This window comes from Pholcus phalangioides, unplaced genomic scaffold (assembly GCF_987345545.1).
Source record: "Pholcus phalangioides strain wild (caught in Gottingen) unplaced genomic scaffold, Ppha-v1.0 ptg000004l_1, whole genome shotgun sequence".
In the NCBI taxonomy this organism is placed as follows: Eukaryota; Metazoa; Arthropoda; class Arachnida; order Araneae; family Pholcidae; genus Pholcus; species Pholcus phalangioides.
In genome coordinates this window covers 38,231,836-39,385,268 of record NW_028301597.1, presented here as the reverse complement: position 1 = coordinate 39,385,268, position 1,153,433 = coordinate 38,231,836, and the positions used below count along the sequence as shown (strand labels likewise).

General features: G+C 37.0%; 11 protein-coding genes and 3 non-coding genes across 20 annotated transcripts; 5 read left to right on the top strand and 9 right to left on the bottom strand.

Moving 5' to 3' along the window:
• Positions 1 to 77,857: 77,857 nt before the first annotated feature.
• On the bottom strand, positions 77,858 to 93,647 carry LOC149087399 (protein spaetzle 3-like). Its single transcript, XM_089231481.1, has 5 exons — positions 93,401 to 93,647; positions 90,795 to 90,928; positions 86,080 to 86,283; positions 83,271 to 83,396; positions 77,858 to 78,994 (listed from the first exon to the last, which is right to left on the bottom strand). Exons 1-5 carry the CDS (start codon positions 93,419 to 93,421, stop codon positions 78,826 to 78,828), a joined length of 654 nt encoding a protein of 217 aa, XP_089087607.1. The 5' UTR covers positions 93,422 to 93,647; the 3' UTR covers positions 77,858 to 78,825.
• Positions 93,648 to 119,044: 25,397 nt separating this feature from the next.
• On the bottom strand, positions 119,045 to 149,313 carry LOC149087398 (uncharacterized). Its single transcript, XM_089231480.1, has 4 exons — positions 149,021 to 149,313; positions 139,166 to 140,706; positions 128,793 to 128,915; positions 119,045 to 122,003 (listed from the first exon to the last, which is right to left on the bottom strand). Exons 2-4 carry the CDS (start codon positions 140,690 to 140,692, stop codon positions 120,369 to 120,371), a joined length of 3,285 nt encoding a protein of 1,094 aa, XP_089087606.1. The 5' UTR covers positions 140,693 to 140,706; positions 149,021 to 149,313; the 3' UTR covers positions 119,045 to 120,368.
• Positions 149,314 to 192,528: 43,215 nt separating this feature from the next.
• Positions 192,529 to 204,406, bottom strand: RpS24 (ribosomal protein S24). 2 transcript variants are annotated; one of them, XR_016192528.1, is made up of 6 exons: positions 204,324 to 204,406; positions 202,249 to 202,317; positions 201,184 to 201,393; positions 200,909 to 201,025; positions 192,696 to 192,768; positions 192,529 to 192,583 (listed from the first exon to the last, which is right to left on the bottom strand). XR_016192528.1 is itself a non-coding variant. In XM_089231479.1 (5 exons), exons 1-5 carry the CDS (start codon positions 204,324 to 204,326, stop codon positions 192,575 to 192,577), a joined length of 408 nt encoding a protein of 135 aa, XP_089087605.1. In that variant the 5' UTR covers positions 204,327 to 204,406; the 3' UTR covers positions 192,529 to 192,574. The 2 variants fall into 2 exon arrangements, 1 of the variants encoding a protein (XP_089087605.1); XM_089231479.1 differs by lacking the exon at positions 192,696 to 192,768.
• A 111,549-nt stretch (positions 204,407 to 315,955) lies between these two features.
• LOC149087395 (uncharacterized) lies at positions 315,956 to 398,055 on the top strand. Of its 2 annotated transcripts, none has more exons than XM_089231478.1 (8): positions 315,956 to 316,401; positions 369,568 to 369,600; positions 379,182 to 379,322; positions 386,457 to 386,600; positions 386,708 to 386,822; positions 388,213 to 388,403; positions 390,889 to 391,139; positions 393,250 to 398,055. In XM_089231478.1, the coding sequence occupies exons 1-8, from the start codon at positions 316,332 to 316,334 to the stop codon at positions 393,301 to 393,303; spliced, it is 999 nt and encodes a 332-aa protein (XP_089087604.1). In that variant the 5' UTR covers positions 315,956 to 316,331; the 3' UTR covers positions 393,304 to 398,055. The 2 variants fall into 2 exon arrangements, with proteins under 2 accessions (XP_089087604.1, XP_089087602.1); XM_089231476.1 differs by having other exon boundaries at positions 388,213 to 388,424.
• On the bottom strand, positions 380,349 to 384,230 carry LOC149087396 (G protein-coupled receptor moody-like). Its single transcript, XM_089231475.1, has one exon. It carries the CDS (start codon positions 383,887 to 383,889, stop codon positions 382,705 to 382,707), a length of 1,185 nt encoding a protein of 394 aa, XP_089087601.1. The 5' UTR covers positions 383,890 to 384,230; the 3' UTR covers positions 380,349 to 382,704.
• Positions 398,056 to 416,079: 18,024 nt separating the features above from the next.
• On the top strand, positions 416,080 to 416,161 carry TRNAS-CGA (transfer RNA serine (anticodon CGA)). Its single transcript has one exon. It is a non-coding gene; the product is annotated as a tRNA-Ser (tRNA).
• A 3,991-nt stretch (positions 416,162 to 420,152) lies between these two features.
• On the bottom strand, positions 420,153 to 420,234 carry TRNAS-CGA (transfer RNA serine (anticodon CGA)). Its single transcript has one exon. It is a non-coding gene; the product is annotated as a tRNA-Ser (tRNA).
• Positions 420,235 to 422,071: 1,837 nt separating this feature from the next.
• On the top strand, positions 422,072 to 445,424 carry LOC149087392 (uncharacterized). Its single transcript, XM_089231844.1, has 2 exons — positions 422,072 to 422,696; positions 445,087 to 445,424. Exons 1-2 carry the CDS (start codon positions 422,174 to 422,176, stop codon positions 445,392 to 445,394), a joined length of 831 nt encoding a protein of 276 aa, XP_089087970.1. The 5' UTR covers positions 422,072 to 422,173; the 3' UTR covers positions 445,395 to 445,424.
• An 11,550-nt stretch (positions 445,425 to 456,974) lies between these two features.
• Positions 456,975 to 486,124, bottom strand: LOC149087391 (protein adenylyltransferase SelO, mitochondrial-like). The gene is made up of 14 exons (XM_089231474.1): positions 485,588 to 486,124; positions 483,433 to 483,571; positions 479,475 to 479,620; positions 477,110 to 477,233; positions 474,776 to 474,891; positions 474,548 to 474,651; positions 474,227 to 474,396; positions 473,389 to 473,420; positions 470,816 to 471,019; positions 467,494 to 467,611; positions 466,644 to 466,807; positions 463,483 to 463,652; positions 460,133 to 460,244; positions 456,975 to 457,304 (listed from the first exon to the last, which is right to left on the bottom strand). The coding sequence occupies exons 1-13, from the start codon at positions 486,004 to 486,006 to the stop codon at positions 460,162 to 460,164; spliced, it is 1,989 nt and encodes a 662-aa protein (XP_089087600.1). The 5' UTR covers positions 486,007 to 486,124; the 3' UTR covers positions 456,975 to 457,304; positions 460,133 to 460,161.
• Positions 486,125 to 488,303: 2,179 nt separating this feature from the next.
• On the top strand, positions 488,304 to 492,796 carry LOC149087390 (speckle-type POZ protein-like). Its single transcript, XM_089231472.1, has one exon. It carries the CDS (start codon positions 488,442 to 488,444, stop codon positions 489,501 to 489,503), a length of 1,062 nt encoding a protein of 353 aa, XP_089087598.1. The 5' UTR covers positions 488,304 to 488,441; the 3' UTR covers positions 489,504 to 492,796.
• A 22,441-nt stretch (positions 492,797 to 515,237) lies between these two features.
• Positions 515,238 to 516,413, bottom strand: LOC149087389 (F-box/LRR-repeat protein 6-like). Its single transcript, XM_089231915.1, has one exon. It carries the CDS (start codon positions 516,411 to 516,413, stop codon positions 515,238 to 515,240), a length of 1,176 nt encoding a protein of 391 aa, XP_089088041.1.
• A 63,211-nt stretch (positions 516,414 to 579,624) lies between these two features.
• Positions 579,625 to 1,015,191, top strand: LOC149087388 (atrial natriuretic peptide receptor 1-like). 4 transcript variants are annotated; one of them, XM_089231469.1, is made up of 22 exons: positions 579,625 to 580,605; positions 835,732 to 835,846; positions 884,898 to 885,090; positions 889,998 to 890,133; positions 891,764 to 891,855; positions 897,088 to 897,220; positions 899,212 to 899,290; positions 930,646 to 930,775; positions 931,799 to 931,873; positions 941,171 to 941,248; positions 952,137 to 952,241; positions 956,570 to 956,641; positions 957,991 to 958,159; positions 963,147 to 963,305; positions 988,009 to 988,177; positions 998,444 to 998,593; positions 1,001,030 to 1,001,153; positions 1,005,004 to 1,005,072; positions 1,005,261 to 1,005,435; positions 1,006,837 to 1,006,935; positions 1,010,616 to 1,010,707; positions 1,014,355 to 1,015,191. In XM_089231469.1, exons 1-22 carry the CDS (start codon positions 579,870 to 579,872, stop codon positions 1,014,451 to 1,014,453), a joined length of 3,249 nt encoding a protein of 1,082 aa, XP_089087595.1. In that variant the 5' UTR covers positions 579,625 to 579,869; the 3' UTR covers positions 1,014,454 to 1,015,191. The 4 variants fall into 4 exon arrangements, with proteins under 4 accessions (XP_089087595.1, XP_089087594.1, XP_089087597.1 ...); XM_089231468.1 differs by having other exon boundaries at positions 579,743 to 580,605; positions 1,005,004 to 1,005,076; positions 1,005,265 to 1,005,435; positions 1,014,355 to 1,014,601; XM_089231471.1 differs by lacking the exon at positions 579,625 to 580,605 and adding an exon at positions 616,412 to 617,180 and having other exon boundaries at positions 1,014,355 to 1,014,601.
• A 292-nt stretch (positions 1,015,192 to 1,015,483) lies between these two features.
• LOC149087387 (atrial natriuretic peptide receptor 1-like) lies at positions 1,015,484 to 1,139,391 on the bottom strand. Of its 2 annotated transcripts, none has more exons than XM_089231467.1 (22): positions 1,136,214 to 1,137,150; positions 1,078,245 to 1,078,359; positions 1,070,346 to 1,070,538; positions 1,068,831 to 1,068,966; positions 1,068,645 to 1,068,736; positions 1,065,357 to 1,065,492; positions 1,058,301 to 1,058,385; positions 1,055,981 to 1,056,095; positions 1,051,759 to 1,051,830; positions 1,044,571 to 1,044,648; positions 1,043,880 to 1,043,984; positions 1,043,689 to 1,043,760; positions 1,043,394 to 1,043,559; positions 1,042,471 to 1,042,623; positions 1,040,946 to 1,041,114; positions 1,034,397 to 1,034,546; positions 1,032,937 to 1,033,060; positions 1,032,729 to 1,032,797; positions 1,021,574 to 1,021,748; positions 1,021,372 to 1,021,470; positions 1,018,842 to 1,018,933; positions 1,015,484 to 1,015,823 (listed from the first exon to the last, which is right to left on the bottom strand). In XM_089231467.1, the coding sequence occupies exons 1-22, from the start codon at positions 1,136,893 to 1,136,895 to the stop codon at positions 1,015,722 to 1,015,724; spliced, it is 3,180 nt and encodes a 1,059-aa protein (XP_089087593.1). In that variant the 5' UTR covers positions 1,136,896 to 1,137,150; the 3' UTR covers positions 1,015,484 to 1,015,721. The 2 variants fall into 2 exon arrangements, with proteins under 2 accessions (XP_089087593.1, XP_089087592.1); XM_089231466.1 differs by lacking the exon at positions 1,136,214 to 1,137,150 and adding an exon at positions 1,138,601 to 1,139,391 and having other exon boundaries at positions 1,015,645 to 1,015,823.
• An 8,141-nt stretch (positions 1,139,392 to 1,147,532) lies between these two features.
• TRNAL-AAG (transfer RNA leucine (anticodon AAG)) lies at positions 1,147,533 to 1,147,614 on the bottom strand. Its single transcript has one exon. It is a non-coding gene; the product is annotated as a tRNA-Leu (tRNA).
• Between the last annotated feature and the right edge of the window lie 5,819 nt (positions 1,147,615 to 1,153,433).

Sequence of the window (1,153,433 nt, the reverse complement as noted above, 5' to 3'; positions counted from 1 at the left end):
ATAAAATTCCACAATGAAACTTAATAAATTTATTCTGAAACATTTTAATGTATCCCACTACGTTTAAAAGGCCACTTTTGAAGAAAATATATATTTTTTTCATTTTTTAATATATACCTATTTCTTATTTTTCCTAAAACAGGCTTCGTTTTGTTTATACGACGCTTAGAACCGAAGTTACGCCCACTTTAATATTGCGTTTAGAAGTAATCCGTCGATAAAAATTTTGAACGTGTTTTATACGAAGAATGTTTTTTTTTCACATTTTACTTTAGTACCAAACATGATTTCTGTAAATCTATTGATAGTATAATAAAAAAAATTTCAATATGATATTCTGTCCTATGTTGTTCAGGTTATGAATTAAAACCTAAGGTCAGTCACATCTATCCCATGTAGTTGGCTAATTACAGTGTTGTTTTACACAATAGGTTGAGTAAAATTTCAAAAAAATCAACAGCATATCAACAGATTTGAGTATAGCTTCTGAGCATACCATACAATCTTTTAAATTTTGATTCATAGTCTGCTCCATTATTAGTTGAATGTGCTGTGGAAATAATAAGACATTCCATTTATAGAATCGGTTGCAACAGAGTTTCGAATATTACACGAATTTTGCCGAAAATTTAACTTAAAAATGGCTTTTTCATAGAAAATGACATAGGTAGTTCAAAATTTATTATTGTTTTTAACATTTTGAGACACTTTCCATCAAAACATGTCATTAAAGTTCATTCCAGAACCATTTAGTCGAAAAATTACTAGAAAATATAGTCGGATACTTTAAAATGTATTTGAACTGAAGCATTTCAAATATACCGATAATAACAGGTAATCTTCGATAAATTAATAGGTAATTAATACACAGTACACATTAATTAAATTAATACATACATTACATTAATAATTAATTTTTGAAAGTTTAATACGTACAAGTAAAATATTTCAAATGTAAACAGAAAAATCTTAAAATGAGTAAATTCTCGGATCAACCCTGAATTTTCCTAATGGAATATTTTAATTTAGAAATATCTTGAGTATATTTTTCCCGACTTTTTTCACACTAACTTAAACACGACTTTAAATAGCTTAAAAGGCAAAGGTTACAGTTAGTTCTGGAGGGGAAGAAAACAAAACAAATTACGCAATGCTGTGTTTTAAACTTTCCCGATAGACAACTTAAAGTGTAAAATAAATTTTGGCTTTTAAACAAGCATTGCACTAATGTAATTTGTTATTCAAAATATATGATCGAGCTTTAGCTTTTTATTTGGGGAAATAAAAAAAAATGGTAATAAATACACACAAACCACTCTCGGAGTTTCAAGAGGGAGTTCAAACTCGAAGCATTTGCTTAATATAAAACGGCCATTTTTGTCTTTTCAGTCACTCTCGCCGTTTAAAGAACTTTACTCTTTTCAACTACAACCTAATAAACGTGAAACTAAATTTTTATGCGTTTTATCTTTATTTATTTTCTCCGCTTTTTTACCGAGAGTGTCGCACTTTACGCTCTCTCTCTCTCTCTCTTTATTCTCTTGACACATACCGCTCACTTAAAATTTCAGTTTAAAATTCCTTCACGCCCTCGTCTCTTCCTCTTTTTTTACTAGTGTTTCTTCATGCTATATATACGCGCTGGATCACCGCGTTTAATTTGCATATTACCAAGTTTTCTTCACATTTTCAAGAAAACTCTTATCTCTTCTATTTTTTTTTAGTTTCGTCTTCCTGACAGTGACACACTGAGAGTAAACACGGATAAGGCATTACTTTCTCAAAAGAGTGAGTTTTCAGGAGAGTGACTTATATTGGGATTTTCGAACCGGAATAGCTGTGTTTTTTTCTGGGCTGGTTGGTCGTTGGCTGAGGGAGGCAATTTATCTTTGATAATTTATGGCATAATTGCTGGATTAAAATAATATAATTTAATTTCAATTTTAGATAGAATGTTTGGCACGCATGACGTGGCACGAATTGGCGTTTCGCGATCATTTATTTCTCTTCCACGCGCCCACGCATACATACACTGATTATCCGTTACGGCACAGCTTGGTCGGTATTGGTGTATGCAAGAGGTGGTCAACGGTGCGAAAATGATTCAATATGAACAAAAATTATCACTGGAGCCCGGAAGTTTAGGCACTGAAAATGGTCAAAATAGGAAGCCAAGGGCACTAAAAATGTCTAAAATATGCAATAGAAAAAAGGGCATAATTATTGAAAAATACTGAAAAAACAATGATATTAAGGATCCAAAAACTGGCTAAAAAATTTGTTGCTCTGACTCAATCTACTGTTTCAATTTTCGATTATAATAACTAATATTAGCCAAGTTAATTTGATATCATGCCAGATCAAGATTAGGTCGAGTTTGATTTAATCCATTACTTAATATGAAATTATCTGCAGAATATAAATGCCAGCTGAAATTGAAAGACAATTATATCAAAACTATAAAGTTTCCATGAGAAGTTATTTCACAAATATTTTCTCAATAATGACATATTTTTCTCAAAATTCTCAAATATTAATCATTATATTCAGTGAGTATGTATCGAGTTTTAAAAAAATTCCCCAATTTCGTGGAGATGATCTTTATATAGCTAAAATATCTGGCCATGATTGTTTTTGCTGTGCGTTTATTCTTAGTGTAAAAAAGCAAAATAACATGGGTCCCAGGGCTAGAACTCTGTCAACTACCTCCTACCCCACCCTGTTGGATCTATGACGTCAACTGATGGAATGTGGGACAGCTCTTTGGACAGTCACCGGTGAGTTAGTAATCCATCTGCAATGTGTATGCCAGACATGTTTATGTGAAGCTTGTGGGGAGAGACAACCTTCTAATTTATTTTCAGCTTTTCTAATGCATGGGTTTCATTTGTCTGAAACAAAAAATATTCATATCCCATCTGGCCAAGTTCGACATCACAGTCGATTCATTAGTGAGTAATTTTAATTAAAACTGTAATTATGTTTGTTTTAACAGAAGCCCTCTCACAATTTTGATGCGAATTCGACGGTATGAGCATTGTAATCGGAAAAATATGTATAGCAGAGATGAAAAGTCTTTGTCACTTCCATGCCCAACACCAATTTTCGTATCTCTCGGTCACTTATGCATGTTTGGGTTTGAATGGGTCTGGGAGGAGGGTTTCTTTCTGATACGAATATAAGAAGGAAGATTAAAAAAACAGCGATATATATGCTTTTGGGTATTAAACGATGCTTATAACCAAGGCCGCAACTAGATGCTTGGTCATCCGGGGCAAGCGCGCATTTTGCCGCCCCCTTATAATGTTGAAGGAGAGTTTTCAGAATGAACTTAGCGTCCCCTCGTGTCTAGCACCCGGGGCAAGAGACCCGCCTGCTCTCCCCTAGTTGCGGCCCAGGGTATCTTCAGTTGTTTTCATGCATGAACTCTCTATTCATGAGCAGGGTCGGTTCTGGACATTTTTCAAGTGTAAGCGAATGATGTTTTGGTGATAAAAAATCCCTCCTTTCAGTTGGCGCCTTTTGCGGCCGCGTAGTTCGCAGGATTCAAGATCCGACTCTGTTCATGAAACAAAATATCTCTATTGTTGGTACTGTACTTGGTGAATAATTAGATTGAGAAAAAAAATCAGAGAGAAACGTCTTACTTTTTTTTCGGAAGTTCAATAGCACAAATTATCAAACTTTAGAATTTATATCATGTATGTCCGTCTTCCGGAATATCTGAACTGTCATGACAGTTCAGAGGTTCTCCAGGAAGGCATGCATTTAACACTCTGAACGACAGTCGATGTTGCCTCGCCCCGGGGCAATTGTCATCTAGAGATACCCATGCTACAGTCTACTACGGAACATCAATAGTGGAAGCATCGCCGAAATCTAACTACAAACATTCACCTTGTGCGTACTATTAGTACCTCCAGACCAGATGGTAACTCCAACAAGAGAGGAGGTTATTAAGGAGAAGAAATTGCTAGGTATCTTTTCTGGTTTCCATTTTCGTTTGATGTTCTAAGCATGTTTTTTTTTTTTTTTTTGGTTAATATAGCCCTGTTATTCTTTAATGGCTTTTTTAAGGGATAAAGAATGCGACCACCTGCATAACATACACTCTTTTTTCTTTTAGAAATAAGCTACTGCACTGCCATACCTAATAACGCTAAAAATAATATTGCTGGGGCTTTAAACTGAAAGCCCCCCCCCCCAAGTCCGGTCCTGATCGGAGACAAGTTAGGAAAGAACAGCATAAATGAGGGAAAGAGGTGTTGTCCCTTAATTCACGTATTATCCGGATTTTACGAGTGTTGATTACTCTCCACCCTACTTCTGGATCCACGGCTGGTCTTAGATTAGTTACTTCTGAAATACAAAGTTTCATTCAATGTTTTTTTTTTATTGATAGATTCAACATTGTGTCAAATATAGTATGGGGGGGGGGGGAACAAAATCATTTAATGGGCTTAGGGCCTTCAAACATCTTAATCCGGCCCTGCGCGGAGGCCTTCTGCTATAGATGGTGTTGGTAGAACACGCTCACACGAAGGAACTCCCGACGTAGATCAGGGAGACATCTGTATCAGGGAGAACACATCGGAAATATCATGGAGATTATTTTCGACGGCGTGAACCGTGAAAATCGAAGTGCTTATGAGACCAAGAAAAAATGGAAAATGTCCCCTAGTGTTTTCATATTTGAAGTTGTACTTTAACAGTAATTTCATTTTCTGTGAAACGTCGAAATACGACACATAAATTCTGAAAGTTATTTGCAGTTTTTAAAATGATTATCAACGCGAAAGAGTTGAATTTTCAAAATTCCAGTCAGCCAATGGTAAATGACCAATTCACAAACATCGATCTCCTTACTACGAAAGCAAAGTTTCGGAGCGGGGAGAATAATCACCGTCATTTTCACGATTTATTCAAGAAAAAACACAGAAACAACAACTTTTACGCAAAAAGCGGAGAAAAAGTTGTTTGTTTTTGTTGCATTTCCTTCAAAAAATGCTCAAGAGATGCACCCATTGTTGCGAGATTCATTATTCGGAACCATTGTTGAATCAGCTTAAAACATGGAATTCGACAAAGCATTTGTTCAGTGTGTTCCAACAAGCATCCATCCCTCTTTCAACCGGACGGACGCCCAATTGACGATCGAGGAGGAATCATCCGAAGAAAAAAGGTCTGTTTCCCATTTCGATTTACCATTACATAATTATTTTAAATAACATTTAACTTAATTCTAACAGGTTCTCCAACCCCATCTTGTCTTCTTTATTCATTAAAATAATTCTGACTCCCTGATTATTAGAGATTATATGTTATTTAAATCCCCGTAAGGGATCTCTTATTAAATTATTCAACCATAAGAAGAGACAAAGAGAGAGAGCGCGTAGTCTCACAATTTCAATATGAAGTCCACCGAATAGCATTAAGAGCTATCAGTAAATAATTATTATAATGAAATCTAGATAATATAGTCGAGCAATTTTGATTGCATAAAAAATAATAATCCGTAGAGGGGGGGGGGGGAGTCAATTATTGGGTTCAACTTGAAATCTTCACGTGATGATTGAGGAAATTAACTATATTTGAAGCGGGCTAGTTCATGGTTTATACTCGTTACCATGTCTTGAGTCTCCACATTCTAAAGCCTGTGCCCTCTGTAGAAAAAGATTTTTCACGGGATTATGAAGAGTGGGAGAGTTTTTCGGGGCGTTCTTAGGAAAGGATATTTCACAGCCCCCCCCCCCCCCATAAAGACCGGGAATGTCACGGGCCTCCCCAGGAAAGAATGAAAAGCGGCTTCCATAAAGGCCGGGAGTTTTGCGGGGCATTCTCAGTAAAGAATTCTTCACGAGCCCACGATGGCCGGGAATTTTTCGATCATCGGGCTTCTAGGCTAGAGCCCTACCAACCAGAAGAGCTGACATGAAGGAATCATTGGGGGAGAGCTCAAGGTTGTCAGTCTTCCCGTATATACGGGACTCAATATCACATGCAGGAGAAGGGAGTGGGGTGTATAGCCAGTAGTTATTTGGGGGCTGTGCTCCCTCATAGAATTCGTCGGGAGCTCAGACAGCCTGAGCTCCGAGGTTTTGGAACTCATGCTATCAACCTCGAATTCGGGGGGTTATCATGGTCTCTTCTTGCAACCATTAGTAGGCACTGGCATCAAGTTCTCTTTGAGACGAGGTGGCCATGAGGAAAAACTATGGTCCAAACAGGAGCTACGGACTATGCTACATCCTAGGGGATAACAAATTTCTAGCCAATTTTCAGGCCAAATTTATGGTTGAAAGAGTCTTAAGGGAATAATAGCTAAAAAAAGGGTTAGAAACATCAGTACCATACAAAGCCATAATACAATTATAATAAGACCTCAGTACAACGTCGATCACTTTTAACGTCACCCTGCTTATAACGTCATTTTTTAAAGGTCCTTGCAGAATGATTAACAAATCTGGTTTATATAGTCGTTATTTAAAATCTTTTTTTTTAATCCGTTCCCAAAAGGATGGCGTTATACCGAGGTCTGACTATACAACGGAGTAGAACCTCGCGATAACGGATCACCACGGGAAGGGGGGGGGGGGGAGTTGTAATCGACATCGTAAAAAACATTAAATACACATTGGGTATCTAGTAAACAGAATAAATACAGTGGATACTTCCAATAAAGGACATTTCCGTTTACAGACACCTCTGTTACACGTCCGTTGACTGACATATTTTTCCGAGTACCGTGTGATAGGACTTTAGTATTTCAGTTCTTACCAGCGGACACTACCCGTTAACGAACAGGGTAGTGTTAACGGACAATTTCGGTCGTATGGATGTCCGTTATCGTGAGGTTATGGTGCCTTTTTCCTTTTCGGCACTCCCTAAACTAATAGTAATAATCAAACAATCACTTGCGACAAACTGATAACCACTATCAGGACTTCCAGGATAGTCCTGCACAGGAGAGTAGCGAACGAAAAAAGGGACAGTGGCAGACTCACTTACTTGGCGTAGTGTGAAATTTTACTTGTTTTACATATTAGATCGTTATTACACTCGGACACACCGGAATGTCATATTAAGCCTTATAAGCCGAGGTCGAGTGAACGTCGCTCATTGCGTAAATCTTCTCGGAGTAGTCCGCAAAACTCGAAGTAGCCACCATTATGGGTTCGACTATCGCTGCAGCGGTACCGCCCGGTGGTTATCTCTGTCCTGTGCGGGATGTTTTCTGTACGGGATGTCAAGGGGAGTAGCGGACGAAAGGGTCAAGTTGCAGACTCACTTACTTGGCGTAGTTCCATGGAAATTGGCAGGGCATTAATTCGTCACTCTATGGTCACACCCGGACAAGTCTTAAACACTTTATAAGCCGAGGTCGAGTGAACGTCGACAGTACGTAAAACTTCCCAGAGTAGTTCGCGAAACCCAGAGTCATCATCACCAACACAACACGCATGTCACATGTAACATGATACGGTAAAACCTGTCCAAGTTGGACACCTACAGTTCCATTCAAAGTCTGTCCAAGTTAGAGAGGTATCAGCAAAAGATATAGAGCAGCGTTTCCCGAAGTGGATAATATATCGCCCCCCCCCCTCCTTGGGATGGTGGAGTGGTTCCGGGGGCGATGGAATGGTCCAGTGGGAGTAGAGGCAATGGTTATAATACAGGATCCTATAGGTTGTGTCTCGAGTTCAGGAATAAAGAACAGGGCCGGAAATGGGTGCGAAGGTAATTTTTAGGCTATACCAACGAGATAAAAATTTCATTTCATTGAGTTACATTTGGACTCCGTAACTTAAAATTCTACACAAGACAGGGAAGCACAGGTCCAGGTTTGACAGAACCCCTTAATCAATATTTCACGCGCATTTGGTGCCCCGGGCGCTGAACCAGATAGAGCGTTGGGTCCTACCATTAATGAAGTATTTAAAACTACATGGGGAGGGGGGGGGGTGATTAACAAAATGCGTGCTTGGATCGGCTGAAAGAGTGCTCAGTTGCATCTCTGGGTAGCACTGATAGTTCTGCCATGGTGGCATGATGTTGTAGACATGGCCCCGCGAATCTTGCAGAAGGGCTCTTTGGTGAGCCCCCAAGACAAACTTTTCATGGGCCGCTGGCTGTGATATTTGGTAGACCCCAACATTGTCATTCGTTATAATGACGGTTACACTCAAAACAGTTCAACATAGGGAGGTGTCCAAGTTGACAGTTTTTACTGTAACACACGTCAGAAGACATCAGGTGGGTCTAGCTTTTCAATGTGGACTCTCTAGGAAGTGGGGGGAGGGGGAGTACATTAATTATTATTTTCCTTAATAATTTTCTCAATTTTCTGAATTACGTATTATTTCAGTGGGAACAGGCAAAAGCTCTTTAAATTTGAGAGCCTACGTAATTTATTAGCTAAAACTTAAACTATATGCATGCAAATAATAATTACTTCAAGATAATTTTTCTAATTATGCATTATTAATGCAAATATAGCAATTAAATAGTAGTAGGAATTGTCTTATATAGAAAGTAGTTGAATTAATCAATGCATTTCAAGAGTTTGGATTTTTCTCTCAACATTTTCTTATTCCCTTTCTTTCTATGCACCTGGCTTGCGGGAAACTCCGAGGAGACAATCTGGAGGACCTACCACATCGAAGAGGAGTCCATCATCCTGAACACTGGAGGCCCCTATCCCAGAAACTAGGCGATAATCCGCGGTTGATTGCGACTCTCCGGTACAGCAGTACAGCAGCAGCAGTGATTCTTATTTGGCCTCATCCTTGTCGATGGTAAGCAGTGGAATGTAGCCTACCGTGGGAGGAACAATTTGTTCGCGAAGTGTGTATAGCGACAGGAGTATCACAATAAATTGTGATGTACTTTTTGACGTATTTGAGTGCTTTTATTATTTACACTTTCATTTAGTACTTATGTATATGTATGTATATATACAATACCTTGATCGTTCATGTTGCGATTTTTGAACATTATATAAGTAAGAATATTAAAACGCACTATTTATAGCTAATAATCATGCCCCCTCTCTATTTTTTTTGGGACTCTAGCCTGGGAACCTAGGACAATTTTTTTTATCGTAACACTATAAAAATTCATTGCAGAGGACCAGTGAAAAAAATACCTTACCTGGAAGCTTAATAAAGATTTCCGGCTAGGTGCTCGGCTCACGGGTGTGGGGTGTGGGCATGGTAATTATACTAGGCATATAAAATGAAATCTATTTAATACTTAAACCAGGGTTCTTCAACCCTTCAGGCACAGCGGGCCACCAACTAATATTGAGCTAGTGAAATCTGCCTAAGTTGGAAGCCCATGGTTCCATTAAAATCTGTCCAAGTTAGAGACGTGGCAAAGATGTAGAGGTACAATATTACGAACATTCAGTATTATAAAATTAGGTTCACACGGAATCTTTTCCCCCGACATTTCACCTCCGACATTTCGTCCCCGACATCTCGCCCCTATACCTTGAATATATTTTTTCTATCCCATTCAAAGCCGTCCAACGTAGGGAGGTGTCCAAGATACAGGGCCGCAACTAGATGCTTGCTCACCCAGGGCACCCATTTCGGTACCCCCTTGTAATGTTGAAGTTAAGGTTTGAGAATGAAATTTGCGCCCCTCTGGTCCAGCGCCCGGGGCACGAAACCCACCTGCCCCCCCCCTAGTTGCGGCCCTGCTTATAACTATCCGAGTTCTTCTGAATATGGCCTCTAAAATTCACGAATAAACATTAAAAAAATGTCAAAATTGGCATTTATGGCAGGAAAAATTCAAAATGTGCATTTTGCAAAAAAAAAGTTTGAAAATAGGCAAAAAAACTCATTTAAGCATTTCGCTTACGGGCTCTAATGATCACTACGTTAACAACGAAGTTAATTACAAAAAATGATACGCTATGCTCTCACCATAATCCGTTTCGAGCACTCAACCTGCGCTTTCAGATTGGAATGGGAATTTTTTTTTTTCAATTATTTTCCTCAAGTGTCAATGCATGTTGTCAGTTGTGGCCTCCGTATCTGAATGCAAATCTGGTCACTGTGACGAAGCTTTCTAGAAGTAAATATCAACTCTCCAAAACTCCGCACCTCCAAATTTCAACCGACTAGGCTACGTAGATCCTAATGACTCCAAAGGGTAAGAATGTATCTGATTTGACAGTTGAGTGTTCATATTGTGCTTGTACAGTCCTTGTTAAGCAAGGGAGTTCCGGACACGATATTATTTCCACCGAAAACAGTGATGCATTTGCTTCTAAATTTTCACATGGCACACACACAAGTTGGTAATATTCAAAGCTGCACCAGACAGGGACACTTCTTGAAACCAAATCACTGACATTCTGCTTAAAGAAGGTAGCTTGCGTAATTAGAAGACATGTATCGCAAATCTTATGGATGTACAAGACCCCAGGTAATGGTCCAGCACATTTTTTCCTATTTACAAATAGTGGTTCATCTTATCTTGGTACCATCACGTATTCACCCATTCTGATGGTCAACACTATCCATGCAACTGGCTTTTGACACTCTTTCCATCCCGATAATGAAACTGCTCTCGAAGTCTACAGGTGCGTAAATCGATACGTCTATTCGACCTGTTCGGCCGCATGAGTTGCCGCTATAGAAGGGGTGTCAAATCAGGGATAAGTAGAAAAACTAATTGCAGAAAAATTTGGATAACATGTTTTATCTGTAGAATTCAAACTATAGACATATTGCATGGAACAATTTACAGAAGAAACTGTATAATTTCTGACACATTGTAAACACAACCAGATAAAGCATGAATATATGTATTTTTTTATGAAGAAAAAACTGGAGGAATTCAAGAAGCTCAGAGCAAAAGTTTAATAACTATATTGACAGTGTTTCATCATATTACTTATGGCGTAAACAAATCTGTAAGTTTTCCGGGTCATTTTATTAGCGTATTTTATTATCTTATACACCTGAGTGTTGCCCTTATTGCAACCCACGACGTTGCAACTGACCATCGTGTTGGCCCTCGAACAGAGAAAAGTTGGTCACCCCTGGCGTAGACGACACCACATCCCGTTAATACGAGTATGAAAATGTATCAGGAAGAAAATACTTTTCCAGTGTAAGTGCATTTCATGCTTTCTGGCCGTGACCGCTGAACGTTATATAGAGCACCGCGAGCTGAAAAGAGCTCGATTCTCCTTCATTTTGAAGTAACACGATGTTACATTATCATAACATATGGCATGAAATGATTTGGGGGGGGGGGGTAAAGATGAAGAAAATAACATTTTCTTGCAGAAAGTTGTCTTATCCACCAGTTCATCAGATATTTCATGTCTTTATACGTAAAACATTGTCTTGAAAGATGAACTAATGAATATTTACAATATATATATATATATATATATACACAAGCTCACACACATTTTTCAAAATTCGGGCACATATTTCGCATGTTTTTGGCCTGTTTAAGAAACTCACGAGCGTCATAGTTGGCGACTTCTCTTTCTTGTTTCGAGCTAGTTTGTTGGTGTGGGAATGCATGGACGACACCTTTATATCTTTGTGCAGATCGGTGAGGCGGGAAAATTTTGGTGCTCCAATGAAAAGTGCCGGAGAACGCGATTCTGAAATCCTTGTAATTTGTACATGTTGCTCTTAGATGCGAAAGCCCAAGCTGGGGCACTATGTGTTAACACTGCGGGAATTATTTGTTCGTACATCAAAGCTTTGTTCCTCAAGCTGAGTTTGGACTTGGGATAATAGATTCTCCAATAGGATCTAAGCCTTTTTGATTTTGTTCTTTGCATGGCTTCCGAAGTTGAGGCTTTCATCCAGGGTGACTCGATGACATGATATCTTGTCGCTCTATGATGAGCTTCGTGTTTGATGGTATATCTCGATTGTGAGCCATATCAGCACACGTTTGTTCACATTCATCTTGGCGCTGTTGTATGCATTCCATGTGTCGACATTTATGATCAGCTCCTGGAAGTTACTCAGCGCCTGCAAGGGCTTTCTGCCGGTTGAAATTAATATAACATTGTCAGCGTATAAGCCCTGGATGCCCTTTGGTACCTTAGGATAATTCATGAAAATATTGTGGATTACGGGCTCAAGTTGGAACCTTAGTTAATTCCTGTGGTTATACGTCGTTTTTCTGATAATAAGTTTCTTGGCCTGAAAGATCCGAAAAGATAAATATGAACTCAAACAAATTTATCAAATGCAATAATCTTTTTTCTTATAGTAAATTTTGTCAATCATCAATTTATCAAATTTATTTCACGTACCTGTACGAAAAAACAAATGTTACTCTAAGAGGCACACGGTGATTGTACAACTTATACGTATTCGGGAAAATGAATGTGTGCTTTTTTTTTCTCCTAAAACGTGATTTTTTTTTATTTTTCTTTTTGCTAGAGTAATGCATGACTGAATTGTCCCGATGGACACGAAAAGATTAAGTGCACTTCTTGCACACGTGTCAACCTCGTAATAATCCGGAAAAGTTTGCCCCGATGGCTGAGATGGACATATTTCATTATCATTAGGTGAGTGTGTGCTGTGCGTCACGATTGGCCCATTCTTTACGCGAAAGCATTATTTTTATACTCCGTCTGGACATTTCTAAGGATACTCGTACATCTATATTATCAGTCATAAAAATCACAAAAAATTACTCTGATATATCTGTGGCTATTATCAGAGTTATTTTAAAACAATTTTTAATCTTTTATACTAAGAAACATATCAAATAATAATTTTTACTTTCGACATTAATGTAAATTTATTTTCAAGTAAATGAAATTTCTAGAGTAAAAAAATTACTAATTCATATGATGCATTACAGGGTGTCCGATGAATACTGGAATTTAGTGAACAAAACAAAATTTTATCTAATATAATTATCAGATGCTCAGAAGTAGTATCAAATGATTCCTAATGGTATAGTAGGGATTGTATTGATGTTCTGTAAATTCTAATAACCATTTGAAACTTTCCACTCTGTTTTATCTCTGTCTGATATATTTGTCAAATATTCAAAAGTTACATCAAATAATTCTGATGATATTATACAAATACAAATACAACGCCACAACAGGCAAACTGCCCAACGAGGTGGCTGACTTAAGACCATCATGGATCCCCGAGCCATTTTTTGGAGGCCCTACCTACTACTGCTACACCACACATCCACCCCCCCGGAACCCCCAACTGGAATGTGCGTGTGCGTGTAGTGAAACCTGACGTGAAGTTTTTTTTTTGTTTCTCTGTAATGCTTGTTATGTGTAGTGCTGCCATCTGCCACCAGTTTTTCTAACTATGAGTGAAGTGTTATGATTGAATGATTTATCGTTGTAGGACTGTTGCTCTCTGTGGCGAGACTTTTTAACGGGGAGATCGGCTCGCATTTGCGCCTTGAAGTTGGGAACCACAGAAAACCAACTTCAGCCGACCACCACTGTGGGGTTCGAACCCGGATCCTCGCATCGCGAGTCCGTCACTATAACCACTCGACCACCACAGCGGCAGACTTGAACCCGTGTACACTGAACTCTTCCCATCTCTAACTCTGTATCTTACCCACCCACCACTATATTGTGAGGTGAGTTTTCGTATATATGCATTTCAACTTTGTCTGAATTGAAATACACTGTAAAAGATGCTGTAAACTTATATTATAAAAGACGTGATAGTTTTCGCAAATTTTGGCAAAGTAAATCATTTTAGTGATATTGGATTATTTAATATTGCTGATGATGTGGAGGATATTTGTAATCTTCGAGATTTACATATTTGAAAATATGTGTAAACTGATGCGGTAAAACATGTTATAACTTCTGCAAATTGCGACAATACAAATCACTATTCTGATATTGTATTGTAGTAGTGAGAATATTTTATGTAAATAAATTTATTCACTGAAATGGTTATTGTAAAGTATTGAATATATTATATACACATGTAATATAATATAAATGCACTGAAAATTCTTTTTGTAACCTTGTACCATAGTTTATTTTTTGCATAATATAATTTTTGTCAATTATTTATGTTATAAAGTTTTTACTCAGGCTCAGGACTTTTACGTATTTTATTTTTGTTAGATTTTTCCCTTTACTCGAAGTTTTCTTCCTCTAATTCGCAGTTTTCGGAAATGAGAGAAATTTTTTAAAAAAATAGCATTTAGCAGTAGAATTTAGCATTTACCAATGGAATTCAGCATTTTACTCATTAAAGACGACTTTTAAAAAAAAAAAAAAAAAACCACTGGGAGGACCGCACTCTCATTTATTGGAAAAGAAAAAAATTAAAATTTTGAATGGCAAATTTTTCTACCAACCGGCGTCAATGGGTTAATAGCATGATTATTTGGCAACAGGATTTAGTATTTAGCAAAGGAATTATTCAGCAACGGTATTTAGCAATAGAAGTTTACAGACTCATTTTTTCTGCTTGGAAAAAAGTTAATGACTTTCTCTCGAAAGAAGAACAAAACATAGAACGAGGCAGTCTATAGAATAACCTTGCATACACTTTATTTATAATTCGTTTCATTCACACGAGTATCATGCATGCGTCCATTCCCGCAATACAGAGTATGTACGTCTAGTTTATTTACGAATATTTCCCATTCAACAATTAAATAGGATTAAATTAGTATAACTTATCTTCTCTTGAATTTCTTCATCTCCAGTAGTTTGACATATATTTTATATATTAATACGATATTCGTAGATAGGCTGTTATTTTAATACATCTTTCTTTTTCCCCATTCTTAAATGGGAATTTCCGATAAGTCGAACTAACGATAACTCGAAGTTTTTCGTCGGCCGCTGCACGTCCGACTTATCGAGATTTGACTGTATTCTCTAACTGTGTCATCTCACATAATTCGAATATTCTATTGATAATAATCATATAGATAACACAGAATATATTTATATATGTTACCGGCAAAGTATGAAATCCGGCATTCTATACGTTTGCCAAAGGGAAACGTTTCCGGAAAAAAATGACGAAAATTCTGTGAAATTTTAATTTGACGAAATTGTAATATTTTATACGCCCTTCAACAGATCCGTTCTCACGACAGCGAAAAGGAAATTTTTTTGGAGAAAAAACTTGTCATTTTCATCAGAAATCTATTAAAATTTATAATTCAACAAGAATCTCTTATTTTATTTGGCGCATTTGGCATCCTGCTGCTTAAAAAATGAAAATTTTGTCAATGTTTGTTTTACAGATGAAGAATTTCACAGAATGACTAGTCATTCTATAGAATGCCTAGGCAAAGAATAGAATAAAACCGGTATTTCATACTTTGCCTGAAACGACCAGGCATTGTATAGAATGCCTGGATTTCATACTTTGCCGGTAACATATATACATTACATGAAAAATTACATTTCTGGAAATACATTTCTCCTCAACATTTCTTTTTTTGTTGCAAAGTAATTTATATCGTCTAAATTTTGTTTCCTTTCCTTCTAGGTACTAGTAGCAGTGGCCTTAATGTGATCAACTTCTGAGAGTACACACGGGAAAAAAAAATACACTGTCCTGTTTTTTCCTCTTCCTAATCTGTACCGACTTATACCAAAACAAGGCTGAAAATAGAAGAGGGGAAAAGAAAGAAAATATAAGGGTAAATAAAAGTAGAGGAGTCTAAATGAAGCATTAGAAGAACGAGCGATCTTTCTACCTTATTAAGGAGGCTGCGGTTGCGCTTTATGAGATCACGTTGCTTCAAAGGAGGTTAAGCGTTGATTCGCCTCATCTGCTGAAAAATTCACGAACAAGAAACTTGTCTTTTTCTTATTTCTCCTTTTTACTTAGAATAAAAACAAACATCTACGAATACGACGTTTTTTCCCGCTCCTGTATACGCGTGTTTTTTTCTCCTACTAATTTGTTTGTTTTCCTAGAAATTCCCCTCGATTCAGAAAGGAAAAGAAGCCAGAATACACCTCTAATTTTCATTATAAAAATTGCGCGTATCTTCTTCACTATGATTAAAATTTTATATCTAGAAAAGTTATAATATTTAAAACAGTGTAATTCTCCACCATTTTTTGAGTTTTCTGTTTGTTGGAATTATAATAAAGTTGAAGAAACTTAAATTGTTTTGTCAAGTAATTTATATAGCCATTTAGATTGCCTTATCTAGTTTATGCTCCAAATATTTTACGGATGTATTGAAATTATTTATATGCATTTAAATTATTTTGCATGTTTTAAATTATGAGATTATAATAAAAAGATTATTATATAAAATAATTATATTTTCTGTTTTCATATTGAACTGAACGACATAAATCTATCATTCAGAACCTAATTATTCATTATTTTTCAATATTTAAACTATTAGTTAATCAATATTATAACTATTAGTGCAGAACTATTAGAGATTATAGAACATTATAAACTGGAATCATTCAATATCAGCAATTTCTTGACTGAAAATTATTTACGATATTTATTTATTTACACAATTATCTATTTCGAAATAAATTATATTTTACTATGATATTTTGTAATATTATTACTATAAATAATATAATTAATAATCCAGCCCATTGGAATGTGCCTGATTCTATTAGCATACATAGAATCCTTAAAAGATACCACTTATAAGGTTCTCACTTGGAACGTTTCCCGTTTAGTACGACTTATTTTCGCTGTCCCAACTCTTACTAATAATCATCGAGATTTCCCTTTTGAAGAGTTTGCCCGCTTTACAACGTTTTTATGACGGTGTTTTGAGAAACGTTATGACTTATGAGCGGGATTCACTGTAGATGCATAGAATACAATCTACCCGTTGCGTCAACTATTTTTCGTGGTCTGTTTCAGAGCTCCTTAAAAGGGCGATATCGCCCATTTTGGGAAATACTACTGAGATCAACAATGTATCATTTTTCTTTTGTTTTTGAATTCTTTTGAATTTTTTCTCTTGTTTTTCGTTTTGAATTTTAAAATTTTGTTCATTAGTTTGTTTTAATTCTTCTTAATGATTGTACCTGTACATTCCAATTTATTTCTTTTAAATTTAAATTCAAGATCTTAATATGTTCAAAAATATATGAAGTTCATAAAATATGTATATGAAATTATTATAAACATGAAAATTTTATGAAAAATGTGGTCAATTCAGTTATTATGCATAATTACCGACAATTTTGGTAAGTTTGATAAATTTCACCAAATTTATCACTTTTGCCGGTGATTATTCATAGTGGCCAAGCCTCGTTAGTAAATTTTGGTGTGAGAATGCTGAATAAATTTTTACTTCTTACTTGTTTACCGGCGATTATGCTTAATACTCAAGCGTCGTTGGTAAACATGATAAAATCGTACTAAATTTATCAATCATCAAAATTGCCAGTAATTATGCATAATCACCATTTCGTGTTAGTGAATATGATAAATTCGTCCCATTGCTATGATAAGACTTATTGTTTAGATCATGGTATCCCAACCTTTTTTTCCCCATCGCCCCCTTCTTCAAAAATTTTTTCTCCCATCGCCCCCAACGCAATCTAACCCATGTTATACCCGTAGCTTATGTTCAACCCGTTCAACTTCTATGTTATACCCGTAGCTTCTGCCGCCCCTCCTGGAAGTTTGCATCACCCCCAAGGGGGCGTTAACGCCCGTGTTGGGAATCGCTGGTTTAGATGATCATACTCGTGCCCCAGAGCCTGAACCAGATATAATGAACTATGATTTAACGAATTTTTCCGAACATCCGGAAATATCAAAATTAATTCCCATTTGACGAATTCAGAAGTCCAACCTCGATATAATAAATTCCTGTGTTTCACAAACTTTAAGATTTTACCCCGATATTACAAATTCTGATTTAACAAATTCTTTGGTTTAATGTTTTTTTAATGACGAAATCATAATTTTAATCGTTAAATATTAATTTAAATGGGTGTTAGTTAAATCGGGGTTCAACTGTATTTATCAAAAATACCAGCTCATTTAGGAGAATTTATCATATTTATCAAATTCAGCAATCACACTCGGGCATTATGCATCTTTCAGAAAAATCATTTCCAATTATAGAAGTCCATAAAAAGAAAAGATAGATACTTTAATAAATTATGCATTATCACCGGTAAAAGCGATAAAAATGTCAAGTATTTATAAACTTTACTAGGTACGCTTAGGTATCATGCAAAATCACCGGTAAAAGTGATAGAGTGTTTTATCATTTATAAAATTTACCAACACGGTTATTGATTATCCATAATAACCGGTAATTATGCATAACTGATTTAACATAATATCTTTTATAAAACATATATTTTTCACAATTGAGGAAAATACACATTTTTACACGAATAAAATACAGAAATAAAATCATGTTCCCACAATAACTACATTCAACTAACCTCAAATACGCCCAAAACAAAACTCAGATTTCTATACAATATTCCATTAAAATTAACCTCAATTCACCCCAAAAAGTTAATATCCCGAAAAACACATTCAAATTAAAAATAATAATAATTCCAAGTCAAAAAATCTTCAATTTTTACCATTTCACACATCTTTCTGAAAAATCGTTTCCAATTACAGAAGTCCATAAAAAGAAAAGAAAGATAGATACTTCAATAAATTTCTCAAAAAAACAAAAACCTCAAAGAAGAGACCCCCCATTTCCATAATTCTGACGGAAGAAAACAATTAACTCGAAATGTGCTAAATTCATTTTGATCTATACCATTCCATCATTTACGAGTTTAGTTCTCTTCCCATTTTTATATTGAACTCGAGTCGTTAAACGTAAATGCCTTTCGGGTATAACCTTTACTTTATGATCCTCTCGCTAAATTTGTTCTCGAAACGAGTCTGGAGATGACATAAAAAAACGTAGTTTTTTTTTAGTTTTCTTGTATATACGCGTAATTCTTTTTCGTTCAAGAAATGCAATTAAAAAAAAAAGGAGATCGAAGAGAGTTTGCTCGAAGGGAATAGAAGACCTAAGGTAAAACTAGGCATAGACTTCTCTCTAGTACGTACTCTTTCAAACTAACTCCTTGTTTTCCACCAGACACGATCGACGACAAGAGGGAAGAACAGATAAAAAGCCATTTTTATTAATAGCTTCGCTTATTCCAGCTATTTCTTTTTTGAGTTTTACCCTCTGGCAAATTATACTTTCTCCCGTATTGCCTGCCTAAGGCCCTTCCGCGTAAAGTAAACCCTTCCTTATTTTTTTTTTTATTTTTAAGAAAAAATGTTTTTCCGGTTTCTTTTCCTATCCCGTCTTATATCCTCTTCGGCTATGACTTAGCTTTAAGCTCCTGAAAATAGACTCCGGTAAGAGATTGGGAGAGGGAAAGATAATGTAATAGATACTCAGTTTGTTTTTTTTTAATTTTTCCTATATTTTAAGGAATTAAATGTTTAGGTTTTGGATATATTTAAAAATGTTAGAAAGTTTTGTTGCCAAGTGTCAGAAGCTGGAGTGGATCCTGAAGAGGGGCACGGAAGCACGATTCCTTCCTTAAGAAAATTTCAAGTCGTTATTTCAATTCTTCAAACGGATTTTATCGGGATGCAAATGGGCTCACCGACTTGGGAATTCTGTCATCTATCAAATAACAAAGATACAACTGTTGCGATTCTTCCACTGAAATTGAGGTGACCGGTTTTTGATTAATGCTCCGCATTGAAAAAATCAATACAGCATGATATTGGTTAATGATTTTTGAGCAATAATAATAGTTAAATTGTCAAGGTTGTTTCGAAATTTTAGCAGTTGATATTTCTATATGATAAATTATTATTTGTAAAATGAGCAGTAATAATTTTATTAAAATTCTAACTTGTGCTAAAAAATTTGCAGACAGCCTCAGTTTTGGACCAGACCTCAGCTGATTCTTGACGTATCCTCATTTGGAGAGAGCGTGGACCCGATACCATCCTTCCCACATCAGGCAAATGAACCACTATAGAAATGGAGGTGTTATGGTGGTCCAGGGCGGTAAATAGAGGGGGCAACTGCCCCGTTCGAAAACATTTAAGAGGTGGCAGTTTTAGGTGGGAACAAAGAACACCGTTATAGAATGATCGAATTTTAAAGTTGTAGGGGCGGCAAAAATCCTAGTTACGGCCCTGTGTTGGATGGCCGCACACCTCTCCATGTGTTGGCAGAGGTTCCCCCCTGACTGCTAGGAGACCTTAGCTCCCTGTGTTCGACTTTTCTGGAGCATAGTTGGCCCTCGGTTCCTGTTCATGAACGACAACGCCAGTCCACATCGGGCTCACCTCGTCAACGATTATCTGGAAAGTGAGAATATCCGGCGTATGGATTGGCCAGCCAGATCTCCTGACCTAAATCCTGTAGAGCATGTCTGGGACGCTTTCGGGAGGGCAACTGCATCTCGCGATCCCCCTCCGAGAACCATGCCTTAGCTGAAAACTGCGTTGCTGCAGGAGTGGGACCGATTGCCTCAGGGACTCCTCAACTGCCTCGTGTGCAGTATGCCGTCGCGCTGAGCGACCCGTCTGACTGTGAGAGGGAACCATACCCCAATATTAGACTCATTTTCGGTTCGATCTCGCAACGTGGGTTTTGGACATTCCTACGATAATGAGCTTTACTGACAATCATGTGTGCGTACTATCAACATCACCTATAGAACAAGGCCTCCGCACGAAGCTTGTGACGTCAATGAAGAAGGTCATTTCTCCTATCACCATTGGATATACTGCAGAACAGGTAAAAGATATCGCGTGCATCGGCTTGCTATAGTCAAGTGAAACAAGCACGGTCATAACAACAACCTTTTCTGGTAGCAACTTGATGTATTTTTGTGACCTTCATATCTCTCTCTCCGCATTGAAAGAGAATTTATGCGTATCAAGCAAATAGTTTTTACTTACCTTTGAATGAATGGGCTGGGTGAGACACTTTTGTGAACTTCCAAAAATTCCTATTCTACAAGTCGAAAACAAAAACACTGATAAAGACCTGTAAGCAACTGGTTAGGATGAAAATGTGTGAAAAGGCATCATTCAAAGTCTTCGCTTTGCAATGAAAAAATTGATGCCTCTATTGGTTGGTTCAGGAACTTGGCAGGGCGCAAAAAAACAACGTCTTTTTCAAAAACTGGCAAAGTTGTCCTTGTCTATGGTAGGTACGAGTATATAGGCTCAGTATGTATACAAGGCGATTCTTTAATTCCCTTTCCTGTGTGCATTTTAATGGCAAACCGTTGATACTAAAGGCATGCTTCTAATTAGAATAAGTATCTAATAGCGTGTAGACCTCAAATAGATCATTCCGGTTGCAAAGGATTGTATAGTTATCAAATTTAAAAAAAAAAATTTACGGACACCCTATCCGAAAAAAACCCAACTGGAAAGTTATTATCCAATCTCTGCAGAGCCCAACAGAAAATTTTCATGTTTCAAGTGCTATATTCACCGAGATATTTGAATGCAAAAATGGGAAAAAGTGAGAATAGAGCAGCATAATGAGCTTGTCCGTTACTTTATGAGTTTCTCTCCTACATTTCCTGCGATTTTTGTATTGTTAACATCTCAGCAAATATTGCACTTAGAACGTGGATGTTATTTTTGGCCTCTGGAGACACATAGCAACAACTTTCTAATTAGATATCTGAACGTATCTGAGGTTCCACACGTTACTTGGGTGCACTTTCTAATCAAAACTATGTTTCTATGACCGAATGATCCAAAGAACAAACAATATATATTAGGACGAGCAAACGACTTCCGTCATAACATGCATAAATTTCTAATCATTTCAGATTCGAAAACGTCACTTGAAATTTCTATTCAGAAGAAAAAAAAATCATCTCCATGAAAAAAAATTATATCTTCCATTGGGGATGCATTACATTACGCATTCTTTAGCGGACATGAATACCCATTTTTGAACGTATTATTTTCCAGTTCCTCGAATAAAACTTTAAAAATTGGTAAAAAGTCGTGATTCCGCTCAATTTCACATCAAAAAATCCTCTCCCAAAAAAAAAATATAACGTGTATTAAATTCCATCTCGTAGCAACCTGGTTACTTTTCCCATTCCTTCCTCTTAAACTTTCAACTAAAAATACTTCTCAGACAATTCTAAAAAAAAAGACAGAAATAGAGAAGTACCATTATATATATATAAGACACCGAACATGTATAGGCAGTTACTAAAGTGAAACTAAATCCCAAAGCGACCTAACATACGATACTCTATCAATAACGTATAGTATTCTTTGGACTAAATCTAGAGGAAAAAAAAATAAGAAAATTCGGAATCCGTGTTTCCGGGTATTCACTTCGAAAATATTCACTGACATTTTATTTTTATTTTTTATACTTAAAAAAAGGGAAAAAAATGACGTCTAGATGCAAAAATGTGATCTTTTCTTCTCTTTTCAACATTCCAAGGAGAAAAAAATAAATAAAATGATGGGTACAAGTCACATAGGAGAAGAGAAAGGCTGTTTTCTTGAACATGCGTAAATAGGATTTACTGCAAAGACGGTCGGACAGTGCAAGCCTAAATTTCTATATGTATATATATATATATTTCCCGGCATTCATAGCATTCCAAAGAGAAAAAAAAATTCCATGAAAAACAACGTACATGGCTGTTCAAAATCTAAAAGTTAAATCATCGGTCTTCCACGGTTTTTTTTTCCCCTACTAGAACAAAGCTTTTGCCTAAAAACACAAATACAAAAGAAAAAATTATATATATATATATATATATATATTTTTCCAACTGAATATAAATTATGCATGAAGGAAGGCATAAGGGCAAAATCTTCCAGTTTTCTACTCTTTTATTTGAAAATGGAAAATATAAGGGTGGATGGAGAGTAAAACTATTCCGAATAAAACACACACACACAAGAAAAATATTATATAAACGGTACAGGGTTCGAAGGAAAAAAGCATAGATCTTTCTGGAAAATATGGAAAATATTACAACTGTGGTGGGGGGATATATGTAGATAAAATAAATACTATGTGTGTGTACATAAATATATATTGTGTGTGTACATAAAATCGGGGATGGTTTTTTCAAACACGTATCGTCCATCCGTAACCTGAAGCAGCTATCTATGTGCACTGGAGAATGTCCGTATGGACTATAAGGATTCGAGAGTATTGTTACTTTTTTGTGTGTGTGTGTATGTTTGTATGGACAGATCCCTATTGTATGATTGCTTTTGTGGAAGGCGGGAAGGTAGTTTGGTCAAGGAGTACGCGACGAATATTGTCTTTCAAGATGCTATTGTGTTCCCGGTAAGAAGGGTTTGGTTCTGAGTGAATTTAAAACTTTAAAATTGTATTACGGTCTAGGGTTATGGTTCGTGGTTCGTAGATATGATTTCTGTAGATTTTATTTTAACCTCTTTACATACACGTGTTTGGCAAGAAATTTGGATTATCTCTATTTAACAAATCCGCGGTAAATATGGTAACCTTGTCCTAACCTAACCACGCGTTAGAAAAACGAAGAAGGGAGAAAGAAAAAATATAAAATAAAAAAGTATAATGGATAAGAGGTAGATAAGAACTTTTTTTAGAGTCCTCTTCTCACGCTAACCTTACGTGTTCTCTTCTGCTCGTATACATACGTAGTAGAAAGATACATTATATGTGTGGGAAAAAAATTTCCCGTAGATTATAGGATTGCTACAGACCTTCGCGATAGTAAAGAGAAAGGAAAAAAACACACAGAACTTTCTTGAATTTATTCTACTGGAGTTTGGACGTAATATTACGCCCGTAATCGTAAAGAGGTTAATGGCTCACCCCCGCCCCTCTTATTCATGAATAAACAAAAACAGGGCGGGTAAAGTCACCCAATTATGCCGAGTGCCTTTGCCCATCACCTGATTTGTGTATATAATAAAGCTGTGAGTGAATTTAGGGTAATGTGACCAACACGAGTTGTCAAAAAAACCGCAATGACAACAAAACAAAGGCAAAACAATGCAGAGAAGTTTTATTTTTAAAACATATGTGTCTAAATTATAACACTTTCCACGAAACATTACGATAAATTAGAAAAGTACACGTTAAAGTTGAAATTGGATAAATTATGTACATTAAAAATTAAGTTGTTATTATAAGGACGTAAGCTTTCTACCAAAAAGTGAATTGCAAATTTGAATTTCGAAGAGAACGATGGAGAAATAAGATTATAAAAAATCGACTATACCGATGTTTTCACTGCAATATGAGTAGATATACACAAAAAACAACTTAACATACGTAGTTAGCACGTAAAGCTCCAAACACGTATCTTTAGAAAATATGTTAAATCTATAATTTTCAAAAAGTTAAAAAGAGAAATCCGGAATCGAAAGGAAAACATATAACAAAGGAAAAGGCAGTAAAAGTTACAGTTTAATGGTTCCCACAGAGATTTTATGAATCCGCCCTGGAACAAATCATGTATAAAGTCAAGCTGTTTTCTTTGTTTATTGGTTCTTATGAGAGAGAATCTCGTGTTTGAAATAAACTTGTTTCTTTAAAGATTCTGAATAGTTGCGATTCATATTTACGTTATAAGCTTTTATTCGTTAAGACAAAATGACAATTAGAAAGTGAGCAGATTGACTCCGGATTTCCTGTGGAGAACCTGGGGTGGCATTGCCCACTAAAATAAAAATCTTTTGGTAAGGTACAAAACCAAGACTCCAACTAATTGCTTTAAAATCTTCATTACGAAGTAGAAAAGCCTGGATAACCAAGTTCGGGAAAAAAATTTACATTCCTTTGTGGGAAATCGAACAATAAACTTCTCACAATCCGGGCGAGTGTTCCGCCATTGAATTACAGACGACAGATATTTTCTATATATGTTCTACGGAAAAACTATCTGTCCTCTTCAGCTCAATGGTAGAGCACTCATCCAGACAGTCAGAGGTTGTTGGTTCGATTCCCCACAGTGGAATGTGAAGTTCCTTTCCGAACTTCATCTTCATCTGCGCTTGCTTATCCGGGCTTTCGTAATAACAATAACTGATGAGACTCGCCTGGTTATCAGAAAGGCGGTACAAACAAAAGTTTGAGGTTTTCAATTTTTTTTTTATCTCGTCAAAAAACCTGCTTATTGGTGATATCACTTATCCTTATACGCCCCCAAACCTCAGGCCTTCTCATTTACATGTAAAGCGAACGCCTTGACGACTGCAGCACCACAAACGATCAACTAGGTAAGTTTTACATCCGAAAAAAAAAATTTTAATTGGATAAAATCACCACAGATGACGGTACCGTATTCCAGAACCACACTTTTACCGAGTAGTGGCACCTGCATGGAAGACACCTTCAGCTTCGCAAGCGCAAGCGCGCCTTGTACAAGCCACGCGTAATCAAAAAGTCATTCAATATTCAAGCCACTTGTGAAATCAAAAAATGCTGGCGCGAAATTCTCTTACAGATGCTTAAGCATGCCTGTACAAAAATATTTAACACGCGTGCTTGTTAAGCTTGCGCTCACGCTTTTAGGCCTTGAAGTAAAATTCTCTACCAATGCCTGAAATCGCGTCTTTTCTAAAATTGATATTTCTCTGGAGGAAACCTGAATTGTAAAAATTATGGGGAACTAAACTATCACAGAGGAATCTTCATGGCTTTGTGTTAGGATATATGATTGGGAATAACATTAATGAGCTCAATTACCATGATTAGTATCATTATTCAATGTGATGTCTTCCGAGAGTTGAAGAATTAGAAGAAAACACGAGAAGAAATCCATAATTCATTTCGAACGGTGTTCTCGTGAAAAGTGGATATGATAATTGAATCCTGATGAATGAACTCCCTCTCATCATTATTTTTTGATCGAGATAGTAATGAAAAGTACTAATTATTTAAATTCTAAATCATTGTTGAATACCGATAATTATTCATTAACTCAAAATACAAATTTTTTGATATAACCTCAGTTTGGACAGCAATAATCCACCTAATCTCTAAGTAATGTTCCTCAAACACAAAAGCAGATATTTCCCTTTGCGATGCCTCGAGGTCATGGGATTTTTCCTAATCCAGAAATCGCAAAATTCCCATTTCCCATACATGAACGACATCTTTCCAGAGGCAAAAATACAATTATCGATTTATGTATATCAGATGTAACCCTGTACATTCTCTCTAGGGAAAAGTGTAGAGAAATTAGAATTGAAGCTACAAATTGGACTTTCAAATGATTCATGATCATTTCGGTGTAACCTAGGATTCTCTCGTCCGCATCAAAAATTCATTAAAGCGAAACTTATTTGAATTGATTCAGAACAGTCCTGTAGGGGATTAGGATTTAGTATATTGTTTCGGTTTGAATCGCATAAAATTGTATCGAACGTTTTAATGTCATTTTCTCTCGTCGGTAATTACACTGGTGTTCAAAATGAAGCGGGAAAACGAATATTTTTAGGATTTCTCGAAAAATATGAACCCTTAAGGTTGCAAGAGACGACGCATGTCACCAACAAATTGAGGGGAACAGTTCCAACGAACTGAATCCATGTCCAGTAAACCTTTCTACCGCTCACCTACTCTGGTCATATCGCCATACGGCCATTTACTACTGATCGAGGAGTGTAGCAAAACGTGCGCATAGAGATAAACAAGTCGTGCGCATTTGTCTGTATTCGCAAGGCTGATCTTATTGCGCAGAAAGTACGAGAACGTCATCCACTACAGACGATTCTGAGCGAGCGGCGCCAGCAGACGAACGAGAGATCGAGATGGAGCCGCCTAAATTGGGATTTTCAGTCTTGTATTATATGCGCATGCGCCGTACTGGTTGTTTGCATTTTCCACGCCCTCTCACTCCACTCTTTCTTTCCTTCTTCTGTCTCTCTTTCTCTCTCCGTGTAGAAGAGTATCCCTCCCTTCTTTCCCCGCATGAGCATGAAAGCTGAAAATTTGATAACTGCCGTTCATGGAGTGTGATAGATTAAATGATATTATTCATTTATTAACAGCACGAACGTCTTCTCTGAGTTTGCGTCAGATCCCTCATTATGTATGGACTCGATAAATACGGATGCTCTAAAAAAATTCAGTTTTCAGTATTTTCTCAATATTATTAACGAACGCACTCATAGAGCAAAACACCAAAATCGTGGGACTTCCTAATTCGAGATCAGTATGACTCAATGCTTGTGTTCGAATTCCGTTTGTCAGCTTAAGAATCTAGCACTGTTTTCTCAAATCTTATCATTGAGCAGGGTCATCCGAACAGCAGCAATGGCTTCCAGGTAAAGTGACGTTATGGGAGCCACCAATTAGGATAGAAGTATCGGTAAACCAAACATGAATCCGTATCCATAGACTCCTGAGCAACGTTCACCAATACGCACTTAGATGTGTGTGATTCACGCACAAAAATTCAATTTTACTTCCCCAAATTTCGTTCAGAAGTGAAAATACTCCTTTAAATTTTATGTAATTTTTTTAACAGAGTTGATCCCAAAGTTTGGAAATCTTAGATTTACATCATGCTCGACCCATGACCAGTGAGCCAAATTTGGCATTTGAAGTCTTCTGATGCTGCCCATGAAGATAAATCTAATACTGTATTACACTGAACAATAAACTTTAACAAAGTTCCTGCGTCCGGAGAAGAAAAAGGACTAATTTCTTATATAATTCGGTTACTGAACACGAATCGGACCATAAAAAAAACGGGATGGGTCTCGCTATTCTCTGAAACTGTACATTCAGTACGTATGTAATAACACTGAATAACATTGAAACACAACATGACTTTTTACGAGACAAGAGCGCTTTCTCTGCTCCTGCAAAATAGTGTTCGGCTGTCTTCTTATTTTCATAAAAATGGTCGGTTTGTCATTATTTTTGAATCATAAATTCGATTATCGCAATACAGATTGTGGATGTACATGCGAAGGTCTGTCGTTGAGGGAAGCGAATTAACTTTCATAATTTAAGACACATTGTTGAATTAAAATAACATATATTTTATGTAATATTTTATATAATTTATATTTTGGTATAATATTGGCAAGTGGTAGTCGGACGTTCACACGACTTGACGTCTCGCGGTCGACTGTTTTTTTTTCCTCGCGCACGTGAATGGTCCGTGACGTCGCAGCTCTCTATTGGTGTAGGCCAGTGTTTCCCAAACTTTTGAAGTGCGACCCTCTTTTGACCAAAATAGTTATCGGTGACTCCCTACATGGGCTGAACATAGGTTTTTCGGGACATTCCAATTTTTTGCCAGTAAATCTAACCATCCCGTGTAAGGAACCATCCTTAGGAATAATAACGTGGGGGCGCATCTGGTTTTTCTTGCTCGAAGCACTATTTCAGCTATGCTTCGAGATGGTCGAAGGAACAAAGCTTACCCTCCGAGAGTTTTGGAAAAATCATTTCAACTCGTGCACTGCATCAAGATCATCAATATAGCCTGGGGTGGGGTGGATCACCATGAGAACTCTTAATTCTGCTTGGAGAAAACCACTGCCCCAATGGCATTATTGAAAGGTTCGTTCTTCGGGAAGACCATAGGACCGAAAGTGAATGAGGACGATATTCAAGAACTAGTGGAAGAACATAGCCAGGGTTGACCACAGGCGAAATGATGAATCTCTATTGCGTGTAAGTGTTTATGGACAGATTCTCGTCTGAGGAAGAGAGAAATATTAGGAGTTCCTCACTTCAAATGAGATTAGAGAGATGAGGAAGGCGAGAAAATTTTGTACAAAAGAACCGCCCAGGTAAAGTTGTAGCGGTGTGGGAGCAATTTGAATTTGTCAACTAATGCAATTTCTCATTTCCGCAAAATCCTCAAAAGGAGTCAAAGCAATCGTCATTGCATTGGTTCCTTTTCAAATTCGCACAAAAAGATTGCTGAATCTGCAGAATACAAAGAGTCTCAAAAGATAGTCCTCTCTCTCTCTCTCTCTCTCTCTCTCTCTCTCTCTCTCTCTCTCTGGTAATTTAGAATAGGTGAATTTGAAAAATTATTGTTTTTTATGTTTATTTTACAGTGTTATTGCATTATATATTAAATTATTATTGTATTGCGTTATTGATGAAATGCTGTTTTTTCTTAGTCATTTTTATGTGAATGAATAATTGTGTGGAAGAATCATCCTAGTTAACATTATTTTCTATGAGGAATTTTGATTCGTTTTACGAATGATTCGATTAACGAGCACGTTTACTTAACAAATTATGCTCGTTAACTGAAGTTCGACTGTATTAATTTTTTTTATGTATTTAGTGTTCCTTATGGAAAATGGAAGTGTAGCGAGGCGTATAGTCCTTGATTTTCGTATAGTTGGTTACTAAGAAACAATCGTCTGATTTGAAAAAATGATTCTACAATTGGAATTTCTATTAACAGAAATTTTTCATAAAACGTAGACACATTTTCCGCCTTATATTCATAGATATTACTTATCACTTGATCTCGGAAATTTGGGAACTAAAAACTGTCAAAAGGAACAGGCAAAAAGACACCAAAAATGTCTAAAATAGACATAAAATAAATGTTTACAATTAATGGAAAAAATTAGAAATTTCTAAAAACTGTGATATTAAGGGGTCAGCTTTTTTCAATGATTATAATAATTGGTACGGGATTAGGAGAAAAAGTATAGAAAGTATATGTAGAAAAATAATATACACAAATATAGAAATTCCATGTCACGATGGAAATGGTAAAGGAAATTTGCAATTAGTTCCACAATCCGAGCCGTATAATAATCTCGAGACAAATAATAAACAATAAACGTAGATCCGGATTGTGATGTTTTTCAGAAAAAATAATCCATGAAAAAACGTTGTAAGCGAGAAAACGATTAAACGGGAAATTTCGATGAATGTTAGTGAAAGTATAAAAAAATTTAAAATATTTTAGGGGCATGTCGGACAATTTGTTTAGCCGCGTTTTCTAAATTCAATATAAACTCTAGAAATTCATTACTCAAAGGAAAGGGCATCAAGCTTTTTAACATTATTTTAATGGTTAGTTCAGGCTCATGAAAGCAGAAGAAACATTGTATTAACCGATATTTCATTGTATCCGAGTAATTTATAAGTGGGCAAAACTTTTCCAAGTAATAAATTATTTCAGAAATTAGTAAGAAATTGATTTCTCAGATAAAAAATGTGATAGAATCTGAAAAAACAGAACCAAAATTTGTTCAAAACTGGAAGGTAATATTTTCCAAACATAGATGACGCCCAAAAATGAGACTAATTTATTCACGCGTGTATAAAATCGAAACCTAAACTGATTCGAAATGAAACAAAATTTGTTCTGCGATCTTTATAAAGTAAAACTTCGATCAACCGATATTTGACTACATCAAATTTCTCTGTAATTGAATTCAACTCTAATAATTTTTATTTAAAAAGTAACTTAAAACACAAATTTTTCCAAAAAATACAATAACTATATAATGTTTGTTAATTCAAAAATTAATGTTTTAATTCAACAGCAGATGACGCTAATGAGAACTTTTTTTTTTTGGCAGCAGAATAAACACATTTTCCTGAAAGCTCTTTCAGTTTCTTAACCAAATTGCGCATAATTTTTACATATAATTACTAGTTACTTAAATGGCATGTTTAAGAAGTTTCAAAATCCTCCCCATTCCATCACCTACAATGAATACAATCAGACTGGTGGCAATAGACTTGGTGCGGGAATGCTTTCAAAATTTAAACCCTTCCATCTGGAGGGAAATCGACCGAGTCCCTTAATACTAAGGGTTGAGAATAAAAAAAAAATTTCTTTAAAATTCTCAATGCTAAACCCATTTAAGTTCTATACATTAAGTTATGGCCTCTAAAATTCACGAATAAACATATAGCAATACCGAAATATAAATTTACGGCGGGAAAAATTCAAAGAAGGCATTTTTACAAAAAACATTTCAAATTAGGCAAAAAAAAATTATAGCATTTTGCCTAAATTTCCGTCCTCTGCTTATCACATTCTGTGGTTTCAATTTTTAAGAAGCATACAATTTTGAAATCGGGTGATTCTCTCTGGGTCACCCTGTTAATGTATTAGCTTCATATACAGGGTCTTTAAAGTTCCACTTTGAAATGGCCATAAAAGGAAAGCTGGGCAAAATGTTACCAAACTTGGTAATAGTTTACAGGAAGTCTCATGGGATTCGCTTTTCCGGAAAAAAATAGTTCAAAAATTCACCGCCAGTGGGGAATGGCACTGCATGCAATATTGTTAAACGAAATAAGGCATAAAGACATCGGTTTAAAATGTTTTTATTCATTTCTAAAACGTGTTATAAAGCATGTTCAATGTGGGGTCCACCATTTTCTGAAAGCAAGTTAAATCGCATTACTGCTTTCTCAACAGTAGGCTCTTAGCATACCAGGAGGAATATTACGGACATGTCGGTAGCCTGTATCGCATTTTTCAGTTCCGCCAAATTGTTTGTTATCACCATAAACAAAAAAAAAAAAAAAAAAAAAAAAAGCCACTGTTGTCTTTGAGGTAACCCCTTTGACAGATTTCGTTTACCAGTATTGCATACAGTGCCATTTCCCGCTGGTGGTGAGTTGTTTTTTTTGCGGAAAATTGAATCCCGTGACCTGCTGTAAACTATTACCAAGTTTGATAACATTTTATCCATTAGTTTTCTTCCTTTTTATGGGTATTTCAAAGTGGAACTTTAATTATAAAGACCCTCTATATTGGTTATTGTACAAGTAGAGTTCAATAAAATTATTGCTGTAAATCATTGTGTGTGTATTGATTGCATGACATGGTAATTAGCTCAGCTTAGTAAAAACATTTTTTAGTTTTGACTTATTTTCAAAACAAAATGAATTATTCATTTGGACGTTTTATTTTGGCGAATCTCTCGCTACTCTCCCCACGGTTCATTGACGTGACACACACTTTGGGAAGCACTGGTCTAGGCGGCACCGCAATTCCCCCCCTTCTCAGTGTTCTTGATTACGTTAAAGCACAAAGTCTACAAACTTGACTTTGCGACCGGACCGCGTCTTTCGAATGTCCTTCACTGGTGGGTCTTCTGGTGAATCACTGATGCGTACTTTTCGGCTTGACGGTGGGTCTTCAGCATCTTGAGGTTTAAAAAGCGGGCTTGGTTCGATCGATGCGTATGACGAACTGCTTTCTGTTCTTTAGGATCTTCGTAGAGAGTTCGTCTACAGTTTGTGGAAACAAACTGCACTGGATCCATATCTAGTAGAACTGGACAAGGACTACGATAGCCAATAAATATCTGTACTTGGCAGTTTGAGAGGGTTATATAATTGCACAGCTCTCGCGAGCTCTGCTGTAACTTTCGAGGGTTATTGTTTCTCGAAGGCTTCATAAGAGAAGGCTCTCTGCCAGGACGCCCATTGTTTGCATTTCACTCTCTCACAGAAGCTTCTTGCAAGGTGCATGCAGAGACAAACCAACTTTTACCCAACTTCACTAGGCGTAAGTTCAACGACGAGTATAGATTCAATCTAGACACTAATTCTTGACGTATCCTGATCTCAATAGACCCTGACTCTTGTTACCATTCCTCCCCATCAGGTTGTCAGCAAAAGGTCATGGTGTATACCAGGGGTGGCTAAACCCGTACCACAAGTGGCACGCCATGATATCACGAGAGGCACTTAGTATGGTAGGCACTACTAAAGTAATAGCTGTGTGATAATTTTCTATTTCATGCTTTTCTCTTCGGTTTTTCTTCTTTGGGCAGGCTAAGCCTTCCTACAAAGCTTATTGGGGAGCAGCAGAGTCCTCAAGTTCCGGTGTCTATGCCCAACGTGGTGATTGATAAGATGAACTTCCACCGAAATGCTATACGTACATACACAATCTGCATGGCGATAATCGAATTTAAAATAATAATAGGCGATAATTGACTTAAAAATTAAAAACAATTTAGAATTCAAGAGAGTAAAGATCTGAACATTTTCCCGAAAATAAGAGGACAGCGGAACATTTTGCAGGAACGGAAGGAATGCTCGTGTCATGTTAAACGGGACATATGGTCTAGGTATTGAACTTCGTAGAGTGTCACTCTCATCGAAAATAATCATGACTGTGACCCGGCTTGGAAAAAGGTTAGCCACCCCTGTTATAGCGAGATATCTTGTTAGATACCCGCATACCAGTCCATGAGTTTGGCAGATGCTTTCTGACTGCTCAGGTGTTTCTTAAAGCTCTAAAATTAGAAATTTAAGGAGAGCGCAGTTGGCTCTCAATTTCTTTTTATGGGTCGCAGCACTGGTCCACATGTGACTGAACTAGTAGACGAATATCTTCCAAGTGAAGGTACGGAGGCTCTGGATAGTCCGGCTATGCGCTAATCCGGACATGTTCGTCAACACCCCCCCCCCCATGAACGGCCACTTCCCCCAAACGTGATATGTATAGTTAATTTCATCTGACCGGTTCTGACCGGTTGAAATAATTTAGGCCCGACCACGTCTTCTGAGACAATGAACTTATATCGTGCAAGCGACAGAGCCTGGTCGTGCTCGGTTCAATTTGTAATCCACCTCCACGAGCATTACACACAATCATGAGTGCGTTCTTCCACTTTTGTACGCTTTAAATTTCTGTCTCTTTGTTACTAACCAAAAATATCAAATTTTCTTCATACAGAAAACCTGCTAGAATAGATGAATGCGCCATCTATCGATCATAAATTCGTATAAAATTCGATTCATCACAGTAATAGGTTGTTGCGGAGTCTGCGGAACTCAGGAATGAGAAATTCTCACGTATATGGCCCCCCTACAAAGAAATCCGATAAGAATAAATAAAGGGGAAAGAAACCTATTTTTTTTTATGAGAATGAGTGTTTTTCCTCGAGATTTTCTCCTTGTGGCTTCAACTCTTTTTCCCGTTTTCTTTACCTTTTCGTTCGTATGTTTTGGTGGCTTTCGTTTCGACAGGAGGGAAAAGACGATGATCTTCTTTATGTGTATGTGTCGTATGAGAAACTTTAGACTCTTTGCTAGAAAGCCCAAAATAAAAGAAAAGCATAGAAAGTATTTGGACTTCCTTCATTTCATCGAGCAGCACGTTTCCTTTCCTTTTTTAAAGGAACGACGAAAAGAAGCCCAAGAACCGATTTTATGGCGATCGAGTGCATGAATAAAACACAAGAACTGAACTTTATGACCATTTTGTGAATCCTTTCGACTGTTCCTTGAATATTTAGATGCCACCACATTTTCCTTTTTTCTCTCTAGGATTTTTTCCAAAAGAGGAACTTTTTCGAGCGGCTGTACGAAAGCTGAAAAAAATTTAGAGTTAAAAACGATGGATACGTGGAATTTCTCCTGTTATGTTCGAAAATTATATAACCGGAATCACACATGTTCGTGTGCTTTTTTCAAATTACCTTCAGGGTATTTGCAAATTCATTCATTTTCATGCCTCATTCCCAGTTTCCTACTGTTTCTGTGTCGTTTTGAAACCCCCTTCCCTTTATAAATGTCATTTTACAGTCCTCTTATTCACTTGCATAGTGTCTATTGCATATTCCCCAAACTGTTCTCATTTTAGATCCTCTCTACTTACATGTTATTTTAGATTCTCCTCTCCCTCATGTGTCTGTCTCTTCATATTCATTAGCCTTTTTAGAATCCTTTAATTTCCTTCTCTCATTCCGAGTTCTCTCGTGTTCATGTATCGCGCTCCTGGGAGTTTTTGACATGAATTAGATCCCCTCATTCATGCGTCATTTTATGTTCTCCTCCTCACTGTCGTGTGTCAGTTTAGGCTCCCCTAACTCTCATGTATGTCATTTTAGGTTTTCCTCCTCACTCTGTGTCATTTTAGGTTCTTCTCCGCCTCACTCTGTCATTTTAGGTTCTCCTCCTCACTCTCGTGTGCCATTTAGGTTCTCCTCCTCACTCTCGTGTGCCATTTAGGTTCTCCTCCTCACTCTCGTGTGCCATTTAGGTTCTCCTCCTCACTCTCGTGTGCCATTTAGGTTCTCCTCCTCACTCTCGTGTGCCATTTAGGTTCTCCTCCTCACTCTCGTGTGCCATTTAGGTTCTCCTCCTCACTCTCGTGTGCCATTTAGGTTCTCCTCCTCACTCTCGTGTGCCATTTCAGATTCTATTCACTCTCATGTGCCATTTCAGATTCTATTCACTCTCATGCGTAATTTTAGATTCTTTTCACACTCGTGTGTCATTTTAGATTGTTCTCACTCTCAGGTTTAATTTTAGATTGTTCTCACTCTCAGGTTTAATTTTAGATTGTTCTCACTCTCAGGTTTAATTTTAGATTGTTCTCACTCTCAGGTTTAATTTTAGATTGTTCTCACTCTCAGGTTTAATTTTAGATTGTTCTCACTCTCAGGTTTAATTTTAGATTGTTCTCACTCTCAGGTTTAATTTTAGATTGTTGTTATCTTCACTTTCATTTGGGTTCAGATTCTCTAATACTCATTGGTCTTTTAGAGTACCTTAATTGTCATTCCTCGGACTGGTGAATAACCTTCTCCCCCGTGTCTTCGATACCTTATTTTGCAGTGTTTCAAATGCAAGCATTCTCATGGGTGTTTTCCATTTTCTTCATGCATTGTTTCAAATTTTTCTCATTCTCATGTGCGGTTTTCAAGCTCTCTCTTGCTCCCATATTTTTTTTAAATTTTCCCATTACCCTGCGTCAGTTCTAATCAAATCTTCAAATAAATTTTCTATGTGCTTCTACGGACTACCGCTACTATTACACGCGCTTTCATATTCCCCTCGGCGAAAGTTCTTACGAATTGGTACATTTTGGTGTGGCGTATGCAAATTCGCCGTGCTGTGACGTGCACATCTGGCGCTGCAGTCCACCCATATATAAACCGGAATCAACCTGCAAGCACTGCTGCCCTTTACCTCACTCTGTCACTTGCCACCACATCCACGCTGGTTACGTTGATGATCTAAATTCTCAATTTTATATAATTATGTCCTAATGTTTAATTGTTAATAGTTTAATAAATAGTTGTTAACCCCTTCAAGATGGTATATTCAATATGGAGTCATACACCACACCACCAGAAATATTGACCCGAACGTGATTTGAACACGCAAACCATCTGGGGCTGAGTGAACAGATATTCGAGTGATCGGAGTTCAACTAATCGTGAACTTACTGCACATTTTTTACTTGTAATTAATTTATCATGGAATAACAATAACCTAAATCGAAGTTGTAAATGTTAATCACAACGATAAAATAGAAAAATTACAAAAAACACACGAATTCTGATGAGCTCATTAAAAGTAAATAGAAGAATTATGCAAATAGACACGTATTTTTATCCTCCGTACACACCTTATATAATTTTTCGACAAAATTGCATACCAAAAACGAATAATCAACCATAAAAAACACGCGTATTTTGTCCTCTAATTTAGCTGAAATTCACCGACGCTAAATTCCTTTCATTTTTAATGAAACTAATGAAAGCGACTAAAGAAAGTGAAAAAAAAAACACAAATACATAAAATGAGATAATATTTTCTAACATATAAAAATCCTTCGTATTTACATTATTTCTTTCTTAGAAAAAGGTCCGGGAAAAACTCATTCCAGGGAAACATCCCAATTCAGAAATACATGTAATTACTTCTCCTAGACGACGAAAAAAAAAAAATGAACCAAAAACGGGTAAAAAAGGAATGTTATTTTTGATGCCATCTTTTCCTCTAATAAGGTAGAAACATTATTTTTTGTACGTATTATTATTATTAAAGCCATTTTTACAGCTTTCATCACTGAGGGAGGAGAGACCAAAGGAAAAAAAAAATTGGCTTCCTGTGGCAAATGGACTCAAGCAGGTTTAATTAGGACGCTCTTTATTCATATTAAAAAAAAATCTTCTCTCTTTCTTCTTGTAATGGATTACATTTTATTTTTACAACAAGAAAAAAAATTATTATTAATAAATTCATGAAATAATATTTCTTCCCCCGCGTGTCTTTTTTAATTAGCTAATTTGAAAATGGCTTTTATCGAATATTGAATGGTTATTTTATTTATTTATTTCTGCTATTTAGTCCATTCAGCAAAAAAGTAAAAGGCTTTCCACATTAGGTTGTTTCATGAATAATGTATATTTTATTACAGACGGATATTTGTTTCGAGAAATTAGAACGTCTCAGCAGTTCTGGGATTTTCATCATTTCTGGAATTATTTCTATTAAAGATTCTGAGTTTAAATCAATTTTGTCATTTAATATTTGTCAATTTAAATTTATTTTTAAAAAAATTCTGAATTTTCATAAATTTTGGACATATATTTCACCAAAATTCTGAAACTACTTCTAGTTCCTAATTATTTCTCTCAGCATGTATCCCCTCAAAATGAGTGGATAGCAACCTCAGAGTTCCAATGGAAAAACTGTTTGTCTTGATGTGTACTACAGTTGAATGTCTTCAACGGGAAAGCCAAGATTCCGCCGAAATGTTTCACGTTTACCGAATTTCATGTTACCCGATAAGCATGGCAGAAAAATAATTTTTGACATTCCATTAGCGTTGGTCTGAAATTTAATACAGTGTAAATTTATATAAATACGATACACTGGATTGACGAAGTTTCGAAACGCTCTTTTTTTCACAATTTTTAAAACAAAAAAATCGCATACCAGCAGCATTCAATCGTTTTTGAAACAGCGGGTTGTTGAAAAACAAACAGTTTCAAAAATGTTTCAATTTCTTCCGAATATTTCAGAGTGGAGTCATTCTCTTGGTCCATTAAGAAGTTGCTAAGTGTTTTCAAAGCTCCAGAAGTTTGATTTCCCGAAACATTTGGTTGAAAGTCGGCTTCTTCTTCATCACCTGATTCACTTGGATCTTGGTCTTGGTTATATGCATAATATCATCGTCTGGCTGAATATCAATACAGTTTCCATCGACTTCGACCTATTTATTCTTCAAATTCATCTGCCGTCAGTGTTCAGTTTCTTTAAAGATGGTTCTTGTACTTCGGTTTCGTTTCAACAGCGTGTTTTCACACCATCTTGAAAGCGGTTCTTGATTGTCGCAGAAGTGTCAGAACTCCTTGCACTTCTAAGCAATGTCATCACTTCTAACAAATTCGCTAAAAAGGTGGTTCTGCTGTCAATATAATTTTCTGCACGATTCTTCTTTGGTAGGGTAACTTCAAACTTCGGATGATCCCCCTGATCGCAAGGGTGAAATTTTGCCGACATCAAACATTTCATTAACGACATTCACCCAACCCTTACCTTCGCTGAATTTTTCTACACGGCATATTTTTTATTCAGGTTGACAAATTGTTTTAAATCTTTCATTTAAAAAGTTCATGTTAAATGTATGTTTTAACATTATATCGCCATAGAGAATGAAGATACCAAGAATTATGTTCTCGTTAACCGAAGTTTCATGTTAAGTGGGTTCACGTTAACGAGGTTCGACTGTAGCACCCCCCCCCCCTCTCATTTTGAAGGTAAAGTTCTGGAACACATTGTATATATACCGAAATATATTCCCTTAAATATCTATCGGTACCCCCAGACCTGCCTCATGGCAAACACCGTTCGAGACTCGCTGCTCTAAGCAAGCATTTCTCAACCATTATTTAGTGGATCCCTAGGGTTTCTGCAAAAGAATATCAATGAATACCAGTAGGAAATTGTAGGAACCCCACCTTATCATAGTGGTGGTTGGCTGAAGTTAGTTTCCTGTGGTTTCCAACTTCGAGGCGTGAATGCGAGCTTATCTCCCCGTTAAAAAGTCTCGCCGCAGAGAGCAACAGACCTACAACAATACAATTATTCAATCATTACACTTCACTTAGAAAAATTGATGGCAGCTGGAAGTACTACACGCAATAAGAATTACACAGAAACAAACTTCACGTCAGGTTCACTACACACACACACACTCCAACATGTACCAATTCGTTAGAAATTCCACAGAGGGATATGGACGAGGTGCGTGTGTGGTTCAGTAGTAGTAGGAAATAGGAAATTGTATACCGATGTGACATTTAAACCAATATACTTATCGGTTACATTCGAGTGAATGCAACCGATAAGGGGTCATTCAAGTATTACGTCAGCATCGAGGGGGGAAGGGGTTTCGAATTTGCTGACTTTTAATGACAAGGAGGGGAAGGGAGGTTTGAAGGTTGCTTACGTCGTCAACAACCCCTTTTTGAAGATATGAAATATCCTAAGCTGCTGACAAAATTTTGCTGAAGGGGGTCAAAAATTTCTGAAAATCTGCTTACGTAATACTTGAATGGCCCTAAGATTATTGGTTGCATTTTTCACCTTTTGTAAAAGAGCTTTCATAAAACTTTTACATAGTAAATGTAATACCGGCATTAGATATATTAGTATGCTATCTAATTTCTCAGGAAATTAATGAACCTTTTTTTAAACAAAGAATCTTATTTTTATGTACGAGAGTTGGCCTCTTGCCTCGTTCCATTTTAAGAATCAAGCTTCGTGGAAAATAACCAGCCGAAATATTCAAGAAGCTCCCATAAATGATGCCTTGTCATAAGGATAAGCAAATAAAGCAAGTGAGGTAAGAGAGGATCTTATAGTTTTTTCTTCCAATAGCATTACATTGTATATAAATCAGGGAAAAAATATTTACTGACAAAGTATTGTAAATTGTTTGAATAAGTTTTCAAGATATATATACATATATGCAACTAAAGATAAGAACAAAAAGAGAGAAATATAAGGAAAAATGAGGAGGTCATTCTCTCTCAAAGGGGAACCCCCGACATTGTTCCAGACAAGAAAAAATGTTTCTGATGATCGCAAGCCATAGAATAGCTAAAACTACCATCCGTTCCCCCGACATTTTTGCAATAACAAGCTTTGGAAGTCAAAATATATGAGAAAGAGAAAAGCAAATTTGAGAAAATACAAAAATCAAAATTGAAAATCACTAGACAGACGCGAAAAAAGAGTGAGTGGCAACTGATATCCATCTTCCTTTATGGGTTTCAAACTTCACCCACGTTTTTTGACTTGTTAGTTAACGCCATTTGGCTTTAAATTTTATGACACCCCAATGAAGTTGAATTTAAGGTAGGAATTTTTTGTAATTTTTTAATTTCTTTTCATAAATTATTTTGTAACACACTTGTATGGTGGTGTCCATTAATTAATTAATTTTTTTTTTATTTTATTACTGATGCATTTTTCGTGCATATCTAGTGATTTTCAATTTTGATTTTTGTATTTTCTCAAATTTGCTTTTCTCTTTCTCATGTACTTTGACTTCCAAACCTTTGTTATTGCAAAAATATCGGGGGAACGGGTTTTAGCTATTTTATGGCTTGCCATCATCAGAAACATTTTTCATTGTCTGGAACAATGTCGGGGGGTTCTCCCTTGAGAACGACGACCTCCTCATCGTTCCTTACGTTTTCTCTTTTTTTCTTATCTTTATTTGTATAATTTCCAGTTATGTGTATACAGCTGCCTTGGACGCTATATTCGGGCTTCTGGAAAAAAAGAAAATTTTATTTCCAGTTTTTTTATATATATATATATATATATACATATATATAACGTGACGATGACCCCGAATCAGAGGGATCTATATAGGGATGTATAGGGATCGTTATATGGGGCCGGCAAAAGCCCAAATTGCGGACATTAGCCGGATCAACTGCGCTGTTCCCGTCACGAATTGGCACCTTCGGGCTTTGGCAGTGACATATATATATACTTCCCTTCGTGTAGTCATCATCTCTGAAAAAATATTTGAAAAAATTTTGATGGTTACTTTTTATTCTCAATCTCCTGGCCCTGTAATTTCTCCCGCCAGTGTATAAGTTTTCTGTCGAATATGGATGCTACTTCAAGGGCTATCTCAGGTCAAATAAAATAAAATTTTATAATTTCAGATAGTGGATAGTGTTTAAAAGTTTGTCAAGACTTTCGGGAGAGTAAATAAGACTTACTTTTTCAGTCAACGAGTGTTTTACAGTTTTCGATAAGACTAATGTTTGGGATGAACATTCAGTTTCCGCACATGTTTAGATCATCCAAGGCTATGCTTGAGTTTGTTCTGAACTCAGCCTGTATAGTAGGGGTGCAAAGTATAAACAACGTAAGGCTAATCAACCAGATGTATGTCGGACTTTCTGTAGATTGTGAAATTAAAGTAGTCAACACAAGGGTAGTTTTATTACTTTTACGTAAACAGTTGTAGGCATGATTAAAAATTTTGAATTCATCTGTTTTTATATTTGAAAACTATTCGAAAATATCACAAGTGTAAGAATTACTCTAAAACTTTTGTCTAAGCTATTCTCTCTAACCTTCGTAAACCCCACGGCTCCTCTTTGTAATTCATTTCACTGCTAGCTAGCGTTTGGGCTGACCATATTTGATCAAGAAAAATAAGGGAAAATAGGGATTGTAGAAAAACATTGACACACTTAGTCTATTTTCTACAAAAATGTTGCCATAAGGGGACAAAATCGTTAATTTTTGTTTAAATGGCTGAAAAATTATTGGTGAGTGGAAAGTGAAAGGCTACTATAACTCACAGTTAGTCGATATATAATTGAAATGTGCCAACTGCCGATTGTAGTGAATTAAAATATATATCCCAATGAAAAAAAAACATGACAAATGATAAAAATTTGCTTTTATAATTATCGTGATACTCGTATATCAGGGGTGAAATGTCAGGGACGGAAACGCTGAGGAGAAATGTCTGGAGGGGAATGTCAAGGATGAAGTGTCGGTGGTGAAACGTTCGAAGAAAAATGTCAGGGGGAAACATCGTGGGCGAAATTTTCGGGTTGGAACATTACAGTGAAATGTCGGGATTGAAACATTACAGTGAAATGTTTTGGTGAATATATATATATATATATATATATATATATATACTGCAGATCCTAAAGAAGATTGCTAAGATTTCGGGTGAAACATCGTGGGCGAAATGTCGGAATTGAAACATTGCAGTGAAATGTTTGGGTCTAATATACTGCAGATTCCAAAGAAGATTGCTAAGATTTCGGGTGAAACATCGTGGGTGAAATGTCGGGGTGAAACATCGTTTGCGAAATTTCGGGGTTGAAGCATTACAGTGAAAATGTTTGGGGTGAATACTGCAGGATCCAAAGAAGATTGCTAAGATTTCGGGGTGAAACATCGTGGGCGAAATGTCGGGGTGAAACATTATTGATGAAATGCCAGTTTTGAAATATCCTGAGTAAAATGTTCGAGGTGAACTCTGTAGATCCGGGAAAAGATTATTGTGTTAAAAAATCACAGCACACTTCCTAAAAAGCACAAAATTTCGATTTAAAGACTTGTCAAAAAGGAAGTAAAAATCATGGTTGAAATCAAATGAAAATGATGGATAGTGATAGTTAATTTCCACATTTTTGATCATAATGGCGATAAGGCTTTCAAGCTTGGCCCTTTCATATTCGAAAATCCTGACGAGGGAAAAGCCCCAACAGAAAAATGAAAAAAAAAATCTTTTGAGGCTTCGGCATTAGACGTTGTTATGCTTCTACGATGGAGAAAAGCTTCAGATCGCACCTAATTAATGGTTTTCTGTGTGTAAAATGGCGTTACCACCAACACACATACACACAGGAACACAAAGATCCAACTGTAATTACGCCAGCGAGAAAATTACCGCTAGGAAACCCCTTTTGTGTCGCAAAACTTTTCGGCCTCTGGCCCGTTGTATCATTAACGGGGGCGGCAAGTAAGTTTTGTTATATTTGTATGTATGATGTTCGTTTTACGATCCAGAGAGAACAGGAAAAATCCGTATACATGCGTACATACATACATTTTCAAAAACCTTGTTCCCAAATATGATTCCCTCCAGCAGCCGAGACAATGAACGCGCGGCGAATGATGTGAATAGCTGTGATAATCACTTTTTCCGTGATCGATACTGTGTGCAGTATGTATTTGTGCTCACAATTTGGATGCCTCGGAGGTTAAAACATAAATTGATTAACAAAATTTCCACAAAAATATGTATTCTTATGAGCATAGAAATGGAGGGAGGGGGTTTCCTCCCGAAACTTTTGTGTTCGAATATTGAAGTTTTCCCCTTTATACATGTTACGTTATTGTAGTTCTGATGTCCCTTTGTTTTGTTAAAGCTGAAATAATTAATTGATACGCACCGATTTAAGGTTTTTTTGTGTGTGTGCCTGACTTATTCAAATATTTTATGAATATATTGGGAGAGTAATTAAAATTACATCACCGGTTGTGGTGTATAAGCCAATACCAACAGCTAGCTTTTGTTAATCCAACTAAATAAAACTGAATTTAATTTCTCCCGTCGATTCTTAGCCTAATGAGGCTATCTAGCGACTTAACAGTTGAATTTATGTGGCCTGTGGAAGAGGAACAACAACTTTATGCGGTCTAGTGTGGTATATGACGGATTTCTTAACCAATGGGTCGATACCCAAATTTGGGTCACAAGAGCTTCTGAAACGGATTGTATAAATCCACTTACAACCAGTGATTCTTGAGCTATGGGCCACGACTAGGGATTCCGGGGTACGAATTCCTCACGTTCCCGTGAATTTTACACGAATCTCCGTTCCCGGGAAATCGGGAAAAGTATAATACAATACAGTAATGCTTACAATGGAACATAAAAAAAAATTCAAAAAAATCAGTGGGAAATATTTGTTGAAAAATTAAGTAATTTTCTATAGCATTGCTTAGAAAAGAAATAGGGGTGAGATAGGGGCGCGGTAGCCCAGGTCGAGAGATGAAATACTCGCCCAAAGTACCAAAGGACGTTTAGAAATGCCGCGAGTTCCATACCCGGTTCGTCCTCGTCAGAAACTTGCCTGACACGGGAGGTACAACAGAAACGGTGACATGACACAGAAAAAAAAAATTGCTACCGTAGAGAGTCCCACACCGAGGGGGTTAACGCACCAACCTCTCGGTGAGTATAAAATATAAGACTGTGCCGTTCGGAATCGGCAATAAGTTGTAGGTCCCGATCTAATTAGCCCTCGCGTGCAGAAAATCACAGTGTTGCGACAAATATGATCAATGATTGAGATAACATAGGTACTAATTTTCTTCCACACTATTTTACTTTCACAAAAAATGCTCAAAATATTTTTAATTCTTGATCATTTCGAGTAAGGGGCATTCCCCCCCCCCCGCTCCCCTTGCGTACTACTCTGGGTGACACTCTGAATTGTAAAACACATAAGCGGATGTTAATCTCTTTAAAGAGAGAAATAATAACTTAAAGTGCATATATAGTGAACAACGGAGGCGCTCACCCACTTCCGCCTGTACCTGCCTATAATAACACACTGATTTTGAATAACAGTCACATAAGGCCATAACAGACAAAATGCCCAACCAGGTGGCTAAAAAAAGATGCCCATAAAAATATGGATGTTGAATATATGTCTAAACTGTATCAAAAATACAGAAACTCAATAAGAGCAATAAAAAAAACCAATAATTATATGATAAAATATGCATCTACTGCCCATAAAACATTATCTCATCTAAATATTTCATCTAGCTTTTGGATTTATCCCAATATGTTTACCGTAATTCTTTTCAAACGTGTCGATTGTGTTGGAATTCACGAACCCGGAGGTAAGCTACTCCATTTATTGACAACCCTATTAGAGAAAAACTCCCTGCGACACCACAACCTACAATCGTCTCTTACCGATCGACACTAGTGTCCCCTTGTACAAACAGTTGATTGACGATGCATTAATTACTCATGTTTCATTTTATCCATCCCGTTGAAAATTTGAAACTCTTCAAACACCACGACATCTGCGCTCTCCTAATGTAATCATTTTCGAAAAAATCAAGAGTACGCGTGGCTCTTCGCTACACCCCCCCCCCTCCTCGACCAAGTCAATGTCCGGAAACCCCCTTGCAGGCTGCATTTTGACCCGCGGGCTGTAGGTTGTGCACTCCTTCTGCCGATGTTGGAGTGCTTGATTTTAATTTCTTTCATTCATTCAAACCGAGCACAACTCAGGTCTATTGCCATGGACAAGTAAATACCTAGTTAGTTGTGCCGGAAGTGTGCGCACCTAACAGTCTGAGCGTGTATATAGTGATGTGTCTCATTTTTTTCTGTGCTGCCATCTATATTTCAGGAGTGAAGTGTAATGATTGAATATTTGTACGCCTTTTATGCCTGTCGCTCTCTGTTTCGAGACTTTTTAATCGGGAAATAGGCTCACATTCGCGGCTCAAAGCTGGGAACCACAGAAAGACCAACTTCAGCTGACCACCACTGGGGTGTTCGAACCCGGGACCTAGCGATGCGAGCCCATTACGCGCTACAGTGACTTTCTTTCTTTCCGAGCGCAACTAAGGTCTATCACCATCTATGGGCAAATTACTACCTAGTGAGTTGTGCCGGAAGTGTAACTGTGTGTGTGTACCTAACAAATCTGAGTGCATATGTACTGTTGTGTTTGATTTTTTAGTGCTGGCGCCATCTATATTTCAGAAGGGAAGGGAATGGTGTTATGATTGAATTACATTTGTACTGTTTGTAGCTCTGTGGCGAGACTTTTTAAAGGAGAGATCGGCTGTCATTCGCACCTTGAAGTTAGGAACCACAGAAACCAACTTCAGCCGACCACCACTACGACTACGGTGGGGTTCGAGCCCGGGTACCGGCTGGAATCACTGCTGACATAACCACGTCCTTCGGGACACTGTGCTAAAATTACCGGTGAATTTAGTGCCTTGTTGTGTTCCGCTTATGTTGTAGATATTTTATTATTTTTGTTACGATTTGCGTTCAGTGCCGTCGTAAGGCATGGGCCCACCCGAGCACGGCCCGGGGAGTCTCAAGCGAAGAAGGGGCCCCCCCACAAAAATGAGATCTGGTTGAAATCTTCTAGAATTTGTTTGGTAGGGCCTCAGAAAAATCAATTGGTCCGGGGGGTCCATGATACTCTTAAGACGGCCCCGTTTGTTACGCAAAACTACCACGTTTCAATAAAGGTTTTAAGGGATCCGTAAACTTGAGTTAGAAAACAATAAACTTATTGTTTTTGCTAAATAATATTCCGCAAAGGTAAGGGCTTGCTCCTCATTGGTTTGGGCCCTGAGCAAAAGTGAATTTTTTGGGCCTCTTATGTGCAGTCTAAGTCCTAGACGTTCACAGGGGAAGGGAGCAGCATGTCGGCCGTGTCTAAAATTCAAAAAGCAGCTAATTTTTGGGCCTCTTTGGGGGCCCCAATTGCCCACGCAAAAAAACAGGCACTGTGTAAAACGCCTGTGGCCTTCATCTCATCAGCTGGGGGGGGGGGGGTCAATCCCAGCCATAACGAAGAGGTGGCCACCGAAAGATGATGTCCCACATTTTGCTATCGCAGGAAGTCCTCCGTCCATAAAAAAGAGGGATTGAAAGTTTGGTCATGTGGATGAGTCTCGCCACAGAGAGCACCAAACCCACAACACATGTATGTGTTTAAATACAGTACATGCCGATTTGGAAGACTGATGACTAAAACACGCATATTGCTATATACACAGTGCTGTAGGTACATCAAATAATTCTGTCACAACCACAGCCACCCTTAGGGGGTGTGCTACAGGTGCAGTCGCACTGGGCTCCGCGTTTTGGGCGGGACCCGCATTTACGGTATAACAACAATTTCTTTCATAAATTCTGTATTATCATCAGCTCTGGATTTCTGAATTTTTACCAATTCTGAAACTACGTATTTCTTTCATTTATTCTGAATTTTCATCAATTCTGAAGTTATTTTTGCACACATTCTGAATTTTCATGGGTGGAATTTTTCCTTGCATTTATTATGAATTTTCGTGATTTTGCACATAAAGACGGCTACACACGTAACTTCAAGCTTGATAAGCATGCATGTTCAATCTTTTTGCGCAAGCATGAACAACTTCCCCTTCACCTCCACACGCTACTAGCATGCTTTCACAAGCACCTGTACAATGGCTCACGCAGCTGTGCAAGCACACAGGGCACTGAAACAATTTACAGAAAATTCACCGACAAACAATTCGGCACGTGTGAGTGACACAGTCAGTGATCAAGTAAACAAATGAATGAATGAATGAACATGTCAACGAGAAAGTCAATATGCAATTGAGCAAATGAGTGAGTGAGCTACTCACTTGGTAACTAATTTGCTGAGTTCAACACTCATTTCCTCACTTGAATACTCATTTGCTCACTTGAACATTCATTTGCTCACTTGAACATTCATTTGCTCACTTGAACATTCATTTGCTCACTTGGCCTCTAATTTGCTCACTTGGCTTCTAATTTGCTCACTTGGCCTCTAATTTGCTCACTTGGCCTCTAATTTGCTCACTTGAACATTCATTTGCTCACTTGAACATTCATTTGCTCACTTGGCCTCTAATTTGCTCACTTGAACATTCATTTGCTCACTTGGCCTCTAATTTGCTCACTTGAACATTCATTTGCTCACTTGAACATTCATTTGCTCACTTGAACATTCATTTGCTCACTTGAACATTCATTTGCTCACTTGAACATTCATTTGCTCACTTGGCCTCTAATTTTCTCACTTGAACATTCATTTGCTCACTTGAACATTCATTTGCTCACTTGAACATTCATTTGCTCACTTGAACATTCATTTGCTCACTTGAACATTCATTTGCTCACTTGAACATTCATTTGCTCACTTGAACATTCATTTGCTCACTTGAACATTCATTTGCTCACTTGAACATTCATTTGTTCGATCACTCCATCATTTGTTCATTCACTCCATCATTTGTTCATTCACTCCATCATTTGTTCATTCACTCCATCATTTGTTCATTCACTCCATCATTTGTTCATTCACTCCATCATTTGTTCATTCACTCCATCATTTGTTCATTCACTCATTCACTTGCTCACTGACTTAGTCAATCGCTCACTTGGCCACTGACTTACTCAATCGCTCACTTGGCCACTCATTCACTTATTCACTTGCTCATTCACTTATTCACTTGCTCATTCACTAATTCACTTGCTCATTCACTTATTCACTTGCTCATTCACTTATTCATTTGCTCACTGACTCACTCAATCGCTCACTTGGCCACTCATTCGCCTCACTTACTCAGTGGCTTGCTCAGTTTCTCATTCGCTCATTCACAAGCAATGCTCGCTCATGCTGATACGGATACCCGCATGGCTATGCTTGCGCAAACGCGGGTCTTGAACAAGCATGCATTACAAAATTCTTTCAAGCCTCAAGCAGCTCGTACAGTCACGATGCTTGCGAAAAATTCTCATACACATACTCAAGCATGCTTGTACAAATAGTATGCGCATGCATGCTTGTCGAGCTCGCATTTACGTGTGTAGGCACCTTTAGTCTCGCGCTATCTCAGCCTAAAAGACAAAGGCCAGATCCGAAGAAAATAAGCTGAACAAACTTCTTTTTCTTGGAGAAACCGGGAAAAGTTTTTTCTTTCACGTGAAAAATCACTTTTTACGGGAAACAAGAAATAAGTTAGAAAAAGAGTAAGAAGAAGATCGCTCTGCGTGATATATAGTCATGTAAGATATTCATACTCGAAGAGAATAAAAAAGGAAAACATCTCATTTCTTATGTTCTCTAGAAACTTTACGCGAGTCGCATTTTCCTCATACATATTTTAAAAAATGACTGAGATTTTCTTACGACGAAATGCATCTTCTTACGAGGAAAATCGTAGTTTATACAGTATTTACTTTTTACTCCCCTTCCCCTTGATGGCGGAGAAAATTCATGTATTTTAACGTTATGGTCACTCGCTACGGACTTTTGATCGGTCATTGAGGATTCCTCCGAGATCCGCGGAAAACAAAGAACTAAACATAACATTATACTATATTTTATGTGTTTCCAGTAAAAAAAAGGGGAACATTCATTTTATAAATTCTGGATATTCCGGAAATTTTTCTTTACGGAAATATCTCTGCTGCAAGAATTTTCTGTTGTATCTCCTTTGGAAGATTGAGAACATATTTATACACATACACGTGTATGTGTTTTTGTTTTTCAGGAACGGGAAAAAAAAACGGGACATTGCGAATTCGATCGACTATAAAGTAAGTTTTGATACCTTGAAATGGATGACGTGACATAACGTCATAAATAAAAATGAATGCTTGTTATTTTTTGCCCGTTTATCTTTCAAAATACGAAATCTCGTTTAATATTTATACGTAGAATTTTTAAAGGGGAAAACAAAGTGTAGGTGCTGACGGTCCAGTTTCGTATATGGATTGGAACCTACACTATATTTCGATATATCATTTTGAATTGTGCTGGATTTCCTTGAAATTTCGTTGTCAATGAAATCCTGGTTGTGAAGTCCGCTGTGAAGAAGACCTGGGACCGAGGAGAGACCGAGTGATAAAGCCGAGTACTGTTCCAAAGGCTGAGCGTTTCGATTCGGCATAGGGATAAAATGGAAAATCTCCATATGCATACTACTACGAAAAAATATATATAGATGGCGCCTGCTGCATTGTAAAATAGGGGAGAAAGGTCTTAGGCTGCGCTCATAGTGCAGCGAAGAAGTATAAAAAATTGCGACTAGGAAGAAAAAAATACTTAGAGGAGGAGGAAGAGATGTCCGCACATAGTAAAAGAGAAAGCGATGCCCGCACATAGTAAAAGAGAAAGATGTCCGCACATAGTAAAAGAGAAAGAGATGTCCGCACATAGTAAAAGAGAAAGAGATGTCCGCATGCATAGTAAAAGAGAAAGAGGATAGAGAAAATGGCTGGAGAGGGTTTGTGTGAAATAAGGATAAGTGTGTGATGATGATGATGATCCTTCCGATGATCATCATAATGAAAAAAGGGAGAAACGGATCAATCAAGTAGATAGCGAAAATCAGCATATTGAGGTGAAAACAAACAGGTTTGTTCAAATTGCGCACCTCGTTTAGCAGCCTATTTATGTTTTTCACCTCGCTTCTTGGGTACGTGTAGTATAGGCCAATAAAATACAATTGTTTTTCGTCGCTAGTCTCTATTATACACTCCCGGACCTCTTGATCGCCACACTATGTGCACGGCTTCGGTCTTCGACATACTCCAAAGTCCCTTTTCCCACACATTTTGAATATATATAATATAGTCTAGCTCTATAAAAGGAGAATAGACACAACTCGTACTCAGCAGGGATCCACGGATTCATAACGTTAGAAGGCCCCACGCCCACGTCCCGCTAAAGCAATTAAAAATAAAAAGTAAGAGTCGTACAAAAGTAGTTTTGCAATTAAAAATAAAAAGTACTCAGTTATATATATATATATACCAAAGAGATTTTTTTTCCAAACCGAGCACAACTCAAGTCTATCGCCATAGGCAATTTACTACCTAGTGAGTTGTGACGGAATTGTAAGTATGTGTACCTAACAGTCTGAGTGCGTATCTAGTGTTGTGTATGATTTTTCAAAGAGATTGGTAATAATTTATTTTTGTTTACAAAAAGATTGTTTGCAGGTGAATAATGTATTTTTGTAATGTATGATTGGCTGTTACCCGTGGCCCCGCTTTCGCGGATTTGGTAATTTGAAAATTGCTCGGCAGTGGTTTCCTATACAACATTCGAATCTCATGTTATCTACGGGGTCGAATTTTCAGAAATCCCGTCTTAATGAGTCTATATTATAAAATATAATACTGACTAAATTTCATATTTATAACTTCAGCGGTTTCAGCTCCGCGTCATTTCTGTATAACCTTCAATCACCCCTGTCATGAGCTTCAGTGGTTTTGGCTCGGCGATAGCGAATCAGTTAGGGCATGTAATTTTATATATAGATTCCACCCATTTTCTTCGATTTGAAATCCTGTGGTTTTTGTATAAATATAATTAAGGTTTTGTAAATTCCCTGATGAAGTAATTCAGCTTTTAAATTGAATACATTTTTGTGTTTTTACCGTACCAAGCAAGTGATTTTTTTTTTCATACGTTCACAAAAAAAGAAATTTAACTTTCATGGAAATTCAAAGAAGAAATTCAACTATCATGGGCATTTCAAAAAGAAATTCAGCTTTCGTGGGGGAATCGAAGAAGAAAATTCAGCTTTGGGGACATTCAAAGAATAAATTTAGCTTTAGTAATCATTCGAAAGGAAATTTACCTTCCATGAGTATTCAAAGAAGAAATAAAGCTTTTACAGGCGTTCAAAAAAAAAATTCACAGAAGAAATTTGGCTTCCAATATCGATTAAAAAAAAAAGGAAATTTAGCTTCCGTGGTGGTCACTCAAAGAAGAAAATTCAGCTTACTTGAGCGTTCAAAGAAGTTCAGCGTTTATATGGGGAAAATAATTCATCGCTTTTATTCGATCGTCGAATAAATTGGACGCTGGAGAAGTAGTCCAGAGTTTGTTCGGCCTGCAAAACTATACCTGGGACTAAATATGAAATATATCTTTTCGGAAATAAAGTTTATGAATTGATGATTCTATCACTTGACCTGCTGAAGGAGAGCTTTCCTTCATCTAAACTGAAGGAACTGCGAAAAACACTAACGGGGGGATTGGGGATTAATCGGACCGCAAGACATACAAACAAGGCCTAAAATAGCAGAAGCTCACCAAAAAAAAGGAAAATATGTATCATTTTATATCATTCCGTGAATTATTTTCGCTTCCTTAATTTTATAAAATAGTTTTATAAGTTGCAAAAAAGAAGTTTTGAAATTATTCAGTTATCTACCGCTTATACGTTTCTCTCAGTTGTAAGACGATTTTCTGCAATCCTGGCTGAAGATATAAGAGGGGATAATGATATTTATTATTCCTTTATGACTTTTTCATTCATGCGACTCATTTTGTGCCGTAATTCCCAGTTATTGATCAAAACAAATTCTGATTATTTTTCAGAAAGTCTTTTACAAAAAGAGTAAAAAGATCATCAATGAATAAGCTAATATGAATAATTGCATTTGTTATATATTTGTGCTTAAGAGCGTATTCATTCTCTTCTTTCGTAAGACATATACATCGTTGTTTATGACCGACTGAATATCAATCAGAGTGGGATTCCCTTTGGAGGTTCTTTTGCACTCCGTACACCTCACTGTGGGATTCTTGTATCTATCATCACTCTGCTCAGTGAAACTAATCCGTATCGAAAAAACATGCTGCTACACAGGTGCTAGGAATTTAAAATGAAGGAGTTAGTTGAATTGATGTGATCAGGGATTGGTGGTAGAGATAAGAAGTTGCAACCAATGTCAAGTTATTTAGAAAGATGGCACATTTTCGCTACAGACCGCATTTTGAGTTTATCTAGTCATTCTGGACTATATTAGTTTTTCTATATGCTTCAAAATGGTAAGTGAAACCAATTATCAATTTCATTGGAAATGAACAAACGAATTTTTAATGATAAGTTGTTTATGAGAACTACAAAATATTGGACGGTAATGCACGATTGCAATAATGAAGAGATGGATTCAATTCATGTACATATCCTTTGCATTAATCTCAGAGAAATATCTGGACTTTTTTATCGTAACAAAAATTACATGAACAAAAAAGGTTTTTCAATGCTTTATCATTCACATGTCCAATCTCACATTAAATATTGTATATCTGAGTGGGGTAACCCTAATTACAGTTGTTTTGATCGTTTTCGCAGAATCAAGCGCCGAAACTCTTCAGAATCACGATCTCATAACCAAAATAATCACCCTAGCACAAGTGAAACTAATCTTCTGGTCGTGGATAGCTTTTATGTCATGAAGATATGTATATTAATGTTTCAACAAACTAAAATAAACAGATGTTATGATATCATCATATGCAACAAATCTCATTATAACTACGTCATAAGGAATCATAATATACTTATCCTACTCCAAATCAAAACCGAATATATGAGATGCAGTCTAAATTTTGTTGGTCCGGTGATGTGGAACAAACTCCCCAACAGTCTCAAATCTTAATAGTCTTTCAATTTTCAGGAAACGTTTAAAAACATGGTTACTCAATGGAAACGCTCTTACAAATTAATATAGATATCGCAAAACACGTTCAATATCTATTTTGGATCTTCTAATCATTTTTATGCTTTTTTTTCCTCGTCTAGAATGAAGTCATGAATAATGAATGCTGTAGATTGAGAAAAAATCTAGCCTTTGGCTAAATTAATTTATAACATTTTAAGACCTCTTAATCCTGGAGTTCATTGTTGCCAAACATGACAGTGGGAACCAGTCAGGGCATATAATTGCCCTTTTTTCCCCTCTGCCAGCTCAACCACACTCACATAATAATAATCATGATCAAGCCTTTTTTTTTCAGTAACATTGGTTTATTGTGAATTGCCCACTCGCCTCCATGAATCTGGCTTTTTCTTTTGTCTTTGCCTAATTAATTAATGATTTTGTCTGTATTGTATGTATAACATGAATGCTGGGTATCAATTTTTTATTCACCTGTATTGTTATGCAAATAAATCTATCTACCTATCTAATTTAAAAAAAAAATTCCAAATTTATCCATTACAAATTTGCAAAAGCTTTAGGAGCTAAAAACTCTTCATGATTACAAAAAACTTCGCGAACTGGTGTGACTTTCTTCCTATAATACGAACTTGAACAAAAAATAGTTTTCTCTCCGGAATAGACGGCAACAAAAGCAGTCTTCAACTAAAGGTAGTTTAATAAATTGCAAATTTAATAATGTCATAGTATTATAATCACACAGGATGTTTTTCATGTTCATCAGAATTCGATGAAGAAACGGTATGTTTCCTACATTTTAAGAATGAAGTCAATGCCATAATTTCACTTAAGCACTTATAAAAATCCATTTTCACATGTTATGTATTTAAGTGAATTTTTCCCCCTCATTTTCACTCATACGCCTATATGAGTTGTTTTTTTCCCCTGTTCTGTTGCACCGACGCATGAGTGAGACATTACTGTATAGCAGCGGTTCTCAACCTTTTTTGACTCGCGGAGCCCTTTCTGGTATATAATTCCTGTGGAGGAGCCCCGTAGGCTTATTTTTCATACATTCATCAAAGTTAATGATATAATATTGTTATTCAAAAATACTTGTAATTATTTTTTCCGAATTTACTGTTTTTTGTATTTTTCTCGAGCTGCCGCGGAGCCCCTTGGGAGTTCACACGGAACCCCGGTTGAGAACCACTACTGTATAGCATAGTTTCCCAAACATTTTGTGTGTTCCATCGCCCATTTCTTCAGAAACTGTTCTTTCTTTCATCGCCCCCGACTCAAGTGAACCCATAGGATCCTATATTATACTCGTGGCTTCTATCGCCCCCTTGGACCATTCCATCGAACACCGGGGACGATATTGCCCACTTTGGGAAACACTGGCAGCATAATAATGCTATTCACTGCCTTCTTTACTTATGCGTCTTTTTTCCCTTGCACGGACGTATAAGTGAGAGATCACTGAACATCACTGATACACAAGAACTACATATCTCAGATGGACGAAAGCAAATCCAAGGAGATTATTCTACAGATGAATCTCATTCTCTTTCCAAAATAGAAGAAAGAGGAACGTAATATTCTTATCCGCGATTAGAGACAAACACCAGCAGAAAAAAAAAAGTGGAGCCACGTTATTATGTTGCAGATGCGAATGCTTGATTCTTGACATGGTCGGATGAGAATCCGGAGAAGCATACGAATGCTGTGTTTTCCCGTCGATTATTTCTGATAACCGAAGAATGAAAGAAATGGAGAAACAAGATATAATAATAAAAACGAAGAATGATGGAATTTCGAGGGCAATTACCTGCGCCGTCGACAGTGAAATATTTCCCACTCAATTTAATTAACTAAAAATCCTTTTTTCCTTTAAGGCAATGGCGAAATAATTTTTCGAGATGGTTTCGACTGTTCCATAATTACTCATATCAGTATCTAGAAATATTTCTAAATGCTTTCTATCTAATAAAATGGACACAAACACTCGCTTTTCCTTTTCTTTAGTTTTCTCCTTGAATGGACGTTTGGTATTAGGACCATTCATTTATCTCATGTTTTCCGATTTGTGCATCTTTCTCACTTCTGTTTTTCCTAATTTCTGAATTAGGCATCTTTATCCTAATGCTCGCGAGCAGCGAGCGCCACGAACACAAGAGAGCTTTAGCCTGATTTTGGGCTGGAAGTCGAAAAGTGACAAATGGACTCTATGGACTCTAATCCAGAAAAGGGTAATTCTTAGGATCGCTTCAATATATTGTCATGCTTTTTGTTAACCGAATCTTTGAAATATCGGAAGAGCGCAGTGGGGGAGGGGGGGGGGGTATATGTTTTGCTAACCTGGCTCTTCAACCATCCCCTTTCAATTTGCATTCTAAGCTTGTCTGACTTTAAGCATGTGTGTGAGAGGCAGGGCCACAACTCGGGAAAGGCAGGGAAGCGGGGCCTAGTGAGCTGGCCGCTAGATCACGAAGACCGTCTTAAAAACTCAAAATGTTTACAAGTTTACTTTTGATTGTTTTCGATGTGTAAGTTTGTAGTTGAAAGTGTTTTATGTAAAGTATCAGAAAAAAGAATGAGAACTATAAAATTAATGTAAAATCCGAGAAATGATCAATAAAAAGGACAGAAATTGAGCTTTGATCGTTTCAATCACGTAAAATGAAAAAAAGAAGGAGGATATAAATATTTTGAACCCGGTGTACTATCATTAGAGCCCAGAGGTTCAGTCAAAACGCCTTAAATGCATTTTTTTGCCTATTTTCAAACTTTTTTTTTGTAAAAATGCCTTTTTTTGAATTTTTCTTGGGGTGAATGTCTATTTCGATATTATTTTCTGTTTATTCGTAACTTTTAGAGGTCATATTCTGCAAAACGTCTGTATAATTTTAACATTGAGAACTTCAAAAGAATTTTTATTTTCAAAATCCTCAAAAGTGTTACTTCTTAGCAAGACCCGCTCTCTCTCTCTCTCTCTCTCTCCCTCTTGCCTCATTTAAACAGAAATAGGCTAAGTGCCTGAGAGACAGGAAAATTCGTGTTAGTCATAGAAGTGACAAAGACATCTCAACTAAGCTTTCAGATAGCAATCGACATAACCTTGATATTGTAGCTTTTAGTTACTTTTCCTTTTTTCCATTAATTATAAATGCTTTTTCTAGTACCTACTTTACGCATTTTTAGTGACTTTTTCATCGTTTTTGGTGCTTAAATTTTGCTTTCACTTTCAAGACCCCCCTCTGCACATTATATAAAGTCTTTGTGTTTCCAGATTTCTATCTTACAATAATAATTATTGCACTATAACTTGGCTTTATGGCCCGTGGGCTTCATGGGAAGTTTAAATTTGGCCTGTGATGTTTGAAAGGTTGAAGAAAAGAAATAAAGATAATGTCTGTAATTACCAAGTTATAGTAATCCTATATACAGGGTGCATCGCAAACTAGCGGTATGGCATTATACTGGCGACCGTTGATCGTAGAAGTATACTTCCAGTTAGAAAAAGTTTCCAGACATATAGTACTCAGATATGCCCCCCTATGTTGCAAGAGATTGTATAATTATTGAAATAAAAAAATAGCTTTTTGTACAGTCTCCAGAGTTAATGCTTAATTACAGAGTTAAATGCTTGCAAAACGGTTTTTCTGCATTTAACGCTGTTCTTTCCCGAATTTCCTTCGTTTTTCGAATTCGAATATCTCAGTGAATATTGCACTTGGACACGTGAAATTTTTTTTGCTGGCATCAAGAGATATACTGCAACAACTTTCTAATTGGGTTTCGGGACACACGGGGCCTGCATAAAGAGTTAATTTTTTTTTAAATTTCAATAACTATACATCCCTTTGAAACAATAATGACATTTCTGAGGTTTACACGTTATTTGGATACTTTTTCTAATGGAAAACATGCTTTTCGGATCAATGGTTCGCGAGTTATTAAAGGTTAAAAAAAGGTCACTTTTCCTATGCACCTGTACTGATAATTTTTTATAAAAAACGACATTAGTGTTTTTGGTTCAACACATTTCATATATTATTGGTATATTCCATCTAAAACGATAAATCCTGTAAAACGAATTTTTTTTTTTTTTTTTTTTGGTCTATTGAGTATCTGCATTTTACTAGACTAATAAGTTCATCTTTAGCAGCAGTGGGGGGACAACGCTGTCAGGCAGCAGTTAAAGTCAGCTCAGCATTCACTTAGTTCAGCAGGCCTTCGTATGGAGCATGGAAACATCTGTGAATGCCCATTCTGAAAATTACAATGCAGTCGACGCTGCTCAATGCTCACCAGAACTCGGGTTTTTTTTAAAAGCAATAGCCAAGTGATAACAAAATCTTAAATTAATCCCAGTCACAAGAACAATGACAATAGTTCCTGTTTTGCCAGACGGGTCGTATGGTCATCCTACTTGATATCGGAAAAAGAGACAACTCATTCTTCCCCATATAACTCGTTGCAAAATGTTCAATCATTCCGTATTTTTTAAAGCTAAAATATCCTGCATTTTTTTTTATCCAGTCACTGTCAGTAGTTAGAATGGAATTGTCTAATGTGTATCACGGAATACGATACTTTCTATAATGTACGGTACGTTCCATAGATCTCGAGAAAGTATTTCAGGCGAAAACTGTGAATCTGAACAACTGGAAGAAACTGACCAAGAACTGAAGAGAAAATAACATTTTTCTTTTAATCATACATTTGCTTCACTATAAGAAGGCCAAGGCAGCTTCATGCCTATATGGATCATAACGATAACTACGGCCGATTACGACATTAAGTACGGAAATGCTTATATCGACAGCAGGGAGAAGAGAACACTCTTTCTAGTCTCGTACATAGCTTTGCAGGCTGATAACGATAACTTGCAGGGGAAGTTTGGTAAAACCTTTGCTTCGAAATGCGCGAAAACATTTCCGACAGGGGAAAAAATTATAACATAAACCGAAGTCCTTATAACTATAAACGAATTTTTCCCCCATGTTACGGTATTAGTTTGTTTCGTTCTTCACAAAAACGATAGCAATGCTAGAATGATAACATCATCCGTGATTATGATAAGCAACATCGAGAGAGTGTATTATGGACTATCGGGTAGAGCTCATTGATCTAAAATAAGAGATAATAATACTTTGTACCTACAGATTTAAGAAATAATTTCCCGATATCAAACTAAATAAATTTATGCAATTCTATATGAATGGATAACGCACACAAATACGGGAAATCTAAAACTTTTATGTACTAATAATATCGAGAAGAAGCCTTTCTATCCTAATCAGAATTAATCTCTCGAACTTTCCTTTCTAACCACCACCATCTTCTCTCTCTGTGTTCATGATCTCACGTCTGTTCTTGGCATCACGTTCACAAACGTCTAAGCTTTACCGAACAGCCATTAGAAAATGAAACTTTCCCTTTGGTTTTTCCAGAATGAAACTAATTTTAACGAACAAAAGTTTCCTCTCTCTCTCTCTCGAAAGTTTTTCCACTTCTTTCTCTTTCGAGTTCTTTGGCTCTCCGCCAAACGAAAACCTGCAAATGAACAAACTTTTACCACATTAATTCGCTTATACTCCGAAACAGGAGAAAGCTGGAATGTTTTTTGTTCTTTTATATATTATTTTTCACGTTTTCTGGTGCCTCACAAATAAGTTCTGAAAGTACTTGAAAATGCAGAGGAAGAGAAGAGAGTATATCGGGATCTCAAGAAGTTTTAGAATTAGGTGCATAAATAATTTTCTCTTCGGTATTTTTATGTGTGTCTGGGTAATACAGCATCGAACGTATGGATTTGCTAAATCTATTTGGTTATAACCGATGGGATCGTGCATTGAGTTAGAAATCAATAATGTTTTCAGTGAATCAATTTCAAACAAATGTATAAGATTTATTCACGATACCTTTTAAAATCATGAATGTAATGTGGCATCGTGTAAACGATTTTTATTCCCTGGTAACACCACATTGTTGGGTATTTTGCCTGTTGTGGGCTTGTATTTGTAACCAGCCTCATTTCCCAATGACTTACGAATAAAAAGTGCAAGAAATCGCAATTTTGTGTTCCAGTAACTTTGCTTTTCTAACTAGAGAGAGTGATTTTCTGTTACTTTGGAAGTCAAATACTTGAAAAGCAAAAATATGTGAATTGTAGCGAAGTTTACGGAAATATTATATTGATTAATGGCAGTTTTTTTTCCTAGAGTTGCCAGCTGCCATCCCATAAATTTGGATGTCAAAAACTCACTATATTTCATTGAAACTAAATCAGGAGATAACGCCAATCATCGCCAATCATCAAAAGGGCCCAATTGCTTTCCGTTACCAAAACCAAAGTTACGTTAAACAAAAAAAATAGCTGGTTTGGAATTAAAAATTGCATATCCAGCGATATAATCACACAAACAGTCACAGCAAATCTTTTTCAATTTCATCAGAATTCTTCTTAATTCTTGATATGACACCTGAGCTCAAGAAATTCCATACTCTATGGAAATTTCAATTCGAGTTTTTTTCAAATTTTTGCTTTTTTATTGCTTTCAAAACACTAACTTGTTGCACAAACTCAAGTTCCTTTTTTCGTGTAAATTTTTTGTAAATTTCAAGACATTGCATGAAACCATAGCTTTCGTGATAATTTTTTGACATTTTTACTTTTATCGAGTAAAAAAAGTTAACATCCTCTATTGGCTCAACAGAGAGGAAAAATAAAGTAAATTCATTAAAACATTTTTATTGTAATTTAAACATTTGTAATAAAATTTTTGTAAATAAACATTTTAATGGAACTTGTAAACATTTACACATTTCATGCACTGAAAAGACTGCTTACAAGGTAAGAGTCCTAAGGTGACGTCTTCAAAAAGTTCTGAAAAACTTACCACGGATTCCACTCATATAAATATGCATAAAAGTACAAAAAAATCCGGCGGATTTATTATGGGGTCACTCAAAATAATTGTAAATATTAATGAACGGCAATAGAGGCTAAGAATGAATTAAAAAATTCCGCAACCCTAGAGTGACGTCAATCAATCAATACATGATCAGGTATAGCACAGGAAAAACTGAAAGAAAAAAAAATTGAAATAACTAGTTTCTGAAACAGAAAAGCTGGAGGAAAGAAGAAGAAAGGAAAAGATAGAGAGAAAATACGTTTTTTGTAGATGTCGCCAAGAAGCGTGAGAGGCGATGAGTAACAGACTGTTATCGTAGTAATAATTTTTTGCATCTTAACAATTCTGCAGCTAATTTTTTTTTTTTTAAGCTATTTCTTGGTGATAAGAATGTACTTAATTGTTTTCATAATTTTTTGAGGACGACATCTTGGGACACTTTCCTGAAGTCTGAACTTTTTATAAGTCTGAACTGGTGACATATTTGTCATGATTTCCAAATGTTTTATCTAATAGAAATATTTTGTATGTAATGGTTGATATGTATTCATATTTCTCGTATAAATGGTAATATTTGATTAAGCGGGGGGGGGGAGGAATTATTGAAATATTTGATATAATAATAATATTATTATTATTAATAATATATATGTATAATATTTAGAGCCCGGAAGTTTAGGCACTAAAAATGCATGAAATAGGCACTAAAGGCGTTTATAATTAATGGAAAAAAAGGAAAAGTAACTAAAAGTAACTAATATTAAAGTTATGTTGATTCCTATCTGAAAGCTATGTATAGCTGAGATGTCATACAGAAGTTTACAGAATATGACTTCTAAAAGTCACGAATAAAAAAGGCATTTAAGGTGTTTTGACTGAACTTCTGGACTCTAATGATAATACTCCGGGTTCAAAATATTTATATCCTTCTTCATTTTTTAATTTTACGTGATTGAAACGATGAAAGCTCAATTTCTGTTCTTTTTATTAATCATTTCTCGGATTTTACATTAATTTTATAGTTCTCATTCTTTTCTGATACTCTTCGTAAAACATCAAGTATCCAACTACATACTTACATGTATGAGAAACCATTAAAAAGTGAACTTGTAAACATTTTCAGTTTCCAACATAATAACAATAAAGACTCAGAGCTCGTATCAAAAACCAACAACAAAAAATTAAGACGCTCCATTTAATAACGACTTCATAAAAATTATTTCACTTCGCTTCTTCTAAAATGCCGGGTTTCACAAAACTAACAAATATATACATATATTTTTAAATGTTTATTTACTTATATATATATATGTTTTTTTTAACCTATTACATTTATTTATCTCGTTCCATGTTCTCGATTTTCCACGTATTCGCGTGAAACTAATTAAGTTTTTTTCTTTAAAAAAAAAAAAAAATTTTTGTTCAGAGATAATTGCTTATCTTCAAAAGGAGCAGCAATTCCCTTCGTGAATTTCCTTGCCTCATATTTCATTAAGCAGTTAAGTGGAAGGTTTTTCCCGTAATTGTACAAAACGCATAAAACTCACAAGTTTTTAAGGGAAAAAAATATCATATCATACTTTTTTTTGTTGTTGTTGTTTAAATATATGTATCAAAGAAACAACAATAACAATGATAATAATAATAATAAGAGATAAACTACGTGCGGAGCAAGACAAATTATTTATTCCTCGTGTGAATGTGAAGTAACATGCTGTAAATATTAGAAATTTTTCGTGTGATTATTCCTTTTTTTGATATTATTTATTATCTTAGGGGTTTCTCTGTGAGTAATTCGGTTCACAAAGATAAGAATATAATACTTATAGTTATATAATTCTTTTTTTAACAAAAATAAGTAAATCGTGAAGATGAATGTTACAAAGCATAATAAATACTCGATTTTAATTTCTCGTGGATGGATAATTACCCCCATTTAGGTTTGGAATTACCCCGTCATGGGTAGTTCGTTCCGTAATCCTGTAATTGAAATTCGAAGATATAGGCTTGTTATCTGTAAACAGTAAAATAATTACGATTGCCCCCGTCCTGAAAGTATTTTGAGATATCCAATCTAATTATAGAAGATTTATTCGTGGGATATTCGTTCTTAATTTATTTTGTTCATTTTTTTATTATTATTATTCCTATTTTAATTATAAATTTTGGGATGTTCTGGGATTACTCGCGAGCGTTTCAATTGATTACCAAGTTTATGTGCGTAATGAAATATTTACTCTTGAGGATTTATGGCCAATAGTTTTCCTGAGACGGAGGATTTTTTGATTGGAATTTCTAATAAGTCTTAGGTTACTAAAAAGATGGCGAGAAAGCGTGTGTGTTTATAGCGTCGTTTATTGTTAGAAAGTCGAGTTATTGTATCGTGGTCTTTAATTAATGCAATTTTCAAGGTAATGCTTATTGAGTGATAAAATATCAATATCTAAAATTCATTCAAATTTAATAAAGTAAAACATGCAGTAAAATCTGATTTTTGACGTAATTTATAATTTCCCAGATAGATACATCCCTATTCACAAACACATTATACATAGTACTACAGCATATATGCTCAACCCATGACCCGAGAGCCAAATGTGGCCCTCGGGGTCATCTGATATAGCCCGTGACCTCAAACCTTAATTTATAAAAATAAATTGAACAGATCTCTTGAGATAAGACCATTGCAAATTTTGTAGAGCGCTTAAGTGACCCGTGGTTAGTTTTGTAAAACTCTTACTCCTGGCACATTTACAGGGCCGTGGCAAGCATGCATTTTGATGCAGCCTTGTAATGTTGAAGGTGAGGATGAAGGGTGAAATTTGATAACCCCTCCCCCTCTAGTCCAGCGTCTGATGAACCAGACCCACCCACCCCACTCCCCTTCCCAGTTGCGGCCCTCGCAGCGATTCATGGGTCAAGAAACCCAGGCTGTTAGTCGATTCGAAGGAGTCATGTCGGAAGCCGCCTCTCAAGTTTGGATCGTGGCCCATAGCTCAAGAATTCTCTGGAAGTGAAAGAATTTCTACGACCCATCTCGGAAGCCGTGACGACCCCTTATAGGTCAAGGTAGGGTTTTTTAACCATTTTTCAGCCGTGACCCAAAATCAACAAAATGATCAGCTTCACAACCCATACAACTGGTTTTTTTTCGGGGTTTTTTTTCGAAATTACTGGAAATATATAATAGGACCAAGTGGATTTGTACGACCCATCTCAAAGACCCTTGCGAATCAGTTTAAGATCGTAACTCATAGCTCAGAAATCCCTGGCCATATATGAATTTTCACGACCTATCTCAGAAGCTCTACGAATCAAATTTGTGTAGAGACCCAAGAGTGTGGGGTCATAACACAATAGCTTCTTGCTGTAAGTGCATTTGTATTTGTACGACCTATCTCCGAAGACTTTGAGCACCAAACTTGTGTAGCGACCCTTAGATCAAGAATCCCTGACTGTAAGTGGATTTGTACGAACCATGTCGGAAAAAAAAGCCCATACAACTCAAGTTTGCGTTACCCATAGCCAAACAATCCCTGGCTGTAAATGGATTCGCACTACCCTTCCCAGAAAACCTAGCAAGTCAAGTTTGGGTCGTGAACCTCTTCCCCAGTACGAGAGACCCTGGGTGTTAGTAGATTTGAATGACCCATCTCAGAAGACCTTACGACTCAAGTTTGGGTCGCGACTCAGGTTAAGAACCCTTGGAATAAGAAAAGCTTGGCGTAATATATTGAAGTTCATCTCTGATTTATCTGAGTTTCGCGCGAAATCGAACAGTAAGCTGCAAGATTTTCACTGGAAACACGATATCTTCAGTTTGCTCCTTCATGCTTTTCCATCCCCTGTGAGGAACGTCCCATTTTCCCAACGCTGAGTTGGTTGGCCAGCCCCCCCCCCCCCCCGTTTGTCACAGTGCAGCTGGTCTACATGTCGCAACTCCCGAGCGGGACGGTCGACTGGCAAGAACACAGGGCAGAGGAAGCAGCCGATGTCAAAAGCTTCTTTCCACCGTTAGGCCGAGCCGTATAACTTTAACTGGGTCCGGGGCTCGCATGGGTAAAAGGCTTATATCCCGGGAGGGACAGAGCCTGGGTCCTGTCTGGTCTGCCGGAGCCCGGCCGAAACGTGTTGTACAGGCGGGGCCTCTACCAGAGCACTCAACCAACTTGCGGTTGCTGCTTTGTTGCCCGTCGAAGGAAGATCTTCGATCGGATGCGCAGGATGAAGACAGAAATAAGTCTCACACCATACCTCTGGGTGGTGTGGAAAAAATGTTGCATATTTTTCTTTTCCTATTCTTTTCTCAGCTTGGCGGGTATTCTTTGCATTAAAAGACACCCATACCAACACCATCTATAGCGGAAGGCCTTCACGTGAAACTCGTGACGTCACTGAAGAAAGCCATCTCACCTATAGCCGTTGGATATAACAGGCCTATGCATGCGCCATCTTTACCCTTTTTTGTAATATATCCAATTGCTAAAGGTGAGTTGACTTTCTCCAGTGACGTCACGAGCTTCGCGCAGACGCCTTCTGCTATATATGATTTTGTCTATACCCAGGGCTGTATAGTAAAGGCTGTTTTGTCTCTTCGATGTTGCACTTGCCGCCTTGGATCAGTGGGCGTCTTCTCGGAGCCGCCGTGTGACGCGTCACGGTCGTGCTATTTTTTTATATTTTTTTTTTCTCAGACGACATCTCTTCAATACATATACAGTATTTTGTAAGCTGGATTTATTTTAAATCTCAGTCGCTTATTTTACTGTTTTTAAGAGAGTGATCTCTCGTTCCTGTGAGGCGTTGTTTTAGTATCACTGAAGGTTGGTATTTATAACATTTTTTTTTGTGATTCTCTCGAATGAATCAGTGACAAACGAATATGAGTTATTCTGCGATTGCAAACTGCAAGAGCAATTCTCGGAAAAATTTTCTCTCGGATAAATACTTTATCCCCTGGTGGATTAACAGTGCCGTCGGAGACATGGAGAAAAGAACGGTTGATAGCTTCGAGAGAACGAGTTTTTAAATCTCTCCATGGTGAGCGCGAGACATTCAACCATAGAAAACGTGCTATTAAAGAGCTGAAAGAGAGACTCGCGAAGGAGTTCCGAGATTACAGGCCCCACAAGCTACACATTTATTCAAGGATAGGGAATTTTATATCAGAATTAAAAGTTTGAATGAAGACAAAAACTGCATTCGGAAAGAGAGGAAAAAGCAAATAAATGTTTGAAATAAAAGAAATAGTTGGTAAAGAGAGAAATTAATGTGTTTTGATATTTAACATTCAAAATAATAATAACTTCAAACATTTTAGAATAAGATTTTTTTTAATATATATTTGCTTCCCATGTATTTATGTTGCAGTTGTGTTGGTGTTAGTGAATTATTAAGTTAGTTTAAAAGATAATTAAATTTTCGTTTTTGAATTTTCTGTCAATCAACTTAATAAAACCGCACGTGCATTCAACTGAAATAGATCCGAGCAAAATATTCTCAGTGGAGGTCAAAGTCTAATTTTTCGGTCACTGGGTGTATGCTCCAGTTTGACAGAAATTTATAAGTCGCGAATAGCATTAATTTCGAAGAACGGAAATTTGTCGTGTTTGTGCGCATTAACTGAATCGAATCTGTATTCGAGTCCGAAAAACCGTGACAAAAATTCTCCGCGGGCTACTTAAGGGATCTGGAAATGTGTCGCAGATCGCTGAACTGAGATAGATATGTGGGCGAGAACTGATCAACTGATCTTTTAAACGTGTCGAAAAATGTGCCGCGGACTACTTAATTGATGTGAGAATATTCCGGAGACCCCCGCAGTCTACTTGTTTGATCTTTTAAACGTGCCGAGTGTCACTTAAGTTGCCAGGGAATGCACCGCAGACTACTTAATTTAAATTAAAACATGCCGTAGACTACTTAAGCTATCTGTGAATGTTCCGCGGGACTCAAGTGATCTGTAACAGCTCCTCAGTAAAATGATGCAAAACTGCACCGTGTACGTCACTCAAGTGATTTGGTAATGCTCCGCTTGGTTCATTTTTTACAAATTTAGATTTTAGGTCGTGGGTCATATCAGATGATTCTGAGGGCCACATTAGACCCGCGGGCTATGGATTGAGCACGTATGATTTACTATATGAACATCAAAGAACATTATCCCCAGAAAATTCTTCAAGACTGTACTCAAGCTCGTGTCTAAAAACGTAACGAATTAAAAAATTTCCTTAAATTCATATAAAACTCTCCATTTTTTTCCATAGAAAATATATTCATCTTCTTCAGAAAAATAATCAAAACTTAGTACAGCAAAGAAAAACACGAAGAAATATACATATATAATATATAAGCACCGTGGTATGTGTGAATTAATCAATCTGCGAAGGAAAAGTTTGATCAGGTAAAAACTCTGGGAAAGAATTTTCTTTTTAGTTATTATATTTTCCCAGGAAATCGACCGAAGAGGGAAAAATTCCGAGAAATACGCCACTGCCTCAAGATTAAAATGAATGATTTCCCAGGAAAAATTCCCGGCTAATGTTTCCCAAGAAAAACCCTTTTTTTTTTAATGTTTGTTTTTCTATTTTTGTTTTTAAGAGTTTCTCGGTACGATATTAAGAATATGAAGGAAATATTTAGTCTGGCCGCAAAATGGCGGGTGGAAATTTTCACCGTTAGGAGAGGAAAAAGGTCCGTAATGATACATGCCTGGGCAAATAACACCATAGTGATGAATGGAAAGTTTTTTTTTTTTTGGTGGTTTTTTTTTTTTAAGAAAGAGGTAAACCGCAGCTGAGAAGAAAAATCAATCATTACCAAAAAAAAAAATAATAATAAAAAATTTTCCATGCAAAGTGTTCCCACAGTAGTGAAATTCCCAGATAGCACTGGCAGAAAAAGAGATAGGAAGAGAACTCCGTAGAGTAGGAGGATAGATCGAAAACATGGGCGCCGTGTGGAAAAATCTGCATTTTTTTTTCACCAAAAATGTAAAAATACAAAAAAAATTTACCACCGACCCTATTTTTCGTCAGATATACTTCCTTATCTGCAAAAACGCTGGGGAAAAAAAATCTATTTTCATGAAAAAAAAAATTTTTTTTTCTTTCATCTTTTTCATTCACCACATGTGCAAAAGCCTTGTTCATGTGAAAAAAAGTGTAAAAAAAAAATTCTATTCAAAAAGTGAAGGAAAAACTATTTTTTTATTATTTTTTTTAGCAACTTACCTAGATGCAGCAGCAGTTCTTCTAGTCAAAAGGAAACCGGATATTAAAATGCGGAAAGGGTGGAAAACAGTTTGATATTCAACTTCTTTTTTCATCTTCTTTTCTTCAAACAGCTTGGCGAAGAGATCGTTGTATCTCATTAACATTGGGATGGATCCTTAAAGAAAACCCGTCTTTTTTCTTTTTTTTCTTGCTTAAGAAATAACGTTCTTTCTCCTTTGGAGAAGAAACATTCTCGCTAGAAACTTCTGTCGTAGAAGAAAAGGAGCGAGAGTGAAATTTCCAAATATATCTCGCATTAGATGTTTACTTTGAAAAAATATATACATAGAGAGAGAGGAGAGATACGTTTCTTATATTCCGGTCACGAATTACGTGATGCTTATGTCAGGTCCGAAGCGTCGAGGATCGTATGTATACGCCCCTGTATTTGAGCAAGAACGGATAAATGAGCAACGCGCACACGTTCAGGAACGTGTTTGCATGTGGTTTTCATATATCCCGGAATGTGACTTAGGAAGTAGAGAAAACGTGCGCGGCGTGTGTTTCTTTGAAATAAGTGAATTTTTATTGGGAGAGAATGATTATGTTTTAACCCTATATATCGTCCGGTGTGTACAGGGGTGATTCCATAATTCCGCTTGGCACATTTACTTGAGATAAGGATGCATTTGAAATTCGTATTCATATGAAAAAAATTGAGAAGTAAAATAAACAAAATTGAGCAATCAAGCAGTAGTTAACGCAGTGTTTTTCAGCACAGAAACAGCGCTGAAGCGACGTGAACGGTGGATATCCAAATGTCTAACCAGAGAAAGTTTCCTCGGGGGGGGGGGGGCACGAAGCTCCTATGCCCCCCCCCCCACGCGTACGTCTCTGATTCCAACAATATGCGTTAGGATGCGGGGGGGGGGGGCAGAGCCGATGACGAAATTTTGCTGATAAGGCGGGTTCAAAAATGGCAAAAAAATTGCTGACGTAATACATGTACAGCCCCATATTAATTTTCATAAATCATGATTGCTCCCTTGAAAAAAACAAATTGGCCCTCCTCATCATCCCGTGAGAAATCCCACGTTAGGAATCACGACGGTTCCATCATCCTTTATTTTCATCACTTAATCGTCATCAATACATTTTCATCGGAATACAAGGCCATAAAGGCCCCATTGGCTCACTTGACTTTCTTGATAACTTCATGGCAATGACGTGCGAATGAAAGGCATTTGTCAAAGATTTCTCAAAAAAATATCTGGATATGTCATAATTATGTTAGCATTGACAGGTGAGTTCAAATTCCATTCGCTTTCCAGGTCCGAAATTTGTCAAAAGAAGAGGAAATACGTATGAATATTATATGAAACTGCGAATATATATATATATCTTTGCACTTGGGACCCCAGCTGCTTCCTATCGAATGTCACCCAAATTATTTGTTACTAATTTATAAACTCAAATCGATTGTTGTTTCAAACCGCGGTGCAGCATGAAAATAAATAATATGCGATACCATTGTTTAATGTCATGCTGCACAGTAGCGTGAATATCATGGTCCAAAGTACCGGGGTCTTTTTTGTTTTCATGCTTTTCGCAGCAGTGCTTGCAAAAGCCGCTGTGGAGCAACAGGCCTACAATAGTAAAATTATTCGATCATTATACAAATACAAATACAAATACAAATACAACGCCACAACAGGCAAATTGCCCAACGAGGCGGCTGACTTAAGAGCATCATGGATCCCCGAGCCATTTTTTGGAGGCCCTACCTACTACTGCTACACCACACATGCACCCTCCCCCCGCGGAACCCCCCAACGAATCAGTACATGCGGGACTGTGTGCGTGTACGTGTAGTGCAACCTGACGTAAAGTTTGTTTTCTGTGTAATGTTTGTTATGTGTAGTGCTGCCATCTGCCACCAGTTTTTCTAACTATGAGTGAAGTGTAATGATTGAATAATTAATCGTTGTAGGCCTGTTGCTCTCAGTGGCGAGACTTTTTAATGGGGGAGATCGGCTCGCATTTGCGTCTTGAAGTTGGGAACCACAGAAAACCAACTTCAGCCGACCACCACTGTGGGGTTCGAACCCGAATCCTCGCATCGCGAGTCCGTCACTATACTCGCTCTCATTACACTTCACTCATAGTTAGAAAAATTGATGGCAGGTGGCAGCACACTACACATTACCGCTATGGTGGTCGAGTGATCATAGTGACGGATTCGCGTCGCGAAGTCCCGGGTTCGAACCCCACCGTCACCACAGTGGGGGGTCGGCTGAAGTTGGTTTTCTGTTTCTCAACTTCAAGGCGCGAATGCGAGCCGATCTCCCCTTTAAAAAGTCTCACCACAGAGAGCAACAAACCTACAAGCGTAATTCAATCATAAGACGCCACTCATTTCACTTCTGAAATATAGATGGCAGCACTGAAAAATAAAACATAACACTACATACGCACACAGTTACACTTCCGGCACAACTCACTAGGTAGAAAATCGCCCATAGATGGTAATAGACGTGAGTTGTGCTCGATTTGAAAGACAAGAAAACACACTAAAAATAACAAGCATTAATCACACACTAACTTCACGTTTCGTTCACTACACGCACATTCGAGGATGTACCAATTCGTTAGAAATTCCGTAGAGGAATGTATACGAGAGGCATGTTCGGTTAAGTAGTTGTAGTAGTGCTAGTGCTTACAAAAATTACCGATATTTTGGCGCATAATATTTATACTGGTGAGGAGCAGAAAGATGAACAATATATATTGTATTATATAACATATATTGTTAATTTTTATGCTCCAAACAATATAAAACCAACAGCAGATTTCATTCAAAGAATTACGACTGCTAATTCTGTGTTTATTCGATAGCTGGCAGCAAGAGTCCCAACTCAGTGATGTTTCTAGTATGTGTGATAGTAGATTTTGAAACTGAATTTGAATTGAATTTGATTTTGAAATTTTAGTTTTGAAATTTTTTTTATTATTCTTTTTTTGCCGGTTCTGAAAGTATTTCTCCCATCGATGCCGGTCCACGAAATTAATCACTTAATTCAACCAGTTAACAAATAGAAAAATACTGAAGAACACTAGATTTAACTACTGTAATAACAATCGTTTCCGTGGACTGAAACTCAAGAAAATAATCGATTTTTTTTTTCATCGATTGTAGCTCATCACCTGCAGAATTATTTAAATTTGCTGCATTAATAAATCTAAAGTTTCTAGTTGACCATTTCTTTTAAATCAATTTATGGCCTAAACTTTTCTCGGTAAGGCACGTGCCTTCGGGACCTCTCCGGGAGACACCCGTACTACTACAACTACTTAACCGTACATGCACCTCGTATACATTCTTCTACGGAATTTCTAACGAATTGGTATATGCCGGAATATGCATGTAAGTGTTGTAGACCCCCAGTGAAGTTTGTTTCTGTCTGTTATGTATAATATGCTACTAAACCAGACGGGCACCTCGTCCATATTCCTCTGCGGAACTTCTAACGAATTGGTACATGTTGAAATATGTGTGTACGTATAGTGAACCTTCTGTGAAGTTTGTTTCTGTGTAATGCTTGTTTTACTTAGTGCTGCCATCTGCAATCAATTTTTTTAACTATGATTTTTTGTCTCAACTCATAGTGATTGAAGTCTAATGAATGGATAATTATACCGTTGTAGGCCTGTTGCTCGCTGCGGCGATACTTTTTGATGGGGAGATCGGCTCGCATTCGCGCCTCGAAGTTGGAATGTATATTGTGCTGCCATCTACCATCAAGTTGTCCACGACCTTCGGGACAATGTGCTTAAATCACCCAAGTGATAGAGCCTGGACGAGTATGGTATCTCTTGCCATCTATCATCAGTTCTTCTAACTACGAGTGATGCGTAATCATTGAACAATTGTACCGTTGTAGGCCTCTTGCTCTCAGTGGCGAGATTTTTTTTTAAACGGGGAGATCGGCTCGCATATAAGCGCCTCGAAGTTTTGAACCACATAGAACCATCTTCAGCTGGGGAGCCAGCCATGCTAATTGAGCTAATCAGCACAGCAAATGAACCAAACACGCCACGTCGCAATCACGAGAGTGTTATTTACTGGAGCGAGATCAAGTGAACTGTAACCGCATAATAAGATTGACATCAATGATATAACCGCTCAGGATATTCAATGAAAAGACTCTCTATTCATACGGATGGAAATGGTTATATCGTTACGGGGGCAAGAGGCGATGAATCAATCTCTACAATACATACGTACGTGGTTACGGATTCCACGTAATAAAATCCTTCTAGTATATGTGGTCTTTATGTCTTCCTTTTTTGCTCCTTACATTATCCTCTCATCTTGAACTCAATCCACGTACGAGTTGGCAATATATCCCTTAATAGCCGAAAGTTGATCGACGAGGGAACGGGGCCATTGATATCATACCTTACCATACGGGAGAGAGAGAGAGAGAAAGGCGGATAAAAAAAACAGGAACGGGATTATCAGCGGAAACTCTATTTTGCTGTGCTCTCGAGGTCTATCACACGATGGTAACGATAACGGGAGAGAGAAAAAAAATGTACGAACTAAATAAATGAAAGGTCTATGGATGCTTCATTTCCGCCATAACCAGAAGAAGAAGAAAAAAACATCCAGAAAATTCGGTTGCTTGCCTTTGCTTTCTATGGAATCATGATGATCATCTTCTTCATATGCTCATCGAGAGAAGAGATGATATCTTTCCTGTATATATATATGCTGTAGTATGTGGAAGATTTATTATCGCCGAGATTTCGATAGCGTTTTTCTGTCTGTCGACAACGAGAGAAAGAGGCATCTTATTTGTTAGTTGAGAACGATATATCGCGTAATTTCTTCTCTATGTTACTTATATCTGGATTTGCTCTATCACTCTATTACATGGATAAATGAGGTGCGAAATTGTCCCCCAAATACGAGGGGTGTTTCATGACGCGCTGGAGCAACACCATCTATAGTGGAAGATCTCCGTGCGAAGCGAGTGACGTCAAGGAAGAAGTTCGTCTCACCTACAGCCATTGGATGTACTACAAAAATGGTAAAGATGGCGCATGCGGTCCCCCTGCCATATACAATGGCTATAGGTATAATGACCTTCTTCAGTGATGTCAGGAGCTTTGCGCGGAGGCCTTCTGCTATGGATCAGTTTTTCTCAACCGCCAGGCCGCGGCACGGTACCGGGCCCTGGCATCAGTCAAACCAGGCCGTGAGTGATTCATCGTTTAATTTTTCCCCATTTATTTCCCATTAGTCGTGTTTATGACTATGGCCATAAACTCGAAAAAAAATACTCAACCGGGTGGGTTCCAAAGGTTGAGAACCACTGCTATAGATGGAGATGGATGGAGTCGGTAACCACTGATGTCGCGCATTCCCCAGCAGAACCAAGTACGCCTGCTTTGCTACCTTGTTAATTACGGTAGTTTGTACAATCGTTGTGCTATTGCCCATTTTACCATTTTACTGAATTCTCTCCAAAATTACCTTTTCGATTATTGTCATTAGTTTGTATATTTATTGGATTGTTCATTCAACCACTTAAAGCATTTCAAATAAGAAGTTTTGCATTTGCTTATGGATAAGAATACTTTCTTCGGATTCATTTTAGTTGAATCACGTACGTTCATTTCTATTATGTTGATTAAAAGCCAACTTGAGACAGATAATTTCAATTATTTTTTTAACTTTTGTAGGATTTTAATTATCTGTTTTTTTTTTCATTTACAGTAAGTGTAGATAGATAGATAGATAGATAGAATAGAAGTGTAGCTTTATATAAGAAGTGATGACTTCGTTATTACCAATGCAACTACTATTACTTAACCGTACATGCACCTCGTACAAATTCCTCTACGGAATGTGTGTGTGTAGTGAACCTTCTATGAAGTTTGTTTCTGTGTAATGTGTTTTTTATGTGTAGTGCTGCAATCTGCCATCAATTTTTCTAACTATGCATGAAGTGCAATGATTGACTAGTATACCGTTGTAGGCCTGTTGTAGAAAAAAAAATAAAGATTTTTTTTGTTGACATTTATGTTTTTAATTTATTTTTTGAGCATCAAAAATGTGCCGTCGCGACAGGGATTTTGAACTATTCTTGTTGTTGGGGAGACCGATTTTCTTGTATATGGCTCATCTAATTGATCTGCATCATTCGACTTCTACCCCCCTATGTTTTCCCATACAAAATACTTATTGGACTTGAACTGCGTAAAATGTAAATGATATTAAAAAAAAGTCTCTTGTGATCTGAAATTGTGTTCACATAAATATTTCCAATTTTCCCCATTTAACTCTGATGCACTGAGTAGAAACAGAACTTTTCTACCATTTCTTTTTGATGCTCTTGCTGGGGGTTTTTTGCGTCACGATCCCCCAAGTGATGTTTTCCCCCTTTTCCACTTTGAACAGATGTTGCTGACTGAAGACGTGTGACCTGCTTCTATGGTAGTGGTGGCTTTTGCCTGTTCGATCATGACTATTTTGATCTATTTTGACCAGTTCTTTTAACATTCACTACACTTACATACCGCACTTATCTATCTACAAACATTACCACATTTTACTCTTCATAGGCCTTCTTGGCCAGTTTTTATGCCGGCAGTTGACCCCATGGGCTAGAAGCGATGTGGCCGGAGTCAATGTGTGGTGAAGTAACATTAAAAACTAACGGGTAACGCTCTTTTTTTTTCTCATTTATACTAATCTTTCCCAACTCTTTTCCGATTTGCGGTTAAAAACATGGCATTTTTTTGTTGGGCTCAGAACAGATAGGACAACAACATTCGCAATGTTCTTCCTAAGATGAGCGAGTGCGCGGAGGAGCATGGTGAAAGGGGTCCCACACACGCAATATCACAAAATTTACCGTTGGTGAATATGGCTTGATTTCTTGCTGCAAACAAAGGAAACAGTTCCGCGCACGTAAAATAAAAATCAGAGGGAACGTTGAACACAAGGGAGCCGGATGGCCCCACGTTGAGAACCATATCTCTAGAACTACGGATATTCATTTTCATGGCTTCCACCTTAATCTTGGTTTTCTCTCATGGCCCCTTTAGACCCCCCCCCCCCCCAAGGGGATCATATGGCTCCAAGTTGAGGACCAATCGGCTGGTGTACAGTCCTCAAGTGTGTAGAGAGCATAGCTGCTTCGAGGGGTGTGCGGCAGGTGCGGTCGTACCGGGCCCCGCGGTTTGTGAGGCCCCGCACTCACGGTAAATAATGGATGCTTTCACCAATTCTTAAATTATTTGTTTCATTAATTCTGAGTTACAATTCTGGAATCCCCCCCAGCCCATTGATTCTGAGCTTTCATCTATTCTGAGAAATTGATGAAATATTTCATCCATTTTTTTTTCTTTCAATTATTTTTACTTCATCAATTCTAAAATTTCCATTTGTTTAGGGAATTGTTTCTGTCTCATTTCTTTAAAATTACCTCTCCATGATCTTACTTCGCTGATTTTTCATCAATTTTTGTGTTGATTTACACAATTTAAAATTTTTTGTATGGACGTTTCTCAGCATTCCTGAATATTATAAAATATATAACAGATTTCCCCCAAACACAAAATACGTGAAACCAGGGCGAAAATGTTGGTCTTAAACACGTTTTAAAAGGACGGCCCCGGTGGGACTATATCATCCCCAACATGAAAATTTACCAAGTCCATTAATAATTTTTAATCATTTTTCTGGAAAATAAAAAATACTTATTGTTAATATGTTTAGAAAACTTTTAATTGAATAAACTTATCCAAAATGATATTTCATTTAAATATTTCAAATTTGCACACTATTATAGAAATATACAATATCAAAATATTTTTAGTTTTATCGAATCTGAAATAGAATAAACGCGCAAATGTTATCTTCCTAACTGTTTAGTAGATGGCAGCACAATACTCCACGGGAAACTACCGTGCTGCTATCTAGCGATAAATAAAATAAATAGTCTCAATTTATTATGCTGTTCTGTTTTTTTTTTAACACAATTTCACCTCAAATTCAAGTAAAAATGCAAACTTGTAAAGAAAAATATCGAAATGGTTGAATCCGAAATTAATTTTGTAATTTATATGAATAAATTACATGCTCAATATGATAAATTTGTTATCCTTTAGATCAGCGGTTCTCAACCTTTTTTCACTCGCGGAGCTCTTCTCAGTATATAGTTCTATGGAGGAGCCCTGTTTGACTCGAGGAGCCCTTTTTTGTACATGTTTTTTATGGCAGAACCGTGTAGGCCTCTCTTATTTACTTATCTATCAAATCTACTGATTCATTTTACTTTCCTCGAGTCGCTGCGGAGCTCCTGGGAGGTGTACATGGAGCCCTTGGGGCTCCGCGAAGCACCGGTTGAGAACCGCTGCTTTAGGTAATTAATTAATCAAGCCTTAAAAATTAAAAATGCACTGCAAAAAGTTTAGATCAAAGTGGAGATACGGGCACCCCCCTTCCCCTCCCAGCGTCAAAGGGAAAGCCGACTGATCTAATGTATTAGCGTGTATATATGAATTGGCATAATCATCATCATGCCCCCCCCCCCCAGACTTTCAAGTCTATCTCCGCCTATGAGCCACGTTCGGCTCTCGGTGCTGTTAGTTCTGGTCCGCCGATCATATTTAGATGATTGAAAACATTGAAAGACGATTAGTTCCAAAATTAGTGAGAGAAATAATTCCGTGATTTGTGATAGGTATTCCACAACAAAAAAAAGGGAATAATTGAATAATTACTAAAAAGAAATCATATCGATATAATGTGTATTGAGAAAGAAATAACTTCATAATTATTGAAATAAATAACTAAGGAACCATTTAAAATGATTTCTGATTTAAATTAATCATCTTCTATTTAATTAATCAAAAACGTTTCCAGAATTGGTGAAAAAGTTATTTCACAACTAATCAAAATTGAAATAATAAAAAAATAATTCCAGAATAAATAAATGTCTTCAATTATTTTTGGCCCAATACACTTCAGTGCCCTATTGACCTCCTTCTAGCAAGCTTCACTGTAAAGTACATGTGAAGCCCTTGTAAATCTGTGTGGATTCTTCTTTGGCTGCAGGTATCTTCAACCCGTTGCTCACGAGCACCACTGTGCTCTCCGAAGCACCCGGAGTGCTCGATGCTCGTGCCCGATTTCGTGCTCGCAAGCACTTGGTCAACTTTCTAACTAAGCACCTTGTACAAATGGCATTCAAGGCTTGAAATCATCCTGATTTCATGCATTCGCATGTCTTACTTTCTGTAAGAGGGTGCTCTTCTTTTGATATTAAGTACAGACAGTGCTCGCAATTAGAAAAAGGTTGAAGACCTCTGTTTTACAGTTATACTCAGTATGAGTTGGTGGCCAGCGAGCTTCGTGGGTAATTTCAATCTGGCCCGCGGTGTCTGCAAAGTTGAAGACCCCTGCTTAAGATAGCCCCCAGAGAAATAAGCTAATTGGTCGAAACTCATTGGTAAAAACACTAATCTTCATATAGTTTTTGGAATGATTTTAATGACGGCATGCATCCAAATGAGGGGGAAATATTAGCTATAGTGATGTGATAATATTCGAAAAAAGTTCCTTTGAAACACAGTTCGTAATATTATCATACCCTGGGGCCTTCTTAACTGTAAGTCTTTTGATATGCTGCACAATCAACATTAGCAGCAAACATAAATGCACGGGTAACAGTTATATTCTCAAATTTTAATAATTTATAATTAAAATGCATAATTAATCTTAGCCGCTACATTATTCCACTGTTTTAAAATCAGCAGCACTCAAAATTTCTTGACCATGCTAAAAGCCTGGTTTACGGAAACAGTTCGTGGTGTCATCAGTTACGAAACTGTGTCCCATTTAGTGCTTATCATTCTTATGCTATCAAGGAAATATACTTACATCAACGTATTACACAATCTGTACTTTCCGATACTTTCCATACTCTTGATGACGGAAAGAAGATTCAGATTTTGAATATAGTACACCTTAATCTATAGGTGTACTATCCGAAAAGCATAATCGGGGTATCAAGAATTTTCAAACTTTTATTGGTCTAAAATTTATTCTTTAGCAACTTGACCGAGAAAAGCAAATTCTAGACTAACTAATTTGCTCATACGAAATTTGTGATTTTTCGCCTTTAACTTTGAATTAATATAACAAATTTTAAGATTAAATTAGATACTTTGAAGAAACAGCAAAATCCAACTTCAACAGACCAACGCTGTTTCGGGTTGCGGGTTCGAATCCAGATCATCGCGATGAGAGTCCAGCACGATTCCTACACCGACGGACAGCGGCTCTCGAATGCTGGTGATTTCAACCACACTCATAGTTCAAAAACAGATGGCAGCACTATAACAAGCATTACACAGTATAACACACTTCACGTTAGGTTCACAACGCGTATACGCAAATTCCAACATGTACCAATTCGTTAGAGGTTCCGCAGAGGAATGTGGACGAGGTGCTTGCGTGGTTTAGTGGTGGCGATTTCTGCCATCACCACGTTAATGGGTAAAAAAAACTTCTACCCTAAGATAGGAAGAGGCAGGAAAATGGTGATCACGCCAGAGACTAGATCACACCTGGTCAGCCCAGAACATTATCATATTCAATCAATCCTGCAGCCACGTTCACCAACCATTATTCATCTGCATCCATTATAAAAACCTCACTCATCAACAAAACAGGAAATCACGTTTGTTAAAGCAATTTTTATTCGGTAGGAACTAAAATACAGCTGCAGAAGAGAAAAAAAATGACTGAAGATATGTATACAGGGTGTCCTGTAAGTGCTAATGCGGGCTTTATCTCATGAACGGCTCATCATAAAAATATGATTCCAGTTTTAAAAATGCTCTAAATGCGTTCAAAAATCTTCCTGAACTACTTTTGGGAGTGGAAATACAGTGTGTCACAAAATAAAAAAATTTAAACTTCATACGGTTCTCCACCCTGTTCTGTAACTTCAAATTAAAAGGTTGTTGTTCTGACTCTTCTGAGCCCAACAAAAAAAAAAATCCATGTTGCTAAGCGCAATATTCGCTGAGCTATTTGAGTTCAAAAATCGGAGAGAAGGCATGTGTGTGTGTGGGGGGGGGGGAATAGCAGAAATTAACAGACATCGCTTCTTTCCCTCATTTATGCTACTTTGCCAATTTTTCTTCGATATTTGAATACATATATTTGAGTGAATATTGCACTTAAAAACATAGGATTTTTTTTTTGTTGTGCCCAGAAAAGGCGCAGGGCAATAATTTTCTAATTAGAAGTTAGATGATAGGGGGACCGTATAGGAATTTAGATTTTTTCTTTTGTGACACTGTATTCTCACTCTCAAAACTGGTACAGGGCAATTTTTTAACGCCTTTTGAGCATTTTTTAAACTGAAACCTTACCTCTACGACGAATGGTTGATGAGATAAAGGCCGCATTTGCACTTACAGGACACCCTGTATATACAGCGCATCTCATTGACTGAATTTTTCCGACTGGAAATAGCATAAGACGTCGTGGAAATATTCAACGATATGCTGCTGCCACATAACAGAGTGGCTTCGTGTATTCTGAAATTCGTCCAAACTGCAATTTCTTCATGACGTCTGCTCCAGCATTGATTCGTGTGAGCTGTCTTTCCTCTTCTGTCTGAAGTTTGAACAAATACTAGTGTTTCATTGGTGCATTGCATCGACAAACGCAGCACGAAGGGAACAAGAACCAATCCATGAATATCCCTCGGCAGTCATCGTCCGGATCGTACGCCAAAAGCCGATGCCATTTGTATTTCTGTTCGCATGTACAGTCATTCGTGCATTTCTTTGTTTGAGTCGCCCTGTGGAAACATGAGTAGAATTGACAATAATTTTTTTTTTTTTTTTTTTTTTGAAGCCGGTGCCACACTCGCATCACTGCGCCACTCAGAGCAGCGCAAAAACCGGTTCTTGGCGTAAAATCGGTTACAGAAAATCCTCTGTCAAAAATTCACCGACGAGAAAAATTTTCCATTCAGAAAATTCACCGACAACTGTTTCTAATCAGTGAATGAGTTGGGCAAGTAACTGAGCAAGTGCGTGAGTGAATTACCGAATGAGTGGTGAAAGCTAGAGGGTGATTGAGTGACCTATTGTATGGGTGAGTAACTGCATTAATAACGGAGTACGTCAACTATGATCACCGAGTGAGTGACAGTATGAGGGATCAGCGTCCGAGTGGCGTGGTGGAAAGATGCGCGTGTACCACCATCAAGGTTACCGTCACGGTCCGTGGTTCAAACCCAAAGGAGAATATAGATATTTCCCTAACGCGTTGAAGCGACCACCGATAGATGGTGCCTTCGTTTCCAACTCATTAATGTCAGTAAATGATGATATGGCCAGAGTTAGTGTTTGGAGAAGTAGAATGAATGATCGAGAGAGTCGGTTAGTTACCTAGTGACTGACCGTATAAATGATTGAGTGAGTGACCGTATGAGTAATCAAATATGTAAAAGAGTGAATGATTGGGAGAGCCAGTGAGTAAGCAATTGAGCGAGTAAGTGGCCGTATGAGTGATTGCCCAAGTGAGTTACTGAGGTGAATGTGTGGCTCTTTCACTGCTCACTCACCTGCTTATTTACTCGCTACTCACTTGTTCATCCACTCACTCACTTTTTGTCGGTGAATTTTCCCTGGGTAAATTTTCCTTTAGGCGAATTGCGTGGCGGTGAACTGTTGTCGATGAATTTCCCGTACACTGTCAAAATCACCTGAGCCACACTTCTAAACCCGGTTTTTGAGCTGCTTGGAGTGGCGTAGCTGTGCGTTTGTCGAACCGACGTAATATGTACATGATATATAAAACGCAAATTATATCAGCTTCTACCCCTACCACCATAGACAATTAGTTATCAGTCAAAATAAATTAAACATGAGATTTTTCATGATGAATTTATCAATGAAGTAATATATTTATGTTCGAAAATGAAAGATGGCGACTACCACAGAAAAACACTATATATATATTTGAAGGCCATGTAACTCATTAATAAACAAGTGGGTATGATTGAAATTCTAGTCAGTCTCATTATTAGAAATATTAGTTTTGTTTTCTAATGAACCTTGATTAATTTTCATTTTCTTGAGGCCGATACAATTTATTTATTTTTTCAAATAGCCAATTCGTTAGGTCCATAAATCTGTCAATAGCCAGGCGTATATAAGAGTTCAAGGTGCGATCGATCTTTTCCTCATAACTAAGCCCCGGATGTTGTTGCCCTAAAAATCTTGAAAAATAACTAAAAAAATGACATAAAAACGTGAAAAAATGTCCTAAAAATTGTGAAAAAATGCCATTAAAATGAACAATAAAATAAAGTTCTCTTGAAAAAACCAACTATGTTCGAGTGTCGAAAGAAAAATCTTTGACAGCATTAAAATCTTATGTAAATTTTTTTCTCACCCAAAATAACATTTTTTTTCTAATAAATGAATTATAATTCATGAATTGGACAGGAACACAGGCGTTATGCCACCTCCCATACACAACGCTGCGGCTGACGGAGCTTTGGGGGCCCTGTGACGATTCTTATCATTTTTTTGTTTTTTCACAAGAAATTCACTATTGGGAGGCCCTTGAAGAATCTGACCGGAGGGCCCTGTTGCTAGATGTAGTGGGGCCATGACTGGCGTACTGGTGGGGGGGAAGAGAAATAGGATTTTTTGCAGTAAAAAACGAAAAATGAACCACCCCCCCCCCCCTGAGAAAATCCCGTGTATGCCTATGGTTAGGGAAGCCAAAAAAAACATCTTTTATTCTAGTGCTTCAGAAGAAGTGCCCATAAGAATATTTTTTCTTAAGTGCTCACACACAATGCGATTCAATATTCATATAATTTTTTCTATCTTTTCCATTATCAAAAAATTTAAAAAATTAAAATTTACCGTGAAAAGTCCAAAACAAGCTCAAAACTAAAAAAAAAGTGTCCTAACAGTGAAAAAGAAGCAGAAAAATGCAAAAGATACAAAAAAAATGCAAATGTCAACAACATCCGGGCCCCGCTCGTAACCATTTCTACAACGTAAATTTCAACACCGATTGAATTCATGTGGGAGGTATGTTCACAGATAAAATTGACGTAGATGCATATCGGCTCCCCAGAGGATGTGAGCGACGCGTTTCCAACACATTTTAAAATTTGCTGTCTATTGCGAAAAAAAATAGTTACTTAACATTGGAAGGTAAACCCCTCTCGCCGGCAGCGACGAGATATCTCGCCAACTCAGATGCTTTAAATTTAAACGTTGGCGAGATATCTCGCGTATCGAAAAGCCTCTTATTTCGGCAAAATGATGAGCTCAAATATTTTGTAAAGGCTAACTTGTTGCCTGCGTCTAGCGCTGGTTTTCACTGTGCCGATCACTTGTCAATGCATAAAAATGTCTTCATGTGAATTTTTCGAAATTTGGTTGCTCTAACGGTCACCACGCGAGACAGCTAGGTTTTTGTTTCTCTTCTCATTCTCGAAACACCTATGTCTCCAATTTAATTTGCATTCGTCGATTTTTGAGCCTGTTAAAGGCTCGTATATCGTCAGTTATTTTAATGGCCATTATATATATGTTACTGCCAAAGCCCGAAATTGGCCGGAGAGTTCGTGAAGTGGTCGGTGATCCTGGGTTAAAGCCTGATAATAAAAGACATGATTCGGGATCATCGTATTTTCGCGATAATTACAGTATGTGCAGTGCATGTAAGGTATGGCAACTAATCAGACCGGAGTCACGATGCGGTAATCATTTTTTTCTTCGAAATTTTGGAGAAAAACTATGTTTATATATTTTTTTGTCCATCCCTCTTTCAATTTCCCTTTTTTTCCCCTCTCTTCACATCGAGCCAATCCAATACAGCTGCTATATACCAGTCGTTCTGCTAATGGACCGACAAACTCAGACGGTTGTAAGTAAACAACAAGAGGAACAAAAACTGCAATGGAACATGGTGTCGCAAACCACGTTGGAAGGGTGAAAATCGCGAAAAACGCGTGCAGGTTTCGACGTCACGCTGGAACGAAAAAAAGTACAATAATAACTACAAAAAGATTTATTTGATTAATTATTACAAGAGTTGTTGGAAGTGGCGGCCGCCGACGTCATTGCACAGCCGTGCTGGGTGGAAGGTCCCCGTCACCCATAGTAGTCGATCGATCGTGTGGCGAAGGTAGTATGGTGCGGAAAACGCACCATCGGATATTGCTGTTGGTACATCCGTTGTTCTACGCACCCATTGCCATCTGCTTGACCGTAAATCAGATGCATATCAGCGTATTCCTCGTGTAGTCAGCCATCACGATTCTCATTGAAACAGACAACTAACTGGTACACGTGCTTACTACCGCAATAGCGCTAATTTACGTCGTCCGTAGCGCGTGATCCTACGCCAGCGCATGCGTTTCGTTGCGCTGCTTACGTCAGATATGGTGAGCGAACCCACGAACGCAATCAGTGATCCACTGATATCCCCCCTTCGTCTCCTCTGGACTCGAGCCTCTGCATTCGTTTTTCGCGATTTTTGCTCTTTCAACGTGGTTTGGGACACCGTATCCATTGCAATTTTTGTTCCTCTTGATGCCTACTAACAACCCTCTGAGTTTGTCGGCCCATTAACAGAACACCCTGTATAGACATGTATCACACGTTGGCGATTAAATAATGGATTTGTCTCCTGCCGGAAAGTCTTACATCAGCACATCGAGCATTGGCCAGAGATCTCCGGCCACTTCGCGAAATAGCCAGCCAAAGTCCGAATCATTTCTGCAATTCGGACTTTGGTCAAAACTCTTGGCCAGTTCGTGAATTGTTCGTATTTCGGGCTTTGGCAGTAACATATACTGTACCTACTAACTGCCGAAAATCATAGTAACATATCTCATAATATAGACTCCTGATGGATATGATGATGGATATCCTGATGGATATCCTCAGGCAATCTCGGGGATGAGCCAACATGTTAAGATGGCCCTAGTTCTAAGAGCAGTTCCGCTGGATTATGAAAAATTAGTCACTTTTTTTCCACCATATTTCGTTCGAAAGCATCCAGTTCTATTATTCAATGTCTAGATAAGCAATACTCACTGACAGACTTCCTGGTGAATAGCCTGTTGCAAGTGCCTAGTGTTTACGACAGCCCTGATCTTGCCAGCGCTATTAGATGCCCAATAGGGGGTGACAATTTCCACCGCAGACTCGCAAGCATCGATTCTATGAGCGAGAAACAAATAAATTAGCATTGAAATGACAAACTTCGCAAAAAAATAGTATATTACATAAAGACCAGAGTGTTCTTCAACCGTTTATTGCTTGTGGACTGGTGAAATTATTTGAACAATTTTACGGACCGGCGTAAATGGAAGAATAATGAATAATTTGGAAACCTGCGAAGAAAAAAATCATTAGAGAAAAATTTCTTATCCTTCTGACGTATTCCATATTTGTACACTATTATTAAAAATACAGTATAAGAGAAAGCTTTAAGCTTGGACTATTACTGCCACCTATGAGATAAAGATAAAACTATCTGTATAAATCTTGAAATAAAATTGGTTGTTGGTTTCATACCAGTATATAGCACAAAATGAACAATATGTGTTCATATATAACAATGTATTATTTAATTTTACGCTGCATGCTGTTGTAATTTTATGCACCATATTACCGATTACTATATCTTTAAACTATTAAAAAAAATAATTAAGTGGCAATTTAATTTGTATTGGTTGATCTCAAATCGCTGAAGTAGGAATACGTTAATTTCGTAATTACGGAATAACCGCGATAAATGCGAAAATTTGAATTTCTTACTACTTATATTTTCCTAAGAAATCTCGATAATTCTTCCGCGTGTTTTTAAGCTATAATTGACACCTAAAAGAATACGAAAATAAAGAATCTATTATCAGACTCCGCGCGTTACATGACTGCGTGCTTCAAATTATTAAAAACACTTCTTGGTGACAAAATTTTGCACTATCAATGCAGGGTGCATAAAGTGAATCTCGTGGGTGACGCATTCATTAAAAAATTTAATACTGTTGTATCCAAGACGAAGATAACTTTTTTGCACTCAAGAAAAATGAGCAGTGCGTATATCTAAGCTACCAAAAAGAAAAAAAAGTGTCACTGTCATGTACATAGTCGGGGTTCAAAGGTGTAATTCATCTGAGCGAATATCGTATAACTGCTGCTTTTCTCAAAAAATATGAAAACGATTACTCCAGCATACGTTTCTTAAAAATAAGTTTTGACAATGAAATTCTAACTCCTAAAATACGGGTTCAGTTGACTTTTGTTTCCGAGTTCTGTAGGAAAATTATGCTAATCGGCAATTTGAAAGGATCAAACTTTCCATTCGCACATGTTTTGTAAGTTAGAAGATTTGAGATCTTTTGTGCTCAAATTTCAAGAGCATTTTTACGAGAAAAAAAAATTGACAAATGAGTGCAGAGTAGAGTCTCGCTTATCTGACATAAACGGGCCGGTAGAACGTCGGATAATACGGAGGTGTTAAGGAAAAGCTTATTGAACGTCAGACTATGTTATCATTTTGCACATTACGAACCTAATAATCATGTTTACAGCAAAACAAGAGAAAAAAATTAAGTGAGAAAATGAACTTGTAGTTACAGAATATTTTGAAGTTAAATACAGTACTTAAAAAAGTTCAGTCCTGTGATGATTTAAAAATTTTTTTGATCGTAGTCTGCTTTCCTGACGAGTGCCGTTTCTTCGCTTTTCATTTTTCCTCATTAATTTTCCGTTAGTCTTGTGTTTGACTGGGCTTTCTACTCACAAAAATGAATGAAACCGGGCCGCGGGCTTGCCAAGGTTGAGAATCACTGATATAGACCGTCCAGTTTTATCGTTGCCAAATACCGAATTCCTCAGAAGAAAGCCAATTAGCCTGAAATTTTAGATCAGGAAATAATGTTCCTGGTGTTGTTGTCTAACTATAGTTATCACACTAGAAGCTATTTGAAGTTTAAAAAAATTGTAATGAAATTAAAATTTCTACCCCTCCCTCAAGTTCTTTAAGTTATACAAAATTTTAAAAAAAAACTGCATATACACTGAGTTATCAAACAAGTTTATCCTTAATTTTACAACTAAAACTGACCACGGAACAGCTAATTGAATTCGAGCCTTTTTTAATGAGAAATTGGGATCATACTCAAAATAATTCCCAATTCAAATAGTTTTCGTTAACTTAATATTTTTCATAAGAAATACCCCCCCCCCTCCCTCACCCATTACTTTATATCATTGAATGAAATCAAAAATGTATTATTTATCAAATAGAAATTTTTATACCGCACCTCAAAGCATGAATGCATATTTGGGGGCATGGGGGCCATCCCAGAGTCCATTACGGAGCCGGTACATACATGTATATATGAACTGGCTTTCTCATCATCACATACCTCACCCCAGCTTTCATTAACTTCTCTCCCCCCCCCCCCCCCCGTCTTTCATGTCTTTCTCCATCTATGCCTTAAAGTTTGGCCAGAATGGTGCTTTTTCTGATGAAGAATGTACGAAAATAAATCTCAACGACCCATTTCTCTTTAATACTATTGCATGACCATTAATTTACTAGACATAACTTTTGGGTGATCCTCACATACACCGGTTTTATCCGAACAAGAATACCGGCCGTCTTTTTTCCATAGGTCGTTCCGTGGTAAACTGAAAAAAGATTAGGACCCTTTTACAAAGGACCGATTTTTACTGTCCGGCGGTGCTGATGCAACCGGCCCAACAACTAACAATAGCTGATATAAGATAACGACTGGAGGGATGAACCGCACGGCATTTTCCCGTCCGGACGAAACCGGCGTGTGTGAAAGGGGGCCATACGACTGAGGAAACAGACAAATATTGACTTCACTTGTTCGAAGATACAGTCGATGTAGCGCTGCTGTAAGTCGCGCGGCTTCCTGTCGCTCGTTCCGAACGCACGTGCAATTTACGTCCGTCGTACGTCTCGAACTGATCTTGAGGAATGTCACCGTCGTCCGGAGTAGTAGTGTAGTCTCCGAACATTCGTTTGATCAGGGCTTTGTTCTCGTCGATGAACATTTCGATTTTCTCGCTGGAAAAAAAGAAAATTAACATAGAATTTTTGGAACAACAGACAAAAAAATACAGAAAAATTATATCCTGAACTTCACTAATATCGACGTTACAAATCAAAATATATGAAGCAAAGTAATTTTATGTCTTGCATAAGAATGCTATGGCCACATTTTTTTTTCTTTTTTTTATTCAAGCATAAAAAGTACATATACAATTGAAGTAGTTATACCCAAGGAGCCAGGAACGGCTCATACTGGATATTTAATACATAGACAAATCGTCTAACAAAGTGAAAATGATACACAATAGAATAATTATAGGAAAGAAAAAAAAAAGGGGGGGGGATTAACAAGATATATAATTGAACAGTGACAACCATGGTGGTGGTGTTTTGAGTGATTAACATGGAGGAAAAATTTACAAGGTAAAAAAAAAAGAAAAGTGCTGAGGACGTGTAAGCTCAAGGTGAAGAGAAAAAAAATATATATGCACATATATACACACAAATAAGTTCAGAGGAAGAAAAAAACAAATTAAATATATATACACCATAGTACTTACACTCTACCACTAATACACAAAACAATAGCTAGAAAACACTTTACATATATTATTCCAAAGTTCTGTAATTCACCTCGTTTAAATTTCGATACATTCTGTTGGGATTCCCAAGACTTGGTCTACGTAAACTACTTCCAGAAGAGTTTGACAATAATTGAAGAACGTTATGCCGTACTTCTGAAAAATTTGAAAGAGCAACTGCAAATGAAACGACCAAGAACAAAAAAAGCCCTATCTCACCAATGCTTCATCTTACGGCAAGGCTCTTTTGATGTATCATAGACTGAACACGATATTTTTGCTATTTAATGTATTACTTTTTTTTATAACATAATTTTCTTTTAAGTATTTCTTTTTCGATATAAAATATATTAGCTTCAAATCACACACCACTCGTTAATTGAGCATTCTGCTCCTTTATTGAGAGTCAAAGCCTCATCTCGCGCAGTCTTCGTACTTGGCGACTGTTGACCACAGTCATTGGTGAGCACCAGCCGCAATCTCATACACTATTTTTTTTTTTTCGAGTTTACACAGATCATAAGGTGAAACAAAGAACACTCTCTGGTGAAATTACAAATAAAATAGAAAATCCAAAATTGAATAACCGGCGTAGAAAAGAATAATCATTTTTTGAGCCGTAAAAAGCTCAATGAAGAAGGTAGGCCAATATGGAGGTATGGCCGCCTATGCTGGATGCACAAGCTCTACAAGGTCTTCAACCTTTTTTCAAGTCGCGAGCACTGCCTGTACCCATCATAAAAAGAAGAGCACACTTACGGCAAATTTGACATACGAATGCATAAAATCAAGATTGATTTCAATCCTTGAATGCAATTTGTACAAGGTGTTTATTTTAAACGTTCATGAAACAAGTACCGAGCACTCTGGATAGTTCGGGGAGCACCGCGATTCTCGCGAGCAACGAGTTGAAGATGCCTGTTCTACAACGTCGATTCATACTAGCAACAATAAGATTATCAATGCGTTTTGCGGTATCAGGGTTCATTTACGCGAAAGACTTGTTCGCAGCTCGCCGAGGCTTTGGGAAGGGTCACGGACAGCAGTTGAATGTTTTCCATAGATGTCTAATACATTGTAGGATTCAAGTCAAAAGAAATGAGTGGTTAGTCTATACGAGTCCGTGTTTTAGATTGAACGTAACGCTCGGCAACACAAATTGTGTTTTGCATTATTGTCCACAAACATGCATCACGTCCCGTGACAGAAAGAAATGGTGTGAGCATATTGTGCAAGGATGTCAACTCGATAGTGCACTACCGTCTCTAAACTTCTAGTGAAGACATGAAGGTCGATGCGGGTGCCAATAGCAATTTCTGTCCAGATCATCATACCGTTACAATGGAGAATTATCATTTCGTTGCTTAACTTTTGAGCGTGAGTGTAGATACGCCATTGCAGTGGTCAAATTGCATCCACAAAACTCTTCGGATTTGGCTTCACGTGATTTTTTTCTGCCCGCCCCCTCCAAATATTAAAAGTTTCGCTTGTTGGAAAGAAATTGTTCATCCTCAATTTTCATAGCCTCAAACGAAGACGCCATTGCAACGGTAAATGGCTTTTTTGTAGAGTTAGAGAAAATGTAATTTTACGGGATTTTGAGCTTCACTGAAAAAAGCGGGAAACTTGAAGTGGACTATTTTGAAAAATGAAATAAAATTTTACCAAAAAAAAAAGGTGAACACCATTTTGTGCATTTCTTATCCCAAACGACCCTCGTATGTTTAAGTTAAGTGTCATCTAAGTGCAGGCATCATCTTCAACCCGTTGCTCACGAGCACCACGGTGCTCCCTGATGCACCCAGAGTGATTGATGTTCGTGTCTGATTTCGCACGCGCGAGCACTTGATCAACGTTCCGATTGAACACCTCGTACGAATTACATTCAAGGACCGAAATCATCCTGATTTTATCCATTCGCATGTCAAACTTGGCGTAAGAGTGCTCTTCTCTTGATGATCGGTACAGACAGTGCTCGCGACTAGGAAAAGTTTGAAGACCTCTGTCTAAGTGGCTTCCGTAATCATTTACATTAACAAATGATTTTCCCGCTGGAAGTATTTTAAAGAGAAAAATATAGAGGATACGAAATATATATATGTGCTGTGCAGTAAGTTGGTGAATATGTTTAGAGTTGTGGTTAACAGTTAAAACATTATGAGTAATATGGCCAGGCTAAGCTTGAGTAATTTTTGCTGAGTATGACAACTATCAATTATCAATATTATTTTTGATAAATTCTGGAAAACAGCTAATGTTTAAAAAAATTATTCAGCTAAGCAAACTTTTAATTGAAAATTAATTACAAAAAGAAATATACTTCGTCCAGAAATAAATGTAATATAGGCTTTACTAAATTTTTTGAAATAATGAATAAAATATTGAAAATTTTTAACCTCGAATTAAGAAAGACATCTTTCGGACAGATAAATCTTCGTGAATAGAAATTGTGGAGGGTGGCGCTAAAGACTTGATCGCATGAAATTTCTGACGAAATTTGACACTCGCACATGCGCAGTGAATAGAGCGTATACTTGGGTAAAAAAAGAGAGCGACAGAGAGTCAAAAATGGCTACAATTGTTGACAGAAAACAATCTTTATAATTCGTTTCATTTGTTCGAGTATCACGTATGCGTTCATTTCCATAATACAGTATGTATGTCTAGTTTGTTTCTAAATATTCTCATTCAATAATTAAATTTGATTAAATTAGACTAATTTTTTTCGAATTTCTCCATCTCCAGTAGCTTGACATGCTTTCCTATTACGACATTCGTAATTCGCGCTATGATTTTAATAAATCTTTTTTTTTTTGCCCCATTCGGGAATCGGAATTTCCGATAAGTCGAACCAACGGTAACTAGAAGTTTTTCGTCGGCCGCTGCACATTCGACTTATCGAGATTTGACTAAATAGAAAATTAGCCACATTACCATCAGACACCTTACATGGAGAATATCTCATTTCTTGAAATAAGCGCCGCATGGGCATATGTCCCGCACATTTATTTCATCTAATATACAAACTATATACTAACGGAATGAAGCTGCAATTGAATTGTTCCCCCGAATAATCGAATATACCGTTTAATCCGGGCATTGTGTGCTGAAACCGTTGATATCCGCTTAACCGGGGCCGAATGCAACTTGTGGTTTCAAGACAAGAATAACAATTCATTGCATTTTGCGGTTTCCGAGTTCAGTCGTCATTGTTTCACGTAACAGTTAATTTTTTCGAATCAATCACGAACTATTTTATAGTTGCTAGGTCTTTGATACTGTGGTCTTCATGGTTGGACAATTTTCGTGTGAGTAAGCGTAATAGACTTACCTAATATTTTTCCCTGCAAACCACATAATTTCTTCAAAAGTTGCAACAGCTTTTCATCAGAAATAATCCGTGATAAAGTGGAAATTTCTCCGGATTTTTATCCACATATATATATCACATTGTCAAATTATACATGAATGTAATATTTCTACATGTGTGGATTCTACTTAGATTGAACAGCGACTCCCAAACTGCGTCAAGCCACTAGAAATCATAGGGATGAATGCCTAATGGAATTATTAATAGTTCTGTAAATTTTTTAATTGTAGAAATCGAACAGGAGTAATGCGCAACGTATAAGATAATTCCTACCTTACCTTCAGTTGTGCTGTCTCTCATTGCTTGTGTATTTAATTCATTTTTCCTGTCACATTCATGACAAAAAAACACCACCATCAACGCAAACTCAGTGTTTGGGGGAACTATTTTCAGGAATGACCAAGAGGACATCGCAAATCCTTCTACCATAATGTTAAGATTTGATTTGATTTTTTCCAAATATTATTTGGAATAGCAAATTAATTTTTTTTTTAATTACGATGAGATGACTTCCAGTTCTCCTAATGCGTCTGGATAAAACAAGACTTGACTTTTAAAATACGCTAAATACTCACGTCGGATAGTTCTGTCCAGGCGTTGGGCAGTACAACTGGTTCAGCCTACGAATGCAGTTATAGCCTCGACTTATCTCCGAATTGGCCTTTTGAAAACTTGATATCGTTACGTAGAGCATGAGAATCAGATAATTCTGCGGGAAAAGAGAAACGCATACATGCAAAAAAAAAATACTATATGTTACTGTAAAAGCCCAAACATTTATAAATTGTACTATTTGCCATAGCAATGTGTTAAAAAAAAATTCTCTGAAATTCAAAAGACAAGATACCAGGGTAAACGATGGTGATTTTAAAGAATTTTTGAACACCATTGAGTAATAATTTTCAGACAGTTCAAGTAAGATGTACGCTGAAACAAAGTTCCTCACCCGCGGACCGGTCCCGTCCATGTGAATTTCCTGCCGGTCCGCGTAACATTTCGCCAAATTTTAAAAACCTTTTAGCGTGGTTATAAGATTGGTTTAGAAATTTATATTTGTTTGACAAAAAACTACAGCCGCGTCAGTAGTATAAACCAAATGGAGAGAAATAAAATATAGAAATTAGTGCACGGTGCTTTATATTACAGAAACAGCACTGAAGCCACGTAAGCCCCTTTGTCTTACTTGGCTTCCGCGATAACTTCAGAACGTGAATGAATGAACGCAAGAACTTATCCACTGGACTTATCCCGTTGTCAAGATCTCTCCCAGCCCAGCTTCGCGGCAGTGTCCAGAACAGTTTATTTTGAGTCAAAAAAGAAGGGAAAAAAATAACAGACATACACAATTTTTCCCCAAACATATTTTCCCCGGACAATTAGGTACTGTCGCGATAACATATATTAGAATGAAGGTACATTTTATATGGAACCAATTGGAGGAGAGGCCAATGCCATCTCATCTGTTATCTTACACTTGCCATATTACATACATGGGATACAACAAACAACACGAAAATCTTATTGTGTAATATAAAATAACTTGAGAGCAGTGATGTGCGAATGAAATACGTTTGTCAAAGATTTCTCCAAAAGATCTGAGTATCAGAATGATAAATTATGTTGCCTTCAGCACTGAAGAAGTTCAAATTCTCTATTTGTACATATTTTGTAATATTTTTGTATAGAAGATATTTTGCGCATAAAAATGTCGCTTAAAATAGAGAAACTTTATGCTATGACTTCTGCTGCCATCTATCAAATAGAACAAAAACTATTTGTTATTAATTTTGCAACTACAATTTTTTAATGTTTTAAACCAGTGTGCAGCATGAAAATTAATACTTACTGTATATGAAATAATATGTATATATTTTTTTCTGCATAGTCATGTATTAAAATACAGGTTGGTTTTTTTTTCTGATTTTGAAACAAATTTAAAAACATAGTAACCGATATATGACACATAAAATTTACACTAATGTGCAGTATAAAATAAAAAATATAGTATAATGCAACATATTTTTCATTTTTGTTTTTCATTACCTACATACTGGTTTAAAACCAGCAGCCAATTTCATTTGAGAAATTATAACGGACAGTTCTATTTTTATTTTATAGATGACAGCATAAAACCTAGCTCAATGATGTACAAGTCGGTTTTTTGAATATCCTCCAATTTATATTTATAATACAAATATTATATTATAATATTTATATTATATTATAATATTTATATTGAAATAAAAAAAATTCCCATTGGGCATGAAGTAGGAAAGAAATTGGAATATTTTCCTTTTTTTTTTTTCTCGCTGCTTCTCAAATAATTTCTCCTCTGCATTTTTGGCGGTCCTCGAGAAATTTTTCATTTAATTTCACCGGTCCGTAAGTAAGAAGATGGTCGAAGAGCTCTGTGTTTAGCATGTAGGAGACGCCATTCTTGCATCAATTGTGCAAACTATTCTACAAAAACCAACTGCGGGGGAAAAGGTTTGTTCGCTCTGAGTGTGTCATTCTCTCTCAGAGAAACGAAAGACGTGCGAAGAGACAAACGTGTTAAAATATTCTGAAGAAGTTTGAAAAAGAAATTAGGCTTTTATGTTTGGTGGGTTCCTTAGGTCAGATTTTTTCACGGATTTATCATTTATCGAGTTTTTTTTTATTTACCGTTTTATCGAGTCGCAAACTCTTCTAGAGTGTCCTTGTACTTCACGTACTGTATTTCCAAAATTTTTGGGAGTATTACCCACTCGCCATGATAGAACTTGATTGTACAGGGTGGTTACAAGTGAATTTGAAATTTCCAAACGCTGTAAAATACAAATTCCTAGTCAAAATGATTTGAAAATTTGCGTGAATACTCCTGAAACAATGCAGTAATTACGTTTGGCGGAATAAAAAGAAATACTCAGAAAATTACCGATAAGTGACACTGTACTCATGAAACACGAAGAAATTTGCTTGAATGTGGATGTTAGAATGGATAGGCTGAACTTATGTATCAACAACTTGGTAATATGTCTTTCATTACTGGAAATTTCAGAAAGAATTTTCGAGCATGGGCGGAAGCACCGCATGCCTTAAAAACAAAAAAGATGTAAATGCCACGGCACTTCTAGAAATTATATTAATTTGAGATCTCGGTGAATATATCGTATAGTAGTAACAATAATAATGGATTTACCTCTAATCTCATGCTGCTCATTTGTGAGTTTCCAACTCCAGTTACAGAAAGGAAAACGAACAAAGAAGATCCAAATTTGGTGAGCACGTGGAAAATCCAGTTCCGATGGGGTCAGAGTGTACCAAGTGACTCTGTCACTATGTTGATACCGGTAGTAATAGTAGCAGCAGCAGCTTCGAGGCAAGACATGTTGCGAACTGAGTAAAAATCACTAGTGCTTACCATTACTTACATCCAGAATGAAATCACTCGATTCAAGAAAACATGATTCCTGAAGAAGAAAAAAGAAAGAGAAAGAATATATGAGGAAAGAAAAGGAAAAAAAAAGCGGTTATTTATGGTTCCCGAGTCATCGCGAATTGATGCGATCGATTATATTGCGGTTTTTACTTTCTTTGGTTGAAGAAAGAAAACTCTGTGGGCTGTCCATTAACTAATAAAGAAAGCAATGTTTGAGTCCTAATGAATACGAAAGACATGAAAAAGTGGAGGAGGAGGAAGCTTTTTCCGGTTTCTTTGAAAACCTTGATGGCATCGGCAAGATATATTCAATTATGCAGTATTCGTGAATTTTAAAAAAAAAAGTGAAACGAATGGCTTCCTATAGGGAGCGATGATTTGCGCGCTACTGTTCGTATTTCCGTATAATGTTTTCCGTCTATTTTCATTTTTGAAGTTTGAAATTAATGAACTGAACTATTTCGGATTTAAGTATCCGCAATTACCATTTACTTTTGTATGTATATATATATATTCATTTAGAAAAGATGAATATTTAGTAGATTAGTAAAATACTTTGACACTATCATCTATTTTAGCACATCGCAAGCGGAGAAGATTTCAGGCCAATCTCGTTAGACTTGAATTTAAAACTCGTTCTTCAGCTGCAGAAAGCTGCCGAATGTGGAATCGTTTGTCACATTTTTGAAACGGGGGTGAAAGAAATGGTGTTCGAATTAAGATCTTTTTTGTCCTCTCCTTCCCCTCGTCTGGTGACAAGAGAGAGAAACAGCAAGATAGCACGCCAGTGTTGCGCCTAAAAGAAACGATAAAACACTTTTTACCATCGTAGATGAAAATCGCCTGCGTAATTACTAGTGTTAAGTTCACATATAAAATAATTAGATGTAGGGGTTATTATTATTTTTTTATCCTTGTGATAAATTTGTCCTACATAAACTTCCCGATGAGATAAAATTTACCTTCAATGGTTCAGATGGTTAGAACTGCGGTGGGTCACGTTTCAAAAGTTTTCAAAAAACCGTCATGAGACAAGTGTTAAGGGCTTTAAACTGGAAATCTTATCGAGAATTAGTTTTATTTGAGACCACGAAAATAAGTCGTTCCAAGTGGGAGCGTTATAATTGGAATCGACTGTACCAGGGCCGCAACTAGGGGGGAGCAGGCGGAGCTCGTGCCCCGGGCGCTAGACCCGAGAGGGTGCAAATTTCACTCTGAAACCCCTCCTTCAACATTACAAGAGGGTGTCAAAATGCGAGCTTGTCCCGGGTGGCCAAGCATCTAGTTGCGGCTCTGAGTATTACTAGCACGATTTAAGACTAGAACCTTATACATAGAATGAAGGAGCAAGCATCTTTTATGGTAAGGAGAGGCTTTGCATTCAATAGAATGAAATACTTTCTTTCAAAAATGAAAACAAAGTGTATCAAGATGTTTCAAAAACCATATTATACTTTTGGCAAAGTTTAGTGGGATTTGTTTAAGTATTTCAGCAGGGAACAAATTATTAATCACTGGTCTGTCTCTACGAATCTTGAACCACCGTAAAGTTGGTATGGAATCACGAGTACTTATAGTCCTCATCCCTAATTCAATGGAAAGTTTCAGGAAAATCTTACCACTGGGTTTATACTCAAAGGGTGAATGTATGTCGCAACCTTAGAGGAAATATATTATATATACACCTCCTCTAAGGTCGGGATCCATATATTAAGGACTTTTGCGTCAATTGGTAAAAAAGCAGCTTATAAAAAATTTCCTGAATTCTGAGATGCCACCCTTAGCTTTCAATGAGCAATATCTCGGTCCCAATTTAACTGAGGATATATATTCGCCAAACGATACAAATGAAATATCTATAATAGGCACGTCATATGAATACTTAATCTCGTTGAAAGTATGTCTCTAAAATCATTATTTCAAAAGTTAAATTAGAGTATAAGAACTTTTCTATTCACCCTGTTTAATTCTGAAGAGTTTCTTTCTCATCATCATCAATGCATTTTGCCAGTCAGTTGATTAACAAGCGTATGAATGTTCAGCTCGTCATTGGTAATGCTCGAAATCTCTTTCAGTTTATTAACCCTTTAAGTGGCACAACAGAAATCACCAAACTCCCCTTATAAAATGTCATATATTTTTCAATTAAGTAGGCTTTCCTCCCGATTTTCATCAAGGGTAAGTAAGGTTTACAAAATGTCCGGGCTTGTCAATGTTTGAATAAGTGGTCTTTAAGGGAGCCAGATACCCCGTCAATGCCGGTTAAAGGGTTAAACCCTCGAGTTCATGAAAAAATCTCATTGTGCATAATTTATTATGAACAAAACAAATAATTTATTCCATGCATCAAGATACGCATTAATATAATTTCGAGATTATTCATCTCAAAAAGAGACATCATCATCATATCGTTTCTTTTGTTTCGATACGTTTAAGTACACAATATCACCTCAGTGCGTTGACTATGGACTTCATTAGAACCAAACGCATCGTAAAAGTAAAAATAATAATAATACTTCTAACATATAAAATCTTTAGTGAAAGGACATCTTATCTCATTAATCACGCATGAGAAAACATGTTCTAATCGTTCAAGGGCATGTAACGTACGATATTTCCTTTGTCTTATTCTTCTTCTTTGTTTCGTCCTCTATCCGCTAACCCCTCATAAATTAAGATTTGGTTGTGACCTCTTTGGCAACAGAGGTTCAAAATCACACAGCATTCCATCGCTTTAAGGCATCCGCGCGCGCGCGTGTTCAAGGCCGAAACAGTCGACGTTTTCCTTCCGAAAGAGTTGGTAAAGGCAGATCCAAAACAGCTCTTAACACAACTAAAAACCATACGCTTCCAAGTTACTTCCATCTTGGTCCAATTAATTATTATGCTTGGCTCGTTCCTAAAGGGTTATGAGAAAGTCGGAATGGCGGTTCTGACATTGAATGAATCAAGTTCGTCCGCCAAGAACACTTGAAATAATCATGAAAAAACAAATTCTGACAGTGTTGGCAGAAGCTTCATGTGAGATACTCAAATAACCTTGAGAATGTGAGCACTATAGTTTAAGAGGAAAAATTCATGCATCACTCCACTGTTACCGATGACAGCAACGAGTCCATATTTCTTTACTTATTATACGAACAGATTGGCTACGTTGACGTTAAACTTGATTTTAAATGATAAACATAGTTATTTGGCAGAGATACATACTCTTAACAGTTGTAGCAATCTATTACATGGTTTAATCTACATAAAAAAAAACATTTTGAATAAGTATATTGGGCATTTATTCAATCGATATTATTTATCATCGTTTTCAGGGTGCGGCAGGCATCGGAAGTAATGAATCTTTGCGAATAGTAAGTAACATGACGAATAGATGATTTTATTTTGTGCTTCCGTCATAGATTCTGGATGTTTACGTATGGATTCGCGACGATTGAAATTATCACTTTTCAAGCAAACTGTAGGTTTCCATCTCGTAAAAGCAAAAAATATATATATTTCTTTGAAATATATCCACAATTTTGTGACAATAACTTCTGATATCTTGATTGGGTATCGCCAAAGATATTTTCCATCCAGTCTCAATGTATCATGCGTGAACCGTCTTAAGAACATCATGGGCTCTCGGGCCAAGTATTTATTCTGAGGCCCTACCTCGTAAATTCTACAAAATTTCAACCGGATCTCATTTTTGTGAGCCCCCCCCCCCCTGGCCGTGCTCGGGCAACCACCTAAATAATGTGTAATTTAGGTGGTCGTGGCTCGGGTGGGCCCATGCGTTACGACAGCACTGGTGTGAACATGTCAGACATTCCGATCAATGGATGTGAAAGTCCATTAAATTGGATATAAATAATAACTTCAAAATGACGAAAAATTTCCGGAAATAACTGTTTTCTTTCCCATTCTTCTTCCCTCCTTCATTTCTTTCTTCTTTTTTTTCGTTTGCTTTTCTTTTCTTTCTAATTGTTTCTTATTTCTTATTATAAGCCAATATTCTATTTCTCCTGTTAATTTTTATTTTCTTTCCTATCCTATTTCTTTTCCTTTTTTTCTTACAATTTCGCTTCTATTTTTTTCGTCTACGTCAATTTTATCCCATTTTTCTTTTTTCCTATTCTAGTTTTATTTCTTTTTTCACACTCCTTATTTTTTTTTCCCCCTTTGCTGTCTTGCTCTTTCCTATTTTATTTCTTCTTCTCCTCATATTTTTTCCTCTTTTTTTCCTCATGATTTTTCCTTTTCTTACCTATTATTCTTTGTTTTTCTGACTATTTCTTTTTTCTTCCTTTCATACTTTTTTCCATATTCTTTTATTCACATTTTCTTCTTCCCTATTCTACTTCTGTTTCATTCCCTCCTTCTTTTTTTTCTTTTTTTCAGGGTATTAGTTTTTATTTATTTATTTCCTGGGTGTTTTTTTCTAACGTGCGTTATTCTTTTCGCTTCTACTCCCATTATTCTATTTTGTTTCTCTTCTTTCCTCTCTCACTCTCTTTTTTCTCCCATTCTTCTTGTTTCTGATCTCATTCTTCTCCTTTGTTCCTCTTCTTTCCTCTTTCTCCCATCCTACTCACATTCTTCTTTTTTACTTCTCTGCCCTTGTTTCATTATTTCTCACCTCTTCTCTTGTTTTCTTCTCTTTTGCTTCTTTTTTTTTATTCCCATTCTTTTCGCTTCTGCTCTCATTCTCCTTCTTTTCTTCTAGAGCTTTTCATTCTTTAGCTTCTCTTTTTTTTTCTTTCTTCCGTTCTTTTCGCTTCTGCTCTCATTCTCATTCTTCTACTTATCTTTTGTTTTTCATTTTTCTCCCGTTTCCAGATTTTTTTTTATTGTTCTTTTTTTATGCCCTCATCTTCTTTATACATCAGGGATTTCATCATTTGTGTATACCATTTCTAGTGTATTTATAAAAGTCGGAGGGGGGCAATCATCCCCGTTACCCCCCCCCCCAAATGACGGGCCTGGATTTCATGTTATGGATCATGTCTAATTGTTGATAGACCTAATTAGCTTCGCAAGAAACAATGGAACAGTGTGATGTAATAACGGGTTCAGTTCAGCTTATACTTTTTTTGTATAAGGGTTCTTGACCCTTTATGTTCCGTGGACCATTCGCCCCAATAAGACGAAAGCCGGGGTCCCACCCCACCCACCTACCTCGACAATAAGATGAAGACCGCGCAGCTGTTCAAAGTATAATATTCAGCATTAATAGTATAAAAATAGAAAGTGTTAATAGTTTATTTATTCAAGATCACGGACTCTCTAAAACCTCCCCAAGGAACCTCAAGGGGTCCGCGAGCCTTCGATTAAAAACCACTGTCATACTGTGGGTACCACCAGAGTTCCCTCTGAAAGGAAATCAATTTACCAAATAATGAAATTTTTTGCTAAAATATCTGGTGTGAGGACCGAACCATTTCAAAGTGAGCAGACTAACTATTTTATCAAATGTTTTTCGTAGCAATAGAGATTTCGAACGAAATCTGATGCTTTCAGTTAAGCCTGCTTTTAGATCAGCGGTCTTGAACCTGTGCTTCTCGGAGCTCTTGGGACTCCGTGTGCACTTCTCAGGGTCTCCGCGGCCGCTCAATAGAAATAAAATTAAAAGTAATAAAGCCTGCGGTGCTCCACACGCATAGAAATAGGTACTATTCACCAAAAAAAGCTCCGCGAGTCAAAAAGAAGGTTGAGAACGGCAGTATCACACAAAGGTGTTCTTATGTTAACTGTTTCGTAACAAACAGGTTTTCATGCATTGTTTGTTGGCAAGAAAATCTTTTCCACAGGAGCTTGCAAGAATTTTCCCTCGTTTTGTGTGAGTGTTGAGTTGGGAAGCCGGTGCTTTCGGGCGCTGCAATGTTGCCAAAACTTTTAGGACCTAAATACTCAGCGTGAGTCAGCAGAGAAAGAAGCTAGCCGTACTTTTGAATAATGGCTCGTGAAGACTGGAGAAAAGATGCGCTGCACGCTCATCATTGCTGTATCGGCAGGGCCGGAAGAGAAGCGAGTCTAACACCGAAACCTGTATCTATCCTTGGAATCCCGCGAGACCGAACGGAATGTCGGAAATCACTGGATTTGAAGCAATCGATAGTTACCGATTGCCATCACACGTACAAACTGAAATCTGACGAGGTAAGAAATTCATGAGACTTTTTATATATATATTGTACATTATTTACACTTCTCACAAGTATTTCTTTTGACTTCAATAAACTTCACCATAAAAACTCAATCATGCTAAAAAAAAATTGAGTTTCCCATCATATTTGAACAATATAGCAGGGTTTAGGAGGATTCACGTTTGAAATACAGGTTGTCCGGATTAAAAGTATCCAAAAGTAACGGCTTATAGAGAGAGAACTGCTGCAGACACTGCCTGTTTCAAATCATGTGTTGAAGTTTCACAGTTCGCGAATACGTTATGACGTCACTGATGGAATTCAGCTAGCCTAAATAAAACCCAACCTAAATAAATTTAGGTTGCATTAAATGGGACAACCCTTTACTATATTTGCAGGCTAATCAAGTTCAATGTACGCACCACTCAGTGACTATGCAGATGTCTAAACGGTATTCGATCTTTTAAGTGTTTGATAGCATTTGAAGTGTTATTAAATCATTAAATCAACTGCTTCAGACTATCATGATCACATCTCCCCCCCCCCCACAAATATATTCAGAAAGCACATATATACACCAGGAAACTACACTTCTAGTTTCTTTCTTTTTCTGGCTTAGGAATTGTTACGACTCACTCTTATTTTTATATAAGAAAGAGCGGTACGACGCAATCACATCTCTCTCTCAACATTTGCAGACAAGGAACATCACGCCTAGATTTCCGACCCAACTCGATTGGTAGTAAATTGCTGTAAAACAAGAACCAATGAAACGATCGTACTCAACCAATGGGGAGAGTTTTCAGCCGATGTTGAGTTAGCACTGGCTGTGCTTTTTGGCAGAGAGAGAGAATAGGGCCGCTTAGGGGAAGTCGCGTAAAATGCTAGTAACACGCTCTCTCTCACCCAGAAAGGTGATCCCCAATGATTACTAGTAGGCGAAACATATTATCCATCTAATTGAACCCGGCATAGGAGGTGATGAGAGGTGAATGACTATCTTTTGTTTTTGTTATGCAATGTGAGAGTAGCCAAATGGTTAATTTACGTAATATAATAATCTTAAGAAGTAAACCTGAAATATATATATATATATAAATGTATAGAATATTATTTATTTCTTGTTGATTGCAATGTCTTGTAGGTTTATATATTTTTATGTCTGTGTGTGAAGGCGGCCAGCGACAAGACGCTGCCTGTTTCAAACTGTGTTCAAACTGTGGAAAGTTTCACAGTTCGTGAACACGTTATGGCGTCACTGATTGAATTCAGCTAGTCTAAGCGCACAATAAATCTCATGTTACGACCCACATGCGTCTCGTAAACATTCCTCCGAGAAGATTTCAACAAATGTGTGCATGCCGGAATATGTGCCGTGTATGTGTTGTGTACCAATGTGTGGCGGGAAGTGCTGTAGTGCTAAGATGTTCGTCTACCGCCACGAAGGATGCCATCAAGACATAAATAAGTTCTTTCTTTAGCGGACCTGAAGCGATCACTGATAGAAGGTGCCCACTCTCTCTCAATATGCCTTCGCTAAGTCTCTCCCACGTTCAAGACGAGTACGGAAGTTTATCTTGACTTTCTCTACAGAGAAAGATTTCCAACCCAACTCGATTGGGGGAAAATGTCTGCATGACAAATATGACCGTAGTTGTAATGCCGTGAAGTAGTAGCTGTATACTTTGCTTGCATCATGTACTGTGCGTGACTTTCTAATGCTGTAGATCGCTTTCTGCGGAGAGCCTTTTTTCTTTTTTTTTGAATGGGAGATCGACTCGCATTTGCACCAGATTGGGGAAACACGTGAAACCATTTGCAGCCGACTACGGCATCCCAATGCTGACAGTCAGCACAACTGCTGCAAAAAGCGTCTCAAAGAAGCTATCGACAATGCGCATGCTTGTTCTTTGTACAAAACCTTTGAATAAAAAACCTCGAGTGATTCCTTCTCTTGACTCAGCATGTTCATAACAAACCATGTGCAGTTCTCTCTATATAAGCCATTATTTTTGGCCCGGATGACCTGTAGTTGTAAAATTGTGAAAAAATTAAGGGTACATTGGAAAGTACTGAAAGTCTAAGAACACATATTCTCGTGGTTATAAGATCCATGACACTACCACGCGAAGAATTGGCAAACGTGTCAAAATATCTGTATATCACGGAAATACGTGAAGTACGATGGAGGTCATTTTCTCGTATCCCAGATCGTGACGACTGGTCACGATCCGAAACAGTCGAACTTTAAATTGACCGGGAGGTTAGAATCAAGTAAATAAAGAGGAAAGTCATTCTGCTGTCATGTCAATAAATAAGCATGGATTGACGAACTATAGGCAATTTGTCCATGGCTGAATAACCCCCCCTTTCCGCCTGTGGGAGAAAGAAATTTTTGCCACCTTTCTCCCATTCTAGTGTAATTTTTTTGACTACTCATCCCTAAAATCAGCCCTATTGGCCCCATCCATGTCATCAAATCACTGTTTTGGTCATTCATATGCTTGCACACTTCCTTGGTCACTGACCTAGTCCCATGAACTATAAGTCATTCCCGTGATTATACATCATATTGGTCACTCAAACATTTTCAATCTTTTGGTCTGTCACTAAAATGATCCCTAGCTCTTTAAGTCATTCTTTCGGTCACCCCCATGGTGCGAATGCGAGCCGATCTCCCCGTTAAACAGTCTCGCCACAGAGAGCAACAGGTCTACAACGGTACAATTTTCAGTCATTACATTTAACTCATAGCTCGAAATATAGATGGCAGCACTACATCAACAAACATTACACAGAAACAAACTTCACGTTAGGTTCACAACACATACACTCACAGCTTCCAGCATGGCCCCAGGTCTTCGACCAACTGCTTCAATTGAGACAGAGCGGCGGGCCATGATCTGGTTAGGAGGAGGTCACTCACATGCTGGCATACGCTCTAGGTCATCCTTGGTCACTATCATGCTTAACCAGTCACTAACGTGCTCGCTCTCACCGTTCTCTAGGTTACGCCTTTGGTCATTCACATGATTTCGCACTGTTTCAAACACTCCACATGTTCGCACACACACACACTCTGGATCACTTTTTTGTCGCTCACTAACCTGGACTCTTGCTCTCTAGGTCACTTTGTTAATAGCTTTCTGGGTCTTTTTCTCTTTAGGTCACTGTTTTGGTCGCTCACATACTTGCAAACTCTATAGTTCACTCAGCGACCAGTCCCTCGTCTCTTAGACACTCTTTTGGTCATTCATATGACTGCATGATTGTTTCGATCACTCACATGCTTGCACTTACTAGGCCACCCTTTGGGTCGCTCACTGACCTAGTCTCTTGCTCTCTAGGTCACTCTTTTGGTTGTTTACATGATTGCACACTGTTTTGAACACTCACTGACCCTCTACCACACTCTTGCTCCCTAAATGATTACTCTGTACTCTGGTCACTCACATTCTTGCAAACTAACTCATTTTGGCCTGGTACCTCATGTCTAGGTCACTCTTTTGGTAATTCACATGATTGCAAAATATTTTGGTTTTACCGCCTGTTGGCCTAACGCAGAGATTAATCGATGTGAAATCGAGGGAAGAAATTGATATGAAAATGGGGGGGGGGGGTAGAAATTGACGTCAAAATAGAAATCGATATGAAATTAAAGATAAAATAAAATAAAAAATTTTGATATGAAGTTGGGGATAGAAATTCATATGAAATTGCGGATAGAAATTGTATAAAATTAGGGATAGGATATATATAAATTTTTCTATGAATCTGTACATGTACATTGGACACAAAAGGCAAAATGTAACAAGAGCGGACATGAAGGACACAGGGCGATAGAGGGAGTATGAGTCATATTTCGACCCTGGGGCCAGCTAAGCCCTCTGTAAACACGCCTCTGCCAATGAACTCTTGTCTTGATGACTCTCTTTTTTTTCTTTGCAGCTTGGTTCGGGCGAGGTGTCATCCGTACCACCGTGTACTTCGTGTTTGCGCCGAATTTGTCCAAGATGCGGATGTAACGCCGCGGTCGACATCGAGTTGCTGTACAGTCCTTGCCAGTGCTGCGACTACAACGACTGTAGAAACAGGTGCGGTTCCAAGTGCGCCAAAATCTTCAGCACCAACTACAGACACGGACGGGGATGAGTGAAAAGTGCTCAAGGACGGGTATTTGCAGAAGGGAAATAAATTGCTCGGAACAGTATCAAAGAGTAGTACGTTCTTAAAAAAAAACATTTATACCTGAGCTAAAGGCATCGTTTGGCACCCTTTTCGTGCTGTGATACGATATTTAATATTAGCCTTTTCATCCCACCTTTCATAAGTATTTTTGCGATTTTCACCGACTAAACGTGGTGTGCGATAAAATGTTCTATGACAATTTTTGTTCCTCTCGATGCCTAATATAACCCCCTCTGAGTGTCACACCTCACGGCAAACCCTGTATAGTAGCAAGATACATTATACGTGGGGAAAAAAATCTTCCGTAGATTATAGAATTACTATGAAGATTCGTGATTATGAAGAGAGAGCAAGCGCGGATTCAGAAGTGGGGGGGGGGGGCTATCGCCCCTCGAATGAGCCGAATAATATGTAAAAAATTTACCGGTCTCATAAAATACGGGATGATGCGATGCACCTACACAATAAGTCGCTTCTCCGACACATCGCCCTGAATGCGCCAGACTCCGCTCCATTCGGAGCTGAAGATGTCTGCCATTAAACATTCTGTCCGTGGAGAAAATCACCAGACATACACGAACGTACTCTCTAGTAGTAGCAGCTGCATCTGCTATCGGCAGAAGCTAATGAAGTCATCCAAGATCCGTTAAAACACCACCTGCAACGGGAAGACAAAAACCAGTGTGTGGAACTAATAAGCAAATCATTGCTTCTTAGAGCCGAAGCAGAGAAGTTCAATGTCTTTTATTGTAATTTTTTTAATGTTTACATGTAGGCTACATGTTATATTTTGAAAAAAGGTCAGTAAAGAAAAAATATGACCAAAAGATAGCTGGGAATTCTGAGAAAAAAGACATTTTGCAAATGACATCTGAATCACACTTCGAATTATCCAAAACATTCGAAAAAAATCGAATTAAACAAATAGTTTTAACATTTCGTTGAATAGGAATTTCAAAGGGAATTCCTAATATTTGAATTACCCAAGTTCACCTGTATATATGGTGCTTCAGAGTTTCCCAAACTTTTTGTTCCATCGCCCCTCTTTTCAGAATTTTTTTTCTCATCTGCCCCCTTCCCCCAATTCAAACCAACCCATTGGACCCTATATTATACCGAAAGCTTCTACTTTGGGAAACACTGTGCTGGATGAAATGTCATAGAATGATGCATCAATCAGTGGATGAAAGTCATATAGAATTCATCTTCATTTAGTGTAAGCCCATACTGATGGAAATGGAATGTAGAGAAACACCACAAACACACAAAAAAAATTAAGTCACAAAACCAAAATTACATAAAAAAATTTTTACTGTTTTTCTGCACACATACATTTTTTTTTTATTATTTCATTTAGGCATCACACAAAAGAGAAAAAAAAAAGATGGCAAGCAACATATGGCACATGGTTATGAAAGAAGAAAAAGTCAAATCGCAAAGGGTTAATGACAACTCCATGAATTGGCAGTACATTTACACGCACAAAGATATATGTAGGCATACAGTATTTATGACATGAGTGTACCAGCTATCAATGGCTACCATGGAGAAATATACAAAAAAAAAAAGGAAACACAGATCACATTTTCCAGGAAAATGCATGAGTATCAACGATGATTCGGGGCAGGAAAAGAGACATGAAAATACCTTACCAACCATCTTCATGGTTTTAAGGGATAAATAAGTTACACGCAATAAGATGAATATGAAAATATATAATATATACATAAATAAATGCTGTAATTTCTTAAAAGAAATGAAATACTCAAGATCCTAATAATAAATACAAAGCTGCCGTTGTTGTTTGTGCATAGATACAGACAGTGCAGGAATTATTCTTAGATAAAATAACTAAAATTTTTTGCTAGCATTCAAACATGTGGTAGATAGATAATTATTGAGAGCGTACAAAAAAAAAAGAAAATGAATGAAATTCATGGAACTGCAAAATGCAACTAATTGTAGCTCTGATTCAGAAGAATAGACCAAAATAATCATCATGATTATCATTTACTCATTTTTAATAAAGCGTTTCAACGAAAACCTGTGACTGCAACTGAAGTAGAGATAACTGTAAACAATTTTTAAAGGACCTCAAACAGTTTTAAAAAATTGCCAGAGAGACGTGAAGCATGCATTGAACAAGATTGAATTTTGAAATATTTCTAATTAGAAATCTGTATAATATTTGAAATAAAAGTTTTATTGGATTCAAAGAACTTTGATTTTTTTGTTTGAAAGCCTGTACAAATTTGCAACTATCAACCAATATCCATATTAAAACTATATGTTTAAATCATAAATGTTTAAATCATTTTCTTAAATTTTCTTAATTTTGCTTTTTTAGCAGTTCTGTTTCAGATGGGAGAAATAATTATTGGAGTACAGTGGCGCCATCTGTAGTTAAAATAAAGAACAGTGGCGTTATCAAGAACGTGCAAGCGGACGTCTTATTTTCTCAGTTCTAGAATCTGGTAACCCTAGACGAGCATCACTGTGCTTATTCATAAGATACTGGAAATATGCAAACTCAAATGTGTCCGATTCCGTTTTAATTGCTCAAGAATGTCAGTCACTAAGGTGCTAATGAAAACTGTAATGCTTGTAATTATGCAAAAATATTAATAGTTAGCAAGTCAAAATTTTAGTCATCAACGAAATCATCTCCTGATTACATAAAACATGCAGCTTATCAGCCTTTAACCGTAAATTATTCAACCTTTGGAAGAAAACAGATCTCCTTTAGTCAAAATGGAGAACTTGAAGCCTTATCGCATGATGAAAATAATGAGTGTAAAATGTTGAAAAAAAATATTTGAGACATATGAAGATGGTTGGTATAAATTTCATATAATCAAAAGGTGGGGGGGGGGGCAAAAATAATCGGAGCAATTTTTTGTTTAAATTATTGCTAATAACACTCACTATGAATGAAATTATTCACATAATGAAAACTTGAATGCAAAAAAAGGAAACCTTATAATTAAACACGTGTGCTACCTAAATGCACAAATAACTATATACCATACAATCACACGTATATCATCTGTAAAAAGTAGTGGAGACCGAAAAGAAAAAAAGAAAAAAATTACAAAAATGCACTGGTGAAAAATTACATCGAAGTTTATGCTAAACTCACGACCGAACGTGAACTTTTTTTTTTGTTCCTCTTGCAAAAAAAATACAATTTGTCAAATATTACAACTCTCTGAAAAGCCTCGCTCCGCTCCGAAGGCTCTCTCTTGTCTCCTCTAGCTACAGTTGTTCAACAAGTCTGTATTCAGTTTATATATATATATTTATTTATTTATATTTATGCTAGCTAAAATAGTATATAATATAGAACAAGTTCAAGGCTCAGAAACATTGAACGCTACAAAGGGTATGTATGCATAGTTTTTATACCTGGTCATCATCTATACGATTATTTTTTTCTCCAGTTTTCTTTACTACTCCTTCTTTATTAAAAAATACACACGACCTATTCCACAATAAGGTCACTTGTTTCGTTCGAAAAGTCAAAAAAGCATTTATACTGAAAAATAGATGCTAACCACATACACACACACACACACGTCTTGGTTAGGCGATCATTAGTGGTTTTTCCCCCCTCTGAAGAAGGAAGGAGAAGGATAAAATATGATGTAGTGTAATCATTATTTTGCGTTTGCATAATTTACACAATGTATGTTCGCGGCTCATCTGATTGCCTGAACATATTCCACGAAGTTGTGTTTTCATACACACACACACACAAATATATACAGCCATAAAAAAACATCTGATGAAAAAACTTTGGTTCATATACAAATTTTATCGATCATATTTTTCCTTTAAAAAAAATTATACCTCGTAGGGCTTTTGTTGATAGATTAGTCATAGGTTCTGAAAAATCCATGGGCGAATGAATAATTCCCAAGCTGAGGAAACATGGCATATTTTGAGAGATTCTACTCCAGATATTTCACTCATAACTGCACCAAAATTAGTCAATGCCGACAAGGGAGAGCAATTAGCAATTCAGTGAGCTCCTAAGCAATTCTAATTCCAGCCAAGGGAACAAAAAAATCACATCTTTGTTCCATCCTACACCAAAGATGTTTGCCACAGCAGGGAATGAAATATGTGTTATAGAACTTTTACAAAAGACCATGACTTTCTCAGCCTGGAAAACATCTACAATAAAACCAGCGTCATTAAAGCATACGTTCTTCAAATGTCTGTGATTATCAATTTTTATGCTGAACTAAAAACTTTTTATCACTTTGGATGTATGTATAAAAAAAGAACTTCAAATTCACATCATTTATCATAAAAAAAAGTAGTAAAACTAAAGTAGAATAGAGCGATAACAGACTATTTCATCAGAAGTTCTAAAAAAACATGAATTCATGCATGAATACAAAAGTTATTACGTCTCACTAAAAAGCATTGAGCACAATTTTTCAATGAATTTTCATTCTAAATACCAAGCACACACACGCACAGAAAAAAATGTGAAATCAAAGTCATTAACATAAAATTTGGCTTGAGCATGACCATTAAAAAAAAACATTTAAAATCACATTAATGTTTACATGATACAAAACATGAGCTGCCCCATAAACCTTGATGGACACAACAGCAGCTAATCACACTGGTCTACAATTAATTAAGGAAGAAACTGGCATTCAAAATGTTACGTAAACTCAAGATAAAGTCTGTAGATGGTAATGGCAAATGTACGAACATTGAAATTTTTGGAACCTTTCATTATGAGACAAGACCTTTTTTGAGGGGAGAAAAACTGAGATTCAACTACAAATGCCATCAGCGAAAACAGTATTTGATGAAAATAAGGAGGGAAAACTTTACAAATGCTCTTGATAAAAATGATAATTATCTTATAATAGCACAAATTGATTTCTTTACATTAAATCAAAACTAGAACCAAACACAGAAACATTTTTTGAAACATACAGTCAAACTCTCTTATAACGACACCTCGGGTATAACATCAATAATTGGTCGTCCGGGCTGATTCCTACAACGAATAACATCAATGAAAAGGAACCACCTCTGATATAACCACAAATTTTTTTGGCTCTTTCACTTCTGTTTCGACATTTTTCTAAGAAATTCCTATGATCAGAGCTAATCACATTTAGAGAATGTTCGTCTGCCATTCTATTTATGCCGAATATTGGAAAAAATATTTATTACATGTTTGATGCTCTGACTTACTCATTGACATGACCACTATACAAAACATTCCTACATATTTTGCCCTCTTTGTGATTATTTCTTTAAAAAAAAAAACCCACTTTTTTCCAACAAAGCTCACTTTAATTCTTAATCTCTGCTGGAATCGGGAACGAAAGTAATATGCATAATTTATAAATTGTATCACGCTGAATATCATCTCATTTGTTTGTATGTTAAATTTTTCCCAGTGAAATCATGAGATACGGGGGGCACCCCCTTCCCTAAGCATCAAAAGGTGGAGTCGACTGATCTATAATGTATATATGAATTGACATCATCATCATGCCCCCAGCAATAATGAACGTGCCCTCCTCAGACTTCCAGGTCTATCTCCGCCTATGCATGAAATATATTTTAGCAGACTTGCTGTAGCTTTGTATTTCTAACCAAGGGTTATTTATAAACAAATATTACACAATTTTGACACTTGACAACATGTGTGGTGGCAATTAGCAATGTCACAAATTAATTTTACCCCAATTTCCAGTATTTTTCTCAATCAAATATATGGTCACCATAATCACAATGAAATAAAATCTCCTGCACGGTATATAACTTCACCTGATTATGTTTTGCATCAAAAGGTCTTTAAAACATCAATCTTGGTTGCAATGACATCTTGGTTATAACAATGAAATTTTGTGGAATCTCCAATCTTCGTTATAACTGAGTTTGACTGTATCTTTAATTCAAAGACTTGCTACTTCTTAATGACTTTTTATACAATTTCAGAATGATCAAATAAAATGCAAAAATTTAGTTAATTCTTAATCTTGAAAATCAGATGGCAATAAACCAATTGTCACATATGTCAAACATTCACTTTCTTGTCGAAAACACACACATAATACAAACCCCTAGAGAAATAGTAAAAATTACTCTCAGGAGTAACAAAAAAAATACACAAAACCATTCACAGATCAATTTTCATGACTAAATTCATTTTGGCCGAATTAATTTCTAACATATAAAATGACAATCACATAAAATACAAATTAACTTGAAAAGATTAATTTTAAAAAAAAACATGAGTGTTGTGTGTGCTGCTACTGCTCGATATGCAACCCAAATAAACTGAAACAGATTACCACATGATAAACCTTTGACACAAGGGAAGAATAAAAGACGAACATAAAACAATAAATAAATATAAATGGGGGAAATTACAACTATTACGACAAAGAATACTAAAAAAAAAATTAACTGAAATCAAAATTGTGTCATGCATAATGCGCAAAGGTACACTTCCATTTAGAAAGATTTGAACGTTATCGTGTGCTACATGACTAAATTTCCACGATTTACATTATCAGTTTCAGATTTGAAACAGCAAAAGCATATTTTAATGGCTCGTTGCTAATCTAGCATGAGTCTCTCTCTCTCTCTGTCTGTGTACCACACCTATACATAATTAAGTACTTAAAAAAATCACAGTTTTAGAGATTTAAAGCATCAAATACACATATCACAGAACACGTAGATCTAACTAAATTACACATGCATAAAATAAAATTAAGGGGGAGCATGCAAAAAAAAGTGGAAAAGATGGGGGAATGGGTCTAACAAAACAATACTCAAAATGTGCTTTTGCAAGAAGCACGAAGAACTGATATGCATTTTGTGTATTTCCCCAATTATTCACTAAGAGACCACAGTGTTCGTCAAAAGTGATTCAGATTACACGACTAGCATGACACGCAGAATTTGGCCATATATATATAAATGATAATAGAACTACATAAATAATAAAACCAGGTGTTGTACTATGAGAGAAAATTTCAACAATAACAAAAAAAAAAACAATACTTAACATTAGTATAATTTCCACTAGATTGTTGTTTACATCTATTGTATTGATTTTTCACAATGCTTTAACAGCTGAATTTTAAAAAAAATGTCCGAGACAAGGATAGACCAACTCAGAAACATGGCAGTACACATCAAGCAGTTCTCAAAATTTTGTCACCTGCCATTTTCTTGCCCTACTTATCATCATGGGTCCTTCCCCCTCCCCCTACCCGTTTAGAAATACCTGCCTACCAGTTGTTACTTATTACCAGAAGATCACATTATTATGAGCCCCTTACTTCCACCAGACTGTGACTGGTTGGGCCCATCCCTTACTGCTCATCATTTTCCAACGAACTGTATAGAGAAAAACCGTTTAGAAAAGTACTGAATGACACACAGAAATACTGTGACACACACACACAATGTGTTTATTAATAATGTTTTGCGTCATTGATAACGGAGACATTTTATCATCACATGATTTCAACCAAATTAAAAAAAAGGAAATCAATATTGAAACCAAGTAGTGTACAAGAACTCAAACTAATCAAATTAGACTCTCAAAACTAATGCTGTCACTTTTTTTAGCCCCATTCTCATGCAATTGTCAATTTTGCAGCCGTTACTATACTCATTAAGATTGCATCTAATACTAGAAAAACAAACTGATTTATTCTTGAGATCATGTTGGGACATTTAGAAAATATTACACGAAAATAGAGCAAAGAAAAGAGGCAAAAATGTAATTGAATTTCTCAACAGTGCAAAGGACTGACATAGACACATATATACACACACATGCACATGATATTTGGTGTAATATGCACATAAAGCACTGCTCACAAATTCTGATTCATCATTGTGTTTATATTTTATTGCCTTCCGCTTCTCTCAAAAATTTGGTATTTGCATAGTTTACTATCACAATCATCGGCTATATATTAAAAAAGAAAAAACTTGTGTCTCTTTGAGAATTTACCATGAATTGTTGATGTAGTGATTAAAAATATATCCATCCAAGCAATTTGTTTTTCTTTGTGAACGATTATTCTCCATATAAAAAGGACGGAAGGACTAAATAAGAGATAGTAGATGATTATGTATACTGTCCAGACAAGAGAACAAAAAAGAAAAGCTGCGAGATTCGTTTAAAATATAAATTTCTCCTAGAAGATGTGTATAAAAGTTTGTTTTTTTTTGTTTGTTTTGTACTGTAAGGTAAAATCGTGTATTTCCATTTGAAATGAAATCTTGTATCACTTCAGCTCAGCTGCAAGTTTTCCGTAAAAATATTATAAAGATGAGGTTCTAAATACGATACAGGATATGGCACTATCAGCAAAACATTTGTAGTATTGAACTAAGAATCAACAAAATAATTAAATATAGCAAATTAAAAACACAGCTGACATCACTGTACACATAGATTGTATCTTAAATCATCGTATAAACTGTATTTTAAACTACCAGATTTGTCGTTAAAAATTTCTACCCAATCTAACAAAACTCTACGATGTACGGTAATATATAATCATCATTCGATTCACTGATTGAGCTGGAATCAGAGTTTTTGATTTTAATTAGCCTTATATAACTAGGGAAAATCCTTTAAAAAAATTATATCATAACTTACTTGCCTTAAATAAAAACTGTTTGTGTATAAAACCATCAAAAATCAGTACAAAACATGGAGAAAAGTCTACATCCAAGTTTGACAAATTAAAATTTCAGAAGTATGAAGATTTTTGTTGTGAAAGAAAATGAAGATTTTCCTTATATAACAATGCATGTGCATCACACAAGGTCTTTCTTTTTAAACAAACTCAGTAAGAGGTTTAAGGGTAAGAATGCACAAGCATATACATAATATTGTAAAAGATATTCACACAGAGAGCGTGTAAAACATCAAAGATAATGCTATAAACTTGGGCAGCTGTCAAGATAAGTGATGACATTCACATTAAAGGAGTGCAGAGGTGTGTAAACGGTGAACATAAGAAGCTTGTGCCTCCTCCCTTCAAGCTGGCAAAAAATTTGAACAAATTTCAAATACTTTCACAAAAAAAATCAAAATACCTTTTATATGCTATTTTCTGCTTTTTTATAAAGAAGGTAAGATTTTCGAATCCGTACATTGTAGAGATTTGCGCATTCACACCTTTATAAATTTGTTTACTGAAATCACATTAATGGTATTCATTGCAAAATGCAGATGCAATTTAAAAGATGTAAATTTTGTATAATAACTGATAAATGTGTTTCAATAAATTGTGATTTTATGTTTCTACATTGCAATATCATTAACTAAACCTTATAAGTACTGAATAGCATTTTTAGTAATGAAAATAAATGCTCCTTCAAATTATATAATTGTTTCATCATCATCTCAATTCACCCATTGTCACTATGACCATTTATTTGCTAGAGCAGGGACCTTCAACCAGTTGCTCATGATTTGTATGTGAGAATGCTAGATGGTTGTCAGATTTTGTACTTATTGATGTAAAAAAAACACTTTCCCATTACATGCACTGTATTCCCCCCCCCCCATTTGTCGGCATGCTGTGAAAATTGGGAGAGGGGCACTAGCTTCTCATGTATTGGAGTCTCATCCATTCCTGGCAGACAAAAGTGAAGCTCAATAAGGATCACTTGATACATTCATAAGTTTTCACTGTAGAAACATGTTTTGTCCAGAAATTTGATAATGATAATGAAAATTGAGCATTTACTAATTGCTCTAACCTAATTATCGCCAGCCTTTAAGAAGCAGCAGATTCTCGCTAATCCAACAGTGTACTAGTCCAGCTCATATATAATCTAATGTTTTGAGGCGGATTTTATTTTAGAATAGAAGAGGAAAACATGCCATTGCATTAGCGAGAGAGAGGTGATTTAGATTTTTCTCAGCCCAATGTATGAAGGAAAGACTTTTTCTGGATATTATGCAGAGGCGAACTCTGAAAGAGTTTGGTGGGGACCAGTAGACTATTCTTTCTGAGTTTGCCTCGGCATAATATCCAGATAAGAGTCTTTCCGTCATGCAACTTCATGTCTGTGTGCAGATGTTTACATTATTGAAATGAGCTTCTATAACTAACTTCCAGTAATCCTGATATTTTGATAATCCGGTACACCCTGGTCTAATATGTGCCAGATTAGTGAAAGTTTACTGTATTGCATCTCTTCTTTTTTTTTTTTTCATGTTCAAATTGAAGAAATATGCTGTCCCTTTTGTGCGACAAACGTCTTGTTTTGCACTGCGATTCTTCAATTATTATTTTTTTTTTTTTTGCTCTGCTTACTCATATCTTGAACACATGTTCAAAGAATAAAAAAATACTTTGTAGCCTAATAATTCAAGTCCCACAAATTCAAGGTGCTGGAATTTTTCGAAATTCCTTCTCAAAGAATCTCTTTCTTTGTTTTTTGCCAAAAAACACGTTTCATTTTTCTAAGGTATGCCAGTAGTTTTAGTATAAAGAAGACTTGCCCCCATATCTCCATTCACAACTAAAGGGGATCTTGATCCCTACGCTGGGATCTTTGATGGGACCTCAGGCCAGAATTTTTCACAGTCTTTATAGTAAATTTATAGTATAAAAAATCATATTTTCACACCAGTTCCCCATGGCTGGAGCCCCTGTTCTAAAGACATGGATCTTTTGAGTCATCTAATGAATTAAGCCCATGAATCAAGAATTAAAATAGTAAAAGTACAAATATGTACGCGAAAGTTCTTTTCTGTTGTTTTTTGGATAATCAGAGTTTTCAGTATAATCCAAGGTAGTCTCGGACCTGTTCAATTCGGATTACCATCGGGACTCTACTGAAGTTTTTCTCATTTAGCTCATCTAGTGTATGAGAACGAATATGCAATGTGAGTCAATGATGGTCCAACATCTGCAATAAATCAAGATTTACTGTAGCAAAAATGAACATAAAGCTTGAACTTGATGCAGTTTGTAAAATACACAAAGGATCCTAAAATGCTGGGAACAGACAAAGTTCAAATCAGCCAATCCAATTAGTTGTTTGAGTCCAGGTATTCAAGAATTTTCCAGAGTATGTGACTCGAATTTCTCAGAATGCTAACTAGCAGATTCAAATTCTGTATAAAAATAAATGTAAAAGGGATTTTTGATAAACAATGTAGTGAATTTTCACAAATAAAAGTAAAAATGTAAGAATTTTTCCACTTTGTAAAAACATGAGATTGCGCAACCTATCGCCGATAAGTGTGAAATCACTAATCATTGCCACCCAGTAGGTAAAATTAGCTGCCATTTACTTCTCTCAAATCAAATCACACTGACAAAAAAATTGGCACTGGGACCTGAAACAGGACATACAGACTAAAAAGAACAAATGGTCAATCATTGATCATTTTTGTCGCACCACAATAATTTTCTGCTCACGAGGGCTACTTCAGCTGGGACCTACAATTTATTGCCAATTCTGAACGGCAGGCTGGTTTTTTTAATACTCATTGAGAGGTTGGTGCGCTAACCTCTTGATGGGGGGACTCCCTGCAGTAGCAATTTTTTCTGCGGTCATGTCACCATTTCTGTTGTACCCATGTGTCAGGAAAGTTTTTTCTGACAAAGATGAACCGGGTATCGAACTCACGACACCTCTAAACATCCTTTGGAACTTTAGGCAAGTATCTTACCGACCTGGGATAACGTGCCCCACAAATGGTTAAAGTAGATACAAGTCATCATGCCAATTTCGGATGTCAAGAGGCGGAATTGATGCTGACTATTTGACAAAGTCTGTCTTTGTCCCGGAAAATGAAATACTTTTTTGTTACTTGGAGCAATGATGACAATTTGCATAATGCTTGCGATGTCATTTCAGGGGTTAAAAACGAAAGCAACAGTCTTTTTACAGATAAATTCTTTAGGAATAATTTTTTCTCCCAAAACACCAAAGATTTTTCACAATCAAAATTGTGATGTAAGGATTTTTTTGGCAATGTAAGAATTTTGTTTGGAGTCCGGATAATTTAGTAGAAATCTGGGAGAATTAGCAGCTATGGAATACGGTAAGAATTAGCAATATGGTGATTTGAGTTTAAGCATATGCTAGAGTCAACATATGATGATAAGCATAGACTGGCAAAAAGGTTGAAAACCCCGTGCTCTAGAGATACATTTCTCAGAATTTTCTCTTTGAAATCCATCATTTGATCATTTACATGGAAAAATATATATATTTACAGCTACAATAAAGAAACATCATATCTAAAGTATTGCTTACACAGTATTGCTTATTGCTGTTCAACATCAGACACGCAAAAATCAATAAATCTGAGAAATTAAAAAACGTGCATAAGTTATTCAGGAAATTTCTTAATCAGAGACTCTTCAAGTGCCTGTATCAAATAATGTCATAACAATTAAGAAAAAACAGCTTGTGGCAAGGAGGTTAAGGCACTCTGCATTTTCTATCGTTCGAATCCTACATAATCGAATTGTACTCTCAACCTACAAAGGAGATATCCTGCATAGACTGACGTTTATAGTGCCTTCCACTCAAACAAAGTCTCTTTTTTCCTTTGAATAAAATACTAAAATATTACAGAATCAAATGTTTTCTATAGATTGTCCCTTTCTGTAGAAAAAAATATCATTATTATTACTGTTACGTGAAGGCCTCGTTCGCTCTCATTATCTGCACATGTGCAAATATGATTGCTATAAACTTTTCTCCCCTTACAAACTATTGCAAGTAGTTTTACTCTCATTCCCCCCTCATTCTCCCAATAAATAACTTATCCCATTAAGATTGCATAATTATCATGCATACTTTCTTGCCTAAAAACTATTTTATATAATGAAATGTGCATCTTGGAAGGATTCTTTTAAATAGATTTTATTTGTTGTCCACGAGGTTCGGATAGGATATTGGGGCTAGATTTGTGTATTTCAATAAATTATACAACTATATTTGGCAGCATTTAGATCAGGCCTCGACGAATCAAAAAATAATTTAAGCGCCAGACAAATAGCCAAGCATTTTTCATCTCCAGAAAACTGCAAAAAAAGGGATCCAGAAATTTTGCCTGCTATATTTTGTCCCGGACATTTTGCATGCCCTGACAAAGTGAGAGCATTGTGTGAGTGACCAAGTGATTAATTGAATGACCATATAAGTGGTGAGTGATGCATGAGTGGCTGCATGAATAAGTGAGTGTGACTGTGTGAGTGACTATATGAATGATTAAGTGAGTGACTATGGATGATCAGGTGAATCATGCAGTTGGTCACTTATCTGGTCACTAACTTGATCACTACACAGTCACTCACGCACTTGGTAACTCATACATGCATTCACTTTGTCATTTGTGGTCACTCACCTAGTCATACATGTGATCATACACTTGATCACTCACATGATCAACGCAGGCAAAATTTCCGAGGACAGAAACATGCCAGGGACGAAATGTCAGAAGTGAAATCTTCATATAAACCAGAAAAATAATGTTTTTCCCTTACTTTTTGGGCACTTTGTGTGTTTACAAACATGAAGGAGGGTCAAAAAACCTTAATTTTTAAAAAATTTAGAATTGTCTTCAGACTCCAATTTAATAACCACACACAAAGTTTTAGTCACTGATGCCAAATTTTTAGTCATACGCGAAGATACAGGGGTGGCCCCCATCCCCCAGCATCAATGACAGACCGACTTATGTATGCATATATATGAATTGGCATCGTCATTTCCTTCCCCAGACTTACAAGTCTATCTCCGCCTATGTTTTTAGTCATCGTGGCGACCAGGCGCCTAGGATTTGTCAAGCTCTGATTTAGCATACCAGTCATAAAGCATCTCTATAGCAATTGATTTTAATAAGAATTTCAGGGGGTGCAAAATTAAAATCTGACTTGAGAGGAATACTGTATCGAGAGATATCTACTATTTTGCAAACAAACTACCCAATAAAAGACGGACTCTATATTCGTTTTAAATACAAAATTAACTAAAGAATCATATTTTGGATGTGATGATATGCCATAGATCAATATCTTGTAAAAAATATACCTAAGAGAGTAAATGATTAATTTTCTTTCAATGTACTGCATAAAAGTTATATGTTCTCCAGAGATCTGGAATCCACTTAATGTTTAATCATCGCAAAAAATAATTTCTGAGTATTATATTTATGATTTGCAAGTGCATTGCTACAAGCAACTTACACAGGAACTACAATGATTAATTTGTAATGCAAAGGCAATATATATATATATTCTAGTAATTGCACTAAGCATATGCATTTAGAGAGCATTGTACTTTGGAACACACTATCCCATTAGGTTCAGACGGAAAAAATATCCATATTACAGTTTTATATCATATCAGACGTGTATAACGTCTTGAATTTTTGGCACTATTTCAAACCGTGAGAGAACAAAATAATTATTCCCTGTGACTTTTTTTTACATTCCACCCATTATTGTAGAAATAATCCCCCCCCCCCCCACCCAGCATGGTGATTTGATTACAGATTCAGGCTGAATACATCATCAGGAAAGGAAAAACTAATAACTTAACTTACAAGGAAAAGGTCCCAAGGTGGTCTTCAAAAGGTTTGAAAAAATTACTGATTCTACTGAATTGAACGTGCAGAAAAATACAAAAAATTCTGGCGTAATTATTATGGGCTGCTAAAAAAAACAAATATTGATATTTTGAATAGCAATAGAGGCCATGAATGAATTAAAAAAATCCAGCACCTATAGATTCCAATTCCCAGACTAGAAAAATCTATAGTTTGTCACGTGACGGAGCATTTGGTTGCAGAAGAAAACGTATCATACACATAAAAGGAGGAAATTGGGGTTTTCTCAGGATGGCCCGTTTCTGGGACACACATTCACATATTTTCCTGTAATTTTGACTCAATGAAGCCTTCTTGAATTTCTATTCTACACTGAAATAAAGCTGATTATTCGTCTTATATATTTGTCGTGTTAATTCTTTTTCTGTGAAATTCATTTTAATCTGATTTGCAAAAGCACTTCATAAAATTTTTTATTTTTTTGTAGATTTTAGCAATAATTGGAAATTTTGCTCAGTTTTGGTATCATATTTGGCAACAATTGGCAATTTTCCCATATTCTTTCAGAGAAAACACTATCACTTTGATATTACAAGTACTGAAGGATTATCTTTAGGCATTTCATAATTTTTGCAAAGCAACAATTTGAGGACTTTTCAGGTATTTTTCTATAAAGATGGGGGGAAATCAAAAGAATCTGATGTCCTTACAGAAGATTTTTATAAGGCTAAAAAATCGGAAGGCTTCCTGATGAATCAGAAGCATTGGAGCCTATGCGCAACCCTAGAGTGTTAGAGTGACGTTATTTAAACAAGGAAGGTATCAGTACAGCATCAAGGGGAAAAAGAGAGAAATAGCTAGTTTCTAGAATGAAGAATGTGGAGGAAATAAAGGAAAAAAAGTTTTTTATAGGCATCATCAAGAAGCGCGAGAGGCAATGAGTATCCAACATTTATCATTTTAATATTTATTGACTGCATTCCGCTGCTAATTTTGTTTTCATTTGTTTACCTAACTTTAGCATACCAAAATTTTTTAATAACTTTTTTGAGGACGACACCATAGGCCTTTTCCTTGTTAGCCATATATATTACATATCACTATTATAGGTCTCAAAGAAACCTAACAAAATATATATACCATCAATGTCTAAACATTTCAGTAAATAAAGTAAATATAAATGACATAGTGATGATGAAGTATTTGCAAAAAATGCAGAAAAATAACAAAGTCCGCAAAATTTAAATAATATGGCAACACCAAGAAACAATCATTATGATCAAGTTAATATTTAAAAAAAACATATTGAGCTTATTTTTTTTCCTCGCTTAAATGATCGATTCCTGCATACAGATTCTTTGCTGCTTGAAGTTGCGACAGAAACTTTTTGATGTGAAGGAGAATTTCAATCAAAATTATGATTTGGTTACAATTAACATAGAAAAAAAATAAATCGAAGACTGAAAAATATAAATAACATGCAGTGAGGTAGGTTTAAAAAAAATTGCTCGAATCAAAAAAAAAAGAAAATCATGTAAAAACTGATGATTCTTTAAAATAAACTACAGAAAGTGCAAGAAAAAATTGATGAATGATAATTTTCTTCTCGACGATCGCAAGTTTCAGAACCACTTGCACACGATTCACTACAAAATGGTTTTTTTTTTCATGAAAACTTTCACAAGCAATGAATTCACATCAAAAATATCATAGTCTTCAGACTTTAAAAAAATTTCAGTACTTATCATTGTTCTCACAACTCCAAGAAAAGAAAAAAAAAGTGCCTGTAAGGACAGTAAAAGGCGAGCTACATAGAATTAGGCATGGATGCACTGGATGGACTTGCTGATGACTGTTGTTGCTCTGGCTGCGATTCGCCATCGTTATCTATGGGAGTGCTTGATCCACTCCCTTCGAGTTTCACTGATGTCTTCAAGTGCTCCCACCAGCTGGATTCCGGCTGACTTGGCATACTACGACTCGCATCGGAAGTAGGAATAGGATTCAAGGCAGTGGTGGAGGCAGGTGACTGCGCGAGTGTAGTGAACAGGCCACCAAGAGAAACAGCATCTAATCCACAGAACTCTTCACTACGACCACTATCTATGAGTTGGCCTCCACCCATCCAAGGTGCAGAGCTTTGTGGTGATTGATTAGCATAAGAAATCTTCAGTTGAGGACCCAGTGTTGGTGCCGTGGTTATCACAGAATGGCCCGAACTGAAGAGTGAAGTGATAGCTGGAAGAGTAACTGGAGAGCCAGATGAGAAAGGTGGATTGACGTTAAAGGAATTGATAATATTTGAATATGTATTCATAGATGTGGTCGTATTCAATAAAAAATTCTCACTTTCTGTAGATTCATTGGAGACAGCGGCAGAACTCTGTTCGTCAGAATTAGAGTTGCTTGAAGGAGGTGGGTTCGCAGCATTTGATGGCGGCCTATCATTTCTCTGTTGATCGAGTGGCATCGGTGAAGGCAACTGCTCCCTGGTCATGGGCGAATTAGAGGGAGAAAAAACAGACGAATTGGCACCAGCAGGTGTAGGAGTGTATGAAGCCCTCGGAGATGCCGACTGATTCGGGTATTGGTTATTGGGAGGCACCCCATTGTTATGATAATACTGGTCCTGATAAAGCGGTGGCTGAGGTGTTTGAGATTTATGTGGTGTTGTAGAACCACCACCACCAGAGTATGCATTTGGCTGTTGATTATCGTATGAAGGATCCATCAAAGATCCATTCACAACTTCTCTGGGATTGCCAGGATCAAAGAAACCCCTATATGAATATCCATTCACGGGATCCTGGCCCACATCAGTATATACTTTACTGCCTTTTGGCGATCTTTGGTACTTTTTCTTGTCATCCATATCATCCTTCCCTTGATCATTGGGCTTGACCCACTGTGCTGAAATATCAGAATTTGGGGCAGGAGGAGTGAGATTCTTCAGTGGTTCGTAGGTTGGCGACAGTTGCTCATCTCCGGAAGGTCTCACATTATTATTATTATTATTAATACCAGACGGTGCAGGTGGCGGACAATACTTCTGGTCACTTTCAACTGACTGAGATCTGGGTGGACTCGTTTGATTCAGAGGCTGCGGCTCGGCATATATTGGAGTGGGTTCCGAGTTTGGTATGTAACCTTGATGATGAGCCTGACCCTTCAGATTCTTGCGGTTGTTTATGAGGTTTTTCAGTCGTGTGTTAGTGACCTGATGCATTGTGGCCCCGTAATCCATCATGGGATCTTCAGGAAGAGCATTTGAATCTATGGGCATCAAATGACCATTGAAAGGAAGCATTGGAGGCTGTGGTGGGAAATTATACTGAGAGTTGAGGTCGAACACATTATTCATACTCCCAGGCATTCCACCTTGCATCTGAGGTGGTAAAGGTTTGTTTTGTGCAGGAATTCCATAATCATTCTGCGGAGGACCCTACAAATAGATAACTAGATTAGAAAAGATGGGATAAAAAAAGTCCAGAGAAAATTAAAAGAAACATCATGTTCTATAATTAGTCATATAAACTAAAAATAAGGAATGTTTTTGATGGAAAATTGCTCCTGAAGACACTGCTTTGAGCTCTAATTGCTCAACCAAACTATCTTATGCAGGGCCGTAACTAGGATTTTTTCCACCAAGGTAAACGCTATTTTGTCACCCCCACAACTTTAAAATTTAATAATTTGGTGGGAGTTATGACAGTTTTCTTTGTTCCCACCTAAAATTGCTGTCCCCTAAATTTTGCCGATTGGGACAGTTGCCCCCCCCCCCCCCTCTAGTTACAGCCCTGTCTTATGCATCATAAAACAGGGGTTGACAAATTGGGGAGAAAAGTTTTTTAGGAGAACATTTTCAAGCTCGAAAGCTTTAAAATTCTTCAATACTCAATTATCCAGAACTTTCGAAGCAGCTTCTTCTCATAAACTGAATACAATTCTGATCTATCGCTAATTGGGGCAATTTTCCAGCTCCCAAAGCAGAATGTATGGCACTGTTCTGTAACAAGCCCACCAGATACTGAAAATGTTCTGCAGTAAAAATTTCCATTATAGTTTTATCTATGGAAAGTTCTTTTTCTTTGTTTTCTTAAAGAAATTTCCCGAAATTGTTCAGCAATATTCATGAGTTTTTGGTACAGTCAACACTCATTTTTACGAACAGATATGAACTTGATATAGTTAGTTCGCAAAATTGAAATTTCATAAATGGGAGAGATGAAAAAAATGTGGGAATTACAACATTAATTACAGTTATAATCATTCACCTTTTTATTGATGATCATCTCCATGAAAACCACTTACTTTTATTTGCTTCATTGCAACATTTTGGTAAATATAAGATTCTATAGAATTGCTATAGGATAATATTTTATGCAAATCTCACTTTTCTGGAATATTTTCAGGATGGTGGAAAGCTGCTGGAACCACTTGCCATAGAAATGATCTTTCACTGATCTTTGACCGGCACTTTGTGGCAATTTCTGTCTATGTATTAGTTTACACATTAATTTCTTTCAAAATATTTTTTTTCATCCACTGTCAAGCACAATCGTTTTGTTGTGTTGACATTGCTAAGAGGAAAGTGACAGAACAGCAGTTGGCTGAAATAGTTTGATCGACTCTCGACTTAGAAATGGCCTATCAATAATGAATCATGCCATTTCTGAAACCACTAGGTTATCCAATCATAATGCACAAAAAATGAATTATGCTGTCAATGCTCTTCAATTCATGGTCACTCCGGCCAACAATCAAACCCTTCTTCCTGGGATGTGTTTACAAAACACATGCATGTAAGTGATAACAAATTGGTGAACTCTATATATATATATATATGTACCTCCCCTCTCTTCCTCTATTTTATCCTCGAAGTTTACTTTTGATTACAATGAACTCGGAGGCTGCTGGAAGAATAAAATAACAGGGAGAAAAATAGCAAAAGGAAAACAAAGTTTGTAAAATAAAGAGTTGATAGAAATGAGAGTTCATAAAATAGATTGGATTCTAACATTAGCTCAATCGCATGTTGTTCGGGACGCAGAAGGAAAACAAAGTTCCAGGAAACAAACTTTCCTAGTTCATAAAAAGAACTAGTTCATAAAAAAGAACTAGTTCGTAAAAAAGAATGTGTTCGTAAATTGGAGGTTCGTAAAATCTAGCACCAACTGTATATTCTGCTTTGGAGTGGAAAGTGTGCCTGTACCTAACAGTCTTTGTAAGTGTCTAGTTGTGTGTGAAGTTAGTGCTACCATCTACATTTCAAATTGTGAGTGAAGTATAATGATTGAATATCTGTATGGGTGTAAGGTTTGTTCCCCTCTGTAGCAGACTTTTTAATGGAAGATTGACTTGCATTCACACCTTGTGAAGTTGCATCTCCTCCTTCCACTAGTAGACACATGAACATAAATTTGGGATTGTCCTCAAAAGCTCCAATTTAACAACCACACATAGAAAATTTCATGCCAAATACCAATTTTGTAGTTTTAATGAAACCTGGCTTCCCCGCCTATGCCTTTTTTGTTTGATGGAGGGAGCTGTATCTGCCCACGGTAACTGGAATGAATAAAGCGATTTTCCCCAAAATGTTATAAGGAACCTATGGGAAATTTTTGTTCCAGCTAACAAATGTGATTCTAAGGAAAATTACTTTCTTTAGCAAAGGCACCATTGTACCTAACCCTGCTAATTAATTTTTTTACATGGAAAAAATAAATGGAATCTACATTGATTAGTCAGGTTTTAGTTTTGTTCATTTTTTTCTCATCAAGGTCATTTTCTGCACACGAGGGCTAATTAGACAAGAACCTGCAATTTATTGCCGATTCCTAGCAGCAGCCTTTTTTTTTATACTTATCAAGGGGTTGGTGTGCTAATCCCTCAATGTGGGACTCTTTGTGGTAAAAAAAAATTTTCTGCGGTCATGTCACCGTTTCTGTTGTACCCTGTGTCAGGAAAATTTCTGATAAGGATGAGCCGGGTATCGAACTCGCGACACCTCTAAACATCCTTTGATATGTTAGTCGAAAATTTTATTGACCTGGGCTACCGTGCCCTAGTATATGAGTAAAAGTCTATCATCTTTAACATCACCCTAATTTCATGACATCAGTTTTCATGTCCCTGTAAGGATAATAAGTAGTTGCAGACCTCCTGTAGTGGAAGCAAATGTTCAGCAGACCCCCTTTAAAATAGAATGCTTCCTGTAGTGTCAGAAGGCAAATTTTGGCACCCACTCTCCCATAAAATGCTAATGTATTTTTTTTTATAATTTGAACATCATAAAAATTAAATAAATTACAATTTCATAGTACAAAATGTGTCATTCATTGCAATGACAGTAAATGGAAATGAACCTGTGGAAACCCCCTTACAAAGTACTCATGAACGCCTTAAGGGTTTATGGATCACAGGTTGGGAAAAACTGCTTTAGAGCATATATGTGTGCAGGAATAGGACTGCGCATGGGCAGCCTCCTAACTCAGTTAATAGCTATTAATGACACTGCTGCTTCTGCTTAACCGTAAATGCAACTCATACACATTCCTCTTTGGAATTTCTAATGAATCGGCACATGCCGGAGAATGTGTGTTCTGAGTGAATGTGTGACCCTGACATATCAATGTTGTAGATCGTGTTGTAGGTCTGCCTGCTCCACAAAGCAGAATGTTTAGCACTGTTCTGCGACAGGCCCTCAGCTGACTGGAAATGTTCTGCGGTAAAAAACCCCTATACATGTAAGGGTTTTTTGCACTTTTTCTTAAATTTCTTCCAAATTGTTCTGCAGTAGTGCTAATTGTTGTACGACGTACGTCACAGATTTTGGCACATTCTGCTTTGGGGTGCCTGCTCTCTGACTTTTTAAATGGGGGAGCGACTCACATTCGCGCCTTGAAGCTGGAAAATTGTGTCTTAATGACACTAGCACCCCTCACCCCTCCAGATAGTGATACGATTCCCCACACAGGCATATAAATTTTCTTTCCGAGATTCATCTTCATCCTTACTTGGCAACTAGTACTTCAAACTTTGAGTGACCAGCAAAGAGTGACAGTTTCTCTCAACAATTTTCTAATTGAAAATTAGAAGATGAAGTATATAAATTAAATTTTGTACCATTGTACATATATGGCCAATAGTCAGGGCCTGTCTCTCGCATGGACGGATGGGACACATGCCCCACAAATTTTCAGGGCCCTGCAATTGGCTGCCTTTTGTATTACAGCCACCGGCCTCTCTTCCCTGGTGGTCGAGTGGTCATAATGACGGACTCGCATCGCGGGGATCCGGGTTCGAACCCCACCGTCACTGCAGTGGTGGTCGGCTGAAGTTGATTTCCTGTGGTTCCCAACTTCGAGGCGCAAATGCGAGCCAATCTCCCCATTAAAAAGTCTCGCCACAGAGAGCAACACGCCTACAACGATAAATTATTCAATCATTACACTTCACTCACAGTTAAGAAAACTGGTGGCAGAGGGCAGCACGACACATAACAAGCATTGCACAAAAACAAACTTCACGTCAGGTTTCACTACACGTACACACACATTCCAGCTTGTACCAATTCGTTAGAGGTTCCGCAGAGGAATATGGACGAGGTGCATGCGTGGTTTAGTAGTAGCAGTAGTGGCCTCTCTTCCCTTTGCCTAAAAGACTACTATATAAAAGGGGACCCAAAAAATTCATATTTGCCCAGGGGGGGCCTGAACATATGAGAAACAGGCCAAGGTAAAAAAAATTACATACCTACCTGAAATTGGCACATTATTTGAATAATTTTTCCAATTAGAAATATGTTTCTATACTCAACGGTTTCCCAAATTATTTGAGCTGAAACAGACTTAAGTTTACATCCAGTTTACACATACATAGAAGTAAATATAATTGAAGTTTCCTTGTTTTGAGCTGTCCGTGGTTCATAGGCATATGCAGGATTTTCTCAGCAGGGGGAGTTCAATTCTTTTTCTTCTGAGGGGAGGGTTGTGTTTTTTTCTGCAAAAAATAACACCATAGCTGCCAACTTTTGAAAATGAAAATTCGGGAGATTTTTGTATTTTATGCTTAAACCACTCCCTAATAAATGCAATAGGGATTTTTCAAACAAAAGTTAAAGCATAGGGAATAAAATCCCTACTCAAAAACTGAAGTCAAATTAAAATAGGGATTTTACACACATGGAAGTTAAACCCTTGGGAATAAAATTCCTATGCAAAAAATAAGTGAAATTGGAGGCCAAAACTTCAATGATATAAAAATAAATATTTTGTTCAATCAGAAACGCTGTGAACAAACATTCCGCGCGAATGACCCCAAAATCATCGGAAGATGAAGGAAAACACCGTCAATTTTTTAAGAACACTGACTTTTTGTGACACTTGCTTGATGTTTTTTTTTTAATTTCACGAGTGATGATGATAGTATTTCCATGCCCGATGTTTATGTCCGTAACACAACTTGTACAAAAAGGAAAAGTCTGCCCTCTTCTGGAACGTTTGATGAAAGGAAATTCATCGGAATAAGTATCTTTAAAATTGATGAAATACGTTTTTGCTTATCAGTATTCATGCTTTGTTATATCGTACGTACGTAACTTCAACAAAAGAAATTTTGACCATATGCGCGTCACTATAATCTTCGATTATTATTCAGGACTATTGGCTGCTAAGCCATTTCCCTGCACGATAAGACAAACTTTCTTGTTACCATCAGAGAGTTTGTAAAACTTCCTTAAAAAGGGAATTTCCCCATTTACGACGTGTGACGTCATTTCGAAAGGGATAAAAAGGACTTCATGCCCCACAAGAAATTCCTTAGGGATTGTTTTCATAAGCGGGGATTTTTTTAAATTAAGTAGGCAATTTTTAGGGACAATTAGGGATTTTTGTGATTTTCGTAAAAATTCGGGAGATTTAAGAACTTTTCGGGAGGTTGAGCGATGAAGCTAAAATTCGGGAGACTTGGCAGCTATGTAACACTATAATCTCAGCTGTGGTTTGGGGGGGGGGGGTTCTCACTTTCAGTATGCCAATGTGGAGCTATAACCATCTCTCATAAGGTAATGAAGCCCTTTCGAAGACACTGAACATCTCTGTAAATCTTTTTTTAAGCACAAAATCACTTTGTTTCCTGAACAGTTTCATCAGCACAACATGATCATGTAAACTGAATGTTATATTTGAAGTAAAGTGAATAAATGAGAATAAGAACGATTCGGGTGGAGATGTTTAGGTACCCTACCATAAAGATTGAGCAAGTCAGTCACATTTTTGCAAAAATTAGCACGCCAGCAATGATTCACACAAGAAAACACCCTCTCGTGCACAGGTTTCCAACTGGGGTTCCATGACAGCTTCTCTGGGATTCCACATGATCAAAGGCCAGGGAACCCTTAAAAATCCCAGAACCCAGAGAGCTTTCAAATAAGAAAACTTCCTCGTTACGGATACTCACAAAGCTGTTATTTATGTTAAATTTTAAGGAGACAGTGTCATTTAAAAGAAATCAGACCACTTGGATGACTAAATAACTTAGAAACAGTAGCGCTCGTTTTTTTCACATCAAAGTTTTTGAACCAGAAGCTCCACAGAAGTTCATGAATGTCATTTTCTGTTTCATCAGGAAATTATAAGTTGTAAAAACATTGATTTTTTGAAAAAATTTTCATCCACTAGCAGAGAAGCTTCTTGAATTGCAGAATTTGCAGGATATACAGGGCCATCTTGACACGAGTCCCACCCAGGCATGGAACGAGAACCTCATTGGCCAAGAGGCTTCCACGATAAGATGTGGCACAATGATTTATGATGATAAATATTTAAACTAAGATGTGGTGAATAAGCCTTCTTTCATTTTTGCCCAGGGGCAACGATGATGCTGTTCGAACGGCAGTAGGGACACATTTTTTTGGATAGACATTCAAAAATTTAATTGAAAGAACAGTAGAACAGCCTTATTTTATCATCAAAAGTTCTGAGAAGAACTTTACGTTGGGAACATTTGCTCTAGTGGTAATTGTCAGGATTTTTTGTGCTATCTATTCCATCATTAAGATGTTGTCAAAAAAGCGGTCTCGCTTAAAACCAAAAGACTTTTTTTAACTTTCAAATGAATACAGAAGGATGTATACAGCTTGGAACAGGACAGGACAACTTTTAATAATGTACATTCTGTATTCAAAAATTAACATTCAACATACACACATAGATGAACCTAATTTACTTACAGGCTGTGATCTAGAACGGTGAACAGGCTCATTATCAGATGGATGTGAACTGGATCGGCCATTCATGTTTTGTTCATTATCACTATCAACATACACTAGTCCGGCCGCTTTTGCTGCTGCAGCCTGTAAACACAGAAAAATGAAATTATTCTTCAAGAGATATCACCAAGATTAAAGTTCAGGGATGCAAGTCATGCTACATACGCATTATACCAGGGATTGACAAATTCCAGGCACCGGGTTGCCATGGGAACTAAAAAAATTGGTATTGGCGTCAAAAAGTTTCTATGTGTGATGGCGAAATTTGACTCTGAAGGAAAATAGAAAACCTTTAGAATTTTTATCAGCACATCTACGAACATGAACATAACAAAAATTGAAATAAACATTTTTGGACCTGTTCTACTTGAAGGAAAAAAAAAGTTTGGCTTCTAAAAACAATTTCCTGGTGCCTAGACTTTGTTTTTCAAATTTGCCAAGCCCCTGCACAGACTTTGATTTAAAAATCACTTTGATCGTGAGCACAAATGACAATTGCTCTTTCTTCTATTGAGAGGAATTTTTGAAAAATTCCTCTCAATACTTTTGGGACGAGCCTTGTACCACCTATAAAATATGCACTTATGCAAGTCATTCTCACAAAATTATACAAAAATTTTTTTTTTTAAATATCAAAAATAAATGTCAAATTTATTATATTAGTCCTGTACATGAGTATATTCTCTGGAAGGGATATTATAAACTCTTCTGCAAAAATAATGAAGCAGCTCTAAAAAATAATCAATAATCTCAAATTTTTGCATGCAAATTTGTTTAGACCATAGTTTTAGACCAAGTAAGCAAATGATTACATTTTCAAGGCCGATGACTGTCAACTTCGGTTATGGCGTGAGTTTCTACTGCACAATTAGCATTGCATAAAACAGGTAGCAATTGTGGATGGGCGTCATCTTCAGAGGATAAGAATATCACGCTGACCGAATATCCCATTTGGATTGATTACCAAATCTTCAATCTTGGTTGCTCAGAGGAGCGAAAAACTACACGTCTGTCCAAGTCAAAAGCTGTGGCAAGAATGAAGCGAAGTTCCTGCAAGTCATTTGCAACAACCTGATTGGCTGCTTGCGAAATGGAGTTATCTGATTGGTCTATTCAATTTTTTTTTTAAACTCAACACCACCGATCACGCAGTGCCATGCCTTAAATTCATTATGAGCAGGAATTTAAAGAAAATTCAAACAGACCAATCAGATAGCTCCATTTCACAAGCAGCCAATCAGGTTGTTTCAAATTACTTACATGCAGGAGGTTATCTTCATTCTTATTATGACGTTTGACTTGGACAGATGTATAGTTTTTTTCGCTCTGCTGAACAACTGAGATTGAAGATTTGGTAATCAATTCAAGGGGAGTACTCTGTCAGCGCGATATTCTTATCCTCTGAAAATGACACCCATAGTGTATCAAAATGCATAAGGAATTTTTTTAGTATTTCCTGGTATTTGCCTTATTCGTTTTAGTACTACATAACATGCATACCTTTTTCTATCACACTCACAGAAAAACACTTTTTAAGTGTCGTCTTAATACATGGGCCCAAACAAGCATGACCCGGGGGCCTCAGAAAAATTAGAACTGGTTCAAATTTCCGAGAATTCGCCACGTAGGGCCTCAGAAAAATCACTTGGCCAGAGGGCCCATGATGCTCTTAAGACCGACTTGTAGGGATCCAGGGGTATGCAGTACAGGTGTAGCTACATGAATGGCTGATCAAGTTTTACATTCTTATTTCTTGATATATCTGTTTTTAGACTCATTGATGCCACAATAACGAGAAACCGCAGCAATGAAGCTAGCCTTTGTTAATATTTCAAATTTCCCATGCAAGTCTTTCACTTTTAAAAACATTTAAACAACAGTCTTGTATGAACATTTTCAGGAGCACCAGAAAAACCATTAAGAGGGATTTTTTTTTATGTTTATTTAACATGAACTTATATTTTGATACAGAAATTATTACAGTGTTTTTCAAAACAACAGAGAGAGAGACCACAAATGCAAAAACTGTTAATATGAAATCTGTGAATACAAAGGGCAGATTGTATTCTTATTATTCTCAATGAGAATATTCTCGTTATTTATTACAGTCCTTCTAGAGAAGATTCACAAGAATATTTATGATAATGTATATTATAATAAATATTCTTTATAACTTGAGAACATTCTTATTATTCTTGATGAGAATATTCTCCAGTTATTTTTATAGATGTAAAATTATATGTAATAATATTTTGAAAGATTCTCAAGAATATTCTTGAAGTTACAATAAATAACTTCGGCTTACTTTTACTTGGTAATGAATGTCTCCAAATTTAAAAAATTATATATATGCTTATAATATGCTACACTTTTATGAATAATCAATATATATATTAGAGATGTAAAATTCTTGAGAATAATCTTTTGGAGAATATTCTCATCAAGCAGAATATTCCAGAATATTCTCTTGATGAGATTATTCTACCTAGAATATTCTACCAGAGAATATTCTAGAATATTCTCTGGTAGGACTACTATTATAAATAATTTGAGAATATTCTTATCCTGTTATTTATAATGTAGATACACATGTATACATACATATCCTTGACAATATTCTCTGGAAGGACTACTTTCATAAATTATTAGGGAATATTATAGAAAACAATAAGAATTATTCTGAAGTTATTAATAATAGTCCTTCCAGGATTAATATTAGGGAATATTATAGAAAACAATGAGAATTATTCTGAAGTTATTAATAATAGTCCTTCCAGAGAATATTCTCCTCGATGAGAATATTCATTTACAGAAATCTTTCCAGAGAGTATTATCAAGAATATATGTAATAACATGTATTATAATAAATGATCTCAATAAATAACTTGAGAATAATTATTATTTTCGATAAGAATATTCTCTAGCAATTTATAATAGTAGTCCTTTGAGAGAATATTCTCAAGAATATTCTAAGTTCCCATCTCTCTTCCCGTCAAGATGATGGGAATATTGAAGTTTGTAGACCACAATATTAAAGTTTGAAAGCAAGAAAATTAAGCCAACAGGGCTCAATTGCACAAATTTTAAAGAAATGTGAGTGATACAGAATTTAAGTGTATGTGCATTGAAGAAAACAGTTCTGTATCTTAGAATGAAGGTTATTATATAAGAATAGCTTCCTTTATCAATTCAACTTTCGTTTATTTCTTTTGTTTGAACTTATTTCTGAAAATTTATCTTATTTTAAAATATTTTTTTAAGGTTTTAATCTAGAGGTTATACTAAAAAATCTCCATAACCAAAATTTTAAAACCTCTCATCACATTGGCGACCCCCCTTGAGACAAGATTATAGTGTTATTTTGCAGGGAAAAAAAGTAACCCCCCCCCCAGAAGGAAAAAAAATATGAAACACCCCCCCCCCCACTCGAGAAAATTCTGCGTACGCCTATGTTTCATCATGACCTGGAGAATATGCTAAGAATATTCTCGAACTAAAAGTTGCCATTGGGGGTGATTATACCAAAAATTGTTTTGTTGTAAATGTTTCAGGTAATGAAAACTGATTTACATTTCACAATATAAACACAAAATTAGTAAAAAATTTAAATTATTTAAAAGAAAAATTAATATTCTCGATTATTCTCCAATTTTTACATCAAGGAGAATACTCTCACACCTCGCATCTCTAATATATATATATGTAATAGCAAATAATGGTAAATCAATTACATTTACATTTGTGAGAGAGAAAGGGGTACTTTTTTTATTATTCTCAGAGGATACAAAACTGTTCAAAATGGGCTTTAGGACTAATTATTCGCAATAGCTTGAAATTGAATAGAGTGAAGAAAAAGCAATGATAAAGGGACAAACGATGAGAAAAGTCTTGGATTCCTGTTAAGTTTGTTCATAACAAATTAGTTAACCTGGTACTTCAAAGTACCATGAGTAGATGAAGGGTTAAGCAAAGATGAGCCTGGATCAGAATTTATTCACCATTTGGCAACCTCAGAAGGTATGTCACGAGAGGCAATTCTTCTATAAAACTATCCAAATACCCAGAAAATAGGACTTTCTGGAAAGATGAATGTTATAGGAACTCTGCAGAAAAGTTTGTTGCCGTTATGTGGTGGAAAAAAACATGCATTGGAATGAGTTTGGCAGAAGTTGCATTCTAAAATTTCTGCAAGAGCTTTCAGAACCTCACACATACAGCATAAAAGGGTTGTCAATAGAAAGGGGGGGGGGGGGAATTAAAGTTTGCAGCTCACAATATTACTTTTAAAGCAAGAAAATGTAAACAGCATGGATGAATTGAACAACTTGCAAAGAAATACGAATGATAAAATATTTGACCCTCAACTGGGGTGTTGGCGTCTTTTGACCCCACGCATTGCTCAACATGCCACTCCCTTGAGAAAGAAATGCATCAGGTGCATCCTGTTATCAGTACCTTTCAAGCAGGTTGTTTATAGGTTCTTGACAAATATATGAGGTTGTTCTGTTTCTTCATTCTGTTGTTTCATTCGTCAATGTTTCTGCAGCAACACCTCACCATTTGCGTAACACATTTTTTGTCTGATGGTGTAAGAGCTCCAGTTTTCTCGATAATGGTTTCAAATTAATGGTGAAACATCAGATATCTGAGGTGAGCATGAGGATAGTGTTGATTGTACATAAGATATGCGTGATCAATATGTCATGCTGTTGTTTACAAAAGTACTATGCTACCGACTTCGAATAAGACTAAAATTTTGGTATTTGTGAAAGTATAGTAAATATTATTTTAATTTGAAATATACTCAAAAAATAAAATTTACAATCATATCTACAAATTTTTAATCATGAAAATTACGTTCTCAAAAAATTTAATAAATAATTTAAAAAATAATTCAAAAGTCATGTATATCTCCATTTTTTCCAAATGTGTCTTAATAAAAGAAAATTTTTGAGAAAATAATTAAAGAAATTTGAAAATTTATTTAATGAATTAATTGACAGATGAATGAAGTCATGTAAAAAACCCATTGCTTTTATGAAGACTCTTTTTGTTGATTTTTAAAATGCATTAATACTTGATGGGATCAATAACGCTAGTTACACACATAATCTTCACAGGTTGCCAGTTAAGGGTTAAGTGTATGTTCATTGAGTTTATTGCAAAAAATTACATGCAGTTCTCTATCTTCTTTGGAATGAAGATGATCATAAGAGTAGATTCCTTTGTCAATCAACTTTGGTTTAATTTTTTGCTTTGAACTTATTTCTGAAAATTTATCTAATTTTGAAAGATATTTTTTAATCTTTAAAGGTTTCCAAAATCTTGATAACAAAAACTTATTGCTCTAAATGTTTCAGGCAATGAAAACTGAATTATATTTCATAACATAAACAAAATTAATAAAAAAAAAATTCATTATTCAAAAGAAAAAAGAATATTCTCGATTATTCTCCAATTTTTACATCCAAGAGAACATTCTCACTTCACATCTTTAATTCTTATTATTCTTGATGAGAATATTCTCCAGTTACTTATAACCGTAATAGTCCTTCCAAAGAATATTCTCAAGGATATTTATTATAATGTATAATACAATAAATATCTCTGCAAATAACTTGAGAATATTCTCATAGAGGAGAGTATTCCAGAATATTCTCTGTAAGGACTATTATATATAACTTGAGAGAATAATTCTTATTATTTTCGATAAGAATATTTTATTCTCCAGAATTTATAATAGTAGCTAGCCCTTCCAGAGAATATTCTCGATAAATTAAACATACAATAAGACAACATAAAACAACAAAAAAATCTAGATAATTCAACAATATGCTTTCTCCCCATCAAGAAGCCTAAAAAATTAAAGTTCGTAGCCACAATATTACAGTTTAAAAGCAAGAAAATGAAACGAACATGGCTGAATTACACAGAAATATGAGTGATACAAAATTTAAGTGTATGTACATTGAAGAAAATAATGGTTCTGTATCTTCTTAGAATGAAGGTGATTATATAAGAATATCTTTCTTTGTCAATCAGCTTTGGTTTAATTTTTTGTTTTGAACATATTTCTGAAAAATTATCTAATTTTAAAAAGAAATTTTTCCATCTTTAAAGGTTTCCAAAATGTTGGTAACAAAAACTTTTAAAAACTCTTACCATAACCGAGAATATTCTTAGAATATTCTGCAAATATTTCAGAATATTCTCAAACTAAAAGCTGTCGTTATGAGGTGATTACGCCAAAAAAAATGTTCTAAATTTTTCAAGCAATGAAAACTGAATTATATTTCATAATATAAACAAAATTAGTAAACATTTTTCATTACTTAGAAGAAAAAATAATATTCTGGATCCAAGGAAACAGTTATTTTCTGAGGTGAACTCGGAAAGAAAAGTCCCCAGTGGTGTAGATGGTAGCATGCTTGCCGGGTACGCAGGGTTTAAGCTAGATAAAAAATTCCTTTAGCAAAAAAGCGAAAATGGCGAGAAAAGCTTTAGCAAAATGTTACAATGCCAATGATTGATGGTTGAATGTCTACTAGTTTCGTACCTCCTGTACGCATTTTTGCACAAGTGGCTACTACTTCTTTCGCATTCTAAGATTTCCATTCGCATTTTGCAAAAAATGTGACCGTAGCTTAAACCCTGCGGGTAAGGGAGGTGGCGGATGAATGGGACACTCAGCTGTTTTGTTTCACTTTAGTTTCTTTTTTCACCAATAGATTACATTAGTGTAGCTTCACTCACAACAGCCATCATGGCTGTTGAATTTGTTGCTCTCTAGCTCAAAAATTAATATCAACATCAAAAAGTAAATTTCTGCACATTTCTTATTTTTTTAATTTTATAAGTACTGCTATAAGCCAGTAATCCATACTTTGCTGTTTATGTATCATATGTTAGTTATAGACATATATAGTTTATTTTACTGTCTCATGATAGCATGTTTTACAAAATGTTTGCAAATGAAGAGTTATAGCATGGGGATGGAAGGGACAGTAACACATGGGGATGATTGGGACTGTCCCATTGCATTAAAGTAAGGTAGGGTTTATTTTTAAGGTGTTTTTTTAAATTGATATCTTTATTTTTTAGATCCAAAATGAGGTTTTCAAATTGGGTTTTTGAAATTCTTACTCTATTAATTTTTAAAAGGATCATCGTAAGGAACTATCTATCATTAGATCTCTGGAAGTGATGAATATGAATATAACTAGCAGTTTTAATTCAACAAATGTAGTCCTTACACTTTTTTCCCATTGTAGTCATCAGCTACAACCATTAGATGTATCTATGTATGGATCTTTTATGACAAGATTTAGACCAATTCAAGATGACTCTGGTTAACAAGCACACAATCCTAATAAACACATAACAATACATGAAGTTGCTGCTTTAGCAAGGAAAGTATTCCTTCATACCTTTGCTCCCTCTAACATAAGTTGGTTTAAAAAATCAGAATTTCCCCCCTAAATAAATTCTAAAATTTTCACTAAAAAATTTCCCAATAAATTACAGATAATGATTTCCTTCCAGCTTCCATAACACATAAGCCAATTCTGACTAGGCTAATGAAGACAGCTTCATTGAAATAAGTTTTAAATATGTGTTCCCTCTGTATCTTTTGTTAATCTGGTAAGTCTATATTTAAGTTGGGGCCAAAACTCCTAAGCAAATTTGCCCATTTCCAAAAGCTGATAGAACAGACTACCAAAGAGAAGAAAAGCTCCATCTTAATTAACACTCCAGAAAAAGAACAGCTTAAATTAGAGTACAGTCAGAAAAAGAAAGCCATGAAAGGCCTAAAATTCGAAAAATTCCAGCCAAGAAAATATACTAACACCAGTTTTACTGAAGAAAATTTTATGGAAAAAGATTTAGATAATTCTCTCATACAAGATGAAGATTTCATATTAACAAAAAACTATGATTAAAAACAAAATATTGTATATTTCTATTGCAAGAGTTTTATGTGTGTTCATGGTGATAATGAGAGTTTTAAGGTTTAATTTTTAAGTTAAAAAATTGACAGCTATGGGTGTTTTATGCAGAGAAAAGTGAAATATGAGGCATTTTAAAATCTGATATTGTGTCCAACTTGCCAAAACCACAAAGCTAAGGGGTTGCAGAAAGAGTAAAAGCATTTATGACATTTCAGTTTGATTTTATCAGCATCAATATTAAGTGAACCTCATTTGATGCGAAGTTGAATAATGAGAAGTTGAAATGTTATATTGCTGTCCTATTCATCCCTATCTTGGGGGATGGATGGGACAATTTGGACTTTTTCATGAAACATGATTTTTTTTCTACATATGTATAATTGTTTAACCAAAGAATGTTTAAATTGAAGCTTGGTAACATAAATGCTATATTATACATAAAACTTGCTTTTCCGATTGTATGTTGCGAAGAAATAAATATTTTAACGAAAAATGTCCCCTTCGTCCCCCTCCCCTATGCAAGAGGGCCTGGGTTCTAGTCCCAGTGGAAACAAGATGACTTATCTTTCTGAGTTCACCTCAGCATAATATTTAGAAAATAATTTTCCTTCATATCTTGGGTTGAGAGAAAAAGCCATCTATCTCTCCTAATATTCTGGATTATTCTACAATTTTTACATTCAGGAGTCGCATCTCTACAGGAATATAAATAGAAAGTGATGGAAAAAAAAATTCTTTGTCAAATACATTAAAAATGAACTGTTGGGAACACAATTTAGGCCAATTTCATGAGAATCACCCATGTGCTATAAAGAAATAAGTGGCAAGGAGAATGGAGTTGATAGATTTAAAAAAAATTAGCATTTAGCGACATCAAGTTAGAATATTACATTACAATATCAAATGGATATAATTTAAATTCTCTTGAGTTAACAGCCATGATTTTAACTTTCCTTTATTCAAGTTCTTCATGCATTTCATGTCCACAACACACATGCGTACTCATATTGTCGTATTCACATGTTGCTCACCGAATAAGGTGCTAAGCAAGATGCCACGGGTGATCCCCTAATTGTATATATTCCCCCACACAATACTTATATTTTGTATATGTTCATTAAATCCACCGGACTGATGCTGGCTTCTAGTCCGCAAGTTATCAAACCCATTTGCTCACCAATAAGGTGTTAAGCGAGATGACTCGCTCCGATATATGTGTGTTTTTTTCTTATTTCACAATAAGACTCTCATTTCTTTTTGTATCCTGTGTATATAATATGGCAAGTGTAATATAACAGATGAGATGGCATGGGAGTGGGGGGGGGGGCTCAATTGTTTTTTAAAACATACCTCCGTCCGAATATGTGTACATTCATCTTAACTAAACCCAGAAATTTCTCCAACTCCTAATCCCATCTCGTCTGTAATCACCACAAAATATGTTAATCGCGACAGTACCCAATTGTCCGGGGAAAATATGTTGTAAAAGTTTTGTATTTTTTTTTCTTTTTTTTTGACACAAAATAAAGTGTTCCAGATTCTGCCACGAAGCTGGGCTGGAAGAGATCTCAACAGCGGGATAAGTCCAGTGGCAAAGTTCTGGCGTTCATTCATTCCTTCATTCAGCCATGATTTTAAATTCATAAAAAAGATGTACATGAATTGAGGAAGTAAATAAAATATTTTGGGAACTAAATGAAGGAAAAATTTTTGGAAACAAGTTCTATTTGGGCTTGGTACCTGTACAGTATGGTGTCTGAATTGCAGCTATTCCAGATTTATGTAACTTCAGAATGAGATGGCTACTTATTTTATAAAACATTTTTAAATGTACAAATGTTGTAGAGGGAGTATCTTTAACCGATTGAAAAGTGGAAATGTATGTAGAATCTATTTTTACTCAGAATGATACAGATAAAAGACTTGTGTGTGGAGGAAAGTGTACAAAGATTGCTGATCTAAATTCTACTAATGTAAAATAAAGCAGTTTTGAAAGGGATTGGGAACAATTATTTTATTTGACATGAATGTCGCTCTCCACTTGTTAATACAAGATATACGGAAGACTGGATGTTGTGAAGATATTTATTATTTCAGATGTTTATTTTTTAAGGAAGGAAAAAACTCATCTCTGCCTCCACCGGGAGTCGAATCGAGGGACCCGGGTTCGACTCCCGGTGGAGGCAGAGATGAGTTTTTTCCTTCCTTAAAAAATAAACATCTGAAATAATAAATATCTTCACAACATCCAGTCTTCCGTATATCTTGAATTATTTTATTCCTGATAAAATAAAAATTTCCTAATTTTGTGATTTAATTCTACACTCAAATAGTAAAAAAATATGTTTTGCAATTTAGATAAGACTTAGATAATTATCAACTTGCCTTCTCTTTTTTTGTCTTCAGTTGCTCGCATTTCCTCATCTTGCAAATCTGATGACTTCGAACACTTCTGCAGGGTCCACATTGGCCGCAATTCTCTTTGGTATGACATCCCGGACATTCCCCGCATCGCTTCCGCTTCTTGCGTGGCACTTTCTCGTTTTCCTGCACAGGAGGGGGTGGAGCTGCAGGAGGCGCAGCAGGTGGGTGATTAGGAACCTGAGGCTGATTGACATGATGGTCCCACTGTTCCATATGTGGCTGAGGTGGCGGGAGATGAGCAATAGATGGGCGAGTAGTGGAAGACACCGAAGGCACTTGAAATGTGTTCTCTGTTGCTCCCCTCATGTCCAGATCAGTTACATCTGCATCCAATGGCATGTGATTATTGTCAGTGAATCCCATCACCATCTGAGCTCTGTGCTGGTAAGGCAACTGGACACTATTGTGCGGCATCAGAGGTGCAACCCCAGGATAATGTGGCTGCAATGCTGCATTCACTTGCATATTTATGTTAGTCAACCGTTGAGCAGCAGCAGACACATTCGAGGAATTGAAACTTTGGTTCAGCGTTGCAACTTGTACAACTCTGTGTACATTATCTTGTTCCATGTGATCTTCTTGTAGCATAGGGTCGTGCATCTCAGCTGGTGAAGGAGCAGAGGAAATAGAAGATGCAGGTCTCCCTGGTGTTTCTACAGATCTAGGAGGCTGGAGTTGGTCAGCACTGGGCGAAACATAATTTTTGTTCTTGTAATGCCTCCTATTATCGTTGTCTTGTGGCATCATGGCACTTGAAGAATGCTTTTCCACTGGGGCACTTGGTGGTCTCTGTAGCGGTACAGATTCTGGGCGCATGTCTGGCATAGACTGTGGAGTGGATGGCTGACTGTGAGAGGTGAACTCTTGACCACCTCCGGCTCCTATTTGTTCCCAAGGTCTATAACCTACATTACCGGCTGGAGTCCCGTCCCGAGAAGGAGGCGTTGGTGTTGGACCACTTCGCGGGGGAGCTGCAGAACTTGGACTCTTGGACATCAACCGAGCTGAAAGTCCTTCTGCTTGAGAATCTTGATTTGGCACAGGGGTTAAACTACCTTCTCCCAAAGTCCGGTTCATTCCATCATTCATGGGAATACTGTTTGGAAACGTAGAGGCATTCTGATAAACAGGATGAGCAGCTGCAAATGATGCAGGGAATCCTGGTCCTGGAGAGACTGCTTTGGCAAATAACGTTCCCTGCGGACGAATGTCAATTACAGAATTATGCACAAAACTAGGAGGTGGACCAGACGAATTGAAACCAGATGTAAAAAAACCAGGTCTAATGCCATCTGCAATAGCAAACTCAGGCGGAGCACTCAGTACTCCATATGGAGGTCCCAAGTGAGATTGGGGAGGACCAGCCATCCAAGTTTCTTGCGCAATCAACCCTCTTGGTGCATGTGCAGAACCTACGGAAGTTATGGGAAGCGCAGGTGAGTAACCTACAGGCAAAGCTGTCGTAGCTTGCCTCTCACTATCATTCATTATAGTCAGCACATCTGTAACAGACAAAAAAATTATTATTAAAACTTTCAAACAGGTAGAAATGACAAAATCAGAAACTGCTTTTGTCAAATTTTTATTTGAATAAACTTTAGAGGGTGAAAAGAAAAATAAGCAGAAATTAACGTCTATTAACACCCAACATTATGACCCATTGCTGTACTGAGAAACCTGTCTCGCCTTCTTCGAAACATATTGCGATCAGACCTTGAACTGCGCCTGTTTATAGAAGGTCAGCATCTTAGTTTTCTTCCCTTTCAGACAGAAAAATAGCAACATGTGTATGAGGGTTGCGCATGGCCTCTAAGCAAAAATTCCCCCCCCCAAGCTACACTTTTTAGGAGCCCTTCTATAGTTAATTTATAACATGGAAATAAATAAATAATGGCAATTGTGCCAGGCCCCAGGAACTCTGTCAGTCCGCACCTTTGCAAGAGCCATGGGGTTGGTTCTCCTTGATACCAGTGGAACAAACAAAAGCTAGGTCTTCCAAAATTTTTCACAGGCTCCTGTTTCTTTAAGAACCAAGCAATCTATATAATAATTTCCGAAATTGTGGAAAGATTGGTCCTGAACAGCCCTCTTTCACACACCCAGAATTTTATGAAGATTCCATTTTCAGATCCATAATTTTTATGGTCTATTTTTCACTGACCTGAATAGTATTAAATATCTAAACCAATGATTCCCAACTTTTTTTAGGCAATGCCCACCAATGGATCTCAGAAATCTTGATGCCCCCCTCCATCAGGGCAGCAGCTAGAAACTTTTCCCCAGAAAGGTATTCACACCCCTCCTGGTGAAATTTTGTAAATCCATAATAATTTTTTGTTATGCGAAAACCATTGTTTTGCATCATCAAATTTCGCCAACTGGGGAGCTTAGCTTGCTCCACCCAATTTTTAAGTTAACTCCCCTTGTTCTGTCCCTTTACCCCATTACTTGACATTGTTGTTATTCAAAAAGTAAATTCCTATTCATGTTGAGGGAGCCAAAAAGGTCATTTACTTAGTCAAAAGCAGTGGTTCTTAACCAGATGTCATTTTAGGGCAGAGGTCTTCAACCTTTTTCTTGTCGCAAGCACTGCCTGTACCAAAGCTCAAAAGAAGAGCACCCTTACGACAAGTTTGACATACAAATTCATTTCAATCCTTGAATGCAATTGCAAAGTTTATCAAGTGCTCTCAAGCATGAAACTGAACACGAGCATCAGCACTCTTGAGTGTTTCAGGGAGCACTGTGGTGCTCGCAAGCAACAGGTTGAAGATGTTTGTTTTAGAGACTTCAGGAGGCCTGTGAGCTTGGATGAGAAAACAATTTTCTCATTGTTTTTAAATATATAGGTATATACAGAATATTTTTTGTGAAGATGGGCCAGGGGCTGCTTTTGGTCTATGCAACCTGCGTGGCCGCAAGGGGTACTGCAGAGATATAACCTACTTGATTATTATTTAATAACTGCTATCAAGGATTCTTTTTCAGTTGATCAGAAAATCACATTTAGGTTAAAACCATGGGGATTTTTAAAAGCTTAAGAGCACAAGCAACTTATTCCTTTAGATGCATCGGAGCTACATCACCAAAGCATGTGACGTTTATTTGCACAGATTTTAGACTTTTTTTTTAAATGGACTAGCCTCAAAATAGAATGTTTTGGGTTGTTCTGCAATGAGCCCTCAGCTGACTGGAAATGCATTGTATCAATAATTCCCTTTTTCTTTATTTGGCAAAAACAGATACCAAAGACAAAAAAAAACTACATATAAATACAGAGTTGACAACTGCTACGGATTGTCCGTAGTTTCGATGGATGATGGCCGCAATGAACCACGGAGCTACAGGAGACACTCTCCATATTACAGAAATTGGTTTAAAAGAATCGGGTCTTTGTGGTGTTTTACTTATTTTTATTATTATTTTTATAAAACTGCATCAATCTTTACCACAACGATGAATTCGTATAAGCATGTGAGAAAGTTCCAGAGAAGACAAACTCAGGGGCAAATCTGTTTTGTCTGTGCGCAAAAAGCAAAAAGTAATCTGTAAAGTCCTATCTAAACCCGCCGCTCTACCAACACCTTTTACAGCCGAAAGCCCCCGTGCAAAGCTCATTACATCACTGAAGTCGTCCATTTCACATATAGTCATTGTGTGCATATACTGCAAAAAGAGGTAAAAATTTCACATACGTCAGCGTGATTTATCCAATGGCTGCAGGTGAAGTAGATGACTTCGGTGAGGTCAAAGCTTCATGCGAAAGGCTTTCTGCTATAAAAGGCATTGGCTCTACTAGATGAAAGAGATTTTAAAAAATTTTACCCACACACGCAAAAAACCAGTTTTTCGTCAAAACCGCCTCACGATGTGGGCTAAAAACAGCTTTTTGAATTGTTCAGTGCGGGGGTTCAGACCCGGCTTCATTTGCATAGTGCATGGTCGAGCTTGCGGAACTTGTCAGAAAGAATGTCACATCGTAGGTGCCATAGAAGCTCTTATACGAAGAAAACAGGGGTTGGGGGGTCTAGGGTTGTTAGACGTCCGTACATATGGCCCACAAGAAAGTACTCCCTTGTGGGCCAACCATATGCAGGTTGGAATTGCATTGAACATCCAAAAATTATTAAGAGATTTGCAACGTTGGAAAGTTGTTTCGGGAGGTGGGGGTCACTTGGTCAGACCCCTCTACAACATACATCAGTTTGTCATTTCTGGGATAGACTGGACTACAGTCACAAGGCAAACTAAATTTTATGAAGCCGTTGTTGTGGAAAGAAAAAGCTTTTTTTCCACTCAATAAATGTTTTTTTTCATGGAGCACTGCAGTTTTGATTGAAAATTTTAACAAGAGTTTTACCAGGGTTTCCAGAAGATCATTTCTCAACAAAAAGGACATTACAATTTCGGCTTTGGCAGAATCATTAATTGCAATCTACTATATTTGTATTGTTTTTATTATTATTGCAATATATATCACAATGATTCCGTTTTCAATTAAAATCAACTACATAAATTTTGGTGATAGGATTTGGTAAAAAAAAGTAGGAAAAGTGAGACAAAAACTAGAGAACAAATAAAAAAACTATTAAACAAAAAGTTTGAAAAGTGTGACAAGTGGGAACCCCTTCTTTTATTCTTAGCGCTAAGTGAGAATAACTAAGTTTGACTATGATATGGTATATTTATTAGCATTTATAATGCAATGTTTTTCCTAGTAGAAGCTGTGTCTAAACATGCAAAACAATGCTTCAAGTATCAAGTCCTGCCAGCTCTGCTTTGGTTGAAAATACTCTTTAAAACTCTGGATTTATACAACCTGAGCAAAAAAAAAAAAATTTAGGTAAGAATAAATGAGTTTAATTGGTGTATTCTATTAACAGATGCTGTGCAAGAACTTTCAACATGGAATAAAATTTTGGATAGATATGAAAGTTTAAAACATCAAAATAAATACTTTTTCTCACTAATTATAATTCAAAATATAAAATACTTTAATCTATATCAGAGTTAGATGATCCCGCTTATAAAAGGTTTAGATAGAGATGTAAAATTCTCGAAAATAATCTTTTGGAGAATAATCTTTCCGAGAATATTCTCATCAAGGATATGATCTCATCAAGGATATATTCTCCTGTAATAATATTCTCCTCGAGAATATTATTACAGGAGAATATTCGAGAATATTCTCTGGTAGGACTACTATTATAAATAACTTGAGAATATTCTTATAAGTTCTTGATGAGAATATTCTCCTGATATTTATAATATATAATATAGTTACATATAAATATCCTTGAGAATATTCTCTGGAAGGACTACTTTCATAAATTACTAGGGAATATTCTTATAGAAAATAATAAGAATTATTCTGAAGTTATTAATAATAGTCCTTCCAGAGAATATTCTTCAGTTACCGAAATCTTTTCAGGGAATATTATGAAGAATATATGTAATAACATGTATTATAATAAATAATCTCGATAAATAACTTGAGAATAATAATTATTTTTTAAGAATATAAGAATATTCTCTAATAATTTATAATAGTATAGTCCTTTGAGAGAATATATTCTCTGCCCCATCTCTCTTCTCGTCAAGAAGATGGGAATATTGAAGTTTGTAGACCACAATATTAAAGTTTGAAAGCAAGAAAATTAAACCAACATGGTTGATTTTCACAACTTTTAAAGAAATGTGAGTGATACAGAATTTAAGTGTATGTGCATTGAAGAAAACATCAGTTCTGTATCTTAGAATGAAGGTGATTGGATAAGAATAGCTTCCTTTATCAACCAACTTTGGTTTAGCTCTAATTTCTTTTGTTGTGAACTAATTTCTGAAAATTTACCTAATTTTAAAATAAGTTTTTAAGGTTTTAATGTAAAGGATTCTAAAATCTTCATATAACCAAACTTTTAAAACCTCTCATCGTGACCTGGGGAATATTCTCCAACTAAAAGTTATCATTGGGGGTAATTATACCAAAAATTGTTTTGTTGTAAATGTTTCAGGCAGTGAAAATTGATTTATATTTCACAATATAAACAAAATTAGTAAAAAAACTTAAATTATTTAAAAGAAAAATGAATATTCTCGATTATTCTCCAATTTTTATATCCAGGAGAATATTCTCGTTCTCCGAGTCGCAAAAACTTATGACTCACTTAATAACTTAAAACTTGACTAATTATTAAAAAATGACGAAAATAAGTCGTACTAAGCGAGAGAACATTCTAAACTTAGAGAGGTGATGGGAGAATATTCTCACCTCACATCTCTAGGTTTAGAACGTTCTCTCGCTTAGTACGACTTACTTTCGTGGTCCAAAAAGTAATTCTCATTAATATTATTTCCGCTTAAAACAAAGCATTTTCCTGCTTGCAATGTTTTTTTTTTTTTTGTTTAAAAACATTATAAGCAGGATCTAATGTATATTACCTGTTGTAGACTCTTTGTATGTCGAAAAATAAAATTTATTATACAAGCACATGGACATATAGAAAAATTGTAGTTTTTAAGAGACCCATTGAAATCCCAGCCAAAGGAATCCCCCTTCAGTCCCTGGAAATGTTTATTTCAAACCGAAAATTCGAGTTCGTAGGGAAAATTAAACAAAACCAGCCAAAGGAATCCCCCTTCAGTCCCTGGAAATGTTTATTTCAAACCGAAAATTCGAGTTCGTAGGGAAAATTAAACAAAACCTGTTTTAGGCGAGAAACAGAAAAAGCGCGGTTTTTCCAAGAAGGAATTTTAAAAAATTTCAGGAAACTTGGATTAAAATTCCACCCCGAAAGCAGAATAGGCTCAACAAGAGCCAGAACAATCTGGAAACATTTTAAGAAAACACTGTTATAAGAACTTTCGCTGCAGAACATTTCCACTCAACCAAGGGCTTGTTGCAGAACAATGCAAAACATTCTGCTTCTGGGACTTGCACTTTTGATACTCTACTCATCTACTGCAGCGTTAAATGTATGGAGTGGGGAAAATTTGTGTCCAGTGATCATGAAAAATGTGCTTCCATTGCAACTAAGATAAATTTAGAGTACAAAACAGTTTTTAGTTTGCATGTTTTAATTTCATTTGAATAAAAATTGTGCATTCATTTTTGATCACACTGGAAAACAATGTAACTGTGTCTGACATGAAAATACACAAAATCCTTTTGTGACCTGCAGAACACGAATATCACCCTAAAAAAGCTATATCGGCTCGTTTTGAAAATATCACCACATTAACAGCTAAGAAGTGCCTTACGAGAGCTATTGTAGGGTGAAAAAGTGGTAAGGCCAATAGAACAGTACAGAGAAAATAGTGAGCCTTCATCATGCTCGGTGACTACTGTTGGACAATTGTAGGACATGCTCCTCAAGTCCAGTACAAGCGCATCGCAAAACAAATTATGTGTCAGATGCTGTTAAATGAACTATTGTGCTGTAATACATTTGAATTGTGTTTTTATGTACATTAATATTGTTGTACCTTCATGTATTGGTGAGGTTTTTATACACACGTGTTGTTTTTTTCCTGTACATTTATTTTATTTTCTATAAAAAATGATACTTCGGCTAATGAAGATAATTTGTTTTGGAATCACATCCGTAAGCTGAAATGTGATTTCCTATAAGTTTCTATGGAAAATACATTTGTTTGATTCATTCCATGTTCCGCCCAAAATTTGAAGATAAGTTTTTTTTATAAAAGAGGCTGTTCAAGTATTATGTAAGCAGATTTTTAGCCATTTTTGACCCCTCCCCACCCCCGTTTGCAAAATTCAGCAAGACACTGATACCCCCCCCCCCTCCCAGCAAAATTTCGTCATCAGCTCAGCCCATCTGAATCCTAACTCATATTTTCATAAAGGGTGGCTGATGACGTAAGCATTATCCAAACCCCCTTGTCATCCAAAAGTCAGCAAATCGGAAAGCCCCTCCCCCCCATCTATGATGACGTAATACTTGAACGGCCCCAAACACAGAACGCTCTAAAACTGACGAGGCTAAAATAAACTGCTTCGAAATTGGATAAATGAGAATCTACAGGAAGATGAAAGATGCTGAAGATCACATTACACTATGCACACAATCAACACCAGCTTTACTGTCTGCTACACCAAAACAGAAGCCGAAATCTGTGATGTAACACAAAAAAATATGTCAAAAAATTTGTAAGCCAAGGTATCGCTGTATTTATGATGTGTTTCAATGTGCATTGTACACACATGTATCGTGTTGTTAAATGTGCAAGTTCAGAGAAAATCCAATCCAGCTTTTTATATGGTGAGATTCGTGTTCAGCACACCAAATTACAAAAGAAATTACTACTTTTGTTTCGACGCAGTCGAAATTTCACCAAAATTGGTTTTCCAGAGTTACGGAAAACCAATTTTCCTTTTTTCTTGTACATGGTTACTATGGTTTTAGCAATTAGAAAATATATTTATTTTATTCTATATACTCAGCTAAATAAATAAAATTAAATTCAGTTTGAAGTTTACGTGTTTTTAAAAAAATAGTTGAAAGGGTGAAATTTCACCCATAATAATGTGGGGGGGGGGGGGTCCTACTAAAGTGTGATAGCACTACCAGGTTTTAAAAAACACACATTGATGTACACAACCACAAAATTTTTCATAAAGCTCATCCACACACGCCATGATCATCCACAAAACACTGGTCTTGATAACCATTACCAACCTCGAACGCATCAAGTCCCGACACAAAAATATCCAATATCCATTCATTTTTTTCCAAATCCTTGACACACAAATTGCAAGCTCAAAACCATCTTTTAAAAAAAAGAAAAAACCCACATTTACACGAAGAATTTAAAAAAAAAAAAATCCAATCAATAATCAAAATCAATAACATAATCACCACAAAAACGCCGATAACCAAATTCGCCAATCACGCATCACGGTCCAAAAATAATCAACCAATAATATCTACTCGATATATAATAATAACAACAACATCCTCCGCCATTTTTCGGGAAGATTCAACAATACTACACTCATTCAACAACAATAACAATCAAAAAAAAAAAACAACGCCAATAACAAAAAATAAAATCCGTTAAATATGAATGTTAAAATATCCATTCGGAAGAATCGAGACCACGTAGAAATGAAAGAAAGGAGAGAGATCACCAAGAGCATTAAAGGAGAAGAAAAAAGAATATTTACCGTTGCATGGGATAAAAATAATAAGAAAATAATGGAAAAAAAAAAAAAGGAAGAGAATCGTGAGAAATCGCCCGAAGCATTTTTTTCCGTAAAAAAGAAAAAGAGATAAAATAATAATAATAATAAAAGCCTACTTGCAACTCTTAAAGAAAGCTGTCATGGCTGTCATTGCGCAGCTTTTGTATCGGCGGCGGCAGTAGTGTTAAAAACGCTCCGAGGGAAGAAGAAAGAGAGATCGGGACTCACACACACACACTGGCAACAATCACGAACAACAATATTCCTCCGGACTCGTCCATAAAACACTAACATAATAATACAATCTTCGAAAAAATATCCACGAGGCTTAATACAATCCTAAAAATAAAAATACAAATATTTATAACTGTATTTTTTCTTTTGGCTATTGCTCACCACAGTCACTCACAACGTGACTCAGAGCCGCGGATATAATAATAATAATAAAAAAATACAACCGATTAAATGCACGCAGTCCTGAAAATAGTCCAACGAAACCATAGATTGTTTATTTCCCCCCTCAATCTATATATGGTTTGTTTTTGGATGAATTTCTTCCTTAAAAAACAAATATTAATATATTATTTTTGATTATTTTTAACGGTACTTACTGGTGTTGGATGAAATAATAATAACAATAATCCCGGTTTATCCATTGGAAGAAGAAAGAGAAGAAGAACGGCCGAGAGCAGAGTTCTCTTTGTCCTCCATCATCTCGTTTTTCGCGCATCGATCCCTAGGGCTGGCTTCTTTTCTCCTCGGGCTCGCTCGCTTTTCTCTCGCTCTCTCGCTGCGAGCACGATGGCTCTGCTCTTCTTCCCTACGCAAATTGGTCCGTTCCCATGGTCACGTGACCCGGCTCTCTCTCTCTCGCGTTCTCCTCTCTTCCCCTCTTCTACCTCCTCTGGAGGTTCTCTCTGATGAAGCATCGAGGTTCGTTTCCGGTTCTTCACCTATTTGGTAGTTAAAGCTTCAAAATAAAAATCCCCTTTTTTTGCGTAAAATGTTCTTGAATGTTTCTAATATTTTTCCGAGACTTTTAAAATTTTTCTGTTTTTTGAATATTCGCGAATTTATGGAGGGAAAAATTTCTCAATAAAATTTTAAAAGATTTGAAAGGAAAATCTTATTTTTTCAGTAAAATGTTCTTGAATATTTCTAGTATTTTTCAGACGTGAAATTTCTGTGATTTATATATATATTTTTAATATTCCCAAAATAACGGAAAATTTTTTAATATAAAAACTTAAAAAATGATATCTTCAAAATTATTTTTTTTTTTTCCAGTAAAATGTTCTTGAATGTTTTTAATATTTTTCTGAGACTTAACATTTCTCTGATTTTTCTTCTTTTTTTTTTAAGGTTCATGAATTGATGGGGAAAAAATTCAAAATTAAATTTTTTTCAGTAAAATTTTCTTCACAATTTCTTTTTTTTCAGAGGCATTTGACCGCTCTCTTTCTTTGAATATTCCCAAATTAATAGGGAAAAAAATTCATTAAAATTTTCTGAGAAATTTCATAAATATCAAAAATCTTCAAAATAATTTTTTTCCAATAAAATGTTCTCGAATATTTTTAATATATTTCAGAGACTTAACAAATCTCTCTCTCTCTCTGATTTTTCTTCTACACTGAATATCCCCCGAATTGACGAGAAAAAATTGCAATAAAAGTGTTTAAAAACTTCAAAATATTAATCTTATTCCTTTAGTTAGAATGTTTCTAATATATTTCATAGTCTTATTTCTGTTTTTTTTTTTTTTAATATTCCCCTATTAAGAAAAAATTTCTAATAAATATTCAAAATTAAACTCTTTTTTTCAGTAAAATGTTCTCGAAAATGTTTCCAATATTTTTCAGAGACATTTAAAGTTTTCTGATTTTTTTTGAATATTCCCGAATTTATTAGAGATCATTTGATCATTTTTGTCTGACCACGGTCATTTTTTGCACGCGAGGGCTAATCAGACCGGGACCTACAATTAATGGCCGAATTATTAAAACATTATTCCAATCAAAGGTGTAAAACGTCAGAATAGAACAATAGGAATTCTTTCTTCACGTAAAATATTCCTTTCGAATATTAATGTTTCCGTAATATTCTTCTCAAAGAGACTTTTCTCTAATTTTTTATTATTTCAATTCTCACGATATTTAAATGAAATTAAGAAAAATCAGACAATAATTCCTGAATAAAATTCGAAAAACTTCGAAATAAAAATATTTTTTATTTAAAGTGTGTTCAAATATTTCTATAACGTTATTCAAAAACTTTCAAAATTTCTCTGATTTTTCTTCGTTTGAAAATTCCCGATAAGTTAACTATTGGAAAAAAAATTTAATACGAATTCAATAAATGTTGAAAATCTCAATATATATTTTTAAAAAACAACCGTAAAATTTTCTTCCCGTATATTTTTATAATACATTATTTTTGAAGAGACGAATATTGAAATTAATTAAAGGTAAAACAATAACAATTTTGCGATAAAAGTTCAGCCAATAAATGAAATTAAAAATGAATAACAATTAATATAAATATAATCAGAGGCGCCGACAAGAATACATTGGAGGGGGCTTAAAGTTGTTGGTCGTCCCGTATATACGGGACTCAAGCACGTACGCGGGAGGAGGAAGGGGCATTACATTTTTTTTTCAGAAAATACTGGGGGGGGGGGAGCTTAGCCCCCTTATAAAATGTATTGGGGGGTTCAAATGGCCTCTGCCCCTAGGTTCCGGTGCCTGTGATGGTAATCAATAAGCCTAATATTATATATTTTATCTGATAGGTATTTACAGAAGTTACTCCCCCTTTTAAAAGTTTAAGTCTCATTCATAATTAATTAAAAGTATTTCCATATTTATTGAAACAAATCGTCTCAGAATCAATGAAAGTTCATATTTGATGCAAATATTATTTCAAAATTAATAATAAATTCGAACATTGTGAATAAAATATTTCAGAGGAAATGAATTTTTGTTGAAATAAATCTCAGAATACAAAAAAAAACTCGAATAACGTAGTGCACCCCTGTTCGAATTGACGTCTTAGGCCCCGTTGGGCCTATCCGTTAAGACGCCGCTGTGTGAACCTAGATACCGCAACATGACTTGTTTGCCAGTGCCTTCTTAACGCATGGGCCCACCCGGGCAGGGGCCTGAAGAGAATAGGAAAGCCTCACAAAAATGAGAACTGGTTGAAATTTTTGGGAATTTTCTAGGTAAGGCCCTGACATATTTACATATTTTCATTCGTAAATCATAGTACCAGGTCTCATCATGAACGTCTGGCCTCTCGTGAGTTCTCCCCCCCCCCCTCCAGGTCATGTCTGGATGGGCCCGAGAGCAAGGCCGCAACTATATATTTTGTCAGCCGGGGCAAGCAAGCATCGTGGCACACCCCCCCCCCCCGTGTAATGTTGAAGGAGCAGTTAAATAAGAGTGAATTAGGTGCCACCACTAGAGTCCAGTACCCAGAGCACCAGACCCACCTTCTTCTCCCTAGTTGCAGCCCTTCCAGGAGTTAAGATGGTCTTGATTCTACTGGAAAGTCTACTGGATTTTCTGCAAGTAATCACTCTTTTTCTTCCACCATATTTCATCCAGAAGCGTTGTTTCTGACATCTGATTTTTCTATTCACAGTTCTCAGTGGCCTCCTTCAGAACCTATCATGTCTCCCCTAACAATTGATTTTTTTTCCTTTTGAAAATCACTTGACCCGGGGGCCCATGATGCTCTTAAAACATGATTCTCTACTCGTTGGGCCCTCAGGTTTCGTGCAAATTTTTATTTGGCCCACAGCTCTAGGAGCGTTGAGGACCCATGTCCTAATGGATCCACTTAACAATGTTGGGTCTCTGGTTTTTATTAATCTTTTCCAGACCAAACAGGACCCAACTTGAACGATATGGTGCTTCGATTTTCAAACAATGCCAAAAGTAAGAAAACGTAAAAATATAGGCTTGCATAGGGCAGACAGAAAACCCATTTCTTATACTGTACATAGAATAATTACTCAAACAATGCAGAGACACTTTTGCCACCAGCGGCTCCTTTGATTTAGTCATTGTTTATACGCCGTTCTAGAATAGTCTAGAAATTTCATGGCGTTGAATAGGAACACGTAAATATGGACAGCTCATTGCAAGGCCCCCTAGAAGCCGCGACGCATAATTTGAGAAACAAAGTTTTAATGAATGGTTTTTTTTTTAACGCTTTCAACGCCTTATATACGGTGGATCCCCTCTTAAAACGTCCCCACTTTGAACGTTTCCTCTCTCTCAGTACGACTCATTTACGTGGTCCCACTCTTACTAATACTCGTCAAGATTTCCCATTTAGAGCGTTTTCACGCTTACAATGCAGTTTTTCATGGCAGTTTTCTTGAAAAACGTTATAATGCACAGGATCGACTGTATTTTCCAACCCAGAAAGAAAACCCGACCAACGCCGGATATTTCCACGGTTCGTGAATAAAACTTAAAAAAAAAAACTACATCAACAAAATTTGACGCAAAAATTAAATACAGTGGATCCCGCTTATAACGTTTTTCAAAAAATCGTCATGAAAAAACGTTGTAAGCGAGAAAACGCTCTGAACGGGAGATCGTAATGAGAATTCGTTAAGAGTTAGGACCACGAAAATAAGTCGTACTAAGCGTGAAAACGTTATAAGCGGGACCGACTGTAAATAACATCGAGAAAAATCCTTTCAAAAAATTTTTAAATTCCAAAAGAAAAGGAAAGACGCTGCCGGGTCTTTGCCCATAAGCCAAGCATTTTTTGGTGATTTTCTGGAAAAAAAAAGAACGCGGGGTTTCTTTCTTTCGTTCTCTCTTTCCTCAATATATAAAAATCTCTTCTTTCTTTCTTTCTTTCTTCCTTCATCTTCTTCTTTTTCTGTTGTTGTTCTCAAGCAAAAGGAAAGGAAAAAAAAAAAAAAGCCGAAGAAAAGCCAGAAAATAAAATATATGAAGGAAAAAAAAAAGGGCCTGTGGCAACCTCTGTGCTTCCGGCCTGACCTTTCCACGGCCCCTTATTTTCCGGAGCGTTCGACAGCTGGCGGCGATTACGTCACGATCCAGTTTTGTCGAACCAACAACATCGTCGACCAATCACGAATAAAAATGCATCATCCATATACGAAAAAAAAACGTACAAAATGGAAGTATTTTTCGAGATGTATTTCGAAGGGAAAAAATATAATGTATAAAATAATATTTCTCTCTTGCTTTTTTTTTCAATTATCATCTGTCTGTAACTAGACAAACTAGACCGTTTTTAAACACCAGGTAATCAAGGGCGCGCACACACACATATATATCCAATATGGAGGAGGACTGAAAAAGTTTTCAGTGAAACAGATGGTTCAGACAAGACTTCTTTTTTGTGTGTGTGTGTGTGTGTGTGTGTGTATGTATATATACTCTCACAACAGCATCTGTTACCAGCTTTACCAGCAGGATAGGTCACCATTATATAGAATGGATAGGATATATAACGTAATGTAAAAAGAAGGCCTTGACAATATAGGGCTCGGGCCTTACGCGTATTGTGCGTACGCTCAGGTCCATATTAAAATCGGTTTCGTAGGTGGGTTTATTCGAGAATTTTTATGTAATTCTGGGTGAGGGGCTGTAAATTTATATTACGGAGGAGGAGGAGGAGTTGGTTTTCTTCTAGCCTGGAGTTGCAGGGACCCGTGTACGAGGGCCCCTACTACGAATTGTTGAAGATTTTAATGCCTTATTAATTTTCAGTAATTACTTTAGTTTGAGTATATTTTTGTTTTGGCACCCATAAGGGTAAGGGTGATGGTTCTTCAGTCTGGTGGCCCGGGACGGTTCTTATCTTTTTTTGTGTTTTCACACTGTAAATTCATTATGGGGGGGGGGGGTGAAATATCTTGCGCGAGCCTCCCAAAGATCCCAGCCTAGGGACCCTTCTGCCGGATGTGGGGGGGAGACATGATTTTCGGACTGTTTGAGTCCCGTATATACGGGACGAGCGGGGCCGCAACTTAGACGTTTGGGCACCCGGGGCAAGTGCGCATTTTGGGGACCCCTTTGTAATTTTGAAGGAGAGTGTGAGAATAAAATTTGCGCCCTTCTGGTCCAGCGCCAGGGGCACGAGACCCGCCTGCTCCCCCCCCCCCAGTTGCGGCCATGGGGACGAATGACGATTTTCAGCCCCCCTCAATGTTTTTTTTGTGACGGCGACTCTCTTCGTAGTTGAAAAGACCTCGATAAGAAATGTATTCCACAATTGATGGAAGAGGTAATTTCAAATTTATTTTTAGGGAACTAATGAGAGAAGTAATTTGAATATTAATAAGAAATAATCCATAATTAATGAAAAGTAATTTCATAACTATTGAAAAGAATAAAAATTTAAAATTATTATTATTTTAAAGTTGGGGGGAACGATTTCATAATTACTGAAAGAAATGATTTCAGAATTGGTAGGAAAAGTTTATTTCACAATTCATGAAAATTCGTAATTAATGAAAAATATTTTCATGATTAACGAAAGAAATATTCTCATAATTATTGAAAGAATTTTTTTTTGATAATTAATAGAAAATAATAATTGATGAAAAAATTAACTTTATAATTGATGAAATTCATATTTAATGAGAAAATAATTTCACGGAATTAATACATATTCATATTCACTGAAAAACAAATTAAATAACTGATGACAGTAATTTGGTAATAAAGGTATTGAGATGAAAAATGAATTCGTAATTAATGAAATTCATATTTACTGAAAAATAATTTCAGAATTAATAAAAATTCATGTTTGATGAGAAAAAATACTCTCAGAATAAATAATATTCTCATTTAATATAGGATCTCCCCCCCCCCTCCGTCTGACTAAGCCTTGGGGGCCCCCCGTTGTACCTACCAGTGCTGTAGCGTGCCTTCTCGGGGCCTAGGGGCAGACTTTTTCTTGGGGCCCCATTGAAAAAGTTGTTATTATTACCCAAAATAAGTGCGTATTTTTTATGGGGTGGGGGGGGGGGGTCCTCAATTCTGTCCTGGGCCCTGGTTCAGTGCTTCGGTTGCCTAACGTAGTCACGAGTGTGCTGCTACTGACCCGTTAAGACTCAAGGGTGTGAATCTAAATATCGTGGTATGACTAGCCGGCTCTTAAGCTTCATAGAAAAAACTTTTTCTGGCCCGCAACATAGGCGTAAAGTTATTAGAAATAGTGGGATGGCGGGCTCAAACCATATATTTCTCTAGATTCTATAGAGATGATGGCAAATGTTGCAGGATGATCTCGAGGCCCCATGGACAAGATACAAGTTTACATCTATGGCCCGCAATGTCCGAAAGGTTGAATATCTCTCCCCCCCCCTCCCCCCCCACTCCCGTCTCCAGGTATTTCTGAGAATTTCTGTACATTACGATTGGGTCTTTTTGGGTGCTGATTTTTTTCCCCCCTTTGGGGAGTATATAATAAAATCAGAGCTCATTGGGCCTAAAGAATATTTCTCGAGCTCGAAATTAATTCAATTGAGACCCTCACAAGAGTGCCGCTGACAGGGCCCGAGATTTTTTATCATTTTTTTTCTTTCGCACTGTAAATTCACTATTCCCGCTTCCCATCTCCTGAAGCGGGGTGCGTCCGGTCCTTCCATGTTCAATGTAAATTCACTATGGGCGCCCCCCCCCCCCGTAAAAAATCCAGCTAGGGGACCTAACGAAGATCCCGGCCTAAACACCCTGCTGCAGTATGAGGTGGGCCATGACTTTGAGAAATTTATTCTTTATCTTTGAAAGACTAAAATTCAATTATCAAATAATGTATGTGTGTATTTTCTGAAAATTTAGTGGGCTGTGAGCTCCTCAGATCCCCCGTCTTACAAAGAAGGATTTACAGATTGTAAGGGCATGTCTCCCCCTCCCACATTCTGGAGAAGGGCCCTCAGACCAGACTTTCCCCGGCTTCCTCTACCTTTAATTTATAGCGTGGAAAATTAAAAAAAAAGAATTTTCTCGAGTCCCAGGGCTGGAACCCTGTAAGCCCTACCCTTAAAAAATCAATGCAAGAATAAACACTCTCGCTGGTGGACGACGTGGTGGTGGTGGTGGGGGGGGGGGGATAAGACAAACGGCCAAAAAAGGTCAAGAAACACAGGCCACCTACACCAATGTTTGCTAAACTTCCTCAGCCCATGGCCTCTTTTGCAAATATTTTCGTCTCGTAATCCCCGATCTCATCCAGGGTCTCTGGAGGAGCGAGGCCCTTTCTACTAATTTAATGGGTTTTTAAACTAATTTATAGTGATCGAAACTTATACAAATAAAATTTATCTCTGCACTCCTGGAGTTAGAAGAGTTCAGTGAGCGCTTCGGGGATGTATGCAGGAACTTTTCAACACCATGAGGACCTCAGGCAAAGTGATGTTCTGGGCCACGTAGGCTTACTAAGCTGTAACAGAGTAACACAGCTTACGTATTTCATCATAGTTCCAGATTTCATCATGTAGGCCAAAGCTGGACAAATGGCAAAAAAATCTAGGTGACAGAACAACATTATTATAGACGCCAAAAATTCTTTACCGAATTAGAAGGTTTAATATATATATAATGCTTCTTTTGGTTTTTTTTCAAGCATAGTGTTTCTCTCTCTTTCATGTTGGCAGATATGCTACTGTAAATTCAAAACATTTTGATGCGCTCTCAGCCTGCAATTCACTAACCATACAAAGAAAATTTTAGGCACAATACCAATTTTCTAGTCGCCTTGGTGACCTGGTGCCTGGGATTTGTCCAGCTCTGTTGTGGGCCCTGCATGGACGTGAAGCCTCAAGGGCATACTTGAATGAGCCCATACACAGTGCCGTTACTATCAAAAAAGTATATACAAATTAGTGTTAGCCCATAGGAGCTTCTACGGCCCAGAAACGCACAATTCACTACTACTTACATGAATAATTTTTTTAGCCATTCCTGTGCCCTGTGCAAGAATTTGCATTTAGGCCCCTTCTGCCCCCCCCCTTCTCCAAGTGGGTCCTGTGCGGCTGCATCTGTTGCACCTGCTTAGTTACAACACTGCCCATACTCAGTGCCATCTTTACGCATGGGCTCACTCGGGCCCGACCCGGGAGCCTCAAAGTAGTTGAATTTTTCGAGAATTGGTCAGACAGGGCCTCGGAAAAATCACTTCACTCAAGGACCAATGATGCTCTTAAGACGGCCCGGCCCATACGTTTACGATGACTCTAGTTGTATGATTGTATCCATTATCTGCTTGATTCTGAAAATAGTCACAATTGTCCCACCATATTTCACATGTTTTTCCACTTGTTTGAAAAAAGCTGTGTTTTTTTAAACAAGTTCTAACAGGTTAATAAAAACAAAAAAATGAAGACATATCTTATATGTATTTAAATCATTTATCTATAAGGATGACTCCTTTATAACGATACCCTTTCCGATCCGTTATATTAGGCATTTCACACTGCCTTTTACGTTCACGTCTGAATTTTTTTTTTCATCGCTCTCACATCGTTTACATTTTATTTTTAGCTGTTGCCCCCTTAACCATAGGCGCCGGAACCTAGAGGCTGTGGTACATTGAGCCCACCCAATAAATTGGACAGGGGGAAGGGGCTGAACCTCCCCAATTATTTCTGAAAAAAAAAACAACGTAATGCACTTTCCCTCTCTTGCGTACGTGCTTGAGTCCCGTATATACGGGACGACCCACAACTTCCAGCCCCCCCCCCGCCGCGCCCCAATGGTTCTTCATGTCAGCGCCTCTGCCCTTAACCCATCCCAGAACTGCAAGGGTGTCATGTGGCCCCCATTTTGAGGAATACTGGCCTACAATACCGGCTAGCGTTATCGGATCAAATTGTCAGAATTGATTTTTTCCCCATAGGAAAAGTAGAGACACTCTCAATTCGATGCCCACTTTTCTTTCATAAAATTTATGTGTGTGTGTGAGAGAGATAGTCTGGACCGTGAACACTTGGTTTAATGGCTGGCAATTCAGTCGTTACGTGCCTCGAAACCATAAAGGAAAATTAACCGCAATTCGAGAAACGAAATTCGTGATTAACTGGAAACAAAATAAAATAATGGTGATGAGCTGTGGTTTTTTTTCTTTTTGAAACACAGACGATATGGAACATTCATGAAAATTAAATCAGTTCCCTAAATATGCTGGTACAGTGCGGTTACGGTGCTCCAGTGCAAACATCTGGTAACATAAGAAATATGACAAAGGTGCATAATTGCAAACGAAGAAATAGCGAAGTCTCACGAATTTCAGAAATTACTTCGCAGCTGGGTGTTATCAATCAATTTTTATGGTAATTATTAACATGGGAAATCGTTTCGTGACTCTGGAACAACAACAGTAACATAGTCTTCCAGCATGTGGCCGGCATTAACGGTTATCCGGCATCTGTAACACGTGGGAAGAAGAGAAAATCTCTACGGGCCCACACAAAATTACGAGAAATGCTATCATTGATCGAGTCATTGAAGCTTCCATTCAAGATTCACGTTAACGTACAGGGTGTTTATAATTAAACTGACTCTACTCAGACCTACTGTATGTAGAACTCGTTCTGATTGGCGAATTTCGTTGAAACTTACTGTATACGTTATATGGACGGGGGGGGGGGGGGATTCGATAAAAAAAACAACAATAGTTCAAATTTTGACCAGCAGGTGGAAAAAATGGCTCATAAAGAACAAAAACAAAATTTGGAAGCATAAAACTTCATTTAATCACAGCATTTTTTCAATATGCTTTGTTAATTTGCGTCATTCCCCTCCTCAATGCAAATGCAAGTCAACGCAATGCCTTTCCTTCTTGTGGCCCCTGTCTTATAAAGGGCTTCCTGCCCTCATACCAGAACGAGACCCTTTCTACTTATTGAATTTAATTTCTAAAAATTGAATTTTATCCAAACTAAATTTATAATGGACAAAAATTTTATAAATGAGACCGATGATCTCTGGGAACCCTGGACCACGCACGAATCCAGAAAGTTGGTGATCATCACTCTCGAGAGCGGAATTGAATGGCACAAATAGGACTGTGTAAAATATGGGACAATCCAACGAAAACCTACAATCAATCCTCCCCACATCACCCTGGGTCCACACCTACCCTGGGCTGGGGAAACTGGAGAAACCGTAAGACACCCAGGCTCTGTCGCAAGAAGCAACGTAAGCACTTCGGCCCCGGGGGGCATCTCAAGTAAACCCTGGATTAGAGTTTTGTGAGCTCCCGCCTTGTGGAATTTTATGCATAGCCGTCTCAACATCATTGAGTCCCCGGGTAAGGGGTGCCGCCACCCCCCCCCCATACTTCGCTGAAAGTAACAACTTATATATTTGCATACGGATATTTGAAAATCTTAGTATCAGATTTCATCATCTAGGCCCTCTGTGGATATCAGATCCCGGGCCATGTGGGTTCAGATGGCCAAGGTTCTATAGACAGCTTTGCTGGATTCTAAAAGTAGTAACATTTTCCCGCACCAAATTTCACTTGAGAGCTCTAATTCTTCATAGCTCTCCGTTGGCCCCTTCAACACTCGTTAAGCTCCGATTTCATCTGATTTTCACCTGTGCCCCCCCCCCCCCGCACCCCCAGACTATCCTAGTACCGCAAGAGAGCCACATGGCTCCGAGTTAAGAAGCACTGAACTTAATGAAAAAGATGCCCCTACTCATGGGGAGACAATAGGTCCTCTCACCTGCATTTTCTTAACAATTCGCGGTGTTCGGATTAACGGGGTTCATTAATGCACGGGTTTCCAACTACTGTTCCACGGAACCCTGATTCCGGGAAAGTTTTTTGGGGGATTCCACATGATCAAACACCACGGAACCCTTAAAAATCTCGGAACCCAGAAAACTTTCAAAGAAGGAAACTTTCTTGTTACTGATGCTCGCAAACCCGTTCTCTTCCAGATTCTGCCACGAAGCTGGGCTGGAAGAGATCTCGGCAACGAGATAAGTCCAGTGGCAAAGTTCTGGCGTTCATTCATTCATTCGCAAAGCTGTTTTTTGTTTTGAGTTTTAACGCTATACTGTCGTTAAAAAAAGGCCAGGTCACCTTGATCCACCTAAGGAGTGTGTAAGCTTGTGAGTGACCAAAACAATGAGCAAGTATGTGAGTGAGTGTGAACGCATGTGAACGACCAAAAGCGTGGCTAGACACAGAGGTATGTTTAGAGTGTGGGAGGGAAGAGGGGTAAGCAGGCTTTAGTCCAATGCGGCTTATTCGGAGGAATGAGTAGTCAAGAAAACTAGACTAGAATGAGTGAAGGACCGCAAAATTTGTATAGTCTACAAGCGAAAAACCAATATGGGGGGGCCATGACTCCGGTGGGGGCCTTGGGGAAAGCCCTCATCGAAGGGCCCTAAAATTATGTGGCCCTTGTCAATTGCTCGAATTTTCGCGTGGGAAAAATACATTTGCCCAAGTGTCACCTGCTATTTATCGTAGCACCTGATCCCATTATCGTGAAGTGCCCCTATGCACCCGAGAAGGCCCTGCGTTAGTGCGTCACCCGGTTAATACGTCACTACGCTTACCGGATCAGTTTTTGGAAGTCCCAATTATCCTCAAGCAGCAATTGGCACAGCTATGGCTTACTCCGTTTAACGAGTAACTCCGCTTATCAAGTCATATTTTTGCTCTCCCAAGAGTGACTCATTAACGAGGTTTGACTGTATAACATTACCCCCCCCCCCCCCGTTGAATAGCACCGTTATAAAATGTATAAATATCAAAAACGTTTTTTTTTTGGTTGGAAAAGAATTTATTGTTGGTGTAGTTGCGCCATCTGTTATAAACTATATAAGAAGCACAGCCAAATATGTGTGAGCATGCGTCCTCGGGTCCAAGTTGAGGAATTTCTGGTAAGTGTACTTTTTTTCAATGCTTTTCTCGCATATTTAGGACGTAAATAATATATCCGTTACAGACACATATTATAACCTCCTGCTGTAATCTATGAAATATAAAAATACTAAACATCAGTCTGCTTAAAAAAATCCACTGAGCTGAATAAAAATTTTTATTTCCGCGATAACAAGGATCCTTTTTTACCAGGTAGACATAAAAGGCGCATTCTCCTTTATTTCACCTGCACAGTCCTGTTGTTTCTCGGCGCACAGAATTTCGATATCTGGACGGAATGACAAATTAAAATGTTTGCTACCTTATACACTATAGGGAATTTTTTTTCTGCATAGCAGGGAAACTTATCTACTGTAACAAATTGATGCCTTTCTTAGATATTTCAGTCTTATAACCAATAAAAAATTTTTTTTTTCTCAATATTTCTCAATATTTGAAAATTTATTTGTTTCCAAAGTTAAAAATACATGAAACAGTGAAATCTCAATATTTGTTGTCAAGAGGCCTGAGCCTGTACAGAGCAACTAATTAAAGATAAAGACGAAAAAAACAAAAAAATAACACAAAACTTATAATAATAATAAAAAAAAAATAGTTTAAAATTGAAATTTAGCAAAAAGATTTTACACGCAAAAATATGCCTGCTAGAAAATATGTATTAAGAATATCTAGCAGTGTACTGTTATCCTAAATCCTAAATATGACATAGTGGCCTGTGGGTTACGACTGAAATTGGCAAACAGTGCATACCCCTGAGTCATTTGTTAGCCATCCTGGACTAGTAGTGCGATTTTCGCCATGGTTCATAGGCGGAGATTGACTTGGAAGTCTGGGGGGGGGGGGGGGGGCACGATGATGATGATGATGTCAGCTCATATATACATTAGATCAGTCGACTCCACCTTTGACGCTGGGGGGGGGGGCAATGCCCCTCCCATGCCATGGTTGTATGTTTCAATATTTTTTAAACTACTTAGAGTTTAATATTACCCATATTGGGTTATTATCTAGGGGGAAAAGAAAGCTTAAGTAGGCTGGAGGAGAAATAGAAAGCAGAAAGTGTCACTCAACAGGGCAGTGACAGAATGTCACTTCATCAGCCTGTTAGGACGTCATTAAGTTATAATTAATGCTATTCTTTAAACATTAATCATTCATCATAATGCATATATTACCTACTCTCATTTTTATGTTGAGCGTCAAGTATAGATCATATTAATAAATGCGATTATATGTTATTAAATGCAGTTAATTATGATTAGTTGATTAAATATATATTATCTACAAAATTTGATATTTTGCAGTTGGTCTAATTATTTACACTATATATAGTTGCTTATATACATTTTTCACAATCCCGGTACCTCCGGTCTTTTCATAACCAGAAAGTTTTTGGGTCTGGAAAAAGCTGATATCTGATCTTTTGGGTAAGTGGATATTTCCCTAAGATGTTGGTAATATGACTCTTCAAGAGTTTGGAAGAGATTATTAAGGCTTGTAGGGTGGGCATTCCTATATTGTTTCTTATACTTTTATTCCTGATGAACCAATTGGCTGCCAGCATAGCTCTTATTGCTTTGTTTTGATATTGTTCTAATTTAACCATGTGTTGATTGCTCGAGTACAGCCTTAATAATATTAATGTTGAGGGTTTTACTGATATTATTTTACAACAAACAAACGTCAACTGTTAAAGTTTTTCAGCAAACTTAATAATTTAATTTGTATTATGGCTCAAGAAATATTTATTAATATCATATACTGTTTTTTTATGTTGCAAATTAATTAAAAATCAGTCGGGAATTTCAATCGAAGAATTATAAACAGTTTTGTTTTTTATTTGATAAGTGACAGCAAGATTCCCAGTTTAATAATGTTTCTACATAAATGTATAATATAATACTGTACTGCATGGTTATTTTTAATACTTTCCAGAAGGCATATTTTTGCGTATAAAATTTTATTTTTACTTTTTTGTTGGTTATAAGACAAAAGTATCTAAGAAAGGCATCATTTTTTTATTTTATATAAGTTTACAAAATATGGACGTTTAGAGTCTCAGAATGTGTCCGTGTGCATAGAGTTTTCCTGCTACGCAGAAAAAAATTCCCTATATCGCATGAGGTAGCAAGCATGTTATTTCATTATTTTGCACAGATACCGAAATTCTGTGCTTCGAGAAACAACAGGTCTGTGCAGGCGAAATAAAGGAGAATGTGCCACTACCCTCCCCCATGTGGAAAATGAGTTAGAGGGCACATTTATGTAGGAATAACATTTTTTCCTTTGTCCGTGAGCATCTCATCATCATGCACCTCCCCCTCCAATTTTGGAAAAAGCCCCCCCCCCCCGAGATATTTGGTGAGGTTTCCTTTATATTTAATTTATAGCGTAAAAAAAATTGAAATTTGTCCAAGACCCCCGTGGTATATAGAGCCCTTGCCAACCCTTGTAGGGGTCACAGAGCTCACTTAAACCATTAACAATAGATGTTTCATTTCGTATTCAGGAGATATTTACCGACTAAGATGAATACCTTATGATTCAATGATTAGAATCATGATTATTTTAGTTAAGGCACATTTTGTGAGAGTTCTCGTACGGGAGCTTTTCTTCTGGGGATGGTTGTAATTTTGATTCGTGAATATGCCTCCCAATAAGTTTACAACCTCGTGAATCCCAACCATGAGTTCAACCGGCCACGGCACGGAGACCCGTGGTTTCACATCTCACAGTAGGACCTCTAGGCTTAGATCTTTTATAGGCCCCAGGTCTGTTCACGGGCTTTATATTATGAATTTATAGTGTGAGAAACAATGATGAGAACCACACACATCTCGGGTCCCCCTGGCTGAAGCACTGGCAACCAAACCCCCTTGTGGGGGGTCGGGTCAGTTTAATAGTGACCTCAATTAGGGGCTTCCACGATAAGATATGGTAAAATGTGTGATTTTATGACGATAAATGTGTACATTAAGGGTTAGTGACGAAGCCCTCTTTCATTTTTTGTCGGGCTATGACGCTGTTGGGACGTCAGTAGAGGCACACTTTTTTTTTGGATAAAATTCAAAAATCTGTTTGAGTTCCTTAGAACAGCCTCATTACCATCAAGTGTTCTACGAGAAAATTTACGTTGGAAACCACGGCGTTAGTGTATTCATTTTCACTAGGTAGTATCAGCGCTATCTGAATGTATCTGCCCACCTGGGTACGGCTTGGAGAGAGACCCTCCAGTTGCATTGGGAGCCCCAGAGGATACTATGGTACTCTGATTTTTCGAGAATAAGTATGAAAATTAGTAGGCCGGTACATTTAACGAGGTAGAGGGGGAAGGGGATTTCAAAACCTGGGATTATTAGCCTCCCCCTCCCCTCTTGAAGTCCTTAGTTACTCCAGAGGCGTGTACTAAATAAACTTCCAAAAAGTCTGAATCTACGTCCCGAAAGTTCCAGGGCCCTCGAGGAAGCATCACTCTGATGTCAAATGGGGGATTCTATTTATGGTGATCCATCACAATCACGGTATCTTCATCCATAAAAAACAGAATTGTGTGTCGTCACGGGACCCCCATCAAGTAACGTAGAAGCTTCTCCAAGGGGATAGAGAAGTCAAGATTGACTTCTCGAAGATTCACCTGAGGAATTCCCACGCAACAATCGACTCCTACAGGCATTCCACCCTCCCTTCACTTCCATAACACAAGTGTGATGTTTAGGGTTCATAAAACGGCACTTCAGGGTGAGTAGTAGGGGGAAGCTAGGTAACCTTTCCGATATGGGTTCCCGTTTCTCTCCAGACTAAAGAGGAGTCAACCAACCCCCGGGGCTGAAGGAAAAACCCTCTCTGACATACTCAGACACACACACAAAAATGGGCATACACATGATGAGATGGCGGGGTCCCTCCCTTACTACCGGAATTCCACGTGGTTTTTTTATGGTGTACGTACATATATTCCCGTGCCTGAGGTAAACAGTGGCACGTGGCCCCCTCACACAGGGGTGTACTACCGCTGCCGGCAACAACTTATATACACACTTTTAAATGTGTCTGTCCCCAGTGGCACCACCCTCTATTTAGCAGAAGAGCCCCGGAGTCAGAAAAAGGGTCCTTTTCTCCTATTTCCCCCACACGTTGTTGAGATGGTGGATCCCGACCAAGGGTAAAAATGCCGAAGGGGGAGAGAAGGAACCTATGATCTCTCTCTCTCTCTCTCTCCTCTCAATTCTCCTAAACACCAAACCTCACTACAGGTATCACCACCAACTACCACAACACGGGAGTTGCGTATATAAATGTAGGGGGAGACACAACACAGTGGTGTTGTGAGTACTTACCAATGTACAGACACAGGGTACTTTTTTTATTCTTTTTACTCTCGCTCCCTTCACTTCTCACTTTCGTGCTAATCTCCCCTTTAACAAGCGGGCGGTTAAATATCTGGGCAGGGAGAAGAAGATCTTCACACACTTTTAACACTTGGGGACTGACTTGCGGGAATCTCCTCCTGCGGGGCACACACACACAAAAAAGTGCCCTACAACTGTTGTAATTCATATCTTTTTTTGTGGCCACTGTTCTATTACTTCCCCTTCTCCCCTTGTGTGGACAGAATGCATGGGAGACAAACCCCATTGAATGGTGGGTAACGCCCTTTCCATTCTGACCTAAGCACCTTCAATCAACTCCCTAAATTGACTCTACGTAAATGGAGTATGGAAAGGGTTATGAAATAACGATTGTCACTCTCCCAAGGCAAAAGCGGTCTTCGTGGGTCCATTTCCGCACGTGTTGAGAATGGAAATACTACGTGTGGATTTAGGGCCGTCTTTTAAAGCATCGCACACTCCCTTTGATCAGTGTTTTTCGAACTGTGGTCCGCGGACCCCTGAGTACTTCGTAAGGGGTTCCCGCGGGATCATTATCATTTACTATAGCATGGATTGCACACATTTTGTGCTGTGATATTGTAATTTATTCAATTGTTTTATGATATGCAAATTATTTTTAAAAAAACCAGAATATTTTGAATTTTATGGTTGGGGGCTGGATTATCCAAATTGGCCTTCCGACGTTACGGGAGAGTGGGGGAGTCACGTGGAGCATTGGCCTTCATTATAGGGAGTCCGAGATATTAAAAATATTGGGAAACACTGCTCAAGGTCACTCCCTATCTCACACCATGGCATACTGACAGGGCTCCAGCATGGACGGATACACGGCGGGAGGCGGGGGCCGGGGAGCATCCTCCCCAGTGTCAAAAGCAGTGAGAACTGATCTAATGTATACGTGTGTATATGAACTAACATCGTCACCCTCGTGCTCCCTCCCAGAATTTCCAGTCCATCTATTTATATGTGACTCGTGGTACATGTACAGATTACTTGAGTGGTTGACGGCACATTTCCAGATCACTCGGGTCAGTGTGGCCTAACCCTTCCGGGGTACAGCGCCCATGGGAGAGAGCCTGGGCCATGCCTAGTTTTATAAATCACTCGAGTTATTCGCAGCACACTTGCAGATCACTTAAGCGGCTCGCTGCATTTTTATAGATCACTCAAGTGGCTCTTGTTGGATCATTCGAGTTACTCGAATTGCATTTCCAGGCCCCTTAAATTGCCCGCGGCACATTTCCAGACCATCTGAGTGACGTGAATATATTTCCAGATAACTCAATAACTCAAGTGGCTCGTGAAAAATTTGCAAACCAATGAAGTGGCTCGCAATCTCCTAAAGGCTGAACACCCTTGTCTTAGCGCATAGGCCAACGGGTCTAAAGTGCATAGTGGTAATCGTCCTCATGGTAATTGACACGGTGAAACCTCTCAATAAGAGACATCCATGAAAAGACCTCAGGACATTCGACCCTTAAATAGGGGCATCCCTTATTCGAGGTGTGACTTGAATGGAATGTACCTTGACTGTGTATATAAAATTGCGTTATAGAAATGAACAAAATTAAATCTTGACGATTTCTGAAAGAGCAAGTTGAGAGTTTTTCAAGGCCTACATTATTTAGTGTGGGGGGGGGGGGCATAGGTGGAACAAAATTCATATTCACTGACCAGGGCCGTCTTAAGAGCATCGTGGGCCCCCGGGCCAAGTAGTTTTTCTGAGGCCCTACCAGGTAAATTCTAGAAAATTTCAACCAAATCTCATTTTTGTGAGGCCTCTTTTCTCTTGAGGCTCCCGGGCCGTGACCGGGTGGGCCTATGCGTTAAGACGGCACTGTCACTGACAAAGAGACGTAAATTTATTGGAAATATTATTAACGCTCAATAAATATTCAGGGAGGCCTAGGTATTATTTAAAGGGTGACAAACATATTGATATGGGGGGGGGGGACTTGGGGCCCACGGCCACAGTACAACTTTACACTTATGTTCACTGACTCACTAAACATTTTTCAAACCATTTTATAGCACCACCCCTCTCCCAAGGAGGAGGCCGGAAAGGAAATATTGGATTGTCCACCAGACAGTCACAGGTGTTAGATATGGGTTCGTATCGGGGAAGCTGACAGGTATCCAGCCCGGAACCCCCACTATCTTTCAAGTGTATGGATCGTAATCCGTAAGAACGTGTGTAGTAGGCTGTAGGCAGGCACTTTCGCTTATGTATGGGGGGCTTAACATTACTTTGCCAAGAGAGCTCTGTTGAGATAGCCATTACAGAGCTCAATAGAAACTATAAATGCAGTCGATTATCTTAAGGAAGAGTTATCAAGTGTTATCTTATCTTTTTCGATTTGCCCAAGAAACGTGACCGTTTGTCACGTTACTTAAATATTAGAATGTGCTTGTGGTGTTTGCGCACATCTTTTGGCAGTTTCTCCACTGCAATGGGTAAGAAAAAGAAAAATGGCGTAGGTATTCTACGATATATATATATATTAAGGAATATAAGAGTCAAGGCCGATCTTAATCGTGGAAAAAAGTTTGGCCTTTGGCCACTGGTATAATATAAAATTTCGGTTGCAAAAGACACTTTCAAGATAACAACATATAGACAATTACACACACACACAACTCTCGATACCTGAATTGTTGGAATGGCAATTGCAATATCTGCATCTGTGATCTTCAACCGCTCCGGTGCTGGTCCGTGGGAATTTCCTACCGGTCCGAGGAAACACTTTAACCTTTAATATAAACCGCTTACATAATTTAAAATTTAATTTGAATACTATACCCACAAATGGGGTTGACAGGGGCTCGCTCTAGCCCTGAGGCCCTTGAAAATTATCACAATTTCTTTGTTTTTTCATTCTGTAAAATCACTATAAAAAGGACCGTGAAAAGTCTGGTTTGGGGCTCGCCAAAGATCCAGCCTAGGGTCCAACGGGTCTCCCATTTATTTATTTTCTGACGGAGTTCTCAAATTTTTTGCCAGTTTGCAAATTATTTCTCCCATTTATTCATATTTTGCCGGTTCCCAAATTTTCCTTCTTCCATTCATTCGTTATTTGCTGGTCCAAAAATTATTTCTCCTATTTGTTTTCTCTCCTGCTTATTTTTTGCTGGTCCACCCCAACGCTTTCTCCCATTTATTCATTTTTTTCTGGTCTGCAAATTAATTTACCAATTTATTTATTTTCGCCGGGTCTGAGAAATTGTTCAATTACTTTCAGCGGTTGGGGGGAAGAAGATCTAAGCCGTACATGTTCAACCCATGGCCCTCGTAGTTATATGATGTGCCTCGCGTACTCTCTAACCGAAGATTTGTAAAAATGAACTAAGCGACGCATTACCAGATCATTTAAGTGCACTGCGGTGCAATTCCATATTACTTAAGTGATCTGCGGTACACTTCTAGATCACTGAATGATCCCTGCGGCCCATTTACTGATCACTCAAGTGGCCCGTTTTCAAACCAATAAAGTGGCCCACTCTCTCCGAAAAAGTTGACAACCCTTTGTCTAAACCAGTGTTTCCCAAAGTGGGCGATATCGCTCCCGACGGGCGATGGAATTGTCCAGGGTTCCGGGGATAGAAGCTACGGGTGTATACATAGGATCCTATAGGTAAGCTTGAGTTCGGGGGCGATGAGAGGAAAAAATTTCTGAAGAAGCGGCGAGAGAACAAAAAGTTTGGGAGACTATAGTTTAGAGTCTAAACTATAGTCTCCCAAACTTTTTGTTTCATTGCCCTCTTCTTTAGAAAATTTTTATTCCCATCGCCCCTGCTCAAGTCAGCCCATAGGATCGTATGCTAAAGCCAAAGCTTCTACTGCTCCCTTTGGAACATTCCATCAACCCTTGGGGGGCAATATCTCTCACTTTAGGAACCACTGGTCTAAACGGACTATAGCACTACCTCCTTTACTCTCCTACATTCTTTCTATATTCTAAGAATATAGGAGGTAGAGGCTATAGTCGCATGAGTGACAGATTTGGATAATGGGTATTAAAGGAGCTAACATTTTAACGAAAGAAGTTCGGCAAAACCCTAAAAATCCACGACGACGTGGTAGGAGGGGCAAAGTGCGTGAGTGAGTTAGTTTGATCGGCCCGTATTTTACGGGACATAAAATTTTCCCATATTATTTGGCTCTTGGGAGTAGCGATCGTTCCCATAGCCCCCCCCCCCCTCCGGATCTACGCCCCAGCGAAGGCAAACATCTTCAGCTGCGAATGAAGCCGAGTTAAGGGTACGAACATAGTACATGGTTTCTGATTCTGAAAGTCGTTGCCATTACGGATTGGTTAAAAACTTGAATTTCAGGTTTTTGCACTTTGAAACTTGGAATTTACTTTGTTGGCCTCAGGAGAGACAGGGCAACAACTTTGTAACTGTAAGTTAGAAGACAGGGATAAAAACTTAAATTTTTTACTTTGTTACACTCTGTATTTTTACTCTCAAAACTGGTACAGAGTAATTTTTGAACGTCTTTTGATCATTTTTTAAATCGGAATCATACCTCTACGACGAATGATTGAGATAAAGGCCGCATTAAGCACTTACAGGACACCCTGTATATATGGAAATATACATATTTGTATAGGCACCGGAACCTAGGGGACGAGACCATTTAAGTCCCTCCAATAAATTTTGAAAATAGACTGAGCCCCCCCCCCCAGTAATTTCTGAAGAACAATGCAGTGCTCCCCTTTCCCATCCTACGTACGCGCTTGAGTTCTGTATATACGGGACGACCAGCACCTTTCAGCCCCCCGCCAATGTTTTCTTCATGTCGGCACATGTGCATATATGGAGTGAAATATATACGGGACGTGTACCAAAGCCCCCGACATCAAGATAACTTTGAGGGCTGAAAGTTGCCAGTCGCCTAGAATATACGGGATTGTGTGTGTGTGTGTGTGTGTGTGTGTGTGTGTGTGTGTGTGTGTGTGTGTGTGTGTGTGTGTGAATTGCATATTCATTTATTATTGGGGGAGGGGGAGGCCTCAACTTGCCTCAGCTCCCCCAGGTTTTGACGCCTATGGACGTGTACTGACCGATGTTGTGTGTTGACCGATTAGAAGACAAGAGAAGGCAATTCTATACACTATCAGGGCCGTGCCCCCCACACTCCCGATCGAAGTAATTCTGAGGCCATACCAGGCAAATTTACATGCTTACTCTCGAACATTTCAATTTTGTTGGGGGGGGGGGGCACACTCTTGAGGTCCGTACGTTAAGACGGCACGTTACCCGTAACGAAATCTTTCCTATTTGTTTTGGGCGCCGGATAACTTTTGGAAATGTACGCGTCAAACATTCGCCTGCCACTGTCTAAATACCATGGCGCACACCACAGGTTATAGATAAGTCCTCGTTATGCTGGATCCTATCCAAGAATCCATCAAAGAAATTTTCGAATCGCATGGTGCCCGGAGGGACCGTCGAATGGATTCTCTGGTATGAAATCCGAAGACCTCACGGATTCCTCTCTCTCTCAACGAAAAAAGAATTAATAGAAGTATTTCAAAATGTTTTCAGTGACGATTGCACTCACGGCTACGAATGCTTATAAATAATGCCTAATTCTTGCGCATCAGGTGCTCTACGGTCTCATTGTTCGCAGGGAAGTGACGATTGAGAAGAGGCGCCGACATATGAAGAAAACCCTGGGGTGGGGGCTGAAAGTTACCAGTTATGTCCCGTATATACGGGATTTTAGCCCTTATGTGAGGAGGTGGTTCGTTGCAATTTATGTTCGTTATTGGGAGGGGACTCGTAAAATTTATTTTCGTTGGGGAAGGATCAAGCAGCTTCAGGCCCCCCCCCCAGGTTTTCGTGCCTCTGTTCTTGGGCAGTGTGACCCGTGCGGGATTCCGCTCTCTCGGAAGGGGGGGGGGGTGACACACCTGAAAAGAAACGGCGTGAAAAGAATTTTATTGACTAAAAACATATTAAGAGAAATGATAACTGTGTCCACTCCAGGAGGGGCGCCAAATTCGAGGTGAAAAGCAGAGAAAAGGATTTTTGTTTGTTAGAAATTGTTAGGATGGGGAGGGGGTAAATTAGTATGGGGTGGGGGGTGGAAAATATACCCCCCCCCCCCCCGGGTAGAAATTTTCTCCCGAGCCGATTGTTCGCATATATTTCTGATGTCTCGGACTGCTCATTCAATCATGGTCCGCAACGATACTGTACCAATAGCCCGCACCAGGAGGGGGGAATGACAGGGCTTCAGCCCGGGGGGTTCGTAACGATTATATATAACATTTAAAGATCACTTGAGTGGCCCGCAGCACAGATCACTTAAGTGAGGCATATTTACAGTTCACTTAAGTGGCCCGTGACACAGTTCCAGATCATTCAAGTGACCCACCGCATGTTTGCAAATCACTCAAGTGTCCCAGCGTTACATTTACTGATAACTTAATTGACCCGCGTCAACGTTTTGAAGCACTTGAGCGGCCCTGCGGTACATTTACAAATCACTTGTGCGATCCGCAGCACATTCCCAGATCATTTGAGTGACCCGTGGCATATTAACAGTTCACTTAAGTGACCCGTGACACAGTTCCAGATCATTCAAGCGACCCACCGCATGTTCGTAATTAACTCAAGTGGCCCGCGTCAAAGTTGTAAAGCAATTGAGCGGTCCGCGGTTCAGTTCCACATCACTTCAATGACCCTGCGGTGCTGTTCTAGATCACGTAAGTGGCCCGGGATACGTTTTCAAACCAACGAAGCTGGGAACTCAAACGACCTGGAAATGTGCTGCGGATCACACAAGTGATTCGTAAATGTACCGCAGGCCGCTCAAATGCTTTAAAACTCTGACGCGGGTCAATTAAGTTATCAGTATATGTGATGCGGGCCACTTGAGAGATTTGCAAACATGCGGTGGGTCGCTTGAATGATCTGAACTGTGTCGCGGGTCACTGTTAAGTGAACTGTTAATATGCCGCGGGTCACTCAAACGATCTGGGAATGTGCTGCGGATCACACAAATGATTTGTACACGTACCGTGGGACACTTGAGGGATCTAGAACTGTGTCACGGGTCACTTAAGTGAACTGTAAATATGCCTCGTGTCAATTAAGTGATCCGTGCTGTGGGCCACTCAAGTTATCTTTGAATGTGCCACGGAGTCACTTAAGTGATCTGTAAATGTGCCGTGGGCCACTTGAGTGATTTGCAAACATGCGGTGGATCGCTTTAATGATCTGGAACTGTGTCACGGGTCACTTAAGTGAACTGTAAATATGCACGCAGTCTTCTTAAAGTTGAACACCCAGGCATTAAATAATATTTTCGTAGCTACGCGCGCGCGTGTCCTCGAAAAGAACAGAATCTATGAATTACAATTACCGCACACCTTATACTCCTCCGAGAAGTCTTTTACGTTATTCCTCTACTTCCTTTTGAGGCTGCGCATAAAGTATTATATTCAGAACTGAAAGTCTTTTTCTTTCCTGCTCTTATTTTTCTTCCTTCTCTTTTTGTGGGTAGAACATTCGAGAAATCCAATATCATTCTAATAATAAGCCTCGTGGATTATAATTAGTGGATCATGGTCTGAATCTAAGAGAAGATTTTCGTTTCAAACTTGAGAAGTCTCTTTTCAATGTGTTTCCACGTGAAAAATGGTACAGTTATATCAAGGGGGTGCTCAACCTTTTGGGGAGTTCGGGATACTTCATTCGCTTGGAAACGTGTCGTGGGCCGCTTAATTGATTGGTAAGTGTACCGCGGATCACTTAAGTTATCTGGGAATGTACCGCGAGCTTAAGAGATCTTTGAATGTAACGCGGACCACACTCAAGTGTTCTTCAACAGTGTTCCGGGTCACCTAAGTCAACTAGGATTTTTGCCAGCACGGGTCAAACATGATTTTTGCCATCCCTACCACTTCAAAAATTCGATGACTTTATAACGGGGTTCTTTGTTCCATCTGGAATTTGTAGCAGGGACGGTTGCGACCCGCGCACCCCCTCTAGTTCCGGCCCTGCCGAAGTGATCTGCAAATTTACCTCAGGTCACTAAAGTGATGTGTAAACGTGTGGTAGGTCACTTTAGTGATCTGTAAATGTTTCACGAGGGCCACTTTGGTGGTCTGGAAAAGTGCCCCAAGGTCACCTAAGTGATCTGAAAATGTGCAGCTTAGTTAAATTTTATAAACTTAAGTTTCAGGGCACGGACCACATCAGATGACTTCGAGGGCCACAACTAGCCAGAAGGCCATGGGTTGAGCATGTATGTGCTATATGCAGGGTTGGATTAAGACATTTTGGGGGACCCTAACCCCCTTCACTGTGATGCTGGTGTGTGTTCCCCCCCCCCCCATAACTATATCTTACGGAATATTTAATCGATGAAGAAAACAAATCGAATAAACTTCAGATAAATACAATTTGATAATTTTCTGTGGAGTCCCTTTTCTGCTGCTGCTGATTCCCCTAAGCACGTGCTTAATTTGCTTAATGGCGGCCCTGGTAAAAATGTATGATTCTGATGTCTCTGATCAGGATGATCTCAATAAGGTCAAACTGAGATATCTATTGACACCAATTCAACTTACATGTCACTAGGTTCCACCAAATGTCACCTATTTACGAGTATGATCCTATTGTTTCACTGCAAGGTTGCTCAATCTTTTGGAAAGTGCGGACCACTTGAGTTACGTCCTGCTAACAAGATGTCATGCCCGCCTATCTGTCGCAATGAAGAGATTTTAATAGGCGGTCGAAGAAAACCTGGGCCATGCTGGAAGCTGTGGGTGTGTGTGTGTTGTGAACAGTAAGTTTGTTTCCATGCAATGCTTGTTATAGTGCTGCTATTTGCCATCTATGTTTCGAACTATGAGTGACGTGTAATGACTGAATATTTTTGACTGTTGTAGGTCTGCTGCTCTCTTCTCTGTGGCGAGACTTTTCAACGGGGAGATCGGCTCGCATGAGCGCCTCCAAGTTGGGAAACACAGAGAACCAATTTCAACCGACCACCACTGTGGCACAATGGGGGATCGAACCCGGGTTCTCGCGATGAGCGTCAGTCACTATGGCCAGTCGACCGCCGCAGTGGCACTTGAGTTGCCTGGAAATGTGCCTCCATCCATTCAGGTCATCTGAAAATGTGTCGTGAGCCACTCAGGTGATCTGAAAATGTGTCGTGAGCCACTCAGGTGATCTGAAAATGTGTCATGTGCCACTCAGGTGATCTGAAATTGTCCCACGAGGTACTCGAGTTATCTAAAAATGTGCCGCGAGTCACATTTAAGTTATCTGAAAATGCACTTCGAATCACTTAAATTATATTTAAATGTGCCAAGAGCCACTAAAGTAATCTATAAAAATGTCGCAGGCCGCTTAAGTGAGCTGTAAATATGGCGCTGGCAGCTAGAGTGATCAGTAAGCTAGCTACGAGCTGCTCAAGTGATCTGGAAGCGTGCCCGGCACCACTCGAGCAGGCTCGCGACTAGAAATGAAAATTTACTTGCTCTCTCAGGATCGTATATATATATATATATCCATTTTGACGTTCTTCTCTCCGTTATTTTGAACGGAAAAAAAGTAAACTCGGCACCCTTCCTGATACAGCGCTCGGGCACCAAAATCCCTCTGCCCTTCCCTAGTTGCAGCCCTACACTCGAGTGATCTGGAAATATGCATTTGCGGATGTACTCGAGCCGCTTTCAGAAACCTACGGTGAGAGTTATTGAAGAGTAGCAGTAGCAGATTTTCGTGCGCAATCAACGGAGGTCAGTGATGACCTCGACGAGCAAAAAATATCCCTCAAAAAAAAAAATTTTCAACTAAACTTTTCGATAAAAATGTAAAATTAATGTGTTGTTATCTTTCGGTAAAAACATTCAGTCAAGTATTTAGTTGGAAAATAGCAAACTAGTAAAGTATTCGAGGATGACGTCACTCTCCGCTACCATACGAAGGCTTTTTAACAACTGGCTGTTGCGAAGATATATTTTGGAAAGAGAGAAAATTCAACTGCCCCTGCGGGGAATCGAACCTACGTCCTTTCACTTTCCGGGTAAACGCACTAGACTACAGAGGCACCGAATCTCTCAATCTTTCCTTGGAGCTCGTGTACACTGAAAGGTGGTCCGGCCGTACGTGTACGGTCCCTTTCAATCGGTCCCTTCCCGATTTTCGCAACGTTGTTTGCGACACCATGTTCCTATTGCAATTTTTGTTCCTCTTGATGCCTACTAACAACCCTCTGAGTTTATCGGTCCATTAACAGAACACCCTGTATATGTTGAAAGGCAAAGCAAATTGTCGTTTAAAAATAATTCTAGTAGATTTGTAGAAGTAAAGCTGACGTAAGGGAAGGATTCCAAGACTGTGAAAAAGTTGTTTTGACGGGGTTAAAAAGTTATCTGTGATGAGTTTTATTGCTCTTTTGTTTTTGGAGTTTCATTATTGGTGTAAGATTTGAAAAGAGGTCCCCAAACCATAAATAGTAGGGAATGAAATAATGAGTAATAAAGAGTTAACATGAACGAGTGATCTATGTATGGTTTAAGGTAATATACAGTAGTTTGTAAATCTAGCGAAGTTTATTTTGCAATTATTTTACATGAGTTTTTCATCCAAAGTCATGATCAGTATTAATACCTAGGTGTTTAATCGTGGAAACCTGTTCGAGACTCTGGCAGTTACAAGTAGGAATATTTTGGTAATTATTATTAATAATTATTATTGGGGAATACCACATTATGCTTGGAGTTTATATTAGCTATAGAAGAGAAGTACATAAACTTAGTTTTTGTTACATTTATCTGTAAGTCGTTACTGATATGAACCAATTACGAATTATCAATAAATCTGTGTTTATCAGACTTGCTAGTGAATGATCGTCATCAGTTGAATAAAGTAGTACTGCAAATGTGATGATTTTACCAGTTAATTCAATGTTGCGAAGATCATTTATGAATGTATTAAATAACAATGGTCCCAGAACAGAGCCCTAAGGTACTCCTTTGATCAAAGCCATAGCGGAGGGGGGGGGGGCTTGGGGGTTCTAGTCCCCCACCGAAATGTGAGAAAATGACCGAAAAAAAGGGAAGAAAATGACCAAATCTATTGTTCTACCACTTTGGTTCCCCCCGAAATGAAAGTGGTTCCCACCACGAACGAAATTTCTGGTTACGGGCCTGCTTTTCATTGTTTCCAATTTGTTTCTGAGATTATTTCCAACTTTGAGATCTATGACTAAGATAAGAAGCAATTAATTTATGTGAGTTACCTCTGATTCCGAAAATATGTAATTTATTGAGTGAGATTCGGCGTTCGACACTCTCAAATGCTTTTGTTATGTCCGGGGAAATGGCAGTAGTTGTGGCAATAATATGGAAATGGAAATGAATATCTGCAATGTGGAATTGAAAAAAAGATGAGACTATATTAACATAAATCTGGCGATGAATTCCGTTCTTGTGACAAACACGAAAATGAATTTTTGCATAAAATAACAAGAATAATAATGATGATCGAAAATAATCATGACCATATCGATTGAGGGAAACATGGCCGCTGCAGCCGCTTCTGGAACGAAATGAAATAATAATAATAGTAATATTGATAATCGATTAACTATTTCTCTCTCTCCGGGGTCATAGTCATATGTGATCGAATTTTTCCATTCCAAATAATCCGGAAAAGCCAATTCCCTAATCGGGAAATGGCACTGGGACGACATCTATGCTCGAATTTGATTGGCCGGTCGGATGTTGTTGCTGCTGATGATGTTATAGGAAATCGTTATGCAAATGTATTTTTCAAGATGAAATTTTCTCCCGAACATTTTTAGAAGCATTTTATATTTCCACCACATACCGGTGTTCTTCAACCATTTTATAGCTGCGGACCAGTGGAAGTAGTTGGACAATTTCGAGCACCGGCGGAAAAATGGCAGAAGTAATTTGCGGAAAAAACAAGTAGGAGTAGCAATTTGCGGACCAGCGTAAAATGAATGAATGGGAGGAAAAAAGTTCGAAAACACAAAAAGGATAAGTAAATGGGAAAAAATATTGATGGGCTTGCAAAAAATAAACAGGGAAAAAAAAGGCAAATGGGAGAAATATATAATTTGCGGACCAGCGGGAAAATTTAACAAAAAATTCGTAAACGATTAAAAAATGCATGAATGGAAGAAAAAAAAATTGATAATCGGCACAAAATAAATGAATGGAAGAAATAATTTGCAGACCGGCAAAAAATAAATAAAGGAGGAGAAAATATTTGGTAGACCAGCAAAAAATAAACAGGACGAAAAAAAATAGGAGAAATATATAATTTGAGGACCAGTGTGAGTGGAAAATATATAAATTGGAAATTAAAATTTGTAAATCAGTAAAAAATAAATAAATTGGAGAAAAATAACTTGCGGAACAGCAAAAAATATATATAAATAAATTAGAGAAATAATTTGAGGACTGGCCAAAAATAAATGGTTGAAATAATTTACGGACCTCCTAACCAGATCATGGCCCACTGCTCTATCTCAAATAATTTACAGACAGGTGAAAAATAAATGAATTGGAGAAATAACTTGCGGACCAGCGAAAAAGATCTATAAATGGGAGATCAAATCTCTCCCACTTCAACCTGCCAGCTTCTTTTTCTTCTTTCTTGTCCACAAGTCTTTTCCCTCTTCTTTTGAAATCCCAGGCTGCGGTCTCCGGCCCTTATGTGCCACTGGGCGCACGTGCAACTTTTCTCCCTAGTCATTGGATTCAGTCACCCATTTTAGTCAAATGGCTTGTACGTTGCATCGAGTTGATGGCTGTCTTCATGGGGAGAACGACGCGAGTAATTCGAAACTTGCGAGCACGGGGCAAGGGGAGCCGCCACTGTAAATCTTTGCTAACTTTTCCGACACAACTCTGCCTCTTTTGAGGTAACGGAAGTAAGGTGCTTTGCATCAGTCCGGGGCTGTGAGCGGTTCTATCTATCTATAAATGGGAGAAAGAATTTGAGAACCAGCAAAAAATAAATAAATGGAGAAAAATAATTTGCAGACCGGCAAAAAATTAATAAATGAGGAGAAAATATTTAGTAGACCAGCAAAAAATAAACAGGACGAAAAAAAATAGGAGAAATATATAATTTGAGGACCAGTGTGTGTGTGTGAAAAATATATAAATTGGAAATTAAAATTTGTGAACCATTCATTACATTTCATTCCGTGCACCGCCCAGGCTCTATCGACCATTGTGTGAACCATTAAAAAATAAATGAATTGGAGAAATAACTTGCGGACCAGCAAAAAAGATCTATAAATGGGAGAAATAATTTGCAGGCTGATAAAAAAAACATGAATGAATGGGAGGAAGAATTTGAGAACCAGCAAAAAATAAATAAATGGAGAGAAATGATTTGCGGACCAGCAAAAAATAAATAAACTAGAAGAAAATATTGGCAGGCCAGCAAAAAAATAACAGGACGAAAGAACAAATACGAGAAATATATATAATTTGCGGACCAGCGGAAAATAAATAAATTGGGAAATAAAATTTGTGAACCAGTAAAAAATAAATGAATGGGAGAAAAATAATTTGCGGACCTGCATATAAAATAAATTAGGGATGTAATTTGCGGACTGGCGAAAAATATATGAGTGAAATAATTTACGGACCAGATCATGGTCCGCTGCTCTGTCTCTAATAATTTACGGACCGTTGAAAAATAAATGAATGGGGGATATAATTTGCGGACTGCTGAGAATAAATGAATCATAGAAAAACTTTGATAATCGGCAAAAAATAACTGCCGAAATTATTCATTCCCGAATGAAAACTCTTATTAAAATAATAAATTTTCATGCTTAATTTTTTTTTCATGGACAAAATACAGTCAAACCTCGTTAATGAATCATTCTGAAGAGAGCAAAAATATGACTTAGTAAGCGGAGTGACTCGTTAAACGGAGTAAGCCGTAGCTGTGCCAATTCCTGCCTGAGGACAATTGGGACTTCCCAAAAGTGACCCGGTAAGCGGAGTGGCGTGTTAACCGGGTGACGTACTAAGGAGGTTTGACTGTATTGAAATTAAAATTCCAATGGAAAAATTGGAAAAATTCCTGGTTAAAAAAAAACAAAATTTACGAAGAACACCCGGGATGTACATTGAACAAATTCTGGACAGAAGCTTGTGGTGGGAGTGTGTGGATGGAAACCATGCTTTTCTTCAGAGTGAGGGGAGGGGTAGAATGTGGTTTTCAAGGTCACGTGACAGGACTGTACATTAGTATTTTGCCTATGGACATTCCCCCCCCCCTTCCCGCACGTTTACCGATCGCCTTTCCTTGCCAAAATGCCAAAAAAAAAGAAAGATTAACGGTCAGTTGAATTTTGGACGTGGAAAGAAAAGGCATGAACACTCCTCAATGTGTACAGCACATGCATATCCACCAGTACTGACCTCTCTCCTCCACCCCAACAACCAACAAGAGAAAAAGGGGGGCATTTGGTGAATTTTCTATGCTGCTGGTCATTAGTTTCTGGCCGTATCTCATTTTTGAACGGAAGGGGAGATCGGGTTTGTGCTATCTTGGGGGAGATGGGCTCGACGTGGATCCCCTGAAGGATGGATCGGAAAACAACTTCCACCCCTTTAACACGGAACACGTATTTTTTGTGTGCGATGTAATTTTTCTTGGGGATCCCCGTCTTCAGGAGTTCAAGGATGAAGCGAAATGGGGGGGGGGGGGCTTCTCAATTCTTATACATAACGATTTCTTTTAACAATGATTGTAATTACTAATAATAACAAGATAATTGAAGTTAATAATACAATCGATCCCGCTTATAACGTTCCCACTTAACGTTTTCTCGCTTAGTACGATTCATTTTCGTAGTCCCAACTATAACTGTGTGTGTGTGTGATTCTCATTAGCATTTCCCGTATAAAGCGTTTCCTGCTTACAGCGTTTTTTCAGGACGGTTTTTTTTTGTTAAACGTTATAAACGGGATTCACTGTAATAATTTATGGGAAATAAATTCGGAACGAATGAAAATTTTCCAATGATTTTAATGCCCTTTTTTTTGACTAAGGCTCATGGCCCTTCACATCCTGCAGCAGTCAAGGCCCTCCTACGACGGAATGACCAAAAAAAAAAATGACATAGAGCATGTGTATACGTCCAAACAGTGCCGTCTTAAGAGCATCATGGGCCCCCGGGCCAAGTGATTTTTCTGAGGCCCCACCTGGTTAATTCTAGAAAATTTCAACCAGATCTAATTTTTGTGGGGCCCCTCTTCTCTTGAGGCGTCCCGGGCCGTGCCCGAGTTGGCCCATGCGTTAAGATGGCACTGTGTCCAAATTATCAAAAAGTGTGACCTACAAAGCAAGGAACCATGTCAGTGAGTCACCAAAAGATTCACCCAGAGCGTGTGCAAGTATGTGAGTAACCGAAACATGGTGCAAGCATGTGCATGACCAAAAGAGTGACTTTTAGGAATGGGAATAAATTCGTGTAGCCCACACAGGCGACGAAACCGTAAATGCGCGTCTGCTTACTTACATGCGTATTTGTCAAACATATACCCCTTTTTTGGTGAATTACATTTTTGTCCATCATGACTTGCAGTAGCCTTCCTTCTATTCCCTGGGGTTCGTGATTTTTTAGTAATTTTAGCAATAAATAGCAACGTACTTGCCAATTTGACAATTTTTTGGTTGTAATTGGAAACTTTATTTGCATTTGACATTTTTTTTTTCTTTTTTTGGTGGTAATTAGTGATGTCGCCCGGAGGTCCTGATTTCCCACATTTTTACGAAGGAAATATGGGAGTTTAGGCATTTATCATGTTGTGCGTATTGATATTTTTCTACCGGAACACCTTTTGCGGGCCAGATGGAACCCTGTCGCGGGCTACGTCTGGCCCTTGGGTCGAAGTTGCACACCTTTGCTCCACTACAATTACGTTTGATCAGAATCAGTTTAAGATGATCGAATCATCTTCACACAGATGCGAATTTATGGTTTTGCCGCCCTTTCCACATGGTACTATAACCCACTTGGTCCCCACTCCTGTAAATACGCTTCTGTCTCTTGGTCACTCCTTTTTTATATACACTCATCCATCGGGAACACTTCGATATCTCTCCGAAATGGGAAGCGGGGTGTTTCCAGTCGTCAAAAGTCACTCTTTTTGTCACTCACAAGCTTGTGTACTCTCTTTGTTACTCATATCCTTGCGTACCCTCTTGGTCATTCTCATGCTCACAGACGCTCTAGGGCAGGCATCTTCAACCCGTTGCTTGCGAGCACCACGGTGCTCTCTGAACTACCCAGAGAGCTCGATGCTCACATCCGATTTCGTGCTCGCGAGCACTTGATCAACGTTCCAATTAAACGCCTTGCACAAATTGTGCATTCAAGGATTCAAATCATCCCGATTTCATGCATCTTGCCGTACAGGGGGTGCTGTTCTTTCGAGGGTGGGATACAGTCAGTGCTCACGACTGGGAAAAGGTTGGAGACCTCCGCTCTAGGGTCACTCTTTTACTCTTTTGCCATCCACATGCTTGCACACGATCTAGGTCATTCTTTTGGTCATTCACATACTTACACGCACTCTAGGCCATTCTTTTGCTCATTTATGTGCTTGCCACGGGCGGAGATACGGGGGTGGGGGGAGAGGGGGCATTGACCTCCCAACATCATAGGTGGAGTCGACTGATCTAATGTATATATGTATATGTTAACTGACATCATCATCGTGGCCCCCCCCCCCAGACTTCCAAGTCTATCTCCGCCTATGGTGCTTGCACTCTATTTTGTTCTCTCCCATGCTTGCAAACTCTATAAGTCACTCGTTTGATCATTCACTGACCTGGTTCCTCACTAAACGGAGGTGAAGTTATGGTTTTGACAACATTCCTCCATTTCAACAATTTTCCCGGCCACTCTTTTCTCAAACTTGCCCCCCCGCAAGGGCGTAGCCAGGGGGGGGGGGGGGACTTGGGGGTCTGGTCCCCCAAAATGACCGAAAAAAAGAAAAAAGATGGCCAAATCCATTGTTCTGTCAGTTTGGTCCCCCCCCCCCGAAATGAAAGTGGACCCCCCCCCCCCGAACGAAATTTCTGGCTACGCCCCTGCCCCCCCGCAAAGCACCCCCCCCCCTCGTGAATACGCCACTATCTCCACATCCACTGGTCATGAATAAAATTCGATTACTCATAAAAAATTCAGATCTATTCATTGACGAACGTCTCGAAATCCCTGAACAAGTCAAAATCATCGCCACAATATCATAAACTGAAAATCCTGATGAAACGTCATTGAAAAAACACTCTCTCTCTCTTTTCGCATAAAACACACATAAAAATATCAATTTAAAACTGATCCAGCAACTTCAATCTTAAACACAGACCAGAGTTTTCTTTCACTATAACCAGTGTGTGGCATCGATACACAGGATTGTATGTAGGTTGCAGCAGGTATCGAAAAACCAGTTTGTTTTTTTTTCTCTCTCCGTTTGCTATCGGGTATTTGTATGGTCTTCATTGAAGACCAATGGCTATTGACAAGGTTGCTTTTGTGGAATTCAGATTCTTTCTTTATAGCCTTGGGGTGGATAAAAAAAAAAAAAAGAGAGGAAAATATAAAGAAGAAGAGCCCTACGTCAAAAATAGTAGAAAAGAAAAGATCTTTTTACCTGTTTTCGTGATAAACAAGCCATGGCCAAAGTTCGCAGGAAAAAAAAAAAGGAGCTTCTTTTTAACCATAAATAAGAAGACTTCCTTTATAAAAAGGACCCTCCCTTGTAACAAAAATCCCCTGGGCACACAAAAGCCTAACTTATTTCGCACTTTTATTCAGAGAGAGAGAGTCTGTCACATTTTCTTCTCTGGGGACATCGAGTTGTGAAGAAACCCCTCATGAGATGATGTAATTTGAAAGAATTGAGACACTTTTTACGGCCCCAAAAATTATTTGTTCTTATGGAAAGTGGGGGTGGGGGGGGGGGCGTCCCCATGGCTCCCACATCCTGGAGCAGTGCCCCTGGGCTGGGACCCTCCCCCCTTCCGACGAGACTTTCACGTGCTCATTTATTGATGAATTTATAGCGTGAGAAAGTAAAAAAATTGTGAAAATCGTCCCGGGCCCCAGGGCTGGAACCTTGTCAGCCCACCTTTTGTGAGGGCCATGGGGATTCCATTCAGTCCCGATTTGGGAGTTTTTTTTAGTGCGTGGTGTGGGCGGATATGACGCATGCACGTGTTAATTGGGGGAATCTGCATAAAAGTTAAATAATACCTGTACGGAAATAACGTGCACACTAAATACGAATTTATGAAGAATTAATGAGAAGAGAAATAATTTCAGAATTCCTGAATATTCGGAATAAATGGAAGAAATGATTTCAGAACCAATGAAAAAGTTGAGAATCGATGCAAGAAATGATTATAATATTACATAATTTTATAATAATGGTTTATAATGAGTATTGGCCGAGATATTCAAATCAGAAATCACTGAAAATGAAAGAACAGTATATGAATATAGTATATACAAGGGGTGACTATCATCTGGCCCGCGACAAGATGAGAAAACTACAGTCAAATCTCGATAAGTCGAATGTGCACCCAAAAACTTCGAGTTATCGTTAGTTCGACTTATGGAAAATTGATTTGAGAGTGGGAAAAAGAAAAAAATATTAAAATAACAGCATTAGTATCGCATTAGTAAAACATGCCATACTACTTGACATGAAGAAATTCGAAAACACAAATTACTTTAATTTAATCATATCTAATTATTGAATGAAAATATTAACAGAGAAATAAACTAGACGTACATACTGCATTATGGACACCGACGCCTACATGATACCGTATAAATGAAACGAACTGCATAAATAAAGTGTATACAAGATTATTTTCTGTCAAAAAAAATGCACTGACTGCATATCTCTTCTTTCGTGAGAAAGTTATTCGCATTTTGCAAGCAGACAAATGAATCTGCTAAACTCTATTGCTAAATGCTAAACTCTATTGCTAAATGCTAAACTCTACTGCTAAATGCTAAACTCTACTGCTAAATGCTAAACTCTATTGCTAAATGCTAAACTCTATTTCTAAATGCTAAAATATTCTATTGCAAAATGCTATAGATTAATGAAATTGCGTTTCGATTAACGAAATTAAGGTTAATGTAGGAAAAAATTTGTTTCTGATTTGACAAAAACAATTTGTATTTTCAGCACACAAATAAAAAAAAAACCTCTTTAAATACACAGATCACACGATCGATTTCACAAACCTGCTGTGGGATAGCTGTGGAAGTAACAGTAGCAGATTTTCTTCGATGATTTTCGCAATCATCCGTGGTCAGTGATGGTCATAGATATAATATGATACACAGGCATAAGATATGTCCATGTGTTACGTCTATGGCGATTTTAACCTTGACGAGCAAAAAATTTTCCTTCTAAGCAAGTAAAACTAAAAAGAAATTTCCACGAGGCACACAAAAAATGTTTTGTGGCTGAGCTGCGAGCAACTGACTACATCAACTCCGGGGGTAAAAAATACCCAACCAGAAAAATCTCAGGAAAAGATCAAGTTCACCACACGTTTGAAAAATCAGAGAAAAGATGCACCAACACCACATTTCTATCGCGAAGTGCTTGAGAAAAGTTTCGCAACCACGAAGAAAGTAAAGTCCACAATCCGGGGAAATTTTTCTGAGGCCGCACATTTAGTGCCGCAACGAGGGGGGAGCAGGCAGGTCTGGTGTCCCGGGCGCTGAACCAGAAGGGGCCGCCGAATTCACCTTTTAACTGCTTCCTCTACGAGCAAGGGGCTCTAAACTTGCCTCGGACGAAATATCTAGTTGCGGCCCTGCGCACATCCTACTGACTCCGCTGAATCTAATGAGTTCCCCAGGAAATCAGATATGTGTCAACCCAAAAATATTTTCCAAATCCAGTTTCGTGCAGTGATCTCCCGACTTTGACAAATACTCTGGAAAAATTCTATCCAGTGAAGAGAAGGAAGCTGCCCCGGTCTTCTTTACTTACTGACGTACATTAAATACACCTTCCTGGACTGTTTACTAGTCCTTCTGTAACCGCGCCATCAGGTTTCAGAGCTGGTCATGGGGCTAATCATTTGAATCTGGTCTGATGAAAAATTGTAGTCCACACTGCAGCTATTTTACGCAATTTCCTTCTGCTCTGATTTCACTGCCTATGAGAGAGTATACGGGGGTGTCCTGTAATCGCTAATGCGGCTTTCATCTTATCAACCGTTTTAGGTATAGTTTCAATTTAAAAAAATGCTTACAGTGTGTTCAAAATTTAATCTGTACCAATGATGAAAATACAGTGTGAGGAGGCAAAATAAAAAAAATCTAAATTTTTTACACGGTCCCCTTGTCCTCTAACTTCCAGTTAGAAAGTTGTTGCCCCGTCTCTCCCGAAGCTAACAAAAAAAAAATTCCATGTTTCTAATATTTCATCATATTCGAATTCGAAAAACAGGAAATTTGGGAAGGGACAGCATAAACAAGGGAAAGAAGCGTAGTCCGCGTTAGTTTTTGCTGTTCTTTCCCAACTTTTCTCTGATATTTGAATTCAAATATCTCTCTGAATATTGCAATTAAAAAAAACATGGGATTTTTTTTTCTGTTGGCCCCAGGAGAGACGGGACAACAACTTTCTACTTGAAACTTAGAGGAAAGGGGGGATCGTATAAAAATTTAGATTTTTTTTTATTTTGTCCCACGCTGTACTCTCATTCTTAAACTCGTACAGGGTAATTTTTGAACATCTTTTCATCATGTTTTTCAAATTGAAATCACGCGTCTAAGGCAGGAGCACTCACAGAACACCCTGTATAAATACCCTTTTCAAAAAAAATCAAGAGTTCAGTTACTAATTCATTAATAATTGCTTACAATTAGTATTTCATTAAATGAAGGGTTTAGTTAATCAGTTAATAAATCCCGTCAAATGTTTTTAGCCCGTGATACCATAGCAAACAATTGTACTGGTTGCGTCTTATGTGCCGGAGTCCCCCCCCCCCCCTTGTGCATGTGGCTCATGTACCGCAGTTTTGTTCCTGGTGCGGCCCGCGACACTGCGTCTGACCATTATGTTCACCCTCGAACGGAAAGAAGTTGGCCAGCCTTGGTATATACAGTGTGAATCCATAATTATCTTTGCCGCATTTTCTCCTCTAATTTTTGAATTCAACTATCTCAGCGAGTATTGCACTTAAAAACGTGGGAGTTTTTCCGTTGGCCAGTGCCGTCTTAAGGCATGGGCCTACCCGGGGACGGCCCGGGGGCCTCACAAAAATGAGACCTGGTTGAAATTTTCGAGAATTTGTTTGGTAGGGCCTCAGCAAAATCAATTGGCCCGGGCGCCCATGATGCTCTTAAGACTGCCCTGCCGTTGGACTCAGGAAGAAAAAAAAAGACGGGGCAACAACTTTCTCATTGGGTTATTGGGAACACAACGCAATGTACTAACTACCAGACTACTTTACAGCACACCAATTTCGGTCATATATCGCCATACGGCAATTTCTAACCAGTGGAGTTGGGGGCAAAATGGAGGAGTGTTATCAATCGGTGGTCGCCCCAGTTTCGGTAGGTAAATTTAAAAAAAAAAAAAAATTCTGACGTTCTTGCCCGGATTCGGACCCGTGGACTTCGACGGCATCCTTGACGGTGGATGACGAGCAACACTGGGGGGAGGGGCATCTTACTTTTTGAGGACAGGGTTCCGTTAGTTTTTTTCATTTTATTAATTATACAACCCCTTCCAACATGAATGACGTATCTGAGGTTCACACGTTTTCTGGATACTTTTTTCTAATTGGAAGTATATCTGCCTCTAGGATCAATGATTCGCCAGTAAAATGCGGCAAGGGGAATTAAGCAGGGGCGTAGCCAGAAATTTCGTTCGGGGGGGGGGGAACCACTTTCATTTCGGGGGGGGACCAAAGTGACAGAACAATGGATTTGGCCATCTTTTTCCCTTTTTTCGGTCATTTTCTCACATTTCGGGGGGGGGGACCAGACCCCCAAGTCCCCCCCCCCTGGCTACGCCCTTGGAATTAAGTAATAACCCTGTACATGTACATGCTTATTAAATGTCCCTATAATATGTAAAAAAAAAAATTTCTGAAACCAGTCAGGGGATGTCGGAACGGGTGGGCCAGCGAGGCCCGAGCCCGTTTGATCAGCGCCCAAGAAACTATCGAAAGTTTTTTTTTCTATCTCTACAATTTATTTATTTCAGAATTTCTATCAGAATCCTGAAATTGTTTCTTTTCTGATTTCGGTTTTATTTTAATCAATATTCTGGATTTCTTTCATTGTTTTTCAATTATTTTATTCATTAATTCCGGAAATGTTTTCATTACTCGTGGAATTTTTTCACTTCTTATGGGAAATACGCATTTCTTTCATTAATTTCAAAGCCTCGTCAACCGTGAACCTTCATTAATTTTTGTGTTTAGGGTAGGGTTACCGGGCGTTCTCCTTAGGAGGACATGTCCTCTGTTTTTGATGTCCTTTCAAGCGTCCTCTCACGTTTCGCGTCCTTTGTCCTCCTTTTTTTCAGGTTTCCGCGATTATATTTCTTTTCTTTTTTTCTCAGAAATTTTTATCCCACTTTGAAACATATGGGCCATCTTCATTACCATGAGTGTTTTTTTCCATTTACCGATAGCTGTCGAAAATTCCTAGAATTTTTTTTTTTTTTTTTTCGCGTTCTGTTTTTGTCCGGAAAAATTATTACTGCCGCCGGTTTTATCGGTCAGAATAGTGGCGTCACCTGTTGTCAAAATTAGGGAAAGTAACGTCACTATGGATGCACGTGCCGACGTCCTCCTTTCTGTCTTCGAATCTGGTAATTGGAAGTATATGTGAAGTATAATTAATGGCGCATTCATATAAACATGAAGTGTCCATATTTATGGACAAATATTTTTCAGCATTCTTGTGCAATTACTGCCTTATTGAATGCCAACTTCCCCCCCCCCCAACTTCTAAAAAACTGTATCAAAGTTAGGCTGACCATATTTCTTCGAGAGAAATACGCCAAATTGGAATTCCAAATACCGGAAAATACGGGACATCGATAATTATCGCCATGAACAACGCCAAAAGTGTAAAAAGTTGCCAAATATTGCTGAAATCACGGAAAAATCGTAATGGCCGGAAACGAAGCGTTACTGCAAATTGCAGTGGATTAAAATGAATTCTTCGTATTAAAACGTTCAACAAGACAAATGTGGGAGATGAATGTTCTTATTTGTAGTTGTAATTATCATAATATAATTTATGAGATTTAAAAAAATTGCAATCTTTGACTTCAATAAAGAATAAAAATTCAAGAAGGTGTCAAATTCAAATACGGGACGTATTTCCCGGTCACCTTTGATTTGGTCACCCTAATCAAAGCCCTCTTATTGAGGGGGGGGGGGAATGTCACAGCCCAGACTGTCGTTAAGACACCTTGAAATTGGTGGCACAACAAATGGATTCATTACAGGATTTACTGTACATGAAGTTGAATGACGCTCAAGTTCCTGCGACCAAGAGGCAAAGAAATTCTAGTTAAACAGTTATAGAAATGAAGCACTGATGCGAAAAAAAAAAAACTCAATAAGACTGGTGACCATATGTCCCGTATTTCATGGGATATTTCCGTATTTTCACTATTCCGACTTTTTTTGGAAAACTGTCTCGGTTTTTCAATGAAACCTTGAATTTCACTTCTTTATTGAAATGAACGATTGAAATTATTTTTCAACTCAGAAATTACATTATCATACTCAGAGCCGCAACTAATCAGAGTGTGTGTATTTTGCGGTGTAAATACATTCCGAGCACAAAGTGAAACTGTAAATAATATATGAAAATGATCTGGTAGCAGAGTCTGTTTTTCCTTCACTCGAGGGAAAAGATTGGGTGGGGGGAATCGAAAAAATAAATTTGAATCGATTAATGAGAAACAAAATATTCGGAATTCTCGAATCACCACAAACGAACTCATTCTGAAAATCTTTTCAAACTTTAGGAATCGGAAACCGCTATTTTAGAAAATTTTGGTTAGTTTTTGCGCCATAATTGGTAATTTTTTGGCGACAACCAGCAATGTCCCGTATTTTCGAATCAAATTTCCCATAATTTTCTGGAGGAAATATGGTTATTTTGAAATGCCTCCCATAATTTACTTTATTTTTTAACACTGAACTATAAGTAATTGCATAGGTTGGAGAGAAAAAAAAAATCTCTTCAAATTTAAATACTGGGACAAAGGTTTGCATTGTAAATTATTTCATAGCAAACATATATGTGCTCTTGTGAATTGAGATTTTAATATTCCAAATTATGCTCTGTGGACCTGTTTGTAAATTGTTTATATAAAAACTTATACGTGTACATTGATGTCTAATGTTTGAAAAAAAATATTAAAAACTTTTTTTTTCTCTCCAATTTTCATCTCATTTCTTGCATTGAAAGTTGTTTTTTCAGCAGTTAATTCGCGGAAATATTCACTGCTACGAATTTTCGAAGTGGAAGCTTTCAATAAAATGCTAAACATAATGTTAGAAATGTATGTCGTTTTTTATAAAAAAAAATAAGTCGTTATTTTTCTTGTACGAAATGTTGTGTTCATTTTCATAAAAAAAATTTAAGATAAAGAATGCATAATTATTGGCCGAAAAGTGAAAAAAAAAACGTAATTTACAGGTCTCGTATTTGGAATTGTCCCATTGCATTAACAGTCAGGAAATGTTTTGCCTATCTCGCTCCAGAAGGGTGTGATGCGGTCGCGTAGTCTCCTCACTCCACTTTCCTTATAGCTCAGTGTTTTTTAAAGCTTGTTTGAATTTTTATTCTCCACTGAAAAATCGGAAGAATTTACAAATTATATCTTTTTCTTTCTCCTTCATGAACATACGTCCCGTATTTTCATGTAATTTTATCCTTCCCAACTTTTTTTGTGAGAATGGCCCGGCATTTTTCATAGAGCATAAATTATAATTTATTAGAGCATAAGTATAATTTTTATTCTTTATTGAATTTATATTTTTCAACTTCTTTTCTCTCATTGGTATTGTTAATTATTATGTTATCTAATTCTGAATCAAAATCCTTACAACTAATGTCTAGAAAAAAATAAATGTGATTGCTAGTAGGAGCCCCGTCTCGGCTTCTTAGCAATTTTTTCCCACTTATATTGTTCTGTATTTTCTGTGTTTATGAATAAAATTGAATTGAAAAACTCATAGTATGTTAGGATAAAAAATATAAATAAGAATAGTCACCTCTCATTTTTGAGATGGAAACGGTTTCATTTCATGGAATTGATTTTAATACAGGCGCGCGCGCGAATCCCGTAACGAACTCCAAGAGACCGGAGAAATCACTAAGTTATAACGAGAGATTATGTTATAAAGGAATTCCAGGTTTTTGGCATTGTTCTTATGTAAACCTACCTCAGGGATTAGAAAAGTGTTCGTTAAAACGAGATTTTCGCTATAACGGTATTCGACTGTATAATTGAAAAAAAAAATCTTTTCATGACATTCGGAAAACATTGGTTCAAGTCCTACAATACCAGTTTAAATGTATAAATTTTGTGGTTGGGAGAAGAATGTAGCCATCACTTGAACCTCCTTTTAAATCAATTAGAATTGTAAATTAATTCATAAATCAGATTTATTAAGGGAAAAAGAGACGAGTGTTTTTATTAAATGCCCTTCTGCTGGCTATTTTTATTTTCACTTTGCCACACGTTTCAGTTCAGAGACGTCTATTATTTCTGAAAAGCACGCTTTCAACATAGTTTTTGATCAGTGGTGCAGAACATGTAAAAATATCTTTATCCTGTCATAAGGTAATCAGAAGGTTTGATCATAAGCTAGGGAAGGGTGGAAATTAAAAATAAATAATTCAATTTGCTTGGTTGCAACATCAAGCTGCAGTAATGTTTCATCTAGACTATTTTTGAGAATGCAACTCGTGCTCTAGTAAAACAGACAAATTAAAAATGTCGCCCCCTATAAAACTGACAAAAGAGCCAAAAACACAAGTAACAAAAACAAATTAAAAGATTATTCAGAGTATCAGTGGTTGTCCAAGATGAAAATGATCCACCTAAATAGATGGTACAAGTTACGAATGTTAAGCGTAAATATTAAGTTGGGTGCTTAAACGGGCAAAACGCATCATCTGATTTGTTTATCTCTTAACAGTTAAATTTAAATTAATTTTTTTTCATCATGAATTTTTTAACAAATTTCACATTGCTGACTATATTTTATTTATTAGAAGGTAAAACAAAGTGTGAGTGAGTAAGGTCTGGCCGTCCATGTATGGTCCCTTTCAGTGCATACAAGCTCCAAGGAAAGATTGAGAGATTTGTTGCTTTTGTAGTCTAGTTAGTGCATTCACCTGGAAAGTGGAAGGACGTGGGTTCAATTCCCCGCAAAGGCAGTTGAATTTTTTCTCTTTCCAAAATTCACCTGCGTAACACTCAGTTTTTAAAAACCTTCATAAAACAAAGTGTACCTAAAGAATTTTTTGTTGCTGTTTTTTTAATTATGACTTTTTCATTTTTTGTCCTATTTAATGATGTTTCTTGAATTCAATGTTTCTTGAAATTGTTTGTAGAACTGAGAAGACGAGAAATTTTGCTACATAAAAGACATGTGACCAAATATTCCGAAACTGAATAAGTTGAATCATTATGATGGAAATTCAAAGAAAACATTTCTTTGACACTGATTTTAATTTGAAAGAAGAAATGAGAGATAAAACATTGATATAAAGTGACAGACTTTATTATCCAGATATCATACAAATGGACACTGTTACGTTGCCTGCAAAGAAAAGAAAAAAAGAAAATTAGGGCTCATTATAAAATGTAATAGCATATTAATGACAGCGAAAGTGATCACACACGCATCCATGCATAAATTCGTAAAATTTTACCCAAGACACATGAAAACAGATAATGGCTGCAAGCTAAGCAGCAGCGAAAGACTCCTCATTTGCCCTAATGTCTCTGAAAGAAATAAAGCCAAGAAAAATAGTGAGCGAGAGACACCACGACTTAGTTCGACTGTTAGTGGGGAGTTGCAAACTTCATCCAATAACCACACTTTCAAACCATGCTTGGGAAGGAAATTGGACGCCAATGCCCTCAAGCATCAGGCATCTTCATTAGCTGAGAATACCTCCCAGACAAGATACACTAATAGGTGGTTGTATATCAACACTTAACACATTGGTATTAGTAGTAGTTAGAAATTCATGCGCAAAACATCAGTGAACAAACACCTGCTTCATATACATAGTCATGTGAACACATTTAGTTGAATTTAACATAATTTACAGACTGTATCAGTGCAGTTTTCCTACATCAAGTAAACAAGCGTGCACAGACTGTATTTATTGGCAATAATACATAGTCCGTATTTCCCCCCACAATGCATCCATAGCATTTCACTAATGGAACAGCCAATAGCTGTTGACAGTAGTCAACTGCAATCAGAATACTGAAAAATAGGCGTAGCAGATTTTTTTTGGCGCACACACATTGAAATATAGGAAATCGATAACGGGAAGAGAAGAACTGCAATCTTCATTTTGTGACTTCCGTGGGGACATCATAACTTTTCTGCATATATAGATATACTGCAATAACATTGATCTGGAACAAATGCATTCAACATTTACATCATACATGCTCAATCCATGACCGCAAAACCCAAATCCACGTGTCAAACGTGACCCAGGGTTTCAACCAAATGCTTTGTCAGCCTGGGCAACCGCACATTTTTATGCCCGTGTTGGGAGGAACAGTTAAAGTATGAATTCTGCATCCTCTCTAGTTCAGTGACCCAGGCCTCCCATCCCAGTAACAGCCCCGTGCACAACCTCCAGTTCACTCAAGTGGCACGTGGTACATTTACAGGTTGCCATAGCAAACTAAAATTTGTGATAGGGCATATAACTTTTTTGCATGCGAATAGTTTAGGAAATTAGAAATTCTCAGGGACCCTTGTCTAAAAAAATTTACAGGCTCATAATTTTTTTCTTCTCCCAATTTGTCCAGCCCTGATTTTAATATTAGTCTGCCCATAAGTCAGGGCTGGACAAGGGACAGGTGACTAAAAAATTAGTTTCAGAGCCTAAAATTTTCTGTTTGTGGTTACTAAATTGGAATCTGAGGACAATAAAATTTTTTTGGAATTTACATTAGCATTTCTATCAATAATGGAGACTGTAGTTATGTAATGGAAAAGTCGAAAGAAATATTTTTTGACCTGGGAAAAAAAATTGTTCTGGCACCTCGATTTTTTTGCAAATTTGTCAAGCTGACCACATCTCTGTGAATCAAAAATAGAAAAGAACCAACGAAAGCCCTTGTTACAAGGGATTACACTTTATAACCATTTCACACATGAAGCTTTCATAGAACATAATTTTTAATCCCTACCACAGCGTCACAACCCAAGGGATCAAAATAAAAAGGACTTTCAAAAGAAAATATGCAGGCACTGTACGTTGGGAAGCATTATAACCACGGTCAGACTGTAAAAACATTAACACAATTATTGTATGTTGATTTGACTCCCATTACTAAGATACTGCAATGAGAAACGCCTTCAACACTTTGATGTAGCACTTATCAGGATAATCCCGAAAGAAATAATTCTTTGAGATTGGACATAAAAGTGCAAAAGACCAACCCATAGATATAGTGTTTTCACAATTATTCATACAAGCCATAACATATCTAGAGTTTTTGAAGTGTGAAATGAACAAATACACATTTCAATACCATCTCAACCATTTCCTATCAAATTTTTCTGCTATTCGCGTACCTCAAAGCGGAATGTTTTGCTTCATTCTGTGGCAAAAATTCCCCATAAATAATGGTTTCCAAGCAAAAAGGGTACTTCCCTCCCCACCTTTCGTACAATTCTTCTAGTGATTATTTTGGTACTTTCTGCTTTGGGGTGTGCATGCTCTTATTCATTTTCAAAATGGAGAAAGATATTAAATTACATTTAATTATCCCAAGAGTCAAAAAAAAAAAATATGTAAAAGCAACTTCACAGGATTTTGATTTCTTTTTGATAAAATAAAACCGGCTTTGGGACCAAGCCTCTCAGTAGTCTCCTGTCGTCAATGTTTGCCAATGGGAGAGGAGGTAGGGGCTAATTTTCCCCTCATGACTATTTTAAAAATCGAAATCTATTTTATTTTCTCCAACCCGATCATATCAGGCATTAACCTGGCTCCGATGAACACTTAGTCGTATTCTGTTTGATTTTGGGCCCGTTTGCCAGGAACATTCATGAAATCAATGAGGCTATCAGACTACTCCGTCAACTCTACATCCCTCTGCTTTCTTTGCAGAAACTTATCCAGGAAAGATGTTATGAAGAAACTCGACAAATTATTAAAAGAAATTCTGCTTATTCATTTCCCCCTTTTCAATTCAACAAATTCAAATGTTTTCAGTATGAGGGCCCACCTGCGGATAGTCAAAACAAACCTTTACATTGATTATTATCAACAAGGTTGTTTCACTTCATTTTAAACCTAGCTCAATATTCTTTGAAGATGCAGTTTTTAGAGTGCAGAACGGAAACTAAGGGAGGGAGCTTCTGCAAACAAAAAAAACAGTTGTAGAATTATCAAATTTAAAATCGGGAAGGGGGGGGCACAAAAATCTTAGTTAGGGCCCTGTTTGACATCATTTTATACTCAATAGGATAATAGAATTCAGAGATACCCCCCAATGAAAAGCAAATACTTTTGGGAAAAAAAAAGACTGTTTTTTTGCGATTCACCATATTTTATAGTAGAAATCTGTAGAAACTACAGACATTCCAAAGTAGTTAGCAATTATGTTAATGTATGTTGATTTGACTCCCATCGCTAAGATACTGCAATGAGAAACGCCTTCAACACTTTGATGTAGCACTTACCAGGATAATCCCGAAAGAAATAATTCTTTGAGATTGGACATAAAAGTGCAAAACACCACCAGAGCAAGCATCAAAACATATATGGGAAAAAATATTGAACCCCAAAGTGCTCAACGACAAAACTTATATGAATTCTAAGGCATTTGAGAATTTTCTCAGGAAACGCAATGGTTGTCTTATTATACTGCTGCTTGGAGGTGTCCATTGTATTCAAATGGACAGGACTAGTAAAATGTGATTTATAAATGTCAGACATGCATCAAATACAAAAAATTTTGGGGGAAGAACACAATTAGATTTTCTACCTAACCATGTGGTTTTGAAGTTTATTTAAATTTTGGTTAAGCAACTTTTACTCATCACAAAGATAGAAGCTTCAAATGTAGGCAGAGCGTGAAATTGATCATTGAGGTGCTTAAAATAACACTTTGAAAAAGCATCATCCCAATAACTTCACAAAAATGCAAGGAATAGTCAATAAGATTGGCCAACCAGCTATTTCATCTATCAATTTTTCGACAGAAACCATGTGAAAAATACCAACTCAACATAGAATTATATGAATTGATGATTTCTTTAAATTTTATTTTGTGACTTTTCAAAGATCTTGAAAATTGTGACGCACAGAAATGTAAAATTCTCAAAAATAATCTTTAGCAGAAGATTCTCATCAAGGATATATAATATATATTTGATAATATTAAAGACTACTATTATAAATAACTTGAGAATATTATTATTCTTGATAAGAATATTTTCCTGTTATTTATAATATAGTTATACCCTTGAGAATAATCTCTGGAAGGACTACTTTTATAAATTAATGGGAAATGTTCTAATCGAAAATGATTATATATTCTTAAGTTATTTATAATAGTAGTCCTTACAAGAGTATTCTCAAGAACATTTGTAATAGCATGTGTGATAAAAAGAATATCCTCTGTCCTTGTCTCTCTTCCCGTCAAGAAAACGAGAGAAAAAGTTTATAGCTCACAATATTAAAAGCTTAACAGCAAGGAAATGAAACCAACAAGGCAGAATTGCACAACTTGTAAAGAAATAGGAGTGATACAGAATTTAAGTGTATGTGCATTGAAGAAAACAACAATTTTGTATCTTAGAATGAAAGTGATTATAGAAGAATAGCTTCCTTTATAAATTTTGTTTGTTTTGAACTTATTTCTGAAAATTTATCTAATTTTAAAATAAAGGTTTTAATCTAAAGGTTTCTAAAAAATTTCAAAACCTCCCATGATTAATAGAATATTCTTATGATTCTTATTCTCTTAGGGGGGGGGGGGGGGGGGAAGAGGAAGATTGATTATGCCAAAAATTGTTTTTTTTTTGTTTCAGGCTATAATATATGAAAACTGATTTATATTTCATAATATAAACAAGATTAGTAAAAAAAATTTCATTATTTAAAAGAAAAATTAACGTTCTCAATTATTCTTCAATTTCTACATCCAGGAGAATGTTCTCACCTCACATCTCTAGGGATGCAGTAGTAAAGAGTATTGCAGCATTTGGCAATAAAATTGAACTGGAAGAAAGGTCAACAAAATGAGACTTCCCCCACACTACAACTGCACGCACATGACCAGTGTTTCCTTTTTTTCTATTTACCTAGTATATCCCTTTTTCTTCTTATTGACCTACAGTTACAGTGCACTCGTTTTTATAATCATTGTGGCAACAAATTCTTTTTTGTTACTAACACAAAATCAAGTTGCAGCCTTCAGCACACATTCAAATATGATTTTTTATTATTTTAGAGAAAATAGTGATGACTTATTACTTTGCCAAACAAAAACATGGTGATATCGGGGGGTGGGAAGTGACAAAGTCTATTTTGGAGCAGCAAAATATAGGATTCGGAGCAGATACTTATAAATTGGACAGCGAAATTAACAAGAATATTTTCATTAACCCTCACCCCTTTTCAAAATAAAACTGCACTATATTTTATTATCAAATATATTTTCATCAGCTTTCTTTTTTTTGGTGTTTCAGGCTTTTGACACCTTGTTTGAAAGAGCGAATGTCAATTTTTTACACCAGTCTATTTAAAATGATTTTTGCTTACTCAGGGCACTATTTGCTGTCTGGGCTAAAAATTTTCTATTGAGTTTTCAATTTTTTTATACCTTGAAAGAAATTGTTGCAAAATGGGAGAGAATTTCGGAAGAATCAACACAATGTTTGACGATTCAGCACTCATTATTCGACAAAAAGTTTCTAAATACCATTTGTAATTTGGCGGACATGCTCTTTTTACTCCCGGAATGAAAATTTTTGTCATGAAACATCAGGATTTGACACAATGACGATTGACTATAGTAATTTCTGCTGCTTCCAGTGGAGACTTTTTTTTTTAAAAAACGGAAACTGATTCACATTTGTGATTTAAAGCTGAAAGACCATTGCAAACCACCTTCAGTTGTACGATCACAGATATTATCTGGGTTTAGCGATGAAAAGCCCAATGAGGGGCCAATAGTTTTAAACAAGGCGATAGTTTAAGCACAGTGGAATAAAACACTCTCTTCTCTTGGAAGAAATCATTTCACAGCAAGCAGGAACAAAACATTTTTGCCATCCTTTCCGAAATCCCAGTCATACTAAAACACAACTCGTTATTTGTTGCAGAAATATACAAAATTACACTACTGGAGCAGGATGGCGCAAGATGTTAATTTTGGCACAGTGCGGCGCAGAGTTCCCACCCGTGATATCCGATTACTAAAACCAGGGCCAAAACTAAAGAGGGCAACTGGTCCAGGCAGCAAATTTTAGAAGAAAAAAAAAAACAAACACACCATTATAAAATTATCAAATTTTATGGTGGAAACTATGTTTGCCCCACCCACTAAATTTTTTTTTTACAACAGTGACAAATTCCGTAAAAAGTTAACATTTTGTACGAGATGTCTGGAAAACTAATTGGAGAAAAAAATTCTAAACATCAACTTCATTCATGTATGCTGATTTGACTCCCATCGCTAAGATACTGCAATGAGAAACGCCTACAACACTTTGATGTAGCACTCATCAGGAAAATCCCAAAAGAAATAATTCTCAGAGATTGGACATTAAAAGTGCAAAAGACATGCATTAACGAAACACTTTCTTTTTTAAAATCCACACACTTCACAGAGCATCAAAACGTGCAAATGAAATGAGAAATTGAATTTTCTTTCCAAATACCAGTTTCGCCATAACATCCATAAAATTCAATTTCTCAATATATTTCAGGCTGAAAAAATCTCTTCGTGCAAATGAAATGTTAATGACAAATTTTTACAGAAAATTAGGATATCTCACACACAAAAATATTTCATTCATGTACAATTTTTTGTGAAGTTAATATTTCCCTCACATTAGAGAACAAAAATGCTTTAAAATAATTACAGTTGCAAATAAGAGTATATTCTGCACAATAAGAATTGGAGGAAAGTATCATTAAAAGGATTGAGCACCACGAATGCAGGTCAATCACATAAACAAGGACAAAAGACTCTACAGTAACATTTGATTATATACAAGTCTTCTAAACTATTGTTTCATTATCCCTTCTTACTTTGCTAATCAAACTTGAAGGATTTGTGTCAACATACTTAGCGCAGAACCCAGCAAATTCCGGGCACCACCCCACGACACTTAGAAATAATAATCTTCGTATGACAAGAATCTGTTCTCTCGGACTGTTTCACAGATATTGGGGAAAAAAAGAACTGCACATCAATTTGTGAGAATTATGCTTGAGACCACATGACATAAAAATGGAAAGTGTAAGGATTTCCCCCTTTTAATTCCACGCAAATCACGAGCATGAATTCAAGATATTTTTATTCCTTTTTTTTTTGTTGCCACTCTTCGTGCTTATTATTTCAGCAGGATATCAAGGTGAACGCACACAACGAGTGTTTTTAAGTGAATTTTATCATTTAATTCACATATTTCAGCATAAATTTCATTATGTGTAATGTTTCCTGCATAACAGCTCAGCGAAATGATGGAAATGTACCCGAATTCCCGAAGAATAATTAAAATTATGTGCCTTCCCCGCCTTTGATTACTTTAATACATAATTTTTGCAGTGGCCAGTTAAAATTATTCGGTTCCTGGAATGTGATATTACTCAACCACCCATTGTGATTGACAGCAGTCAACTCTTTCGAGGATTCAACGAATCATGCCTCATCTCATTTTTTTCTTCCGACTATCAGCAGCAAATTTATAACTTTTTCATGCAAGTAAATTTTAATATGCGAATCCAAAACTCAGTTTGATAAATCGTGAAACGCGGAATGAGTTCCATATTTGGCAAGCAAAAACGTCATTCAGTCATTCATTTTGCAAGAAAAATTACTTTTCAGATAATAAAATAAAAGTATTGCATGTTTTTTTGTGACCATATTGTGATTTTTTAAAAATAAATATAAGAAAAATTTTCACAAGCCAATGCAATCGTGAGTGTTACATATTGTAATCTGAGTCTCAGTAAGTGGTTCTCCCCACTCCTTGTCACACGGAACAAACACGATGCGTGTTCATGCTTCAAACTGGTACCAAAATTTCCCTTCCCACAGAACAGTACAGATTGACTATCTCTCGGATTATTCTTTACAAGCATCAGGAGATGGTAGCCCTCCCCCTAGATTGACTAGGAAAATCAATATTGACATAAATCACGGGTGCTCCACTTTTAAGGGAGCGCAGTTTGGCGCAGCTCTTGCATCCCTGCACATTCTGCTTTGGGGTGAGGTAATATGGTCCTTTCCATGCCCCTCTTCCTGCTTCAAAGAGTGTCATACACAAGGGCCCCAAAAAGTTGTATTTATCCAGGGTCTGAACATATGAGGAGTAGACCTAGCTAAGAAGTGCATTCCCTTTAAGGATTTTCTTTCAAGAAAAACATATTTTGTGGATTTCTAATAATTTTTCTATGAAGTGGCAGAATATCTGAAAAATCTGGTTTCAAACCGGAATATTTTAATAAGGCTTCCGAGTAAATAGAAGCATTGACACTTATGAATACAGGATCCCGTGAATTTTTCTTTGGAAAAAACAATGAAACCTGGACAAGGAACCTTTGCTTTTTTTGGGCAAGGAAACAAGTTCAGAAAACATTTGTTGAAGAACAATATTAAAGCTTCGTCGAGAAACATAAATTTCATTTAATGACAAAGATTAACTTACCTTTTTGCCACTGGCAGCACCAACTTTGGCTTTCTTTGTTCCCCTGACCTTCTTCATCCTGTTCTTCCTTTCCTTTCGCTGCTTCCTCCCTGTCCTAATCCTCTCACCAAAGCCATTCTAAAACAAAGTAAAAAAAGTTATACAATGTATGAAACAGAAGTTTACCGATAACCAGAATTTTCAGAAAGCTAGCTGTCAATTTTGCTACTGACAACACCAAATAAGCTTTCAAAGCAATTTTAGAAATATATGTCAAATTATAATCAGTTACTAACCCTGATTAAACGATGCTTAGGTTCGAACTTCTTGGCAAAGTCTAATGTGTCATAGATGAGTGCGAACCCTGACGTTTTTCCACCGCCAAACTTAGTTCTGAACCCAAAGCAGAACACAACATCCGACGTTGTTTTGTAGATCTTTGCCAACTTATCCCTTATTTCAGTTTTTGGTACAGAGCCTCGGCCTGGATGTATAACATCGACAGCCTATAAGAAAACAAAACTTAAATTAAAATACTATATACAGATATGTCAACATTAGCAGAACAGCTTCGGTATAAGGGACACACCAACTTGCCGACTTTTTCCCCCCGACCATAAGCCGCCAGTGCCGGAGCACTGAGGTGCCGTTACCTATTTTCTATTGTTGCTAACGAGTCTTTTAAAATGCCCAACTGCCATTTTCAAACGTGTCTTCATTCTTTCTTTTTCTTCCAAATCACATCACCTTATAGCCGCGTGTTTTAAATGATTTGAAAAATTGTTGGAGGCTAGTTCATTTTCTCTTCCTTCCGTATATATAATGTAGGGTGTGGGTTGGATTATTGGATATTTCTTTCCTCAGGTTGTACCTTTAATATTTTCCAATATTTATTCTTTTCTACATACAGGATGAACCTGTATCCCTTTTATTTATTTTATTTAAAAGAATCTGGATTCCCGGGAATAAAGTCTGGGTTTTAATTTATTTTTATTATTATAATTATGGTTGGTTTTAGCATGTTTATGCTTGCTTGAGCGTCAATATCGTCCCACAGCATCACATCATATTCATTAACCCAGAAATCATATTTATAATCCAGATCTTATTTGTTTTAATTTCTCTTGTGTTTCATATTTTTCACACAGTTTTCATTATTTTCTAAGCTGGAGATTTTTTTTTCCGACGCCTGTAATGTGTCTAACGGCCTTGGCGACTTTAGATGGGGTCATCTGACATGTTTGGCACCAAAAGAAAAAAAAAAAAGTTGCTGAAAATCATCAACCTGTCCCTTATACCTAAGCTGTTCCTCTTAAACAAAGGAAACTTATTCAAACTTAATATTTCTAGAGAAAACTCACCATCTGCTTCCGGCACAAAAGCCGATTAGACATGAATTTCTTCGTCCTCAATGTGACTGTGTTCTCACCCTGCAATCGAAGAGAAATAAAATCATCAGAATCAAAACAAAATATACATACCATTGCCAAACAATGATAGTATTATGCGAAACCCCTCTCAAACTACTGTCAGTTTCTCCAGGGTAGATAAATTTTCCCCACCGTGTTATAGAATTTCTTTTCATTTCATTGGAAGAAATCTTTACTGAAAAGGAAGCGGGGAGCAATGAAACAAACAAGTTCAGAAGACTAGCATAGCATACATCAACTTGTTGCATACGAAGTAATGACTTCAGAGGCACATTTACACTGGAGGCTTAGGCCGGGATTACATAAAATTTTTATAAAAGGTCTTTTATAAATAAATCTTGAAAAATACAACGGATAAGTGCATTGGTTACATCCAAGCAAATGTAAACAATGTAATGGGTTTTTTCCAAGTTTTGTAAAAGATCTTTTATCAAACATTTATAGCGTAATCCAGGCATTAGCAACCTATAGCCCAAAGCAAAAAGTTCATAGGGGGTAGCAGTAGTAAAAACCATAAATCAGCTTGCCCATATCAAACGAGGAACAAGGTCAGTGAGTGACCAACAACAGGTGCAAGCATGTGCGTGACGTAAAAATTATGAGAGCATGCTTCTTTTTCTGTGGGAAATTATTTCTAGTACGTTGGCTATTTCCTCTGGCTTGTGTGGCATTGCCATCTCCTCTCCATTATACTGTTGGTCTTATCATGTTGAGGTGAAGTGTGCAAGAATGTGAATGACCAGAAAAGTGAGCGACCAAAAGAGCAATCTATTGAGCAAGGGACTATTATCAGTAAGCAACCGAGAAAAACCTAAAGTGTAATGTAAGCATGCGAGTGAACAAAACAGTGTTCAACCATCACCTCCTAGAGATAGAAGGCCTCGGTACTCTGCCTGTGACATCAGTAAGTAGTCTATTTTCCCTCAGAATATTCAGGGGAAAAAATTCCCTGCTCGTGCCAGTATCAATGTTGTGAGGAAAAGAAATGATCGAGCTCAGAATTGGTGATTTCTATGCCCCACATCCAATCACTAGGCGGCTTTTATGAGGCAATCAGGAAGATTCAACGCCAAAATAAAAAGAAACTAAATACGATGCTGTGTGGCAAGCTTGCTAGGTAGAATGACATTTATAGCAAACACTGCAGAGGCCTTCTATCTCTAGGAGGTGATGGATCAACCCCCATGTGGCAAAAGTGGCAAAGAAAGTGTGTAAGCATATCAGTAACTTGGAGCCAGAGGTATATTTGGGAGAGGGTCAAGTGGACTATATCCCAGGACAGCAAATTCAAGGAACGAGTGGTCAAGAAAATCAAACTAGGCCGGGAGAAGGCAAAATTTCTGAAACGCACTGGCGTCCGAACAATAAACCTGCCTCAGAGTACAAAATTCAAACCTTTCAACAGACTTGACAATTTAGGTACCCACCAAATATTTTAGGAGCCAAGCATATTTCTCCTGCAAGAGATAGCAATCACGTGTGGATAATTAGCCCCCCCCCCCCAATGCAACTTTTTCAGTCGCCACGGCGACCTGATGCCTAGGATTTGTCAAACCTTAGTAAATCATAAACCTAATATCAATAGCTATTGGCCCAATAAACAACATCTAAAACTTGGCATTTAGTGATCATAAGCGTACCGAGATTTGTACGACTCATAAACTACGTAACTTAACACACATATTACATACAGCATAGCTATACACAAGCACGGAGGTCCTAATTTACACATTGAAATACGTAAATTAATCATCTGTAAAGCATATAATGACCATCATTTGAATCAAATTCCGCAATATCGCATATAAAGCTCAATAGGGAGCTATTCAAAAATCCATTATACCCAACGATAACCTAACTTACCAAAACCCGCCATAACTATATTTCTTCCCTCAAAGATCTAGAAATAATTTATGACTCGAATAGTAAACAACATGAAAATATCATAAAGCGATTATAAATTCGCAATAAATAAATTAAATCTTTGATTATTTCAGATGACTTACCATTGTGATTAGGGTACCCCAAAACAAATTTACACTCGAGACTTTGTATACTCGGCAGTGGCACGGAGATGAAACGAGGTCCTTCCGCCTCTGTGGGTGAAAAAAAAAACAACTGTTTCTACTTTTTTTTTACAAAATGACTCAAAAACTTTATGTAGCCTTCAAACATTATATAATTGTTTCTAAACATTCCTTATTTTTAGAATTTTTAGAGCAATTGTTGCAATTTTTCATTTATCAAAAATACACACAAATCATGTAGTGATGACCATATCACGCATATAATTCGCGGGATGTTCTTAATCATGACATATAGCCGGGTTTTCCTAGGAGGTTTCCTGTGCCGCACGCAACGTGATCCGCCCAGCGTGACACGCCGCCCACTCACCAATAAGAAAAGCAGCATGACTGTTTTCCTACAAAGCGTAATACGCCTCACGACAGCGCTTTACGTCGAGCGTGGTTGACCGACTGCTTCTGGAGGAGTAAAATGCGTCGTGCGCCGCGCGTTTTGCCGATATTCTCTTCACTCTTGTGTGTTTTCTTCCCCTTCCCTTCAAACCGGAGCATGCAGACGACACAGTAGCTGATGCCAAGGCCACACACACACATATACTATAATATAGCCGTCCTAATATGATGCGCCCCGCTAGGAAAACACAAACGCGTAGCGTAATTATGTAACACGTTTCTGCCGGCGCGAAATGGTCTAATTCGATTCACGCGGCGCTAAAAATCTATTCCTAGGAAAACCCGGCTTTAGCGACAATTGACGATTCCCTCACATACAGTTGGCTCTCGGTCTACAAACACCTCGGTTTACGTATGATTTGGTTAACGAACAATTTAATTTCCAAACAAAAAAATTAATTCAGTTTGCGTACGATTCGGTTTACGAGTTTTGATTTACAGACATTTCAAACCGGAAAAAAATTAAACGATCCCATAAGATCAATAGAAACATTGAGAGGTATATATATATATATATGACGATTTTTTTTTTAGTTTTTTCAACAAACATAATTTCTCCTATCCAGCTCATGGATCAGCAGGTCACCGAATTCAAACTTTGAGAAGGTTTACATCAGAGCTTGATACATCCCAGGTCAACTAAAATAGATTAATATATACAACCTTTTCTTTGTGTGATGATCAGCGCTGGAAAAAAATACACCTGGCTCCTAAAATACTGTATTCGCGGTTGATGCCTAGATTTTTTTTAATTTATCAAGCCCTGGTTTGAGAAATGTTTTAGGTGTCTTTTGCAAAATAATCTCTGACACAGAATCACCACTCACTGACTTCTGGAAATATTTCATCATCTTGCATTGCACATTGAAAAAGCTTGGTAACAAATTATTTACAGGCCATGAATTCAATTTATAACGAAACCGCCCTTAGGGGGGGTGTCCGACAGGTGCGGTCGCAACGGGTCCCACCCCCATTAGCACAACGATATTGTAAACCAGGTTTTCCTAGGAGTAGGTTACTACAGTGCGTGCAGCGTAAAAACTGATTGGTTAAAAAAACCTGAATTTCAGGCCTTTAACCAATCAGCATTTTCACGCTGCACACGGCGCAGAAATTCTAGTCCTAGGAAAACCCGGCCTTAGGGTATCGTATCGATACTAGTCCGACCTAGGAACGTTGAATGAATATCGAACGTCGGAAATGTTATCTCATAAGGTTGGAATTGTTCCTCTCCAGGGGCAGTGTCAGTATGATGATTTTAATTGGTTTTTCACATTATGCAACTATAAAGCATAAACCAGCATTGAAATTGACACTGGTAATTTTCGGAGCCCTAAGAGCGAACAAATTCATTTTACATCTGTTCCTATGGGAAAAATAATTTTGGTGTGTGAACAATTAGATTTACGAACAGATTGCAGGGACAAATTAAGTTCATGAACCAAGGGTTGACTGTATCGGGATCCGGAATTCCTGTATTCTCGAGAAAATATGATCAACTGACAAATGACTGGGAAAATGTTACTGGATCTGACAAATGTTATGGGACTTCACACTGAATTGGTGTATTGGCTTATTTCTTATCACATCCCTTGTTAATAAAAAATAACAAATTTATTACGTTACACTTGAGTACTAAACAGGAGGAATAAATTCGGAGGAAATTTTTGCAGAGCTCCAAAATAAAGTGCCAAGTGGTAGGATTGAAACAACCACAAAAAAATTTCATGAATCTTAAAAATTAATTGGTCAGAAATTCAAGCAAATACTTTTGGAAGAAAAAATATGCTTTTACTGTGTTTGTGAACAAAAGTTTTATTTTAAAATTGAAATAAATTACTAAATGAAGCAAACAAAGAATATAACAAAATAACAAACAATGAAATGCTTTCAATAAGTCAACATGGCTATACATAGAAAATAGTAATGACACAATAATAATAACGATGATACTCATAAGAAGTCTGAACTTGATGTGATGCAATAAATAATAGTTCAAGTTTGAAAACACAACACAAAAAGATCAAGTTGCAAACAAAACAGATTCTTGTTCTAAATTTTTGTGTATGTTACAGCCATAGGTGGATGCAGGAAAGAAGGGGAGGGGGTGTTCAGTGAAAAAGTTGTATAACTGGCATAGAGGTAGACATTGCCCCCTCCTTTCCCCATTTGAGAGGTATGTATATAACATCACAAATTGACAAGCCAACGCCCAAATGATTTGGTTTATATGTAAAGTTTATGGATGCTTCGCTGACTGGCCAGAATTAAGACATTCGCTGTGACATATGCAACCTCAAAGATAATATGCTTGTTGAAAAATGCTTGTAGATTATAGTACTTGTGTAGAAAACAATATTGTAAACATATCCGGTAAAAGGTAATCTTTGGTAGGGCACATCTAATCTGTGAGAGATGAAGTACCTATTTTTGCTTCGTGCAAAAGAGAGCGAGGTTCACAGAGGAGTGTGGCATCTAGTAGATTCCTTACTCCCACCACTCACACAAGGGTATCATGGTTTCTTCTTCAGAGCACTGTTGGTCTCTGTGAGAAACACATTAATCTGGTAGATGCGTTACACCTGATTACATGCATATTTTTAATTTCAGATTTTCAAAATTTTCTATTGATATACCTGTAAGAATTCATGTACTTATGTTCTAGTCCATTAATACATCGTTATCTGAATAAGAAATTATAACATTGTTTATTTCTTATAGGCCTATACTCTGTGAAATGAATTTCGCCTGATCGTGTCCTCGAAAAAAATATGAGGAAGTTTTGTAATTGAAAATTCCAAAGAAATATTAATAAAAAGTGATTTAAAATACAAATATAACCTTGTTTGATTAGAGAGAGTTCCCCCAAAAGCCTAAGCGAAAATTTAATTTATAATCTCACAGATGAGTTGTACCCGAACACGTTAGGATTTGTATTGTGCCTGACCAAAGGCTAAATATGTTCCCTCATATTCATACACTGTATATATATTAGTTACTGCCAAAGCCCAAAGTTGGTCACTTCGCGAATAAGTTGGCCCAGTTGAAGCAGCAACTGTCTTAAATTCAGGCTTTCACCGGCCCCTATATATCGATCGCTATGATTTGGGGGTCATCCTAACGTTGGCATATTTTTTTGTGATAATTATGGCTATTTAAAATTAGCCATAGCTAACCATAATTACTATGGTCAGCCATGGCAATCCTAATTATCATGGGGATCCAATATCTATTTTAGTGATCCATATATAGGGATCAGCATTTTGGGGCCACCAAAAGCTGGAAATTCTGACAATGGCCGGCAAGTTCGCGAACTGGCCAACTTCGAGTTTTGGCAGTAACATATACACGAGAAAAATAAGAATTCCTTTTCCACATTGCAACAGATCTCAGTACAAGATACATGAAGCAATATGAAATTTCCTATTAAATGCAGATGGTTCTTTGATTTGGTTTTTTGTCATGCTATGGATACGCATCTGGAGCCAGATGTTTATTCGGTGTATGACGGAACAATAAGTGATGTGACTTCTGTGTGTCTAATCTGAGAGCGCATGTTCAAGAATTGAATTAAATTAGAATCCTGCCTAGCATACGCTGTTACCCCAGTGGGTAAAAGGTGCAACTGGCAGTGAGAAGGTTCTTTGTTCTAAAATCTTGCACCCAACGCTAGATTCTTTACCCCCCTCTAACTTAAATCTTTGATTTTTTGGATGATAACCGATTAATTTTCCTTTTTTTAAATTTGCATTCAAAGCTGATATTAGACGTTTAGTCATCCCAGGACGTCTCCCATAAGCAAAGGGTGGGCCTGGCATTGCCAGAACAACTTACATAATGCCACAAACTTACTATAGAGGTGCCTACTAATGGTCCCAAACTAGGAGCCCTGCTGCCGGTTGCTGGGGGAGGGGGACTCCAGCCTTCATGACAACTGATTCATTTTTAATGGCATATATTCGGAAGTGAAGGATCATGATGCGCAGCAAAGCATTCATAACCAGCCCCATCACGTCAGCCTTCATTATCAAATGAAAGTGGAATTGAATGCAGCCCTTGTAGTATGGATGCCATATAATTATTTGTTATTTCCTACTGAAAGCCTGTACACATAAAATAAGCCCAGGATTATATCAAATCTGCCATACATCAGATAACCATCAAGTGCGTCTCTGAAAGTTTCAGCGAGGAAGGTGACGTCACTGCAAGTCTTCCGCCATACACTGAATGTCTGGCTCCACATCATCTGCCTTTATGATGAAACACTTTTACAAATACCAAAACACTGAAGCAACAATTCACAGTTTTTAGGCAGATATGATAGAAAATTTTTACCTATCAATGTTTTGGTTGCACAAGTGGCAAACATTCTCAAGAAAACACATTATCTTGAAAATGTTCACCACTAGTGCAAACGAGATGTCGGAAGGTAAGAACTTACAATCACATCAGCCTAAAAACCGAAAAAATATAAATTTTACATTGCATAACTAATGGCCACAACAGTCTTGTCTGTTCGTACAAAACACATTATTTTCATTTTAAAGTCACAGTTCAAATTGAGGAAAAGACCACACTGTCACCTTTAGGCCATTCCATTAATAATTTCAGTTAATGACAGCTTTGAGTTGGACAATCATTTCAAAATAACAAGAACCGTTTCATTTAAAGCGAAGAATCGTTTCAACTTCTTCAAGATTTCTGAAAGTTTGCGGGACTCTTCGGCATAATTTCCATGTAACGGAGATGTGACAAGGTGGAAAAGTCATGGCACACTTTTCCCCCTCTTTTGAAATATGACAGTGTTTTTGTAATCGAGAGTTATTCATATCGTATTTATGTGTCATATTTTTGTGTCAAATAGTAGATATGTGTCATGTGTTGTAAGAAAATTAGTTTGTTGTCCTTTTTCAGTTGGGAAAACGAGTAGGTTGCACACCTATTTTTTGTACACACGGTATGTGTTTTCAAAATTTTTGATTTTCCACACGATCTCGATATCGTGGACTTTGACCGATTATTCTAAATTAATCCCCTGGAAATTTTGCTCCTTGGTGTCAACAGTGAACCGATTTTGAGGCATCTTCGTTGGAAAAATTAAGAGTTTGTAAAAATTTAAATTTGTTCCAGGATAGTAAGGCAGGAGGCAGTGCCGTCTTAAGAGCATCATGGGCCCCCGGGCCAAGTGGTTTTTTTGAGGCCCTACCTTGTAAATTCTAGTAAATTTTAATCAGATCTGATTTCTGTGAGGCCCCTTCACTCTTGAGGCCCCCGGGCCGTGCCCGGGTGAGCCCATGCGTTAAGACGGCACTGGCAGGAGATGGCCATTTTTCGAACTTTCGTTTCCGATCACGAAGGTGACGTGAAGAGAATATTTTTTCTGTTTGTTTGTTTATTTTTGCAGAGGGAAACACACAAAATTACCGCTTTTCGTGTTTGAAACTTTTTGCAACGTCATCAGAATTTTTCTGGAGGATGAGACATACATGCTGATCTATTTTGTGGAGTCATTAATTAAGTAATTCATTAATAATTTCTTTTTTTTTTTTTTAAATGGAAACTTACACACGTGCCGTTGATATTTGTTAACGTTGAATTTGGATAATAATTCTGATTGGAAAATATTTAGATAATTCAAGAAAGTGTATTCTATGTGTCATCTTGAATTTAAAATCATGTGTTAATTAATTTTTTTAATTTTCTTTGTCATATGACGAAATTCTTCCTTTATCATTAATTATGCGTCGAAGTATGTCATGTGACCTATCATTGGAACGCGGAAGTAATTTCCCGTCTAATGGTCAAATTTGATTTGTATTTTTTTAATGATGTGTGTGCATAATTAAGCGTTTTCCTTTTTGTATAACATTTAGTGCATTGTCCTTGGGATCAGAAGAGTCGCCCCGTAGGAAGAAAGTTTCGTTCAGGGCGTTATTTTGTCCGGATTTTAGACTTGCCCGTTCACCTTAATTGGTCAAAATTGATGTCGTAAAAATTTACGCCACGAATCAAAGTGTGCGCATTATCGAAGCCACGCCCACTTGTCATTTTACTTATACCCTCGAAACGTCGGTGGGTTGGTCATTTCTGTAGTCAGTTTTTGGTTAGTCGTTGGTCAGTCTTGGTTCAGTCTTCCGTGTTTTCTCTCGTCGAGAAAAACGCGGTAAATTTGATGTTAGTAATGTGAAATCGTTCTCGCGAGATGTTGCTTTCGCTACCGCAGTAGTTTCTCCATTTTGTTGCCGAGGCAATCCTGAAGCCTGTCACCATGTCCAGAGCAGAGCCTGAGAGCGTCTTATGCCAGCTGAGAAGGATCCGGAGAGTTTTGTCCTATCTTGGATAGGCCGCTTGTTTCCCGATGCCCCTAGAACTTGATTCGAGATCCAAGAACTGTGGCAGGAACGCTGACCCCTGGGTGGCAGAACGTCGAGTCACTCGGAATTTGTGAGTATGTGAGGTATTTCCTCTTTGTTTCTCTCTCTCATTCACCTGTTATTTTGAGTTCATGGCGATGATCTGGAAATTTGTAAAGTTTTTGTTAATATCATGATTTCTTTGAGGTTAGATCAAACTCCCCCCCGTTGAATATTTCAGTTAAGTAGAAATTTCTTTAATGTGTCTTAATTCTAATGATCGCTATGACAATGCACATTTTCGGGATTATTCTGTTTGTTTCGTTGCTTAAAGTAAAGTTTTGTTAAATATTGATGTTGGAAAAGTATTTATTTTCTGCTATAAGAGACTTTTGAATTTGCTCAATGTCAGTTCTGAAGTATTTTAAATGATGCTGCTGTATTGTTAAAATATCTCATTGAGGAAGAAAAGTAATTAAAATTTAATTATCTTAACTATTATAAATGTGTATGTGTGACTTGGTTCTTTTTTTTTACTTGTTTTCATGTGGTAAATGTTAATTAAGATGGAGCACTAGCACTCCCCGTTGATAAGGGTTATTTTGTGGTCAAGGTAACCACGCTCGGTATGCCCTATTCGAATCACTGGCCAAAGTGTTGAACGATATTCATATAAGGAGTAAAATGATCATAGTTCTCATAAATAAAATTGTTATGGTAAAATATATCTTTTGGGGAGAACACCATAACAGATGTTGGCACTTCCGTATGAATGATTTCAAAAAGCTCAAATTGACAGCATCACCTTCAACTTTCAACAACTCTATCTTCGGATACGGATTGCGGAAAGAAAAATTTTTGAGCACGCTCGTCACGCTGCATTCAAATCTCTTGAGGCACAGCTCCAACAATGAGTGCTTCCACTTGTCCACAGCTTCTTTCACAGATTCCAGATCCTTATCCAGATTATCAACACATGGATGGATGTTCAGAACTTTGAGTTTATCTGACGGAATTTTCGCAATGTCATCGAGCACCAATTTTTGGTTATATTTCAATACCAATTGTTGGAGATTCGTTGAGTTATTCAACAAACCATACAAGTCCAGTTTACGAGAAAAAACATGGCGAAGCTTGAATATTTTCATGTCTTTGAATCCAACACAATCACTCGTGCCGCTATCCGCCAAACAACAATTCTTCAAGTTCAGCTCCTACAGTCTCTGGCACTCACTTCTGAGTTTGAACAATGGAAGTTGACAGTTGCTATGATATTGGATGTGCATCATGGACGACATGGAGCAGTGAAAGCGAAACTGTTCCAGTAACGGGCAGTTATCAGCGATCTCCGTTACCATGTTCCTGATTTCGACAGAGTAGCGAACTCTCAGGTCGATCTCCCTCAATTTCTGGCCGCAAACTGTGAGAAACACTTCCAGTTTGTGACGCATCTCGTACCTTATCGGTCTATCGGTAACACTCCCCGCATCACCAAACGCTCCAAATCAGGACAGTGTTCGGCAACTTTGAGGTTGGTGATCTTATTGAGGGCGTTGGTGTCTAGCATGCGGAGAACTTTGAGTTTGCGGATGTGGCCCAGAACATCCGAAAGATTGTGCATTTCTTCTATGTAAAACTGCGTTATTTCCAGTCTCTGAGTTTGATAGAGTAGTCCTCTCCTAGAGAATCTCTTCAAAGAGGACCACGGTACTCCCTTGACGCTCCTCCAAAGACGAGGCGTTGACGAAAGTTCCTTCCAGAATCTGCACACTTTTGAGACATTTTTTAGGGAGCGCACTTGATATAGTGTGAAAAAATCTCCACCAACAACTCCGTTGGCAAATCCTCTATGGTCGTCATCAGTGGTATCCGGAAATATAATCTTTAAGGGTAATTTCACTCCTGCCAATATTTCAAGGGGCATTTTCTGGAAAGTGGGAGGGGGGGGGGGTATGTTTTTACCTGAAATTTGAGGGAGTATTTTCACTCCTCAAAAAAATTTGAAGGAGTAAAACTGAATTTTGATGCGTATTAGCGGCCACTGGTCGTCATGACGACTGGAAATGAACGTTCGGATTTACTCACACTTCTCCCATCCACGTGCATGAAACTCTCAATCTTGTTTACATTTGAGTATACTCTGCACAGTTAAATAGATGAAGAAACAGTGATGGTAACTTCTCTCCCAGTTAAATTTCCCTCAAAAAATTACCTTTTGACTAAATTCCCCCCCCCCACGCATTTTGAAAATGTGCTGCCATCTAGCGGGGAAAATACAACCAAGTATTTTACAATAGGAAAGTATATTGCACTGCATTAATTTGTTTATTTTTTTCAAAAAATTCTTTTGTTTGATGAACTCTCAAAATCAACTCTTTCCACAAATGCCAAGAAATTTCCACCTTGGTCAAATTTTGGCCAATTTTTCCCACGAATATAGGGAATTTTCCACGAGTTACCATCATTGTGAAGAAACAAAGCAGAGTTACCAGAATCCTTAAAAAATTTCCAGTCAAAATCAGTGGCAGTGATGGTAACCTCGTCAAGCAAAAAATTTCCCTTTTGTGACTAAATTTTTCCCACACATTCCGCAATTTGTGCTGTCATCTATAGATGGCAGCATAAATATCTGGAAATATGTAATCAATTATTTACACTAGAAAAGCATTTGTGTGTGTGTTTTGCACTTATTTTTTTCAACAAAAATCTCTTGTTTGATGACCACTCAAAATTTCCCACAAAGGCCAAGAAATTTCCCATCTGGACGAATTTTGGCCAATTTTTCCCAGGAGTTACCATCGCTAATCACAGGTGCTGGTCAAAATCCGTCGGAAGTTGCCAGAAATTATTATGACTTGTACTGCCATCTAAGAAACAACACACGAACTATAGCTTAACGTTAATCTGACATGTTGGATTGCCATACGTCCTTCTTTTAGGAGGACTGTTATTTGGTGTCATTTCAGGTGTCCTCCTTTAGGTTTTTGAAAATTCACCCTTTCGTACTCCTCTTGAGGTTTCCGGTGTTATTTTCTATTTTTTCCTTAGGATTTTTTCCCACTCTGAAACATATTTATCTCTTCATTGACATGAGTGTGTGTTTGTGCTTTTTTCCCCAACAAATTTTTACACGCTTTGACTACAGTACTAACAGGAAGCTTTCAGAAATGCCAATGTAACCTTCTTCGTTAGGGGTCATTCAAGTATTACGTCAGCATTGATGGAGGGGGAGGGGTTTCCGATTTGCTGATTTTTGATGACGCGGGGGGGGGGGGGGTGTTGGATAATGCTTATGTCATCAACCCACCCTTCATGAAAATATGAAATATTCTTAATGACATCTTATACTCGATGCTCCAGAAAGGAAAAAAAACTTTCAATAGTTTGTAGGCACCTGAAGTAACATTTACCCTATTGATAAGTCCCCTACGGAGCAACTTTAGTGATCTCTAAATATTTCGGATCCAATTGGATCCGAAGGGGTGCTATCCGGGCAGCTTAAGTGCTCTGCAACTGTGTGTCCCGCATCACTCAAGTGATCCGTAATTAGGGGGGGGGGAGCAGGCAGATCTCGTGCCCCAAGCGGGGAGCGCAAATTCTATTCTAAAACCTCTCCTTTAACATTACAAGGGGGTGCCAAAATGCGCACTTGACCCGGGTGACCAAACATCTAGTTGCGGCCCTGCCGCGGATCACTTAAGTAATCTGGGGATGGGCCGCGGGTAACTTGAGTGATGTAGAATCGCACTGGGTGCCACTTAAGCATGCTGCGGAGATACGGCTCCCCCTCCCAGCGTCAAAGGGGGGAGTCGACTGACCTAATGTATATGTGTATATATTAATTGACATCATCGTACCCCCCAGCAATAATGACCATACCCCCCACCCCAGACTTTCAAGTCTATCGATAGACATGAAAGTTTGGGGGGGTCACCGCCTATGCGCTTAGTGCTCTAAAACTGTGCCACATGTCACTAAAGAGATGTGCCACGGATCGTTTAAAAGTGTTCTGGAACTGTGTCACGGGTCAGTTGAGTGATCTGTGAATGTGCGACAGGCATAGGCGGAGATAGACTTGGAAGTCTGGGGGGGGCACGGCCATTATTGCTGGGGGGGCAAGATGATGATGATGATGACAATTCATATATGCATGTATACATTAGATCAGTCGACTCCACCTTTGACGCTGGGGGGGGGGTTCCCCCCCCCCCGTATCTGCGCCCATGGCGACAGGCCTTGAAAGAGTGCCACTGGCCACTTAAATGCTCTGGAATTGTGCCACGGGTCACTTAACAGATCTGTAAATGCGCCGCTCAGGTCATTTCTATTAAATTAGGTTTGGGGGGCAGGCCACATCAGATAATCCCCGGGGTCACATTTGGTCCTCGGGCTAAGAGTTAAACCATATATGGCTTAGAAGGTGGGTCGCAATGAATTTCTTAACGAGAAATTTGGAGTTCTTAGCCTTCAAATAGCATTGAAATTTACAGAAATTGATTATGATAGCATATAAAGGTATTTTCTTCCGAAACTTTTATTATGCATTATTTTGCTTTTTGCATTAAAGCATTAAAAAATAAACTTTTTATCGTCGGCCCCCCCCCCCCCCGACGTCTCTGATCCTACCAATATGCGGTTAGGAGGCAGACGATGATGACGAAATATTGGTGAGGGGCGGAGGGGGGCAACAAGGACTAAAAATTTGCTGACGTAATACTTGAACGGCCGCTTTAGGAAAACCTCTTGTCATTGTCCAGGTAGAACAATAAAACTGATCAGACGGTGGGAACAAGGCATTTTTAGCGGAGGGAGATGAATCGTCGTTTGATTTTTTTAACGGCTGCGTTTAACTTAGGATAAATATTGTATTAGCCTTAGGTTGACCATACGTCACGTATTTCCCGGGACAGTCCCGGTTTCTTTTTTTTTTGGCCATACCGACTTTTTACCGAAAGTGTCCCGGTTTTTCCCGTTTTTTACACGAAGCTTACCTGAATTTTTATTCATTATTGAAGTCAAAAAATAATGAAAATCATCCCAGGCCCCAGGGCTGGAGCCTTGCCAGCCCACCCCTTGTGGGGGCCATGATTATCGTAATCTAATTTATGAGTAGGAAAATAATTTGATTCGTTTTTTCACGCTACAAATCCATCATAAAGGGGCCCGTGAAAGACTCTAGGGCGTAGCGAGGGGGGGGGGGAGACTTGGGGGTCTGGTCCCCCCCCGAAATGTGAGAAAATGACCGAAAAAAGGGGAAAAGATGGCCAAATCCATTGTTCTGTCACTTTGGCCCCCCCTCCCGAACGAAATTTTGAGGCTACGCCCCTGGAAAGACTGGTCGGGGGCCCGCAATAGATCCCAGCTAGGGGCCCTACTCCAAGTTGTGGGGGCCATGATGATAATTACAATTATAAATAAGAATATTAATCTCTCACATTTGTCTTGGTGAACGTTTTATTTCGTGGAATTTATTTAAATCCACTGCAATTCGCAATAATGCTTTATTTCCCCGCCATTTTGATTTTTACGTAATTTCACCAATATTTGGCAACTTTGTTTACTTTTAGCGATAATTGGCGAGGTCCAGTATTTTCCCGTATTTGGAATCTCAATTTCCGTATTTCTTTCGAAGAAATATGGTCAGCCTAAGTAGTCGTGTTTTTAAATCAAGTCAGTATAGTGACGCCATCTGTGGTGGAAATCGGGTAAAGTGACGTTACAAAGTGGATGTTCGCGCGCAGGCGTCGTCTTTTCTCAGTTGTCGATCCTGGTAACCCTAGGCTTAAGAAGCAGTGGTTTGTATGTTACCGATAAAGCTCGAAAGCCGTTAATATGCACATTACCTAGCTAATCTGCAGATTAACTGATCTGATACCTAGATAATCTGTAGAATAACTGATTTTTCTGCACTTTAGCGACAACATGTATATTTCTTATAGTCAGCGCCCACCCTCTCTTCCCCAAAAAGGGGGGGGGGAACTATTTTTCTACTGATTCACAATTCTTCGTGGCCAGTTTTTATGATAACAGTCGGCCGTGCCTGAGGGCAGGGAATCGGCTTGAACCAAAGCTTGTTAAAGAGTCTTTAACCTTTGAACTTAATTCTGGTCTGTGTGAGGTTTTTCTACTGAATAAATAGATTTCTGGGGAAAGTTGTGGAAGTGTTACTACGCCACTCCTATTGGCCATGGGCGGAGATACGGGAGGCCCAGCGTCAAGGGTGAAGTTGTCTGATCTAATGCATATATGCATATATGAATTGGGATATTTCAATTGTTTGTGAGTAAACGTGCTGCCACGAACTTTTCGGAACGCTTGTTTCGATTTTAATTATGTGATATTGACTTCAAATCACCTAATTAACTTCGAAAGATATTCAATTTTTTTTAAATATATCGTATAAATATTTACTTTGTTTTTTGATGTACTTAGTGTTCTTTATGTAAGATGGAAGTGTAGCGACGTGTATGGTCCTTGAGTTTCGTATACAGGGTGATTAAGAAAGAATCTTCCGACTTAAAAATGATTCTACACTTGAAATCGACAATTAAAAATTTTTTTTTCATGAAACGTATACGCATTTCTCCCCGTATATTTACGTATTACTTATCCTTCTGTGTTCTGCGTTTTTAATTTTTAAGAAATATACAATTTTGAAATCGGGTGATTTTCTCCAAGTTACCTTGTAAAAGTACTAACTGGATATCGTCCACCGCATGCACGAGGCACGAATGTACGAATTTTCCTTTTTTTTTATCAGCTGTTTAGATACATTGTTTTGCTATCGAAGTTTTGCTTTGAACGCGAAGGCATAGGTGGAGATAGACTTGGAAGTCCGTGGGGGGGGGGGGGAGCCTGTGATGATGTTAATTCATATATGGATATATACATTAGATTAGTCGACTCCACCTTTGAAACTGTGGGCTCCCCCGATCTCCGCCCATGAAAAATGGAGAAGGGGGTGTAATGAAAATAAACTGCTGGCCACCGTAAATGCAACACCCTGAAGGAAGCATGCAAATAATATGAAATTTACAACATGCATTAGCGGAGGTGAGATATGCAAATGATTAGAATTTCAGCGCAGACGCACATCACGCGCGCCTGTGGCGCCACTTCAAAGCGCTATTTAAGGCTTGGAGATTTCGACGATTCGAAGTACGGCAATTGTGTTTTTCTTGTGGTTTTTTCAAAAAAACGATCAATTATGCCTCGTAGAAAACAGCGATCATCTTTTGATCAAGTATCCGAGTTCGATAGAGGAAGGATAGTGGCCTACCGAGATTGTGGATTATCTTTTAGGGAAATCGGTAGTCGTGTTGGACGAAACCAAACAACTGTAATGCGGATATGTGATCGTTGGATGCAGGAGGGTACGACGGACCGACGTGTTCGATCGCATCCACCTCAGTGCACCACTTCACGTGATGACAGGCGTATTGTGCGTATGGCAGTGACGGATCGCTCAGCCACATCACGAACCATAGCACAGCACATTCAGTCTGTACCGCATCATCCGGTGTCTGCGCGTACCATTCGACGCCGTTTACAGCAGAGTGGTCTGTCCGCAAGACGTCCATTGCTTCGTCTACCCTTGACGCAGAACCACAGACGTCTCCGCCGCTAATGGTGCGATGAAAGAAGGATGTGGACGGCACAATGGAATGAAATTGTCTTTACTGACGAGTCACGCTTCTGTCTGCAACACCACGATGGTCGGATTCGAGCCTGGCGACACCGTGGAGAGAGGATGCTGAACAGCTGCGTTATGCACCGCCACACTGGTCCTGCACCGGGTATTATGGTATGGGGCGGTATTGGATATCACTCTCGCACTCCTCTAGTACGCATTGCCGGTACTTTAAAAAGCCAGCGCTACATCTCCGAGGTGTTGGAGCCAGTTGTCCTTCCTTACCTTCAGGGCTTGCCCACAGCCATATTTCAACAGTATAATACGCGACCACACGTGGCACGCGTTGTCCAAAGGTTCTTCGTCAATCGCCAGATTGAATTGCTTCCCTGACCAGCTCGCTCTCCGGATCTTTCGCCGATAGAAAACATGTGGTTCATTGTTGCTCAACGATTGACCCAGATTACATCCCCAGCTACCACACCAGATCAACTTTGGCAACGCGTGGAAGCTGCTTGGTCTGCTGTACCCCAAGAACACATCCAAAGTCTCTTTGAATCAATGCCGAGGCGTGTGGCAGCGGTGATCTCCAACAATGGCGGCTACTCTGGCTACTGATTTTGGCAGGAACCACACCTCACAGAAGTCTATAAATTTAATCATTTGATGCTTGGTCAACATGTTATCTACAAAATAAATATTGTTGCGATATCTCTTGTCTTTCTTGGTGTTGCAATTTGGATGGCCAGCAGTGTATTTGAAGAATAGAGAAAAAACTATAACGAGAGGAGAAAGAAATGGAAGAGGAAAGAAGGGATTATATAATGAGAAACTATTTGAAGAGCAGAGAGGGGAAATAAAAACAACCCCCTTTTTTAAATGCATTGCTTTGTATATTTGCATAAGGTCCTTTAAACTTCCATTATTGCAGCCAGTTTGAAGATGAAAATTCAGAATCAACATTGAACAGGGAAATATTCAGATCTGAAAACAAAAGAAGAGAAAGAAAGGGGGAAAAATTTAAAAATATAGAAATAAAGAGAAAACATGGGAAGAATAATGGGAGGGGGGCAATTTAATATTCAAAAAATATTTCCATTTATACATTATGACTTAATTGAAACCAACGTGGAACACCAAATCCGATTTCGAACATTCCCCGTTAACATTTAAATTCATTGAAATGAGAATCGTGTTTTCAAACTCGCGAAAGTTTCGTTCAAAAGCGATTCTCATTTAATGAGTTTCCTCGATCACGCCGCATGGGACGAACCAGAGACTGTTTTCCATAGCTCGCTGTAATAGGTTTTGACGGTTCTTAGTTAATGAATTACGAGCCATACTTCTCCCACGCAGAATTTCCGGAAAATCAGTTGAAATGGGAGTAAAAATTGCGATACATTCGAAAAATCGAAAACTTTCTGCTGTTATAGCTTAGCTCATTGAATTCAACGAACTTTACGTTTCACTTCTCAAATTTTACATTCTTGTTAACTGAAGCTTCCTTGTCCAGATTAACATTGTTCAAAATTGACACAGAAAGGTTTCTTAAATAAAACACTAGCGTCGTGGAATGGGTATAAAATTACTGTGAAGCCAAGTTTTCTAGCGCGAAGTATGATGGAATTTTTAGTCACTAAAGCGTGTTTTTTTTTAGAAAAATATGTATTGAATTTTATTGTATCGGAAACTTGGAAAATATCTACAGTATTCGAAAATTTAGATGAACGTTTTATCATATGATAATTTTAACGACTATTTATCTATACATAATATTGTTTTCTTCCACCTTTTTACATGTGCGGACCAGTGAAAATGGTTGAAAAATTTCACAGATCTGCAGAAAGGGGAGAAATCATTTAGGGACCGCAAACAAAAGAAAAAAAAAAGCATAAATAGGAGAAATAATTTGTGGGCCGGCAGAATGTACGTAAGTAGGAAAGATGACACCGGTCAACAATTTTTAACTTTTATTTTTCCTAACGTGAGTGAAATAAATTTTTTTAGACTAATTTTTTGGGGTGCTGCATTCAAATATGAACGTAAAAATCTCCAACGCGTACAGTTTTCTCTATATGCATGATGGTCATTTCTGTGAAAAGTCACACATCTTGAAAATGGAGAAAATTGGCATATTCTTAATAACAAACTATAATACACTTATCACGGTACTTATTTTATCATATTCATACATCGTTATTATGAAAAATAGCAAAAAAAAAAAAAATTTTCCCTCGTACACATACATAGAGTGCACATGCACAAACACGAAACGAAATTTATGCTAATTTTTCCAGTACTTTATAAAAAAACATTTTTTTCTCTTATTTATCGTATTATGTACTTTCTACAAAAACCAACAGTAATCACTCATAATTGAAGGGTCCTACCTACCTTGATTCCCTAAACCCCCCTATTTAAGGACTTACAAATACCATCTTTTTCAGTTTGTCTCATTCAATTTCGTGAAAAATTTTCTTTTAGGTGCGAAAACCTGGGCCAGATTTGTCCGTAGCCTTCATAATGTTTTCCATCAGCACCGGGGGCGTACGCAGGATTGACCCAGGAGGGACCACAAAAGGTTGGTGGGACTTCACGAAGTTTTTCTTCCAGATAAATTATTAATTATTAGACCCCGGAAGAGTTTAGGCACTAAAAATGGTCGAATTAGGCAGGCAAAAAGGCACTAAAAATGCCTAAATATGCATTTATAATTTTTGGAAGGAAGAAAAAATAACTGAAAACAAAGGTAGTAAGGGTCCAAAAACTAGCTGAAAAATCGGTTGCATTTGATCCGTCTGTTGTTTTAATTATCTGTATATATAAAATTGATTTTCTGTCTGTCTGTCTGTGTGTGTGTGTGTGTATGTTCTCTATACAAATCTACAATATTAGATCGATCGTCACCAAATTTTGCATATATACCAAATGGGACCCGACTTGAACGATAGGCTACTTTAAAATTTCGTCAGAGCAGGGCAAGTGCCCCAAATGGGCAAAAAAAATGTCGGGCAACAATGGTTTTTGGGCCTCAACAATCACTTTCCGAACGTTTACTTTGGTTACCGTGGTTCCCTAGCAATGCGTTTCAGACGTGTATATGCCTTTACAACGGTTTGTCACTTCTTTAATCCAGTAAGTATATGTTTATGTATAATAGTTTATGCCTTTATAATGGTTTGCCACATTTTCAATACTCTCAGTAATGAGGCTTTTTGAATAGACGTCATAATCATCATCAGCATCTGTTTGAGGGTCAGGAAAAGGGTGATCCTCATAGAAATCAGTGTTAAAATTGCCGATTTTATTGTAGAAATGCGGAAATTTGGCGGGTTTTCCGCCACACAATAATTTTAAAATTTTTTATTGAATTCTAGATTTTTGAAATATTGAGTTCGCTTAGAGATATACGAAGCCCAAGAGATTAAACATGAAGTAATTAGCCGGACCTACTTTTGAGTTGATATCCACGCAATAACATTGATTTCAACTTTTTATTTATATCTTCTCAAGAATGAAAATTAATGTCTCCTTATTGTCTAACTGCATAAATTCACATATAGTTTAGATTGTTTTAAAATTAATTATGGGCTCATAAAGTACATCGAAGGAATTCCACAGTTTTAATATTTTTTGAAGCAGAACCCGGCAGATGAATAACTAGAACTTCAGTGGGGGGGGGGGGGGATTCGAAATACTTGGCACCCGTTGAAAAAGAAAAAATATATATATTCATTTCTACGTTTCTTTAAATCTAAATTTGTTTATTTCATGAATCGCGCAGTAAGTCACCATATTGGTTCAACTTGAAAACAGTTTGTATGTCCCTCAAAGAAAGAGGGAGATATCACGTGATCCGAAAAGCTTCATTGAAGAAAACCCGGGCAACGCCGGGTATTATAGCTAGTAGTTTATAATACTGCATTATTATCAAAGTAAAATTGATTTCAAGTCCAAAATAAAATGTTACTAGGCCCTCAGGATTAGGTCAATTCGAGGGCCACCATTACCAGACGCGGAGTCGGTAGAGAAAATGATATGTGGGGCTCTTTCGAGTTGCGAATAATTTTCGTTTATTTGTTGTATTATTTGGAATAATCATTATCATTTCTATAGTTGAAACATGGCTATCTTGTTCTATTTTTGTGAAAAAGAAAAATTAATTTTTTTATTATATTACCGCATTCGCGGGATTTCTTCAAGCACCTGGCCCTGTGTGGCCACATCTGTCACACACCCTTGAGAGCGGTTCTTGTCAATTTAATCGAATACCAAATATGTATGTTTAATAAATAGCCATGGTTGCTTGCAGTGCATTTACGGTGCAAAGAAAAAAAAATCAAAACGACATGGGCCCCAGAGCCCTGTCTGCTTCTACTCCGCCTTGTGTGAGCCATGACATCAATTCAAGACCTCTTGGGACAAACCGACGGTCCACATGGGGGGACCGTCGGACCGTCACAACACAGTCCAATACCTGAGCGAGACATATTATGTGAAGCCTGTGGGGAAACAAATTTCTAATTTCCCTCTGCTTTTCTAACACGGGCTGCGTTCATCTGAAACAAAATCATTCACGTCTAACATCATCCGGTCAAAGCAAAGTTAATTTCATAATCTCTCAGATCACTTGGCTGCGTCTAAATGGGGTTGGAAGGCAAGAGAGTGGGCTTTCTCATAATATAATTAATACTGAGTGTTGGAAAATTTTAAAAAGAGCAATTCTTTTGAAGTCTCTGAAGTTTTACAGATTCAGTCTCTGAAATTCACTAATAAACTTAAAACTGTTAAAATAGGCGAATTTGATTATGTACTAGCTTTAATACCCGGCGTTGCCCGGGTTTTTTTCAATGACGCGTTTTTGGATCACGTGATACCTCCGTCGTTCTTTGAGGGAATTGCAAACCGTGTCCAAGTTCACCAATATGGCGACTTCCCACGCGACTCATGAAAGAAACAAATCTAGATTTAAAGAAACGTAAAAATAAACATATATTTTTTTCTTTTTTGAAAGGGTGCTATGTATTTCGATTCCCCCCTTTGAACTTCAAGTTATTCATCTCTGCCAGTTTCTGCTTCAAAAAACGCTTAATTAAAGCTGTGGAATTTCTTCGATGCACTTTATGGGCCCATAATTAATTTTAAAACAACCTAAACTATATGAATTTATGCAGTTGAATATCAAAAGACAATTCGCGGAGACATTAATTTTCATGCTTGAGAAGATATAAATAAAAAGTTGAAATCAATGTTATTGCATGGATATCCGGCTCGAAAGTAGGTCCGGGGCTAATTACTTCATATTTAATCGTATATCTATCTCTAAGCGAACTCAATATTTCAAAAATCGAGTATTTAATGCAATTTTTAAAATGATTGATGTGACAGAAAAAACCCCACCGAATTTCCGCATTTCTACATTAAAATCGGCATTTTAACACTGATTTCTATGGAGGATCATCCTTTGCCTTACCCTCAAAGTGATGCTGATGATGGTGTCTATTCAAAAAGCTCTCATAACTGGGAGGATTGAATAAAGTGGCAAACCATTATAAAAGCATAAATGTTATACATATACTGACAGCGTTGAAGAAATGACAAACCATTGTAAAGGCATAAAACACGTCTTAAACGCATTGCTAGGGAACCACGGTAACGAAATTAAACGTTCGGAAAGTGATTGTTGCCGAGAAAGCATTGTTGCCCGACAGTTTTCTGCCCATTTGGGGCACTTGCCCTGCTCTGACGAAATTTTAAAGTAGTCTATCGTTCAAGTCCGGTCCCATTTGGTATATATGCAAAATTTGGCGACGATCGATCTAAAATTGTAGATTTGTGTAGAGAACATACATACAGAAAATCAATTTTATATATGACATGAATGTCGCTTTCTACTTTTTAATACAAGATATACAGAAGACTGGATGTTGTGAAGATATTTATTATTTAAGATGTTAATTTTTTAAGTAAGGAGAAAACTCATCTCTGCCTCTACCGGGAGTCGAACCCAGGTCCCTCGATACTCTTCCTTAAAAAATTAACATCTCAAATAATAAATATCTTCACAACATCCAGTCTTCTGTATATCTTGTATTGAATTATATATATATAGATTTATATGGGACGAAAATAAATTTTCTTGCCATAAATCCATATAAATAAAAAAAATTATTGATTTTTTATTTATGGCACGAAAATTTCAAAAAAGGCATTTTAACCAAAAAAGTTGAAAATAGGCAAAAGCCCCCCCTCCCAAGAAGTCTCCCCTCCCCCTTTGCCTACACTTCTGATCAGCCCTAATATTTAATGTAAAGTGGTGGATGTAAAACTCTTATTTGGAACATTAACGCATCTGCGACATTGACGTATCTGTATTTTTTTACTGAAGGGTTTATACATAATCAAAAAGCGTGTGTTTCTTTTTCAATTAAAAAAGCGGAGAATCCGGTTGTAATTAGAGATAAAATCAGTGTTGTCATTATACAAGTTTCGTAAGATGGCAAGTTTTGTTCAGATGAGCAAAATATATAAAATATGATTTCTAGTATCATTTCACAAGTATATAGCCTAAATATGTAAATTTCGAAAGCTATTCAAAATTAAATGCCATATAACAAAAAAACAAAAAAAAAACTAGACGTGATGGCAATTTTCTAAGATCAGATCTGGAACCGGCACCCAAAAATGAATGAAAAGCAGCTAAATTTTTCCATGTTTTAGGAAAACCTTGTAGACTAGTGTAATTCGTGGAGCGGGGAAATATACGGAAAAATAAGAAAATAACTTGCAGACCGACAAAAAATACGTAAATAGGAGAAATAATTTACGGGCCGCGAAAAATTTACGTAAATGTTGCCAGGGTTGTTCTTGTATCGTGTCATGCTGATACCGCTATCTGTCTTCCACATTTCGAAGTGAAGATGTTAGATGCTTGAATTTTCATGCCATGTCAGTATCGTGTTGAATAAATGTCTGTTCAACACTCATAGCCGTCTTAAGAACATCATGGGGCCCCCGGGCCAAGTGACTTTTCTGACGCCCTACTAGGCGAATTCTCGAAAAATTCAACTACTTCTCATTTTTCTGAGGCCCCTCTTCTCTTGAGGCCCACGGACCGTCCCCAGGTGGGCCCATGCGTTAAGACGGCACTGCTCACACTGCGGAATGATTTTTTTCCCCCAAAAGAAACATTATATTGCATAGATTGTGTTTCATTTATCAAATCCAAAATTATGTATATTGGCTGCATTGATTGGTGAAATGGTTCACAAACCGGCAGGAAATTCCCACGTACCCGCGATTGAAGAATTCTTTTCTCTCCTTACATCTGTTGAACCTCAGATGTGCAACTCGTAAATGTCCCGCCAGGGAACGTCTAACGAATCTGTGCATGCCGGAATGTGTCATGTTTGTGTTCTGTACCTAACGTAGAGTTTTCTTCTAAATGGCTTTATATATATATATATATATACACACACACGGGCCACTTGAGAGTTTTCTGGAAATGTGCCTCGATCCAGGTGATTTTAAAGTGTGTTGCGGATCGCTTCAGTGATCTGAAAACACACTTCAGGTCCCTTAAAGGATCTGGAAAGGTGCCAAGAGCCATAAAACAATCTATAAAAATGTCGCGGGCCACTTAAGTGAGCCGTGAGTGTGCTGTAAGCCACTAAAGTTATCTGAAAGAATGTCACAAGCCACTCGAGTGATTTGGAAATGTGCAGCCAACCACTCAAGTGATCTGCAAATGATCTCCAAGTGTACCACGAGCCAATTAAGTGAACTGCAGGTGTACCGCGGGCCGCTTAAGATTGGGATACCCGCCGTTGGCAGCTTAAATGATCTGGAAATGTGCCGCGCACCATTGAAGTAGTCGTTATACGGGCGTGTGGCATTACCATGGATTTGTATCGCGAGATCTAGGTTCGAACCTCAGTGACGGCATCGTGATGGCCGGCTGAAATTAGTTTTCTGTGGTTTCCCAACTTAGAGGCGTGAATGTGAGCAGGCTTCCCATTTAAAAGAGTTCCTCCACAGACAGAGAGAGATGGAGATAGATAGATAAAGAGAGAGAGAAATCAGGCTAATACGACATTCAAAAAAAGTTCACTCATGACACAAGCAAAAATTAACCAGCCAATTGTCTGCTTCCGAATTGGGAAACCAGGTGGCAGTACTTGATAAGCAACACATAAACAAGCATTCCACAGAAACAAACTTTCCACAGAAACTATTAGTTTCATAAGACATACACGTGCATTCCGACGTGTACCCATTCGTTAGAGTTTCCGTTGAGGAATATGAACAAGGTGCGTTTGTGCGGTGTATCAGTAGTAACCACTGAAGTAATCTGTAGTGCCAGACATGACGCAAGCTCTGTCAAATGGGGGGTGGGGACAGAGCGGGGGCCATGTTTGGTGTTATGTATGTATGTCCCATGGGGGAATATAAGCGCATTATCCCGAGGGGTCGGGCCACGCTGGAGAACTGAAGTAATTTGGAAATATGTCACGGGCCACTTAAGTGATTCGATAATTTTTCGTGGGGGGCCACTTGAGTGGTTTGGTTATTCGTCGCGGGGCTTGAGTAGATATGATTTAGTATTTATAATGTCAATAATGTCACCATTATTGGAATCGCGTCGGAAAAAAACAAACGAGACCGACGATACAAAAGATCCAATTCCGATAGATAATTTTATATGACGGCGTTGATATAGATATAAAAGAAATATTTCTCGTAGAACACTTCAATAGGCGGAGAAAGAAATCCAATCACGTGTTTCCTCTGGTTATTTTATTGAATTATGGGTAAAAGCACATGTAGGAACGTGACCAATCCACGAATGAAGTCGAAGGAAACGTGATAAAGATGTCCTCGGTTCGAGTATCCCCTTATTGTTCCATCATGTCTCGAGTATTTTCAATGGAGAATAGAAATGATAGATTGTTGAGAGATGTCGATAGCATGGAATCCATTCTTTGGAATTCAGTACATGCCTTGGTTGTGTCGAAACTTATTCTAAATTCTCTTGACAAACACAAGATAAATTGAACTGATTATCCACCAATATTACATCCAAAATACCTCTTATCAATAGAAGATTAGAAAAATAAAATGTACAGTCGAATCCCGTTTTAACGAATACCGTTATAGCGAAAATCTCGTTTTAACGAACACTTTAACGATCCCCCAAATAAGTTTACATAGGAGCAATGCTATGTAATCTGGAATTTCTCTGCAACGAAATTTCGTTTTATCGAAGTGATTCATTCGGTCTCTTGGCTTTCGTTATAACGGGATTCGACTGTATTATATGGGCTGGTGTGTTATCCGAAAATATAATTTTGGAGAGTATAATTTCACTCCTCCCCAATGTTATAAAGGGACATTTTTTTTAACAGTGAGTAATAACGCTATTTAAAAACATTATCTACAATTTGAAGGAGTACTTTCACTCCTCAACAAAATTTGGAATTTTGATGCTTGAATCACGCATCTGGATGCGTATTGGCGAACACTCATTCCATGTATTTCATCAGTAAGCTTAATTGGGACTCACCAAGTGGAAGCATGACAAACATAACGACAAAAATGTTTGAAATTTGACGAGGGCCATGTACTGACATGGCCTTGGATGAAGCCACAATTTCCTGAAAGAGAATTTGAATCCTTGCTAATACGGTTTAACCATAGTTCCCGAAGTTTTTGATCAATTGCCCCCCCCCCCAACTCAAGCGAACCAATAGGATCCTATGTTATATCCGTAGCTTCTATCGCCCCTCAGAAGGCGATATTGTCCATTTTTAGAAAAACTGATTTACACGATCAATTATCGCAACGAAAAGCTGCATAATATGATTACAAATAAAATATCATAGACAAAATCTATGATTGATATACTGTATAACATAAGGAACTTCTTTTCAAACCGAGCAAAACTCCGGTCATATATCGCCATACGGAAATTTCCAACCAGTGGAGTTGGGAGGGAAATGAAGGCTCGGTATGTAAGGAACTTGCTCCTGACGTTCTATGCCCAGATTCGAACCCATGGACCTTGATGATAACCTTCATAGCAGAAGACGAGCATCTTGCCGCCGCGTTACTCGGCGGTGAGAAAGCGGCACAAGATGATGATCGAAAATTGAAGTTTTTTTTTTTTTTGAATTTTGTTCCAATCTGTTTTTGTGAATTTGATACTCTTTTCGAAGGTTAAAAACTCGAAATTTCTTTGTAGAGATTCTCTCTGCACTATTCTGAAACCTTAAAATAGCCTCTATGTGCTCTCCTCCCCTCAGAATCCACGTGGAGGAAGACAAAAATCTGGAAAGCCATATAACCTGGCCTAAAGAAAACATCAGTTTTCACTCTTTAAGACAGTGTGAGAGGCTAAAAAAAATATTCCATGAAGCCCAATCGCCATTGGCCAAGTCATACTGTTGTATCTTGATTCTCGCAGTAGCGTCTTAACGGGTAAACCTGAGACGGTGCCTAGGGATTCGAGTCAATAGGGAGCCCTAAATTATTGAAGAATTTTACTTATTCTGAAATCATTTATGCATTAAATATGAATTTTCTCTCTCTCTCTCATTGACACTTAAATAATTTCCTCATTAAGTATGACATTCACTAATTTGTGGATATGAATTTATTTTTAATTCGGAAATTATTCTTTCATAAAATATGGATTTTCATTAATTCTGAAAAATTAGTTTTTCATGAAATATATGAATTTTCATAAATTATTATTGCTCCGTTACAAAATCAAATTGCCCCTCTTAAAAATCATATTGTTCCCCCCCCCCATAGGGCGTGTACCCCACGTTGGGAATCGCGGGCATAAACAAAAGTGAGTTTAATGCATGTACATTTTAGTGCCTTTTCTCTCATGAGAAGTGTAATTTAGATGGACCTGGAGTTTTTAGATATTACTGGGGGTCATGGCCGTTGGCATGAGAGAGAGCTAAATTTTCGAAACGCTCATTCGGTGGTGGATCAGTGATGGTTTGCGTAGGTTTTGCAGTCCAAGGAAAAACTCCAATCGCGTTCATAAGCTGTAAAGTCCACTCAGAAGCGTATCAAGACATTCTGGCGGAAAATCTACTTCCTGAAACACCTCTTATAATTTCTAGCCGGCATTTGTTTCAACCGGACAATGTAGATGTTTCAAAGTGTACAAAGTCTTGGTTTGAAGCCAATTCGGTGGGAGCCCTGATCTGAATCCTGTAGAGAACTGACGGGGCACTTTGACATGAGAAATGTATTGAAATGGCACGCAGTACGAAAACAAATATGACCTTATGACAGCAATTAAACAGGCTTGGAAGAAGATTCCACAGCAAGTTATTTATGACGTATCTCGATCGATAATATCTAGAATGATAACGATTATGGGGAAAAAAGGGGGTGATTTGTTTTCTTGGTTTATTAAAATAATTTTCCAGTTTCTTTATAATTTTTTCCACGTTTTGATCTTTACTAAAAATTCAACAATTTTTTTCTGGTAAAGGGCACTCACCAATTTTTTCACTAATGAATACATTTTTAGTCCTACTTATAAATATAATTATCTCTCTAAAATTTTCACATGTTTATTTATTCATCATTTTAGTTATGGTTAGGTTATTTTCATCATTATCTCAAAATCCACAGGTTTTTGAGACGTGGTTATTTTTCGGTTGAACTTAAACTTTTTTTTCCACCACCTTGTTGATAATTAAATCTATTCATTTATAACACGTTTTTCGCGGAAAAATATTTAAATCAGGAGAAGACCGGTATTCTGCATTCATGAGAAGAAATCCATGTCTTTCCTTGAAAAAGCCAGAACACCTACACAAACAAAGAAAAAATGAAAGGGAACGAGATACTATATATATATATATATATATATATATATATATATAGTATCTCGTTCCCTTTCATTTTTTCTGTGTTTTATATATATATATATATATATATACATACCATTATTATGAAAATCTAGTCCCCCTTCCACTTGAATAGGTCACTACAATAACTGAGTAAATAGTTACACGTTTACATTTACCCCGATGGCCCAGGGGTAAATGTGAATACGACATAGCAGAAGATATTATTCTCTTCCTAAAACTATTTAATTTTTATCTGAAATCTCAAGGTGATCTCAAAGAGAAAAGTGTGGCATTTACATACAAATTTGAATATTAAAAAATAATTTTTGGGAAACATCAGAAGTGAAACAACCGCTCCCCATTTACCCCAGTTAACCCTGTCTGGTTACCTACACCCACAGAGTAATAATAATATATCTTTAGTCTATGCCTACACCTAGTACGAATAGTGGAGGGAGTGACATTATCTCTATAAAAATACATCGTAATTTATATATATATGAGACAACAATTTTGACTCTTCTTGATATTTTGTATTTGAATTACTATTTCTGTACTATTTATTATACTCTTCAATAGTTTGACGGCAAGTATTACTATTTGAAATTTATCGAGTCCCTAGTTGATATGTTATTGAAAAATATTCGAATATTATTAATCGAAAACACTTGGACTATCCCCTCCTCGCTATGTTAAAAATAGAACGCAAACATGTTGAATTGAAGTAGCATGAATTTAGCTTTAACACGGAGAAAAAAAAAATTCATATCTAAGATGAAAATTTGTTGCGGTTGTTCATCTTTTCGATTCAAATTACTAACTTCTCGAATTCGATGCCTGAATCGAGAAGAAATGCGAGACTGATATCGCTCGGGAATCCGGATTGTTTTCCAGATAAATGAAAAATGATTGGAATGAGATCAAAATATGAGAACATATTTCATCTCAAAATCAGATTACAGCGATGCTTCTTTTGTTTTCTGTGAAAAAACTTTTTTGATGTGAAAATCGATTTTTCTCATTTTTCCTCCATTTATCGAACTTGATATGTTTTGAAAATGTACATATTTCATCCTATTAACAAGTCATTGTTACTTGAATTTACTGATTCGAATAGCGAAAGAATCTTTCGATGACGTCCGCGAATAATGTGTTAAGTCTTTATTCAGGGTGGTTCAAATTGTTTGTGTCCGTAGGACAATCTTTGTAACCGTTGACTTTAGAATTATATTTCCAATTACAAAAAGTTTTTAAAAAACTTGCGGTTTTTTAAAATGTCATAATTTTTTGGAGGTGCTGAATACATAAAAAAAGTGAAGAAAATAACTTTTTATACAGTCCCCGTGAGCCAAAATATCCAATTGGTGAAATTCGATGGGGGAAAAAAAATAGTGTGCAATATACAGTCGAATCTCGTTTTAACGAATACCGTTATAGCGAAAATCTCGTTTTAACGGACACTTTTCTAATCCCCCAAATAAGCTTACACAGGAACAATGCTAGATAACCTGGAATTCCTTTATAACGAAATTTCGTTATAACGAAGTGATTCCTCCGGTCTCTGGGCATTCGTAAAAACGGGATTCGACTGTAATTATCGAGGTATTAAAGTTGAAAAATTACTATTACTTGTTGCATTAGCTGTAAGTTTTCATTAGCTGTAAAATCTTTATTTTCAGGAATTGTACACAAATGGAATGATACCAATTATTGGTTATTTTATTTAGATTATTTTATTGTGTACAGTGGAACATCGTTTGTACGACGTTCAAGAATCCGAGTCAAAACTTCGTATGAATGTGTTAAGTCGAATAACTGAGACTTCTTTTAAAAAATGACTTCTTTCATACCCCCCCCCCTCCCCCCCGAGACAAATTCAATCATACCTTGAAGGGGAAAAAATTTAATCGCATTTACCTTTGGGACTCGGCATTCTGTACAATTGGGTACAAAATTCCAACAAAATCTCCTCGACTTGGAAAAATTCCCCCATCTTGGACTCTCATCTTTATGGCAGTAGATGATTTGCAACCAGTGGCTTTTGGCCTTTGATTTTCATTCATTTATTCTCATTTATTCATTCATTCATTCCTTGGCTTTTGATTTTGTTTTTCTGCTTCAGAATTGTTTTCAAAGTTGACGCAGGGACATTCAACTGTTTTGAAGATCAACTGTGTTCGTCATTAATTTTAAATTCTAATCGAATTTTTTCAAAAATTTTCGATTTTTTTAGAGGAAGCGTTTTTTTTGTTTTGTCGACATTACGAATAGGAGATTCTTCACAGCCAGCGCGCAAAGCACCACAGTGAAAGAAAATTCAATAGGAAATGACCGAAAGAACTTATAGCGTATGTGTACCGTATGTGCCTCTTATTGGCAGACCTGTATCCTCCAAATGCTTACAATCTGTGGAATTACTCACCCTCTGAGTATACCGCTGAAAACACTGGGAGGAAAAAATTCTAAAAGGACATATATGATCGTCAAAGCAATTGAGACCCGTTTCTGTTTGGGGTTCACCGCACCTGTGTATTATCAAAAACAAACAATAAAAAAATTACTTAAGTTTCCACCCTAAATGACCATCAGACAGCTCACTGGCTATTTTCGTATACGTCAGCAATTCCCCCTAAAATTTATGACTTTTGCAGTGGCAATATGCAAGAAAAACTCTTGCAGCAACGCGTTTTAACTGCATACAAAAATTATAATGGATATAAATGACGTTTTTACAAAAGATTAGCATTTCTAGTCGAAGAGAAAACGTCGAATAATTGAGGGTTTCCGTTGAATAAATGGATGATTTTAACAATAAAATGTATAGAAACCAACTGCGACTGAAGCCAAACGGCGTATAAACGTAAAAGTCGTATAACTGGGCGACGTAATAACGAGGTTCCACTGTATTTCAAGATGAATGCTTTTCATCGCTGACTGTGTCTTGCTACTTTTCACCCTTCTCACTTCAAGCAACATAAGAACCGCAAACGAGAAGGTGGTTTCGATGTGAAACCACTTGACTGGGAAGGATTTATTGACCCTTTCGCATACAAGCTGTTGGTGATAAATTTGAATGATCTATAGTAGACGTATGGGCGATAAATTTGGTAGCCTTGTTACACGTTAAAAAAAAAAGAAATTAAACGAAAGAAAGAAAAGAAATAAGGGGGGGGGGGAGAAGAAAGAAGAATAGTATATACAGAGATAATTGTACAGTGCCTTGCTTTTTCCCCTCATCTATAAACTTGTTTTTGTAGTTTTTACTTGTTCTATTTCTTATTTCTATGTACATTATATAATAGAAGGGTTAGTCCTGAGAAAGATACATTATATGGTTCTGTGTGTAGGGGGGGGGGGAATGCCGTGGAGAACGACGAGGGGGAAAAAGCTGAGGAGAACCACACCACCATAGTTATCTCAGTTGCTCGTTATCTCGTTGAGATATCACGATGGTGTGGGAGAACGGGGGGAGGGGGCAAACACACACACACACACACACACACACACACACACACACACACACACACACACACACACACACACACACACACACACAACTTCGTTTCATAGGGTTACAATAAATCTTGGCGATGAGGAATTGAGGGGTTGAAGAGGCAGTCGGGTAGATTGAATTTATTCCATTGGCGTTTGGGCACAATATTACGTCCCTGATCGTAAGGGGTATTAAAGAGTGTCACACTATTTTTATCTTTTTTAGTCACAATGACAATTACATTTTTTACAGAATTTTTTACATTTTGAATTTAATTTTGATTTGAATTCAGTTATTTCATTTTAATTAAAACTTCAAAGTCAAATATATCTCTATGAATATTGCATTTAAAAATATGAAATTCTTTGCAAATGACTTTTTAAAGCAAGTTCCACATTTCACTAATTGTTATTTTTAATAAGCTAGTTTTAGCACGCGCGAGTGCATAAAAGTTAGTTTATTTTCTTAGGTGTAACGACCCTTTAAAAATTTTCATGACATTTTAAAAAATCGCATGTCATATAAAAACTTTCTGTAACTGTGGAATATAAGTCTAAAATCTACGGTTGCCGAGAGTCCTGTGGAGTGACCATACATCCCGTATTTCCCGGGACAGTCCCGGTATTTTCTGTTTTTTGGCCATCCCGACTTTTTAGCAAAAGTGTCCCAGTTTTTCCCGTATTTTACACGAAGCCCACTTGAATTTTTATACTTTATTGAAGAAGATTGAAATTATTTTTCAACTCATAAATCATATTATGATAATTACAATTATAAATAAGAATATTAATCTCCCACATTTGTCTTGGAGAACGTTTTGTTTTTCGTGGAATTCATTTTAATCCACTGCAATTTGCAGTAATGCTTCATTTCCCGCCATTGTGATTTTTCCGTTATTTCAACAATATTTAGCGACTTTGTTCAGATTTAGCGTCATTTTTGGCGATAATTGGCGATGTCCCGCATTTTCCCGTATTTGGAATCTGAATTTCCCGTATTTCTCTCGAGGAAATATGGTCAGCCTACTGTGGATAGAAAAATTGATTCAGCCCATGTACAGGGTAGGTGAAAAGTTCTGGACACATTTTAAAAATTAATGATAAATTGACATATATTAAGATACGGTTTACACTAAAATACTTATCATTGCCTAGAGTTTTTTTGGTTTTTTTTGATAAGTTAAAGAAAAGTTCAAATTGCAGTCACAGGTGGCACTGCAAAACGAAAAACTTGACATAGCATATAAAATTCAACAAAAAGTGTGTAATTAATGTTTATGACAATTTGCGTTGCAGAAAACTATCACATTTCAATATGAGCGCGCTTTTCAGCTCATACTACATCTACTCGGATGAAAGGGTGCGCTCATGTGGAAATATGGTAGATTTATGTTACGCAAATTATTGCAGTGCCGTATGAATATTAGTTATGCACACTGTCTGTGTTGCATTTTGTATATTATGAAGAGGTTTTCGTTTTACAGCGCCACCTGCGAGTGAACTTTTTGTTTTTCATAAAAAAAAACCCCTATAGACCATGATAAGTATTTTAGTGCAAACCGCACCTGTAAATGTCAATTGGCTGATTTGCTATTAATTTTTAAAAAGTGTTAAGTGCCTCAAAATACGGGACTTCTCGTCCACCCAGTATTTTGCAGTGTTTATTTAAAACCAACCGTGAAAACCTTCTTAGCAGTTGAAATTCTAGATAATGGTAAACATTTGGTGGGTGGAGATCATCCTCTCCCATCGGACAATTTCATTTTTTCCGGTTATACAGAAGAAAATTGCATCCCCCCAACTCGTGAAACGAGATCCCGAAGACAAACATGACCGCTTGTCGAGATAATGGAGAAACCACAGATAGGCGAGGAAACTCCTGGAATGGATGGTGTGAGTGATATTGTCAGTGAATTCCGGACAGCAGTGAGAAAAAAGCTTACTAACAAATTCTATTAATCTCGATAATTTTCATGTGATACTCGAATTAAAGCGTGTACTCGAAAAATATATACGCATTGTTTTGTAAGAGTGAATGCAATTATTTCTTGCTTAAAAATTTTCAGTTGTGATGCAATGACACGGCACTTGCATGAAATGAAAATTCAGGCATTTGCCATTTTCACTTCGTAACATGGACAAACACAAACCCCGTGTTTCTTAGCTACATCAGTCCGAATATGTACAAATGGCGTATTCTTAAAGACAATAATATTTCGATGTATTAATGCTATAGTCGAACTTGGTTATAGCGATGCACCAATATTTGGTGTTCCGGACTGATTCCCATGAGAGAGTATTGTTAATCAATCTTCTTTATAACGTCGATGCAAAAGCAATCACCTCAGATATAACGACAAAATTTGGGCCACTTTTGCTTCCGTTTAAATCATAGTTTCCCAACTTTTTTATCCCATCTCTCGTCCCCTTCAGAAAGTTTTTCTCCCATCGCCCCCAACGCAATCTAACCCATAGGATTCTATGTTATACCCGTAGCTTCTATTGCCCCCCTGGAATATTCTATCGTCCCCAGGGGGCGTTAACGCCCACGTTGCGAATAATTGATTAAAATGATGTTTTGTCCAAGAAATTTCTATGATTGCGGCTGATCACATCTAAGGAAAATTTTCGTTTTCTTCTGTATTGACGTTGAAAAAAAAAACCAAAATGATTTGTTGTATGTTTAACTTACTTAACCCCTTCGCGTACAAGCTGTTGGTGATAAATTCGAATGGTCTGTATTAGACGTATAGGTGATAAATGTGGTAGCACCTTGTTCTACATTGAAATGGAAAAAGGGAAAGAAATATAGTACAGCTGTTTTGCTAATAAGTGGATAAGAAAGTAATATTAGTACAGTGTCTAGCTTTTTCGCCCTCTCCTACAAACTTGTTTTGCAGGTTCTTTTATTTGTTCCTCTTTCTCACATCTATGTGCAGTATATAATAGAAGGATTATTCTGAGAAAGATACATTATATATGCGTCTGTGTGTGTGTGGGGGGGGGGGCACCGTGGAGGAGGGGAAAAAATGAGGAGAACCACTACCACCGTTATCTCAGTTGCTCGTTATCTGGTGGGCATAACGATGGTGGTGGGAGAACAGAAAGGAAGAAAACACACGCACACACACAAACAAACTTTGTTTCATAGAGTTACACTAAGCCTTCTCGATGAGGAAAAAGAAAGTTGAAAAAACAATCAGCTGTATTGAATTTATTCTACTGGCGTTTGGATGAAATATTACTTCCCTGATCGTAAAATGGTCAAACCGATCCGACTCGCTCATAAACATGCCCTCTATACAAACATTTCCGTATTTTGCTCTTCCCATGGGCGGAGATACGGGGGGGGGGGTGTCAAAGGTTGAGTCCACTGATCTAATGTATATATGTATATATGAATTGACATCATCATCTTGCCCCCCCCCAGCAATAATGATCGTGCCCCCCCCCCCAGACTTCCAAATCTATCTCCGCAAATATATGGCTCTCTTCCCCACTATTTTCTTTTTATAAAAATGTCCTGTTTTTTTTCAACGAAGCTCGCTTTAATTCCCAATCGTTACTAGAAGACCAGAAATGAAGGTATTTTGTGTAATTGGCTACTATGAATACAGTAAAACCTCGGTAAGTCGTCACCCTAACAATAAGTTGTGGCTCCGGTTAAGTCGTCATTATAGTTCGGTCTCTCATCTGGCTTCCATAGATAATAACGCTATTAAACCCTCGGTTACTCGTCGCTAATTTCGATCAACTCGTCACTATAGAAAAGTTTGAAAGAGAGCAACAGAAGATTTCTATGGCTTCCTTTGAAGAAGAAATTTGATAACACAACACTGCTGTTGTTCAAAAGTGACCATAAAAGTCTTATAGATCAAAACAGAACAGATTGAACAAAGAAAATGACACAGTGGAAGTCTATTTTTCGACTAAGACAGAAATTCTTAAACCGTTCGAGCTGGAAAACCAGACATTTTTTCCAGTTGAGGAGGCTCTCTAATGTCTGTTTTGTGCTGCCCAGAGACCCCCCCCCCCCAAGTCAAAATTTGTGTTCGAAATTACTTCGTATTTGTACTGATAAGAAATTCAAATCACTAAAATTAAATGTGTCATGCACTTATAAAATTAATATGCATTAAACTGTGTTGTGCAGAAATGTTAACTATTCTAACATTTGCTCCGTGCAAATTAAAAAAAAATACTCTGTAATAAATTTACCAGTGAAAAATATGAAAATGATTAAATAATAAATTTATTAGTAATGGTGTATTATTTTTTAATTTATAAACATGGAAACTGATGGCACTTCGTTTAAGTCGTCACTCCTCTTAAGCCGTCATAATTTCCCGATAACTTGAGTGACGACTTATCCAGGTTTTACTGTACTCATCAACATATTTGCGAAGTTTAATTTCTTTTTAAGTTTAATTTTTCCGTGTATATTGTATTAACGAAGGAGAGAGGATGTCTTTCTCTACATATATGTCACCTCATCCTCTAGTGGCCTGATGCCACCTGTGAGCTATAAGCGGAATGTTGTCACCGTTCGTTCATCGCACGGAGCCATTCCGAATATACAGGGTGTCTCCTGTAAGTGCTAGCATCGCCTTTATCTCATCAACCGCCTGTCGTAGAGGTATGATTTCAATTTAAAAAATGCGCAGCAGGCGTCCAAAAATTACCCTGTGCCAGTTTTGAGAATGAAAATACAGTGTGCCACAAAGTAAAAAAATATTCATTTTTATACGTTTCCCCTTTTCCTCTAACTTCCAATTAGAAAGTTGTTGCTCTGTCTTTCCTGAGGCCAAAAAAAAAAAAAAATCCATGTTTCTAAGCACAATATTCACAGAGATATTCTCGAATTCGAAAAACGGCTCCAAGAGCGGAAAAACAGTTTTTATATAACGCTGTTCTTTCCCCAAGTTCCTCCGTTTTTCGAATTCGAATAACTCGGCTAATATTGCACTTAGAAACCGTGTAATTTTTTTTTGTTTTCATCAGGAGATATAGGACATCAACTTTTTAATTGGAAGTTAGAGCACAGGGTGATCGTACAAAAATTTAGATTTTTTTTATTTTGCTACGCACTGTGTTTTCAGTCTCAAAACTGGTACAGATTAATTTTTGGACTCCGTTTGAGCATTTGTTAAATTGGAATCATACCTCCATGACGGACGGTTGGGGAAATAAAGGCCGTGCTTGCGCTTACAGGGGCACTCTGTACATACGCTCCAAGGAAGGAATATTCTACCCCCTTTTCATAGCTTAGGGGCTTAGGGGCCGTTCAAGTATTACGTCACATCGATGGGGGGGGGGGTTTCCGATTTGCTGACTTTTGATGACAAGGGGGAAAGGGGGGGGTTTGGATAATGCTTACGTAATCAACCACCCTTTATGAAAATATGAAATATTTTTAATGACACCTTACTCGGTGCGCCAAAAACGAGAAAAACCTTTCGATAGTTTGTGGGCATTTGAAGTAACATGCCCCGTATTGATAAGTGCCCTGCAGAGCCACTTTAGTGATCTCTAAATGTTTCGCCGATCAAAGTATTCTGGAAATGTGTCCGGGCCGCTTAAGCGCTCTAGAACTATGCCACGCATCGCTTAAATAATCTGAGAATGCGCCGCGGGTAACTTGAGTGATGTAGAACCGCACTGAGGGCCACTTAAGTGCTCTAAAACTACGTCACATGTCACTCAAGGGATCTCTAAATGTGTCACGGATCGCTTACGTGCTCTGGAACTTTGTCTCGGGTCATTTAAGTGATATGAAAATATGCCACGGGCCGCTTAAATGTTCTGGAATTGTACCACGGGACACTTAAGGGATCTGTAAATGCACTGCTTAGTTCATTTTTACAAAATTACGTTTGAGGAGGGCAGACAGCATCAGATAACCCCCAGGGCCATATTTGATCCGCGAGCCAAGGGCCTTTATGCTATTTATCCTTATATGGCATATAAAGGGTGGGTCGCAATGAATTTATTAAAGATGGATTTTCAGTTCTTTCCCCCTCCCCCCCCATCCTGTGTACGTCTCTGATCCCACCAATATGCGTTAGGATTCAGAGGGGCAGAGCTGATGGCGAAATTTTGCTGACAAGGGGGGGGGGGAAGGGAGTCAAAAATGGCAAAAAATTTGCTTACGTAACACTTGAACTGCCCCTTACAAGTAGATCCCTTGGTCTGGCATACGAATGAGCAGGGTTGGGGTTCTTGCGAGGGCAGAATCGAATTTTCATTTCTTAAAACATCGATATATCTTCCACGCAGTCAGTTTTCCGTATGTATTATAAAAACTTCACGCAAAGAATTTGTTTCCCTCTGATTATATTTATTATCAAAGAAAGTCTTGAAAACGTCAGCCTTGGTTGCAATGACACCTCGGTTATAACGAGCTCGATGTTGTTATAACCAAGTTTGACCTTATTTGGGGTGACCTTTATAAATTTCGTATGTATTATTTGTAGCAGAAATCTCGAAGGCAAGTGGAGGAGGAGGGGGGATTGAGGGGGTATAATAAACTAATCCACTTTTAAACAATAACTTTGTCCGGGAGCTTTAATGAAATGCACGATATATTTTTCATAGCTCCCATAACGTTCCCTCTCCTCATGGTTGATGTTTTCACTTCACCTACGCCGGCATTTGCGTCATTTCCAGGCTGATTTCCTGGCGCAACTCCAGTAAAACGCCCGGAATTCCATCATAAATTTGCTGCTGAGAAAGTTTTTCTGCCAGAGGAGGGAAAAAAACCAACCAAAACAGGAAATTTGGCCGATGTTTGGAAGCGCATCCGGAAATGATTAAACAACACACAATAATAACCGAAATATGGTTTTCAATGTATTTTTTCTGCAATAAACATTAAATAAATCGCGACTTCATTTCTTTGTCGTCTATATTAATCACGATTATGTCAAGTAAATACATTGCATTTAATTTCTTGTTCCTTGTTATACAGTCGTCGGATCCCGTTTTAACGAATACCGTTATTGCGGAAATCTCGTTTTAACGAACACTTTTCTAAACCCCCAAAAAGGTTTACATCACAGAGTAATAATACTCTTATATTATAGTCTATATATCTTAAGTCTATGGTTTACATAGGGACAATGCAAATACGTGGAATTCCTTTGTAACGAAATTTTTCGTAACAGCGATGTGATTTCTCCGGTCTCTTGGAATTCGTTATAACGGGATTCCACTGCATTGCAAGTTCATCCCAATGTAAATTTGTATGAAAGAGAAAAATTAAAAATACGCGAAAGAAGAAAATCGATTGAAAAACTGAAAATCTGAGGTTTGATATTTTTTTAGTATACAGTCGAATCCCGTTATAACGAACTCCAAGAGACTGGAGAAATCACTTCGTTATAGCGAAATTTCGTTGTAAAGGAATTACAAGTTTCGCATTGTTCCTATGTAAACTTATATGGAATGAGTAGAAAAGTGTTCTTTAAAACGGGGTTTTCGCTATAACGGTATTCGTTAAAACGGGATTCGACTGTATTATGCTTACACGCACATACTGCTTATTTACTTCGGTATTCCCTGAGAGAACGCCGTCTACTCAGTCAAAATATGTTTCCCATCTTATTAGAAATCCCCTAGAAATTGAACCGAGCCATCAGATAGTTAGTCTACTCAGTCAAAATTTCAATCATTAAATTTCACTAATAAACCGGAAAATAGACGGTAGATGGCAGCACTACAAGCATTAGACGGGAACAAACCTTTGGTTAGGTTCATAACACGCACATTCCAACCTTTTTCGGACCACTTCATTGATTTCGAAATGTGTTGCGGGCCACTTTAAAGTTATCTGAAAATATGCTAAAATCCAATCAGATGATCTGAAAATTTGCCACGGGCCACTTGAGACACCTGGAAGTGTGCGACGAGTCACTCAGATAATCTGAAAGTGTGCCGTGGGCCGCTTAAGTGATACGGAAATGCGACGCGGGCGATTTCCGGGCGTGGTGCGAAAATGCCTCAAGACATACTCTGGTGATCTGAAAATGTGGCACGGGTCATTTGAGACACCTGAGAGTGTGCCGTAAGCCGCTTGAGTGATCCGGAAATATGTCATGGGCAATTTATAGTGGTCTGGAAATGTCGCGTGCAATTTAAGTGGTCGGGAAATATCCCACGAGCCACGAGCAACTTCAGATGACTAGTGGGAGGGAGGAAGGGGACAAATTTGACTCGCGTGCCATTTGGGTTGATAATATTTTCTTTTAGAGAACTTTGAAAGATTACAACCCTATTACTGCCATCCTACGCGTAAAAGGCACTGTATCTCAAAAAACTGTAATTTTTGGCTATGAGCAGCTTAGTAAATGTTTAAACCGCACTTAGTTTTTTGAGATACGACTTAATTCTTTGGTGTTTTTTTACTATTTCTAAATAAGATGCGGCCTCCATGCTCAGGATTAATGTCAGGTATCGCACACCAATTAAGCTGTAAAAATGGGGGGGGGGGGGGGGAATGAGATACTTTAAGCTAAGGAGGGCAGTAGTCCTAAACCACCCTTACGGTTATGCGATTAGTGCCGGCATTGCTTGGAAAAAGGCTAACCACCTCTGCCCTAATGTATGTTCGAATTAGATTTGTTTCGTGTTCTTCTGGTGGTGCTGCCATCTGTCTCCCATGTTGTCAAGTGGAAATGGCCAATGCCTGAATTTTCATGTTTAGTAAATATCGTGTTGAAGGTCTGAGTGCAGAGAGATTTTTTTTTTGCAAATGGGAGACCGTCTGTGCTGTCAGCAGTCTCTCGGAGCGATGAGATCCGAAAGCTGTCTTCCCAAAAATGAGGACACACGCTTATGACGTATTACTTATCCCTGTTCACAACAGATGGCTCCACTGAAGTGGAAACACTCGTGATAATTTTCCTATACACACAAAGCTACTAGAATTTTATTTTTTCGGACTTTGACCCAGGCTTGCCGGATTCCGAAACTTAGAAATAAGGAGCACTGACTCTCGGCAACGTCACTTGCGTATTTTCACAACAGATGGCGTTTGTATACCAACAGACACCAACAATAATTGTTTTCCAACTAAAACAGAGGTGCATTAAAAATGTATACAGTATATATTTTTTTCCGGGAGGGGATGTAAAGGGTAAATAAAAGGCTCCGAGTTTCAAAGAGTGCAAATATGTGTGGGAAAAAAGTCTAATAAACACAAACTACGGAAAATAGGGAAAAAATTTCGGAACCCTGAAAAAAATAAGGGAAAAAGGGAGAAATTTTAAAATTCAAAAACGTACAGGGAGTCCTACAAAGGACTCCCTGATTTTAAAATGAAATAACTCGGAAACGGCGATCGATAAAATGAAACAAGTCGGAGGTTCATTTTGAAGGACATCGAAATCTGACACAGAAGTTTCAAAATTAGTCACAAATGTTGCAAGCTGTGGTCGCAGTCTGGTGTCCGAGAAAGAGGCTATAAAATTTCAGTCTCATCCCTTTGAAGTTACTCTTGCCGCCTAAGTTCTGTGGACGTGGTCTTAAATCAGGTACGTGACGCCACAGCTCCAATACTTTTTAACTAAAGCGTGACCTTGCGGTAGCCAATGACAATCAATGGTTTTGTCAGGGCGATGACGTCAGAGACAGTCATCGTCTGTTTTTATCATTTAAAAATGAATAAAAAACGGAAAAATAACCGAAATAAAAAACGGTTGGCAGGGTTAGCATCGTTAGCTCACGAAGTTTTTTTAAGACGGGAGGAAAACCCCTCAAAATCAGCCGATAGGTGGCGCTGACGCACAGAAGTCAAGGAAAAGACACGCAAATAACGAACAGAATGCCTCCAAATCGTTTACTACAGCAGGGGATAACACATTACAGGCGAGTCACAAATCCAGCAACGGCAGAGTGCAGCAGGTCCACATATTCGGTTTACAACGGTGAACTGGTTGTGGATTAGGAGTGCGCAAGTTCTTATAACCTTCGAATTTGCATATTTCCACCGAAGACGCTTGTACCAGTGCCATCTATTGGCTCTTTTCGGGTTATTTTTTTCTCCTGTAAAAAAATTCCAGTGACCAAGCGATGCTAACCCGTTTTTTATTTCAGTTATTTTTCCGGTTTTTATTAATTTTTAGTTTCTACGGTCTTACCCACCCTGTATTTCATTCACATAGCATCAATGTATGCATTTTCATTATCCCATGTTTTTAATTTAGTTCCCGAAGAGGTGGGCCTAGTATCTCCCGGAGTTGAAATGTAGCCTACTTCCAGCCAGAATTCTCATTTCTTAACTTTCGCTGTGGTTGTTATGGTGTGAGATGACTGCTAGATTGTCATCATCCCTTATCTTTTTTATACAAACCATGGCTTCAATGCACTACTGCAATTAATTAGAGTAAAGCAAGGATGGGAAGGCAGGGCTACCCTTATCAGACCCCGGGCGAAAATTATTTCGGGGCCCTTGATATTCATGATTTTACATACATATTTTGTCGGGGAGAAGAATTGAGCATTCAAAGAAATTCATACATAATCACAGAATATATTACACAAATGCTGAAAAATATCTTCTCACCAATGAGAATTCCGAATTAATGAGAGAAAAAAATCCGGGATCTGATGAAAATTCGGAATTAATGAGAGCAAAAACTCCAGAATTGATAGAAATTCAGAATTAATGGGAAAAATAATTCCAGCATTCATGCATGAAATGACATGAAGAATGAGGTCGTCTGGTAACCCTTAGGTAAAAACCTACATAAAAAATAAAACACGCATTGAATATGGCTGATGGTGATCATATTCGTTTCAATATTTTGATGACACCCGTCATTCGTTAGCATTGATGCCTATATTATCCACAAGGAGTTTGCTTTTCCTTGTTCTCAGTTGTTCGAGCGAATTTCCGATAAAAGTTTTTCATTTTCTTCATAATAATCATCTCTCCTATCGTTAAATTCACCATAACCATTAGTTTTGGGGGGATTTTCGAGAAGCGACAGCATATAATATCGCCCGTGAGGGGAAGAAATCCAAATGATAACATTTCTTCCCGTCCAAAAAAAAAAGCAATTATACTGTAATTATAGTCGACGCTAATGGCGTGTAATTTAGTTTTCCCCGTTCCTCGACGGGGAAAGTATTAATGCGGGAATTTCTACTTGTTCCTCCGGACATAATTTAAATGTTTTAAATTCCGGGTATGAACGATAGGAATTTGCGCTTCTTTTCCTGTTGCGTGTATTGCGAATGCACATAATTTATTGTTGGACTCGTGTTAAATCTTCGCGCATTACACAACCGTGTCAACGGAAAATCCTTAATGGCGGAGCCGCCCTTCGGGGGGGGGGGGGTGTGACAGGTGTTGTAGGGCCCCCCCTCCCGCACTGACGGTAAATTGCTGGAGGCTCTCATCAATTCTGAAATGATTTCTCGCATTATATAATTCTCGGTTTTGATTTAATTCTGGAATTATCTTTCCTTCCATTAATTCTGGGATTATCTTTCCTTCCATCAGTTCTGGGATTATCTTTCCTTCCATTAATTCTGGTATTATCTTTCCTTCCATTAATTCTGGTATTATCTTTCCTTCCATTAATTCTGGAATTATCTTTCCTACCACCACACAATTCTGGATTTTATCTTCCCTTCTTGATTATCTTTCCTTCAATAAATTCTGGGATTATCTTTCCTTCCATTAGTTCTGGAATTATCTTTCCTTCCATTAATTCTGGAATTATCTTTCCTACCACCACACAATTCTGGATTTTATCTTCCCTTCTTGATTATCTTTCCTTCCATTAATTCTGGGATTATCTTTCCTTCCATTAGTTCTGGAATTATCTTTCCTTCCATTAATTCTGGAATTATCTTTCCTACCACCACACAATTCTGGATTTTATCTTCCCTTCTTGATTATCTTTCCTTCAATAAATTCTGGGATTATCTTTCCTTCCATTAGTTCTGGAATTATCTTTCCTTCCATTAATTCTGGAATTATCTTTCCTACCACCACACAATTCTGGATTTTATCTTCCCTTCTTGATTATCTTTCCTTCCATTAATTCTGGGATTATCTTTCCTTCCATTAGTTCTGGAATTATCTTTCCTTCCATTAATTCTGGAATTATCTTTCCTACCACCACACAACTCTGGATTTTATCTTCCCTTCTTGATTATCTTTCCTTCCATTAATTCTGAAATTTTCTTTCCTTCAATCAATTCTGGAATTTTCTTTCCCTCCATTAATTCTGGAATTTTTTTTCGTCCTTAAATTTTGAATTTCCGTCTATTCTTAAATCATTTTTTGCAATAATTTTCAGTTTTCATCATATCAGAGGTCTTCAACCTTTTTCTAGTCGCGAGCACTGCCTGTACCCATCATCAGAAGGAGAGCACCCCCTTACGCCAAGTTCGACATACCCATGCATGAAATCAGGAATGAATCGGATTGAATCCTTCAATCCGATTTGTATGAGGTATTTACTTGGGATATCGATCAAGAGTGCTCGCGCGAGCACGAAATCGGACACGTGCATCGAGCACTCCGGGTGCTTCAGAGAGCATCGTGGTGCTCGTGAGTAATGGGTTGAAGATGCCGCTGCTATATTCTAAAATTATATGTGTCGATTCTTCTCCTCAGAAAATACAGGGTGCTTCATAGATTCGTCATTGGTTTAAAAATTCATAAAAAAAAAAAAAATGAAGGAATTGGTGCACATTTGAACGCCCGGGTGGCAAAAAAGTTATTTTCACGAAGGTGGATTTTCTTTTGGAACAGGAAAAAAAAAAAAGAAGCATATCACAGGATTCTGGACCTGAACGTTTTTTCAATCCATTCTGTGTCCGAAACGTTCGAAAAGCTTCAGCTGGCAGAGGTTTCGCTGTATTTTGAATGCTCCTGTCTTTTTCATCGAGATGAAGATGGAAGGAAATAGCCGTAAGGGGCCGTTCAAGTATTACGTCATCATCGATAAGGGGGGGGGTTTCCGATTTGCTGACTTTTGATGACAAGGGGGGGGGTTTAGATAATGCTTACGTCATCAACTACCCTTTATGAAAATACGAGTTAGGATTCAGAGGGGCAGAGCTGATGACAAGGGGGGGGGGTCAAAAATGGCTAAAAATTTGCTCACGTAATACTTGAACGGCCCCTAACCGAAAAGTTCTTTGATGGTAGAAAAGTTATTATTTTTTTGGGAAAGGAAAAGATCCAGCACAGAAATATATACGTGAAGGCACTTGGATGTTCCCGTCAATCTACCCAAAAAGAATGTCATCCATCATCATCAACCCCCCCCCTATACGAAGTCTTTCCGTTTTTTTATTTGTGCTATTGGTCGGTCGCCCACGCCGGATTGTCGAGGCAACGGGATTCCAAGACGGAAGAAGAAAGACCAAAGAGAGAGAAGTTTTCCCGAAAAGCCAAGGAAAAGGAAGGAAACAGGCGATGATGTCGCACACCATTTACCTCTTCGACGCGGGTGTGTGTGTGATAAAAATGGCTTTTTCACCGTCGAAAGCCATCGAATACCGGCTAAAGAAAGCATTCTTTGGACTTGAAATATGTAGTTGACTGAGTTTTATTTTTTTTGAATGTGTTTTTAATGTTTTTATGGGTTTACACGTAAAAAAAAAACCCCATTGAAATATCGGAATAAAACGTGTTTTAATCAATGTAAGTTTCGATCAGATTCTGTCAATTTAAATGTAATTTTTTTTTTAAAAGGTTAGTGCTTATTGGGGTCATTCAAGTATTACGTTAGCATCGAGAGGGGGGGGGGGGTTTCGGATTTGCTGACTTGAGGGGGGGAGGGGGTGGGGTTTTAAGGTTGCTTACGTCATCAGCCACCCTTTTTGAAGATATGAAATATTCTAAGTTGCTGACGAAATTTTGCTGACAAGGGGGGAGGGGAGGGGAGGGGGTCAAAAATGGCTAAAAGTCTGCTTACGTAATACTTGAACGGCCCCTTTACTCCAAAGGCGTGTCCTGGAAAATTCCCCGACATGAGTTAATGAATGATCAAGTGAGTGAGAGAGTGAATATGAGAGTGAATGAGCGATTGAGTGAGTGAATGAACGAGTGAAACCGGTTTGTCACTAGAGATAGTTTGCTCTCGCTCACTAGGTCGCTCATTATATCACTCACTTGCTCACCAGGCCACTCACTCCCTATGTCATTCACTTGCTCACCAGGCCACTCACTTCATAGACCACTCACTCAATGCCGTTCACTATGTCACTCGATCACTTTCTCAGTAGGCCGGTCACTCACTTGATGTCTAGGCCACTCATTTACTCTCCTGGGTCATTTACTCCACCTACTCACTAGATCGCTCACTTTGTCATTCACTCATTAGGTCACCCATTCTATCATCAATTCACTAGGTTGCTCACTCTGTTATACACTCAATCACCTAGTCACTCATCCTGTCACTAACTAGGTCGCTCACGCTGTCACACGTAATCAACCACCAGGTCATGCGCTTACTCACTAAGTCACTCACGTACTCAACCACCAGGTCATGCGCTTACTCACTAAGTCACTGACGTACTCAACCACCAGGTCATGCGCTTACTCACTAAGTCACTCACGTACTCAACCACCAGGTCACGCGCTTACTCACTAAGTCACTCATTCTGCCACTCACTCATTCACTCACTAGATCCCTTAGTCTACCACTGAGTACGTCCATCTCACCAAATATTTAGATACCAGGACGTAAGTCACGTATGTCGCCCCTTTAATTGTAATGTCTGAGTGTACAGGGGGTGATTGTAATTAAAGTTCCCGTACTCTGAGTAGTTTTCTCTCAAATACTGCTTATCAGAATACAGCTAAATGTTTAGGATATCTTAATGAAGACCATGGGAGAAAGACATGAAATTAAAAAAAATTCAATTTTTTTGAAAACACACACACAACACGTGCGCGCACACGCACTATACCCCAACCAATAAACCCCAAATCCAATCCAAGTCTAAATTAATATTGACCCGAGGCACAGTTCCAGAGCTCCCAAGTGATCTGAAAATATGCCTTGGACTGCTTAACTGACCTGTGTGGCACATTTTACGATCATCTAAGTGACCCACGGTACATTTCCAGAACACTCAAGCAGCCTGCGGCTCATTTCCAGATCACTTGAGTGACACGCGACGGCGCTGTTCCAGATGACTTAGTGACCCGGGACACGCTTTCATACCAGTAAAGGGGGCCCGTCATTTGGGAAAGATTGATCACCCTCGATGCATGGAGTACTGCTATATCGACATAATTCTCAGTAGCAATAACAGTTACAGCTCAGTTGCAATAACAGCAGCAATCGCACGGGCATCGTTGAAAAATATCCTACACGCGATACAGCACAATTTGAATTATGCACGTAAAAGATCTTTTAATGTCAATTCCTGTAAACGGCTTTCGATTGAAGACCAATCAATTGATGGTAAAGTGCTTAAATATCTGTGATTTGAGAGGAAGCGGGACAATGTGATGATAGTACCTTTCGTACGAACAAGAAGACCGACCGCTCCCAAGGCTGTTTAATCTCTAACAGAAAAGTGACGTCGAGTTTTAGATGCAAATTACTTTTCGAGATTTAATTGAAAAGGATTCTAAAACGCTTCTTATTCGAAGAGATAGTGGAATTTACACACATAAAAGTGTTTTAAAGCAAATCCCTTTCTTGGGAAGATTGTCTAAATTTAGATTGCTCCACATTGATCGCGAGAAACTGCGAAAATGATTAATATTTTTTCCTGGAGCGAGCGAATAATGACTCTCGCAGCCATGTTAATGGCTTATTTGGTAACGACTATAACAACTTCTAGAGAAGCTTATGACAATTCTCTGAACATTAAGTGTGCTCTGATATCAGATGGAGTTCGCCTTTCTCTTTTGGGACAGCGACTGAATATTCCTTGCACTTATCTTATAAAATGATGTCAATTTCCTCCGCAGCATTAGTGGTTGGTTAATGACCTAAAAGAACAAAGAAACCATTAAAAATGAATGAATTTAAATCCAATTTTGCTGAAACACGCCAAAGTCCTTGAACGCGTATTTATGGTCAAACTTTATGAAAATTTTTTATGCGTCTTTATTTGCTCAGAATTTTACGTTTTTTGATTTGGCCGGAGAAACATCTACATACATATATTTTTTAGACTTGGGGCGCTCAACCCTTTGGAGAATGCGGGCCACACTGCATTGATTTGAAGATGTGCCGCGTTCAGTTCAAGTGATCTTGTAAGTGATATGCGGGAAGGGTCACTTAAATGATCTGGAAATGTGGTAAGAGCGAGCGCCGCTAAATGAATCTATAAAAATTGCCGTGGGCTGCTTAAGTGATCTGAAAGAGTATTCTCTGGAAGCGTACCATGGGTGCCACTCCAGTGATTTACTACTTCACCGCACATAAACTCTGGTCGTGCCATCATACGAAAATTTTCAACAAATTCAGTTGGTAAGAATGAAGAAGCCCTCTATCGGTGGTCGCCTCAGGTTCACTTTGTAACGAACTTGTTTTCGATGTCCTTTCTCTTGGATCGAACCCGTGGGCCCTGACGGTAACCTTCGTGGTGGAAGGAGAACATCTTGCCACTCACTGAACCACCCGGGAACGCGAGTGATCTAGAAATGTGCCGCCATACACACATAAGTTATCTGCAAATATACCACGACCCACTTGAGAGAACTGGTGGTGGTGTGCCGCGGGTCTCTCAAGTGATTTGGAAATTTGTCTCAAGTCACATCAGATGACTCCGAGGGTCACATTGAGCATGTATGGATTACAGTTATCGACATAATTCTTAGTGTCAATAAATAACCGTATCAATCTCACGGGACATGATTGAAAAGTATCCTACAAATGATACAACACAATTTTAATTATGCGTGAACGTAAAAGCTTTTAATGCCAATTCTCCTGTAAAAGGCTTTCGATCGAAGACCACTCTATTGACGGTGAAGTGCTTGCCTGACTATTTGGGATTTGCGAAGAAGCGGGACAATGATGATACCTTCCATAAAAACAAGAAGACCGTCGAGTTAGATGCAAATTACTTTTAGAGATTTAATTGAAAAGGATTCTAAAACGCTTCTTATTCGAAGAGAGATAGGGGAATTTACACACATAAAAGTGTTTTAAAGCAAATCCCTTTCTCGGAAAGATTGTCTAAATTTAGATTGCTCCGCATTGATCGCGAGAGACTGCGAAAATGATTAATATTTTTTCCTGGAGCGAGCGAATAATGACTCTCGCAGCCATGTTAATGGCTTATTTGGTAACGACTATTACAACTTCTAGAGAAGCTTATGGCAATTCTCAGAATATTAAGTGTGTTCTGATATCAGCTAGAGTTCGCCTTTTCCTTCTTTTTTTGGGGACAACGACAGAATATTCCTGTACTTATCTTTCAAAATGATCTCAATTACTTCCGAAGCGTTAGTGGTTGGTTAATGACCTAAAACAATATCAAAAGAAAAATTTAAATACAATTTTGCCGGAACACACCGAAGTCATTTGGTGCCTTATAAAAAAAAATTTATGTAATTTTTTTCACTTTTATTAATTTATTCAGAATTTTACGTTTTTTATTTAGGCCTCTTAACCCATGAGTACAGCTCGACGCGAAGAACTGTCCTCATTTCTCATTTGAATGCAGCTTAATAAGAAAACCTACGTATTGTAAATTCTTTTGTAAAGAAAATACTCGTGGGCTCACACACAAATGGGTTGAACATCTACGTATCAACATTTTGGAAAGTGGGGGCCAAGTAAGTGATCTCTGTGAATGTGCCGCGGTCACGAAGGGATTTGGAACTGTGCCGCGCGGCTCTCAAGTGATCTGGGAATGCACCGCTGACCACTTGATTGACATGAGAATGTGTCCCAGGTCACTCGAGTGATCCGAGAATGTGCCGCTTAGTTCATTTTCACAAAACTACATTTGAGATCACGGACCCCATCAGTTGACTACAATAGCCGTATTTAGCCAGTGCTGATTTAGTCCTCGGGTAATGAGTTGAGCATACATGCTTCAACAGAAACATATGCAAATATATGAAAACAAACAATTGAAAACATGTTTTAGACAGAGCTCTTGAGAATTTTATACAGAACACCAGAATTTTTTATATGAAATCATTTATTTGTTGTAGAATTAATTCAAAATCTGGTTTGCACACACACCATTTTGTAATATATATATTGGGCATCTAAAAAATAACTGTATATTTCACAATAATACTAATTACAGTTTGACAACAAAAGTAAGGTCGTGGAACTCCCATGTATAAAATAACATGATTCACATTTTGAAGACTTCGTAAAACAAGGGTGAGATAACCTTTTGAGAGTGGAGAACCACTTAATTGGTTTGGAAACGTGTCGCGGGCCATTTGAGTCATCTGGAAATTCTGGAAATGTGCCTCGAGTCGGTCAAGGAAAGTGTGGCGTCCGCTGCTTGAGTAATCTGCAAATGTTTCGATGAAACTAAACTGATCCGCGGAGGTTAGTCACGGGCAGTTTAAGTGATCTGCAAAAGTGCCAAGAGCCCCTCTTGAGCGATCTATAAAAATACAACTTGCGCTTTGACATTTAAATGTGCCGCGGGCCACTCGAGTGATCTGCAAATGTATCACGTGCAATCTAATTGAGCTGGAGGTGTGCCGTGGGTTGCTCAAGTAATTTAGAAATTTTCTTGAGGCGGTTCAAGTGATCTGAATATGCATCGCTGGCAGCTTAAATGATCTGCAAATGTGCCGCGATCCACTGAAGTAATCTGGAAATGTGCCACGGGCCACTCAAGTGATTTGGAAAAGCTCTTGAAGTCACTAAAGTGATCTGGATAAGCAACGCTAACAGCTTAAATGACCTGCAAATGCGCACGAGCGTAACCCTCGAAAACTGAGAGAAACCCTCTCAGTTTTCGAGGGTTACGGCACGAGCCGCTAAAGTGTTTTGATAATCTTTCCAGGGCCACTGGAAAGATTAACAGAACACTTCAGGGTGTAAACACACCACTCTCGGGTTTGGTTATTTGTCGCGGGTGACATCAGATGACTCCGAGGGCGATATTTTGCCAGCGGGCCGAGGGTTGAGCATTTACGCCGCGAAATACCAAGCCAAAAATATCGCATTCTCAAATATATTTCCCCACTCAAAATATTTTCCAAAATTAGATACGCTTTTAATAAAAATATTTCTAACATTACTTTTCTTAGAAAGACGACCGTAAGTATACACTTCCTTCTGTCCGACGACATTAGCGTGGAGAAGCAATTTTTAATGTTAACAAAAAAGCCTTAAATTATGGATCATGTGTCTTCTTCTTCTTCTCCCCCTTTCTCTGTTACAGCGAAAGATGAAATTATTAATGAGAATTTGATGACTTGAAAGTTTTTAATACTTTACTCGAAGAATTTCTCTTTCTCTTGATGAAAATAATAATTTTTTTTTTTAAATTTATGTATTATTATCAATTTCATTTTCGTCCTTTTTTGCGTCATTTGTGTAAAATGATTCCATTTCATTTTTTTTCCTACACGTACGCGATGTCAAATGCATCAGGTTTTCTCCAATGGCGTTAATGGCCGGTCTCTTTCTTCGGTTTCGGGGAATAATTTACGTGCGATCCGGTCTCTTTTGTTATTTCTAGAATCGTTTTTTTTTTAAAATATTCATTTCAATATGTTCAAACGATTTGAATTGTACGATGATTACGGAGTTGCCAACTTTCCGGATTTAGCTCGGCGATGTCAGATTTCACGACATTCTCGGTGCTTCCGGATTATGAATGGGAATTTGCCGGTTTTCAATTATTGCCATCTCATTAAAAGTAATAGAAACTTGAGAAAAGGAAGAAATATATATCGAGTTTGCTGCTACAGTTTTAATTTTTGGAAAGCGACTTCCATCCCCATTACATGAGGAGGCTCTTGCGACATCGCACCACCTACACTCGAGGTGCGGTAAGGGGTACAATGAAGGGGAATATAACAAACATGGCGGCCCGTTCACGACGTTAAAAACGTTTTTCTATGCATGTGTTTAATCGTAAATTTCTGGTAGATGATCCAATAGCAATATTTTCTCTATGCATTGCTACGTTGACCATATTTCATAGCGGAAATTACAAAAAATATCGGGAACTTTATACCGGAAAATACGGGACATCACCAAGTGTGGGCAAAGCTCTTAATTTATTGCTGAAAATTATCAATGAGTGGGAAATTGAGGGCTTCTACAGCTATAATGATTTCACGAAAAAAAAAAAAAAGTTCGACATAGCGAAAATATGCAGTAAATATCAGAAATTTATGGAAGCGTCGTTAAAAAAACTGGACATTTCTTCAAAAATAATCAGGCACCTTATGATAACGACAAATATGGTTATGTTTCGTAATATATGGGTAATATGGTTCCCCTTAGGTATTACTACTTAATTCAATTCTTATTATGTCCATAAAAAATGTTGAACGTTCAAAGATACGTTCGCCGGATTTTTTACCTACTGGAGGTTGGCAGGTCTGTGATTACGTTCAACGTAGAGGTAGTTTCAGAAATGGTATGGCCACAGTGGGCTGATAGACGCAGAGCCGTCCTTAGGGATGTACGACAAGTGCGGTTCCACCGAGCCCCGCTCTTCATAGGGGGGGGGGGGGGCGGCGGCTCACTTTCACAGTAAACCGAAGGGTAAAAGTGGTAAATTCTGTAAGTGCTTAAAGAGAAAATGTTGGGAAACCACACTAAAAAACTTGAAAACTCTTTCAGCCAATACAGTGACACTTTGGCTTTCGTTACGGAATCACGTTCGTTAACGGAAATTTCCAATAGGTTTCTATGGAAAATCGTTTAATTCATTCAAGAAACGGCCCAAAATTTGGAGATGAATTTTTTTTTTAAAACATCAAGTGCTGTAAAAAAGAAAAAAAAAACTGACCGAAGGCTAAAATGAACAGCTTCAAACTTGGATAAATGAATGTACAGGAACATGAGAGATACTGTACATCTTTTTTGTTTTACACTAACGTAGACAACCAACACCGGCTTTAGTCTGCTGAATCTGGTGTTGACACAACCCAGCCGAGTTCGTAGGTGTCTTCATCCATTTGCGATTTGGTCAGCTCATTTCTGTCTGAAACATGCAGATTGAAAAACATAAGCTCTTAGAATGTGTCCAGGCTGTTCAGTGTGATGCTAAGAGTCTGAAAACATAGGCTCCTTTTCCTTTAATACATTTTCTATTAGCTGAATCTTTCATTCTACATGAGTTAATAGGGCTCGAGTGGCGGTAATTCTGATAATGATTAACGCTAAAATTTTCACCTCACGACGCGGCTGCTTTATGTTAGCGCGTGCATACATATCAACGAAAATGTTCATTAGCCGAGGTAGAAAAATCTTCGTCAGCCGAAAAATTCGTAAGTCGAGATGTTCGTTAGCCGAGGTATCACTGCATACAGATAAATTTATTCTTCAAGAAAAAAAAGAGTAAGCAAAATGTCGAAACTCTGTTTGGTCAAAAGAAAACTTCTCTTTCCGATACACGTTTTTTTTAGAAACTTCGGCTTAAAATATGCAAGAAATTTGAATATTTCAGGCAGCAAAAACTACATCTCAGGACTTTTTCCCCTATTGTTAGAGATTTTCTTTTCTCCTTATTGTTTGAAGATATTCGAATTCTCTTAAGGTCCTTTTCTTCATCCCCCGAACTGTGCACATCTGGGACCTGAAACAGCAGTAGCAGCACGTGGCCTGGTTCCAAGAACCCTGATGTATCAAGAGCGGATCAATGATTTCTCCTCCGGGTAAAAGAGTTCAGCAGCAGCTCGTCTCCTATATAAGACGCGAGCCTTTTTATTTAGTTTTACCTTTTTTTGGGAATAAGGATAAGAAACAAACTCTCAAAAAAAAAAAACCTCGATTTGTCTTTTCCTTTTTTCTTGAATCTTTTTGTTTCTCCTTTATCCTGTGACGCCACCTGGTGCAAAAGGTCCATTTTCCGACTTGCTGCTTACAGTATGGATCTTAAGAGCGAATACAATACTTTTTCATTATCATGTTACGCAGCAGCATTTCTCAACCAATGGTCCGCAACAATGTCGCAGGTGGCCCGCAGGCATATTTGATGAACTAATTCCGTTTTGATTGACATAATATTCAATTATTATAACTGATATTAGCAATACCTTATGTCATTTCCCTATTAATGAAAAATAATTAGACCTTCATACTTAGGGTGACCATATTTGATCGAAGAACAAATACGGGAAATTTTTTGTGATCCTAAATACTAATTGGTGCCACAAATTGCATTTTTCGAAAATTTGCAAATTATTGCTGAAATTGCTAAAGTACGGGGAAATTAAGGCATAAAAAAAATTGTATTTACCGAGAAAACTTATGAATTAACTAATCATGACAACGTAACAGCATTTCAGTGTAGAAAAATATCGAAAGTTGGGAATCTTAACTACGCAAAAAAAAAAACAAAAAAAAAACACGGGACATCGCCAATTATCAAAAATAACGTTTCCATAACCCGAAAGAAAAAAAAAACACCAATTTTTGCTGAACTTTCTGAAAAATTACCGATTTTGAGAAATTAAGGGCTGCTGGAAATTTCAGTGAATCGAAATGTGGTTCAGGGAAAAATATTGAGTGATACAAATAATAATTATGTGATGAGGATGTATACATTATAGCCATATTTGTTATATAATTTTATAAGTTATGAAAATTATTTCCATTCACGATTTAAGTGAAGATTATAAATTTAAATGAACTTCGTTTGAAAAAAGTGGGAGAATTGCATAAAGGAAGTAAAACTGACAGAAATACAAGAATTTTACGGGGCATATGGTCACTCAACTCAACTCAACTCAACTCTTTCGGTAAATAAGTGGTCCATCGAATTCTTCCAGTGGTCCTTCGGAGCTGAAAGGTTGAGAAACGTTGGCATTCTACTAATACTACTACTTAGACGTACATGCACCTCGTACACATTCCTCTACGTAATTTCTAACGAACTGGTACATTCCGAAATGTGTGTTCTGAGTGTATGTATCACCCTAACGTATTTATATAATAGTTTCACAACTGGCCATTTTATAAGAAATTTTAACTGGTGGTCCACTCGGAGAAAAGGGGCACTGAAAGACAGATGCATCCTCAGGGAGGGGTGAGGAGGGTAAAGCATTGCTCCCACATCCCGATGCAGGGTCACTGGGCTGGGACCTTCTGCGGCCCCCCCCCCCCAGACCAAACTTCCACGGGTCCCTTTATGATAGAATTTACTGTGCGAAAACAAAAGAATGATGGTAATTGTGTCCCGGGGCCCCCCCAGGGCTGGGGCCCTGTCAGCTCCATTCGTGTGGGGGACCATGGGTGGAAGCTCTCCATCCCCCAAACCAATAAAAAAAATTTATTTTTTTTAAACATTTTTGTAAATAAAAAATCAAATATATCTAAATAAAATACCCTTTAACTACTAGCTGTTCCCCCTTTCGCGTGAGTTTTGTAATCTGAAAATTATTCTCTGCGACAATTCGACAATATAACATTTGAACGCCTCATCACTCCCTTGAAGGTTGAATTTTCAGAAATTCCATCTCAGTGGGTATCTACATCATATAAAACATAATACTGACCAAATTACATATTTATAACTTCAGCGATTTTGGCTCGATGATGACTGCTCAAAATAACCTTTGAACCCTCTTTAGAGGGTGGAATTTCGATAAACCCCTTTGTAGTGAGTCTTTATGTCATGAATTGAAACTTCTGGTCAAATTCCATATTTGTAGCTTCAGAGGTTTTGGCTCGACGTGATTTCTCTATATAACCTTTGTGACCCTCTTGAGGGCGCGAATTTTGAAAAAGAAAACCCTTCTAGTGAGTCTTTACGTCATGAAATAAAACTGCTGACGAAATTTCACGTTTATAGCTTCAACGATTTCGACTCGGCGATGATAAGTGAATCGGTCAGGACATGGCGTTTTACTGGCTAACCGTTGATCCTACAGAGGCATACTTTAGTATTATTAGGTAAATTTGGGTGAATTAGGTGTAACTATTGTGTTAAACTGGGGCTCAGTCGTTGCCCTTAAGATGACGTGTTCCTGCAACAACTGCCGTCAGTCTGATTTTTGTTATCGCAGGTGACAGGTTGCGAGGGCGGATTTGAAATTTACCGAACATATTATTTGAGAAATCATGAAATCCTGTGCAATTTGATTAGGAATTCAAAGAGCGATTATAAATGTGTTCATGCGCAACGATAGAAAATGTTTTTTACTAGCGTCATCTGCTGTTCATTTAAATCACTAATTTCTGAATTGATGAGTATTTATGCATTTATTTTAATCTCTTTTTTTAGAGAAAAACTAAATTTCAAGTTATAATTATTATTCAATTTTTTGCAACTAACTTTAATTAGAATAAAATTCAATACCATCAAATATCGATTAAAATAATTTTTATTTGTTTTATTCTCGAATACCTGAATCATTGTGTTTTGGTTTCTATAATTATGCGTTCCAATCAAAATTGGTTTCGGTTTCATTAGCGGCATCTACTGTCAAGTACAGATGATATTTTTTGTGTTATTCCCCCGTGAACGATATTTTTCCTTTTTATTTTCTTTGGGAAAACAATTTATTTTTTGAAGTATGTGCTGTGTGATTTTTATAATATTTAAGAAAATTGAACCCACTGACCACAAAATAAGTAAATCCAATTAAGTAACATCTGCCATGTTAAGAAATATCGGTTAATACGATTTTCTCTTGCAACTTGGTGAACCTCAAGCCATGATACGAGCCAAGATGACTTGGTTTTGTTTTGCAGTGTCATCTATCTTTGAATGACAATTTCTGATTTTACATATATGAATTTTGGTAATATATTTTTACTTTTTTTTCCTAACGTTTCTTTTATCCGAAAAACTTATCTCTCAAACATTTACAGAATACTTGATTATTTTGGTAAGTCACGCCCACTTATAAAATACAGTCGAATCCCGTTATAACGAACTCCAAGAGACTGGAGAAATTGCGCCAACAATTACAACGAAATTTCGTTATAAAGGAAATTCCAGGTTTTTGCACTTTGTTCTTACGTAAACTTATCTGGGGGGATTAGAAACATGTTCGTTAAAACAAGATTTTCGCTGTAACGGTATTCGTTAAAACGAGATTGAATCGGTCAATACGGTGTCTCCTCTACGATTAATCTCCGATGAAGCGTTCATCACTTTGTACCTTTACCAACTGTCGCATATTATAATAGAAAAATTGTAATCGGGCTGTAATAATTTAAATAAACGATTTACCTGCCAGAAATTAGGGGGAGTTGAGGGCAAAAACGATCTGTTTTTTCACTAATTGAGTGAGGGCAATCGACTCATTTTTTTTTCTCCCAAATGATTCATCATGACGAAAACCGACTTACCAGCCTCCCTCTCGGGGGGGGGGGGGGCTTTCCGAACCGGAAAAAGTACTCACTTTGGGAGGATACTGGAACTTACCAAAGGAGTGGTAGAAGTTACTAATACAATAAAGCAGCGTTTCTCAACATAGGTCCATATGGGTCCTTGCGGTCCTGGAATATTCTGTTCAAACCTCTTTAGTGAGTAATTTTTTCTAGAGCAAAAATATGATCTGCGGTTTTTCAACTTCGAAGCGCGAATGCGACGAGCCGACCCCGTCGTCAAAACGTCTCGTCAAAGAAATCAACAGACCACCCTACATCAGTATAAATATTCAACCATTATCAACCATTAGGCTGAGGGTATACTCGGAGAAAAACTGCTCTGTGTGAAAACAGCTGCGTTAAAAAATATTGTTACGCACTACAGACGATAGATGGCGCAGTCCTTTAGTACAATCTTCTGTTGGCAATGGAGTTGATACCGGTTTCGGTTAAGCGCACGGATTCGCGATTGGTGGAGAACTGGCGGAGGGCGTGTAGAGAAAATTCCAGAAAGTCCCGCCCCACCAGACAGTCCGTACGGTGAGGTCGCCAACTTGGAATCTGTAAAATAGAATTTGGTAGAACATTCTATTTCCCGAAGTTTCTGCCAGGGTTATAAATAGTCTGGCGCTCACAAGATGGCAGGCTCCAGGAGATTTTAGAGAGATTCGATGAACAATCAGTTGTGTTTAAACGTTGAGAGAAAGTTGTTAGCTCTCTGATTAGCTTGTAAATACGTGTATAAATTGCTGTTCTGTAAATAAATCTGTGTTTGTCCGCCGGAACGCTTCTTGTTTTGCAATCTCTAAGTCTTGTGAAAAATTATCCGGAGCAATATTCCCCTTTTTTTTCAGTTTTCCTTTTTGCAAAAGATAGCATCAAACTCAGACGCTTCATAGATCCAGCTATAAATCTCGAAATTTATGTCTGTTTACATTTACATAATTTTGGCCCTCGCCGGTTCTTGACCCGTGTGCTGTTTTCCAGCTACGGGCTTACGACACCAGGTGCCAGATCATGGCTGAATATAGGTTTGATGGGGCCCAAGGCCATAGGCTCTATCATGTCTAGCCCATAGGGAAATCCGGCGCTGTTCCAGATGAAGGATTATTAATTAATTCAGTGACGAATTATGAGCAAAAATCACCCCGGAATGTGCATGCTGCATGAAGGCGTATCAGGACCACCCTTAGCAGACGTGGGACCCAGTGCGGAAAGAATTTCGGGGCTTCCAAAAAACTCTATCGTATATATTTATTTTGCAAAGGGACATCCTAAAATTCATATATTATTACCGAACATACGATAATTCCATTGGGTTCTCGTATTTGATTCGCATGCAGAAAAGGGTCTCTTCCCACCGCGGGGATCCACAAGATGCGCCATTTCACTTCCAATAGATATTTTTCAGAATATAATAATAATATACAAAGCAGAAATTCAAACAAATGTGTTAAAAAAAAGTTAAAACAATAAAAAAAAACACCCTAGAACACATATGCTATCGCCATCTATATGCACTTTTACAAACTACATGTTGAAAGGGAAAAAATCCAGATCATCCTTGGATAATTGCAGCAGGTTGAGGGTTAAACTTCACTAACAATTTCATCAGCATGTAAGGATTTTTTTTCAACGGGGGTCCCCCAAACTCAGAATTTGACGATGGCGGCGGGCCAACGATTGGCATTTAATACACGCGTTATGCAATACAGCACCGTAGTTATTTATTTCACTCAACAGATAAGAAGAAATACGTGTCCAAAATATTTCTAAAAATTTACCTTTTCTAGAAGATCATCGCGATCTAATTGAAATTCATTCCAGCAGCGCATAAAACATTACAGTAAAAAAATAAAAAAACCCTCTACATCCGCACAAATATTCATCAAGCAATACTATAACTCCAACATTTCTCCAATGTTCCCAAAAAATAAATAAATGGAAATGAAAAGTATAGATGGCATGGTAACAAAATTCCTAAGCCAAGGATTTTTTTTCCATCAGCATAATATTTCCGCTGTAAGGACGATAGAAAAAAAAAACACTTTTGTCGGGGGAACTCATCAGTTTTCTAAAAGCATATTCAGATGTAATACATATTTTTATCATGGGGCCCAGGAATACATTTCGCATGCGGAAGAATGAAGGATACGAGTCTCAAGGAATGCAAATTGCATAAAAGAATTCATGGTCTCTCATACCCTCAGAGACACGAGTTTTTATACATTGTACGCCTGAGAGAAATCACGAAAGGAAAAAAAAAATAATATCCAGACATATGCAAATTTTTTTTACGCAAAGACCAGAAGCTAAAAAAGAAATGCTAATAAGATGCGGGATTTTTTTGAAGTGATACGGAAAAGGTTCAAAGATCCTCGAAAATGCCTGTATTATCATACATCAAATCCCCATGGTATAGAAATCATGGACAGAAAATACTTTTTTACGTGTTCAACTGAAATATGGAGAATATTACTTGAATGTACAGTCAAACTCGGCTACATCGACATCGATTAAGTTGGATTTTGTCGTTATAACCGAGATGTCGTTACAACCGAGGTAGACATTTTCTAGATCTTCTAAATAAGACAAATGATCGGATGCGATCAAATACTACTCATGAGGTTGAAATTAATTACGTAATCATATTCATGGCCGAATTTTATGAGAACAACAGAGAAATATCGATCATAAACATAGGACATCATGAATTCTTGCTCGCAACTCGATAACCAATCATTGCTAATAAGCAATAATAAGGTGCTACAAAGTAAATCTGCAGTGAATTAAAACGTATTCCTGAGGGGGGGGGGATGTTGAACATGGCAATATATGAATAGTGTGATAATAATGTTAACATTCCTTGAATGTGATCAGCTCTAATTTCAGAAATTTCTTGGGTTGGGGAGGGGGAAACGTCACAAAACGGAAGCGAATCCACCGAAAAATATGTCGTTATATCCGATGCCGTTGCGTTTCGATCAACGTTATGAGCAAGGTTCTTTAGCTATATTCTTTGTGCAAATCAGCTGAGGCAGAGAATTACTGACGTTATAACCGAGATCGCTATAACTAAAGACGTAGTGTGAAATAAAAAAATATTCAGTGTTTTTCACATCTCTTCAAGTTTTCCTTTATTCAATTGCGAAGTTGTTTTTCTCAGCCTTTAGTCAGTATTCGTGTTTTTTTACAGTGCATCATAGTGTTTTATGAAAGTTGCTTTGAAATTTTGGGCAGTTCCTAGAACGAATTAAACTATTTCTCCATAGAAACCTATATAAAATCAGGTTTTGACAAATGAATGTGATTCTGGAACGAATTCACTTATTATAATACTAGGCCGAGTTGAATATTAATTCATGTTTCACTGTATTAAGCTACTGGAAAATGAAAAAAAAGCACACACATCTAAAGAGAAAAAACAATACGAGTCGTAAATTTTTTGATACGTAACTAGTTGAGAGTAAATAATGGTTCACATTTTTTTAATTAGAATTTTTATGTTATAACAGTATGTGAAAAAAAGACTCATATCTACAGCCTATTTGCTCTATTCGAAACAGATGTTTCAAAACTTTTTGCATGCTCGCTCTCAAATCCCAACTTACAGAATTTTAAATCTACTCCCCATAGGACATAACGTCATCTACCGAATCATACTTTACATATTTCGTAATAAATCAATATTCACACAAAGGGAGTCCATATCATGGAGAAGATCAAAGGGAATTTATTCCATACCCTCATTTAGAAAAGAAATACTTCGCAAACATTTTTACTACCTTGTTCCTAAACTATTTCAATGCTTTACCTTTGATATAACAGAATTTAGCTAAGTTTGCATCATTAAAAAAAACACTTTTTGGATTTGCTATAACTAGGGCTTAGATTTTTATTCCCCGAAAACGTCTAAAAAATTCTCTATAAAAAATGCATTTATGCCCTTAAAAAAAATGTAAATATGCCCTACAAAACGAAAAGTATGTCCTAAAAAAATTTTAATTCCTATCTCAGATAACACTAGCTTATGCAAAATTATATGATAATGAGAAGTGTTGATGCACAGTCGAAACTATTTTAAGCCATTACTTATTGTATGAACAAAAATTCTTCGTTTTCTAACCACTACGAGTATGATAGTTTTTTTCTACAGTTAATGTACCAAACGCACACACAGAAATTTCTTAATGTAAAAACAGAAAAAAAAAACACGATTTTTTATCGTCGCCTAGTCATCGAATTTATGTTTTTTTCGTTGTTGATGTGCCGCAAAAACTTTAGTATCGCACAGTTTGCAAAACAATGTTCTGTGCAGAACCTTTTTTTTCACCATATTCAGAAACGAATGTTTTCCGTTTCTGTGAAGTCCTTTGCATCACTTTTGGTACGGTGAAAATTCGATTTCCCAATATACGAATCATTCACAATCGATATAAAAATTATAAGGAGTTACTATAAAGGAAACTTCGTTAAAATTTGAAAATATTGAGGCCCTACGGCTTTTATCTGGGACTCTGCTCGAACTTGATCAGATGCAGTCATGGTAATCTCATCCGGCCAAAATTTCCCTCAGGGGCCGTTCAAGTATTACGTCAGCATCGATGGGGCGGAGGGGGGTTTTGCTGACTTTTGATGACAAGGGGGGGGGGGTTTGGACAATGCTTACGTCATCAACCACCCTTTATGAAAATATGAAATATTTTTAATGGCATCTTACTCGGTGTGCCAAAAACGAGAAAAACCTTTCGATAGTTTGTTGAAACTTGAAGTAACATTGCCCCCTATTGATAAGTGCCCTACAAAACCACTTTAGTGATCTCTAAATGTTTCGCGGATCAAAGTGCTCTGGAACTGTGCCTCGCATCACTCAAGTGATCCGTAATTATACGCCGCGGATCACTTAAATAATTTGAGAATGTGCCGTGGGTAATTTGAGTGATGCAGAACCGCACTGGGGGGCCACTTAAATGCTCTAAAACTACGTCACATGTCACTCAAGGGATCTCTAAATGTGTCACGGAGCACTTAAGTGTTCTGGAACTGTGTCCCGGGTCATTTAAGTAATCTGAAAATGTGCCTCGGGCCGCTTGAATACTATGGAATTGTACCACGGGACAATTAAGTGATCTGTAAATGTGCCGCTTAGTTCATATTTACAAAATTAGGTTTGAGGAGGACAGGCCGCATCAGATAACCCAGGGCCACATTTGGTCCACGGGCCAAGTGCCTTTATGCGATTTATCATTATATGGCTTAGAGGGTAGGTCGCAATGAATTTATTAAAGATAAATTTTGAGTTCATAGCCTTTAAATAATATTGAAATTAACAGAAATTAATTATAACGACATATAAAGGTATTTTCTTCCGAAATTTCAATTAAAAAAAAATACCTTTTGCATTAAAAAAATAAATTTTTGATCGTCGGGGATAGCACGAGCCCTCCATGGCCCCCCCGGTACGTCTCTGATCCCACCAATATGCGTTAGGATTCAGAGGGGTAGAGCTGATGACGAAGTTGTGCTGACAAGCGGGGAGGGGGTCAAAAATGGCTAAAAATTTGCTTACGTAATACTTGAACGGCCCCTCAGAAAATTTCCCCCTTCTAAGTAAGTTTTTTCTTTCACAAATTCAGAATTAATGTGCTGTCATCTATAGGTGAAAATATCTAGCCGAGTATTTAGCATTAGAAAAGCATTGCACACACACACACAAAATTTAAAAAAAAAAAAATCTTTAATAATTCTTTTTATTTGATAAAAAAACCTCAAAATTTCGTCAAAAAATTTTCCACAAGGACCAATTTTTCCCACGAGTTACCATAACCGATTCAGATGATTAATCTATTTACAGTCGCACACCAGTGTCGCCGAAGGGCTAGTATTTTTGTGCTATAAAAATTGAATGCCGTTGCAGATTGGTTCAAAAAGCTGAATTTCAATATTTTTTACCAATCAGCAACAACGTTTCGCTTGTAGTGCATAAAAATCATAGCCCTAGAGCTCTCGTTAGAGGCGGAATTGAAATAGCGGGGAAAAAATTTACTCTTTATATCGAAAGTTATAAAATATGCAAAAATATTCTCTCTATCACGTAAAAACAGCGAAATATGCGAAAAAATAAGGAAATATGCAAAGACATAGGAATCCGAGCCCTACTAATAACAATAGATGATATATTTATTTATCATCATTCCTACAGAAAAATCCAGTTACAGTTGGAGGGGGAAAAAATGAACACATTTACATCAAACAAAATAAGTAGTAACAAATAAATCTGAAAAATGAATGAATGACATGAATAAAAACAACGCCCCGTTAGTCTTAAAAAGGTAATTTCTAAAATTCATTGAAGTGGAATCAAAAATATCTAGATTCCCTGTTCGACAATTATACAGCTGAGTCTATAAATAGGATCAAAATTACATAAATTTGTTCTGTATTTGTTAATAAATTATAAGATCTCGTTCGGTACATTGGAACATTGATATTAAATTCCTGTAAAATTTGCGTATAATCAATCTTATTATGGAACAACTTATGGGATATAAAAATAAAATAAAAAATCTCTACGATCACTTAGACTATAGTTTTCCAACCTTCTTGTACCATCGCCCCCTCCTTCAGAATTTTTTTTTGCTGTCATCGCCCCCCAACGCAATGTAACCCATAGGATCCTATGTTATACCCGCAGTTTCTACCGCCTTTCTGGAACATTCCATCTCCTCCAAAGGGGCGTTAACGCCCACGTTGGGAATCACTGACTTAGACCAACAACATGAAATAACGAGTGTAAAAACGTACCAGTAAGAATATCACGATTAACACCGAACTTTTTGAAAAACAAATGTTTGAGAAATCCGTATCGGACTGACTCCAGTAATTTTATTTGGTAATCATTGAACTGGGTTCCAAATAATGCAAGAATATTCAAGTTTGAATCGAATAAAAAGGTTAAACAGCTCAGTTAAAACTTTAGTATCTTTAAAATCTTTGGCAATATTCTCATAATGTAGCCCAGTTTTTTGTAAGATCCAAACACAATATTATTAATGTGTTTTGAGAAAGTAAAATCCGAAGAATATAGGACACCAAGATTAGTCATAGAGTCAGTTCTTGACAAAGGAATATTATTTACATGGTATGAATGAATTATAGCTGAAACTTTGCGACCATATTAAAGTGTGATTACAAAGCACACATTTACCAATATTCAGATACAAATTATTTCTATCACACCATTGGGATAGATTTAAATCTTGTTGTAGTCTATTGTGCGATTCCACATAGATACATATTTTCTAATATAGAAGCGAATTACCTTATTATCAATATGCCCGTAGTTGCCTCGTATCAATTTTTTTTGTATTAAATATTACTATAATGCGAACATGTATTTCAATATAATTATTACAAAAATTTATCCAAAATTATTATTTCATTTTTTTATTATAACCTTTGTGTTAGCTATTTTTATTTTTGTCTATATTATTAATTAGTCGATCTGTACAGCCCTTGACCTCTAGACGACGGACATTGAAATTTGACTGTTTTCGGATATCGTGTTACTAATTTTGGAAATAAATTTGAATTTGAAAGAAAAAAAATTGATTCTTTAGATAGAATATTAACATATCATCGTAAAATTTGATTGTCAGTATCATTGGCAATAAAAATCTTTCAATCGCATAACTATGATTTCAGTCATTTGATATCTTCAATAATTCTATTTTCAATTAAAAACACCAATTTCATTTACAATTGTAATGGATTTTAAGAAAATTGATATGCAGCCAAAACATTAACTGACTAGTCGGCCAACTCACTATTCGTCCCATCCCTAGTTATAATTGAGTTCGACTCGATTGAACATACAGGTATAGTAGAAGAAAACTTGAGATCATTAACAGAAAGAAGTTATACTGTAAAGCGTGTTTCAAAAGGGATAATGTGTTTCCAGGAGCGTTTTCCCGAAAGTATTTAAAGAGCGGAATTTTCATATGGAAATTTGGGTCTTAAACTATCCCGAGTGTAGTTTTAGTCGACGTTTTCGGTGGGAAGCTAATTACTTTTCACAGGTCTCCTTTTCCTTCCCCAGGAGTGATCATTACCAAGTTTCTATTGATTTTGGCTCAACTGAGGTAGTAGTATCCCTAACGCTTGAAAATTTTATGGTTCATACTCGAGAAGTTCCTACCGTGAAGAAGACTCCGTTAACTCGATCGATCATTTTGTGTTGAAGATTGTTATAAGATCAAAACTGTGTCAAAGGAGCCAGGAATTACATCCGCTTAGACATGATGAAATGTGTTTACGAAACTTTCACAATGTTAATTTTTTTTGTCCCGGCTAATAAGATGTAAGCATCCCAATCTTCCGAAATTATGTTTCAAATATGTAAACCCTACGAGACTTTAAAATTATGTTCCTAAGATCACAAACCTCACACACACATCTCTTAGAATTCAAAGATGTAAGCGTCACATGCCTCTCAAAGATGAATAATCCTCCTATAAGCATCATAATCTTTTGAAATACTATGTCAAAGGTATAAGCATAAAAATAAAAGTATTTTCCTCGGCAATTACATTTCAAACATGTAAAACACTCCACCAGACTCTAAAATTACATTTCAAAGGTATAAGCATCACAAGCCTCTAAAATTTCAAAGATGAAGCATCATAATCCTCTGGAATTACATTTCAAACACGTAAGCCCCACTAGCCTCTGTAATTATATTCCAAAGATGTAAGTATCACAAACCTCTTAAATTTCAAAAATGTAATACATCACAAGCTTTTAAAAGATATAAACATCACCAGCTAACTAAATTCCAAAGATATAAGCATCATATAATCCTTTTGGAATTATATTTCAAACACGTAAACTCCACGAAGATTCTAAAATTACATTTAAAAGATGCAAGCGCGCATCATAAGCCTTCTAAAATTACATTGCTCACAAAACTCTAAAATCCCTTCTGACAGATGCAAGTGCCATAAGCGTTTAAGATCACATTTTCCCATAAAAACTGAAAAGATTCTGAAAGAAAGCCTCTAGAATCACATTCTTGAAGACATACGAGCAATCATCATCCATAAATATATTTCCCGAAACGCAAATGTGTTTGTAGCCTCTAAAATTGAATTTTCAAGGCAAACGACCACGAGCCCGTAACAATTTTCAAAGCATATAAGAAACCGTGAAACTCCACAAATATTTTCCAGAAACATGATTTTTGCAGGCCCGCAACGTTTACATGTTCAAAGACATAAACGAAAAAATACGTTCACAGATTAACATATTGAAGAATAAGACGCTTCTCTGTGTTCCCCCATGTTAAACAAATATAATTCCCTAACGACGAATGTTTCATCTTCTTCATAAATGCTACATATTAGTTACGATGTTCCAAATAATCAATCAAACAACAAGTCAAACTTATTATTATTATCGCAGTGCACTCGAGTAAATTGGGTGGTGATGATGACGTAGAAAATCATAAAGAGTCGAACATTCATCAATCACTTTTATTGGATTCCGTTCTCCAGGTAATATCGAGTCGCGTTTTTATCGCGATCCATTGCAACATCCGAGAAAAATCATGTTTATATCAGAATATTTTTCAAGAAAAAACTTACCATCAGATCTCATCTTACGATAATATGCGTAACTTCAGATACTTCTACCTAGATATCTTTTTTATGTGACGTTATATGAATCGTAAAATTTCGCCAAGAATTTACGACTTGAGTAAAATATTGTATGAAACATGCACGTTGGTGCCCAACCTTTAGGAGAATGTAGACCATATTCATCGGTTAGACAACGTGTCGCGGCCACTTAAGTGATCTGGAAATGTGCTGCGGATCAAAAAAAGTTATCTGTGAATGTGCCTCTAGTAACTGAAGTGATCTGGAAATGTGCGTCTAGTCACTGAAGTGATCTGGAAATGTGCGTCTAGTCACTGAAGTGATCTGGAAATGTGCGTCTAGTCACTGAAGTGATCTGGAAATGTGTCGCAGTTACTTAAATGATTTGTAAATGCGATGCTGTTCATTTAAGTAATCTGCAAATGTACCGTTGGTCACTTAAATGATCTGGAAATATGCCATGGGTTATTTAAGTGATCTGTAAATGTGCCCCGGGTCATTTAAGTGATATGAAAATATGCAACGGGTCATTTAAGTGGTCTGAAAATGTACCGCTGGTCATTTAAGTGGTCTGAAAATGCACCGCTGGTCACTTAAATGATCTGGAAATATGTCATGGGTTATTTAAGTGATCAGTCAATACACCGCGGGCCATTCAAGTTATCTGGAAATGTGCCGCTGGTCACTCAAGTCATCAGGCAACATGCCGTGGTTTACCCAAGGGATCTGTAATTGTGTCTCGGTACAATTGAGTGATGTGGAACTGCACCTCAGATCCCTCAAGTGGCCTGGTGAATGTGCCGTAGGTGACTTAAGTGATCTGAAACTGCATGGCGGCCAGTTTTGGAACTGTGCCGCACATTGTTCAACTGGTATGTAAATATTCCGCGGAATCTAGGAATGTGCCGCTTAGTTCATTTAAAAAGAAAAAATCAGGTTTGATGACACGGACCCCGTTTGACCTGCGGGCCATGAACTGAAGTGTAAAATATCGTTGATATAGCGGTCTCCAAAAATAATATTTCCATTTATTATGATTAATTAATTTCTACAATTAACAAATGAAATGATTAGAATTATTGACTAAAAAAATATAATCAATAAATATTTGAATAATATTTTCCATCTTAAAGACAAGATGTTAGTTCAAGGAAAAAGAAGACATTTAATGAGAAGTCGAATCTAGATATTATCTCAATTAATTTGTAACAGAAATATTTTAATTTTAAAATCCAAAAGTAGGTAAATTTTTAAAAATGTTTATTTAGAGAATCGATTACTTTCCTACAAATACGAACAAGTCTATAAAAAACTTTTTTGCAAATTTTTCTAATTAGTGAAGTATTCCTTTTATTTTTTGTTATATTTAATTAATGTTTTAATTTGACATTAATTTATATTTAATTGGTGTTTTTTATATTTAATTAATTATTTCTTGCGAATGTTGTAAAGTTTATTTTAAAATTATGGTAATTATGTATTTAGCATATAAACCGATCTTAATTTTATTTCCTCAATGGCAGGTTTTTTTTTTGAAGTTCTAAAAATTTTGTTAATTAAGTATATGTTATAATTTGTCATTTTCTGTAATTATTAGAAGTGATTGAAGAACGAAAATTATGAGATCGGTTCATGTTGTGCATACAACAACTATAAATTAAATATAAATCAATTATAAATTAAACTTTATAACATTTGCAAGAAATAATTAAAACATTAATTTAATGCCGAAAATATTAATTAATAAATATGATTCAAAATTAGGAAACATTGCTGTAAATTAAAAAAACAGATTAAGAAAGAGGTAAAAATGAATAAAAACTAAAAAAAAATGGAAATGAATACGTAAGAAAATGATGTATGTGAGAGAGAATATGAGAAAAATATGATCAAATGGAAAAGATTAAGGGGGTGAATTTAATTTTAAAACTCAAATATTTAATACATAAAATAAGATTTAATGTGTACGATGAGAAAACAGTATAACAATGGGTGATAACAGTGAGAAATAAAATATGATAGAAACGTAGACATAGAATAGTAGTAGTTCTTGTACTAACTCTATGGATAGAAATAAAAATTATTGCTTGCCGGTAAATTGACTAAAAAGACAAAACTGACGGAAAAAAAATGAAGACAAGTTGAAGACTTGTTCATTTTCATATACTCATTATCCCCATTATTATAATTATATTAATAATACTCATTATTCATTTTCATTTTTTAAAGAAAAAGAATAATGAGGAAAATATAGATGAAGTGAGGAAAAAAAAGTATAAAAAAATAAAACTTTCCACAATACATAAAAATAAATAAATTAGTTGAATGTGATAAAATTAAAAATAATTAATTAAAAAAACTCTTAAGAAAATAATGAAAATAAGAGAAATATGTGATTATAAACGAAATGAAGTGAAATAAAATAATTTTTTTTTTCAGTGGAAAATAAAGCAATATGATGACGAATATACAAGACAACGAAAAGCAATGAATTTGGGATGATAATGAATAAAAATTTATAAAATTGATAATATTTTGGCAAAAGTAGAGTAAAAATGTGGCAATATGTGGCAAATATGTGGGCAATTTAATCTGTAATAGAATCTATCAAATGATCCATGATGAAAGAAGTGTAATTAAACACGAGTAGAGTACGACAGAAATGAATATGATACGATATAATGGATGAAAATTTTGGAAACTCATAAAAATGAGAAAATTTAATAAAAAATGATTAAGTTTTATAAAAAAAAAGATAAAATTTAATAAAAAATGATTAAGTTTTATAAAAAAAAAGATAAAATTTAATAAAAAATGATTAAGTTTTATAAAAAAAAGATAAAATTTAATTTAAAAAAAGATAAAATTTAATTTAAAAAAAGATAAAATTTAATTTAAAAAAAGATAAAATTGAACAAAAAAAACCCAGTGAAATTATGAAATTGAGTAGAAAGGAAAAATAATAAATGGAAATGACATTAAAAATGACAAAATGGGAAAAAATGATAAAAATTAATTAAAAAAGAGTAAAAAAACAGAAAAATGGACAAACATGTAAGAAAAATAAGTGAAAAACGATCAAAATAGGGTTTTATACCAAGGTTTCTGACCTCTATTCTCTGGCTGATGCGGAAAATATATTTAGGAAAGAGAGAAAATTCAATTGCCCTCTTTGCGGGGAATCGAACCCACGTCCTTTCATTTTCCGGGTGAACGCCCTAGATCACCACTAGACTACAGAGGCAACGAATATCTCAATCTTTCCTTGGAGCTCGTGTGCACTGAACGGGTTCGTACATGGATGGTCGGACCTAACTCAGGCCAAAGCTCACAATTGCTCCTAAATATATCTTCGCATCAGCCAGCTCTTAAAAACCTTCGTCTATGGATAGCGGAGAGTTACATCATCCCCTCGGATGCTGGCTGATGCGCAGATACATTTGGATCATCCTCGGATAAGTCGCCATCTAGTGGTAGTGTCATTAATAATGTGAGTTTTGGCCTTAGTTAGGTCCGACCGTCCAAGAACGGTCCCATTCAGTGCCCGCGAGCTCCAAGAAAAGATTGAGATATTCGTTGCCTTTGTAGTCTAGTGGTGGTCTAGGGCGTTTACCCGGAAAGTGAAAGGACGTGGGTTCGATTCCCTCAAGAGGGCAGTTGAATTTTCTCTCTTTCCTAAATGTGTCTTCGCATCAGCCACCACCAGACCTTCCACTTGATGTTAAGCACTTGCTGTCATTTCTGTTCAGTGCTTGCATGTGCCATGTATGTATGTTTTCTTTCAGGTGGCAAAGGAGCTGAAGCGAGTGATTGGCAACTGAGATCCCACGGGTGCATCTGCGGATGCATTGGTGGAGACGGAGTGCGGTGGTGGCATGGACGGGTGCGGGCTGCCGGAGGGGGAACGGACGTTTGGTTCTGTTCTGTTGCTCCTTTGGGCGATGAGTGGCGGACGGGGGTGTTCTTTCGTGGACTAGTGGAGTCGAGGGCCGGCGGAATGTTTTTGCTGGTTCGGAGATCTAGCGGGCGGTCCACCTGTGCTCCTTCTTGACCATCGGTGGTTTCCGGAAGCTTCTCGGAGTGTGGCTGCTTGGGATGGAGTGGGGTCCCGGCAGGACGGACCCGGTGGCTTGCGAGTCGGGGGATGTTCGCCGGGCCTGGATGTGTGTCAGGAGAGTTCTTCCAGCATGTCCCAGCCGCAAGGTAATCCGCTTATATCCCGCAAGGGACAGAGCGGGGGCCATGTTCGGTGTTATAGCCACCACCAGACCAACCGTGAACTCCGTTCTGTCCCCCAGGGGATATAAGCTGGTTCGTCTTAAAAGACGTGGGCCACGGTGGAAAAAAATCAAACGACATCTAAGACCAGCAAACTCCCACACCAGGCCTCACAAGCCAACCAGCAGCAGGACCCAGCCCACACTTCCCTTTGTTATACATGAAATGGTATATCAATACAAAGATAAGAGGGAACTTGTACAGGTGCACACACAGGCGCACATCGCCTGTAGGCCATGAGTAGGGCCCACGAAAACTAGTTATACAAGTTATATGTATACATACACACATAGACAACAATGCAATTATGAAAAGATACAAAAGAATTGCGAATGATACATGATGATGAATGATACATAGATGCAACAAAAGACTCAGTATACAAAATTCGGTCTAAAATTCGAGAATTACATTTACTGCGTGATCACATTCAAATCACTTTCCAATAAAACTTTGGCAAACTTCTTCGCATCAGCCAGCTGTTAAAAATGGATGGATAGCGACATCATCCTCGGATAGTATTTTTATCAGTGAAATAAATCTCGACGTATTCTAAATATACAGTTTCAAGGAATAAAGACAAAAAGAAATAGAAATTATATACTGCTGGTTTTAAAAATTGAGATAAAATGCGAAAAAACAATTTCAGCGAAAAAGAATAAGGGGGAGATTCAGTCGTGATATAGTGACACCTTTTTTTTATAAAATGATGACCGTAGGAACTATGAAATTTTCATTTCCGTTCAGCTCCAAAATGTGAATTAGTAAAAATCTGGAACTTTCCGTATTTTACTGAAAGATATTGAACTCGTGGCATTTTCTGATGAAAATCCGCAATTTAAAATTCTTGAAAATCAGAGATATCGGTAATTTAAATTCTTGATTTTTTGCCACTTTCCGCGTTTTTGAAAACGGGAAAATATGTTGTTCCAAGTCTCCAAAAATAATATTAGTCGAAATATTTAATTTCAAAGCCACTGAGAGAGAGCGAAATGAGGGGAAAAGAACATCATATAAAGCATATAACAAGCTCGTCTCTTAATACATATATGATGTTTTTCTTCTCTTTTTCAGCGATTATTCAGCTCAATATCTCGGCTAAATAAATACAACATATTTGATAAATATGTTTTACAAAATTAATTTTAAATCTCCCCGGTATGTTGAAAATGAAAAAAATCGATTTGATTACACTTACATATGTGAACTTTTTTTGTCGGGCTCGGAAGACATGAATAAGGTAAGTACTTCCTAATTGAAAGTCAGAAACCAAGAGGGCCGTACAAAAAATTACGTTTCGAATCTCGATACACATACTACTACTACTTGAACCAGACATGCATCTCGTCCATATTCCTCTGCGGAACTTCTAACGAGTTGGTACATGTTGGAATGTGTGTGTGTGTGTGTGTGTGTGTGTGTGTGTGTGTGTGTGTGTGTGTGTGTGTGTATGTATAGTGAACCTTTCGTGAAGTTTGTTTCTGCGTAATGCTTGTTATGTGTCGTGCTGCCATCTGCAATCAGTTTTTTTAACTATGAGTTTTCTTTTCTCAACTCATAGTGAGTGAAATGTAATGAATGTACAATTGTAATGTTGTAGGCCTGCTGTGCTCTCTGCGGCTAGACTTTTTAACGGGGAGATCAGTTCTTCGCATTCGCGCCTCGAAGTTGGGAACCGCAGAAAACCAACTTCAGCCGACCAACACTGCGGCGATGGTGGGGTTTGAACCCGGATCCTCGTGATACACATACTGCCAACAGTAAAAGAAATGACATCTGAAATGGGTACGTTATTAAAACTACTTTTTACAATTGAAAGTATGTATAGACAATAGTTCACTAACTATTTGGGGGTGAAACAGACCTAAGGTTTCACCCTGTATATTTATCATGGTAAATGAGGTAAATCGGTGATTATCCATAATCACCAATAGTCTAGGTAAATTAGATAAATTTCCTTACATCCATCACTTTTACCGGTGATTGTGCATAATTCTCGAATGAAGCTGGCAAGTATAATAAATATGTGAGAAATCATTAGGAGATATCACTTAAATTCAACCACTTATCAGTTTCTCTCGTACGTGATGGGTGCATTACGCATATTATAAGGACTAAAAACGTAAATTGTTATCAGTCTTGTGATGCTAACTTTTTTCATACTTGTATCAACATTTTTTCACATGTATCAACATCACCGATCGAATCCATCATCTTAGACAAGGGTTCTTAACCGGTTACGCGGCAAAGCATTTTTTGGGTTCGAGAGAGAAAAAAACCATAAGATGTTGGCTCTGATTATTTAAAAAAATTGAAATGATAAGAAAATGAGAAAAATTCAATTTTTCAATGAATATGAATCACACAGACAGACACATACATTTTGACACCTTGCTTTTCATACTTTCGCTTTGATTGAGGAAAAATGCCATTAACACCCAAAATATTTTGCGGTTTGTTTACATTTGTACGGGTTTCCTCGAGTTATTAGCATGCTCGTGATTCAAGATAAATTTAAAAAATAACTTACTCCAATGCCAAACAACAAATGTATTGTAATTTTTTACTTTAACTATTAAGTGAAGAACAATTCGGTCGAGTCTTTTTCTCTAGAATTTTGAGATTTCTTGAAAAATATTAATTTTTCTAATCGAGTTTTTAGATGAATTTAAAAAATAAATAAATAAATAAATAAACAACCCAATAACCTTATCAACCATAGCCAAAAAAAGGGAATTTAATAATATGTAAAATGTTGTATAAAATTAATTAATGTAATTAATTGATGTAATTGATTGTAGAAAACTGAATTTTCTAACAAATAGGAAACACATTATCCAAAGGACTGCGGTAAGGTAAATCGTATTGAATTAGGGGGTGCGGGATGGGAAAAAAAGGTCAAGAACTACTGTCCTCTAGACTGAGGTTTGAGTAAATGTCTGGCAAATGTAACCCTTACAGCGGCTATCCCGGGATATCTCGTCCAAGTTGATCCGCTTTATTTTGGAAATCTCGAAATATCTCGGGTTCTTAAAACTTACTTATTTCGGCATTGATGAGCTTAGAGATACCGGTTTAAGTTTTCTTCTCTGATAACATGTTTTCCCTCCTCCCCCCTCCAACCTGTTGATCAACTACCAGAGGGCGGAGTCAGCTTTCGTTTAAATTCTGATAACAGATAGGGGGAGAGAAAGGTTGTTTTCCCTTCCCTGTCGAGGTATTTATACGATTAAGTGTACAGCATAAAAATAACAGAAAATTATAGTTTTTCTCTTCCTTTTTATTATTTGGTATTTGGTGGGGGGGGGGGAGCATTTGTAGGTGTCGCTGTGAATATTATGTCGATGTGACGTCACCGCTAGTATTGTATAAAATGGGTTGACGACTCGTCAGATGAGTAAATTAAATAATTGTTATCACCATGTGGTTCTAAATAAGTTTCTTGAGGCCACATCCATGGTGGTACACATTTATTATGCTATCGGCAATCGGAAAATAAATCTTCTAGAAAATTTAGAACCACTACTAAATCTGCGGCAGTTATCATGCGAATCAGGAAAATGTTAAAACCACTTAAAGGGTTGAGTTATTCATTGATGATTTATCTCTCTCTCATATTGCTAATAAGAGCGGGGATTATACTTACTTACCTGTAAATGTGATAAATTCACAAAACTTATCAAACTTACCAAAATGATTGGTGATTATGCATAATCACCGAATTTATCAAACTTACCAAAAATTATTGGTGATTATGCATAATCACTGAATTTATCAAACTTACCAAAAATTATTGGTGATTATGCATAATCACCGAATTTATCACATTTACCTAAGTTTCTGGCCCGCGAGTGGTAGGAATACCGAATATCTAGCCTGTGGTTGTACTACCTAAAGCAAATCACACTATATTCGAAGTACTAATGCATTTCATCCGATACATCGAAATTTAAATTCTACTCTTCCATTCGTAAAACGATTTCCAAATCAACTCATCGTCGTCGTCGGTGGCATTAGATATATCGTAAATTTCCACGAGATTAAGCACCGCAAATCCTTAGATCACTGATAAAGTTTGATCGCATCTTGTAAAGAAGAAGCAAGACATAAATAAAATGAAATTGGAACCATTTTGTTCTCGAAACCACGTCTCCAAATAACAAAAGAGAGAGAGAGAGAAAAAAAAAAGTCGCAAACGAGTGACACATAAAAGATCCCTCCTATTGCGAGAAAACTGTAGCCATTGACTGAGACATTTTCTCAGTCCTTATCTCGCGGACGGGAAACAGTGTAAAGGCGAAAAACGAAACCAACTAGGGCACTTCCAAAGATTCTCCTACAATGCATTTTGGAGGTGTGCCCAGAATTATATTATTATTATTTTTTTTTTTCGTAGTGTTATCCTTGACCCGCAACCAAAATATCGATCCCGTTGAAAATTTTCTATTATTATTATTATTATTTTCTTTTTATATCTTTCGTTACCCAAACAAACCTTATCGAATGCGTAACACACACACACACACACACACACGAAAAGATGGAGAATCATACGATAATGCTTTTTCAGTAGGAGCTCATATGCGCATTCGAGCGCACGCTCACGTCTCTCTCCGTTAAGTACGTTTATTTCTTGGACTCAATTTTTTTTACGAACTATACTGCTTTTTTTTCTTTGAGAGTGGAGAATCCGGACGATTCTGAGGCGAACAAATGGCACGAAATCTATATCTATATATATATATATATATATATGGATAAGAATTTACGACTTTTGGATTTGATTTTATTTCTGCATGGAAAGTTCTCAAAAACCATAAAACATTTCTTTCGTCTCAGGGTAATATCGAGCCAGCTGTTACGAGGGTTTTTTTGTGTGTGCCGAGGTGGGGGAGAAGCGACTTCGAGATATTCCGATGTACAAAAGAGAATCTATGAACCGGGACATGATTTATGCAGTAACAAAAGTCAAGAAAGTTCGCTGGATTATGGGAAAACTATATCGAGGGGGGGAGGCTTTTAAATTTTTGTTGGTTTCGGTTTATCTACGGCAAGGTTTTACGTTGAAAGTCGAGACTTTCAACGAGTTCTCGGCGGATAACTTATTTGTTTTTTAAATCTTTAGTATTTGAGGGTATGACACTGAGTGGTTCGCCACTTTAGTACGACTACTACACCAGACATGCACCTCGTCCATATTCCTCTGCGGAATCTCTAACGAACTGCTACATGTTGGAATGTGCGTTTAATGAAACCTGGTGTGAAGTTTGCTTCTGTGTAATGCTGGTTATATGTAGTGCTGCCATCTGCCACCAGTTTTTCTAACTATGAGTGAAGTTTTATGATTGAATGATTTATCGTTGTAGGCCTGTTGCTCTCTGTGGCGAGACTTTTTAATAGGGAGATCGGCTCGCATTTGCGCCTCGAAGTTGGGAACCACAGGAAACCCAAGTGGGAACGGTGGGGTTCGAAGGCACTTTAGTACTACTACATTACAACCCGGATTCTCGCCATGCGAGTCCGTCACTATGACCACTCGACCACCACAGCGGCACTTTAGTACGACTACCGAAGAGGCTTTTGCGACTTCCGTAGCTCATTCAATGTCATGTAAGGCAACTAGTGTGTTCAAAGATCCTTTTAGACCAGGCATCTTCAACCCGTTGCTCGCTAGCACCACAGTGCTCCCTGAAGCACCCAGAGTGTTCGATGCTCGTGTTCGATTTCATGCTCGCGAGCACTTGATCAACTTTACAATCGCATTCAAGGATTGAAATTATTCTGATTTCATGAATTCGTATGTCAAACTTGTCGTAAGGGTGCTCTTCTTTTGAGGTTGGATACCTCAAAGAAAAAGGTTGACCTTTGTTTTAGACCATACGTGCTTAACCCATGGCATGCGGGCAAAATGTGACCCTCCGAGTCATCTGATGTGGCACGTGACGTCAAATCGAACTTTGTAAAAATGAACCGAGTGGCGCATTTCTAGATCAACTTACTGACCCGCTCTGCGTTTCCAGATCACTTGAGTGGCCCGTTTAATATTTTCAGATCACGTAAGTGATCCACGACGAAGGTACAGGTCACTTAAATACTTGAATGACCCGCGGCACAGTTCAAGAACACTCAAGAGGCTCGCCGCGCATTTTTAGATCACATAAGTGACCAGCGGCATATATTTATAATAGTATATATAATATATTTTTTGGCTTTACAAAATGCAGAGAATCGCAAGAAAATATAAAATGCGGTAATCGTGTTATTAAATCATTTTAAAATTACCGAAAATTCTATTATTATTCATTCATACTTCTCAGCATGTGTGTGTGGATCTACGTTTTTTACGTGAATCAAAAGAATTTTCAAAAAAAATGTGCATTAGTTTTTGAGAAAATCGTTTTGCCCAGCTGAATTCGCTATATGGACCACGACGCGCCATGTCTGAAAGGTTGTTGAAGACCCTTTTACAAAAAGACATATTTTTTTTTTGCTGTCTGGATTTCCCTTTACCGTAAAGGTAAAGATGAGCAATCGCAAGAGAAGGGTTTCATTAAGACATAACAACTAGTCTTTGATTATGGTTCCCGGAGGATATATTCCAGAGGAATAAAGTGGGTTCTTTTGATAAAGAGCAAGTAGATCTTTTAATTCTTTTTCCATTCCTTTCTCCTACCTCAGGGACAATCTCATGGGAGAAACAACTCTAGGGCTTCTCTTCCATCTTTATCTTTTAACTAGACGTTTAGGGGGAAGAGACTTTTTTTTACCTCAGAGAAGAAAGGTAATGGTGAAGACGGAGTGAAATGTATGCAATGGAGTTCACGAAGAGGTACTTGATGAGAATAGAGGGGGGAAAAATCTCTTTTATATATTAAATCGATTATTTTCTTGTTGTCCATGAAATAAGAATTCGTGCTCTAAATGAATCCTTTTCAAAGGAACGAGATTCTTACATGAGCTGAATAAGAGATTGATCTCTTTTTTTTCGTTATTTCGAATAAATATTATTTAGATTAACTTCTGTTATTCCGAGATATTCAAATGAAACAGCTCGATCGGAATGAAAGTTGATTTTTTGAAATCAATTTGTACAGGGTGGTCATAAATAAACTTAAGCGATACAAGATCCCCTAGCGGCCATAAAAATCAACGAATGCTAATGAAATTGTAGATATAGGTGTTTCAAAGTATGCGACCAAGAATGTAGAGAAAAACAAAATCCTAGCTTTCGCGGTTACGGTCAAAGCAACGAAATTCCGAAACATTCAAATAGCAACACTCGATTTCATGCATTGCAAAGTGATTGTAGCAATGAATACCCACGAATGGCGTTGGAACGGTAGCTGTAGCACCATAAACGCTGGTGCAGAACCCGGACACAGATCTCACCAAGGGTTTGGTGCGCTAACACCTCGGAGGGGAACTACCGGAGGCATATTCACAGATTGGACCGATCACTACCAGACTCTGTCACTTGCGCGTTATAAGTAATGGAGACCGTGGTCGAGCTGGACTTATTTCCGGCCAGGGAACAGGTCAGAATAAAAAAAAAAACTGTACAGGGAAAGGGAGCCTCAGTTGGAGTATAATAACGGCCTTAGTGACAAGCATGTGTGGTTACAGAAAACTTACGACTTACTCTGCGAGCATAACTGAACAAACGTGAGTCACTATCGATCCGAACAATATGCATATAAGTGAATGTATGTGTACAGCATAACGATATCAATATTACGTGCACAAAAATCACTACATGACTAGGTATTTTGTTTATCAAAGCAAATTTGAAATTGAAACAAAAAAATTATATAGGCCTGTATATATATATATATACTCCATTTTTTTTCGACACCCATAGTGTGTCGAAATGCATGAGGATTTTTCGTAACTTCCTTTTATCTGTTTTTTTCGTTGGTGACCTATTCCCGAGTATACTCTGAAATACCTATATCTCGAATTTCATTCGCATTCGTTGATTTTTACATCCGCTAGGGCTCTCGTATATCGGCAAAGTTGTTTTATGACTATCCTGTACTTAATATTATAATAGTCATGCCATGGTTATTTTCTGAAGATAATCTCGCTCTCCGCTCTATTTATGCAAAGGTTTTCAACGGATGAATACGTCTTCGCATCCGCCCCGGCGGTTGAAAAAGCCTTTGCATGATTATTTTAATTTACGTAATTCAAAGGAAATTGATATTCTGAATAGAAAAATTAGTTCTTTTTTTAATCTTTATACTTTATTTCTTTTAACGCGTATTATTTGTGTTTTTCTTTAGAGAAAAGTTTCAGATAAAATTTCGTGCTTAAATTACACATTGGTAGTATGGCATCTATGAGAAGAGATTTAACCCCACCTACTCAAGAGGTGAGATTTACTACGATTCAAATATCATCTTTTCTCGATTTGAAGCGTCGCCAAATTTGCAGGGTAAATTTGATAATAGAAAAAATTTCCTTACAGTCATCGCTATCTTGGCTCGACAATAGCTCGCGTTAACCAACGTGATAACAAGATAGAAAAGCCAAAACAATAATCCGATGAGACAACACACGCTCCGAAATTATGGTTACCGGACGTTGGCGTTTGGTGGGAGCAGTCGAAGGCCCCATTTCTGTTCAGACCGCAAATATACGTTGTTTTTCACCAAACCGCATACATTAATCTATTTCGAATGATTGATAGAATAAACATTACGTTAATTCAAACGAGAACATTGTATGGTAGAAAGCAAGAGAAAAAGAGGCAGGCTGTGGCATTCGCAATACCTACATTTTCCATACATCCCGTTCAGTACTGAATTACCGATCTTTCCCTTTGTGTAATTTCATCTTGAGTATGAACAGTAATATAACCTATTGGTTCTCAGCCTGGAGCTATACTTCGAGGCGCGAATGCGAGCTGATCTCCCCGTTAAAAAGTCTCGCCACAGAGAGCAACAGGCCTACAACAATACAATTATTCAATCATTACAAATACATACAAATACAACGCCACAACAGGCTGGCGGAGAAAAATTCTCCACTTCACCCATAGTTGAAAAAAAAACTGATGGCAGATGGCAGCACACTACACATAACAAGCATTACACAAAAACAAATTTCACGTCATGTTCACTACAAATACACATGCATTCCAACATGCACCATTTCGTTAGAAGTTCCGCAGAGGAATATGAACAAGGTGCATGTCTGGCTCAGTAGCAGTAGCCTGGAGCTATATGGCTCTGGTTAGTGGGGTGCCTCTTGAGCCGTGCGTACGGTCTCAAGGGACGCCGCTCTAGTAGGGCGTCAAATCCAAGCTGAAAGGCGAAAAAAAAAATTATGGAAAATGATTTCCGGCCAATATAAGAAAAGCGCCAAAAGGAAATTGCAAAAATTATTTTTAAAAAAAACAACATTTTTTTGTAATTCTTGGGATTGGGAAAAATTTGAGGCCCCAAAGACAGGTCCTACACGGGCACAGATTTTGTTTCGAGTCACTCCTGTCGGTGGTCCTGTTAAATTCTATACGGGCCACGGAGTAAAATGAAATCTTCAAGGGGAGCAGGTGTTTGAATTGGGCACCAGAAAGTTGTAAAGAACAGTTCAGCTGTGAAGAAATGAAGGTTTTGAGTAAAGTGTGGTGGAAAAACCAGCAAAACTCCACCCAGAAGAGGGGTTATCTCTTAACGCATGGGCCTTACAAGCTACGCCGGAAATCCCATCTCAATATGGAGAGACTTCATGGTACTACGGTTTTTCGAATGTAAGTATGTAGATGAGTAAGTTCGGGGCCTTCGTGATTTTCTTCCGTTCTCAAGAAATTTTGTGGGAGACTTGCGTACTCTCTTGGGATCGCTTCGAAACTATACGTATCCGTTCAAGTACTTAGAAGACGTCCGTAATCCCTAAGACAGCTTCGGAAGTGTGCGTATATATCTCTTGAAATGCGTTGGAGACTTTCGTACTCCATCGGATTTCTTCATAAGAATACTATGCATTTTTTCTATTGTTCAGAAGCCAAATGGTGATTATTGGCTGGGTATTTTTTGTCAGCTTCTAAAAGAGAAAATACGGTCCGTACCGAAACTGGATTCAGTCTAATAAGATCTTAACAGAGAAAACTTGTTACGATCAACACTCGGCAAATATTTTACTGTTAATTGCACAATTATAATAGTACAATTCTACAGTAACTCAAGTTTCTTAAGTTTCAAAATATAAAATAAATGATAAAAATATGTCTTTTTTTTCTCATAATAAAAAGGTCTATTTACACAAAAATCGTAATTACATTGAAAATAATTCATCGAAAAAATTCGTAATTTTTCTGATCTTAATTAGTGCAGTTTTAATTACTTTTTTTTTGATCAAAGTAATTAGTAAATCCATTCATTATAAAAGGATAAATAAAATGTTATTAATCTAAATATTTTTCAAAAGACTTTCTTAAGAAGATTGGAAAAGATTATCCGAAGCGGAAAAGGGAATTCCCTTAAAAAGAAATTTTAATCATTAATTTATCATTTAGCTTGTCTTGAATAAGCATATCTGCCTAATTAGTCGAGACGATGGGTATATACAATTACAAAAAATAAATAAATTATTCTTTTTATAAATAACACTTCTTTTTTTGTGTCTGAATCACAAAAAACAGTCTTTCCGAGGGGGCATTAAAAATATTCTTTAATTATATATTGTTATAGATTGCATTCATTGACATGAAATGCTAATGTCAATTATTTTTACGCAAAAAAGAGGACAAGTTATGATGCTAATTCTCATATACAACTGGCTGTTATTCCTCTGAGGAATTTTTAAAGAATTTGTGTGTGCCGGAAAGCATGACAATGGAATTTCCCTTATCTTTGTCATCATTGTTCTTCAACCCTTTTACAGCTGCGGACCGGTTGAAGGTAGTCAAAAAATTTATTTCTTTGTCGACAAACAATCATTTCACAAGATTCTTCTCAAATTAGGACTCGTGTCTAATCTTTCCACGTGGATGTTGGAGAGAATTCCGAAGAAATGGAATCCATTGACATAGAAGATTTAGCTGGTCACTTGCGGTATATAGTCATATCTAAGGATGATGTCACTCTCCGCTATCCATACAAAGGTTTTTTTTAACAGCTGGTTGATGCGAAGATATATTTTGGAAAGAGAAAAAATTCAATTCAACTGCCTTTGCGGGGAATCGAACCCACGTCCTTTCACTTTCCGGGTGAACGCCCTAGACTACAGAGGCAACGAATACCTCACTCTTTCCTTCGAGCTCGTGTGCACTGAACGGGATCGTACGTGAACGGTCGTACCTAACTCTCACAAGAGATATCAAAGATATCAAAATCTAACTCTCAAAGATCACAATTGCTGACAATGCCACCAGATGGCGACTCGCACGAGCAGGGATTTTTTTCCCTGAATATTCTGAGGGAAAATGGACTACTGCGGAGGCCTTCTATCTCTAGGAAGTGCTGCCTAGATCCGCTCCTGACGGCACCGGTCCACGGACCGGCGATTGAAGTAAACTGGTTTGTTTACACGACTGACTGTCTAAGCGCTATACATGCTACCATGGCTTGCGACCTAAAACCTAATTTTGTAAAAAATTAACTGAGTGGCAAAATTTACAAATCACTTAAATGACCCGCGGGGCAGCAATTCCGTCATCACATGAGGGTTTCACGGCGCAGTTCCAGAGAACTTCAGGTATTTTTAGATCACATAAAAACGGCCAGCGGCAAATTTTGAACATCACTCAAGTGAGCCACGGCACATTCACAGATCACTCAAGTAACCCGCTTTGCAACTTCACTTAAGTGGCCCGCAGCACATTCCCACATCACTTAAGTAACCCGCGGCACATTCACAGATCATCTAAGTGATCTAGAGTGCAATTCCAGGTCACTGAAGTTGTACGTGGCACATTCTTACTTCGAATAAAGTGGTCCGCACCAGTTACCCAAATCACTTATGTGGCCCGTGACATGTTTTCAAACCAATGAAGTGTTCCAACTCTCCCAAAGGTTGAGCACCCTTGGTCTAAACGTCTAAGACACGGATGTCAATTGCTTTACGCAGCTTGCAAAATATATTTCAGTAGCCCAGTGGTTCTCAACTTGGGACCATATGGCTTCCTTGCGGTCTTAGGGCATTCTAAGGGGATAACGTGTCAAATTCAGATGAAAGGGGAGCCATGACAAGTGATGAAGGGGACCACTGATAGATGTGAAGAAATATATTTTAAACTGAAATATGTTAGAACAAAATATTGTGACTATACTTTCAAAATACAACAGAGCTGTCCACGGAGCCGGCACCATCTAAACCTATGTGGGCATGGCTTTGGGTCATCATGTTCATAGCGGCCCTTCATAATGACATCTGGCACTATGATGTTTAAGTGTAAGTATGTAAGCGGTTGCAGTTACTTCCTGCTAAGTATGGGGCCATCACTTTATCTAAGGACCCATGATGGTGAGACGGAAAGGATTAGAATCCCCAAAAGTAAAAAGTACACTGAACTCTAGCCCAGCTTAGGTGAGAACCCATAGTGATGCGTCAAGAAGGGTGATTTATTGTATAGGTTCGTTAGATCGTCCAGTGTTTCACACACAGACGTATTATTCCCATATGATTCGTTTCTTGAAGAATGACATTCCTTCTGAATGACCGCCTTCCCCTGGTTTTGGGTGAGTGTCTGGCCCAGGGTAACAGAGATCGATCTTATTTATAAAATTTTTGTTCATTGTAAATTTAGTTTTGACTAAATTCAATTCAGTAATGGAAAGGGTTTCGTTCCTTCACGAGGTTAGGGGGCACTGGGTAAGACGGGATGGGGGCGCACAAGGAGAAAATATAGTTGAAAGGGGGCCATGGACTGTAAAAGGTTGAGAACCACTGCGGTAGACAATTTATCAATCAATGATCGTAATTTCTTTTTGAGATCATCTCTTAATATTTTCAGAAACCCCCACTTTTATCTATAGAATAATATCTGTAATTATTCTGTACGAAAATATCTGTGGAATGAAAATGAAAGAATAAACTTATTTTAAAATAATAAAATCCTCCAAAAATGTAATTATACTCTTACGTTTTTTAGTTACAAAAGTTAAAAAGTTAATTATTTTTTTAATCATTATTTAAATTGAAACCAAGAGTGACAAAAAAAGACAAAATTAAATTATTTCTTTTTTGCAATTTCACAAAAAATGGCTCCCGATTGCTTTTCCTCTTAAACGTCCGAGTAAATGATTTTAAGAGAATTATTGGTTTGATTATTGGTTCTGTTTTTAAAGAAATATGTCGTAGCGTCTTTTTTGGAAACGCGAGTGACATTATTGAAATCGGAATCCGATATCGATTCTTTTTTTTCTATCGTTTTTAAAAGAAGATTTATTCCCACTAGTGATTTCGTATTCTTCTTTCTTTCTGGTTTCAAATATGTCCCCAGAAATTTTATTGGTCCCTTTTGTGAATTTTTCTGATGCTTTTACATGAGACGCGGAGGCTTACGGCAGCGGTTCCCAAACTTTTTTAAGTCACGGAGCAATTTTTAGGTAGAAGTTTGCCACGGGGCACGAACGTTCACAGCCGTAAGTCGCTCTCGGCGAGGCCTATATTTTTATATAAGCCATGACCATACGCACAGTGGTCCAAATCGCGAAATTAGCTGGAAAAAAAATTTCGTATTGGGGGAAACCGTATAGTGTGTAGAGCTAGAAATGTCTGGTGCATGTTGAGGTTTTGTTTAATTTGTGAGATATTTGTTTACATCGGGAAGCACCGAAGTGTCAAACTAGAATAACTCACTCATTTTTGCTGAAATGTGACGGAAAAACGAGATTTGACTGTTTTATGTGTGTGTTAAACTTTGGAAACAAATAAATAAATTCGAAAAAAAACAACTTAAATTTCTTAGTTTATTGCTCGGTTGTGTTTGAGTAAAACCACAAAATTATTTTTGTCATTCGTTTTTGGGTTTCTTTTCTTTTCGATTGTTTGTTTTTCAAGCTCCGTGTAGAATAAATTGTTTTAAAAAATGGTGTTTGAAGTTTTGCTTCTTTTTGAGCAGTTTCAAGTATGAAAAGTGACTTACGAAGAAAGTTCATCTTTGTCTTTGAAACTTCTTTTCAGATATTTTACATATTGCGGATGAACGCGTTGTACGATGCATTGCTGCCCTTAGTGTAGTAAGGTAACCTTTTACAAAGTAAAAGTAACCTTTTCTTGTAATAAATTTTTACGGATAAAAATTTATAATAAAAATTACCTTACGGATGACTCGCATAGTGCTAGTGGTGGATTGGGCTTGATTTTTAGAAAGTCAACAAATCTCTTGATAAAATACATTGATTGAAAGTTCACACATACACAAAATTTAAACATTGCCTTAAACTTAGAGGCATTAAATTATTAAATTTCGCCTGAATCATGAAACATTTCATCCGTCACCTTTTAGAAAATCATGCAATAAAACCCTGTCGTATCCCCTCGAAAGGAATTCCTCGTGATTACAAGGAGAAAAAAAACGATGAACCATGGAAAATACTCCGACAAAAATCAGGGCAGAACTCGGAGAATTTTCCAACACAGCTTGAAGAGCATAAACCCAAAAGCTTGGGTTTCTAACTGGTGTTCAGCGGAACCCTGGGGTTCCGTGACAACTGTTTCGGGGTTCCGCATGATCAAACGCCACGGACCCCTTAAAAAACCCGCAACCCGTAGAGCTTTAAAAAAAAGGAAAAATTTCCTTGTTATTAATACTCGCTGTTCTTTATTTTGAGTTTTAACGAGTCGTCTTAAAAAAATCAGCAGATTTAAAGAACACCATAAATCAGGGAAGGGAGCATTGTCCGTTAGTTTATGCTGTTTTTCCCCCCCCCCACCTTTCCCTCGATTTTTGAATTTAAATGTCTCTGCGAATATTGCATTTACAAACGTGGATTTTTTTAGCCTCAGCAGAAACGGGGTAACAAGTTTCTAATTGGATTTTTGAGAACAAGGGTGCTAGTATAAAACGTTGATTTTTTTAAATTTGTTTTGATAACCATATAACCTCTTGCAACATGAACGACGTATCTGAGTTCTACACATTATTTGGATACTTTATCTAATTGGAAGTATGACTCGAGAATAAACGGTTTGCCAGTAAAATGCGGCATAGGGGGTATTGATTAATCAATCATCCTGAATATATATTATATGTAAGAAACAGCATTATATAAACTAGAACTACTGCTGTCACCTATCAAATAAAAAATACAACTTTAGTGATTGAAATGCAACTTCTTCGATTGAAATTGAGATGACCGATTTTTGATTAGCCGCATAGAAAAAAATCAATATAACACAATATTGATAAATATTTTTTAAATAATATTTGTTGAATTGTGAAATTTGCTTAAAAATTATAACTTGATGGTTGTGTGTGGTAAATTAATACTAGTATTATAGGATACCAGTACAATTTGTTCTTAAACTAAAAAAGCTTCTGGTCATGATGAAATTTCAAATCTCGCTCTTAAAAATCTTCCTCTTTCTATCCTCAAATCATTCACTAATATATTTAATAGCATGCTTCAGACAAGCTATTTTCCTAATGTCTGGAAACTTTCTATTGTCAAACCTCTTCATAAATCTGGAACTGACCCACTTTTCTCTCAAAACTTCAGACCTATCAGCTTACTCAGTAACATTTCTAAAGTCTTTGAACGTATCTATATTTCACGTCTTGACGCTTTCCTGTCCTTCAACAGCATTCTTCGAAGTGAGCAGCACGGATTCAGGCGGGGGCATTCTTGCGTCACTCAGCTGCACAGAGTTACCGAGTTCGTGATGACTGCGTTCAACTACAAGGAACATGTCTGTGCTCTCTGTCTGGATATATGTAAGGCCTTCGACAAAACGAATCACACGACCTTATTATCCAAACTAATTGACCTGGGTTTGCCTGACTATTTCATCATCTTTTTAAACAGTTACCTTTCCAATCGAAGATTCCAAGTCAAAAATGGCAACTGTCTCTCAACTGTTAGACCAATAAGAGCGTCTGTCCCGCAGGGTTCTTGTTTGGGACCACTGCTCTTTGCGCTATACATCAATGACTTCCCAGCTCCTCAGCGCGGAATGCTTGGTCTATTTGCTGACGATGCCATCCTGTTGACCAATCACAAAAAAGGGAAAAAATGTATTGAAAATTTACAAGAATCAACTGAAGACGTTGAGGACTGGTGCCAAGACAACGATATAAAGTTGAATCATCAAAAATGTCAATATATTCTCTTCACAAGACGGTACATGTTTCCAAGAACTCCCATATACATCGGCAATACGGTGTTGACAAGAAAACTCCAAGTCAAGTATCTAGGTTGTATACTAGATAAGTCGCTCTCATTTTCTCCTCAGGTGATGTACGTAAGAAATAAGGCCTCACAAGCAGTTGGGATGCTATCCAGAATCACATTCCCACAGGCCAGGCTAACGTTGAGGAATAAAGTAATTCTTTTTAAAACTATTATTCGTCCTATTCTGACATATGCTGCCCCAGTGTGGGCTCATGCCAGTCTTGCAAATATGAAACGTTTACAGACACAGCAGAACATCATTCTTCGTCAGTTTACCAGAGCCCCCTGGTATGTGAGAGGAAAAAACATCCGTAAAGATCTTGACTTACCACTAATCTTGGACTATATCAAGGAGCTTGCCAATGCTCATTTTGACAGGCTACGATCTTCTGAACACCCGCATCTTAGAGAAATTGTCTATTATGACCCTAGAATACCCACAGTACACTCTAGGCCAATGGACTTGCTGAGCATGGATTGGGTGACGAATTGATGTAATTTGCAGAACATTTTCATGATTTTGATTTTTTTTTTTTTTCAAAACAATTTATCAATCTAATGTCAGTTTTGTTTGATATTGCGGATGCTGTGATCGCAATTCAGAGGCACTTATATGTTGTTGTTTTTTTCGCAATTAATAATTTTTCTCATTTATTCATAATTTGCGCTTGCATAAAATGGTGCATTGGGTTCGTGTCGTGTTGAAACTGATGTTATTACAATACAGAGATGGTATGTGTCATGTCTTCATTATAACTTTTTCTTTGACGTTCTTGATTATGGTTATATGACTGATGACGGTTCAACAGTACCTCAAACATCTCTGGTTAGTGTCTCTCGATTATGTAAATATTTATAATGTTGGGGTTTTTGGGTAGCATATCATCAGCTACTTCCCTTAAGACATTTCCCCGTTGTTCTTCGATTGTGTTGTGTTTTATCTCGATGAGCATTCATTTCGCGAAGATTTGTAAACAATACTCTCCTGGCTCATTCATTCTCTACACACACACATACACTACATACCTTACACACATGCACAAACTTGTCTTTTTCCTTCTCATACCACCCCTGGTGATCTGTAAGTCGCCAGACAGCCTGCAAAGGCTGGGCAGCGACGGAAACGTTCAATTCTGGTCTGGTCTGGACAATTTGTTCTGCTCTCTTAAAGTTTATACATGAACTGAGGTGAACTTCGAAGAGAGCGGATGTGCGTGGGCAGTGCTGTCAACTTAAGTGCCGAGTTGTATACATCGCAAGAAGCAGAGGTCAAGCTTGCGTGGGGACTAAGAGATTGTAACGGTGAAAAGTGTTTGCGCGGGAAGGTCTTAACGAGACCAACGTATTTCTGCAAATTTTGATACTTTGGATTCCACGTCCGAGACATTTAGTGCCTATTGGATATATATCGGCTAGATGAATGGATAACTGTATTAGCGGCGACAAAATGGTAAGTGCTGCTTCTGTTGTCATTTTCTTTTTGGCCGAGTTTCATCTGTGAATAGTAGTGCAAATGTCGCGGACCATGGTTGGTAAAAATAAGATGATGGTATGCTTTGCGCATAGTGTATTGCTAAATAATGATAAGTTAAATGTTAGTAACATAATTGATAAGATCAAAGAAACTGTAGATGATGAAAAGCTACCTCTTCAGGACACTTTAGAGTTTATTTTTTATGAACTGGATCCAATTATTCAAGAGTTCATAAATCATAATAAGTTCAGTGAATGGCTATGTGAAATTGATAGTGAATGTGAAACTAATGGTATCTTACGTACCATTATAAAATTAGTTGGAGACTACGAAAATTCAAAAGATGCTGCGTCTGATAAAATAATTAGTACCGAAATTCTCTGTAGTATGAAAAAATTATACAATTGTGATTTCCAGAAATGTGGATTGTATTTAAGTAAGGATAGGGATGACAAAAAATATCCGATAGGGACGCGAAGTAAAAAGAAAACTAAAGTAACTCATGGCATTATTGTCAACGATAAGGTAATTGTTGAAAAGGAAACTCGGACTGCGGATGAATCCCAGGCTTCCCAAAACAATCAACAAGAAAAAACAAAAATCATAGCAGATGATCAGGTGGCTGGCCCATCTAAGCAACCTGATAATTGTTTGCCCAATAGGGCTAATGGAAAGTCAATAAGTAAAAATGTTGAAAAAGAAAATACAAATGATCCAGATCCCACTAACACAAATGAGTGGCAGTTGGTTGAAAAAAAGAAGAAAAAAGTCAGAATACCCCCATTAAATCTGACAAAATACAAGAACTGGAAAGAACTCTCAGTTAAAATTAGGGGTGTTTGCGAATCAAATTTTGATGCCAAAAAAACTGGCACAACATTGCAATTACACGTAACAACAGAAAATGATCATAGAGCTGTGACTAAAATGCTTGAAAAAGAGGGAGTAAATTTTAGCACATTCACACTAAAGTCAGACAAAAACATAAGAGTGGTTATTAGGGATTTGGATACAACAACATCTTGCGATGAGATCAAAGAATCTCTCGAGGAGTTGGGTTACACAATTATTAGTGTGGTACAGCTAAAGAGCCCCCGTCATAAAGATGGTGAAAAGATTATGGTCCCAATACCATTATGGCTCATTGATTTGCCAAGAACAGATAAAAGCAAGGAAATATATCAAATATCTTCATTAAATTACTTAAAGATAAGGGTTGAAACATACAAAAGAAGGAAGGGGTACACGCAGTGCTACAACTGTCAAGCCTGGAATGGGCACACAGCCCGAAATTGTTATAACGAAGCCCGCTGTGTCAAATGTCCAGAAAAACATCACACATCACAGTGTGATAAGGTAAAGGGTAAGGACTTACCAGTGTGTATAAACTGTTCCTTAAATCATCCGGCGAGTTTCCGAGGATGTAAAAGGTACCCGGGGAACCTTAAAAAATCTGGTCCTAAAGCAATTACTGGGTCACAAAAACTTAGACCACCAAAGCCCAGGCTTTTTTCCGTCACAAGTTCAAGTGACGATGAAATTGAGAAAATAGACATTGAAGCTGAGGAATTACCTCAACAGCAAAAACCAACAGAAGTAAATAATAGACCTACAAGAAGGCATAAGACATAAGCAAAAGCTGCAAATGCCCACGAAGAGGTGGAAAATAACAAAATAGAAACTAACAAAAACACAATGACATCAAAAGATGTTAACATGACTGAAACAAACAATAATGTATACTCTGTACCAGAAATTATACCCACATCAACTATTGCAGTTGAACGTAGGGAAAGTGTAAATAATGAGGTAACCGCAAAGATCCCTCCCAACAGGATAGATGGGGAGGTGTCCCAGATTGTGAATACCGGTAATAATGAGATATCATTCCCCTTACAGGAGTTAATGGGTCTAATGAGAAAATGTTTTAATAACATATTACAAGCTAAGACATATCAAGAAAAATACTCAGTATTTATTGATAGCTTTACTGAAATATCTATGAAACTATTATCGGTAAACTTCACCAATGTTCAATAATAGTTCACAACAAATAAAATATCTCAAGATCATGGCGTGGAACGCCAGAGGTATTATTCGTGATCTCCAAGAATTAAGAGAAATTGTTGCAGATGAAGATTTTGATCTGATGTTAATTTGCGAAACATTTTTAAAACCATGTTATACAGCTAAGATAGCAAATTATGATTGTATAAGGAAAGATAGAACGCACGAAAGAGGAGGGGGAGTAGCCTTATATATCAAAAGGCATTTAAATTATGACATTGTTGACCTCCCACATTCCCGAGATTGCGAAGCGTTGGCAGTGGATTTGCACCTCACTAGCACTAGAAAAATCCGAATTTGTGTTTTATACAAACCACCAAATAATCAATTTGATATCTCTCTGTTAAATCATATATTTGACTGCAATTATGCAACAATTCTTAGCGGTGATTTAAATTCTAAATCACCAATTTGGAATTCAAATAATTACAATGCAGCAGGACGTATATTAGAGCAGTATTGCAGAAATAAAAATATTATTACATACGGGCCAAGTGCTGCGACACACTATCCGGATGACAGCAACCGAACACCAGACGTCCTAGATATTACACTGGTCAAAAACCTCAGTGTTCCTTTAGCAGTAGAGGTAATATCAGCACTTACATCAGATCACATTCCAACAATTATTGATGTTGATTTCGAAATTCCCATACAACAAAAAATCAAAAAAGTTACAAACTGGCCACTATATAGGCAAGTGCTTACAGGAATTGAAACACCAGATAATGCTAGTGAGTGTACCATAGATATAGAAAATGAAATAAACTCATTAACACAAAAATTGCAGGACACTGTTAATAATTCCACTCGGGAAAGGTCAAACGAAAACAACCCATTAGCACTCCCCAGATATCTGAGGGAAATGATAAGAGAAAAGAATAGAGCTAGAAGAAGGTGGCAAAGAACCAGAGATGCTACACATAGACTCAGATATACAACATTACGAAACAATACACGTCGAGAAATCAGGGAATTTACAAGTGAACGATTTCTAAGGTTCCTAGAAGATGCTAATTGTGAGGATGGGTCGTTCTATAAAATTTATAGAGCACAAAAACCCCGTAGCCAAAGACTTACATCTATACATGGCCCGCATGGACTGGTATATACAGATGAAGATAAGGTAGAAGTATTTGCAGATACCTTTGAACTGCAATTCTCACCAAACACTAATACTTCAAATGTTCAGGTCGAGAGAGTGCTTAGAACTATTAATGAATATTTTGATAATCCTCCACCTGAAACACAAACAGCTCTCACTCCAACAGATATCAATGAATTAAAAACAATAATAAAACATTTGAAAATTCGGAAAGCATCTGGGCATGACCTAATTTCAAATATGGCACTGAAGAATTTGCCCAATAATATTTTAGAATATATTGTCAAAATTTTTAATAGATTGCTGGAGCTCAAATATTTCCCATCTAACTGGAAAACAGCAATTGTTAAAATTATACCAAAAGCTGGCCAAGATTTGCACTTTCCAAGCAATTGGAGACCCATCTCATTGCTTAGTAATTTTGGAAAGTTATTCGAGAGAGTTGTGGTAACACGTATCAACACTTACGAAAAGTCTCATCCAACAATTGGGCCCGAACAACATGGATTTAGAGACGGTCATTCTACAACCACACAATTATTAAGAGTTATAGAAACACTCCAAGAAGCTAGAATTTATCATGATACAGCTGCAGTTGCACTGTTGGATTTAAGTAAGTCATTTGACAAAGTGTGGCATGAGGGGTTGCTCTATAAAATGGTTAGAATGGCCCTACCCTTTAGCATAATTAAAATTGTACGTCATTATCTTGCAGCAAGAACTTTTTATGTAAAAATCAATGACACAATATCTACAACTAGACGAATTAGATCATCTATAGTGCAAGGCAGTGTTATAGGACCTTGCCTCCACAATTATCACATGAATGATTTTCCAGTGGCAATTAAGGGTATTACTGCGCTGTACGCAGACGATTCAATGATAATTTGTACAGATAGAAAACCACAGAAGGCATTAAGTAATTTACAAGAATTAATTGATCAAGTCGAAACATGGTGCGAAAACAGCAGAGTTAAACTTAATGCAGACAAGACAGTATTTATGTGGATCACAGGAAAACTAGATCTACCCCCAGATACCGGAATAGTGGTTGGGGGGAAATTCATTGAACCTGTTATAAGTACTAAATACCTGGGAATAATAATTGACAAACGATTGACATTTGTGCAACAACGCAATTATGTAATACGAAGAGCAGACGTAGCAAAACACACTTTAAAACGCATACTTGCAAGCAGATCAACATTGACAATCAACAACAAATTAAATGTATACAAAATGGCTATCAGATCCATACTTTTATATGCTGCACCAGTGTGGCTCTACTCGAGCAATCAACACATGGTTAAATTAGAACAATATCAAAACAAAACAATAAGAGCTATGCTGGGAGCCAATTGGTTCATCAGGAATAGAAGTATAAGAAACGATATAGGAATGCCAACCATACACGCCTTTGCTCAAAAGCTGGCTAATAATCTCTTCCAAACTCTTGAAGAGTCAGAATACCAACATCTTAGGGAAATATCCACTTACCCAAAAGATCAGATATCAGCTTTTTCCAGACCCAAAAACTTTCTGGTTATGAAAAGACCGGAGGTACCGGGATTGTGAAAAGTGTATATAAGCAACTATATATAGTGTAAATAATTAGACCAACTGCAAAATATCAAATTTGTAGATAATATATATTTAATCAAATAATCATAATTAACTGCATTTAATAACATATAATCGCATTTATTATATGATCTATAGTTGACGCTGAACATAAAAATGAGAGTAGGTAATATATGCATTATGATGAATGATTAATGTTAAAAGAATAGCATTAATTATAACTTAATGACGTCCTAACAGGCTGATGAAGTGACATTCTGCCACTGCCCTGTTGAGTGACACTTTCTGCTTTCTATTTCTCCTCCAGCCTACTTAAGCTTTCTTTTCCCCCTAGATTAATAACCCAATATGGGTAATATTAAACTCTAAGTAGTTTAAAAAATAAAACATATACAACCATGGCGAAAATAGCACTACTAGTCCAGGATGGCTAAGAAATGACTCAGAGGTATGCACTGATTGCCAATTTCAGTCGGAACCCACAGGCCACTATGTCATATTTAGGATTAGGACAATTTGTTCATTCTTTCTTAACTAATATTAGTATAGATAATTGATATGCTGACTCTCTGAGTACAGCGTAGACTGTTACATTTTTTAATCTTTTTAATGACATACCTAATTATCACATACAGTTTGTTAACTTCATGCAGCTCGTACGGAGCAGCATCGAACAGGTAAGTTTATGAGAGTCTCGGTACGCCCTGAAAAAACGTATCCACCTCAGTCAGTCAGTAATTATATTCGTAAGATAAAATACTCGCAAGAAGTGTCAGAGAAATGGCAACGCCATTGGCAAATATGCACAACAAAGGTCTTCGACGTGATACCAAAAGTGGGTAAAATGAAAGAAGCCTTCGTGAGATACGAGGATGACGTAGTAACCCAGAAGTGGAAGCAGAGGATATTGACAGGGTGCACGATTTTCCAGGCGGAGCTCTTCGCTCTAAGAGAAGCGGTAAGCAGCTTGGAAAACACAACGACCCAGTCCAAAGTATACACAGACAGCCGATCCAGCCTGGAAGCCATAAGAGACCCCCTCACGAGGACGCCAGGACCGTCCGCAGGGCTCTATTGAAAAATCCAAACATCCAATTGAACTGGGTTCGTGGCCATGTCGGAGAAAAAGGGAACGAGGAGGCGGACCGATTGGCCAAGGCAGCAACCTTGAGCCGTACGATCCTCCTGGAAAAGAAGATTCCAGCAGCGACTGCAAAAAGGATAATAAAGATTCACATCCTTGGAGAGTGGCAGAAATTCTGGGACCACCCCGCCACACATGGGAAGTTAATCCATAGGGTCCTGCCCAAAATACAGTGGAGAGAGAGATCTTGGAGCAGAGAGAAGACGATATTCTTCTCGGGCCACGGGCCGTTCCCCACCCACTTCCTCCACTCCGGGATCTCAAACAATGACAAGTGCCTGTGTGGAGGAGTCGGAAGCCCATTGCATTACGCAACAGAGTGCGAAAAGACCTCAGATTTCCACCTGGTTAAGCCGCTCCCTCAGTTGGAGCATGAATGGTTCAAAAGGATGGAGAGAGATGGAAAAGCAATGGAAACCATCAAGGACCTGGTTAAATTCCTAGAGGCCAACCAGGAACATCTCCACACCAAGAGGGATGAGACCATCCAGACTCCACATGAAAAGCAACAACTGAGGAGGAGCGAAAGACTGAGAGCAAGGGCAGAAGCCGAAGACAGCGTCGATAGGGTACTCTCCCAGGAAATAGAAGAATTAGAAGACGAAGAATACGACACAGAGGGAGAGCAATCGGAGAGAGAAGAAGCGGTCGAAATATGGGAAGACTCTGACTTCAAATAGAATGATCCAGTGAAAGAGTAATCAAGAAACAAAGTCCCAATGATCAGTGTTTAAACTGTGAAGCACCCAACCAAAAGCTGAGGAGCTTTTGAATCGAACAACCCCCTCCCCTCATGCTGAAGGACCTGGCACCTGGTTGGACCAATGTGACACGAAGGGCTCACACTAGCCACAAAGCCAACGAGGGAAGACATGGGTCCAGGACCTGGCGCTTGGCCACAGAGAGGAACGGGGGCTCGGGATCAATAAAGCTGGAAAGGACATCAGAACAGCTCATCGGAATAAATTTTATAATAGAAATATTTAAATCTGTATATACATTTTTTTTTTTTTTTAATAATGTGTTTTTATATTCAATGTTCATGTATTTTATATTTTATATGCATAATAAAGCACCCGACATCGCCCAGTCCCTCATCCGGGCAATGGCTAAAATTGACAATGGTCGATAGAACCTGGGCGGTGCACGGAATGAAATGTCCCTCACAGACCCCCACGGTCCATTCGGTGAATACATGCAAAGGTTCCAAATTTTTACTGATAATATTATATTTTTACCAGTTTATAGGTTATGGACAAAAGTAACAAAGAGAGGCACCATTTTTTCATGGGTGAATAAGTTTGCAATGTGTGGACGTTTTGAGTCTGACAGTGACTGAGAATGCTTCACTATACTTACAGTTGTTTTTTAAACACCGAAAAATTCCCTCTGTTGTATGAGGTAGCATTTCGTCATATGGCGCAGATATTGATATATCAAAATTCTGTGAGCCGAGAAACAACAGGTCTGTGCAGGTGAAATAAAAAGAATGCTGTCACCACAGTAGAACCTCTCGATAACGGACACTCGTGGGACCAAAACTTTTGTCCGCTAACGGGGAGTGCCCGCTATTGGGAAGGTATGACATACAGTATAACCTCGTTTATACGATTTTCACATTTATACGACGTTTCGCATCAGTCGCAATTGGTTCCTATATGTTACTGTGCGTAAAAATGGTGCACTGGTGGTTATGCATAATAATCAATTTTCTCGATAAAGAGAGTTTTATTAAATTTCACTACATTTATCCCTTTTATCGGCGATTATGCATAATTCCCAAATAAATTTGAGTCTGGTAAATATAGAAAAATTTATAACCTTTCTTTTCTTCATTGAACCAATTAATTATTTTTTCCCGTGCATGATACGTACACTACACATATTTTGCAATAAAAATTTAAATAAGTGTGAAGAAGAAGGGGGGGGGGAGAAAAATAAACGTTCATAACATTATCAGTTATATTAGCTTTCTTCACAAGTATCAACATGTGGAAACAAAACTAAGATTACCATTAGGAATCAGCATCCTGGACAATAGTTACGTTCAGTTTATCAAGTAATTAACTGATAGATTGTCATATTTACCAATACGAGCTTGGGATTGAAAGAAAAATCGGAAATTAATCATACTCAACTGTGTGTGATTACGGTGTAATGATGCGGAATACTGACGAACTTTTTATACGAGATGCATAGCCTACTTCCAATTAGAAAAAAGTGTCCAAATAAGCTGTAGACCTCAGATACGCCATCTATGTTGCAAAGAGTTGTATAGTTATCAAAATATAAACTGAAGAGCCAAAAAAACTGCTACAGGCATGCGTATGCAAATAAAGAGATATGGAACCAATCAGAGTACGGCGCTGCGGTCGGCAACGCCTATATAACACAAGTGTCTGGCGTAGTTTTTAGATCTGTTACTGCTGCTACAATGGCAGGTTATCGAGATTTAAGTGAGTTTGAACGTGGTGTTATAGTCGGCGCACGAGAGATGGGACATAGCATCTCCGAGGTAGCGATGAAATTTGGATTCTCACGTACGACCATTTCACGAGTGTATCGGGAATCCGGTAAAAAATTAGATCTACGACATCGCTGCGGCCGGAAAAAGATCATGCAAGAACGGGACCAACGACGATTGACGAGAATCATTAAACGTGACAGACGTGCAACCCTTCCGCAAATTGCTGCAGATTTCAATGCTGGGCCATCAACAAGTGTCAGCGTGCGAACCATTCAACAAAACATCATCGATATGGACTTTCGGAGCCGAAGCCCCACTCGTGTGCACGACACAAAGCTTTACGCCTCGCCTGGGCCCGACAACACCGACATTGGACTGTTGAGGGCTGGAAACACGTTGCCTGGTCTGACAAGTCTCGGTTCCAATTGCTTCGAGCTGATGGACGTGTACGGGTATGGAGACAACCTCATGAATTCATGGATATGAATACATGTCAACAAGCTGGTGGAGGCTCTGTGATGGTATAGGGCGTGTCCAGTTGGCGTGATATGGGACCCTTGATACGTCTAGATACGACTCTGACAGGTACGTAAGCATACTGTCTGATCACCTGCGTCCATTCATGTTCATTGTGCATTCCGACTTGGACAATTTCAGCAGGACAATGCGACACCCCACACGTCCAGAATTGCTACAAAGTGGCTCCAGAAACACTCTTCTGACTTTAGACACTTCCGCTGGCCACCAAAATCCACAGACATGAACATTATTGAACATATCTGGGATGACTTGCAACGTGCTGTTCAGAAGAGATCTCCACCCCCTCTTACTCCTACGGATTTATGGACACCCTGCAGGATTCATGGTGTCAATTACCTCCAGCACAACTTCAGACATTAGTCGAGTCCATGCCACGTCGTGTTGTGGCACTTCTGCGTGCTCGCGGGGGCCCTACACGATATTAGGCAGGTGTACCAGTTTTTTTGGCTCTTCAGTGTAAGAACATAACTTTTTATATGGACACCCTGCTCTCAAAAACTCAGTAAAAATGTTGGCGCCCCGTCTCTCCTGACGCCAACAAAAATACTTCCACTTTCCAAGTGATACATTCGTAGAGATCTTTGAATTCAGAAAATGGAGGAAAGTTGGGAGAGAAAAACTAACTAACGGACAACTCTCTTCTTTTCCTCGTTTTTTTTATTTCCGTTCTTTCCCTACTTTCCTCCGTTTTTGAATTCAAATATCTCAGCAAATATTGAAATTAGAAACATAGAAATTTTTTTGTTTGCCTAAGGAGAGACAGGACAGCAACGTTCTTGGGTTTTTGAGGATGTCCGCATAAAAAGATAATTTTTATATTTTAAAGAGAATTAAGGAATCATCAAATATATATACCGTATATACATACTGAAGATGCATACTATGTACGGTAAGAGATTTGCGGCGCAATTGGTGTCGTTCGATAGGAATTCTTGAGACACATCTAATGACATTATTCCGGTTTTAATATATCTTCCGGACTGGGAACCAGGCTCGCGGTCCTCTTCCGTAACGAAGCAAATAGACAACATTGGTATCGTCTATCAGCTATTCTAAAGATAAGTCCGATGATAAACATGTTGGGGTAAATCGAGAAGCTATCCATACATAGAATAAGACAACCATAAATACATTATGGGCATTGTATAATATTTTATCATGTGTATATATTGTTTTTAATTGGATTTTTAATTGGGTTGGTGTATTTTTGAAAAATATGACATCCATATTTGTTATGGGCATCTTTTTCTCAGCCACCTCGTTGTGCATTTTGCTTGTTGTGGCGTTGTATTTATATTTGTATATATACTTTATTAGACGTACCATATTTTACACTTGGGTTTCTTTTGCATAATCTCCGGTGAAAGTGATAAATTTCGAAAACTTTGTCAAACTTATTATGCATAACAACCGGATTTATCATATTTACCGTAGGAAATATATATACCTAGCTACAACGAATTACGTCAACCAGAACGATCTCTACGGATGTCAGAGTAGGGTCAGATTTATTGTAATCACCCTGTAATACGGGCATCTCTCTTACTTCATATAAGAACGGTACCGACTGGAACTTGAAAGTACGTATTTCTGGTAGCCCTATTTTCATGCCCTCCGAATACCGGCGCTGTTTTTAGCGGTACACCTCAGTGGAACTAACACTTTGAGGGGGAATATACACGTTCAGACATATACCAGAGAATATTTAATATAACCACAATTTTCACCGAAAAACTTCTTGAATACTTGATGCGTAAATCCTTTTTTCCCCTTTCCCCCCAGTGAAGTTTTTGTTGAAAAGGCTTTGAATAAAGTTGAAAACAACTTCGAGATTATCATTACTCCAAACTTATAAACTATTCAGACGCCAGTTGGGTTATTACGTATACAGAGCCGGTATCCAGTATACGTATTTTATTATTTCTACTCTATATTTCTCTTTTTTTTTCTCGCACCACGTCGGGACTAAACTCGTACCTAATTAGCAAAAGGAGAAAATTACATTCCACGTCCCGTTTAATTATGCATTAGTAATGAGTGTAGAAAACCTTATTAAGCTGGAAATCTAATCTTGTTTCTCATTGTGAGAAACTCGCACGGTAAACATCTCCGAGCGACGAACAATGAAAGAGAGAAATATTCGGGAGTTACTTTTTTTTTTTTTTGCTCCTTTCCCTGTGTATGGTCTCTTTTCTTATAAGACTGCTGCGTACTTTTATCGCGTTATTTGCTGAGTCAACGCCAATCGAATCACCGAATACACTAACCTAGCGCTGAAACGAATATCAAGTGATTTGCCCGGTTAAGAAGCAAAATTGATTCAAGTCGCTCTCGAGGCACTTCTTTTATGAGGAACAATGAATGTTTGTACGTTCTTTGTTAGCATTAGAATTCCTTTTTCTTGCTTTTTTTTCGATTTCGATCGATTAGTTACCATCACTGCCAGTGTCGTAACTGAACAGTGGTGGTCGGAAAATATTGAAGAAATAAAACTGAAAATAACCTTACTGATGTGATTAGCCTTTTCCAGTTTTATAGTCGGATATATTGTATTTATTCGGGGTTGGAATGTAGATCGGAATGCTGCCGAAAGTCGCCAAATATCACCATTAAAAAGCTTTAATCCCTTCACGTAGAGGCAACAAATTTGGACGATCTATATTTGAAGTATCGGCAATAACTCTAAAAAAAATGGTTTCCATGTCCTCATGTTAGAAAAAAGAAGAAGAGAGGAAAAGAAAGAAAGGGAGGAAAAGAGTAGAGTAGATTTCTCTTTCGTTCTCACCTTCTCATACATTATATGGGGGGGGGATCACTAAACAGGTGTATAGAAAGAACGGGGAAGGAAAAAAAGCAACTTCCACTCATAGGGTAACAATGAAGCTTTGAGATGATGAGAAAAGCGATGCAAAAAAAAAAAAAAAACACAGAGAGAGAGAGAGTGAAATGAATGGACGAGATATCTTGTCCGCGATCGTTAAAGGGTCAAGTGCGTGGTGGAATCCATTCGATGAGAAAAAAAAGATCGAAAGAAGCATATGCAGTTTCAATATTCTTTGAAATTTTGTGGGCGACTTGCGGATCACTCCGTAACAGTACTCATCTTTCTTTTTCTTTCCTTTTTTTGAAATTCATTGGGAATTGTTTACCCCCCCTCCCCTCAGGACTATTTCAAAACGTATCCTTCGTAATATAACGTGTAGACAACTTACGAACTCTCTAGGCCCGCTTCGAAAGCGTATGCATCCTTTGAAATGATTAGAAGATACCACTAACTTCCTGGGATCCCTTCGAAATGGCTCGTATTCCTTGAAATTCATAGGAGACTTGCGTACTTTCTGGGGCCGATTTGAAAGACTGCATATATACTTTGAAAGACAGAATTAGAAAGTGTGCATATCTCCAGAAATGCCTTGAGGCACTTACGTAATCCTTAGAATCACTTCGCGTACCCCTCATACGCAAAAGTGTGCGTATATTTTGCGTACCCCTCCGGACAACTTCAAAAGTTTGCGTATTCTTTGAAATTAGTAGGAGACTTGCATACCCTCTTAGGACCGCGTCAAAAGTGGACGCATTCTATGAAATGCATTGGAGACTTGCGTAGTACCTAGGTACACTTCGAAAGTGTACATATCCCTTGAAATGCTTCGAAGACTTGCATACTCTCTATGATCGCTGGGTAAGTCTGCTTAACTGCAAAATGCGTATAAGAAGTGATTAACCTGAGATACGTATGCTTGAAAGATGTACGTAGTATTAGAAATGCGTAGCCCCCCCCCCACTCTCACTGGTATGTTATTCTATTTTTTTTTTGTTTTTCCCTCTTTTTTTCCTGTTACTTCGCTCGTTCTTCCGACCATTGCTGATTATTTTTCGCGTGCCTTTGAATGACGCTTCTCGTACCCCTCAGGTGTACACGTGCCACGTAGAGGATCGAATTAGATTGGATTTTGGTCTTATCGGCACAAGGATCAATTTGGTCAAACTGCTATAACAAATGGCCAAATGAGACGAAGTTTGTTTGTCATGTCAGGAAGAAGAAAGTATACGATGAAAAATATAATGATGACACAGAATATATAAAATACTGTAACTTGCCATAAAATGGCTATGATTAGTTTAAAAATGCGTCGAGATGCGTCGCAGTGGTGAATTGAAATGTTTCAAAGCGAGAGATGACTATGAACAAAGTACCACGTAGCGAGAAAACCACTTTTATATACCTTTGCAAAAAATACACGGCGTTTCATGATTTCATTAGTACATATGTAGGGTGTCTTGCAAATGCTAATGTGGCTTTTGTCTCATCAGCCGTTTGTCTTAGAGGCAGGACCGTAGCTAGCCATTCCTGTGCCATGTGCAAGTATTTGAATTTAAACCCATTCTCTGGGCGTACCTTCCAAGTGGGCCCTGTGCGGGTGCACTTGTTGCATCTGCCTAGTTACGGCTCTGCTTAGAAGCATGATTTCAATTTTAAAAAAAATGCTAAAAATGTGCTCAAAAATTACCCTGTATCAGATTTGAGAGTGAAAATACTGTGTCACAAAATGAAAAAAAAAAATCTAAAATTTTATACGGTCCCCTTGTGCTCTAACTTCCAATTAGAAAGTTGTTTCCCTATCTCTCCTGACGTCAACAAAAAGAATTACAAGTTCCTGAGCGTAATATTCGCTGAGATATTCGAATTTGAAAACCGAAGAAAAGTTGGGAAAAGAACTTTTTTTTTTATTTTGGTCCTTTAGAAACAACTACTCGTGTTCCACAGAGTATGCTACGAGGCTAGAAAGGAACATTGCCTGTTAGTTTTTGCTGTTCTTTCATAACTTTTCTCCGATTTTTGAATTCAAGTATCTCAATGGATATTGCACTTAGAAACACGGAATTTTTTTTCTGTTGTCCTCAAGCGACACAGGGCAAAAAACTATCTAGTTGGAAATTAAAGCACAGGGGGATCGTACGAAAATTTAGATTTCTTTATTTTGCGACACACAGTATTTTCACTCTCGACTCTGGTACAGGGTAATTTTTGAACGCCTATTCAGCATTTTTTTAAACTGAAACTATACACCTACTATAGTTTCAGTTTATATATACTACGACAGGCGGTCGGTGAGATAAAGGCAAACTTACAGGGCACCCTGTACACGACCGAAGGCAATGATTTCTATCGAGTCCGCCATCTGTCCATCACCACTAATTGTATTGCTTTATTTCCTTGGCGTTGTTCATTTGGATTTATGTTCGGTGAGATTTTCTGTTAGTAGACAATTTATTTGCGGAGCGAGAAAACGCATTTCTTTCCTCGGAGACGGTAAGATGGCTTTTATTGGACTCAACAGACCGTTTGTTCCCGAAAGGCAATTTAATCCTGTTCCTAAAAGTGAACAGACGCCGCAAAACGCAAAGGTGATGGTGACGTCACCACACATAATCATTTGTTTCTTCTCGGTTATGATTGCATTCCCGGAAGAGAGAGATTAATACTAACTACTTGTGTGTATATAAATATAGCATCTTTTATCAGTTCCACCAGCAAAAGCGAAGGCCAAACATTGCTTATCCCTGGCATTCACGACATCTCTCGCCCCCTCTTATAAGATTTTGATTATAGCATAGACACAAGCCCAGATATTTTGAAAAGATGTTTTTTTTTTTACTAGAAAAACTTTTCCCGATACCTATTGATGGTAACTCGTGGGAAATTTTATTTGTGGGAGAAATTGGCCTAAATTTGTCCCAATGCGAAATTTTGTGCGAAATTTTGAGAGTTCGTGAAACATAAGAGATTTTTTTTAGAAGGGGGAAAAAATGCCGTGTAATGCTTTCCGAAGGTAAAATACTTAATTACGTATTTCCCACGGTAGATGGAAGTCGATTTTTTTGGAATGCGCGGGGAAAATTTATTCAAAAGGGAAGTTTTTGAGGGAAATTTTGCTTGACGTGGTTGCCATCACTGCCGATACCCTTAGTTTGCACATTCAGAAAATCGGAAGAAGGCCTACTTCATTAAAAGAAAAAGTAAAGAAAAAGATTTAGTGATTTCTGCTGTGCCGATTAAAAGGTAAAAACAGGAGTCTTCAACATTTCAGACACATTGCGAGCCAAATTAAAATTTTCCATGAAACCCGTGGGCGACAAAGTCAAAAGTGTGGTATCATGGCCCCCACATGCGTAGGGCTGACAGGGCCCTAAAATGATTCTCATCATTTTTTGTATTTTCTCTCCCCATAAATTCACTACAGAAAGTCCCTTAAAAAGTCTGGCCAGGGATCCACCCCCAAAGATCCCAGTCTGCAGGATGTGGGGTCATGCCTGGTATTTCACAGCACCTCCTAGAGATAGGCCTCCACACGCTGCTTGTGACGTCAGTAAGTAGTCCATTTTCCCTCAGAATATGCAGAGAAAAAAATTCCCTGCTCGTGCCAGTACCATCGTTGTGCGGAAAAGAAATGATCGGGCTCAGAATTGGCGATTTCTGTGCCCCACATCCACTCACTATGAGGAATTTGTGCGCCAATCGGAAAGATTCCACGCCAAAATAAGAAGAAACGAAATAGGGTGCTGCGTTTCAAAATGTGGCAAACTTTGCTAGGTAGTCTGAATGCGTTTATGGCAATCCGTGCTGGCTGGATACAGTGGCATCTTAACGGATAGGTCAGTGGGTCCTAAGTTAAACGGGGGGGGGGGGGGAGGCAATTTATTGAAAACTGTTTTAAAGAAGAATTTGTTTTGAAAATATTTCTTTCATATTAAACATGTGTTTTCGATTTTTCTGAAATGGTTCTTTCTCTGACAGTTATTCTGATTCACCAATTATAATTCTTTCTCCTTATATTCAATGATTCTAAAAGTTCTTTCGCGAATTAGGAAATTGCTGCTCTCAATAAGAATGATATTATTTATGTAATTAATTGTAAATTTTAATGAGTTATGAATAAAAAAAACAATAATTCTGTGCAATTGTTTCTTTCTCAGTAATGCTGGGAGAGAGGGAGTTATTTCATTTTTTCAATCGTCTTGAAATAATTTTTTACATCAATTCTGAAGGGAAGTTATTTGTAAAAATAATTCTCGTATTATTTCTAAAAGTAATTTTAAAAGTATGTCTAAGGCCGAGATTACACTATAAAATTTTGATAAAAGATCTTTTATAGTGTAAACCCGGCTTAAAAAGTGAGTCTGAAATTTTTTTTAAAAGTAATTATGAGTTCATTTGTAAAGCTAATTAATTTATTTTTGTAAATATAATTATTAATTTATTTTTGTAAATCTAATTATTAATTTATTTTTGTAAATCTAATTATTAATTTATTTTTGTAAATCTAATTATTAATTTATTTGTAAAGGTAATTATGAAATTATTTCCAATCCTGTCCGCAGACAACCTGTCCCATCTTTGCGGACCATAAGTTGTGAGACGCTGTTTGGAGTGGATTCATTTCATGAACCCAATTTTGACTGACGTTGCATTTGCGCAATGCTTTATTAAAAAAAAAAAAATTTCAAGTAATTTTTTTTCATGAAAATTTTGACATTTTTGACATTTTGACAAAAATGAGACATTTTTGAAAATTAAAATACATAATGAGAGAGAGAGAGTGGAGTAGTTTCTTGTTTCTTAAATTTATAAAGAAATTTTATTTTTACAATTTCTCAAAAATGAAATTTTCAGAAATTATGTCCTGATTTTCGCGATCTGGATTTTTTTTATCAAGGCCATGAACTGAATCAATTTCTTTTTTCAATACAGTAGACTCTGGATAAACCGACAGGGCAATTGGTCCTGCAAATTCAAAAATCCGGCGTTTTTTCAGGAGAGTTGTTTTTAGAATAGAAGAAAACGTGTCACCGTATGTCTATGCGTAGAATTTTATATCATTTTAAATCGTCTTTTTCAATTTATTTATTTATTTACAAAAACACCAGAAAGCATGTAATGCACTTACACTGGAAAAGAATAATGATATAAAATAATAATGAATAAATAATAAAAATAAGGAGAAATAATTAGTCAGAAGGGGGAAAAGCACTTCACATACGGAACCAGGTCGAAATCCTCAATAGCGGAACCAAATCTTGCGTAGGAGACGCATACAACTTCTCTGATGGCGGACTGTTCCCATATTCTCGCCACACGGAATCTATATCCGTGAAAAAAAGCAATCTCTTCTGTCCATTGGTTATTTATTGGAAACGATGGTCTTATTTGGAAGCGATGTCTCTGTAGGTTAACTCGTCTGTCCATGATCTCGAAGAAAGGTTCTCTTCTCCCGATGATGGATAAAGCATTTGGTGGATTAGTTTGTAGCATATCTTCAGATCTGCAGCGATTCTACGCCATTCCGGTGAGTGCAAACCCAGAAGTTGAAGCCTCTCGCAATAAGACCAGCCGCTCATGCCTGCTATTCGTTTTGAAGCACCCGAGTGGCAAGATGCTCGTCTACCACCGTGAAGGTTGCCGTCCCAGATTCAAACCCGGGGAAGAAAGAATATAGATATTTTCCCTAACGAGCTTGAGGTGACCACCGATAGATGGCACCTTCATTCACAACCCAACTCATTAATGGCAGTGAATTGCAACATAGAGATATGGCCAGAGTTTGGTGAAGTAGTCGCTATTCGTTTGGTAAAGGATATCTGTGGCTTTTCGAGAAGCATTATATCCTTAATTTTGTTAGGGCTCCATACTTGCGAACAGAACTCCAGTGTTGGACGAACGTACAGAGAGAAAGCATACATGACAACGTATTCGCATCACACTTGCGGTATGCCGTATATAACATGTATGAAATTCTGTTAGTCTCGCAGACTATGCCATGATAATGTTCAGTAAAATCCAGGATGCGGCTCATTGCAATACCTAAATCCATACATGTATCTAATTTTTGTAACGATCATTGTCAGGTGATCTAAAAGACGTATTCACGTCAAAACTGAGCAATTTGGTCATGAACTGGAAGAGTGGTCATAAAGGAGTTATAAACTTGAGTAATTGCTATGTATCGGTTATTACGAACATCGGATATAACCAACGTTTTCACGTTCTCGTACGACTTCATTACATTCAGGATTGGCTGTATAACAAAACATCATATGCATTCACCCATACCACCATTTCAATTGATTTAAGTATTTATTGATTATTAAATTCAATGTATTTCGATATTCAAAAAGCAATGGGAAAACCATCTCAAGAGAATAAAATTTCATTCCCTTTAAATTTTAGGAATCTTTAAAATAAGCAACGGAAATTGTGCCCTAATTTGTACATCATTAAAATATTTTGAAAACAGGGAAAAACAAAATTTCTAGAAACTCTTCACGTCAAAAGTTATATTAAAAACGTGAATTTTCAAGGAAAAAAAAAATTCTTTTCCAGATTATTTTTAGACTTTTATACCGTATTTTTTGTTTGTCTCCCGAAATAGAACGTTTGTGTAGGTTTACCTATTCCTCTATAGAATGTGTTTTCCTGGAACTATTGGGAAACAGTTCTTCCCCCCTTCCCCCCCCCCACTCTTTTTTAATCCTTCCTTTCCCTTTTAAGGAATTCAATAGGCGAACTTCTTTCTCCGGTTCTAGAATATATTTTTCCTGGTTTTTTTTTCTTTCCTATCGTATTTCCGGAATTTGAGGAGTATCCTTTCTTTTTCTCCCCTTTCTACATCCTGGTCTTTTTTTCCTGTTTGATGCCGCCTCTGGCATTTCGAGAAGTACAGAAGAGAAAGGTCTTGTGCGTGCATATACAAGATCGACAATCGCCCCCTTGGGCTTTATCTGAAGGTGAACGATGGTGATTTAAGAGGCGTCAAAGAGTATTGAAAATACAGAATCATTGAGTGTACATAGAATTTGCATAGACAAATACCTAAGTGTTTATATATACTTAGTCACTTCAAGTGTATCATATTTTACAGGATTTCGCGCTTGAATCACTGTGTATCTACAGTATTCCAATTCGGATTTTTTGTACGCACATTTTGTTTTTTAAATTACAGCACTCCAGAAACTTGCAAACGCAGTTAATGAAATGTTAAAGTTAGAAAGCACACATTTTTTTATACAGTACAACTTTGAATTCGCGTTTTATTCTGTATGAGTTTCTGTATACAGCTTATCCGTGTTAAAACCCTTGCATAAAGGAAATATATCGCTCCATCATGCCAGAGATATGTACAAATGCAAACACAAAGGACGTAACGGGCAAGTTGCCAAGAGAGGTGGCTGAAAAAAGGATGACCATAAAAAATATGTATGTCAATGATATGTATGTCAAATATAATAAAAATACAGCAACCCAATATACAATCATATATAACCGAGTTCGATCATCACCTCCTAGAGATAGAAGGCCTCTGCACTGTTTGCTATAAACGTCATTCAGACTACCTAGCAAGTTTGCCACATTTTGAAACACAGCATCCTATTTCGTTTCTTCTTATTGTGGCGTAGAATCTTCTTGATTGGCTCACAAATACCGCATAGTGATTGGATGTGGGTCATAGAAATTGCCAATTCTGAACCCGAAATCATTTCTTTTCCTCACAACGGTGATACTGGCGCGAGCAGGGAATTTTTTTCCCTGAATATTCTGAGGGAAAATGAACTGCTTACTGACGTCATAAGCTGAGTGCGGAGGCCTTCTATCTCTAGGAGGTTCTGGTTCGATACCCGGTTCGTCCGGTTCGTTCAGAAACTTCCCAGACACAAGGGTACAAGAGAAACGGTGACATGACCATGAAAGAAGATTGCTACCATAGCGAGTCCCACATTGAGGTGTTGGCGCACCGACCTCTCGGTGAATACAAAAAAAAGGCTGCCGTTCGGAATCGGCAATAAATTTTACGTCCCGGTCTAATTAGCCCTTGCGTGTAGAAAATGACCGTGATGTGCGTTAAAAATGATCAAACAAGCATATGTCACCAAATAATAATAACAATTAACAACATATAATAAGCTGCCTATAAAAAAGATTCTCATTGACTCATTCTAAGTATGGATAGCTTTTCGATTTATCCCACCACGTTTATCGTACTTGTTTTTAAACGTATCAATTGTGTTAGAATTCACGACCCCCACGGAGGTAAGACATTCCATTCATTCACAACCGTATTAAAGGAAAAATTACCTGCGTCACCATAACCTGGAATTGTCCCTTACTGAACGATACCGCTACTAAACCAGACATGTGCACCTCGTCTATATTCCTCTGCGGAACTAGTAACGACTTTGGTGCATGTTGGAATGTGTGCGTGTAGTGAAGTTTGTTTCTGTGTAATGTTTAATATGTGTAGTGCTGCCATCTGTCATCAATTTTTCTAACTATGCATGAAGTTTAACGATTGAATAGCGTACCGTTACTCTCTGCGGCGAGAATAGTAAACGATACCACTAAACCACACATGCACCTCGTCCATATTCCTCTGCGGAACTTCCAACAAATTGTTGTATGTTGAAATGTGCGTTGTCCATGTTGTGAACCTAAACTTATTTCAGTGTAATACTTGTTATGTGTAGTGTGCTGCCATCTGGCATCAAATTTTCTAACTATGAGGGAGGTGTACCGTCTAAAGACTTTTCCGTTGTAGGCCTATATATAACGTATATATAGTAAACGATACTTTCTGCTCTTTCTTTCAAACCGAGTACAACTCAAGTCTATCACCATCTATGGGTGATTTATTACCTAGTGTGTTGTACCGGAAGTGTAACCGTGTGTGTACCTAACAGTCTGAGTGCGTATGCAGTGTTGTGTTTGATTTTTCAGTGTCGCATCTATATTTCAGAAGTGAAGTGAGTGATGCGTTATGATTGAATTACATTTGTATTGTTTGTAGGTCTGTTGCTCTCAGTGGCAAGAATTTTTTTAAAAGGGGAGATCGGCTCGCATTCGCGCCTTGAAGTTGGGAACCGCAGAAAACCAACTTCAGCCGACCACCACTGTGGCGACGGTGGGGTTCGGACGCGAGCCCGTCACTATGACCACTCCACCACCACAGCTGCACTAAACGATACTAGTGTCCCCTATCCGAAGCAGTTGATTGACGGTGTATCAATAACTCATGTGGACCATCCTATCCATCTCGTTGAAAATTTTGAACGCTTCGATCATGTCCCCCCCCCCCCCCGACACCCGCGTTCCTGCAATGCAAACATATTCAAGAAATCAAGTCTTTCTCCATAGCTCAAGCCTTGTGTGCCAATACCAATCATTTATTCAAATAAAATATATTATGTTAAGACCTAGTTCTCTCTCCACGAGCAATTTCACATCTTTTGCTAAATATTTGAATATTTGTAAAAGAAAATAGATAAACCGCGTTCCCCGTGCGCGAGGAAATCGATACTTTCAATTAAATCCGGAGGAACTCTTGTTTCCGAGACGGATCTCGGCGAAAAACGGAACCAAATCGCTCCAATCGCCATCTCACCCAATCTAATGAAGTGTGCGAGCGGAAACCAAATTATTATACATAATAAAATGCGGAAATTTCCTCGCATCGATCCGTTGCTTTTGGCAAGGCTGACTTTATATCCGAGGTAATAATGGATAAAACTTCCGGTTGAATTCGTTTCGCTGAATCAATGGAGCTTCAACTGGATCCCGGGAGAACGGCTTGACGTGAAAAGCATTAATTAGGTTCCCAAGATGATAATGATGAATAGGGTCCTCCAAACCGTTGTTTCACGCTCCATCATTTTCAAAAATGCGTCTTCAATAAATGACAGGGAAGGATATATATATATATATATATATGGTTGCCGAAAATCGGGGGAGAGAACTTCAGAATTTCTTAGATTATCTAAAATTCAAATATGGCCAAACTCAAAAGAGATTTTAATTTGATAAAAGCGGAGTTTTCTTTTGAGGAGCTAGAAATAAAGGAGCAAGATAATATGAGGAGCTAGGTTTAAAATTTCAGGAAGGAATCTATCATCTCGAAGTGATGGATGAAAAGTGCCAAGGGATATACTTATTACACATGTACCCAATTATACAGGGTGCTTCAGAGAGGAGTTTCTTAATTTTGAAACGACAGGACTTGGAAACAGCGAAAGATAAAAAAAAAAACGAAACAAGTACAGGGTGTACCATAAGTTCATGAATAGTTTAAAAATTCATAAAAAGTGGAGAAATCTGTATGTTTCATCCACTTTTCACGTAAGGTTTCGGCATGAAATTTAGACTATCTCTATTAAACGAATAGGCGATAAATCTGGTAACCTTGTCCTAACAAAGGGATGGACAACTTCTTTCTGGTCGCGGGCCAACATTATCGGACTTTCTCCAAGGATCACCGGCCACTTCGCGAATTGGCCAATTTCGGGCTTTGGAATTTCGTCTTTATTTAAAATTTTCTATTTCGGTATATCATTGATAAAAATATAATTAGAAATACTCATTATATTTACTGCCTAGTAATATCTGCATTTTTTTCCCTTTGTAATTTTGCCCTGATTCAAGGTATAGCATCACATGTTTCAAAGTACAAGACTTATGTGATACCTTGGAACACATTTTTGCTTCTCTAACAATCCATATTTCTCAATTATAGTAAAATTTTATATAACACAGGTCTACAAAAAATACCTTTTGGAAACTTTTTGACGACTGATTCTTGTTATTTTCAGTGCCGATTCCAAAAATAAGATTTTTTTTTTTTTTCTATCACGTACGATTTTTTTCACAAAATGATCTCGTATTTTGAGGGAAATGATTCAAATCAAAATATTTTGATATATTTTTTATATTTTACCACGTCATATAAACAGATCCTTTACATTTATATCTGTCATTATAATGATAGGCCCTAAAACAACCCCTAAACTCACTGAAATATCTTCGGCTATGATATTTAACATTATTATTTAAAACGCACAGTTTTTCAATGTGATATGTACACTGCTCATGTGTTACTATTGAGAAATTAAATTTCCACTTTATCTCAAAAACTAGAGCCAATCTGGCAAAACAAATACCAGATTTGAAATCAGAGCCCTAATGTCACCTCAAAATATTACTGAAAGATCTTCGACAATAAAATCAATATTGCGCAGTGATCAATTTAAGATTCTCACAACACTCTTTTAAATGAACGGAATGCCTAACAGGTACAGAATCATATCTACTTCCATTATGTAATGGCACTGCTTTTAGACTTATTTTCGATGAATCAATAATTATAATACTCTATCTAATTTAATAATAACTATAAATTTTTAATAATAATTATTATTTAAAACCTATAAAGATGTTTATGATAAGTTTTAATACAAATAATATTACATCACTCTTGAAGTGACGCAATATTAGTCTAGTAACTCCAGACCTGTGATTTGTGATAAAACTGCACGTGATGGAATTTTTTTAAATTATTTTTTAAGTAATTAGCATCCAAAAAACTATTAAAAAATCTAATTATTTTTAAGAAAACTTTTTTAATAAAAGGGAATTTGAGAACGTGAATCGAACCGCCTGGCAGTCGAGTAATTAGGGAATTAGCCACTGACTGAGTAGGTCTGGGTTCGAATCCTGGTTTAGGCATGGATGTATGGATATCTACTATATCTGCTGACACTAACAAATTACCAAGACGGATCACACGGATCTCTTACGGAGATCCGTATGATCGGATCAAGATTAAATCCAAGATTAATCCTTGAATAAAAAGCGGTCAATTCTGTACAAAAATTGGCGTCTTAGTAAAAGAGACAAATGTGAAAATATGAAACTTTTCAATCAAACCACGCATGCGTTAAAATGAATAAAAAACAGTGGTATTAGCGGATTCTCGACGTAATCGGGTCAACGTCATTATGCTAAATAATTATGAAGCCTTTACAGAAGGCTGTTCAGACCATTTTGTGAAAATGTTCTTTATTTTTTGGAAAATTATTCATAATTTCGTGAAAGTAATTCCTAATTTCGTGAACGGAAGTAAGGTGCTTTGCATCAGTCCGGGGTTGTGAGCGGTTCTTTATATCTATCCTAATTTCGTGAAAATAATTCATAACTTTTTTTTGAAAATTATTCATAACTTTTTTTTGAAAATTATTCATAACTTTTTTTTGAAAATTATTCATAACTTTTTTTTGAAAATTATTCATAACTTATTTGAAAACGATCCATAACTTTTTAAAGCAAATTATGTTGCAAGAAGTGAAACAATTTAGTTAATTTTGCACAAAAGAAATGAAATTTCGAACTTATGGTTTTGTTAATTTGTATTTTCTGAAGAACGACGACAGATTGATATGATAATTCACGACAGATCATACCGATACGTGGGGATCAAGTTATTTAAAAAAAAGAATTTTAATGAAAATTTTACGGTGTGAAAAAGTTTGAAAAATAATGTTTCAAGGTAATAACAAGTCTCCTCTCTACTAAATACATTCTGGATAAATATCTTCGCAAAATCATAGTCATTATTTCCGAATGATTTCGCAGTTTAGAATAAATTTCAGCGTTATATATACGCTATGCAGTGAATAAGTGCTCGGATTGGAGGAGGGCGGCAACGACAACATACGGTAGATGCCGTAACTAAAAAAAAACTAAAACGTCTTCTCACAACCTATGTATGCATGTATCCGGGTTATGATCAGCACCAGGTGGCGTGAAGTTCATTCCAGCTTTTTAACAAAAGAACGAATCCTGGGGGGATGGTGTCCAAGTGAGGGAAGACCGAGAGCACACACACACACATACAGGAGCGCCAGCCAGCATCATCAGAAGCAGCATCCCATAACGCGAGGTGGAACCTAGAGGAGTCTCCGAGAGCGGATCGTCGACAACATTGATCCATCGTTTCACCCACCAACACTATACTACTGCTGCTGCTACCACCAGAGACCATACTGTACAGTTGCGAGGAAAAGCCGGCGATTTTCTCGTGACTCCTCCCGAGAACACAATACACGTGCCAACCAATAAGAAGAAAACCCTTTCTTTTTCTTGTCAAGCGAGATATATAACTACACAGTGGCGTAATGAATAAGTATAATAATAATAACAACACATAAGAAAGCTTTACAATATAAAATTATGAGCAGTTGAAATTCAAGAAAATGTTTAAGACGCGAAAATATCCGAGGAACGTTCGTGATACTGGAAATAAAATGCGTAAAAGAAGAGACGGTGAGTTTGTTTTTTTTAAAGTATTTTTCTGGAAGTATTTATGGTCTTAACCCTTTAAGCGACTATAGCACTAATTATTATATCCCAATTTAAAAAAATGCCATAATTTTTTCTTTAACTAGGTAAGAGCATTCTTCAGATTTCCAGCAGGTGTAAAGTAAGGGGTATAGAGGGAAAAGTGTTCCGTTTTGAGAAGTCAACTTGACCTGGTCGATGCTAAAAATAAGAGGCCTTCAATGCGGCGAGATATCTCGTCGAAGCCGCTTAAAGGGTTGATGTTGATGACATTTTTGTTGATGTGATGTTAGTATAGCTCTCGCGTTCGTAGGAAAAGATTAATCCTTGAATAAAAAGCGGTCAGTTCTGTACAAAAATTGGCATCTCAAGCAATTGGCAAGGGACAAATTTTGTGAAAACATGAAACTTTTCAATCAAACCGGTTAAAAAGTTATTAGCGGATTCTCGACGTAATTGCGTCAATGTCATTATGCTAAATAGTTATGCTTTACAGAGGGCTGTTCAGACCATTTTGTAAAAAAGTTCTTTATTTTTTAAAAATGATTCATAATTTCGTGAAAATGATTCATAATTTTATGGAAATGATTCATAATTTTATGGAAATGATTCGTAATTTTTCTGAATTCATAATTTTATGAAAACGATTCATAATTTTATGAAAATGATTCATAATTTATTTGAAAATGATCCATAATTTTTTAAAGTAAATGATGTTGTGAGAAGTGAAACAATCTAGTTAATTTTGCACAAAAGAAATGAAATTTCGAATTTATGGTTTTGTTAATTTGTATTTTCCGAAGTGTCCGTTTTCCCGATTCAGAAAGTTTTGTAGGGTCCGGAAAGTGGGACCCAAATTGTGACCAGACCTTGCTCTATGTTCATAATCATTGTATGAGTCTTTTATTTCGATGATTTAGATCAAGCTTTGGCTTGCCGAATCTCCGATATCCTCAAAGATTTACTATCCATTACCTTTCGGAAGACGCAATTTTCTAAACGAATAATTGTCTATTTTTTTATGATGTCTTGAACTGGAATTCGCTGTAAAGTTCGAATTACGGCTGTGTGCGAGACGGTCATTCAATGGATTTGACGTCATTGGCTTCAAACCAAAGTTTAGCTGACGTCGAAAATGAAAGTTTATTATTCATATTCGAATATTCAGTCTCTTGAAATTATCAGAGAAGCAACTGGAAATAAATTTTTCCTCAAACAATGTCTTGATCAATAGGTCGGTTCATTCATTTGTATGTATGAAAATTATGAGAGTTATTTCGTGTGAAAGAGAGCCATAATCATCGCAAAGCAACTTCCGCATTGTCGTTTTGACAACGGAGAAGACATTCTCTCCCTCCGAAAACTTTCCGGACAAAATAAGAGAGTTGGTGTCTAGGTAGCCGCATGACTTCACAAACTATTGACATGACCCACGGGTGATTATGGGTGTTCCGCGTCGTGTCCGCAAAATTCATCGAAAGCAATTCACCGACGGAAAATTCACGGACAATTCATCGAATGGAAAATTCATCGCTGGGAAAATTTACCGGCGAACAATTCACCGACAACACTTCGACATGAGTGAGTGAGTGAATGAATGAATGAGCTCACAAAATCACTCACCAGGTTACTCACTCCATCACTAGGTAGCTGATTCTATCATTCACTCATTGTCTCACTCACTTGCTCGCTCACTCTGTCTCGCTGATTCTATCATTCACTCATTGTCTCACTCACTTGCTCGCTCACTCTGTCTCGCTGATTCTATCATTCATTCATTGTCTCACTCACTTGCTCGCTCACTCTGTCTCACTCATTCAATAGATCACTCATTGCACCACTCACTTACTAGGTCACTTACATGCTCCTTAGGTCGCTCATTATATCACTCACTCACTATGTCACTCACTCACTCCCTAAGTCACTCACTAACTCCGTAAGTCACTCACTTGCTCACAAGGTCATTCACTTCATAGGTCACTCGATCACAATATCACTCCATGTCACTCGATGGCTCTCTCAATCGGTCGATCACTTATTCCTAGGTCACTGACTTACTCACTAGATCGCTCACTTTGTCATTAGCTCACTAGGTCGCTCATTGTGTTATCAACTCACTAGGTCACTCATTCTGTCACCAAATTACTAATTCGCTCATTCTGTCACCGAATCACTAGTTCGCTCATTCTGTTATCAACTCACTAGGTTGATCACTATGGTATCACTTGGTTGCTCACTGGATCGCTCACTGTGTCACTCTCTCACATACTCAATCACGTATGACTTAGGTCATGCACTTACTCACTAAGTCGCTCATTCTGTCACTCGCCTATTCACTAGATTACTCAGTCTACCACTGCGTCGCTCATTATGACAATCATTCACTCACTAGGTCACTTACTCTATCTCTAAAAGTCATTCACTCAATAACGACTGCATCATTTACTGACTCACTCGATCATTCCTGGCTAACTTACTGGCTCACTGACTCCTGTCGAACTGTTTATGAATTTTCCTAGCGGTTAATTTTCCGTAAACCGTTGCGCGTCGCAAAAGCGGTCCAAACTATTTTGCAGACCCACCTTTGATATAACTGCTTACGGCTTTCCACTTATGGCTTTCTTTTGTGGTAAAATAGATATTCATCGTTCAAAATATTTGAATCGGTATTTTTTATTTTCATTATAATTGTATTTAGTGCCGACGAAACTTTCAAGTATAAAAACCCCTTTTAACGGACACCCCCAGAAGCGGTTACCTCTCTATTTCACAGTAAAGCCACATATAATAATTTCCCTATGATGCATTTACCCTTAGTTAGCGGGTCAACTCCCTCTTTTACGGAGAAAGTTTTTAGTCCCAACGCTGACCGCAAAAGAGAGGTTATACAATACGAAGTTAATTAATTCATTGTGTACGAAATAATTAAAAATATATATATATATATTTCTTTTAGACTTCAATTGGAACATAAAATTTAAATTTCATTGTGACGCAGTTTCACCAAATTGGTCCTTTCGTCAATAAAATTAAAAATCCAATTTCTTAATTTTTAAATTATATTGTAGTTTTGAAAGGGTTAAAAAGTGCCACTTTCTTTTTGACCCCGCAACATTTCTTACTACGTTGTTAGGCGTTGGTACTATGAATTATTAGCGAGGAGGCACACGAACCACATCACCTTACGGCGATAGCGGTCATTGCCCTTGCTGACGTGGGTGCTTCTGGAATACCTTTTATTCAATAAATATTCAAATATATATAAAAAATAAATTAAATTGTCAAAATTATGTAAGATGGCGATTTGATCAAATATGAATACTTGTAAAACGAATAATTCATTGAAATCACGTCAATTGGCTCACCGAATTTCCACGATAGCAAAGCGTCCTGTCATGCTGATTGAATCGTTAATTTACTAATTCAAAATCATCTACTGGAACTGTCAGAGATTATTCAAAATCAAAATCTGTCAGGAATCATTAGAATGCAGCTTTAAGAAAAATCATATATCTAAGCTACTACTGCTACTAACCAGACATGGACCTCGTCCATATTCCTCTGCGAAACTTCTAACGAATTGGTACATGTTGGAGTGTGTGTGTGTATGCGTGTGGTGAACTTTGTGAAGTTTGTTTCTGTATAATGTTTTTTATGTGTAGTGCTGCCATCTGCCATAAATTTTTATAACTATGTATGAAGTGTAATGATTTAAGATCTAAGCTAGATAAAAACGGCGTTGTTCTACATTTCTTTCCACTAGCTTTTCTTATCCACTCCAACTCATGATCGCAGTCTTCTGGACCTTGACCGTGTCATGGGCGGGGATGCAGGAATCATCTTCGGTGGTGCCGTAGATGCTCGGGATCGCGTACGTGGTGGCGAGTGGTCTGGGTCTACATGTGAGCTGAGAGGGAGGGCATTTGCGCACCATCTTTTCTCGTTGTCAAGTGCGTGGAGATTTTTCTCTACATACCTGATGAGGTCTTTCAACATTTTTGTGTTTATTTGGCTTCTTAACGAACGTTGTTTCCACAAGAATGGGCAGAAATACAGATGTTGCGTTTTTGGACACCCTGTTGCATAATGGAGAAGTGAACCTTTAGCTCCACAAAGGCACCGATGCATTCTCTTATGGAATCTGAACAGATATTCCGGAAAAGGCCCGTGCTCTGTTAAAACTATAATCATCTTTCTTTGCCAAACCTCATTTCTCCAGCGAACTCTTCTCTGGATCTCGTATGCTTTCTTTGCGGTATTCAGATCCCGAGTGCCGCGGTGGTAAGATGCTCGTCTACCACCGGGAAGATTGCCGTCACGGTCCCAGGTTCAAACCCGAAAGAGGATATAGATAAGATATTTTCCCTAACGAGCTTGAGGCAACCACCGATAGATAGCGCGTTCATTTCCAACCCATCTCATTAATGGCAGTAAATTGCAATATAGTTAGCGATATGGCAAGAGTTGGTGTCAGGTGAAGTAGTAATATTCAGATCCCAGCTTGCCTGCCAAATCGATATCAAATTGGCTTTAATAATTTGCTTCCCAAAGCTACGTGGCAGTGGTAGTTCTAGCCTCTGCGGAAGTAACACTGCCGCTTTTGCCAATGTGTCAGCCTGTTCGTTATCGTAAATTCCTGCATGTGCCTTCATCCATTTGAGTTGTACTTGACTGTTGGCACGCAAGGCTAAGCGGATGTGACGTACATATTGATGCGAGGAGCGTTGGTTCAATACAAGCTAGAGAGAGACTGCCCGTGAAAATTTCAGTTTGTTTCCTGAATTCCACAGCATAAATGATAGCATTATGCAGCGCAAAAACCTCGGCTTGAAATATGGAGTTGCTGTCCCCCAACCTTCTACTCCAAGTATAAAGGCTGTATAACCACTTCACGATTACCAGATGACAGCACAAATGCGGCACAACTGTTTTTTTGAATATGACGTAGAGGATTTATTTTCATCGGCGCCATTGCCACTTATTGTTGCAACTTTACTGAGGGAATAGTTAAGGGGCCGTTCAAGTATTACGTAAGCAAATTTTTAGCCATTTTTGACCCCCCCCCCCCTGTCAGCAAAAGTAAGCAAAACTTTGACCCCTCCTCCCCTAAGTCAGCTAAATTTCGTCAGCACTGCCCCCTACCTCCTAACGCATATTGATGGGATCAGAATCGTACGCCGCGGGAGGGGGGCATAGGGAGCTCGTGCACCTCCCCCCTCCCAGACGAAAAAAAATTTAATGTAAAAAACATTTAAAAAATAATAATTCGAAAGAAAATGTACCATACAACATATTATAATTATAATAAATTTCTGCAATGTTATTTGAAGGGTAAGAGCTTAAAATTTCTCTTTGAGAAATTCATTGCGACGCACCCTTTAAGCCATATGTTGTAAACCCTTGACCCGCGGACCAAATGTGGCCCTGAATGTTAGCTGATGTGGCTTGTCACCAAAACACAATTTTGTAAAAATGAACTAAGTGGCACATTTTTACAGACCACTTAAATGAACCGTGACACAATTCCAGAGCATTAAAGTGGCCCGTGGAGCATTTTCAGATCACTGAAGTAGGCCCGTGGCACATTCAAAGATCGCTTAAGTAACCCGCGACACAGTTCCAGAACACTTAAATGATTCGTGGCACATTTAGAGATCCCTTGAGTGACATGTGGCACAATTTTAGAGCACTTAAGCGGCCCTCCCCAGTGCGGTTCTACATCACTCAAGTTACCCGCGGAACGTTCCCAGATTACTCAAATGATCCGTGGCATAATTACGGATCATTTGAGTGATGCTTTGCGCATTTCCAGAGAACTTAAATGGCCCGGAAACATTTCCATAGCACTTAAGCAGCCCGAAAACATTTCCTGAGCACTTGAAGGATCCGCGAAACATTTAGAGGACGCTGAAGTGGCTCTGCAAGGGATGTATCATTAGGGGGAATGTTAGTTCACACAGGCGCCCACAAACTAACGTAAGATTTTTCTCATTTTTGGCTCACTGAGTAACATGCCCTTAAGAATAGTTCATATCTTCAAAAAGGGTGGTTGATGACGTAAGCATCATCCAAACCCCCTTTCCTCCCCCCCTGTCATCAAAAGTCAGCAAATCGGAACGCCCCCCCCCATCGATGCTGACGTAATACTTGAAGGACCCCTAAGGTAAAAAAAAAAAATAAACGCATAATATATTTCCCCTTATTTATCCACAAAGCTTAAATCTATCCACAAAAATTTGGGTTCAGTCAGCATTTTTATTAAGTAATACCTATGTTTCTCATATACCAATCGAATTTGAATTTGTGACTGGTACTTGTAAGTACCGTCGGTACATTGAAAGGTGTAGATAGTATCTACTTATATAAACAATGATGAACTGCAAACCACCAAATTTACGCTGTACTTGACATATTTTTCAAAATCCACGATGTCAGTGTAACACCGTCGCTAACGACCTACTGACCTGCTCTCTCACTTTGTGGGTAACTCTTTAGTTCATTCACGTACTCGCAAACTATCTAGGTCACTCACTGACCACTAAGCCGGAAATACGCCACTGCATACTACACCCCATAAACTGTTCCCTAAAGAATGTATGAAACAAATTATGTATTTTTTTCAGGTAAAATGAATAATATTCACGCAATTGCATTATTCGACATCAATTAAACATGAATCAATATTTTTTTTTTGTAAGCGTACAACTAGAACGACCTACCAAAAAGTTAACATGATAATTACTTCATTTTTGCATAATAACGGGTTAAACTGAAATGGTTGTGGCACATATTTAGTTGTTCCTCTATCTATCATTTTTAATAATTAGTTCATCTTTTGTCTTTCCTACAATGTGGAAGACTTGTTCAGTGTTGCCTGTCTTCAAAACTGGTAATAAATCTGATGTTTTAAATTATCGGCCTACACATAGGCGGAGATAGACTTGGAAGTCTGTGGGGGCAATGTCATCATTGCTGAGGGGCACGATGATGATGTCAATTCATATACACATATATATACATTAGATCAGTTAACTCCACCTTTGATCCGCCCCCCGTTTTCTCCGCCCATGGTACTACAGTTCAAATGAATTCTATTTGTAAGGTATTTGAACTTATCATACATGAAAGAATTTATAGCCATGTTAGTTCCTGGTTTTTTAGCTGTCAGCATGATTTTACTGCTGAGAGATCTTCGTTAACTAATCTGTTAGAATTTTCTGGAGTTATAGCACAAACTATAAATAACACGTAGCAAATTGATGTTGTTTATACTGATTTCTCCAAGGATTTCGATTCAAATACACTCAAACTTGTATTTGTGCGGTCTTTTTTTGTGACAAATTTCAATCAAATTAGAACATAACTGACGAAGTTATCAATAAAAAAAATTAGTAGGTTTGATCGGCCATTTAGCTTTTTCGATTTTTGATATTTCATCACATCGTTACGCTAGCACATGGCATCGGCGGAAGTTTTAATACTTTCAGTGAAAATGATCTTGTCGAAATGATTCAGGATGAAACCGTAAGGGATGATGACATTATAAATTACGTAACAGATGTTACTGATGGGCAAGAAGAACCCGATTATATGACAGCAGATAAAATCTATGCAGGACTCCAACTTTGCAGTAAATTAGAAGGTCATTTTCTTGCAATCGATGCCAATTCTGAAAGAACTTAAAAATTCCAAAAGGAGCTTCAATCTTGTATATCTGGCTACCGAAGCATATACAAGCGTCTAGTGAAACAACAGTCGTCGCAAAAACTGATCACCGACTATTGGGTAACTGAAAAAAAGTCAACTCTAAACGAGTGCGAGGTAGTATCTTCAAGTGATTTTGAACCAGTTGACCACAAGAAAATTCGCGTATTGTCAGACTACGAAGGATAATGGTTATACATTTTGAACAGTTTTGTATGTGTAAAATAAGTACATATGTAAATAAAATATTTAAAAATGTTCGCGTGTGTATTTTCTAAATCAGATTCCAAAGGGTTTGGCGAGGTTCCAAGTAGCTGCCCAGCCTCGTGTCTTGATTTCGTTTAAAAAAACAATTTCTAGTTATTTCTTAAGATTTTGAGTTATTTTCTACGTGAGACTTTTTTTATGCGGTCCCTATCCATCGCACAAAAACAGGTTTGAGTGTAATCATATTATTCTTCTTCAGAAGATCGGGGGGTTGAGGCTTTTCTGGACGTCTGTTCAAGTGCATTGAATGAGTCTTACCTTACTGGAAAATATTAGACAGTAATTTTTAATGGTTGTAAATCCATCCTCTTGTTATCCATGTTATTCTGGTGCTTCCCCAAGAGTCGATATTGGGGGGGGGGGGGTTCCCTTGCTATTTATTTATTCATAAATGATTTACATGATTGTATTGATACTAAATGCCTAATGTTTGCTGATGATGTAAAAAAAATTTAATTTTATTAATAATGTCGATGACGATGCTAAAAAAATTACAACAATCTTATAACAAACTTAATTTATAGTTGCACTTAAACATTGATAAGTGTATATTTATTACCCATAGTAGGAGGCATTCTCCACTCATATGTGATTACAGTATTGATGGTCAATTGCTTCAAAGGGTTGAAGTAAGTGTGTCAAAGATTTAGGTGTAATACAGGGTGCTTCAAAAAGAATCACCCGATTTGAAATGCGTATATTACGAAAAATATTGAACACATATAGACACTTAAGATTAATTTTATATTTTCTGTGGACTACGTGCGAAAATCTGTCGGACGCGCTCCACATTTTCATCTGATGTGCGGGGACGACCAGGGATTTCCCTTTACATAGACAACCCGTGTCTCGGAATTGTTTATACCATCGCCTAATGCTGTGAGCGGTAGGAAGTTCAACAGCAGGGTATTGTCGACGAAAAGCACAATGAACAGTTGTTACGGACTCGTACTTAGCGAAGCTTAGAACACAAAACGATTTCTGTTGCGCAGTCGCCATCTTTTCAAACACTGGAGTGGCGGCCGAAGGAAGAGCGTTAGCGCTACCTGTCGGCAACTGCATGAAACTTGAGATTTTCCTCTTTCTACCCATACATTATTCGATCAAAACGGCTGAATAGTTATGATTTTTTTTAATCTGAGGATTCTTTTTGAAACACCCTGTATTTCGCAGTTCTTTTTCGTTTAGCCAACCTATCAAATATTGTGTCTAAAACATGAAGAAATCTTGGTTTTATAATTCGTAATAGTAAGCTTTTTCACAATGTTGAAACAATGTAGTTTCTTTGCAATTCCTATGTTCGATATGTTTTGGAATACTGTAGCATCATTTGGAATCCGTGTTACTTATTTAATATATTTGAAATTGAACATGTTCAAAACAGGTATTTACGCTATGTGTATTATCACATCAACGAACGTCAGTCATATATAATCATTACTTATCAAACGAAATACTTCACTCATAGTTCAGTTATGATTCACTTGAAATTCGCCCCGTCCCAGGGCCCTTACCAGATTTTTTGCAAAATTCTTTGATGCACCTGATATTCTTAACCTCATTACATTTTATTGCCTACGAATCAACCTTAGAAGTCGTTATCTCTTTTTGTGTTCCTCCGTATCAATCAAATGTATTGAAAAATTCTCCATTGTTCCGATTGCTAATATGCAATAATAATGATGATGTATATTTTTAAATGTCTACCTTATTTTTATTTTATATATGTTTTTATTTTTATCTTGTGTTCATATTTGCAAACTTTAACTGGGTTTTAGTGAATAGTTTGTATTTTTAAATAAATAAGAAGTCGTCACAACATAGTACTGAAAGTATAGATATTGAATTTGTTCATGGTGCTTGTTATGAATATCTGGATGGGTATCTTACAAATATAAAATCCGTATTCGAGGTTGAAATCTCGTCGTAGTTTCTCTAATGAGCTTTATTATAGTTTCAATGAAGATGGAGGAATATTATATATCACGGCCAATCAAATATTTTACGTTTTTCTTATATATAGTTTCTGTCGGGCAAAAGTTCAGCACTACTGGATACTACTCGAACCAATTGAATGAGCCGTGGCTTTTCAATACGATTTTCGTGCTTTGTATTGTTTGAAATTGATTTAACAGTGATCCCTGACAACAATAGCTTTTCTCAACAATAAATTTGACCATAATTATTTTTAAAAACAATACTTTTCACCTTTTTTTACAACTATACTTTTATAACATTAATTTTCACAATATTTTTTACAAACAATATTTTATACACCAAGCCTTTTTTTTTTTATAAAGGATAGTTTAGACAGCAAGACTTTTTTTTTTTTACAAACAAATATTTCAACAATAGTATTATTTTTCCAATCAACAGTTTTCACAACAATGATTTTTCTCTTGACAATAGTTTTAACAACAATGATTTTTCTCTTGACAATAGTTTTAACAACAATGATTTTTCTCTTGACAATAGTTTTAACAACAATGATTTTTCTCTTGACAATAGTTTTAACAACAATGATTTTTCTCTTGACAATAGTTTTAACAACAATAGTTTTTATAAACAATAGTTTTCGCAATAAAACTTTTTCTTCAAACAATCACATTTGGCTACAGGAGCTTTTTATTTGATCAACAAAATAATTTCGGGAAAAGACTCTGTTCAGAAAAGCTACCTAAAATAAAACAATTTTTTAGTACTGAAAAAGTAAATTCATAATATTTGAAAATAACCACACAATTAATTAATTACTTGATACAAAACAACGTTTTATTTCCAGCATAAATCAAAGCAGCAAATGTGAAGAATGTAACATTTGAATGTAACACGAGAGTCTGTCTGTCTGCCAGTAGTTATATGTTGGGTAAAGGAACCTCGTTAGGCACTAAACTTTACACTATTTAGCACTTGCTTCTTACCCCCCTCCCATATACAGTAGGCTACAGTATTTCTTGGGGGAAGTTGGCATGACATTATTACAACCATGCGCAGGAATGCTAAAAGTTATCTATATAAATATATAAAGACTTTAAACAAACATTAATTGAAATTCAATCACGATGAGAATTTGAGATTAGATAAAAAATCTAATTTTCTAGAATTGATGAAAAAAGTTCAGTGATTAATGGAAAATCATTGAAAATTAATGGGAGAAATAGTCCTACAGTTAATGAAAATTCAGAATTTATGAAACCGTTCAATAATTTTGGGCCCTGTTTTATTCTGAGGCCCTCAGTTCAGACCTTTTTAGACACCACGAACCTGTCACTATTTTCGGTAACTAAACATTTCGTTAATCTATATACCGTATATACTCGTGTATAAGCCGACCCCCCCCCCCCCCCACTTCAGGACCACCAAAACCGCAATAAATTGAAAACCCGTGTATAAGCCGACCCCCAAAAAATCCGTGCATTTTAGAGAAAATTTTTTTTTATATTTTCATGCAAAAGGAATATCTTACGGAAATTTACAACAGAAAATGATTCAAACTTTTTAATCCGTTTCTTTTGAGTCTCCAAGCTCATCGTAATCGATCAGATCATCATAAGGTGCGGCATCTTCGTTTTTATCCTCATCTGGGCTGTCATTGCCATTGTCACTTTCAAAGAGGATATCATCTTCAGTTCCGTGCAACACTTTTTGAAGGATCGGATGATAATTTCGGCGGAAACAGAATTCTACGCCTCATGTACCCATTGTCACACTAGGCCAATGTAAAGTTTCTTCAAGGCACCACTTTTTATATCATCGGAACTCATCCATTCGATCCACAAATTTCTCAAATAGTCTTTGAGGGGCTTGTTCATGCTCACATCTAAAGGCTGTACAATCGACGTTAGCCCACCTGGTATTAAGGCCAATGATATTTTCGATTTCTTTGCCTCGGCTTTGACATTATTGGTTCTGTGGGGTTTGAACATATCTCGTACCAATAATGCCGCCTACAAAAATGATTACTGATTGCAAGGGTCGATATTTTGTCATCAAAAACTGACCCGAGTATAAGCCGACCCCCCGACTTGAGGAACGAGTTTTTCCACAAAAAAACTCGGCTTATACACGAGTATATACGGTATATAATTGATTTTCTGTCTGAGTGTGTGTGTTTTCTATACAAATCTACAATTTTAGACAGATCGTTGTCAAATTTTGCATATTCGCAGGGTGGGCAAAGAGTCTGTAGAAACTTTAAAAATTCATAAAAATCTGAAAAATAACCGAAATAAAAAACGGTTTGCAGGGTTAGCATCACTAAGGTCACGGGATTTTTTTTGAATGGAAAAAAACTAAAAAAGCCGATAGATGGTGCTGACATACACACAAGTCAAAGAAAAGATATGCAAATAACGAACAGAATGCCTCCAAATCGTTTATTACAGCAGCATGTGTTTCACATGACCACCACCACAGTGGATAACACATTGCAGGCGAGTTACAAATCCAGCAACGGCAGAGTGCAGCAGGTCCACATACACGGTTTACAACGGTGAACTGCTTGTGGATTAGGAGCGCAAGCTCTTATGACCGTCTCATTCGCATATTTCCACCGAAGTCGCTCGCACCAGTGCCACCAATCGGCTGTTTTTGAGTTATTTTTTTCCTGTCTTAAAAATAGTCCCGTGACCTAGCGATGTTGACCTTGCAAATCGTTTTTTATTTCGGTTTTTCCCGGTTTTTATTCATTTTTAAAGTTTCTACGGACTTTTTGCCCACCCTGTGCATATATATACACCAAATTTTGAATTTGGTATATATTGACTTAATAATAAAAATTTACCAGACTTGAACGATAGGCTACTTTAAAGGTTTGTCAGAGCTGGAAAATGCCCGAAATGGGCGAAAATCTGTCCGGCAACAATGGTTTCTCGGCCTCAACTATCACTTTCGAATGTTTATTATGGTTGCAAGTGATGCGTTCTGCAGAAAGGTTTATTCCATATGGTTTGACACTTCTCTTCAATGCTTCCAGTGCACAGAGTGTCCTGTACGTGCTAATGCTGCCTTTATCTCATAGAGGTATAGTTTCAATTTGAAAACCGTATAAAAATTTAAATTTTTTTTCATTTTGTATACACACTGTATTTCCACTCTCAAAACTGGAACAGGGAAATTTTTGAACGCCTTTTGAGCATTTTCTAAATTGGAATCGTACCTCTACGAAGGATGGTTGATGAGATAAAGGTCGCATTAGCAGTTACTGAGAACCCCCCACACACTATCACGTTGACATTCCAACAGGAACCTCTAACGTATAGGGAGCATGTAAGAAAGAAGTCAAACCTCCCACGGCGGCTTAGAGCATCCCATTAAGCCGGGTTTTCCTAGGAGTTGAATTTCCGCGTCGTGTGCAGCGTGAAAACGCTGATTGGTTAAAAACCTGAAATTAGATTTTCTGACAAATCGGCGATTTCACGCTGCACGCGCTGTAGAAACTCGCTCCTATTAAAACCTGGCTTTAGCAATACCTTCTAGACCAGAAGGTATTGGCTTTAGGCACAGAAACCCAACACATTCTCCCATCGCATCCGCCACAAATCTTACCCGAAAAAAGCACGAGAAGGGAAGAGTTCCCAGATGTATAACAATTAGGGCAATAACTGAAGGTACTGAACTTGCATCTCGCAGACCCTTTCCGGAATAATAGAAGGATATAAAACATCGATATGCAAAATAATATATTATATGCATTAGCAGTTAGAGGACACCCTGTACACAGAAAACCGGGGACAGCGACGGGTATTATAACCAGTCAGAAATAAAAATAAAAATGCAACCGATGCGTCGCGGAATTGATCCGGACATTGATATTGGGTAGCGGCAGGAAGAGGTTTAAAACCCATGCTTTATCACACATATAGCAGTGTTTTCTTTTTATCAGTTTTATAATCAGATTAAGTTTCAATCCACGTTAGATGACGCCACTGGTAGAGTCCTAAAAGAAATGTGTCTCGATCCTTTTATAAGCCATTGCATAACGAAGTTAAAGCGATGTGAAGAAAATATAAATAAATAAACCATCCGCCCTCAGACTAATTGGTCTTACGTTTAAGGACATCCTTGAAAAATTTAAGGAAAGAATGGAAATTCCCCTTTCCACTAAAAACATTATTATTATTACATTTTTTTTTTCTACTTCGGTTGCTCGATATCGAGAGAATTTTGTGTTCAAAATCGAAAAAGCACGAACTCTGGTGTGTTTTTTTTTTTAAAGCTCTTTTTTTTCTCCCGCTTCGACTCATTTAATGAGCTTCTCAAACATTTAATTAGCTTAACGGCCGCCGATTCAAAAGCATCCGAAGGTTTTCATACCTAATTAATTTTTGTGAAATTTTATTCCCTCAGCTCAGTTATACATATACACACACACACACGTACTCAGCCATATTAAGACATAACGATAACTTTTTTTTTTTTTAAATAAAAAATTTTATTTCCCACCTCCTTCAAAAATACGCGAACTAATTAAATTTTCTCACGGGATATAGCGTCGTTGAGTTTTCCTCGAGAGCTTTCTAAAGCTAATGGCGGGGGGCGATGCCGCCGTCGTCGTCGGCAAATTTCCGGCTTTTTAGCTCAAGTTGAAAATTAAACACGTTGGCTGTATTAATGGGATTAGTTGTGTTTTATTTGACGGAGGAGATAGAGAGGGGGGGGGGAAGAAAATCTATCTCTCGTAACAACATCCCTTACCGGCTATTTGAATGCAATTTTGACGCGAGAAATTGTTCGAGCCGCGGTTCATTTATAAATATCGCCAAAAGAGCGGTAAAGGAAGCATTGTAGCTACTTGAAAAGTTTTGCGTAGTGTGTCTGGATCGGGTGTTGTTCTCAGAAGAGGTCTCTTTTACCAAATTAAGTTTGATGAAAATAAGGCGGCAAGTGTGCATGCCCGGTGAATTTGAAGAATGAGTGTGTGTGTGTGTGTGGTCAAGAAAATTGCAGCAGAACGGGAGAAGGGCTGCAAAACCATAAATTCGCCTCTGCCTAGAGAGCAGGGGTGTGTGAGTGATCAAAAGAATGACCTATGGGGTAAACAAAAAAATATAAGCGACCAAAACAGTCTGCAAGCATGAGTGACAAAAGCAGTGTGAAAGTATGTGAATGACAAAACAGTGCGAAAGCATGCGAGTGACAAAAGTGACAAAAACAGTGTAAAAGCACCTGAAAGATGTGAGTGACAAAAACAGTGTGGAAGCACGTAAGTGACCGAAGAAGGAGCCAGATCCGTAAGTGATAAGAAGAGTGAATTAAAGAGCGTGCAAGCATGTGAGCAACAAAGAGAGTGGCCTAGAGAGTGAGGGACTAGGTCAATCTGTGGCCAAAAGAGCCACCCAGAGACTGTACAAGCATTTAGATGAACGAAACAGTGTGGAAAACAAATCTCACAAATCTCGGTGATGCGGCAAAAATGACCGTATACATTCAAACAGGTACTAAATTTGGTGACACCCGGTCCGGCTCCCAGGAGATCAACCTGCCCGTGAAAAGTAACATCAGCGATACAAAATTAACATGTCCTTGATTTTATAGGTGGGTGATTGGCACTGAATCTCACAGTTCTGCACTCACAAAAATTATTACATAGCGAGGCCCTGAGAATGACAGTCGAGAATCCCAATCAAGTGGAAGAGCGATTCTCATTTAGATTGTTAATTAGTGCGTGCCACCCACTGAAGATTTCTGACGCCGCTTGAGACAAAACGTCTGGTTCCTGCTCTAAACTTCAGACTACGCCACGGATTAATGGCCCAGAATAGCCTTCGAATTAGTCAGAAGTACTTCGTATATTCCTCAAATTGCATCGAAACAACTCACCCATACATAGCCCCAATCGAAACGATCTAACATTCTTTATTCTCAATTGAAAGAGGTATTTATAGACACGTCTGCGAGACAAAAGCATAAAGACATCACCTCCAAACATTCCTCGGTAATGAATCCAGTTATTCGACATTGGGTAGAAACATACTTCGTCATTCTACTCCAGACAATCGATCACTCGTCCCCAACACACTTCGAGGATGTGGGTGGTCATTATAGAAATCTATGCGACGAGCTGTTAAAGGCTTCTGTCCTAATCCCAGCAATAGAGAAATACCCTTTAGGAATGATCGAGAGAGTCCGGGGGTTTAGAACCTATTCTTCTCCAACACCGTCTGTGCTTAACATTAATTACCTAGAGGAACAATTCGAACCGATGGACTCACAATTGATTACGAGACTCTCATTCAGACTATACCACGGAGAGTTGGGAAATATAATTCCGCCTTAAATTACGGTACAATGCATTAGCTCCGAAAAGAACAAACAAGATTAAGGGATTATCTACATCAATATCCCGGGTACACAATACAAGAGCATCGTATAACTTAGTACCGAAGTAAAAAAAAAGTATCATCAATCAGGACATTTGTTAAAGGCGATTTAAACAAAACTAATGATTACATTGGGGTCTTCCATCCTGATAAGAACTAAAGACAACACCAGCCCTCGACCACCAATGCACTAGTCTGAATAAAAAGATGCAACAACGACCAATAACTCAGAGCCTTAACTTTACTCCTCGTCTCTCTCTGTGGCTGTTCTTGTACTTTATTTCTTTAGACGCGTGCCGTTATCCATTGCTAAGCCATTAGCGAGTAAAATTCCTAATGGCTGGAATTGAGATTAATCGCCAAGTTTTTATTATTTTCCGCCATCCACTTTGTTTTGGTTAGGACGGGAAACATTGCTCAAGAAGCGAATTGAAAGAATCGAGATGTGTGGAAGAAAGTACGGGGATAAGTTTCGAAAGGAAAAAATACGCGCATGCGTGACACTACTACTTTACCTTCCCGCACGCAAAACTCCGGTCACATTGCCACTCAGCAATTTACTAGCGATCGAGTTGGAAATCTTTCTCTCTGAAGTCATGGCATACTGAATTACCTGAAGCATGGAGGGGACTTTTCGAAGACATATTGAGAAGTCACCATGCATCGGTGGTCGTGTCAGGTCCGGTAGGAAAAGAACTTATTTATGGTCCTTCCTCCGTATCGAACACGTGGTCAAGACTTCATGGTGGCTGACGAGCATCTTACCACTGCGCCTTTCTGGATTCAGTTATTGAAAACCTACGTATGAATACCAGAGAGTCACGGTGACATAACATCATATTCAGATATCATAAGAGCCCAAAAAGTATAAAAGAATAAGATTACTACTACGCGCTGTCATTTGCCTTCCGAATTCGGAAGCAGACAACTTGGTTGGATAAATTTTTTGCTTGTCGTGGTATGCATGCATTTTTAAATGTTGTGGTCTTGATTCTTCCCCCGTGGCGAGATTTTCTAACGTGCAGATCGGCTCGCATTAAAAAAAAAAAAAACGACGCCAAGGAACGAAAAATCACCGCTGTTCGGTCGCGTGACCATAGTGACGGACTCGCATCGGGAGGACAAGAGTCCGAAATCCACCGATGGCACATTGGCGGTCGGCTGAAGTTGGTTTTCTGTTGTTTTCCTGCGTGTCGATTGCCTCCCCGTTGAAAATTTAAGAGGGAAACCAACCCTACAACACATTAAAATATTCAATCATTACACTTGACCCAGAATTTGAAATATAGATAGCAGCATCACGTTAAATACGGACATAGGCTGTGTTAGGTACACACACACACACACACACACACACACACTTCCGGCACAACTTACTTAAATCCGAAAAAGGTGGTATAACAGTAATAAATTGTTTGTTCAGTGGCGATGAGAATCGAAGTCGTGCTCAGTTTTGAAGAAGAAGTGGGGAATGTATCGATCCAAATATCCCCCTGCAATCCGGTCGGCTGCGCTTGACCAGTATATTCCAGTGTTCTTCAACCTTTTCCTACTTGCGGACTCTTCGAGAATTTCGCGGTCTGGCAGAAATATTTTGCCAACCGGCGGCAAGAAAAATAACAGGAGGAGAAAAAAAAATTTCTAGCTTATTATATTTCATATCATGTGAGAAACAGTTGATATGAGACTTCTGCTGCTACCTACCAAATAAAAACAAAGTAATTGTTATAATTCTTCAAGTATAATTGGTTGTCGGTTTTAAATCGGCGTGTAGCAGGAAAAGGAATATTATATAGGTATGATACCATATAGTTTTTTGCTTTCAAACTACACATTAGCTTAAATTTTATGCTCCATAATACCAGTTGTAATGTTTTTACGTGAAAAATGATTTTGCTGTGAACGTACAAATATACTAGCCGGTATTATGGCACACGAGATTTACATCGGTATGCATCACACAAAGATGAATATTATATGGAAGCCACGATCTCCTGGGGGAGGGATGTGTTTAGGATGTGCGGACAAAATATTTTTTTTTTTTAAATTTAAACTACTGAGTATGCTGTACATGGTTTTCATCAGCAGACTTTTCGTCCACTATTGCGGCGGACATCATCGGCGCAGGTGACGGCAAACGATCTACTAACGCCTCGGCTGAAGACGCTGAAGAATTTGTATCGTCGTTGTAACGTGGGACAATTGACTTGTCGATGGCACCGATAGTGAACGGTCTTCCGAGGAGGTCGTTTCGGCTTCTTGTTTGCGTCTCCTACACCGATGATGTCCGCCGGAGTAGTGGACGAAACGTGTCTGCTGATAAAAAGCCTTGAATACAGCATAACATCCCGAAAAGTATGGATATTCATAAACTCCAGCCGTAAACGTCAACCTACCATATTCAATGCGTTAATGTTGTTTTCTTATCCAAGCCCAGAGACACCCTGAAGTCTCCAAGGACCCCTGGTTACGAACCACTGATTTTAACTAAGTAAATGACATTTTTGGGTCTCTAGTGAATAGGATTTTACTTTTCGAATAACAAGAATTACAGGTAATACGGCAAAGAGAAAGAAGTGGGGAGGGGGTTAATTGATATATTATCAATTTAATAATATATGCTTAGCCGTGCTACTTATTATTCATGAACTCACTCACTAGTAAAAAGTTAATCTCACAAATAAAAAATTGGATAGTACAGGGTGTCTGGAAAAGAAAACACCCCTCCCCTCCACTTAAAATTGAAAATCTTAAAAGAATAAATGAAAAAGAAAAATCATTCATTTTAGATGCTTGTGCCGACAGCCCTGGGAACAGCGGTACAAACCATCAATTATTAAACTTAACTCATAATTCGAAAAATAGATGGCAGCACTAAATAACAAGCGTTACACATAGACAAACTTCACATCAGGTTCAGAACACGTACACACATTCCAACGTGCACCTTGTGCGTTGGAAATTCTGCGGAAGAATGTGGATGAGATGCGTGTGTGTTTCAGTAGTAGTAGTAGTAGACAGGCCTTTTAATTAAAATGTTTGACGAATTTTGATGATAGAAATCCTTGGTATCAATGAACTTTCATTGTTTGTCAAACACAGGTTGATGTATCCGCAAAATGTAGGCAACACACGTACAAGCACGAGCACTGGCGTATCTCAATCAGAGTGTCGGTATTTTAAAGAAAACCTCGAAAAATGCAGAGTTGATTATGTACATTTAGTTTCCGTGTAGCGCCGTCTATCGATTAAGTTTTAACTGAAGTTTGACAAAAGATGGGATGGGGCGCTGTCAATAAAATTCTTGTTGAGAGTGGAGGGTCGAGCTTCAAAAGGTTTGGGAACCACTGATAAATGGTGTCATTCCCATATTGTTAATTTTCATGCTACTAAATCAGACATACACCTCTCGTCCATATTCCTCTGCAGAACTTCTAACGAATTGGTACATGTTGGAATGTGTGTGTGTGTGTATTTATAGTGAACCTTCCGTGAAGTTTGTTTCTGTGTAATGCTTGTTATGTGTCATGCTGCCATCTGCAATCAATTTTTTTAACTATGAGTTTTTCTTTTCTCAACTCATAGTGAGTGAAGTGTAATGAATGTATAATTGTAATGTTGTAGGCCCGCTGTGCTCACTGCGGCGAGACTTTTTAACGGGGAGATCTGTTCACATTCAGGCCTCGATGTTGAGAACCGCAGAAAACCAACTTCTGCCGACAAAAACTGAGGCGACGGTGGGGTTTGAAGCCGGATCCGAGTCCGTCACTATGACCACTCGACCACCGCAGTAGCTCATTTTCATGCTGCATACCGGTAAAAAGCCAGCAGTCAATTATAGTTGGAGAATTATTGCAAAATTTGTTCTTATTTGATAGGTGGCACCAGGGTCTTCAGCGCAAAGTTTTTTTTTTTAAATGAGAATTTCTCTTCCACACAGAAATATCGGAACGGGAGAGCCGAAAACGAAAAGAATTCGAACTCCTTCATCAATATATTCTAGGAAACAAATTCTATCTCATTCTGGCAATAGCATTTTATTCATATAACATCAATATTTGCTCACACGTGACTACAATCCGCATCTGTGCCTGGCATCGTCTTAAAGGGAAATTTTTTTAAAGTCGGTGCAATTTATTTTTGTTTTTAGGCTCGTCGATTTCTCGATGGAAAACTCTCAAAAGAACGTATTTCGTCATCATTTTTGTCTAATATTACTTATGTAATAAAGGGTTAATCGGGTTACAGATTGCGACACATTTCTGTAGTCTTTTGTGAACGATCCGTGTGCACTGAACTGCGTTGATTTAATCTATGGAGAACAGAGAAGGGTTGCGCATTCAAGGAGATGGGAACGAGAGTGAAGACCTATTATACTAGATATTAACTGTATTGTCCTTGACAACGGTGGTCGTAATTGAGTCCGTCTTGGTGGAAACGTCTACCTCGCTTCGCTGGTGACGCTCTCGTCGTATTCGCTTTGAAGCATGCCGAAGCGCGTGTAGATTATGATTCTGGTATATTCAGTGAGCGCTATCTAAATTGCTCTCACCTCTCTAAACTGCAATGGGTTACTTGTTGCTTCGTGTTGGATTATGGGACCACCAGCTGGCAGGCCATGTAAGTGTAAACTTGCTGATGAATTTTAGTCCAGGGGCACTAGTGAAAATGAGAAGTGGTAAAGATTTAACGCCTTTCCCTAAAGATGATGTGATTGTGGTTGCTTGAATAATGGTTCCATTAACAAGTAAGATAGTGCCATTTGTAGAATGCAGATGTTCCAGTGTGTGAAAACATCTTATCTATACTTTCCTCTGAACCTGACCGTGACAGCAACCTTGACGGTGGTAGACAAGAATCTTACCACCACGCCACTGGGGTGTTAAAAAGCAGCAGGGTAATGGCACAGGCATTTGAAGCACAATCTGATAAATTCCAATTAACCCTTTAAGCGGATAATACTTTCTCTCCCAACACCGATAATAATAATAAAAAAAAGGAAGGGAAATACTTTTTGACTTTTTCTATTTTATTAATACTATATGAATATTCCTATACTACCGTACTTCAAACGGAAGGGGAAAATACCGTCTCTCTCCTTCTTTTATCAAACTTTGAACATAAGCTGACTTCACCCACTAGAAGTTGATCCGACATTTCGGGGTGACAAAAAAATATTCACGATAGCAGCCTGCTTTACAGAGCATCTGAACTTAGCATTGCGGAAATACGAGAATTTTAAGGAGGCGAGATATCTCGTAATTATCAAAATGCAAGGCTTCAAATAAAACGGGATGTCTTGTCGTTACCTCTGTAAGGGTAAATAAAATTTGCATTCATTTTAAATTATAATTTACAAATGAAAGAAATAGTCTACCTTCAAGAATATACAGGGTGGGCAAAAAGTCCGTAGAAACTTTAAAAATTCATAAAAACGGAAAAATAACCGAAATAAAAAAACGATTTTCAGGGTTAGCATCGCTAGGTCACGGGAATTTTTTTGACAGGAAAAAAATAACTAAAAATAGCCGATAGATGGAGCTGTCATACACAAGTCAAAGAAAAGATACGCAAATAACGAAACAGAATGATTCCAAATTACAGCAGCATGTGCTCCGCATGACTACCACCACAGGAGACAACACATTGCAGGCGAGTCACAAGTCCAGCAACGGCAGAGCGCAGCAGGTCCACATACACGGTTTACAATGGTGAATTGGTTGTGGATTTGGAGCACAGGTTCTTATAACCGTGTCATTTGCATATTTCCACCGAAGTCGCTCTTACTACGCCACCTATCGGCTGTTTTTTTTTCCTGTCTTAAAAAACTTAATCACCAAGCGATGCTAACCCTGCAAACATTTTTTATTTTGGTTATTTTTCCGGTTTTTATGAATTTTAAAATTTTTTTAAAAATTTTAAAATTTTTTAAAAAATTTTAAAATTTTTCTACTGACTTTTTGCCCATCCTATATAATTTTAATTTTGTATGTTACAATATATATCTTTTGGTATATGAAAAAATTCAACGATTTCTGGTGTACGTAGAATTGCTCTTGTACTGACTGTGAAGTCGTGTGGGTATGAAGCCTCACTCTCATCGTAGAGATTCAGGTCCAACTCACCGCAATCGGAAGAGCCCCTATTCGAAAAAGACTCTCCTCAGGTAGCAGAGCAGTCAGGCCTTCAACACGATATTCACACATCATCATTGAGGCATTTGCCACTTTCACAACGAAATATAAAAGAAAGATGACAACACACCAGTATAACACGAAACAAGCGTAACTCTGACAACATAAATACTTAAAAGATACGCATACGTGCACACATGCAAATCGTTTTGTAATAATGTAATCAATTCATTAGAAATTCCCCAAAAGAATGTTCAAAGAGGTGTATGGGATGAGTAGTAATAGTAGTAGTTATTGCGATGCTGTAATGCTTTACATTTTTAACAGACTCAACCAAACCACGGGTTATGATGAAGATGCGTTTTTTTTTTAAAGCAAAAGGAACAGGATTTTATGTGGCTCCATCGATGGCTTTCTTCAGTCGCGTATCACGTTGCTGAAGGAAAGGTTAAACGCTATGCAATATCGCTGAGAACCGAAGAGTAATGTGCTGCGCATATGTAAATAACTAGTAAAAAAGTTTATATTTATAAAACTCCATCATTTTCGAGGGTCGGCCGAGCAGCGATGGAGTGGTCAGAGAGCGTTCGCCGAGTTTCCCCCTGTCAATTCAGAAATGCGATGCCGACGTTGCTATAGTTACGGACTATCGGAGTACTTACTTGTGTAGCATTATATTCGAATTCAGTAAAGAAAAAGACTACAGTGTATGCGATACTGTTTTTTAAACTCAAAGAGACCAAGGATTGGTTATTTCTCTCTATTTTAAAAACAGGCGAAAGTCTCACTAGATGACGAAGCAATTCTGTAGAAATCTTACTGAGAACCGTAATTTTTTTCTTATTTCCGATCGAAAAAATACTTGCCTATTTATTTTTCACTCAAAGTCCACTGTTATCTCGCACGGAAGAAAACAATTCTCTATTAAGAATCGAGCTAAGAAGTGGCGTCACCCGATTCTTAACTAAGGAAGGAACACGATTTGAAAGTGGTAGCAAAACTGCCTCTCGATTCATAACTAAAGATCAAATCAGTAGTTAAGAATTGGATTCTTATTTAAGAATCAGAAGTCGGTACACACGCCCCCCCCCCAGCTTCTATAGAGACCGGCACTTGTAGCAGTGTAATAAAGGGTGTTGAGATGATCTAATAGGGCGCATTAGTGTGACGTCGCGACCAGCAGAGCTGATTGATCAATGCGATAAAGTGGTAAAAAGCAACAACACACACACACAACAACAAAGTATTAAAGTATTATATATATATATATATATATAGTCTTGATTTTTCTTTTCCAATTAATTGGAATTCATGTAAAATTGGTTGAATAAAATAATACTAAAAGAAAAATCAGAATTTATTTTTTGTATAACGTGACGCCTAGGAACCAAATAAAAATCACGTTCCATCGAATCAAGTTTTCAAAAAAGAAACGTCGTACGCTATGCTCATGCAATCACATTTCAAAAAATGTATTTGCAGCATCTTATGCTATTTTCAGCAACATAAGCGTCATATGCTCTGCTTATCAAATCACGTTTCCATTAACATAAGTGCCGGATGCTATGCTTATACACTCGAATCCCGTTATAACGAACTCCAAGAGACCGGAGAAATCACTTCGTTATAAAGGAATTTCAAGTTTCTGCATTGTTCCTATGTGTAAACTTATCTGGGGGATTGGAAAAGTATTCGTTAACTATATAACGGAATTCGTTAAAACGGTATTCGACTGTATCAAAATGACATTTTCAAAAACGTAAGTTCTATTTACTGTGCTTATTAAATCGCAATCAGTCGCCTACCCCTAGTAGATCCTAACACAATTGACACGTTTAAAAAAAAGAAATACGATAAACACGTTGTGGGTAAAGCGAGAAGCTATTCATGCTTAGAATAAGACAACCGTAAATATTTATTATGGGCATTGTAATATATCTTATCATGTGAGCATTGGATAGTCTTTAGTTTTTATAATTGCATTTTTAATTGGGGGGGGGGGGTGCTGTAGTAGCTCAGCCATTTCATTGGGAATTTTGCCTATTGTGACCACGTATTTGTATTCAAAAATATAATCGCCGTATGCTATGCTTATGCGTTAGCATACGGCGCACGCACTATAATGCGTTCTCTAAAACATGTTATATATATTATATACGGGGTGATTATAAAAAAACTATCCCGACATATGGGCCCCTAACTATCATACCATTCACAGAAACTGAATGAAATTTTGGCATAAGGTATTTTGAGGTATGCGCTCAAGAATGATATGGAAAACAACAGTGTCACTCTAACAGTTACGGTTACAGTGAGAAAATTTCGAAAATATCAAATGGCAACACCAAGTTTTTTGTATTGGAATGCGATCTCCATTGTGAAAAACCCTAAATAGCGTTCGAACGGCAACTGTAGCATGAAAATCACCGGCGGTAGATAGGCTAAAAGTGAGGACAACCAATAAGGACAGAGAAGCAGCATAAAATAAAGCATTTTATTGTGTTTCACAAATTTTCCACATGACCTTGTGTAGGACTAATCAGGCTGGGATCTCAGCCGAAGAAACGGTGTGACGAATGAAACGAACATTAATGCTCTGGTGCACGGCAAAGTCCTTTTTCCTTGCCTAGCTCCGGGGATTGTCGTGCTACAGGTGCCATTCCAACGCTATTTAGTGTTTTTCAGTATGGAGATCGCATTCCAATACAAAAAACTTGGTGTTGCCATTTGATATTTTCGAAATTTTCTCACTGTAACCGTAACTGTTAGAGTGACACTGTTGTTTTCCATATCATTCTTGAGCGCATACCTCAAAATACCTTATGCCAAAATTTCATTCAGTTTCTGTGAATGGTATGATAGTTAGGGGCCCATATGTCGGGATAGTTTTTTTATAATCACCCCGTATATATGTGTTATATATATTTAAAACGTTTTTATCTTTCAATAATTCAGTTAGTTTTGAAGCGGGATGACTAACTGTAACTAGAAGCCGAATTTATAATTACCCGTATGTGCAGGAACATGCTAATTAGGTTAGAATTAGTGTGACGTTAAAAATCATAGACGCTATATCGAGGTTTGACTGTATTGGCTCCAGTAGTTTCAAGTTTCACGAGCTGCTAGACTCTATTTGAAAAACCTAAACGCCGTAAAACCTGTTTTACATGTTTACATGTCTCAAATCATGTTTTCTTCGATAAGAGTACATCGTTTTTTAAATCTTAAATAATATGCAACATGTCCTTAAATTATGTTTACAACAAGTTCTTATATCATGTCTGCGAAATAAACCTAAAACATATTGCTTTGAATGCTTATTACAAAAAAAACAAAAAAAAAAACAAAGCCCACAGTATATAAGAGCTACCAAACTAATGTTATTGATAAGAGAGCACAGGAAGGTCTTGTATATATCAAGTTCACCATACCTATATGCATCACTTGCTATCATGTTTTCAAAAACATAAGCATTCTATGTGTGAAAACATGTTTCCAGAAACATAAGCATTCTATGTGTGAAAACATGTTTCCAGAAACATAAACAACATAATTTTTAAATCACGTTTACAAAAACAAATCATCACAAAGTCTTGAACCATTTTTTAAAAAACATAATCGCCGTACGCTATGCTTATCAGTTTACGTTTTCAGAAACATAAGCGCTGTATCCTATGTTTATTAAATCACATTTCCAAAAAAAAAAAAATAGTGTCGTTGCTATGCAATATCAAATTTGGAATTTCTATCAAATCACATTTTCAAAGGATGAGCGTCGTTTGCTAGGCTCATCAAATCACGTTTTCAGAAATCATATGAAGTGTCATATGCTGTGCTCATGGAATCACATTTCAAAAACATAAGCGCCGAGCAATCATAATGCTTATGCAGTCGCGTTTTGGAAAATATAAACGCGCGGTACAGCGTTGTTTTTTTTTCTTTTCACTGCAGTAGAGCACACACTATTACGTGTTCTCTAAAATATATGCAATTTAAAACGCTTTCCTGTGTAATAACAACTCACCCCTCGTAAATCATATTTATGGTAAGCGTGTGTTCATGGTGTGTTCATTCCAACACTATTGTTCTTATAGCAAGAAAAAAAAACCGCATTGAATAAAAATGTTATCGACGGATCCATCTCGTTACCTGTCGTAAGGTTACTAGCCTAAAAATAAATGGGCCATTTAATAGCGTATATAAACACTCATAAATTCTCGACCACACTCTCATAGTTACCGAAATTGTTTTCAATGTATAGGGAAAAAAACAACATCAGGATTTTCTTTTTAATCATGGAAGTTCGTTTGAAAAACGGGGATTGTATACGTAGAATAAGATAAAAGAAAAGTTGAAGGAGAAGAATCGGATCCTCTCTTATTCTTTGATGTGATCCTCCGGTCAGCGAGGAATTTTTGCTTCCGTCCTCTATCATCCTCCGTTATTTTTCTCCTCTACTTCCCTTTGACTAAAAATACTTCGAGGCAAAAATCGATAGAGGCAATAGTTTTCTACGTTCTGAGAAAGAACATTCTCTTCTTATTTTACTCTCTCCCATGAGAGGATAGGTACACCGAATAAATTGCATAGAAAATTTAATTATGTTTTTTCTCCTTCGTTCTTTATTTTCTCACGAATTCCCCTCGAAAGAACATCCGATGTTTAAACATCGAGGTGAGGATGAAAAAAAATATATTTTTTTTAGGGTTTTTTTTCGTTTTCTTTTAACATGAACGTCTTGTAGAAAACAATTTCCTGAGGTTCAGACACGTTTGCTTTCCCTGGTTTAGTTCTTGTTATTTATTTATTTTTTTTCGCTGAAGTGAAATTGAATTTTTTTTCAGTTTTTACAAAATATAAATTATTGTATAACCCATACAACAGACAAGATTGTGTGTAGTATATTCACTGGAACATTATTTTTGGGGATTGAAAATCGTGAGTGAAACAATAGCCATGTTTTTCTACGGATTGCTTTTGTAAATAATATTGAAATGTATTACTATGTACAAAAGTTTTGTGACACTTTTTTTTTAAATAATAATGTAACCCAAACTGAGGGCAATGGCAAAAAGGGATTTATAGTTTCTACACGAGTTTAAAAAAAAATTAGCTTATGTAAACTGAAGAGTCAAAAAAACTGGTGCAGGCATGCGTATGCAAATAAAGAGATATGGAACCAATCAGAGTACGGCGCTGTGGTCGGCAACGCCTATATAACACAACAAGTGTCTGGCGTAGTTGTTAGATCTGTTACTGCTGCTACAATGGCAGGTTATCGAGATTTAAGTGAGTTTGAACGTGGTGCTATAGTTGACGCATTCCGAGGTAGCTATGAAATTTGGATTTTCACGTACGACCATTTCACGAGTGTACCGTGAATATCGGGAATCCGGTAAAAAATTAAATCTACGACATCGCTGCGGCCGGAAAAAGATCATGCAAGAACGGGACCAACGACGACTGACGAGAATCATTAAACGTGACAGACGTGCAACCCTTCCGCAAATTGCTGCAGATTTCAATGCTGGACCATCACCAAGTGTCAGCGAGCGAACCATTCAACGAAACATCATCGATATGGACTTTCGGAGTCGAACGCCCACTCGTGTACCCTTGATGACTGCACGACACAAAGCTTTAGGCCTCACCTGGGCCCGACAACACCGACATTGGACTGGTCTGACGAGTCTCGGTTCCAATTGCTTCGAGCTGATGGACGTGTACGGGTATGGAGACAACCTCATGAATCCATGGACCCTACATGTCAACAGGGGACTGTTTAAGCTGGTGGAGGCTCTGTGATGGTATGGGGCGTGTCCAGTTGGCGTGATATGGGACCCCTGATACGTCTAGATACGACTCTGACAGGTACGTAAGCATACTGTCTGATCACCTACGTCCATTCATGTTCATTGTGCATTCCGACTTGGACAATTTCAGCAGGACAATGCGACACCCCACACGTCCAGAATTGCTACAAAGTGGCTCCAGGAACACTCTTCTGACTTTAGACACTTCTGCTGGCCACCTAAATCACCAGACATATCTGGGATGCCTTGCAACGTACTGTTCAGAAGAGATCTCCACACCCTCTTACTCCTACGGATTTATGGACAGGCCTGCAGGATTCATGGTGTCAATTACCTCCAGCACTACTTCAGACATTATTCGAGTCCATGCCACGTCGTGTTGCGGCACATCTGCGGGCTCGCGGGGCCCCTACCACGACCGACTAGACATTCTAATTGTTTAGTGGGCTATGGCCCTACACCATATTAAGCAGGTGTACCAGTTTTTTTGGCTCATTAGTTTTTTTAGCTTATTTACATAAGCTAATTTTTTTTTTAAACTCGTGTCAGTATAGAAACTATAAATCCCTTTTTGCCATTGCCCTCAGTTTGGGTTACATTATTATTTTAAAAAAAAGTGTCACAAAATTTTTAAAATCAAATTTGAAAATTTGCAAACTTTTTTCTAATAAAACGATGCATCAATTGTTCTTCATTCTTCATTTCCGAATATTTTCATGATTTTTAAATTTATTATGTGGCTAACCTTATTTTGTGATTGGTATCATAGGTGGAGTGGTACCCATGAAACAGGTTGATTACATTTGATACTCACGCCTTGTATCCCGTAGTCGTTTATTGCAATGACCCACCCTTTTTCACGTTGGTTCTCTCATCTCAATCATCTACAACTTGTTACCCGATCGATTTGGATTACACAACTATTTATGAATATTCACATTGTCTTAGCCAGTGGAAATGAATCAAAATTCATTCTAAACTTTTTTTTTGCTACGTATTTTTTATTTCTTCAATATTTCATTTCCACTAGTTATTGATAATTCGATTTAGCGTCTTACCAACACGCGGATAAGATCTCAAAAATATTTGGTTCTCGTATCTCGTTAAGAAGGTATAAATCGATTGATTAATGATAATTATTAATCGATAAATTTAGCTTGAATTATATATAGTGAAGTTATATATTTTAGGATATTTCGTGAAATAAACTGTATGTGGTTATATATTATGTTTACAGTCTTTTAACTCTTTCGTTAGGATCTATACTTCCTACCTAATTATTAGACACTCCTTAAAGTTATTAAACTATACAGTTAGTGGACCAAAAATTTTGACAAAGTTTCTGCGTCCGAAAACGCAGTCATTTATTATGTATTTTAGTGTGCTGAACGCGTATTTAACCATACAAACGTTAGATTGGCTACGGTTTTCTCGGAAATCGCACATATTAATAACACAATACAATATATTGAAACATAACATAAGTATATAGAAAGCAAAATAAATGTATAGAAAGCAAAATAAATGTATAGAAAGCAAAATAAATGTATAGAAAGCAAAATAAATGTATAGAAAACAAAATAAATGTATAGAAAACAAAAAATAAATGCATAGACAAAACAACAGAAATACTGTTTAAACTTCCCAATATATAGAAGCACAACATTAACATACATAAAAAAACTACGCAAGCGAATGTATTACAGTACAATAGTTCGTTCGTTTATCGGAAACTGACACGTACTTCGTATGAAGAGATGGTTTTTTTTCGGCCTGAAATACACTGGAAATTGAATTTTCTGGATGTTATATCGAAACTGATATTTGGAAAGAAAAGTGATTTGTCTCCTCCGTACGTACTTCGTTCTGCATTGCGCTTGTACCGGTGATGAGAAGCCTCTCTTACAATTGTCAGACAGCAACAAGGTTGGCCATTTTAACTGGTAATGTTTTTCTATGGTCCTTGCACATTTCTCCTTACAATAAAAAAAAAATTACCTTACATTTCACCTTACAATACTCTCTTCTCATAAAGCACTTTTTTAAAATGTAACATGGTAATATCTCCAAAACAAGAGCCAATAAAACTTTATCGTGGTAATATTCGTGTTCAGCAGGTCCAAACCATTCAGAACTGTATATTTTTTTGTGTGGCGCATTTTCATTGATATCTAATGTTATGGCATGGCGATTTCGAAGGTGCACGCGAAGATGATTGCGACGTAGTAAACGTGAGAAAGAATGTGAAATTCTCAGATTAAATCACGTTTAAAGTCAGCCTAAGCAATTCCTACAGATTGAGTATTTCAAAAAGTGGAAATGGCGTTCACCGTAGCTGTCAAGTAGCAGAAGTAGTACAACTGTGTGATCTGTGAATAAAGAGCTGCAATTCAAATCCGATTGTCTTCTCTTTATCCGATTAATAAAGGGAATTTGCATTGATTATAGCAATTCGGGGGAGATCACCCCGAGTCCAGCCGTCCTGATACCGAAGATCAAAGGCCTATTAACACAAATTGGGTATCGCTGGATTTGTCTTAACAAGGATATAACCGCGGATGCCACTGCCATTCACTTGCATCATATATGTGTGGAGATAGGAGTATTTAGTTACACTGGACAACAATGCGTCCCCGACATGAAAGGGTATAGAATTCCGAATGTTTTTGACTCGCTTATCACAAGTATAATCATGAAAAAGTTTCTTTGGCTCTCCTTTTTGAGATGTTGCCCAGTTAACAAATGCTTTACGAGCGTTGTTTGTATGGTGGAAAAGGGGTAATGACAATAGAATAACGTTACCAGGGAAAATGGTCAACCTCGATGCTGGCTGACTACTGTTGGACTATTGTAGGAGATGCCTCTCATGTTCAGTAAAAATGCGATGCAAAAACGAAGTTAGTTACGTGTCAGACGTCGATAAATGAACTATTGTGCTGTAATACATTTGCATTTCCATGTATGTGTTGTGTTATTATATATTTGTGTTGTGTTTATTATGTATATTTGTTTTTGTTTTCTATATACTTATGTTGTTTTTATTGGATTGTGTTATGTTTTCACGATCACGGATTTCGTGAATATTTCGTCCAAAAGCCAGTGGAATAAAATCAATCCAGTTCTCTGTGTTTTATTTCCTCTCTCCTCACCATCGCGAAGCTTTATTGTAACCCTAAGAACCAAAGTTGTTTTCCTCCCCGTTCTTTCTATAATCCTGTTAGGGATTTTTTTTTTCTCCACACATAATGCATCTTCCTACTATATACATGTAAGAGCGAAAGAGAATACGTAGGGTGAAGTAGAAAAGAGAAATCTACTGTAGATGATTGAACTATAATGAACTCTTATCTACAGTCGAATACCGTTTTAACAAATACTGTTATATCAAAAATCTCGTTTTAACGATCACTTTTCTAATCCCCCAGATAAGTTTTCATATTAGCAATGCAAAAACCTGGAATTCCTTTGTTACGAAATTTCGTTGTAACGAAGTGATTTCTCCGATCTCTTGGAGTTCGTCACAACAGGATTCGACTGTACTTGTCTATTATACTCTGTTTTTCCTTCTATATTTATTTTTTTTCTACTTTTTCTTTTCCTTCTTTCTTCCTTTTTCTAACGTGCGGCAAGGTTTGGACAAGGTTACCAGATTTATCGCCGATTCATCCAATAGAAACCATCCAAATTTTTTGCCAAAAGCTTGTGCGTGAAAGGGTTAAACGTGCAATTGCAAAGAAAACCCAATCCAGCTTTTTTTATAGTAAATTTGTGTTCAGAACACCGAATTACATAAGAGCTTATTATTTTTGTTTCGGACGCAGAAACTTTGTCAAAATTTGTTGTCCAGTGTTAGCGGTCTGTTTCCGTGACGGTTTATTACTTGAACTTGAACACAAATTCTAACGAACAAAGTATCGTATGATTTGTCGGACTAAAGCCTATCCTCAGACACCATTAAATTTTTATACGCATTGGTTACTCCTTCAAGTATAAGCGTTTTTTTCCAACCATAACCGCTTTTCGGTTCTAGTAAAATTGAAAAATAAACGTGTTTTCTCGTTTAAAAAAAAAAAACAACAACAACAGCAACAACACGCACTGGTAAACAAATTATTCATTTGTAATTCCCCTGGAAACATATAGCACGATATTTATTACAGCAGCAGCAGCAACCATAAAAACAAACGATTTGCTTTACGGCTCCCAACTCTCATCGTATAATCTTCTTTTGGGGGGTCGTAAAAAACTAACAAATAAATATCGTGAAGGTTTTCTTTTTCGAAACGGTATTGAGTTTCTTTACTGATCGAAAAGTGTGTAAATCTCTCTTAAAAAAATGGGGAAAAACAAGATGTAAAGCCTAAACCTTAAAAAATGATAAGCCTTGCATAAGATCTCTCTTTCTTCCAGGAACCGTCCGTGGGGAGAAAAACAAAAACTTATATATAATCATCAAATAGTCCAGGAAAGCAAACATGGCGTAATGCTTTTATTGTGGTTTTTTTTTTTTTTGCCATGCCTTTAAGGTAGGAAAAATATAAGCGAATTCTCTCTCTCCCAATGGAGGCTTTTCGCTTATCTCGATGGTTTTGTTTTCTCTGGGGCTGCTTCCAAGAATAATACATTGGCTTCTAAGAATAATATAATGGAATAATTTTTATATGGAATACAATTTTTCTTTCCTCGATGTGTGTCGCTAACACGTTCGTAACTCGAGCAAATGAGGTATTAAAAGCATTGCCTAGATGTTATGTTTGATATTGGAGCTTGGAATATGAACGAGAGATTGGTTATGATCCTTGTTTATGAGTATTGATAACAAGGTAATGAGTATTGATAAGTATGGTATAGTTCAGTGTTTCTCAACCACCGGGCCGAGACCCAGTACCGAGCCCTAACACTAGTCACATCGGGGTGGTCGTGGCTAGCGTTAAGGTCCGATGAGTGATTCGAAGTTTCATTTTCCCATTAATTTCTCGGTAGTCGTATGTGTATAACCGGGCCTTTCACTTAAGCGAAAGATATTTACCGGGCCGCGGGCTTCCAAAGGTTGAGAACCACTGGTATAGTTAGTCAGTCATTGTAAACAAAGTATTCTTTAATTCTATTTATTTTTAGCAATTTTTGACCACCTCTCTCTCTCTGGTCGGCAGTAGTAAGCAAAACTCTGACCTGATTTTGCGATGTCCTAATCCGCTAGTCTTTAAGTAATGTCGACAGCGTGGGTGCTCCACCTTTAGGAGGGTGCGGGCCTCTTCATTGGTTTGGAAACGTATAGCGGGCCACTTAAGTGATCTGCGCATGTGCCATGGGTCACATAAGTGATCTGTGAATGTACGACGAGTCACTTAAGTGATCTACGAATGTGCCATGGGCCACTTAAGTAGCGTGGAACTTCACTGCGGGGAACTCAAGTGATCTGCGGCACAGTTTTAAAGCACTTGAGTGATGTGGAACTGCATCTCGGGCAGCTTAAGTGCTCTGAGATTTTGATGCAGTTAAAGATACCTGTAAATATGCCGTGGCGACGACGCATTTCCAGATCACCTGAATGCTCTGGAGCCATTACGTCGGTCACTCAAGTGATTCATAAATATGCCGCGAACCGCTTAAACCTTGTGGAACTGCACCGCGGGCCGCTTAAGTACTCCGGAACTGTGCCGAAGGTCACTTAAGCTATCTGGAAATGTGTCGTGGGTCTTTTGACTATATATATCCGGCCTATAGATATTATATATAGCCTTTCCAGTCGCCTTAATCCTACTTAGTATCTTGGCGCCATGATGTAGCTAAATCATCTGAGCTGTCATCGAACTTCGCCAAGTTCGCTGCCAGTTTAGTAAGAATCACAGAGGAATGCGTTAATTTTCAATTTTTCAATGAGATAGTAGCTATTTACAGGCGAAAAATAGCAAAATAAATGATGGATAAAAACTATTTACATAATTTTCGTAGCAATATTTATATTCTTGGACTTGATTTTTCTGTAATGCATTTTTAAAACGTACAGTACAGTACGTAACAAACATTTACGTAATATATACTGTACATTTATGTATACTGTACTGATCTGTACCAAGAGGTCACAAAATATGATTAGGTGCGGTTTCGGTATTAAAATGGTGTTTTTGATGGTATGGTGGGGGTAGGAAATTTAAATAGAACTCCGGCCTATCCAACTTTTCTGTTATCCGGCCCGCCCTTTTACTGCATTAGGCCGGATAGGTCCGGATTCTACTGTACTTTTTTTTTTTTCTTCCCCTCTTTCTTTGTCTGTGCTGTACCTGTTCTAAGACGCCATTCATATAGGGTTCCCCGTATTAAGGAGTTCTAACCTGCTCAAGTGTTGTTTGAATGACGTCACTTTTTTTAAGACTCTATGGGTGCCGGATTTTGAGATATGGTCTTGGCGTCCATTGGCGTTCAAAATATATTTACAAACTTTTTTGAGTGACTCATAATAATTCTGCTGGATTTTTTAAAAATGTTTTTGCGCACATTCAAATGAGTTGAATCGATGGCAATTTTTCAAAAACTTTTTGAAAACGTCACCTAGGGACCCTTTCCTTGTTATGTCTGTCTACATGTTATTTGGATACTTTTACCAATTGGAAGCATGCTTCCAAAATTAACGGTTCGGGAGTTATTCTAGGGTAAAGGGACTTTCCTATGCACCCTGTATGTATATATAGATAATAGTAAAAGTCATCATCATTTATCCCTGATTCAGATCTCAAGGATGACCTTAATTTCTAGTGTACGGACGCATATGGATGTAAAAAGGAAAAATGCCTGCGATAAGCGAAATAAAGTGAACGTAGTAATAACAAGAGAACGAGATGGAAAGAAAAAAAAAACAAGAAAACACACCCGAACAGCCAAGCTGGAGGCTTCACAGACGCAGGAAATTGGTTGTGACGTGCCGAACCTAAAGAAAGCTAATCTAAAATGATGGACGCCGAACGATACGGATATAATAATAAGTATAAATACGAGAATGGAAAAATAGAGGAATACGTATGGCGAAAAACGAAATGGTTCTTTTTTAGATGCCATATATAGAGAACCATAACATAAATGTGAAAAAAATATAGCACCGATGTACCTGTATAAACAGTATCCATCCCATTACAACAGTGCTTCTTAACCTGTGGTATGTGTACCCTCTAGGGGGGTACGGATGACCCAGTAAAGGTTACTTGAAAAATAATCAGCAATGGTCGAAGAAACGGTTAAGTAATATTTAGGTACAAAATATCAATTTTGACACAATGTACGATAATTTAAGTGAGTCTCCAACGCATGTTTAAAGGCCAGCAAGTTAGAGGTCGCATTTCTAAGGGTACGGGCTCATTTCACGTGTTTATAGCGGTATGCATGTTTCCTACGCATTTCTAGGAGTACGCAACTTCTCACACACATTTCCAGGACAATGAAATGTCTCCTATGCATTTCTAGCTGTACGCAACGTCTCCGAGATCTCCATTAAGCTATATTCTAGTGGCTCCAAACGTTTCCAACGCATTTCTAACTACACATTTCAATGAACACGCACTTCCTGAACGCAATGGGATAAGTAACGAGCGCCTCTTATACGCATATTGAGCAGAATGAACTTCTAGTCTTGATAGAAGCTTAACAAATTCAAGGGTCACATAAAAGCTGCATTACTTCTGTGAAGGCCATATGAAAGTAGATATTCTTTCAGATATCCAGCGGAATTACTTCTTCAAAAAGTCGTGCGAAAGCTAAAAAACTTCCTACAAAAGTCATAGAACTGAATTACTTCCTAAAATAGTGGTATGAAAGCTTAATTACTTCTTCAAAAATAGTCTAAAAGCTGAGTTACTTTTCCAAAAATCTTATGAAAATGGAATTACTTTTACAAAAAGCAGAATAGCAGCTGAAATACAGTCAAACCTCGTTAGTGCGTCACCCGGTTAACACGTCACTCCGCTTACCGGGTCACTTTTTGAAGTCCCAATTGTCCTCGGACAGGAATTGGCACAGCTATGGCTTACTCCGTTTAACGAGTCACTCCTCTTACTAAGTCATATTTTTGCTCTCCGAAGAGGGACTCATTAACGAGGTTTGACTTTACTTGTTCTAAAATTCGTGCTAAAGTCGAATTGCTTCTTCTGAAAGTGGTATAAAACTTGAATTATTTCTTCTTGAAGTCATATAAAAGCTGAATCATTTGTTCAAAAAGTTGTGTGAAAAGGTGAATCACTTCAAAAAGTAGAACAACAACTCAATTACTTCTAAAACTCTCGTATAAAAACTGAATTACTTCTTCAAGTCATGTAAAAAGCTGAATTACTTTTTCAAAAAGCAGAATAGCAGCTGAATTACTTCTTGAAATAGTGTGATAGCAGCGGAATTAACTGAAACTCGTGTAAAAGCTGAATCGCTTCTTCTAAAAGTCGTATAAAAGATGAATTATTTCTTCAAAACGTCATGTGAAAAGCTGAATTACTTCTTCTAAAAGTCACTGAATCACAACTTCCTTTGATGGCCGGATAAAACTTTCGAAAGAGCCGAAGGTTGTCCATTCAAGCCAAAAAAAGAAGCAATCGATTACCATTTGATTTTTTTATTTCCATTAATCTCACGTTTAAAAATTCCAGAGATACGTATTCACATATAATATCAACCCTCATTAATTTTCTAAATTGTTTTTGTTATTCAAATCATTATAAGGTATTCTATAAATTATTTCAAATTTTGTTGTATCTTAAGTATTGGATGATGAAAAATCTCATTCTATATGATAATGATCACGCCTTTATATAACAATAGGAAAAATCCGATTTCCTTTTATTAGTCAATATTTCATGATTTCATTGAAGTGTAAAATAAGATGGAAATGAAATTTTTTATGAATTCTTTCCGCTTGATTTCATTAGAAGAATTTTTCATTATAAAATATTCTTCTCTGCATGATACAATATGCAAATTATAATAAATAATGCATTTTTGTTTAACATGATCACCAGTGGAGGCTCGACACGGAAAATTCTGGGAAAGAGGGCTCCAAAATCGTTTTACATTTGAATGTGTATGTACACACAGGGTGAATGTAATTAAATTTCCCGTACTCTGAGTAGTTTTCTCAAGAACTGCTTATCCGAATACAGCCAAATTTTTAGGATATCTGAATGAGACTATGGAATAAAAAGATTTATGAAATAAAAAATAAAAAGTTCAGTTTTCGACCACCAGGTGAAAAAGTGGCACTTTTCATTAAATTTTCTTTTTTCCCCCCCTCGTGGACCATATACGTAGCGTATATACCAAGTTTCAATAGGAATACGTTCTCCAGGACAGGCATAGGTCTGAGTAGTATCAGTTTACTGAAAGTACTCAAACCTATATAGCGCCCGTTCTAGTAGATGTATTCCATTGAAACTTGGTATATACGCTATATGGATCATGGAAAAATGTAAACTGCCATAAAAAAAAGCTCCACTTTTTCACCTGGTGGTCGAAAATTGAACTTTTTTATTTTTATTTCATAAATCTCTTTCCCGTGGTCTCATTAAACTATCCTAAAACTTTGCTGCATTCGGATACGCAGTTTTTGAGAAAAACTACTGAGAGCACGGGAACTTTAATTATAATCACCCTGTAAATCTACATCACGGTACGAAAATAGCAGTCATCTATCAACGCAACATCAGGGAAAAAAATTAATTTGCGCAGCGAGCCTGAGATATTTTCCGACGTAGAAAATCATCATTTTGGTTCAGCAGTTGCCCTCGGCAATCTTTTCTTTAAAATTGCGCAAAATTTATATTCTAATTTTAAAGAATCAACATCAATATCCACATGGACACTTTCCCCCCGCGATCCCAGGAAGATAATTACCGGGTATAAAGGCTTTACAACAATATAAAAATAAATATTGTTGGAAAGCTTTTACCGTAAAATCATTGTTGAAAAGCTTTATTGTTAAACATTTTTGGAAAGCCTTTATTGTAAAACCTTTAAGAATTTATTGTTAAAAACATTGTTGGAATGAATTTATTGCAAAAACATTGTCGGAAAGTTTTTATTGTAAAAGCATTGTTGGAAAGCTTTTATTGTAATAATTGAAACGTCTTTATGGTGTATACATCGTTGGAAAATCTATTGTAGCAGGAATTGTGGGAAAAACCCATTCTTTACTATTGTCTTATATCATTTTTATTATTGGAAGACTTCATCGCGGGAGTCGTCGTCGTGTTGTCCAAACATTATTGGGGAAACATAGTCATTGAAACATTATTGGAGAACAATAGTCATTGAAACATTATTGGAGAACAATAGTCATTGAAACATTATTGGAGAACCATAGTCATTGAAACATTATTGGAGAACCATAGTCATTGAAACATTATTGGAGAACCATAGTCATTGAAACATTATTGGAGAACCATAGTCATTGAAACATTATTGGAGAACCATAGTCATTGAAACATTATTGGAGAACCATAGTCATTGAAACATTATTGGAGAACCATAGTCATTGAAACATTATTGGAGAACCATAGTCATTGAAACATTATTGGAGAACCATAGTCATTGAAACATTATTGGAGAACCATAGTCATTGAAACATTATTGGAGAACCATAGTCATTGAAACATTATTGGAGAACCATAGTCATTGAAACATTATTGGAGAACCATAGTCATTGAAACATTATTGGAGAACCATAGTCATTGAAACATTATTGGAGAACCATAGTCATTGAAACATTATTGAATCATTTTGTAGAGATATTGTCAGAGAACTCCCGCTTTACTGACACTGAAGTGAAATCACTGTTGTAGAGGTGCATTTGTTTCACTTTTCATTACAGAAAAATTAAAGTGTCGTCAAGTCGTGGTTGAAACATTGTTACAGAACATTTGAAGCATTATTTAGAAACTCGTTGTAGTGACATACTATATGGAGCAATTGTTGTAGAGACTGTTGAGAAATGCTAATCTTTGAGACATTGTTGATAATCGATTGTTGTAGAGGAATTGATAAAGAGACGTGAAGCAATGCCGATTCTGTTCAAATGCTGTCCCAAATATTTTTGTTGTTAGTGGAAGAAATCACTGCAAAGCCGTTGTTGTAGTGACATTGTTAGAAGGCCTTTGTTGCTGAAAATTTCATTAAAAATCACTGGGTAGAGACATTGTTCGCGAACCTTACCGGTGAGTAATTGTGGGAAATATACGCGTTTGGTTTATTGCGGTCAGAGATCATTAAAGACTTTGGGAAAAGCCGTTGTTGTAGAGGCATTGTTGAAGACCCCGTAGTTGAAAAGGCATCGTTTTAGAAATGATAAGTTCATTGTTTTAAATGGATTTTTAAGATCATCTTTCTTTCACAAAGATGAATATGAATCATTTTTATTGTTTTTACATCTGGAGTCCTTTGTTTTGAGGACATTTTTATAAATATTTTACATAGGCATTGTTAAAAAAAATATTATCTGAAAACATTTGTAACGGTTCGGTTTTATCAGACTTTCAATCTAAAAATAAACCTCGATGTTATTTGCCTTAAAATGGTCGGATAACACTTGCTTAAATTACAGAGAAGAAGAACTCCCTCGAGTATAGAATTGATTGAAAGGAAATTTAATTTAACTAGTACTTTTCAATTGAATACAATTGCTCGTGTAATTGAGTGATCCTTCATTACGGGTAAAAGGATCTTTACTTTAATGAAGGCTGAAATTCCCCCAACATTCTATGGGTTTCAAAATCTCTTGGAGCCAAATCGACTCATTAACACATCGCTATACAGGGTGTCCTGTAAGTGCTGATGTGACCTTTATTTCACGAACCGTTCGTCTTAGAGGTATGATTCCAATTTTGAAATTGCTCAAAATGAGCTCAAAAGTCACCCTGAACCAGTTTTCGCTGAGATATTCGAATTCAAAAATAGGAGAAAAGTTCGGATAGAACAGCATACATGGGGGGGGGGGAAGCGTTGTCCGTTCTTCCTGTTATTCCGTAACTTTTCTCCGACTTTTGAATTCGAATGTATCAGTGAATATTGCACTTGAAAACATATGATTTTTGTTGTTTAGCTCAGAAAAGATACATTTCCCCTTGTCCTCTAACTTCCACTCAGAAGGAAGTTAGAGAACAAAGGGACCGTATAAAACTTAATTTTTTTTTTATTTTGTGGTACACTGTATTTCCAGTCTCAAAATTGGTGCAGGGTAATTTTTGAACTCATTTTCTGAGCATTTTCAAAATTTTAATCATATCTCTACGATGAACGGTTCGTGAGAAAAAGGCCGCATTATCACTTACAGGACACCCAGTATTTATTCCAAACGGAGTTTGTTGGACTAAACTCTCGGCTTCCACGCAATTGTAGCCCAGAATGCGATGTACAGGATGAGTCTGAATTCCTTTAGTCAAAATTTAAGAAGGGATGCAATAATCAAGAAGGGATGCAATAATCAAGAAAGGATGCACCATATCTCCCGGTGGTGGCTCATCCCAGAAAATTCTGTGGAGGAGTGGGGGGGGGCATAATCGTTTTACATTTTAATGTGTAAGGATAATCTATTATTTTTTTTAGTTAAATTATTTATTCCCATTATCTGTCATCTATGCCATACGAAAATAATAATGTTCTATCAACGCTACATGATAATAATCAGTAAATAATTTGTGAAGTGAGCCTAACTGATATCTTACAAGCGTCAGAAAATCATCGCTTTATAAGTTCAGATTTTGTTTTGGAAACAATATGAAATCAATACTTTTTTTGCTTTGAAATCAACATGATTTTAATGTGAGATTTTAATATGAGTTAGCTTTGAGTTTATAAGAAGGCAAAAGTGAGAGCTAACTAAAGTGAGAGATAATTAGCATTCCGAAGCTAATTGATATTAATGAGTTAATTAACTTTGGAAGAAATCAAATTGAGTTTTCTGTGGAAGAAATTGAATCGAGTTTTTTGTGGAAGAAATTGAATCGAGTTTTTTGTGGAAGAAATTAAATTGAGTTGGCTTTGAAATAAATACGGAAATAGATTTGAGTTGGCTTTGAAGTCAATATGAAATAGATTGGAGTTGGCTTTGAAGTCAATATGAAATAGATTGGAGTTGGTTTTGAAGTCAATATGAAATAGACTGGAGTTGGTTTTGAAGTCAATATGAAATAGATTGGAGTTGGCTTTGTAATCAATATGACATAGATTTGAGACGGTTGAAGAATCGATATGAAATAGATTGGAGTCGGCTTTGGAATGAATATGAAATAGATTGGAGTCGGCTTTGGAATGAATATGAAATAGATTGGAGTCGGCTTTGGAATGAATATGAAATAGATTGGAGTCGGCTTTGGAATGAATATGAAATAGATTGGAGTCGGCTTTGGAATGAATATGAAATAGATTGGAGTCGGCTTTGGAATGAATATGAAATAGATTGGAGTTAGCTGCAGAATCAATATGAAATATTGATTGGCTTTGAAATAGATTGAAGTTGGTTTTTGATTCAATATGAAATACATTGAAGTTGGCTGTGGAATCAACATTTAACCAAATTGTTATGGAGCTAAATCACCTGAGGACCAAAATTGGCTAAATCAACCTTTAACTAATATTAAAAAAAATCTGTTTGGAGCAAACCTGGAATAAAATTAATGTGGATCAAACGTACAACTGAAGAAACTGATCCACAGAAAAGAAGGAATGGTGTAATACGCATCACAGAGCTGACGCTTTTCTTCTATGTCTTGAAATTTCCCCATAAAAATTCAGAAATAAGACGAATAAATCTAGAAACTTGAATATTTTTCCGAGATTCCTAGAAATATATATATGAACACAAATATTCTCAATCAAATTAAAGAATTTTTAAGAACAAAAACATGCAAATACATTACATAATAACATACTAATATTAGAGCCTAAGGAAGCCTGAATATGTAGTGTGCTAAATAATATATATATATATATATATATATACTTCTTTTTTCGTAGAATTATTATACATTCCGTTTAAAACTCGTTAGCTTTTCAGCGCTTTTAAGTCTTTCTTTTCCCCCGTCAAATTTCGACACTTTTTTCTGTGGGAATTTGTGTGGGAAATGATTTTGGCTACGAAAATGACATTTTGTGTGAAAGGAAGAGTTGAAGGGAAAAGTCGTCTTCTCGGTACATTATTATTATGCGTGTGACGTTCAAATTCCTCGAGAAGGTTATCTGGCAACTCATTTCATGGAATTTTGCTGCTACACGACATTAGGAGCTAGCTCCTCGCAAAATGACTGGAATTCCCTTCCACTGATACGTATATATAGTCATTTCCTTGGAATTCCTACGACTCTTTGGAGACCGTCATCTCATGAATTTGGAACCATTTTACATCTTAAAACACGGTTGTTAACAATTCCTTCATGGTTTCGAATGGGACAAGCGAGTCTCAAATTTCTTCGCAAACGCGTTTGAAGTCGATTCTTGACGTCATAACCATGGCCGCCCCTTTCAGAAGCGAGGCCCGGTGAAAAAATTAATGGCGGGCCAGAGGAATCTCAATAATTTTGTCGCCCCTTAGCCCCGATATATATATATTCTGTGGGAGAGGGGCAATCGGCATCCAAAAATTCATACATTACTATTACAAGATATACAGGAATGCCGGAAAAATATCTATATAAAAAATGTAGACACAATTTTGAATGTAAATTCACAAAATTAATGAAAATTTCGAACTGAATTGAAAATTCAGATACCGTGTTGAAAATAAGGAAAATAATTGACAGATAAATTCCAGCACCCATGAAAATTCAGAATAAATGGAAGAAATAATTCACAAGCGCATGAAAATTTAGAGTTACTTCATATCTAGATGAAAATGTAGAATACCCGAATTATTTATTTCTAGATGAAAATGTGAAAATCCAAAATAAATTATTTTTGGATGAAAACGCAGATTATCAATGCAGATTGATAAACATGCAGATTTGCAAAATTTACGAAAATTTAGATTTCTAGAATTGACGAAAATGTATACGAAATACCGTAAGTGTTTAAGGTCTCCCCCCCCCCCAAAACAAATTCCGTTGCCCGGTGTACCCGTCGCATACCCCAGCTCTGGTCATGACCGGGTCTATACCTGTGACTTTAGACAGTTGAAATCATGCTTAATAGCAGGAGTGCATGACCTGCGGCCCGCAAAATGTATCATTAGTAAAAGGATGACCATACATAGGGTAACCCATCAAGACCGCCCAAACTCTGTACAGCCAGATTATAGTTAGACAGATCATAGTTTTCGAGAAAAATGCGAAAGAAAATTATGACATCATATCCGGTGCAAGGAAAAAAAACTTTATTGGAAACCCGAAGATCGGTATTTGCATGTTTATATAGGAAAATGTTCAAAATATCCACCGCGCATATCAAGGCATGGATTCCAAAAATCCTTGGCTGTAAGTGAATTTGTACAACCTTGTCAGAAGCTTCTGCGAATAAGGTTTGAGTCGTAACTCATAGCTGAGGCATCCTTGGCTGTGAGTGAATTTGATTGGCCCATGTTGGAAGCCCCTGAGAATCAGGTTTGGGTCATGATCCACAACTCAAGGATCCCTGGCTGTAAATGAATTTGTACGCGACCTATACTGAGAAACTGAATTTTCTGGATGATATGCCGAAACTAATATCTGGAAAGAAAAGTGATTTGTTTCCTCCGGGAATCGCGAACCCAGATTCCTTTGCATACCGGGCAAGTGCGCTAACCAATACACCAGAGAGACACACTTTTCAATTCCTTATAACAAGCATTAGTAGCGTGAAGCGCTGATTGGAGACATAGCAGCCTCACTTAACTACAGAAATTTTCACCCCAGTTGACGTTTTTGTATTAAGAGACGGTGTTGTTTTCGGCCCGAAACATACTGAGAAATTGAACTGAAACGACCTATATCAAAAACCTCTACGAATCTGAATCAGGTTTGGGTCATGACTCATAGCTGAAGAGTCCACCCCGAGTGTCTCAGTGGAAAGACACTCATCTTCCACTATGAGGGTTATCATCAAGGTCCACGTGTTCGAATCCGGGCATAGAACGTCAGTAGCAAGTCCTTTACCTACAGAAACCTAGGGCGACTACCGATGGATGAAGCCTTCATTTCCCACCCAACTCCACTGGTTAGAAATTGCCGTATGGAGATATTAATGACCGGAGTTGGTGTGAAGTAAGTAAGCTCAAAAGAATCCTTGGCTGTAAGTGGATTTGAACGACCCATCTCGAAAACCCATGCGACCCACGTTTGGGTCACGACCCATAGGTTAAGAAAACTTGATTTCGAACAAACCTCATAGATTTAATTCAGCAATAAATAAATTTATTTTTTGTCGTTTCCGAAAGAAAAACACAAAAAGTCATTAACATATACTATTATTTTCCGAAAAATGTCGGAAAATGCAACAAAAATATTTGTGAAAATGTAACATTTTTTATTTTTCAAATCCTTTGTTCAGGAGAATAAAATAACAATTGAATGGAACAAGAAGATGAACTAAAACATAAGGGGAAAGGAAATTATTTTATTCCATTTTTTTTTTTGTTATTTATTCGATCTTTTTACCGTGGGAGAATATAATTCCATTTTACGATTCTTAAAGGGAAAAATAAAATAACATCGATTAAATGAATGTTTCAATCGTTTTCTTTTTAACGGATTTTGTTGAAGAAAATAAAAAAAAAGGTTTTTTTTTTATTAACTTTGGTTTTGGGATTATTCTTGCCGCCACAAACGGATTTATATATCGTTTCTTTAGGGCTTATCCGGAATGGGATTTAGTGGAGGAAAAAAATGGAATCTGGAATCGTGTGATTTATCTTGAGGTTGGAATTAACGTGGAATTCCATTAAAAGTCTAGAAGAAATTCTGTTCCGTTCTTTTGTACTTTTACCGGGTGTTTAAGGAAGAGTATTCGAAAAGAATGAAAATTCTTTTTAGATTTGGAATGAATATGGAACAATACCATACAATACTGTATGGTTTTTGCTCTGGAATCAATATCACTTAGCTTTGTGAGTAAGATTTGGAATTAATATGATTAGATGGATTAGTTTTGGTACTAATATGAGTAGATGAGTTAGCTTTGGAACCAGTATAAGTAGATGTTGGAACAAGTATAAGTAGATGTTGGAACAAGTATAAGTAGATGTTGGAACAAGTATAAGTAGATGTTGGAACAAGTATAAGTAGATGTTGGAACAAGTATAAGTAGATGTTGGAACAAGTATAAGTAGATGTTGGAACAAGTATAAGTAGATGTTGGAACAAGTATAAGTAGTGAGCTAGCTTTGGAACCAGTATAAGTAGTGAGCTAGATTTGGAACCAGTATAAGTAGTGAGCTAGCTTTGGAACCGGTATAAGTAGTGAGCTAGCTTTGGAACCAGTATAAGTAGTGAGCTAGCTTTGGAACCAGTAGAAGTAGATGTTGGAACCAGTAGAAGTAGATGTTGGAACCAGTAGAAGTAGATGTTGGAACCAGTAGAAGTAGATGTTGAAACCAGTATAAGTAGTGAGCTAGCTTTGGAACCAGTATAAGTAGTGAGCTAGCTTTGGAACAAGTATAAGTAGTGAGCTAGCTTTGGAACCAGTATAAGTAGTGAGCTAGCTTTGGAACAAGTATAAGTAGTGAGCTAGCTTTGGAACCAGTAGAAGTAGATGTTGGAACCAGCAGAAGTATATGTTGGAACCAGTAGAAGTATATGTTGGAACCAGTAGAAGTATATGTTGGAACCAGTATAAGTAGTGAGCTAGCTTTGGAACCAGTAGAAGTATATGTTGGAACCAGTATAAGTAGTGAGCTAGCTTTGGAACCAGTATAAGTATATGAGTGTGCTTTGAAATCAATATGAGTAAGTAGGTGCATTAGCTTTTGAACCAATGTGAGTTAGCTTTTGAACCAATGTGAGTTAGCTTTGGAACCAATGTGAGTTAGCTTTGGAACCAATGTGAGTTAGCTTTGGAACCAATGTGAGTTAGCTTTGGAACCAATGTGAGTTAGCTTTTGAACGAATATAAGTTGGGTTTGGAACGAATGAGTTTGCTCTGGAACCAATATGGAACCAAATTGCTCTGGAATCAATATGGAACCAAATTGCTCTGGAATCAATATGGAACCAAATTGCTCTGGAATCAATACGAAACCAAACTGCTCTGGAATCAATACGAAATACAGTGTACCCATGATTTATTTTGATTTTCCTCCGGAATCAATATGAAATAACCATGATTTTGCTTGGAATCAATATAGAACTAATAGGTCTACTGTGTGGTTTTTTATTGTACTACTGTATGGTTTAACTTTCAATCAATACGCAACTAGTACTGAATGGTTTTACTTTGCAATCAATATGGGTAGCTTTGGAAGCAATATGAAACAAAATCGCCCTAGAATGAATATGAAATCAATATGGTTTCAGACAATTTGGAAACGAAAAATTTCATACCATTAATAAAGTTTTGTGTCTCTTTCTATTCACCGTTCGAGAGAAATTCATCCCGTTTCGATGAAAATTCGAGATATAGATGCTTGAAATGTTCGATTTTTGCCACTTTTTAAGAGCTATTAAGTCCCAAAATTTTCTAGACTTCAAAAAGACACGAAAAATTTCAAAAATCAAGGATTTTGATCACCGATATTTCGGTGAATTTTCATTCGAATGGTCACGGGAAAAATATTTTTCCCGTGACCAAAAATCTATTCTTTAAAGTAGAAGCGCAAAGTTCTGCTGGGTTTTCCCTCCGAAGGAATGCGGTCACCCGACAAATATCAGGGGACGTCAGAAATATTTTAGTCCTGTGGGTGGCTCGACCTGAACATTATGTAGAAGATTTTGATTTCTGAATTAATTCTGCGGTTGCGCGCAGGTCGATAAGATGCTCGCCTAAAGTACCAAAGAATGTGTACAGGTGTCGCGAGTTCGATACCCGGTTCGTCCTTGTCAGAAAACTTGTCTGACACAGGGGTACAACAGACACGGAGACATGACCACAGACAAAAATTGCTACCGCAGGGAGTCCCCCCATCGAGGGGTTAGCGCACCAACCCCTCGAAGAGTACAAAAAACAAGCCTACCGTTCGGAATCGGCAATAAATTGTAGGTCCCGGTCTAATTAGCCCTCATGTGCAGAAAATGACCGTGGTGCGACTAAAATGATCAAATGATTCTGGGGTAGGTCGTCACCGTACTACAGAACCGTGTTCAGACCTGTGAAAAAACAATTTCGCGGTCCGACGGAAACGGAAGAAATCATTTACGGACCTGCAAATCTATCTATCTATATATATAAAATTGATTTTCTGTGTGTGTGTATGTTCTCTATACAAATCTACAATTTTAGATCAATCGTCGCCAAATTTTGCATATATACCAAATGGGACCCGACTTGAACGATAGGCTACTTTAAAATTTCGCCAGACCAGGGCAAATGCCCCAAACGGGCAAAAAACTGTCTGGCAACAATGGTTTTTGGGCCTCAACAATCACTTTCCGAACGTTTACTTTGGTTACCGTGGTTCCGTAGCAATGCGTTTTAGACGTGTGGAACGGTTACAGCCTTTACAACGGTTTGTCACTTCTTTAATCCTGTTAGTATATGTATAATAGTTTATGCCTTTATAATGGTTTGCCACATTTTCAATATACTCTCAGTAATGAGGCTTTTTGAATAGACGTCATAATCGTCATCAGCATCGCTTTGAGAGTCAGGAAAAGGGTGATCCTCATAGAAATCAGTGCTAAAATTGTCGATTTTACTGTAGAAATGCGGAAATTAGTGGGATTTTCCGCCCCATCAATAATTTTAAAAATTGTATTGAATTCTCGATTTTTGAAATATTCAGTTCACTTAGAGATATACGAAGCCCAGGAGATTAAATATGAAGTAATTAGCCAAACCTATACTTTTGAGTTGGATATTCGAGCAATATCATTGATTTCCTTTATATCTTCTCAAGTATGAAAATTAATGTCTCCATGTTGTCTCTTTTGATATTTATTTGCATAAATTCATGTGGGTTAGGATATTTTAAAATTAGTTATGAGCCCGTGAAAAGTGCATCGAAAAAATTCCACAGCTTTAACTAAGGATTTTTGGAAGCTGGAACAGACAGATGGATACCTTGAAGTTCGGGGGGGGGGATCGAAATACCTAGCGCCCCTTACAAAAAAAATGATATTCATTTCTACGTTTCTGTGTGAATCTATATTTGTTTATTTCATGAATCGCGCAGGAAGTCGCCATATTGGTTAACTTGGACACGGCTTGCATGTCCCTCAAAGAAAGAGGGAGATATCACGTGATCCAAAAAGCCTCATTCAAGAAAACCCGGGCAGCGCCGGGTATTATAGCTAGTAATAAATAAATGAGAGAAATAATTATTTGCGGACTGGAAAAAAAATAATCGGGAAAAATAATTCGCAGACCTGCGGGGAAGGCCACACACACACACAAGACCGAAATAAAAATTAATGCATATAGAGACGATAAAATGGTAAATAATAATATTCATTAAAACTAAAATTACGTATAAGCTGTACAAATGGGTCAACATTTTTCGCGGATGGGCAGGAGATTCTTATGGACCGGCGGTCGAAGGACATTGGCACCAGGGGGTGCTCGAGCAGCCGCCACATAAAGAGCCCGAAATATACTTATACAGTAATAAACAATATATATAATATACAATTATAGTGGTTGTGTGGAGTCGGATTAAACCCATTTTACCCATACTAGGTAATACCTGCCTTAACTGGGCGCTGGAAAGGACTGGGGGGGGGCAGTAGGAACAAGAGATAGAATCCAATGGGCAAAGTTCTTGACGCATGTGAAATGCATGGGCACACCCGAGCACCTGAAACCTGCAGTGCACAAGAGACGGTACAGTCGTTTTTTTTAGAATAAGTAAGTGAATTGGTAGGCAGGTACTTACGACCAGATGGAGAACCCGAGAACATCACTTTGCTTTGGGGCCCCCATAATGCTGTTAAGACGAGATCCAGAAATTTCGCCTCCCCTGATAGCATGACGTAACCAAGTAAGTAACTGACTGTGTGAGTGACCACGTGATTCTGTGAATGACCTTATGAGTGACAACTGCGTGGTCGCATGAGTGACCAAGTGAGCAACCGTTTTCCTGATGAAGTTGGTGACCGAATGAGTATTAACCAAGGGAGTGGCCGTATGAATGATCAGGTTAGTAACCGTATGAATGATCAAGTTAGTTACCACACTTGGTCTCTCATACGGTCACATACTATCACTCCCATTCATATAGTCATCCACCCACTCGTTCATTAATACGATCACACATCCCTAGTCATTAACTTGATCACTACTGCGGTCATCACTCACTTGGTCAGCCTTACGGTCATTTATTCACTTATACGGTCACTCATGGTCACTGAGCTACTCGCTTCGTCACTCACATGGTCAGGGCAGGCGAAATATACCGGGTATGAAACGTGAATGAGCGAGATTTCTCCTAAACCGTAGGAGACGGCCCTGGCTGTGGGATAGATATATTACTGCCAAAGCCCGAAGTTGGCCACTGCGCGAAGCCAGCTGGCCACTTCGCGAAGAAATAAAATACGCCGACGCAGTGATGACCCCGAATCATAAGCATCGATATATGGATGTACAGGGGGATCCACATACATGGACCGGCCAAAGCCTGGCGAAAAACCGAATTTCGGACATTGGCCGGGTCAGCTGTGCTGGCCATTTCGCTGGCTTTGGCAGTAACAGATATACGAGTTGGGGGGAGGGACAAATATTATTTTACATAAGGAGAGAGAGTGTTGAAATTGACAAATAAGGCTGGGAAGGCTCTGAATAATAACAAAAACGCATTTTTATGGCTATAATCCAAAAACATAAAAACGTCACAAACACTCCATTTTTTTTTCTTTACCGGAATGGCAACGTTATAGCAGTATTATCAATAATAATTCATTTATCTTTCCCCTATTCTACAAATAAAAACAATAGAAATTTCTGGAAAAAATGAAATTTTGCTACAGAAAGATCTCTTTCTTTCCCCCCCCCCCCCCTTGGTAAAAAATGCCAAGAACATTCAAATCAATCTTCCAGAGTCTCATGTACCAGTGAATGTCCGGAACACGACTGTTCTATTTTTCTAGAAGTAAGTTGTTTTATTTTCCCTGCCCCGGAAAATAACTTGTAGTTTTCGTTGTTGAGACAATGGTCTCGGAATGTCTCGTGTATTGTTAATGTCATTCGAGATTTATGGAGAATCTTTCTCTTTTTTTTGATGAAAAATTCAGAAACTTTTAGACTGAGGAAATGTCAATGTTGGGGTGAAAATTCGAAGTACAGTGAAATTCCGTTACAACGAACTTCAAGGTGACCGGAAAATTTTTGTTCGCTATATCAGATTCAATAAAAGAGTATATCCTATGGGATCGTATCAAAAATTTCGTTCGTTATTAGGTGGTTTCGCTATAGCGGGATTTGACTGTACAGTGAAATCTCGACTATCCGGCCTAGTCTCTTGGCGCTATGATGTCTGGCGCTCTGATATAGATGTGAATTGGTGCCGTTAGCTTATTTTTAATTGAAGCAATACATCAACACAGCAATTTAATTAGTTTCTCAATTTACGTTTTTCAATTATACAAATACAAATACAAGGCCACAACGGGCAAAATGCCCAACGAGGTGGCTGAGAAAAAGATGCCCATAAAAATATGGATGTCATATATTTCAAAAATACAGCAACCCAATTAAAAACGCAATTAATAAAAATATTATACAACGCCCATAAAGAATACTTTTGGTTGTCTTATTCTAAGAATGGATAGCTTCTCGATTTACCCCAACATGTTTATCGTATTTCTTTTTAAACGTGTCAATTGTGTTACAATTTACATTATAATTAGTAGCTAAAATATTAAAAAAATATATTATGGGTGATATATACAGTTTTCCGTTATTTTGCTGGCATCTATATACTGATAAAATCTTGTTTGTTAGTAAAGTTGAATAGTTATTATCTTGAATTATTTTTCCAATTTCCTATAAAATAATATATATATATATATATATATATATATATATATATATATATATGCGGTGCGATTTTATAAATCTCTCAGCAAAATTTCAGCAGCTCTCAAAAAAATGACGACAAGGAATCAACTTTTTCTCAATAAAAAAAAATATTGTGCTTATGTAGCCGTAGTTTTTACTGAAATCACCACTAAAAGATGTACTTTACTTAAAATACCAAAACAAATTGAAAAAAAAAAGAAATCGGTATCTTTGTAACCAATTAGTAAAAATAAAAAACACAACAATTTACCATGTATTTGCAACATGACCTAAATGAAATTCGCACTGTGATATTTTAATAAAAATATTAGAAAACATGCAGTGATAATTTACAAAATGAAAAACTTACTCGACGAATACTTTTTTGTGAAAAAATTATTTTTATTTATTCAGTTACGCATGGATATATTCAATTATTAATTACGCAATCATTGCCTGGGGAGGGTCATATTACCAGGATATTCGGAAATTAGATTATCATATAATAGAATAAGATCTCAAATAGTAATAGATAGTTTCAAAATACACTGACATACTTCGTCCTTAAGACAAAACTCCTTGTACAGAGTATCAAATTGCAGAAATCAAATGAAAAATTCTTAACAAAAAAATATCAAAGAAATACCAATAGATATAATTGAATTCAAGTGCCTAAACCTAATAAAACGTCACATGAAAAGAGCGCTTACAATACATAGCCCCTAAGATATTGACTATTTCTCACACTGGAAATCAGATTAATAATAATAAAAACATAAACCATATAATATTCGCGCGACTTCGTTAGAAATACATATATATTACGAAACCATTTTGATGAACGTATAATAAACGTAAAAACAATGTTGAACGGAGCACAACAATAATGAAAAAGGGAAATGATGCGAGGTATATTATTGTGAGCTTCACCCCAATAAGTAATTAAACAATGAGCATTATTAATCAGAAATATATAGACAGTAAAACATTTCATAAACGCAATAGCTATGTTGCGAAAAAATATTCAATAAATGAATTCCTTCTTAGGCCTGCTGGAAAGGCCCTTGAGACTACAGAGAGTTAGCAATATAATATGATTATATATTATATATTAATATATTATATGTTTGTATTTATGCATTAAATGCTTCCATTTATGTACAGGGTGACCAAAAAAGTCCGTAGAAACCTTAAAAATGAATAAAACCCGGGAAAATAACCGAAATAAAAAAAAGACTTGCAGGGTTAGCATCGCTAGGTTACGGGAATATTTTGTAAGACGGGGAAAAAAATAACTAAAAAACAGCCGATAGGTGACATCGGTACGAGTGACTTCGATGAAGATATGCAAATGAGACGGTCATAAGAGCTTGCGCTCCCAATCAACAATCAGTTCACCGTTGTATGTGGACCTGCTGCACTCTGCCGTTGCTGGATTTGTGACTCGCCTGCAACGTGTTGTCTCCTGCGGTGGTGGTGGTCATGTGGAACACATACTGATGCGATAAACGATTTGGAGGCATTCCGTTCGTTATTTGCGTATCTTTTCTTTGACTTGTGTACGTCAGCGCCATCTATCGGCTATTTTTAGTTTCTTTTTCGCCTGTCAAAAAAAATCCCCGTGACAGCGATGCTACCCTGCAAACCGTATTTCGGTTGTTTTTCCAGTTTTATGAATTTTTAAAGTTTCTACGGACTTTTTGCCCACCCTGTATATTCAAATATACACCAGACCATAGAATGTTAAATGCCCATAATGATGAAAAAGAAATCTCTTTTTTAGTTATGAATATGTGTGACACGTATTCATTTTTTTTTTTCATTATATTTCAGAAAATGAAAGCGTCCGGAGTGCTTTTGGACGAGGTGAGTTCTTTATCGGCCATTTCCTTACTATTCGTATCCAATTAATTTATTCGCCGCTTTGCTTGTTGTACAAAAAGAATTACGCGTCAATAATAGAATCAAAATCGAAACATGGACATATCTTGGCTTGACAGTTGTCGAATTGACGCTTCTCTCTGGAAAAAAATTCTGTTTTGTGACTGCACTTTTAAGAGAGCTTTTAATGTCGAATTCGATGTCACGCAATATTTGAAATTCTAACATCAATCGGGAATGTGTACGCGAAAGTAAGAAAAGTTAGAGACATCTATTCCGTGAAATATCTTGCGAAACATTCTGAATACGAAATCGATTCATTTCCGTGCTGCTCCATGGATTATTTTCGAATAATTTAAGACGAAAGGCAATGGATCGTCTCTCATCAGCATCAAAAAAAAACAAATGCAAGATCTCATGAATATTTCATGAGGAAAATATATTCGCTTTCATCATCCGATGTTCTTAAGATTACAGAACTGCTTTTTGTTTTGTTTTTGAAGTCTTACACTAAACATTCCATTTCGCAGCTATTACGAAAGGCCATGATTGACTGTTGTTCATTTCCATGCGATGAAATTGGAGGTGCTGCTGGACGGAAATTGAAAAAAATAAACCGCGCATGCTCGGTGAACACAAACAAGCGTCTCGTTAATTTGATTGCACGCGTTTAAAAACGTGAATAATGGATGAACGCTTTCGACTCTTTAAACGCTGTTGATTCGTCCAAATGAGAAAAATGAAATTTTACGGTAATGAGCTGTCATCAATCTTCCCACGACGTTAACGTCGCGAGACTCGTTTCCACCCGCGTTAACGCATCTCTTATCTCCTTATTGAAGAATTGCGTATACACGTATTTTCGGTACGTATATATATATTTTTTTTTTTTCATTATTTATCTGTCTTTATTCATTATTTTATTTTTTGTTTTGCGACGTCATCACCGTGTCCGGGTTCATTATTATTATCTGAGTAATGTGCCCGATGCCCTTTTGAGATGGGGGAATATTTTTTTCTAGTTATAGTCAAACTCGGTTATTACGACCTTGGTTGTAACAACACCTTGGCTATCGTATAACACCTATAGCGTCAATGTCAATATAATTGGAGGTCCAGACTGGTTTCTATAGAGCCGGGATCTTTAACCTTTCAGACACAGCGGGCCAAATTGAAACTTACTACGAAGCCCGCGGACCACCAACTCATGTAACTTAGTACATCTTAATAGAAGGTAGCCAATGTGGCTCCACGTTAAACACGGAAAAAAGTAATTCAAGGAAACTGTTTTTCTGCTTGTAGAGCTGTTTTTGTTTTCCCAAATTTCCTCCGTTTTTCAAGTTTAAATATCTCAGTGAATATTGTACTTAGAAACCTTTTTTTTTTGTTGTCATCAGGAAAGACAGGGCAATAATTTTCTAATTGGGTTTTGGGGCACACGGGAACGGTATAAAAAGTTAATTTCTTTATTTTCCCATGCATACGACCCCTGAAACAAATTTTGAGGTTCTAATCGACTGCACGTTATTTGAAAACTTTTTGTAACTGAAAGCATGTTTCGAAAGTCAACAGTTACAGTGATAACCGATGTGCAAATAATTTGGGACAGCCTGTATAGCCCTGGAACGAACCAGTTTTTTGTTCAAAGTGACGTCTAAACGTTAAAAAAACTGCATAGGAGGACAGCTATTGGCTGTAGTCACTGACGTCACACTGCGCACTGATGGCGGATGATGAGTCGGTCAAGTTATCCAATGACTATGGCGCTAGCTATAGCAATAATACTGACGTCAAAGTTTGCTCAAAGATGTTGGATGAGACCAAGAAACCCCTAGGTTGCGTTAAGGCTACTATATGCCATAGCGGACTCACCGAGGGTAGGAAAACTGGCTTTATGTTCAGCGCCCGAGTTGTGCAGTGGTAAGATGGTGGTCGTCCACCATGAAGATTGTCGTCAGGGTGCAGGCACGGGTTTGATCTGGGAGAAGAACACTGAAAAAACAAGTTCTTTCCCTACTGAGCTTTGGGCGACCACCGATAGATGCCGCCTTCATTTCCCACCCAACTCCATCAGTTGGAAATCGCCGTATGTCGATACGATCAGAGTTGGTGTCTGGTGAAGCAGTTTTTCGTTCAAAGTGATGTCTGATCGTTATAGAAAACGGCACAGAGAACAGCGATTGGCTGTAGTGATAATACCGACGTCACACTGTGCATTAATGGCGGATGATGAGTCAGCCCGGGTTTCCAGTAGCCATAGGCTGAGTGATCGAACTCTCGGGTTATGACGCAAGGCTTCTGCCTGAGGCAGTAATAATGTCAAAATATCCCAATATTGGTTACAAATACTTAAGAAACTATTACCTAACTATCATCAGGAGATATGGAAATATGACGATCGACCCAACATTTTAGCAGTGTTTAAACACCATGAAAGCATTAATCACCCGCGATTTCCTAGAAAATGACTACGACGACAACAGTTCTGGATACTGATGAATAGCCTCGTCATATTATTCCAGATGAATTTCTAGACAGAGAAAGCCATCATTAATTCCCTCAAAACGCCAGCCCCACTTATTACAATAATACACATATTCACGAATGTTCGAGATTAACCATCAATCACGCGGGTAGGTACTACTGATCCTCTGAGCAGAGACACATCCGGGCAATCATCTCGAAAGCACCGCATCCCGGGGCGGATTTCATCTCCGTATACAACAGATTTTCCAATCAATATATCTCGCATATCATCATCATCATCTCCTTAACTTACCTTCTTCGAGGTGTCAAATCCCAACCATTACGCTACTGACAAACCTTTCAAGAATCTATCACGATCCGGGTTCGAAAGCGGGTAACTTGTCAATTGGATCATTAATCTTGTTGCTTTCCTGCGCGAAAACATAAAATGGATCCCGGTTTTGAAGATACTCGTGGGAACCCCCTCGATACTGCGTTTTCCGAAAACTGTGTCGCGGCATTTATTAACATGCTCAAAAAAATTGAGGTCAGTAAATATTTCTGCAATACTTGCAGATCATCATCTTCATATGACCAAATAACCGAACAGTTTAAGTCCGCTAAAAAAGTGTACATGATACTGTAACTGTGATAAATCTGGTTAAATTACGCATAATCGCCGGCCATTTTGGTAAATTTGGTGAAGTTTGGTGAATTTCAATAGAGATTAATCACTTTTATCGGTGATTATGCACAATACCAACGCGTCGCAATTAACTATCGATGTAATTCGATAAAATTTTCTCTCAATGTCACAGAATAAATTTCTTTCAGTACAACAAAAATAAATTAAAATTTTGTTTTAATCATTCACTTTCATTCCAATTACGAAGCGAAAAAATAGAAATATCGTTTTTATATATAATTTTCAATTATTATAATTTTACTGGAGGGAATTCGTCGCACATCTGAGAATTCCTCGTATAATTAATTCTGTTGATATATTTTTTTAATGTTTTGCTTCAGTTTTGGAACGAAACGTGAAATTTTCATTTTTTTCAGACACTATTCGTAGAACACAGGATATCACATAAAAAATTTTCAAATAGTTCCAAAATTCATAAAAAATTGGAGGAATCGGGAAATTTGAATGCGTTTGTATTGCGGAAAAGTCATTTTCACTAAAAGATTTTGTTTTTTTTTGTGCAGAAAAAGTATTAGTTGAAATTTTTGTAGATAGAGGACAACACTGCACGAAAGCAAATAACTGAAATTATGGACGGGAACGTTTTTCTAATCTCTTCTGTGTCCGAAACGTTCGTAGAGCTTTAGCCGATTCATGGCTGAGGCAAAACTACTTCACCAATAGTGCTTTATCCACTAATGCCAACATCGCTACAGAAACCTTATGTAACAGAAAATTCAGAAATGTGAGCTGTGAATCGTAAACCTTGCATTTTACACATGGCTCTGATTAAAATATTTCCAGCTATTTGTATTCATGCACTGCTCTCTATTGACAGAAATGTGAAATGCTTTTTTTCCGCACAAAATAATTCAATCTTTCTGTCAAAATGATAATTTTTGCAAATTGCATTTAAAAATAAATCTATTATTTTTACTTTTATGAATTATTTAACTATTTACGAATTTATAAAACACTTGTTGATTGTTCAGTGAGATATTTAAATTTGGATAAGTTGTTTCGTTTAAAAAGCTTAAGAACTCTACAATTGACGAAGGCAAAATAAAGGGGGTTTGATGGGTTATGACTACCCATTCGGGAACCCTGTGTTACCAACAGTCTTGAAGGCAGACATTTTCTGGTTAACAATGGAAATGCTTGTTCTATTCTTCCGATAAGAGTCTCGGCACATCTACTTCAATGACTCTCTTGCCCCCAATGGGAATACAGGGACTCTGCGGATGATGAAATTATTATCGCCAACCACAGAAAATCTGATAAATGCAGAGAAAATCTTTAGGAGACTCTGGAGGAGGCTGAAGACTGGTGTGAGGATAATGTTGTTGAGCTTAATCATGCCGAGTGTCAGTTCATGTGGCTAACAAGAACCAAATTCACTAGAGCACCAATCTACCTGGGTAGAGAAGCCATAAGACCTGTAAAGGAAGTGAAATATTTGGGATGTATTCTAAACCATTATCCTTCGTTCCTCAAATAAATCACGTAAGAACCAAGGCTATCCAAACCATGGGAATGATGTCACGCATTACATTCCCAAGTGCAAGACTAACTCTTAAAAACAGTCATATTGTTTAAATCGATCATTAGATCTATCATGACCTATGCCGCCCCAGTACGGGCTCATGTTTCAAAGACCAACATGCAGCGTCTGCAAAGTCAACAGAATAAAATACTGGAAACCCTCGTGCGTGCCCCAAAGTACATCAGAGGGGCTAACATTAGAAAAGCACTGAAGATCCGGTTGATTACAATCCACATCAAAGACTAAAATTTCTCGGGCCTCAAAACGTGCTGCACGTGCCATGGTCAGTACGTTAGAGTCTGAATTACTGAGCTGTATAATATTTGTCTATCTATCATAATGTTTTTGTACTTTTATTTTGCTATCGAATTTATTGATCAACTCTATTGCATAGAGTGAGATTGTGGTTAAATATACATGACTAATCTCACATTATACCAATTAGTATAATCTCGGTTAACACACTTGTTTTTCTATTACTTCTTTTGCATGCTAGATTTTTTCCCTCATTAATGCATTATGTAACATGTTATTGAATTGTGCATAAGTGATTTCATTAATGTATTCATTATAATACTCGCATTTATCGCATAATATTTCTTTTCTTACTATTGATTTTACTGATCAACTCTATTGCATAGGTAACGTTTTGATGAAGTATAACATGGCTGAACTTTGTGTATTGTAGTATTCTGATGGTAGCATTTACCGGAACCGTATAATGTTTGTGTTTTTTCCCTTCTATTAACTTACAAGCATTTCACATCTACACAAACACGCACAAACTTATCTATAACCCGCTTCATAGCCAGCAAGGGCAGTCCCCTCAGGCTCGGCAGCGACGAGAAAAATTAAATTCTGTCTGTCTTTTCACAATTAAGTTCAATCAGAATGAAATTCGATACCGTCAAAAATATCGATTAAAATAATTTTTATTTATTTTGTTCTCGTGGACCTGAATCATTGCGATCACTGTATAACATCCGTTTCAAGTTTTGGTTTCTTTAATAATGCGTTCCAATAAAAATTTGTTTTGGTTTCACTAGCGGCATCTACTGTCAAGTATAGATATTTTTTGTGTTACGTAAACGATATTTTTCATTTTCTTTTGGAAAACAATTTATTTTTTGGTAGCGCTGTGTGTGATTTTTATTATTTCAACGATATTTAAGACTGTCTTTTCTGTCTGTCTGTTTGAATTATTAAAACTATGAATGCAAATCATTACCATGTTTAAGATATTAAACATGGTAATGACACGTTACAAGTATTACGGGACGAATATCACTCGAGGGGCAACCAATATACAGTTTCCGAATGTAATACATGAATAATTGACTTTGAGTGCAAATATATAATACATATGCCCCGGATCCAATAACGGTAATTAGCTTTTACGCGAGCATTTAGAGTGGGAGGATGTTCGATAAATATTTATTGTATTTACGGCCGAGAGCGATTTTCCATCCAGAAACGCTATTGCGTTTGTGATTTGTATCTTTCGGTGAGGGTTTGCGATATCAATATTGAATGATTCAATGAATTAAATTAGAGTCCTTCAATCGTTTTCCCGGGACGCGTGTTTCCGCGGACTCGGCTCGCCGACCGCTCGATAGCGAGTTTTGGTGTCTTCAGACCAGAGTTCCTTGGACTTTTCTTCACATAAAGATGGTCCCTTGAAGCTTTTTGTAGTGGCCCGTCGACTAAAAAGGCTCAAATAATTACAGAAATACTGGAAAGAACCCTAAGTAAGAAAAATGTGTTGCAGTACTTGTGAAAGAGATGATTTGAAAATCATTCAAAGAGTAATAATTTCAGAAACAATTCAATATAAATGAAGAGTAATGCATAATGAAATGAAATAATTTTATTATTGAGAGAAAGAAATATTTTTTTTGAGATAATGAAAAAGATGTTTTATGATTACTGAACGGAATAATTTCAGAATTCGTGAAAATTCATAACATATGAAAATTATTTCCAGAATATTATTGAAACCTTTTCACAGAATTTATGAATATTCAAATTTATTAGAAGAAATATTATTTTCGGAATATTGATAGAAATTGTTTATTTTTTTCAGAATTAATAGAATTTTTTTTTTTTTTTGGAATTTATGGGAAAAATATTTTTAGAATCGGTTAAGTATAGATAAGAATTGTGCATTGTTGTTGGTCATAGAGATGCTTTATGCTGCCACCTATGAAATAAAAAAAACTTTGTGTTAATCTTCAAATAAAATTTATTGTTGTTTTCAAACCGGTGTGCAGTATGAAAATCAACAATATATTCGCATTTTACTGTATATTTTTTTATTTCTATGCTCAATGCTGATGCAAATCTTACGCGCTGATACATAGGTTAATATGGTTCCGTCGCTGGATATCACCCGGGACTTGACGATGCGTGAAGATTATAGGAACGAGAATTTGACAACAAAGGAACTGTTTTTATTTACATCGACTAGAATTCCTGCTAGAACTGCAGCAGCCTTCCAAACACACGTTGTCTCTATTCGAATTCTTCTGTCAGAGTCCTTTTGGAATCTCGCTCTTCTATTCCAACAATCGCAGGCCACGCGTACGTTACACGCGTTATAACAAGCCTTTTCAAAATTCTACCCTTGGTAACAATGTTTTACGATTTCCACAAAATCATTTTGAAAGTACCAAATAACATAGCCAGTATGAAGCATATAAATAAACAATACGTGGTATATCACATATTTTTAGTTGTAATGCTGCATACCGGTTTAAAACCAACGACCAGTTTTGCCCGAAGATTTATAAAGATAGTTTTCGATAGATGGCAGCAGGGAGGATGGAGAGGTGTCCAAACAAACCTATTAATTTTTTTGCCGATTCGCTAATTATTTTTCCTACTTATGCCGGTCCACAAGTTGAAAAAAAGGTGAAGATCACTGCCCTAAAAAAAAAGCCACGTCTTCTAATGGATTATATCTCCAAAATTTTCCATATGGGTAGATTTCTTGAATACGCGTTGAAATGGATTCACAGTCGACGGAAATGTCATTGCGAAAGTTTGGATAGACGTCATTTCTCTCTGTGAGAAACGTCGTGATCGACGTCACATTTCGAGACTCTACGTATCTTTTAGAAGTTTCGGAAACTGCAGGAGGAAATACAGTAACGATTTCTCCCCGATCCTAAACGATTTAAGGAAATGGAACTTCTCCCAGTGAGTGACAGTGATCGGCGATTTCCTTGAAATCGACCGATCCTTAAAATGTAATGTGACAATTGCAGGGATATAGATACCTTTCGATTTTGGGTCCTATCGTATTCTCTATGGATCACAATCGAATCCCGAACAAAAATCGTGAATTGAAAATAGTACCATTTCATGTTGAATGCGAATCCGTAGTTCAAGTCGGTGGTGTTTCGATGGTATTCGTGGAGCCACCCACCTCCCCTTGGAGAGGGTTTCAAGAAGTTGCCAAGTGGGATGTGTTTCGTTTCACAACACAGCAGGGATAAACGCGAAAATATAGAAAGTATCTCTATGGCCAGCGTGTCCAACCTTTTGGAGAGTGCGGGGCCACTTCATTGGTTCGAAAACGTGTCACGAGCCACTTAAGTGCTCTGAAACTGTGCTGTGGTTCACTCGAATGAACTAACTGTCAATATGCCGCGGGTCACTCAAGTAAACTGTAAATATACCGCGGATCACTTGAGTGATCTATAAAAGTGCCGCGGATCAGTTGAGTGATCTGTCAGTATACCGAGAGGCCATTTGAGTGATCCGGAAATGAGCCGTGGGGTCACTTATATATAAGAGATCAGTAAAAAAAATGTGCAACTTATTTCATTTTTAAAAATTATGTTTCAGGTCACGGGCCACATCCCACGAGGGCCACGGGTTAAGCGTTTATGATCTATGGCATTCATGCTCAACCCATAGTCCGCAAGCCATGGTTCCCAACTTCGAGGTGCGAATGCGAGCCGATTTCCCCCGTTAAAAAACCTCGCCACAGAGAGCGACAGGTCTACAAACGATACAAATATTCAATCATTACACTTCACTCACTTCACTTCTGAAATATAGATGGCAGCGCTGAAAAATCAGACAACAGTAGATACGCAGTCAGCCTGTTAGGTACACACACTTACGCTTCCGGCACAACTTACTAGGTAGTAAATTGCCGATGGTTCTTGAGAGTTTGGCTCGGTTTGAAAGAAAAAGAGTCCGCGGGTCCAAAGTCATCTGACGGCAAATATCCAAATCACTCAAGTGGCACCCGAAAGACTAACAAATCACTGAAATGGCCCGGGGCCCACTTCCAAATCATTTGAGTTGCCAACCTTTTCATCTTTCAACTTTCTCACTTTGGTGTTTTCATCTCTCGATACCTCTAGATAACGGACACCTATGGGACCAAAAAATTTGTCCGCTAACAAGGAGTGTATTTTAACGGACAGTAAGGTACATATCAAGTCCCATCGATGTAATTCAAAATTGTGTCCGTCATATGGGAGGTTGGTTCCACTGTAGAATGATCGTGTTTCTTATGTTAATCACGACAGGGCAATAAGGGTAACTTCCTAGGCTAGTTAAAACCTTCTGGAATCAACAGGTGAAGTAGAAATTTCCAGTTTTTTCAGACTTGACCAGCTCAAATTTTAATGAAAAAACATTTTGCATTAATTTTCTTTCAAAACTTTTTGGAAAATTTCCAAAATTCAAATGCGTAACTCTCTTGAATGTAGATAAAGAAACATTGTGTGTATTTAAATATTATTCTACCATTCTCGTACGTACCGATACGCTTATTGGTTGCATTTTAAGGTTTTATAAAAAAGACACTTTTATAATTTTATCCCGGCCTTATATATCCGATTTGTGCTCACACAGGTGTAGGTTTCTATATAGGAGAACCATGCGAGAGCACATGCAATAGGATACTATTCCACGTTTATTGCAACAAAACGACAAAACGATGCGAGTGCCTAGATCAATATCCCGTCAATATCGACAACAAAGCTTGCGTCAAAGGTAAGTTTTTTTTACTATCATTATTTCCATCCGCAATCGATTTTCAATTCAACATATGCAGGGTGATTATAAAATTAAAGTTCCCGTATTCTGAATAGTTTTTCTCAAAAACTGCTTATCCGAATACAGCCAATTTTTTAGGATATCTTAATAAGGCCATGGGAGAAAGATTTATGAAGTATTAAAAAGAAAAAGTTCACTTTTCGACCACAAGGTGAAAAAGTGACGCTTTTTTGTTGAATTTTACATTTTTCCATGGTCCCTGTAGCATATATACCAAGTTTCAATGGAATACGTCTAATAGAACAGGTGTTGCATAGGTCTGAGTAATTTCAGTATACTGGCACAGCTGAAATCTATGTAGCGTCCATTCTGGAGTACGTGTATTCCATTGAAACTTGGCATATACGTTACATGGTAGATCGGAAATAAAAGGAAAATTCAACAAAAAAGCGTCACTTTTCATCAGGTGGTCGAAAATTGAAGTTTTTTTATACTTCATGAATCTGGCTCTTTCAGCATGCATTTTAATTTCAATACAGTCAAATCCCGTTATAACGAACTTCAAGAGAAATCACTTCGTTAAAACGAAATTTCGTTGTAAAAAGAATTACAGGTTTTAGCATTGTTCCTATGTAAACTTATCTGGGGTAGGGGGTTAGAAAAGTGTTCATTAAAACGAGATTTTTTCGATATTCGTTAGAACAGGATTACAGTGTACAAATTAGTCAACACCACTGTCAAAATTAAACTTTCTCTCGTGTTTTAAGGTATCTGACTACCTTTCTTGTCACTTTTCTTTGAAATGGTTCTGGAGTGAACTTGAAATACATTTTTTGATAGAAAGCGTCTCGAAATGGTGAAAACAGTGAGACAAATTTTGGTCTATCTATTATATTTTCTATGAAGAAGTCGTTTTTATGTCAAATTTTTGGCAAAATTCACGTGATATTCGATTCACGATTGCAAAAAATTTTATTAACAAAATGCTTTGTGATTTTCACAGTGCATTTAGCTAATGTTGCAGGTTATGAACCAAAATTTAAAGGATTGCATGATATGTTCATAAGTTACACCAAAATATGTTTAAGTACGTGTGAATTTTTTGAAACTTCATCCTACATTTTGTTTATAAAACACTGTAATTCAAAAAACATATGTGATAGACCTTAGATTTTGGTTCATAACCTCAACAATATATAGAAAAATATCACATCAAAATTTCGTAAGGATGCAATGCAACAATTCATGTAAATTCCCAAATTCAAGTAAAATGTCAAAAATAGCATTCTTCGTGAAACGCGTTTAGTCTTTATTCGCGTATTACTTCTATGTAAAAACGCAACACTAAAGTGAACGTAACTTTGATTCTAAGCATCATATGAACAAAACAAGGCCCGTTTTGGAATCACAACAAATAGGGCTTTTATAAAAAATAAAAAAAAAAATGAAAATCCATATTTTCTTCCAAAATGACGTTTTTGACGTAGTCGGATACCTTAAGGCCGGTATCCACTGACATGGTTTAAGCTATAGTCACAATTTTTTGATAGCAGTTCGACACGGATTGGTTAAATTCAGGTTTTTAACCAATCTGTATGTAGATCTCTTATCCAAAAATTGTGACTACAGTTTAAACCATGTAGGTGAATACGGCCCTAAACTGATCAAACTTCCGTTCTTTCACCAATCTTCAATTTTTTTTTTCATCAGAATTATTGTTAATTATAATACTTTTCCGATTATTATCACTAGGGCTCAGAGTTTAATGACCTAAAAATGAAAAGTCATTGCTAATCGGTTAAAAATCCAGAATATCAAGGTCTTTCTATCAAGGAATTCCTATCTGGGAACATATATTTACCATAATTTTCAAATGTTTGTTCAAACAAAAATATTATGCATATAGTGTTTAATATACATTTACAGCTATTGTACGAATCGTTATACTCGATCAAGCGGGGGGGAAATTTTACAATAATTCCCTGGCTCTTTTCATTCCCTACGCATACATACACCACACAACTCACACACACACATACACAAACTTGCCTTTTTCCTCCACATACCACCCCTGGTAAGTCGCCAGTCTGCAAAGACTAGGAAGCGTTCAATTCTGGTCTGGGGAAAAAAATTTTTTGATACTTTTTCTTTTTGGTATTAAGCAAGGAAATTTTAACATTGTCTCTACGGGAAAAATTTTTGTTCCAGAGGATTCCATCCGTTTAAGCGTAATCCGAACAAGCGGGACTGATTGTAATTCAAAAACACACAATACAGGTTGATTCTAAATTCATGGGATTTCATTCTTCAAGAGGGGATATAAGACACCTAAACAAGCGTTTTTGACCATAGAATGTGATGTCGAATCGCAATAGCGAATGCAGTGGTGCAGGGCGTTTTGCACAACAGCACTTCACCAAAAACAAATATATTTTGCCGATGGATTTGTGCTGTCGACCATTCGAGGTTGCATATGCACCTTGTGATATAGCATTGGAATTTGTTTTGTATTTTTTGGTGCAAGGACCATCAAGGTTATGCTGCACCAAACAATGATCAAACGGTGTAATGACTCGTGGTAGAATTAGCGTTACCCAGGTTGGTTGCACCATTCTGAGAAGGCCTTTCTTTTTTCTCTTTCAAACCGAGCACCACTCCAGTCTATCGCCACGGGCAATTTACTACCAATTGAGTTATGCCGGAAGTATAAGTGTGTGTATAATTTTGTGTAATTTTTTAGTGCCGCCATCTATATTACAAATTCTCAGTGAAGGGTGATATTTATATTACTCTGTACTCTCGAATGGTGGATTGCTGTGATGGCAGCAAATCCGTCAGAAAAATGTGATATTTGCTTTTATTGAAAAGTGCCGTTGTGCACTCTCTGAAAATTACTCTCCACCGCCTTTGCTATTGCGATTCGACAGCACATTCTATGACCAAAAATGCTTGTTTCGGGGTGTTATATCATCTCTAAAAGTTTGTCCCATTAATTTAAAATCACCCTGTATACAATGACTAGAAAAGAAATATCATTATTTTGAGAACACATTTTTAATCAACAATGTACATCAAAATGGCGATTCGTGTTGATTTATAGAGTGACTCTTTAAAATTTAGCATTATCATATACATTGGAATAAATAAAAGTGTAAAAAATCTTACTTGCAAATTGTCATGCAATACGTTGCCCGTACAGGGCTCTGAGCCCTCCCCCCCCCCCCGATAGTGTAGGGTGGTTCAGTTTATGGAATCGATTGGAAGTATTGAAATTAAAAACGGGTCCATATGAGGATGATTATCGATCTCCCAGGCAAAAAACCGCGATAACATGGGAAAATGTACATGTCCCGTAAAACACGGGACAACAGTCGGAGTTTTACAGTTTCGGCAAACACACATCGATGTACTTGAAGGAATCAGCTGGGACGTCCACCAAATCCATGGGAGGTCTCCTTTCTGGTTTCCTCCTGTTATCCCTGAACCTGCGACATAGGAAATTGGCGTAGGCCTTTCGATATTCCTTGCTCATGACGACATATATGACAGGATTTATGCAGTTCGAGAAGTAAACCGTGAGGTAACCGACGATGTTCAGGAACGGCCATTTCTCTTCCTTCTGGAATATTTTCACGAAAGATACGGGAAAGTAGCACAGAACGAACGTAATGAACACGACCAGCATCACTCTCAGGACGCGCAGTTCCTTCTTATCCCTCTTCTGGGATCCTGTGAAGGTTCTTCGACCCATGTCGTCGACGAAGCCGCTGCTGTCGTAGCTGTACCTCCTGGAGAAGACCCACCTGGAGGTTCCAAACGTGATGTTCTTAGCCGAACTGTCGCGGAACCTATTCGGGTTCGAAGCGCCCTCGCGGAATTTTTCCGAGGACCTCCTCACGACGAAATAGATGCGCAAGTAGCATATGACGAACACTATGGACGGCAGCACGAACGCCACCGCGTACAGGTACATCTTCGGTGACTTACCGTTCTTCTGGACTATGGAGCAGGTGCCGACCGATGGGTCGTAACCGAATCGGCCCCAGAGTCCCGAAAGAGGTAGAGAGAACAGCAGGAACGCGGATAACCACAGCGACACGATCATGATCGCGATGTTCGCCGGCCTGTAGATCTTGGGGTATTTGGCCGGATGCACTATGAGCACGTACCTGTTGAAAGTTATGGCGATGACACTGAATATCGACACGGCGGCGTTCGAGTAGCGTATGAGCGGGAAGAGGTGGCACAGGACGTCGCCGTGGTTCCACTGCCTCTCGAAGAACGTCACGGCCGACAGCGGCAGCGAGAACGCGCAGAACAGCAGGTCCGCGACGCACAGGTTGACGATGAACGCCGTGGTCGCGTTGCGCAGTTTCGGCGCTCTCAGCAACGCGGCTACCGTCAGGACGTTGCCGAACACGCCGACCACGGCGAACACCACGCAGCATATCGCCGCGAAGTCCAGCAACTCCGGCGGGTACTGGCCGAAGATCGTTTCGTTGAATCCCTCGATCGGGTCCGAACCGTTCGTCGGAAGACTGAAATTGAGGACAACAACGTCCATCGTCTCCCACGTTACTCTCTATATTCGCACTATTCCGAAATAAACACCTTTAAGTTAATCCCACGAATGTCAAATACGCACACGTCACATTTGCACACAAGGAACTCGTCGTAATCCCAACACGCGTCTGAAATTTCTGTCGTCGTTCCAGTTTGACGTCTGGGTATTTGAAGAGTGTTTTCGTTTTTGCGTAGCTCTGATGTCACGTCCGTTCTGTCGCAGCCATGAATCATTATCATCTTATGTTTATTATTGAGAAACCGGAAGTAAATGTTGCAAGAGGAAAGAAAAATCGAGCCTTTATTACATCCCTATGGAATGGGTTTAACCAACACAGTCAAGTGATAAGCGCAGTTTTCTCTTTAATATCTCACGATAAGAGCTATTTTTTCACGCTTCCTCTAGACATCATGAGCCAGCAGTGTTTATACAGTCGTGTGTGTGTTTACCTTCCTTCTCTCTCTGTTATTTTTTTCTTTCTCTTCAAGCAGCGCTCAGGCAGCGCTAACTACGAAAATGGACTCCATTATTTTTTTCAGTTTTCTTCTTCTAATTAGTATGACCAGTTATTTTTGTTATTGGTCCGCCGGAAATTACTAATGAGATTATCTCTCCGGAAAATGAGGGTCGGTATAATAATGCTGCTGGAGCGCGAACAAAACACAGCTTCAACACTAGCTAGACAATGTAATGTATTGCAGTGTTTCTTGACGTCACATGGAATGTTCCCCTTTTAGCAGTGTTGAAACAATCAAAAGATTTTACAGCTAGATTATTCATAAAAATTAACCAGAAACCGGGCTTAAACGACCGGAATTAATTTCAGTCGTTATTTTTAGATGGCCACACGTCTCGTATTTTTCACAGGGTTTTCCCGTATTTTTTCACGCAACCTAAGGCCAAAACACACTACAGTGACGTGACGTGATTATTGCGTCACGACAGAGACGTTGTGAATTCTGATTCGCGGAAATTCAGCGACGTCAAAATTCTGTGACGTAGAATTCCTTACGGCACAGAATTTTCACGAATCATGGTTCGCAACGTCTCTGATATGACGTGGAATCACGTCGAGTCAGCGTAGGGTGTTTCGGCCTTTAATAATAGATACTAGCACACACAGAGGAAAGTTTTTTGAAAGAAAAACTAGCAAAACAATATATATACAGCTTCGGGAAAATTCAAATGCTTTACTTCTTCACAGCTGATTTTTTTTTTCACTGCTCTCTGTGGGAGCCATCTCATCCACATGTGATGGCTCCCCCTTCCACGTGATTTTCACCTGTAGCTCCTTAGAGTATTCATGAACTACAGTGGGGAGGGGTTCCATCAGGGCTGAACAAATCTAAGAAAATTTCGGGCATGTAACTTTAAAAAAGCATATAACCTAAAACAAAATACATGCCCGAATCAATATTTTACATGCCTGAAAAGCATTGGTCAGTTTTATTACTAAATTTATTTGCTACATCGTGAAAATAATTTCTCTTTGTCCCTTTGCTATCTATTAAAGTTAAGAGCATTTTACACGACATTAAAAAAAAATTCAAATTATCCCTTTGTTTGATGAAAATTTCCACCACACGGACCGATTTTGCACAATTTTAGTTTTGATCAGCTATGAACACCTAGTCTAAGGTTGATAGCAGCTGTGGTGGTCGAGTGATCATGGTGATGGACTCTCATCTCGACGGCCCGGGTTCAAACCTGTGAATTTTTTTCCGATTGCGAGCTGATAAATGCTTTCCAACCCCAACACAATAATAATAATAATGATGAAAATGAATAGAAAAACTATTGTTTTTTCTGTTGTTTATGCTGTACTCAATAATACTATGGGAAACTACCTCGAAGGGAAAAGAAAAACATTACCTCTGTTCCCCCCTGCCCTTTCTGTTATCATTATCAGACTTTAAACAAAAGCTGACTCCGCCTACTCCCAGCTGATTGACAGGACGAGGAAGGAAAGCGTGTTATCAGGAGAAGAAAACTTTCAATGGCTCGGGGTTGCCACTGTCGTCTTAACGCATGGGCCCTAGCATATTCTGCTAGGTTAAAGCCTTTTATCCGAGGATGGTGTCACTCTCCGCTATACATACAAAGGTTTTAAACAGCTGGCCGATGCAAAGATATATTTTGGAAGAAGAGTACGGTCCCGTTCAATGCACAGGAGCTCCAAGGAAAGATTGAGAGGTTCGTTGCCTCTGTAGCGTTCACCCGGAAAGTGAAAGGACGTGGGTTCGATTCCCCGCACAGGGGCAGTTGAATTTTGTCTCTTTCCAAAATATATCTTCGCATCAGCCAGCTGTTTAAAACCTTCGTATAAAGCCTTTTAATGATGCCGTTGAATATTTCTTTGTACCTCTATACCTTGTACAGATTCTAATGGAACCGTAAGTGTCCAACTTAGATTTTACTGTATTTATGTGCTTTAAAATTACCGAAGTATCTCTATGTAGATAAAAATGAGGGATAAATAGAGAGAAAATATATTAAACACATACTGACTAATAATAAATTGACATTCATCAATTGAAGTGTTGTTTTGTTTGTACGTGTATTTGCAGCCGCGAGGCTGGGCGAGCGATGCGAACACGACAACGCTTGTGCCTTCTACGACGCCCATTCGATGTGTACCGCAGATGATGGGCGTTGTACTTGCTCCGACGGATACAGGGCTACGGATGACGAAGGATCTTACTGCATGCCTGGTAAATTCACGCACTCATTTCTCATGCTGTCTTTGTCTCCGGAAGATGTTGTTTTGTTGTAATAATTATCATGATTTTTGCTTCTTTTTCATGTTTGTTCGTTGCAGCCAGTGCTGCTGTTAAGCTTCTAAAGCAATCGGACTTGCTGACCCTGGCCAGTGTAGTTGGCGGTTTGGTGGTTTTTACTGGGCTCTTCTGTTTCGCGCTCAGGCTTTTCACAAAGTGAGCCCGATTCTTATTATGGTTTTGATTATTAGTATTTTTAAATGCTTATTACACCCATTACAATAACTATGAAATTCTAAAGATTATAATATTCAACCAGAGACGGATTTATGGTCTGTGGGTTACACAACCCACCTTTGTGTAACCTTTCTTCCATTCCAGTCCAATTTTATTGACCACTTAATCTTCAAATTTGCCACAGTGGGCTTAAAGTACGCTTCTGTCTCCAAGTCACTCTTTTGGTCATTTCCATACCTAAACACTTTCTTGATCATTTTTTGTGGTCACTCTTTTGGTTGTTCACTAACCTAGCTCTTCACTCCCTCGCTCACTCTCATGTTTACACACTCTTTTGGTCATTCTTTTGGTCGTTCACTGATGTGGCCGTACTTCAGGTCACTCTTTTGGTCATACACATGCTTCCGCACGCTCTAGGACACTTCTTTTTTTATCATTTACGTGCTTGCATTCTGTTTTGGTCGCTCCAATGCTTGTACACTTTCTTGGTCATTCTTTTGGTTGTTCACTGACTTGGTCCCTTGCTTTCTAGGTCATGATTTTGTCACTCTTATGCTTACATATTCTCTGAGACACGCTTTTGGTCACTCACTGATCAAGTCCCTCACTCTTTTGGTCACTCACATACTTGTAAACTTTTTTTGATAGCTCAAATTCTGAGCTATCAAAAGCTCAGAATTTGTCTATCAAAGCTATCAAGAGTGACGTGAACAGGTCACGTCACTCTTTCGGTCACTCATCTACCCTAGTCTCTTCCTAACTAGGTCAATATTTAGGTCATTAACATGCTTTCACACTGTTCTGGTCAATCTCTGACCTAATCCCTCGCTCTCTGGGCAGAGCAGGGTTTATGGCTTTCACCCGCCTGTGACCTATTAAAACTCTCATTCCTTGACCACTCGAATTTGCCTCAACGCCGAAATTGCCGCCCTTGGGCTATAGCCCGTTGAACCGACCCCCCCCCCCCTCGTAAATACACTTCTGCATTTGAAGTTATTAAAGCATTGTTTGGCAGTGATTGGCGACTTAATGTGAAGAGAGATTTTTATCCCCCCCCCTCTCTTCCCTATCTTCATTTCCTGCAATTGGCGATATTTCAGCAATAACTAACAATTTTTCGTATATTTGGCATCGTTTTTGGCAGTGATTGGCGACTTCCTGTAATTTCCCGTACTTTTCCTCGAGGATATATATGGTCAGCCCCATATTTGTATAAACATATTTTTTAAGTTTCTACGGCACATTGAGTATTTTCAGGTCATAAATGCATTTATTATGGAGTGTATTCAATTTTTATATAGGTCATACTGTAAAAATCCTAGCCCTACTAATAATTGTGCTTGTTGTTGTTGTTTTTTTGAAAACTCAGAGGCAGATTCGGCCGTCCAGTTGACCGGATGGCCAGCGCCGGATCGCCACCGCCCTCGTCGATCTTGCCGACTTTCGGGGGCAGTCGCCTGACGGAGAGAGCGTCCAGAAGCAGCGACAGCACCGATTATCTGCCGGGCCTATCGTCCAGAAGGGCGAGTTATAGCGTCATAGCGCCTCCATCAAGCATTGGTGATTACAATTCTGATTCATGTAACTTTTCACCATATATTTTCTATTCTTTTTTTTTTTCCTCTTACGACCCTCTCCCCGTCCTAATCTAATCTGATTGTACAGGGTGCCCTGAAAGTCGTAATCGCGGCCTTTATGTCACCAGCCGTTCGTCGTCGTACGTAGAGGAATGGTTCGAATTTAAAATATGCTCAAAATAGCGTTCAAGAATCACCCGTTTTGAGAGTGAAAATACAGTGTGTCGCAAAATCAAAATTCTAAATTTTCATACGGTCCCTCTGTTTTTCAACTTCCAATTAGAAAGTTTCTGCACCGTCCCTCCTGAGGCCAACAGGAAAAAAAAATTCCATGTTTCTAAGTGCATATTTTATTTTGCCTGATATTTCTCCTACCCTGAACGCATGAGTGATTTTTTAGTGAGTGGCTGTGTGAGTGACCATATAAGTGGGTGAGTGACCATATGAGTGACCAAATGAATGTGAAATTGACTTTGGGAGTGAACTAGTGACCGTACAAATTGACTAAGTGAGTGGCAGGATGATTGTTTGGCAGTGATTGGCGACTTAATGTGAAGAGAGATTTTTATCCCCCCCCCCTCTCTCTTCCCTAGCTTCATTTCTCGCAATTGGCGATATTTTAGCAATAACTGACAATTTTTCGTATCTTTGGCATTGTTTTTGGCAGTGATTGGCGACTTCCTGTAATTTCCCGTACTTTTCCTTGAAGATATATGGTCAGCCCCTATTTGTATAAACACATATTTTTTATGTTTTTACGGGACATTTTGAGTATTTTCAGGTCATAAATGCATTTATTATGGAGTGTATTCAGTTTTTATATTGGTCATAAAAATCCTAGCCCTACTAATAATTAGATACGCGTCCAGTATCTGTGAGTGTGGAATTGACTGTATGAGTGAGAGATCGTATGCGTGTCCAAGTGAGTGATTGACCATATGAATGATTGTATGAGTGACCAGGTGAGTGACGGTATGAGTGTTCAAATGAGTTACCGGAACGTACACTCAGTGTGGGTGACGCGGAATGAGTGACCGAGTGAGTGCTTGGAAACTTAAGTTTCCAAGTGAGTGACTGTGTAGTTCACTGTATGAGTGAAAAAATGAGTAACCGTGATAATGACCAAGTGAGTGACCGTAATAACGACCGAGTGAGTGACCATATGAGTGACAGTAATAACGACCAAGTGGGTGACCATATGAGTGACTGTAATAATGACTAGTTGAGTGACCATATGAGGGACCGTAATAACGACCACGTGCGTACCCACCATATTATTTACTGAGATGTTCGAATTGAAACGACGTAGAAAAGCTGGAGAAAAGCAGGATAATGAGCTTGTCCGTTGCTAATTAGACCCCAGAACGTACAATTCATTGCCGATTCCGAACGGCAGGCTTGTGTGGTGATGTCGCCGTTTCTGTTGTACCCCTGTGTCTGGCAAGGACGAACCGGGTATCGACCTCGCGACACCTCTAAGCATCGTTTGGTACTTTAAACGAGTATCTTATCGACCTGGGCTACCGCGCCCCAACTCATTAGGTAGGGAACTCCGCATAGATGGCATTAAACCTGACTTGTGCTAGGTTTGAAAGAAAGAATCAAAGGTGAAAAAGTGATCTTCTGAATGTTCCGCGGATCCTTCAAGTGCTCTGGAACTTTGCCGCGCGTCACTCAAGTGATCTGTAATTATGTCGCGGATCACTTAAATAATCTGAGAATGTGCCGCGGGTAACTTGAGTGATATGGAACTGCACTGGGGGCCGCTTAAGTGCTCTAAAACTGTCTCATGTATTTCAAGGGGAGCTCTAAATTTCCCAAGGGCCGCTTAAGCGTTCCGGAAGTGTGTCGTGGGTCACTCAAGAGTGATCTGTGGATGGGCCTACTTGAGTGATCTGAAAGTGTGTCACGGGTAAATGATCTGTAAATGTGCCGCCTAGTTCATTTTTACAAGAATAGATTTCAGGTGTCTGGCCACATCAGACAACACCGGGGACCACATTTGGCTCGTGGACCATGGGTTTAGCAATGAAAAAAAGTTAAGAAATTTTTTCATTGTGAGTTTCTCAGCCTGCAAATAGCATTGAAACTAGCAGAAATCGATTATAATAACATATAAAGGTATTTTCGTCAAAAAAATAAAATTTTGATCGTCTGGAGGGGGGGGGGGGAATGATGCTTCCGAACCCCCCCCCCCCCGCGTACTTCTCTGATCCCAATATGCGTTAGGAGGTAGAGGAGCAGAGCTGGTGAAATTTTGCTGACGGGGGGGGGGGGGTCACAGTTTTGCTGACTTGTGGGAGGGGGGGGGGGAGATGCGTCAAAAATGGTTAAAAAATCTGCTGACTTGAACGGTGCCTTACAGGACACCCTGTATATATACTCTTTATTCAACAAAAACCTTCATTTTGATCGATATTTGCTAGATTTGCGTTGGGAGTTTCATTCCTTCTTTATATTTGTTTCAGGGTCTCGTCGGGCAAGTACTCCGTCTATAAGGTCGCAGTTTTCTTTCCATAGCCATTCGTCATTCCGTGGTTACCGTTACTCCAGAGATCAGGTCCGGAGAACGTATTCGTCTCCCGCTGATTCGCACCATTATCCTCCGAGCCCGTGCAGAGCCGCGCACCATTACCACCCACATCATCACAATCACCAGCCCAGCATCAAAGAGCACACCATTCATCACAACAGTCCCGTTGATGATGATATCACTGAGGTAAGATCATTAATCCGTGTGAGCTCGGGCGCGCGCTTGAGAAAAGAATAATTTTCCTCATCCATATACACGAACAGTGATTCTCAACCTTTTTTTAGTCCATTGGCACCCTTTGATCCCCTATTCTCTTCTGGTGGCCTTCTTCGTCTTACCCGGGTCTCTCTTTTTTAGTTATAAGTTTAGTTTTAAACACAATAAGTAAATAGTATCAAATGCCGGATCCATACCCGAAGCACTACGCCGCTCCAACCCGCGCAAAAGCCGGTTGTTATGCAGCTCGGAATCGCGAGAGGTGTCGGCTAAATACAAAAGAACATCCAACAGCGCCAATCTCTTTTCCCGCTGTGAATAAAGATACCGTTTTTGAGAACTCTTTATCGCTGTAACCTATACACTCTACATCTTCCAACTGTGACAATAACGTATTAGTCAAGCCTTAAGTACCGGGCGTCCGTAGTTAAAAAATAGCCTTACAGGTGAAACCAGCCATCAGAAAATTGTGAAATTGTGTGGAGGACCTCATGAGGTGATAGGAATTTGTTTCGGGGTGAAAAAATTAGTTGCACATGTCGCCACCAGACGGCGTTTCATTAAGAAATGACACATTTAGGCAAAAGCTTTACAATTTTAACAATTGTTAAACAAAAATACAATTGTTACTGCAACAAAACATGTTCCACATGATGGCCATCATTTTCGGATATCATGTGAAATCGCAAGATGGCATGTTACACAACTGACCGAAGTGTGCGTGCGGGGAAATGTTCATCACGTGGCGTGAGATGCTGCCTTTAAGATCAGGTAAAGTTCTTGGATTGTCAGGACTTACCATACGTTTCAAATGCCCTCAAAGCCAAAAATCGCATGGATTAAGGTCCGGGGGGAATCGGGGAGGCCATAGATTAGAAAAGTGCTGGCTGATGACACGTTCTTCTGTAAAATGTGTTTCAAGAACATTTTCTTAACACACTAATTTTCTTAACAAGTTGTGCTTGCAGAGCAGGAACAACTTCGTTTTGTAACAGCAATGCATATCGCTTCCCGGTGATCGAACATGTCACTGGACCCCTGTAGAATGTAACTCCTCGTAGAAGTAGGGACCGGGAATAAACGATGCGGTAAATCCACACCATACCGTCACTTTTGGCGAATGCAACGTAACCTCTAAGATATCGTGTGGATTTTCTGGTTTCCAAATTCGGCAGTTGTGAATATTGACTGCACCATCCAAGTGAAAATGCGCTTCGTCTGTCCAGAGGATATTCCAAGGCCATTCTGAATCGACCTCAACGCGATCTAGAAACTGCAGTGAGAACCTGAGTCGAGCGTCATAATCACGTGTAAGCAACTGCTGCACAAGCGATAGTTTGTACGGATAATACCGGAGGATATTCCGCATGATCTCAAGGACAGTTGAACGTGGCCTATCCAACGCCTGTGCTACACGCCTGACACTAGTGCTACCACGAGAATTCGAAGCTCTTCCACCTGAAGCCAAAGCTCCTGTACTGCGTCTATAGAAACGGGTTTTCTTCCTCTTCCAGGACAACAAACAGCTAACGATCCTGTGGTTTCAAATTTCGTTACCATACTCCAAAGATTATTAACATTCATTGTACCTTTTCGAATCCTCTTCCATGTCCGATATTTCCGTAGAGCAGTTACTGAGAAATGGCTGTTTTGGTAAAACAATTTGACCAATAAAGCGCGATCTCGTAAACTTATCGTCATTGTGAGCGGCAAACACAGTGAGTAACAAGATCTCCGCGAATGTTTCTAGGTTTTATAACAGCTGCAGGGTGACATCACATAAATTTACATGTTTACTACAGGTATTCAAAGTGAAACGCCCTCTGGTGGTGACATGTGCAACTATCCCCCCCCCCCTGAAACAAATTCCCATCACTTCATGAAGTCCTCCACAAAATTTCACCCTTTTCTGTGGTGACTGGTTTTGCCTGTAGGCTACTTTAAAATAGGGTCTTTTAATTATGGACGCCTTGTATTTACAAAAAGGTAATATAATAAAAAACATCAAGTGCGCATGCTATTTATCTGCATATATTTTCATCCATATATTTTCATTTTTTTTAATTTTTTTCATTTTTAGGATTCGCCAGTTCCTGGAGATATGAGCATCAATCAGTTGTCGAATCATATATGAAATGCGATTGTTATCAATAACGGATGTAATTCATAGTAATAATATTATATACAATACACTATATTTCCAAAAGTCTGTGTCCTTTTTGGAGTTTAGACGTTTTTCTCGAATTTCCCGAATATAATACTGGGAAAATCGTTCTGAAATTTCGGTCACGTGGACCTTTATGCTTGTACTCACCATTTCAAGTGAAAATTTTAGTCACAAGTGCATCTGGGGGACCAACAAAAAATTAAATAAGGAAAAAGGTTTTTGACTCTATATGATAAAAAAAAACTTCAAATGATTTGTAACTTTCACAAAAGGTTTTACTACCATTGCTTAATACTTTTGTGCATTAATGAGATATGAGTATTTTTAGTAACTGATTTTTCATCGAGCATGCGTAGAAAATATCCATCTCATTTTTCATAACCTGATTGCCAGATATGTAGTGCAACTTATATGAAAATGGCAGTTAAATGTCGTGAAAGTTCAGAAAGATGTACGTGATATCGTCTGAAGTAATTTATAAGTTATTGGCTGATATATATATCTGTCAACCAAATTGGGGAAAAAATTAAATATATACTTTTACGCATATATAAGCGATTAAAAATCAATTACTAAAATTGCTCTCCTATATCTTAATAAATAATAAATTACTACATTCGAAATTTCTACACAGAGTGTTTCATGTGTAAGGCCGGTATTACGCTATAAAAGTTGGATAAAATCCCTTTTATAAAACTTAAAAAATCCAACCAATGAAGCTCATAGGTTACACTCGAGCAAATGCAACCGATAATCTTATTGGTTGAATTTTTCAAGTTTTGTAAAAGATCTTTTATCAAACTTTTATAGTGTAATCCCAGCCTAATGCAAATTTATCTGTAAATTTTAATAAAATTGGTTGAAAAGTTGGCATGTTATGAGCAAAAAACATGCAAATTGGATGGAAATTGGAATTTTTATAGAAAACATTTATATCGTCGTGAGTATGAGTGCTATTCTCACGAAAATGCACAAAAGTATTACACAATAGTGCTACAATATTTTGTCAAATCATTTGCAGCTTTTTGTAACGCGGTGGATCAAAAACCTTTTTCTTGTCGGACCTCTGAATACACCCGTGACTAAATTTTCACTTGGAATGGTGAGTACAAGAATAGTGTTCACGTGACCGAAATTTCAGAACAATTTGTCCAGTATTTTTCCAGAAATTCGAGAAAAAAATGTCTAAACTCCAAAAAGGATTTTTTGCAACACATTTTTTTTGCAATATAGTGTACATTAATACCTACCTAAAAATAACCCTCACAGAAGCATTCCCGAGAAAATGTATAATATGTATAGTCTATTTATGTAAAATACAGATACAGATTTATAAAATACGGAGAGAGCATGGGAAAGAAAAAGAATACATTTTTTTTTTAAAATGAAAAACGAGTAAGAAAGTATTAATGAGAGATAGCACATACAGTCGAATCCCGTTATAACGAACTCTTAAGAGACCAGAGAAATCACTTCGTTACAACGAAATTTCGTTATAAAGGAATCCCAGGTTTTTTGCATTGGTTCTATGTAAACTTATCTGGGGGGGTTAAAAAAAGTGTTCTCGTTAAAACGAGATTTTTTTCGCTATAACGGTATTCAACTGTATATACAGTACAGTATTCGATGACAACATTGCTTTTTAATCTCGCCTGTGACCAGATGAAAGTAGTTTCGTATTTCAACTATTCAAGAACTGTCATTTTTCAATGATTTTCTCTTTTTTCGAATCTTCTCGGTAACAAAAAAAAAATCGATGTAATTTTATCATTAAAATTTTGAGAAATATTTTTTAAAATGCATCTTATATATAGTTTCGGAACAAAAATCCTTAACCCTTTTAGCAGCAAAACAGAAATTACTGACCCCCTCCCCCCTTCCCACACATTTAAAATGCCATATCTTTTTCAATGATATAAGCTTTCCTCCGATTTTTCGCAGGTGCAAATTAAGGGGTGCAGGGAAAAGTGTCCCATTGAGAAATCAACTTTACAAAATATCTGGGCTTGTCAATGCTAAAATAAGAGTATTTCAAGGAGGAGAGATATCTCGTCTATGTCGTTGAAAGGGTTATATTATAGTTTCAAACCCCTTTGTATCTGTTTTTTGAAGCTTCTACGTAGTTTTGCGGTTTGGGAAAAAAAAACAATATTATCTCAAAATACACCGACAGCCCTAACCCCCTTTAGCTCCAAGTAAACTATTCCGGTATGAGGTTTTCAACCCGTTTCACGTTTTATGAGTAAAAGACAATTGTACACGTTCTTTTTAAAAAATTAGAACACCCAAGAAATTTACGAGAGTGGTTCATGAACTGCTCAAGCTGGAAAGCCCAAATTAAGGGTACGGTAGTAATTTTCATCTTCTAAGAGATTCTTCTTCGAGAGCGTATTGGCGACAAAAAAATTTGAATAAAATAGATTGGATGTTTTTTAAAGTGTCAAATTTTTTCCTCTTTGTTTCAAAAAATTTGACTCGATATATGTATGTAAACCCAGAATCTTTCAATCTTCACAATACGGGTAGAAAAACGCGACATTTCTGCAAACGTAAAATTACATGTGCATTTGATAGGAAATGCGTGTTTTGTTGATATCATATGAATGCATTGTATTGTGGCCATCTTTAACCTTGACGATGGATTTTATGTTGGATCAAGACATCAAATTGATAAGTCTCCAGCACAGATCTGAATCAGTTCTCAACCACAAATAACATCGTCGCTTGTGTAGAGTCGATATCAGCTGGTTTGCAATCGATTAGCTTGTTTTTTTTTAGCACGACTCCACAATCTCTGGATGGGATCAGCATCAGGTACAATCATTATTTATAACGAAACCACCGATGTATCGATGATGTTTGACGGACATTGCGAATTCTTGATCTAATCTGTTTTTCTCCATCTTCATACAAAAAAAAAATTAAACTACTATTTTCCTCTCCAAAAAATAGAAACCATTAAATCAGCAGACTTCTCTGGATGGTGGTGGTGTACATTAGACTCTCTACCTTCTGATTCTAGAAGTCGAAGGCTTGCCCATACAAGTCAATTTCATTTGCCATCACGATTTTGACTATGTCTAAGAAGCTATATCGATGCTGCAGCAATTCACATATATTGACACGGCAAATGAAATTTTCTTCTCCATACAAAATTCTTCAACTTTTAGAATCAAAAGATAGAGAGCCTAATGCACCTCTCCATCCAGAGAAGTCTTCTTGATTTTTGATAGGTCTCTATTTTTTGGTTCCAGCAGACTTTGAAGGTAGAAAACGTAGATTTTTGATCAAGAAATTTGGCGATGTCCGTCAAACAAACTTCGGTAGTTTCGTGATATCTGATTGCTGTACCCGATGCTGATCCTAGCAAGAGATTGTGAATTCGTGCTAAAAAAAACCTAATCAATTGCAAACCAGCTGATATCGACTCCACAAAAGCTACGATGGTATTCACGGTTGAGAACCCGATCCAAATTTGTGCTGGAGACTTATCAATTTAATGTCTTGATGCAGCATAAGATCCATGATCAAGGCAAAGATGATCACAGTACAGTGTATTCATATGATATCTGCACGTTTCCTCATACCGTCCTACCGAATGCACACATACCTTTGCGTTTGCAGAAATGACGGGTTTTTCTACCCCTATTTGCGAAAATTGAACGATTCTGGGTTTACATACATAAAGAGGATGGACATAAAACACGAATTCAATCAAGTTGATGTAAATTTTGCATGCAACAACTGCCGGGTGTTCTAATTTTTCGAAACAAAGAGAACAAATTTAATTTGACAATTTAAGAAACATTCAAATGCAATTTTTTTTTTGCCACCAATATGCTCAAGAAGAACCTCTTCGAAAATGAAAATACAAATTATATGCAATCGTGCCCTTAATTTTGGCTTTCTAGCTTGAGCATTTGATGAACAGCACTCGTAAATTTCTTGGGTGTTCTCCAATTTTTTAAAATGATGTGTATTTGAGTGTCATTCCCATGTTTAACCCTTGAAATGCATGATATATATATATTTTATATGAGCTGATAATTTTTTTCGTAGTTACTGTCATTTACAGAAATCCGGAAAAACCACTTACAAAAATCTATTTCGAATTGTACTGCTTATCCAGGGCCTCAAAAGAGGACTTCCTTAATTATTTTCCGTTGAAGGAAACATGAGCTCCAGGCATACAGACAAAGACAATTTAGACAGTTCAGACAATAGCATGCTTCCTATACGATTATATAGGAACACACACACAGGACCTTTTCACCAATTTATTCTTTCGGAATCGATAGCTCTGTCGGGGCGTTCAGTGATTTTTTCTAAAGTACAGTACTTAGGTACAAAAATTGCCGAGCTAGCTTCTGATTTCAGGTTCAGACGAATTCTTGCATATCGTTTGAATCCATTGTTTGAGCAAAAAAGAAAAAATATTTTTTTTTGGCATGTTAAAATGTAAGTAAATTTCTTCTTTTCGTATCATGACTGCAGAAATGTGTCTTTGAAGTGTTAGTGGTTCTATAGCTTTCCATACATTTCTTCCTTGCCCCGTAATCTCCAGTTAAAAATGAATCCACTATGTATTTTAAGTGGGCAAAAGACAGCTTATGGAAGATAATTATCATCCCACACACACACATTTTAAATTGTAAGAAATATATATCTCGTGCATTATAAAACTATATATCACATTATGTATATAGAATTATTATATATATATATATTGGAAATGCTTTTTTTTGTTTTTGCTACAAATAAAAAATTTGCTAGATTTTAATGATGGAGTTTTTCATTCTATTCGATTTGAAATTTTATAACACGATGTGCCGTATTCCTCCGCATTATCCGGCACGCCGGGAAATCGTGTGATCGGGAAATTTCGCCTCGACGTTTCTACACCGAGATTTCGCCTTGGTACGTTTCACCCCCCGGAAATTTCACACTTAACATTTCAACGACTGACTGACTATGTGAGTGACCGTATGAGAGAGTGAATGACTGTATGAGTGACCAAGTGAGTGTGCAATTGACTGCGTGAGTCATTTCGACCGTATGAGTGGCCAAGTTAGTGGCAGTATCAATGAATAAGTGAGTGGCCGTATGAGTATGTGAGTGAGTGTATGGTTGAGTGAATGATCAAGTGAGTGACCGTGTGAGTGACCAAGAGAGTGACTTATGATCGTCACTCACTTGGTCACTCATACGGTCATGGCAGGTAAAATATCGGGGGGGGGGGGGTAGATGTCCAACTCAGTAACTCATGTGGTCTCTCACTTGGTCACCACTTATACTGTCAGAGGTGGCGAAATGTGCGGCGGGTAAATGTCCAACTCACTTCGTCACTCACATGTACGGTAAGGACAGGCGAAATGCCAGGGGCGAAATTTCCACCGGGTATGAAGGGGACGGAACATGCTAGGGGGCGAAATATCGGGGGCAAAGTTTCCGTAAACCGGAAAATTGGAGTCACATATTCTGAATAAAAAAATTGTAAAAATATCTTTATTCTAAAAATTCATTGAATTGGCTGAATGCATACTGTGATTGTAATTAAACCTCAGTTTTCCCGGCACGTCGGGACCCCCAACATTCAAAAAGCTGGTGTTTTACAGCATATGGGCTAATGCGAGGGGAAACCGGTAACAAAGAAAAACCTTTTCTTTCTTCCTTGGGTAAAAGTTATTTCTGTGTTTGCTTGGCCGGAATAATCATGAAAATGATGATTATTTCCCTGAAACTCTGGTTTTGTGGTAAGAGGGATCGATATCTATGAACTGGTCATTTATCATTGGCTGACCGAGTAACTACTTCAACTCCTGCGATATCGCTATATTGCAATTTACTGTCATTAATGAGTTAAGTTAGAAGGCGCCATCTATCGGTGGTCGCCTCAAGCTCGTTAGGGGAAAATATCGTATCTGCACTTTTCCCCGAGTTTGAACCTTGGGCCGTGACAGCAACCTTCCTGGAGATGAGCATCTTACCATCACGCCACTCGGGCGCTCTGACTACGTTCTGCGGATTCTTAAGAACCCGTTAAGCATGCGAACAGATATATCCCAAGCTTTATAGGTCTTCAACTCTTTTTTGGGAAGTGTTATTCCACATACTTTATTTTAGTTACAGTACACTACAGTACATATGACACGTCGCAAATCCTTCACGCTCATCCGAAAAATTCAAAGAAAGCATGGGTGGCTAACCCCCAAAAGAGCACCTTCACCAAATAATTATCTACTTTGATCTCATCTGTATAAGGCTGGGATTACACTATAAAAGTTTCGTAAAAGCTCTTTGACAAAACTTGAAAAATTCACCCAATAAGATAACCGGTTGCATTGTCTCGAATGTAACCGATGCGATTATTGGTTAAATTTTTTAAGTTTTATATAAAAAATTTTTTTATCAAAGTTTTATAGTGTAATCCCGGCCTAAGGAAGAATAGCATCGAAATTATTTTTGGGAGCCAAAACGTAAAGATGAAATATATATGGGAATAAAGATGGAAAAATCCCATGGCAATATTTAAATTTAAATACAAATGCCCCACAGCAGTCAAATTTCCCAACGAGGTTTCTGAAAAAATTTTGCCCATAAAAATTATGGATGTCAAATGCAACCAAAATACAGCAACTCAATATAAAAGCATACATCACGAAAGAAAAAAATAATAAGTAATACTATGTAATACACTGCCCGTAAAAAGATTGTGGTTGCCTCATCTAAGTGTGGATAGCTTCTCGATTTATCACACTGTGTTTATCGTTCATATTTTTTAAACGTGTCAATTGTGTTAGAATTCACAACCCTCTAGAGTTAATGAATGGAACCCTACTATAAAATACTTATAGTGAAATATATAGTAAAATATACCTATAGTGAAAAACTCCCTGCGACACCACAGCCTGGATTTGTCCCTTTCAAAACGATACTCGTGTCCCCTTGTCCAAGTAGTTGATTGACGGTGTAATAATAGCTCATGGTCCTTTTTATTTATTCCGTTGAAAATTTTAAACACTTCGATCATATTCCCCCTGGTATCTATGTTCCTCCAAAATGTGAACATATTCAAGAAATCAAGTGCTTCTTCATAGCCCAATCCTTGTGTGACAGCAAGAGCACGCGTAGCTCTTCTCTGCAACCCCCCCCCCCCTTCTTCATCCAAGTCTATGTCTCTCTGTAGGTATAGTCTCCAAAACTTACGTACTTCTATGCTAACAACAATCCCGATCGAGCATCTTGGATGTGTGCTGTCATCTATTGGGGGATTCTTCGATATATCGTTGAGATGGGAAGTAAGGAGTGTGTTCGGTCCTTCAGTGCCATCTATTGGTTTTATTTTCAAATACGGATTGATATTCGTCACGCAATGAGATGTGGGCAGGTATTTATCTTCGCTGTGACTAATCTCTTAATTTTTATGCTTACTGAGCAGAAATTAGTCCAGATGATCACAGTTTAAGGTTCTTAATTACATTACCAGTAGAAATTTACAAAGAATATTATATTATATAATTTATTTTTGTTTTTAAATAATCGGTAGTGTTTTCAATGTCGTTATTAAAAATTGAGATTGTAGCAAATTTGTGCTACAACCTTTGGTGTTTCTATCTTTCAGAATATGTGTCGCGTATCTGGACGTTCAACAGAATATAAAATTGTCTTTCTCTGAACATTGATCAGTAGCGGTCAAAATATCGAATAAAATGCTCGGTTCCATTCATAAAAATCCACGTCTTAATTCTTAAAAAAAGTCTCCGCGTCCTCCTAAAGTCATTCTTTCTCTTTTCCGAGGCTTAGTTCGTCGACGCGGAGACTTTTTTTAAGAATTAAGACGTGGATTTTTATGAATGGAACCGAGCATTTTATTCGATATTTTGACCGCTACTGATCAATGTTCAGAGAAAGACAATTTTATTTTCTGTTGAACGTCCAGATACGCGACACATATTCTGAAAGATAGAAACACCAAAGGTTGTAGCACAAATTTGCTACAATCTCAATTTTTAATAACGACATTGAAAACACTGGCGATTATTCCTAAATCCTAAATATGACATAGTGGCCTGTGGGTTCCGACTGAAATTGGCAAACAGTGCATACCCCTGAGTCATTTCTTAGCCATCCTGGACTAGTAGTGCGATTTTCGCCATGGTTGTATATGTTTTATTTTTAAACTACTTAGAGTTTAATATTACCCATATTGGGTTATTAATCTAGTGGGAAAAGAAAGCTTAAGTAGGCTGGAGAGGAAATAGAAAGCAGAAAGTGTCACTCAACAGGACAGTGACAGAATGTCACTTCATCAGCCTGTTAGGACGTCATTAAGTTATAATTAATGCTATTCTTTTAACACTAATCATTCATCATAATGTATATATTACCTACTCTCATTTTTATATTTAGCGTCAACCACATATCATATTAATAAATGCGATTATATGTTATTAAATGCAGTTAATTATGATTATTTGATTAAATATATATTATCTACAAAATTTGATATTTTGCAGTTGGTCTAATTATTTACACTATATGTAGTTGCTTATATACATTTTTCACAATCCCGGTACCTCCGGTCTTTTCATAACCAGAAAGTTTTTGGGTCTGGAAAAAGCTGATATCTGATCTTTTGGGTAAGTGGATATTTCCCTAAGATGTTGGTATTCTGACTCTTCAAGAGTTTGGAAGAGATTATTAGCCAGCTTTTGAGCAAAGGCGTGTATGGTGGGCATTCCTATATCGTTTCTTATACTTCTATTCCTGATGAACCAATTGGCTCCCAGCATAGCTCTTATTGTTTTGTTTTGATATTGTTCTAATTTAACCATGTGTTGATTGCTCGAGTAGAGCCACACTGGTGCAGCATATAAAAGTATGGATCTGATAGCCATTTTGTATACATTTAATTTGTTCTTGATTGTCAATGTTGATCTGCTTGCAAGTATGCGTTTTAAAGTATGTTTTGCTACGTCTGCTCTTCGTATTACATAATTGCGTTGTTGCACAAATGTCAATCGTTTGTCAATTATTATTCCCAGGTATTTAGTACTTATAACAGGTTCAATGAATTTCCCCCCAACCACTATTCCGGCATCTCGGGGTAGATCTAGTTTTCCCGTGATCCACATAAATACTGTCTTGTCTGCATTAAGTTTAACTCTGCTGTTTTCGCACCATGTTTCGACAATTAATTCTTGTAAATTACTTAATGCCTTCTGTGGTTTTCTATCTGTACAAATTATCATCGAATCGTCTGCGCACAGCGCAGTAATACCCTTAATTGCCACTGGAAAATCATTCATGTGATAATTGTGGAGGCAAGGTCCTATAACACTGCCTTGCTCTATAGATGATCTAATTCGTCTAGTTGTAGATATTGTGTCATTGATTTTTACATAAAAAGTTCTTGCTGCGAGATAATGACGTACAATTTTAATTATGCTAAAGGGTAGGGCCATTCTAATCATTTTATAGAGCAACCCCTCATGCCACACTTTGTCAAATGACTTACTTAAATCCAACAGTGCAACTGCAGCTGTATCATGATAAATTCTAGCTTCTTGGAGTGTTTCTATAACTCTTAATAATTGTGTGGTTGTAGAATGACCGTCTCTAAATCCATGTTGTTCGGGCCCAATTGTTGGATGAGATTTTTCGTAAGTGTTGATACGTGTTACCACAACTCTCTCGAATAACTTTCCAAAATTACTAAGCAATGAGATGGGTCTCCAATTGCTTGGAAAGTGCAAATCTTGGCCAGCTTTTGGTATAATTTTAACAATTGCTGTTTTCCAGTTAGATGGGAAATATTTGAGCTCCAGCAATCTATTAAAAATTTTGACAATATATTCTAAAATATTATTGGGCAAATTCTTCAGTGCTATATTTGAAATTAGGTCATGCCCAGATGCTTTCCGAATTTTCAAATGTTTTATTATTGTTTTTAATTCATTGATATCTGTTGGAGTGAGAGCTGTTTGTGTTTCAGGTGGAGTTTTATCAAAATATTCATTAATAGTTCTAAGCACTCTCTCGACCTGAACATTTGAAGTATTAGTGTTTGGTGAGAATTGCAGTTCAAAGGTATCTGCAAATACTTCTACCTTATCTTCATCTGTATATACCAGTCCATGCGGGCCATGTATAGATGTAAGTCTTTGGCTACGGGGTTTTTGTGCTCTATAAATTTTATAGAACGACCCATCCTCACAATTAGCATCTTCTAGGAACCTTAGAAATCGTTCACTTGTAAATTCCTTGATTTCTCGACATGTATTGTTTCGTAATGTTGTATATCTGAGCCTATGTGTAGCATCTCTGGTTCTTTGCCACCTTCTTCTAGCTCTATTCTTTTCTCTTATCATTTCCCTCAGATATCAGGGGAGTGCTAATGGGTTGTATTTCGTTTGACCTTTCCCGAGTGGAATTATTTACAGTGTCCTGCAATTTTTGTGTTAATGAGTTTATTTCATTTGCTACCGATTATTTAAAAACAAAATTAAGTTATATAATATAATATTCTTTGTAAATTTCTACTGGTAATGTAATTAAGAACCTTAAACTGTGATCATCTGGACTAATTTCTGCTAAGTAAGCATAAAAATTAAGAGATTAGTCACAGCGAAGATAAATACCTGCCAACATCTCATTGCGTGACGAATATCAATCCGTATTTGAAAATAAAATCAATAGATGGCACTGAAGGACCGAACACACTCCTTACTTCCCATCTCAACGATATATCGAAGAATCCCCCAATATATGACAGCACACATCCAAGATGCTCGATCGGGATTGTTGTTAGCATAGAAGTATTATGGGTACTCCGTGGAGTACAGTCCCCATAATACCTGTAATGGTTGTTAGGAACCATCGAGTCGACTCCGACTCCCGGTGGCTCACTACCAAAGCTGGTTAAAGAGCTGGTTACTCTTTATAACCAGCTTTGCTCACAACCTACACAGAACCACTTTCACTGTCATACACAGCAGGGGTGCACAACCTGCGGTCCACCGAGGGGTTCCATCCGCCCGCGAAAATTATTCTTATAGGAAAATATCAATACAAACACAATACGATAAATACGAAGGCTGACCGAAATACAAGGCTTAAAAATACAAGATATATAAATGGCCAAAAATGTTATCAAGGCAACCAAAGTTGTCCATTTACAGCCGAAAAAATTCTCCGAGCTTTGAAGAATTTCGGTGAAGCACAGTCTTTTCTTTTCAGACGAACCTTCACTTTTTTCAGCTTCCCGAGGCCCCCCGAAAACAGTTCTTGATGTTCATCCAAGACGGCCTGCAAGTACCGTGACGAAGATTTCACGTCAACCTGGATCGCGTTTGTAGAGATAGCCGGATCAATAGTGCACAATACCCCTAGTTCGCGGATCCAGTTTCGTCCCATCAAGATCACGGAACACTGATCCACCACCAGGATCGGAAGCATTTCACATTTGGATTCGTACTTCACAGAAACATCCATCGTGCCCACTATCTTCAGACTATGCCTTGTAAAAGATCTGAGCTTTATACGAGTGTTTTTCAAAGGTGGAAATCGACATCGGTGCTTCTTGAACATCGAATAAGGCATCACCGAAAAAGGTGCTCCCGTGTCCACCTGCATTACCATAGGTAGTCCTTCAATCACGACTTGCACGGTACAAGGTGGTGGGAAGTCAGACATCGAGTTCAACGTCAACACATCGAACGCCGGAGACGAGTTATCCAGCTGGTCGACTTGATTCACTCTGTTCGCACAACGTCCTTGGCCTTTGACTCCAACACTCCATTTGTTCTTCACTGACTTGCATACTCTGGCTAAGTGCCCCGTCTTCCCGCATGAATGGCACGTACTCTTGGCAAACTTGCAAGTTGAGGACTTGTGTCCACTTGCACCACAAGCATAGCAGGAAAACATAACCTTGGCTTGCGACGAGGATGGGATTCGAACCCACGCGGGCAGAGCCCAATGGATGTATAAAAGTCAGACTGGAGGAGCATTCGGAATTACACAATAGCATAAATGCGCTTTATTCCAACATTAGTACAATAGCTACGGAGAAACACAACCGACCGCCATGGCCGCCAGAACTCGAATCCCACAGCAATCGAACGGTGCGCGCTCATTGAAGCTCGCGCTATGCGCTGTTGCCAAGTCATACATATAAATATAACACATATATAACACCCTCCCTCTTGAGAAGAAAAAAAATTGAACCCCCCCCCCCCGAAAATTCTGTGTAGGTCGATGGGCAGGGGTCCAGTCCTGTGTTTGCCTGTGTGGCTGGGCCCCGTGGGGAAAATGGTATCATAATCTGGCGGTGACCTTTCAGTTAGAAATTCCTTGGAATATGGACTGGGTCACCGTTAGGTTAGGATGTTAAGGATGATGATGTCGCTCTTTATACGATATCCTTAGGCAGGAGTGGCTTAAGCGAAAGCGCAACACTTGCGGCGGAAGGGACTATTAAAATTTCGTACCAAATATGATAAATTTAATAAGTGTTATCGCTTATATATAGCATTAACTAAATATCGTGTCATACTGCTTTTTTTCATTCAGCGCATTAACCGAAATTCAGTCTCTAATTTCAATGGAAGAATTGTAACAGTTTTATTTGATAGGTGGTGTGAAGGGGGATCTACTTCACTGATCGTTTCTCCCATGTAAATATATATACCGTACCGTTCAATTACTTTCAATTTTCCTAGAAGACATAGTTTTGCTTACGAAATTTTATTTTTTACCCGTTTATTGGTCATGGACAAAAGGGCCTAAGAAAGGCACCATTTTTTTATGATGAATAAGTTTACAAAATATGGCCGTTCCAAAAAAAAGTCCTAAGTTTTTCCCTTTTATTTGTTTGATATGTTTTCTTTGATACAGATTTTTCAAGTCTGTGAATTGGCGCCTATGCACTTTGTTTTAGGGTTAAAAATACAAAAATTTGTTTGAGTTCTGTAGAACCGCCTCATTATCATCAAGGTTCCGCGGACGAGCCGGTAAGCTATCAAGGGTTCCGCGAGAAACTTTACCCCCGGTATAGAGCAGTGTTGCTCAACCGCCGGGCCGCGGCCTAGTATCGGGCCCTGATCTCATTCATACCGGGCCGCGAATGATCAGCCGTATTCATTTTTCCTCATTCATTTGCCGTTGGTCATTTGACTGGGCCTTCCACTCACAAAAATTAATGAAACTGGGCCGTGTGCTTGCCAAGGTTGAGAACCACTGGTATAGAGAACAAGTATACAGAAATTGGAAGTCAGAACATTCCGGAGCCAAACAGCGCCACACTAGAGATTCTTCTATTATGGTGTTGGCTGAAAGAAGCATTTGTGTCGGAGGATGAATAAGTAATCCGCCAACTTGTGCTCGGGGGAATCGACTAGAGAAAGGAAAGTCAATTGGAAACATTTTGGAAGTGTAAGAAAGGAGATGTGTTGAGATATGAATTAAGCATTGAATTATAGCATTTCAACACTGAAAAATGTTGCATTTACCTGCGCTTATTTATCCACTTGCGCTTTCCCTTCAAAATTATTTCGATATGTAAAAAATTCCGAGAGTGAAAACACCGTCATAATAAATCTGTCATAAAAAATACCGCTCCCTATAATAATGCCGCCCTAGGCCGCCGCCTCATGCCTGGCGCCGGCCTTGAATCAGATATTTATGTACGTGACTTAATAAGCAATACAGTTTCGGGTAGGCAATCAGCCAATAACACCATCTGTCGATAAGATTTTGAGTACGGCAGCTGCCACAAAAACGGGATAAGTCTGGTGGCAGAGACCCTGGCGTTCATTCATTCATGCCACAATAAATTTTATGGCCTATCCCACAAATCTGTGGCCGTAACTATTTTTTCAATACTAAGCGGCTTTCCGATACCGCTTTCTAAAAACATTATCAGTTCATCTCGGGGATGGAGTATCTACATGAGAGCTGGACAAATTGACAAATTCCATTCGCCAGGTCACCATGGCGACGAAAAAGTTGGTATTGGCGCCTAAAATTTTCTTTGTGTAGTTACCAAATTGCAGGCTGAGAGCAGCGCAAAATGTTTGGAATTTATAGCAGAATATCTGTCAGCATGGAAGAGAGTCACTATGCTCTGAAAATGTCAAAAAAGAAGTGTTATTTTGTACCTTTTCTTCGGGTAAAATTTTTTTGGCAATTTGTCCAGCCCTGATCTATTACAATGTCTCACAAATAATATTCTCTTAGTTCAATTTCCCGCGAAACATTTTCGATCTGAAAATGAGTGAAATCAATGCCAAAGAGCCGGGTTCGTGTTACTGTGAAAGTCAAAATTAATTACACTCTTATGAGTAATTCGGGGGGCTGATGATGATGGTGATAAATTACTTATCGTATCGATGCACGTTATCAGCTCGACGACGCCTAATTCTGATCACCGAAGTTCGCACGCTTATTAACAGCGATCAATAAAATGAATTATGACTGATCATGAATAATAAATCGGACTCACCCTATAAATACAGTAGGACCCCGATAGTCCGAGCTCATGTAAACTGGACCTACCTGGGACAATACGGACTTTACAGAATCTTTATGCTAAATGAAACTATTTAAATCCTTAAATAGCGGGAAAATTACGTTCTCCACTTTTTCAAATGCGATACGTAAAAGCATCATTGAAATGCACCCGTTTCAGTGTTGCTTGACAGATGTGCTTGCATAGGCATGCCGATTCCCCTGAAGTAAAATCAGAACGTTTGCGAAGCAGCTCTGATGTATTTAGAGTTTACTACATTTTGAAATTTTCATTTATGTAAATTGCTTTAGAAAATATTTTTTTTGAATGTCTTCTCTCATTGGAGGCGACTCTTATATGCTTTAGAAAGCACCGTGGTTCCTGTAAGCAGATTCAAGACTATTCAAAAGTCCTCAAATCTCTCATCACCCTCTTCTAAAAAATAATAAATTCCTTTCGGCCCCTTCGCTAATTCAACACGTAAGACCCCACCGCCACCACCAGCCCATGGTACGCCTGTAGTTTTTACCGACCTCTTAACACTTGATCCATTCAACCCCACTTCAACATGGAACGATATCGTCCATTTTTCGTGAAACACCGGTCTAAATCGACCTGCGCAACCCTTGAAGCTCTACACGCTGCAATGCAGGCGCTGGTTGCTGTGGGGATGAAGCTCTATTTGACACACTACCACCAACAAATTTTGTGAAAAGAGTTTATTTCCCTCCCCCCTACATCAATTATTCACAATTATTCATGAGTTTACAATGCAATGCACCCCGTCCACCATATGTGTACCCATAAGAGTCCCGTACTTATGGGACGACCTGCAACTTTATGTACCCTCAATGTCATTTTCATATAGATGCCTATGAGCTCTGCGAACCTGTTTGGTGCGACACAATGCATTTTACTGCTCGTAATTTTTAAAATCAATTTATTAAAAGCACCTCGGATAACTTGAAACTCGGCTTATCGAAGTTCGTAATCGGAGTCCTACTGTACGTTCACCCTTGTCACTACAGAAGAGAAAATACTATAAGAAAATCCATTAGTTATCACCACAAATGCTGTATTTTGTACGAAATTATCTCAAGCTTCAATGCTTTAAAAAGAGGTTTTCAACCTTTTTTTTTTTTGACTCGCCTGAAAACAACCCTTTTTACTTTATAATTTTATTTTGCTGTGCCGTATTGGCAGCAGAAAAAGCACACGGAATCCTGAGGGCTCCGTAGAGCGCAGGTCGAGAACATCTGTTTTAAAGCGTTCTTCACCGTCCGCTGGTCAGCGGACCGGGGCCGGTTCAGGTCCGTGGGAATTTCCTGCGAGTGCATGAAATGGCGGATGAAAATTTACTCCACTGTGCAGTACGAAAATGAACGATTTTCGATATATATCGCAATCATAAATACATTTTCAGGGTGTGTGCACGCCGGTTTAATACCAACAATCTATTCAACTTGAAGAGTAATAATAAATAGTTTCGCTTTTATCAGATAGATGGCAGCAGCGGTCCCGCCCCATCTCAGTGGTATGTATGATTGATAGTAGAGCACGAATTTAGGTAAGAAAATATGTTTATTTCGTACCACTTTCAAACCAAGCATAACTCCTGTCGCCATAGGCAATTTACAATCGAATGAGTTGTGCCGAAAGTACGCATGTGTATATAACAGTTTGAGTGCGTATCTAGTGTAGTGCGTGAGTTTTTTTAGCGCTGCTATCTGTTTTTTTCTCCCTTGAAGCGTATGCATCTCTGTATTAATCAGTGAAGTGTAATGATTGAATATTTGTATGGTTGTAGACCTGTTGCTCTTTGTAGCGAGACTAACGGGGAGATATTCTATTCTAGTGCTGCCATCTACATGAAATAAAAAAAACTATAATGCATCACAAAGTAGCTTTGGAAATCATATCTTTAAAATTATATTATCATAAATTTTTAATATTATCTTTAAAAATCATATCAACCGGCATTATGGCGTATTAGCGGAAAATATCTTAACTATATCCTCCCTCAGATTCGAACGCGAGACCAAGGTGGTAGACTAGCATCTTACCACCTCGCCTCTCGGCGATAACAACGTGAGCGTGGTTGTCGCTGTTTTGGAACGGCGGGGGGGGGGGGGGCTCCTGCGAGGTTGGACTCTGCGACTCTTAAATCGAAACGCCCGCTGGGCCTGGATACAGGGAGTGGTTTTTCCAGCATGGCCCAGCCGCAAGGTAATGTGCTTATATCCCGCAAGGGACAAAGCTGGAGCCATGTTTGTTTTGGCGGTGGCGATAACAACGTTGCGCCCTGGGTTTTTGACCCAAAATAAACAATTTTACTTGCAGAATTACAACAGATAGTTTTGTTTCTTCTTGATAGGTGGAAGCACGTGTTCCAGGTCAACTGAGTTTCTCGTGTATATAATAAATGAATAAATATATGAAGCATATAATAAGTCAGAAGGATGGGAAATTGTTTTTTGCTATTATATATATTTCAGCCGACGTCGATTACTAGAAACACTGATAATGTTATTGGTATTGTTATCACTTCAGCAAGGAACGGGACGGACCAATATCTTATTACATAGGGGAAAAATTAGTTTGTAGTCATCGAGACTTCGGATAATGTTATCAATTTTTTTTCCGTCGAAAGTTTCTATTTTTTTTGCGCATTCTGAAGCTAAGGTTTAATCAATTTTTTCCCCCATTATGTTATCGTTATCAGGGCGCAAAACTGTGTAAGAGGCGTGAAAAGTGTTCCTCTTCCCCAACCTTGTTGACAAACATTTCCGTACTTTGCGTTCCATTTCGCCCCGAAGTTGGGAACCACAGAAAACCAACTTCAGCAGACCACCTCTTTGGCGACGGTGGTGGGGTTAGAACCAGGTCGTCGCTATTCGTATCCTTGTAAGCACCTGCCGCTGGTGGCCTTTCAGTATTTAGTGCTTCCGGCGTCTCATCAGTCTTCCGCCACGGCCCAAACCGTTTGAGTAACCAGATTATATCCCCCTACGGGGATAGAGCACGGGGTCATGGTCGGTTTCAAGCCCCCGCTATGCGAGTCCGTAACTACGACCACTCGACCACCACAGGTCACCGCACTTGCAAGCAAGACTTTTTGGATATAGTTATCATTCAGATATTTGGATACAGATATTGGATTACATTTTCGGATATTGTTATCAGAAACCGTGAATGCCTATGCGATTATTTAAGCTGCGTGGACTCTATTATTATTTTTTGTGGATGCATATTAATGCCGGTCCGCGAAATTGTTTTCTTAACCCGCGAGCACGCGCGGTGGGGTCTTAGAGGCCCGGTCGTTCTAAAAAACCATACCGTAGAAACATCGCCTTTTCTCGAAAGTGGTCCAGGTCATCAGTATCTGTATTCAAGGTCAACCACTTTCTGATATGGTTGGAATTTCCACATTCCTGAATTTCACTTTTGTAGATATTTTGGATGTTAGGGTCTTTCAGTTATTTTAACCGTTCGACCGGGTCTGATAGACCCACCGCGCGTCCTCGCGTAAGTAATTATAGCACGCGTTTCCCCCCCCCCCCGGGTCAATTTCACTGACGCGCAAGTTCAAAAAGGGTCGAAGAAAACTGCTTAAAACTGTTCCGAATTAATATTCCAAGATACCGTCGCATGTTTCAACGACCCACGGACCCATTTCTCATTCCACACGCGTGGAGAAAAACGGCTTTTCTACAACCGGTCATTTCATCTCGGGTCACATAAGAAGACGTGTAAAAAAAAAATCAAGATGGTGTCCAGTGTTCCGACGCATGTTTCTTAGTGTTACACAACCACTACTACCTCGGTGTCTGTTCCGATGATTCGGCGGCGCTTATATATCTCGTGCCTCGTGTAATATAATATGTAAGTCACTTTCGGTTCGGCTTTTATAGCGTGCAAAGAGTTGTGGGAATCCAGCAGATGTTGCCAATGGGATGCCGCGCGTGACCCAACCCTACACCTGTATTATTAGGTTGGTAAAAGTATAGCGTGTACGTATTTATACGGGAGAGTGGGTAGAAGGATTATCCCTTTTCTCTCTTTCTATCTCTTGCTTTCAGTATGGACCCTAACGTTTAACCTCCGGGCCTTATTCTCCGACATTACAAAACCCCCGGCGTGGAGAAAAAATCACACACACACCCATCGGCCATTATCCGATATTCCGGGTGATTTTGCGCCGGGAAAGAACATGACACTTGTGTTTTATGGATGTATATCGCGTATTATTGGGGGGGGGGAATCGTTAGCATGTGTGTCGAGGCTGTGTTATTTTTTTACGACTTGGAATCCTGGAACTCAGTGAGGCCCATGGTTACAGGATTGATGCATACAGAAAAAGCCGTTGGTACTATGGAGTCTTTTCAACTCTATTGAGTTCGGACGACCAAATGTAGTTTTTGTAGGAAACCCATGAAACAGGGTGGAGTTTCTCGCGGAACCCTTGGTGGTTATAAGGCTATTCAGCGGAACCCTTGACGATAATGAGGCTAATGATCAAAAAAGTTTTGTTATCAAAAAGATTTTGTCCCTAACTGCTGCCTCAGTAGCATCATAGTTCCAGGGAGAAATGAAAGAGGACTTAGTCATCACCTCCGAATCAGGGGCTTACGCAAGATCGACATTTGGAACGGGCGCAAAAAGCTTGGGGGAAAGGGGTACAAAAATTGTCTTCCTCAGAAATTTTTAGTTACTACTCTTCAAAAAGCATTAAAATTATCAAAAATCGATGAAAATAAAATTTCTTAAATAGCATATAAAAGGTATTTTCTTTCGAATTAATACACATATTTATTTTTCTATAAATCATTGTGCCTGGTGTAATAGTAGAACCACCTATTCAACTGAGGTTCCTGCATGGCTTCTACAAGGGAAAAAAATAAGGTGAAATACATATATATACACATACACTGAGTATATGTTCTTTGCTCCCCACCCCCCGAAAATGTTGAAATGACGGGGCTGCTCACACTATAAATAAATAAATAATAGAGGGACCCGTGAAGATTGTAACCTGGGGGGGGGCACCAAAGATCTCAGCCTAGGGACCGGGGGGCATCGGTCTCCATGCCGTGTCCGATTGAACTCGTGGTTGGACTCCCGAGGTTGGAGCCCTGCCATATGGGGGACATTCACGCATCAAGAGCTTCGATTATAACCATCACCAGAATAAGAGCCCCCGTCAAGAACTGTGGCATGTACTTCAGCTCAAATGATCATGATGATAATAATTGAACCTAGGGTGTTCGTCGGAGTTGTTCATCTTCAGTGTACGAAATCAATTATCCATACTTAATGGTTTAAGTCAGCACCATGACCCCCACAACAGGGCTCTAGAACGGGGCCATAGACAAATCTCATTATTTTATTATTTTTTACGCTATAAATTCACTATAGAGGAGGCCCCACTGAAGATCTCAGTCTGGCTCGAGGATGAGCAGTATCGGGAGAGTTGATGAGGTATGATGAGCAACGAGATGCTCGAAGGGAAAGAAACATTTTTATTCCTACATGAAATGCGCCCTCCAACTTTGCTTTCTTTCGGGGGGGGCACATCGTATTTCATTTATCTGTGCAGAATTTCAAAATAACATGCTACCTTATACAATATTATGGGGACGTTTTTTAAACGCGGCAGCATTCACACAGACTCTAAACGTCCATATTTCGTAATCTTATCCACCATGAAAAAATGGTGCCTTTCTCAATTACCTTTGTCCATATTGGGGTCGCATGCCCAAAGTATTAATAAACGGGTAAAAATAAAATTTTATCAGCCAAAATTTGGCTTTTAGAAAATAAGTAAATATGCATATAATATATCCCCTATACAAGTACAGGATATATTATATCCAACTCTACACATTCATGCAAACACATATCTATCTGCAAACATGCACACATTTTCTTCTTCACAGTCCTTCTTGGCCAGTTTTTATGCCGGCAGTTGGCCCTCGCGGGCTGGGAATCGGCTTAAGGTTCAATTCTGGTCTGGTCTTTTCGATATATACCAACTGATCTGTAAGTCGCCAGACAGCCAGCAAAGGCTGGGCAGCGACGGAAACGTTCAATTCTGTTCTGTTCTGGAGTACTTCTTGTGATTGCAATCAATAAGCACGAAAAACGGTTTGATTACGATTGTAGTAGGCCTCACTTTGCGAGTGTTACTAACATTACTACTCGCAAATACCGACTGTTAAAGTTTTGGAGCAAATTTGATAGCTCGAAAAATTATCAAGGCAAGTGAAATTGCCATTCAAAGCCGAAAAATTTGCGAAAGGCAAGTAAAACTGAAAATTATAGCCAAAAAAACAATTGTAAAATGCAAGTATTATTGCCAAAAATCGCTAAAATTACAGAATTCCCTAATGCTGGAAGATGATGGGTACTGTAAGTCAAAATATGATTCACCAAAAAACGTACATGAGAAATGACCCATATAATTTGATTGTAATGCTCAGGACATTCCTTTATTTTCAGGCAATTTCAGTCATACCTCATTTTTTGTAAAAAATGGCCCGTTTTTCCAAGTATTTTCAATGAAAATTTCGAAATCCTTCAATCAATGATAAAAATTCCACTAAATCCAGTAATTTTAATAAATCTTCCCAACTCATAGATTATATTATGATAATTATGAAGTGTAACATATGTGTTTTTCATGGGTTTTTTTTAAATTCCCCCCCCCCTCCCTTCCCGTAGAATTCATTTTAATTTCACTGCAATTCGTGGTAGTGCTTCATTTCTCGCAATTGGCAATTTTTCAGGTATTTTAGCAATACTTGGCGAATATGCTTACTTTTGGCGTCGTTTCTTATTGATAACTGGCTATGTCCCGTACTTGGAATCCCAGTATCCCGCACATTTCTCGGGGGAAATATGGTCAGCCTAGCGTTAATCTAAGTATTAAGAACTAATTTTTATTTGAGCTCATAAAAGGATATTTCATAAAAATAAATTGAAACAGAGTGGAAAACATTTAGTTTTTGAATCAAAATTATCAGTTCTGCCTGTGCCATTGTCACGGACCCATAGACGGAGATAAGAGTTGAAAGTCTGGGGGGGGGGGGAGTAGAGGTAAAACGATGATGAGATAATAATGTTACTGCCAGAGCTCAAAGTGCGGCCGATTCGCGAAGAGACCGGCCGACTGTTTTGGCCAAACCCCGATTTTCATAAATGATTCGCGCTTTGTCCGGTCGATTCGCAAAGTGGACGAATAACCCTGGCCAAAGTTCGATGTGCTGATGTAAGACGGTTCGGTAGGTGCCAAATCCATTTTTTTTCATCACTAACGTATGATACATATCTATATGCAGGGTGTTCTGTTAATGGACCGACAAACTCAGAGGGTTGTTAGTAGGCATCAAGAGGAACAAAAGTTGCAATAGAACATGGTGTCGCAAACCACGTTGAGAGGGTGAAAATCGCAAAAAAAAAACGCATGCAGGTTTTGTTATCGGACTTTGGCAGGGGATCACCGGCCACTTCGCGAATGAAAAATTCGCCAGTTCGCGAATTGGCCAACTTCGGGCTTTCGCATTAACATCGCTAACGTGGCCATAATTATCACGAAAAAATACACAGACTTGGCGATGACTCCAAATCACGTCTTTTGTTATCGGCCGTAGGCTAGGGATCCCTGTACACTTCGCCAATCGACCAATTTCGGTCTTTGGCAGTCTATACATATAAAATTATTTTTCTGTGCGCGTGCTCTCTATACAAACATATTTTTTTAGACTGATCGTCGCCAAATTTTGCATATATATATGAAACAGGACCTGGAGTGAACGATAGGCTACTTTAAAAGTTCGGCAGAGCAGAGTAAATGCCCGAAATAGGCTAAAAACAATTGGGGCCTCAACAATGTTTACTTCGGTTCCCGTGGAACGCATTGTAACCGTTTGGTAAAAGTCGGGACGGCCAGAAAAAGAAAAAAACCGGGACTGTCTGTCCCGGGAAATACGGGACGTATGGTCACGCCAGGTATTATATCAAGTAACATATGTACTAATTCATATATACTCACATTCATGCATTGTATCAGTCAGCTCCACCTTAGAGGCTGAGAGGGGTTGGGGGAACAAGCCCTCCCCCCCCCTCCCATATTTCCGCCTATGCGCGGACCATAGAGGTTGAGAAACGCTAGAATCTATGAAACATGCGCACTTTTTGGGCTGATAGGAGTTTTAGTTACGTCGCTGAAAAGCCGTGCAGTCGTGGCCGAGTGGTTAAGGCGATGGACTCGAAATCCATTGGGGTTTCCCCGCACAGGTTCGAATCCTGTCGACTGCGTTTGTACACTTTTTTTTTCCCATTGCATGAAATGATTGATTCTTGTACAAGGGGACGAACCAACCGAATTTTCGCAAGTAAATGCGAGCTATAGTTAATAGTTAGGTTTTTTATACTAAATATCTATATTATAAATACAATTTTGTTTTTCAGCTGCGCGCAGCTAATTCGAAAATGTCGCCTTTGTTTGTATAAACTTTTTTCCGTCTTGTTGATTCAGCGGTTGAAAGGAATGGATTTCGACAAAAATATCGAAAGTATAGAACAGAGCAACGATCCACACACACACACACACGCAAAATCCACCCATACCGTAAAAGTACATGCATGAAAAAAGTTTGCACAAAATCAGTTCCAAAATTCGGCAACACCTCGGCACATGGCAACTATTAGATGTAGGACATATGTATATGTTACTTTCAAAGCCTGAAGTTGACCCGGCCAATCTTCGAAATGTGGGCATTCGCCGGACTTTAGCTGGCCCCGCCTACCCGGTATACCCGGCCGATCATCCTACATATGTATCACTAAGAGGTCTATCACAACATCGATATTCAGATTCCTTTGATCGCTATTGCTACCATAGCTAACCCATAGTAATTACGGTTAGCTATTAGCTAATTATAAATGGCCATAATTATCACAAAAAATACGCCAACGCGGCGATGACCCCGGAATCATAGGGAGTGATGTGTATAAGGATGGCCCCCCATAAATCGCCCATAGATGGGGATAGACCTGAGTTGTGTTCGGTTTGAAAGAGGAAAGTAACATATACATAGCAGTAGGGTTACCAGACGTCCTACTTTAGGGAAACATGTCCTTTTTTGATGTCATTTCAAGCGTCCTCCTACGTTCTAGAAATTCGCCCCCTTTCGTCCTTCTTGTTAGGTTTCCGGCATTATTTTCTTCTTTTTTTTTCCTTTTTGAATTTTTTTCCCCCTCTGAAACATATGTCTCTTTCTTCATTGGCGCGCGCGCGTGTGTGAGTAACACAACAAATTTTTACTCGCTTTTGACCAATCGGCGGCCACATTCCGGGAGTACAAGAACCTAAGTTACCTTTCATGCAGGGCAGATACTATTCCAAAAGACCGTAGCATGTCCCAGCTTGCTCCAGGATAATATGAAAGAAGACAGTCGGTCTGGATGGTGGTCGGCTGAATTTGGTTTTCTGTGGTTGTCAACTTCGAGGCGCAAATGTGAACCGATCTCCCAGTAAAACAAAAAGTCTCACCACAGAAAGCAACAGGCTACAAACAGTACAGATATTCAGTCATTACACTTCACTTCTGAAATATAGATGGCAGCACTGAAAAATCTGAAGCCACTTTCATCACTGGAAATAATGAAACCAGACTGTTAGGGACACACAATCACACTTCCGACACAACTCACTGGGTAGTAAATTGCCCATGGCGATAGACCGGAGTTGTGCTCGGTTTGAAAGAAAGCCCAAGAGCTCAAAGTACACTTCACTCATACTTCGAACAATAGATGGCAACACTATAGCAATCATTATAAAGAAAGAAACTTGACGTTAAGTTCACACACATTCCAGCATGTACCAGTTTGTTAGAAGTTCCGCAGAAGAATATTGACGAGATGCATGTGTGGTTTAGTAGTAGCCCAAGGGCTCGGGATGATTCTCATAATAATTTGTTCACACAATATATTATTTTTGGGAAGCCTATGAAAAATCTGGCCCGAGATTCCAGCGCAGGGACTCCGCTGCAGGACGAAAGGGGTCGCATATCATGTTTGTTTCGGTCCCGTGGAACAGCGCCGTAACCAGCTAGGATTCCAGGCGATTTCAATTGTTGAAAACCTAGTCTAGAACGTTTATCTAACGTTTGAATTTTTACAGTTGAAAATTCCACATTCCTACAAAAATACTGAAAACCATTTGTGAAAGTATCGCGTCGAATCATCGTCGTGACAAAAACATTGGTGAAAATCAAGAAAATCTAAAATTCACCGTAATTTTCACCACTTTTTTATGAATCGAAGTGGCATCTTTGAAAAGCAGTCAGTGTTCTCCAACTTGTTTGTGCTTGCGAACCAATGAGATTAAGCGGTATTATTACGGTATAAACGTGATAAATATAATTCGCGAACCTCCGAAAAACAATAACAATAGGAGTAAAATTTCCTAGCCTTCTAAATTATCATCACGCGCAAAGCAGTAGTTGAACTGGGATTTTGTCTGCCACCTATCGGACAAAAGCAAAACTATTTGTTACAATTCTTTCAAGTAAAGTCGGTGGTTGTTTTAAAACCTATGAGCAGCATGAAAATTACAAGTACATAGAATGATACCATATACTGTATAAAATTTTTTTATGCTGCACGTTGTGTAATTTTGTGTGTGTGTGTGTGTGTGTGTGTGTGTGTCACATTAACGGTTACTATGTTTTTATGTTTTCCAAAAATAATTTTGCGACAAACATTAAATATACTTACCGATACTATGGCGCCAGCATGAAATTAAGCAATAGGCGTATATTGTATCGCATCGCATCGCATCGCATCGCATCGCATACTAGTCATTTTCATGCAGCACGCCGGAAAGAAACTAACAACCAATTTCAGTTGAAGAATATATAACAAATAGTTTTGTGCGCATTTAATAGGTGGCAGCATGAATCACAGCGCAAAGTTTCTTGATTTCAAACAACGTTTGTGCGCATTTCTCTTCTACACATGAAATATCGGAACGAGAAAGTCAGTAGAATTCGAACTCGCTCATCAATGTTCTAGGAAACATAATTTATCTCATGCCGGAATTAACATTTTATTAGTATAGCATCAATAGCTGCATTTTCATTATCTCATGTTTTTAATTTAGTTCCCGAGGTCTGGTATCCTCGGGGTTCAATATGCTTCCAGCCAGAATTATCATTTCTTCTTTACTTTTGCCACCATTTGAGGTGTGAGATGACTTAAGCCCCGTTCACATGTACAATAAAACACCCCGGGAAGTTCCCGGTAACGGGGATTTTCACTACAAACCGTTCACATGACATTAAGTTTATGCCGGTAATCCCACCTCTTCTTTCCGGAAGTCCTCACTGGTTACGTAGGTTGAACGGAAGTGATTTATTCAAGATGGTTGACGAAGGAGCTTATAGCAGTTTTCGCGGCGCAAAGGATTATGGGAGAGAAGGTCGGTGTCGACCCCCAATCCACACCAAGGAAGATGGGCTTTTTTCGATGAGCTTCTCCCCCACCTTTTTCTTCCCTACGAGGGGAAAAAAGTTGTCATGACGGTAATTATCACCAAAGCGACCCCTAATCTTGCACATGTGAACGGGGCTTTAGATTGCGATCATCCCTACCTTTTTTATACCAACCATATCTTCAGTGCACTATTCCAATTAATTGGCTGAGCGACGATGGAACAAGCGATACGTTATTTTTTAAGCTCGTCTACGTTACCCCGATATACGAATTAAGGTTCATGGTTCGATTCTTTTAGTAGTTGGACACCTTTTGTTTGTTTGTTTAAAAATAATTGTATACATTTCTTCATAAATATAAGCAAAACGAAAACAGTGTCAATGGGAAAGCAGCTCACGCTTCACAACGAAAAGTAAAGGTCACAACTACAACAAGTAACATCGTTTATAAATACTTGGTGGACTTGATCATGGAAGATTACTACTGCAGCAATGGCCTAAGCTCTAGAATCGCCCTTGCTAAACAAGAATTCCACTCTAAACAAGGATTGTTAACGAACAAAAACTTACCGATTAAACTACGAAAACGCCCGATTCAGGTGTATGTGTGTGGTCTATTACAGATCAGAGACCTGGGCCATGAACAAGACAGACGCGAAACGATATTTTTTTTAGCGCGAGCACTGGAGATTATTAGTATAAAAAATCAAACTATAGCTCGAATTTGACGCATTTACTTGCGAAAATTCGGTTGGTTCGTCCCCTTGTACAAGAATCAATCATTTCATGCAATGGGAAAAAAAGTGTACAAACGCAGTCGACAGGATTCGAACCTGTGCGGGGAAACCCCAATGGATTTCGAGTCCATCGCCTTAACCACTCGGCCACGACTGCACGGCTTTTCAGCGACGTAACTGAAACTCCTATCAGCCCAAAAAGTGCGCATGTTTCATAGATTCTATCGTTTTTCAACCTCTGGTCCGCGCATGGGTGGACATACATGGGGGGGGGGGATGGAATTGTTCCCCTAACCCCTCTCAGCCTCAAAGGTGACTGATCCGATGTATAAATGGATAAATGTATAAATAGTGCTGGAGGAGCGCATAAGCTAGACATTGAAAAGGTCAAACTCACAAGTATTAACACAGGTTGGAAAAGTCACCAAATATCCTGGAAAGGATTAAATATAGAGGCCTGCATTGGTTGGGGCATGTTCTCTGTCACAGCAATTGCAGCGAGATGTAATGGAGGGCAGGACTGGGAGGGGGGGGGGAAGGCCCAGGATCACCCGCATCTCAACGCTACTAAATGACGCAGAATGTACCAGCTATAACGGAGGAGACGTGATGACTTTTCTTTCCGAGTTCACCTCAGCATAATATCCGGAAAATAACTGTTTCCTTGATATCTTGGGCTGAGGAAAAAGCCATCGGTCTCTCTCTAAATTGGCACATGTTAGAATGAGCGTGACCGTGTTGTGAACCTAACGTAAAGTTTGTTTCTGTGTAATTTTTGTTCTGTGTAACGCTGTCATCTGCCATCAACTTTTCTAACCATGAATGAAGTGTAATGATTGAAGATTTTATCGTTGTAGGCTTGTTGCTCTCTGTGCCGAGATTTTTTAACGTGGAGATCGTCTCGCATTAGTATCTCGAAGTTGGGAACATACAAGAATGTTACTTTCTTTCTTTCAAGCCGAGCACAACTCAGGTCTACCACCATCTATGGGTGATTTACAAGAATGTTACTAATACCAAACACGAGAAAACAACATTTCGTTCAATTGGGAATAAATCATCAAGTAGGTCTGTAGACTAGAGGGGTTGGACAAAATAATATAAACACCTGGGAAATGAGACAACACTTGAGGGAACCTGTCGTATACTCCCGCCCACTAGTGTGGAAGAGTGCCACCTAGAGGACGAGAATGTGCACACATCTGTCTAGTCGTAGCAGTGTTAGCGTTCGGAGGCAAAATAGAGTATATTAGGGCGTTAAAACTTCGTTATGGCTTTCCTCACAGATTTCGAAAGAGGCATGAGAATGTTGGAGCCCGTCTTGCCGGGGGCCACAGTAAAGAAAACGGCCACCCTTGTTGGTCTCGAGAGAAGTACCGTGTCGACGGTAATGACAGCCTATAGCAAACAGCCTATTAATAAAAATTTTGTCTAATTTCACAGGTGTTCATATTATTTTGTCCAATCCCCGTATCTGTGCCAACGTCGCGAACCATAGATTGAGAAACGATGGTCTAAAATAATCTTTAAGGGATTGATAATGGGGGAGAAAGTATCGCATGTGCAACCGAAACACTTCATTTTCACGCCGCCTACATTTCCTATCTCTCTCCCCTCCCCAACAGAAGCTTAATACGCACGAAACAAATCGCTCAAAAAAAAAAAGCTCTCATTTGCCCTCACAAAAAATCAATCCCACCTGATGTCCAACCCAGCGTGAAAAGGGATTGGTCAAACTACCGCGTCCACCTGCTGCCGTTGATTGGCTACCCGATACATAGGAAGTAAAGTTCAAGCCAATGGAAGTACCTGAAGCGGTATATGGTCAACAGGAGACTCGACTCGTAATTACATTAACGCCGTAAGTGGTCACGGATTTGAATGAATATCCCGGAAATGTTAAAAATCCGTAGGAATGCACTGAAATTTGAATGAAGAAGTTTTAATTTACTCTGAACTACTGGAATTTAGTAAATTATATAATCAGACGAAAAAAAAATGTTATTTAAGCCACGATAATAGAGAATAATTGGAACGTGTGCGTTAGTCTGTATTATTACACTGTATATAAGAAGTAACGTCTTAATTTGAACAAAATGGAAGATCCAGAAAGCAGCAGTAACAACAACAGCAATAAACCAGACAGTTCGACTTACACGAGGAATTCACCGGCAGATTATCCACAATATCCCTATCCATTCCTGGAAGCCAGTTTTTTCCCGGGATCACCTCCACTGCCACCGTTTTTCATGGCACCGCCGCCGCCGTCAGTGAACAGAGACAGTGGCGTAAACCCTCTAGCGTGGCCGGCGGCAGCGGCTTTCCCGTGGATCCCACACCTTGCCACTTTCTGGGGAGCATCGCAAGCCCGGAAAATTACCACAACAGCACCTACCGGCTTGGAGACATCGCCGTTGCATCCTTCTTCACCTTCTCTGGGAAATAGCAATAATAACACGACGAGGACGACGACGCCGTCCAGTGCGGGTACTTCAACGTCTTTGCCGTCACCAGTTCCAGTGAAGGGTCACCATTTCGAAGGCTACGGAAGTCCGCCATGTTCCGCAACGCATATTCACCCACTGATGGATCCTGTACTCGCCATGGCTACCATGGAAGGTAATCATTTCCATTTTTTGGCAGGAAAATTTTATACCCCGTTAACACAATTACTGTTGTATGATGATGCAACCGCGCCAAAGCAAGACCGCAACTAGGAGCATTCGGGGTCTGGTGCTCCGGGTGCCGGGCCGAGGAGGGAGGCACAAATTTCACCCTTTAACGTCGCCCTCAACATTACAAGGGGGTGACGAAAAATGCGTGATTGCCCCGGCTGCTCTTGCTTCTAATTGCAGATTTGCACCGCACCATTGACACCACTTGCCTATCACGCCAGGGCCTACTTACCAGCCTAGTTACTTGCCTACGGCCAGTAACTAGGCCGGGCACTGCCCTGAGCTCCGAGTCGAATTAGGGCCCCAAAAAGATTTACATTTTGCTTAATAATAAGCTTTTCAAGAGGGCTGTCCAAGGAAAAGTGAAGAAGAAAAACACACAAGCCTGTGCAAAATGCTCTAGAAGCGATACGTTATTTTGATCACAACTGTTGTAGCCGCGACGTCGTGCTGAGTGCCGAAAAGATGAATCAAGCCGTGCTCTAAGTTGCCCATGCTCTGTGCGACGGAAATAAATCTACTCGTGCTCTGAGAGAGCAACAAAGTTAAATCTATTCACACTCTGAGCGACAAAGATAAATCTAGTCGTGCTCTGTTACGACAAAGGTGAATCTAGTCGTGCTCTGTTACGACAAAGGTAAATCTAGTCGTGCTCTGTTACGACAAAGGTGAATCTAGTCGTGCTCTGTTACGACAAAGGTGAATCTAGTCGTGCTCTGTTACGACAAAGGTGAATCTAGTCGTGCTCTGTTACAACAAAGGTAAATCTAGTCGTGCTCTGTTACGACAAAGGTAAATCTAGTTGTTCCCTGAGAGATAGAGATAAACCAGGTTGTGCTCTTTTTTTTGAGACAAAGATAAATCTAATCATGTACTGTGAGAGAAAGTAAAATTTGGTCTCCCTGTGCTTGTCACAAAGATAAGTTTTATCGTTCTCTATGCCGCAAAGATGATTCTAATTGATCCTGAGTAGAATAGATAAACCTAATCGTGCTTTATGGGACAAATAGCTACACATTTTGTAGGTCAAAATAAAACCTCCCCTAACGGACATTCCCCGTTAACGGAACTTTTCTGATCCCCGGTCGTGTGAAATAGGTCTTTAATGTAATTCACTCCCCGTTACTGGACACCCTCGATAGCGGACAGTAAAATCAAGCAAACTCTAAATTTCATTTTTAAATCTAATTTATTAATTTTCGGTCATATACAGAGAATTTATCAAGTTAAACTAAGATTATGTTTAATCCTAAGCTCGTGTTGGTAAATATAATAAATTGTCAATTAATTTAACATAACTATGGTCCAGGATGGTGAATTCGAATGGTAATCAAGGAAACAGTTATTTTCCGGATATTATGCTGAGGTGAGCTCGGAAAGAAAAGTCATCACGTCTCCGCCGGGACTCGAACCCAGGCCCTCTTGCATACCGGGCAAGCATGCTCTTTCCTGAAGTTAAGAGAGGCTACTAATGCCTCTACTTCAGCGCCTCACGACACAGTGCGTGGAATTTGGAAGGCAGATTCATGTGTCTCCAGTGGTGTAGATGGTAGCATGCTTGCCCGGTATGCAAGAGGGCCTGGGTTCGAGTCCCGGCGGAGACGTGATGACTTTTCTTTCCGAGCTCACCTCAGCATAATATCCGGAAAATAACTGTTTCCTTGATATCTCTGGCTGAGAAAAAAGCCATCTATATCTCGAATGGTAATGTTGGCTTTGTTTGCTGGATGCGTGTGGCGAAAACCAACATTACAAGACTGATAATTTTATTATACATGAATGTTTCTAGCTTCATACTTAATTTAACTTAATTTTTATAGCAAAATTTGTGCAGTGCGCGTATCATGTACGGGTAAAAATAAATAATTGGTTCACACAATGAAGAGAAGAGAGGATTATATATACAGTATATATACATTTTTCCATAGTATGAAACTTTCCAACTTTATTTGCAAACTATGCATAATTGCCGGTAAAAGTGATTAATAATGAGGGAATGTAATCAAAATTTTTCTTTATCGAGACGATTGGTGATTTTGCATAATCATCAATGTATCTTTTGCACACACACATACACACAGTAACATATACATTTTAATATTCAAATGTATATAGGAACCAATTGCGACCATAAAATGTGAAAGTCGTATAAACGAGGTTCCACTGTATATCTACCTCCCCTTTAGCGGACAAAAAGTTTGGTCCCATGAATGTCCGTTATCGAGAGGTTCTACTGTAGCTGGTACCTCTGTTTCAATGAGATCGTTCCACTTCTCCCTTGAAATGTGGGTTTTGGTATTTGCTTTTTTCTCCCGAACCATCTGATATTGTGGAGAAGATCCAGGCATTGGGGATTGTTTACCTTCTTCATCACCATCATTTTCGTCATCATCCGTGCGATATAAGCTTTATTTTATTTTATTAGACTCTGGATCAGAGGGGAGCTCGGAAATTAGTATAATACTGCTTCCTCTGCACTAAGGAATTTTATAGGCATTTCAAGTAATAAATGCACAATATTCAGGGGGGGGGGGGTACTAGAGACAAAAGAAATTCCAAAAAATAAAATAGTAGAGAGAGAATATAGGAAGTAGTCGTCATCAGCCGCTCTAAAACCACAAGAATGAAAGAATGGTTATGTACGGGACAAAAAAAATAGCATATGTTGTATCTTCCATTCTAACCCTCGAAACTCCACCAAAAATACACTTCTCAGATGTTTAAACACCATTGCTGTCACCCATTTTCTAAGAGTAAACACAGTAAACAAGGAAGAGGGAAGAAAATGAAGCAAAACAAGGTGTTTTCACATCTCAGAGTGGTGGTGGTTTCATACTGACGACACTTGGTGTATCTCATTGCTCTAGGTGTGGGGTGTCCACAGTATGGAACCACCTTTTTAAAACTCCCATAATTTGATTTTAAATTATTCTTGAGTTTACTGAATGGCTTGATTTCAACAAATAGGGCAAAAACTATTAAAAAAAACCCCATCCGTAATTTTTGAAAAAATAATTTTTTTTATTAGGAAATAAATTTTTAAAACGAATATCATAAAAATAGAGAAAATGGCGGATTTTTTTTACCACTTTCAAAACAAAACTAGTATGATGTAAGGCGACTGTATTCCCTTATATAGTGGCTATAGTGCGATGCTGCTATGAAAAGATGACGTCACTCTCCGCTACCATACGAGGTTTTTAACAACTGGCTGTTGCGAAGATGAATTTCTGGAAAGAGAAAATTCAACTGTTCGCTGGGAATCGAATCCACGTCCTTTAACTTTCCGCGTGAACGTCCTCGACTACTAGACTACAAAAGCAACGAATCTTCGATCTTTCCTTTGAGCTCGTGTGCACTGAAAGGGACGGCTAGCAATCTCGAGCCAAGCTCACAACTGCTGACGCTGCCACCAGATGGAAAAAGATTCGTTGCCTAGTGGTCTATGACGTTCACCCGGAAAGTGAAGGGACGTGGATTCGATTCCCCGCAAAGTCAGTTGAATTGTCTCTCTTCGTGATGTGCTGCTATCTCTGATAGTAAATCTAAATCTTAAGCTAATTAATAGAATTTAAATGGTTTCTTTGCGAATATTAGTTATTTTTTTGATGGGATTTGGAAAAGGTAGTTTCACTATGGGGGACACCGCGCCGGAATAAGTTATGCTCTATGCGGCAAACATAAATCTAGTCGTGCTCTGTTACGACAAAGAAAAATTTAGTCTTACACTGTTGCGAAAAAGATTAATTTTGTCATTCTCTGTGAGAAAGAGATAAATCTAGTCGTACTTTGTCTAACCGAAGTATTTACGTTGCTTCTTGAGACAGAGCCTGGATGTCTCGCGGTTTCTCCAGTTTCTCTAGTCGCACTTTCTCTATCGCGACGAAGATAAATCCAAACGGAAAAGCTAAATCTAGTTGTGCTTTGCGCCACCGAATTCTTTCCCATTCTTTACTTGAACAAATCTATTATCGAGAAATAGAAAGTATTTTTGTGAGATTAGTATGTGCATCTCTCGAGATTTTACTTTGTTCTCTGTATTACTCCCCCCCCCCAATTTAAAAAGTCGAATTTTACTGTCTTAACTTAATTTTTAATAACTGAATAAAACAGCAAACTCCGTTGCAAAAAATAGCCCGATATACAAACACTTCCCTAAGTTCCACACGACACACCGTTGGTAGCAACTGTCTTAATAGGTAATCAATGTCAATGTCGGTAATTGATATTTTAAATGCTATTCCCAAGAGATGTCTCGCGGTACCTCTAACAGGTCGATCTCCTGGCACCCTTAAGTGCAGTGACATATTATTTGGAAATCCCCCTGCGCTAGATGTCCTATCGGCTATAATTAGCCGAATGTCTCGTTTTTCCTCTCGCTGAACTACCGTACATACTCGTGTATAAGCCGACGCCACCCCTCCACCACTTCAGGACCACCAAAACCGTAATAAATTGAAAACCCGTGTATAAGCCGACCTCAAAAAAATCCATGCATTTCAAAGAAAAAATATTCTTATATTTTCACGCAAAATGAATAGCTTACGGAAATTTACACTAGAAAATGATTCAAACTTTTTAATCCGTTTCTGTCCAGTCTCCAAACTCATCGTAATCAATTAGATCATCATAGGGTGCGGCATCTCCATTTTTATTTTTATCTGGACTGTCTCATTGTCATTGTCACTTTCAAACAGGATATCATCTTCAGTTCCGTCCATCGCATTGCTGATGCAAAACTTTTTGAAGGATCGGATGATAATTTCGGCGGAAACGCAATTCCACGCCTCATGTACCCATTGGCACACTAGACCAATGTCAGGTTTTTTTCAAAACACCACTTTTTGTGTCTTCTTTATCATCGGAACACATCCCCATTCGATCCACAAATTCCTCAAATAGTCTTTGAAAGGCTTGTTGATGCTCACATCTAAAGGCTGTACAATTAATGTTAGCCCACCTGGTATCAAAGCCAATGATGTTTTCGATTTCTTTGCCTCGGCTTTGACATTATCGGTTCTGTGGGGTTTGAACATATCCCATACCAATAATTCCGGTTTCTCGAACACTGCTAAAAATGACTACTGATTGTGGGGGGGGGGGTCGATATTTTCTAATCAAAAACTGACCCGAGTAAAAGCCGACCCCCTCCCCTCCCCACCCACTTGAGGAACGAATTTTTCCACAAAAAAAAAACTCGGCTTATACACGAGTATATACGGTAGTCTCTTCAAAATTCTAATACATACCTGATTTACAAATAATTAATCTTATGTGCAATTCAGGTAGCAACTATACATACAGGGTGATTTTGAATTCAGCATCCGCGATGCTGAGAGCATTCGCAAAAAAGTTACGTGACGGAATTCTTTAAATGCTCATATCTCAAGAAGTACTTCATGCACGTCAAAATAAATGATATTGTTAGATGCACAATGCAAAGGTGCATTCAACGACATCACTCCGGTTTCAATATCTCTTCCCATCTGGGTACCAGGTCCGCATCCGTAACAAATTGCTTTTCGCTCTATCTCGAGCCGTTCACAACGAAAATAGACGACATTGGTATCGTTTCTTAGCTACTCCAAAGATAAAGCCGATGATAATGACGGATATCAATAATGACATACCACGTGATTCAAGTCACAAAAAACGCATTCACACCAAAACTGGCGGTCGTATACAATATGGGAGATTTTTTTTTCTGTGCAGCAAAACTATGTACACGGAAGCATTCTCAGTCATTCTCAGACTCTAAACGTCCATATTTTGTAAACTTTTTGACAATTAAAAATTTTTGCCTTTCTTAGTTACTTTTGTCCGTAACCAATAAACGGGTGAAAAGAAATTTCAACAGCAAAAATATGCCTTCTAGAAAATATTTAAAAAAACTTATACAGTACTGTATTACTAAACAATGAAACAATTATTATTTCATATTGCATGTGAGAAAGACATAAATGAACTGGAACCCCCCTTCTGCCACCTATCAAATAAATCTCGTGATTCCTCAACTAAATTAAGTGACTGTATTTTGACTAATGTACCGTAGGAAAAAAAATCAATATGATATTATATTAGTTGATATTTTATGATAATATTAAATAAATTATCATGTTCCCTCGAAATTTTATTCACGGGACAAACTTTAGGAGGTGATGTAAGACACTTAAACGAGCATTTTTTTATCATAGAATGTGCGGTGATATTTTTGGAGAGTGCACAACAGCACCAAAAACAAATTTCATATTTTTTCAAAAAATTTGCTACGATATGTGCCATCAACCATTCGAGGAGGCGTTCTATTGGTGCGAGGCCCATCAAGGTTATGTTGCGCCAAATAGTGATCAAGCGATACAATGACTGGTGGTAGAATTTGCGTTACCCAAGATGCACCCCACTTACTACATTACATTATTACATTACACTGCAATCTGGTCACGAGCATTGGCGTCCGCAAGAATCACCTCTGGAGGGGGTTACATTGAGTTTGGGAAGCACAAGGAATCTCTCCCAGCGAACTTTTGAGCTACTAACCTTCAAAAAGCGTTTTAAATTAACGATAAATATAACATACGGTATTAAGGTATTTTCTTTCGATGTTTAAATTTCTTACTAAAATATTAGAAAATATTTTTAATTGTTGATCGTCTTGTGGAGGACACGGACTCCCTTATGTCCTCTCCTGCGTACGCCTCTGGTCACAAGCATATAAACTCAGGGATGTTACTTCGCTAGAAAATTTCGCAGCAACGTATAAATTAAAAGGTAGGGAAAACTTATCTTTATATATGCTACGCAACATAACAACATGTAGCAACACAACGCGGAGAACCACGATTTCATAAACTAGAGGAGTGATTCTCGGATTTTCAGTAAGTGAATTTTATTTCTAGATTCCGAATAAATATTAATTTTCATGTTTTCCCATAAAAGTGCACAAAAGCACATTTGTGATACTTTAATGAATAAGATTTTTCTTCAAATTATTTTCAGTAAACTTCATGCAGAATTTTAATGCGTTATGTGATATACAGGGTGGGTAGAAACTTTAGAAATGAATAAAAACCGATATAAAAACGGTTTGCAGGGTTAGCATCATTAGGTCACGGGAATTTTTTTTAAGGCTGTAAAAAAATCAAAAAGCAGCCGATAGGTGCCGCTGGTAAGGGTGACTTCGGTGGAAATATGCAAATGAGACGATTATAACAACTTGCGCTCCTAATCCACAATCAGTTCACCGTTGTAAACCATGTATGTGGACCAACTGCACTCTGCCGTTGCTGGATTTGTGACTCGCCTGCAATGTGTTATCCCCTGTAGTGGTCATGTGGAACACATACTGCTGTAATAAACGATTTAGAGATATTTTGTTCGTTATTTGCGTATCTTTTCTTTCACTTGTGTACGTCAGTGCCACCTATCGGGTGTTTTTGAGTAATTTTTTTGCTGTCCAAAAAATTCCCCTGACCTAGCGATGCTTCCCTGCGAACCGTTTTTATATCGGTTATTTTTCCGGTTTTTATGAATCTTTAAAGTTTGTATGTGTGGACTTTTCGCCCAACATCTATATAACGCATTTGTGCATATAAAGCCCCTTTCACACTGAGCGGATGCGAATCTGTATACCCTTTCACACTAGCACTAAAGATGCGGACATTTCGCCCGCATCTTTAGTTTGAAATTCGTGCATAAAAACTATTTCTTCGCTATTTTTGTAATTATTTTTCCCCTTCACCCCTGATTCAGTGCCCATAGGCGGCCTAGAGCCATTCTTTGGTGGCTTAATCTAGAGCCCCATAGAATATGGTTATAAAGATGCCTTCATTCCGATCCTCACAATGGGAAAAGTCGATGGGAGAAATGTCTTAAAATATTTTCGAAAGATTTTGAAAAATATCTGCCTTTTCGGAAAAATATCGAAGAAAAATTCCAAAAACATCCAATGTTTGAAAAATCCAATCCAAAAACATTCGATGTTCCGAAATAAAAAAAATTCAGGAGATATCAAAGACTTTGCAAGTAGAAAGAAAGGGGAGGGGCGGAGACTTTCAAAATGTCTGTGCTTAGAAATATCCATATCACAATTCTGTCTTAAACCGGGATTACAAATCCAACGCCACAACAGGCAAAATGCCCAACGAGGTGGCTGAAAAAAAGATGCCCATAAAAATATGGATGTCATACATTTCAAATATACAGCAACCCAATTAAAATGCAATTAATAAAAATTCATAAACAATATACACATACGTGATAATATTACGCTATAAAAGTTTGATAAAAGTTCGTTTTTAAAACTTGAAAAATACGACCAATAGTCGGATCAGTTAAGTTTGTTCGAATGTAACAGATGTGTTTATTGGTTACATTTTTCAAGTTTTATAAAAGCATTTTTAATCGAAGTTTTATAGTGTAATCCCAGCTAAGGCTGGTATTACACTATAAAAGTTTTGTAAAAGCTCTTTGATAAAACGTGAAAAATTCAACCAATAAGATATCCGGTTGCATTTGCTTACCGATGCGGCTATTGGTTGAATTTTTCAACTTTTATAAAACTTTATAGTGTAATCCGGGCTTAAGGCCGGGATTACACTAGAAAAATTTTATAATAGTTCTTTTAAAAATGCAACCGATAAACTAATCGGTTGCGATTCAAGTGCTTTGGGCCTTCAAACGTCTTAATCCGGCCCTGAGTGATAACATTGTTTAATAAAAGTATTTTTTTTAAAGTTTAAAAAATTAGAAGATTAAAAATTTAAAAAAATAATAAATATTTAAAATAATCTTAAATATTTATATTTTTTAAATAATTTAAAAAATTTAAAAAAAAAATTAAATTTTTTAAATAAATTTAAAAGTTATTAAAGTATTTAGTCAATTAAATATTCGTAATGAACAGAACGGCTTATAATTTTGGTCTTGTCAGTGGCCGTTGTTGGCAGGTTTTATTGCATAAAATTGTAAATTATGGACAAAAGGCAGTTAAAGTTGCTATATCTACATCTCAGAAGGAAACGGAGGGATAGGCGTATGTGGGTACATCCTGTTGATGAACAGGGACCTTCATATGGTGTTTTTAAGGGTATTTATTTTAAATAATTAAAAAAATTCCATGCAAAATCATCTTTAAAAAAGTAGCCAAAAGTAGTATCCGCATCGTGTGGTTAGCCCCGAATAACCCAATTGTCAAAACTTGTATGTGCGGATGCGGAACCCGCACTTAGGTTTGGACACATGCGGACGACGTCCGGACCCGCATGAACATTTCCTAGGTGCGGAGATATTTCGGCTCGTCTGAAAGGCTCAGTATATTCCAATTGTTAAAACTTCTTCCGGACCCGCATCCGCTCCGTGTGGAAGGCCTCTAATGCATATATGCCGAATAACTCAATTAATCCTTTGAAGGGCAGATATTTTCCCAAAAACCCATAGGGGAAAAGGTAAACAGCTACATCCACTATAGGGACCCCCCTCCGTCCAAGAAGAGGGGTTTGATGTATTTACTCTCACCAACAGGACCTCTTTATTTAGGAAATTGTCGACATCTTAAATCCTCAACGTTACTCCCCGCCCTCCCCAAGAAGGCGATCAGAACTACCCTCGGGAACCACGGTATCAAGGTAATAAAGGCGAGGAAAGAAAACTCTTTCCAGACATAGTCTTATCTGAAGGGCGTCAAAATATTATTCGCCTCAGGCGACAGAATTTCTAGGACCGGCCCTGGGGGTCGTTATAACCGAATTCGACAGTATTTATATTACATTCGTACTGGAGAATGAAAATCTGCAAGAAGTATCGAATTTTACAACATTTCGCGTGACCGGTCAACTATTCGTGAAATTCAGAATAGTAATGATGAATAATATTAAAAAAAAGGTAAAAAAATAAAACTATTACTCGGGCTGTGTAGCCTAATTGGCCGAACTCACGTCACATTAACCAATATATATTTATACAAGCATTTTTTCAACCTATTCTTTGAAAGCATGTTACACGGTCGTGATGGATCGAATACCACCAGCGTAACGTGCAAAGGATCTTTTTTATAATGTCCGTGTATCAATGGACCAGTCTCCATTACACCTTCCACTGTATTATCCGACTAACCGTAACCGGGTGAAATTTTATGGTTGCTTTTTTTTTTTTATTCTAATGACAGGTTGTGGAAGAGAAGCATCATGTGCAAACAATAGAAAGTCATTGCGGGGGGGAGAAGGCAAAAGTTAACTAAACATTCATGACGTCACACACGTACACACATACACACTGATTTTATACATGTGTGTTTTCAAGCCTCCACGCACAGGTCGCGTGACACTTGGGCGTGACACGTGACCCAACGTCGAGAACGACTTTCACCTGTAATCACACACGTGGCCAAATCACATGGTCTCTCTCTCTCTCTCTATCCATACCCTTTGCTTCTACCATTAGACAGTGTCGCCTCATGTTGCATTAAACATGGTTTTTTTTTTTTCCTTCCATTTTTTTGTATACTTTTTTATTATAGGATATGCCATTTATGTTTTACCCAACTTTACCATTTATTTTATTATTTTATTATTATTGTTATTCGTTGTTGTGTTTCATGTCACTCGAGGCATTACTTGGCGAAAGTATCACGGCGTAATGTCGCTACATGTATATAACAAAGTGCATTAAAGCTTCCGTGTTGTTTACGGAAAAATAACAAAGAAGAAAGGGAAAAAATGTCATGTTAGGGGTTGCTACGAGTTTTGGGGTTACAAGAATGTATCACTCAGCCCTGCATAGATTTTACTGTCAGCGAGAAACGCGTTTATTAAGTGGTATGTGTTAGGTGTTATTTCGTGTCTGGGCAGTCCTAGGAAAAATTAAAAATTGTGCTGTGAAAAATTGATATGTTACGGGGTAAATGTGATACATCCGTTATTATGCGTACTTACCAATCGACTTGGTAAGCTTGATAAATTTATCACTTTTTCTGCGGCGAATATGCGTAATACCCACACACAAGCGTCGTTGGTAAATTTGGATAAATACAGTCGATACCGCTTATTAGAATCACGGATGGAGTGATCTTTCTGGATTGTTATCACTTTTGCAAAGAACTCAACATACCAATATCATAACATGGAAAAAATTGTTTATAGTTATCGGGGCTTCGGATAATGTTATCGATTTTTTTCCGTCGAATGTTTTTTTTTGCGCCTAAGGCTTAACCAAACTTCTTTTCAATGTAAATTATTGTCATCAGGCCGCAAGACTACGTTGATGGCTAGAAGGTGTTCTCCCCCTTCCCCTCCCCTCCCTTGTTAACAAAGATTTCCGTACTTAATGTCAAGTCAGTCCATCTGAGTGAAGGCGGACGCCTTCAGCTGTAAATGGAGTGAAGGCAGGCATCTTTAACTGCGAATTAAGAAAAGCCAAACAACTTCAGATTCGAATGGAGTAAAGGTAGACGTCTTCAGCTGTAAACGGAGTGAAGACAGGCATCTTCAGCTGCGAACGAAGCCGATATAGACATCTTCAGCTTCGTGTGGAGTGGAGACAGACATCTTTAACAGCGAATGAAGCAGAGCCAAACAACTTTGGATTCGAATGGAGCGAAGACAGACGTCTTCAGCTGTAAATGGAGTGCAGGCAAGCATCTTCAGCTGCGAACGAAGCTGAGATAGACATCTTCAGCTGCGAAAGGAGTGGAGGCAGCCTGATCAAGGGGAATGTGTTGAAGAAGCGACTTATTGAGAAGGAGGGAATGTGTTGGAGAAGCGACTTATGTGCATGAAGGTGCATCGGATCATCTCGTATTATACGGGACAAACAAATTCCCCCCCCCCACATATTATTCAGCTCATGGGAGGGGCGATCGCCTCAATTGCCCCGCTCCGGATCCGTGCTTGTCTCCTAAAACCAAAATATTTTTGGCCCAGAGACAGTTTTATCTGGATAGGCCGGATGGCTGTGTAAAGGATTACCATCGATTCATAAACAGAGAGCAATTAGAATTCGCGTGTAGCAACACTCGTGTAACACGAAATTAACGACCAGTTAACCTTTGACAGGCTTTCTCTCAATAAATCTTACATTAACCTCAGGCCGTGGGACAAAGCAGGTGGAACATGGCTACGAATCCGCATGCACTCGCACGTATCAAGTCACGCATCGCAAGTACCGGCATTATCGAATCATGGATTGAAACCATCCGCGGGGGTGATAAAGCTGCTATCGTCACAGCTTGCGATTCCATGTTCATGTGCTGTGCATCATCATTGCCCTTGTCAGAACATTAACATCGTTGTCGACATCTCTTCCACATCCGCGTTTATTATACCGTCTGGAAGGTGTAGGGATTCGGGTTTGTGCGGAAATTTCACCTCCGAACGTTTTGTCCCTGGTACATTTCGCCAGCCCTGACCTAATGAGGTGAGTTTGTGAGTGACCAAGTGAGTGGGTGAGTGGCCATATGAGTGAATGGTCTTATATATGATTGAATGTGTGACCATATGAGTGGATGGGTGACAGTATGAGGGACCTTATTCATACGGTCACTAATACAGTAACTAACTAGGTCACTCATATGGTCAATTACTTGGTCACTCATATGGTCAATTACTTGGTCACTCATATGGTCAATTACTTGGTCACTCATACGGTTACCAACTTCATGACTAATAGGGTCACTCATATGGTCAGTCACCCATTCACTTGATCAGTCAAATGGTCACTCAATCGGTCACTCATATGGTCAGTCACCCATTCACTTGATCAGTCAAATGATCACTCAATCGGTCACTCATACGGTCAGTCACCCATTCACTTGATCAGTCACATGGTCACTCACCCACTCAATTGGTCACTCATATGGTCAGTCACGCATTTACTTGATTAGTCACATGGTCACTCATCCACTCAATTGGTCACTCATATGGTCAGTCACCCATTCACTTGATCAGTCACAAGGTCACTCACCCACTCAATTTGTCACTCATTTTATAACTCATATGGTCACTCACCCATTCACTTGATCACTCACATGGTCACTCATTCATTCACTTGATCACTCATATGGTCACTCACTTGATCACTCACATGGTCACTCACCCATTCACTTGATCACTCATACGGTCACTCACTTGATAACTCACATTTACTCATACAGTCAATCGCACGCACACACACGCACACTAGGTCACTCATATGGTCGCTCACCCACTCATGATAACTCACACAGTCAGTCACTTGCTCACTTGGTCACTCACTTCGTCAATCATACGGTCAGGGCAAGTGAAATGTCAGGGGTGAAATTTCCGGATCCCGAGGGGGATGAATTACGGAAAATTTACCCCTACATTTCGCGACGGACATTGTCGCCTACCCTGACCGTATGAGTTAGAGGGTGAGTGGGTGAGTAATATGGTGACTGTATGAGACCAATTGAATGGGTGAGTGACTAAGTAGGTGACCATGAGTGGATGGGTGACCGTATGAGTGAGTGAGTTCTCTCATACGGTCACAAACTGGATCACTAATATGGTAACTGATTGGATAATGGGAAAGTTAGGCTATCAATCTCATCTGGTTCTTCAGATTTTAATTCGTATAAGACGAAAAGGTGGTTCCTCTTACGGTTGCGGACACTGCGCAAAACATCGTCCACCGTCCATAATTGAAGCTAAAATCTTAAATTTCACCATTAATTGAAGGTTCGAAGAATATTTCTTCGTCCTCTAAAAATTGGGTGAAATTTATTCACGTCTAAACTGGGGACAATGAAACAAATTTTAGTTCAACAGGCAACTTCAACATGGAAAATCAGTTCAAGAGCTCACGAACCGTTGATCCTACAGGCATACTTCCAATTAGAAAAACATCCAAAATAACACGTAAAACTCAGATACGTCATTTATATTACAAGGAAGATGTGCAGTTATTAAAATAAAAACATTAACTTTTTATACGGACACCCAGTCCTCAAAAATCCAATTAGAAAGTTGTTTCCCTACATCTCCTGATGCCAAGAATAAAAAAAAAAATTCCATGGTTTTCATGGAACAACATTGTTCCAAAACATGGGTTCCTGGAATTATCTATCTTTCCTAAACATTTTAAAAAGAGGAAGCTCCTGCTATTCCTTAAGAAAGATAAAGACCCACAATTGCTACGCTCATATCGTCCAATTTGCCTACTACCCACTCTAGGTAAGGTCTACGAGAAAGTTATAGTGCAAAGACTTATGTATCAATTGGAGCGCATGAACTGGCTAAGTCCTCTACAATTTGGATTTTGTGCTGGAGGGTCAGCTGAGAAAGCTATAGATTCACTGTTGCAAGTAATTGTCGATATGCATCAACAAGGCTATCAGACGGCGATAGTCACGACAGATATTCGTGGAGCCTTCGATTCGCTGCGCCATGAAATAATTATCAATCAACTTCGCCAACTGCCACTTCCTGGAAACCTGACGCGAGTTATTGAGAATATGCTTTCAGACAGATATATAATGATGTCCACAGACGGAGGAATAGCCATGAAAAAGCAGATGAAAGGGTGTCCACAGGGCTCATGCAGCGGCCCCTTGATGTGGTCACTTGTCCTCAACACGCTTTTACAGATTAACTGGGGCCCGCGGGTATATCTACAGGCATTTGCCGACGATCTGGTATATGTGATATCCGGCGAAAACCCTATGGCAATAACGGATGAAGCACAGACAGTGTTCGGAAAATTGAGCAATTGGCTGGCTAATAATAAACTACAAATGGAAGTAGAAAAACCCGCTTCTTGTGGCCGCACCCAAAGAAAAAGATGAAACCTAAGATCTACATTGAAGGTATACGAATTCGACGGTCTAAGATAATACGTGTACGATACCTTGGTGTGTACTTTGATAGTAAATTGAACTTTATGGCGCACATCCAAAAACAGGTCGACAAAGTAAATGGCACACTGTAATTACTGCGCAGATTGGCCAGATCGAAATGGGGAATGCAGCAAGGACGTTATAATATCAATTTAGATTTCGATTCTTAGATCACGATTTATCATAATTATTCCGTTGATTTATACTTCTGTAATTGGACTTGTTATTCTGTTATACAAATTTATATATATATATATATATATATCAATCAACATATATATATCAATCAACATATATATATCAATCAACATATATATATCAATCAACATATATATATCAATCAACATATATATATCAATCAACATATATATATCAATCAACATATATATATCAATCAATACATATTTAATAAAGTTCCGGATGCACCCATCTTTCGGGAACGCTTTGATATCTCCTTGAGATGGGAAGCGGGGTGCGTCCGGTCCTTCAATGTTCCAAAACATGATATTTGGGCTTTACGCTGAAATCCTGTGCTTTTGTTATTATTATTCAGCCGTTATAAAGAGTTTGAATGGAACTATCTGATGTTTTTTTATTACGAATTATGGTATAATTTTTTTTAATGCACGGTGCATGGTTTCATAGAAATGAAGAAAGAAACTTTTCGGCCGAGTAACTATGAAACTGAAAGAAACTGATTAGAAACCGAAGGAAGGGACTCATTAGTCTCCACTATAGGTGGACCATTTCACCTTCTGATCTCCTACATAGCCTTGCAGGTCGATAGCGATAATTTATTGGGGTGCGGGGGGGGGGAGGAGTCTGGTTCAAGGTGTTCAACCAGGGCCGGTCCCAGAAATTCTGCCGCCTGAGGTAAATAATATTTTTGCTCCTTAAAAGATGCGCCTTAAAAGATTTCTTTTTCTTCATCTCTATTACCTTGATGCAGTGATTTCCTATGCGTTGCTCATGCCGCCCCCCCCCCCTCCCCTTTGGGACGGGAGGAGTAACGTTTATGATTTGAGATGTCGAGAGAGAATTTCGTAAATTAAAACGTATTGATGAGAGTAAATATATCGAATTGCTTCTCTGAAGGTGAATGTGCACCATCGGATGGGTGATGGCACATATCTCAGCAAATCCGTTGGAAAAATATATTTGTTTTTGGTGCTGTTGAGCACTCTCTAAAAACACCCTCGAACGCACATTCAATGATCAAAAATACTGGCTTAGGTGTCTTATATCATCTCTTAAAGTTTGTCCCATAAATTTGAAATCACCCTGTATTTACACGTGAGAAATACATCAAATGAACTAGAACGCTCCTTCCGCACACCTATCAAATAAAATTGCTACGATTCTTCGACTGAAATTAGCAACCGGATTTTAATTAATGCGCCGTATGAAAAAAGCAATATGATATGATTTTAATTATTATTTTATGAGCAAAAATATTAGATAAATTATAATGTTTGCCTCGAAATTTATTTTAACTGGTGTTATTTGTGCGTGGTAAAACAGCGTTATTAAAACTCGCAAAATGCAGCGATCCTACAAAACGGGGAAAAATTGGGAAATAATGGCATTAACTAATGGACAACGCTTCTTTACTCCTTTTATGTCGTTCTTTCTCAATTTCTCCCCGATTTTTGAATTCAAATATCTCAGTGAGTACTGCACTTGGAAACATGGGATTCTTTTTAGCACCAGGAGCGGTAGGGGAAACAACTTTCTAATTGGGTTTTTAAGAACAGGGTGTCCGTATAAAAAGTTAATGTTTTTATATGCATAACTGTACAATTCCTTGCACAATGAATGACGCATGTGAGAGTTCTACATGTTATTTCGTTACTTTTTCTAATTGCAAGTCAATGTCGTGTTAACGCATGATCCACCCGGGCATCAAGAGAAGACGGGGGAAGGCGGGGAGGGGGGGGCTCTCACACACAGAAATGATATCTCATTGAAAATCAAGTTCCGAAATTACTGCTCAGTAGTCGGTATCGCGGATGTCTTTGTGCATTTTCATGACATTCCGCTGGAATTTTCATGTGCGTGTAAGTTACACTATATATCTGTCAATAAAATAATGAAAAAAAATATATTTATAGCGCATGCGCAATTAATTATCATCTACTAAAAGTACTTCTACCTGATTTGACTACAGTAAATAGTGTATGCCAGGGGTCGCCAACTTCTTTCTGCTCGCGGGCAGCGTCAGGGTGCTATTCTGGCGCATAAGCCGTAAAATTAAAGTCAAGGGGATTTTTTTTTTTTGGTACAGAAAAAAAAATTAGTTAGAATTTTCGTCGATAGGGAGCGTTGCACGAAACCAAATCTAGATATATGCATACCAGAGCCCTATAAAATGCAGGGTGTAAGATTAATAGATCATTTCTGCGTATTCCCTGTTACTGGCGCTTACGTAAGTATTTCGTTGTGATGTTGACATTTGTGTATAAAAAAACTATTGGTGATGTTGTTTTACTTCAGCCACGAGTCACCGGATGAAGCTTCACGAATGTTTCGGTCAAAGAAGATATTGAAGAAAGGTTCAAAACCCAGTCACTTTTGGGCGCGGTAGCCCAGGTCGATAAGATACTCGCCTAAAGTACCAAAAGATGATTAGAGATGTCGCGAGTTCAATACACGATTCGCCCTTGTCAGAAACTTTCTTTTGGTTGAAGACCTCAGTATTAGGACACTATCATCAGCAAAAATATGTTTTCACTATTACACCACCAACTTTTCATAAATCACCAAAATTCATTCGTATTTTACGCCATTTACTTGCTTGGAATAATTTTTTCAATAAAAATTATTTTATCTATTAACCACTTTGCGATCGGGGACGTGATATTGCGTCCAAACGCCAGTGGATTGAATTCAAACAAGTTCGCTGTTTTCTTTCCCGTCTCCTCTTTCATCAAGAAGCTTTGTTGTAACCCTGTATTTTTTTCTTCTTTTCATTTTATCTATACCCTGATGGGGTTTTCCACCACATATGATATATCTTTCTACTGTATACATGCAAGAGCGAAAGAGAATAAGTAGGGTAAGGGTAAAAAGAGGAAAATCTACTTCGTACTTACTCTCTTGATCTTCTTTTCTAGTATACTGTATTGGTCTTTCATTTTTACCTCCTCCTTTTCTCTACTTTATTTTTCTCCTTTTTTTAACTTTTTTTTGCGGATAGGTTAAACAAGGTTACTATATCTATCGCCGATTCGTCAAATAGAGATCATACGAATTTGTTGCCAATCGCATGTAAGCGAATGGGTTAAAAATACTTATACTCTTCATAAAAATTATATGCAGTTAGACGTAAAGAATTTTATAGTATTTAAAATTTAAAAACTTTAAAATGCTTTTTTTTGTCAATTTCCATGCACCAACCCAATTTAAATCAGTTTGAAACACTTTCAGGTCACCATTGGTCATGTCTTCAGACAATGGTAGGCCACCTTTAGGGGGTGTAAAACAGGGATGGATTTTTGTGGGTTTTTAAAACAGTTGTCAAGATAGCTGCCGCCCCACAAATCATAATTAGATGCAATTCACGCACACGAAAGTATAAAATAACAAAAATTAATGAAAATTCCGAATTGATAGAAATTTGAAACTAGAACTCCAGATTTAATAAAAGTTTAAAATTAATGAAAGAAATAATTGGACAATCAATCAAAAATCCGAAACATTTGGAACTGATAAAATAAATATTTGAAAATTAATGGAGAAAAAATCATTGCAGAATTAATGAAAATTCAGATTCGATGAAAATCAAAAATTGATGAAAGAAATAATTCTGGAACTAATTAAAATCCATAATTAATGAAATAAATTGTTGAAAATTAATGAGCGAAATAATCCTCATAACAAATGAAAGTTTTTTATTGATGAAAATTCAAAATTAATGAGGAAAAAGAATTTCAAAATTAATGAGAAAAATAATTTCAAAAATTAATGAGAAAAATAATTTTTAAATTAATGAGAAAAATAATTTCAAAATTAATGAGGAAAAAGAATTTTAAAATTAATGAGAAAACGAATTTCAAAATTAATGAGAAAAAGAATTTCAAAATTAATGAAAAAAAGAATTTTAAAATTAATGAGAAAAAGAATTTCAAAATTAATGAAAAAAGAATTTTAAAATTAATGAGAAAAAGAATTTCAAAATTAATGAGAAAAAGAATTTTAAAATTAATGAGAAAAAGAATTTTAAAATTAATGAGATAGATTTATTTGCACAACAACACAGATGAATACAAAACAAACAAAGAAAAAAACAGGGATTAACACCCAGCATTCATTTTATACATACAATATCGAAAAAATCATTAATTAATTAGGCAAAAACAAAAAAGTCAGATTCATGGAGGTGATGAGCGGGCAATTCACATGAACCAATGATAATGAAAAAAAAACTTGATCGTGATTATTATTATGTGAGTGCCGTTGAGCTGGCAGAGGGGAAAAAATGGTAATTATATGTCCTGACTGGCTCCCCACTGCCATGTTTGGCAACAATAAACTCCAGGATTAAGAGATCTTAAAATGTTACAAATTAATTTAGCCAAAAGGGAGAAAGGCTAGGTTTTTTCCCCATTTATAGCATTCATTATTCATAAGGTGACCATACGTTCCGTATTTCCTGGGACAGTCCCGGTTTTTTTCTGGTTTTTTGGCCGTCCCGACTTTTTAGGTCCGGTTTTCCCGTTTTAAGTGTCCCGGTTTTTCCCGTTTTTTACACGAAGCATACTTGAAGAACACGATACTTTATTGAAGTCAAAGAAATAAATTATTTTCCCACTCATAAATTATATTATGATGATTTACAATTATAAATAAGAATATAAATTTCTCACATTTATCTTGGTGAACGTTTTATTTCGTAGAATTCATTTAAATCCACTGCAATTCGCAGTAATGCTTTATTTCCCACCATTTTGATTTTTACGTAATTTATCCAATATTTGGCAACTTTGTTTACTTTTGGCTTCATTTTTGGCAATAATTGGTGATCCCGTATTTTTCCGTATTTCCAATTTCCGTATTTATTTTGAGGAAATATAGTCAGCCTAATTATTCATGACTTCATTCTAAATTTAAAAAAGAGCAAAAAAAATTATTAGAAAATCCAAAATAGATATTGAATATGTTTTGCGATATCTATATTAATTTGTAAGAGCGTTTCCATTGAGTAACCATGTTTTTTAACGTTTCCTGAAAATTTAAAGACTATTAAGATTTGATAACTGTTGGGGAGTTTGTTCCACATCACCGGACCAACAAAATTTAGACTGCATCTCATATATTCGGTTTTGATTTGCAGTAGGATAAGTATATTATGATTCATTATGGCGAGCGCAGTTATGTTGCGAGTTGTTGCATGTGATGATATAACAGCTGTTCATTTTAATTCGTTGAAACATTATTATACATATATTCAAGACATAAAGGCTATTCACGACCAGAAGATTAGTTTTATTTGTGTTAGGAGGGGGATATTGAGTTATGAGATCGTGATCCCATTTTTGAAGAGAGTTTGAAGAATCGATTCTGCGAAAACGATCAAAACAACTGTAATTAGGGTTACCCCACTCAGATATACAATAATTAATGTGAGATTGAACATGTGAATGATAAAGCATTGAAAAAAAAATGTTGTTAATATAATTTTTGTTACGATAAAAAGTGCAGATATTTTTCTGAGATTGACGCAAAGGTTATGTATATGAATTGCCCAACTTAGATTATGTTGCAAGGTGATTCCAAGAAATTTAATAGAGTTATAGTGATTGAGAGAGTATATATATGAGTCAGTGACAATGTCTTCAAAATTTATAATACGTGGTCCAGCATAAAACAGCATGCACTGGGTTATAGAGGGATTAAATTTCAAATTATGATCTTGGAACCATGAGATATATGATGGGAGAATAAGTTGAACGTTTCTACGGAGAGTAAATCAATATCATAAGGTCGGAAAAGAAGAATCGTGTCATCAGCACACATGTGAACTTTGACGGAATTATTCACCATAAAAACATCATTAACATAAAAAATAACGGTCCTAAAAAATCGAACCCTGTGGTACGCTAATTTTAACTGGGAGACAGTCTGAGGATATGAATACATACATATTGTTCGCGATCGCTGAGGTACGACCTCAGCCAGTTATAGGCAGATCCACGTATGCGTCGATTACATGGTTTTATATGAACTGTATCAAATGCCTTGGACAGATCGACGAACACCCCTAAGGTAAATTGACGATTGCAAACATCTTCCAGAAGCTCATTAATGGCCGTTTCAGTCGATCTACCCACACGAAATCCATTTTTGTTGTGATGGATTAGATTAAAATTTTCAAGAGATTATTAAGTCGTAGCGCAATGATTTTTTTTTTTCAATTTTAGCAAAAATTGGAAGATTTGCATATTGGTCTATAGTTACTCATAACTGAAGAATCAACTTTATTCTTATAGGTTGGAGTACGTTTGATAAGCTTGAGCGTCTTGGAATTGGTGATACAGCAATTGAAAATTTCAATTAAAATGGTTGAGAGAACATCAATCACACATTTTTGTAGCTTTCGGCATCAAGCCGTCAGATCCCGGGCCTGTGTCATATCTCGCCATCTTGGATGCTTGCACGAATTCTTGAGTACTGACCATTGGAAAATAAATACTACGACCATTGAATTCGAGATATGTACACCGTTTTGAGCTGGATTAGAGGTTATAAAAATTGATTAGAGTCAGTGAAAAAACTTGAAACCATCAGTTATCTCTCTAGTATCATTGGTAGTGTTGTTGTTGATCGAAATAGAGGTAATAGGTGCCGTGTGGGTGAGTTTACCTGTCAAAATTTTAACGCTAGTCCAAACTGTTTTATTGTCATTATGCACAAAAGCTGAAAAAAAGTCACGTTTTTTAGCCCGTTTTATTTCATTAAATTTACATAATTCTAAAATTTATGAGAAAAAATAATTTTAAAATTAGTGAGAAAAAATAATTTTAAAATTAGTCAGAAAAAATAATTTTAAAATTAGTCAGAAAAAATAATTTTAAAATTAGTGAGAAAAAATAATTTTAAAATTAGTGAGAAAAAATAATTTTAAAATTAGTGAGAAAAAATAATTTTAAAATTAGTCAGAAAAAATAATTTTAAAATTAGTCAGAAAAAATAATTTTAAAATTAATGAGAAAATGAATTCTAGAATCAATGAGAGAAAAATAATTCTAGAATTAATGACTACTCAAAATTTATGAAAACAAAAATTTCACATAATTTCATAAAATTTCACGCCTATGGTGAACATAGGCCGTGAAGGGGAAGGGCGGTTCTGGCAGATGGAAAACACGACAAATCACACTAAAACTCTTTAGAAGTTTCGAAACTTTCTAAAAAATTATTTGATCCAACACACAGACAGAAATATTTGAGAAACGTCTTTCTTTTTCCTTTTTTTTTTTCATTGTTTCAGCATCATCACCAGCCATATCGAGGGCCCTGGCCTCGAGCCTGCCGAGGAGGCCGCGAAGCGAGAAGAAGCCCATCCCCGACGAACAGAAAGACGAGAAATATTTCGAGAGGAGGAAACGCAACAACCTCGCGGCCAAGAAGTCCCGGGACGCGAGGAAAGCCCGAGAGGACGAGATAGCGTTGAGAGCCTGTTTCCTGGAGAAAGAGAACGCCATCCTCAGGGCCCAGGTATCGACTCTCAGGGAAGAAGCCCAGTCCCTGAGGCAACTTCTCTTACAGAAAAGGCATCAGGAATGGTGTAAGACTTGACACACATCTATTTTACAAGTAGAAAAATAATATAACAATGTTGTTTTTTTCCTCCTCTGCTGCAATAATAATAAAAGGTTTGCTATTTCTTAGTTTTTTCCTCGAGTACATTTTCTTTTTTTGGTAGACCCTTTTGATAAGAATAGAGTCGAACTAGATCGGCCAAAGTTGGTTTCGGACTCGGTGACCTGAGAAGTCAAAGACTTGACAAAGACTTATTAGAAACGTGTCTCATATCTTTTTAACGTGATCAACAAGCCCCAAAAACTATGCTCTAGCCAGCAGCTCCTAGAGATAGAAGGCCTCCGCAGTCTGCTAGTGACGTCAGTAAGTAGTCAGTAGTAGTATTTTTCCCTCAGAATATTCAGGGGGAAAAACATTCCCTTCACGGTATCATCGTTGTGAGGAAAAGAAATGATCGGGCTCAGAATTGGCGATTTCTAATGCCCCACATCCAATCACTATGCGGTATTAGTGAGCCAATCAGGAAGATTTTAAGCCAAAATAAGAAGAAACGAAATAGGATGCTGTGTTTCCAAAATGTGGCAAACTTGCTAGGTAGTCTGAATGACGTTTATGGCAAACAGCGCAGAGGCCTTCTATCTCTAGGAGGTGCTGCTCTAGCACAGGATAGATTCAACCTATCTCGAGTCGCGAGCACTGACTATGCTTATATCAAACAGGGAACACCCCTCCCAGAAAAGGTTGCTCACCCCTTTAGGAGAATGCGGGCCATTTAATTGATTTGAAAACGTGTCGCAGGCCACTTAATTGACCTGTGAATGTGCTGCGGATCGCTTGAGTGATCTGTTAATGTGCAGCGCGGGTCACTTAAATTATCTGTAAATTTGCCACGGGCCCTCGTGTATATTTTAGATGCCCTATCATGCTAAACATTTTTATTTTTCCCGGTTAGCGTTTATCGGTTACATTCGAGCGCATGTAACCGATACGCTTATTGGTTGTATTTTGTAAATTATAGTGTAAAAATTACCTATAGAGATACGTCAAAAAGAGATATTTTTTCAGAAAAAATTGCCGAAATTGTTTTGTCACTGGTATTTCGTTACTGAGCAGCTACAGCAAAGAAGAAATTAAAAATGTGTGAATATAAAAAATATGTGAAGTTAAAATTTGCATACGCAGTATATACTGTACATATGTAGGTATATATTTTTTAAATGAATATGCACACTGAGAAATAGAAAATATTCATTTTTAAAAACATGCTTTTCTGCATGATTTTTAATGCATATTTTCTCAGTTTTGATGCATATCCTGGAATTTTTTAAATTTCCCAGATATGCTTTTTATGCACATTTTGGGGTTTTTTCCGCATTATTTGCGGTTTTCATTTCGTATTTTGGCATTTTTAATTGCATATTCCAGCATTTTGGTACATATTTCGACATTTTTGGTGCATATTCTGGCATTTTTGGTGCATATCTTGGCATTTTTAGTGCATATTCTGGCATTTTTGGTGCATATTTCGGCATTTTTGGTGCATATTCTGGCATTTTTGGTGCATATTTCGGCATTTTTGGTGCATATTTTGGCATTTTTAGTGCATATTTCGGCATTTTTGGTGCATATTTTGGCATTTTTAGTGCATATTTTGGCATTTTTTAGTTCATATTCTGGCATTTTGGTGCATATTTCGGCATTTTTGGTGCATATTCTGGCATTTTTGGTGCATATTTTGGCATTTTTAGTGCATATTTTGACAGTTTTAAGTGCATATTTTGACAGTTTTAAGTGCATATTTTGACAGTTTTAAGTGCATATTTGCATATTTTTAGAGCATATTTCGCCACTTTTTTTAGTGCATATAATCCGGGCTCTAATAATAACGAATAATTTTCCTCGACGAAAACTGAACAAAAAAGCCAAATTTAAGTTATTCACATAATGAAAAGAAATGGACGCGCGTTTCTATAAATAACTTCTTTATTCCATTAAAACAGGAAACTTTCTATTTCAATCTCAAAACGTATTCATCAACTACTTCGAGAGTATGTGTATTGTGCATTTAATAATTTACCGTAAACACTTCTAACGACAACCATTTTGGCACTAAATTAAGGAAATATTCATGGGGGAAAAAAAAAGAAAATTCCAACTTTTTTGTGTTTTTCGGAACATGAGAAATAAATGAAAAATAAAGATCGTTTAGTGCGCATGCGTTATTAAAGAATGTCTATCTTTTCCTCATGGGCGTTGTAGTTTTTATCTTCCCTTAAAATATTCATGAATCTAAATTTGTTGCTGGTGGGACAGGGAAGGTTTATCTACGAATGTCACGAATATGGACGTCCTGGACTACCCTCAAGAAACGAAATTAACCGCAATAATTACGGATGGATGTAGTAAATATATCGTCACACGTGTGTGAGTGTGTGTGTGTGTACAATATCGTGACAATTCTTAAAGACTTTTCGAAGGTTCACTTAAATACAAAATCTGTAATAGGAATCCATGATTTAAGATTCTCACGAATGTCCAACGTCCAACACTAAGGTTCTTGCCCATTTCTGTTTCCGCGCGTGCGTGTGAAAAAGCTGTATTAATAGTAGTAGTAGTTGTTGTTGTCGTCGCTGTATATCTCATGATGACCTCTCTCTGCTCTCATTCTGGGGAAAAACACCGTAATGGCCGAAAGCAATCATCGTCGGATGTGAATTACACAGAAGTGTATTCATACATTCACATACATACGAGTATAATCTAAATATTATCGTGCATTCGTTAATCTGTTTCTCCCATTAACGGTCGAGAGTTACAAAAAATGCATTTTTTTCCTTAACATTTCTGTATATGCATTCCGTCTCATGTGCACACGCCATATGTATTTATTTACAAGAAACACACACACACAAATACACAAGAACTACGTCCGCAAGGCACGCCATGTTTCGTGAAATTGAGTATAATGCATTAGGGCATTCTCCCTCTTTCGGCTGATACTTACATATGAGATGTACTGTGTACATGTCGTATATATGCATACGAAAACATTCAATCTATGGTTTGCCAATGGAAAAAGTATGCTGAGTATGTAAATATGATTTAGAATAGAGACTCTTATACCATGGCACATCATTTTTGAAACTTTTTAACAGTCAATTTTTGGCGTTAAATTTCATTGAATTCATTTTTAGTACCTGTATGCTATACTTCATGAAACATCATATAAATTTTAAACTATACTTATTTTTCTCACTGTAATCATGAAATACGAATTTTTGAAAATTTAAAAATGTTCCAAGGGATCTTGTACCTTGAAACAGGGTACAATTACAAAGAATAAAAATGCGTTACGGGAAAAATAATATAAAGTAAAACCTGCCAGAGCTGGACACCTACGGTTCCATTAATTAGAGAGGTGTCAAAGATATAGAGCGTACCACGGTGCTCCCTGCTCGTGTCTGATTTCGTACTCGCGATCACCTTGATCAACATCTCAATTGAACACTTCGAACATGACTTTAGAACTTGACGAATGACTAACTGTACTTATAGGCATTAACCTTTGGAATAGGTGCTAAAAAAATAATTGTGTACAAAATATCCCTTTAATTAATAACAATATCTCTTACAATTAAGAAATTTAAAAAAAACAGTAATTAAATGTGTCAATTGAATGAATCAGTACCTTCTTTATTCTTTTCAATGTTCAACTCCACTATCTTTAGTTTACTCATAATGCAAAGTTTAAATTTATTTTCATACTTCCATGGGAAAAAGGGAAATTTAATAAAAAAAAAGCGCCATTTTTCCACCTGTTGGTAGAAAATTGAACTTTTTTTTTAATATTTTATAAATATCTCTTACCCATGGTCACATTAAGATATCCTAAAAACTTGGCTGTATTCGAATGAGCCGTTTTTGAGAAAAACTACTCGGGGTGTGCACGGGGGACTTTAATTATAAATCGCCCTGTACTTCCGTCTTTTTATTATGATTATCGGCGGCGATGCTAGTGTTTCTTCGGCATCCCTTCCATAAAACAATTGAAATAAAGGCTTTAAAAGGCTAATTTTTGTGTTACTGAAAATTATCACAAGGCCGCTATCAGTCATTTTACGACTTACCCAAATACAAATACAACGCCACAACAGGCAAAATGCCCAACGAGGTGGCTGAGAAAAAAGATGCCCATAATGAATATGGATGTCATGTATTTCAAGAATACAGCAACCCAATAACGGCAATAACTGTATGAGTGCGTAATGAGGCAAATATGGGTTTTTATGGCACGTAAGGGTGGTGGCTCAGGGCCGAATTAACCATTAAGCAAGATAAGCACGTGCTTAGGGCATCAAGAGAAAAGGGGGCAGCACTAGAAAAAATTATCAAATATAGTAATTTTTTTTAATTTTAAATTTCTTTTCCCAGCATCCACCATCCGGTAGAAAATCCTAAAATTTTAAGGGCAGTTGATTGTACAGTTGAAGATCTTTCTGGAAGGTTGACCAGGACTGCAACTAAGGGTCTGGTGCCCGGGCTATGGATCAGGAAGGGTGCTGAGTTTACTCTTTTTCGTTAAAAATTATGAGGATGGGGCGCCAAAATGGATACAGATCCCCTAAGTAACCGGGAAAATTTTAGTTTTTAGTTGCAGCCCTGAGGGAAACACCAAAGCAAAGAAACTAAGTTAATTGCAAACAAGAACTCATGTCAATGCTGTTTTTGGATTAAAATTTTGCTCTATTTTCAGAGCAAAATTAGGTGAATTAAGTAGGTCTAGAGCCACAGCATCATAGGCCCCCAGGGTAAAACAAATTTTCTAAGTTCTTCTCCCCACCTAGCTATAAATACTCTTGTCTACCAATTTGCATACTTACTCTCCCCAAAACTTTAACCAGATCAAATTGTCATTAGGCGTCCCGGTATTCGAGGCTCCCGAGCCGCGTGGGATCATAGGCTTCGAGTGAAATGGTTTTTCCTGAATCCCCCCAAATTAAAACTACCTGGTTGCCAATTTACATACTTTATTCTTAAAACTGCAAACAGATCTAATTGTCATGAGGTCTCGGGTAATGCATTAAAGTTAAAAGTAAAGGAGACGGGCTGAGGGGGCGCCAAAATCACTTGGGTGTTTAGGGCCTCCATATGAGTTAATCCGGCCCCGGTGGGACTGACAAGGATCCAGCCTGGGGACTGGGACTAAACTTTTTTTTTCACCCCATGAATTCACTGTAGAAGGGGCCCCGTGAAAATGTGGTCTTAGGACCCACAAGAAATCTCAGCCCAGTGGTCCAGCTGTCGGTTTTGGGTAGTAAACTAGATGACACAAATGTAAAATGTGCATGTTATTTGGATACTTTCTCTAATTAAAGCATGTTCCCATAACCAGTTGAGAAAAAAGCTCTGTTAACTAGGACTTCCTGGAGACGCTGTTAAGAATTTGTGAAAGAAATAATTTCATAACTAATGGAAATTTAAAATTAATGAGTTATTGGCGGCACAAAAAATTTCAGAATTATTGACACAAATTTTGGAGTCACTGAAAAAAATAATAACCGAATTCCCCCCAATTGATGCTAACGTAATACTTGAATGACCCCTTATTAAACAAGTTTTCCCAAATTATTAAACACTGTTAATTTACTCTGAAATTATTTCTTTCGGGGAATTTGAATTTTTATTTAGTTTGGAACAATTTCTTTCATCAATTTCGATCTTTTTACTAATTATTTATTTTATAAATTCTAAAATTTGTCCCGAAATTTCGGAATCACTGAAAAAAATAATTACCGAATTATCGGGACAAATATTAGAATTTATATAAAAGAAATAATTAGTAAAAAGATCGGAACCGATGAAAGAAATTGTTCCAAACTAAATAAAAATTCAAACTCCACGAAAGAAATAATTTCAGAGTAAATTAATAGTGTTTAATAATTTGGGAAAATTATTCAATGGGACTTCAATTATACAATGGGAAAATTATTGGCCGCCTGGCCTGTCGAGTGGTTAGGGAACTAGCTTCTCACTGTGCAGGACTGGGTTCGGGCATGGATGTTTACTAACACTAACAAATTCCCTGGACGGATCATGCTGATCCCTTGGGAATACGTGAGGATCACGTTTAATAATTTGGGAAAACTTATTTAATAAGGGGTCATTCAAATATTACGTCAGCATCGATTGGGGGGGGGGAATTCGATTTTGATGATAGGGGGAGGGGGTTTGAATGATATTTACGTCACCAACTACCCTTTATAAAATTTTGAAATATTCTTAATGGCATCTTACTCGGTGCGCCAGAAACAAGAAAAAGCTTTCGCTAGTTTGTGGACATATGAAGTAGCATTCCTCCTATTGATGAGACCCCTACAGAGTTACTTTAATGTTCTCTAAATGTTCCGCGTATCCTTCAAATGGTCTGAAAATGTGCCGCAGACCGCATAAGTGCTCTGGAACTGTGCCTCCTGTCACTCAAATGATACGTAATTATGCCGCGGATCACTTGGTAATCTGAGAATGTGCCGCCGGTAACTTGAGTGATGTAAAACCGCACTGGGGCGCCGCTTAAGTGCTCTAAAATTGTGCCGCATATCACTCAAAGGATCTCTAAATGTGCCACGGACCGCTTAAGTGTTCTGGAAAACTGTGACGCAGGTCACTTAAGTGAATTGTGAATGTATTACGGGCCACTGAAGAGTGAACTGTGAATGTATTACGGGCCTACTTGAGTGATCTGGAAATCTACTACGGACCGCTTAAATGCTCTGGCATTGTGCCACGGGTCACTTGTAAGTGTGCCACTTTGTTCATTTTTACAAAATTACGTTTGTGGAGGGGGGGACAGGCCATATCAGATACTACCCACAAGGCCACATTTGGCCCGCGAGCCAAGGATTTACCATATATGATTTAGAGGATGGGTCGCATTGAATTTCCTAGAGACATTTTGAGTTCTTAGCCTTCATACAGCATTGAAATTAACAGAAATTGATTATAATAGCACATAAGTTTTTATTATTTGATACTCTCCCGAAATTTTAATGTTTTAAAAAGTATTTTTTGCAGTAAAAAAATAATTTTTTTGATCGTGGGGGGGGGGGCACACACGCACACGAACCCCCACCCGCACACACACGTTTTTGAGAGGTGGGGGGGGGGGGAAGCAGAGCTGATGAAATTTTGCTGACAAGGGGGGTCAGAGTTTTGCTGACTTTTACTGGCAGGGGAGGGGGTATGTCAAAAATATCTAAACATTTGCTGACGTAATACTTGAACGGAGGAATACCAGGTGACTTGGTGACCCGCGGGCTTCATGGCAAGTTGTAATTTGGTCCGGAATGTCTGAAAGATTGAAGACACCCCCCCCCCTTCAGCCAGAGAGTGAGTGGTCTACTGAATTGTTTGTCATTTTACTGGTCCATAGAGCAAGTATAACATAACTACAGCCCGGAAGATCAGGCACCAAAAATTGCCAAAATAGGCAGGGGAGAAAGACCAAAAATGCCCGAAATAGGCACTAAAAAACATTAATGGAAAAAAGGGAAAAAGTAACTAAAAGATACGATATTAAGAGTCCGAATATCGGCTAAACAATTGGCTTCACTAATTGAATCTACTGTTTTATCAAAAGAGATTATATAAGATTGCGCTTTATTAGAAAACTTGATATTATGCTAAAAAAAATTGTTTGTCGTCCTTCAAGGTTATGTCGTAGTTTGATTTAATCGAACACTTGATATGCAATTCCCTGACGCACAAAATAGTGCTAGCTGAAACTGAAGAGCAATCATATCAAAACTATGTATAACGTTTTTTAACACGGAATTATTTAAAAAGCATTTTTATAATAACGACATATTTTTCCTCAAAATTTTCAACTATCGAGCTTTGAATGCGATCGGTTTGCATCGATCTTAGAAAAAGATCTCTCAAATTCTGGAGATGTAAAATAGCTTGTCACGGTTGTGTGTTTGCAGTGCATTTATGATTCAGAAAAATGAAACCAAAACATGGACCCCACATAGGGTGCTCTGTCAACTCCTGCTCCTCCCCGAGTAAGCCATGGCCTATTGAGACAGTGATCGGTCAGCTATTCGTCTCTACAGTGCCGTGAAGTGCGTGAGCAAAACATGTTATGTAAAGCATTGTGGAGAAAGAAACTTTTCTCCACTGGGGACCTTGTTGATAAGAATTAATGCGAGGGGTCGAATATTTAAAAAAAATCGTTTGAAGTTTTCAGTGCTAAAAATATCTAAGTTCTACAGAAAGATTCAAGAAAATTAGGGCTTTGAATCGATTAAAACTTTTAACTGTTCGATCAAAAAATGTTAATAGATTAATCGACCAATTAATTGAATTTTAATCGAATATTTTCAAATGCTTCATTCATAGTAAACGTTGTGGTGGTAACTACATAATATTAATTTTGATGCCATAAAAATATATCCTATTCAGGTCACGCATCTATCCACTGAATGGATGTAAAGAAATATAGAAATAGATTATAAGAAATAAAGGCCGCCCGCTCGAAGCTATTTAATATCGTCTCCATTTTGCCAAAAATGTGCAAATTTCTAAAACTTGGAAAACGACTTTTGAATGCTTACGCTACCCACGTTACTCTGTGGTTATTCTCCTAAACTGTTTTGTAAAATGTGTTTCAATGGAAGGAAGGTACCATTCGCGCGTTTCTGGCGAAATAGGTAATCCAACCAGCCGATAAACCCAAAAGTGAAAATTTGTACATTCCTAATCTCTGGTGTAAGGGGGGGATGATGTGCTGAACATGCTTGTCATAACCTGGAATATTTTAACTTGGATCTCGTCGGGTTTTTTTTTATTCAGTAATTTTAGAAATCGTCAGTGGTTTTCGTTGAATCGACTTGTTTTTCCTCATGTTGAAAAATTTGATTCATATGCGCACTTGTTTGAAATGTTTCGTATAGGACCATAATTTATAAGACATTTAATCGATTTGGTCAAATAAACCAAGTTAAATGATAAACTTTTAATAAGATCGGATAAATCGACTCGATTAATTCAACTAGAATTTTCAACTGCGATTAACAATTGATCGATTAATCGGAACAGAGCCAAAAAAAATATATTCTTGCAAAAAAGGGCATTTATGTTTAGAGTCTGGAAGTGGGGAAAAATGCCATAACATTCCACTCCTTCGGTTATTCCAGCGCCTCCCAAGACACGATATTACACAAAAGAAACTGTTCTAATCTCATTAGAAATCTAAAGTAAAACCATAAATTTATTATCTGCTCACTGGTGACATCTAGTAACATGGAATTTTTGTTGTCAGCTAACCAGGATAGAGAGAGACTGGGAGCAAAAATACGATTTCTTCTTGACGGGGAAAAAAAGGTTCCAGGTCAACTCAGTCCGATATCGACCAATTACTGGCACTCACACCACGTTCGAGGCAGAATCTTACCGTCTCTTGCATTATTGACTAGCAAAAAAACCATTACCTCACCGCGAGCCTTCTGACATTTTTCCCACGCCACGGTTTAAAAAGTCACATGTAAGATACATAGATAGATATTATAGTAGTAACCAGGTAGAGAGATGAAAGGAACAAGCGGAGAGGGAAAAATAAAAATGCCTACTAATTATATATGGCTTTCCCCCCTTTCTATCCAGAAGCGAAACACGCAAACTTATGGAGAGCCCATTTTATTTAAAAAAAACGCGTACACCCTCTACAGTCGGTTCACGCCCCGGCGTAACTTCGTACAGCACAATTCGTAACTATCGACGAATGTTGCGCGAGGTTCCGTCAGAAATACGTCAGCTGGACGCGTATAACGGCGTATTGTGTTTCGTTTTTTTTTGGATGTTATGGATGGTGGTAGAGCAGGGAATGGCCGTGAATGGATAAATGTAAGTAAGGGCCTCAAAAGGAGGGTCATACAGTGACTTGTTAAGGTTAATGGAGGAGGTACAAAGGTTGAATAGACAGGAGTGACACGTATCTGTCACACAACCGAAATGCCTTCCTTGGCTTGGTCGTAATAATACATCACGCGATGTTTTCCATCTCATTGTCGAAAATGTGGAAAAATTCAATTCCCTCCATTTATCTGAAACTGGTGCAGAGCTCTTGCAATAATACAGTCAGTTCCCGTTTTAACGAATACCGTTATAGCGAAAAAATCTCGTTTTAACGAAAACTTTTCCAATTCCCCAGACAATTCGACATAGGAACAATGTAAAACATATAGAATTCCTTTATAACGAAGTGATTGCTCTGGTCTCTTGAAGTTCGTTATTAAGGGATTCGACTGTACCTGAGCTTCTAAACAAGTGATGCTCTGAGGCCCTTTTAAATGACTTGAAGTATCAACATACTCTCGAAAACCACACAGTATAGTACAACCTCTTAATTTTTTAAGCCAAATAATACTCCCCTGCTCTCGTATAATAAAAGTATACATCTCGAACTTCTGACTTACGGTCACCCCTCTTTTAAGGACGAATTCTTTTTTCACAGCAGATGCCCAGAAGAGATTATATTTTATTAGATTTAGTTATCTGGGGGTTTCCACGTGCACTGAAAGGTACGTCTACACACTCGGGCAATGCGTTGTCCTTGAGCGATTCGCTAAGCTTTCGTATGTGAATCGGGTGACATTGAACATTGAAGTATCGGAAACACCCGGCTTCACAACTCAACTCTGAGGCATATCGATTGATGGGATGACAAGTTGCAATGAATTCCGAGACGAGCGACGAATTCGTACTTGCGATGATCCGCCCTACGGTCACAGAGACTTGCGTTGCACTTCTTGGATTTCGCATAGCGAAGTCTGTGATGCTGCGATCGTAATCGGTTTGCGAGTGGGCGGGGGGAGGGGGAAGGGAAGAAAAAAATCTGGCATATTCATTACTCCACAGTGAAAGCAGGTTGGCATATGCAGACGCACCTGTTTGATAGTAACTGGGATCAGATTGAAAAATAAAAGTACATGACAACTTATCAAGTTTTTTTTAACGACCAGGTATGTTTGGATAAACATAGTGCATATGCGCATTACTGTTGCTGCCGCCAGATTCTTAAAAAAATAATGCACAGGGCACAATTTTCCACATAAGTCTGAAATAGACCACAGGGTCTGAAACCCAGTTATAGATTTTTCTTAGGAACCACAGTAGACTGTCGCTGATACAGCACATATCAGACGAGGTTGTCTGGATTACTGCATTACTTCTGGATGTCAATTGAAAAAGCCCATTTAAGCAATATAAAATTATGCGCAAAGACATGAATGACGTTTTCCTCTTCTACACAGAGCTAAAAAAAACTTGCCTGAAAAACGCCAGATTATCGATAGTTTACTGCATATCATAGTTTTTTCATCCAAAAACAATACCTAAAAACATGCTGTCCAAGTTTTTGTAATCAATGTCATTTATGTAAACCAATTAGCAACTGAAAGAAAAGGTACTCGGTTTGGAATGTGTTTAAGTGTAAGAGTGAAATTTTCGGACCCACCTGCTCCTACGTTGAGGATTTGATAATATCACAAAAAAAAAATTATTTTGCATACGTAAAACAAAACATGCAGTATGAAAACAGCCATGTCAGAAATATTCATACAAAAACATTTTTTAATTGATTTCTCTAACATTGCAACAATTTTCTACATCTAAAATCATAACACCAATCAAATAACAGTATGAATATTTTTACATATATACACAACTCTAAATTACAATGAATTTTACATTATTCTATAAAGCATAATTTCCATGCCGGAAAGTGAAAAAATGCTGTTCAGTTCCATTCAGGTTCATCAGGCAAATTCTTTCCCCAACAGGTTTCAAGAAATACCATCATTTTTTGAATGGAACAGTGGAATTTTTATTTCCTTAGATTTTATCAATGCTTTCCATCGCACGAAAATACCAACAAAATAATGCCCTGATCTACGAGAAAAATACAATTGAAATAATAGGTAAGTGATTAATGAAAAACAGACATGATAATATGGGGGTTTAAAGAACAAATAATTGGAATCTTAGACAAAAATGTCGTGAGTGCATTTTTCTATGAGGACTTTTAATTTACTTTAACCCTTTATGGTTCAAAACGTATTAAAAATATTTTTTTTACAAAAGCAGATAAAAATTGGTGCTGTTAGGGACTGTTCAACAAGTATTAAGCCATCATCGATGGGGGGGGGGGGGGTTCCGATTTGCTGACTTTTGATGACAAGGGGGAGGGGTTTGGATAATGCTTACATCATCAACCACCCTTTATGAAAATATGAGTTGGATTGAAAGGGGCAGAGCTGATGACGAAATTTTGCTGACAAGGGGGAGGGGGTTCAAAAATGGCTAAAAATTTGCTTACATAATACTTGAACGGCCCCTTAGCATATTTTTAATTGAAACTACAAAATTAACACATTTTAATTAATTGGAGTGGATTTTTTAATTAGCTAAAATGGTTGATTAAGGGCAAAAAACATATAGTTTTCCTTTATTCTACTGTTACGATAAACTGATAAAATCTCACTCAACCAAGTTGAATAGTTGTTTCTTTAAATTTTATTTCAGATTTCCTCAGTTTTGAGTGATTTTATAAATCTCTGAACATGTAAAACTACAACAGCTCTCAAAAAATGACATGGACAAGAAATGAACTCTTTCTAGTGGGAAAAAGTATTTTACTTATACAGTAAAACCTTATTATAACGAACTAATAGGGGCTAAATATTGCTCATTTTAATGAGTCTGGTTTACAACAAATAATTCTAATATGGGTGTAATGCAACAAGGTGTAGGAGAAAGTGGGGCAAATCCGCGTACCAAATGTTTGAGTCTACATTATTCCGAAACATGAAAAGAAAATTATACAAAACTGTTATACAGCTTCAATGGATATTCAACTACCTGAATACACAAAAGTGACTTCTTTATTTAAAAAATTTTCCTTTTAAATTGATTTTTTTTTTCTGAAAAAGGAGCAAATATCTTGTTTTGCCCCCTGTGGGTAAAACTGGGTACCCATTGAAATACATGTAAAACAATATCAAGAAGTTTATTTTAAAGAATGAAAAATTTACACTCGTCTTTGAAGTTATACACCTCACTTTAAAAAATAAGATCCTACTCCCTTTATGACAATTGAACTCTCATTTACTGAAAAATTCAAGTACCGTATATACTCGTGTATAATCCAATACCCCTTCCCTAATTCAGGACCATCACAACCACAATAAATTGAAAACCTGTGTATAAGCCGACCCGAAAAAATATGTGCATTTTAGAGAAAAAAATTCTTATATTTTAATGCAAAATGAATAGCTTGTGGAAATTTGCAATAGAAAATGATTCAAACTTTTTAATCCGTTTCTACCCGGTCTCCAAGCTCATCGTAATCAATTAGATCATCAAAGGGTGCGGCATCTCCATTTTTATTTTCATCTGGGCTGTCTCATCGTCATTGTCACTTTCAAACAGGATATCATCTTTAGTTCCGTCCATCGTATTGCTGATGCAAAACTTTATGAAGGATAGGATGATCATTTCGGCGGAAACGCAATTCCACGCCTCATGTACCCATTGGCACACTAGGCCAATGTCAGGTTTCTTCAAGGCACCACTTTTTGTAGCTTCTTCATCATCGGAACTCATCCATTCGATCCACAAATTCTTCAAATAGTCTTTCAGAGGCTAGTTGATGCTCACATATAAAGGCTGTACAATCGACGTTAGCCCACCTGGTATCAAAGCCAATGCTGTTTTCAATTTCTTTGCCTCGGCTTTGACATTATCGGTTTTCGTGGGGGTTGAACATATCCCATACCCATAACGCTGGTTTCTCAAACACTGCTACAAAAATGACTACTGATTGTGGGGTCGATATTTTCTCATCGAAAATTGACCCGAGTATAAGCCGACCTTCCCCCCCACGAACAAATTTTTCCATGAAAAACTCGGCTTATACACTAGTATATACGGTAAGTATTTTTCTCGTGTTAATTGCAGAAACCACAAAAGTGTCATCTTCCACTAACAGTTGCAAAAGTAGTGGTCGGCTGAAGTGGGTTCTCCGCAGTTTTCAAACTTGGAGGAGTAAATGCGAGCCATTACTCCTTCAAGGAATAATTAACTAACCATAATAATCTAAATAAAGAGGAGTAACCTATTGGTGAATTCTTTCCCCAATAGGTTTCAAGAAATACCATCATTTTTTGAATGGAACAGTGATAAAGTCCCCCATCCCCATTTGAAAAAGTCTCTCTGCAGAGAGCAGACAGATCTTCAACTGGATACCAACATACCAGGAAAATTTAGATATCTATTATTTTCACTTCAAAATATAAAAGCCAAATGGTAGCACCACTGGAACACAAAATCATAAGTAACAACAAATTCATTAAGGCCAGACAAAACCAGTGTGCATCAATTCGTTAGAAAACCACCGGAGGAATTTTTACTCTACTATTTAAACATACAAAATGCACCTAAAGTACAAGTAAGTAGTCTATGCCAGCGGTTCCAAAACTTTTTGAAGCACCCCTTTTAATCAAAAAAAAATTATCGCTGACCCCTACATAGACTGACCATGTCCCAGTTTTCCATAACATTCTGATTTTTCTGCCAGTAAATGCACTGTTCCAAAAGAAATTTTTATTAGTTAAAGAATTTTAATTAGATGATATTGATTTCCAAAGATATTTAAATTATTTTTTTTTAATATCATATCAATATTAACTTAAAATGTAATTCAGTAATAAATTACTCACCAAGTGAATCTTAATCAGGGCTATGAAGATCAGGTAATTTGAAGATTCAACCCCCAATCAGGAGGAAGACTGCATGTTTGATCATTGCACTGCGCCAAATTTCTTGTTTCCCCTAAAATAAACAAATTTAGATATAGAATGCAGACTAACCATATAAATGAACATCTGCATATTTTACTGGTTGAAATTATGATTTATTGAAGTTTATAGTGCACATCTGAAGCCTTCCTTTCATTCTTGAAAGAAGATAACACTCAAACTATAAAGAAAAGCAATAAAGATTGGCTCATTTTCATTTCATTCATGGAGTTTTCTGCAATCATGCTTCAAATAACATATGAATTTTGCTAAAAAAAATGGCTTTTTTCATACAAAATGAGTGTCAACTGGGGGTAAGTGTGGCAGCACGTTGTAAATTTTAAAAATAATCTTGTAGCTCAGCATCAAACATTTTATAGCAAGTACTGAGAAATCTATTAATTTATAAGGAAGTGGCATAAGTAAACGTTTATTTTTGTCACACCAAAATGATTCTACAAAGGAATGTAAAATTCAAATTCATAGTTTATTTATTCAAATTCTTATATTTTCTGCCATAAAGAAATAATCACACCAGATCTCTGAACATACTCAGTATGATTTCTTTTACATATTAATATAATCAGATTATTTTTTCAATTAGCAGTAATGAAATACACTGGGGAGCCCTACTCACCACCGTATAAAAATATATGATGTGACACCTGTGAGAATTTAATATTTTTTAAGTAATTACAAATTTTTGTTAACACATTTGTTTGTCAATACACAAACAATTGATTCACAAGCGGTGATTGATTCACCACTTGTGTCAACGGCATTTAACATGCATAAAGAAGAGCATCTGTGAGATTAAATTTTTGGCAAACACAGATGTCCACATACAAGTTATGCAAAAGAAATTTGGTAGATGATTGCAACACTCTTTCTTTAATGGTTCAATAATTTGTATCTGAAGGTAGTTACAGCCGATCTAAATTTTCTTATCTATGATGTAAATGCATAGCAAATGACCTATTGCATTTGTTGAAACTGCTATTATCCCAAATGTACCGATTCTGAAGCAACCTTTCCATATTTCTCTATTCTTCAAATCTTTCAGTTTCTCGTTCATCATTTTCGTCACACTATTTTCTGCACACAAGGGATAATTAGACCAGGACCTACAATTTATTGCAGATTCCAAATGACAGCCTTTTTTTTATAATCACCAAGAGGTTGGTGCTCTAGCCCCTCGATGTGCAATGTGGGACTCCCTGCAGTAGCAATCTTTTTCTGTGGTCGGTCATGTAGCTGTTTTTGTTGCATTACTGTGTGCAGTTTTTCATTGGAGTTCATTTATACGATACTTTATATCTGATTATTTCACTGTATCGCAAGCAATTGAATTACTACAGCAAGTAGAAATTCATAAAGTTGCATGTTATGATAGCAGATTTGAACACTTAAAAATACATATTTGTTACCATATTTTGCTGGAATAACAAAAATTATACAGCAAATCAATGTTTGAGTTGTCTTGTAAGGAACAAATGATACAGTGAAAGTGATGGGTCAAATATGTGCATGAATTAATTTAAAAAATGTGTTCCTATACTTAATGGCACCACATTTCCTTCATTCCATTTGAGGACATAATGGCAGTTTTTCCGAAAAACCATTTGCTAGAATTCATAACACCTTGAAATTTGTATGTAACCTGTGTGCGTGTCTACAGAACCCCTTAATTTTTTTCAGAATGTTTCTTTTTTATACAGGGTGCATAGCAAACAAGGGGTATGGCATTTTACTGGCAAACCGTTGATCCTAGAGGTACACTTCCAATTAGAAAAAGTTTTGAAATAATGTGTAGTACTCAGATATGTCATTCATGTTTCTAGGGGTTGTATAGTTATTAAAATAAAATAAAAAAATAACTTTTATATAGTCCTGTGTTAATGCAAGTAAAATGGTTTATCCATATTTAAAGCTGTTTTTCCCCATTTTCCTCCATTTTTCGAATTTGAATATCTCAATGAATATTGCGCTTAGAAACATGGAATTTTTTTCTTTTGTTAGAACAAGAGAGACAGAGCAACAACTTTCCAATTGGGTTTCTGGGCAGACTGGGACTGCATAAAAAATTAATTTTTGTATTTTAATACCAATAAAACCCCTTGAAATATGAATGACACATCTGAGTACTGCACACATTATATGGAAACTTTTTTTCCTAATTGGAAGTATACCTCTAGGATCAACAGTTCACTAGTAAAATGTCATAAGCGTGTTTGTTATGTACACCGTATGTACATATTCCTGTTTGTCTTTAGCTGTTTCGCTTTCAAATGTGTTTTTTTTTTTTCTGGTACTACATTTTTTAAAGCTTTCTCAGGATTTTGTATTCAATGTTTGGAAAACTATTATTTGACAGGTGCAAAAAAATTCTTAAGGGAAAAAAAATATATCTATACTTAACCTCACTTTTTCAAAGCATCTCTGGTAGTGATAAAAGCAGTAAAGAAAATTTGAGCCACACTTACTCCTGTTGGAACACACTTGCTCCAATTCAAGGGGTAAGTGTGGCATACCAACTGGCTTTTCAAAACAAAATTTTATGTTAGAACTATGACACATTTGTCCCAGATTGGATTCAAAATTATTTGTCAATTATTTTATGGACAAAATATTAAAAAATAAAATTGTTTCACAGCTCTATTAGTTTACCTCCAGAATTGCCTCAAAGTCAAACTTTAATATTTTGTGCCACACTTACCACAGTTGCTCCTAGGTAGTCCAAAATTTACTTATTTTTTTGCCAAAGGGACCAAAGGGACCATTTTGAAAGGGACCAGGCCAGTGAGCAACCAAAAGAGTCTGCTAGCATATGAATAGCCACAAAGAATGAGTTAGAGAGTGTGCGAGCATGGGAGTGGCCAAAAAAGAGAAGGATCAGGACAGTGATCAAAAGATAGACCAAGAAAGTGAGTAAACATGTGTGAACAAATTAATTAAAACAAAAGTGACAAAGACCAGGGGTGGCTCTTGGAACATGCAACCCATGCATGGCGGTGCTCTTGGAGAGAGAGCAGTGCCAAATCAGAGTTGAAAAACCTGTGGGAAGGGGATATCAAAAACAGGTCCTGCATGGGTAGATATTTTTCTCTTGAGCTGCCCATCAGAGACAAACATATTGATGGGGGGGGGGGGAGGAGTCAACGAACTAGAGCCCAAGGTGGCTATTCACTTGAACACACCTGTGTATGCAGCTGTGTATGAAAAATACTGGTGAATATGTACACCAACACAGCAGATTGAGTTAATGTACTTACCTTGCTTCTCAGAGCTTAGAGGTAATTCATTTGATTTAGCAAAGTCATGATCCACAGCTGCATCATCAAATGGGTTCTCTATCAGCTTCAAAACATTTCTCACTTCACTGTAATCACCAGTTTCTGCTTTCTCTATTGCATTCTGTAGAATGTAATTCCTCACAATGAACCTGAGACAGTAATAAAACATACACAAAAATAAACCAAAATGACAAACAGACATAACAGTAACTTCATCGGGTTTCGAAATGAGTATAGTGTAGCATTTTCTAATTTAAATTTTTGGGCTTACAAACATCGCCTCTGTCTCCATTCCCCAAAAACCTCTCTCCAAATATAATACAAGGCTTGCATAAAGGGGGGGAAATCATAAGCGTTGTATTCACAAATACTTAACGATCAAGGATGAGATGTCTAGTCCCTGTGTAAATGAAAAAAATAAATTTCTTTATTGGCAACCCTGTGAAAGAAAAAATTTTACCCCTTTACCCTAAGCATTATATTTTTTATCTTTTCTCCCTCAACATTGAGTTTTATATTTTTATAGTATAACAAACATAGGGAGGGAAAAGGTAGGGGAAAAAAGGAAACCTGTTTTGTCATTTTTTTTTTTTACCCTTCATTTCCCACGTGTAAACAATGACACCTGCTCTAGTAATTTATCTCAGCTAGTTCAACTGCCCGTCATTCAAATTTTCTTCCAAAAGCCTGTATATGAAGTGGTTTACTCAGCATTTTTCTTTCTCAATCTTTCACTTGTTTTTCACTTTGATTTTTCTTTTGCATGGCAGTGGAGTAAATACAACGAATAAAAACTATTCATAAAATTATTAAATAAAGTTTTATTCTCATTGTACTGTTAAGCTAGTACAGGGGACCCTCCAAAAGAGAATGTTTTGCATTGTTCTGCAATGAGCCCTCAGCTGACTGGAAATGTTTGTGGCAAAAATTCTCATAATGGTGTTCTCTACACTTTAAAATTCTTCTAGCTTGTTCTACAGCAGCACTGATTCCGACATACATCAGAAATTTCTGCGTATTCTGCTTTCGGGCAGAGAACTGACATTTTCTTCCCTTAGAGCAGTCGGTCTTAACCGTTTAAATTGCTCTAAGCCAACAGGATGGATAATGCACCTTCCAGCACACCTCCCCAATAATTAGTTGTCTATGTGTAAGTAAAGAAATTGTAATTAAATACATTAGAATTTTATAACAATTAATTAGTGGATAATTAAACTTAAAATTTAACTGCAAAATTCATATTTTGAAAAATAAATGTCATGTATGTAAATTATGCTTCATTTTGCGTGAATGAATCAGTTTCAAAACTGGTACGGATATAACGAAGTTCGCATATAATGAATAGCTTCACTGTTTTTTCCAACTTCATTATGAGCGGGGTCTGATTGAAATTTTCTTGTTCTAATTTTAACAATGTCAGGGTAAAGGAAATTATTACAACTGAACAGACCAGAAACGTTCTAAATCAGAATTCAGAAATTCCTTTCTAATGCACACTTTTGTTTCCCTTCTAGTAATTTTTAATAAATTACAATCGTTCTCAGAAAAAACATCTAGATTTCATCAACAGGAAAAGAAACTTTTACAAAAAAACATTTGACATTTCTGCGAACAAGAGCCAAAAAATAAGGTGTCAAAATGTTTGGGGGATTCTTTATTTTTTAAAGAACTTTAAAAAATTTGGTTCGCACCCCAACAGAGCCGCCCTTAGAGGTGTGCGACAGGTGCGGTCACACTGGAAACCTTTCTTACTGTAACAATATTTTTCATAAATTCTGCATTTCCACCAATTCTGGAATTGCTTTTTTAATGAATTTTAGAATTTTCACGTATTTGGAATCAATTTTAATTATTTTCTGGAATTCTGTGATTTAAATTATTTCTTTTATTAACTCTGAAATTATTTTTTATTTATTCCGAAATTATTTCTTTCATTTATTCTGAATTTTCATGATTTTCATTTTCTGAATTTTCATGATTTTCATTTTCTGAATTTTTGATTCTCCTCTCTCTCACAGTATATATAAAATCTGTGCTAAGGATCACCAAAATTATTAAGACGCCTCTGCTCCAGTTATTATTTTTGCACCAGGCCCCTCATCCGGTAAGAGTGGCCCTGACCCACCCCCCAAATATGGTTCCTCGCACCCCTGGTTAAGAGCCACTGCCTCAAAGCATATATGAACACGAACTTTCATTCGGAGGGGGTATTGTTGTTAAGAGCTATTAGCTGAGCTAGGACAGTCCTATTCCGCATTCATAATATGCTTTAAGGGAAGAATGTCAGTTCTCTGTAGCTTAATGGTAGAGAACTTGCTGGACTATTTCTTAACCCAGGGCCATAACTAGAGGGGAGCAACTGCCCTTGGTGGCAAAAATTAGGGGGAGTGGTAGTGTTTTAGTTAAGAACAAAGAACGCTGTTATAGAATTATTGCATTTTAAAGTTGTAGGGGTGGCAAAAATCCTAGTTACAGCCCTGCTTAACCAGACATGCACCTCAAACACATTCCTCTATGGAATTTCTAACGAATTGGTACATGCCAGAATGTGTGTTCTGTGTGGGGGGGGGGGGCCTAATGTATTCATGTTGTCAGAATTGTGCTTGTTTCATGTTCTTGTTGGTGCTGCCAGCTGCGTTCTATATTTTGAAGTAAAGAAGTAAACGCAAGTTTTTTCATGCTATGCCAGTATCATGTCGTAGGCCTGTCTTCTCTCTGCAGAGAGATTTTAACTTGGAGACCAGCTCACGTTCATGCCTCAAAGTTGGAAAACTGCAGAAAAACAACTTCAGCCAACCACCACTGTGCATAAACTGGGTTGAAACTTGCTTGGACTGAGAGAGGTTGGCAGTTCAGTTCCCTGCAGAGGCATGTGTGAATTTTCTTTAGATACCACGCAAAGATGAAGATTGTAGTCTATTGTACTGTGTATGAACATCGAATAGTGATATATATTTTCTCTCTACACGACGAGTTGTAGAACATAATTTCACAAGATGTCACACCAAAAATGTTTGTTCTTCTTCAAGATTTCATTTTCTCTGAAACATTTATAATATACAATTGATCTCATAAATAATGAAAGCACTTGAAGGATTAAAAAATAATTATTCACATGTAAGGTGGGAAAAATTTGTTACCTAGGATTGGATTTATTCATTAGCTCAATCCTTCTGCCATTGCAATCTTTGATAGACTGTTCCTCATTGCTATTGCATTCTTGGGCAAGACGATCACAATATGCCGAGAGCCATTTGCTCCAAAGCTCATAATCTTCAGCTTTCTTCTCAGATGCACTCATTTCCTGGTAGATTTAAAAATATACCTGAATAACAATGCAAAACTGAACACACATATATTTATTCAGTCAAATCATTGTTTTCATCAGTAGATAACAATAAATATCATGATTAAAATTAACCATGAATTTAATTTATTTACAAGAAAAATTAAAAAAAACAATGAACTAAACTCGTGAACTAATTTAATTTCTAAATTCATTTGCATGATTTTAAATTGAAGAAACAGACAGACAACAAATCTATTGTTCCATTAAATGCATTAATTAAAGCAAAGCTGTACATTTGCACAGACAGCTAGTGAAGGATAACAAATCACTGAAACAGGCCAGCAATAACTTGATTTTACAGATTTCTGGTTGTAATTAACCATTTACCATCCAGAGGTTTTCCCAGTATTTCATTGGTATTGTTCGTACTTTATACACCACTTCCCCCACAATGAGGAAGAACCCTGGATTCTAACTATTGCATTTTTTATATAGCTTACAAGGTCTGCTAAGAAGCCAAATTCACAGGGGAAGAGAGATTTCCTGTGTCGTAAGGGGTTGAATGAAGTACCACTTTTTTCCCCTGATGTCAATTCTACCTTGACATAAGACTGCAAAAGATTAATAAAGTGCAATATACAATTTTTTAAAAATAAATTTCATTATTATATCTATTTTCACATCAGGTAATTGCTACATACAGAGAGTCTTTCAGCCCATTCTAATTTGTTCTTCATTCTTTCTAAAGCAGCAATGCTTGCAAACTGCTCTGTAGCTTCTGGATTTGTTCTTGCCAAAGCAAGTAACATCTGTAAACCACTAAATGAACCACAAAAAGAAAATATCCGAGTCAAATTATTAAAACAAGCAAAATGCACAAAAAATAACTTTTTTTAATCACTCACACTAATTATTATTACAATAGTCTCAAAAATCCTAGTTTAGAAAGCTTCTGGATAATCTGAGGCACTGAAACATTTTGAATTTCCTTCTTGAGACCCTTCTTTTCCCCTCTTTTTTCCGCCTTCAAAAAACCCAACTTCTTTATATTTTTTCCAGGAATACTACATAGTATTATTGTACAGAAATTTCAGTTTGAAAGGTATTAGGTAGGCCCCAGCCTAATAATGGGTAACCAATGTAACAAAATATTAGACTCCTCTGAATGGGTGTAGGCCATTTTAACTTCCAGGGGATAGCTGAGAAAGAGGAACAAGTTTGACTGTTTTCTTTACAATGGTAGAGAATGGAATTGCCCCCCCCCCCCACCGATTGTTTATGTAAAATCATCGGAAAGGAAATTGAAAGCTATCAGTGTCTCAGCATTGTTCACCATCAATCCCACCCCAACTATTCTCAATCATTCTCATATCTTTGCATCCTTTTGCATTCTTCACTTTTTGAAACACATTGTATGGCTAAGATCTCTATTTTATACTGTCTGTAATCTTTGTGAGATGATGCCAAATGACTTCAAAAAATTCAAATACATTAAAATTTGTTTCTAAGTTAACTAAGTTTGAAGCTGTAAAAAGACTGGACAGAGGTGAAACAATTAAAAATTAGCAAATATGGTAAGCATGCTTGTACTGCTTTTGCTTGTCTTTTTTTTTAAGTAAAAACCAACATTTAAAGCATTTTTTTTTATTGTTTTTGATATTCTAAGGTGGCTTTAGTCCCATCCACCTCAGATTATTGAGACTCTACTGTACCACGCATGCAGGAATACCAGTAATGACAAATTGGTGCCCTAGTGCCATGGTGGTAACATGCTAATATATTACTGTTAAAGGTTGCTGTCACGGTCCTAGGTTCAAACGCGAGGGAGGATGTAGGTAAGATATTTTCCTGAACAAGCTTGAGACGAACATGCCACCAAACGAATAGACAGAGGCTTCATTTCTAACCCATTTCATTAATGACAATAAATTGAATATAGTTGATGTTTGTTGAAGTAGTAATAATAGATCTCTGGCCAGTAATGGCAGGAATCACAGTAGGGCTATATCAACAGTGCAAGAAAAAAGACAGCTCCAGAGGCTATCTTGTTTTTGCACTGAATTGGTTCGTGCGTAGCTTAGTAGCAGCACTTTCCATCAGCCAGTCATTGGCATCCAGTGATGGTTATGTCCGAACTTCGAGGTGCAAATGCGAGCTGATCTCCCCATTAAAAAGTCTCGCCACAGAGAGCAACAGGCCTACAATGATAAATTATTCAACCATTACACTTCACTCATAGTTGGAAAAACTGGTGGCAGATGGCAGCAATTACACATAACAAGCACTACACAGAAATAAACTTCACGTCAGGTTTCACTACACGTACACAGACATTCCCGCATGTACCAATTCATTAGAGGTTCCACAGAGGAATATGGACGAGGTGCATGTGTGGTTTAGTAGTAGTAGTGATGGTTATGTAAATGATAATACAAATACAAATACAAATACAACGCCACAACAGGCAAACCGCCCAACGAGGTGGCTGACTTAAGAACATCATGGATCCCCGAGCCCCTACCTACTACTGCTACACCACACATGCACCCCCCTCCCCCGCGGAACCCCCCAACGAATCGGTACATGCAGGAATGTGCGTGTACGTGTAGTGCAACCTGACGTAAAGTTTGTTTCTGTGTAATGCTTGATATGTGTAGTGCTGTCATCTGCCCCCAGTTTTACTAACTATGAGTGAAGTGTTATGGTTGAATGATTTACCGTTGTAAGACTGTTGCTCTCTGTGGCGAGACTTTTTAACGGGGAGATCGGCTCGCATTTGCGCCTTGAAGTTGGGAACCACAGAAAACCAACTTCAGCCGACCACCACTGTGGGGTTCGAACCCAGATCCTCGCATCACGAGTCCGGCACTATAACCACTCGACCACCACATCAGATGATGACATCTGAGCAATTTTTTTCAAGTGAGCCAATGAATAGCGTAATAATCAGTTGTTTTTAAGTGATTTGGTTGTCCTTTTTAAAAAATTGATACAATTTTGTGATTATTTTAACTCTTTAAGCAGTTTTTAAAATTTTCTTGATCCGCATTATAACTGCCAAATCTGAAATTGCGAAACCTTCCTAAATTAGCATGTATTTTAAGAACAATTTTTTCCAATTCCGAGCAAATAACTTTTCCCCCCTCCCACAATAAGATTTACTCCACCCATCACTTTTATTTCCCTGACTATGATACAAAAACACCTGCTATGTGTTACATCTTTCTAGGAAGAAAAAATATTTTTTTTGAAAGAAAAACGTTCTTGCATCATTTATACTGAGCCAATTTTTCTCGCTCCTCCTTATCTAAGGTTGAACAACCTTATCAACTGCAGTTGTTGGTTGGAGGGAATGAAAAGCATGTTTTATTGTAAAACAGCTTCATTGTATTTTTAGAGGACAAAATATCTCAGGGTGACAGAAATAAAACAGATCAAGTTTGACGAGATATCTTGGGATTGCCACTGAAAGGCTTATTAAATCTTTTGCTCTCGATTTCTTTCTACAAACTTAATTACAAGTTATACTTCTTATAACCATACAGTTTTAATGTGTTAATAAAGAGTTTGAGTATCTACCAGGATTTCATTGATAAGCCTAGCCACAGAATTCAGTGTTTAGCTGGGAAAAAACCAGAAAACTTGTTTCTATTTTTTTTTAACAAAAATAGCAATCAAAAAGTTGAAAAAGTAAAACTGGTTTGCAATAGAGGAAAGTATTATTTAATGTTTTATCTGAATTAGATAAGTTTAAAAAAGTTAAGTATTTTTTAAAGTTTTTATCCATTCTGAAAAATTTAGAAAACTGGCTCTTGCACCCATGTCTTCAATTACTTAGATTACTGGCATCTCTACACTAAATACTGTGTATTTGGCTGGAACTGATGTGGTTATGGTTAGAAAAACATAATGAGAATACAGTTATAATTAATGTGTATACGACACATGTATATAACATAAGTTCACTGACATCCAATTAAATTTCACTAAATCCAATTTTACTTGAATTCTCACAAAACTTACCTCGAACTCATGCTCATTTTAGTATTTTTCAGAACAATGTCTTTTGGATAGCAGCAGTTTTCCACAAGATTATGTTTCACATTTTTGAGCGATGCTTCATGACCATTTAGACCAGGCAGCAACAAAGGACTCAAGCAAAGAAATGTGTTCGTGAAATCTGCCCCAGTCTGTTCCATTGTGTCAAACAAAGCTTCAACTAAGGAACTAAAATCAATTGGAAACAATAAGTTATTAAAGAAGTATTTATTTAGTACATTAAATTTGATTAATGTACAGCACTGATCAGAGAATGTCTCATTTTCCAGAAAACGAAACTATTAAGTTTCAATCTTAGTGAGCGATATATATATATGTTACTGCCAAAGCCAAGCCAGTTGACCTGGCCAATGTCCAAAATTCTGACTTTCGCTGAGCTTTAGCTGGCCCCCTATGTATCGATCCCTATGATTTGGGGGTATCACCACGTTGGCTTGTTTTTTTTTATAATTACGACCACTTATAACTACCCGTAGCTAACCATAATAATTATGGTCAGCTATGGCAACCCGAATGATGAAAGAAATCTGAATATTGATATCCTAGTGAGATCTGTAGATGGGGGGGGGGGCCAAAGCCAGGGTTAAGTCTGAATTTTGGGCATTGACCGGGTCAACAACACTGGCCACTTCGCACTTTGGCAGCAATATACAGGTATATATGAAGGTCATGATGATTAGACATAACATATCATACTAGACACATCTCTACCAGAGATGGCACACTAACTCCAAAACAACTTTTAAAATGTATAACATTTGTCTCAGTAAACAATAAATCCTACACGCTCTTGTATTTTTCATGGAGGAACTTCAGTTTATGACCATAATTTGTTCTGTGAATGTACTGGTATATTGATATATCAAATATGTCGATACAAAAAAATTATGTAAATTTAGATGTTTCATTCTACGACTATTCATTCTCATAAAAATTACGGATCAAAACAGCATTTAGTCAATAATACAGTACAATACATAACACAAACATACAATAATTTTGCACATTAACTTACTCTAAATGACAACAGAGAGGAGGACTATTGTTTAAAACTCATTGTTTATCTGCCGGCTCCCAACCACCTTCATCTTTTTGTGCAACTTTAAAAAAGAACTACTGCAATGATGCTTGCTTTTGCTTCCATTTGAGGATTTTGCAGAAATAAGAAATTAAATTGTTGTTGGACAGATTCATTGCACCTACTGCTAGATTTACTTGGCTGGTTCTTTTCTACAGAATTTTACACATCTCTATAACCTCATTTAAAGTTAAGAACTCATTTCTCTCTTCCTCCTCCTCAGACGAGATCTTGTCCATAAACTCTTGCTATTGCTGCAATGGAAATCCATCACAGTTCGTCTGTGGTCAACTCCAAGCCATATTCCTCCACTAGTTCTTGAATGTCATCCTTATTCACTAAGTCACATGGCATTCCCCAAGGACAAGATCTTTCGAAAAGTAGTAGCTTTTGTTCTTGAGCTAACCCCCTTAAAGCCATTTTCAACAATGCAATCATCCCACACGTTTCTCCAAGCAGAATTGGGAGTTCTCTTGATGGTCCTCATCCCAGACTTTATTGATGACTTTGAGACAATGCATGATGTGAAAATGGTTCTTCCTAAATGCTCAGAGAGTTAGATTAGTTCTGTTTGCTGAAGATTACCCCTGATCCCACAGTACGTATATGGGTGAAAGTGAAGAACCATCGATTCAGTTGTGATCATGTAAACCAGTGGTTCTCAACATTTTTTGAGTTGTGGAGCCCTTTTTGGTATACAATTTCTATGGCGGAGCCCTGTAGGTCCCTTTTTGTTAATCCTTCATTAAAATTATTGATTTATATTTATTCGAAAATATTTATAACTATTTTTTCAAAAATTTACTGGTTTTTTTAAATATTTTTCTTGAGTGTTCGCAGAGTCCTGGAGAGTGCACACGGAGCCCCAAGGGCTCCACAGAGCAACGGTCGAGAACCGTTTATGTAAAAAAAACAAAATATTTTGCTCATAATGCAAATCGCCACTCGTTTGAGTCAAAATGTGCTCAAAATTTTTGCTTGTATATCGAAACACTTGTAAACCAAAGTTGCACTGTACTAACTTATCATAACAAGTTAAGCTCAATTAATAGCTCAATTGTATGGTATGCTGCAAAATGAATCATTCCTCAGTACAATAAATTTAGAGAATCGATCCGCGAAATTTTAGCACCTGATAGAGCTTTGATACACCACAGAATAAGATGCACTGTGTTTATCATCACATATTTCTTTTATTTTACTAAATTAATAAATCACATTTTTAAATATCCCGTTGTATTGGAGTTAGCGGCATGGTATACCCCTTGCATTATAACTGCTTTCATCATCCATCTTCTTTGCTTGAGAAATTATAAATAATTTTAAGCAATCTCCCTCGATATACTAAATAGATTCATGCCAATTAAAAATAATGCAGGAAAATATTAAATAAATTTATGAGGAAAGGCAAAAAAAATTATATCATAAATTAGGAAGAAAAACAAAAATGGATGCTCACACATCTTCTGGCAGTTCTTTTAAAAGGCCAAGCTAAAAAGGTGAAAAAAACAAAACAAAATATAATTACAAATCATTTCTGCACTTTCCTTTACGAATTTTCATGACCTGGAGTTAAAAGAAAAAAAATTAGAGATAATATATAATGAACCAAAGAAAACAAGGGTGAGAATAAAATTAGTTATTTTGGTAGATACAGCAGAGTAAGTTGTCGTTGACAGGTTTATTTAAAGGAAAAAGGTGTACAGGGCAAAAGCGTTTGTACTTTCTTTTATGATGAGGGTCAATTTTTACGGTTTTATTTGAGAAAAATGGAAGACCTGATGCAAAAATCTGTCAATTCAAAGGATGTACAACACATCTTGATTTTAATGACACATAGCCATCAGTACAGGGTAATACCATCAAAAGCTACACACTAGGCAGTTTGAATATCCAGTGGCATCAGAATCTAGATACTCGAAGACCCTCAGAATTCAGTCAGAATTTGAAATTTCTTATTTATAGCTCAACGCTCATAGGTCTGAAATACTTCCAATGACCATTTATATAATGCTTTGTTTTTAAATGCCCAATGTACCAATATCTACTTTCATTTGATGGTCAATAAACAGATATCCACCATTTCATGGAATGCTAAGTGGCCATTTTAGAAAAATTTCAGTGTAATTAAAATTTTTTTTTAATTCTATCATGAGAGAAGAATATTTAAAATTTTAAAAACGAAAAATTGTTGATTTTTTAAGAGATTTCAACTGAAAAATCATATATCAACAAACAAAAACAATCAATAAAATATAGGAAATATAAATATGGATTTTTATTTTCAATTTCAATACCTTTTGCCGCATTTTTTTCAAATAGTGAGAATTGAATTCTTCTTCAAAAAGCTCAAAGGATTGAGATGAGACAGATAAAGGAAGAACTGAATCAATCGCTTCCGCCAGTTTCTTAAGATTCCAAAGGCACACCTCTGGCTGCTTTGTATAAGTATATCTGCCACCCTCATCTATAAATTTAAATGAGCCACACTTCAGATCTTTTTAGGTGTATGAACATAATTCGCACAAGATTCAAGAGTGTTTTTTTGGAATGGAATATTGATCACATTAACATATAATAACTTAGTTTCAAATGCAAAATGAGATAACTTAACGCACCTGATGTATTGCAAATGTAATCGCGATTGAACATGTCCATGAATCCGAATGGGCCATAATCTATAGTCAAACCTACTATGCTCATGTTATCTGTATTCAACACACTAGAATTTAAAAAATTTCTTGCATAATTTTGATATTATTCAACACTAAGAAAAATCAATAGTAAATAATACAAAAAACAACAAAAAAATCACTCAAATAGGTTTAACGTTTTTATATACATACCCATGACAAAAGCCTACGCATTGCCACTGAGCTACCAGCCGAGCAGTTCTGCAAACAACTTCTTTAAAAAATCTGGCATATTTTTCTTGATCATTCTTTTCAAACTCATGATGAACCTGGAAGTTTTTAAAGGCAAACTTTAATGTAGATTTATTATCAGGGTTTAAGCTACGGTCGTTTGTTCGTAATGCTATAAATCATTAGCATTGTAGCATTTTGCTAAAGCTTTTTCCCCCATTTTCACTTTTTTGCTAAAGGAATTTATCTAGCGTAAACCCTGTTTATTATAAAATAAAAATATATTTACAGATTTTGCTATAAAGTAGAACAATAAGCATTTGTTTAATCTTAAAATACAGTGATACCTTGGCTAACGAAGATAATTCTTTACGGGATCGCATTTGTTAACAGAAACCTTTGTTAGTCAAAATGCAATATTCCATTGGTTCTACGAAAAATTTGTTTAACTCATTCCAAAAATGGCCCAAAATTTGAAGAGAAGTTTTATAAAACACTAAGAAGCATCATAAAATGTACATACTGACAGAAGGCTGAGATGAACAACTTCACAATCGGATGAAGGAGAATTTAAAGGAAAATTAAAAGCTGAACACATTTTTTTATTTTACACTAAATATGCTATACAATCAGGTTTGTGAGCCATGGTGAAAAATTAAGTGTGCTGTATGATATAGTCACACACACACGAGGATGAAAAAGGTAAGTTCCCAAAACGTACAGACTGCATAGTTTGATATTAAATTAAGAGTCTTACAGTATCCACCGAAATCATCCATTGTCTGTGGGACATTTTATTTTTTAATGCATTTTCTCTTAGCTTAATTATTCATTTCACATGAAAAGGCCCAGAATCTTTCTGAAGGAGGAAAAAAAGATTGGATTGGATTTTGATTTTTGTGGTTTTAGAACCAATTTGTTCAAACTGCGATAAAACAAATGACCTATCAAAAGTAAGAAAATTTTTGTTATATCAGGAAAGTAAAAATATGTATGACAAAAACTATGATGCATGAAACGTAAAACAATGACGCAGATTGTAGGAAACTATATTTTGTCTTAAAAACCAATGGCCTTGATGAATTTAAAAATGTGAAATGCATTGCAATGGTCGGATAAAATGTCACGAAGTGAAAGATGACTATGACCAAAAGCGGTTATAAAATGATGACTATGATGTGTACAACTAAAAGCATGAGCAATAGATAATGGACTTTGACAAAATGGGTACTTTGTAATTCTCTCGTAACAAAAGACATGATTGTGTGAGGTGACTGTCCTACGTGCAACCGAGCAAGCAGGATTTCCTCTTTGCGGTTCATCCTGCAGCTCAAACATCAATGGCTGATTGTGGGATTAATAGCATTGAAAGAGAAAAAAAGATGTAACTGGAAAGCAATTCTGAAATGTAAATAAATTAAAGATGGCTGAAGTGGCAATTACTCATTGGATTCATTTTAATTGACGTGAAAATTTAGCTCATGACACGATTGTTTTATGTTAGCATATGCATCCACATCTACCAAAACATTTGTTAGCCAAGATGGAGAAAATATACAGTCGAATCCCGTTTTACTGAATACTGAAAATCTTGTTTTAATGAACGCTTTTCTTATCCTCTAGATAAGTTTAGATGGGAACAATGCAAAAACCTGGAGTTCCTTTATAATGAAATTTTGTTGTAACGAAGTGATTTCTCAGGTCTCTTGGAGTTCGTTATAATGGGATTCGACTGTATGTAAGCTGAGGCGTTTGTTAGCTGAGATGCCACTGTACAATGATGCTGTACACGTAGTAAGGCGGAGAGCTAAGCAGTGCTGAAAAAGGACTGAATCGATGAATCCCTATTGAACATGCAGATGTAGCATACAATTGGGAGGTTAAGAGTACTATTAGACAAAAAAAACAATTGGTTTATTTTGCTCGAATACAGTCAAGTTGCATAGCTGATTGGTATTGTTTTCATCAAAAGAGTCACTAGAAAAGGAATACCAAACTTTTATGTTTGAGGCATTCTTGTAAAGGTTCAAACTTCAAATAGTTGAGGCATTCTTTTTCAATTTACCAGTATTTTTGACAGCTCCTTAAAAAAAACTATGACAGAGCAATTAGGAATCTCACTGTCACTATAATTTCAATATATATATTTTTTTTCTTCTGAAATATCTATCAGCTGCTCTAACCAAACTCGTTGCTATATTCAGGGCTATGGCACACTTTATGGATGTCATTAGAACATGGCTATGTGTAACTACTGGCTTTATTCAAAAGAATATTACCAATTAAAAACCAATCACCCTATTATTAAAGCATCACCTCAGGGAAAAAAGTCTCAATTGTATAATCAAGGATATCCACGAGCATATCAGTTTTTCCAACACTTGGACCACATCGCCTGGTTATTGGATCTATAGTTTTGAAGATTTCAAATGACCCAAACCTAGAAAAAACCAATACAGCCATGTAATGCATTATAATAGAGAAGTATGTCTCACATTTACTAAAAGTTCTAATAATAAAATCAATGATCAATAAAAGTTCTAAAACAGTTGCAAGAGATATTCCAACAAAACAATGATAGAGTTTGCTTCTAGCAGATGTGTCTGCCTTCAAGTTCACAGAACACTTCATTAAAAATAATTATATTACAATATTTTAAGTTTGACTATAATAAATAAAATATAGGAAGAAAAGTAATGTTTTATTATGTAAGTTGGCAACTGACCATTATGTGACTTTTACCATGATATTTTCACTGTTGTCTTTTGTCATTGCTATGCCAGGTCTGGCTCGAATAGCAAGAGTTTTAGGAATTCAGAATCCTGCCGATTATGAAGTCTGTCATAAGTTTCCTCAAATGTCATCACCCAGCAAATACCCACAAATAAATTGTCTCATTTATGAACACCGAATAAACAAAATGTAATCATGTGATGCTACGAATTTCTCTGAAGGTAAAACCAATTTTCACGAATCCATGAAACAATCATCAGCATTGGAGCTATATGTATTCATCAAAATCTCAATTTCAGTAAAAAACGGAATGATTTCTGTTTTTCGAAAAAAGAAGCCATTTTTCCCAACCTGCCTAACTTTGCAATGCCTTCAACTGGCTATTTAAAACAAATGGAGGATAATGTTGACAAGTGATGTCCTCCTGCTGAGCATCACACAGTGTACATCACCACTGCTCTTTTCAAAAAGATTCAAGTGGTACGTTTTGACCATGCAGAATGGATCTTGTGTGTGTGCTCCCAGTAACTTTCTTTTGCTTCTTTCATTGAAGCGATATCTTGGGGACAACACATCCATGATGAAGATACAATGTGGTTCCGATAGCCAGCGGCAGATTTTTATAACACTAAGGCACAGAACAAATAAATGTTGAGATAATGGTGGCAATTATATATAACAATATCGCAAAAACTAGTGAATAGTTTTCAATTATTCACTAGTTCAAAAAATGTTTTGTCAAACAAAACTGTTTTGAATAAGTAGTAGTCATTGTATAGTATCTTTACTTTCCGAAAGCGTGAATAACCCCCCTTATATATTGACTGAAAATTTAAAACTTTGGCAATACATTCACATTACCTAAGAAAAAAAACTGCCAATGAAACGGATGTCAGTTAACATAGGAATTGCAAATAAATGAGGTTTAATGGATAACCATCTAATACAGTGTTTCCCAACCGGTGTGCCACAATATCAGCTACGGAGTGCCGCGAGATATTATGGAGATAAGTGGACTGTAATATTTTTTTGATTTAAGGTCTTAATAAATCAAGTTGAATAAAGTACTCTCATGCATGACACTGTCATGCAGTCTGGCTGCCCTGTTCAGAGCACATGAGCTCTAAGGAAAGATGATTCATTGGTTTCATAGTCTAGGGCACTCACCCAGCAAGTGAGAGAACGTAGGTTCAATTTTCCTCAAAAACAGTTGAATTTTCTTTCTTGGATTTATCTTCGCATCAGCCAGCTGTCGAAACATTCGTTATAATAGCGGAGGGTGACATCATCTTCGGATAAGCTGAAAGACTTCATTTTTCAACACTTATGAAGATTGCAAGATGCAATACATATGTACTTTCCATCTCTTTCCACTGAGAATCTCGATTGGGTTGTCTCACCAATTGATTTCGCAGACAGTGCGGAGAAAATAGATTTCCTGTCTTGCCGAACCAGATGAATTTTTGTGCGGATTCTACACTCAAAGGTAAATTCACCAAGAGTGAGATGTCTGTGGCAGTTTTTTGGCTTGGGTTGAGAGAGGAGTATCTTAATCTAATGAAAAGCAATTAACGCACTTTCACCCTTTTCAACATCATATCATTATATGCGAGCAAACCTTTTCTGATTAAGGAGACAATAGTTTTTACATTTCTCGTCCTACAAAAAAATAAATACACAGCAAGGCTTTGAGGATGATATGGGTGTTTGGTTGCTAACTGTAAGGTCTGATATCAAGTGTCCGTGCTCTAAGCATCAATCAAAAGTTTCACATTAATGATTAATCGAACAAAACTCTATTGATGTATTTTCACTCAGTGATTTTTGTTGTAGTAAACTCTGTATTCAAGGAAGGGTGCCCCAAATTTTGACGTTATTCCCAAGGATGCCGCAAATTTCAAAAGGTTGGGAAACACTGATCTAATGCATAGGAAAAAACTGGTCAAACCTTAGAAAAGTTGGAGCTATTCTCAAAACAATAGTGCATTTTTCTTGTATAGGATGACCATCATAAAATATATCTCGGATGACCAGGGAATCTGAAGTCACGCAGGAACCAGCTCTAGTTGTAGGTATACCAAGAAAGTGCATTGCCTATTTTTTTATAAAATAAAATACACTTGTTTTAATGAACTGTCACAATCTACTTGCTGAACATAAAACGGTATAAGCGGAGATAGACATGAAAGACCGGGGAGGCCATGATGATGCCAATTCATATATATATATGCATATTACATTCGTCACCTCTATCATTGACATGCCCCCCTCCCCATATCACCATCCATGATACAGGGATGTACCCAAAAATAAGCAAAATCGCCTTATGTAAGCAGAGTATCCATAGTATGTAGTTCTACTAGTAAGCCACTCCTGAACCAATGTAAAAAGTGCCGTTACTTGGGAAGGTTGTGTTGGGCATCCGTGAATTTTTTCCCATGGAAGCTGTTTAGCCTGTTCCTTGTTTTTGGTCACGACAGACTTAAGCGAATAGTGCATGGCTGTGAAGTGTTGCTTCCTGCTTGGGGAGAAAAACCACAGAAACTGTTGAGATATTAGAAACAGCTAATGGGAATGGTGCTATGGGTACAGCTCAAGTGTACAAATACTTTTTCTGTTTCAAAAAAAAGATGAAATGTAGACTGATGACTAGGGCTCGGATTTTTATGTCCCATAAAGAATGAAACGTCATTGCTGATCAGTAAATTCAGGTTTTTTTTAACCTATCAGCAATGACGTTCCATCTTTAGGACATAAAAATCCAACCCCTACTGATGACCAACCACACTCTGGACGTCCTTCAATTTCCAGAATTTCCTGTTCAACATCCCATTTTTCTTATGTGAGAGGGGTAGTGAATAAGGAATTCCTTTCTCAAGGTCACTGTTAACTAGGCTTTCAACATAGATGTGCGCTGAAAAGATTGCACAACAGTGTGCAGTGGAAAAGACCCAACGTATATACAGGAGTCAAGACCTTATGCAGAGGGGGGAGTGGTTAATTACATTTTATATTCATTAATTATTGGGAGAGGGGACCTTGAACAGCCTCAGCCCTCAGGTTTTGGCGCCTATGTGACCAATTTTTCCATTATATTTTCTTATTTTTTACACAGACTTGAAGGTGCTTTCTTTAGTTATGCTTGGCAACTTTGCTTACTTTTTGCATCATATTTGGCAACACTTGTTGATTTCGCGTTATTGAAATCTTAACTTCCTATGTTTTTCTCCAGAGAAAACATGATCAGTCTGAAATTTCAAGAGTACTGAAAAGTATTTTTTTTAGGGAATTTTCATTCAAGCGAAGCACAATTTGAGGACTTTTAGGGATCTTAAAAAGATGTGAAAAATTGATACAATCTGGTTTCTAACTGGAAGATTTTAAAAATCGGAAACATAGGCACCTATGCTCTAATGTTATTAATTTTCAAAATGTGAAGTCAAACTTAAGAACGACTGGCTGCACCCGAATGCACAAAATTAAGGGCCAAATGATATAAACGAAATGCATTATAGCAGGGGTGCACAACCTGCAGCCAACCGAGGGGGGTTACATCTATCCCATGAAAGGTAATCCCAGTAGAAAAGTATCAATACTCACAATATGATAAATGGGGGGCCCAAATTCACCATAATTGTAATGCAATTTATAAAGGATATTTAATTAAACCATTGATAAAGCACATGCAAGGACAAAATCGGGCACAAGTATTAAGTACTCTTGGTAGTTCGATGAGCACCATGATGCTCGAAAGAAAAAGGTTGAAGATAGCTGCGATAGAGTCATAATTATTATAACATGATTTATAAGTTATGAAAATAATCTCAATTCTAGTGAGAAAGAAATTAAATGTAAAAGTTTAAGCAAGCTGCACTGAGAATACACATGGGAAATCTTATTGGGAAGGGGGGAATTTTATAACACTTTTAAAAAATAACACAATATTTTTTAATTGGGACGACTAAAATTAAGAGAACGTCCAGTGAAAGACGGATAATATGGTAACACTGTATACAATAGTTTCTGGCCCATGAGCTGGAAAAATACTGCATATCTGGTTCGTGGGCCAGTGCCGCCCTTACCAGACACGGAGCTCAATGCAACAACAATATTTGGGCCACAGGCATCTTTATAGAATTGGGACCCCCCCTTTGCTCCAATTTAATATATTCTGTGGGTGGGAGGGATTCGAAATTCTCTAGATAAACGAGGGTCGTAAAAATTCAGAATTAATGAAAGAAATAATTCTGGAAATTTTTCTTTCTAGATAAAAATTCAGAATTTGTGAAAGTATTAATTCCAGAATTGATAAAAATTTCTTTCATCAATTCCAAAGCATCATCGTAAGTGTGGGGCCATTCAAGTATTACGTCAACAAATTTTTAGACATTTTTGACCCTCCCCTTGCCAGCAAAATTTTGTCATCAGCTCTGCCCCTCTGAATCCTAATGCACATTGCTGGGATCAGAGATGTACCTGTACATAGGGAGGCTAGTGCCCCCCCCCCCCGACAATCCAATCAAAAATTTATTTTTTTAATGCAAAAAAAATAATTTTTTTTAAATTGAAATTTCGGAAGAAAATTCCTTTATATGTTATTAAAATCAATTTCTGTTGATTTCAATGCTATTTGAAGGCTATGAACTCAAAATTTATCCTTAATGAATTCATTGCGACCCACCCTCTAAGCCATATAATGATAAATCGCATAAAGGCCCTAGACCCAAATATGGTCCTGGGGTTATCTGATGCGGCCTGCGCTCCTCAAACCTAATTTTGTAAAAATGAACTAGGCGGCACATTTACAGATTGCTTAAATGTCTCGTGGTATAATTCCAGAGCATTTAAGCGGCCCATGGCACATTTTCAGATCACTTAAATGACCCAGGACACAGCTCCAGAACACTTAAGCAATCCATGACACATTTAGAGATCCCTTGAGTGATGTGTGGCGTAGTTTTAGAGCATTTAAATGGCCCCCTAGAGCGGTTCTACATCACTCAAGTTACCCGCAGCACATTCTCCGATTATTTAAGAGATCCGCGGCATATAATTACAGATGGCTTGAGTGATGCGTGGCACAGTTCCAGAGCATTTAAGCAGCCTGGACACATTTCCAGATCACTTGGATCCATGAAAAATTTAGAGATCACTGAAGTGGCTCTGTAGGGCATTTATCAATAGGAAGAATGTTAGTTCAGTTGCCTACAAAGTAGCACTGCTGTGGTAGTCGAGTGGTCATAGTGACGGACTCGCATCGCGAGGATCCAGATTCGAACCCCACCAGCACCACAATGGTGGTCGGCTGAAGTTTGTTTTCTGTGGTTTCCAACTTCAAGGCGCGAATGCAAGCTGATCTTTTCGTTAAAAAGTCTCGCCACAGAGAGCAACAGACCAACAACATTACAAATATTCAATCATTACACTTCACTCACAATTTGAAGTATAGATGGCAGCACTGAAATATCAAACACACCACTAGCTACACACTCAGACTGTTAGGTGCACCCACTTTGTCCCACACTCTGCCACGAAGCTGGGCTGGAAGAGATCTCTGCAACGGGATAAGTCCGTTGTCAGAGCGACTGGCGTTCATTAATGCCCACAAAGTAGCGAAAGTTTCTCATTGTTTTCAGCGCACCGAGTAAGATTGTCATTAATAATATTTCATAAAGGGTGGTTGGTGATGTAAGCATTATCTAAACCCCTCTCCCCTTTGTCATCAAAAGTCAGTAAATCGGAAACCCCCTCCCACCATCGATGCTGACGTAATACTTGAATAGCCCCTAAAAATGGGGTCTGGTGCAGCTGCACCTGTTGCACACCCTCTAAGGGCAGTTCTGCCGCGGACTGAAAAGGTTGTGCACCCCTTCATTACTAAGTGTATGTATCTTATGCATTCTAACCTCACTGCAAAGAAATTCTCGTATGCTTGATCTCATGACTTTCCTTCCATCAGCAGTTCTGGAATATGGTGTGCGACCAGCGCCTTTCAGTTGTATCTCCCACCGTTCATTTTTTGAATTTATAATCTCGCCAAGATACCTATAGGAATGAAACAAATTGGTTCCATTTAATAATTTGTATCATTATCACGAAATCATCACACTTTCTAGTTATGTCTAGAAAATAAGTAGTTGAAAAACATTATAAACATTTCTATAAATACAGGTCTGTCACCTAGGGGTCACCTAGTCTGTCACCCTGTCATATAGTGGGGGTCATTACCACGAAATCGGGCTAATTTATGTCCCTAGCAGTTTACATGAAACATATTTGAAACAGAACTTTTTTTTCCGTCACAATCTATTCATATATTCCAGTTTCTTAAAAAGTTGCCACTCAGTTTTTAATTTCTTCATCAATACATTTCTAAAATTTGCTTGAACAAATCTTAATTTGATAAGGAAATGTCCTTCTCCTTGCTGTCCCCGAACCATTTTTAAAATGATGACTTTCTGTCCTAACACAAAAAAAAATGCACTCGATAAATTTTTTCGATATATATATATGTATAATTGATTTTCTGTATGTTTTCTATACAAATATTATATTTTAGGCCGGTATTATACTATAAAAGTTTGATAAAAATTATTTTATAAAACTTGAAAATATAACTAATAATCACATCCATTACATTCGAGTAAGCTTAACTGATCCACCTATTGGTTGCATTTTTCAAGTTCGTTAAACTTTTATAGCGTAATGCCGGCCTTAGACTGATAGCCGCCAAATTTCACATACAGCCTAGAGTCCCGCTTATCCAACATAAACGGGCGGGTAGTACGTCAGATGAGCAAAAATGTCGGATAATACTGAGGTGTTAAGAAAAACCCTATTAAATGTCAGACTATGTTATAATTTTATACATTGCAAACCTAATAATCATGTTTTAGAAAAAAATAATATGAAAAATTAACTTACAGAATTGTTATTATAACTATCTATTATTATTATTAACTGAGTTACAGAATATTCTGAAGTTTAGACATAAAAAGTTTATTTAAATTCTTAATTGCAGTCTGCTTTCCTGATGAGTGCCATCTTTGCAGCATCATTATGTAGATTCCTGTAACTTCTCCTTGTTACTCAATGTATTTTATTACAGTTTCTAGAGCCTTAACTCCGTCGTTACGTGAAATTCTAAGAGGCTCAACAGTTGGTGCTTATTTTTGCGGTGGGACATCGGATAATATGGAATGTCGGATAAACGAGGCTCTACCGAATATACAAAAGAGGATCCGGCTTAACCAATAAGCGACTTTAAAAGTTCATCAGAGAAAGGAAAATGCCTGAAATGGACAAGAAAACCGTAGGGCAACAATGGCGACTTCTTCAATTCTCTTCAATATATTGAGGAAACAACATGTAGTACTCTGACATCATTCATGTTGCAAGAGATTATATAGTTATTAAAATAAAAATGTTAATTTTTTTTGTATGGACCCCCCTGTGCTCTAAAACACAATTACAAAGTTGTCGCCGTCTCTCTAGATGCCAACAAAAAAAAGTTACACATTCCTAAGCGCAATGTTCTCAAGACATTTGGATTAAAAAAACGGTGTTGAATACGGGTAAATCATTTTATGCACATTTAATGCTGTTAGATCATGGGAAATGAAATGCTACTACAGTTGAATCTAATTTTAACAAATACCGATATAGGGAAAATCTAGTTTTAACGAACACTTTTCTAATCCCCCAGATAATCTTACATAGGAACAATGCATAAACTTGGAATTCCTTCATAACGAAATTTTGTTATAGCGAAGTGATTTCTCAACTCTCTTAATTGGAGTTCATTATAATGGGATTCTACTGTATTGGAGAGTGACATCATCCTCGGATAGGTCTCGGGTTCGATTCCCAACAAGGGCAGTTGAACTTACTTTCTTTACCTAAACTCATCTCTTTGCATCTCAGCCAGCTATTAAAAGCCTTTGTAGAAACTATATGATCTCACTCTATACGACTTTCTGAAGTCATGCTTGACGTCATCAAGTGACTACTTGGGTAAAACTTATGGGGGGGGGGGAAGGAAAAATAAATACAACACTTTACATGGCAGCACCATCTCCGAGCTGTCCAGTGAAGAACCCGAATTGGTGGCCGCAGTAGCAATGGGCAGCGGGTTCGGATCCCTGCAGCAGCTTGTTCCCGGAAAAGTATTCGGCGAAGTCGGCTCTCTCCAGCTGATCGACGTGCAGGTCCAACAGGTCGGACATCGCGCGAAGGGAGTAGGCGACCATCGACGGGTTCTCGACGGGCGTCGGCCGAACCCTCGAGAAGCAAGCGTCCGCCACCGACCGAACATAATTACTCTCCTCTTTGTCGATGGGCAAACGTCTCAGAGCCAAGTTGTCGAACTTCAAAGTCTCTAACGTCGTCGCCATCACGCCCTCAGTTGCTCGTGTAAGAAATTGTCGTCGCTGTACTTTGACACGAGATATTCCCAGCGCCACAATGCGGACGGCACTCATACGACTCGGCACAGCACTCGCAAAGGTAGGAAATCGAATGGCATTGTAATCAATTCACGTAATCAAATACACCTTATAAAAACAGCTGTATTTCAATATGTAAACATTGAGGTCACGTGTGTAAGAAATGAGGCTTTATATCTGCTAGCGCACATTTTCAAATTTCCCATAGACGGCTATAAGTTAAGCGACCATACGTCCCGTCCCGTATGTTCAGGGACAGTGCAAGTATTTTAAGTTTTTTTTTTGCCTGTCCCGACCAAAGTGCTTGAAGAGGAGAGGTCTCTGCAAGCGCTTTGGTCCCGACTTCTTTGCAAAAATGTCCTGGTTTTTCACGTACTTTCAACGAAGCCAACTTGACTATTTATTCTTCAAATCAACGATCGAGGATGACCTGGGGGGGGGGGTGTCATTCAAGTATTACGTCAGCATCGAGGGGGGAGGGGTTTCGGATTTGCTGACTTGATAACAAGGGGGGGGGGGGGTTTGAAGGTTGCTTACGTCATCAACCACTCCTTTTTCAAGATATGAAATATTCTAAGCTGCTGACGAAATTTAGCTGGGGGGGGGGGGGAAGGGGATCAGTGTTTTGCTGACAAGGCGGGAAGGGGGTCAAAAATGGCTGAAAATCTGCTCACGTAATACTTGAATGGCCTCGGGGGGAGCAGGCGGGTCCCGTGCCCCGGACCAGAGGTGGCGCAAATTTTATTCTCAAACGTGTCCAACATCACAAGGGGGGGGCGCCAAAATGTGCACTTGCCCCGGGTGATCAAGCATCTCCTTTGCGGCCGTCAACGATTAAAATTATCTTTCTAAGGCCGAGATTACACTATAAAAGTTTTAGAAGAGTTCTTGGGGCCGTTCAAGTATTACGTCATCAATTTTTCAGCCATTTTTGACCCCCTCGTCAGCAAAACATTTTGTCATCTCTGCCCCCCCCCCCCACCTCCTATCACATATTAGTGGGATCAGAAACTACACCGGGAGGGGGACATAGGAAGGCTCCTGCCTTTAGAGAAGAAATAAGGCCTTATATTTCTTCTCAATGCTCCTGCCCCCCAAACGATCAAAAAATCATTTTTTTGAATGCAAAAATATATTTTTTTTTTTAAATCAAAATTGCGAAAGGGAATACCTTAATATGTTATCATAATAAATATCTGTTAATTTCAATGCTGTTCGAAGGCTAAGACTGAACACATAGTGGGACGGAGAGCAAAGCAACGATGAGAGAAGAAATCCGAACAGCGAAATCAAACACACTGATTCCAATGCTCGTGCGTAGAGTGGCGAGCATCGCTGCAAAGCGGGAATTCCGCCACAAGCGATAATAGCAGCGCATTCAAGATATTTCGTTTCTGCCGCTTTGCTCGCTTGTGTGTAACTTCAAGATGTCCGTCCAAGGGCTTGTTTTCGCTGTAAAAAAAGCGGTAGTGAAGTTAAAAATGTCACCAGAATCGTTGATTTTAAGTTCTCGACGTACTTCAAAAAGATGTGGACGATCAAATAAAAACAGCAAGTACCAAATATAATTTTTATATATTTCCCGTCAAACGTTTTTCGTGTGCACGTGTTTAACCAAACCGAAAATGATTTATATTTTGAGTTTATAATATTTACATTTTGAGTTTTAAGCTAATTTATCATGCACCGTGTGTTGGTACATGTATTTGAGTAGTCTGAATTAAAAATCATGTATGCTTTTCTGTGAAAAAATTGGCAAGTTTTATTTGTTTGTTTATTTTCTGTGTATATACCGTCAATATTTCCATACTGGAAGCGTACCGAATGGTTTTTATGCTGGATTTTTGGGTGTCAATAATTACGTTTCTTGTGTAAAAAAAAATGAAACCGCAACGCGGGAAAAGGTGTATAGGGAGGAAAGCGACCAAATATGGGGAATATTTCCGTATTGTTGTCTGAGTAAAGATTTTTATAATTATGAAATTTTTAAGCATTCTTTAATTTAAAAAAACCAAGCTGATTGCGAGTTTCTATTTGATACTCTTTGCTACATCAAACGCCCCCACTATCAGTCCCGGTTCTGTTTTTTTGACCGTCCCGACTTTTTAGCAAAAGTGTCTCGGTTTTTACCGTTTTTTACACGAAGCTTACTTGAATTTCCTGGTTTTTCACGTATTTTAAAACAAAAAATACGTGAAAAACCGGGAAATTTTTGCAGAAGAATCAAGACAATCAAAAAAAAAAAACCAGGGCTGCCCGGACGTATGGTCACTTTATTTTCGAATATTATTTTGGCTGTCTTCAGGGGGATATTCCTGGCAGCCACAGCCCTGTGGAATATTGAAGTTAAATTTTGGCCGTCTGGCAACTCTGGTCTCAACTCAACACTTTATTCGTTTCATTGCAGGCAAATGGGACGTTAATTTGTATATGGTAAATTTATTAATACCACCCGAGTTGCCTTGAAAATCATGCCGTTCGAAGTCGTACTTGAATGGACGCACTTGACGAGGAGTAGGAACACGGCCAGACGCAGGAGTAGGAGATTCCGTGATCGCATTTCGAAACAAATCTGGTACGTCGAGCTGGACAAATGTGGAAGGCACGAGACGGCTATTCGGCTTTGTTTGGTGTCACCGGATGACCTGGAGATGTACCTCATCATGAACTTTGGTCTGTATCTAAAGAAAAACGACACCAAATTAGCCTCGGTATCCAAGGCCTCTCATTTTTCGGGAATCAAACTCAAGTCCGAGTCGTACTTACTGCCTATACGTTTCGGAGATATCCTCAAGGATGTCATGTTAAGTGTGACGTTCGATGAGCCGATTTACACGTCTTACCGTCGGAATGATATAACGAACAATAATAGCTTATCTTGTCCAGACACTTCCGCGATACTCACACACAATAACTTGAGTTTCCTTTCCTTCTTGAAAAGTGGTGAATTCAGCGACGTGACCATCACGGTCGACGGTGAAGAAATCAAGTGCCACAAAAGCGTATTGTGTTGGAGCTCGCGTTATTTCCATGGGATGTTCAAATCTGGTCTGACCGAAAGTATAGAAAACAAGATTGATATTGTCGACTTTGATTATGAAACTATCAATGCCATGATAAACTATCTGTATTCTTTCTACATGCCTAAATTATCGTTGTTGCTTGCGAAGAAGCTCCATATAGCCGCAGACAAATACCAGATACCTGACTTGAAGGATATCTGCGAGCATCAGCTGATTTCAGAGATCACCACAGAGAATGTGATGGACATTTTCTTGCACTCAGACATTTATTCAGCACAGAAGGCTAAGGACAGAGCTATAAAATTCATATTGAGTAATTGGAAAGACTTCAGGGAAAAAAAACATTATGAACCCTTGATGACGAGACCGGACTTACTTAGAGACTTGATGATTGCTAAAGCGAACGATGACAGTGAATCTGTTATTACAGAGCACCAGACTGACCAAGAGTCTGTATATTCTTCATTATCATCTTCCGCATCTCCATTATCACCTGTATCATGGGAATGATCTGCTGGCGACTGGGGCTCCGCAGTCACTCGAGGGGGAAAAAAAACTAATAGACATTGATCCATGATTTTTTTATATATAACCCTTTATAATAAAACGAGACCAAACTTATTTCGTGACTTAATTGCTAAAGCGAAGATGACAGTGAATCTGTTGTAGCCAGATCGACCAAGGGTCTGCATCACTTTTATCAGTGAGATCATTTAAGTGATTTGGTCACAAGTGAAGACATTAAACTACATCTCTTATTTGCATAAAAAAAAAAGTGAAAATCAAAAAAATTCTCGTACTTTACATAAAGGTAGCGATATTAAAAGACATGTCAATATAGTTACCTCAGTGTAATGCCCCAAAACTACTACTACGATGTAAACTTCAAAAACTGCTGCTTGAAGGACTATTCTAGAATAGATGACACTATTGTTTGCAGGTGCTATTATTCTACAGGGTGTCCTGTAAGTGCTAGCATGACCTTTTATCTCATCAACCGTCTGCACGACAGGTATGATTCCAGTTTCAAAAAAATGCTCAACTGTCGTTCAAAAATAACCCTGTATCAGTTTTGAGAGTAAAAGAATACAGTGTGTTACAAAATTAATATCTAAATTTTTATATTACCACCTGACCTCTAACTTCCCAATGAGAAAAATTAAGAACGAACAGTGTTTAAATACAGAAAAACGTTTACCTGTATTGAATGTTAAATTTTCTCGAATTCAAACATCTCCGTGCATATTGTGCTTAGAAACATGGAATATTTTTTTGTTGGCATCAGGAGAGACAGGGGCAACAACTTTCTTGAAAGTTACAGGTTGAGTGTCATAAAAAATTTTAGATTTTTCATTTTATGACACTGCGCTCTCACTCTCAAAATGTACAGGGTAATTTTTGAACGACTGTTGAGCATTCTTTTTCTTGCGATTTATAGTCGCAAGGTGTAGCAGAGCTGATAACAGAGTTTGCAAAGTACTACGAAGTGGTTCATAGCTAATTATTTTAGTTAATAGTATAGTGGAACAAAAATAAATGTTACATGATGTTTGGTACATACACAACCCAGTCTCCACGAGTACAGATCTCGACTGACGACGAATGAATAGATTTGGCAGTACTAAATTTTTCGGTTGCCAAGTTACCGCTAAGGTTGGCGAGATATCGTAATTCAACACTTTTTAAGTTAAAGCAATACCTCTATGGCGAATGGTTGACGAGATAAAGGTCATGCTAGCATCTACACGACATTAAACATGCTACACATTAAAAATGTGTGTGTAGGTATTCAATGTTCGAAGGTGAAGGAAAACATTAAAAATTGTACATGTATTTTAAAATACTACACAATATACATAAGTTTATATACTTGTCAAGAGTTACTTGTATACCACCTTTCCCCTCTATAACATGCTCAGGGCTCCTACTCTTCTTATTTTCTATCCTACTTTTTTTTACCAAATTTTACGAACAAAATTTGATTTTTGTTTGTGTTTAATATTACAAATGTTATAGATTGCTATCAATGATTCCGCCAAAGCAGAAATTGCATCATTTTTAAGGTTAGGAGCTGTATGTGGACCATTTTGTTTATTAAATATTCATTTGCTTTTTTGAGGGTTCAACAAGTCATTAAAAACTTCTGTCTGTGTGTGAATTTTTTTTTTGTATTTACTCTTTTGTAGTCTTGGGCAGTAACTAACACTCGTAATTCAAAATTATGGTACCCATTTTGTGTATAAATGAAACAGTTTGCATTACAAAGCAGTTAGATATATAGGCCTATTCTAGGTTTGGTGATTCTGATGCTATCCAGTAACATCGTCTCTTGTATTTTTAAAGCATGAAGCGGAATAAACAATATTTACAATGCTCAGCAAAGAGCAAGAAATAAAAGTGCTGCATTTGTCAAAAAATATTACACTGATATTTAACAGTAAAATGTAAACACAATCCCTTTAAAAAAAAAAGAAAAAGGAACGGACAAAGCACTAAAACCATCCGCCGACTTTATGTCGGATCTTGTAATTTTACACTATGCTTTTGAAAGTAGTCTCGAAAAAGTGTCATTCTTAAAAAATATACATTTGCTGTGCATTGCCCTGAAGAGAGTTAACAGACTGCACTTTGGAAGACTCCAAATAAAGAAAATGTAATATATATATATTGCAAAAGAGACAGAGAAACGATTTATCTGTGGCTGCTAGTACACAAAATTGTTTTTGTAAGCAGTCATTTCTGTTCATTTTGCTTTGGCTTGAGTCAATCTTATAGGATAATGAAATTGTGCTATGGAAAAAAAAAGTTGAAATTTAAAAAAACTTTATGCTATGATTATATATATATATATTGTCCCTGTCCCTCCCCCATCCTTCTTATTCTAATTTTTTTTGAGTGGGATCCCTGCATGTATCTTTCTCAATTTCCCTATATACTTGAGGTATGTGTTCACCATTGGGAATTACATTCTTCCATGATATCCAAAAATGTGCATGAAGGCTTCATTCACATTTTTGTTTGTCAGTCTCTTGACAATTTTATCTTCTTCCTCACTTTCATTGTGTATTTTAATTAACTCTTGTTGCTCAATTTACTGAGTGAGATTCAATCAACTCATTAACATCTTTGTTGTTGACATCCAAGTTTAGTTCATTGATTAGGCTAACTATTTCATCTGTGACTGTTTCCGGAGTTCCTTCAGAATTTATAAAATCACCCATCATTTGTGGGCGTGATTGTTCTCTTATTTCATCTTCACAATATTGTTCAACTGCCAGCACAAAATGAAAAGTGAACCAATCCTTAAATATTATCGATAACTCTAAAAAAATTTAATTTTTAAAATGTGCGAAATAACAAATTGTAAGGCAAGTCGAGAACTGCCTGTATAATATTTGGTTTTTGTATAATACTTAACCCTTTAAATGTTCTACAGTATTGAGTGAAATTACTTGATAAATGTAATCTCTGTGCGCTATGAATGTGAAATATGGTGAGAATTTTTTTTTCATCTTTGAGAGGGGAGGTGGGTGGTAGTTTAACAGCGTAACTACTGCCCCTGTATAACATGACATTGATGAATTTTCAGGAAGTTAGTTTACTTCAAAAGGATGAATATAAACGTTATTTATCATTTGATTGGTGTGAATATTAATTTAAAAAAAGAAAATTTTTAAGATCTCTTACAATCATGTTTTTAAATTTTACTCTTAAATAAGTAGTAAAGTTATATTTTGATTCCATTTAGTATGATTTTGTATCGACCAATACCAAACACAGCAAAATGTGTAAAATAAAATCATAAAAAGTACAGAAAGTTACCTAAAATTATTCAATAAAAATTTGTATACACATTTCATTTGTATTATTTTCTTCTTACGTTTACCAATCATGAAATTTCTGAAAACAATGAGAACACAGTGACTCTTTTACAACAGGCCTTCAACTTCTTTGAGAGGGGATGCAAAGAACATGTACTCAATACAGTCAAATTCCGTTGTAACAAACTCCAAGAGACTGGAGAAACCACTTCGTTATAAAAAAATTTCCATGTTTTTAAGTAAATTTATCTGGGGGATTAAAAAGTATTCGTTAAAAGATTTTCTTTCTCCTATAATGCTATTCATTAAAACGGGATCCGACTGTACATATATAGGGCCTACACACATAACAGGGCATCCAAACAGTGCCATCATAACATGCAGTCCTCATTTGTGTGTGTGTATAGATATCCTGACCGATTCATCATCGCAGAGTCAAAACCACTGGAGTTGTGAATATAGAATTTGGTCAGTAGTTTTATTATGAAGTAACGACCCACTATGGAAGGGTTATCAAAATTAACCTATAAGGGAGTTCAAAGGTTATACAGAGAAATCACACCTAACCAAAACCAGTGAAGCTATATGAAATTTGGTCAGTAGTTTTATTTCATGACATAACGACTCAATTGAAATTCGACCCTTAAAAGGGTTGAAATGCTATGCAGAGAAATCATGGCGAGTGAAAACTGCTGAAAATATAAATTTCCATCATAAAATGAAGATACTGACCAGACTCGCTATAAAGGGATTTCTCGAAATTCACTCCCTAAAGGGGTCCAAGGAAGAATTTTTGAATTGCCAAATTCATGCGAGCGGAGCTGTGAGTAACAGCTAGTTACAAATATATTTGATACTATGATTTTTGGGAGAAAGTATAAATTTCAATCCGGTTATTTCAGCTGACTAGGAACCCCCACAATAACCCTTTGCTTGGGGGCATGGTGAAATTAAAAAAAGGCTGTTCAAATAATTTACATCATTTTTATTATGACCATTTTATTCTTTTTCATAATGTGGTAGATAAAGGGTTAAAATGCTTTTTGAAACTAGCTACTTAAAACTTCTCAAAGATTTATCCTGCAGTCCTTTATAACATTTAATCCATTAGAGTCAAACCTCATGAACGTGAACCAGGTCAGCATAAAACTCTGGTTAATGCAAAAAGAATTTTTGGCATCCTTTTCTATGGCGATATGTTAACAAATGTTCTTAACACAAACTTTTTAAATAAAAGATTCCTTAATGTGAAAGGATTTGTCAACTGGGGGAAAAAATGTATAGGAATATCCAGGGAAGGTAACGTCCAGGTTGGGTGAATATCGTTAATCCACTAGAAAATGATTAAATGCTGCTGGTATATAAATTTTTTCTTTTAAAAATTGTGAAAAGAACTATTGAGATATCTTTCTTAATCCAGTGTAACTGTACTTGTATAAATTTGCACTGTATCAAATTTCAGACCGACACCAACAGAATATCAAAAATTCTTTTTATTACGCTCATCGGTTAACATGAAAAATTTTGGCAGAACCTTGAGTTTTGTGTTAAAGAGGTTCAACTGTAATGTGTCCCTGAGATAGGTCATTGCGCTCGAGTGGCAAGTTGCCCTATGAAGGTTACGATCAAGATCCACGGGCTCGAATCCTGCAAAGGACATCAAAAACAAGTTCTTCACCTACCAAACCTGGGGCAAAAACTGATAGATAGTGCCTTCACTTCCCACCTAACTCCACTGGTTAGAAATTACAGTATGGTGATATATGACCAAAGTTGGTGTGCAATAAAGTAGAGGTAGGTCCTGTGCCTACAAGCCTTCAACACTCTTCTTCAGCCAGCTCACTACACTAGAGTCACCTCACTTGCTCACATTTTTCTTTACTATTACGACTGATTACATTACCATGGTTTAGGTGGGGTGGGCTGCATCTGGGAATTGATCCCATGATGGACATAAATTAATCTGGCTAGAGTGAAAGTAAGCGAAATTACTCTTTAAAAAAAGTTACCTGAACTTTGGAGTGCTTTCACTCAATGAAATTTGAGGAGCAAAATAGAATTTTGATGCGTGTGAATCACGCATGCAGATGCGAAATGGTGGAGACTGGTGCTTACATAACACTTACTGATCCCTTAAAGCTATTATTCTGAACCAGTGATTATAAATATTTAGAAACATTCAACCCAGTTTTCATCTTTGTGAGTAAAAGCTGGGCCACAACTAGCTATTTTGTCACCCGGGGCAAGCTGGCATCCATTGTAACATAAAAGCATCAGTTAAAGTATGAATTTGGCACCCCCTTCTGGTTCAGCGCCCGGGCACCAGACCCACCTGCTCCCCCCTAGTTGCAGCCCTGAGTAAAAGGCCCCATCATATACAGGACTAATGGGAAGTAAATGAGAAAACAAAAAAATATGAGCCAGACACACGATATGACTACTACCTGCAGGTCACAAGCTGACAGAATGTCATGTATTGTAGTTCTATTTGTATCGATAGAAAATTACGTAATTCATTTGGAAACCTTCACAGCTTTGATATGTAATATATTTCAAGAAATTTAAAATATATATTTCCGATATAATAAAAAAAATGCAATTGGCCATATTATCACCGACCATTTTAGTCATGTCAATGTTGTTTTCTAGACATACAGGACAATCGTGTTAGGATCAACAGTTTATAGCTGATTCTGAATAGTTTTTCTTCCCATGTCTATCAACTTTGTGTGCTAAGTGCTCATACAGAGCAGTGATCGTGTTGGTACTGTTTCTATAGTAATTTTGTCAAAAAAAATGTTCCAATGACTGAGGGTGGTTAACTTGTGATGTTTCTGAACACCTTTCAGTGTAGTAAGCAGGTACCATCTGTACAGGCTGACATGTTTTTCATTTATTTCCAGGGTACCTTTCCCGTTATAACCATACTACTTGGCACCTTTCTTGTCTCGGTGAATTTTCTCAGCCATGCATCACCATAGAGTTAGCAGTCACAGTGGAAGTGGTAGTTATATGCATGCGAAGAATTGCACCAAAGATGCGCAAAAATAAACAAGTCAAAATGTGCCGATTTTGAGTTGAAAATATGTAGCATGGTTATAATGGAAAAGTTCCTATTTCCAACTCGCCACAAACATTTTACAAGTAGACTAATTATACTCATAAATCTGAAATTTATATAGAAAAATTTTCTTTAGCTAACTCCTCTCGAAATAAGTTGGGGACCCATTCTTGTGAAAAGCTTGTACTGTTCCTCTTCTTTGAATTTATTCAAAACAACAAACCATATGGTATTTTTCTTGAGGTCTCAAACAGAATAAATGTCAGTATACAACGAATCGATCCAATTAGCATGAAATTGACATTGAAAAATTTGCTTTAGCCAACAGCAACTCTCGAAATAAATCAGGTCTAGTCTTCAAAGGCTCGTATCGTTTCTCGTCTTTGAATTTAGTCAAATTTGCTGCAATAAACTTCACGGTTCTTTCCTTGAGTTCTTGAACAGAATAAATGTCTGCATATGACAACAAATCAATTGCATTGTTCACATCTATTTTCGAAATCAGATGCTTCTCACAGATATCTACGAGGTCGCAAATTTCATATTTATCGGCAGCTGTGAGAAAATTCATGGCAGACTGCACAGTCAATTGAGGATATTCAAAAGTGTACAAATAGTTTATCATGACCTTGATTGTTTCATAGTCAAAGTCAGTTATTTCGATCTTGTTTCCCATATCGCTGCTCAGAGCAGATTTGAACATCCTATCAAAGTAATTTGAGCTCCAGCACAGGACACTTTTGTGACACTTGATTTCAAGACCATCTACTTTTATGGTCACGTCGCTGAAATTGCCCGCTTGCAAGAAGGAAAGGAAATCCGGACCCTTCCTTCGCGAATGCGTTTTATTGGAAGCTGCTGACCTTCTGTGCTGGCCAATTGCAGTGGGCTCAGATGACAAATATTTATAATCGTAAAATATGACGCAGATCTTGACATCTCTGTGAATATCGTCAAAGTTCACAGGCAGTGTGTATGTTTGGGATATACTTTTGGTACTGGAAAAAACCGATGAGTTGTGAATTTTCCCTATCTTGCTATGAACTTTATTCTTCAGATAAAGCTTGAACTTGACAGAGAGATGCCTGGAGTCCAGATGTTTCGGCGACAACAAACAGAGTCGGGCAGATGTGCCTTTGTGACATCTCTCCAGCAGCACATACCAAACTTGTCCCATCCGGTGTTCTTGAAAGTTTGAGCTCCTGCATGTCTCTCTGCTACTGCCATTCTTTGTGAAATGCATCAAATCAAGTACAAATTTCCCTGCCATAATTACTCAGTCTTACCTTCGATCAGTTTCTTAAGATCTTAAACTAAAGAAACTTATAGAAATCGACCCACAATTAGCTAAATCTTTGTCCTTCTTTCACAACAATGGACTACGACGCCATCACGACTCAATATAGAAACATCATCTTATTGCCTTGACAGTAAAGTTTTTATTGCTCAATTATTAGACCATCACAGGATGCGAACACGTGGAACTTGCTGACTACAATAAACACAATCTGAGGTTTCCAAAGCTAAAAGAAAGCTGTTAATCTACTACTCCGGTTTAAATAATGTTCATTTCTGAACACACTTTTATTTTGGATGCCTTTGTAACGCCTATCACCACAGAGAACTTGTGCTTCTTCTGTTCGTATAAGCCTTCTTTTGGTGGGAAATGAAAAAAAATTTGGTGGGAAATGAGGAGTTTGCACATAGACTTCATAATTAATACTTCGTATGAACTGCGAAGAGTGACATCGTTTCTCTCTATATGTCGCCATCTGGGGACTAACGTCGTAAGAGCTATTAGCTGAGGTAAGAGACTGTCCATGCGCAGTCCCGCTCAGCATTCATATATATGCTCAGGAAAGAAAATATCTGTCCTCTGTAGTTCAATGGTCAGAACACTCGCACGAGACAGTGAGAGATTGGTGTTTCGATTCCCCACAGAGGAATGAGAATTTTCTTTCCGAACTGCATCTTATTCTCCGTTTGGTTATCCAAGATTTCGTACTTCGTATAAACAGCAGAGAGTGACATCCCTAAGTAGTAGCCTGACGTCAAATGACGTGAAAATTTGATCATTTTCTCTGAATGACGTCAGTCAAAAAAAATCACGTCATTTCAAAGTCATTTAATCACAACGAACAATAAAGGTCAGGAAATAACGTTATGCTTGATGACGTTAATGAAATATCATGTCATTTGACCTTCATTAGCTATGAAGGTCATGAAATGACGTGATATTAAATTGCGTAAATGATTTTGTGTCATAAAAATCACGAATTTCGAACTGAAAAATTCTGTTCCGGATGAAAATATCAAGATCATTCAAAATATTTGTTAATGAACCTTCAGAGGGTGTTTCAAAATCACGCTAGGCCTATTCGTTACTGGTCGTCACAAGATAAATGAAGTACTTTTAATTGCGATGTTGTTTCAATGAAAATGCTGAACTTTTCAATGAGTAATTGTTCATATAAATTTATAAACACGTTATAAAAATTATTGCATCCATATCGTGTTTTTTGCGGAAGATCAGAAGATCTGTGAAATCTGTCAACAATTAAAAAAGATGCAATGGATTCTTTGACGTGTACATTGAATTAAAAAAATGAATTTTTTCAAACCTTTTTCCTTCGATAATTATAAATAACGCAAATAATTATATTTATAATTATATTTTTCAAGGACAAAAAAAAAAAAAAAATAATAACTGCCATCGGTTAAACTCAGCAGGATATTACTTAACAGAAATTGTAATATAACTAATCAATAATTGTGAAGTCTTCATAAAATAACACTTGATGGGTATTGCTACGATAGCGCGATCGGTAGAGGCATGGCGTGAGATATATATGGGGTCATTCAAGTATTACGTCAGCATCGGGGGGGGGGAGGTTTCGGATTTTCTGACTTTTGATGACAAGGGGGGGGGAGGGGGTTTGAAGATTGCTTACTTCATCAACCACCCCTTTTTGAAGATATGAAATATTCAAAGCTGTTGACGAAATTTTGCTGACAAGGGGGGGGGGGGGTCAAAAATGGCTGAAAATCTGCTTACGTAATATTTGAATGGCCCCTATGGACAATCCTCGAACGGTGTGGGTTCGAATTCGAGCTACGCCGCTGGCGTCATACTTTTTTCCCTTCTCTCTCTTCGAATAGCGCTATCTATCTTCTGAAAGTCGAACTATTTGCTGATGGTCATTTTTGACGTTTCCAAAATGGACATAATGACCATTTTATCACGTCATGTTTGAGACATTTTATGACTTCCAAAGAACGTTTTTACTGGCGTCAGGCGACAACTTAGGCTGTTTCTCTCTTCATAATTAGCATCACTTTGAAGGACAAGCACAGGAAGCTCTGTAGAAATACGGAAATTCAGTGGAGTTTTCGATCACATCAATAATTCAAAAAATCGAATCGAATTCATGACTCGAAATATTGAGTTGGCTTAGAGATTGGAAACGCAGAAAACTAAATACAGTGGAACTTCGGTGAACTAGTGGTTCGCAGAACGAGCAAAAATTTTGAATCTGTTAACGAGTGGTGATTTGCATTACGAGCAAATACATTTTGCGCTTTGTTCATTTATTTTCACGTTTATCACAACTGATCTGATGATTTTTTGCTTCCGCCCACACAGTTATTAAATTGCGGATAATATTCTTCCCTGAAGTCCCCGGTAAACGTGCCCCACTCGGAAAATTAACACGTGCGAGTGTGAATATTTACGATACGAAACTAGATGTAGCATTGTAGCCATGCGCACGTACGCTTGAAGTTTTTTCAAATTCTGCTTGGAGAAAACTGTGGGCTGATTTGAATTATTGAACGCGACTTTGAAGAGCTAGCTCATGAACAGAAGCCACTACTTGTCGAAGAGATTATGTGATTGCGGGAAGACCGGGTGACTGGGGGTGCATGAGGATGGCATTCAAGAACTAGTGGTGAAAAATGTCTAGGAGTTGACGATAGATGAAGCGATGGATCTCTTTCGCACGCACCAGCAAGAGTTTATACGTAGATGGTAACTCATCTGAAGAAGAGAAGTAAGGAGATGTCTCTCTCGCATAAAATGAGATTAGAGAGATGTGCAAAATGTGGGGGAATCCGTGCAAAACTCTGTGGAAAAGAACCACCCAAATAAAGCTGTAGCAATGTGCAAGCAATGAATCTGTTCAACGAACACTGCGATTCCCATTTCCTAGAAATCCTAAAAACGAGGCAAAAGCAAGTGTCATTGGATAAGGCTTTTTTTGAAAGTCATGCAAAAAAAAAAAAGTTTGCAAACAACAAGGAGTCTGTAAATCTATCTCTAAAGTCTGTCTTAAACGATAGTGAATGCCGTTTTTATTAGTCATTTTTATGTGAATGAATAATTGTGGAGCGAATTATCAAAGTTTCTATTATTTCCTATGGGGAAGTTTGATTCAGATAACGAGCACGTTGGCAGAACGAATTAAGTTCGTTAACCAAAGTTTCACTGTATAAAATAAAGGGCGCATTAGTAGTCACGCCACGACCAGCAGCGCTGATCCAAGGTGGGGGTAGTGCGATAAACGGAGGTTATTTTTCCCTGCAGTCGAGATGCGAGGTTTGAGGTTGGAGAAAAAACGAGGAAAGACCTTGTGGTGAAGTGAACGATCAGGGCTGAGAATGGATCCGAACTATGGATAATTGGTGACGAGTGCCATATCAATTTAGTCGAAATTATCTCTCAATTCAAGAATTCCAAATATCATTTATTGCTTATCCAGATACATAATCATTTAGTATTCGGCATGCCAATATGATATATTCTCAATAGTAATATAGCATGTTGGATGTGGACAGGGGCGTAGCCTGAAATTTCGTTCGGGGGGGGGGGGGGAAGGGGAGACCAAAGTGATACAATAGATTTGGCCATCTTTTTCCCTTTTTTCGGTCATTTTCTCACATTTTTGGGGGACCAGACCCCCAAGTTCACCCCCCCCCCCACTACGCCTTTGGATGTGGATCTCCTCTTTGGGTAATTCTTATTTTTATTTGATGATTTAATAAATTATTATTAACCCGTGTGAATTATATTAATTTTTTTTGGTCGCTGTCTTTGCCGACGGACGCAAATACACAACGCAAAAAGATTCCATTATCGTAAATTTAATTGTTTTCTCCTTCCTATGCCAGTTCACCAATCGAATCCGTCACACTGCCTTTGCGGAGAATCGAACCCTCCTTCTTTCACTTTCCGGGTGAACGCCCTAGAGCCTAGACCACAAAGGCAACGAATCTCCTTGTGAACGAATCCTCCACAAAGGCAACTTTTTCGAACACCACTCATTGAAATGTCTTGAAACTTTGTGCGTCTCTCAACACTATGGTGCTACACACTTTAACATGAGTATTTTTGATTAAAATTACTTTAAAAAAATTTGATGGCACAAAATACGAGTAAATTTTGGTGATTTTTGAAAAAGTTGCATCTTTTGTTTTAAAAGTTAAAATACGAGAAAAAAAATAACCAGCAATTAAAATCCGAAAAGCAACTAAGCAGCTGGTGTTGCATTAAACTATGCAACACCATAGTGTTGAGGGACACAAAGTTTCAAGGGATTTAGTGTTGTCTTTACTGATCATAATCGAATTTACATCGGCATTGACGGACTTCTTGAAAGCTTCCTTTCCAATACTTATCATATTATGTAAATTACGTTGGATGATTTATACACACACTTCCTGTTCCCTCCCATATACTTTGGTATTAACTGATATTTTTGACAATAAAATACACAATGATCATACAATGCATTTTTCGTTTTTGCTCTATCAATTTTGCTATTCAATCTAACTTGTAAATTTGATCATGAAATACGTGTAAAATAAAGAGAAAACTCACCATAAAAGCAAAAAAATTCTCTACACGAGTTTTAGTTCTTTCGAAAGAGTTCGGATTCTCGAAAATTGAATTCCACTTTTAGTAACGATGTTAAAAGCGGAAATTACATTTTGGCTGACACGTGGCTCGATTCATTCCCAAGTATCGATTTTTGAAGCTGTCTCGCCAAAGGTGCTCTCTTTCTCTCTCGTGTTCACTGAAAATGGATGCCTGTGCTAGTCTCTTCCGAGATATCAATCTGTTGATTACTGAAAAGTTTTTTCCCTGTTAAAGACACAAGTTTCATTGGTGGAAAAAAAAAAAGTTTTATAAAATTTTAAATTTTCATTGGGAGCAATAAGAAAATTACTTTCGGCAACCACAACTTCTCACCAAAAAAAGCAACCTAAAAACATCTTTGTAATAATATAAAGATGGAATGAAAAAAAGAAACGTGATCATCACAAAACTTTTTAGAAAGTTTTTTCGTATCTCATTAGTTATAGGTTGCGATTCGTTTTTTTCCCTCTTGGTGCACAAAAGTGCTTTTACATCCCCATGCTATGCGTTACCCTTGGGTGGTTTGTTGAAATTTCCCATCTATGTGTACGGATGTCGCTAAGTATTTTATTGCGAGCAAAGGAACGCGCACTACATGAACGTCCAACTCGGGAGGACCCACGGAGGGTCGGTACACGAATGAGACTTAAGTAGAGCTTCTTGGATTTTATATAGCGAGGGCTGTAGTGCTGCTGTCGGAATCTAGTTGTGCGTGACGGGAGAAAGAAAAGAAGAAAAGCAAAAGTCCAGGGTATTTATTTATCTCTACGGTCTAAACGAGGGAGAATAAGTAGATGTATCTTTCTATAGCTCTGTCAGTAGATTTGATGCGTAGCCTGGACATGTGGGTAATGGTGATAACTCATATGAAGTGCATTTATAATTGTTATAATTTCGACTTCACTGACGCCATCATTCACGATGATGAGAGATTAGAGTCCCGTTCGTCTATCATTTCTTACATCGGACGACGATTCCATGACGTTTTCGCTGAACAAAGTGCTTCCCGCTTTGCAGTACACCGTATGGAAACTTCTGAAGTAAGGAAGCATCGTCAGATGGAAGTTCCATACAGTGACATCCCATACTCATCCTTGTATGGGTTACTCGCAGCTGACGATCTCTACAATGCCGGACTGGCCGATGGCCTACTGGGTCCTGTTTGGCCGTAAGTTCTGGCACCGGCCACGCGTTTTTCTACGGTCAAGAAGTTTTAGTCTGTCAGATCAACCACTTCGACCATAAGTAATAAAATTTTTGGCTGTTGACGTGAATGAAGGGTTCTTACAGCTATATACTGATATTCTCGGAGGTCCTGAGACGTTTTCATTGGAGCATCGCAGCTTTTTTCCACAACTTCAAGGGTAGGGTCAAGAGTTACTGTTACTCCACTTTAGGTTCCGTGTATGCTTCACTGGGTAAAAAGAAGTTTTTCTATAGAGCTTTCAACGAGAACAGCAACAAAACCAATTACGGGAGTTTTCAAGAAGTCCAACTGCCTTCTAGAAGTGAGAAATTTCTAGTTTTTTGGAATGTTTTCGTCGAAGAAATCTTAACACGACCTACCTTAATGTTTCCCACTCCCCTCCTTCTCAAATGTACTTTTGATGCTTGCATTTCTTCAACACAGAACGCCTCGAACATTCACCCACATTTTTTTATGATAAGCCACCTTAAAATATTTCAATTTCAGAATAGAACTGTCCCTAAACTCATGAATTAACCCTTTAAGCGGTGTAGCGGAAACCAGTACAACCACCTTCAAATTGGTGTAACTTTTTTTTTTACTGAAGCAGGGGCTTTCTTCCTATTTTCAATAGTTACCAACTAAAAGGTATAGGGAAAAGTGTCCCATTGAAAAATCAACTTAAAAAATATCTCGGCTTGTCAATGCTAAAAAAAAAAGGTTTTAAGTAGGCAAGATATCTCGCCAATGCCGCTTAAAGGGGTAAAAATACAACGATTTTACTGTATATATGCAGTAGCTACCAGTTGCCATTTAACAGTTTAAGCGTCGAGTGAAAATGTCATGATTTTGCATAATTTTGATGTTAATTTGACTTCATTAGACATTTAAAGTTTTGGTCAAGCAGCCAAAAAGAAAGTTTCAGACTTGATTATGGATGCTAAGTTAGTCGCTAGATGTTAATAATGCGATAAAAGAACCAGTTTAGTATATAGCAATGAGGCGAGATTTAGTTAATGAGGCGATTTCTCATACAAGCTCAAGGACCCCATGAAAACTCTCCATGGACTATTACTTGTTTAACAACCATGCTTTTTAAGGCGTTTCTAAAATTTGACCTCAAGTGCGTTGCTTTCGTGATTGAAATTTTGAAGGATTATCTTGTAAAATTTACTTGCAAAAAAGAATAAGATGTACTGTAAGTTCTCTCATTCTTGAATAAACATTGGGAGAGATGTGAATTCTTTAACGATGAAAACTGCTTTCGTCAACGCCCATGAACGTTTTTACAATAAGATACATAAAAGTACACGAGAAATTGGTAGAGTTGTCACTTTGAAAAAGCGTTTTGTTTGATGCATTTACCATACGAAAGCAATGCGGGTACTTTCATTCAAATCCCATTTCCATACTTGCTGGGATGTTTCTGTCTTTATCGTACTTGGTCATACGTGATTTTACAAATGCTTGGTTCCATGAGGAGGAGAAAAGAATGCATATATATAGCTTCGGTTCTTTTATGGAGTGACTTATACACAATACGGGTCATAACACTTACCTTTTCTACGAATCAAAGAAAAAAATTCAAGAATACGATATTATATAGCTCAATTCCTTCTTATATCGAATTTACGTTTTTCCATCACCAAAAACAAAATCAAGTTGATATGCGACATAATTCAAATTAATAATTTTGCCGCCTGGCAGTCGAGTGGTTAGAGAACTAGCTTCTCACTGTGCAGGTCTGGGTTCGAATCCCGGTTCGGGCATGGATGTTTACTAACACTAACAAATTCCCTGGACGGATCATGCTGATCCCTTGGGAATACGTGAGGATCACGTTATTATTATTATAATTGAAATTGTACCAGAAGTTGAAATGAAACTATCAAAACTAAATTCAAACAATGATCAATTTTATTCACGTCTTTTGGATTGATTTCAAAGACACACCCAATAAATTGAAATTTTGCGATCGAATTCATTTCTAATTGAATATTTATCGTTGAAGATTGCAGAATTCAGAAAATATTTCAATTAAATTGTTTTTGAGAGAATTATAATTTTTTCCAGTTTATTTTCATTGAGAAAACCCCCAAAAAACTTCTATTCGTTTGAAGAAAAAAGGAGTGGGGGGGGGGGGGGAAGTAAGCTTTCACGGCTGCAGTACATAGTAGGCTTGCCTAATTTTGAAACTTTCCGGGTTGTTATGCCACGATCACACCTTTTTTACAGCTAACGTTTTGTCCAATACTGCGGTGGACATTATCCGTGAAGTTAACGCCAAGTAAGGAGACGATATCACGTTCTCGGAAGATCGTGAACTACTAAAGTTAGGAACTCGAGAATTCAGAGAATTAACTCTTACATGGATTTTCGATATTCACAATTTCCTTCCCTAGAAAATTGTTAGTAGATCTCACTATTGTGAGGCAGCCGAACCGCACCAGAGTGGGTAATAATTAGTGACATATGCAGTTTTCATGAGGGACCTCCTCCTTAAACAACTAGACTTGCCCAATCAGTATATCCCGATAGGAAGAATTTAGTTTAGCAAATAGGGGCATTTCACAATGTGAATTATGCTCCAGGTTAAATGCCACCAACCCACATGGGTAAAGGGCTCCTATCTTGGAAGGGACAGAGCCCGCTCTGTGTAAATGCCGGTTAAAAATTTAAATCTCGCATTTTTATCAATCAATTTCACGAAAGATTTAACTTTTCGGATAACAACAAGTGATTTCGAGAGTCACATTTGTCTTGAGGCTATGGGCTGAGCATGTATGAGCTAATTTATTTAATCGAGACTTATAGTTAAAGCTCACTCTGAACCAATGTTATCCGAAAAAATAATTTTGAAGAGTATTTTCACTCCTCTCCAAAATTTTAAGGGATAATTTTGCAAAAGGAGAGGTATTTTTTATGAAAAACAGAAATAACTATTAAAAGATTACCTGAAATTTGAAGCAATATCTTCAACGAAATTTGGAGAAGTGAAATTGAATTTTGATCGTGATTCACGCATCTAAAAATGCGTATTGGCGAACACTGCAACGTCTGCACAAAGACAACTATGGATTTAAACCCATACATGCCCATTCGAAAGTTGAAACGGTAACCATACGTCTATAAAGCGGCCGCGTGCGAAGTCAACGCCATTTTTTTTTAAATATGCTATACATAAAAATGTTTACGCAAATTGAATTTTCGGGCTGCTCATCGTGTGAAGGTGTTACTTTCTTTTCGCCGCATGACATTAAATGCAGTGCATTTCCACCGATGGGACAAGGGAACGATTGACGTTAACGTTGGAGGAGCAAAATAAACGTCATACAGATGTTTTTCTAGAATTTTCTGTGTTCGAAGAAAAGGATTTTATGTGTTCAATAGGAGATCTCTAGGAGAAACTCAAAAGAGAAATATCATCCCTTGTATGCAATGGGCCACAGAAGCATTTATAGGAAAATTCCATTACGTTTCACCTGAACTTTTCAACATCTGCCATAAATATAGAATCAAAATTGATGAGAAACCAACACATAGATATCAATTTTCCAGATTTCTTCGCTCGTATAGGTGTATATATTTAACTCGCGTAAATATAACATATCCGAAAAATAGCGAAGTTTGATAAAATGTGCTTATACTTCCTCACATGTATGCATGAATAAGGAGAGGCATTTTCGGGAACTTTTATGTATTTTAATAGAATTTCCACTCGAAGTAGAATTGTTGCCAAGGGAAGCGTGTGAAATGTATATATGAGAAAAAAAAAGAATCCATGAAAGCACTTTCTAGTATGACGCTTTGAAACCAACGCGACATCAACGAAACTCAATTTGTTCTAGTTCACGGGCTCCTTTTTCAGTAAAGACGAGCATTATTTGACTGTTTAAATGGAAATACTGCAGTTACTTTTTCGAAATTGAAATTATTTTATACACGTAAGCTTTCTTGGAATACGATTACATTTCCTTGGATGTGGTTCTTCAGTCTAACTCAAATACAACGATTTTGCACATTGCTAGGGATACGTAATTTTCGTACTTGGATACGATGAATCAAAATTTGCACATTTTGACGAAAAATAAATGCGATAATTTTCTTTTTACTATGTTTATATGAAATCTCGATAGTTTAAATTTTTTAAAGCGAAAATTGGTGGCAATTTTCTTTTAGTACTTGCGCCATACTTACTTACTATTACGTGCTTAAGAGAATTAGTGCGCGCAAATTTTCCAAAAAACATATTTTCGAATTTTTCCATTTTCAAATACGATAAAATTTTCTGCGTCTGTGTACTGGCAGGCATTATGTGCTTGAATGTCTCCCCCACTATATAAAAAATACTCTTTTCTTCTCAAAACTAAGTTTTTTGTTAGATAAGGAACATTTTTTTAAACACCACTCATTCAAATGTCTTGAAACGTTGTCTTTCTCTCAACACTATAGTGTTACATACTTTAACACGAAGATTTTTTTTCTAAAGTTACTTGAAATATTTCATTGCACAAAATATGGGTAAATTTTGATGATTTTTGAAAAAGCTGCATATTATTGAAGTTAAAATTCGATGAAAGAAAATAACCAACAATTAAAATCTAAAATTCTCATGTTAAATTGTACTGAAATATCTACAGTATTTGAGAAAAAAATTTGAGCACTTACAGCGAATAAAAATTTTTTAAATGTTCCTTAACCCCTTCGCATATAAGGTATTAGCGAGAAATTCGGACCATTTCTATTTGGCGAATGGGTGATAAGTATGGTAATCTCGTCCTAACCTAACCGCACATTAGGGAAAGAGAAGTTGTTGAAAGAAAAAAAAAGTATAACAGATAAGTTTAGATGATTGCTTTTAAATGATATAGTAGGATACATCATACGTGGGGAAAAAACACTGTATAGAAATAAAAGGAAGGTAAAAAGAACTTCGTAGGGGGTTACAACAAAACCTCGTGAATATGAGGAGAGAGGAAAGAGAGCTTGTTTGAGTTAATTTCGCAGGCGTTTGGACGCAATATTACGTCCTTGATCATAAAGTGGTTAAAGGAAGGAGAGTTCTCCCATAGGAAAACATGGGAAGCCAAAATCGTGCACCAACTCCCTTAAAAGCCAATATTCCCTTACATAAACAAAATCACCATACGCGATTATTTCGCAAAATATGTACCTGGTTCCGCTAACCTTATTTCAGTTTTTAAAATTAAAGTTCTAACTTACGAGTTTAGTTGGCTTTCGTTTCTAAGTTCTGTAAGAAAATTAACGACATTTTCGGCAATTTGGAATTGGAAGGTTCAAACTATCCATTCAAACAAGTTTTACGGAGTAAATAAACAATCTTGAAATCTTTTCAGTTCCTAAATCAAGACGAAAAAAAGAGAAAAAAATTGTGGAGAATTGAAATGACGATATTGAAGAAGAGAACAATACTATGCTAAAGACAGTAGCAGATAATTGTTCAAATGAATTGACTTTACGCTTGACATCCAACGCAACGAATGGAACCTACCAGCACATAGGTATTTTGTCTATTTAAATCCACAACAACTTTTACACACATCATCTCTGTGCACCCAAATTTATTTTATTGTAAAATTTCCCCGGATCTTTTCAAACGCATGTCACAAACTCATCGATACATATAAGAGCGTTTTAATACAATTAGTTCCAGTAGAAGAACCAAGAGACTTCTATTTATGCCATGCAGACTTCAAATGCTGGTACTTGTTGAACTTTGAATAGCTGTCTTTGTTTAGTCTCTAACAACGTGGAGATGTTGATAGGTATTTTAGTATCTACAACGTCGTTGTTACTGACAGGTAGAGGAGAATAAATATATAGACACAGTAATTAGAAGCTAAAATTATGGTAAACTTAAAAAAAAAATTGTTCCGTTTGTTTTTTTGTCAATGAATGCAAAATTTTTTTGCGAATATATGCGGAAGTTCCAATTTTGCAATAATTTTTTTTGCGAAATTTACGAACTTTAATGCACTACTGTGAGAAATAATCGTTGAATTCAATATTCTTTATAAGTAATAAATAACGAAACTTTAACAAAATGAACCCCCTCTCCTATATCTCATGATATAATAGAAAGCATTATTGTCGCTTCTTTGGTGACGAGTGTTTAAAGCACTGTGTTGAGGAGGAAAAACACATTCTTTAAAACTTTCGTTTGTCTTTGTTGGACATCCACAAAGAATCGAATATTCTAGAATTGCATGTCATTCTTTCACACAAACCAAATGGTTTCTTTTCGTGAGTTGCCTGAAATTTATATACTTCCATCGGTTTTGGAACAGGAATTGCTTAGACATCATTAAAACTTCGCATCTATCTATTGGGGTTTTTTTTTTCAGTGATAATCCTGAAATACCGCATCGGTCTTTAGAAATTAATTGGTCTTGTACTCTGAACTTGGATGTTTAAACTAGAACAGCGGTCTATATAACCAGTATATAATTTTATATTTAATTAAGAAATTAGTCCATATATACCCCCATAAAATGAATTTGCACTGTGGGTGAAAAAAAAAAGTCGTATAACCACCCTATCCAATTTATAAAACTAATTTCTCAATTTCGGAGCATCTTCCCCCTTTTGTTCCTTAAATTGAACCAGTTTTCGACACACTTTGCTTACAAGCGCGCGCGATTGGCAAGAAATTCAGTTGCTCTATATTTGACGAAATCGGCGATAAATATTGTAACCTCGTCCTTACCTCACGGGCAAAAATGAAGATAAAGGGGGAGAAAAAAAAAAACCAAATGAAAGAGTAAAACAATATATACATAAGTTGATAAGAATTTTTCGGAAATTTTTATTAAACACATCACAGTTAACAAAAAACACGTTACATTCTAAATATTACACCGAAGGGATCACACGAATTTAGGTACAAAGTAAATTTCTCTTTTAACCTTACCTGTTCTCATTCACACTTATAAGAAAGATACATCACATGTGGGGAGGATCACTTTCAGAGTATACAAAAGACCAAGGAAAAAAAAAATTACAGGGTTGCAACAAAAGTTGTTTGATGAAGAGATAGAGGAGAGAAAACAGAAACCCACAGGCGTTTGGACGCAATATTACGTCCTTAATCGTAAAGTGACTTTGACAATCGTAAAACACTTTGCCACAAATAATATAAAAAAAATATTTTTTTTATATAAACAAAAATTACAATTGCTACATAATCATGAAATCAATTTAATGTTTAATTACCACAAAAAATACAACAAACTTAAAATGAAAAAAAAAAAAAAACCACAACTAAAATGAGACACATTGCAAAATCTTTGTGAAAAAACAGTAAAAAAATTTTTTTTTTCAAAAAACAAAATTATTATTTATCAAAAATTACGGTCAATGGAAATTACAGGCACCAGAAGGGAAAATAAATGCATCCTTCAATCCATGTGACCAGGGGCGTAGCCAGAAATTTCGTTCGGGGGGGGGGGGGAACCAAAGTGACAGAACAATGGATTTGGCCATCTTTTTTCTGTCATTTTCTCATATTTCGGGGGGGGGGGGGGACCAGACCCCCCAAGTCCCCCACCCCTCGCTACGCCCTTGCATGCGACTTTCTCATAATGGACAGTTCAGTAATACCTTTTCTGAACTCCCAGTATTCATAACATATAAAAAAATGTTCTGCATGTTATTCATACATCTTCAACTAGAGGAAATGGTCATTTATTTTCAATCTCATCAATAGTCTAACGAACTGACTGACTAAACAGATTGAAATGGCGTACCAGAAGAAAGAGCCAGTTAACAGTTTCAAATTTGTGAAACATCTGATATCCCAGGTGAGCATGAGGATTGTGTGATCAACATGTCAGTGTTGTTTACAAGTACTGTGTTACCAGCTTAGAATGATACTAATTTTGGTGCTTGTGTAAATATAGTAAATACAGTAAAACTTGTCTTTAACGGAACCTGTATTAAGCACAAATCTGTCTTCAATGGGAAGAAATCTTGGTCCCATGGTTTCAATGGAAAAATACACAATAAAAAAAACCTGGATTAAGAGGAACCTGTCTAACGTGGAAATGCAGAATTCTATCCCCTTAACAGAAAATTTCACACAAACAACTAAAACTTTGTTCCATGACCAATATGTTCCTGATCAATAAGTTCTTTTGTGTGTTTTTTTTTCTCGCATCTGGCTAATATTATTTCATTAGGTTGCCATTAGTTTCTCCTACTGTTGTTTACCATTCAAAGTAACCCCTAGAGGTCACTAGTAATGGAAGGCTTTTGTATAGGTCACAGCACTTGAATTAATCACGTCCATCAACACATACATATTTTGGAGTTTTTTTGTTCATAACACATATCATGGATATCGTTTTTCCAGTTTATTACATTGTTTTTTCTCCATTGGAATATCTCATAAGGAATTTCATTCTTTCACAAGTTTTATACACAATCCCGCAAATCATGTTTTTACTGAAACCAGAGACTTTTGCCCTGGCCATTGTATTATGCAAAAGTTGTCCCGGTTTTTATTATTTTCAATCCGCATCTGGTCTATAACGATGTTTTCGTTTTAATCTTGATCCCTTACTTAGTGCAAAAATGTTTTATTTGTCATTGTTATGTTTATCGTCAGCATTTTTACAGCCATAATACAGTCAACATTCGTTATGTCGACCATTCCATTACAACGACAGCAGAATAAGTCGTTTTACTTTCGATATAACGCACCTCCCAATATAATGTCAGTTTTCGATGTGATGAAGAGGGGCTCGCCATATTGAGTGTCAATTGTATTATCCTTTTTTTTAGCAATGCGATGACAGTTTTTTAATTTATTTTTGGAAACAAACATCCCATAGCACGACACCATTTCACTCTTGGCAACTTCTCATCATGCTTTCCGAAGTTCATCTTGCCAAAGATAAAAATCGTTAGCACATCGCTAAAAGAAATTGTACTATAGCTGGGCAAGAGAGAGAGAGCCAACTCCTTTTTGATTAAATGGAATGAAAAAAATGGACCCATCTCCTCGCAGTAACAAACATACTAACACTAGAACAACGACAGTGGGCATTTTGACCGCAACAGGGAAAAACAAATTCAAATTATTTTTTTTTACCGAAACTTAGTATCTAATGTCTCTGATCTATTTTTTGCAATAAACCCTTGTTCTTATACACTATCTACCAATAAGTATTTGGACACCTATGCAAATGACGATATCTGCGGTCATGAGATACGTCATGCCCTCCGCGGTATATATCGTGTAGGAAACAACATCAGCATTAGTCGCATGCAAGATGCAGCGCAGTTCGGAGCTCTCTGATTTCGAGAAAGGTATAATTATCGGGTATCACAAAAATGACCGATCCTTAAGGGACATATCTAGCGAGCTGAAGTACCCAAAATAGACAGTGGCCTATGTGATTAAGAAGTGGAAGGTGAGCTGTGATTGTCGGAATTTGCCCCGAGTTGGCAGACCAACGAAACTGGGAGATAGAGACTGACGGGTGCTGTCCAGAGGAATTCGGAAGAACTGCACCCAACCGATGGCCCTCATCCGCAAGGAGTTTCAACAGGCATCCGGGAGTATTGTTTCAATGAATACCATCCGTAAGGAAGCACATCTGATTGGTTTTCATAGTCGTGCTGCTGCCAAAAAGCCTTTGATCACAAAGTCCAACCGTGTTGCTCGGTTAATGTGGTGCAAAGCACATTGAAATTGGACCATAGATCAGTGGAAACGGGTTCTTTGGAGCGACGAATCAAGGTTCACCCTCTACCGTTCGGATGGCAGGGTCTGGGTCTGGCGTCTGCCTGGAGAACGTCTCCTGCCAGAATGCATTGTGCCAACAGTCAAGTTCGGCGGAGGTGGAATTATGGTCTGGGGGTGTTTCTCCTGGTATGGACTGGGACCCTTGGTCCCCATTCACGGTAAGCTCAACGCCGATGCCTACTGCACTATTTTGGATGACAATGTGTTTCCTACGTTGTGGCAGTTTTATGGGGTGGACCCCTATTACTTCCAGGACGACAATGCCAGCTGTCATACTGCAAGGTTAACCAAGGCTTGGTATGGTGCCAATGGGGTTCATCGAATGGACTGGCCTGCCCAGACCTGAACCCTATCTGGGACGAGTTGGATCGCCAAATTAAGGGGTGCCCTACCCGTCCGAAATCGGTGAAGGAACTGACATGTCTTCTCCAAGCCGAGTGGAAGAAAATACCACTAGCCGTCACACAAGGACTTGTGGAAAGTATGCCCTGGAGGGTTCACGCTGTAATTGCCTCTCGTGGAGGCTCTACCAACTATTGATTTTGAATAAAGTTAGTTTTTCTTTTCTATCACAGGTGTAAAAATACTTATTGGTAAATAGTGTATAATTATTATTTTTTTGGAATTTTGGACAAAAGGGCTTGTTATGTTGAGCACATAGACTAATCTGGCATTTCGTTACTTTAAAAAGAGGTTTGACTACGATTTATTTGGCTCTTGTAACTTCTGGCTTCATTTTCACTTGGCAGTACATTGACAAGATTTGAAGTACAATATGCTTGAGAAATTTGAGAAGAGATTGGATGTGCTACAATGAAAAAACCATGAATAGCCGCCAAATCTTCAGCAATGAAAAATGCATACATCAGGGTTTAAGCTGGATAAAAAAATTCCTTTCGCAAGAAAAAGCAAAAATGGGGGAAAATGCTACAATGTTAATGTAATGATTGATGGTTGGATGTCTGCTCATTTCTTAACTCCTGTATGCATTTTTGCAAAAAGTGGCGACTACTTTTTTTGCATTTTGAGAAAAATGTGATCGTTGCTTAACCAGTCAACTGTCCAATTAATTTCTCCGAGCGGTACCTTCAGTGCCCACTTTTTCTTGAAGATGCGTTCACTTTTTCTTTTTTCCCTTTTCTTGGAAGTTTGAAATATTAAAATATTTTTTTTATAGCCCAAATGTGTCGAGACGTAACATGACACCCCAAAAGTGGGATGGGGGCCATAATGTCCTGTGACTAAAAGAAATGCTGTTGATGGATTCATGTGGAACCATAGTAGTTGAACCTTTGGTAAATGGTATGTGAGCAATAAAACAGATGCATCTTCACAAGAGAATCGGAAATAAATAAAAAAAAAAGCAATGGGGATGCAGCTTTGCAAAACATGAAAAATATAATAGTAATAATAATCTCAGACCTTGAAATATAATTGTTTAACTCTATCTAGTGATGAGATAATAAAGTAGAAGGATGGCTGTACAGATGGCAGCACATGTATGACAAATTATTTTGTCATATCTATGTGAAAAGACCGAAAAGTCTGTGCATCAGCAAATGCCGTTATAGGCACCACCATTAGGTATGGCAGCGACAGCAAATGCCATCATAACCACTTGACTGGTTAAATCCTGACATACATGTATACGACAGTTTTCCGATGCCGAACACATTGTTTCTTTTTGTCAAAATTATCAACGACACTCATTATTAGGGTCATATGAAACTTCATAACTTTGGACAGAAATTTCCTTTGTCTGCGATTTCCATTTTGTATGTATGGTACTCAAGACATCGATTTTCTCTGCTTACCAACTACCGATTTTTTTTTTTTGCTCAGTCAGAAGCATGATCTATTATTGACCCACATTATTTAGCAGGGCCCATACGCTGGATAATGACATTATAATGGGAAGAAACAAAAAAAAAAAGTAAGAATCCAGGCTGGAGCCCTGTCCATGGATTAAAATCACTGATAATGAAGATTACTTTTGTCATCACGTGACATTGCACCAGCGAATTCAATGCAGTAAAAACGCTAAAGTGCATAGAAATTGTAAATTAATTGTAACGAACAACAGCGAGCTTTTCCAAAAGTGTCACCTTCCTACAAAACAGGTTCTGGGGAAGAGCAAACCCCATGGTAGAACATTAGTATTAATGTTTGCATGAGAAGACTGTCCATATTAGATGGTTTGTAATCATATCAGTTAAAATAACAGCTATCATCGTTCTAGGTAGAATGTCACTTTACCAGTAAAAACTGTGAGAGAAACCTAGAACATTTATATTTTATGAGTTTTGAGAAAAATCACGAAATTTCAACAACCTGAGATAAATTATTTGGGTGTAATCACATGCGAAAGTAACTTTGTGGTCAGAATGACCGCTTCTGTTGTCTGTGTTAAGCAACTTACAAATATTGTATTTTCGCAGTATTATTGTTTTTCCGTAACTCATTTTACACAATGCTGTTTCCCTTTCTCCATTTTCAAGGCAAATTAAGAACTGTTTCGACCTCTTCACGATTCCTGAAAACTATGCCTGTTCTAAACTTTTTATGAGGCAAAATCATCAAGCAACTGAGATTTTTACATTTTTCAACAAATTCCTTCAAAAAATGGAAATCAATGGTATCGTACACAACCAATGATTTCAATTTAGGATCTGGGTTGTCGTCTAATAGGACTTTGAGTAAATCGGTGGTGTGACACTTTAAATACACGAAGGAGAGTTCCACCAAGGTCCGCTTCCACTTGTCTATCGCTTGTTCGACAACCTTCAGGTCTTTATCTGTATTTTCCAGCCGCAGAACCTCAACTTTATTGGATGGAATTTCCGATATGTTGCTGAACTCTAAGTTTTCATTTGAATGCAATTCCACCTGTTCCAGTTCCGCCGAGTCCTTCAGTAAGCTGTACAAGTCCAACCCGTTGAAGTTACTTCTATAAGCTTTGAAGATTCTCATTTCTCTAAACCCGACATGCTTATCCGTGGCAATGACGTTGACACAAAACAGTACCAATTCCCTCAGTCTGGGGCACCCGCTTTCAAGTCTGTGCATCGGAAATACGCAGTTGACGTAAGATGCCCTAGAAGCAGGGTTGTAGAATCGAAGCACCTCTAGCGACTTGCAAGTATCAGCGATACCTGAAATCAACTGTTCCGCTTCGCTCACAAGGGTATGACCCAGTTCCAGATGTTTCAGTTTCGGACCACACGAGGCTAATATTGGGTTCAATACATTAAACGTCACAGGTTCGAAAGCACAGCAGCGTGTGTCAGCCATCACCAAGCTCTCTAGATCCGGACAATGCTCAGCCACGCATCCAGCGTTGCTTTCATCAACGCCGCCTTGCGACAAATCCAGCGCTTTCAGCTTGCGGATACTCGGCAGCACATCGGAGAGGTCATGGGGCCCGGTGAGGTTCCTGGGCACCCAGAGGCTCCGGGTGTGACAAAGCAAACCCATCTTCGAGAAATTAACCAATTCCTCCCACGTCACTGGCTTGACGCTCCTCCAAAGAGAGGGCGCTGATGAAAGTTCCTTCCAGCGTTTACACACGGGTGCGACGTTCCTCAGGAATCGCACGCGTCCCTCGGACTCGATGTAGCGAGAGAATATCTCCACCAGCAAATCCGGAATCAAAATCTCGATCGAACTCATGATGATGTCGGAAATTGCGTCTTTTTACAGAATCGAAACTGGTTCGAACAAATAAAATAGTGTATTTAAGAAATCCAAGCTCAATATAGGTGAAATCCGGCCACCCCTACCACTTGACTGCTGAATTAGACCTTCAAAGAAAGAGACCGAAACACAAGAGTGTAATTGGAAATGGCATCTAAAATTGTATACTTGTGAAGGTAACATAAACAAATGATGGCATGGTACAATAACAATTATACAGGGCTTTCGGCTACTATAACCATCCCCTGATCATTAGGAAAAAAATAAATAAAATAAATAAATTAACACAAAAAAAGAGGGATGTCAAGAGCATGCCTTGAGAAGAAATTTTAACCAATGTATGTTGATCTCTTATTAAAATTGTGATAATTTCTGTGATGTTTCTTCTCTCCAAAAATTGTGACTACAGTTTAAACCATGTCGGTGAATACCGACCTAAGACTAGGCTGACCATATTTCCTCGAGATAAATACGGGACATTGGGATTCCAAATACGGGAAAATACGGGACATCGCCAAAAACAACGCCAAAACCAAACAAAGTTGCCAAATATTGTTGAAATTACGTAAAAATCACAATGGCGGGAAATGATGCATCGCTGCAAATTGCAGTGGCTTAAAATGTATTCTACGAAAAACAAACGTTCAAGACAAATGTGGGAGTTTAATATTTTCATATATAGTTGTAATTATCGTAAAATAATTTATGAGTTGAAAAATAATGTCAATCTTTGACTTCAATAAAGAATAAAAATTCAAGTAGGCTTCGTGTAAAATACGGGAAAAACCGGGACACTTTTGCCAAAAAGTCGGGACGGCCAAAAAAACAGAAAATACCGGGACTGTCCCGGGAAATACGGGACGTATGGTCACCCTACCTAAGACTAAAACCATGAATAATATAAAATATACATTGCTACAGATACTGACACAAAACAAAAGCATTACAAAAGGCGGAATCAGACACAAATACTGTAATACTAAGATGACCATACGTCCCATATTTCCCAGGACAATCCCGGTTTTTCACGTATTTCCAACGAAGCCAATTTGGACTTTTTATTCTTCATTTTGTTCATCAAATTAACGAATAAAATTATCTTCCCAACTCAGAAAATATATTATCACAATTACGATAGCAAATTACAATGTTCATCTCGCATTGGTCATGTGTTTTTTTAATTCACTGCAATTGCAAATGGAGATTCATTTCCCACGATTGGCGACTTTTCTGTGATTTTCGCATGATTTGGCAACGTTACTCACTTTTGGCATTATTTTTGGCAATAATTGGTAATGTCCCATATTTTTTTCGAACAAATATGGTCAGCTTATGTAATGATGACAAAATATATTTAGTGTGACCATACATCCCATATTTCCCGGGACAGTCCCGGTTTTTCACGTATTTTTAACGAAGCCAACTAGGCTATTTCATATTTAAATTAACGATTAAAATTATCTTTCTTCGGGCGCGATTACACTGTAAAAGTTCGATAAAAGTACTTAACTTGAAAAATTCCACCAATAAGATTATCGGTTACATTCTGGAAAATCCAACCGATGATCTTATTGGTAGCATTTTTCAAGTTTTGTAAAAGGACTTATCAAACTTTAAGCCAGGATTACATTATAAAAGTTTGATAAAACTTCTTTTATTAATCTTGAAAAATGTAACCAATAAGCACATTTGTTACATTCGAGTGAACTTAAATAATGGAAGCAATAGGCGGATCAGTTAAGTTTTATAAATGAACTTCAATCAACCTTTTTAGTGTAATGCCTGCCAGCCTTATTCAGAAACTGCATTACGATATTTACGACTATAAACAAGAATATTCACATCTCAAAACATTTGTTTTTTTTCCTTCTTTTTAATTCACTGAAATTTGAAGTGGCGCTTGTTTTTCGCGATTGGCCACTTATCTTATTTTGGCATGAGTTGGCGACTTTGCCAATTATCGTCGAAAATGATGCCAAAAGGTAAGCAATGTCCCGTATTTCGAAGCTCAATTTCCCGCATTTTTCTCAAGGGCATAAGGTCATCCTATATATAAGTCAAAAATTGTTACAAACATAGGCACCGAAACTAAGAAGCTGAGGCCAATAAAAGCCTCTCCAATAAATTTTGAAATAGGGCTCAGCCTTAGGGGAGAAATAGAGAAAAATATAACCTATATATTCTCCTCGATGGGCTCAGCCCATCCCTAATAATTTCGGGGGAAACAATGCAATGCACCTTCCCCATCCTGCGCGTACGCGCTTTAGTCTCGTATATACGGGGCGAGCACCTTTCAGCCCCGATGTTTTCTTTATGTCGGTGCCTCTGGTAAATGCTACTATATGGAACATCAATAGTCGAAGCGCCGCCTCGAATAAAATTACAAACATTCACCTTGTGTGCACCATTGGTACCTCCGGACCAGATGGTAACTTTAACGAGAGGGGAGGTTTTCAAGGGGAAAAAATCACTAGATTTCTTTTGTGGTATCCCTCTTCACTTGAGTAACCAAGCAAAAAAAAACATGCTTAAGGCATCTAGTCCTGTTATTTTTTAATGGCAGAAAGGCAGGTCAGACTTTTTCAGGGGTAAAGAATGCGACCACCTGCACTCTTTTTTCGAAATAGGCTACTGCCATACTTAAAATATTAACACTAAAAATATTAGGGTCTTTAAACTGAGAACCTCCTTTCGCAATCAATGATGTGCAATCGTTTGATGAGGAAAAAATTAAATTTAGATAAAAAATTTCCTAAACATCTGCTGAAAAAAGGAAAGGGTTTCGTTTGGAAAAATTGTGATCCGTTTCGACCTCGCTTTCCGCACCCGCCTCAGTCCGGTAGACCAAAAAATTTCACATAAGAGGTTCACAACCATAGTAGACCAAGTTCATTCATCTTTATTACGAATAACACCACCTCAAAGCTTTTGATAGATTTAAAGTTTTGATAATTCAGTTCAAGTGATGTAAAGGAATTAAATATGTCAAAGTTTAAACTAAATTTAGATATATTTAATTCAATCATTTTTTTAGTGCCCTGCTTGTACAAATAATAAATCAGTATTTCTGTTGTGAATTTATAGTCCTCCTTTGGACTTGGCCCACTATGGTTGTGAATTGAAGTTTCTGCGTGAAAAAACATGATGCTACAATGTAAGTGAAGAAAATTTTGTTACGATTTATTTTATACTGGCTATAATACCCGGCGTTGCCCGGGTTTTCTTCAATGAGGCTTTTTTGGATCACGTGATATCTCCCTCTATTTTTCTTGAGGGACATATAAACCGTGTCCAAGTTAACCAATATGGCGACCTGCGCGATTCATGAAATAAACAAATCTAGATTTACACAGAAACGTAGAAATGAATATATATTTTTCTTTTTTTAAGGGCCCCTAGATATTTCGATCCCCCCCCCCCCTGAATTTCAAGTTATCCATCTGTCTGTTCCAGCTCTTCCAAAAATCCTTAGTTAAAGCTGTGGAATTTTTTCGATGCACTTTTCACGGGCTCATAACTAATTTTAAAATATCCTAACCCACATGAATTTATGCAAATAAATATCAAAAGAGACAATATGGAGACATTAATTTTCATACTTGAGAAAATAATGAAATCAATGATATTGCTCGAGTATCCAACTCAAATGTATAGGTTTGGCTAATTACTTCATATTTAATCTCCTGGGCTTCGTATATCTCTAAGTGAACTGAATATTTCAAAAATCGAGAATTCTATTCAATTTTTAAAATTATTGATGGGGCGGGAAATCCCACTAATTTTCGCATTTCTACAGTAAAATCGACAATTTTATCACTGATTTCTATGAGGATCACCCTTTTCCTGACTCTCAAAGCGATGCTGATGATGATTATGACGTCTATTCAAAAAGCCTCATTACTGAGAGTATATTGAAAATGTGGCAAACCATTATAAAGGCATAAACTGTTATACATATACTAACAGGATTAAAGAAGTGACAAACCGTTGTAAAGGCATATACACGTCTGAAACGCATTGCTATGGAACCACGGTAACCAAAGTAAACGTTCGGAAAGTGATTGTTGAGGCCCAAAAACCATTGTTGCCGGACAGTTTTTTGCCCATTTGGGGCATTTGCCCTGGGCTGACGAAACTTTAAAGTAGCCTATCGTTCAAGTCGGGTCCCATTTGGTATATATGCAAAATTTGGCGACGATCGATCTAAAATTGTAGATTTGTATAGAGAACATATATATATATATACACACACACACACACACACACACACACACACACACACACAGAAAATCAATTTTATATATATAGATTATGAAAAATTGTTGTTACGTACTTTCATTAGGTACATTTAAACTAAAAATTAATTTCAATGAACCAAAAATGTTACCATTTGTCGTAAATCAATCACTGTACAAAATATTATCATATTCATCAACTCTAGAGGAAGTAGCTTAGAGCCTAGTATTTGCCTCCACTGGAAGTTTCTTGAAATGTACACGAGTACGTGTTACCCACGGCATCGCTCGCATGGATTTGGTAATCTGAAACCGAGCCACAACTAGATGCTTGGTCACCGGGAGCAAGCGAGAATTTTAACGCATCTTTGCAATGTGGAAGGAGAGGTTTCAGAATGAAATTTGTGCCCCCTCGGGTCTAGCGCCCAAGGCCCGTTTGCCCCCCCCCCAGTTGCTACCCTGATCTGAAAATTACTTGGCGATGATTCCCTTCCGATAACATTTGAATTCCTTATGAACCCTTGGGTGTTGCAATTTCGGAAATCCCGTCTTGCCGAGTTTCTGTATTATAAAATATAATACTGACTGAATTTCATATTTATAGCTTCCAGCGGTTTGGGCTCAGCGATGATTGTTTCGTATAACCTCTGAACCATCCTCATGACCATTTTAGAGGCCGAATTTCGAAAAACCTTTCCTTAGTAGGCCTTTATTTCATGAAATAAAACTACTGACTAAATTTCATATTCATAGATTCAGTGGTTTTGGCTCGGTGATGATGAATCAATCAGTGAATCAGGACATTAGAAAAATAGATAAATAGGTGGAATGCATGGGAGAATATCCATCTTATCTTTCTTTTTGGTCAAAGTGATCTTTCTACGGTACGCGTACAATGCATTTTGATTTACATGAGAGAAATAAAACTTTTGTCCAAGAATCTGCTTTTCCAAATTTATTTGGCGAAAACGTAGATCCTCATTGAGGATTTCTTTGAACTCTAACACGAAGGAACAACCCTCTCACAACTCGCAGTCATCTGATATTCAATCAACTGACACAAACTCCCTCAGTGTCCTTTCTGTTAGTGACAGCTTCTTCCACAGTTGCGGTAGAAACAAAATCAGAATTTCTAACTTCTGCAATACAAAATTTTGGGCAATTTCTTTTTTTTTGCATTCTTAATTATTTCCTTCCATCAGTCACAAGGAACATAGATGTTATTTTTTGCGACTTGCTGCTTCAATCAGGCCAAAGTCAGCGTCGTTCGAAAGTAAAAAGAGTGGCTTGACACCATGAGTTTGAGGTGAGTTGATTGTGCTAAGTCTGTACTACTGACTAGTTTCAGCATTTTGATGCTCGGTTTTGGCCACCACATGCATCGGAACATAGAATTATTTCGTTATGTTTAGGGACTTTCTCTCTTAGGTGTCTCACAACAGTACTAGAAATGTTTTGAGAACCTCTCCCCACTTCCATTTCATACCAAACGTAATCCAACATTATCATTGAAGGAATGTACCCGAAAATTAAAAACGTATAGATTGCGTTTATAATAAGCTGTATGGATGTTGAAAGCTTAGGAAAAGGAAGTGCTTTTTGCAAGTCGAAAATAAATACAAATACAAAAACAACGCCACAACAGGCAAAACGCCCAACGAGGTGACTGAGAAAAAGATGCCCATAAAAATATGGATGTCATATATTTCACAAATACAGCAACCCAATTAAAAATGCAAATAACAAAAATTATAAACAATATATATACATGATAAAATATTATACAACGTCCATAAAGAATATTTATGGTTGTCGTGTTCTAAGTATGGATAGCTTCTCGATTTACCCCAACATGTTTATCGTATTTCTTTTTAAACGTGTCAATTGTGTTACAATTTACTACCTCCGGGGGTAAGCTATTCCATTTATTAACAACCCTATTAGAGAAAAATTCCCTGTGACACCATAACCTTGCATTTTCCCTCACCAATCGATACTGGTGTTCCCTTGTAAAAGCAGTCGATTGGCGGTGTACTAAAAGTTCATGGTCCATCCTATCCATCCCATTGAAAATTTTGAACACTTCGATCATATCTCCTCGACACCTGCGTTCACCCAATGTAAACATATTCAAAAAATTAAGTCTCTCTTCGTTACTCAAGCCCGTGTGCCAATAAGAACACGCGTAGCTCTTCTCTGCGCCCCTTCAACCAAGTCTATGTCCCTCTGTAGGTATGGTCTCCAAAACCTTAACCTTCAAATTTCGAATTACAGAAAAATCTTTAACAGATAAGGAGTTTTATTTGTATTAAATGAGTACATATAAGTTACTGCTTTGAACATAAACGATAATATCTAGTCCTTTTCCCCTAGCTGTGTAACCTAACAGCAATTCATCTGAAAAAAAGTGAAATAAAATAAATATATATTGTATTTTAAAATCAACACTTTGGTTGAGCCACGAAAGCCCAAAACTGTAAATGAAAATCACAAAAATTATGGCAAAAAAAAAAAAAAAAAATAGTACATGCACGAATATTAAATATCCATAATTACTCATCTGAGACCCTCGTAATAGGACACTAATGAACTAATCTTTGAAAGTTCTTAATATATGAAAGTACAACTATATTTCAACAAATATTCATGAAAACAATACACTTAGATTCCTTTTAATATTTCGCCAATGTCGAGCCAACCAAGTTTTCTTTCCCCCCCCCCCCAAAGTGAACAAACAAGAAATAATAAGAAAAGCTTGCGCTTGTTCTTTTGCTCAAGCATAGTAAGACTACTACTACTAAACGATACGTGTAACTTGTCCATATTCCTCTACGGAATTTCTAACGAATTGGTACATGTTGGAATGTGCATGTCCGTGTTGTGAACCTACTGTTGTGTGCAACAACTTCAAAGCATCAGCAAAGGACAATAACTTCAAAAGATCAACAGACCTCTAGTGACGAGGACCAACCTTTCATGACCACCCGCTCGGGTAGACGGGTCAGATTCAGGTTGCCCTGCAAGTAGTTCTCTCGCTATCGCTGGTGGGGGACTACCTGTGGGGGAATCGGTCAAAGCCGTCCGGATAAAACATATATTTTTCCTTGTGGTTGGTAGAGAAGTTAAAGCCGTCTACAGATGACGCTCGGTTTTTGTTTGAGGTGTCGCATGTTATTGCGCGTGTGTATGTCCGTTCCATGCGTACGTAGTGATTTTTGTGATTTGTTTTTGTTAATTAAATAAATTGATTAGATTCTATCATCGTCAATCACTACAAGGGCCTAGTGGTAGAGTGCAATGTAGGCATGTGTAGTGCTTTGAATGATTTTTCGCGTCGGTTTTTAGTAGAGAAAATGATATTCAATGTACGGGTGTTGCATGGGGTAATTAAAATCCTGAACGAAATTCAAGTGGAAGACGTGGAGGTCCTAAATCTTCTAAAAAATATATGCGCAAGCAAAGCACCAGGACCAGATGATATCTCTTATCTATAGGCACCTTGGCTGGAATTACTAGCTTGTGGCAGTGTCAGAGGGAAGAAAAGATGGAAAGCAACTTGGACCAGTTATCTCTTGAAGATGAGTAAAATGAAAAAAAAAGTGTAATAGAGCCAATAGCTCCTTGGACGAAGAGAATAGGGGGGGGGGGGAAGACAGCAATATATATTGAGTGATAATTACATAGAACAGTCTATTGATAGATCGACACATTTTTTGATTTTAAAAAAGTGACTCAGAATCGCCTTGATTTTTGTATGTTGTGTTTCATCCCAATCAAAAAATTTTCGTCTTATACAGTAGAGCAGTTAGTCGGAGAAATTATCCCTGTAATAAGTTGTAACCGATGCCTTTTTTATGTTGTGGCACCTGTATTCACTCTTCCTATTAATTACTTGAAAATTTTCAAAATAAGATAACATAAATGCACTACTCACATCTCGTTCCTGACGTAGCCTCTCAGTTCAAAATAAACGCCATGCAATACCGTTTACCGAAGCACTGCTGTTTCAGGCTTAATGCGAAGACCCCCATACAAGCGGTCTCAAATCCAGGAGAAAGAAGCCTCCCAGAAATATTTTGTTCAACAGGAATTTGTGTGTGTGTGTGTGTGGCCAAACAAGCTTTGTCTATTCATTGCTTACTATAGTTTCATTCTTTTTTGATTTGTTTTGTGTAGTGATCTCTACTTGAATTTTTAACGATGGTGGTAAAAATGATGACGTCACCCTTCGCATTTTTCTGGTGCAAATGATAAAAATTGAATGTTTTTCTCCGCAGTCGCCAAGTAACCTATATTTATATTGAGAAGTCCTATATTTCTATATGTCCGTTCCAAATAAATCATGTTTATTTATTTAGAGAGAGTATCTTGTGATATGACCACGGTTTTTTTTCCGGAACTCGCGAGAATCCATCACCACAGCGAGATCGCCGTAGCTCGAGCTCAATGCTGACGGTTCTGGGACTCCGCAGTCACGGATGGTAGTCCTTTGTGATTTACAGGCATAAGACGAGCCACCATGGCCACTCCCGGGTCTTTTGTGCTCGTGAATCGGCACCTGAACCTGTCGAACCAAAGGAAGCGTTGGTGTAGTTTGATACGTTTGACGCCCACAGGTGTGACAAGAAATAGAGTCGAATGTTTTCTGATGGCGACATTCCCCTCGGAAGTTGCGACGAATGCAACAGTCCTCATAGGCATTTTTAACGGATTTATCTGCTGAGGCATTATCGTACGACACGTCCAAGGATGTATCGCTGTTAGCGAAGCTGGTGTTTCCTTGCATGGGAAGATCCGGCACGAACTGAACTGCGCGGTCCCACATCTTCGAGTGTCTGCCGTTCACTACAGCGAAGACACGTTGTCCGCATCTTCTGGGGCGGTGATATTGGTGAAAGACTGGTGTCGATTGTAGAAACTTCTATATAAGAATCAGACGAATTGTACCATTTCGACTGAATTGGCGTGACATAGTCCTCGTCGAGAACCAGAGTATTGACTTCCGACGAAAAATCTTCCTTACGGTCGTCTGAATGGTCACCGTCCTTGGTGGAAGGATCCTTCTCTTGGCATCGACGACGATCATATCACAGCCGAAACGGTTACTTCTGTACAAACGGCCATTATGCGACAGGACCCGTTGCAGAGTAAAGTGAGCATATTGTTCTCAGGAAAAAACAGTCCCAGAATCCTTTGCGTTAGTTCCAGTCAAGGTTACCGCAATAAATAGCTTATCGCATGGGCTCTTGTCGCCAAGAAAGAGAGAGATGATTTGTTGCCAACTCTTAAAACAAAAACTTGCTCAAGAAAACTAGATGACCATATTTTCTGTATTTTACGGTATAATTTTTTTTTCATTCCATTCCAGTCAAAATACGGGATTACAGTATAAAAGTTTGATAAAAGTCCCTTTATAAAACTTGAAAAATGCTACCAATGAGATCATCGGTTGCATTTTCTAGAATGTAACAAGAATTTGCCCAAAAATATCTTAGACACACATGGTTAAACTAGAACAATATGAAAACAAAACAATAAGAGCTATGCTGGGAGCCAATTGGTTCATCAGGAATAGAAGTATAAGAAACGATATAGGAATGCCCACCATACACGCCTTTGCTCAAAAGCTGGCTAATAATCTCTTCCAAACTCTTGAAGAGTCAGAATACCAACATCTTAGGAAAATATCCACTTACCCAAAAGGTCATATATCAGCTTTTTCCAGACCCAAAAACTTTCTGGTTATGAAAAGACCGGAGGTACCGGGATTGTGAAAAATGTATATAAGAAACTATATATAGTATAAATAATTAGACCAACTGCAAAATATCAAATTTTGTAGATAATATATATTTAATCAAATAATCATAATTACCGCTATTAATAACATATAATCGCATTTACTAATATGATATACAGTTGACGCAAGATTTAAAATGGGGGTGGATAATATGCAATGTGATGAATAATTAATGGTAAAAAAAACCCCCATTAATATTATATAGAACTTAATGACGCCCTAAAACAGGCTGATGAAGTGATGTTCTGTCACAGCCCTATTGAGTGACTTTCCGCTTTATTTCTCCTTCTGCCTGCTTAAGCTTTCTTTTCCCCCCTAGATTAATAACCCAATATGGGTAATATTAAACTCTAAGTAGTTTAAAAATAAAACATATACAACCATGGCGAAAATCACACTACTAGTCCAGGATGGCTAAGAAATGACTCAGGGGTATGCACTGTTTGCCAATTTCAGTCGGAACTCATAGGCCACTATGTCATATTTAGGATATGCTATGTTTTTCCACTAAAATGTTTTTCTCTCAAAACTGAGTTTTTGTTAGATAAGGCACATTTTTTTGAAAACCACTCATTCAAATGTCTTGGAACTTTGTATGTCTCTCAACACTATTGTGTTATGCACTTTATAAAGAGGATTTTTTATTAAAATTATTTAAAATTTTAATTAAAAAATCCAAAAATTTAAGTTTCAAAATATGGGTAAATTTTGGTAATTTTTGATGAAGTTGCATGTTGTTGAAGTTAAAATACGAGAAGGAAAAAACCAGCAATTAAAACCCCATTGCTCGAGAATTACATCGCATAAAAATATCTATAGTACTTGAGAAAAAGAGTTCCTTAAAGTAAGGAGATTTTTCTCATAGGAAGCCGAGACTGTGCGCTAACGCCTTGAAAAGTTTGGGAACCACTTGTTCACTACAGCAATCCTGGGATTGAGAGGGGAATCCTCCCTAACACACACATAATCCCCTGCCGCTGTGGTGGTCGAGTTGTTATAGTGATGTACTCGCATCGCGGGGACTTGGGTTCGAGCCCCACCGTCGCCAAAGTGGTTGAAGTTGGTCGGCTGAAGTTGGTCTTTCGTGGTTCCAATTCCGAGACGCAAATGCGAGCTGATCTCCCCGTTAAGAAGTCCCGCCACGGACAACAGCAGGCCTGCAAAACAGTAGAAGTATTCAGTCATTACAGTTCACTTCTGATATATAGATGGCAGTACTGTGAAACATCAGTCAGCACTAGATATGCACTCAGACTGTTAGGTACTTACACTTTCGGCACAACTCACTAGCTAGTAAATTGCCCATATATGGCGATAGACCTGAGTTGTGTTTGGATTGGGGAAAAAACCACATAATACCATAAAAAAAAAGGAGACTAAATTTGTCATTTTCGTAAGGCCGGAATTACACTATAAAATTTTGATAAAAGACATTCGAGAAATGCAATGATCTTATTGGTTGAATTTTTCGAGTTTTATCAAAGAGCTTTTACAGAACTTTTGTAGTGTAATCCCGGTCTAATTGCCTGTGACTGGAAAGAAGGTATTTCTCCGATGCTTTCATGATGAGAGCGATTTTGCCATATTTGGGTAATTTCTGAGGTGTGGTATTGCATTAAGAAAACTACTCGATACTTTCCTGAAGAATATCGAATTTTATATTCTGGGTGTATATAAAACGACCGTCAGACCGTTTTCTTTAATAGATAGAAGAGAATAGCAATAATTCAAGATGTTACCAAAAAAAAAGTATTTCTTCAGGGGAAATTGCAAACGTTTTAGAATTCTCTTGACCAGTAGAAATGCCCAAAATAGAAGATTAGAACGCCGCATACCATATATGTTAAAAAGCTTCCCTGACTATCCTTTACAAGCACACACATTGCTGAGATTAGAGTCCGCTTGAAAGGGGATAAACGTTTAAAATTTTATAGTCTTTATATATGTTGCAATCTGAAAAAAAATGATAACACATTTTACCGTTCATACCCCTAAAACTGAATATCTTTTAGCAAACTCCAATCTCTCATCACTTTGTGTGTGTGCTCGTAACGGGTGGTAACGTAAGCCTTTTTTTTTAACATATGGTATGCGGCGTCCTAATCTTCTATTGTAGACATTTATACTGGTCCAAGAGAGTACTAAAACGTTCGTGTTCTCTCTCAAGAATTTTTCTTTATTCACATCTTGAATTACTGCTACTCTCCCTTGCAATCTGTTAAAGAAAACGTTCTTCAGGAAATAATCAAGACACATTAATATTCCATCCGATTTCAAGAGAAATTAATTTACGCTTTTTTAAAACGAGGATCTTACCTTTTCCTATAAGATGATAACCTTTTGCATCGTCCCATTTTTACGAACCAAACTTCGTGGAAAACAGCCACATCGAATTGTTTGAGAGGCTTCCAGGAATTATGTCTTACTGAAAGGATATGCAAGGTAAGTGACGCGAAAAAATGGGAGTTGCCTTATAGTTTTTTCCATTTGCATCGTAATGATGAGAAACGAAAAATTACTGAAAAAGTATTGCGATTTTTCGAATGGGTTTTCAAAGTATCGTTTCTCATTGTATTCGCCAGCTCCGATGGCAGAATTTCGAAAAATTCTGACCGTTACTTTTTTTTAAATCACCATTTTTCACCTGGCTCATTTCTTCTACTACTGTAGATGGTGCACAGAAATCAAAAACGACTTGGAAACTTTTCCTGCAAAGATTCCCCTGAAAAAAAAATGCTATTCATTACTATTTCTTGCTGAACCCCGGTCGAGAAACACCGCTTTAGAGGAATAAAATTTCATAGCATTTCTTGTTGAGTTCTTCAATGCCCATGATATCCGTCAAGTTTCGGAATATTCCCCACTCATTCGGCTCCCCAAACATGGCAAGGATGTGGAATTGGAGATCTTCTATTTTTCAAACTGCACAAGTTGTGGTTTCATAGTCTTGTTCTTTTTAATCGAGGAATATTCATGAAACATCTGCTTCAGATGATCACGAAGGCAATGGGAACAAAAGGGGTGGGGAAGGGGGAGAAAGAAAGGAATATCCTTCCAATATCTTTGGAGTTGAATCCATTGATGCCACTTGAAAACGTATTGAAAAGTTTCAGAAGACTTTCTTTTGACTTTTCGAAATTTTCGACTCGATTGTTCGAGTGAATATTGAAGAAAAATCAGAGAGAGAGAGAGAGAGACTAAGGCTTTGATCTAGAGGTCACATCTGCCCAATATTTTATGAGTTGAAAGACTGAAATTCTTCTGATGATCATCAGACGTTTCATTCCGAGTTCATCGGATCAGTGATATTTTAAAAGAAAGAAAATAAATATTTTCCATTATTATTTTATGACATTCGTATTCAAAATGTTATTTAAAAAAGATTTTTCTTATCCGGGGATTGGTCCTATTTGACCTTGGGGTTTTCTTGATGTTTTTGTTACGTAAGGTAATCTTTTACTTCACTGAAGGTAGTGACTCTCTAAGACACCTCCAAAAATCCTAAGAAGGTGGAAAAACCTTCAATGAATAGAAAATCATTTTTATATTGAATGTGACGTCAAATTGGCATCTAATCATTAAAAAAAAGGGGGGGGGACGGCATAGGAGATGGCTATTGGTGCAGCCTCTAGATCACGTGTTTGCAACTAGGGTTCCACTCGATCTAACGCCACGGAATCCTTAAAAATCCCGGAAACCGAAGAGTTTTCAAAGAAAATTTTCTTGTTACTGATACTCGCAAAGCTGTATTTTTTGAATTTTAACGAGATAATGTCGTTTAAAAAAGTCGACCACTTGAGTAACTAACCTAGAGTGTGCAAGCATGTGAGTGACCAAAAGAATGACGAGGTGAGCGGGGGACGAAATCAAGGGGGTGAAAGCATGTGAACGACCGAAAGAGTGACTTGAGCAACGTTTACATGTGCAATATTGCGGTAGCATTGGGAGTTCTAGTATCCGCTTGACGACCTTTTTTTCCTTCGTAAGGAAAGAAATGGAGAGTAGTCATTGGTGAAAATTCTTGAAGAGGGTTCAAACCAGATTTTTCTATTTCCCATGTAAACGGGACTGCAGTTTTGTCTTTGGATACGGGTTTAGAGGGACCTATTTCGCGACCACCACGGTGCGGCGTATAAATCGAACATGTATAAGGTGGGGAATGGTTTTCTTCGGGTTTTAAATTTGCAGTGCGTGATTGGCTTTCCAGAAGAAATAAAAAATCACAACAGAAACTCACTACAGCGGCAGGATACCCAACACACCATGACAAAATCATATTTATTTCAGCATTAAATGCACCACCACAAATCTGAATGATCGATAGATTGATTGAGTCAATGGAAAAATCAATAAATGACTTGGAGTAATCATCCAGTGATTGCATTGATTCACAGGGAAATGGATGGATGGCAGCAGCTGTTTACTTTCAATGGCGAATGACCGGGGAGTGTTGAGTGAAAATAAATTGAAATTTAATCAACACATCAAGACACATACAGAATACAAATACATAAACACATATTACATTCCAATATTAACCGAAGGGATCGTACGATCCGTCCAGGGTTCATTAATTGATAATACTTGGCAACAGACCAACCAGGTAAAAAACAGCAGTCGTACAGTCAAATATAAGATATCCAAAAAATAAGAGTGAGAAAAACAGATTGATTCTACTTGTTACTCAAGGAGTTTGATTGATATCATTAATTAGTAATCATTTAAATTTTCTAATACATTTTTCAGATTTTATATCAGGATTTAGATTATTATATTCTTTAGGTGCGATATATAAAAACTTTCTGTATTATATGGTTTTATTTGGTTTTATCACTTCATATTGGATTCCAGTTCTCCTTGTTTGTCTTACTGTTTGCTTTAATTTGAACCATGCAGGGTTTTACTGGCTAAATAAAATTGTTTTATAAAGATTACGTTTCTGAGTATTAAATCTATAGTCATTATATTGCAGTCCTGGATCATGAAAACTTTGAGATACAGTGTTGATTACTTTTTTGAAAAGAGCTTCTAACCATGTTAACATTAGTCTCATAGTCACCACCCCAAACTGTGATTGCATATTGTATAACTGGCAGTACCCAAGCCAAATAAATGGATCGAAGAAAGACTGGGGAGACAATATTTTTTAATGTACGGATTCTGATGTTGATAAACTTTAATTTATTACTTATAGCAACAGCTTGGGATTTCCATTTAAGGTTTTTATTGAAGATAATACCCAGATAATTAAATTCACCAGTTTCTGAAATTTGTTCGCAAGTACAATGTTCCCGTGGGCAGTCATTTGTATGATACCGGATTACGATAGGTTCTCTGTTTTTAGTTGAGTATAATTGAAAATAAATGAATTAGATTTTCTTTAGATTAAGAGTTAATTTATTGCAATTTAGCCAGTTTGCGATTATTGAAATATCAGATTCCGATTTAATTTTGAGAGTTGTTTGATTTTTATCAGAGATAACAATTGCTGTATCATCCGCGTAACTTATGATATTGCCATTTAATTGTAAATGTTGAATATCATTAACATAAATCAAAAACAACAAGGGGCCAAGTACAGATCCTTGGGGGACCCCACTAAAAATCTCTTTAAATGAGCCGGTATGATTATCGATCTTGACTGCTTGCTTTCTGTTATAAAGATAGCTTTTAAACCAGTTATAGGCAATTCCCCTAATTCCAGATTTATATATTTTTTCTAAGAGAATATTATGGTGAGAAACAACATGAATTCATACATACTTTATATCAATGCTCTTCAACCTTTCAATACTTACAGTAAAATTATGTGAACAATTTCGTGGACTGGCAATAAAAGGAAGAAATAATTTGCAAAAAAAAAAAAGAAATACTGTAGGAGTTATGATTTTGTAACTTATTATACATCATATTATGTACAGGGTGGCTGTAAATAAACTGACACATGTAGCGCCTATTCTTATGGAGGTATTTGGGTGAAACTTGGTTTTCAGGATTTATGACCAGGGGGGGGGGGAGGAGGAGGAGGAAAGATTCAATAAAAAAAGTTGAAGTTTTGACGAACAGGTAAACTCCCATTGTACCCTATTGTTTGTCCATTCGTTAAAACGTTTAGAGTAAAATTAATTTTTTGCTACTTTGATCTCGTTTTTTTAGCACATTGACTTGTTTTGTACGTGATCTGGTAAAATCTCCGGGGGAATCGAATACATTTTCTTTTTCATAAAGTTTTTGCTTACATTTAATAGTGTTTAAAATTTTATTGTTAACCCATCCGTTTCAATTTTTCCTTGCTCTTGGTTTTACTGAAATACCGAAATTATTTTTAATAGCAATCAGTTTATTATGAAAGTCTAAGAATCTTGAGTTCGCATCTGTTTCCACGGATTTCGAAGTTGAAATTTGCTAAAAGAAAGTTCTATTTCATCATAATTTATACGCTTGCTACTTAATTTTCTTTCTTTGGGGCTATTTCAGTATTATGCGGCGACACAATTTTATATATAATTGGGAAATAAATTAGACGGGCTGAAAATGCACCATTTCTCCACTTTAAGTTAAGTATTTCTCAAAAACACATGATCGACCCCAGACATCGTTTATCAGAGGCAAAAATCCGTATGCGTGTGAGAGATCTAGCATATCTTAAGTACTTAATACCCAATTTGGAAGGGTTTATAATGTCTATGTTGATACCGCAAACTAATAGAATATTTTTGTTTTGAATTTCAGATATTTTGCATTTCGTTGTTAAAAACGTCAACAGGAAAACTGTGGGATCGGTAAATTGAAAGTATCTTGAAATCTATGGATTCCCAATCTAGTGAATTACAAAAACTATCGAGGATATGAGATATTCGATTTTTTTTGAGTTTATATTTAGAGTTTGTGTAAGTGGTGATGCCACCAGACCGATTGTAAATAACGACAACAATGGTATATATACCAAAGTTTTCAATTTGGTGCTGGTCTATTTTGCCATCATTAATCCATATTTTGGATAATATCAGTATATCAATTTTATGATCTTATGCTGTGTATATTTAAATGTAACGCATTAAATACTCTATCGCCAAACACACTTCCATTCGGTTTCCGTGGGTGACATTTAAATACTAATGATTTTTTTAAAAAAGATTTATAAACTCATTTTTGTGTCCAAAAAAAAATTCATTAGTATTTAACTTACTAAAAAAAATCATTAGCACGTTAAATACTAATGAATTTTTCTTGGGCACATAAATGAGTTTAAATTTTCCAGGCCGTTCAGAGTTACGTAACTTGTGATATATTCAAAGTCGAACGGATCATCAGCTCTTAAATTAGTCGGATTCTTGCCTTATTCTAAACGCCCTGGATTTTTCATTTTCTGTCGTACAAAAAATTTTACCATCTTCAATGTAAAACAGAATTTAAAATTTTTATCATTTTTAAATGACTTACGTTGGTAGAGCATTTTTTTAATCCTTGGGGCTATAGGTATTCGCTGAAGTATACCGGCGTCTTGTAAGTTTGATGCTAGTAGGTGTTTGTTTCGTTGCTACGATGATCCGATCACGATCTATTTTTGATGAGAATTGAACTATTAGGGGCTGTTCAAGTATTACGTATGCAAATTTTTAGCCATTTTTGACCCCCCCCCCCCGTCAGCAAAATTTCGTCATCAGCGCTGCCTCTCTAAATCCTAACGCATATTGGTGGGATCAGAGACATACACGGGGAGGGCATGCCTCCCACAACCAAAAGTTATATTTTTAATGCAAAAAAATTTTTAAATTGAAATTTCGGAAGAAAATACCTTTATATGTTATTATAATCAATTTCTGTTAATTTCAATGCTATTTTAAGGCTATGAACTCGAATAATTTATCTTTAATAAATTCATTGTGACCCACCCTCTAAGCCATATAATGATAAATCTCATAAAGCCCTTGTCCCGCAGACCAAATATGGCCCCTGGGCAGCCTGCCCTCCTCAAACCTAATTTTTAAAAATGAACTAAGCGGCACATCTACAGACCACTTAAGTGTCCCGTGGTACAATTCTAGAGCATTTAAGAGGCCCGTGGCACATTTTCAGATCACTTAAACGACCCGTGACACATTTAGAGATCCCTTGAGTGACATGTGGCTCAGTTTTAGAGCACTTAAGCGGGCCCCAGTGCGGTTTTATATCCCTCAAGTTACCTGCGGAACATTCCTAGATTACTTAAGTGATCCGCGGTATATAATTACGGATCACTTGAGTGCCACGTGACACAGTTCCAGAGCACTTGAAGGATCCGTGAAACAATTAGAGATCACTAAAGTGTATCTGTAGGGGACTTATCAATAGGTAGAATGTTAGTTCATGTGCCCAATAACTATCGAAATGGTTTTTTTTTCGTTTTTAGCGTACCGATAAGAGAGAGATGCCATTAAGAATAATTCATATCTTCATAAGGGGGGGGGGGGATTGATAACGTAAGCATTATCCAAACCCGCCTCCCCTCTTGTCAATCAAAAGTCAGCAAATCGGAAACCCCTTCCCTCCCCCCATCGATGATGACGTAATACTTGAATGGCCCCTTATGGATTTAGTGGTCCTTTCTGATTTGTAGAGTTGCCTGATGCGCAATAAGGAAGTTATCCGGTTGTGGCAGCTCTAGATTATCAAGAACAGATTTCATCACAACCATCGCACTCTTGTTTTCCACCTCTGGCACACCGCTTATTTCAAAACTCGTACTCCGCAACCTCGGACTTCAGTCGTTCGATTGAATAATCAAGTGATCTTGCGTCATTGCACTTACCTCACTTTTTTTTAGTAACCGATGCTGTCCAGATCGTTGCCAACCACTTCGTTATGATATTCCAGGTTTTTTGAGTATTCCGTAAATTGGCTGGTAATAAATGATTCGAGCTCGGCGTTTTCTGGTTGTAGTTTCTGGAGAAGGTCATTTATACTTTCCGCCGGATTTGTTTTACCCAAATTTCGAGAGGTCGATTCAGTGGCACTCTTCGTAATTACCTCAACGTTTCTCCCTTCTCGGTGTTACTTTCGGGTGATTTCGCTATCGAAGTTCCTTGATATTCAGGAGCATTCCGAGGCTGGGAAATGCATCTTGTGTACACCTCCAGCGATTTTTCCCCCTTTCCTCTATCATCCGGAATGTTCTATCTGTACGACGACCACAGAAAAAATGGACACGCTTGCAATTTCCAGTGCACTTAATCGAGTCTGTCTCGACCTGAATTATTTCTTTGCAAGCGTTGCCGGTCACCATTCTAGACTGAATGAATGCTTAGAATATACATATTTAGAAGACACCAACGAATAAGGCAAATACACAAAAAATAATAAAATTCCTAATGCATTTCAACACCAATGGGTGCCGTCTTCAAAGGAAAAATTTTACCACTAGTCTCGCTGACCGAGTTTCCCATTTGGGTTGAATACCAAATCTTCACGCTCGGTTGCTCAGCGGAAGAAGTACGTCTGTTCACTTCAAACGTCGTGGTCGGAATGAAGCTGTGAGCCTGCGTGAGATACTAATGCAGCGTCCTGATTGGACATTTGCGGAATAGTGCTATCCGATTAGTCCATTCGAATTTTCTTGTAATTCCCGCTCGAAATGAATTTAAGCCATAGTGTTGCGATCGGGGGTGTAGATTTATTATCGTTCACCAGTATATTTTTGAAGACCCGAATATACGTGCCTTCGTAGAAATCTAGATCAACTGTGGACTTGACTTTGTGAAAAACTCTCGCTTCTTGAAATTTGAATTTGTGGCCTTCTTGCCAACAGTGAGCAGCGATGGTCGATTTTTCACATTCCTGATTCTTAACACAGCGAGCGTGTTCATTTAATCTTGCTTTTATGGGTCTCCTTGTCTGTCCTATATTACCAAGAGAGCAATCACCACATGGAATGTAATAAATGCCCCATTGTTTATTCTGCGGTATAGCATGTTTAGGGGGCATGAAACCAAAGTTTTTAGTGGGCACATCTATGGTTGTTAGATTAAACTTTTTAAGAATCGGTTTGATCTTCAGTGAGAGTATTGGATCGTAGGGTATGACTACACTTTCTCTGAGTGGTCTCTCTGTAATATATTCTAGAGTGGTTCTTCGTGCCGGTTTCAAGAATTTTTTACTTAATTCGTCAACGATCTTGGTGTTGAACCCCCTGTCTATCGCAATTGCTCTGATGGTTTCGAGTTCATGGTCTAAAGTGTTCCGATCTGAACAGATGTTAAATGCTCTCGCTACATAGGTGCGAAAAGACGAAAGTTTCTGTTGCATAGGATGGCAAGATCTGAAATGAGGTGGTAATGAGACTGCGAAAGGCTTACGATAGACCGAGGTTTGGAACTGTGATTTCTGTTTCGTTACTAATACGTCCAAGAAAGAGAGTTCATTGTTAGTTTCAAATTCGGCTGTGAACTGAACATGAGGGTCTATGTCATTCATAACGAGTAACAATTGTTCCAAGTCATCTTTAGAGCCGTCCCAAAGCACAAAAGTATCGTCCACGTATCTTCGATAAAATGAGAAGGGCACAACGTTTAATAGCTTACCCTCAAAGTCGTCCATATATATATCACACAAAATCGGCGAGATGGGATTGCCCATTGCTAGACCATCTGTTTGGGTGTAAAACTTGTCATTGAAACTGAAGGCTGTTTGTGAGATACATGTGAAGGTAAGATTGCAAATTTCTTCTACTTCAGGTTGTGAAAAATTGTGGGTTTTAAGTCGTCTTTCTAGACAACTGATACTACCACCTATGTTTGTCTAGAAAGACGACTTAAAACCCACAATTTGACACAGAAATGAAAGATGACCAGCAGTCGTGAACAAATCGGGCGGATTTATTTTGGATTGATTCGAGTTTGTTTGCATGAAAGTATTCCTCTAGGATCAACGGTTCACCTATAAAATGAGGCAAGGGGAATTATGGAATCACTCTGTATATGAATCTTTTGTTTTGTTGTTTTGTTACATTTATCATTTGAGTTTTTTCTTCGAGGAATTTTGAAGCCTTCCGAACTGTCTCTTCCCTTGTTAAAAAGTACGGAAATGCCAAGTTTACAACTTCTTTCTTATTTGTGAAAAGTACGCTCCCCCTTTGATGTTCAGTACCAAAAGAGACGAAAGAGACTCGTATAAAAGTGTAACTAGCTTCAGATGTGCATATGATTTTACGCTATTTGTGATAAAACTACTTTGATATGTATCTTAGGCCGGTATTACACTATAAAAGTTTGATAAAATCCCTTTTATAAAACTGAAAAGATTCAACCAATAAAGCTCATAGGTTACATCCGAGCAAATGCAGACGATAATCATATTGGTTGAATTTTTCAAATTTTATAAAAGAACTTTTAGAAAACTTTTATAGTGTAATGCCGGCCTTACACATATTCTGATTTACACGATCTCATTTCTTATCACCGGTTCTCAAACATTTTGTAGACTTCCATTTCTACCCGCTTACTGATCATTTCATACGTAATCCGCTATAACAAAAATAACGTTGATTCACCTGTCACGTCCATCGATTAGCAACGCATATTTATTGAATAACTTGTATCTCGATGGGAAGGAAAAAATGAGTAAAAATAAGAAATTGAATCTTATGAAGGAAGGGTAAAAAAAGGTCTTAAATTTCCGATAATGGAAAATCGTCAACTTCATATATAAAAGAAAAAAAAAAAGAGACGTTTTCCCATTATGTAAATACGCTGATCACTTTAATGCACAAATTTTATCGTTAAAAGAAAACGTAATTTTCTCCCCGGATATGAATCGGAAAATCGCTTCCGGCTTGTTCAGTAACAAAGATAACACAAGAATGTAGAATACAACACGTGTTTGCTTCAAAAAAAAAAAAAAAACCCTTCGATCCTTAATCCTTACAGCGGCAATGACGAAATATTGTCTAATATTGTCTCTCCGTTCGTTCTAACTTGGGTCCTGATGTAAATAAAAGCACTTGTGCGATGCCCAAAATGATTGGTTGAAGCACATTTCACCTTTTCTTACTGTGCCAAAAATATAGTCCTTTGTAGTTTGCCCTTCATACCATAAAATACCTCATAATTTTTATTTTTTTTAAATATTTATTCCTTATTATTTCAAAGTTATCTGGAAGGCGGGAAAAAATAGTTTTAAAAGATCGGTCACACACTCAGGGTGGGTGTTGACAGGATACGCCTTTCTCACTCAAACATTACCCTCTCCTTTTTAAACGGAAGTTTCATTTTATTATTATTATTACTCCTATTCGCACACAGATTTGATATACACTTGTATACGCTTCTTCAAGAGTTTCTTGCAAGAAAAAGAGCTTTCTTCTTTATCGTTTGATGACATAAATGTAATATGCGTGTCTATGTTGTTTAGCAGAGCCATTTTTGAAAATGCATTTCTTTACAGCTGCTCTGGACTCCTATAAACAAAGTTGCTGTCAACAATATTTTTTTTCTCACCCACACGCTTTGACGTACACTGAATGGTGGGGGGGGGGGGGTCACTTATCGTTCGCGGTGGATATACGCATTTCAAAAGAATTCGCACTACTGCTTGAGCCGCTTGTTGGGAGGAAGTAATATTTTTTTCGTCAAAGGCCGCGAGCCGAAGAAGTCTGAGAATTATCACGAAAACATGAAGGTAAAGTTTTGAAAATCCGGTTCGAAAGAGTAATGCTCATTTTTGTTTCAGTTAGCCTCATTATGACAGACACTATAGATCCCGTGAGAAAGCCTGGCCTGGGGGGGGGGGGGGGCCCATTAAAGATCCCAGTCCAGGGGCTCCTGCTGATGGATGTTGGGGTCATGGCTCGGAATCTACGCACGGATAAAAAACCGAAATTGTCTTGACAAAAAACAGGATATAAACAGGTTGAAGTAAAGAAACGAAATAATGTGGATGACTCATCGAATTGGAACTGCTACAGCCCGTGGATTATTATGAAATATTTAATTATACAGACCCGCAAGAAAAATAAAAAGCGGCAACACAACGGTAAGTTGTTCATAATTTGTTTCACGTTATAATTGGTAGCATATCCGGCCCAGGAAAATCATACCGCGTAAATTAGCTCAGAAATAAAATTCTAAAATTTTGAAGAAAGAAAAGTAATAAGAAAAAATGAGGATTTTTTCTCACTATCTGCCGTAAAATAATAAACAACTCGCACATGCTTTTGTAACGATAATGGCCCCCTGCATCCTGCCGCAAGACCCCCAGGCTGTGATCTTTGGCAGGCCCTCAGACCGACCTTTCAACAGCCCTTCTATATAGTAAACTTTTAGCATAAAAAAATAAAAAAATGGCAAGAATTGTCGCAGGCAATGTCCGGGCTGGAGCCCTGTCATCCCAACTCTTGAGGAGTGTGCCATGATAACGACAGAATACCTTATCGAATTTTTTTTTTGGGAGATATATATATCTATTTTAATTAGTCTCATCAACAGTTTTTATTTTCCAGGAAAATTCTTCATAACGAATTTACGATCTCACGTTTGAGGAAAACACGCACGTGTTCGGAACACGTAATGAAGGGGCGGATAAAATTGCAACCAATAGAGATAGAGGATGCGGAGTGATATCAAAAATTGGTACAGCGGTTTATTTAGGACCTAAGTTACTTTACATCCCTTTACATCAGGACCTAAGTTACTTTACATCCCTTTACATCAGGACCGAAGTTAGAGCGAACAGAGTATAACTTGATTTGCCTGAGTGGTCATGGTCAACATCTTCTAGAGCACAGGTGGTGTCAGAATCCCGTTTCAACGAATACCGTTAAAGCGGAAAAATCTCCTTTTAGCGAACGCTTTTCTAATCCCCCAGAAAAGTTTTCATAGGAACAATGCAAACAGCTGGAATTCCTTTACAACGAAATTTCGTTATAGCGAAGTTATTTCTTCGGTCTCTTGAAATTCGTTATAACGGGATTTGACTGTATTTGAGTTGATGTTTTACGCCGGAAGGGAGGGAAAGAAAGACCAGAGGAGCAAAAAAGACATAGCGAGTGGCGCGAAAAAAGTAAACAACTATACAGCATTTGATACGGCTGGAGGCGTGAGATCCCATTCGAATCGGAAGTTTTTGTCGTCTGTGTTGCAGCCGGAAATCACTAGCTGAAGATCACTGCTAATGGACGAATTTCTCGTATTTTCTGTGCAATGGGATTAGTCATGCGAATACAGACATTTGCTCGCGAATTGTTTATCGCTTCAATCCGCTTCCAGTCGACGACTGGCCTTGCGCGTTTATATTTCAGTGCATGTAGTAGTTTCAGTACATCTAGCAGCCCATTGCTTGCGTTACGACCATGCGTCATACAATCTAGAGATGCGTTCTATCGACCCTCAAAGTTTTTCCCACGACTTGACCCAAATGAAAAATATTATTTGAAATATTTATCGAGAATTTTCACAAGATCAATATCAAATATTTTCCAAGAGACATTTCTCTCAGCTCTTTTTCTTCTGGATTATTTTCACATCAAATAAAACATGTATGCCCTCGTACGCATTCGATGCTCAATAATAAATGTCCACACGTGAAAAATTGATACGAAATGTATAAATAACATTTGTTTTTCTAAAATGAAACTGAATTCCGATAACTGATGAAAGATAAGCCGATACATTTTTTACATCTGAGAAAATATATATACATAATCAATATATAAAATTGGTATGGAGTTTCTGAACAAAGTTCGTTTTCTTTGTACGGTTGCCATTTATTATTTTTCTTTCTCAAGCTTTCGTTTTAAAAGGATTCGGTTGTAATGGAGAGATTTTTATCGGGGGCGAAAAACTTCCGTCTTTACTCCACGAGATACATTTTCTTGTCCGTATTCGGTTGGAAATGCACTTATTCTTGTGTTACCCGAGACGCTTTAACATGTAGAAAGGATGAAGGAAGAGAGTACAAATAAAACTTCAGACGAAAGCAAAACAGATGTGAAATCGAATACATCATCGTTACATTTCTTTCTTAAGTCCTCCCTTTTTATTCTGTTCCCGTATATACTAAGTATAGGGATATCTCCTTGAGATGTTCTTGTATTGTTTGTTATTTTTTCCCGAGGGCTTTTCCAGATCGGTAACCCATTTTAGTAAATCAAAAGTTCTTAACCGAGGAAAGGGTCTATCTCCTAGATATTATTTTGAGTTGAACACGGAAAGAAAAGTCTGCTGGTTTTCTGCCGGGAATCGAACCACAGTCCTCTTGTAATCTGGGTGAGAACGTGCTGTCACGGAAGTTCACGTCGGCATAATATTTGAGAAAATATGTCTTTCCTCGATATATTGGGCTGAGAATAACCATCTCAGCTTGATTCCAGCCGGCGCAACAATATACACGGTGTCCTGTACGTCTTAATTCGGCCTTTATCTCATCAATCATTCGTCGTAAAAGTATGGTTTCAATTTAAATAATGCTCAGAATCTGTTCAGAAATCACTCTGTACTAGCCCCGACAGTGAAGATACAGCGGGTCAAAGTAGAAATCCAAATTTGTATATGCCCCCCCCCCTTCTCTAACTTTCCAATTAGAAAGTTTTGCCCTGCCTTTCATGAGACCAACAAAAAACATTTTCATGTTTCTGAGTGCAATATTCGCTGATATTTGAATTCAAATATCGGAAAAAAGTTGGGAAAGAATAGAATAAACGAGGAAAAAGAGCGTTGCCCGTTATAGTTTGCTTTCTTTCATAACGAGCACAACTCCAGTCTATCGACAAGGGCAATTTACTACAGATTGAGTTGTGCGTGTACCTAACAGTCTGAGTGCATATACTGTATATAGCAGTAGCTCCCAACATTTTTTCCTTCCCGCACCCCGAGAGAAATACGAGTTTACCTTCCCGCACCAGCTTGGATAATACGTTTTTTATGTTAGAAATTTCTGTAATTGATTATATTAATTATCCAATAACTAATTTCTATGAATTCCTTTACTTATTGTTTAAATGTCTTTCCTGCTATGGCTTAGTTTATTTTGCCTTCATTTTTTTGAAAGTTAATTTAAAAATTAAACTAAAAGAAACACTATTTTTAAACTTTTTTTTAAGATTTAGATTATAGCATAGTTTCCCAAACTTTTTTGTCCCATCGCCCCCTTCTTCAAAAATATTTTTTTCTCCTATCGCAATCTAACCCATAGGATCCTATGTTATCCCGTATCTTCTACCGCCCTCCTGGAACATTCACGCCCACGCTGGGAATCACTGGATTATAATGACGGACTCGCATCGCGAGGACCCAGAAATTTCACATGAATACGGGGGTTCTCAAACTGTGAGCCACCAGCTTTTGTCAGGGGCACCATGGAGAAAAGGAAAGCGGTGTTTTTTTTACAGCGTTCTCAAATCGAAACCTCAATTATATTCACCCTGTACGTTAATCATTACCATTCTTCAAGCAGCAGAATATTTTGAATTTTATCATTTAAAAAAAAACTCAACCCAATTTTATTCACATATAGCCAATACAGCGAAGTAATATCGACGCCTATAAGATGTTCTTCTTGACATAGTGGAAGTCTGAATAAAGGTTAGTGAGAAGCCGCACTCTTCTTGCGAATATAAGCATCCAAAGGTTTTAGAAAATGTCCAAGTGAATTTATTTGTCCGCAACAGAATATTGTCGTTTTCAATCGAATTTCTCAAAAAATATATATAAGCAGACTCTAAACTATATTAAAATATCATTATTTATCAAAATACATCGAAATGAATTTTCCCCAAGGAAATTCTCCTTTCGGCAGAGGATGTGATAATTTTGTTGAAAGGTGCGCCTGTTTTCATTCCATCGACGATATCATCTGACACGAGAGTAAACGAAAGTTCTTTTCAGATTTTTAGTATCTCTAGGAACGAACGAAATTTCAACAAAAGAAAAGAATAATTTTCGAACCTCATTTTCTACATTAATGACCCGCACGCAACATAGAATAAGGCATCATCATCCCTTCATTCGCGATATTCTTTTTTGTTCAAAAACTGAAAGATATCTCGTGGAGAATGAATGTTTATCTTAGAGAAGAAATAAACCAAAGAAAAGAGGAAAAAATGTTTCCTTCCATTAATCCAAATCTCAAAATTTAATTAACGCCAGTGACAACCGAAAAAAAAAGAGCTTAAATCAGTGTTATCAGCTAACGTTAACCTTAACTCAAAAAAGTTCGGTGTTATTTCGTCAGAAAGATAGTGTTCATTTTTTAAGGAATGTATCAGGTTGGAATTTTCTAAAGTAACGACGTCATAGAGTATGAATTTTTACATTTCCTTTTTCAAATTTATTTTCTAATAAGCGAGCCATTTTCGTTGTCAAAATGGTAAAATACGTGGTAATGGTAACAAGTCTTTTATTTATATACGTAAATAAAATTTCTGCTCGGAACTGTTTGTCTATTTGGGTGTGAGAGTTTGCCAATGCGATATTTCACTCGTTATATCACAGATTTTTAAATGGTTTGTGGAAAGATTGTTCATGCGTGCCACGAGATTTTTACTGAACAAATTTGCATTGAGAGTACTGTAGTAATAGGGCTGTGCAATTCCCCCACTTGTCTTTTTTTCACTATAATTTAGGGGTGCCACCGAAGATCGGACAGTGAATATTTTGCTGAAAATGATTTTCTACGTATATGGGTATCACGATATTTCAGCGCAGCGACAATTTGGTGCAGTGATTGTTTTGTAAATAATTCCCTTCCCATTTTTTCCCGACTTAGGAGTGGCATACTTTCAAAATGTCTCCGTAGTACTTCTTATCTAGCATATCTTCAACCTATTCAACTACGTCTCTGGCTAGTACGAATGCTAATGCAGCTAATTCTCTAATATATGGTTTCAATGGAGATTGTTTGTGTCGAATATTTTACTTGCAATCCATTTGACTGCACTCGACGCCATTAACACTGAATACAGGAAAAAACAGCCTCTTTGTTTACATTGTGGAAAGTAGCATAGCAGATAGGGACGCACGTTCCTATTTTATAAATTATGTTATTAATCATATTTTTTTGTCATTTATATTTTTATTATGAATATTTTTTGAATAACTGGACATGTGATAGCATTGAATTGTCGTTGATTCGCGAACGTAGTGGACGCTGGTTTCCGAGGCAGCGCCGTTACAGATTGATTACAAACTTGAAATTAGGGTTTTTAACCAATTCGTAACGGCGCCGACTCGCGGAATCAGAAACAAGAATTCACTATGTTTGAACCCCTACACCCTCTTCAGGCGCTCTGAAAGAACCCAAAACTACAATATGTAGGCTCAATGACTTCATTACACCTCATCTTGGGTCTGCCGTCTGTGTGATGTACCGTACTTAGTTAGGACTCATCATACCCTCCACCCCTCATTCAGCTGTGTGGTAATCTCAGCTAAAGCGTCTATAACGCTTTTCTAGAGCAGCGGTTCTCAACCTTTTTTTGACTCGCGGAGCTCTTTTCCGCACATAATTTCTATGGCGGAGCCCTAATGACTCGAGAAGCCAGTTTCCGTATTAAAATTTTTATGGCGGAACCCTGTAGGATTCTTTTTATATATATCAAATTTACTGATTTATGTTATTTTCCTCGAGTCACCGCGGAACCCTTGGGAAATGTACACGGAGCCCCGCACAAGTTGAGAACCACTGTTCTAGAGGCTCGAATCTACACTTTGATCTTAGCCAAAAAATCGGTGCGAATGCGAGCCGATCTCCCCGTTAAAAAGTCTCGCCACAGAGAGCAACAGGCCTACAACGTAACAAATATTCAATCATAACACTTCACTCACAATTTGAAGTATAGATGACAGCACTGAAATATCAAGCACAAAACACTTGCTACACACTCACACTGTTAGGTGCACTCACTTTGTTTCCAGACTCTGCCACGAAGCTGGGCTGAAAGAGATCTCGGCAACGGGATAAGTCCTGTGGCAGAGCTCCTGGCGTTCATTCATTCAGAGGCTCGAATCTCCGTAATGTCTGGGCCCCCAGATGGTGACGTACTACGCAGCTGGGATTTCTCCGACAACGATTATTCAACGCTAATTGTCCTTTGAACTTTATCAGATTACTCATTCTTTTTTCACTAATCAGTATATTCTCTCTCCATACTTGACATTATAGAGCACGGAAATCACACTTCCCAAGAGATTTTGGATGCTAAATGGCCAATTGGCTGCTTACTATTTAGCCGTCTAAATCATTAGCTTTAACCATTCTGATAGTCAGAAAGAAAGGTTCACAACAATCACATTAATAATTATATATTTCCCACAACAACACCTGTGATCACTGGCAAATTCAAATTTAATTAGATTTGGACATACCCGTTCATATAACAGTCTTGTTCTTTTTGTAACCCACTTACCAGAAAATTTGTTCATATTAAAAAATGATACTATTCAAAAAAATTAATACATATTGAGAATGTATTATAACGACTACAAAGTGCTAAAATGCCGTCAAAGTGCCGTCAATTATAATATCAACCAATATTTTTTCTCGCTTTTTTGTGTCAGTTGTTAATTTACCTCAAATATCCCTCGTAGAATATACATAACAATAATGCGAAATGCGATCAAATGCACTTTTGCCTCATAAAATTCCTCGATCTGTGGCTTTTTCAACTTGAAGCGTCAAGCTTCTAGAAGCATTAAGATGACAAAATTAAAGTATGAGAAACATGATGGCACTGATTACTCTATTGAACATCGAGTCTATTTATCTGTGTATGGGGTATCGGGTTTGAGAGAATAAAAAAATTTGATCAAAATGTTTCTCACGATCTCTCTCAAGAAACGTTTTTATAAAAATGCAAATTTGTCATTGCACGCATGTATTCTCGAAAACAGTTGGACCAATCACATCATTTTTCACTTTTAATAAACTAAGATAGGGCTATAAAATGAACTCTAGAATCTTTGAGAATCATTGAAAATTTTAAAAAGTTTAAATTAAAAGAAATGTACCAGACGTTTCCAGAAATTTTGTTTTAATTCTAACTTCAAAATTTGTAAATTCTTCATTCATTCAAAAAAAAAAATTAAACATTTAAGACTTGTTTTTGCAGGGGAAAAATTTAACGCACGAGTTCAAAAACTTGTTGTTGCTTCGAAAACTTACACATACTGCTGTATGAGAAATCGAAAAAAGTTTTCCAAGAAAAAATAATAACACAAAACTAAGCATGAGATAAATTTTAAAATAGATACATTAAATCAGTTCTTAATCAATCTGCTAATAACTAAATCTGCGAGTTCGTCATCATTGTATAGGCTTTGCAAGAAAGTACTCAACAAAATCCCGTGTCGCTATAAAATCTTTTTTATCGTGCAGAGCCCTCTATCGAAAAATATTTTAATCAGATTTTTCCTGCAGAGAAAAAAGTTCCCCTTTCGCGAGAATTTTTTTTTTCTCACACATACCACATTCAAATACACAAATTTCTCAAATTTTAATGGGTTTTTAAATTATATACGAACTTGTTGGACACCCTGTACTTCCCCCACTACAAATATTCTTTTATGGGAGAAAAAAATGTCAGAAATGTGTACATTTTTAAGCTATGCGTACGATATCGACACAATGTAAACATTTCACAACATATGCTGAATGAACGCCAGAACTTTGCCACTGGACTTATCCGGTTGCCGAGATCTCTTCCAGCCCAACTTCGTGGCAGAGTCCGGTCAAAAAAAAATACATACAAAATTTTTACAATATTTTCCTCCGGACAATTGGGTACTGTCGCGATAAACAAATTTTGTGGTGATTTCAGATGAGATGGGAGTTGGAGAAAAGTTTCTGGGTTTCGTTAAGACGGTTGAATGTACACATTATTAAGATGGAGGTACGTTTTAAAAGCAATTTGAGGGGGGGTCCCCATGTCATATCATGTGTTACCTTAAGGCTGAAACACACTGCTATGACGTGATGTGATTTCACGTAATGTCGGAAACATTGTGAATTCTTATTCGTTTAAATTCTGTGACGTGGGAATTGCACGTAACATAATTTCCACGTCACAAGTTTTCCACTAATCAGAATTCCCAACGTCTCTGACATTACATGATAATCACGTCACGTCAGTGTAGTGTGTTTCAGCCTTTACACTTCTCATATTATATGCATCAGAACATATGCTGCCCTGTGAATTCGGAAAAATCTTATAGGATACTGACATCGGCCGCAAAAAAGTCTACAGAATCGTTAGAAGTTGTGATCGTCATCGTGAAATGAAAATACAAAAAAGCGCTTATACCACGCGAATCTTTTAAACGGGCCTGAACTTCTCTCGTATTGGAAATCCGATTCAGAATGAATTCGATGAAGATCGAATTTTTTTCTCCCTCGTTTCTTTTCTAGTTCAAACAACCCCGCCAAAGGAAAAGTCTCGATAAATCTCTTCGGAATTTCTTTGACAGCCATTTCTTTTATTGAATGAAGTAAGAGAGAGAGAGGAATCGCAGATTCGGGAACGATCGCCAAAAAAAACGACGGATTTGTACTCAGCAAATGTCTGTCTGATATTCTCTCAGACGTATAAAATATAATGAAATTTAATGTTCGATTTCTCAAATGTCCATGCGGAGTGTAAGCTTCGCAAGGCCTTCTATACGGCGAGTGGTAAAATATGTTTACAGGGCATGACATTTGAGATAAGACATCGTTTCTATAAAGCAGTGTTTTCCAACCAGGGTATGAAAAATCATGATTTTTTTTTAAAGAAACATAAAAAAATGGTATTTTTTAAGTTTAAATCGTAATTTTTTGATTTAAATCGTATTTTTTTGATTTAAATCGTATTTTTTTGATTTAAATCGTATTTTTTTTAAATTTATAAATCGTATTTTTTGATTAAAATTAACTGACTGCTTATTAATTAAAACAAATCTTGCTAATCAGTAAGAAAATGCATATTTTCATATCGTCCAACTGTGGTTTTCCTCTAAGGGGTCATTCAAGTATTACGTCAGCAAAAAAAATTCCTAAAAAAACTGCATGCAAGATGTGAGCATCGTGTTTTTGTAATTTGTAAGTTTCCTTCAAATTGGGAACATTCAAATATTACGTGACACATTTCTGCGATCGGATGCGAAAAAATGCGTTGTCAAAATGTACACATAATAAAAAAAATACGACTCTTTTTTTTGTCAATTCAGTCGTTCTTAATAAACAGTGAACATGTTATAATTTTTTTCCCATCTCGCATCCCCAAAAATGGTTTCCCGCACCCCGGTTGGGAACCACCGCTTTAAAGTAGGCCTATGGTAAAATGTTTGTTGTGCACAACAATAAATATAGCTTAATATTAAAGTTAATTTTGTTATTAAAGTTAAGGAAATTGATACTTTCTGGATTTTATATGCAGTGGTGTAGATGATAACGTGCTTGCCCGGTATGCAAGAGGGCTGGGGTACGAGTCCCTGTGGAGATCAGGTGACTTTTCTTTACGAGTTCACTTCTTCATAAAATCAGGAAAACATTTGTTTCCTTGAAAAAAGCTGTCTGTCTCTACCGTGCCACCTGGGTGGGGGGCATGCAGTTAAGAGAGGCTACTAATGCCCCTACTTCAGCGCCTCACGCCACAGTGCGTGAAGTAAAGAAGGCAGGGTAGTGTCTCCAGTGGTGTCGATGGAAGCATGCCTGCCCGGAATGCCAGAAGACCTGGGTTCATGACAATAAAACGGATCAGGTATGATGCGGCATTACCTTCTCATCATAGTTCAAAACAGAGGTCTTCAACCTGTCATGAGCAGAGCTCCTGCTCAGAATCAGAGAAGAACACCACTCGTGAGGTGACTCTGACATATGCTCCATTCAAATTAGCGTAATGCTTATCCTTGAATGCAAATTGGATCGATTAATCGATTGATATTTCGTCATTACGTAATATGCTTGACCCACTTACGAAATAGACTTTGACCCACTGTAGATGATTCAACCACCCGATGTTCGTGAGCAAATAGGTTAAAGATGCCTGTTTGGAACAATGTAAAACGCAATTATAATACACGTACACAAACTGTCAAAGACGGCTCTAACAATTAATCTTATAAGAAGACATTATACTACGGTCCAAACGTGTTATAATAACATTAACTTGCTATTCGGCTACATTTCAAAACTCAATGCATCTAAATCAAATGCAGACCTGGTAGGTGAAAAAGCTTGAAATTCAATCATCTTCTCATTTGATTCCATCGGCCATTTATATTCTGCAGCGGAATATGAACTTAGTATTAGCGTGACATCACATTCATCAGCGTAATATAACATGGAATTTTAGCATCGATGTATACCTACGGAATATGATGTGATGCTATGCTACATGAGTACATAATATAGTTTACGCTGAAGTTTCTAGGTTGCCATAAATCTCCATTACTCCCACATAAAATGTAATTTATCAGAATTAAGAGGATTGAAGGAATTTTACGTCTAAATTAACGTGGTGTATGGGAATTAAACTACTTCCTAAACGCAGATATTCTGGCGAGAGTTCTCCTGATACAAATGACACCAAATTTGAACAACATGTCTCAGATAAACACAATCTATTATGTATAAAAAAGGACAGAAATTCACCAGTTAGGTCACACTGCCACTTGACGAACCCGAACCGTTTCACACGTGTTCAATCAATACCCCTCTTGATTTCAACAACGCTTTCTATTCTCACAGGTCTAAAAGTTTGTAACAATGGCCCATCTAAGTCAGAATTTTGGTAAAAAAGGGGTGAAAAACACGGTAAAACAAGGTAAATACAACGATCGCACAGTAAATGCACGCACCTACCCTTAAAAGATTTCACTTAACAGTTGAGGAGAGCAAATTACAACATTTTGACAATAAAATGTTGATTTGGTTGAACAATATTTTAAATAGATCTCATTTTTCTAATACTTTAGAAATCAGATGATGGGGTAGGGACAATATAGTGGATGAAGGTAACACGTAATAAAAAGGTTATAACATCACAATTCATGGAAAGAAAAATTGGCAACCTGAAAGAAGAAGGCCGAATGACTTCTATTTAATGGTATTTAAGATTTCAGTACATTTTCAAAAAGCTGTGACTATCTGCTGGGGAAGCTCGAGCTCTGAAATTTACTTTCGTTGGGTGTTTGGAGTGTAACTGAAAGGTACTAAACTGACACGTCACAAAAATTCAAACGTTAGAATTCCCTAAATATTCGTCCGATCCTAAAACGGAAAACGCTATCTATATTAGTTTTTTTTTCAAGAAATGGAGTGTATGATTATTGGGCGGTCGAAAGTATCCACCTTGCGTACTGATGGAACTATGGGAATTTCTTTCTTTCAAACCGAGCACAAATCAGGTCTATCGCCATGGGCAATTTATGACCTAGGGAGTTGTGCCGGAAGTGTAAGTTTACCTTACAGTACAGTGTACCTTACAGACAATGTACCTGACAGTCTGAGTGCATATCTAGTGTTGTGTCTGATTTTTCTCTCAGTGCCGCTATCTATATTTCAGGAGTGAAGTGTAATGATTGAATATTTATACAAATACAAATACAACGCCACAACAGACGAAATGCCCAACGAGGTGGCTGATAAAAAGATGCCCATAAAAATATGGTTGTCATATACCTCAAAAATACAGCAACCCAATTAAAAATGCAATTAACACAAATTATAACCGTTGTGTATTGTACCGTTGTGTGTGTGTGTTGGCATGTTGTTCGCTGCGGTGAGACGTTTTAAAGGTGATATCGGCTCGCATTAGGCGCCTTGAAGCTGGTAACCACAGGAAACCAAATATAGTCGACTACTACTGTGGTGGCGGTGGGAGAACTATGGGATTACAGCACCACATCTGCACGTCTAATTAGCATACGCCACAAGCACAGGAGGACCAAGAGAGGTTTCATTCCCAGAGGTGAGAAATAACCTTTCTTTCCGAAGTACATCACCCATGTCTTCACTAATATCCAGAATAAATTCTCCTTTGACAAATTAATGAGCTGTGGACATGTTGCTGGAATTAATTTGAATGTTTATTAAAGTAATGCACTTTTGTTATGCCCACAGGACCAAATTGTAGATAACATAGCTATTAACCAAGAGAGGATACATTGAATATGTTCATAACGATTTGTTGAATGGTGGTGCCACTGATCGTTGAATCATTGCGCTAATATTTCAAATTCAACGATCTGAACGATCTGGTGCTACAGTCTCATAGTCGGTCTCTACAGTCCGAATTCAGTGCCATTTGCACTAGCAAAACACCCTCCACAATAACTCTGAGCTAGGGAAGTTCAATATCGATAACCTTCTGAAGATTAAAACTTACGAATCTACACTTTCGGTTCCTTGTGGACACCCATTTTAAATGAAAATAGTGTAGGCATCTTTCCTCGTTGGAAGGTATATACATAATAAGACGTTTGGCTCCTTGGTATCTTGAAGCACACACGCACACACACACCAAACTGTCTTGGAGCGAACCATCCATCATTTTGGTTTTACGCTTTCTTAGACTCTTAGAGGATAAGTAAATAAAATTGCTTTCACCACCCACACATCAATGCTCTTTTATTCGAAAACTTTGTCTTCACACATCGTCAATCATCCCTCGTATTTGAACTTGTGGCCCTTCCTCTTGGTCCCACCAGTTTTGGGACTTTTTTGACGGGAATAAGATCAGGTATCCGAACTAACCGGCTCATAACTCCAAAATTTGATATGACAAAATAAAAGATAATGGTGTCTATATGTTAGCAGTTTATCTTATAAACGCACACAACACTTTACGGCATGCAAAAATTCTTTATAAATTCCTCAGAGAAATGTTTACGAGCTGCATGTGGGGTGTAGTAGTAGTAGCTTATCTGAAATATAGTCGGGGGTAACGTGCTTCTTTCCCTTAGTGTGATAGTCATTCTATATTTTTGTTCAAATACGTAGTCAAATTTTGGTCATATTAGAGTTTTTGACGCATAGTTTAAAGCTTTTGTTCTTTCTGAAATCAAATAATTGACATTTAGTGGACGGAAAATGATCACTTGAAAATTAATTGTAGTGCTACTACCGTGTTTCCCCAAAAATAAGACCCGGTCTTAGGCAAGGATTACACTATAAAAGTTTTGTAAAAGTGCTGTTATAAAACTTGAGAAATACAACTAATAAGCTGATCGGTTACATTCAAGCAAATGCAACCGATTAGTTTAATGGTTGGATTATTCAAGTTTTATAAAAGCTCTTTTAGAAAACTTTCATAGTGCAATCCCGGCCCTATACTAATTTATGCTTCAAAAATGCACTAGGGCTTATATTAGGAGCATCCTGAAAAAAAAATACCACGCCAAGACATATTTTTTTTGGCAGAATATCTTCATTTTTGAATGATGGCTATATACACACACAAAAGAAAAAAAAAATCCACAAAAAAATTACAAACGCTGAACTTCATAAAACGTTTCTTTTGGGTGTCGTCGTTTAAAGGTTCGGTTCTTCCTAACTTTAGGTAACTTTCGGTACGAACTTTACCGGTTGTTTACTTATGACAACTGCATATCATTCGGTAGCCAAAATACGTCATTTATTGTATTTTTTTTAAATTTATTGTTAGAAACGTTGAGGGAGTAAATCCATATTTGCAAGCGAGGATCAAGATGAATCCGTAATCTAATGAAGCCCCGAAGATCTTCAGCAGTGCTCAAGTTGTGTAAATTAGACAGGATGGAGATTAAACTGTCCGAGCGAAATGGGGGTGCTCCGCCCTTCTCTGTCATACAATCCTTCATCGATCAAACTTCTGATTGCGCCTTTTACGACGTGATTTTCATACAACTTTCTATGATTGTTTATTATTGGTTGTGTCCGTTGCAGATACACACAGTCTAGATTCTTCGATTTACATAATTTTAATTACGATGCAATGCGCTATATGTAATCTTTGACGTATCAATAAATTTTGGTTTTACCGGAAATGAATGAGTTCCTCCCCGGGGGCCGAAGTGCTTGTTCCTTCTGTCAGAGACTGGGTGTCTCACGGTTTCTCCAGTTTTCCAATATTTTTTTTCATTTTTCTTTGATAAAATTCAGTTTCAAATTCATCTTTTTACGTTGGCGTTCACCTATCGTCCAAAAATGAATTCGTGGATAATAACGGTTAAATTTAATGCGATTTTAACTAGGGCTTATAGTCGGCAAATCCTGAAAAATCATTCTATGCCTTATTTTCGGGGAAACACGGTACCTAACCGGGGGGGGGGGGAGAGGCCACTCTTTTGCAATAAGTGCCATAATCAAGGTTATTTTCGATGCGCGTGCCGCTCTACGTATTTTAACATGCACATCATACGTCCCGTTTTTATGGGTCTCTCCCTCTCACGAGCATTCTCTTCGTTCCTGTAAAGCATTATTCGGCTGTCGTTCTATTTCCGTAACGGGTATTCGTTTCGTTTCGTTCGGACGACATTGTGCCCACTACACCATGTACTGCATTTTACAACACCATGTTGGGAAGGGTACTTGCCTCCCCCCTTCCCAATAAACTTTATAAGAGGGCTTAGCCACGGCCGACTAGACATTCAATTGTTTAGTGGGCTATGGCTTAGCCACCCTCTCATCCCAAGAATTCATGGATAAATAATGTAAATGCATTAAAATGCATGTCACCCATGTGGACGATCCTGAATACACATGGGATTCCGAGCAACTATACACCAAAGATGAAAAACCGAACAGAAGCGCATTGAATAGAAAGAATGGTTATTATTTTCAGAGTGCCTACCATACTGTAAGTTGGCGGCATATGAGACCAACATTCACAAGGAAAGGATTGTTTAAAAAATTTAATAGAATTATTTTAATTTTTGAAAAGCGTTTGCGTGCCACTTGTACACCAAGTGGTAATGCTTAATCTTTAGATGAGTACGGGCCACTTAACTGACTTGAAAACTTGTCACGGGCCAGTTAATTGAGAGATCTGGAACAGCGACGCAGAGGTCATTTAAGCGATCTATAAATGCACCGCGGTTGACTTAGTTCTGAATTTCTTAGTTCGAATTTATATTTTCTTTTTCGTGAAGAAATAATCAATTTCGTTCAAATTTTTTCAGTCAAGATGATGCAGTGTATACTCATCCTCACATACAATTTTTTTTAGAATTCTATTGCGAAATTTTATGTGACAAAAATCACACATCTCCTGAAACAATCTTAAAAACCCCCCTGAAAGTTTAACTTTAATTGTTGCCCTCTGATGAAAGCCCCAAAGTTAATATTTACCATATATTTCTAACTCAAAACTTACACAATCCTTCAAGTCAAGGCATAACTCCCTGAAATCAAAAGGAAAAATTCTACAGTGAGAAAGAGCGACCTATACATTTGTGGCATCAGGGTTCGAAAGGGTTAAGGGAGTAAGAATTATTTCAAATCAAGATCTATTTGGGGTTTAAGGTGTTTGTTATTGGAAAAATGATAGAAATCCTTGAATGCATTTCGTGACTGAACAGGAAAAAAAAAAAATTAGGGATTTAGGTGTCTGGTGTTGCCAGTTTTCGAATAACCCACAATGTAAATATCATTGTCTTTGCTTGCGGTGTATGTGAGCGTATAAATCTTTCGTGTTTATGCCATGAAAATAGTATTGAAGACGCTGGTCACACGATCAATTTCACCGAAGATTGGGAGGGAATGCGTGTGGCAAGAAAAACTCTATTTCCCCTGTCCATTACTATATACACGTACGCACTAGTATCATTTCCTTTTGTGCTAGAGAAATTCCTAAAGGAGACGGAATAAAAACTTCCAAGTCTTTCAATATATATTGAAATGAGGCTGCACCGAACATTTTCGTCAGAGTATTCATCCCCCCCAGGGATGAAAGAATGGGGAAATCTTTCCTCTGTTTCTACTTCTTCTTGGGTATTGGGTGTGTTCTTATCGTTGCAAAACTTCGTAAACACACATACTGCGTAGCTCGTAAGAGAAGCACTTTGAAAAGATTTCGAAACAAGAGAGAGAGAGAGATGCGCAACATCAGAAGATATGATGCTCGATTTCTGTATCGTATGTTTCGAATTTTACTTCCAACTCTTCTCAGTCTTCGATAATAAATTATTAAGAGTGAAAACGCTTCTTTTTAAGGTTGCAATACAATACAATACAAATACAACGCCACAACAGGCAAATTGCCCAACGAGTTGGCTGACTTAAGAACATCATGGATCCCCGAGCCATCCCCGGCCCTACCTACTACACCCCACATGCACCCTCCTCGCTCCCCCGCCCGCGGAACCCCCCAACGAATCGGTACATGCGGGAATGTGCGTGTACGTGTAGGGAAACCTGACGTGAAGTTTTTTGTTGTTTCTCTGTAATGCTTGTTATGTGTAGTGCTGCCCTCTGCCACCAGTTTTTCTAACTATGAGTGAAGTGTTATGATTGAATGATTTATCGTTGTGGGACTGTTGCTCTCTGTGGCGAGACTTTTTAACGGGGAGATCGGCTCGCATTTGCGCCTTGAAGTTGGGAACCACAGAAAACCAACTTCAGCCGACCACCACTGTGGGGTTCGAACCCGGATCCTCGCATCGCGAGTCCGTCACTATAACCACTCGACCACCACAGCGGCTAAAATTATACAGAGTGATTATTTAATTATTCTTTTGCTGGAAATTACTAGCGAACCGTTGATCTTATATATAGGCACACCTCTGTACTTCCAATTAGAAAAATTATTCAAATAAGGTGTAATACTCACATATGCCATTTCCGTCGTAAGGGGCTGTATAGTTATTAATATATGGCTAGGATTTTTATGCCTTTATGCCCTAAATACTGAAGAGTGCTCTATAAAAAATTCATTTATGGCCTTAAACAGTAAATATGCCCTATCAAAAATCGGAGGAAAGTTGGGGGGGGGGGGGAGTTCCAAAGAGCAAAAACTAACAGACAACGCTTCTTCCCCTGATTTATGCTGTTCTTTCCTAACTTTTCCCCATTTTTGAATTCTAATATCTCCGCGAATATTGCGCTTAAAAAATTGGAATTGGAAATGGTGTGGCGGGTGAATTTCCCTTTCGGTGAAAGACGATTTATTTCAAAATCATGAAATTTCAGATCATGCGAATAAATCGGATTTTAGTCGAAATCTCAGCGCAACAACTGTAAAAATATGTAAACTCTCTCCACAATCTACGATAAAGGCAAGTTACTTTTTCGACACATTCCGCATATTTTTCCCTCGTGAAATATATTTTCGTTTCTGGAAGCCAGAGAGAGAGAGAGAAAAGTATGTCAAGATCAATTTCGATCGTTTCCCATAAAAAGCGGCAGTTCATTCCAGGAAACGGAACAAACGTCGACATTCGTGGATTATGTCACAAATATTTTGTTCTTTCCCTGTCTACCATGTTCTCCATTCGTTTCTTTTATATGTTGAATGTGTTTTTGTACAAAATAAACTAATATGTATCTTTCAAAAGCATATCCACCTCAATTTCATTACACACAGTCAATTCACGATAACTGGAATATCTGTTTAAGTCGAAGTTTTCGCTCAACCTCAGAAAGTTTCTGTGTTTTAGTGTTAAAATTTGCTAAATTTAGTGTTAAAAATGCTAAATGCTAAATAATTCTAATACTAAATGCTAAATAATTCTAATACTAAATGCTAAATAATTCTAATACTAAATGCTAAATAATTCTAATATGCTAAATAATTCTAATATGCTAAATAATTCTAATATGCTAAATGCTAAATAATTCTAATACTAAATGCTAAATAATTCTAATTCTAATGCTAAATAATTCTTATGCTAAATAATTCTAATTCTAATGCTAAATAATTCTTATGCTAAATAATTCTAATTCTTATGCTAAATAATTCTAATTCTTATGCTAAATAATTCTAATTCTAATGCTAAATAATTCTAATATGCTAAATGCTAAATAATTCTAATACTAAATGCTAAATAATTCTAATACTAAATGCTAAATAATTCTAATGCTAAATAATTCTAATGCTAAATAATTCTAATGATAAATAATTCTAATATGCTAAATGCTAAATAATTCTAATATGCTAAATGCTAAATAATTCTAATATGCTAAATGCTAAATAATTCTAATATGCTAAATGCTAAATAATTCTAATATGCTAAATGCTAAATAATTCTAATATGCTAAATAATTCTAATATGCTAAATGCTAAATAATTCTAATATGCTAAATGCTAAATAATTCTAATATGCTAAATGCTAAATAATTCTAATATGCTAAATGCTAAATAATTCTAATATGCTAAATGCTAAATAATTCTAATATGCTAAATGCTAAATAATTCTAATATGCTAAATGCTAAATAATTCTAATATGCTAAATGCTAAATAATTCTAATATGCTAAATGCTAAATAATTCTGTTGCTAAGAGCTAAGTTCTATTGCTAAATGCTATATAAATCTATAGCTAAATAATTCTCTTGCTAAGCACTGAATTCTATTGCTAAATTTAATCGAAATGCTAAATTTAATTGAAATGATAAATGTTAAATTCCAATGCTCTAAAAAAATGCTATTTTTTTCCTTTTCTTATATTTTGGAAAACTTTGACTTAAACGAAGAAAACTTCGAGTAAAGGGAAAATTTTAACACTAAAAACACAGAAACTTTCTGAGGTTGAGCGAAAACTTCGACTTAAACAGATATTCCAGTTATCGTGAATTGACTGTGTGTAATGAAATTGAGGTGGATATGCTTGAAAGATACATATTAGTTTATTTTATACAAAAACACATTCAACATATAAAAGAAACGAATGGAGAACATGGTAGACAGGGAAAGAACAAAATATTTGTGACATAATCCACGAATGTCGACGTTTGTTCCGTTTCCTGGAATGAACTGCCGCTTTTTATGGGAAACGATCGAAATTGATCTTGACATACTTTTCTCTCTCTCTCTGGCTTCCAGAAACGAAAATATATTTCACGAGGGAAAAATATGCGGAATGTGTCGAAAAAGTAACTTACCTTTATCGTAGATTGTGGAGAGAGTTTACATATTTTTACAGTTGTTGCGCTGAGATTTCGACTAAAATCCGATTTATTCGCATGATCTGAAATTTCATGATTTTGAAATTCATCGCGTTTCACCGGAAGAAAAATTCACCCGCCACACCATTCAATTCATCCACAAAGTGACATGGCGAGTGAGTGGATAGGCATGTGAGTGAAGGTGTCTATAGACTACTCTGACGTGACGTAGGACCGCGTGGTATAACGATTGAAATACAAAATTCCACCTATGAGTCTTCTGTAGGTCCGAGACGTGCCACGTCAGCTCTGCGTGAACGTATCAACGGTAGACTCATAGGTGGAATTTTATATCGCACGCATTACTACGTGGTTCCACGTCACGTCAGAGTAGTCTATAAGCACCTTGAGTCAGTGGGTAAATTAGTGACTGAATCAGGGAGATAGTGAAAGAGCAGATGAGTGGGGGAGTCACTTAATCAGTCATTCACTCACTCACCCGACGCTAATACGATTACTCATTCAACCACTTGGTCACTCCTACAGTGACTCATACGATTACACTCTCGCTCACTCAACCGGTCATTCACACTACTTTACCGCACACCAACTCTGGTCATATATCGCAATATGGCAATTTCCAACTAGTGGAGTTGGGTGGGAAATCAAGGTGCCATCTATATCTGTGGTCGCCCCAGGCGAGGTAGGTAAAGAACTTGATTCTGATGTTCTTCGAAACCGTGGAACTTGACGGTGACCTTCATAGTGGAAGACGAGCGTCTTACCACTGTATAAATCGGGCGCCTACGGTCATTTATACCACTAAACTACACATGCACCTCGTCCACACATATTCTTCTACGGAACCTCTAACTAATTGGTACATGTTTGAATGTGCGCATACGTGTAGCGAAACCTGACGTGAAGCTTATTTCTGTGCAATTGCTTGTTATGAGTAGTGCTGCCATCTGCCACCAGTTTTCATAACTACGAATGAAGTGCAATGATTGAATAATTTATCGTTGTAGGCCTAGTGCTCTCTGTGGCGAGACTTTTTAATGGGGATTGGATTAAAAAGTCTCGGTCATTCATACTTTTTTTTTTTCAAGCCGAGCACAACTCAGGTCTATCGCCATTTATGGGTGATTTACTACCTAGTGAGTTGTGCCAGAGGTGTAACTGTGTGCGTGTACCTAACAGTCTGAGTGCACATGTAGTGTTGTGTGTGATTTTTCAGAGCTGCCATCTATATTTCAGAAGTGAAGTGAGTGATGTGTTATGATTGAATTTGTGTTGTTTGTAGGGCTGTTGCTCTCTGTGGCGAGACTTTTTAACGGGGAGATCGGCTCGCATTCGCGCCTTGAAGTTGGGAACCACAGAAAACCAACTTCAGCCGACCACCACTATGGTGGGGTGCGAACCCGGGTCCTCGCGATGCGAGTCCGTCACTATGACCACTCGACCACCTTAGTGGCAGTCTATCATACTGTCACTCAAAACTTCCAGATTCATGAATTAGGGGGAACGTCATGAACATTGTATTCCCCATAGATCAGCGTTTCTCTACTTTCCTTTAACCGAAGGACCAGTAAAATATTTGCGAAAATTCGACGGACCAGTTGTGTCCAGTATTTTCAGTTGTTCCGAATTGTTTTATGCATTTGTCAAGTTTTTTCCAGCTATGCTTATTTAACTTCTCAATGTTTACAAAAATCGTGAATAAACAACGTTTTTACAATTATTGTAATTAATTATGACTATAATAAATAAAAATATTCTTCTTACGTGTTTGTCGTGTACAACGTTCTTTTCCCTCAATTTTTCAATGATTTTAACTTTAGGGATTTTGCCGACTTACGGCAACTTTTCTGATAACAATTTCCGACTTCCCGTATTTTACCGTATTTAAGATCCCAGTTCCCGTTATTTTTCTCAATGGAATATGGACATTAATTTGACTTGCCGAATATAATATTTCTGCTTACTGTGATTTTGTATGAACCCTTTATTTTCTTCACCCTTCATCCATTTTTGCAGAAATGAGCAAACTTTGCCATAAAGTACATCTTCCGGCTACAATCAGTGATATCCCGTATTTAGGATTGTAACTCTCCGAACTTTCCCTGAGGGGACTTATGATAAATTCTTAATAGTAGGAAGGTGCAATTTTTATTTGATATGGATATTAGTAATACAAATTACAACAAATGAATAACTTTGAATTCAGTTAAAACCAAAATTATCAAGTCTGCCAGCGGACCACCTCCGATCCGCATTTTGTGACAAGGAAATTAATTTGTAACTTACACAAGTGTATGAACTTCAAAATTTTGGTTCTGTTCTAGAATTGTACCTGAGATATAGAAGTATCAGGAAAAAAAGTTTCCCATTTTTTACCGAAAAAATTTCGTAAATCTAAATCTTATCACAGAAAGTACCCCCTATTCTATACGTAGTTAATTGTTCTCTCTCTCCAAATGAGGAAGCTCTAAAAGATTTATTTTTCCCCAGCACTCATTAGTGAAATGAAAGTCATCACTATACAGTCATTATGCAGGGTATCTCATAAATTCGTAAATAGTTTGAAAACTTCTAAAAATTAAAGGAATCGGTACATTTGAATGCGATTTGCGAAAAAATGGATTCTCACGAAAAGGATTTTTTGTTTTTGGAACAGAAAAAAATCAAGTTTGAATTATCATCGCTAGATGGAACTGAACAAAAGACAATATATGGAAATATGCAAATCAGAGTCCTATAAAACGCAGGAATACGATTAACAGCTCATTTCTGAGTTTTACCGTTACAGTGTGTGTGTGTGTGTGTGGGGCGCTCACATTAGATTTTCGTTGTGATGCTGGCATTAGTGGATAAAGCACTATTGGTGGATTTGCTTTACCTCAGCTACAAATCGCCAGCTAGAGCTTTAAGCTGGGTTTTCCTAGGAGCAGGTTTTCTGTGCCGTTCGCAACTTGCAGCGCGACACGCCTTCTACTCACCAGTAAGAAAAGCAGTATGACTGTTTTCCTACAGAGCGCAATACGGCTCACGACAGCGCTTTATGTTGGGCGTGATTGGCAGGCTACTCCTGGAGGAGTGAAATGCGTCATGCGCTGCGCGTTTCACCGATCTTCTCTTCATTTTTGTTTTTTTCCCCTCTCCTTCAAACCGGAGCATGTAGACGGCAGAGTAGAGCTGATGCCAGGGCCATATAGCCTACTATAATATAGCCACCCTGATCTGATGCGCCATGCTAGGAAAACACTAACGCGTAGCGTGATTATGCAACACGTTTCTGCCGACGCGAAATGATATATTTCGGTTCACGCGGCGCAAAACACCTATTTCTAGAAAAACCCGGCGTTTCGAACGTTTTGAGAGCAGAGGAGGGCGAAGAAAAGTTCAGGCAAAGGTTCTTCGATTCGCTTTCGTGCAGCGCCCCTTGTGACAAAAAGCTCAACTAACTTTTTTTCGTACCAGAAAAATAATCCATCTTCGTGAGAATAACAAACATCTTCTTTGCAAACAGCATTGAAATATACCGATTCCATTAATTTTTAAGAATTTTTAAATTATTTACGAAACACACCATTTATATCAATGTTCGTAGAAAATAGTAATTCAAACTAATATTAGTCTTGAAATCTAAATGTTTTCTCATGATTAGGCAACAATTTCTCCCCTCCTCCTCACACGCAATTCTCCATAATGATTTCACAAAATAATTATTGCAAGTTTGGTAAATTATAATCCGCTTAAAGTCCGAAACAGGCTTTTAGAATTAATTAAGAAAGTTTTATGTATTTATCATGTCTTTCATGACAGGATTCTTACTTTTTAATTGAATTTACTGGAAGAGTGAAGTGAAATCCTCTGACCATAATGAGTAATTTTTCATTCCGTCGCAGTCCAATTATGCACATTTGATACTAGAATGTTCCAAAAAATTGAATAACATCTTAAGAGATTGGCCCGTGCCATCGCTTTTTAGTTAATGGACTTCCAAGAGAATGGATTGTTGTTTGTTTGTGTGCAGTTGTTTTTAAATAGCTTTTTTTTCCCCCTTTCGACAAATGAATAATAAGGAATTAGAGAAAGCTCTAAAAGCTTTATTTTTTCCCGAGAACTCATTAGTGAAATGAAAGCCATTTTATTACACTGTCATTATATATTACCTTCCAACTGTCAAAATTAACAATTGACTTTCTTCGTTGCTTCTACACATGAAGTAATAAATTGCCATTTTTGACGTCCTTGAACTGAAAAAATATCTATATCTACGGTGTTTTAGTTCAAACATGATTTAGGTGTTAGATCTGTGGGAAAAATATATTTTAATTAAAATCTTTTTTTGAAATCGCTTTAATTTAAAAGTCATTTTATTGAATAATTAATTAATGTCAGCCTATCAATTAAGTTATATTAATTAGGATTTCGGAGAAATCAATTAATATCAGGAAGAGGGAGGATATACAGTAATCAAGAAATAAAGAATTGCCGAAGCTTTAACTTGCAAACAAACTATATTATTTTAAAATCTGCTACTTTTCTAAAAAGGCAATATACCGTAAATGCAAAGAGGAGCATTTTAAAGACTTAAAGGCGTCGTTATTAATTAAAAGTACTGACAATCGATCGGGGCATCCTGCTACGTCCATCGTCTAAAGCAGTGGTTCCCAGCCTGTGGTATTCGTATCCTCAGCAGAGTTCGAAATCATTGGCGGTCCGCTGGGCCGAGACCAGTGATTAAACGATCGGGCCACCGAGAAAAAAAAAATTGTGGTGGTCCGCGGGACCAGTAGCGGAAAACGTCGCAAGAGTCAGTTTGACACCTGAAAATGTCTTCATTTCTTACTGAATTTAAAAAACGACACGTGAATTTATATGAAGATATTTTGTTTTAATTATTCCGTAATCAATGTTGCTGTTTGAATTTTAGCAAAAAAAAATGTTCCTTATATTACATTTTCTCAGTAGCAAATATCTTTTTCAAAATGTTTTTTTGAAAATTTAATTTAAAAAAGGGATGCTTCTTCACGATTCCATACTTGTTTATCGATGAAGTCACAGAATCCACAGTGTGACTCCATAAAGTTTGATTACACTGAAGTGCCAAAAGTCATGCGATACCTCTTAATATTGCTGCACTTCTCCGGGTAAAAGGAGGTCCCACACGATATTAAGAGGTATCCCATGACTTTTGGCACTTCAACACTGAAGTCATGGGATACCTCTTAATATCGTGCGGGACCCCCCTTTTACCCGGTGAAGTGCAGCAATATTAAGAGGTATCCCATGACTTCTGGCACTTCAGTGTACAATTTTAATTGTTTCTATGGCTTTTTGCACCCCTTGGCGGTATTTCATTCTTCTAAATAACAACATATTTTGGAAAATGAATTAATATTATTCATAAGAAATTTTTTGTTTAGCGGACCACTCACGATGTCTGCGGACAGGTGGGTTCTCGTATTCACTGGTCCCGGGGACAAGTGACTATTATTTTTCAATTCTAACGCTGCTCTGGGTAATGTGATGAGCCATTCAGGGGTAGGCGAAAAAAATGATCGGTAATGATGAAAGAAACGAGTAGAGTTGTAAAGTGGGAAGTCTCTACGAGCAGAATAATCAACAGATTCACAGGATTCCTATTTTATGTATCGGCGTAAGCAAGCCCTTCACGCATCTGTATAAGTTTCTGTCATTCTTTCAACACATTTTTAGGAATTCGAAAGTCTCCTATAAATTTCTAAGCGAGGAAAAAGTGCAGAACGTAAGTTACTTCTCAATATGCAACGGTAAATGTAAAATAATTCCGGAATTGCTGAAAAATAATTCCAGAATTATTTTTCATATTATTAGAATTATTAATGGGAATTATTAACGATCAATCGAAAAGGATTACCGAATAATGATTAATGGAAAATGATTCCACAGAAACGGTTATAGAATTACTGACTGATGGAAAATGTTTCCAGGATTGATGATTAATGAAAAATGGTGAAAAAAATAATTTATGAATTAATGGAAAATTATTCCAGAATTAATGAAAAAAAATCTAAAATTAATGAAAGATAACGAGATAAGGAAATATAAGAAAATAAAAGATAAGATAGATATAAGAAAGTTAAAGAGGGAGAAATAATTCTAAAATCAATGAAACATAATTGAAAGTTAAAGAGAAATATAATTCCAGAGCATATAAACTAACTCAAGAATTAATGAAAAATGATTCCGAAACTAATGAAAGGTAAGTGAAAATTAATGAGAAATAAATCCATAATTAATGAAAACCTTTAGTAATCTTCATTTTCTGTAATATTCCAGCCTCTATTGGCCCACCTGCTAAGCACATGGAGTACGCTTTAAACTACTACTACTGAACCGTACATGCACCTCCTGCACATTCCTCTACGGAATTTCTAACGAATTGGTACATGCCGGAATGGGCGTCTTCATGTTGTGAACATAACGTAAAGTTTGTTTCTCTGGAATGCTTGTTTTGTGAAGTGTGCTGTCATCTGCCATCAATTTTTCTAACTATGAGTGAAGTGTAAAGACTGAATAGTTGTACCGCTGTAGGTTTGGTGCTCTCAGTGGCGAGACTAGGCGCTTTACTAGGCGCGAAAACTGAACATTTTGTTAATTAGAAATGTTAAACAAGAATTTTCAAATTAACAATAGCTAGTGGGTCGTGAAGTTGATCATGTTGTTGGTTTTGGGCTTATAAAGGCTGATATAAACCCCCCTATTATAAGCCATTACTTTTGGCAGGGCCGGAACTAGAGTGGGGGGGGGGGCAAGTGCCCAGGGCGGAAATTTAGGGGAGGGTGGCAGTTTTAGGTGGAGACAAAGAAGATCGTTATAGAAGTATCGAATTTTAAAGTTGTGGGGGCGGCAAAAATCCCTACTTTTGGATACCTTTAGCTCAGACACTTTGTGCTTTGTAACCCCTATAATGTTCGTTTTAGAAAGTTGTCGCATAGCTCTCTGTGAAGATTATTTACTCATTGAAGAGCGGAACTGTTTAGGATGTCATAAGTGAGGACATCCTAAACAGTTCCGCTCTTCAATGAGTAAATAATCTTCACAGAGAGCTATGCGACAACTTTCTAAAACGAACATTATTTCTTAAATTTCGTACTATTTCGCCAAGTCTTTTTGCAGAACCAAATCCATTTATATGGCGTTGCGGTAAATGTGATAAATCCGTTATTATGCACAATCACCAATCGAATTGGTCACTTTGATAAATTTCATTCATCACTTTCACCGGTGATTATGTATGTATAATCACCAAATGAAGTTGGAAAGTTTGATAAGTACGGAAAGGATTACCTCCTGCCTTCTCTTCATTTAATCAGTGTGTTTTGCTTGTACGTGATACGTTCACTGCATGCATTTTGCAATGAAAATTTAATTGGATGGAAATAGGTATGGAAAAGATAAAAACATTAAAAAAAATTATCATCAGTCTTGTGATGTTAGCAGGCAGGCCTACAACACGATACTGACAAAACTTGAAAATCCATATTTCATCTTTACTTCAGAAAATGGAAGCCAGATGGCAGCATGGACACGAAACAAGCTCAACTTGACAGCATAAATACCTTAGGGCCAAGCATGCACTCAGAACACGGCATGTGGCGATTCGTTAGAAATTCCGTAGAGGAATGTGTACGAGGTGCATGTTCGGTTAAGTAGTAGTAGTCTTGTAATGTTGGCTTTCTTCACAAGTATCAACACATGCAAACAAAACTGAAATTGCCGATCGAATTCCTCATGCGAGACGGTAGTTTACTCGATCGATAAATTTCGGTAATTTCATCGGAGATTTATCACATTTACCAAAACGACCTGGGAATTATAAACATGCCTACGGATAGTAATGCGATAAATTGGCAATATATGAACAAAATTTATTGAACTTATCGGTTGGTGATGGGTTCTGGATATTTTGCCTCCGACATTTAGCCCCGACGTTTAGCTCCTGACAGCATGAGTGACCGAGTGAGTAATCAAGCAAATGACTGTGTGATTGAAAACTGATTGGGTGATCGACCATATGAGTGATCAGATAAGTGGGTGGGCGACCATATGAGTGACTGAATATCCGTATGAGTGACCGAGTGAGTGTGTGATTGATGGTATAAGTGAGTGGGTGATCGTATGAGTGACCAAGTGAATGTGTATGATTGATTGTATGAGTGACACAGTGACTGACCGCATGAGGGATAAAATGAGGAAATAATAAATGAGGAAAAAGCTAAATTTGTGACAATCTGAAGAGGCAAAGATGGGCTGTAATTTTTTGGAATGATTGAGTCTAACAGAGAAATGTGAAGGTTGGATTAGAATATTGGATGTGTCAATATTAAAAACCCCATGGAGGAGTTTGTAAAGAAAAGTTAAACGAGAGATGAGTCGAAGAGAGGAGAGCGGTTGGATATTGAGTTGTCGCTTGAGTTCCGTTATAGAGACATGTGAAGACCAACAGTTAAAAATGAAACGAGTGGACTTATTTTGGATAGATTCTAATTTGTCCATGTTGGTTTGGGTGTGGGGGTCCCAGGCTTCACAGGCATAGGAGAGGGGCAGGGAGAATATATGTTTGGTAGCACAAGTGACGAACATGACGAGTGGAGTATTTTATAGATCAAGTGAATAACTATGTGTATATACCGACTTAAAAACTTACTTGGTCACTTATACAGTCATTGGTCACTCAACCATTCACTTTCGTCACTCACACGGTCAGGGCAAGTGGAATGTCCGGGTGAATTGTCAGGAGCATAACTTTCGTTTCGGAAGCGAAATTTCCATAAATCGTCGGTGATCAAGCATAATTACAGGATTTATCACATTCACCATTGTTTATTAATCTCCGAGTGTAATGATTGAAAGATACTATGGTACGTAACGTTTTTCAGAGAAAGGTATTTATTTCGATAAATAATAAGTACATAATCCAAAAACATTTTGAATAGTTTGAGCACCGGCAGAGTCAGGAAATTAATGGAAGTTGTGCAAAAAAACTCTCCTCGTACGAAAATAAATTTCTTTGATGCGGTAAATACTCCGAAAAAGGGTTCTTTCTACTACATTTTCAAAGAATATACAAGCGTACGCTTCATTCAAGTAGTGTATAGGTCTATAATATACCACTTTCACTCATATCCTGGAATAAAATGGGGAAAAAATAATATTCAAAACATTTCCTCAAAAAATGTCAAAATAATTATGTATAAGTTGTTCATATCAAAGAAGAGATTTTTTTTATGCATTTTTGAATGTCATAGTTTCAAAATAGAAAATTTTCTTTTCTGCATATTCTTCGTAGAAAACGCCAAAATCCATTTCCTTCCCCCACCACTCATCTTCAAACACTTATTTAAATCATTTTATCGGGGAAAATTGGAAAATTAAAAAAAAAATCTTTAAATCCAGAAACATCAAAACCACGAATTTCTCTCTTCAATAAAGAAACCATTATTTCATTATTCAGCGCAATCCTATTTAAGTTTGATCCCATTCATTTTAAATACATCTGGAAGTAGGAAAAACGTCATTTTTTCCTGCCAAAGAGAAACTTTGAATATTGAAGAGAATATTGAATATTGTATTATAAATATTGAGAATTAATAAATATTGAATTAAATAATCTGGTATTTTAATAAATAATGATCTCATTTTTTGGAATGTCTATTTTAAATATCAACTCAAATTAAGATCGCGGAGTGAAATAATTGCGTCAATTATGACTTAAAAATCATACTTACCTCTGATTCAATGCATTTATACTCTGATTCTCATTTATGTTTATTACCGTGGAAGATCTTGAAAGTCACCGAGGGCTGAGCAAAGATAGAATTGGCTTCTCTTTCACCATTCATATTGTAAGGGCATTCACCGTTCCACTGGCGCCATCTATCTTCTCCAAACAAGTCCTGACAAGAGTCTCTTATTCTCATCCGTGGGAAATGATTAGCTGAAATAGAACCAAAATCTCTCTCTGCTATCCATATCAACGTTTTTAATAGCTGACTGATGTGAAGAGATGAATTTGGAAAAAAAAGGAAACTCAACCTTTTAAGGGGAATCGAACCCTCGTCCTCTCTCTTATTAGGTTTTTTAGGACAGGGTGATCAAATAAAAAGTTACTTTTTTTTTTATTGCTATAACTGTACAACCCGTTGCAAGATGAATGACGTATTTGAGGCCTACACGCTATTTGAGTACTTTTACCAGTTAGAAGTATTTCTACAAATGCAAATACAAATACAACGCCACAACAGGCAAAATGCCCATAAAAATATGGATGTCATATATTTCAAAAATACAGCAACCCAATTAAAAATGCAATTAACACAAATTATAAACAATATATATACATGATAAAATATTATACAACGCCCATAAAGAATACTTATGGTTGTCTTATTCTAAGAATGGATAGCTTCTCGATTTACCCCAACATGTTTATCGTATTTCTTTTTGAACGTGTCAATTGTGTTACAAATTACTACCTCCGGGGGTAAGCTATTCCATTTATTAACAACCCTATTAGAGAAAAATTCCCTGCGACACCATAACCTTGCATTATCCCTCACCAATCGATACTGGTGTCCCCTTGTACAAGCAGTCGATTGGCGGTGTACTAAAAGTTCATGGTCCATCCTATCCATCCCATTGAAAATTTTGAACACTTCGATCATATCTCCTCGACACCTGCGTTCATTCAATGTAAACATAAAATGTTTACGATCGATGGTTTGCGAGTTATAACCAGAATAAAGTGACTTTCCTATGCACCCTGTATAAAATTGGTACATTATTTTGGATATTGCTTCTAATTGAAAGCGCTTCTCGCAAAAGATAAAGGATGAAAAAGGATATGACTTCACACTCTGAATAGTATTCCTATGTATAAAAATAAAATTTAAAAATATATAATATGATACAGATATTTATTTTTTGCTTGTAATAAATAATATCTAAGAATATATACGTATAATATATATTTCTTCTATTGTTGTATATGGCTCTCTGAAGCTTCCCATGTTAAGATTTATTTTCTTCTGTTGGCACGTCTGAATCGTAAATTTTTCCATCCATTTCCATAAATTGTAAATATTCTTGATCTTTTTATGCCTATGTATGTGTTTTTCCAGCATCTCATGGGCTGTTTGTCCCTTAGAGAAACATACTTAAATTTTTTAATTTAGAATAAATTTTGAATGAAAAATAACGCACACACGCTATATTTAAGAGAAGAAATATAATTTACTCACGGAACTTATTGAAATTCACTGAAACAGTAAAATTCCATTTATTTTCCTTGAAATTATGAAGTTTAATAAGAAAATAAAAATCAGCACGTGTTTTTTTTTTGTCTCAGGAAAGGAATTCAGCTTCTTTGACAGATTTCAAATGATATATACAGCCGCTTTGTATAAATTTAAATTTCGAAAATAATAAGAAATTTACGTGCTTGTATCTCTCTTGTATTGTATGAAGTGGAATTATTTGGCTTTAAATTTATTTGTCGGTAACGTAGATGGCGTCGGTCTGCTTGAAGTATTGAAATACACAAGTAGTCAATTTGGAATCTGCAATCTTACTGAATGGACCACATATCTCCGAGGCATTACAGTCGAGAAATTATTATGCAAACTACCCCGAAGAAGAGATAACAATTGTCAACTGCACAAAGCGGCATCGGAGAAGTTTTCAAAAACTCGAGTTTTTGGTACTTCGGGTTGTCGGGTGAAATATCTTGCTCAAGTGCATCCCTTCTTCCTTCCTTTTGAAATTATCTTAGTGCTTAACGATCTCAATAGATTCGCGGTTCAGTCGGGAGTAGACGTATGTTTCTGGAGCGAGGATATATCAGTGTCTTGGAAGATAATTTCAACAGGAAGGAAGAAGGGCTGCATTTGAGAAAGATATGGCAACCGACAATCCGAAATGCCAAGATCAGGACCGTTAGAAAATCAACTCTAACGAATTCTGACTCTCCCCTTTCAAATTTGAAGACTCCGATCCCCACCCACCCAATCAGAAGCCATCACGTCCCATCAACATCAACACGTCACTTGCTCGACGTCTCAACAACGAGGTTGATCCTTCCGCGTCTCCAGCAAAAGCGTCAGTGGACAACGGTCATCCAAGGAGGGGTCTCGTTTCGTTTCCTCGCTCGTGAAAAACAGCACTGAAGATTGCCGCCGCAGTAGTGGACGAAACATCTACTTCAAAGAAGCGTGGAACACGGCATAACAGCCCGAAAGGTATGAAATTTATTATAAACTCCGGCTGTGTGAAATCCTGCGGTCTCCAGGTGTTTTGATAAATTCTCCCGTGAATTCAATTATGTATTGCTCTAATCTTCCCGTTTCAGAGATTATTATCTGTGAGATGATTATCGGATCATGGGTGAACGCAGTCACGATTATGGAACTTAATATGATTATTTCGTCATTTACTCAAAGTTTATCACGTTTCAAAATTATTTGGTTTAAACTACGCGTTTTTAAATCGAATTATAATAAATATGCGATGTTACTTGAATGCAATTAATTTCTTTGTTGTGTTGATGAATGTTAAAGAATTAAAAAATTCTGTTTGCTTTCGTGAATTCAATTTACTTACAGGTTACAAGTCCACAAACGAATCTGTATGGGCCAGACCAGTATGTGAGCTTTCGCCGGTTCCGGCTATGATGTTACGCGGCTTAAAAAAGTGGCCGTTAAAGATCTATGAAGAACAAACCTGTATGGAATATATAATAAAGTTATAATAAACAATGACTTATATACTCCTCATATCGAAAAAATTTGCGCGTAATAAAATGACCTAAATTATGGGAGCCTTAAACAAAAATAACATTCCCAAAGGTCAAGCTTTCTATTAAAAACAAAGTTCTACTCTATAAATCAATCCTACGATCAACTTTACTTTATGCTTCTCCAGTAGATAACATGCGAGTACAACGAACATGAAAACGCTACAAAGGGGACAAAATAAAATTTTGAGATTTGTGAGGGTCCATGGTACATCAGAAGCATAAACATACAAAGAGACCTACATATTCCACCTATTTTTAATTATATCAAAGAACTCAACAAAAATCAATTTAAAAATATGATGAATTCAGAATTCCAACATATAAGAGATATTGTCGATTACAGTGAATCTCCTATGCTGAGAACATCAGCTCGCAAAAAGGTGTACAGGAGACCCCAAAACAAATCTTTCACCTCCGATCGGAGAATGTAAGATAAGAGGGATAAAGGAGAATTGTAAACCATCTTGTAATTATTTTATATACCTCATTTGACAACTTTTCTATTGAATTTTATTTTTTGGCAACTATTTACTCACTGGCACCTATCTTATTTTGGCATTGTGCACTGTATATTCTGGGCAATGGTGGATAACATGATCGCTACACGTTATGAGTAGAGTTGTATTGTGAAACATTATCGTACCTTAACCTTGAATACTAATCATATATTAACCACATTTAATGAAAAAAACCCACCGAGAGGCAGTTGCCTTGAAGTGTTATTTGAATGACAGAGCGGTTCTTGACACCATATTTGGATTTTTGACTTATTGATAGATTTTGAATATTCGAGCTCGCATTATATTGCTTGTGCGGATTCAGTTAGGTTGTATTTCATTTATAAACAGCTTACATTACTTGAAAAAATGGCGGCATTTTTACTAACCTGCAAAAACACCAGGATTAAATTTCTATAGCATCAACTAAGACTTCCCCCCCGGAATTGACTTTTCTTTCCTCCACATATATACACACGCATCATACTGACTTTCACCTTCTTTTCCTACCTTCATAGGCCTATCTAGGTCCGTCTTTAACCTTCTAATTAGGTTTTTTGCGTTGATTTAATAATAAAGTTATAATATTTAAAATGAAATGTGTTTCTTTATTATTTGACCAATAGTTCAACTACATAGGGTGTCCCATAAGTTCATAAATAGTTCAAAAATTCATAAAAATTGAAGGGAATAGTATATTTTTATGGGTTAAGCAGAAACGTTATTCTCACGAAAGATTTTTTTGGTTACCGAAAAAGTTCAACTTTTTGTCGATAGAGGACGCTTCATGAAAGCAAATTAGTGGAAATATGCAAATCAGAGCCCTTTAAAATTCATGGTGTGTAACACTAATAGATTGGTGGATAAGATAAACACTAATGCTGAATTAAGGCTTGAATTTAGGGCATTTACGGCATTTTGAATGAACTTCCGAGCATTAGTGATTAAATTTGATAAGAAAAAAAAAAAAAATTCGTGAATACTTTAAAAAAAAGTTATTTGTAAAAATCAGTAAATACTTTTTTTACAAATGTTTTTTCCCTTTAAGAAATGAATTTAGACTCTGACAGATTTGAAATGCTATATACAGCTGCTTTGTATAAATTTAAATTTCGAAAGAGCAATAAGAGAGAAATTTACGCGTTTCTATCTCTCGTATTGTGTGGAGTCGTGTAAGAAAGGAAGTTGAATTTTTTGGCTTTCAATTTATTTGTCGTTAGCGTAGATGGCGTCAGTCTGCTTGAAGTATTGAAAAACGCAAGTAGTCAATTTGGAATCCGCAATCTTGCTGAATGGACCTCATACCTCCGAGACATTACAGTCGAGAAATTATTATGCAAATAACCACGGAGCAGAAATATCCACTGTCAACTTCACGAAGCGGCATCGGAGAATTTTCCGCGAATAAACAAAAATTCTACCGGAAATTTGCAAATAGATGTCTCCAGAATTTAAAATGTCGATGGACGTGGTCATGATTATCATACGCGTTGCTGTAATAATGATCGAGGAAAATATTGACTTTTTTTTGCTCGTGTACGGTTTTGCGATGGAGCAGGTAATGGTAGTAGAGATTCCAAACATTGATAATGATATGATAAATAGTCCCCAGGTGTTTTGATAAATTTTCCTGTGAATTCAATTATACACTTGCATAATCTTCTCTTTTCGGAGATTAATTATTATCTGTGAGATGATTATCGGATCGCGGTGAACGCAGTCATGATTATGGAGAATTTAATATGGTTATTTCCTCATTTACCTAAAGTCCATCGTGTTTCAAAATATTTGGTTTCAACTGCAAACTTTTTAATTGAGTTATAATAGATATGCAATGTTACTTGAATGTAATTAATGTCTTTGTTGTTTTGATGAATGTTACATTTTGCATAATGTTGATTAGTAAGTACCAATCCGTTTTCTTTCGTAGATTCTATTTATTCACGTGTTACAAGCTCACAATACACATTTCTTTTAATGCCGTTGCTAGTTGGTGCGAATTACCGAGCACTGAGCTCTCGTCTTCTTCGTCTTGGTTTCTCTACTTAGGTAGAGATATTGATCAGTCAATGGCAAAATGGTTGCTTAAAAACAACCATCGGTAATTTTTTTAAAATTATATATAACCCTTTATATATAAAATATTCTCCCTAATACAAAACAATATCAATATACTGATTTACATTGTTAACACAGTTTTCAGGGGTTAAAACATATTCCACCAAATCAGATTACACTTACTTTCAAAAATAAATCTCGTAGATTGCAAATATTCTCAATATCTGATCTATTTTTTTTTTTAACAGAACAGAACAGAATTTAATTTATTTCGTCGTTTCCCAGCCCAGTGAGGCTGTCTGACGACTTAATAGCTTTTCTCAGGCGCTGTGAAGGAGAAAGACAAGTTTGTACATGTATGTGTAGAGCATGAGTGTGTGTTTGTGTAAGAGTAAACAAAAAAGTCCAGTCCTATAAACTGCATGATCAAAAGCTTATTTCTGAATTTTCCTGTTACTGGCGCTTACGTAAGATTTTCATTTTGATGTGGACATTGGTGGATTGCTAAATTGTTTTATCTCACCCACGAATCACCGTCTGAAACTTTACGAATATTTCGGACACAGAAGAGATTCAAGAAAGATTCAGATCCAACCGATCATGATTAGGATCCTTGCAGCGCCCTCTATCGACAGAAATACGAAATATTTTCACCCATGCCAAAGAAAATCCCACTTGGTGCAAATAACGCTTTTGCAAAAATATCATTCAAATTTTTCAGTTCTTTAAATCAAGAATTTTTAAATTATTTACGATTTTATGGGACACCCTGTATATTTTATTTTAATAACAAAGTATTGAATACATATATTTCAATTAGTATCAATTTTTTTAAAAATTTCTGATAATCATTTCTTGCAATTTCAAATGTTTTTTCTAATGGTGTAATGTTTTTGTATTCTTCACTTATTTATGTCCTTGAAATATCGAATTTTATGTGTGTGTGTGTGTGTGTACTATTAATAATTCATGGCAGAAATTTTCAATACAAAAAAAAATTCTGTTAAAATTTCTAATTTCTTGTATTCTGTTTGTGTGCCTTAATGATTGGTATATTAATTTAATTTTTTATCACAGTTACAGGTAATCAAGTTACAAGTTACAGTCCACAAACGCATTTGTAAGAAATGTTGAACAGATAACGAGAAATAATAATCGATTCTTTCCTGCAATTAATTATTTTATATATATATTTTTTTACATTTACATTGACAATTTTGAACGGCAATTTTGAAAAAAAAAATTAAATTGATTTTCTTAAATTTTCAACAATAAATTTTTTTTTTAATTTCATCAATTAATTATTATTTTCTTAATTTTCAGTTGTCAATATTTTCCTTCGACAGTCAATTTCTTTAAAAAATTCCACAATAATCCGATTGTTATATAAAAATATTCCATTCCAACAATGCATTTCTTCAAAAAATTGCAACAATCAGTTTCTCAAAAAAAGTTCCAACAATGAATTTCCTTTAGCATTCCTACAATCAATTTCTTAAATAAATTCCAACAATCAATTTTTCTAACTTTCAACAATCTGTTTTAAAAAAAGTTCAAAACTTTTTTTTTTCAATTATCAACATTCATTCTGAAAAAACCACTTTAAAAAAATCAACAATAATTTTTTTAAAAATTCAACAGCAATTTTTTTAAAATTTCAACAATGATTTTTTTTTAAATTTGAACAATGATTTTTTTTAAACTTTCAACAATGATTTTTTTAAACTTTCAACAATGATTTTTTTAAACTTTCAACAATGATTTTTTTAAACTTTGAACAACGATTTTTTTTTAAATTTCAACAATGATTTTTTTTAAATTTGAACAATGATTTTTTTTTAATTTGAACAATGATTTTTTTTTAAATTTGAACAATGATTTTTTTAAACTTTCAACAATGATTTTTTTAAACTTTCAACAATGATTTTTTTAAACTTTCAACAATGATTTTTTTCTAATTTTTACCAATGACTTTTTTCTAATTTTTACCAATGACTTTTTCAAATTTTCGATAATGACTTTTTCAAATTTTCGATAATGACTTTTTCAAATTTTCGATAATGACTTTTTCAAATTTTCGATAATGACTTTTTCAAATTTTCGATAATGACTTTTTCAAATTTTCGATAATGACTTTTTCAAATTTTCGGTAATGACTTTTTCAAATTTTCGATAATGACTTTTTCAAATTTTCGATAATGACTTTTTCAAATTTTCGATAATGATTTTTCTTCAGTTTTGAACAATTAATATATTGGTTTAACACTAAAAACAACCAGGTATTTTGAATTAGTCAATCAAATTTTTAAATAATGCTGCTAAAAAAATCATTTTCTTGAATCACTTGTTCTTCAAATGTTAATGGTTTAAGGGGTATATTGAGCCGGCAAATTCTGAATTTGGCTTAGTCAGATCGGCTTTTCAGTTTTTGAGATAAAATGAAAATCAAATTTCAGTGGCATACATAAGGACAGTAGAAATCACATTGAAACTGTGCGTTATAAATAACTACAGTAAATCATTGGCAAAGATATTTCCGTGATTTTAGAGTAATTTTGGGCGCTGATTCCGAATTGGCTCTAGTTTTTGCAATATTGCATACTCTAAACGTGTAAACAATGTGATTTGTGTTCTGCTTGTGGTGTTACCATTGAAATTTAATTTTAGTTCAAAAACTAGAACCAATCTGAAAAAATCAATGCCAGGTTCGGAATCAGTGCCACAAAATCAACTACAATGACTGAAATATCTTTGAGAAAAAAATCGGTGTTTGGTAGTGTTATCAAGAGTCAGTTTTTTTGAATTATCAACAATGAATTAAAAAGCAATTGTATTTGAAAAAATTATGTAATCGGGTTTAAAAAAAATTCAAAAATATATATTTTTTTCAATTTTCATTAATCAATACAAATTTATAAAATTTCAACAATCAATATATAGTTAAAAGAATTTCCCCAATCAGTATATATTTTTTAAAAGTTCCCAACAATTAGTTACTTAATTTTCAACAATTAATTATTCCATTGTCATAAATTCTAAATTTTTATAAATAATTTCGATATTTCGATTCAAGAGAAAAGGATTTGTTTTACATGAGTTTACAGCAGAATTTTCTTTTCCTTAAAAATTTTATAGCAAATGAAATTTAAAAAAAAAAATAAAAAAAACATGGTTACGCGCACGTGTGTGTTTGAGCAGCCCGAGATTTCTTTAATAAAGTTGAAATTTCTGCGAAAGAATACATACACGTAAGATATTCAGATGTGTATCTATACTATATGAGATATTCTCAAAGGATGTGAATGGAATATAAGAAATCGGAAAAAATATTCGCGTGGATCGTATTGATTTGATGTGCCTTTGATGCAGATATCCTTTTTCTACTCGTTGCCATCATCTTCCTTATAATCGCGTATACAGGGTGTCCTGTAAGTGTTGATGTGGCTTTTATCTCATCAACAGTCCGTCGTAGCGGTATAGTTTCAATTTAAAAAGTGCTCTAAAGGCGTTCAAAAATTACCCCGTACCAGTTTCGAGACGTCCTCTAACTTTTAATTAGAAAGTTGTTGCCCTGTCTTTCTTGAGTGTAACAAAAAAAAAAAAAATTCCAAGTTTCTAAGTGCAATTTTCTATGAGATAGTCTCGAATTCAAAAATCGGGTAAAAGTTGAAAAAAGATAGCATAATAAAGGGATAGGGACATTGTCCATTAGTTTTTTTTGCTGTTCTTTCATAACTTTTCTTTGGTTTTTGAACTGAAATATCTTAGCGAATATTGTACTCAGAAACATGGAATTTTTTGTGTTGGCATCAGGAGATACACAGCAACAACTTTTTAATTGGAAGTAAGAGGAAAAATGGACCTTATAAAATTTCGCTTTTTTATTTTTATTTTGTGCCACAGTGTGTGTGTGAGTGTATTTTTATTTTGAAAATTAGTACAGGGTAATTTTTGAAAGCCTTTTGAGCATTTTTTAAATTGAAATCACATCTCTATGATGGGCGGTTGATGAGATAAAGGTCCCATCAACCGTCCCCTGTAACCCGATGTGCATGTGTACTATCTGAAATATTCTCAAAGGATGAATAGAATATAAGAAAAATTGAAAAAATATTCTTGGAGATCGTATTGATTTCATGTGCCTTTGATGCAACTCGTTGCCATCGTGTTCCTTATAAACTTCAAGAAAACTTCCCACGAATTTCGCGCATCAAAGACAGACAAGAAAGACGTAACACACAGAAGAAACTCTCTCTTAATTATCTCCTAACTTCGCAGAGGCAGATCTCGATGCGTGAAAAGTTGATGTTTCTTCGACTAATTAAACAGCGCGCTAATTACATCCGAGTGAGTGGAGTTTTCCTTCCCAAAACAAATAATAATATTTTTCGCATATATTATAAAATTGTATAATAGGACGAATCGCGCTTTTGTGATTTTTTTCTAAAGTTCTCATAGGGAATGGGAACATGATTCAAGAGACCTCTTTGAATTATTCCGAATCGCTGTGTGATTAGTTTCCCAAAAAGTGATTAATAGATGCATGTGGGAAAATGGTGGATTTATTTTGTATTATTATTAAGTTGGAAACCACTTTGTTTTACACCGCATATTGTTTCGATTTAACGATGCATTTTAATTGACTCGTCTGTTTTCATTGGATGTCATTCTGGTTATCAGCATTCAGTTGTCAGTTCCATTCAAATTTAAAGGTCTCCAGCCCTTTAACATGGTGAAAACCCGTACTGTAGCAGAAAAATATTTAAAAAATAAAAACAATTTTTGAACTCAAAATAGACTGAGGAACTGAACAATTTAACGAAAATAAGAGGACAGCCGAACAATATTCCGCAAGAACGGAGAGAATGCTCCCGTCCCGTAAGACGGGACGTATAGGTAATGAATCAACACACCCCTGTCCCACCCCTAAGGGTATTCAGGTAGGACGTATAAGTAAATGCTATCAATTTAAAATTATTATTTAATAACATTAAATTATAATATTAAAAATATTATTTAATCACTGATTTATTTCAAATTTGATATACATATTTTGTATTGTACATTCTGTCCTACACCAATAGAATGTTTTACATATTTCTAATATTTACCTTCTATTCGCAAATTTAAAAAAAAAATCCGCATTATTAACACCCTGCACGCATTATAAAATACAGGGTGGGCGAGAAAAAAAAACGAGATTTTCGCTATAACGGTATTCGTTAAAACGGGATTCGACTGTAGTACATGTACTCAGGGGTTGAACTGGGGGGGGGGGGAAAGCAGAGAGGGTGATTGTCCCGGGAAGAACAATATAGGGGCAGAAAGTTTTACGGGGAAAACACAAAGAACACCATTAAGTTATTGAACTTTAAATTTGTGGGGATTTCAAAATCATGTTTGCCCAGAACGGCAAAAATCCTAATTACGGCCCTGCATCTACTTGACTACATATTATCACCGATAGATGGCGGTATATTTCTCGAAATCTGTTCCCCCCCCCCCCCCCAAATATCCGACCTGATTTTTAGAAACTTCAATCTACTGAAATATGAATTTATGAATTTATGGGAAAGTATGTTACTCTCTGTGTAAGATTCGTACATGGCTGACTGTGAACCACAGATAACAATAAAAGCTTTGACAGTGTCACTTTCCTTAGGAAACAGGAAAGAGATGTCAGCTACAAGCGGATGGAAGAGGAAACCGCAACCGGCCGAAAGAGATCACTATGAGATAAGTTTCCATTTACAGCGACATTAATGAACAAGTTGTCTCGGTTTCTTTTCATGTCGGATTCTATCCTTAAAAGATTCTTTAAATATATTTACATGCGTAATCAAAACACACACGGAAGTTCTATAAGGAAGTGAGAAATCGATTGATTTTCGTATTTGTGGTGAGATTCTGAGAAGGAGTTTCTTCGACTCTCGAGTCTAATCGGTGCACAACATGAGATGCCCAGCTTTACAACATGATCGTGATTTGCCTCATATCGACTGCACTTTCGATAATAACTGGTACCAGCTGCTTCACGTCCAAGTTGATCGGAAGAGCACAAACTCCATACACGGTGTTCGTGGCCGTGTTGCTACCGGAAGAATGCAAGTACTTGTCGAGTATTGAAAATGTCAAACCCGGTATAGAGCTCGCGGTCAAGAGAGTGGAGCAATTAGGTCTCCTACCAGGATGGAAATTCTCGTTCAAATACCTGGATACGAAGTGCGATTCGGTGACGGGTCCCTGGGAAGCCCTGAAGGCTTTCTTCGAGTCCCCGTTGAATTTGATGCTGGGACCGGTGTGCGATTATCCTCTCGCCATCATCGCGAGATTCCTGAAGTTCCTGAATATCCCGCTGGTGACTGCCGGAGCCCACGCCCATGAATTCTCACGTGAGAATAGGACTCACGAAAAAGCCGAGTATTACATGCTGGTCAGTACGGGATATTCTTTCAAGGGGATGGCCGTCGCGATCAATGAGGTGCGTAAGGAGTTCAACTGGAATCATTACGTCATACTGTATCAGACGAACGGCCGCACGGACGTCACGAAAGACCATCACTGCATGCTCGCGTTTCAGGCCCTGCACGAGGTTACGTGGGGGCCTGAAGGTAACTACATGATCAGAAAGCACAAGCTGTCGGAAAATCCCGGGGAGGACGAACTGAATGCTTTCTTACAGTACGAGAAAGACAAAAGCGGGTACAGAAGTGAGTTTTATATATTATTTAACATTTTATTTCCATGCAATAATCAACGAATTTAAAGGGCAATTCATCAAATACAATTTTGCCATCAGCACATGTTGCACATGTCTAAATACACATCGTGTCTATTGCGCATGGTCGTATTTAGACATGTGCGACATGTGCTGATGGCAAAATTTGAGGAGCTGTAAGTTCTCTATTAAGAAAAAAATTGTCTGCTTTGACTTGAATTTTCTCAACTGTATGAACAGTCTGCGATGCCTAAACTGGTTTTTCATACCAGCATAGTAACTACTAATAGCAGAATTTGGCGAAGAATTAAGGTGGAATTGCAGTATGGGAACTCATGTTGAACCCGAGGTGCCTATACAGGAGAGCGAAATCATCGTTGTCTATCTTTGAACATAAAAACAGGCTTGCTTACAAAAGATATCTCGGGAATCGTTAAAAATAGCATGGTGGGGAACAGGGATTAGCTAGTTTTTCTTGAAATACCAGGCTGACTCACCTGCCATTTCTCAGCAAAACTGTAACGTCATTTCATTGCTCTATGGCCATATACACACATACTCCTTCCCTACCACACTTTTTTCCAACGAGTAGTCGTAACTTGGAGCGATGATTTGTGAGCGTTTTATTTTGTTCAAAGATGGAAGACGGTGGAGATGGTCTGGCCAATGAACGTAACCCCATGTTGAAATCCTATGTATAGGATGGAATAACGCAGTCCGCGGTCCCGTACCGGGCGTAGGCTATATCGTATAAGCGAGGTGAGTTGTAACTTGCTATTTCAATTGAGACGCTAACAGCGCAAAATATTATAATAAGCGGTTTAACAATTTTTTTTTTAATTTTTTAATTGGTGATCACATTTTCCTTTGGATGTTTCGAATTTTTTTTCAAAATTTTGATACAAAAAAATTCTCTTTCGATATTTTTTATGCAAAAAAAAAATCAATTTTTAATTTTTTTTCCAAGTTATTCCAGTGATAACGTTTATCGGTCATGTAAAATTTTGAGATTCGGGCATCTATTATTGGGCATTATCAAGTTAGGTGCCCGACCGGGCTTTTTTGGGGGGATATTTCCAGCACACTAGATTGTGAAATTGTAAACATTTTAACATGGCACTCTATGGCAAAAAAATTCTAGTAAAATCTTTTTTCTAAATTAGTATTATTGACTTACATCACTGAGAGAGAGATTCTATAACCCGATTTTTTGTTATTGGGGACCTTATTTTATTGTATATATTTTTCAGTTGTATGCGATTGTTGCTATCAGATGCTCTCCCCAAACCACAATTCCATAATTCACTATTGAATATATTTAAGCATTGAATACACCTTTGAGGGATTTTTTTGTCGACAATAAATCAAAATTTGTACATAGCGGCTTTAAAAATTCTTTTCGTTTTTTAATTATTTTCTCAGAATGTATTGTCCATTTCAAGTTATTTTGAATTATGCACCCAGATAATCATATTCAGACACTGTATTTATTTCTTGACAATTGCACTGAGTAATTACAGGGTGATCAGCGAATAAGCCCTTATTTCAAAATTAAATATCTCTACAACAAAGATCGAATTATGCGGTAAACGGTACGTTTATTAGCAAAACTGTAGAAAAAAAAACTAAATTTTCGAAATTTCTGTACAACATTCTTACAGTTTTGCTAATAAACGTACCGTTTACCGCGTAATTCTATTGATCTTTGTTGTAGAGATATTTAATTTTGAAATAAGGGCTTATTCGCTGATCACCCTGTATTTGACAGTGGCAGTGGCTACACATTTTAATGCAGATGTCTGTGTTAGCGTTTATGTTTCTGACTTTTAAACCAGGTATTTAAATTTTTTGTAAGTTTAGTTTCGGTTTATGTTTGGTTGGCCATAAATTGATTTCAATGATGTTCTCTTCCACTTTGTTTTACGAGTCTCGTAAGAAAAGTAGAGGTTCGTTTTAGAACAGCACTGCATTATCAGTAAAACATATCAATTTTCCATTTAGCTTCAATTTATAAAAATCACTGATATAAATTATAACCAATAAATAGCCAGAACATATCCTTGTGGCAAGACTTCTTAACCTCTTCAAATGTGCTTATGTATTCATTAGTTTAAACAGCCTGCTGTGTATTATATAGCAATGGTTACAAACCTGTATTTTAGGTTACAACCTATGTTGTAACCGTACCAAAATAGGTTACAAACTTATTATTCTGTTTATCGCCTCTTATTCCTACTACGGATAGTTTACTAGTTAGAATATCCACTACATTATTCTACTGTTGACAAGCTGAAGACGATTTTTGTTGAAGCTTTATTGGACCGATAAACGCTTCCTATTTGCTTTAAATTGTCGGGGCAGTTATAATTAAACAGCATAAAGTTTTCGGGGCTTTGTAATTAGTTCGGTCGAACAATTAATGTCTTCCAAAGTGAGTCCCGTCATTCTTTTCGCCTCTTTCCTCGTTAAAACCGAAGTCGTATACCACTTAATATGACATAACCTCGTGCTCAACATCCACCGTGCATGTGACGCTTGTTATTCACAGAAAATACACAAAACTTTCCGCGATAACAGCCACATGTTTTGAAACACGGCACATAGAATTTTATGCTCCACCTTGACGCGAAAGCGTAAATACTCTGGAAGGAATAATGACCGAAGAGGAAGACGTCATTCACGGGCGACGTGAGAACAATAATAAATACAATAAAATAAGCAGGAACAAATCCCGGGAAATCTCTCGGTCGTCTCTCCGAAAATCAACGTCCCTTTCAGAGGAACGGGTTCCGTTGTTACGCGACATACTTAATACCTTCTCCTGACGCTTGAATAGGATCACTCACATACGCAATGTGCTGGGGAATGTCTTCACGGTGAAGTGACTATACGAAGCGTGTAACTAGGTTCTAGCGCAAACGCAATTCTCTTTCTACCCGCAGTTTCTAAGTATATTACAATATAGCAGCAGCGTTCTTTAAAAGGTTCGACGCCAAAACTTCGTTCGAATGACGACATCGGGATGTCATTCAGCTCGAAGATTAAAATTAAGATCTTGTTCGAATATATCTTCGTGCATTCGTTATTTTTTATACACCTCCACTCTTTATATATCTTATATATAAATGTGAAAGTATGTATGTTCTTTATACAAATCAACTGAGAATCGGTACAACAAAGGCACGCTCCGTACCTCCTTGATCTCTTATGCAATTCCATGGATACACCGCGTATCTTTTAAAATGCCCCATGATCAGAAACCACATGGGTTGATATCCATCGAATACTGTAGACCAGTGTTCTTCAACATTTGGTCTGCGGACCGGTGCCGGTCCTTGGAACTTTCTCCGATCTGCAAAAAAATTCTTCTAACCTATGTAGCCGGTACCCGTAATTCGAGATTTAAAAAAATACTCTCTCTAAATTTGTTGAACTTTTTGCACATTTGCCTGTCTGCAAATCATTTCTCCATATTCATCTTTTTACTGTCAGCAAATTAATTTTCCCATTTTTATTAATTTTTTGCCGATCTGCAAATTATTGAACATATTTATTTGTGCCGGTCCGTGAATTATTTCTCTCATTTCCACCAGTCCGCGAAACTGTTCAACTATTTTCACCGGTGCGCAGGTGTTACCGCGAAAAATGCGCTAGGTATTCATACTATGCTACACTGCTACTGAACCGTAAACACACCTAGCATATAAACATTGCTCTGGGGGAATTTCTAACGAATTGGTTACACGCATGAACGTGCTGTGTGTGCATATATATGTTGGGGCCCTAACTTATATTGTCAGAGTTACGATTGTTCGTGATCTTCTGGTGCTGACATCTGGCTTCCATATTTTGAAGTGAAATTAGCAAATGCCTGAAATTTCGTGTTATGTAAAAAGCATGTTGAAGGTCTGTCTCATCTCTGGCGACGGAATTTTTTTCAAATGAGAGACCGCTTCGAAGTCAGAAAACCTCAGAAAAATTCAGTCGAACACCACTGCACCACTAACGGAATTCGAACCTCGATCTCCACGATGAGAGTCTAGTACGATTCCCACGCGATCGCACAGTCTAGGAAATAAATTTGAGACACATAAAAATATACAAATGGGAGAAGACAATTTACGAACCAGCAAAAGAGGCGGTAAAACCAGGAGAAATAATTTTCAGACAGGCAAAAATACACAAGTAAGAGAAAACAATTTGCGGACCACAGAAAAAAAATTGAAAATAATAAAAAAAAAGGAAATAGTAAAATAATTAAACAATTTGCAGACAGGCAAAAGATACACAAGTACGAGAAACAATTTATTTACCCGCAAAATAAATATAAATACAAATACAATTCCACAACGGGCAAAATGCTCAATCAGGTGGCTGAAAAAACTATGGCCATAACAAATATGAATGTCATATATTTCTGAAATACAGCAACGCAATAAACAATGCCCTTACAAAAATTATAAACAATATAGTATATACTTGATAAAATATTATATAATGCCCATAAAATGTATTTGCATAAACAGGATGATATATTATTATATATAAACATGATAAATAATTTGCGGATCGAGCATTTGAAGAACACTGATTAAAGCCACTATCAACGATTCCATAAAAAAAAACCCCCGTCAGTCTATTTTAGAACACGCTGTAAGCGTGATATGTTATATTTATATTACACAGAGGCAAATTTATTCAGTGTTTCTTTTCCCCTTCTCTTGTGTTGTAAGTATCAAGGCTCATTGTTTTGAATTTATTGTTTGAAATTATTTTTTGTCCGTCATCGTTATCAAAGTGCACGATGAGAATAAGTGATGCGCAGAATACATGGAGCGGAATGTCGATAAAAATGTGTTCGTGATCCAGTGTCAAAAACAAAACTAAATATTCTAAATTTCCAGCCCTATTGGCAGCAGCAGTATCTCGAGAAGTAAGAAGCAGGCCGTACCGCATAGATTGGTAGTACAGTATTTGTTTTACGTGAATTCGAGCGTGTCTAATTCGGGGGAAAAATAGAAGTGACACTGCCGTCACCACGTATTTCCACTCGAAAAAAATGGCCGCACAGTTATTTTGAGGGGGGAAAAAATTATTATCATTCTTTTAAAGAGAAGAATAGGTTGATAGGAAAATCAATAAAAATATACGTTTCCCAAAGGCCGTCTTATGACCTAGGCAAACCCAGGGATTCGAGGTTTATGGAGTCCTATGAATAGATATTGATGAGAACAATGTAAATATCAATACAAACATTGATTATGATCATAAATATAATAATGAATATTGATATTTTATAAATATTAAATCTTTTGAGTTATCGGGAGTAGGTTGGATATAGGGTCATGCTTTTAAAGAGCTCCTCCCCCCCATGTCATAATTTAACTCGGAATTAAAAACATCATTATGCTATTCACATGTAAGTCTTCTGAAGGAATTCTGATGATTAGAAAGCTCAGAAAATTTACAGGAACGGTGGTTCAAGAACCATGGGTCTAAGGACCCATTGAGGGTTCAGGGGGGTCCGTGAGCTTAAATGAAAAAAAATCGTGCTGATTATCAGAGATCATTGTGCTGATTATCAGAGATCATTGTGCTGATTATCAGAGATCATTGTGCTGATTATCAGGGATCATTGTGCTGAATATCCTTCGATAATGTGGTCCGTGGCTTGCGACTCATTGGCTTGAGAGTCAAGAGCCCCTGTTCAGGACCGTCATTTCAACTTTTTCAGGTGGGGGGAGGAGGGGGCAAAGAACATGTACTCCGTTACATGTTCCGTAGCTGATTGCTACCTTAATTAGCAATCAGCAATTACTAAAACGTGGGTGCAGTTTTAATTGCTAATTCAGGCGGCATGTTTTGAAATGTCTAACTCTTGGTATGTTTTCTTCACTCTTCAATTTTTCTCATTTACTCAATTTTTAAAACACTTTGCGTATATATATTTTTTTATATTGTGTTACTAATTTTATTTTCATATTTTTTTGGTTATAATTGTATGTTCTCATATTTGCCTTTTGACTTGCAAAGCTTGTTCTTCGCAAAAATGTCGTGGGAACTGATGGTAATTTTATGCCTATTTGGCTTACCATCAGTAGAAACATTTTTGCAGTTTGGAGCAATGTGGGGGGTTCCCCCCTTGAGAACGACCTCCTCATTGATCCATATTTTTACTTTTTTTCCAATTTTTCAATCTTCTCATTTTTTCGCCTTTTCATAATATCTTATTTATAATTTCGAGTTATGTGTGTAAATCAGCCTTTTTTAGCACTATACTCTAACTTTTGAAATTTTTACATAAATCTGGTTTTTGTCAATTACTCTTTTGATGCATACTATATATAAACATACCGTTTTTAGTGTATTTTCAAAAGCCAGGGACGGCAACGGCCCCCCCGACCCCCCCCCCCCAAATGACGGGACTGCCCCTGTTGTAGAAGAAATTTTTCATTGAAATATTTGGTTTTCTCTAGAATCTAAACCAGTGGTTCCCAAAATTTCACGCTCTAAGTATTCCCTGGAAATGTAGGAGGCTTGCGTACCCCTACGAATACTCAGGAGGCTACCATACTAAAATGCGTAGACATTAGCGTACCCACAGACATGTTTGTTGCAGCTTGTGTACTCCTATAAAATGAATGGGAGGTGTGCGTTGCGAATCTCTTGAAGCGTAGGTATAAACGTTTGTATCTCTAGAAATGTACAGGAGAGGCACTTGCATATCAACAGAAATCCGTTGGAAGCTTGCGTAGTCACAGGTATAGGTCTATGAATAGGAAACTTCACTTGCACATTGCGCCATAACTAATAGAGATAAGAGAAATAAATTACGCTCTTGAAAAAAAAAGTAAATAAATGGGAGAAATGATTTGCCGACATGCTTATGCTATAACAGAAATGAAAACAACCCAATATATAGACCTTATTGTATTTACTAAATCTAAAATTATAAAGTGACAACACATGAATTGGGTGAAATGTTTTGCGGACCGGCAACGGTTCGCGGACCAGTGGTTGAAGAACACTGATCTAGACTATATAGGCTGTTCCCAAGTTGTTTGCACCCCGTCTATATATGTATATCAGTGCAACTGTTGACTTTAGGAGCATACTTTCTATTACAAAAAAGTTCTCAAATGACATTCGTTTTCTTAAACTTACTGTTTTAAAGGGTCATATACATAAAAAAATAATAGAAAAGTTAAGTTTTTATGTAGACTCAGTGAGCTAGAACTTCCAGTTGGTGAAAAGTAAATGCGGCTTTGAGAAGTAATTTCCGAAAAATTGCATATTTTTGAACGCAAAGTTTTGAGGTATTTAACTTTGAAGATTTCAGCATTTATTGCCAATGATTAAGGGTGTGGTTCATAAACTGCGGAACGTATATTAAATCCAAAGTTGCCGAAATTCTGTAATTGTGTAAAAATGTAATTTCCATTTATTATGAATAAAAAAAAATTGTTTGAGTTCATTATATTCGTGTACAGTCCATGAAAATATCTATTTTTAAGCCAATAAAAACTTGCTAATAAGCTGCCAAAACATTGTGGTTTCATATATTTAATGTCTGGATGAATATTGCATTTAAATTATTGCAATGTTTTTTGCAAATGACTACACGGAGTTGGGATCTAGGTTTCAATATTTGGAAGTTTCGGCAAACAGAGGAACTGCACAGAAAGTGGACTTCTTCATTTTTTTATGTATAACACCTCTCAAAAAAATTTTGAGTAACTGCACGTCATTTTAAAACTTCTTGTAATTGAAAAAATGTTTCCAAAGTCAACAGTTTCTCAGAGATAACCGCTGTACATACAAATTTGTACAACCTGCACATTTTGACTAAACTGATATCCTGAGAACAACGTGGTTGACACGTCTGGTTGGGGATTGGGGTTGGAGTCAATTTCTTTGTCCGAGGCCACGGCACCACACATGAAATAGGCTGATAGTGCTCTAGTCTGATCGGGGGAGCAGCGATCGATCTTTCATTTATTTTTAATTTTTATGAAATATGATCTTGCTTGAGAACCAATATAAAAAAATCCGCAGATACCGTCATTAGTGTCTGAAAAAACGGTCCCATTCGTTCGTGGATTAGGTCAAGGCATAGGTACTCACTGTGAGTGTAAATTCATTTAAACGTACATTTAACGAGAGAAGTACAGATGCATAGAACAAACTAAACCGTCAGTCCATAATCACCACAAACTTACCAGACTGGAAAACATTGCGAGACAAATCGCTTTTGGGAGAACTCATTTACAGTGCCTTTCGGGAAAGACCCCCCTCACTACCTAGGAGCAAGTGCAAGGGCCAAAACCCGAGATGCAGTGGATCGATATTTTTCTCCACTCACTGTCCGTGTTTGTTAGTGAGATTATAACAGATTAGCCAAGCAAAGTGTTGAGCAAGCAGATCCTTCTTATTACGTGATTTCGCAGGAGCTAAGAAAATAATCGCGGCACCCCCATATCCATTTATTTATTTTTCTTCTATTATTTTCATTCGTGTGGCAAGAGCTTCGCTTACATGTGAGACTGATTATATTCAAAGTTGGAAATCCTGAGAGATTCGTGCGGCAAATTCCATAGGAGGAATGCATGAAAGAGATAGTAGATAACCGTTACTTTTTGCTCACTCTTAGCAAGAGAGGCGTGTTTGGAATGGATGTGGATATACATACATAGTGGATGCAAATAATAATAAATATCGATTGATCCTTGAGATGCGGCGAGTTACTGATTAGGTTTTTCCTATGAGAGAGAGATTTCGAGATTCTCTCCGAATCCTACTTCAGTTGGGATTCGGGAGTTGCAACACATAAGCCAATCAATTTCGCCAAATGGAATGGAGATTCGGAATCTTCTCTGAGGTACAAACAACCACTCTCGTTGAAGTTTATACTAAACAGTTGATATATAGGCTAGATATGCGTCTACTCTGCCCCCCTCTCTAATTAACATCCTTCAGCCGTATTTCCCAAGTGTTTAAAGTGCCAGACTCTTATACTAGTGTTTCTCAAACTCTTCCCACCCGTGGTTCCCGTGCCTCAGTAATAGTATATCCGTCACCCCAGAATCTTTTAGAAAAATAAAAACTTGGAAACACCCAATAGGCACATATCATCATCTACCGCTCAACGTGACGCACCTACGAGATGCAACACACACTTTGAGAAACATTTTCTTAAAGTTATATCCGGGATCAAAATTATTTTGATTCAGAATCGTCTGTGATCAGAGAGAGAGAGAGAGAGAGGATCATGATAACTGATCATTTGTTATACTATAACAGACAAAGAAAGGCAATCATATGATAATAAATAATCTATTATGCGATTAGAAATAGAGAGATAATCATGATAAGTTATTCCCCCTACATTGTCATTTTTGAACACGACACGAAAATCTAGGCATTTACCACCTCCACTTTTGATATAGAAGAAAGATTGCAGCATTTCTCAAACAGGAAACACACATAACTCTTACATCATAAATAAGTTCAGGCAATCCATTCATACAAAATTTGTATATATGGGTTGCCTAAAATACAAAAATCTAAAGTCACAACAGACGAATTGCCCAAAAGAGACGCACTTTGAGAACCTCCTTCATCGGAGCAACAATACTGTGTCGAACAACATATTTATACGATGCGTATGAGCAGGAGCACGTATCGATCCAAGCACTTTACAATGCAACAATTGATAATCTTCAATCGCTGGTAATCGGATTTAAGTTAGCGCACCGGTTCAAGACCATATCAGTCAATTTTAGTTGAAATATTACAACAAATAGCTTTCTTTTTATTTGATAGGTGGCAGCAGCTTTTTTCTTCCGTCTATGATAATGGAGCATTTTATAGTTATTTCAGAACTCCTACTGCAATATACTAAACAAAAAATGTACACACCGTAATGAAATGTCTGTAGTAAAATATCCCATTGCCCGTCCCGTTCGTTTATATATTTATTCATATCCACCACATGAACAATAATAGCTGAAATACTGTGGCAAATATAAAAACACAAATAAATATAAAATTTGCACTCGTATCATTTACTTTTAGTTTTCATGCTGCACACCAGTTTAAAATCAATAACAAATTTTATTTGAAAATGCTACGAGTATTTATGCTTTCATTTGATAGGTGGCAGCAGGGTGTCCTCTCATGGGGCCCCCCTCCAATCGCTTTCAAAATATATCTCCATTCTAATATACGTACATTCATCCGTCTTAGCGAAACACAGAAACTTTTCTCCAACTCCCAAACCGATCTCGTCTGTAATCTCCACAAAACTTGTTAATCGCAACAGTACTAATGTACCAATTGTCCGGGGAAAGACGCCCCCTTGTAATGTTGAAGGAGAGGTTTCAGAATGAAATTTTCGTCCCCCTTGGGTCCAGCCCCCCCCCTACAGTTGTGGCCCTGCTTTATAGATCATGGCTCTCCAAGCTGGTCTGTCATTCACAGCATGCCTCAGTTGTGATAGCTTCATTCCTGCGCTTTGCAACACCTCCTCTATCCATCTGGTGCTCCGTCAGTCTCTTCCTCTATTTCCTTCCATTCTTCCAAGCATTACCCTCTTTTCTAGTGAGCCTTTTGTACGTATTATACGTACGCATGTATAGCAGAGTATAAATATGAAGAGTAATAATATAATGAGTCAGAAGTTATAGAAAATTTTCTTCCTTATATTGTTTGCTGAATCGCAAATTATTTCTTTCGTTTGATGTAAGGGCCAAGATTACTAATTGGCTACTTTTTTTTTAATCTTATGCAAGTGATTTTTCTGGTATTATCGAAATTTTCCAGTTTAGCTGGTTTTGGAGGCAAAAAGGTTATCTCTATGGTGCTTTTATGAGCATAACTTCAGCTCGTTGATTTTTCGCACGAAGGCCTTTGATGAGAGTGCGAAACAAATGACTGCAATGATGCGTTCATATGGTCAATGTGAGGTGACAAAACACACAACCAAGGCTTCCAGTAAAATTTTTATATAGTTGATGGAGAAATTACTAATTTTTGGTGCACAACATATTTGCAATGTCATGAATAATCGAAATCTCTCACATGTATTGAGAATCAATTTTGAGTTTTCTTCGTATTTCCAACTTTAAGGCGAAGCCATTCTCCATCCACTCTAATCCTCACGTTCCAGACTGAAATTCTCGGATTTAAAACCTTCGGGAATCCATCAAATTATTGATCGACGTAAAAAAATCACTACAGTCATAAATTTCATAAATATTTATAGAAGTTTGAGGGCATTTATCTCCATTTTTTATACACCGTAACATCTGGTGCTTAAAATTCAATATTCAATAGAGCTGCAAAAAACATTCGAAGTATACGCCGAAGTACCATAAAAACCAGATTAGATATTTCAGCAGACTTTAAACTTCCCCGTGTAATATAACAAGTTTATTTTGATGCTTTAAAAAATATACACAACAGAAAATCCTCAGAATTTCCATAGTTATCTTACAGTATGCTCGGTATCAGAAAGAATGAATAGGTACCATACGTTCAGATCTTTCGATACGACCTAATACCGTATTTTCGACTCACACACAATTTCAAAATCAGTTGAAATTTTTCCAACTGATGGCACAGATGTTGGAATGTCTAAAAAATACAATATTTTGAAAATATCTACCATTTGCAGCAACAACATGGATCAGTCTCCAAACAATTTCGCAGAATATCCATGCGAACGTCTCAGCCGATCTATTGAAAATACTGTAACTGCGTTTTTTAGACGGTAGTGCCATCTGTTAATGAAGTTGATAACTAATTTCGATTTGAATGAAATTCAAGCCATCCCATCTGAGGTTTCACGGGTTTCAACGAATTTTATTCCAAGACTGCATCGTGACGTCGCTGCAGATGGCGGATATTTACAAAATATTTCATTGTTTCTTTAGTGACTGCAGTGTCCTCTGTTGCGGAAATTTCCAACTAATGTTGAGATTTTACTCTGACAGAAAATTTACTCTCTCAAAAGCAAGCACAATGCAACAAATGGTGCACTTTTATCGCTTCCGTTCTTTTTTCATCACATACAGATGGCACTGCAGTCAGGAAAAAACCAATAAGAACAACTAACTAAAACACGATATTTTCGAAATATCCAACATGTGCATTAATAACATGGTATGGTCATAGAAGAAAATTCGCAAAAACCTGCACAAACTGGTTTCAACTTTCGGTGAAACCTTTTATTCGTTTATCGAATGGAGCCTGCCAGTTTTACGGCACCCTGTACATGAAAAATAATAAAATATGATAGATTTCTAATTGTATACATGCTTTAATCATGGGCGGATATACGGGGGACGTGGGGGGGGGGCATCGCCTCCCCAGCGTCAAAGGTGGAGTCAACTGATCTAATGTATAAATGTATATATGAATTGACAACATCATCATCGTGGCCCCCCCCCCCCCCCCCACAGCAATAATGGCTGTGCCCCCCATTCAGACTTCCAAGTCTATCTCCACCTATGGCTTTAATTCAGTCTTATTGAACTTGATATATATATACTACTTTGTTATTCTCCTCGAATGTATCACGTGATATCCGTGATTAAAATCACTCTAACGAATCACGATACACCTACTTCCGCATCCGAGACAAAAATAGCTCATCACCGAGATTATCCGAACGACGCGACGGATTATAGGCCTTTAGAAAACCGCTTTTTCATAAATTTTCCATCAAAATTTATGCTAGATATAATTATATTGTGGAGAAAATTCAGTCTTAGGGTACGAACATAATGCACGGTAATTTCCGATTTCACAGATCAGTACCGTTGCTGATTGGTTAAGAAACTAGAAATTCAGGTATTTAACCAATTAGCAACGGCGCTGATTTGCAGAATTGGAAATCAGCAGGAACTGTGTTCGTACCTTTACGGAAAAGTATTTCTTGTGAGATTATAGTATATATATAGGGTGTCCCATAAATTTGTAAATTGTATAAAAATTTATAGAAACTGGAACTATTTTTATAATTGAATGCGCTTTGTGGAAAAACTAATTCTAATAAAGGGGAATTCTTTGATGCTGGCAAACAAAGACAAGTTAAAATTTTTATCCATTGAGAGAACTGCACGGAAGTGACTGGCTGTATATAGGCAAATCAGTCCTATATATAATGCAGGATGTACGATTAATAGCGTATAATATATAATATATAATATATTACTCAAATGAGGATATGGACTTTTCTGATCAAAATCCTATATATATATATATATATATATATATATATATATATATATATATATATATATCCTTGACAAAAAAAGCACCATTTGATTACCCCGACAAACCAGTCACGACCCAGGCTCTGTCCCTCCAGGGATAATAAGCCTTTTACCCTTGCGGGGTTTGATTACCCCAACGCTAACATCACAGCAAAAAATTGTACGGTCACTGAAAATTTAATTAATCAGTTTGGATTATTGATGGAAGAGGCCAACATTGGCAATAACAAAATTCAACAAACACTTTCAGCTCCGATTACTATTTTAATAACGCCTAACAATAGCTCAAACAATTGATGCTCCTCCCAGGTCACTCATCGTAATGGCCTGGAATGCTAATAGTCTTAGAGGCTCCAAACATTTACTTACTCAAACACTTTTCGATTATCAAATTGATATTGCTCTCATCAATGAAACTCGGTTCCTTCCCAGTACGGTTTTTAATGAAAGTGGCTATCAATGTGTCCGACGGGATCGGCTGCATAATCGTGGGGGGAGGGGTCTGTATTTTTATTAAAAACTGTATTCCTTATCAGCAAATCATTCTCTCTGATTATTTAAAACTCATTTCTGAGTTTTCCTGTTACTGGCGTTTGCATAAGGTTTTCATTGTGATGTTGACATTGGTTATAATTTTGATCTCCGACAAAGTATTTCACTCAAAGCCAGCGGATCAAGTTCGGAAGTTATAAACCGAAGTAGTTTTTTGCCTTCCCGTTTCTTTTATACTCCTGTTAGTGATTCTTTCCTAGCATATAATGTATTTTTAATTGTACATGGCGAAAAAGAACACGTAGGAAGAGGGTGGAAAGAGGAATCCAACTGTATATACTTTCTTATCTACATATCTATTGTTTCGTGTTTGCTTTTCTTTTTGATTTTTTTTCTTTCCTATTCTTCTTGCTTTTCCTAACGTGCGGTTAAGTTAGGACGAGGATTTATCACAGAATCTTCAAATAGACATCATTCATATTTGTTGTTTGTTGCCAAAGAAAGGTTCGGGTCCAATCGCTAGTGCCGGATTTCGCGCATTGTCATCTACCGGTAAAAATTGGAACTAAATTTTTTTTCTTGTTCCTAAAACATCTATCTTCGTAGGTATAACATTTTCACTAACCGCGTTCAAATAAACCGATTCCTTAAACTTTTACGAATTTTTAAACTATTTAGGAATTTAGTGTACATTCTCTGCAGTTCTTTTATTCATGAAATGAATGCAGATATATATAAAGGGTGCATAGATAAAAAAGTTCGCCTGTCCGGAGCTTTAGCTGTAACCTTTCATGAAAAAGCTGCGAAACTTTGTGAATCTCTTAATTAAGAGACGAGAAAGGAATTGAGAGCAAAATAAAATACGTTCCTACTATACATTCATCACTATAGAGGGGGATTTATATGCAAATTCTAGCGAACGCACAAACAAACAAACATGCAAATGTTTTTGTTAAAACATAAACTCTTAGAGCTGCAGGGTGCCCCTAAACAACTCCAACAGAAACATTTCTACTCTTATTTATTCTCAGGAAAAACATTTCTATTCTTATTCATTCTCTCTCCCCTTTTCTAAAGGAAAGGGGGTCGGCGAACGTCAACCCATGTCTCCTGGGACACACGTGGCTCTCAAAGCTTTTCAAGTGCTCTAAAAATTACTTTTAGAAAACATTTCAGAACTGATGAGAGAAATAATTTCAGACTTAATAAGAAATAATTTCATAATTGTTTAAAGAAATAATTTCATAATTGTTTAAAGAAATAATTTCATAATTGTTTAAAGAAATAATTTCATAATTGTTTAAAGAAATAATTTCATAATTGTTTAAAGAAATAATTTCATAATTGTTTAAAGAAATAATTTCATAATTGTTTAAAGAAATAATTTCATAATTGTTTAAAGAAATAATTTCATAATTGTTTAAAGAAATAATTTCAGATTGTATAGAAAAATTATCTTCACGAAATTCATAATTAATGAAAAATATTTTCAGAAATATTGAAAGAAATATTTCCAGAATTAATGAAAATTTTTAGGAGAAGTGGGGCAATTCCGAGCAGGCGGGACAAACTGAGTAGGACATTTCCTCCGAATCTAGTGATTGGAAAAATTTGAACTAAGATTGGGGAAGGGGTGGTTATTGTGCGATTTTTGAAAAAATAAATTTAGTTTTTAGGTAGAAATAATTCAATTTTTCGTGCTTTAGATTATCTGCCGTGCTTGGCCAAGTGTTTAAAGAATAATAATCGTAAATTCATGAGTGTATTCGTTATTTTTCAAGTTACATTTTAAACGCGTTCAGTAGAAAATTGGAGGCATCACTGAAAACATTTGTGGCATTATGTTTCCTGAGTGCCAGACGGAAATTCTGAAACTTGTATATTCTGCAATGCACAGAACAAATCATACTGTTATGAATATCGTGCAAAGTGTTCAAATCAAGAGGGGAATGGATCCATCACCGCATTTGTAGAGAGAATGGGCTTGCGAAGAGTACGCTCGAATACAGAGGAAGATGATACTTTTAAATGTGGTTTTCGCAATAAACATGAGAAAAATAACTATATTTAAGGAAACAACTATTTTCTAGATTTTATGCCGAGGTAAAGTCTCCTGGTTTCCACCAAGACTCGAACCAAGGCCTTTTTTTCAATTGCGGGCAAGCATGCTACCATCTACACCACTGTCAGACCCCCGGCTCTACCCTTTTCGGGACATGAGTCCTTTATTCGTGTTGGTTGGGCCATACTGGGAAGGGGGAAAAAGCCCGAATGGTTACAGTGAGGTTCGATCCCACAACCTTCATCGTAAGAGCCCCATACTCTGATACTCTGCTTACTACACCCATGGCCGACTAGACACATTAATTGTTTAGTGAGCTATGCTACACCACAGCAGACCATCTAAACCACGCCTTTACTGCGCACCATTTCCGATCGGAGATTTCCAACCAAAATTTCCAACCAGAGGAGTTAGGTGGGATTGAAGGCGATAAAAACCGATAAAAGGCGCCAATTATCAGTTGTCGCCCCAGGCACGGCAGATAAAGAGCTTGTGTTTCTAATGTTCCAAACCCGTGGACCTAGACGGTAACCTCCGCCACAGTGGTCATCGGCTCAAGTTGGTTTTCTGTGGTTCCCAACTTCAAGGCGCGAATGTGAGTCGATCTCCCCTTTAAAAAGTCCCACAACAGACCTACAAATAGTACAAATGCAATTCAATCATAACACATCACTCACTTTACTTCTGAAATATAGTTGGCAGCCCTGAAAAATCAAACACAACACTACATACGCACTCAGACTGTTTGGTGCACACACACAATTGCACTTCCGCCACAACTCACTAGGTAGTAAATTGCCCATAGATGGTGATAGACCTGAGTTGTGCTTCGGTTTGAAAGAAAAAAAAGACGGTAACCTTCACATAGTGGAAGACGAGCATCAACCACTGGAAATACGACCCTGCCTTCCTTATTTCACGCACTGTGGTATGAGGCGCGGAAGTAGAGGCATTAGTAGCCTCTCTTAAATTCAGCAAATGGCTCCCAGGTAGGACCGTAGGGATAGACGGCTTTTTCTCAGCCCAATATCAAGGGCACATATATTTTCTGGATTTTATGCCGAGGTAAACTCGGAAAGAAAAGTCATCGGGTCTCCGCCGGGACTCTCTCGGACCTTGGCTACTACTGCCTCTACTTCAGCACCTCACGCCACAGTGCGTGAAATAAGAAAGGCAGGGTAGCGTCTCCAGTGGTGTGGATGGTTGCATGCTTAACCGAAATGTAAGGGGGGAGGGCTGGGTTCCAGTCCCGGCGGAGACCTGATGACTTTTCTTTCCGAGTTCAACTCCGCATAACATCCAGAAAATATGTGTTTTTTCTTGATATATTTAGCTGAGGAAAAGCTGTCCAAAAAATAACTTGATTTTTTTAAGTAATTAGAAGTTAAATTGTCGTAAAAGGAGAAGGATCTTATTTTTTTAAGTGAAATGTATAACTCTTTTGAAAGACAAATGCAAATTTTTGATTTTTCAAAATAAACTTCTTGATAAATAATTTTTTTACGTGCATTTTAATGGGTTTACGCCAACCGTGGGGGCAGAACTGGGTGAAACACTTCATCTTCTATATATATAAAATTGATTTTCTGTGTGTGTGTCTGTGTGTGTGTGTATGTTCTCTATACGAATCTACAATTTTAGATCGATCGTCACCAAATTTTGCATATATACCAAATGGGACCCGACTTGAACGATAGGCTACTTTAAAGTTTCGTCAGACCAGGGCAAATGCCCCAAATGGGCAAAAAACTGTCCGGCAACAATGGTTTTTGGGCCTCAACAATCACTTTCCGAACGTTTACTTTGGTTACCGTGGTTCCCTAGCAATGCGTTTCAGACGTGTATATGCCTTTACAACGGTTTGTCACTTCTTTAATCCTGTTAGTATATGTATAATAGCTTATGCCTTTATAATGGTTTGCCACATTTTCAATATACTCTCAGTAATGAGGCTTTTTGAATAGACGTCATAATCATCATCAGCATTGCTTTGAAAGTCAGGAAAAGGGTGATCCTCATAGAAATCAGTGCTAAAATTGTCGATTTTACTGTAGAAATGCGGAAATTAGTGGGATTTTCTGCCCCATCAAAAATTTTAAAAATTGTATTGAGTTCTCAATTTTTGAAATATTGAGGTCGCTTAGACATATACGAAGCCCAGGAGATTAAAAATGAAGTAATTAGCCGGACCTACTTTTGAGTTAGACATTCATGCAATAACATTGATTTCAACCATTTATTTATGTCTTCTGAAGCATGAAAATTAATATCTCCGTATTGTCTATTAATATTCAACTGCATAAATTCATATAGTTTAGGATGTTTTAAAACTAATTATTGGCCCATAAAATACATCGAAGAAATTTCACAGCTTCAATTAAGCATTTTTGAAAGCTGAAACAGGCAGATGGATAAATTAAAGTTCAGGGGGGGGGGGATCGAAATACCTAGCGCTCCTTAAAAAAAGTGAAAAAAAATACATTCGTTTCTATGTTTCTGTGTAAATCTAGATTTGTTTATTTCATGAAGTCGCTCAGGAAGTCGTCATATTGGTTAACTTAGACACGGTTTGCATGTCCCTCAAAGAAAGAGGGAGATATCATGTGATCCAAACAGCCTCATGGAAGAAAAACCGGGCAGCGCCGGGTATTATAGCTAGTACTTTATAAAAAAAAGTAATTTGTTAGAACTAATGTGAAGTTAAAATTTAATGAGCAAATAATTTAAGAATTACTGAGAATTTACATTTCATAGAGAAAATATTTTTTCACAATTAATGAAAAATTCAAATATTTTCATAGAATAAATATTTCCTGAATCGGTGAAAATTAATATTTCATCGAAAAAATAATTCCTTAGAATAATTAAAATTTATATTTGTTGAAAAAATAATTCCTCAGATTTGATGGGAATTCATATTTAACTTCAAAATCTAAACTATAGGATCCGTACCCGGGATCGACCTCTGGAGGGGGGGGGGGGGGGCATAAAAATTAATTTTCTTCCCGAGAAATTTTGAGTTACCACTCTTCAAAAAGTATTTAAATTAACAGAAATAGGTTAATATGGCACATATAAAGTATATTTTCTTCGATATTTCCATTTTTTCCTCGATATATTAATTTTTTTTTATTTGGCTCGTGGGTTGCGACGGTGGTGGTGGTACGGGTTCTAATGAGCACCTTTCTGCATACGCCTCTGACTCCCATCCTTTAAGACGCCACTGGGTGAATTCAGGTACCGTAATATGACGCGTCGGCCGTCGGGCTTCATAGAAATTATTTATAGGTCCGCAATGTCTGATGGTTGAAGATTCCTGGTGAACACTCTGTTTACTACTAATTAGGATCGGATCGATTTCAATACATATATCTTACATCGAGAATTACTAAAACGTGGGAAATTCTCCACTGAATATACTCTAGATATTTGTTTCCGCATAATTATCTTTTAATAACTCATGGGCAAGATGGAACTCAAACTCTCACGAAGTTTGGCACGTCCTTCGAGCAATTTTCAAAGCATCAAGACGGCCCCTTAGGGCGATGCAATTACAGAACTGAATCCGCTATTCCATCTAAAACCCAAAACTCGATGCTTGATTCTACAGGGTGTCGAAGAAATTTGTAAATAGTTTGAAAATTCATAAAAAGTGAAGGAATTGGCGTATTCGAATGTGGTTTGCGAAAAAGTTATTCTCGAGGGGATTTTTTTTTTGAAAAAATAAGTTTACATTTTTGTCGATAGAAGACGCCGTATACCAGTCCGGCGAGAGTGATTTGACGTGAACTTTGCTTCAATCTCTACTGTGTCCGAAACGTTCGTAAAGCTTCAGTCGGTGATTCGTGGCCGAGGTAAAACAACTTCACCTATAGTTCAACTTCATCAACCAATGTCAATATCACAGTATGAAAACCTTTTGTAAGCGTCAGCAACAGGAAGCTAAGAAATTAGCTGCTAATCGTAACCTTATATTTCATAGGACTCGGATTTTCATGTTTCCTATGATTTAATTTCGTACAATGTACTCTACCGACAAAAATTTGAAATAGATTTTTTTTTTCTACACTAAAATAATGCCCCAGCCCTTGGCGAGAATAAATTTTTTCCAAACGGCATTCAAATACACCATTCAATTTTTTAATGCATTTTTAAACTATTTACGAATTTACGGGGTACAGTGTAGACGACGATTGTTTATTTGGATTGTAATTCAAATAAGAAATTCAATTTATCTTTTCAAAATTTAAAAAAAAAAAATGTACATTGTTTTTTTTCCTTTTTCGCGTGAAATTTTGGCAATTTCAAATTCCCCGCACGAGTTTATTTTTTCCTCTTGCGAATGCGAATATATGTATATATATATTTCTAAGGTTTTATTTTAAACACACACACACATCACACACACACACACACAGAAGCGAATCGATTCTTTTCTCTTTTGATTCGGTAAATAACTTACAAGGTGAAACGTCGATCGTCGAAAAATCAAGAGAAAATTTTATTTTATTCATCAACATGCGAACAACAAGGAAATGGGAACAAAAAATACTGCTTCATATAAAGTGAGTTAATTAATTTTTTTTAATTGGTTGATCTTTTTGAAATTCCTTGCTACTTAATTCACGGGTTCTTAATCCTTTTCAGCCACGACACAAAACCTACAACAAGATCAGTTTTGCGACCCATAAGATTGTTTGTTTTTTGAAATTAAGTGAAACCACTGACGCAATATAAGTGTATTTATAACAGACTGTATTGTACACCCACGCTGAGTTGGCCTCTGGCTACGTCATGGAACGCCCCGATGGGCGATTTCATTTACCTCCTTTCGGTAAAAAGGTCGCAGAGAAAAGGGACAGGTTAGTATTTTCCGTTTTCGTTTTTTGCGCTATTTTAGCGAGTTTTTTTCCCTTTCCCCCCTGCCCCGTTTCCCCTCCTTCGAAAATAAACCCTCCCTTCACGCGTCAAGGTCAGAGGCCAACTCAGTATGGGCATACAATAGATGGATTCGTACGACTCATATAGGAAGCCGCCATCCTTCATTAAACGTGTTTAATGAAGAATGCTATTTTTTACAAGTTACTTGAGTTTGAGACATACTTCCTGAAAATCTATTCATTGCATCATTACTAAATTTTAATATAACATTTTGCTTTATATTTTGCGCCGAGGTTTATGAACTAAAATCAAAGGCCTATCAAATATATTTGTCTGATTACAGTGTTTCATAGACGAAATGTAGAATGAAATTTCCAAAAATTTACACTTATATCAATAGCTTTGAGTGTAACTTATGAGCATATCATACAATCCTTTAAATTTTAGTCCATTACTAGCTGAATGTATTGCGAAAATAACAAAATATTCCATTCATATGATTTTTTGCAATCGCGTTTGGAATATCACATGACTTTTGCTTTAAATTTGACATAAAAATGACTTTTTCATAAAAAATGTAAGTAGCCAGAAATTTATTATTGTTTCTATCATTTTGTGACATTTTGTATCAAAAAATGTTATTGAAGTTCATTCCAGTACCATTTCAAGGAAAAGTGACAAAAGAATCAATCAGTCTGATACTTTAAAAATTATTTGCCAATTATTTTATGGATGAAATAAAATTTAAAAAAAAATGTTCTCTGCAGCTCTATTAGTTTACCCACAGCGTTGCGTCGAAGTTAGACTTTAATTTTTTGTGCCACACTTATCCTGGTCGACCCCTAATCGTTATCTGGAGAGAGCAATGCTCTCCAACCTTCGCATCGTACTATAATCTCATCCTGAGGATCTAGGTTCGAACCCGTTTGATGGAATATTGGTGTTCAGTTGAAGTTGTCATTCAGCTGTTTTCCAACTTCAAGGAGCGAATGTGTGCCAGTCTCTCATTTGAAAAATTCTCTCCGCAGACAGCTGGCAGACTTTCAGCTTAGTATACTTACATGACATGGAAATTGAAGCGTTCACCATCTTCACTTAAAAATGTGGGAAACAGATAAGAACACAAAACAAGCATTAGGCCGGGATTAAACTATAAAAGTTCAATAAATATCTAAATACTTGAAAAAAAAACACCCAATAAGCCTACTGGTTATATTCGCTCGAATGTATTTTATAAAAGAATTTTTATAAAACTTTTATAGTGTGTATTTTCCCCTGATAACATAAACACGCCCAGCATATACACGAATACACACGTTCCGGCATATACCGATTCGTTAGATATTCTGCACAGGAATGTGCAATGAGATGCATCTACGGTTAAGTAGTAATATTTTACAACTTCACAAATTTTCAATCATTACTGTTCACTTATAGTTAGAAAAATTGATGGCAATGTTAGCGCTATACATAAGAAGCATTACACAGAAATAAACTTATTTGTGCATTTATCTCACTTGTAATTAGCTATAATTAGCAAGACATACTTTTAAAACAAAAAACCATTTTTTGGAGATAACATGTTCTGACCGAAAAAAACCAAGAATTAGGGAAAGAACCGCATAAAGAATCGCGACTAACGGACAAGCTCATTCTACGCTTCATATGCTGCTTTCTACATTGTCAGTGTTTTCAAATTCAAATATCTAAGCGAATATTATACTTCTTAAAAAACTGGGATTTTTTTTTTGTTGGATTCAGCAGAGACAGAGCAGCAACTTACTCTTTTATTGAGTTTTTTTAGCACAGGTTGACCAAATAAAAAGTTAATTTTTTCTCATTTTATTACACAACCTCTTAAATCTGGGGTCTATATGCTATTTGGTTACTTTTCCAATTGGAAGTATGCTTTTAGGATCAACGGTTCGCGAGTTATTCAAGGATAAAAGGACTTTCTTATAGACCCTATATAACAAGGTCGACCCTCACCTGGCATTAGCAAATGATTCCAAATTGAATCAATATAATTAGCCATGCAATCCAAAAACCAATTGCGCTAAATGATGAAATGTATCTATTATAGAAATAAAATGGCTATTATCAAAATTGCCTACAGAAAAAAATATTTTTACGGTCATAATATTTCATTAAATACCCTTTCTTGATTATACAGGGTGTATCAAAATATTCGCGGTATCATAGTTTATGAATGTTTTCTTTTTTTTTTACAATCAATATATGACTATTTAACAACAAATAGATTGAACTTATAAACTGAAACATTACCTTTAATAAAAGTTTTAAAAGCTTAGAATTTACAATAAATGTTGAAAATGCTGCCGTTTTTCACAGCCACAGGCACATTAATTTTACCAGATTGCTCGAAACTGTACGAAGTCTTCCAGAATTAATGTCTGATATTGAATTAATGATGTTCATCTTGAGTTCATTCATCGTATGTTGATTACTGTAATATACCACAATTTTAAGATAGCCCCAATGTTCTGGGGTTACAAGTCCGGTGAAAGATGCGGTCCACACGATGACAAAAAATTCAGTTAAAATACTGGTATACTTTCCTGTGACAAGTTGCAATGTCCTGTTGAATCCAGGAGTACCATTATGGCTGTTCATCAGCGAAATGAATTCAGGTATAATTTCAGTGTGTACACCTTGGCGCCAACAATGGAGTCGAAAAAAACCGTCCCCACAATTCAATGCCGTGATGTAGCGAAACAAACACAATTTTTTATTAAAATCGTGTAAGGGCACAATTCATGATCAATATAAGGATTTCCAGTGGACCAGCACCACCCTACCGTGCTCACAGTGGTGATCGGCTGAAGTTGGTTTTCTGCTGTTCTCATCTTCAAGACGCGAATGTGAGCCAATCTCCCCTTTGAAAAATCTCACCGTAGAGAGAAACAGGCCTACAACCTACAGCAAAGAATTATTCAATCATCGCACTTCACTCATAGTTAGAAAAATTGATCACGACACTTCACATAACGAGCATTATTTACAGAAACAAACTTCCGCCTGGTTCACAACACGTACACGCACATTCCAATATGTACCAATTCGTTAGAGATTTCGCAGAGGAATATGGAGGAAGTGCATGCGTGGGTTCAGTGTTAGTGGACCAATACCGAAATTTCGGGATATCTTAAAAATATGACATGCTGCAATAACCCACATAGGATTGATGAACTCAAGACTAAAATTATTAATGGCGTTGTATTTGTATTTGTATTTGTGTAATTAATGCAAAATCGGAAAATATTTTTCCCAGACTTTGTAAAGTCTCTAGCAATCTATTAAAACAAAATGTGCCCATGTGTCCAAGGTAAGGCCATCATTTTCAACATTTATAGCATTTTCAACTTTGATTAAAGGTACTATTCCAATTCATAAGTTTAATAGGTTATTTTATGTTACACAGTTCATACTAATTTAAAAGAACATTTATAAACTATGATGAACGCAAATTTTGACACACCCGGTACTTAATTATGAAACTTATATGCAAGAGAGATGATAGAAAAATTTTCAACGTAGGACAGTTTGGAGGAATGACTTATAGTGGTGAGTATAATGTAAGTGCATTTGACATAGTTGATAAATGGATACGTGTCTTTCAGATAAATTTTAGGTGGCATAATTACGCATAATTATTTAAATGATAAAAAGGTTCCCTTGTTTAGTTGCGGGCGTCTATATGAGACATTATGCGTTTTTATCGCATCATTTTTGAAGGAAACGGCCGAAAATGAAAGCGATGACGTGAATATAAAGAAAACAATGTCCTTTAGTTTACAACTATTCGTCATCTGAATATGAAAAGGATATCAATTTTTTTTCGGTTTAGAGAAAGATTATTAACTTTTTCCTCAAAACAATTTCCTTGATCTATAAATGGCTATTTCGCGGTTTATATTTTGAATTTCATTATTTTTAAATTAACTACAGAACAATATTTGTAAATAATTTCTGACGAAGGCTTAATTTAGTCTTGGATAATTTAGTGCTCGGGACACCGAGAATTGTGACGAGATGTGCACGAGTGTCTCTATTAAAAACGGACCATTTGTCCCGGTTAATGTCTTGGATTGGAGAAAGTGTCTAACTCTGGTAATTTCCTTCACGGCCGGAAAAGATACGAGACCGTATCTGGGAATTGAAATGTCTTTTCTTTTGGAGAAAAAGGGAAGAATTCGCGAGTAAGAAAGAGACATCGCGTGAGACTCACTGATTATACATAAAGGAAAAAGTATTAACTTTTTTTAGAAATTTCCATGAAATTTTTTTTGGGTAAAATTCTTAACATTAGTTGTTGTTTCTCAAAGTCGAATAATGTTAGAAAACCCTTGATAGAACCAAAAAATATAAAAAGAATAATTAGACTTAAGTTATATAAAATTATTTTTAATGAGACTTTATTAATCACTTTTAATTGACTTAAAAATGCTTCATGCGAGTATAATTTTTTGTCAAAAATCATCAAAAAATATTATTACTGCAGTCTACCAACGTTGTAGAGGTATTTTTGTGGTACGTTAATTTAATTAAAACTTTTATTTTTCTTCAATTCATTTGTTTATATCACTTTTTTCAACTTGTTATTTTTGTATTCTAAAATTGAAGCGTTGGTCGAATAACGGTCCACGTTACATTTTTGCGAAATCTGTTTTTTGACTGAATAACGTTCCACATAGCTTCTGTTCTCTTAAGCAAAGTTTCTGCAGAAACCTACAATATTGTTGCTATTCCACTTTACACAGTTGCAATTTAGGTAAATAGGTGTTTCTCCGTAATTCAGCGATGACTTTTATTGTGTTTCCTATAAAGTTTGAAAAGACAGCATACGCTGTTGTTCAGCCGAACGATTCAATTGGGCCGTGGACCCACCCCCCAACAAAAGGGGGAAAATACGTGGACCCCTGGGAAGGGGTCCAGGCACCCCTAACTGGGAACCGCTGCTCTAAGCGAAGTACTAACATGACGAAATATTACTCTACCGGGTTGCCGGACTCCTTCGACCATACCACCATCATGGTATCAAATTTAATCATGGTCGAATAGTCACTATAAACGTCTCTATAAACAGAGTACCGCATCGTAACTATCATACATCGGTCGTTGCCAGTATTGTTTAGGGAAGCACGTCCTTCATCAGCTGTTCTCGCCATGTTCCTTGATGGACATGGACGCCCCTGGACACTGATAGTGCGTGATCGAAGTGAATATGTCATAATGAGCACGACAGTATCATGCGCCAGCTCATAATCGTCACTGTCATCTTCAAATCTCATACCGCGACACACAGTCACTTTTTAGAGGGTTTTGAATGTTCCATTTCAGCTTCAAGTCGGAAGTGCTTTTAAAATATTAAGCCAAAAATTTATGAGTGTCCCTAATTGGTGTTTAAATTCGATGTGGAGTTAAAAAAATACTCATCAGTTGTTGTTGATGGGGTTATTCTTAGGTTCGATAAACTGACATGAGTCATGTGCATTAAAGGGTAAAAGTGGTAGACACTGAGTGCCGAAAGGAAAAACGGTTGGAAATAGCAAAACACTTTTTTGCAGCCCGTAAGGACGATTACATTTGCGACTTCTTCAAATGATCTTTTGATCCACTTGAAGGACTACCAGGCACTTTTCACGTTGCAACATTAAAAACAAACTCGAAAGCCACAGCAGGCAAATTGCCCAACGAGGTGGCTGAAAAAAAATGTTGCCCACAAAAAGTATGGAGAGTCAAGTATAACTAAAATAAATAAATTAAATCAAAACTATAAGGCACATTGCTCATTTGACACTTAACATGTGAAATTTTTTTTACATTTTAACGTCTAAACTTTTTAAGCACTTATACACCGCGCGTTTACCATTTTTACCTTTTCATTTGCAATCCATTCGATCATCGGAATTCTACGTGCAGAGCAGGCAGTCCCTCTGCACAATATAACATGAAAATTCGGGCATCGGCCATTTTCACTTCGAAATGTGGGTAACAAATTCGGGGCACTCTGAGCCAAAACAGTTTTTGAGGCCTATGATTCATTATAGGGCTTATTCATGTGCCGACAGGACAAATTCGGAATCCGAAAAGTATGCATAATTACAAAACTTACAGAAATGCTAAAAAACACCTTAATGAGAGAAATCATTTTAGAAAACTATTTCAAGTTTTATTGAAAACTATAATATTGTAGTTACTGAACAAAATAATTTTGGGGTTATTGAAAAAAATAATTGCATAATGGATAAAAATGTATAGTAAATGAAAAAAAAAAAAGTTACAAAATTACTGATAGAAATAATTTCAGAATTATTGAGAATAAAAATTCAAATTTAATGAAAGAAATGAATTTAGAGCAAATAAAAGTGCGCTCAATAAATTTGGAGAACCCTGTATAATAACCTAGAATACCCCGGTATCACTTGGTGGCCCGCAGGCTTCGTAGAAAGTTAAATTTGGCTAGTGATGACTGAAAGATTGAGGACCACTGGGTTAATCTTTTGAACGGCATTGACGAGATATCGCGTCTCCTTAAAAGCCTCTCATTTTAGCTTTGACAAGCCCAGATATTTTGTAAAGTTGATTTCTCAATGGAACACTTTTTCTTGTACTCCGTAAGTTTGTACCTGCTTAAAATCGGAAGACGGTCAACTCGATTGAAAAAGATATGGACATTTTGAAAAATGGATTTAGTGATTTCTTCTATGAAGCTTAAACGGTTAAACCAGTGCTGGGCTTCCACTGCTGGGGCGTGGAAATTTCCTACCGGTCCGCAAAACATTTCATCCATCTGACATACCCGCTATAGATATAAATTGAAATTTAATTAAATACTATACTTCTCGAGAAAACGAGGTTTTTATTTCTGTTTTAGCCGTCAGCAGGTCCGCACCTGTGTCCGCGAAATGTTTCTCCTATTAATTTACATTCCTTATTTTTTGTTCGATGGTCCGCAAATATTTTCTCTAATTTATTTTCTGCCGTTACCACGAATTATTTTCCCCATGTTTCTCCTATTTTTTTGCTGGTCCACAAATTTATTTCTCCCATTTGTATCTTAATACTGCTTTTTTCCTTGCCGGCCCACAAATTATTCTAATATAATTTGTTTATAATATAATAATTTTCTCGCATTTCCGTCGGGAGTCCGCGAAATTGTTAAACTACTTTTTTTACGATTTCTAGACCCCACATCCAATCACCATGCGGTATTTGTGAGCCAATCAGGGAGATTGTACGCCGAAATAAGAAGAAACGAAAATGTGGCAAACTTGCTAGGTAGTCTGAATGGCATTAATGGCAACCCGTGCCGGGGGCCTTCTATCTCTAGGAGGTGCTGACACACCCCGCTTCCCATCTCAAGGAGATGTCGCGTATAGGGAATTTTATTAAATAAGTAATATATAAGGTATACAACAATTCCATAGACTATAACTGTAATGATGTGCAGATAATTGTGCGTTAAGAGACGGAGACGAAAGAAAACTTTTAAATGAACATGCGCAAGTGAATTCCTAATAATCTTTGAAATTATTATGAGTAATTCTTAAATAGTACGCCATCCCATTCACAAATCTTACATTCTCAAATAAACTATGCAGGTGTTTGTTCTAAATGACAGTGCAGTGTACGGACCATCACATTAAAATATGCCAAATACAGCAAAATTCTGTCATCCAACACGTCTTGATAGATACCTTATAACGGAAATAGTGTCGGTCATTATTTCGAATGGTTAACCACTTTAAAAATGAGTTTGAGCGAGAATGAAATACTGCAATAACCTCAAGACCTTAATAACGGGGTTAAAAGAAGGACTATTCAAACGTAACACTACCTTTTATCTGTAAATAATGACTATCTTCTCAAGTTCAAATTCCCATTATATTGCCATTGAATGGATGTTTAATGTAGCATATAATAATTTTTTTTTTTAGGCTTCGATTCGGAACTGCCCTTTGCATATAAAGTTCACACTATGTTTGTAAAACTAGTGAAAAAACAATTGCATTGTTCATCTGCAGATCATACACCATGTGAAGAGCAATAACTATAATGATAACGAGAACTGAGAGAATGGCTTGGCAATAAAATTTAATGCCGATGGCTGAATTTCCATTCAAGCGACCGACGGTGTTATTATCGGCTTTTCAAATCATCAGTGGCTGGGGAAATGTTCGCCAGTTTTTTACTCAAAACGTATCAAAAATATATATTCAGTATTTATATTGTCACAAACTTTAGAAAACCCAGTATTTCTAGTATTTTCTTTAATATTTTGCGTTGTATTGTACACGGGCGAGTCACATTAGCGTGATTATCTCCTCCCACTTTTGTTTAATCGATGTGTAGCTAATGAAATGAGGCGAGTGTTGTGAGCTGGCTCGATATGTGTACAAGAGTCGTAGCGAGTGAGCTAAATTGGTCTGGTTACCTCTTCCCCCCCCACAAATGTGGAAAAATCATATTCATTAATGATTAAAATGCAATCAAACCCATGTAATCGTTTGCATATGAGCATGTTCGCTCTATAGAACTTCCCCCGCGCACTTTGCTGCAGCTATCAAATGGGCTTTAGTCTCTCTGGCTGCTACCCATTATATATCTCTCATTGAAAGTACAGTTGATTCCCATTACAACGAACTCCAAGAAATGGGAGAAATCACTTCGTTATAACGAAATTTCGTTACAAAGGAATTCCAGGTGTTTGCATTGTTCCATGTATACTTACCAGGGGGATTAGAAAAGTGTTCTTTAAAACGAGATTTTCGCTATAATAGCATTCGTTAAAAGGGGATTAGACTGCATCTCCGCTGAGGGCAGACAGACCTTCAACACGATACTTAAATAACACGCAAATTTCGGCACCTACTGGTTCCATTTCAAAACACTGAAGCCAGAGGGCAGCACCAGTGGAACGCAAACACGGATAAATACGTTAGGGTTTCACAAACGCACAATAGATTCCTCTATGCAACCATTTTTTTAGACATTCCTCCAGAGGAATGTTTACGTGTTGCATGTGCGATTATCTATCTACCTGTAGTCTAGAAGTAGTGACTGTGGCCTTGTAAAGTTGTTTTACTACAGTATTTCTACTTGAAGATGCCAACGCTAACCTCTTTTCCCACTTAAGGGTGCAAACATAGCGGCGGTAGATTTTCCGATTCTGACAGCGATATGCAACACCGGTATGTGACAGGTGCTGTTGCACAGGGCCCTACACTTACGCTAAAACAAAGAAATATACGTATATCAAATACATTTGTTTTTCGCGTTGTAAACAAAGTGTCTGAGCTTCAACCGATTTGATTCTGGAATTTTCATGAATTCAGGAGTTATTTTTCCTCATTAATTTTATATTCCCATCAATTCTGGAATCGAGATAAACGGCTTTTTTTCTCAGCCCAATATATTAAGGAAACTGATATTTTCTGGATTTCATACCGAGTCGAACTCCGAAAGCAAAGCCACCTGGCATTCTTTCCCGTAATGCAAGAAGGCGTGGGCTCGTGTCCCGTTGGAGACCAGGTGACTTTTCTTTCCGACTTCATCTCGGCATAAATTCCAGAAAATAGCTGTTTCCTTGAATTCTGGAATTATTTCTGTTAATTAATTCTGAATTTCAATCACACGCGCGCACAATTCGAGTCGTGTGTGTGTGTTTGGGTTTGCGTGCGGCTCCCTCATTAATTCCGAATTTTCATCGATTCTGGGATATTCTTCTCTCATTAATTCCTGAACATTCATCAATCCGTGGATTGCTTCTATCATTAATTGTGAATTTTCACTGGGAATAGATATTTTCCATCATTCGTGCATATTCTGTGATAGGTGACCGAGAGACTCTCAGGCTCTGTCACACTCGGTGATATAAGTGTATATAAGTGTCCGTGGGGACTCGGGTGCTTCCAGGGAACCTAACCATTTATTGTGCTTGAGAAAGATATATTACATACGTGGGCAGGTGCCATTACCGCACATCGCCAGTAAACGAGTATGAAATTTATGATCGAAAAATGGTGATTCATGTAAATAAATAACAATTACAAATCACAGGTTATAACTCACGAAATCGTTATAATAATCATCATGATCGAGAATAGTTCTTGGTAAAATTTGATCTGCTTCTCTTTAGGGAGAGATTTTCGTTGAATCAGTTATTATCACATCAATGGAAACTGTCAATCTGTTGTAGGGCTGAAGTAATGCTGCACTGTGGGGTTTGATTTGATCCAAAGACATTCGTCAGCAATTGCTGCCTGTATCCAGCTTCTCATACGCCCGCGTGGACTCATTCTATTCTCTACTCCGGCTCCTCTTCTCTAAACAGATGTTCGAGATCGCTGTCTGGGTGTAGTTGACGTCTTATTATAGTGGCTCTCTATCTGGTTCTGGGACTGTAGCTCTGATATCCTCAGGGTGCTCCTGTAGAAAGCGGACCAGTTTACGCATTTTACTTCTCGAACCTTCCCGCTTCGGGATGCATGCCAAAGTATTCGCCGATGTTCAGTTGGCTCACAGAAATGGAAGGCCGTTGTCTTGGGGCATAGAGTTGTGTAGTAAAGAGGCGTGCCTATGGCCGAACATGCATATTTATCACCGGGGATTGATTTGAACCTATGTAGGTTAGCCGGAAACGGACAGTTACGAACATTACCATCTCACGTGTGTATATTCTGTGATAATGCGTGAATGTCTGGTTCCCCCTTGTACAAAATACAAAATCTGAACTAAAAGAGCGACCCCGAAATTATTTTCGCACCGGAGCCCCGACGTCTGATAAAGGGCGGCGCTGCGGTAGATCAAATCCAACGAACGGCTTCAGACATTTAATTAAGAAACAAGAATGACGTTAATCCCTTTCCCCCCTCGAGATTTAAAATCAAGCAAATGTATCAGAAATAAAACGAAATTATAAAAAAATAAGCTTTTCTGTGAGTTTGAAAGGAGATTATTTCTGTCGTCGGAAAAATTTTAAAGCCGACGCGTTAAAACCAAAACCGCCGATGGGATTTACGAGGAAGAGCAAAATCAAAACCAAACAAAACACGGTTAATAAAACGAGCGATGGAACTTACTATTTAGTTAATTAACTTATAATTTTTATCAGCCGCGAATTCTTAATTACTCACAATGTACCGCAAATGGGGAAACAACGCTAAAAATCTAATTCGAGGTTCGAAAAAACAAACCAGAAAACTAACGAGATGTTCTTAAAGATTTTCCCACTGATTAGTCAACTCACAACATGGAGATTTGTTCCTTAGGATTAATGTTAGAGTCGACTTCGTTATTTTTGTTTACTTAATGTGACATACATTAGGTTGTTAATTAATTGGTGATTATTATTTGAGAGAATATTTTTGATTTTACACGTTAATTATACTTAATTGTGACTGGTATTGCACTTGAGTATAACGTAATTAATTAATTATGAATGAATTTTTTCTGAAAATTTCGATGAAGAAGAATCGCTGCTATTAAGATGAAAGCATCGTAATGAAGAACAGCTCGTGTCATAGAAGCGTTGGTCATCTCTAGTGTAATTATGTTAATGAACGTTATGTTTTTAACGTCAACGTGAATTGCAATGTACTCGGGTATAACGATGCATTTTTTAGTATTTCGATTTTTTTGCGGTATTTTTCAGAATTTTTTTTAGAAGTGGATTTCAATATATTGATGAAGAGGTTAATATCTTAAATTTCTACTCGTAATCTATTCGACTTTAATACAGTCGAATCCCGTTTCAACGAATACTGTTTTAGCGAAAATTTCGTTTTAACGAACACGTTTTTTTCTAACCACCCCTTCCCCCTCCATAAGTTTACACTAGAAAAGAACACTTTTATAATCCCTATAATCCCTCAGGTAAGTATACATAGGAGAGAACAATGTGCAAAAACCTAGAATTTCTTTATAACGAAATTTCGTTATAACGTAGTGATTTGTCCGGTCTCTTGAAGTTCGTTATAACGGGATTTGACTGTAGAAAATCACAGACTCGAATAGGGCCTGTTTCTATTCAACGGAAATCGGTTTTACGTTTTTTGGTGAAGTTTTCATTTAACTCTTGAATATATCGGGAACCGCTTGATCCATCGAGAACAAATTATGTGTATGTACCGAAAGGCGTGGCCCCCATATCCTGCAACAGGGTCCCAAGGCTGGGCCCTCCAAACAAGCTTTTTCACAGGCCCCTCTGTAGTTGATTCATAATGTGAAAAATCAAAAAGTGGTAAGAATTATTCTGGCGCCTGTGAGCCCTGCCCTTGTGGAGGCCATGCCGAGAGGTATGTATAATATACATATATCACCGGTGCTTGCAACACACAGGGTCGGGGTACCCAGGGCGTGGAATGGCACATATACCTTCATGGGGAAGTTAAAAGGTCTAATTTCCAATGGCCTTTGACGGATCTCATTGTTTTGTTGCTGGTTTAACATTGAAAAATTTATAAAAGCGGAAGCCCAAATATATCTAGTCTGGGCCCGCCATAAAAATCTGTGAATTGGGTCCCGGCTTCTTGATTGAGTGGCCCTGGGTTTTATTCGTTGTTAAAATGAATGCAAATAAAACTTTTTCGTCTCACTTACGGGGGAGGGATGTCCGACAAGTCTCCAGGTGGAAGGTTGGGGGAAACCCCCCATGGAAAAGTTGACAGGTTTCATTTCGGGGGGGCTTGGATAAATCTCAGTGATTTTTGTTATTTAGCATGCAATAGCAGAAGTCCGAGATAAATCTAGTTGGGCACCCCGACTAAAAATCTGAGTATTGGGTCCCGGGTAATTTGTTAGGAGGGGGAGGGGCGGTCCTGGATTTTATTCGTTGTTAAAATGAATATAAATGAAAATTTTTCGTGGCCCCTCACATAGGGGATGTCCGTCAAGCTTCCAAGTTGGTAGCTCCACGGAGAAGTTGACGGGTTTCATTTTGGGGACCTTGGATGAATCACATTGTTTTTTTTGTTGTTGTTGTTTTATACTGTAAAATTTGCAACAGTGAAAGCCCGAGATAAATCCATTTTGGGCTCCGCTAAAATTCTGCTAATTAGGACCCTGGAATTTATTTGTTAGCAAAATGAATGCAAGTGAAACATTTTTGTGGTACAACAGAACTTCAGTCTCGGATTTTTCTGGTTCATTAAAACCCCAGTTTGTGAAATGCTTTTACTTGTACCATATGTTTTAAATAAATTTTATTTTTTATAAACTTATTCATCTTTCTTTCCTTTTAGAAAATTATGAATGTTAATGATTTAACTAGAGAGGAGTGGGGAATGTTACTTCATAGAACGTTTTTTTAAAGTTCATCAAAATAATAATTTGATATTTTAAAATTGTTTTTTTTTCCAATTTCGTGCAACGCTTTTCTAGTTTGCTTTTTTTCCCAGCTAAATTCTTGACTGAATATTTTTACCAATAGACGGCACCACATTGGTTTTGTATTCTTATGGAAAAAGTTAAAAAAAAAAAAATTGAGGGATAATTTGCTTGTCGAGATATCACGTCGAGGTCATCACTGATCTCCAACGATTGCGCAAGAAAATCTGCTACTGCTACTACTTCCATAACTGTGACAGTAGGTTTCTGCAATCAGTCATGTGGCCCGTGTATTTAAAAAGGTTTTGTGGGTGTGTTTGTAATATGAAAATATAAAAATTGTTTTTGTCAAATCAGAAATAATTTTTTTCCTTCATTAACCACAATTTCTCATTCGAAACGAATATGAAAAACCTAATACATAGTTTTTCGGCTTGTCGCGGGCCGCACAAAATCACTTCGCGGACCAGCTGTTGGCCAACACTGGCATAGGTGGTCCACAGGCAGACTTGATAACTCGACTGTACCTTGATGAAAATTTTTTGGTTGTTTTAATTCATATTAGTGATATCCATATGGTTTCAAATAAAAATTGAACCTTCATATTCAAGTTCACCGTACCTCATCAAGGAAAATGCGGGAAACTGCGATCCTAAACACGGGATATCACTAATTGTAGTCAAAAAATGCAATTTACAAGTTGGCTAATTACTGCAAAAATGGGTGAAACGTGCAGAAATAAAGAGCTGCTACAAATAGCCGTGAACAGAAATTTATTTGAAGAGAAAAACGTTGAAATGATCAGATAACTATATTTCATTGAGAAAAATCTTAAACATGATAAAATACGGGACATGGACAATTGTCATCAGAAACGTTGCCATAAGTCGACAAAATCCTCTATTTTAATTAAAATCGCTGAAAAATTGAGGATACGTTGAACCTGACATATGTAAATGAATATTTGTATTTATAACTATATTTATCATAATAAGTTATGAAAATTCAATTTTTATTTCCGATTTCAATAAATATTACAAAGTCAAGTAAGTATCGTTGAAAAAACGGGACAAAACGTATAAAACAATTCGAAAGAACTAAAATGTCCCGTAATACGGGACACCAATTGTCCGTCGAATTGTTTCAAGCATTTTACCGGTTCTTGGGTTCAGGAAGGTTGAGAAACACTGTTTCAAATCTGGACTTAATTATTAAACTTACGGTAATTATATATTATTAAACTTATACCCGTAAAGACGGTATCAACGTATTTGACTGTATCTGTACCGATCGATATATATTAATCGTAAATTAACCCAATAACAAATTACAATTGTAAGTTTTTTTAAAAGTTTCCCGATCGAAGCGGAAGGTAGTTTTTGTTTTGAAACTACGTTATACATGAGAGGAATTTCTATCTGATTGGCTGATGTGTGGCTCGATTCCCGCCACATGCCAGGATCGAGAGTCAAGTTGTCGCCAAGGTTCTCCCACTTTTCCGCAGATCTCTGATGGAATTCGGTTTATTCCGGGATCTTCATCCAAAACACTCCGCTTGTTATCATCGGGAGTTTCTTGGCTTTGTTCGTATCAGGTGTGTCTGTCAAACTCACGCGTGCACACCACTGAAAAGTTCGAGAGAAAAATACGGAATTTATCCGATATATAAATGACTAAATATTTTGTTGTGGGCGGTGACGAGAGAACTAAGGGGGAATATTGATTAGTTTCCCGAAAGGTTTGAGAAACTTTTCGACGCTACAAGTACTTATTGCGTGGGAGCTTAAAGCAAAAAACTTTGATAAATACTGAGAGAAACTTGTTGAGCGACAATGTTTTTACGAGTCTTTATCTTCATGGTGTCGGTGAGTCGATTGTCGTCGACTTCGTCGGCCGTGATCGACGACAGACCCGTTCGTCTAGCAGTTCTAGCACCCGATGACGATTCCATGCCGTTCTCGCTGAACAAAGTGCTGCCCGCCGTGCAGTACGCCGTCAGGAACCTGCTAAAGCAAGGTGGTCGTCAGATGGAGGTGCTCCACAGGGATACCCAATGCTCATCGGCCTACGGGCCGCTCGCGGCTGTCGATCTCTACAACGCCGGGCTGGCCGATGTCCTACTGGGCCCCGTTTGCCCGTACGTCCTGGCACCGGTCGCGCGTTTCGCTACGGTCTGGGAGTTGCCGGTGCTGACCGCGACCGGCCAGATCAACCACTTCGACCACAAGTATCCGAATTTCAGGCTTTTGACGCGGATGAACGGTTCCTACAGCCATATCGGATTAATATTCCTGCAGGTCCTGAGACGTTTCCATTGGAGCATCGTGGCGCTTCTTTTCCACAATTTCGAGGACAGGGTCAAGGGTTTTTCTAACTGTTACTTCACTTTGGGTTCTGTGTACGCTTCTCTGGGTAAAAAGAAGTTTTTCTACAGGGGTTTCGACGAGAGCAGCAATAAAACCAACTACAAGAGTCTTCTACAGGAAGTCCAGTTACACTCTAGAAGTAAGTGTTTAATTTTTCCGTAGAAATTTAAGAATTAAGTAGGACTTCGATGTTTAATTAACGTAATTACCAGCGTATAATCCAGAGGAGCTAATTGCGATATTTCGATTGTGTCATCGTATAATCCGCATGTTTATTCACCAATAATGGGACCTTAACCCTCTATGGTTCGACCCATTAAAACGTATTGGATTTTCCTTTAGAAAATGCGGATGTAGATGGGTGCTGTTAATACATAAAAACAGAAATTTAATTAATTAGAGTGGATTTTTTTAATTGGATAAAATGACTAATTTTGAAGGTAAAATATACAGTTTTCTGCTGTGGTTTTAATGCTATCTATAAACAGATAAAATCTCGCTTAGCAGTGTTGAATAGTTGTTACCATGAATGTTACTCTCGATTTTGTGTGATTTTATAAATATCCGAATATGTAAAATTTTAGCAGCTCTCAAAAAATGACACCAACGAGAATTGAACTCTTCCTAAGTATAAGAAGTATTGTACTTGTATAGTCGTATTTTCTATTGAAATGACAATAAAACGTGCATTTTTCCTGAAATATCCAAAAAGAATTAGATAAAAAAATCGGCATATAACTGACTACTATATATTTGTCATGCAAATTACTGTTCATATATTTAAATATACGCGAGACCGTAGAAAGTTATGAAATGGAAAGGGTTGCTGGTAATGGTTTTTCATAAAGAAATACCAATTTTTATATATATTTTGAAGAATTAATTTTTGCAAATTGATTCTTAGAAATATTTATTTCTGGTCTAATATCTAAAAAAACAGAAACACCAAGTGCCAAATAATCTTCATTAAAAAATTCAGACTTAAAAAATTCAAATTTTTAGGTGAAATGTAAAGGGGGAAATAGAAAAATATGTTCCGTTTAGAAATCAGCTTTATCCATATTAAATCTGGGCTTTCTAAAAAAAAAGAGGCTTTTAAGAAGGTGAGATATCTCGTCAATGCCAGTGAGGTGGTTAAATTCGATCATGGTTTAAAATATTCCGATATAATTGAATAACCTTCTTAAAATCATGAATTATCACTGCATGATCATATCTATAATTAAGATTATTATCCAAAATTCTTGGATTATTCAAAGGACTATAAATTACTCTCGAAAATATTTATCTTCATAATGGAGAACTTGTGATCTTGGTTCTTGGTCGTTACTTTAATTTATATTGATGTTGAAAATAAAGTTTAGCAATTCAGTCTTCTATGATACAGTATTGTAAAATATTCATATTCAGTATTTCTCATGGCTGCTTATCACTTATTTTTTTTTTTTTGCTTTTTAGAATAAGAAAGCTGTTACTTACGGTATTTGTTATTTATTTACATTAAGTTTATTAAAAATATACACCATCTAAACACATTTTGCCGTTCAATATGCGCTAAAGCAGAGTTTTGTAAACGTTCAATGATTCGGCATTCCTTTGGCATTTCGTATATCTCGTGAAACTGTTCTCGTGGAATTCCGTGGAGTTCGAAAATCTTGCGTCACAAAAGATGGAAATCACCAGGGGCGTAAAATAGGCGATACAAAACAGAATTAGTATACTTGGGATACGTATATTTAATTTGTTATTAGTTTAATTGGTATATTATTAGATTTGATTTGTTAAAGAAGGTCCGGTTTAAATTTTTATAAAAATTCATAGATATGTTTTATTTAACATGTATTCATTCAGAGAGAATGCCCATATAGCCCACCCATTACATGCCAAAACTCGATTACCGTAGAACTTCTCGATAACGGACACAAATGGGGGGGGGGGAATGTTGTCCGCTAACGGGGAGTGTCTTCTGATGGGAAGGTACGACTTACAGTAGAGCCTCGTTTATTCGACTTTCACATTTACACGACGCGACGTTTGGCTTCGGCATCAATTTTGGTTCCTTACATTTTAATTAAAAATTTATATTTTACTGTAAAAGTGATACATCGGTGGTTATGGATAATTACCAATCGTCTCGATATAAAGAAAGTTTGATTAAATTTCACAACATTTATCAGTTTTAGCAACAATTATGCACAATTCCCAAATGAAGTTTGAAAATCTGATAAATATGGAAAAAGTTATATATACCCTTCATTCTCTTCATTAAACCAATTAATTATTTTCCTCTCGCACTCGATGCGTGCACTTCACGTATTCTGCAATAAAAATATATAAAAATAAATTATTAAGTTAAAATAAGTGTGTGAAGAAGATAGAGGCGTTCATAACATTATCAGTCTTGTAATGCTGGCTTTCTTCACACATTGCGAACGAACAAAACCAACATTACCATTCGAATTCTAAACCCTGGACCATAGTTATATTCAGTTAATTAAGTTGTTAATTGACGATTTATCATATTTACCAACACAACTTGGAATCTAACGTAATTTTAGTTGAATATGGAAATTTCTCGGTTTATGACCAAAAATGAATAAATTAGAGTTTCGAAAAAAATACAGTTGCCTGATTTTACTTTCCGATATCGGGAGTGTCTCTAACGAAGAGTAAAATACTTTGAAGTCCTATTCGACGGGACTGGGGATCAGAAAAGTGTTCATTAACGAGGAATATCCGTTACGGAAGATTCCACAGTATTTAACTTTTCAAAAAAATGGTATCATACCATTGTTGATATATTATTTCAGCTGAACGTATGCTAACAGAGCCCATTTACGTCAGGAAAAAAAATCCAATATGTTTTTATGGGGGTGAACCATAGAGGGGTAATTTAGAGATTAAAATCTCTTACATTACACATAAAAGTCTATTACCATGTGCAATATAATGCCATCAAAAAATATCTCTCCCACACCCCGACGGATCTCGTGGCTCACTGTCTGGGATTTGTTGCTAAAATATGCAAATTAAAACTCCAGCTACGTTCATAGGGGGGGTTATTACTGAAATAAGGCTCCATTTCGTACGAATGTCTCCTTAATCAGAGAATGTTGAAGAGTTTAATGACTCTCAAAACGGAGCAAATTCATCAAAAGAGACTCAAAGAAACGACGAATTCAAAACCCCTTCGGATAACGACGCATAACCACAAAGACGGGCCATGTCTTAAGTTTATGACTTGAGACACATTTACGCGCATGAAACGTGAAACACTGTCTCGGGAAACGAAGATTTATGATCCTCGAACCGAAACCTAATTCATTTCAAAAACCAAATTCCAAGACGGAATCTCCTAATTAATTTCCGCGTAATCCATCTTGGAATTCAGTTTTGTTCTGAATTACCATTAGGATATTCAATCATATATGCACGTAAATTAACTCGAAAGATATCTAGTCTTTATATGATGCTCATCAAAATTTATTTCGAGTGGGTTATGGTATATTGAATTAAAATTGTTTAATCAAGCATATAGAATTCTCACGGAATCCGGAACACATTTTAATTGAATGGGGTCATTCGAATTTTCGCGCATTTTATGTATTTCCAGCTTCGTTTCGTGCTAATCCTTGACGGTGATCCTAGAATTCGTACGTAAGTGTCATTAGCATAAATTTTAATAGTCTCAAACCTTCATATATTTTGAAGCCGAGATGTAGATGGTTATTGAGAGATGGACATACTCGTATGGCTATTAAAAATTAACTAATTAAACTTCATTACTATAATTATTAAAAAAAACTAGGGTATTTTTCGGGCGTTTTGTGATAAATATTTTATTGCAAAATATTAAGAAACAGTTGATTACATGAAAGGTTGTCGAGCCAGTGTACCCAGCAGACATGGTCGCGTTCCGTATTCGCCGACCTCCTCCACCGAACTTTTTGTGGCTAAATATACAGTGTATAACTAAACTGATGGTCCGAACTGTAACGGGTGATATAACTCGCCAAAATGAGCGACTTTCATCAAGCCGGAAAGCAAGAGGCGAGTCACGAGAGGGCGCTTGCGTGTCGAAAATGGGGAACACAGTAAAAACGAATAATAAAGGACAAATAATGTTTGTTATCGAAAACTTTACAGCAAACGCTCGAATGCGAAAACTTTACAACGAATGCGAAAACTTTACAACGAATGCGAAAACTTTACAACGAATGCGAAAACTTTACAACGAATGCGAAAACTTTACAACGAATGCGAAAACTTTACAACGAATGCGAAAACTTTACAACGAATGCGAAAACTTTACAACGAATGCGAAAACTTCACAACAATGAGCGATCACCAGCTGCAATACAGACGTCACATCAGTGGCGAATAGCAGCTGATGCGACGGGTTCTGCGGAAGGCGACGTTTCATCCACTTCAAAGAAAGCGTCTTCTCACGGTTCGCCGCTAGCTTGCCGACCCCACATTGTATGGTGAAAGTTGTTTGCTTTGCAAATTCAACCACGACTTTTACAGTTCTGAGCATCAGTTTGGTTACACACTGTATGATTGTTCTTCTTTGCAGCTGTTGTATGAGTTTTGATTTTTTTATTTTCTTTGCAATTCCTGAGAGTCTTTTGCTTAAGCCTACGACAGATGAAAAAGCCAAGAAAAAATTTATTAAAACATTTATTTTTATAAACATATTTGCTCTTGTTGTTTAATTTCTTGTAGTACTTATTGCCATGTTTTGACTGTATCTAACTTACGTCCTCATACATAACTGTCTCTTGTTGCTCTCATAAGGATGAAATAAAAGAGTCCATTATAGTCAGTATAGATGAGTAGTGTCCGTTCAATTATATGGACAATGAATGAATAAACGCTAGAACTTTGCCACTGGACTTATATCCCGTTGCTAAGATCTCTTCTAACCCAACTTCGTGGCAGAGTCTGGAACACTTTATTTTGTATCAAAAAAAAAGAATAAACAAAAATTTTTTACCACATATTTTCCCCGGACTGTCGCGATTAACAAATTTTGTGGTGATTCCAAAGGAGATTGGGTTGGGAGTTGAAAAGTTTCAGGGTTTCGTTAAGACGGATGAATGCACACATATTAGGATGGAGGTGTGCGATACTATATACACAGGATAAAAAAAAAACACGAAATGGGAATCTTATTGTGTGAAATATAAAATATCCATCGGAACGTGTCATGTCGCTTAACACCTTATTGGTGAGCAACCAATATGAGCATTGGTATAACTTGCGGACTAGAAGCCAGCATCAGTTTTATTGGGTTGAGTTCACTCGCTCCAGTGGTTTTAATGAAAATATACAAAATAGAAGTATTGTGGGGGAGGGGATATATACAATTAGGGATCACCCGTGCCATCTCGCTTAGCATCTTATGCGGTGAGCAACACGAATACGACCAATTATACTGACAATACTCCGATCTATGTAGCGCCACCCAATTTATGTAGCGTCTTTATGTAGTGACGCGTTTCATTGAAACTTAGTATATACGTTATTTGGACCATGAGAAAAAGATGTCCAAAACAAAATAAGGACTTTTGAATAACATTCAGCTACGTAAGAACCCCTAATTATATGTCTTGCTCAGACTCTTTCATGTCCAATGAATACAAGAAAAAATTCAAAAATTTTGAAGGAAATCTATTTTCAAGGATCCTTATAACATTCAAGAAATCATTATAAACGCAACAATTCTCCAGAACTTCGGTCACTTATAGTCTGTGTAAGTTCCGAGTCCGAAAATAGAACAAAGCAAATAATGATCTCAAATAACGATTTCCACAACAAGGACGCACGCGCTCATTATAAGCTACTTAAGAATTTTTTCTCCTTTTTCCCCCTACGATAGAAAAATCATAAAACATGTTTTCGGAAACCGTAAAAGACCAATAAAATATTGTATTTCGACATTAAAATTGAATTTATTCCTTCATACGCCTGACATACAATATTCCGGAAGTAATACGACATCCAAAATATAACTTTGTCAGCGAAAATAAATCACGTAAAAAAAATGCAATAACAATATTAATACTCCCCCTTGTATTTATTATACAGCAAAAAAAAAATATTCATCGATATTTTGTTTGTCCGTATTGTATTTGCATATCGATTCCCACGAACCGTAACAAACTTTTATTGAACGTATTTATTCGTGCTATTATAGTCTACACTCGCGCAAGAATATTTGAATGACAATAGCGTCTGCGATCCTTTCTTGTTAATGAGAATTCCTCATTGTTGGAATCAATAAGTAATTATATTACCGCTCTTATTTTGTAATTGGATATTCTCGAATCGGGGAAATAGACTTTTATTCTGTCTAGAAGAAGCTTCTCTCTAGCTTGATTAACTTATATTCTTTAGGCCTATATATATATATATTTTTTTTTTGGGGATTACCTAGTTGGGAATTTATTTTCCACGTTTTATTAAATATTGCTCGGGATTTCTCTGCAGTTTTTTAATACTGTTATTGTGTGGTTTGGTGGATAATTGACGGATTTCATTGCGGAATCCCTGGATCGATCCCCATGGTCCCACTATGAGGATTCTCGTATCATTTTGAGAGAGAGAGAGAAATCTATTATACAGGGTGACTAGGTAACAGGGCGTATGATATTTTACTGGCAAACTGTTGATCTTAGACCGGGGTTACACTATAAAATTTTGATAAAAGATCTTTTATAAAAATGGAGAAATTCAACCAATAAGCGCATCCGTTACATTCGTGCAAATGCAACCGGTGATCTTATTGGTTGAATTTTTCGAGTTTTATCAAAGACCTTTTACAAAACCTTTATAGTGTGATCCCGGCCTTAGGCCGTGATTGCACTGTAAACGTGCTTTTATAAAACTTCAAAAATACCACCAATAAACTGATTGGTTGCATTTGCTCGAATGTAATCGATCAGCGTATTGGCTTTATTGTTCAAGTTTTATAAAAGCACTTTTTCACAGTGTAATCTCGGCCTAAAAGAGGCATACTCCCAATTAGAAAAAGTATCCAAATATATATAATGTGCAGTACTCAGATATATCATGTTGCAAGGGACTCAAGGGGGGTTGTGCTAAAGAAGCCAGTAGCAAAGTTGTTGCTCTGGCTCTCCTGATGCCCACAACAACAAAAAAAAAATTCACGTTTCTAAGGGCATTACTTGCTGAGACATTTTAATTCAAAACCCAGTGAAAAGTTGGGGGAAAAACTGCATGAAATGATGGAAAATCGTTTTTACTCGCATTTAATGCTGTTTTTTTCCCTCCCAACTTTCATTCGTTTTTCGAATTTGAATGTCTCAGCGAATATTGCACTTGGAAATGGGGAATATTTTTCCTAGCATCAGGAAACACAGGGCACAACATCTTTCTAACTGGATTTTTGGGCACAAGGGGGACTCTATAAAAAGTTAATTTTTTAAATAACTGTACAACCCATTCGAACATGATTAACATATCTGAAGTCCAGGCGTTATTTGGATACTTTTTCTAATTGGAAATATGCATCTAGCATCGACGGTTGTCCAGTAAAATTCCATACACCTTATATAGTGAGCTTTAGTTGGTGAATAAAAGTGTGTTCTCTGATATTATATATTCATACAGGGTGTCCCAAAACTTACGAAATCATTAGAAAATTAAAAAAAAAAAACCCCAAAAAACTCGAGAAATGATAGAAATGCACAGTTTTCTGTATTGGTGATCGGGAGAATAGTAAACTCTGTCAGACGGAATTTCAAAATTTGTTTCAAATTTTTACAACATCTGGCGCTGAAAAGGAAAATTTGAAATACATACGATATTTTCACAATATCCACTATTTGCAGCAACAACGTCGTGTGCTCTTGAAGACGAAGTCATTTTTCGAATGGGTCCCGCCAAAGAAACATGTGAATAGAATCACTAAACACTCAAACTGCCATCTCGTGCCGTTCTGGAGAGTTGACAATGTTTCGAGATACGGAATTGAATGCGGAAAATTCTATTCCGTACATTTGAAATCAGAAATTCATTTGAATATTACAAAATCGAATTTCATATCGATTTTTTTTTTCATTCAGACTCAGCACTTTTTTCGTTCGGTTTTTCGTAGAAACTTTACTGAAGAAATTTACATATATATTTCCTAAATTTTCTTCTAGAAAATTCATATTCCAGTGCGAATGAAGATAAGGCGATTTATCGATTCGTGAGAATTTTTTCGTAAATCGGTGGAAATTAATGATGGATATACCGGGTGTTCTGTAAGTGCTAATACGGCTTTTATCTCATTAACCGTCAGCCGTAGAGGAATGATTCCAATTTCAAGAATGCTCAAAAGGCGTTCAAAAATTAACCCTATACTAGAGTGTAATAAAATAAAAAAAAATCTAAATATTTATACGGTCCCCCTGTCCTGTAACTTCCAATTAAAAAAATTTCCAAGTTCCCAAGGGCAACATTCGCTGAGATATTCGAATTCAAAAATGAATCAAAGTTGGGGAAAAGGACATCTGTTCTTCCAGAACTTCTCTCCAATTTTTGAATTCAAATATCTTAGGGAATATTGCAATTGGAAACGTGGAATTCTTTTTGTTGGCATCAAGAGATCATTTTCATTTGATCATTTTTGTCGCACCACGGTCGTTTTCTGCACACCAGGGCTAATTAGACCGGGACCTACAATTTATTGCCAATTCCGGAACGGCAGGCTTATTTTTTTTTATACGTCGAGAGGTTGCGTGCGCTAACCCCTCGATGTTGGACTCCCTGCGGTAGCAATTTTTTCGGTGGTCATGTCACCGTTTCTGTTGTAACCCTGTGTCAGGAAAGTTTTCTGACGAGGACGAACCGGGTATCGAATTCGCGACACCTCTTAACATCCTTTGGTACCTCAGGTGAGTATCTTATCGATCTGGGCCACCGCCCCCGCATCAAGAGAAACAGGACAGCAACTTTCTGATTGGAAGTTAGAGAACAAGGGACACCCGTATAAAAATTTGTACTTTTTTATTTTGTGACGCACTGTATTTTTCCTCTCAAAACTGGTACAGAGTAATTTTTTAAAGCCTGCCGAGTTTTAAATTGGAACCATACCTATACGACGGAGGGTTGATGACATAAAGATCGTTCTAGCACTCACAGGACACCCTGTGTAACGAGCGCAACGTAAATACTTTTTTAAGACAAGTGTGCAATTAACAAACTGCTCTAAATCATAGTTTCCCAACCTTTTTTGTCCCATCACCCCCTTCTTCAGAAATTTTTTTCTCCCAGCGCCCCCCAACGCAATCTAACCCATAGGATCCTATGTTATACTCCTACCTTCTACCGCCCCCCTGGAACATTCCATCCACCCCCCAGGGGGCGTTAACGCCCGCGTTGGGAATCACTGCTCTAAATTAAGAAATATAATGAATAAAAATTTTTTTTGGCGGTACACTTTCAGTGTGAGCGTAAACTTTCATGAATGTTAGCGCGAACAGTGGGTGCTGCCACCTATTTTACTATTTATTGTAAAGGAGTAAATATATAATGTCGAAATGAATGCGTTTCTGTGATGTGAGCCTACAGTCGCGTTGGAGGAAAACATTTTTTGACAGGAATGAAGTCGGTCGGCTTACACAAATACGCATTGAAAATCGGAAAAGTACACCAACCAAAAAAAATCTTTGCTTTATAAAGTTTTATTCTCGTTTTAGGATCAGACAGACACGCAAGACATTGCATCAGTTGATGTGTGAAACTCGATTTAAAATAATGTTACGCGGTAAATCTTATAAATATTGTTATCATGCATAATCACCGATCATTTGCACATCACCCGGCCACTGTGGTGGTCGAGTGGTTATAGTGACGGACTCGCGATGCGAGGATCCGGGTTCGAACCCCACAGTGGTGGTCGGTTGAAGTTGGTTTTCTGTGGTTTCCAACTTCAAGGCGCAAATGCGAGCCGATCTCCCCGTTAAAAAGTCTCGCCACAGAGAGCAACAGTCCTACAACGATAAATCATTCAATCATAACACTTCACTCATAGTTAGAAAAAAACTGGTGGCAGATGGCAGCACGACACATAACAAGCATTACACAGGAACAAACTTCACGTCAGGTTTCACTACACGTACACACACATTCCCGCATGTACCGATTCGTTGGGGGGTTCCGCGGGGGGTTGTGGGCGGGGTGCATGTGTGGTGTAGCAGTAGTAGGTAGGGCTCGTAGGTAGGGTAAAAAAGGGCTCGGGATCCATGATGTTCTTAAGTACAGCCACCTCGTTGGGCGGTTTGCCTGTTGTGGCGTTGTATTTGTATTTGTATTTGTATTTTATTATAGTAAGTTTGATAAATTTCCCTAAATCACTCACTTTACGGGAGATTAGTATAATGTAGCTTATTAATTAGCATAAAGAGCTTATACATTATGCCCACGCGTCGTTAGTCATTTGCCTGTTAGTGTGCATAATTCATAAACTGCATAACTGTGTGCATAATTGGACACTTGATAAATATGATAAACCGGTCCCAATTGAAATAATAAGATTTATTATTTAGATGATCGTACTTGTGAACCAGTGTCTCACCTGGTATAATGAGCTCCGATTTAACGTATTTTTCCGAACACTCCCGGAATTACTCCAATTTGATGAATTCTGAATGAAATCAGACTTCGATATAACGAACTTTCATTTGACAAATTCTTTGAATTCCGAATTTTCACAAGTGTTTGTGTGTATACAATCAGACTCAAAAATACGGAACTCCTATCAAACATATTTAACGATCGTATCCTGTTAATATAAGCATAATTTTATCAATATATCATTACATATAATTTTTTTTAAACATTTGTCGAATTCCGGACCGATTTACATATTTTCTTTCATTTGGACACCCTTTATCGAAAACATTTGAGCCAAATTAACGTTTGAGAATAACGTTTTTGCAAAAGAGTTTCAAGAAAAAAAACTTCAAATATACCAGTTCCTGTAATTTTCATTAATTTTTAAACTACTTAGGAATATATGGGACACCCTGTATATGAATGGTGTGGGAAAAATTCCTTTTGATCTCTTTCAATTTCAAGGATTCCGGAGAAATTAACATACGGAATTTACATTTAAGCAACGATTTGTATAAAGCTGTTTCTTGGAATGAGAGATTTGCAAAGCGTTTCTTCAACCCATTTCAAAATTGTTTATGTTGATGACTGACTTTACTTGCTTTCCAGACCTTAAAGAGTTATTGTCGGAAAAGTTGTTTGCTACGCTGCCATGTAAAATAGAATCCATCAAATGTAGATGGTCTCAGCTGGCAGAGGATTCTGAGCAATTTTTACATTCCGTATTTTCATTTGTATCTAATGTTCGTCGTCCAGAACCATGACATCTACTTTTACATTGTTCTTGAGCGATCCATTACATCAGTGGTTCTCAACCGGGAGCCATATGGCCCCCTAATGGTACTGGGTTATTTCAAGGGGGGGGGGACACGGAAGAAAATAATGGAGGAAGGGCTCATAACAAACGGTTTACAGGACTGCAGAGGGCTGAGAAGAAAAATTAAGGTGTGAAGAAATAAAGCTTTTATATTAGTGAACTTACAGTTCCAACAAAACCACCCATAAGACCAGGGCGGTCTTAGGGCATGGACCCACCGCCTACAATTTGCAGCAGGTTCACTAGGATGGGGTTTTTCGCAGGCCCCCGATGGCATTTTTCATATACCCCTTCTGTATATAAAATTTAGTGTGAAAAACAAAAAATGATGAAAACCATATCAGGCCCTGCGCTGTAGCTCTGTCAGTCCCACTCTTGTGAGGGGCCATGCTCGGGGGGTCTCATGTCCATAAGTGACCCCCCCCCACGTTATGATATTTTGTATAGTATAATAAATTTTGAAAATAAGTATGAAATATGTAGGCTGTTTATTTCTAGCTAAGTATGGGACTACCATAGCATCACTTTGCCTGAGGGGCCCATGATGTTGAGACGGCCCTGAATAGAACTCGGACTAGCAGGGAGCTCAATAAATGCTAGGCCAGTGGTCTGGAATTCGCAAAATTTTCGTTCGGTATAAATTCGCTAAAAAAAGCAATTCAATACGTATAAAGGATCTTGCTTCTAGATGAGGGTCGAAGACTCTGGGTAAGACAGCGGAGCCACGAGATAAAAAATATGGTTCAAAGGGGGCCACGTGCAAAAAAAGGTTAACATTACATCATATCTTTCCTACTTACTGCTATCAAATATTTCTCTATTTTGTCGGCCGCGAAGAGTTTTCGAACTGGCCACATTGCTTCGTTGATAGATCCATTGCAGATGGTTCATGGTGTCTACGGATTGATCTTATTCAGACAAGTGTGAAGACACCCTATTAGCAATATTACGTTTTCAGTACGAGACGTGCGAATATGTTTTCAATTTCTAGTACTAGACTGACTACAGGGGAGACTGGAGAAACCGCGAGACACCCAGGCTCTGTCGCAAGAAGCAACGTAAGCTCCTCGGCCCCCCTCCCCGAAGGGGGGAGGTCCAGGCCATCTCCGGCAAAACCATTATTTATTGATACGTCAAAGAGTACATATAGTGAAAGGAAATTAAGAATTATGTAAAAAGAAGAATCAAATTAATCAAGTCAAAGTGCAACGGGCACGGATAATAAATAATCATGGAAAGTTGTATAAAATCATATCGCAAAGGCGCAATCAGAAATTTGATTAAATAAAATAAATAAATAAATCGAAATTAAATAATAAATAAATAAATCGAAATTAAATAATAAATAAATAAATTGAAATTAAATAAATAAATAAATTTGATTGATCGAGGATTGTTTGACAGAAAGACTGCTGTACCTACTACTACTTAACCGTGCATGCACCTCGTACACATTCCTCTACGGAATTTCTAACGAATCGGTGTGTGTGCCAAAATGTGTGTTCTGAGTGCATGTATCCAGACCAGACCAGTGCATGTATGACCCTAACGTATTTATGTTGTCGAGTGGCGCTTCGTGTTCATGTTGCCATCTGTTTTCCATTTTTTGAAGTAAAGATGGAGATGCTTGAATTTTGATAATATGTCAGTATCGTGTTGTAGGTCTGCCTACTCTCTGCGGAGAGACTTTTTTTCAAATGGGAGACCGGACTGTGCCCAGGGTCGTCATAGTTTAAAAAAACTGATTACAGATGGCAGTATTTCACATATAACAAGCATTACTCAGAAACAAACTTCATGCAAAGTTCACTATACTTACACACACATTCCAACATGTACCAATTCGTCAGAAGTTCCACAGAGGAATATGGACGAGGTGCAAGTCTCTGGCTTAGTAGTAGTCTATCGGGATGTGATTTGCCTATGTCTACGAAGGGAAATTTCACCCATTGTTTCGGAGATAGTTCACAGATGTGGTAGCGTCATCTATGGACGAAAGTTATAACTAATTTTACGAAGCGTTGTATTCTAAATTCTACGCTAATTCACAAAATGCAATATTTTTTTCACTTTTTTATGCCAATATTTTCAATTTATGTTATTTAAAAGTTAGAAAGTTTTTTAATGCATTCTGTATACTAATAAAATATTTTAGAGTAAAATTAAATATAAAATTTGTTTTAAATAAGGTTTATAATACACTTAAACTAAATATGTACGCGTTTCTTATGCACCAGTTCCCGAGCTGGTATTCTGGTTCGTTATGGTGGGGGGATTACTATCTGGCCGTTAAAGGGAGGTGTCTGTGAAGAGGAGTTTTATTAAATTTACCTTCTGCTGGTTATCAGAATTAAGATAATTTTATTTATTTAGTCAGTTGAAACACAAACACACGAAATATTTAGGGGCCAAGTAAGCTTGTGAGCCCACGAAAACAATAATTGATGCATGTTTGGGGGAGAAAAAATAATAATGGAATTTTTTTTCTGAGTTCATATTTATTTTATCGAACTTTACAAAACACCAGCTCAAAATTACTTCGAAAAACAAGACAGGTCATTTCATCAACACTTCTCGAGAAATCTCGAATTATCAGACGCTCACGAGTTTCTGAACATTTAAAGCCTAAAAAAATTCTTCATAACGAAATATGTGTCCGAATTTTTTGAGAAATATACATATATTTGTGTGTAAATATTTAAATCTTCAATAATGTGTCTTTTTCAGGACAATGTATGAGACATGTCTCAGGAACTAAGACATAACGTGTATGTCGTATCACGGTCGCCTCTTTCTCTTCGTGCGGCGACATCGCGAAGACAGAACTAGAAATTCATCAAATAATCTGGGAGCCTTTCGGTTGTTCCTAATTTTATTCTTTATTAAGAATAGGCATCTGATAGGTATTTTTTACGCCATTATGTTACGGTAAATTTGATTAATCGGTTATTATGCGTACTTACCGATCGTCTTGGTAAGTTTGTTATATTTTCCACTTTTACCGGCGAATATGCATAATTAACAAGTGTCGTTGGCAAATTTGATAAATAGTTGAATTTTATCGATTTTATCTGTGATTATGCATAATACCCTGATGCAAATCGTGAATTTTATCGATTTTATCTGTGATTATGCATAATACCCTGATGCAAATCGTGAATTTGATAAACATGAAAAAATTCCAAATGATTCTGTTATGCGTTATGAATATCGTCAGATCCCTATATAATGATAACAAATTTTACGATCGTTTCCCGATATATGTAATGATAAAATGCATGAATGAATTATCATAAATAGTACATCATATAGTACGATTTATCATGTTTACTAAGGACACGACACTTGGGTACTATGCATAATCGCCGATAAAAGTGATTATTTTTAGTAGACTCTCGCTAATCCAGCACACATCAGAAGACCAGGGCGTTCTGTATTATCGAAATCGCCGGATTACTGAAAGTCAATTGACAAAACCCATTTAAATGATATATAAAGTCTGCGCACATCTTATATATAAATGTAAAAGTATGTCTGTATGTATGTATGCACATGTGTATTCTTTATACAAATCTACAATTTTAGACCGATCGTCACCAAATTTTGCACATATACCATGCAGGACCGCGATTGAAGGCTACTTCGTCAGGGCGGGGCAAATGCCCGAAATAGGCAAAAAACCGTCGGGCAGCAATGGTTCCTGGGCGCCAATAATCACTTTCGGAATATTTACTTCGGTTACCGTGGTTCCCTAACAATGCGTTTCAAACATGCACGTGCCTTTACAACGGATTTTCTCTAGTTTAATGCTGCGAATATTATACTTCATTCCTTTATAACGGTTTGTCACTTTTTCAATCGTCTCAAGAATTGAAGAAAACCCGGGAAACTCCGGCTATTTTTGCTACTAATGGGCTATATACAATATGTTTTCCTCTTCTAAGATCGAAGAAAATCCGCCTAAAAACACCGGCTTACTGGATGGGCCGGATTATCAAGAGTCTACTGTAGTTATCAAATTTAACAACGACGCTTGGGTACTATGCATAATCTCCAGTAAAAGCGATAAATTTAAGGAAATTTATCAAATTTCACAAAATGCTTGGTAGTATGCATAATAACCAACTCCAGCCGACCACCAACACTCTGGCGACGGTGGAGGCCGAACCGAAAACTGGGTGCCTTTTTTTATGTTTAAGCCACATCCATATGCTCCCCTTCCCCGCCAACGCCTCTGTCTCAAAGAAGACTACAATTTAGGGGGGTCCTAAAAATTCATTTGTGCCAAAAGTACAAACTTATAAACTCTGGCTTTGAGTATATTAAATCCACTTCATCTACCGCTGAAACGAAATTTTGAGACAATCAGTTGAGATATTCTTTAATCAACACTGTGAATGTTTGAACATAATGCGATTTTTTTTTAATTTCAATTTTCAATTTCAAATTTATTTTAGAAATTGTGTGAATACATGTTATATGATACTATTGGCAACCAAGGAGACGAAAAGTCCCATACTGGTTGTTACAATGTGGATAGGTTCATAAAATACAGTACAGTGATATAATTTTCAGATATATGATGGGGAAAAAAATACAAAAAGAAAGATAGTGGTTACGAATAAAAAAAATATAATTAACAGAAAATAAATAGAAATATGTTAAAGATAATAATAAAGGATATTCACATACAACGGTGGAGGCGTTATAAAAATTACATATGAATAATATCAACATGAATTCTTAATATAGACTTAATATTGACCCCAAATACACAATAGAAGAAAATATGAATAACATGGGAATGATATACATAATAAATATGGAGCCAGCACATGAATTTGTTTATGGATGGTGATTTAAAGATATGATTTAATTAAGGATAATGTTAGAGGATGTAATCAGAAATGGGACTCAGTATTAATGAGTTCGAGCAGGTAAAGTTTGAGGCGTTTTTTAAAAGAAGTAAATGCAGTAGTGCCAGTGATTTCTCTTTGTAGATTATTATAGAATTTCCGAATCAGAAAGAAAAAGTGTTTTTTAAGAATATTTTTATGGACTAATGGCAGTGAGTAGATGACATTTAGACGAGCAGAAGTACGTGATACGTTGAGAGAGGTAAGGAGTAAGTTAAATATTCATTGCAACGTTTGCCATAATTTATTTAATGACTGTTTCGTCGGTTAGTACGAAACACGTGTTACTTAGTTTGAAACCGTCTGTTGTTCATAATTTTCGAGTAAAACGAGGGACGTCAAATTCGTCACGCGGGATTAAAACCGGTGTCCTACTAATCTACAACGCTTACGACTTTATACAGCAAGGGTTCTTAACCTATGGGTCGCGAGCTTCCGAGATGGGCCGTTCGAATCCACTTATAGCCAGGGAGACTCTTGAGCTACGGGACAAGACCCAAACTTGATTCGCAAGCGCTTCCGAGATGAGTCGTACAGAATCCACTTACAGCATTTTATTCTTGAGCTGTGGGTCACGACCCACACATGATTTGCATGGGATTTAAAGATCGGTCGTACGAATCCACCAAGAGACAGGTATTCTTGAACTGCTGGTTACGACTCGAACTTGATTCGAAGGGATTTCGAGATCGGTCGTACGAATCCACTTACAGCCAGGGAGTCTTCAGTCATGTGCCACGACCCAAACTGGATTCGTAGGGGCTTCTGATATATGAGTTGTACAAAATCAACTTACAGCCAGCGATTCTTGAGCAATGATTCACGACCCAAACATGATTCGCATTGAATTTCGACAACGATAGTAAGAATCCACTTACAGCGAGGAATTATTCAGCCATGGGTGAAGATCCAAACTTGATTAGCTGGGGTTTCCGAGATGAGTCGTACAAAAATCCACTTACAGCTTGATATTCTTGAGCTGTGGGACACGACCCACACATGATTTACATGGGATTAAGAGATCGGTCGTACCAATCCAGTTACAATCAGGGAGTCTTCAGTTATGTGTCACGACCCAAACTGTATTCGTAGGTGCTTCTGAGATGAATAGTACAAAATCCACTTGCAGCCAGGGATTCTTGAGCCATGGATCAAGAACCAAACTCGATCCGCAGGGGCTTCCGAGACGTCTTACAAAAGTCTTACAAAATCCACTAACAGCCAGGAATTCTTGAACTACGCGGGTCGTGACCCTAACTTGATTCGCATTGGATTTCGGGAACGGTCGTAAAAATCCACTTACAGAGAGGAATTCTTGAGCCATGGACCACGACACAAGCTTGATTAGCTGGGACTTGAACCGAGATGAGACGTACAAAATTCTAGTAGTTCTGGCCAGTAAATAGCCAGAGATTCTCGAGCTAATGACCCACAACTGATTCGTAGGGAATTTCGGGATAGGTCGTACGAATCCTTTACAGCAGTGATTCGTGATGGACCCAAATTTGATTAGCATAGGAAGGGGGGGGGGGATTTCGAGAACGGTCGGGTCACGTAAGAATCCACTTACAGCCAGGAATTCTCGAGCTATGGGTCACGATCCATACTTGATTCGCGCAAGGGCTTCCTAGATAAGTCTTACAAATCTACTCACAGCCAGGGATAACGAACAACGCTAACGACAAATCATCACAAGGATTACGCTTCTAATTAATTTTTTTTATGAAATTCATTTTTCCAAAACGATAAACAGGGGCTACTGCTCTATCAAACGGCGGTAGAAAACGCCAAAAATCGATAATTTGGCCATAAAACTCCACATCGCGTTTATTTTCGGCGATGTTTTGACTACCTAACAAGATTGGGCTGTAAATTATTTCCTGCGAAAATAACAATTTTTTTAGTGATAATTATCTTAACACGTACTGTGAAACCAGATGACAGCAACTCCATTCAAAATCCTAGACATCATTAAAAACTTTTGTTGAATATTATAAAATAATCACACAAAAGAACATAATTCCTAAGACTCGTGTGATTAAATTTAGAAGCTGATTTACTATCTACAGGCATTTTTATTTGCAGGCATTTTCTATTTGAATAATTAAAATATTCAAAAACTCACGTTTAATTATAATTGGAGGCGTCACTTTATTACGCTGATGCATATATTTTCATTTTAACACTTTAAAGAATAAGGTTTTGACATAATTCTTATTGAAAACATACGAGATTAATTAATTGCTTTTTCCGCTGAAGGGGGATATCTCATATGGCTTATATATCAAGGTTGTTCAACCTTTAGGAGGGTGTGGGCCACTTCATCGATCTGCAAATGCGTGACGGGCCACATAGTTATCTGAGAATGTGCCGCGGGTCACGTATGTGATCTGAGAATGCGCCGCCGGACACTCAAGTGATCTTGAACTGTGCTGCTGGTCAATTACGTGATCTGGAACTGCGTGATCTGTCAATGTGCGACATCCCGCTTGAATGTGTGTGGTCTGGAACTCTGCTGTGGGACACTTAAGTGATCTAAGAATGTGTCGCAGGACACTCAAGTTATCTAGATCTTTGGTGCGGGTCAATTAAATGATCTCTAAATATGCCGCACTTGGCTTGAGTGATCTGAAACTGTGCCGTGGGTTAGCTAAGTAATCTAGGAATGTGATGCGGTCCGCTTGGGTGTTCTGAAATTGTGCTGTGGGTGACTTAATTGGTCTGTAAATGTGCCGCGCGCCTCTTGAGTGATCTGAACTGAGGCAAGAGTCACTTGGGTGATCTGTAAATGTGCCCCGGGCACATTTAAATAACTCAACGTGCCGCGGGCCACCTGAGTGATATGGAAGTGAGCCGCGAGCCATTTAAGTGGCATGAAATTATGCCGCGAGTCCCTTAAGTGATCTGGGGATGTATCAGAGGACAATTAAGTGATATGTAAAAGTGCCGTGGGCCGTTTGGGGGATCTGAAACTGTACCACAGGGCACTTTAGTGATCTGAAACTGTACCACAGGGCATTTTAGTGATCTGGATCTGTGGTGCCGGTCACATAAGTGAACTGTAAATGTGCCGTGGGTTAGATAAGTAACCTAGAAATGTGCCGCGGGACACTTTGGTGACCTGGATCTGTGGTGCCAGTCACTTAAGTGATCTGTACATGTGCCACGGTCCACTACAATGAATTGGAACTCTGCCGTGGGCGAGTTAAGAAATCTACAAATGTGACAAGAGGGCCGCTTGAATGATATGGAACTGCGCCGCGATTTTGTTTAGCAAGTTAGAAATGTGACGCGGGCCCCTTGACTGATCTGTGAATGTGCCTCGGATCACATTTACAGATCACTTAAAGTGCCGCGGGCCACTTGGGCGATATGGAACTGTGTCGCGGGTCATTCACGTAATATTTAAATGTGCTGCTGGCTTCTCGAGAACCCCGGAGTAGTGCCACGGGTCACTTAAAAGCGATCTGGAAATATGCCGCTTAGTTAATTTTCACAAAACTAGGTATTATTATTATCGGCGCCCCAACGCCCCTTGCCGCAAGAAATTCAAATCCCGACAGAAATCGCGAAGTGCGGCTTATACGGCGAAATTGAATTTTTAAATTCGACCGTGTCGGGATTCTGACCGTGTCGGGAATTTGACCCTGTCGGGATTTCGACCCTGTCGGGATTCTGACCGTGTCGGGATTTTGACTTGTCGGGATTTTGACCCTGTCGGGATTTTGACCTGTCGGGATTTCGTCTGTCGGGATTGTGACTTGTCGGGATTTCGTCTGTCGGGATTATGACGCACACCCTATAAGCTTATATATTATTCTATTTTACGACTTTTTAAAGCAGAACAAATTATTTTGACATAAATCTCACTTATTACTAGAGCCCGGATTATATGCATTTCCATATTTTGGCCTTTTTTAGCATTAATGCATAAAATCAAAGAATTTTCAGATTAAGTGCATATTTTTAAAGGTTTATTTAAGCTCACTAAATTTTTTTTATAATTTTTCAAATAAATATTGTTCATAATATTTTCAAAATATCGGTTTTGTTCCCGCAGGTGCAATTCAGTGAATTGATACATATTTATAAAGTTATTTACGAATATTAACTATTTTATTGTAAGTCTATTTCTAGAGATATGTCAAAGTGTTAAAAGTTTTTAGAAAATAGTGACGAAATTCTTTTGTTACTGGTATTTTCGTTATTGAGCAGCTACAACTAATTGAAAATTAAAAAATGACTGAATATATACATATAAGGGGATATTGTTTTTTTTTTAAAATTAATACATATGCACGAAGAAATAGAAAAAAGATGCATTTTAAAATCACATCTGTTTTTTTATTGCATGGCAATTTTTTAATGCATATTTTCTCAATTTTTGTACATCTTTCGGAATTTTTGACTTTTTTAGATTTTTAGTGCATATATCCTGGGGTGTTTAATGCACATTTTGGCATTTTAAGTGCTTAAGTGCACTATTTGTATTTTAAGTGCTTAAGTGCACTATTTGTATTTTAAGTGCTTAAGTGCACTATTTGTATTTTAAGTGCTTAAGTGCACTATTTGTATTTTAAGTGCTTAAGTGCACTATTTGTATTTTAAGCGCATATTTTGCATTTTTAAGTACATATGTTTTTCATTTTTAAGTGCATATGTTTTTCATTTTTAAGTGCATATGTTTTTCATTTTTAAGTGCATATGTTTTTCATTTTTAAGTGAATATGTTTTTCATTTTTAAGTGAATATGTTTTTCATTTTTAAGTGCATATTTTTGCGTTTCTAAGTGCATATTTGCATATTTTTAGAGCATATTTTGCCACTTTTTCAGTGCATATAATCCGGGCTCTACTTATTACATACGATAATAAATAATTAATTGCTTTCCTCAGAGGGAAGGAAAAAATATCTCTAAATGTGTGTTGAGGAAGCGTCTTACATGTAAATATGGCTTATGTTTAAAATTTCAAAAAAAGAAAAGAAAATCTCAATTTCCTCTAATTTACGAGGATTCATAAAACCATCGAATAACGCAACAAAACGAGACAAAGAAATAACGGAGGAAACAACACATAAAACAAAACACGTAATAAAGCCGTCAATTTTTCGGGAATGAAAAACCGGAAACCAACAATCTGTGGGATTAAATGGATTTACAGGATATGAATTTTCTCTGATTTCGATACAGAAATTGCGAAAAAACAAAAACAAATGAAATTGTAATGATATATTTCTATAGCAATTTTTCGTCAAAGGTTTTTCCCTCAATTTTCTATACGCAATCATTTGTTTTTCATTCCATATGACAAAGATATTCGAATTGGTTTTTTTGTTTCTATACAAATGGATTTGTATTTTTGACATTCCAATATGTATGATCGAGATTTATCACAAATGAATATTATTTTTTAAAGTGTTTTTCGATTTGATCAGAATCTATTTGTGAGTTTTGATGGAAAAACTGGAAATATGCATTATTCGGATATATATAGAATGATGATGGGGGATATTTGAAATATTTTTGCGACTGCTCTTGACGGTGAATACAGCCGTATTTTTTTGTCAGTGTCTCTTATATAGGCCAAGGAGGCTCAACTTTTATGAGAGTGCGAGCCACTTCATTAGTTTGAAAACGTGTCGTGGGCCTATTGATTTAGTAATCTGGGAACAGCACCGCAGGCCATTTAGGCAGCAACTTAAGTTTTATTCACAGTAAAACCTCGTTAAGTCGTCACCCCGGTTATTAAGTCGTCGTTTTTCTTCAGGCTCGTCTAGATTTCATAGACGACAATGTTATTAAACCCTCGTTTACTCGTCGCAAATTTCGGTTAACCCGTCACTATGAAAAAGTTTTAGAGAGTGGAATAGATTAATTTTATGGTTTCCTTTATAAAAACTAGCTTGTAAAAGCAATGTCATATGCTTAAAAGTCACCATAAAAGACTTATGTACCAAAAGGAAACAGTTCAAAGAAATAAAGTTAGCTGGGGAAGTCCATTTGCCGACTCAAGTTTTTGATTCGTTAGGGGACTGTTCGAGCTGGACCTGATCTTTGCATGGGCCCACTAATTTAGGGCTTATTAATAGTGTAAATATAATTCCAATTTTGAAAAATTTCGTATTACTTTAAATTTATACGATTTTCACGGTATTGCACATTAAACTGACGGCATTTCGGTTAAGTCGTCACTCCGCTTAAGCCGTCATAATTTTTCGATAACATGAGGTAATGACTTATGAAGGTTTTACTATATTTATACAATATTGTTTGGCCGAGGCCTATACAAGAGGGTGCGGTGATGGGATTTGACATAGGCGATTTATGGGGCTACATACGAAATCAGAGATTGAAGTACAGTCTACAGAATTTGATGCAAGTTTGTTATAATCGATAATTGTACGGGTGGAAAAACTAAATTTGAATCACTCTGTGGATGCACAAAAAGATCTCAATTTTTTTGGGAGTGATTGAATTTATTGGAAAAATGTAAATATGTGGGTAATGTCAATGTTAAAATAGCCGTGGATAATTTTGAAAAGTAGGGACAGACGAGCGATATATCTACGGGAGGTGATCTGGATCTGTGGTGTCAGTCAGGTGTTAAAAATTAAGTGATCTAGAAATGTGCCGCGGGTAATTTAAATGATCTGGGAATGTACCGCAGGACACTTAAGTGATTTTAGCATGTGCCTCAGGACACAAGTGATTTTCGCATGCGCCGCAGGACACTCAAGTGTGAGTTATTCGAGTGATCTGCAAATGCACCGCAGGCCGCTTGAGTAATCTAGAACTGTACCGCAGGTTCGTTAAGAAATGAGGAGTGGGTGCACTTGAGTGATCTGGAACAGTGTTTCGAGTCAGTTAAGCAATCTGCAAATCTGCTTGAGAACCCTGGAGTTTGGCCGCGATTCACTCAAGTGCTCTGGAACTGTGTCGAGGGGATTTAAAAATTTGTCGCAGGACACTTAAAAGTTCAGGAACTCTGTTGCATGCCAGTTATGCGATGCCTAATATAGTTGATTTTTACAAAATTAGGTGTTATAAGCTGACATATTATTCTAACAAAATTTTGACATAAATTTCATTTATTACATACGAGGATAATTCCTTTTCTCCGAGGGAGGAAAAATATCTCCGGTTGTGTTGAGGAAGCTTCTTATAATGTAAATATGACGTATGTGAATATTTTGGGAAAGAATCCCAATTTCCTCCAATTTACGAGGATTCATAAAACCAATGAACAACATAAGATAAGAAACGACGGAGGAAACGACACATGAAACAAAAAACGTAATAAAGCCGTCAATTTTCCGGGAAAAAACCGAAACCAACAATCTGAGATTAAATGGATTTTTACAGGATATGAATTTTCTGATTTCTATAGAAATTGCGAAAAAACAAAAATAAATGAAATTGTTATGATATATTTCTATAGCAATTTCGCAAAGGGTTTTCCCCTCAATTTTCTACACGTGATCATTTGTTTTTCATTCCATATGACAACGATTCGAATTGTTTTTTTTTTTGTTTCTGCGAAGGAATGGATTTGTATTTTTGACATTCTAATATATGTATGATCGAGATTTATCAAATGAATATTATTTTTTTAAAGTGTTTTTCGATTTGATCAGAATCTATTTGTGACTTTTGATCGAAAGAACTGGAAATATTATTCGGAAATAAAATGGCGATGAGGGGAATATTTTTGATATTTTCGAGCGGATTCTTGAATTTTTCTCAACTCAAGGAATGAAAGAAAAACTTTTTTTCCGGATTTTTGATATTATGCCGAGGTGAAGTTTTCTAAAGTTTTCTCCAGTTTTCTATATTTTTATGGCGGACACAAAAAACACTTAAAAAAAAAACTTAACGTTTTTCAAAACCTATCAATTTCGGGTATAACATTAACAATACTTTGCTCTATCGCAGACCGGTTTTACTTTTTTCACCGTTTTGCCTGGTTTTTGTTTTATTGAGAAGGAAAGAATAGAGCCGTCTCTGGTTTTTCTCTACCAATCATTGGAATTTTGTGGCCAGCCTTACCAACAAAATCGTAGTAGGTACCCAAAAAGTGTTTATTAACACATTAAAACTTGACGTTACAAAGAAGTGACTTGTAATAAGTTTACAGTAAAAAAAAAAATCTAGAAAATGATTTAATAACAATCATGAAATTCTGTCCATTTTCCAAAAGTACTTTACCAAAATCACTTGAAAACAAAAATTATTATTACACTGTTCATTGACTCACTTGAAAAAATGCTCTGAAATCATCATATTCCCATCACTGAATGCTAACGACTGGCCGATGCAACACGGAAAACGCCGCCACCAAGCGATGAAACGTTGCAACAATTTGGTGCAGAAACAAGACTGTTTTGTTTCTTGCATCGTATGAGACTCCTGTACATGTTCCTTTTCCTTTATATCGCTATAGCTATACCTTCGAGCTATGTGATTCTTGCACCCACGTCTTCAGTTTTCAATTTCAATGTTTAAAAGAAATTCATATAAAAAAGGGAGGGGTTGTTTCATTATTTGTGCATGCAAAATATAGCTGTGAGAATTTAAATTGATTGATTAATAGAAATTGATTTAAAACTTTTGCATGTGCACAAAATGAAACACGCAATAATAAAATGAACGTGAAGTTACTACAATATACTTTATTTACTTTTGTCGTTGTGAAGGATAAACCATTGTGTCTCATTTGCCATGACACCGTGCCAGCACTTCAAATTGTACAACACATCCCACCACTTCACTTCTGAACATAAAAATGGGAGTGGGAGATGGTCTGGGAGTTTGCTAGCATGCTGGGTATAATTTTTTATTTTGAATTTTATTTTCTCTCTATATAAATATAGACCAGCGGTTTTCTCTACATTCTCTCATTCCATATAAGAATGAGAAGATGGTAGCGCAATCATAAATCTAGTGTAGGAAAAGGAAAACCACTACATTTGTGTGTATGCAGCGTCTGCAGGGGATAGAGAAAACTCGCAAGGAATCATGGGAAAGGCGGCATAAAAAAAATCTCTAAATCTGCCAAAAAAAAATAGTGTAGACATCTTTCTATCACCTTTTATACCCACGAGGGAAAAAAGAATTGACAAGCAGGTTCACACATATTCACCAAACGAATCACTTTCCAACCTTACGCTCATTGCACACGTTGTGATGCTACAAGTTGCATGCTGCATCCCTAGCAGTACTATAGCGATAGTGTGCCTTAATCTCGTATACGTAAACGGGACTTATCATAGGTATAATGCGGATTATATTTTCCGCGACGAGACAATTACATCCTTACAACAACAACGCCTGTGGAAAATGATTGCGGGAAAAAGATAGTCAGTGGAAATCACTCGTATAGGTAGTTGCGTAGAGAGTTGTAATAAGTGAGAAGAAATTCCACTCAGGTGACCGTGTACCGCGGGATGAGGAGTTTAGGTCCATGCCAAATGAAAATTGCTTCGACGTTGACTGAACGAGTGAAGGACGCTGAACACTACTCACTTAAGTCCCGTCAGCGACATGGTGAATTAGTTCTATTTTGTTGGGAATTACGAATGTCGCTGAGAGGGACTACGTCACGTCAGATTAACGTGTATCAGCCTTTAGCATGCATCATCACCATTCAAAGAGTGTTGAATGAACTTCTTCCTAGGTGAACGTGTTAAACGGTGTGCGTACTGGCTCGATACGATCCACGACGAGCAATGAAATCAAAACAGATACGTTAAAAAAATGTGATCGATACCGGTGACGTGTTTGTAATCGATCCACGTCGATTTCGTCCGCGTCCCTTGTCGTACCGCTTGTCGTATCGGTCTAGAGTACCCACTAAAGAGCACCCCAACACGTACGATTACGTACGTATTGAACAAACGTTACTCGTATAATACGAGAATTAGAACTGCAAAAGTGTTTTCTAGAAAAGTGGGAAAAGACTGAATATGAAAACCGCTAATACCGAGGGCCAACTGCGCTTTAATATGATAACAGAGAGTAAATTTGTATGTACAGTATGTGAATCAAGGCAATGAACTGTGTTCCTATTTAGTACAAAAAGGTTTACTGTATAAAATGGGAAGAGTGTAGCACAATTATAAAACCTCCTCTGAATAAAGCCCCTTCCACACCGGATAACCACGTGAGAAGGGGAGGAATAATTAATGTAAATAATAAATAGAAAATACAGTGTATGGGAGTATATAAATATGGAATAAGAATATAATATATATATGGAAATACAGCGTATAGAATGTTCACTTAATTCTCGAAAGCTTTGCTTATTTCCTTTGTGTCGAACTTCCGATTCGTTGACTCCAGCCATCAGAGAATATTTCTCGAGTCGATCGCTTTGATGTTTTCTCTGATATCGAGCGTTACGAACAGAAAAAAAAAAAACGAAATCAGTCAAATGAACTAAGTATTACATTTTGGATGCATTTATTTCAATCTCTACAAACAATCATTGTTGTCCAAAAAATAGATTTTTTTTGCCAATACGACCATGCGTATTGTGTTGATATGACAACAATGGGGGAAGGATTGATGAGCGACACAAATTCCATTTCATTTCCCAAACAATGCTTCAGTTTCTCTCGGAGAGACACCGATGCTATTGAAACTCGGAATCAGCAGGAAATTAATTGGAGATTTCGATGTCCCCCTAGGGCCGGGTTTTGACATACATTTCGCGGCCCTCCACAATATCTATACAGGCTGCCCCAAATTATTCATACAGCGCATATCTCTGAAACCATTGACTTTCGAAACGTACTATTAATCACAAAAGGTATTCAAATGACGCGCAGTTACTTAAAATTTCAAATTTTGTTGAGGGGTCGAAGAACCATGAACATGAAATCCCTCATTTGAAACAGGGAAGGAAGCAACTAAAATGTGAAATCAAATAAAATGTAAAACAAGCCACCACGTAAATACAGCAGGTGCTAAAACGTATCAGGGCAGTGACGTCACGAGACCACACCTCCTGAGCCAAGGCTTATGTGATGTCAGAATATCGAAAAATGGTATACAGTACATTATCACAAGGCGGCAAAGCGCGACTTCGAAAGGATGAAAAAACACCCTTACTATACAGCCCTAGGCCAAATAGATAGTTTTTTGATGGTGTATGCTTATAGAGAGTGCCGCAATATTAACAGGCCTATAAGAAAAATGAATAAAAAGAGGACTTACTGTTTAGAGCTTGTTCGGTATATATTCTATATGGTTTGAATTCATGACCAGACTTATGTGATGTCAGAATATCGAAAAATGGTATACAGTACATTATATCCCTAATGTCACCATAAAGTCAGTCGAAGGAACGGTATTACACCCACGACGCCGGGAAAATAAATGTATCACACAAAATTGGATCCGTTTATTCCAGTAAAAACTATCGACAAGGACTGGATTTCGACAGCTGAGGAACACCGATATTTCAGTTGGATAGATATTTTTCGGACACCCAGAAAACTAACCGCATCAGTATATGATGAAAGTTCAACAAGAGGAAAAGGAAGAAAGACAATATTTTTTCGAAACGTTTTCAATTTTTTCTCGCCTGAAATACCGAAAAAAAACCTGTCACTGAAACCAGTCAGAAACGTTATTGGCTTATACGTACGAAAACGGTAGTGGTGGTATAGACAGTATGTACATACATATACATCGATTCGCTTCATATTACGCTTCCTTTGGTAGCGATTTCATCCCAAGTGTAAGGAAATCGCTCGTAGTAAATACACAGAATAGAAATCGCTTTTTGAAGATGGCGGAAAGAAAAGTGAAATTCGCGCCTTGAAAATGTTAAATAAATATTCATAGTATTTTTTTTTTGTTATTTTTTTATGCATGTTGTCCTGAAGTAAAAATATTTTGTTTCTTTGCATTGTAAGAATATTGGGCTAAAGGTAGGTGATGTTGAGGGATTTCGATTACCGAGCATTTGGCTTAAATCTGTGGGGGACATCTTCAGGAAAGATGGGAAAGGGGTTAGTTCTCTTCCTTCGAGTTCACTTATTTTTCTTTCTTCGACTTATTTTTCTTCTACTTACTAGTTACTTTTCTGTCCGCCACTTATTATCTTTTCTTCAAAATCACTTATTTTCTTTTCTTCACCATCACTTATTTTCTTTTCTTAAACATCACTTATTTTCTTTTCTTCAACATCACTTATTGTCATTTATTCTTTTACACTTACTATTCTTCCTTCCACTTACTTCTTTTTCTTCTATTTCAGTTGCTTCTACTTCGCTTTTCTTTCTTCTTTAACACATACTTATTTTTCTTCTATTTCAGTTGCTTCCACTTCGCTTTTTTTTTCTTTTACACTTACTTCTTTTTCTTCTATTTCAGTTGCTTCCACTTCGCTTTGCTTTCTTCTTTTAAATTTACCTCTTCTTCTTTTCAACTTACTTTTCTTACTTCGATTTATTTCACTTTCTTCTTTTTTTACTTTTCTATTTTTACCTGCTCTTCTATGTTCCTTTTGCTTTATTATTTTTCCTTTTTACTTACTTCTCATTGTGATTTTTCTATTCTTTACTTTATTCAACTCGCTTCTTCATCTAAGTCGCTTCGATTTACTTCTCATTCTTCAAAAGGGTTGGGTTGCTACAAAGTGTTTATTTTGATATGATAAAAATAACCGCAGCTAAAACGTGCACTTAAAAAAACCCTTAAAATTTTCGAGGCCAACTGATATTTTGATCATTTTTTATGTCAATAATAATTTAATTCTATAAAATAACGTCGCAGGATTCTTTACTTCTTTCACGCTCATCGGATGGGTTTTTTTCTATGTTAGCTTCTTGTATTTTGTTGTTTCCTAACTATTAGTATGAGACTAGATGAAAACAAACACGTTTGTTTGCCGAAGCAAATAAATGTTCTGATACACGAAAGAATAATAGTTGAATGTTTGTTTACCTGCGGCTGTTTACCGGATCACTAAGACTACACGTGTAGATGTTCAATTAAGAGGCTGTATTAAGGCTCCTGAACAAGAAAGTTTCGGAGCATTTATAAAGAACGCCCATAAAAACATTAGTGCATTTGATCTTCGAGGCAAAACAGCCCACCAAACTTAATTTCCGCTTCACTGGGAAACTCTATCTAGCTAAGTGAAGAAGTTGCCATATTGCTTTGTTGATGCGTAAAGGTGGGTATGTTGTCAATAACAACCTGCATTTACGTCCTGGGTTTTCAAAATAAATTCATCACCTGCGTCAGCTCACTAGGGCAGTCTCTTTGACTTGGAGATAGAATGATTCTTCAACAGAAAACTGAGTATTTTGCAGTGGGATGACTAAATTGCCCATAGCGATAAACCTGAGTTGTGCGTGATTTGAACGAAAAGAAGTGGGATGTGACTTCCCACTACAGTTTCATGGAGAGCCCTGAGGTCAATCCCTCAAACATATGCACTTGGACAGATTGTGACGTGCATTGTGCTTACCACAGATGCTTAAGATTTGAATATTTCTTGTGTTTACCATATTAGCATTTTCGTGCTCTTCATATTTGCATTTCTGTGTTCCCCGTTTTTTTTTTCTCGGACTGTGACCTGCATTGTGCTTATCACAGATGTTTATTTTTTATTGTTCTGCGTTTTCCAGTGTTATATAACGGATGTTTTCCCCCACCCTTTTCATACATATGTACCTGGACCGTGACGTGCATTGTGCTTATCAATTTTCACAAATGTTCAATTTTTACATTATTTTGTGGTTACTATATATATGTTTTAATTCCCCCTCCCCCCTCATGTATTTTGAAAAAGTGTTCTCACGTTTGATCAAGTAGGGTGGATGGATTTGATGTGCTGGGGAAGGTGTTGCTACTTTTCCAACAGATACCCTTTACGTTAGAGGTTCCGTAAAGAATAAAAGAATATTAACGTGGATATCTGTCTGGTAGTTCAAGTTCAATCCCTGCATCGACACAGTAGTGGTTGGCTGAAGTTGGTTTTCTGTGGGTTTTCCGACATTTAGGTGCAAATACAAGCCGATTTCCCATTTGAAAAATTCCCCTCTATGGAGAGTAGTCAAACTTTGAATAAAATACTCACACAAACAAGAAAATTCAGACATTACCACTTTCGTTTCTAATATGGAAGGCAGCACTTTTCGAACACGAAACAAGCATAGCTACGACATCGTAAATATTACAGGGCCACGAATACATGCGCAGGACACCTTTCGGAGTGTTCAAGTTCGTCAGAAGCTCATTAGAGGAATGTTTACGAATTGCATGTACCATGCAGTAGCATTAGTGAAGTGACTTCACATTTTTTAAACAATAGATAATGTTGCGATTGAGGCTATAAACAAAAGCGATATTTTAGCCAATTCAAAAAAATTTCATGTCGAAAGTGAAAAAAATAATTCCCCCTCCTTCTTTTGCTTTTTCAGAAATCCCGCAGAAGAATTTGTACGAGGTGACTGTGCGGTTAAGTAGCGGTATATGTGGTTGTTTGATAAAATGCAGTAATAATCACTTTAAAAGGGAGAAATGTCACGAAAATCGAATGCTTTGGGTACTGAACCCACACGGTAGAAAAAATATTGAACCATTACCTCTCTCAACTTATTGTTCGAAAATAGATGGCAGCACTAAAGAAATGTTCACTCACAACACCAGATACGCACTCAGACCGTTAAGTAGACAGGCACGATTCCGGCAAAACCCATTCGGTAGTAAATTGGTAGTAAATTTAGTATAGCGATAGACAAAGCCAAAACACAGAACTGAATCCCGGGTTCCCTTCGGGCCGGGCCGTCTTAAGAGCATCATGGGCCCCCGGGCCAAGTGATTTTTCTGAGGTCCTACCTGGTAAATTCTAGAAAAATTCAACCGCATCTCATTTTTGTGAGGCCCTTCTTCTCTTGAGGCCCGTGCCCGGGTGGGCCCATGCGTTAAGACGACACTGCCCTCGGGACAGAAGGTTGCTACAGATATGCCGGAGCTCTGCTTGCTTTAAAAGGAAGAAACTCATTTTGCGCAGACGGTGCGTTTTTGCAAGATAATGTCCACCGACATGTGTCCAGTGAACAACCAATCTTTAAGCAATTTTAATCCTTTTTTTTCCTGGAATAACTGTAACTCTACTCTACAACACGTTATAACTGCTGCTTAACCTGACATGCGCAGTCCTCTGCGAAATTTCTAACGAACAGGTACATGCTGGAACGTGTGTTCTGAGTGTACGTGTGAGCCGGTAACGTATTCATGTTGTCAAAGTTGCACTTGTTTCGTATTCTTTTTATTACTGCTACTTGTCTTCCATATTTTGAAGTGAAGATGGTAAAGCACACTATAACTGTAGTAGTAACTGGTTGTAGGAGCAGCCAGCTCAATAAATCCCTGCGAATTTCCAAACCACTGTCAAAAAAATTCTCCAATTGGTTTGATGCCCACATCATTGAAACCTTTTTCACCTTCCTGCTTCGATTAGGTGACCACGTCTTTCATATCCTTTTTGACTTTATCCGTAGAAATGAAAGTGTCCCCCGGGAACACATTGTGGTGTAAAAACTTCTCCCAACAGCTCTAGCAAAAGCATTTTCGGCATCAGTGAAATCCATTCATAACTTTCAGACGTTTCCTGCATTTGCATCTTCTTCGATAGCCTACACAATCATCATTGATCAATGAGTATAGCGAGCCGTAAATGTTCGCATACCATCCGATCAAGCAGCTGAGTGCTACAAGTTAGAAGACATATAGAGTACGTTAATGCCATAGAATTCAGGAGCATAACCCAGTATCCAAAGAACTTTGAATTGCCTGTCTTTACTGTCAAAGCACTTTCTGACTTCCAGAACGGGGGAAAAAAAACACATTTAAATCAATCCAGGAAAAGTGTTTTGCTTAGTCGAATCTTTCCTATTGTTCATAAATAATTTTTTTTTAATAGGAAAATTTGCACTGTAACGATGTTATCCAGAAAACTGGAAAAGTGACCGCGAATACGATAACTGCGAATATGAAATCTGTAAGTACCGAGAGCGCACTGTATGTTCAAAACTTTTTCCTCTCATTCTGAAGTAATCTGATATAGTGTATTATGTTAGCTAAATAGTGTTTATCTTCTTGCTACTAAATTCCATTTTTATTAAAAAACAAAATTGTCTGTCTTTAAATGCATGTTTTAGCGTTTTCTGAACCTGTAGGATGAGTTCTGTCGGATTATGCAACAGGGTTTATTCAAACGGGAATACTTCTGGTGGAAATTGCACAATGTAAAGTTATAAAGTTATTTTACATTGAAGTCATTTCTACAAAAAGGAAACATATCCACCTTACGCATCCACTTCGGTAATTTTTAGTTGAAAGGGAACAAAACAAAGCAGTTTGTCCTACTAGCTTTAAGAATTTTTTTTCCTTAAAAACGTCACATCTCTCAGAAGGGCTTCAAAGTCGTATTTTGCAGCTGCAGAACTTCTCGGTACCGGTTACCCATGGGGACCAAAAGTTTTGTCCGCTAACGAGGAGAGTGTCCGTTAATAGTTAAATACATCGAGTCCCGTCTATGTAATTCAAAAAAAGAGTCCGTAGGGTCCAAAACGGGTAGTGTCTGCTAACGAGAATGTCCATTATGGGAGTTTCCGCTGAAGAATGACAGTGTTTCTCATGTTACTCACGAGAGAGTAGTAAAACTACCTTCTTGGTTAGGTGAAACCTCCTCGAATTAACAGGTGAGTAACGATCCTCCCTTCTTCGTGGTCGAGTAACTGAACACGTACTCATTGATGAGTCGTCTTTCAAAACAATAATCATATTTATTTTGATTAAGGAGGATCGAGAAAAGTGCTACACAACGAGCACATCACTTTACAACACCCACACACATCATAATAATATAATAATAATAAGGAAAAAAAAAGAGACCCCAGGGGGGAGCGTTTCTCTTTTCTTCTCTCTGTGGCTCCCGCGCTATATTTTTCAGGGTAGTTTTTCCCTCTTTTGCTTCTTCGTTTAGCAGCTTCCCTGACGATTCGTCCCGGAACCTTACTCGTCCCCCCCTTGGGAGCTCATTGTCTATCTTTTTTTTCAAGACAACTGAGCTTACCACATTTAGGAAAAGAAATGAACAAAGAAAAACATGTTCAAGCACACATACAAAAAAAAAATCACAAAATCAACAATTACCATCGTGGGATCAATGAAAATACCATACTGAATACACATTAGTAATACATATGCACTGAAATGCATTCACATTTACAAACATTTTCCGTGTACTTTCCTAATATATACATTCCCCGACTGCTGAACACGTCTAAAAATTCTTTCGGTTTCGAATAATTGCCGTTGCTGTGAACTTCCAGCTTATTAGATAACCCCATTACGTGGTTCTGAATGTCCTGGACTGATTTCATTTTTATGTGAACAGGAGCGTAGTCCACATCTCCAAATTCTACGTCCTGATCAAATATCAGTCCCACGTGTTGTACTCTGGCAATGTATGGCCTCTGCTTGACTTGGGTTCTAAGGGTCCAATGTAGTCAACGCAGCAGACCTCGAATGGGTTTTCGGGTCTCACGATTGGTTGGATGGGTAGGCGATCTCTATACGTGACGGTGCGTCTGACTTGGCATTCTCGACGACTCCTACGAAACTTCTGAACATCCTTTTTGATGGTAGGCCAGTACGACGAATACTTCATGCGTTGTTTCGTTTTGCGCTCCCCTAGATGTGCTGCCAAAGGTATTTCATGGGCCATCCGAAGCGTTTCCATTCGTTTGCAGGTGGGAACGACAACCTGTACGATATTTTCGCCGTTTACGTTCTCGGAGTGAGTGAGAACACCATTCCTTACGCCATAAGGTCTTTGGCCCAGACGTACGAAGTCCCAGCCCTTCTCGAGATCGCCATCTCCAATTAGCAAACCGATAAAGTCTTTGTCTCCTTTATCGGGGACTTGTGATGCATCAGGGATGCAGTTCCCTCCTTCCACGTTCGAATCCAGGAGTTGTACGACCGACATCGTTGAGTCTCCGGTATGCCGAATGGACCCAGTGAGCTGCACACTTTCCGACAGCGCCTCGTACGCAGTTGAGCATATTAACATGTCGTTAACAAGTTTCTTCGACACGGCACAAGTTACAGGAATGTCGCTGTGCATACCATCATCGATTCTCATCGGGATAACTTTCAGTGCCGCTACCTCAGTTTCCCCGAACGCAGATATTATTCGTATAGTGCCTTCTCCGTCGCAGTTCGAAGGCACCAAATCCTCTCTCAGAACTGATATCTGAGCTCCATTATCAATAATCGCTTTAAATTTTTTCGTTCCGCATTTGATGGGTGCAATTTTAAGTTCATCGATTTTCCCCGTGACCTTCGCAGAAGACACAGGAACCGAAACCTTCACCGTCAAAATATTCGAGGCTTCACCTTTTAGTTCCACCGTCGTTAATTGACTCTGTGCGTTCGTAACAGCATGCCCTTTCACGTTTTTGTTGCAAACCCTCGATATGTGCCCAACCGAGCCACACGAATAGCAAGTTGGCTTCACAAAGGTTCTACGTGTTCCGGTTTTGAGTCCTGGCCTGGAATTCGGTGCTATAGGAGGAAAACTTCTACTGTTACCATATTTGCCAGCTTCACCTTTCACGTTATCATTGCCCGAGCCCACCTTCCTGAAGTTTGACCGCACACTTTCGTATTCATCTAGCTTGTCAGCTAGGATAGACGGAGATATGAAAGAGGCCCATTCGTCCACGAAATGGTCACGTATATCGCCGGAAACTCGTCGTTTTAGTTGGTCAGTAATGACAAGGCTCTTCAGTGTCTCGAAGTCACCAACGTCCAGACCCCGGATCCACTCTTCGAAGAAGTTCGATATTTCGAAGACAAATTCTCGCCATGATTTCGCCGGGTTGCGTTGATGTTTGGTGAATTTTTGCCGGAAATGTTCCGCACTTAATTTGAATTTCCTAAGGAGGATCTCCTTAATGTACTCATAATCATCAAACTTCTCTTCCGATTCTCGGGCGATTAATTGGGTTATGTCTGACGGCAATAAGGTCAGCAAAGCTGACACCCAGTTTCTTTTGTCCACCCCGATTCTATTCGCCTGGCGTTCAAATATTATGAGAAATAAGGCGATATCATCCTCCTTGGCGTCAAATTTTGGAACAAGCCTCGTCAGTTCCGTACTGAATGAGATAAAATTCTGTCGTCCATTTGTGGACACGTTCGTCCTTTCCATCTCCAGGCGGAGTTTTTCCATTCGAAAGAGGTGTTCTCGTTCTTCATGCATCCTCCCTTCAGCTAGGTCACGCTCTTCTCGTGCTTCCCTGTCTCCCTTGATGACGGCTAACTGCTCTCGGATGAACTCCTCGTCATAGCCGTCACATTTGAGGATGCTATTCCTCAAGTCCAATATGTTCGATCCGTCCTTGACCACCAGACCCAACTCTTCTGCCAAAACCACCAAATCATCCCTCCTTGCACGCCCGAGGTATGCCATGTTGCTTGGTATAGCGGTTTTTTTTTTCACTTATATAAATGTTCGCACCTAGTCTACGTCATATACTAATGACTAATCATTCGAGAAAAAAAAAAAATATATAGATAGATATATGCACAATAATACTGACGTATTTCAAACAAACCCCCAAAAAAAAAAAAATATATATATATATATATATATAAAATCGTACATTCGAAGATAATTGTAAAAAAAAAATTAGTATGTGCGATAATACTGCTGTTCAAAAAAAAAAAAAAATCACATTCTCAATAATAAACTGACGTTTCAAAAAAAAAAAATATCATTTTCTGAACGAATAATACTGACGTATCTTTCCAACAAAAAAAAAAATCAGTACTCGCGTAATTACCGCCGTTTCAACACACAACTGAGCAATGATGCTCTCACTTGATAAACAACAGAGCAACGATGCTCTCACTTGATAAACAACAGAGCAATGATGCTCTCACTTGATAAACAACAGAGCAACGATGCTCTCACTTGATACACAACAGAGCAATGATGCTCTCACTTGATAAACAACAGAGCAACGATGCTCTCACTTGATACACAACAGAGCAATGATGCTCTCACTTGATAAACAACAGAGCAATGATGCTCTCACTTGATAAACAACAGAGCAACGATGCTCTCACTTGATAAACAACAGAGCAATGATGCTCTCACTTGATAAACAACAGAGCAACGATGCTCTCACTTGATACACAACAGAGCAATGATGCTCTCACTTGATAAACAACAGAGCAACGATGCTCTCACTTGATACACAACAGAGCAATGATGCTCTCACTTGATAAACAACAGAGCAATGATGCTCTCACTTGATAAACAACAGAGCAATGATGCTCTCACTTGATACACAACAGAGCAATGATGCTCTCACTTGATAAACAACCGAGCAATGATGCTCTCACTTGATAAACAACAGAGCAATGATGCTCTCACTTGACACACAACAGGGCAATAATGCTCTCACGTATATCACTAGAGATGATGCTCGTCAACTATGCCGCTGGAGCTGATGCTCGCTGAATACGCCACTGGAGCTGATGCTCGCTGAATACGCCACTGGAGCTGATGCTCGCTGAATACGCCACTGGAGCTGATGCTCGCCACCTATGCCACTGGAGCTGATGCTCGCCACCTACGCTGCTGGAGCTGATGCTCACTGAATACGTCACTGGAGCTGATGCTCACTGAATACGCCACTGGAGCTGATGCTCGCTGAATACGTCGCTGGAGCTGATGCTCGCCACCTACGCCTCTGGAGCAATGATGCTCGTCAACTATGCCGCTGGAGCTGATGCTCGCTGAATACGCCACCTACGCCACTGGGGCTGATGCTCGCCACCTACGCCACTGGAGCAATGATGCTCGCCACCTACGCCTCTGGAGCAATGATGCTCTTCACCTTTCAACTGCAGAGCAATGGTGCTCTCAGGAACCACCCGTCATCAGCAGTCCACGCTTTCTCTTTCTCATAGCTTGACAATGGAGGAACGCTGTGGCCATTTTGCCCTTCTTCATAAGTGTTATTCTTCAAAATGTTCCCCCGATTTTTTTTTCAGTTCTAAATCCTACCGACTGCGCCAGTAACGATCCTCCCTTCTTCGTGGTCGAGTAACTGAACACGTACTCATTGATGAGTCGTCTTTCAAAACAATAATCATATTTATTTTGATTAAGGAGGATCGAGAAAAGTGCTACACAACGAGCACATCACTTTACAACACCCACACACATCATAATAATATAATAATAATAAGGAAAAAAAAAAGAGACCCCAGGGGGGAGCGTTTCTCTTTTCTTCTCTCTGTGGCTCCCGCGCTATATTTTTCAGGGTAGTTTTTCCCTCTTTTGCTTCTTCGTTTAGCAGCTTCCCTGACGATTCGTCCCGGAACCTTACTAGGTGGTTTAGAAATTTCCAATATTTCAGACTTAACCAGCTCCAATTTTAATAAAAACGCAACATTTCTATTCACTTTCTTTCAAAACGGACATTTCCAAAATTTAAATGTAGATAACTCCCATGAATGTTGATCAAGAGATAGTACTTAAATATTCTTATACCACGCACATATGCTTCCTGTTTTTCCTCTTTGTAAAGCAGTCTATTCGGCAGGAATACGTTTTTTCTTCTACTGCAAATTTAGCAAAAATGGAAATGTTCCTTTTTTAAAATAGGCTCCTGAAGTAATCATCATCATCGGAAACAAAGGATGCCTTTGAAATATCGAGGCTTGTTATGAGCGCCCCCCCGCTAGAAAGTTATTTCGCGTGGAAAATCGCTTTCATTAACAGAATTTCTCGATCTTTGAAACTTTTAGCGTGCGAATAAAAGGATCGATTGAGCAAACGACTTGTTCTTCCAAAGAAATAGTCCATCGAGAATAATTTCTTGATTATGCTGAAGTTTCTTAAGGAGTTCGAAAAGTTATTAAGACTTCTCGTGATGAGCTCAGTTCAACTATAAAATATTCTCAATTCGGAACAGAGAATATTTTGTAGTTACGTTAATGTTTCCGATCCGTCTCATAAAATAGCTACGTGAGAACCTGAACACTTGTAACTTAATTGGTTTTTAGGTAATATATATATAACTTCGAAGGACTCAAAGTGCCATTTATGAGAAAGATGAGTGTCCTAAGTGTGCGAACAAGGTGTGTCCAACAGCTTGTCCTGCGAGGTGATTTTGTGCGGTCCGTGACAAAATGAAAAAAAAAATATTACATTTTTGATATTAGTTTCGATTGACGAAATTGTGGTTAATGCAGAAGAGAAAAAAATTCTCATTTTTGACAAAAACAATTTGTATTTTCCACATACAAACGTGAAACCTCTTGAAACACATAGGTCACATGATTGATTACAAAAACAGTAGCAGATTTAATACGATTAAATAATCGACGTTTGGGTGTACCCAAAATTCCAAAACGAACACGGCTATACGCGTTTCGGAACTATATGAAGTTCCTTCATCAGTAGCAGAAACAAAGAAGAAAGAAAATATTGAAAAACTCCTTATAGCGGGAGTTACTCACTGTTGTAGACAAGAGTCAAATTCAAAAAAGCATTTTCTTTTTAATTTGACTCTTGTCTACATCTTGTCTTCATTTCTAGTAGTAGATTTTCCTGCGCAATCATGGATAGGAATCTCGAGGAGCAAAACATCCCTCAAAAATTTTCCTTTCATAAGTTTTTTCATAAAAATTCAATACTAATGCGCTGTCGTCTATTGGTAAAAATATTCAGGCGAGTATGCATTTAGCAGGGAAAAAAACCAAATTAGGAAAGCATTTTTTACCCGAAATTTAGAATAAAAATTTGTTCGAAATGTCAGATTATTTTTTTTGTGAGATAAACTTTGAACATTTTATGAAGTAACATTCTCCAAGCTGGTTAGTGCATTAACGTTCATAAAAACGTTCATAATTTGATGAAAGAAAAATATGAAAAAGAAAAAGATGAAAAAGTTTAAACAAGTTTGGTGTGGTAAGAAATTTTAGTACACGCTGCAGTTGTTTACGTGGTTTCCTTCTGCGCTGATTTCACTGCCTATGTCAGAACTAATTCATTAATAATTATTTATAATTAGTATTTAATTAAATCAGAAGCTTAGTTAATTAGTTAAATCCCACCAAAATGTTGCCATGGCCTGTGATGCCACGACAAACAACCATACTGCGTGCGGCTTATGTGCCGAGGGTTCTCTCCCCTTGTGCGTGCGGCTTATATACCGGGGTATTTTCCCTGATGCTGCCCGTGACACTGCATCTGGCCAATACTTTGGTCTCCGAACATGCAGAAGTTGGCCACCCCTTGTCTAAACTATCACTCATCAGACACTTAATAGTCAAGATCTCTCGAAGTTATTACATTATCCGTTTATCCGTAAATAATGGAAGAAAAGGAGATAATCTCCAGATTCTCTCAATTGGAAAGCTCAACTGTTAAGCAGGGCCATCAATCTTTTAAGTATTACGGGCCAGATTCAAACTTTTAATGAAGCCCGAGGACAAACAAACCCAGTACAGTAGACGCCGCTTGTTAGAATAGCCAAAATGGCTGAAAACAGATGACCAGAAAAATATGGATATCAAATACAACAAAAATCTATTTGATCATTTTGATCCTTTTAGTCACACCCTGGTCATTCTCTGCACACGAGAGCTAATTAGACCGGGACCTACAATTTATTACCGATTCCGAACGGCAGCCTGTTTTTTTATACTCTCATTAGGAGGTTGGTGCTCTAATCCCTCGATGTGGGACTCCCTGCGGTAACGATCTTTTTTTGAGTTCATGTCGCCATTTACAAAAATCTATCAAAAGTACAGCAACCCGATAAGAGCAATAAATTATAAATTAATATGATAAAATATAATATACCATCTATAAAAAAAATGTGATTGTATTATCTAAGTATGAAAGCTTCTCGATTTATTCCAATGTGTTTATCGTATTTCATTTTAAACGTGCCAATTGGGAGTTATAATTCATGATCCCTCGGAGGTAAGCTATTCCATTTATTAACAACCCTATTAGAAAAAATGCCCTGCGACACCACAAACTCGAGTTGTCCCTTACCAATCGATACTAGGGTCCCCTTGTCGAAGTAGTTGATTGACAGTGTGTTAATAACTCGTGGTTCATTTTACCCATCCCGTCCCGTTGAAAAAAAATTTTAAACACTTTAACCATATCCCTCCCGTCATCTGCGTGCACTCTTCCAATGTAAACATTTCCATAAAATCAAGTCTCTCTTCATAGCTTAAGCCCCGTGTGCCATCAAGAGCACGCGTGGCTTTTCTCTGCAACCCCCTCGATCAAGCCCATGTCCTCTGTAAGTATGGTCTCAAGATCCTGACAGCATTGCAACACACACAGCTATGCTTTTTCAGGCATGTGACTCCCGAAAAGATAACAAAAAAATTCGCTACACAGTATATATCCTGATCGCAGAAACAAAGTTCAAAGCACAAAATTGTTGTATTCAGCCTTTTTTTTTTTCATTTTAAGCCATTGGGAAATGTGATCGGCTAACCAAGGACAAAAATCATGTTACATAGTATAATAGATCCATTGATACTTAATATCCGTCAGAGTGTTTCGCTAAGAGCCAAGGAATATACAAGGAATATGGAAAGCAGTCACAAAAGTATTCGCCTACGAAAAACACGGATGTTTGATTTAGAGCGCGATAATAAATTTTTAAAATTGTGTATTTTTGCATGAAAAGTCTAATTAATAAAAATAAAATCGATCAAACAAAAGGAGTTTTCTACCAAGTACAAATTCTTAATAATGTTTCCCACAAACCAATCCATTAGTTCCCAAACCCCAATAGTGCAGTCATCGCTCTTCACAAAAGCGGTTCTATTTCAAAAAGAGCTGGATTGTTATTTTTTCCCTTCTGTTTAATTATGGATTGTAACGATTGTGCAGTTGCACAGTGAACAAACTTTGCTGAAAGTCGTAAAAAAATTCGGTTCGTACAATAAAAGTGAATGCATATTAAAATATCCAAGCAATTTTTTTCTTTTCCACATGTAAAAGTTCCATAGTAACTAGCGTCATCTATCGAATTTAGATGCAAATTTTAGTTTTGGTTTGGTAATTTGATAAAAAGTTGGCATTTTCAAGTCTGTAAATAAGTACTTTGATAAAATTTTTTTATTGTTTTAAAAGTTTTACAAAAAGTTTGATCTGGAAACGAACATCAAACTGTAGCTACAATATTTGGATAAATAATTATATATAATTTTTTTGTTAACTCTTGTTATGAATTCCAATTAGACTAATTTCCTACTCGTAGATCTTATGAGGAGTAAGTGAGTGGTTCTTAATTGCTGGAAACTAGGCTCTATCAAGGCCGTAGCTTGCTTGCTTGCCACATCCACTTCTCTGAGAGTTATACTCAGAAAAAGGAAAGACCCCGGGTGTCCCGCCCAGTTACGGGCCTGTATTCTATCTTTGAAATGTTGGCTATAGAAACATACTTTCGAATTATATATTCCTGTAATTAGGCCGCCTACACAATTCATCCACGGATAATTCACTGCTGGGAATATTCCCTGACAAACAAGTCACCGAATATATTTCGTTAGAAGTGAGTGAGTGACTGTAGTACTGTTATTAAGCGAATAACTGGGAGTGACGGGATGAACAATTGACTGATCGACTTGGTAAGTGAGTGAGCGAATGACATGGTGGGTGGGCGAGCCAGGGAGCGATTTAGTAAGAGAGTGATCAAGTGAAAGATTAACATAATGAGTGAGTGACAGTGACTGACATAGTGAGTGACAGAGAGAGCAACCTAGCATCCACGCCTTTGCTAGCTATATATTTTTTTCACTTAGATCACTACTGACTTGATAATTTACTCGCTCATTTGCTCACCTATTCACTCACTCTCTCTCCCACTCCCTTACTCACTAGGTCACTGACTTGCTTATTCACCTTTTCCCTTTTTCTCGCTTTCTCTTCCTTCTCACTCAACCACACACACACACATTACCTTGCTCACTCTATACTACTCTCTCGCTCACTTAACCACTCACTGATATAATCATTTGTTCAGTTAGTCTCTGACTTGCTCATATGCTCACTCACTCGCTCGTTCACTGAGTCAATTGCTCACTCGCTCACTCACCTACTCACTTTTTTGCTCATTCACTGACTCATTTGCTAACTCCCTCACTAGGTGCCCAACTGTTGTAGGTGAATTTTCCTTTCGGTGGACCGATTACGGGGTGGTGAATTTTCCGGACCCTACGAGTATTGCTCTTATAAAAATGGAATTTCTTTGATGGCTTCATGACAGCAATTTTCTAATTGGAAGTTAGAGAACAGGAACAGGGTATAAATAATTAAAGATTGTATACCACAACATATAAGACCCCCTATAGGAAGAAATGAACTGTCTTAAATGGGTGCGTTATTTGAACACATTTTCTAATTGAAAGTACAGTCGTCGCTTAATCGGATAAACGGATACCTCACTTAAACGGATAAAATCATCCAACACCAAACTTTCTGCCATAGTGACAATGTTCTCGCTCAAAATGATAATTTCGAAGACTTTGGTGCGTTAATTGAACATTGCGCTTAACACGTAAACTGTTAAGGGGATCATTCAAGTATTACGCCAGCATCGATGGGGGGGGGAAGGAAGTTTCTTATTTGCTGACTTTTGATGACAAGGCAGGAGGGGGGGGGGGTTTGGATGATGCTTACTTTATCAACCACCCTTAATAAAAATATGAAATATTCTTAATGACAATTTCATTGAGTGCGACAAAAACGTGAAAAACTTTTCGATAGTTTGTGAGCACCTGAACCAACATCCATCGTATTGATAAGTCCTCTATAGGGCCACTTTAGTAATCTCCAAATGTCCCACAGATCCTTCAAGTAATCTGGAAATGTGTCCGAGCTACTCAAGTGCTCTGGAATCATGCCGCGGGTAACTTGAGTGATGTAAAACCGCACTGGGTGCCGCTGAAGTGCTCTAAACCTGTGCCACATGCCACTCAAGGTATCTCTAAATGTGCCACGGATTGCTTAAGTGTTCTGGAACTGTCATTGGTCACTTAAGTGAGTTGTGAATGTGCCACGGGCCATTAGCCATTGTAATTAAAAATAATTTTCATTTCATTTGTGATGCCTGATTTATTCGAGAAGCTTTATTAACGTTGATCCTTTATCAGTTTTCGATATATATAGACTATATTAACGTTGTAAAATTACAATTGAATTCTCCCCCGAAGTAATCGGATATTGTGTGATCCGATTGAGCAGGTCCACCTGTTTCTATAACCAAGTGCTCAAAAGATAAAGGATGTGTTTAAGGACTTAATTTCATAAACAGTGTCATTTTTTGCAGCAGTGTACATATTGAGACGAGCTTTTCTCTATCAAGCAAATAGATATATTCTGGATAATATGACGAGGTCAACTCGGAAAGGAAAGTCATCTGGTCTCCGCGAGGAATCTCGAAAAAAAGGTCCTCTTCTGAAACGGCAAAACCATTTTGATCCACCTTGGGGAGAGGACATTTGTTGAAATTAAGAGGGGCTGCTAATGCTTCTACTTCAGTTACTTACACCACATGAAGTGAGATAATGAAGGCAGGGTCGTGTCTCCAGTGGTGTGTGTGTGTATATATTATTTATAATTTTTGTTAATTGCATTTTTAATTGGGTTGCTGTAGTTTTGAAATATATGACATCCATATTTTTATGGGCATCTTTTTCTCAGCCACCTCGTTGGGCATTTTGCCTGTTTTGGCGTTGTATTTGTATTTGTATTTAGCCAATATAGCGCACTTTCCCGGTTTGCAAGAAGAGCTGAGTTCGAGTTCCGGCGGATGCCAGATTACTTTTATTCCCGACCTCAACTCGGCATAATATAAAGAGAATGTCTATTTGCTCGGGGTACATATTATACACAAATATATTACGTATATTCCCGTTGGGAGCAACTTTTCTGTAGGCAATACAAAAATGATACACGAGAGCAACAAACACGAACAAATATCTCACCAACGAAAAACCATTTTCACAGCCAACAACCTGCACATATAAAGTAAGCGCTTCGTGTATGTTTTATGGGTACCGTGTGTACGTGAGTTGGCAAAGTATCCCATTGCGGGATCGTAAAGAAATCAGCAAAGAAAATTCTTCATAATCTAGAAAATCGATGGAAAAGGGAGAAAAACTAAAGACATTTCATACATGGCTCGGAACCTCATACACACGAAAAATATAATTTTTACAAAAATATTCTTTATATACTGAAACGCCAGAAAAACTGGTACATCCACCCAATATCGTGTAGGTTTCCCTTGAGCACTCGGAACTGCTGCAACACGACGTGGCACGGGCTCTTCTAATGTGTGAAGGTATCCCAAAGGCAATTCACACAATGATTTCCTCAGGGCAGTCCAAAATGTCACAATAATGCAAGGTGATTTTGTACTGCGCGTGTTGCAGGGTATGGGGTCATCCAAGTGTTACGTCAGCATCGATGAAGGGAGGGGGGTTTTCCGATTTGCTGACTTTTGATGACAAGGGGGTTTGGATGATGCTTACGTCATCAACCACCCTCTATGAAGATATGAAATATTCTTAATGACATATTATTCGGTGCGCCAAAAACGGAAAAAAAACTTTTGATAGTTATTGGGAACCTAAACTAACATTCTACCTATTGATAAGTCCTCTACAGAATCCGGTTAATATACATAATAAACATTATTATGCATAAGTGCCGAGCATTTTGGTAAGTTTGATAAATCTACCAAATTGCTCGGCACTTTAGTGGTACTATTTATCACTCTTACCGGCGATTATGCATAGTACCCAAGCGTCGTTGGTAAATTTAATAAGTACTAAAAAAATTATCGCTTTTACCGACTATTATGCATAATACCCATACGCGTCGTTGGTAAACATGATAAATCTATGATGTACTATCACCTATGATATCATCAGCCATCTTCAACCTGTTGCCCACGAGGACTATGGTGCTCCTCGAAGTACCAAAAGTGCTCAATGCTCAAGCCCGATTTCATGCTCGCGAACACTTGATCAACGCTTCAATAAATCACCCTGTAAACATTCTATTCAAGGATTAAAATCATACACATTCCCGGCATACGCATGTTAAAGTTGCCGTTACAGACCGTAAACAGTGTTCGTGACTCGAGAAAGGTTGAAGATCCCCTCTGTACATGATAATTCATACATGTATTGTATCATTATATCGAGGTACGATAGTAAAATTTGTAGAGATCCCTCATTAGCAACTCTTTTCCGCATTTATCGCATTCACCAATTACACTAGGATAAATTTTAGGTATTCATCAAATTCACTAACGACGCTTGGGTATTATGCATATTCGCCGGTAAAAGTAATTAATTTAAAGAAATTTATCAAACTTATCAAGACGATTTTGGCAAGTATGCATAACACCCGGTTAATAATAACCCATTTATCAGATTTGTCGTAACATATATAACAAAAAAACCGTAAATCATATTCACATCAGTATTCTTGGAGATTTTCCCTGGCGAAAAATATTGGTGGGAGGAAACTATTCTATAAAAACATAAGAATATTTAGCCGAAGGAAAAGAAATGTTCGAAATTTATATACAGAGTCACGTTGGAAATTATGTTCCCAGGGAGTTTCGGTCATTCCGGAGACACGCCTTTCTCTGTTATCCCGATTCTGAGAGGATATTATCCTTGAGGTTTTCCTTTCGCACGTAGAGCATCTATTGTCTCAAGGCATAGAACAAATTATACAAACGGTATTGCTCCGCGAACACGGTAAATACGTTTGTTCTACTAAAAAGATTGCGTGAAAGTGTTTGGAATTCCTTATCGTGCGATGCATTTGTCACAACAGGTGAGGAAACATCGTACAAAAAAACGGTAGAATCTGCTTTTCTTATTGATTCGATAAGAGATAAGAAAATATCTATGTATAAATGTAGAAATTTGTATTCGTAAAATTCACTGAATGGAAAATTCACCGTTATCTACGATTATGCGTAATACCTTAGTGCAGCGGTTGAGAACCGCTGCTCCGTGGAGGCCATGGGCTCCGTGTGCAACTCCCAGGGGCTCCGCGGCGACTCGAGGAAGATAAAATGAATCAGTAAATTTGATAGATAAGTAAATAAGAGAGGCCTACAAGGTTCTGAAATAAACATTATGTACAAAAAAGGACTCCTCGAGTCAAACAGGGCTCCGCCATAGAAATTATATACTGAAAAGGGTTCCGCGAGTCAAAAAAGGTCGGGAACCGCTGCCTTAGTGTAATTTGGTGGATTTGATATAAATATGAAAAAAATTTCAAATGTGTCTAGAGTATGTGTTATGAATATAGATGTTTCCTCCCGATATAATGTTAAAATTTTACGGTCGTACTACGATATAATGATACAATACGTGCATGAATTATCATATAAAGAAAATCATATACAGTCGAATTCCGTTTTAACGAATACCGTTACAGTGAAAAGCACGTTTAAACGAACACTTTCTAATCCTCCCCCAGAGAGGGTTAGAAAGTTAGTTTAGTTTACATTGGCAGAATGCAAAAACCTGTAATTCCTTTATAACGAAATTTCGTTATAATGAAGGGATTTCTCCGGTCTCTTGGAGTTCGTTATAACGCGATTCGACTGTAGTACGATTCATCATGTTTACCAACGACGAGACGCTTGGGTATTTGCATAATTGCCGGTAAAACTGATAAAATTTAGAGAAATTTATCAAACTTACCGAAATAATCAGTGATTATGCATAATAACTGCTTTATTATGTATAGTAACGATATTTATCCCATTTACCTTAACATATACATTTGCAAACAAGGCTTTGGAAAATATCGTTTTGTGGATTTTATCGTTATATCAAGAAGTCTTGAAGTTGAAGTCCGGTCCTCATGGACGAAATTACGAACGGTGCCTGATGCAAGGTCGCAACTAGGGGAGGGGGAGGAGCACGCGAGTCTGGTGCCCCGGGCGACGGGCCAGAGGGTGGTGCGAATTTCACTCTCTAACCTAAGTGGGTGCTTACTCCACATTTAGAATAGTGCAGGCCACTTTACTGGTTTGGAAAACATGTCACTAGCCAATTAAGGGATCTGGAACTGTGCCGCGGGTAACTTGAGTTATGTGGAACTGTACCGCGGGCCACTCAAATACTCTAGGACTGCGCGGCGGGTCACTTCTCAATGATCTGTAAATGTGCCGCATGTTGCTTAGGTCATCTGTAAATGAACCACTTGAGAGGTCTGGAACTGTTTAGCGGGTTACTCGAGTTATTCGTAAATATGACACAGGCCACTTAAGTGATCTGAGAATGTGCTTCGGACCCCTTAATGAAGAATGCATCGCGGGTGTAATGTGCTGCGAGCCGCTTAATTGATCTAGAACTGTGTCCCAGGTCACTCAACTAATCCGGAAATTTGATGCTTAGTTCATTTTTACTAATTTTGGGGTTGCGGGCCGCATCAGATACATCCGAGAGTGACATTTCGCCGGCGGGCTACATCTGATAACTCTGAGAGCGACATTTGGGCCGCGAGTCATTATGGATCGAGCATGTATGCTTTAACCTCCTTTTCAATATCACAGGAGGGTACCAAAAGGTTTGCTTGCTCCGGGCTGCCTAAGCATCTAGTCGCGGCCCTGGTCTGATGCGACGTTGCAAATTTTTCGGTTTTTTTTCTAATTTTGAACGGAATTCAAAATTTTTTGTTCTTATTCTGCGTACGTGTAACTATGTATCTCTTCTGAGGTTCCATTGCTGTACAACAGGGGTCTTCAACCTTTCAGACATTGTGGGCCAAATTAAAACTTTTCACGAGGGCCTCGGGCCACCAATTCATACCGTATTATCCCCCCGTTATTAAACAGGGTTCTCCAAATTATACAACACTTTTATTTACTCTGAAATCATTTATTTAATCAAAAATTCGAATTTTTATTTGTTTTGAAATAATTCTATTTCTTTCACTGACTCCGATTTTTTTGTATTTTATTTTATGTATTCTGAAATTTTTCCTGATAATTCTGTATATATATATATATAATTATATTTTAATTAATTCCCAAAATAATTCTGCAATTATCTTCCGATTAATTTTAAATTTTCATTTGTTATTAAGTTTTTTTTCACAAATGCTTAATTTTTTCAGGAACTAGTGTTACTTTTAATAATTCTGAGAAATAACTCTCAATAATTCTGTAATTACTATTTTGAAATTTTTAACTTCTGAAATTGTTTGTAACAATAGTTCAGCAATAATTTCTTCCAATAGTTTTGCAATTATTCCTTTCGTTAATTCCGCAACTATTTTTTTCAGAAATTTTCATTAATTATGAAATTATTTCTTTCGCGAAGGGGTTTTTCAGCATTTTGTTTTCTGTAAATACTATAAATATGTTTACCTTTTGGATGCCGAATTTTGCCTCTCAGAATACGTGAAATTATTAGTCTCGAAAAGTGTTTTGGCTCTGGATCCACGGAATTCGTTACGACGGCCCTTTCAATGTACCAAATGCACAGCATCACTTTCAAATCTGGAAGGTATGTCACCATTCAAAATGCAGCAGCACAGATTTCGGTAACCAGCACTTCAACGAAATTTTTCGTAGTTCTCACAATCGTTTTTCTATCTTAAATAATGTCTATTTCTTCAAAATCGTTGGCAGGCAACGGCAAAATGCTCAAAGCGCTACATTTGGCCCGCGGGCCATGTGGGCGCTTTAATACTCTGCTCTAAAACTGTAGTTCGTTAATCATGACGTGCAGTTTTTAATGATTATTTAACTGCACTCATTTTAATTTAATACGTTCGAAATTCTATCTGTCATGTAAGTTTCTTTAGAATATTTGACAGGTAGGTTTTATGGCCAGGTGTATGCTACATTCACTGCGCATGTGCGAGTATCAATTTTTTTTTGTCACCAATTTCACGTGACCAGGTCTCTAGGGCATTCCTTTCTCAGTCCAAAAGCAGCCACCGACGGCTCACTCTTGGTGAACTTACCTTTGAGTGTAGAATCGACGATCAATAAAATCCCCTCGTTCACAAGCAGTGAAATGTATTTCCTCCGCACTGTTGGAGCGACAACCCAGAAGAAATTCTCAGTGGAAAGAGATAGAAAGTACATATCTATTGCATCTCGCAATCTTGATAGGTGTTGACAAATGGTGTTGTGTGTGCGTGTGCGGTGTCACTCTTCGTTATTACTTCGAAGGTTTTGGCAGATGGCTGATGCGAAGATAAAACCAAGAAAGAAAACTGGCCTTGCGGGGAATCGAACCCAAGTCCTCCCACTTGCCGGGCGAGCACCCTAGACTATTAAACTAGAAAGCCAACGAATCTTCTGTCCTTAGAGATCGTGTGCGCTGAACGGGGCCGTACATGAACAGCCAGACCTAACTCAGGCCAAAGCTCACATTGCTGACACCAGATGACTACCGATTCAATAAGTCTGTCCATATGAGAGTAATTAATTCGACTCAATTTATTTTAAGACCTTAAGTGGATCGTAATATTTTTTTGGCTAATTTCCATAATATCTCGCGGCCCCCTAGGATGCCGGGGCACACCGGTTGGGAAACACCGATTTAGAAAAAAAACTTCAATTTAACAATTATAAGTTAATTAATAAATTAATTATTATTTATTTAAAATTTTGGAATATTTTCATTAAGCCTGTAATGCTTATAGCAGTCAGTTTAAAATTTAGTTACAAATAATTAAAATGAAAAATTCTACTGCTTAATTAGAAATTAATGGATTATAAATAAATGGAATTATAATTTTATATTTAACAATTTCAAAGATAGACCCATATAGAAACCATTTGAAGCAGCCTGTACAGGGATTTAATGACACAATTTCAAGCTGTGGCATGGGAGCAAAAATATTATCGAGATACAGAGATTAGTTAAGGACCGGATGTATCATTCCACTGCGAGAAAACATCCGTAGTTATCTCAAAAAGGGTGAGAAGTTGGATAAACTTGGCAGAGATTGCCACTCAACCACAAACGATGTACTTTGATCTTCAAAAAGACAGGAAAGTGATGAAAGATGAAAAAAAAAAAAGACCAGATATTGATAGATTGGTAGATACACATTGGGACAGCATCCAAAGAATAACACGATCATGTTCTCAAGATCAGAACCAATTGCGTCTCGAGTAAAGATAGTTTTTCGAAAACGACACGGATCTCTTTTTTCCGGCGTCTTACTGTCAGACTCATCATATCTTAACTGCACTATTGATATACAGGGTGGGCAAAAAGTCCGTGAATACTTTAAAAATTCATAAAATTCGGAAAAAATGGGAATTTTTTGACAGGAAAAAAAATAACAAAAAGTAGCCGATAGGTTGCGCTGGTACGAGCGACTTCGGTGGAAATATGCAAATGAGACGGTTATAAGAACTTGCGCTCATAATCCACAATCAGTTTATCGTTGTAAACCGTGTATGTGGATCTGCTGACGTTGCTGGATTTGTGACTCGCCTGAACACATACTGCTGTAATAAACGATTTGGAGGCATTCTGTTCGTTATTTGCGTATCTTTTCTGTGACTTGTGTTCGTCAGCGTCACCTATCGGCTGTTTTTTCAGTTATTTTTCCCTTTCAAGAAAATTCCCGTGACCTAGCGATGCAAACTATTTTTTTTATTTCTGTTATTTTTCCGGTTTTTATGAATTTTTAAAGTTTCTGCGGGCTTTTTGCTCAATCTGTATCAGTAATTCACTGAAATTTGAAAGTATTTCATATGAATCGAGAACACTATACTATATAATTGTAATACTAATAGTACTCATAATACTACTAAAAGCAATTTACACCCAATCACGTACAACCGTTAACGACTCAAGTTGAGCTCCGTCGTAGAGTTGCTCGTTATGTACACTTTCACATTAATAATAATATTTCCAGCTTTGAACCCACAGACTTGGCTGAAGTCACTGACATTATAAACAAATTAAACAACAGAAAAGCTAGTGGCTATGATGGTATAAGTAACAAAGCTCTCAAAAATCTGCCTTGTCATATTATTTTGACATTCACGAACATTATTAACGCAGCATTAAAATTTAACCACTTTCCAAAGATATGGAAACATTCACTCATTAGAACAATACCCAAATCAGGAACTGACCCGTTACTTCCTGAATCGTTCAGGCCCATTAGCCTTTTATCTAATTGTTCAAAAGTCTTCGAGAGGATTTTAGCTCCTAGATTTCAAAAATATCTGGATGACAATAACATAATTCGAAAAGAACAACATGGCTTTAGACAGGAACATTCCTGTGTCACTCAATTGATTAGGGTGACTGAATATATAATCGATGCATTCAACCATTCTGATTATGTGGTGGCCGCCTTTTTGGATATTAAAAAGGCCTTCGATAAATGTGACCACCCCACTTTATTAGCCAAAATGATTGATCTCAATTTTCCCCCACACTTTATACTTTTCTTCTACAGTTATTTGAACGGCAGAACATTTCAGGTAAAAATAGGGGACTTTAATTCATCTGTTAAGAACATCAAAGCATCAGTACCACAGGGTAGTGTTTTGGGTCCACAGTTGTTTTTAATATACATCAATGATTTTCCAGCTCCTCAAGTGGGTATACTTGCCTTGTTTGCCGATGATGCGGCTATACTATGTGATAACCGAGACCCCTCCAAGGCCCTGGAAAATCTGCAGGAAACCACAGAAGGAATTATGGACTGGTGCAAGAGGTCGGACATTGTATTGAACCGTGAAAAAACACAATTTATATGGTTTACTAGGAAACATGGTATACCGGATAGGCATTTATATATAGGTAATCACCAGATCAGTCCGGTTAGAAAAATAAAATACCTGGGATGCATTTTAAATAAAACAATGCCATTTTTACCGCACATTAATTATGTACGTAATAAAACAAACAATGTAATGGGTGCTCTTAACAAAATTTCATTTCCCCAGGCTAAGCTATCAATTAAAAATAAAATTCTTTTATTTAAGTCAATACTTCGCCCTACGATGCTTTATGCCTCACCTGCATGGGCCCATGCATGCAAAACTAATATTAAAATCTTGCAAACTGAACAAAATAAAATTCTAAGGAGATTTTTGTATGCACCTTGGTTCATCAGAAATATTAATATTCGCCAAGATCTGGGCATTCCTCATATATTCAAATATATCAAAGAAATTAATAAAAATCAATTTGAGAGAATGAAAAATTCCAGCCATCAACATATCAAAGACTTGGTTGATTATAGTTCAGCACCTACACCAAAAACATCGGCTCGAACAGTGTATAGGAGACCCCAGCAGATTTTCCACCTCCCTTGGGAGGAGATTGGATAATGCAGGAATAACTTGGAAGCCTCCTAGGCTATAATTAGGACTGTAAATATTATATATATATACGCTTATTCTCTACTAATGTGGCACCTATTTTAAACGCATTTATCTATGTGGCGCCTATTTTAATCGCATTTATCTATTTGGCACCTATTTATTCACTTTTTTCCGCATCTAATTATCGTATTTAATTAACACCTTGTACATATGGAAATTACTATAAGGCACATATATTGGAACTTGGAAAAAATAATAATAAAAAGCCACCCGGACGAATGGCATTTAATTTGACGAGTGTATAAATTAAAGCTTTGGATTATAACCACCATTCTTTTATTCTGATTGAGTTCACTTTGACGCATGCAGTTACCACTAAGATAAATATGTGGGTTGGACCTCTCTCCATCCGGCAGTGACGTGTCATCGAAGAGTTGTGGTGGCATTTTCTTAGTGATTTATCTGCATTTAGGCTAAATTCTGTATAGCTATGACCGTGACCTGGATTTGACTATGCTTTCTTTCCCACACAAAACACATACATGCACACACACTAATTATCTTACAAAACTGACAGTCTATTTTTTTCCCCCTTCTTCATAGGCCTTACTGGGCCCGTTCGTAACCCCGCAATCAGCCAAGAGCTGGGCATGGGGGGTAACAATTTGATTCTGTTCTGTTCTGTATAATTGTAATACTATATAATCCTCATTAATTTCTGATGCACTGAGTTGAAACAGAACTTTATTACCTGTATTGCATTTTTGATGTTACAGCTGGGGTTTTTGCGTCACGACTCCCATGTGATGTTTTTTCCCCCATTCCACTTCGAATAGATGTTGCTAGCTGCAGATTGTGTGACCTGCTTCTGTGAACTGTGATGACATTTGCCTGATTATAGCCAGATCATGACTTTTCACCAATTTGACCAGTTCTTTTTACATACACTACACATTCATGCAAACACATATCTATCTACAAACATGTACACATTTTCTTCTTCACAGGCCTTCTTGGCCAGTTTTTGTGCCGGCAGTTGGCCCTCGCGGGCTGGGAATCGGCTTAAAGTTCAATTCTGGTCTGGTCTGGTCTGTAATTGTACTCTTAGGCTGTTTTTTTCTACAAGAGCAGTTATTTACGGATCCGTAGATGACTGAGGGACTTGACCGTTTGAGCGATTTTTAAAATTATCATTCACCTACAATATGACTGCCACAGTGAGAATTACTAAACCCTCTATAATATGCCACATGTTTTTCGAAGAATATTTTTGTTCTTTTTTCATACAGATGATAATGCTCTCCCTCCCCCTAACTCTGAGAATAACAAACCGTGGGAAAGTAAAAAAGGAGAGTGGCGTGATGTTCGTTTTCCACTATGAAGGTTACCCTCGAGGTTCACGGGTTCGAATGCGGGCAAGAACGTCAGAAACAAGTTCTTTACCTGCAGAGCCTGGGGCAACAACCGATATATGGCGCCTTGATTTCCCACCCAGTTACACTGCTCGGAAATTACCGTATGGCGATATATGGCCGGTGGGCGGTAAAGTAGTCAGTTTGAAAGTTGAATGAATAATCATAGCAATATCATAGATGAGATTCAAATTTTTGAATGACATCAAAATCACTGCCTAATGCTAAATTTACGATCGAAACATTCAAAACCAAGACTTTACATAATGATTTAACCCCCTTCGCTTACCCAAACAAGACCGGATGATCTATATTTGTAGGAATCGATATACTTCGCCAAACACAAACTCTGGCTATATCGCAATTTACGGCCATTAATGAGATGGGTTGGAAATGAATGCGCTGTCTTCTGGTGGTCGCCACAAGTTCGTTAGAGAAAATATCTTACCTATATCCTCCCTCGGGCTCGAACCCCGGACTGTGACAGCAACCTTCACGGTGTTAGACGAGCGTCTTACCAACACGACACTCGGGCACAGTTGATGATAGATCTGGTAACCTTGTTCAAACCTAACCGTTAGTTAGGAAAATGTAAGAAGGGGATGAAAAAATAAATAGGAAAGGAAAAAGAGAAGGGAAAAAAGAAAAAAAAATAGAAAAGTAGAAAACAGTGTAAGAGCGACAGAGCCTGGGCGTGCTCAGTTCTATACTATGCAATACAGTGTAAGAGTAGATAACAGAGAAGAGAGTATACAAAATAAATTTCTCTTTTCACCCTCAACGTACGTGTTCTCTTTTGTTCTTACTTGTGTGTATATAGTAAAAAGATACATTATGTGTGGGGAAAAAATAATTAACAGGAGTAGAGAAAAAAAAACTGAGTTGGGGAAAAACAACTTCGGGGTTAATAGATTTACTATGAAAATTCGCTATGATAAGAAAGGCCGAAAGAAAACACGGAGAACTGAACTGAATTTATTCCACTGTCGTTTGGACGAAATATTTCGTCCGTGATCATAAAGGGGTTAACATATCGCATAAAATATTTAAAATTGTACATCTTATTATGGGTAATACTCTTAAAATTTTCCCATTTCCATACGCATTGATTAATTCAAATGAACTTTTTCCCCACATTTATGTTCTCTATTCATTACTCATCCTCGTATTCAATATCCACGTAATATGTTTGTTTTTCATCGGACCGTATACGCGATCACGCATATACTAATTTAACTTCATAAAACATGACACGGAAAAAAAAAATTAATTAATTTCCCAGAATGTAACGACCACCATTGAAGATGGGAATCTAATTGTATTCGAGGTTGATTGAATCCAATATTCAATCATCTAATTTTAATAATCGTCTTTATCATTTTGATAAGGGTAATTCAGCCGTATTGTGGTAGGGGGCAAACAAAAAAGAAACTCAAGGAAATGATTAGAAACTCTTGAGTTAGTTACTGAAATATGTTCTGTTTCTCATTTTTTTTCAGAAAAATTAATATAATTTAGTTTTAAAATTTTACAAATAATTCTAATTTCGTATTGAGTTACGAATACCTACTAAAAAGCAAGTGGGGACTACGTCACGATGAGGTATTCAACTAGAGCAGTTGTTCTTAACCTATGAGTCGCGATTGGGTCGCAGTGGCTTCCGAGATGGGTCTCGTTTAGATAAAATTACAGCTTGGGCTCTTGAGCTATGGGTCACGACCAAAATTTGATTCGCAATGGATCGTAAACCCTTCCGAGATGAGTCGTACGAATACGCTTAAGGATTCTTGACCTATGAGTCAAGACCCAAACTTGATTCGCGGGGGCTTCCGAGACGCGCGGGTCGTACAAATCCGCTTACAGCTAAAAAACTTTTGAGATATGGGGGGGGGGGTCACGATTTAAACTTAATTCCTCGGGGCTTCTGAGAAGGGTCACACAAATCCATTTGCTTTCGAAAAATAAACAGTGCCATGGGTCGTGAAGATAATCTTATGGTTGATTTTGGCTGAAAAAGTTTAAGAATCCCTGAGCTAGAGTGAATAAATACTCCAGAGGTTTAATTGCTTTATTTTGATAACCGTAAACAACCCCAGTCTATTGCGGGTCATCTAAGGCCCACTATTGTGAAAGAGATAGCATTTAAACTCTGATGTTGCAAATTCAATACATTCTTAAAAAGGGGGTGATGCAAACATACACAAATTCTGGGTTCGAACCCACTGTCACATTGATTATTGGAGGCAGGCACTTTACCACCACATCATTCCATGAGTACCCATTCCATACAGCACAAAAAACCTGTCCGAGAATAGACAAATGAGATAAAAAAAACTGTAGAAGAAAAAATGCCTACGCGCCATCTATACATCATTTTAATAATTGCATCTTGAAAAGAAAAACGATTGAAATCATCGGAGGATGATTTAGCAAGGTTCAACGCTCATCATCTGTAGATAATAGGAGCCGCTTAAGGGTAAATCTCTGGAGGGGGGGTGCCTGCGTCGCATTGGTATTTTCGTGACACACACACGCATATGCGCGCATGTTGTACATCCAAGTGCTGCCACCTGTCTTCCAAATAGGAAAGGAGAAATAAGCGATGAATGACAAATTTTCTGATTGTTTTTCTAATGTGTAGGGCTATTTCTCTCTCTCTGTAGTGAACTTTTTTTTTGAACAGAAGATTGGCTCTTAAAACTTGAAACCTTGGCTGAGGGAATGGAGGTCTTCGCTGAGTATAGGCTCAGCTGATAGCCTCTTTACCATATGTATGCCGATTCGAAAACATTGCTGCTCTAAGCAAATAACATTAATAAGGTATAATAGAAAAGACTTTAATTTTTCTGTCGCTCTTTTTAGGGCTAGAAAAAATTAATGGATCCAGTAAAGTTAGCTGGTACTAAGATCTATGCCTTTATACTAGGTATAATATCATCATCATATCATCCTCATTTACTTTATGTGATTGTGCCGAAATGAGTATCTTTTCAGCTATCATTATTTCTAATGAACCTTGGAGCATCAAGAAAAAATTACGGAGAGAGAGAGAGATTTCCAAATATTTCCAGTTTGATTAGATTTGGTTTCTACTCTGGTGTGAGAGACCGGCTCACAAAAAATGTCTTGAAAATAAAATGCTTGCACCTTGAAATAGTCTTGCTCGCTGATCATAAGCTTCAGCTGTTGATAATTACGCTCGCAATAATTAGTTTTTATTTTTTTTCCCCTGTGACACAAATCCTCTCTTTGGATGCTAGCTTATATCTCCGAAAGGAACATAGCAGTTGGTGCAATGTAGTGTATGATATTATTATTACAGCAAAGTCAACCTTTTTGAATCACGTAGTAGCAGTGTTATCAATAAATACAATATCTGGGAAATTTCAATCCTGTCCAAAATTTTTAAGGGTATTTTTTTAGAAAAAAGAACCAGAAAAAAATTTCAAAGGCAAGAGAAGTTGTCAATTACAGCCCGACAATTTGGTCAACGCCACGTAAATTTTTAATTAAAGCCAAAAAGAATTGTCAAAGGCAATAATTTGTAAGTGATTAAAATGATCTTAATTATTGGTCTCAAAAATTCAAGTAGGACTCGATGAAAATAAGGGGAAAAAATGAATTATCGCATATCTATAGCCAGTGAGCTGAAAAACATTGTGCACCCCTTCTTTGTGCTACGGCATACTGTCTGGGAAAGACCGGGATGGTTTACTGCCATTAAAAGCATTCAGAACCCATGACTTCCTTTCAGAGATGCCAGAATACCCACAAATTTTCAGAAACAAACTTAATAGTTAATAAAATTAGAAATAATACATTTCGGACGTTACGAGAAATACGTACAAATAACAATCAAAGTAATTTGTTTCTATTTCCATACATTTTTAAATGTATGGAAATTCTGATTACTTTACTTCATTGAATAATCTTAATAGATATACACATTCCCCCTCTTGACTTCTAACCACTTCATTAATATTGGTACTATCAGACTTCATATGAATTTAAGGTATCCGACGACGTTGAAAACGTCATTTTGGAAGAAAATATGGATTTTCATTTTTTTAAATTTTTTATAAAAGCCCTATTTATTGTGATTCCAAAACAGGCCTTGTTTTGTTCATATGATGCTTAGAATCAAAGTTACGTTCACTTTAGTGTTGCGTTCACTTTAGTGTTGCGTTTTTACGTACAAGTAATATGCGAATAAAGACTTTGAACGTGTTTTACGAAGAATGATATTTTTGACATTTTACTTGACTTTGTAACATGATTTGTAAATATTGATGCATTGCATCCTTACGAAATTTTAATGTTATAATTTGCTATATATTGTTGAGGTTATGAACCAAAATCTAAGATCTATTACATATATGTTTTGAATTACAGTCTTTTATAGACAAAATGTAGGATGAAATTTCAAAAAATTCACACGTACTTGAACATATTTTGGTTTGACTTATGAACATATCATGCAATCGTTAAAATTTTGGTTCATAACCTGCAACATTAGATAGCTAAATGCACTGTGAAAATCCAAAATGCATTTCATTGATAAAATTTTTTGCAATCGTGTTTCAAACATCACATGAATTTTGCCTAAAATTTCACATAAAAACGACTTTTTCGTAGAAAATATAATAGATAGACCAAAATTTGTCACTGTTTTCACCATTTCGAGACACTTTCTATCAAAAAATGTATTTAAAGTTCACACCAGAACCATTTTAAAGAAAAGTGACAAGAAAGGTAGTGGGATACCTTAATTATTGATTTAACAGTCCGTTAAATTTAATAAGTGAAGTTTCATGTGTTCTTGTGGAAATATAATCTTTTACGTAAAAGACGGAATTAAAGAAAACCATAAAAAAAAACAATAATTTGCTGAAAATTTATTTTTTTATGAACTAAGTTGCATTCAAGGCACAAAAAGAAAACCATTAAATTATTTAAAACCTTCTTTTAAAGTATATTTTGAATTTCGGGAGGTTTTCTTTTGTTTCCATAATTAATAATTACATGACGAAAGAATTTCTGCTTTCATTATAACGTTAAAAAAAAAAAAAAAAAAATTAGCTTTTGATTCCGCCATTAATTTTTTTGCTTTAAATTTATTACAGAGTAAAAAAATGTTTTGTTTCAATATTATTTGGAAAAATATTTTTGGAATTTTTATGGGGTGATATTTTTCTTTTTTTTTTCATGCTCAGAAATGCCCTTTTTTGGATATAGTTGAATATTAAGAGGAAAATAATAATTATAAATAATGGGAAATATATTTGGAAAGTAATAAGGGTATGTTTATGAGGTTTCAGTGATTAAAAAAAAGAATAGAACAATGAAAAAATTTACTCTTAATTATCACTATTTTGTGGTTCGTATGATTACGATTGCGTGTCATTTGTAAATAGCGGTTGCGAGTGCTTATTTGTAACATTCATTAACGCTCGGAATTGATTAGAATACTTTCTTTTAATCGAAGGATACAGTGTAAACCAGAATAAATACCTTTTTTATGACAGACATCTTTAACCCGTTGTTTGAAGCACCCAGAGTGCTCGATGCTGTTGTCCGATTTCGTGCTCGCGAGCACTTGATCAACGTTCCAACTGAACATCTTGCACAGATTGCATTCTGGGATTGAAATCATTCTAATTCGATGCATCGGTATGTCGGAATTGCCGAAGAGAGTGCTTTTCTTTCGATGACGGATACAGGGAGTGCTCGCGATTAGAAAAAGGTTGAGGACCTCTGTTTTATGATGATTAATTTTTCCTACACGTGTCACAAAAAATATTTAACAGATATTCGAACATAAAACAGATATTTGAATGTCTTTCAACTACGTACAAACTATGCGCCATTATAAAGGATTTACAAAGGTTTTCAACAGCTATCTGATGCGAAGATATATTTTGGAATAGAGAGAGAATCGAACCCACGTCTTTTCACATTCCGGGTGAACGTCCTAGGCCACTAGACTACAGAGGCAACGAATATCTCAACATGTGCACTGAACAGTGTACATGGACGGTCCGACCTAACTCGGGCCAAAACTCACAACTGCTGACAATGCCACCAAATGGCGACTTATCCGAGGATGATGTCGCCATCTGGTACGATAACGAACTCCAAGAGACCGTTGAAATCATTTCGTAAGGGGCCATTCAAGTATTACGTAAGCAGATTTTCAGCCATTTTTGACCCCCCCCCCCCCCGTCAGCAAAATTTCTTCAGCAGCTTAGAATATTTCATATCTTCAAAAAGGGATGGTCGATGACGTAAGCAACCTTCGAACCCCCTCTCCCCTCTTGTCATCAAAAGTCTGACAATCCGAAACCCCCTCCCCCCTCGATGCTGACGTAATACTTGAATGACCCCTTATAAAGGAATTCCAGGTCATTTAAAAATGTCCCTACGTAAACCTATCTGGGGCATTAGAAAAGTGTTTGTTAAAACGAGAGTTTCGCTATAACAGTATTCGTTGAAACGGGATAAAAAAAAAATTTTAGACTGCTTTTTTTTTTCTGTATGCAGGGAAAATCATTAATTCACCATTAAATATTCTAAATTTGTTTTATATCGACAAAAACTCTTTGCATATAATAATAATAAAGAAAAAGAGTGATAAATTCCTAAAAAAATAAAGAAAGCATGTATAAGGAACGTGATATCATCATGAAACATTACTTTTTCCCTGGAGTGCCAGGATCTACACCAACTAATTCCGGAAATTGAAGGGAAAAACTCTTTGATGGGGGCTAAATGCATCTTCACATAAAATCGCGATTTTCAAGGAAAAAAAAAAATATATATTCTATATTTAAATTACTGCATTTTTATGAGTCTTCCCCCCCCCCATTTTTTTCTTTCATTTTTCGCATAGAAAGCTCAGGAAAGTAGATTTCCCTTGAAATGAGCACAAAAGTGCTCTTTCGGAAGGATCAAAGAATATCTCGAATCATATTAGAAGCTTGAAAAGAAAGCTTGAAAGAATAAACTTGCATTATTTTTAGTGATATTTGCTTTTTTTTGTTATTGGAAAGTGACGTAGGTGGAATCAACACGAGTGATTTTTATATGATTTTAATAATCAGTAGCCTCTTATAGAGAGTGATTCAGAACTACTAGGTGGAACTATAAGCACTGATGGAACACATGCTGACAAGAAATTTCTATCACGCAATGTATGTTCGTAACGTGACGCGCACGCACGCACGCACACACACACCACAAAATAAGTGGACTTTTAGTCCACCTAAGTAGAGTCTAGCTGTAGTAGACTAAGTGGGACTTTAGTCTAGCACAGTAGAGCCTCTCGATAACTAGCACCCATGGGACTGGAAATTTTGTCCGCTCACGAGATGTTCGCTAATGGATAGTAAAATGACTTGAGGCCCGTCGTGATTCAGAAAACTGTCCATTAAGGGACAGTGTTCGGTATGGGAGGCCCCACTGCATCGTATTTTAAATTGCAATAATAAAATAAATTAAAATTATGTTCCATAATCCACACTCACTTCCTATATATGTATACGAGGCGAAAATACGAGGAGTTGAAGACTTCTCGTTAAGAAAACTTTGCCAAAACATAACTTACCATAACCCTTCTCAGACCCTGATGCCACAAATGTGTGGATTGCTTTTTCTCGCTGTAGACTTTCTTTCTTTTGACCTCAGAAGTTAAACCCTGACTTAAAGGATTGTGTAAATTTCGAGTAAGAAATATGGTAAATATGTAATTTCGGTTCTTCTATCAGAGGTCAGCTCTTAAAGATTGTTTTTCAGGAGGAGGTTTGTTCTCAAGATGGCTTCCAGGAGAAAGTACCTCCGGGGAAAGTTTGATTTATCAAATAAAATTTTGGAAAAAGTTTGTATATGAAGATGAATATACCCTGCATCATCTCGGCATAGAAAAAATTGAATGAAGTGAATTATTTCTTCAAAAAAATAATAAAATAAATTGAAAATTTGAAATTGTGAAAAAATAAAGATTTAATGACACTTGTGTTTTTGATGCATTTTTTGAGCATCAAAAATGCGAAAACATCAAGAAAATTCCTAAAATGTAACACGTGGGTCTGAAAGGGATATTTCAAAAATGTAAATAACTAGCTATAATACCCGGCGCTGCCCGGGTTTTCTTTAATGAGGCTTTTTTGGATCACGTGATATCTCCCTCTTTCTTTGAGGGACATGCAAACCGTGTCTAATTTAACCAATATGGCGACTTCCAGCGCGACTGATGAAAAAAAAAAAACAAATCTAGATTTAAAGAAACGTAGAAATGAATATATATTTTTTACTTTTTTAAGGGCGCTAAGTATTTTGATTTCCCCCCCCCCCTTTGAACTTCAAGTTATTCATCTCTGCTTATTTCAGCTTCCAAAAATCCTTAATTAAAGCTGTGGAATTTCTTCGATGTACTTTATCCTAAACTACAGTCGAATCCCGTTTAAACGAACACTTTTATAATCCCCCAAATAAGTTTATATAGGAACAATGCTAGGTAACGTGGAATTCCTTTATAACGAAATTTCGATATAACGAAGTGATTCCTAAGGTCTCTTGGCGTTCGTTGTAATGGGATTCGACAGTATATGAATTTATGCAGTTGAATATTAAAAGACACAATACGGAGATATTAATTTTCATGCTTGAGAAGATGTAAATAAAAAGTTGAAATCAATGTTATTGCATGAATGTCCAACTCAAAAGCAGGTCCAGCTAATTACTTCATATTTAATCTCCTGGGCTTCATATATCTCTAAGCAAACTCAGTATTTCAAAAACCGATAATTCAATAAAATTTTTAAAATTATTGATGTGGCAGAAAAACCCACCAAATTTCCGCATTTCTGCAGTAAAATCGACAATTTTAACACTGATTTCTATGGGGATCATCCTTTGCCTGACCCTCAAAGCGATGCTGATGATGATTATGGCGTCTATTCAAAAAGCCTCATTACTGGGAGGATTGAAAATGTGGCAAACCCTTATAAAGGCATATACTATTATGCATATACGTACAGCATTGAAGAAATAACAAACCATTGTAAAGGCATATACGCGTCTTAGGGAACCACGGTAACCAATGTAAACGTTCGGAAAGTGATTGTTGAGGCCCAAAAACCATTGTTGCCCTACGGTCTTTTGACCATTTGGGGCACTTGTCCTGCTCTGACGAAATTTTAAAGTAGCTTATCGTTCAAGTCGGGTCCCATTTGGTATATATGCAAAATTTGACGACGATTGATCTAAAATTGTATATTTGTATAGAGAACATACACACACACACACACAGACAGACAGAAAATCAATTTTATATATATAGAAGATAGATAAGTCACAAATTTTGAAACTTCATTTTAGGTGCAAGTTTCAGTCCGGACGCACGCGCGCACACACACACACACACACACACACCTCCAAGTAAAGAAGAATGAATTGATTTTTCACAAAAAAAAAAACTATACGTACATATAAGAAAACGTGTTTATGTTATCGAAATATATTTATCATTGCGAAACCAACGGAGGAAAAATAATTCCAGATCAATTTCGCTTCAATCTTTTGAGAATTACTTACTTTAATTATTACAAAACTACAACCTTCTTTTTAAAAAAACTGAAATCAACGCAAATAATCGCATTGAACGAAAATACCCAAAACCTCGGAGGAATAATTAGTAGCACAACTAATGTTCCGAAAGCAAGTTTTCGGAACTTCTGCTGATAAAGCGTTCCCGTTCTTTCATACATATCGAAGTTTGCATTTTTCAATAGCCCCATAAAGATAAAAATAATATTAAATATTTGTTGCTTCATGAATTCTATTGGAAAGCATTGAAGTAAACTAACTTATTCCGCTTTTGAAAACTCGTAACGATGAAAACGAAGTTTTCGAGAATATTCGAGAAACTAATTTTGTATACAATTTTTCTTTGCGAAGAAGTTTGAAATTTGTGCTATCTAATGATCAACAACCTAATTTTGTTCCTATTTTTTTTCGCTCAAACTCCCTTACTCGATATCAATACACAGAGACAATTCCCGATAATATTATCAAAGCATTATAGATGAAAACCACCTTTCAGGGGAATTACTCCAGGTTCCTAAATCCAAGTTTTCTACTAACGTCGCACAATGACGCTTTTCGCAGCAATTGTACTGACTGCCAGCGTGGGAACACTGTTGTCGGCTGACATTGATTTCTATGGTTTTCCAACTTTAAGATCTGGCACCTGTCCAAACACTAACCTATTTCCCATTCAAAAAGGGTCTCTTCATAAGAGAGCACACGCATAATCAGGCCTAAAAGTATTTGAAATTCTCTCATATTACGTGGCAAAGGTAAAATAAACCACTACTTAACCGTACACATTCCTCTGCGGAATTTCTAACGAGTGAACTGCCAAGTTGTTTGCTTCCGAATTGTTTTCGGAAGACGGATGACAGAACTTTACAGAAAGACGTGACAGAAATTCCTCAGAAACAAACTTGACGATGGTACACGACACATATAATCCCTTAACCACGAGTTGAGACTTGAGTACGGCACGCCACGTTTTAACGTTTGGGATATTTATTATTTTTTTCCCGAATAAATTTCTGCTACAATGATTCTCAGACATTTTTAGTAACTTCAGCTGAATATCGTAACATGCCCGAGGACATGCTCGTTTACAGCTGCAAGAAAAATCTATTTATCCCGATTTCCACCTTTTTTTATGTAGAACAGTGTATCTCCTCATATCAAAAAACATTTTAGAGTCAACACTTCACCAATGGAGGAGTAATTGATCGCATGTTACCCACTACATTGAGCTAGAACTCCTTAATACACGTATATGAAGGCGTCTTACGTTGAGCTAAGTTTATGTAATCACAGACGTTATTTTGGGGGTTGTGGGGGAACATTCCCCGTCAATTACATGTCGTCTTTTATTTATTTACTGCTGATTTGTTGCAGATTTTTATTGGTTTACTGCTGATTTTTACTAATTTATTACTAATTTTATAGATGTGTTTGGTTTTATTTAACATTGTTCCTATGGGACAATGTGCTTAAATCGCCTTGTGTGATGCAGCCTGGGTGTCTCTTGGTACATAATCGTCGAAGGATTGTACTATTTCCGTTACAGAATCTTTGGATGCATTATGTACAGAATCTTTGGGTGAATAGACGTGGTGTGTAAAAATGATGTTACCGAACTTACTATTGGTTGCAATTTCTGAATGCTCTGGATAGGCAAAATTATTTTATGCTCACCCTTTGTACACTCGACGGAGAACCTAAGACGTTTGATAACTCTCAAATTTCGTAGCCGATCAATATCGCGTAAGAAAAAGACATTACAAGTACTAAACTGATTTTCTATGTATTTTACCATTCGATTAAGCGCAGTAAAAATACCAGATTCGTAGTTTTTCTTTCTGGGATCACAATGAATAAATTATTTATAATTCGTATTAAGTACTTAGGGGAAAAGATATCTCCGCTTAGTACTCTTGTTATCAGTCTTCGGAATTTTATCCATTATAAATGAAGACAGATAATTTCCTTTCTCTTTATTTAGTTTGTCCTTTCACGTGATCTGTCCTTGTATTCATGTAATGGTGGAAGGAGTGAACGCAAAGTACTTTTGCCTTTTTCCATAAAGAACCAATTATGGTAGTAGTGGCATTTCCAGATTGCGCAGAAAAACTATGAGGAATATGTTTTCGAGCAATACACCAAGTGATCAAAATGGCATTGAGCTAATATTTCGAAAATGCATATTTCACGAAGGGATGAGCGTATGACAACGAAATGAACGCAAATCACCCAATGGTTTATTTAAAGCTGAGAATAATTTGCATAAGTAGTTCAACTCTACAAACGATATCCATCATGAACAAATGCAAATTTAATGCATAAACGTGATTTGATTACTTCTCTTTCCCTTCAGAAAATGAATTTATGAGAGGAAATCAACGTATTTCTACAATTTTTTTCTTAGCAATAAAAACCATAAGGTGATTTAAAATAAGATTTAAAACCATAAGAAGTTCATTTATATATAATATTATACGAATTCCTGTAAATTCAAATACTATTACAAGACTATAAAACGAGTTAAATTATTTATTCGTCCATATATTTCATTACGATTGCAATAAAAATGAATTGTGAAGTTATTTTGGCTTTAAGTTTGATGTCAGCTAGTTTTAGTTTTTGATTCGACATACGCTCTTTCTTTTTTTACTGGTCCACAAAATATTCCGAAAACCAGAGAAATGCGTAATTGAGTTGAAACAATCAGATTATGGAAAGCAATTCAGTAGGAAATGATGTTTGTAGGATGAAAAACTGCATCAAGCAATAAAGTCAATAAAAACTATTTAGAACAAACAAATGAAACTATATTTTCAGCAAAATGAATTCGGATAAACTTATCCATATATATTTTATGTTCTTTTACGTAAAACTTAATAATAAATGTGAATAAAAGGTTATTTTAAGTATAGGTTTCTACACAAATTTTCTGTATACAGTCGTAGTTTCGATGTGGAATCTATTCTCCATTTATTATCTTCTATTTCTTTATAGAATAAGTACTTAAAAATTATGTATTAAAATATTAAGCCAAATACCAGAATTATTTTCATTCATTATGATTTAATGTAGTTCGATGAGCATAGTTGAAATTTTTTTAATTTATAAAACATACTAATGTATTCAAAGTATTAAAAGCTTCTTAGAAATACGAATAGAACGGTAAATGTAAGATATACAGAAAAACTGTGCATGCTCTGTGAAGATATTTTTTTTTGAGATGTTGATTTTAAGAAGGGAATCGAACGCGGGCCCCTGGTTATTCTCCCCCAGGTTCGATTCCCGGTAGAGGCAAAGATGAGTTTTTTTCTTTTTTAAAATCAATATCTAAAAAAAAAAGCATCTTCACACAACATCCAGTTATTCTGGGTTTACGGAAAATTCACCGCCAACAATTCACCGACCAGCAAGTCATCGCCATGTAATTCAACGATAGGAAAATTCATTGACGGATAATTCACCGCCAGGAAAATTCATCGACGGAAAATTCACCGGCAACAGTCATGAATCTACTGAGTCGCGGCGCTCACTCACTCACTATTTCGCTCGCTCACACGCTCACGGACCCAGTAGCTTCGTGTCGAACTTTTGGTCGATGAATATTTTTAGCGGTCAGTTTTCCAGACGGTGAATTTTCCTAGCGGTGAATTGCATGGCGGTGAATTTTCCGGACACGGTTATTCTGTATATCTTGCATAAACAAGTAGAGAGCGACATCATGTCATAGAACGTAAAGGTTTGTAGTAACAATATTTATTCCTCTTAAATACATAGAAATTTAATATTCATAACGAGATGGCTGATGAGAATATCTAACGTATATACGTCAACTGTCATTCTTTGGTGAAACTTAAAGCCATGGTATAGTCGAACTTGGTTAATTCAAAGTCCAAAGTCACGGGGAAAAAATGAAATTACACAGAATTCCAATTATCTGATGTAACCTATCCTAAATATGTAAAATGACTACAAACTGAAACTTAATCACAAAAATTAACATGGGATAATTATTATCAATTATTAAAATTTTATCATCAGTTACGAAGCTGTTTTCCAAATTTTAATCATTTATAATTATAATAATTGATCTTAGCTTCTACATTATTCTACTGTTCTGGAATCAGAATCAGTGTAGAATTTCTCGACCATGTGCAAAGTCTGATTTACGGTAAAATTTCATAATCATCCGTTATAAAACTGCTTCCCAAATTTTGTTTGCCATTCTCATGCTATAAAGGAAATTAATTGCTTTCATTACGCTTTTATTTACGCTTTTATTTACGCTTTTATTTACGCTTTTCATACGCTTTTATTGCAATCTGAACTTCCCGATAGTTTCCATACTCTTAATGACGACAGAAAGGTTCAGATTGATGATACACCTTGATCCATTTGTTGGAAAGCATAATCGGTATACAGTCTCGATGCACTCCAGCTGAAAAATGGTAAATAAAATTAATTAATTAAGTTATCAAAAAAAAAGAGTAGAAAAGAACAGAATTTTAAAACATTTATTAGTCTTTCAAAATTTGTCATTTAACAGCTTGAGATCGAGGAAAGCAAAGTCTGGCTTCTTGTAGAATTTTTCTAAAGTAAATTTACTCATGCACAAAAATCATGATTTTTTTTCCTGCAGCTTTGAATTATCCAAAAAATGTGAAAAAAGTTCGAATTAAACAAAAAAAAATTTTACGTTTAATTGAATTGAAAACTTCAGAGGAGATCGTATAAGTTCGCATTGATATCATCCCAGAATTGATCTAAATTCGAAATTGCAGAACTGATGAGAATTCAGAATTTTAGGATTGATGAAAATTCAGAATTTCATAAAAAAAACAAAAAAAAAACAGTTCCAGACATGGTGGAAATACATAATTTATGAAAGGAATAATTTTAAAATTATTTCTTTTTAGATGAAAATGTAGATTTTTACAGAATTCATAAAAATGCATATTTACAAAATAGATGAAAATTCAGAATCTATGGAAATAAATTAATGTTACCCTGAATGCGGACTTTAAAACGCGGGGCTCGGTGCAATCGCACCCGTCGCACACCACGTAAGGGCGGCTCTGATTTATTTTATTTGCCTGCTTCATCATGTATTCCGTATAGAACATGGATTCATTTCGAAAGCTGACTTTTGAATTACTCTGTATAGCACATATATATGCACAGTTCAGAACAGCTGCTCGAGAATTATGACGACTTTGCATGCAGGAGATCCCAGAATCCAACAGTAAGGATTTCATAGAGTCGTGCATTCAGTTTCGATTTCTGCAGTATGCAAATCTTCAGATAAGAAATTGATGTGGCTTCCCCGTTAGAAATAAAAATGTCTCCTCCGCCCTCCCCCCCAAGAGCAAAGTTTTGCAAAACAAAAGCAGCTATAATTTGGCTTCAATTGGCTACAACTCGATCAGTTTGGTCTTAAAATTACAGTTTTTTTCATATATGAGGGCATAGAATTTTTTTACTAGATAAAATGACTCGGAAAAAATTTAAACTTTAAAAATTTAAATTTTTTTTGATTTGACATTAGAATAAAGTCTGTCAAGATTTCACAAGAAGAGAGAGCTTCTTCTTTAATTCATTATAATCCGTTTCTTTTAAATTATAATAAATGAATAAGTGCAGGATTTTGTAAATTTTATTTTAAATTAATAAGTCTAATAAAAAGTGTTTTCTCTTAGATTCGATGGAACTTTAAAAATATTCTTCCATATATAAAATCTATCATTTATATTAAAATAGCATTTGAAATATCTTTTTATAAGAGCCAAGTTGTTTACACTCAAGAGAGATAGTGCTAATGGGATCACTCTTGAGTGTAAAATAATTGTAAATGTTATTCGTATAAAAATTAATTTTAAAATAGAATTTTTCGTCTTCATTTTGTTCACAGAAATTAATTATAAGATGACAAGTGAAAAACAGTCTGGGAAATTTTCCATCTGTGGTTTTTAATCTAATTTTCATATTTGAATCCTATTAACTTAGAACACTGGCAATAATCAAATCCATTATGCAAAGTATAAGCTTTTAATTGTCTTTGTCAAAACTTATATTGGATTTTTGTTCTGCAAAATAAACGTTTAAGGGGCTGGTGAAAGTGGTTTACATGAATAAAAGATTACTCATGCTGCAGAGTCTAAAATCTAAAACCTTTTTTAGTCGGTTTTACATTAATTTCATTATAATTTCTTTATAAGAAGTACAATTCAAGTTTTCAGTGACAAGCAACTGCCAAAAAAAAAGGAATATTTTGACTATGTAAGAATTAGGATTCAATTACATACAAGCGCTGGGCCGTATTCAGTTTTATATTAAAAATATTCTCCAAAAACATACAACTTTCCTTTATCTCAGAGATGGCGAAACTGTGACACGCGTGTCACCATATTATCAGGAGCGGCAAGCGAACGCGTTTCAAAAATTAAAGAAGTTCTATTCAATTTTTAAATTAGAGAAATTATCTGCAACTTCCAAACGACCCGTTTCTTATGAATTATGGTTTGTAGGCTGCCAGACCTATATTTACCACTGTAGTCACTGTCAAAATAGTAATTCGGTGATGACTGTCTTTTCAATGCGTTTCTGTTCGGTTTTCCCTCTTTGGATATATTTGCTGGACGCCCTATGTGTACGAGATTCAGTGTCATCCGTATGGGAGACATGCATTGTATAATGCATTTTAATTGCGTATCCATATGTTCTTGGGGAAGGGAGGGGGCCGAGTCCTCTTACAAAGTTTGTTAGGGTAAAGCGCCCCGAGTCCACAGGCTCCTGTGTCTAAGCCCTAGATGGAATAGATAAGATGAATCGCTACCGACATATGTGTATGTTCACAATCTGCATTGCAGTAATAGAATTTATGACTCAAAAGTATAAAAACAATTTAGAATTCAAACGAGTGACAACCTGGGCATTTTTTTACGGAAATGAGAGGATAGACGAAAAATATTTCGCAGAAACGTTGAGAAGACTCACGTCTGGTAAAAACGGGACAAATGGTCTGTGGATTAAAATTTTTAGTGGCACGCGCATCGAAAATAATCTTTTCTGATTAAAAGTTGTCTACCTCCGCCCCCCCCCCGCCACTCTCTTAAAAAACTTTCAATTCTCGGACGTAATGATGGAATTATTCATGACGAACAACATGAAATTATTGCTTGACGAAAATTATCGAATTCCCAGTGATTTGTTCATCATCAACAAACAGACGAATAATTAAATTAAATTTTCGTTTTTCCATCATTTGAAATAAATTAAAACATTTTATCCTGTTTGTGGTCCCATGTATATTTGAATTTACATGGCAAATACATAGTCAGAAACCCATCATGCCATCATTTTGGTAGTCATATTTCAGTACTAAATAAAATACTGCTATATAAGTGCAGTACTGAGTGAGAGAGTAAGGAAATAAATTTTTCAAGGTACAAGGCTCTCTCACTCCCTATTCAACTTTGTCAAAAAAGATTCTAACTGTTTATAGATAACACTGAAATCAAGTCAAACTGTATAATATTTTACCCTTTATTTAAATTGTAACTAATTAAAAATTCACTCTAACTAATTAAATTGCTGTGTTGATTTTTTAAAATAAAAAAGTATATTTGTACATAGGCCTATATATTTTTTTGTTTCAATACGTTTTTTTATGGGGGTGATTCATACAGGGTCCAAATTCGTTCTGAATAAAGTCCCAACTATGATAAATTTGAGTTTCATTAATTGAGAAAAATACTAGAAATATATGAATAATATTTTAGTATATATATTTTTTTTCTTCTCGATATTTAATTATTTTTTACGTACTAAGTTTCACAATATTAAAATTCCATGGAATTTTACAAAATTTTATCCCGTTTTTTTAAATGAACTTTTCATTTCAAAACCAAAAATGTCTTTTCAATCACTACTAAATAGTAATATAATGTACTAGCTGTTACTAGCGGCTTCGTTCGCGTGAATTTGGTCCTCTGAAAATTTTTCTGCAATGATCCCCCCCCTCCCCCATATAGCATTTGCACCACGTTGGGGGGTAAATTTTCCGAAATCTCGTCGCAGAAAGCGATTCTCTGTATTATAAAATATAATACTCACTAAATTTCATATTTATAGTTTCGGCTGTTTCAACTCAACGATGATTGTGCCATTTGAACCTTTAAAACCCTCCCCACATATGACCCTCTTAGATGCCGCATTTTGAAATATCCCTTTTTAGTGTGAGCCTCTACATTACAAACTAAAACTATTGCCCAGATTTCATAATTATATCTATAGCGGTTTCGGCTCAGCATGATTTCACTATATGACTTTTGAACCCTCTTATGACCCCTTTGGGGGGGGGTCGAATTTCAAAATCCCCTTCTTAGATTGATTTTACGTCGTTAAGTAAAACTACTGACCAAATTTCATAATTATAGCTCCAGTGGTTTCGGCTCGACGTGACTTCTCTATGCAACCTTTGAACCCTCTTATGACCCCCTTGGGTGTGGAATTTCGAAAAACCCTTTCTTAATGGGTCTTCACTCCATGAAATGAAACTACTAACCAAATTTCATGACGATAGTGGTTTTTGTACGGTATGATTTCTACATGTTATCTTCGAACGCCCTTTTGAACCTCTTAGAGGTCGAACTTCGAAAAACCCCTTGTTAGTGAGTCTTTACGTCATGAAATAACACTTCTGAACAAATTTAATGATTATAGTTTCAGTAGTTCCACCTCTGTGATGATGAATCAGTCAGGACATGTTATTATGTATAGATTGGTAATATTTTCCATTGGAAAAAGCGATTCCATTTTAAAAAAGCAAATGTTAAAATTCAATATATTTAAAAAAAATTGATTTTATATTAAATTTATCAATTTTATACGCATCCATTTATTTAATAAAAATAAAATACGTTAAACTTTTCGTTATTTAGATTGGATTAAACGTTAGTTTATAATAATCGTGTTTGCAGTTTTTAAGGAAAACCACACTTTTCTAGTTTTATTTATTTTTTTACATTACAGTCAATTTTTTTTCACCTGTAAAAGTGACTTTAATCTAGTTTTTCAATCTCAAAAGTAATCAAACCCCATTTAAATGAAATAAGAAAATGAAAAATAAGCATGTATTTTTTCCAGATATCTCTTCTATAACCTGGAATAATATTAAAAAAATTAGGTAAGGGAAAGTGTACATTAATTAAATGATTGAAATCCTTTGGTATAATGTACTTACGTAGAATCCGAAAATCTCATTACAGTTTATTTGGACTGATAAAAAACCAATAAATCAGATTCCATTTTATACCTATTAAATAAAATGCTGAAGGTCATGAATTTTTCATTTCTACGCTTCTCTATGATGTTAATGTAGTTGGTAAAAACATTAATCGAATGTAGACATCATTCTTCCATTTGGATATTTTATTGCCGTAGTGATTTAATGTTATTACAATAGCTGTCTTCTACAAATGAAAGTTTTATCCCACAGTCTGTCTTTGTTATCTTGGCCAAATGTCGGACAAAATGAGGAGAGCATCTTGCAAATTAATCAACATTTACGTCATCAAAGTCGAGCGTCGCTTATAAAAGCGATAAAACGAAAATACGTCGTATATGACGGGCAATTTTTCGAACTTTTTAGGTTTTTTTAAGAACTTTTTTTAAGAAATTCCTAGAACTAGAGCTCGTCCCATTCAGACAATATTTGTCTGTTTCTCTAATGATGACTAACAATGAAAACAACAACACAAGTATTTATTGCATGTTTATTACACCAACTTGCTCAATTCTCTCATTGAAAAATGACCGAAATTTCCCTATAATTCGTCCTTTTCACCTCTATTTAATTATCATTTCTTTTAATAAACTGATTGGCTGCTGAGGTAGATGCATTTTCTCAGGGCGTACCGAGTCTTTAAGACTCTCATATGTTTCCTTATTCGATGCTGCTCCGTACGAGCTGGATGAAGTTAAGAAACTGTTGTATGTGATAGTTGAGTGTGTGAGTGTACGTGTATAAAGGGTGTGTCAATAAAAGATAATAAAATTTACAGCATAGCCGTTCAGTCCTCCCGTTTCAATTATAGTTTACAATAACCGCATTGTTCCAACAAAGTTGAATTGATTTCATGCCAGAAATAAAATATTAGTGGTTCATCAGGGTCAGTTCCAGAGCCACCATTACTAGACACGCTTCCCGTAAAAAAATGATCCGTGGGGCTCCTTCGAGTTATGAATAATTCACGCTCATTTTTTGTATTATAAGAAATATTAATAATCAGTCTTATAGTTAAACACAGCTACCTTGTTTTGCTGTTGTAAAAAATCAACTCTTTCTTTTTTTTTTTGAATTTATACTACTACATTATGTGGAACGCCTTTAAGTACTGGGATCTGTGTGGCCACACCTGTCGCTCATCCCTGAGGGTGGATCTAGTCAGTTTAATCGAATACCAAATGCAAGTTTTGCATGCGTGTGAAATACATATCCATGACTGTTTTTATGGCAAAAAACAAAACACAACATGGACTCCAGAGCCAAAGCCCTGTCTATCCCGCCTTATTAGAGGCCTGGAACATGTCGTCAACTGATGTTTTCTTGGGACAGTCATCGGTCAGCTATAAATATACATGCTTACAATGCATTCCAATGCTTGGACCAAACCCGCTATGTGAAGCATGTGGAGGAACAAATTTCTAATCTTTCTTTTTTTACACATGGGCTGCGTTTATCTAAAAACAAAATCATTTACATCTAACACCATCCGGTCAAAGCAAAATGTGACGTCACAAAGTTTTCGATCTCTCAGGCACTTACACTTATTAAATGAGGGTTTGGGGTGCTTTCTGATGTAATCAATATTAAGAGTAAGAAATTTTAAACAGAGCACATTACTTTTGTTCCCAATGTTCAAAATACCCAAGTTCCAGGGACGTCGGAACATATATGCTCATATTGCTAAAGCAACATCAGTGATTTGAATGGTATTGCTCAGCAACAATATAGCTCATAGCCCTTCAGTTCGGGCGATGGGAATGGGAGATTTACCAAAAACGGGACATTTTTGTTGAATGTGTGACGTATGGTCTTCATACACATCCAAGTGAACATTATGTTCATTACTCGAGCAATATCCAACATTTTTGACTTCCGGCGTCCGTGCCAAGTTCTGAGGAATATGTTTTCTGAAGTTTGCGAATAGATTAATCACAATGCGAATATAGACATTTATGGTAGGAAAAACTCGAAAAAGTTTTTTTACTAATAAACATTTTGAAAATAGGCAGAGTAAACGGAGATTTATGACGTTTTGCCTGAATTTCCGGTCCCTACCAAAGCCTCCTAGATAGTAGTATCTAGGAGGTTTTGGATATACTCCACACAACATGTGTGGAAAAATAGCGTTCCTTCTAACCGCAAGGGAATCGCAAGCTAAAAATGAGCACAACACAATAAAATACACACTTGTGATATACATTGCGCTTAGTTTCAAAGTACTGGGCACATTTCCAATAATCAATGTACACTTTTGAAAACTTTCCTATGCAAATTTCTGGAAGTGGAAAAAAATAAATATTCTCCTATAGCTGGGGTTACCAGATCCGAAAAACGAGAAGGAGGACACCTGCACTCTTAATGATGTCACTTATCCCAATTTTCAAAATAGGTAGCGCCACTATTCTGACCAATAAAACCAGTCACAGCAATACGTTTTCCCAATTATAAAACAGCATTAAAAAAAAGCAGAAGAAGAAAAATTCTAGGAATTCCAGCGGCTGTTGGTGAATGCGGGGGGGGGGGCAGGAACAAAACCCACTCATATCAATGAAGAAGTATGTTAATATAAGGAGGACAAATATGGGCGAATTTTCCGAAACGTAGGAGGACGCTTGAAATGGCATCAAAAAGGAGGGCATGTCCTCCTAAAGGAAAACGGTTGGCACCCTACCTATAGCAGCCGTGATGGTGGTGATAACCCGTGTGACACTGAGACTCTGTAGCACAGGTATTTTTAACGTAGCCTCTCGCGGAACCTGTGATGGTTATATGGCTGTTCCGCGGAACCGTTGATGATAATGAGGTTGTTCTACGGAACTCAAAAAATAAAAACTGAATATTAATCCGAAAAAAAGTATGTTCTACTGCAGTCTCAACAGTAACCGTCGCCGCAGTGGTGGTCGGCTAAAGTTGGTTTCCCATGGTTCGCCACAGAGAGCAACAGGCCTACACAACGATACAATTATTCAATCATTACTCTTCACTCATAGTTAGAAAAAACTGGTGGCAGATGGCAGCACACTCATATAACAAGCATTTACACGGAAACAAACTTCACGCCAGATTTCACTACACGTACACGCGCATTCCAAAATGTACCAATTAGTTAGAGGTTCCGCAGAGGAATATGGACGAGGTACAAGTATGGTTTAGTAGTAGTCTCAACAGCATTATAACCCCAGGGAAATATAATATAGGACATAGTCATCACCTCTTAATCAGGAAAGTACGCAGGGCCTTTGGAAGGGGCTCAAAATGCTTGGGGGGAAGAACACAAAAATCACCTTCCCTAGAAATATTGAGTTATTCCCATGCTAAACGCATAAAAATTATCAAAAAGTGGTTAAAACTAGCATAATAAAATGATTTTTCTTTCGGTATTTTAATTTTTTTACAGAAATATTGAACTTTTGTAATTTTTGGTTAGCATGGGGGGAGGCGCCATGAGCGTATTATACCTCCGTGTACGTCTCAGCTTTTAATATATATATTTGTTATCATAAATCACTGTACCGTATCTTATCGTGGACCCCCCGCGCAAGAGGGAGGGGGGTGGGCTCGAGTCCGATCTCCCGAGATGATTATCGCCATTTTTTGTTTTCATAATATAAATTCATAATGGGGAAGGCCATGAAGAGATCCACCAAAGGGCACCAAAGATCTCAGCTTAGTGACCCTGACGTACGGGGAGGGAGGGAGCATGAGTCTTCACCCGTACCGCGTCCGATTGATCTCATGGGTTGGACTCACGAAGTTGGAGCCCTGTCATCCTGTTGGAAGGCATACTCACGAATCAATAGCTTTAATTTCAACCATCGCAGAATAAAAGCTCCCGTACAAGAACTCTGACATATGCGTTTACTGAAATAATAATGATGCTAATCACTAAATCATAGGGTGCTCATCTGTATTGTCGGTGAATATCTTCTAAGTACGAAATCAAATATCTATTTTCAATTGCATAAGTGAGCATCGTGACCCCTTGAAGGGTAGGGCTGGCAAGGCACTAGCACGAAAGCCCGCGCGAACAAATCTCATTATTATTATTATTTACAGTATAAACTCGATACAGAGGAGTCCCAACCAAACATCTGCATGAGGAGGGGGCCTGGCTCAGGGTGAGGGGCATGATGAACATCGAGTTGCTCGGAGTTAAAGAAATTTTTAATACCTACGTGAAACGTGTCCTCTATTTTTGTTTTCTTTCAGATGGGGGGCACATTGTCTTTTATTTCACCTATATTGACCTGTTTGTCTGCGTACGGAATTTCGGCGTCTGCAGATTGACAAAATAACATGTTACCTCATACAATATAGGGAACTACGTTTTCTGCGCAGTAAAAAAAAAAACTGTAATATAAGCGGAAGCATTCTCAGACTCTAAACGCGCATATTTTGTGATTGCATTCAACGCATAAAAAATGTTATCTTTCTTAGTCACTTTTGCTCATGACCAACAAACAGGCATATATAAAATTTTATTAGGCAATTGCACAACCCCTGTACCAACCTACTGCTCCAAAAAGACAGACTGAAAAAAATACCAATGTTTACTCCAAGACCTATACTGATTCCACAGCAGGAATCCGGGTTCGAACCCCACAATGGTGGTCGGCTGAAGTTGGTTTTCTGTGGTTCCCAACTTCAGGGTGCGAATGCGAGCCGATCTCCCCGTTAAAAAGTCTCGCCACAGAGAGCAACAGGCCTACAACGTTACAAATATTCAATCATTACACTTCACTCACAATTTGAAGTATAGATGGCAGCACTGAAATATCACACACAACACTAGATACACACTCAGACTGTTAGGTGCACTCACTTTGTTCCAGACTCTGCCACAAAGCTAGGCTGGAAGAGATCTCGACAACGGGATAAGTCCGGTGGCAGAGACCCTGGCGTTCATTCATTCAGCAGGAAACAGAAGAAGTGGAAACCCAGTTGTAAAAGATCACGAATGACATACAGGCACATGCGTCGACACAGCGACTTCCACGAAACTTAGAAGTCATAATCGACTAGCGCTTTCATACTTCCTCAAAGAAAAGGTAAGAGAGAAGAACAGGGGTAGAAAATTGTATCGGAAAATCAGAGATCCGCATTTTCACTCAGAGTACAATATAAGAAAAGGCGAAACGCGAAGCCTTATCAGGAACTTCCTAAACGAGAGGTCGATGAATGGATCATGTGTGGGCGCTAAGCCAGAAGATGAGAGCGTGTATGACATCCATAGAAAACTGAGCAAGAAAAGCCAATACGATTCCAGCGATCCACAGTAGATCCGAGAGACTGATGTTTGAGGACGAGCATAAGGTAAATGAATTCACAATGAATCTAGAACAGCAGGTTTTTTCAAATGACGTCTCCACTCCAGAGATATAGACATCATATGTTATCAAAGTTATCACGCATTATTTTCTCTGACAACGAATAAATAAAGTAGTCAGAGAGTACTTGATGAAACCACCTCCATTGGATCAAGCAGTTTTGCCACCGAAGAGCCCGGGCGAGATAGAGAAAATCATATCTAAATTGAAGCCCTTTAAGGCACCTGGCGTAGATGGCCTCACATCTAAAGCGATAAAAATGCTTATACTCCGAATATCATCATATCTCTGACAAATATTTTAAATCTCATGTTAATTCTGGCTTATTTTCCCGAATACTGGAAAAATGCTGAAATAAAATTAATTCCTAAACCTGGTCAACCTCTAGCATTCACATCATCGTATAGGCCTATCGTTCTTCTTTCTCATCTGTCCAAGTTATTTGAGAGGGTATTTCTTGCAAGACTGATGGAGTTTATTAATGAATTCAACTTATTCCGAATGGAAACAGTTCGGTTTCAAGACAGAGCACGGAACAGTTCGTCAGCTCGTTAAGGTGATTGAATGCCTTCAAGCAGCTAAAAATTATAAAGATTACTCTGTTGCAGCCCTTTCAGATTACAGTCGACTTTTTGCTAAAATTTGGCATGAAGGATTGTTTTTCAAAATGATAAATAGAAGCTATCCCTCAATCATAATCAAATTTTTCTGTTCACATTTATTTTTTCGGACTTTTCAGGTCAAGATAAACGACTCAATATCAGAAAAAAAGACGCATGACAGCAGTAATTAACTAAGGTTCCAGCTTGGGTCCAATGATACACAATATTTTCGTGGATTATTATCCTATGGTTCCAAAAGGCATTCTGGATTTATACACTCACGATGTTATGTTAATTTCAACCGAAAGGAAGCCCTTGAAGGCACTAAGTAATCTGCAGGAGCTGATCACAAATGTCGGAAGATGCAACGCATACAACAATGCCAAGTTGAATGTGAACAAATGTATAATGATATGGCTGACAAACCGAGATATCCCATCAAATACGAAGATCATCATAGAGTGACATCAAGATATCATGCCATCGACTCTAACTAAGTAGCTGGGTGTCACCCTGTATAAAGGATGCAACTTCAGGAGCCAAAGGAAGAACAAAATCAAAAAAGGCTCAGATCCTTTTAGAGAATCTATTGAGATTCTACTATCCGAAGTCCAACCTCAGTTTGAGGAACAAAGTCTTGATATAAGAACAAATCATTCAGGCGCTTCACTCTGGAACACCAAAATTTTACCACCTCACCGATTTGCACAAAAATATGAAGGTGTCGTGCATGCGTTCCCACATCAATAAACTAGCTTCAAACTATTTCGGAAAACAAGAAAGGTCGTGTCATCAACATCTGAGAGAGATCTACAATTATGATGCTCGCGAGTTTCTGAAACATCTGAGGCCTAAAAACATCCTCCACACAAAATATGTATCCGAATTTTGAAAAATGTGTGTGCGTTTGTGTATACATTTAAATATATATTTGATATATATATATATATTCGATATATATATATATTTGTAAATGTTCAAACATTCAAATAGTTCATCTTTAAGGCAATGTTTAAGACAGTCTCATGAACGAAGACATCAAATGTGTGACAAACTGGTGGATAAGACAGTTTTACCCAACAGTGTTCTTTCCTTTTTTTCTTTCCCCCTTCAAGTATTATCATTTTATTCCATATTTTATACCAATGTAATATTGTGTTGCTCCATGATGGAGAATAGGGCTCTTTTGAACTCGGCGCTCTGTATAACGTTCAACGGTCACGACTCTTATAGATAAGCGATTGACCCAAGCATAGTGACAAGGTACTTAGGAGTAAACATAGAACCTCGCATGAATTTCAACTGTCATGTCGAGCGAGTGATAAAAAAATCCCGAATATTGCAATGGAAAGTTTCCTCCGTTCTTGCTAAATGTAAATCAATATTCTCTTATTATATTGAAGTAGTGAGAATATATTTTTTTTTTATAAAGGGTTTTATATAAATAATAGTGAAAAAATCACCGTTGGTTGTTTTTACGCAACCATTTTGCCATTGGCTGATCAGTATCTCTACATAAGGGGGCCATTGAAGTATTACGTCAGCAAATTCAGCCCAGATTACTTGGATCCGCGAAACTTTTAGAGATCACTAAGTGGCTCTGTAGGGGGACTTAGGAATAGGGAGAGTGTTAGTTCAGGTGCCCACAAATATTATCGAAAGGTTTTTCTAGGCGCACCGAGTATGATGCTATTATGAATATATTTGGTATTTCGATAAAGGGTGGTTGATTACGTAAGCATCGTCCAAACCCACCCCTCCCCCTTGTAATCAAAAAGGAAACCCCCTCAGTCCCCACATCAATGCAATACTTGAATTACTCCCAAGAAGAGAAACCAAGACGAGAGGTCATTACTTTGCACTATCAAACAACAACAGTCATACCTTTCTGCAATAGTAATCACACAATCATATAAACCGAAAAAAATAGTGCGGTTTACATACAAGTTCATGTATTTGCTTTAAAATTTACTGTAAATACAAGTTTTGTGGTATTTACTTATATAATTTTACTGTACATTAATAACAACTGTTAAAAATTTATGATAAACTTAGATTTTAATCAATATTGTTGCTTATAAAGTATTTAATAATAATATAATGTACTGATTTTTTTCATGTGATACAATAATAGAAAACCCATTGCCAATTTGGATCGTAACAGTTGTGTCTTTTATTTGATAGGTGGCCAGGTTAGGTTTATTTGAAAGGGTTCCAGCTTGATGATATTTCTTAATACAGTATAATACAGGGTGTGCAAAAAGTCCGTAGAACCTTTAAAAATGCATAAAAACCGGAAAAATAACCGAAATAAAAAACGGTTTGCAGGGTTAGTATCGCTAGAGGTCACGGGAAGTTTTATGACAGGAAAAATAACTAAAAAAAGCCAATAGGTGGCGCTGACGTACACAAGTCAGAGAAAAGTGTATCGATCCGGTCCATCAAATCTGTCGGAATGAAAGATGCGAACCGCCGAGAGGTATCATATATATACACAGGGTGATTATAAAAAAACTATCCTGACATATGGGCCCTTAACTATCATACCATTCACAGAAACTGAATGAAATTTTGGCATAAGGTATTTTGATGTATGCGCTCAAGAATGATATGGAAAACAACAGTGTCACTCTAACAGTTACAGTGAGAAAATTTTGAAAATATCAAATGGCAACACCAAGTTTTTTGTATTGGAATGTGATCTCCATTGTGAAAAACCCTAAATAGCGTTCGAACGGCAACTGTAGCATGAAAATCACCGGCGGTAGATAGGCTAAAAGTGAGGACAACCAATAAGGACAGAGAAGCAGCATAAAATAAAGCATTTTATTGTGTTTCACAAATATTCCACATGACCTCTTTCACACACGATGACACTTTGCATGCAGCAGATGGTGGATAGCACTGCACCACGTACCATGGCAATAGGAATCTCGTGAATCGCAGTTCTGATGGCATCTTTCAAATCAGATGTAGTTTGCGGACGAAACTGATACACTTTGGATTTCAGATATCCCCACAGCCAGAAATCCATTGGTGTGAGATCAGGAGACCTTGGTGGCCACGGAAACGGGAAATGACGGGAGATAACTCTGTCACCAAACTGTTGACTTAAGACACGTTTGACTGAATACCCTACATATGGAGGAGCGCCATCTTGCATCCACACAAATTCAGATAGAGCATTTTGCCGTTGCAATGCGGGAATCGCGTAACGAGTTAACATGTCCAGATAGCGAGCACTCGTTACTGTACATGTTTGCAGATCACCGGCAGTAACCTCTTCAAAAAAGTAAGGGCCGAGGATGAACGTACTCGTTATACCACACCACACAGTCACTTTTTCCTCGTGTAATGGACGTGCAAGCACATCATGTGGATTATTGTCTGCCCAGTGCACACAATTTTTTGAATTCACGTTACCAGTTAACGAGAAATGCGCCTCATCTGTCCACAGAATGCGTAAAGGCCAGCTGCTATCTTCATCGTACCGGATAAGGAATTGATTCGCAAAATCCAGTCGTAATTGATAGTCTCCCGCTTCCAACATCTGGACACGCTGGAATCGATACGGAAACATGTTTAGAACAGAGCGCAAAATCTTGCGGACAGTTGAATTCGGCAGATTCAGAACACGTGAAACACCGCGTGCACTTGCGGGACGAACTGTGCTTATCGTCTGATGAACTTCTGCAACAGCTTCCACGGGAACGGAAAGTCGTCCAGACCGAGGTCGATCGCATGTGCAACCAGTTTCTTCAAATTTATGAATCTACAGCTTTGACAGTCCCGTACAGCTTTGACAGTGCACGGGCCTCGCCGTAATCCATGGTTTCTGCGGTAAACACGCAATGTCTCTGCGGCATTTTGTCCATTCAGGCAATAAATCTTTACGATTTCCCCACGTCCTTACCCTGAAAGCGGCATCTTGTTTGGAATGGCAGAAAGCAACATACGTGGTTCGCATTTCGCAGTGCCTTTTCTTTCACCTAGCGTCACGACGTCAGTCATGACTGTGTCTTACGTAGAACCCGAAATTTGCATTTCTTGGTTTCTTCTTCTCGTTTTGTGGAGGACTAATCAGGCTGGGATCTCAGCCGAAGAAACGGTGTGACGAATGAAACGAACATCAATGCTCTGGTGCACGGCAAAGTCCTTTTTACTTTTTCCTTGCCTAGCTCCGGGGATTTTCGTGCTACAGGTGCCATTCCAACGCTATTTAGTGTTTTTCAGTATGGAGATCGCATTCCAATACAAAAAACTTGGTGTTGCCATTTGATATTTTCGAAATTTTCTCACTGTAACCGTAACTGTTAGAGTGACACTGTCGTTTTCCATATCATTCTTGAGCGCATACCTCAAAATACCTTATGCCAAAATTTCATTCAGTTTCTGTGAATGGTATGATAGTTAGGGGCCCATATGTCGGGATAGTTTTTTTATAATCACCCCGTATATACATTAGTATGGGCCACCGGTCTATGTAAATTATTGACTTTAAAAAATACATATTTTGAAAAAAAAAATAATGTTTTTGATGTTGTCTCAGTAAGGTTTTAAAATAAAAATTAATGTGTTTCTATGACCGATATTACACTATAAAAGTTTGATAAAAGTAATTTTATAAAACTTGAAAAATGCCACCAATAAGATTATCAGCTTTATTTGTTCGAATGTAACCTATGAGCTTTATTGGTTGAATTTTTTGAGTTTTATACAAGGGATTTTATCAAACTTTTATAGTGTAATACCGGCCTATAAAACAAATACAAATTGCATGAGTAACATTTATTAACTGCAAGAAAAAGCTTACAAAAATGTCATTCATATTACTATCATCATATTTCCAACAGCGCGAAAATCCTTCTCACTATTGAATTTCAGAATAGCTTTTCGGGACTGGTTTTTTATGAAGTCTTCTCTCTCAGATTTTTTGCACAATGTGGTGTTTCTGTAACAGTCTTGACCGCCTTTTTAACAGTTTTTGTGTGACATGGCAGGTGTAGTAAAGGCAGTTCTGAATTTTGGACGAGATGCAGTTGGATATCTTCGTCAGGTATGGATTTCAATATTGGTTGATCAGATATATTCTACTTCTGCGGGTCAATGACATCGATGTAAGATGACACATCAAATTTTACAATAGGAAGTTGAAACAAATACAAATATAACGCCACAACAGGCAAATTGCCCAACGAGGTGGCTGATTTAAGAACATCATGGATCCCCGAGCCATTTTTTTGGAGGCCCTACCTACTACTCCTACACCACACATGCACCCCGCCCACATCCCCCCCCCCGCGGAACCCCCAATGAATCGGTACATGCAGGAATGTGCGTGTACGTGTAGTGAAACCTGACGTGAAGTTTTTTTATTTCTCTGTAATGCTTGTTATGTGTAGTGCTGCCATCTGCCACCAGTTTTTCAAACTATGAGTGAAGGGTTATGATTGAATGATTTATCGTTGTAGGACTGTTGCTCTCTGTGGCGAGACTTTTTAACGGGGAGATCGGCTCGCATTTGCGCCTTGAAGTTGGGAACCACAGAAAACCAACTTCAGCCGACCACCACTGTGGGGTTCTAACCCGGATCCTCGTATCGCGAGTCCGTCACTATAACCAGTATCGGAGTCTATTTTTCTGAATGCGGTGGGCTGGCAGTTCACGGATCTGCGGTTCAGAGTCGGTCAGCATTGCGATTAATAAATTTTCAGGGTGTGCGGAGTGAGTGTTTCTTTGAGAATTACGGGATATATTTTGCCTTTCAGTTCTGCACCTAGCTGCAGCGATGAGGTGCCGTGCCTCACCTTCACAGGAAGGGTGAGTTTTGATAGCAAACCAAGTTGGAGCGTAAAACTGGACGACATACTTGTTGCTAGAATAATTAAATTTTCAGAAGCAGATTCCATCGATACGTACAAACGTAGAATTCGATTAGCGCGAGTTAGCCATCGGGCATGAGACATTTTGCCTGGCGATTTGTTGATCATTTTGATCATATTTGTCGTACCACGGTCATTTCTTAGACATGAGGGCTAATTAGACCGGGACCTACAATTCATTGCCGATTCCGAACGGCAGGCTGGTTTTTCCTACTCGTCGACATAGATAAATAGAACCGCTCACAATCCCGGACTGATGCAAAGCAACTTACTTCCGTTACCTCAAAAGAGGCAGAGTTGTGTCGGAAACGTTAGCAAAGATTAATAGTGGTGGCTCCCTTGCCCCGTGCTCGCAAGTTTCGAAAAACTCGCGTCGTTCTCCCTATCAAGACAGCCAACTCAATGCAACGTACAAGACATTTGGCTGTAATGTTTGCCAATGCAATAGTCAATGAGAACTTTGAATTCAAAACTCTGAGAAACGTTGGGAAAAACAACTTAGTGTATATATATATAACGGACAACTCCTTCCCTTATATTTACGCTGTTTTTCCCCCCCACATTTGTTTCCGTTTTTTGAATTAAAATATCTCAGGGAATATTGCACTAACAGACATGGAATTTTTTTTGTCTTTAATGGACAGACAGGGTTACAAAAGTGGCTAATAATAAGTTAGAGGACGGGGGAGCCGTATAAAAATTTAGATTTTTTATTTTATAACACACTATATTTTCACTCATTAAACTGGTGCGGAGTGATTTTTGAGAGCATTTTGAGAATCTTTGAAATAAGAATCATGACTCTACGACGAACGGTTGATGAAATAAACACCGCATTAAGACTTACAAGACACCCTGTATATTCATCCGCTATATTTGATTAACATTGGATGGCTACTGAAGCTATTTACTCTTAGTATGGTGGCAGTTTTCGTTTTAAAATCGTCGTACGCTATTCCATTTTTTTTTACCGCTCTATAAAATATTTCGAAAACCAGAAAAATGTGTAATTGAGTTGAAACAATCAGATTATGCAAAACGATTCGGATGGAAAAGATGTTTTTCGGATGAGAAGCTTCAAAGAGAAATAAAAAGCTTAAAATTATATTTTATAATATTTTGGGACGAACAAATGAAAATACATTGTGAGTAAAATGAATTCGAATGAATTTATTCATACAAATTTTATATTCTTTTACGTAAAAATTGATAATTCATGCTAAACGAAAAATTATTTTAAATAGGTCTCTACACAAATTTTCTGAACACAGTCGTAATTCCTTTGTGAATTTTATTTTCCATTTATTTTCTTGCATATCTTCAAAGAATAAGTAACCCTAACTAAAAATAATTTATTAAAATATTGAGAGCCTAATACCATAGTTATTTCCATTCATTGTGATTTAATGCGGTTCGATTATCATGAATGTGAAATTTTTAAATTCGTAAAATATATCAATGCATTCAAAGAAAAAAAAAAGACTTAAATATACGAATATACAACATGGGAAACGATTGTAGTAACAATATTTAATTCTTTTAAAATTTAATGACTTGAAAACTGAAGTTTTTCTTTTGAACTTTTTAAGTTTTCTCGACCGGAAAAACTACTTAAAGAACGATAATGCGAAGTACATTTTAAACTCGGGAAGTATACAAATATTCATGATTCTTTTGAATGCCAGAAACAAATACGAGTTGAAAGGGTAAACTTGTTTTCGTAATAATTTTGAGACTAAAAAAAAACACAAATATACATATAGGATACTAAATTATCTGGGAGTTATGTTTTATTGAAAAACTACGGAGATACACTAAATCTAAAAAAAACATTAACTTAACATACTATTAAAAATCTTAAAAATAAGAGGGTGAAACATCATTAATAATATCAAACTTGACTATCTGAATGCTAAAACTATTTTTTTCAGAATTCCGCAGATTAATCAAATTGATTTCCAAAGCGCGACAGCAAATATTTCTCCACAAACAAGACGTTCAATTTCATTAAAAAAATTGAATTAATTCAATAAAAAAAATCCCATGAAATCGCTGGTGAAGGGGGGGACCAATGTTCATGCATGTACGTCATGTTTGATAACATATAAAAAATGATTGCTCAAGTAAAGTAATTTTTCTCGTCTTAGAAATTATATTTAATCAAAAAAACAAAAACAAAAAAACACCAATGAAATCTGCTCAGAAATTTCATTACGGTAATTTATGAGTTATTCATGATGATTTGCGATTGATGGCTTCGACCAAATGAATGTTAATATTTTCACTCCTTTGTATGTATTTTCCTAAATAATAATACGTCTTATTAATAATGTCCGTATTATAATGAAATAAATTTCGTATAAATTTTGAAACTTGAATTTTTTATCTTTCAAACGAACGGATAAGTCGTACTTTTTCTATCAGGAGAGGGGGGGGGGGCTGGGCTTAAGACCTCATCAACAACATTATTACCGTGAAATGCCGTTATAACGAACTCCAAACCACTGAAGAAATCACTTTGTTACAACGAAATTTCATTGTGAAGGAATTTCCGAGCTTACGAATTTTAACATTAGTTAAAAAAAATTTGTTTCAGTGGAATTTGATTCTAAATAAAAAATATTACGGTATTTACGATAATTAAAATAATAAAGTTAAATTCGAAAAACAACTCGAAACAACTCATTAATTAGACATTGGTTTTTCGGATAGGTTTTACTTAACAATAATCCGTAAATTGTTGTATAATAAATAATCTGTAATTTTGTTTCATACAGTTATTGTGAAATCCAAAGAAACAACAAATTCATTTAAAGTATAGCCGTGCATTGCTGGAAAGATTTCGCATCCAAAAGCTAATGAAAATTCCAGTCTTTTCTCATATGAGTGGGCTGGTATCTGGCTCATCTAGGAAATGAATGCCCTGAAGCCATGTATGTTTCTGAAAAAATTTTCTGTAAATACAGTTACATCCACATATTGAAAATTTGTGAAATTCTAGTTTTTTTTTTCTATGGGAAGTAACTGCTGTTTGGATTTGAAATTCCGACTCAGTCTAATTTTTCAAAAATGTTGAATGAGCAGATGGAGATATACCGTATTACTGTCATATTGTTTTGATTTACTCTAGCATGAGCTACAGAAATAATCTTACGTTTTTTTGTTGTTTTTAAACTAAGAAATGTTTCATTTCGAGGGCACTCGTTTGGAAACGGTAGAAATACGAAACTTTCTTAACGCTTAACACAGATTTTATTTCTTTTTCATGAAACTGTATCAGTTACAATTTTTTACCCACAGGCCATAGAAAAATAACCCTACTTTCGCAACATTTCAGCAAGTTAAATCTCTGAAACCAGTTTTGCGAGATCATTTTTGGAACCGTCCGTACTCTTTTCAGAAACTTGTTTTTGAATTCGTTATAGCGGATTTTTCATTTCGTTCTATCGAAATTCGTAATACATTGTTCCTATGTAAATGTATGTAAAGTATTAGAAAAGTTTTCGGCACAACGACATTTTCGCTATAATGGTATTCGTTGAAACAGAATTCGACTGTAATTGTTTTTCGCACGATAACACGAGCAGTTGTTCTTGATGCGTCGGTGGATTCGTAAATATTTTTTGTACTAGATTTTTATAAAAACTGAGAGGAGCTTCAGTGGGGGATGCTGATAAAACGTATATTCTATTGCTTATTTTCCACATCTGGAGCTGGGTCTTGAGATCATCTACAACGTCGGTTTTTGTAGTCGTTTTCTTCCGTTTATGTGCATAATTATATTGAGTGAATTTCTTACAAGATCACGTCTGTGAAACTTGGCGTAGTTCTCCAATTTTTCGACATTCTCAGGGCAAAATAATGATGATAAAACTTCATCTCGGATGAAAAGTATACATATATTTAGGTGTACACACTCCTTTGAATGTTAAAAATACAAATAGGAGATGAAAAAATATGAGATTTTTTGCTATTAATTTTGAGACTGATAATACTAGAAATATATAAGTAAAACAGAATGATCAGGGAGTTATGCTCACATAAACTATATGGAAATTCGTCAAATCTAAAAAGAAATAATGGATGTACAGAAAATATACTCCCAAACATCTGATAGAAGGGTGAAATATTTTTAATAAAATGAAACTGGTGCGTCCTAAATAATGCTGAAAGTACCTTTTTTTACTCAATTATTTCTCTCAGAATCTAAGATTAATCAAATTCATTTCCAAACGTTACAGCAAATATTTATTCACAAACAAGACGTTCAATATCCCTTTTTTTGAACTAAAAGAAACATGAAATCATAGGTGAAGAGAGAAGTAAACTTCATGCACGTACGTCATGTTCGATAATGTGTAAAAAATGATTGCTCGCAAACGTAGTTTTTCTCGTCTTATAGAATTCTATCTACTTAAAAAAACTATCATATCTGCCAGGAAATTTCATTACTGCATTTGGTGCGTTATTCATCATGCTGTGCAATAAATGGCTTCGATAAAAATCAAAATTTTTATTTCTGCAATGTGTATTTCCTTCATCATAATAACAGATGTTATCAATCATGTCTGTATTATAATGAAATAAACTTCGTATAGGTAGAATAGATCCGAAATTCAAATCATCTCCCCCTTCAAATGAAGGAATAATGGAAATCTCTATTCTTCAGCAGGCCTTACGACCCCATCAACAACATTATTATTGGAATGGGATTTTTGTTTCGTACGATGAAAAGAACAGTTGTTCTTGACGTGTCGGTAGATTTGTAAATAGTCTTTGTACTTGATTTGTGTCAGAGATGAGAGGAACTTCAGATTTTCTGCCAATAAAAGGTGCATATCCTTGTTTCTTTTCGCATCTCGAGCCGAGTCTTGAACAATCCAAACACTAAAAATTCACCTTGAACAGAAAATATTCAAATATTTAGCATTGTTTTGTAAGATAAAAAGAAACAAATACGGAGTTGAAAGGGTAAAAATGTCTTCGCGATGATTTTAAAACTGAAAGTAACAAATATGTTTGTAAGATACCAAAGTCATGTCCTATTCATAAACTGTACGGAAATTCACTAAATTAAAAAAAAAAAGCAATGATGTACAGAAAATCTAATCGTGAACTATTAGCATGGGGAAATATTGTTAATAAAATAAAATTTGAATATTCTCATGCTAAAAATGTTTTTCTATCCAAGAATGTTCCTTAGAAATCTGTAGATTAATCGAGTTGATTTCCAAATGCGACAACAAATATTACTCCTCAAACAAGACGTTCAATTTCATATACTTCTTTTTGCTTTTTTGCATCAATTTAGTAATAGAAATATGAAATCGCAGGAGAAGAGAGAAGCATGTACGTCATGTTTAATAACATAAAAGAACGATCGCTCGCCAAAGTAATTTTCCATGTGTTAGAATTCTATTTATTGAAAAAAAGAAACAGCATGAAATCTGCCCAGAAATTACATTACTGCATTTTGTAAGTTATTCATCATGTTGTGTGATGAACGGTTTCGACCAGAATGAATGTTCATGTATTCTACTCTTTCGTATGTATTTACTTAATGGTAATAATATATATTGTGCTATATCAATAATTTCTGAATTACAATGAAATAATCTTATTACAATAAATTCCGAGAATTTGAATTTTTTATCTTTCAAACGAAGGGATAATGAAAATCTCTATTCTGGAGTAGGCTTTACCACCTCATCAACAACATTATTATTTGAGTTTCGTATGATAAGAATAACAGTTGTTTATGACGTGTAAGAACACCCAGAAGATCTTATATGAACACTTGTCAAACATCGAAACTTGGCATAGCCCTCCAGGCTCGACATTCGAAGTGCGTGAACATGATTATAGAATTTCACCGCGGATGGAAATATACAAATATTTAACTCTTTTCAATGCTAAGAAGGACAAATAGATATGAATGTTTTCGCTGTTTTGATAGTTATGCTCATAAACTGTAAGGACATTCACTGAAACTAAAAAAATCAATTCATGTGCAGAAAATACTAAAATAAGTAAAGTAAAAAAAAAGTAAAAAGTAAAGTAAAAAAAAGTAAAAAGTAAAGTAAAAAAAAGTAAAAAGTAAAGTAAAAAAAAGTAAAAAGTAAAGTAAAAAAAAGTAAAAAGTAAAGTAAAAAAAAGTAAAAAGTAAAGTAAAAAAAAGTAAAAAGTAAAGTAAAAAAAAGTAAAAAGTAAAGTAAAAAAAAGTAAAAAGTAAAGTAAAAAAAAGTAAAAAGTAAAGTAGAAAAAATAAAGTTTAAAAAGATAAAGTAAAAATTAAAGTAATGAAATAAAGTAAAAATTAAAGTAATGAAATAAAGTAAAAATTAAAGTAATGAAATAAAGTAAAAAAAGTAAAGTAAAAAAAGTAAAGTAAAAAAGTAAAGTAATAAAGTAAAGTAGAAAAAGTAAAATACTACTCTTTAACATCTTAGAGGAGTGTGAAATATTATTAATAAAATAAAACTTATCTAGCCTAATGCTAAAACTATTTTTTACTCAATTATTTTCCTCAGAAATATGAAGATTAATCAAATTGATTTCCATACGCGACAGCAAATATTTCTCCACATACAAGACGTTTAATTTCCCTTTTTTTTTGGTTATTTCTCATAAAAAGAAACATGAAATAGCATGTGAAGAAAACTGATGCGCGTCTGATAACTTATAAAAAAATCATTGCTTTCCAACGTAATTTTACTCGTCTTAGAATCAGCTTTTAAAAAAAAATGAAATCTGCCAAGAAATTACATTACGTTATTTTGTGAGTTATTCATTATATTATGTGATGGGTGACTTCCACCTGAATGAGAGTTTCTTTTTAATCTTTTATGTGTACTTCTTCATCATAATAACAGATGCTATCAATCATATCCGCATTATAATAGAATAATGTTCGTATAGGGTAGAATAAATCCGAAATTTAAGAATTATTTCACATCCTTCAAACGAAAGGGTAATGGAAATATTTATTCCGGGGAGTGGGCCTTCCCACCAACAACATTAACCAACATTATCATTAGAATCGATTTGTGTTTCGTACGATAACAAGAACAGTTGCTCTTGACGTGTCAGTAGATTCGGAAATAGTCCTTGTACTCGATTTTTATCAGAGCTGAGAGAAGCTTCAGATTCGCTGCCAATAAAACGTGTATGAGCCACGTCTTTAACACCTACAACGTCTGTTTTCTTAGTCCTTTTTCTTCCATTTATGTGTATGATTATGCACATATGATCATTACATATCATTATATGCAATGGCGGCTCGTATCAGAAAAATTTCTGAGGGAGGGGCAAGAAATAGTTTTGTATTCTTTTATGATACGGCAGAGAGCACGTTTTCCACGTTGTCAAGTAAGGCTGATCCTGATAATATTATTTTCGGGCTACAAAATTTAAACAATATCTCTGACCCCCAGTGTTGCAGGGGAAGCAATCGAATTTTTGCTCTGGCCAGGAGCCCTTAACGTCAAAATTGGGCTATGGATAAGGGTAATCTACTTGTTAATAAAATTATTTTTTAGATGTGCAGTGTAGTGTCATCTTAACGCGTCGGTCCCCCCCACCCGGGAGCCTCGAGTGCAGAGGGGGAGCATCGTGATAATTAATCTGGTTAAATTATTTTTGATTAAGCATCCATATTGGTAGGCAGGCACGTCCAGCCAGTTGGGGGGAGGGGCTGAATGAATTCCAGGGCTATGACACCGGACTTATTCCGTTGCCGTGATCTCTTCCAGCCTGGCTTCGTGGCAGGGTCTGGAACAAAGTGTGTGTACAGAACAGGATGAATGCGTATTTAGTGTTGTGCCCGACTTTTTAATGTTGCTGTCAATATTTCAAATTGTGAGCAGAAAGATTGAGATATTCCTTGTTTTGCGGTCTAGGGCGCTCAACGGAAAGTGAGGGGACGTGAGCTCGATTTCTCGTAAGGGCAGTTGCTTTTTCTATCTTTCCTAAAAATTCATCTTCGTATCAGTTAGCTGTTGAAAACCTTCGTGCTGAGAGTGACGTCATCCTTTAATCCATTTTGATTACAGTGATTTGTAGTAGCACTTTATTTCGCATCCTTCAGAAATGCAGCAGTAACTTGCTAATTTTTCGTTAATTGCATTTTTTGTGCACAATTAGTGTTATCCTGTGTTCAGGATAGCAATTTCCCTCATTTTCCTCAAAGAGGAATGATGAACTCAAGTATGAAAGTACCTAGAGTTTTTATTTGAATCCCATATGAATGTTACTAATATCAATTACAACAACTTAATTCAGAGTTAAGTAAATTAATTCAATTTTAAAGTCTGCCTGTGTGTGTGTGCGTGTGTGCACGGACCACATCTAGTCCGAAGACCATAGGTTAACAAACGTTGGTCTAGAGCAGCGGTTCTCAACCTTTTCTGACTCGCGGAGCCCTTTCTGGTGTATAATTTCTATGGAGGAGCCCCGTGTGTGTGTAGGCCTATTTCTCATTCATTTATCAAAGTTACTGATTTATTATTATTATTAAAAAATATTTATAATTATTTTTTCCGAATTTACTGTTTTTTTGTATTTTTCTCGAGCTGCCGCGGAGCCCCTGGGGAGTTCACACGAAGCCCCAAGGGCTCCGTGGAGCACCGGTTGAGAACCGCAGGTCTAGAGCAGTGTCTCTCAACCGCCCAGCCGCGTTCCAGTACCGGGCTCTGACATCATTAAGACTAGCCGCGAGTCAGTTTGTTCATTCAATTTTTTCCCATTCATTCACTGTTAGTCGTGTGTTTGACCGGGCCTTCTACTTACAAAAATAAATGAAACCTAGCCGCGGGCTTCTCCAAGGGTTGAGAATCGCTGGTCTAAAGTAAGCGGTTGGATATTGATTTACAACTTGAGCTCTGCAATAGACGCAGAAGAAGACCAGCAGTTGAAAGTGAAGCGTCTCTGGACTTATTCGGAATATATTCGAGCTTATTTGTATTGGTTTACTTCCGAAAGATCGAAACTTGGCAGAGGTCTCCAGGCTCAACGCTCCCGGAGAATGAACACGATAATAAAAATTCACCTCGAACGTTTATCGTATATATTCATGGTTTCCAGTTTTATTTCCCAAGAAATTTTCACCTTTCAGTTGGAAGTTCTTTTATTCTCGAAGGCACAGATACCGAAATTCGTGCTCTGCATAATATTCCCGTTTAGTTGACGAAGACTTCTTTTCCCTGTTTCGGCAGATTTCTCCTGTTTTTGGTTTTTTTTCTGGGAAAAACCCGTGACTTCGTAATTGCATTTTTTTCCCGCTGGGCGTCTCTTTAAATTTGTATGGCAAATACTTTTTGTTACTACGGATGGAATAATTTTTCATTGTGCATATGTAACGTAACTTTTTACGTTTAATGCGCGTATGCAAATTTCTGGTTGCCATTTTTATTGCAAATAATGTTAACGATTGGAATGGGTTGTTGGTCAGGTTTCTCTGGGAAGAAAAGAATTTGCAATACTATATGTAAACGTAAAAAAATTATTTTCTGTGAATTATTGTTTAAAAATTATTATTTTTATTATAATTGTAAAAAAAGAGAAAGAAATGCTGCAGTGTTTTATTTTCGCATTTAATTCGTGGATTATTGAGTTAGGAAATCTTGATACTAGTTACTACGTGATGGCAGTGATCGCATTTTTTTGCTAGATGGTGTGCTTTTCTTAAAGAAGGCTTTCGGGTGTGAGAGTAGCCAATCTTTCACCTCAGTGTCAAAGGTCATAATCTTCGATTTTTAGGGCGTGGGGGAACAATGACTAACGTTGGAGGCGGGGACTTATGTCGTTCCTCAGGAGCCAATCTTGGGGACGGGGGCAGCAAATTTTGAAGATTTAAATCAAAAGAATAATTTTCACTTCAAAACATAATGCAAAGCAAAAGACAACACTTTGTTTTCAGTTTTTAGACTTTTTACTGCAGAAGCAGGTGGCAAAATCGAGTTTGTCAGCCTTGACAAAAAAAAAAAAAAACCAATTATGGATTTGGTGGGCAAGCAAGTGAGTTCTCCTAGTTGACTACTACTACTAAACAACGCGGGCATCTCGTAAATATTCCCCTCATAGACTTATGATCATGTGATTATTTTTGTGGCACCACGTTCATTTTCTGCACACGAGAGCAAATTAGACCGGGATCTACAATTTATTGCCGATTCCGAACGGCAACCTCCTTTTTTTGCAATCATCGAGAGGTCGGTGCGTTAACCCCTTGATGTGGGACAGTCCGCGGTAGCAATCTTTTTCTGTAGTCATCTCACCATTTCTGATGCACCCCTGTGTCAGGAAAGTTTCTGACGAAAGTGAGTGACAAAACCGAGTATCGAACTTGCCACACCTCTAAACATCCTCTGGTACTGTACTTTCGGCGACTACCTCATTGACTTGGGCTATCGTGCCCATGGACTTCGGCGAATATAGGAATGTGCTGCGTATGTGTTCTGTATCTTACGTGAAGTTTGTTTCTGAGGAATGTTTGCTATGTGTTTAAGAAGTGCTGCGATCTATATAATAAATTCGGAATCAAAAAGCACGCCAGGTTATTGTGTATGTTGATGAAAGGATTTTAAAATTTCCGAAGAGTGACTGGTCCAGACTGTAGTGCGGATGTTCCAGCACTTTCTATGGAAATTCGATGAGAAAATGTGCTGGGACATAGTGGTTGGGCGTTATCGTAGAAAAGCACAACATCACAGAGCGTTTGTTTGTCACGGCAACATGAGGAATTCTCCAATGCCATACAGTAAGCCTGACTGTTGGCAATGGTAATTAATTAACGGTAACACCTAATTATTAAAGATAATAATTAAGTAATGATAATACCTAATTCATGGTAGTTAATTAATTATTAATTACAATAATTAATTCATAATTAATGGCAATAATCAATTATAATTAATTAATTAATTAATGGAAATAAATTATTTGAAAATTAAAAAAAAAATTCACATTTAATGACACAGATAAATTCAGAGCAAATAAGAGTGTTGAATAATTTGAGGGAACCCTGTTTAACACTCGAGAATTCTGCGGTATGACTAGGTGGTCCGCGGGCTTCGCGGAAACTTGGCCCGCAACGTCTGAAACGTTGAAGACACCCCCCCTGGGTTAAGTGGTAGTGTAGTAACCTTCGTCATTCTTCAGGCCTAAAAAAGCCTTGTTTTGAATAACATAAAAGAGAAATAGCGGATATCCAATGTGAAGAAAAATGCTTGACTTCTTATTTCCAAAGCTATCATAGCACATTACCGTAACACAAATCACGGCAGAAATTATTTCATCGCCAGAGGGGAATTTATGTTTTGGCTACTCAAATGCATACACGCTCTTTTAGTCATTCACATGCTTGCATACGCTCTAGGTCACTCACTGACCTGGTCATTCCCGTCCTTGCTCACACTCCAAGTCACTCATTTGCTGACTCACGTGTTTGCAAACTCTCTGCGTGTCGCTCTTTTGCTCACTCACGTGCTTGAACTTTCCCTAGATTTTTTTTTTGGTCAATCATCATCATTTGGTCATCACTCTTTTGGCCAATTATTGGCCTAGTCCCTTGTTGTCTGTGCATGGGAAGGATTTATTTTTTGATGGTTATATAAATTGCCGCCCTTCTCTCATTCTAGTAATTCCATTAGCCGCTCACTCCTGAAATTTGTCACCCCTTCGAGCTTCCCGCCCTGGCTATAGCCCGCTAGCCCCCCCCCCCCCTGTAAATACGCCATTGATATGTTGGGCATATTGACGGGCTTCAGAATCAGAATAAACATATCACTCGCGCAATATGACATTGTGCGAAAATAACTTTAGAAAAAAAATTACCAGATTTTTTATTACGGTAATTATACGAAATAGATTATTTTTCCCACTCATGGGATTAATTACAGAGTATTAGCTCCCCCCCCCACTAAATTGATTTCTCTGTATATAATAAATTCCCCTCAGGCTATAATTAATCTTCATCAGTTTCCGTGTTTTAATAACAAGAAAGCTTATAAAGAAACGCTTTCAATTTTAATCCGGTATACGCTAGTGTTATTGGATACTTAAACCATTCTCATCATAACTCAACAGTTCAGTTCGTAGTAGGAGATGGAGATAATACAATTGCACGTGCCATTGATATTAAGCTTTCTTTGTAAACGAACGTCATCCCCCAGGACAAATTTTCATTATAAGCCATCATTAATATTAATGCTACCGCCAAAGAACGAAATTGGCCAGTTCGCGAAATAAAATACAATGGGATGAATGGGAAAACATCTGAAACCTATCGTACCGGTCGTTATAAGGTTAGGATCCAAATATAGCTTGGTCGTTATAACGTGCGCCGACGATTGTATCTCCTCTTTAAAAAATTCACGCATACAATAACATAATAAATGGCGTCTTCAAGAACATAGTATTACGCAAATACAAATATATCTGTGGTTCGATGTTCCTCTCTTTTCTCCGAAAAACTTCCCGATTCATCTTTTCACGCACTATCGAATGATTTCATAAATAGTTATTCGTTTTCTTCGTCTATGTATACTATTTCGTTTCGTGATTTTATATTATTAAAATGTTTCTACAATAAGAAAAAAATAAATAAATAAAAATAATGGCAATAAGAGATGCAAAAAGTTTTTCTACGTTTTTTTTTGGACTTTATTACTTGACGTGGGTGAGTAAGTGGCAAGAAAAGACAAAAGTCTTTGATGTATTTTCAGGCAAGAAACATGTATCGGGAGACGTGATATCATCAAGGAGCATTACTTCACCCGAGCGAACAAAAATCTCTGGTAAATTGAAGAAGAAATGTTCTTTATGGGCTAAACGCATCTTAAGAAAATTGGGTTTCCCAGGGAGGAAAACAACTTTCCGTTTTTTTATGATACTTTTCCCCTTAAATCACAGCATTTTTTTGAAATTTAAAAGAAAATATTCTCCTCTAAAATGAAAACTTTAATAAAACAGCAATATTTGTTTCCGTCCGAGAGAAAAAAAAAAGTCGAAAGCTCTCTCCTTGAGCATCAGAAAATGTCGAATGATATTAGAAATAAGATTTTGGAATTATTTATCGAATTTCTTAAGGAAAAGCTTTCGTAAATGGTTCCTTACATAGAATTGATATATTTTTGAATTCCAGAAAAATCTCTTCACCTAAAAGTACATTTTGAATATAAGAATTTTAAGAACAAATTTCGAACCGTAATTGCTAAGATTAATAAGCATAAGGTTTCCTAAGAAAGGAAATAGAATCATATGCAGTCGAACTTGCTTAATTCAAAGACATTGGAAAAAGTTTGAATTATACAATTAATCTGTCCTGGATGACTACTAATACTAAATCATACATGCACCTCGTCCATAATACTCTGTAGAATTTCTAATGAATCGGAACATGTTGGAATGTGCGCGTACGCTTTAGCCTGACGTGAAGCTTGTTTCCGTGGAAGGCTCGTTATGCATAGTGCTGCCATCTGCTATCCATTTTTCTAACCATTAGTGAAGTGTAATGATAGAATAATTCTACTGTTGTAGGCCTGTTGCTCCCTGTAGTGAGACTTTCTAACGAAGAGATCGGCTCTATCCTTGATGACCTCAAATTGAAACCTAATCATCAAAATTGACATAGGATAATGATTATCAGTCATTGAAATTTTATCAACAGTTACGAAAATTTCCAAAATTTTAATAATTAATAATTACAACAATTGATTTTAGTTGCTACATTATTCGACTATTGTGGAATCGCTATCACTACAGAATTTATTGACTATGCTCAATGCCCGATTTACTGAAATAATTCATGATCATTTATTACGAAACCATTTCCCAAATTTTGCTCAGTTTTATAGACGAATACAAAGGCCACAACAGGCAAATTACCCAACGAGGTGGCTCAAAAAAGATGCTCATAAAAAATATTGATGTCAAATATAACCAAAACACAATAACCCTATATAAAAGCATATATCACGGAAGAAAAAAAAAACTAATAATTAACACTATATAGTTTTAATTAAACTGATAATTAACACTGTCCATAAAAGTTATGGTTATAATATGTGTATATATATATATATAGGTAGGGAAAAGTTTCTTGTATTATCCCATTACATTCATCGTACTTGTTTTAAACGCGTCAATTGTGTTACCCCAGGGGGTATGCGAGGGTGGGAGGTCGACCCCCTATTCCATTTATTGGCAGCTCTATATTAGCGAAAATCTCCCTGCGACACTATAACTTGGAATTGTCTCTTACGGAACGATACTTGTGTCCTCTAGTGGAAGCAGTTGATTGATGGTGTATTATAATGACTTATGTATTATATGGACTTGTGGTCCATAGTATCCATTCCTCTGAAAGTCTTGATTGAACATTTCGATCATATTCCTCCCCCCCCCCCCGACACCTGCTTTCCTCCAATGTAAAAATATTCAAGAAATCAAGTTTTTCTTCATAGCTAAATCTTTGTGTAACAATAAGTGTACGTGTAACCTCTTCTCTGCACCCCTTCAACCAAGTTTATGCCCCTCTGTAGGTATGTTTTGGTTTCCAAAACCTTACAGCTTACTCCAGTCCAGGACGAACCAAGCCTCTAAAAAGCAGAAGGATAACTTTATGAGAACTCGAAGAGACCTTTTTGAAAATGAAACCGAGCATTCTATTCGCTTCTTTGATCACCGCCGAATAATGCTGAGAAAACCTGAGCCGCTCAATGAGAATTCTCAAATCGGTGACCCTAGATGCATCCGGGATAGTAATAAATGCCATTAAGGAATCTGAACCTCCCGGTACTTTCCACATTCTTAATGACGACAAAATATTCAGGTTTCGAATCGTACACCTTGATCCACGGGTTGAAAAACATAATCCATGTTAAGAGGTACACTTTCTTGATGCACTTCAGCTGAACAATGTTCTAAAATGGGCATTAAATTATCAAAAAAAAAAGTAGAGAAAGTCATTATTTTCAAGCTTTTATGTACCTTTAAAACTTTGTTGTTTAACAACTTGATGAAGAAAAGCAAAGTCTGACTTCTTGTAGAATTTTTTGAAACTAAATTTGCGCATACAATATTCGTGATTTTTCTTCTTTAATTACGAACACACAGTCCGCGTTTTAGGGTTCCAATTTTGACTACTGTCCTTAGACTCTTGATTAAATGTCATCGTGTCCCTCTGCCATTATGGTATCGTATCACTTTTTCTTTTGGAAATCGTCTATACCAGCGGTTCTCAACCGGTGCTCCGCGGGCCCCTTGGGGCTCTTTATGCACTCTCCAGGGGCTCCGCGCCCCCTCGAAGAAAATAAAAAGACAGTAAAATTAAAAAAAATAATAAGTATAACTATTTTTAAATAGTGAAAATGAATCGGTAACTTTGATGAATAATTAAAAAATTGGCCTACGGGGCTCCGCGAGTCAAAAAAGGTTGAGAACCGCTGGTCTATACCAACGTAATACCAATATAAAGGTAAAACGTTTTGCTATAATTCCCTCAAGTGAAATTGATTGGTGATCTGAAACCGAGTGCACCATGAAAATAAAAATGCATGGGGCCATAAAATGCAATATTCATTTTCACTCTGCACACCGGTAATAAAACTGTCCGACAATTTTACTATTTATAACAAATAGTTTTGCTCTCATTTAATAGGTGACAGCAGGAGTTCAGCACGAAGTTCCTCTATTTCAAGCAAAAAATTGATGCCCATTTCTCTTTTATACAAAAATATCGTAACGCGAATAGAATTCTGACTCATTCATCAATGTTTTAGACAACATAATATATTCCTCTGACATCAGCACTTTATTCAGATAGCATTAATATATGCACTTTCATTACCAAATGTTTTTAATTCATTTCCCGAGGAGGTAGGTCTGGTAACTCCCGGGGGTGGATATGTACTTCCAGCCTGAATTCGATTTATTCTTAACTTTCACCATCATTTTGATAGTATGAGAATATCCTTAGATTGTCATAATATCATACCTCTTTTCTTTATTCCAACCATGGCTTCAATGCAGCACTACAGCAATTATTTTGCCGAGCGATGATGGAAAGTGGCATGTGCTGTTGTGGGCTCATCTACCTCCGATACACGAACGGCACCATTTTTTGAGTAGTTTAACATTCGCTGTGTTTTGCTTTGAAATATATATACGTGGCTTCACCGTTATTTCTGAGATGTAAAGCGTTGCACCAACCTCCATTCCATTCTCCTGTTTGGTTGTCATTTCTAACACGGCTGTGAACAACTTTGTTTCACGTGATAGGTTTCAAATGGATCTTTCTCACCCCTCAACAACAATTCCACTTCCTAATCACGTAGTTGCTTCACGAACTTGGTGAAATGTTTCGCGGAACGGCAGGAAATTCCCACGGACCAGCGGACACTGGTCCATAGAAACATGTTTAATCAGTCTGACTGCGACAACCACAGCATGAAAGAGACTGTATAAAATTCCGTTGTGCACATTTTTATTATTTCCCAGAAATTTAAATCTTCTACAGCTACGAATTGTTTCATCAGTTGTATTTATTTTTGCAAACGTATTTAATATTTTGGGGATGATGATCGGAAATATTTGAGTTTTATCGAATTTCTACGCAATTCAATTCAGTACGTACATTTCAATAGGTTTCGAGATTTAAATTATTATATTATCACGAAATTTTATATACTTGGCGAAGATTATTCAGTTATTTTATATGAATAATTCCGATAATCCCTTTTTCGAAATCCATTTTTAAAGCATTTAAATAAAGTTGAAAGGAAACTGAAATATTAAATTTTATAAAAGCATACGTGAGCTTGAAGGAGAAATTAAGCTTTTCTTGAAAAACGCATTCCACTTGCCTGTAGAAATTGCGACGATTTTTATTTTTCTTGAAGGCATGTTCAGCTGAAATTTGCAATTTAATAAAATATCACGTTTTTATATATAATCGTCAATATCAACAAATTTCCACCTTTTCCTAGCATTTTTTTGAAGAAAAATGTAATTTGATTCACGTTTTCGTAATATCCGAAAATGGTACGTCAAATGTTTTTTAATTCAATGTTATTTTGAGTAAATTTATATAATACCAAATACAGAAAATACTTTCTATAACATCCGTAGTAAGTTTTCTAAAACAGTGTCCTTCAACTTTATTATAACCGAAAATCGATGAAAGTAGTTGAATAATTTCGCGGACCGGTGGAAATGACGAAATATTGCGGGCCAGTAGAAATAGAAGAAATAATTTGTGGTGAAAAATGAATAGATGAGATTAATAATTCGTGACTAGGTAAAAATATTAGCAGGAGAAATAATTTGCGGATCGGTAAAAGTAGTTGAGCAATTTCACGGATACGATGAAATGGGAGAAATAATTTACGTGACCGCGGAAATGAAAAAAAAAAATACTTTGCGGACTGTCTTTTTTGGAGAGACAAGAGAGAAACAGTTTGAGGATTGGTAAAAAATCACAGGAGAAAAAATAAATATGACATGTTGAATAATTTGCGGACCGGTGTTAAAAATAAGTAAATAAGCGAAATAATTCTCTATATTTTGCGGACCGTCACTGATCCGCCAAACATAGATAATTATTTCGCTCATTTATTTATTTTCACCGGTTCATCACCGTTCCGCAAACCAGCGGTTGACAGACACTGTTCTTAAATATGCAAGGTTAATGTCCTCGAAAAATAAACTTTCCATAGCGAGCGAGCGAGCGCGCGCACACACACACACACACAATTTTAAATACCGGCTTATACACATAGATGAGGAACTAATTAATTTATAAGTAATTCTTAAAACTTGTAAATATGCGGTTTTGTCGATTAGGTTTTTTTATATTCCGAAAATAAAAATATAATAATGGAGATTGTTCGTAATTTCAAAATAAACCATGAGTAAATGAGATCTTATTCTAGAAAATAATGATTCTATTGTCCTTACTTTCAGAGCTACTATTTTATCAATATGCATCGTTAATGGCGTTAAAACATTAATAGAATGAGACACGTAAAATGATAAAAAAATCAACTACTTTATATACATTAGCATCATTTTTGTGAGAACTTCGTTAGCCATTAAGTAATAATTAGGGATTCATCGATGGTAATCCCAAAATTCAGGTCCTGAAAGTACGGGTATAATTATTCCTCGAATGCCTAAAAATGACTTGTGTGCAACAGATCAATATATTTAATTCAAATATATAACGATATATCTTATCGCTAATGAAACGTAATCCATAAATAGTAAATTACGCCTATAGTATAATGATCATGCGTTAATTGCGACAGTTTCATTATAACCAACCACAGGTATTATAAACCAAAAATGCTTTCCTATGTATCATGTTATTTTTCATCCAATATAACGACCTTCATAGGTCACCCAATACAACGTTCTTAATCGGCTCCGAGCAGCTCGGATTTCCCAATGAAATAGACAAAATCCGTCGAAGTGTACGATTTTTACCGATGGCGTTGGAGAAATCGGTACATAAGTGCTCAACCAATTATTACAATCTGATTATTTTTTTGATTGATGCATTTTCATTGCAGCTGCTTACATTATAATAAAATGAATAAATGTTTTTCATCATTCCAAATAAAAAATTAATTCCGTTGAGAAGATATTTTTCTTTTCTAAATTACGGATATAGAACGACATCAATTTTACGTCCGTTTTCCGAAGAACAATGTGGAAGAAAACGTCCGTTTTCTCCCGCAATTTGCTATTTTGATGTACAGATGACGAACGTTATATTGGGTGGTCGTTATATCAGAAGTTTGAAAAAGTTAACATCTTCTGAGAATTAATTTTATACTTTGAATCATGAAAAAAATTATTCATTTTGTTATAATATAAGCAGTTGCGACTAAAATGCACCTACTAGAAAATAATGAGAAGTTGCAATATTTAATTGCGTGCACTTACCAACCGAATTTACCTATGCCATACGACAAGATCAAAGAATTTGACTGATTTTGTCAATTTCTTTGCAGAAAAAAAATAAACAGGTCAGAGCTATGGATTGGATGATCATTGAAGGTGGCTACACTGGACGAGAAATAATATGGGGTATATAGGGAAATATTTCAGGTTCATCATACTAGTGATGAAACAGTCGTAATAACACATGGTCGTTATAACGAGAGTCTGCTGTATTATATTTTGCTGTGTTGTGTATGTTTTCACTTGAAAATATGCTAACAACGCACATTTACATCACTATTTCTGAAGTTATATATATATTTTTTTGCAATACGTTTTTGTGGAAGTGAACCATAGTGAGTTAATGTAAAATATGGGGAAAAAACAACAGATTCAAAATTGACTTTCTTTAAGACGACCCATTCGTTCCACCGAAAATGGGTGTTATATACTGAGATCGTTATATCAAATGTTTGAAAACAATTTAGCTTCTTGAGAGAATCCATATTTTAATGGATTAAGCATTTGCTTTTTTTTTTTCGATATTGTGAAAGCGGTTACATTGGAAATTAATCAGGCTAGAGAGTAATAATAAAGTTTTAATGATTAATTAATTACCTACAAGCACAGATATCTACCGAATTTTCTAATATCAAAAAACATGGCCAAACACAATTTTGGCAAACAAAAAACACAAATGTTTTACATTTATATGCAAAAAAAGAGGCCGGACAGACCAAGACTGGATTAATGATAATAAGCATTCGTTATTGTTCGTGACAAATAGTTTCGAGAAGTCGTATGTTTCTTAGATATTGAGAAATGATGAATTCTAGTCACTCTCTACGCATTTCTCACTGCCATGTTATTTTCGCTTTGTATGCTACATTCGCTTTCAACCTGCGCTGAAAAAGAAAAAAAAAATCCTTCGAGGAAAAAATAAGCTCTTTATATTTATATATATTATTTCGCTTTTCCTATAGTAGCTGGAATCGTATCATTTATCATATATTTTGAGTGTGCCATTTCAATTTCCAAAAAAAGGAGACGTCGTTGCCATGAGAAAGAAACTAAATTTTTTTGCTTCTTTTCGCAAAAGTGCTATTTTTTTAACTAGGGGGGAAAAAAAATAGATTTTTGGTTTCTTTTATATTTTTGAATAAGAAGAGAAAGGAATGATTAATATTCTAGTCAAGATGAATCCTAGAAGTTGCGCATGAATTGATTCGAATTCGGATAAGTGGCCGCGGATTCCATTACCTGAAAGTTGTATAGGTGCTCGTACATGAGTAACAAACTTCACAACAACATGTCAATTTGGAGATTGATGTTTTGCGCGCCACTCTCGGGATTCATAAATTATTTTTTTTTATGTTATAATTTTTCGGTGGGAAACCGTGATGAATGCTTAAATTATTTTACAAAACTTGCTGTTTGATTACACGGTATGCTTTTGCAGATATTAACAATATTTATCGACATTTTTTCAAACCAAAATCGAATGATGAAATTGTGCGTTCCCTCATTCAAAATACCGTACTTTCTTGCGTCTAATCTACGGATTATGCAAGGTGTCCTGTAAGTGCTAATGCGACCTTCATCTCATTAACCGAGAGTCGTGGAGGTATAGTTTCACTTTGAAAAAATGGTGGTAAAAAATGACTTTCTACATGTTCTGAGAGTGAAAATAGTGTGTAACAAAATAAAAAATCTAAATTTTCACATTGACACACTGACCTGATAAAAACTCGACGTTATTACATAGTCACAATGAAAACATTATGTGACGCCATCAACTAGAAAATTCAGAAATGAGCTATTAATTGCATACCCTTCATTTTATAGGCCGCTGATTTACATATTTCTAGTGATTTGCTTTCGTGCAGCGTTCTCTATCGACAGAAGTTTGAAATATTTATTTTCTGTTCAAAATAAATAAATAAATGAAATAACTAGGGTTCGGAATTTATGACCTAAAGGTGAAACTTCGTAGCTGATAGGCTAAAAAACCTGAATTTACCGATCAGCAACGACGTTTCATATTCAGGGGCATAAAAATCCGAGCCCTAAAAATAACTCTTCATGTGAGTACTTTTTTCGCAAACCACAATTAAATATACAAATTTTGAATTTTTTAACTATTTACGAATTTATGGGACACCTTGTATCATGCGCAAATAACTCTTCGTAAAGTATTCCCAAAATAAAGAGGGAAAAGCGTAATTGGATTAACGCGGGGGAATTAAAAGCAAATGCTCTGATGACGTTGTCCTTTTTTTCCATTACGTAATTCTCCTGCGGGAGAAACACATGCAGGAAAAAAAATTCATAATATTTTCGAAATAAATCAATTTATTTTGCGGCAACAACTTAATTTGTACTAGTTTTTTCTTCAGACGAAAAAGCGTAAAAAAACTAAAATAACAAAAAAAAAAAATATATTATAAATGGAATAAAATCCTTCGGGAATTTCGTAACCAATTATATAGAATTTAATTTATAAAATTGGAGATTCATATTTTTCCAATATACATTAAAGTAATGCGTATGATAAACAAAAATATTGCAATAAAAGTTATTTTTCTGTATATTTAAAAGAAAAAACTGTTGGAAAAACAAATTCGTTGATACAAAAATCGCTTATAATTTATATTTCCGTTACTTTTTAGTGGTTTGTAGTATATTTATTGGCTATATTTCCGTAATCGGGTCCCCCGCCAACTTGGCGAAATTTTTTCCTCGCCAATTTGCGATACTTGTGTATATATGGTAGCTGTGTCAGAATAGCTACATGTGACGTATTTATTCACCAATACACTTAATTTTGTGTTCTTGTCATGCATAAAATGAGATACTGTAAGTGTCACAAACTAATATGCGAAATCTGTACAGTAGAAAGTATGTCTATCAGGAAGAAGTGAACAGCGGAAAACAACCGGTTCCGCTCAAACGGAGATATCAACAGTTCCAGCACATAATATCCGATCAAACGGAATCATGCAATTATACAGTGGAGGGGGGGGGGGAGACAAGTCAATGACTTGTCAAGTTTCATAAAAGATCTTTGATAAAACTTAAAAAACAATATTCCTATTGGTTACATGAGATGCACTTATTGGTTTTAATTTTTCTACTTTTATGAAAGAACTTATCTAAAACATTTGTAGTGTAATATCTGCCTTGGCATAGTTTGTAGAATGTCATATATAGTTTGCAATGTGTTAAACACGAAATCGTTCCTTTGGAGCTATTTGTGTAATCACACCCTTTGATGCTCAAAAGGCATTTTTGAAGCAGAAAAAATTCAGTTGTCAAAATATTTGGCGATTTTCTCTGCTTTTTGTCTAATAATCATGGCGCCGGTACAGTTGATTAACCGTCGTTTTGGCCGTTTCAGCATGAAACCATTGCAATAAAAATTAGTCACCACCGTCGAAATTCAGGTGCGGTAGACAAGGCAACGCCATCTATAACAGAAAAGCTCCACACGACGTTCGTAATATACAAGTACTGAAGATCATTCCACCTACAGCCGGTGGATATAGCAGGCCGATCTTTACCCTTTTTTTGTGGTATATCCAATGGCTATATGTGAGTTGACGTTCTTTAGTGATGTCACGGGTTTCGCGCGGAGGCCTTCTGCTATAGATGGCGTTAGTCAATGTCGATAAGATATTATGAGAGGTATAGTTTCTATTTGAAAAATGCTCAAAAGGCCTTAAATAATTATCCTGTACCAGTTTTGAGAGTGGACACAACAACAAAAAAAATTTAAAGTTTCCAAGTGCAATATTCGCAGAGATATTCGAATTCAAAAATTGTTAAAAGACAGCGTAAATGAGGGTAACGAGCGTTTGTCCGTAAGCTTTTCCCTGTACTTTCAGAACTTTTCTCCGATTCTTGAACTCAAACGTCTTAGTGAATATTGTACGTAGAAATGTGGAATTTTTTTCCGTTGGCCTCAAAAGAGACAGGACAACAACTTTCTAATTGGAAGTTCGAGGACAAGATTTTTTATTTTATTTTGTGATACACTGCATTTTCACTCTCAAAACGAATACAGAGAAATTTGTGAACACATTTTGAGCATTTTTCAAATCGAAACCATACCTCTACAACAAACGGTTGACGAGAAAAAAGTCGCATTTCCACTTAAAGGATACCCTGCATATATTTTGAATCGATCATATCTCATTTTCAACATTTTTCTCTTTGATCATCGTATAATACTACTTGTGTATCATCTTCACTCTTCTTATTTTACATACAGTCGAATCACGTTATAACGAAGTCTCCAAGAGACCGGAGAAATCAATTCGTTACAGCGATTTTTCGTGATAAAGAAATCCTAGTTTTTTTTGCATTTTATTCCTATGTAAACTTATCTGGAGGATTAGAAAAGTGTTCGTTAAAACGAGATTTTCGCTATAACAGTATTCGTTAGAACGGGATTCGACTGTAATCTATCTTAATTTTAATGGATGTGCATCATATATTTCTAGCCCAAAAGATACACCGGAAAATTTTAAATATTTTCTATTATGCTGTATAATAAGGTTGTTTGCTTAGCGCAGTAATGTTTTCGCATCGGTATAGATATAATGATGAGGCTACAAGCTGAGCACACAGTTCCCACAATTCAAGGTTTCCAACATGCAACCCCCCCCCCCCCCATTCTTGTTCCTACAGACAACGCCGGGAATTTTCGCTATAAAAGAAATACTTGTTTTAAAAATACGTACTATGAAAAAAGTTCAGCTAATGTTAAACGTACAAAGAAATAGAAAATTGCGAAGATTTTTAACAACTGGTTGTTGCGAAGATTTGTAGAAAGAGAGAAAATTGAACTGTTCCCTGCGAGGAATCGAACCCCGTGTCCTTTCACTTTCCGGGCGAACGCACTAGACTACAAAGAAAACGAATCTCTCAATCTTTTTTTGTAGCTCGTGCTATACTGAGAGGGACCGTACATGGACGGCCGGACCTGAGTCAACCCATCACCTCCTAGAGATAGAAGGCCTCTGCAGTGTGTTTGCCATAAACGTTATTCACACTATCTAGAAAGTTTGCCACACAGCATCGTATTTCGTTTCTTCTTATTTTGGCGTCGAATCTTCCTGATTACTTCACAAAAGCCGCATAGTGATTGGATGTGGGACATAGAAATCGCCAATTCTGAGCTCGATCATTTCTTTTTATCACAACATTGATATTGGCATGAGCAGGGAATTTTTACCATACTCTCTGTTACCATACGAAGGTTTTTAACAACTGGCTGTTGCAAAGAGGAATTTTTATAAAGAGAACATTCATTTGTCTTTGAGGGGATTCGCCCTATTCCATGGCGTTCACCCGGAAAGTAGAAGAACGTGGGTTCGATTCCTCGCAAAGGCAGTTGAATTTTTCTCTCTTTCCAAAAATTCATTTTCGCAAAAGCCAGTTGTTAAAAATCCTTCGTTTGACAGCGGAGAGTGACTTCATCCTTTCAAATAGAAAATTAAGTTTTGAGTAGTGCATTTTTTCACTTTTTGGGTACAGAAAAAATGGTAAAATATAAAAAAAAATTGAAAGTAAAAGTACTTTATATACGTTATATCTTCATGTGGAAAAATATTGGATTCTCGGTTGCTTATTTATTTCTATACGAACATTTATTTATTTCGATTTATTTGCTCAGAGAAATATCGAATTCTCCTCCCCATGAATTTCTTTTTTTCTGTTCAAAATTAGATCCACGTGAGAATTCTAGACTAAAAAATATACAAATATTCAACATTCCTCCCCCATGGAAAAAAAAAAAAAACAAGAGAAAAGTATGGATTCGGCAAAAATGAAAGATCAACATGACATTTCACGACGAAACTCATGAAAATATTCATCTCTCTCTGAATAAGTATTTTCTATTCCAGTTTGTTTGGTTCACGAGTTGACACGTAAGTACATCGAATACAATAAGAAATCTCTAAATTTCCAAGTCGGAATAGTCGAGTAAATTGATTCCGATTCTATTTATTTATTATCTACGTTTTCTTTTTTTCCCCCGGAATCCATGAATAGACCGAACCAGGCTTCCAAAAGATTGAATTTTTCTCGTTTTTTTCTCTGTACTTACGAAAATCCTCATATTTCTTCAATATGGGCTATAAATATTCATCTGTTGAAAGGACGGACATCAAAACATGTCTATATGAAGGACTAGAAAAAAAATAATATTTGTACGATAAAAAAAACATCATATTTTATATCCCGAAATCACATTTTCTCCGTTAATCAGATGGTTTTTCTTTTCCATTTTGTCGAAATGAGTTACAGATATAGTACTGTACGTATACCCGTATGTACTATAATGACGTTCGGGATTTTGAAATCCCTCTGAGAATCGACTAACCGCATATCCACTCGTCCTCATACTCGAATATCGCCATTTTTTTGTTTGATATAACCTGGGAAAAATATCCTGCCAGACAAAACAAAGTAATGCATTCGAACACTTTGATGCAATGATTTCCAAAGTGAGGTTCGCGACGTCCTCGGGAATCATTGTTAATGAACTGGGGGGGGGGGGGGGTCACTAGAAAGAATTTTGAAAGAAAAATGTTTTGATTAAATAGAAGTAGACCTACGTAAATAGAAGTACAGGGCGTGTATAATTGAAGTTCACGTACTCTGAGTAGTTTTTTCTTAAAAACTGCTTATTCGAATGCAGCCAAATGTTTAGGATATCTTGATGAGACCATGGGAGAGAGAGAGAGATTTATGAAATAAAAGAAAAGTTAAATTTCCGGTCACCAGGTGAAGAAGTTGTGCTTTTTTTAAATTGAATTTTACATTTTCGAATCGTCCATATAGCGTATATACCAAGTTTCAATGGAATACTTTCATGAGAACGGGTTCTATACAGGTCTGCTTAGTCTCACAGTATGCTGACTCTGCTCAGACCAATGTAGCACCCATCAGTATACTCCGTCAGACCAGACACGACCCAGGCTCTGTCCCTCCCGGGATATAAGGCGTTTACCCGTGTGGGTTGGGTCGTGCTGGGGAGAATCAGTGGTGCCTGGCCGGGGCGCCCCTTCCCGGCACCCCCGCCATAAGTATACTGACACTACTCCGGCCTATGCGTGTTCTGGAGGACGCATTCCACTGAAACTTGGTATATACGCTATATGATCCATGGGAAAAAGAAAAATTCAATAAAATAGCGTCACTTTTTCACCTGGTGGTCGAAAATTGAACAATTTCTTTATTTCATAAATATCTTTCTCCCATGGTCTCTTTATGATATCCTAAAAATTTGGCTGTGTTCGCTTTAGAATTTTTGAGGAAAATCTACTCAGAGTTCGAGGAAATTTAGTTATAATCACCGTATCACATTGTTATCAAATCAATATAAAACTTTAACTTTAGCAGTGTAATTTAATATAAACAGGGAGGAGAAGGCCTTTTAAAATCGTTTTCATAAAACATTTTTTTCCATAAAAATATGCGGTTGCCACTAAAATACTTCTTGGCTCAGAACAAAGGCTCCCAATTAAGGATGGCTAGATCCCCCAGAAATCCCCTACGTTCCAGAAAATTCGCCTTTTTTGTCCCCTTTTTCAGGTTTACGCAATTATTTTTCATTATGTCTGGGAAATTTTTTTTTCTCTACTTTGAAACATACATTTTTTTCATTGATGTGGGTATTTTTTTTTGTGTTTTTTTCCCACACGCATTCACCCAATAACCGTTAAAATTCCCAGAATTTTTCCTGTTTCTGCTTTTTTTAGCGGTTCTGTTTTAGGGTTGGGAATAGTTATTGTTGTGGCCGGTTTTATTGTTCCGTATAGTAAAACTCTATAAGGAAAATTAGAATAAGTGACGTCACCAAGGGTGCGTGTGCAGACGTCCTCCTTTTTTAGTTCGGATCTGGTAACCCTATTTCTGTGTAACGCGTGTTATATGTAGTGCTGCCATCTGCCAAAAAATTTTCAAACTATGGGTGAAGTGTAATGATTGAATAATTGTACCGTTGTTGGCTTGTTGCTGTCTGTGGCGACTCGCACTTGCTCCTCGAAGTTGGGAACCACATAAAGCTGTTAGATGACTGTAGTTTCTGCTGCTATAATTGGGAGCTCATGGCAGACACCGAGATTTTCCAGGGCCCCAGACAAAAAGTATTTGGGAACCACTGGGGCATAGAGGTCCTTTTCATGTAATAAAATAAAGAAAATAGTTCGAAATTTCACTCACAGGTGGTACTTTACCACGAAACACTCGGCATAACTTAAAAAAACAATATCAATAATTATATAATCTACAAAAGAGTATATATCTTTAATATAAGTAATTACAGTGCACACACACATACAACCATCTTTACTGGCTACTCACATGACGAACAGGCTATAGCTTACAGCAGTAGTGTGACGGAAACTTTATGAATACATCCACCTTAATTGCCCAGAAAGAAAGAGCGGGCCCACTTTCCACCATTTTTTTCACAGAAAACTGTTTTTTTTCACTCTAAGTGATGCGTAATTTAAAAAAATAGAACAATATGGGGAACAACGACTGGTTATAGCGGTAGCAGTGGCGTTACACTTTGTTCAGAAATGACAGATGAGTCAGCCTAGAGTTTCAAGGAGCTTTACATCCTTTCCCAACCGTTTTCAAACCGTTCCCTCAAACTGCGTTGCAGCATGTGAAAATTCCCCGTTCAAAAGTCTCGCCCGCCACAGAGAGCAACAGGCCTAAAACGGTACAAATCTCCAATCATTACAATTCACTCATAGTTCAAAAAGTAGATACCGGATGGCAGCACTACAACAAACATTACACAGAAGCAAATATCACGTTAGGTTCCGGACACGTACACCCACATTCCAACATGCACAAATTCGTTAGAAGCTCCTCAGAGGGATATGGAAGAGGTGCATATGGGGTTTAGTAATAGTAGTAGTAGCATCCGAAAACTAAATCAGCCAACTTCTTTATGAATCACCCTGTATTTCTGTAGATGTTACTTAACTGCGAAAAACGCAAAGGAATTTTCACTTCACTGATATATTCAGCAATAAATTCTTCAATAGGTAGATGTTATGGATAATTGCCAGTTTCGTTCCGTTTTCAGTTCGGAGAATTCACTTTCAAACAATCCATAATACATTGAATCCAAATTCTTGCATCCTATATTAACCTCATTTAATTATCAACTTTGATAGTAGACAGTGTAATATACATCTCACGGTGTATTTTGTTTTCTTCGATATGACTCGAATAGAACTTAAAATGCTCCAAGTAAAGTGTTCTCTACTCTATAGATGGAGTAGGGAATTGATTAAATTTTCTGGAATCCAAAGAAATTGTTCATTTTACAAGAACGGTCGGAAGCGTCTTTTGAAACTTTATTACGAAATTTTCTGGATATTTAATTTAGAGATTCTTGAAGGAAAAAAAAACCGCTTTTCGAGTTAAAGGAAACTTGTAACTTTATTTGAAGGAATTTTTCGGTTGCGCGATTTTATATCACATTTTTATTGATTTGAGTCTAAATTTTATCAGTTTCCCAATGATTTCTTTCTACCAGAATCCTTCGTTTATAACGTCATTCATCCTAATGTTCAGACACGATATTGCATTTTATGCATACTTCAGCACTTGCTGTGTATTTCCGTTAAGGTATCCGACTACCTTTCTTGTCACTTTTATTTAAAATGGTTCTGAAGTGAACTTAAAATACATTTTTTGATAGAAAGTGTCTCGAAATGGTGAAAACAGTGACAAATTTTTGTCTATCTATTATATTTTCTACGAAAAAGTCGTTTTTATGTCAAATTTTAGGTAAAATTCACGCGATATTCGAAACACGATTGCAAACAATTTTATTAATGAAATGCTTTGTGATTTTCACATTGCATTTAGCAAGTAATGTTGCAGGTTATGAACCGAAACTCAAAGGATTGCATGATATGTTCATAAGTTACACCAAAATATGTTTAAGTACGTGTGAATTTTTTGAAATTTAATCGTACATTTTGTCTATAAAACACTGTAATTCAAAAAACATATGTGATAGACCTTAGATTTTGGTTCATAACCTCAACAATATATAGCAAAATATCACATTAAAATTTCGTAAGGATGGAATGCATCAATTTTTACAAATCATGTCACAAAGTCAATTAAAATGTCAAAAATAGCATTCTTCGTAAAACACGTTTGAAGTCTTTATTCGCGTATTACTTCTATGTAAAAACGCAACACTAAAGTGAACGTAATTTTGATTCTAAGCATCATATAAACAAAACAAGGCCTGTTTTGGAATCACAACAAATAGGGCTTTTATAAAAAAAAAATGAAAATCCATATTTACTTCCAAAATGACGTTTTCAACGTAGTCGAATACCTTAAATGTTTCTTTATTTACAACTTCATTTCAGTGACAGATTATTTATATGCATTAAAGGGGGCCTTGCAATTTTTAACATGCTTAGTAAGCTTCGAAAATTATGCTGTAGTAGAAATGTCATTAAAAATATTACTCAACGATTGATAATTTCAAATTTGGAGCCCATGTATCTGAATGTATGCTATTGTATGTATTCAAATGCTGTACTATTTAAGTACAATGTTTTAAAATATCTTTACTGCCGTGATTGTACTATAAAAGATTTAGGGTGGCATTACACAAAAGATTTTATAGAACTTGGAAAACTCAACCGATAATCTGGTTGCATTCGAAAAAATTCAAGACGTACGTTTATTGGTTTCATTTGTTAAACTTTGTAAAACAAGTTTCATAAAATTTCTATGGTGTGATCCCGGTCTAATACCGATTGTTTTGGAAATTTTCAAACATTAAGAAAAAAATATGTATTGCTCTCATGAGATGAAATAGCACGGTGCCAATGTAATTTGATGAAATTATTTCGAAGTAAAAGAAACTGTCCGGTTTATAAAAGGAGGCAAAAGATTATGAGATCCCACATTGACTCAATATTATTAAGAAATCAAATTTTTAAAAATTAAAAAAAATTAATAATTTTTTTAGAGATAGAGTACTTATGGATCAATTTTTTGATCGTGTCGAAAATAATGAGACCCCTTAACATAGGGATGCACAACCTCCAGCCCGCGGAGCTGATTGCGGTCCGCCAAAGTTTCCCATCCGAACTGCGAAAGCCTTTCCGTTGGAACTATACACAACAATATCAATATACACACCACGATAAATACCTAGGCTGACCATATTTCCTTCTCAAAAATACGGGATATTGCGAAAAATATTATCAAAAGGAGAAAATCAATTGAAGTTGACATAAGAGCCGAAAAAATTGTCAAAGGCAAGTAAAATTGCCAGTTACAGCCAAAAAATACATAATTAAAGACAAAAATTCTAAAATACAAGTAAAGGTGACAACTATCACTAAAATTGCTGAAGAATCGCTATTTCAGTACGATGACAGGTAGTGCAAGTTAAAATGTAATTCACAGAAAAAAAAAACAAAAAAAAAACGTTAAATGTTGGATAAATATGTGAGATAATTATATTTTTATATGACTATAATTAATTATGATAGCCATAATTATCATAATATAATTTATAAATCATTAAAATAATCTTAATTGCCGATCCCAAAAATTTAACTGAGCCTTGTTGAGAATGTGGGAAAAAGGGCATTTTATAAAAATGTTGGGACTACCAAAATCACAGGAATTTTTCAAGTAAAAAAACGGGTCATATGGTCACCCTTTATGTACGTTAATGTTAAAGCCCGAGAGATTTGGAGAAAGTCAGTTTAGCAGAAATGATTCGGGCTTTGACCAGCCAATTCAGGAAGTGGGTGGCTGGAGATGCCTGGCCGATCTTCCAATTGATGATGTAAGACGATCCGGTACTCGCCAAATCCATTTTTTTTCCGTCGCCAACATTTGATACATGATTATATTTAGTAGATGTAGTGAATTAGCTCCATGTGACGAGAGAAGAAAAAGAGAGAAAAAAAAATTAAAAAAAAAAAATATATATATATATATATATATATATATATATATATAAAAATAGACATACTTTTTTTTCTGCTAAATTTTGAAGAAAAAAAAAAGGTTACCGCATCTTGAATCAGGGTTATATAGTCACGATTATATGACCCTGATCGTGACTGCGAACTGATAGGTTGCTATGACTAACATGGACACAACTATCACGAAAAAATACGCCAAATGCCGAAGACCCGGAATCACTCCCTTTCTTTTCGTGCATTGGCCAGGGATCTCCAGCCACTTCGCGAACTGGATGGGCAAGGCACAAAATACGATCATTGGCCGGGTCAATTTACAACGAAATTAACCAGTTCGAGAACTTGCCGGATTCGAGCTTTGGCATGAACGGAAAAAAGTTTCTGGCTTACTAATGGCAAAAATACCGCATATCTGGCCCGTGGACTGAAAAGCTTGTGCATCCCTGCATTAACGGGTTGTTTTAAATTTAAAAATTTTAATATTTTCACAGATAGGATATACTTTGATATGAACTTGTATCAAAATCAATTCACACAATATTAGTAAATAATTTTACAAGTAACAGGAGAAAAAGTTTCTAATGTGTTTGAGCGGAGATGAAATCAATTAAATGGAATGAATGGCAATTCTGATGATATGTATATGGACATAGCAAAACCCCAATGTAGAAATTGAAGTGGGAACGTTGATCGTAAAACTTCATCATCGGTCTCTCAAACGTCTCTGGTTTTGACAGCATCAAAGGGTGGCATTTTGCTATCATGATAATGACATGACATAGCGACTGCTTTCTTCTACTTGTCAGCAAGTTGTATTATTATTGATCCAAATGTATTCACCTCGTTTTCGGAGTCCGTCAGTGACGTAGACTGCGCAACAAATCTCTTTACTCTCTGTGTTTGCTAAAGAAATATTTTCCTTATAAATTGGCGTATCTGTGTCAAGTTGTCTTGGTAACTTTCCAAGTTCTTCTTGGGAGGTCTGAGCGAGTTGTGAATGGAGAATGAGTCCCAAATATATCAGTAAATGGATAAGATACTTCCCGAACAGCTTGGTTGATAAACTGAAGGGAAAAAAAATCGATTTTTATACGTAAAATTTCAACACGTCACGGTGTTTATGTACAAATACAAAGGCCACATCGGACAAAATGCCCAATGAGGTGTCTGAAAAAAGATGTCCATGAAAATATGGATATCTATAATACAAATGTAAACTACGGCAAAAATATTGCAACACAATAAGAGCAATAAAAACCAACAATTATTATAAAATATAAATACACTGTTCATAAAAAATTATGGTTGTCTTACTTTAAGTATGGATAGTTTCTCGATTTAACCCTATGTGATTTCTTTTAAAACGTGTAAATACGTTATATTTTTGATCATTTTTGTCGCACCACGGTCATTTTCCGCACACGAAGACTAATTATACCGGGGCCTACAATTTATTTATTGTTTTCATATTCATGTAGAGGTTGGTGCGCTAACCCATCGATTGGGGACACCCTGCGGTAGCAATTTTTTTAATGCGGTCATGTTGCATTGCGTTTCTGTTGTACCCCTGTGTCAGGAAAGTTTTCTGACAAGGAGGAACCGAATATCGAACTCGCGACACCTCTATACATCTTTTGATACTTTAGGCGAGTGTCTCATCGACCTGGGCTACCGCGCCTAAATACGTTATATAAAGGGTGATTTTAAAAAATATTTATACGTAATATACAGGTTGTCCTGTAAATGCTAGTGCGGCCTTTATGTCGTCCACCTTCCGTCGTAGAGGTATATAGTTTCAATTAAAAAAAAATGCTCAAAAGGCGTTCGAAAACTACCCTGTACCAGTTTTGAGAGTTAAGATACAGTGTGTAACAAAATGAAAAATCTAATTTTTTTTACGGTCCTCGTGTCCTTTAAATTCCAATTATAATGTTGTTGCCCTGTATCGTCTAAGACCAACAAAAACATTCCAAGTTTTCAAGTGCAATATTCGCAGAAATATTTGAATTCATAAATCGGAGGAAAGCTGGGGAAAAACAGAAAACTAACGAACGACATTTCTTTTCCTTTTTATGTGGTTTTTTTCTCCGAATTTTTCTACGATTTTTGAATTTAAATAGCTCAACTAATGTTGCACTTACAAACGTGGATGTTTTTTTTTATTAGCCTCAAGAGACTGGAGAAACCGTGAGACACCCAGGCTCTGTCGCAAGAAGCAACGTAAGCACTTAAGAGTGAAGGTCTCTCATTCACACTTTGGGCGTCCAGCTTAAATACAAATACAAAGGCTACAACAGGCAAATTTCCCGACGAGGTGGTTGAAAAAACATCCCCAACAAAAGCGCACGTAGCTCTTCTCTACACCCGTTCAACCAGTTCTATGTCCCTCTGTAGGTATTGTCCCTAATGCAAGCCGATCTCCCCGTTAAAAGTTTCGCCACAGAGAGTAACAAGCCGACGACGGTACAGTTATTTAAGCATAACACTTCACTCATAGTTTTACAGATGGCAGCACTGCACAAACATTACACAAGCAGAAATGAAAAAGTTCACAACACTTTCACGCACATTTCCAGCATGACCGGATTTTCTTCGTCCACAGGCTTATATCTCTTCGTTGAGACAGAGCGGTGGACCATTACATGATTAGGAGGTACGACATGCATCTTTTCCAGTCCAGGACGAACTAAACTTCAAAAAGCGGATGAATGACTTTAGGAGAACGCGAAAAAACCATTTTAAGAATGAAACCGAGCATTCTATTCGATTTATTGACCACCTCTGAGCAATGCCCAGAAAACCTCAGCCGCTCGTCAATGAGAATTCCCAAATTGGTGACCCTAGTTGGACAAGGGATAGTAATGCTATTCAACTCGCAAGTGAAACGTGGGTTGTTTGAACCAAAATGATCGACCATGCACTTATCAACACTGTGATCGAATAAATCACTTACATACCAAATGAAGTTATTCTAGTCAGCGGGGAAATGGACAGTAATTAACAGATACCTTCCACTAATCTCGACAGAAACTAACACGGCTGACGCCAGAATAATTGCATTGAGTCTCACGATCTGGGGTATGTGCTAGGTGATGCTTCCCGTGTATGAAGAATGCTTCGACAAGTAACCGGCTGCGTTAACAACTATTCGACGGTCCGTGTGAAAGTTTCAGCCATTGTAAGTGAAAGGGAATAATTCCCATACACATATCAGTTAATGTCTACGCTAAATTATTGCAGAAATTTCAGTCGAATTCCAGCGTATCCTGGAAGTTCAAGTTACGCTAATCAAGAAGGTGACCCTTCTCTTCGTACTGATACTGTCGAGTTAATGTCAGTGAAGGCATTTTAATTGCGTAACATACGTTAAGACGTTTTTCAAGGCTGAACATGGAGGACATTCCTACTTTACTCTGTATAATTGCATAGAAATTAAATTTCAACGAAGTTTCTGCATTCGAAACGGAAACTGTTATTTTTTAACTTAATTCTATGTAATCAAAATGAACGTGAGCGTAAAAAAAATTCAATCCTTCATAATTTTGTTTGTGTGATTGCATATTTGAATTGATTTTTGCAAAAAAAGTGCATTAGTCCGAAATTTACTTTTCTGCATTTCGAACTGCGGTACGTGCTTTTGCATGGAAATATGTTAAAAGCATTATTTTGGGGCGCCTCGGGAAAGATATCTATATCTCACGTTTTAAAAATTGTGCAGAAAAGACTTCAGTCTTGGTGTTGATTCTCAGTCCAGTAAAAACTTGTTTTTACGGTTAATGCCCCTTATTGCATGAAGCGATTTATTTGGGCTATGTACAGGGTGAGCAAAAAGCGAGGGACACACTTTAACAATTAATAAAAAATTATCAATTCACATCAAAAAGTGAGATTTGCTACTTTTTTATGTTTACTTTTTTGATAAATTAAAAAATAATCAAAATTTCACTCGCAGATGGGACTGAATCATAAAAAGCTGGGCATAACACCACAATATGAAATGAATAGTGAGATTGGCGCAATTGAAAAATCTTAAATATAATCTGGCCAGTAGATTGAACATAGCTACTAAATATTAATTTTGGCTTTAAAGATGGCACCTTATCAAAAACATCATGTAACACATTAAAGTACGACCAAATTAGTGCATAACTAGGCTGACCATATTTCCTCGAGAGAAATACGGGACATTGAGATTCCGAATATGGGAAAATACGGTACATCACCAATTATCGCCAAAAATGACGCCAAAACCGAGCAAAGTTGCCAAATATTGTTAAAATTACGGTAATGATATACACAATGGCGGGAAATGAAACGTTACTGCAAATTGCAGTGGATTAAAATGAATTTCACGAAAAAAACGTTCACCGAGACAAATGTGGGAGATAAATATTCTCATTTATAGTTGTAATCATCATAATATAGTTTATTAGTTGAAAAATAATTTCAATCTTTGACTTCAATAAAGAATAAAAATTCAAGTAAGCGTCGTGTAAAATACGGGAAAAACCAGGACACTTTTGCGAAAAAGTCGGGACGACCGAAAATACAGAAAATACCGGGACTGTCCCGGGAAATACGGGACGTATGGTCACCCTATGCATAACTGATACAAGTTATGAACACTTTATAGAAGACAAAAATGATAAACATTTAATAAATAACATTAATTACAAACATTTAATAAATAACATTAATTACAAACATTTAATAAATAACATTAATTACAAACATTTAATAAATAACATTAATTACAAACATTTAATAAATAATCTTGGGGGAAAAAAACATTCAATATATAAACACCATCAAACATAACACCGTCGCACTTTTATGTTACGTTTAGTTTCTAGCGATGCAGTGCCATCTGTGAATGGAATGTCGAACAATTAATTTATGAGGGTGTGAAAAAAAGTCCACGTGCCATGAAAATTCAAACCTCACATTTTTTAATGTTAAATGCATGATTTTTCATTATTGTGGACTTCATTAATTTTTATCATTTGGTGTTACGGAAATCTCGCTCACCCTGCGTTTGGGGCTGCTGATTTCGATTCTGGCATTGGTTTTGCCGAATTGCCTCTAGTTTTCGAGATAAAGTGGAAAATATATTGCAATGGTAAACATCGTACATATCGCATTGGAAATATATTATAAATCAATACAGTAAACCAGTGATTCCCAACGTGGGCATTAACGCCCCCTCGGGGGTGATGGAATGTTCCGGGGGGGGGCGGGGTAGAAGCTACGGGTATAACATAGGATCCTATGGGTTAGATTGTGATGGGAGAAAAAAATTTCCGAAGAAGGGAGAGCGATATGTGTGTGTGGGACAAAAAGTACAAATGTGATTTGTACGGTGCTTATGTACTGTCATTGAAATTTAGTTTTAATCTTATCTCGAAAACTGCAACCAATCTGAAAAAACGAATACCAGATTCGGAACCAGCGTCCCAAAAATCATCCTGAAATCACTGAAATATCTTTGAGAACAAAATCAGTGTTGAGTTCAGGCGCGGGGGGAGGGGGGTGATCAGGGTGTTATTACCCCCGATAAATCTGCTGAAAATTACCTGCATCAGCGTTTTTGATTAAACAAATTCAAGAAAACATCGACTACAATGCGGGTAAAACGGGGGCATTTTTGAAAAAGTCAGGACTGTGAGAAAACGGGACAGAGTCCTAAAATGTGGGACGTATGGTCACCCTATTCAGAGATTATTATTATTATTATTATTATTTTGAAATTTGTAAAATCATTCTTCCCAATAGCGAGCTCTAGATCCGCCCCTGGGTGAGCAACAATTAATAATCAATGGATGACATTGTATTAAACGATTATTTTATTTAATCGCGCGAGCGAATACTTTCTGTCTACACACGCAGCATTGATAGTCGGAGGCATATGCTGGAGCGGGCATAGTTTACGTCTCCCAGAGCAATACAAAATATGAAAAAACAAAATTTTTCGAAAAATTAAGATAGAGAGAGAGAGAGAGAAACATAATTTCTGCTATTTAAGTAAGTTTAAAATGATAGGTTTTGAAGGTTAGTGTATATATAATTCATGATTTTGTCGGAAAAAGATTCAATGAATCATATCACCACGTATTCCCAAGAGATCTTTACGATCTGTCCAGGGAATTTGTTAGTGTGTTAGTAAACATCCATGCCGAATAGGGACACCAAGCGCGGCTAGGAGGAAGCTCCCAAACAATTTTTTCCCATTCCTGACATTTGTAATGTTGAAAACACAATAAGTAAAAGCGGATAGAAGTAAATAAGAAGTAGAGATAAAGTTAAATGACAAATCTAATGACTGTCCAATAGTTATTGGTCGGCATCGGCTTTGACCACTCACTTTCCTTAATAGAAATGCTGAATGCTAGCCACGTCCCGATATCTAGCCGTTTCCATCAATGGCATTCCTATAGATTTCAGAGAAAAGATCCAGATGGAAATCAGAATGAACTGATAAGAACAAAGTGCAGTGAAAGACATGGAAAAGGGCCAACGAAAATATTTCTTCCACCAAATCCTAATATGTATTGTCTCTGCAAGCTTAATAGTGACAGATGTAATCTTATTACATCTGTCAGTATTAAATTTGCAGAGACAATCTGTATCGGCATTTGCTTTGACAGATATAAAGGGTGGATCAAATGAAAACGGAACGGTTGTTATAATTTGGTTTATTTCTGTATGAGTGTGTCGAAACTTTGTGTAGGGGTAGAGCGGGAGGTGAGGAAGGCAACCCCTACTGCGGAATGGACTTGCCTTAGGTAGTCGCGTGGAACTACAACGTGATATGTGCTGACGGTCGGCGGACAGTACCGTTCAGCAGGCAATCGGTTGTTTTTTCATCTTCGCATGCGGAATGCTTTGGAGTAAAGAAAAACAACGTGGTGTTATACGTATTTTAGTGGCAGAAAGATTTTTGGAGTCCGTAAAGTGCATTGGCGAAGGAAGCCAGACATGACCGCTGACCACCCAGAGAGACAATTTCGGGTTGTTTGCCCTCTTTCCTAAATGGATGGACGGTCTCGGAGAGCCTGACATCAGACTCGATTGTGAAGAAGAAATACAAAAAAAAAAAAAAAAAAATTCAACCCAGGAAACACCGTTAACATTTCGTGAGCTGAAATTTAGTGCCCCTGATAGACGAGCATCTTACCACCACGCCATTCGGGTGCAGAACTGGCATAAGTGTTTCCAGTGTCACTCACTTTTCTGTAGTGAAGTTTCTCTGCAATGATGGCATTTTGGAACCAAAACACACTCCCACCTTCTTGCTGAAATTCTCGGAGCGTCTTTCCAACTTTTTCCAGGGTGGGGGGGGGGGGGGTCAAAGACATGTGCTCAATGTATGCATGTATATATATATATCATTTTTAGTGTATTTTTAAAAGCCATGTCCTCCCCTGGCCTCCCCCCCCTCCCTAAATGACGGGCCTGCTGATGTGTCTTATTGTGCGTCGTCTATTTGTATTGATTATCTGGTCGACTTCTTTCGCCAAAGCTCCCTTGTCCACGACGTGACTTCGACATAAAAAGGGGGGTACGACTTGTACTAAAATACTTATCAAGGTGTCGAGTATTTTTAAAATACATGAGGGAAAATTAAGAAATTTCACTCGCAGACCGCACTAATTTCGAAAAAAACAAAAAAACCCAAAGAAACATATCACATGAAATGTGACATGAGCAGTCCAGAATTAATGTTTATTACGATTTTGTGTTGCATTAAAACCACATTTAAAAACTAGCGGCTTCTTTAAGCTTGGATGCATCTAAACGAGTTGAAGGGTGCTCAAATTTAAATGTGGTAGCTTTATGTTACGCCAAATCGCGATAAAAATTACTTGTGTAATTTCAAAAAATTTGTGTAATTTCAAAAAGCCCAACATAAAACAGAAAATGCAACATAAAAATTACTTGTGTAATTTTTATGTTGCATTTTCTGTTTTATGTTGAGTTTTTTGTGATGCTGTGCCATCTGCAAGTGAAATTCCGATTGGGGCGCGGTAGCCCAGGTCGATAAAATACCCGCCTAAAGTACCAAGGTTGTTTAGAGGTATCACGAGTTCGATACCCGGTTCGTCCTTGTCCAAAACTTCCCCGACAAGGGTACAACAAAAAAACGGCGATGTGCCCGCTGAAAAAATTGCTACCGCAGGGAGTCCCCATGGAGGGATAGGCGCACCAACCTCTCGATGAGTATAAAAAACACTCAATAGAAGCCTGCCGTTCGGAACCGGCAATAAATTGTAGGTCCCGATCTAATTAGCCGTCATGTGCAGAAAAAGACCGTGGTGCGACAAAAATGATCAAAGTGATCAAATGATGAAATTCCGATATTTTTTTATTGTTCATTAAGTAAAAATTTAGGCCCGAGACGCTTAACCTTTTTCAGCCGTGACCCAAAATCAACAACAATATCGCAATTGCGACTCATGGGACTGTTTTTTCGAAGTTAGTGAAATCAGTGACGAAGTAAGCACATTCGTAACTGACTGTAATGGATTCATACAATCCGTCTCGGATGCCCTGTAAATTATGTTCAGGTCGTGACCCATAGCTCCAGATTCCCTAGCAATGAAGTGAATGCAATTCATAGGACTCATCTCGGAAGCCTCAGTTTAGGTCGCGTCTTATTGGTTATGAACCCCTGCTCAAGTCCATGATAAGTATTTTAATGCAAATCACACTTTTTAGTGTCTTGGTTGATTTTTGATTAATTTTTAACTCCTTCACGTACAAACTTTTGGCACCAAATTTACGCGATCTCTATTTGACGATTCGATGATAAATCTGGTAGCCTTGTCCTAACCTAACCTCACGATAGAAAGAGGAAGATGAAGGGGGAAACAAAAAATAGAAGAAAAATAAATGAATAGGGACAAAAAGAAAAACAGTGTAATATATATGTAGATAGGAGAACAGGCATACAGTAGAGAGATTTCGCTTTTTACCCTCATCCTATGTGCTCTCTTTCTCTCTTACATGTATATAGTAGAAAGATACATTTTATGTATGGAAAAAAATCTCTAAGAGGAGTATTAGAAAAACGAGGAGGGAAAAAAAACCACTTCGGTTCATTGGGTTACAATAAAGCTTCGCGAAGGTCAGGAGACAGGAAAGAAAACACAGAGAACGGGATCGAATTTATTCCACTGGCATTTGGGCGAAATATTTCGCTCGTGATCGTAAAGAAGTTGAAATATGTCCAGGAATTCTCGCCAACCCTGTATTTCACATAGATATTTGAAAGTTGGCCTATTTTTTTCCATATCCTAACAATAACCAAATTCTTAACAAAACTGAGCATGACACGTAAAGTTGATGAGATGGTTTCTTTTTTCCAATACTGTCAGTATAGATGATGCTTTACTTTCATTTTTCTCAGAGTTACAGAGATTCCATCGATAGTCAGGCATTCCTGAGTAAGTAGCCTACAACAAATCCCTATCTCGGATGTCGCATCGACAAAAGTAACGGCGACTGTGACAAATCCCATTGACAAAAAAAGTTTTGCTTTGTCTTAATCCTGCCGGAGACACATTAAATAAAGACACTACGTTCAAGTCTGTGCTGATATGTCAGGATTACTTACTGTAGAGCAGCGAATCCGCTTCAGCAGGAGCTTTATGTTGTCATAGGTCTGTTTGATATGGACTGATTGCGTGAGAGAGAGAGAAAATATATGGAAGCAGATTTGTTTAAGGGAGATATCTAAAGAACCAATAATATATATTCCATGGTGACGATCGGGCTCAGCCAGTGAACACCTGCCATTCAGAACTATAATAGTTTCAAATTTATTTCATCGTTTTCCAGTGCTAATCATAACGTTAAAATTCGGCCACCTGCCATTTTCACTTCAGCAGCACCAGAACACGAAACACACTTAACTTTAATAATAAAAAATACGTTAGCGGCAAATGTTACACTCAAATCACACGTTCCAGCATGTACCAATTCGATTGAAATTCTCCAGAGGAAATTTGTACCCGGTGCATGTACGATAAGGTACAGTTGCGCTCAAATGTTTTGTTGACAAATGCAATGACGTTTGTAGCACCAACTCATTTACATGCACTTCCCTAACCTTTACAGGTGCAAAGTATAAGGAATATATTTATCTGCACATGTAGCTGAAATTTATTTGTTTGAGGTCAGTGAGCTTTTTATTGTCCAAGTTTTTTTGAACGGCTCGAACGTGTTTTGACAAATGCAGTTTAATCAAATATATAAGTAATCAATCCTTATCTTATATATAAATGTGAAAGTATGTATGTATGTATGTATGCTCTTTATACAAATCTACAGTTTTAGACCGATCGTCGCCAGATTTTGCATATATACCAAACAGGTCCGGGATTGAACCGTAGGCTACTTTAAAAGTTCGTCAGAGCTGGGCAAATGCCCGAAATGGGCAAAAACTGTCGGGCAACAATGGTTTTGGGGCCCTCAACAATTACTTTCGGAACGTTTACTTTGGTTACCGTGGTTTCCAACAATGTGTTTCAGACGGGAATACTTGCCTTTACAATGGTTTGTCACACCTTCAATTCTGTTATTATAGCAGTTTATTCCTTTATAACGGTTTGTCACTCTTTTCCAATCCTCCCAGTAACTGAAGAAAACCCGGGAAGAGCGCCGGGTATTTCTGCTACAGGACACCCTGTAAGTGCTAATGCGGCCTTTATCTCATCAACCGCCCATCGTAAAGTTATAGTTTCAATTTAAAAAATGCTTTAAAGACGTTTGAATAATATTCGCTGCACAAGCTGGACGTATGACGTCGCTAACAACAGAGAACAACAACTACGACGACAAAACTGGGAATAAAAATGTTCAACACCAGCTGATCAACTCAATGCTTGCCTCAAATCATCAACACTCTGGCACGAAGTTAAAAAATTATTATCATCCAAAAATATGCGAGTTCAACTGCAAAATGACAGAACTGCTATCATTTTTACATCAGTTGATCAAACTTGGCAATGGAAGAATTCCCGTAGACCCAAGCACTTGACTGATTACTTTCCCAAATGGATTTTGCCAGTTGTTAAATTCAGTTCAAGAACTTGCAGACAAAGTCTTCCTAAACATTCAACAAAATCACCGAAACCATGACTGGCTTTGTGAATGGCGTTCCGGCATCGAAAAATGACAGTGTGAACAAGAGCATCGAAAAAATCCTAAAAATTATTCCGGGATTCCACATCTTACAAATCGGTTGACACTGTCACAGACTCAGCGCAGAAAGTTCCGTATCCTGCAGAATTTCTGAACTCTTTGGATATTCCGGGTGTGCCACCACACAATTTGACCCTCAAAGTCGGAGCACCTATAATGCTTTTAAGAAATTTGGAGACACCGAGACTCTGCAATGGCACCAGACTCTGCGTGAAGAAATTGCACAATTACATCATCGAAGCAACGATTCTAACTGGATGTGGCAAAGGAGAAGACGTCTTTATTCAATGTATCCCAATTATCACTGAAGAAATGCCATTCACTTTCAAGCGATTACAGTTCCCGATTCGTTTAGTTTTTGCCATGACAATCAACAAAGCGCGAGGCCAGTCGTTAGCAGTGGCAGGTATCAACCTACTTGAGCCCTGAATTTCTCACGGACAGCTTTTCGTCGCCTGTTCGCGGGTTGGAAATCCCAAAAATTTGTACATCTACACACCAGATGGAAAAACAAAACATATCGTGTATTATCCACAAGCGATTGCCTGAAGTTTTTAATTACAATATTTAAAAATAAAAGTAATTTTTTCTTACTTGATGCAGAAATTTTTGTGATTAAGAAATAATTAATAAGCTATACATACATTAATTTTTTACGGGGTGGGCAACGTCACCGGGTATCAGCTAGTCTATCTATATATATAAAATTGATTTTCTGTGTGTGTGTGTGTGTATGTTCTCTATACAAATCTACAATTTTAGATCGATCGTCGCCAAATTTTGCATATATACCAAATGGAACCCGACTTGAACGATGGGCTACTTTAAAATTTCGTCAGACCAGGGCAAATGCCCCAAATGGGCAAAAAACTGTCCGGCAACAATGGTTTTTGGGCCTCAACAATCACTTTCCAAACGTTTACTTTGGTTACCGTGGTTCCCTAGCGATGAGTTTCAGACGTGTTTATGTCTTTACAATGGTTTGTCACTTCTTTAATGCTGCCAGTTATGTATAATAGTTTATGCCTTTATAATGGTTTGCCACATTTTCAATACTCTCAGTAATGAGGCTTTTTGAATAGACATCATAATCATCACCATCATCGCTTTGATGGTCAGGAAAAGGGTGATCCTCATAGAAATCACTATTAAAATTGCCGATTTAACTGCATAAATACGGAAATTTAGTGGGGGGGGGGGTTCCCTGCCACATCAATAATTTTAAAAATTAAATTGAATTCTCGATTTTTGAAATATGGAATTCACTTGGAGATACGAAGCCCAGAAAATTAAAAATATGAATAATTAGCCGGATCTACTTTTGAGTTGGATATCCATGTAATAACATTGATTTCAACTTTTTATTTATATCTTCTCAAGCATGAAAATTAATGTCTCCGTATTGTCTTTTGATATTTATTTGCATAAATTCATATAGTTTAGGATGTTTTTAAAATTAGTTATGGGCCCCGTAAAGTGCATCGAAAAAATTCCACAGCTTTAATTAAGCATTTTTGGAAGCTGAAACAGGCAGAGATGGATAACTTGAAGTTCAGGGGGAGGGAATCGAAATACCTAACACCCATCAAAAAAAAGGGGGGAGGGGACTATTCATTTCTATGTTTCTTTAAATTTAGATTTATTTCTTTCATGAGTCGCGCAGGACGTCGCCATATTGGTTAACTTAGACACGGTTTGCATGTCCCTCAAAGAAAGAGGGAGATATCGCATGATCCAAAAAGCCTCATTGAAGAAAACCCGGGCAGCGCCGGGTATTGTAGCTAGTTTGTTATAAATTTAGAGTAAGATTAAGCGGAAAACATAATAAACATCTGAAAACATAAGAAAAATTCAGTAATTTTGTTCAAGAAAGCGTAATTAAGGCTTGACGAAACGTCGGAGTCAAGCTGAAGTAACAAGTGATTTTTGTATTTCAAGACAGTTCGTAAGTTTGTCAAACCATGTTTAATAATCTCGGGAGGATGTAAAAAGTAATTTTCTTTCAATATGACCAAAGAAATGAACAGATAGGATATAGATAAAACAATCAAAATGCAAGCAAAGAGGGATCCTCGAAAGGCAAATAAACCGATGAATCGATCCACGACCCATTAAGCAAAAACACTTATGAATTTAATTTAAAACACGGACTAAATGTGAATGTATCACTTGTAAAATATTGGCTAAACATTAAGAGCTTGTTTGGTTGTCTTCTCTCTCCAAGGAGGGGGGAAAAATCGTTATTATTTAATTCTAGAAGGGAGAGGGAGGGGAAATATGGCAAATCGTCCTTTAGACAAAATATACAATCCGAGGTAAAAAATGAATAGTATATAATATATATATACTATTAATATATATTAATATATATACTATACTATAATAGTATATAATATACATATGAGGTATTACAAGTTCTTATAGGTAGCTAATAAGGTAAATTAAAAGGTAATTATTAAGGTAATATGGGTGCTTACTGTTGAACACGAAGGTGAAAGTGCGGATGCTTCTCTGCTAAAGGTGTCGGTTCCACGCACAGAGTAATAATACTATCTTAAGTCTATGGTTCCACGTTACCTTCTGAAAAACACACACACGACAGGTTTCGTTACAAAAATTCACTTCATAACCACATGCCATCCTTTACGACGTGCCACATGTCGCTATTACCGACATCCCAGCGCGACAATGACCGTAAATGTAGCTCTCAAAAGTTTCTAGACACACATTACTTAAAGACAACTAGTTAAACCAAATTGACTTCAAATTACGATTTTGTAGACTTTGAAACATGTACAGAAGCAACGTTTCTGAGAGTTATCGCCAAGTGCAACTTTAATATTAAACATTTGCGTACGATTTCGTTTATTGCGTGAGAGCGTATCGTTTTCCATTTCTATCTGGGCCCGGAAGAAGTTATATCCTCGTTCTCCTCCAAATTCAATATCTTATTTCTTGGAGAAGGAAGAGAGGTCTTATCAATGATATCTCTGATCCCGGCAGGCCATTACTGTCGATCATTTGCGTCGAAAACGATGCAATCTTTCTCCCAGTGGACTACTCGTTCCCGATCATTTTGCCAATGGCTCGGTATCTAGTCGTTATATCTACACAGAAGTGCAGTAAATGGTAAGCTATGGTATACAAAAAGTTTTGTGACTTGAAGGAAAATATTGTCAGAGGCTATTTACTAACTTAAGAGGTTAAATTATTCGTTATGTCATCTACTAATACCTTTTAGGATAGACATACGCTGCTTCACCTTCGTTGCTGGGATACAAATTCCGCGTATCTATTTTATTGGTTTCATTAGACAAATTTTATTTAAAAAAAAAACTGTAAAAAAAGTTATTTTCTATGATGTTTTGAGGATGAAAAATTCCATAAATGCCCAGAAGGTAGCGATGGAAACAGTTTTTAAAAATAAATATATAGGTAGGCGGTGTCATAGACACGGCCGCAAGTTTTGGCGTAAATTCGTTCTTTGTGCCTTGAATTGGTGGTAAGTAACGACATAATTTCAATTTTGTTTTTCAATTTCAAATTATTAATGCATTGGGCAAATGATAGCAATACATTTGATTAATAGAAAACATCAAGGTCTCATAGTGGTTGTTAAAATGAAGTTTATTCAATAACATTTCAATCGCAATACAATATAAAATAATTTTTATATAAATTTAACTATTTTCAGCTAAAATTTCACTATTTAGTAAGTCAAGGCATAAAATTACAAAAAAAGATTAAAAAAAAATCAAAATATAAAGGGAAGGGGGTTTTTGGGGGAAAATGAAACTACATAAACATATATAACCCTTGTAGTGATTAAAGATGATAAAATCTATTCAATTTATTTATTAAACTAAAACAAATCACAAAAATCACTACATACGCATGGAACGGACATACACATACGCGACAACATGTGACACCTCAACCAAAACACCGAGAGTCATCTCCAGACGGCTTTGACTTCTCTTCCAACCACAAGGAAAAATATATATAATATCCGGACGGCTTTAACCGATTCCCCACAGGTAGTCCCCCACCAGCGATAGCGAGAGAACTACCTGCAAGGCAACCTGAATCTGACCCGTCTACCTGAGCGGGTGGTCATGAAAGTTTGGTCCTCGTCACTGGAAGTCTGTTGATCTTTTGAAGTTATTGTTGCTTGCTGATGCTTTGAACTTGTGGTTGCTTGCTGTGAAGTTGTTGCTTGCCGTGAAGTTGTTGCTTGCTGTGAAGTTGTTGTTGCTTGCTGATCGTTAGAAGTTGTTGTTGCTTGCTGATCGTTAGAAGTTGTTGTTGCTTGCTGATCGTTAGAAGTTGTCTGCTGATGCTTTGAAGTTGTTGTTTCTTGTTGATCGTTGGAAGGCTTGTGGGCATTGAAAGGCAGGTCATCACCGCAGATGTAAGCCGGTTTGACTCTGTCTATGCTTACAGATACTGGTCGACCTTTTATTAGTATTTGGAACACCTTTTCTGATCTTGACAGTACTTGGTAAGGTCCCTCGTACGGAGGTTCTAGGCCTTTCTTCACTCTATCCGTGCGGAGGAAAACATATGAGCAAGACAGCAGGTCCTTGCTGACAAAAACAGAATGTTTTCCGTGGCGAACAGTCTGTCTTGGGCTTAAATTTTCCATGGTGGTCTTCAACTGATCAACGAAGCTTGATGGATCTGGGTGATGACGACTAGGTACGAAAAACTCTCCTGGCAGCCGTATAGGTGCACCATACACCATTTCCGCAGTTGTAGCTAGCAAGTCCTCCTTTCAGGCGGCTCGAAAACCCAACAGAATCGTAGGAAGTACTGTTACGCAGCGGTTAGTTGCATGAGCCTTGATAGCAGACTTAAGGTCTCGATGGAAGCGTTCTACTTGACCATTTGCTTGTGGATGGTATGATGTGGTCCTCTGGCGATTGGTTCCCAAGAACTTGGTTAGAGCCTTGAACAAAAAAGACTCAAACTGGACACCTTGATCTGAGGTGATTCTGTTAGGTGAACCGAACCGAGCAACCCATCCAGAATAGAAAACCTTGGCCACGGTGTCAGCAGAGCTATCCGGCATAGGGAAGGCTTCAGGCCATTTAGAGAAGCGATCCACACAGGTGAGGCAATATGTGTAGCCTTCTGATGGAGGCAAAGGGCCTACAATATCAATGTGGACATGTTCAAACCTGGCATCAGGTGGTGAAAATTCCCCATGTGGGCTCTTCGTATGCCGACTCACTTTAGACTTCTGACAGTTAATGCATGTACGTGACCAAGTAGTCACGTCAGCCCTCAGTGCCGGTCACACGAAACGCTCTTGAACTAGTTTCACAGAGGCCTTCACGCCAGGATGTGACAGTCCATGCAAGGCAGTGAAGATGTCCCTACGCATCGAGGATGGAACCAGTGGTCGAATGCGTCCTGTAGAGACGTCACAGTACAGCTGAAGCTTTGATTCATCAACAGGAAGAGAGTGGATTTTCAAGGAAGTAGATAAAGGATTGGTGAGTAGTTGCTGAATACCCTCATCTTTGAGTTGTTCCTCTGCCATTCGTTTGAAGTCGGTGGGAGATGGTGTGTCTATGGAAGATATGGATATCCGAGACAATGCATCTGCCACAACATTTTCTGCACCCTTGATGTGTCGAATGTCTGTGGTAAACTGGCCAATGAAATCCAAGTGTCGAAGCTGACGAGGTGAGCATTTGTCAGTAGTCTGTCTGAAGGCATATGTGAGAGGCTTCTGATCCGTGTACAGGACGAATGAATGGCCTTCAACCATGTGCCTGAAATATTTGATAGCAGAGTAAGCTGCCAACAACTCTCGATCATAGGCACTGTAATTCTTTTGTGCAGGAGATAACTTCTTGGAGTAGAACCCAAGTGGCTGCCAAGATCCTGACACACGTTGTTGCAAAGTTGCACCCATGGCAATATCGGAAGCATCTACCACAATAGCCAAAGATGCTGCTGCCACTGGAAATGCCAAAACTGTTGCATCTGCCAGATCCCGCTTAGACTTCAGGAATGCTTCATCGGCTTCTTTGGTCCAAACGATCTTCCTCTTATCGTTTCGCTTGGAACCCGCTAGAAATTTATACAGGAGCGCCTGCGTCTCTGCTGCTTTTGGAACGAAGCGACGATAAAAATTGAGGAGGGCCAAAAATCGTCGGAGCTCTTTGACTGTGTCTGGCTTTGGGTATTGAGCGATGACCGACACTTTCTCAGGAAGAGGTGCAACGCCAGTTGCAGAGATCAAATGACCCAAAAATCGAACTGATGGTTGCCCCAGAACACATTTAGCAGCATTGAGGCGAACTCCGAATTCGGAAAAACGTTTGAATACTTGTCGCAAATGTTCCTTGTGCTCTTCAGCGTTTGTAGATGCCACGAGAACATCGTCGAAATACGGTACACAAAAGGTGAAACCCTGCAACACCATATGTATGAACCTCTGGAATGTTGCAGCTGCATTCGACAGTCCGAAAGACATGAAGAGAAATTCGAATAGCCCGAATGGTGTTGTTACGGCTGTTTTTGGAATATCCTCTTGTCTCACAGGGATTTGATGAAAAGCTTTTGCGAGATCTAGGGTGGAGAATATTTGTTTCCCCTCTAGCACCTGGAGACAGTCCTGGATGTGCGGAACGGGATATCTGTCAGGGATAGTGGCAGCATTTAGTCTCCTGTAGTCGCCGCATGGTCTCCAATCGCCGTTGCACTTGGGTACCATGTGCAGTGGGCTTGCCCAGCAACTTTGAGATGGTCGGCAAACTCCTTGGGCAACTAGATGATCGAATTCCCACTTGGCTGCACGCAGCTTGTCCGGTGGTAGCCTGCGAGGTTTTGATGCAACTGGCGGGCCTTTGGTTTCAATGCAGTGTTGGACGTCATGTTTAACAGCATTAAACGTTGCTACAGTCTCTGTCAGTTCAGGGAACTCGGTGAGAATTCGATGAAATTCACTATTGTCCCGGATGCATTACACTGCTGGGGATGGTACGTCCGCACCAGCAATCTTGCAATGTGAACGAAGCTGAGTGAGTGGATCGATTAATTGACCGCGCCGAACATCTATAAGCAGTCCGAAATGCCGCAGAAAGTCAGATCCGATGATTGGACGTGAAACGGCAGCAACGATGAATGACCAATGAAATGCACGACGAAGTCCTAGGTCTAGTTTTAACAGTCGTTGACCGAAGGTGTGTATGGCAGTTCCGTTTGCAGCAAGCAACTGAAGCTTGTCTGGCTGACGTCGGGAATCTTCTTTGCGTAGTGGCAGTACAGATACATCAGCGCCAGTGTCTATGAGGAACTGCACGGAAGATGACTGGTCAGACAGATATAGCCGGAAGCACTCGAGTTTGCCGTCACTCTGAGTATCGAGTGACGGCCCAACTAGTTTCCCTGCTGGTTGAAACTGCAAGGCTGGACACATTTGGTTGCTTTTTCTTTGAAACGCCAGTGGTACCAGCAGTGCTGGTAATTTCTGTCACGACTGCTGGAACGCTGACGAGATCCTTGGCGATTTCTTGATTGGGATCGAGCACGCGTTTCGAGACGCTGCAAACGGGAAGAAATGTCCATTAGAATGGTCTGCATTTGCGAAGCTTCAGCTGAAACCGCATGAATTGCAGTGGAGCTTTCTGCGGCGGCAAGTATGGCATCAGCCATTTCTACCAATTTATCCAGGCTATCATTGGATATCGCTAGTATTTGCTGAACATTTGTAGGCAGCCGCTGGAGGAAAAGAGACTTCAAAATATCATCACTCACCCGTTGCCCAGCTTTACTTCGCATTTCCAGGAGAAGGCGTGATGGTTTCCGATCACCCAGTTGCAATCCAGAAATTAGGTCGCGCAACCGCTGTTCCTCCGAGTCCGCATACTGCGTGCACAAACGGTGTTGTAGCGTAGCGTAAGATGTTGCGGTGGGTGGGCTGGTGATAATGTCCCCGACAACAGACAGCTCCTCTGGTTGCAAGGCAGATACGATGTGATGATACTTGGTCACCTCGGCTGTCACTCCTGCCAGAAGAAACTGACTTTCCATCTGCCTAAACCAGATCTCCGGATTTGCTCGCCAAAACGGTGGAGCTTTTACGGAAACATGGGCGATCTCTGCCGAACCAGTTGCGTTTTCATCTGCCATTTTGTTTTGCTTAAATCCTTTGGTTGCCTGTCCTCTTCACAATATAGGTCACCAGTTGTAGTGATTAACGATGATAAAATCTATTCAATTTATTTATTAAACTAAAACAAATCACAAAAATCACTACATACGCATGGAACGGACATACACATACGCGACAACATGTGACACCTCAACCAAAACACCGAGTGTCATCTCCAGACGGCTTTGACTTCTCTTCCAACCACAAGGAAAAATATATATAATATCCGGACGGCTTTAACCGATTCCCCACACCCTTAACTGGCGTGGTGGGGTCATTTTGATCCCACGCATCATTCATCTTGCCACCCCTTGAGAAAGAAATGCATCTGGACCATCTTTTTTTATTTTCAGTACCTTTTAAGATGAACTTTTACACGTGTTTGACATTTATGATGTTATTCCACTTTTTCAATATTGAGTTCAATAATTTTCAATATTGAAATTTTGCAGCAAAGTGTTGTTTAAGATTTTTTTTTGAAAATTGGAAATGAGGGAGACTCTATGAAATCATTTGGAAGTCCATTATAAAATTTAGGAATGAGAAAACTAAAATGTTTTTTGAGAACAGTTTTATGAACTAAAGGCATCGAGGTTATAATACTGTTTCTACTATATGTTCTTGATTAGTTCAGAAGTAAAGAGAATTGCTGTTTTTCAATTATAAGTATGGGTCTGAAAAAGTATAGATATAATTAAATTGGTATCATCATATTCGTCTCTGGAATAGCTCACAGATATCATTTGTTTCTATCTGCGTTGCGAACGCCTCGATATAGTGTAAAAAGATGTTTCCTGTATGTTTGTGGGCAACATCGCTTCCTAGGGGGCGATGGAATGATCCGGGGGCGATAGAGGTTACGGGTATAACATAGGATTCTATTAGTTGGCTTGAGTGGGGACGATGAGAGAGGAACATTTCTGAAGAAGGGGGTGATGAAACAAGTAGTTTGGGAAACTACGGTGTAAAACAATTTCGTTACGATAACGGGCCGCAAGCCTGGCCCCAGACAGGAGTATCATTGCATATTGCCTTTCGAGATCTACCTACAGACCTACCAAAACCACACTGATACATTCCGAATATTTCGTGAGATATGAGCGTTTAAATTTTATTTCGATGCAAAACTTTTTGCGAATGCACCCAGTATCGTCCAATGATTTAAAAGACGTATTCACTTCAAAAAATATTATTTTCCTCTCGAATCATTGAGTTTCTGAGATCTGCCAACTTGTCTGCAATAAGAGTGACATTCACGCTTATTGCATTTCAAGTTTGTTATTTTTTCTGAATATTCGTCATTTAGAAATGTATTTGTGTAATTTTTTCGAAGTGAAATAAGATGGTGCGGGATAGATTGAGGGAAAGTAAAGTTCAATAGAGAGTAAGAAAATCAATTTTCTTTAGATGAGACAACCATAACGTTTCATGGGCAGTATATTTATACTTTTAACATAATTATTGGTTTTTATTGCTCTTATTGTGTTGCTGTATTTTGATAGAGATGGGATATATATTCGGCATCTATATTGTTTATGATGGGCATCTTTTTTTCAGGCACCTCGTTGGGCATTTTGTAGGTTGTGGCCTTTGTGTTTTCGTCCTTATTTTTAATAAATTCGATGCAATTCTAGAAAGTGTGTATGCTTACACTGACACTGAGCATGGGAAAAGTCACACAATGTATGTAAAGGAAAAAAAACCCAGCCAAATACGTAGATTCACAATGACTAAATATTAAAAAACGACTAAAATTGACAATTTAAAAATGTTAAAATAAGTAAAAAAAGTGAAAAGATGCTAAAATAAGTAAAACATTAAAAAGTTGAATTTAAAGTTCAAAAAGTTACGGAAAAACTAAAATGAGGGAAGAAAATCTATTGCAGAAGCAAAGCATGCGTACATGGTACATGAAAGGCTTAATGGTATAGTAATAATTAACACTATTATAATTTGAAGAATAGTTAAAAAAAGCTTCTAAATAATTTTTTATGACTTTTTTCTTTTTCATGCCTTAAATGCAACACAATTAATAAAAAAATTTCAAAAATTAGTTTTTTTGTGTGATGTTACTCTTTTTTTTGCCTTCTTTACAGAAGATTAACCTCCTAGAAAAAACGGTAAAACTTCACTTATTAACCCGTTAACTCAAACATTATTTCTTACATTCAATCTTCTAGCAACAAATTTTGAGGACTTGCAGTTGGATTAGCAAAGATGAATCTGAAACAAACAAAAAAAATGGAAGAATTGTGAGAAATGCAAGAATACACAAGAAGGGGAAAGAGATGCTAGGGATAAGAAAGAGTACTGGGGAGGTGAGAGATCTTTCATTTTTTCTCCCTTTCTCTCAGCCACCTTTTCCACGTGCATATAATACTGTATTCTTTTCTCTCTCGCGAAACCAAAGAGCAGAAGTCTTCAGCCTTTTTCCAGTCACGAGCACTACCTGAATCCATCATCGGAAGAAGAGCACCCTCCCTCAAGATTGACACGAATACATGAGATCAGAATTTTTTTCAATTCTTGAATGCAATCTGTACAAGATGTTTAATTGCAACGTTGACCATCGAGCATCGAGAACGTTGAAACACGAGCATCGAGAACGTTGAAACACGAGCATCGAGAACGTTGAAACACGAGCATCGAGAACGTTGAAACACGAGCATCGAGAACGTTGAAACACGAGCATCGAGAACGTTGAAACACGAGCATCGAGAACGTTGAAACACGAGCATCGAGAACGTTGAAACACGAGCATCGAGAACGTTGAAACACGAGCATCGAGAACGTTGAAACACGAGCATCGATCACTCTGAATGCTTCAGGGAGAGCACCGTGGTGATCGCGAGCAACGGGTTGAAGATGCCTGTCGTAAAGGGAAAGAAAAGAGGAAAAAAGACAATGCTTAGATAAAGAAAAATAAATGTTTGCGTTCTCAATGGGGGTTTACAATGAAAAGTCCCGAAAGAAGGCCGAGAGAGAGAGAGAGAGAGAGAGAGAGAGAGAGAGAGAGAGTGAATTCTTCCATCTACACCGGGCCGAGATATCTCGTGCTCATACATTGAGGGGTTAAATGTTTGAACAATTACAGAACATTATAACAATAATTAATCAATTACTAATGAAAGTCAAAGTCGAATAGTAAAAATAGTAATAAACTGGTAAGAAATTGATTTGATTTTTTTTTGTCAATATTGGAATGACCATATGACCCGTATTTCAACGACATTATTGTAGTTTTTGGTAGTTCCCGATTTTTTAGGAAATATATCGATTGCGGAATAGTAAGCAAACCATCATAAATTATAGCTAATCGTCGGAATTAGAGCCCAGCAGTACGCTAGATTGTCGCGGTCGTGTGGTCATCTCGCTGATCATTAATCGTTAGAATCGAAGTTTGAACGCCGTTGGTGACCCAGTGCTGGCTCAGTGAAGTTGGTTCTCTGATGTTTTCCAACTTCGAGGTATGAATGCGAGTCAGTCTCCCGTTTGAGAAAGCCTCTTCCAAAACAACAGGAAAACCTTCAACATGATACTTAACATAACACGAAAATTCAAAAATTTACCATGAAAAACGAAAGACGGATGGTAGTGTAACACAGATTCTCGTATGTACCGATTCGTTAGAAATTCCGCAGAGGGATGTATACGAGACGCATGTGTGGTTTATTAGCAGTAAGCTAGATTCAGAGGCGTAAGTAGGGGAAATCATGCCTCCTACCAAGGCAACCAAAAATTTAATTTTCATTAAAATATTTTCGTGAGAAAGTTAAAATATTGGAAGAAAATATATTCTGTATCCTATTTTAATAAATCTTTGCAAATTCAAATGCTTTCTGATGGTCAAACTCAAATTAGCTTTGGAAGAAATTGCTCAAGCCCCCACCCCATTTACAGAGGTCAGCCATACGTTCATCCCTGGCTAGATTAACTGTGGTTACAGTCTAAATAAAATCAACCAACTGTTGCATATAAAGAAGACGACGTATAAATAATTAAAATTTTCAACAAAAATATATCTAAAAAAAACGCATATGTATGACAATTGAAGACTGAAATTTAAAAAGGCTTGAAATGTCATTTTTTTAAAACGTGTTTTTTTTTCGCCAAAAGGAATGTAAGCTCCAACGCCAATACAATGACATGAAGCTGAAAGTTTCCTGACAATTGGTTAGTTTGTTGTAGCTCCCACTAGGTAGCGCTTGACGTATCTTCCAATACATCGGTTTCCCCTTGACAGCGATTTTACTCGGAATTTACATTTTGTCACTTACAGACTTTTTGCGATCCCAGTCTTCAATTATGATGAAATAAATCAAAAACGACGAAATTAGTGCAGTAGAAGTTCGTTATAACGACAGTTCACAATTAGAGGGACGATTGTCGTTATAACGGACTTCTCATTATAAACGAATTTTAGTTTTTTGAACTTCAGAAACAAATAAATAGGTAAAAAAATATAAACTAGATGAATTTACTTTCCTTTTATTTTGAACTCTTTTCGCTGAAATATGCATCTAAAGTTAATTGCTTATGCATACACAACACTTGATTGTATGACAAAAATAAAGTTGACGATGGAAATTGGAATTTTTTGTGATTTCACTTTTGGTTTCACTTTTGCCTAACATTTGAATGAAATCTCCAGTTTTGTTTGGATTGCTAAACTTTTCCCTTGTTCTTTCCATTGCAAAAAAAAGAAAGAAAGGAAAAAAAGTGTTTAAAGTCAGAGACTAACTCACTCACGCAATTTTAGCGTGAAAAAAAAGCCAGAAAATGATTAAGAGACTTGTTTGCTCTGTGTCTAGTTTTGAAAGATTCTAAGAAAGGAAAGATGGCGGCTGGGGAAAGAAGGCGAAAATAATTTTTTTCAAGGAAATAACAACGATGTCAAAACTGGGGTCGTGCACCACCCATGAACAATCAAGGCAACGAAGCCAAGAACTCCGAGACGATCTGAAAAGGGGTTCTCTCTCTCACTATATTCTTCTCAGTATGGTTGGTTTATAAAATGAGAGCAAAGAATGCCATGACATAATGGAGATAGTCTTTCTTATGGGCGTTGGTGAACAAGAACAAAAGCCCAAATATTGTTTATTTTTCAACTTCAAAATTCTGTGGTGTTTGGTCAGAACATGATGTCTCCAAAAAATTACTTCTTGATCTAAAAGTAAGTCTTGCTAATTATAACTAATTAGAAGTGAGATAAATACACAAATACGTGCGTACGGCTAAACAACATGCTGATGTATGATATTTTCATTTGTATTTGTGTGTATGCTTTATTTTGGATTTTTAAGTGACAATGAAAATGCTTATACCTCAAAAATGTGATTTTGGAGTTGTGTTCTGACCAAACATCACAGAATTATTTCAACCTTGTAAAAATGAACTAAAGTTAATCCTTATATAATTGCTATTTTTTATACTTAAGTCCCCAAACGGACAACCATCCAACCATCGCACCTAGAGGCATTTTGCGTTTTTCCACCTCCTATATATAGATAACAAGAAGATAAGATACAGCATGTGATCCTCTTATGTATCGGGAGGTAGTTACGCACATGCCCCGTTTATAAACACCTATGAATAGAGTGAAGAGATTTCAAAACGATGCCATTCTTTCCGGTTCATTTTATGCATAATCCTTAAGAAAGAAGGAAAGAAAACACGCTTTTCGCGAGTTTCCGTTGTCGTTATAGCGAATGTGTTCCGATTGTCATTCATAAATACCTCGCTATAAGTGAATATGTTTTGTATCTTTAACATTATCTGTTGACAATAATCTGCGAATTACGCTTAATAACAAGATTCTCGATATAAGATGTACTCGTTATAACGGACTTTTACTGTGTAACGATGCTTTACGCTTCTGTCTGTAAAATTGTTACAGATGCTCATTTGCTAATATTGGGTCGTCTGGGGCTTCCTGGTACAAAGCGAGATATTCGGAAATTCTGAATAATTACTATCATGTCATATCCAAAACGTTAATGCGTTAAAATTTCTCACAACCGAAACGCAATGGAAATGTGACAGGGATGAAGTTTCGATGTTATTAGTAGCATCATGTTCCGAGATCTTTACTTCCAGCGTGTGTGTATTTTACAGGTCTTAAGAAGGTACTTAGACCGAAAGACGCAACGTTAATTCGGTAGTACGGCCATAAGAGCATCCTCTACTCTAGGGTCAATTGCGTATCTCGTTCATTTCGATATTGAGCGTAGATGTGCTTACGCATATAATTCTAATCCTTTCATCCAGGATTTCTGAAACCTGCCAACGTCATTTGATCCTCTAATGTATCACGAAATGACTGTTTATGTCTTACCGGTAAAGTATATGGATTATGTGGAATTAGAGAGACTGCAATATACTGATTCATATTCGGGTGGGTAAACCATGTAACGTTATCAGGAAGTTACGTTTTAATCACGTTATTTGCAAATAACGTAGTGATGACACTGGTTCCGCGACGCGTAAGTGTATGAGAGGGTAATGCGGTTCGTTTTGAGTAAGGGGTTTGTAATCAAACAATTGCGAACCAAAAAAAAGGAACAAAAAATTACATGGATACCCCGAGCGCCAAAAAAGTTACACACTGCGGCACACAGTTTGGAATCTTAATTCACACTCATTCCCTTCACACAGTAGCCTCTTAATAGGTGAGCTTAAAATGATCCGGGGCTCCGAATCTAACGGAAGGGGCTTTTATTGTTATAAAAGAGTTTTATAATAATTATATAAACAATAATAATATATTAAGAATTTTATTTATTCTGCGATAATTTTTCCACTAGGTATGAATTTTCATCAATTACGAAATTATTTTTTCATTAATTATGAAGTTATTTCTTCCAATAGTTCTTGATTCCGCCATCAATTCTGAAACTTCTCCAAATATTATTAAAACATTTTTCTCATTGATTCTAAACTACTAGTTCTTTCAGTAATTTAGTTAATAAAATCGATAATATAGCATTATATAGAATCAATCCCAATTATTGCTAAAATTAAAAGAAAAAATCAATCAATCAGGGGTGTGAAATGAAGGGCTATCGCAAATCATAGTGGATTAAAATTCCACGGTGTGGGGAGGGGGGGGGGGGCATTTAACATGACAGATATGTGAAATGGAGGTGATACCGGAGACGCAAGAGGATATATGGAACCTCTCGTCGGATTAGAACACAACCTGCTGTACCCAGACACTATCTACAAATACCTATTCACAGGTATGTGACTTTGAAATCGTTACAGTCATATACTATGACTTTTGGAATGGCTGAATCTCAGAACGAATATCCTGGCAAACTACTTGTAGAACTATGAAAAAGTAACTCAGAGTGGCTACCTACGGACAAAGGACTTCTATCCTCTATGGCCAACGGCTTGGACCAGTACAGAGCCAAACGACTTGCCTCCTGATCTGCATACTTCAAAAACTGCAGCTACGACATATACAGATATGTGGTCGACGACAAACACCTATTGATCCAAGACACATCTCTGCAAACTGTCTGCAGGCACTCCAATCCTGTAATGCGCGTACTCTGTGACAGAGACGGCGTCATACCTAAAGCAACTGTACAATACAACGACGAAGAAGGACTCTTCTCCAAACGGTAACTGAACTCTACAAAACCGTTCAAGTACGATTACCGTATCCTCAAATCTCAGTAGATTAATGACTCTCTAACAGATCTCAAGACTGGCAGCAAACGGATTGACGATATCATATAAGCACACTTGAACAATTACCAATAAGTAACGGACAAACTGGACTTATCGAATCTGACCCTGCAAAAAACGTACATGGCATATGCTCGATAATTCTTCTTACCGGACATAATTACATGGTACTTGTAGGTCTCACCACAAAAATTCCACGAATTTTCCATTTTATTTGTATGCCGTTTTCATCTGTAGCGAAAGGTTTCGTCACGTGACAAACTACAAATTTTTCCGAGTCTGTGAACTGGCACCTATGCATCTGGTAACCCACCCAAGTTCGATTCCCGGTCAAAACGTGATAGTAATTTGTATTTATCCTACGCAGACGGCACCTATCGTGAGTCGAATCACGTTAAGGATTCCGTTCCTTAGGAATTTATTAGGTCTTTTCCGTTGGATCCTTCTGAGATATTACTATCAGCAAAGGGGATGCCCCGATTCATCCTTTGCTGTTTCATCCTCGAGTGATAAATATCAGTTCAGTTTCATCCACTTCATCTCCCTCCCGTTCGTATGTTGACATGTTATAAATAAATGGGGTGCGCGTGGACTACGGGTCACTCAAGTGATCTGGAAATGTGCCACGGGTCACTTGAGTCATGTGGAAATGTGGCGTAGGCCGCTTGAATGATGTGGAACTGTGCCGCGGGCCGATAAAGTGCATCACGCAGAGCACTTAAGTGATCCTTTCATGCACCGCGGGTCACTTGAGTTATCTATAAATGTGCCACGGGCCACATGACTCACGTGGAAATTCGGCGTGGGTCACTCGAGTGATGTGGAATGTGCTCTCAAACCACCACATTTGGCCCGCTGGCCATGTGTCGAGTTTGCATGGGCTATGTATTGATATGCTTAAACCCTGAACCTCTTGCATACAGGGCAAGTGAAGAAAGGGCCGTCTCTCTGTGGTATAATGGTCGGTGCACTTTCCCGAATCCGTTGCGAATCCCGTTGCAACAAACTCCAAGAGACCGGAGAAATCACTTCGTTATAACGGAATTTCATTATAAAGGAATTCCAAGTTTTTGCATTGCTCCCATATAAAGAAGTGTTCGTTACGACGAAATTTTCGCTATAACGGTATTCGCTAGTACGGGATTCAACTGTATAAATTAAGGATGGAACGTCACTATTTTGACTTCATCGCGAAACTACTTTTAATGATTTATAGCGGAAGAATGAAACGCTACCTAGTAACCAGCATCAGCAAATGAGCGATATAATGAACAGCTTTTCATGCATTCCACGAGTTATCACTGCTTTTATTTCCCACCTCCCTAAAACATTTAGGGTCCTCTACGTGATTATTAATATCGAAACCATTGAGCTGAACCTCTTATGACGCGGAAGTTTCATTCAATAATAACTCATGGCTCAATTTGTCTGGGCTGGGATCCTAGTTTTGAACATGCAATGCGCTTTACACAAGCCGTTTATAATTAGCTCCAAACAAATCTGTCGTTTCTGGTCCATCGATATACATGTAGAATGATCGATCGTAGAATGAATACATCGAATCTACCTTCCAATCTAATACCTTCCATAAGCGAAAAACTGGTGAAAACGACTCCTTTCTACGTACCACGAAAGTTTATGTACTTAAGTACTTATAAAATCAACCATAATTAGCGAGTAAATCAAACAATTTTCGTTAAGAGAGGCTCTGGAAAATTTTTAAATACATAAAATACGGTTTCCTCACAATATAATCCCCCTTCACATTCGAAACAGAAAAGAAAATGAAGTGAAAATTTCTGGAAAAAATCATAAAATATAATTTCTCCTCTGTTTGGGGACTTAAGTACGAAAAACATGGGGGATTATATTAAGAATAACTTCAGTTAATTTCCACAAGGTTAAGATCGTTTCGAAGAAGAAAAAAATTGAAGAAAATTTAGGCTTTTGTTCGTGTTCACCGATGCCCATAAGACTCTCTCCATCATGTCATGGCATTCTTTGATCTCACTTTTTGAACCACACTGAGGAAAATATAGTGAGAGAAAGAACCTCCCTTTTCAGAACGCGCCGAAGTTTTTGGCTTCATTGTCTTGATTCTTCATGGGCCAAGAATTTTTCATTAAAATTCTGCCGAAGATATAGAAAAATAGAAAAACTAGGAAAAGTATAGGAAAAGGGGGAGGGCGCTTTCTTCCCTCTACAACATCGTTCATGAACGCATATTCGAGTGGAATCTAGTACAGCATCGTCAAAGTTATTTGAAGTGTTTTCGAACATTCTTTTTAGTTTCTAAGATCCAAAGGAAAGTATAAAACAAAAAAAAGCAATATTTTTTGTTTCTTATCGACCTTGGGTCACTTTGTTTTTTTTCGTTACTAAAGTGGCTTCATTGCGATACATGCTCAAGAGCGGGGTTCCTACGTGTAAATTGGTGAATAAATTTCTTGGAAACTAAGTTTCAAAACTTTAATATTGCCGGAAATTTATTAATATTTATGCTGTTTTGTCCCCTCTCTTACGTTTTTTATAGTTACATTGAGAATTGACGGAAAATGCAAAATTACGCGTAGTTTCAAGTAAAGAATTATTTCTGAACTATGAACTTTAATTATAGAATGTTGAATTATACCTATGTATACTTCACTTCTACAAGTATTCGGGGTTCAAGCATATTTTTCCTTCATCTTTTGTGAACAGTTTCACCACAAAAGCCATGAATTTTATGGCGATTTGTAACACGTAAAAAGAAAGAAAAAACACATGAGCATTCAGTTGGGTGATAATGTGTGTTATCAGCACGTATTCCCAAGAGATCTTTACGATCTGTCCCGGGAATTTGTTAGTGTTAGTAGACATCCATGCCAGAACCGGGATTCGAATCCAGACCTGCGCAGTCAGAAGCTACCTCCCTAACCACTGGACTGCCAGGCGACCTGCCAACTTAATGTGCCCACATTAAGTTGGGCACAATTTATTTTTTAGAACTGGAGAAACGCAGTAAAACTCTAAACAATTTATTTTTTTTTCAATATTTTGAAAGGCAATCTACCACTAAATGTCTGTTTTTGGTTTCTTCCCTCGTGTTTGTGCTGGTTTACGGAAAATTCACCGATGACAATTCACCGCTAGAGAAATGCACCGACAACTGTTCGACACGAGTCAGTGAGCCAGTAAATGAGCGAGCAATGACCGAGTGAGTCAATAAATGATACAGTAGTTAGTGAGAGAGTAAAAGAGTAGTTTGTGTGTTTTTGAGCGAGAAACTACAGTGAGTGACCTAGAGATAGAGTCAATGACCAAGTGAATGAGTGGTGGATGACCTAGTGAGTGACTGAGCGCCATAGTGAGCGAAAGAGTAGCTTGTGTTTTTGAGCGAGCAAACTAGTGAGTGAGTGACCTAGAGATAGAGTCAATGACCAAGTGAATGGGTGGTGGGTGACCTAGTGAGTGAGTGAGCGAAAGAGTAGTTTTTTGCTTTTGAGCGAGCAAACTAGTGAGTGAGTGACCAAGAGTGAGTGAGCGACCCAGTAATATACTGAGTGATGTAGTAAGTGAGCGAGTGACAGAATAAGTGACCCAGTGAGTGAACGAGTGACAGAATGAGTGACAGAATGAGTGACCCAGTGAGTGAACGAGTGACAGAATGAGTGAACGAGTGGCAGCATGAGTGACCTAGTGCTCGAGTGTGTGAACTGGTGATCGAGTTTGTGATAGACTGCGTCAACTAAGTGATGAAATGAGTGACCTAGTCAGGGAGTGACAGACTGTGCGACGTAGTTTGTGAGTGACAGAGTGACAGACCTCCCGAGTAGTGATAGAATGAGCGCGTCAGGAGTAACAGAGTGAGTGAGCTAGTTAGTGAGTAAGAGAGTGAGAATGATCAACCTAGTTAGTTAGTGAGCGAGTGACAGAGTGAGCAAGTGAGCGATCAATCATTCACTTGTTCATTCCCTCGTGTTGAACTGTTGTCTTTGAATTGTTACTTTCGCTGAATTTTCCGTCCATGATTTGTTGGTCAGTTAATTATCACATAGCGTTGAGTTGCATGGTGGTGAATTGTATCTGTTGTATTAACGGGGAGAGTGACGTCTTTCTACATGTAACTAAAACTTACTTGCTAGCAGCTACATATAGTAGCAGCACATGCGCAATCAAAAATTTTATGCTAATTTTGACATTAGTGATAACCAATATAAGACATATTCGCAACTAGGGTCACCGATTTGGGAATTCTCATTGACAAGCGGCTTAGGTTTTCTGAACATTGTTCAGCGGTGGTCAAAAAAGCGAATAGACTGCTTGGTCTCATTTTCAAAAAGGTCTCTTCGCGTTCTCCTAAAGTCATTCTTCCACTTTTTCGAGGCTTGTTTCGTCCTGGACTGGTATGCTGTAAGGTTTTGGAGACCATACCTACAGAGGGACATGGACTTGGTTGAAGGGGTGCAGGGAAGAGCTACGCGTGCCCTTATTGGCACACGGGGCTTGAGTTTATGAGACTTCATTTTTTGAATATGTTTACATTGGATGAACGCAGGTTTCGAGGAGATATGATCGAAGAGCTCAAAATTTTCAATTTGATGGATAGGATGGACCATGAACTTTTAGTACACCGCCAATCGACTACTTTTACAAGGGGACACCAGTATCGATTGGTGAGGGACAATCAATGCAAGGTTATGGTGTCGCAGGGAATTTTTCTATAATAGGGTTGTTAATAAATGCAATAGCTCACCCCCGGAGGTAGTAAATTGTAACACAATTGACACGTTTAAAAAGAAATACGATAAACATGTTGGGGTGAATCGAGAAGCTATCCATACTTAGAATAAGACAACCATAAGTATTCTTTATGGGCGTTGTATAATATTTTATCATGTGTATATATTGTTTGCAATTTTTGTTAATTGCATTTTTAATTGGGTTGCTTTATTTTTGAAATATATGATATCCATATTTTTATGGGCATCTTTTTCTCAGTCACGTCGTTGGGCATTTTGTCTGTTGTGGCGTTGTATTTGTATTTGTATTTGTAAATATTCTAATATTTTGTCTCTCCAGAGTATTCTAATATTGCGAATGGTTACAACAATTTTAATCATTTTAAATTGATTTTGAGTGAAGGTATGAGTAATAAAGTCGAATTCAGTTCTAACGAATACCGTTATAGCGAAAATCTCGTTTTAACGAACACTTTTTTTTATCCGCAAAAAAGTTTACGTAGAAACAATGCAGAACATAAAATTCCTTTATGGGGAAGTGATTTCTCCGGTCTCTTGGAGTTAGTTATAATGGGATTCTACTGTATATATTTCCAAGTCATCCGAACATGTCAATTTTTTCATTCATTTTTACACTGTTAAAAATGGATGTTAAATGTTTTAAAACATCAAACATCCATTTTTCACTATATTCAATTTTTTTTTTTGAATGGGAGTTGTAAGTTTGACATATAGTCATCTACGAAGAGAAAAAGTATAGAATAAGTTTATTTTTAAATGCTTAAATTTTTTTGGGACATCTTGCGCGGAACCCCCTCCCCCCGCTTAATTACGTGGGAAGGGGTCGCGACATACAGTTTGGGAACCACTAATCGAGCCTCTTTACCTCCGACTGACAGTATTCTCGAATAACAAAGACAACTCTCATTGGACATGAATGATTCATAAATTGCAATCGTTCCTCTAGAAATGTCGGAGTAATTCAAATATTAATGACTACGCGTGGTCCTCATCAATCACAAGTCACTATTTGTTTTTACTTTGAGCACTGTCGTTTTTCGCTTCCGATCCATATATATATATATAGCGTATTTGTGAACGTGAGAGACACTGAACAGTGAAAGAGAGGTACCATCGGATGGAAAATAGTCATCGCGGACATGATTGGCGTTCGTGATGATGGCTCTCCACTTTCGAAATTTCGTGTCTGAGATTACATTAAGATAAATGGAGACTTGTACGTACTCTACCCAGTAATAATAATGTCAGAATGTGTCGAGAATGATTTTCTTTTTATTTGGAAGAGTGTCTCTCGTACATACCGAACAGTTATTCTCTCGTTATGCTTTTAGTAATTTAAGTGGGGGGGGGAGAAGACATTACATTGATCCCTTTTTCGTCATTTCAGGAAAAGACACTTTATTAATGATACGTGTTTTGAAACTATTCCAGCTCCAGTTACGATATTTGAAAAAAAAAGTCAATCCTTGTTTTTTGTGTCATTAATCATTAGATAAAAATATTTTATTTATTCAAAAAAAAACAACCTCGAGTGCCAAGAATCAATTTGTTGAGTTTATTAGTTGCCAATTTTTCTCGCTCAATATTTCAGTCGGATTTCGCAGCGATTCCCAAATACTTTTAGTCGTGGATTCCCTCGAAGTCTTGGTGTCGGCCATGGAATTCCGATTTATTGCATTTTGACTATTTCTTTGCATAGAATTCAACTCAAAGACCTAAATGCTAATGCTATGCTACCTGCCCAATAAAAAGAATACAGTAATGAAAAATTAAGTAGCAGAAACTACACTCATTTGTCAGCGAAAATGTTATCGAATGATGGAAGACATCACATGTACCTCGTCCATATTCCTCTGCGGAATTTCTAATCAATTGGTACATGTTGGAATGTGCGTGTCCGTGTTGTGAAACTTAACTAACGTGAAGCTTATTTCTGTGCAATGCTTGTTATAGTGCTGCCATCTACCACATGTTTTTCGAACCATAAGTGAAGTGAAATGAATGAATAATTATACCGTTGTAGGCCTGTTGCTCTCTGCGGCGAGACTATCTAATGGGGAGATCGGCTTGCATTCGAACCTCGAAGTTGGGAACAGTAGAAAACCAGCTCCAGCCGACCACTACTGTGGCGACGGTGGGGTTCGAACTAGGGACCTCGCGATGCGATTCCGTCACCATGACCAATCGACCATCACAGCGGCTTCTACTCAGTACTACTAACTTTGATGGGACAGTAATGTAATCTACTAGACTGCAAAACTACTAAAAGTTTGAAAGAATGTTTCATACTACAGTAGTATCTAGAGATGTAACCACCAGTACAGTTTTTGTCAAATCATAACAGTATGACTACTGCAGTCTAGCAACGTTGCAGCACTGCTTTTGCGCGTTAATGTAATTAAAACTTTTCGACTACGTTCGAGATCATTTTTCAATAAAATTGTACTCGAGTGAACTTTAATAACATTTAAAGTTAACATTTTAAGATAGAAAGTTACCCAAAATGGTGAAAACAATAATTCATTTTGGACTACCTATGACATTTTATATGGAAAAAAGATGTCAAATTTCAAGCAAATTCATGTAATATTCGAAACACGATACGAAAACTTTTATGAATTCCGTATTTTATAGAACAGTATACATAACTCAATAGATGTTGGTTGTTTTTACCTTTGGTATCATTAAATACGCAAATCTCCCTTTTGTGGTCGAAGTCCACAGCCTCTGCCATTCATACTGTATAATTTGTGATGACATTTTTAAATTGTACTTTTGTCATTTTTGTTTCAATGTCAATTTGTTCCTTTCTTATCGCCTCTTTTGCTTCAATATCTGCGTAGTCATTTCTTTTATTATTATGCGTTTCGATCCAATGAAATTTGATATTATTTGTCACAGCCAGATTTTGTATAGTACGATGTATTTTATTGTTATTGTTAGGATTTGCTAAGGCTTGTAGTGCCGATTTTGAATCACTGAATGATGCTTATTTAGAAGGTCACTGATTTTCATGTGTATATTGCACAGCCTGGATATCTCTATAATCTCGGCTCTAAATACAGTGCTATGCCTTGTTAGTTGTCCCTTTTGAATCTGGGTGCTTTTGTAACGTACATGAGCTCAGTCTCTGTTTTTTTATCCTGGATCAATTTGTGTAGATTGAGTTTCCCCATAGTATCCTTTTCATCCTCATTCCATTGATCTTATTACTCTCTTATACGTTGGGCCTAATGGGTCTGGCTTATCCTCCTCAATGTGCTCTCTTTCAATAATATTTTTATTAACGCACACTTTTTCTTTAAGTTCAGATAGTTTGTAACGTTTCAATAGGTTTTGAATGGTAATCTGGATGGGATGGGTTGTATCCCGGTATGTACATTCAATGCTTCATTCGAAACAATAATACAACATTTTGAGATCACAACTGAATATTTCCTCTGGATAGAAATCAATTTGCCATCCAGTGTTCCTGTATTTGTGTACCAGATTTCGTACCCCAGATAGATTTCATACCAGCTTTGACATCCCCAGTGGCCATTGACCTTGGAACAATTTCTTGCGTCTGTTTGGTCATTCTGTCCTTTATTTATTGTAGATGGTCAGTTCATGAGAAGTTTATATTGATAATTACACCTAAGTATTTGGATTTTGTTACGTATTTTAGCATTTGTTATCTTTATGGAGGAGATCGTTGGTATTTCCCCCTTTCTTTTATTCTCGGCACATTTTGCAAATTTTCGAAAATTAAATTTCAAGCCAAATCTCTCCGCAAATCTTACAAGCTCGTTAAGGATGTGTGCTTTGATTTCTTGATGAACTTATACGGCGACTCTCCTGTTATTATGATCAGGAAGTCATCAGGAAACCCTTGCAGCATTGTTATTGTATCTTTAGCCGTTTGCTTTTTTTAGAATTCCATTTGCTGCAATGCTCTATATCATCGGTCCCAATATCGAGCCTTGCGGTACTCCAATACTGTATTCTTAAAACTTATTCTTAAGTTGATTTCAGTACATTATATATATCTAACCAATATGTTATATATTATATATGTATATATACGCTATCTAGGGTCACACTCTTGTGGTTGTTCACTGACTCTGTCACTCTTGTGGTCTCTTACGTATTTGCACCCTGTTTTAATCACTCAAACGCTCACACACTAACTATGATTACTCTTGTGGCCACACGCTAACTTGGTTACTCTTTGTTGAAGGTAGTCGAACTCCCACTTACTTCTCACTCCCATGCTTCCATACTCTCTAGGTCACTCTCATAGCCTCTCACTGTATGACCTCCCTCCTTACAAAATCTGCTCCAAAATGCTCCAGCTATATTTTGAATTAAAATTTTTCTACGATACATTATACAATAACCATACAGTGTCTTTTAAAATTGAAGGATTCGTTAAAAAATAAATTTGTAAAAAATTATAAAAATCATATAGTTTGTTGCATTCAAGTGCTTAAAAAAAACTAAATTTTCAACCAAACAAAGTTTTAAAGTTAGTTAAAAACTTTTGCAACAGATGACACTGCAATTTGTAAGACACTAAATACCGTACTGTATTTTTAATATAACCATCATTTTTAGCAACAAGAGGCCACTCAATAATAGCCCTCCGACCACGAGATGAATTTTCACTGCGTCATGTCACGTCACGTCGGATCATTTTATTCAATTTTTTTTTTTGGTAAAACGATTGCACATCGGGAAAAGTTCATCAGTGACTGAGCTTTCACGATTGGCATGTCCTTCTAGGATGAAATAGAATCGTTTGACGTGACATGACGTGCCGTAGCCAAATCTCATCTCGTGGTAGGAGGACTATATTACGTCAGCAGATTTTAGCCATTTTTGACTCCCCACCTTGTCAGTAAAACTGTTACCCTTGTCAGCAAAATTTCTTCAGCTTTGCTCTTCCACCTCCTAGCGCAGGGATAGTCACCCCCGACGCACTCGTGCAGTAAGTGGCACGCCATAGTACGAGGTAGTGCACGCGAACGCTTTTCAAAAAATAAAGTCTATTACATTTTTCTCACAATCAATGAAATTCTCCCCATCTTTTAAACAATCCTTTTCACTGGGTGCGCACCGGTTAGACAAGACAACTTTAGACAAGCTTAGTCATTTTTGTTCACATTGATTGTATGACGCAATGTTTGAATTTGTCTGACTAACCAGTGTGCGTTGCACTTATACAAATCAACGTGAACAACAATGACTAAGTTTGTCCAAAGCTGTCTTGCCTTGTCGTGCCTAACCGTTGTAGACACCCAGCCTTATGAATGATTGTCTTGCAGGCTGCCAAATTCATATTTAGTATGGTAGCCACGCTTAAAATAATGATTATGTGATGACTTTATATTCAATGCGTATCTGTTCGGTTTGTTATCTTTGGGCATAGTTGCTGAGCGTCCCATGTGTACAAGGTTCGTCCGCATGGGTTAATGTAATTGTATTACAATGTTAAGCTTTCTTACAAAGTTTATTTGGGAGAGGATTGGGGGGGGGGCTTTTAAGCAGCATGAGTCCTCAGATTCCGGTGTCTATGCCTAACATGGCGTAGGTAAGATGAACTTCTACCGATATACATACACAATCTGCATTTCAATAATTTAATTTATGATTTGAAAATAAAAGCAATTTAGAACTCAAAAGAGCGACAAACTGAATATTTTTACTAAAATATGGGGAGAACCGAACAATATTTTACAGAAAAGAAGAGAATGATTTTGTGCCTTGAAAACGGGACGTATATGGTCTGAAATGTAAAATTGGCATGTGATCGAAGGTAATCTTGATTGTTGCACGGCTTGGTAAAAGGTTGGCCACACCTGTTCTAACGCATCTGGGATCATTCACAAAAAATATATCATTGCGAATATTTCATATTTCTATAAAGGGTGGTTGGTGACGTAAGCAATTAAATTCAATCATTCAATCCGACCCCCACCCCCGCGTAATCAAAAGTCAGCAAATCCGAACCCCCCTCCGATGCCGACATAATATTTGAATAGCCCTTAACTTTGAGCAGTCTCATGATAAAATGCGTAGGAACCAATGTAAACATCTCACGTGTGACGACCTAAAACTATCCATACTTCGAATTTTGAACCCAATTCCAAAACTCTAAGGGAATGCAATCTAGACCATCCCAATTGGGATGTTCGCATGGGTTTCTGAAAATTCTGTTCTGAGACTTTATAACGTTGTTGCTGCGAATGGTGAACATTTTTGGAAATATCACATTGTGCAGTTTTTCAGACTGCAGCGTCACCTAATGATAAACTTTGTAATTAGTTTAGATGTTCTGACAAAATATATTGGCTTCGAAAACACGAACGTATTCAGGCTTTTCGAACGGGACGGGCGGGGGTGATTGGTCACTTCCACCCTTTCACACATGTTTTTTTAGTGAACGCGGGTGGGAGGGGCCTATGTATCTGCCTATGCTTCCAAGAAAAATGAAGCAAAGTGCGCATTTTTATCCCCAGTACTTTTTTAATTTCTATTTTATATGGCCAGTCACTTTATTTTGTGGGGGGGGGGGGTAAACATGATTGTGCCACCCCCTTCCCCACACACAGAACAGAACGGACCGAGCACGACCAGGCTCTGTCGTTAACGCGATATAAGCTCATTGTCCCGGAGAGCGTGATCGTGCCGGAGAAAAGTCTGAGTTACAGTTACAAGGAGAAAAAAAATAATTGGGGTCACTTTCATGGGAACTAAAGGACTCCTAGTCATGTACGTGCATTCATAAAAATTACAATAAAACATGTATGAGGTCAAACGTATAACAAGGTAATCACGTTATACAATGACTTCGCCCCCCCCCCCCTATTTTGGAATACCTAGAGGACCATTTGACAATATGCTATACATATACACAAAAGCGCGAGACTGCATAACAAAACAGTAAAAATTAAAGAAACAAATTGGGGGCCACGGATGCCACCCCTACACAACAAAATTCGATGATTTTATAACGGTGAATTTCGGTTCTTTTCTAAACTACTCTTTAAAAGTTCTGATACTGTCTCAGATATTCGGATCCTACTGCTTTTTTTTCTCATTTGTATTATGGACAATGTCCCCACTGTACTCTCCATCCCCAAGGTCGTCTCTGCAGATGTGAAAGAAACCGATTAATACAGCCATAACATTCCATGGAAGAAGACGCTTTTACCATCTCACTACCAGAATTAAGTTACCGAGTATTTGTATAAGATTGGATGTAAATACCTTAGCTTTCTCTCTTTTTTACTGGAAACCTTAGTAGATTAATGGACCAAAGGCGACAGGGAAACAAGATGGACAAACGACGAATCAATTTTCTTTGCTCCGTCGAGCTTAAAGACAGGAAAAAAAAAAAACACAAACGGGGACGAGAGATAACAAAAGGACATGGCTACACTGTTTACTTTGTTTTGGTCTTGAACTTATTTTGTCAGGATCCTGATTGATTTCCCTTAAACGAATGCTTCTTATTCCGAAATAAGAAACCATAGGCTTGTGACGTAGAGCGAGGGTGGAGACAAAGAATACTGTACTTACATATTATAGACGTGGGATGTATTCAAGGAATTCACGACGGATTTTTCGAAGTAGTACGTGATAAGAAAAAGTTTCTGCTTCCGATAATGGGTTTATCTATTGTCTAAGGTAAACATCCCCTTTCGGACAAAACTGTATAATATTTATATAATGAAAATCTTTAAAAGCTTTTTATGTTCCATGCTCATGATTCTATCATCGTGGGTTTTTGTGAAGAAAACGTTAAGAAAAGTGGTGTTTTTTTTTCCAAATATGAAAATTTTATGCTTAGGAAGCTGTTTTCTCCACACTTGTTAATACAAGATATACAGAAAACTGGCTATATTTGTGGAGATGGTGATTTTTTTTGGAAAGAAAAATTCATCTCGCCTCTACGGATACTCAAACCCACACCCTCTCGTATGCCAGAGGAGTGCGCTACCACTGCGCTATAGAAGCAGAGAGAATACTTCTTTCTTGGAGCTTATATATGAAGAACGAACGGTGCCGCGCTATGAACAGCGACGGCAGTGTTATTCGAAAGCACAATAATACAATTTTGAATATTAATTTCACTCCTGTTCAAAATTTGAACGGTATTTTTGTGAAAACAGAGGCATTACTTTTTTATCAGTGAGAACTAATTTTTTTTTTCAAAAAAACAAAACAAAACAGGAACAAAACGGTTACATAGAATTTGTAGAAGTATTTCCACTCCTCAACGAAATTTTGAGGAGTAAGATTGAAGTTTGATGCTTGAATTACGCATCTAGATGCATATTTGCGAAGTTTGCGAAAGAGAGTTTGCGAGTTATAGTGAAATACCAAGGAATTTTTCTTCTTTGAAAGCTTTTCGGGTTCCGGGATTTTTGAGGTTTTCGTGGCGTTTGATCATGCGGGACCCCAAAAAAGCTGTCACGGAACTCCAGTGTTACGCGGAACACCAGTTGGAAACCCATGTTCTATATTATGTAAATGTATATGCTACTATCGACGCTTAATGGGTAGTACAAGTACAAGTGCAAATTCAAGGCCGCAACAGGCAAAAATGCCCAATGAAGTCGCCGAGAAAAAGATGCCCATAACAAGTATGGATTTTGTATATTACTAAAATACAGTAACCCAATTAAAAATGCAATATATGATAGATATCACACTTAATATTTCATTTGCGGGTGCATTTCAGCTGTAATGGTAAAAATAATGTATCGTTTCTTCCAGACGCAACACACTGGCGCTATAATTCACCCCCGTGGCGAGAGAAAAAACGGTGGCATATGTACCCCCCCCCCCATCTCGTTCTTGCTTTTTATTTCCCCCTCTCATTAACCCAAAAGAGAAATGTTCCACCATTATTACATACCATATGTATATTTTGTTCGCACAAACTTAAATTACAGAGAGGTAGGGGGTGGGGGGACTCTTACTTCATCAGTATCACCATTTTTTTTCCTGCGTGTTTGAAATGTGGCAAATCATTGCCCTCTCGGGCAACATTCTGTAGCTGAAGAACGAGCCGCGGTGGTGGTCGACTGCGTCATAGTGACGGACTTGCATCGCGAGGACCCGACCCAACCGTCGCCACGGTGGTGGTCCTGCTGAAGTTGGTTTTCCGTGGTTCCCACCTTCGAGACGCGAATGTGAGCCGATCTCCTCGTTAAAAAAACTCGTCACGCTACGTTCTCGTTCACGTAGATAAAAATGCCTACAACGGTAGAATTATTGAATCATTACACTTCACTTGTAGTTAAAAACGTTCATGGCAGATGGCAGCACCAAACGTAACAAGCATCACGCTGAAACAAACTTCACGCTATGTTCACAACACGTACACGCATATTCCCAACATGTACGAATTCATTAGAAGTTCCGCAGGAGGAGGAATATGGGCGAGGTGTGTGTTTTAGTAGTAGTAATACTAGTAGCTGAAGAACGAGTTTTAAATTCCAGTCAGCTGAGGTTGGAGTGAGATCTAAGTTCCCAGATTGAGGTGTGTTAAGAAAAGCCATCAGGAATGTTTTCACACAGGCGGCTGTTGCGTTTCTCTCTCGCGTTCAAGAAATTTCCTATAATAAAACTATATTGACGAAAAGACCTATCATGATATTTTTATGCGAAAGAAGCATTTCTTTATCCAGAACTTTTCCTCCACCAGATCAATGTATTATATCCTGACATGTATTGAGTTCTTTAATGTGTTTTCATGGAAATTCACGGCACTGTGGGATCATGAGCGTGGAAGGAAAAATCTTGCAAGGATTTCATTATGCAGATACACAACATTCGAAAAATGACTGCACGCTTCGAAGATAGATAACAGGAAAATGACGATAGAAAAACACTGCCTACTGCATTCTCATTGGGGGAAGCCGGGAAAATTCCAACCGTATTGAAGAGAGAGGTAAAGAGTTTATATATGGGACTATTATAACTTTCCAGGTTGTTATGTCTTTCTTTCTTTTTTCAAACTCATCACAACCCAGGGGATGAGTTTGAACTATCGCCATGGACAATTTACTACCTAGTGAGTTGTGCAGAAGTGTAAGTGTGTGTACATAACAGTCTGAGTGCGTATGAGTATGCTCTCTGTGTATCTAACTTTACTGCTAGATACACAGAGATGCAAAATTCAAAGGCATGATGCAGAACAATGATAAGAAGGTGCTCACTATTAACAGCAATGCAGTGGGAATCTAAAGCACATCACTGTCCAACTAGAGTCGATACATAATATTGTGTTGTGTCTGATTTTTCAGTTTTGCTATCTATATTTCAGAAGTAAAATGTGATGATTGAATATTTGTAACGTTTGTTGGCCTGTTGCTCTATGTTTTGCCCCCTCCCATAGACCATGTTGAGAGAACTTTCCAACATCAGTCCGGCCAGGAATTCCCGCAGCCAACTACAGCACGACTCGAAGAACTAAATTGAGCGGAGAAATCTGGAAAAAAACACTTTACTGTTAGATACACAGATGCAAAATTCAAAGGCATGATGCAGAACAATGATAAGAAGGTGGTCACTATTAACAACAATGCAGTGGGAATCTAAAGAACATCACTGCCCACTGTAGAGTTAAAACATAATATTGTGGTGGCAATGATCATCATTGCGGGTAACGGTCGACAAGAAGACAATATGATCATATCGGAGGATCTTCACTCCATGTTGAGCGACTATTGTAACTCGTTACCAGACGAGTGGCTTCTTGTCGTAACTGTGACAAGGCGACTAAGAATATAATGGATGATGGAGAAAAATTTGGAACAAGCAGAATTAAATGCGGGCAAACAGTTTTACCTATATATGATGCTCTTCTTTCCTACCTTTTCTCTCTCAGTGGTTTTTGAATTCAAATATCTGAACGAATACAAACGTGGATTTATTTTTGTTGGCATCAGGAGAAACAGGACAAAACTTTCTAATTGGGTTTTTGGGCACTGTGAGAGTCCGTATACAAAGTTGTGTTTTATTTTCTTTTAATAACTAAACAACCTTCTGCAACATGAATGAGATATTAGAAGTCTACACGTTATTTTGGTACTTTTTTCTAATTGGAACTATTCCTCTAGAATCAATGATTCGCTAGTGAAATGCAGTGCGTGCTGTTACCCATGCACAATTCATATACAAGCATAGGCGGAGATAGACTTGAAAGACTGGGGCATGACGATTGCTGGGGGCGGCATGATGATGATGATGATGATGATTTCAAGTCATATGTACACAAATACATACATTGGATCAGTCGGTTTTACATTTGACGCTGACGGGGGAGGGGGGTGGTATTCTTCCTCCCCCCGTATTGCCGCCCATGTATACAAGGTGGTCTGTAAGTGCTAATTCGGCCTTTATCTCACGAATCGTCGATAATAGAGGTATGGTTCTAATTAAAAAAAAAAAAAATGCTAAAGGCAAATTTAGCATTGTCATCTAACTTCCATATAGAAAGTTGTTTGCCTAACTCTCCCGAGGCCAACAAGATAATCCCACGTTTTTAACTGAAATATTGCTAAGATATTGGGAATTCAAAAATCGGAGAAAAGTTATGAAATAACATCAAAAACTAACGGACAATGATCCTTTCCCTCATTTATGCTGTCTTATCCCAACTTCCCCGATTTTTGAATTCGATTATCCCTGTGAATATTGTAGTTAACAACGTAAGATCTATTTTGTTTGCGTCAGGAGAGACAAGGCAACGCCTTTGGTATATGGAAGTCAGATGACAAGGAGACCGTATAGAAATTTAGATTTTCTTTATTTTGTTACACACTATATTTTGACTCAACACTGGTACAGGGTAATTTTTGAGCGCAATTTGAGCGTTTTTTAAATGAAAACTCTTGACCTTTACGACGGACGGTTGATGAGATAAATGGAATAATGCGTTGGAATCGTCGATATCAGTTTATGTGGGGCCGACTGTATTACCTCTGTGGATGGATGGTTCTGTAGCAAATCAAAATACTTATACCGTATCCACCTTTTGCTTCAATGATATAATACGAGTCCAAAATTATTTTCTTCCACAGACGGTGTGCACCGGAGAAACTCCATTAATCTTATATATAAATGTGAGAGTATATACGTATGTATGTCTGTTTGTTCTTTATACAAATCTACAATTTTAGATCGATCGTCGCCAAATTTGCTCATGTACCAAACAGAACCGGGATTGGACCTTAGGCTACTTTAAATGTTCGTCAGAGCAGGACAAATACTCAAAATAAGCAAAAAACGTCGGGCAGCAATGGTTCCTGGGCGCCAACAATCGCTTTCGGCATGTTTACTTAGGTTACTGTGGTCCTCTAACAATGCGTTTCAGACGTGGATATCCCTCGTCACTTCTTTTATGCTGACAGTATTATTCTTAATAGTTTATTATAATGGTTTGTCACTTTTTAAATCCTCCAAGTAAGTGAAGAAAACCTGGGCATTGCCGGGGGTATTTTTGCTAGTCTTATATATAAATGTGAAAGTATGTCTGTCTGTTCTTTATACAAATCTACTGTTTTAGACCGATCGTCGCCAAATTTTGCATATATATACCAAACAGGATCGAGAATGAACCGTAGGCTCCTTTAAAATTTCGTTAGAGCACGGCATGGGTGAAAACTCGTGTGGCAACAATGGTTCTTGGGCCCCAACAATCATTTTCGGAATATTTGCTTTTCTTACCGTGGTCTCCTAACAATGCGCTTCAGACATGCACACCCGTTTACAATGGCTTGTCACTTCTTTGATGCTACCTGTATTACCGTTTCTTCTCTTATAATGGTTTGTGATTTTTTCCATCCTCCCAGTAATTGAAGAAAACCCGGGCAGCGCCGGGTATTATACCTAGTCTCTGATAAAGATTGATGATATTCTGGAAATTATTCACGTAAGTTCAGTATCAGAGCTGGGGGAAAAAAAGGTACTAAAATTAAAACCGGATTCAAGTTGAAAAATGAGAGTTGGAGGAAAGTTGTGTGTCACGTTACACTAATTGTATTTCCAGGACAATTTTTTTCATTTACTCCCGTTGAACTCATTAGTATAATTTTTTGTTTTGTTTAACATGAATTATTATTCTTTCGGGATCTCATCACCATCAAGTTGGTGATAAATAGTGAGTAGTGCGGCGTGTGCATTCTAATAGTTTTTTACGCCGTGGGTAAAGTGAGCTAGAAAAAAAGCTTCGGCCGTGAAAAATTTGCGTCACTGTGAAATGTTTTTCTCGGAAAACAAACATTTGCAAACAACGCATTGCTTCCAGGCGTTGCAACGGCCGGAAATAAAATAACTATGACTCAGGGTGCCTCACAAATTCATAACTAGTTATAAAATTCATAAAAAAATTCGAAGAATCAGTATATTCGAATGCGGTTTTTGAAAAAAAGTTATTCTCATGAAGGTTAACTTTTAATTATTACTGGACGCTGTAGTAAAGGAAATCAAAGAATTCTGGGCCCATGAATATTTTTTCATTCTTTTTTTTCAATTTTGTGTGTCCAAAACGATCTTATACTTTTTCACGTCGGCCGGCGATTCACGGCTGAGGTAGAACAGCTTCACCAATAGTGATTAATCCACTAATGACAACATCACGGTAAAAAAATTATGTAAGCGCCATTAACAGGAAACTTCAGAAATCAGCCGCTAATCGTACACCCTGCTTGTTGTACGTAGAACTCTGGTCTGCATAGTTCAAGTGATTTGCTTTGATTCAGTATCCTCTATCCACAAAAAAGTGAACTGAATTTTTTTCCGCTCCAAAAAATTTCTACGTGAGAATAACTTCTTCGCTAAAAAGAGCATTCAAATCTACTGGTTTCTTCAAGACGAATTTATGAAATACACTGTATATTTATATCACAAATGTCTTATTTAATCCTTGCATTCTTTTGCAATGGAATCGCACTAAAAATTATTTTTCAAACTTTTAAGAGATTATTATATCTATTACAGTGGGCTTCAACTTTTCAGGCTTTGCGTTCAAATTAGAATTTTTAATGAAGAATTCGCGGGTCACCAACTCGTATAGCAGTATTGGAAATCGCAGAGATTCATAAAAAGACTTAACGTCAAGTACAGTGATGGATAGGATGGATGAGTAGCCTAAGTGTAAAAACGGGGCTCTCGATTTTTGCAGACTTATTAATTCTGAAATTAATTTTTTCATCATATTCTGAAATCAATAATTTCATCAAATTTTGAAAGATCACTTCTTTCCTTGAATATGAATTTTCGTTAGTTCTGAAATTATTTCTTTCAGTTATTCTAAAACTATTTTTACCCGTTAATCAATTGATGAAATATTTTTCAGTAGTTATAGATAATAATTTTGACATTAGCTTTTCCACCTTACCTCCTACATGGACAGTTTTTATTTGACTGAAGTTTCCCAGTCAGCTAAAAAATTATTATAACAATTTGTGGAAGAATTTTTCGTCAACATTTTTAGCTAATCTTGTACCTTTAGATACGAACTCAAGTGATGGACCACCATTTACAGCCCTTGAACGTGGTGTCCTTGGCGAAAAATAATGTCCCCCCCCCTCCCCATCATGACAATGTCGGCAATCAATCACGATTTCATCAGCGTTCTTCGTCAACGTTTCCGGTGAAAATTGTTAAGGGGGTTGGTGCACGATTTTGACTTCACATGCTTTCCTATGGGAAAAAATCTCCTTCCTTTAAAGAACATTAAAACATTTACTATTCACTTTAGGCGCTCAAGTTGTTTTTTTTTCTCAAATTCTATGAACATATTTTATATAATTTAACAAGAGCGTTTCGGATTATAATTGTTGGTTATTTTTTTCTCAAATGGGGCCGTTCAAGTATTACGTAAGCAGATTTTCAGCCATTTTTGTCCCCCTCCCCCCCCCCACTTGTCAGCGAAATTTCGTCATCAGCTCTGCCCCTCTGAATTAAACTCCTATTTTGATAAAGGGTGGTTGATGACGTAAGCATTATCCCAACCCCCCCCCCCTCCCCCTTGTCATCAAAAGTCAGAAAATCGGAAACCCCCTCCCCCATCGATGATGACGTAATACTTGAACGGTCCCAATGCTAACTTAAACAACATGTGCTATTTTTCAAAAATCCCCAAAATTTACCCATATTTTGTGGCATTAAAATTTTTAAAATAATTTTGATAAAAGAAGTCGTCCTGCTAAAGTATGTCACACTATAGTGCTGGGAGACACACAAAGTTTTCAAGACATTCGAATGAATGATGTTTGAAAAAAATGCTCCTTATCTAACAAAAACTTAGTTTTGAGGGGAAAAAAAGGCATTTTAGTGAAAAACATTGGCATGTGTAATGCCTGCGTTACACATTAATGTTCATAATAAAATAGTTTAGAAATATTTCTAGTACAGGATAGAACAAAAACTTGCACACCGTTAGACGCAGAAAAATTCATAGCTTTTGAAAATTGTAAAGTTCGAAAATGTGCTCATTGGAAAATTTGCAGTTGAGCAAAATTCAACAATTTCACAGATCAGCAAAAAAAAAGAAAAGAAAAAGGAAAATAAATAAGCAAATATGAAAAATAATTTGACAGTCAAAATAAGCAAATAAATAGGAAAACTAATTTGCGGATCTACAAAACCTAAATAAATTGGAGCGATAGTTTGTGTCCAGCAAAATATAAATAAATAAATAAATAGGAGAAATAATTTGGATCCCGCAAAAAATGGGATAAATAATTAGCAGACGGGCAAAAAAATGAACCACAGAATACGTAATTTGCTGACAGAAGAAAACAAATAATTCTCAGACCGGCTAACGGCAAAAACAGAAATAAAAACAAATTTAAATACACAGAGTTTGTATTTTATTCTTCTAATCTTAAATTATACAGTTGCTACAAAGATTGGGTGAAATTTTTCCGGGGCGGCAAAAGAGATCGGTAGATAAATTCTACTGAACGCCATCGGTCCGCACCAGCGGTTGAAGAATCGATTCCATCTTACAGTTCTAAATTACGCAGAATGAGCTGATTGCCAGCGGGCATCGTGGAAAGATTTAAACCCTTCAGCGGCAATTCCGAGTTATCTCCTCAAACTTGATTCGCTTTATATCACCTACCCCGAAATATCTCGGTTTGCAAAAACGCGTTGAAGTTGTTTTTACTGTAGAACACGTTTTTAATTCCCCCAATCAATCAACTGCAAGTGGACGGAACCAGCTCTTGTTCATAAGAGAAGAAGCGAGAGGAAAAAAAAGACACGTGTGTTTTCCTACCTTTCTCTTTCAGTACTGTAAAGAAATATGCGCTCAGTATAAATAATACAAAAAGGATTATCATCTTCCTTAAAACCCACGCAAATCATGGCAGGTGTTTTTGTAGCATAGTGAGGGAAATAAAAGCCATGAGAGCGAAGTAAATTTCTTGTTCGAGAGAATGCAGTTAGGGGGCCATTCAAGTATTACGTAAGCAGATTTTCAGCCATTTTTGACCCCCTCCCCCAGCAAAAGTAAAAACACTGACCCCCCTCCCCCCCGTCAGCAAATTTTCGTCAGAAGCTTAGAATATTTCATATTTTCAAATCTTAAAAAAGGGGTGATTGATGACGTAAGCAACGTTCAAACTCCCCCCCCCCCCGTCATCAAAATCAGCAAATCCGAAACCCCCTCCCTCCTCGATGCTGACGTAATACTTGAATGACCCCTTATCAGCTCACAATCGCAAAGAAAATTCTTCTGAAAAGTAGGTGGCAATATTTGTGATGGTTTCGCAATTTCAAATGTGGCAGTTATAATGTGGATCAGGAGAATTTTAAAAACCGCGTAGAGGTTTAATTTTGCCAGAAATGTCTAAAGGGGTAAAGACTTCGGTGTTGTCATACCAATTAAGATTCAACTTGATTACGTGCGTGGGAAAATGGGCATATGGTCGGGAACCTTCTACAGCTGTAGATTCTTTTCCCTTGACTGAAGTTTCTCAGTCAGGTAACAAAGTATTATAACAATTTTGGGAAGAATTTTCGTCAACATTCTTAGCATATCTAGTCCCTTTAGATACCAACTGAAGTGACGGGCCATCATTTACAGTCCTTGAACGCGACGTCTTTCGAGAAGTAATATATTTTCCCCTCTCATGAGAAAGACTGGACAAGTTCTTTCAGGAACATTCCGACGAAAGCTCGCCACATTCGATTAGCCTATCTATTCGGGAACTTATAATTACCTTGACTCTCTCTCTGGAGAGGTTTTGATTGCTCAATTATGATTGGCGATTCTACTCCATTCATCATCTCGATTCCAACTCCTGATCTAATGGAAACCGCTTAGACAACATGCCTAGTACATATATGTAATTGCTTCAGTGGTAGTTGGACCAATATATTCGGGATAGGCGTTGAAGCAATTAATCATTCCAAGGTGTGTTCATAACTGTCACGCTTCGAAATTATATGCAATTTGGGGATAAGTCTTTGTTTTTCTCGAGTATCTTTTTGAATACCAAAAAAAAAGTATCTAATACTATTTCACAACTTATGGTAATTTAAATTATTCTAACATTTTCATGATATTTAAATACTTTGGCTCCTTAATTTTTTGTCGCCCCAAAATCATTTTAAGCACACAAAGGTAAATTAGATTATGACCTATATCAGGAATCTTAAATAGTTCAAACATTGCGAGCCAAATTCGAATTTTCTATAGAGCCCGAGGGCCATCACATCATGTCGTACTTAGGTATTGAGAATTCTATAAGATGATATCCAGTTTCTCGAGAACTTAATACAATGCATAGTGTAGTCTTAACGGATTAGCCAATTTTTAATTTTCCCGTGGTCCATATGGAGTACAAACCAAGTTAAAATGGAATTCGTCCTCCAGAACGGGTGCTACATAGGTCTGAGTAGTTTTAGTACAATACAAAAAAATTGAAGTATTTTTTATTTCATAAATCTCTCTCCCTTCGTCTCATTAAAATATCCTGGAAATTTTGCTGTATTCGGACTCAAAATACGGGGACTTTAACTATAATTACCATGTGTAAAACAAATTACGATAATTGTTATAATGCACGGTACGTTCCATAGATTCCCTTCGTGAAAGTCTTCTCAGCCCAGGAGTTATGAATGCGGTCGGTTTAAGGAAACTGACCGCATGTGCTGAATAGAGAGTATTTTACTTCACACATCCTTCACTGTAGAAAAACCACTGAAAATTATTCGCTACACGTACATGGCTCATAGTTGCTATTACAAATGCACTAGAACGTTGGGAACCATGTACGGAAATTTTTTGTCTGTAAAGGGAAGCTTCTTTCTTATTTCCTACATAGCCTTGCAGGTTGATAACGATAACTTATATGTGTCTGATTCAAACTTGTCTTCCAAATATACGGAAAAAAAATTCGACGGGAAAAAATTATCACATAAGTTGAAGCATCTGATAACAAATGAATTTATTCCCATGCCATAATATTGATCCGTTCCGTACTTAGCGAAAGTGATAACAATACCGAATGATAACATTATCCGTGATTCTAATAAGTGGCGTCCATTGTATTAATGCATATTAACTTTTTTTCCCAATGCATTCTAATTACCCATTTTTTCCCTCGTAATCAAGCAATAAATAATATATGAGAGAATGATAGTTCACATGGGGAATTGAGGATAAGCAAAAACAAAAACTTCTTATTTCTTAACTGATTAATTTTGCATTACCTAAATTAGAGTAGAACATTTATGCATTTTAATATTAAAGAAAGAAAGACGTTCAATACGTTTAATCTCTTTTAGCGGATTAATGACACAGGGCAGGATTAAATACGCAAAAGTATTTTTTTTATTTATTTTTCGGTGCAGTTCCCATTAATCACATCATAGAATTAATAATAGTAGGCTGGACTTAATGGTTACTATTTATCAACAAATACTAGTCATAATTAAAAAACACATCATTAATCTTTACATAATTGCTTACTCTTAAACAAAAAGAAAAAATATTGTGCGGATGTACAGGGTGTCCCGTAAGTGCTAATGCGACCATTATCTCATCAACCATTTATCGTAGAGGTATGGTTTCAAGTAAAAAAAACGCGTTCAAAAATTACCCTTTACCAGTTTTGAGAGGAAAATACCGTGTGTCACAAAACAAAAAAAATATCTAAATTTTTATACAGTCCCCCCTGTCTTCTAATTTCCAATTAAAAAGTTGTTTCTTCCTGAGTTGAGTCTGCTCAGTCCAACAAAAGAGATCCTACGTTTTTAACTACGATATTCCCAGAGATAGTCGAATTCAAACATCGGAGAAAAGTCGGGAAAAGGACGACATAAATGAGTTGAAAGGAGCGTTGTCCGTTAGTTTTTTGCTGTTCTTCCATAACTTTTCTCCGATTGTTGAATTCAAATATCTTCGCGAATATTACTGTTTAAATCGCCGGATTTTCTTGTTGGCCTCGGGAGAGAAAGGACAACAGCTTTCGAATTGGAAGTTAGATGATAATGTTGAATTTTCAACGGGATGGATAGCGTGGAACATGAATTATTAATACGCCGTCTATCGACTGCTTTGACAAGGAGACACCAGTGTCGATCGAAAAGGGACAATTACATATATGTTGTGGTGTCTCAGGAAGTTTTTCCTAATAGGGGGTTGTGAGTAAATGGAATAGGTCACTTCCGAAGGTCGTGGATTCTAACACAATAGATACGTTTAAAAAAAAATACGATAAACATATTGGGATGAATCGAGAAGCTATCCATATTTCGATGAGAAAACCATAATTTTTTACGGACAGTATACATACGTTATGGACGTATATACACGTTACGTATACGTTAATGGACCGATAAACTCAAAGGGTGGTTAATAGGTATCAAGAGGAACAAAAATTGCAATGGAACATGGCGTCGCAAACCAAGTTGAGAGGGTGAAAATCGCGAAAAACGCATGCAGGCTCTAACTCCAGAGGAAGTGGATTGAACGCCCGGGATCCATTGCTTGGCCTCCACGTTCGCTGCATCTCAATCGGTGCGACTTTTCCCTATGGGCGTCACCTTAAATAACTCGTTCTGAGATACCATACATACCATACTATGTAATCGTTGTAGACAGTGCAATGACGTCAGCGGCCGCCACACTTCCAATAACTCCTGTAATAATTAATCAAATAAATCTTTTTGTTGTTATTATTGTACTTTTTGTCGTTCCAGCGTGACGTCGAAACCTGCGTGCGATTTTCGCGATTTTCACCCTCTCGACGTGGTTTGCGACACCTGGTTTCATTGCAATTTCTGTTCCTCTTGATGTCTACTAACAACCCTCTGAGTTTGTCGGTCCATTAACAGAACACCCTGTGTTTATATTTTATCATAATTATTGGCTTGTTATTTCTCTTTTTGGGTTGCTGTAGTTTTGATATACTTTAGATATGTATTCGACATCCGTATTTTTTATGGGCATCTTTTCCCCGTCACCTCGTTGGGCCTTTCGTTAATTGCGGCCTTAGTATTTGTATTATAATAAAATAAACACTCCGTATGATGAAAAAGAAATACGATAAACATGTTGGGAGAAATCGAAAATCTATTCATACTTAAAATAAGACACCCATAAATCAAGGAAACAGTTATTTTCTGGATATTTTGCTGAGGTGAACTCGGAAAGAAAAGTCATCATGTCTCCGCCGGGACATGATGTTCCGAGACATGATGACTTTACCTTCCGAGTTCACCTCAGCATAATATCCAGAAAATAAGTTTCCTTGATATCTTTGGGCTGAGAAAAATCCATCTCTCTCTCTCTCTATCTCTCTCTCTATCTCTCTCTCTCTCTCTCTTTCTCTCTCTATCTCTATCTCTATCTCTCTCTCTCTCTCTCTCTCTCTCTCTCTCTATCTATCTCTATCTCTCTCTCTGTACAACCCTAAATATCTTTCATGGGCACTGTATTATATTGTATCATGTATGTATGGTTTTAGTTTTTATAATTGGGGATTGCTGTATTATAGAAATACAAGACATCCATTTCTGCTATAGGTATATTTTTCCCAGCCACCTCGTTCGGCATTTTGCTTGTTGTGGCCTTGTATTTGTATTTATGTGTAATGGTTCTGAAAATATGAATTTTTAAAATCGCGTCATTCATTTATGCCATAGTTTCCCAACCTTTTTGTCCCATCACCCCCTTCAGAAATTTTTTTCTCCCATCGCTCTCCAACACACTCTAACCCATAGGATCCTATGTTATACCCGTAGCTTCTACCGCCCCCTGGAATATTCTATCGTCCCCGGAGAGCGTTAAAGCCCACGTTGGGAGTCACTGATTTATGCCAACCCTGTATATCCCAGAATCCATACTCAATAAACACTCATGCATATTAATGTATCATATCAAAAATTAATGAAAATAGTTTTATTCGACACACTGCGTCTGATGTGATAACAACGACTTCTATTAATTTCGAATTACGCCATATCGAGCATCTGGAATAGCTCAGTATAATAAATCGGAAAAGAATACTGGGCATTATGTATATGATGTCAGAGATGGATTAGATAGATACTCGTAGAAATGCGATCGTTAGCAGAGGACGTTAAAAAGCGCTTACGTGAGCGATTCACCGAGAGGAAATTTATGTAAGAAAAGAATCTACTCGAACGTGACTTTTCGTATTGGGAATCGAATAATCGAATACGAGAACAAATTCGATGAAAGAAAAATGGGAATCGATTCTTTTTCTATTTGAAGGATCATTTCGACCGGAAATAAAATTTACCGCTGAGGATGTAAAAATTGACAAGTTGATCTCTCAGCAAACGTTCTTGAAAATTTATACTTCTATTAAAAGAAAATGAAAGTAGGGATTATATGGAGATAATTCATTTTAAATGTCTATTTCATTTGTAAACTGCTGAAATCGAGGGCATGAGAAGTTGCTGAATCGTTTATTGATTACAGTGAAACCTCGATATAATGATACTCTCAGACCAGGAAGAAATATCGTTGTAGGAAGGGGGGGTCATCGTTATATCGAGAGGTAGCATTATCATTAGGCGACATCATAAATTTGGTGTCGCGTAATGATAATGTCGGCGTCTCTTCTGAATTGGCATTTTGTTAGTAGAACGGTAAAATGCATTTATAAGTATATACAGGGTGGCCTGGAAGATCTGATGGGGCCTTTATCTCTCGTTCGTCGTCGTCGTTTATATAGAGGTATGTTTAAAATTCAAAAAAAATTATCAAAATGTTTTAAAGAGCCATCCTGTGCCAGTTTTGAGAGGGGAACTACAGTGTGTCACTGAATAAAGTCTAATTTTCGACTATAGGTCACCCTTGAGTGACGTAGTTTTTGAGCACTTAAGTGCCCCCCCCAGTGCTGTTCTACATCACTCGAGTTACCCACGGCACATTCTCATATTATTTAAATGATCCGCGGCATGTAATTACGGATCACATGAGTGATACGTGGCACAGTTCCAGAGCACTTCAGCCGCCCAGACACATTTGGAGATCGCTTGGATCCGCGAAACATTTAGAGATCACTAAAGTGGCTCTGTAGGGGACTTATCAATAAGGAGGGAGGGTGTTACTTCAAGTGCCCACAAACTATCGAAAGGTTTTTCACGTTTTTGGCTCACCGAGTAAGAAGGCATTAAAAATATTTCATATTTTCATAAAGAGTGGTTGATGACGTAAGCATTATCCAAACCTCCCCTTCCCCCCCCCCCGTCACCAAAAGTCAGCGAAACGGAACACCCCCATCGATGCTGACGTAATACTTGAACCCATAGCGGAATAAGTGATCACACCGGCTGATGCACCCATAAGGGAAAATTTGCACAGCCATGTCTGGTATAAAAAGGATGACATGCTGAACATATGCTTGTCATATCCTGGAATTTCTTAACTTTCTTAACTTTATTCTATTTTTTTAAAGTCAGCCTTTTTTGAAATCATCACTAGTGTCCGTAGAATCGACTCAAAGTTCTTCATGTCGCAAAATTTGATTGAAATAATGATTCAAATATTTTTTTAAATACGATCCCTTATGTGAAATGTATTGTATAGGAACATAATTTAAGACAATTGCCGACGCCATCTATCTTCATCATATAGAAGTCGAAGCACCAGAATAACAGAAAGGGTAATTTTTACTTTACTGGTGAGTAAAAGGAAAAAATATTTTTATTTTTAAAACTTCATGCTTCAAACAGATACCATCTGGTGCAGCTTCTTGTTAGCTTAGTCGGTAGTAACTTTCGGTTCAACCACAGTGAGAAACACGGGATCAGAACGTTTGGAATCTAATTAAGGCCGGGATTACACTATAAAAGTTTAATCAAAGATCTTTTACAAAACTTGAAAAAAAGCAACAAATAATCCCTTATTGGTTGGAATTATCTGGTTTTATAAAACAACTTTTCTGAAACTTCTATCCCGTCTAAATCACGGCGAGATCTAATTAGTGCGCTACTAAATTCCATCGGGAGGTACAAAGAATATGTTCTAAATGTCATATTTTTATTCCTGATTTAAATATTTTATGTGGGCATTTTTGATAATAACGGGGGTGGGGCATTTTACAAAAAGGTTGCAACGACCGTAATTATGGGAACGTCTCGTAAAAATAAGAGCATATGGTCACCCGATATATACACGTTTCTTTCCCGCTCACTGCAGAATTACCGCGTATTTGTCCAGCGAACTGAAAAGGGTTATGGACCCCTTCTCTATAACATTCAAACTGTTGACGTTTCACATTTTCTGTTTCTTTCCGATCACCTGGCACATATCTATGAAATTCATTAAAGAGTGCTTCAGAAACAAAAAAAGATACTGAGACGTTTTAAGACTTAAATGCGTAATTTACAAAACAACATAGTGTTATATCACTACCAAATGGATATTCTTCTTCTGTAAATGAGTGGAGATACATATATTTTAGTGACACTGTATAATCGTTGAAATATCTAGATTTGATCATTGAGAGTAATAACATTCAGTAATTGTTCCACTACTGCTGATGCTCGCGCAGTTAAAATACGTTATTCTACCTTGACTCAAACAAGGACGTAAATTCTGTGTAAACGTTTGTAATCCTGTGATGTGAAATACGCGCGAGGGAAGATCGTTGGAACCGGATTACTATCTAAACATTTCGATGAACATCCTTTGATAATTATATATACTGTATATCCGATTATATATCCCCGAATGTTTGATACACCGTCTGATTAATACGGTTGTGTGAGAATTACGATGCAATGATAATTACCACGATGTCTATGGACACATAGATAGGGGGATACTATCGACTGCCCAATAATTATAAACGTGATTCCTTGTGAGAAACTAATGGAGAAAAGTGTTTTCCATTTTAGGATCGGATGAATATTTAGGGAATTGTAACGTTTTGAATTTTGCGACGTCGTTTTTGTAACGGTCGGTTACGCGCCAAACATCCCCAAAAAAAAAAATAAAAATAAAAAGCAACTGGTTGCCACTAATTGAAAATTAACTGAAGTATTCAATCCCGTTCGAAGCCAAGTTCAGTCATTTTCTTTCATGATTGGCGCGTTTTCCTCTTCGTCTAGAGTGATGTTAACCTTGATATTCCGTGTTACCTTCGCCCCACTATATTGTTAAATTTATCACCAGATTTGTGTAAAACGTTAGCTAAACGAGATCTATAGCAAAAATTGCTTTCCCAAAATCGACCCTTCTTTGCCAAAATGTTGTAGTTTTTGTTCTTATTCTTTACTGTTGAGTGAAATTCTTTGAGGGAGAAAACAGGGAAAAAGACTGGTTTGCACAGCTTTAGCTTTCTTAATTATTTTCATTGCTATTAGGTTGAAAACACCAAGTTATACGTTTGTTGAACGTTCGATGAATTTGAAAGGATTCGAAAGTGACCATCAATTTTCGATGCGTTATAACACCATAATTATTAGCCAAATAAAAAAAAAATAAAAAACCGTAAAGACTTTTCCCTGTTAGTTTTTTACAAGGAATCACGTGTGTAATGATTGGGCTGTCCATAGTACCCACCCTGTTTAATATGCCTTCGGTTCCGAATCATTCGAATCACTTCTGTGTTTGGAAACGAGATTTTTCTCGTAACGTTTTATGCTTCTTTATTTGCTCTCAATTAGGTGCAATATTTTCAGCCACACACAAATTGCATGCTGATCGGGACACGCACAGATCGTGGTACATTGAATCCATAACATTTATCCGTTTAATAATCTATAACAAAAAACTCAAACTCATCAAATTAAATCCACGGGCATTATAACTTCTCGTGTCTTTCCAGGATAGTAGCTGAAGGTTATAGCTTTCCAGTTATAGCTGAAGGTTGTAACACATGTTCACAATATATTTCCCCTCCAGTTTACCCTAGAGGGAAAAGTCACTTTTTTTCTTCAATCCATTATTAAAAAGCAAACTCATGCCTTATTAGATGAAAGCCCATCGTATTCTGAAGTGTTCTTGACTTCAAAAGAATCAGAAACTAAGTAATGCCCAAGTGCGCTGATACATCTATCTACAAATCTATCTTTCATTCAACTACGACGTGGGCAGTATTATATAATTTTATAAATTATTATTAATTTTATTATGTCATAATTATATAACTTTTATATAATTTAACAGATATATATGTTAAATTATTTTATATAATTTAACTTTTTCCATAAAAAAACAAACAATGTTTCATTTAAATTTTATATCTTAGTGAATTAAAGTGATAACGTTAAAATTTATTTAGCTTCAACTAAAAACCAAATAAGATTTTTATGCAGAAAGATGTCACACACTCCTCCATTGTTAATACAACAGATACGGAAAACTGACTCAATGAAGATATACAGTATATCGGTGTTACAGGGGAAAAAATGCATCTCTGGCAAACGAGAGACCGGGTTTCGTGTCCCCGTGAGGGCAGAGATGAATTTTTCTTCTCCCTGTAACACCGATATTTCTTCATTGAGCCAGTTTTCCGTATCTGTTGTATCAAATAAGATTTTCACACGAAAAGTACTTTTTTTTTCTGTATTTAATAAAACTGCTGTAATTTTCTGTAAATATAGAAAACTTTTGGGAACGGAAAAGTTTGTGTGTGCACTTTTTTAACACGGTTTTTAATTATTACTATTTTCTACGATTGCAGAGTTTTTGAGTTCATAAGACTAAAGAAAAATATAACTACTGCCTCCCCGAAAATTCTGAAATTTTACGCAAATGTGTTACTCCACCATGGGTTAGTAAAATGAACCTCAGATTTAGAATTAACCCAAGTATTTTTTGAAACGAATATTGAATTCTCAGACTTTTGAAATTTAGACATTTTTTCCAAACTTTAAAATTCTAACGGATGATCAGATATCGAGGTTCGATATCATCATCTCAATAAAACATGCTATATAAAAATTTCTACAGTACAGTTTGGCACATAAATGACCGCACAAAAATGACACGTCACAAAACTTCAAAGCCTTACAACTCATTTAATATTCATCCGATCCAAAAAAACGGAAAACACTTTTCTATATTCGTTTTTCGCAAGGAATCACGTGTGCAATTATTGGGTGGTTGATAGTTACCACTCTGTATATTGAAGTGCGACTAATTCGCAAAATCGTTGAGAGGTTTGTCCAAACACTGATGTTTGGCCGGCCAATTCCTGAAGTGACCGGAGATCCTTGGCTGAAGTTCGATGTGCTGATGTCAACGGTCCGGAAGGAGCCAAATCCATTTTTTTTTCATCGCCACATGTGATTTACACAGCTATATATATATATAGCGGCTATATTAAATGCCCCATGTGGCGCGACAAAAAAAAAAGAGAAATTTGAGACGAAAAATGATTTATATAATAATTTAGATAAATTGATTTTTCTGTAAAATTTTGGAGAAAAAAATGACTTCATCGTGACTGCTGTTCTATAAGTTACCATAGCGAACGAGGACATAATTTTATCACGTAACAAATAAGCCAACTTGGTGATAATCCCAAATCACGTGTCTTGTTATCGGACAATGGCTGGTAAAACCTCGAATTTTTCGGTATTTTAGTGCCCTGTCAGTGCAAAATGCGGCTATATAAGTACATATATATATATTTTTTTTCATTTAGTACGAGTTGTTTCCTTGTCGGTATTATTTTTTAGTACTGAAAAAAAATTCAAAATCACACTAACTCGAAAGAATAAGAAACAAAATTCAGGATGACAACTATTCAACAAGTAAAATTTTATCAATTTGTAAATAAAAAGAAATAAAGGAAAGCTGTACCAATAACTGTCTAATTAAACAAAAATTCGCAAAAAAACTAAAAAAAACATTCAACTAAATAAAATATCATTCTAATTAATTAAAATGTTATTTTTCAATTAAAAATATGCTAACATCACTTATTTACATTCGCTTTTGTAAAAAAAAATGAATTCGTTTTTATGATGGGGAAGCATAGAGAGTGGAAATAATAAAATAATATTGTACATGTGTGTGTGTGTGTATTCGTTAATAAGGTTAGCGATTTTGTACAAATCCCTGTATCACGAGATGCGTTATATATTATTCAATACAAGTAAACATATTATTCATTATGCATAATGAATATGTACACCTTCCGAACCTTTCTCGTGGGTTGAATCAAGTCTTTCTCTGACTTGTCTTGAATAATGTATTATTTGTTTGGAGAACTGTCGGAAGAATAATAATCTTACCTATAAGAATCTGAAACCCGCTATTTGAGTTCTTACATATGACAATAGATTTTATTTGCGGTATTTAGCGAGACATTTCGCATGTCTGAACGTCAAACGGCTTGTTCAACTTATTAAGCACTAGCTATAATACTCGGCACTGAACAGGTTTTCTTCAAGTACGGGGAGGATTGAAGAAGTGATAAACCATTATAAAGGCATAAGCTATTATGCATATATATACTGGCAGCATTAAAAAAAAGTGACAAACCACTATAAAGGCATATACACATGTGAAACGTATTGATAGCGAGACACGGTAACCAAAGTAAACATTCAAAAGTGAATTGAATGTTTTGATTGAGAATTGAGGCCCAGGAAATATTGTTGTTCGACTTTCTTTTCCCCATTTCGGGTATTTGTCGAATTCTGACAAACTTTTAAAGTAGCCTATGGTCTTAGTCAGGTCCCGTTTTGTATATATATGCAAAATGTGGCGACGATGGACCTAAAATTGTAGATTTGTATAGAGAACATACACACACACAGGGAGAAAATCAAGTTCATATATATATATGTAGACTAGCGATAACATCCGGCGCTGCCCGGGTTTCCTCCAATTACTGTGTGCAGTGAAAAGTGACAAACCATTGTAAAGGAATGAACTATAATACTGGCCGTATAAAAATAAATGGCAAACTATTGTAATGGCATGTACAATGTTAGGGAACCACGGTAACCGAAGTAAACATTCCGAAAGTGACTGTTGGGGGGAATAGGAACCATTGTTGCCGGACGGTTTTCCACCCATTTCGGGCATTTGCCCTACTCTGACGAACAATTTATCAATACTTTAAAAAGTATCCTATGGTTCAATACCGGTCCTGTTTGGTACATATGCAAATTTGGCGACGATCGATTTAAAATTGTAGATTTGTATGAAGGACAGACATACATACATACATACATGCATACGTTCACATTTATATATATAATATATTGTGTTATGAGGGCAATGAATATTTTTGACCTGTAAGTTACGATAAATGTTGTTATATTATTCATAATAACCAGTTATTATGCATAATCGCCGAATATTTTGGTAAGTTTGATAAATTTCCCCTGAATTAATCACTTTAACCGGCGATTATGCATAGTACGCAAGCATCGTTGGTAAATTTGATAAGTACTAAAACAAATGTGACTGTGATTATGCATACTACCCAAGACTCTCATCGTTGGTAAACATGCTAATTCATACATGCATGTAGGAATGTATGTATACATGCATATCAGAGTACGATCGTCGAGTTTGTTATCATTATATCGCGGTCCAACTATTTTCATCACACATACTAGACTCATTTGGAATTTTTTTCATATTTATCAAATTTACCAACGGCACTTGGGTAATATGCATATGCATAACAACCGGGTTATAATGTATAATAACCGATTTACCAGATTTATCGTATCACATGCATAGCAGAGTATAAAATAGTAAGGCCGATGTTTTGTAGAAAGAAACTCTTTCTCAATTGAGAAATCGAAGTAATATTTCCCCGTTGCAATACTCAAATGGAACAAATATCAAGCAGGGATGGAATCAGTTTCGAAATCTCAAGGACAGTACAAACATTGTGGATTGAATTAATATCCTCCGAACAGCAAAACCGCAAAATAAAAGCTAAAATGCAGTACACACCAAACAGACACATCATTGAAGTATGTGTGTCTACAGCTCGATTGAGATTCTTTACGCTACCCGTGTCTTCTCCGGTGTCTTCAAAAGAATTTCATTAAGGTATTTTAAGTCGTAAAAATGCCTTCGTGGAAGAGACACTGGTGTCACTCGCCGTAAACAACTCCGTATTATGCGGAGACGCATGTTTATTCTGTCAGCCGTTATCCTCTTTTGAACAGCTTCTAATCATTGCAACAACTCGTACGGGGATTATTACTTCGATCGGAATTTATTAAAACTTCATCTTTCACAAAGTAACCCCGCCGCACTCTTTCTGGAACTTAAGCTCCAGGTAACCCATTACGGATTGCCGCTTAATCGATTACATGCCCCGCCGATCTTAATTCAATTCCAAACGTAAATTTCACGACTGTTTCTGAGGAATTCCCGGGACGTCCTCCGTGTAATTTCACGGAATTACTCTAATCGCCGGTCCTGAGAGGATCCTTGTTGATAGATTGAGATCCGATGCGAAATATTTTGTAGGCTCTAAAAAGTTAAATGCAGTAATATATGCAGTAATCCTGGAGGCACGCGAAGGTGGGACCGACGATTTTTGCATACGGATACAATATATATAAATATTAGTTACTAATTGGAAAATTAAAAAAAACCAAAATTTTCCCTTTTCCACTACGGCAGTGATTTGGCCCTGGGGGATACGTTAACGCCCCCTGGGGACAATGGAATGGTCCAGGGGGCGGTAGAAGCTACGGGTATGACATAGGATCCTATGAATTAGATTGCGATGGGAGAAAAAATAGTTCTGAAGGGGGCACTAGATGGGATAAAAAAGGTTGGGGAACGGCGCTCTACGGTATACAGTGCCCGTATCTATATGTACAGTGTCTCCATACATTCGTGAATAGTTAGAAAAATCATAAAAATTGATGGAATTAGTTTATTTAAATGCGGTTTGTGAAAAGGTAATTCTCACGAAAAAGGTTTTTTTTTTTTTGCTACAGATAAAAATTAGTTCAAATTTTTTGTCGAAACGGGAGGCTGCACGAAAGTTCGGTAGGCAGGATTGAACCTGAACCTCTCTTCAATGTCTTCTGCGTCCGAAAGTTTCATGGAGCTTCAGTCGGCGGTTTGTGGCCAAAGTAACACAACTTCACCAACTTTGCTCTGTCCACCAATGTCAGAATCACAATGTGAACTTTGCGTAAGCATCAGTAACAGGAAAATTACTGTATTAAAATATTCAGAAATGCGGCTGTTAATCGTACACCCTGCATTTTATAGGATAAGGATTTGCGTATTTTCAGTGATTTGCTTTGCAATTCTCTCCATTGAAAAAAACAAATTAACTAAAGCTTTTTCTGTACCAAAAAAAATCACCTTTCGTGGGAATCGTTTTCACAAACTGCTTTCAAATATGTCAATTCCTTCAATTTTTATGAATTATTAAATTATTTATGAATTCATGGGACATCCTGTGCTGTGGACCAAAGGTTTTCAAATTTTTGTCATACACGGTTCTCTTGACTAATTAGTGAACATCTATCCCCAGAATAGTCTAACAATGAACCGTTTCAGTACAGCGAACAGGCACACATAAATATCGCAATGCCGACCCTATGAGCCACGGTGAGGATTTTGGGAATCATTGCTGTAACCGCTCAAAAGTCAGTGTTGTTTCATTATTTATGATGATGTGATCAGAGATATATATAGCAAGTTGACTACCACTGAACAATCTCTACTATCTCAGCACTAATCCCGTGATTTCGCTGGATTTCAGGAATGGACATTTTTTCACAGAAATTTGCGTAACTCCGGAATTACATGCAACTCTGAGAAGCGTAGAGTTATTACAGTAGTCTGTACCTAGGGCAGTGTTACCCAAACATTTTTATGTCTCGAACCCACAAAGTCAAAAAGTAAATGCACAACGGACCCCCCCCCCCCATGAGGCACGACAATGGAACCTTTTAATAAAGGTCAATTTCGACGCCACCCTCGCATAAAATCCAATTTTTTTTCACAATCCGCATATCATAAAAATGTTGATCGTCATTCATTCCGCAGACCCCTTTACAAAGTATTCACAGGCTCCGAGGGCCATGTACCACAGTTAGAAAAACACAATTATTACCAAACCACGCCACATTCACCTCGTCCATATTCCTCTGTGGAACTTTCTGCAAAATGGTACACGTCGGAATGCGCGTGAACGAGTTGTAAACCTAAGTGAAGTTTGTTTTTGTGTATTGTTTTTGATGTAGTGCTGCCATCTGCCATATATTTTCCGAACTATGAGTGAAGTGCAATGATTGAAGATTTGTACCTTCGTAGGCATGTTGCTCTCTGCGGCGATACTTTTAAACGGCGTTGAAAAACACTGTGTCATATATATTTATCTTCATACTCTTTCAACTGAAATAGCGATGTGGTAGTACCCATCATAACCAGATATATTTGAATTTAGACCGTAGGACCGTACTATAGTGCTAATTTAATACTTGTAGCGCTGGAAAAGTCTGCAGTGTATTTAATATGAAAATTAAAATCAATGAATATATATGATTTTGTATAAACGAAAACAACAATAAAATTCGCATTTCTTACAATTATGTAAATGCGTGTGTGCAACCAGTGCTTTCAAGGAGTGCAATGAATGGTTTCATTAACTTTCGACTGGAATTTCAAGTCATACACCAATTTTTCTTTCATTTCCATGACTGCAATTTCTGTCTTGTCAAAGCCCGTTGGATATTTTTAAATTGTAGATCATAATGAAAGCAATCACTCTATGAGACGTAAACGTGTTCATTTATTTTCTTCTACTTCAACGCCAGATATACACACACACACACACACAGAGAGAGAGAGAGAGAGAGAGAGAGTTCTCCAACTAAAAGTAATTGTTTTTCGAATAACTTGAAATGCTACAAAGAGTCGCGAATACGGACGAGTTGTTTTAATTTCTTGAAGAATTCTCCGCCATTCATCACGAACTAACATTCCCAGTATTAAAGTAAATGTTCCGAAGAATGATCGTTGACGTAACGAGGAAAAAGACTTACTTTCCTAATTATAATCCCTGAAGCAGAAATGCCAAAAGATCGATATTCAATATGAAAGCGGAATCGTCGAAATTGTTTGTTCCAGAGAGTAATACCAGATGGATGTTTTTATCAATAGAAGAGTATCATTCCAAGTCGGGTATATTCTGCCATTTGAAAACTTTTTTCGGTAGCTTCCATTTGTTTGAACTCTACCTGAATACGGGGTATTTCTGAACTCCTTAGTGAAACTTTAGGAAGTGTTACCTATGGGGGCTCTAAAAATGCGCGCTGACCGCGGCTGACAAAACAACTAGTTGCAGCCCTGGTGATAGAAGACATTTAAATAAGCAATTTTCGTCATACAGTTCATTGTTATAACTTAAGCAGTGAACCACTAGACAGCGCTGTCATGGCGCTGGTTTGGACGTTTAAGTCAGTGTTTCTTAACCTTTTTTTGCCCATGGCCCCCTTTCAACATTTTTTCATTGCTGTGGCCCCCCTTGTGACAATAATTCACCCCCCTCACCCCCCCCCCTCCGCCGTTAGAAAATAGTTGGTCAAATATTGAGCATGTAAACATATATGTTTGAATTTATTTTTATTTTTTTTAATTTACTAAAATAATGGTATAAAAGTATATAATAATGGTATGTAATAAATAGTATAGTAAACGTGATACAATACAGGGGAAGGAAGTTAAACAAGTAAATCAAACACTAGCAGGCTCTGTCACCGAAGTGATAGTTTCCCGAAGGACGTGGTTGTGTCGGGAAAAATTCCAGTCGGTGACAAGGCCAAGCGGTTCCCCCCCCCCTCCCCCGCTAATCAGTCAAACACTCCTTCAGCGTGACATGAGACATAAAATATAGCTAAACAGTGCGGCACAATGCTTGGTGTCCACAAGAACAGCTGTACGAAACATTGAGAGGAGTATATTGATGCGAAGAATGTGATGCAAAAAAAATATATATATATGCATACATATGTGCGGCATAGAAAAATATATTAAGCTATACAGTGCGGCACAATGTTTGGTGCCCACGAGAACAGCTGCACGAAATATTCATAGAGAGTATCTTGAGTGGAGAATATGATGCAAAAAAATATAAAATATATATATATATATATGTGCAGTATTAAAAAAATATATTAGTGCGCCAAATGCCTGCACGAAATATTCATAGAGAGTATCTTGATGCGGAGAACGTGATGCAAAAAAATATAAAATATGTATACGTATGTGCGGTATTAAAAAAAATATATTAGTGCGGCATAATGATTGGTGTCCACGAGAACAGCTGCACGAAATATTCATAGAGAGTATCTTGAGCGGAGAATATGATGCAAAAAAATATAAAATATATATATATATATATATATATATATATATCTGCAGTATTAAAAAAAATATATTAGTGCGCCAAATGCCTGCACGAAATATTCATAGAGAGTATCTTGATGCGGAGAACGTGATGCAAAAAAATATAAAATATGTATATGTTGATGTTATGGAATGCAATTTCCGTATTGAGTACAGCGCCCTCATGCGGTAATGTGGACTATTTGTCAGTTGCTATATGTTCGTCGTACCATACGCACGTTTGTAACTTTGTTAATCCCGCTTTACTTTATTATGTGTAGTAAATGTTTATATTATACATAATGTGTGTCTATGGATTCTTTCACCTACGTCCATAGGTTATGGGCCCAGGCACACACCCATAGACCTTGGTGAAAGCGAGGATTCGTTTTTGAGATAAGAAACAACGTGGTGACGAAAGAGATGGCGGCAGTTACATTCGGGAAGATCGAAGCACTCGGAAAAACAAATTACGAAACATGGCGTATACAGATGAAAGCTTTACTAGTGAAAAACAACGAATGGACATACGTCACGGGTGAACGACCTACTGAGGGAACAGAACTCTCAAGATGGGAAAATGGTGATGACAAGGCGAAAGCGGACATTATTCTTTCAATTCAGCCGTCGGAGTTGAAACAAGTAAAGAAATGCGAAACCGCAAAGGAAATATGGCAGAAGCTCGAGGACATTTATCAGTCGAAAGGTCCTGCTCGTAAAGCAACTCTTCTGAAGTCGTTACTACATCTAAAAATGAAACCAGAATCAGATGTTCAAGACCATCTGCGGAACTTTTTTGATGTTGTCGATCGACTCGAGGAACTGGAAATACATATCGACGATGATTTGCTGACTATCATGCTGTTGTATAGTCTCCCGGAGAGCTTCGAGAACTTTCGTTGTGCAATCGAATCACGAGACGACCTTCCGAAACCAGACGCGTTACGGATAAAAATTTCCGAAGAGTTCGTTGCACGTGGTGTTAGCAATCAACGTCAAAGTGATGGTGCTTTTTCGGTACATGCCAAGAAGAAATCGTTCACGAAAAGAAAGCAGTTTCGGTGCTTCCGGTGTAACAAGGTAGGCCATAAAATTTCGGAATGTTATTTGAATAAAGATAAAAAGAAAGAGCTATCGAAACCGGCAGTGGGTCTGCTGACAGATAAATTGGAAACTAATACGGTAGGCTCAATTGAAACTGATCTGTGGTGTTTGGATAGTGGCTGTACGAGTCATATGTGCAAGGATCAGAAGAAATTTAGCAATTTGGAAACTTCGACGATAAGCAACGTGAAGCTGGCGGATAGTGGACATACTCAAGTGCTTGGAAAAGGCAAGGTGGATATCAAGACAAAAATAAACGGTCATGATAGCGAGGCATATATGGAAAGCGCATTTTATGTTCCCGACCTGCGTACGAATTTGATGTCTGTGGCTAAAGTTTGTGACAAGAACTTTACTGTGACTTTCAACAAGGAGAAAGCTATCTTATGGAATGCTAGTTCTAAAACGCGTATCATCGCTGACAGAATTGGGGACTTGTATTTCCTACAGAGTAGTGAAATGGCAACTACAGCAAGTGAATCTTTCGACACGCGAACAAAACGGAAAGTGGATCCCGCGAGATGGCATGAAAGAATGGGTCATCTAAATGTTCGTGATATCGAGAGGGCTGTGAATCGGCGGTCAGTCAGTGGTGTGGTCAACGTGAATTTTCCGGACGATTTTGTGTGTGAAACCTGCATTGAAGGAAAGCTGAGCCGAGCATCGTTTCCGAATCGTGCCGTGAGATGTTCAGAGAAGCTTGGGATCGTTCATTCGGATATTTGTGGTCCTATGCGAACACAATCAAAAGGTAAAGCTTCTTATTTCATAACTTTCATTGACGATCATTCACGTTGGTGTGAGGTTAGATTTTTGAAACATAAAAGCGAGGCGCTTGCTGCTTTCAAATCGGTTAAAGCATTGATGGAAAAGAAAACTGGTTGTAAAATTAAGGTGCTGCAATCAGATAACGGTGGTGAATATTTAAGTGAGGAATTCAATAACTATTTGAAGAGTGAAGGAATTACTAGGAGATTAAGTGTTAAAAATACTCCTGAGCAAAATGGAGTTTCTGAGAGGAAAAATCGCACGCTATTAGACATGGCTCGATGTTCTTTGATTCAATCGAAGTTGCCTACTTCTTTTTGGGCTGAAGCCATATTGACGGCAAATTATATCAGAAACAGATGTCCTTCAAGTACTCTTGATTACAAGACGCCATTTGAAATTTGGAATGGCCGAATTCCTAATGTGAGCTATTTCAAAGTATTCGGCTGCAGAGCATATGTTTGGAATAATAATAAAAGTAGGGGTAAATTTGAAGCTCGTGCGAAACCAGGTGTATTCGTTGGATACTCTGAAGAATCAAAGGCTTTTCGTATTTGGCTAACTGATGAAAAACGAATGGAAATATCTAGAAGTGTCAAGTTTTTGGAGACATTTACAGACATCGCTGGTGAGCGATTCGAGGACTTTGTACCCGAAAATCAGTCAAAATCCGAAAATCGTGACATTGAAGTACCGCTAATCCAGGTCAACCCCGATGATAGTGTTTGCGAAGAATCTGAAGATGTCAATGGAGATACGAGTGCTGACAGGACTGTGACCAGCAGTTCAACGAGGCATGGCAGAGGACGACCGAAGATGATTCATACCGGTTCAAGAGGACGCCCTCGGAAGCAGTATCAAACAGTGGATTGTGATACAGCTCAGACAGCCGAGATACCCGTTGACTCAGCGCTATCTTCTTCGAACTCAAGAGAATGGAAAAATGCATTAGCTGAAGAACTAAAGTGTATTTTAAAAAATGATACATGGGTAATAGTTGATCGACCTGAGAACTGTAATATAATTGGTAGTAGATTTGTGTTATCAAATAAGTATAATGCTGATGGGTCTTTAAATCGCAGAAAAGCTAGGCTAGTTGCTCAAGGTTTTAATCAAAAACCTGGTGTAGATTTTGGCGAAACGTTTGCACCTGTTGCTCGCCAAAGCTCTATCAGATTGTTAATGGCTCTAGCTGTAAAAATGAATGTAAATGTGCATCATTTTGATATTACAACTGCATTTCTAAATGGTATTCTTGAAGAAAATATTTTTATGGAATGTCCTAAATATTTGAGTGACATATTATGTGATATTGTATATGCTGAAAAGGATCATGATTTAGTTGCGAAAGCTAAAAATATGTTGAACGAATTATCAAGTGGTAACAAAGTATGTAAATTGGTCAAAACATTATATGGTTTGAAACAGTCTGGGCGACGCTGGTTCTTGAAACTTGATCAAATTTTGAAATGTTTTGGTTTTGATAATACTGTTACAGATCCTTGTGTATATTTTATGTCACGTAAAGGTATTTTAACTATTTTAACTGTATATGTGGATGATATTCTGGTATCTTCTCAAGATTGTGATACAATTTTTGAATTGAATGAGCATTTGAAAAGAGAATTATCTGTTAAATACATGGGACTAGTCAAACATTGTCTTGGTGTGGAGTTCAATCAGAAAAATGGAAAAATTTCAATGAGTCAATCTGGTTATATTAGAGATCTTTTAGATCGTTTTAACATGGCTGATTGTAATCCTGTTTCAACTCCAATAGATATTAGCACAAAGCTCAAAAAGTCTGATGGTAATGAAGAATTTGATTTTCCCTACAGGGAACTAGTTGGGGCTTTGATGTATTTAGCTGTTTGTACTAGACCAGATATTGCTCACGCAGTCAGTAACCTAAGTCAATATTTAACATGTTTTGATAACTCTCACTGTATTGCTGCAAAACGTGTATTGAGATATTTGAAGAAAACAATTAATTATGGTTTAGTTTTTGAATGTTGCAATGATTATTTATATGGATATACAGATGCAGATTGGGGAAATGATAATAATGATCGTAAATCTTATACTGGATATTGTTTTGTACTAAGTGGAACTGTAATTTCATGGGAATCACGTAAGCAAAAGACTGTTGCTTTAAGTTCAACTGAAGCAGAATACATGGCACTCACAGAAGGTGTTAAAGAAGCCATTTATTTACAAAAAGTGATTTCAGAGTTAGGAATGCATGATATATGTGAAACTAAAATATTTGTTGATAATCGTAGTTCCATAAAATTAGCCGAAAACTCTGTGTATCATAGTCGTACTAAACATATCGATATTCGACATCATTTTGTTAGAGATGCTTTAAATGAAAATATTATATCATTAGAATATGTGCCGACGACTGAGATGGGAGGTGATATTTTAACCAAAGGTCTCCCACAATGTAAACATGTAAACTGTCTGAAATTGCTTGGTGTGCGTAATGTTTCTGAATTATAATTTTTGTAAGCAATCGAAATTTGCATTCAGGGGGAGTGTTGATGTTATGGAATGCAATTTCCGTATTGAGTACAGCGCCCTCATGCGGTAATGTGGACTATTTGTCAGTTGCTATATGTTCGTCGTACCATACGCACGTTTGTAACTTTGTTAATCCCGCTTTACTTTATTATGTGTAGTAAATGTTTATATTATACATAATGTGTGTCTATGGATTCTTTCACCTACGTCCATAGTATACGTATGTGCGGTATTAAAAAAAATATATTAGTGCGGCATAATGACTGGTGTCCACGAGAACAGCTGCACGAAATATTCATAGAGAGTATCTTCAGCGGAGAATATGATGCAAAAAAATATAAAATATGTATACGTATGTGCGGTATTAAAAAAAATATATTAGTGCGGCATAATGATTGGTGTCCACGAGAACAGCTGCACGAAATATTCATAGAGAGTATCTTGATGCGGAGAACGTGATGCAAAAAAATAAAAAAATATTAATACATATGTGCGGTATAAAAAATATATTAAGCTGTACAGTGCGGCACAATGCTTGGTGTCCACGAGAACAGCTGCACGAAATATTCATAGAGAGTATCTTGAGCGGAGAATATGATGCAAAAAAATATAAAATATGTATACGTATGTGCGGTATTAAAAAAAATATATTAGTGCGGCATAATGATTGGTGTCCACGAGAACAGCTGCACGAAATATTCATAGAGAGTATCTTGATGCGGAGAACGTGATGCAAAAAAATAAATAAATATTAATACATATGTGCGGTATAAAAAATATATTAAGCTGTACAGTGCGGCACAATGCTTGGTGTCCAGGAGTACAGCTGCACGAAATATTCATAGAGAGTATCTTCAGCGGAGAATATGATGCAAAAAAATATAAAATATGTATACGTATGTGCGGTATTAAAAAAAATATATTAGTGCGGCATAATGATTGGTGTCCACGAGAACAGCTGCACGAAATATTCATAGAGAGTATCTTGAGCGGAGAATATGATGCAAAAAAATATAAAATATAAAATATATATATATATGTGCAGTATTAAAAAAATATATTAGTGCGCCAAATGCCTGCACGAAATATTCATAGAGAGTATCTTGATGCGGAGAACGTGATGCAAAAAAATAAAAAAATATTAATACATATGTGCGGTATAAAAAATATATTAAGCTGTACAGTGCGGCACAATGCTTGGTGTCCACGAGAACAGCTGCACGAAATATTCATAGAGAGTATCTTGAGCGGAGAATATGATGCAAAAAAATATAAAATATGTATACGTATGTGCGGTATTAAAAAAAATATATTAGTGCGGCATAATGATTGGTGTCCACGAGAACAGCTGCACGAAATATTCATAGAGAGTATCTTGATGCGGAGAACGTGATGCAAAAAAATAAATAAATATTAATACATATGTGCGGTATAAAAAATATATTAAGCTGTACAGTGCGGCACAGTGCTTGGTGTCCAGGAGTACAGCTGCACGAAATATTCATAGAGAGTATCTTGAGCGGAGAATATGATACAAAAAAATATAAAATATGTATACGTATGTGCGGTATTAAAAAAAATATATTAGTGCGGCATAATGATTGGTGTCCACGAGAACAGCTGCACGAAATATTCATAGAGAGTATCTTGAGCGGAGAATATGATGCAAAAAAATATAAAATATAAAATATATATATATATATGTGCAGTATTAAAAAAATATATTAGTGCGCCAAATGCCTGCACGAAATATTCATAGAGAGTATCTTGATGCGGAGAACGTGATGCAAAAAAATAAAAAAATATTAATACATATGTGCGGTATAAAAAATATATTAAGCTGTACAGTGCGGCACAATGCTTGGTGTCCACGAGAACAGCTGCACGAAATATTCATAGAGAGTATCTTGAGCGGAGAATATGATGCAAAAAAATATAAAATATGTATACGTATGTGCGGTATTAAAAAAAATATATTAGTGCGGCATAATGATTGGTGTCCACGAGAACAGCTGCACGAAATATTCATAGAGAGTATCTTGATGCGGAGAACGTGATGCAAAAAAATAAATAAATATTAATACATATGTGCGGTATAAAAAATATATTAAGCTGTACAGTGCGGCACAGTGCTTGGTGTCCAGGAGTACAGCTGCACGAAATATTCATAGAGAGTATCTTGAGCGGAGAATATGATACAAAAAAATATAATATATATATATATATATGTGCAGTATTAAAAGAATATATTAGTGCGTCGCAATGCTTAGGTCCGACAGGTAAAGCTTTACGGAAACTTGATGCAGAGAATGTGACGCAAAAAAACCAAAATGAGCATACATATCATACATATGTGTGTGTGTGAGAGACATAAAAAAGAAAATATAGCTATATATAGACGGTGGGTCAATGCTTGGTGAACCACGAGAGACAGATATACGTAAAATTTATATATGTTGTCTTCTTAATGCGGAGAGTGTGGTGCAAAAAAAAAAAAGAAAAAAAAAGTAGTGCCACACAAAAACAGCAGTTGAAATAAATTGTGCATTTTGCAGAAGATATGATTCAAAGATGGTTATATGCAATGTGCGACATGAAATGTGACATGCAGGAAAGTAGGGTGGCACCAAGCCGGGAGCTTCGAGAAACAGCTATACAGAAAGTTGATCCAAAATGTCACGTTGCAGAGAATGATCACATATTTGCAGTGGGTAGAAAAAGGCGAGAAAAAATAGCAGCACAAAATTGATGCTAAAATGTCATGTCGCGGAAATTATGATACACAAAGTATTGATGCAATAATGACATGGTACAGTAAAATGTGAAGTAAAAAATGGGGATAAAAAATGAGACATGGGAAAATATATGCGGCTTGATGAGAAACACCGTATCACCGTATAGGTAGATAAAGGTGGACGGTACAGGGGCCTCAAAGGATAATGCAATAAGTGATTTTTAATCAATGGGACCCTTGTGCTTGATGACCAGAAACAAGTTTCTTTATGTCTGGTTCTATCGATGTGAGGGATAAACGTAAATCACCTCTGTCCATTAAGTTGAGGCGATTTCTTGCTTTGCTGAGCAAATTGTTCACACGACTAAACCCCGATTCTACTAGGTAAGAAGTCGGAAACGCCATGAAAAATAACTTTACTTTATCCCAAAGCTGTGGGAAGTTTTTAGAAGCAGCACTCCAAAAATTGTATTTATCCTTATCGAAAGATAATTTTGCTGCCATGCTGCTTTGTAAGTCAATCAGCGCTTCTTGTAGTGAAATATCAACATCTTCGACATCCACAATAAATGGATTAACCACCCAGGAAGGAATTTTCATTTCGAGCAGATCATGGAAACGAATTTCCATGTCACTATGGAGTTGCTTTAGATGGCCCACGTACACAATTACATCATCGTCTTTCAGTTCATGGCTGATTACTGCCAAGGAAGGAAACTGGGCGAACTCTCGCCGTCCAACATTGGCAGCATACAACTTCACTTTTTTTAGAAAACCAGTGATGATTTCTTTGCTCGAAAAAATGTCACAGTGGCTACCCTGTAACATTTTATTCAAGGAATTGAGCTTTTCGAAGACATCACTTAGGTAAAATATGTCACACTTATTTGCGATCAATTTGTCTCCCATTTCCTTGTCTTCGAAGAATGTAACAATTGATTGCCAGAGGGTGACAAAACGGGAAAGGCAGTTACCCTTGGACAGCCAACGTATTTCAGTATGCATCAACAAACGTGTGAAGTCCTCACCATTGTCTTCACATAGCTGTCGAAACAGGCGGTCTTGAAGAGCGCTTGATTTGATACAGTTGATTGCTTTTATTACGATCTGAAGTGACTCGTGCAAACGACCTGCCAGTTTTTTTGAAACCAAGTGTTGTCTATGAACTATGCAGTGAATGCAAAATACTTCTGGTGCAACACTTTTCAAATACGCAATGAATCCTCTGTATCTTCCCGTCATAGCAGCGGCCCCATCTGTAGCACAGGCTAAAATGTTCTGAAGAGGGATATCTTTTTCTTTGAAATATGATTTAACTTCTTCAAAAATTGTTTCTCCTTTAGTATCTGTTTTAAGTTTGCGTGCAAATAACATTTCTTCTTTCAATTTGTTGTCATGCAAATATCTAACATAGGCCATCAGTATTGCAGTGTTATCTGGTAATGTAGATTCATCAATTTGCAGAGCAAATTTCATGGTTTTCAACTGGGAGATGAGTTGGTTTTCTACATCTTCTGCCATTTCATCAATTCGTTTCGACACTGTCGAATTGCTCAAAGGAATGGATTCAATAACTTCACGAGCATTTTGGTTCATGACAGTTTTGATTACCACCGACACTGCTGGCAAAATCAGTGATTCCCCAATAGTGTGAGGTTTGTTTTCCTTGGCTATCAGTTTTGCTATCTCGTAAGACGCTCTCAAACCTTTTTCATTCACAATCGATTTCATAGAAAACATTGTTCTTACTGTCGATCTTGTTTCAAATTTATCCCTCAATGCTTGAAAATACTGTAATGGTTTATCCTTCTTGTCTTTATGAGACGATTCCAGATGCTTTTGCAACTTACACGGACGCATGCTTTCATTGGAAAGCGTGTTCATGCATAACAAACACAGAGGCAATGTTTTCTCTTGTGGTGATGGAATGAATCCATAACTAAGATACTCGACTGAGTATTGTCGACATTTTTTTTTTGCCGAGGAAGCCATGGGTAATCTAAAAAAAAAATTATTCACTCAATTTAAACTAATTTTTAAATTGTCTGAAACCACAAAATGAAACAATGAATTTCATTTTGAAAACCGAAATCAGTGAAGCCAAGACACCTTCCTCTCAGCCAATTTTCGGTAATTTGTAATACAAATACAACGCCACAACAAGCAAAATGCCCAACGAGGTGGCTGAGAAAAAGATGCCCATAACAAATATGGATGTCATATATTTCAAAAATATAGCAACCCGATTAAAAATGCAATTAACAAAACTTGTAAACAATATATACACATGATAAAATATTATACAATGCCCATAAAGAATACTTATGGTTGTCTTATTCTAAGTATGGATATAGCTTCTCGATTTACCACAACATGTTTATCGTACTTCTTTTTAAACGTATCAATTGTGTTACAACTTACTACCTCCGGGGGTAAGCTATTCCATTTATTAACAAACCTATTAGAGAAAAATTCCCTGCGACACCATAGCCTTGCATTGTCCCTCAACAATCGATACTGGTGTGTCCTTGTAAAAGCAGTCGATTGGCGATGTACTAAAAGGTCATGGTCCATCCTATCCATCCCATTGAAAATTTTGAACACTTCGATCATATCTCCTCGACACCTGCGTTCATCCAATGTAAACATATTCAAAAAATGAAGTCTCTCTCCATAACTCAAGCCCCGTGTGCCAATAAGGACACGCGTAGCTCTTCTCTTTACCCCTTCAACCAAGTCTATGTCCCTCTGTAATTATGGTCTCCAAAACCTTACAGCATACTCCATCCAGGACGAACTAAGCCTCGAAAAAGCGGAAGAATGACTTTAGGAGCACGCGAAGAGACCTTTTGAAAATGAGACCAAGCATTCTATTCACTTTTTTGACCACCGCTGAACAATGTTCAGAAAACCTAAGCCGCTCGTCAATGCGAATTCCCAAATCGGTGATTCTAGTTGCATCCGGGATAGTGACACCATTCAACTCATGGGCGGAAATACGGGGGGGGGGGGGCACCACCCAGCGTCCAAGGTGGAGTCGACTGATCTAATGTATAAATGTACATACGAATTGATATCATCATCATCTTGTCCCTCCAGCAATAATGACCGTGCCCCCCCCCCCCAGACTTCCAAGTCTATCTCCGCCTATGATTCAACTCGTAAGAGAACCGTGGGTTGTTCGAACCAAAATGAGCGACCATGCACTTATCAACGCTAAACGTCATGCTACATTAATTTGCCCATGCTGCAATCCTGTTTAAGTTGGTCTGGAGCAACTCCCTATCGCTTTGATTCCCGATTACCCCCCATTAGCTTCACATCACCTGCGAATTTGCTAGTAATCCCATCGATACCCTGATCGAGTTTATCGAAAAAAAGTGAAAAAAGTATAATCACTAAATAATTTTGACGTGTGAAAGTTATTGGACCTAATTTTTAGTTTAGTTGATAGATTATGGAAGGAAAACACTTTTTTTCTTCTAGTTTAAGATGATTACCGCTAGTTATCGAAGTAGAGCAGGGGTCTTCAACCTTTCAGACATAGCGGGCCAAATCGAAACTTCCTACGAAGCCCGCGGACCACCAACTCATATAATTTAATGTTATCTGAATAGAAGGTGCCAATTGGGTCCCGAGTCAAACAGGGACAAAAATAATTGAAGACTTTTCATTTACTCTAATATTATTTATTTATTTAATTAATTAATTTTATTAATTTTCATTATTAATTATTCTGAAAAGTCTTCGATTAATTACTGTTTCAACTAATTTATTCTGAAATTTCAAGTGTGTTGAAATTACTTTAAATCATTATGTAATTACTTATTTCACAGTAATTCTAAAATTATTTTCCTTCTCAATATTTCTTGAAATTATTTTTTTCAAGAATTACCCAATTATTCTTTTATTGATCGTGAAATAATTTCTATCAGAAATTACGAAATTATTTCTCTCATTGATTTACAAGTAATTTTTTTTCAGAAATTCTGAAATTATTTGTTTCATCAATTCTAAAATAATCTCTTTCATTTATTCTAGAATTATTTGTTTCATTTATTCTAGAATTATTTGTTTCATTTATTCTAGAATTATTTGTTTCATTTATTCTAGAATTATTTGTTTCATTTATTCTAGAATTATTTGTTTCATTTATTCTAGAATTATTTGTTTCATTTATTCTAGAATTATTTGTTTCATTTATTCTAGAATTATTTATTTCATTTATTCTAGAATTATTTCTTTCATTTATTCTAGAATTATTTATTTCATTTATTCTAGAATTATTTCTTTCATTTATTCTAGAATTATTTCTTTCATTTATTCTAGAATTATTTCTATAATCGATTCCGAAATAATTTCTTTCATTAATTCTAGAATTAATCGTTAAATGACCGGTGGGCCATAACAAAAAGCTCAGAGAGACGAATGTGTACCGCGAGTCATGCGTTGAAGACCCCTGTAGTAGAGATTCATCATTAATGTCACAGTTAATTATACTGAAATGCGTTGTCATATCTCTAAAAACTGTTATATCTCTAGGACCAAACGTAGGTCCCGAGGGGAAGGATCGCCTCCCCCGCCCAATTGCCGAATAATATGAGAATTATTGTTCTGTCCTGTATTTTACGGGACAGTCTAACAAACCTACATAATAAATCTCCTCTGACACAACTCCCTGGATTCCCATGATGTATAAACAAATACGCACAGTGTCACTTGCGATCATAGGTACTTCGGGGCGTTTGTGCAAAAGGTATCTCTCATCTAGTTGCCCTTTTATCTCTTTTCCTTCCCGTCCCTTTCTTCTTTTCTTCTCTACCATAACTAACAAAGGGACTGTATCCACACGATATTGTTCGACTGAAATATTTCATGCATGTTGTCAGGAGCAATTAACAGTAGCTTCTAAAATACTTATTCTTGATTTGGTTGAAACAATAATTTATTGCTTAATAAAAATACCAAAACAAAATTAAAAATGTATTTATAAATTATTAATTATAATAATTAATTAATATTATGTATTATAAATTAAAATCTAACACACTTCAAGAAAAAAAATTAACTTCCTAAAATTACCTGAAGAGCTACAAAATTTCTGAACGAGAGTGATTTTTTAAGAAGTTTAGATTGATGTGTGCGGTATACTTGAAGCTCCTTCTGGGCAAAAACTAAGATGCGTGATGAGCAAAGAAAAAAAACGCTTCAAGAAGGTAGAGTTTATTCACTCTTCATCTGTGAAAAAATCAGAGTTGAACGACAAAACTTTTTTTTGGGGGGTTTTTTTGGTCACGATTTTTGCAAAACTGACCCCTATGCGACGCGCAACTTCAATTACAGTATTTGACATTTTCACTTCGACTTGAACTCTAAATGTTTGAAATCTATGTAAATTATTCCTATGCATAAAATCCGTGTAATTTTTTACCTCTAAAGCCATAAACTTTAAATTGACAGATACGAAGAGATGCATTGAGCCAGCTATAGAAATTTTAATGCATATATACACTTAGGTCAGAATTCATTGCATTTTCTGAGAAATCAGCAGACACAGTGAGTCTCCAACAAATGGATTTGAATTAGATATTTGAAATGTGGCCATATGCCCTTTAGGATTTTTTTTTTCTTCTAATGTCCACATTATTCCTGCAGAGTAGGAAAGTGCATTGAAACTATTTGGGATGATACAAGGCTGTTTATAGGAAACAGTATCGGTAATAGGTCAGTATCGAACAGCATATGCATAATATCGGTTCTTTCTTTTAGAAAACCATTAAAGAGCTGCTGGTGTTAATCTTAGAGGAGGTCTCAATACATTGTATCAGCATTATAGAAACCTATCAGCAAAACAAACGAAAATAAGACCGAACGACGACCCAAATAGACGAAAATAAGATATTTTTAAATATTAAATGTGCTTGAAATTATGTTTTTCTCTTTTTCCTTTTAAATCCTGAAAGGAATAGCATAAGAATTCTTGGGATTGAAGCAACAGTAATATTATGCCAATTAAGAGTTTCTTAGGTAAGTTATGCAGTAATATAATTAAAAAAAATTGAATTTCGTGGGTACTTTTCCCCGTTTATGGGTTTTTGTATTACAAAATTTCACACTTAATCAAAGAAATTATTTTCTTTTGTTATATTTTCGTTGAGATCATATGAGGCGGAGGGGGGGGGGGGAGTAACTTTCAGAGAAGTTTCAGGTGTGTGATTTTCGCATTTTTGTGCAGCCAACTGTTTTATGGCCTCTTCAACGTCGTATAAACGAGGTTCCACTGTATTGAGTAATAGTTTACTAAAAGCAAACACCGAGTGTGTTTAAATGTTCAATGATACATATATAATGCAATGAAAATTACTGTGACTAAGGCCATCCTGTTTTAGGGCTTCAAAAATGTTTTGGATTTTGACATGTCCAAATGCGTAATGATATACGTATTTCGCGTAGATGAGTATTTCACGTATAAGTGTAGAGGTGAATAGCCCCCGAACTATATTGTCAAGCTCTACTAACTACACGAACTTGATAAGGCTCTGAACAAACACACATTAATCAGTTTATCATTGCAAATCCAAAAAAAGTCATGAAATCAGAAAAAAATTGTGTCGTTCATAACTCAAATTTATCAATCACATACAGAAAATTGTAGGCGCCAATACCGATTTTCTAGTCACCGTGGCGACATAGCACCAGGGATTTATCTATCAAGTTGAAAATTTGTTAATTCCAGGGCTTATTTCCGTTAAAGTCCTTATTTAACATTTTAAATTAAAATTGAGAAAAAGGCAATGCAAACAAGTCTTACCTTCTTTTAGATTGCAGAAGATGTCAGATTCAATAGAATTACACCGTATATATATACATAAACATTCGTCTCGAAATCTTATAATGATGTTGCACAATCTCTTATGAGTATATGACAAATTACATAAACATACGCACACACACACGCAAATCACTATATTCACTTGTGTTTTCGTTAAACTAATAAGATTATCTGAGACTTGCTCAAGTACTAAATTTAATCTTTCACTACTCAAATTCTTACAGTAGGCGTTGAACTATCCTGTCATCCAATCACGGGTCCAAATTATTTTTTTTATTTGTTTGAATTGTATTTATGACTCTGCCTTAAGGGCCATATTGGCTAGCCTAGGTACGTGGGTGGGTTTGGGGGGGGGGGGTTTAACAAATATCCCTTAAAGACAGGCGACACCATTCCTCCTCCTTTTATTTTTATTATTACGGTAACGGGAATTCGATTTCCCCGGCTTTCATAGTATACTGCTATTTCTTTTCGGCAGTGGCAATGCATTGCACCCCCACTCAAAAGTCATAAAAAAAAAAAAAAAAAACCCCATGCATATAGCGATCATTCTTTATTCGATTTTCTGAGTCCAACAGACCACCCAGTGTCCAGCTGGGGAGAGTTTGTTCTATGCTAGATGGCTATCTGGCTGTATTTGCTTGGAAAGGATGTTCCATATCCCCCCACATTGACGAACTAATATTTTTTTAACCCCTCTTCTTCCAGGATTACATTTACTACGCAATCGCCATATCCAGCACCCAAAAGAATATCAATGAATGGCCAAAAAATCGTTGTCTGCTTTTTAAATGGCAGCTTCTTTGTATGAAAAGTCTCTGGACAATTTCCTGTCTATACAATTATTCCGGGGGTTCTGTAATTCCATTTTATCAAATGATCTCATGAGCAAAGGCCTCTGAAGGAAAGCCTCCTAAAAAGAAAGACTAAACTTTTGACCCGAAGCTATTTCTATGGACGTTGTGTCTTGGCGCATTGTCAGCCCCCACAACGTATGTCGTAAAACCACCCAGATACACGCAAAACTTTTTCTTCCCCCCCCCCTTTCACCTCATGTTAATGTTACTTTAACAAGGAAAGTAATGGGAAAAATGTTCTACATATTTTTTTGTTGGAAATGAAATGTTTTTAGACACGCATTTTCCACATTTCTTCGTGGCCCCCCTATAAGCAGCCGTGGCTCCCCTTTTGCGATATTTTCATCCGTGGCCCCCCTGGAAAATCCCGTGGCCCCCCGGGGGCCATATGGCCCCCGGTTGAGAACCACTGGTTTAAGTTATCCAGATTCATTTAACAGATCGTGGCAAACTCGCGGCATTCATCCCACAAATTGTACGCCGTGATTACAGGAGTAGCATGCTATCGCATTTCACAAATTAAAGAAAGTGTATTCCATTTTTCAACAAAATTAAAAATATAGAAATGGCCATCTTAGAGCTGAGGAATTACTTAAATACCGGGTTCGACTGTAATAAGCTAATAAGTATACTACACTGCTCAAAACAATTAGGGGAGCAAGCAAAAAAGTGAAGAAAACCGTGCGAGACAGCCACGTATTGGCATACAATGGATAGTACACGCGCATCAATGCGCAATACAGAAAAAAGACGTAAAAAAATTTGGAATTAAGCTTTAATTCTTTGAAAATATGGAAAAAACATGAAAAGATGATTTAGGGCAACAATTTGGTTACATGTAAACGATAAAAAAAAGTACTGTTTAGACATGATGCATGAGTTTTAACAGGGCGTGTGGTCTCCTCGAACAGCTAAGACTGCTGCACACCTGTTTGCCATGGATGCGATGAGGTTATCGATCAGACTTTGGGGAATACTGTTCCACTCCTCAAGAAGTGCAATCTGCAAGTCTCGGACACTAACAGGCGGCCTTGGTCGCGCAGCAATGCGTCGTCCGAGCATGTCCCAAACATGCTCCATTGGATTCAGGTCAGGAGAGCACGCTGGCCATTCCATACGCTGTATTGTTTCAGCTTCAAGCATGTTCTCCACCATACGAGCTCTATGCGGTCGGACATTATCATCCTGGAAAACAAAGGAATCTCCAATGGCTCCAGCGTAAGGGATGACATGAGGTCGCAGTATCTCGTCTGCATACCTTCGGGCCGTCAAAGTGCCATTCCGAATGATATGCAGGTCCGTACGTCCGCCTATGCTGATTCCACCCCATACCATCCAACCAGCTCGTCTGTATTGTGACCTTTCACGAACGAATGCGGGGTTATTTCGAGTGACCCTGTCCCTTCATACCAGAACACGTCGGGTGTCACACTCCAGACTGAATCGGGACTCGTCTGTAAACAGCACTTGGCTCCAATCATGTTGCTCGCAATCTCGATGTTCAGCAGCCCATCTTCTTCGGGCCGCACGGTGGCGTGGGGTCAACGGAATGCAGACCATTGGCCTACGTGCATAGAGCCCTCCCTCATGAAGTTGATTACGTACTGTTTGGCTGGACACCCTTCGTCCTGTTGGCAAGAGCAACCGTCTTTGCAGCTGCGTAGCATTCTCTGTTCTGTTTCGACGGGCTGTTAACCGTATATACCGGTCATCAGTTGCTGTAGTGGCGCGTGGCCGACCTTGCCCTGGTCGACGTCTAACATTTCCGGTTTCTTGGAATCGATTCCACAGCCTTGCAACAACACTTCTGGCGACTCCAACAGCGTCCGCGACACTACGTTGTGTTTGCCCGGATTCCAGTCTGCCTATAACACGCCATGCCATGGATTCCGGTAAATCACGTTGTTGAGACATCCTCAAGTCACCTTGTCTCAAAAAAAATACTGCGCAATCGAATTTCACAGTTACGGCAGTAAAACAGACGTTTCTGCAACATCCCGATTTCTGGCCTTATCTCCTTTTTCTGGTTTTTGACGTCATGAACTTTGATTTGCATATGAAGTTTTCTTCTTCCGTTTCCTGCTAGGCTTTAAATTATGGATGATTCATTTTATGCTACTTATCGGTATACATCTTTGCGTAATTTTGTTAAAACCATGTGCTCCCCTAATTGTTTTGAGCAGTGTATAACGATTTTTCTAGATTTAAAAAGAGCTTTTGACTGTAGATTTAGAGATACTTACAGGAAAATTGACATCAGCTGATATGTGGAAACATATTGAGCTAGTCTAAAGCATATTACTCTAATAGGAAACAAGCAGTTAAAATAGATGAAGAAATAAATACATTCTTAGAAGTAAAGAAAGGTATCTCCCAGAGATCTGTTCTTGCCCGATATTTTTTCTCGTTTACATAAACGACATATTCCAACTTCACATAAATGGTAAATTAATCTCATTCTCAGACGACACAGCACTGTATGTTGAAGACACTGAAATTACAAATTGAATAAAAAAAAGTTGAGGAAGACCTATTCAAAATCAGTACATGGCTTAAGAAAAATAAACTAAAACTAATGTCATGAATAGTCATGAACGGAGGGGGAAGATATGCGATTGGCTATGATCGGAGGGGAAGGAAATTCAAAGGAAAACATTAAAACAACAACTAACATTAGAAGATTCAAAACATAAGACGTTTTTACTGTTGCATATTAATATCCAAGATACAATCAGATATACAGATAAAATGATTCTTCTTACATTCGGAATAAAAGGGGGCCCCCGAATTACCTTAAATTAATGAGGATGGGAACTTAGCCCAGCAGAGAGGAAATTACAATTAATTCCGGACAAGAACATGGTTATTACAAGTCTGTACTCACGGTGTTACGGTCCATCTGTTATCTCATTTGGACGACACCGACGATTGTCAAGTCCTTAATAGTCCTTCACAACCTTATTCCGGAGACGTCCGGCAGGATGCAGATGTGTAGACGAGATGATGGTCAGTTGATCCAGTTGAAGGGAGGTATGTAGACGGGGCATGGAGGACCGCGGTAAGTGTGGTGGATGTCGTGGTCGCATCATGTTGGTGGGGATGATAGATGTCTCCTCGTCTAATCCGACAACATCCAGTCGTCGGTCTTGCGATTCCTTTTTGCTATCTTTACTACATTATTGCGCAGGAGTAAGGTATATTACTGAGGAGTTATACTCCTCAGTAATTTTTCCTATTGATATTAGTACATCGCGTTCTCTGCCATACATTCAGAGCGAGTCTCACATGACGACCACTCTACAAAAAGGCAAGCAGCAGAAGACCGAAAACTCGTCTTTTTTCTCTTTCCTGCTCATCCTCCGGGAACAGGTTTTCTTTTTCGCCAAACCAGCCTCTTGGCGACGGCATGCAGGTTTGTTGGCGGGGAAATTGTGTGACTTCACAACTAAACATAGAGGAAACTAAATACATCTGCTAAACAACAAGAAACATAAACAATTTGACAAATTTAAGTATAAAAATTCATGATCATTGTCCGTGACAACATATTTTATAATGTAACTGTCAAGAAATTGAAAGAGTACATGAATACAACTACCTAGGAATAATAATACAAGATGATTTAAAATGGAACTCACAGTGTAAAAAAATGATAAAAAAATTGAGAATATATGCAGCAATTTTATATAGACTATATAAGAAACACAACAGACAATAACTTTCTAAAAGATTTATTTTATGCTTGGATATATTCAATAGTAAGATATGGAATCACTGTTTGGTGAGGTGCATATCAAAACAAATATACAAAAACTAGATAATATTTATATAACAAAATAAGATCCCAAACAACAAACACCACAATAAACACCAACAAAACATAATGTCATAAGCGAAACTATAAGACAAAACCATGTCTATAGACTAATAAAATTTTCATTCTTAAACAATAATTGGTTAGAAACGAAACAAAATAGAAACCGCATCTAGATTGAATAACTTATATCAAGTTCGAAAAACATCGACAACAATCGGTGTCAACAGTTAAATTTAGAATTTGATTCCACCTCGCAAAAGTATTATAAGTAACGAACCATCGACGCTGGATCGGGCCGATTCATATTGGCTATTGCATGCCTCTATATTTCCCTTGTAAAATAACAGATAATATTAGGTAACGATAATGCCAAAGAGAGTGGGGGCAATAGCGGCGCATTGTGGCACTCGCAACATGCGGCACAGATCAAGTATCTACAATGAGTCAAGATATGTTTCAAGAAGGTATACTCTTCGAGGGCAAGATTCCCTCATATATACGATTTTTTAAATATTAATCGGAATAGTAAAGATATCCAACGATGATGTCACTTTTTCCACTTTTACCTTAATAGAGTAACGTTAATCGGAAGGGTAATTTTCTTAAGTTCGAATGAGCGCCGCAGTTTATCGAACGACGCCCGGGTAGGAAATCGCCGAACACTTTAAAACACGAGTATTGAAATCAACTTTGTAACATGTTTTTTTCTAAAATAACGGTCATTATGTAACGGCTTGATTACAGTTGATACAGTTGATTACCAGAAATCGAACCGGAAACCATAATCAAAATTAATCTGAAACCTAAACTGACATGAAACGATTGAAAGTTATCAACTTTATTTTAGAAAAACAAGATTGGTGTTTGTTTATATGGGATAGGTATATATCAAGTATATGGGATAGGTATATATAGAAATATTCAACATATGTCACACATAACACTTGAAGTTTCAAACGCACTAAATAGAAATATATATGTATATATGCTATGATAAATGTGTGATAAATCGGTTGTTGAATCACCGGTTGTTATGCATAAATTACTCATCGTCTTGGTAAGTTTGATAAATTCACCACTTTTACCAGCGCATTATTGGTAAATTTGATACAATGCTTGACATTTATTGCCTTTATCTGTGATGATGCATAATACCCATAAGTAATTGCTGAATTTTATAAATATGAAAAAAATCCAAAAGTATATGGTGTATCGAACATACGTAGTTTGACCACGATGTAATTATAAATTTAACGATCGGATCTCGGTGTAATGAGAACAATACATGCATGAACATTATCATGCATCCAACTGCGATTTACCATGTTTATCATATCAAGACACGCCGCGTGGCTATTACGCATAATCACCGGCAAAAGTGATGAATTTGGGGAATTTCATCATATTTACCGACGACGCTTGATTACTATGCATAATTGCCGATAAAAGTGATAAATTCAGGAAAATGTACCAAATTTACAAACGATGGTAAACAGGACAAATCGTACTAGAACGATGTATTATCTTCTTATACATAAATGTGAAAGCATGTCTGTATGCGTATGTTTGTTCTTTTTACAAATCCACACAGTTGATCGTATCACCCCAAATTTTTTTAGGATTCTTTGGTGTGGAAGAAGCCGAAAGTGAAACACTTCATTTCATAAAATGAAATAAAAGTGAAGTGTGATGATTGAATATTTGTAACGTTGTAGGCTTGTTGCTCTCTGTGGAGAGACATTTTAACGGGGAGATCGGCTCGCATTCGCTCCTCGAAGTTGGGATCCACGGAAAACCAACTTCGAGTGCGATTTCGTGCCGATCTCCCTGAAGTTTGTCTTGTAGGCTGTCAAACCTATACTGCATTTAGTTAGGTAGACTCTCATGAAACAATAATTATGTGATGACTTTCTATTCAATGCGTTTCTGTTAGGTTTCTCACCTTTGACACGTTGGTAGTCCCATGTGTATGAGCATCACGATCGTCTACATGGGGGCATACATTTTTTAATACAATTGCATAGCATATTCATGATTTCTAGGGGCTGAGCCTTATTAAAAAGTCTATTGTGGTGGCGGGGCGTAGTTCTCTGGTTCCAGTATCTATGCCTAACATGGTGTAGATAAGATAAACTTATATCAGTATATATATACGCACATACACAAACTGCATTGCGATAATCGAATTTATTACTCAAGTATAAAAACAATTTAGAACTGAAAACAGTAGCAAACTGAACATTTTTACGAAAATAAGAGAACAGCCGAACAAGATTTCGCAGCAACGGAAACAATTGCTGTCGTCCCTTTAAACGGGACGTATGGTCTTGTTAAATTTCGTAGAGTGCCACATGCATTGAAAATAATCTTGATTATGCGCGGCCTTGAAGCAAAAGTCGGCCATCACTGATTTAAGCAAACTCGAAACATCAAAGCCCTTCGGGGTTCGTCACATTTACGATCCAGCAATAATAACAATAATAATAAAAACACCTTCAAAAAGTTAATGCGAGAAGTATTGCAAAACCATGGAATCATCATAATTAGATGAATAATAGAATAAACGAGAAATAATTCACCCCTTGAAACAAGTATACTGAAAAGAATTGCGTAAACCTTCAGGCATAAAATAGAATCCACTTATTGCTGAGATTAGTATGAAATCTCAGCTTTTTTATCAGAAATTTATTTAATTACAACACTCTTAACGAGTTAATTGAAATGATAATTGGAATTTACATTCGTATTAATTATAGTACAATTATCTTATTTTTCTCTTTGAATCATGTCTTTTTATCAAAGCCTTTAAGCGGTACAGCAGAAATCACTAAACCCCCCTTTAAAACGTCTTATCTTTTTTAATGTGTAAGGCTTTTTTTCCCCGATTTTCTGTAGGAAAAAACCTATAGGTATAGGGAATAGTTTTTCATTGCGAAATCAACTTTACAAAATATCTGGGCTTGTCAATGCTGAAGTAAGAGACAATCCAGGAACGGAGATATTTCGTCCATGCCGCTTAATGGGTTCAGTCAGACACAAACGTCTATATAAACGTATTTTTCCTATTCACTTCACTATTTTTTGCTGCCCAAGTATATAATACTTTAAACTCTATATTGTTATTAATGTTATTCTTGTTGTCGCTCTTGTTGAATAATTATCTTTCAACATGTTCGGGAATGACACATCTTAAATTAGGTTGGAGTTATTTATTAAGATAATTTTTTTTTGCAGGAATATATTTCGTGCTTTAGAGTAAGATACATTAAATAAAAAAATAGTTTTCTCGTTATGCCAAAAATATGCGTTTTCTCTTGGTTAATGTCCCAAAACCTTGTTCTAATAATGTTACCTGTCGCAACTATATGTTTTTGTATCATTAAATGGATATCCTCATGAATTATTCATTTTGATATTTCCAAAATAATAAGATCGCAGTTTATGGGAAATTTGTGGTTTTTTTTCTCTTTTCGTTTTTCGGACGTGAAGGAACTAAAACGAGTCTCCGTTTTTGTGTTCGACTATAACAGGATAATTACTTAATCAACCCCTCTTTCCGGATTTCACTGGCGATCCGTTGATTCTAGAGGCATACTTCCAGTTAAAGGAAATTATCCAAGTAACTCATAAACGCCATTCATGTTGCAAGGGATTGTGTAGTTATTAAAATAAAAATGTTATTTTTTTTTATACGGACATACTGTCCTCAAAAGCAAAGTTAGAAATGTTTTGCCCTGTCTCTCCTGAAGCCAAAAAAACAATTCCACGTTTTCATATTCGATGAGACATTTTAATTAAGAAATCGGGAAAAAGCTGGGAAAGAACAACGAAAACTAACGGAAAACACTCCTTTCCCTCAGTTATGCTGTTCTTTCCCATCTTCCTTGGAGATCTTTGAGACATTTTCAACTGCCAATTGCGTGGAGGCAAGCGCATCCATCGTGTCATGTCGGAGAAGCGACTCACTGTGTAGGTGCTTCGGATCATCCCATATTCTACGAGACAGACACATTTTCCCCAATTGGGCATTTGGGGGGGGGGCAATCGTTCCTATCGCTCCCCCACTCCGTGTCACGTGCAAACGGTACTTATAACTTCCAGTCACAAATTCTCTTGGTATATTAAAGATACACATATTATTTTAGGATATCACAGGCATATTTTCCGGATCAATAATGAGTAAGGAACAAAATATCATGCATTCATTTTTAACTTTTTCCTTAGTATTACGGCTCTGAAAACTTACATCAATAACTGAATCGCTTCATTTTAAAGGGCGAGTTCTGTACTCTTTAAAACGATCAGAAGTCCCTTTTTAAAACAGCTGCTCAACTGCTTATAATGTCGTTTCGAAGATACGACTTAATTCCTTACGAAGAAATATTCGCCATATTTCAAAAAGCTAGTTATCCCGCATTTGTGCTGTCATCTGATAATCGGAAAGTTGTTACACAACTTTTATACAGTGTGGTAATAAAGAAACTGCCACTACTAAGACGCATGTTGTTCCCATTTTCATGGAAATATTTTGATAAAACTTGCTATATAGGACATATATCGACCATGATAGAAAGATGACTGCGACAAAAAAAAAAAACTACTTCTGCACCTGTAGGTCAAAAATTGAACTATATCATTATTTAATCTTTCTTTACTGAGTTTCATCAAAATACCTCCATAAAAATGGGCGTTACATACGTTTGAGTAGTGTCAGTTTACTCATAACAACCCTGTAACTAATTACCAACATCGTATACAAAGGGGTGTTGCGTGTTTAAAAAGAAAGTGGTACTTTAAATTACAGTCAGTAACCAACGATAAAAGATTGAATTTAGTAACCAAAATACAGTCTATACAATGGTCTTTATTTAACCAGCGGTCATAATGACGAACTCGCATCGCAAGAACACGGGTTCAAACCCCACCATCACCACGGTGGTTGACTGGAGTTGGTTTTCTGTGGTTCCCAACTTCGACGAGCAAATGCGAGTCAATCACCCCGTTACCGTTAAGAAGTCTCGCCATAGAGAACACAAAAAGACAATTATTCAATAATTACACTTCACTCACAGTTGGAAAAATTGATGGCAGATCTACACATAATAAGCATTACACAGACAAAAAATAACTTCCACATTAGGTTCACAATACAAACACACACATTCCAACATGTACCAATTCGTTAGATATTTCAGAGAGGTATATGGACGAGTGTCAAAAACAGAGGTGGTCAATAGCTGGCCCTCGAGGTGATTTTGTGCGGCCCGCATCAAGATGAAAACACTTTTATATTTTTTACATTAGTTTCGATTGAAAAAAATGTGGTTAATGTAGAAATAAAATTCTGATTTGACAAAAACAATTTGTATTTTGAACATACACAAAACCTCTTCACGCAGGCCACATAATTGATTTCAAAAACCTACTGTGAAAGTTATGGAAGTATCAATAGATTTTCTTGCGTGCGTAGTCATCGGAGGTCAGTGATATTAATAATCGGCAAACAAAATTTCCCTGAAAAATATTCCTTCCAGGTTTTTCCATACAAATTCGGAACTTTTGTATGGAATGTGCTGCCGCCTACTGGCTAAGTGTTTATTTAGTAGGGGAGAAAATAAAACAAATCGGAATAATGCACGCCCGCAAAATTCAGAATAAAAATTTTCAAAAAATCAAATAATTTTTTGTTTGGTAACTTTAAACGTTTTATGGAGCTACATTCTCCACTCTGGTTGGAACACTAACACTGATAACTTGCTAAAAGTATAAAAATGTGAAAAAAATTTCTTAATAAGTAAAGTTTTTCAAATATTATGTGTTAAGTTAAGTCTGCATTTTTAAATGGATGAAGAGTTTGGTAAACTAATTAAATCCTGTCGAAATGATTGAGGCCCGCGGTGCCGTAGCAAGGCTAGCGTAAATAGGTGGGGGAGGAGGGGGAGGGTGTGTTGCTTCTTATATGCGGGAACTTTCTTTCCTTGTGCATGTGGCTTGTATACCGGAGTTTTGTCCCTGGTGCGGTCCGCGACAATGTGCCTGACCATTGACTTGGCCATCCCTGGTCTGAAACACTTTCATTATGGGAAATGGAATAGAAACTTTTCGATGGATTTTTAGAAAAATCTTATGTAAGATTTAGAAGATCTTCTTTAAAATATCTTATGTTAACTGAAAGAGAATCTTCCAATCAATTTGGATAGTTAAAATGACTGAGAAAATAATGTTTAGAAATGATTTCTTTGACATCCGGTAGAAGATAGTTGCGTGTTATACGGTACATTTACGAAGTCTTGTAATGAAAATCTTTTTGTGTACACATTTCGAGAGATACGACATGAAGAAATGGCGCCGATTTAGCGACGCCTGTCGTACTTCGGTATCGATTCTTTGAACGTTCAATAATTCGGATCTATTTGTTTTGAAGAAAAAAAATTGAATCATTCATTGATCTCATCTTTCGAAAGAAACATTCCTTGGCAAAACATGGCAGGCATTATTATTATTGTGGTAGCATGGTTTCATCAGAGATTGAGGTATTATAAAAATATTTTCCCTTGTAATTTTAAGAAGTATTTATTAATTTATTTAGTATACAAACCCGTGAAAGGCCAAAAAGTTCTCTCTCCTTTTCTTATTTTTTTTCAGTTTCTTTCCTGAACTTCCCGAAAGAAATGAACCAAAATGAAAGGAAACTTCTACAGCAAGCGGGCTCAATCTTTAGGACAGTGCGGGCTATTTAATTGGTTTGGAAACGTTGTCGCGAGAAAATTTGTTCCTGCATTTGTATTTAAATATTTTAGATATTTTAAAATATCTTCTAGATTTCTTAAAATTTATAATCTGTGGACCAATAGATAAAAGAAATTTAGGCACTAAAAATAATAAAAATAAGCGTTCGAAAAAGCACTAAAAATGCTTAAAATAGTGACTAAAAAGGCCTTTGTAGTTAATGGCGAAAATAAAAACTAGCTACATACAATATACAGGATGGTAATTATCGACTCAATAATTAACACACGTTATTCCTTGTGAAAAACTAATGCAGAAAAGCGTTTTTCGTTTTTGCATTGAACGAATATTAAGTGAGTTATAAGGGTTCGAAGTTTTGTGACGTGTCATTTTTCTAACGGTCAGTTATCTGCCAAACTCCGAATGAAAGTACATTTCTGCGCCAGCAGCGATTTGTCACTTCTTGAAAATGAACTGAAATATTCAATCCCATTAGAAGCCAAGTTTGGCTTCTTCTTTCACGATTGGCGCTTTTTCGCTCAATGTAAATCTCCAGAACTTCTGAATCGGAACTGGAAAAAGGAATCTCATTTCAAATATGCTGGAGATACTTTATTCATTCAAGGGGGTGTCTGACCCCTGAAGTCGATTTTTGAAACATGACTTTAAAAAACATTTCATTCAATCGTGAAGATAAAAAAAAAGTTCTTGTCAGTCGGATCAATTTGTCTTTGTTCTTCAAAATAAAATTGAAAATTAATCAATTATAGTGAAAATGTGAACAAGAAAAAACGTGAAACTGCAGTTTTTGAGCTAATCCGTTTAAGGTAAAAAAACCTACTACACTAAAAATTTTGAAATTTTGTAGAAATAGTTATACGGCATGTTTTAGTGAGATGGAACCTAGAACTTTGTTATCTGTTCATCCGTTAGAATTTTATGAATTTTAAAGTTTGAAAAAAATGTATAAATATTCAAAAATCTGAGAATTCAATATTTGTGTTAAAAAATATTTGGGTTTACTTCTAAATCTGAGGTTAATTTTACTAACCCATTTCGAGTAACACATTTGAGCACAATTTCAGAATTCTCTTACTTAAGTAGTTATTTTTTCGATTCCGGATGAACTCAAAAACCTCTGTAAAGTTAGAAAATCGTAATAATTAACAACCGAGTGAAAATTTGAAAAGTATGCATACACACAACAACAACAACAACAAAAGAGGAAAGAAAACTGGTTTCCTTTCTCAAGTTAGAAAAAACGCCAAGTTATGCGTTTGATGTACGTTCGGTGAATTTGGCAGGATTTTGAAGCGACAACATCAATTTTTAAAGTGTTATAACTCATAAATTATGGTTCAAATAAAAAAAAAAACTGAAAACAATTTTCCACATTAGTTTTTCACTAGGAATCACGTTACCAGTGCCAGAAGACTGGTAAAACCTAGGATTCACCTGTAAGACCTAGGTTTTACCATGGCGAATAGCTAAACGCCCGAAATACACTTGTGCACTTTTTCATTTCTGACCCGTTGTACACTTTCAGATCGCTCGAGTGACTCGCTGTACACTTTCAGATCGCTCGAGTGACTCGCTGTACACTTTCAGATCGCTCGAGTGACTCGCTGTACACTTCCAGATAACTGTGACTCGCTGTACAATTCTAGAGCACTTGAGTGACCCGCTGTACACTTCCAGATAAATCGAATGACCCTAAATCGAGTTACCCGCTGTTCACTTCTAGATAACTCAAGTGACTCGCTATACAATTCCAGACCACTCGAGGAACCCGATGTACACTTCCAGATAAATCTAGTGACCCGTTGTACACTTCTAGATCACTCGAGGGATTCGCGGCACATTTACAGTGGTGCTCTTGAGTGACACACGGCACATTTACAGTGGTGCTCTTGAGTGACACACGGCACATTTACAGTGGTGCTCTTGAGTGACACACGGCACATTTACAGTGGTGCTCTTGAGTGACACACGGCACATTTACAGTGGTGCTCTTTAGTGACACACGGCACATTTACAGTGGTGCTCTTGAGTGACACACGGCACGTTTACAGATCACATGAGGGACCTGTGGTACATTTCTAGGTCACTTAAGTGTCCCGCGACAACGTCTTCGAACAAATGACGTACAGAACTGTCCTAAAGGTTGAGCACCCTTGCTGTAGACGTTTCCTTGTTGCTACAGTCGCTTTACTTAACTATAAAGTAAATATTTTGGTTCATTTTGGAGAAAGAAATCTTAACTGCAAAAAGAAATTTTTCGCAGTTTATTTTCTCAATGATTTTCGAAATTTTTTCCTAATTTTTTTCGAGAAAAATTCCGATAATAATCTCATTTTCTTTGTTAGTACTTGAATTATCTTCCAATTTTGTGTTTTTGACACATTTTAAATTACTTTGGACTCTTTTTTCTCTCTGAAGTAATAAGTAAATGTGATAGTTTATCTTTCTTTCATTATGAGTTACTGAGAAAACCGTGAAAGGAATATTTATAAGAAAGAACAATTATTTCGTGACCTCTTAACATACAATTTTTCAACTGTAGCATGTTTTAGACAAGGGGAAAACGAAGTCTTCTGTAGCAAATTGAAGCCGAATTAATAAATTCGATCGCCGTTCCCGAAAGTAAATTTGTTTCATAAAAAAAAAAGGAGGAAGCGTCAGGAAATTATCTCGGGGGCAGAAAATTGTAACGTGCCGTTCGACTAATTGAAAGCACGATGTAAAATATGATGACTTTTGAATTTGTAATTACGCAGGTTATACTTCAAAATTGCGTGATGGCGAATACTTTTTCGAATAAATCACGAACATGGGACAAAAAAAAAATCAATACGAAGTAATTAAATAGTTTCTAATAATGTAATTTTATTATTTTATTGGACATTTTCACTTTTGATGTAGATTATAATTTTACTTTAATATAATTACTTAGGTCTACAAAAAAATATTGAAATAATTTGTTTTGATAACTGATTTTGACATTACCATGCCGCCTGGCAGTCCAGTGGTTAGGGAGCAAGTCTCTGACTGGGGCCTTACTATCTCCCCATGCTTATAAAAGGATATCCGAGAGAATTTGACGTCTAGCGCTCGGGATTACCATAGGTGTCCATTCTGAGCACGCATGCACATTAGACAAATTCATACCATTCGAAAATTGGTATATTTAATCATCAGAGGGTAGCAGCAACTTTTGAGCAGTTGGTACGACGACGGTACAGAATCGAAGATAAGCGAAAGGTTCATGGTTCGAAACTTTATTATTTTCTTCCCCTTACTTTATTTCTTCGGATGGTTCTTCGGGTTTTCCTCCGAATACACGGAGGGAAAACGATGCTTATTCAAGGAGTGGAGGGAACCACTGACTCAGTGACTGACTGAGATTCGGATTACGGTATTTTACACTCGCGGTACGTTGTGTTTGTGAAAAATTCATTTTTTTAATATTTATTTTTGAGAAAAATAATTACAACACGATCACAAACCCTCAAATACTTTTATTTTAAAATGCGAAAGTAATAAAACGTGTTAGTAGGGGCGCCTGGCTAATAAGCCATCCCCAGCGCATCGTGAGCCCACACGCCTCCAGGAATGTCGGGACGTTTAATAACAGCTTTTGAGTGCAATGAAAAAAAAAAAAAATAATAATCATTCAAAAAATTGAGGATGTAAGGTAAAACGGGGAAAATAGCGTTACGAGTGGGAATCGAACCATGAACCTTTCGGTTGCCCTCTACTCTACGTCGTCGCCGTCGTCCTACCACCAACTGCTCAACAGTTGCTGCTAGCCCACCCTAATTAAATATATCACATCTATTTGTCTAATGCGCATGCTCTCTCAGAATGGGCACCTATAGTAATAGCTAGTGCTAGACGTGAGTTTTTCTCGGATATCCTTTTATAAGCATGGGGGGGGGGATGGTAGGGCCCCTGATCCCTTGGGAACACGTGAAAATCACGTTTTTCAGTGCTAATTCTAAAAATGTAGTCCATTATTTTCTATCGCTTAAGGTTATCTCGCAAAATGATTTCTTATTTCGGGGAGAAATAACTCAAATCTGTAAATATTTTTGGAGTTGTTAATTTTTTTTTTATCACCTCATGAATACATACTTCACATTTATATTCCAGCTCTGTCATTATAATGATATAGTCCTTAAAATCACCCTAAAATCAATGAAATATATTTGGCAATGATTTACTATACTGCATTTGTTTGTAAAGCATAGTTTCAATGTGGTTTGTATGCTGCCTACGCGTTACTATCGGAGGGAATTTAATTTTTACATTAACTCAAAATCTAGACGTGATGGAATTTTTTTATTATTTTTCCAGCAATTAATATCCAAAAAACTATAAAAAAAGCACTTAATTATTTTTAATAAAGCCTTTTCACATCGCAGATCTGCTGTATTGGCGGTAATTAAATATCGGAGATGAAAAAAATGAAAGAAAACTTGAAATTTTTTCAAAATATTTATATTATTTTATACCACTTATATGCGATGTATAGGATTAAAAAATTTCCTGCGAATCCCAAGAGCTCACATATGTATTAATATATATATATATACATTTTTTTTATATATTACCCCTCCCTCAAAAATGCATTATATACAATTTCGGTTAAATAAGCAATACCTTCGTATAAGTCCCAAGGTGATTCTTGTTTACAAACTAGAACGGAAAATATCAACATCGGAATGTAATATTAAATGTTAAGCATTAAAACAACGTTTAAAAAATAGGAATTTTGTTTACGTATTACGTTACATGGGATATTATTCTTGAATAAAAATTTAATTTTTCAGCTGGATAAAAAGAGGAAATGATAAAAAAAATTCCCATATATAGGAATTCATTAGAATCTCTGAAATCCAGGATATCAGGGGGAAAAAAATATAGGGAAGGCAGCGGCTATTTGGAAGCCGGAAGAGTAATCACCGGTATAAAATTGATATTTTATAAATACGTATTATATAAAATTATCAACGACGCTTTATCGTCGGTGAAAGTGATTAAGTTAGGAAAATTCATAAAATTCACCAACGACGCTTGGTTACTATGCATAATCGCCGGCGAAAGTCATATATTTAGAATAACTTATCCAACTTATGAAAATTCTTTTTAAGTATGCGTAATAATGGCTTTAGAATGTACAATAACCTGATTTATAACATTTACCTCGTAACATACATAATAAAACGAATTTTCAATCGTGTATTTGCTACCGACAATTACTAAGGAAAGATTTCGCATTTCATTTTCACAATATTTTATTCTGCCATTGGTTAGTATAAGCTATTTTATAAATAAAATATTTTGAACATAAAACTGACGGAAATCGGAATAGAAAATTCCCACGGGATTTTATTACGATTCCATTGCGTTTTGTTAACGTAACTTACACGACGCCAGCATCCTTATTTTTCTCCTTCCATGTATACTGATACGTCGTATAATAAATAATCTTGTCTTGGGATCGGAGGCAAATGATAACGTTCGTTCCAGTTGTAAATGGATACTCCGGTATTTGTTTCGAACCCGACAATGGTTGTTCGCCAGTTTTCATCGCGGTCCCACATCCTGTTTTTCGCTTCCGTGTATTTCCCATACCTTTCTTGGCATTTAGTATTCCACTAGCGATGCTTCTTCTATTTGGAACTCACGTGGCATATCCGTTTCCCTTTACTGTCCTTCCGTATTCATTCAAACTGCACGAAATTTGTTTGACTTCCTCCGACTGTTTTTTAGTTTCTATCTGCTTTTTCTGGAGAACTTTGCTATCCGGACTATCATTCACAACGACGGCGGTGACCTTCATTTTCTTCGAGTCTGCAAACGTCACAGAAATTTACTTATTTTTTCCCCTGGATTCGGAATTTCCTTTTGGACTTTTCACAAAAAAGAGATTTTCATTCAACAACTTCTTTTGAATTCTATTCAGAAAATTCAATTTTTTTCCCGGATTCCAAACTAAACGAAATTGTCATCCGGATCACGTGTTTTCGTGGGTTTTTCTTTAGCAGTTTCGTTGCAGTTGACTCTAAATATTCTTTTACTACAAGCAGTGGTTGTAAAATATTATAATTTTTTATCACAAAAAATGTAGGGTTTCTACTATGGAAGTTCCACTTTTTGGAGCCGTGGATATTCATAAAATAGCTACAAAACTAAAAATAGGTATTTGTGAAGAGAGGCGACAAGGCAAAATACAATTAAAACTTGAAGGCGTTTCGTAGCAATGAATGAGTTTCGTAGCAGAGAAGGTCGCTCACATGGATCTAAATCGGCCGATATTATTGCCTTTACCAAACAGTGATACTGTTACGGCAAGCGTGATAAATCGGTAATTATACATTGCGTAATTGCTGGTTGATAACCAGAATAATGACCAATCGTCTCCATATGTTTTTTTTTTTTTAAATTTCGCAAAATTTATCACTTTTACCGCGGATTATGCATCAACTCTCAAATGATACTGGTAAGTTTCATAATCCCGTATAACCTGTTTTTTGCGGACACCGGCGGGACAAAAAAATTCATCCGTAAATGAAGAGGGTGGCCGTTAATCAGGGGTTTGAAATATATACTATTATATTATACAAGGGAAAAATTATTATTTGGCAATGAAAGAGAGAGGAGCGACTGCATCTGACGGGTGTCTGTTGGAGGGACGGGATTTACTGTATAAGGATAAAATCATACTGAAATATCTATTCAACTCAACTACTTATGAGATTTGACCATACGGGATGCGGGCATGCCACGTATTTTGCCATAAACTTGAATCTTATTATCAGTCAAATGTTGGCTTCCTTAACGTGTATCGACATGTGCAAACAAATCAATTATACCAGTCGAATTCACCATTCTAAACTGAGGTTTGAGCAAAATGTTCAGCAAATTCAAGTAATTATCATACTCAGAGTAAGCTCGTAATTATAGTTACCGGTGAATGTGATAAATTCACAATATATATTTCGAATATGTATCAAACTCACCAAAACATACACCGTATATGACATATACTGTAACAAACCAGAACGTCAGTGCCTTGAAAAATTCATGTTCAATTCCCTCCAATTCACTGATTGAATTGGAGGGATTGGATATTAATTGTGGTTGCAAACAACACAATAAACGAGGGAAATAAAAGAGTAAAAAAGCAGTTAAATAAAGCTCCGAGAAAAACTCCCTTAGAAAAAGTACAAATATGAAAATATGAAGAATATAGTTATGAATACTATTAGTTATAATATATGAACTATTAAAACATACAATAGGAAAATCTAGATGAGAAACTGACACGCATAAATGTAAAATTTAATTTAATAATAACCATAAGAAATGCAGAAAAACTACTGTGTTATAATATTTTTTCTATGAATTTAAATATAAATAAAAAACGATGTTTTAATCAATTTTTGTGTATTTAATCTACATTTATTTACTCAAGATTCCTGTCAAAGATGTTTTCGTGTCCTCCCAAACCTTCTGATTTATGTTCAATAACCCTCCAATTATTGTTCAACTCATTCTTAAATTACCACCCCCCCCTGAAAATAATCAAATTGGCCCCACGTTGGGAATTAGTTTCAGATCTTTACTATACAAATATTGTATTAAGTGTACAATATTTCAACGCAAACCTTCTATTCAAAATATTAAACAAGCTGTATTTTACAGTTTTAAGAGCCAAAGTTCCCAAAGTACATCGGTTTTATTAAGCAGAAAAAAATACTTTTTGTACAAGAAAGCACTTGATTTATCCCTCCAAAAGGAGTGAGACATTTCAAACTTAATTTATAAAACTAAAAATTTCAATTATTTCAACACATATGCTATCAATTTAAGATTTTTAAACCATATTTTTTAAGGAAGAAATAAATTTTTGTTTTTAATTTTAATGTTGTTTTTATATGGACATGGATAATTTCAGAAAACATACGGACACAAAGGTCACAACAGGCAAAATACACTCCGAGTTGGCTGAAAAAAGTTGTCACCCATAAAAGATATGGATGTCGAATATAACCAAAATACAGCAACCCAATACAAAAGCATATACGTATCACGAACATATTTGCTCCCAGTATGTATTGCATTTATAGTAATGTTTTTGTGCATTCCCAATTATGTAAAAAAGGGAAACTTATACTATGTAAATAATATAGGTGCGTAATTAAAATGTTAATGCCCACAACCGGGAACGGAGGCTGTGTTTGATTATTCCCGTCGCAGTGGAGGCTCTGTGTGTTTTCATCTGTGTGTGTATATATTGCATATTCTGTAAAAAAAAAGGGAAGCAAAACTGCGCTCAGCACTGTGGACGGAGGATTTGTTTCCTCGTCTCCCGTCACAGTGGAGGCGTTGTATATATTTTGTATTTAGATCATTCTCGAATCTTCCACCCTTCTACCTCAACATGCCAACTTCATCTTCTTACTTGCGCCGCAAGTCTTCTCCTCACTTATTTTGAAATCCCAAGCTGCGGTCTCCAGCCCTTATGTGCCACTGGGCGAACGTGCAATTTTTCTCCCAGGTCATTGGGTTCAGATATCCATTTTTAGTCAAATGGCTTGCACGTTACACTTGATAGATGTCTTCATAGGAAGAATAATGCGAGTGATTTGATACTTGCGAACACGGGGCAAGGGCAGCCACCACTATAAATCTGTGCTAACTTTTCCGACACAACTCTGCCTCTTTTGAGGTAACGGAAGTAGGTTGTTTTGCATCAGTCCGGGGTTGTGAGCGGTTCTATCTATCTATCACGAATAGAAAAAAACCCCTTGTCGAAGCGGTTTATCGACGTATTAATATTATGTATTAATAATATGTATTGATAATTCATGATAAATAACCGAAATAAAAAACGGTTTGCAGGGTTAGTATCGCTAGGTCACGGAAATTTTTTGAAGACAGGAAAAAAAAAAACTAAAAAAAGCAGAGAAGTGGCGCGACGTGTACACAAGTAAAAAAGTGTATCGATCCGGTCCATCTAATCTGTCGGAATTGAAAGATGCGTTCCTCCGAGAGGTTGTCATGTATACATCCGGACCTTCTGCACTCTGCCGTTGCTGGATTTGTGCCTCTACTGCAATGTCTTATCCCCTGTGGTGGTGGTCGTGTGGATCACATACTGGTGTTATAAACGATTTGGAGACATCCTGTTCGTTATTTGCGTATCTTTTCTTTGACTTTTGTACGTCAGCGCCATCTATCGGCTGTTTCTTAAGTTATTTTTCCTGCCATTAAAAAATTCCCGTTACCTAGCGATGCTAACCCTGCAAACCGTTTTTTATTTCGGTAATTTTTTCGGTTTTTATGAATTTTTAAAGCTTCTACGGACTTTTTGCCCACCCTGTATATTCTTGAAATCAGTTCAATGCGTAGTAACAGTTCGGGATAAAAGCTTTTTTTTTTATGGTTTCTCTTCAATGCTTATAAATCTTGCATTCGTTTCTCATCGAAGAGACTTTCATTTCCTGCTTCTTGTTTCCCATTGACTTAAGAAATGAGAGACGATTTGTTTTACATCCGATCAATCACTGGCTGCAAGACGGGAATCTCACCTATCTTTTGTGTGGGAGGAAGATTAAGCAGGGTCTTAATAATACCTCTAGGATTAAGCTACATAGAAATGCGTGTTAGAAGAACTATTACAACGGAAGACTCGAAAAGGGGCCGATGTCATAGTCGACACCGCAGTAACAAGTAATGCATTCATAGAGGAAAAATAGAATTCCGAAACTTATACAGCACGGTGAAGTAAGACTATTCCTAACCAAATGGAGAAGGGAATCAAAGTGTATTTCTGAGAAAAAGAAATTTATTCCCGAAATTTTACATAATCGTAGTTTCTGGAGGAGTAAACACTTTTAAAAGATTTTCGGAATACCAAATGGCCTTATGTATCTAAAACGATATCTAAGATCGATGCTGCGATATTTCTTTCTAGGTCTTGCACTTTCTCTTTACCTTTAGATATTCCGGGAAATGGTATGAAAGGATCTAAAAATATATAGTAATCTTTTTTTTTATACACAAAATGTGCAACATCTATTCTACTGTAGCATGTTGTGCGTGGTTTGCCATAGATTTGGGTTTAATCAGAATAAGTGTTCGTTTCAGTGTGCTCAATTTTAGTGACGTGCTTACTTTTAAAGTATCATCGATATTTCTCTAAATCTCACTCCATTTGTATTTTAATATTCAAATAATGCATTTATATTAATGATCGCGTTCTTTGATGGATATAACATAAATTTATCTATAATATATATTTATATATAAATATTATTAATAAAATTATATTAATATATAAATTTAGTCAATTTAAAAAAAATTAAATTATATATGATATAAATTTATCTTCGCATTGAACAAACGATGCAAATTGTTATAATTAAAAAAATGTGATAGAGAACTGATTGATCTTCGTGACTGTGAACTGTCATAGGTTTGGGGTGAACTCGGAAAGAAACGGCATTTTGTCTTCACCGGGATTCGAACCCAGGACTGCTTTCATACAGGGCAAACATGCTTATTCCTCATTTCACACCACAGGGCGTGAAATAAGGAGGGCAAGGTCATGCATCTACAGTGGTGTAGATGGTGGTCTTTTTACCTGGTATGCAAGAGGGCTTGGGTTCGAATCTCGGCGGAAACAAGATGGCTTTTTGTTCCCGAGTTCGCCTTCATAACATCCAGAAAATATCCGTTTTTTTTATATTTTTGGACTGAGAAAGAAAAGCCGTCTATCTCTCAATTTCTAGAAAGTTTTTGGGCATCATATTATGCGATACGAGTGTCCTTTCTTATATCTTTGTTTCTAATGAATCTCGGAGCATAAACTGAAATTGCCAAAGTGTATGGAATTTCTCAAGCGCATGTGTCAAGTATTAAAAAATTATCTGATTAAAATGAAGATTATCGAAAGAACTTCATCAGAAAGCGGGGGGTAAAAATCTGATATAAAATCATATCTGTTGCAATGGTTTCATGATGAAAAAGCCAAAATGACATTAATCAACGGCGCCATGATTAGAAAAACAGCAGAGAAAATTGACAAAGCATGTGAAAACTGTGAAAATTTTTGTACTTCAAAAGGATGGGTACGCAGATGTCTGCAAAAAGGAACAATTTGATGTTTTATTCATTATCAACGCTATATAAGATATTTTACAAACTATACCAACGGTATGAAACGGCAACTAAATTATTTCCCTCATAATTGAATGCCCACTTAGTTAGATATTTTATGATAGAACCGTTGATATTCGTTTAAGCGGGGCTGACTCTTATTATTAGTCAGTTGACAACATGTAAATCAATTACATATGTCAATTGAGATTTTCCTACAAACACTTTTATTACTGTGAGTACTATTGCTGCTTCATTAAATTTTATTGCTGTTGGGAATTTTTTGCTATTTGCAATTTTTCTCTCCCCTAGTTGCTATTGCAGATTTTTTGCTGATGTGCATTTTTTTAAATGTGTTTTATTGTCGTACAGACTATACGTTTGCAATTTATACATGCATAATGAAGCACCCGACAACGTCCAGCCACTCATCCGGGGCAATGACTAAAATTTACAATTGTCGATAGAGGCTGGGAGGTGCGTGGTATGAAATGTGAAATGCTTTATTAAATATCATAAGATATGGTACGTCTTCGAAAATTGTCAAAAATTGCTTCTTACATGAAAGTACAATTGGTTTGGTTATAAGATATGATTCTCATGTTTTTTCTTCTAGGAATACTTCAATTATTCGGTTATTTATTATTATTACTATTTCCTTTTTTTTCCTAATAGTCATTGTAATGTGCGCTTCACCTGACACCATAAGAGACATTTTACTCGCAGCAGATGAACTGGGCATGATATCCAGTGGAGACTACGTTTTCTTCAGTATTGAGCTATTTACAAGGTAAGAAATTGAAATTTATCATAATTTGATTTGTAATGGAAAAAAGTTCTACATTGTGGATGTAAAATATATTGACCGAAAGTGAAATCCTCACACAGGAATTATGGGATTTGGTATCGTGAAAAATTATCATTAACCCCTTTACAATCACGGACGAAATATTTCGTCCAAACGAGTGGAATAAATTCAATGCAGTTCTCTGTGTTTCCTTTCCTCTCACCTCACCATTGGAAGCTTCATTGTAACTTTCTGAACCGAAGTTGTTATTTTCCTCCCCGTTTTTTCTATACTCCTGTTAGTGACTTTCACTCTCTGCCCCCCCCCCCCCAACATTGCATGTATCTTTCTACTATATGTAATTTTTAACCCGTTGCTCGGGAGCACCATGGTGGTCCCTGAAGCATCCAGAGTTCTCGATGCTCGTGTCCAATTTTGTGCAAGCGAGCGCTTGGTGAACGTTAAAATTAAACACCTTGTACAAATTGCATTCAAGGATTGAAATCAATCCTTATTTCATGCATTCGTATGTAAAACTATATGTCGTTTCTGTAAGGTTGTTCTTATTTGATGATGGATACAGACAAAGCTCGCGACTAGAAAAAAGTTTGAAGACCTCTGGTATACATATATAAGGGAAAGAGAATACGTAGGGTGAGGGTGAAAAAGTACTATAAAAATACTCTCTGATCTACTTATCCATTATATTACTTATTTTCTTTTTTTCATTTTTTACTTCATTTTCTATTTAGTTTCTTCTTCTCCCTCTTCTATTTATTTTTTCTTTTCTTTTCAATTTTTTTGACGTACGGTTAGGCCAGTGATTCCCAACGTTGGCGTTACGACCGCCTGGAGGGCTATTGAATGTTCCAGGGGGCGGTAGAAGCTACGAGTATAGCATAGGATTCTATGGGTTAGATTTCGTTGGGGGCGTGGGAGAAAAAAGGTTGGGAAACTATGGGCTAGGCGAAGACAAGGTTACCAGATTTATCGCCAATTCATCAAATAAAGATTATACAAATTTGTTGACCAAAGTTTGTACGTAAGAGCGTTAATGTGATTCAGTATCATGATTCCGTGTGTTATAGTAAATATAATTTTCTCAACCTGTGGTCCACGAACCACAGGTGGTTTGCGTGCAGACTTGATGATTTAACTCGGATTGAATGAAAGAATACTGTATTGTTTTGATCACTATTAGTAAATACAGCGGAACCTCCCACAACGGACACTTATCGTTAGCGGATATCTCACGTTAAGGTACATTTATTTGAATAACGTCGACGGGCGTGATATAATTTCTAGACAATTTAAACCGTTGTCTAAATGACTGTGATATAACAAATCTACTTTCAAATAAATTTCTTAAATACTATTTAACCATTGATTTACTAGAATTTTTTCATACATTTATGATTAAATATGCTATCCTATGTTGGTATAAAATTTTAAATATCTTATGCACTCAATGTTTTTCAAAATTTTCAAAACATAAATTGAAAACAGCTTGCGCGCATGATAAAATGGTATATCGATGTAACCAAACGATATTAAAATTAAAATGAAGAAAACGGTTCATTTCATAAAATGAACTAAAAGATTCAAATTCAATTGACTCATTCTTATTTAAAATTTACATTTTCAAAAATTCAAAAAAACATTTTTTTATAGGTATATGAAACATTTTATACCAGCATAGGATAGCATATTTAATCCAAAATATGTGAAAAATTCTAATAAATCAATGATTAAATAGTATTTTTAATGATGTTTTAACTTTTCTCCCATGTTAAGAGGTATGTGACCCCTTAAACTGGTACTTCTTTGTCACAAAAAGAAAGGTTATGAATTAATAAAGAGAAAAGACTAAACATCGACACTCTTACATAATTATACGGTGCATGAATACAACCTTCGTATGAGTCTTTTATAAGTTCAGAAACAACTTTGAGTTCTGACAAAATTCACGGAAAAAAAGGATTCTTTCCAATAATTACGAAGGCTTGATATTGGCTATGGATCGCATTGACTATAATGCGATATTAGACTATTTGTAGGAAAAGGTGTCTCATTTCTGTTGGCTACTTCCAAGCCTTTCTAGTAGGCTTCATGCAATCCACAATAGTGCCAGTTTGTGGTAAATTCATAACCAATCCTGGAAAATATTTTTCCTCAAGTAAGAAACTATAAGAAAGGTACTACGAAAGGTAGTTCCCTTCTTCCGATGTGTCTGTCCTTTAGAGATTGGGTTTCCGCAGCTTTTAGTGGAGTTTATTCCAATGGTCAAACCTCAACAGACTTGTTCTTAGATTTACCACAACCAGTTCCCAGTGTTGGCTCCAGCATTTTTTGCTACTTTGGCCCAATTCATTTTTGGAGCAAAGTACCCCGTTTTTTTTGAATTAGCAGTACTATTTTTTTTCGTTATCTACGCGTTTTACTAAAAAACTTGATAGTTCAACAAAAACATCTTATATACTCCTAATCAGGATGACATTGACTTTAAAATTTGGTACTGACTTATACTAAAACATGTACTGGATTTCTTGCGCAAACGAAAGTTTGACAACAACAAAAACACGTGTATTTAAAAGAGGGTTATGAAAGCCCCATTGCTGCAACCTAGCGGCGGCGAATATTATAATTCTATTGAAAGTGGGCTTGTGTGATTAACTAGTTCTTGGCGGAACCACCTGCTCAATGCAAACCTAAAACAATCAGCTTGTAGTGCGCATGTTTCAAAAATGTTTTTTTTTTCGTTTTGGGACAAAATAACACCTCGGTGGGCCAAAAGTAGTAAGTGTTCACGGTACCTACATATATATATATATATGGTTTTTTATGATTTTACTCTAAGCTCCTATAGAACGTACCTTGTAATATTCATAAAAAATTGCATGGAATAAGCAAACAAAAACAAACGAGGTCAATGTATTTAAAGCCAATTTATTACGGCTGGTTTTCGTCCATGAACTTTCTGAGCAATCTCTGATCTGTAGTCTCAGTACTGACGGTAGTAGTACCTCGTGTCAGGCGGTCCCTCTGTGTCGACGAAGCGGCACAGCCAACAGCTTCCCACGACGCAGTGCATCTTGCACGCGGTCCCGATGCGGCAGTAATGTCTCGGGCACAGGGATAGGACCCTCTGTTGGATATCGTGCCAGGATGGTCCGCTGGGAGGGAGAGTCCTGTCGTGCACCGCAGTCCATCGCAGCGGCTTCGGGCGAGGGCCGCTCAAGTAAGAGCCCTGGGGTCCAGTCTTGAATCCGGGCCCGTACAGATCCTCCCATTTCACTCGCTGTTGATTATTCTTGATCAGAAGCTCTTTCCAGAATTCCTGTTCAGACACCTCATCCATATCTCTCTTAACCCTGACAAGAATCTATCTCTGATCCTGAGCTAAAAATTTCGAAGTTGGACCTAGAGACAAAAAAAAAATCATCACTAGGACTGGAAAACTGGGAATTTTATGACCTGAAATCCGACAGAATATACATTTATGTCCTAAACCACTGTTTCCCAAAGTGGGCGATAGAAGCTACTAGTATAACATGGATCCTATGGGTTTGCTTGAGTCTGGGGGGGGATGAGAAAAAAATTTCTAAAGAAGGGGCCGATGGAACCTAAAGTTCAGTAAACTATGCCTTAAAAGAACCGATATGTTGTAAAAATCAAAAATATGCCTTTATATAGTCTGACTCATATCTTCTCGAGAAAATTACAGGAAAATGCCAATCAATATCATACACAAAATGATGCCAGAGGCACAGAAATAAAATTACCAATTGTTTTGACAACAATCACCGAAAAATCACCGATCACTGCCAAAAAAAAATGCCAAAGGTGAATGAAATTGCCAATTATTGTAATATCGTCGAAAAAGTGCCAATTGTGTGAAATGAAGCTAGTGAAGAATGAGCTACGGTAAAATACCTCTGTTCTTTGTTCTGCTGAAATATGAAAAGTAATGCTCTTATATATGAAGACGTGACAAAAATTCTGAAAATAGTCAAAAATACCTTAAAATGTCTGAAAATCATGAAAAAAAAAACCTCTATTCCGTGAAAATAGCGAAAGGCAATTTCATGAAACAATATGCAAACTCATAGAAATCCGAGCCCCAATCGTCGCAGAAGAAATACGTATTCTCTGAGGCATTCATGGTTGGTGTTAAATGAATTATAAACGGTTTCCGGGTTTTTATAGGCCAAGACATCCAATTCCTGACGTTTTGACTACACCTGTGGCATACATCTTCAGAAGTTTAAACACGCGTAGATCTCTGTGACCAGCGAGAAAGGCGTCGTACATCTACTCTAGTCGAGTTGTTCCCACGGGAGTAGATGCACGGCATCTTTCTCGCTTGTCACAGAGACCTCTGTTTAAAACTCTGAAGATACACCACAGGAGTGGGCGAAACGTCCGGAATTACATTTCTTAGACCAGTGGTACCCAAAGTTCTCAGCCCATGGGCCAGATATACCGTCTTAAACTTTTGAAACAAAGTAAGTTCTTTTTCCATGACTTTGTCATAATTATCATGTTTTATAAACATATTCATCTCACATACTTGTCAAACGTAAACGTTTTGTTTGGGGAATTATAAATTTTCACTCGTTGCATCTCGTGGTGGCTCCCTACTTCCCACCAGTGGCAATTTATCAGTAATTTTAGTGATAGTTGGCAAATTTACTTGTCTTTGATCACTTTTCTTTTATTCTATAATTAGCAGCTTCACTTGCATTTGACAGTTTTTTGCCGATAATTTGTGATACCCCGTATGGATGCCGATATGTATCTCCCGTATCTTTGCGAAGGAAATATGGCCAGCCTAAGTAATTATTGTGTTGTGTGTATTAATATACTCTTCTACCGGAACACCTTTAGCGGGCTTGATGGAAACCCCTTGGCGGGCCGTAGTTTGCCATATCTATCTTAGACCATGACCAACCAGGACACCGTATGTAATTCAAATTGCATCCAATAATTTATCATTCTTTCTTTAAAAAAAATGATAGAAAATATTTTTATCGATTTCCAATCCTAACAAAAAAGTTTAAATAGAAACAAATGTCGAATTGATATGAAATAAAACCCGTACTTACCCGAAAGAATTTTCTGTCTAAGAACCTGAACTTCTCTCTCTACCTGAATGGTTTTTGCTTCTGTGGCCTGAAATATGAATACTTCGCAACAATCGGAAATCATATACTGTTAGAGTACTTCAAATATTCACCGATTCTTTTTTCTCCTTCTAAATAACATCATAAGAATTCACGGGTTCCATCGGTCATGGATGGGAACGAATCGATCATGGATGTGGCAAACAAGGGAATGATATTTCACCAAGGTCTTCGCTATTGGCATATAGATAATCGATCCCCCTTTGAAAGAAATGACAATTCAAATAATATGTCATCAACCTTGCACTTTATTCTAGAACTGTTTTCCCATCTAAATCTGATTTGATACTGGTTATGTTTAAAAATATAGGGTGATCGTGAGAAATATTAGTTTTTTTTTAAAACTTATTTTAGAATGTTCTGCAGCTGTAACCAAATCAGAAAATCGCCACTGTGATGGTCGAGTGGTCATAGTGACGGACTGGCGACACGGGTTTAAACCCCACCGTCACCACAGTGGTGGTCGGCTAAAGTCGGTTCACTGTGGTTCCCAACTTCGATGCATGAATGGGAGTCGATCTCCCCGCTGAAAAGTCTCGTCACAGACCTATACAAGGATACAATTATTAAATCAATACACTTCGCTCATAGTTAGAAACATTGATGGCAGATGGCAGCACACTACATATAACAAGTATTACACGAAACAAACTTCACATAGGTTCACAACACATACTCGCACATTCCGCCATGTACCAATTCGTTACAAGTTCAGCGGAGGAACGTGGACGAGGAGCATGTATGTAGCACCAATAGCTGTTAGTTAATTCAATAGCTCTAACCAATAGCCATTACGATATCAAAACTTGTTCGCTCGCCACTAGTTCAGTTGACGCTGCTTATTAAAATCACGGATAATGTTGAAATTCGGGTCTTTTTATCACTTCCTATGTACGGAACAGACTGACATCATAACATGGGAAAATTCGTTTATTGTTATCAGGACTTCAGTTTATGTTATCAACTTTTTTTTCGTCGAAATTTTTTTTTTCTTTTTCAAATTTTGAAGCTGAGATTTATTCAGCCTATCCCCCCACCCAACAAGTTATCGTTAATAATCTGCAAGACTATGTAGGAGATCAGAAGGTTGCGTTATTGATAAAAATTCCCGTACCCAGTTGGCAATGAGGCCGTAATAGCCGCTACGATCCTTGTACGTGTAGCGCTTCTTTTGCATTGGTTTTCCTAAAGTGAAGGCATGTGTAGGGCAGGGGGGAAAACCCCTTTCTCTTCATTTCTTGGTCAATTTCTTTCAACTAACCACATTCGAAGTTCCTCGGCCAAAAGACTTTCCCGGTTTTTGACATCCTTGTTGTTTCCCTTGAGAAACCCCTCCCCCCATTTCTCCTTTCTTGGAATCTTCCAAGATTGGATACTTGGCCCACATGATTCAATACACAAGTCCCAAGCTCCTAAAGCACAGCGATTCAATGTTCACTGCGAAGTCCTGACTTTTTGACTCGTTAAAACGATGATAACTTTTCTATTCATCGTCGTGCGGACTTGAGCTTGGCATCTTTGGAAAGCTTGAATCGTTGTCCGCAGGCGGGACCTACACCGCCATCAAGGTTCCCAATAACTGGAGCTCTTGTGAAAGACGTCTTGCCTTTATGGTGAAATTGACACTTCCATCCACTATTTAACAACATGTAAATTGGCAAATGGCTATGCCCACTGCTTAAAATCGACTCTGGATCAGAGAGACTTTTAAGAACAAAAGAAGTAAAGTCAAGAAAGTAATTGGACGGATAGAAGGTAATGAAATCAAAGTGATCCCACCGACGTCATTTCAATTAATAGTAAAGTTCAAAGAACACCGCCTAGCCGTTCTCAAAGACAAGCAAAAATGTGATCAATTATAAAGAAGACTAACGGATGGCAGAACAGTATAATGCCCGGGAAATCAAACGATTTAAATTGAAGATGAAATCGATTATGAATTTTATATCTGATTCATTATTGATTTCAATATGCGATATTATGCGATTATATGTTTGATTTCCGATTGTAGATTGATATCTTGCAACTGATTTTATACTTAGACTATGATTTTATATGATTATAATATACTAGCTACAATACCCGGCACTGCCCGGGTTTTCTTCAATGAGGCTTTTTGGATCACGTGATATCTCCCTCTTTCTTTGAGGGACATGCAAACCGTGTCTAAGTTAACCAATATGGCGACGTCCTGCGCGACTTATGAAATAAACAAATCTAAATTTAAAGAAACGTAGAAATGAATAGTCCCCCCCCCCTTTTTTTTATGGGTGTTAGGTATTTCGATTCCCTCACCCTGAACTTCAAGTTATCTATTTCTGCCTGTTTCAGCTTCCAAAAATGCTTAATTAAAGCTGTGGAATTTTTTCGATGCACTTTACGGGGCCCATAACTAATTTTAAAAACATCCTAAACTATATGAATTTATGCAAATAAATATCAAAAGACAATACGGAGACATTAATTTTCATGATTGAGAAGATATAAATAAAAAGTTGAAATCAATGTTATTACATAGATATCCAACTCAAAAGTAGATCCGGCAAATTATTCATATTTTTAATTTTCTGGGCTTCGTATCTCCAAGTGAATTCAATATTTCAAAAATCGGGAATTCAATTTAATTTTTAAAATTACTGATGTGGCAGGAAACCCCCCCCCCCCCACTAAATTTACGTATTTATGCAGTTAAATAGGCAATTTTAATACTGATTTCTATGAGGATCACCCTTTTCCTGATCCTCAAAGCGATGATGATGATGATTATGACGTCTATTCAAAAAGCCTCATTACTGAGAGTATTGAAAATGTGGCAAACCATTATAAAGGCATAAACTATTATACATAACTGGCAGCAATAAAGAAGTGACAAACCATTGTAAAGACATAAACACGTCTGAAACTCATCGCTAGGGAACCACGGTAACCAAAGTAAACGTTCGGAAAGTGATTGTTGAAGCCCAAAAACCATTGTTGCCGGTCAGTTTTTTGCCCATTTGGGGCCTTTGCCCTGGTCTGACGAAATTTTAAAGTAGCCTATCGTTCAAGTCGGGTCTCATTTGGTATATATGCAAAATTTGGCGACGATCGATCTAAAATTGTAGATTTGTATAGAGAACATACACACACACACAGACACACAGGAAATCAATTTTATATATATAGATTTTTAATACGAATGTTTTTACATATAAATTGCCAGAGGTGACTAGTCCGTGAGGAAAATGGGCCGATATTATCATATGGCGATGTAGCCTGGTTATCTTTTGGTTTGACGGACACAGATCAAAAGGTTTCAATCGTTTTCTCTGCCTTAAGTATTATTGGACATTTTTATAACGCAATAAATATAACAAATACCCTAGTTGCAGAAACTTCTGTGTTCCATAAATTGCAAAAATTTTTATGTTCAATCAACATTGTAAATGCAATTGTAAATGCATTATAAATGCAACGCAATTCAGCAGCCAAGACTCTACGCATATTTCAGCAAAAAGTTGGTAAACAAAAGGAAAAAAAAAATTATCTTGTTTGTTTTTTCCCTCATTTATATGTTTCTACAGTGCAAAAAACTAAAATTCGTTTTTAACCAGAAGTTCGTTATAACCACGATTTTCCCTCGCATTATGAACAGTCATTATATTGGAATTTTACTGTATTTACCTATAAGTCACTCAGTCAGAATATATTTTATACTCCGAGGAGAACAATTATTACTATCCAGAGACCCCGGAGTTCTATTTCTACTTCAATGACCAAAACAATTTGAACTTCATTAATTCGATTCCGATGGACCAAATATACTGACGTAGGAACTGGGAATCGAGTTGTTCCCTCATCCATCAAAATATCTTATAACGAGCGCTTCCATTCATCTCCTCTCGAAAATTCGGAAAATCGAAAAACACGTCCGCTTAAAATTGAATTTTCTTCATTAAGTCATACGCCAACGAGGAGTAAATAATGATTCGGCTCCGACGCAATGGTGATAAATAGCCCGCAGTGTCCATATTTAAGGCTTTTGTGCCACCTTCTCTCAATCGTGGGACAGCGGGACTCATTTGGAGATACTCTACGGTCTCAGAGTGGGATTTCTCCCGACGAATCAAATACCCTCGGGGAATTTCAATATGTTTTGAAAGTTTTTCGCCATTGAATTTCAATAAGAGCATGATAGAAACTCCATTCAACCTGATATATACAAAATGACTCGAGGCAGTATTTAAACACCGCGTATTTCAATTATCTGATAGCATTTCTGAAGAATCCATCCCCGATATCACACATATTGCTAAATTTCTTATTTGGGTGTACAATAATGAATTTATATGGAGTTTTCCTCTTGGCTACAGACATCATTTATACCAACGCGGTGTTTGTAAATACATAAGTAATTTGTTAGGAGAGATTGTTGATGCTTGAAAGTGTGATAGTCATTCTTCTATAGTGAAACTCGGTTATGATGATAACAATTGGCAGTTCAGACTGATTCTCTTAGACAAGGGGGTGCACAACCTTCCTTTTCAGTCCGAAAGCCTGTTGCGGTATTTATGCCACTCCCAGCAAAGAATCTTGCAAATAAAATGTGACCATATGATTGGTATTTTACGGGAAATTCCCGTGATTTTAACCGTTCAAAGTTTATTTCACAAAAAAAATGTCCCGTTTTTTTATCTTATTTTAAACGAGGTTCAGTTGAATATTTTAAATCGATGAAGCACGAGTTGTGAATTGTATTATAATAATTAATGACTTTAACTGTCATTATTAATTATAGTAATATATTCGTCACCCATATTTGTGAAACATATACGTACGTGTTTTTTGGGTAATTTTACTTGCTTCTCCTTCGACAAATTTTAGCTGTAAATGTTTTATCTTCACTTATCTTTGACAATTTTTTGTGTGATATCCCTTATGTTTATGTTGAAGGAATGTGATCTGGTTGTATAAGGAATATCAGCCTTGGTGTGTTTATCGTCTATGTACATTGATACTTTTCTATCGAAACAACTTTCGTGGGCCCGATGGAACCCCTCGGCTGGTCGCATCTAGCCAGTGGTTGTGCACCCCGTCTTCGATCATTTATTTACAATAATAATAACCCCAGAAGGCATGAAATGCACTTATACTGGAAGAAAAAAAAATAGTCAGAACGGGAAGCACTTCGCATACGGAGTCAAGTCGAAATCCCCAATAGCTGAAGCAAATCTTGCGTACGAGGCACATACAAGTTCTGATGGAAGAGTGTTCCATATTCTTGCCACACGGCATCTATATCCGTGGAGAAAGCAATCCATTCTAGCCGTTGGTATTCTTATTTGGAAGCGATGCCTACGTAGGTTAACTTGCCTGTCTATGATCTCAAAGAAAGGCTCTCTCGATGGTAGATAAACAATTTGGTGGACTAGTTTGTAGCAGCACATCTTCAGATCTGCAGCGATTCTACGCCATTCCAGCAAGTGTAAACCCAGAAATTGAAGTCTCTGTCAATAAGATAGACCGCTCATGCCAGGTATTCGTTTAGTAAACGACATCTGTGGCTTTAGAGTGTGCTCATAGAGAGAAATGGCGATGAACTTTGCTTATAACGTCAAAGAATGCGTAACGATCTCGGATACGACGACATTTTTGTTTCCATTTTAATAGTTTTTCCCAAGAAATTAACGGAGTTAGAGCTTAGCACATTGATAAGACTTAGTGTGTTGTTTTACCGATACCTAACGATAAAAAATAAACATAATCATAACAATAAACATCTCTTACGTATATTTTGCATAGTAATGTATTTTACATTATTTTAATTTCCAGTTAACGTTTCTCATTTTCGTATTGTTAAGTATTATTATTATTATCTAGCTTTAGCAATAGTGTTAGTATGCCTCGACCTCGACTAGTGTTGTGTAGAGCTTGCGACGGGAGGTTTCCCTGGTCTAGGGGTATAGTAGCTGATAGTTTCAATTGTAAAGGGTGCTTGGATAGAAAAAGGCTGGAACTCGAGGTCGAAGCTTTACGGGAAAAAGTTAGGGTGCTAGAGGGCCCGGTTATAACGGACCCTCTGGTCGTCGAGCCACCTGTTGATGAAGAAGCAATCTCCACGAACAACGACATTTTAGAGGGCGAATGGGTGGTCGTGGATGAGGTAGAGGGGGATAGTGATAGGGGTTTAATCATCGGCGATTCTATGGTTAGGGAACTTGGGAACCGAGTGTGTAGGGATTTTCGGGGTTTCGAGCGCTGTTGTCTTCCTGGGGGGAAGATTGGCAACGTTCGAGACGTTTTTCATCGCCGAAAGTTGCCCTTGCGGGTGATTCTGTGGGTGGGAACAAATCAGGTAGGAGCGAATATTAGTGAGTCTCTGTCAGAATACCGGGATTTACTATTATCCGCTAGGGAGGGGGGTTCAGATGTGGCAGTGATTCCAGTGCTGCCAAGGGGTAGTAGGGGATATAGGAGTAGGATCCACCAATTCAATATAGGCCTGAAGGACATTTGCTCCTCACTTGGGGTCACGTTCTTGGAGCTTCCCGCATTTACCGATAGGTGGCTTCGTTCGGATGGGATCCATCTAAATAAGAGAGGGGTCTGGGAGGTTTACGATAGTCTTAGGTCAGGTTTTTTACTCCCAGACCACGTAGTCGGGAATGCGGGTTAGTTAATGATAATCACAACAGTACTGACGGGGAATTACCCACCTCTGACTTGGATGGCTTCTCGATTGACAACAAACCACCGGGCAAATTAAAATGTGTGTTAATAAATGCCAGGAGCTTGGGTAACAAGAAAGATTTTTTAGAAACTATGATAGTTGTGGAGGACTTGGATCTTATAGCCATTACAGAATCTTGGGCAAACGATGGGGATGAATCTTTCTTACACATCTCCGGATACGATACTTTTTTGAGAAATAGATCTGATAGGAAAGGGGGTGGAGTGTTGATATACGTGAAATCATGTTTGAAGGCTAGAGAGTGTAACGTGCAGAGAAGTGATATTGAAACCATATGGGTTGAACTTGAGAACAAAAGACGTCATAAGCTTATTGTTGGGGTTTGTTACAATCCACCGAATAGGGATCAAAACTATATCGCCAAAATGCATGATGAAATTTCCTACATGTGTAAGCGAAAGAGGGTTCTCATACTAGGGGATTTCAATTACCCGGGTATTGATTGGGAGAACCTTTCATCTGGAAATCAGTATGAAAGAGACTTTCTTAAGTTGGTGCTCGAAAATTTTTTGTATCAGCATGTATCAGAAGCCACTAGGGGTACTGCTATTTTGGATTTAGTTCTTACTAGTTCTGAGGATCTAGTTGAACATGTTTCGGTGGGGGAAGAGTTTTCTTCCAGTGATCATCGTATCGTCAGATTTCACTGTAACTTTTCCTCGGGTAAGGTTGATAACAAAAGACTGGTTCCTTGTTTTCGGAGAACTAACTTTGATGTTTTGCGAAGAAGGTTAGCGGAAGTTTTCAAAGACCGGTTGGAATCAGTAGGGGTGGTAAGTCAATGGGAAGAATTTAGTACGAAGCTGTCCTCTGTTTTGCACGACGTCATACCCTTTGTTCGAAAAAAGCGTGTTTGTACATCACACCCTCTATGGTACACGGATAGCGTGCGGAACCTTTATCTTGAAAAGAAAAGAGCATTCAGAGAGTATAAAAGTGGACGAGGTGACCTATCATTGTTTACTGATAAAAGAAGACTGTTGAAGAAAGCGATAAGGGATAGTAAAAAGCAAGTTGAATCTAGGTTGGCAGATAACATTGGCTCTGACCCAAAATCATTTTTTCGATACGTCAATAATGGATGTAAGGGGACAGTTGGCCCCCTCTCGATAGGAGGCTCAAAAGTAGAGAGCAATGTAGGCATGTGTAGTGCTTTCAATGACTTTTTCGCGTCGGTTTTTAATGGAGATAATGATATTCGATATACGGGTGTTGCATGGGGTAATAAAACGCTTGTGGCGTCATCTCTCGCCCACCTCCTGATGTGTGAGTGGCAGAGGCGAAAAAAGGGGACAAGCGAACTGTTTTCCCTTGCGTGACCTACTTCTTCCTCAGAGTGTGTTGCTCTCGCGCAAGTGCATAGTTTCTCCTTTTTATAATGTGAAATTACTTATAATATTGTTAACCGATGTAAATAGTTTTCTTAAATTAAATGAACTTAAATAGTATCAACAGTTTCATCAATTGGAGTCAGAATACATTTCATCCACAATGTGTGCCTTTTCTCTAAAGTGGTGAACTCGGATTACAACAGACAACGCAACAGCACAGTAAGTGACTTTTGAAGGTTTCTCATCTCGTTTCTAAAACCACGCTAGTTTCGTTGACGCATACTAAACTTTCGATGCCGAATACAGAGGAACTTTCAAGAGTGGCAGTTAAGCCACCTCCGTTATGGCGTGATAATATTGAGCTATGGTTCTCGAATTTAGAATCGCAATTTTCTATCGCGTCCATTACGTCATCTGAAACTAAATTCCATTATGTCGTCACCTCCCTCGATAGTGAACTCTCGACGTACGTCGCTGATATCATCACTAATCCTGCGTGGGATGATCCTTATGCGGTAATAAAAGCACGTTTGATCAGTCAATTCGCAGAATCGGAAACTGCTCGTATTCGTACTCTACTTTCCGATATGACATTAGGTGACCAGAAACCTTCACAGTTGCTACATAAAATGACCCAACTGGCTTCTAAGAGACTCTCCGATGATGTTCTCAAAATGCTTTGGCTACAACGCCTGCCAGTAACAGCACAACAGATTCTGTCAGCGAGTACCGACAAATTAGATGGCTTGACAACTGTGGCTGATAAAATTGCGGAAGTCTCACAAATGACACCTTCTGTTTCTTCTATCCATAAAGATTCTGATGATAGAATTAGTAAATTGGAAGCTCGCATTGTGGATTTAACTGAAATGGTTAACAAACTTTCGCATGGTATTAGATCGCGATCTAGGGAGCGCAACCAACTCGCAAAATCACCATCGCGGAAAAAATTTACAAAATGCTGGTTTCACTACAAATTTGGAGATAAAGCACATAGGTGCATTCCACCATGTGATTTCCAGGGAAACTAGTCAGCTCGCAGCTTTATGCGACGAAATCTGCGGGTGAGACTCATAGTCGCTTATTCATTAAGGATCAAAATTCAGGTCTCAAATTTTTGGTCGACAGCGGCGCTACAGTTTCGGTTCTTCCTGCTACTGGAAATCTCAAACCTGCTTCGAATAAAAATGTTACGTTATTCGCAGCAAACGGTTCGGAAATTAACACCTATGGAACGCGCGTATTGAACTTAGATTTAGGATTTCCACGAAAATTTCGGTGGACTTTCATTATTGCTGACGTATCAAGACCCATTTTGGGAGCGGATTTTCTCGAACGTTACGGACTTCTACTCGACATCAAAAATAATCTGTTGATTGATCGCATTAGTTCAGACAGCGTTCGTGGTAAACATACATCCCATCCTAGCACGGGCATAACAGCAATAACTGGTAACACGAAATATCACGCGTTACTATCAAAGTTTCCTAATCTAACTAATTCTTCTACCAATGTTGTTCCGAAGGATAATGATACCACACATTGCATCACAACTCAAGGTCCTCCAATTTTTTCACGAGTTCGTAGACTGCCACCTGATAAATTAACAGCAGTTAAGAGAGAATTTGAGGAATTGTTGGATCAAGGAATTTGTCGCCCTTCTAAAAGCTCGTGGTGCAGTCCAATTCACTTGGTACCAAAAAATAACAGTGAATGGCGAATATGCGGTGACTACCGACGATTAAATGCCATTACAGAACCTGACAGGTATCCAATACCACATATTCAGGATTTTGCAGCTGAACTACACGGCAAATCAATTTTCAGTAAAATCGATTTAAAACGTGCATATCATCAAATTCCGGTAGAACCTAGCGACATTCCTAAAACAGCCGTCATAACACCCGTAGGTTTATTTGAGTATTTATACATGCCTTTTGGGTTACGGAATGCTGGACAAACTTTTCAAAGATTCATACATGAAACTTTGAGAGGACTTCAATGTTTTGCATATCTCGACGACATTCTCGTCGCCTCTACCGACGCTGAAACTCACTTGTCTGATTTGGAAGCAGTTTTTACAAGGCTGAATGAAAAAGGTCTTATTTTAAATCTTGACAAGTGCATATTTGGTGTTCAAGAACTACCATTTCTGGGTTGCTTAATTTCAAAAGAGGGTATTAAACCCGCAACCGAAAAAGTCTTAGTTCTTACAAATTATCCAAAACCAACATCAGCTCGTGCATTACGGCGTTTTTTAGCTATGGTTAACTTTTACCGCCGATTCATTCCCAAGACAGCTTTGCAACAACTACATCTGTATGATCTCATTAAGGGTCGTAAAAAGAATGATTCTACCCCCCTTCAATGGACTGAGCAAACTAACAATGCTTTCGAAATCTGTAAGCAATCAATTGCAGACGCAGCCTTGTTAGCTCATCCACATCCAGATGGTAAACTGTCCTTACTCGTTGATGCATCCGATTTGGGTATTGGCGCAGTGTTGCAACAAAATGTTAATAATAAATCAGAGCCATTAGGATTTTTTTCTCGTCGTTTAACACCTGCTGAGAGCAAATACAGCACATACGATAGAGAACTGTTAGCGGCATATTGTGCTCTAAAGCATTTCAGTTTCACTCTTGAAGGTAGACTGTTTACAATTTTTACAGATCATCGCCCGTTGACCTTTGCTATGCAGCAAAAGCATGATAAAAATTCTCCTCGTCAACAGCGACAATTAGACTTCATCAGTCAATTCACTACCGATATCCGTTTCATTTCTGGTGACAAGAACTGTGTGGCTGATGCATTTTCACGCTTAGAGCAAATAGAAATGCCCAGTGACATAGATTATGCAGAACTCGCGGAGGCACAGAAACTTGATGAAGAACTTCAGCACTTGCAAAATGATTCTTCATTGACTTTCAAACCAATAATTCTGACCTCTGGAACTCCACCATTGCATTGCGACGTCTCAACTGGACATGTACGCCCGTACGTTCCCAGAGACTTTCGGAAATCAGTGTTTCAGACCATTCACAATCTAGCTCACTCTGGTCCCCGACCAACTACTGCCGCAGTAAAGAAACGCTACATATGGAAGTCTTTGAAAAAGGACTGTTCACAGTGGTGTAAAGAATGCATGGAGTGCCAACGATCTAAAATCAGCCGTCACACTAAATCTCCAATGGGATCTTTTCCCTTACCTAGTGATAGATTTAGCCATGTGCATCTCGATATCGTTGGACCTCTACCTCCATCACAAGGATATTGCTACCTTCTCACCTGCATTGATCGTTTCACTCGCTGGCCAGAGGCTATTCCGTTGAAAGATCAATCAGCGCAAACAGTGGCCGAAAATTTCTTTTCAGGTTGGGTAGCCAGATTTGGTGTACCAAATGTCATCACGACAGATCAAGGTCGCAATTTCGAAAGTGATCTTTTCTCAGCTTTGGCCAAATTCATGGGAACGAAAAGGAATAGAACTACTGCCTACCATCCTTCAGCCAATGGGATGATCGAACGCTTCCATAGACAGCTGAAAGAAGCTCTAAAATGCAGTTTGACCTTTACCGAGAGATGGACCGAGAAATTACCAGCGGTCATGCTCGGCATTCGAACTGCACTCAAGGAAGACTTAAATACTTCCCCAGCTGAACTAGTATATGGTACTAATCTCCGCTTGCCTGGAGAGTTTTTTCTTTCTTTTTCAGGTTCGAAATCGCAGAAGCAGACCCTACATAACCTGAGGGAGCACTTCCAACAGATTCGACCGAAACCTGCTTCAGATCACAGCTCGAAGTCAGTCTTCGTCCATGATGACCTACCCAAAGCTTCGCACGTTTTCGTCCGCCAGGATATGGTTCGGCGCCCACTGCAACAGCCATACGCTGGTCCATTCGCAGTTCTTGGGAGGAAGCCAAAATTTTTCCAGCTTCAGATGGGGTCAAGCAAGAAGTGGATCTCCATTGATCGATTGAAACCGGCCCATATGCTTCAAGAATCGCCTGCGACACCAGCGAAGTCTGAACCAGTGAAGTCGCTCCGATCTGCCATTAAATCGTCCACAACTACAAGATCCGGTAGACGCGTATGTTTTCGCTTTCCACTACCATGAAGTTGTGGACTGGTGGGGGAGTCCTGTGGCGTCATCTCTCGCCCACCTCCTGATGTGTGAGTGGCAGAGGCGAAAAAAGGGGACAAGCGAACTGTTTTCCCTTGCGTGACCTACTTCTTCCTCAGAGTGTGTTGCTCTCGCGCAAGTGCATAGTTTCTCCTTTTTATAATGTGAAATTACTTATAATATTGTTAACCGATGTAAATAGTTTTCTTAAATTAAATGAACTTAAATAGTATCAACAGTTTCATCAATTGGAGTCAGAATACATTTCATCCACAATGTGTGCCTTTTCTCTACACGCTCAACGATATTCAAGTGGAAGACGTGGAGGTCCTAAATCTTCTAAGAAATGTATGTGCAAGCAAAGCACCAGGACCAGATGATATCTATCCCAGGGTTCTCAGGGAAGGTGCTAATGAATTGTTGGGGCCAGTCGCACAGATATACAGGAGTAGTGTTGCTGAGGGTATCGTCCCGAGAGATTGGAAACTGGCTAACGTTGTTCCGATATTTAAGAAGGGTAGTAGAGAAGTGGTGTCTAATTATCGTCCAGTGAGTTTGACGAGCTCCCTCTCGAAAATTTTGGAAATTATCATCAAAAGGCAGTTTGTGAAGTGGATAGACGAGAATAATGTATTGTCGGATAATCAGCATGGGTTCAGGAAGGGGAAGTCATGTGTAACTAACCTCCTTTGCTTCTATGATTACGTGACTAAGGCTTTGGGTAAGAGCAAAAATGTCGACGTTGTTTACCTTGATTTCCAGAAGACATTCGATCGGGTCCAACATGGCAAACTCTTGAAGCGTTTACACGAGATTGGAATAGGGGGCAACTTGCTGAATTGGATAGAATCGTGGTTAAGAGATAGGTCGCAACGAGTTATGGTGAACGGGGAATTCTCTGGTTGGACAGACGTCACAAGTGGAGTTCCTCAGGGAAGTGTCCTTGGCCCCATACTTTTTTCACTTTTTATCGACAAACTCGATCAGGGTATCGATGGAATTACTAGCAAATTCGCAGATGATGTGAAGCTAATGGGGGTAATCGGAAATGAAAGCGATAGGGAGTTGCTCCAGACCAACTTAAACAAGATTGCAGCATGGGCAAATGAATGGGGCATGACGTTTAGCGTAGATAAGTGCATGGTCGCTCATTTTGGTTCGAACAACCCACGGTTCTCTTACGAGTTGAATGGTGTCACTATCCCGGATGCAACTAGGGTCACCGATTTGGGAATTCTCATTGACGAGCGACTTAGGTTTTCTGAACATTGTTCAGCGGTTGTCAAAAAATCGAATAGAATGCTTGGTCTCATTTTCAAAAAGGTCTCTTCGCGTTCTCCTAAAGTCATTCTTCCGCTTTTTCGAGGCTTAGTTCGTCCTGGACTGGAGTATGCTGTAAGGTTTTGGAGACCATACCTACAGAGGGACATAGACTTGGTTGAAGGGGTGCAGAGAAGAGCTACGCGTGTCCTTATTGGCACACAGGGCTTGAGTTATGAAGAAAGACTTCATTTTTTGAATATGTTTACATTGGATGAACGCAGGTGTCGAGGAGATATGATCGAAGTGTTCAAAATTTTCAATGGGATGGATAGGATGGACCATGAACTTTTAGTACACCGCCAATCGACTGCTTTTACAAGGGGACACCAGTATCGATTGGTGAGGGACAATGCAAGGTTATGGTGTCGCAGGGAATTTTTCTCCAATAGGGTTGTTAATAAATGGAATAGCTTACCCCCGGAGGTAGTAAATTGTAACACAATTGACACGTTTAAAAAGAAATACGATAAACATGTTGGGGTAAAGCGAGAAGCTATCCATTCTTAGAATAAGACAACCATAAGTATTCTTTGTGGGCATTGTATAATATTTTATCATGTGTATATATTGTTTGTAATTTGTGTTAATTGCATTTTTAATTGGGTTGCTGTATTTTTGAAACATATGACAACCATATTTTTATGGGCATCTTTTTATCAGCCACCTCGTTGGGCATTTTGCCTGTTGTGGCGTTGTATTTGTATTTGTATTTGTATATGTCCAACGACTTTACTTGATCATTGGTATGGCCAGTGTACAGGATTACAGTACACAGTGTACATTCTTGTACGTTTCCTTCATTTGGGCCGTTTTTTTCAATGAAATATTTTTTCTTTAATTCATGATAGATAGATAGAACCGCTCACAACCCCGGTCTGATGCAAAAAGCACCTCACTATCGTTACCTCAAAAGACGCTGAGTTGTGTCGGACTTTAATTAATGATGTCTACGAGAAACTTGGATGGAGCATTGCACACATAATAATTATAATTCATATTTATAATAATGTATAATTGCATAATTTATTAATTATATTATAATGAATATGACTATATAAATATTTATCCCTCATATTTGTCATGCGTGTGTTCAACTCCCCCCCCCGTGAAGTAAATTTTATGTTATTGCATTTTGAATGTATCAAACATTTTGTAACGACATTTTTAGAAACACATGCATGAAATCAACAATTTGATGTAACGACAACTAGACAATGACCTTATAACCGAGTTGTAACGTTTAAATACATTTATCACGACATTCGATATTGCACAATTTTGAGGATAAATTTTCCACGAATTTTATTTCAATTTTGTCGTTATAACCGATTTTGATATTTCAAGACGTTTCAAGGAACAAAAATATATAAGCATACAAAAGCAACCGAATACTGTAGTTGGAATTTCATTACGATTAGGGGCATTAGGGGTGACCATAATTTACCGAGAAAAATTCGAATAATTGGTATCATAAAGACAGGAAATTACCAATTCTCGCAAGTTGTCCTCGAAATCGGTTTCTTATTAATTTATAAACAGCCTTAGCACTGATACTACACAACCCTGATATTATCAACCCATCATACTGCTAAGATCAATATGAAGTCTGCAGTGAATGAAAATGTGTTCACGAGAAAAAAAAGATTTGCATTGGAATATTCATTTGATGAATACTTATATCTATGCATAGTCAAATGAAATTACAATAAAAATTCTAAATTTTCGAATTATCTTCGTGCCGGATTTTAGTTAAGATTATAAACTAATCTTTTTTCAATGGAAAAAAACGGGACATTTAAAAAAAGTCATAGAAATCAAAATTACGGGTAAAACACGGGAATATCCCCTTTATGGGTGATATCAATGAGCAAGTAAGAGCGTCGAACATGTAATAAACTTTTTTTTTTTTATCGTCATTACGTATCAATAGAATTACATGAATGTGATCGGTTCCACGTTTCGGAATTTCTCAAGAAAATGCCGTAGACATTGAAGAAGCTACGAAAAATGTGTCCGTATATCCGAGATCGTTTAGTTTTTATCGACGTTATGAGCAATGATCACTATTTTCTGTGAGAATCAGCCACGACTGTAAATTATCAACGTTATAGCTGAGGATTTTTTAGAACCGAGTTCGTTATAACTTGCATATCTCGAAGCGATCGATTTGCAAACTAACTCTCTCTTATTGGATGAAAAATTTTTAAATGCGTGAGAGGGTTCACATTATGAAACGAGGGAGTGGTCTAAAAAATATACCAAAAATATTTCTTTAATCTTGCTGATGGACACTCAAATATGGCTGCATTTACGAAAGTGGAAATTCTACAAAAATGAGTGATGAATTAGTAAATGTGACAGAGAAGAATGGAAGCTTTAAAGGTTATTGGATTGGCAACATTCTTTATCTTGCCCTTTAACGAGCAACACCTTATTCACACTGTCTGACAAGCTATGAGTGATTCATCATATTCATGGTTTGATATATCAAAGAACATTCATGTCAAGCTTGTCTGTTCATGCCATGTATGAATAGCGCATTTTATAAGTCACACTGCAAGAAGAAAATTAGTCTCGTTTAAATTGGCTGAGCCTCGCACATGCTCAGCTATACACAAACGGCTGAAGTCATGCCATTAATCTATGTCAGGCATTTTTATATTAACATCTATCATAACACTGAGCAAGAAATTTCGCAAATATTCTAAGTTCGAAAGAAAAACAGTATATTTCTTATGTAGTTTAGTATGTTGAACATGAATTTGACCGTAAAAGAGCCGCATTGCCCACGGGTTTCTCTAAAATTTCACATCTATTGCATTAATATATAACACAATACAATACATCCAAACACAACATAAGTATGTAGAGAAAACTAAAATATAAATATAAAAAAAATAACAAAAATCATAAATATATCCAGGAAAAAAAACCCAAAACACGCATATACAAGGGTGCATGAGTAACATGGCGTATGGAATTTTACTGCTGAGCCGTTGGTCTTAGAGACATACTTCCAATTAGAAAAAGTTTCGTAATGACGTGTTGTACGCAGATATATCATTCATGTTTGCAAGGGGTTGTATAGTTACTAAAATAAACTGAAAATCAACATTTTATACCGTCCCCGCGTGACCAAAAACCTAATTAGAAAACGCTTGTCCTGTCTCTTTTGATGCCAACTAAAAGAAAAATTCAACGTTTCCAAGTACAAAATTCACTGAGATATTCGAATTCGAAAAAAAGGAGGAAAGTTGGGAAAAAAAAGCATAAAATGCGGGAAAACCGTTTTACCCACATATAAAAAAAAAAAAACTCCACCAATGTGTAAACCAGCAATCTCAAGATTGCTCCCGAAGCACCAAATATGCTTAATGCTCATGCCCGATTCCGTGCTCGCGAGCACTTGATCAGCGCTTCGGTTGAACACCCTGTACAAATTATTTTCAAGGATTACAGTTAACTGCAGATTTCAGGCATACGTATGCCAAAATTGCCGTAAGGGTGCTCTGCGCTTGATGATGGATATAGGCTGTGCTCGTGACTTGAGAAAGGTTGAAGAGCCCCCCCCCCCCCGGTAATAATGTTACAAAATTAACCCTATCGACGGCTCAGGGTCGAACACAAAACCTCTTCAAAAAAAGCTACTTATTTTCACGAAATCTTTTCAAAATGACCACAGGGTCACGTGATTCTAGAATGCTTTCCCCCCAATATGTGACAATGGGTAATTGGCATGCATGATAAGCCGTCGAGAGGGGGCTGAACCGAAGTGACAGGCTGGTAACGCCCGGTGATTGACCCTTTCTTCCCATAAATGTACTTTCTCCTTTCATTCTCCAAAGTTTTTCTATTTTCCGAACTAAATAAAAAACACATAAAGGCGGGATATACGCAAAATTTTGAACGAAATTATTGTAGCGTGTTTATAGATGCTCAGCATTCTATGGTAAATAACTCTATCAATACAGATTAACTTTAACAGGCAATAAAATTTACTTGCTTTCGCTTGTGAAATATTGATATGATTAACTTAGTAACGGAATGTCAGAACGTACTAAGAAGAAATTACTAACCCATCCACTAGGTATTTAAAAATGTCCCAATATGTTCAAGTTGAACACTCTAAGTATTCTGAATCTCGAGAAGCATTCTATATATATGCCCCTTACTATTTTAATTGTATTTTTTAAATTTGCAAGTGTTGCAGTATGTTCTCGCGATTTTGAGGTTCACCTAAAATGTAAATTTTTTTTGAAAATCGCAAAGCTTTTTCGTAAATAATGTGCGTTGATTAAATCAGTGTTGTTGGAATTACTACTATTCGAGGCAAGGCATTGTAACAACTGATATTTATCAGTTGATACAAATCTATTCGAGCAAAACTGCAGCTACTTCCCAACCTTGGAACATCATTAAATAATTAATTTATCAAAACTTTCGGGTATAAAACTGCTTCTCAATGCTTTACTCACATTCTTTTTGAATATTCATTTATTTTTTTCATGATATCTTATGATCGTGGAGTTAATTTCAATAATGAGCGTAGGTTTAGTGAGATTGAATACGCATATTAGATATACAGTCATTTGCATCGGATTATAATGAAAGAATTCTCTCTGAAATATATAAATTTGGTGCATTAAATCATGTTACAAAAAAAAAATACATGAAAACAAGTAACATACTGAGAAAATGTTTAAATACGCAAATACTAGAAGTAAATAAAGTCTCTGGAATTCAAAACGGGAAAGAAAGTTGTAACTAGAGCCCGGATTAGACGCTAAAACATGCACTAAAAATAAAGTTTAATCTGCATTTTTAAAAATGTCGAAATATACCATGAAATAAAAACACCCGATCTTTTTCAAAAAATTAGAACACCCTAGAAATTTACGAGAGCAGTTCATAAAGAGCTCAAGTTGGAAAGCTCAAATTAAGGGTATGGTTGTAATTTACATTTTCATCTTTCCACCTATGTGACTTGCTGCAGCAATTAAGTAATAGCTTAGAAAGAGTCAAAATCACGATAGAAAATGCAATTTCTTTCTCCTACCATACGTCTTCAACTTCTGGAATCAAAAGGTAGAGAGCCTAACGTTCACACCTCTATCTAGAGATGTCTTCTAATCCATTGGCCTCTATTTTTTGTTTCCTCTGAAGACTTCGTTTGAAGAAAAACGCAGATAGTATCAAGAATTCGCCAATGTGTATCAAACCTCATCGATATTTCGATGGTTTCGTGATATCTGATGATTGTACCTGATACTAGTCTTTTCAAGAGATTGCGGACTCGAGCTAAAATAAATAAATTAATAAAAACTGATCAATTGCAAACCGCTATCGGGGAGCCGATAGCGAAGATGGGATTTATAGCTGAGGCCCGATTCGGGTCTGTGCCGGACACTCATAAATTGAATGTCTTGATGCATAAAATCCATGGCCAAGACCAAAGATGGCCACAGCACAATGTATTCGTACGATATCAGCACGCGACCCCCCCCCCCCCCACAGTCCTAGCAAATACATTCGTAATTTTCTGCGTTTTTCAGAAATTTCCCGTTTTTCTACCCGTATTGCGAACATTGAATGCTTGTAGGTTTGCATACATAACGAGGAAAGACATGAAACTCTTATTCGATCAAGTTGATGTAAATTTGCATGAAAAAATTCATGTAATACAGTAATAGGTTTTAAGCCAAATGTTCTAATTTTCTCAAACAGCATTCGGAGTGTTCCAATTTTTTGAAACAAAGAGGAAAAAATTAATTTGGTATTTTACGACGCATTTAATCTACTTTATGAAAACTTTTTGCCACAGATATGCTCAAGATATGAAAGCTCATATGATATGATCATGATAGAAAAGGAAAATGCAAATTAAACTGTACTTGTGCTACAACCTTGAACTGCGCTTTCCAACTTGAATATTCCATGAACTGCTATCGTAAATTTCTGGGTGTTCTAATTTTTTTGGAAAGGATGTATATATGCGAAAAATTGAAACCATCGTTGAGTAATCCCGAATTATGGCATCAAAAATGAAAAATGCACGCAAAATTGAAAAAAAAATTATATATGCATTTGAAAGAGATAAAAAATGAATTGTAATGTTCCAACAAATCAAAAAAAGAAGCAAAAATACTCATATTATAATGCCGAAATATGCATAAAATATAAAAATATGTGCCTTAAAAATGCGTTAATATGCCTGCCCTAAAGGCTCAGAATATGTAGGGGGGGGGGGGAGTATAGAAAAATATACGTATAATTAAAATATATATATTTATTTATATATGTATTTAAAGTGGAGAAATTTCCCTGAGAGGAAATACACCCAGGAAAAAAAGAAAAATCGTCCATTTCGGAATTCAGAAATAAGTCAGAAATGAAAAATATGCTAAAAAAAGAAAACGCATTTATAGTGCAAAAATGTGCATTTAAAAATTTCCAGAAATATGCCTCAAAATGAACAATAGTCAATGTTGGAATACTTTATTTAAAAAAAAAATTGAGTTATCTGATTATATCGAGCGAAAAACTGAATGAGGGGAAGTCATTTTACTCGAGAATCGAGTAATAGTTTGGTATTTTTTATTTTTGTGAAAAATGGCATGGAATCCAAGGAAATGACTGAATTCGAATTCAAAAAGTAGCAGATCACACGGGCGGAGATACGGGGAGGTGGCATGAGGTGCACTGCGCCCCCCCCCCACCACCAACGTCAAAGGTTAAGTCGACTAGTCTAATGTATATGTGTATAGATATCATCATCACCTTGCTCCCACAACAATACTGACCGTGCCCCCCAGACTTCCAAGTTTATCACCGCCTAAGGCGGATAATCTTATCACAAGAGAGATTTCTGCACCTTTTCCAGGAAGTTTACATTCCTCAACTTTTTTTGGGGATCGCGAATCTTTACAAAGAAAACTATTAGTAACATCACAATAAAGGAGAAAAAACAGGACATTCCATCTTTGCATCAACCATTTTGACAAAAAAAAAGGGGTTTGCCAACTTGCCTCGGCATTTATTTGATACAATACAGGTTCCATTTCTGAGAAAAAGCGTTCACTAGTTCTCTCTCTCTCTCTCTCTCTTTCATTTTCGATTTATTTTTGTTGCACCATGGTCATTTTGTGCACACTTATCTGTTGTACCTACTGTGGGTACTAGAAGAATAGCCAGTTTTAAGAAGTCCGATAAAACAGCTGTAGTATTGGCACACAATAGACAATTGAAAGTGCGACAGAGATGAGATTTTTTTAAACTCAAGCACCTGTTATTTTGCTGTATTTACAAGTCTGGATTTACTGGTTCGCAAGTAAAATGACATGCATTCTGTATAAGAATATCTTAATACTAGGGGGGCTCTGCCCCCCCCCCCTGCCGCTTTTGGCGGCCAATCCCCCCTTCCCTTCTCTTCACAACATATTTTGTTTATCTAGTCCCACTTCATCAGAGTGTTATAGAAAGTGACACGTGAAAGCACCAGCTTACTGAACAAGCGAATTTTACAATAATAAAGCAACAAAAAACAAATGTGATTCATCAAGTAACCCCACAAAACTTCTCCACGAGGGTCCCCAGACTCCAATTCGCTGAATTTTAGTGAGGGACCCAGACTGGATTCATCTGGGGCTTCTGCTGTTGCAAAATTCCACGGAAAAAAATGATATTCATCCATGGCCCGCCAAAATTGATCCTGTCAATTTCCACATGGGGCCCCCGACCTGGAAGCTTGTCGGTCATCCCCCGCTGCGAGTGCTATGAAATATTTTCATTTGTATTCATTTTACCAACGAATAAAACCCATAGCCCCCAACAAAATACGTTTACAAAATACATTTATTTCGGACTTCAGCTGCTGCAAGTTCCACAATGTTAAACAAAAGACAACAATGAGATTAATCCAGGGCCCCCAAAATGAAACCTATCAATTTCCACATCGGTCCCCGACAGGCTCGTCATTGGGGGGGGGGGGGGGGGGGGTTATATATATACACATACATTGAGTACATGTTCTTTGCCCCCCCCCCCTCTGGAAAAAAAGCTAAATGAGGGCCCTGGTCCCCGACCTCGAAGCTTTACCGACTTCCACAGCTGCGAGTGCCACGAAAATTTTTCATTTGTATTCATTTTACCAACGAATAAAACCCATCGCCCCCAACAAAATACGCCGGACCCAGAAAAGAATAAGATTCATACAGGGCCCCCAAAATGAAACGGGGTCCCCGACTTGGAAGCTTATCGGGTATACCCCTGTGAGGGCCATGGCAAATTTTCATTTGTATTCATTTTACCAACGAATAAAATCCAGCGCCCCACGCAATCACTCTGGACCGAATTCGCAGATTTTTATGAGATGGGGGGGGGGGGGGCTGGACTGGAAATATCTTGGGCTTTCGCTATCGGAAATTTTTCAGTTTTAAAGCAGCAAGAAAACAATGAGGTCCATCGAGGGCCTCTGGAAATTAAGCTTTTTAACTTCCCCATGAAGATATATGTGCAATGCCACCCCCAGGTACCAAGATCCCGTGTGTTGGGAGCACCGGTGATTTATGTATATTATACAATGTCGGCATGACCCCCACAAGGGCAGGGCTGACAGGGGCTGGAACGATTCTCATCACTTTTTGATTTTTCACACTATAAATTAACCACAGAGGGGCCCGTGAAAAAGCTGGTTTGGGGCCCGCTATCTCTCCCATCCTAGGGGCCCCTACTGTAGGAAGTAGGAGCCTCTCGGTACTTACACATAACTTAGTCCCGATGGGGGATATGCAAGAGTTGGCCCCAATATGCAAGAGTTAAATGAAAACTTGAACCAAAATTGTAACCGACTTCCGTAACCCAAAAACGTAACAGATTTTCGTTACATAAAATCGTCACTAATTTCTGTTGCTTAGAAACAGGCCCTTTTCGAGTTTGGGATTTTATATTATAGAGTAGATAATAATTAATTCAAAGCAAAAAAGATCGAAACCCCTTTAAAACGTTGTTCAACGGACGGCTTTTAAAACGACGCAACGTACCAACGAGAACGACGACGACGGGGGGGGGGGGGGGGGGCAAAGCATATGTACTCAATGTGTGTGTGTATTTATACCATTTTTAGTGTATTTTTAAAAGCCGGGAGGGGCAACGCCCCCACCCCCCGACGCCCCAAATGACAGGCCTGCCCAAGAGGTTAACGAAGCCACCCTGGAGACTTTTTTTCCATGAGATGCTTCAATAATTTGGTGACAATTTCAGTAGAACATTAAATTACACAAAAATCATAGTACATAAAACAAATGGTATATAGAACATTCGTTAAAAAATATACACGAAGATACCCTAACCCAGCGGTTCTTAAATTTTTTTTCACTCACGGAGCCCCGTGGGCCTTTCATTTTAATTGATTTATCATATTTTGTTTATTCATTTCATTTTCCACGACCTGTCGCAGAGCCCTGGAAAATGCATACGGAGCACCGGTTGAGAACCGCTGCCCTAACCAAGCTACTAACGAGTGAATTAGCTCAAATATAATTAGTAATAATTGGAGAAAGAACTAATAACTAGTTCTCTTAGCACAAGCTGTAGCTTTCTGCGTGGATGATGAATGAATTATTGGATTTGGAATAAACCTCAGAACAGTGGTTAAATTTCATAGGTTTGAATATATATTCAAACGAATATTCAGATACGAATAATAAATATTTTTGTCAAATAAATTAACAATCTCTAATTTACTGGTAAAAACTTTCCTTTTCTTTCTTTCTTTTTTTCAACTACAACGTGGGTATTTGTGCCCTTTTCAAACCAAGTAATCCTTCTCTTCTCAATAAGCTATTCTTCTTTTCAAGCATTGATGAGTTTGGGGAGGAGAGGACTGTATTGTTGCAGGAAGGGGCAGTTTGACGACACTGTGTACCTGTCACTTACCGTACAATGAGACGGGGGAAGGAACTGGTTCTTGGCGAACGCATTTATGAGTTCGAGCCGAAATGACGGTAGTTGTCTTCGGACTCATATATGAGTTCAGGCCGAAATGACGGTAGTTGTCTTCGAACTCATATATGAGTCTTCACCGTTTAGAAGGTTAATATACATAAAACATAATGCGAATACATAGAAACATAACAAAAATGCAAAGAAACGCAAAAATGTACTACAGCCCAATCAATTCATTTATCGGTGTCTGATATGGACTACTTCGTTTAGCATTGATCTGGTACTTGACAAAAGAACCATCTCTTCCAACAATGATCGGCCAGCATCGACTTGAACATTTTCCCTGTTAACTTTGTTCTATGATCTCCTTACAACTTTTTCACCGTATTATAAGGCTCGTAAAACACTGTTTAACTGTTAACAGGGTAATATCTCAAAAACAAGAGCCAATCATTTTTCCACAGTGATCAGCAGGTGAAAAACATTCGGAATTTTATATTTTCATGTCGGACGCAGGTCCATTGCTATCCAGTTTAACTCGGCTCTCTTCTGTATGACAACAAAGAAAGAATGGATATAAGCCGACATTTCTTTTCGTTGTTGAATTTCGAAATCTTCTCTCCACGGATCCAGAATCTGTCCTCGAGAGACATTATTGGATCAGAACACACTCACGATATCTTGGACGCAGAGTCTGTATTCCATTAAAGATGCATACTTCTTGGATATTTAATGTGTAAGCGGCAGAAACGTCTTTCCGACTCCTTAAATGTCCTGACGTTGAACATTATACGCTCCGAAAGCACGGATTATGTATTTTCCTGAAATTAATATTTTCAAATGGTGCTAGGAATATTCGCACGAGGAATAATTGACGTTGGTGAGTAATCCATAAATACATCGGTGTCGTCTTGAAAAATTACTGCGTGACAGCATTGGGAGTGGGGGGGAGGAAGCTTCATAATTGAATGGTTCGATTTTACATTGTATGTTAACTATTGCCGTGGCTTCATGAGTTCCATTGATCCCCATCGTAGTGGGAACAGTGGAAATAACCAAACCCTCTGTAAAATGCCACATCTCTTTTCAAGAAGACTTTATTCCGACTTTTCGCGAGTGATTGTTCTCGGTGTTCAAGAGGAAAAGCACTATGTACCAAGTAAGACAAATTCTGTATCTTTTTCTATTATTCAACACTGGAACGACGGGAATTTCGAACTGCCTAGAACGACGGATAACACACATTTTGACCGCAATGGGGGAAAAAAACAGAACAGAACAGAATTTAACTTATTTCGTCGTTTCCCAGCACAATGAGGCTGCCTGACGACTTACAAATAGCCTTTCTGAGGCGTTGTGAAGGAGAAAGACAAGTTTGCACATGTATGTGTAAAGCATGAGTGTGTGTTTGTGTAGAGTAAACAAAAGTCCAGTCCAACGTCATGTCCAGAGTACAAATGTAGTATGCGCTCTAAAAGATCACAATAAGGGGGGAAAATGGAAGTATTCAATATTTTAAAAAAAATCGTTGGTAGACAAAAACAATATAACACATACAATACATATAGATAACACATACGGATACAAGAATGAGTATAATATACCAGTGGCAAAGTAGATAAAGTGGGATATAATACGATGACTTATACAGAACAATAAAAACAGAAATGTACAATATACATGTATATTTTTTCCAATCTATCCCCTTTTTTTCTAATTCAATTTTCTTTTTAATTTCTCCCTTTTTATATGAATTTTTTTCATTTTTTCTCGGAAACATTTATAACAAACATAATAACATAATACATAATTTTCTGTATCAGTAGAGTGTCCAGTCAGTGTGCAATGCCCTTTTTGGCCTATGGTATATTGTTCTCTGTGTAATATGTGGTAATCCACTATCTCATTGAGATGGCCATATTCAGAGTTCTCTAGTTTGTCATAGTGGGTTGTAGACAGCTCCTCGATGAAGTCCAGTATAAGGGGGTATACCCAGGTCTTTCCTGATGTCAGTTCCACGTATAAATTTAGGTGCCCTCACAAGAGACCTTAGGATCTTGTTTTACTGAGATTGCAGTTTTTTGCATGTTGCTATGACTTGCGTTGGACCAGACCGGGGCTGCATATGTCATAATTGGTCGAAGTATAGATTTATATAGTATGAATTTACTGTTTAAGGAGAGACGAGCTTGAGGAAATGTCATTTTGGAGAGCGTACCCAGGGCTTGGGTGGCCTTGACATAGTCAATCTATGGACCAAAAGTCATTGGCCGGTCCAGTATACAGCCTGGGTATTTTACTTTTCCTAAAATCTGCTTATTCCATCGGAATTCCGTGCATAAATATTAACTTGATCTATTAATTGCTGTACATGTGGAAGAAAATTGATAAAATTACATTATATACATATACATAGGCGTACGCAAAATTTTCTCAAGGGGAGGGGTTCAATTTTTTTTCCTTCTCAGGGGGGGGGGGGGTTGTGTTTTTTCCTGCAAAATAACACTATAATCTCGACTTGAAGGGGTGGGGGGGGGTTAGGACCCCAGAACTCCCCTTTGCATGCTCCAATGTACATACATGATAAGTATTAGCTGTTCAGCTGAGTTCAGGCATTTTTTTTAAGTTTTGACATATTTTTACTCACATGGCGAAAAAAAAAAAAAAATTGTCATTTGTTGTTTACATTTTGGAGCATCTCTCGCGACCCCCCCCCCCCTCCGACATGGATCCGTGATCCACATTTTGCGAACCACTGATTTAGAATATATTTTATATATATATATAACTAGATATACTCTAGTTATTCCATTCCAAGTAGTTTCTGTCACGTTCCATCTCAATGCGAAAAACTCATTAGATTCATCTCCCGTTGCAATTGCGGGAGAACTACAATCGTTTTAAAACAATTATTTGGAAACTTGAAAATGTGCTTTCAGTTTTCCAAATCACGAAACAAGCGTAACATGAGACTGAGAGAGAAGAGAAAACACATTTTTCTAAATAGCTACCAGCAGCATTATTTTCCCAGGAGAAGGGAACCTCCGATGAAAACTCTCCGGGAATAATTCTTCAAGCGTGTAACGAGAAAAATAATTACCGTGTTCAATAATTAAATGCTCTTGTTTGCTAGATATTTTCGCACTGAAGTCCCGAAGAATCGCATGTGAAATTGTAATCAAGCGATCACACTAAATAAACAAATCGCGTTTTCTCTTAGGAATCACGATTCAATAAATTCTTAGTTTGTTTAATTTGTTCCTTTTCGAATAAAATGTGTGTTTTGTTCGTGGAATTAATAGCGGGACTATTTAAGTTTGGAACTTGATCTTTTTTTAACGTTACACGTGTGTAATTTCGCGCATGCGTGAAACCAAATATACATGATAAACACCGTTTTGAATGGCGTTGTCAGTATCCGAATTTTTGTCCCGTGGAATGGAAATACCGGCGATTATTGAACTGCACAGTTGCCATTATATTCGTTTCCTGACCGTTATAGTGAGTGAGTATTTTATTGATATTCGCTATTCAAAAAGAAGAGAAAAAGAACAAATTTTATAGTGAAAAAATAAATGATATTTAAATAGTGATTATATATAATATGGGAAAAAAAAATCAAAAACAAAACTTTCACACACTTTGAATTTTCGGCAACAGGCAAATCACTTTGCGTGATTTTCAGATTGGTACCAATAATAAAAACCGGTATAATATTGGAATGGTGTAAGACTGAATTGATTGATAATTTAACTTTTAATAAGGAGCGAAGAACAAATCAAAAGAAACTCTCGATTGCCACTGATTGAAAATCGATATTGTCTCATGCATTTTTTTGAAAGGGAGATAAATTAGTAATGTTAAGAATATCGGGTGGTGAAGAGTTGCGAAATTTGGGGATGAGGTAAATAAAATGCTCGATAATGGACATAAATTTTGTCCGCTAATGGGGGGCACTATATGGAGTGGAACTTTGTTTATTCCACGTTCACACACATGTATACGAAATTTTGCTTCGGTCTCAATTGGCTCCTATTTATTTTTATGTAAAATGTATATGTTACTGGGCGTGTGTGAAAGTAATTCACCGGTGGTTGTTATACATACAAATACAACATTGATTGTTATACAAATACAACGCCACAACAGGCAAATTGCCCAACGAGGTGGCTGACTTAAGAACATCATGGATCCCCGAGCCCCTACCTACTACTGCTACACCACACATGAACCCCCCCCCCCCGCGGAACCCCCCAACGAATAGGTACATGCGGGAATGTGCGTGTACGTGTAGTGCAACCTGACGTAAAGTTTGTTTCTGTGTAATGCTTGTTATGTGTAGTGCTGTCATCTGCCCCCAGTTTTACTAACTATGAGTGAAGTGTTATGGTTGAATGATTTACCGTTGTAGGACTGTTGCTCTCTGTGGCGAGACTTTTTAACGGGGAGATCGGCTCGCATTTGCGCCTTGAAGTTGGGAACCACAGAAAACCAACTTCAGCCGACCACCACTGTGGGGTTCGAACCCGGATCCTCGCATCACGAGTCCGGCACTATAACCACTTGACCACCACAGTTGTGCAGTCACCGATAGGATGGATAAAGAAAGATTGATTGAATATCACTACACATTTATTACTTTTACTGGTGATTATGCATAATTCCCAAATAAAGTTGAAAAGTCTGATAAATATATTGAAAAATTTATAACATCTCTTTCTTCTCTTAATTATCAATTCATTATTTTTAACCGTACATAATACGTGCACTACACATATTTTGCAGTGAAAATCGAATTAAAATAAATGTGAAGATAAAAACATCCATAATGGACATTGCCAGTCTTGTAATGTTATCTTCCTTCGCATTTTATCAACACACAAAACCAATACTGACATTCGGATTCATCATCCTGGTTAACTGACCAACATGACTGCAGTGGAACCTCGCTAACGGAGATTCCACTTAACTGACATCTCCCATTAGCGGATACGTTTAGGGGTCTTAGGGTGCCCTCACGAGAGCCACTCTCCCTCTCGTGGGCGGGGCTCGAAGAGAGCCGAAGATTGGGGGGGGGGGTTGAGTGCAGGGCACCATCCCATCCCTCTCGATGGGCAAAGGCTGGCCCCTGTCGCCAGGGGATATATCCCCAAATGGGATTAGTGTACATATAAACTTATATTACTTTGAATAAAATCCGACATGGTTTTGTCCCTCTAGTAGGCAATAGCTGAAATTACCAATCAGCAATAGAGTCCGATCCTTGTTCGGAAAAGGTCCTCTTTAGTTAATCGCACCCGTTCCCGATTCTTATTATCACTCGTAACACTCAGACTCCATTTTTTTTTTGCAGAAAAAAAGTTTTAGTCTATAGACAGCGCTGCAGGAAAAATGCAAATCAAAGTCCTATAAATTGCAGGGTAATATAAGTCACGATTAGCAGTCATTTCTGAATTTTCCTATTACTGGCGCTTACATAAAGTTTTCATTGTGATGCATCGATGGATAAAGTCACAATTGCATTGGTGAACTTGTTTTACTGCAGTCACGAATCACCGGCTGAAGTTTAACGAAAGTTTCGGACACAGAAGCGAGTGAAGGAAGGTTCGGGTTCAGTCAGGTAATTAGAAAGCGAGTGCAGTGGCCTTTGTTGACATAAATGTGAACTAAATTTTTTTCCCGTAAAAAATAAAATAACAAAAATCCCCCTTCATGAGAATAATTTTTTCGTGAACTGCATTGAACCCTTTAAGCGTATCTTAAATTTTCCCTGATCTACACTGTAACTGTCGCAGTAGAAATCACTCAACCTTCTAGAAATTACCACCTATTTTCAAGAAGAAAATTTTCTTTCCCGATTGGTCGTGAGCTGATAACCATCCCCAACCAGCTGATGTTTGGGGTAGCTCCCCACCCCAATATCGAAAATAAAACAAACAAGGGAGAGTCAAAAACTGTCGTTTTCTGCTATTTTCATTGTAAGCAAAAATCCTGTTCTACCTGGAAGTCGAAAAGGGAAAGTATCGTCTATCCCCCCCCCCGAACCCGTTATGAGATTTTGAACAAATGCTGACGCTGCCCACTGGTAGTTGATTGACAGGACCGGTGGGAGGGGGAGAATAACATGTTATCAGGAGAATAAAAACTACAACGGCATCTGGGTTCGAGATTGTCGAAATAATAATTTTAAGAACACAAGATGCTTCGTGATTGCCAAAATCAAGCAGATCAAGTTATACGAGATATCTCGGGATTGCCGCTGTGGGGGTTAAATAAAACATTCCTTCAACGTTTTTATGAATTTCTAAACTATTTACCAATTTATAGTACACCCCTGTATTTCTTGAAAAGTCTGAAAGACAACAAATATCGTCGACAGTAACTTTAAACTGAAAAAAGTATGGATATACTGTAGATTTACTAAGTTTTTCTTTCGATATAACTGCTCCGTCTCGTGGGAAATAGGTAAATAAAATATTTTTTCTTTAGTTCTAAGTACGGAATTCTTATTTGATATGACCTTTATGTTTACGACTCTTTGCTCCCGGACATACGTATAAACGAGATTTCCTGGGATATAGTTTGATTTCCAGAACTTATTTTATAAGAGAAGTACGTATATGTGTTATAGCTATATCTTCAACTGTATGTACGTAGCTCGGCGCATCAAGGTTTTGCCCCGAGGCCAAAGCAAACTCATAACAAAATTTTAAGTGCTCTTTCCGAAGCTAGATCTCGTTATTATGACGATGCGACTTTGGATTCACGGCCAGCAAACCAATCGACCGGAATTCTCGTACGATATCATCACGCACCATTCCAAAGCAAATCGTGCTAATGTAGTGTCATTAGTTGACGCGCCATGGGACGACGAGAATCTGTTCGGGAACGTTCGAAAACTCATTTAAAATGTCTGGTATTGGAAATGAATCGCGTTCATCATAGTAACTTCCAGACTGATGAGTACTTAAAGGTAGTAAATTTTTTTTTTATGGATTGATTTCCGATATTTTCGTATTAATATTGACAAGGGAAACCATCATTCAAGAGCACGAACTCCAGTATGAAGTACAGGATCAGGTGTAATAGAGGATCTTATTTAAATCGGAAATCAAGTCAAAATTCATCATAATACACTATCCCACAAAGAAAATTGTATTCCACTGAACGTCGTGGCAAAATACTATTTTGTATTTAATAATGTACAAAAAAAAAAGTTTTTTCCCCACTCAAGCTCTACACACGGCCCCCTTGGATCTCTTCAAGGACCCTCAACGAGACAGTAGACTTCTGTTTAAGAACCCAAGGGGTTTATAATTTTTTCAGGCATTGCGGGTCAAGTCAAAACTGCCCAGCACTGTGGACGAAGGCTTTGTTTCTTCGTTTCCCATCACAGTGGAGGCGCTGCGTATATATATTTCGTATACATTGTGTATTTAGACCATTCTCAAATCTCTCCCACTTCAACATGCCAGCTTCATCTTCTTTCTTGATTACAAGTCTTTTCTACACTTCTTTCGAAATCCCAGGCTGCGGTCTCCGGCCCTTATGTGCCACTGGGCGCACGTTTAATTTTTCTCCCTAGTCATTTGTTTCAGCTGTCCATTTCAGTCAAATATCTTGTACGTTGTATCGAGTTGATGACTGTCTTCATGGGGAGAACGACGCGAGTGATTCGATACTTGCGAAGCACGGGACAAGGAGAGCCACCGCTATAAATTTTTGCTAACTTTTCCGACGCAACTCTGCCTCTTTTGAGGTGACGGAAGTAAAGTGCTTTGCATCAGTCCGGGGTTGTGAGCGGTTCTATCTATCTATCTGCAGTATCCAGATTCATAGAGTGGCGTCTAAATGGGTGGGGCCCAATTGGGCTCGAGGTTCCGGGCCAAACAGAGGGCTTTCTACTCTATTTGAGAATTTCATTTATATATATTCTGAATTTATTTTTTATCGCTTGAATTTGAAAACTTTTATTAATTCTGAAAATAATTTTTCTATAATTCTGAGAAATTTCTCATTAGTTCTGAAAAGTTATTTATTTTCGTGAACTGTGAAATAATTTTTTTTCCAACCATTCTAAACAAATCATTTCTTCCTTCATTTATGAAATTATTTCTCATTGATATTTTGAAATTGTTTCTCTCATCAGTTCTGAAATACTTTCCGAAAGTAATTTCTAATTTTCTTATTTGGCAAATTTTAGAGTGAATTTTTCCATCGGTTTGTTTTATTCATCAGATCAATAAATTCTGTAATTATGTGAGACTTTTCGTCGTCCCTGCAAAAATATTCAAGAGCCACAAATGGCCCATGCGTTTCAGATCCAAGTCCTACCCCTGAAAGCATGCACGAACAAAGGCGAATTCTAAAACTGAGCTAGCGCAAAATTTGACAGAAACATATGATTTTTATTTCGAAATTTTTCACTCGTCGATTGGTCAGAATATACAGTGTCATATATAAGTAAGGCATCCCCATGATGTGCAATTGATTCAGCTGGTATGCTCAGCATGTAGTAAGTGTAAGTAGATAGTAAGTGTTCAATGCAATATCGAGGTAGTGCTAATCAGTTGGTGTTAACGATACGACACTATTTGTCTTTATTTTGAAGCAGGAAAGAGCATTCCTCTGACGCCCAATTGTGTCCCAGATGCTTTCACATAGAGCATGTGAAAGCATCTGCACGATACGCATGTCTGCGTACGGTGCAACATATGGTTACAACATATGGTGCGAGCAATGTCTCAGAATGTTGAGTCAGAACCAATTACTGATTCATATGAAAACATGTAATAGACCATTTTGCTTGCCAAAAATGTCCCAGTTTCGAAGCACTTCTCGAAGGAAACGACGAAGTAAACCAGGGGGTGCACACCTTTTCGGTCCGCGGGCCAAATATGGGTATTTATGTCACTCGCGGGCCCGAAACTGAAATATATTTAGTTGATCATAGTACCCATATTTTACAGAACATTCCCGTAATTCCGGTGGTCCCAACTTTACTATAAAATGGTTTCGTTTTTCTAGAATTTTCAATGAATCTTATTCGAATTTCTATTTACTTTGACCTTTGAAGACCGGACACACCCCGCTTCCCATCTCATAGAGATATCGAAGCGTTCCCGAAGGGTGGGTGTATCCGGAAAGTTTTATTATAAAAACAAAACATTGTCGCCTCATACGAAGGCAACCAAAAAAAAAAATATATATATATATATATGAAGACAATCGTCAATCTAAAATCATATAACAGGTGATTAAACTCGAAACATAAAACGCCAATCGACAATCGAAATTATAAAGAACATTATGCGATGATAGCCCTCCCATAAGAATCTTGCCATCGTCAGTTAATCGAATGATTGTCAATAATCTAAATCTAATGATTGTCAATAATCTAAATCTAATGATTGTCAATAATAAATATAAAATTTCGAATCGCAGAGTAAATCAGCTAATCACGGCCATCCATTGTCCAGCTCCCACATATCAGTTCGATTGTCGGTATCGGTCTTCAGTAGTGAATCGGTCTAGTATCGGTCCGCCGTCGTCTAGGCCGCAAGTTGTAAATCATCGCCTGGCTGCCGCTCTCTCGCGAGGGCGGGTGCGTGACGTCAGTAACTCCTCTGAGTCTTGGCCGCAAATCGTACTGTCTCACCTGACTGCTGCACTCCCTTGATGGCACATACGTCGGGTCGGTGCCTCCTCTCGGTTCACGTGCTCCTCTGGTTTTGTCGTGCATATGGTGAACGTTCTGCTCCAGAAACCTGACAAGACCTATGAGGCGGTGAAAGTTCGTAGGACTACGAAGGGTCCTTATCTTCCAGGCTAAGCTAACGTCGTAAGATCTATTAGGTGAACTAGGAGGCTGGCCATGCGCAGTCCCGTTCAGCATTCATACATTTGCTCTAAGGAATGAAAATGCCGGTCCTCTGTAGTTCAACGGTTAGAACACTCGCCCGGACAGTGAGAGATTGGTGGTTCGATTCCCCACAGAAAAATGTGAGTTTTCTTTCCGAACTACATCTCGATCTCCGCTTGGTTATCCAAGCTTTCGTACTTCGTTATAAGCTATTATACCAAAGCTACTTTGACTGTAATTATTGACTTTACTTCCCCCGTGACAATGTTTTTTTGGCTATAAATAGCAACTTCACTTTCCTTTGACTATAATCAGCAACTTTACTTCCTCTTTACAAACTTTTTTTCTCCATAATTAGCAACTTTACATACCTTTGACAATGTTATTTTGGCGATAATTGGTGATGGTCCCCGTATAGGGGGGGGGCCCCCACCATGTTGGGGTAAATCGAGAATCTATCCATTATTAGAATAAGACAACCATAAGTATTCTTTATGGGCATTGTATAGTATTTTATCATGTGTATATATTGATTATAATTTTTGTTAATTGCATTTTTAATTGGGTTGCTATATTTTTTTTGGAAATATATGATATCAATATTTTTATGGGCATCTTTTCTCATCCACCTCGTTGGGCATTTTGCCTGTTGTGGCGTTGTATTTGTATAGAACCCGATTCTCCGTATTTTTCAATGTCGGAAATATCTCTCTCATCAGCGTTTTACTACTGATACCCTTTTTTTTTGCATAACACCTTGTTAGACCGCATTTCGCGGGCGGGCCGGAGGTTGTGCAGCCTGAAGTGCAGCGGTGAAATATTTCAGTGACCAGATGTGTGTGACACTTACTCGGTATTTAGAATTTAAAAGACAGAAGAACGCAATTTAAACGAAGAAAACTCTAGATGAAATGTGTAGCTGCATTTGAATTTTGAAAAAGAAAAAAAACCCACTAATTTCCTTGCACCTTCATGCTGTATGACAAAAATAAACTTTATGGTCCAATAGACCTCACGCGCGCGTTCCGTCAGGTCAAATGTATTTTTCGTAATGAATATTTCATAGCAATTTGATTTGCATAATGATTCCTATTGTATTTTCAGCACTTCAAGTACTTATTCATATACTAGTTTTAGCAGCGTTAACAACAGTTAAATACTTCGAGAAATGAGGATTATGTTTTCCGCTTCTCACGCGTGTGTAAACGAACGAAACATTTGTTCCAATGTTCCATCTATCAATAGCGTTTCAACGGGCATAATGGAAAGAGACGAAGGAAACTGTGTGTGAAAGGAAATGGCGGTAACAACGGAGAAGCCATTAAATATGGAGATTATTGGAGATGTTCCCTGTGCACACGCGTTTGACTTCCAGCGCTAGATAGAAAACGGCACAGAAATAAAAGGATACCCAGTATTATTTTTATACCCAATCTTTTCTTTAACATACGATCATTTATCTCCATCTGAAAGAACGCGAGACAAAGCCTTCTAAAATAAGAACCTAAAAGTCAGAGGCAGGACGAATGATTTCACGAGGGACACTTGGATCAGAAACTCTATCTTCAGACCAATACTTTCGCTATAGTTTCCTGGATCCCTCTCACATAATAAACTGGGGATGCCGTTGTCCACTCATTAAGTGTTATGTAGAATATCGCTGGAGAGAAATAGGGAGTACAGGTCAAGTGAGTTATGATGTTCGGGAATTTCGACTATTTCCCTGGAGCTGTGTCGAGTTGTCTCTTGTGACGTTGAAGACGTGTTTCTTCTTCGATACGTTTCCTAAACTGGAGTATGTTCTGGAATTTATTCGCTATACATGGTATCGTATAAGTCCTAATTCTGTCATTATCTTATCAACCGTTCATTGTAGAGGTATGGTTCTGATTTAAAAAATGCTCAAAATTTATTCAGGAATCACTGTGTACTCATTTCAAGGTTAAAAATGCAGTGTGACATAAAATGGGGAAAAAAATCTACATTTTTATATGTTCCCTCTGTCCTCTAACTTCCGATCAGAAAGTTGAAAGTGAAAATTCATACATTAATGCTTCTGAAATGAGTCCGAGGATATACAGGGTGCATAGGTAACAGTGCGTACGGCATTTTACTGGCAAACTGTTGATCCTAGAAGCACACTTCCAATTACAAAAAAGTATTCAAATAACGCATAGTACTCAGATGTGTCATTCACGTTGCAAAGGGATCTGTATAGAGTTATTAAAACAAAAATGTTAACTTTCTATACGGACACCCTGTGCTCAAAAACCCAATTGCAAAGTTGTTGTCTCGTCTCTTTTGATGCCAACAAAATAAATTCAACATCGCAAACAAACGGACAGCGCTTCTTTCCCTCATTTATACTGTTCTTTTCCATTTTTTCTCCGATTTTCGAATAACTCTGTGAATATTGCACATAGAAACATAATTTTTTTTGGGCCTCAGAAGAGACGGGACAACAACTTTGAGACTGGAATTTAGTGGACAGGGTGGCCATATAAAAATTTAGATTTTTTTTTTTATTTTGTGACACGCTGTATTTTCACTCTCGAAACAGGTACAAGGTAATTTTTGAACACTTCACATACTGAAACTATACCTCGGCGACTGACGGTTGTCGAGACACAGAAAGCGAAGCTAATCTGAAGTTATACCCACTTTCACCGTTGCCTTACAATGATGTTTGGATATTAACCATTAAGAATTGAATTAATACTTATACCAAAATATTTTAAGTTCAATTTAAATAAAATTAATTACCCATTTTCTTAACAATAAAGAAATTAATTTAAAAGTAATGTAGTTGAAATTCAGTTCAAACTTTCGTTCGTGATCACAGATTGGTTGATTGATTGATATTCATCCATTTCTGCCTTTAGACAGCAGCACTTTAAGTGGACACATAACGTACAAATGAAAATTTCTTATTACTGTATAGTTCTCTTCTTAAAAATGCTTTAATGGCATTTCAGTATCAATATAATAACAATTTAAGGTCTCTTAGTTTAAAAAATTAACTTTCAACAAGTTTGACGCCTTATTTAGACAACAAAAGGCACCAAACTGAAACGGTCATTGTTTGTCCCCTGCGTCTCAAATTTCATTGAAAAGCATCAAATTTTCTTTTATTTTGCTCTGACATTATCAATGATTTTTGTCTTGCATTTTGTACTATGAGAAACCATTAATGAATGAAAATAAGTAAACCTGTTTTTGTGGCATAAATTTGCAAATTTTTCATTATTTTCAATTTTTTTTTTTGCCAAAAGTATCAAAATAAAAAAAGATGGTGCTTTTAAATGGAATTTGAAACTCAAGAAAATAAAAAATGATTAAAATATGACTGTTCTAGTTTGATGCCAAGCTTGTTGAAACATGTTCTTTAAACTGAGACTTTTTGAAAGTATTATTATATTGACTATGAAATGTCATTAAAGCATTTTTATTTCAGTACTAAGAAATTTTAACTTGAACGTCATGTGTTCCCGTAAACGCATATGCGTACAGGAAAACCCTTGAATGCACTGTTGACGGTCCACAAAACCCCCAGTTACGAAATTTATCGCTTCTGAGGTGAAATGGTAGAAATTTCCTCAACGGAGGTTGTTCGAGGGATGCTGGATGTCTGAGGAAGTTGCTTGAAAATGGCTTTTCTTTTCAAACACCTCAGTGATTGTTTCTCCCATTATTATTTTTCCTCCCCTCTTTCCAACGTGTGCACAAATTTTTCAGTTCAGCTGTTTTAACGGGGCGAACCTTAGCTACAAAATTCATATTAATTTTGTTTTTTGCTTTCAGTTTGTACCGCACAAAAATCTCCCATAGACGTTCGTTGCTGAAGAATGATTAACTTCGACGAGCTTAACAGTTTTCACGTTTGTTGTAAAATACATTTTTTTTTTAAATTGAACTAATTAATATAAAAAAATATCTTAAATTTAATTTAAATTAAATCAATTAGCCCGTTTTTCAACAATAAAAAACTAATTTAAAAGAAATACAGTTGAAATTCGGTTCAACCTTCTGTTAGTGATCGCAGGATGATTGATTGTCATGATTCATCCATTTTAGATTCTCTTTTTAGACGGCAGATGGTAGCACATTAAAAGTCTTGAATGCACAGTTGGGTGTCTATACACACACAACTCCAATTCTGACATTCATCTCTTCTCCTCGACCTCGAACCATCCTTGGTCTGTTGAGGTACCTCAGTGCGGTGTTCGCATTACATACCCTCCTTGTCTAGCTTTCGCCATCTACAGGTCCAAATGTGCTATTTAAGCCATGACTTTTATGTAGATTTATGAAAATTTTGCTTCCATTTTTCAAAGCTCACGCCCAAGAGCTTAACATTCATCTCTTCTGAGGCTGGTAGAAATTTCGTCAATGGAGGCAATGTCGGGGATGCTGGACGTCTGAAAAAGTAAATCATAGTATGTATGTGATGTTTGAAAATGGCTTTTCTTTTCAAATACCTCAGTGACTTTCTGCCCCATTCATATCCCCCCCCCCTTTCCAACGTGTGTGCACGTATATTTTGGTTCAGCCTTTCTAACGGGGCGAACCTGAACTACACATCTTCCGCATTTGTTGGCATAAACTTGTAAATAGGCTAACTATGATTTTTAAAGAATTTGTCACATTTTTAAATTATTTTTCTTTTTTGCGATGTTTTTGTTTCCAGTGTTTCAGTGTGTTCACCGTTTACAACCCGTTATTACCGATTACTTCCTGGCCACACGTTTGATTAAAAACCTCCAATTCCATATTTTGTTCCACTGCGAGTTATTACTGTTTCAGGCTTCCCGTTTCCAACATTGCCTATCTGAACACACTTTAGTGCACTGAAATTGGAAATAAGTTCAGTCTTTCGTTGATGAGCAGTGAAAGTAATATTGAAACTATTGAATGGCACAGTCAGTATATTATCCTCATTTTTGTAGCATTTTTTTATTCCTGTCGAAACTTTTTCGTACCACTTTGTTAAAAATGCAAACTGCACACTCGCTGACTTTCGGTTCATGTCTCCAGCGAATACTTCAGACGTGTAGTGGTTGCCACATGTGGCAGACATTCCTCCCTTTTTCCAAGGAAGATTTCGCGAGATTTGCCAGTATGTTGTTTATCAGTCACACATTCTCTAACTCAGCGGTCTTCAATCTTTTTCAACTCGCAAGCACTGCCTGTACCCGCCATCAAAATTAAAGCACCGTTAAAACAAGTTTGACATGAGAATGCATTGAATGCAATTTGTACAAGGTATTTAATTGGAACGTTAATCAAGTGCTCGCGAACACGATATTTTTCACGAGTATCGAGCACATTGGGTGTTTCAAGGAGCAACGGGTTGAAGATGCCTGCTCTCATTGAAACGCATGCACTGCTCAAAACAATTAGGAGGATATTGTGAATTTGATAAGTTGCGACATAACCACCTTGTTTTTTTTCCATGGTAAAAGATGTAGAATCGAGATGCAAATTTATATCATTCGAAAACTTCGGAGTATGCGGATTTTTTTTAAGTAGCGAAAAATCCCGTGTCACCGGCAGCCAATGGAATATAGCTTGCTACGAACTTTATAAAGGTGGCCGAAAGAAACGATCGAGTACTTCTTGATTGCATCAACGAAAGAATGCGATGACTCAACAGCGTGGTTTAGTCGAATCGGAAGCCAAGAATGCTAATGTCTATAAGCAGGTCAAAGACAATCCGTTGTAATGAAAGCCATTGGCGTTTCTCAAAGTGTGATTTCCCATCTGTGGAAACGACTTTTGGAAACTGGAGATGCACGCCTAAGGTCAGGGCAAGGTCGGCCGTCGTTAATACAAAATGACGATCGGTATTTAAGGCTGACGGCCAAGAGAAACCACAGAATGAATTGCGTTCATCAACAGGAACAACTTTCACTACTTCATCAAACCAAACGCGCCTCCACGTTAATATTCCTGATAAACTTCTAACGTATAGAGGACTTGCTGGACAGCAAAAAAAGAATTACACGAGGACAATATCCGTGGTAGACCACATGGTGACATCACGGGTTCTCAAAACCAGAAATTGTATTAATTTAAACAAGCAACGTGGATCATAGGCAAGCATGGTTTGAATATTTCATACAGGATAAGAAGGTCAGATAACAATATATATATATATATATATATATATATATATATATATATATGACATAAAATGGTGCAAAAACACTACGAACAATTAAATTTGCAAATTGTACATAGCATATATTCTGGAGAATTATTTGTGCATAGCTGGTGCAAAACAACACTGTACAGAATAGGAAATAAAAGAATATACATCATTAAAAAAACTGACTTGCGCACATTGTTAAGGAAAGTAACACATGGCTCAGAGACGGTGCACATACGGAGCACATCCTAGTCCATGTAACTCAATGATGACAAGGGAAAGTAGTACACATCCTAGTTCATCATCAACTGCCTGGGGGGAAGAAAACACATCCCAGTCCAGTTTCCCCACCCGCTTGATCAGCCTTCAGCCTTTCTATATGCACAAAGGGCGATTGAAATTATGATGATGTTTGCGTCAGCTGAGCCTTAGCTCTTGCCATGGGTGACTCGTGTTATGCATCATCAATCTCCCGATTAGATTTATCAGATGATGATGAGGGAGGATTGGAAATCTGGTTGACATGCAGCAGCCTTGAATTGCATTCCAGGAAGGCAAAATGATTTTGTATTTTCTGGAGTCACAGCGGGCTCCTAACGATTCTTTTCTACAATAAAAACTGTGAAGTAGACTCAAGAGAAAAACAGTCGTAAGAGATGGTGAGTGGACATGATAAAACATAATGTCGTAGCGTTCCTATTTCGCTACAGGAGCAGAAGTAATTATTAGAGACTCTAAACCTCTTCAAGTAAATAGGGAAGGAGCCGTGTTCGGTGAACAAGATGATTTTTAACTCTCGGCCACACTTCCCTAAGCAGAGCAACCCGAGGTTCTATTTGATTTACTTTAGTAGATGTGTTCGCTGTGTCCAAAATGTATTTCCATCTCTGTAGAAGTAGAAGCCTAAACTTATTTCAGCTTGTGAGGCGGGCAATGTGAGGTCGAATATATTATTCGACAGGACAGCTAATTTGGGGATCCTGTCCACCTCCTCACTTCCCTCCATTCCACAGTGGGCACGAACACATGAGATGTTTGGGACATTTTAGGGGCAGGGTTGCTGGTTGTCCATCACCCTCCCACAAACTGTTAAACAGCTTGAATCCGCATTCAGCAGGAATGGGACAGAATACCTCAGTCCTTCAGGAAAATTTTCCTTCTCCCTCGAATAATTCCAGGCTATATGATACAAGCAGAATTTGGCCTCTGGATTCGATTACTGAAATGCCCGACCATAGATACCCGAAGCAATGTTTCCTCCGATTGACCGAAAATGCTGACAATCCAACCAACTCCGCACCTCCAGAACTCTTTGGCGAGTTCTGGATGAAAGCGGTTTCTCTTTCTTAAGGCAAGTGAGCCCTGTCCATGTTGCATGCTTGATTATCTTTTCTCATATTGTACTACCATTGTGGAGCACATTTCAGCCTCCGAAACTTTTCCTAATCTGCTGTTTATGCCCAAAATCAATATATCCCCAAATTTATCTGACCAGTAGCAGCACTCTCTGCTAGTGATGCTATTGTCCCCTTCCACCAAGCACATGAACTTTTCCCATTCTTTATCCCTTTTCTTCTGACGTGTTTCAAAAAAAAAAAAATAGCACCGTGAATCATTTTTAAATAGCTTAAAATTCTGATGTTCCAAAACTTTGCACATTTGGGCTTTTTATGTGATAAAATTAAAATTTTGGAGGACTAAAAAAATTTAATTTTTTTGGAACACGGCACGAGCTTTAGAGCCCTCTAAAGTAAATTTTTTAAGCCTCGGAGTAAGAATAGTCTATGTCCCACTTTTGAAATTCAGGATGTGCCAAAATGGCAAATTGTGCACCCCAGCGTTAAGCGATGGGGATGCAGAAAGATCACCGGAGACTCGGTTTTGAGTGATTAAAATCTATAAAATAAGGAGGAGGATCGTCAACATTTTTCTTCTTCTACTTTGAGGCAAAACATTCTTTCGGTTTATGATCAGACTGAAACGTTTTGGAAGAATAATCTAAAAATCGCTGTAAGGAGATTCGCTTATAAGACAGTTTTGTTACTTGTGGATTCAAAAACCCGATTTACATTGGTGGTTTTTCGGAAAGTAGTTCCATAAAACTTCAAAATCTAATCAACTTCAAAACCACCAAAATCGTTAAAGTGACCAACCAAACAAATGAAAACTTAATTTCCTTGATTTCGGAACCAGCTGCAATCGTCTCCGAAATCGTTTCCTGATAAAAGATCGGGTAATTATATGACTCCTCTCTCCAGGGAAAGATGGATGACGATCTGGTACAAGAAAGGCCAAGACGAGAAATCGGCTAGTACGATAATAGTTCGAGACCATCTTCGCCTCGCTCCCAAAAATAGAGGTGTTTTGTTGTTCCGGGAGTTCGAAACCCACACTATACAGTATAAAGCCAACGAAGAGTTTTTCACGATCAATCAGAGGCGGAAAACGAACTATTTAAAGGTCCAGAGGGATTTCATGTACGAGATTGGAGTTTCATTTCCTTCCAAACACGTCCCTAAAGTTTTCGTACGTGACTGATAAATGATTTAAAATCTTTAGAATTCCCAACTCGTATAAAAATAACTATTAGAAGGTGAGGATCAATGTACAGGGTCAACTACTACTACCTAACCGTGCAGCAGGGGTTTTCAGCCCCTTTCCAGTCGCGAGAACTGCCTGTATCCATCGTCAAAAGGAGAGCACTCATACGGCAAGTCTGAAATACGAATGCCTGAAATTACGATGATTTTAATCGTTGAATGCAATCCTGCCAAGGTGTTTAATTGGAACATTAATTCCAATGTTCGGACACGAACATCGAACACTCTGGGTACTTCAGGGCGCACGGAAGTGCTCGAGAGCAATGGGTTGAAGATGCCTGGCTGAACAGGCATATCCGTACGCATCTCTGCGGAACTATTAACTAATCTGTAACGTGCCCGAACGTGTTGCGTGTATGCATATTCATGGGCCTACACATCATGGGTTTCCCACACGTATTCCATTGAACTAGTGTTGAAGAGCAAGTGTGTGTGTGTGTGTGTTTTAGTGAGTGAGCCGGTGGACGTGTATGTGAGTAAGTGAGCAAGTAATTAATCGGGTGAGTCAGGAAATTAGTGAATGTGCAGATGATAAAATGAGAGAGTGAACGAGTCAAAGTTCCCCATACGATCACTCACTCAATCGCGCACTCACTCGGTCATTCATACTCTAACACTTATAACAATATATGCACCTCGTACACATCCCTCTGAGAAATTCCTAAGAAATTGGTACTTGTCAGATTGTGTATTCTGAGTGTATATGTGTGTAGCCTTAAGTGTTTATGTTGAAAGAATTGTGATTGAGCCTTGTTTTTGCTGCCATCTGGCTCCCATATTCTGAAGTGAAGAATTGTGAATGTTTGGATTTTCATGATACGTCAGTATCGTGTTGTACGTCTGCGTGCTCTCTGCGGGAAGACTTTTAAATCGTGTACTGGCTGGCGTTAACGCCTCGAATTTGGAAAACTAAATAAAGCCAACTTCAGCTGACCACGACCTGCTGTGAGTCAACGGCGGTTCGAACCTACTTGGGACCTCACGGGTCATTCGTACTGCCAGTCACCCACTCACTAGGTCTCTCATACGGTTATTCAATCACTCAGTCGTAAATTCATTCGGTCATTCTCTCGCTTGTATAGTCACCTGTGATGAACTGTTGTCGATCAATTATTTGTCAGTGACTTTTCTCTGAGCGGGGGTTTTTTTTCCGTAGGTGAATTTCCCTATCGGTAAATTGCGTGGCGGGGAATTTTTGTCAGTGAATCTTCGGTGAACCGACTAATTGTTAGAGCTCAGAATGCTTTAAACTGTCTGGGAAAACTCTATCAATCATACATGAATGAATGAACGCCAGGGTCTCTGCCACCGGACTTATCCCGTTGCCGAGATCTCTTCCAGCCCAGCTTCGTGACAGAGTCTGGAACAAAGTGAGTGTGTACACCTAACAGTCTGAGTGTGTAGCTAGTGTTGTGCATGAAATTGCAGTGCTGCCATCTATACTTCAAATTGTGAGTGAAGTGTAATGATTGAATATTTGTAACGTTGTAGGCCTGTTGCTCTTTTTAACGGGGAGATTGGCTCGCATTCGTGCCTTGAAGTTGGGAACCACAGAAAACCAACTTCAGCCGACCACCACTGTGGGGTTCGAACCCGGATCCTCGCATCGCGAGTCCGTCACTATAACCATTCGACCACCACAGCGGCTATCAATCATACAATATTTACATTCTAATAATAGGCTTATCTTGATCATGAGTTGTAAAAACGATAATATTACAGTATATTATAGTTGAAGATATTGTGGAAAAATATCTAATTTTTACTTTGGTGGATTCACAATTATTCTTTTTTTCTTCTGAATTGTAGCAAAATGGTAATAAGGAAACCGTGGCACAGAGACAAAGACTCCGTGGAGAAGAATTCAAGAGCTAGAAGAGCTTACGAGGCACTTCTCATAATATCGGCTCGGATACCCGACTCTGATGAATACAAAAATTTCTCGAGGGCTGTCAGGAACTACGCCAAGAACGAGCTCCAGACTGAATACGAGGATGAGGAGGTAAGTCTCTATCGTATACTCTCACCACATGCTTTCTTTTTTCACCCACGAGTGTTTCGTGCATCGCTGCATTTGAAAAGGAAATTAGAGAATATTCATTCCACTTGAAAATTTTTGCATAATAATATATTTTACATAACGATATCTACTCTCGGGGCTAGTTTTGAGCTGATTAAGAACGGATAGGGATGGCCCAATCATGGAAACATATTTTGATAACATCTCAGAAAATCCATCTCTTGAAAATTAAATCAGAAATACGATATATATAGTTACATGCCCTTTTATAACAGCCTTAAGATGGGATTACACTGTAAAAGTTTGATAAAAGATATTTTATAAAACTTGAAAGATTGAACCAATAAGCGCGTCAGTTATATTCGATCAAATGCAATTTTTTAAGTTTTATCAGAGAGCTTTTACAAAACTTTTATAGTGTAATCCCGGCCTTAGGGGGTGTGCGACAGGTGCGGTTGCACCGGAACTAGAACATCGCGAAAGTATTTTCAAAAAAATTAGATTATCTGCCTTAAAAAACGGATTATGACATGAATATTGTCATGTAAATTTGCATCAACCTGATCGAATAAGCGTTGTATGTCTTTCCTGGTTAGATATGTGAATCTAGAATAGTTTAATCTATGCAGTACGGTAGACAATTCATAAAACGCAAAATTATGTGTGTATTCCGTGGGACAGTATGGGGAAACGCGTGCTGATATGGTACGAATACATTGTAGTGTGGCTACTTCTGGCCTTGCCATGGATTTTATGCATCAAGACATTAAATTTATGAGTCTCCGGCACAGATCCGCATCACACCTCAGCCATGAATACTATCTTCGCTATTGCAGAGCCAATGGCTGCTGGTTTGCAATTGATTAGCTTTTTTATAAGCACGATCCACAATCTCTTGGTAGAATCAGCATCGGGGGTGCAATCATCAGATATCACGAAACCACCGAAGTATTTATTATGATGGACACTGAAGAATTCTTGATCCAAAATCTATGTTTTCCAAGAAAAAAAATTATATTATAGAAACTTAACTCATCTCGTGGTAGGCACTCTGCCACCTATTGTCAATAAATTCATTTTTATTTCTTGTTGTGCGCCAAAGGTACCCCCAAATTATTTAATGCTTTCAATTCTCAAATTATTTCCTTTATTAATTAACCCTGAACCTCCATTAATTGTGGAACTATTAATTTTTCATTAATTATCAAATTATTTCTTTCATTAATTCTTCAATTATTTTCATTAATTCTTCAATTATTTTTCATTAATTCTTCAATTATTTTTCATTAATTCTTCAATTATTTTTCATTAATTCTTCAATTATTTTTCATTAATTCTTCAATTATTTTTAATTAATTCTTCAATTATTTTTAATTAATTATGAAAGTATTTCCATCATTGATTCTGAAATTATTTCTTTCATAAATTTCGAATTTTCATAGTTGCTGATGCATTTCATTTAAATAATTTTTCTTATCTTTGAATCCTAAAAATGTTCGTTTACTTTTCAGATTATTTCTTTCATTAGGTCCCAATTTTCATTAATTTTTTAATTATTTATTTCATTAGTTTAAAATTGTCTTTCCTTCTGAATTTTCATCATTTCAAAATTCTCATTAATTTTTTGTGTCAATTGACATTTAAATTGTGTTTCTATTTTTTATGGATATTTTCCATCATTCCTGTATATTCTGGTAAAATATACGAATTGTTGGATGTCGATATCCCCCAAAATCGCGAAACTGACGACATCCCTGACCCGCAATTATTCTCGCATCTCGCATAGAACCAAATAGTAGACAATGTACTGATTAGTTTGATTCAACTTCAATAAGAAGCACAAATTGTCAAAGTAATCATCGGGTAGTTCATTTCTTCATCCATGTCTAATGGATAACTTGAATAATAAAAGCTCGGATATCAGAAAATATCATCAGCCACAAAGAAATATTTAATTAGTCTGAGATGCTCTCGTCACAAGAATTCCAATTACTTCCTATCAATATTCATTAGACTGGGGGCGAAAAATAAGATTGAGCACACGATGATTGCTTTGATGTGATCCCGGGACATCTTAGCCATTTGGAAAGAAAATTATTTTAATGTATTTTTTCCCGGCTTCGTTCCAGCTAATATTTCTTTTCCTTCAATCATTCAATATGTATTAAAAGGGAAAAAATATATAAATGGATCTCTTATGCGAGTTCTGCCTTTTTCTATGTCCGTGAAAGATGTTGGAAGAGAACTATTTTAAATATCAACTTGGATCAGATGCGCCGACGTAAAGGAAACATTGGGGCAGGGGGGTACTGAAAGTTGGTGGTCATCTCGTATGTACGGGACTCAAGTGCGTACGCAGCAGAGGGAAAGTGCATTGCGTTGTTTTTACAGAAAATATTTGAGAGGGGAATGCTCAGAGCCCCTAACAAAAAAATTTTTGGGAGCTGAAATGGCTTAATGACCTCAGTCATGACTCAGCCAATGAAAAAAAGTAGAGGAAAAATTAATGCGCCTAGAGAAGATGGTATGAGCAACAAGTAGGGCCGCCATTTCAAGTTTTTCCGGGGGGGACAAATATTTTCTGGGGGGAGGGAATATTTTCCGGGGCGGGGGCAAAGCACATGTACTCAATGTATGTATATATATATAGTTTGCATCTTTAAAGAAAAAATTAGCAAAATCAGATTTCAATGAAAAATTTCAAAAGTTAAGTATCGCGCCACAAAAGGCTGCTTTATACACATAACCCAACATTAAATATTATGAAAAGGCGAAAGATGAGAAGTTATTGAAAAATTGTAAAAAGGAAAAATATGGATCAATGAGGAGGTCGTTCTCAAGGGGGAACCCCCCCCCCCACATTGCTCCAAACTGCAAAAATGTTTCTAATGATGGTAAGCCTAATAGGCATAAAATTACCATCAGTTCCCCCGACATTTTTGCGATAAACAAGCTTTGGAAGTCAAACAGCAAAAATAAGAATACACAATTAAAATCAAAATATGAAAAAACAAATGAGTTAAGAATACAAAAATATATATACACAAAGTGTGTTATAAATTGAAAAATGAGAAACCTTGAAGAAAAACGTACCAAGAGCAAGACTCTTTTTAAAGCGTGCCGCCTGAATTGACTGTAAGAAAAATGTGGGTGAGATTTTGAATCCCAGAAAAGAAGATGGAAATCCGTTGCCACTCAAGATATTTAAAAATTCAGAATATGCTTCTAAAGAATCCTTAGCATTATTGCAAGTTTTTTTAATTCTTGAAAGATGTCCAAAAAATATATTTTTACAAAAAAGTTATATCTCCGATCTCCCTCCCGCAGGATAAGGCGATATATCTTTATGTGCTGATATTCTGATGTTTCCAATCCTCTACATAGTTTGCTGAACAGTCATGTTAGGTTTCAATGTTCAAATCCTTCATTATGTCAAGATTTCTGATATACCATTGTGCCCCGGTATATCGCCGATATATTTTATTTTGCTGCACTTGTAATTGTTTGATGACGGAGGGTTACGCTGTGGAAAAGCATGGTGCTGCATAGCACATAATTGGTCTAATGACTGACTTGTACATAATGGTTTTGTTTTTGAGGCTAAGTGCAGAGCGTGGGTAACAGACACTGTTTAGAAGTCCTGCAGCCTTAGCGGCTCGAACTTTCGCCTCATGAATATGAGCTTTGAAACTGAGCTATTATTATCCAAAATAACACCAATATATATATATATTTTTCAAATTTGAATGGGGGGGGGGGGACCAAATTCGGAAGAGTTAATTTTTTAACCGTCCTGATGTTATTATTTCGCATTGGCGGTCATCCAAGGAAGTCGTTTCGTGTCCTCGCTCGTCAAAAACAGCACTGAAGATGTCTATCGAAGTAGTGGACGAAACGTCTGCTTCAAAGAACCCTGGAACACGATATAACAGCCCGAATGGTATGGAATTTAATAATGAAACTCCGGTTGTGAAAGCCTGCCTTCTCTTTTCATTCATGAAATTTTTTCGTATTACTAACAACGCCAATTCATAAGAGATGCCAACAACAGTATAAATTTGGCGGCGCCTGATGGTCATATCTCTCGGTACAGCGATAATTATCTACATCGATATTTTTTTCTTGGTCCGCAGAGTATCGTTATACTAAAGTTTCACTTATTATACTTCTTAATAAAATTTATGATATCAAGGAAACAGTTATTTTCCGGATATTATGCTGAGGTAAGCTCGGAAAGAAAAGTCATCACGTCTCCGCCGGGACTCGAACCCAGGCCCTCTTGCATACCGGGCAAGCATGCTACCATCTACACCACTGGAGACACATGAATCTGCCTAATGTTCGAGTCCCGGCGACGTGATGACTTTTCTTTCCGAGCTTACCTCAGCATAATATCCGGAAAATAACTGTTTCCTTGATATCTCTGGCTGAGAAAAAAGCCATCTATATCTTTCTAAAATTTATGATCTTCTTCATAATTTGATATCTTTTTTTTTATCGAAAATAGGTAGTAATTTTACGGTGCACCTGAATTCTAGAATCTGAGCCAAGTACAGTAATGTCAAACTTGGACACGTACTTGAAATATATATATTTAGAAAATGTGTCTTTGGTTTTAGTGCATTTTTGCAGATGAATGCAAAATTTTTGATGTGAAAAATATTTTCGCGGATGAATGCAACATTTTTTTGACAGAAAAAATATTTTTGCGGATGAATGAAAAATTTGCTACTTGAAAAATATTTTTGCGAATGAATGTAAAATTTCCAATTTGGAAAACCTTTTTTTGCGAAATTTGGATTTTTGTATCTCCGAAATTATTACGTATTACGAAGTTATTGCGTATTCTTAATGAAATAAATATGAAAAGTATCAATATTTTCTCGTAGGTGAATACTTTTGTTACCGCTTTCCACGAGGCTGTGATATTGTATTCCTTGGCTCTCAACGAAACCCTCTCTGACGGATATTCAATATCCAATGGATCTATTATTGTGCAGAAAATGTGGAATAGAACATTTGATGGTATCATTTTCTTTTTATCTTTGTATTTCTGTCTCGTTTCAATCTGTAAACTACATTCTAATACAATTAAATCTATCCGTTACAAAAAAATATATATACACATATATCCTTGCCACTATGAATACAGTCGGGCCCGCTTAAATGGCGATCAACGATTCCAGAACACAATATCCGATTAAGTGGGGAACGATATTGTCAATATCGTTGTCAGAACGATATTGTTTCAATTGTCATTATACAACTTTAGTATAGCCTGTACAATGAGACCTCTATTTTGCGGTCACCGGCGGAACTAAAAACCTCGTCCTTAAAAGAGGGGTGACCGTTGATCAGGGAATATTAGTTGACAGTTAATTTATCGACAGTTAATCATTTGAATTACAAACTTTTATTGGAAAAGGGGAAATCATTATTTTGCCATGATGAGGGGTGACCGCATCTGGGGGGGGGGGGGGAAGGTGTCTGTTGTTAGGGATTTACTGTATATTGAAAACTGATCGATGTTAATGAAGCTTCTCGAATAAATCAGTCATCTAAAATTAAATGAAAATTGTTTAATTACAATGATCAAAATACCTAAGATGGTCACTCATCATTTGAAAGTTAGCACCCTCCATTAGTTTAACAGACATCAAAAGTGAAATAATTAATTATACGGATTGAAGACAACTTGAGTACAGTGAAACGAACACTCCAAGATGCGGTCACCCCCCCCCCCTCTTTTAAGGTCAAATTATGATTCCCCCCTTTGTATAATAAAAGTATGCATTTCAAACTCCTGATTAATGGCCATCACATATATTTACGGATGAAATATTTTTTCCCACCGATGTCCGCAAAAGAAAAGTTTACTGTATTTCGGGGACAGTATTCACTCTCAAATGTTTCGAGAACTATTCTCTATTATGTTGATTATGTGATTTATAACCTGTGATTAACTAGTACTATGTTGATCATTGATGCAACTTTCATTTATTTAACGCTGTCCTAATTTTTCTAATCATAAATTACATATTTGTTTGCTGGAATAATGGTAGTTGCCCATGTATATAATTATATCATGTTCAAGCTTAATAAATAGTTAGGTTCTCCGGAGGCTACCGAGTCCTTTGAGACAATGTGCTGATATCACCGAGAGTGACAGAGCCTGGGTGTTTCTCGGTTCCTATCAATGTCACAATCTTAAAAGTATAGTAAAAGCCCCCTTAACGGACACCCTCCAGATGCGGTCACCCCTCTTTTACGGCAAAATAATAATTCCCCTTTCGTACCATAAAGGCGTGCATTTCAAACCCTGATTAACATTCTATTTATGGCAGAAATTCTCTCTACGGGAGAAATTTCAGTGCCGGAGGATTTTTTTTCCGTTTAAGCGGGGTATCCATTATCCGACTACGCGGGGTCAACTGTGAATTATAGTTCTTTGCAATAAAGATACTATTTCAACCAATGCTTCTAAAGACAATTTATATATTGTTTCTATATGCATAAAATATTCTGTAATCATGTGAAAAACTTCTGTAATCACTCATTAACATGAAAATCAAGACAAAAAGAGGAGATATTACTTATTCAATGTTATGTATTGTACATTATCGCAGTATAAGAACTACTTTTTTCCGATTTTCAGGCATAACAGGGAAAGTAACAATCGATGAAAATGGTGACAGAGATGCTGATTATTCAATATATGATCTCAATCCTGACACAGGCGAATTTGAGGTATCCTCTGATAACTTTCATTTTTACTTATGCTTGCTTACAAAACACTATCGCAATATTTGATATATACAGAGGGATTACTTAATTTATCTTGCCGCATTTTACTGACGAATTGTTGACCGTTGATCCTAGAGGCACATTCAAAATTGGAAAAATTATCCAAATAACATGTAAACTCAGATACATAATTCATGTTGCAAGTGATTGTATAGTTATTAAAATATATAAAAGAAATTCATACGCAAAACCATGTCCTCAAAAACCCAATTAGAAAGTTGTTGCCATTTCTTTCCCCTGAGGCCGCCAAAATAAATATCATTTTTCCTAAGCGCAATATTCGCAGAGAAATTTCATTTTAAAATCGGAGTAAAGTTGGGAAAGGACAGCATTAAATAAGGAAAAAGGCGTTGTCCGTTAGTTTATGCCGCTTTTCCCCAACTTTCCTAAGATATCTGAATTCAAAAGAACCTGCGAATATTGCACTCAGAAGAGTAATTTTTTTTGTTATTGCCTCGAGAGAGACAGGGTAACAGTTCTGTAATCGAGTTTTTGAAGACAAGGTGTCCGTGTCAAAAGCTATTTTCTGTATTTCAGTCTAACTAACAACTCTTTGCAACATGAATGACGTATTTGGGTTTCACACATTATCAACGGTTCGCCAGTAAAATGCAGCTAGAGGAATTAAGAAATCACCGTTTATGTATACTTTTTCTTTTAAAGAATATTCTGAATAATGAAATTGAAATATCTGTATGAGGAGCTTATTTTCAAGAGGGAAACATCCCTGCAATTACTAAATTTACAGTAGAATTAAAAACGTTTTCCTCTCCGGCATGGGTTGCTTCACGAAATTGGAAAGTAGCCCAAAATTTAGAATATTTTGGATTGGTATAAGAATATGTAAATATCATGTGTGTGTCTTGATAAGAGAGTATCTGCATTTAAATATTGGAAACGTTTCGTTTTGAAAAACCAAATTGTCAGCGGCTAAGCATTAGCAAGTTTCTGACTCGCGAGCAGCAGAAATATCGCACATCTGGCCCGCGGCCTGAAAAGGTTGTGCACTCCTTGCTGTACATGATACAAACTTGGAGTGACCATATTTTCTCGAGTAAAATACGGGAAGTTCAACTCGATAATACGGTAAAATACGGGACGGGATACTCGTCAAACAGGCAAGAAAATCACGGCAACATTGCCAATTATGACACAAAAGCAATCAAAAATTTTCCAAAATACCACAAACCGCTGTTTTTAATTCTAGAATGTATCCGTTCGTGGTGATTCGAGAATTCCGAGTATTCTGTTTCTCACTGATCGACCAAAATTTATTTTGCCATCCCCCACCCAACCTTTTCCTTTATGTGAAGGAAAAAATTACTGCTTACAAAATTTCACTTTGTGCTCCGAACGTGTTTGTTCTGCAAAATATATAACAAAAATAGCATTTTCGGTGAAATTGATAAGCCACGCTTTTTTTTTTTGAAAAATAAAAAACAATGTTACTGAAAACGCATAAGATGTTAAATAAATCAGATCTATAGAATGAATTTAAAAAATGTGAAAAATAGCATGCTTTTGACAAAAAACAAAATGTTTTTCAGTGTACTACTCTGTATGGTTTTATGTATATTGAGAAATATATACTGCCTACTAAATGTTTAAAAGTCCTTCAACTCACTTCTAATAACTCAAGTTTTTGCAAACACGTGTAATATTTGGAGAACATACAAATTTTAATCACTGCAAATATATATAATGTCAACTCATCAAACCATAATTACATTCAGTCATGAAAAGTAATTGCGTCAAAATTTTTGTCCAGATCAGACCAGAATTGAATGTTTCTGTCGCTACCTAGCCTTTGCAGGCTGTCAGGCGACTTACAGATCACCAGGGGTTGTATGTGAAGGGGAAAGAGAGAGAGAGAGAGAGAGAAGTTCGTGCATGTGTGTGAATTATGTAGTTAATGTATGTGTAGAGAATGAAAAAGAGCCAGGAGAGTATTGCTTACAAATCTATACAAAATGAGTGCGCATCGAGACAAGACACAAAACAACACAGTCGAAGGAATGAAAAGGAAGAACGGGGAGAAGTAGCTGATACTATGCTTCCCGAAAACCCCGAACAGTATAAAATGTTATACAATCGAGAGAGACACTAATCAGAGATATTCAATCAATACAAGATGAGTCCATGCCAAAATTTGAGCAAGTTCAGTCGTCACCACAGATACTGTACGACTGGCATCAGTCATATAACTATATTGAAGAACGTCAGAGAAAAAGTTATGATGAAGACATAACACACCATTTCTTTATTGCAATAATTGCAGGAATTGAAAGCAATATCACATGAATTTAATAAAAATTATCTGCTTTAATGAAGACAAAAAAATTATCTATTCAAGTAAAATTTCGGCGAAATCTGGCAACGCCGCCAATGTAAACATACAAACACGCTAAAAAGTGCTCTCGATATTTAATTTTATTTTGGATTTATATTTACCAGAAAATGTGTGAACGGTGAGAATTTTTGGACTAATGAACCAAACAATTACCTAAATAGCGTTAATCATTAGAAACACATGCATTAAAATTAATATATGTGACAAAGTATAATCACATGCGATAATAATAAAGAACGATAGTGTCGACATCTAGTGCAGAAATCTGAAGGTGAAAACCATACTAAATATGGAGTGTATGAAGTGCAGGGATTTTGTGTTGTAGATGAATCAGAATTTTTCAAATGTAAAAAATGTTCGCGATTTATACATCCTGTCTGTGCGGGAACAACTGAGGGGGTCTAGACTTAAATATATTAACAATAAAATTACATAAGGCTGGAGTCAGGGGACATATACTTGAATGGTTCAAAACTTATTATTTACATAGACACCAAGCTGTTACTATAAATAAGAAAATTAGTGATTGCCACGAAACCAAAAAAGGTGTTCCCCAGGGATCAGTGTCGGGTCCCACATTATTCTTAATTTATATAAATGACTTTTGCAAAATGCACCTGAACGGACAGCTAATCTCATTTGCAGACGATACAGCATTGTATATAGAAGATGACGATATAACTAATCTATTAATAAAAGCTTAAAAATAAACTTAAACTACATTAGTAAAACAAAATATCAATTCATAAAAAGACGAAGCATTCATCATGACACTGAAATTCACGTTAAAATCCTTATCTGTCACCCACAGGAACAACATAACTGTAATTGTGAACTCATAGAAAGAGTTTACGAGTATGAATATCTAGGAATAATCATTCAAGATGACCTAAAATGGAGTGCTCACTGCAACAAACTTGTCAAAAAAACTTGGATTACACACAGTCCTGATATATAGATTGAAGTACCTAATAGATGCTGATTTTCTAAAAGATATTTTCTATGCTTGGGTTTTCTCTATAATAACCTATGGCTTATGTGCTTGGGGAGGTGCATAACAAACTAACATTGAAAAAATAAGCAACATATATAATTAAAATAAGAAGTACGATAATGAACACACATCGTGAAAACAATAATAATATAAATAGCTATATTTTTAACATCAGACAGCTATATATTTACAGAATGATTAACTTCTTAACAAGAAGCAACTAATGGTTACAGAGAAAAACAAATAGAACCTCGGTAAGACTTAAAAACGAATATCAAATACCAAAAACTAAAAAATATCTCTTCCAGAAAAGTTTCTCTTTCAATGCACCTGAAATAATGAATTTTTTCCAATCGGAGTACCAAACAACTAACAACACTAACAAAAAGTATGAAATATATCAATATTTAAAAACGTCTGAAATAATGAAAATGATATTTTCCTACCACACTATGAAATGTTTTGATTGCTCTAAATCATTTTCACATGTCCTGCTAATAGCATATCTAGACATTATCACATAAATTATGTCTTGCACACTGAATCACCTACAATATATATAATTCTTGAACTTTTTGCGAAACCTTCACAATTGTGAAATTACAATCGTCTATTTTATATTTTTTCTCTGATAAATTTTATCTCATTGCTTTATGTCTTCATGCAAATAGAAAACCTAATAACATTGCAATGTACTTTGGTTCAAATTGGCGGCTAAACAAATAGAAATATTCAAAGGTAGAGAAAAATATGTGTATATATATGTAAATATCACTCATTTTACAGTCGAATCCCGTTATAACGAACTCCAAGAGACCGGATAAATCTCTTCGTTATAACGAAATTTCATTATAAAGGAATTCCAATTTTTCTGCATTGTTCCTATGTTAACTTATCCGGGGTTTAGAAACGTGTTCGTTAAAACGGGATTCGACTTTATTACTTTTACTATTATTTTTTCTTTTTTATTTCTTATTTAATTATTACTTTTCTCTTCTCTCTTATTTTGCTTGTGTAAACAGAGAAGATATGAATCTTATAGTCTTCCTGGAAGGACAATTGTCCCTTGGGGCCACACAGATGTCTTTACTGTTTGTGCGCGCGCTCAATTTCATATGTATATTTATGATTGTGAAATTAATAAAAATAAATTGCTTTAAAAAACAGAAAAAAACGAACATTCCTATAAAAAAGTCGGGACGGCCAGAAAAAAAAACCGGGAATGCCCCGGTAAATATGATCATTCGTACACAAACTTCTGTAACACAAACTGAATTAACCGTATTGTTTTTGAACACGAGATGGCAGCACGACAAACATAATCAGCACAGATAAAAATCAACGCAAACGCTGTCACGATCTCCACACAAAACACTTTCTCATACGGAATATAGATGGCGACACAAGCTAAGATCACAAAATGGGAGAAAGAAACATTTCCGTTTTATTTTCATTAAAATGAGTTGCACTAAATACCAAAAACGGTAAATTTATTCTATTTTGTTCATTTGATTATTTATTTCAATTAAACAATTGAATAAATATAGAATTAAAACATTAAAATTCATTCTTTTCGTCATTCACATGCTTGCACAGACTCTATGTCACTGGCCAGATCCCTCGCTCTGTAGGTGATTCTTTCTGTCATTCACGTGCTTGCTTACGCTCAAAGTCACTCTTTTGCTCGTTCACGTCTTTCTTGGTCGATCATTCCGTTCCTCTAAACTTGCTGCCCTGGGCTATAGCCCGCTAAGCCCCCTGTAAATACGCCACTGTTTATGGTCCTTCAAATTAAATAAAACTGACAAATTTTGCGAACTTTCTCCTACAGGTAGTAGCCAATTATTTTGGGACAGAAAAGAAAGTGGTTGATGCTCCTCATAGAAAAATCCATTGGGCTGGTGGACGCACATCACCGCCAACTGATGTCCCGAAATGCGGATTCGACGGCTCCAAGTGCAAAGGTACCAACTAATTACATTTATTCTTTTATTTTACAATACATCCCAGTCATTTTGTTTGAAAATAGTAACAGGGGCGAACTTGGTTATTCAAGTTTTGAGATAAATTACATTTTAGGAATTCCTCTTCATTTCTCTAATTTTTTTTTGCTGATGTTTTGGATGAATCGGAGTTTGATTCGGATATGCCATTGTTCAAAATTTCTCTTTTCTCGGAATTCCTGGCTAACTTTTGGTCATCTTTTTCTTTATTCTGCTGCGATTCACTGATCACATCTAATCATAATTAATGTGTTTAATGATCAAATACAGCATGAAAACATTTAAAACGATTTTAATTTCACCAAATCTGATTTTTTTTTGTGGCTATAAGTAAGAAGCAATGCTTTTACCAGGTAGCCCAGGTCGATAGGATACTCGCCTAAAAAGTACCAAAGGATGTTTTTTAGAGGTGTGTCGCGAGTCCGGTACTCAGTTCATCCTTATCAGAAACTTTCTTGATACAGGGGTAAACAGGGACGGCGTTCTACATGACCACAGAAAAATATTGCTACCGCAGGGAATCCCACACCGAGGGGGTTAGCCCACCAATCTCTGGGTGAGTATAGAAAAAAAAAATGGCTGCCGTTCCGGAATCGGCAATAAATTGTAGTTCCCGATCTAATCAGCATTCATTTCAGCCTCCACTTTTTCAGCCCTTCACTAATCAGCCATCGTGTGCAGAAAATAACCGTGGTCTGATAAAAATGATCAAATGATCGATGCTTTTTCCCGTCACAGTGGAGGTGCTGTATATATTGCGTATTTAGAGCATTCTCGAATCTCTCCCACTTCAACATGCCAACTACTTCTTAGTTAACCCACAAGTCTTCTCCCCATTTCTTTTGAAATCCCAGGCTGCAGTTTCCGGCCCTTACGTGCCACTGGGCGCACGTACAGTTTTTCTCCCTGGTCATTGGGTTCAGCTATGCATTTTTAGTCGTATTGCTTGCAGGTTACATCAACTTGATAACTGTTTTGGTGGAGAGAACGGCGCGATTGATTTGTTAATTGCGAGCACATGGGGACTGCCATAAATATTTACTAACTTTTTCTGACACAACCCTACCTCTTTTGAGGTAACGGAGTCTTTTGAGGTTACTTTGCATCACCCGGGGTTGTGTGCGGTTCTATTGATCTATCTATATTCTACAGACAGAGTGTTTTTAAGTTGGAGTGCTGAACAGAGTCACTTGTCTGGTAAAATGCGTTGGAGATTCGTGTTTCCTCTAGAATTATTGCTTGTTTATTTGGGAATATCAATTTAGCGACATCTTTAACCATGTAAAAATGTCTCTAGTTTAACTCTAAAAAGAGAAAATAAAAAGGGTAATTTATGGATGCGGACATTAGGGATTTAGCGAATAAAGCCATGTTGAATAATAGTGTCATGCAAAGAAATTTTGAAAACGAGTCTGAAGTCCCTGTTCAAACACCTCTAGAAGCTGCGGACATGTTACAGAAAATAATGTTTTCCCATGATGGAAAATCACATCATTCATTTTCTAAATCAAATTGAAGATGTTGAAAAGTGCGGCATCAGGAAAGAAACTCATGAAAATTATATATATATATATATATATATATATATATATATATATATATATATATATATATATATATATATACAAATACAAAAATGAAATAGTTTTCGCGATCGTTTACGTTTTATGCAAATGCTAGTTGCAACAATAACTGGCACGGTAAGTGATAGCACATCCAATATATTTATATTCTTATTCAGAGTTTTTAAATTTTTAGTGAAAGCAATATTTGTTCTAAATTGATGAATTTGGTAACTCGAAATTTTTTTTTTCTGTTTTCTTGAGCTTCTCGCATTAACCAAGTTCGATTGTATATGAGTATTTTTACATTTAAAAAAAAAAATAATAATAATTTTCTGAGTCCTTTCTGAAATGAATACGTAATTTGGTTGCATTTTATATTCGATTTAGGTTTTGAAGACTACGTAATACCAGTCGTATTCTCCATTGTCGTTGTATTCCTACTATTGGGGTCAGCGGCATTGTACAGGTACGTGAATGTCGTATGACAACATTGTCATTATATTGCTGAAATGGTGATTATCTGACTGTCATTATCTATAGAATAAAATGCACGGAATCCAGTTTTCTTTTGTTCTAAATATAAACAAAAATGTAAATAATTTCTAATTTAGAAATCTTCAAAAAATTCTCCAAAAAACATTTCTTTTGACATTTCTTTTAATGTATAATATTGAATCCGAACGCTTTGCTTGAAGATGACGTTTCGTTGAAAAATCTGAGTTATTGGGGTTTTTTTCGAAGTGAGCTCAAAAATTAATTGATTTGGTTCTTGTAATTTTCTGACGTTGCCACGAGATTATGTATTCAAGTCAAGGCCGAACCGTGCCTTCTTGGGACCTCAGGTCAGACTTTTCCTTGGGGCTCCTCTTCAAAGGCTTATTATTAGGCAAAACAAATGTAAACGTTTGTGGGACCACCATTCAGCTCGGGGGCCCAAGGGTGGTGTCCCGGTTGCCCCAGACTATTTACAGCCCTGATTCGAGTTCTCGTTTCTGAACGCATTGACTCTATGATTTTTTAGTCAAATGTTCGGCACTCAAGTATATTTCCGTCCACGATTGAATCTTAGTAATTCAAGAGCCATGAAAACAAAATTGAAATATGTTATACAAAAATAATAGGAATAAAAATAATAATAATTATTTTAATTATATTAAAATAAATTATAATCATAAATTATGGTCGATCTCCCCGTTAAAAAGTCTCGCCACAGAGAGCAACAGTCCTACAAACAGTACAAATATTCAGTCATTACAAATACAAATACAACGCCACAACAGACAAAATGCCCAACGAGGTGGCTGATAAACTTCACTCACTTCACTTCTGAGATATAGATGGCAACTAGATACGCACTCGGACTGTTAAGTACACATACTTACACTTCCGGCACAACTCACTAGGTAGTAAATTGCCCATGGCGATAGACCTGAGTTGTGCTCGGCTTGAAAAAAAAAAAATCATAAATTATGTGCATACAGGGTGTCCTGTAAGTCGTAATTCGGCTTTCATCTCATCAACCGCTCGCCGTAGAAGTATAATTTCGAATTGAAAAATGCTCAAAATGTGTTGAAAAATCACACTGTACCAGATTTGCGATTTATAATAATGCATATACAAAATGATTTTTTTTTTTTGCAAAATCAAGAATTTAAATTTTGTCAGTTAATCAGAAAGTTGTTACCCTGTGTTTCCTGATGAGAACAACAAAAAATATTATTTGAATTGAATATATCGAGATATGTGAATTCAAAAAATTAGAGAAACGTGGAAAAGAACATAAAATAATGGGACAACTCTATCTCATTTTTGCTGTTCTTTCCCAATTTTCTTCTAATTTTAGTTTAAATATCTCATTGAAATGTTGCACTTGGAAACACTGATTTTTTTTTTTGTCTCAGAGGAGACAGGGCAAAACTTTTCAATCAGAAATTGGAAGACCAATGATCGTAAGGAAATTTTTATTTTTATTTCGGAACACACTGTATTTTCAATCTCAAAACTGGCACAGGGTGACTGCTAAACATATTTTGAGCATTTTTTAAACCAAAATATACTACCTTTGCGATGAACGGTTGATGAGATAAAAGCCGAATTAAGACTGATAGGGCACCCTGTATGTTGTGGGGTTACTCAACGCGGATGTAGCGCTATCTGTTTGACACAATTTTAACTAAGTTTTTGTTACTTCCAAATGCAATTTGACACTTTGCCAGATCTTCTAATTCCGACCCAATTTTTTCTCATTCAACACATTTTGCTAAGCGTGTTCACTAGGGTGGAACGAAAAAAAAAATTTCGAAATTGTAATAGCATTTAAAATATGCCTTTATGTGAAGAAATGACATTCCTAATTTTTTTCCCCAAAATTCAAACTGTCCCCACCCCATCTCCCCAAAAAGGGGTTTATTTTATATATATAATGTTTACATAGATTTTTATAATGTGCACTTAGAAAAGTCTTTTTGCTCGACCTTTAGGGTCCGTGAGGAACCTCAGGATATCAAAATATTTCCCTAGATTTTGGTATAACGTCTTTAAACCTTGAAAGGCATCTTTTGAATACTAAGGCAACATCAATTTCCAAAAAAAAGTGAAAAAACACCCTTTTTTGTTCCACCCTAGTGTTCACACTTATTTCTTCGCAATAGATTTGGTATTTACCAAAATATACAGTTCACGTCACTTAATGTTATCGCACCGGGACTCAAGTTTTCTGATACCAATATCCGAAAAGATCCCGGTTGTATGTACGAAGACCATGTATCTCCATTTCCACATAACTTATTTTAAAATGTTAAATCGTGCTGTTATTTTATGTGTTATATTGCTGAAGAAAAGGTTTTCCTCTTCTTTTATTAAAACTATTCTTTTTATTTTATTTATAAATTGGAAAATATTTGAATGAAATTGTCTAATATATACAGGGTGTCATGTAAGTGTAAATGCTGCCTTTATCTCATGAACCGTCCGGCGTACAGTTATGGTTCCATTTTACGAAATGTTTAAAAATTAGTCTCTACCAGTTTTGGGACTGGAAATACAGTGTGTCACAGAAAAAAAAACTCGTAATTTTTATACGGTCTCCATGTTGTCTAACTTCCAATTAGAAAGAAAGTTGCTGCCTTGTCTTCACAGAATCCAACAAAAAAATTCCAAGTTTCTAAGTGCAATATTCACTAAGATATTCGAATTTAACGATCTGAGAAAGTTAGGAAGGGACAGCATAGGTTAGAGAAAGAAGCGTTGTCCGCGCTATTTTTTTGTTATTCTTTCATACATTTTCTCCGATTTTTGAATTCAAATATTTCAGCTATTGCACTTAGAAACATAGCATTCTTTCTGTTGGCCTTGGAAGATACAGAGCAACAAGTTTCCAGGGTGTTCGTATAAGACATTAGACTTTTTATTTTATGTTAATCTGTATTTTCACTCTCAAAACTGGTCCGGCGTGACTTTTGAACGTCTCTTGAGCATTTTTTAAACTAGAATCGCAACTCCAAGATGGACTGTGGATAAGATAAAGACCGCATTAGCATTTTCAGGACACCCTGTATAAAGAATTAGGTCACTACTTCCTTTAATGTAGTTACGATACGTTCCACAGATCCATTATGAAGTCTTCCAGCCGAGAAACTGAATGCGCTCAGTTGAAAGAAACTGACCGTGAACGGAAAAAAATAGACTTTTTTTTTACCATACACACATGCTTTCATTAAGGGAAAGCCATTGCAAGAACAGCACTACACGTACGTGGATCATAGCGGCTATTAAGGCACGATAAGGACATTGTGAATTATATACGGAATTTTTTTTTTCCATGGAGGAAGGCGCTTTCTCACCTGCTAGATCAGGCATCCTCAACCCGTTGCCACACCACGGTGCTCCCTGAAGCACCCACAGTGATTCATGTTCGTGTCAAATTTCGTGCTCGCGAGCGCTTGATCAACGTTCCCATCAAACACGTTGTGCAAACCGTATCCAAGGATTGAAATCATCTTGAATTCGTATGTCAAACTTGTCGTAGGGGTGCTCTTCTTTCGATGAGGCAGTGCTCGTGACTAGAAAATGTTTGAAGACCTCTGTGTTAGATAATTTCGCTGGCTGGATGATAACGATAACTTTTGATAAAAAAAATATCCTCAGGTTCAAAAGCCTGTGAAGAATTTAAAGAAAATAATATACTTGAAACTTCCAGTGAGGCCCTCCAGCCACCACATCAAGCGCTTATTATAATCACGGATAATGTTATCACTTTCGCAAAGTGCAGAACAGACCAATATCATGACACGGGAAGAATTTAAAGAAAATATATATTTTCAAGTTGACCCTAGTTAACAATCAGTCACTTTTTCTTTTAAAAGAATTGTGAATACAATTTTTTAAATATTTATTTAATTAAATACTTTTTACTCAAATTTTAATATTAAATTTTATGCTTATCTCGGGATTTCTGCAAATTATTTTAAAATAACTATATTTTTTTCATCATAATTGTGGCTCAAATACATACGAGTGCCATTTTTTGATGAAATTATTATTTTTTACAAAACTGAAATTCACTTTTTAATCTCATAGATGGCGCTAGTAAACATATAACAGACTTGGATTTGTCAATTATCATTCACGTTTATGTGATAATCGATTGCATTTTACGATTTTCAGCAGAAAATTTGTTCACTGTGCAATACCAATAGTTATAATCCATAATTAACTCGATTATATAACAGGATTGAACATTAAAAAAAAAAAAAGACAATCCACAGCTCATTTTCAAGTGGAATTTCTTTTGTGAAGAGAGATGAAGAGTACTATTGGTTTTTAATGGCGGGAAACACAAACATCATATATATGGGGTGACCATACATCCTGTATTTCCCGGGACAGTCCCGGTTTTCTTCCTTTTTCTGGCCGTGCCGACTTTTTGGCAAAAGCGTCCCGGTTTTTCCCGTTTTTTACATAACGCCTATTTGGATTTTTATTCTTTATTGAAGTCAAAGATTGAAATTATTTTTAAACTCATAAGTTAAATTATGATAATTACACAACTATAGTAAGAACATTAATCTCCCACATTTGTCTTGCTGAACGTTTTATATCGTATAATTCATTTTAATCCACTGCAATCTGAAATAATGCTTCGTTTCCCGTCATTGCGATGTTTCCGTAATTTCAGCAACATTTGGCAAGTTTGTGCACTTTTAGCGTTGTTCTTGGCGATAATTGCGATGTCCCGTATTTCTCTCGAGAAGATATGGTCAGCCTATATATATATATATATATATATATATATATATATATATATATATATATATATATATATATATGTGAATGTATATCCGGGGAGTTACACTATAGAAGTTTTATTCAAGTTTTTTTTTATTGAACTTGAAAAACGCAACTGATGAGCGCTATCTTTTACATTCAAACGAATGCAACCGATATGCTTATAGATTAAATTTTTCCAGTTTTATAAGAGAACTTTTACACAACTTTGATAGTGGAATCCCGGTCCATTAAACTGTGTTACTCGTGTTATTTTTTTCTACTTAGTTAGCAGACTACTAGACTAATAAAGACTGAATGCAACAATTTTATGCTTCAAACTTTGCTTTTGCGATCACAATAATGCATTTTTTGCTATCTTCGGGAGTCAAATACCTGAAAAAAAACGGCAGGGATATTATTAACATGTTAAAATATTCTGATATTAAATATTCTAATAAACAGTATTAAAATATTCTGCGATAAATGACAGGTTTGTTCTTTTCACCGTAGAATTGCCAGTTATTTATCTCACAATTCATGGATAACAAAGAATGACCATATTTAATCGAAGCTATAGCTGGACTTACGGCCAATAAATCATCAAAAAGTTCAAATTGACTCTCATTACTGAAGATTTGCTGAAGAAAATAATAGCTGATTTTTCGATGAAAAAGTGCAGATATATATGCTACGATAAATGTGATAAATGCAATTATACGTAATAACCGGATATTATGCATACTTACCAAGCATTTGGGCAAGTTTGATAAATTTCCCTAAATTTATCACACACTTTTACCGGCGAATATGCATAGTGCCCATGCATCGTTGGTAAATTTTATAAGTACTAAAAAAGTATCACTTTTACCGGTGATTATGCATAATACCCAAGCGTCACGTCATTGGTAACCATGATAAATCGTACTATATGATACCCTAAACATGATAATTCATACGTGTATTGTATCAGTATATTAGGGCACGATCGTAAAATTTGTTAGGATTTTGTCGGGTCCGAATATATACATCACGCATATTAGACTCATTTGGAATTTATATCATATTTACCAAACTCACCAATTACGCTAAGGTATTATGCATAATCACAGATAAAAGCAATAAATTTCAAGTATCTATCAAATTTACAAACGACGCTTGTGTGTTTTCATATTCGCGGGTAAAAGTGATAAATTTATCAAACTTACATAGTGCGATTAGTAGGTATGCATAATAACCTGTAATTATGTATAACCAATTTATCTCCTTTACCGTAATATATACATATATGCTATAATATGCTATAATCAAAGTCACAACCTCTCTTTAATTAGTATTGTGTCATGCGATATCAAAATTTTCACAAAATGTTGTTATATATATTGTTTTTCATTTCACGACCGAAAACTACTAATTATGCATAAAAAAGTTTATGGATGAGCTCGATCAGGGTATCGATGGGATTGTTAGCAAATTTGCAGCTGATGGGGATAGTCGGGAATCTAAGCAACAGGGAGAAGGTCGATACGAACTTGAATATGATTGCAGCATGGACCAACGATTGAAGCATGACTTTCAGCATTGACAAGTGTGGAGGTGCATGGCCACTCATTTGGGTTCGAGCAGCTCGCGTTTCACTTACGTGTTAAATGGAATTACTATCCCGGGTGCAACTTCTGTCACCGATTTGCAAATTCTTATTGACGAGCGGCTTAGGTTTTCTGAACATTGTTCTCAGCAGTGTTTTGAAATAGCGTACGGAATACTAGAATTCATTCTTAAAAAGGTCTGTTTGCGTTCTCCTAAAGTGGTCCTTCCACTTTTCTGTGGTATAGTTTGTTATGGATTGGAGTATGTTTTATGATTTTGGAGACCATACTTACATAGGTACATAGACTTGGTTGAGGGGAGCAGACTTGGAAAAGAAGAGTCATGCGCGCAAATTCTACAATGTTAAACAACAGAAAAGAATGAGATTCATCCAGGGCCCGAAAATGAAACCTGTACCTAGACCCTGTGCATTCAGAGCACTGGTGTTATATGTATATTATACATACCTCTCGGCATGACCCCCACAAGGGCAGGGCTGACAGAGGCCGGAACGATTCTTATCACTTTCTGATTTTTCACACTATAAATTAACCACAGAAGTTCCCGTGAAAAGCTGGTTTGCGGGCTCGCCATCTATTCCAGCCTAGGGGGCCCTTCTGTAGGATGTGGCAGCCTCTCGGTACATGCACATAACTTGGTACTGATATATACTAAAGTAAAATGAAAACTTGACCCAAAATCCTAACCGATTTCCGTAACACAAAAACGTAACAGATTTCCGTCACTCAAAAATCGTCACTAATTTCGGTTGCATAGAAACAGAACCTTTTCGAGTTTGTGATTTTATATTATAGAGTAGATAAGTGTCTACTGCAATACAGTACAACTGGCTTGGTGGGCATCATTGGAAGTTTACAACCACTCACTTTCTCTTCGAAGAGAACTATGAGAATACAAGATTGCTTTTCAGAAACATTATTTCGCAATTCAATGCATTTTAAATATTTTCATATAGCAAAGCATTTTAATTACATATTAAACTTTACTTTTAGATCAAAACTTTTTATAATAACTTTCAAAATAATAAAAGAGTTTTCTATCATAATTTGAAAACACAGTAATGTTAACTATTGATCAAAATTTGAAACCAAAAACTTAACTTTACTTTTTAATCTGATAGATGACGCTAGTTAAAAATAAAATTTCCAAAGTTTTTTTAAAAACACAAATGCTTGAACTTTTTAATGTGCATTTTCACTTTTGTGTATGAACTGAACCGAATTTTTTTTACGATTTTCAGCAGTAAATTTGTACACTGCACAAGCATAATCGTAAAAACAGAAGGGAAAAAAATGACAATCCAACTCATTTTGAAATAGAACTGCTTTTGTGACAGCACTATTCGTTTGGGAACTAATAGATTAGAGGGTTGGAAACATTAAGAATTTGTACTTTGTAGAAAACTCTTCTTTTTAATAATTATTAATTTTATCATTATTTAATATTAGTCATTAATTATACTTTTCATGCAAATACGCAATTTAAAAAAGAAATTATCGCACTCTATAAATAAAAAAAAAACTTCCATATTTTTCGTAGTTGAATAATTTTTTCGACTGCTTTTTCTAGTAGGTTGTGATACTATATTCCTTGGCTCTAAACGAAACACACTCTGATGAATATATAAAGACTTAGGCTACATGCGAATTTTTATACCGTTCAGTAACGATGGGGATCAAATGAACCCACATTGAATATTTACGAATTTTCCTCAATTTACAAAGATATATGAAAATAGCAGGGAAACAGACATTTTATGGATACTTTGCTGAGATGAACTCAGAAAGAAAAGTTTTGTTATCTCCATCGGGACTCGAACTCAGGCCTCTCACATACCGGGCAAGCATGCTACCATCTACACCACTGGAGACTCCATCCTCCCTTCCTTATTTCAAGCACTGTGGCGTGAGGCACTAAATTAGAGGCATTGGTAGCTTCTTTAAAGTTCAGGAAATGATCCCTAGCTGGGACAGTATAGAGTGAGATAGATGGCTTTTTACTCAGGTCAAGATAGCAAGGAAACGGATATATTTTCTGGATATTATATCTGAAAATATCTGTTTCTTTGGTATCTTAAGGTGAGAAAAAAGCCATCTATATTCTATATAAGAACGTAATTTAAATAATTATAATAAATCGAATAGCAATTGATGAGATTCATTCATAAAAACAATGGGTTGTTTAAAAATGTACAACGTACTCTTTGACCCCCGTGCTTCATGCAAAATCTCGGTTTTCTGAAAAAAAAATAGGTTTATGCCTTTTCGAAACTAGTTACGAAGTTCATTTTGATTACATTTTTTCGCAATATACATTACAATATGCTCAGTACATATGGGTGCTTTAGATTTCTTCCAACTGGTTCTTGTCTTGTTTTTAATGGCCACGTTCCACATCGAGTTTTCTTCTTAGGTGGACATCATCTCGTTTGCTACTTGATGGATCGTCTTTGAAAAGCGTCACTTGTTTTCCAAGTGGAATCACGAAACGTCTTCGTTTCTGGCATTCATTCTTGCTACCTTTTTTGAAACTATAGTCGAACAACATATGCGTTGAGGAAAGAGCACTCACATCGACCATATTGTAAAAAAGTGCCATTGGTCATCTTTTTGTCTTTCTCTTTATATTATAGCATCAATTCATTTGAACCACGGTATCTAGACCATATTTTGTTTTGTTGTAATACAGGATTACACGTGGATTTTACTCTGATGTTGCATTTTCCACTCGAGTTGACTGGACATTGCGCTGAGAAGACAGTAAGATTGAATGTTTCTTGCATCCAAAACCGACTGTTATTTACTGCCCTGTGTGTGTGTACGCATTAATCCACTTTTACAAAACAATTGAAAGTTCCGCTCATTTTTTTGATAGTTCCGAAATACATAAGTTGCCGTTGTTTCAATTTACAAACTAGATATTGCTATATACTAGATATTATACTAGATATACTATCTATAGATATACTATCTATAGATATACTATATATACTATCTACTCTATACTAGATATCTATACTAGATATCTATACTAGATATACTATCTATAGATATACTATATATACTATCTAGATATACTATACTATTACTAGATTATATACTAGATATATATACTAGTGAAGAAATTATCGGCGGTCAGAGTGACGGACTCACACTCTCCGTCACTATGTCCACTCGACCTCCACAGCGGCCTTTCGCTATCCAGTAGATCGGACTGCTATCGCATCACATTTACTGGTACAGGATAGAATGCCTTTCGTTATTCTAGGACATCCTCACAGTTTGTTGGCTGTAGTCTGTGCTGATATGAATTGGGGGCAGGCATCAAGATTCCTAGGGGTACACGACTATGTGGGGGTTCTATGACAAATACCAAGTTTTCATGGAGGGGAGAAGTTCATAACTGACAAACCGCTGGGAACCGCTGTTGCATAGGCTAGATTTGAGAGTTGGCTTCCATTTGCTGTCCTTTCTTTCTTTGAAACCGAGCACAATTTCGGTCTAACGCCATGGGCAATTTACTACCGAGTGAGTTGCGCCGGAAGTGTGAGTATGTGTACCTATCATTATGAGTCTACATATAGTGTTGTGTCGGATTTTTCAGTGCTGCCATCTATTTGTCAAAAATGAAGCGAGTGAAGTGTAATGATTGAATATTCGTACTATTGTAGGGCTGTTGCTCTTTGTAGCGAGACTTTTTAACGGGGAGATCGTTTCGCATTCGCACGTCGAATTGGGGGGCTACAGAAAACCAACTTCAGCCGACCACCACTGTGGCGATGGTGGGGTTCCTCCCGGGTCCTCGCAATGCGCGTCCGTCACTATGACCATCACGGCGGCCATTAGCGTTTCTCGATTGTTATACATATCCCGCTGCACATATTGGTACTTTGTTTACATCCATCTTTCACGGGCCGATTAAAACTCAGCTATGTTTCTCGTGCCTCTTGTTCACTCCTGATGTAGAATGTGATGTGATGAACCGTCTTGAAGAAATGAGAGTCCTTTGGCTCAGCGATTCTCTAGGCGATACTCTTCTTTGTAAGAACCAAAACACTTGTCAAGCATTTGAATAATCTGGACCAGAAAGTTTACGTGCTCTGTGCGATCATTCTTGTTTTCCTACTCTCGGTCGCACAAAGCACGACACTACCGAAACTGGTGGATTTTCAAAAAAACTGTTGAGAGCACTTACTTAAAGTTTCAAAAGGTTGTAGATTTGTAGTGATTTTTTATAACAAAAATATTGTTCCTTTAACCATTCTAGACCGAGGCCGTCAATCTCGTTCGAGTCGCGCTCACCGTCTCTACCTAATATCAAAATGACAACACACACTAGGCAACACTGACATATTTTTGAACTCTATTGAGAATAATGCTAATCCTTGAATTGGGCAGTGTAATTTGAGAAAAACCATTTATTCGTCAGAATTAAATCCACCACAACTCTCAAGTCCTCTTACGCACAACTTTTTCGTGAACACTGCGGTGGTAGCGATATAAATGCTGAAGATGTAAAACAAGTCAACACAATAAAACTTACAGTATTGAGTTCAATTACCGATTTTACTAAATTATTGCTAATATTCCGATATCAACAATCACGTGGTCCGATAGCAGCCGAAAGCGCTAGAGTTTCTATTTTATTTATAGTAATCTTAATCCCCATATGGTTCACTCTCATAAAAACTTGAAATAAAAAAGTGTAATTCATGTGTGTGTGTCTTACGGTAAATAAGATAAATCCGATTGCAATACATACTCTAACCGGTAATACTATATACTTACCAACTATTCCAGTAAATTTAGTAAATTTCCCTAAATTAATTACTTTTACCGGCATTTATGTATAATACTCAAGGGTCGCATCATTGGTAAACAAGATAAATCGTACTACAGTATATGATGCACTAGACATGATAATTCATATATGCATTGTATCATTATATCGGGGTACGATCGTAAAATTTGTTATCAGATTCCGACTATATGCATCACACATACTTAACTCATTCGGAATATTTTTCATTATTATCAAATGCAAAATAACACTAATCATAGATAAGGGCGATAAATTTCAAGTATTTATCAAATTTACCAACAACACTTGGTTATTGTACTTAATCTCCGGTAAAAGTGATAATTTTTTTAGCATTTATCAAATTTACAAAAGACGCTCCGGTATTATGCATATTCACCGGTAGAAGTGACAAATTGATAAAACTACAAAAAAAGACGATTGGTAACTATGCATAGTAACCGATTAATCACATTTACCGCAACATACGAGGCTGAGCTATTAAGTAAGTCCAAACTGATATTATATATCTTAAAGTAATAACAAATACTTCCGAAGAATGCATCCATCCAGCAGCATCCATCTTTATGATATTCATTTCATGTCAACTCGTAGTATTCGCAAACATGCGCAATTCAGTTTCAAAATGGTGATGGTATCCTCGCTGATTGTACGATAGAGGTGCAAAATAGGTAGAGGTGTGCTGTTGTGGGCAAAATGATTTTATGCAAAAAAAATATTCACAAAGAAATGCATCCTGTTTATAGATAGATAGATAGAACCGCTCACAACCCCGGACTGATTCATCCTGTTTATGAAGTGTTTAGTGTTTATTGCGTAAGTGCACAATTGGGTCAAGAAACTTCCTCAAATCCGCTCAAAAATTCATAACAATGGTCGAAGCAGGCATCCCATGTTGACTGAGACAGAATCAACACTGCAGCAGGTGGAGGAATTGATTCAGGCTGATCGGCATATAGCCAGCACCTACTGCAGATAAAAGTCCTCCGCACACTGCTCGTGATGTCAGCAAGTAGTCCATCTTCTCTCAGAATATTCAGATATTCAGAGAGAATAATCCCACCGCACGTGCCAGTATCATCGATATGGGCGTGCCCGAGTGGTGCAGATGGACTATGAAGGTTGCCGTAAGGTCCACGGGTTCTATTCCGGACATCGAACGTCAGAAAGAAATTCTTTACCTACCTAGCCTGGGGTGACCACCGATTGACGGAACCTTCATTCCCAACCGAACTCCACCGGTTGGAAATTGCCGTATGGCAATGCATGGCCAGAGTTGGTGTGCGGTAAAGTAGTAGCATCATCATTGTGTGCGGAAAAGAAGTAATCGGGCTCAGATTCAGCGATTCCTACGTCCCACATCCAATCACTGTGTGGTATTGGATGGCGTAGAATCTTTCCTGGTATTTATGAGCCTACCAGGAAGATTTTACGCCAAAATGAGAAAAACGAAATGCTGTGCTTCAAAATATGATAAACTTGCTATGTAGTAGTCTTAATGACGTTGCAGATGACCTAGGCAACCCGTGCGGAGGCCTCTCTAGGAGATGCTGATACAAAAATTTGGTTGGGAACTTCAACATCCAACTTACAGTCCCGACTTATACCCCAAATGGTAGTCCGCTAAAAATCATCTTGGAAGCAAGCTCTTTGGAGATGATAAAGAGGTTCAAGATGTCCTATACCCGGCTGAGACAGTCAAAGAATTTCATGTAGTTGGTATTGGGACACTGATAAAACGATGGGATAAGTGCATAAATATTGGTGACGATTATGTTGAGAAATTAAAGTAGTTTTGAAGTGATTATCGCTGTAGTAAATTATTTTTTAATTATCTGTTTTTACTCTCTTAACGACTCATCTGCGCTTCTGTATATACATGCGCCATCTATAAGTCATTCAAAGAAATTCACCTTAATAAAAGAAACTCTGATCATCACAGGATGATTTTAGCAGGCCACCATAATCATCTGAGGATGATGGGGTCATTCTGAGGGTTAAAGTTATCCTTGATTCAAATTCTAGATTTTGAGCTTGTTCACACTGATTTCTACACCAAATATTAGACACATAGTGATTCAAAAGTCATGAAACGTTTTGAGAGATATTTTTCTAAGTTTTTAGTTTTAGTAGTTAAGATATTTAGTTTAATATATATATATATATACAGTCAAACCTCGTTAGCGAGTCACTCTTGGGAGAGCAAAAATATGACTTAGTAAGCGGAGTGACTCGTTAAGCGGAGTATGCCATAGCTGTGTCAATTCCTGCCTGAGGACAATTGGGACTTCCAAAAAAGTGACCCGGTAAGCGGAGTGACTCGTTAAGCGGAGTATGCCATAGCTGTGTAAATTCCTGCCTGAGGACAATTGGGACTTCCAAAAAAGTGACCCGGTAAGCGGAGTGACGTGTTAACCGGGTGACGCACTAACGAGGTTTGACTGTATACACACCCCGCATATATATAGTCTAATTTTATACATATACTAGGGGGGCTCTGCCCCCCTGCCGCCTTTGGCGGCCAACCCCCCCCCCCCCCCCCCCCCCACTTCTCTCCCGGACATATCTTGTTTATTTCGTCCCACTTCATCAGCGTGCTATGGAAAAGGGGAAAGGGACGTGTGAAAGCACCAGCCTACTGAAGAAGCGAATTTTAACGAAAATAATAATAAAGCAACAAAAAACAAATGAGATTCATCAAGTATCCCCAGAAAACTTCCCCATGGGGGTCCCCAGATTCAATTCGCTGAATTTCAGTGGGGCCCCACACTGGATATATCTTGGGCTACCGATGTGTTGCAAATTTTACAATGTTAAACCACAAAAATCAATGAGATACATTCAGGGGCACCGAATTACAACCTGCCAACATTTCCATGAAGCCTGCAAGCTTGTCGGACACCCCCCCTGTGAGAATTTTTCATTTTTATCAATTTTACAACGAATAAAATCCAGGGCCCCACATCCAGTGGCGGGGACACAATACGCAGATTTTTAGTGGGGCCCCAGACTGGCTATATCTCGGTTTCGGCTGTGGCAAATTCTACAACAGAAAAGAATGAGATTCATCCAGGGCCCCCAAAATCAAACCTGTAAACATGGGGCCCCCCGACTTGGAAGCTTGTTGGTCATCCCCCGGTGCGAGTGCCATGAAAAATTTTCATTTGTATTCGTTTTACGAACGAATAAAATCCAGGGCCCCCAAACAATTACCCGGGACACCAATTCGCATACTTTTGGTGGGGCCCCAGACTGGCTTTATCTTGAGGTTCCGCTGGTGCGAATTCTACAACAGAAAAGAATGAGATTCGTCCAGGGCCCCAAAATGAAACCTGTAAATATGGGGCCCCGACTTGGAAGCTTGTTGGTCATCCCCCGGTGCGAGTGCCATGAAAAATTTTCATTTGTATTCGTTTTACGAACGAATAAAATCCAGGGCCCCCAAACAATTACCCGGGACACCAATTCGCATACTTTTGGTGGGGCCCCAGACTGGCTTTATCTCGGGGTTCCGCTGGTGCGAATTCTACAACAGAAAAGAATGAGATTCGTCCAGGGCCCCAAAATGAAACCTGTAAACATGGGGCCCCCGACTTGGAAGCTTGTCGGTCATCCCCCGGAGCGAGTGCCATGAAAAATTTTCATTTGTATTCGTTTTACCAACGAATAAAATCCAGGGCCCTCAAACAATTACCCGGGACACCAATTCGCATACTTTTGGTGGGGCCCCAGACTGGCTTTATCTCGTGGTTCCGCTGGTGCGAATTCTACAACAGAAAAGAATGAGATTCGTCCAGGGCCCCAAAATGAAACCTGTAAACATGGGGCCCCCGACTTGGAAGCTTGTCGGTCATCCCCCGGAGCGAGTGCCATGAAAAATTTTCATTTGTATTCGTTTTACCAACGAATAAAATCCAGGGCCCCCAAAATGAAACCTGTAAACATGGGGCCCCCGACTTGGAAGCTTGTCGGTCATCTCCCGGAGCGAGTGCCATGAAAAATTTCCATTTGTATTCGTTTTACCAACGAATAAAATCAAGGGCCCCCAAAATGAAACCTGTAAACATGGGGCCCCCGACTTGGAAGCTTGTCGGTCATCCCCCGGAGCGAGTGCCATGAAAAATTTTCATTTGTATTCGTTTTACCAACGAATAAAATCCAGGGCCTCCAAAATGAAACCTGTAAACATGGGGCCCCCGACTTGGAAGCTTGTCGGTCATCCCCCGGAGCGAGTGCCATGAAAAATTTCCATTTGTATTCGTTTTACCAACGAATAAAATCCAGGGGCCCAACCAATTACCCGGGACACCAATTCGCATACTTTTGGTGGGGCCCCAGACTGGCTTTATCTCGGGCTTCCGCTGTTGCGAATTCTACAACAGAAAAGAATGAGATTCGTCCAGGGCCCCAAAATGAAACCTGTAAACATGGGGCCCCCGACTTGGAAGCTTGTCGGTCATCCCCCGGAGCGAGTGCCATGAAAAATTTTCATTTGTATTCGTTTTACCAACGAATAAAATCCAGGGCCCCCAAAATGAAACCTGTAAACATGGGGCCCCCGACTTGGAAGCTTGTCGGTCATCCCCCGGAGCGAGTGCCATGAAAAATTTTCATTTGTATTCGTTTTACCAACGAATAAAATCCAGGGCCCCCAACCAATTACCCGGGACACCAATTCGCATACTTTTGGTGGGGCCCCAGACTGGCTTTATCTCGGGCTTCCGCTGTTGCGAATTCTACAACAGAAAAGAATGAGATTCGTCCAGGGCCCCAAAATGAAACCTGTAAACATGGGGCCCCCACTTGGAAGCTTGTCGGTCATCCCCCGGTGCGAGTGCTATGAAAAATTTTCATTTGTTTTCGTTTTACCAACAAATAAAATCCAGGGCACCCAAAATGAAACCTGTAAACATGGGCCCCGACTTGGAAGCTTGTCGGCCATCCCACGGAGCGAGTACCATGAAAAATTTTCATTTGTATTCGTTTTACCAACGAATAAAATCCAGGACCCCCCAACCAATTACCCGGGACACCAATTCGCATACTTTTGGTGGGGCCCCAGACTGGATATATCTTTTGCTTCCGCTATCGAAATTTTTCAACGTTAAAGCAGCAAGAAAACAATGAGATCCATCAAGGGCCCCTGGAAATGAAAACTTTTTACTTATACGTGAAATCTTCCCCGGGTACCCCGACCCTGTGTTGGGAGCACTGCTGTTGTGTGTGTATATTATACATATATATACCTCTCGGCATGGACCTCCCCCCCCCCCCCCACAAAGGAAGGGCTGACAGGGGCCACAACGATTCTTATCACTTTTTGATTTTTCACACTATAAATTAATCACAGAGGGGCCCCTGAAAAGCTGGTTTGGGGGCTCGAAATCTAAATTCCAGCCTAAGGGCTCTGCTGTAGGATGTAGGAGCCTCTTGGTACATGCACATAACATGGTCCCGATGGGTCAAATGGGTCCCGATATGTGAATATCGACCCAATATCGATATATGATATATGATATCATATCGATATATGAATATGAATGTACGATATATGAATATGAATGTACGATATATGAATGTGAATATCGATATATGAATCGAACCCACTTCCGTAACAGATTTCCGTCACTCAAAAATTTCACCCACTTCCGTCACTCGGTTGCTTAGCAACAGGCCCTTTTCGAGTTAGTTTTTGATTTTATATTATAGAATAGATATATACTCAATATAGATCAAACATTGTCTTTTGATCGTAAATTAAAGTAATTATTTTCTTGTTTTTAAATGCTATGAATTTAATTTTGAATCTTTGTTTAAACTTCCAATGTTTTTGTTGCGATATTGCGCCGTAATATTACTAACACCAGTGTTTTACGTGCACCCATTAGAAAAGAGAATGTGACCTTGAAAATAGTTTGCGTGAGCAAAAATAAAAACGTTATTTCATCATGGGCGGAGATGCGTGGGGGCATTGCCCCCCCCCCCAGCATCAAAAGTGGAGTGAGCAGATCTAGTGTATATGAATTGACATCATCATCATCGTTCCCCCCCCCCCCCCCCACAGAAATAATGACCTTGCCCCTCAGACTTCAAGTCTATCTCCACCTATGTATTTCATTCTAAATTTTCTTTTCCATGCTAGTTTTTGCTTGAGAGGTCGTGTTTTAATATAACTTCTTAGAGGTGAATTAAAACTGACTAGTGCGCTATCAAATTCGAAATGATATCGACTACAATCTGCAAAGGCGTCAAGTTATTGAAAATATTGGGAGGGCTCAAAAATGTTGTAGGTATTATCCGAGGTGGTGGTAAACATTGAGTGGGCTTATGGACGAGATAGATGTTTACGCCAATGATAATTCGGCGTTAAATAGTTCGCTAGCAGTTAATCAGGCATTATATAGTTATCCGCCCATATATCATACCTAATAGTTTTTATTTTTGGGAAGGTAAATACACTTTAAAACCAATTTCTCTTTAAGTATATATATATATTTTTTTTGCTATGTTTCATTCCACGTCGATGATTTATGCTTGTTGCTAGGATCTAAATGCTTAGTTAACGTGCAGGGGATTAAATTCGGGAGCGTCGGAAGATCAGATTCGTAGATCCGTTAGAATCTCGTTATAGATCCATATCGCATAAACTTCATGTATAAAAATTCTGATTTTTTAAAATAAATTTCGATTGCTCGGATGAATTGCAAGAAATACTGGAGTGCTTGTTCATCCATGGCTCCGACGCAACAGTTTTACTAACAAGCTTCTATAAAAAGTGCTTAACGTAAAAGGTTTTAAAATCTATCGTTTAAAAAAAACGACACTTGTTTTAATACGAGAAACAAATAATGTATCAAATGCACGTTCCTCCGCCGAAAATCGCTTCCTCTGTAATGACTAATATTCAATCATAGATGTCCCCCCTCCCCTCCCCTCCCAATCTCCATATATAGGACTACATCCACTTTGTAATGGAATCGCTAAACCTGTTTGTGCAAGCATATAAAAAGCATATGAAAAATTTTCATTTGTTTTCGTTTTACCAACAAATAAAATCCAGGGCACCCAAAATGAAACCTGTAAACATGGGCCCCGACTTGGAAGCTTGTCGGCCATCCCACGGAGCGAGTACCATGAAAAATTTTCATTTGTATTCGTTTTACCAACGAATAAAATCCAGGACCCCCCAACCAATTACCCGGGACACCAATTCGCATACTTTTGGTGGGGCCCCAGACTGGATATATCTTTTGCTTCCGCTATCGAAATTTTTCAACGTTAAAGCAGCAAGAAAACAATGAGATCCATCAAGGGCCCCTGGAAATGAAAACTTTTTACTTATACGTGAAATCTTCCCCGGGTACCCCGACCCTGTGTTGGGAGCACTGCTGTTGTGTGTGTATATTATACATATATATACCTCTCGGCATGGACCTCCCCCCCCCCCACAAAGGAAGGGCTGACAGGGGCCACAACGATTCTTATCACTTTTTGATTTTTCACACTATAAATTAATCACAGAGGGGCCCCTGAAAAGCTGGTTTGGGGGCTCGAAATCTAAATTCCAGCCTAAGGGCTCTGCTGTAGGATGTAGGAGCCTCTTGGTACATGCACATAACATGGTCCCGATGGGTCAAATGGGTCCCGATATGTGAATATCGACCCAATATCGATATATGATATATGATATCATATCGATATATGAATATGAATGTACGATATATGAATATGAATGTACGATATATGAATGTGAATATCGATATATGAATCGAACCCACTTCCGTAACAGATTTCCGTCACTCAAAAATTTCACCCACTTCCGTCACTCGGTTGCTTAGCAACAGGCCCTTTTCGAGTTAGTTTTTGATTTTATATTATAGAATAGATATATACTCAATATAGATCAAACATTGTCTTTTGATCGTAAATTAAAGTAATTATTTTCTTGTTTTTAAATGCTATGAATTTAATTTTGAATCTTTGTTTAAACTTCCAATGTTTTTGTTGCGATATTGCGCCGTAATATTACTAACACCAGTGTTTTACGTGCACCCATTAGAAAAGAGAATGTGACCTTGAAAATAGTTTGCGTGAGCAAAAATAAAAACGTTATTTCATCATGGGCGGAGATGCGTGGGGGCATTGCCCCCCCCCCCCAGCATCAAAAGTGGAGTGAGCAGATCTAGTGTATATGAATTGACATCATCATCATCGTTCCCCCCCCCCCCCCCACAGAAATAATGACCTTGCCCCTCAGACTTCAAGTCTATCTCCACCTATGTATTTCATTCTAAATTTTCTTTTCCATGCTAGTTTTTGCTTGAGAGGTCGTGTTTTAATATAACTTCTTAGAGGTGAATTAAAACTGACTAGTGCGCTATCAAATTCGAAATGATATCGACTACAATCTGCAAAGGCGTCAAGTTATTGAAAATATTGGGAGGGCTCAAAAATGTTGTAGGTATTATCCGAGGTGGTGGTAAACATTGAGTGGGCTTATGGACGAGATAGATGTTTACGCCAATGATAATTCGGCGTTAAATAGTTCGCTAGCAGTTAATCAGGCATTATATAGTTATCCGCCCATATATCATACCTAATAGTTTTTATTTTTGGGAAGGTAAATACACTTTAAAACCAATTTCTCTTTAAGTATATATATATATTTTTTTTGCTATGTTTCATTCCACGTCGATGATTTATGCTTGTTGCTAGGATCTAAATGCTTAGTTAACGTGCAGGGGATTAAATTCGGGAGCGTCGGAAGATCAGATTCGTAGATCCGTTAGAATCTCGTTATAGATCCATATCGCATAAACTTCATGTATAAAAATTCTGATTTTTTAAAATAAATTTCGATTGCTCGGATGAATTGCAAGAAATACTGGAGTGCTTGTTCATCCATGGCTCCGACGCAACAGTTTTACTAACAAGCTTCTATAAAAAGTGCTTAACGTAAAAGGTTTTAAAATCTATCGTTTAAAAAAAACGACACTTGTTTTAATACGAGAAACAAATAATGTATCAAATGCACGTTCCTCCGCCGAAAATCGCTTCCTCTGTAATGACTAATATTCAATCATAGATGTCCCCCCTCCCCTCCCCTCCCAATCTCCATATATAGGACTACATCCACTTTGTAATGGAATCGCTAAACCTGTTTGTGCAAGCATATAAAAAGCATATGAAAAATTTTCATTTGTTTTCGTTTTACCAACAAATAAAATCCAGGGCACCCAAAATGAAACCTGTAAACATGGGCCCCGACTTGGAAGCTTGTCGGCCATCCCACGGAGCGAGTACCATGAAAAATTTTCATTTGTATTCGTTTTACCAACGAATAAAATCCAGGACCCCCCAACCAATTACCCGGGACACCAATTCGCATACTTTTGGTGGGGCCCCAGACTGGATATATCTTTTGCTTCCGCTATCGAAATTTTTCAACGTTAAAGCAGCAAGAAAACAATGAGATCCATCAAGGGCCCCTGGAAATGAAAACTTTTTACTTATACGTGAAATCTTCCCCGGGTACCCCGACCCTGTGTTGGGAGCACTGCTGTTGTGTGTGTATATTATACATATATATACCTCTCGGCATGGACCTCCCCCCCCCCCACAAAGGAAGGGCTGACAGGGGCCACAACGATTCTTATCACTTTTTGATTTTTCACACTATAAATTAATCACAGAGGGGCCCCTGAAAAGCTGGTTTGGGGGCTCGAAATCTAAATTCCAGCCTAAGGGCTCTGCTGTAGGATGTAGGAGCCTCTTGGTACATGCACATAACATGGTCCCGATGGGTCAAATGGGTCCCGATATGTGAATATCGACCCAATATCGATATATGATATATGATATCATATCGATATATGAATATGAATGTACGATATATGAATATGAATGTACGATATATGAATGTGAATATCGATATATGAATCGAACCCACTTCCGTAACAGATTTCCGTCACTCAAAAATTTCACCCACTTCCGTCACTCGGTTGCTTAGCAACAGGCCCTTTTCGAGTTAGTTTTTGATTTTATATTATAGAATAGATATATACTCAATATAGATCAAACATTGTCTTTTGATCGTAAATTAAAGTAATTATTTTCTTGTTTTTAAATGCTATGAATTTAATTTTGAATCTTTGTTTAAACTTCCAATGTTTTTGTTGCGATATTGCGCCGTAATATTACTAACACCAGTGTTTTACGTGCACCCATTAGAAAAGAGAATGTGACCTTGAAAATAGTTTGCGTGAGCAAAAATAAAAACGTTATTTCATCATGGGCGGAGATGCGTGGGGGCATTGCCCCCCCCCCCCCCCCAGCATCAAAAGTGGAGTGAGCAGATCTAGTGTATATGAATTGACATCATCATCATCGTTCCCCCCCCCCCCCCCCACAGAAATAATGACCTTGCCCCTCAGACTTCAAGTCTATCTCCACCTATGTATTTCATTCTAAATTTTCTTTTCCATGCTAGTTTTTGCTTGAGAGGTCGTGTTTTAATATAACTTCTTAGAGGTGAATTAAAACTGACTAGTGCGCTATCAAATTCGAAATGATATCGACTACAATCTGCAAAGGCGTCAAGTTATTGAAAATATTGGGAGGGCTCAAAAATGTTGTAGGTATTATCCGAGGTGGTGGTAAACATTGAGTGGGCTTATGGACGAGATAGATGTTTACGCCAATGATAATTCGGCGTTAAATAGTTCGCTAGCAGTTAATCAGGCATTATATAGTTATCCGCCCATATATCATACCTAATAGTTTTTATTTTTGGGAAGGTAAATACACTTTAAAACCAATTTCTCTTTAAGTATATATATATATTTTTTTTGCTATGTTTCATTCCACGTCGATGATTTATGCTTGTTGCTAGGATCTAAATGCTTAGTTAACGTGCAGGGGATTAAATTCGGGAGCGTCGGAAGATCAGATTCGTATATCCGTTAGAATCTCGTTATAGATCCATATCGCATAAACTTCATGTATAAAAATTCTGATTTTTTAAAATAAATTTCGATTGCTCGGATGAATTGCAAGAAATACTGGAGTGCTTGTTCATCCATGGCTCCGACGCAACAGTTTTACTAACAAGCTTCTATAAAAAGTGCTTAACGTAAAAGGTTTTAAAATCTATCGTTTAAAAAAAACGACACTTGTTTTAATACGAGAAACAAATAATGTATCAAATGCACGTTCCTCCGCCGAAAATCGCTTCCTCTGTAATGACTAATATTCAATCATAGATGTCCCCCCTCCCCTCCCAATCTCCATATATAGGACTACATCCACTTTGTAATGGAATCGCTAAACCTGTTTGTGCAAGCATATAAAAAATATAATTGAGAAACTAGAATAATCTCCCCCCCCCCTTTTCTCTCTCACAAAAATATCCCAAATTTCCACTTTTGGTTGATTCTTACATTAGGGAAATGTATATATACATATATATATATTTTATATTGAAAGAAAAGGAGCGAGAACAAAAACATTAAAAATGTTAACTAGCATTCGGTGTACTTTGCCATGCATGCTTACATTTATATCATCGCACAATATCTGTGTTTCCTTCACGAAAATGTAGTTCTTATATCGTTTCCTGACTTTTGATTTTCATATTTAACTGAATAAAGACATTTAATAGCGCAGTGCGACTCTGAGTTTATTCCAAAGACAAGTTTTAAATTCTGTGTTTGGAATTACTATTTTTACAGGGTCATTACCTATTACAGGGTCACAAACTTTTATATAGTGCAGGAGCCATATTTGAGAGTTGGCTTTCACTCGCCGTCCGCGAGCTGTTATAGTTATGGTTGGGGGAATTGATACTTTATTTGCATCCATCTGTCAGATGGAACTCTGTTATGGCCCACGTGCCGAAAACTGTGCTCTCCTGACTTAGAATGTGATGTGAAATGAACCAATTTGCAGAAATCGTGGTATTTTGGCTCAGTGATTGCACAAGAAGAACTCGTATTCAAGCAGTTCCTTGTAAGAGCGAAATTGGAACGAATTAAAAAAAACCTGTATCAGAATGTTTACGTCTATAACAGCGGCCTATCAACTCATATTAGTGCCCTATCAACGCATATTAGTGACAGAATATCGTGGAAGTAAGATGCTCGTTTACCACCACGTAGGTTTCTTTCTTTGTTTCGAACCTAGCACACAACTCAGTTCTATCGCCATGGGTTATTTACTGCCTAGTGAGTTGTGCCGGAAGTGTAAGTGCGTGTTCCTAACAGTCTGAGTGCGTCTCTAGTGGTGTGTCCAAAGTTTTAGTGTTGCCGTCTATATTTAAGAAGTGAAGTGTAATGATTGAGTATTTGTACCGTTTGTTTACCTGTCGCCCTCTATGGCAAAACTTTTTAAAGGGGAGATTTTCACCACAGTAAACCGACTTCAGCCGACCGCCACTGTGACGCCAGTGGGGGTTTGAATCCGGGACCTTACGGTGCGAGTAGGAAAATATGACCTCTCTACTATCAAAACGGCAGCATGAACAACCGGGGGAAGAATAAAGATAAAATATTCTCCCTATCGAGCTTAAAGTCACTACTGATAAATGGTGACTTCATTCCAACCCGCAAATGGCAGTATATTGCGTACAGTGATGCGGCCGGAGTTGGTGGGTGGTGAAGTATAATGTTTATGTGCTCTGTGCGGCTAAAAATATCGCCATGCTCTGAGTGACAAAATTCTTTACCATTTTCGGGTGAATGGTAAGCTCGCTTTTAGAGCCTGTTTTAGCTCTAAAATCGAGCTTACCATTTTTGTTAACACAGAGCACGACATTTCCGGGACTGGCGAGTTTTCAAAAATTTATTGTGAGCTATTCATCACATTTACGTTTCAAAAGATTTTCCGATTTGTTCCATAGCGAAATTGTTCGTTTAATCCCATTTAGACCGAGGTGATAAATTTTGTTTGAGTCGTGTGCACCTTCTACGCCAAGCATGATAATGACAACACCCTTGAGGAAACTCTGACATATTTTCGAAATCTAATAAAAATGATACTAATACTTGAATTCGCAATGCAATATGAAAAAAAAACAACAACAAATTAATGATTAGAAAATCCAACACAACTATCAAACCTTCTTAAAAACTTCCACTGTGCTCGCGATTAAAAGGTTGAAGAAGCTAATTTAATCCAGACCAATCAATACTGTAAAACTAACAGTGTTGAGTTGAATTAACAATTTGTTGCAGATGTATAATTACCAGCAATCATGCAGTACGGTAGCAAATGAAAGCGCTACTTTCTTTCGCCTAGTCCAAAAGTTTTTGATCATAGATCATTTTTGTCGCACCACGGTCATTCTGCACACGAGGGCTAATTTTAGACCAGGACCTACAATTTATTGCCGATTCCGAACGGCAGGCTTGCTTTTTATAAACATCGAGAGGTTGGAGATTGGTGCGCTAACCCCTCAATGGGGGCCCCAAAATTTTTTCTGCGGTCATGTCGCCGTTTCTGTTGTATCCCTATGTCAGGAAAGTTTTCTGACGAAGCGGGTATCGCGCGAACTAGCGACACCTCTAAACATCCTTTGATACTTAAGGCGAGTATATTATTGTCCTGGGTTACCGCGCCCCCGAGAAGTTTTTGTTCTAATCTGAAACAATATTTTCGGTTGATTATCAAACACTGCATTTTTGAAGCGATTTTGAAAAATAAAGTGAATAATAATCTTAACCCCCTCTTTGGTTCACCCCCCAAAAAACAAATAGATTTTGTTTGAAAAAAATGAAAAACAGAAATGAAACATGAGCGCAGCAACTTAATTAGAGTGAAGTTTTTGTGATTATCTATAATGGTTAAGTGTAGGTAAAATATCCAGAGTTTGTTTTGATTTTTATGTTATTTATAAACAGACTAAATCTCGCTTACAAAGTTGAACACTTTTTACCTTGAATTCTATTTTCAATCTTCTCAATTTGGTAAAATCTTATAAATCTCTGAACATGTTAAATCTCATCATCTTTCAAAATAAGGCACCGAAAAAATATATGTATTCTTTTGGAAAATATATGTAAAACGTGACACTTATGTTGCCATATTTTGTACTGAAATGGGAAATAAAACACGTACTTTATAAAATACCGGAAAAAAAGTTGAAAAATAGGTGTGATGGAGTTTTTTTTTAACTATATGTAATTTGCCGTGTATATTCAAATATACACAGACCAATGCAGGGTAAACAATCTAGGTCCCGTATATATTTGAAAATGTCCAAAATTTTTTTTTCATATATGAAAGTTTTATGTTTACTAGCGCCATCTATCAGATTAAAAAAACAAAATTATACAAAGTTTCGGGAATAGACATCGGATTTCGCGATTGACTAATGGGAAGCATTTTTTAAAAAAACATGTTGAATTTAGACTTTTGAAATTTAGGGGTCATTTTCAAGTATTACGTCAGCATCGAGGAGGGGGGGAGGGGTTTCGGATTTGCTGACTTTTGATGCCAAAGGGGGGAGGGGGGTTTGAAGGTTGCTTACGTCATCAACCACCCCTTTTTGAAGATATGAAATATTCTAAGCTGCTGACGGGGGGATCAGTGTTTTGCTGACAAGCAGGGGGGTCAAAAATGGTTGAAAATCTGCTTACGTAATACTTGAATGGCTCCTTATATATTTTTTCAAACTTTAAAAATTCATAAAATTCTAACGAATGGTCAGATATCAAAGTCCGAGTCTGTTCTACTAACACATATCCACTAAACGTTCTTGCAAAAATTCAGAATTTTTGTGACAGTAGGTTACACTATAAATCAGTATTTCTTTCTTTAATTACGAAAGAACAAATTAACCGATTAACAGGAAATTTTTAGTATTTTATTCGCAATCAAATGAAATATTTTTTGAAGTCATTTTTGAAAATTCGACTTTTTCAAGTCGAAAGAGTAGTGAGACCCCCTAAATTTGTTTTTGTCATACTCATGGTTCTCTTTGAAGAGAAAGTGAGTGCTTGTGAATTAGGGTCATCAGTTATAACGGGTCAAATTCAAACTTCCGATGAAGCCCTCGGGTCATCAAACCCAGTCATACTGTAGACGCTTGTTAGAATATATAGTCGAGTTCAGTTATAGCACACCCCTTAGATGATTCGGGAAGTGTATGCTATTAGCAAGATTGCAAACTAGCTTAAAACCGCAGCATGAAATGCGTTATTGAGATTGTCATGGACAAAATAAGCTTATGCAGCACGTAATTGAAATGTAATATGGCATGAATATAATTTTTGATTGATATCTGAAAAGTTTTGAAAATTTATTAGAAAATAGGATACAACAACATGCTGACATTTTTGAAAATGTCAATGATTTTTTTGAGTTTGTGCAAAGGTTTTCCTATAAAATTGACAGTGTGCTGTACAATTTATTCATAAAGGAAACTTATCGATGTTTACAAATTTTATATACACGTCATTAATAGCAAATACACTTGAATTAGCATAGCTTTTCAACGGTGAGAGAGTGGATTCAAAACATTTGTTCTTTTTATCACCACCATCCATGAAGTGATCACAAAGTAACAAAAATAAGTAATAATTAGAAAAGCATACACGTAACATAATTTATGTCCTCAGTCAAACGATAAAACGAAACAAATTAGAGTTTAAAATTAAATTACATATTTTGTGATATTTGAAAGAAAATACAAGGAGAGAAAGAAAAGATTATATATTTGAATGTGTGGACATGGTAGAACCGTTAATTCATAATGTGATAAAGAAAGCTGGGACAGGGAAGAGAGCAGTAGCTACAACAGCTAGTGATATGCTTTCGGCCCTATGACGACATCGCTATAGGTGACGTATACATACTCCATTGTTTCTCTTGACCCGAAAGGAAGATAAAAAGAATAAACGGAATACCAGACCAGAATTTAACGTTTCTGTCGCCTCCTAGCCTTTGCAGGCTATCTGGCGACTTACAGATCACCAGGGGTGGTGTGTGAAGGAAAAATAACAAGTTTTCGCATGCGTGTAAGTTGTGTAGTGTAAATAATGAAAAGAGCCAGGAGAGTATTGTTTACAAATATTTGCAAAATGAGTGCTCATCGAGATAAAACACAAGACAACACAGTTGAAAGAATAACGGGGAATTGTCATAAGGGGGGGGGGGGAATGATATCTATCCAAAAAACCTCAAATATTATAAAATTGTACACAATCGAGAAACGAGACACCAATCAGAGGTATTTAAATCAATACAAGATGAGTTCATGCCAAAATTTTTGTGTAAACAAGTTCAGTCGGCGGTATAGATACTGTAGAATTGACATCAGTCATATAACTATGTATAATCAAGAACGTCAGAGAAAAAGTTATACTGAAGAAATCTGATACAATAGAATTTATTTTAACGATTTTTTTATGCAAGATATACAGAAAACTGAATGTTGTGAAGATATTTATTTTTTAAGGAAGGGGAAAAACTCATCTCTACCGGGACCCTCGATTGCCGGACGAGTGCTCTCACCATTAAGCTACAGAGGAGATAGAGATTTTCCTTCGCTATATATATATGCCGAACGGAACTGTGGAATGGACTGACGATCAGCTAATCTCATGCACGACAAGCCACCAGATGGCTATATATATATAACATGATGTCGCTCTCCACTTGTTAAGGCAACATATACAGATATATATCTTCATAACATCCAGTTTTCTGTATATCTTGCATTAACAAGTGGCGAGCGACATCTGTCGTATAGATTTTTTTTTTTACTTTAATTCAATGAAAAATTTTTAACAGTATAAAAGAGAGCGAAAAAATAGACGGACAGTAAAAATGAAAATAAATGAAATCTACACCTGATATTAACTGTCCCCATAACCAAATCAAGTTATTGTTTCCATTTATTTGTTTCATTTATTATTTGATATGAAGTGAAATTAATTTTTTATTTCATAATGCTTTTGCTTAAATTTTATATAATTTTATTTCATTCTTTAATTTGTTATCGCGGCGTTGCATTACTTCGCTAACTGCAGTTGATGAAATAAAAGGAAGTACTTTCACAATCGAAGGAGTTCATAATTGATTGTTTATTAGCTCGGAAGAACGAGCCAGCGAAAATAATATTTTTCTTTTTAAGAATGACTGATTGACTCACTTACAAGGCGTGGTGATGTGGGGGAAAGATAAAAAAAGTGTGGATTAATTAGGGGTATTGATAAAAACACGAACGGAAGACTCTATATATACATATGAAAATGTCCTCTCCACCTGTTAGTACAAGATTCATTGAAAGACTGGTTATTTGTGGAGATGTGAAGACTTCAAGAAAGAAAATTCATCTCTGCTTCCTCGGGGACCCGAACCCCGGTCTCTCGCTTGCCGAACGAGTGGAATATTTCAACCTGGGAGCGTAAATATATGTTGAAAGGCTCCGTACATGGACGGCGGCAGCAATCAACTAATAGCTCGTGAATGATATAGGCCACCAGATGGCCACATGCATATAGTATTTGCTGCCACCATCCATGTACGGAGCCTTTCAACATATATTTACGCTCCAAGGTTGAAATACTCCGTTTCAATAGCTTAGATGGTAGAGCACTCGTCCGGCAAGCGAGAGACCCTGTGGGGGCAGAGATGAATTTTCTTCCTTGTAATCTTCATCTCCACAAATAACCAGTCTTTAAATGAATCTTGGAAAATCCTATTCCGTTTAAAAAATCCAGTATTGCCGCTTCAACAGTTTGGTTATTTGACATCGGATTAAATTAATCAGAGAACAAGTGTTAAAAAAATGTAAAGAAACATTTAATGGAAAGATGGGATTTTCCCAGGAAAATAAGTTATTTCACGAGACAGAGAGTGGGTGGAGGAAAAGAAAACCTCTCTTTTTATATGTCAGTGATAACAACAAGTGCTTTTTGTAAGTATGTACAGACAAGCACGCGCCCACTGTTCATTCCAGAAGATGGAATGCAGTCATTTTGAACGATGCCAAGGATTTATTTCAAACACCAAATGGCGGAGCATTCCAAATGTGAATACCCAAGAAGAAAACTGCATTTTTCGTGAATGTTGTTTTCGTTGTAGGGGTCGGGATAGAGTTTCTGGTGGGGCATCTTGCTGGATAATCCGTGTGTAGGGATAGGGAAAGAGGGAGTAAGTGTTGGTTTATGTAGAGTGATTCGCACATTATTAAAGCTAATCGATATTTTACTGAGCTATCTAACGGAAGAATTCGTCAGAGCTTAAAAAGGGGCGCCGTGTGCTCAATAAATGAGGCGAAGCTCTCATCAACCTCAACATTTTCTTTTGAGAAATTATCAGGGGGTTGCGGAGATGCTTCAGCGGCATAGATGACGGAGTTTGAACAAAAATTGACATTATTAAATGTCAATTTTTTTTTGTCATAATGGTATGTATTACCGATAGGTAGCGATAATGTTAGAAAACATTTTAAGTGCCGTCTGTTGGGCAAAAATGTATCTATTTTGGCAATTTAATTTATCATTTATTGAAAACATTTTAGGTCTTTTTCGAGAGAAAACGTCAAGATATCACCCGCATACAACGAATGTTGTATAAAAAAGTCTGTTTTTGACTATATTTTCCTAGGGGTTTTTTTGCAGTATGCTATATAAGAATTATTTTCTTAGTTAAGACCATCTTTTAGTTTGTTTATCCACAGTGTATTTTCTAAGCAGGGTATGTTATAATAGAAATAAAAATATATGCATGCGAATGGGCCAAATTTCAATATATATATATATATATATATATATACACACACAAACTTACAATATACACACTACACGCTATTGACCTCAAGGGATTAGAATGTCCTTCCACCAGCCTTATTATTATTGGGATTTGTACAATTTGGTCATTGTTGCATAAAGTATATATTCTCGTAATTTTTGTATTACTGAAACAAAGAGTATATACATACAGACGAGTTGTTATATTGTGTTGTTATACTTTCGTTACAATATAGATTCTAGATTGATTTTTATTGAAAATGTAAAGATATATTGTTACTGAATCTTATGTTATTATTTGTATTATTTATTACATTATATAGATTCATTATTTTTGGAGCAGAGTAGCTATAAATGTTTTGGAATAACGTTTTATTTGTTTTTTGATAAATAATTTATACTTGGTATAAATTATTTAATCTAGGTCATTGTTTCCCAACTTTTTTTTGTCCCATCACCCCCCTTCTCCAGAATTTTTTTCCTCCCATCGCAATCTAATCCATAGAATCTCATGTTAAACCCGTAGCTTCCACCGCTCCCCTGGAGCATTCCATCGCTCCCCAGGGGGCGTTAACGCCCACGTTGGGAATCACTGATCTAGATGAACCTCTACTTACATGTCTATATAAGTACATTACTGTCTCTCTAGAAAGTGTTGACTCCATATCGGTGAAACTTTCCGAGAGGTGCTGATATTTTGCGTGTTTCGAGAATAAAATCGCTCCGCTCCAAATTAAATTCAAAGTAAAAAGTATTCAAATTCGTTAAACAAGCTTTTATCTGTTTAAATATAACATTGGACATTGGTGGACCGGGCACACCCCTACTTCACATCTCAAAGAGAAATCGACGCGTTCCCGAAGGACGGATGTATCCGGAAATTTATTAGTTTATGTGAAAATAACAAACGACGTTATTCCATATAAATACACATACATACAATAAGAAAGCGGGAGTAAAATAGTTTTAAAAATCAGTTATCTATAAAAATGTTTAAGAGATAGCATTAAAATCAAGGCAAACTGGATATTTTCCACCTGAATTAACCATTTTAGCTAATTGAAAAATCCATTCCAATCAATCAAATCGCTGTGTTGATGTATTGTTCCAATTAAAAGTATGCTAACAGCACCAGTTTAAATCCGTTTCTGTAAAAACAATTTTTTCAATACTATGTTTATATGGAATGAACTATATTGTATATAGGGGGTTGATAACACAAAAACTCTACCAGTGGTTTTATTCACGGCAAGGCAATTGTTGTTGCCGGTATAAGTGGAATAACGAAATTGTATTTCGATCACATATGTGTACGCAGTTTTCCCTCCTAGAGAATATAACTCAATTTCTCTGTTTCTTCAATTACTATTTGCAGATATTACCGGAAAGAAGCGGAGCTGGCGTCGATGTCGTGGAAAATCAAGTGGGAGGAAGTAGTGGTTGCCTCTAGCGATAAGAAGAAGAGACCCGGTTCGAGGATGAGCCTATCGAGGATTAGCGTGACGGTTGTTTATCCAATCCCTTTCCATCTGCTTCTTATCCTATCACACGCATTTCTCTCACGTACTCATCATAGTCGAATCCCCTCTAGGAGCATCAGATGCCGTATTGGCCGTCGCATAATAGAAAAGAATACAATCCTATTTTTCCTTCGGCTCCGAATATAACATACGATTTCACTTATCCGGCTCAGGATAAGAAGAGAAATCCTCGGTGTATTACTCTTTGGATTGGACACTGCACCTGCGCAGAGGCATATTAACTGCTTAGATTGTTTCGGATATCAACCGAATGAAATAGTACTGGAGTATATACATCGAAGCGAAACGAAAAGAATTCATAAATATACGCGTTTGTTTCAAAATATTAGAATATCATTCCAGGAACTTGCGAGATTTTTAAGGAATATTGTGAATTCAAACATCGGAGGGAATTTGGGAAAGAACAGCAAAAACTATCGAACAATGTGCTTTCGCAACTTTCCTCCAATTTTTTAATTTAAATATCTTTGCGAATATTACACTTAAAAATGTGGAATTTTTAGTCAGCCTCAGGATAGACAGGGAAACAACTTTCTTATTGGGTTTTTCTAGGCATTGTGGCCGTATTAAAAGTTAATTTTTTTCGTTTTAATTACTATACCACCCCTCGCAACATGAATCACTTATCTCAGTTCTTCACGTTATTGGATAATTTTTCTAACTGTACGTATGTCTCTAGGATCAACGGTTCCAGTAAATTGTGGCAAGGGGGAATTATGGGATCACCCTGTATATATTTCATGGAAATAATACGAAATGTTACTTTTTTTAAGGTACTCTAGGTCCCGTTAATCATATATAGTGGATTATTGTTTTGTTACGTCAACAGCGACGTTTCAAGTCACGTTTTTCTCTATGCGCTTGTTATATATAGTTTATTCTTATGTTCTCTCCTCTACTATCGCTCAATTCTTTTACGTACAGTTCTGAATTGTAGTAAAATTACATGAATTAACTGAATATCTTTCATTGACGTTGTGATTTCAGACCACAGCTTCAGCAGAAACGCTACCTTTGTGTGATTTCAACAGACTTACGTTTATCAGGACTGGATTTTACAAGGTACGTATATAGCAAATAATTTTTTCTTGTCCATGCTGTCGGAACTTGCTATAGGGATTACCAATTGGTTTGTGAAATCATTTACTTAAATATTCTAAATCCATAGCTATCATTGAATCATTTGGCATGTACACTCACAGTCAAACTGCTTTTCAGAATCAAGAGTTAAATAACGAGTAGAATTCAAAACATGTAATGCAAATAAGATTAGAGAATAAGAACTGCGGTGGGGTGTTTATTGGTTATTCACCAATTATACAGTGTGAAAACGCAAGCCCGTTTCAGCTCTAATAACTCGTGAACCTTTTGCTATAGTAACATGCATCGAAGTATCAAAAGTATCCAAATAATATGTCTATTTCATGTATCATTTATGTGCCGAGATAAGAAATTTAACTTTCCATATGGTTGCCCTGTTTTCGAACTGTCTCCTGAGTATAACAAGAAACTTCCATGTTTCTAAGTGCAATATAAGCTTTATAAACCACCGAAAATGAGGGGGGAAATAGCATATGGAGCGTAGAATGAGCTTTTCTTTTATGCGGTTCCTTACCTTATTTTTAGCGATTTTGAATTCAAATGTCCCAGCTGATATGACACTCAGAAACATTGATATTTTTTAATCTCAGACGAGACAGGGCTACATCTTTATTATTGGGAGTTAGAGAACGGGAGGCACATATACGATATCTGAAATGAACATATTATTTGAATACTTTTCTTACTTGAAGCATGTTTCTATGATCAACAGTTCACGAGTTGTTATAGCTGAAACAGAATTGAGTTTTCATCCTGTATATACATAATATGAAATACACGTATAGCCATATATAAGTCGGTGTTCACTTTGGATTCAAGACATTTCTCAAAATTTCTAAAAAATACTAGATGAATCGTTCTGAAATTTCGGTCATGTAAACATTATGTTACTAGACCTACTCCGGTACGTCTAGTAACCGTAACCGTAAGTTAAGTAAAGTGACCGTAACTTTCCAGGGGGAATCGTCCAAAAATAAAAAAATAAGAACTGTGTTTTTGATGAACCCTGCATTACAAAACGCTAGAAATGACTTGTAAATTTCACAAAATTCATTCATTTTGTTCACCACTGGCTTTGTGAAATACATATATGCATTTGCATGGAAATAGTGCATATATTCAGGAAGATATGTTTTTCTATAAAAAAAGAATTATTTTTGTCTTATGATTTTCGCTTACAACATGTGGAGTCTTCAGCACATTTTTATGAAATTTATACATAGAAAATGTAACACTATGCATAAAACATAGAAATTAACTTTCCAGTGTACGTGAGAAACACCGTGAAGAAATTCAGAATATAACATTTGAATATTCAATGAGATATGAACATTTAAGTGAAGGATTTTTAACTACGCATGCGCGAAAAGTGTCAGTATTTTATTTTTTCATAACACTCTGTTGTCAGATATGCAGTTTGATTACTTAATTCTCCTTGCATCATTCTACTGGCAGACCGTTTATCCTAGAAGCATACTTCAAATTCGAAAAACAAATATTCAAAAAACGTGTTGAACTTATACGTGATCAATGTTGCAACGGCTCGTATAGAGTTATCTTAAAAATTAATTTTTCTATACGGCCACCCTTTCCTCACAAACCAGTAAGAAAGTTGTTGCTCTGTCTCTTCTGAGGCAACCAAAAAAAGATTCACATTTCTAAGTGCAATATTCGTAACGATATTTGAAATTAAAAATCGGAGAAAAAAACACAACATATATATATATAAATCAGTAAAAGAAGCATTGTCGGTTAGTTTATGCTGTTAGCTGTTTTTCCCACCAACTCTTCTCCATTTTTTGAATTCAAATATCTCAGCGAAAATTACGTTCAGAAACGGGGATTTCTTTTTGTTTTGTTCGCCGCAGGAGAAACTGGACAACGACTTTCTAATTGGGGTTTGTTTTTGAGCACAGGTTGTCCGTATAAAACGTTTTTTATTTCGATTACTGTACAACTTCTTGCTACATGAGCGGTGTATCTGAGTTTACTCGTTATTTGGATAATTTTTCTAATAGGAAGGACGCCTCTCTAGGATCAACGCTTCGCCAGTAAAACGCGATAAAAAAGGGGAAATTAAGTAATCACAAAGTATAGCGCAGCTTATGTAAAAATTCCAATCGAATGTCATGTATTTAAAATTCATAAAGATGTCGGTGAGATAGTGAGCGTGAGTTGTAATTTAAAAAGTTACTTACTGAAAATTGCAAGATGATAGAGATTTTACACAGATCGATATTTCGATAATTTCCTGTTGTTTGCGCGAAAAGGTGTGTCTGATGCAATGTAAGAGAAGTGCTTCCTCATAACACGCGTGTATGATGTCAAAATGAACAAACTGAAGGCAATGATCAAATGACAGAAAATAATCGAAATACCGATTTATGAAAAATCCCTCATCTCAACAAGCTACTTTCAGCAAGCAACTTAGATTACAGTTCTCATATTCTACACAGAGTCAAGGGGCAGGGAGGACTCGTGCCTTCCTCCCCCAAATCAAAGCGAAGTTTGAAGAAAAATTCTCGAATATTTTCGCAAAGAAATCAAAATTTCGAAAGAAAATACCTTTTATACGTCGTTTTAATCAATTCCAGATAATGTAAATGCTTTTTTGGAGGTTGGTAACTCGAGTATTCTCTGGTAGAAATACCTTGCGCCACTTATCCCAAGCTTCTCGATGAAAAAATATCGATCCTGCCCTTCGACAAAAATTATTTTCTCTGATAGTGATGGCATGTTCTAAAATGAAAATGCCAAAAAAATTTTTTTTTTAACTTTTTGAAAGAGCACAGGGCATCATTCAAAAACCTGTAATATGATCCCCACCGTCCCCTCCTAAAAAAACACGCAAACCTGTTAACTCCTTTTTAGAGGTTAATCTGAAGAATCCTTAGACTAGATTTTCCAAAGACATGTCCAAACTGATACAAATCTAACGAAAAATAAGTATTCAAATATTGCATGTATAAAATTGCACATAATCTTCAAAAAATGAATGCCACAACAAATGTCTGTTTAATTTGTGTTAACGCTCAGAGTGTTCTCATCTTACACAGATGATGAGCGTAAGTATAGCCTGCTGTCATCATCCTATGATGATTTGAAATGTTTTTATTCAAGATGAAATTCTCTTTAAAAATGATTACGTATGGATGGCATATGTAACCATATTCCACTTTTTTTATTCCTCTATTCTCTGACAGGTTTGTTTGTATTATATGGGGTAATTGTACGTTGTTGAGTAGTGGTAGAGTTCATGAGTGCCCCCGAATCACTATTTTATCCGTGATTGTGGGTTCGAACCCAGATTTTTCGTTAGTGTGTATCCCACACGTTATTTTGTTATATTGTATTTCCAAAAGTATACGTTTTAATGTCACCTATTTTTCACAATCGACAATTGTAAAAAGCAGTGAGAGAAGCATTTCTCTGACTGTTATTGCAGCCTAAGGGTAAAAGATGATCCAGCAAATACAGTCAATTCGCGACTTTGTTTCCTTTTAGTGTAATTTTTGGTGATCATTAGCAATTTCCTGTATTTTTCCGTTCATTTTCACGTATTTGTATTCTAAGTCAAATTCCGACCACTAGATTATCTGTTAATGTCAAAGTTTTCACTCAACCCCAGAACTTTTTCCGTATAGTGTTACAAGTTATCATTAACTCTCTCGAAGTTTTTCCCCCCTTCAAGTCAAAGTTTTCGGCAATAAGAAAAGTTCTTAAAAAATAGCATTTAGCTATATAGAATTTGCAAATTCATTTAGCAGATTCGTTTGTCTGTTTGCAAAAAGTGAATGGTTTTCACATGAAAGAAAGACCAAAAATAGAGAGGCAGACTTGTTTACACTTTATTTATGACCCTTTCATGTATATGTGTATGCGTCCGTTTCCATAACACAGTAGGTGCATCTACTTTATTTCTTAATATCGTCATCAATTAAATATGATTAAATCAGAATAGCTCATTTTTTTGAATGTCCACATCTCTAGAAGTCTGTCATGTTTAACTAATGCAATATTCGCAAATAGCGCTGTTATTTGACATACTTTTATCCTTCTTTTCCCACTCTGAAATCAGAATTTCCCATAAGTCGAACTGACAATAACTTGAAGGTTTTTGTCGGCTGTTGCATATTCAACTTATCGAGATTTGACTGCAGTGTGTGAATGCTTTTCTGTCGAGACAGTACATGCCTTAGAGGAACAGGCGTAATTTGCATATTCACTTGTACTTTCCCTTCAGAAAAAAAACAAATCGATAACTTCTTCCATAATGAAATACCCTGCTCGTGGCAAGATTCGAACGAACATATAAGAACCCTCGAAAAAACCTTTTCCATATCTGTCAATAATAGATATCCAGCATGTGGCATGTGAATTCTCTCCGGGATAAAAGAACAAGAAAATCCGAAAGATATCATCTGTGTGCGGAGCTTTTTCTTTTCCTGGGGAAATGACAATAGTCTCCGGAAACATGTTTAGGGACGAGATAAAAGGAGAATTGATACACGAACAGCAAAAGAAAAGGAAAAAAAAAAACACTTGATTTTTCTTTTGCTATATTTCCTGCTTGATATCCCAGACATTGAATCGATACGGGAAACGGGAATGGAGCGTTCTTTACTGCAAGAGTGAGAGAAAGACACCGGTTGAGTTACCTTCCTTCTGATAGCTGCAGAAGCAACGAAATATTATACTCCGCTGCTCCATCGAATACTTAGATCAATTGGAGGGGAAAATATGTGTACATATTGATATGCGCAAGTAATATTTTACTAGAAAACGTTTGCCTACTCCAAAATATGAGACGCTGCAGCAAAGCTTCCGATCATGAATCACGGAAAATTTTGCGGCATAATCTCTGAAATTTGGAATGAATGTCTGAATGAATACGAGAATGTCATGGCGGGGAATAAAAAATGAATGACGGGAAGGACGCCAGTACGAGAAAAGTATAAGAGACTGTCAGTATAAGATATGACGTAAGATTCCAGTATGACATAAGGAATATCAGTATGAGATATGGCACACGGTTTCAGTATGGCGTAAACGGTATCCCTATAAGACGAGACGTTTAATAAGGTTTTGGTATGACGTATGAGACGTCAGTATAAAGCATGACGTATGATGTAAGATGTGACGTAAGATTTCAACGTGATGTAAGACATGTCCGAAAAAGATGTGACGTGAGATTTCCGCGTGACGTAAGAGATGCCAGTATGAGGTCTGACGTAAGGTCTCGGGGTGATGTAAGAGAGATGTCAGCGTATGACGTCACGTAAGACTTCAGTATGATGTAAGACGCGACGTGATTTCAGTATGGCTTGAGAGACGTCAGTACTGTATAGTACGTGACGTGATATTTCGGTATGATGCATGTGATACCAGTATAAAAAGTAATTTAATATTTCAAGATGATGACAGATATCATCATGGCGGTCAGGCATGTCTATATACGATGTGACGTAAGATTTCAACAAGAAGCAAGAGACCTCATACATATTGGGATGTGGTATGAGGTTTCTTGTGACATGTCAGTACAAGACTTGACGTATGATCTCATTATGAAGTAAAAGAGGTGGCATGAGCTATGGTATAGCATTGGAGATGTCAGTATGAGATGTGACGTAACTTTCCAGTATGACGTAAAAGATGTTAATATAAGACGTCAGATAAATTGATATGTTAGTATGATGGAAGACATATCTGCATAAGATGAGACGGGGAATTTTAGTAAGACATAAGAGATGACAGCATATATGAGATGCGGCGTGAGGTTTCGTAAGAGATGCCAATATAAGAGGTGAAAGAGTGTCCGAGTGGCGCAGTGGTTAGATGCTCGACTTCCACTATGACGGTTACGTCAAGATCCATGGGTTAGAATCCACGCAAAAGGAATATTAAAAAACAAGTTATTTACCTACCGAGACTGAAGGACGACCACTGATAGATGTGGTACCTTCATTTCCCACCCCACCCCCATTGGTTGGCAACTGCTGTATGGTGTATGTGACAGGACTTTGTGTGCGGTAAAGTAGTACAAGACGTGACGTAGGATTTCAGTATGATGCATAAGTCTTTTTTTAAATGCCATGCTATCTCTCATCCGCCATTTTTGAATGAAAGCGTATCGTCAGTAATATCTCAAAAGCAAATCGCCATTACTATCCTTTTTTTTTTCAAATCATTTCCGAGACATCATTTGAAACGACACAATTGTTCTTTTGCTGAAAGACGGGTGACGAATCGGCTCTCCTTCATAGGCGAGTAAATGTAAGATATGCCTCTGTAAGATGTGACGTAAGAGATGCGACGGGAAGCTTTCATTATGACTTAAGAGTTGTAAGTATAAGGTATGAAGTAACGTATTTTTCATTGCGAGAAATAAATTACGTTATAATGTAGGCGTTATAGAAACGAATGACGCAATACAGACTATCCAAAATGTTTGAGCTGCGACGATTGAGATTTTCGAGCCGAATAAAAGTTTGTGAACAGAAAAAAGTCACAAAAAATCATGATTTTCATGTTCAATATCTCGGTGAATGTTTTTTACAAATGTGTAGGTTGATTTGAATGGAAGGGGGAAGAATTTTTATATAATTAAATTCCACTATCATACAGGGTCTGTATAAAATATTTTAAATGTTGTTTTTACGTATACCATGTATTGAAATACTCATGACATTTTACATGTGTGTGTGCACGTGATTCAAAAAAAAAAACGTCAACGACTGGAGAGTCTTACAAACAATTTGTTTCATCCTGTAGGACAGACGTGCTCAACCAATGGCCCGCGGGGCAGATGTGGCCCTCGGAGTCATCTGATCTGGCTAGTGACCTCAACCTAATTAAAGATGAAATAAAGCCCCGTTCACATGTGCAAGATTAGGGGGTCACTTTGGTGGTAATTACCGGCATGACAACTTTTTCCCCTCGTAGGGAAGGAAAAGGAGGGAGAGAAGCTCATCCAAAAAAAGCCCATCTTTCTTGGGGTGGATTGGAGGTCGACACCGACCTTGTCTCCCATAATCCTTTGCGCCACGAAAACTGCTATAAGCTCCTTCGTCAACCATCTTGAATCAATCACTTCCGTTCAACCTACGTAACCTGTGACGACTTCCGGAAAGAAGAGGGGGGATTACCGGCATAAACTTAAAGTCATGGAAGTCATGTAAACGGTTTGTAGCGAAAATCCCCGTTACCGGGAACTTCCCGGGATGTTTTACTGGGATGTTTTATTGTACATGTGAACGGGGCTTAAGTGTCGCATTTCCTGATCACTTGATCTACTCTCGCTGCAGCTCCACATGACTTGAGTGACCCGTCACATTTATCCAGACTCCCACCTCCCTCCCCCACCTGATCCGTAGCACAGTTCTACAGCACTTGAGTGAGCAATGACACATTTTCAGATTACTTAAGTGACACGTGGTACAGTTTCGGATTACTCAAGAGGACCGTGGCACGTTTTCAGGTCACTTAAGTGACCCGTTGCTAACTCAAAGATCACTTAAGTGACCCATATCACAGTTTTCGCGACATATTTTCAGGTCACTCAAGCAGCCCGCAACTCATTTGAGTGACCCGTAGTACAGGTCTTGATCACTGAAGCGAGCCACGACATAATTGTGGATCACTCAAGCAGCCCGTGACATTTTTACAGATCACTTAAACGAACCCCGGCACATTGACAAATCATTTTAGTGACACTCGGCATAGTTTTAGCTCATTCAAGCTGCCTGCGGCACAGGCAGATCACTTAAGCAACTCGCGGGTCATTTACAGATCACTTGAGCGATCCGCTGAAAATTTACAGATCACTTAAGTGACCCGCGCCACAGTTTCCACGGCATATTTCCAAATCACTCAAGCGTGACACATTTACAGATCATTTAAGTCTCCCGCGGTATTAGATCAACCTGCGAGGAACCTAAAGATCAGTTAACTAAGTGGTCCGCGATACAATTGAAGTGGCCCGCACTCTCCTAAAGCTGGAACACCCTTTCTGTAGATGAAAGTACAGGGTGTTTGAAAAAAGAAGCATCCGATTTAAAAAAAAAAAATCATACCTATTCAGCTTTTAATTCCTTTTGATCGAATAATGTACGGGTAGAAAAAGTGAAATCTCGAGTTTCACGAAGTTGCCGACAGGTGGCGCTAACGCTCTTCCTTTGGCCGCCACTTCAGTATTTGTCAAGATGGGCTTTTCCCACTGTAAGAAACCGATTCGGATGACGTAATTTCCCAGCATTACGGGTCACCACCCCACTGGAGCTTGGACGTTCGAGAATTTAAAAAAAAAATCACATTCCTAAATGATGGATCGGCCGTACGGGACCTGAGGTTTCAGTTGAACATCACTGCCCTTCATGATCGCCGGACCTCACAGTGTGCGATTTCTTCTTGTGGGGGTTTATAAAGACTATGTAGAAAAATGTACCCGTGAAATTAAATTAAAATGTACCCTTCCAGTACATTAGCCGAACTGAAGATACGCATAACAGCACCCGTCGTCGCAGTGGATGCAAACACGCTCGCAAAAGTTTTGGACGAATTTGACTATCGAATAGGCATATGCCGTGCGTCCCAAGGTGGACACATTGAGCACCTATAATTTTGTTTGTAAAAAAAACTTTATGGTTAGCCATGTAACATAAAATTATTCTAAGTGTCTATGTGTTCAATATTTTTCGTAAGGGGTCATTCAAGTATTACGTCAGCATCGAGGGAGGGGAAGGGGTTTTCGGATTTGCTGACTTTTGATGACGGGGGGGGGGTTGAAGTTTGCTTACGTCATCAACCACCCCTTTTTGAAGATATGAAATATTCTAAGCTGCTTAAGGGAGGAAGGGGAGGGGGGTCAGTGTTTTGCTGACTTTTGCTGACAAGGGGAGGGAGGGGGTCAAAAACGGCTGAAAATCTGCTTACGTAATACTTGAATGGCCCCTAATATACGCATTTCAAATCGGGTGATTCTTTTTGAAACACCCTGTATATCGAATTTCAATAACCGAGAGCATATCGTGATGATAACAACCATTGGAGATACATCCAGTGAATACTCTCACATACATACCACGACATTGAAGCCCGAACAATTATTCATCAATGTCTTGTTTTGTATCCGAGTTATATTTTGAAAATATTTTGATACCCTCCTCTCGGTCTTGTTTTTTAATACTTTGCCTAGCAATTTATTCACTACGTTTCAGTTTGGCACATGCAGTGATCGATACGATCGATGTATTTCCGCAGGGGACGGTGGTCGTTCTGAAACCGATAAGGAAAAACAAAATCGAAATCAACCGCCCGCTGTTGCTGGAGATAAAAATGGTGAGTAAAAATGTGTTATTTTCAGAATGTCAAGTATATACCGGGTGCGTAGGAAAGTCCATTCGTCATGGAATAACTCGCAAACTGAAAATCCTAGAACAGGGGTTCTTAACCTTTTTCAGCCGTGACCCAAAGTCACTAATGGGATCTTCTTCGTGAACCGTGGAGGCTGTTTGTTTTTCAAAAGTAGTGAAACCATTGACGCAATAAACGCATTTATAATAGGACTTGTTGATGAATTCGTACGACCCATCTCAAAGTTGCATGCGAATCGAGTTAGGGTCGTGACCAATAGTTGAGAAATTGCTGGTTGTAAGTGGATTTTCACGACCCATCTCGAAAGCTCTGAAAATCAAATTTGTGTAGTGACCAATAGCATCCACGGCTATAAACGGATTCTTACGACTCTTCTCGAAAGACCCTGCGAATCAAGTTAGGGTCGTGACCCATAGCTCAAGAATCACTGGCTATAAGTGGATTTTAGTGACTATAAGTGGACCCATCTTGGAATTTCCCGATTATTAAATTTAAATGGTGACCCATGGATAAAGAATCCTTGGCTGTAAATGGATGCATACGACCCTTCTCGGAAGACCTGGAGATGAAGTTCCCGAAATGTACCAGAAGTTTCCAAATGTTCGTTAGAAATTCCATAAAGGAATGTGTACGAGGTGCCTGTACGGTTAAGTAGTAGCAGTTCAAATATCTTGGTTCTCAACTTCGAGGTGCAAATGCGAACATATCTCCCCGTTCAAAAGTCTCGCCACAGACAACCACAGGCCTACAACGGTGCAATTAATCAAACATCTCACTTCACTCATGGTTAGAAAAATTTATGGTAGCACTACACATAACAAGCATTACACAGAAACAAACTTCACGTTAAGTTCACGACACGCACACACATATTGCGATACCAATTCGTTAGGAATCCAGTATAGAAATGTGCGCAACGTATATGTACGGTTAAGTAGTAGTAGTAGTGGTAGTTTCAAATATCTAAGTGAATATTGCATTTGTAAACATGAAAATTTGGCTTTAAAGAGACTGGACAACAACTTTTGAATTGAGGTTTTTCAGAGCAAGGGACCAAATAGAAATTTTGATTCTCCTCTTAACAACTATACAACCCCTTGCAATATGAATGATGTATCTGAGGTCTACACGTTATTTGTATAATATTTTTGCAACTGGAAGTATGCCTATGGGATCAACGGTTCCTGAGATATTCCTGAAGATGGGTTTTCTGCGGTTTCCAACTTCGAGGAGCCAAGTCTCGCCACAGAGATCAACAGCTCCACAACGGTACTACAATTATTCAGTCATTACACTTCACTCACTAAATTGCAGATGGCAGCACTACACATAACAAGCATTACACAGAAACACACGTCACGGGAGGTTCTCTGTACGTGCACACACATTCCATCATGTACCGATTTGTTAGAAGTTCCACAGAGGAATATGGACGAGGTGCCATGTGTGTGGTTTAGTAGTAGTAGCTTTCCCCTGTTTCCTGAAACGAGACATTGCCCTATACAGGGTGTCCAGGCTAATTGCATCAGGAAAAAAATGACATAGTGAGAGAACCATACACATGAGGTTACATTAATAATTTGCAGTGAATCAGCAAAATTGCGTTTATAATTAACTTTCGGTTAAGGGGAAACGGTACTTATGTATTTATCGTGCTACGGAGATATATTGACTGTAATGGTACTGTTAATAATGAGAATTATAGCAACTAACTTAGTTCTAGTTAGTCACTGTCTCGTGTTGGAACCTTGGCACGGATTTTTTTAAGAAACTTTTAATGAATTAGTGCATGTCGATATGAGCGTGTATGTGTTGCGTGTCATCGTTAAGATTATTTCTGACGAATGCCTGTCATGTGCTCTAGAACTGTCACCATCTTTCTTCCGAATTAGAAGCAAAATACTCGGCAGTTCATTTTGCCTATATAACGTACTATGCTTGAATTTTAAATTTTGTAAGCCTGATTTTTTCTTTGTGAAGAGACACTCTGATTGGTTGTTAGGCTCGCATTCACACCTTGAAGAAAAGCACAAATTATCAACTTCAGACGAGCACAGCGTTCTAACACTGGCAATCAGCGCAACTGCTACGTAAGGAGTTTCAAACCAGATGGCGACAGAGCGCATGCGCAATATCGGTAGAAAACGTTGACAAAAACACTTGGAGTCATCTCCTAGAGATGACGTAGCATTTTCATAACTAATCATGCGCGGTGCTCTCAGTATAAGCGATTAATTTTTGTACACGATTAGAGCCCAGACACACTGTACTTTTATACACAAATAGATTTAGATGAATATTGAGAAGAAACTGGAACCTTTACTCATACATTTGCGCCACATTTATACAAATACAAATACAACGCCACAACAGGCAAAATTCCCAACGAGGTGGCTGATCCGGGCCATGGGTTGATAAACAATGCTGTAAATGCGCCATGATTCGAAACGGATATGAAAACATTTTATTATCGTCGTATGTGACATCTAAATCTTCATTTTGACTAATGCAGAGTGGGTTTCAGCGAGCACGTACGTTCAAGAAAGGAGGAGAGAGCTCTTGTAAATGTTCATGATCGGTCAGCAACGATTGTTCCTTTCCACGTTCATCAAGGACCGGAGATCGGGATTGCGAGCTATCGCTGTCTTCAGGTCCTGCCGGGTGATGAGTGCCTTTCATAGACTTAAGATATAAACATTCATAGACTTAAGATATAAACATTCATAGATAAGATATAGTATTATTACTCTGTGGTGCCTTTCCACGTTCCGTGCGCTCCCTCACCACGTTGCAGGACAGTTTAGCGATCTCCCTTGCCATGTACTCCATGACGGCCGCCATGCAAATGGCACTCGTGGGCTCCACGTTGCCCTTGCACATGTTCTTCAGGTGCACGATAACGACGTTGGCGTCAAAGTATTGCGGCTCCTGCAATTTAGGACCAGTTGGTTTTTCGGTTGAATCCGAAGGTGACGTTGGTGTCAATGCGCTAGTGGTGGAGATGAGCGGAGGACTACGGCTAGTGCACCTTGGGACCAGTTGATTTTTCGGTCGAATCCGGGTCGAATCGGATGGCGCATTAGAATCGAAGCGCTGATGGAGGACATGAGAAAAGGATTGCGGTTCCTGCACGTTGGGACCAGTTAATTTTTCGTTTGATTCCGGGTCGAATCCTAGGGCGACGTTGGCGTTGAAGCGCTCGTGGTGGAGATGAGTGGGGGGTTTGCGGCTCCTGCACCTTGGGACCTGTTGGTTTTTCGGTCGAGTACTGGGACTTGCCGCCGTCGCTCTTCACGCTGGCGGACGACTTCTTGGTCTTGGTGGTGCTAACGACAGATTTCTTGACCGCTGCCTTCTTGGTAGTGCCGACGACATATTTCTTGACCGTTGTCTTCTTCGTAGCTGAGGGTATTGTGGTTTTCGGTTTTATCTCCATCGTCTAAGCGAAGATCGAATCCCTTTGTTATCTAGTTGATTTTCCGATTCACTGGCGCTTGCTCGTCCGAAACTGCTGTAGAGGATAAATGACCGTAACGAACAAAAAGCTATGATCAGAAATTATCTTTTCTAAAAAAGACGGATTCCAGTTCTCGCGTGCTGTGAAGCCGGTGAGATCTCGACCTGTAATCGTGGAATACTAGCATCTTTTTAAACGGCTTCCACTATTCAAATAATTATTTTCTCTCAAATTTTTCGCGTGAAACGTCACGACTTTTTTGAATAATGAACAATTAAACAATCAAAAGCACAGCGAAAATCTTTATTTATGAATTATTTCCCAATAAGTCGTTCATATGCGGAAACAGACATGAAAGACTGGGGGTACACACAATAATGAAGTTGGGAAAGCATGGTGATAATGATGCCAATTTATTCATATGAGTAACTTACCCCGGCCTGGCGAATATGATTCACCATACGGGGGATCCCCGTAGGGAACATTTATTTTCTCAATGTAAAAAAAAACCCATTTATATATATATATATATACACATTATTAGTGTGTGACCGTTAAACGCTATACATGCACCGAGCTCAAACGAGCTCTATTCTCTTTCATCTTGGAGTAACACAATCTTACATTAGTATAAAATATGGCGTAATATGATGATAATTATAAAATTATAATATTAAAGAGAAAAGAAAATAACATTTGTTGCGGAAAATCGTCTTATTCACCACCGTCTTGTCAAACATTTGATGTGTTCGTTCGTGAAACTGTCTTAAACATCGTCTTGAAAGAAGAGCTATCGAATGTTTGAATGTTTACAAAATAAAATAAATATATATACACATGTGTGTATATACACAAGCGCACATACATTTTTCAAAATTCGGACACATATTTTGTGTGGAGTATGTTTTTAGGCCTTAGGTGTTTCAGAAACTCGCGAGCATCATAACTAGAGATCTCTCTCGGATGTTGCTTGACACGACCTTTCTTGTTTTTCGAAGTAGTTTCGAGATAGTTCCTTGATGTGGGAATGCATGGACGACACCTTCAGAATCTTTGTGCAGATCGGTGTGGCGGAAAAATTTCGGTGCTCCAGAGAGTGAAGCGCCTGAGAGAGAACGCGATTCCGGAATCGATTAATTAGTACATGTTGCTCTTAGATATTAAATTGTACTTTTTGTCGTTCCAGGGTGACGTTGAAACCTGCATGCGTTTTTCGTGATTTTCACCATCTCAACGTGGTTTGCAACGCCATGTTCCATTGCAATTTTTTTTCCTCTTGATGTCTATTAACAACCCTCTGCGTTCGTCGGTCCATTAACAGAACACCCTGTATATTGTGCTCTTTCTCTCTCTCTCTCTCTCTCTGAGCACATTTGTGAAAAGCACAGCATAATACTTCAAAATATTACATATTGAAAATATATAGTGTGTCCCATAAATTCGTAAATAGTTTAAAAATTCATGAAAATCGAAGGAATTGTTATATTCGAATGCAGTGTGTGAAAAAAGTTAATCACATTTAAGGATCTTTTTTTATTTTTTGGTGCAGAAAGAGAATAAGTTCAAAGTTTTGCTCACAGAGGGCGCTGCATAAAACAAATCACTGTACGTATGCAAATTCAAGTCCTACAAAATTCAGCGTGTACGATAAACAGCTTATATCTGAATTCTCTTGTTACTGGAGCTAAATAAGTTTTTCAATGTGATGTTGACATTGGTGGATGAGGCCCTGTTAGTGAAATTTTTTTATCTCATCCACGAATCGTAAGATGAAGCTTTGCGAACGTTTTGGACATAGAAGAGATTAAAGAAAGGTTCATGTCAAATCACTCCTCATTTTCTTTCGTTCAGCGCTTTCTATCGACCAAAATTTGTCCTAAATTGCTCTTCTATTACAAAAAAAAAATCCCTCTTCATGAGAATAAATATCTCAGAAACAACATTAAAATATACCAATTTCTTTAATTTTTATAAATTCTTAAAATTTTCGCGAGTTTATTGGACATCTCTTGTATAACAATATTTCTAAAAAATAATGAATTTATTCAATTTATTCCATGCCTATTGGATCATTCGCTCTATGCGTGAAAGGTCATTATTAAGCAATCGCTAATATGAAAATACTTAATCAGCGTGAAAATTTGAGATAAAGCCATTTATACAGGATGCAATTACAAAAGAATAGACGGTACAAAATCATAGGATGCATCATAATATACAGGATGCATAGGCAGCAGGGCGTATGGCCTTCTTGTTGGCGAACCGTTGCTCCTAGAGCCATACTTCCAATGAGAAAAAATTATTCAAATACCGTGTATATATATAGTACCCAGATATGTTATTCATGTTGCAAGGGGTTGTCTTATTATTATAATAAAAAAAATTAAATTTTTATACAGTCTCCGTGTGCCCAAAAACCGAATTAGAAAGTTGTTTTCCTCTCTCTCCCTTGATGCCAAGAAAATGTACGTTTTCCAGTGCAATTCACTGACAAGTAAAGGGTCCCAAGATGTCCTGAAAAAAATTATGAAAAAATTTAAGTGCATGCACACGCACATCTCACCTAGAAACACAAAAATACAAAAACAAATGTATATTATAGCGGCGGAATAAAACTTAAGGCAACAGACTACGTTCAAATGAAGGGTTTTTTCGGAAATTGTTGAAAATAGTTTTATAAATTCATTTGGAAGAATGTTTTACACAGAATCCAGAACTGCTTTATTATTGTACATGCAGCAACTAGCAACAAAGTTAAGGCTGATTTATATCGTCTGGAACAATGGTTTCGAAGGCAACAAATAATTTTCAAACGCGTTTTGAATATTCATTTTTCCATTACATTATTCCATGCGAAACCTAATTTCTCAAAAACTATGCAAGATGTTCTCATGAAATTATATATTCAACAGTGTTTGTTCCAGATAATGTTAGCTGTCAAATGAACTAGGATCTTGGCTATAAGTTTAGAATTTAATATTTTACAGCTGTTTGAATGAAAATGTTAAACTTTTTTCGTGAAAATTCACTTATTGTTTCACAAAAACTGCCATATCTCAGAGAATATTTTATATATCTTGAAGCGTTTAATTCATGGCACAGACAATAGTCATAGAAACATACAGTATTATACAAAATTAATCAAATGAATTTACTGGTTTTCAATGTGCAATGTTTGCTTTAAGTACTGAAAATAAACCAATTTTGAGGACATAATTTAGAATATCTCAAAAAGTTCCACACAGAGCACAGAGATATTTTAGATATTTCCTTGTTTCATACAGTGCTTTGATTCAAACTCCACTTTGTTTTGTGAAAATCACAGTGTTTTCAAAAAACGTGCCCCTCACGTATTCAGTCGCCTCGAAGCCACAAAAAATTATTAAAATCATAACACTTGGCTACTCATCGCCTCACGCGTTTCTTGGCGATATCTATTTTAAAATTTCTTTTGACTATTTTCACACACACTATATAAATCTCCTTTTTCTCTCTTTTCTACCTTATTTTCTCTTTTTTTCTGCGCTGCACTTGATCTGGTGTTGTTTGAATGACGTTCCTCTATGGGGGAAGGGAGCGAGGGGGGGGGGGGGTTGTGGGATTTTTAAATTCATTCTTGGCATCTAGTGGCGTTCAAAATAGTAATATTTAGATTTTTTTATATTTCTGCGCGCATTTGAATGAGTAGAATCACTAGTAATTTTTTCAAAACTTTTCAAAGACGTCACCTTAGAACCCATTCGTTGAGAGATATCTGAATTTTTAAAAAAAACTGGAAAAAAACAGTATCAAATGTGGGTAAAACGGCTTTTCCGCATTTAACACTAGAGCCGCGGAGTGGGTCAATTTGACCCACACCAAACTTTGTTTTCATTTATCTCAAAAACTTACCGGCAGATGTTGAACAAATTCCGTGACTTTTCATGATATCATATGAATATTAATTCACGAAAATTTCATTATATTCCCATTCCGTGTTCTAGAGCTATAAGCACTTATACCTAGAACCGCGGTTTGGGTTATTTTGACCCAATGTACTATTCTATAGGAAAAAACGGGTGCGTAATTTTCTTGGAAGTGGTTACCCTTTCTAAAAAGTATTTGCAAATGAAGATAGTGAAGAATAAAGGTCTTTCAAGGTCAAGGCCAATTCATTGTCAGAGCAGATTATCTTTTTTCAATGGAGGAATGGCACAAGTAGAGCTAAATATTTTTTTTTCCCTTCGTAAACTTGAATACCTGGAATTCTGACGGGACTCAATAAAGATTTTGGGAGAGTAAAAATTTAACTCTAGAAAAAACGTGTAGTTTAAATTTCTGTAGGCAAACGATGCCACAGAAAAAGAATAAAATTCTGGCCTGCACCAAATATGTTTTGAATGGATTTCCAAATCTTGGAAAGTATCAGCGTCCAACGAATCTCTTTCAGAGCATATAGTGATGCAACTGATCAAGCCATTTGAGAACAAGGGCAGAAATGCCTTAACCGACACTTGTTTTCACTACACTGAAGCTGGCTCAAATGCTAAAAGCCAAAAAATACGAACTTAGTAGAGACGGTGAGACGAAATCGAAGAGCAATATTATCTGATGCAATAAATATAGTGAAACTACAGTTGTATAGAATAATGATGCCACAATGACAATTTATCAAGGAAAGAACAATATAAGTTTTTCATTACTCACTCAGCACGCTTCATCTGGCAGTCGATATTGGCAGTAGTAGCCCCAAAAAGCTTCCACACACACACACAGAAACTCTTTCACAATACAATTCAGCAAAGTGTAACGATCGTAGTTGTAGCGATCAAATGCCCAGAAAATATTCGGTGAAGGTGGCATATCACAGACGTTTTCTACAACATCCTGGATCTCACTATAAACATATTCCTGTATTTTGTATAGAGCAGTACAGAAGGCCAGAATTAGTTTTTGGAAAGCAGTTCCTCTAAAATCTTATAGAAGAAATGCGTACATCATACGTGTTGCCCTTGCGCAAAAATATAAATAAATAAATTAATTATTAATAGTAATAAATAAAAATAAACGATCTGATGTGTCAGGTAACATAAAAATGTGGAAACAAAACTGTTAATTTTTGCATGGGATGTGCAACTTCAACATGCGATGAATGTGCAAGAATAATATGAAAAAAAATTTGCTCAACTGCTTATCATAAATTCCACTTATACAAATACAAATACAAATACAACGCCACAACAGGCAAAATGCCCAACGAGGTGGCTGATAAAAAGATGCCCATAAAAATATGGTTGTCATATGTTTCAAAAATACAGCAACCCAATTAAAAATGCAATTAACACAAATTACAAACAATATATACACATGATAAAATATTATACAATGCCCATAAAGAATACTTATGGTTGTCTTATTCTAAGAATGGATAGCTTCTCGATTTACCCCAACATGTTTATCGTATTTCTTTTTAAACGTGTCAATTGTGTTACAATTTACTACCTCCGGGGGTAAGGTATTCCATTTATTAACAACCCTATTGGAGAAAAATTCCCTGCGACACCATAACCTTGCATTGTCCCTCACCAATCGATACTGGTGTCCCCTTGTAAAAGCAGTCGATTGGCGGTGTACTAAAAGTTCATGGTCCATCCTATCCATCCCATTGAAAATTTTGAACACTTCGATCATATCTCCTCGACACCTGCGTTCATCCAATGTAAACATATTCAAAAAATGAAGTCTTTCTTCATAACTCAAGCCCCGTGTGCCAATAAGGACACGCGTAGCTCTTCTCTGCACCCCTTCAACCAAGTCTATGTCCCTCTGTAGGTATGGTCTCCAAAACCTTACAGCATACTCCAGTCCAGGACGAACTAAGCCTCGAAAAAGCGGAAGAATGACTTTAGGAGAACGCGAAGAGACCTTTTTGAAAATGAGACCAAGCATTCTATTCGATTTTTTGACAACCGCTGAACAATGTTCAGAAAACTTAAGTCGCTCGTCAATGAGAATTCCTAAATCGGTGACTCTAGTTGCATCCGGGATAGTGACACCATTCAACTCGTAAGAGAACCGTGGGTTGTTCGAACCAAAATGAGCGACCATGCACTTATCTACGCTAAACGTCATGCTCCATTCATTTGCCCATGCTGCAATCTTGTTTAAGTTGGTCTGGAGCAACTCCCTATCGCTTTCATTTCCGATTACCCCCATTAGCTTCACATCATCTGCGAATTTGCTAGTAATTCCATCGATACCCTGATCGAGTTTGTCGATAAAAAGTGAAAAAAGTATGGGGCCAAGGACACTTCCCTGAGGAACTCCACTTGTGACGTCTGTCCAACCAGAGAATTCCCCGTTCACCATAACTCGTTGCGACCTATCTCTTAACCACGATTCTATCCAATTCAGCAAGTTGCCCCCTATTCCAATCTCGTGTAAACGCTTCAAGAGTTTGCCATGTTGGACCCGATCGAATGCCTTATCAGTAAGAAATTAATACTTATTTGACAGAATCATATTATAGAATTTCTCATATTCAATTTGACACGCTTATTTTACATCTTTCTCATATTGTGGGATTACTAGAAAAGTTTTTCTAATGAATAGTGTGAATAATGTATACTAAGTCTTATTTTTACTGAATTACATCATGTTTTTAGCTAATTTTGAAGCCCATTATATATTCATAAAAATTATAATTTTCCATTATGAATACGCAATTAAACAACATTGAATAAGAGTAAGGAAAAACCCAGGAACTAAAAATAGATTCCTGTTTTTTCGCTATGAAATACCGTTTTTTCACAGTTTGGGTGAATTCGACCCAGTCCGCGGTTCTAGGTATACCGAAAGTGCCGCGGTTCTAGTGTTAATGCTTGTTTTTCTCCAATCTTTTTTTTCGTTTTTCGAATTTGAATATCTCAGCGAACATTGCACTCATAAACGTGGAATGTGTTTTTGCTGGCATCAGGAAAGCCAGGGCAACAACTTTTTCATTTCGTTTTGACCCATAGGGGGACTATAAAAAGTTATTTTTATTTTATTCTAATAGCTACTCAACTATATTATTTCAACATGAGTGACATATACAGTCGGATCCCGTTATTCCGAAATCCAAGAAATCGGAGAAATCTTTTCGTTATAAAGGAATTCCAGGTTTTTGCATCGTTCCTATGTAAACTTATCTAAGTGGATTAAAAAAGTGTTGGTTAAAAAGAGATTTTTTCTACAACTGCATTCGTTAAAACGGGATTCGACTGTACATGTGATTACTATACGTTAATTGAATGTTTTTTTTTCTAATTGGAAGTACGTCTCCAGAATCAATGGTTCGCTAGTAAAATGCCATACGCCCTGTTACCTACGCACCCTGTATAATCTTGTTGAATACGAATCTATTTATTTCTCTAGATGAAAGACCTACAGCACGACCATATCGTGAGGTTCGTGGGAGCCATAATCGATTACCCTCAATGTTACATCGTTACCGAATACTCTCAAAGAGGAAGCTTACAGGTATACGCTTTTCGAATTTCAATTTGCTCTTGAATATTTATAAATGCTACAAAAGATTGCGATTTACAACTGGGATCGATATTTTCCCACAGCTGGTAATGATGTTCAGTGAATGCCGGCTGACGAAATATTATATTTCATTGGCATATTCTCTGAAAACATTTTGACAAATCCAACCCACGATAAAAGATGGTGGAAGAGAAGAAAAATAACTGCGGTTAAAACAATAACTGAAGTTGTTTTTCAATCATTATTCAAGATATAGATCGCATATGTGTTTAAAAATTTAGAATTTTATTAATTTTCAAGGAATCGCTGTTGTATTTGGTTTCAGAGAAAATTATGAGTTTTAATCTGTTTACGGAAATTTCGCCCCTGACATTTCACACCAGCCATTTCGCCTGTCCTGATCGTGTGAGTGACGAAGTGCGTGGGTGAGTGACCAGATAAGTGGGTTGCGGTAGCCCAGGTCGATAAGATACTCGCCTGAAGTACCAAAGGATGGGCAGAGGTGTCGCGAGTTCGATACTCGGTTCGTCCTTGTCAGAAAACTTTCCTGGCGCAGGGGAACAGTAAAAAAAAAACGGTGACGTGACCGCAGAAAAAATTCTACCGCAGGGAGTCCCCGTCGTGGGGTTAGCGCACCAACCTCTCGATGAGTATAAAAAACAAGCCTGCCGTTCGGAATCGGCATTAAATTGTAGATACCGGTATAATTAGCCCTTGTGTGCAGAAAATGACTGTGGTGCGACAAAAATAATCAAAAAATGACCAGATAAGTGAATTTGTGAGTGATCAAGTTAGTGGTTTGAGTGACTGTGTTTTGAGTGAATGGATGACTCAAAGACTGACCAAGTGAGTGGTTGAATGACCGTGACAGATGAAGTGAGTGGTTGGATGACTGTATTAGTTAGTGATAGTAAGTGACCGTATGTAAGCCCAATTGAGTGTGGTCACTCATAAAGATATTCACTCACACAGTAATTCATCGACTTATATGGTCACTCACACGGCCACTCTCCCATTTATGTGGTTACTAATACGGCCAACTGTGGTTACTCACTTGGCCACTAACACAGTCAGGGACTTGCCTGTTTACTCACTCGGTCACTCATACGGTCAGGGCAGGTGAAATGTCAGAGACGAAATTTCCGGGAGCGAAATGTACCTGGGACGAAATGTCAAGGGCGAATGTCGGGGAACGAATGGTCTGGGGTGAATTCCTGATCCCGTTTTAATCACACATGCGCGATTTGCTCACTGATGAAACAAAATTGGATTCTAATGAAAAATCACAATTACTTAGCTTAATTCAATTCCTAAAATACGCTTTTTGAACGCAAAGGCTCATCTACATCAGGAGCTACTTTCTCATTAATGTGTACGGATGTCACGAATTACATAGTTGCAAGATAAGCAACAAGTACAAGATGAATGCCAAAACCGAATATATATCGGTCCGTATATCAGAGAGACTTGCGTTGCTGCACCGGTCGGATCTTGTACGATGGAAGGGTTTGGTTCCTGCGGTCGCAACTGGCTTGAGTGTCATCGGTCTGTAACAATCGCATAAACACATGCGATTTCTCTCCCCTCCTCATCACCTGGGTGTTTCCTTTCAAATTTCACATATTTTGTGAGCAACTTCAATTTTATAAAGGATGGTGAAAGTGGTGAAAGTAGCTTACTTCTTGACACAGTATTGTTGGTTACGTTGATTGGTCTGGCTCACTTGTTAGTAAGCAGTGTAAAATTGGGAACGTGAATTCGTAAATACACGTAATTCGTAAAATTCAACGTGTAAAATTCAGGATTATCTATTTATACCTCGTGAGGAAACCGAGTAAGTATTTGACGGCCCAGTTTTTTCAAGAAGTCAACAACTCAGAAAATTGAATTTTTGATTTATACACGCCATGAGACCGGTGGAAAATGCCTCTATGTGTTGCGAAACCGTAACACATCCAAAAACTCCGCTTATACGCTCCCTCTCAGTTGATTTTCATTCAGTTCCACACAAAGTAAATTTTAAAAATGCAGATATCTCAAACCATAGAATTTGAAGTTGTCGCTTTTTTGAACTAGGCCGTCGAGTTAGATATACAATACCTACAAATATCATACCTTAAAATGCCTTCCGATCGGAGTGCTATTTTCGAAAGGCTGGAAAGGAAAACTAACATGTGTGTTTAATATGCTCTTGCACCAATCAAAGCAATCAGCTTTTACAATACTAGAGTATACCTACGAACACTTACCGTTCTTGTGGAATGAAAACGTCACTGCGAGAGACACGTAATAAAGTCATGATTCTAGTTTCATGAGCATAGTGAGTCGGAGAAGATATTTGTCTCATTAGATAATTGTTCTTTCATCTCGGGGAAGAAAATAATGTGAAAAAAACTGAGATGAATAAGCAAATATTCTATTTTATGAAATAAATTGTAGGACTACACAAGGGGTGGGGATGACAACTTCCCAAGACTTTGGCACTAAGTGGGAAGCGGATTAATGTCTATATTCTCCACTTTTACTGAAGGCAGACAAATGAACTAGGCACGAAATTGAATGCAGATGGAGCATGCACATCATGAATTCCACCAAATATATCAATATAACTTGGCTCAATGTTGATAAAAGGAAATGATTTTACGTCTTTCCAGCTGCAATGATGTTTTTAATTTTCAGCTTTAGCTTCAAATAACTCTACTAATTATCAATTTAATTTTAAAATTCCTTTGAAATATCATCTCGATTTGATTACTGATAAATACAATTTCTGTACCTTGTTTTCCGCACAGGTTCTTATTGTAAATATAACTCGCGCTATTTCTCGGTTGGAGACCTTTATACTTACTTCCAAGTTCCAACTATCTTTTCGTTTTCTGTTTCTTCATCTCTGGTAGACCTCTCATTTTTTTTTTACAGTAGGAAAGGACCTTATTCAATCTCATTCGAAGCTAAACCTATTTCATATGACGCATTCAATTCCAAAACCCTGTCGGTTCTTTCATGTAACTCAATGATAGACTAGTCGTATTTACCCTTTGGTCTTCATCAAATTCTTCTTTTGTTTGTACATCAAGTTTTCCCAACATTTCTTTTTCTTTCTCCCGGATAACGTATTTTTCTCTCTTTCTGATCCTCGGATTTTTCTTTGAGTTCACTCGGTCTTCAATTTCCAATATCATATTTTTCTCTAACAATCACATAAATACACTTGGGATTTCTTTTTTTTTTTTCACTCCCTCTAGGGTTTCTTTTCTAATTTCAAATATATTTCAACACTTTAATTCTATACGGGACGGCGAAAGGTATTACATCTTACTTCTGGAAGCAATAGGGGCGATATTGGTTTCTGTATAGCAACCTTACAGAGGATAGAAAAGAAGGTTTTCGTTACTACTCACCTCATCCTTGCCATCTCAAGCTACGGACTCATCCTTGCCATCTCAAGCTGCAGAATGTAAAACAGAACATCAACGTTTTCATTTCCTACAGTTGGTAATCGGGCAGTAGGTTTAAATACACTCCATGCAAAAGGATACAGTACTAATATTTTATTCTCTCGCCTATAGTGGATATAATACAATTACATTCGCTATGTTGTCTCTAAAATTCCGTTGCTCTTTAGTTCGATTATATCATCTCAAGCTACCTGAGAGGCTTGCTTATTAGATAAATATAGTGCGTTTGACCCTTTATATCCTGACGGTACTTTAAAGTACCAGGTCAAGTAATTTGTTTTAAACTAACGATTTAAAAAAAAAATGTTTATTTCATTAATTGGAACTAGACCTACCAAATAATTTACACGATAACTATTTGTTATTGTCATTACATTTATACTTTTATTTTAACTTATAACTTTCTTCTTATTCTACATTTTACAATGTCGGATATAAAGGGTTAATTTTAACACCTACAAAAGTGTAAGTAACGTTTCTTTGCTGTCAGCTAAAAACTCTAGATGAAGAGATATAATATATATATAAGATATATAGCGAGATATAAAAATATAGAAGCGTCTATGAAGTGATTTGCTACCGTTTAAACCTCGAATAAGAGATTTCAGTTAGAAGATTTTATTGGAGGAAACAACAGCTAAAGTATGTAATTTGATTAGTTCGCGTCGCCATCTAACATGAAGTTTGGCAAGAGTGAATCTGTAACGGATATATTTTTTTAAATATTGTAGTCTTCTGTTCGCGTTGCACTGAAAAAATTTTTCATTGGAAAGCTGGCTCGAAATCGTGCCTCTAAGTGAAATGTATGAGAAATAATGCATTCTTTAGTTTAATATACATGCATTTTATCTACATCACCAGGATATTCTGGAGAACGAGCAGATCAAACTTGATTGGATGTTCAGGTATTCACTAATGCATGATCTTGTGAAGGTGAGTCGTGAATATCGATCATTTGATGAATAAAATGATACACAATTCTCGTAAAATACCAATATCACCATATATATTTTGATACTACGTAGTGATTGAATCAGAAACATATCTTAGTTTATACCTCGTATTTGTTTCGCAAATAACAAAAAATAGTCGGACTTCCTAAATTTAATTTTTAGGTAATGAATAATTTTTTATTTGATTTACGTTCACTCATATACCAATTTGTTTCAATTGTAAATTCTCTTACACCAATATCTGCTAATTTTGTATTTGTAGAAAAAAAAAAGGAAAAAAAATGCGAATAATTAATAATTCTCATGCGGATATTTGTCAAATTAATATTTTCTTATACGGTTATTGGTAAAATATTTTTATACATCGACGTATGTTGATTATTTTCATACAGAATCTTACAAAAACGACTCCTTCATTTTAAAAAGAAAACTTTGAAACAGTGATAGTAAGAAATATAATGAATATGAATATTTTTACACGAATATTACCATTTGCGGGATCTATTGCTAGCCAAACTATAGTTTTAAAGACCCTGACAGGCTAATATAACAGAGAGGTGAGGCAAGCCATGCGTTTTATGGGCAGACCTGGAATTTCAAATACACCGGTTCTCAAAATTATTTGCAAATTTTTCTTATAGATGATATCACAGTTTAATGCAATGCACTTTATGTAGTGGTAACTTTTTCCTTAGCATATACAGATCAAATTACGTTGTTATAGAATCGAAATGGTCTCCTTGACTAGAGATGGCATGGCACAAGCAAAGAGTGGAATTTAAAGCCACTTCTGCAGCGAGTCCCTACTGCAACGGTTGTGTATGAGTCACAGATGAAAAGTTAAAGCTGATGCCGTGTTTGAGGATACTTACTGTAAATCAGCGGTTCTCAACCTTTTTTGATTCGCGAAGCCTTTGGTGGCAAATAATTTCAATGGCGTAGCTTCTAGGCCCATATTTATTCATCAAAGTTACTGATTTATTTTTATTATTTAAAAGTTATAATTTTTTTTAAAATTTACTCGGGTTTTTTTTTCTTCCTCGAGCGGTCGCGGAGTCCTGGGAGCTTCGCGGATCACCCGTTGAGGACTGCTGTTGTTATAAATAATGACTGAGAAGCACCTCCCAACAGAAAGAAGTCTACCGTGGGGCCACCTATTAGTTACATTTGTAACTAATTTTACAAACCGGTTAATTTAAAATTTCAAACGTACCCATGGAAACTCCTACACACTTGTTTCCCCCCCTATGTCTATCACTGTTTCCAAACTAACATCATTTCGAAGCTAAGGACTCCCTTGTGTAATACCCCGTATTTTTTATTTTACAGGGAATGACATACCTCCACAACACGGACGTCCGTTCACACGGAAACTTGAAATCATCCAACTGCGTTGTAGACAGTCGATTTGCGTTGAAAATAACTGACTTCGGCCTTCATAGCCTGAGGCAAAATCCAGATAATGACGAAGCGTTGGATAATTATATATTTTGGAAAAGTAAGTTCCATAATGTTAATCATTTAACTTTTGGCTACTGGAGTACACTTTCTTTTTAATCTCCGTAACATCCCGTAACATCGTACGTTGCTGCTGGGTGCTGGTACTTTAAGTATAAAGGCCGTATAGCTACTTTACGATTACCAGATGACAAGTGCGGGATTGCTAGTTTTTTGAATATATTAATTAATAAAATTCAGTGTTAGATGTTTCGCACTTGTAAAAGTGTAATCACTGCATCATATAAACGTGTAATGCAGTAAACTCTGCTTTTACAAAATGTTCCCTAACGAAAATATAAAACAAATTCGGTTTTTTTTGTTGTAACATACATAAATATTCATACAGCTGCATTATTCACCATATTTGAATTGGTAATTTTTATTTTTAGTGTAGATAGATAGATAGAACCGCTCACAACCCCGAACTGATGCAAAGCACCTTACTTCCGTTACCTCAAAAGAGGCAGAGTTGTGTCGGAAAAGTTAGCAAAGATTTATAGTGTAATATATTTTTAGTGTAAGTGCGTTTAGGCTGACGGCATTTTAAAGCAGTTTTTCTCAACCTTTTTCAGCCCATGGTTCCCTTTGGACAATATTTTTTTCTCATGGTCCATCGTCTTATCCGGGGCCCCCACGCCGACTCTCACTCCAGAATAAAACCTTTTCATTTTATTGAATTGAATTTCTACGACTTGAATTTGATCAAAACTAAATTTATAATGAACAAAACTTTTATAAATCAGACCTATCTATGGAACTCTGGGAAAGTCATGCATCCAGAAAGTGGGTGATTATATCTTCCAAGAGCCGAATTAAAGTGGAAAAAAAGATATTGGACAGTCCAACGCAACTTGCAATCGATCCTCCCGACACATCATCTTGGATAACCGCCTACCCTGGGTTCCGTGAGCTTCCTCTTTGTGTAAGGGTTTTATTTAGGCCGTCTCTCAACATCATAGGATCCCCGAGCAAAGCGATGTTCTGGGGGGGGGGGGGGCTCGTGCTTAGCTGACAGTAACAGCTCACATATCTGCATACTTACATTTGAAAATTATAGTACCAGATCTCATCATGTAGGGGATGGGGGCCCATGGATATGAGACTCCAGGTCATGCCCACATGGCGCCCGTGTGTTACGATGGCCCTGGTTTTATGGACAGCTTTGCTGGATTCTGAAAGTAGTAACACATTTTCTCTCACCATATTTTACTTGAAAGCTCCGTGGGCCCCTTCACCACTTGTCGTGGCTCGCCTTTCATCTGATTTTTACTCGTGGCCCCCTTAGCATACCCAGTACCACACATGGGGCCACATGGCCCCCATGTTGAGGACCACTGTTTTAAAATACCAGGTAAATTGTGTACTAAATCAAATTGGAAAGTTTTCAAAATGTCGATCTTCGTCACTTTCTCAATGCTTCGGGGTTCATTAGAGACAAAGATATAAGAAATGTTACTTTTACCGAAACAATTACGCATTATGCTCGAAAAGTTGCTAGAAAGTATCACCAGTTATTGCATGAATCAGAATTCAAACATTTGTGGAAAATAACTGCATATCTCTGTACAGAAAGTCTCAGATTTGTTAGAACTAAAAACTCTATTACTGTCATTAGACCCGACATAAAAAGATTACTGAATCTGTAAAAATAATTCATATATATTAATTTCATAGTAGTCACAATTTCACCATATTAGCATGATACTAGTGTTTCACATGTAAATATTCATCAGGGTTATATTTTAGGTGGTGTTATATATATGTTACCGCAAGCCCAAGGGCCGTAAGTTTTGCCCAAGCTGTAATTTTTAGAAATGATTCGGGGGATTTGACCTTCGAATTCGTAAAGTGGCGGGAGATCCTTGGCCAATGTTCGATGTGTTGATGCAAGACAGTCCGGTAGGCCCCAAATCATTTTGTTTAATCGCTAACACGTGATACGTGGTTACATATAGTACCGGCATTGGATTAGCTCTATATGGCGAGAGAAAAAATTTTTTTTTTGAAAAAGGCGTACTTTGGGTAGGATTTTCCAGCCACTTCTTGAACTGGTTGGCCAAAGCCCGAACTTCGTATATTGGTAGGGCAACTTTAAAGTTAGGGACAATTTAAAACAAAATAGGATAATTCTTAAATTGATCGATTTCTTGCTATTGCAGTAACATATAGATGTTCGGTATATGTGATGAATCAGTTATCATACATAATGTTGTTGAATTTCATAAACATTGAAAATAAATAAATGCAAATGCGTCTAGTGCATTTGATGAATATATTCGGACTTCGATATATAATAATAACAATATCTCCATATGGTGAATCACATTCGCCGGGCCGAGGTAAGTAACTCATATAATAATAACAAATTTTGCGATCGTACCCCGATATAATGATACAATACATACATGAATTAACATTTATATAATACGTATATACTATGTATACGTATAATATAAATAGTACGACTTGGCATCACTACGGATACGTAAATTTCGCAAAAAAAAAAAAATTAATCATAAATTTCGCATTTATTCACAAAAAAAAAAAAAATTCAGGTCAGAAATTTCGTATTTGTTTCGTCTGGGCCGTGCTCGGTCGGACCCATGCGTTAAGACGACACTGGTTGGATGCCATGTGTGAAGTCAATTTATTTGAACTCTTTTCTACTGCTGTGTCTTCAGCAGAATACTGTGCCGTTCATCAACTCCAACATACAGTAGAGTCTCGTTTATCCGACCTTTTCGTATTATCCGACGTCCCACAGCAAAAAAAAAAAAAATTATCAAGCGCCAACTGTTGAGCTTTCAGAATTTCACTTAACGACGGAGTTGAGACTCTAGAAACTGCAATTAAATGCATTGAACAAGAAGAAGAAGCTACAGCAATCGATGCTGCAAAGATGGCGAGATTTGGCAGCGAAGAAACAGCAGGAAAACAGATAACGATCAATTTTTTTTTTTAAATCATCCCAGGACTAAACTTTTTTAAGTAAATTATTTATCTTCAAAATATTCTGTAACTAAGTTAATTTTCTCACTTAATTTTTTCTGTTGTTTTGCTGTAAACATGATTTTTAGGTTCGTAATGTGCGAAATTATAACGTAGTTTGACTTTTAATAGGCTTTTCCTTAACACCTCCGTATTATCCGACGTTCTGCTGGCCCGTTTACGTCGGATAAGAGAGACTCTACTGTACTCATTTTCATTTGTCAATTATTTTCCGTAAAAATGCCTTTGAAATTTGATCCCAAAAGATTTCAAATCTACTTACTCCATAAAACATGTGCGAATGGAAAGTTTCATCCTTTAAAATTGTCGATTAGCATACTTTCGCTGTAGTAATCGTCTTCATATTTATTGAGAAAAGCAGCAGTATATGATATTCGCTCAGATAAATGACACCTTTTTAACCACGAATTCTGCCTGGTTACTACAGGCGTCGCAGCCTACTTATACAGTGATACATGTTTTTTCTTTTTGGTAGCTTAAACACGCACTGCTCATTTTTCTTGAGTGCAAAAAAAGTTATCTTCGTCTGCCACAACAGAATTAAATTCAATGGTGGTGCACAAGGTTGTCACCAATAAGTGTTTTTAATAATTTTAAGCACGCAGTCATGTAACGCGTGGAGTCTGATACTAAATCCTCTATTTTCGTATTTAGTTTCGTATTCTTTTAAGGTGCCAATTATAGCTTGAAAACACACGGAAGAATTAACGATAAAATTTAATTTATTGAGATTTCGCGGAAAACTATTAAAAATTCAAATTTTTTCATTTATTCGCCAAAATTGGCAAATTTCGCATTTATCGCATTTATTTCGTGAATTTCGCATTTATCGCGGTTATTTCGTAAATACGAAATTTACGTATCCCTAATCATCACCCAAGCAGTGTCAACGACGCAACGCTTGGACATTATTCATAATCACCGTGAAAATCGATTGATTTAGGAAAATTTATTAAATTTACCAAAACGCTTTGTAAGTATGCATAAATAACAACATTTATCACATTTACCGCAACATATATATTTCTAATCGAGATCTCATACCTCATTTTCAACATTATTCACTTCGACTGTCACACATATATAATATCTTCACTCCTTATTTTATATATAACCTATGACAATATAATATCTGATAAAGGTATGGTCCTTCCCTACCGTCTAACTTGATTTTACTAGATATCTATGGAGTATTTTTAGCTTAAACACACACACCAGAAAATTTTAAATATTTTTATTATACCCTATAAAAGTCATTCGCTTAGCACGTTATTGTTTTCGATTCGGCATAGATATGAGGAAGAGGCTTATCAGCTGATCCTGCACTCAGCGAAGGCCCTCGTTACACCAGTCAAGGTTTCAATGTGTACCAAATTATTTTGTTTTTGTGGCTTTAACTAGAATTAAAATAACCGACCAAAAACACACATGATATGATGATTTCATTATTTTTTTCATAATGCGGTGAATAAAGGCTCAATTAAGTTATGTGTTTCATTCTTCTGAAAATACAACTATCTTCACCATTGTAGAAAGATGAACTCTATAAACAACAATTCCCATTATGTTTCTCATGGGAAATTATACGACTGTTTTTTTGTTATTACTGGGACATTCAACACGCATGTTCAGCGTAAAGAAGACAAATAAAAATCGAGACAAAAGAAAATCGATACATTCCATCAGGTTATTCTACAGTCTTTTCTGTGAAAGAAAATTCAAATGTTATATCTTATCTGGCGTGAAATTCTCTTTTAACGCACTTCAACGGCTCGTGCTCTTAAAAATGCACAGACATCAATGAGCTCATTTCTTATGCAAAATGTAATTTCTTTTGGTGTTAGACGTTATGTTTAAGATGCAATTTTTCTTTTTCTTCTTCCGTGCATCGTGGATTTTTCTGAATATTTCATGTTAAGAGGAAGATTTTTGAAATATTTTTTTAAAGTACTTACACATGTATTTTTCGGTATCAGGGAAGTTGTGGACAGCGCCCGAGTTACTGCGCATGCCCTCGCCACCAGCCGAAGGTACACAGAAAGGAGACGTTTATTCATTCGCACTCATCGCACACGAGATAGCTGTACGGCAAGGAACATTCTACTTGGGTCCAGGTGTACAGTTATCGCCAAAAGGTAAAGGATATCACCCTACTATGCCCGTATTAATGATATGTGTAAAGCGCCGGGTCGAGGTCTGTCTCAGTAGCGTAAATATTCAAAAATATGTAATAAGAAACTGTTTTTAAAAGAGAAATCAGTGAAAATATCATCGCCGGGAATCGAGTACAGTAGTATATCAAAATTAATCAGATGGCAGTTTCGAAACCACCTGCTAAAGTTCCCACGAAAGTTTCACTTTGTGCTTATGACTGTCAGTATTGTCGGGATTTGGAGTCGGTGTCACAGAAGAGATCCGAAGCATCAAGTAAGAATAATGTGTATGACATTATTTACATGTTACGTTATCTTTCATATATTACTTCACAGTCATGAATCTGACATTAATAGCAGTTTTTTTTTCACTTTTAACCCTCCATGGTTAACCCTTTTTAAAAACGTGCAGATTTTTTTTTTTTACATAAGCGGATGTAAATTGCCACTGTAAACATATTTATAATTGAAACAGAAAAGGAACAGAGCAATTTTATTAATTTTAGCGTTTTTTTAATTAGATAAAATGGATAATTAAATGTAATATATACGGTTTTCTTTGATTTTACTGTTATCCACAAACGGATAAAAATTTCGTTCAGCGAAGTACATTGTTACGTTGACTTTTTTTTCTAATTCTCTCAATTTTCGGTACGGTTTTATAAAATAAAGACGTGAAATTTCAGCAGCTCTCAAAAAAAAAGCTCACACAAGGAATTAACTCTTTCTAGGTGAAAAAGTATTGTAATATGCAGTTATTATATTTGTAGAATTACAAAGTATTGTAATTGTACTTGTAAATGACACCAAAAGATATATTTTCTGAAGTACCAAAGAAATTGAGAAATTGATATAATAGGGTTTTTTTTTTTTGGCCACGTATATTCAAATATACACGAGACCGTAGCGGACCTGTGCAGTTATAAATACCCCTTCAACAGTATTTACGATTCTAAAATAAATTGAATAATAAAGATTTTAAATGGAATTAAAATTTTAAAAATTTTATCCTGATTTTTGATCAAAGGTTTTCACATACATTTTGCCCATCCACCTCAAATATATATATTTTCTTTGTCACAAGATACATTAGAATTAATAAAATTACAAGTAAAAATTATTTTCAAATAAAAAGTGACTAAGTTGTAGTAATTGCATAGTTACACACCCAATATGTTTAAAACAAAATTATCCAATAGTTATACCCATATGCACTGGTGTGCAAAAATTAAGGACGGGGCAGTTTTTCTAATGTAAAATCGTGCAAATGTGTTCCAAATCTACACAAATAATATCATAAGATTCCCCCAAGATGTAAGAACATGGGAAAAGTAAATAAAATTTTTCAAAAAAGAAATCGAAACTATAAGAAGGAACTTTATTGAAAAATTAGCTTCGAACACAATTAGACAGAGCACCGAAACGTCCATGTGACGTGACTGGCAAGGAAAATCCAGACTTTAGTAGGGGATATGATCACCCCTTACTGCTACGCAGGGTTGACATCATCTACCCATGCTAAGTACAAGGTTGTCAACGAGCTGTTGAGGCATTGCTACCCATTCCTGTTGTAGCACGAATCGCAGCTCCGAAATCGTTGCTGGTGGCTGGTGAAGTGCTGCCGAGCGGCTCACTAGATCGTTCCACACGTGTTCGATTGTATTTAACTCCGAGGACTTTGCGGGCCAAATCGATGCGTTGAATATCTTCACTCTCCAATAACTCTGCGACAGCCACTGTACAATGAGGTGCAGCGTTGCCGTCCATGAAGAGGAGCTGAGGACCCATAGCACATCTAAAAAAAGACGCGCATGAGGAAGGACAACCTCGGTACAATAACAGCCACCAGTGACTGAACCAACTTGGAAGATGCTGTACGGATACCAAGAATGTGATACCTTTCCAAACGAGAACTCCGCCACACCCAAACCAGTCCCTTTCGATGATGTTGGAGGGGGGTTATTGCATGTTCCCCGCTCGGTCCGGATGTGTATGCGTCCAGAATCGCTAGTCAGACTAAATCTGCTTTCATCCGTAAAGAGTACTCGACCTCAATTTTTCAGCTTCGCCCTGTGTAATTCTGTGGCAAAAACATTATTTTGTAAAAATGTGATACTGTGGCTTTTTGATTTATTGCAATTTGCCTCCGTTGGGTTCTTCATAAACCGAAAGAGATGGACGAAACTTTGTCACCTTCCAAAATTTTGACGAGAAAGACTCCAGAATGCGAACCACTCAACTTTTTGGGAAAAGTGACTCGTAACATTCTATCATCTGACTAAAGAATTAATATTTTCAATGCTTCAGCGCACGAAGTACGATGCTACTAATAAAGAAATGGATAAATTATATGTATTCATTTTCATTGATGTGTTTTAAAATAACACTGATCCAAAAAAAGAAAATTATGTTGACAACTTTTTTCAATTTTGATAAGAAATTGTAATTGTTTTTGAAATCGGTAATTTATATATGCAAGACCTTTTGTGAAAAAAGTTTGAAAATAAAATAAGACAATTACAGTCAAATCTCGATATGTAGAATGTGCAGCAGCGGACAAAAAACTTCGACTTACCGGAAATTCAGATTTCAGAGACTGGGAAAAGGTAAACATTTATTAATATAATAGCGTTATTTACGAATATCGCTTTGGTAAAGCATGCCAGACTTTTAGAGATGAATAAATTTGAAAAGACAAGTTATTCTAATTTAATATTTAATTATTGAATGAAAATATTTAGAGATAAACCAGCCGTACGTACTGTTTTATGGAAACGAACGCATACACGATACTCGTATAAATGAAACGAATCATAAATAAAGTGTATAAAAGATTATTTCCTGTCAAAAAATGCAGTGATTTTTGATTGTTTATCTCTTCTTTCGTGAAAAAGTCATTAAAATTTGGCAAGCAGATAAATGAATTTGCTAAGTTCTATTGCTAACTGCTAAATGTTATTGCTAAACGCTACTTTTTAAATTTCTCTCATTTCCAAAATATTCGACTTATAGGAAGAAAACTTCGAGTTAAGAAAATTTTAACAGTAATGTACGGAAAAAGTTCTGAAGATGAGTGAAAACTTCGACTTAAACAGATACTCGAGCTATCAGAGTTCGAGTTATCACAAATCGACTGTAATTCATTTAATCAAAATACAGATACAAAATATTTCAGAGATTTGCTGGCTTGAAAGCCCGGAAAGAGTTTTGAAATCGTTAACATATGATTATATAATATATTACATACCCATCAGTATAACGATACAAACCGAATGTTTAAAACAAAATTACCCAATAATTCTCATTTTTTTTAATCACATTTAATTATTTACAACACAATGTATAATGTTAATTATAATAATAAAATGGATTTATATTGTATTTATTCATTCATTGATGATATTTACAGCAATACTGATCGCTACCTAAATTTTTAATCGTGTTCAGTATAATTCTTCTACAGTTTTTAGAATCTACTTCCTTTGCGTCATAATGCTCTTTTCCCTATAATTCTTTTGTTAAACCGTACTAATGCAATTTGAAAGGTAATGTATGCGGGCAATGGTTTGTCGTATTCGTGCTTTCAGGAGAGAAATTCTTCGTCAACATTTTCATTATTTAGCTCCGAAATTATATAATTCATCACCACTACAAATGCAGAGTTTACCCACGCACGTGGCAGTTAAGGAAGCATCATTTAAATTATTAATCTTAGTCGACGATGTAGACTTATTATTTTGACCTTTAGCCGGAGTAAATAATATTTTATCGATTATTGCTTTGACACTTTAATTATGCATATTATTTTTAATTGAAAAGATATGCTCTTGTTTGTGTTGTCTATGTATGTGGGAGTTTCCATTGTTTCTCCATTTATTGTTTATTTAATGTTTTGTATATTTTACAATTCTTGTTATACATTAAGAATCTTGCCTTTTTTGTGAGTTGTGTGTGTTTTTACGTTGTTTATTTTATCATTACGTCTTTACATGACATTCTAGTGTCATTTTTAAGCTGTATATGTGCCTTTTCCTTTCATGTTTCTATTCATGTCGTACCTTTTATTTTATTCCTTAGATCTGTGGTGTTTGGTCAGAGAACATGGAAACTCCAAAATAACATTTTTGAGATATAAACATTTTCATTGTCAATTAAAAATCAAAAATAAATCATACACATAAATACCAAATGAAAATATCATACATCAGAATGACGTTTAGCCGTATGCATGTATTTGTGCATTTACCTAACTTCTAATTAGTTATAGCAAGACTTACTTTTAGATACAATAGCAATTTTTTGGAGACATCATGTTCTGACCAAACACGGCAGAATTTTCATATAAGTTTTCAATCATCCGTACAAGCATCATCAGATGACCTTTGGATGGTAAAGGGGCCATTCAAGTATTACGTCAGATATTTTTTGACGCCCTCCTCTGCCTTGTCAGCAGAAGTCAGCAAAACTGCATGTCAGCAAAATTTCGCCATCTCTGCCCACACTACCTCCTAACGCATATCGGTGGGATCAGAGACGTACGCGGGGGAAGGGGCATGGGGGGGGGGGGCTTATGGGCCTTCTTCCAGACAATAAAAAAAGTATTTTTTATAATGCAAAATTTTTTTCTTAAAAATTAAAAAAATTTGAAAGAAAATACACCTTTATATGATCATAATCAATTTCTATCAATTTCAATGCTATTTGAAGGTTAAGAACTCAAAGTTTATTTTTAGATGAAATTCATTACGACCCACCCTCTAAGCCATATATGCTAAACCCTTGGCTCGCGGACGAAATATGTTGGTGAGAATTATCTGATGTGACCATCCACCTTAAAACTAATTTTGTTAAAATGAACAAAGCAGCACATTTGCAGATCGCGAACATTTTCGGATTACTCAAGCCGGCCCGTGGCAAAATCACAGGTCACTGAAGTCACCCGCGACACAGAGCCAGTATCACTTAAGCGATCCATGGCACATATTTAGAGATCCGCGGCATAATTACGATTCACTTAAGTGATGCGTACCACAGTTCCAGAGCACTTAAGCGGCCCGGACAGATTTCCAAATCACTAGAGTGGTTCTGTAGGGGACTTATCAATAGGGAGAATGTTAGTTCACGAGTGCCCACAAACTGCCTCCCCCCCCCCCCCATCGGTGCTGACGTAGTACCTGAATGACCAACAAATATGCTTTACAAAATTCAATTTTAAATCTTGATGTTTGTGGGAAAAGGAATACATTTTTGATTTGATATACGTAAATAACATCAAAGAACGAATAGCAGTAGTGATTGAGGAAAAATGTGACATTTTCTTTTCCCCGACAAATTTAAAATTTTTCCATTACTAAATAGTACAGACATAATTATTATTGAAATTAATTTGGAATAATTAGGTTTTTTTTAATTATAAGTCGTTTTATTCTAATAATAAACAGATATGGTATGTATGTGTTTTATTTGATAAAAAACACGCCGAGAATTCTCGAAAGAATCCATATAACGACATTTTTCGAGTTGCTTATTCCACGAATTCCCGCTATAAGCGTTTGTTTCTGTTCAACACGATGTCGGGATTCGAAATGTAAGTACGGTACCTTTTTTCCTTTTTTTTTTGGAGTCAAAAGAATATTGATTTTATTGAGCGGCTGCGGCTGCAAATGCTTGAAAAAGAAAAGAAGAAGCTCTCTGAAGAGAGAGTCGATTGCCTACGGAAACCTTAAGAATGAACCATTTCCCACAGCCATTAAACCAGCATTTACTGTCAATGTTAAGAAAATATTTACTCAATATAGAATTTGCCGTATTTCTCGGAATAAATACAGCATGGGCGTATGGGTCGCAGCATTCATGTAACGTCGAAATGTATGCGTGGGATTGACGGAAATGCCGCATCCTCGGATGCATTGCGCTTACTAATATTTCACGTAATTACTGCTTCTAATGATATGCAGTATAGATATTGGTTAGAGAAATATTATCAAATGCTCGGAACTAATAATTGAAATGAAATTTAATTCCTGAATATTTCACTTTTATACGAAAATAATCTAGGGACGGCGTTTTATGATACTAAAGTTAATGGGTCTATAAGTGTTGCATCACTGTAAGGGGCCATTAAAGTATATGTGGTGTTCGGTCAGAACATAACTCCAACATCGCAGTTTTGAGAGATATAGCATTTGCACAGTTACAAATGAAAATATCATACAACATCAGCTTCGTATTTCTGTCGTGTTACAAATCGTATTTGTGTGTTTACCTCACTTCTAATTAGTTCTAACTAGCAAGACTTACTTATAGATCAAAAAGCCATTTTTTGGAGATATCATGTTCTGACTAAACACCACAGTGATAGTTGGGAGGAGGGGTTGAATGATTCTTACGTCATCAACTACCCTTTATAAAAATATGAAATATTCTTAATTAATGGCATCTTACTCGGTGTGTCAAAAACAGGAAAAACCTTCCCGTAGTTTATGCTTTTTGCCCACAAACTAACTTTTGCTAGCACCTGAACTAACATTCTCCCTATTGATAAGTCCTCCACAGAGCCACTTTAGTGATCACTAAATGTTCCACAGATCTTTCAAGTGATCTAGAAATGTGTCGTAGGCCGCTTAAGTGCTATGGAACGGTGCCGCGCGTCACTCAACTGATCCGTAATCATGCCGCGGATCACTTAAGTAATAATCTGGGAATATGCCGCCGGTAACTTGAGTGATGTAGAACTGCACTGGGTGGGTGCTCAAGAGCTCCAAAAATTGAGCCACATGTCACTCAAGGATCTCTAAATGTGCCTCGGACCGCTTAAGTGTTCTGGAACTGTGTTGCGGGTCACTTGAGCGATCTGTAAATGTGCCGCTTAGTTCGTTTTAACAAAATTGGGTTTCAGGAGTGGATGGCAAAATCAGTTAACTCCGAAGGCCACGTTTGGTTCGGAAGCCATGGGTTTAGTATATATGGCTTAGGCTTAGAGGGTGGTTAGGTTGCGGTAGGAGGGGGGGGGGGTAGAGCTGACGAAATTTTGCTGGGGGAAGGGTGTGAGAGTTTTGCTGACGAGGGGGGGGGTCAAAAATCTGCTTGCGTAATACTTGAACGGCCCCTAAGCATCCAAGTTTTTATATATTTTGAAAACTTCAGCACCGCGATGGGTCGACCAGCGCGTGCAATACAATCGGCCCCGCTTAATCGGGTATCGGATGAAATCCTCTTGGACTAAAATTTTTCCGACAGAGACAATATTAAGATTTCCAACTTAATCGACTATCACGATTCACACTAGAACTTCGAATATATACTAATCATTGCATACATAATATTTTTACTTGATAATACACCTGAAATTTACAGCAAATATATGTTACCAGTTGAGAGTTATTTAAAACATGGATTTTTGGAGCTTCGAAGTCTGTCAAAGTTGTCCTAAGTACATTTTATAGTCTGTCACTCGGACACAGCACGCAATATACCAGGGGCGAAATGTGTAGGGCGAATTAGCAACGAAGAAACGTCCGGGACGAAATGTCTGAAGCGAAATTTCCGTGGGTGAAATGCTGGTGACGAAACGTCGGGAGTGGAATGTTGGGGAGGGTGAAAGTTCGGGGGTTGAATTGTCGTATATTAGCGAAATTTCCGGATCCCGCATGAAGGCATGTCGTTTGTCTAATTTCTTTCATCAAAAATGTTAGCGCCCTCTATGGGATTAACAGAAAACAAAAATAAAATGACTACTGAAATAAAATAACTGACTACATGAGTGACCAAATGATTGGGTGGGTGACCGTTTGAGTGACCATGCAGTTGTGTAGGTGACCGTATGAGTGAGTGTGCGATTGACTGTAAGAGTGAGTGTGCGATTGACTGTAAGAGTGAGTGACCGTGTGGTAAGTGTGAGTGACTATTTGGGTGAGCGAATGAACACATGAATGATCAAGTGACTATATGTGACTGACTGAGTGCCACATGAGTGTCTGAGTGAGTGACTGTAGGTGTGATCAAGTTAATCACCGTATGAATGACCTCAGATTTCACTCGGACTCATACAGTGTAAGTGACCCCACTCACTTTGCCTCCCATATGGTAACATACTATTACTCACTTATACGGTCACTCAAACGGTCAGGGCAAACGAAATGTCAAGGGAACATTGTTCGGGGCGAAATATCAGAGGTGACATTTCCATAAACCGCTTCATGCATTGTCTTGAAATTAGAAAAATAATCGCGAAAAGGAAAGGATTGTGGAAGTTTTGATCGATTAAAAAAACGAAAAACACTCAAACTGAAATTGCAAAAGAGGGAGTGGAATTTTTCAATTTCTTATGACAAGCATTAACAAAACCCTTGATAGAATTGAAGAAGACAGGCGCGAATGAGGAAGCTGTCGATCAGAAAACGCAAGGGCAAATCTGATTTCGACGATGCCGACCAAGCAGTGCTGCAGCGGTTTAATGCTGAAAGAGCCAAAAAAATGCAACAATCAATGATTAGGCAAAAAAAAGGAGAGAAAGTCGATAAAAATAATTTAAAAACTATTAAATTTTTTCTGCTTCAAAAACAGTTATTCAGATGGCAGCAAAGGAACAATTTGATGGTTAGGACATTGAAAAATATATGAAACATTTTAAAAACTTTACTAATTCGTCAAAATTCGTTATAGGCGTGCTTTGCTTAAATCGGTGTTCGTTGTAAGCAATTAAAATAATATGGATAAGCTATACGAAATTCACGGGACATGGAAAGACTCAGTTATACGTAAAAGTTCGTAATATCCGTGTTCGCTATAAGCGAGTCGTATTATGAGCTGGAACCGTTGGTATCCGCTTAAGCGGGATCGACTGCATACCCATGTGAAAGGAATTACTTCTATCAATCAGATAAATGGATTTTTTCCTATCTTTCATAACAGATCTTTCTTGATTACACTGGAGGAACGCAGATGTCGGGGGTTTATCAATACGCCGTCAATCGACTTTTTTGAGAAGGGGACACCAGTATCGATTGGTAAGGGACAATTCTAGGTTGTGGTGTGTCGCAGGGAATTTTTTTTCTATAGCAGGGTTGTTAATAAACGAAATAGCTTACCCCCGGGAGTTGTAAATTCTAAAACAATTGACACGTTTAAAAAGAAATACGAGTAGGTTTTCTTCCGACTTTCAGCAGGTCCAAATCAACCCCCTTCACATACAGGCTTTTGCCAACAAATTTGGATAATCTATGTTTTTTGACTTATCGGGGATTTATTTGGTAACCTTGCCTTAACCAAATTACACGTCAGAAAAAGGAAGACAAAGACGGAAAAAAGGGGAAAGGAAAAACAGTATAAGTCTGGGATTATAAATGTTTTATAAAAAGAAATTTAAACTTGAAAAACTGAACCAATTAGCTCATCGGTTACATTCAATCAATTACAACTAATAAGCTTGTTGGTTGCATTGATCAAGTTTTATAAAATTTCATTTGAATTTTTTGCGTTTAATATTTAGTGTAATCCCGTCCTTAGAAAATTGTTCAGTAGATTTCTCTTTTCACAATTTCTGTATGAGTTTTGTATGGTTTTTCAGTAATTTTGAGAAATATGCTATGACTTACAAGGATTTAAGGCATATTTTCATATGTTTGAGTGATATTTTGTATATTCAGCAGAACAATAACGATACACCCCCCCCCCCAAATTCACTCTTCACTAACTTTACTTCCCACATCGGCAATTTTTAAACGCTATGAACAATAATTGACAATTTTAAATACCTTTAGCATCGTTTTCGGAAATAAATGGCAATTTTTTTTTCGGCCGTATGAGCAATTATTGACAACTTTGTTTGTGTGCGTTTGGCATCGTTTTGAAGAATGATTGGCGGATTCCGTCATTTCCTCGAGGAAATATGGTCAGTCCATTTATGAAGATATATTTTTAGGTTTTAACGTTATATTTTAAGTTTTTTTAGGGCATAAATGCATTTTTTATAGAGCATATTCTGTCGGTTTAGTAAAACCTAGGTCATGAAAATCCTAACCCTATTCATCAGCCCCTACTGTATCCAATTAATATTCTACAATACACGACAGACATTTTTAATTAAACGATGTGCCGTTTCACAAACCCCATTTTTCGGAAAACATCGATTTTCTTCCTCAAAATTTCTGACACGAAAAATTCCTTTTTTATATATTTTCCAAAAATAAAAAAAAAAAAAAAATAAATAAAACTGATTACATTCTAACAGTTTTTTTCCCCCCGAAAGCATTAGCCAATACACATATTAGCTCTGCTACTGGGCGTCACTACACGAATACTTAGCCGATCATTATTAGCTTTTTTGCTCTCGACGGTGTCGGACAAAAATCATTAATGCTTAGCACGATGTATCCAGCAGCGGGGAATCAATATCCGTGTTTGTTTTTACTTGATAGGTAATTATCAGGAAGGTTTTCTCCCTGGTGCGAAACATACACACAAAAAGACGGATATCCTTTAACATGAATCAATATATTTTCCCCCGGAAAATGCTTAGGAATTAAAAAGGAAAAAACCAACTAAGCCATCGGAATTAATATTTATCTCCTCAATGTAAGAACGTTGTTTGTTTTGGTGCTTTTTTTCTAACTCTAAGAAATGAAATTTCCAACAAAATAAACATGAAAAACTAATTTTTCCTCAACGACAAACAATTTTCTCCCCGATTTTCTGATATATTTTTTACAAATTTCTGGAAAATTTTGATGAGAAATGGGATTTCTGAAGAGAAACGTCTCAGGTGTTCGAGATCTTTCTTTTGCGCGTTTTATTTTAATTGGGTTTTTTTTCCTGCTTGATCTCGGCTTTTGAATAGATTTCGGAAATATATGTTTTTTTAATAATTTAAATTGATTTCCAGGTCACTTTTATGCAAATTCAAAAAGTAAAATGATAAGCCTTTGACGGATGCGTTTATTTGTTGTGATTATCAACATTTGTATCGGTTTTTAATCGTAACAACGATATTTTTAATGATATGTCAATAGTCAAACATTTTTTTTTTCTATCATGCCCTGGGATAAAATGTTGTTTGGACGGGATCACACGAAACTACTAGCACTACACGACGTGTGCTCGAAATTCTCTAAGGAATAATAGAGAGGGCCGGAAAGGGTAATGCTGTTTAACTTTAATTGTGTATATAAGGATTTATACGTGAAAATGTCCAGGTATACACAGACGCGCCGACATGAATAAAAAATCGGGGGGAGTGGGGAGCTGGTCGTCCCGTATATACGGGACTTAATCAAGTACGCAGGATAAGGAAAGGTGCATCGCATTTTATTTTCAGAAATTATTAAGGGACTCAGCAACCTTTCAAAATTTATTGAGGGAGTGGGGAGTCAAAGGGTCTCAGACCCTAGGTTCTATCGTCTATGGGCATTAGTGCCATCTGTCCTTCAAATCAGAAGTATGATATCTGCATGGTGTCTAATGAGAGTGTAAGCCACGGAAAATAAGATTTATCTATCCAATGTAAAGAACGTTGTTTGTTTAGCGCTGTTTTTTTAACCTTAAGAAATGAAATTTTCAACAAAATAAACACAGAAACATATGAGAAACTGATTCTTTCCCAACAACACACTTTTTTTTTTCATTTTCTGTCATATCGCTTATAAATTTTAAGGTCTGAAGAGAAATACGATTTTTGAAGAAAAACGTCTCAGATGCTGTGAAGGTTGCGTTTTTCCTTTTGTTTAACCTCGGCTTTTTTGAATAGGTTTCCAAAAAAAGCATGTTCTTATATAATGTAAATTGATTTCGAGGTTATTTTTAAGTTAATTAAGTAAAATCATTAGATGATAAGCCTCTGACGGATGCCTTTATTTGTTGTGATTATCCATATTTGTATTTGTTTTTAATCGTAACACCGTTATTTTTAATGATATGCCACGACGTCAGACATTGTTTTATCATGTCCTGAGATTAAATATTGTTTGGAGGGGATCACGAAACTGCTGTTGCTTTAATGTCACGTGAAACTCTATATAAATTTCCCAAAGGATAATCGAGAGTGCTGGAAAGGGTGGTGTACTTTAATAGTGTATGTACATTTGGATTTATACGTGTAAAAAATGTTCAGGTATGGCCTCAATCTGTCTTTCAAATCAGAATTGAGAAACCTCCATGATATCTAACGAGTGTAAGCCACCGAAATTAACATTTATCGATCCAATTCAAGAACGTCTTGTTTTGGCTCTAAGAAACGAAATCGTCAACCATATAAAACACACACACATATAAAGAACTAATTATTCTTCAACATCAAACACTTTTGCTGCGTATTTTTATAAATTTTTGGAAAGATAGGAAAATAAATGGGATTTTTTCGAAGAGAAACGTCTTTTAGGTGTTCGAGATCGTTATTTTGGGTGTTACATTTTAATTGGTTTTGTCTGTTTAATTTCAGCTTTTTAATAGCTTTTTTAGAAGATATATGTTTTTTTTTTATCATGCAAATTTATTTCAAAGTTATTTTTATTTGAGTTCAATAAGGAAAATTAATATATATGATAAGCCACTGACTCTTGCGTTTATTTGTTGTGATTATCCATAGATTTAAAATTCACGATCAATACTCACTGCCAGCGTTAATTGAACGAATGTTTCAAACACGAGATATAAAAACTCATAATTTACAACTTGTTTCATGATTTACAACTTTGTATTTGTATTATATGCATTTAGTTATCTTTACACGTATTACGTATACTCGTGATAAGAAAATATCGTTGGGAAGTTTTTCGATATAAAATGAGAACGTGTTTATGAAGAGAAATATACTTGTTATATGAAGTGTCGCTCTCTTTCCGTCATATCCGTTAGTATAAGAAATAAATGAAAAAAAAAATTCAAAAAAAATTCATCCAAAATTTATGTTGGATGTCCGGGAAAAACTTCAGTAAAGAAAAAGAGACAAAAATTGGACTCTCCAATAAACACCAGCAAAGAACGATCAGAAGTATTGCAATACACACCACACACACACGCATCGTAAACTGAACTCGAAATGGGAAATGATCCCGGCGAAATGGACCATAGAAGAACTCGAATCCAATTTTTATATGCCTTTCATAAAAATCGAACTTTTCAATTTATCCTGAGGCGACTCGTCTGATGTCTACGGATGTAATTTTGACATGAAAGGAATGAGAAGCAGCTCCACAACCACCACACCAGATAACGCGAGGGGGATACGTGTTATACATTTTTCATAGGAAACCATTTCCCAATTTTGCGACAGTATGGAATTTGTACATTTATATATGACATCATACTCATGAATATTTAATAAATATACATGATAATAAAGTCACGTGCTGGGTTGCGAATGAGTCTATGGCGTGATAAATATCAATTTTCCTTCGAACATCGAAACTTCCGAATGCATATTAAAACTAATCATGTTGTTATTTATTTAGAATTCTACAGTAGTAATTGATTTTCCATGCACGACATGAAGACATTACTATGGCTGTAGTGCTTTCTGGAATGGTAGTGTTTACTGACTAAATACAGTTGAGCCTGGAAATAACGAAGTCGCACGGGAACGTGAGAAAGATTCGCGAAATCCGGTATCTGTTATAACCGATACACGTTAATAACGTTAATATACGTAAATGGAAATCAAATAAATCAACTTAAAGCAGTGTTTCTCACCCTATGGTTCATGAAGATAGGACAGATGGTCCTGAGGCAGACTTGAAAAATCGATTACAATTCAAATGAAAATCATTCGTGGTCATTATCACTTTCAAAGATGATTTTCGGAAATTTGCATACGCATCGTCTTCCTTTGTTCTTCATTTATCATCTTGAAAGAAAATAACCGAGATGTTTTACGTAAATTTAAACGTAAAATTTACATTTCACGTTGAAATTTTTTGGGTTTAATTCCATATAATACAGTGGATCCTTAACTTTTGCACGCCAGTGTATCAAGCTATCTAATCCTCATCAAAGACCTCGATAAATCGAGGAATTTCACGACGTTGGACAATTCCTATTGGGGGTCAGTGCACAATGTCCATTTTTATGTACGATGATGACATAAAAAAAACGAGTATCTACTGACCATTCGGTAATGCATTTAATTACCTGAACTACTTACATAACTCATGTTGTATTTGAGTAACATTTATAGACGTATTATCGATAAACATCTTCCTCAAGTTAATTCCAACTATTTTTTGTTGTTTCTGTCTGATCAATGTAACTCTTTCTTCCGGGCTGTCAATTCGTTAGATCTTGATTTCTCATTATGTCCTATCTATTTCCAATACTGTCATATACTTCTACTTTATGACAAGACTTTTCCGTTTCCGGTGGCGTACCTGTCACTTTGAATGTCCAGGAGAATCTTTACTTCGTATTTTACCAGTTCCCTCACACAGCAGCATCTGTTATCCTTCCTCTACTAGATTGTTCAGCGCTCAGCGGTTTCTCTTTCTACATTATTTATTTTAGGATCTGATAGAAACCCACTTTATACGATACTTCTTTCTCAATAATTATGATATATATACAGGGTGGGCAAAAAGTCCGTAAAAACTTTAAAAATGACTAAAAACCGGAAAAATAACCGAAATAAAAACGGTTTTCAGAGTTAGGTCACGGGAATTTTTTAAGACAGGAAAAACTCAAAAACAGCCGATAGGTGACGTACACGAGTCAAAGAAAATATACGCAAATAACGAACAGAATGCCACCAAATCGTTTATAACAGCAGTAAGTGTTCCACGTGTCCACCACCACCACCACAGGGGATAACACACTGCAGGCGAGTCACTATTTAACGTCGCCAAATTTTGCATATATACAAAACATGGTTATGATCCAAGGATAGGCGACTTTAAAGTTTATCACAGCAATGCTACCAGTACTAGTGCAATAGTCTATTTCTTTATAATGGTTTTTGTCGCTTTTTCAATCCTCCCAGTAATTGAAGAAAACCCGGACATTGCCGGGTATTATGAATTTCTAATGGAAACGAGCCTTGTAGACCCCTAAAGAAGCACTATAATTCCATACTCTGGAGTAAGCTGCGGTTGGTGACATTTGCAAGGATATTTTCAGACGTATTATAAACGGCAGGAAACTGCCACCGGATTTATCCCGTTGCCCAGATCTCTTCCATCCAGAAGATCCTGAGAAATGATAAATGTGGTTTGACAATCAGGAAAAACCGTAAATAATCAAGAAATAGCTGCCACTACCACTACTAAACCACACATGTACCTCGTTCATATTCCTCTGCGGAACTTCTAATGAATTGGTACATGTTTGAATGTGCGTGCCCGTATTGTGAACCTAACGTGTATCTTGTTTCTATGTAATGCTTGTTATAATGCTGCGATCTACCACATATTTTTCGAACTATGAGTGAAGTGAAATGTTTGATGATTAAGAAATAGCTACTACAAAAAATAATTTATTCTTTTTCAAAATATCTTCTCTCAGGTGATATGCAATGGTCCCATCATTTATTCTACTTTTCAAAGCAACTAGAGAATGATTTTTTGCTGTACCTATACATTTCGATTTTTATGATTTTAATCTCAGTTCTTATGGAATGCACCTCGTATACTCTATGATTGGTATTTCTGGAAGACGGTATATTTGAGTCGGATATAGAAAATATGTAGTGAATCTTCCCTATCTTACGACATGAAGTTATAAAATAGAAATCTCAGGGAGACATTTTATGCACTATATATGTATATACAGAAAACTGGCTTATGAAGAGACATTGATGTTTAGAAAACGAAAATTCATCTCTGCCCTCACAGGGCCCACATCCCCCCCACCATCTCCCATATGCCGGGATAGTGCTCTACCACTAAGATATGAAAGCAAATAGAATATTCTCTCCTTAGAGCGTATATATATGTGCTAAATGATTTCGTGCGATGGACGGTGACAACATTCTGCTAACAGTTCGCAAATGACATCAAGGCCACCAGATGGCTTCGTATATGCAAAGAAAGACGTCCTCTTCACTTGTAAATTTATTTTATTGAACAAACAGCACAATTGACAAAACAGACAAAAAAAAAAAAAAAAAATTAAACAAACACTTTTTCGACCCAAAGGGATATAAGAAACCTTCCATGGGTCGTATTGATACATTACATAAAGAATTTCTGGCAACATACATAGATATATTTTACTACAATTGCTGCATTCAAGTCACACCAACTATATTACCTTAAAAGTTAAACTATAGTCTGATATGTCGAAATACAGATATATTTTCTTACACAACAAAAATATAAACAAATTTTATTCCTTATATCATTTGCAATTGCATTAACTATCGAACGAAACGAACCGCTCCATATCTGCTATTTCCAGTATACGATCCTTTATAGTCTTTTTAAACATATAAAATGATTGCTGTTGTCTAATAATATCATCAAATTCTCTACATATTCTTGGAGCAAGAAAACATATTGATTTTTTGAAAATTGTTTTTTTAGGTAATGGTATTTGATATAAATATTGTGATCTCATAGTTCTTTGTATATTCACTCTGGGATACCAATCAGGATTCTTATAGATGTATACTAAAACTTTATACAGATAAAGTTGCCGTATATTAAATTGGATCAATGATACTTTATTTTGTGCAGAACTGTTAGTTTGTATAATGTCACGTCGCAAACAGTCATAAAGATTATCAATAGTATGGATTGAATTTTTATATGTTCCCCCCCAAACTTGTAGTCCATATAAAATATGTGGGAACACCCATGCAAAAAATACTTCTTTCAAACTTTGGTGTGAGATGATAGCCTTTAATTTATACGTCATTGCTGTGATTGCTCGTAATTTATTAACAACTTGATCAGTATGATCTTTCCATTTTAGGTTAGATGAAATAATGATTCCAAGATATTTATAATGCTGTACTCTTTCAATGTATGAACAGTTACATATAGTATTTGAAAGAAAGTCGTTACATTCATGAAATTTCATTAAATCTGTCTGTGTGCTTAAGTTAGTTAAATTAAAAAGAACCCATTTAGTTTTGCTAGCATTTAGCCTAAGTCGAAGGTTTCGAATTCTTTTATTTATTGCATGAATGTCTTTTTCCAAATTTTTTATCAGTTCTTCAGTTGTTTCAGCGGAGGAAACTAGAACTGTATCATCTGCGAATGAAACAAGTTGACCGGAAATATTGATATTATGAATTTCATTAATGTAAATAGAAAAAAGTATTGGGCCAAGAACCGATCCCTGAGGTACGCCTGTATCTATTGCCTTTACCTGACTTATCGCATTGCCTACTTTAACTGTCTGTTTCCTATTTGTTATAAAAGATCTGAACCAATCGAGTGGGAGCCCTCTTACTCCAATATTTTTTAGTTTTTCCAATAAGATATCCCAGTTTACTGTATCAAACGCTTTACTGATATCTATAAATACAGCTGCTACTTTTTTGTTATTATTAATTTTATTTTGTATATAATCCATTAATCTAATCATAGCCATTTCAGTATTCCTTTTTTCCCTGAAACCAAATTGATGATGTGAGTAGTAGGCAATGGCGTGTAAATAACTATTAAGTTGTCGTTTTACCCATTTCTCTAATAATTTTGACATAATAGGTAAAATCGAAATTGGTCTGTAATTGTTCATGTCATCTTTATTACCTTTCTTGTATATGGGCGTAACAATCGACTTTTTTAGTTCATTATAAAATATTCCAGTATCTAGAGATTTATTAATCAGATGGGTTATTAGTGATGGGTGGTGACGATAGATAATTTTAATCATTCTTGGTGTCAGACCATCACTTCCTGCTGGCTTATTAATATTAATTGAGTTAACCAAGCTTTCAGTTTGTGGCAAGTCAATTTCGTGAAGAACAATTGAATTGAGTTGAGAACTTTCGTTGTTTACAAAGTCATTTGTTTGATTGTTTACTTCAGTGTCCCTTACTCGATTTATAAAGTTATCATTAAAATCGTTAGCTAGTTTATTTTGATCATCACAATTGGGTAATTTCCTAATTTTTTTGTTGTTTACAAAATGGTTTATAAATTTCCACTGACTTCTTTTATTTGATCCCAAATTGATAAACTTTTCCCTAAAATAATTATCTTTCTGTTTTTTGATTGCTTTCTTTAAATTAGTATTATATTGTTTATATTTGATTTCATAATCATGTCTGAATGGATTTTTACGATGCTTCATATATAGTTTCTCCTTAATATTTATCATTTTAATTAGGTCATCCGTAATCCATTCATTAAGCTTTGCCCTATTTCTATCTTTAACATATTTTTTTTTTGTAAATAAGCTTGAATTCAATCTAAGGATGTCAATAAAACGTATATAAGCCTGATTTGTATCGATTTCATCAAACACCCGCGTGAAATCAACACCCCTAATAAATCGTTCAAATAATTCATAATTTATCCAAGTTTTTTCTATATAATTTGAATTGTTATCGCTATTATATGGTGAACATTTTCTTATGTAACCAATTAGTAGATGATGATCAGTGATTCCCGCATCATATACGCCCATTTTACACTGAAAATTATTTTTTAGCGAACGGTAAAACACATGGTCAACATCAGTTGAATCAGTAAATCCGATTCTTGTAACACATTTTTCAAATGAAGAAAAACCATTTAAACAGAATAAATTCAAATAGTCATTAATATTCATGTCATTATCATTGAATAGGTTCACATTCATGTCACCCATAATTACCATATCCGAGTTTTTAAATTTGTTCAAATATATTCTAAGTTCATTATTAAATTGTTCAATGGTATAATTATGAGATCTATAAAATAGTGAAAATATAATATTGAAATCACAAATTTTTAATGTTAAAATTTCTGCTGTCCGAAATTGACTAGAGAGCGAATTGACTTTTATACCTTCTCTAATGTATATGTAAACCCCTCCTGATTTATTATATTCACGACAATTATAAAAACTATAATAACCTGGGATTGTGTACATATTCACTTCACATTCCTTAATCCAGATTTCAGTTAGACATATCACATCAAAATCTTCATTAGTATATTTTAAAAATACCATAAAATTATCAAAGTTTTTCCTCATACTCCTCACATTACAGACAATATATTTCAGTGTCGTATTACAAGCTGTTTCATCGGTATTTAGAAACTCTTTTATAGAATTAGGCGAATTCAAGACAGGCACTCTATCGTTGTTCAATTCTATATAGTTTTCAGTTTCCAAGTCAAACATTGTTTACAAGTATTTTTTCCAATTCTTTGGTGTTTCTTATCCTTAATACCGTGGATGTCTCCGTCTGTCTTAAAAACACCTTCCCATTTTTAGTCCAGGCAAACTGGTAGTTTTGTTCATACTTGAATTTCCTTACAGCATAAAACAGTTGCTTGATGTGTCGAGTCAAATGTTCGTTGATGTAAATTCTCTGAGGAGTAAAATTCTTATTGATGATATCAGTATCTAAGGATGGGTGCTTTTTAACAGCATCAATCCAAGTCGTCTTTGATGATTCCTCCTTGAATCTGACAATAATTGGATTAGGTTTCCCCTTTGTGAATGATGGTACCCTATGTGTTTTCTCAATTTTGGTATCTTGGGTGATGTTGAGCACATCCTTTATGTTGTTCAACATTTCAATTATGTTTTCATTTTTCTCCTCAGGAATACCATTTATTTCGATGTTATTTGCTTTACTCCTATATTCTATATCTGAAAGTGATTATTTTAGTTCAAATATGTCTCTATGCAGTTGAATATTTTCGTTCTTTAATTGCAAGTTTTCATCACGCAAATGGGTTATTTCATTGGATAAATTTTGCACCTTGTTGTCAACCTCTTTTAATAGTTCCATATGAAACTCTAAGCTTTTAGTAATGTCACCTATATCTTTTTTGTATTCCTTCATGGTATCCTGAATTGAAGCCAGGTTATTTTGGATCATTGCTTTCATCTCTTGCTTGAATTGATCCAAGACATGTTTAACATTTTGATGACTACCCTCAGACCCCTCACTGGGCTCAACACAATTTTTGCATACATAATTTTTTTTCGACTCTTTGTTCATTTTGCGGAAAGCAGCTAAATAAACAATATACAAGTTGTTTATCAAGAGTTATTGATGTTTAGTCCCCGTGATATGGAGTCCCCATGAGGGCAGAGATGCATATTCTTTTCCTAAACCATCAATATCCCTACTTAAGCCAGTTTTCCTTACATACGGTACTAACAAATGGAAAGGACGTCTTGCTCAACATACACATTTTATGTCTCACGATTCCCCGAACATCTGCGTTGAACCTTCGAGAACTGCTTTTAATGAATTTTTCAACAACATTTTATGAGTTTTAATCAAATTTTAGTAAGTTTGTACCATGTTTTTCAGAGGTCTTTATCTAGTTCAACATACATGTTTAGCAAAATTATTTTGAGAATTTTTTCAAGTTTTGACAATATTCCAAACCCATGGATCCATATTATTTCCACATCTTCATTTGCAACCCTCACTCGGAAGTTTAAAATTAATCTTAGCGTGCCAAAACATTGCAATGATGCACATCAATAACATCATAACTAACTATTCAAGTATCAAGTAACTGGGAAAAAAGACATCACCAGTGCATTTCTAGTCTGATGTGTATCGAGATGCATATTTAAACTTCTTGCTACTGTTCGTGCAAAGGGGAAATCACCAGGGACCTCTGAATTCACACATTGGCACAAAAGTATGGAAAAATATAGTTTAGCTAAGGCGCATAGAGAGGAGTGCGGACTCATCATCCTCCATCTTGCAACAAAAAAATTGGTTTTGTCGCTCAAGTGATGTCTGATTGTCAAAAAAAGGAGAATTGGCAACAGCCATTGGCTATAGCGATGCGTCGCACTTGCGATCAAAGATGGCGCATGCAAACACCAAACATGGCCCTCGCTCTGTCCCTTGTGGGATATAAGCAGGCTGGGCCATGCTGGAAAAAAGAAAAAGCCTCGCTAGCCACCAAGACCACGGGAAGACCTCCGACCCACTCAAAGGACTACAAACACCCACTCAAAGGACTACAAACACTAACACCAAACATGGCCCAGCTCTGAAGCAGATTACCTAGTGGCGGGGCCATGCTGGAAAAACTCTCCTGATGCCCGTCCGCGGCAGGCACCCCCGGCTCATAAGCCACAGGACCCAACCCCGCCGAGGCCCCCATCGCCTCCGACTCGCGGCAATCACGCCCCAAAGTCCCCGGAATCCCCCGTCGGCCGCCAAGGAGCCCGGGCGGATCGCCCGCAAGAGACCAAAGAAAACATCCCGAGCCATCCGCATTCATCACCGTACTCTGTCCCCAACCGTCAGGCGATCTGCATCACCAACGCCTCTCATCTTGTCCTCTGTTGGTTTTTCCATCGGCCCGAATCTGAAAATAGAACATGAAAAGAAAAACAAAGGATACATGCACAAATTCAGTCCAATGAACTATAAATGTGTAAGTGGGAATTATCGATATTGACCAATTGGTGGTATTAATAATATCACAAGACTGAAGGAGACGGTGGGGGGCGGGTTCATTGCCAGGTACAGACATATTTAGATATGGATATTATAGTTCTAATGATGAAGAAAACAAATTCTGGGGAAAATGCAATGTTAACTTGAATATATAAAGTTCAGTTGTGCACGAGTGGATTCACCGTCGGTATACATTCGAACACATGAATATATTGATGAATAACAATAATTATGGCGTTTCGTATAGCAGTTGAGAAAGTATGATACAAAATTTGATTAAAAGAAGGTGTACAGGTACAACGTCAGAGTTTTTGTAACAGATGGGCTCTGGGAATGATCTAGACAAAAAGCGATGCAACGAAACGTAAGATATATAGAGTACATACATGATACGATGTAAACATTGTATGGTATACAACATATGCGTAGTAAATATACATGAAATGAGATAGAATCTAATTATGTCGTATAGGACAACATCTATAAACTATGCATGATTCAATAAAAAAAATGTAGTCAACAATTCAATCAATAATAAAAATTCAATCAACAATTGCGCTCAGCCCATCAAGAAGCAGAGTAGCAAAATTCAAACAAGATATTATTAAACCATTGAATCTCTCTCTGAAGTATATGCTTTGGATTGAAAAAAAATATATACATATATGAATACGGAAAAAATACATATTGGCATCACTGACAATCACAATGATAAATTTCATCAAAATATCACTATATATTTTATATTTATAGCATATGGGGTTAGGAAAGACGTCGCAATTAAGGGGCATAGTCTGAGTCCGAATGTCTTGGTGTGTCATAGGTCTCAAAGATGACGCATGAGTCATCCTGCAGTTTCAAAGAGGCGTAGTATTAGAAAAAAGCTTCTCCATCGGTCGTGACATATTGCACTTTCGTCACTCTCGCCGACCCACCGGGAACGCTAAATTCTCCTTTGCTCGAATAGGAGTGAACATTGTTCATATATGCCATTGGGATAAAAACCTCAAAGAGTACCAACCAACCAAGTTCTATCGATACAAGATCAGAATTTAAAAGACGGCGAAAAATTAAAAGCAACTTGAGAATAATGTCACTACTTCCTATATAGGAGGGGTTTCCTATATTGGGGGTTTGCATTCCTATATAGGAGGCAGTGGTAATGTGCACCTTACGAATGTATCGCATAATACAATAATTAAGAGCTGGAGCTTAATGAACAGTTAACCTTTGTGTACGGTTGTCAATAGGGTAGACACCTTTAAGTATTGGGGAATTTTCTTAGAATCGAAACTCTCTTGGGAAACACATATCAACTATTTGGTGTGGAATTAAATCGTAATATTAGGAAATTTTATTTTATCAGGAATAAATGTTCCCAATTCATTCTAAAACTATTTTATTTTCTGTTAGTAGATTCTAGAGATTGGATTATTGCATTCCATGTTGGGGGGGGGGGGGGCGTGGGACATACCTCAGCAATGTTTACACATTTTTTCTTCACACAGAGGTCCTTTATTTCTATCATTCTGAGTAAAAATTGACTCATACATTCATTTCCACTTATCAATCTCAATTAAAGGTTCTCCCTTCTATAAAATTTGTATGTTTATAAGTTAATTATTTTATACATTAAGTGGTCATATCCTATCTGTCGTTAAATAAATCTGGAATAATATTTAGACGCCATACTATACACACACAGACACACAGGTACCAAAGCCAAATAAAACTCGTTTACAAAAATGTTTCCTTTATTCATCTCCCAAAATATTCAGTTGACTTACGCAGTTAATAATTCAACAATCTTCATGTTGTACATCTTTTTTGTTATAAATTGAAAGTCTTGGTTGTTAACTAAAGATTTAAATTATCCATTTGCCATTGCAATTAAATCTTTTCCCACCTTTCATACGCCGCTAACTGTCGATATTTTGTCTATCAACTCCATTCCTGGTGTAAATTATTATATATATATAGTAGGAACAAAATAGTGGTGTGAAAAATCTAGACTATATTCTGTTTCTTCTTCAAGTAATTACCTTTTATGTGTGTATATACATGTATTTATAAATATATATGCTAATGGGTACTTCTTTTTTTTTCCTCTCTATTTTTTGTACCAAAAAATATGTACCAGTCATTAATTTTGTGGGCTCGCAAGCTAACTTAGCCTCCGAAATGTTATGTGCCTGTGTTTCAACTGGTTGAATAAAGTTATCTTATCTTTCGAATGATTACCCTATTGATGCAACTGGGTAATTGAAAAAGTCAATAACATCGTATTAAATACCAAAAAAAAAAAAGGTGCACATAAGCGGCGTAACTCATACGTGAAACTGATCAAATGCTGGAACAAATACGCAACCGTCATATCGTGCAATTTCCCTCGAGAAGAAAGCCAGAAACTAAGTATCAATCACCCGGAGAGACGGTGGTTCAAAGTAAAATGGAACTGCAGGAGAAAAATGCGGACTTTTAAATAAAAGATTCCTTCCGCTTCGGTAAAAATCCCGATGCGGATTCGATGAGTTTCGCACTTCCGTATGTTGACATCGTTGTTGCAGAAGCTCTGAAAGCACAACTTCTAACTCTGTCTTTTATTTTGTTTTCATTTTGTTTTCTCTCGTCTTTTCTAGCGGAAGCGAGATCTCGCTTATTTCAGAATTCGGAATGAAGGAAGCTTTTCAGCACTTCCGCATTTTCTCGAGCAAATCGTAATTGCGATTATATGCTCGACAGCTCCGAATGATTATTTTCTGTGATCCGAGAACCTTTTCCACCTCTTCGTAAAACAACAAAAGAAAGACATTGACTCGTATGTACACCACAATAAAATAAAATAAAATACTCATTAAAACAAAGAGATATTAATCGGCTCATCGTATGTAAAATAGAAAATTTTCCAGGGGTTTCTCACTGAATTTAAGCGCAATTTTCTTCCCGACGAGGGAGAATAACGAGATATTTCGGTGATAAGATTAAACATTCTTTCTATACGATTTGATAGTACTTGGCATTCAATTTAGGTAATTAAATTCAGTTCTCTTTATAAAAGAGTACATATTACCTCTCGAGAGAGGCATTTAATTGATTCTGAGCAAGAGATAATTTGTTAAACAATTTGGAATGTTTGTTTCTTTTAATCCATTCATTTCATTGCAGAAATCATCGACAACGTCAAAAACGGGCAGAAATCTCCTTTCCGACCGATCCTCGACAAGGAAACTTGCGACGAAGAAGTCATACACATGATAAGAAGATGCTGGACCGAAGATCCATCCGAACGCCCGGATTTTCAAGCGCTGAAATTGATTATCCGACGCCTCAATAAGTACGCCACAGTCCAATATAAAAATTTCATTTTTTTTATCGTTATAATTTTTTCATGAGAATGAAATTCGGTAATATATTCGGACATGGATGTCTGGCTGTTTGATTAGAATAAATCTGTAAGAAACATAAAAAATCTAGCGATAACCTGTTAAAATTTAGTTGCAAATGAGCAGAACCTTGGCAGCATAATTGGTGATACCATATCTTACAAGAATTTGTTAAGTAATGACGGTATTTAACGAGAATCGGTAATATTTGGCAAGAATTGGTAATATTTGGCGAAAATTTGTGATATTTGGCGAAAATTTGTGATATTTGGCAAGAATTGGTGATATTTGGCAAGAATTGGTGATATTTGGCGGAAATCGACTATGTTACCCGTTCATCATCACGATGACTGATCATCACGCACAATTTACTCAATGATGCGTTTATTATCATTTTTAAGAGTAGAAAAATTTGCATGATGGGAAAAAGAACACGCGAGGAACGTTCATCATTATTCTGATTATGGCGCTTCGTGATGATAATATATCTCATTAGGAAATAAGTATCAAAAAAAATATATATATATATATATATTTATTTATTTATTTACCAATTGCTGTGGAAGGCCTTGTAAGGTTCTTGCTCCACTTGCCAAAGAGAAGCATGTTTACGCATTACTTTATATAAATTACCTACAAATTAGGATGTGATCGGACTTCCAGAGGTCTGATAAAAGCATACAATGTAGTCGTTAACAAGCGATGTTTGGCATAAATCGACAGTACTTCGCGTGAATCTGCAATACTTGTCGTAACTTGGTGATGTTTCGCGAGAATTGAAACTACATTTCATGATTTCGGGTAATTGAAAAACTGGTAATATTATACAATTTACCCACAATGGTGCATTTAGTATTGTTTCCACGAGCAGAAACATTTTCATAGTGAAAGAACTAACGCTAGAGAAACGCTCATTATCATTCTCTGATTAATTATTATTAATATTTATTAACAAAATGATGTTGATAACAGTAATGTATATAAAGACATTAGAGTACAAAGTGTTCAAATTAGCTCATATTTGAAATGAATTAGTTATAAATAGACGTAATTGAACTTCATAGTGTCTGATGAGATGATAGAAAGAACATTTTTCTGTGTGATTTTATTTTCATGATAATTTTGGCCAAAAAAGTTTAAAATGATGAAAAGCTTGCAAATTTGTGCCATAAAAATAGGTTCATATTTTTTTATTCATTAATGACTACTCATAATACAAAATGCATGCTATAATTCATTAATATATGCCTACAGAGCGGAATAAAAAAAATGATGCTTTTCAATGATGTTTGAGACGCAGGGGACAAAAAAATTACTAAAAAATGACCGTTCCAATAAGGCGCCACAATATAAACAAGGTGCCAAGCTTGTTGAAACACATATTTTGTACACTAAGAGACCTGAAATTGTTATTATATTGATACTGTGTTATTAAAACATTTTTAACAAGAAATATAGAAACTAGTAAGAAATTTTCATTTTAACCTCATGTGTCCCTTGAATGGTTTAGTGATTCTTTTTTTCAAGTCAAGACTTAAGATACACATATGTATACCTACCTAACTCAAATGGTCCTAGTAAAGATATTTTAAGCGGCGTTTTAACATACCGTATATACTCGTGTATAAGCCGAGTTTTTCTGTGGAAACATTCGTTCCCCGAGTGGGGGGGGGGGGGGGTCGGCTTATACTGGGGTTAGTTTTTGATGAGAAAATATCGACCCCCGAAATCAGTAGTCATTTTTGCAGCAGTGTTCGAGAAACCGGCATTTTTGGTATAGGATATGTTCAAACCCCACAGAACTGATAATGTCAAAGCCGAGGCAAAGAAATCGAAAACATCATTGGCTGGTGGTGTCTAACGTTAATTGTACAGCCTTTAGATGTGAGCATCAACAAGCCTCTCAAAGACTGAAAAATTCGTGGATCGAATGGATGAGTTCCGGATGATAAAGAAACTACAAAAAGTGGTGTCTTGAAGGAACCTTACATCGATTTAGTGTACCAATAAAGCGTAGAATTCTGTTTCCGCTGAAATTATCATCCGATCGTTCAAAAAGTGTTGCATCAGCAATGCGATGGACGGAACTAAAGATATCCTATTTGATAGTGACAATGGCGATGACAGCCCAGATGAAGATAAAAACGAAGATGCCGCCCGCACCCCCCTATGATGATCTGATGGATTACCATAAGCTTAGAGACTTAGCAGAAACGGATTAAAAAGTTTGAAAGTTTTCTTTACTCTTTATTGTAAATTTCCGTAAGTATTCATTTTGCATTAAAATATAAGATTTTTTTCTACTGAAATGAGCGGATTTTTTGAGGTCGGCTTATACACGGGTTTTCAATTTATTGCGGTTTTGGTGCTCCTGAAGTGGGGGGGGGGGGGGTCGGCTTATGCACGAGTATATACGGTATATTAAATGCAAGTGAATCAAAAAAAAAATTTTAATACCCAAATTTGGCTCAGGTTTGAAGAGGTTGTAGGAAAGCCTAGCATATACAAAAAAATTCTTGGACCAGAGAAAAAATTGCCTCCTCCCTCATAAGAAAATGTCGTATATACTTGTGTATAAGCAGATTTTTTTTTTCGTTCAGAAAATCTTTCATATATTGGGAGTGCCCGCATACACACGGGTCAGTTTTTGAGGAAAAAAATTCAGCCCGAGTTTTAATGACCCCTCCCCCCCCCCACCTCAAGGGCTTTAATTCTGGACCGCAAAGTGGATTCAACTGAGCGCACGAAAGCAAAGCCATGTTACAGCAGTATGCCTCCTCCCCTGCCTAGCAATACACTGAGCACAATCTATCCCCCCCCCCCATAGATTTGACACAATTTACAGTAATGCCTGGTCATCTAAGGTCCCGGAACTGTCCACGTAAGCGACTGCATTAGGGCCGTCCTACGTCAAAGGGGGTTTCCAAAATAAAAAGAATATCGCTCCACGCATCACGGTAATTACAACAGTTTGTGGCCCGTGAACGGTAGCCATCTCTTATATCCAGCCAGCAGACTGAACATTTTGTAGAATCATGCCTTTTTCCCATGTTGTGGCCATTGATACGGTAGAAAACGCTGTCTCGTGAAGTTGAGAGTGAGTAAATGGGAGAAAGGAAAATATTTGGAATGTTTTGATCTTTTTCCAACGTTTATATCCATGGTCGGGACTACACTATAAAATTTTAGTAAATCTTTCTTTACCAAACTTGAGAAAAATCCAATAAATCTATTTGTTACATTCGCTCGAATGAAACCGATACGCTTATTTTCCAAGTTTTATAAAATATTTTTTATCAAACTTTTACAGTGTAATCCCGGCCTTTGAATTATACAAGGCCGGGATAAATACTTGGGCATTATAATCTCTTCCGATCTCCGCTGGAACCTTCACGTTGATTATATCTTTAATAAATGTCTCCAAAAACTCTTTTTTCTTCTCTCGCCGTAACCTAGAATACTCCACCCGTCAGTTCGTCACTTGTGCTACCAAACTTATATTCTCCCTACCCTCTGCTATGCCTGTGAAGCCTGGGATCCCCACACCCAAACCAACATAGACAAATTAGAATCTATCCAAAATAAGTCCACTCGTTTCATTTCTAACTGTTGGTATTCATCTGCCTCCATAACGGCACTCAAGCACCAACTCAATATTCAACCGCTCTCCTCTCTTCGACTTATCTCTCGTTTAACTTTTCTTTACAAAATCCTCCATGGGTTATTTTTAATATTGACACCTCCAATATTCTAATCCAACCTTCACATTTCTCTGTTAGACTCAAGCATTCCTAAAAATTCCAGCCCATCTTTGCCTCTTCAGATTGTCACAAATTTAGCTTTTTCTCAAGAACTATTATCGACTGGAACAACCTACCATCAAATATTGTAGATTGCACCACGATTTCCGAATTCGTACCATCATTTGTCACTTTTGGCATGTATAAATTCCGCATCCTCTTGTGTAGGCCTCGGCCAATCAATATTGAATAAATAAATAAATAATACATTTCTTCCTCCAAAGTGTGTCTAATTGTTTAGAATCGGTTTATACTTGAGTTTCCATTTTTCTATCATTTTGATGGTCCATAAGGTGGGGTAGGGGGAGGGGGGTTGGTTTATACACGAGTATATATATGGAAGATTTTATCGCGTAGAGGGTACTGTATTTATATTCATGGAAGTGAGTGACGCCCCCCCCCCCTCCGACTTTCAAATTTCTGACAAGTTCACTTCTTTTACGATTATAAACATCTATCCATCATCAAAGATTAATGGCAGCAGCCTCCTCCTCGTAACCAGATTACATGGCCTGCCACACTATGGTGGTCAAAGAAGACCTGTTCCATGCTGGAAAATGTGCATGCATGTGTTATGAATATAACGTGACGTTTGTTTCTGTGTGCTATTTGTGTTACAGTGTTACCTTCTGCCATCTATATGTGGAACTATGAGTGAAGTGTAATCATTGAATATTTGTACCGTTGTAGGCCTGTTGCGCTCTTTTTAACGAAATGACAGCAGCCGACACTTTTCTTCAGCGGCTCTATGGGCGGAGATAGTCTCCCCCTTCTCACCCAGTGTCAATGACGGAGCCGTCTGATCAAATGCATGTGATTACATTGGCATCTCCATCCCAGCTTTAATTATTGTGTGACCCCCCAGTCTTTCATGTCTATCTCCGCCCATGAACGACTTATATAAAACTTATAAAAAAGTCGCGACGTTTCGCGCGAAACATTTGAGAGAAAATAATTATTAGAATCGTGGAAGCCGTTTAAAAAGACGTACATCTTCCACGATTACAGGTCGAGATCTCACCTGCTTCATAGCACGTGAGAACTGGAATTAGTCTTTTTCAGAACACAGAATTTCTCATCATAGCTTACTGTTCCTTCCCGGTCGTTTATCATCTACAGCAGTTTCGGACAAGCAAGCGCCAGTGAATCAGAAAATCAACTACACAGATAACAAAGGGATTCGACCTCAGCCGATGGAGACAAAAATACCGAAAACCACAAAATCCTCAGCTACCAACAAGACAACGGTCAAAAAATCTGTCACCAGCGCCACCAAGAAGACAGCGGTCAAGAAATCCGTCGCCAGCACCCCCACCAACACCACGACTAAAAAGTCGTCCACCAGCGTGAAGATCGACGGCGGCAAGTCCCAGAATTCGACCGAAAAATCAACTGGTCCCAAGTTGCAGCAGCAGTCGCAATCCTCCGTTCATCTTCACCACCAACGCTTCGACGCCAACGTCGCCCTCGGATTCGACCCGGATTCAATCGAAAAACCAACTGGTCTCAAGGTGCAGGAGCCGCAATCCTTCGATCATCTCCGCCTCCAGCGCTTCGACTCCAACGCGCCCTCGGATTCGACCGAAAAACCAACTAGTTCCAAGGTGCAGGAGCCGCAATCCTCTGCTCATCTCTGCCCCTCGGACTCGACCCGGATTCGACCGAAAAATGAACTGGTCCCAAGGTGCATGAGCCGCAGTCCTCCGCTCGTCTCCACCACCAGCGCTTCCACGCCAACGTCGCCCTTGGATTCGGCCGAAAAACCAACTGGACCCAAGGTGCAGGAGCCGCAATCCTCCGCCAGCGTGAAGATCGACGGCGGGAAGTTTCAGAATTCGACCGAAAAACCAACTGGTCCCAAGGTGCAGCAGCAGCCGCAATCCTCCGTTCATCTTCACCACCAACGCTTCGACGCCAACGTCGCCCTCGGATTCGACCCGGATTCAATCGAAAAACCAACTGGTCTCAAGGTGCAGGAGCCACAATTCTTCGATCATCTCCGCCTCCAGCGCTTCGATTCCAACGCGCCCTCGGATTCGACCGAAAAACCAACTGGTTCCAAGGTGCAGGAGCCGCAATCCTCCGCTTATCTCCAACACCAAGGCTTCGACATCAACGTCATCCTCATGGAGCTGAAGAACGTCATCAAGGGCAACGTGGAGCCCATGTGTGCCGTTTACATGGCTGCCGTCTTGGAGTTCATGACAATGGAGATCGCCACACTGTCCAGCGAAGAGGCGAGGGAGCGCACGAAAGATGGAAAAGTACTCGTCACCCAGCAGGACCTGAAGGCAGTGGTCGATCGTGATCCCGAACTCCAGTCCTTGACCAACGTGTAAAAGTACAATCGTTGCTGACCGTCCATAGTCAAGGAACATTTACAAGAGCATTCTCTCCTCGCTTTTTTGAACGTACGCACTTTTTGCCGAAGCCCACTCTGTAATAGTCAAAATGAAGATTTAGGTGTCACGTATAACGATAGTAAAAAATTTTCATATCCGTTTCAAACCATGGTACATTTACAGCATTGTTTCTCAACCCATGGCCCGTGGGCCAAATGTGGCCCTCGAAGGCATCTGATGTCCGTGACGTCAAACCTAAATTTGTGAAAAATAACTAAGTAGCACATTTCCAGATCATTTAAGTGACCCGCGGTTCACTGAATGAAGTTCCTTATCATTTGAGTAGGACGTGGCATATTTCTCGATCACTTGAGTGACCTGCGGCTTGTTTGCAGACTGGGCTGCAAGCAGATGGTCAGTCAACCGGGGCAAGTACGCATACCGGTGCTCCCGGTAATGTTCTCTAGTAATTCCGGATCACTTGAGTTAACTGCGACACAGTTCTGAAGCATTTAAGTGACCCGAGGCACATTCCCAGATTACTTGGGTGAAACGTGCCATATTTACAGATCGTGACCCGCGGCACAGTTCCAGATTACTTAAATGTCTAGTACCCGCTCCCAGATCACTTCAGTGATCCGCGACACGTACCCAGATTAATTAAGTGACCACGAGATAGTTCATTTTTGTTAACTGTAGCTTTTCCAGCAACCCTTTATATCCACGCCCTTCAGCGGTAATTAGCAAATTGTATTTAAAGCAACAAATTTCAAAACTTTGAAATTTGTTGCTTTAAACAAAAAACAAGTTTCAAAATTTAGAGATATCCCGTATTTAGGATTGCAATGTCCGGCATTCTGGTTGCAGGTATAAATTTATTACAATCCATGTGGATATTAATTACCAGGGAAAGACAAATCCCGGAAAAATCTAAGCGCCAGAACAATTTTGTAGTTCGAAAAAAAATCCCCTTGGTGTTAAAAAAAAATCGAAAATAATGCTTCTTTTGGCTTTTTCCCGGGCATAGTAACCCTTTTTCATGTTGGCAGATCAGGGCCGCCCTTATCAGACGGGGCACCCGGCGCGAGAAGAATTTCGGGCTCCTTTGCTGCAATTTTATATATTTTGTAGGGGAGGAGAATCGGGCATCCAAGGATTCGTGCGTTACCACAGAGTATGCAGGAATACTGGAAAATACCTATCACAAATGAAAATTTGGATTTAATGAAAAAATCCCAGAACTGATGAAAATTCAGAATTAATGTGGAAAAATCTTAGAATTGATAGAAATTCAGAATTTATGAGAGAAAAATCATCGATGGGGGAAAGGGGTTTCGGAATTGCTGACTTTTTATGACAGGGGGGGGGGGGGTTGAATAATGCTTACGTCATCAAACACCCTTTATAAAAGTATGAAGTATTCTTAATGACATCTTACTCGGTTTCTGCTGAAAACGGAAAAAAAAAACACTTTCGGTAGTTTGTGGGAACCCGAATAAATATTCCATTAGTTGATAAGTCCTCTACCGAGCAACTTTGGTGATTTCTTAATGTTCCGCGGATCCCTCAAGTGAATTGGAAATATGTCCGGACCGCTCCAGCTCTCTAGAAATGCGTCGCGGTCCACTTAAGTGCTCTAAAACTGTGCCGCGTGCCACTTAAGGGATATATGTGCCACGGATTGCTTAAGCGTTCTGGAACTGTGTCACGGGTCACTTACGCGATCTGTATGTGTGCCGCTTAGTTCATTTTTGCAAAACTAGGTTTGAAGTGGCAGGCCACATTTAGATGGCTGACCATGGGTTTAGCATATATGGCTTAGAGCAGTGTTTCCTCACCCGTCGGGCCACGGCCATTACATTAGTCAAACCTGGCCGTGAGTGATTCAACATTTCATTCCCCCCATTTCATTTCTATTAGTAGGGTTTATGTCCGAACCTTCCACTCAAAAAAATAACTCGACCGGGTCGCGGGCTCCTAAAGTTTGAGCACAACTGTCTTAGACGGTGGGTCGCAATGAATTTCTTAAAAACAAATTTTGAGTTCTTAGCCATCAAACAGCATCGAAATTAACAGAAATTGATTATAATATCATGCAGTATAAAGGTATAATTTCTTCCGAAATTTAAATTAAATATTTTTAATTTTTAAATTAAAATTTAAATAAAACATTAATAAATTTTTTAAAATATTTCTTGCATAAAAAATATAATTTGTATGCGTTTATTTTGATGTTTCGTCTGAGGAGGCACTAGCTCCTCTCGCCTACTTCTCTGATCCCAATATGCGTTAGCAGGTAGGGGGCAGAGCTGGCGAAATTGTTGCTGACAAGGTGGGGGGCTGAAAACCAAATGTGTGTGTGGCATATTCAGCATCTATATAACCAGGCTTTGGCTCTTTTTCTTTTCCTCCTTTTCCAAGAAATCGTAAAACCGAGTTCCGCCAAAAACATTCTCCGCAACAGACAATATCAAAACTCACAATAGATAAGATTTTTTATCTCTATTGGATGTTGAAATTGTCAACATCCAATAGGGATCATCCAAGACATGTCCTGGAAACGCCACTAAAATGATAGACCGGCCAAGTGGCTTCAAACATTCATTCTTCACATGTACGCCTCTCCTCCCACCCACAGTGCAAAACTAGGGACCCATCAGATAGAACAAAGAATTATCGAAGTACCCACGGACAACGTCAAAGAATTCTTATAATGGTAACACACGGGCAATTGTAAAAACCAGTCGTAGTAAAGGTGGAGTTAAGCCAAACATGTGTCGAGTTAGGTTAGAGAGTTCATTGCCTTCATTGAAATTAGTATTGGGCCAACCAAGGGAATAATACAGGGCCGTCATTTCAACTTTTTCCCGGGGGGGGGGGGGGGGGCAAAGCACATGTACTCAGTGTATGTATATATTTGTATATATATATATATATATATACCATTTTTAGTGTATTTTCGAAAGCCGGGGAGGAGCAACGGCCCCCTACCCCAAATGACGGGCCTGGAATAATAGATGCCCAGTTATCCACGTGTCGAGAGTTACCGACAGTCTACTGTATATATACATACATTGAGTACATGTTCTTTGCCCCCCAACCCCCTGGAGAAGTTGAAATGACGGCCCTGATTAAGGTCGCTGTCCTTGTAGCGTAATGGTCTAGCGGGCTTATCCGGTAAGTGAGAGGGCGTGAGTTTGATCTTCTGGACCACCTTGTATAACACTCGTTCAATTCAGCCTTAAGTAGGCATGAATATTGGCGAGACTTGCAACGTTGTGAAAATTTTTTGAAAAATTTCATATAGTATTTAATATTATTTACTTTTTTATAAATAGGAAAAATTAGCATGGTGGGAAAAAACAGATGCTGCTTCAATTTTTTTTTTAATTAAATAAAAATATGGAATACATTTTAATATTTAATTTGCAATTTTTTGCAATTTTTTTTTTTCGGGGGTAATTCTTTTCATTCAAAGTGTTTACTGTCAATCTCCAGACACACTGGGGATAAATTATACGTTTGTGCGGTATTTCTCGTCACCATCAGTGCGTTTCATATAACTTCGTATAAGTTATATACGTTGGCACGATAATTAAATTCTACGTGAAGGGAAACTCCGCCGCGTAATTAATCCTCAAATGCGCTTTTAATAAGGAAATTAAATTAGTTTCTCTTTAATTACATCGCGTTAGGGATACGGTGAAGAGTCTAAAATAGATCATGCAATAAATTGCTGGTGGACTTGAAATGATGATATATGCTTATATCTGAGGATATATGTGCTTACGCTCGTTCGCGTTGTTGACGGAAAATCGATTGTGCCGTAAATTTTTTTTCCCCAGTGTATACGTCAAATTGAGACGTAAATCAAGTTTCTTAGTTTAACACTCCTGGGATTTCGATGAAGATTTAGTAGTTTCACAAAACCCTCCACTCGACGCGGAACAAAGTTACTTACGGACTGATTTAGTTTAGATACTTCTCATTAAGTTTCATTAATTATTTTTAAATACTTTTATCTAGTTGAAGTCTTTGATTGATGTGTTTTTCTCTTCCCTCTCGTATGTTTTAGAGATAATGACAGTGGGAATATTTTAGATAATTTATTATCCCGGATGGAACAGTATGCTAACAATCTCGAAGCTCTAGTTGAAGAGAGGACAGCCGATTATCTCGAAGAGAAACGCAAAGCTGAGGACTTGCTGTATCAGCTTTTACCAAGGTGATCTATGTTTGATTTAAAAAAGAAAAATGATTTTTTTTAATTTTATTAATCTAACCACTTTACGGCAAAGGACGTAATATTGCGTCCAAACGCCAGTGGAATGAATTCAAACAAGTTTATACTGTTTTCTTTCCTCTCTAGTGATCATACCGAAGCTTTGTTGCAACCTTACAATTTTTTTTTTTTTTTTGGTTTTTGTATACCCAGATAGTGATTTTTTTCTCCCTCACATACGATGTACCTTTCTTGTAAGTGAACAGGCAGGGTGAAAGAGATAAAAGACATATAACTTTGTACCTACACATCCCCTTATCTTTTATATTGCCTTACTATTTTATTCGTGTTTTTTCCCCTTCCCTTTTTTTAACGTGCGGTTAGGACAAGGTTACTATATTTATTGCCGATTCGTCAAATAGAGAGTATCGGATTGAGCGTTTTAAACCTGCTCGTTGTTTTACTCTTTATACACTATAGAATAGATTGTAAAACAAGGATGCTTAACCTTTGGAGGAGGGCGTTTGTTCATTGGTTTAGAAACGCACGCCGAGCCACTTCAGTGATCTGTGAATGTGCCTCGAAACACTCAAATGATCTAAAAATGCGTCCCGGGCCACTCAGGTCAAGACCGTAACTGGAAGGGGTTAGCAATTTTAGGTGGGGACAAAGAACACCGTTATAAAATTATTATATAGCATATTTCAGTGATGTGATACAAACAAACGACTAAATTTCTCCTGAACTAGATGACCCCAATTTGGTTTTTTCTTGGCTTTTTCGAAATCTGGTAGAATGGACAAGGTTTAGGCAAATTTGGCCGATTGTAGCTATAAAAAAAATATATAGAATGATGTTTGCGGAATCGGCAATTGAAAATTTTGGCGACAATTCGATTTTAATCTTCGCCAATCTTTCAGCGCCTGCAGCTCGCAATCAAATCCAGATATTTCAATGAAATTGGTGTGACCGTTTCTGCGCTTTCAAAATACATGCTTAATTTGTGTGTAGGTCTCTCAGAAATTTCGCAAATGCGTGTTTTTGCAGACTTTATGCATTTTTTTTCCATAATCGATAATCCTCCATAACTCAAAAACGGTTCGTTATAGGACAGGGTTTGTCGGGTTGTTTTATGATCCACTTGGGCTCGTCTATCACTCCCCCCCCCCCCCCCCCCGTTTGGCAGAATAGGTTGGATTCACCCTGTGAATGACGGAATAATTCGTAAAACAGATGATGCCACCACCTCCACAGACATTCTTCTACTTTATTATCTCGCCACTAGATGGGGTTGAACTATAATATTTCATGGTCTGGGTTCGTTATTGCTATATTTGCATAGCTGCATTCTCGTGTTTATATTTTTTGCAAAAGACCCTCTCCCATTGGATGGGCTGTTTCTGTTTGACACTTTCTACCCCATTAAAAATACACTTTTCCTGGTCGTGATTATTCAATTGTAGCGTCTCTCTCTCTCTCTCTCTCGCATTTATATTTTTAAAATATTTCTTAGAAAATACTTTAATAGCTTCAAACTTCCAGAAAAAGGGAGGAAAAGGAAAAAACAGCATCTTCTCGTGAAAAGGAGCACCTTTGGTAGCATACGGAGAATTTAACTGTCCGTCATGACTTGTTAATGTCCTAAATTGCTCCTGGTGCTTATAGATAGAGCTTAGCAGCATGTGGCTTTTACAGAATCATGAATTGGGTTTGGAAGACATTGAAACCAGATTGTTTTGTGGGAAGAAATATCGAGGGCTTTGACACTGAGATTAATAGATGAAATTAATTAATTAATAGACAAGGGTCTGGCACTGCCCCAGTATAGGATATGAGTGCGTTATCTCGTAAGTTTGGGTTGTTTCTCTCTAGGAGAACTTTTTTCAGTGTCAGTAGACTATTCTAGTAGGGTTTTAATTTTATATATACGCACTTGAGCGCAAAAAGCGTGTTATAAAAGTGAACAGGAACGAATTTATCTTTGTAATAAAACTAATACAGTCGAATCCCGTTATAACGAACTCCAAGAGACCAGACAAATCACTTCGTTAAAACAAAATTTCGTTATAAAGGAATTCCATCTTTTTAAATTGTTCCTATGTAAACTAAACTTATATGGGTGATTAAAAAACTGTTCGTTAAAAAGAGATTTTCGCTATAACGGTATTCGTTAAAACGAGATTCGACTGTATTTCGGTTTTACGAAAAAATATTTCGGTGTGCGAATGAACTTCATGAACGAATGAAGTTCTTAAACCGAGGGGTTGACTGTAAATTGGGATTACGTGAGCATTTAATGTTACAAATACAGTATAATGTGCCATGATTGGATAGTAGGTGGGGGGGGGGGGAGGGAACTATTTCACATTTATTTTATGAAGAAAGTTTCTAAAAACGTGATTACAACAGCATTTATTTTATCATCATTATTTGTTTCAGATCTGTAGCGAGTCAGCTTATCCGAGGCGAATCTGTCACTGCAGAAGCTTTCGATGGCGTAACGATATACTTCAGTGATATCGTGGGTTTCACGACGCTTTCCGCGCAAAGCACTCCGATGGAGGTAACGACCGTGAAATTTAACAATATTTTATCTTATTTCTTTCTTTTTTTTTTAAGTATAAAAAAAAATGATTCGCAATATTTAATAACGCACCAAAGAGAAGATCAGTTTTCTAATAGTTCCATTTTATGCGAAGTGAAATTTTTATAATCGATAAACCAAATTTTTCTTTCGATGTCGTACGCAAAAGAAAAAAAAGATCTCTCGTTAATCATTAGCATAATGATACGTTCTTCGATGATCATCAGACAGTCGTTTGATGAGACAATTTATTTCCTCGAACCGTGTCCCATATTTTATAGCGAGACTTGACTCAATTTAAGTTCTTGTTTCGGCTAAATTGGACTTCTTTCCTTCGTAATGAGTGTAATAATAATCCCTAGGATCAATCATTTTATGATACTTCACAATTTTAACCATGCATGTGAAAGTTTTTCAATTCACTGTCACGTAAATTATCCACGGCCAAAACTTTTTTTTTCCACTCCATGGTTCCCTATTAATGAATTGACTTTAAAAAAAAAAGCTATTAAAAATGGATGTAAAAATTGGTGCTGTTCGCATATTTTTAATTAGAAAAGTACGTCAACGCAGCAATTTAGTTGATTAGAGATAATTAGCGGATTGGTTAACTAAGGGTGAAACATAAAGTTTGCCTTGATTTTATTGCCAAGATTTTGTCTGTTTATAGTTATCTTTAAAAAGAAAGAATATTGCGTAGCAAAGTTAAAAAGCTTTTACCTTGAATTATCAATTTCCTAAATTTGGTGCGATTTTTTTAAATCTCCGAATGATATGGACAAGGAATCAACTATTTCTTCGTTTAAAAAAAAAAAAAAAACCACAGTATTGTGCACTTATACGTATTTTGCACTAAATCAACACTAAAAGACGTAATTTCTAAAGTTCCAAAAACTTGGTATAATGGCTATTTTTGACCATGTACAGGGTGATTATAAATAAACTTGCGCTACTCGGAGGTATGCAGCGCCGATTTTGATAAAGGAATTTTGATGATACTTTGTATATGGGATATATGAACCATGGGGAAAAGAAAGGTGTAATGAAAAAAGGAATTTTTTTTCACCACCAGGTGAAAAAGAGGGGCTTTTAAATCGCAGTCATCTTTTTCCCATGGTCTAAATTCGGGTATTATGGAACAGTTTCGGGTAACATGAAGTACCTGGTTTTCTCCGCTTCCAGGTATGATCGTCAAATGAAAAACAGTGATAAAATACTTGAAAATGACCCCACGATACTGTTGAGCAGCGGTTCTCAACCTTTTTCGACACAAGGAGCCTTTCCTGGTATATAATTTCTATGGCGGAGCCCCTTGGTCCTATTTTTTATTCATTCGTCAAAGTTACCAACTTATTTTCATTATTCAAAAAAATTTGTAATTATTTTTTTCGAATTTACTGGGTTTTTTTTCTCAAGCGGCCGCGGAACCCTTAGGGCTCCTCAGAGCACCGGTTGAGAACCACTGCTACAGAATCATCGTCGCTCTGTTGTCACCATCATCCCGGCTGCTATAGGAGAACATTTGTTTTTCTACTTCCTGAAATCTAAGGCAAGTTTACAAAGGTGGTAATTAATTATTGGAAATGTGCCATTAATTTGAAACTAAGCAGAATGTTCATCACAATTGTTTCATTTTATTGCGCTATGTTGTGTTAAGTTTTAGCTTGCGATTCTCTGTAGTTAGATGGAACGCTATTTTTGCACAGATGGTGTGTCGGATAATCTGGATACAACAGTATCCTGTAGTATCTAATCTACAAATTATGTGTGTTCTGTTCTCTGTGGGCCCACCTTGCTTATTTTAGGGAAGATTAAGAAACATCCGTGACTCTTGCCCGTAGATCATAGGGTACGACACCACCATGTATCATCAACTGCAAGAAACATACAATGACATTTTTACTTTTCATTGCCATAGACCCGTTAAATCTTGGTTTTTATCAATTCGAATTAGTTTCCTTCATTTTTAATTTCTTATTTTTTATTACCCGGCTATTCTACATTACCCAACCCAAAAATCATTTTTTTAAATGCCTTTTTTATAGTTATGATATTTTTTTAAAATACGATACACTTGCCAATGCAAAGACAAGAAATCAAGTTTTATAGATACACAGGTTTTAGGTTTCTCTCTCCCCCTACCATTAGTTTAAATTGGAATAATCGGAAAAATAAAAGTGATATTCCTTATTATTCGAATGTACTATGCATACCAAGTTTCAATGAAATACGTCCACACCACAATGGACACTACATAGGTCGGAGCAGTGTCAGTATAATGAAGCTGTGAGTTGCGTCAGTTTATTCGTAACCACCCAGTATTTACCACGGATATTCTATGGTGCCATAGAAGGTTCAGATTAGATTATACCAATTTCTTAAAAATTGAGAAATGAAATTGTTAATTAATTGCAATTATTTATTATTATCATTAAATATATTATTCAATCAATTAATTTACCCATTATTTGTTTCATTGAGGATAAAACACATTTTCAATTGGGTTTCGTGTATTATTCGTAACGTTGATCTCACGGCAGGTCCAGTGCATACATGGAAAACTCAAGGTCATGAAACCCCTTGTAACAATTACTTTTCTATTATTACTATTATTTTTATTTGGTATTTAGAAAGCATATCTTTTAGCGTCGTTTTAGAGTAAAATACGACTATCAAATGCAATACTTTTTTTTTATCTAGAAAGAGTTGATTACTTTTTTTTGTAATTTTTGAGAGCTGCTGGTATTTTACATGTTCTGAGAGATTCATAAAATCGCACAAATTCAGGTTATTTGAAGTAAAAAGTTCACGGTTAGAAACGATTCAACTTCGTTAAACAAGATTTCATCTCCTCATAGATAACATTCAAGGCAAACTGCATATCAAAAAATCAAGTCACAACCAAAGTCTGAATATTTCACCCTTGATTAACCATTCTAGCAAATCAAAAAATTCACTCTAATTAATTAAATTCCTGTGCCGTTGAATTTTTTAAATTATAAATATGCTAATAACACCAGTTTACATTATTTTTTGCAAAAAAAAAAAAAAATGATTTGAATACGATTTTACGGGGATGAAACCATAGAGGATTAACTTGTCAAAATGCGGAAATCAGAATCAAGATCTGTTGAGCAGTCTAGTGTTTCTAAACCAGATAGATTCATTTCCTTTTACATTTTTAAATTATGTCATTTATTTTTAGTAATTAAATCAATCTGTAGGAAAATAGTTTTTCTAAAGTCCATGATATTCCAAAGCAGCTAGATGCTATTCATTTTGCGTTGTGAAAGCAGCGGTTTGTTACTAAACCAGTAAAGAAATCAGTTTCAATAGCAGATAGATCAAGATACGCGTAGGCATGAATGGATCCCCATAGCTTGGTTGCATAACTAGATAAATTCCATAGCTTCATTGCAAAACCAGATAAACCCAAACGATTTTTTTCCTCCCAGAGTAATATTTATATAGAGCAAAAAATATTGGTGAAGACCTATATCTAATACCAATTTGTAAAAAAAAGTGCAATGGGTTTTTTTCTCTCATGCAATTCATTTTTTGGTGGCCCGCAAATTACTCCTCCCATATCGATCGATTCCCGAAACTGATCAACCACCTTCACTGGTCCCCTGCTGTAAAAATTTTGAAATGCACCGGATTCAAACCATGGTTCCTGTAAAAAGTTTAGAACCATCATCTTCTCATGTTAACAATAGCAACGAAGCCTTTGATCTTCTTTAAAATCATGATTTTTTTAATGCTAAAATTGAAAAAAAAACTGAAAAAAATGCGGTACCATTAATGATGTATTAATTATTTTCTGTTACAGGTTGTTGATTTTTTGAATGATCTATACACGTGTTTCGATTCAGTTATCGAGAATTTCGATGTTTATAAAGTAGGTTTTGCTTGAAAGTTTTATCCTTTATTTTAAAGCTGAAAATTACGTATAAAGTTCTAACTTTTTCGATTTTACTTCAAAAATTTACATTCGTGTCTGACACATTTTAAAAAACGTCCGGAAGTTTTTCATTCGATGACAATTATTGGAGTTTTATCGAAGTTGTTTTTCCTTTTGTATTGTAGGTAGAAACTATAGGTGACGCGTACATGGTTGTGTCTGGGCTTCCGGTACGGAATGGCAATCTACACGTAAGAGAAATCGCAAGGATGTCTTTAGCTTTGCTCAACACGGTCAAATCATTTACGATAAGGCATAGACCCAAGGAGCAGTTAAAATTACGTATAGGATTACATACAGGTGTGGTACTTCACGGATACTAACTTGAATTTATGTATGTCTTCATGCCGACTTCATACCGAAAATGCATAAAATTATAGGCTCAAAGGCTCCGTTCTAAATTTCATTGAGACAGCCCTTTATGCATTATATTCCAATATTCCGTGCATTTTAAAGTATTCAGTTTAGCATTTAATTTCACGTTCTATATAAAGTTTCTATTCTATATGTCCTGCATTCTATATCACAGGGGTTCATTACCTTTGTCTTGCGGGCGAAATGCGGCCCCCAACGAGTTCCATCCAAATGTGAAAGATATTCCAGAAAATAATATCAATATACACACAACACAATATATTATTAGGCTCAGAGGTGTATCGGGGGGGGGGGAGGTGCTCAGAGGGCATATGGCCCCCCCTCAAGCCAACCAAAGATTACAAAAAAGGTAATATTTCTGTGAAAAAAATGAAGTATCGAAAGAAAATGTCCTTTATTTGCTACATTAACCGATTTCTGTTAATTTAAATGCTTTTTGAAGGGTGGTAACTCGGAGTTTCTCGGGAAGAAAAGTTTTATGCCCCCTCCATATGTTGATTATGCGTACGACCATGTCTAGGATAACCATATCTACTCGAGAAAAATACGGGAAATCAGGATCCTTATGAAAAAGTACGGGACATCGCCAACATATTGTCACAGTTAAGCAAATTTCTTATTTATCACTAAACAATTTTTAATGAAGCTAAATGAATGCCTACTGCAAATCGCATTGAATTTGAATGTAATTCACGAAATAAACTTTTAGTTTCACAATCACGTGAGATGGGCATTTATATGACTACAGTTACAGTCATAATTATCGTAATAAAATTTATAAGCTATTAAAATAATTTTATCCGTGATTTCAGAAAAAGAATGAAAATTCAAGTGAGCTTTGTTGAAAATTCAAGAAAGAACGGAATATTTAAAAAAACCCGTAATGGCTGAAACTACCGGAAAATATGAGAATATCTCGTAAAATACTAGTCATATGGTCACTTCATATACAGCAATACCTGGTTTCAAGAGCGGTAGCAATGCCGCATATTTTGCCAGGGAATTGAAAAGGTTGTGCACCCTCTGCTATAGTTATCACGTCCTAAAGTCTTGGTTTTCTTTCATCTCTTAACATATATACCAAGATTTTTTTTAATCACCCTACATGAAACCAAGTTCTACCAAATTTTAGCTGATATACGGGATGAAAACTGCAGCTCGGCACAGTATCCAGAAAATATGTTTCTTTTATATATATCAGGGTGAGGGAGAAAAGCCATCTATCTCTTTCTCTCTTTTCAAATCGCTATAAATTTTCTTTCAAAAGCGATGTGATATACAGTTTTCTATCGCGTGTAACGCATTTGTTTTCGGATATGATTTCAGGGCCATGTGCTGCGGGAGTTGTGGGCTTGAAAATGCCAAGATATTGTTTATTCGGTGATACTGTGAATACCGCATCCAGAATGGAATCGACTGGAGTTCGTGAGTATTCCTTGAATCAATTCATAGCACAATAAATTCCAATGCAGAATCTAAACCGCAACTGAAATTGCCTAGCATGGTGGTTGGATTCTTTCCCCGCGTTCTGAAATGATTTGTAAGAGTTTTCTTCAACTTTTCCAAAACTTCTAACAGGTTAAAGTAATTGAACAATCTCACGGACCGGCGTCGAGAAATGATGGTCGACCGGCCAAAAATTATTGGGAGTAACAATTAATGAAACAGCAAGAAATAAATAAATTGAGAATAAATAAAAATTATTTAATATGATTATTATTTAAATAAGTAAATAATTTGAGGACTAGGAAAGAATGAATTAATGGGAGAATAATTATTGCGGATCCTCAAAAAATGAATAAATTGGAGGAATAATTAATTTGCAGAATAGAAAAAAAATAATAATAAATGGGAAGAATAACTTACGAGACGGCACAGAAAATGAATACAGTGTAACCGCGCTACAACAACACTTGATGTAACGTGTAACGGTAATTTCCTCTAAAGCGATATTCAAGTCTTGTTTGGAAATATATGTATAATCTAATGTTAAACCGCTACCTTTCGATATATCGATAATCTCTCTACAACGATATTTTTCTTGGTCCACAAAGCAGCAATGTATCGAGGTTTCACTGTAAATGGGAACAATAATTAGCGCACCGGTAAAAAGTAAATAAGAGAATAATTTGCGGACGGGTAAAAAATTAATAAATGGGAGAATACTAAAAATAATAATGGCAAATAAATAACAGAAAAAAACAAAAATACATAGGAGAAATAGAATGAGGATCAGAAAAAACAAAAGTGAATGAGAAAAAAACAAGAAATAATTTGCAAATGTGCAAAAGAAAGGAATAATTTTCAGTCGGGCAAAAAACAAATACAGAGAAATAAAATTTGAGTACCAGCAAAAAAGTAAACGACAAAAATTGATTCACGGATCTGCAAAAAGTGAATAAATGTGAGAAATTATATGTGGACCGGAATAAGTGAATAAATATGGAAGGAATAATTGTGAGAATTGGCTAAAAAAGAAATGAATACGGGAAATAACTCGAAGACCGGCGAAACTGAAAACCATAATTTGTGATACGGGGTGCCAAAAATGGGTAGTGATAACCCATCAAACCTTCCTCATCAAGACTCTGCCAATTCCTGTTGCAGTAGTGCTCTTTGCAATGACAATCAATTGCTAATAAAATGGGTGAATACGTAAGTTCACCTGATACCCAGGGTTTTTTTTTTCTTTCTTTTGAAGAAATAAAAAGTATGATCACACTGTGAACCAGTGTGTGATTCATTGTACATGTGATTCTTCAATGTAATGTTAAATGTGAGTATATGCGAATAAATGCGATAATATGAGTAAATGCGATAATATGAGTAAATGCGATAATATGAGTAAATGCGATAATATGAGTAAATGCGATTAAATATGATTTTAAATATATGTAATATCTACATCAACACAGCAAGAAAACCAGGATCATACCAGTTAAGTCTGTTCAAAGGAAAGCCAAGCCACACGGATCAGATTTTTTTTGGGAGAAAAAGGAGTCTTATCAGTATCAGGGCCAATGGTGAGAAACTCACCAATAATAATGATAATATATTATAGTAGCACTGGCATGCAGCATTATCTCGACCTCAAGAGCTCTGTGCCATCATTTTAAGTTGTTATCACGCAACTGTTCAAGCATAAACCGACCCAGAAAAATTAAATGACTTGAAGGAATTGATATCCCCCCCCCCGCGAGATATTTTGACTGATAATAAAGAAATAAAATCTAGTATGAGAGAGGAATCGGGTTGCGCCGGAATGGCGTGGTGGTAAGATGCTCGTCTACCACAGTGAAGGTAGCTGTCATGGTCCCAGGTTCAAACCCGAGGGAGGATGTAGATTAGATGTTTTCTCTAACGAGCTTGAGGTGACCACCGGTAGATAGCGCTTTAATTTCCAACCCATCTCATTAATGGCAGTAAATTGAAATATAGGGATTTGGCCGGAGTTGGTATAGTAATATAAAGAGGGCACAATATTTTCGTGAATAATAAATTTGCAACATCTCTCGCGGGCATGCTGGAAATTATCACGGACAGGCACCGCTCCGCATACCAGCGGGTAAATAACACCGTTTTAATACATTTGAAATAGGTAAAAAAAAATTAGGGACTCTATAAATGTACAAATAATTTCATTAGCAATGTCACACAAAAACCAAATAGCATTCATTGTAAATATTTTATCAGTTCAGATTCTTGCGCTTGATTGAATTGGAATTGGCGTAGGCGCAATGACGAGTTATTTTTGGTGGAAAAATTCCAATGTGATTTATTGTTTCGAAACTAATCTTCTCTTAATTGAATTTTTGTGTCGTACAGACAAGAATTTTACAAAATAAAATATTCAAAACTTGATTTTAATTCAGATTATGTTCTGAATATTTGATTTTTAGAAGAAGTGAAAATACATTCATGTATATTGTATTATTTATTCGTTTTGTTATTATACGCAATACTAAGATTGAAACGAAAATTTTATGAAAAATTGTTTTCCCGAATCGTTTCAAAATTATAACGATTGTTTCAACAATATTTCAATCAGTAAACGCTTTCTTAAAATTATTTATGAATAATAACTGAAATTTAACGTTAAACGATACAATTTAGCAATGGCATAAATAAAGAGAAATAGCTTAAATAACCTTCCATAAAATTTATAAATTCAGTCAAACATGAGAGAGAGGAGAAAAAAAATCGGACCATAAGATTGTGAAATATTTATGTTTGTACTTATTTATTCAGAAGTATATTTCATTTACGTATGCGTGTGGATCATAGAAATGAGAAATTTTAGATAAAAAGGAGTATATTTCCTGGATTTTTTATACAGGTACTATTTTTTTATAATAAATCTTGAATGTCAAAAATTTCAAAACTTTAAATTAAGTTTAGTATTTCATATATATTTCAAAATTATATTTAAAAAAGATTCAACGAAAATGAACTTATTAAATGAAGAAAAAAGATATTCTAAAGGGGAAAATCAAAATTTTGATAATGATAATTTAAAAATATATATGTATCTTGACCCTTGCATTAGCAATACCGAGGTATCTCGGGTTCTTAAAACGAGTTCATTACGGCAACCACGAGCCCGAATACCGTTGTAAGGGTTTCTTCTCCTGATAACATGTTATACTTCCTTTTCCCTCGTCCTGTCAATCAGCTGCCAGTGGGCGGAGTGAGCATTCGTTCAAAGTCTGATAACGGAAGAGAGAGAGACGGTATTTTTCCTTTCTGTTCGAGGTAATATAGTACTACTGAGTATAGCATAAATAATAGAAAACGATACTTTTTTTTTTCCTTTTCATTGCTTTTCATTATTATTACTATTCCCGGTTTCGAGAAGGAAGATTTATCAGCTCGCAATCGAAAAAAAAAGAACATTCATCTTCAGAATTAGTGGCAATTTCTGAAAGGTTCAGGGATTTCCACTGTGGCAGTTATAATGCGGATCAAGAAAATTCAAGAAAACGCTTAAAGGGTTAAGCTGGAAATATTTTTGAATGGCATTCAATTGTATTTTGCATTATTATTCATAATAATTGCAATATTATTCATAATTGAAATTTCTTATATATATATCTTTTCGTTTATAGCTTTGAAAATTCATTTAAGTGCGAAAACAAAGGAAGTTCTCGACTTTTTTAAAACTTTCATTATCGAGCTTAGAGGGGACATTGAAATCAAAGTAAGCCTTTACATTTTAATCTTTTAATATACAGTATGCTTTTCTTTTTCTTAAAGGAAAAAAATAATTTAAATTAGAATAACATAATGATTTTTGAAGTAGGCCTATTATGCTTTTTAATACCTAATTTCAATATTTTTTTTACAAAAATCAGGAGAAATAACTCCAATTGCCGCGATAAACTCTTGCCCCTTACCAATCCATACTGGTGTCCCTTTGTAAAAGCAGTTGATTGACAGTTTATATGATGTACATAGATTTGAATAGCATAGACATGGATTTTATTGTTTGCCAACTTACTTTTCTATGGTTGTTGAAGAATGCAAGGCAATATTTTTCCTCCACACATGGTATGTTCTTCTAAAATTCAAGGATCAAAAATTGTTCTTTCTTAGGTTGTCGAGAAATAGGGAACGTGTGTACCTTTTTGAGCCATACTGTCGGTAACTATCGAAACTTCATGAACAGCTCATAAGTGAAAATAACGGTTAGTTGAGTCGCGTACAAGCATAAATGCTATTTATTTATTTATTGTTATAAACTATACTAATGATACCATTGATTACCAAATGAATCATATTTTTGCTATTAGTACAACCAAGATTCAAATAGAATGCACAAAATTTTATTGCGGTACTTTATGATACAAAGGTTGACAGAGGAAGACGCATTTTCTCAGGGCTAGATTCTATAGACTCCCACAAGCTTCTCTGTTTGATGTTGTTCCGTGGAATATAGATGATAAATGTTTAATAAATAAATCCATTATATATTTTATGGGCATCGTTTTTTTCAGCCAACCTCGTTGGGCATTTTGTCTAATGTGACTTTTGTTATTTGTATATGTATTTTTAAAACTATAGTGGAATCTGTAGCAAAAACGTTTAACCAATTTTGAAATTCTGTCTGACCAAATTCAATATTCTCTCAAGCACAATGCAGCAAACAGTGCATTTCTACGGTTTCTGTGTCTTTTTTTAAGGTATCCGACTACGTTGACAACGTCATTCTGGAAAAAAATATCGATTTTTTTATATTATTTTATTTTTTATGAAAACCCTGTTTTCTTTGTGATTAAAAAACAGGCCTTGTTTGTTTATATGACGTTCAGAGCCGAAGTAACGTCAACTTTTATGTTGCGTTTGTATATAGAAGTAATCCACGAATAAAAAATTTAAACGTGTTTTACGAAGAATGGTATTCTTGACATTTTACTTGAGTTAGTGACATGATTTCAAAAAACCTATTCATTGTATCATTGCAAAATTTTACTATGATATTTTGCTAGTTATTATTGAGGTCGTCATCTAAAATCTAAGGTCTACATATATATTCTTTTGAATTGCAGTGTTTTATACATGTGGTCAGCTGGAGTAGGTTTTCTGTGATTTCCAACTTTGAGGCGCGAATGCGAGCCGATCTCCCTGTTAAAAAGTCTCGCCACAGAGAGCAACTGGCCTACAACAATACAATTATTCAATCATTTTACTTCACTCATAGTTAGATAAATTATGGCAGATGGAAGCACTACACACAGCAAGCATTACTCAGAAACAGACTTCACGTCAGATTCACTACACATACAGTTTCAAGAGAGGAATTCCTGTAAGCTTCGGACCGCTCCACTACACATACACACACCCACGCCTCTTTTACGGCGAAATAATAATTTACCCTAGTATAATAAAAGTATGCATTTCAAACCCCTGACTAACGGTCACCTCTCTTTTACAAAAGAACTTTTTGTCCCACCGGTGTCCGCTAAAGAGAGATTTTACTGTATTTCTTTTGTAATTATCTTTTGTTCACATGTGCCAATTCGTTAGAAATTTCGCAGAGGAATAAAGACGATGCGCATGTGTGGTTCAGTAGTAGTACTTTGTAGACGAAATGTAGGATGAAATATCAAAACAATCACACGTACATTAACGTATTTGGGTGTAACTTATGAGCGTATTATTCAATCTTTTAAATTGGGTTCACAACCTCTAACATCACTATCTAAATGTACTGAGAAAATCACAAAACATTTGATGAACAAAATTTTTTGCAATCGTGTTTCGAATATTACGTGAATTTTACCTAAAATTTGACCAAAAATTGACCTTTCCATAGAAAATGGCATAGGTAGACCAAAATACGTTAATGCTTTCACCAATTCGAGACACTTTCTATCAAAAAAATGCTATTGAGGTTCACTCCAGTACCATTTTATAGAAACGTGCACTCGAACATAGTCGGATAACATAAATAAATTAGATCTGTTACTTTCGGGACCCTTGTATTACATTTTTGTCTCATACATATATACACCGATAACATCGATATTAATAATAAATCTAACCATTTCTTTGAATCATTTGCAGCAGATTATTCTAAAAACCCGAAAACCATAATTGGCGATCCCGGGGTTCCAATGGGTAGTTATAACCCATCAACTCCCCCCCCCCCCCCATCTTATCATTACTCTGTCGATTTAGTAGTGCGCTTTGGCATGACTATTTGTATTCATTAGGAGGGCGAATCCACAGATTCACTTAACACATAAAAACGTTCATTTTTCTGGAAATAATATCAGTCATAGACGAGCCCATCTAGGACCCGTGAATATGAACTTCACAGGGGGACATGGAATTTACGAATAAATAATTAAATGCAATAAAATATGAGAACTGATGCGATTATGTGAGTAGATGCGACTATAAATGCATATATACAATATCTACGTTTTTTTCGATAAAACGGAATCTATCAGGACCAAAATGGCGGTCAACCCACCATGAATCACAATCCACCATTTGCATCAACGAAATGATGTAGCATTAGATTGAAATTTTCAGATATCTGCGCATACGGTTCAGCCGGGATTGTCTTAATTGAATTCAGAAAGAATTTTGAAATAAGTTACAAAATTCATTCACACATGACACTGCGTTTGTAAAGACTATAATATGGTATTTCCGAAAGCGAGGATGAGTGGATGAGACGTTTACACAGGTTTTTCTCACTTTTGTTGTGGGGCTGCACCATGTTGTTGCAGCAAATGGTAGATATTTTGAAAATATCGCATTTAAGTTTCATCAGATTTCAGCGATATCCGTCGCAAAATTTTTAACTAATGTAGAAATTCTGTCCACCGCGACTGAGAATATACTGTTTTTACAAAAAGGAAAATAGATCAAACAGTGAATTTCTATCCCAACTCCTTCCTTTTTATTCATTTCACTATTGGAAATGTCAATTTCGCAATACTCTGTATATGTTAAAGTTAAATTAATGGAAAATCCGTTACATGTGCATGTATATCATGTGCAACTACATTTGCTATTCCTGGATACGTCGATAGCAATTCACTAGTTTTAATGGAACTTTAAGTTGCAATCTCATCGAATTCTACGGCTGGAAGAAAATAATCTTGAGAATATACAATATTTGCATTTGATGGGGTTTTTTTTTGTGTGCATAACGTATAGCACAGTAAAACCCTTATCTGCGGACACCTGTAGCACAACGTAAAAGATTAGATGGCATCAGGGGTAGAAATGCATGCTATGCAATTATTATTATAAAAGAGGGATTGTCTGTAGAGGGATCTTAAACGTATATGTAGCTATTTTTTTAACATCACTTTTTTTTTATCCTTCCAGGGGAAAGGTAAAATGACAACGTACTGGTTGATGGGGGAACACCAAGAAGCAAACAAGCAGAATTACGCAACTACTGTCACCAACAGTGAAAAGACGTAAACATCGATTTCTGAAAGGTCAATGGAGAAATTCAAGAAAGTTTATGTATGACCCATTACCCCATGGTAATTCCATTTCGAAGACACTGTACAGCTTGCGCTTCACAACCGCAACAACCACCACAAGTTATACTGAATTGTAATTTTAAGCACTAACCTGACATTTCATGGTAAATTTAAATTTTTTTTTGATAAATCTAAATATCATGATTTAGAGAATAGAAGCAATTATTATTTTTTTGCATAACATATATATTTTTTTCATATTGAAAATATTTTATTCATTTTCACAGAAATATAATCTACTTTTAATCAATTTAAATCACTCGAGAAGACAATATAAATCACGTATCTAAAGCCAAAAAAATTAATGATACTGCACTGAATGTGGAAAAACACATAATTTAATAAGATTGCCATTTTGTTAAATTTTAATAAAGCGAATTTAACTAGTGACAAATTTTTCTTAATTTATTGTTGAATTTAGTGTTTGTTCCGTCTCTTTATGTGGTATTTATTAAAATTTTAAAATTTAAATAACGAGTAAATCCTCGAATAAATTTAATTCCGCGATTTAGTTCTATCAAAAAAAAATTGACTACCATGAATGAAATTGTATTTACTGAGAAAAAAAAAAATCAATGTAAAGGCTTATATTGAAGCCAGTATTATTCAAAAAGGAAATTTCGCTTTGTTTTTGTAAGAAAATGAAATAAAACATGTATTTATTTTGTATTCATACCGTGTTGCAATCAATTTATTATTTATAGAAGCCTAAAAATGAACCTATCTAATTCTTTCATGTGATTCACTGTGAAATTCATAAATATGAATGATATTTCCCAATCCATAAAACCACTCAATTTTAATCCCCCATTAAAGCATAAAATTCTCTTTTTAAATCTCTTCGTGTATATGTTATCATTTTTGATAACAATATTATCATGAAGTACAATTAACACGATTTCGCAATGTATAAGAATTATTTTTCCTTTCAAAGTAATTCCATAAGTACAAAAATAAGAATTTTCAATCAACACGACAAATATTTATTCATAATATCCAGTTTTTTTCTTATATTAGAGAAATATAAAATCTCTCTATATTTTTGTTTTCTCTCGCTGAGGTTTTTGAGTCCACCAGAAATCTTCATCATTTCCAGTTCACAAAAATAATAATTGGAAAAAAAAGATGGAAATCGATAACTTATTTCCTCGATTCATCGTATTTCACAACAACTAAAATTGGGAATTTTTGGTTTGTTTTTCCTCATATTTTAGTTTCGTGGAATGATTTCGTCGGCGATACCGCAGCGTTTTCTTCAGTTTTGTTCTCTCCTGTCAACCAATATGTAATCTGCTTTCCTTTACCCTATCAAAAGATAATAAATAACTAATTAGTAATGAATTTAATTATTTTCTCAAATGTAGAGTGCAATATATATATGTTACAACGAATGTGATCATATTATCGGTTAAAATGCATAATCACTGAGCATTGCAGTAAATTTGTTAAATTTTCCTAAATTCATCACTTTTACAGCGATTATCATAGCGCCCAAGCGTCGCGTCTCGATGGTAAACATAATTCGTACTATATGGTATACTGTACATGATAATTCGTACTATATGGTATACTGTACATGATAATTCGTACTATATGGTATACTGTACATGATAATTCGTACTATATGGTATACTGTACATGATAATTCGTACTATATGGTATACTGTACATGATAATTCGTACTATATGGTATACTGTGCATGATAATTCGTACTATATGGTATACTGTGCATGATAATTCGTACTATATTGTATACTGTACATGATAATTCATACTATATGGTATACTGTACATGATAATTCGTACATGTATTGTATCATTATATTGGGGTGCGATCGTAAAATTTGTTATTATATATATCCGACTATACAGGTATTAGACATCACACATACCAGACGATTTTTTTCATGTTTATCGAATTCACCAATTATGCATAATAACAATTAAAGGCGATAAATTTCAAGTACTAAATTTATCTACATCGCTTGGGTACTATGCATATTCGCCGGTAAAAGTGATAAATTTATCAAACTTCCGTGGGCCCAATGCGACCCACCAAGTCGTATCATCCGGCCCGCGAAAGGTAAGAAAAGTATCAGTAGTTGAAAGCTGATACCTTTCACGACCATATTTCGTTTATTAAACTACGGAAAATCGGGATCAATACATGACATCGAAAATTCGGTGAAAAACTGTCGAGTGTAAGTGTTGCCAATTATAGCTAACAAATTGTTTAAGGTAAGTGAAGTTGCCAATGAAAGCGAAAATTACCGCTTCAGGTCAAAACGGTTCGGAGTGACACGCGATAATGCCAAGTTGTTTGTTGCTGATGTTTAGTGCCAAGTTGTTTTCTGTCCTCGTGGGCAGACGTCCGACTTGGCAATAATTTTGAGAAAGGCGAGACTTCGAACTTACATTCTTATACAGGATGGTGGGGTTGGGGATGGCAGCCCTGATCATATAATACGCTGTACTGAAACATATACGAACGTGGACAGTATTTCACTTTCTGGCACATTTATGTTAATTTGAATTATTTAGAGGAACTTTTACGATGCCCATGTGCGGTTACAAAGTAGTTCCAGGTACCAAAAAATTATGTAATTGTGCGAAATCTGTTCTCGATTAGGCAAACGTACCTTTATACTATGGTCGTAAAATAGTATTTCAGGCACAAGAGAACGTCAACTGATTGATAATTTGATAATATTTCCCCAAAAATTACTTTTATAGGAAATTTTTATTTTCGAGGCTGCTTTCTGCTTTTGTAATTGAATAAATTAAAATTAATTGCAAGGTGGTCATGAAATAATTTTGCAGATACACGAGCCCCCTAGTGGCCCCAAAAAAAATCAACAAATTTAAATGAAATTACATTTGGTTTCTCATAACGATTTATTTCTTGAATACACTTACACACATTGCAAGAACGCAAGTGTTCGTGGGACATTATCGAAGTGTTTAAAAATTTCAACGGGATGGACCATGAATTACTAATACGCCGTTAATCGACTGCTTCACCAAGACACACCAACACCAATTGCTAAGGGACAACTCCTGGTTGTGGTGTCACAGGGAATTGTTCTCTAATAGGGTTGTGAATAAATGGAATTGTTTGCCAAAGGTGGTAGTGAATTCTAACACAATTGAAACGCGTAGAAAGTTTTTATAATTGCTCTTTCAATTGGGATGTTGTATTTCAGAAAGATATGACATCCATATATGTTATGGGCATCGCAAGGCCGTCATTTAAACTTTTTCCGGGGGGGGGGGTCAAAGCACATGTACTCAGTGTATATATATATATATATATATATACACACAATTTTTTTAGTGTATTTTCAAAAGCCAGCCCTAAATGACGGGCCTGGGGCATCGTTTTCTCAGCTAACTTGTTGGGCATTTTACTTGTTGTGGCCTTGGTTTTGTATTTGAAATTCGAGGTATAAGTGTTTCAGAGTTTGCGCTCGAGAATGAAAAGCCAAACGAAAATCTAGCTTTCGAAGTTACGGTTGTATAAACAAAATTTTGGAAAATTGAAATGACACAACATTCGTTTTTATACATCGCTAAATGATTGGCACAGTGAAAAACCATGAATGACGTGATGGTGTTGGAACGGTACCAATTGCGTCATAAACGCTGGTGCGGGACGCAAAGAAATAAAATCTCACCAAAGGGGTTGGTGCGCTAAGGCTTTTTCATGTTTCTTTGTCGCTGCGTCTAGCTCCAACGTTTATGGTACTACATGTAACGTTTCAAGGTCATTTATTGTTTTCTTATTGAGTCAATAATGCAATTTGCAATGTATAAAACCGAGTGTTGCTATTTGACTTCCCCGAAATTTCGTTGTCAAAAAACAGTAACCACGAGAGGTAGTTTTGTTTCCCCCTGCTCATTCTTGAACGCAAGCTCGGATACACCTATATCCCGAATTTCATTCACGTTCGTTGATTTTCACTGTCGGTAGGGGCTCATGTATCGGCAAAATAATTTTATGAACACCCATTATATACTGTTTCTTTATCTATCCTAACACTTATGCCACAACTGAGAAATCTAAAAAAAAATATTAGAGAGCTAAAATACACATAATAGTATTACTCAATTAAACTATATTCTTTCACTAGAATAAGCATTTTGAATTTAAGGCACGGTTCACACTGATCCGATACAGCAAGCGATGCAGCATGCAACAATCTACACGGATTGGTTAAAACACTGAATTTCAAGTTATTTTAACCAATCCACGTCAAGTTGCATGCTGCAACGCCTGCCGTATCACGCCAGTGTGAACTGTTCCTAAGATATGTACTTCGTACCTTCATCTCGACTTCTCCTCTCAGTTCAAGCTGGAATGTCCCGAATGTATCAAGTACTTCTTTTGTGCTTGAGCTGACGTGTATCTTCAGAGCTGTAAATACGAGAATGATTCATTGATATAAGTAAATAGAAAATTCAATATATGGTACTATATATATATATATGGTATATAGTACTATATAGTGTATAATATACAGTACTGTATAGTGTATAATATACAGTACTATATAGTGTATATTATACAGTACTATATAGTGTATAATATACAGTAGTATATAATCTATAATATAGTATACTCGTCAATTGATTAGTATTTCATTACCAATGAGAAATATTATTTATACCAACACTATCCTTGATCATGGTCTTATTTACTTCCCGTCTTAACATGATAAAAATTTAAAATATCACACATTCATTGCTCAAAAAAATCAGCACTTTTGTACACCCTTTTGTTTCAAATTCAATGTATATCAGAACGAACTCATTAAAAAATTGAGAAAATTTCTTAAAGTATTTGATCAGTCAGATAATTTGGTATTTTGTAGAAACACGATAAAATCTAACTTTAAATCGATAAAAGTAAATTTAGATGACATTTGCTATGGTGAGTATGCAGGATGCCCTGTAAGTGCTAATGCGGCCTCTATCTTATCAACCGTCCGTCGTAGAGGTATGATTTCAATTTAAAAAAAAAAGGTCATAAAGCGTTCAAAAATTATCCGGTACCAGTTTTGAGAATGAAAATACAGTGTGTCACAAAATAAAAAGTCTCAATTTTTGTACTGTCCTTTTGCTCTCTAACTTCCAGTTACAAAGTGGTTACCCCGTAGATACAGGGTCTGAGGCCAACAGAAGAAATTCCATGTTTCTAAGTGCAAAATTCGCTTAGCAAAAACTAACGGACAACGCTCTTTCTCATTTATGCTGAACTTTCCCAACTTTTCGCCATGTTTGAATTCGGATATATCAACGAATATTGCAATTAGAATCTTAAAGTTTTTATTGGCCTCAGGAGATGCAGGGCAACAACTTTCTAATTGGAAGTTAGAGAACAGAGGACCGTATAAATATTTATATTTTGTTACCCACAATATTTTCGTCTCAAAAACAGGTACAGGGAAATTTTTTGAACGAATTTTGAGCATTTTTTAAACTAAAACTATACCACTAAAAGACTTCATATTCCCAATACAATCGCATCATAAAAACATTGGAAGCCAGTGGCGTCGGAGCCGGCCATGCTATGAAGTGTTCGAGCAGCCACGGTGATGTATAGTTTTGGGTCTGAGCCTCCTCACTGAATTGATTCGGAGAAATACAAATTATGTATTTAGAGATTACGATGTTCCAAACATTCCGACGCCCAGTGGGAAGCAAATATAAAAAACTAGCACACACACGCACGCACACAATGTTTCAAGTTATTATTATAATTTTGAATGTCAATATTAAGAGACATTGAAATTCATCGACTATTGCTTGGGTTTGATAAATTTCTTTGCTTACAGATTGCAAAAAGATTGTTGGAATATTATACGTGCATACACCTGCGACACTAAAACAACACCACGAACGGGAAATTTCCCCTTCAATCACAAGCTGATGTTGCCTATGAGAAAAAAAAAAATAGCAGAGCCGTGATGTCACGCAGCAAATCGAAAACCACGCCCACTGAGCCAAAGCGGCAAGCGCAACATCAAAGAGATGAAAAAGAGTCCTTGCTATATAGCCCACTATTTACTGGGTGTTACCTACAATGATGTTATCTGTAGAGAATCACTGGAACTTTGGAGTTACCTTTGTCTAGCATCAAATGAAGAAAAGCGTTTTCTTTTTTTAACAAAGAAATATTAATTTTGACAAAGTAAACTTGACTGAGAAGTGTCAAAAATAGAGCTAACCCCCCACCCTTTTTTTGCTACAAGCACATAAATTATTCTGTATTCGTGAACAACGAAAAAAAGTGACTTATGATAGCACACTTGTAGTGTCATAAATCCGTAGGAATGCGCTATCTCCAGAATCTTGAGACATTGTTAATAAGATAAAATATATATGCAAGGACCAATTGCGCACTGAAATTAATGAATTCATTATAAATAGAATGGAAAGAAATTTTATTGTGGGAACTTTATCAAGCTCACCCTGCAAGGCGTCTATGTCATGACTTATCTGAAGAATTCAGATTATGAACTCACTGACAAGGTGTGTATTTGAGCCTTTTCCAATGCACTACTAACAGGATTCATGAGCAAGAAATGCTCATTTTATGAGATCCCTAATGTAGGTAGATTAAAGGCCAGGGATTGTAAAGGAAATTATTTATATTCACAAAAAACTCAAGCATGATTTCGTCGATTTTTTGAAGAAAAAAAAAGCGAAACAAGAGAGGTGTTACCTATAATTATACATCTTTTGTAGCAAATCTTATATATAATGAATGAACGGGCTTTATGTTTGATGAAATACAGTATTACTCAATAACTTTTATATGTTTACACTCTTCAAACATATTTTATGACTTACGTGATCCATTTGACTCCATTCGGGAAGCGGTGTTGACAGTATCCCCGAAAAGACAATACCTAGGCATTTTGAGACCGACGACACCAGCAGCACATGGACCTTTTAGAAGAAGATAAATTTCGATGAAAGTTACGTGCATTTCTTAAATTTCTCAATGTCTTATCGATCAGCAACAAGAAATCTCTCAAAGTGGGCACCGTACCTGTATGTAAACCTATCCTTAGCTTCAAGTGTTCGTTGGGTCTATGCTGAATGGTGAAAGACATCACAGCTTCTAGTAGCGAAAGAGACATCCGAGCAATTTCTCTCGCATGCAACGTTCCGTTTCTCCCTGGTAGACCTGATACGACCATATAAGCATCTCCTATCGTCTCCACCTATGATTGAAATATAATCATTACAGAGACAAATATAATACTTTTAATTATTTATATACATTTTTATGATTAAAGTATACATGAAAGCATCATACAAAAACCGTTTGACACTCATTTATAGAACCAGTTGACACAGACCTGCGCAATAGTTTTGACACGGATAACATGCGTAACGAAATTCCATTATGAATTTTTAGGAAACTTTAAGAAAAACGATATCTTGTAGTTGTAAAGATAATTTCAAAAATGACCAAGCTCCAAAAATATGTATATACAGCCATCGAGCATTGCCGTGAGTTATAAAATACTGAGGATTTTCGTATTTCATTTAGTTCTAATATGTGTTCATTTCCATGCAATATTTACTTTCCGAAGCTGTGAGGCCTTGGAGGAAACAGATGGACAATTTCATTATATTTATAGAAAATAAATAGATGTCTCATATGATTTAGAATATTTTAACAAGAAATAGTGATTTTATTATGAAGGAACGAAATGGGCGGCCAAAATTATATCAACAGAAAGAGATGATGTTTTTTTTTTTGGTTTTTGTTTTTCATTTACGTTCAGCACAATACGTGAAGGTTTCTTGATAAATGAACCGCAATTTCTCAGAGGACAGTTCATCGATGTATTTTGGAAATCATCGTGCTAAACAGAATCGTACTCTGGTATAGCGATTCTGTAATATTTATATTTGTAATCCGCATATAGATGCCGCAAAAAACTGCCCTCCTCCCCAAAAAAACACTTCTCATGTATGCAACTGCCGATTTTTTGTTGATTGTTTACCGTTCTTCTGTACAGAAGGTTCCTTGAGTTCTGATGTTACCGATAGAAAGTTAAATATTCAATAGATGTCTCACCTATCTTCTTACTACTTAATATTAGCAAACATTTTGTGATCATGTGAAGGTGAATCATTGCGTCATTTCCCCCCTGTTTCTTTAGTTTTGATGTATTTTTAGTAGCAACGTGTGAAGGATAATGAGCAACTGGAGTCATTCGGTTTTCCAGTCACTCGGTCTATGGGCTACTCGAGATTGAGTTGAGTATAAGAGTGTGAAGAGGTTGTTACTATATCACAATTTAAGACACAAACCTCGCTGTACGTTCAATCGTTTCTGTCACATGGTCTCGGAAACTTAGCTTTCAATAGGACGACCGATATATTTTTTCTCAAAATGAAGAAAGAATTCCAAAGATTCCTACCATATAATTAATCATACATGCAACCTCGTACACATTTCCTTTGTGGAATTTCTAACGAATCGGTACACGCAGGGAAATGTGTAGTTGTATATGCGTGGCCCTAACGTATTTTTGTTGTCAGAGTTGTGCTTATTTCGTGTTCATGCTGGTACTACCATCTGCCTTTCATATTCAGAAGTGAAGGCCATCAAATGCTTGAATTTTCATGTTATATAAGTATTGTGTTCTCGGTCATCCTGCTTTCTGCGGAGAAACTTTTTCAAATGGGGGACCGTCTCAAATTCCCACCTGGAAGCTGGAAAACCGCAGAAAACCAACTTCAGAAGACCACTAGAATTCCAAAGACTATTAGGATTTCCTTAGGAATGACCATCTACTTTTTGTAGAAAGACTAGTGGAGAATGATAATATATTAAATTAAATTTCGAGAAATCCGTGAAGAAAATAAGTTACAACGTATCAACGAAAGGATCTCAACATGGTACGTATATGTACAGGCTCAACTGGAAATAAATATCTTCCTTTTTTTCTCGAAATGAGTAAGGATTACCCATGAAATCCTCAGAAACACGTTGCCTTTGTGTGTAACAATCTTCTTTCACGCCCACGCAATGTAAAGATGGCGAGTACTGTATATAGTAGACCCATGGACGTCCATTTGTTGCGCCGAAAGCGATAATGAAGATGAATTTTCTGCTGGAGGCAACATCGTTGAGAAAGATAGAGAGAGAGAGAGCGGAAGCCAATAGTATCCAATAAGTCCTTGATCCTTACAGGGGGTTGATGTATGTCGGTAATTTCGGGGTCGCGGGTTATCGATTGAATGCTTCGACTCCTGCCGTTGGCAATATATCGAGCTGTCGAATTTTCTCCGGCGTAATGTGTCATTTAGCACTTCAAGTCACATAACGTTTCGAAAATGAGTCGGTATCCTGTCGAGGATTAATTTCCTTCCAGACATTTATCAGTCATTATTTCTCCCTCGACTGGCAACTGGGAGTAACGATCAAATCAAGTGGTACCAGGCATGACATAATACTTCCGATGATTTCATTAAGCTCACGTGAAGAGCGAAGGGGTCTCGTTATTTTTCAATCGATAGAGTATTTTTTAGTCAATGCTGAGCGATACACACATCAATCGTGCAGCAGAAGTTTCCGATCACTATACAGTCGAATCCCGTTATAAAGAACTCTAAGAGATCGGAAAAATCACTTCGTTGTAACGAAATTTCGTTATAAAGGAGTTCCAAATCTATTCATTGTTCCTATGTTAACTTATCTGGTGGATTAGAAAAGTGTTCTCTGAAACGAGATTTCCGCTATAACGGGATTCGACTGTATTAAAATTTCTTGCGTTTTTTACGTAAAGGGATTCTATTACATATCGAATACAGATGTAATGAAAATACAGTCGACGTCGCTTATTAAAATCACGGAGAATGTTATCTGAGGACCCTGGTTCAAATCCCACCGTCACCACAGCGGTAGTCGGCTGAAGTTGGTTTTCTGGATTTCGAGGCGCGAATGCGCTTTCATTCCCTTTTATTCTCGCATGTGAACGAACCCATATAATTTTGATGTCTGTGTCTCTAAGTAAATTCTGTACATTCTGAACTTCTGCATTTTTTTGTTTTTATTATTTTTATTGCATCCAGTGAGGACCTCGAATCCCTTGCAATGTATGAATTCACTATTTTTCTACTTTTAATAAATTGAATGACCTTCTCAATTGCGTATATTTCAGCTCTATACACCGTGCATATATTATTCAATCTATATATTTCTGCTTCCCCTCTCTATTCCATTCTGGAAGTAGATAAAAGCGGCACCAGTTCTTCCGTCCATTCTGGATTCATTGGTATTAGATAATATTTTCAAATTCTTTACTACCATGGAAATTCCAGTTGTGGTAACTCAATTTCCAAGGCTCGATCAGTGCGTATTTACCACTTCAATTGCCACGCCGTCGAAATCGGTCGTTTTCTCTTTCTTCATTAGTTATAATATTAAATATTTCTGGTTGTAGTTAAGTTTAATATACAATGGCTCCGTACCAGCTAACGTCCATAGTGCCATGTTAGATGCAGTGCCATATGCGCGTGTTATACTGATGAGTGGCTTTCGTTGTATTTCAGTAATCTTGCTATTCTGTGTCTTCAAGTCCCTATACCAAACTTCGGAACCATGGCTGATTGATTTTTCTTGAACATAGATATATATTTTTTTACTGATTTTTGGTCTCAGTTCCCAAGTAGCTTTTGCGTATTCATTGATCTAGTAGGTGAAATTTTTTATATTTTACTTGATGTTATTTAAGTTGGACCGCCCAAAATAACTTTCTCTCTATTGTGACCCCGAGGTATTCAATTGTTTCACTGTATTTTATGTTCCGGTTTTGAAGACTAATGATTGGTCTCTTTGTTATGTCTTTCCTTCTTTTGCATACTGTATATCTGCATTTTCCGAAGCTGAACTGCAAGACATATTCTTCCGCCCATGCTACGTATTTCTCTAATATACTCCTCGTTCTTTCGTTCAAGTGCGACGCTGATGTAGCCTCGACCGTGATTAGAAAATCATCAGCAAACGCCTGATGTTTCGTACGGCTCAGCGTCTCCGTTCGCAGTATTTCATCTGCAATCAACAGCCACAATAACGGTCCTACTACTGAGCCCTGAGGCAAACCTCTATTATAATGACGAAGCTCAGTGGTATTTTTAGTGTACATCGTTCTTTCGTCCAGGTAGTTGATAAGAATGTCTTTGAAGTAAGGAAAAACACAAAACACAAAAACACACACAAACAAATTCAGGAAACCGCAATTCTAATATTCGTTTGGTGAGTCTGAACAGTTTTGGGCTGTTGAAACCACTAGCTATGTCTAGGCTAATTATGCATGTCAGTACATTCAAATTTTTCACTTACTATCTCCGTAATGTTGTACAGTGCGTCGACCGTGCCTCTTTCTATTCTGAATCCGTATTGTCTGTCACATAGTATTTCTTCTTTTTTCATGTAATGTACCATTCTATTCGTCAAAACTCTGTCCGGGATTTTACCCCACACTGGTAACAAACAAATCGGTCTATAACTTGTCGGTTGGAGTAGTTCTGCGTCCTGTTTTTGATTATCACCGCGATCGCCCTCTTCCAAATCTCCGGGAAGACTCCATCTTCGATATCTTCAATACATTTCTGAAAGATTTTAGTTTTTATCTCTGGAATTTCGTTGTTCGACCCTATTCTTCTCTTGAAGCGCTGCAGTAATCGCCGCCTCTGTTATAGCTGGTATCTTTGGTGTCATGTCCTGTCTCTTTGTATCCTTCACCAGAACTCTGTTAATGTGATGTCTTATCAGCGCGTTGTGTATCTCGTCTGTATTGGTAATCTCTACATCGTCCACTACCATTTTCTTCTAGATATTACGATCTCTCTTTGCTCTGTCTGTGAATGGTTTTCCCATGCTGTTCATGTGAATTTTTCACAAGCTCCGTCTGCATGCTCCTTTTCACTAGTTTCTACAATTTTTCCATTTTTGCTGTGTTTTGCTAGATGTCCATAGCCGTAGCAGTTGAAGCACTGCGGAGGAACTGCGTGTTCATTAATTCTGCTTTTAATCCATTCTATAATCACATACCCTTTTTGTTGGATCTTCTCCAAAGCTATTTTATCACATTCGGCTATCCAGGTTTTTCCGACACTATAATTGGGTAGCTCTTTATCACTTTCATATTATCGCCTCCCTCAAAATCACATTGTCTTGCCAGTTCTTCCACGAGTTCCGTTTCATCTATATCTGGGTGAGTGTCACTTATCTTTATTCTCGGTTTTTTTTCGCTTTTGGGTAGTCAACATTGAAATATTTGGTGTCTTAATTTTTCTCCAGTTTGTTTACCAATCTTTCTCGATCTTCATGAGTTTAAGTTCTAATGAGGAAGTTTCCCTGTGCTGTTTCCCAATGTTCAAGGGCCCCTATTTTCATTTCGGCAGGTTTTAATACTCTCTGTACAATTTTCTTGAGCTTCACTTCTCTTGCATGATTGCTCTGTATAATCATTACCTCACCACGCTTCTCCCTCGGTTTTACTTCTCTCTGCCCACTCTTGTGTATCACCTCTATTATTCATTGGAGTATGTAGCAACTCTTTCATTTCTCTGTCTATTCTACATATCATTCACTCCCTCTTCAATTTTTCCCAATCTTCTATCAAATTCTCGTAATAAACCGGTCACCTCTTTCTTGGCTTCTCGTTTGGGTTTTCGGTAACCAATGTTTCATCCCTTGCTTTTCTCAATTCGTTTTCTATTCGCCGTTGTTCCCATTTCATCTCAATCTCCCTTCTCCCAGACGCCCCCTCCCCCCTCCTATTTCTTCTTCAAGTTTTTCTATCCTCGCACACAATTTTTGATTCTTCATTCTTTGTGCTTGGATCTCATTTCTGTTCTTCACAAAGTCCTGTTTTTGTGATTCCATTTCCCTTCTCATAACTGTGTTAGCCTTTTCAAGCTCCAGAGATCTTTTTTTAGCCGAAGCGAGCTCTCGCTGGAGTACCCTCATCTTCTTAACACTTGCCAAGTGTTCCGTTTTTCATGATCATGACATTGTCTCAGACTTCACTAATTAGTACGTATTTTAACTTTTACTAATTATTTGCGCATTCCACAGTTTCGATGCAATTTGTTTGGCACTTAGACACGACATTCACTAAAAATTAATTTCCAACATCGCACAAAAACAATAGATGGCTCGATGTCCTTCACCATAACTTCCAGTTATCCTTACTATTCTTATATATAATAGTGCGATCAACGTGACTACTGAAATTATTATAATCAATAAATAACAATAATCAGGGCAAAATATTTGAAATTAATAGTAAATTCAAAAACGTTAGACTCGGGAGCTGGTTACTGGCATCAAATCGTCCAAATTGTCTTCAAAACATAGATTTAATTACTTCATATCTTAATTAACTATTTTATATCTTAATAGATTTATTATTTTTATATATTTAATTATTTTTTTACAATAAAAAGCTTAGGCGTGATGTCGGATTTATTCAGAATGCTTTATTAAGTTTATACTTCATAAATTGAATTCCCAATATACAAACTTTAATAACGGTATTAATTCAAGGGTTCGGCCGAATAGGGGACGGTCTACTTCGTTTTCTTTTCAATTCAGATGAGACACAATAAAAGTTATCGCTGATTTAGAGTTTTTTTCCTTGCCTTGACGTAACATAGACCGTTATTCCATCAATTTTCTTTAGTTTACGTGGGAAGGTAACTGAAGAAAACAATGAACGCAATGGTGACATAGACCGCTGTTCCAATTAAAGAAATCACGATCGCAGCTATATAAAGTGGCACAGCAATGTCATATGTTGGTTTCTGCAGGAACTAACACTAACTTAGGAACATGTAACTGAAGCTACAAGGAACGTTGTTCAGTTAAAAAAAAACCGATTTTTCAGAAAAGGTAACATGGAATGTTATTCGATTGAATTGTTCCCGCCTAATTGGATATTTTGTGTTTATACCATTGATATGCAAGTCAGTAGTTCTCAAAGTGTGCAGTCACAGCTTGTAGGGACTCACCAACGTTTGTCAGAGGCGAGCTGTTAATATTGGTACGTACCTGTTCAGTGTTTTGAAGTTATTTTTAGAATATTCTGGGGAGCGCGAAAGAGTAAACGTTGACCGAGGCGAATATGTTTCGTGGTTCGTCGAAATTTTACAGACATTATGATTCTGGGGTTTATAAAGACTGAGAAACTGTGACATGTACAAAACTACGGTTATGTCGACTCTTCTTTATTCGATCTGGGAATTAACAGAACCAGCTAAATCTATATAACTAGAGATCGCCATCCAGCTATAGCGCTGACAGAACACGCCCGAAGCCTCTCTAACTATAGTGCAGCAGTACTTCACATTCGGACATCGTTTCCTAAGAACTTTTGATATTATGGAAGGTAATCCGACGAAGAAAAAAAATCCAATTCTTGCCAAAAGCTTTGTTATACTATATTATCCATAAATATAAAAAATCGTAAATAAAGCGATATTTTTACAATTACTTTGACATTGCAGGTTCCACTCGGAGGGAAAATACAGCGTGTTTCAGCCTGTGAATCAGGACTATTCAGCTTTTAACCCGTTTTGATCGAATAATGTATGGGTAGAAAGAGGGAAATCTCGAGTTTCACGCAGTTGCCGATAGGTAGCACTAACACACTTCCTTCTGCAGCCACTTCAGTGTTTGTCAAGATTGGCTTTTCCCACAGTCAGAAACCGATTCGGATGACTTCATTTTCCAGCAGGATGGGGCACCACCACACTGGAGCTTTTACGTTCGAGAATTTTTGAACAATTGCATTCCTAAACTATGGTTCGGCCGTACGGGACCTGGCAATTCAGTTAAACATCACTGGCCTCCGAGGATCGCTGGACCTCACAGTGTGCGATGTCCTCTTCTGGGGGGTTATAAAAGACTACATTTATGTGCCTCCCACCCAGCTACATTAGCCGAACTGAAAATACGCATCAGCAGCCGTGGAAGCAGGGGATGCAAACATGCTCGCAAAAGTTTGGTATGAATTTGACTGTCGTATAGATATATGCTGGCATCCCAAAGTGGATATTGTGAGCACCTTTAATTTGGTTTGTAAAAATATTATGATTAGCCATGTAACATAAAATTAATCCTTGGTGTCTATGTGCTCAATATTTTCCGTGATATACGCATTTCAAATCGGGCGATTCTTTTTGAAACACCCTGTAATTCGTTATAACCTCTACTTCATAGAATCTGGTTTCATTATAAGCAAGCTCGATAGCATTTTCGGTTGAAGTAATTTATTTGTTCAATATATAGGAATCAAAATTTGAAAAAAATCATATTTTCAAGTTTCAAAAGTGTTTCTAAAGTTAAGGGAATTGGTAAATTTTATCCTTTTTTACACATAAGCTCAAACTTGTTGACTTTTTGGAATTTTCCGATGAAACATACCGAATATATACATATATTCATCGAGATAATTAACTTGTTCCCCACCCCAAGGCAAATAATTATATTTTTCCGAAAACCGACGTGACTAGTATAGCCTTCCAGTCACAATTATCGAAAGTCTGAAGGTTATTGATTTTGTCCATAATGTGAAACAAAATTTTTATCAATATTCAGCACGGCATTCTTTTAATCCTCAGCCAAACAATATAGAATGAATAACTACAAATATTGGTTTTTGTTTTGTAAATTCTTGTTCATTTAACCCCTTGAGGGGCATTGATTTCGTTACGCGATACCAACTACCTGTTCAAAATATTTTTCCTCATTCGGGTGATAGTTTAAGGGCTGTTGATTTTGAAAAATATGTTCTCTGAAACTGAATAAAGCTATTAGATATAAGCACGAAGTATAATTTACTGTTTTTTATTGACTTATATGTGAACAAACTTGGGCTACAGCAAGGTGAAAAAAAATTATTATTCTCATTAAATCTTCAAAAAATTGCTCACCACCTGGACAAAATTTATTGATTTTCATCGCTACATACTTTCTTATTTGCTATAATCATAAAAGCAAAAGAAAACTAATTGGTAATTTTTATATTTTTTCTCAACGTTTTCAACCCTTACATGCATAAGGGCCGTATTCACTGCCATGGTTTAAACTGTAGTCACAATTTTTTGGATAAGAGATCAACATAGATCGGTTAAAATCCTGAATTTAACCAATCCGTGTCGAACTCTTATCAAAAAATCATGTATATAGTTCGAACCATGTCGGTGAATACCACCCTAAAGGCGGCATGTTGAAAAAAATATTGACCGGAAGTATCTTGAAGCATTCAACGGAATTCTCTTACAGGTGGGTGCTGAGAAAAATTGGGATATTAGCGTTCGAGAACTATTTCCAAGCAAAGAATTAAATATACGCTATCGTGCCACTGTTTCTTGCAAAAGATTCAAATCGATTAATTCGGCGGTTCTTACGTTTTGGTGACAAGAGAACAAGAGCGGCGCACGTCTAGCACAAGATAAGTTGGAAATGTTCACCTGTGTCTCGCAGATACAACATCACCTCAAATATTACACTTGATGAAGAGCTCGTTTGAATTAGAGGCGCCAGTTCCCGTTTTCACAATACGTCCCCAACAAACCCGGAAAATATGGCATAAAACTTTTTCGAATGTTTGATTCTAGTTTGGCTTATGCACCCCATGGGAAAATATATTGTGGACGTCAACCACAGGTGAAAATTTCCAGAGGAATCTGGTTTACTCTTTTTGACACTGAATTGACTGCACCGATTGAGCAAAGTGGAAGAAATATCACAATAAATACTTTTTTCACAAGTATTCTTGTGGCTGAAAACCTTTTCGCAAAAATGACGACGGTTGGCACAATCCGGCCTAAACAAACGTTGAAGTTTGTCAATTCATGAAAGCCTCCAAAAGTCGAGCTGCTTTCTCCAGCATCTTTAGATTTCATCGAGTACAAGTTTCATCAACGAAGTACAAGTATCACTTGTACTTGAATTAAAAAAAAAGGCAAACAAAACAAATAGTGAGATATAGATGGCTTTTTTCTCAGCCAGAGATATCAAGGAAACAGTTATTTTCCGGATATTATGCTGAGGTGAGCTCGGAAAGAAAAGTCATCACGTCTCCGCCTGGACTCGAACCCAGGCCCTCTTGCATACCGGGCAAGCATGCTACCATCTACACCACTGGCGACACATGAATCTGCCTTCCTAATTTCACGCACTGTGTCGTGAGGCGCTGAAGTAGAGGCATTAGTAGCCTCTCTTAACTTCAGGAAATGGCCCCCTGAGGCCATTTCCTGACGTGATGACTTTTCTTTCCGAGCTCACCTCAGCATAATATCCGGAAAATAACTGTTTCCTTGAAAACAAATAGTGTATTTATTTTGCGCACATTATCTTTTATCCATGAGAAAGTATTTTTATACTTTCTCAAACATATAATAATACTTACTATTATTATATGTTTATGTCCAAGAAATGAAGAGTGTAAAAGGACTTAGTTTTACACCCTGTATATTAACATCTCGAACACTAATGTTTCTTTGCAATGCTTCATACGCTTTACTTATATAACTTTTTTTATGAAATAGTGTACTTTATTGTAAATTAGCACGAACACCACGAATTTTTGAGATATCTCTATATTTTTTACAAATATCAAAGATATTAGTAACCCCTATTTTGAATCTAAAATTTTGCATACATTTCAATTATCACATCTCAGACTAACTAAATATGTAACTAGGGAAATAATAAGAGTAAAGAGATATTTTTCATTGAAAAGTGAAGGAAGGGTGTTTCTACTCAGAAAATAGAAAAGTTTTGGGAAACAGCAAGGGTGAAAGAAGGTTTCGAATTTTTTCTTCGTGTTTGTCCCTTAATACAATATATGCTTTTCTTTCTATCATTTTCAGCGATTGGATTCAAATATCTTAGCTAATATTGCACATTGATTTCTATTTCTTCTTCTTTTTTTGGCTCAGGAAAGATAGGGTAACAAAATTCTCATCGCAAGTTGAAGAACGAGAGGGTAATCGCATAAATGATTAAATTTTGTATCTTAATACATACGCAACCACTAATAAAATTAATGTGCGATATAAAATTGACACGTTACACTTTCTCAATATAAAATCTGTTTTCATAATCACCATAAAGGGTGTATAAGTAGTTAATTTTACACCCTGTATACAGAGATAAAAATTCAATTTACCTTATACACGTCAAAGTTCTCAATAATAGAGTCAAAGCAGGTATACAAATCGTTTAGAAAGTTGACAACCTGTGAAAGAAAAAAAAAACAAAAAACTAAAATTGTTATAAACTAAATCATCTATTTCTGTTGATTCAAGTTTAGAACATTGCAAATTTTTTAACGGCAGCAATTGTATAAATCCAGAGAATTTATTGTTATTACTAACTTCCATCGGAGTGCTTTGAGCCGAGAGTGAAGTGAACCCAACGATGTCACTGAAGTATATTGTCACACTGTCGAATGCTTCGGCGGTCACAGACTGCCCATGTATGAGTTGACTAGCCACTGATCTGTCAAGAAATATACCGAAAATGTTATTAATTTTCAAAAGATAATGGGGTTTCATCTTGAAGTGTTTATTTATCATATTCATTAATAATAATATACGGTAGATTTTCCGGTAATTGAAACAATCGGTTATCCAACACAACTTCTACGACACCGGTAGCACAATTAAATGAAAATTTACTATCTCCGGACATATTCAGTTACCGTTGTAAACGGGACTGAATTTTTCACAGTACAGCGAAACCTCAATATATTTCGAATCCGCCTTAAAAATCACCTCCTGATTTAACGAATGAAACAGTCTGTCCCATCTCATAGGAATTGTTTTTCAGAACTCATACAGTGAAAAAAAAGTGTGGTAAATAATTAAAAAACCGGAATGGAAGGTCCTTTCCTCCCACCTAGGAGGATCTCGTACTTGACCGGATATAGTGAACAAACTTTTTGGTCCAATTGCCTATAAGGATCTCTTATCTGACCGGATGAAGCGAACAAAATTCTCGGCCCCGTTCCCAATGAGGATCCCTTATCTGACTGGATACATAGAAAGAAAATTTTGATCCCATGTCGTGGAAGGATGTCTTATTTGACAGGATACAGTGAACAAGTTTTTCGGTCCTATTGCCTAGGAGAATCTCTTATCCGACCGGATACAGCGAACAAAATTTTCGGTTAATAATTAAAACACCGCAATACAAGGTCCCCACCAAGAGGGATCTCTTATCTGACCGGATATAGCGAATACAATTCTCGTCCCGTACCCAAGAAGGATCTTTTATCTCACCAGATATAGCAAACAAATTTTTCAGTTTCATCCCCTAGGAGGATCTCTTATTTGACTGGATATAATGAACCAAATTGTAAGCTCCATTTCCTATATAGGAAATATAGACCTATAAGGATCTCTTATCTGACCGGATAAAGTGAACAAAATTCTAGGTCCCATACCCAAGGAGAATGCCTATGGATGGATGATCTGACCGGTATATCGAAAAATAAATTCCGTACCATATCCTGGAAGGATCTTTTACCTGATGAGATATAGTGAACAAGTTTTTCGGTCCCATTCTCCAAGGAGGATCTCTTACCTGACTGGATAAAGCCAACAAAAGTTTTGTCCTTTCCCATTATGGTAGTCTTCTGTCAAACCGGATATAGCGAGCCAAAAATTTCTCGTCTCTCAAATGTATTTTTACTTCGATTTAAATATTTGTGAATTGAAAAACTGTAGGCATATCTTCCTGGTTACCCGATTTTTTCACCTATCCGACATGCCCCTGGTCCTCGCAGGTGTGAGATAATCGAATGCCAATCGTATTGTATGTCTGAGATACGTACTTGGGCAATAATTGGTACAACAGATTCTCTGCTTTTCTCTTTTCTTCGAGGTAATCAGCTGTCCGTTCTTCCACTAGTGTCTCCAAGTTGTTTGCGTATTGTTCCATACGCGACAATAGATTGTCAAGGATATTACCTCTCTCGCTCTCCCTAAGCAAAAAAAAAAAAAAAATCATTCGTGAAATCTCATTAGTTTATGTATCACCATAGTGAATTGAAATAATATATATTATTTTATAACATATTTTAATTCATCGTGATCCATAATTACTAAATTAAATAGTATATTGTGCCAAAGGAACGGAAATTCATAATTTGCATTTCGGGCACATATTTTACATTATTATCATTTTGTTTCTATGTGTTTTACGACTGCCGTGAAACAGTGGTTCCCAGACTTTTTGAATCACGACCCCCTTTTCACACGAAAGTTATCGTTGCCCCCCCCCCCCCAACCAACATAATTTGACCATATGTCCCTGTTTTCCGCAGCTTTCAATAAATGTGCTGTCTCGAAAGCATTTTTCGGAATGCTTTTTTAACTCAGTTCCGATTTGCGTAATCAGTGATGGAAAAAAAAACAAATTATTTTTAAGTGTTTAGTTGGCAGTGTTGTTTTATTATGAAATTGGAAGTGTAAGGAGGTGTATATTAATTGATTTTGATATACAGTGTGATGTAGAGAAAAAAAATAATCTAATTCCAAAATGACTCTTCGCTTGAAATAGATTATTAATAATATTGTCTACAATATACGTGCACACTCACCAATTTCCCACCGTTTTCGCATATTAATTTTTATTCTGTGTTTTTAATTTTGAAGAATACCTACATAATTCTAAAATCAGATAATTTTTTTAAGTCACTCTGCAAAAGTAATAACTTGATGTATTGATTCAAGTGAAATATGATAAAATTACATTATTATGATACATTGTAAGTAGATAAGTAAAAGTTTTTTGTTTTTTTTTTACATTTGTTTATTTTTACTTTGCAAAAAAATTAAAATGAATTTCTTATTTGGACGTTTTTATTTTGCATTATGTCCCTCGACCTCCCTACCTTCCCTAGTTGTTTAACGCTGTTTCCCAGGGAATCGCGACCCGCATTTTGTGAACCACTGCCGTAAAACATCAGGTTCACTTATCAGTATATTGCAACATAGGGACATTCAAATTTTTGTTTACATTACCTGTAAAAAAGAATTATTTGTTTGGGCTCTTAAATAATGGAACTAGCTTTTATACGAAAGCTTGATTTTTGTCATCCTTATTTTTGTCATAAAAAAAAATTGATAAATTTCATTTTTTTTTTCTAGTGATAAAATTCATATTCGACCCCAATAATTTAATTTTATTATTTGAGTGGTGCTGCCATCTGTTGATGTATTTTCAAAACTGACAGGCTGTGCTGCCAGCTATCGGCTAAGAATTTAACTAAACAACATTTTTAATTTTATAGATTACTAGCTATAATACCCGGCGCTGCCCGGGTTTTCTTTAATGAGGCTTTTTGGATCACGTGATATCTCCCTCTTTCTTTGAGGGACATGCAAACCGTGTATAAGTTAACCAATATGGCGACTTCCTGCGCGACTTCATGAAATGAACAAATCTATATAGATTTGAAGAAACATAGAAACGTATTTTTTTTCCCTTTTTTAAGGGGTGCTAGGTATTTCGACCCCCCTCCCGAACTTCACGTTATCTATTTCTGTCTGTTTCTGCTTCCAAAAATGCTTAATTAAAGCTGTGGAATTTCTTCGATGTACTTTACGGACCCATAATTGATTTTAAAACAACCTAAACTACGTATATCAATTTATGCAGTTGAATATCAAAAGACAATACGGAGAACTTAATTTTCATGCTTGAGAAGATATAAATAAAAAGTTGAAATCAATGTTATTGAATGAATATTCAACTCAAAAGTAGGTCCGGAGCTAATTACTTCATATTTTATTTCCTGGGCTTCGTATATCTCTAAGCGAACTCAATATTTCAGAAATCGAGAATTCAATACAATTTTTAAAATTATTGATGTGACAGAAAACACCACCAAATTTTCGCATTTCTACAGTAAAATCGGCAATTTTAACACTGAGGTCTATGAGGATCACCCTTTTCCTGCCCCTCAAAGCGATGCTGATGATGATTATGGCGTCTATTCAAAACGCCTCATTACTGGGAGTATTGAATATGTGGCAAACCATTGTAAAGGCATAAAACACGTCTGAAACGCATTGCTAGGGAACCACGGTAACCAAAGTAAACGTTCGGAAAGTGATTGTTGAGGTCCAAAAACCATTGTTGCCCGACAGTTTTTTGCCCATTTGGGGCACTTGCCCTGCTCTGACGAAATTTTAAAGTAGCTTATCGTTCGTGTCGGTTCCCATTTGGTATATACGCAAAATTTGGTGACAATAGATCTAAAATTGTAGATTTGTATAGAGAACATATATACGCACACAGACAGACAGACAGAAAATGAATTTTATATATATAGATAATTACTACATTTTTAATAAAACCTCCAAGCAGTTGTCTGTCAATCAGCCTCTTAAGTAATTTTATTGAGATTTTCGAAAAAATAGTTACTTTTACACTGCGAAACTTTATTAAGTACAATACAATATTAAGACCAGAACAGCATGGTTTTAGAACCGTAATATATACTTCTGCGTTACACAACTCTCTCATTCATGTATCTGAATTAATTTGTTACAGAGGCATTCAATAACTGATTTTGTGGCTTGAGTTTTTTGGGACATCTCTAAAGCTTTTGACCGTTGTGATTATGCAACTCTCTTAGCTAAGCTAATTGACCTCAATTTCCCATCACATTTTGTCATTTTTTTTCTATAATTAACTCATGGGTAGGACATTTCAAGTAAAAGTCCAGGATAAAGTCTCAGCTTTGTTAAGCATGTAAATGCCTCTGTCCTACAGGGTAATGTTTTAAGACCCTAGTTATTCTTAATATACATAAATGATATTCCTGTACCACACAAAGGAACCATTGCACTTTTTGCTGACGATTGTGCTGTGTTATTTAGAGGAAGGAAGGCAACTCAAGCTCTAGAAAATCTTCAAGACACTATTGACTACATAGAAGTCTGTTGTGATGAGTCAGCAATATGACTAAACTATGGTAAATGTAAATTTGTTTGGTTTAGTCGAAAACTCCCTAATCAATCTTTATTGAGTGATTGAGTGGAGATCAGGTTTTAAGATCTGTGAGACAGGTTAAATACTTAGAGGGTGCATTCTAAATAAGAATCTTTCTTTTGCACCTCACTTTGTAAAGAGTAAAACAAACAGAATAATGGGAATGTTAAAATAAAATCATTTTCCCACAAGCAAAACTATCAACAAAAAAACAAATCATACTTTTCAAGACTATACTCAGACCTGCTTTGTTGTGTGCTTCACCTTCTTGGTCACACATTCATGCAAAATTAATATTAAAAATCTTCAAACAGTTCAGAATGAAATTCTTAGGAGGTTTGCAAATGCACCTTGTTACATCAAAGGAGCAAGCATTAGAAATGACCTAGCTATCCTTCATATCTTCACATACATTAAAACTATTAACAAAGATCAATTCGACAGAACGGCCGAATCAGAGTATCAACATTTGAGATACATAGTAGGTTATGATACCCAATTGTTGAGGAAATATCGAAGACCTCAACAAATCTTCCATTTAGATTCGGAATATTGTAATTGTTTCAATAATTTTCCCAGATTTGATGTAAATACTTGTACGCACATGGATTCAAATTGTATTCATTCTTCTTCTTCTTTTCGCATCTTTATGTTCTCAAGTTGTTTTTTGTAAATATTGGTGCTTTTCCCTGTAAAAATTGGCACCTTATGCACAAGAAGGGATTTTTCTTTCGTATATAGTAATTTTGTTTATTTTCATATGAGCACTATATTATACCATAATATATAAGTAATACACACTGTATAATTTATGATGTGGAATCAAAGACATGGTGTGCGTGTGTGTGTGCGCGTGCGTGCGTGTGTATGTGCTATTTTTGAAAGAAAATAATTGGTATCCTCGCACACCCTATTATAAAGGTGACACCATCATCGATCTTGTAGTAAAAAACCGGAAGAATAATACAAATGTTTTAGCATATCACGCACACAGTATGATAATGGTTTTGTAACTGTGAATATTTGTATGAGCTTATAATGACATTTACTCTCAATATGTATCGCATTCATAGTAATTTTTATGTGCATCCCCAATTATATAAAAAATGGGAATTTATATAATTTAAATAATTTATGTGAATGATTCTAATGTGAATGCACAGCACTGTGGACGGAGGCCCTGTTTGATTATTCCCGTTGCAGTGGAAGCTCTGCGTGCTTTCATGTGCGTGTATATTGCATATTCCGTATAAAGAAAAGGAAGCAAAACTGTCGAGTACTGTGGGCGGAGGTTCTGTTTCCTTGTTCCCCGTCACAGTGGAGACATTGTACATATTGCGCATTTAGACCATTTTCTCAAATCTCTCCCACTCCCAACATTCCAACTTCTTCTTACTTGCCCCCCCCCCCACAACTTTTTGCGAATGGCCGCAAGAGCCAGGCCGAGTTGATTTATTATCCTGCCCCACAAGTCTTCTTAACACTTCTTTTATAATCTCAGTCTGCGGACTCCAACCCTTTTTGCAACTGGGCCTTATTGCTCCGTGCCACTGGGTGCATGAGCAATTTTTCTCCCTGGTCATTAGGTTCAGCTATTCATTTTAGTCAAACGGCATGTACACGTTACATGAACTTGCTAGCTTTCTTCATGGGAAGAACGACGCGAGTGATGCGGTACTTGCGAGCACAGAGCAAGGGGGCTACTGCTATAAATCTTTGCTAACTTTTTCCGGCACAACCCTGCCTGTTTTGAGGTAACGGAAGTAAGTTGCATTGCATTAGACCGGGGTCTATCTACCTATCTAATAAAACTTTCAGATGCTCAAAACTAACATCAAATTATTCAGATGGTATTGTATATGATTCTGGGTGTATTGAGCTCTGTAAATTCTAATAACCAATTGCAACTTTCCAATCCATTTTATCTTTGTCTAATATATTTGTCAAATGTCCAAAAGCCACATCAAATAATTCGAATGGTATTGTGAGAGGTTTTCATGTATATGCATTTCTACTTTTTCTGAATGGAAGTATACTTTAAAAGATGCTGTAAACTTAAGTTGTAAAATAATGGTAATTTATGCAAATTGTGACAAATTAAATCACTTTAATAAGATTATTTGATGTTGCAAATGGTGAGAATATTTGAAATCTTCGAGATTTACATATTTAAAAATATGCGTAAACTAATGTGTTAAAAGATGCTATAACTTCTGCAAATTGTGAAAATTTAAATCACTATACTGATACGGTGTTGTTGTAGTGAGAATATTCTATGTAAGTACATTTCTTCACTGAATTCAGTATTGTAAATTATTTTAAGGTACACATATAATAACAATGCTCATGCTCTGAAAATTATATTTGCAATCTTTCACATCTATAGTTTGTTTTATTTTTTGGTGTAATATAATTGTCACATTTTCAGCTTTATTCATAACTGTGAAGAGGGTTTTACGTATATAAAAAATAAATAAAGTTCTCTATATATGTATATGTATATATATACCGATGGTTGTTTTTAAGCAATCATTTTCCCTTGACTGATCAATATGGTAAAGAAATCAAGACGAAGAAAGCGAGCGCTCGTTCTCAGTGCTTTGCACCAACTAGAATGGATTTACACATTCATGCAGGGTGTCGTGTAAGCGCTAATGCGGTCTTTATCTCATCGACCATTCCTCGTAGAGGTGTACTTTCAATTCAAAAAAATGTCCAAAAGGTGTTAAAAACTTACCCATTACCGGCTTTGAGAGTGAAAATACAGTGTGCTACAAAATAAATGAAAAAGTCGAAATTTTTGTACGTTCCCCTTGCCCTCTGTACGTTCCCCTTACCTGTTTCTTAGTGCAATATTCGCTGAGATATTTGAATTAAAATATCGGAGAAAAAGCTGTGATTGAACAGCAATTCTTTCGCTCATTTATGCTGTCCTTTCCTAACATTCCCCGATTTTTAAATTCAAATATCCCAGCAAATTTCACACTTGGAGACTGATTTTTTTTGTACCTCAGGAGAAACAAAAAAATTGTTTCGCCCAACAAAGTTTTGAACTCTCTTTGAAAATCATATGAAATCATACCTCTACGATGGACGACGTTCGATGAGATAAAGGGCCGAATTACACTTACAGAACACCCTGTATATTCTCATAATATATAATGTCGTACGCCGTATGATATATATAACATTTTAACGAGAAAAAAAAACCAACAACAGATAAGCCTGTTCCTTACATTCGCTCGAATGTTATCGATACGCTTTTTTGTTGTTTTCCTCAAGTTTCATAAAAGATCTCATATCAAACTTTTATAGTGCAATCATGGCCAAATACAAAAATATTATAAATGACTGACAAAAGAATTATAAATGAATTTCTCACTTATTTAGTTTCCGAATGACAGTTTTTAGCGTGTTGAAATCTGGTCTTTCTATTGGATCGTCAGACCAACACTTTTTGATGACATGAATCACCTCCTCGTCACAATCGACACCTTCGAAAACGGGACGAAACAAAGGTCGAATTCCACACTTTACGTTCTCTATAATCTCTAAAAAAAATAGAAAATGGAATAATCGATAATAACATGGTATTAATTCACTTTCAAATACACTGCCTGGCAAAAAAAAGAAAAATTCGTGACATATTCTCATACATACACTGCGCAAGACTCGGGAAGAAGTGTCGGGGATCTGAAGCTGTTTCGGTTGTTTTGGACTAGGATCCGCAATTAATGAGTATTATAGTATACATATTAACCGTATTTACCGATACATACATTTTTGTTCCCTGTGAAGGCGTTAGCATCTATTCCCGAATGATGACTTCAAATTACGTACGTTACCTACAACTATGAACAGGGGCCGTCCTTGTCAGACACGGGCCCAGTACAAAAATAATTTCGGGAATCCTTGGCCCCTAATTTATATAGTTTGGAGGGGGGGGGGGCAATCGGCATCCAAAAAATCTATGCGTTATCACAGAATATACAGGAATACTGAAAAATCTCTACTTCCCCAAAGAAAAACCAGAATTATATTTAAAAATCTCAGAAGAATGCGACAAAAATTCAGAATTGATGAAAGAAAAAATCCCAAAATTCATGGAATTTCAGAATTAATGAGAGAAATAATTCCAGAGTTGGTGAAAACTTCAGTATCAAATCAATTGAAGCTCATAAACACCTTGTTTACCATTTCAAAAAAAAATACATTTTTTATATCAAAAAATGTTTTTTGTTTCATATAACTTATATGTATATTTTTTCACTTTAATTACCGTAAGTGCGGGGTTCATTATGCCACGGGGTTCTGTGAAACCACTCCTGTCACACACTCCTACGGGCATTTCTGACTATTAAAACTCAATTAGAAGTGCTCATGCTCACTTGGACTGTCATTCACCAAGTCCCCTCTAAATCGAGAGTTCAGTGGGCTTGTTATAGATGTTAGCAAGGAGACACACACACATTTGACTTTTTTGGATTCACCTGTGGAACATTGATGCAATTTCGGCTAAAACTATATTTTAAGAAATTTCATGTTCTCATAGCACCAATGCCATGATGAATGCGTATATAATTGTAATATAAGACAATCCAAATCGTGTTAGAGCAGTGATTCCTAACGTGGGCATTAACGCCCCCGAGGGAGATGGAATGTTCCAAGGGGGGCGGTAGAAGCTACGGGTATAACATAGGATTCCATGGGTTAGATTGCGTTGGGAGGCGATGGGAGAAAAGAATTTCTGAAGAAGGGGGCGATGGGACAAAAAAGGTTGGGAAACTATGTGTTAGAGTGCGCAACTTCATTTTCTCCTGACCAGGCAATATACAAATATGTAATTGAATTTTGATAGAATTAGATAAGTTTTGATGGCCGCATTAAAATTAATCGATGTTACTCACCTTTCGGACTTATATCCAATCTGACAAAAAATGCACCTTTTCTAGCAACGATTTCATGAGCTATGATGGCAAAAGAATAAACGTCCCCTTTCTGTGTGCCTTCCAGTGGTATACGATGCATTCGGAGTAACTCTGGAGCTGTCCATAACTTCCCTGTGTATGAATGATATATTGGAAACTCTGTATAAAGCCCTTAAACGAGATGCTACTATACAGGGTGTTCTGTAAGTACTAACGCGGCCTTTATCCCATCAACAGTTCGTCGTACAGGTATGGTTCCAATTTAGAAAATGCCCAAAAAGGTGTTCAAAATTATCTTGAATCAGTTTTGAGAATGTAGATACGGTGTGCCGCAAAATGAAAAATCTAAATTTTCTAATAAGAAGATTAAACCAATTAGAAACTTATTGCTGTCTTTTCTGAGTCTTGTTTGGTAAGTGCAATGTTCGCCAAGATACTCTAAGTCAACAATTGGGAAAGATCAGCATAAAATAAGAAAAAGAAGAGCTTTGTCCGTTAATTTTTGCTGTTCTTTTCCAGCTTTTCCCTGATTTGTGAATTTAAATAACTCATATAATATTGCAGTGAAAAACAGGATTTTTTGTTATCGCTAAACTCAGGAAAGACAGGGCAACAACTTTCCAACTGGAAGTTAGGGGACAATGGGACCGTATTACTAATTTTATTTTTTTAAATTTTTGACATACTGTATTATCACTCTAATAACTAGTACAGGGTAATATTTGAATGCATTTGGAACATTTTTTTATAAAGTGGAATCTTACCTCCATGATGGACATTTGATAAGATAAAGAACGCGTTGTATAGCACTTACAGGATACCCTGTATAGAAAGAATTCTGCGATTTATTGAAATATTATAAAATTAATTTTAATATGCACCCAGAAGTGCCAAAAACTCACTTCTCCATTGTGCATACGAATCTTCGTTCTCATTCTCATCTTGAGTACGCAAGCAATGCAATCCAAAATCCGTTATCTTCAGCACAAATCTGCTATCCACTACACAGTTCGTGGATTTTAAGTTTCCGTGAGAGCGTATTTCGCTGCTGTGCAGGTATGTCATGCCCTTGAAAAAATGATTAGTTACGGAATTACAGCAAAATCAACTTATAGGAATAATACTACAATGTCTTGCCCGAGGGTGATTGTATAATTATAATTATATACATATATATAAGCACTTGAAAATAGTCACCTTCACCAAGTCATGCATCAGACTATATCTGAACATCCAATCTAAAGTTATCTCATCGTTTTCGAGTATGTCCTGAAAAATAAATCATGAAACAGAAAAAGAGATTTCAAGGGAGAAATAAACATAATCGAGAACTGTTCTCTATCGTCGATTCATGGTCAGAATCATGGATTGTAATTACGACTGATTACCTGGAGACTTCCCTTCTGACAGTACTCCGTAACAATACAGCAGTGAGGTGGTTCGAGACAGCAACCAATGAAACGTACGATGTGTTCATTCTGTAGATCTTTCATCTGAAAAGCATAAACAAAATTCACCCTTTAGACATTTTTCTCCATGTTCATGTGGACTTTAACCTTTTCAGACCCTGGTGCCACAAATGTGCGGGTTATTTTTCTCACCGTAGAATTTTTTCTTTCGAGCTCAGGATGCTAAGCCTTGACTTGAAAGATTGTATAAGTTTTGAGTTAGAAATAGGGTGGATATGAACTTTGCGGGCTTTCATGAGAGGGCAGCACTTAAAACCAGGGTCTTTTTAAGATCGCTTGCAGGAGAAAGTGTGATTTATCACTATAAATTTAACAATAAAATTCTGGGAAAAATTGTATGTGAAGATGAATGTACTCGGCATCGTCTTGGCTGAGAAAATGTGAACAAAGTGAATTATTTCTTCACAAAGAATTTTAAAGATAATGAAAACTTGAAAAAAAATGGAAAAATATATATATATGCTGGCATTTATGTTTCTAATGCATTTTTTGAGTATCAGAAATGAAAAACCATTTCGCAAATTTCAAAAAATAAATATTTTTAATTTATTTTCAAGCATAATGGAGATTTAATGAATTTGAATGGGGAAATATATATCGGCTCCTTTACCCTTTTCAATTCCAGAAGAAGTGATCGGTTGATGTCGACTCTTGTTTTGTTTATTATCTTTATAGCGACAACCATCCCCTATGGAAGAAATTAAGAATTACAAAATAATATCTCTTGATTAAGAAATACGAATATTTTCAATCAATTACTATAAATATTAAACAAATTCAAGAGTTTTGTCAATAATAAAAGTTCATTGTATCAATCAAATAGTAATTAATTGATAAATAATCAACTTTTCAGCCGTGAACTAAGCTGCGGACGTGCCTTTCTGTTCTGTTTTACAGAATGTTATGTAACGAATTTATTTAAAAGTGAACCGCCCACCCCCTTCCATCATTTACGGCAAATTAATCAAATTTTATTTCAAAGCTTTCAATGGAAACCCATCTGTTACTGACTATTTCTCTGCCTTGCCAGTGTCCGCGAAAGGGAGTATTTTATACAGGGTGGACGGATGTTATCGACCGCCCAATAATTACACGCGTGATACCTTCTGAAAAACTAGTATGGGAAAGTGTTATTTCTCTCAGAATTATTTTTTATGTGACCAGCAATTACGGAGTTACAACGCTTTGAAAATTGATTACGCCACTCCATAATCTTTCTAAGTTCACCGAACGAATAACTTTACATTTTTGAAGCAGATAAAAATATTATTGACCAGATTAGAAATCGTGAAAGCCTCTTGCAGTTTTCAAATTTTTGCACTTTTGTTACGCTCAAAAATAAAAATATTTTTGTTCGATCAAAATTGCACAACGACTGTGCTTATTTTTATTTGTCTCGTTTAAATCAATAAATTACTTCTAGCAATATTGATTTTTTTTCCAGTTCTAATTTAGAAGTTTTTGAAGATTTACGTGTCGCATCACAGCTTTTGATTGCATTTCTGCAATTAACTGAGTAACACAACAAGCTTGTTGAATGAAATTGATCAGTTACAAATTGTCATGATGAAGTCTAACAAATACAGTTTAAATTCTTTTATGGCATCTCATTTATAGAAATGAGTGTGCGTACGAAACAATATTCAAAAACGTTTTTTAGAAGAAAAAATATGATGACATTATACAGACACATAATATACGACATTCTTTTTTTTTTTAAAGATGAGAACTGGGGGCACATGGAAAAAAATAAGAAGTAAAAGAACATCTCAAAGGTGTCGCAAAACTAGTAGTGCCTAGGACGGCGGGATCCTGAAGTCCGTCTGCGCTAACTTGGACCCGGCGCAACAGCCCCTAATAAATACGCCCCCAAATGCAACTTTATATGCAAAGCTTACCAATCTCTGCGCAAATCGTGTAAGTTAAAATAAGTTTCGAAGTCGACAAAGTCTTTCTCGTGAAAAAGGAACAGTAAATTCATTAAGACAGCACGGGTTCACGAAACACATTTCAGCCCGTCAAATGAAGTCGTAAGGAAATGAAAAATCTTTATTGCAACATGTAGAATTTTTATAAGATTTTCAGAAGTTTAGTTGCATCTATGGGAGGAGACGATGATTTATATTTTATACAAAAGACAATTCATTTCTACCTCCACGGAAACTCGAACCCTGGACGAGTGCTCTACAGCTAAGCTATGGGAAAACCGAATACTTCCTCGTTGAGACAGGGATGAATTTACTTTCCTGAATCATCATCATCTTCAGATATATCCAGTCTTCCGAAAATCTTGTATTAACAAGTGGAGAAGATATCTTTACATATAGATGTAGAATTTGGTCACGAAAACGTGACTCGATGAATAATCGATAAAAAAACTCCGAAAAAACCACTAATTATTTTTAATATGTCAATTTATAAAATAACCAATTTTATAAGAAGTTTCTGATTCAATCGGTGTTATTATTTAACAGTCTCCACTAGCCGCCTTTGTAAGCTAAAATTTTTGCAGTTTTCTTCGATGAAGCTTAACAGTTTGGGTTAAAAATTAATTGTATGCGTAAGTTTCGATGAAAGTTCAAAATTACTCAAAAAAATATTGCCATGTTTTATTGATAAACATGTAATCTGATTAAATTGACTACGTAAAAACAGTCATTGCGCAGTATAAACATTATGCAATGTTTACATCTTCTTTGAAAAAAAATTATATGACAGTGAAAGAGAACAAATTACCACCATTTGGCGAAAAAAAGTGTTGATTTTGGAAAAATAATTTTTCAAATATATCTCATTTAGCTAACACTTTACAAATCTGGTGATAAATTTGTCAGAATAGTGAGTGAAGATAACACGTAATGACAACGTTGCTCTTCGCAAAGAGGAGAAGCGCCAATCGTGAAAGAAGACGATCGAACTTGTCGTCTAACGGGATTGAATATTCCAAGTCATTTTCAAAAAGCTTACAACCTTCTGCTGGGGGAGAAATTTACTTCCGTTGGGTGTTTGTCGTGTATCTAACCGTTAAAAAACTAACACGTCACAAAACTTCAAAATGCTCGAATATCCCGAAATATTCAAAAAAACAAAAAAAAAAAACGCTTTTTCAAATAATTTTTTCACGACGCTCGTAATTATTGGGAGGGTCGATGTTATCCACCCTGCATACGTGTCTATACAACAAAGTTTTCGTGTTTCCTCAGGGATGGAGACACAATCTCACAACCCCTCAATTGGACTTTGATATACATCAGTAAGTTTCCATTAATTGGTAATCAATGAATTTACTTCTCCGACGTAAGGATGTCATTCATCAATTCCCCGGTGTTCTAACTCGTAAGAGCTATATGTAGAAACATTCCACCTGATAATGGTGTCAAGATCAAAAAATAAAAAACTGAATACTTATTGATAAAAATAGATTCAATAAAAGTTTGAACGATCAAAACATTCGATGAAAATCGCAAAAAAAATATTGTTTTGTAAGAGTGCCTATTCAAATACGTGCTGTCATCTTTCGGCGGAATAAAACACTAGCTAACTTTAGGATTGTTCAGCTTTGTCACTAGATGGCAGCACAAATCCGATGAGAAATCTAATAAGTCTTTATATTGTATATAAGACAGTGTGTACTCTTTATTATTATTATTTTTTAATCACAATATTTTTTAGAAACAAATTTTTCATGCGTTCAAATAGTTTTCCTAAATGGGTTTCGGAATTTTTTTTTTGCCGTAAAATCCATATACAGTGCGATATGTACGTTGAGATGAAATGAGAGGAATCAATTATCGTATTTACGCGAGTCCGTCTCAAAAGTTTGAGCACAACATGAAAATGCCGATAAAATCAAAAACACAAATCCGAAATAATATTCGGAGGTGTATAATTGAAGATAAATCAAAATCCATTAAAATAAATATTTCTCATTTAACACAACACTGATGTTTATTTATAATAATATATATATTTATTTATTCCTGGTGAGAAATTATTGTCTCAAGAGTTTAAACACTTAATTATTGCAAACTTTAAAGAAGACGTGTTGCGTGTGCTGAAATGACGTGTTTTCGGAGTGGGGTAAAGCTGATGGAGTGGTTTAAGCCGGGTTTTCCTAGGAGCTGGTTTCTACAGCATTTGCAGCGTGTAAACGCTGATTGGTTAAAAAAACCTGAATTTCAGGTTTTTAACCGATCAGCATTTTCACGCTACACACAGCGCAGAAATTCTACTCCTAGGAAAACCCGGCTTTAGCTATTGAATCGAAACGCTGAAGTCGATTTGACGGACCATTTGTGTCCCGTATTACGGGACTTCCCTGTAATTTTCATATTTTAGATTGTTCTTATATATTTTTCCTTTTTTTCATCGATGCCCTATTTGTATTTTTAACATATGCTAAAGTCGTGAATATAAGAGTTTTTATTATATAAAATATATTATCGTAATTATGACAAAAATGATAAATATTCATCTCAAATACTTGTCAGTTTTGCCCTCAATTTTTTTTCTTTGGTATTTTTATTATGACAACTGGTGATGCCCGTATTTTAGGGATTATTACTTAAAAGACCCCAGTTTACTGCATTATATTTTTCTCAATGAAATATGGCAATCAGATCATTTAAATATTTTTTCCTTGAAATACATTTTTGTATACTGTGATTTGTAGCTGCCCTTTATTTCACACCCCCTTCAGCAATTTTAGTAGTAATTAGCAAGTTGCGTTTAAAGCATTAAATTGCAATTTTTGGCAAAGTTTAGTGATAGTCCGTATTTAGGACAGCAATTTTCTGCATCTTTCACGATGATATATGACGAAACCCAGTATAAAGGTATAATTTTATTTGAACCCGTATGGATATTATTAATATCAATTACAACGGGTGAATAATCTTATCAAGTCTGTCTGTGGAGCATAGGTTCTGCATAGAAACACTGTTTTTGACTGACCAAATCAATTGGTATGTATCAAGTTCTTCCCATAAAGAGAACGTTTCTGATTAAAAAACCGCGATCTAGAAGGCTACATGCAATGTGTATCTGGACAAATAGACTGGCCAAGAGAATGATGTCATCTCAAAACATGTCTTTATGCGAAGTTAAAAATTTGAAAATTTGAATAATAATCTGTGGCTAAATATGTCAAAAGATACATTACATAAACGTATAAGGGACTGGAACTATAAAAGTTGTTATAACTTCTGCAAACTGTGACAATGTAAATCACTGCACTGATACTCTATTGTAGTAGTGAGAATAATTTATGTGATACATTTATTCACTGAATTTGATTATTATGAAATATTGGAATGCCCACATATAATATTATATTAAATGATCTGAAAATTTTTTTGTAAGATTCACCATAGTTTATTTTTTGTGTAATATAATTATCAGATGTTCAACCTTATTCATACCTTAAGAACGATACCTGTTTCATATAATATAAAAAAATCACCGATGATTTTTAAGCCACCATTTTGCCACATTGACTGATCAATATCTCTACCTAAGTAGAGAAATCAAAACGAAGAGGGCGAGAGCTCGGTGCTCGTTTACTTCGCGCCAACTGAATGAACGCCAGAACTTCGCCACTGGACCTATCCAGCATCTCCATGTAGATAGAAGGCCTCCACAGTCTGTTTGTGACGTTAGTAAGTAGTCCATTTTTCCTCAGAATATTCAGGGGAAAAAATTCCTTGTCATACCGGTATCATCACTGTGCGGAAAAGAAATGATGGGGCTGAGAATTGGCGATTTTTATGCCCCCACATCCAATCATTATGCGGTATTTGTGAGCCGTGGCCTGCAGGCGATGTGCGTCTCTGCACCTGCCCATGTTCCCCCATATATATCTTTCTATTGATATATCATTTCATGTACAAAAAGTGGGGAAGTGTGTGTGTGGGGGGAGGAGTGAAGTTGTATGAGGGATCCTGCTGCTGGTTGACTTGTGGCATGGTGTGCGTGGCTTGCTGGTCTTGGATGACATTGGATTTTTCCACCGTGGCCCACGTCTTCTGAGACGGACCAGCTTATAACCCATAGTGGGACAGAGAGGAGGTATTTGTGAGCCAATCAGGGAGATTCTACGCCAATATAAGAAGAAACGAAATAGATGCTATGTTTCAAAATGTGGCAAACTTTATAGGTAGTCTAAATGACGTTTATGGCAAACACTGCAGAAGCCTCCTATCTCTAGGAGATGCTGACTTATCCCGTTGCCGAGATCTCTTCCAGCCCATCTTCGTGGCAGAGTCCGGAACACTTTATTTTACTTCGCGCCAACTAGCAACGGCTAAAAAAAAAAAATTCGAATCCATGTAAATTTAAAAAAAAAAACTCTTGTGTATTCGAGAATAATTGCGTGTTTCCGTAAATTTTTAACAGATAACGAAACGGAAACTTTACTGGTAGTCAATAATCAAATAAAAATTTTATTGGCAATAAAAAAATCAGTTTAAACGAAATAACATTTTTATTGTTCGTATCACTCTGCGTATCAATTGTATTATCACGTCTGTAATAATGTTATGTATTGGTTCCTCGTGACTAGAAAGAAAAACCACGTTTAAGATCACATTTTGCGAATAAACGGATAAGAAATTCCTGGAACCATCATGATTTCTCGTAGACATAAAACTTTTATTATTTTCGTCTTTTTGAAAGATGCTGTCTAACGTCACGATACGTCTCGTAATCGTGAAACTTTTCCTCTTAAAACCTAAAACTTGTTTTTTTTTGTGTGTGTGCAAAAAATAGGTTTTGTTGCCTGCTATTCAATTCGTAACGAAGTCTATCTGCCAATTTCCTCTTGAAAATCCACAAGTTTCTCAAAAGGAACTCATTCCCAAGTATATAACGGTACCTATTTGGTAATCTCGGACTGAATAGAAGAAAGAATCGGATTCCGATGATGATCAATGTGACCAAAGTAAAAGAACTATACCGCGAAATAAGGGCGAATCATTGACCTAGATTGGACGGTCCATCCTTTTTTCGGAATGTCCGGCTGTCCCAGAGTGATGCGAGTTTTTACCGCCCCCTCTTCCCTCGGATAATAATGCTATCTTTTCGGGTGTAGAACATATACAATATATGGCAAATGTTCTTGCTCACCATTTCAGATAATTGAAGACAGAATGGGCGTTTTCGGGTAGTGTGCACATAATGGCTTTTTGTGTCAGAAAGCTAGTGTTTGATGGTAGTGATGAAGCATTGCTGTTGGGAAACCTGTGGTATTCCTAACATTTGTGAACCCGCAAACACGCGAATCCATGATTATGCTTGAAATGCTGTAACTCGTAAGAAATTTCAATCATTTTACACAAATACTCAAAAAAAAAACATCATTATAATTTTTGTTATTTATCCTGCGTTCACATATTTCTTCATTTTAACATGATGAAAAGACGTTGAATTTAATTTTGTAGATTATGACGTTTTAAGTGAAATAACATACTGATATGAGAACGGATTTCTGGAGGAATATTTCCAAAGCCCTAAATTTGAATAAAATAAATTTCGACGACTAAAATCTCAGACTAGTTTTTTGGTGCCCTAAAGCCTTATTTAAGCTTAAGTCTTGCCATGTCACCATGCAACCGTCTAATTATATTTGAGTATAAAATTACATCACCTACACACAGATCTGAAGCTGATGTATTTTTTATAATAAAAAAAATATTCAGGTATTTTTAAACAAATATCCAAGTATATATATATAATTTAGGTACAATTTAAGCTATCTAAGAAATATCACATTAACTTGTTATATAATATTCATCTCTCTTACCTTGTAATAACCATTTTTCACGAAAACTTGACGACTGGCATCAGCTATGGAGTACGCATCAGAAATAGTACTCTGAAAATAATAGAACTAATTAGATTAATTTATTAATTTCCCATTTTTAAAATATAACTTAGCAAAACGCAAAAATTTCTCATCATATTAGTCTTCCGGGGGCCTTTCATAAAGTGGATAATTATGCTTATTAGAAAGTCCCAATTCCAATATTTTTCAGTCAAATTCATCTTGAAAGATAATAAGAGAACGATTTCTTGGGTTTATGAATCGTAAAATAAATATTTTCAAAACTCCTTAAATGTCCATCTTTTTTGTGTCAATTTTAATTCATTGGTTAGCGATATAGAAACATACTATTCCAAATAATTATATTCGTAAAATCGGTTTTCTGTTTAACCATGAATATGTTTCCTTAAAAATAAAATTGGAGTATTTATGAGAGTAATTAAATATATAAATATTATCCTGTCTGGTAAATGATCATACATGCTTACGGAAGAAATTAGGAAACATAGAAAATTGACATTTATTATTCCTCTAATTTTGCAGTCATTCCCGGAGAGCGGAGTTTATTTTTATTGAAGCTGTCTAACTACACAGTTAACGACGGAATTTTAAAACTTTTGATCAAACTTTCTATTTGTGCTCAGAATCAAGAATTTATGCTCACATGATGATAATGCGTATACATTTATTTGTTTTTAGAGCGACTGTAAATGATTTAAATATTCTGAATACAGGGTTGTAAGATCTAATGTGCGGCAAGCGTACGTTTGAGGAATTTTATCCACAACGAGCTGCAGATCCACAACATAACATAAATAATACAAATATTACCACTTAACTTTTCCAATTCAAAGAGAAACGTTAGCATTAGCATATAGTCGCACTACTCAGCTTTATGCCTATACATTGAGAATCCAATTTTCACCAGCATGTTCCATTTTGTCATAAATTCCTCGGAATAATGTATATATATTCGACAATATTAATTGCAATAGCCGTATCGGTCTCTCCGAATAGACTTCATCAGCATAACTTTGAGGGACAAGAATGGGACGATTCCCATCGAAATCAATGTCAGAAATACTGATTTGACAGCAGAAATTTGGAACTTTATTGGGATTTTCAACCATGTCAATAATTTTATAAAATTGAATTGAATTCTGAGCTCCCAAAATCTTCAATTTGCATGAATAAGAAGCCGAAGAAACACAAAATAAAAATTCGGAACTACTTTTGAGTTTGAATATACATATGCTGAGATATTGATTTCAACTTCGTTTTTAGTCTTATAATACCAAATATGAAAATGAAATTTTACGGCTCTGGATTAGCTTTTCATGTACTGGATTAGCAATATTTCATATAGTGTAAGATTTAGAAAAATGTATATTGACCTAAAGATAACATCGAAGAAAACTCGCTGCTGAAATTGAATAATGTTTCGCCTAATAAGCAGGCAGGTCGATACTTCGAACTTCAGAAATATATATGTTTGGAATATCTAGACCCTCATCAAAAGAAATAAAATTTATTCATTTATGCATTTCTTCATTCTTGATTTGTTTCCCGAAAGAGAGCCAAAGAAGTCGCCACATTGGTTACCCATACAGTTTGTATGTTGATACTTTGTTTGTTTGTTTGTACTGTGATGAATGAGTAAAAATGTCACGTGATCCAAATAGCTTCATTGAGCACCATTCGACATTCCGAAGTGTCTCATATTATTTAAAATCTTCAACACTAAGTTAAAATCGTCGAATGTGATGTATACATTTGACGCTCGTTACAACAGCGGCCCCCGAGGGAAAACATAGTTCAGTCAATATGTGGAAGCATTTGAGACTTATCCTACCTTTCATTATTTATTTACCTTTCATTCATTTCGCTATAACATGGGGTCGTTATAACGAGCTTCGACTGTAGGTGAAATTTAAACGCAGCCCATTCTGCAGAGACACGTATTGAGCAAACAAATTGAACGCGTTACATAATTATTATTGTGAAATCAAATACAGCTAAGAAGGTATCCATACTTCATCAATATTTCCCAACGCTTCAACTTAAATAGCTAATTACGAAAGTTTAATTAACCAATGCTATTGCATAAATTGAAACCTGATCTTCAGTTTTATCCGTCGATCCATTGGTTCTAAATTATATGGGTGATTATGGACCTCCATACGCTTGTTTAACTACCCATATTGAAATGATGATTGACAGCCCCGTTGCATTGTTCGACAAATAGACTAAATCAATATCCGGGAATGGGGATTTCTATATTAGTCGTGCGCGATAATTGATGCTTATGGGGGCAACTCATATCGAATCAAATTGTATGTTAATACGTACTCAGATATTCACAATAGAGGATATTGTACAAACTCTTGCAGGTAATGCCTGAGCTCAAGGTTACTACTCATTGCTAGTGTATTGATAGGGTCCATCTCAGGAGCATTAACATAATCAAGAGACGCCTCACATATATTTGCTTATTAACTTTTGTAGGTATATGGGTTGAAGTAATTTCAGTGCCCTTACATTGCGTACCTCATTAGGAATCGAACATATTGTTTTACTTCAGTGTTTCTCTTGATATTATTTCTTCTATGGTTACACTGGGGGATTCGGTTGTCTTATTAATTTTACCGGTTCTTTGACTCCGTGGAGAAAAATCTGGGACAAACAGACGTCGCGAATGCATTTTACGGGACAATGCATTTATTGGTGGATAAATCTTGACTGCCATCCTCAGGTAGGATGCATTAAGACTAACCGGAATCATATGTTAATTATCATCTTTCAGTTCCTGGCACTGTTCTATTTTCCAAAATGTATAAAATTTCATGCGGCTACGACGTTAAGCATGAGTTTCACCTCGTGGTCGCACCTCTGAGCGCTTAGCTCAACCTCATTAAATTCCACAAATATCATGCAAGATGCAAAACAGCATTTGTTTTACATTGAAAAGTAAGTTTGGGCAAATAAAAATTTATTTACCTCTTTTTTAGGATCCTATTGTTTAACATGATAAGTGTCTCAGATCACTTTAAAAATTTAAAGATAATTTCTAAATAGTTTAATGTTTATGTACTCTGTAATACAAGAAAATATGACTTACCTTCGACAAACAATACATGTACTAGGTATGAGTTAGATCCACTGTAGGTCCATCAATCAATATCAAAGATTTGGCAATTCAATTTCAGTAATCATATAAATGATAGACAGTAATATATAGAGTAATTCTAAATTAAAGTGACAAACTTTAAGAAGTGATAAAAGACAGCTAAACAAGCATTTTTGGTCATAGAATGTGTGATCGAATTGCAATAGCAAACGCGGTAGAGGGTGTTTTTGGAGAGTGCAAAACAACACTTCACCAAAAGAAAATATTGTATTCTTCCGACTTATTTGTTTGGATATCTGCTATCAATCATTCGAAGGTGTAAGGGGTTGTAATGTAGTAGGCTTCCTCGTGGCGCGACCTGGGTAACGCAAAATCTGCCACGGGTCACAGTGGCAGATTTTGCGGATTCATCTGTAGCGGATGTCACAGCAAGGATCTAGAAATGGGGAGGGAGGGTCCACTCTTGGGAGGCGGTCACTCCTCCCAAGAGCTGAATAATATGGAAAAAATTGCTGTGTCCCGTCTTTTACAGAGCAATAAAACGGATCTACACACATTGGATTGCCTCAAAGCACATTTTTCTGGATTCTCGTCTGGCTTGTCATTGTTTGGTCCACACACGAATAAAAACCAAACTTTGGTTTAAAAAAAGGTTAGTTTTTATTGTTGCATATGCACCTTCGCATTGAATCGAAGCTTGGTTTTTATTCGCATGAGGACCACAGAGGTCCTACGGCAAACAATGGCAGGCCGTATAATGTCTCGTGGTAAATTTTGCGTTATCCAGGTTGCACCATGAGGGGGGGGGGGCGCTACCACATTACAACCCCTGTACCATCGAGTGATAGCACATATCATGGAAAATACTTCGGAAAATGAACGTTCTTTTGGTGAATTGCTGTTGTGCATTCCCCTAAAACACCGTCTACCGTGTTTGCTTCTGCGATTCGATCGCACATTCTATGATGAAAAATGCTTGCTTAGGTGTCTTGTATTACCTCTTAAAATTTGTGCCATGAATTCAGAATCACCCTGTATATTTTTCATTATTCTTATTATAATTCAGTAAATTACCGCAAAGCTTAGACGAGACCCATGTCTCCTACGACCGCCTCTCTTTGTAGTTGCGATATCCTCGTAACGAATTTTCCAGGTCATCGATGCCAACTCAGTTTCCAGTTTGAAATGCCTGTTAATTAATTAACGAACACAATTTATGAATATTAATATAAAATATAAATGTATAAAGTACTTGGGTAGACCGGGCCACATTGGGACAGAGGGATTCGTGGACGTATGGATTACGTAGATTTACTCGTTTGAGGGATTGGGGGGGGGGGGTTCATATTTACCTTAAGTGCATATAATTAAAAAACGTAATTTCCTGCTTAGTTTTTGAATAATTTGTTTATTTTAGTTATATGTCTAAAACAATTTTCTAGAGTGTTTTCTGAAATACTTTACAAGGTTTACTTTATCATCTGTAATTCTTTCTTCATGACAAAATATTCGGCTACAAGAAAGGTGAGAAAAATCAGCTTTTGAATTCGTTTGTGTCCTATTCTTTTTCATTGTCTTTTATTAAAACAATCTTCATAATTTCTCCTTTCAGAATGCATTATCAAACTTTTATGATTCGATTCATATTACAATGCGGCAGTAGCGAACAAAGTCATTAGCTACTGCCAGGGCCGTCTTAAGAGCATCGTGAACCCCCCGAACCAAGTGATTTTTCTGAGGCCCCACTTTGTTAATTCTAGAAATTTTCAACCAGATCTCATTTTTGTGGGTGGCCCCGTTCTGGAGCCCTCTTGAGGCCTTCCAGGCAGTGCCCGGTTGGGCCCATGCGTTAAGACGGCAATGACTACTGCCAAATAAAAGCACAGATTCTAAACTCGATCACAATCCATTTGTTTTTATCCATGCTTTCATCAGAATTATTTTACCGACTATCATTCTATCAAGTCAGATGGATTTTCTTCGACGTTTATCAGAATTATTATACGGATTTTTATCAGAATTATTGTATCGGCTTTCATCAGTAATAACGCACCGGCTTTCATGTGAATTATTGAATGGTCTCCCATCAGAATAATATTGTTCCGGATAATTTCTCACTGGTTCTTGAAATAAGCAGAGGACGTCACAGATTTATTCACAGAGAAAACAGCTGTTTACAATTTTTCACAAATAAGAAACTCGCGTTGAGGATAAAACAACAACACAACTCCGCCCTCTCACTATTCTTCCCATCGTTTCTAAAGATAGATTTTCCAGAAATTCTATCGTGGTACCAGTCTGGTGGCGCCACCGTATAGAGCGCAACGAAGACTTTCTCAATCTTTCCACATGATTCGAGTGATTATCTTTACACTTCTGGTTTGGAAACAGGAGGTTACTGTCCCGAGGGATTTCAAGAAATTGTGGTACCGATATTTTTCGTAACAATAATATGAAATTCTATTCTTATTGAATTTTATTAATTTGAATGGATTTAATTTGATGGATTTTCGTCGAAATTATTGCACCAACTTCCATTAGAAGTATTGTATCGTTGATTTTCATAACAATTATTTCATCGTAGATTCCCATGACAATTATTTATCAGCTTCCATCAGAACTGTTGCATGTAGAAATAATGCCCCGACTTTCATCAAAATTATTGTACAGACATTATTGTATCGTTGACTTCCATCAGATTAACTATTTTATCGTGGACTTCCACGAATTATTTATCGTTTAAATTCATATTATCGTTCCAAGAATTATTTTATCGTAGACATTTATATGGAAATTATTTTATTTTGTCATCTTCCATCAGAATTATTGTATGCAAAATAAATGCACAATTATTGGGCATACTTCATTAGCATTATTATACATACTTTCATCAGAATTATTTCATCGAGGACTTCTATAAGGATTGTTTTATTTTTGATTTCCTCAAGAACTATTTTATCACTTTCCATAACAATTATTGTATCAAGTCCCCCCCATCATGATTATTGTACTACTTCCATCAGAATTGTTATGCCAACTTTCATCTGCATTAATGAACTGTCATGAGAATTGTACAATTGGTTTTCCTCAGAATTATTTTATCGCCTTCCTTCAAAATCATTGTATATAATTCTCATCGGAATTATCCATACCAAAACTTCCATCAGAAATAATATATCGATTATTTATTGAACCGACTTGCATCCACCAATGTCTTTTTTATTGCAACAATAGCACTAAGTAGCATTACTTTGATCAAAGAGCTATTATTGGAGGCAATTTGATCGAATAAGTCTGAGTTATATTAATATGTCAACGCTTTAAAAAATTTTACGCTACAAAAACAGCAATTTTAACTATCGGAACATCATTTGAATAATAACCACCAACTCACCGGTAAAGAAAAATAGATATTATAGCGAACACGACAAGCATAGTGAGTATAACACCAGTTACAACAGCAAACTGCGGGAACGAATCTGAAAGACAATTAAAATCGAATAAAATAAACTTATATGTGTTCAAAAATTAATTTCATTATATTTGAGAGCCCATCAATTAAAAAGAGAACAACGTAGAGACGGAATCGTGCTGACTTTGGTGTTAAGATTTGTCTGGCTACAGTGAGCGTCAGACATCATATTCATCCCTACAGCGAAAACTCACCGTACAAGTGAATCGTAAATATTCCGTTGGGGAATTTTCATATTTATGCGTGTTCCGTGTTCGAGAAGTTTTGCCATCTGCTTCCATATTGTAAACCAGGGGTGGCCAACTTATTTCCAAGCCGTGCCGCAATCAACATTATTTCTTATGCGTGTGCCACTCCACTGATTTTAATACTCAGGCTAGAAGTCCCGTTTTTTACGGGACATGAGCATTCTTTCCTTTCCTGCAATATATTGTTCAACGGTTCTCTCATTTTTTTCCGTAAAAATGTTCAGTTTGTCACTCTTTTGAGTTTGTTTGCTTTATTTTTGAACTATAAATTCGATAATCGCAATGCATATTGTGTATGATTGTGAAGACATATCGGTAGAAGTTCATCTTACCTTTTGGGCATAGACACTAGAACCCGGACTCAGTAGGATTGGCCCAAACCCTATCTGCAATAAACTTTCTGAGAGGACTTAGCTCCCCGTCCTTTTAAGAATTCATGAATATACATGGTAAGTCACAAAGCATGTTCCCCCTATGCAGCCGATCCTGAATCTCGTACATTGGGTCGTCCAGCAACTATGCCCAAACATGAAAAACCGAACAGGAACGTATTGTACTCGCATAATTATTATTTTCGGACTGCCTACCATACTAAATATAGATTGGGCTGCCTACAAGACCATTCATTATTCATAAGAAAAGGGTAGTTCAAATGTTGGAGAGAATTTCTTTTTGATGGCAGAAATGGAATAGAATTTATCAATATTTGAACAGAGGTCGCGTGTCATTCCTGATATCATGGCGTGCTTCTTTTGACAACGGTGCAGCGTGTTGGCCACCCCTATTGTAAGCGAAAGTGAAAGACTCTTGAATTTTCGTGTTTATATAAGTATGGCGTTGAATGTTTGCCTGCTCTCAAAAGTCGGATGGCTGCACCAATCGATAAAAAAGTGACATATTGCGGCGAATATTGGTTGGTTAAAAGATGTTCAGAAGGTTTTTTATGAGATGCATTTGCGGTTTGGCACTGGTAGCTGCACAGAAAAAAAGAAAAACCCATTCAAGTAACTGATCATTTTCGAATAGCACGTAAATTTCACCAAGGCCTCCTCGGATACCCATTTCAGATTGCTTACACGCACACATGTTGGATTACAAAAGTACGAAATTCTCCCATAATTTTTATGTGTTATTCGGAAAGTAATACCTTGTATATACAGGGTGATCAAACTTGTTTGCCCACAGGACTATCTCTGCAACCGTAAGAATGTACTTCTAGTAATGGGTCATTCAAGTATTACGTCAGAATCGATGGGGGGGGGGGGTTCCGATTTGTTGACTTTTGATGACAAGGAGGGAGGGGGATTATTCGGATAATGCTTACGTCATCAACCTCCCTTTATGAAAATATTCTTAATGGCATCTTACTCTCTGTTCTGGAGCTGTGTCCCGGGTCATTTTAGTGATTTGAAAATATGCTACGGGCCGCTTAAATGCTCTAGAATTGTACCACCGGACACTTAAGCGATCTGTAAATGTGCCGCTTAATTCATTTTCACAAAATGAAGTTTGAGGAGGGCCCAAATATGACCCCCAGGGCCATATTTGGTTGGCCATGCCGGTGCCAAGGGCTTTTATGCAATTTATCATCATATGGCTTAGAGGGTGGGTCACAATGTATTTATTAAAGATACATTTTTTGAGTTCATAGCCTGCAAAGAATAACATTGAAATTAACAGAAATTGATTATATTAACATATAAAAGTGTTTTCTTCCGAAATTTCAATTAAAAAATATTTTTTGCATTAAAAAAAATAAATTTTTGATCGTTGGGGGGGGGGGGGGTGCACGAGCCCCTTATGCGCCCCTTGTGTACGTCTCTGATCCCACCAATATGCGTTAGGATTCAGAGGGGCAGAGCTGATGACGAAATTTTACTGACAAGGGGGGAGGGTCAGAGTTTTGCTGACAAGAGGGGGGGCGGCCAAAAATTTTTAAAACATTTTGGAACCTGCTCCAAAACCTGATTTGCAAAATATTCCATATTTAACCCTCAACTGGTGTTGTGAAAATTCTGTACGTAACTGACATCGTGGGGTGATTTTGACCCCAACATGTATTAACGAATTTTACAAATTATCAAAAAGAGTCTTCATAAAAGTAGTTGATTTTTTTACTCGACTTCATTCATCTGTTGCTGTAGCGTCATTAAATAATTTTTTCCAATTTCTTAAATTATTTTCCCAAAAATTTTCTTTTATCAAGACACAAATTCGAAAAAAATGGAGGGGTACATTACTTATGAATTTTTTTTATAATTATTTATTAAATGTTTTGAACGCAACTTTCGTGATTAAACATTGAACACATATGTTCAAAATGTACTCAGAAAATAAAATTTACAACTTAAAATATTATTTACTATATTTTCAGAAGTACCAAAATTAGTATTTTTTTAAGTCGGAAATACAGTACGTATAAACAACACTATGACATGTTGATCACACAGATCCTTAGGTACAATTCACTAACAACACTATCCTCATCCTCACTTCGGATATCTGATGTTTCACGACTAATTTGAAGCTGTTATCGCGAAAACTGGCGCTCTTTCGTTACGGCATTTCAATCTGAACACTCCTGCCGTCAGACAAAAAAACACTCACGCAAGTGGTGAGGTGGGGTCATTTCGACCCTACGGAAACTTTGATAAATGATATAGAGTGAAGAAAAAAGTAGAATACATCACAAGTTTGTCAAACACACGTAAAGAACTAGCTTGAAAGATACTGAAATGAAGATTATCCAGATGCATTTCTTTCTCAAGGGGTGGCAAGATGAAGAATGCGTGACGCCAGTTGCGATGTTTATCGGTATAGTGGATATGAAAAATCACAAAGGATTGACACCTTATCGCTACGTTGGCAAGTTTGTTTTGGATTGAGTATCTCCCTTCGTAGGGACTGCACACAAATGAAACAATCTAAACAATTGATTACGATTTTCATGGTGTGTTTCAAGAGGTATTCAAGTATAACATCAGCATCGGGGGGGGGGGGGTTCGGATTTGCTGACTTTTGATGACAAGGAGGGAGGGGGGTTTGAAGGTTGATTACATCATCAACCACCCTATTTTTTTGAAGATATGAAATATTCTAAGCTGCTGACGAAATTTTGCTGACGGGGGGAAGGGGGGGGGGGTCAGTGTTTTACTGACTTCTGCTGACAATGGGGAGAGGGGTCAAAAATGGCTGAAGATCTGCTTACGTAATACTTGAATGGCCCCTAATAATTTTTCTATTCTCCCATAGACAAAATTATTTTGTGTATGCGAATGATAAAAAAAAAATAATTATTCAGTCTTTTGAAGATTCAGAAGTTAAATGAAAAACAGAAGATAAGGCGTTTTGAATGTCCCTTCATGAAAAATGCAGGTTGCATTGTTGTTTCCAACTACAAACTACAAGTCACGTGAGAAACACAAAGAAAAATAAAGTTACGTTTGCAATATAACTTCACTGGAAGGGTTTTATTATTAAAATTATTAAATTGCAAAATTATTATATTTTTTTTCAGGTGCATCTACGGTTATATTTCCCCTCAGAATTTTTACTTCTTTGGATTTAATGTATACTTTCGCAATTTGTGAGCAACACCCTGAATCATAAGCGAGAAATGCTGAAAACTTCACAGTCGAATATCCCCATAGATATTGCATTTGGAATTATGGAATTTTCTGTAAATAATTTTTTGGTGCATAATCTACATTTCACCAATTGAAAATTTTAACACACGAGGAGTATATAAAAAGTTATTATTACTATTTTTTAATGTATATGAGCCCTAAAAAAATACTATATTTAAAAAACATTGCATGCCATTTTTGGAAACTTTTTGCAATTGTCAATATACGTGTATCTGATGTCAACGGTTTTAAAAATATTTCTGTAGACAAACAATTTGAATTAGACTTTATACATATAACATTACTCTTTCGACATGATGTAAGAAAATAATCTTTATTCGGGAATTATAGAACGTGTTCCCGAAACATAAAAGAGGACACTCTAAATAAACTCGGATTTATATCAAAGGCAAAGAAAAGAAGAAGAAAAGTTTAATTTAGCTTCTGGCCGTTGTGCACATGTTCTCAACATGAAGGACGAGCACGAGTTCGCCTTGTTGATCTTCGCTAAAAATAGCTTTTTTTTGCTCATTAAAAGTGTTACAACTCAAAGACACTGTTTTCGTGGGCGGTACGTGTGCATGCTACTAGTAATTACGGCTCGGAAAATTCTCGCTGAATAAAATGCGATGTGAAAATAAAGTTGTGAAATTGGATCAATCATCCCAGGAACTTAATTACTGATCAGTTTGATTAATTTTTTTTTAATCATGTTTCATGTGAATACTTTTAATTTAAAATCGAAGAGATTTGCAACAGTGAAATTGTAATATCTAACGCTTTCTCTTCTTAAGAAAAAAATTTAAAATTATACTGAAATGTATTAAAATAGTTCCTCCTGAAATTAATGGCTTTTGTAACTGTAATGGGGCCGTTCAAGTATTACGTAAGCAAATTTTTAGCCATTTTTGACTCCCCCCGTCAGAAAAAGTCAGCAAAACGCTGACCCCCTCCTCCCCCTTGTCAGCAAAATTTCGTCATCAGCTCTGCCCCTCTCAATCCTAACTCATATTTTCATAAAGGGTGGTTGCTGACGTAAGCATTACCCAACCCCCCCCCCCTGTCATCAAAAGTCAGCAAATCGGAAATCCCCCCCCCCCATCGTTGATGACGTAATACTTGAACGGTCCCAGTGTATCGTAGAAATGAAATCAAAATTATGGACAAATTTATTTAGCAGCGAGAAGGGTTTAATTTTTTTTCACATCGTTTTAAATGTATAAAAACATTATTACTATGTGTCCGATTAGGGGGGATATATCTGAAATACATTATTCTTTATTTTATCTCAGTACTTTTTCCATGACTATTGATAATGCGAACGTGTATACTGTTTTATAATCTGAAGCAAATTTATGTATTGCTTCAATACATAAATAACCAACATAAAATGATTTCAATAATGATATATATCCAATGCATCGATATTAGATAATATATTCTTCATTTAAGAAAATATCTAAAAAAATATATTGTCTATACTCTAACGGGTTTTCATTATGATTTCGGATGTAAGCAATCGGAAAATGTATTCGTATATTTAAAAAATTCGATATTTTTCATTTAAATAATTATCATGACGATAAAATGTGATTTTTTAATGATATTCAGATATTTACTTATTACTAATGTGCGCTACAAGCATGGGTTTTATTCTGAAAAATTTCAAAAGTATAGAATATTTTTGGTTTTTTCTAAACCTGCTTGATTCTAATGAGAAAAAGTTTTCGGCCACCAATTGATATAATATTGACCAATTTTTGAATAAGAATAATTTAACTGAAATGAACTGGAATTATTTAAAGGGGGTTTGTGCATGATTTTTGTTTCTCATGCTATCCTGTGGGAAAAATCCCCTTCATTTAAGCAACAGCTAAGAATTTTCTGTTCACTGTAGGCACTCAATATTTTTTCCTAAACGCTATGGATAATTTTATATAATTTAACACGTGCTTTTAGGGTTTTAATTGTTGGTTTTTTTTTCGAATTTTAACTTCACAGCAACATGCACTTTTTCCAAAAATCACCAAAATGTACCCATATTTTGTGCCACAAAAAATTTTAAATAATTTTAATTAAAATTCCTCTTGTTAAAGTATGTAACACCAAGGTGTGGTGTGGGAGACGCAAAGTTTCAAGACATTTGAATGTGGGGTGTTTGAAAAAATTTTTCTTATCTAACAAAAAACTTAGTTTTGAGAAAAGAGCATTTTATATAGTGGAAAGTATTAGTATATATAATGCCTGCCAGCAGTTTATATTGAAATATTTTAAAAATATTTGTAGTACAGGTAAAACAAAAACGTGAACACATATTTGGACGTAGAAAGTTTCATATTTGAAAATTAAAAAATTTGAAAATGTGATTTTGGAAAATTTGCGTGCACCAACCCCCTTAACTGATACGAATTAGAATTTATTTAGGCCTAACACATTTTTGACTGACGTTGCATTTGAGCACAACGCTTTGTTTAAAAAAAATCTTTTCTAATTAACTTTCTTGCACATTTTTGTATGAAATCAACATTTTTGAAAACAAAAAATTGTCTTATGAGTGTCATAGTATTTTGTTTTCAAATTCTTACGCAGAAATTTTATTTTTTTATGACTTCCTAAATATGAAAATCTTAGGAAATTTTATTCTGATTTTTGATCTGGAAATTTTTTTCCCTGCCTATTTAACAAAAATAATTTTTTTAATTTAAAAAAAGGATTTTTTTAAATTGTTATATCATATGAAGTTTCTCAAAATCATAATTACTAATTTTTAATTAAAATTGTATTTTTTATTAAATTAATTTGTATGAATTGAAAAGTTAATTTATTGGAAATTTACATTAATTACAAAGAAAACATGCTAAATATATTTTCAATTTCTGAAACTTCTCAAATATGTCTTTAATTCAGGTCCCCAGTTATCATATATAAAACAAAAATTCCAATTTGTTCATGAATTGGAAGAATTGCCAAAAATGTGCTTTCATTTATTTGGATGGATGAATGTGATTTATTTATTTGAATTAGAATATTCAAGTGATATATGAGTTGGAATTATTCAACTGGGATGTTGGTTTTTTTACGGAATTAGATTTGAAAATTGTCACCATCTGCGCAGAGAGATCCATCGAAACCACATGTCGGTTTATCGGGTGGTGGATGATGCCTTCCTCCGGTCCAACGGATGAATTTCCCGGGAATATCAACATACTCTTGACTTACACCATAATAGTTGCCCACTACCTACATAAATGAAAACAAAAACGGTTTTCAGGCCAGTAAATATTACATAAATTATTAAAGTGAATAAGAAAACAGCAGGATTCGTGGGCAAATTTAAAGTTATTTTGATGAGTCTAAGTCAATTTATCAAGGATTTTGTGATAGATATTTTTCATTTTTATTAACGATTTTATGGTGCAATTGTAATTATTGAGATTGTTTATATGTGATTATTTTATACATGTAAATATTATCTTATTTGAATAAAAGTATGACATGGTGTCGTCCCTCTTCGGAGCAATGGCTGAAATTGACAATCGGTGATAAATCCCGGGGACTTGTTTGGTTCAAAAGAAAGAAGTCTAAGTCAAAACCAGAAAAATACCGACAAGATTTTTTTTTTTCTTCATATTTTTAAACTACTAGCCATGTAATTACTTTGAGATGCAGAGGCGCATAGAATAAGGCTGCTGGCAATGCCCCAATGTCAGAAAATGTCAGTTTAATAAGACTGTTGATTGAACTTTTTCGGTTAGACAATGGACACGAAGAAATAAAACTAAAGGGGGAAAAAGTTATTGTCTACAACAAATTTACATTCGTAGGATAAAAGTTCTAACATCAGTCACATTCACACTTTCTCATCCATCCAACATCCTCATCATTCACATTCACATATCCTCATCATTCACATATCCTCATCATTCACATATCCTCATCATTCACATATCCTCATCATTCACATATCCTCATCATTCACATATCCTCATCATTCACATTCACACATATCCTCATCATTCACATAAACCTATCATTCACACATCCTTATCACTCACAATCACATTCACATATTCTTATCATTCACATATCCTCATCATTCACATATCCTCATCATTCACATATCCTCATCATTCACATATCCTCATCATTCACACATACTCATCATTCACACCTCCCCATCATTCACAATCTCATTTTCTGATCCATCCGCATTCACCTATTCTTATTATTCACATATTATCACCATTCCCATTTTCCTTTCATTCGCATGTTCTCATCATTCAAATTTTCTCATCATCTAGTCAAATTTTTTTATCAGTCTATAACATTATAATCTATAACATCCACAAGTATAATATTAATATGTATAACATTCGCATGTATAATATTAATATGTATAACATTCGCATGTATAACATTCATGTTATCTCATCATTCACATTACATTCTCTTATCATTCACATTATCACCACACCGCCGCTGTGGTGGTCGAGTGGTTATAGTGACGGACTCGCGATGCGAGGATCCGGGTTCGAACCCCACAGTGGTGGTCGGCTGAAGTTGGTTTTCTGTGGTTCCCAACTTCAAGGTGCAAATGCGAGCCGATCTCCCCGTTAAAAAGTCTCGCCACAGAGAGCAACAGTCCTACAACGATAAATCATTCAATCATAACACTTCACTCATAGTTAGAAAAAAAAAAAAAACTAGTGGCAGATGGCAGTACTACACATAACAAACATTACACAGAAACAAACTTTACGTCAGGTTGCACTACACGTACACGCACATTCCCGCATGTACCGATTCGTTGGGGGGTTCCGTGGGGGGGTGCATTTGGGGTGTAGCAATAGTAGGTAAGGGCCTCCAAAAAAATATCTCGAGGATCCATGATGTTCTTAAGTCAGCCACCTCGTTGGGCAATTTGCCTGTTGTGGCGTTGTATTTGTATTTGTATTACATTTTCTTATCATTCACATTACATTTTCTTATCATTCACATTACATTTTCTTATCATTCACATTACATTTTCTTATCATTCACATTACTTTCTCTTATCATTGATATTACATTCTCTTATCATTGATATTACATTCTCTTGTCATTCACATTACATCCCCTCTTATCATTCATATATTCTTATCATTTACATTTACATTTTCTCTTACTTAGATTTTTTTCATCATTCACATTCGCATATTCGTTTAGTTCAAATACGTATCAATCACAATCGAATGCATTTATAATACATATTCATATCTTTGACATACTCACGTCTACATTATTTATATTCAATAATTCCCATCCGCATAATGCACATGAGCGCAAGTGTGACTTATAAACATTATTATCATTCTTATACAGTAGCCTACCCATATTCTCACCATTTACGTATATCCATGATGATCCTGATCATCATATTTCTATAACACACTCCACACATACACTCCATACACTCCACACACCCATTTGTCTACATTCACATACGCACATATTTTACACGTCCATTCGTCCCCACATTCATATCATCCATATATCCCCATCTTCCATATTCACCTACTTCGTATCACCATCATTTACATTCGCTTATATCTTTTCATTTAACATTTCCTTTCTACTTCTCACTTAACATTCGCTTATCTTTATCTTTCAAAATATTTAATTTATAAACATAGACATAATTTACATTCACAGTCCCCCCCCCCCAATGAAATGCGCATATCTTTATATTGACATTTTTAGCCCTATCATGTATAAAATATAACATTTGCAGTGCAATTCCCTCTCCCTCGGTCTTATTTTATTGTGAAATTGGCGTAGAACTGTTGAAGATCTTTTCCCAATCCATATAGGTTAAGTTTTTTGTTGATACATCTTGACTTGAAATGCATCAATAAAAACACTTGAATACTAAAATTGAGTAAATATTTATGGAAATTGCAAATATATATAAAAAAAGGGCATATCAGCAGACATAAAAGAATAGGAAAAAAAGACTTTCCGTCGGCCTGAATTCCTTTGATATTCCATTTGAAGATGCTGAGCATTCAGGATAAGATTGAATAAGTCGAAAGCAATGCCTTGAAAAGGAAAGCTATAAGTTTCTCACCAGAATTCTTGATCAGGTGGTTTTTGAAAAATTCATGGAATTTATCGCAATCTTTTTAAAAGGTCTTGAAGGGCGTGAAAAGAATTGACGTCTCCAAAAAAAAAAAAAAGAGGAAATGGTTTATATTACGTTGCAGCTTCCATTTCTCCTCAAATTCCGTATTGGACAATGGCTATTGCTGTTGTAAGGTAGCAGTATTTTACGAAGGAAATTTTAATAACAGGTCTAAAGTTTTTTGGAGTGTATTGCATCACAATCAAAGGTGAGGACGATGAATGTAACATACCTCGTAGATTCCAGTAGCTGGATTCATATCCAAAAGGGAATAATCTACATATCTATCACCTTTAGCATCTATGCTGACATTGCCTGCTAGTCCTATGGAAAAAAAATGAGAAAAATTATGCACATTATTTTCAAACATTTCATTACGCTGGCAAATTTTTCAATCGTTTTTAGGGCTTTTCGTAACCTTCGAAAGTTCTATTCCACATTTTCTGCGTGATGATTGATCCATTCTTGATGCTGTGTCCCTCAGATAACGTCTCGTTCAATGCTATGGAGTAAAGTATTACAGCGTCGTGGAAGGCTGTGACATAAGCATTTACCTGAAATACAGAAAAGAATAGTAATGATTAGGTTAAAGCTCAATTCATAAGAAAAAAATTATACACACCAATATCTGTTTGATATGCTGAATATATAAAGCTCAATTTACAAGATTCTGCTTCTTTGTTAGAAGCCTATTTGATATAACACTCAGACTATTGAGTACTGGCTAACCTCCTCCTAACCAGATCATAGCCCACCGCTCTGTCTCAATGGAGAGATATAAGCAGGTGCTCGAAGAACACCTGAACCTATGCTGGAAGCTGTGTGTGTATGTCATGTGAACCTAACGCGAAGTTTGTTTCTGTGTAACGATAGATACGTGTAGTGTTTTCTTTCAAACCGAGTACAACTCCGGTCCATCGCCATACTGCTGCTATCTGCCAACAATTTTTCTACATATGAGTGAAGTGTAATGATTGATTAATTGTACCGTTGTGTGTAGGCCTGTTTCTCTCTGTTGCGAGACTTTTTAACATTGAGATCGGATAGCATTCGCACCTCGAACTTGGGAAGAACACAATATCAACTTCAGCCGACTCCCATTGTGGTGCCGGTGGAGTGCGAAAATGGGTCCTCGGATAGAGTCTGTCACAATAATCACTCGACAACCTCAGCGGCGGCTAGATAACAATTAAGTAAAGAAGTTATCACTAAATTCCGTTCTGAAATGCCACCCGTGGTCACCGCAAATCCCATCCGTTTGCAGATGAAGACCTATTACATGACTGGAATCAATCAACCCAGCAGCACGAGCGTTAAAATTCGGATTTGAGGATGCGCGTGGAGTCTATCATTCCCCCAATGCCCATTTCAGTTATTGTATTTAAGTATACAATATTTTATTTTTCAATTGGAAAGACACCGACTTAAACTTATCAGAGTTTACCTCGTTTTTAAACTGCATTCTTCTCCCTTAAGCTGATCTGTCACATTGTAAACCGTGGCCAAGTGTCATGTCATGGCAGCTCAAAATCACTTCATCGCTTACTTCAAGAATAGCTTCATCTGCGCCATTTTTGGCAACCAAAATGCTCTTCCACCGCGACATTTTAGCTTAACAGGGACTAGTAAGTGGTTCTGAGCCAGTCTAACTATACGTGTCTTGAAAACTACGTGAAACCTGCATTTGGTTGCTAGACATCACGTTTCCCTCATCAAGACGAATTTATGGCGGAGAGTATACTATTATCAAAAAGACTATGAAAATAAATTGCCTTGAGCATACATATGAATGAAAGAGCTCACGTGCGTGGATATAGAGGACGAGTTCGTTCACTTTATTGGAATGGGATCCATTGGCTTTTCCTTACGTTGCCCGGTCAAAACATGGGGTTGTTTTATGACTAAAGAAACCCTCTAATCGCAAGGTACTGACCTCTTCGGTTCCGTAATCCACCCCAAAATGATGCTTCGCAAGTTTCTTCACTCCAGTCGAAAAATCATCATATTCAGCCGTTTCTGGTATCCGTGTGGATACGAGCAAGAGGGCTTCGTAAGCATTACGGGCTTTTTCATTCTTCTCATGCGTATCGTTCTCCCTGTACCAAGGCTTTCTGATATAGTTCTTGCTTGATGAAAATAAATGAAAGAAAGTGATATTCAACATTGTATGTCATATTCAACAAAGTAGATAAAGTTTTAAGATAATATGAGGTAATTTTATTTAGTCAATTGAAACACGGACACGAAATATTCAGGAGCTAAGCTAGCTTGTGAGCCAACGAAAACAGTAATTGATACATGTTTGTCAGTACAAATTTATAACGAAAGGAAGGAAAAAATCATACATATATATAATACTAAGTATTAAGTGGCAACAGGAATGGAGTTGATAGACAAAAAATCGGCATTTAGCGGCGTATGCAAGGTAAAAGACGATTGCATTACAATGTCAAGTAGAGAATTTAAATCTTCAGTTAACAACCAAGAGCTTAAATTTTTAAACAAAGTTGTACATGGAGATTGTTCACTTACTGAGGAAGTAAATTAAATATATTTTGGGAGCTAAATAAAGGAAAAAAAGTTAGGAAACGAGTTTTATTTGGCTTTTGCACCTGTATAGTAGTATGGCATCTGAAGTGTATTCCAGATTTATGAAATTTCAGATTGAGTTGGCTACTACCTTTGCAAAAAAATTTTATACTTTTATTTTCATCCAAAAGTACTAGGAAGAAACCGAAACATATGAAGCGATCTTATATGAAATTATATATCAGTAACTATTTTAGCTAGCCAGTAAAAAAACCATTGACTCTGCAAGCCTTCGACTATTTCTCATAGCAAATAATACTCATGATAATTATGAGTACAATTTGCTCATGAGTATCATAATTTCTTTTATTTTTCAAGGCTAAAATATTTCATGAGCAAAAAGCCACGATTATCGTCAATCTAAACTTGGCCAATATCTGAAAGCGCCAATATCGCACCAAAGTTTCATATAAGCTCTTTCTAATTAACTGTCACTTGCATGAGCATATATCAAAATAGCTCGTGAATCATTCTAATAATATGCATATGCCTTACTGTTGAGCTTAAAACAACAGCATTTATATTTATTACTGTTTTCGTTAAAAAAAAAAGTCAGTAAATAATTAATCCCTTTTCAATTAGATATTGATTTCATTTTTCTTGATTTGACTCTATTTAGAGAAACGCTTGTAGTGTCAGATTCCATCATTCCCTATAGAAATATGGGATGCCAATAATACACTTAAATGGCATTCGAACTAATGTATTGTGAGAAATAGTGACCTAAATAGCCCAATGCTCTTGTCTCAAAGCTTAATTGAAATAAAATGGTAATTTTTTTTAATGCTCGCTTTCGTTTGTGCCGCATGCTAAAAGTTAGTGGTGAGATTTTCCACGAGTTTATAACTCTTAATATATCAACACTTCACAGAAATTTTTCCTCATCGTATGTTCGACTATTGATAAATCTCCCAGCTCAGGATGGAAATGTGGTAAATTTTTCTGGAAGTTTTTCCAGAGGGAGTTCCTTCTGGAAGCCATCTTGAACCCCCGTCCCCCTCGAAAGTTCAACTTTGTGCCACCTTTTGATGAAGCCCCAAAGTTTATAATGAAATTTCTAACTCAAAACTTACATAATCCTTTGAGTCAGGGTTTAACTGCCTGTGGCCGAACGAAAAAATTCTACAGTGAGAAAAAAGCAACCCACGCATTTTTGTGGCACCCGAGTATGAAATGGTTAATTTCCTCAAATATTTCTGAGTGGATGAAACACCGTACCGAGTCTATAGACTCCCCATAAGCTTCCTTGTTCGATGCTGCTCCGTACGAGCTGGATGATCAAAGTTTGTTTTTCACACATGAATTTATTCATTCAATTTAAATAAATGAGGGAAATAACGATTGCATGAAAAGAACAAAATACAAATTTTAAAGTCACAACAGGCAAATTAATCAGGAAAGGAATCAAAAAGAGAAAACCGAGGATTTTATTACTCCGATTTGACTATTTCCCCTGATTCGCTTTTGTAGTACAGTGCTCTCTATTGACGAAAATTTGAACTTTTGCCAACATAAAAAAACTCTCCGTGAGTACAACTTTTTCGCAAACCGCATTCAAATCCACGAATTCTTCCAATTTTTTTTTGGTCATTTAAACTACTTACAAATTTATGAGACACCCTGAAAAAGGTGTACATAACTGGGTGACAGAAACTTATTTCTCGCCAAGCCAGCATCATATCCACCTTAGAGAACTTCAATTTGTATTTCTCCACAACGAAAGGTATGTCCTCTCATAGGCGGATGGGGGGGGGCTGAAGGGGGTTCCAAAGTTAAATTTCAACGTTGGAGTATGATAATGTGCATAGGTCAAAGCTAGGGCCTGTTTATCGTATGGGCAAACGGGGCATGTACCCAAGGCCCACGAATTTTCAGGGGCTGGCCCCAGAAATTTGTCTTTTGTATTTTAATGATTTATCTCTCCTATGGTGGAATAGTCAGAGAACATTTTGATGCGTTTGAAGAATTGGCGATGCCACTTAATCCTAATGCAATATATACCACAAGAGAATTTTTTTTTTTCAAAAAGGTGTCTTTGCGTTCTGCTAAAGTCATTCTTCCGCTTTTCCGAGGCTTAGCTCATCATGGACTGGAGTATGCTGTAAGGCTTTGGACACCATACCTACAGTAGGACAGAGACTTGGTTGAAGGGATGCAGAGCAGAGCTACGCGTGTCCTTGCGTCACTAGTGGAGTTCCTCAAGGAAGTGTCTTGGGTCATATACTTTTTTCATTTTTTATCGTTAAACTCGATCAGGGTATCGATGGGATTGTTAGCAAATTCACAGATGACGTGAAGCTAATAGGCGTAGTTGGGAATCAAAGCGATAGGAAGTTGCCCCAGACCCACTTGAACAGGATTGGAGCATGGGCAAATGAATGGAGCGTGAAGTTTAGCGTTGACAAGTGCATTTTTGCTCATTTTGATTCGAACAACCAACGATTCTCTTACAAGTTGAATGGTGTCACTATCAATTAGGGTGACTGATTTGGGAATTCTAATTGACTAGCGGCTTAGGTTTTCTTAACATTGTTCAGCGGTGATCAAAAATCGAATAGAATGCTCGGTTTTATTTTCAAAAAGGTCACTTCGCGTTCTCCTAAAGTCATTATTTCGCTTTTCCGAGGCTTGGTAAGTCTTGGACTGGAGTATGCTAGTATGCTGTAAGGTTTTGGAGGCCATACCTACATAGTGGGACAGAGACTTGGTTGAAGGGGTGAAGAGGATATCTACGCGTGTCCTCGTCGGCACACGCGGCTTGAGTTATGAAGAGAGACTTCATTTTTTGAAGATGATTACATTGGAAGGGCACAGGTGTCGGGGGGATATGATCAAGTGTTCAAAATTTTCAACAGGATCCATCTAGAAAAGTTGCCTATGACAGTATTTTTAAAATTTTTCTTTCCTGAATTGCAAAGCCAATGAAGTCTTTCACGAATCCCAAGTGTTCCAGCAACATTATAATACTGCTTTGGATGATGATTTTGCTGAGGAATTTCAACATTTTTTGCAAATTAAAATGGGAATTCAGAGAAAAATAAGCAATCGAATAAGAGCAATAAAAACCAATAATTATGATGAATTATGAATATAATAGTACATTTCAGCAAGTACTTTAATTTGAAAGTGATATTACTTCGAATTTACAATATGACGAACTCAATAGAGACTTTGCAGCACTGAAGCCAAGGGAAAAAGTCAATTTCAGTGACTGTTTGGACCCACCAACAAACACACACAACTTTGATGTACCTTATTAAATAAACATCTTACAACAATTCATGCTTTCCATTAATTTGTAAAGAGAATGTGTTAGTGTACTCTATGATATGTAATTATTCATTAGTTTCAAACATGTAAATATAGTTAGGGGGAACAAAATATATACAAAATGATCCAAAAGGTCAAAATTTTGGATCCAAAATAGAGCAAAATGCATCTTTATGTATTATTTGTTCATATTTCCATCATGTTTATTTTCAAAGTCCTAAATTATGAGTTTGTTCTGCATATTTATTTCCCTGATGTCGTTGAATTTCCAAATGCAAAATTCAATACATTCGTGAAAGTGCGAGAGAGAGAGCGGTAAGCTAATGCCATAATATAATGTATATGGGCATTTATTTTGATAATAATTGTACATAATTGTTGCATGATGTCATGTCATTTCCACCTCAAAATATGGAAGAAGACAGATGACAGCGACTGTAGAAAACAAATGTTCATAACTCTTATAACATAACCTCGAAAAACGTTATATATAAGGGAAGCCCCGAAATTTAATCTTGATAGGGCCCGACCAGGCCCGATTAACGGGGCCTGGTCACAGCATGTAATTGAATGGAATACTTGCTCAAAAGGAAGACTCGATATCATTTCAACAACTATATTTCTGTTGTTTAAAAATACTAGTTCTTCAAATTCAAATTTCTGTAAATACCTATTAAATTCGGAATTTTCTTCAAAAGTTGTTCCCGTTTTTATTTCGGTTGCTTCTCTCATATTTCCCCACCGTATTGAGAAACATAATAACTTCATTCGCGCGCGTGAGATATCTGATTGGTAGAGAGATCTTAAAAACGGAATTTTTTCCGTTCAAATACGTGGATAACATTTAATCAACTCCCGGCTCTTCTCGTGCAATGTATGTAAATATTTTTGCCTCCGACACTTAATTTCAGTGAAAGTAATTTCATTTTTGAGAAAATAAGCTTTCCAATATCTTCCCAAAAGCAATTTGTAGACACGGAAGCCGTGAATTTTTGAGATAGTGGATGGAAGTTTGTTATGAATTCATTTCTGTTCACAAGGAAAATAAAGAAAATTTTCCTTCATGACCAAAGGGCAAACAAAGTTTCAAGTTCTAGTTATTTACATATATACACACGTACATAAGAAAAAGGGAATTTTGGATTAAGAAAAGGGAAAATAAATTACATTCTGTAATAAAAACGAGCTTTAATGCAATTTTTATAGAATTGGAAACTTTTCGGTATCGAATCATATTATTTTTCGCTTCTTGTGATATATATTCTTGATACAGAATATAACAAATTCTCTATTATTCAAGAATTCCACAGATTTCTTTTCATTTCCTATGCTCAGGTTAATAGAATTTTCAGGATATATATAAAATAGCGTTTTAGAGTTGAAATTTAGTTCAGTGTAAATTGATATTATTATCTATATTTTGTTCATGTAAAATATTTTCAATATTATTTGCGATACTTTACGGAGCGATTTTTCAAAAGAAAACGTAGTTTTTATATTCTTTAAATTAGTTTTTATATATTTTGAAAACACTTTTTTTAGATAATGTTTTCTTTTCAAATTATTTTCTGTATATATATTGGTTTTTTTGTATACAAACTATAAAATACTTTTGGACAACTGATTTTTGAAATGTTTCTAAATTAAGTATTTACCCTTAACTGGCATGGTGGGGTCATTTTGACCCCACGCATTTTTCATCTTGCTACCCCTCGAGAAAGAATTGTATCTGGACCATCTTATTTTCAGTGAATTTCAAGCTAGTTGTTCAGACGTGTTTGACAAATATTGAAACATCGGATATCCGAGTTGAGCGTAAGGATAGTGTTGTTAGTGAATTGTACGCAAGAGCTGCATGATCAACATGCCATGGTTTTGTTTGCAAGTACTGTGTTTTCGACTTAGAATAAGACTAATTTTGGTGCTTGTGAAGATATAGTAAATATTGTTTTAATTTATAAAATTTCATTTTATGAGTATATTTCAATTATATCTGCTCAGTTTTTAATCGTGAAAATCGCGTTCAAATAATTTAATATATAATTTAAAAAAATTTCAAAAGTCACGTATCCCTCCATTTCTTTCGAATGTGTATCTTAATAAAAGACCATTTTTGGGAAAATAATTAAAGAAATTTGAAAAAAAAAATATTTGACGAATTAATTGATAGTTGAATGAAGCCATGTGAAAAAATTCATTGCTCTTATGAAATTTTCTTTTGTTGATTTTTAAAGTGCATTAATACTTGCTGGGGTCACGATGAACTCACGAAAGCCAGTTACGCACAGAATTTTCACAACGCCAGTTACGCCATATATTGTTATATATTCAGTTTTTGAAACGTACAGAACTCACGAAGATTTTTTTTTAATTTTCAGAATACATTAATTTGAATACTTAATAGAAAAATATTGTGAAGCATAACTGAACTTAAAAGAACTTGGTTAATTGGTTGGACGTAAACAGAATCTTGTCTGATGTGCAGTATGGGGTTTAGGAGTGAAGAATCGTATGCAACTAACTTTTACTAAGCGTTTGACGAGAATAATCCGGTAGAAATTATTTATTTTGATCTTCGAAAAGTTTTCGATTCGATTATGCAAGGCGAAGTTTTGCTGAGGCTTCATGGTATATGATTTAGGAGGTAATTTTTTTTTCTCCAGATGGTTGAAATTTCGGTTGGAGAAACGATTGCCGCATTTAATGATGAATTGATAGCCTTTTTGATTGGACAAATGTTGTTAGTGGAGTAAAATCACAGAAGTGTGTTAGGGACAATGTTTGTTTATAATACTGTATTTATAAATAAATTGGGAGTAGAACCGAATGGATTATTTGGTGAGTCTGTTGACAAATTTATTTCAATTAATAGAAAGTCTTGAATTGCTTCTAGCAATATATCCGAGTGGTTGTCGGTCAAAAGAAAGAAAGTAATCAATTGTCAGAAAGCAATGTTCGCCAATACGGCATCTAGATTCAAGAATCACAATTCAGTTTTACTCCTCTAAATTTCTTTGAGGAGTGGAAATGGTCCTTAATTAATCCTCCTAAATTTTAGGTTATTTTAATACGTCTCGTAGTTATTTCTCATTATTAAAAAAATACCCGTTATTATTCGGAAGAGGGGTGAGATCAGCTTTTTCACTTCAGGCTATGGGAGACAGATGGCAGCACCAGTATAAAACCAAACATGCGCATAGTTCTGACAACAATAATACGTTAGGGACAGGTGTACACTCACAAAATGAATCTCGACATGTGCTAATTAGTTTGAAGTTCCGTAGAGCAATGTGTACGATGTATATATGTGGTCAAGTAATAATATCAATTATTATCAATAAGACTAGCAAAATGTGTTTTATAGGAAAATTTTAGCATCTTGGATTGAACACGAAGGCATGGGTTCAACGCATAAAAATTGCATGGTGTTTTAATCAGAAACACATTCTTCTGTGAAAAATAGTATCAATTTTATCATACATGTTCAGATAACAGCTTATTTTTCGTGAGATTGTTAGTATCACGAATGCTCTCAAGAAGCATAGCAGCACAACTGCTGTTCCAAATCGGCGTAATTGTATATTAGATACAGAAATGTACTTGGCCAGCCGATCTAGGAAGTATTGATCAGATCCACTTGCAACCAATCCACGTTGTGTTTCCGGGATCCTCTCTAATAAAGCTTCATGTACGACATTTTCACTCTCAACAAAATATGCAATCTTCATTGTATCGTTCCAGTTTTAGTATGTGTACTGCTTATAGAAAAGTACGACAAAACAAAATATACAGCCTAATTGTATATTTTGCCATGAAAATATTACCTGTTTGCTCCTATCAACAAAAATAAATGCACTTCCATTAATATTTTATTGACTACTTTCAATAAACTTCTCATCCATAAAATTAATATTACACAAAAGTAATAAAATATTTACTAAATTTGATGCAAAAACTGTCCAAATAAACCAACCTTGCGAATAGCTCGACGCTGAAAAAAACATATTCGCCGCTTTCAATCATTCCTAATTCGTCAGCAGCAAGAAGAATATCTCTTATGGCATCAGGTGAAGCACAAAGTACGATAACTGCAAGAAAAATTATATCAAAATTATACAGGGTGATTCTCAAAACTCAGCGTACGAACTTTTAGGAGACGCAGAAAACAAAAAAACACAAAAAATAGAATTCCATAAGAAAGTACGACCGGAAACCCCAACCTGATCAGCTGGAAGACAAACGAAGATACAGAAATGACAAGCCACTAATGGGTGGAAAAACTCTTCATTTAGAGATACTTTACACGAGGACAGTACGTGTACACAACAAGTGCTCAAAGTTCTTACCATCCACGTTGCAAGAATCTACGTCGCAGCTACAAGCGTCCACGAAATGCCGAGTATTTTTGAAAAGGTTCGACAATCAATGCGTCGCCGTTTTTATGCGCGCTTAGCCGTGGATGGTAAGAACTTCCAGCACTTGTTGTGAAACTTAACGTGTACACGTACTGTCATCGTGTAAAGTATCGCTAAATAAAAAGTTCTTCCATCCTTTATTGGCTTGTCATTTCTGCATTTCGTTTATCCTCCAGCTGATCAGTTTGAGGTTTCCGGTCATACATTCCTATGTGATTCTGTTTCGTGTTTCCTACGTCCCTCTAAAAGTTTGCACGTTGAGTTTTGAATCACCCTGTACATTATACATTCATATGCGAAATATCTGGAAGAAATAGAAAATATCTATTCAAAACTACCCGTGTATACTTGATTTAAATTTTTTTAAACATCGTTTCACTCAAATACACCAGAATAGGTAAGAGTTTGAGGTATTCGTTAGAAACAATATTCGGAATTATTCATTAATATAGTTTAAAATGGCTCTTGAACATTCCTGTTTCAAATATTACGAGTTTGTTTGCAGTCTTGATAATTTTATTGCTGCAAATCGGAAACATTTTCAGTTGAGCAACGATATATTGTTGTATCTGATGAAATATTCGTATATAGTTAAACGCATTAGAGAGAGACATGTTTCATAGCAGCTCTGCGTCCTATTTGCTTCACGCAATATTGAATCTGAAAAGAATTTTATGTCTGCGCAAATCTGGTCGTATTTCCAAATATATGACTCAAATATGTTGTGTGTCGTGTTGAATCATATCTGGGAAATATTCATGATCGTCGGAACGTGATTAAATAGAATAGATAGATTCTATAGATCTCTTTGTGTACCAGTTGACTATTTCAAATTGGTAATATTTTATTGATTATCATATCTTTTTCATGGAAAGGAACATTTTAAAAAAAGTATTGCAGTTTGTTTCTCTGGCAAACATCGTGATAAAATTCTTAAAATTGATATTTGTGTACTTTAGACTTCAAATTCATTAAAAAGATCCTATTCCTTTTTCATCTATTCTATTCATCGAAAAATTTCTCCCAAAAAAAAAAACGTATGCTAAAAAAGTAAAGGAATAAATTAACAATACGGTGATTTACAAGGAAACATTTTCCAACAATTTACGGAGAAAAAAAATCATTGTTACAACAATTCCCGAGAAAAATTAATCTTTGTTACGGCAGTTAACAAAGGCTAAACGAGAAAACTGAGCTATTGTTGTAAAAATGGCCGGGGTTCGACAATACGCTACAAAACCGAACAATACTTATTGTGATCGAGGAGGAAAATAAGCTATTGTACATCTAGATGGACGCTCTTCGCAAAAAATCTTGAAAAAACGAACCGTTTATTTGAACATTTATTATGTGAAAAAACTCGATTTTAAAATGCATAAACAAAATAAAAGAGAATATCCCTCATTATTCCGAAAATTTACGAGAAAATCAAACTATTTTTAGTGAAAATAATTTTTTTAAGGAAGGATGTGTGTGTGTGAAGAAAGAAAAAGAATCAATACTACGGATATTCGCAAAATTGTTGTCATGGTAATTCTAATAGTAAAATTATAAATGTTCTGAAATTTTCTGAGAAATCGTACTATTGTTAACGATGATTATAGTAAGGTGATTCAAGAGAGAGAGAGAGATGTGAACTATTCACGGGAAACTGTTCATTTGCATGAAAATTCAGGATAAAAATTATTAATTTTAATAAGGATTAACGAAAAGCATCAACGATTGGTAAGAAAAATTCATGAAAAATACGAAACATAGTTATGGAGAAATAACGAAAAAAAGCGAATCATCGTTACGTGGATGCTTTTTCTCGAAGATTCACGAGAAAAAGTAACAACTCTTTATGGACATTCGAAACAAACACGAAGTGAAAAGTAAGCGCGGAGACCTACGACTGTTTACCTCAGAAGATGCCTGCCACAGATATGGGCAAAACGTTAGGAAGAAAATGTCCTAGACCATGGCCTAATACCCCGGCAACCGCTTGCAAGTCATGTAACCATATTGTTATGATTGTTATGATGATTCCGCCAAAAAAAAATTCATTGTTATGACGATTCCGAAAAAAAAATTCATTGTTATGACGATTCCGAAAAAAAATATTCACTGTGATGTTGATTCCGCAAAAACTATCCATTGTCATTATTGTTATGACGATTCCGAAAAAAAACCTATTGTTATGAAAAGTTCCAAAAAATTTAAAATTTAATCATTGTTGTGAATATTCCAAAAAAATTGAAAAAAAAAATCATTGCTGTGAATATTCCAAAAAAATTGAAAAAAAAATCATTGCTGTGAATATTCCAAAAAAATTGAAAAAAAAATCATTGCTGTGAATATTCCCAAGAATTTAAAATCTAACCATTGTTGTGAAGATTCGCAAAAATTTTAAAAATTTAGCGATTGCTTTGAAGGTTCCCAAAATAAAATAAAAATTCAACTATTGTAAAGGAGCATCCCAAGAAAAAGTGATCGAAATTACGTGAAGATTTAGCACCAAAAAATGATGAACATCAGTCTTATTTTTCAACAATTGCAAAATTAAGTTTTCAATGCAGCTTGTATTTTCTACCTCTCAGTGATCAAATGCGAGAAAATTGACTCAATATGAAAACTAAATAACGCATCAATAAAATACATCAAAACAATTATCATTAGATAATTAAAAAATATTATTCAATAGTTTTTTTTACAAAAATAAACTTTCACGTAACAATTACTGTAACCAGAAACAAAAACTAACTTCCTTAAATTATTTTTTTCGGCTATGGATAAACCTCAAGGCAAACAGTCTTCACTGTCACTAGCGTTTAGTGACTGATGGTAATTAAATATAGTGCCCTCTTCATTTTCACGTATAATCAAATATGCTAATTTTAATACAAATAATAAAAAAATGCTTCAAATTTCTAAAAGGTGCGAGTAGTACAAGAAGCCATTTTAATTAGAGAAAAAAAACAACAAATTTTCAAAGAAACCATTTTCGATGGAAAGCGTCACTTAAGTAATGGTTTTAATTTTGAACATTCGCGTTCCCTTTTTTCGAGAAAAACTCTGAAATTAGAAACGAGGGGGGGGGGGAAGAACCCTAAACGACGCTTGTGCTTTAAACGACTGTCATGGAAGTTTTACGAGGGATTTTAATTGAATTTACATAAAACAGGAAGAAATCCGAAAAAAAGAGAGGGTCGGCCATTCTAATACGTACAAGGCGGAAAGATTAGTTTGACAGTTTGATCTGGTGTTGTTACTACATGTGTTGTAAGCCGAGGGAAAAACAACAACGTACAACTCTTTAATTTTTATTCATTTATTTTATTCTCACATTTTCTCCTGCTGCACACGTAGAATAAATGAATCGCATGTTCATGTATTCGGCTCAAAATCGCAAGGAGAATTATTTGCGAGATCCTTGTATTGCAAAAAAAAACAACAAAACCCTGTTCTAATCGGATTATAGATGTCCGCGTCACGTACAACACGTTTGAAAATGAAATTAGGATTATTTATGTAGAGAATGACAATGGTGTTATTTCTGACGGGGAAATATATTCAGTGAAAGGAGAATCAGATTAGAAAATCACGTGATAATATCTCCTATATTGTGTGACAGTGCTGTGGACTTAATCAGTGTTTTAATGAACCACGGACTGTTTTGAAATGGTTTTGTACCAAAGTTTCACTCGATCTTGCGTGCATTAATTCAAGTGCAAAAAAAATATGTGAGGATTATTTTTACATTTTTGACTTGAAATGTTTGTAGCATGTTAGAGACGATGCCACATGATTGTAGATTATTGTTGTCGGATTTCAACATGAGGAATTGTAATGCCTATGACAGGGATTCTCAAACATTTTCCACCCACGACGCCCCTTTCTCTAATCAAAGCTTAGAGCTTCAAAACAGTTTAACAAAGAATCTCTTCTAGAAACCTTTGTTCGGGCCGCGCAAAACACAGTTTGAGAACCCCTGACCTACGGGACTGTTCTGCTGAAATGGACATCGAATCTGGTGCTTATGTTATCCAAGTTTATTTAGCATGAATAGATAAAACCTATAAATATAGGTGTCTTGGTCCTTTTTTACTTGAATTTAAATTTTAGTATTATTCATTCACCCAGATGCAATAATAATAATATATGGGACCAAAACAGGGAAACTTCATGTCAAACAACAAAGAAAAACCACTCTTAAAAAATTCAAAGTCTAGTAAATGTTTAAACAAAATGAGAATTTAATGAAAACTATTAATACGAGGAGACATTAGGAAGACCATTTAACGTTAAGGAAAAATCATTGTCCTCAAAACATGGGACAGAAAATTTTTATTGAACAAAACTGTTGGCTTACATGTGATGTATCGATGAGAGCGACAGCTGTGTGGTGTGTTTAGACTTAATTCATCACAAGAGAGTTTTGTAGATAGTGGAAAGAGACATTTTTTTCCCAAAACAATCATGAAATTTTGTCAATTTTTCAAAAAAAGTTCTTTACCAAAATTACTTAAAAGCAACAGTTATTATTACACTGTCCATTGACTCACTTGAAAATGTGCTCAAAAATCATCATCATTAACACCACCAACTGGATGCCAACGACTGACTGATGCAACGCGAAAAGCGCTGCCACCAAGTGATCAAACGTTGAAACAATTTGGTACCAATTTCTTGCACCGTAGGAGACACAACACACTAGTATACATACTTGTATACCAGTGAAAAAACTATACTATACTATCTAGTGAAAAAATGAAAATCGGGAAAAAGTGGAGTGTTGTCTGGTTCTCGCACCCATGTCTTCAATTTTTCCTGTACTTTATTAATAGAAAGAAATATTGGCAACAAGGTTCACATCGGAATCGACGAGACTGTAATCGTAGATGATGTTTTTCATGTAACCTCGAAGAAGGGAAGAATTCCCTTCGCATAGAAGCCTCTTTCGCAGAACTGTTTGTGCAAATCGCTAAAAGGTTTGCGGATTTGGCACGTGTCTTGCCGGTAAGTGCTCTTTGCGCAATCGTTGGGCTACTCTTGCATTTTCGCACTCAGCCCCGTCCGTGAAATGTATATCCGCCTTCTTTGGATACGTATGAGTATCCACGTAGTCTTCGATTATAAGCACGAATGGTGACGGATGCTGTGAACAGTGCTTTCACGGGAAGCGCAATTTAGCTTTTCCCCCCACGGGAATGGGGAGGGGGGTGGGGGAGATTCTAATTGTCCAGTTGTGCTGTCAACCCATGACATTTTTATTTTCGCATAATCCTAGAAGGCAAGAATTCACTTACTATGGACATAAAATAATACACACGAAAGCAAGCCAAATGCAAAATTGTAACATCAATTTCGAAACAACCTGCAAATAAAATTATTTCTTTCCCATTTAAGATTTTCTGAAAAATCCTGCAAAAATCCAAAACATTCGAATTCCCGTGAAACGTCATACCAAACCGTCCGTGGCGAAAACACAAACTGGTGCATATGTTTTTCCTTCCGAGATACTTAGATATGCTTTAGGTCCCATATCGTTTATCTCTGTAAGTGAAATTGTTCTAAATTTATTTCCTTGTGTTCATAATTTAAAATGTGTCAACTTCTAGGAAGCAACACTAACGAGGGTTTCGTAAGGCATTAATATTATTCATTGGTATGATTTATAAGTAAACATTTCAAGCAGTTTTCGAAAGCGTTACGCTATTTTCTCTCACCTAAGCTAAAGAAAACTTTCTTTCGTCCTGAACTTAATGCGGCAGAGATTATTTGATAAATGATAGTCACAAACAATTCATGAATCTCCGTCGTGTTTCTGTTCATAAATAACTTTTGTTTGCTTCTTTTTCCGAACTATCGGCGTCATTTTTCATGACCGCAAAGAAACGAGGTAAGAACATTATTTAAGAATATGACGATAATGTTATAGTAATTTTTTTTTTTCCACGCAAAAACAATTTATTTTCCTGTACAATGTGGTCTGTACGCCCTAATCCGGCCTTTATCGCATTAACTACTCGTCTTAGAGGAATGGTTCCGGTTTAAAAAATTCTCAAAATGTGTTTAAAAGTCACCCTGCACCAGTTTTGAGAGTGAAAACCCAGTGCGTTCCCCCGAAACAAAAATTATACTGCTTCCCCTGTCTTCTAAATTTCAACTAGAAAGTTGTTGTAATGTCTCTTTTGAGTCCCAAAAAAGAAACATCCCATGTTTTTAACTCTCACATTCTCTGAGATATTTGAATTCAAAAACCGGAGGAAAGGTGGGAAAAATGCATAATGAACTTGTTCGTTAGTTTATTCTATTCTTTGCCAATTTTTCTTCGGGATTTTTGAAATGTCTCATCGAATATTGCAGTTAAGAACACGGTTTGTTTTTTTGGCTGAAGGAACGTCATAACAATATATATTGTTAGTATTTCCGGAGTGACGTGGTCGTAAGATGCTCGTCTACAACCATGAAGGTTCCAGGTTGATACCGGAGGAAGAATATAGATTACAAGAAATCTTCCCTACAACGTGCTTGAGGTGATCGCCGATCGATGGCACCTTCATTTCTAGCCCTACTCATTAATTTCAGAAAATTGCAGTACGGCAATATGTCCGGAGCTGCTGCAACACCTTCTATAGCAGAAAGCCTCCGCGCGAAGCTTTGGCATCACTAAAGTCGTCCATTTCACCTGTAGCCATTGGATATAGCAGTCCGACGTATGTGAAATCTTTACCTTTTTTTTTTGCAGTACATTCAATGATTATAAGTGAAATGGACGACTTCGGTCACGTCACGAGCTTCTCGCGGAGGCTTTTTGCTATAGAAAGTGTTTGCTGGTATGATACTACTTCACCACACACCAGCGTGTATGAATCACATTCGAGGGGCGAATGTTATCAAATCTCCCATTCGAAAAATTCTTTTCGTAGAGAGCAGGCACAAACCTTCAAACATGATACTTACATAACACGAAAATTCAAACGTTTACCAACTGTACTTCAAAACTTACTTTCTTCAGACAGATGACAGAGAGAGAGAGAGAGAGAGAGAGAGAGAGCACAGCAAAACACGAAACAAGCGCAACACTGATATCATAAATACGTTTGGGCCATGCATATGCATGCACTCTCCGCATATGCCGATTCTTTAGAAACTCCGCAGATGAATGTGTTCGAGGTGCATATATGGTTAAGTAGTGCAGTAGTGCTAGCAAATTACTAGTAGTATTAGTTCCTACATAATTCCACATAAATCAACAGACAAAAAATAAAACGACAGCATACATACTGTTTCTAAATTGTTACTATTTTGGATTCTTGCTGTCAGCCCGGTCGGCAAATTATATTCATCGTATTTATTCATCTTTAACTTGTCTGCAAATTATTTTTCCCTATTTATTTATTTTTTGCTGGACACTGCAAATTATCCATCATTTGTTTTATCTTATGCCAGTCCTATAATTATTTTTCATATTTATTTATCTTTTGTCGGACCATAAAGTATTTTTCCATTCATTTATGTCTTGCGTGTCCGCAAATTATTTGACAATTCTTTTCTCAGTCATAAATTATTTTTTATATTCGTTTTTTTTGCCCGTTCCGAGGAATTTTTTGACTTTTTATTCACCTATCCGCAAGTGTGAAGGGTTGAAGAACATTGGCTAAAAATTTATGTGGAACCATAGACTAAACGTCCACAACCAACACCATCTATAGCAGAAGGCTTCCACGAGAAGCTCATGACGTCACTGAAGAAGTTATTTCACCTATAGTCATTGGATATACTGCAAAAGAAGATAAATATATCGCATGCTTCGGCCTGCTATATCCAATTGCTATAGATGAAATTGCTTCTTCAGTAACGTCATGAGCTTGCTTCGCGTGGAGGCTTTCTATTATAGTTGGTGCTGCCAGAACGATACCACTGTATCAAGATAAAAGAAAACTACTACAACTAATACTTTACCATACATGCACCTCGTATACATTCCTGCGCGGAACGCCTAACGAATTGGTGATAAAATAAAACTGAATGTCTTATTTTTCCGAAGAAGCAAAATTCATTTCAAACACTGTAATGCACGTTTCTCTTGCTAAATATGAGCTCGTTATGTACGGTAATATAAAAAACAAGTACATGAATATTATGGAACATCTGCTGTAAATCTTTATTACTGCCAAATTCTTTGTGATACTACTTCATTTGTCTCGATTTTACCTGAAGATATACGGATACCGTTTATCAAAAGATAACCCACACATAAATGTTACAATATTTGGAGCAGAAGAAATAAATAGGATAAGCTCACGTATCCGAAGAAAAAAAATATCTCGCGCAGAAATAAAGATCTACGACCGATGACGATTTATCGGCATTATAAATTTCTTACTAATAGATACGGAATTTTACCGAGAGTGAAATTTATACAGCGGGAGTCTTTGAATATAAGGAATTTACAAATCGCGTAACTTGCAAGAAATACAAATATCGAAGCGTGATAATTTCTTCCAACAAATAGTCTAATTTATTTTGACTTTTATGCTCCGGTTCATTTGAAATACGGTTTCCAAGTCCAAATAACATGTGCCGTACTTTCCGGTAAATAAGACACTGTGATGCATATACTGCATCAAACGAGTAGAAAAGACAAATTCGTGAAACCCGCCTCAACTTCTTTACATTCTACAGCTTCGTATAAGTCCCACGTAACATCATGAATTTAGAAGAAGAAAAATAGGAATAGGAGAGAATAGGAGGAATAGGACGGCACAACTCACTAGGTAGTAAATTGTGCATAGATGGCGATAGACCTGAGTTGTGCTCGGTTTGAAAAAAACGAAAAAAAGGGGGAATATAGGAGAGGCATATAACTGGCATAGGTTTTTTACTTTCTGATTTTTCTACATTTCCCCTGTAATACTTAAAGCAAATGTGACCGATGCTACAGATAGCGGTACTCTTTCAAATTAATGATGAAATATAATTTAAAATTATAATCTATTCCAAAAAATTTCAAAAACTATGCCAACTTATCACAGATGCGGGGTAATTTGGAACAACCTCTGTGGGTAAGTTGGCAATGCATGATGGTTAATAGGATCTGAGGAATAAACGTATGTCAGTAACTACAAAACTTTAATTTCACTACAAAAATTCAGAAATAAAATGATGTTCATACCAAGCCCTCAATATTCCGAAGAAGAAAACGAATGAAAAAATAAAAGTTTAAAAAAAAACCCCAAAACGAACAAGGAAATCATCATTCACAGCATCACGACCACTAAGAAAGTTTGTCGATCGGTCACTTGAGCTGGTGGCTGTAATTTTCACGCAATGTAGCTGCGGTTATACCAAATCGGTGGGTTATATGTTCTATACGAGGATGATGTCCCTTCCGCTATTGTTACAACGGTTTTTAACAGCTGGCTGATGTGAAGATACATTTTGGAAAAAGAAAAAAAACTCAACTGCCCCAGTGGGGAACCGAACCCACGTCCTTTCATTTTCCGGGTGAACGCTCTAGAGTGTAGACTACAGAGGCAACGAATATCTCAATCTTTCTTTGGAGCTCGTGTGCACTGAACGTACATGGACGGTCGGACCTAACTCAGGCCGAAGCTCACAATTTCTGACAATGCCACCAGATGACGATTTATCCGAGGATGATCTCACTCTCCACTATCCATACAAAGGTTTTTAACAGCTTTCTGATGCTAAGATATATTTTGGAAAGAGAGAAAAAAAATTAAGAGTGAGTGACATCACACACACACATCCTCGGATAAGTCGCCATCTGGTGGCATTGTCAGCAATTGTGAGCTTTCGCCAGGGTTATGGGACTGAGTTATGTGCGACCATCCATATACGGTCCCGTTAAGTGCACACGAGCATCAAGGAAAGATTGAGATGTGCGTTGCTTCTGTAGTTTAGTGGTTTACGGCGTTCACCCGGAAAGTGAAAGGACGTGGATTCGATTCCCCGCAAGGGCAGTTGAATTTTCTCTCTTTCCAAAATATATCTTCGCATCAGCCAGCTGTTGAAAAACTTTGTACATGCTCTATGCCAAAATGTCCGTCCGCTGGGATGCCAACTTGCCCCAACAGAAATATTTACACTGAAGGACTGCTTCACTGTTCCATAAAAGTTTCTTGAAGCAATTCAACACTTGAATACAAAACGTTATTGTGGGTGGGGGAAGGGGTCTCATGGGCCTCACAGAATAAAAAAGGCAGTGAAAAAAAATACTTTCCCTGCAGGAAATCAGGGAACCTGCTGTCATTCTTTTTAAAGAGCTCCCGTCAAACTGAAACTACCGTGGATGTGGGACACACTCAGTTGGTTTGACAGTGACAATACTAGCACTGAACGCTCATCGCGGTAGGAAAGAGAAGCTGAATGTCAACTTGAACCATATGTCAACTAGCCCTCCCCCACCGAAATTATGTATGTTTTAGGGGGTGTGGGATCTAAAAATGTCAATTATTCAAAAGTAATTTAGAAAATATTCTATTCAATTGCAAGTCAAATGCCAAAAAAATTCGTGTCAATCGGTTGATTGATTCTTTCATCTTTCAATATAAATGAAAGAGGTAACGGATGGAGGATAAAAGTTTAAAAGAAATTTTGAACGTGTTTTCCGAGACCGAATTCTCTGAAGTTTTTGCAGGACATCCGTTAAAAAAAAGAATCTACTTCCCTAAAAATTTTGAAATTTTGTAGAAATGTTCATTCGCGACATGCATTATTTAAATGAAATCCCGATTTAGCAATTCATCGATGGGAGGAATTTAGAAAAAAATGCAGAATTTTCAGACTTTTCATATTCGTAAAATTCCAACCAAATCAGATATCCACGTTCGAAATTATTTTTACTAATACAGTTGTTAAATATTATCTCAAAATTTCAAAATTTTTCGTATAGTTGCGGACGAAATCTTACGGACAAACTCAAAAGCTGCAATAGCTGCAATCTGAGAGAATAGCGTTCAAAGTGTTTTTTTTTCCATTTCTTTTGGATTGTCGAAGTAATAATCGACTGATTGATATGGAATTTTTTGCATTTTATTTGCATCGAAATAGGGCATTTTTCAATCATTTCTGAAAAATCGATTTCAGGGGTTGTGACTAAAAGTTAAAGATTTCTTTGAGAATTTCATATTATCATAGGTTCTTTATTATCATCGTACGCGAACGTTGGAAGTGCTCAGGAGGTCCGTGCCTCAACGAAGCAGACCAAAAAATGAAAAACATTTCTGTGAAAAAAAAATTGAAATATTGAAAGAAAATGTCCCCTTTATACGAAAAATTACAAAATTTCAGTTAATTTGAATCCTTTTCGAAGGGCGGTAACTCAAAATTGCTCGGAACGAAAATTTTTGTCGCTCCCCTTCCCCCCAAGGTCAATCCTGCGTATGCACTTGTCTATAGGAATATAACATTAATAGATTTATCTGTCATGAAAAAGAAAGAAAGTGAAGAAAAATATATTATACATTCATTAGAATCCATCAAGGTCGGAAAAAATAATTCACCCTTTATTCGAGTGTCACTCCCTATATAGCAACATGAATGTTTTATATTTTCCAAGTAAAAACATTTTATATTTTTATCCTGTTTCGGCACTGGTGATTCTAACACATTCATGAACATTTGTTTCTTACTTGAGAGATGTTCGTGAAGTTTTTACGATCACAGCCGATGGCTCAAAAGTATAGGTTAGGTTTTTATTTGTTGACAATTGCGGTGTGATATCATGTGCAAAGGAGAAATGCAAAGGAAAAAAGTAAGTTAACAAACAATAGAGGGACATTTATATAATATTATAGTCTACGCAAATCATATAAACACAGTGCGTATTCCCTGTTTAGTGCAACATCCCATATTTTATTTTTAATACTCTGGCAATGATATTTTTTGTCATGTAATGACATTCAGGTTACCTAATTTGCTTAATATGGCTCCTCAAGAACATTTTCCTCTGGATATTTCAATGCTTGCCAATTAAAAGGCTAAACATGCCGTGTTCTCAAATTAGCCGCAAGAGCTAAAAATCCAAATTTTAAAGCTGTAAAAGAGCCGGAGTGAGATTATTACGAGAATTTACAAAAATACGGTGCATTGGTTTGTTCTTGAAATGCAAGAAACGGAAAGATTTTGAAGTGAATTGATACGTACAAGTGGTTCTCAGAACTTTTATATAATAACACGAAAAGAAATTTAACACTTAAAAGTATATTTGTAAAATACATTCCAGAGTATCCATATTGACTTAGGTGTCATTCAAGTATTACGCCAGCATCGATGGGGGGGGGGGGGGTCCGATTTGCTGGCGTTTGATGGCAAGGGGGCGGGGGTTTGGATGATGCTTACGTCATCAAGCACCCTTTATAAAAAATATAAATAATAATAATAATTTATTTGCTTATGGGGCCAGACCCATGCAAGGATGGCATACAAAAAATAAAATATACAAGTAATAAATTAAAAATCATTAGAATACCAGTCGTAGGACGTAGAACACGCACACACATAAAAATAGAAATATTCTTAATGAAATCCTACTAGGTGTCCAAAAAGGGGAAAACCTTTCGCTAGTTTGTGGATGAACTAACGTTCTCCGTATTCGTAATCCCTCTATAGAGTCACTTTAGTGATCTCTAAATGTGCCACAGACCACTTAAGTGTTTTGGCACTGTGTCGCGGGTCACTTAAGTTATCTCTGCATATGCTAGGGCCTACTTGAGTGTTATAAAAATGTGTCACGGGCCTCTTAAGTGCTCTGGAATTGTGTCATGGGTCACCAAACAACCTGTAAATGCGGCGCTTAGTTCATTTTTACAAAATTAGGTTTCATGGGACAGGCCACATCAGATAACCCCCACGGGCCAAGGGTTTACCGTACATAGCTTGGAGGGTGGGTCACAATGAATTTCTTAAAAAGGCATTTTGAGTTCTTAGGCTTAAAATATCATTGAAACTAACAAAAATTGATTATAGAAATATATGACGTTATTTTCTTTCGAAATTTTAATTTTTTTAAAATATTTTTTTGCATTAAAAAAATAAATTTTTTATTGTCTGCTGGAAGAGATCCCTCCGCGTACGTCTTTGATCCCACAAACACGTGTTAAGAGCTAGGGGAGGTAGAGATGAAGAAATTTTTCTGACGGGGGGGGGGGGAGGAGGTAATAGTTTTTCAAACTTTTGCTGACAAGGGGGGAGGTGAAAATTGCCAAAAATTTGCTTACGTAATATTTGAACGGCCCCTTATCAGTCGAAGGAAAAAGTGCAACAGGAGTTGATGTGGGACTGAAATAAAGTCGAAAGAAAGAAGGAAAAATATGAATACTAATGGTAGCAAAATGTCTCTCAAATGTCTCAAAGGGTGTCTAAAAGTTCGTACAAACAGCGGTGGATCAATTTTCTTGGGCCTTGAACTGCTTATGCTCCATCTTTCTCGATCATATTTCGCACATCATACTTGTGCTTTACTTCTTTTACGAATTTCGAGGAACGAAATGGCGGGAGAAAGTGACTATGGAGAGACACCAAGTCATGATGTCTGACAAACAACGCGAAAAAAAACCCTGATTCGAATGCAAAAGTGGAACTGATAGAAATGAAACATCAATCACAGGCTGTCGTAAATTATTTGTAGAGTGGATATCCCTGTGAAACTGCAACTTTAGAAACAAACTTTCTATTACGAAACATTTTCAAATGATGCGCGGTCACTCAAAATACTTAAATTTCCCAAGGGCTCGTATACGTAAATTAATTTAGAAAAATTGACTTTTTATGTAGACCCTGTGATCTATAGCTTCCAATTAGTGAATAGTGAAATGCCAATGCGGCTCTGAGTCATTTACAAAAAATTCCATACTTTTAATACAATATTAACAGTATATAACAATATTAACAATATTATGCAATAGTATTTTAATTCAAATTTTTCAGCATTTGCCGCCAACGATTCACGGTTTGACTCAAATTGTGAAACGTGAATTAAATTGGAAGGTGTGAAAATTCTGCTATTGCCAAAAAGTGTAATTGTTATTTATTGTGAATAAAAATATAAACTGGTTAAGTTCATTCTATTTGTGTATAGTTCCTAAAATTGCCAAAATTTTAAGCAGATGAAAACTTGACAACACTGTGATGAGTTGACAAAACGTAGCCATACACAGCTACGTTTTACGCATTTAATATCTCCATAAATATTGCATTTAAAAATATGAAATTTTTCGTAAATGACTTCTCATACAATTATCAACATTTCAATAATTGGACATTTTAGCTCACTGGGACGGCATGAAATGTACATTTCTGTATTTTTTTTCATGTTTGCGACCCCTCAACAAATTTTCGTGATTTTAAGTAATAGTACATCATTTAAAAACATTTTGTAAAAAATTGAAAGTCAACGGCAGCAGAGATATCTGCGGAGCAAACAATTTGGGACAGCCTGAATAGGAAGTGTTCAAGAAAGAATCACTTAAAAAAAATCTACGGTTAAATCAATAATTAAAGTAAAATATGGGAAAAAAATATCAACTTAAGAAAAGAAAAATTCAGTAGTGATAGTTTCAACACGTGAAATGGTGATTTGAGAAATACGTAAATATAAAGACTAAATTTTCGTACGGCTCCCGAACATAAAATTTTGACCAGGAAAACTCCTGCATCGCGTAGTTGTACCAAAAGAATTTCAAACCGTAAAAGTTTAAGAGAAAATTTTTTTGTCATTTTTCAAATGCAAAAAAGTGGCAAAAACCAAGATTTCTAATCATTGATACATCGAAGATATTTGCAACCGTAGTAGAAAAATATTTCTTCTGGAGTTAATTATTTCTTCATTAATGAACGAAGAAACAAATTTTACAAATTTATTTTTTTTATGATTTAGGGTTGAGTAATTTTCTTTTTAATTTTATATTTTCCCCAACTGTCATTTTATGGAAGTGATACAATCACAAAAAATTTCATAGGGTTAGTTAATAACAAATCATAGCAGATGTCATTTTGGAACTTTCCCCCCCCCCCCCTTTGAGATGATTTCTTCGTAATAATTTATCTTCAACCTTTCTATAATTTCATACAAATCTGTGGTGCTAGGACAAAATATGATACCTCCAAAAAACGGCTTTTTGATCTAAATGCATATTTTGCTAATTATAACAAATTAAAAGTGTGATAAATGCACAAATACGTGCGTACGAATAAACAACATGCTGATGTATATTTTCATTTGTATTTGTGTGTATGCTTTATTTTTGATTTTTAAATAACAATGATAATGCTAACAATGATAATTTTAATGACAATGATAATGATATCTCAAAAATGGGAATTTGGAGTTATCATGTTCTGACCTACACTAGACTTCTACCTAAACACTACAGAAATATGGTTTGGCTGAGACTAATATTGTTTTCATTCAAGACATCTTCTTGTGCAATATCTGAATACTCATGTTTGGATATACAGTTGAATCCCGTTATAACGAACTCCAAGAGACCGGAGAAATCATTTCGTTACAACGAAATTTCATTATAAAGGAATTCCAGTATTTTTGCATTGTTCCTATGTAAACTTACCTGGGGGATTGGAAACGTGTTTGTTAAAACGAGATTTCCGCTATATCGGTATTCGTTAAAACGGGATTCGATTGTATTTATAAAAACATTGAGAGATAATAAAAGTATGAAATGTGCAAGGCTTTTGTATAAAAGGAACCAAGCGCCAATTTTAAGATTTTTGAGATATACCTGATTCTGAACTTTCAGACATACATATCTGACCTATCCAAAGAGGTGGGATTTTTTTATCTAAATAGAACCAAGTGACATATAGGCTGTGATGCCGTCTGTGTTCACTTGAACCAACTACACGTTGAAGAGAACTGGATCGAAGATAACTTTAAATAGCTTTTTCTCAGTATTAATTTAATGGCGCTGGGTTCCTTTTACATAAAAGCCGTCCAAATTATATTTCTATCTTCAAACAATATTGAGCAACATAAGACACAAATAGCTGAGAAAGTTAAACATTTAAGAAAAAAATCATACACTCATTTTTTTGCACGTTACAAAAAATTATTTTATAGGGAGAAATATTTATTAGATAATGGTATAGGAAATGAGAATTTTTCAACACGGACATCGCGGCTATTTTTATCTTGGTTGAAAGCTTATCATTTTCTCTTATGGGATTATTTTTCGTATTTTGTGGAACTGGAAAGGCAATGCGTAAGTAAAGGAAGGTGTGAGATTTAATAACTTCGATAAATTCCAAAAATGAAAAAGGGAAAGACATGAACATGACTTGGCTACGAACACATAAAAATCACTGACGTGTTAAGCCATTGCTATACGACGACGATGAAAAAAAATCTTATTTCTGCTGACGTCCCTGTGACCGTCCCATATTTTTCTCATCATGTTTTCCAATTTTTTTTATTTTTTTTTATTGGAAAATTTACGATGACGAGGGAATATTGGCATGGTAAGGAATGCGATTATAGGGTATTCCAAAAATAGTTTTATCCAACAGAATCAAATAAAAATATTTGCACTGAAGAAATGTCCACTAATTTTTCAATACATTTCCATCATAACAGCTAATGATATGTTAGGGTAGTGGCTGTCAAATTTTTGGCACCAGTGGCTTCCCTGCCCAATTCATGGTTCATCTGAAACTCCTCAGATTAGTTTTGTAGGTATTTTCACTTATGAAAGTACCAAGTTAAAGTACAAATAGGCATACAAATCAGTCTCCAGCTCGTTGTGACGCCTCTGACAAAGCTGGCGATGCGCCCTAGGAGTCACGTTGGAACACTTTGAGTGAGAAATACTGAGTTGCTAGTGAGGCGGAGGGTGTATTCATCAATTTTATTGGCGATTATGTGTAATCAGTGCCGTCTTAAGGCATGGGCCCACCCGGGCATGGCCCGGGGGCCTCAAGCGAAGAGGGGCCTCACAAAAATGTGATCTGATTGAAATTATCGAGAAGTTGTTTGCTAGGGCCTCAGAAAAATCAGTTGGCCCGGGGGCCCATGATACTCTTAAGACGGCCCTGTGTGTAATACCCAAACGTTGTTGAAAAATTGAATAAATACTAAATGTATTACTTTTACTGGTGATATACTATGATGCATAATACCTAAGCTTCACTGGTAAATTTAGTACATGCTACGAACTATCACGTTTACAGACGATTATGCATAATGCCCAAACATTGTTGGAAAACGTGATAAATCGTGCTACGTCCATCACATTTGCCGATAATTATGCACAATTGCTGTTCGTATCGGTGAATATGATAAATCAGAGCCCCATTGCCGGGATAAGATTTATTATTTGAATGGCCATACTTGTGAGCCAGAGTCTGAACCCTAATTTAACAAATTTTTGCGAACATTCCAGAAACAACTCTCATAGATCGATAGGTTGATAAAAGCACTCATACAATCCGGACTGATGTAAAGCAATTTACTCATGTTACCTCAAAAGAGACGGAGTTATATCGGAAAAAAGTCAACAAAGATTTATATTATAGCAGTGCCCCTCCCCCTTCCCCGTTGCCCCGTGCTCACAAGCATCAAATCACTCACGTCGTTCTCCCCATGAAGACAGCTGTCAAGGCAATGTAACCGTACAAGCCAATTGACTACAAATGGATGCCCAGGGAGAAAAATTGCACATACACCAGTTGCACATAAAGGTCGGAAAACGCAGCCTAAAGTTAAAAAAAAAAGACGTGGAGAAGACTCGTGGAGCAAGTACGAAGAAGAAGTTGGCATGTTGAAGTGCAAAGGGAGAGAGTCGAGGATGTGTGTGTCTAAATATACAATGAATGCAAAATGTATACAGGGTCTCCACTGTGACGCGAAACGAGGAAGCAGAGCCTACGTCCACATCGCTGGACAGTTTTGCTTCAATTTGTTGTTACAGAATATACAGCATACATGTTAAAAAAACACAGAGCCTCCACTGTGAAGGGAATAGTGAACAGAGTACCGGAATAACTCCTGTAATCAATTCCTGCTTAAGAATTCTGAAAGTGGGCCTCGATACAAACAACTTTCATTTAACGCATTTTACGATCTCACTCCGATACAAGAAACTCTCGTTTGACAAATTATTTGATTTAACGGATTCTTACAGGTTTTTGTACTCATACAATCGCAGATTCGATATAACAAACTCCTGTGAATAGAATTCTTAAATTGGACAACGATATAACGAACTCATGTATAACGAATTCCACGGCCATATCTCAATATAGCAAACCCACATTTTACAAATTTTATGACCGTACCCCGATATTATGAACTCCTACTTAACAATTTTTTTTTTTGGTTTAATGAATTTTTCCATTCGACACCTATGCTCGTGGACAGGATCAAAAGAAAACCTCAAGTCGTGAAATTTATTTTATATTTATCCAATTCAACAATTATACTAGGGCATTGTGCATAATCACCGGTAAAAGCAATATAAATTTCAAGTATTTATCAAATTCTACCAGATATAAATCAGAATTAAATTTCAAAGTTTTCGGGTTTTTTGGCAGACGTAAAGTACAGTTTTTGTCTTTCGACGTTTCTTTCGCCGAGTGGCGAACATTTTCAAGAATTACGTAACGACCAGAACCAGAATCAAAAGTTTAACGGTGATGTTTGGCCCTTAAAACGGGCCATAATCCATATGGCGGGCAAAAGGCTCATTCATGACTTACGCCTTCTCCCTGCTTGAGTCGCAATCCCTCGTCGGGATTTGTCTGTTGAGCCAGATTTTTTCCATTGGTCGAGAAGTTGTTCCTAAGGGCTCTGGATAATGCTTTGGTTTCAATCTCGTCATTTTTCATCAGTTCTGTGTGAAAACAAAATCTCCCCATTGACATATATTATTTGAGGACCTACAAATACTTCTTTTAGTTTTGTCCCATTTAATTTCAGGAAAATTTTTGATATGAGAAACCTGGGCCAGATGTGTGCATATCTTTCATAATGTTTCCCACCAGCTCCAGGGCACAGGGGCGTCAGCAGGATAGACTTATGTGGTGAGGTCACAAAAGGTAAGAGGGGATAATAATAATATTCACATAAGACAGTTCAGACAGTTTTTTATTAACCTTAAAAAAACTTTTAAATAACAGAAATTTGTTATAATAGCTGATAAATGTATTTTATTAATCTTCCGTTTTAGGCTTTCAATATTTTATTTTTTCAAAAAAATATTTTCAATTTCTGATCGTCTTTGGAGGGGCATAAGCCTCCATGTGCCCCTTTGCGTGCAATCCTGATCAGTCCCAATTTAATGTGAAGTGGTAGCAGCAAACCACATAGAAAAAACGTATTTAGAACATTAAATGCATCTGCGACATCGACTTAAACCCATTTCGTGACTAAAGAATTGTACGTAAAAAGCCTGTTTTTCTCTTTCAATTACGAAAACATAGAATCCGGTTGCAATTAGAGTTAAAATCAGTGTTGCCATTTCTCAAGATGACAAAAAAAAAGAAATGTGATTTCTAGTATTATTTCACACGTATATAGCCGAAATATGTAAATTTTAAAAGATATTCAAAATTAAATACCAAATAGCAGAAAACAAAAACTAGACGTGATGGCCATTTTTTAAAGTCAGATCTGGAAACAGCATCCAAAAATAATTAAGAACAGTTAATTTTTTCCACGTTAGGAAAACCTTGTAGACGAGTGTAATCGATCCGATACAAATTAAAGGTTGATTTTTTTCACTCTCGGATGAGAAAAGACCTGTTTTTGCCCTTAATTACTTAGATCTGACATTTAACTAAAAAACGTTGAGAATAATTAAACGAATACGTGCTTTTCGTTAATAAAAGCAACGGTGGAAATGCACTTCAAGGAAGTGCTTGCATTTCAACCGAAGCGTGAACTTGACGTCGGCTTTGACTGTGGAAAAATAGAACAACAAAATCAGTGAAAGTCTGAGAATATCCCCTTTATTTGTGAAAGAAATGCTTTTCGTTCCTTGTTAAGGTGCAATTCCGCCTTCAAAAGAGATGTATATGTCCGTAAGAGATCATTTCTTTTCTTACCGTGTCTTGTTATTTCAATCCTAAGAGGTTATTTCTCCTTCTGCTCTGTCGGTGCATTTTCGAAATAAAATTTCACTGAGTGTTCGCCGTCGATGGAATTAGAGCTCTAGCAATTCTTAATAGTCTGATAGCTTCAATTTCGTATGAAGAAAAAAAAACTATTTCGATGTCTTGTTCATTAGTTTATTTCCATGAAACGATTAGAAGTCCTTAAAATTCCCATTTTTCACGTATTCGGTCTCCAACTTTTCTACCGACTCACCGTTTTGGAATGAATACCGTAGAAATGATGTTGGGCTATGCTATCTGTTATCTTGAAGTAGACAATTTCGATTTAATCTCTTCTTGATAAAATTGAAATTTTGTTTTATTCCACGAATCAAGAAGTAGTTACACTCCAATGGTTCAAATCATATTTAACTGCTGAAAGCAGAGAGTGAAAATCAGTAATTCTTTTAGTGGATATTTAAGTATCATTGGAAGAGTTCCTAGAGAATCTATACTCGGTCGTTTTTATTATTTTTATTAATGATTTTTGCTTATTAAAACTGCATGACTGCACTATAATATATCCAAGTGACTCAGTTAAACTTTACTCTTGTGATGACCTTTATATATTCAAAAAACAAGTTGAAGAAGATCTTTCGGCTATCAACAAATGGTTCTCGAATAACGACATGAAATTATACCTGAGTAAAACCAAATTTACTCATTTCAGCACAATGGGAAATCCAAATTTCCATTACGAGCTAAAATGACAATCTGATAACTGTATTGTCCTGCGTTGGATGAAATCTCTCTTCGTGGAAATAACTTGGAACTAACGTTGATTCTAATTTCAAATGAAAAACATATATATCGCACATCTAACTAAAAAACTTTATATCTCGTATAGATTTCATTACATAAAAAAAAATGTTAGTAATTCTTTTCTACATTTCATATACTATGTTTGGGTTCAATCATCGCTGCAATACGGAATAACAATTTGGGGATATGACTATAAAACCAATCCATATAGGATATGGAATCATAAATATCATATCATCATCCTATCATAAAATCCAAAAAATGTTATTTTTGAAATTTCTGGTCGCCTCAAATTCAAATATTGTTAGTATTGTAAAACATATTCTAGGTTAACGACAATTGGTGTTCAAAACTGGTGCAGGGTAATTTTTGAACACCTTTTGAGCATTTTGCAAACTGAAACTATACCTCTAAGACGGATGGTTGATGAGATAAAGGTCGCATTTGTACTTACAGGACACCCTGTAAATTTGCCACTATGTTTTGATTCATACTTTGCCTTACATTGTTTAACATTGTTAAACGTTGAATTGCAGCTCTAAAACCGTAAACGATGCGTAAACAATGTTTCAAAGCCAATAATTTTATTCCAAGAGAGTTATTATGTAACGACGCAAGTATCATACAAAGCGTGCATTATCAAAGTAATTATTCCAGCGAACAGCACACACACAAATGATGCATCCACTGCGCGTGAAACTCATTGAATAATGCCAAACCTATTAACGTGAAATTTTCATAATGAAGAGTTGCAAATAGGGTTTGACTTACGATGGTGAAGTTCTTACTGCAGTTTAATATCAAAACGGGGGTAGTTTCCAAAAACTCCATCTGGTTATGCATCTTAATTGAACCCGACGCCTCTTCCCAGCTTATGACAAGCTTGTGGAATGCATTAAACTAAAACGACGCATTCGCAAGTATTTTATGTTCATCGATTTGCAAGCCCAAGGAAAGGCAGTTGCTTTAATGTGTTTCAATTAATTTCCGGTCACGAACACATGCCAAGGTCTATTGATAAAGATGAGCGTGGTCAGAACGTGGTTTCGCAATTTTCCTCCCTCTCGGTCTGTGGTTTTGTGTTTAATGACCGTCAGTTCGAAAATTCCTCTGCTGTTTGAAATTCTTTGAGGCTGATTTAAATTTTCAGCGAGCGAGGAAGATGATGATTGAGTGTGCGGTAAATTCGCTTGGGTATATCAATCAACAAAAGTGCGTCGAAATTGGCTAACGGTTGTCTTAGAGAGTGAAATAGCTCTTTCAATCTGAAGGTTGAAGTTTGTTTCTAAATTAGGTGGCATTGATAATGACGGATCATAATGAAAACTGCTTTTTCGTCACAAAATTAATTTAAATTGTACACTAAAAGAACATGTGTCCAATACAGAATACGATTTTCAAAAGTCGGATGAATGAGTGATGTCGCACCAAACATTAGTTTGAGTCCAGCTCACAGTTAATTTTGAAATGGTTCCCATCGGAAATTATGTACTCGACCCAGTGTGTTTGCCATTATTGGAAGATATCCTGGAATCTCCGTCTGCCGAAATCGCTTTCCGCCAACTGCGAAACAGTTGCTAATTGCATGGCATGTTGGCAACGTTGCTACCCATAAATATTCACATTATGTCTTTATAGTGAATGTAGTACACATTGTGCTGACATGTCCACATACTCAGTGTATAATTATGGTAATTCCTCTGGAATGAAGTCGATGGGGGACACTTCAAAAAATATTAAATCAAGCTGGTTCCCGATGAAGATTTTCGAGAAATAGAATCATTACCATTTGTTTTTGATTTTACCTCGTATTTTCCCATCGTATTTACCTGGCGGGTAAAACTGGCATGCATTTGTGACACTCGGGGGGGGGGGATATATATACATACAGGGTGTTCTGTCAATGGACCGACAAACTAAAAGAGTTGTTAGACATCAAGAGGAACAAAAATTGCGATGGAACATGATGTCACAAGCTTCGTTGAGAGGCTCAAAATCGCGAAAAACGCATGCAGGTTTCGACGTCACGCTGAAATGACAAAAAGTACAATAATAACTGCAAAAAGATTTATTTGATTAATTATTACAAGAGTTGATGGAAGATATGGTGAGCGAACCCACGAACGTAATCAGCGATCAACTGAAATCCACCTTTCATCTCCTCTGGACTGAGAGCCTGCATGCGTTTTTCGTGATTTTCATCCTTTCAAAGTGGTTTGCAACGCCATGATTCATTACAATTTCTGTTCCTCTTGATGCCTACTAACAACCCTCTGAGTTTGTCGGTCCATTAACTAAACACCCTGTATATATAATGAAATATGGGGAAAGAGTTACGACTTCAGCCAAATGTTGTCATACACTACATAAATGTAAACGATTGCTATTCATAAAGAAGTCTCATAGGATTTCAACGTTTCATGACATCATTGTAAACTTCCATCAGCTGGAAATTCGAATTTCCGAAAACTCCCGGAAACGCAGATACTCTAACCTGTGTTCGGGGTCTCGTCGTTCAATACGTGCTCTGTACGTCAAAAATTAAAATCGAATTTGGAATAATGGCTTCGTACATTTATGTTTTGCAGTCAACGATATCATACGACTGAATTCGTAATTTACAGCATCTATCTCAGTCATTAGCAACGACAAATTTTGATTAGAAATTTCCGGCAGTGAATTGTGTTATAAAATTTGTAATCCTCGATACGAAAATAAACTTATGAATATAGTTGCATACGATAATATATGCATTAGATGGATTCACAATCCCTGGAGTTAAGAGAATTATATCAATAATGAATTTCTAGATGCATACTTCATACTCATGCACATCCAGTAGCGATGTCACGAACGATATCGACAATAAAAGCCGTTGTTCTGTGAATAATCGCAATTAGCATACCAAAAAGTCACGATGCGGAAAATATGTTTACACACAAGACGAGTTAATTTTTAGTGATTCGGATATGAATCGGACGTGATGTAAATGATTCGTGATCGAAAATGACCACTTGTGCCTCGGTATTTTCTCTATGTATTTACTATGAATTGAAACTAATTTAGATTTCGATACTGCAGGGATTTTGGATCATAATAAACCGCATATGGTCTCTAAAGTTTGGTTCTATAATGAGCCGGATTAAGCTATGAACATGGAGAGTAGAGTTTTGAGCGCTTCTGTCAAATTATTTGTTGTAAATAAATCACCGAAAGCTCCATCATAATGAATCTTTGCTGAAAACAAACCATTAATATTAATAAACAATGACTCTTTGTCATTTTGATGTCCCTAATTCACTTGCTCAATTCTCTGTAGTACAGTGGAACTTCGGTTAACGAGCTTAATTCGTTCCGCGAACGTGCTCGTTATAGGGATCGCTCGTTATTCGAATCCTGCAAAGGAAATAATGGAAAGACTGATATATAATTCATTCCACAATTATTCATTCACATAAAAATGACTAATAAGAACGGCAATCAGTAAATAACACAATGCAATAATAATAATATTATTATTATTATTGCATTGTATATATACAGGGAGATCAGCGAATAAGCCCTTATTTCAAAATTAAATATCTCTACAACAAAGATCAATAGAATTATGCGCAAAAGTTTATTAACAAAGTATAGTTTATTAGCAAAACTGTAAAAATGTTGCACAGAAATTTTTGAAAATTTAGTTAAAAAAGTTGTTAACAGATGGCGCTGTAATCGGAATGATACCTATTAATAGACTTGTAAGTACTAAATACTTGGGAATAATAATTGACAAACGATTGACATTTGTGCAACAACGCAATTATGTAATACAAAGAGCTCACGTAGCAAAACACTTTTTAAAACGCATACTTGCAAGCAGATCAACATTGAATATCAAGAACAAATTAAATGTATACAAAATGGCTATCAGATCCATACTTTTATATGCTGCACCAGTGTGGCTCTACTCGAGCAATCAACACATGGTTAAATTAGAACAATATCAAAACAAAACAATAAGAGCTATTCTGGGAGCCAATTGGTTCATCAGGAATAGAAGTATAAGAAACGATATAGGAATGTCCACCATACACGCCTTTGCTCAAAAGCTGGCTAATAATCTCTTCCAAACTCTTGAAGAGTCAGAATATCAACATCTTAGGGAAATATCCACTTACCCAAAAGGTCATATATCAGCTTTCTCCAGACCCAAAAACTTTCTGGTAATGAAAAGACCGGAGGTACCGGGATGGTGAAAAATGTATACAAGCAACTATATATAGTGTAAATAATTAGACCAACTGCAAAATATCAAATTTTGTAGATAATATATATTTAATCAAATAATCATAATTAACGGCATTTAATAACATATAATCGCATTTATTAATATGATATATAGTTGACGCTGAACATAAAGATGAGAGTAGGTGATATACGCATTATGATGAATGATTAATGTTGAAAGAATAGCATTAATTATAACTTAATGACGTCCTTACAGGCTGATGAAGTGACATACTGTCACTGCCCTGTTGAGTGATTTTCTGCCTTTTATTTCCCCTCCTACCTGCTTAAGCTTTCTATTTCCCCCCCCCCCCCAGATTAATAACCCAATATGGGTAATATTAAACTCTAGGTAGTTTAAAAATATACAACCATGGCTAAGAAATGACTCAGCAGAACCCATCAGGCCACTATTGCATGTTTGGGTTTAAGGACTAATTATTTAAAAACAGCTTACTTTTACTGAAAATTATAAGTTTTATTCGATAGGTGACAGCAAAAGTTCCAGTGAAATGATTTTTCTTTGCATGTTATATAATACTACAGTAGTTCGTAACCTGATGCCATGTTGCCCGTTTGTGGCCCTGGGATACCCTAAAAGAAGGGGCCACACGTAAAAAGGGGGGCCACAAATGGGAAGGGGAGCCACGATAAGTGCTGAAGGGAGCCACACACACACACAGAAAGAGAGGTGAATAATTAGAGCTTTCTCTCAAGTGAAATGTGTACAGACAGACAGACATGACCGCTGACCGCCCAGAGAGACCATCTTGGGATGATTTGCGCTCTTTCCCAAAGGGATGGACGGTCTCGGAGAGCAATATAATAAATATGTACAGTATATATAATGTAATAACGCCATAAACAAACATGCGCGATACGATAAATGTTAACAAATTAACTTACTCTAAACAACGCGAGAGAAGAGGATTATCTCGTGTTAGACGATTTACGGACTCACTGTTGTTTGCATTTTTATTCTTTTATTGTGATTTTAAAAAGAACGTATCCAATGACACTTGCTTTTGTGCCTCCTTTTTAGGATTTCTCGGAGATGGGAAATTGCATTGTCGTTGGACAGATTTATTGCTTGCCTTAAAAGTGAGGGACTTCTCACTTTTCTAATGTGAAATTTCTTCTCTCTCTTCCTCAGGAAAAGATACCTTCAATATAAGTTCTTGCTGTTGCATGCAATGGAGATCCATCAGTTCGTCTATGGTCAATTCCTGGCCAAGCAGAATTTATATAAAAAACAAGCGCACATACGCGCGATTACAATGCGACATCTAGTTTCGTATAATAGTCACACTCAATTTTTCCAGTGAGGTACGCTGTCTGGACACTGTAGGGGAGAATATTTACTGCAATTTTCCACAGTACGTGTGTGCACGAAAGAGAAAAATCATCAGCTTCGTTGTGAAAATGTGGCAATAAATAAACAAAGAGCAAAATTTTTGCTCGTAATGCGAATCATCGCTCGTTAATCGAATCAATTTTTTTCAAAATTGTTGCTCGTTACGCGAATTGCTCGCTAACGGAACCGCTCGTTAACCGAAGTTCCACTGTATATTTCCCTAAAACCAATATTACGCCTAGCATATTGACCAAAATTGGCACCATTTCACATTTGTTTCACTTCGATCGAAATTTTATGTCTCTGTCAGAAGTTACGTACATCAATATTTCTGTCTCTGAATCATATAAATTCTACGCAGTGGAAAAAAAAAAGAATTTCAAATGCCGGAAATAGCTTAAAAATTGGTGAAAAATGAAAACATAAATATTTTTTAAATACCTCAGGAAATAGAGAAACTGTCATGAATTCTTTCTTCTGCTCAAAAATTTAAAAACGCTCAGAACTTTCGGGATTACTCAATATTACACAGTTTATTCCAAATTGAAACAGTTAACACAAACAGTTTATTCCAAATAGGTTGTAGATGATACAACCTATTTCAATGGTTGCCAAATGTTTCATAAACAGTGCGGATACAATTACAGGAATCATACGAGGCACACTCCCCATTAATCAATGGAGGAGCTTATTTTCAAAATATTATTTTCGAACATTGAAACCTCCTCCTCCTAATCAGATCTCGGCCTGCCGCTCTGTCTCAATCAAGAGATTTTAGCAAGAAGACCTGGGCAATGCCGGAAGCTCTGATGTATGTGTTGTGAACCCAGCAGAAGTCTGTTTTTGAGTAATGCTTGCTACGTGTAGTGCTGCCATCTGCCGTTAACTTTATGACTATAAGTGAAATGTAATGATTAATATAAATAATTAGATCGTTATTGGTCTTGCTAGCCCGTTGCTCTCTATAGCGAGACTTTTCAATTGGAAGATCAGCTCGCATTCGCACCCCACGAAGTTTTCAAACATTGAAACCGGGAGCATTTTCACAATCACTAAATTTATAGTAGAAGTAAAAAACATTTTTTCTCCTGAATGAGCGACTGAACAAAAGTGAAAAATAGCCCAGCAAGTAATTAAATAGTATTTTTTAGATCAACATTCAAAGGAGTTATCCACTCAGTTAATTTTGGAAATGTTCCGTTTTGAAAGAAAATTAGTGGATATGTTTATTTTGATTTAAATTGGGCACTGGTTTTAAGTCCGAAAAACTGGAAATATCTACTTCAACTGCTGATTCCAGAAGGTTTCACCAAGCCAAGGAAGGTACCTTTACTACTCTGTCGTGAGTAACATAATAAACGCGATCAGCGGAACTACCTATAACGGACACTACCGTTAGCTACCTTCCACTAACAGACGCTTTTCGGAATTACATCGACGGGACTCAATGTATTTTACTATCCCTTAACGGAGACTCCTCGTTAGCGGAAAATTTGCTCATTAGCAAAATTTTCGGTCCCATTTGTGTCCGTCATTGAGAGATTCTACTGTAGAATGTGACATGAAAACGTTTCTGAGAAATGTGCCGTTTTGGAAAAAAAACGCCAGCGCGACAACACATTTTTGTTATGTTCCCTTTTGGATGAAAAATATGAAAATGGATGAATAAGGTAGATATGTTTCCTTTTTTGCAGAAACGACTAACTTTACATTGTGATTTCTATTAAAAACATTCCCGTTTTTAATTCTGGTGCGTAATCCCACAGAGCCATCCTAAAGATTCAGGAAACCATAAAAAAATGCATTTCGGAAAAAAGTGGAAATGTTTCCTTTTTAAAATAAGCTCCTCAATTTCTGCTCGTTCAAACAAATTTTCATCATTGCTCTTATTTAGGATTACCATTTGCCCCTTATATACGGGAATATTCTTTATTTTGTGAGAATTCCCCCTCCCCCTGGGCTAAACAGAGAACAAAAATAAAATAAAGTACGTACTGAAGACAACTTAGATATTTTGAGGCCAGTTCAAATCTCAAGTTTTTTCGAATTCTTTACTTGGCAACATATTTCCCATAAATTTCAAATGTTACACAATATAAACACCTTTTACCCAATTTAAATATCATTTCATTGTAGTTGATGTGTATTAACCTCCTGCGGTCCAGAGTTTTTTTCTGTATTTCGTTAGCGCAGATCGTAGTTCATAGCTCCTCTTACGCTGTGAGAAAGGCTTCTGGATGTTTATCCCTTTGTGGTTTTGGTATAGCTTATAAGTCCTGTCAAGAAGCCGAACCCACAGCGGGCTATCGTATTATCACAAGGAGCCGTTGTAACAATGAAGTGCCGTTGTATCCTGATGCAATCTTATAACGAGGTAGAACCGCAAAACGTTAGCAGTTGTCTGATGAATCATAATGTTCGATTAAGAGGATTAAAATTACTAAACTTATTTAAGAAAGCGGTAAATGTTGTCTCTATGGGGAGCTTTTTGGTTCCGGGGCAATTATTTCGAATAAGCGGGACCAAATGTATTTTTCTTTATTTCGAGATTAATTGTGGCAAAGCTTCGCGTGCCATTTATGACCATGGCATGCCATACGTAGCTTGACTTGGTTTATGCAATAGTTTTCTTTCTTTCAGAGCAAATACAGCTCTCTTCACTAATCTGGCTGCGAAAGGCTGTTGAACCTGTCAATGTATACGCGTTCCCAACATAATTACTCGGATCCATTTAATTTTGAATAGTTCCCAGGTGTATCAATTTGTTCGCGAACTTAACCCCAGTAACATAGTTACGGCAAAGTACTCATACAGTGCTTGAAGGTTCAGCTTGGGACCAATCGGAGATAATTATCTATGCCGGTATCTACGCGGATTCAAAGGAGCCGATGTAAGAGATTTACTTGATGTGGGGAATGGGGTTTCGCTCATTAACGATCCACGGTATTCTTCATGGACATCGGGCATGATAACAAAGAGCCCTTATTAGAGCGGGAAAGAAACACTTTGTTTCAGAGTATATGGGTGACGGTCAGAATGTTCTTCCACAAATATCGTGTTACTGACAGCGTCAACACTGACGATCCACTGTCTTACCAGCGTGCAGTACTGTGCTAGGGATTTTTTGAGTGATGTGTTTAGCATCTGGTGATGTTGACGCTATTAGTCCCGTGGTAACGGGAAACGACGTCGTTTTCGTCTAATTCTTGCAGCGGAAGCAAATATTTTTACTTCTTGCTTTTCTGACAAACCCCGCGTGCTAAAAGTGACAGCTCGTAATATTTTTAACACCTACGCACTCGATATTATCTGAGAGAACCAGGGCAACGGATTAGGATTTCAACTAAGGTGTCCCGTAAAAAGTAAACGTAAAAAAAAGACTGCCACAACATGTTAAGGGGGGAATGATGGTCTCCCAACTTTCAACATGGGGTGCTCCAGTAGAAATACCATTAAAAACATTATTTAACCATTGATTTATGGCAAATTTGATGCACGTATATATATGATCGTATGTGTTATTCTACATGCCGGTATTAAGTTTTACAAATCTAATAGAGAGTTCTTTTGTGGATTTTGTCACAAAAATTGCTTCTTTTGCCAAAAAAATCCATTATTAACACCTTGCGCGCATGATAAAGTAGCCTGGCATCAATGTAATTGAACAAAAATTGATTCAAAAGCAAGACAGCTATTTAGCTCATAAGATTATGAAAAAATTTGAGATTTCACTGATTTGATTGAATCTTATTTGGAAAAAAAATTAAAACTAAAAATAATTAGTTTCTTTTTTTGATAACCCAAGTATTTATGAATTGATCTCAAGTCTTTTTCGTTATTTTATGAAATGAACAGCTTTACTTTATTTTGAATCTTTCTTCCTGTTATGCTATTTTCTCACGTTCGCTAGGTGTTCATCCTTACATTGGCAATCCCAAGATATCTCGTTTTCTTAAAAGCCTTATCATTTCGGTAGTCACGAGCTCAGCTAGTTACGGCTCTGTACAGAGATTTTTACCTGGTATAACATGTTTTCTCCTTCCCCGCGTTCTGTCAACCAGCTGCTAGTCAGTTTTGTCTTTTTTCTTCTTCAAAACAGAAGTTGGAAGAGAAAGGATTTTTTTTCCTTTAATGCCTGAAAACATACGATTATGCGTACAGTATAAATAACAGAAAATGACAAAGTATTCCTTGTGTAGTCTCCGACCACGAGATGAATTTTCGCTGCGTCATGTCACGTCACGTCGGATGATTTTATTCAATTTTTTTTTTTTGGTAAAACGATTGCACATCGAGAAAAGTTCCTCAGTGACTGAGCTTTAACGATTGGCATGTCCTTCTAGGATAAAATAGAATCGTTTGACGTGACATGACGTGCCGTAGCCAAATCTCATCTCGTGGTAGGGCTATACCCTGTCCTTGCTTTTCTTCTTATTATTATTTTGTGTTGAGTTTGGGGAGGGGGACATTTATCAACTCACACAATCGAAAAAAAATATTCTTCTTGAAAATAGGCGGCACTTTCTAGAAGATTTAGTGATTTCCACTGTTGAAGTTGTAATGTGGTCTAGGAAAATTTTAAAAACCGCTTAAAGGATCAACAATGGATATTTTTTTTTCAATCTGCAAACACATAAGTGATGGAGATACGTATAGAATTCTGTTGGCATTGGATAGCATGGACAGGGAGTCCTAATTCCACCTTTAACTCATCAAACGCTCGTAGTATCGTTCGAATTAAAAAAAAATTCTCAAAATTTGTTCAGAAATCACCCTGTAACAGTTTGAGAATGAAAATACACTGTGTCACAAAATAAAAATTTTAAATTTCAATATACACATGTTCTAAAAACCTAATTCGGGAGAGTCGTTGTCCTGTCTCTTCTGAGCACAAAAAAAATATATTTTCTCTCATTTATGTCATTCTTTCTGAACTTTTCTCTGATTTCTTTAAAGTCAAATATCTCAACGAATATTCTAGTTAAAAACATTGAATATTTTTTTTCGGCTCGGAAGAGACGGGGCAACAACTTTCTCATTGGAAGTTATAAGAAGGAGGTGTACAAAAAATTAAGAAAAAAAACTAACAAAATTAACAAATTAATAAAAATTCACTCTCATAACTGGTAGGCGTTAGGGTGATTTCTGAAAGGCTGAATTAGGACTTACAGGACACCCTGTATATCTGTACCCAATTCGAAATAAAGCAATGATTAAATAAACATTTTTAATGGTATTTCCGCTGGAGCATAGAAGATGCATAAGGAGACACCTTTAAGCAGCTTCAAATAAAATGATTGAAGAACCCAAATACCAATATAGTCAAGACACTCACAGAACCGAACAGACCGAGCATGACCAGGCCGCGGACATGCTAGAAACATTCTGAAGAACCAGGAAGGAGATTGGGAGGGCCCTTTCGTATGGTACAACATACATTCATTGGACATCGTATAATTCGTTACGCATACAGTCGTTGTGACAATATGCCTTCATTGTAGATTCAAAATATGTAAATGCAATGTGTTGTGTGAATTCAAAATTACAATAAGAAAGATCGAGGGGAGCCTAACCTATGTCATTAGTGGCTCTGCGTAAGTTCCAGGTCCTGTCCTTCTGCGTCCGACTGGATCTGTGTATAAACGCGTCTCTTGTATAATACTCACAGAAAACATTATTAGAATCCCATTGATTCAAGTAAACTGTTTTTTCATTCTACTTATCTTATACGTAATAAAGTACGAAAGAGATCATGTCAGCCATGTTTTTCATTCAGCATTAATGGACTTTCCATCGTCGATAAATAAAAGAGAAATTTTCTTCTCACAAAAGAAATATATATATATTCGCATTCATTGAAATATCGTTATCGGGGGAAAAATAAAATATCAACTTAATTAAGTGAAATCATCTTCCACGAAACCCATTCCAACATCGTCATCGTTAAGTTCATACATCATTAGAATTTTGGGAATTTCAAATTACTTTCCGATATAAAAATTTTTTTCCAAATCTCGAATATTTCTTTAAATATTAAAAAATAATAATTTACAGGTAGATACGAAATTTATATTAAGGTATATTTAGAAATTGAATTATCAGTTATTCTCAAATTCGAGAAAAAAAGCAAAATCAAATCTAATTCTAAAATTCTTACTAAATGAATATCCATATTATATTTACTTCAAATCATATCATCTACAAGCTTTTACTCACGTGGATTTGGTAATCTGCAAATTACTCGGAGATGATTCCCCCCGATATAGCATTTGAACCCCACATGATACAAATTGGAAGTGAATTTTCAGAAATCACGTCTTAGTGGGTATCTACATTATAAAACATAATACTGAAAAAATTGGCTTCAGCGAGTTCGGCTCAGCGGTGATTGCTCCACCTTTGATAACCTTTGAACCCCCCCCCCCCCAGGGTGTTTAATTTTGAAAAATCCCTTATCAGTGAGTCCATAAATTAAAATATAAAAATGCTGATCAAATTTCATATTAAATCTTCAGCGATTGCTGCTGGGCGTGGTATCTCCATGTCCCCTCAACCCTCTTATCATCCCCTTAGCCGTCGAATTTTGCTGAAGCGATTTCTGCTGGGCGATGGTGAATCATTCAGGACATTTTATATGTACAGATTATTTAAATTGAATAGCAGTTATGTAGACATATCCATAGATAATTTTATAATAGCTTCCTACGCGCTGCAATTTGACTTACACGTGGGATTCAAATGCCAAGGTATAAGGAGTCTCCAAACTGATAAACAACGATGAATATTACATTGAATTTACTTCGCATTTATGATGACAAAGAGACATTCCTGAGACAAAGCATAAAAAATTCGTTGTTTATTTCATTAATAAATAAAATTCACGTGAAATTTTAACTAAACTAATTGAATGGATTAATTAATTTGTTCACAGGTGGGAGAAGTAACTTAATTCTGTTTTTTTCTTTTGACATAAAGCCTTTATTGAAGAAATTGTTATATATGCTGTTTATAATTCTTGACATTCTTCAAAAATGAAAAGTTAATGGTAATCTATCCATTTTTAACTTTTAAATCTATAAGTCTAATAATTCCTTAAATTCGTGTTCGTCAATTTAATTATATTATTTTTGTTGGAAATTTTATTTATTGCTTCAAAACCTTTGAAAATTTATGTATCAACATTACATTTTTTTAAAACAAAAATATAGATATGATTATTTTTTTTCTACTCATGATTGGATTAAAATTATCACTGAAGGGTTAATTCAGCCCGGGTCGATAATACAATGTTTCCGGATGTCGAACTGACATCACGCAAATGATTATAACCATTCTTTGAAGTACAGATTATATAAAGGGTAACAACACCTAATTCTCCAAACAAAAGAATGGGGGGGGGGTGATGAATGCGCCCAAGTGGAAGACAAAACACCATGTCTAACACCAAGAAACGCGATGTCACTCTCCGTTGTCCATGCGAAGTACGATAGACTGGATAACCAAACGGAGATGAGGATGAAGTTCGGGAAGAAAATTCACATTCTTCTGAGGGAAATCGAACCCCCCCCCCCCGAACCTCTTACTGTCTGGGCGAGTGCTCTACCTCCCTACTACGACTTCACCGGACACCAATTCCGGTCATATATCGCCTTACGGCAATTTCCAACCAGTGGAGTTGGATGGGAGATCAAAGCGCCATCTATCGGTGGTTGCCCTAGTTTCGATAGATAAAGAACTTGATTCGTTCTCTGATGTCCTTCGACCGGATTCGAACCAGTGGACGGTAATGTTTATAGCCGAAGACGAGCATTTTACCACTGCGCCACTCGGTTGCCTTGCCGAGGGCTCTACTGTTGAGCTACAGCGGACAGCATTTTCTTTCGGTGGGCAGTCCCGTTTATCGTTCATACATATGCTCTAAGGAAAGCAAATATCTGACCTCTGTAGCTCAATTGTAGATCACTCGCTCGGACAGTGAGAGGACGGTGTTTCGATTACTCACAGAATTTTCTGTGAATTTTCTTTACGAACTTCATCTTCTCCGCTTGGTTGTACAGGATTTCGTACTTACCCATGTCTAACGGTTTTCGAATTATGGGAAATAAGGGAAATGCGTTCACTCTGGAAAACAAAATATTTGTGAAAATTTTGAGAAAGTCTTACAGGCAACTTATGAAAGGATGACGTCACTCCCCGATGCCATATGAAGGTTTTAACAACTGGCTGTTGCGAAGATGAATTTTTGGTAAAAGAGAAATTCAACTGCCTTTGCGGGGAATCGAATCCACGTCCTTTCGATCATTGATCATTTTTGTCGCACCACGGTCATTTTCTGCACACGAGGGCGACCGGGACCTACAATTTATTGCCGATTCCGAACGGCAGGCTTGTTTTTCATACTCATCGAGAGGTTGGTGCGCTAACCCCTCGATGGGGGACACCCTGCGGTAGCGATTTTTGCTGCGGTCAAGTCGCCGTTTTTTGTTGTACCCCTGTGTCAGGAAGGTTTTCTGACAAGGACGAACTGGGTATCGAACTCGCGGCAACTCTAAACATCATTTGGTACTTTAGGCGAGCATCTTATCGACCGGGCTACCACGCCCTCTACGTCCTTTCACTTTCCGCAAAGGCAATTGAGTTTTCTCTCCTTCCAAAAATTCATCTTCGCAACAGCCAGTTGCTAAAAACCTTCGTATGGTAGCGGAGAGTGACGTCATTCTTGTATAAGGCTGGTGGCAGCGTCAGCAGGTGTGAGCTTGGCCTGAGTCAGGTACAGCCGTCCATGTACGGTCCCGTTCAGAGCACTCGAAGTCCAAAGAAAGAGTCAGAGAGTTCAAATGTGAATGCCCAGCACTGTCAACGGAAGCTCTTTTTGATTATTCCCGTCGCAGTGCAGGCTCTGTGTGTATTATGTGTGTATATATTTCATATTCTGTAAAAGAAGAGGGAAACAAGCTGCCCAGCACTGTGGACGGAGGCTTTGTTTCTTCGTTTTCCGTCACAGTCGAGGCGCTGTATATATATGTAATTTGCATGCATTGTGTATTTGGACCATTCTCAAATCTCTCCCACTTCAACATGCCAGCTTCTTTTTCTTCTTTCTTGCCCACAAGTCTTTCCCACATTTCTTTCGAAATCCCAGGCTGCGGTCTCCGGCCCTTATGTGCCACTGGGCGCACGTGCAATTTTTCTCCCTAGACATTGGATTCAGTCACCCATTTTTGTCAAATGGCTTGTATGTTGCATTGGTTGATGGCTGTCTTCCTGGGGAGAACGACGCGAATGATTCGATACTTGCGAGCACGGGGCAAGGAGAGCCACCACTATAAATCTTTGCTAACTTTTTCGACACAACTCTGCCTCTTTTGAGGTAACGGAAGTAAGGTGCTTTGCATCAGTCCGGGGCTGTGAGCGGTTCTATCTATCTATCTATCTGGTAATATTGCACAATTCACACATTTCCCTGGACTGGTCATGCTGATCCTTTGGGAATACAGAGGATCACGTTATTTATTTAAAAAAAATGGCCCGGATGAATTTATTCATAAGCTAATTATTGATTCTCATCGCCTTCCCTTTCAATCGCTATTAAATTTGCTTATTATCGGAAAACAAATCTATGCAGCGCCGTCTATTGATAAAGCTATTACTAATTCTTTTGTGTTCGAAAAATTCCGATTCTGTCAAGTATACAAATCACAACCCGGTACGAAAATTTCTTTTTTTTATAAATCCGTCTAAATCTGAAGATCACCAAGTATACGCAATGTATTAAACAAAAAGAACAAAATGTGTGTGAAAAACGAAACTTTATTCCGCCATCTATCAAACCAAAAGACATTTACATTATAGGTTATCTTATGAAGTTTATAACCGTAAAGACCGGTAATAGTATAGGGTATATAAGGCATAAATATAAATACTATATAGAAAAAGCACAGTATTTAGTTCACAATATATTACATTTTTCTTTAAGCATTTCAAAATTTCCATAGTTGATATATTTTAGCGATATTTTATTTCATGAAAATCCTAAAAATTTATTAATTGAAATTTGGAGACCCATCTCATTGATTCGAGCCCTGTCAAAAAAAACTTCATTAAACACAATGAAATGTACATACATAGAATTTACACATGTATATGCAAAGTATCGTAACACTAAAAAAGAAAATTAAAAAACAATTAAGAAATATAAAAGAAAGACAAAAAAAGATTGAATGCTTAAAACACACCAATTAGTCTTTTAGCGTAAATAGAGAAAATCCAAAAGAGAGTAAAGTAAAAAAATATGTATAATGTGGAGTTTAACACTTTTATATACAGGGTGATCAGCGAATAAGCCCTTATTTCAAAATTAAATATCTCTACAACAAAGATCAATAGAATTATGCGGTACACGGTACGTTTATTAGCAAAACTGTGAGAAAGTGGTACAGAAATATCGAATTTTTTTTTTTTAATTTTTTAAAATTAAAAAAAAAACTGAAGATTTTGGGGTTCCGAAAATCCTCATTTGTGTGAAGAGAAACCACTGCATTCGCCTAAAGTTACTGCATGGGCTGCCGTATGCGCCAGAGAGGCATTATCGGCCCCTTCTTCGTACGAGAAACGATTACTACTGAACGTTACGTTACAATTTTGGAACAATTTGTCAGCACACATGGCGCATACCGCAGCCCATGCAGTAACTTTAGGCGAATGCAGTGGTTTCTCTTCACACGAATGAGGATTTTCGGAACCCCAAAATCTCCAGTTTTTTTTTTTTCTAAATTTTAAAAAATGAAAAAAAAAACTAAATTTTCGAAATTTCTGTACAACATTCTTACAGTTTTGCTAATAAACGTACCGTTTACCGCATAATTCTTTTGATCGTTGTTGTAGAGATATTTAATTTTGAAATGAGGGCTTATTCGCTGATCACCCTGTATATAATGACTGTATAAATGTATAATAGGAGTTGCCATTCTGTGAAGAGAGGAGTAAAATTGACAAGGGATCAGATAAAATTCTGCGCTAAGTCTTTTTTTCAATTGTCTAAACAATTTGAGGTCTCGATAAAATTCATCTGTGAGCGAGTCAATTTAGTACATGCTCAACCCATACATGGCCTCATTATTTTCAACCGAAATGTATGCATTTGAGAAACCATTCATGGAATGATTTATTTGAGAAAACAAGTTTAGTTTTTTTGAAATATTAACATTGAATTACCCTATATTTCAGAATGTTACATCTACGTTCAAAAGATATCACTAGCATATTCATGAAATGTACGCAATGATCATGCGCGTGCAGACAAACTAGAGCATCTCCTAGCTCTTATCGGGGGCTTGATTTTGAACATCCAGGACGACCATCAGAGCCCAACAAAACGACCGGAACGCACCGTTAGCGGCATCATAAGCTGTCTCGTTTAGCGTCTGTGCTAGTCTGCACGTTGATGTTTGTAGTCGACTATCCGAGCTACGAATCGTACCAGTATCTTATAAGTTCATTTATTCAATGTAGTTTCTTAGATAACCCTCCGCAATGACTGCGGTAAATTTTCATCATTCGATTCTTATATCTGATGAAAATGGATACAAACCATAATAGAATGAGCGGCGAAATGGAATTTTCCGGAATAAACTCAAACCCCCGCTGTAAAACTCTGGTGAAACGGAAATAGTGCTCATAGAAGCAAGAATATTATAAAAAAATAATAATAATTCCGGTGGATATTCAGGAGACAATTTTTCACAAGTATCAAATTTAATTATTTATCAAGCTCGATAAAGAATTAAACCGGTAAAGAATAACTCGATAAAGAATCAAACCGGAAACTACATTACACCAGTAACTGCAATAGTATCTGACTAAAAGTTTTCAATGATAAATTAATGTGTAGCCAAAGTCGATAAGGTATTTACTGAATCAACCAAAGGATTTTTCGAAGTTGCATAACCTCAAAACAGGGTAAAGTACTTATAAAGTCTTTCCCCACAATATTTGTCTCATTGATGACGGGCTCAGGTTTTTCGAACACTGTTCAATGCGAAGTACGAAAGACTTTCTTTCTTTCAAACCGAGCACAACTCAGGTCTATCACCATTTATGGGCGATTTACTACCTAGTGAGTTGTGCCGGAGGTGCAACTGTGTGTGTGTACCTAACAGTCTGAGTGGATGTGTAGTGTTGTGTTTTTTTCAGTGCTGTCATCTATATTTCAGAAGTGAAGTGAGTGATGTGTTATGATTGAATTTTGTGCTGTTTGTAGGTCTGTTGCTCTCTGTGGCGAAACTTTTTAACGGGGAGATGGGCTCGCATTCGCGCCTTGAAGTTGGATACCACAGAAAACCAACTTCAGCTGACCACCACTATGGCGACGGTGGGGTTCGAACAAGTACGAAAGAGTGGATTCGTATATGAACAGCGGAGAGTGGCATCGTTTCTCTCTACACTGTTCAATGGTTGTCAAAAAAAGTCGAATAGAATGCTCGGTTTCATTCTCAAAAAAAAGGTTTCTTCGCGTTCGCCCAAAGTGATCATCATCCCACTTTTACGGGGTTTAGTTCGTCCCGGATTGGAGTGCGCCGTAAGGTTTTGAACACCATACTTATAGAGAGACATAGATTTGGTTTAGAGGGGTGTAGAGAAGAGCTACGAGCGCTCTTGTTGGTACACAATGTTTGAGCTATGAAGAGAGACTTGATTTCTTAAATATGTTTATATTGGAAGAACGCAGATGTCGGGGTGGGGACGTGATCGAAGTGTTTCAAATTTTCAACGGGACAGACAAGATGGACCATGAATCAATCGACTGCTTCGACAAGGAGACAGTATTATCGTTTAGAAAGGGACAATTCCAGGATGTGATTCATTCATTGGGGTTGCCAAGGAATGGAATAGCTTAGTGTCGGGGTTCGTGAATTCTAACTCGATTGACACCTTGACCCTGGAATGCTAACTAAAAAACTGATAAAAACCGCATGTTAACTGCCTATACCTCTACGTTTCTGAGACGTAGAGTTAGTATTCTAGGGTTAAAAAAAGAAATACGATGGACGTATTGGGATAAATTGAGATATTATCCATACCCAGATAAAACTACCATTATTATTTTTTTTTGGCAGTGTATTAATTATACTTTGTCATAATTATTGATTTTTATTGCTATTTTTTGGGTGGTTGTATTTTTGATATAGCTTAGACATATTTGAAATTCATATTTTTATGGGCATCTTCTATCAGCTAAACCTCGTTGGGAATTTTTTCCTGTTGTGGCATGTATATTTGTATAAGTATTAATTTCAGTTTAGGAAATGAGATGGTGCCAAGCACCGAGTGATTTGCGCATTGACGTCTCGTTGAATGGATATGAATGGCCGGTATAATTACACTTTGGGGTTGCCCGAAAAATCGTCGAATTACAAATAATTTTTAAATAATTTATAAGGAGCATTCAAGTATTACGTCAGCATCGATGGGAGGAGTGGGTCCCGTTTTGCTGACTTTTGATGACAGGGGGTTTGGTTGATGCTTACGTCATCAACCGCCCTTTATGAAAATATGAAATATTCCTAATTTCATCTTGCTCGGTACGCCAAAAACGAGAAAAACCTTTCGATAGTTTGTGGGCACTTGAAATAACATTCCCCCCTTATTGATAAGTGCCCTACACAGAGCCACTTTAGTGATCTCTAAATTTTTCGCGGATCCAAGTGCTCTGGAACTGTACCACGCATCACTCAAGTGATCCGTAATTATATTCCGAGGATCCCTTGAATAATCTGAGAATGTGCCTCTGGTAACTTGAGTGATCTAGAACCACACTGGGGGCCACTTAAGTGCTCTAAAACTATGCCACATGTCACTCAAGGGATCTCTAAATGTGGCACGGATCGCTTAAGTGTTCTAGAACCGCGTCCCGGGTTATTTGAGTGATCTGAAAATGTGTCACGGGCCGCTAAAATGCTCGAATTCTACCACGGGGCACTTAAAAGATCTGTAAATGTGCCGCTTATTTCATTTTTACAAAATTAAGTTTGAGGAGAGCAGGGCCCTCACCAGATACACCCAGGGACATATTTTGTCCTTGGGCCATGGGCTTTTTATGCGATTTACCATATATGGCTTAGAGAGTGGGTTGCAATGGATTTCTTAAAAAGAAATGTTGAGTTCTTATCCCTCGAATAACGTTGAAATTAACAGGAATTGATTACAATTATTATTATTTATTTTTTGCATTAAAAAATAAATTTTTGATCATCGGTGGAGGGGATAGTGGGGCTCATCCCCCCCCTCCCGTGTGTGTCTCTGATCCCACCAATATGCGTTAGGATTCAGAGGGGCAGAGCTGATCACAAAATTTTGCTGGCAAGGGGAGGGCAGGGGGGTCAGAGTTTTGCTGACTTTTGCTGACAAAGGGAGGGAGGGGTTCAAAAATGGCTAAACATTTACTGACGCAATACTTGAACGGCCCCTAAATGCAAGGAGTATCGATCGATATTACGAATAAAAAACCAAATATTAATAAATAACACAATCAATCGTCCAATAGAAATGTCTGTTTTTTTATTTAAAGAACGGAAACTTTTAATTTTTCGCGAGAGTATTTTGATATTACACGCGTAATAAGTGTCAGTATTCGATAGAAATTTTTAAGTAACGCTAATATTACGAAGAAATTAAAACAATAAAAATAGCAAGAGAAATAGCAAGGTCATGGCCACCATGGGCTTACTGGGCCCATAACTTCATTTATCTATTCATCAAAAATTCTAAAAGAAGGCCAAAGACAAGTATTTTCACATTCAGGAATTTCCTGGCATTATCAAGTGAGCCACACACGATTCAGTCACATCAATTGTAAGCCCAAGACAAATGTATGTATACTTGTGCAAACTCAAACGCGCAATTACACTTCTCTCTCTACTGCGCACAATACAACGACAATAAGTACGTTGTTGACGGTCTCGAAAATCATACAAGTGGTGAATTCCCTCGATTCATTTTGCGATAGTTGAAACAGATATGAATTGTTTTTATTGTTATCACTCTTTTTATTTATTTGTTGGGTCAATTTGCTTGATGGAAAAGAAAGAGGGGAATCAAAGCGGTATATATACATGTCACGCATGTCACAGGCTATAATAACAGAGTGGCCTGTCACATGTCGGCCACCCGTGAAGCAACTTGATACACGATGACCATCGTTGCGTGAAGCCAGATAGCAATGGCGGAGACCGACTTACAGCTTATTTCTCACATGAAACATGAACAAAAAAAAAGTCGATTCGTAGGCGTATGATATTTTCAATGATATTTGATGAAGGACATTTCGAGGGCATTTATCGATATTCTGAATACACAAAACGCATTAGAATATCTTAGTTTGACAATTTCCTAAACCAATTTCTTTTTTGTTTAAGGTATCCGACTACCTTTCTTGTCACTTCTTTAAAATGGTACTGAAGTAAACTTTAATAAAAATTTATTGATAGAAAGTGTCTCAAAACGGTGAAAACAATGATAAATATTGGATTGCCTATGCCATTTTCAATTCAAAAATCATTATTTTTCTATCAAATTTTGAGCAAAATTCATGTAATATTCGAAAAAAAAGATTGAAATACTCTCTACGATTGAAATGTTTTGTTATTTTTACATTACATTTAGCTGGTAATGAAGCAGACTGTGTACACACCAAAATTTAAAGGATTGTATTGTATTCTCATAAGTTACGCTCAGATCGGTTGATGTAAGTGCGCATTTTTTGAAATTTTATTTATCATATCGCGTACAAAACACTGTACTTAAATAAATACACATGATCGATAAACTTTGATTACTAATATTGGGAATATATGGAGAAATATCATATTAATATTTTGTAAAGATAGAATCAACAGATTTTTAGAAATCACGTTTTAAACTCGAGAAAATTTGTAAAAATACCATTCTTCACGTAAAACACTTCGTTTCACCCTTTAAGACGTTTTTTAAATTTTCCTAATCCGCATTATAACAGCCACATTGGAAATAAAAGCGTGTTTAGATCCCGTGATAATTCGGTGTGACCACAATAAAGCAGATCAAGTTTGACGAGATATCTCGGGATTGCCGCTGTAAGGGTTGAAGTTTTTATTCTCAGATCTCTGGTTCTGAGCGTCATAAAAACAAAACAAGGGCTGTTTCGGAATCACAAAATACAGGGCTTTCATAAAAAATAAAAGTAAATATGAATCGATATTTCCTCCTAAAATGACGTTTTAAACATTGTCGGACACCTTAATAGAATTATAGACATTTCCATAATTTTTACGCTCAAAATTGCTCATAAAGGTACTACGAGAATTGAAATAATATAACACTGAAACAATAATTGAAATAATATAAAATAAATATTAAACCTATGCTTCATATTTTTTACATATTAAGCACATTATTAGTTGGTGAAAAATAATTCATGACATCATTAATTAGGGTAACATGGGAATTTCATTAAGATATGGAGATACATGTGAAGGAATATTTTTGTGGATAAAAAGAAATGCTTTTCACAGGAATAAATACCATCAAACACACGTCTCTTGAGATAAGCGGAGGCGTTGCACAAACAAAAGAACAGAATACTGTTCGGTAGAACAACGTGGGCCGAACTGGAAGTAGAGACAGAGTACTTTTCCTGTATCAAATGTGACGTCAGTTTCTCGTCCTGTAACTAATCTAGAATTCTAAAAAAAAATCTGTTTTTTTATTCCTGATACTGACAAAAATCTAAGTTCTGTTAGTGTTTATTTTTCCTAAGATAAACGTCAAGTGGATATCGTTGCTAATATTATCTCAATAAAAATTTATGACAAGTGAGAATGACTATTGGAATAGCGCTGCTTTCAATGCTGACATGAATTATTTCTGAATCGCATGTATATTTTGTGTTTATTTTTCCCTCGTACAAAATGTTGGTATAAAATGTAAGCGAGACATATACAGCTTAAATTTTATATGACAGATTTACAGAAAATATTTTTTTACTAGCAAAAATGTTTTTGAAACAATGATATATTGAGATTGTGTCAGAATAGAGTATAGATACGATATTTGTAGATGACCAATCATTTTGTGTATGCAGAGCCGCCCTTAGTGGTTGCGACATGTACGGTTGCACCGGGACTCGCATTTACTGCCACAATAAATTCTTTCATAAATTCTGAATTTTCGTCAATTCTGGGAATCTCCATTATGATCTAGAAAGAAACAACTCTAGAGCTCTGTGTTTTTATCTCGAAAGAAGTATAATTCTGTAATTCCGCATTTTCATTTCTTTTATAGATTCTGAATTTCTACCCTATCTGGAATTGGTTGTGATAAATTTTGAATTTTTATCAAATATGAAACGATTTCTTTCATTTATTCTGTTATGATTTCTTTCATTTATTCTGTTATGATTTCTTTCATTTATTCTGTTATGATTTCTTTCATTTATTCTGTTATGATTTCTTTCATTTATTCTGTTATGATTTCTTTCATTTATTCTGTTATGATTTCTTTCATTTATTCTGTTATGATTTCTTTCATTTATTCTGTTATGATTTCTTTCATTCATTCCGAAATGATTTCTTTCATTCATTCCGAAATGATTTCTTTCATTCATTACGAAATGATTTCTTTCATTCATTCCGAAATGATTTATTTCATTCATGCTGAAATTATTCTTTTCATTCATGCTGAAATTATTCTTTTCATTTATTCTGAATTTCCATCAAGTGTGAAACTATTTCCTGCATTTGTTCTGAACTCTCTTGATTTACATTTTCTGAATTTTTCCCTCTCTCACAGAACAGAAAAATTGGGGCTGAGGGGTCCCGCTTTATTTTCGCACCGGGCCTCGTCTCTGGAAAGGGCGGCCCCGTTATTCATTGAGATATTCGAATTCAGAAATCGGAGAAAAATAGGGAAGGGACAGCATAAATAAGGGGAAGGAGCGTTGTTCGTTAGTTTATGAAGTTCTTTCCTTTCTTTTCCTCCGATTTTTGAATTCGAATATCTTGGCCAATATTGCACTCAAAAACATAGCACACGATTTATTTTGTTGGACTCAGTGCCCAGGGCTTTCTAATTGGAAGTTAGAGGACAAGGGGGCCGTTTAAAAATTTAGATTTTTTATTTTGTTACACACCGTATTATCACTTTCAAAACTGGTGCAGTGTCATTTTTGAACACATTTTTGAGCATTTTCTAAATTGGAATCATATGTCTACGACGGATGGTTTATGAGATAAAGCCCACATTAGCGTTTACATGACACCATGTATAGACAGTAATGTCTGAGAAAAAATAATTTTAGTTTGCACGATTTCGCAAAAGTGATTGCGAAATCCAAGCTTAACATATTATTCGAAATTCTTCTCAAGCTGAGGTAATGAACAGACTCGAGAGCAGTCGTAAATTCCCGGCGTGTGTTTTGTGTGCGTGGGCGCATAATTTACTCTCGTCGACTTCAATATTTTCACGCAAACAGCATTTTAATTCCTTGTTCCAACTTCTATTTATTAGTATTTCCTTCCGCTTTTCCACTCGTTTAAAGCGACGATGATAATAACAATAATAGGCTCCAGCTTTCGTTGTGTAGAGCATTCCGGCATATCTCGATGGAGTTTTAAGAGCGAGTAATAACTTGCGCGAAGTTTATTGAAATCTACGTCTGGACCCTATCTTGTGCATCATTAATTCACCACGCCGTTAAACTTTATTTCGATAAATTTCCAATTTTATCGCGGGGTTTCGATGGCGTTATGAACACAAAAATGCAGAAAATGTGTAGGGGGAAAAACCAAGCCATATTTATCATTCTCTGTTAAATCGGAATAATCAAATACATATTTGAGTTCTTTTTTAACGCTGAAATAAGTTTTATTAGTGAGTTTCGTGTGATGTACACTTCTTTGGAAGCCTCGCATGAATGTATTGATTGCCCAATTGTTGAGGAATGGATTGGATAACAGTCATCATGAGAAAACAATGGCATTGATTTAAAAGTTGTGGAAGCTTGTGAAATTTAAAGTGGAGGAATAGAATTTTAGGCTAGATTTTTTGCTTTGGTTGGAATAATAAAGAGGTGCTGTGAGATGAGAATCATTGGGAAATTTTGAAATTTCTTAGTGTGTATCAGACTGCCTAACAGATGGTGATTATGCCATAACCGACAATTATGCATAATTACCAGTTTATTACATTTACCGTAACATTAGTTTATCAATACACGCCTTTCGGGGGGGGGAGGGGGTAATCCTTTCGACCTGGCATTTCTTGCGGACCATGGAAGATATGCAGAATTATGTAACTTTCAATGACTTCACAGGATCAGAAACAATAAACAGTAGTAGGTATTTTTTCGGCCCAAAATATACTGAGAAATTGAATTTTCTGGATGTCATGCCGAAACTAATATTTGGAAAGGAAAGTGATTTGTCCACTCCGGTAATCGAGCCCGGGAGCCCTTGCACACCGGGCTTTCTTTCTAAATATTATTTTCGGTACAACATCTGAAAAACTCAGTTTCTCAATATACAAGTACTAGTAGCATGTAAAATGGTTACGGGAAATATAATTCGAATTTGTGTACGGTCCGTAATGTAAGAAAAATAACAAAAGTCATGAAATTTGTGCTTCTCGTAGTTATACCAAAAGATATTTTTCACGTAACATGCATGAAAATTCCTCCAGATACCGGCAATGTAAATTCTTGATTTTTACTCGTTTTTGTGCAACCATCTTCACATTTCTTCTGTCATGAAGGCAGCTTTTTAAACTTTGAAATGCACGTAGAAAAAAATCATGAATATGTCAGATAATTTTTATTCAGATTCCATTCATAGTATATGAATGATATTATTCCATTAATGAAATATCCATGTAATTCCATTATATGGTGAATTTCTTTCGGAAAATACTGACAAAAATTGTTAAACTTTGTATGTAAGACTATGGGGAAAAATGTTCCAATACTTAATTATTATTAGAATTTTAATTATTAGTAATATTGTTTGCGGTGCCATCTAGTCAACATAAATATCATAATCATCGATTCCATAGCAGAAATCTATGTCACTTCTATGAAATGCGATCTCCTTCCTCTTCCACCATAGAATCTGGATTGTACTTTTCCATTCCACGTTAAAATATTAACATGCATTGCTTAAACCCTTTAAACGGCTCAGAGCAGAAATCACTAAATCCCCCTTCAAAATGCCATATCTTTTTTAATGAAGTAGTTTTTTTTCCAGATTTTTATCAGATGCAAAATAAGGAGTAGGAGAATGTGTTCCATGGAGAAACCAACTTTACGGAATATCTGGGCCTGGGCCTATCAATGCTGATATAAGAGGTTTTTAGGAAGGAGAGATATTATAAATCTCATTTATGCCACAAAGGGTAATTATTGTCTTTCTGGTCATTCTTTCACGTGAGCACTAAATAGGGTCACTGGCATCAATACTTTTCATTTCTTTTTTAATGGTAAATTTTTGGAAAATGGCGCATTAAACAAGGTAAAAAAAAAAGTCCTGGAGCTTTTATACCAGTAGTGAACACAGCACAGCAATCCTAGAATGAAATTTTAAGTCTGTGGTTTCAGAAACCGGCCAAATTGATTAGATTTGGTTTAGTCATTCTTATATTTCACCTATTACCGACCTAAAAAGAGATACGTTATCTTCAGCTAAGCATCGGCGTCATTAATCCGAAATAAAGTAAAACCTCTCTATCTTGAAACTGACGGGATCGAAAAAAATTTCGACATGAAGAGTTTTCAAGTAATATTTATTTTTGAGAAAAAAGGAAAAATACGGCGAAAACTATATATGTATAAAACTAAAAAAATACCTTACAATTATTTTACTACTGGTCCAGTACAGTCCAATTACAATGGAACTACTGGTCCAGTTACACACATGTTCACTCACATCATACGTAAAAATACAGAAAATACGTTCGAATTATTTCTTGTTCAATTCAAATTCTGTATTTACGTACTACGCTATTTAAAACGATACACAAGCTTAGATTGATGCATATTTTCTGCTCTTTGAGCCTTGACAATTTAATCTATACTAGCAAGAGCTGCAAATATTTCGGGCCCTATCTTCTCAGTTTGCTCCAGAAAATGGCGCAGCGTTATCACAGCATTTATTCACTAATTTTTTTGTGATGTTGACTAGATGGCACCGAAAATGATATTACTAATAATTAAAATTCTAATAATTAAGTAATAATCTTATAAGTACAGGAACATTATTTCCCACCGTCTTACATACAAAGTTTCACTATTTTTTCAGTATTTTCCGAAAGAAATTCAACATGTAATGGGATTACATGGATATATCATTAATGGAATAATGTATCTCATTATACCATTAATAATATATTATTCGTATATCATTAATAGAATCTGAAAAAAATTAACTGACATATTCATAATTTTTGCTACGTACATTTCAAAGGTTAAAAAGCTGCCTCCATGATAGAAGAAATGTGAAGACGGTTGCACAAAAAGTAGTACAAATCAAGAATTTATATTGCCGGTATCTGGAGGAATTTTTTCTAATCCCTTTGCAGCAGCTTTTGCTGAATTTCCGTCACTTGAGTCGATCGACCATTCAGCAATAATTTCGGTACCAGTCAACGTGATGCAAGTTTGTAGTGAACTCGTTCATTTCCACAAAATCGGAAAATGAAATTTCTATTTTCTACATTGTCCTGAGAATCTTTGAAATTCGAGCGAACCACCAGATGGCTGACTTTTTGCCATGCTGAATAAGCCGTCCACATGGCATTCAGCTCCCCCCCCCCATCCCATCCCATCCCATCAATCATAGGGACCGCCTATAATTAACAAGACCCATCAACACAATGGGCTATACGAAGGTTTTTAACTGGCTGTTGCGAAGATATATTTTGGAAAGAGAGAAATTCAGCGGCCCCTGCGGGGAATCGAACCCACGTCCTTTCACTTTCCGGGTGAACGCCCTAGACCACTAGACTACAGAGGCACCGAATCGCTCGTGTACACTGAAAGGGACCGTACATGGACGGCCGGACCAGACTCGGGCCAAGCTCACAACTGCTGACGCTGCCACCAGATGGCGACTTATACAAGGATGACGTCACTCTCCGCTACCATACGAAGGTTTTTAACAACTGGCTATTACGAAGATATATTTTGGATATTTAATATATCTTCGCAACAGCCAGTTGTTAAAAACCTTCGTATGGTAGCGGAGAGTGACGTCATCCTTGTACAATGGGCTATAATACGAGCACTCCTTTCTTATCAGTTTTTTTTTCAATTCCAAAGAAAAGCCAGATTTACAAGAAAAAAAAAAAAGAATTTGCATGTTTTCTTTTTACTATCATTAGCCTTTATTCGAGATGGAGAATTTTTCGAAAATTACTGCGAGGCAAAGAGGTGAAAGTACGGGCAGGCTCGTCATTTAAGGGGGGGGGGGGCCCTGGCTTTTGAAAATACACTAAAAATGGTATAGTGGTAATAGTGGTTTATGGAAGCACTCTACCTGGCTAAAAATGCCTGCCTACTAGTTTGCAAAATCCAACTTCAAAAAAATACTGTCAAATTTTCTTCCAAATACATCTTTGCATTACAATTGCTTTTAACGCATCTCCACTTTCAGCCATCTTGAGTTTCATACTTTTTATGAAATTTTCAATTTTCTTACACTCTTTATTCAGCTTTGATCTACTACTGATAAGATACGGTTCGGTGAATCTTATCCTCAATTTAAATTTATTATGAATTTTATATCTGATAAATTATTGATTTCAATATACGATTTAGGATTTTATATTCCAATTAAGTTTTAGTATGGAATATGGGATTATATGCTTGATTTCTGATTGTGTAGGTAGATTGTGATCTCGCAATTGATTTTATACTTAGATTATGATTTTACACTTAGATTATGATTTTATAGTTGTTACGATTGTATTGTATATTTTGTAATGTACGTTTTTATAAATAAATTGTGCCAGAGGTATCCAGTCCGTGAGGACAATGAGCCGATATTGCCATATGGCGATGTGACCTAGGTATCTTTCGGTTTGACGGTGAATCTTATCTATCTCCTTCTCCAGCAACTAACCCATCTGATAAGAGAGGGTGTCCAATGCAATTGGCCCTCGGATTTTATTGACATCTTTCACAAGCAGTGCAACAGACCCTCGTCCTAAAATACATTGGTTTAGTACAATAACTGCAAAAATTGTTATTAAAAAGAAATAGAGTTTATCGACTAAGAGACGTCTGGACCGTATCACAATCACGCACTTGGAAAAAATTCATTGATAAAAAATTTAAAATTCATTTGAATTCTTGAAATAATAATGATTTCCTCTTGTTTTTAAACATCTCATCAAATGAAAAACCGGATAAATTTTTGGAATCGATGGCGCATTAAATTCTTCTTTTCGAAAGAAGTGAGTGGCATCGACCAAATGATAATAGAAAGATAAAAAAAAATGTATGATATTTCAAACCAGACGAAAGTCAAGAATGATCCTAACCCGGGTAGAAATCTGTAATCTAATACAGCCAATCATAAATGGCTGACCCTTTTTATTATTATTATCATCATCGTCGCTTCTTTCGCTGAAACGTCAACTTTTCCGTCAACACTTATGGGCGAAGAAATGGAACAAATGCAATAACTTTGGACGAGAAATGGGATATTCTTCGAGAAAGTAGAAATAAAAAACCTGAAAGAAAAGCTATTATAGATCGTCATTCGTCCATTCCCCCTGCATTCTTTTCAAAAATATATTCTTAAATAATTTCTATTATCATTTTTTTGATAAGATAATTCCTAGACCGCATCTTGAAATGATAATATTATTTCAAGAAAGTCGAGACATTGATGTTTGTATTACGATGAATTTGATAAATCGATTACAATGCGTAATCGATAACTAAATTTGATAAATTTATCACTTTTACCGGTGGTTATGCATAATACTAAAGCGTCGCTGGTAAATTTGGTAAATGCTAAAAAAATTATCACTTTTACCATGCATTGTAAACGGGATAATTTTTATTAATTTATACATAATAGATTAGAGTATCTGGTGAAATTTGATAAATTTACCGCTCTAACCGGTAATTATACATAGTGTAATTGGTGAATTTGATAAATATTAAAAAAATCCCCAAATAAGTTTCGGTAGTATGTTTGATAAATACTGTATAGTCGGAGTTCGATATAACGAACTCCAATTCAGTGAATTTAACGATGTGACGATTTTTTTTTTCGAATCCTATCCTAGTGTAAATCTGTTAAACAAAGATGTAAAGATTCGTTAAATCAAAAAAAATTGTTGAATAGGATTTCGGAATACCGGAATGAGACCGAGAAATTTATTCCTATTATTTAGTCCTTCTATCTCTACGAAGTACTGCCTGAAGCCCGCTCAAAGCACATCAAGGTATTTTCGGCAATGAGGCCGCGGACACAGCTGCAAAAGCAACCACTCAATTAGATGTGTGTTAACTGAACTCTCACCCCCAGCTTCGCACGCCAAAAACATCTCAGTACTTCATTACTTGCGGCTTGGCAACAAGCATGGGATGTCAGAAAAATATCTAGTAATGTTCCAGATGCATTATTTCATTACCCATCTCCTCTGTTGTTTCAGAAGTAACATCTACCTCATTGTCCCACAAGTAAGTCTCCTCAATAATGTATAGACAAGAGAAAATACTATTTTTATCACCGCACAAAAGGGGCCATACCGTTATACGAACGCTCTTCATTTTCTTCAGTTCGAACCGGCTAATAAGACCACTCGGGGAAAAAAACGTATTATTCATTCCCAGATGCTATCAATTCAAGCAGCTTCCATCATCAGACAACTGGAGAGAGAACTACACGATTACCACGACAAAAAAGACGTATATGTTAGTATGCATAGTACCACACATTGATTCGTCGGAGACTTCAGAGAGCAACACGCCTACAACGATAAATTATTCAATCATTACACTTCACTCACAGTTAGAAAAACTGGTGGCAGATGGCAGCACGACACATAACAAGCATTACACAGAAACGAACTTCACGCCAGGTTTCACTACACGTACACACACATTCCCGCATGTACCAATTCGTTAGAGGTTCCGCAGAGGAATATGGACGAGGTGCATGTGTGGTTTAGTAGTAGTAGTCCTGCTACGTGTGATTGGGGAAGAGTAACTGTCCTGAACATCTGAAGTCTCCGACGAATCAATGTGTGGTACTATACATACTAACATATACGTCTTTTGACAGTTACTCTTCCCCAATCACACGTAGCAGGACTACTACTACTAAACCACACATGCACCTCGTCCATATTCCTCTGCGGAACCTCTAGCGAATTGGTACATGCGGGAATGTGTGTGTACGTGTAGTGAAACCTGACGTGAAGTTCGTTTCTGTGTAATGCTTGTTATGTGTCGTGTTGACACCAGTTTTTCTAACTGTGAGTGAAGTGTAATGATTGAATAATTTATCGTTGTAGGCGTGTTGCTCTCTGTGGCGAGACTTTTTAATGGGGAGATCGGCTCGCATTTGCGCCTTGAAGTTGGGAGCCACAGGAAACCAACTTCAGCCGACCACCACTGCGGTGACGGTGGGGTTCGAACCCGGATCCCCGCGATGCGAGTCCGTCATTATGACCACTCGACCACCACTGCGGCACGTAGCAGGACTAGAGCTTGATACCCGGCGGTCGAGCACGAGCTGGATCCTGTTTTTTAATGAAAAGGAAACTCTATATAGAAATTTTTATTACCACCTGTCATATTGCATGCACCTGGACTTGGAAGTTCCTTGATTTCCCAAGCCAAACATGTTCATAATAATATAAATTTCGTAACTTTGGTTATTATTTGTATTTTAATATTTATCCACATCATATAATTCTGTATAATTTGAATAGCGTGTCTTTATTTTTCTCCAACATGCAAATTATACGTATTCGTACCTACAATATTCTACATTATATTTTCAATGGACTTGGAACTTCGATTTCCCAAGCCAAATGCGTTTACAGTATAATATTTGACATGTCCGTATTTTTCTTTACTCGCATCATATAATTCTACATAATTTTTGAATCGTATGGTTTTTTTTTTCCTTCTTCTCCTCCCACTATGGAAATTATACGCGTTTACATCTACAATATATTCCGCGCCTCATATTTACGTTCATTATGATGTACTGCATATATTGTATGTTCACTTTTTTTTTTTCAACATTTTAGCGACACAATTGTAATTTTTTCCAATGTTAACTATGCTTCGATAACGTATTGATGTGCAGTTATGTTTCTCTGTTTGTCTTTTCTCTGATTGACACGTTACCGTCTCTCAGGACCTGTGAAGTGCCCCCACAGCTGAGACCTGCTTGTATTAGTTTCTCTAGCATAATATATGATCCTCTGGTTGGTGGGTGCTCGGGAATGCTCGTGGTCGCACTGGGGGGGGGGGGATGGTTTGTTTTTGGCGGGCAGGGATCCAGTCCTTTGTTTGCCTGTGCGGCCGATCTTGTGGCCAAGTGGGAAAAGATGATCTCATAATCTGGCGGTGACCTTTCAGTTAGAAATTCTTTGGGGTATGGAGTGGATCACCGTTCGGTTAGGATGTTAGGGTGATGCCTCAAACCCCACCGTCGCTACAGTGGTGGTCGGCTGAAGTTAATGTTCTGTGGTTCCCTACTTCGATGCGCAAATGAGAGCCGATCTCCCAGTTAAAAAGTCTTGTCACAGAGAGCAACAGACCTACAACAGCAGAATTATTCAATCAGTACACTTCACTGATAGTTAGAAAAATTTATGGCAGATGGTAACACGACACATAACAAGCATTACACAGAAACGAACTTCACGTCAGGTTCACAACCGTACACTCACATTTCCTGATGTACCAATTCATTAGCAATTCCATAGAGGAATGTGTACGAGGTGCATGCACGGTTCAGTACTAGTAGTAGTTGGCCTCAGGTAATACGGGGTAACAGTGTTTTGATTGGAAGTGAGAGGACAAGGGGACCGTGTAAAAATTCAGATTTTTAATTTTGTGACACGCTTTCTTTCGCTTCTTTCTTTCAAACCGACCCCAACTCAGGTCTATCACCATCTATGGGCGACAGTCCGAGTGCGTATGTAGTGCTGTGTTTGATTTTTTAGTGCCGCCATCTATATTATTTTTTGTGGCACACTGCACTTTCACTCTCAAAACTGGTAGAGCAATTTTTAAACGCCTTTTGAGAATTATTTAAATTTTAATTACACTTTCACGACGGACGGTTGATGAAATAAAGGCCACATTAGCACTTGCAGGACACCCTGTATATTCTTTAAATAATTTATTTTATCATGGTTTTTTTCTATCTCATTCCTGAATTGCATCCTGAATTGCTGAATATTATTTCAAGAAAGATGGGACATTGATGTATGCATAACTCATAACGTTTTTCTTCTGTTTCTACGTGATATTTCTTCAGCCTTATTTCTTCACATATGCAACATTTATCATTATGATATCAAGACAGATGATACATCTTATACGTTTTTTTTCTTTTCCCACCATCAAACAAAACCGGCGAGATAGAAAGCCATTCACGGAAGATAAGTGTGAACTCTGCGTATATCTCACAAAATGCATCAAAATGCAACACCAAAATAAGAAAAACCTTATGGCTTCCATTTCCGCTATCAGTTTCAACGAAAGGCCCTCCTCCCTGTGCATCATCGTAATATTTATTTTATGTCGTTCGTATATACTCCAGAGTTTTTTTATTTCTGGTGTTCATGGGAGGCTATCAACACTTGCAGATCATAAAAACTGATGGAACAGTCATAACGCTACCGGAAAACTTTGAATGTAGTCAAAGGAGAAAAGTGAAAATGTTCTCGATACTGATTTGCCTGCGACTCTCTTTTTATGTTTGTGATTTCGGAATACTGTGTATCGTTTTCTTTTATACGTATAAAGAAATATTTCTTTATTGCTTTCCTTTGAGTCTTTGAATATGCATATTGTGGTTTGTATGATATCTGATATTTTAGGAAGTCTCCTTCTTACGCGTTACTTTTAAAGTCGTCTAACTTGAATGGAAACTTTACAGGAGAAGCTCTGAGAGATAAAGGAGTGAAGAGGAACAAGTATAGAATGTTTGGAATCGTCTGCTGTTTGTAAGAATTGAGAAATATCTCGGAAGTTTCAAAGTATTTTTGCTCTCTAAGTGTGCGTTCTAGTGATCAGATATTTCCGAAAATCGGTATTCAGTTCACGTGGAAGAGATTTCGGAAAGGAATAATGCAGTCAGTTCCGCTTATAACGAGCCCGCGATTAGGGAGATGCCCGATTTGAAGAGTAAATCAATACATTTGGATTGGTACAATGATAATTGTATGTCACATCCATGACTTTTGGCAAGCATGTTTTCACCGTATTTAACGAGAAGAACTTGAAAAAAATAAATACAAAAATGTAAAGAGGATGAACGTGTTTAGAGAAACATATCCACGTCAACTTGTGATTTTTCGATGACACTAATCGCTTAACTCGTCCCGAAACTACCCAGATTCTCATTTCAAAGTCATGTCCAAGCGAGAATAAAAAAAGAGAAGATACTTTTATGTATGTTGAATGAATACCAATTTTTTTTCTCAGCCCTCATTAGTAAATTTTATATTTTCATGCAACAAGAAACCACGGCTCATCATTCTTTAGTAACGAGCGTTGGATTTTTTTCTTACATATATTTTTTCAACTATTTGTTGAAACCCTTTTAGCAACTGGGAACATGGATGTTCATAACTTTTTTACCTCGTAAATCTTATTTAATTCACAATTGAATAACAAAAGATGAGCGTAGAATAGTTTGTACTCGTTAATATGAATGCGAGTACTTTTAGATAAATACTAATTGTAGATTCATTTGGGTGATAAGTTACTTATTTACACATATTTACGGTTCAATAAAGTCACAAAGCAGATCATTTTTGCAAAACATTCTGACGTTAGCAATATTCTTATGGTCACTTGTGCTACATTGTTCATTTATTTCTGTGCATCTAAAAATCGATTTTACAAGCCTTTAGTCCGGACTCCATGTGACGCAAACATGACATCGATTCGTCGTTGTACGGCCTACATTAATAACTTGTGACATCCAACGAACGCAGACGGACCGCCACCTACGGAACTTTGATTATCGAGTCCAGACGTGCCAAGGACGCTTTAATATCAATTTTGATTTCGATTCTTAGATCATGATTTATCATAATGATTCCGTTGATTTATCCTGTAATTGGACTTGTTATTCTGTTATACAAATTTATATAGATATATATAATCAATGAAATTACGGATGCACCCATCTTTCGGGAACGCTTCGATATCTCCTTGAGATGGGAAGGGGGGGGGTGTGTCCGGTCCTTCAATGTTCAAGCCCTTAGTCCCCAATCTGTTCACGGACAAACAGGTTCTTGAAGTTATCTGAACCTGTAGCACAATGAAATAACCTAATATCGAACAGAAATCTAGACCTGCAACAGTACCAGAACCTATTTTTGAATAGATACGTGAACTTCCAGCGGTGTCGGAGCCGGTTTTTGAGCTGAGAGCTGACATCTGAATCTGCAGTGTAAAACTCGCACCAGAGCTGCACCTATTTTCGAGCAGAAAAGCCAAAACTCGATTTTGCCGTTTAACGTGATCACATCAGGAGTCAGGGTTCCTGATAAAAATAACCGATCGATCTACATCCAAAATAATGCCGGCTGTATGTACCATGACTATATGTCCCGTTTGGTCGAACAGGACGTATGGAAATGGGTAACTCTTTTTTTTCTTTCTCACATAACAAGTTTCTGAATGTTAGTCGTGCATTTTGTTATTACTTTTTTAATTCTTCTGAAACATGAATTTTCCCTCTTGTTTTATTTAGAAATTGTAAGGGGGTCGAATGAATTATCTAATGGGTATTGCGAATTACGGTACTTTTTCGCAATGTACGGTCGGTTCTACAGTTTTCTTTGTGAAAGTCTTCCTGCCGAGGAACACTGAATGTGGTAAACTGAATGAAAGTGACTATGAATTGGGGAAAGAGAGTTCTTTTCTTCACTATAGGGCAGAAATCGCAAAAAACGTACATGGATCATTTAGCGGCTATTACGGCCGGATTATGGGAGCGGTAGCTCAGGTCGATGAGATACTCGCCGGAAGGACAAAATTATGTTTATAGGTGTCTCGACTTCGATACCCGGTTCGTACTTGCCAGGAAAATTTCTTGACATGGGGGTACAACAGAAACGGCGACAGGACAACAGAAAAATATTGCTACCGCAGGGAATCTCAAATCGAAGGGTTAAAGCACCGACCTCCCGGTGAGTATAATAAAGGCTGTCCTTCGGAATCGGCAATAAATTGTAGGTCCCGGTCTAATTAACCCTCGTGTGCAGAAAATGACAGTGGTGTGACAAAAATAATCAAATGGCCGGATTATGACATTGTGAACCGAGTACCGAAATTTTTGTCAATTAGGGAGCCTTATCACTTCCTACATAGCCTTGAAAATTGATAACTGTTACTTATGGAGGGGGGGGGGGTGGATCCACGAACTTGCAAATGTGTAAAAGAAAAAAAAAAGACCTTCTGCCAAAAAACGTTAATAGCAAAAGCCGAAGTCCTGATTACAATAAATGAATTTTTTCCCATGTTATGACATTGGCCCATTCCGTACTTAGCGTGATAACAAACCCGAAGTTTAGCACTATCCGGTATTTTTAACCAAAATTTTAATTTCCAAGATTTAATGTTTAAGCAGCGCTCACTGTGATAAAATAAAGCTTGTGAGTGTTTCCATATTTATGAAACAAGCTTTTTCACACAAAAAAAGATTGAAAAAACAAAAAATCAATAAAGAAAAACAGGCTGGGCAACTCGTAAAAAAACGGGAAAACGTTATCGCCCATTGATACTTACTTCTCGAATGTTCCGTGAGTTCCATCAGCATTTTCTTAAAGTCGACATCTGTCCTGGTCTCGTCAAATGACCGCGAATAAGGAACCTCTTCGAACGTTATTTGCACGGCACTCAACGCAAAATGACAGTCCGAATAACCGCGGCTTCTGTCCCGGAAATTATGGAACAGAAGCCCTATGACATTCCATCCGAATTTCTCCAAAATTTTCAGTATCATTTGTCCGACTTGCGAATAAGACCCGTTCATACGAGTCAGCGTCCTATAGTACGGGTCTTTCTTATCAAAGTTCACGACCTGGCCCGTCGCGGTGAGCACGGGCACGTCCCAGACCATAGAGTACTGAGCAACGTGAACGAGTACGTAAGTGCACAATGGCCCGAGGAAAACATCCGCTTGTCCCTGGTCGTATACGTACAGGGCTTCGAGGGGACCGCTGGAAGAGTTGCAGTTGGTATCTTTGTAAATTATTTTCATTTGCTGGTTGTACCTCTTCAGCAAAGTTTCCACGGCGTACAGAGCCGCGGGGAACACCTTCTCCAGCGAGAACGGCAAGCTGGTGTCACCTGGTGCGAGGACGGCTAACCTAATGATCGGCCGCGAATCCGGCTGTTTCAGTCCGAATTGTTGCGCGTTGAACGCAGCTAATTTTAGCATGATTATCCAGGCGATTCGAAAACACATTTCGGTAAGCACTAAAGCATCGATTGCACACTTATCTGAAATTATCCATATATCTCAAAAACATACTTCCACATGATGATTTCCCCATATAAACGAGATATTTAACTACGATGATTATTTAATTTACATTGTTGTTCCGGCACCAAAAAACACGATTCAATTCAATTTCGCAAACATCTTATGGACGTCGGTTGCCCTCCAATAACTAGTTTTTGACTAAAAAGGATCCTTTTCTCTTGTCTCACCCCCGCGTCTGTCTTTCTTTCCACCCCTCCCCCCACACGATTTCAGCGCCATCTTTGAAACTGAAACTATGCTCAAGAAAACCAATAAAAAAAAAAATGGACATCCGAGCTTTATCAGATCCGTCAACATTCGATTTGACGTGATTACGCGTCCGTGTGTAACCTTCGTAAAATAAAAATCCATGCCCTGAAAAGCATTAATTTTTCCGGTATGCAAACAGAGAGCGAAAAAAAATATATATATTATATATATTCACATACGAAGAATTTTTTTCATGAGAAGTATCCGAAAAGAAAATAATTTTCGCGGCTGATTCTGCAACGAAAATCGAAATCTATAGGAAATATCTCAATTACGTGTGACAAGAAATATTCTCCCGAAGAATAATAATCGAGAAACCAAAATAAAAACTGGAACTTTTTTACCGTTCCCAATCAAAATATATAATGTCAGGTTCTATTATTTTATTACACAGATACTGAATTCTAATTAATAATATATGAGTGAAAATTCATCGAGATTTCGGTGGTCTAATTTCTTGATTTTCTCTCTTTATTTATGCGTCTATATCCATTTTTGTCGATTTCGGTGATTTTTAAGACGCTGTAAGTGATGAAAAGGATAAATTTTCTTTTGATACGATGCAAGTAATTTTTTTTTCATCCACTAATTTCACTTACTAATTCTTTTTTAATTCGCCGTATAAATATATTTGTAACTTTTATATTTTCACTTTTCCTGGACTTTGTTAGTATTTTTTTTCATAATTTACATTGGATTTAAATATTTTTTTTTATTCCTTTCGAACACTCTTCGAGTTTATTTATAAAAGTAAGTTCATGGAAACCAATTTCACCTGTTATTTCCATATTACCTATTGAAATGCTTGGAAAATAGTGATAGAGCAATATTGAAAACTGTTTTACGTATAATACCTTGTAATGGAGAGGGAAACTCGGTAGTTTCACAGTATTTAACATCAATTTTGGGAATTTTATTCCATTCGAACGCTCTCCGCGGAACACTTCGTATATGTTTCTAAGCTCATACATAGAGGAATTCGGTGATCTTTTATATTGATTTCTTTCATCAATAATATTTTTTTTTTCAAAACTCTTTCAATAAATACACTTTCATCAACCTTTTAACTACAATTGCAGATATGTCTAAATTCCGTGTAAAATGACGTATCTTTATGAAATGGGCTCCCGTCTTCCGATTCTACGCAAAGTAAGGGATATAGAAATATCCTTATTATGTTTCATAGAGAAATCAGCTTTACAAGATATCTGGGGGCTGTCATTGTTAAAATAAAAGGCTTTAAAAAAAGGGTGAGACATCTCGTCAATGTCGGTGAGAGGGTTGAAGTATAAGTCTCATATTCTAAAAAATATAATATATATCAAAAGATCAGAATGAAAATAATAGTATTGTTAATGAATTCCATAATGTAACTCACTTCTCGCATGCTCAGCGACTTTCAGTAATATCTCCCTATAATCAGAGACTTTGGTTTCGTCGAAGGATCTCCAATAAGGAACCTGCTTAAAAGCGATGTGCACGGCTCCCAAAGCGAAATTACAATCCGAATAACCACGGGCCCGATCCTCGTAATCGTGGAAGAGTAAGCCCAAAATGGTCCAACCGAATTTCTCCAGCACTTTCAGAAACACTTGCCCGACCTGCGAGTACGATCCGTTCATCCGAGTCAGCGTCCTGTACTGAGGGTCCTTCTGGTCGAAATTCACTATTTGGCCGGTGGCGGTCAGCAGCGGGACTCCCCAGACGGTCGAGTACCTGGCCACGGGGGCGAGCACGTAAGGACACACGGGGCCGAAGAAAGCATCCGCGAGACCCTCTTTATAAAGGGCAAAGGCTTCCAGGGGCCCGTACGCCGAATGGCACTTGGTGTCCCTGTAGACGACGCTCATTTTGCGACCACTCTTCTGGACGAGGGTCTGTACGGCGTATTCGGCCGCCGGGAAAACTTTCTGCAACGAGAAAGGCAGTTTGTCGTCGGATGGTGCCAGGACAGCTAATCGGATCGGATCCGGCGGCGTGTGCTTGGCGAGCTGGAGGCTCAGCGATAACCTCAGCGCGAATATCCACAAAGTTCGCAGAATCATGGTAATTTCCACGTCACAGAACCTTCGTCGTCGGAATACGTCGTATCAGATTGTTTTTCCGCGTTTGTTCTTCACTCTCTTCAAAGTTTTCGGGAGTAAAATTCCCGTAAGTCTAGTTACTGCCATTTCGCGAAATCGATTAAATTTTATCGAAAAAATTCCAAATAGTTTTGATAAATTTCTTGTCTTCTCGTATATATTAGATGAGAAAAAAATCCGTCCTTTTCTCTGGATGAGCCGGAAACTTTCTCGACCGATGGACTCGCAGTATTTGTGGCTTCCGCGATCTCTCTTTGCTCCGACAGGCGAATGGATGCTCTCTCACGTCCGATCTCAGCGCCATCTTCGAAACCGAAACTAGGATTTCGGAGAAAAATCGTATGTTGCATATTTAAGGGGGGTGTTTCATCAAAAGCGTCTGAACTGAATAAATATCCTCAGGTTTATTTCAAAACTCAAGTGAAATATGAAAGTCTGCAAAACTATGAAAATGTCGCTGTGTTGGTTGAACTTCCTCTCGCAAAACGTTTTAAAAATTTAAAAATTTAAATTTTTCAACGCCCAATCAAAAAGAAAAAAAAAACTCTTGTATCTACAATCTACAAGAGGGGTAGGCGGCATTTTCAGTTCGCATTACAAATATGTGGCATGGTTGACACCGCTTATTGGAATTTGGGATAATGTTGTCCTTCGGGCATTTTTTCACTGGGGCTAGGATTTATATGACTTTGCATTTTTTTTATGCATTTTGCATACTTCGCTGTTTTTACGCGATAGACCTTTTTTTCATGATTTTCAGTAATTTTTAGGTATTTTTCATGATCTTCAGTATATAAGACATATTTCCATGTTTTGTTTTAGTGAATTATTAGTGAATTTCTGCATATCAACGTACAGGGAATTTTTCTCATAAAGCTCTCCTTCTTCCCTAGCTTCATTTCCCGGAATTGATGATTTTAGCAATAATTGACAATTTTACTTACCTTATATGTCGTTTTTGGTGATTTTTCGGCGATATCAAGAACTATTCGCGGTTTTTATTTATGCACCTTTGGCATAGTTTTGACAATGACGTGATTTCCCGTAATTTCCCGTATTTTTCTCGAGAACTATGGTCAGCCTATTCATAAATGCATGATTTTAGATTTTTAGGGCATAAATGCATTTTGATGAAGCATATTTGTTTCTGTCGGTTTTTAGATCATGAAAATCCTAGCTCTAGTAATCACTTTTGCCAAGAACGGAACGAACCAAATCTTCGTTTATAGTTATCGGGTCTTGATGATAATTGGATAATATTATCATTTTTTTTGCGTGGGAAGATTTTTTTTTTGCGCATTCTGAAGATAAAATTCAACCAAACATCCCCCCCCCCCCCGTAAGTTATCGTTATCAGGCTAAAAGACTGTAGGAGGCAAGAAGGTGTTCGTCCCTCTCGTCCCTTGTTGACAAACCTTTCCGTACTTAATATCGTAATCAGTCCGTAGTATTCGCTGTGATTGCAATGACCTTCGTGTAGCGAAAGCAAATGTATGACGAATAAAAAGCCGTTTCTTTTAGTTGAAACGATTCAATTTTTTTTTCCATAGGACTTTCTAAAAGGATGTATGAAAACTATTATGCATTTAAAAAAATTGTAATTCATGAAAGGCATTCCATTTTAACGTCTCACAATAGCTGAATAAAACAAAAATGCCGGATTTCAGCTCAAAGGAGAAAAATAAAGTCCCGTTTTGGAAAAGAATTTTTAACAAACATGGACGTTTGAACATTTTGCAACCAATTATGTGAGAAAGAAAAAAATAGAGTTGGTCCCATTTTGCCAATATCAGTTTACCATAAGCCCTTTCGACAAAACGGGATGTATGGCCACTGTACTTACAAATGGAACTTCCCGATATAATTTTTATTCGTTTATATTTATCAGAAACCCGGAATCCCGATGCTTGATCATATGAAGTGGCTTGGATTGTATTTCTGCTGTTCGCGGGCGAGAAACGGAAACGTATGATCTGATCATGTGACAAGTGTTTTACGGGAAATTTCCGTAAATTTTGCAGTCCTATTTTTCTATACAATGCCTCAATTTTTCGATTTTCAATGAATCTTACTTGAGTTTCTATTTTTTACTCAAATAGATCTGAGCAGTGCCAGTATACTGACGGGTGCAACATTGGTCTGAGCACGCAGTGTCAGCATACCGAAACTACTCAGAGCTATGTAGCTCCCGTTCTGGTAGACGTATTCCAGTGAAACTTGGTATATACGCATTATATGGACTATGGGAAAATGTAAAATACAATATAAAAAGCCCCTTTTTTCACCTGTTGGTAGAAAACGGAACTATTTTCTTATTTCATAAATCTCTCTCGCATGGTCTCATTATATTAACATATCCTGGAAATTTAGCTGTATTCGGATAAATCGTTTTTGAGAAAAACTACTCAAAGTACACACACGGGGACTTCAATTATAATCACCCTGTATATAATGCTGGGATTTTTTTTTTTTTATATATTTTATTACAAACATTTTTTGAATGGATATTCCCTTCCAGAACCTAAATAAGATTATCCTCTTACACTTTCTATATCATTGCAAGAGAAGTTTTTTGAGGGGATGTTTCCAAATGTGTAATTTTATTGGTATTAGAGTTTCAGATTTCATATCTCTAGTGTTTCTTTAGACATTAAACATTTAAGGGCCGGACACGCCTCATTTCGCATGAATTGGACTTATTTATTTTCCCAATACTAAGAAGAAATTTATTTTCTGTTAACCATGTGTTAGTCTGTTCAAGGTCATTTTCAACTTTAGTAATTAAATGGGAAATGTTGCCCATCAAAATATACTACAGTAATCGTCTGCAAGATACACTATTCTATCATGCAATTTTATATACACGGTGTCCTGTAAGTAATAGCACGACCTTTATCTCATCAACCGACCGTCGTAAAGGTATAATTCCAAAAATTTGGAAAATGCTCAACAGATATTCAAAAATCACGCTGTACCAGTTTTTAGAGTGAATATACAATGTGTCGCAAAATAAAAAAAATATATAAATTTTTTTCACGGTCCCCTCTGCGATCTAACTTTAAATTAGGGAGTTGTTTGCCCTGTCTCTCCTGATGTTAAGTTTCTAAATGCACAGAGATATTCGAAAAATGGGGGACATTTGGGCAAGAGCAGCGTTAAATGCGGAAAAATCGTTTTACGGACATTTATTGCTGCGGTTTCTCAAATATCCTCCGTTTTTCAAATTCGAGTATCTTTATGAATATTGCACTTAGAAACATGGAATGTTGTCATCAGGGGAGACAGGGCAAACGACTTTCAAAGTTAGAGTGTAGAGGGCACCGTGAAAAAAATTATATATTTTTTATTTTGTGACACTGTATTTTCCCTCTCAAAACTGGTACAGCGTAATTTTTGAATATATGTTGAGCATTTTTTAAATTGGAATCATACCTCCACGACGGACGGTTGATGAGATGAAAGCCGTGCCAGCACTTACAGGACTCCCTGTATATAGTAGTGTGAGTTTTAAAAAAAATATTATACGAGAGGGAACACTAGGAATTTTCGTGAAAGCGAATTTTCGAATGTACATATCAGTTTGCATATTAAGGTTGAGGAAGTTAACGAATTGATGAATATTAGTTACTGCTATATTATATTTCTATTTCCATACTATATTCACATTTAAATAACTATTATTTCTTGCTGCATAATTATGGAGCGGTGGTGAGATGCTCGTCTACTACCGTAAAGGTTGCTGTCACGAACCCGAGGGAGGATATAGGTAAGATATTTTCCCTAACGAGCTTGAGGCGACCACCGATTGACAGCGCATCCATCTCCAACCTCTCTCATTAATGGCAGTAAATTACAATATAGTGATATGGCCAGAGTTGGTGTAGAAGGCATAACTCATTTATGTAGAGGACCAAGTAAATGTTGCACATTAAGGGTATTACATCAAAAGTGTCTGACCTGAATAAATTAATTCCTACCTTTTTTTGTGAATTTTTCGTGAAACACCCAGTGTTTTCGTTTTTCTATCGTTTTTTGAAAATTTGGGCGTAAAAATATTTGATTTCGCAGAATAGGACTATCAGTCCTGAATTTTCCAAAAAACAACAACAAAAAAAATATTACCCAACATTCTCATGATACTAACATATTACCCTCATGTCGTGCGTCATTTATTATCCTGCACGCATTTTCTTTAACTTCAAAAACACAAATTTATATTACTTTTACTCAAATAATGTGTGTGGAAGATTTAATCATTTAATCTATTCTAAGGACTATTTCTCGGATAATTTCAAACCATTTTTGGGTGAAGTATTTATTTTCTTCAACCCTCTAGCAAAACAGAGTAAAAATGAATTAAAATGAGACCTCAATTAAAATTGAACTTTACAATCAAATTGTATTTTAATAGTCAAGCTGAAATATACGCAACATTGATATAGTAATTAAGTTTGTTATACGATATTTGTCAAATTTAATTTTGTAAATTTATACCGAATGGAAAAGAAATATCCAAAACTTGGATGTATTCTACTGAAAAGTAAATGAATAATAAGTTTCTTCAGTGAATAAGAAGAGTTAATAAAATTTAGTTCGATGTAAATTATGTATTCATTTACGTACAAAAATGCATAGTTAAAAAATTATTTCATTTTTTTTGCTTTTATTTGCATAATTCAAATGCATTTATCAAGTGCAATAGTTTTTGTAGAAAATTTTCCAAATGAATTCTCGCGTTTCTTTAATTTTTTTAAATTCAAATTGGGTTCATTTTGACTTGAGACTTAAGCTAAGCCAATTTATATATTAGGGAAAAGAATAAATTTCAAGTAATATTTACGCTTGGATGCCACGTGTGAAGCTTATTAAAATTGCGTATAATGGAATTTTCCGTTTTTTTATGAATTTGTTTCACATAGAATATTAATTATTTTATGCTATTTTTTCTGTTAATGAAACAAAAACTAATTATGCGTTCACGGGAACATATTTTTATTTGTAAATAAATTACCAATTGAGATTATTTCGAATGTTAATTGGTGATTTTTTCCCATGTGTTTAATGCCCGTTAATCGAATATTCGAAAATGTCAGAAACATATTTTGCTTTGTTGATTATAATAATATCACACACACACAGTAGTCTATTTATCGCCATTCACATATATATTTCTGAAGAAGGTAAACAGAGTGATCAAAAAGTCCTAGACGCACATTTTCAAATCTTAAAAATTAATGCAAAATCAACCGATATTGGCATAAAATGGTGCCGTTCACACTAAAATACTTATCATGGGCTAGGGTATATATATACAGTAGAACCTCTCGATAACGGATACTCATGGGACAAGATACTCATGAGGAGTGTCCGCTATTGGGAGGTACGATATACAGTAAAACCTTGTTTAGAAAACTTTCACTCTTATACGACATTTGGCTTCGGTCGTAATTGGTTTCTATGTGTTACTGTATGTAAACGTGATGCACCAGTGGCTATACATAATCACTAATCGTCTCGATGTGTGTGTGTGAAAAAAGTTCGATTAAATATCACTACATTTATCACTTTTACCGGCGTTTATGAATAATTCCCAAATAAAGTCTGATAGATATGAAAAAAATTATAACCTTTCTTCTCTTCACTAAACAAATTTATTATTTTTACCCGTACACGGCACTACACATATTTTTCAATAGAAATTAAATTAAAATATGTGTGAAGAAGAAATAAACGTTCATAATCAGTTATGTTGGCTTTCTTCACATGTATCAACATGTGCAAACGCGACCGACATTACCATTTGAAATGAGTATCTTGGACCATAGTTATGTCAGTTAATCAAGTAATTAAGTGACGGATTATCATATTTACCAATACGAGCTTGGGATTATACAATTGCCGTTGAATACAATAAATTCTTGATTTATGAAAAAAATTAATAAATTGGAGTTAGGAAAAAATTTAATAGTTTGCCTGATTTCACTGTCCACTATCAAGAGTGTCCGTTAACGGGGAGTGAAATGCATTAACGCCCTATTCCACTGGACTGGGGATCCAACAAGTGTCCGTTAACGGGAGGTATCCGCAAATGGGGAGAGCCCGTTAAGAGAGGTTCTCTATTGTGTGTGTATTTTTTTTATGAATTTAAAAAATAGCTCAAAGTTTCACTCACAGATGACACTGTGTTAGTCTGAACTCGATGTCAGCACATTAACGGCCGTATTCACCAACACAGTTTCAACTGAAATCGCAGGTGGAAGGATTGAAGATCGAAACGGATTGGTTAAATTAAGGATTTTAACCAATCCGTGTCGATCGCTGATCGTTTAACCTGCGATTGCAGTTGAAACTGTGTTGGTGAATACGGCCGTAAGTTCTACACGAACAGTGCATAATTTATGTTTCTGTCGATTTGAGTTGCATAAAACTACCATATTTCAATATGAGCATCCTTTTAACTCAGGCTGGACGTGAATCAGAGTTTCTCAAACTTTCTTGTTCTGCCGCCCTCTACTCCGCAATATTTTCTGGTTCTCATCCTCCCCCCCCCCCCGCAACTATCATCTATGCCAGTCTTTATTTGTGATGTAGAGTGTTCCGTGACACAACACTATCCGTGTGTGAAATTTTGAACTATTTTTTCAATATGTCACAAAAGAACAACTCTAAGTCACGATAAGTATTTTTTAAGTATTTTTGTAAACCGCACTTTTTTTTATGTGTGTGCCTATTGGTTCATTTAAGATTGCATTTTGAAATGTGTTCAGGAATTCTCGTCCACCATGTATTTTGTCATTATTCTCTCAGTTCAAAATGCCCACCAATGGTGGCGGTAGCACTATAATAAAAACCAGTCTCCATACCAGATAGATAGACTTTCTTATCACTACCTGCGAAACTAATTTACTCCACGAACATAATTGAAGCGCTTATTTCAGGAACTCCATAACTGATAAAAAAAATTTGAAATTGAGTTAATACACTGGTTTCTTGTAGTGTTGATAGACGCTTCGTTTAGTGCAGAAACCCAACTGAACAAAACTAAAAAAAAAACACATTTTGTATGCCCCTCCCCCCCCCCGTTTTGCATCCCTGAAATATTAATTTAGTGCAGAAACCCCGCAAGCGTCATCACTTACGGGATTTCTACGTTAAAAAATTGTAACAGCTAGCAGCACTGTCGTCATCGGCGGATTTAATGAGACCAAAAGGGAGTTAAACAGGTAATTTCTGATTATTCTGTATTTTGAGGGTTCTATTGATTACTTTAAGTTTCCTGTTTCCTAAGTTTAAAAAAAAAGTGTCTCTGAAAAAGATGAAAAAAATGAGAAAAGGTACAGTTAATCCAGGCACTTAAAAACTTATAATAATATAATGGTATACAAATCACGAGTTTAGGGTAAAGAATACGCCACTTATATACGTACAAAGTTAAGAATCACTCAGAAAACTCTTCCTGACAAAATTAATTGAAATGTTCCGCCAAGTGTTTCAAACTTCTACCCAGCTGGAAAAATCCCAATCAACAAGGAAAAAAATTAAAATCTGCAAAAGCTTTCTGAATATATCACAGAGACTATGCTGCATTTCACAACATGATTTTGAGTTCGCCGACATCTGAAGTTAAAATAAGAGAAGATTCCGACTGTGTAGAATAGTGAATGATACTACATATGATTAGGAGATTGTATTCTTTCGACCCGAAACATACCGAGAAGTTGCATTTTCTGGATGTTATGTCGAAACTAATATTTGGAAAGAAAAGTGATTTGTCTCCTCCAGGAATCGAATCCGGATCTCCTCGCATACCAATTCGATTTTCGGAGGATAGATGGATAGATAGATAGATAGATAGAACCGCGGGCGCGGTAGCCCAGATAAGATACTTGCCTGAAGTACCAAAGAAAGTTTATATAGAGGTGTCGCGAGTTCGATACCCGGTTCGTCCTTGTCAGAAACGTTCCTGACAACAAGGGTACAGAAACTTCAACATGACCACAGAAAAAGATTGCTACCGCAGGCACTCCCCCCATCGAGTGGTTAGCCCACCAACCTCTCGATGAGTATAGAAAACGGCTGCCGTTCGGAATCAGCAATAAATTGTAGGTCCCGGTCTATTTAGGCGTGGTGCGACAAAAATGATCAAATGATGGATAGAACCGCTCGCAACCCCGGACTGATGCAAAGCAACTTACTTCCGTTTCCTCCAAAGAGGCAAAAGTTCCTTGGCAGCGGTGGGATTCGAACCCATGCCCCAGAAAAGACTGGTGCCTTAAACCAGCGCCTTAGACCGCTCGGCCACGCTACCTCGATTCCCGAAGGAGACAAATCACTTTTCTTTCCAAATATTAGTTTCGGCATAACTTCCAAAAAATTCAATTTCTCACTACGTATGATTATTTTTTCGAGCACGGTAGCCCAAGTCCATAAGATACTCGCCTGAAGTACCAAACGATGTTTAAATGTGTCGCGAGTTCGACACCCGGTTCGTCCTTGCTAGAAAGTTTCTTCTGACACAGAGGTTCAACAGAAACGCGACATGACCGCATAAAAAAATTTCTACCGCAATGAGTCCCCCATTGAGGGGTTAGCGCACCAACCTCACGACGAGTATAAAAAGTAAGCCTACCGTTCGGAACCGAAAATAAATTGTTGGTCGCGGTCTAATTAGCCCTCATGCGCAGAAAATTACCCTGGTGTGACAAAAATTATATGAATCTTTTGTTTCTGCAAAATAAAATTTGAATATATGCGTGTATTACGAATACGTAGTTATCCACAATCAGTACAACAAACTGAATATTCCTTACATATTCCTATGCCGATCGAAATAATGAATCAAATTGTCACAGGAAAATGGCATTATCGCGTCATATTTGTGATTATTACATCGGCTTTAAACGAATTCGTTTATTTCGATTCGAATGATGTATGATGAGCCACTCATTTCGCGAAGAGCAATTCGACTCATCTTCGAGATTGATGCGTAAATTCTCGAATGCTTTATTAATTCTACGCTTTAGTGCTTTGTTCTCGTTCACCGTGGCTTCTAGAGTCTTGTCATGTCGTCGTTCCATTAAATCATGTTCCTATCAGTCTCTTTCAAATCCTTGTTTTCAGATTCCACTCTCAACCTTTCTTCTATCTCCAGATCAAGCTTGACGGCCAACGTCTTGAGTTGTGATTCGTGATATTCGCGTTATTTTTACCCCTAACTGAACTTATTAATATTATAAAAATGATAAAACAGGGTTGAAGATTTATTTTATTGCAAAAACCCCCCAATAACTGCAGAGGCTGGAATTTTTATTTTTCTGCTCCTCTCTCCTGAACCATAATGATTGTACATGACGTTTGCATTTCATGCATAGAAGCTCCCTTCACATTTAGAAGTTTGTGTATAAAAAAAAAAAATATCTATTTTTTTTAGTCATGTTAGAAGGTTTTTTCTCTCGATTATCTCAAAGTTAGAAATTCTTCACTTATGGGGTTTCTGAAACAAGTGCTTTAATTATCAAATTACTTGAATCTTATTATTGACGTCAATTTAGCCCTGAAAGTTATGAAAGTTATTGCTGCATGTGCCTGACGAATTCTTACTCTTTTTTGATGCATTCAAGAATCATTTCTTTCTGTTAAGATGATTCAGGAATTATTTCTAAGAGAGAAAAAGAATTATACATATAGAGAACAATTTTAATAACATTTTGGAGGTTAAAAATTTGAATAGTTATTACTATTTTAGAACGAGGAAAAATAGTAAAAAGAGATAGATACTCTATCCGGTGCTTATTCACACACATTTATATATTCTAACAGAACAAAATATCACAGGTATTAAATCTTGAATTCGGTATCAAAAAAATTTGATTTTTAAGACGTTCTAGATGACGTGTCTGTAAGACATGATGCAATTTTGTTTATCACGGAATAAAAGAAAAGTTATCGAATTTATTTCAACGATCTTTAATATCCATTTTTATTCATTTCATCGTCAAATGCCGTTCGTTATAAGAAATGGCCCGGAAGTTTGTATCGAAACGTTAGACACATTCATCTTTAATTTCCGACATAAAAGTCATTCGTACAGTTTTTATCGATTTATAATTTATATATTTTTGTAAATTTGAACAACTCGAGAGACATATTATACTTGTCATACGAACTAAACCAACGTGATTCCCAACGTGGGCGATGGAATGTTTCAGGGAGGCGGTAGAAGCTACGGGTTTAACATTGGATCCTATGGGTTAGATTGCGTTGGGGGTCGATGGGAGAAAAACATTTTTGAAGAAGGGGGGCGAGATGGGACAAAAAAGGTTGGGAAACTATGTGCTAAACCATTCACTTGAATGCTCTTACTAAGACCTACACTCTCCAGCCCTTTTGCAGGTTCGCTGTAATTTTGTACTGGCTTGCAACCGTTTCAACCTCTACTAATCTCTGTCTGTGACAGGCGATGTTCCGCAGATTTTTTTACATTTCTTTTGTTCCTGCGCTCTTGCTGTTCTTCCCACGTGATCAACTTTTCGGTATTTCTCACCTCTACCTTTCCGATTCACTCAGTTTTTGGATTACCCAGCGAGGTAAGGTTTGCAATTTTTTCAAATTTGCAAAAACGTGCATTATTAACACGCACATTAAAATATGTTTGTTTTATTCTTAGAATTTGTATGTATTTGATGATTAGATATTCTTTTCAATAGTGGCTTTACCAGGTATACAGGGTGCCCTGTGAGTGCTAGAGCGGCCATCTCATCAACCGTCCATCAGAGGTATATTTTCAATTTAAAAAAAAATGTTTAAAAGCTGTTAAAAAATTACCCTGTACCAGTATGGAGAGTGGAAATACAATGTGTAACAAAATAAAAAAAAATCTAAATTTTTTACGACCCCTATTGTGCTCTAGCTTGAAGTTGCAAACCTGTATCTGCTGAGAGCCAACACAAAAAAGTCATGTTTCCAAGTGCAATACCGACTGAGATAATTGAATTCAAAAATTTAAGAAAAGTTGGGAAAGGACAACATGAATGAGGAGAAAGGAACGTTGTCTATTAGTTTTTGCTGACTTTTTTTTTTCCAACTTTTTTCCGATTTCTAAATTCAATTATCTCAGCGACAAGGGAACGGTTCGAAAATTTAGATTTTTTTGTTTGTTACACACTGTATTCCCACTCTCGAAATTAGTAGAGGGTAAGTTTTAAACGCCTCTTGAGCATTTTCTAAATTGGAACCATACCTCTACGATGGACAGGTGATAAGATAAAGTCTGCATTGGCACTTACAGGACACCCTGTATGTCTCAACTCACGCCTTCCCTGGCTTTTTTTCTCTTTTGTTTCATGTAAGTTCGTGTTTATGTTTGCTCACAGGCTTCGACCTAAAGTAAAAATAAAATACTTAAACCATAATATCGTCTTGGTAGAAATACTTAAATATTTTAGCTCAATTATCAAGGAAAACCGTAAAACGCTCTTAGAACAGGCATGTTCAATCCGTTGCTTGCGAGTACCAGGTGCTCCCTGAACCACCCAGAGTGCGCAATACTCATGTCCGATTTCATGCTCGCGAGAACTTGATCAATGATGAACAGTTCCAATTAAGCACCTTGTACACATTGTATTCAAGGATTGAAATCATCCTGATTTCATGCATTCGTATGTCAGAATTGCAGCTATAATGGCGCTCTTCTTTTGATGATGATGATTACTGGCAGTGCTCGCGACGAGAAAAAGTTGAAGACCTCTGTCTTAGAAGATCGTTCTCACTACTTATGCATGTCTTGATCAGAATTGGTAAGAAATAACTTTTTTTATTCGAGTGTTTGTATCGATATACCATCATTGTACAGCTCCATCTGAAAGAACTTCCCCTCGAAATCAAAGCCAAGTCTTATATAAACAAAACATCACTAAAATGATGTGAAATATAAACAGAGTGAAGGATTTTTTACAATGAAATAAACCATGAGAAATTTAGTTTATTTCTTTGTGAAAAAAAAAAGTGTGGAAATGACATGATAAAATACCTACAAATCTTGAAAACTCACTCATGTAAAGTATGAAGTTTTCCCTGGATAGGATAGGAAAAGGAAGATGAAGAATGTCAGATACAATTTCATGGTTAGTGAGAGTGATATAATGAACAACCTAGTGACCGACTTAGTGGTCTTGTGAGTGAAAGCGAGCTAGCTACAGGCCAGTTTTGCTCATTCATTCACTCACTCGTTCACTTGCTCACGCGATCATACATTCGCTCATGTGGAACTGATGTCGATGGCGTGTTTGTCAGTGAATTTCCCTAGTGATGAATTTCCCATTCGTTGAATTGCTGCTCGATGAATTTTCCGGACACGCCTTTAAGTTATTTCTCGGAACAGCCATAAACGCAACTCGAAGACACTATTTTACACGAATTTCGAACTCTACTTTCATCTCGCACATACAAGTCGAGACTACCGTACTAAAACAGTAGAAAATAGCCGCGAAGGAAAAACTATCCCCGTGGACCTGACGACATTCACGAGATAGAACTACAGCATTTGAGGAAAAATGTCCTTTCCCCCCCCCCCCCCACCTTTATTTGTTTCGACTTCTATTTGCTATCGCGAGTCCCATACGTTGAAGGAGATTTGAAAAAGAATGCATGAATTTCAAGCACTCCGACCTTTGTGAAGTAACACGCGATGCTAGTCCTTGACAGTCATTAAATATCTTCGTAAGGGGAGAGCGGGGCTAGTTGGTATAATAAGGGCAAGTTGACGTAGAGCTTTTCTTTTCTACCGCATTGAGCACTAGTATCGAAACTGCCGAACCATCTTAGGCGGAACACGAAACGATCACGAGGTGCGGAAGTGCCTAATAGATACTAGTGCCGAAAAAATAATTAAAATAATTACATTGTTTTTTTTTTAACCCGCACATACCTAAGGAGAAAGACAAAGAAGAGGAAGAGGCCACTCAATGAGGTGCACGACTCGAACAATACTGTTTGTTTTTTTATCACGATCTGCTGATTTTCACCATCTGCTGATATCTCAGTCCGTTTCTACTTTTTTTTTCTTTCCCTCTTCTTCGGAGTGTTTATAATCATCATCATCATCACACCATTTGCATTTCAGAACCCTTCTCCGGACATTTTCTATTTTTCGTCCATGAGCGCAGCCTGATTCGGTTTTTGCTTCAACCATTGTAGTTTCAGGTGTGATGGGAGCTCCCAGAGAAGAGGGCATCAAGTTTCCTCATTTTTCCTTCCAGGAAAATGTTTTTTTTTTCTCTGAGACCCATCAATAGAATATGTTGAGACGTTCTGAACAGCTGCGATGTGTAGAGTGTTGAATATATTTCCTGTATTCAAGTGCTGGAATGACTCAGGAAACTTTTATGGAACAGTGAGGCAGTCCTCTTGTATAACGAGCCAAGTTGGGGCAACTCAGCTGAAAGACATGTTGGCATAGAGCACGCGTCATATGCGAACTTACTGATTGCGTATAACATCATTTGTAAATATTGTAGAAACATTAGAATTCAAGTGAACAATCGAGCTACTTTCTTGGTGGACATGGAGCTGTGAATGATGACTTCGTTGTTTATCTTTGGGGAGGGGGAGTTATAACTTTACTCTTTTTACATCCACTTTTCTTCAAAATATTGAGTCCTTAACATGCGCATAATTTTTTGTTTGCATTTTTGTATTCAAGTAAAGTTCTTGCAGTTACTAACTTTCTTTTATTCCTCAGATCCTATTAACCATTTTACGCTTATAACTATTTTTAACCTATTTGCATCATAAGCGCATTATATGTGCGGAATTTTCGTGGCCAATATCGCCAAAGCGTATACATGCGCGTTAGTTTTTTTAATGCATAAGAACAAAACACTAGTGTACTAACATACTGTATAAAACTATTACATTTAATTTTTCAAATTATTTTCAATGTATATCTTCATTTAACAAAGTAAAATTATAAATTCTGTGTACGCTATTTTCTTTTTCGCTTTTCTTCATTTTGAAATATTTCTAACTTTATACAAAATAAAAATACAAAATTTGGTGATATGGGCCAATTTTCCACTTTTTCGAATAATGCAAATGGGTTAAGAGATATTTTCATCAATAATTTGTAGC

Excerpts from the sequence above, each read along its gene's own strand:
- LOC149087399 (XM_089231481.1), bottom strand. The coding sequence starts at position 93,421 with ATGAGCAGCATGAGATTAGAG. Across the intron at positions 90,929-93,400 it reads TGAGCAGCATGAGATTAGAG|AATTATCTGATTCTCATGCT; the intron begins GTAAATCCATTA and ends CTTTTCCCGCAG. Across the intron at positions 83,397-86,079 it reads TCGACTGTATCTTCGAACAA|AATCGATGCTTGCGAGTCTG; the intron begins GTGAAGTCAATA and ends TCTCGCTCATAG.
- LOC149087398 (XM_089231480.1), bottom strand. The coding sequence starts at position 140,692 with ATGAATGATAGTGAGAGGCAAGCTACGACAGCTTTGCCTGTAGGTTAC. Across the intron at positions 128,916-139,165 it reads TGAAGACAAAAAAAGAGAAG|GCTGCAGCAGCAAAAGCGGC; the intron begins GCAAGTTGATAA and ends CTGTGTTTACAG. Across the intron at positions 122,004-128,792 it reads ACCGTTCTAGATCACAGCCT|GGTCCTCCGCAGAATGATTA; the intron begins GTAAGTAAATTA and ends ATCTATTTGTAG.
- RpS24 (XM_089231479.1), bottom strand. Across the intron at positions 201,394-202,248 it reads TTTTGTGCCGGAAGCAGATG|GCTGTCGATGTTATACATCC; the intron begins GTGAGTTTTCTC and ends GTTTTCTTATAG. Across the intron at positions 201,026-201,183 it reads CTAAGCATCGTTTAATCAGG|AATGGCTTTGGTGAGAGGAT; the intron begins GTTAGTAACTGA and ends ACTTTGTTTTAG.
- LOC149087395 (XM_089231476.1), top strand. The coding sequence starts at position 316,332 with ATGTTTAAGACGCGAAAATATCCGAGGAACGTTCGTGATACTGGAAAT. Across the intron at positions 379,323-386,456 it reads CAACAAAGCTTGCGTCAAAG|CCGCGAGGCTGGGCGAGCGA; the intron begins GTAAGTTTTTTT and ends GTGTATTTGCAG. Across the intron at positions 386,823-388,212 it reads GCGCTCAGGCTTTTCACAAA|AGGCAGATTCGGCCGTCCAG; the intron begins GTGAGCCCGATT and ends TTGAAAACTCAG.
- LOC149087396 (XM_089231475.1), bottom strand. The coding sequence starts at position 383,889 with ATGGACGTTGTTGTCCTCAATTTCAGTCTTCCGACGAACGGTTCGGAC.
- LOC149087392 (XM_089231844.1), top strand. The coding sequence starts at position 422,174 with ATGGAAGATCCAGAAAGCAGCAGTAACAACAACAGCAATAAACCAGAC. Across the intron at positions 422,697-445,086 it reads CGCCATGGCTACCATGGAAG|CATCATCACCAGCCATATCG; the intron begins GTAATCATTTCC and ends TCATTGTTTCAG.
- LOC149087391 (XM_089231474.1), bottom strand. The coding sequence starts at position 486,006 with ATGAGTGCCGTCCGCATTGTGGCGCTGGGAATATCTCGTGTCAAAGTA. Across the intron at positions 479,621-483,432 it reads GAGAATTTCTTTGCAGTGAG|GCAATGCACTTTCTTGGTAT; the intron begins GTTAGAATGCAT and ends ATAAAAAAATAG. Across the intron at positions 474,397-474,547 it reads TTACATTTGCAATACATCAG|ATGAGGGTGGCAGATATACT; the intron begins GTGCGTTAAGTT and ends TTAAATTTATAG.
- LOC149087390 (XM_089231472.1), top strand. The coding sequence starts at position 488,442 with ATGCCGTTCGAAGTCGTACTTGAATGGACGCACTTGACGAGGAGTAGG.
- LOC149087389 (XM_089231915.1), bottom strand. The coding sequence starts at position 516,413 with ATGAGTTCGATCGAGATTTTGATTCCGGATTTGCTGGTGGAGATATTC.
- LOC149087388 (XM_089231469.1), top strand. The coding sequence starts at position 579,870 with ATGATCGTGATTTGCCTCATATCGACTGCACTTTCGATAATAACTGGT. Across the intron at positions 885,091-889,997 it reads CTGAATACGAGGATGAGGAG|GTGAATACTTTTGTTACCGC; the intron begins GTAAGTCTCTAT and ends ATTTTCTCGTAG. Across the intron at positions 958,160-963,146 it reads TAATTATATATTTTGGAAAA|GGAAGTTGTGGACAGCGCCC; the intron begins GTAAGTTCCATA and ends TTTCGGTATCAG.
- LOC149087387 (XM_089231467.1), bottom strand. The coding sequence starts at position 1,136,895 with ATGTGTTTTCGAATCGCCTGGATAATCATGCTAAAATTAGCTGCGTTC. Across the intron at positions 1,078,360-1,136,213 it reads ACTCACGGAACATTCGAGAA|TTATCGTACTTTGTGCTTCA; the intron begins GTAAGTATCAAT and ends TTTTTCTTGCAG. Across the intron at positions 1,032,798-1,032,936 it reads CTCAAAGCACTCCGATGGAA|GTTGTCAACTTTCTAAACGA; the intron begins GTTAGTAATAAC and ends TTTCTTTCACAG.